The 1,153,433-nt window shown below is 41.3% G+C and overlaps 12 protein-coding genes, 2 long non-coding RNA genes, 1 other non-coding gene and 3 pseudogenes across 36 annotated transcripts; 10 read left to right on the top strand and 8 right to left on the bottom strand.

Moving 5' to 3' along the window:
• Window positions 1–1,358: 1,358 nt before the first annotated feature.
• Window positions 1,359–26,657, bottom strand: LOC121291230 (galectin-8-like). Of its 3 annotated transcripts, XM_041212316.1 has the most exons (10): window positions 26,517–26,657; window positions 17,327–17,415; window positions 13,961–14,171; window positions 8,342–8,461; window positions 7,138–7,194; window positions 7,022–7,048; window positions 5,433–5,521; window positions 4,482–4,647; window positions 3,716–3,861; window positions 1,359–3,624 (listed from the first exon to the last, which is right to left on the bottom strand). In XM_041212316.1, coding segments are annotated over exons 1-10 (933 nt in total). In that variant the 5' UTR covers window positions 26,544–26,657; the 3' UTR covers window positions 1,359–3,623. The 3 variants fall into 3 exon arrangements, with proteins under 3 accessions (XP_041068250.1, XP_041068245.1, XP_041068254.1); XM_041212311.1 differs by having other exon boundaries at window positions 1,359–3,861; XM_041212320.1 differs by lacking the exon at window positions 7,022–7,048 and having other exon boundaries at window positions 1,359–3,861.
• Window positions 26,658–36,565: 9,908 nt separating this feature from the next.
• LOC121293120 (alpha-actinin-2) lies at window positions 36,566–146,944 on the top strand. 3 transcript variants are annotated; one of them, XM_041215818.1, is made up of 21 exons: window positions 36,566–36,934; window positions 91,844–91,958; window positions 93,426–93,545; window positions 94,288–94,374; window positions 95,740–95,827; window positions 98,034–98,112; window positions 100,911–100,992; window positions 102,226–102,311; window positions 106,643–106,735; window positions 114,749–114,979; window positions 116,227–116,374; window positions 118,053–118,203; window positions 128,542–128,650; window positions 133,087–133,227; window positions 134,747–134,929; window positions 135,864–135,998; window positions 137,360–137,539; window positions 138,358–138,504; window positions 143,351–143,416; window positions 144,229–144,387; window positions 145,503–146,944. In XM_041215818.1, exons 1-21 carry the CDS (start codon window positions 36,749–36,751, stop codon window positions 145,659–145,661), a joined length of 2,745 nt encoding a protein of 914 aa, XP_041071752.1. In that variant the 5' UTR covers window positions 36,566–36,748; the 3' UTR covers window positions 145,662–146,944. The 3 variants fall into 3 exon arrangements, with proteins under 3 accessions (XP_041071752.1, XP_041071743.1, XP_041071763.1); XM_041215809.1 differs by lacking the exon at window positions 102,226–102,311 and adding an exon at window positions 102,979–103,064; XM_041215829.1 differs by lacking the exons at window positions 102,226–102,311; window positions 143,351–143,416 and adding an exon at window positions 102,979–103,064.
• Window positions 146,945–149,473: 2,529 nt separating this feature from the next.
• Window positions 149,474–149,581, top strand: LOC121275568 (annotated as a pseudogene).
• Window positions 149,582–156,509: 6,928 nt separating this feature from the next.
• mtr (5-methyltetrahydrofolate-homocysteine methyltransferase) lies at window positions 156,510–236,826 on the top strand. 2 transcript variants are annotated; one of them, XM_041173783.1, is made up of 33 exons: window positions 156,510–156,641; window positions 163,451–163,662; window positions 163,941–164,030; window positions 168,482–168,551; window positions 170,957–171,049; window positions 172,623–172,729; window positions 177,620–177,679; window positions 177,828–177,922; window positions 181,562–181,662; window positions 187,092–187,153; window positions 189,962–190,029; window positions 191,896–191,975; window positions 193,941–194,053; window positions 195,515–195,655; window positions 196,495–196,680; window positions 198,237–198,416; window positions 203,296–203,412; window positions 203,689–203,829; window positions 213,214–213,303; window positions 213,512–213,664; window positions 214,525–214,632; window positions 217,018–217,118; window positions 218,375–218,442; window positions 219,097–219,217; window positions 220,992–221,073; window positions 222,109–222,207; window positions 222,612–222,687; window positions 226,283–226,438; window positions 226,758–226,954; window positions 228,620–228,820; window positions 232,204–232,396; window positions 232,756–232,868; window positions 235,608–236,826. In XM_041173783.1, the coding sequence occupies exons 1-33, from the start codon at window positions 156,605–156,607 to the stop codon at window positions 235,692–235,694; spliced, it is 3,798 nt and encodes a 1,265-aa protein (XP_041029717.1). In that variant the 5' UTR covers window positions 156,510–156,604; the 3' UTR covers window positions 235,695–236,826. The 2 variants fall into 2 exon arrangements, with proteins under 2 accessions (XP_041029717.1, XP_041029724.1); XM_041173790.1 differs by lacking the exon at window positions 198,237–198,416.
• An 18,557-nt stretch (window positions 236,827–255,383) lies between these two features.
• adpgk2 (ADP-dependent glucokinase 2) lies at window positions 255,384–290,753 on the bottom strand. 7 transcript variants are annotated; one of them, XM_041176474.1, is made up of 8 exons: window positions 290,359–290,416; window positions 289,694–289,765; window positions 283,715–283,922; window positions 282,120–282,279; window positions 273,249–273,439; window positions 269,294–269,390; window positions 268,364–268,500; window positions 255,384–259,476 (listed from the first exon to the last, which is right to left on the bottom strand). In XM_041176474.1, the coding sequence occupies exons 3-8, from the start codon at window positions 283,737–283,739 to the stop codon at window positions 258,809–258,811; spliced, it is 1,278 nt and encodes a 425-aa protein (XP_041032408.1). In that variant the 5' UTR covers window positions 283,740–283,922; window positions 289,694–289,765; window positions 290,359–290,416; the 3' UTR covers window positions 255,384–258,808. The 7 variants fall into 7 exon arrangements, with proteins under 7 accessions (XP_041032408.1, XP_041032426.1, XP_041032437.1 ...); XM_041176492.1 differs by having other exon boundaries at window positions 283,727–283,922; window positions 290,359–290,415; XM_041176503.1 differs by having other exon boundaries at window positions 283,624–283,922; window positions 290,359–290,415.
• Window positions 290,754–290,953: 200 nt separating this feature from the next.
• On the top strand, window positions 290,954–297,468 carry LOC121270914. Its single transcript, XR_005941639.1, has 3 exons — window positions 290,954–291,616; window positions 295,506–295,598; window positions 296,710–297,468. It is a non-coding gene; the product is annotated as an uncharacterized LOC121270914 (long non-coding RNA).
• An 8,905-nt stretch (window positions 297,469–306,373) lies between these two features.
• On the bottom strand, window positions 306,374–330,601 carry LOC121271890 (glutaminyl-peptide cyclotransferase). 3 transcript variants are annotated; one of them, XM_041178155.1, is made up of 7 exons: window positions 330,551–330,601; window positions 328,380–328,526; window positions 326,127–326,408; window positions 323,920–324,093; window positions 319,635–319,734; window positions 317,710–317,826; window positions 306,374–307,109 (listed from the first exon to the last, which is right to left on the bottom strand). In XM_041178155.1, the coding sequence occupies exons 2-7, from the start codon at window positions 328,452–328,454 to the stop codon at window positions 306,964–306,966; spliced, it is 894 nt and encodes a 297-aa protein (XP_041034089.1). In that variant the 5' UTR covers window positions 328,455–328,526; window positions 330,551–330,601; the 3' UTR covers window positions 306,374–306,963. The 3 variants fall into 3 exon arrangements, with proteins under 3 accessions (XP_041034089.1, XP_041034088.1, XP_041034090.1); XM_041178154.1 differs by having other exon boundaries at window positions 330,459–330,581; XM_041178156.1 differs by lacking the exon at window positions 330,551–330,601 and adding an exon at window positions 330,387–330,431.
• Window positions 330,602–371,565: 40,964 nt separating this feature from the next.
• LOC121275030 (glutaminyl-peptide cyclotransferase-like) lies at window positions 371,566–415,758 on the bottom strand. 2 transcript variants are annotated; one of them, XM_041182431.1, is made up of 7 exons: window positions 415,666–415,758; window positions 390,749–390,895; window positions 386,638–386,919; window positions 382,830–383,003; window positions 379,655–379,754; window positions 377,861–377,977; window positions 371,566–372,103 (listed from the first exon to the last, which is right to left on the bottom strand). In XM_041182431.1, the coding sequence occupies exons 1-7, from the start codon at window positions 415,741–415,743 to the stop codon at window positions 371,958–371,960; spliced, it is 1,044 nt and encodes a 347-aa protein (XP_041038365.1). In that variant the 5' UTR covers window positions 415,744–415,758; the 3' UTR covers window positions 371,566–371,957. The 2 variants fall into 2 exon arrangements, with proteins under 2 accessions (XP_041038365.1, XP_041038358.1); XM_041182424.1 differs by lacking the exon at window positions 415,666–415,758 and adding an exon at window positions 394,443–394,697.
• On the top strand, window positions 415,162–478,030 carry mocs3 (molybdenum cofactor synthesis 3). The gene is made up of 13 exons (XM_041182414.1): window positions 415,162–415,401; window positions 417,646–417,781; window positions 424,023–424,115; window positions 425,178–425,298; window positions 432,277–432,351; window positions 432,432–432,549; window positions 435,804–435,912; window positions 445,634–445,696; window positions 447,444–447,607; window positions 454,478–454,525; window positions 454,813–454,909; window positions 458,416–458,526; window positions 475,608–478,030. The coding sequence occupies exons 1-13, from the start codon at window positions 415,309–415,311 to the stop codon at window positions 475,763–475,765; spliced, it is 1,386 nt and encodes a 461-aa protein (XP_041038348.1). The 5' UTR covers window positions 415,162–415,308; the 3' UTR covers window positions 475,766–478,030.
• On the bottom strand, window positions 447,503–505,775 carry LOC121275048. The gene is made up of 3 exons (XR_005942349.1): window positions 505,630–505,775; window positions 451,039–451,175; window positions 447,503–447,621 (listed from the first exon to the last, which is right to left on the bottom strand). It is a non-coding gene; the product is annotated as an uncharacterized LOC121275048 (long non-coding RNA).
• Window positions 451,031–451,171, top strand: LOC121275573 (annotated as a pseudogene).
• Window positions 505,776–505,910: 135 nt separating the features above from the next.
• On the top strand, window positions 505,911–916,401 carry prkd3 (protein kinase D3). Its single transcript, XM_041182404.1, has 20 exons — window positions 505,911–506,037; window positions 506,606–507,198; window positions 696,951–697,089; window positions 740,324–740,455; window positions 763,831–763,973; window positions 782,196–782,246; window positions 784,675–784,864; window positions 785,481–785,558; window positions 799,444–799,627; window positions 800,956–801,079; window positions 807,621–807,698; window positions 873,324–873,600; window positions 884,094–884,146; window positions 888,384–888,456; window positions 889,999–890,105; window positions 892,821–892,982; window positions 899,736–899,834; window positions 905,866–906,133; window positions 907,779–907,864; window positions 910,076–916,401. Exons 2-20 carry the CDS (start codon window positions 506,902–506,904, stop codon window positions 910,247–910,249), a joined length of 2,715 nt encoding a protein of 904 aa, XP_041038338.1. The 5' UTR covers window positions 505,911–506,037; window positions 506,606–506,901; the 3' UTR covers window positions 910,250–916,401.
• LOC121269485 lies at window positions 663,779–671,491 on the bottom strand (annotated as a pseudogene).
• Window positions 916,402–933,221: 16,820 nt separating the features above from the next.
• On the bottom strand, window positions 933,222–953,467 carry ndufaf7 (NADH:ubiquinone oxidoreductase complex assembly factor 7). Of its 6 annotated transcripts, none has more exons than XM_041181951.1 (10): window positions 953,434–953,467; window positions 951,905–952,077; window positions 951,195–951,275; window positions 950,409–950,519; window positions 948,017–948,230; window positions 947,269–947,327; window positions 945,435–945,548; window positions 942,484–942,630; window positions 936,484–936,657; window positions 933,222–933,664 (listed from the first exon to the last, which is right to left on the bottom strand). In XM_041181951.1, the coding sequence occupies exons 2-10, from the start codon at window positions 952,046–952,048 to the stop codon at window positions 933,455–933,457; spliced, it is 1,254 nt and encodes a 417-aa protein (XP_041037885.1). In that variant the 5' UTR covers window positions 952,049–952,077; window positions 953,434–953,467; the 3' UTR covers window positions 933,222–933,454. The 6 variants fall into 6 exon arrangements, with proteins under 6 accessions (XP_041037885.1, XP_041037870.1, XP_041037861.1 ...); XM_041181936.1 differs by lacking the exon at window positions 953,434–953,467 and adding an exon at window positions 952,563–952,734 and having other exon boundaries at window positions 942,484–942,627; XM_041181927.1 differs by lacking the exon at window positions 953,434–953,467 and adding an exon at window positions 952,563–952,734.
• On the top strand, window positions 952,916–985,818 carry cebpz (CCAAT enhancer binding protein zeta). The gene is made up of 17 exons (XM_041181916.1): window positions 952,916–953,069; window positions 955,845–957,361; window positions 960,587–960,818; window positions 961,717–961,948; window positions 962,400–962,488; window positions 968,331–968,384; window positions 969,317–969,419; window positions 975,027–975,095; window positions 975,735–975,801; window positions 977,340–977,440; window positions 977,664–977,724; window positions 981,776–981,954; window positions 982,265–982,288; window positions 982,419–982,505; window positions 984,705–984,763; window positions 985,086–985,167; window positions 985,481–985,818. The coding sequence occupies exons 1-17, from the start codon at window positions 952,944–952,946 to the stop codon at window positions 985,621–985,623; spliced, it is 3,225 nt and encodes a 1,074-aa protein (XP_041037850.1). The 5' UTR covers window positions 952,916–952,943; the 3' UTR covers window positions 985,624–985,818.
• On the top strand, window positions 953,774–953,847 carry trnak-uuu. Its single transcript has one exon. It is a non-coding gene; the product is annotated as a tRNA-Lys (tRNA).
• On the bottom strand, window positions 984,988–992,976 carry LOC121274642 (protein CEBPZOS-like). Of its 3 annotated transcripts, none has more exons than XM_041181952.1 (5): window positions 992,939–992,976; window positions 988,641–988,759; window positions 986,346–986,390; window positions 985,711–985,800; window positions 984,988–985,581 (listed from the first exon to the last, which is right to left on the bottom strand). In XM_041181952.1, exons 2-4 carry the CDS (start codon window positions 988,756–988,758, stop codon window positions 985,715–985,717), a joined length of 249 nt encoding a protein of 82 aa, XP_041037886.1. In that variant the 5' UTR covers window position 988,759; window positions 992,939–992,976; the 3' UTR covers window positions 984,988–985,581; window positions 985,711–985,714. The 3 variants fall into 3 exon arrangements, with proteins under 3 accessions (XP_041037886.1, XP_041037891.1, XP_041037887.1); XM_041181957.1 differs by lacking the exon at window positions 992,939–992,976 and adding an exon at window positions 992,810–992,829; XM_041181953.1 differs by lacking the exon at window positions 992,939–992,976 and adding an exon at window positions 988,871–990,314.
• An 876-nt stretch (window positions 992,977–993,852) lies between these two features.
• slc30a6 (solute carrier family 30 member 6) lies at window positions 993,853–1,135,173 on the top strand. Its single transcript, XM_041176908.1, has 15 exons — window positions 993,853–994,044; window positions 997,585–997,622; window positions 1,014,808–1,014,894; window positions 1,019,074–1,019,158; window positions 1,063,599–1,063,641; window positions 1,065,118–1,065,183; window positions 1,070,865–1,070,945; window positions 1,074,127–1,074,162; window positions 1,077,163–1,077,257; window positions 1,083,687–1,083,735; window positions 1,087,355–1,087,474; window positions 1,095,839–1,095,941; window positions 1,096,499–1,096,546; window positions 1,100,146–1,100,214; window positions 1,133,202–1,135,173. The coding sequence occupies exons 1-15, from the start codon at window positions 993,864–993,866 to the stop codon at window positions 1,133,712–1,133,714; spliced, it is 1,614 nt and encodes a 537-aa protein (XP_041032842.1). The 5' UTR covers window positions 993,853–993,863; the 3' UTR covers window positions 1,133,715–1,135,173.
• The last annotated feature ends 18,260 nt before the right edge of the window (window positions 1,135,174–1,153,433 follow it).

Here is a 1,153,433-nt window from a genome sequence, read left to right on the forward strand (position 1 = left end):
AGTTTTAAGAACTTTGTACAAGTTGTAATTTTATATGTATAGTAGGGGTTCATACAGTATTGATTTTCTACGATCTACATAGCTATTTAAGTGTGCTGAAACCACTGCTGTTGGATTGTTGGTGCTGAACATACAGAATTTTATCTTCATATACATGAAAATCAAAATGAAAGGCTCTTGTGGTCTGAGGTAGCTAATTAACTTTTCTGCTTGGAGATATGGCTAAGGTGGTTCCCATTGCCTTGGAGAAGGGGATAGAGGAAAATCTTTTGGGATCATGTTACAGGCTTTCCTATAAACCCAGGAAAATCACAGACAGTTGCAGCTCCGAGTCAAGGGAGCAAAAGGGATGAGTCTTGCAACTTTTGCAGAGAAAATAGCAACTTTATCGTCCACCATGTGGAATGCAGGTAGGAGCTCATAAGGGGAGTGGATACTGGAAGATTTGCCTAGCCTGGAGCTAGAGGAAGAAATCGACAGTAACCCTCATAGCGAAAGGCAGTTAGCCTGGGAACAGGTTGGAAGAAAGCAGTCTCTATCTGTCCACAGCCAGGACAAGGAGTGTACAGGTCATTAGGGATCAGCTGTGAACCCGATTTTTAAATTGCCAAGCTCAAATACAATGAGGTTTCAGCCGAGAAGTCAATAGTTGAGGTTTTTTTTTTTAAGGAAAGTTGTGATGGTCACTCAACCAAAACCTAATGGAAGGATCCCCATGAAATCTCATACCTCAGAATAGCTGGAAAACTGAGGAGAAATCCAAGTAATTTCTGGAGAGCAGTAATTTACTTGGTTTGGTCCTATCAGAAGTGAGTAAACCCACAAGATTCTGTAACATATAAAAGGTACTCAGGTGGAATTAGGAAGTAAAAAGGGATTTATACTCCCACGTCTGGACAAACTACGGTGTTAGTGATTCTTGCTTTATTTTTTTTAATACAGAGTAAAGTTTATGTTTAAAAAGGTGAAATCTTATTTTCTTTCACTTGATCACGGTGTTAATTCAAACAGTAACAGTCTGTATCAAAGCAGATTTGATAACTTTAAAAGGGAATTGGGCAAATAATTGCAGAGTTGTGATGAAAAAGTAGGGCAGTGGAAGTAATTGAACAGCTCTTAGAAGCCAACTTTAGACCAAATGGGCTCCCCCTGTGCTGGATTCTATGAAGATGGTCCAATAAATGCAGATCATGTGCACATCAGAATCTCCTGCTTGGATTCATTTAGACTGAAAACTACTGCTGTGCATTATTTGCAGCAACACTTGATCCAGAATTTCAAACTTCCAAGCTTCTACAAATTAAAATTCAAAAAGGTAGTGAAATCTTTAGTGAAGTACAAGACAAATTTCATCAAGGAATGTTTAAAATAACTTTTTTAATGCATTATAGATTCAGTAAATTTCAATTAATAAGCTTTGTCTTAATATAAATTATGTACAAAAGTCAAGTACAAAAGCAGAGTAACACGTTAATTTACAGTATGTAAGAACAGATGCTGAAATGGGCTCTTCCAAATTTCTACAATTACCTCATTACCACCATCATCTTTCCCCACAAGAAAAGGCTTCCAGTTAGATTAATGGCCTACTGGCAAAAATTAACATTTATGTGTATTTAGTATGTAAACGAAACAATTTGTCAATAGATTCCGTGCAATACAGTCAGCACCTGATTTGAACATCAATGCTGTTAGTAATGAAGTTCTTCCCACTCAGTTACCAAATGCACTGATCATTTAGCCCGTAAGAACAGAATATACTTCGTAGAAATCCATGTCCAACAGCAGCCTGTTGCTGGATTTGATCAGTACATTTTTGGCTGTCGGGTACCATTGGTGGGTCTAGCCCATCTCTACCAATGTTACTCCCAATTCAAGCATTGTAAATAAGGTTATGTTTTCCTTCACAACATTCATCCAGATTCAAATTGCAGACTGCAATTTTGTAGCCTGTTACACACTTGTTGGACATTGCAAGTCTAGTTTGAGTCAACATTGCTTAGCTATGTGCCCGGCTGACAATATTTTTGTGGGATAAACAAGTTTGAATAAAGGGAGTTCAACTGTTCTGTTTAAATAATTTAATCCTGATCAAAAACAACAGTTTAAGAAAAGCTCAGAACAAGAGTACTGTCTGGACCACATTATCCTATCTATAGATTAAAGATGATAAGGGGTGGTGCGGGGAGAGGCATGGAAGAGTTCTGAAAAGTAAGTCAATCTAAGGTGCTAAATTAATCTCTTTAAAATTAGCAATTTTATTACATGCATTACATTATTTTGTCAAATTATATTCAATGATCAAAAAAAAGTGCTACAGAAGCTTCTTATAGTTGTAATTTCCACGAGAGTCCGTCAAGCTTCGTAGTTCAATATTTAGCAAATAGACACTCAGACAATAATGACTTTTAGAACCTTACATTTGCAATGCAGTATGTCACAGCAAAGCAAACTCATGGTGAGTTCTATTTTACATTGCTCATTCACTTGCAGAGTCAGGCACTGACTCCACATAATACAAGCTGCATTTCTAAACTGTGTCTGGCTCTGGACGGTGGTGCAAGGAAAGCATTTGGACACAAAGCAGTACTGAGGGGACCATTCAAGGCTGATGCAATGTTAAAGGTCTGCTATCAAGGAAAGACTGTGGAAACTTGGGCTTTTCAGCTTTAAAGGGGAGGCATCCGAGAGGTGATTTTAGGAGATATACAAATAGTAAACTAGCAAGGAAAAATAATTCTGGAAGATTCAAACTGAAATTGGTAAATTTAGGACTCAACAGGAAGTTCTTAATCTGTCCAAAAGAAGTGAATAGCACATCAAATTGACTCCTAGATAAACTAGAAGAGTTACAAATCCTGGAACTGTTTAAGACACAATTGGATTGGCAGTAGAGTAGAGATTTTAATCCTTTCAGAATGATGAACAAGATGGACTGAATGACTTTTGTAATCAGTAGTTATCTTGCACAGAGAATGCTACAGCAATTTGTGAAACAGGTTGTTAAATCAGGCCAAGAAAACCAAAATGTATATTTACTTTTACTGGAACTTTTGCAAATAATACTTATGACTATTAGACTTGTGGAACATTAAAGCTTTAATTGATCATTCATGTAAGCACATGTCAGTCAGATAAAGTATTCATCAATAAGACTTACAAGCTTTGCCAAAATCTGTTCAGGATTTTTAACAACAGTAAATTTAAAACCAACATTGCACAGCCTTTTCTGCTGAGTAAAGTTACAACAAAAGTGCAAAGCTTAATTAACCGTCTCACTTTGTTTTGCAGGTCAGAAGTTTAGTTCATTGGCAAAATATCCTAACACATCTCAGCCATTAAAAATACATATTTAAAGACACTTGGTCAAGTTTGTAGGCGATTTGAATACCAAAGCAAGATTTATTACACAGTTACTCGAAGCCCCTTCACACTTAAATAATTTTGGAAGTTTTTTTGGGGAGGGTTCTATGGAAATGATGCAATCCTCAAAATCCCATTTTCTTGAGTACTGTGTCGTTTAAATGAACTCAATAAAGCCATTCCAAAACAAAAGCCAGATCTTCAAACATGCAACATTACCCAAGAAATTATTTTTCTTCTTGATTTGGTCTCGTACTCTTTCTATAATCAAAAACAGAATTAGATAGGTTACGCACCCTGTTATTAGCCTGGCATAAATGTTAACTTTGAACGGCAGCTTCTCACCACCTACCAAGTCCGTATATCGATCAGCTGGAGATCTCCAACCATTTCCAACATATCAATTTTGCTCAAGTCAGTAAAACGGTGTTTATATTCCAATAAATGTTCTCCATTAACAGCAATCTTGAAGCAGTCAGAACCACAATAAATGATAACCTGGAACAAACACAAAATGTTGAGTACAAAACAGTATTAAACGAGGTAGCAAACCAATTCAGCTCCTTCCGTGTGTGCCACAATAAAGGCAAAGCAACATTGTCTTCAGGTTTTTGAAAGTCAACTGACTGCCTTCTGTAAAGTTAAGACACAAACCCTCTCTACTAGATATCTAATTTTTGCTTTTATCTAATTTCCTCAATTAGATCAGTGTTACCACTTCTACAGACAACAGAAGAGCCTTCCAATGCACAGTAATCAAGGTGATATTTAACGTTTTTTCCATATGCTTTCCCCTCTTAGAATTATTTAAATTATCAGAAAGCCCAAAGACAATTTGGCTACCATGTAAAATGTTATGGTCAATGCCACTCAACTGTGGATCTAGGTTGGTTTTAAATTAAGTATATAAAATGCTTTTCGTCCAAGACAGAACACTGAGCTCAAAAGTATTAGGTAGATTGACATTAACTTTTCCAAGGTTTCTGCATAAATTGTTGCTGTTTACACTTTTGAGATCTTGTGATCAAAGGATTAAAAGTCAATCTTTGTCTTAAATGTTATATTTGAGTAATGCTGATACGAAGATCTTCGATTTATATTCAGACTATGCAATGTACCTCAAAGTATGCGTCTGGGCTAAATGGAAAATAATCTATTTTCCTCTCCTCTTCACCCCAGCTTTGGTAGAGAAACGAGTTTCGAACAAAAGCTCTCTCTTTGAAACGAAGTGCCAGGTGCAATGGAAGATCAGTAGAATCACTCACACGGAAATTAATGGCAAACCTGAAAGAGATTTACATTTATAATACAGATTTTTCTCTTCAGGATTTACCTCTATTGCCAGTACTCTGGGTTCAGATATGATACAAATTAAACAATGGACTCAAAATTTAATCTGGTTAACACAGGAAAAGAGTTGAAGTAAGATTACTATCTTAAAGAACCTCAAGATCAAGATCCTCTAAGTAAGGATCTATCTGAAATACTGAATGGAAGGAAAGATGACATTTATCATATTTATAGCTCTGGAAGGGTATTTAAAAAGAGATCTCCCTCAATATTGAAATGTAGTTTTAAAACGATAAAGACAAGTAATTGAAGTTTTGTACGAATGTCATGACTTAAAATTTAAACGGTCGAGCCCTCCTGGTTAATAGAGTCAGGAGAAGATACGTAAATTATGTATCAAGGGTAATGTGCAGGCAACTGTCAGCTTTCATTACAGCTGCCCAATATCCCACCAAATCTCACTATACAACTGCATTTTTTGTAACTTGATTTGACATTTTACAAACTTTGGGGACGTAACTAAAGTTGAACATCAATTTCCCACTCAATTCTCTTTCATATTATTTATTACATGCTGCACACAAGGGTGCTATCTAACAGAGATATGCTGCTGCTTTAACAGAAGACTGCTCATCACATTTCTTGTGTGTAATGGAAGACAGACACAATGCTGCTTGAACAATTATTGTACCATGACTTAAATTTAATGATGAAAGTTTCACAGTACATTTCAAGAGATAAAATGCATAGATTGTATCAGAACTATAATATTAAATTACCTGTCTGGATTCTTATCGACTTTGCCTTGAATAGTGATTACCCGACCAGGGCTCAATCCAGCCTTAATTTTACCCATATAAGGCACAGCCTAAAAACCAAAAGATCTTCAAACTGTTAAAAACCTGGAACAATTAATAGTTAGATCACAGCCTAGGATTTCTAGTCCTATTCTACAAGTTTTCTGCCCTAAAATGTGCTCTAACAATATGTTCCACCAGGACCCCACTGTTCTCCTTCAAAACCCAGTCAAATGGCTTGAAATGAATTTCCACACATTCACCAGTCGTGCCCACCCATGTGACTTTTGTTGCGTTCGCCACCATTTTCTGAACTGACTACTGCACAAAGGCTTCTTTCTATGCCCTATAGTCCACTATTCAAAGGTTGGAGGAGGGATCTTAGTAATTCAAAGGAAAAAGGTACCCGAGGCCAATCTCCAAAAGTGCTGCCTTGCAAACCACCCCCCTTCCCCCAAATCTCCACCCAAGACCACCCGGCTTCCACATGCAAATGATCCCAGCACAAGAAACACAGCAAGTGTTAGGAGATATTTCAGAGCCATTGGAAATACTGGCTGGCTGCAGATACTCCTCGACTGCAACTGCTAAGCAGTTGAGTCAATATGAATCTTAGCAATACAAAACATCACAGCATTTGACCATATTACTGAAACATGAATGCCAGTCAGAGCTGAGAAATCAGAATGTAATACTGTTCAATTATAGTAAAAGATAGAGTACCTGAAATGGGACCATCCATATTAAAAAGCCTTTGCCTACAGGTAGAGAGCTGCACTTGAGAATGTTTCTTTGAGTGCAACGGGTGGTACAACTTGCCTCAAGTCTCTCCATTCATCACTGATCTTTTCTGACTGACAATCTGTTCCTTCTCAACTTCTCTTCCCTTCACTCCCCTCTCCCTCTATAGTCTCCCCAAACAACAGCTTTAACACCAAGAAATAGAAGAAAAATGAAGGAGGGTTGAGGAAAAAAGAGAAATAAAGAACGAGAAACAAACGAGCAGCCAAGCAAAGACAAACTGAAGGGACTGAGGGGAATACCTTTCTGCATCTTGACCCCCAACACCCTGCTAAAATCATCATTCTGACTTGAGATTAACTAAATAAAAAATAAATTTTTTTGAATTACTGTTTTAAAGTGAAAATACTCTTTGGCGTTTGTATTGGCTGAGAGAGATTTCAATCAGATTCTGAGAATCCCATGTACCTTTAAATTTGCTACCTCAATAAAGTTCAATATTGTACTGGTGGAAAAAAGTAAACACAGCAAAAAGTGAAATGGAAAGGTGGGGGTGAATAAAGTGAAGAGGGAGAAAACAAGATCTGCTACTGAGAAATGTAACCTTTGGAGACACTTTCTTGTGCTTGGATATTGCAGTTTTGTAAAGTTTTATTCCATTGTTTTATCAGTTTATAACTGTGGAGACATCCTGGTTGTTTTCTCAGTAGATGGGAAAGGAGTGAGTTGGAAACTGCTCTTATAAAGTTTCAGAATTGCTGAACTGAAGCATCAAGCATCTAAGTCAATCATTTTCCAAAAATGTTCCAAACAAATAAGTATGCACTTACCAACTGAGTCTTAGTAGGCGTTGTATGCTGTAATTCCAACAAACATTAATAAGTCAAACTGTATTAACTTTAAGGCAGAAGACAGACACTTTGAAAGGACAATTGCTCAGACTTACAGTCCCACTTGCATCAGTCTTCTTTATTGGTAAATTAGAATATGGATTATCCTGCTCCTAAAGACACAGGACAGAAAATGTTATTACACTATATGGTTTCTGGATATGTTCAACAGTTAGAGTACTTTAAGAGTATTGAGTATCTACCGTAATGAAATCTTAGATCCCAATGATTAGAAATAAACACATATAATTGGTATGACCTCAGCGCCAGTATGTATATTATCACGTTGTTGGGTTTGAGTAGTTTCAATGATTCCCGAAGGCCACCAGCTATAAACACTCAACATTTATTTTAACTTATTTACAGGCTATGGAGAACACTTTGCCTACAAGCTTCTGACCACACTTGCTTTCCTTTTACTTTCACTTTAGACTGTCGCAGAGTCTCACATCAGGAGTATGTGTCACTCCATTCCATGACATCACAAGCTACTAAAGCTATCACTTTATGGAACTTAGTCTAATATATTTTATTATACTAGGGTATGATACCACCTTTATCGTTTCAATAGGACAATCAGAGTATTGAGTTGTACCACAAGATCAATTGCTCCAAGAATGTTCTACTGAAGACAATGTAGGCAGGAAGTCCAGCACTCGATTGCTACTGGACAGTCTTTTATTGTGGTTTTATCTCGATATTTGTTAGTTTCTTATCCTAGAAGAGATCTTGCTGATGGCAATGGGCTTTTGTTGAGATCACATTTATTTACATTCTAACTAGTTACAAAGGTTAAGTAAGACCAAAGCATAGCTGGAGCTACTCTCTAAGATGCTTTTCAGTAACCTTCTCTCAGTGAGTGGCATCAATGTGACATAGCTCCTTACACACATGCTCAAGAGCTAACATTAGAGTTAACCCTTTACAGATGGCACTATATCAGAAAGAATTAGGCTTTGCAGTGATGCTTCGAACCTAGTTAAATAGGTCACCAACATTCACAAACCAAACTTACACATTTAGATAGGTTACTTATGGGACACACTGGAAGTGTATCAGTGTCCATGGGCCATTAGCCCGGCATAAGTCATCATGTTGCAGAGTGAAAGAGGGTCAAAGTAAAGAAAAAAATCAAGAGGAAACACAACCTGAAATAATTTTGTGACATTTGTTTCTAAAGACAATTATAAACACCCTATTGTGGCCTTAAAATCACCCAGAAATACATTAATACAAATTGCATTTTTACATCTTACTTACAGAGCTGGTCAAGAAGGAAATTGCTTGAATTTGGACTTCACCAAAGATTCCAAGTGTGTCAACTTTTTCTACATTTATTCTGTGCTGGTAGTCCAGGAAATGTTTTCCATTAACTGCAATCTAGTGGATAAATATATATTTACAGATTAGGTTAGCAGAGGTCAACTACAGTCACATGTAACAGTCTGAAACACAGAAGTGACACACAGAAACAAGCCAGTCAGCCCAACTAATCAGTGTCAGCATTAACCACCTACATGAGCAAATAGGCCTAATCACATTTACTCACGTTATTCCCTTCAACCGTTCATCCAAATTAATCTTGAACTTTAAACAAAGCGAACAAGGCAGAAATAAATGCTGGAAGTGAATTCTACTTACTTACAACTCTTTAACAAATCCTCTTCGTAATAAATCTCCTGTATTTAACCTTTTATCTATAGCCCTCCATTCTAAATCCCTCCACCAGCGGAAACAAGCTGTTTCTGTTTTTGCTGTCCCAGCATTTCATTAACTTGCCTCATATTTATCCATTATCAGCTTGTCCCAACAAAAAAAAAGAACCAATTTTTCATCTCTCTTTGTATTTATTTTACCAGCCAGCAACTAACTAAATTTGTGTTGCATCCTCTTCTAAAGTCTCAATATCTGCACTAACTGTGTAACTGAGGTCTTAGAGTTCATGGAGGCTCATCATTACATAGTGCAAATCTGATATGATTCTGCCCAAAGTGCGGTAGCGGGTGGGGAAAGGGATGTTTTACCCGCTGGCCGTAATGACAGCTTTTCTCGCCATATCATTCCAAACCCGCTTCATTGATCATGCATTCCTGGGAAACACACCGGCTCGATGACAGGGCATCATCTCATTTGCCAGCCCTGTCTTCACCTTAGGCCTTCAGTAAACCAGGGGCCATATTTAAAGGCTGCCCCTGCAAAGAGCTAGCACTCTTCAAGGGATAGGAATGTGCTGCAAACTGATGGCTGTCAAAGGGAAGAAACATGTTGCTCCTCCAGGTTTAGTGATGCCTCCCTCAAGTGCCTACTAGACACAATGGAGGCCTGCTGCAATGTCCTCTACCCCTGTTCTGGGGAAGGCCAGCAAGGTCACCAATCCTGCATGAGAGGCAGTGGCAGCTGTCGTCAGGGCCAATGCTCTGCAAAAGAGGACAGCCACCCAGTGCCTAAAGAGGATGAATGGTCTCATTGTTCCGCCAGGGTAAGGCACTCTTTTCATCACTCTCAACTCACACAAACCCATCACACATCCATAAGGATCTCACACTTAAAGGAACAATACCAGTAATTCTCACACATATCCTCACATCTCCATCAGCCTCACACCCTCCCAAGTTCACGTGCTCATCCTGTCCATGGCTCCGTTCACCACACAAACATGCCAGGCAGTGCCATGTGTCCTGCTCACTCTCTCTCCATCTGTTTTCATGTCGGAGAAGCTGAGCAGGGAGAGGTCTCGGACCAGGGATGGGGTGGCCCACATTAGGCTTCTCACTCACTTTGAGGCACGTGGCATCACACTGACTGGTGAGGATGTGGACCATGCCTACGGCAACAGTGAGGTCAGTGGCGAACACCCACATGAGGATCCTGCATCACATCATCCCTCTCTCAACACAACTGTGAGTGCTCTCTCTCCTCCTTCTGACTCTGCTGCCATGCACTAATCATCTCTACTTTGGTTCACAGGGAGTTCTGCCAAGGGACTGACACCCTCAGTCAGCTTGTTCCTCAGTTCCATCCAGGTCCTCACCTCCAGCATTGAAGAGCTGAAAATAAGCAGCTTGGAAGATCCATCATAGCACTTACCCACACCCTGCACCAGCACAGAGTCACACACCTCAGTGGGACCTAGGTCTAGAGCAGGCTTGGGTTCACAATCTGATGGTCATCGCAAGGACACGTTTCTGAAGCAGGAGTTGGCAAATTCAGCCGAGCTCCATGGCACTCGGAAGACTGCTGGGGAAGAGGCATCTGTAACATCCAAGTCAGACGACCAGCCTCTGGATTTAGCCTTCCAACTCATTGTGGAGAGTCAGCAAATTGCGGGGGAGCATCACACAGAGCTATCAGAAGCCCTCAATAAAGTGACACACGAGTTGGAGGAGTGCGTCCGCCTGCTCTCTGATGAAATCTCTATGGGAAGGATGGTGGATGCTATGGAAGCCTTGGTCCAGCAGAACGCAGAGATGTGCACTGACTATCTCCACTGCGTTAGCCATGGGCGAGTTCCTGCAGTGGCAATGCAATAGGGAAACAGGGCACCCCAACGTCCCTCCAGGTGCTCCTTCTCCTCAAGGAGTCAGGCCAGGGCCCTCAGGCACAGGAAAGGAGGAGGAGCGGCAGCTGGACACCCCTGGTTCATCCACTCATGGATCTCAGAGTATGTCCTCTCCCTCCAAGTCCCTTTCACTTGTGACCCCCTCAACCGCACCTTCTGTCAAAACAGAGGGAGCAGTTAGCCCACAGAAGGACAGCCAAAGCAAGCCAGGGCCCCCAAGGCCTCGGCTCTCCAGAAAACCCATGCCAAAGTCATCAGAGGCAACAGGACCAACAATTGCACAGGCTGTCTCCACCCATGCTGCGGATGTCAGGGCAGCACCTAGAAGAAGTGGAAGACCTAGAAAAGTTAAGAAATTCTGATCACAAATGGTTTTAAGGGTGAACAAATGTCACTTTATAAACTGAAAATATATTCACTTTTCAGCTTCACTTTTTTAATATATATATATATTAAATATGTATATCTCATGAAAAAATCCAGAATATTGTTACAACCGGGATGGGAGGAGCATGCAGTTTATCTAGCCCCACTACTCCGCAGGTCAGACCATTAGTTTAAAAGTTTAATTCATTCACCAAAATGGCCAATTATTTACTTTTGCTACTGTTAGACACAGAATAAAAGAGACTTTAACAAGGCTTCTTTCAATATATTCAGAATGATTGATTTATTTTAAAACAAAACTTATTTTTTTTAAACAAGTTGCTAGAATTGGTTCACATATAATTATAATCTGAAGGTATAACTATCTATCCCTTTTAAAATTACCCAGCATGCTCTCTCACACACACACACATACACACACACACACACACACACACACACACACACACACACACACACACACACACACACACACACACACACACACACACAAAAACAATGGATAAACAGATCGTGTCTCTGCATAGATGGATATTGGAGGATAGGTGTTATAAAATAAAGGATAAAATTTACAGGGTTTTGACTTTGTCGATCTGGAATACCCTCATGTGAAGATGTCTGGAGGTTCCCACCAACGGAGCTTCGGCATGCAGGAGTACATAGCCGGATCAATCCTTTTCATGTCAGCCTCTCAGATTTCCAAAGACAGAAGTTCCACTGAGCTGAGGATCCTTAGCTGGATACTGACAACTCCTTTATTTCAGGTAAGGCAAGAAGGCGAGCTGCGTAGCTTTTTACTTTCTCAGTTCAGCCCAAACAGAATTCAAAATACCAAGTCCAAATCTTAAAGCTCATTCCTATCATGTGATTTCCCAGTAAATCACTAGCCTTTACCTGTTATCATTCAACTGAGTACAGTCCTGTCAGACTACTCAATACATCTTCATGACCTGCTCCCTATATCACCAAAACTCGGGCCAAAACATGTAGGAAAGAGTCCCTATGTGAAAAGAAAGTTTCCTCTTCTAGCATTCCCAGGATCACAGTGAACAATGTAAATGGCCAAATATATATGTTCTCAGAAAAGAAATGGCACAGAAATGGTGTTTTGCCTTGAATTTACAATGCAACATTCATGAACTCAAATTAATTTTTCTTAAGATGTCCCACACTAAGACCCACTTATATAAGGGGTATGTTGGCTGGATAGCACTGCACCACCTCAAGTATAACAATTAAAAGTTACATCTTATGTCACATATAGCCAAGCTACTTATTAATCCAATAAATTCAACTCATTTTCCACCCATGCCCTCAAGTATTCTCATAAGATTACAGTCAATTCTGTTCTTGCCTAAATATTTGCACCAAACCAAGAACATATTAAAGAAAAAAAATGAGTTTCCATTCATTTTCCTTTGTATCAATGCTTGCAGTACAAAAAAAAGGGGATGGGCTCCATATTATTGTTATAATTACAAGAATATGGCATATTGCACTCTGGTACACTTGCCTCCCACCTGCATCCATCACTAATAATTAAAGTATCATCCAATGAGACAAGTACAACAGAGGAAAAAGGTAGGAATAGGGTTGCGTTCTGGAAAGGGTACTAAGATTACTGAAGATGCGGACGTGACATGAATAATTGAAGGAGTTTGGAGTTCCACATTTACAAGGGAACAGGAAAATCATAGAAGTTGTTAGCTAACTGAACTTTTCATTTTAAAGAAGCACTTCACTGTATAACATACCTTTGGGTGCACCGAAAGGCTTGACATTCTTGTTTCAGTTCAGCTACCAAGCATTGTACTGATAAAGTTACATTAAATAAGAGTTGGAGCCCATGCGTTATACCTAGCTGACAGCTAAGATTAGATTAGTATTCAATTAAAATACATAAAAAAAACTGGTAAGTGCATTGAACAACTTGTTCAAAAATGCTACTGCAGTGTTGTTCAAGACCAGTAGTAACAGCTATCTGCAGTCCTGTTTTATATCCCAACTGGCCAAAATGTTTCTTTACAGCTTTTGCAAGTTAGAAGTATAATACAAATCCTGACACCCCCACCCCAAAGTTTATCCACCAACTTTGCAAGGACATCCCACTCTGCCTGAGGGGATCCAAACAGTTCAAGGCAACTATGCCTCCTTCCACTCAGCATTTCCACTTCTGCAATATTCATTGCTGGTTCCTCATTGCTGCTTTTTAAAACTGAACTACAGATCAAATATCCTTTATCCATGAATCCGAAAACCAAACACCCAAAAACTGCACTGTTTTTGGGCCTCATTGACCTTCGGCACGGGAAGTCTGGTTGTTTGCACTGTTTATCTTGTGATTTTTCTGATCAGCATGCCAAAAAGAAATTTATTACAGGTATCCTGTTTTTATTATTCAGTGATATTTACCTTAGACTATAGTTGCCTAGGCGTAGGCTATTGTAATGTAAGTTTGTGTATGGTATCCGAAAACCGAAATTATCTGACATCCAAATTGCAAATGGCCCAGAGGGTTTCGGATGAAGGATACTTGACCCGTACATGGCCTCCTGTGGTGCTGCTCAGCAGTCACAAGGGCAACATCTGAAGAGTCAAGAGATGGTAAACATGTTTACCAGAAAAACTTAAAAAAAAACCTTAATAGACAGACAACATTTAAGATCAACTACAGAAGTGAGCAATAGCATCCAATCTGAAGTTTGTTTAGGAATAGAGCAAATCATGTTACTTTTACAACTGCATTACGGGTTATTGAAAAATGCAGCATGGCATAAAATATCTGCATTAATCGGCATCTTGTCACATCTCAATATCTTAAAACACGTCACGTATTCAAAGTGTGATGAGATGGTATGTAGGAGAAATATCAAGTCATGTAAAATGAGTTACAAAAAGCCAAAAATATATAAATTACGAAAAGCTTTCATTACCTTGAACTTGTCAACCGTTACGAAGAAAATTATTTCAAATGGCTCTCCTTTCTTGAACGGCATCTCATATTTTATTTCTTCACGTCCCCATCTTTCCAGCACCAGCGTGTTGCAAACCACGCACCCAGATTTCCGAAAACGTGGATTGAAATGCAAGGCTATGTCTGCACGTGGTTTTTCACAACTTCCACACTGTAAATCCACTTGGAATCTGTAGAAAGGGTCAACAATGACATCCATTTGTACTTTTCACAATATGTAAAATAAAAAAATCAAGCTATTATCAGCCGTTAGTTTTTTTTGAAACTGCCAGAAGAATGGTCTGCCTTCTACAAATTCCAAGACGTGTACACAGAATTTAGGAAAGAATTCAAAGCATGGGTTTTTGAGAGTAGATGATACAGCTGGACTTATCAAGACCATGTACACTAGCTAGCCGTATCAAAATTAAACTACTCTGCCAAGACTTTTTCCCATCTCAAACTCTGCCATTTAATAAAAATCCATTTTATTGAAGAAAATTTGCTGCCATAATCAAGAAACGGCTGGGACGTTTGGAAATATCCACAAGCAAATAATAGGAAAATAAAGCGTCAAGACAATTCTACATCCCATTTCATCCTAAAAGTACCGTAAAATCCACTTCACTCAACATTATTCTCGCGTAAATACTGCCCAAATATAAATAAAATATTGGAGAATATTTATACAATAAAATTTTATATTCATCACTTTGCATAAAATAGGAATTTCCAGCTGCATTGTCACAGTGCAGCATCTATATTCAGTAGCATACTAAGTTAAAATTCTGATTTTTGATAAGCATTATAAAAAGGGGGAAATTCAGAAACATGCTGCTTCGTAGCCATATTTCTTGTGATCTGACATTTCCCGCCACCTAAAAGTAATTCCTATTTTGTGCTGGATGGGACATTTTACACTGAGCCCAAGATGGAATCAATGCATTAAGGCCACCAAACTCACAGCCAGGTCAATCACATCAACTTTCCAAGCACACAGGAATATTGTTGGCACGTGGTGCAAGAATTACTACAGCTAATACTTTCCCCTCCTCCGCCAATTTGAACTAAACAGAAGATTAAACAGAACAGAAAATTAAGTTCCAGATCTTCAATAGAGGTCATTACGATCGAGGAGTTTGTTGTAACCATATTTATTTTCCACCATCAGCTGGATGAGTGCAAAAGCCCTACCTTTAGAGTTTGCTTCAGTATATAAGAAATAGGAGCAAAAGACCATTCAATACGATCATGGCTGATCTTCCACTCCACTTTCCTGCCTGCTCCTCCTATCCCATGATTTCCAGAGACATCGAAATCTGTCTATCCCAGCCTTAAATATATCCAATGAAGGTGAATTCCCAACTCTCTGGGGTAGAGAATTCCAAAGGTTCACAACCATTTTGAATGAAGAAATTTCACTTCATCTCAGTCTTAAATAATCGGCCCCTTATCCTGAAACTGTGCCCCCTTGTTCTAGATTCCCCAGCCAGGGAAACATTTCTCTGTCAAGCCTCTTCATCACCTTAAATGTTTCAACAAAATTACCTCTCATTCTTCTAAATTCCAGAATCCATCACACTAGGCAAACAAACAAAAAGGAAGGTGCCAATCCTTCAATTGGCAAGCTGGAACATCAGGTCCCATGCATATGGGACTGACAGGCGACTTGCAGCTGGTCAGCTGGCACGCAAGACAGCTGTGATCGACATGGAACTTGATAGGCTGAACATGGACATAGCATCTCTGTAGGAGATCAAGCCCCCCAAGAGCAGGTCACTGAAAGAAAAACATTACACATTCATCTGGCAGAGAAAGAGTTAAGAGGAGACACATGAGCAAGGTGTAGGCTTCGCTCTAAGGAACTCACTATTCTTAATGATAGAAACCCCTACAAATGGTCCTGAACATTTTCTCTCCATCCGCCTCTCAGCTCAAACTGGGACAGTTAACTTCATGAGTATCTGCTCCAATGCTGTGCTCCACCACAGAGGCGAAAGACCAGTTCTATGAGGAACTTGACACTGCCAACTTCAGAATCCCCAAGTCAGGACATTTTTGCCTAGTTGGGGATTTCAGCGAAAGAGTGGGTGCAGGCAATGAGACATGGCCCTCCTGCCTTGGACATCATGGCCTAGGAAAGTTAAATGAGAATGGACAGAGGCTGCTTGATGCTGCTATCACTTGCTTCGCATAACTAACACCTCCTTTCAGCACAAGCCATGCCACAAGATGTCCTGGATACATCAAAGATCAAGGCATTGGCACCTGCTGGATGTGGTTATCACCAGGTGTGATTCTCTGAGCACATTCTTAACACACACAGCAGATGTATCCTCGACATCTCTTGGCAGGACAAGGTCACCAACTGAGAGGTCCTGGAGCATGCTAATTCCATCAACTGAGTTAAACCAACGACGCCTGCTCTGGTTCAGTCACTTTCATCGGATGGATGGCGGCTGTCTCCCCAAAGGTCTTCTGTATGGTTAATTGGCCACTGGGTCACAACCTCCTGGGCACCCATACGTCTGCTACAAGGACACCAGCAAGTGAGATATGAAGATGGCAGATATTGGCACTGACAGTCGATGACGGCCGCGAGCTCTGGAGGCTGACTGTTTGGAAGGGCATTGGAAGAAGCAAGCCCAAACACAAAGCTCAGCTGGCCAAGAAGAGGGCCCAGAGAAAACAGAGCCCACCAAATTTTGTACCTTCTCAGTCTTCCTCTGCAGCAAATGCAGCAGAGACTGCCATCAAAAGTGGGGCTCCTGAACCACACCAGGCAATGTTAAACACAGAATTGACAACCACGGCACAAAGCATCATCTTATGAGACAGAAGGCTGCCATAGCCTGAACTTTTAACTCTGGACTTCTAAATCTCCCTTCACTCAAACCTCCTCCCCTCTTGTCAGTTTAAAGCCATTTTCCCTACCCTGACCATATTTGCTGCTGTAGTCTTATGTTTGTATGCTCTGTCCCTTCCTGTCACACTTTGGTTACCATTACCCATATCGCTACACTTCACTATTACCTTGTCCTTTCCCTTTAACTTGGCTATTTGACACATTTGACTTGTGTGTTCAGAATGTAAATTTACGACTCCAATCAAAGATGAGGGGGTAGCGACTGACTTCAACAACCTTTGTCAGTAAAGGAAGAGCATCATCCCCAGAATGCTAGGATGGTTTAACTACGTATGATTCTTTTTAAAATAAAGTTTATTAGCTACTTCTAAAATTGTAAATTCCTGCCAAAGGAAAATTCTCAGCAAGTGTAGATTTGACTGTACCGTTCACTGTATAAAAATTTTCTTCCCAATGTAGATTTTCACCATGATGTTTTACCTTTTGCTTTCTTTGGGCACCATTCCTTGTACTGCTATCATCTGCCCTCGATGCAAGCCACCAAAGATTGCGCCATTGTATGGTATAACCTATAAGAGAAAATTACAACCAAGCTTAAAACATAAAAAAAAGCACTAAAGATCAATAATATTTGGATTAGCTCAATGCTACTTGCAGTACTACTACAATGTGTTTAAAATAACTATTTGGTTATATTTGGAATACAACTGAGTTTGTTTCAAAAATGCAACAATGCTGAACATCAACTATGCCATAAAAGGATAATAAACAATACAATGTTGTATATTCTTTTGGTCAGGCCACCTCTGCAGTAAAGTTCTAGTTGCTGCAACTTAAGGGGGCTGTCCAGGTCTTGGGAGAAAGTGCATAAGAGAGCAACAAAGTTGATCCTTAGTGTCAGAGGGAAGAGCCATGTTCTTTCAGAATTGAGTAAAACATAGAATAATCATCATGCGGGATTTCAACTACTCTGATGTTAATTGGGCAGAAGGGGCCAATAAAGGGGGTAAGGGAATGAAGCTTCTACAATGTATAGAGGATTCCTTTCTGAACCAATATGTAAAAAATCCAATAAAGGTAGATTCGCTATTCAGTCTAATAATGAAGAAGGAACCAGAGCACATTAGAGAAGTAAAAATAGGGAACTTCCAGGCAATAGTGACCATAATATAACATCACTTTAAGGTGATGATAGAGAATGACTTAAGTATGATGAAACTCAAGTTTATGGATTGGAGAAAAGCTGATTCTGAGGAGGCTGAGAATAGAACGTGGAAAAATAAAATTGGCAACAATTTTGATGAAGAACGGTGTTGAACAACAATGTTTAAAACATTGTTCACAAATAACAAACAAAAAACAAAGTTCAACAAAGTGCAAGGAAAATATATTCCATTAAAAGGGAAGAACAAACTGAACACTAGTGGGATGCCATGGATGAATAAAGACAGAAAGAAACAATTAAGGGTTAGGAAAGAGTACACAAACAAGCAGAAGAGGGCATAAGTGAACATACGAAGAGATTAGGAGCGGAGTCATAAAAACAATTAGGGAGGAAAAGAATACCTTTAAAATTAAATTATTAAGGAACATAAAACAAAATAGGAAAATATTTTACAGGCACATCAATAAAAAAATGAAGGCTATGATGGGAATAGGACCAATAAAGGATAGACAGGGAGATAGAACAAGTACAAATGACATTGAATGATGAGATGAAATCAGTAATGAGAAAAATGCATTTAAAGTAAAAAAGGGGATGTGTTGAATAAACTAGCCAAACTCGAAAGAGAATAAAGCCCCTGGACCAGATATTTATATCCACGTATTTATAAAAAATCTAAGGAAGAGTTAGCAGAGACATTACTACTCAGATTAAATAATTGGTTAGAAAAAGATGTAGTGCCAGAGGACTAACAGATAGCTAATGCAATTCCTATATTTAAGAAGAGCGAGAGGACATGTCCAGGGAATTATAGACCAGTCAACTTATCAGTGGTAGGAAAAATAATGGAATCCTTACTAAAAGCAGATACTAGAAGAACATCTCAAACTAAAAATACAATGAGTAGTCAGCATGGATTTCAAAAGCTAAAATTTTACTTGTCCAACTTGATTGAAATTTTGAGGTGATAACAGAGAGAATTGTCATTGATTATGCAGTATATACAATTTATCTGGGTTTTCAAAAGACCTTTGATAAGGTGTCCCATAATAGACTAATGAATAATATCAAAGAATGTGGAGTCAGGGGACAAGGGGTAGAATATGAATTGCTAGCTAACTTCATGACAGAAAGCAGAGAGTGGGAATAAAGAGTGGTTATTCAAAGTGGTGAAAGATGGGAAGTGGTGTTCCACAAGGATTAGTGCTGGGACCACGATTGTTCACAATTTATATAAATGATTTGGACTTTGGAATCAAAAACACAAATTTCAAAAATTGCAGATTACACCAAATTGGGAAGATAGTCAACACCGGAGGACTGCAACAAATTGCAGGACATTAAGAAACTTGCAGAATGGGCAAATAATTAGTAAATGAAGTTTAACACAGATAAATGTGAAGTAGTACATTTTGGTAGGAAGAATAGGGAGGTCACATATTACATGGGAGGTGCAAGTCTAGGTGGGGTAGAGGAACAAGGGAATCCTGAAGTACAAATACATCAATCACCACAAGTTGTGCCACAGGTTGGAAAGGCCATAAAAAAGCAAACCAAGAACTATATTTCATCTCTAAAAGCCACAGAATGGAAAAGCAGGGAAGTTATGTTCAACCTGTATCAAACTTTTGGTAGACCACAAAAGTACCATGTGTAGTTCTGGCCACCATGTTATAAAAAGGATAGAGGAGTACTGGAGAGGGTGCAGAGAAGATTTACAACAATGATACTAGAAATGTATGGGTATACATAACGGGAAAGGGCTAACAGGCTTGGTCTCTTCTCGCTTGAAAAAGTGGATACAGAGGGAATGTTTCCTTTTGTGGTGACATAGTGGTATTGTCACTGGACTAGTATTTTGGAGACCTAGGGTAATGCTCTGGGGACCCAAGTTCAAGTCCTACCACACAGATGGTGAAATTTGAATTCAATAAAAATATGGAATTAAAAGTCTGATGATGAACACAAAACCATTGCCGATTGTCAGAAAAACCCATCTGGTTCATGAATGTCCTTTAGGGAGGGAAATCTGCCGTCCTTATCTCGTCTGGCCTATATGTGAATCTAGACCAGCAGCAATGTGGTTGACTCTTAAATGCCCTCTGAACAGGGCAATTAGGGATGGGCAATAAATGCTGGCCAGCGACATCCACATTCCGTGAACAAATAAAGAAAAAGAAATCCAATAGGGAATTCAGAAGAAACTTCTTCACCCAAAGAGTGGTAAGAATGTGGAACTCGCTACTACAGGGAGTGGTTGAAACGAACTGTATAGATGCATTTAAGGGGAAACTAGACAAGTATATGAAGGAGAAGGGAGTAGATGGGTACAATGGTAAATTTAGATGAGAAAAGATGGTAGAGGGTTTGAGTGGAGCATAAACACCAGCACGGACTAGTTGGGGTGGTCAGCCTGTTTCTGTACCATATATGCCATGTAATCTGTTGTAAGTTCTTCAGTCTTGAAAAAGAGACAAGTCACAAGAGGCGTTATGGAGGTGAATGACAAATTCTTGTCAAGATGGAGAAAGCAAACCCATGCAGAAGAGGCAAAGATTCAGGATTGAACAGTACAATTTTAAGAACCACTTCTTGTTACAGGGGGTCACCAGTAGCTGACTGAATTAAGCCAACATGAAGAGTGTTAGGGCACAGGATACATTTGAGGAACACCTAGATGTTGCAATAGAAACTTGACAAATACTGAAATTCTGATATTTGTTATCTACCTCAGCCTCCGCCTGCAGGAATTAAAATCAAGGTTTAAACTGTTGAGGCAAAAAAAATAAGTGCAATAGAAAAGCAATATGCCCCGAGCACCTTTGAACAGCAACTAGACAGGTGAACTGTGTAGAAATATAAATTAGGTGAAACAATCTGTACAAAGTGACATCAAGTCTCTGAGAAAAGGCAGACACAGACTGCTCAAGTCATCATTTCTGAAAAAAATGGGAAGTTCTCCAGTTGTAAAAAAAGTTAAAATAGATTCAGTTCTGGCTTAGGATGAATTACACAGCATTGAATTCTAAGTAATAAGGCTTCCAGTAAATTCACTCATAAGCTAGTCACAATGTTATAGCTTTAGGGGAAATGCTTCCAAAACATAATTTCAAACATTTCTGTTGACAAAAGGAGCAAAGAATTTGAATTTGTATCATGCCTTTCAAGACATTAGATGTCCCAGGGTAATTTACAGTGAGAGTATTCATGATGTGTAGTCGCTGTTATAATTTAGGGAATGCAGAAGTTGCTTTCACACACAGCAAAGGTTTAAAATAAAGGCAATAAGACAGCAAGCACATCAAATGTTTTTAGGTGTTGCTTGAGGGACCCTGGGAAAACCACGCTATTCTTCTTTGCCATGGGATCATTTACGCCCACCCAAGATGGAACACAGACCTCGGCTTATAATCGCTGCCAAAAGGCGATACCTTCGATGGGGCAGCACTCTCTAAATAGTGCACTGCAGTGCCCGCCTGGATTTTGTGCTCAAGTCTTTGCCATGTTTTGACGATAAAAACATTTTATGGATAGCAAAGTAATATCTTCTAGCTTAGATATTGGTTTTAATCTGCAGAATACTGAAGGATACTCCTGAAGTACAAGTTTACCATGCTGCAGAGTTTAAAAAACACTAGACTAAGCTTCTAAAAAGCAAAACGCAAAACAGGGTATCAAAGAGAAACCAAAAATTTGAGGATTTAATTTTTGGCAAATTGCCGAGCAACTGAATACAAGATGGTACATTAAAGATTAACTTCCTCTAATTTCTCACTTCTGGGGCATTGGTTCACACAAAGTTAACTGAATTAGCACAAATGTAAGCTTGCATCCCATAACAACTTGGATGGGGAAGACAGATACAACTTGGCAGGTATCCATAAATTTGAATATAGTCTAAGACAGGAAGTATTAGACCTGGGTTGTGCAGTGGTAAAGACGGTGTCAGCATTCACCCTCATAACCCTGTTCAAACTAACAGGAACATCAGGAGTATGCACAATAATGCAGAAATCTTGAAGTTGCAGATTCTGTGCCTCTCCACTGGTTGGGCAGAATTTTCTGCCTGTTGGGCGGGCAAGCAGGGAGCCGATCCCTACCAGTGAAGCGGGCCGTGCCGCCATTTTACGTGGGTGGGCCAATTAAGGACCGCCCAGCGTGACGTCCGGCGGAAAGCGCTATGCGCTTCCAGCGTGGGCGGGAGGGATTCCCTAAAAGCGAGAGTGTGCTCTTTTGTGCATGCGCACTAAAGAGTGCACATCTCCCTGAAGCTACGTGCAGCCTCAGGGAGATCGCTTCCACTTTGATAAATAGTAAAAATAGAAAAAAAAAAATTCCCTAACATGTCCCCCTCATGTGACAATGTCACATGAGCTGGGACGTGTTCATAATTCACAGATTAACTTTATTAAAATTTTTAACACCCTGCATTAAACCTCGCCTGTGGATGAGGTTTCATGTTTTCTCTATTTGCCGCCGGGGCTCCTTGCCTGCCCGTCCAACCTTAAGGTTGGCCATTGACAGGTTGGCGGGCCAGCTGCTGATTTTGCTGCGGCCTGCCTTCCTGAAAATTTAAATGGGGCGGGATGACGTCGGGGGTTCCGCCCAATGTCATCCCGCGTCGGTGAGTGGGCCCCGCCCCCTGTTCGCCAATGGCAAAATTCTACCCGTTATGTTTAATTCTCTGACACTGACATTAATTCAGGGAACATGGCAGCGCTGTGAATTTGGATTAATTGACCACTTCTTAAGAAACTTTCTTTGCCAAAAGATCTTAGGGCTTGTGTGAAGATGCCCAAGGAGACTCCTCTGATATTCCCAAATATTTAATGAGACCACCATTATACAGGAAGAAAGATTTATCTCCATGGGGACACGGTAGCATAATGGTAATGTTACTAGACTAGTACAGATAATCCAGAAGCCCAGGCCAAAGCACCAGAGATATGAGTTCAAATTGCACCATGGCAGCCAGGAGAATTAAAATTCAATGAATAAATCTGGAATAAAATGTTAGCCTCCATTATGGACGACCATGGTTCACTCATGCCTTTCAGGGGAGGAAATATGCCATCCTTACCTGGTCCAGCCAACATGTAACTCCGGACCCACAGAAATCTTAACCGCCTCTTGAAAAGGCCTAGAAAGTCACTCAGTTGGATCAAAAAGTTGAAGAAAAGTTGAAGAGTTTGTTGAAGAACAGCACTGTGGGTGTTCCTACACCATGTAAACAGCAGTGGTTCAACGAGGCAACAAGCCAGTACCTTCTTTGGGGTGATCAATAAATGCTGGCCTTGCCAGCAACATTCTCATCTCAAGAGCAAATTATTAAAAACACTTTCAATAAACCTCTGAGAGACATAGGTAAGAAACTATTCGACTCCCTTCACAGTTATTCGAGTTTTTTCAAAAAAGATGTTCAAATTTCATGTCACTTAATCCCATTTACATGCATATGACTTGGTAAAAGTAATTTTCAATCCTTTTCAACATTAAAGATAGGTTAAGTGACTGGGCAAAAGTTTGGCAGATGGAGTATAATGTGGGAAAATGTGAACTTGTCCACCTAGGTAGGAAGAATAGGAAGGCAGCTTAATACTTAATTGGAAATAGAACCATAGAAATGTTACAGTGCTGAGAAAGAGGCCATTCAACCCATCAAATATGCACTGGTCAAAAAGAAACTAGCCACTCATTTTAATCCCACTTTCCAACACCTGGTCCGTAGCCCTGCAGGTTACAGCACTTCAGATGCAGACCCAGGTACCTTTTAAATCAGTTGAGCATTTCAGCCATTAATCACCAACTTAGGCAGTGAATTCCAGATGCCCACCACCCTCTTGGTGAAAAAGGTTTTCCTCATGTCCCCACTAATCATTCTACCAAACAAGTTAAATCTATGTCCCCTGGTAATTGACCCCTCAGCTAGGGGAAACAAGTCTTTCCTGCCTATCCTATATAGGTTCCTCATTTCAGAACTCTGCAGTACAGGAGGATCTGGATGTCCTGGCACATGAATCATAAAAAGTTAGTATGCAGGTATAGCAAGTGATTAGGAAGACAGATGGAATGTTGTTGTTTATTGCAAAGGAAATGGAATATAAAAGTAGCGATGTTTTGCTACAGTTGTACAGGGTGTTGGTGAGAACACATCTGGTGTACTGTGCCCAGTTTTGGTCTCATTTAAAAATGGATATAAATGCATTAGAAGTAGTTCAGAGACGGTTTACTCAACTGATTCCTCAGATGAAGGGGCTATCCTATGATGAAAGGTTGGGCAGGCTGGGCTTGTATCCATTGGAGTTTAGAAGGTTGAGAAGTGATCTTACTGAGACATAAAAGGTCCTGAGGGGACTTGACAGGGTGGATGCTGAAAGGATGTTTCCCATTGTGAGAGTAGAGCCATGGCACACCATGTAAAAATAAGGGGTCTCTCATTTAACATGGAGTTGAGGAAAATTTCTTTTCTTTCAGAGGGTCATTAAACCCTCTTCCCCGGAGAGTGGTGGAGGCAAGTTCATTGAATATTTTTAATGCCGAGGTAGATAGATTTTTGACTAACAAGGGAGTGGGAATGTGCAGTTCAGGTTGCACTCCCATCAGCCCAAATCTTACTGAATAGCGGAGCAGGCTTGAGGGGCCAGATGGCCTACTCCTGCTCCTAATTTATGGGCACGATTTTCCTATCAATGAATGGGCCCCGCCCCCCCCACTCACCGACACGTAAAATGACACGCGGTGATGTCGGGTGGAACTCCCAACGTCACCGCGCCCTATTTAAATTTTCCGGTAGTGGAATTCAGGCCACTGACAGAGTAATTAAATTAATTAGTGGACCTGTCCGTCCAACCTTAAGGTTGGTGGACAGGCCAGGAGCCCCGGCAGGAATTAGATGAAGCATGAAACTTCATCCACGGGCGGGATGAGGTTTCATGTAGGTTTTTTTAAATTTTGATAAAATTTTTGCAAAAATTATAGACATGTCCCAATTCATGTGACAGTGTCACATGAGGGGACATATTAGGGAAATTTTATTTATCTATTTTTAGCTTTTATACATTTACAGCCGACCTCCCTGAGGCAGCACTTAGCACCGTGCCCCCGATCAGAAGCACGCCCACTCTTCAACTTCGTCCCCGAGGGGGGAAAAATCCTGCCCCATATGTTTGTTATGTTCATATGTGAGGGAGAAAAACACTTCTACTCGTGACCTTTATTTTCTACAGTGGCGGCTTCTCATCACTGCCCCAGCCCCACATGTTCTGACATTTACCACCGTGAAACTATACTGCAGAGATCTCTTCGGACCAGTGTCATGGAGAAATCTTCTGGTCTTTATGAAATTTTCATCTGGACCATCACATTTGGGTCTGTATTCTCTCAAGTTTTGCAGAGTAAGAGGTGATCTCACTGAAACTTACAAGATTCTTACAGGGTATGACAGGGTGAGTGTAGACAGGGTGTTCCCCCTGACTGGTGAGCCTGGAACCAGGAGACAGTCTCAGAATAAGGGGCAGGCAGTTTAAGAACGAAATGAGGAGGAATTACTTCACTCATAGAGTGGTGAATCTTTGGAATTCTCCACCCGGGGGCTGTAGAAGCTTAATCATTGAATATGTTCAAGGTAGAAATCGATGATTTCTGGAGACTAATGACATCAAGGGATGTGGGGATAGCACGGGAAAGTGGCATTTAGGTAGATGATCATCTGTGATTTAATTTAATGGTGGAGCAGCTTCGAGGGGCTGAACGGCCTACTTCTGTTCCTATGAGGCAAGTGGGTAATTTTGGTCGCGGTCAAACGCCACTGCTTCATTGCTGAGCGTAAAATAAAGGCCATTAAATTGTCCCACCTCAGCCAAAGGTCAGAGATATGCTATGTACAAACTCCCAGCTGTTCAACGACCCCCACGCTCCTCTGGTCAGTAGGTTAGGTGTGTGGGTACAGAAGCAAGATCAGAGCAGCCCAGCTGACCACCTTAACGGGATTGTCGAGGCATTTCGACAACATGAGCAAACAAGCCCGGCACCATTTGTATTATGTTAATTTCATGCCCTGAAATGGTCCAATCAGTGTCACGAAGGCAAAAACTAGCCCGAAGTGGGAGATAGAGACTGATTTCAATGGAAGGATGGGCTGGAGAGCCAAGTTACCTCCCTCATCAGCAATTGTTTCTCAGCTAAGTAGTTGGTAGTCAGAGGTTGGGTTATTACGCTATTAACTTTACTATAAACACTCAGCAATGACTAAATTCCAAGCGACAAAGTTCCGCCCTCTGGTCTACACAAGGCCCAGTACTGACAGCTATTATACGCAAAGAGGGTCTTTGGAGAAGTAAAGGCTGTAAAAGCCGCTTCAAAGGGTTGGCCGAACGGCTGTAGTCATAGTTATTGTTAATCTTTACGGAGAATGAATCATTCCTCTTCATGAGAAGATTCATACGGCACAGAATGCCTGTCTACACGCGCGCGCACACACAAAGCACGCCAACGCTGATTCCTTACCGGGTTAAATATTGTTAAATCAGACATTTGGAGACTTGTTCACTGATAACAATCAACACGGAACAGAAAAACACCAACTCCCAATAAAACCGCTCCACACCCACACAACATAATCACAGAACGTCGCGGGTGTAACAATTATCCAATGGTCCAATGGGAGGCCGCAGCAAGAGTGATTGATAGGCCGGTTTCGCCTGGAGATTGGCAGATGGGAAGCGGTGACTTCCGTGTTTGACGGAGACTTACCGCAGGACAGATGAGTCAATATGAGACAACCTGAATTGTCAGGGATGACAGTTCCATTTTACCTTGTTTTCCATTTAAAAGAGATGGGTCTGCGCCTGGGATTTCCTGCAATGTGTGGACCGTGGAAGCACGTCCCTTGCTGTGGCACCTTAATATTTTTACTATAACTGCACTTACCTGCAGATGTGCATCTGGCCTTGTGTTCAATTGATAACACTCTCGCTGCTACCTCCTGTCAAGCATGCTGCATTGCTATTCTTTCAGAGACAAAGGAGGGACGGGAGATAGAACAGAAGTTATTAATCGTTGTGATAGGGTGGAAGGTAAGAGGGATTAAGTGATAAAAAGGGATGATGGTGCAAGGCAAAATTGGGATGGTAATGGATTAAATAAAGGAACAAAAAATGGTCTAGAGGGGGTGTAAAGGGAATAACAAAATCATTACCAACATTTGCACTCCAAAAAAAATTGGGAGCAGTGGTTATGATCCGAAATTGCTGAGCTCAGTGTTGTGTCTGGTAGGCTGTCAAGGGCCTAATCAAAAGATAAGATGCTCTTCCTCCAGTTTCTATTGAACATCAATCAAACTTTGTAGGAGGCCAAGGACAGAGAAGTCAGAGTGGGAATGGGGGAGAATTAAAATGCAGACTGAACAGAATTGTTCCACAGAGAACCATGTCAAACAGCCTGTTTTATGGAACAAAAACAGAATTACCTGGAAAAACTCAGCAGGTCTGGCAGCATCGGCAGAGAAGAAAAGAGTTGACGTTTCGAGTCCTCATGACCCTTCGACAGAACTTGAGTTCGAGTCCAAGAAAGAGTTGAAATATAAGCTGGTTTAAGGTGTGTGTGTGGGGGGCGGAGAGATAGAGAGAGAGAGAGGTGGGGGGGGGTGTGGTTGTAGGGACAAACAAGCAGTGATAGAAGCAGATCATCAAAAGATGTCAATGACAATAGTACAATAGAACACATAGGTGTTAAAGTTAAAGTTGGTGATATTATCTAAACGAATGTGCTAATTAAGAATGGATGGTAGGGCACTCAAGGTATAGCTCTAGTGGGTTTTTTTTAAATTTTTTTTATATAATGGAAATAGGTGGGAAAAGGAAAATCTTTATAATTTATTGGAAAAAAAAGGGAAGGGGGAAAACAGAAAGGGGGTGGGGATGGGGGAGGGAGCTCACGACCTAAAGTTGTTGAATTCAATATTCAGTCCGGAAGGCTGTAAAGTCCCTAGTCGGAAGATGAGGTGTTGTTCCTCCAGTTTACGTTGGGCTTCACTGGAACAATGCAGCAAGCCAAGGACAGACATGTGGGCAAGAGAGCAGGGTGGAGTGTTAAAATGGCAAGCGACAGGGAGGTTTGGGTCATTCTTGCGGACAGACCACAGGTGTTCTGCAAAGTGGTCGCCCAGTTTACGTTTGGTCTCTCCAATGTAGAGGAGACCACATTGGGAGCAACGAATGCAGTAGACTAAGTTGGGGGAAATGCAAGTGAAATGCTGCTTCACTTGAAAAGAGTGTTTGGGTCCTTGGACGGTGAGGAGAGAGGAAGTGAAGGGGCAGGTGTTGCATATGCATTGTTCCAGTGAAGCCCAACGTAAACTGGAGGAACAACACCTCATCTTCCGACTAGGGACTTTACAGCCTTCCGGACTGAATATTGAATTCAACAACTTTAGGTCGTGAGCTCCCTCCCCCATCCCCACCCCCTTTCTGTTTTCCCCCTTCCCTTTTTTTTCCAATAAATTATAAAGATTTTCCTTTTCCCACCTATTTCCATTATATAAAAAAAAAACCCCACTAGAGCTATACCTTGAGTGCCCTACCATCCATTCTTAATTAGCACATTCGTTTAGATAATATCACCAACTCTTTAACTTTAACACCTATGTGTTCTATTGTACTATTGTCGTTGACATCTTTTGATGATCTGCTTCTATCACTGCTTGTTTGTCCCTACAACCACACCCCGCCCCCCCCACCTCTCTCTCTCTCTATCTCTCCGCCCCCCACACACACACCTTAAACCAGCTTATATTTCAACTCTTTCTTGGACTCGAACTCAAGTTCTGTCAAAGGGTCATGAGGACTCGAAACGTCAACTCTTTTCTTCTCTGCCGATGCTGCCAGACCTGCTGAGTTTTTCCAGGTAATTCTGTTTTTGTTTTGGATTTCCAGCATCCGCAGTTTTTTTGGGTTTTTTTTTTGTTTTTAAGCCTGTTTTATGAGATGTGCCAAATGTCTCCTAGACTCCAAATAGAAAGTAACCACAGCCTTGCTCTTATCTAGCAGTTCTGTAATCTCATTCGAGAAGTAAATTGAATTAGATTTTCTACCCGGCGACAATGGATGAGATGAAAAAGCCTTCTTTGTTAACAAAAACAGAATTACCTAGAAAAACTCTGCAGGTCCGGCAGCATCGGCGGAGAAGAAAAGAGTAGACGTTTCGAGTCCTCATGACCCTTCAACAGAACTGAGTGAATATTAGGAAAGGGGTGAAATATAAGCTGGTTTAAGGTTGGGGGCGGTGGTGGCACACGAGGTACAGCTCTAGTGGGAGTGGGTTGGAAAGGCTAACAGGGCATAAAAGATATAGATTTAAAAATAATGAAAATAGGTGGGAAAAGAAAAATCTATATAAATTATTGGGAAAAAAAGGAAGGGGGAAGAAACGGAAAGGGGGTGGGGATGGAGGAGGGAGTTCAAGATCTAAAGTTGTTGAATTCAGTATTCAGTCCGGAAGACTGTAAAGTGCCTAGTCGGAAGATGAGGTGCTGTTCCTCCAGTTTGCGTTGGGCTTCACTGGAACAATGCAGCAAGCCAAGGACAGACATGTGGGCAAGAGAGCAGGGTGGAGTGTTAAAATGGCAAGCGACAGAGAGGTTTGGGTCTTTCTTGAGGACAGACTGCAGGTGTTCTGCAAAGCGGTCACCCAGTTTAAGTTTGGTCTCTCCAATGTAGAGGAGACCACATTGGGAGCAACGACTGCAGTAGACTAAGTTAGGGGAAATGCAAGTGAAATGCTGCTTCACTTGAAAGGAGTGTTTGGGCCCTTGGACGGTGAGGAGAGAGGAAGTGAAGGGGCAGGTGTTGCATCTTTAGTGTGGGCATGGGGAGGTGCCATAGGTGTGGGTTGAGGAGTAGGGGGTGATGGAGAAGTGGACCAGGGTGTCCCAGAGGGAACGATCCCTACGGAATGCCGCCAGCGGGGTGGGGGGGGGGGGGGGGGGGGGGGGGGGGGGGGTAGTGGGTGAAAGGAAGATGTGTTTGGCGGTGGCATCATGCTGGAGTTGGCGGAAATGGCGGAGGATGATCCTTTGAATGTGGAGACTGGTGGGGTGATAAGTGAGGACAAGGGGGACCCTATCATGTTTCTGGGAGGGAGGAAAAGGCGTGAGGGCGGATGCACAGGAGGTGGGCCAGACACGGTTGAGGACCCTGTCAACGACCGTGGGTGGAAAACCTCGGTTAAGGAAGAAGGAGGACATGTCAGAGGAACTGATTTTGAAGGTAGCATCATTAGAACAGGTGCGATGGAGGCTAAGGAACTGAGAGAATGGGATGGAGTCCTTACAGGAAGCGGGGTGTGAGGAGCTGTAGTCGAGGTAGCTGTGGGAGTCGGTAGGCTTGTAATGGATATTGGTGGACAGTCTATCACCAGAAATTGAGACAGAGAGGTCAAGGAAGGGAATGGAAGTGTCAGAGATGGACCATGTGAAAATGATGGAGGGGTAGAGATTGGAAGCAAAATTAATTAATTTTTCCAGGTCCCGAGAGTATAAAGCAGCACCGAAGTAATCATCGATGTACCAGAGAAAGAGTTGTGGGAGGGGGCTGGAGTAGGACTTGAACAAGGAATGTTCCACATACCCCATAAAGAGACAGGCATAGCTGGGGCCCATGCAGGTACCCATAGCCACACCTTTTATTTGGAGGAAGTGAGAGGAGTTAAAGGAGAAATTGTTCAGTGTGAGAACAAGTTCAGCCAGACGGAGGAGAGTAGTGGTGGATGGGGATTGTTCGGGCCTCTGTCTGAGGAAGAAGCTAAGGGCCCTCAGACGTGGGGGATGGAGGTGTAGAGGGATTGGATGTCCATGGTGAGGAGGAAGCGGTTGGGGCCAGGGAACTGGAAATTGTTGATGTGACGTAAGGTGTCAGAGGAATCATGGATGTAGGTGGGAAGGGACTGGACAAGGAGAGAGAAGGGAGTCAAGATAACAAGAAATGAGTTCCATGGGGCAGGAACAGGCTGACATGATCGGTCTGCCGGGACAGTTCTGTTAGTGGATTTTGGGTAGGAGGTAGAAACGGGCCATCCGAGGTTGGGCGACTTATCAGGTTGGAAGCTGTGGGAGGAAGATCTCCAGAGGAGATGAGGTCAGTGACAGTCCTGGAAACAATGGCTTGATGTTCAATGGTGGGGTCATGGTCCAGGGAAAGGTAGGAGGAAGTGTCCGCGAGGTAGAGGTCAGTGCACCAGACAACAACAGCACCACCCTCGTCAGTGGGTTTGATGACAATGTTGGGGTTGGACCTGAGAGAATGGAGTGCAGTAAGTTCAGAGAGAGACAGATTAGACTGGGTGAGAGGAGCAGAGAAATTGAGACGACTAATGTCACGCCAACAGTTCTCAATGAAAAGATCAAGAGAAGGTAAGAATCCAGAGGGAGGGGTCAGGGGTGGAGGGAGAATATTGGAAGTTGGTAAAAGGATCTGTTGAACGGGGAGAGGACTCCCGCCCAAAGAAGTGAGCACGGAGACGAAGACGGCGGAAGAAGAGTTCAGCATCATGCCCAGCCCAAAATTCATTGAGATGAGGGCGTAAGGGTATGAAACTAAGTCCTCTCTGAACTTACTGCACTCCATTCTCTCAGGTTCAACCCTGACATTGTCATCAAACCCGCTGACAAGGGTGGTGCTGTTGTTGTCTGGCACACTGACCTCTACCTCGTGGAGGCTGAGTGTCAACTCGCAGACACTTCCTCCTACCTCTCCCTGGACCATGACCCCATCACTAAACATCAAGCCATTGTTTCCAGGACTGTCACTGACCTCATCTCCTCTGGAGATCTTCCTCCCACAGCTTCCAACCTGGTAGTCGCCCAACTTCGGACGGCCCGTTTCTATCTCCTACCCAAAATCCACAAACAGAACTGTCCCGGCAGACCGATCATATCAGCCTGTTCCTGCCCCATGGAACTCATTTCTTGTTATATTGACTTCCTTCTCTCTCCCCTTGTCCAGTCCCTTCCCACCTACATCCGTGATTCCTCTGACACCTTACGTCACATCAACAATTTCCAGTTCTCTGGCCCCAACCGCTTCCTCTTCACCATGGGCGTCCAATCCCTCTACACTTCCATCCCCCACCAGGATGGTCTGAGGGCCCTTAGCTTCTTCCTCGAACAGAGGCCCGAACAATCCCCATCCACCACTACTCTCCTCCATCTGGCTGAACTTGTTCTCACACTGAACAATTTCTCCTTTAACTCTATGGGTACCAGCATGAGCCCCAGCTATGCCTGTCTCTTTAAGGGGTATGTGGAACATTCCTTGTTCCAGTCCTACTCCGGCCCCCTCCCACAACTCTTTCTCCGGTACATCGATGATTACTTCGGTGCTGCTTCATGCTCTTGTCGGGACCTGGAAAAATTAATTAATTTTGCTTCCAATCTCCACCTCTCCATCATTTTCACGTGGTCCATCTCTGACACTTCCCTTCCCTTCCTTGACATCTCTGTCTCAATTTCTGGTGATAGACTGTCCACCAATATCCATTACAAGCCTACCGACTCCCACAGCTATCTCGACTACAGCTCCTCACACCCTGCTTCCTGTAAGGACTCCATCCCATTCTCTCACTGCCTTAGCCTCCATCGCATCTGTTCTGATGATGCTACCTTCAAAAACAGTTCCTCTGACATGTCGTCCTTCTTCCTTAACCGAGGTTTTCCACCCACGGTCATTGACAGGGTCCTCAACCGTGTCCGGCCCATTTCCCGTGCATCCGCCCTCACGCCTTCTCCTCCCCCCTTGTCCTCACTTATCACCCCACCAGCCTCCGCATTCAAAGGATCATCCTCCGCCATTTCCGCCAACTCCAGCATGATGCCACCACCAAACACATCTTCCCTTCAACCCCCAGTCAGCATTCCATAGGGATCGTTCCCTCTGGGACACCCTGGTCCACTCCTCCATCACCCCCTACTCCTCAACCCACACCTATGGCACCTCCCCATGCCCACGCTAAAGATGCAACACCTGCCCCTTCACTTCCTCTCCCCTCACCATCCAAGGGCCCAAACACTCCTTTCAAGTGAAGCAGCATTTCACTTGCATTTCTCCTAACTTAGTCTACTGCATTCATTGCTCCCAATGCGGTCTCCTCTACACTGGAGAGACCAAACGTAAACTGGGTGACCGCTTTGCAGAACACCTGCGGTCTGTCCGCAAGAAAGACCCAAACCTCTCTGTCACTTGCCATTTTAACACTCCACCCTGCTCTCTTGCCCACATGTCTGTCCTTGGCTTGCTGCATTGTTCCAGTGAAGCCCAACGCAAACTGGAGGAACAGCACTTCATCTTCTGACTAAGCACTTTACAGCCTTCTGGACTGAATATTGAATTCAACAACTTTAGATCTTGAACTCCCTCCTCCATCCCCACCCCCTTTCCGTTTCTTCCCCATTCCTTTTGTTTTTTCCAATAATTTATATAGATTTTTCTTTTCCCACCCATTTCCATTATTTTTAAATCTATATCTTTTATGGCCTGTTAGCCTTTCCAACCCACCCCCACTAGAGCTGTACCTTGAGTGTCCTGCCATCCATTCTTAATTAGCACATTCGTTCAGATAATATCATCACCTTCAACAGCTCTTTGTTCTTCTGTCTGTGACATCTTTTGATTATCTGCTCCTATCACTGCTTGCTTGTCCCTACAACCACACACCCCCCCACTTCTCCCCCTCGCCCCCCCGCCCACCTTAAACCAGCTTATATTTCACCCCTCTCCTAATACTCTCTCAGTTCTGTTGAAGGGTCATGAGGACTTGAAACGTCAACTCTTTTCTTCTCCGCTGATGCTGCCAGACCTGCTGAGTTTTTCCAGGTAATTCTGTTTTTGTTTTGGAATTCCAGCATCTGCAGTTTTTGTTTTTATCTTTTTGTTTATAAGCCTTCTTTGTTATCTACTCAAATTTCCTCCTGACTGCCACACCCTTCTCTTGACCTTTATATCAAACAACTTTGCCATTGAACTCTGTTTGAAATCACTGTGGGTCCCCTCAATTGCACATACCGCATAGTTACAACCCTTTTAATTGTTTGTGCACATTTCTGGATAAATTAATGAATTTGTCAGTTTTCCAATGCTGTGCATAATTCAGGACATAGTTCCCTCTACCTAGCATCAACAACATCACATCCTGATGTCTGGAACAACCAATAACCAAGAATAATTGCTGCCATTTCATATGCACGAGTATAGCAGTCTCTTCAATCAGGTGTTAGTATTTGAAGCAGCCCCTCTGTTCCTCTACTATAGTTGGTAGTCTGGGCATTGATCCCTCTGTTGAGTGTAGGGCATGGTCCTGGCTCACCTCCTCTCTTGTCACACTGTGCTCTTTTGACAAAAGAAGAAGAATTGATTGTGGTAAAATTGTATACTACAGTAGTCAAACCAACAGTCTGCAGTCAAGTGGTGGCAGTAAAGTCTGGTGTAAGGGCATGAAATGACACCTCCAACATTGCAGTACTACAGTGAAGTGTCAGCCGAGATTATGCAAAGCTGTCAAATTTCTCTTGGAATGGAGACAAAGAATTAAAGGGTTGTAACAATAAGGTACATTGCGATTGAGGAGACCTGCAGTGATTCCAAACCAAGTTCAATGGCAAAGTTGTTTGGATATAAAGGTTAAGGTTAAGGTGGCGGTGAAACTTGTATGAAAAGCCTAGTGACTTAGAGAAGAGTGTAACCTCTGAACCAAAAATTACTTTCTTTTTAATGCTGGGAGTTGACAATCATACTAAATATCCCTGCACTTCATTGCTGCATTTATTTATCCATATGTTTTGAATGCTTGATATAAAAATACACGCAGTAATTGTGTATCAGTGTGTTAAGAGTTCATATAGGAACAGTACCAGTCAGAAAGTATATTTCAATTATTATTTGGGCAGTACAGAAATTAATAGGCTGTGAAGCATTTTGGGACATCCTGAGGTAGTGAAAGGTGTTAAATCAATGCAAGCGCATCCTTCTCATAGAATGAATCATAGAATGGTTATTGCACAGGACACCATTCGGCCCATCGTGTTTGTGCAGGCTCTTCAAAAGAGCAAGTCAGCTTATCACCTTTTCCCTCTAGCTGAGCAAGTTTTTTCTCTTCAGGTGCTTATCCAATTCCCTTTTGAAAACTCCAATTGTATCTTTCTGCATCACACTCTCAGGCAGTGCATTCCTGATGCTAACCACTTGCTGCATAAAAATGCTTTTCCTCATTACCCAGTTGCTTCTTTTGCCAATGAGGGAGGCTGGACAGAATAGATAGGAAGAATTTCCGCTTGTAAAATAATTAAGAATGAGAGGGCACAGATTTAGAGTGATTTGCAAAAGGAACAAATGCAATGCGAGAAAAAACTTTCTTGCACAGCGAGGGGTTTAGCTCTGGAATACACTGCCTGGAAGTGTGGTGGGGCCAGGTTCAATTGAGGCATTCAAGAGGGCATTAGTTGATTATTTAGATAGAAATAACGTGCAGAGTTACAGGGAGAAGGCAGGAGAATGGCAATGAGTCATGATGCTCATTTGGAGAGCTGGTGCAAAAACGATGGGCCGAGTGGCCTTCTGCACCATAACAATTCTGTGATTCTGTGAATCACCTTAAATTTGTGTCATCTGGTTCTCAACCCTTCCGTCAGCAGGAATAGTTTCTTTCTACTCTGTCTGGGCCCCTCATGATTTTGAACACCTTTATCAAATTTCCTTTCAGCCTTCTCTCTCTCAGGAGAACAAGCCCAGCTTCTTCAATCTATCCATGTAACCTAAGTCCCTCATCCCTGGAACCATTCTCGTAAATCTTTTCTGCACTTTTCACATCTTTCCTAGTGGGGTGCCCAGAATTAGGCACAACGTTACAGTTGAGGCTGAACCAGAGATTTATAAAAGTTCATCATAACTTCTTTGCTTTTGTACGCTGTGCCTCTACTTATAAAGCCCAGAATTCTGTATACCTTTTTTAACCACTTTGTCAATCTGCCCCACCACTTTCGACGATTTGTGCATCTCCGGGTCTCTCCATTCTTGCAACCCCTTAGAATTGTGCCCTTTATTTGATATTGCCTCTTCTCATTCCTAACAAAATGTACTGCTTTAAATTTCCCTGCATTAATTTAATCTGCCAGGTGTCACCCATTCTACCAGCCTGTCTCTGTCTTTTGGAAATCCATCAAGATTCTCCTCACAGTTCATGTCATGTGCAAACTCTGAGTTTGCATAATTTTTCAAGTGTTAAGGTCTCAAAGCATTTCACAGGATAAATGTACCGTGTGCTTGTGTGTGTGGTTTGTTGTCTGGGCCTGTCTGAGATAAGGTCTGATGTGAGGCTGCTCTGTGGCACCCATCAATGCAACAAGCATTGTATCCATCCATTGTTGGATGCGATGTTACTCCCTCGCGCGCGCGCGCGCGCGCGAGCGATCGTGCAGGCGCGTGCCAGTCGCCGCATTCCATCCGGCCTGGAGCCGGTCGCGGGCGCGCCCTCACGTGACCGCGGCTATTAGAACGGAGCGGCGGGCACGAGCTGATCTGCTCGCTGACAGCCAGGGACAAAGCGAGGAGGTGGGCTGCAGGCAAATCTCTCAGTAACAGCAGCAAACTCTTAAAGCGCAAAATCGCAAAATAACCGACAGAGAGAGGTGGGAGTAGAAAATACCAAAAAGACTCCAATTTGTGCCGGCCTGTAAGTACTCCAGTTAAAACATCATGATGTCCCAAATGACAAGCACCACGATGAGCCACGTCCAAAGCCATACCGTTACCCAGGTAGAAGACACCGTGCATTATAATCACCACAATTATGAGAGCGAGTTGGAGGAGTACATGATGCAGGAGGAAGACTGGGACAGAGACCTCCTGCTGGACCCTGCCTGGGAGAAACAGCAGAGAAAGGTCGGTGATTTTTTTTAAAGTACGAAGTGCCTGTCATTCTGTTACTTTAGATGCATATTAAGTAGAACCAAGTTATTTACGAACAACAATCCTAGTCACCGTTAGCAAAATGAATTAAAGTAAATTCCAATTCGCATGTTACAAATATCAATAAAAGCAGGATTACAGCACGGTTGGAAATTGATGCAATTATTCCTTGACAAATAGGACAAGCTATTTGTGTTCATTTAACAGGAGTACACTTATTTCAGGAGTAAACTATTTATTTGTATCAGTTTTCTGATAAAGTTCACAGCAATAAACTTCATTAAAATCAATCTTTAGATTTGTACTGTACTCAGCAATCACAGCAGGATGCAATCACAATACATAATGAATCTGATACCAGCATGTTCATATTGTTACTCCAGTGTCGTGCATGCCATGAGATGTGGCCAAGGGTGCTTTGAACAGCTGATGACGTCTTGAGGATTAGAATGGATATGACACCTAATAATAACTACAGTCCACTGGGTATTATCATCCCTCCTAATCCACTTATTTAACCAGAATTATTTGCAACAGTTGCTCTCTCACATTCAGTTAATATTGATATAAACTCATGTCAAACACTTTAAATGTTCTTTCATACTTTCTACTTTAATTACTTAAAAAGTACAGTATTGTCTTTGCTAGGCTGCAATGGCTCCATGTCCCCACAGTGCATTGAATTTAAAATCTCCAACTCCAAATTTACAAATCCCTCCATGGCTTCACCCCAGATTGTCTCTGCAACCTTCTACAATCCTACATCTCAACCTGAAACCGACTGACATCGTCCTGCTGAGAGAACCCTTTTGGGGTGTTTCCCCCACTTCCCAGAACTTATTTCCTAACCCTCTTTGTTTCTGATGCAGAAACAACAAAGCGAGATTTGAAAGGGGCGAGTTGGGAGGGAAGGAGAGAAAGTAATGGACTTCCCTCAGATGCTTAATAAATCACTTCATCTATCTGGGAATTCTTTTGGAAAGCAGTGCATGAACTCTAAAAATGACACAAACATAATGGGATAGATCTTTTTGTTTCTGCACCTTGGGCTGTTGGTCACAGAACTGTAACTGCAGATCAGTTAGGAACGCCTGACCGAAATGGAACATTGCTTTATTTTGTCTCCTTTTAAATGAATACATGAAGCATTTGTGCAAACTCTGTTAAAGGAAAAGCAAAATCCTGCAGATGCTGGAAATCGGAAATAAAACAGAAAATCCTGGAAATGTTCTGCAGGTTGGACAGCATCTGTGGAGAGAGGAACAGTTAACATTTCAGGCTGATGATCTTCATCAGAATATCAGAAAGGTCATTGACCTGAAATGTTCGCTGATTCTATCTCCACAGATGCTGCCTGACCTGCTGAGTATTTCCAACATTTTGTTGTTATTTCTGTTAAGGAATGTGTTCTCACCACCCTGCACAATTTTCCTGTATTACTCACCCAGATGATCCAGTAGGCAACGGAACTTGGACATTTTCCCCATTGGTTGTTGGATTTGGGGTGCGAACTTTATTTTTTTGTTTTTGTGTGTTAATGCTGCCCCTGTTAATTAAACAACCTATTTGGTTTGATTTATTAAAGAAAAATAATTGAGAAATTGTATGGCTGACTTGTCCCTTTCGTGGTCAGCTATAAATTTTACACAATGCAAACTCTGACTCAAGCATTCCTTCCATCAGGTATGTAAAAATATTATGTTGGCATTTCAGCATCATATGAGAAAGTATCACACCAAGCCAAATTTTCCTCTTCATCCCACTCTTAGGTCTAGATTCTGATGGAAAGGATTCTTTAGCCCAACATGTCTATGTTGGTTCTTCAATAAAGCTATCCGATTAGTCCCAAAGCCCTGCTCTTTCCCCAAAGTCCAAAGATATTTCCTATCAAGTATATATCCAATACGCTTTTGAACTTGCTATTGAGTCTGCTTCCTCACTTTTAAGCAATGCATTCCAAATCATGATTACTCGGTGTGCTTTTGAAAAAAATGTCTTCCCATCTCTCTTTATTTTGCCAGTTATCTTAAATCTGTGTACTCTAGTTACTGACTCACCTGCCACCAGAAACGGTCTCTCCTTCTTTACTCTAGCTAAACCCTCTATGATTAGGCTTGTTTGGTTAGTGCCGGGCTCCACCCTGCATTTGTTTCAAGTAATTGAGATTCCAAATTGTCAGGAAAAGAGGGCAATTTACCTTCAGGAGAGAGGAAAGAGTGGATTACAAGTTGCCTTGAGCTTTTCCCTCTAGTCAAGTGTAGCACTATTTATAGAGGCCTCTTAGGTTGGAAGTAGTATACAGGGACCTAAAAAAGAGAGGATTAACAAAATAACATAAATCATAGATGCAGTCAAAGATCTATGCTAGTTTCAAGTTCCTATAAGGCACTGCACTGGTTGCTGGAGCTAAATGACCTTGCAGTAGTTGTCATTTACATACTGATATCTTGAAGAGGAGCAGGGGAATTGATGGCTCATTAGTAATGAATAACAGGACATTCAAAATTATTTTATTAGTTATATCACAATTAAATGGAAAAATATTATGTGGTGTAAGTATTATTTTCACTGTGCTGCAAAACTGAAGATAGTGTTTTATGCATACTCCTTGTAACACATTTTAGGGAAAAATATAAACACTTTTAGAATTAAGCATCATTCCAGCTCATATTCTGAATTGACTATAAGTCATATTTTCTATGAAATGTGAAATGTTTCTGTATGTCCCTGTTTATTCTTTAGTATAACATAGCATAGACTTTACAAATTTGCATTCCTGACTTTTTTCCTTTATTCCTTCATGGGATGTGGATGTCGCTGGCAAGGCCAGCATTTGTTTTCCATCCCTAATGCCCTTGAACTGAGTGGCTTACCAGGGTCACTTCAGAAGGCAGTTACGAGTCAACCACATTGCTGTGGGTCTGAATTCAAGTATAGGCCAGACCAGGTAAGGATGGCAGATTTCCTTCTCTAAAGGACATTAATGAACCAGACGGGTCTTTACAACAATTGATGATAGTTTCATGGTCACCATTGCTGAGACTAGATTTATATTCCAGCTTTATTAATTGAATTTAAACTGCTGTAGCTGCCTTGGTGGGATTTGAACCCATGCCCTCAGGTTATTAGTCTAGGCCTCTGGATTACTAATGTAAAAGCAGAAAATGCTGGAAAAGCTCTGCAGGTCTGGCAGCATCTGTGGAGAGAGAAACAGAGTTAATGTTTCAAGTCCATATGACTCTTCTTCAGACCTCTGGATTACTAGTCCAGTGACATTACCACTAACACCCTCTCCCCAGTGTAGCTTTGCATCCCAAAGCACATGGCAGAATTTTCAGACATTGAGATCAGTGAGCCTCACAGGATTTTCTGCCTGTTAATTTTTTAAAAAAGCTATGATTTACATACAAGGCAAATTAGTTTGCCCTAATTTTCAACCTGCTCGTGTTGGTTCTGGTGGGGATGGGCAGTGTGTAGGTTTTGTGCTGCCAACTCATTTACCAGATAGTAGCATTGGGCCAAGTGACTCCTACATTCCTGGTTGTCTTTGTGTGCTGCTGGCTGCCTCTGCCCTCAGCAGGGAGCTGAGCAGTGTTTTGCTAATGGCACATGGTGCAGACAAACTTCTGTTCTTAAAGACAGTCAGTCCCACTTAAATTAAAGATGCACAAGATGCACTGATTTACAGAAGGCCACTGCTAACTGCTATAGCTGCCATTCTAAACAAGTGAAGTGGAACATCCAGGATCGTGGATGCAGCGCTGGAGCCCATAGTGGTGGAGATTGAAAGAAGGAGAAATGCCAGCATTCCTTGGAGGGCCAAAAAGCCTTCAAGGACCACCCTCAGAAAGGAATGGGAGCGGGTGGCTATGAAAGTCAACTTCCAGCACTTGGGCCCAAGCTCCTGGCAACACTGGCATAAGGACTTTAATGACCTCACAGATGGTCAAGGTTGTTGAATGCATCACCACAGGCCTCTGGAGATGCTCAATACACCACTCCCCCATTGCTCACCCTGCAGAACTTCCTGGAACTCCATGCTCAGCCCTAACACCAAGATACTCCAACACACACCTATCAATGCTGCCAGCTTCACAACCACCTTTCACTGTTCCCACTTCCCTCCATCTACACACATCACCAACATTCTTCCCACTTTCTTGCAGGACTGCAGAACAGAAAGGAACAGAACCCAGGGGGACAAGGATACCTGCGTCTCCTGAAACCTTTGGAGATGATGGCACTGTGCATCATGAGACTGTCTGTGACAGAGTCCATGGCATCTGACATTGCTGAGAACATGGAGAATGATGGTATTTTCCTGCCTTATGCTTCCTCTCAACCCCTAGGTCACCCTCATCTGCTGTCAGGCATGATGAACAAGCTGCTGATGGTGTGACCATGGACCTCTTGCTTTTCACCCCATCCCTCCCTTCGGACCAATCTTCCCTTTCTGATTTTCTGTTTACAAACACCAAAGAACTGCTGCCTGCCTAGCCTCAGTAGCTCCAGAAAGAGGAAAGAGAGCGACAGCTTTACACTGGTAAATGATAATTTGATCTGACACTTGCAGCCATCAGCTCAGACACAGGCACAGTGCATGTAGCTTAAAGGCTAGTATAGAGCTGGAAGCTGCATGTAGTGAGTCACCAGTGGGCTGTTGCTGTGCTAGGGGTAAAGGATGGTTTGTGTGCCTACTGACTGGAGGATAAGGTCACAGACAAGTGTTGCTGCAGGTGACTCCAATAAGGACCTCGATGAGGTGACATACAAGAGAGTGCTAGTGGGCATGCACATTAAGCTGCTGGGTGCATTGGCTAGTCTCCAGAAATATGCCAGTTTGTAGAAATATTCCAGAGTATCTTTGGAGGAATTCCTAGATTTGACAGGGTGTGTTGCTGCAAAGGATTAGGTGACCTATCCGTTCCCAGGCTGCAAGAGGCATGGGGATGATGACCAGTCAGTCACTCTCATTCCCCAGAATGTGGAGAAATTAAATGTATAGTCACTGTTCTGCATGCAGCCACTTCTGCACACAGACAGGGAGCCTGAAAGAGGGGATTATATGCTGGGGAGAAGGGATTAGGAGAAGAGGAGGCGAGCAGAACTGCATAGTCAAGAATAGGATGGTAATCATGATTGGGCAAGAAACAGGGAGAATGTTCTGCAGAGCAAGGTCCATTCCCATCTGTTCTAATGACGGGCTAAAATCTGCCTTCTCACTGTCAACCCCCAAACAATAACTTAGTTTTCTGGTCTTCTGGTATGAGAATGTATAAAGTAGATTTGACAGCACTGTATTATTTACAGGTAGTTGTCCACCGGTTATCACTCAATTCTTTTAGAATCATTATTTAATGAGCAGAGATGTAATGACAAGTCAACTGCACTGAATATCCTATCCACTGATATTTGCTGTAAGGGGAAAATAAAACCTGCCCCATGAACTTTTTCTCTTGCCTCTTTCTTTGCTTGTGCAGAAACAAATCAACGCTAATTCAACACATCATTATTCATAGGAAAAGGAGTAGGCCATTCAGCTCCTTGAGTTAGTTTTTAATTCAGTGAGATCATGGCTGATCTATATCCTAACTCCATCCACCCACATGGACTCCATTTCCCTTTATTCCTCTGGCAAGCAAAAATCTACCAAAAAACTATTTGAAAAGGGGAGGACCATGGGAGTTCAACTTCTTGATCTGCCAACATGCAATCAGATTCAGTAAAAGGGAGAGCGTTCAAAGTAAACTGGTCACAACAGCAGTGAACAACAATATAAAAGAACCAAAGTAATTGTTACTCCATTGGCACACATCACTGAAGTTAAACAGAGCAGATTAAGTTTATTGAATACTGAACTTCTTTTGAAATATACACATTTGTTAACTGTTATAAATAACTGATTTTAAATTATTGTGTGCTGTGAGAGTTGTTGTCTTTTGGATGGGACGTTAAACCGAGGCCTTATCTGCCCTCTTGGGTAGACATGAAATCTCATGGCATTATTCCAAGAAGAGCAGGGAAATTTTACCCAGGATTTAGCACCCAACCAACGTCAGTTTTTTTTAAAAAAGTGATCTGCTCTTAATCGCATCGTTATTTGTGGAACCTTCCTTGTGAAAATTGGTTGCCACATAATGAATTGACTTAATGCCACTTCAGAAGTACTTCGTTGGTTGTAAAGTACTTTCGGACACCCTGAGGTCATGAAAGGTGCTATATAAGCGAAAGTCTTTCTCAAATACAATCACCTCCATTTAAATAACATTTAAACTGGGCAAATAGTGCAAACCATTTTCCATTATGATTATTCTCAATTAAAAAGTCACTATTTAAAGAGTGTTAAGCACACCAGCTATTTCAGGGAGAAACAGGTGTTCAAATGAGTATCTTGCGCCTTGTTAAGGTGCATTTACCTATTATACTTAATTACCTTAAGAGATTCGGGTTACAGCTTGCACGAGGCAATGTCAAAGTGAGTAGAGCACACCTCGTTAAGGTGCAATTACTTTGCATTCTTAATCCTCTCTAAACACAAATGGATTTATTGAAGCTTGCCTTGAAAAATGAAACCGTTCATTCACAAGTACATAGGAATCTGGGGTTCTGAAGAAAGGTCATTAACCTGAAATGTTAATTTTGTTTCTCTCTCCACAGATGCTGCTAGATCTGCTGAGTGTTTCCAGTATTTTCTGTTTTTATTATAGAGGAATCTTGTTGCATTTAATAGTTTGGGTAGACAATACTGTTGTACATAACTAAATTCATATAAATTGCCAATGTATATACTGGGCAAATTATGTAAACACGAACCTGCCCTGTGCTGACATTATCTCCAAACATGGGGTCAGGTTCCATTCATATGCTGACAACACCATGCTCCAGCTCGCCACCATTACTCTACTCCTACAATGCCTTATGTGCAGCTTGTTCTTCAGTTATGCATTGAACAGACTATTATCTTTGTCCTCACCACAACTATGTGTCCTTCTCCCCAGCTCCATCCCTCTCTTGACCATTGTCTTGGGTTGAACCAGTCTGTTTGCCATCTTGGCATCCCGTTTAACAATGCGTTGTGTTTACAATCTCATCTTCTCTCCATCAGAAAATTCTATTTCCATAATGTCACCCGCCTCCACCCCGAATGCTTCTGAAACTCTCATCCACAGCATTGGCACTTGCAGATTCAACTATTCCATTGCTCTCCTGACCAACTTCCCATTGTGTAATGTTCTTAAACATCAGCTTATCCAATACTCTGCTGCCTTAATTATGGAGTCAGTGGGAGACTGCTACTTATTGCAGGTAGACATGGACAGAAGTGATAAGTAAATGGGTCCTGGGCTACGGTAGGACACCATAATTAAAATTCTCAAACCCATGTTTGAATCCAGTTCTTATCTCTGTATTTTCTGCCAGTCCTAAAATCTCCCCAACGCTCCTGTCCAAGTCTCCTTCAATCATCTAGACCCAATACTCTGGCACTTCCTCCCCAACCCTTCCACCCCTCTATCTTGAAGGTCCTCCTTAAAGCCCACCTCTCATTGTCACTGAAGTGTTTGTTGAGGTGTGATGGTCAAGAGTGATGACTTCCATGAAATGCTTTTAGGCTGGATTGTTGTCTTGATTAAACAGTATAGGGCAGGATACTGACATGGTGTGTTAAAGCACCGACATGCGGTGCTCAGTGCTTGATAAATAAAGCTGCAAGTTCTCTTTCATTACATTGAGTTCCTAACCCCAGCCACTCATTGTGGGAAAGTGTAGGGAAGAGGCGAAATGTAGTGCAGAGATAAAAATCAGGGGATTGTTTGGACAAGCAGCCCAATACGATTGATGAAGAGCAAAAGTGGTAGTGTGATGGCCTTGAAACAAGCTACTCAACTCCCCTCCCTCGGAGGGGTTGAATTCTATAAAGGAGAATGGAGGGTGTGTACCCTCTTTTTGAGAATTAGCAATATATTCTTAGAAAAAGATGCAATCTGTGTGGGGTGGGGTGGGGAGGGACATTCCTGTTCCTCCACACAAAAAAAAATCAGGTCATTTTCTGAATGACCTCCTGCTGTTCCTTTAAGGTTAGGCTACTCAACATCAGTTTCAAATTTTCAATAAATGTCATGAAAAGTACATTAAAGGATCCAGATTTTCACAGCAAAAATGTTCTCTCAGCTGAAGCAGATTTTCTCAGGACCCCACCCACTGTGGAGGGAGAAGTACCCTGAGTCCTTTTTCTCACGAGGGATGGGCAAATAATGCGAGGATTGCCCACATCCTGAGAACATGGGGAAAAAGCATTATTTTCCCTAAAATATGCCATAGTCTCTATCCTAACCTCTCCCTGCACAAAGGATATCACCAAGGATGTGATACAGAGCTGGAAGGAGAGAGGGTGAAATGGAGTTAGTTTGGGATTTGTTCTAGCATTGAGCCAGCACATAAATAATGGGCCAAGTGATCTCCTTGTGTGCTTTAACATCTCAGTTACTGTTTGTGGAACTTCATTGTGTACACATTGCTTCCATGTTTGCTTGTATATCTACACTTAAAAATAGTTAAATATTTGCAAATTAAAGGGTACTGTAAAACTCTATGTAAATGGAAGTTTATTCTTCATTTCTTTATAAGCCTCCATTAAAAAAAAGGATGTGCTCAGTATATCCTGGATTACACATTGTCGATGTTGTCATACACAGTTTATCCTGATCTGCCTTCCATTACAGTCCTGTTTATGCACTGACTGGAAAGTGAAAGAAACCTCATTTGTGCAACAGCAGTTGGCTTTTTGAAGTTGGGACTTATGGTACTTTGTTGGTGCACCACAGAGGGAATTCGGCAATTGGCTGCATTGTATTTAAACTGGGAGTGATGGGAACTTTAACATTTCAGTAGTAGTTCTGAGAGAATAGTGCAGAGCACCCCTCTTTACCTTTCCATCCAGCATTGTTCTCCAACAAGTAGTGGGCAGAAGCAGAAAGGGATAACAGCTCTTCAGACTTGTGGGGACAAAAAATGGGTCTCCATTGCCCCTAAAAATAAGAGGTAAATTGGATGGTTTATATTTTATATATGCAGCTGATGACAAGAGAGCAACACATTTGCTTGCTGCATTGAGTACCTGAAATCAGAACTGATTTCACTTCCCAGGAATAACAAGGTGAAAATGTTGTAAAATTGTTTACTGCCAGCCCAGGTTGTGGAACATGTACCTCAAAGCTTTATAAGTAACGCAAGCTAGAAATACCGATTGTACGCGTCACCATCTATAACTTTGCTATGTGGATGACTGCATCATATAAGCACTATGTTACTTTACAACTAGGAGAAAGAATGTGCTACTGGTTTCCTCAAAGTGCAACAGTTGGCATTGTTGGCGGACTGCCTCTTGTATCTACACACAACCTTGACATTTAATAGCTAGAGTTGCCTGATAATTTTAGGAACAATGATCATGGCATGCTTTAAAAAGACAAGTGTTGACATTGATGCCCCTGACACTAATCTGTGAAGTATGGATGGGTCAATTCCCTTTAACAATCTGCAATGGTCTAATAAAAAGTAGTTCTATTCCATGGAAAATTTGCCACATATTTTCAGTACGTTTTATTAATTATGGTGGCATCTTGCATACTAGTGACTCTGTGCCCCAGAACAATTGTGGCTTCTGAACACACTTCATTGCTGGCTACTGGAAAATGCAGTCATATGGATGCCAGACTTAGGACAGCACCAGGCCTAAAACAGAATCGGGCGCAAGTGCGATGGCCCCTTTCCACTGAGATCAGCAGCTTGCCAATACCTAGCCCTGCATTTTTCTTGACCATCTTGTGCAAAAATTGTTTGGGATGGTGGCAAAAAAAGTTATGAAGATTTGGTGACAATCTGTATCTACCCCAGACTCAGTTTTCCTCATCCCACCAGTAATGGCTGCCCCTTTCCTGTCTGCTGTATGTAAATGCCAGTGGGGAAGCAAGGCCTGCCTACTTCCCAGTCCCCACCACTGTCTTCAGCAGTGTCTCCAGATACCAATAGAAGAGTAGCAATATACTGTGACGTTACTGTGGTATTAAGCTGCATGAAGGAAGAGCACTTAGTCATGGCCTATTCTCTCTTCTTTTTAAGCACCACCAACTTTTTAGGCCCTCTTTTGGCTAGAAAATAAATAAAAATTCTCTCCTCTGCTTGGGGATCTTCCATCTTTTCAATGGTGGAGCCTCATTGGAATTATGTTGCAAGCTCCTTGGTGACAGGGAGTTAGATAAGAGCCTATTCTGCATGCCTAATGAGCCCTTATTCAGGAAAATTGTTAGGGTTATGGTAAGAAAAGACTGGGTGAATGTCTTACTCTGCTACTATCCTATCAACAAGAGAGAAATCCAAATCTTAATGTCCAGGCCAATACATAAACACAGCCTAAATTCAGAAAATGCTGCAAATGTTCAGCTGGTCACACAGCATCGATGGAGAGAAGAAGGTAAAGTTAACATTTCAATTTGATGCCCTGTATCAGAACCGGGAGATGTTGTACGTGCACAGATTCTAAGAAGCAACAGAGCTGGAGAAAAGGTGGAGAGTTGGTAGTGGTGGAAAGAATGATCTATGATTAGGTGGAAGATAGGAAGTCGATTCAGTGACAAAAGTGATAGATTTTTGTTTTTCCATGTGTAATTTTCAGAAACTTGATGAAAACTTGCAAGTTATTTGTGTTCATAGAGGTTAATTTTTAAAGAAGGAACACTCCCCACCCCACCCCACCCCACCTGCCTCCAGTCAGCACAAGGCAGGGAAACCTGCTGGCTGGGGGCTTAATGTGGGTCTCTCCCACCGCTGGTTAAATCCCAGTGGATTGAGGCAATTAAAGGCCTCAATTGCGCCATTGGCAGGAAGGCAGCTTGACCTTATCCCTGCCGCTGGTATAATTGAGGTGTGGGCAGGTAGGTGCTGGGCAGGCTGCCCTCTGGATTTAACGAAGCCCCCCTCCCCACCACCTTCATTGGCAGAGGAGCATAAGATCCAGCTTGGAGAGTCATAGTATCATTACAGCACAGAAGGAGGCTATTCGACCTATCAAATCCATGTCAGCTTTCTGTATGGCAATCCAGTTAGTCCCATTCCCTTGCTCTGTTCCAGTAGCCCTGCAAGTTTATTTCCTCCATGTTTCCGTCCAATTCCCTTTTGAAGTCATTGATCATCTCCACTTCCATCACTCCTGTAGGCAGCAATGATCACTCCTATAGCTACTGTGCTGCCGATTGAAAGCAATCCCCTACCCTTTATCTGGGAACTGCAATGGTGATGTTGCTGAGACTGCTGAGCTGTTGGCCCACTGACTGGGGTGGGGATGGGCAGAGTGGGGTGGGCCTGAGTCAGGATGGGTAACAAATGCTGGCCTTGCCAGTGACACCCACATCCCATGAAAGAATAAGGGACTTCATCGGAACTGACAGCATTCAGTTGCCATGTTTACTTATTCCCCTTGAACTGATTTGCCAATTCTTTTTAATTTTGAATCAATGTTTGGAGAGTTACCGACTACTAATGTAATGTATGCCATTTAAAAAAAAACTATTAAAAAATTCATACCACACTTTTGTCTAAAGATATACATTTAATAATTTATGAGAACATTGGCTTAACAGTTGTACTGTATAACTGGTGCAGGACAATTACTTTAGGATAAATTAAAATATAGTATCAGCTGTTGAAAGACAAGTTCATTCATATTAATAAATTGTTACATAATTGGGTAAAGGAACATGGGTGAAATTGGTCTTCAGCGGCGGAGCAAACTGGGCAGGAGTGAATTGACACCTCAATTTACACTCAGCCTAAACACTGGGCAGAAATTTCCCCCCGTCGAAGGTGGGGGGGAGGTGGGCAGGGGCGGGCACAAACCCAAGCGATGCCACCAATTGGGGTGGCACCATCATTTTACATGGGCGGGCCAATTAAGACCCGCCCAACGTGACGCGCACCCGGAGTCAGGGCCTGCGCTCTTTCACGAAAGAGTGCAGAAATCTCCCTGAGGCACGGAGCTGCCTCGGGGGGATTAAGTTTGGAATGTAAGTTTTTATTGAAGTCAGAAAAAAATTATTTAGACATGTTCCCTCATGTGACAGCGTCACATGAGCTGGGACATGTTTATCAAATGTTTGAAAATTCTTTATTTAATTAATAAACCCTTCATGAAACCTTGTCCCGCCTGTGGATGAGGTTTCATGAAAAATGTGAAGGCCTCCTGGGCTCTTTGCCTGCCCACCAACCTTAAGGTTGGATGGGCAGCTCAGGTTATTGTTTTAATTGATAATTAAATGGTCTTAATAGGCCTTTGACAATTTGGCGGGCGCACAGCTGAACTGAAAATCCAAATGACTTGTGGTGATGTCGGAACGCCCACCCAACGTCACCGTGCGTCATTTTACGCATCGGTGAGTGGGTCCCGCCCCCGTTCGCTGACCCAAAAATTCTTCCCATTGAATCCATAATCCAACTGATCCTGTCTTTCTTCACTCTGTTTCTGGATGAACTAGAATAGGAGATCTAACAGTTGCTATCTTGTTCCAATCTACCATCGTCTGTCACTTCCCCAAAGGATCTATCATATTTGACAAGGTTAGAAATGTAATAGGTTTTGAGCAAGTGGAAGGGAGGAGGGTGAGAAAAAGAACAAAAGGGAAGTGATAGGGTGTAAGGCAGGAGAGATTAAACAAGAAAAGTTTAGATGGTGCAGGGCAAAAAGGTTTGTCTAATAATGTCCATTTTGTTTATAATATCTTTCATATCAATTTTAACCAATTCAGGATTTTCCTCCTTCCCAATAATCTTGTCTTTTGTAAACATTGAAGCATAGTACTTGTTAGGTATCCCTGCCAATTTTCACTTATCCTCCATTAACTGACTGTCCTGTCCTCTTGCGTCACCTCATGTCAATCCTGGCTCAGTTGGTAGCAATCTTGCCTCTGAGTCAGAAAGTTCTGGGTTTGAATCCCACTCCAAAGATTTGGGCACATAATCCAGGCTAATGCTTCAGTGCAATACTGAGCGTTTGCTACGCTATTAGAGGGGCTGTCTTTCAGTTAAAATATTAAATCAAAGCCCTGTTTTCCCTGACAGGCGGTCAGGAAAGATCCTATGGCACTATTTTGAAGAAGAGAAGGGACATTCTCCCTGGTGTCCTTGGCAATCACTAAAACAGATTATCTGACCATTGTCAAATTTCTGTTTGTGGAAGCTGGCCGTGCACAAAGTGGCTGCTGCATTTCCTTACATTACAATGGTGACTACACATCAAAAAGTACCTGACTGGTTGTGAAATGCTTTGAGAAATCCTGCTGTTGTGAAAGGTGCTATATAAAGGAAAATCTTCCTTTCTTGACAACTGTTGATGCACAGTTGCAGCTCACCAGTTGCAGAGGGGTGGGAAACTGGCCAGCTCCTGTCTGAACTGCTGTTTTCAAGACTGCTGTTTAGGTCATTCAGTGCTTGCGTGCATGTTGCACGCTTTATCCATGTGTACTTTGAAGGGAGGATAAACATTTGTTAACTTTTATGTGAGGACACTTCTCTGACACACACTATTGTGCCATTGAACAAATGCTACTCAGCAACACATTAAAAGGCCCCACTGAGTATTGATTGTGAAGAATCTGGATCGTGTCATTGAATAGTGTACAAATTTGTCAGGCGGAATGATGTAAAAAAAAAACGCTCAGCGTCAAGAGCAGGGTGGGTGTGGAGTTTAGATTATCAGTAAATATTTTTGTCATCTCTTTTATCCATTCTTCACATCTGTATGTCTGATGAGTTTGCTTATTATTCTTCATTATACCCAATATAGTTTTGTTTACAGTCATTATAGTACTTAATTTTAGTTTCAATGTATTTCAGTTAAAAAGAAAAGAAAGACTGTATTTATATACCACCTTTCATGACCACAGGATATCTCAAAGTACTTTACAACCAATTAGAAGTGTTGTGTAGTCACTGTTGTAATGCAGGAAACATGGCAGCCAACCTGCATTTAGAAACCTCTCACAAACAGCAATGTGATAATAATCAGATAATCTTTTTTTGTATTGTTGATTGAGGGATAAATATTGGCCAGAACTATAGTATAATGGGGTATGTTAGACTTGGTCTCACAAAGGGTTAACTGTAATAGTCCGAGTTACCATAGAAGGAAGTGACATATCCCCATGTGACCTGGGAGTTTAGGAGAATGCAGCATGGAAAGATGCTAGTGTAAGGGAGTGTTCTTATAACCATAAATATGTCACAATAATGTTAGAGTGTTTGCAGCCAACAGTCTTTGGGAGTTATTAAAACTACTCCAAGCCAACAACACAATAAGTACACTGGGGATAACTGGCCTGCTTCTCTTTGAAATAGTGCTATGGGTCTTGTACATCAATACAAGCAGGCAGATAAGACCTTGGTTTAACGCCTCATCCAAAAGATGGCACCTCCAACAGTGCAGTGCTCCCTCAGTACTGCACTGAAGTGTCAGCCTTGAATTTTGTGCTCAAGCCCTTCAGTGGGACTTGAACCCCCAAAACTTGTGATTCAGATGTGGGTGTGCTACCAGCTAAGCAATGGCTGACACAAGTGTTAATGTACTTTCATATTTATTTTTGCCTATTTTGTTTATCTTTTTAAAATTTAAATCCTTTTTAAATTTAAATACTTTGCACTAACAGTTGCCTGTTAATTACTTTTATTCCTTGGAGTTCTTTCTTTTTAATAAAGCCAATTATTTTGATGAAAGATGCAGAAATTGACAATAAAGCCTGGCAGGATGTGGATTGTTGACCGATTGCATTTTTAATAATTATTTATTGTGAGGTTTATACTGAAGATTCAATGGCAACTAAATTATTACATCTGTGGTCTAAAATGCAGACTTTTTCTGTAATGTTGATGATATTAAGCCATATAGAACCCTATAAGTTTACAAGATCAAAGAAAGCATTAGGTCTGATTGCCAGAGCAATCCAAAATTAATCCTATGGTTCTGTTCCTTCCATATAATCTTCATCTCAAAAGATGCATGGTTATTTCATCAACTATGACAGAAACTTGCTTTTATGTAGCATCTTTAATGTAGTAAAACTTACCAAGGTACTTCACAGAAGAATTAACTGCTTCTTACAAGAAGGAATTCCATTCTGGGACAGCCTTCTACTTAAAAGTTATTTCTTCTAATCTCTCTCTTCATTCTCTTACTGGCAATGTTAAAACTATGGCTGCTTGTCACTGATTAGACAACCAAAAGAAATCACCTTTCCCTATATCCAATCAAAACTCTTTATAATTCAAGACAAAACACTATTGCATCCCCTCCTAGACTTTATATTATTGTGTTATTGGGTTGGAGTAGTTTCAATAAATTCTCAGACTGCTGGCTGCAAAACACTCTAACTTTATTCTAACATATTTATAGTTATGAGAACAGTCCCTTGCACTACCTTCTTTCTATGCTGCTTTCTCCTAGACTCTCAGATCACATGAGTATGTGTTACTTCCTTCTATGACATCACAGACTTTTACAGTTAACCTTTTGTGAGACTTTGTTATATTACAGTCTTCTCTGCTTCAGTGGAAATAGTCCCGGTATCAAAAGTCTCTCTGCATAATGATAATATGCTATCACTTGTATTATTCTGGTAAATTTAGTGTTTGCTATTTATATAATGGTTTAAAGTCCTTTGCACAACGGGGAACCCAAAACAGTATATAATATTCTTTCGGTAACCTGACTGTTGCCTGGTAAATAAAAATAATTATTTGCTCTTGTAGTCTGTGCCTATCTATGAAACCTAAGCTTCTTTATCTAAACAATCAATCATTCTACTAAATTTGTCTAATTTAACTTGTCTTTAACAAATGTCAAATACTGCCCTTGATTTTCCCATCCATCTCCAAGTAATTTGCTCACCTGTATCTGTAATTTCCCAAATATTAGTGCAACTAACTATTACAGCATAGTAATAACTAAAATCATTTTAATTTTGTAACATCTGGACATATGTAGCCATCAGACTTGAGCACCATTAAGCAAATTCTTTCTCAGATCCCACTATTGCTTATAATTCTACAAGTAATGAGACACAAATGTTCATTCAATTTGTTTAGATCTATGTTCTTTTAAAAAACGACCATTGTGCCCCAAGTGCCACTATCAGAAATGCTACTGTTGGATGTTTAGAACTGCCAAACAGCTGCCAGGCATATGTCTACTTTTCAATGGGATACTTATTCTTAGTAGCATTTAAGTAAAGCCCTTTTAAACCTGAGCTAAGTAAACAAATGAATTGGATCATAAATAGATAATTTATTGCCGTTACTATAATAGCACAGCTGTGCTCAGAGGAAGAAGTCTCCAGGTTGACAGGTTATTGACTTCTATTGTTATTCACTTTCTTGATTATTGAAGTGTGTTCCTATTCTGTATTTTCTGCTAATGCTGTAAATTATAGCTGAACTTCATAGGAAAAGTCCTGGGGTGATTGTGATATCTATTATTGTGACTAGATTTTATAACAGCAATAAATGAACCATCTCTGACTATACTTGCCTCTCAGTTATCACGTTAAAAGTGGACTAGATACTATGGGGTTCAATTTCCCTTGGGCTCTTTGTCAGGCCTGAAGGAGACCCTGTGTACAGAGTAAACACTCCAACCAAGAGGCCCATGACCAGCCTGTGAAGAGGCCTCGGGCCTTATTTTGTGTTGATGAGCTGCCTGTGCCTGCCACACCTCCAAGAAAATGAATGCCAGGCCATTTCCCTCACTGGCACTTTTGGGAGATGGGAAGAAGACAAATCAAGGTGCTAAAGAATCATCAACAACAGCAACTTATACTTGTTTAGCATCTTTAATGTAATGAAATGTTGAATAATGAAACATCCCAAGGTGCTCCACAGCGACCACATAAGGAGACATTATTAGGTCAGATGACCAAAAACTCGGTCAAAGAGGTAGGTTTTAAGGTGTGTTCTAATGGAGGAAAGCAAGGTAGGGAGGTGCAGAGGTATAGGGAGGGAATTCCAGAGCTTAGGGCCTAGACAACTGAAGGCATGGCCACCAGTGGTGGAGCAATCATAATTGGGAACACACAGGAGGCCAGATTTGGAGGAGTGCAGATATCTTGGAGGGTTGTGGGGTTGGAAGAGATTACAAAGATAGGGACGGGCAAGGCCATGAGGGAGTTTAAAAACAAGGATGAGAATTTTAAAATTGCTGTGTTGCTTAACTGGGAGCCAACGTAGGTCAGTGGGCAAAGGGGTGACAGGGGAACAGGACTCACTGTGAGGTAAGACACAGCAGCAGAATTTTTGATGACTCCAAGTTTACAGAGGATAGAATATGAAAGACCAGCCAGGAGTGCATTGGAATAGCCGAGTTTAGTGGTACTGAAAGAATGGATGAGGGTTTTGGCAGAAGATGAGCTGAGACAGGGGAAGTTGAGCGTGTTATGGAAGTGGAAATAGGCAGTCTTAGTGATGGCATGAATATGTGGTTGGAAGCTCATTTCAGGGTCAAATGTGACATCAAGGTTGTGAACAGATTGGCTTAATCTCAGACTATTGTCAGGGAGAGGGATGGAGTCGATAATTAAAGTTTCAGACCAAAAACAATGACTTCAGTCTTTCCAGTATTTGATTGGAGGAAATTTCTCTTCATCCTGGATGTTTTATAATTAGGGAGTTCACCTACAACTTCAGTCTCCGTAGCAGTGTTTTTTCTTAACATTTTTTTTTATAAGTGCCTCTTGGTGGTATTCAATGTGTAGCCCAGAGCAGCCATTGTAGAAACTGCAGCAGAACAGACCTGGCACTAATTTCATCCTGCCATATCCAGTTTTCCATAGAGGGGACTAAAACAGGTGTTAGGCCTCTCACTTTTATATGTAAAGGGCCTGATGCCTGTTCAAGGCAGCTGCCAGGGCTATTTGTCATTCTGTGTCCTTTGGGTCCCTGAAAATAGACTTTGTGCCTGTTACATGCTAGTAAGACAGCCGCAATAAGGTCCAATTTCTACCTCACAAAGCACACTTTTTGTTCCCAAATTGCTGCAGTGGAAGCTGCCGGCTGTTTCCCAATGTTTGATTGATGCCTGCGGCTCACCTCTTCTATCGCAGAGGTAGGCATATTCCTGACTAACAAGGCAGTCAAAGGTTATCAGGGGTAGGTGGAATGTGGAGTTGAGGCCACAATCAGATCAGCCATGATCTTCTTGAATGGCGGAGCAGGCCTGGGGGGACGAGTGGCCCACTCCTCCTAATTCGCATGTACATATGTACGTAAAATCCAGTGCTGAGTTTGGTCCAAAGGGTGCAGGTCATGTAAAGAGAGAGAGAGGGGAACAATTCAGAGGGCTTATCCCAACCCCGCACAAAAAACATTTACAAGCTTGATTTCTAACTTCTATTGAAATAACCTGAAGTGATACCTTCAAGGACCACTGATTATAGAATGCTCAGTGACAAGTTACCAGTGGGAGGGTCACGCATCTCGCACACTTCGCTCATTGGTAATTTAAAATCACACCAAGGTTCTATTGACACCATTGATCTGCATGGGCTAATGAGGCTACTTGCCTGTTTCTGGTGGGTGCTGGATTGCCCATTTCAGTCCAACCAAACTGGCTGCGACCTGGTGGGATGGGGGTGGTAAGGGCCATGCTTCTATTTTAAATGTTATATTGCGTGTCCCTGCTCAGCAAGGGGAAGAAAATCGACCCACATGAGCTTAGTAAGCCTCACCAAATCTCTTTTCATGCATTTTACTGCTTGGATACTGATAGAGACACTGATGTACCTCAGTGCCACAATGCTCATCAGCTAAAATGTTGAGGTGTTAATGAGATTGATCCCATTCCTGTACATCACCTTCCTCCCTCAGCTTCTTCACAGCTATTTTCTCCCATTTAACATTCACGGCATCATTCAAGATAAACCTATGCAACTAAAGATTTACACCTCAGCGCAAAATTCACAGCTGATGCACCAACAAAAATCTTGAAATTTAGATTGGCAGGCACTGTTGAAGTCACAAGTAAATTCTACTCCATTGATAAATATTCATGCAGCAAATTTGAATCACCTGTGATACAGTATGAAGTGAAGTGGAGAGGTTGTAATGGAGTAGACACGCATAAAGTGATGAGAAACAAGATACCAGCTGTCGGTTTCCTGAATGCAAACAACAACTGTTGCCGAGCTCTGCTGTGCTCATTCTTTGAACGACATGCTTCTCTTTGTTACAATAAAGGTGAAACTCAAGGACTTTACAATCTGCCCAACCCCCAATCTCATGGTACAGTGCTACTTATAACCAGCGTTATACTGTATTTGTTCATGATTTTAAGCAGTACTTTCATTATCCAACAATTTTTTCCCTAAGTCTTTCCTTTTTACTGCTGCTCCTGTTTACCAAACCATGTGCCATCCTAGACCATAAGATACCATAAAACGTAGGAGCAGAAGTAGGCCATACGACCCATCGTGTCTGCTCCGCCATTCAATGAGATCATGGCTGATCTGATAATCCTCAACTCCACTTTCCTGCCTTTTCCCCATAACTTTTGATTCCCTTACTGATGAAAAATCTGCCTATCTTAATCTTGAATATACTTAATGACCCAGCTTCTACAGCCCTCTGTGGTAAAGAATTCCACAGATTAACTACCCTCTGATAGAAGAAATTCCTCCTCATCTCTGTTTTAAATGGACAACCATTACTCTGAGATTATGCCCTCTGGTCCTAGACTCTCCCACAAGGGAAAACAGCCTCTCAGCATCCACCCTGTCAAGCCCCTAAGAATCTAATATGTTTCAATAAGGTCACCACTCATTCTTCTATACTCCAATGAGTACAGGCCCAAACTACTCAACCTCTCCTCATTAAAAAATCCCTCCATACTGGGATCAACCTAGTGAACCTTCCCTGGACTGCCTCCAATGCCAGTATATATTTCCTTAGATAAGGGGACTAAAACTGTTCACAGTATTCTGGGTGTGGTCTAACTGGTGCCTTGTACAGTTTTAACAAGACTTCCCTATTTTTATACTCAACTCCCTTTGAAGTAAAGGCCAACATTCCATTTGCCTTCTGTATTACCTGTTGAATTTGTATGCTAGCTTTTTGGGATTCATACACAAGGACCCCAAATCCCTCTGTGCTGTAGCTTTCTGCAGTCTTTCTCCATTTAAATAATATTTAGCTCTTCTATTCTTCCTGCTAAAGTGCATAACCTCATATTTTCCCACATTATATTCCATCTGCCAAGTTTTTGCCCACTCACTTAACCTGTCTATATCCCTCTATAGACTCCTTGTGTCATCCTCACCACTTGTCTTCCCACCTCTTTTTGTGTCATCTGCAAACTTGGCGATAATACATTTATTTCCCTCATCCAAGTCATTAATATATATTGTAAATAATTGTGGCCCCAGCACTGATCCCAGTGGCACTCCACTAGTTATAGGTTGCCATCCTGAAAATGCCCCCCTTATCTCAACTCTCTATTAGTTAGCCAATCCTCTATCTATGCTAATATACTACCACCAACATCATGTGCTCTTCTATGTATTACGTAGCCTTTGTGCGGTACCTTATTGAAAGCCTTTTGGAAATCCAACTCTTTTGTCAAGTCCAAAAATTCAACAACAGGACAAAGTTATGGCTCAAATTCAATGGCCTGGATTTTGATGCCAGCAGTGAAGAGACTGCACTCACCACTGACCTCAAAGAAAGCTGGCCACAGAGATCCAGCAATCTGTGTGTGGTGTGGATTTCCCCTTGCTTGATGTCAATTTGAATCTGGCAAGAAATGAAGGGGATCTCTGGGGTCCAGCAACAGTGATGTCATCAAACAGGGTAAACAGCTAATCACATTGAAGTATTCTCACAGACAGCAAACCAGAAAGTAAAATGCACTGAAGCTTTCACTTTTAATTGAAAGGTTTTAAGAGAGCAAAATAAATGAATTGGAACACACACATAGAATTTAGAAGTTAAAATATCATTTTTTAATTGTATTTTATTTTATAAAACATGATTGTTTAAAAATAATAATGGAGAGTTTTGATATTACGCAATTACCATAAATTGCAACATATAAGTCAACCCAGTGTATAAGACAATCCTATTTTTCCGGCCCCAAAAATCATGTTTTTGCATATACTTGGTGTACAAGTTAAACCTCTGTTTTTAGCCCCAACCTGCTATACTCACTCACATTAGGAGTCAGTCTCAATTTTTCACTCCACAAATGCATGTTTTACTTACTGGTACCTTATAACTGGCAACAAGGAGTCAAGCAGTTGATACAGGTTGTGTCACAAAGGTGCATGGGAGTTTAAGACTTGCTACCCTTTGCGCCAGATGGTGATGACATTTCAAAAGGGTGACCATCCACACCATTGGTTCACTTTTATACCTTTGTTTAAGTTAACCCTGTTTTTGAAGGGATTTTTCAAGGCTTCAAAGACCGACTTAAACACAACATTTATGGTATGAAATTAATTTTCAGGGCCAATGAGGCTTTGCAGTAGTAATTATGAACTTAGAACGTTGTTAACACCTGTTAGATTTCCTACAGCAAGGTGCAACTTTTTAAAGGGATTTTACAGTGAGACTAATAGTGTAAAAGGGCAAGTTTTTGTCCATTCAGTGATTTGTATTTGATTGCAGCTTGGTGGGACTTCAACAGTGCAACCCTGTGGGAAAGCATGGAATCACTGACAGCAACCACTGGATGTCAACTTTTAACTGCCTGTTAGTGGACTCCAAGAGCTCCTTTGAATTAAAGGAGAGTAATGATGCGAATGCTGACAATTTTGCCATCATTACCACTGCAAAATCCAGGCCCATGATTTATTTTACTGATGAAAATTAATTGAAAACTTTAATGTTAATAGCCAATTCAGTTGAATAATAAGATACAGAAATAAGTGGATAACCTCATTCTTATTTTTAAAGATTAGAACTTGTTATATTTCAGAAATCATCCAATCTACTGAAAAACTAGGGTTGTCCAGTCTGCTGATCACCCTAGCCCCACACTCTATTTCCCGCTAAAGGTGGGAGGGAAGAAAAGATGGAATAGATAATCCAGATGACAGGCTTACTGCCTATAGAGTGCTGTATCTGCTGGTGTTGTGTTACAGTTTGCTCTGGGAGTCCAAGTTGCTGAGGCAACATGCATAAATGGACAGTGCTGGTTGAGGCTCCAACGTTCTTTCCATCACATGGCTAACCAGGAATTTCTCCTGCTGTTACCGCCTGCCATTGGCATGTGTTGGAAGGACTTACAAGCTGATTCTCAACCTGTTTGGCCATGCCTAGAATGCACTTTCCTTGGTCATCGAATCCTGGGGCGGGACTCAAATCCGGCACTTCTGGCTCAGAGGGAGGGACGCTATCCATTGCACCACGAAACCTTCTGTGCTATATCCAACTGCTAGGAATGCCGAAAGAGCGATCTGGGTCTGTTCAGCATCAGATTTTCCCAATAGACAAGTACAATCCAGTACCGCCATGCTTCCACCCTCCTCCTACCCTATGTGACAACTTGTCTGTGACTAGCCACTCAGTAATAGATCCATAAACCATAAGACCATAAGATGTAAGAGCAGAAGTAGGCCATTCGGCCCATCGAGTCTGCTCCACCATTCAATGAGATCATGGCTGATCTGGTAATCCTCAACTCCACTTTCCTGCCTTTTCCCCATAGCCCTTGATTCCCTTACTGATTAAAAATCTGTCTATCTCAGTCTTGAATATACTTAACAACCCAGCCTCTACAGCCCTTTATGGTAAAGAATTCCACAGATTGACTACCCTATGAGAGAAGAAATTCCTCTTAATCTCTGTCTTAAATGGGCACCCCCTTACTCTGAGATTCTGCCCTCTGGTCCTGGACTCTCCCACAAGGGAAAACAACCTCTCAGCATCTACCCTGTCAAGACCCCTAAGAATCTTATATGTTTCAATAAAGTCATCTCTCATTTTCTAAACTCTTATGAGCAGAAGCCCAATCTACTCAACCTCTCCTCGTAAGAAAATCCTTCCGCACCCAGGATCAACCTAGTCAACCTTCTCTGGACTGCCTCCAATGCCAGTATATCTTTTCTTAGATAAGGGGACCAAAATTGTTCACAGTATCCTAGGTGTGGTCTAACTTGTATAGTTTTAGCAAGACTTCCTTATTTTTATACTCCATTCCCTTTGAAGTAAAGCCCAACATTCCACTTGCCTTCTCTGTTACCTGTTGACCTAACAAACTTTCACATGCCTCTCCCTGTGGAAAGTTGCTACATCAATGCCCCCTGCTGCCCAGCCACTTTCCTTAAATAGCATCACCAGAAGCTTCCATGGAGGGTAAGTAATCCTTACAACTCCCAAAAGAATCATTTTGTTTTTTAAAAATGAAAAATATCATCCACTACCAATCTAAAGAACACAAAAATATAGAATTGAACTCTGTGGGGTAGAAATTGAACCCTGTTGCACCCTTTTTGCAATCTGCTTCCCTCCACTGAGCTGCAACAGGCAGTCAAATGATTAAAGTAGAAGCATTGCACTTAGTGCACCCTCCATGTCAACAGTTGGGTCACAGCCATTTTGGGTGGGGGTTTAAAATGGTCAAACCAGGGAGCCGCTGGAAACAGGCAAGAGGCTGTATGAGTCCATGAAGATCGAATTAAAGATGTTACCACCACCTTAAGGGTAATTGAAGATGAACAATATTGTTAGTCCTTGCCAGTGATGCTCCTATACCCATGAAAGAACCTTCTTGAAGTTTTGAATTACCACTGGGAGAAATCTGCTTTGCATACGTCACCCATTGATAATTGGCATTGAGCATTCTATCTATAATCAGTGGTCCTAAAAGGCATCACTGCAGGTTGGTTCAATTTAAGTTAAAATAACAGATTTGTAAATAGTTTTTGTGTAGGGTCGAGAGAAACCCTCCATCCAGATTTAACTCTCTTTAACTTACCTGCATCAGTTGGGCCATAATCGACACAGTATAGAACCGGTGATCTGCTGATCCAGTGCAAGAAGCAACTTGCAGCCTCCATCATCAGCAATTTTTGCCACCTGTGACAAGAACACCAACCTCAGACTGATCCGGGGCTGGGTGATGTTAGGAGAGAAAACCTCGAGAGTGAGTGGCCTAAGGTCGGCAGTGACCCACCGTTCCCTTGTGGAGCCAGGAGCATCCCTGTTCCTTCCAACTCCACAGAAAGGGGACAAAATTTGTTTGCTCTATACAGACTTATGCTGATGCTGGGAGCAGGCAGCGCCACGAGTCACAGATTTTGTCAGTGACATCAATGAAGAATGTAGCACAGGCTGTGCAGATAACAGTCCATGGTATTGCTTTCTCTGGTGAATCGACACAGGTCTATGCAGTCCCATCAGAAGAAATTTCTCCCATGTTCCATGTGCGACCAGGAGGAACAGTATTTTAAAAGCAGGTTATTGCTGCACAGATATTTTATGCCGAAATGTATGATAAACTCACAGCTTTGAGTAAATTGTACTTTTCTTTTGTTTTTATTTATTACTTTTTCCCTTCCTCTCTTTATAGTTGCAAACTGTGGCCAGAAAATGGACAGGCACATTATTCTCAACTTCTGCCAATGTCATTCTGTAACTGGCTGTCAGCGAAAACAAGGAAAAACATTTACATTTATATAGCACCTTTCATGACTTCATGATATCTTAGAAAGTTTACAGCCAATAAAGTTATTTTGAAGTATAGTCACCATTGTAAAATGGGGAGACACAACAGCCAGTCTGTTCTCAGGAAGGTCCCACAAGCAGTAATGTGATAATGTCCAGGTAATCTGCTTGTAGGTGTTAGTTTAGGAATATTTTCTGAAAAAGTATGTAGTCTATGTAGTGGGGTTTGAACCACTTCTTTCTAACTCAGGGGCAGGAGAGCTATCACTGAGCCACAACTGACACCAACAGTGGACAAGAATGACCTGGAGTGATTCATCCTCCCATTTTTCCCGCTGCATTTCAGGAAGAGCAGGGAGATTGTAGATATAAACTCAGATATTACATTATTGTCTGATTGTAACAGATTAACATTGAAACCATTATCTTGCTAATATTTGATGCTTAATGTCTAACAGGCTGCCACATCTATCATTCGACTTCAAGGGTCCATTTAGGCCTTGTACACACAGCCATTGATTGTCAGGAGGTGACAGCATGTGAAAGCGATGCAATATCATGTTAGTTGAATAACTCTCAAACAGCAGAATATCATCTGCATACATTGCCAGCATACTATTCTCCTTTCAGACATATTCTGAAGGTTCAATGATCCAGATAGCAATGTCACTGGAACCCCATTATCTCCAAGTTTCCTCCTAGTCACATGCCATCTATCGTCTATTATTCATCATTGCTGGAATATCAGTGAACACCATTGTGGGAGTATCATCTGATTCAAGGAGAAGGCTTACTTGCCACATTCTCTAGGCATCTCAGCTAGTGCAATAAATACAGCCTCGCTAGCATCATTCATAACCCAAAAGCAAGTGTAAAAAAATACAGAGGAAGGAAAGTATTCTCTTGTTGTTCCACCAATGATTTGCTCTTTTTTGCAAACCTCAGTTAACACCAGCAATTGCTTTTTTAGGCCTGGCCCACTATGTCATCCACCCACATCCCATTACTTTCCATAATGTTGCTTCTCCCTAAGATAATTTCTATTCTATTTGCAATGTATCGTGTCACATAGCATAGCATTCCTACTCTTATACAAATATGGGAACAGATTGTGGCATAATAGGACGCAGCGATTTTGACAAATGTCAAATACAAGGTCTAACAACTGGTGCAATTTGATCCTCACTCAGTCAGCATTTGTTGATTGTCAGCATTCTGGCTGACAAACTGCAAATGTTCTAAAGTGAAATATCCTATGCTGTAATGCATTTTTCAGTGACTAAAATATCACAATACCTATGTTACTGACAGGCTGCCAGATTCCCATCATTACAAGAACAAGATGCAGAGGGTGCTACACTAAAATTATCTGTGAATCAATTGAATTTTTTAAATGCCTACAGTCCCAAATTGATTTTTTTCCCTTAAATTGCCAGCTGCTGCTGTAGTATCTGATTTGTATGTAAGTAATGATCGAAACATTACCAGCAAGTTGAAACTGGAGAGCCTTAAATTCAGTGTAATCCTAACACCAGTTTTACTGAATGGATTGTGAAATAATGTCAAAATTGGAATCATTTACGTTTGTCACAAGGAAGTTATGACATTAACATTTACGAGAATTAAGAATTCTTGCTGTAAATGTGCATTATGCCCAACATGATGTTTTTCATATATTCACTTCTTTATCATATCCTTCAATCTCTCCTTTGATCCAATTGGATCAGCTAGAGACTAATGATTATCTCTTCAACCTTGTATGTGAAGAGAGTGCTGATAGCTGATTGGTTGGCAAGTGGTGTTGCTATAAAGAATGCAGCACTGATGGTGACTGACAGTTAACTGCCAAGCAAATGGGACGATATATTAGCTGAGTTCGAACTCCTCTACTCCCAACTACCCTGCCACAAACCAGCATCCACTGAAGACGCTGAATCCTTGAAAGTGCCCCTAGCTGATCTAGTGCTCACGTATTGTGGGATTCCGAACGACCTGTTCAACTTTCACATGCAATGCGAATGTCTGACAGCATTGCAAGGCCTTAAGACCAACTCAGACATACACATCAGTAAATCTGACAAAGGGACAGGAATAGTCATCCTTAACAAGTGTAACTATATCAACAAAATCCACGCCATTCTTAATGACAGGTCTAAATTCGTATCCATTGGACCTGCCACTCAACATGACCAGACAACCATGCTCAAAAGTAAGCTTAAAAAAAACTTAGAGATTAAAACAAAAAACTGCGGATGCTGGAAATCCAAAACAAAAACAGAAATACCTGGAAAAACTCAGCAGGTCTGGCATCATCGGCGGAGAAGAACAAAGTTGACGTTTCGAGTCCTCATGACCCTTCAACAGAACTGTTGAAGGGTCATGAGGACTCGAAAGGTCAACTTTGTTCTTCTCTGCCGATGCTGCCAGACCTGCTGAGTTTTTCCAGGTATTTCTGTTTTTGTTTTAAAAAAAAACTTGCTGGACTTGTGTAAGAGCGATGAGCTGCCGTATGATATATGACAGGGTTTGTCTTCACAGTTTGCTATATCTGCGTATGTATGGGCTGCCCAGGACACACAAAAGTGATGTCCCTCTACGCCCCATCTTATCCATGACCAGTTCTGTACAACGTGAATTGGCCAGACGGCTGGGGGAATTGTTACAATTTGATCAAGTTTTCCGCATACACAGTGAAGGGTTCCTTCACATTTGCGAAGACCATATCAATAGCAATGCCGTGCCTGTGTGCTCATTTGACATTGCTAGCCTATTCCCCAATGTTCCACTTAAGGAAGCCATAGATATTTGGAGCACTATATCATGGCGATCTAGACCTACCACCACTGTGTGAATCAGCATTCGCTGAATTTATGAACTTGGCAACTCGCGTAGTTGAGTTCAGTTTTAATGACATCATGGCAGGAGTCCTCTCCCAGTTCAACGGATCCTTTTACCCATCTCCAATATTCTCCCTCCACCTGGACCCCTCCCTCTGGATTCTTACCTTCTCTCGATCTTTTCATTGAGAACTGTCAGCGCGACATTAGTCGTCTCAATTTCTCTGCTCCTCTCACCCATTCTAACCTGTCTCTCTCTGAACTTACTGCACTCCATTCTCTCAGGTCCAACCCTGACATTGTCATCAAACCCGCTGACAAGGGTGGTGCTGTTGTTGTCTGGCGCACTGACCTCTACCTCGCGGAGGCTGAGCGTCAACTCGCAGACACTTCCTCCTACCTCTCCCTGGACCATGACCCCACCACTGAACATCAAGCCATTGTTTCCAGGACTGTTACTGACCTCATCTCCTCTGGGGATCTCTCTCCCACAGCTTCCAACCTGATAGTCGCCCAACGTCGGACGGCCCGCTTCTATCTCCTACCCAAAATCCACAAACAGAACTGCCCCGGTAGACCGATCGTCTCAGCTTGCTCCTGCCCCATGGAACTCATTTCTCGTTATCTTGACTCCCTTCTCTCTCCCCTTGTCCAGTCCCTTCCCACCTACATCCGTGATTCCTCTGACACCTTACGTCACATCAACAATTTCCAGTTCCCTGGCCCCAACCGCTTCCTCTTCACCATGGATGTCCAATCCCTCTACACCTCCATCCCCCACCAGGATGGTCTGAGGGCCCTTAGCTTCTTCCTCGAACAGAGGCCCGAACAATCCCCATCCACCACTACTCTCCTCCGTCTGGCTGAACTTGTTCTCATGCTGAACAATTTCTCCTTCAACTCTTCTCACTTCCTCCAAATAAAAGGTGTGGCTATGGGTACCCGCATGGGCCCCAGCTATGCCTGTCTCTTTATGGGGTATGTGGAACATTCCTTGTTGCAGTCCTACTCCGTCCCCCTTCCACAACTCTTTCTCCGGTACATCGATGATTACTTCGGTGCCACTTCATGCTCTCGCCGGGACTTGGAAAAATTTATTAATTTTGCTTCCAATCTCCACCCCTCCATCATTTTCACGTGGTCCATCTCTGACACTTCCCTTCCCTTCCTTGACCTCTCTGTCTCAATCTCTGGTGATAGACTGTCCACCAATATCCATTACAAACCCACCGACTCCCACAGCTATCTCGACTACAGCTCCTCACAACCCGCTTCCTGTAAGGACTCCATCCCATTCTCTCAGTTCCTTCGCCTCCGTCGCATCTGTTCCGATGATGATACATTCAAAAACAGTTCCTCTAACATGTCCTCCTTCCTTAACCGAGGTTTTCCACCCACGGTCGTTGACAGGGCCCTCAACCGTGTCCGGCCCATCTCCCACGCATCCGCCCTCACGCCTTCTCCTCCCTCCCAGAAACATGATAGGGTCCCCCTTGTCCTCACTTATCACCCCACCAGCCTCTGCATTCAAAGGATCATCCTCCGCCATTTCCGCCAACTCCAGCATGATGCCACCACCAAACACATCTTCCCTTCACCCCCCTTATCGGCATTCCGTAGGGATCGCTCCCTCCGGAACACCCTGGTCCACTCCTCCATCACCCCCTACTCCTCAACCCCCTCCTAGGGCACCACCCCATGCCCACGCAAAAGATGCAACACCTGCCCCTTCACTTCCTCTCTCCTCACCGTCCAAGGACCCAAACACTCCTTTCAAGTGAAGCAGCATTTCACTTGCATTTCCCCCAACTTAGTCTACTGCATTCGTTGCTCCCAATGTGGTCTCCTCTACATTGGAGAGACCAAACGTAAACTGGGCGACCGCTTTGCAGAACACCTGCGGTCTGTCCGCAAGGAATGACCCAAACCTCCCTGTTGCTTGCCATTTTAACACTCCACCCTGCTCTCTTGCCCACATGTCTGTCCTTGGCTTGCTGCATTGTTCCAGTGAAGCCCAACGCAAACTGGAGGAACAACACCTCATCTTCCGACTAGGGACTTTACAGCCTTCCGGACTGAATATTGAATTCAACAACTTTAGGTCGTGAGCTCCCTCCCCCATCCCCACCCCCTTTCTGTTTCCCCCTTCCTTTTTTTTCCAATAAATTATAAAGATTTTCCTTTTCCCACCTATTTCCATTGTAAAAAAAAAACCCCACTAGAGCTATACCTTGAGTGCCCTACCATCCATTCTTAATTAGCACATTTGTTTAGATAATATCACCAACTTTAACTTTAACACCTATGTGTTCTATTGTACTATTGTCGTTGACATCTTTTGATGATCTGCTTCTATCACTGCTTGTTTGTCCCTACAACCACACCCCCCCCACTCCACCTCTCTCTCTCTCTCTCTCTCTCCGCCCCCCACACACACACCTTAAACCAGCTTATATTTCAACTCTTTCTTGGACTCGAACTCAAGTTCTGTCGAAGGGTCATGAGGACTCGAAACGTCAACTCTTTTCTTCTCCGCCGATGCTGCCAGACCTGCTGAGTTTTTCCAGGTAATTCTGTTTTTGTTTTTAATGACATCATGTATGCCCAAATAGATGGTGTTGCCAAGGGATCCCCTCTAGGCCCATCACTGACAAACATCTTTGCTGGGTTCCATGAGAAACGTGTCTTCAGTGGAATGACACCTAACTTCCTACCCTTTGCATATTTCTGAAATGTGGATGATACATTTGCTATATTTAAATCTGCAGCTGCATGTAACAATTTCCTTACATGTCCTAATGGGCTCTATCCTGCACCAAATTCACCTATGAAATGAAGCAGTCAAATCCCCTTCTTTGACGTATTAGTTAAGCAATCTACCAGGGGATGCTCTACTATGGTCCACTGCAAGCCTACCTTCACTGGTCAATATACATGTTGGGATTCTTACAATTCCACATGCTATAAGATTGGTCTTATCAGCAACCTTGTAAATAGGGCCCAAGCCATTTGCTCACCATGCAAGCTTGATGCTGAAATAGGGCAAATCAAAGGCATCCTGCAGGATAATGGCTACCCTGATCAGATCATTTCGCGCTGTATATCATGCAACCTCATGAATGGGCCTAAGGCCATCACTTTCAGCCCTGAAAAGTACCCAGTCTACTTCAGATTACCCTGGAAGGGTAATACGAGTGGTATTTGCCACTAACGGGATGCTGTCATCAAGCCAAAAAGATGTTCTGCCTATCACACAAATGAGTAACATGGTATATGAATTTCAGTGCCAGTGTGATGCGAGGTATGTAGGTCGTACATCCCAAGGACTGGCGGATCGTATCAAATAGCATGTCCCAGCCGCTGTTCGCAATGGGCAGGGTACAGAGTATACCCAACCTGCCCATGCTTGCAAAACTCAAAACACAGTGTCCAACATTAGATGTGATTCTGCGATTGAGGATCATTTAGCAAATGTTGTCCAATGTGCTAAGAATTACACCGGCAACCAATTTAAGATTGTCAGTCGGGCTCACATGTGGCACATTTGCATGTACTGGAAGCTACATATATTAATAAACAAGTCCCTGTTCTATGCAGACAGAAAGAACGAGTACATATATTGTGCTTGTTTCAGCTAAACAAAATATGTGACAGACACTCGCTGACTCATTCCTCAGGGCAATGCTTTGACTAATCAGAGTCAAGCTGCCTGGTTTAAATTTCAAACAATGCTTGGCAGTTAACTGTCAGACACCATCATTGGTGTTTTCACCATGGCAATGCCACTTGGCAACCAATAAGCAGTCTCTTCACATACAGTATAAATTGTTGCTTTCCCCTTATATCGGTATTCTTGCGAGTGTCCTGATGAGTGCAAGATGAAAAGCTTAGAGACGTCACTTTTTTTCAGCAATATTCAAGTTCTGCACTTCCCAACAGGAATTTGGATAGGTGATGGCTTGACAAGATCGTTCTCACTTGCCTTTCAAATATGATCTCTGCTGGTGATGGTAAACCCATATCCAGAGCTGCAGCTCGGAGGTGTAATCTGGCAGTACGAAAATCTTATTTTGTTGTCCTACACTTTGGAATAACTGATTTGACGGAGTGGACCATCTGCTCAGCAAGGCTGTTAGATGGGTGGTAGTGTGTGAGGAAGTCACATGGTTCACGCCCAATTTGGCACACGTCCCTGAGAGGCCTGCCTATATACTGTGGTCCAAAATGATTTCATCAGACACCAAAAAGACTGAATATTGCATTCAGTGTGTCTGCCATGGACACACTTGACATGTCCCTTGCCTGCTTGACAATTGGAAATTTGGAGAAGTAATTGGTGACTAAGGTAAAGTCATCTCCATTTACGGTAAATAGATCGGTGGCAGTTTTGGACCAAGGAACTGGGGGATCTTTTTGAGGCTGCGGAGATTCTGTATGTTGCTGTGGCTGGTGGATTTGGAGCGCCTCACATCTCCTCACTCACTTCTCGATCCTTGGCCAATAAATTATAATCACATGCCAGTCGTCTCATTGTTCTATGCCCATATGTCCTTGGTATAGTTTTGACAATATGTTCTGTCGGAGAGCTCCAGGCACAAATACTTGTTTCTCTATGAAAATTATGCCTCTCGAGATACCATTACAGCCAGCGGATAAAACACTGATTTTCACGCGGAAGTGCACACTGTAGCTTTGGACAATGTCGAGGGGAGCAATGGGATAGGAGTGAGGATGTACTGAAGCTGAAGTCTGTTCTTTATTAGCAACGACTCATCACCTTGAGGGCCTCATGGTGTCTGAGCATTTTGGAGTTTGTAAGGGCCAAGGCTGGCCATGAGGGCACAATGTGTGTCTTAAAGAGGAGGTATTTTAATCTCAGGCGTGCAAGTGGCTGAATGTCACCGCATTCAGGCAGTCCACATGCAGAGGAAGGTGAGGATAAAAGCAGGCCAGCATCTCTAACTGAGAGTGCCGGATGATAATGTGATAGAGAAGAAGGTGACACAGAGGATTGAGGTATCTCTGAATGGATGCACACCTTTAGAACATCCTTGGCTGCCTTGGCCCAAGTGTCACCAGTTTCACCATCAAGTTTACACAGAATGCGTTGTCCCAACGCTGGAGATGGATCTCCTTGAGGAGCCAAATCAGAACGAAGGCATAAAGCTATGAGCCCACTGAGGATAGTGGAACAGCAGCTGGTTCTTTAGGTTGCTGCTGCAACTGGGATACTGGAGAGTCACTGAAGAGGCAGCACCTTCTAATTCCTGATGCCAGGACTATCTCCTCCAGTTAGCATCTCATTTCAGCAAGGGTATGTGCTCCTGAGCCTTCATCATCCTTCAAAGGATCAGGGCAATGTGAGTCTGACGTGTAACTGTTAGCTCTCATTGAAGTCCATGGTTGAAATGAGTGCAACGTTGGTGTTGATGTTGGCTAATGATAAACAGTACTTGTCCAGGAGGGTACTCACTGCAACTCATCATCCTCCTTATGGAATCTAGTGGCTATGCTGGTCTCTTCTGCCTCTTCCCCTGCGGCCTTGGCTTCCTCGAACTCAAAGCCATCATCCCCTTCGATGTTCTTATCGGAGGAGACGTGCGGCTCCTCCATATCAGCATCTAGCAAGTCCTCCCCACTTTGCAGCACCAGGTTGTGCAGTGTGCAGCAAGCCACGATGACCTGAGAGACCCTCTGAGGACTGTGTTGGAGTGCTCCGCCAGATCTGTCCAGGCGTCGGAATCGTATCTTTAAGATGCCTATCATCTGCTCCATCAGTTGGCGGCGTGATCCTCATTGTACCTTCTCTCTGCAGGATTCTGTTGCCACCATACAGACGTCATCAGCCACACTCTTTGCGGGTACTTCTTGTCACCGAGGAGCCAGTCCTGGATCCTGTGTCCCTCGAAGATGTCCGGGTTCAGTAATCTACTTAAAATGTATAAGTCGTGGATGCTTCCTGAGTATCTGGTGCCAACCTGCATGAACAGTTTATTGTGGTCGCAGACCAGCTGAACATTGAATGAGTGGAAGCCTTTCCTGGTTGTGTTGCAGTGCCTGTTGCCAAGGAGATTTTATAGCCACACGATAGCAGTTGATGGCACCCTGCGCCTCTGGGAGTCCAGAAATCGCTGCAAAGCCCCGTGCTGTGGCGTCCTGGCTTGCTTGATCTCTGTCAAAGTTGACATAATTGTGCAAAAAGAACATTTGTCACCTCATGATTGCATTTGTGAGCGAACGCTTGAGAGATCCCACAGAGGTCTCCAGTGGAGCCCTGGAAGGAGCCACTGGTGTAAAAGTTCAGTGCAGCATTTATTTTCACAGCATAGATGCCTTCCCAGTTCCCATCACGCCAATTCCTGAAGAATGTGGCAAATTTGAGTTACCAGATCCCTGGACATGCGGAGGCATCAGTGACACTGTCTCTTGCTCATCTGCAGATAAGACACGCGAGTTCTGTACACCCTCGGTTTACGAGGCACCTACGCATGACGTCTCTGTGAGTCTTATCCTTTGCATCCAGAGAGGGCCCTGCTGCCCCTTGACCTTGAGGATTTAGCTCCTCCATTTGGCGAGTCAGGCACCTTTGTCGCAGTCTTCTCCTTTTTCTCTCCTGCCTGTATGCAATTATGCAAGGCAGCAATAAATCCAGGCTCCATATTCCTGATAGTCTCCTCTCTGCCGTGTCGGTGAGAAACAGACATGAGTCAGCATCAGCCTGCAAAGGTCCTATTTTTGTTAATGACTCATCAGTGAATGTGGGTTCAAAGGCTTTGTTCCAGTGTCAGAAACTAATTGTCCCAAAAATCCAGGCCAGCACTGGGTTCGTTTCAAGATGCGCCTCCCCCCATCCCTCACAACCACCCACCCTTTACATGACAAACCGCTATGAGATTGCTTTGGCCAGGTGCTTGGATGTGCTGCTTTCAGCCCATGCACTTGGATCCTCATTCACTGCACTCTAATACCACACTCTTTGGAATACAAATGGGGGCAAATGTTTAGTCAGGAAACAAGATTATTTGAGGGGTCCCTGAGGCTTCCCTTCTGTGAAGCTGCCAGCACTGGGATTGTAGCACACATCTGAATCTTTTCCAGTCGTCCAATTGCTCTGGAGTGCGTTACCACTGTGGGGAATTTCCACACTGTGAGAAGACGTTAATACAAGGAAAGCAATTAGTGCCACTTTGCGGGAATAGTCTTGCATGAATGCACATCATAGCTTCACTTTCTGATTCCCTCCATTGTCATTGAAAGACTCCTAACATGTCTCAGCTGTGCATCTCTCCTCATTTGGGAATGCACAAGTCAGTTGGGTGCTCCTTTAATTGGCACCCCCCAGTGCATGCACTTGCCCTCCAATCCACCTGCAGAGCCTCACCAGCAGAGTTTCTCCTCAGTTTAATTTTGTACTGCACCATCACTGCAGGTTGGAAGATGGTGGTGCTGAGGTCTTACTACTAGAACAGCTTGGATCCTCCCTGTCCGAGTGTGGAAATCCCTGCCATTGTCCTGCAGGAGCTTATTGTTCAGTTTCCCCTCCCTCCAAGAACGTCTCAATCTTCTCTATGTATTCCTTGATCCCACCCTGATTGTGGTGGACATTCCTTTGTTACCCCTTGAACATGGTGACGTAGATGTACCTATGGCCCTCCCTATCTTGAGGACACTCGCACAGTCTGACATATACCCCCGCTCCTCCACTGACACCTTCAAATGCCCCCACAATGCTTTTTCCCTATTGAACAGCTGTAGATGCCTCCCCTGACTGAGTGTGCCATCTGCGGCCCAGTATGATGCCAGAAACCCCCTGGACCAATGCGCACAATGTTACGACAACGCTCTGGGCATGACTGAGACCGACTGACATGCGCTCCCCCTGCCTGGATTTGTACAAGGACAGTCTTTGCAAGCTCAATACTGAAGCACGTCTTCACTCAGCAATCCCTCCGTTCTGGCCTAAAGTTGCTTATGTCGTTCTGTAACTGACTGCCTCCCCATTCTGGTGCTGAGGATGCTTCTCCCCTGCCCCCAAACCCCCCGCCACACCCCCCAGTCATGTGTCCGAATGCAACCTTCCCCACTCTTACCCTCTCAGTGGAGCCCTTGTCCTGCAGCACATTCCCATTCCTCAGGCCTGTTTCCCCCCTACCCCAGTGGAGGCCTTGCGCTGCAGCACATTAAAAACCACCCCGCCTTACCGCTCTTCTGGTAGGTAGAGGCTTTCCTCTGACACCCCCCAGGAAGCAATGCGGTGCTGCCTGCAAAGCCTGGTGCCGTGTCTGAGTTGCCACGAGCACTGCATGATGCAATGTGGGCAAACGAACCTTGAAGTCACGAGGGAAGTGCAGGTCACCGGGTGCACATCGCTTATATACTGTTGTGAAACACGTTAGTCTAATTGGACGCCGACATGCCCTCTCAATCCAGCATGAGGGGATGATTCTAGTGAGCAGCCCTTATAATGAGATGCAAAAAGTAGTAAATTGACATTCCCGACGTGCAATGGCGGGAAATGCAGCCTGCCATTGATGGCTGGAGCGGACAATCCTAGACTGCTTTTACGACGGAGGTAAACTGATTTTTCCGATCTCGCGATATTTTCCGCTTCTGCCTGCCATGACAGCTGCCATGGTCCGGAGCAGAAAATCCTGCGCATGATTAGCGATCGTTGGAAAACGAGGATGCTACATGAAGTGGGAGAAGAGAGGCTTGATGTGGGACAGATCAAAGGCTGGAGACAGTTGATCAAATTGCAGTTTGCGCAGGGTAGAACAGAGGAATAGAATTAAGCGATTTGACCCCTCTATCCTAATCCGCAATTTATTTATATCATGGCTGATCTCTGGAACATGACTGGCCCCTGAGGAGAGCTTTAGAGGAAATGCATTTGGAGATAGCTAAGGCAGGGATGAAGTTTATGATGGGTTGAGGGAAGAGCAGAGGTGAGTGATGTTGCAGAGATAGAAATAGTTGGTAATGATAACAAAATGATATGCGATTTAAAGCTCAGTTTAGGGTGCAGCAGGACACCGAGACTGGATGCCTTTGAGTACAATATATGCAAGCTGCAGGCACGGGGAAATGGAGGGAGTTTTCTGCAGAAGCTGAACAGGATGAATTTGGTCTTGCTGATATTAAGTAGGAGGAAGTTCCTGGTGTCAGGCAGTGGTCTGAGGGCACAGAGTAGTTGTCAAATTGAGGCTGGTGGCAGAGATGTAAAACTGGATGATGTAAGCTTACACTTAAACCCACTGAAATGAACCACGTTTTTCAGCTTCATATTGCTTTTAGGAATTGCGTCTGTAATTTTTTCCACTATCCTATTTGGAATTTACTTTTCAATTGTTCTTTGAGTTTTTTGACTTCACAACAGTTCTGACTCCGAATAATAAACTTTTCTAATATCGAATACTACAGCACATCAGGGATCACATAGACCTTCACAGTCAAACAAATCCCTTTGTTCCTTAGACATCAGTATAACTAATTTTGCACATTGATCTACACATTCATTGCACTCACTTTTTAAGTGAAAATCTGCTCTTTTTTTAAAACTTTGACACCTTGGGATGCTCATCTTAGAACTATGACAAAGGTTTTGACCTTGGATTTGAAATAAATATAGTTCAGAGCAATGCTAAGAACAACACTTGCCAAAACACAGTACTGTTAGACTGTGGTATCACATGGACTGGCACTTACTGTATTATTGTTTAGGAATGCAGTGGCATTTCCAAGTATCTATAGAATTGGATGATTAATAATGGGACAAACATAACACCACAGATATCAGTAGCTGTCGCAGATGACCATTAGTCACCATTAGGCATGTTTAGTACATTTACTCACCTTTTAAAGCATTAATCTAGACTTTTGAATCCAAGTGAAGTTCAAACCAGGATAGTTAAAACCAGTACAAAGCTGATCAGAAGTTGCCAATTATACACAATTTTCTGTGGTCAGTTTATTGACATAATTATTCATGGCTTTGTCCTTTGTGAATAAGTAACCTAATGTGGTGGGGCCTGAAAATTGTGTTCCATGTGAAATTTAAAGGGTTGCAGATGTTCAAAGATAAGTCACTGCATAGAGGTGTAAATATCGTTAGCTTTCAGGAAGGCTCAAAAGGCATTTTAACTTGTTGGAAGACTTTGCCAAGGTTGAAGGAAAAGCAGAGAATGAGATACCACGGAGAAAAAAATGAAGTGAAATGAAACCTTATGTGGAGGTATGAATTATACCTGGAAGTAAGTGATAACTAGTCTTATCAATCAACTATTTGCTTGATGGCTGGTGAATTAGAGATTATGGTGGTAATGAGAGGGATGGGTCTGTTTGCCAATCAAGGACACCATTTACATTGGTCAACACTGTTACATTGCTAGGTGGTGATGAAAAGGACTAGACTCTAGTCTTTGCACACTTATTCATTTACAGAGAGACACATTAGCAACTTTCACCTCCAAGCATAACTAACACAGTTTCACTCGGAGCACAAGTGAACCCCCAGCTAATGACCACCACCTAAATACAATTAATTATCCAAAGTAATTAACAAACACTGTCACATGTCTGGAAGAAGGTGGTGGAGAATTAAAGCATTACCATTCCTTGTTGCATGTCAATTGCAGACATACTTGGAATAAATGGGACAGCTCTGCACCTGGTCTACTATTGACTCAAATCCTGCAAAACCAGTGCAGACCATAATGATATCAAAAATACCTACAAGCCCTATTGCATCTATCTGGCAACAATCAGTGGCACTGGTTTTGCAGGATTTGAGTCAATAGTAGACCAGGTGCAGAGCTGTCCCATTTGTTCCAAGTATGTCTGCAATTGACATGCAACAAGGAATGGTAAGGCTTTAATTCTCCACCACCTTCTTCCAGACATGTGACAGTGTTTGTTAATTGTTTTGGATATTTAATTGTATTTAGGTTTGTATTTAAGTTATGTTTGGAGGTGAATGTTCCTAATGTATCTCTCTGGTCAACCTGACATAAACCTCTTTCAACAGTACTATATAAAACATGAAATACTGAGACATATGCTTCCTAGAATAGTCTTTCAAATATCATATTTGTGCCAAGAAGTCATGGCCTCCCTGGGGAATTGGAACCTGTCTGTACACTAATCCTCCGACAAACATATGTCTGTATTTGTAGGTGCAAGGTTTCCAAGTATAAAGTGCTTTGGTATGGCCTTTGGGTTCTAGATCACTTTTTGCTGGCCAGGTAGGAACATATGAAATAGGAACAGAAGTAGAAGTAGGCCATTTGGCTCGAGGACTGATCTGTTTGTATTTCGAATTCCACATTCCCAACTATCCCGATAACCTATAATTCCCTTGTTTAACAACAATCTCTGCCTTAAAAATATTCAATGACCCTGCCTCCACTACCTTCTGAGGCAGACAGTTCCAAAGTTGCACAACCCTCAGAAAAACATCCTCCTCATCTCTGTCCAAAAGGACAACCCCTAATTTTAAAACAGTGCCCCCTAGTTCTGGACTCACTCACAAGAGGAACCATCTTTTCTACATCCACCTTGTCGCTACTGTTCAGGATTTTATATACTTCAATTAAGTCTCCCCTCACTCTTCTAAACTCCAGTGGAAACAAACTCAGCCTGTCTAACGTTTTGTCATAAGACAACCTGCTCATTCCAGGTATCAATCTTTTAAACCTCCTCTGAACTGCCTCCAATGCATTTACACCCTTCTTTAAATAAGGAGATCAAAACTGTGCAAAAAACTGTGCACAATGTTCAAGATGCGGTCCCACCAATGCTCTGTTTAACTGAAGCATAACATCCTTTTATGTTCAATTCCTCTTGGAATAAAGGATAGCATTCCATTAGCCACCTTAATTACTTGCTGTACCTGCATACTAACTATTCTGTGACTCATGCAGCTTGGATTTCTGCAGCCGTTCTCCTTTTAAGTAATACTCTGCTTTTTTATTCTTCCTCCCAAAGTGAACAATTACACATTTTCCTACATTATACTCCATCTGCCATATTCTTGCTCAACCTATCTATATCCGTCTGCAAGCTCCTTGTGTCCTTTTCACAATATATTTTCTTGCTATCTTTGTGTCCTCTGCAAATTTAGCTACCATGTCTTCACTCCCCTAAGCTAAGTCATTGATATAAATTGTAAAACACTGAGACCCCAGCATAGACCCCTAAGGACTCCACTCATCACATCCTGCCAATCAGAAAAAGACCTATTTCTGCCAGCCAGCCAATTTTTTATCCATGCTAATACATTACCCTCTACACCATGAGCACCTTTTCAAATGCCTTCTGAAAATCCAAGTACAGTACATTACAGGCTCCCCTTTATCCACAGCACATGTTACTACTTCAGAGAACTCCAATTAATTAGTTAACCATGGTTTCCCTTTCACAAAACCATGCTGACTCTTTCTGATTACCTTGAGTTTCCCTAAGTGCCCAGCTATAACCTCTTTAATGATCGTTTCCAACACCATCCTCATGACGGACATCAAGCTAACTAGACGGCAATATTCTGTTTTCTGCCTCCCTCTCTTAGTAGAGGGGTTATATTTGCTACTTTCCAGTCTGATGGAACCTTGCCAAAATCTAGGGAATTTTGGAAAATTAACACCAACACAGCTACTACCTCGTTAGCCACCTCTTTTAAGACGCTAGGATGAAGTCCACCAGGACCCAGAGACTTGTCAGCTTGTTTGCTCAGTACCGCTTCCCTAGTGATTGTAATTTTGCTAACTTCACCTTTCCCTTCCATGCCCTGATTTTCAGCTATTACTGGAATGTTTCTTATATCCTCTGTAGTGAAGGCAGATGCAAAATATTTGTTCATTTAATCCCCCATTTCCTTATTATCCACTATTAACTCCCCATTGTCACTCTCTAGAAGACCAACACTCACTTTACATACTCATTTCCTATTTAAATACCTGTATCTGTTTTTACATTTCTAGCTAGCTTCCTCTCATACTCTAATTTCTTACTCCTGGTTAACCTTTTAGTCATTCTCTGCCGTTCTTTATATTCTGATGAATCATCTGACCTGCCATTCATCTTTGCGCAGTTATATGCTTTTTCCTTAAGTTTGATGCTTTCCCTAACTTCTTTAGTTAACCATGGATGGTGGGTCCTCCCTTTAGAATTCTTCTTTATAGTAGGAATATACTGAGTATTTTGAAATATCCCCTTAAACGTCTCCCACTGCTTTTCTATTGATCTATCCCCTAGCCTAGTATCCCAGTTCACTTCAGCTATCTCAGCTTTCATGCCCACATATGAGCCCTTATTTAAGTTTAAAATACCAGTCATGGACTCACTCTTATCCCTTTCAAACTGGATGTAAAATTCAATCATATTGTGGTTGCTGCTACCTAGGAGTGCCTTCACTCTGAGGTCATTAATTAATCCTGTCACATTACAGAACACCAAGTCTATTATAACCTGCTCTCTGGTTCTAGAATGTGCTGCTCTAAGAAATTATCTCAAAAGCATTGTATGAACTCCTTATCCAGGCTACTACTGCCAACCTGATTTTTCTCTTTATCTCAAACACCCAATATTTCTTCTTGTAAACTTTGTTGTGGTTACTGTTAGGGAGGCTATAGACTGCATTCAATAGTGACTCCTTTCCCACTATTCCTCATCTGCACCCAAATTGATTCTACATCCTGATCTCCTGAACCAAGTTCATCTCTAACTATTGTATCAATGCCATCCTTGGTCAACAGTGCTACCCCTCCACCTGTACCTAACGTCCTATTCTTCTTAAATGTCATAAACTCCTCAATATTCAGGACCCATTCCTTGTCATTCTGCAGCCTTGTCTTCGTATGGCTATCAGATCATATTTATTTGCTTCAATGTGCACTATCAATTAATTTACTTTGTTATGAATGCTATGTGCATTCAGATACAGAGCCTTTAGTTTTGTCTTTTTGTTATCTTTGCAACATCTAGTCTTGACTATTAGTGTACTCTTAGGTTTTATCCCTCTGCCCCTTCCTGCTATTCTATGACCCTCATTTCCCATATTACTATTATAGTCTCCTGCCTTGAAATTACCCCTTGATTTGCCACATCCACCCAAGCTTGATCCCTCACACCACCACCCCCCCCCCTTTGTTTAGTTTAAAACCCTCTCTACTCTAGTTATGCGATTCACAAGATCATGCATCCCAGTGTGGTTCTGGTTTAGACCATCTCAATGGTCTACAGTCCTCACTTTCCCCAGTAGTGGTGCCAGTGCCTCACAAACTGGAGTTCACTTGTCCCACACTAATCTTTGAGCCACGCATTTATCTTTCTAACCTTATTTGCCCTATGCCAATTTGCATGCAGCTCAGATAATAATTCAGAGATTATTAACTTTGCGGTTCTGCTTTTTAATTTGGTACCTAGCTTTTCATACTGGCTTTGCAGAACCTCCTTCTTTGTCCTGCCTATGTCATTGGTACGTATATTGACTAAGACAATGGGATCCTCCCCCTCCCACTACAAGTTCCTCTCCAGTCCTGAGCAGATGTCCCGAACCCTGGCACCGGCCAGGCAACACAGCTTTTGCAGAGAACAGTATCAATTCCTATCACTATACTGTCCCCTACTACAAGGAAATACTCAATGAATGGCATGGCATTAGGAAGTTATGAGGAACAAAGGGACCTTGGTGTGTGTGTCCATAGATCTCTGAAGGCAGAGGGACACATTAGTGGGGTGGTGAAAAAGGCATATCAATCGAGGCATAGATTACAAAAGTAGGGAGGTCATGTTGGAGTTGTATAGAACCTTGGTGAGGCCACAGCTGGAGTATTGTCTGCAGTTCTGGTTGCCACATTATAGGAAGGATGTGATTGCACTGGAGGGGGTGCAGAGGAGATTCACCAGAATGTTGCCTGGGATGAAACATTTAAGTTATGAAGAGAGGTTGGGCAGACTTGGGTTGTTTTTGTTGGAAAAGAGAAGACTGAGAGGCGACCTGATCGAGGTGTACAAGATTATGAGGGGCATGGACAGGGTGGATAAGGAGCAGCTGTTCCCCTTAGTTGAAGGGTCAGTCACAAGGGGGCATAAGTTCAAGGTGAGGGGCAGGAGGTTTAGGAGGGATGTGAGGAAAAAGCTTTTTACCCAGAGGGTGGTGACGGTCTGGAATGCACTGCCTGGCAGTTTGGTGGAGGCGGGTTGTCTCACATCCTTTAAAAATTACCTGGATGAGCACTTGGCACATCATAACATTCAAGGCTATGGGCTAAGTGCTGGTAAATGGGATTAGGTATGTAGGTCAGGTGTTTCACACATGTTGGTGCAGACTCGATGGGCCAAAGGGCCTCTTCTGCACTGTGCATCTGTGATACCACTGCATTCCTATTTGCTCCCCGCACTTGAATGGTGCCAAGGCCAGCCTGCTCATCCACCTTGCAGAGCTCGCTTTCGTCCATACACGTTGTGAGCACCTCAAACCTGTTCAACAATTGCAATATCTGAGGCTCCTCCACCACAGTCTGCTTGGTGCCGTTAACTGCCTCACTCACGGTCACAATCTCCTGTCTCTCACTGCTGACCAAAACAGACAACCCTCTTCTAAGAGGCGTGACTGTCTTCTGGAACAGTGTCCAGGTATTTCTCCCCCCTGCGTTATGTTGTGCAATGTCTGCAGTTCAGCTTCCAGAACAATAATCCTGATCCTGGGAGTAACCACTGGTGAAGCCCACTTGTATCCTTCAGAAAGCTTGTACTCCATATCTCACTGAGCATATTGGCCTTCAAGTTTACACCAGGTAACACTGAGGCTAGAACAGTGGGAACATCCATCAGAAGTAGTGCCTGCTTCTGGTCTTGCCCCTTGTGGTGTGGGAGACTATGTCTGGTGAGACTAGAGGTACTGTCCTTGACCAGGGCTACGGGAAACTACAATGGAAGGCTGGGACCCATGATACCTGGACCTCAACCTATTTCTTTGGCTTGCTTTTATCATGGAGAAGAAATCATTTCAGGATATTTTTTCCATATCTTATCCAAAATTTTTAAATGTCGGTGGAAAAATGAACCCAACATTAATACAAATAACTTTTCAAATAAACCTACAATGGATTAATAAAGTGGTTCTTTGTGTCAAATAAGTCAATGTCCATGTACTACCATCCGTGGAAAGACATTTGTGTGGCGAGTCAGTATATTTGCTGTAGAACCGCTCTTTACCGTGAGTCAAGGAATATCATCAGGTAAATGGGAAGAGGCTTCTCCTCTTGAGTGAAACAGAGAATAAAGAAAACAATGTACATATGCAAATTTCTAAATGGTTGGTGTCTTCAAAATAGCAAAAATGCTTCTGGCTATGTTTAATTTTCCATGACCAAATGGCAGTCACTGCATATATGGGGATGCTTTGGCTTTACCTGAGTGTCGGAACTCTATATAGAAATTGTACTAATTGAATATGAATATCTCCATGAAGTGTGACAACAGTAACTTGCCAACTAGAGCGATAAAAGTATATATTTACCTATTATCTATATGTCGTATATAGCATATCAAATTATCAGCAATCACTAATGCATGCATTGCTGTAAAAATTGTTTACTCTGTACCAACATCTGATAATAAGGTTTTGCTTTGAATAGGTGATATTTGAAGATTTAATGAGAAGTAATTTAACTTTCACAAATAGACTTTGGTAACTCGTAAGTCTCCAAAGCCTTTTTATGTTCTGACTTTAGTAAAATATATACAGCAATTTTGTTTTTTGTCACAATTTTGAGTCATCTTTTGCATTCTGCTCTTTAATATTTCTACCTAACCCTTCTCCAAAGTCACTGAATACATTAAACTTCATTTTCATTGCAAGGGGTTCTATGATTTGTACCAGTGTTTTGGGCTGCATATTCTGTGATTCCATTAATTTTCCAAAGAAATGGATACCTTTCCAGCTATTCCTGTTGTAACATACAGAGGGACCGACATCCCCTGTCAATGGTATAAGGTGACTGAGGAGGTCAAATTCAGTTTTTATTTCAAGATTGTTACCAGGGATTTGGGTGGATGGGTAAGAAAATGAGTTTTGAACTCACCCATTGCTTCACAAATGAAAATCAGTCAATTTTTATCTTTTGGGCCTCATTTAAATTTAGCTGGCTGAAATTCCACCCCCCTCCCCATTTTTGGTGGGAAGTAGTAGAAAGTCACAGAACCCAACGACCACTTGTTGACACCAAGGTAGGTAGTATGATTGCCATAGGGCTGCATTGCGGGTGTCTCGCTTTTGGGGACATGTGGGAGGGAAATCTGCAGTCTCGCTTTCCTTGTTGGGCCCAAACACACACTCCTGGCCCCACGAGGAAATTTAAAATAAAATGTACCTGTTTTGGTTCTGGCCGCTCTTCCCACTGCCACAGAGAATGCAAGAGTAACTTCATGCTCAGGCCATCCACTTACAATTGCAGTCAGGCTTGAAATGCTCATATAAAGAAGGTCCCAGGCGGCTTTGTCGGGGTGTCCTTACCACCTGCTCAGTCAAGCAAGTTAAAATCCTGAACGGTGGGCTCCCAACTGCTGCAGCGTGTGTAAGTAACCTGACTAATGTTTTTTTACTGCCCATCCATTCACTTTCTGCTGAGCAAGTTTGGTTAAAATTACACCCTTCACGTTTCACTTTTGTAATTTCCTCTTCTCCCATGTCTAATTTGCCCCCATGTTAACTTTCTTTTTATCTGGAAAGAGAATAAACACAGTGAGTGGGGGGCGGGGTGGGGGGGACTGGGGGGAAACATACTTGCATAGCACTGTGCAGACATGCCCCACTTGATCAGGGCCACAGGTAGCCCACAACAATGCCTGCCCCGATGAATCGAGGTTATGCAAATCAATTTGTCCCCAAAATATCTTTGTACAATTTTGTACATCTTGTTAATAAAATGATCACAAAATACTGCAGACGCAGGAGATCTGAAATAAAAACAGGAAGTGCCGGAAAAACTCAGGTCTGGCGGCATCTGTGGAGGGAGAAATAGAGTTAACATTTCAAGTCCAGTAAGACTTCTTCAGGACTCGAAACGTTACCTCTGCTTCTCTCTCCACAGATGCTGCCAGACCTGCTGAGATTTTCTGGCACTTTGTTATTATTTTTTACGCCTTGTTTATTGATTTCTGACTGCTTTGGTCACTTGCAGTTTTTGCATTTTATTGTGTAAAATACAAGAACAAAATATTAAGCAAAGAGCCAATTCCAAGTCTCTCTATTTAAATATAACAATGTAGGGCAACATTGATGACTTACCATTATCCTCATTCTGTCAGCTCCAGTTCCATTCCAGTGATTTTGCTGTTGAATGACTGTAGCTGTTAAATGATTTATGTTGTTAACTTACTATTAGCTTGAAAAATTGGGTTTTAAGCTATGAAACTGTGACATGTAAGCATCTTTGTGATTCAATAGTCAAGTTGTGTCTGGTTTCTAATTAGGAAAATATAAAATTTTTAAGATACTTCTGGGCTTTCTTTTTGTGATGTATGCTGTAATTTATTCTCTCTTCTATCTCACTCCCCCAGGATTTCTTGTACCAGTTTTACTACTATTGTATCATTTTCAGTGATGTTTTCACATCTGCAAAGGGATTTTTTTTCTTTTTACATACTTGCTTCTTTTTTCTCTCTCTCTCGCTCTCTTACCCTCTCGCTGTTCTCTTTCTTTTGTTTTATTTACTTTGTCATTGTTTCAAGTATTTTTAATACCTTTAAATATAACTTTTGCACAGTTAATTAAACTGCCAGTTTTGGTTGCAAAGCTTTGCAATCATTTGACTGCATAATATTTGTAGATTCATCAAGGATATCTGATTTTGAAGTAAAGGTGCAGGGCTTTAAATTTACTGAAATAGTTTTGGTTTTAAAGCAGGTTACCCATTGATGAATTAGCACTTGAAAAGGGAACACATGCTTCATAATTGTTCTGGCGCTGCTTTATATTGATTTTAGCTTAAAACTATGTTTTATCACATGGGACTCTTCAGATCTTGATTGCTTTGAGACACAATTCAAATGGGTTTTGCACAGGTTGTAATAAAATTGAGTTTTTATCTCAATTTTATTTTGTCATTAAAGGTCAGAAAAACCAGTGGAAATTTGTCCACCTTTATTACACACTTCGAAAGTTTGAGAGTTATAGTGCTTCTTTAGAGGCAGGGTGTGAAGTACTGTGGCTAGGATGCAATATTGCAGTGATCCTACTTTTGGTCCAGCAAACAGCTGTTGTGAGTTCAATTCCCCCCCCACCCCCACCCCATTGCACAGACCCTCTAATGCAAATCTCTGCCGTTTCCTTAGGGCACTCCTGGGCTCCCAGTGAGTTTACAACAGGACACTGGTGGAACCCATGTGGAATTTTGGGGATATTTGGCCATATTAATGTTGATGCTATTTATCCATTCATTTCTTTGCTTCTTTGTTTAGATTAGGTCTTTTAAAATGATGAAAAGCATGCATAATGTAGATATAAACAGACTATTAAACTTGGAAACAAAAACAGAATTACCTGGAAAAATTCAGCAGGTCTGGCAGCATCGGCGGAGAAGAAAAGAGTTGACGTTTCGAGTCCTCATGACCCTTCGACAGTTCTGTCGAAGGGTCATGAGGACTCGAAACTTCAACTCATTTCTTCTCCGCCGATGCTGCCAGACCTGCTGAGTTTTTCCAGGTAATTCTGTTTTTGTTTTGGATTTCCAGCATCAGCAGTTTTTTTGTTTTTATCTCTGTATTAAACTTGGAATGTTGTTACTAGAGCTACAAAACTAAAATATAAAATTAGCAAAATGCAAATGAGAGATCAGAAGAAATCTTCCTGTCTCCTTTCTTCTGCGGTGTAGGCTGCCTTTATAATGCACAAGACTTGCATCAGTGTTGCCAGCTCATGTGAAAGTGGTATTATGTCAAATTCTGCTGAGTTTACCATGAGTTTGCAGCTAGCTGTTCAAATCCCATGCTTTGGGCCCATGTGCAGAGGGAGAAAAAATTAGGGAGTGCAATTAAGCAGAGACACAGTTTCTGGGAGAGCGAGAACACTTCTTGTAACTTTTTGTCCTTGAGCAACGCCAAGGGAAATCAACTACGTAACCCCCAAACAGCAGCATATATTGTGGAAATATTTTGCATTGTAATTGGTGGAGGAGTTGTGCTTATTATGTCTGAAATGATTTGCTAACAGGTGGTAGATGCCCAGCATTCATCATTACCTTTCATCGGAGATTAAAAAGCTGTCCGTTTCAAAATACCAGATGCACTTCAGTGTCCCTGTACTTGAAAGACGATCATCATTGCTTTTCTTATTCAAAAATAATCAAACAAACTAAATTAGCATATACTGAGCAGCTCTGAAAAGTTGATGTATCCCCTATACGTTTGTAATGTTTATGTTAGTTAATGGTAAATTTCATTAAATTCTCAATTAAACTAGTTGCTGACTTGGTGACTGAAGAGTGTATCTGTTGCTACTACTTTCTGCCCACATTTCTTTGTGTCTGCCAGCTGTCTGCACTGCTTTTCAGAGAACTGACTAATCCATGTGACTGCGAAGTCTGAGCATTGATTGGCCTTGAATACTCTTTTTCTGATTGGTTGTTGCCAGGCATTTGCTTAACGGAGATAAGATTCAATATTCCACACCCCCCCCCCCCCCACACCCCCTCTCTCTCTCCCAGGATCCCGCCTCCTGCATCTCAGCCTTGGGTTCCACCTCCTCAACTCCACATACCTACGTGTTGTGGTTCTCATTCTCTCTCCCTGTCCTCAGCCACTTCTCTTCCCCTGTGGTGCTGGTGCACTATCCAGGTTGTCAGTCACTGGCTAGTCATGAGCATCACCCATAGAATTTGCCTTTTCCTCCCCTTCAAATTTGCGAACACCATAATAGAAAGTTATGCTGATAGATGAAAGAAGGTGGGAGGAGGCTTGGCTGGAACATAGAACACCAGCATAGACTAGTGGGGCTAAATGGCCTTTTTCTATGCTCTAAATTCAATATAATTTTATGTAAATAAGTTCTTAATTGGTTAATCTGATCCGTTGATAAATAATTTTCAGTATGATTATATTTTGATGTTAAAATGTACTTCTGAATAATCTAGGACATAACCTCAAGAAGCAATGAAGCAGGTTGAGGAGAGCCATGTAAAATTATTGAGGAATAAGTAAAGAATGAGCTGGCTATTTTGAAAATGTATAAAAATGTTTTGCTCATGAGTAGTTTGACTTCTGGAGAATAATTTCCAATGTTTACTGCAATCCGTGACAGCTGAAACGTAACAGCAGTTCATTCATTATTATAAAACACCAATTTTATTGAAGCAATATTTAACATGACTACCATTTGATCTAGTACTGAAAGGTAATGATCTCACAGGTACACAGAGCTGCTTTTTGCTCTGTTACACCTGGTGAACACCCCGTTGTTCGGCACAGAGTCAGGTCAGCAGACGTCGGGTCCCTGCCTCCAGTGTGTTGCCCAGGAATTTTCCGGGGGCTCCGTCAAGGGATCTAACTGCACTTGTTCCTGCATTGGCCACAAATCCATTGTTGATAAGTTGCTGATGTGGGGGGGATGTTCCTGTCAGAACTGCCTTGCGTATCTGAGTGAGTCAAGTGTGGCGTCCAAATAGATTAGTGTCCCAAAAAAGCTGGCAATGGGGCTTGTGCTGGGACCCACTTCAACTGAGCATAAATTTGGATTGGTATGGCAGTGTGGTAGCCCTATCTCTGACCTTGAGGCACACAGGGTCAAGAACCAATGTCCGACCATTTCTGTAATCTGTGATTGTGCTCCAATGATCGATATACAAAATGTTACTTTCTAAGTACTTTTTCTGCTGTTATCCCATCATTTATGAAACAGTAATATAAACAGAAGAACAAGGAGCAGGAGGAGGCCATTCAGCCCTTCGAGCCTGCTCCGCTATTCAATAAGATCTTGACTAATCTGATTGTAACCTCACATTCCCACCCACCATTGGTAACCTATCACCCCCTTGCTTACCAAAAATCTATCCACCTCTGCCTTAAAAATATCCATAGACTCTGCTTCCACTGCCTTTTCAGGAAGGGAGTTCCAAAAAATCTCAGCCCTTAGAAAGAAGTTTGCCTCATCTCCATATTAAATGGCCAACCCCTTATTTTTAAAGAGTGACCCCTAGTTCTAAATTCTCCCACAAAAGGAAACATCCTCTCTAAACATCCTCTGTTAAAACACCTGAGGATCTTATATATTTCAATCAAGTCGCCTCTTACTCTTCTAAACTCCAGTGGATGCAAGCCTGGCCTGTCCAACCCTTCCTCATAAGACAATCTGCCCATTCTAGGTATTAGTCTCATAAACCTTCTCTGAACTGCCTCCAACACAGTTACATCCTTCCTTAAATAAGATGACAAATACTGTACACAGTATTCCAGTTGTGGTATCACTAGTGCTCTATATTACTGAAGCATAACCTCCCTACTTTTGTATTCAATTCCCCTCTCAATATATGATAACATTCTATTAGCTTTCCTAATTACTTGCTGCACCTGCATACTAGCCTTTTGCAATTCATGCACTAAGACACCCAGATCCCTCTGCATCACAGAGCTCTGCAATCTCTCACCATTTGGATTATATGCTCTTTCATTGTTCCTGCCAAAATGGACAATTTCACATTTTCCCACATTATACTCAATTTGCTAGATCTTTGCCCAGTCACTTAATCTATCTATATCTTTTTGTAGCCTCCTTATGCCCTCTTCACAACCTACTTTCCTACCTATCTTTGTGTCATCGGCAAATTTGGCAACCATCCCATCCATCCCTTCATCCAAGTTATTTGCATAAATTGTAAACAATTGAGGTCCCAGCACTGATCCTTGTGGCACACCACTGATTACATCTTGCCAACCTGAAAAAGACCCATTTATGCTTACCCTCTGCTTCCTGTTAGCCAGCCAATCTTCTATCCATGCTAATATGTTACCCCCATGCCATAAGCTTTTATTTTACCCCATAATGTCCGATGTGGTACTTTATCAAATGCCTTCTGGAAATCTAAGTACAGTACATCCACCGGTTCCTCTTTATCCACAGCACATGCTACTTCCTCAAAGAATTCCAATAAGTTGGTTAAAAATGATTTCCCTTTCACAAAACCATGTTGACTCTGCTTGATGACCTTAATCTTATCCAAGTGCCCTGCTATAACTTCTTTAATAATAGCTTCTAACATTTTCCCTATGACAGATGTTAAGCTAATTGGCCTGTGGTTTCCTGCTTTCTGTCAGTAAAATATTTCAGATCATTGTTACTAAGTAAAGAGTTGAGTGAAAACAAGTTTTGAAAAGGTGTTCATGCATGTGGTTGGGAGGTGGGAAACCACCCTACATTTATTTCAAGTCTAGCAGAAAGAGGCAATATGAATGCCATAGCCTTTTGAGAGCTGTGTCTGCAACAAAATTAAGAGGTACATAAAATGTCTGACCAAAGAAATCATGGACCTCAATTGCCTTTAATTAGGAATAAGTCCCAGCTCATATGGCTCCAAAAGCAGGGGAATACTTTAATTGGGGAGAGGAACTTCAAGAGGAAGGAACTGAAGAGTGAGAGAGTGAAGGGTGGAAAGTAATCCCTGTTATTGCCTTGTTCATCACTACACTATAAGACACAACTGCCTTGGGTGAATTAACCCCATTTACTTGAAGCTCGAATCTTAATATTTTGTTGACCACTGGGTGGCCTGCTTCAGCACAAAATAGATTATATATATATCAAACCCTTATAGGTTAGTGCATCACTGTTTCCTTCCATCGTTAACACTGCGCAACAGATGAAGGAATCAAACTCAAAGTTTCCAAACATTGTCCTTCAGTTAAACCAACAATTTATTTGTTTTGAACCACCATTTAAACTGGGAATTGTCATCACTGGACAAATTTGAACCGTACCTGAAATACTGCTTTGGACCAAAAACTCAAGGTTAAAACACCAGGTTAAGAGCAGCCACCTACATCTATCATATGAAATGAACAGGTCAATATTCATGCTATTTTCTCTCCTTTTCCACTTTCCTTTCCAATTTTATATGACTTCATTTTATGGTTTTCTTTATCATTCTTTCACAGTTTCTTTTTCCACTCTTTCTATGACTTGTTGCTCTTTTATTTTAGCAACCATCTAGTAGTGTAACTTATCTCTTGCAGCACTATTGCTGTTTTCATGGTGGTTGTGAAAACCTGCTATACAAGATGTTCACTGTCACTGTGAATGCTATCAAGCCTGCCTCCATATTATTCAGCAGAATTACTGGCACATTTATTTACATTGTTCCTATTTCTCTTACAACTTCTTCCTCTTCATTCACCTGTCCAATCTAGCCTTGAATGTTGGTATAGTTGTTACCTCATTCGTTAAATCTGGAAGAGAATTCCACAGCCTCTCAACTCTGTGTACAAAAGTTTCTCCTGCCCGCATATCTAAATCTCTTGAATTTACTCGATGGTCTTCTCAACTGCTGGAAACAGTGGACAGAATTTAATGTCCGCGCCAGAGGCGGGTTTGGTCGAGGTGGGAGAGGTTAATTAATCAGATATGTGCTGACCCCACTGCCTTCCCGCCTCTGGCCTGATTAAGTCTAGGGCAGGAAGGTTTGTGGATGGCCTTCCCACCCTGCCTTCAATTGAGTGGACAATTAGCTGGTGTTCACCCATCAGTGGGCAGGGTACTAACCACATGGAAAGCCCAAAAAGCAAACCCCGTCAGGGTTACTTGTGGGCTTCCTGGGGGGAGGTCTCTTGTTCAGTGCCCGATCGAAGGATCCAGCATTGGGGTCACGGGGCGCCGCTGAGAGACACCCCTTTACCCTTGCTGTCGAGCTCCCCTTCCCCTGCGATTCCTATCCCATTATCACTCACCTGTGGCCTGGGGGTCTTAGTGATCCTGGGCCTTGTGTGGGTGCATTACTGGAAGAAGCCATCACTACTGCTGGTGTTACTGAGCATTGATTGGCTGGAAGCTCTAGAGGGCAGGATTTCCACCCCTGGGATCCTTGATCCCAGGGAAGGCCCACTGCTGCCATGTCTGTTTGGCACTTAATTTGGCAAGCCTTCCTGAAAGGAGGCAATATGGGACTCTCACCAGCTTTCCAGCCTCCTGTCACCTCCATTAAATACTGTCCAGTACATTTCTAGCTGTTCCAACTTTTCATGATTACATTTTGCAGATCCATGAGGTTAAGATAAATAGCCTGTATCACACCTGTTTTTTTATAATGTTTTGGCAGCATCTGAGACAATGGGTCACAATACAGCAATCAGAATACCAAGCAATAGGGAAATCTCTTCTTGAGGAACCACTTCACAGTGCTTGAGGCTATGTGAAATAACATGTAAATAAACACTGAAATTAAACTGGAGACAACAGTACTTAGGGAGTGATGTATTGGAGAGTGCCTTGTACTCACAGAATCATTTCCCAGCTGGAATAAGAACCTTATTAGAGAAGGAAAAATTGAACACACTCAAGGGACGCTGGGCATATGGCAGGCTGGGGCATGTAAATTAAGGTGGCCATGCTTCTGGTGGGGGGTAGGGGGCATATAAAATAGGGTCGGTGCCCACCCCACTAACCCCCATAATAGAGGGTGGGGAGGTGCCAAAATTGGCAACCGGCCCACCATCATTAAATAGATAATCAAGGGTCAATTAGACTTGTTACCAAGCCAGTTGACCCTGACAATATGCTGCCTATACCATAAAATGTTTGGCACGAGCAGCCGGACAGGAGCAGGAAGCCCGATTTTTTTTTTTGAATGGAACCTTCAGATGGCGGGGAGGATGGTGGTAATTTTCAGTAGCTGCTCTTTGCAGATCTGGGGGGCGTTTGCCCTCCAAAGATCAAATCCCCCATTCTTCCTAACCACCACTGCACCTGCCACCTTAAAAACCAAAACTCCCTCATCTCCCAGCGCTCCATTCCCTGAACAGCCAAAACCCTCCTAGCCAAGCCCCAAGACTTAGCGGCTTCAGGGAGCCGTGGACTTTCTCCATCTTCTGGTAGTCCCAGCAGCGGCCACTAATGTGCCCTTGGTGCTGCTGGGACTGATAGAGCTGCCAGCCAGTTGGAATGGCCAGCAGCTCCAGAGGGTGGGACTTCCTCCCTGGTGAGGGGCGTAAGTGCCAGTTGGCTGCTGTCGTGCCCACCTGCAGTGCATCATGGCTGCGGTGTGGGGCTGGCTTAGAGTGGGTGAGAGCTTCATGACGACTTTGCTTCCAGGGGATGGGTGGGGCAAGCCTTCCGCCCTCCGCCCCTCCCTCCCATAATTCAGCTTGAGGGAGATCTTTCAAATGAGCCATCTAAAAGCTCAGGAAGCCTGAAAATGGTTACTGTAACACAGGTATAGCTGATTTTTTTGTACCTCACAGTGAATATAATTTGACAACAATTTCAGAGAAAAATGTATGTAAAACAGGCCTTTCAGCCCAACCAATTCATGTCAGTGTTTATCATCCATATGAGGAAATAATTTTAACCACATTCACCTACTTTGTTCCCATATGTCTTTAACTTCTTTTCCTTCATTCACCTATCCAATCTTATCTTGAATGTTGGCACAGTTTCTGCCTCAAGAACTAATCCTCAAAATGAGTTTCAAAGCCTCACATCTCTCTGTGAATAAGTTTCTACTGTTCCTTATTCTTGGTTTCTTACATTTAAGCTTGTATCTATGGCCTTTCATTTTAGATTCCTCAACTGCTGGAAACCATATGTTTCTGTCTGCTCTGTCTCATCCTTCCATTCTAGTAAACGCTATTTTCATATCCCTCTGTGATCTGCATTTTTCTCACTTGTAAGGCCCCAATTTTTCAGATCTTCCTTGGCATTTGAATCTCCTCATACCAGACAGTTTTCAAGTAAATGTATATTGTACTCTCGCTAAAGCACCAATACCCTCCCGATAATGTGAGCCCAATATTGCACCATCGTACAGTACTCTTAAGGTTTTATATAAGCTCTTGGCTTTTCAATTATATACTTGTGAATTCACCTTGCTCTTCCACAGCTCTGAGCCTACTTCCATTCAGTATATTTATTGCTGTTCTATTTTTACAAAATTGCCATATTTACTAACTTTGTCCAATATTTCTTTCCATTGAGCTATTGATAGTGTTTTACTTTCCATTGAGCTATTGATAGTGTTTTACTGCACTTACAAAAGTGAAAGTTACCTCACAATGCCTGAACTTTGCTTCCAGCATTTCTGAATTGAGAACGAGTTGCTCCATTGTTTTAAAACAAAAGACCAGCCAGAGGGTAATGAATATTTTTGTGTTTCAGACTTTTACTGCTTGGTGCAATTCACATTTGCGGAAAGCTGGTACGCAAATTGAAAATATTGAAGATGACTTCAGAAATGGCCTTAAACTTATGCTTCTTTTGGAAGTTATTTCAGGTAAGTTGAATCAAGCACTTGTTTTCAAAAAGAACAAGGGGTCATTTAGCCTTGTTGATGTGGCTCGATTTAAAAGTGAGCTCCCTCTCATTTGACATAGATCAGGGATATTGAAGATTTTATCCTGGGTCATTCATCTTAACCCAAGTGGGCAGCAGTGTTATTATAATCAATCTCAGTTTCCCCAGGATAGGGAGGCAAATAATCAGCCAAGGTTCCAGCTCTTCATCCCTATTGAATGAGTCCTGCTGAACATCCAGTGAAGATCAAATCAGGTTTAACCTTGATGCTTCCTGCAATTGAACCAGCTGACATTCCAGGTTCACAAATAAACAGCAGTCTTGAGTGAGATCCAAAATATCACTGCTGTTCATAGACAGCAAAACTTGGTTCCTTCAGTTAGAGGAGAGGAGGAGAGAAGTGGTTCCTCTTCTGTGCTGTAAAATATTCTTCCCTTAAAGCCGTGCTCAATTCCCTTTTTGTTGTCAGTAATAATTGTCTCATTGTGGCTGTCCACATTAGGAAAACGTTGTGCAGTTCTTTCTATTTCAGATCTAATTGTTTGTAGCCAAGGTTTCGTCATACTTTTTGCTGGCACCTCTTCTTCGAACTGGTTGAGTCAGAATCTTGGAGATATTTCCTCTTCTCATTTTCTTCATGTTTCAGTCAAACTGAATCTTGCCATGTTAAGTTTTTTCACCAGGCTACATTTTATATGGTCCAACCATATCTTTGAGATCTTCTTCTCAGTTGCATTCCTTCTACAGAACAATCTTCACATATCTGCCATCATCACTTTGTGGAGTGACCACTGGACCAGTAATCTGGAGGCCTGGCTAATACTCTGGCTAATAATCCCACTATGATAGCTGGTGGAATTTAAATTCGGTTAATTAGTTTGGAACTGAAAACTAGACTCAGTAATGTTGACTTTGAAATTATCATCGATTGTCATAAAAATCCATCTGGTTCACTAATGTCCTTTAGGGAAGGAAATCTGTCATCCTTACCTGGACTGGCCTGCATGTGACTCCAGACCCATAGCAATGTGGTTGAGTCTTAAATGCCTTTTGAAATGTTGGGTTAATAAGAGGTGGATAGCAAATGCTGGCCTTGCTTGTGACACCCACATCCCATGAAAGAATAAATAATTTAAAAAACCATTATGTTTGCATACCCAAATTCTGAGTGGTTTTTTTTCAGTGATTTGAGTTACAAATAATTTGTATAATCCAGTTTCCTTTAAAGTTGTGTCATTCCAGTCAAAAAATGTCTAGTTTATCATTTGGGCAAGTGACACCTAGCACGAACAATCTTCATCCACTTTCTGTCCTAGGGTACCCTACTTCACTTTCAAGTATTAAAATGGGATAAAGGAATTGTGAGGACAGGAGGGCAAAAACAGGAAAAGAGAAGGGTTTATGCATTCATGGGTTAACATTTTAATACATTTCTTTTTCCCTCTAGGTGAGCGACTCCCAAAGCCAGACCAAGGCAAGATGCGTTTCCATAAAATTGCAAATGTTAACAAAGCATTGGATTACATCTCCAGCAAAGGAGTGAAGCTTGTATCAATTGGCGCTGAAGGTAACCTAGTCTGAAAGATTTAAGCATTGCAAAAGTAACACAGAGGCCAAATGATTAATAAAGCAGCTGGAGAAAAAAAGCCCAGGAAATTTGTCTTTAATCATAGTTCTACAAAAAAATACACCCCCCCCCCCCCCCACACACACACACAACTGCAGGATTGAATCTCCTCCCTTCCTAGACCAAGTCTACCGGCTGGTTCAGTGATAGAGCTGCCCTTACTGACAGTGAGCTCTAGCCAATTTGGCGCCCACATCTTGCTGACAGCATCTAAGTAACGCCCAGAGCCAATTTTGTTTGGGCCTCACTGGCTGGGACCAGCCGGTGTGCCAATACTGCACCAATTTCTCACCCGTCTTGGGTGCATTTCAAATTTTTCAGCCAATGCCCTTATTGACCATACAACATTCAGCTCGTGTACAGGCTAGCAATGTGACTTTCATGTTGAATAGACTGTCTGCACCTATTCAGTTTGTCATAGAAGCACCTTTATTCCATATTTGTTCCTTTATTCTGATTGCAGTGGTGTTATACACTGACAGTCAAGACATTTCACAGTCTTGACATTCAAACTTGGTGATGAACAATTGTGATGAGATTCCCGACTCTGAGTGAAGATCAACAGTTTATTGGGACAATTTTTTGACTTAGTTTTTGTTCAAATGGAGTTAAATCTATGTGAAGCTTAGATGCTACACTAACAGTCTGCTTGACTATCATATTTCCATTTCTTCCATTATAGAAATAGTAGATGGGAATGTGAAGATGACTTTGGGTATGATTTGGACGATCATCCTCCGTTTTGCAATTCATGACATATCTGTGGAAGGTAAGTGAAATGAGCTTTTAATCCAATGCAACCCATTCAATAAAGGCTCAGGTTTCCTGGGGAACCTGTTGTGGCGATGAAAACGTCAGCCGATATAGATTCATATCAATCAGACTTTTAAGTTCTATCTCAGATAGTGGTGTCTTATTGGCAGAATGGAATATCAGGTGCTGCATATATAACTGGTGGCTGATCGAATACTGCCGATTTTGCACCACCACTAGAGACGAATTTCAATTTCTTCACCCCCCACCCACCTCCTCCACCCGATCCCCTCAATAGTTGCTGGTGCACCTCAGCTATATCTCTATTGTTACTGTGCTGTGTAGAGTTTCCCTTGGTTGACCTATAGTTCTAGCCTTGTAGCTTCTGTGTTTACTTAGGGATTCACAAGTGGAAGTTACAACTTTGCTGGGGGTGTAAGACTGGCGATAGTGGATTGTCCACCCTTTGTACATCCCACCTGATATTTCCTTTCCAATGACTTCATGAGTGTAACGACAGCTAGTTTATTGTCCTCCACCAAACTAGTCTTGGCATGCATACTTTACCATATAAACCTAAATTTATATCCAAAAGCATTTTGCAAAAGGAATTGGACAGGGAATCAGATGCCAAGACAGAGGGAAAGGTTAGGAGGTGCCAGAAACTGTGATTGAAAAGCTGGATATTGAGAAGGCTTTTAATGGAGGAGAGATAAGTAAAACCATGAGAGGTGGGTATTTAGGATGGCCTTCAAGAAAGTGGGAGTAAAGAAGGCAGCGCATAAAATGCTAGAGGCAGGATATCAAGGGGTTATAATAGTGGGGGGGAAAGTGTCAGAAATTGGGAGTGGTGAAGCTGTGAAAGATTTGAAAATGAGGAAGAGGAATTGTTCTTCTCATCCGTATCAGTACTGCTTGTATTAACACTCTGGACGTAGGCAGTGCTGATGTTAAAGAGTCAGGTAAAAACCACTGACTTTGGTGCTTTCTGCACCTGACTTCCACAGCAGTCAAGGTTTGCACAACTGATTTGCAGACGACTTCAGCAGTGCCATCAATGATGTTGGGATATTACAAACAGGCTGAAAATGACATCAGCTGAGGTTTAATCTGCAGTTTAAAAATAAGAAGTAAATGGTAAAGTTCTATTTAAATCAGGAAAACTGTTACAGAGGCATCCATTTATTTCTGATCATAAGTCAAATGTATTTCTGACCTAGCAGGAAAGAATTTTCCCAGTGCCATGTAATTTGTGACATGAATACTTTCTAACCATCCAATTGACTGATTGAATGTATCTACTTATATCTCCTTTTTTCCCTGATGGTGTCACCATGTTTGTGTACACTTGAAAATGCTGATTTTTTTTTCCCCTCCACAGAAACGTCCGCTAAGGAAGGCTTGCTGCTCTGGTGCCAGAGAAAGACTGCTCCTTATAAGAATGTAAATGTGCAAAACTTCCACACAAGGCAAGTCAAGGAGATATAGATGCAAATCGCAAGAGAAATAAGTGTTAAATTTAATGTCACGTGTGCCAGAAGCACGCATGTCAAATTGTGTGCTGCAATTCAGGCACATAACTGGACTGCGGCAGGGCCTTCCCTGGGATCAAGGACCCCGGGTCGGAAGCCCTGCCCGCCAAGAACTGTGGGCTAATTAGAGGTGGGAAGGCATTGTACTTACCCGAGGCCAAGAATCATCACTGGATCCCAGACCGCAGGTGGGATGGCACAGAGGCGGGGTGAGGGGGGTCACAAGGAGGGTGAGGAGGGGGCTCAGTAGTAAGGGCAGTGGGGTGATTCCCAGCAGGACCCCCCACTTCTCAATGCTGGATCCCTTGATCAGACACTGAGTGCCTTTGACCGAGGGACCACTCCCCCGCCCCCCAACCCCGGGAGCCCGCAAGCAACCCCACACAGCTTTGCTTGTTGTGCTCCCTGTGTGAAGAGTCCCCCCACCCACATGGCGGGATGAGGTCCTTAAGTGGGCATTAAATTTAATGTGAAGCATGCACATCAAATTCTTTAATTGCCTACATCAATTTGCAGGCCGGGAAAGCCCTCTACAGGCCATCCCACCATGGACTTAATCGGGTTGGAGGTGGGAAGGCAGGGGGTGCCCAGCTGCCACCCTTTCCCGCCTGAGTAAATGCCCTTCCACAAAACTTGGCGTGGGGGGAGGGCATTATAATTCTACTCATGGAACTGGACTATGTTTTGAAAGTTTGAGTTTGGAGGGCATCTGATTTGCAGCTTTGTTTGAAGCTGAAATGTAGTGATGTCCATGCCAATTGTATCACAATGGCGATGAATTCCATCTATTCTGAGCCTGATACTGAGTGCATCTCCTGCTGCAGGTATCAAAGATGATTCAGTCTTTTCTTTTACCTCTCATGCAAACAGCATCTTCTACTTCAGTGGTTCTCTCAAATCTTTTTGTTTAAAGGACCCCTTTTCAAATGAATTAGTAATTACAGAACCCCCCCATCCATCTAAATCATAATACCATATAATACTCATAAAATCTGCACAGACTTGTAATTTGTCACCCTTTCTTTCAGTTTAAGTAATACCTAAATATTTTTTAAAACCCCTGTCTTCAAAAAGGCTGAACTCACATTGGTTGTTGGTGAATGACAGGTAGCTGCCAATCTGCCTACTGTGCTTAGTGCTCTTCCACATGTGATTCCTTCTGATGTGAGACAGCCAGTTCCCAAATTGGCTGCATTTTGCTCCCTCCCCCCAACTCACTGCCAAGCCTGCCTCTGCCCGCTACTCTCAGTTGCGTACAGCACAACTATTTCGCAGACCCCCAGGAAAGCCTCTACAGACCCTTAGAGAACTGTGGACCCCAGTCTTGTTCCAGTTGAGTTGTGGAAGATCATTGACATTGGATGATGAGAGGAAGCTGCTTACCCATTCTTAGTATTGGATATTTCTAAAGGGACTGAAAGAGGGGGAAAAGAGGTTAAGATCAATTGTTGGAAGGAGATTATTGTACATATATATTTATAATTAGGAGCTAATATTCACACTATCAGTAGTTTGATTGGATGAATATAATTGTTCTAATCATAGAAACCTCATTTAAATAAATTAAGTCTAACTTCCTCGACCTTAACATGCATTAACAGATATGAAAAGAAATCTTGTAAAAGCTTGTGGTCCTTTTAATTTTTTTGCACCCATTTTGAAAGTTGCTTTTCTTGCTTTGTTAAGAATTGCCTCTGCGAAATGGGTAAGAATCAGTAAAAGGACTGGACAGTATTTGACCTTCTGAAAAAGGAGAACTGACAGACTGTGATCAATGAAGGAATCATCTTGGTGTCCATACTCATTTACCCCCCAATTTGGGGTGTGACAGTTTTGCAACAATACAAAGAATGTTTGTACATTTTTAAAAAAATAATATTCATTTTTATTTAGTCTTAAAAATGTACATTGAAGTAATCCCTTCTCACTTTATGAATATATTCTCATAATTTCAGTGAGCTAATAGGGAAGTAATATGGCATCATTGCAAAGGATGATTTAGCAGATTTAAAAAGGTTAGAACACCTGTGTATTAGATGCTCGTTCACTTGGGCGAGCAAATTCACTAGCGAAAAAAAGGTTTGGTTGAAACATGGTGCTATAATTTACATGTAAATTCTTGTTTACTCCTCTCATTGTAAAGCTGGAAAGATGGCCTTGCACTCTGCGCGCTCATCCACAGACATCGTCCTGACCTTATTGACTACTCCAAGCTACAAAAGGTCATCTGTCTGATTGACAGCATGCTGATGTGCAGTATGTACTGCTTGCTTTTGTTGCATGGTTCTGCTAGAAGAGGTGGTCTGCATTAACTAAGTTAGATGGCTCTGAACACTACACATAGCACAATCTGATTTCCAGAGGGTCTTGAAAATAAGTCTTGAATGCTTTGTGTCTATAGATTATATTTATCTGCTTAATTTTACGAGTCCCACTCCCATTGCATAAATCCATTGGTACTGGTGATGATATCATTGTTTATAATGTGGCAACAAACAGTTGGTACTGCTACTTGTAGATTTTTCCAATTTAATATTCCTGCTGGTGGTATCTGTCTGTTGTTCCCTGGACTTTTTTGATTCTCCCCTTCCTATTTCCTCCTGCATAATATCGGACTGTAAGTGGTGCAGTTTGCCGTTAGTGGCCTTTTCAATCAGTTGGTAGGGTGTTTGGGTCAGCAGCTAACCATGGGTGGCCATGTGTAGTGGGCAGATGTAATGGGGAAGAAGGTTCAAACTGAATTATAATTGCATGCACAAGCGAAAATGCAAGAAATGCATAGCATCGTGAAGGGAAAAAGCAGGTTTGGACAATGTTGATTCTGACAAAGGGTTTTATCTAAAACAATAAACCTGTTTTTTTCTTTATAGATGTTAACAGACCTTTAGCATATTTCCAGCATTTTCTTTTTTTGTTTTGAATTTCCAGAATTTGCAGGTTCCTTTTTCATTTTTGTCATTTTTGTATAATAGGATAGATGCTACACTTGAAGACACGCATCTCCATGTTGATGCATTTTCTGAAAAACATACCCGTGTGCTTCGAAGCTGCTAGATAGTAAACTAGAATGGATGTGCAACAGGAAGCTGAAGTATTTGCACCTCTTAATGGTGTTTGCATCTCCCAGCACTGTCCACTTTGAGAACTCACGCAGGGATATCAGGAAAACCATCTGGTCAAAAGAATTCTATATACCGAGCTGCTTTTTGCTCCTTGAGTGTAAATCAAAGGTTGGGAAATGGAGTACTATATTGGTAAGGAGTGGAGTGGCCTGGGGAGTTTATTGTCACCAAGAAGCAGAACTATTTGACTCTTCAATTTGTCCTGCATTTTGCTCTGATCATTTACCCATAGGAAGGGCCTTAAGTGGATCATCTGCTCCTGTATTAGAAGGGCATTTCAAGGCCACCCTTGAACTTGCACCATTTTGCCTTAAAAAGCCTCAGTGTAATTAACAAGCAGAAAGGACTTTTTGTCTAGAATCAAAATTACTGCCTTTTTGTAGAGCCTGGAGGTAAGTCAGCCAGAGCAGCCATGCTTGACCTTACAAGTCCAGATTGGGACACTGAAACATATTTGTAAGTGTTGAATGCACACCCCAGCCATGTAACCCATTCACTACGATTTGGAATGAGTCTACAGTCAACCGTGCACACAGGTGGAGATCCCACTACATCACTCTTTTGCCTATGGAGTGGCTGCTTATTGTATTTTGGGTCCAAAGTGACCAAAGCCTGTGTTTATAATGGTGTTGCTGCATAAAGGCTGGTGGAAATCTTCACCCCTAGTTTCTTTGTGAATAAATTAACAAGACAGTTCCTTTCTACCTCATGCTGAAAATAAGTTGGAATATGGTTATCACTGTTATAATTAACAAAAGAAATAAAAGCGTCCAGCTGACACAATTGTCTTTTTTTCCATACCATCTTACTGATCAATTTTTTGTCTCTAATAATTTTCATTTATCATATCAGACATCGTGTTACTATCCTTTTTCTTCTCTCTCACTGCATGCTTTCTGATCTATCCTGTTGCTCCATTGTGGCTGGTTTGGTGTTGCCTATGCATGTAGCTGGAAGAATGGACGAGCATTTAGTGCCCTCATTCACAGACACAGACCTGATCTGATTGATTATCACATGCTGCGAGAGGTATTTAACATGCACCTGCCTTATTGTAAAAAAATTCTTTAATGTTGTTGCATGTTGAAAAAGCAGTCTGCTAAGAAAAGCTATTGGGGTAGGTTTCAACTTTGTGAGATAGGTAGATGATTCACAATCAGCAATTTTACACTGTTTTGCATCTTCTGCTTTAACTTTCCATTGGAGTCAAAGGGGAATAAACTACCTCATCATGTCTTCTATTTAGCATTTGTGATATATGTGAGGATGTTGATGAACCAGATACAAGAAAAAGCCAATCCCAAAAATAATAAACTACAACAGGTTATTATTGGCTGAGTAAGACAGCTTCTTGTGCTGACAGAAGCAGCCAGCATGACGACTGTACAGATAATGCCACATGTGTACCCAGAATTCATTCATTCTCCATTATGGTTCATTCCCGCAATTATTTCTGGTGCACATCCTTGTAGTTGAAGCAGGCGTTTGTTAACTTGCTATTCAGAAGTACTGTTACTATGGACAAAGAGTACCTGTTGTCTACTGCAAGAAAGAATGTATTCTGTTGATTCTCTTTGAGAATGTCAAACAGAAAAGAAAGTTCATGTTTACACCTTGGGTACATAACTGCACACAATATCAAATGTTTCTACAACAGGGACTTATTCTGCTATCAGCAAAATCGCATCATACCTAGCTTAAGAAAGCTGTGACTGTCCATATAGTTTCTTTTGTCAGCAGTGTTACTCAATTGGCTACTAACCAGAACTGGCTGTTGTGGTTTGGAAATGTTGTACTTGGCTAGAATTGCAATTTTTTTCCACTTGCTATTCAAGTGTCCAAGTAATTTGTTGCCAAAGTTCATATTATTGAGTAACAAGATTGTCTTCTACATATAGGATGATGCTCTTTACAACCTGAATCTTGCCTTGGAGATTGCAGAAAAAGAATTGGATATTCCTAAGATGCTGGATGCAGAAGGTAATATGTACTTCAGTACAGAAGTTCTGAAATTTCTATTGTAGCCAGAAATCAGAATTAAAATATAAACATTGGAGTAGAAATTGGACCTCTTGTTCCTGTTTTCTTTTTGGGAAATTGGATACCAGTGAGTGGAGCAGGTGCTGGACCTGATTCACTTAGGATTATTCAACGACCAATTTAAGTCATCAACAAAAGGTACATTTTAAAAAATAATTCTCAAAATGTTCCTGTGGAGCCAAAAGTACTCCCTTTGCTCCCTGGTATTGTAATCGACCTTTCTTAGCCCCCACCACCCATACCTGCACACTCCCAGTTGTCATTTCAACTTCCTCTTCCAGAGCTTGCCTTAGGGGCTGCTGCTGCCAGTAGATTGAGAGAAACTATTTCATCTGGAGATGGAATCGAGAACAAGGTGACTACAGCTTTACAATTAGAACGAAGTCTCTCAGGGGTGATGTCAAGAAATACTTCCTCACACAAAGGGTAGTGGAAACCTGGAACTCTTTCCCCAAAAAGCTATTGAGGCTAGGTCAATTTGAAAATTTCATAACTGAGGTTGATAGATTTTTTGAATGAAGGAGCAGGGCTGTGGGGCTGGGCTTTTGTTCCCATGTTCTTATTTGTTCCCCCTCTCTTTCTGGAGAGATGCACATGTTGTCATCTTTCTATAGCAATACATCTGAGACTTTAAAAAAGCTGCTGGCTTCAAAAATTGACGGAGGAGCGATTTTTGTGGTCTTCCTGCTTCTTTTATGCTGGAATATGGAATGACAAAAGGGAATGCTGCATGCTACCCAAAAAATGGATCCAAATTATTTTTATTCTTTTTTGCAATAATGTCCCTTCCCTTTAAAATACAATCCAAAAGCTGATGGTGGCTCCCAAGTTATGCAGTCCTCATCTGTCTTATCATATGGATAATGCATTGTTTGTTGGAGAGGTGCATGCCTGTTTAGCTGATGTACCTAACTTAAATGGTAGACAAACATTCCTGCTGTGGAGCATTTTCCTTCTCACTGGTGAGTATTCAACCTACCCAGCGAGCAGAAGTTGGCATAGAGTCACGCACAAAACAGCTGGATGTGAATTATCTGCTTGTGTTCGTTGTGCACTTCAACTCAAATGAAGGATGATACCTGATTTATCCGAGCTTCTCTCATCCAAAATAAGTTACAGTCTAATAGTCTTATTTGACATTTAGTAAAAAGTAACAATTTTCTTTCTAAACAGACATTGTAGGTGCAGCAAGACCTGACGAAAGGGCTGTTATGACTTATGTTTCCTGTTACTACCATGCGTTTGCAGGTGCACAGAAGGTGAGGTCAAAACCTATGGGCCACCCCAGACCTTTAAACTTCAACCTTCTGATTTCCAGCTTCTGCATCTCCCATTGTGTCTGATGCTGGATTGGTCATGTTACTTTTCACGTTTCTTAGTTTTTAATCACCTTTTTTTCTTTTCAATAGCTTTAGATCCTGGTTTCTAGTATTTCCTTTCTACCATCTAATCTACAAGGTTTCTTTTCAAGTTTCTAGTGTTACTGCAGTTGTCAGCATTAAGCTGTTATCTCCATCACAAATAATTCTCCACTTCCTTCTGGTCTAATGTACATTAGAGGCATCTTAAAAACCTAGTTGATGGGTCAGTTAACATCAGCATTTACACACACACGTGCGCATACACAACCCCTCCATCAATTTCCTGTACATTCTACTACATCACAGATTTCTGAATGAAAGAAGCACTTTGTGCAACAATGGAGATTTCCTCTTAAGAGGCCTCTAATGAAATAAGGGCTATATTTTACTCCATTCATTAATTTTAGCAAAACATTAAGAATGAGCAATGTAAGTAGAGAAATGCTATTTGCTAAAATTAGGAAATGGAGAAAACTGTAACCCTGCAATCCTTCAAAAAGCAAACATGGATTGCTGCTTTCCACCTTTATTCCATCCCTGTCCCTGTGCTTTCCTTCCTCATTAGATATTGTGAACACACCCAAACCTGATCAGAGGGCTCTTATGACGTACGTGTCGTGTTTCTATCATGCTTTTGCTGGAGCAGAGCAGGTACTCAGAATGTTGTTTGCCCTTGATAAATCTGGTGCCTGCAAAGTGTTTGTTTGTTTGTATCTATGTGATTTGCGTTTCATAACAGTACGATTAGTTGATACCCAGATCTTGATGTTAGTAAATTCTCATGTGGACACATCATTAATAACATGGTTTGTGCAACACTAAATAAGAATTAGTTAGGCAGAGTTAGTGCAGCCACACCAAAAATGGTAATTATTAATTAATTATAATTATTTGTTAATTTTAATTATTAATACTGTGCTTCTAAGATTTCTGTATTCTAAGAATTCAGATAACAGCAAATTGTCATTAATTGACAGTGAGCAGGTGAGCTACATGGTGTAATATTCAATTGTACAGAACAGGAAACAGATCCCAATTTAGACCCAGTTATGCTGAGTTAAGTGATCCCAGTCATAATAATAGCATGAGGACTAGAATTGCTCTATGAACTTGGGCTAGGAAGGCAAAAACTGATACCACCTGGTTCATGGCCATTGGGTGAGAACAGTATCAGCCTCAGCTCTGATGCCCTCCATTGCCAAACAGCACTTATTGTCTTGACAAAGATTGGCTGGGTGGTTAACAGTGAGGTTAAGTGTCTTGGGCTACAGGAAGATATAGACGGGATGGTCAAATGGGCAGATAAGTGGCAGATTGAATTTAACCCTGAAAAGTGTGAGGTGATACACTTTGGAAGGAGTAATTTGACGAGGAAGTATTCAATGAACGGCATGACACTAGGAAGTTCTGAGGATCAAAGGGACCTTGGCGTGTGTGTCCATAGATCTGTGAAGGCAGAGGGGCATGTTAATGGGGTGGTGAAAAAAGGCATATGGGACACTTGCCTTTATCAATCGAGGCATAGATGTCAAAAGTGGGGAGATCATGTTAGAGTTGTATAGAACCTTGCTGAGGCCACAGCTGGAGTACTGTGTGCAGTTCTGGTTGCCACATTATTGGAAGGATGTGATTGCACTGGAGGGGGTGCAGAGGAGATTCATCAGGATGTTGCCTGGGATGAAACATTTAAGTTATGAAGAGAGGTTGGCTAGACTTGGGTTGTGTTTGTTCGAACAGAGAAGACTGAAGGGCAACCTGATCGAGGTGTACAAGATTATGAGGGGCATGGGCAGGATGGATAGGGAGCATCTGCTCCACTTAGTTGAAGGGTCAGTCACGAGGGGACATAAGTTCAAGGTGAGGGGAAGGAGGTTTAGGGGGCATGTGAGGAAAAACTTTTTTACCCAGAGGGTGGTGACGGTCTGGAATGCGCTGCCTGGGAGGGTGGTGGAGGCAGGTTGCCTCACATCTTTTAAAAAGTACCTAGATGAGCACTTGGCACGTCATAACATTCAGGACTATGGACCAAGTGCTGGTAAATGGAATTAGGTAGGTAGGTCAGGTGTTTCTCATGTGTCGGTGCAGACTCGATGGGCCGAAGGGCCTCTTCTGCACTGTGTGATTCTGTGATTCTGAGAGTTCTTAAGTGAAGAATAAGCAGTTGGTTGAAGTATTGGACAGCTCTGATGAAGTGGAACTATGTTCCAGCATGAATTTTGAGAAGGAAGGATGAATGGTGAGAACATTGGACAAAAAGAGATTGGGTCTAATTGCATGTTTACCCTGGCCCCGAATTTTCTAGTCTGCTTTTCTGTACTTGGAGCTCAATCTCGCTATTGCAAGGCTTTTCTGAGTTGGTATTCTATCTTCATATTTGCTTAGTACTTGTAAGGCTGCTTTTACTCAATTGATGTTGTAAATGTTGTTTTAGATAAACTAGTCAATTTCCTTTTGTCCAAAATTCCTTAGTTTCAGGAGCAGTCCCTTTGGATTGGAAGTTGGCAAATGTTACACTGCTTTTCAAGAAAGGAGGGGAAGAGAAAACAGGGAACTTTTGGCCAGTTAGCTTAACATCCGTCATTGGGAAAATGCTGGAACCTGTTATTAAGGAAATCTTACAATGCAGTTAGAAAAGTATGGTGTGATTAGAATAACTCTACATGGTTTTACTAAAGGGAAATCCTGTTTGACAAATTTATTGGAATTTTTTGAGAATGTAACTAATAGGGAAAATAAAGGGGAACCAGTAGATGTGGTATACCTAGATGTCCAAAAGGCATTCATAAAATGTTAATAGGCAAGCTAAGAGCTCATGGAGTTGGGGTAGTATATTTAGCATGGATAGAAGATTGGCTAATGGATAGAAAGCAGGGACTGGGCATAAATGGGGCATTTTTAAATTGGCAGGCTGTGACTAGTGGATTGCCTGAAGGATCAGTGCTGGATCTTGGCTATTTAAAATCCACATGAGTGACTTAGATAAAAAGATAGAGAGTAATGTATGTAAATTTGATGATGATTCAAAGCTATGTGGAAAGGTAAGCTGCAGGGAGGATACAGAGAGGCTGCAAAAAGATAGAGGATGTAGAGGAGCTTGAACTCAGTGATGCAAAAGGAACATAATTTGGGGAAATGTGAAGTTATTCACTTTGCTCGTAAAAATAGAAAAGCAGAATATTTTTCAAAAGGTGTGAAACTTGTAAATATTAATGCTCAAGGAGACTTGGGTGTGCTCAGACAAGGAATGCAGAAAGTTAGTGTGCAGGTACAGCTATCAATGAAGGCAAATGGCATGTAGGCCTCTATTGTAAGGGAATTGGAATACAGGAATAAAGAAATTTGCTACAATTGTACAGGATTTTGGTGAGACCACACCTGGAATACTGTGTACAAGTTTGGTCTCCAAATTTAAGAAAGGATCCGCGATGGCTAAAATAATATTCAGTAGGGGAAAACTAGGGTGAAGACCAAAGAAAGCACTGGTCATAAAGAAGGTATATTTGTCTGGGGAATGTGAGATTGTCCCAGATGTTCCTCAAAAGTGATGTCAGTTTGGAGAAGGCAGCATGCAGAAGAATAAGCAGGGTGCCTGTCACTCTGTCCCCACCTCTGCCCCTCCCATGGTAAGTCATCCATGTAGTGAGATAGGATTTGAGACCAGTTAGAGGCAGGCTGTTCCCCAACTTATGACCTCTTTTCTCCAAGGTCACTGTATCTGTCAAAAAGGTGTGGTAGTTCTAAACTTGTGGTCGATGGAGTTTCAGGCAGAGAATAACAACTTTACCATTAAATAATTTAAACATCAAAACAAGCTTCATACTGGAAAAGCATGCACATTTACATCATACTAAACATTTTTCTTGCTAATTATGAATTGCTAATAACATTCAGCATTGCCAGGGATTTTCAGTTATTGATTAACATTTTGTGTTGGTTTACTTTATTTTCACTTTATATTCTAACAAGGCACAACATATGTTTGATTGCATTTTAACTATGGCAGCTTGGGAATAAATGTGTTTTTGTGTGATCAATAAATTCATTATTTGCTCACTTTTGGAATTGGTGATGGTGATTTGCCATTTCCCATAGCAATTGGTTCAACTAAGCTGCTGACTTCCCAATACTGAATTGTCTTCATGAGCAAGAATTATGTTCCAAGTGCATTTTGTTGTTATGTTTTGTGCAAACATATTTTTGTCTCAGGTGTGGTTTGTTTTTCACTATAGGCCGAGATGGCAGCCAACAGGATTTGCAAGATACTGGCAGTGAATCAGGAGAATGAAAAATCAATGGGAGAGTATGAGAGGCTGGCCAGTGAGGTAAACTGAGAGATGCTCTGACGAGAGTAAATGAAATTTTCCCTTTTTCAAATACAGCTTTATTCAGTAGAGTTCAGACTGATCTTTTGGTAACTGAAGCTAGCACTTTGCAGAGGAAGAATATTGAACTTGATAATCAAAGCCTTAAATGCACTTGGGGAAAATTGGCTGGATGCAACTTGGACCCATGCAACGAGTTGGATGCTGATCTGAGCTGCACTTCTGTTGAAAGGCAACAAAACCAGGAGAACGGGAGGATATAGGAGGAGTCAAACAAACAAAACTTTTGCCTGGCATATTTTGCTACATTCCCAGTGGTTGGTCAGAGCTGCATTGGTGGACATCTGAGACAGTTAGCTCTCTCTCACTCTTTCTCTCCACCCTATCACACCTTCACTCCTCACTGTTCCCTTTCACAGCAGATGTTGTAAGGCCTTAGGAGACCAGAAACATACAGGAAAACAATACAAAAATTTTCCCTCATGTCAAAGTTTCCAGAAAAACATGGCTGGTTACCCTAATTATATTTAATATTATCATGAAAGCTCTAAAAGAAAAGAATAGACTGTCGAAACAAGTTTAAATTGGAAATTGTGTAAAATCATCTGTACAAGGAGGGGTGAGGACAAAATGGGAGATTTAAATTTGCATTATTAAATGATGAGCAAAAGACTTTTTTTTTCTCTGGACCATCATGTTCCCTGATTTATAATATATTTACAACAGTGACTGCACTTCAGAAGTACTTAATTGGCTATGAAGTGCTTTGGGAAGTCTTGGGTGGGCCTGAATTTTTTCTCCCACGTTAGGAATGCAGTGTTCAGAAAATTCACAGCTATGCAAACCTGATTCGGGAGCAAGTCCCGCAGATGGTCTAATTTTCTTTCCGTGGTGGTTGGGTGGGGTGGGCGGGGGGGGGGGGGGGGGGGGGGGGGGGGTGGGGTGGGGGCGGGGGGGTGTGTGTTTGTGTTAACGTGAGTTGGACCCACTGCCCCTGGAAAAAGTTTGGAGGCAGCCACAAGGGCTGCTGGGTGCACAGATGGGCTCTGTGCAAAACCCACCTCAGTGATCTGTGATTTTGTTGCAGCTGCTAAAAATAAAACAAAAAACAACACTCCATCCCTCACCCCCACACACTCCCCAGGGCCCATCAATGCCATCAACTTATGTCATCTCATGCTCCCATCCAGCTCCCATTGCCCCAATACCCTCCATGTCAACCTATTCCCCTCTACCCTTCCCCCATGGCCCTTTATAGCCCCTGTGCCAACTTAATGCCAACCAGTGCCCCCATACACCACATGTTGCTCTTACACCTATCATGCCAACTCACGCAATATCCACCGTAGGCAGACCTCAGGACCCATGCTGAGATGAAATAAAATGAAGTTCTAATTTTCTGTTGATTACTTCACTATTTTAAAACAAACACTCATTTATAAAACTCCATCAACTACATTTACATTCCTTCAAGTGCTTAATCCCTTATAAAAACAAGCATTTGTATTCATAGCCCCACATAAAAGATTTTATAACCACTTGGAGCTGTCAGTTGAACTGTGAACTGACAGGCACCCTGCTGCGACAATGATAGGTTGCGGAATTAGTCATGCAGCACACATCCTATATTAAGAGCCCTCAAGCTAATGTCAAAAGAGAAAGTGAAATAGCAACCACTGATTTTTTTTAAAACTTTTTTATTAAAGGCTGGGAGATTTAAATGCCTTAACAGCTTGACAGTCCCAATGAGCTTATCCATATGCACGTTCATGTCTACTTTAAACAATCCAAAGGGCATCTGACCTCTCCCAAAGGTGTCCCTGGACCACTCCAAAAGGTATCCTACCTCTCCAAAGAACTCCAACTTTAGACCTTCTCCTGTAAAATCTAAAGTCATGTTTTGGGCATCCAGTTATGAAACTTAGATCTGTTTGAAGGCAGCTAAACTTTTACATATGCAGCTGCCTCTATGAACCACAGATGTGTAAACTGTAACCCGCCCCCATTTTCTATCACCCCACTGCCCCCTGCCCTGGCAAAAATGTGGGTGCCAGGCTCAGGGTTGAGTCTTCCAGAATCGGGTCTCTGGTGCCATTTTGCCTAAGCTTGAGACTCCCTCCATCTTTATGAAAATTCAGGCTTTAAGATTTTGAAAAGCTTTATGTTAGTGCAACTTTCTTACTTTCTTTCTTTTCCGTAAGTTAAAGCTCATTTGCACAATATTTTAATCAGGAAACAAGGATAGATATTGGGGGAAATTTTCCCCATGTTGCATGGGCTGTGCGGGAGCTGGCGTGGACCTGATCGCTGCCCGTGATTGGGTCCGCTCCGCCATTTTACATGACCGGGCCAATTAAGGCCCATCCAGTGTAGTTCACGACTCCCGTGAATAGCGGGAGTGGGCAGGTGGCGACGGGTGCGCTCAGACCACCGGGTCCAATGACGACCCAGTGGCCTGTTTAAGTGAAGGCCTGGCAGCCTTTGCAAGGCTGCTCACAATGGATGGGATAAGAGCACATCAGAGGGGCAATGTGCCTGACGCAAGTCCGGAGGGTAGGCCAACAGGGCAGAGTGCCCCTTGTTTTTCAGACGAGTGCCTAGCTGCCCTCCTGGAGGAGGTGGTAGTGCGGCCGGAGGTCCTTCTTCTGAGGGACGGGAGGTGAAGGCCTCCACAGCTGACCTAACGTGCGTAGGAGGAGGTGGCCGAGAGTGTTAACTCCTGTGATCTGGTGCAGCGCACATGGCCCCAGTGCCGCAAAACATTCAATGATCTCCTGCGTTTTGGAAGGGTGAGTACCATGTTGCCTCAAATCATTTAATGCAGCCGTCACCCTTTCCCCATCACCATGCAACTCTAAGTATAGTAATGGCTTTGAATCCCTCACGGCATGTATCGATCGCTGGGTGTGCCAGCAGAGATTGCCCATGCCCAGTTCACCCTGAGAGGGTTGAGCTAGGATGTGTTCTGCATCCGCACATGTGTGACACTGACACCCAGAGTATAGAATGGGGTTGAAAGTCAATGGTCTGCACCTAAGCAGAGTGCTGGAACTGCGAAGCATGTCAAAGTCAGGATGCCGAAATGCTGGGAGGGGAGATTCCAGTTGGCAGGGCACCAATCCATCTGCTGGTCTTTGCGCTCCACATGCTCGTGCCTCCTTGCTTAGCAAAGTGACACCTTGCGATGCCACTTGTGAAGAAGGCAGCATTTGGGCAATGGGGGGGTCAGCCCTGACTTGTTTAGGTGAGTGTGCGGCAGCTATGGAGTGACGAAGAACTGGAGTCCTGCAATGTCCCACTCTGGCTGGTTTGGCTGGGATGTGATGGGAATTCAGGTGCAGGCTGGATTAATCAATGCTCCTCTCTCCTTTTCAGGAGAAGATTGCGCACAATGCCTCTGAACGAACGCAGACTGGCAGAGGGGAGGCCCAGTTGGCCATCCTAACGGCTTATGAGCAGCAGGCCATGGATCTGGAGAGGCGCCATGCCCCCAGGTCCACCAGTAGCAGTGAAGTTGGGATGCTGTGGGGAAGTATGTCTGGCGAGCAGTCAGGTCACCATGTGTGTCACAGAAGCCATGGTACTGCTGAATGCTCAATGATTGAAGTTAGCAACACGGGTTGACAATTGATTATGGAAGGTTGAGCACATAATGATCTGGGGGAGCGGCATGCAAGTTGACATTGTCTGCACTGTAACTAATCAAATGTCCTTTTTCTTCCTTTCAGCATCACCAGAGCAGGGCCGGGAGGAAGAGGCAGAGGGCCCACCTCTCACCCCTGAAGCCCCAGAGCAAATCCACTCACCAGGGTCACACCATCTCAGCCAGGCAGGCACCGGCGCAGATAATAGCACCTCGGTGGGAATTAGATATTCAGCTAGTATCCCGGATCACGGCAGTGAGGGCACTTCACACTTGCTTGAGGTGTGGCAGAGACAGAGAGTGCCCAGGGCGCCGCCAGTCAGAGGACCGCTGGGGAACAGGTACTTGCTCGGTTGGTAGCTGATGATGTGCCTCTGGAGTCATCCATGAGGCAGCGAACGCTGTAAGTGCAGCAGGGTATGTGGGACAATCTGGCAGAGATACATTAGACTATGCGTGGCATGGTGCCTATGCTGGAGGAGTCCACGTGGAGCATCACCGATGCAATGAGCCTCATGGCTGGGCGCGCCATGCTTCCTCCATGGAGACAGTGGCGACTCTCATGGACAGGCTGCTCCAGGAGACCATTCAGGGCCTCCTGGGGTTGCGCTCGGACCTGCAAGCCTTCACAGCGGCATTGGCCTCAGCTGGTCAGTGCCAGTGTGGGAGATGGTTTAGGCACCAGGTATCCCAGCTCGCTGCCCATCCATCTACGGTGAGCAGGAAGGTCTGAAGCGACCTCATGTCGGCACAGCAGCTGCCTGTCAGCTCTGCGGCCTCCTCTCATGGCACTCCAGATGAGGGCAGCAGCTCCTCCGCTCCTCTGCCAGTGACTGTTGCATCCGATGAGGCTGCGACAACTGGGGAGAAGCCAGCTGTGGAACTGGCCACTCCCTCCCAGGTGGGGCCACCAAATGCTCCACGGGCCAGAGAGCATGCGCCAAGGTCATCGAGGCCAACAGGACAGCACAGTGAGCAGGCTGTCTCAGATGCCAGAGCCAGCGAGGGACAGCACCTAAACGTAGCACCTGTAAGCGTAAGTTTAAGGCACCTTAGGCACACCATGGGTTTCTCACTGGTGCTTTTATGTTGGCCTATAGTACTTTGTGGAAGACTTGGTGTGATGTCCAACACCGTTTTTTTTTTGCTTTATGGAATTACATTTGTTCACTCAATAAATTTTGACATGTTGCCATGCCTCAGGGTGATTCCTTACTCTGCATGTGGACGGGAAGGCATGATGTTATGAGTGAGTTGTTTGACATTGAGCTTTATTGACAAGGGCCTTAGTTAATGTTATTATCCAGGCTGATTTAGCACTCAGGTATCGAGTGCGAAGCCTGCAGCGCTGGCCTGTGTTGAATGTCCATCTGTGGTGGGCTAGCTGAAGGTTCTTTGAATTAAAGCCTCCCGGGTGTCCCTGCCTCCCTGGAGTATGCCCGGGTCAGTGTCTACCCCCTCAGTGTTCTCCTGTGCGTGCTCATCCTCGGACTCACTCCTGGACTCATCGTGTGCATCCGGAGCAACTATGTCTATGTCTTCCTCGTCCACTGCATCGCTCCTTTCAGTGCCAGATTGTGGAGAGCGCAGCATGCAAACATTATCAGCCACACACCATCTGGGGGTATTGTAGTGCACTCCCTGAGCGGTCCAGGCATCAGAAGTGCATCTTGAGAAGACCGATGGTTCTCTCCACCACAGCTCCTATTGTGCCGCTGCTCAGCCTCTGTTCTTGGATGGCGGAGAGGCGTCATGAGCCACCTTTTGCGGGGATGACCCTTGTCACCCAGCAGCCATCCATCCAGCCGGGCTGGAGCACTGAAGAGTCTTGGCACCTTGGAGTGTCTGATTATGTAAGCATCATGGGAGCTTCCTGGATAGACTTGCAGAATCAGCATCCTGTGATCACACACTATCTGCATGTTCAAGGAGTGGAATCCCTTCCTTTTGACGAAGGCACCGGGCTCACCCGCTGGCGCCTTGATGGCCACATGTGTGCAGTCGATTGCACCCTGGAGGTGGGGGAAGCCAGCAATCACCGTAAAGCCTCTGGCTCGCTGTGCCTGGCTGGCATTGTCCCAGTGGTAGTGGATTAAAGTCAATGCATGGCTGAGTAGAGCGTCTGTCACCTGCTTGACACGTGTGGATAGCTGATTGGGAGACTCCACAGAGATCATCCACCGACCCCTGGAAAGAGCCAGAGGCAGAGAAGTTGAGGGCAGCTGTGTCCTTTAGAGCCACTGGCATGGGGTGTCCACCCACACAGTTTACGGAGATCTCAGGCCCAATCATCTGACAAATGGAGGTGACTGTCTCCCTTGAGAGACAGAGCCTCCTTTGGCACTGCATCTCAGACATATTGAGGTAGCTGCTTCGCTGCCTGTATACCGTAGCAGCAGGATATTGGCATCCTTTGCGGCCCCTTCCATCTTGGGCTTCCTGTTGACCCTGTGCCCCTTGTGCCTGTGCCGCTCCCCCCAAAGGTGTCTCCCCTGGAGGATGAATGTGGACTCCTGGCCTCCTCCCCCCCCCACTTCTGGCCCTCCCATTCTCCTCAGAGGAGGTGCCTCCAGTGGAGAGCACAACTCCCATTCCCAGGCTGAGGGAAGGCTTCCTGAAAGCTGCAGGCCCCAAAAATAATCTTTACTGTTGAGTCCTGACCAAGGCTTTTACCCCTGTCCTAGCAGCTGGTATGAGTTTTGAAGTATTCCTACTTATACAGGCAAGTATAAGTAACTTTCACACTTAAATACCTGAAAAATCACATTCGTGACCCCACTCACCCCTCTAATTCCGCCCGTGGATGGGGTTTATACAAATGTGGCCTAACCCCTCTAATTCCGCCCGTGGATGGGGTTTATACAAATGTCTCCTACCCGCCTGCCCATTGCATCCATGCAACGCCCTGAAGATCGCATGGGCTGCAAAAGATCGAATTCAATTGGTGCCTCAAGGGCGTTAACTGGCCAATTAATTGATGGCGGGTGCGCATCCAAACTTATAGCGCGCCTGCCTTCCCAAATATCGCGAGGGTGTGCGGTGATGTTGGGATGCATGCCCAATGTCGCCCCACATCATTTGATGCGTATGAGTGTGGGGCCCGCCCCTGCACAACAACGGGAAAATTCTGCCCATCGTATCCATACCCAATTTTACTTGGGTAAGCATCTGTATTTAGGAAATAGAAGCAAGAGTATTTCTTATTTAACCTACTTGGCCCAGAAACTCTTCAGTTTCAGCAGAACCCACGGGTAAATGGCAGCACACAGTGATACTGGGTCCCCACCATTTCCAGATTTTCCATGTGGCCTTTGTAAAGGGAGGGAAATGTCCACCTGCTCTTTACTAGGCAAATAATATTGAGCATGGCATTGGGGTCCAAGTTGAGAGTGGGCACCTTCTACACCAAGGACTCCAGTTTCCTGGCTCTGGTCAGCACCTGGCATATAACTGAAAATAGATATATAAAGTGAGATAATACATACCATCCTTCAGATGGATAAAAGTGGGCCCCATTAGTTTGGGAGTGTGATCCTGGTGGGGGAAGAGGTGGGTATTCTATTGATCTGAAGTCTAGGAACTAGTACTTTTCCAGGACAAAACCTAGCAGAAAGTAATACAATTCTATCAGCAACCAACTCAGCGACTGTCCCTTATGAACATTGAACAAACTTGTACTAGATTCCTCAGTGCATTTCTTTTCAATGCAGATTTAAAATAAAAGGACTAGTTGTCTGCATTAAAGTTGTCACTCAGAAAGAGTGTGAAACTGCCAGAAAAAGGAGAAAATAGCTACAACGCTACAGGAAAAGAGTGGGGGAATGGGGCTAGCTGAGTAGCTCTTACAGAGAGCCAGCATGGACATGGGCCAAATGGCTTCCTCCTATGTTGTAACCATTCTATGGTTCTATAACTCCCCTGAACTCCCCAGAAGGCATTGGACCAGGAATAATAGTTTATGACCCAATGTGTACCTACATCATGTCCTCAATCTCTTTTGGAGACAGAAATGTAGAAGGGAGAAAAAAAAAGCTTAGTCAGAAAATTCATATTTGTATGATTTTAGTTTTCCAGACCATGGTTTGGGGATGGAATAGTTAGGTTTAAAATGTTTAATGCATTTTCCTCTCTCGATTTATTGAGTAGCTCTACCTGTTTGCTTGCACGTCTATTGGTATAGTTTCCTCTCATTGCTAATGGGAAAAGAAGAGTCTCTGAGTATCAAATCCTGCTATACATTGGTGAACATTGAAAATAAACCGTTGGTGTTGGAAATGGGGTGGTTGAGGGCAAAGGTATGAGTTTAGACAAAAACAATTGAATATGTGTGATGATGCTGGTTGGCAAACTTCAATTTCTGTCTCTACCAGCTACTGCAGTGGATTCAGAGGACCATCCCCTGGTTGGAAAACCGCTCCCCCGAGAAGACGATGCAAGCCATGCAACAGAAATTGGAGGATTTCCGAGACTACCGTCGCTTGCACAAACCTCCCAAAATCCATGAGAAGTGTCAGTTAGAAATCAACTTCAACACTTTGCAGACCAAACTGAGGATCAGCAACAGGCCAGCCTTCATGCCCTCCGAGGGAAAAATGGTTTCGGTAAGTTGACTAAAATTCTTGTCGTAAACTTTTAGCTTCAGTAAGTTGGTATCGTAGAATTTCAATTTGCCTGCCAGGCGTAAAACTAACTTCACTGATAAGCTGCCCGTTATAGAAACAGCCCATTTTTCAGTGATAGCCGATATCAACATCCATCACAGGTACGTGATATCGGTGAAAACCTGGAGCCTGACGTTTTTGGTAGCTGACTCCATTTGCGCAGTGGGTGAGAAAGTAATGTCCTGTTCGTCATTGAAGTTAACGTCGCTCCATCACACTCAGACTCAGCGAATTCTCCCAATTGATTCCCCTTTGTTATAAACAAGTATTTGTAAAGGGAGCACAGCAAAAGAAAATTAGTTGGCATTCTTTAGAAATAGGGTTTGTTTTCTGAAGGGTAGTCTGGTGGTCCCCATCTTCACAAAGGCTGGGTGACACCATAATAATGGACATAGCGCGCCAAACCTGTGAGAACAAGCAGGTTCAACGCACTGCATATTTCCTTTTAATCAGATCCTCCCTCTTGTGGGATATAAATCATATGCTACAAATTATAATTACATACTTAATTTGTTTGTGGAACATACCTAAGAATGATACCGGAATCTATGCGCTAAGCAGCCCATAGTTAAATCCTAAATAAATAGCTACACTCATGCTGTAAATTATTGTTAATAATGTAGAATAACAAGTGGAAGTGAATAAATAATAAGTATACATACGGTGAAAACTAAATTGACCTTTTCCCCTCTTTTCCCTTTGTCTTTCCTCATTTTCTATGTGATTGCCATTATTTTCTACAATGAGGCAATGTCACCAAAGCTCACAATCTAATTAACAATTTATTGATTTTGCACTGTCGCAAGTACCGAGTTATGAGAGAAAGACAATTTCTCTCTCGGTGAGAATCACGTAGATTAAAACAATACAAAATCAGTAAATCATTAATGAAATTGTGAGTATTAGCAACACATACTGAGAGGTTAAGATAAGAGTTAAAAAGATAAGGATTAAAAGTTTTGTCATAATCTGTTTTAATAAAACACTGAGCCTCCTAACATGGAGGATTGGCAGATCCAGATAGGAGGAGAGAGTCCTGGAATGCCACTTGTGTTCTCCTGACCTGTTCAGGGGTTGCCTTAACGGAGACCGGGAATAATCTTACACTTATGATCACACTTGATTTGTGATGCAGAGGGACACAGAACAAATTAGAAATAGATCCAGTTCTTCTAATTTTCATCCAGGACATTGCAGGTGCTTGGCAGCGCCTTGAGCAGGCAGAAAAGGGATACGAAGAATGGCTTCTGAATGGAATAAGGAGATTGGAGCGTTTGGATCATCTAGCTGAAAAATTCAGGCAGAAAGCTACAACTCATGAATTGTGGTCGCATGGTAAGGCACTAGCTGAGATATTAGTGTATTTATGTATTTCCATATTATTAAGTTTTATGGTAGTCCCAAGGCTCCTTGGGTAGCACCTTCCAAACCTACAACTGCTACCATCAAGAAGGACAAGGGCAGCAGGTATGTAGGAACACCACCACCTGGAAGATCTCCTTCAAGCCATTCACCATCCTGACTTGGTAATATATCACCGTTGCTGGGTCAAAATCCTAGAACTCCCTCCCTAAAAGCACTGTAGGTGTACCTGCACCACAGGTTCAAGAAAGAGCTCACCACCACCTTCTCAAGGGCAACTAGGGTTGGGAAATAACTGCTGACTCAGCCAACGATGCTCACATCCCGGAAATGAATTGAAAAAAAAAGGCATTGCTGATTGGTCCATGCTAAACATGGGATATTAAAATGTTTTAACTACAAAATTTGTTTTCTAAAAGATAGATTCATGGTGAACAGTCATATCCAGATAGTCAGTTCCTGAAAAAAAAAACAGATTACAAGGTCATACTGCTCTCCATTCTCTGGCCCAGCCTGTGTTCCATTCATTGCACTGTCTGCCAGGATTTCAAACACCCATGCATGTCCAGCTGCCCCAACATTGCATAAAAAGGAAGACTTGCAATTAGCGCATCCTGAGATATTAGAAATGCTTTACAACTAACAAAGTACTTTTGAAGTGTAGCCATTGTTGTAATATAGGGAAATGCAACAGCCAATTTGGGCACAGCAATGTCCCACAACCAACAACGAAATAATGTTGTTTGAGGTAAGGAGGGGAACTACCCTGCTCTTTTTCAGGTGTCATAAGATCTTTTCATCCACACTGGCAACTATTCTGTGCTTTCCACACATTCTGCCCATCCCAGCTCAACTCAGCCTTCCCATTTTAAGAAGTGCTTTGAGCCAAATCAGCTGCCACTCCCACACCAACGCCAACTGGTGGCTCAACATGACCAATGCAACATGAGATATATGTGTATATGTAACAACTTATAATGTGCTAATAACAAGCAGTGGTTGAAACATCAGTAACTATATAAAAAAAGAAATCCAATAAACCTCTTGGTGCAAAGGAGATTAAGATTATGACATGTTTAGATAAGGTAGACAAGGAAAAGCTGCTCCCATTAGCTGATGGTACAAGGACCAAGAGACACAGATTTAAGGTTTTGGCACAAGATGCAAGAGGGATGCGAGAGAGAACTGTTTTTACACAGTGATTAGTAATGAAGTGGAACTCGCTGCCTATGAGGCAGCAGCAGAGATGATGAGCCAGAATTTTCCAGCCCCCCATGCGGTGGGGCCAGGGAGCCATTGAAATCTCGGTCCACATTGGCGGAACCAGAAGATCCAGCCAGCGTGAGGGGCTGGAAAATTTCAGCCGCTGAATGCTTTCAAAAGGAAATTGGATGGGCACTTGAGGGGAATAAACTTCCAGGGCTATGGGGATCAAGCAACGGAATGGGATTGATTAGACTGTGTTACATAGAGCCGGCATGGGCTCAGTGGGCTGAATAGTCTTCTACTGTGCTGTAAAAAAGGGGGAAAAAAATCGCAAATTAAAATTACCCTGTTTTGATTTCATTTTTTTTAAGGAATTTTGAATTGTAATTTCAAAGTGCTGGGGAAAAAAGTTTACCTGGCTAATATAGGCTCTTGGTTTCTCCAGGAAAAGATTACATGTTGATGCAAAAAGATTATGAATCTGCCTCTTTGACCGAAGTGCGGGCTTTACTGAGAAAGCATGAGGCGTTTGAGAGTGACTTGGCTGCACACCAGGACCGAGTGGAGCAAATTGCTGCCATCGCACAAGAGCTGAAGTATGTTCCATTTCCAGGCTGACAGCTGCTGACATTTCACTGATAACTGGCTTCCAAATAATCACCCACTGCAGGAATTCCAAGGGATAAGATCAAACAGATCAAAAAAGAAAGATAAAAACATTTGGGTTTTTATTGTCATTATTTCAAGACTAGGATTCTCCTCCAAGTAAAACATTTAGAGAAAAAAATACCTCAAGGATATTATAAAGGCAGCAGTGTCACCTCGCTTGTAAATAGGTTTTTTTCTGGTCAATCCAATGTAAAATACCTTTTTCAAAAAAAAAAGATTGAAAATTACATTGATAGAAGCCATGGTAATGAAGTTTGGGAAGGATGAGCTCCAACACATTACTCAATGTGAAGTGCTGCCTCTGTTCCTCCATGACCAGTTTATTTCTTTCTATGAAATTTAACTTGGTTGTTCCATCAATAGCTGAAAGAAAGAGAATTGAAGTGGCTTCACAGCAGTAACAGGACAGTGGCATAAACCACTCTATATATTGTCTCAGTAATAGCACTATAAATGGTTGAATTCCATTAGCTGTTTTGATGCTTTGATCTCAAATCTCTGGCATCAGAAGATCAATGGAACAGCTGTAACTCAATCTCCAGTCCTGCTGTAAGTGAGACAGCAGTACAACCTGAAGCATTCTCCTGAGAGATGAAGTGTGTGTCTAACTAGAACTGGTAGATAATAATAAAATTACACATATGTTAAACAGGGCAGGGGGTGGGGGGGGGGACCAAAATGTGTTTTCTCCTAAACATTTTTAGAGGATAACTAACTTTTTTAAAAAAAAAAAATGTATTTGAAAAGATATTTGGGAGGGAGGGTGAACAGCCCCTGCTTGACATGCTTTGTTCTGTTTGCCAAAGACTCTGTCATTACAATAGTTCCCCCTTTAGAAATAGCCATCAAGGAAACAGAGAAAAATGCAAATTAGCACCATGTTTTGAGGTAAATGGCACAAGTTTATTTCCTTTAGCAAGTTTGAATAATCTTACTGAGACCATAGCTTAACTTTTGTGGTCTTTTGAGGCCAGAGGTAGGGTAGTAAATGAGCTGAAATTTATAATGAAAAGAATGCTTTGATCTTAGACAAATTGCTCTAGTGGTTGAATGTGCAGTGCAGGCCAACATCAGCTATTGTCCTCAAACGATCTTTAAATTCCTTCATGCTAAATAGCAAGCTGCATCTCTCATGTCACTTGCAGTGGATTTATTGTTCTACAAAACCAGCATCTGCCTAATAACAGAATATTGTCATCCGCCTTGGCAGGGTGAATTGAAAATCAATTTCTTGCCTCTGAATTTGGTGTAGTCAAAGGACATGCAGAGTCACGGACATGAAACAGGTTACATGCCTTATCTAAATCGGAACGTTAGGAAAACTGAAGTCACAAGCTCTGTTCCCTAGTCCATCCCTCTCCTTAGCAATTATACGGGACTGAACCAGACTGTTCACCACCTTGATATCATATTTGACCCTGAGATGTGTTTTCACATATCACCATGACTGCCTATTTCCATCTCTGTAACATTGCCCAACTCTGTCCTTGCCTCAGCTCATCCGCTGCTGACATCCTCATCCATGCCTTTTGTTACCTCTAGACTTCACTTTCCCAATGCAATCCTGGCCAGGTTCCCACATTCTACCCTCCATAAATTTATGATTGTCCAAAACACTGCTGCCCATGTCCTAATTTGCACTAAGTTCCATTCAGCCATCACCCCTATGCTTGCTGATCTACATTGGCCCATGGTTAAGCAATGCCTCAGTTTTAAAGTTCAAAGCGTTGTTTTCAAATCCCTTCATAGTCTTGGCCCTCCGTATGTCTGCAAGTCCTACAACCCTCCAAGGTACTTGCACTCCTCCAATCCTAGTTCCCTTGGCTCTCTTTACAAACATACAAAATAGGAGCAGGAGGAGGCCATTTGGCCCCTTGAGCTTGCTCTACCATTCAATAAGATCATGGCTGATCTGTTTGTATTTCAAGTTCTATGGTCCCATCTACCCCGATAACCTTTGGTTCCCTTGCCTAACAAGAATCTATCTAACTCTGCCTTAAACATATTCAGTGACCCCACTTCCACCGTCTTCTGGGGCAGAGAGTTCCAAACCCTCATCTCTGTCCTATAAGGTCGACCCCTAATTTTAAAACAGTGTCCCCTAGGTCTGGGCTCACCCACAAGAGGAAACATCCTTTCCACGTCCACCTTGTCAAGACCATTCAGGACCTTATGGGCAAGATTTTGGGTCATCTGCCGGGCGCAGTGGTGGGCCCAGGAGCGGCCAGGAAATGGGCCACCGACCGCGATTAGCCCCTGACCGCAATTTCACACTGGCTGGCCAATTAACGGCCAGCCAGCATGAAACACGCACTGAAAGGCCAAGTGTTGCTGGGGTGAGGGAGGGAGGGAGGAGGGTGAGCGCTGAAGTCAGCGCAGGCACAGGGGAGTGCAGAAGGAAAGCTCCCTGAAGACAGAGAGCTGCCTCAGGGAGCTAAGAATTTTAAATCCAAAAATAAACGTTATGAAATTCCGAAAAATGTTTCCACCCATAAGAATCACTCACCTAAACATATTGATGATTAAAAATTCTGCCCAAACATTTTAATTTTTTTAAGTTGATATCGGAAACTCATCCTGCCCTTGGATGAGGTTTCCTCAAAAATCCAAAGGCCGCCTGGCCAATTCACCCGCCCGCCTGCCAACCGTAATGTTGGGCAGGCAGTATAAAGTCCAGGTCAATTACTACATTAATGGCTTTAATAGGCCTCTTAATTGCCAACTCTTGGTGCACCTGCCAACCGAAATATCGTGCGAGTATGCAATGATGTCGGGACGCTTGCCCGAGGTCATTGTGTGCTATTTGACACCCGATCAGGTTGGGCACCTGTCCACCCATGGGACGTAAAATTCTGCCCTATATACTCTCACTCTTCTAAATTCCAGCAGAAACAAGCCCAGTCTGTCTAACCTATCCTCATAAGAAAACCCGCTCATTCTAGGTATCAATCTAGTAAACCTCCTCTGACCTGCCTCCAACACATTTATGTCCTTCCCTAAATAAGGAGACCAAAACTGCACACAGTATTCGAGATATAGTCTCACCAATGCCCTGTATAACTGAAGCATAAAATCATTACTTTTATAAAAACAAAAACAGAATTACCTGGAAAAACTCAGCAGGTCTGGCAGCATCGGCGGAGAAGAAAAGAGTTGACGTTTCGAGTCCTCATGACCCTTCGACAGAACTTGAGTTCGAGTCCAAGAAAGAGTTGAAATATAAGCTGGTTTAAGGTGTGTGTATGGGGGGCGGAGAGAGAGAGAGAGAGAGAGGTGGAGTGGGGGTGTGGTTGTAGGGACAAACAAGCAGTGATAGAAGCAGATCATCAAAAGATGTCAACAACAATAATACAAAAGAACACATAGGTGTTAAAGTTAAAGGTTGGTGATATTATCTAAACGAATGTGCTAATTAAGAATGGATGGTAGGGTACTCAAGGTATAGCTCTAGTGGGGGTGGGGAGAGCATAAAAGATGTAAAAAATAAATAAATAAATAATTTTTTTTCTTTTTCTCTTTTTATAATGGAAATAGGTGGGAAAAGGAAAATCTATATAATTTATTGGAAAAAAAGAAAAGGAAGGGGGAAACAGAAAGGGGGTGGGGATGGGGGAGGGAGCTCACGACCTAAAGTTGTTGAATTCAATATTCAGTCTGGACGGCTGTAAAGTGCCTAGTCAGAAGATGAGGTGTTGTTCCTCCAGTTTGCGTTGGGCTTCACTGGAACAATGCAGCAAGCCGAGGACAGACATGTGGGCAAGAGAGCAGGGTGGAGTGTTAAAATGGCAAGCTACAGGGAGGTTTGGGTCATTCTTGCGGACAGACCGCAGGTGTTCTGCAAAGCGGTCGCCCAGTTTATGTTTGGTCTCTCCAATGTAGAGGAGACCACATTGGGAGCAACGAATGCAGTAGACTAAGTTGGGAGAAATGCAAGTGAAATGCTGCTTCACTTGAAAGGAGTGTTTGGGTCCTTGGACGGTGAGGAGAGAGGAAGTGAAGGGGCAGGTATTGCATCTTTTGCGTGGGCATGGGGTGGTGCCATAGGAGGGGGTTGAGGAGTAGGAGGTGATGGAGGAGTGGACCAGGGTGTCCTATGTGTTCTTTTGTATTATTGTTGTTGACATCTTTTGATGATCTGCTTCTATCAAACTGCTTGTTTGTCCCTACAACCACATCCCCACTCCACCTCTCTCTCTCTCTCTCTCTCTCCGCCCCCCCACACACACACCTTAAACCAGCTTATATTTCAACTCTTTCTTGGACTCGAACTCAAGTTCTGTCGAAGGGTCATGAGGACTCGAAACGTCAACTCTTTTCTTCTCCGCCGATGCTGCCAGACCTGCTGAGTTTTTCCAGGTAATTCTGTTTTTGTTTTTGTTTTGGATTTCCAGCATCCGCAGTTTTTTTGTTTTTATCATTACTTTTATGTTCAATCCCTCTTGTAATATAGGATAGCATTCCATTAGTCTTCTTGATTACATGCTGCACCTGCATACTAGCTTTGTGACTGGTGCACGAGACCACCTAGATCTCTCTTCAACTCAGGATTCTGCAGTCATTCTCCTTTTATGTAATACTCTGCTTTTTTTATTCTTCCTGCCAAAGCGAACAACTTCACGTTTTCCCACATTGTACTCCATCTGCCAGATTTTTGCCCACTCTCAACTTATCTATATCCATCTGCAAACTCCTTGTGTCTTCTTCACCATATACTTTCCTATCTTTGTGTCTGCATCTGCAAATTTAGCTATCATGTCTTCACTCCCCTCATCTAAGTCATTGATGTAAATTGTAAAAAGTTGAGGCCCCAGCACAGACCCCTGTGGGACTCCACTAGCCAGATCCTGCCAATCAGACAAAGACCCATTTATGCATACTCTGTTTTCTGCTGGGCAGACAGTCTCTGTCCAGGCTAATATGTTACCCCCTACTCCATGAGCTTTTATTTACAGCAACATCCTTTGATGTGGCACCTTATCAAATGCCTTCTGGAAATCCAGCACGTCTACCGGCTCCCTTTATCCAAAGTGCATGTTACTCCTTCAAAAAACTCCAATAAATTGATTAAACATGATTTCCCTTTCACAAAACCATGCCGACTCTTCCCGATTACCTGCTTTCCTAAGGACCCAGCTATAACCTCTTTAATGATCAACTGTAACACCCCTATAATAGATTTCAAGCTAACTGGCCTATAGTTTCCTGTTTTCTGCTTCCCTCATTTTTTGAATAGAGGGGGTTATATTTGCTTCTTTCCAATCTGATGGAACCTTTCCAGAATCTAGGGAATTTTGGAAGATTAACACCAACGCATCAACTACCTCATTAGCCACCTCTTTTAAGACCTTAGGATGAAGTCCATCAAGACCTGGAGACTTGTCAGATGCAACTCCATCAGTTTGCTCAGTACTACTTTCCTAGTGATTGCAATTTCACCAAGTTCCTCTCTCCCTTCCACCTCCTGATTTACAGCTATTACTGGAATGTTTTTTGTATCCTCTGCAGTGGAAGACAGAGCAAAATATTTGTCCAGTTCATCTGCCATTTCCTTATTATCTACCATTAACTCCTTATTGTCACTCTCTAGAGGACCAACACTCACTTTATGTACTCGTTTCCTGTTTAAATACCTATAGAAACTCTTACTATCTGGTTTTACATTTCTAGCTAGCTTCCTCTCATACTCTAATTTCTTACTCCTGGTTGACATTTTAGTCATTCTGTGCTGTTCTTTATATTCTGACCAATCATCTGACCTCCCACTCATCTTTGCAGTTATATGTTTTTTTCCTTAAGTTTGGTGATTTCCCTAACTTCTTTATAGTGGGTCCTCCCTTTAGAATGTTTCTTTATAGTAGGAATATACTTATTCTGAGTATTCTGAACTATCCCCTTAGATGTCAGACACTGCTTCTTATTGATCCATCCCCTAGCCTAATATTCCAGTTAATTTCAGCCAGCTCAGCTTTCATGCCCACATAGTTGCCCTTATTTAAGTTTAAAATACTAGTCTTGGACCCACTCTTTTCCTTTTTATACTGGATGTAAAATTCAATCATTATGGTCACAGCTACCTCGAGGTGCCTTCACTCTGAGGTCATTAAGTAATCTAATCTATTCTCTGGTTGGTTCCAGAATGTGCTGCTCTAAGAAACTATCTCAAAAGCATCCCATGAACTCCTCATCCAGACTATTACTGCCAATCTGATTTTTCCAGTTTATATGTAGATTAAAGTCACCCATGATTATGCCATCCCTTTATCACAAGCACCCAATATTTCTTCTAGCATACTTTATCCTACATTGTGGTTACTGTTAGGGGTCCTGTAGACCACTCCTACTGACTTCTTTCCCCTACTATACCTCATCTCCACCCAAAATAATTCTACACCACTAAACCCTCGACATCGAACCCTCCCCTCCCACTGCAAGTTCCCTTCCGGTCCTGAGCAGATGTCCTGAACCCTGGCAACAGGAAAGCAACACAGCCAGCCTGACTCTTGCTCTTTGCTGCAGAGAACAGTGTCAATTTCCCTCACTATACTGTTCCCTACTACCACTACACTCTTTTTTGCTCCCCCTACTTGAATGGCATCCTGTGCCACGGTGCCATGGTCAGTTTGCTCATCCACCCTGCAGCCCCCACTCTCATCAAAACAAGCTGAGAGAGCCTCAAACCTGTTGGACAATTGTAGAGGCTCACACTCCTGCACTTCTGCCCTCTGGGTCCCCTTACCTGCCTCACTCGCAGTCACACCCTCCTGTCCCTGACCACCGACCAAATCAGAAGAACCTATCCTAGGTGGTATGACTATCTCCTGGCATCCAGGTAATTTCCCCCCTCCCTGATATGTCGCAGAGTCTGCAGCTCAGACTCCAGCTCAATGACACTGAATCGAGGTTCCTTGAGCCACAAACACTTACTGCAGAATGTGTTTGCCCTGGATCATAATGTGGAGAATTTTTGCCCCGTCGTGCGGGCTGGGTGGGAGCGGGTGGGCGTGCAGCCGATCACCGCCCGTAGTCGGCTGCATGCCGCCATTTTATTAGGGTGGGCCAATTAAGGCCCACCCAGTATGATGCGCACCCGGAAACACTCAGCGCTCCCAACGCGGGTGGGAGGAGAAGGGGGATTTGCACGCATGCACGGAGTTGCCTCGGAGATTATTTTCATTATGAAAACTTGAAAAAAATATAGAAAAAATTATTCAGACATGTCCCCTCATGTGACAATGTCACATGAGCTGGGACATGTCAATGAATTTTAATTAAAAATTTTATTTGATTTATAAACCCTGCATGAAACCTCATCCTGCCCGTGGATGAGGTTTCATGGGAAATGTGAAGGCCGCCTGGGCTCTTCGCTTGCCTGCCAACGTTAAGGTTGGACAAGCAGCCCAAACAATTAGTTTTATTAGTTAAATGGCCTTAATAGGCCTTTGACAATTCGGCAGGCATGCGCAGCCGCTGAACTGAAGATCAGAATGATGCATGGTGACATCAGGACGCATGCCCGACGTCACCGCGCGTCGTTTTACGCGTCGGCGAGTGGAACCCGCCCTTGCACGCTGACCAGAAGATTCAGTCCTATGTTATCCAGGAGCTCCCACATGCTGCAATCCTGACGCATCACTTGTCCTGCCATTCTTAATGTGTTTTAAATAATTACTTAATAACATCATTCATTTATGTTGCTTTTTTATATTTTTTATTATCTTTACCGCCAATTTATAAGCTATTTTAAACCTTGGGCATAGAATAGATCTTAACCATTCAGCAGATACTCACCAAACAGTTAGCTTCTTTCCCTGTAGTAGAGCAAGAACCAATTCCTACAGGGTGAGAAAGATAGGTAAAGGAAACAAACCTCACCTTTCCCCAACTTCCCCACTCACCAAACTCCAAGACTGCACTCAGTTTCCCCAGCTGCACTCTGTTTGCCTTAGCTGCACTAAAGAGGCCTGTATTTATAGCCAACTGAACTGCGGCTAGGGTAACCAGATTCAGCCAGTTAACTAATTAATGACTATTTTAAGAGCAAACTTTAAGAACAAAATTAACACTTTACCACTCACCAAACTCCAAGTCTGCACTCAGTTTCCTCAGCTGTACTCCGTTTGACCTGTTTTACTCCACCAACAGCAGCTGTGCCTTCATAAGTGTAGGCCCTAAGCTCTGGAATTCCCTCCCTCATCCCCTCTACCTCTGTAACTCCCTTTCCTCCTGTAAGGCATTCCTTAAAACCTTCATCTTTGACCAAACTTTTGGCCATCTGCCCTATATCTTGTTATGTAGCTCGGTATCACATTTTGTTTGATGGGACAGTAGCATAATGGTAATGTTACTGAGCTAGTAACCCAAACACACGTTCGAATCCTACCATGGCAGCTGGGAGATTTTAATTTAATATTTTTTCTATTTACTCGTCCCCAGGATGTGAGCATTGCTGGCTAGGCTAGCACTTATTGCCCATCCCTAATTACTCTTGAGAGTGTGATGGTAAGCCACCTCCTTGAACCACTGCAGTCAAGTGGTATAACGCAGCAGTTCAAGAAGTCGGCTCACCATCGCCCTCTCAAGGCAATTAGAGATGGGTAATAAATGCTGGCCTAACCAGCAGCCCCCAGATCCCATGAATGAATACATTTTAAAAACTGGGGGAAAAAATTATACTCTTGTTAATGATGATCATGAACCCAGTGGGTTGTTGTAAAATCTCATCTGGTTCACGAATGCCCTTTAGGAAAGGAAATCTGCCATCCTTCCTTGTTCTACCTAACACATGACTCCTGGCCCACAGTAATGTGATTGACTCTTAAATGGCCTCTGAAATGACCTAGAAAGCCATTCAGTTGTAGGGAGCTCACCACCACCTGGATAAGGGCAATTAAAGATGGGCAATAAATACAGGCCTTGCCAACAACGCTGACATTCCAAAAATAACCAGATCTCACTGTGTGTGGGAGAACACCATCAAGAATCTTGAAACTATATAAAATGATAAAAGTCCTGGAATTCACTCCATATTTGTACATTCCTACACCACAGAGACTGCAGTGATTCATGAAGGCAGCTCATTACCACTTTTTTGAGGGAAATTAGGAATGGGCAATAAACGCTAGCCTCGCCAGCGAAGGTTCCAATGAGATTTAAATGCTTTGACCACTTGACAGTTCCAATCAGTTTATCCACCTTTTACGTATATTCATGTCTACTTTTAACAATCCCATAGGGCACTTAAATTACCCCAAAGGACACTTTACCTCTCCCAAAGAGCACCTTACCTCTCCCATAGGTGTTCCTGGACCTAACCAGAAGGGTACTATACCTTTCCAAAGAATTCCAGCAGCTTTAGACCTTTGCCTGAAAAGTCTAAAGCCCTCAAGTCGTATTTTGGACATCCCAGTTGTGAAAATTGGATTTGTTTGAAGGCAGTGGGTCAAGAAGGCAGTTCCCCCACCACCTTCTCACGGGAAATTAGGGATAGGCAATAAATGCTGGCTTAGCCAGTGACGCCCATGTCCCGTGAACGAATAAAAAAAAAAACGGACTTTTACATATGCAGCTGTCCCGTGAACCACATATTTGCAAACTACAACCCATCCCCTTTCCCCCTGCTGCCCCAGCGAAAATGGCAGGTTTGGGGGAGGGACTTCCAGAATTGTGAGTCTGGCACCAGTTTGACTAAGCCAGAGGCTCGCTCCATCTTTACGAAAATTCAAGTCTAAGTCTTAATGTGATATCAGTGTAGAGTTTTGGGATTTTTGTGCTCATCATCTTTATTACAGGCAATTGAGACAAAAGCACTTATAGCCATGATCTAATTAAATGGTGGAGCAAACTTTGGGGCTGAATAGCCTACAACAGATCTTATGTTCTTCCTGACATTACAGCCAGCATCAGGGTTTTTCTCTGGGGAATCAAAGATGAAAATTCACACTTTTTGACTATGATGCTACACTCCTGAGGGTCCAAGATCCTCTTTTATTTCAGATTTTTGTTGACCTTGAGATCAATGTGGGATTTCTTTTGAGCAGAGTATGTTTAAAATTGTTGCGGGACCAAAAATGATAGAAGCTAATAGCTTAAGTGACCATTAAGTAGTAAATGGGAGTTGGCATTAAATTTACTACTATAAATATTTAGCTGTAACAGTACAATCTTGAACATGACAGTAGATTGAAAGCTAGTTGCATTGTTAGAAGTTCATTAATCCTAAAAATGAGGAATAACAATTCAACAATTTTGTTGACTTTTTTTTAAAGTGAGTTGGATTATCACAATGCTGTTGAAGTAAATGCAAGATGCCAGAAAATCTGTGATCAGTGGGACAATTTTGGGACTCTCACACAGAAACGGAGGGAGGCTTTAGAGGTGAGCTATATTTGAACAATACCTCAGTGAATAAAGGAAAGTTCTGAATAGCCTGTCTAATCATTTTCTATATATCAGGACAGGATTAACACTTGTACTTGAAATGTATTTGATGCAGATGGTTTTATATCTGCAAACTAATTGCACCACTTCTACATCATAAAATTAATTTTCTGAATTCATACGGCCGATATTAATGGTTAAAGAATCACCAGGCTGGAGGCATGTGCTGTTATAGAACCTCCTTGTTCAGCATGGCACAATTTAATCCAGAATTGATGTAAATTCTAAACACTGCCATTGTTGTTTTGTGCCAAGATGCATAGCGGCAGTTTATAGTCACAGCCGTTTGGATGCTGTGAAGATATGGGGTCAACTTCGACTAGGAAGGAGATGCAAAAAGACTGATATCCTACCCCTCAGTATGCTGAAGTCAATGGAATGGAATTTCGGATGGGAAGTGCCTCTGGAAGCAGATGCAATTCTACCTATTTTGCATCCCCAATTTCATTCCCATAGTCTTATCATTCCACGATATGGCTCTCTATCAGCAAAAAAAAACCATGATCTGTAGGTGACAATACACATTAGTTCAGGAGTTTTAAGGACAATATTGATGACGTGAAAATTTCTAAGTAAACAGTATTTCATTAGAACTATTTCATGGATTTCTGTAAGAATGTGGTTGTAATTGTGTGTGTCACTGTGCCAATGCCAGGTATTGTTCCAAGTGTGTAATATTGTATTTTCCTTTTTCCCTCTTTTTCTTCATCCTTCCCCAATCCTAAATGCATTAATTCCTTAATGGGTGACTTATGTTCCAAAGGCACTGAACGTTTTCTGGTGCCACATCTAATCTAAATCATTATAATGGACTATCCCCAATGATGAGTACCAGCAGGTTATTGAACAGTGTTTGCATTCCAGGGTGGTTGTTCATATGCAATTCCAGCAGGGAGCATAAATCCTTACATTTCCTTTCTACTTCCTAACCATGGGCCACTGAAACCAATTGAATTGTGCTCTAGTGAGGGCCCAACTGAGATCAGGTAGCTGAGCACAAACTGGAGAAGGATCTGGGATCTTCCTGGTCCAGCTACTCACTGGATAATTACACTAATCTATCAGAGAAGTTTTATGTGTTCTTTTAATGTCCTTGATCCAGTATAAAGAGAAACAATTTGAAAGTGTTACCTTGTCTGCGTAACATGATGAGTTTCATCAGATTGCAATTAATTTCCTTGTTGGACACTCGGTTCCTTTAGGCATTCGACAAACACAGAGAATTCATGTCTCCCATTTACACATAGGTTAAATAATGATGTCACTTCTGCAAAAATAATCACTTTGAGGGGCTTTTATTATCCCAGTGGAAGGGTGTATTTGAAGTAAGGGGGGATCTTGGTGTTAGGAATTCTGGGATGCATGCAGCCACTGAAGTTGGTATTAATATCTCTGCATTTGGCCAAGTTCAGCACTCAGTGGCTCTGTTACAGAAATAAAGCTGTACCTCTAGCTTTATTTACATGTGACTCACCAAATATGTTAGGTTCTTGTGAAATGTAGCCTTTTGATTTTGCAGAATCAAGGATGTGCAAAAATTACTGTAGTTAGTTTTAAATACTGTGTCTTATTCTACTTGGTTAATTTCCTTATTGCAATGACTTGTTTCACACTTTGGCATGAGTGACTATGACAGAAAAGTAGGAAGGAAATGGCCTTGGAATAGCTGTTCAAATTTAAGGAGCTATTTTACAAGCCTTAATTCAGTAATTCATAAATCTCTGGTTCCCAAAGTTGAACAAGTTTTTCATATACTGAGAGTACGACAAAGAGTGACCTTAATGTTTTATGGAGGGTGTTATGACAAATGCAGTTGGTAAAGCGGAGTTATTTAAAAATCCAGGGGGAAACTTTAAACAACTGCCATGACCTATAATTTCAAGTGTTATCTTTGAGATGCGATTCTAAATTCAGGAATCAGCCACCAGTTCTCGAGGTTTTACATTAAACTAAATGAAACATTTTATTAATTTACACAGGTTAAAATATGTACATATGGCTACAAATTACTACCATCATAACTTGTAACAAATTCTCAAACTAATCTCCATTAAGGCAACAGCAACCCATAGACTTAACCAGACACCAGGCAAAGCATTTTCACCTTAAGATTTCAAAATGAGGTTCTTTTCACATTGGTTCCTGTGGAGCCAGTTGGAGGCTTACAGTTGCCTTTTGATTTCACATTGCCTGTGCTCTGCACACCCAAAACTGCTAAAGTTATACCTACTACCACTGATTGAATGTTAATTCTCATTATTTCAACAAGCTCTGAGCTAAACCTCTCTAACAATAAAACCCCTTTCATAGTACTAATTTTATTAGTAATATAAACATATGGCTTGATATCTGCTTGATAGGTATCATTTTCACCCCACTTCTTGAATGCTCTATTCAAAAAATGCAAAATGCACACAATCTCTCTTCCACATCAAAATTAGTACACGTCAAAGCACCCAGACTAGCTGGTTTTAATCCAATTGAGACACACCCACAGACTAAACTTCTAATTTAAAAGGAAAATATTTTCCAATAATATTATTTACATTAATAGCTTCATGTCAAGGGGCTATATTAGAGGTTGTTAGATCATCCAAAGTAAAAGAAAAACAAGTGCTGACAGAAATTTCAAAAGCAGATTAAAATAGGTTTGTTGGGAAATAGAGATAGTTTAAGTAAGTTATATTTGTAATTGTGGGTGTTAAGAATAAGATAAAGTTTAAGTTTGATTTATATTTCTGTACTTGTGTGTTAAGAAAAGGTCAAATTGAGTTTTAATTTCCTTTTAAAAGGTACCCGCATTTCTAATGAGTTTTACAACTCCTAAAGCTGTTAAGTAAACATGAGTAGAAAAAAAAACTCTGCTGTTGCCTAGCAACAGGGGTCCTGAGAAACAGGACCCACCCACAAACACACAGAAAAACTAAAGAAACAGCAGTTTTGAGTTCAGTTGGAAGAAGGTGCCTGGACAGGCAGGACATGTAAAGGGACAAAGGTTCCAAGCTAAAGAAGAAAGCCCCCAAATCTAGGGGAGTGGAATAGGAGAAAGTCCTAAGAAGACCTTCTAGTCAAAGGAAGGACAGAAACCCAGAAAAGGTCCTTTTAATTCAAGTTAAGAGTGAGTTGCAGAGAAAGGCTTCAAGTTTAAAGAGATAAATGCTTGGGAAAAGTCAGAAAGCCTAAATAGATAACTGAAGGCCTGTGACTCTTTGCAATGGGCAGTGGTGTACTGTCAACAGCTGAGTCAGAGAGAGAGAGTGCATGGAGCAAAGCTTGAATGCATTTGGTGACCCAGGGGAGAGGAACATTGGAAGGTCAATTCGAAACCCTGGAGGTGAACCCTTGTAGAAGGCATCTGAGGGAAAGCGCTGGTTTGGGAGAAGATTCCAAGGCAAGTTCTTGGAAGATGGAGATCAGAAACCCTTGTTTGAAAGAACAGATTGCAGTGAGACCGGTTGGCTCACGGTGTGACAAGGTGGAGGGAGTTGATGAGAGATCCGTAGTATCTGGTTGAGGTGGCATCTGTCACTTGGTTTCAGAGTGTGGTGTGTTTGACCACAAGTGACATTAGTTTACATGGACTGGGTACTTAATGTGGACATTAGAGCAAAAGATAGCTTTTGTAACTTGTGTTACCCTTACAAATCTGTATACATCTGTAAAGGTATAGTTGTGGGTGAGTGGGTATTGTAATATAGTTCATCTTTTCTTGTTAAATAAATATTTTATTCTTTTGTTAAAAGTTCATTAGCTGACTCCCGTGACTGGTCAGTAGCCACTCTCCATGTATCTAAACAAACAAATTAAAAGTTAGGATCTATTAAGCCGGGTTCCACCCTGTGATCAGGCTTGTCCGGTGGTAACATCAGCTGGGATCATAACAGGTTCTACACACAACAGTGGGACGTAAATAACAATGTCATTAGCTTTAATAATTTGAATGCCCCCATATGAAGTGAGCATTATGTGCCATAATACTGTTTTTTTCTTCAAAAAAAAGTGTACATTATTATCCCAGTGAAAAAACATACACTACAATTCCCATTTTCTCTCACATTTGTTGCAACCTTGCAAGCCACATATCTGTTAGCTAAGTGAGCAAGATCACTATCAAAACTAATCTCAGCCTCATCCATTAGGTTGTGTGCAACACTCTATTTCTCCCTTCCTGCGCCCTACCAGTATCAAGACCTGAAACTTAGTTGTGCAAAGGTAAGCTGCTCCGTGGAGCTCCAGCACAGTGCCACTAATGTCGTCAGTCCATGGTTTGTTATAAAAAGTATACCTCCACAGCTAATGATTCCTAAACTTCACAACCCTCTCACAACATTGAAGGAATTCCTCCTTGTTTTTCCAATTGATTAAACTTTCAGAGAGCCGAGAAATTACGGGAAACCGTCGATCAGCTCTTACTGGAGTTTGCTAAAAGGGCTGCTCCCTTTAACAACTGGATGGAAGGAGCAATGGAAGATCTACAAGACATGTTTATTGTTCACAGTATTGAAGAAATTCAGGTACAGTACGTTTGCTTCAAAAAGTTAGTGGGTATCAATGGTGTATGTAAATAATACTGGTATTGCTAAGATGTGACAATCCATTCTAATTGCATGACTTTATTTTGTCATATAGGCTGAGATTTTGCCAGCCCTTTGGTGACATGTTGGGAGGTGGGAAAGCTAGCAAAATGGCAGGCTACCTGTTGGGAACCCAATTGAGTCACTTAAGTGGCCAAATGCCTGCCTCCATGACCATTTTGCCCATGTCATGGGGGCCCGCTGCCATCCATGAAGACCATCAGTGAAACCTGGCGGGCTCGGGGGGAAGCTAGTCCTCCTTTTTGAACACCATGGCCCACCAAAGGGCCCCATAGCGACATGGCCACTCCACCCCTGTGGCAATAGTATAACAATGACCACTCCCCAGCCCCCCACACTGATCACCAGGCCCAGTGTCCCCCAACCCCTCTTACTGTTATTGTGCTGAACATACATCCAGCAATGGAAGAAGCTGGAGTCAATCTGTCTTCAACATCGGTTTATTCACCAAACCCTGTAGGACAGAGGTGTAGACTGTTTTTCCCTTCGGCACAGTTTTTTTCCCCCTACATCAGCTGCTCTTAATCGTAACGAGGGCATGTAATCAATCATCACAGCATTTGCAACATTAACAGTTATCTTTCTACAAAGGCACTAGCCATTGAGGCGCCCTCTCCTTGCAGCTACAGCCTCAGTGGCACTGCTGAGCTGTTGGGCCCTCTGATTGGTCCGTCCACTCTGGGAGGCAGAAAGCCTTCTTTGATTGGGGCAGAAATCACTTACTTGACCACCAGCAGAAATACGCTTCCCCAAGTCCCACCGCTGGCTGAAGCGGGGTCACCCCCTACTTTTGGCTTCAGCATGAGCGTTCAGTTATCTGCACAAAATCCAGCCCATGGAATTACTGACTCCGCACTGGAGCTTACAAATACAGGTTCACATCGATGCTAAATTAACTTTGTATTATATCCCGTGTAATGAAATGGTTTTAAAAATCCACAGCGTTTTTGAAACCATTTCGTCTTCTTTTAAAGTAAAATATTTAATATTAAACTTGCCCGGCCTCTTAGAGTTTGCTTTCTGAGGTTGTTTCTGGGTTTTGAAGCAAATCTTTGAAGGAATAATCAAAACAGACAAGATATCTAGCATCGGTGTTCCAGTGAAATTAATTCAGTCATTTACATTTCCTTATTCTGACAATTGCAAGGATCACTAATGGCCAACCCATTATTCACAGTGTGCCAATATTGGAATATTTGTGCATGTATTTTTCTTGCCTTTAGCTGTAAAATTGCGGTAATATTTATCCATGATGAATCTGTTACCTTTTTTTTAAAAAACCCACTTATTGGAAGCATACTAAAACAGAAGTAAATAAAGATCATTTTATTGTGATTGCATCTTTCAGGTTAGTGCAAATGATATTTTGTTATGTTTTTTTTTAAATTCCACATAAATGAAGTGTAACACTTTATTTGCCCCCTTTCTTGATCTTTAGAGTCTGATAACGGCCCATGAACAGTTTAAAGCCACCCTGCCGGAAGCAGACAGCGAGAGGCAGGCCATCCTGGGAATCCTTAATGAAGTGCAGAAGATTACTCAGACCTATAGCATCTCATCCATTGTGTCAAATCCCTATAGCATGATATCACATGAAGAGATCAGTGCCAAATGGGACAAGGTATCACCAGGCAAAATATTCTCACAAATGGATCAATCAGAAATGACTCGGATCTTAAATAAGAACAGAAAGTGCAGGAAATACAAAACATTTTCATTAAAATCTGAAAAGAGAGCAGAAATGTTAATATAAAAACAAAAAACAGCGAATGCTGCAAATCCAAAACAAAAACAGAAACATAAATACCTGGAAAAACTCAGCCGGTCTGGCATCATTGGCAGAGAAGAGCACAGTTGACTTTTCGAGTCCTCATGACCCTTCAACAGAACTTCAACAGAAGTTCTGTTGAAGGGTCATGAGGACTCGAAATGTCAATTGTGCTCTTCTCCGCCGATCCTGCCAGACCTGCTGAGTTTTTCCAGGTATTTCTGTTTCTGTTTTTGTTTTGAGAAATGTTAATATTTTAGTTGCAGAACCATTGCCAAAACATACTGCTGAGTGTTTTTCTTCTGATGAAAGTCCAGACCAATATTGATTTATTTTTTCTTTCTGGGTGCTGACAGATTTGCTATGTATTTCTGGCTTTATTTCAGATTTGCAACATTTTTCTCCCCGTTTAAATGTTTGTAAGGTCATGGTTCTTATTTGCCCTTAATACAGGGAATAATGTTTACATAGAGAATATCTGACTGCTCACTAGTTCTCTGCATATAATCTCTTACTCTGATAGAACACTAAAATTTGTGAGAATTGTTACTTTGATTTATCGTCACCATTACATTATTTGGTTGTTGATGGTGATTAAACCAACATTTAATTCATTTAGATTTAATACTGAAATCATTGATACAATGGATATGAATTCTTGGTGTTCTCTTTTGTCATCTTCAATGATAAAATAATATTTGAGAATGCAAATTGATGGCAATTTTAATGAATAGATTAATTCGTTCAATGTATTTTTGCATTAAAATCAAATTGTTTTTAACAACAGATGAAGCAACTGGTTCCTCAGAGAGATGGGACCCTGCAAGAGGAGCTTGTACGGCAACACTCTAATGAGCGTCTGCGTCGCCAGTTTGCCAGCCAGACAAATGTCATTGGACCTTGGATCCAGCGCAAGATGGAGGTAAGATAGGAACTCTAGCCAGCTCTTAAAATTCAATGACGTACTAAACGTGATTATTCTGCTTTAAAGTATGTATCATGTTCAACAACAGCAGCTTGCGTTTATGAAGCACCTGAAGTATGGAAAAGCATCCCAAGTGCAAAGAAATAATTCAACGCCAAACCAAGGAATGAGCTGTTCTGAGGAGTTATGAGAAGCATAGCCAGAGCTTCATTAAAAACAGAAAATGCTGGAAAAACTCAACAGGTCTGGCAGCATCTGTGGAAAGAGAAACAGAGTTGACGTTTTGAGTCCGTATGACTCTTCTTCAGAGCTCTGACTCTTCTTCAACCATTTTCTGTTTTTATTTAAGATTTCCAGCATCCACAGTATTTTGCTTTTATTTTATAGTGAGAGCTTACCCACCCTTGAAAAGATCTGCTGGCTCTGTGCATTCCAGTAAAATAGTTTAAAAATATTCTCAATGTCAAATTCTTGCTTGCTCATCTGATGCCAGTTGTCTGTTAACCTTTCTGCTCCAACATTGACTGCCACTCCCTTCCTGAATTCTTTTTCCTTACTGTTTCCCTCAGTTTCTTCAAAAACCCCATGAAAACCCAACTCTCGGTCTGTGCTTTTCATTGAATGCTATAATTCTCTTTTTCTAATCATGTCCTTTGTTCTCCCCATTCTGCTTGACCTTTTCCTTCTTTCTGTCAAGCACATAAAGGCATCCTTCTGTAAAAGTGCACATTGTTATTTTTGTAGGACAGTAACAAGTTCGCAAGATGCAGACAAATGAAGAAGGCCACTTGGCCCAACTTAACTGAATGGATTAGTTAAAAATTAACCTAGCAATATAATAAAGCATTTTTCCCAAAATGATTGATGTGTTAAATGTTCAAACTGCTATCACTCCCAGATCCAGTGGATAGCTGGAAAATTTATAAAATTTTTGTGAAGAAAAGCATTACATTGAAACTACCATGGGAATCAATTGAGGTAGATAGATGCACATTTGCCAGTCAGTTGAGAATGGATTTCTTCATGAATGCACTTAAATCTCTGCTGCTATTTATACTGGAGTCAAGGCAGGGAATAATATGAGGCATCCAAGAATTTTCAAATTGTTCATTGAGATATGTCACCTGAGTGTTTTTGGGATCCTGCAATGACTCGCACCCATTCCATTATTTAATCATCAGGATTACCTTCCAAATGTATGTAGGCTGGGCTTACGTCTCTACGTTTAATGGTAGCTTGTACTTCAGTTAGGATGAAAATTAAAATAGCTCAAAGTTTAAAGAGAATCTACTCTGATTAAGTCTTGTATTGATCTTTGATGATTGAATATTATTGTAACTCTTAAAATTTAAACACAGGAAATAGCTCAAAGTTCTATTGAAATGAGTGGAACCCTGGAAGATCAAATGAACCAACTGAAGCAGTTAGAGGAGGTCATCATTAACTACAAACCCAATGTTGACAAATTGGAAGGAGATCATCAACTTATTCAAGAGGCCCTCATCTTTGACAACAAGCACACCAATTATACCATGGAGGTACTGGATGGATGTTATGGTGAAGGTTGTGCCTTTTTGTGTGGTTTTATTGTGAATGAATGAGCTATGAACAATGTATGCTATGTCTGAAGTGCTTCATGGGCCAGCCATTCCAGATTGTCCATTAAATCTTCCAGCCGCTGGGCAATATTTTGACACTAGCACAGGCCTGAATTTGCTAGCTCCAACTGTCCTGTCAACTGGAGTGAGATGAAGTGGAAGGACAGTAATGCTAAAATAAGGGGCAGACTCTTGACCCAATGGAACACAAGCTCTTAAGAACATGTAAACCAGTTTTTCCTGAAAATAGTTTTAGTGGGAGCTTTTTAATATTTTGCATAATGCTTGCTGGACTTGTTTTTTATTTTGGTGCTTGAGTGCAATCACCTATTAGAGAAATGTTAGTACCAATACTGTTTCAACATCAGGTCCCATATTTGTGAGGAGAATAAAGCGAATGTTAGATCTTCCCACCATTCTAATAGAAGTTGTAAACAAGCTTAAGAGCCAATTTGAACTCCATTCTCATTATTACTTGGGAAGTGTTCACTGTTGCGCTGTTGCCACAGGAGTGGAGTGGCCATTGCCACTAGGAGTCAACCTATTTCATGTTATAACAAAACACCCATTAAAGTTAATTTCATGTGACATGGTGCAAAATCTAATCTCAATATTCAAGAGTCTTGTATCACATAGACTTGTAACCTGAGAAAGTACTCCCAAGCGATTTGAGTCTGTATTCGACGAGGTTTATTTCTATCCCAGTGTGTTACTATGGCAATATCTTAGCTTGTTTCTTTGTTAACTGATTTTGGCAGCACATCCGGGTTGGCTGGGAGATGCTTCTTACTACAATTGCCAGGACTATCAATGAAATTGAGACCCAGATTCTAACCAAAGATGCGAAAGGAATCACCCAGCAACAAATGAATGAATTCCGGTCTTCGTTCAGCCACTTTGACAGGGTAAAGTGTTCCTTTTATCAAGTGTGATGTTTTTTAATATAAAGATGTTAAACATCTATTGGAAATAGCCATTTACATCTTATGGTGGCTTGTCTGTCTCTTTTGATCCCCCATGAAGCAATGTTTTTCCAGGATATCTTGTGGCTCTTCCACCAAAGTCACAGTGGGCAAGCAGGAGAATCGCAGTGGAAATTCACCCAGCATTGTGTTTGCCATAACCTTACTGAACAGTTCTGATGTTTTCAGACAGACAATGCATTTTATTACAAAAACAAAAACAGAATTACCTGGAAAAACTCAGCAGGTCTGGCAGCATCGGCGGAGAAGAAAAGAGTTGATGTTTCGAGTCCTCATGACCCTTCGACAGAACTTGAGTTCGAGTCCAAGAAAGAGTTGAAATATAAGCTGGTTTAAGGTGTGTGTGTGGGGGGCGGAGAGAGAGAGAGAGAGAGAGGTGGAGTGGGGGTGTGGTTGTAGGGACAAACAAGTAGTGATAGAAGCAGATCATCAAAAGATGTCAACAACAATAATACAAAAGAACACATAGGTGTTAAAGTTAAAATTGGTGATATTATCTAAACGAATGTGCTAATTAAGAATGGATGGTAGGGCACTCAAGGTATAGCTCTAGTGGGGGTGGGGAGAGCATAAAAGATGTAAAAAATAAATAAATAAATAAATATTTTTTTTTTCTTTTTCTCTTTTTATAATGGAAATAGGTGGGAAAAGGAAAATCTATATAATTTATTGGAAAAAAAGAAAAGGAAGGGGGAAACAGAAAGGGGGTGGGGATGGGGGAGGGAGCTCACGACCTAAAGTTGTTGAATTCAATATTCAGTCCGGATGGCTGTAAAGTGCCTAGTTGGAAGATGAGGTGTTGTTCCTCCAGTTTGCATTGGGCTTCACTGGAACAATGCAGCAAGCCGAGGACAGACATGTGGGCAAGAGAGCAGGGTGGAGTGTTAAAATGGCAAGCGACAGGGAGGTTTGGGTCATTCTTGCGGACAGACCGCAGGTGTTCTGCAAAGCGGTCGCCCAGTTTACGTTTGGTCTCTCCAATGTAGAGGAGACCACATTGGGAGCAACAAATGCAGTAGACTAAGTTGGGAGAAATGCAAGTGAAATGCTGCTTCACTTGAAAGGAGTGTTTGGGTCCTTGGACGGTGAGGAGAGAGGAAGTGATAAGATGCAATACCTGCACCTTCACTTCCTCTCTCCTCACCGTCCAAGGACCCAAACACTCCTTTCAAGTGAAGCAGCATTTCACTTGCATTTCTCCCAACTTAGTCTACTGCATTTGTTGCTCCCAATGTGGTCTCCTCTACATTGGAGAGACCAAACGTAAACTGGGCGACCGCTTTGCAGAACACCTGCGGTCTGTCCGCAAGAATGACCCAAACCTCCCTGTCGCTTGCCATTTTAACACTCCACCCTGCTCTCTTGTCCACATGTCTGTCCTCGGCTTGCTGCATTGTTCCAGTGAAGCCCAACGCAAACTGGAGGAACAACACCTCATCTTCCGACTAGGCACTTTACACCCATCCGGACTGAATATTGAATTCAACAACTTTAGGTCATGAGCTCCCTCCCCCATCCCCACCCCCTTTCTATTTCCCCCTTCCTTTTCTCTTTTTTTCCAATAAATTATATAGATTTTCCTTTTCCCACCTATTTCCATTATAAAAAGAGAAAAAGAAAAAAAATATTTATTTATTTATTTATTTATTTACATCTTTTATGCTCTCCCCACCCCCACTAGAGCTATACCTTGAGTGCCCTACCATCCATTCTTAATTAGCACATTCGTTTAGATAATATCACCAACTTTAACTTTAACACCTATGTGTTCTTTTGTATTATTGTTGTTGACATCTTTTGATGATCTGCTTCTATCACTGCTTGTTTGTTCCTACAACCACACCCCCATTCCAACTCTCTCTCTCTCTCTCCGCCCCCCCACACACACACCTTAAACCAGCTTATATTTCAACTCTTTCTTGGGCTCGAACTCAAGTTCTGTCGAAGGGTCATGAGGACTCGAAACGTCAACTCTTTTCTTCTCCGCCGATGCTGCCAGACCTGCTGAGTTTTTCCAGGTAATTCTGTTTTTGTTTTTGTTTTGGATTTCCAGCATCCGCAGTTTTTTTGTTTTTATCAATGCATTTTATTAGCCTTCTGAATGTTGATGCACCCTTTTCAGGTTCAACATTAATTGACATAATCAATTTAAAACAAAATTGTGCACATTTTCTATGATGTCTACTGAGTAAAGCAGAATTGGCAAAGTCCTCTAGAGTACATTAATTCCTAATTTGCATTAATACTTCTAAAATAGTTATACTATTGTTATATTATCCTCTGGTTGTTTTTAAGGGCCACAGGCAGAGTGTGACCTAATTCACATCAAGTGTCTAGATCAAACCTTTTCTATTCATGTGATTAGCTATGTTTACTTGGTAATTTCTAGCTCTGAAACTGCTCAAAGCCACTTTAGAATAGTGCGTGCAACTAAACTATGTATTGGCTCAAGATAACTAATTATAATCTTGAAAATCATGCACCAGTTTGTTCTGATTAAACCCTGAACATAATATGTTGTTACTAATAACATGGTGCCTTCTGTGTGGCATTATTGTACTAGCGTTCCACTGTTGAAGATATTCTAAATTGATGTGGCTTACTAATTTTTGCTTGGCTTTATTTTAAACCTTGTTTGTGTGAAGTTGTGCTTCATATCTTAAAAAATAAATAAAAGTTAGACCTTCTGGGGGAAACAGCAGGGAGATGGAACTAAGAATGACTGTATCCAAGAGCCTGGAGAAGTACGATGGGCTAAATAGCCTCTTCCATTGCGTTAAAATTCTATAGCCTCCAAATTCCTCATGGATGGAGAGAGTCCGCTCCACTGCAATAAGTGCAACAGAACCCCTTCCACCAGTGCACAAAGCCAGAATTTCCATCCAAATCAGGAGATGGGGTGGCATTTGCCGGTGCCTGTGCACTTGTTGGTCCGCCCTCATAAGTTAGAGCAAAGCAAAACAGCTCTGCCCAAGGACCTGAAAAGCCCAATAGAATGAAAAAAGTTTTTTTTTAGTCTTAGCTCCAGTGTAGCCTTAATGCCTGCAGACAGGGTAACTGATCCCCCTCTTAAATTAATTATCCAATTGTATTGAAGGTTTTAACTTTTTTAGCTAACCGGAAAGAGACTTGCACCAGATTTCAACTGGCAAGAGTCCAAGAGTGAAATTAAATTACAAGGAGAGATTACACAGACTAGGGTTCAATTGCCTAGAATTTAGAAGGTTAAGGATGAATGAATCAAAGTTTTCAAGATATTAAGGGGAACCGATAGGATAGATAGAGAGATGATACAGGGTATGTGAGGAAGAATTTTTTCACCCAGAGGGTGGTGGAAATCTGGAACTCACTGCCTGAAATGGTGGTAGAGGCAGAAACCCTCATAACATTTAAGAAGTATTTGGATGTGCACTTGCGATGCCATGGCATACAAGGCCATGGGCCTCGTGCTGGAAAATGGGATTAGAACAGTTAGGTACTTGTTTGACCAGCACAAACTCGATGTGTTGTAGACCTCTAAGACTCTAATTCTGCTGGTTGAGGAATCTAGGGCTTGGGGGACATAGCCTAAATATTAGAGCCAAGCTTTTCGGGGAAGAAGTTAGGGAAACACCTTTACATGCAAAGGGTGGTAGAAGCTTGGAATTCTCTTCTGAGAATATTGAGTTGATGTAAAAATCTGAGATCAATAGAGTTTTGTTGACCATAGGTATCAATGTCCATGTTACTGGAATTTAAAAGGCCAGGGTAAACAGGGTGAAATCCTGATAAAGCTGGGAAACTCCTGTGCAGAAATCAAGCTTTTCACCCTTTCCAACCCTAATCTAAAATAATGATTATTCATTTTTTTAGTTTAAGACACATACAACAAAGGTACCTGGAGCTGTCAGCTTTAATTAAAGTGATTTTAATTGGCAGTGTTACTGCTTTGATTTTCTTTAATAACTCATTTGTACTTTTATTGTATGTTTATTATTGTATACAATACAGCACATTTTAATCTAGAAAATATGTGTTTATTTAAAAGAAACAACATTTGGGATAGGTAGGATGCAAACAACTACATGTCCAATTGATAGACATTTCATATCCATGTATGAAAGTGCTTGGTAAAGTGATATAGGTACTGAATCCTGATATTTCATTAGACTTAAGTGAATGATTTGTAGTTTGCCTTGCTTGATATGGCACATATTGTAATTAACAATACATACTGTGTATGTATATTGCATGCCGCAACTAACTTCTGTGCGAAACTAGGATGATTCTGGCAAACTGCAACCAAAGGATTTCAAAGCCTGCCTCATCAGCCTTGGACATGCTGGAAATGATAAACAGGTACTAACTGGACTGTGTTTTATTTATTTTCTCTAGTCAAGTAAAACTGTGCTAAATATCTCTTTATTTTCTTTTTCCTTTTCAAATTTGTAATGTGATCATGTTGTCCATTTTTTTGGTCTGTCAATATATTTTTTCCTTCTTTACTTCATGTTCATCCCATGGTCGTCTCTTTCCCGTTTGTCTGATTTTATTTGTGTTAGTCACTCTCTTCCTGCTCCCAACAATGATGCTGCTTTCTGCCTGCATCCCACCTGCCTTATTTGGAACCACTGAATCTTTAAATGATCCTTTTGACCCTTTCCCCTCCTTGACGTCCTACTCATCATCCATGGACCATGGGATCTGGGGGCCGTCCGCTACTGATCTGCTTACTGGAAACCCTTTCAATCTTTCATCTGTTTCTTTTACTGGCTGATCTACTCAATAGAAGAAGAAAGGGGCGATGGAGCCAGATGATCTCAGAGCTTGTCTCATCTCCATGGGCTTTGATTTGGTATGATAGATGCATGTTTAATATATCTGAGATTACAATTAATTCTAGGATTACTATTCATCTTGAGCTCATTATCTGAACTAGTACATTCAATTTTATACAGGTGACCTTAGCCCAAGATTGTAGTAAACCAACAATTGACTGTCATAGAATGGTACAGCAAAAGGAGGCTATTCAGCCCATCATGCCTGTGCCAGCTCTCTAAAAGAGTCACCAATTCATCCCACTTCCCTGCATCTTCCCCTTAATTGTGCATTTTTTTCCTTTTTTAATTAGAGATCCAATTCCCTTTTGACTCTGCTTCAACCACCCTTTCAGGCAATGCATTCCAGATTATAGCAGCTTGTTGAGTGAAACAAAAATTTTCCTCATCTTCCCCACCACCCCAGCTTTTTTCAAATTTAGTTATTTCAAATTTAGATACCAACCCTCCTGCTGGTGGAGCAGTTTCTCCCCTAACTACTCTGCTAAAACCTTAGTTTCTGATATTATGCATAAAATGTATTTCCTACAATTTAGTTACCTGGCGTGACTATTACTAGCATCAGTTACTGTCGGTCAACATTATCCTGTGGGGTTTTATCTATAATGTCAGATTCCATTGATAATAAGAGTAGTTTTCATTCCCTTGAACATCTTTTGATAAAATGATGTATCTGGAAGCTTGCAAATTGTTCACAAATTGGAGTTTTGCTACATCTTAGTAAGAGATGTCCAGGGAGAGAAATCGAGGCTTTGCTGCATTTCCTTACGGTATCAGAACCTTCTTTGTCTTCCTGTTTATTCTTTCACATTTGCAACTCTTTCTGTAGGGTGAGGCTGAGTTTGCTCGGATCATGAACCTAGTTGATCCAAACAATACTGGCTTAGTGTCCTTCCAGTCCTTCATCTCCTTCATGACCCGAGAGACTGCGGACACAGACACAGCTGACCAAGTCGTGGCTTCCTTCAGAATTCTGGCTGGAGATAAAGTAAGTTCTGAGATTCTTTTTAAATAAGAAATGGTACAATGGTATTCTCTTATGCATATTATAGAGTGAGGTCCCATTAATGTTTGCTGGTTAACTAGCTTGTATAATGAATAGCTAGTTCTTGCAGCTGATTAGTTATTGATTCTACAGTTCAAACCTCCAGTCCCTGGAAGGTGGTCCCTCATTCTCTTCTTTCCTATCCCGCTCCCTCACAAAAAGAAAATGATAAAGCAAAACTGACCACATTTCAAATAATAAGGTGTAAATTTGTAGCTGTAGTTTCTCAACAAGTCCACAATTTCTCAGATTTACTAAGAAGGGCACAGTCCTAACAATCGGCAGTAGCAAAACCAATTTTCCAGCCTTAGTCCTTACAGTCATAAGAACATAAGAAATAGGAGCAGGAGTAGGCCATTCAGCTCTTGAGCCCACTCTGCCATTCAATGAGATCATGCTGATCTTCTACTTCAACACCATTTTCCTGCACTATCCCCATATCCTTTGATGTTTTTAATATGTAGGAATCTATCAATTTCAGTCTTGAACATAACAACAGAGTTTACACAGCCCTCTGAGGCAGAGAATTCCAAATATTCACCACCCTCTGAGTGAAGAAATTTCTCCTCATCTCAGTCCTAAATGGCCTGCCCCTTATTCTGAGACCATGTCCCCTGGTTCTAGACCACAATCCCCCCTGCCACCAGCCAAGGGAAACACCCAAGCCACCAGCCAAGGGAAACAAGTCATCTTTGTAAGTTGAGAATATTTTGACATTATCTTGTTAAAGTACTGTCTCCTCTGTTGATCTGTTTCAGTAAGATTATTTCTTATTGAAGAAAATAGCAAGCAACCACCTTGCATGGCTCAATCATATACTGTTACCTGTGGGGAGGGAAGAGGTGGAACATGTTGGTTTTTTAGTCACAAAGAAAAGGAAATTTGTCATTGGGCATTGACGCACTGCAACATTAACAAAAGCATGGGGGCAGGTTGCCTATGATCATATGTGGCGCTGGGGAGAAAATAAGAGATTTTTAAACCTAAAAAGTTTTAAAAAGCATTTATTGTTTTGAATAAATATGTTAAGCAAAATCACACTTCACTTGTTTGTGCAGCCTTACATTTTAGCTGAGGAACTGCGTCGAGAGCTGCCCCCAGAACAGGCTGAATACTGTATAGCCAGCATGCCACCATACAGAGGGTCTGATGCTGTTCCGGGAGCCCTTGACTATGCCTCATTTTCAACTGCACTCTACGGTGAAAGTGACCTGTAACAAAGGATTCAGAAGCAGAATCTTTTCTTTCTTTCCCAAGCCTGAATATTTTAGTGATTATAAGTATAGAGCAATGAATAATAGCCTTGAATGCAATGCTAGATGTGAATCTCTAAAAAAAATAATGTTGCTGTGTGTGGCACCAGAAAATGTAATGGAAGTATCACCACCTTGTATGAAATATATTCTTATACAATTTTCAAAAAAAATCCCTCAGGATTTGATGGTACTGGACACATATATGTCATTGCAAAATCTGATGCATAACCCATTTTGTTTTAAAAATCTGCACGTTTACTATTGCTTGGTTTAACATTGACTTTATATGAAAGTTTTTCATTGCTGACAGGATCATTTGTGAGCAGTTCATGGATCCTATTACAGTATTTCTAAGGAAAAGCTCAAGCATTCCTGAGTTACTGAAGGGAATGTTGTCACAGGAACATAGGAATGTGTAAATTCAGACAATATCATTGTGGGCCAGTTCACCTCTATGTCTCTGGCCCCCCTTAATCCTTATCTCTATCTGGTTCATGCTTGAATCCACCAAGTGTATTTCTTGCAATAGATCATGTGTAGTCTGTGCTACATACTCACCACCTTCTGTATAAAGTAATTAAATCCAAATGGTCAGAGCTTAAGTTCTTGCTCCCATTTTTGTAGTTTTTGTGATCATCAAATTATCAGTTTCAACTTTCAACAACTCTTTGAAGTCTTGAATACCTCTAATATAAATTGATAAGCTGTCACTGGGGTGGATTTTGACTTTGTACAATCATGTAAACCAGTTATAGTGAATTGGCAGCCCATTTTACATCTCTTTTAAATTTTCTTTGAAGTCAGTGGAAATAAAAATTCACAGAGATGTGAAACAGGCTGCCAACTCACTGTCGCCTGTTTTTCAGTACTGCTCAAAGTTATGAATTACCTCATTGATTCTTCCAATTGTTGTAATGTATTCCCAGTATTATATTTTGTATGAATTTTCACAACAGCTTTTACAGACTGTGTCCTAGCATGTTAAAAGCATGTTCTTCTCTCTAAAAAAAAAATTGGACAAAGAATAAGTCCAGGCTTTTTGTAACTCTCCAGTTTGTGAAACCTTTCATAGCTCTAGATAAACACCTTGCCTCATCTGCCATTGGAATGTAACAGTACAAAAAGGAAGAAGATAAAATACGATGGACTTGATACTTTTTCCCTTATGAAGCTACTTTTAAAATATAACAATTGACATTTTTATCACTGCTGATGATTGAAATGTTATTAAAATGTAAACTTGCTAAACTGGTTGACTCTCTCATTTCTTAAGAACGTTTATTGTTGTGTATCCATAATATTCCTAATACCTGATGCTTTGCCGTAATCCAGGCCATTGAACAGCCATATGCTCCAAGCCACAATGATTTTAGTAACACCAAAATTTATTTGTGGAAACTTTAACCATTGAGTTTGTCTGAATTCTGACATGATTTACAAATGACATACCTAACCAGCTGAATTGTAAAACCAGAAATTTCCTCTCAGCTGCCCCCACTCCATCACCACCATTTCGTAGGAAATCCCATTGACACGAGTTTTTGCCATGCTTCCTACAATGTAATACAGCACAGCAGAGGAAATGACAAGGAAATTCCCAATCTTAAAGTTACTCCCTTTGATGAGAGGAGAGTGCATAAATAGACATGAGAGAAGCAGTAACATGAAGATGACAGCGAGTTAAGAAGAAAGTCGTTGTCTTCTTACGCAGCCATTGGGGATTCTGAAATGGCTGACATGTAGGGCAAGTGCTGTTTAGAGGGTTGGGTAGATGAGTTGTTTGGAAGTTGTGCCCTCTCCAACACCTTGACTTCATCTCTCTGTTTTCCCAACTAAGTCTCTCGACATGTTCTGTGCCTTCCCAAATGAGCCATTTTGGTCAGCCACAAGCTAGGGTTTTCAATGAGTTGGCAGGAATCTCTTCAGGGATGCTTTGAGGACATTGAATAGGATTCTCACTGCATCTTCATGCACTTCCCAGTTATAACACGTTGGCCCAGACCTTGCTGAGATTACAATAGAGGCAATCCATAGATTTTACAGGGCAAATCTGACATCTGGCATTTTTTTTTCATTCCTTCATGGGATGTGGGTGTTGCTGGCCTGGCCAGCATTTATTTGTTCAGAGGGCATTTAAGAGCCAACCACATTGCTGTGGGTCAGGAGTCACACGTAGGCCAAATGGCAGATTTCCTTCCCTTAGTGAACCAGATGGGCTTTTACAACAATGGTTTCATGGTTATCATTAGACTTTTAATTCTAGATTTTTATTGAATTCAAATTCCACCATCTCCTGTGACAGGGTTTGAATCTGGGTCCCCCCCTTAGAGCTCTAGTCCAGTGACGATACCACTACGCCATCACCTCCCCTAACTGCACATGCAGTTAAATGCAAAAATCTGTATGTTGCTGGCAGTCCCACCCTGCTCCTCCACAGAGGTGTGCCATTGCAGTTCTTGCTGATAGACTCAACATTGAAATCACTGTACTGACATGACATTAGAATATCTACCTAGTACCCACTCTAAAAATGGCTGAAGAAGTTAGGAATTGTACATTCAGGAGCAAGTGAATTTTTAACAGCAGAATAAATGATAGTTACTGCTGAACAGCTTCTCTGACCCTGGAAAATAGATTTTGTAAATGGGGGGGAGGCAGGGATTTCAAAGCGGGATCGGGAACCCAACATCTGGATAAATTCCAGGTCCTGACCCTGCATCTGAGCTGCACTGTTCTTGCGATGCTATTTTGAAACAGTGGCTGGAATTTTCCAGCCCTTCCGCATAGGGTCGGTGAGCCATTGAAATCTCCATTCACATCAGCCGGACAGTAAGATCCCACCTGCGTGAGGGGCTGGAAAATTCCGGCCACTGTGTCTCCTGCTAACGCAATATGGCCATGCAAGATGGCCACTGATACCTATCTGCGTGCACGCACTGGTCCACGCATGCGCAGAAAGCCAGTGACGTGCACACATCAGTTTACCCAACACACCGTGGAACCCACACATCATTTAGTTGGCAGATTGCTCAGAATATCTAGCTCACAAACGTTTTATTGACACTTGGAGAAAGTGTTACAATATTTTACATGGAGTGGCAGGGACAATCCAGAATTGTTACTGAACGCCAATGCTTCAACTCACTTTAATGATTTCTGTGGTCTCACAATTTATATGCACTGTGAACATATGTTGCATATATTCAGTGATTCAAAAGATTCAGTCAAGATAGGAAAGAAAACTGTTGCAATGTTTTACTGAGCTCAGTAGCTCACTAATTCCAGTGGTTTAGTGAAGGGGCAGAATCCTGCCTTAAACGTCTGCATTCTATTACATCCTCAAATCTCTTCAGTTTAAGAAGGATCAATGACTTAATGACATTGCAGAACTAAATTTGATTTTGCAAAATGCTGACAGCCATTTTATCTTGATGCATGATACATAGTTCTTGTAAGTAAACTGGTCGCACATTGCCCCTATAAAGGTGGCAGCCACACATGTGCCCTGCTGCACATTGCTCCCTATAAAGAAGCCGGCTACTCATACAACTACTCATGACACAAAGCTGGATGAGAGGGTGAGCTGTGAGGAGCATGCAGAGATGCTTCAATGTGATTTGGACAAGCTGAGTGAGTGGGCAAATGCATGGCAGATGCAGTATAATGTGGATAAATGTGAGGTTATCCATTTTGGTACCAAAAACAGGAAGGCAGATTATTATCTGAATGGCTATAAATTGAGAGGGGAATGTGCAATGAGACCTGGGTGTTAAGCCTACGGCCATACTAGTCTGAAAACGCCCGATCTCGGAAGCTAAGCAGACTCAGGCCTGTATGTACTTGGATGGGAGACCGTCTGGGAATACCAGTTGCAGTAGAAGGCTTGGCCTAAATAGCCAAGTGGTTATGGTACTGGGTTTGTAACCCCAAGATCAAGAGTTCAAATCTCACAATGGCAAACTATGAAACAATGTAACTTCATCTGAAACAGATGGAAACAGGTTTACTCAAAAGAGTATCAAGAGTTCAAATCTCACAATGGCAAACTATGAAACAATGTAACTTCATCTGAATAGTAAACCAGTTGCTGAAGGTAATGGTTTCATCATTACTGAGACTAGCTTTTCAATTCCAGATTATAACTTGGATTTAACTTATACCAGCTGCTGTGGTAGGATTTGAACCCTTATCCCCAGGACATTAGCCTGGGTTTTTGGATTACCTGTCCAATGACATTACCACTGCACCACCATCTCCCCTAAAGCTATTGGCCAAGGCACCCTGCTGAATGTTCAAAGTAAGATTTGTATGATATTAAAGAATAAAAAAACATATTTCAGAGTACTTCCACCAAATTGGTTAAACATACAAATAAAATCATCTCAGATAGACACAAAGTTCCCATGGCACTATTTTGAAGAAGAGGAGGAGAGTTATCCCTGATGTCCTTACCACTATTTATATTGTAATCAACTTCAAATTATTTATCAGATTATTTAGTCATTCTCACATTGCTGTTTGTGGGTGCTTGCTGTGCACAAATTAGCTACCTTGTTTCCTACATTATAACAGTGAACGATTTGAGGACTGGTGGTTGTGAAAGGCTCTATACAAGGTATACAACAATTTAATGTTTGATGGTTTGAAATGTGGCATTCTTGCATTTGTTCTGAGGAGCACAAGACGAAGAGCTTTGGCAATATGTCTCTTTTTTCAGCAATATTCAAGTTCTTTACAAGGCTTTCTGTTCATATTACCCTCAGTCCTGATTGTCAGATGGTCTGATTACAATAAATAAAATTGACATAAGCCTAAGGGTTGTCAATATTGAATTTCTGCTGCAACGACTGATTTTACAAATTAACATTATCACAGTGGGGTGTCTGTTAAATGAGCAGTTGAATTGACAGCTCCAAATGGTTATAGAATAGAAATGTTTGTTTTCATCAGAGACTAGTTGAAGGAATTTCTATATATTGAATATTTTTTTTTATCAATGAGAGTGTTATTTTGTACCACTACTGACCAAGCTGGCCAAATCCTAAAGGACAGAGCTGCTAGACTGGGTCTGCGGCAGGTGGTGAGGGAACCAACAAGAGGGAAAAACATACTTGACCTCATCCTCACCAACCTGCCTGCCACAGATGCATCTGGCCTTGACAGTATCGGTAGGAGTGACAACCACACAGTTGTTGTGGAGACGAAGTCCTGTCTTCACATTGAGGATACCCTCCATCATGTTGTGTGGTACTACCACCATGCTAAATGGGATAGATTTTAAACAGATCTAGCACATCAGGACATCGGGCATCCATGAAGTGCTGTGGGCCATCAGCAGCAGCAGAATTGTATTCGAACACAATCTGTAACCTCATGACCCGGCACATCCCCCACTCTACTATTACCATCAAGCCAGGGGATTAACCCTGGTTCAATGAAGAGTGCAGGAGGGTTTGCCAGGAGCAGCACCAGGCATCCCAAGGTGTCAACTTGGTGAAGCTATAACACAGGGCTACTGCATGCCAAACAGTATAAGCAGCAAGTGATCAACAGAGCTATGTGATCCCACGCTCAATGGCTCAGATTTAAGCTCTGCAGTCCTGCCACATCCATTCATGAATGGTGGCGGGCAATGAAACAACTCATTGGAGGAGGAGCTCCACAAATATCCACATCCTCATAATGAGGGAGCCCAGTACATCAGTGCAAAAGATAAGCTGAAGCATTTTTTCCAAACTTCAGCCAGAAGTGCAGAGTGAATGATCCATCTCGGCCTCCTCCAGAGGTGCCCAGCATCACAGATGCCAGTTTTCAGCCAATTCAGTTCACTCCACGTGATATCCAAGAAACGTCTGAAGGCACTGGATAGTGCAAAGGCTATGGGACCTGGAAATATTCCGGCAAAAGCACTGAAGACTTGTACTCCAGAACTTGCCGTGCTCCTAGCCATGCTGTTCCAGTACAGCTACAACACTAGCATCTAGCCGGCTATGTGGAAAATTTTCCAGGTATGTCCTGTACACAAAAAGCAGGACAACTCCAACCCAGCAAATTACCCCCCCATCAGTCTTCTCTCGATCATCAGTAAAGTAATGGAAGGGGTCATCAACAGTACTAACATGCAGCACTTGCTTAGCAATAACTTGCTCACCGACACACAGTTTGGGTTCCTCCAGGGCCACTCAACTCCTGACCTTGATTCAAACATGGACAAAAGAGCTGAACTTTTGAGATAAGGTGAGAGTGACTGCCCTTGACATGAAGGCCACATTTGATCGAGAGTGGCATCAATGAGCCCTAGCAAAACTGGAATCAATGAGAATCAGGGGGAAAACTCTCCACTGGTTAGAGTCATACCTAGCACAAAGGAAGATGGTTGTGGCTGTTGGAGGTCAGTCATCTCAGCTCGAGGACATCACTGCAGGAGTTCGTCAGGACGCAACCCAAACATCTTCAGCTGCTTCATCAATGACCTTTCTTCCATCATGAGGTCAGAAATGGGGATGTTCACTGATGATTGCACAATGTTCAGCACCATTCATAACTCCTCAGATACTGAAGCAATGCATGTCCAAATGCAGGCTTGGACAATATCCAGGCTTGGGCTGAGAAGTGGCAAGAAGCATTCACGCCATGCAAGTGCTAGATGATGACCATATCCACAAGAGAGAAACTAACCATTGTCCCTTGACGTTCAATGGCATTACCATCACTGAATCCCCTACGATCAACATCCTGGGGGTTACGATTGACCATAAACTGAACTGGACTAGCCATATAAATACTGTGGCTACAAGAGCAGGTCAGTGGCTAGGAATCCTGACTCCCCAAAGCATGTCCACGATCTACAAGGCACAAGTCAGGAGTGTGATGGAATACTCTCCACTTGCCTGGATGAGTGCAGCTCCCACAACACTCAAGAAGCTTGACCACCATCCAGGAGAAAGCAACCCACTTGATTGGCATCACATCCACAAACATTCACTCCCTCCACAGAAGCAGCAGTCTGTACCATCTACAAGATGCACTGCAGGAATTCACCAAGGCTCCTTCGACAGCACCTTCCAAACCCACGACCACCACCATCTAGAAGGACAACGGCAGCAGATAGATGGGAACACCACCAACTAGAAGTTCCACCCCAAGTCACTCACTATCCTGACTTGGAAATATATTGATGTTCCTTCACTGTCGCTGGTTCAAAATCCTGGAACTCCCTTCCTAACAGCACTGTGTGTGTACTTACACCACATGGACTGCAGCGGTTCAAGAAGGCAGCTCACCGCCACCTTCTCAAGGGCAAAACTAAGGATAGGCAATAAATGCTGGCCCAGCCAGCAAAGCCCACATCCCATGAATTAAAAAAAAAATCAGCTCTTTTCTTGCCACCAGTTTAGTTGGGTTTGGGAAGATGATCAGGAACACAAGGGAACAGTAGGGGCAACCTACAATAGCAAGTATGACAAGGATATTGAGCTGGGCTGTGACAATCACACAATTAAACATCATTAGCTCAAGTTAAGATGGGGAAAGAATGATTTATGAATCTACAGATTATAAATCCGTTGTCCGTCCCTCTGTCCCCATCCCGTCTTCCAATCCCAGCCCCGGCCGTGTATTCATCATACCCTCTGACCTTCCCCTCTCTGATACAGAATGTTTAGTGCTCAGCAAAGGACTCAGTTTCATACCCTCATGTTCTCAACTCAATGAATTTCGGGCTCGGCACGATGCTGAACTCTTCTTCTGCTGCCTTTGACTCCGTGCTCACTTCTTTGGGCAGGAGTCCTCTCCCCATTCAACAGATCCTTTTACCCGCCTCCAATTTTCTCCCTCCACCTGGACCCCTCCCTCTGGATTCTTACCATCTCTTGATCTTTTCATTGAGAACTGTCGATGTGATATCAGTCGTCTCAATTTCTCTGCTCCTCTCACCCACTCTAACCTTTCTCTCTCTGAACTTGCTGCGTCCTGTTCTCTCAGGTCCAACCCTGACATTGTCATCAAACCTGCTGACAAGGGTTGTGCTGTTGTTGGCTGGCGCACTGACCTCTACCTCGCAGACGCTGAGCGTCAACTCGCAGACACTTCCTCCTACCTCCCCCTGGACCATGACCCCACCACTGAACATCAAGCCATTGTTTTCAGGACTGTTACTGACCTCATCTCCTCTGGAGATCTTCCTTCCACAGCTTCCAACCTTATAGTCTCCCAACCTCGGATGGCCCGCTTCTACCTCCTACCCAAAATCCACAAACAGGACTGTCCCGACAGACCAATCGTGTCAGCCTGTTGCTGCCCCACGGAACTCATTTCTTGCTATCTTGACTCCATTCTCTCTCCCCTTGTCCAGTCCCTTCCCACCTACATCCGCGATTCCTCTGACACCCTACATCATATCAACAATTTCCAGTTCCCTGGCCCCAATCACCTCCTCTTCACCGTGGCCGTCCAATCCCTCTGCACTTCCATCCCCCACCGGGATGGTCTGAGGGCTCTCCGTTTCTTCCTCGAACAGAGGCCCAAACAATTCCCATCCACCACTACTCTCCTCCATCTGGCTGAACTTGTTCTCTCACTGAACAATTTCTCCTTAAACTCGTCTCACTTCCTCCAAATAAAAGGTGTGGCTATGGGTACCCGCCTGGGCCCCAGTTATGCCTGTCTCTTTATGGGGTATGTGGAACATTCTTGTTCCAGTCCTAAACCGGCCCCCCTCACAACTCTTTCTCTGGTACATTGATGACTGCTTCAGTGCTGCTTCATGCTCTCATCTGGACCTGGAAAAAATTATTAATTTTGCTTCCAATTTCCACCCCTCCATCATTTTCACGTGGTCCATCACTGACACTTCCCTTTCCTCCTTGACCTCTCTGTCTCAATTTCTGGTGATAGACTGTCCACCAATATTCATTACAAAACAAAAACAGAATTACCTGGAAAAACTCAGCAGGTCTGGCAGCATCGGCGGAGAAGAAAAGAGTCAACGTTTCGAGTCCTCATGACCCTTCGACAGAACTGTCGAAGTTCTGTCGAAGGGTCATGAGGACTCGAAACGTCGACTCTTTTCTTCTCCGCCGATGCTGCCAGACCTGCTGAGTTTTTCCAGGTAATTCTGTTTTTGTTTTGGATTTCCAGCATCCGCAGTTTTTTTGTTTTTATCTCAATATTCATTACAACCCTACTGACTCCCACAGCTACCTCGAGTACAGCTCCTCACACCCCGCTTCCTGTAAGGACTCCATCACATTCTCTCAGTTCCTTTGCCTCTGTCGCGTCTGTTCTGATGATGCCACTTTCAAAAACAATTCCTTTGACATGTCCTCCTTTTTCCTTAACTGAGGTTTTCCACCCACGATGGTTGACAGGGCCCTCAACCGTGTCCCGCGCATCCACCCTCACACCTTCCTCTCCCTCCCAGAACCATGATAGGGTTCCCCTTGTCCTCACTTATCACCCCATGAGCCTCTTCATTCAAAGGATCATTCTCCGCCATTTCCGCCAACTCCAGCATGATGCCACCACCAAACACATCTTCCCTTCAACCCCCTGGCAGCATTCCACAGGGATCATTCCCTCCGGGACACCCTGGTCCACTCCTCCAACACCCCCCACACCTCAACCTCCTCCCGCGGCACCTCCCCATGCAATCACAGAAGGTGCAACACCTGCCCCTTCACTACCCCTCTCCTCACCATCCAAGGGCCCAAACACTCCTTTCAAGTGAAGCAGCATTTCACTTGCACTTCCCTCAATTTAGTCTACTGCAATCACTGCTCCCAATGCGGTTTTCTCTACATTGGAGAGACCAAGCGCAGACTGGGTGACCGCTTTGCAGAACACCTTCAGTCTGTCCGCAAGCATGACCCAGACCTCCCTGTCGCTTGCCATTTCAACACACCACCCTGCTCTCATACCCACATGTCCATACTTGGCCTGCTTCAATGTTCCAGTGAAGCTCAACGCAAACTGGAGGAACAGCACCCCCTCTTCCGACTAGGCACTTTACAGCCTTCCGGACGGAATATCAAGTTCAACAACTTTAGATCATGAACTCTCTCCTCCATCCCCACCCCTTTCCGATCCTCCTTTTTTTCCAATAATTTATATAGATCTTTCTTTTCCCACCTATTTCCATTATTTTTAAATGTATTTCCATCCATTGTTTTATCTCTACCTTTTAGCCTATTTCTATCCCTTCCCCCCTCCCCGGCTAGGGCTATCTGTACCGTTATTATCACATTCCTTAGATAACATCACCACCTTCAACACCTCTTTGTCCTTTTGTCTGTGACATCTTTTGGTTATCTCCACCAGTCACTGGCCCTCTATCCAGCTCAACTTGTCCCACCCCCCCACTTTAAACCAGTTTATATTTCACCTTTCTTTTTTTTCCTTAGTTCTGTTGAAGAGTCATACGGACTCGAAACGTTAACTGTGTTCCTCTCGGTAGATGCTGCCAGACCTGCTGAGTTTTTCCAGGTATCTTTATTTTTGTTTTCGTTAAACACAGGGGGAGCTTTGTTGATCCATCAAGGTGCCTGGTGGGGGGGGAGAGTGATAAGAGAGGAAAACAAGCACGTGCAGCGATAACTCACTGGCAGCGGAGATGGCGCCTGCGCACTTATGCCTGACCAGAGAAGCGGTTGCGACTTGGCGCCTGCGCGTCAGTGCCGCGCCCGGGCTGGGTGGGGGGTGGGGGGGGAGGGTGCGCGGAAGTCGAGTCGGCGCCTGCGCAGTCGGAGCTGCGTGGGGGACGGCTCGGGGAGGCGGGGTTTTGGCGAGCAGAGGCTGTGAAGATTTTGGCGCTGTTGCGGCTGATTGTGGGGGCGGGTGCAGCTCGTGGTGTCGGCGTTTGCGGGACCTGGCTGAAATCCGCCAGCTTCTCGAGCGGAGGGCGCATCATGATACCCACTTCCGAGACAGGACGGTTGGAAGCCGGTAAGCCGGGACAGGGGGCAATGTCAAGGCCGAGGGGAAGGGGGCTGCAGGTTCGTGGACGCTCATCCCGTCAGTCAGAGCGCCCGCGCCTCACGGAGATTGGGCGCTGGGGCATTTGCGCACGGCGAGCACCAGGGAACCGCGCCGCACAATGGGGCAGATTCACGTATAGAAAATACTGCTGTCCACATTTCAGCAGCTGGATCAGTGACAGACAGCACCGAGTCTGAGGGACATGGTTTCAAGCCCCAGTCCTGCGAACACAGTCTAGGTTTGACACCTCCATGCGGTCCCTGTCGGGTTTACCGCCTTTAAGATGAGGCGTTAAGCAAGATCGCTCATTTGCCATTTCAGGTGACTGCTAAAGAAAACACAGGATTTATGATGGCTGCTAATAGTTATCCCTCAAGTAACAAGACTTAAAAAAAACATGATCTGATCCATGTATTTTACTGCTATTTGTGCAGTCCTTGCAGTGTATAAATTGGCTGCCCTATTTTCTTAAGTACGGCAGAATTATAAGTAGGGTTTTATTGGCTGTAAAGTGCTTTAGTATGGTTTGAGGCTATTACAAATGCTACGTAAATGCAAGTCGTTTCCTTTTAAAAATAACAGTACACAGTCTTCATTGTGCCACCACTTTTGATCGGATGGAAGAATCAAAGTTTTGTTGCAACATCTGTTAAAGCAGCCCTTTATGATACCTCATGGTCATGACGAAGTTATTAGAAGATGGTAATGAACTTGGGTATCATAGGTTTGCAGTATTTCATCTTGTAGAGATCGTTACTGATGGGGTAAAACCCAATTATACATTCAAAACAAAAATAAAAATATCTGGAAAAACTCAGCAGGTCTGACAGCATCTGCGGAGAGGAGCACAGTTAACGTTTTGAGTTGGTATGACTCTTCAACAGAACTAAGGAAAAATAGAAGAGAGGTGAAATATAAGCTGGTTTAAGGGGGCGTGGTGGTACAAGTAAAGCTGATTAGAGGGCCATTGATAGTTGGAGATTGCCAAAAGATGTCATAGACAAAAAACAGAGGTGTTGACGGTGGTGATATTAGCTAAGAAACGTGCTAATAGGTGACATTAAGGGTAGAAAGCAGGACGAGCAAGTTACAGATAGCCCTAGTGGGGTTGGGGGGGGGGGGGGGGGATCGAAATAGGCTTCTTCTTATTGTGTCCACGGACAGTCTATACATGGCCCAGCCAGAACTGGACACATTTTTGCGTCTTGTTGAATTCGGCAAGATCTGCAACAGTGCAGGGTTCCTGTAGCAATAGGCATTGCAGGAGATGTTGCATAGTCTGTTGCTCAGTTCCACATTCACAAGTTGTCGGGCTGGTTGTATATCCCCATTTGCTTAGTGACACCTTTGAACGACCTACACCAGTCCTAAATCTGTTAAGGCACTTCCAAGTTGCCCAGTTGCAATTAGCTTCTGGGGGAAGGCTTTCATCCGGTAGAATTTCCATCGCTGGGGGTTGTTCGAGACTGGCGAACCGGTCTTTCCACAAGGCGTTGCATGCTTCAGATGGGGTTGATTGTAATGGAACAGCACTGTTCATGAAGCTCTTCCTTGACTTTAGGCAGCTGGGTGTAGGTGTATGACTATGTAGAGGGTGCCTCTCATCTGATGTTTGACGGAGTCACTCTTTCTTGCTGGCTACCATTCTTCTTATATCAGGCGGAGCGATACTCGCCAGGATATATAGGCTGTTGGTGTTTGTTGGTTTTAAGCAACCTGTGATAAGTCGGCAGCTTGCATTCAGAACGGCATCCATCTTCTTAGCATGAGTAGATCTTTCCCATCCAGGGCAGGTGCATTCGGCAGTGGAATAGCAAAGAGCAAGTGCACTGGTTTTGCAATGTTTTCGAGCTTGTGTTAGTGAGCTTATTCAGGATGTTGTTTCGTGTGCTCACTTTTGCCTTTGTCTTTTCGATGTGGTTCTTGAAGGTGAGGCATCTTTCAAGGGTGACTCCTAAGTAGATAGGGTGCTCGCAATGCGTCAGTGTTGCTCCACACCAGGTTACTTTAAGCTGGTGTTTGGCTTCACGGTTTCTGAGGTGGAGTGCACAAACTTGTGTCTTTGATGGGTTTGCGCGAAGGTGGTTTTCTTCATAGTTGGATGTTAGTCCATCCAAGGCCTCAGAAAGCATTTTGTCCACAGTGTTAAAATCAGTGCTTTGGGCAGTGACACATAAGTCATCAGCATATATAAAACGGCGTGTGACACCGTCTATAGGTTGGTCATTCCTGTAGATGTTGTACAGCAGTGGTGCAAGCACGCTTCCCTGAGGAAGACCATTCTTCTGAATATGCCACCTGCAGCGCTTCCCACTTAGTTCGAAATAGAACCGGCGATTCTGAAGCATGCTTTCTAACAGTTCTATTAAGTGAGTATCTTTTGTCATCTCTAGGATCTTGCAGAGAAGATGTCTATGGTTCACTGTATTGTATGCTGCTGACAGGTCTACAAAAAGAGCACCTGTTACCAAACCTTGCTCAAAACCATCTTCGATATGTTGTATGAGGTTGAGCAGTTGGCTTGTTGTTGATTTGCTGGGGTGGAAACCTGCTTGTTCTGGAATGATCTTCTCATCTACAGTTGGTGCTATCCTATTGAGTATCAGGTGTTCAAACAGGTTATTGGTGTGGCAAAACAGTGAAATTGGCCGAAAACTCTTAGGATCTGAGAGATCTTTTCCGGGCTTTAATAGTGCTGTTACATGTGCCTTCTGCCAAATATTAGGTAGCTTGTGTGTTGCCAGGCAGTGGTTGAACAGTTGTAGGAGCCATTTCTTTGCTTGCTGTCCAGAATGCTTTATCTGCTCCATTGCTATGTTGTCAAGACCAATTGCTTTCCTGTGTTTTAGACTAGCTATGCCAGTTTCCAGCTCTTCCATGGTGAATGGTCCAGTGAAGCCAGGGTCATCGCTGTACTTCTTCCTATCTAGTAGTGCTCTTGGTTGTTTCTTGTTGATTTTTCCATTTAGGAGCAACTGGTGTGCAACTTGGTTAGCAGACACATTTGGATGTTGGGCAGCTTTCTTGGGATCGCCTCCAAGTTTGCATATGAGAGACCATGCCTTCTTGCAGTTTTTTGAAAGATCTGTTGTCTATCAAGATGTCCCAGGTATTTTGAGAGATACTTAACATCACCCTCTCACCGATAGATATTGTTTCCTCTGAGAAAGGGTCAGATTCAAACATTGAGACATACTCCCAGTAGAGTTCAGCATTCTCCTTGATGAGACCAGAGATGTACTGTGCTCTACAACCTTGGGGGATCTTCCTTCTGGCTGTTTTCTGGATAGCTTTTGCAAACAGGTTGTAGTGCTCAGCTAATGGTTTAATGCATTTAACCTTGCGGTCAAATGCTCATATGAACCCGTTCCAGTCGGCCTTCATGAAGTTGAAGCGCCCTTTGAATGGTACGGCGGTTGGTAACACTGCTGTATTTACCTGGATACTAATAAATGGTGTTGTTTCTGTGGTATTGGGTCTGTGACAAGCTTCTTGCAGAGGCCAGCGATGTTGAAATAGGCTAAAAGGTAGAGATAAAGCAATAGATGGAAATACATTTAAAAATAATGGAAATAGGTGGGAAAAGAAAGATCTATATAAATTATTGGAAAAATAGGGGATCGGAAGGGGGTGGGGATGGAGGAGAGAGTTCATGATCTAAAATTGTTGAACTCAATATTCCGTCCGGAAGGCTGTAAAGTGCCTAGTCGGAAGAGGGGGTGCTGTTCCTCCAGTTTGCGTTGAGCTTCACTGGAACATTGCAGCAGGCGAAGGACGGACATGTGGGCATGAGAGCAGGGTGGTGTGTTGAAATGGCAAGCGACAGGGAGGTCTGGGTCATGCTTATGGACAGACCAAAGGTGTTCCGCAAAGCAGTCACCTAGTCTGCATTTGGTCTCTCCAATGTAGAGGAAACCGCATTGGGAGCAGTGAATGCCTTAGACTAAATTGAGGGAAGTGCAAGTGAAATGCTGCTTCACTTGAAAGGAGGGAGAGGAAGGTGTGAGGACGGATGCGCGGGAGATGGGCCGGCCACGGTTGAGGTCCCTGTCAACCACCATGGGTGGAAAGCCTTGGTTAAGGAAGAAGAAGGACATGTCAGAAGAACTGTTTTTGAAAGTGGCATCATCAGAACAGACGCGAAGGAGGGGAAGGAACTGAGAGAATGTGATGGAGACCTTACAGGAAGCAGGGTGTGAGGAGCTGTAGTCAAAGTAGCTGTGTGAGTTGGTAGGCTTGTAATGAATATTGGTGGACAATTTCTGGTGTCAGCAGAAATTGAGACAGAGAGGTCAAGGAAGGAAAGGGAAGTGTCAGAGATGGACCATGTGAAAATGATGGAGGGGTGGAAATTGGAAGCAAAATTAATAAATTTTTCCAGGTCCAGAGGAGAAAAACATTCACTTTGTTAACTACTGTTTAATCCTGTTATGGAAATTTTTAGTGTTGGGAAATATTTATATTCCTGCGCTACAACACTGACTATATTTCAAAAGTACTTAATTAGCTGTAAGCACTTTGTGAAAAGTGCTATATAAATGCAAGTCTTTCCTTTCTCTTTCTGCATATAAAACCATGCACTTTTAAAGGTTTTACATGTAATTAACAGGTGTCAGCTTGACTTAGTTGTTTGCATTCTCGCCTGAGGCAAAATATTGCTTGGAGCTCGACTGCAAACCTGAGATGTAATCTAGACTGACACTTCAGTGCATTACTGAGGAAGAGCTGTGGTGTCACATTAAACATTAAATCAAGTCTCTGTTCAGAGCTTGTTCTGTTGGATGTTAAGACACATAGGATTGGAAGTAATTTATTAACCTTATTGATGTTTGGTTAACGGACAGAATATAGAGTTGGTAGACTGTAACCAGCAGGATACCACAAGTACTTTGCTTCAGCTGTAATAATGACTTAGATGAGGGGACTGTGTAACATATTCAAGTTTACTGATTAAGCAAAGCTAGGTGGGAAATTATTAAGTGGTGAAGAGGCTACAGAGAGATATGGAGCACTTGGGTGAATGGTCAAGAGCATGACAGAATACAATGTGGTGAAGTATGATGTTTTTAACTTTTGTAGGAAAAGTAAAAAAACGGAATATCATTGGAGTGGCAAGAGATTGGAAAATGTTTTTGTTCAAAGGATCCTAGATGTTCTTGTACATGAATTTAGAAAGCCAACATTCAGAGACAGCAAGCAATTAGGAAAGCAGATGGTATATTACAGTGGAGCATGAGAGCAAGACTGGAGCTGAAGACATTGGTTTTGGTCTTCCCAATGTTTAAAGGGCCAAATGGCCTACTCTACTTCCTATTTATTTTGTTCTTATATAAAAGATCCCATGGCAACAATGGTGAAAGGACAGTGATTGTGCCACAAACTCAAAACCGCAGCTCAAAAACAGATCTCTAGTTATACGTTCACCAATTTTTATGTGTTGTTGCTGTGCACCAATTAGCTGCTACTTGCCCATATAACTATGGCAACTACGTGCCAAAGAAATCTTCTGGCTCTATAGCATTTTGGGATATTCTGAGGACCTGGTAGGTTGCTAAATAAACGCATATTCTTTCTTGAAAGGATAGTTCTATTCCATTTACTTAACTCTAGTTAACCTTTTCAGTTGCCGGTAACAGTAACAGCAGGAACAGTAATACACTCATAATAATGCATTAACTACAGTTACAGCACTCATGTCTACCTCTCTAACGAATCTTTCAGCCCCTCCTGTTTGTCTGATGTTGATTTCTGGATGAGTTGCAATGTCTTCCAGTTAAACATGAGGAACACCAAAGCCAATGTCTTCAGCTCCACCCTCACCCTACAGCACCCTCTTCCTAGACTCTCAAATTCTGTTCCCTCTCCATCAGTTTCATCCCTTCTTTGGTCACAATCTCAGGCTAAACAAAGCTATTTGCAACATGTGTCCTTATGTATCAGCCATGGCTCAGTTAGTAGCACTTGCCTCTCAGTTAGAAGCTTGTGGGTTCAAGTTCCACTCTGGAGTCTTGAACACAAAAGTCTATGCTGACACTGAGAAGGCAGGACTGAGGAAGTGCTGCATTGTTGATGGTGCTGTCTTTCAGGATGCTGGCACAGACATGATGGGCTGAATGGCCTCCTGTGCAGTAATTATTCTGTGATTCTGTGAAATGAAACATTAAATCAAGATCCTTCCTGCTCTGGACATAAAATAAAATCCCATAACATTATTTTGAAGAAGAGCAGGGCAATTATCCTGCTGTCCAAGCCAATAGTTCATCTTTAATAAACATCACAAAAAACAGATTTTCTGGTCATTATTGTATTCCTATCTCTGGGAGCTTGCTATGTGCAGTTTCCTACATTACAAAAGTGACTACAATTCAAAAGTACTTCATAGGCTGTGAAATGCTTTGGGAGGTCCAGATGTCATGAAAGACGCTATATAAATGCAAGTCTTTCTGTTTGATCCTAAGTTGAGCATCTATTCCATGTACTTGCCATCACAACAACTGTCCAACCCCCCTAACATCACTTGTCTCAGCCCTGGTGAGGTCCTTGTATGAAGAACATGCCTTGACCTGAATTTAATAAGACATGACCAGAAACCCCACATAATAACAAATGACCTACATGCCATAAAGTGCAGTTCCCAAATTGGCCCCAGCAGCTATCTTCGGGCTCATGGAAGACAATTATTCTCGCTTGCATAGGATAGCCAATAATAATAATGATATGAATAAAATCTCTCTTGTTCTTGAATTGATGTTTTTAAAATTAAATCTTAATTCTAGAAACAAGGAGCACTCTTCAAGATGAACTTAAAACAATTTTACAAAAACGCATTATGGTATTGGATGGAGGCATGGGCACCATGATTCAACAACACAAACTTGAGGAAGATGATTATCGTGGTGAAGAATTCAAAGACCATCCTAAACTTTTAAAGGGGAATAATGATCTTCTCAGCATAACACAATCTGACATTATCTGCAAAATTCACAAGGTATGATATACTGTCTGGTCTTGAATTAAGGCTGCAGAATCTCAAGGGCAGAATCAGTAATTGACAAATATGAACAGAATAAATAATTACATTGTGGCATTTTACATAACAAAATTGAAATGGAAATGCTGGCTTCCCAAAAGCTGACATGGAAAATTGTGACACAAGATAGTAAGGTTTATAAGAAGGAAGTACATGCCTTTATGCAAGATTTTGAATAATGAAAATTTTATTTCATTTTTATCAGAAAGTAAGTGTAATTTCTTTTTAAATACCAGGAATACTTGCTCGCTGGAGCAGATATTGTGGAGACAAACACCTTCAGTGGCACAAGAGTTGCGCAGGCAGACTATGGGTTGGAACATTTGGTAAGAAATCTTTCCACTACCTAAAGTTGAATCCCACTCCAGGAAATTGTGTGAGGAGACAGCATCTTATTAATTTTCCATTCAAAACTCTCTCTTCTTTTTCCTAATGCGAAAGAATGCTTAAAATGGATGTGTTGCCAGATAAGTCGAACTTCAACACACCTGGGGAAGTAAGGGGAGAGTGTCCAGAGCAGAGGCTGTTCACATATTGCACAAATATTTTATTTCTGGCAAGCATTCCAAGGCACCTCATTACTTAGGTATAGAAAAGTCCTCTTGGTGTACAGTTCTTGTCTCAAACTTATGGTGTAAGTGTTGTAACTTCGTTCATGTTTAAGTCCCTAAGATTGTTACTTATAAGCCAGTGCCATCTCTATGAAATAGGGGAGGAATTGGTCTGACATGTAACTTTATGGTAATAAAATAAGTTATTTTCTGTAATCTGCAATGTGTACCATCTACAAGATGCACTGCAGCAACTCACCAAGGCTCCTTAGACAGCACCTTCCAAACCCAAAACCACTACCATCTAGAAGGACAAGAGAGGCAGATTCATGGGAACACCACCACCTGGACGTTCCTCTCCAAGCCACTCACCATCCTGACTTGGAAATATGTCAATATGTCGCTGGGTCAAAATCCTGGGAATGCCTCCCGAACAACACTGTGGGTGTACCTACACCACATGGACTGCAATGGTTGAAGAAGACAGCTCACCACCAGCTTCAGAAGAGCAATTAGGGATGGGCAATAAATGCTAGCTTCGCCAGCGATGCCCATATCCCATGAAATAATTAAAAAGAATAATTTGTGAGCTCTAGATTTAGATTAAACATTAAGGGTATTGTAATTCTTAAGTGGTTTTTAAAGAAATGTGCATGTTTTCTGCAAAATGATCTTAAGTCATATTTGTGGGGTCTTTGGATTATAAGTTTTAAACAAATATTTTCTTTACATGTTACTCTCAACTGTTGTTCAGCCTCCTCCCTTCCCTTGCCAGTGCTGCTATGAAGCCATCAGAGGCAGCTGCTCAGTAGGCCATTTCCAATATTGTTTGGAAGGAACTCAAAATTGTAGCCTTTAAAAAAGTTTTACTATTGTGTTTAGTTACCTCTCTCTGGATATTTAAGTAAGTTATATTAGAGGCAATGCAAATTTATAGGGTTTGTTGGAGGGAATGGACTCATTTCACACATTTGTTACTTTGTTTGGGGAGATATCTGCCATCTGCTAGGTATTTCCACACATAGCCATGAGATGGATGGAGCTTGTGTTGTCGCTGCTGATGACCATGTGGGTTACAGCTTTAACACAGTTCTGTAGTAGTGTCATTTTATTTCCTGTTATAAGATTTCTCCCTTTAGCATTATTGTTCAGGCAAGGATAGTCAAATGTTCCACAGGTATATGCAGCCTTCCAGCACCTCAGCAAAATGCCCACTGTTCTCATTTAATGTTAGACAGTGAATTTCTGTTACATATTAGATAATGGAGGACATTGCAATCAGAATCAATCCAGTCTTCAATAAGTATCCATACAATGTATATAGCTTTACTATAAAAATCACTGGGACCAATTTACTGCCACTTTAGCTTAGATCAGTTTAACACAATGAAGCCTAGAACAGTCATGACTAAATACAGGACTAGACGCTGCAGTTAACATTTTCCATTGTGAGACTGGCTGCTTCAAATTGCACTACCTTCTATACAGTGGCTTGGAGTCATCAGAAAGCTGTGGTGATATTGTTTACGGGTTTATACCTTGAAAACATTCCAGTTGTTTGACTTTCATCATCTGCTTATTTTGCTTGCAAAGGTAGATTTAAAGGTGAAGTCAATATCCATCTGTCAGTTTAGCCCAGTTGGTAACATTCTTGGCTCCAAGTCAGAAAGTTGTGGATTCAAATCCCTCATAATCTAGGCTGATATCAGTACATTCCTAATGTGGAGTGTTGCATTTAATAGGATTTTAAATTTAGAGTTCTTCTGCCTGCTCAATTGGACATGTTAGTGGGGGAATATAGGGGTATAGTAACTTATTGAAAGTGAATGAATTATTTAAAATCTCCAAGCACACTGGCAGTTAAAGGTTACCAGATGAACTTTGCACAGCCTTAAGGTCCGGCAAATAACAGAAAGGCCTTGGAGCCGGACTCTAGTCAGAGGATGGCAATAACAACTAAGATTAAGTGTGCCCTTCAACAGATAGGGGAAGAACAGATGGTCCTTGTTTAGGTAGGAAAAATAGGGACGTATGATGCATGTTCCTGTTACCAGAGATGTCTGTTTAATGTAAACCTAAATGTTGACAAGATTGGAATCTGGAAACTGTTCTTGTATGTGGTCAATAATGTATAAATATGTTGAACACTTGTAATTTAGCGGAATGCTATCTCAAGCTGCATTGAGATGGTTCTCCCCTTGCAATTGTTTGAATAAACGATCGTGACCTGTACCTAAGACTCCTGTGGTCCATTTGGTAAAGTGACCACAACAAAGGGGTTGTTCCTTTATGGGTAACTAATGAGCATTTATTTAATCTTTCCTGAGACAAGGATTATGACTTGACCGGTTGCCAGCTCAGAGGTTTAACATGCATATATAGAATGAATATTGAATGTATAGTGAACAGTAATATGCTAATAGGCATTGTATTAGTAATACCTGTCATACCTATGTCAACACCTGGCAGGACATTATATAGAGTAGGAAATATTGGGGTTATACGGGAGAATTACTATATTAGGTATCATGACATTCCACCATATGCAGTAGACATAGAAGGAAATATAGTTAGCACCACATTAGAAGAGTGTAGGATAGAGGCCACCACAGTAGTATGCACTCCCAATATATGAGACAGATGAAGCTAAGTGGATTTAAAGCAGCAGCAAACTGTACAATGGGAACTATATGGGCTGCAAAAGAACCGACCCATGTTGCATATACAGGGAATGGGAGATATTGTATTACCACGAGTCAGGAAAGAATCCAGTACGGGAACAACCGGATATGCCCCATCCATAATCATTCGGTGTGCCTACACCCACAGGCGCCAGCAGGGGTAGGGAAAGTGGAACTGGTCAAAACATACAAGAGAGGAACGACTACTATTCAGGTCAAGGAAAGCCTTAAGGATAATCTGACACAGTATTTGAACCAGTTCTCCTATGAAATTCCCTTATTACCAGAGCACCTCACCACGACTCAGGGACAAGCTCAGCAGGTATATAGAACTTACTATACACTGCAGCAACAAGTTAGACCTTAAAGGAGGATATCGAACAAATAGATTTTTCCACATGGTGGGAGGACCTGTGGAACTGGGGCTCAAACGTACAGATACACCCCTGGATTCAGATTATCTCTCATTCCCTAGTTATACTTCAACTGATATTGATTATCTATCTAACATACTTGATTCATCGCACCCGGAAGTCACAAAAAAGGTGGCGCTGGGGGAGTTTTCACAGGTGGAGCAGGAATCTGGTAAGACAGAGGTTCGGATTAAAGAACCAGATGATACAGATGGCCTGACCAGTACCTGCACCTTTTATGTGCCTAAACTGGATACCTGGTCAGTATCAATGGACGGCAGTACGTAAAGGAGGGGGGAACAGACAACATCACTGTAGTTGGCTACCTTGGGCTAAGCCAAAGGCCAAAAAGGGGGACTGTTAGGGGGAATATAGGGGTACAGTAAGAACTTATTGAAATGGAATGAATTACTTAAAATCTCCAAGCACACTGGCAGTTAAAGGTTACCAGATGAACCTTGCGCAGCCTTAAGAGCCGGCAAACAACAGAAAGGCTTGGAGCCGGACTGTAGTCAGAGGATGGCAATAACAACTAAGATTAAGTGTGCCCTTCAACAGATAGGGGAAGAACAGATGGTCCTTGTTTAGGTAGGAAAAATAGGGACATACGATACATGTACCTGTTACCAGAGATGTCTGTTTAATGTAAACCTATATGTTGATGAGATCGGAATCTGGAAACTGTTCTTGTAGTGACCAATAATATATAAATATGTTGAACACTTGTTATTTAGCGGAGTGCTATCTCAAGCTGCATTGAGATGGTTCTCCCCTTGCAATTGTTTGAATAAACGATCGTGACCTGTACCTGAGACTCCTGTGGTCTGTTTGTCAAAGTGACCACAACAGACAGAAAAGATTCCTTGGTACTGTTCAAAGAAAGGCCTGCCCAACACTTATATCTTAATGAAACATGTCCAAATACATACTATCTGGTCATTCATTGACTTGTAGGACCTCATAGTGCACAGTTGTTTGCCTATATAACAATCTGCTCTTAAAGTGATTGATTGGTAAAAAAGTGCTTTAGGAACTGATAGGGAAATATATAAATGCAAGTTTCTTTTTTGTGCTCATAATAATGAGATACTAATATTTGCAGTCCAATTTATGTTGATTTTCTTCTATCCAGGCTTACCGACTGAATAAAGTCTCAGCAGAACTGGCCAGAAAGGCGGCTGATGATGTGGGGATGCAAACAGGTTACCAACACCTTTGTTATTGTCAATATAAGATATATGAGTATATAGAAATCAGAGAAAGATTCAGAAGAAACTTCTTCACCCAGAGAGGGGTGAGAATGTGGAACTTGCTAACATAGGGAGTAGTTGTCATGAATGGTATAGATAGATTTAAGAACCACCTCGATAAGCATATGAGAGAAGAAAACAGAGTTATTCTGCTGGAATTTGATGAGGAGGAATGGGAAGAGGCTCAATTGGAACAAAAACGCTGGCATGAACCAGCTGAGTTGAATGGCCTGTTTCTGTTGCACATTTTTATTCATCTTCACTTTGGTCATTAGCCTTGTGAATTGTCGTTTGGTATGGTAGTACAGAACTTGAGTGTTGCTGAAAAAAGAAATAAGTCAAAGCTTTTCGTCTTGCACTCATCAGGACACTTTGCAAGAATACCAATATAAAGGGAAAACAACAATTTATACAGTATGAGATGGGAGTGCTGATTGGTTGGCAAGTGGACTCTGATAGAGGCTTGCCATGGAGAGTGCACCAGTGATGGTGACTGACGATTAACTGCCAAGCATTGTTTGAAATTTAAACCAAACAGCTTGACCCTAATTGGTCAAAGCATTGCTCTGAGGAATGAGTCAGCGAATGGCTGTCACTTATTTTGTTTAGCTGAAACAGGCATAATGTGTGTACATGTTCTTTCTGCCGGCAAAGAACCGGGCCCTGTGTATTAATATACTCTCTTCTCATACAGTATAAGTTGTTGTTTTCCCCTTATATTGGTATTCTTGTGACGTGTCCTGATGAATGCATGACGAATAGCTTCGACGTGTCTTTTTTTTTCAGCAGGCCTTGTGAATGTTAAATAATTGTAGACGGATAAAGTAATATATTAAGTTAGAGCTGCAGTGTGCAACAATATGGAATAGCAACACCCATGGTCTCCCACTCTGCTTCATACCTGATTTCAGCTACAAAAGTACGCTGGGCAGCAGCCAGAGGAGGGAGAAAACATTTGGACCCTGTAGGTCCATTTGAAGCTCACAAACTAAATTTTGGTTGCAGTGTAAACTTTTTATTGTATTCAGGCAAGACCAGACAAGAGGCAATGCCTTTGACTTAGAGAAAAATGAGCATTATTGGCCAGTTTTTTTTCCTGGGAGATGTAACCATCTCAAACGTTTTGATCCTGATTCTCTCTACAAATTGTCAAGGAAAGCTCCAGATCTTTATAAGTCACATCTCACGCACACCATCTTTGCGAATTCATTATGGGATGACAAGTATTATCTTGAATAGGACTCCCAGAAATGAGAAACTTCCTACAAAACACCAGTTAAAACTTTTTTTTTACCATCCTGGCCTAATATCTGACTTTGTATCTCAAGACTGTCTTGGCTATCTCATTTCACAATTTGCGGTTAGGAATAAGTCAACAGACATAAAGCACACATCCCTCACTTTCAGCAGCAACTAAGCAGCTCGGTTGGCTAAATTGTACCCTGACACATTAAACCCTAAAGCATTCTTGGAACAAACAACGTAACCATTTCATTATTTCTAACTACAGTACAAATCCGCAATCTATTTATAAGTAAAAAGAAAACAAAAACTTAAATCATATGAGATTAAAGCAAATCCTAAGCCTGCAGATATATCTTTACGTGACTAGGATATTTTAGAAGCCCAAGTCATAATCGCAGCTCCTTCATCCAACTTGAGAAGTGACCTTGATGCCACAATTGACTAATGCAATTGGTATATTGCGATCAGTATAAAAACAAGGTACAAAGAAAGGCTAGTAGCAAAACAAGTTGCTTTAAGGTGTGTAAAAAGCCATGAACCTATATATTGTTTCAGTGAGCAAATTAGAGTATTCGTTATCTGATCATCCATAAACAAATGTAAATTTTATTTTTTATACAAATAAAACAAACCTTGTAAAGCACAGATATTCTTTTCCAGGATTAAAACCAATTATTGGTAGCAACAAATGGTTCTGAACGTGGAAAAGATCACTGTGTTAAAGCATCACACTGAGAGAAAACTCACCTATTTGTATGGTATATTTAATTTCAACATCAGATCCAGGGCATTTAGGAGAGAAGTTAGAAAAATCTGAGATCTATAGATTTTTACTTATGAAGTTTACTAAGGGGCATGGAGTTAAGGTGGGTAATTGAACTTGGGATACAGATCAGCCATGACCTCATTGGAAGGCAGGACAAGGTCAAGGGGCTGAGTAGCCTACCCCTGTTCCTGTGTAAATTTGATTTCAAAGGAAAAGTAAGTATACACATACATAGGGCTCAATTAATGGTATTTAATATTTATAGGGCTTAACATAGAGTTTTGTTAGGGCTTATCCTGGTTGTATAGTTTTGCAATGAGTCACTAACTTATGTCGTTTGTCACAGGTACCCGAAGATTTGTGGCAGGTGCGATGGGGCCAACCAACAAAACATTGTCAGTATCACCCTCTGTGGAGAGGCCTGACTACAGAAATATAAGTATGAAAATAATATCTGCGCCAGTGAAAAATTTTGCACGGTTTAAAAGAATTAAATTGGTTGCCAGAAATTGGAAAAGCCTTTAAAAATTATATTTAAAAACTACAGATGCTGTTGTAGAATTGGCTGCACCCAGTTGTACTGCTTTCAATGCAATGATCTTTATCTTGGTTTTATGACTGCCACAACATATAAGCAGCAATAAGAGATAAATTCACATACCATATTACTTATGAGATAATAATGTTTGCTAAAAATAGGTGTCTCATAGGCTGTGGTCTTTGTTCCTAAAATGTTCAGGAATTCCCAACTTGGTTGCTATTGTATGTTATATATTATAAACTTGCATATTAAATGATAAAGTGATGAAGTGTTAGGATGGTAACTTGATTTCACCTCATACAAGTGATGGGGAAAGAATTACCTTACCTACCTTCATTCATCTCCCAGTGGAGTTTAGAAGAATGAGAGAGGTCATCTCATTGAAAGGTACAATATTCTGAAGCGGCTTGACCATTGTGAGGCTATTTCCCCTGGCTAGGGTATCTAGAATTCAGAGATACAGTCTTGGGATAAGTGGTTAATCATTTAGGCCTGAGATGAGGAGAAACTTCTTCATTCAGAGGGTTGTGAATTTTTGGAATTGCCTACTTAGAGCTTGTTGATGCTCCATTGTTGAGTATTTAAAGTTGCGATAAACAGATTTTGGTCTCTCAGGGAATCAAATGATATGGGAAGGGAGTGTGAAAGTAGAATTGAGGCAGAATATTAGCATGAATTTATGGCTCGAGGGGCCATATGGACTACTATTTCTTATGTTCTTAGTAACTGTTTATAGGATATAGCTAGTACCATGTTGCCATATAATAATAAAGACGTCTTTTGACCCAAATAAGATACAGCAAAGGGCTTCACGTCACGCACCTAGAATCAGACCCCTGAGCTACATGGAAAGACTGAAGAATTTAATTGCTTGAAGTAGAGATGAGAAGGAACCTTACTGAAATATTCAAGATCCTTTAAGGTGTAGATAAAGTGAAGCCTGAGTGACTGTTTGCCATCACTCAGAGAATGATAGAGGGGGCATGGGTTGGAACTCAGAAGAGAGAAGGTAAATGGATAAATGAACAAGTTTATAGTAGGTAGTGAATGCTTAGAATTTTTGCAAGAGTTGGACAGACATTTGTTAAGAAAACAGCAGAGGATTATAGGTAGTGAACTGTGCATATTGTTTTCAAACTTGACTAGCTACATGTACTGAACTTTTCTGGTCCTGCACATCACAGGAATATTAAAAACAGGAGTAGTCCACTCAGTCTCTCAATCTAGCTGATCTGCACCTCAACTCCCTTTACCCTTTTGCCTCATATCCTTTTGATATCCTCACCTAACAAAAATCTATCTATTTCAGTCTTGAAAGCTCCAATTATTCCTGTACCCAGAGTCTTTTGGGGAGAGAATTCCAAATTTTCACTACCCTTTCCGTGGCAATAAGTGCATCCAAATTTTGTTCCCAAATGGCCTAGCTCTAATTGTTCCATGGAATTTCACTGTTGATAAATTTGTTTCACAGCATTCGAGGAGTTAGTTGAAGCTTATGAAGAACAGGCCAGAGGCTTGCTTGATGGAGGTATTGACCTTCTCCTGGTGGAGACCATTTTTGATACAGCAAATGCAAAGGTAACAGACATGTCAAATATCACCCAAGTTGGAAATTATTGTAAAGAAAATCATGCAGCTATTTATTAATGTTGGCTTTCATTTTAAATCCTGATGCTTTGAATATTCATCCTGTGTTCGGAAATCACATCAAAACAAATTCTTTTTTTTCACTTTGGCAAACTGTATTTGATAGTGATGTCATGACCTCAGCTGGCCTCAGTACACTTCATAGCAAGTAAAGACCACAAATCACTGTTGTGATTTAGGAAAACAAGGCAGCCAAGATGTGCAAGGCATAGTCCCACAGACATCAATGAGATAAATAGCTGGATAATCTATTTTTGATGGTATTATTTGAGGAATAAACGTTAGCCATGATACCAGAAGAATTCCCTTGTTCTTTGAAAAGTGTTAGAAGACCTTTTACGTCCACCAGAGAGGGGCCTTGTTTAAACATCTTGTCTAAAATACATTATCTCCAGTAGTCCTGCATTGCCTCAACATTGCACTGAAATGTCAATCCAGATTTTGTGCTCAAGTCTTTGGAGTGGGTTGTGAAGCCTCGACTACCTGACTGGGAAGAAAGAGTGCCTCCACTAAGCCAGAGGTAACACCTTAAATTTGCACTTATCTTTCTAATAAGCTGGACTAATTCTTAATAAAGTCCATTTCACAATATCACCTTTCATGTTTATTATGCATGTTTTACTTGGTTCCAGCAGGCATCACTGGAGAAGTGAATTTCGATTGTGCCAGGCAATGACCATCTCCAAGAGAGAATCTAACCATCACCCCATGGCATTACTATCGCTGAATCCCCCGCTATCAACATGCTGGGGGTTACCATTGACCAGAAACTGAACTGGACTAGCCATATAAATACTGTGGCTACAAGAACAGGACAGATACTAGGAATCCTGTGGCGAGTAACTCACCTCCTGACTCCCCAAAGCCTGTCCACAATCTACAATGCACAAGTCAGGAGTGTGATGGAATACTCTCCACTTGCCTGGATGAGTGCAGCTCCAACAACACTCAAGAAGCTTGACGCCATCCAAGACAAAGCAGGCTGCTTGATTGGCACCCCATCCACAAACATTCACTCCCTCCGTCACAGCGCACAGAAGCATCAGTGTGTACCATCCACAAGATGCACTTCAGAAACTCACCAAGGCTGCTTAGACAGCACCTTCCAAACCCACGGCCACTACCATCTAGTAGGATAAGGGCAGCTGATGCATGGATGCACCACCACCTGGAAGTTTCCCTCCAAGCCACTCACCATCCTGACTTGGAAATATATTGCTGTTCCTTCACTGTTGCTGGGTCAAAATCCTGGAACTCCCTCCCTAACAGCACTGTGGGTGTACCTACACCACATGGACTGCAGCGGTTCAAGAAGCCAACTCACCACCACCTTCTCGATGGTAGTTAGGGATAGGCAATAAAGGCGGGCCTAGCCAGCAAAGCCCATGTCCGTTGAATGAATTAAAAAAAAAAGACTTATGGGCACTGGTGCTAGTACTGGGGAAGGAGGGAGCTGTACTGTTGGGGCAGTCTTCAGCAGAACCGTGCTGGGACCAGAGTCCAGGCAAATTCTATGACTAAAGCTGTAGAGAGGGCTTTAAACTAAATAGTAGTGGGGAGGGTTCACGAGAGGGGAGATTTGAAAAGTTAAGAAGAAAAGACAAGGCAATAATTGCAACCAAAGTGTGACAAGAAGGCACAGACCATGCAATATATGAGTGCAGCAACAAATAAGGTCAGAGTAGGGAAAAATGGCAGAAGACAGAATTAGAAGCTCTTAATCCAAATGCTCGCAGCATTCAGAACTAGGTGGATGAATTGATAGCACATATAGAAATAAATGAGTATGACATGATAGACATTAAAGAGCCATGGCTACAAGATGGCCAATGCTAGGACCTGAATATTCAAGGGCATCTGACATTTCAGAAGGACAGGTAGAAAGGAAAAGGAGGGAAGGTTGCTCTGTTAATAAAGGGTGAGGTCTGTAATGTGGTGAGAAATGATCTTGGTTCAGAGGATCAAAATGTAGAATCAGTTTTGTGGAGATAAGAAATAGTAAAGAAAGGAAGTCACTGGCGGGAGTAGTTTATAGGCCCCATAACAGTATCTACGCTGTGGGACTGAGTAAAAATTGGGAAATAAATGGGGCTTGTAAGAAAGGTATAGCAATAATTGTGTGGTGATTTTAATCTTCATACAGATTTGACAAATCAAGTTGGCTCAAGTAGCCTTGAGGATGATTTTAGCAACTTTATTGGGGCAGTTTCTTAGAACAATACATCCTGGAACCCACCAGGGAACAGGTTATATTAGAACTGGTAATGTGTAATGAGAAAGGATTCATTAAAGATTCAGTAAAGGATGCTCTAGTGAGCATAACATGGTAGAATTTCACATTCAGTTTGGGGGTGAGAAATTTGGATCAAAAACTTGTATCCTAAACTTAAATAAAGGCAATTACAGGGGTATGAAGACAGTGTTGGCCAATGTGGCTTGGGAAAATAGGTTAAAAGGTAAGATGATAGAGAAGCAGTGACAGAGGAGATACTCATAACTCTCAACAAAGATATATTCCATTGAGAAAGATTTTATGAGAAGGATGTACCATCCATGGCTCACTTAGGAAGCTATGGATGGTATCAAATTGAAAGGAAAGGCTTACAAAACTGTGAAGGTTAATGGTAGTTCAGAAGATTGGGATCTTGTTTAGAAACCAGCAAAAGATGACTAAAAAATAATGAGAGAAAAATTGGAGCGTGAGAGAAAATTAGCAAGAAATATAAAAACAGACCGTAAAAGCTCCTACAAGTATATAAAAAGGAAAAGAGTAACTAAAGTAAATGTTGGTCCCTTAGAGGATGAGACGAGATAATTAATAATGGAAAAACAAGGAAACGGCAGTGACTTTGAACAAGTAGTTTGCATTTGTCTTCACAGTAGAAGACACAGAATGATCCCACGAATAGTAGAAAATCAAGAGGCAAAAGAGAGGGAGGAACTTAAAACCATCACAATAACTAGAGAAAAAGCATTGGGAAACCTAATGAGACTGAAGACTGACAAATCTTCAGGAGATGATGGTCTGTATCATATGGTCTTACAAAACGTGGCGGTAGATACTGGCATCAGTAGTAATCCTCCAAAATTCCCTAGATTCTGGAAAGCTCCCAATGGTTTGGAAGACAGCAAATGTAACACCACTATTCAAGAAAGGTGGGAGACAGAAAGCAGGAAACTATAGGCCAGTTAGCCTAACATTATTCATTGGAAAAATGCTGGAGTCCATTATTAAGGAAGTAGTGGCAGGACAGTTAGAAAATCATAACACAATCAGGTTGTGTCAACATGGTTTGGGAAAGGGATATCATGTTTGATAAATTTTTAGGGTTCTTTGAGGATGTAACAAGCAGGGTGGATAAAGGGAGCTGGAAGTTGCAGTGTACTTAGATTTCCAGAAGGCATTTGATAAGATGCCACATAAAAGGTTACTGGTTTTGGGGGTGATATTTTAGCATGGATAGAAGATTGGCCAACCAACAGGAAACAGAGACTCCAGATAAATGAGTCACTTTCAACTTGGCAAACTGTAAGTAGTGGAGTGCGACAGGGATCAGTGCTGAGGCCTCAACTAGTACGATCTATATGAATGGCTTGGATGTAGCCAAATTTGCTGATGAAATGAAGATAGATAGGAAGGTAAGTTGTGAGGAGCACACAAAGAACCTGCAAAGGTATATAGATAGGTTAAGTAAGTGGTTAAAATTTGGCAGATAGAGTATAGTATGGGAAAATGTGAGGTTGTCCACATTGGCAGGAAGAATAGAAAAGCAGAATATTATTTTAAATGGAGAGACAGGGCAGAATGCTGCGACACAGGCATCTCAGTGTCCTCACACATGAATCACAAAAAGTTAGCCTTTAGATATGGCAAGTAATTAGGAAGGCAAATGGAAATGCAAGAGGGATGGAGTGTAAAAGTAGGGAAGTCTTGCTGCAACTGTACAGGGCATGGGTGAGATCACACCTAGTGTGTTTTGTACAGTTCTGGTCTCCTACTTAAGGGGGGATATACTTGCATTGGAAGCAATTTAAAGAAGGTTCATGAGGCTGATTCGTGCGATGAAGGGATTGTCTTATGAGGAAAGGTACAGCAGGTACCCTTTGGAGTTTAGTGGAATGAGAGGTGATCTTATTGAAACATGTAAGATTCTGAGGGGGCTTGATAAGGTAGATGCTGAGAGGATGTTTCTCCTTATGAGAGGATCTAGAACTAGGGGACACAGTTTAAAAATAAGAGATCTCCCATCTGAGTTGGAGATGAGGAATTTCTTCTGTCAGGGAATCATTAGCCTTTGGAATTCTCTTCCACAGAGAGCAGTGGAAGCTGGGTCATTGAATATATTCAAGGCTAAGTTAGACATTTTTGATCAACAAGAGAGCCAAGGGTTATGGGGGGCAGATGGGAAAGTGGAGTTAAGGCGTCAATCAGATCAGGCATGATCTTATTTAATAGTGGAGCAGGCTTGAGGGACTGAATGGCCTACTCCTTCTCCTGTTTCTTATGTTCTTATGGATAGTGATCAGGATCCAGTACCTTGTCTGAATTTATTTCCCTTGCCATTCTTAACTCAGGGGCACCAGGGAACACCCTTGTTGGTGTTGCTATTGATCTGAGCACAGATTCAGAATTGTTTCTGGTTTGTATGGCTCAGCTACTCACCAGACATTTGCTGGAGGAATGTATTATCCTTTTTTTAATTCCAGAGTGACACCGCTAGGTGTATTGAACATCATTAAGTCCTCAGAAAACAATGTTATAATCCAAAGAATTATAATATTAATACTTTGTTTTGCTAATGTTACATGTTCTGTTCACAGGCTGCCTTGTTTGCCATTCAGCAGTTGTTTGCTGAGCAGTATGAGCCCAGACCTATTTTTGTAAGTATAAAATACCGTTATTTTTTCCACTTTTCATTACCCCGTTCCACCCAACGCACCACCGCCACCCTGAACCCCCCCCCCCCAAACCTGCCTCCACCCCAGTAACCTTGCTTTGTAGTTAAATAGTTTTTTTGTTTCGTAATAGATTTCCGGAACAATTGTGGATAAAAGCGGACGGACGCTGTCTGGTCAGACAGGAGAAGCATTTGTCATCAGTGTATCCCATGCGGAGCCACTTAGGTAAGATAATTGGTTGTCAGCAAAGTTGGAATCAAAAGAATAATTTTTAGTAGTGCAAAGAATTTGTTCAGGGGAAATTAGTGACATATAGAAAGAGGGGTAGGTGTTTTGAATATGTAGCAAACTAGTGTTCAAACGTGACAACCAAAAATGCAGGAAACATTTAGCAGATCTGGCAGAATCTATGGAGAGAAACAGAGTTAATGGGCAGAAATTTGCGCTGAGCGAGTGGGCACGCACCCGAACTGCTTGACCGTAAAATGACACGTAATGATCTCAGGTGAGCGTCCCGACGTCATTGCACACTTGCACAATATTTTGGTCGGCGAGCGCACACGGGAGTTGGCAGCGCGCCTGCCTACCATTAACAGGCCTATTAAGGTCATTAAAGTTATAATGGAGTGAAATTTTTCACTGCCCGTCCAACCTTACGGTTGGCAGGCAGGCGAAAAGGCCAAGCGGCCTTTGGATTTTTTAGGAAACCTGATCCATGGTTTTTTAAATTTAATTTATAACACGCCCCTGCTCATGTGACATGAGGTGATATGTTCTTAACATTGCTAAGTTTTTTATTTCTGATTTTTAAAAACTTCAACTCCCTGTGACAGCTCTGTGCCTCAGGGAGCTTTCATTGCACGCACTCGCACACATGCGCAAACTTCCACGCTCGCCCTCCTCCCACCCACACCCCGGCAGCTCTGAGCATTGCAGCTGCCATTAATTGGCCAGCCAGCGTGAAATCAATGTCGGGGCCTGATGGGGAGCGGTTTCACGGCCGCTCCCGGGCGTGCCCTCCCGACGAGGGGAAAATCCTGCCCAATGTTTCAGGCTGATGACCTTTCATCAAAATACAAAAATGAGAAACTGCGAGAGTGTTCAGTATGGTTTGTTGTAATGTATCATATGTAAAGTGCCTGTGCTGCTCTTAAAATACTTCAAGTATAACATGATCCTAACCACCTGTCATGCTATCTGGAATATTTAGCAACTGTATAACCTGTGCTATATGATGTGGAATCTGACCAATGCATTTTTAATGATACATAAGAACATTTTTCGTATTTTAATTCGATAATGTTTTATGGAGCAAAAAGGGGTTCTTAACACTTCACTGCATCAACGTCCTTGATCAGTCTACCAATGCTGCATTAGTTGTCTTTGTTTTTCCAGCATTTTAACCTTTTAAATTCGGTGATATTTGAAAGGCATGCTAGTTTGTATTATGCTTCCGTGTTGTAAACTGTATCTGAAAGTCTGTAGGAGAGTTGACTGTTTTATATTTGACTGAAAAATTTGGCTGCGTAACTCGATAAGAGACTCAATTGACAGCCAGCTGTTGGATGCTGATGTCCTCTAACTACTTGTGTGACAAGTTTTTGCAAATCTCTGAAACAGCAAGAGATTTCTGTTTTTGTGAATAAATAGAATGGGCACTCTGAAGCATTTTTACATATGTAAGCAATTTCCAGAACCGATCTAGTTGATTTCCCATTGCTAACAATCATTAAAGCTGTTTTTCTTTTACAGATTCCGTTCCCTCCATATCCAATTCAATAAATTCCCTTTTTTACTGAGATAAAAGCAAAAAACTGCAGACGCTGGAAATCCAAAACAAAAATAAAAATACCTTGAAAAACTCAGCAGGTCTGACAGCATCTGCGGAGAGGAATACAGTTAACGTTTCGAGTCCGTATGACTCTTCAACAGAACGAAAGAAAAATAGAAGAGAGGTGAAATATAACCTGTTTAAGGAGGGGTGGGACAAGTGGAGCTGGATAGAGGGCCAGCGATAGGTAGAGATTGCCAAAAGATGTCATAGACAAAAGGACAAAGGTGTTGACGGTAGTGATATTAGCTAAGAAATGTGCTAATAGGTGACATTAAGGTAGAAACCAATCGAGCAAGGTACAGATAGCCCTAGTGGGGGTGGGGTGGGAGGAAGGGATCGGAATAGGCTAAAAGGTAGGGATAAAACAATGGATGGTGATACATTTAAAAATAATGGAAATAGGTGGGAAAAGAAAAATCTATATAAATTATTGGAAAAAAGGGGGATCGGAAAGGGGGTGGGGATGGAGGAGAGAGTTCATGATATAAAGTTGTTGAACTCAATATTCTGTCCGGAAGGATGTAAAGTGCCGAGTCGGAAGATGAGGTGCTGTTCCTCCAGTTTGCGTTAAGCTTCACTGGAATATTGCAGCAGGCCAAGGATGGACATGTGGGCATGAGAGCAGGATGGAGTGTTGAAATGGCAGGCGACAGGGAGGTCTGGGACATGCTTGCAGACAGATCGAAGGAGTTCCGCAAAGCGGTCACCCAGTCTGCGTTTGGTGTCTCCAATATAGAGGAATACCTTCGGTCTGTCTGCAAACTGGAGGAACAGCACCTCATCTTCCGACTAGGCACTTTACAGCCTTCCAGACTGAATATTGAGTTCAACAACTTTGGATCATGAACTCTCTTCTCCATTCCCCACCCCCTTTCTGATCCCCCTTTTTTCCAATAATTTATATAGATTTTTCTTTTTCCACCTATTTCCATTATTTTTAAATGTATTTCCATCCGTTGTTTTATCTCTACCTTTTAGCCTATTTCGATCCCTTCCCCCCCATCCCACCCTCACTAGGGCTATCTGTACTTTGCTCGTCGTGCTTTCTACCCTTAATGTCACCTATTAGCACATTGCATAGCTAATACCACCACTGTCAACACCTCTTTGTCCTTTTGTCTATGACATCTTTTGGCAATCTCCACCTATCACTGACCATCTATCCAGCTCTACCTGTCCCTCCCCTCCTTAAAACAGCTTATATTTCACCTCTTTTCTATTTTTCCTTAGTTCTGTTGAAGAGTCATACAGACTCGAAACGTTAACTGTATTCCTCTCAGCAGACGCTGTCAGATCTGTTGAATTTTTCCAGGTATTTTTATTTTTTCCTTTTTAACTGGTTGGTAGGTCAGCAAGAGTGATTGACTCTCAATTTTATTATTTTTCTCTACTGAAATCAGGCCAAGAATTGGGCATATGAAACTGGATTTTAGGGTAATTTTTTAATTAGGCAATCTTATTGGCCTGAGCTTCTTCCTGAGTCATTACCCAAGCGTGGTGCAAACTTTGTCAGTCTTATGGAGAACCAGAAGTGTATCAATGTGATAATTTTGTGGTCTTCTTTAACTACCATAGACAGAAAACACAAATCAGTGGTAGAAAATGGAGTGTATTATTCAGGTCAGTAGACCTTCTAAGAAGCCTAATTGACCTTTAATTACTTATTTACATATGATGGGCAGGCTGCTGATTTTGGCGCCTACCCATCTTGCATTTTATGAGGGTCAGCTTGGGGGTGGGCAGGAAGGTGGTGGGCTACCCACCTGACCCATTTTACGTACTTCACCACCCCGCCCCCCACCTCACTGAAAACATTCCTGGGGGGGGCACATAAAATCCAGGCCATTGAAATAGTTTAACGATTGTCCTCCTTGTGGCTTATGGCAAAGACAAAGCAAAACTAGAAAGTGAATTCCATATCTAACCAGGTATGCTTGGTGCAGACAATGAGGACATTGCTCTATGTTTTTCACTGTTCCTGTTGAAACAACGAACAATTTTTCATAGTAATGTGACATATTTTCTTTCAGCATTGGATTAAATTGTGCTTTGGGAGCTGTGGAAATGAGGCCATTCATAGAAGCAATTGGAAAATGCACAACTGCCTTTGTTTTATGCTACCCTAATGCAGGTCAGTACCTTGAGTTTTTTATGTATAGTATGAGAGCCCTGTAGATCAAAGCAGCAGGACAGTGTTGAGTAAACTATAAATGATTTCAAGACTAATTAACCAGGATGTAGCCTCAAACATCCTTAACATAATATTGATGGGCACTCACATTGTGAATTCCTTACTAGTTTCATATATTTTTTGCATTATTCGGTTAAATCCTGCAGACATCCATTTGCGAGAATTCCCTATGAGACTCCAGATGCTGTTATTCAGTGAGTAGTAACCCATATAGACTGGGAAGCTCCCAGGTTTGATTCTTGGCCTCATCTCAGCTGAGTTAGCAGTTGGTGTGCTAAAAGGGTCATTGCCCTCTATGTTAGAAAGAGGAAACTTCGCAATGGTTTCTGCACATGATCGAGGTTTAAACATAAATATTGGACAAAGCACAGAAAAAGTGCTCACATTTATGTTATGCTAGTACATTTTACAACCAGTAGACTACTTTTAAAGTGCATTCACTTGTAATGTTAAAGCCAATTTTGGGGCAACCAGCTTCCACAAACAGTAAGCGAATGAGTGGCCAGTTAATCTCTTTTTGGTGAAGTTGAGGGAGGAACATTGACTAGGACACGGGGGAAAACCCCCTGATTTTGCTTGAATTACGCCCTGTACCTTTTAGATCCACCTGAGTAGAAGGCTGTGCCTTGGTTTAATCTTTCATTTAAAAGATTGGGAGTTGGAGAGGCGGCAGACCTGCGAGGAAGCAGCCAGAGCAGGAGAATGTAAATCGGGACCGAGGCTCGAGGACTACACTTGCCTGGGAGTCGGAGAGGCAGCGGATCTGCGAGGAACCAGCCCGGAGTGAGAGAATGTAATGCAGGACTGAGCCTTAAGGCCTACACGTACCTAGGAATTGGAGAGTCACACCAGTCAGCTGCTCAGGACCAGACTGTGCTAAGTTTGAAAGAAGAGTGAAAAAAAAACAAATAGTGACATCACAACAAAGAAACAATTTGATTGGTTGGGGAAGAACCTAACTGCTTGGTAAGTATCTGGTAAGTAGTTAAGGTCTATTCTATTCCTAAGGTAAAAAATAGTACAGGAACTGGCGGTAAGGTTAATCAAATACATAAAAAGGAAAATAAATAATTGAATAAGATAATTAAGTAAATAATTAAAATGCAATAAGGATGGCAGGGCAAGTGATGTGTCAAGGCTGCAGCATGTGGGAGCTCCAGGGCAAACGGGTCTGCAGGAAGTGTGGCCTGAGTTTAGGCTCAGAGTCATTGAGCTGGAGCTGCAAATACTGTGACACATCAGGATGGGGGAAAGTTACCTGGATGCTTTGTACCAGGAGCCAGTCAAACTCCTTAGGATAGGGTCTTCTGATTTGGTCAGTGGTCAGGAATATGAGGGTGCGAATGAGGCAACTAAGGGGACTTAGAGGACAGGAGCCTTTGTCTCTGCAATTGTCTAACAGATTTGAGATTCCTTCAGCTTATTTGGATATGAGTGGGGGCTGCAGGCTAGATGAGCTAACTGACCTTGGCATCGTGGTACAGGACATCAATCAAATGGTGGGACCAAAAAGGAATGTAATAGAAGTAGGGGACAGTATAGTGAGGAGGATTGACCCAGTTCTTTGGAGCTAAGAGCGAGAGTCTAGATGGCCTATGCAAGGGCTCAGGACATCTGTTAAGGGCTGGACATGAACTTACAGTGGGAGTGGGAGGATCCAGTCATATTGGCCCATGTAGGTACCAACGACATAGGCAGGATGAGGAAGGAGATTCTGCATAGTCAGTATGAGGAGCTAGGCACCAAATTAAGAAGCAGAACTTCAAAGGTAATAATCTTTGATTTGTTACCTGGGTCTCATGCAAATTGGCATACAGCAAATAAGATTAAGGAAATGAATGTGGCCCAAAGACTGGTTTGGGAGAAGTGGGTTTTTGTTTGTGATGCATTGGCACCAGTACTATGGAAAGTGGGGGCTGTATCGTTGGGACGATGTTCACCTGAATTGTGCTGGGGCTGATGTTATAGTGAGCCTCACAACTAGAGAAGTAAAGAGGGTTTTAAAATAAATAGTGGGGACAAGGGATCAAATTTGGGAAGATGTGTAGATCAAAAAGCAGAAACAAGGCAAGAGAGAAAGGTATTAATATGGGAAATGATAACCAGAACGTGATAGGAATGGATAGCGCGTTCAAACCCAAGAGTAAATTAGCAGTCAAGGCTAGATGTTACAAAAGTAATAAAATAACAAAACTAAAGGCTATGTACCTGAATGCACATAGCATTTGAAACAAAACAAATGAACTGAGAGCGCAAATAGAAATGAATAAGTACAACCTGATAGCCATTACAGAGACATGTTACAGGATGGCATAGATCGAGATTGGAATATTTAAGGGTACATGACATTGAGGGCTGGCTCTGTTAATTAAGGATGGTATTAACACATTCAGGAGGGATGACCTAAGTTCAGGAAACCAGGATGTAGAAGTGGTGTGGGTTCAGAGGAGAAATGATAAAGGTAAAAAGTACATATGTGGGAGTGGTGTACTGGCCCCCTAACAGTAACCACAAGGTAGTATAGAGCATAAAGGAAGAAATAATGGGAGATTGTCAGAAAGGTACGACGATAATAATGGGGGATTTTAATTTACTTATAGACTGGAAAATTCAAAAGTAGCTTAGATGAGGAGTTCCTGGAATGTTTTCGGGACAGTTTCTTAGAACAACACGTTCTGGAGCCAACCAGAGAGCAGGCTATGCTAGACTCGTGCAACGAAGTAGGATTAACTGATGATCTCATAGTGAAGGCGCCCCTAGGTAGCAGTGATCATAATATGATTAAATTTTACATTCAGTTTGAGGGAGAGAAAAGTGGGCCCAAGATTAGTGTTTTAAACTTAAATTAGGGCATGTGAGGGCATAAATGCAGAGCTAGCTAAAGTGAACTGGCAAATTAGGTTAGAGTATAGGTCAATAGAGATGCAGTGACAGACATTTAAGGGGATATTTCAGAATGTACAGAATATAAACATTCCAACGAGAAAGAAGAATCCCAAGGGGAGGACCCACCATCTGTGGTTAACTAAAAAAGTTAAAGATAGTATCAAACTTAAAGAGAAAGCATATAATTGGGCAAAGATTGGACAGAATATAAAAAACAGCTAAGAATGACTAAAAGGTTGACAAGGAGGGAAAAAATAGAGTACAAGAGAAAGCTAGCTAAAATATAAAGTCAGATATTAAGAGTTTCTATCGATATTTAAAAAAGTAAAAGTTAACCTAGTGAGCGTTGGTCCTATAGAAAGTGAGTCTGGGGAATTAATAGTGGAACATAGGAGATGGCAGATGAAATGAACAGTAGTTTGCATTGGTCTTTACTACAAAGGATACAAATAACATTCCAGAAATAGCTGTACTTCAGAAAATGGAAGGGAGAGAGAAATTCAAGAAATTTGCAATCACCAGGGAAGTGGTACTGAGCAAATTGCTGCAACTGTCGACTGACAAGTCCACAGGTCCTGATGGACTTCATCCTAGGGGCTTAAAAGAAGTGGCTAGTGAGATAGTTGATGCGTTGGTTTCAATTTTCCAAAATTCCCTAGATTCGGGGAAGGCCCCGTTGGATTGGAAAATAGAAAATGTAATTCCTTTATTCAAAAAGGGAGGCAGACAGAAAGCAGGAAACTACAGGCCAGTTAGCTTAACATCTGTCATAGCGAAAATGTTAGAAGCTATTATTAAAGACATTATAGCAGAGTACTTTGAAGAAATAACATGTGCTGTGAATAAAGGAGGAATCAGTGGATGTACTATACATAAATTTCCAGAAGGCATTTGATAATGTGCCACATCAAAGGTTATTGTGGAAAATAAAAGCTCACGGTGTAGGGGGAAACATATTGGCATGGACAGAAGATTGGTTAGCTAACAGGAAACAGAGTACGCATAAATGGGTCATTTTCTGGTTGGCAAAATGTAGCATGTGGTGTGCCATAGGAATCAGTGCTGGGGCCTCAACTTTTTACAATTTATATAAATGACTTGAATGAAGGGACCAAAGGCGTGGTTGCTAAGTTTGCAGAAGACACAGAGTTGGTAGGAAAGTAAGTTGTGAAGATGACATAAGGAAGCTGCAAAGGGGATATAGATAAGTTAAGTGAGTGTGCAAAATTCTGGCAAGTGGAGTATACTGTGGAAAATGTGAAGTTGTTCATTTTGGCAGGAAGAATGAAAAAGAAGCATAGTATCTAAATGGTGAGCGATTGCAGAGCTCTGAGATGCAGAGGGATCTCGGTGTCCTCGTGCATGAATCGCAAAAGGTTAGTATACAGATAGACCAAGGAATTAGGAAAGCTGATAAGATGTTATTGTTTATTGTGAGGGGAATTGAATATATAAGTAGGGAGATTATGCTTCAATAATACAGGGCGTTGGTGAGATCACACCTGGAGTACTGTGTACGTATTGGCCTCCTTATTTAAGGAAGAATGTAAATGCATTGGAAGCAGTTCAGAGAAGGTTTACTAGACTAGTACCTGGAATGGGAAGGTTGTCTTATGAGGAAAGGTTGGACAGGCTAGGCTTGTATCCGCTGGAGAAGAGTAAGAGGTGACTTTATTGAAACATAAGATCCTGAGGGGTCTTGACAGGGTGGATGTGGAGAGGATGTTTCTTTTTGTGGGAGAGCTAGGAGTCTTTGAAACTCTCTTCCTTGAAAGGTGGTGGAAGCAGAGTCTTTGAATATTTTTAAGGATAAGGTAGATAGATTCTTGATAAGCAAGGGGGTGAAATGTTACTGGGGTAAGTGGAAATGTGGAGTTGAGGTTAAAATCATATCAGCCATGACCTTAATGGCGGAGCAGGCTTGAGGGGCCAAGTGGCCTACTCCTGCTCTTAATTCGGATGTTCTGATTGTACATTTCTTTTGCATCTCTGACAATGCATTCCCTCTACTGTACTGAAAAGTCAGCGTAGATTATATGTTCCTCAAATCCTTGATCGCCATACTGGAGACTAGTGCTTGTGAAGCCCTACCAGAGAAATGAACCAATGTCCTCAGGAGAGGAGACAAGGGAAGAACATTGGCTGGACTGTAATGGGAGGTTTGTCCAGGGGAAACTACATATGGAGCTGTTATAATGTGCAACATCAGTAGGGAAGGCTCTCTCTTGTCTACAGATCCAGAATTTTGTGCTTGTTAAGTTTTCCTTTTTCCCTTTCTAAACTTTCTGACATTAACAACTTCACCATCCATTGTGTCAATGAAGAAGTATTGTAAATGAAGACTGGTGGAAAAATAGACCATGAATGAAAGTCACCTATCAGTGATATTTCTCCTTTAGATAACTAATTAATGGAAATGTCTAGCTCAAGATTTATATTCTTAAGAATCAAACATATGTCCATTGTATTTTTTTTAACTTTAGGTCTCCCTAACGCATTTGGAGGCTATGATGAAACCCCTGAAGTCATTGCAAGACACCTGAAGGTACTGTTCATCACTTTGAAGTTTATCTTCTAAATCATAGGGCAGAATTTTACGGCCCCATTTCGGTGGGGACGGGGCCATAAAATGCGGTGAGCCATACTCTTTCTTGGACTCACTCAAGTTCTGTCGAAGGGTCATGAGGACTCGAAACGTCAACTCTTTTCTTCTCCGCCGATGCTGCCAGACCTGCTGAGTTTTTCCAAGTAATTCTGTTTTTGTTTTAAATCCCATTGACTTCAGTGGGAACATAAAATCCCACTGTTGTAAAATTCTGCCCCATGTCTTTTATATCCAGTTGTTTATTCTCAATTTTTGTCCCTTTTCTCATGCAGGTGTATGATGAGATGAACCATGGCAAAGTGGCTTTGTTTAATGTATGAGCCTAAAAGTCAGCAGGAAATTTAACTACCAGGCTGTACCATAGCTAAAAGCAACTCTGTCTCCACCACACCTCCTTTATACCAATAGATGTGGATGAAAAGTGGAAACCCTGGCTGTTTTTATTTCTCCTCAATTTTCCTCCTCCTTTTCTAACCTATTGGTAATGTGGCCCTGGCAATTAGCTAACTCAGTATAAACTAAGGGCAAAAACCTTCTGCTTTTGCTGGTGGTGAGCTTGGAGGCAGGAAGGGCATGTAATTAGGTAGGGTGGTTGGAACACCTGAAACCTGCCGCATTTCCCCCTCTACCAATGGTCAACCTTCTGCCTCCGCCCAGGGTCGACCTTCCTGCCCTGCTGCCAATTGAGGCCCTTAAGTGGACAATTAATGATCACTTAAGGGCCTCATCCCATTGCTACTGATATTAACCCAGCTGAAAGCAGGCCTGCACGACAAGTGAAATTATGAGAGATACTTATCCGCTCACTCAGTGCCTGTTCGAGGACATTGGGAAGGTGGTGGAGGCTCCCGCTGTGAGCCACACCCCTGCCCTTGCCTCTGACCACCACCACCCCTCTCCCCCCCCCCCCCCCCCCCCCCCCAGTGAAACCTGGGCAAGACTTCTAGGGTCTTGATTTCACGGGAAAGCTCAATAGCGGTCTTATTACTGCCTGATTGGCTTGTGGTTTGGCAAGCCTTCCCCAAAAGAGGCACCGCAGGTCTCTACTGCCGACTGTCCAGGTGGCAAGCAAGATCCCCAATGCCTCAACAAGATTCCACTGTTTCTGGTCTGTATGGTTGTAACCTGTGCAATTATTGTTGCTTTACTACCTGCAGGTATACATTTATAACAGAACTCTTCACTGCAATTGCAAATTAGTGAATCAGCACTAGCACTAGTGTTAATTTGCTAGTCTAATTCCTGCAATTGTAACTGACAGAGGTTGTGCATCGTACATATGGGATTCTGAAATCCCAAATTCCTTAGCATGTTCAATATTGTTCCTAGCGAGAACTTCCAGGGTTTTTGAACAGAATCATCTGACTGCTGTTTGAGTAAGTCATCTAAATTCTTTATGTGCAGGCTCTATGAGGTTCAATTCTGTAGGCCCTGCACTTGAGAAAGGGGCCAAGGGAGCTATCCAGCCAACAGGTTCCTGCCCTTTCTCACCTGTGTATTGAGTTATCCAATGCCACACCCTCAATCTCACTATCTACATCCTTAGGGCTGTCTGTCGTTATTGTTTGTGAAATTTGTGTGAATAATGCAGGTTGCTGTTGGGCACCGTCTTATTCAGAAGTACTGAAGATGCTGGCAAGCAGTTTTCCCAAGCCAGCAAAAACATACATGTTACAATGCAGGCTGCAAAAGGCACTGTCAACACACAGCTTGTGTTGAAATACATTTATGTGTGATGGTTTTGTGGTCAAGTGTATGTCTGAGAGTGATTAAGGAGGACAAGATGTAAAAGCAGAATAGTACTTGTCTCCAGCTTAGAAGAGCCCTCTGGCTTCCATTTCTCCTATGCCCACTACGCTCACAACCATTAAAATCCAAAATGCCCTCTTTCACAGATGTTATGGGCTTTATGTCTGTGACCCTTTCTATAATTTTTGTTTAATTTTATTGATGCTATTTTTGTCCTGCAGAGTTGTGAATGAATAAAGCACATGGTGATGTACAAGGTGCCCATCATTTTGTGTATCAGATAAACAACTTGCATCATGCAGTTAGGCTGCATTAGAATGGTTTGCTCTGTGAAACCCATTTAAGATTCAAGTGTGATAGATGTTTCAGTTGTAAGTTGCAGTTTTTATCTGTGTCCTGCTGCAGTATTCCTATACATTCAAAGAACTGTACAGTTATTTAAGTATTTTAGATATCCGAAAAAGAATAACTGAGTGTGAAGAATACTTAATGCCATGTATATTTGAGATTGCTACTTGCCATAGGAAGCTGTTTTGCAGGAATACCATTGCACCTTTATCCATGTCTGCCATCTTCTGCATTTGGAGCCAGGTCCTCTGGGTGTTGGTGACAGTTTTCACCCTGTTAGCAGGTTACCTTTTGCTGTCCAAAGGAATAGACCTGTTTTACTTCATTTTATCCAGTGTGACTTCCAACTCAGCATCAGTGCATCAGATAGTATGTGAACGAGAAGCCCCCTACATGCAAAAATTTTGCAATTGTAATCTATCTTGAATTGCCGCAGAACCTTTTAAATTAGTCAACTGTGAACCACATTGTCCAAAATAGATTTTATGTGCCAATCCTATGTATTTTGAATAACCAGGCATGCAAGTGTTGGCAGCAGAAGCCTATGTTGATATGTGTATTTTTTTAATGTTCGGTAGTAATTTTAGTGAAAACAATTGGATCTTTAATTGTAGATTTGATTAGTTTGTCATGCTTGGTCTCGTTTTGCAGGAATTTGCCATGGATGGGCTAGTAAACATTGTTGGAGGGTGCTGTGGAACGACTCCAGCTCATATCCGGTAATTGTTGAATTCCATGGTTTGCTGAAAACAGTTCAAAATGCAGTTTTTGTGGTCATGAACTGCATAGGATGCAACACAAATTTCTTTGAGTGGAAACTTGTTTCTATTTAGTCAAATTTTATGAAGCTACTTGTGGGGTAGAAAAGAAAGTAGAATTGTGGGCAGTGAAGTTGTGCAGTTTGTAGATAGCCTGATTAATTCTGCTGCAGGTTGATAAAGCAAAAGTCATTATCACTGATTTTCCGCATAGTACATTCGTGGTCCTGAATAGCTGGGCATCGACATAACCAGTGCTTTCTCAGAGGACAGGATAAAATGTTGTCTCGGTGGTTCTTTATAAAAATCTTGACCTGGTTACAAGCCATTCTGTCTTCCTCTCATTTGGGCATTTTATTCACAGGGAAGGTTCAAGTGTGTGCAATGCAAGAAAATATACAGATTGCTATCTCCCTGTCTTCTGGACAGTTGGAGTAACTTCATTTCATCTTTATTGCATCCATGTATTAATTTTAAGTATGTAATTGGCAGGAATATTAAAAATTACTTGCTTCAGTATTTGATGAGCATGAAATCAGAAGAGGATATCGAAAATATATAAAGCCATTTAATATAGGAGAGATAATTGGTAAACTAAACAAACTTGAAAGAGGGTGGATTGCATTTGCGTGTATTAAAATAAGTTAGGGAAGAAATAGCAGAGGCACTAATGCATATATATAAACGTTCATTAGGAAAGAGTATAGACTGAGAGGCCTGCGGACAGCTAATATCATTCCAATATTTGAAAAGGGAGATTGAACAAATCCAGGAAACTATGGACCAACGAGCTTAATATTGGTGTTTAGAAAAGTAATGGAATCCTTACTGAATAGAAAACATCTAGCTACTGAAAGTATCATAAAAAATAGTCAATACGGGTTTCAAAAGGGGTCATGCTTGACCAGCTTCATGGAATTATTTGAAGAAGGAACAGAAAGGGCAGATGAGTGTAATGCAGTTGACGTATTATTTCAAAATGCCTTCATTGAGATACTTCATGTGGAATAATGGCTCTGGTTAGAATGCGTGGAATCAGGGGACAGATAGCAGAATAGATAGCAAACTGACTACAAAACAGAAAACCAACAATAAGATTTAAAGATAGTTAAACTAGAAAGAAGCAGGAATTGGTGTTCAGCAAAGATTGATGCTGGGACCATTGTTGTTTACTATTTACGCAAACGCAGACTGGGTGACCGCTTTGCGGAACACCTTCGGTCTGTCCGCAAGCATGACCCAGACCTCCCTGTCACTTGCCATTTCAACACTCCACCCTGCTCTCAAGCCCACATGTCCATCCTTGGCCTGCTGCAATGTTCCAGTGAAGCTCAACCCAAGCAGGAGGAACAGCACCTCATCTTCCGACTAGGCACTTTACAGCCTTCCGGACTGAATATTGAGTTCAACAATTTTAGATCATGAACTCTCTCCTCCATCCCCACCCCCTTTCTGATCCCCCTTTTTTCCAATAATTTATATAGATTTTTCTTTTCCCATATATTTCCATTCTATTTAAGGAAGTTCAGGAGAAACTTCTTTTCCCAGAACATGGTTCGAATGGGAACTCACTACCACACGGAGTAGTTGAGGTGAATAACATAAATGTATTTAAAGGAAAGCTGGAAAAACACATGACAGAGAAAGGAATAGAGGGTGATGGGATTAGATGAAGAAGGTGGGAGGCGGCTTGCGGGGAGCATAAACACCAGCATTGACCTATTAGGCCAAATGGCTCGTATCTCTGCTGTAAATGCTTTATAATACTATGTAATGTGAATTATTCTTATTATTTAATAAGTGTTCTGCATCTTGTTGCATTTTTAGGGCAATAGCAGAAGCAGTCCAAAAATGTAGACCTAGAATTCCTCCTCCCTCTGTTTTTGGAGAATTCATGTTACTGTCAGGTAAATAGACAACTAGGTTAGTTTGCTCGTTTAAATACTAATCCATCTGTGTCCTGTACAATTTGTGCCGTAACTGGAGAGTCGGGTATACTCTAGGGTAATTAAAGAACTAGACCAATTTAGAAAACCCAAGATTGTTATTAAAGTTCAGGTTTGGAGAGGAAGTTCACCTTCAGGTACCAATACACTTTACTCGTTAATGAAATGTCATCAAAATTGTACAAATAATGGGCTGAATTTCCCCAGTCCTATGAAGACAGAATTAGAGGCAAGGGGCCTGGGAAAATAGGAGGAGCCATGTTAAATTCCCACCTCTGGGGAGAGGCTCCTACTCCACACCGGCAGCTATGGCTACACTTACTTTTATCAACTTTAGAAGTGTTCGGAGATTGTCATCATCTTGACAGGGTGTTTAATGGGCAAAAACTCCAAGCACATCCAGAAACTTGTTTCGATACGCTGACTTCCAGGTCTTACTGGGGCACATCAACTGGTGGGCAGTCAGCCTGTACCCAGAAGGCAGGTTGACATTTTAAATATGTTAATAATGCTGGAAGCTATAGGTTTAACCTCAAGGAACCCCTGCAGCTGCAGTGCGCAAGGACAGCCTTAGACAAAAGACAAATGCCTTCACAGCTCTCATTGTAGGCCAGCAAGAGCAGAAATACTTCTTCTCAGCATCCCAAGCATCCTCAATTTTAGAGCCCCCATCCCCATATAAACACTCCCCACCAACATCAAGATTGGACCACCTGGTTCTGCAGCCTCCTCTGAAATGATCCTGCCTGACTGGAAACCAAGCCCACCAATCAGGCTGACTTCTGGGCAGGGAATCTGTCAAGGCTAAAAGTTGCACGCTGTGGACAGAATCTTCCCAATCCCATGGAGGCGGGTTTGGAAGCAAGACAGAGAACAAAAGTGGATATTAGGGTGTTGGGTCAGCACCCAGTGTGTTCCTGTCTTTGGCTGATCTTGCCAAAGGTGGGTGAATAGCGATTGTGGTGGTTAGCCACTTAGGCCATTAAATGCATAATGGGGGTTGGAGGTAGGTGGTGAGGACTCCCTCTAAGATCTTGTGGCATCAGAGCAGAGCCTGTGCTGAGTGCAGAGCTTGGCAGCTCTGTGGAGACAGCCTATCAGGAGCAGGCCAGGGCTTGGGTGGGTGCGGAGAATGCTATCCATGGAGCAGTGGGAATGAAAGTATGCATTTGCATAATCCTTCAGAGCAGTTTCCCCTCTGGTCTGGTGGCCTTACCTGCTACAGGCTTCTTAATTTTCAGCATTTTAAATATACTTCTGTGGGCATCTCCATTTTGAGGTGCCCTCATACTTGCCTTTCTGCTTCATTAGCATCCACCCCTTAGTAAGATTGCCAGCTGTCCCCTGGTTCAGGTCCGCTATCTATGCTTGTAGCCTCAGGTACCCGCCCACTCTCTTTAATTGGACAGCGGACACAGAAGCAGCCAGTTAGGAGACCACCTCCTGGAAGATCCTGCCGGAGGCGCATTGCAGACCCATGCAAGGTGGCGACTTGGAAATGGTCCTGACTCTTGTAAATACGTTATCAGCAGTAGATTCTGTCCCAACTCTGCAGCATGTAGGAAAACCTGGACTCCAAGGTTTCTGCATGACCGGGTGCTGCGTCCACCAACCTGCTCCCAACTTCCCTACAGCTAAAAGCTTCCCCCATAGTTTGGTGCTTGAACCCAAAATCTTCATACCCAAAAACAAGAATGCTACCAACTGAGCCAATCTAAAACAAATTGGTTTCACTTTTAGCAATTATGAAGCAAATGCATTCCATTTCGAGATGAATTTGATTCATGTTGTATTGCACACTAAATAGCCATAGCAGTTATTGTTTTTATTTTTCAATCTCCTTTTATTCGATTTGTTTCACTCTGCAATGCCTCTAGATACATTCAAGTAGCCTTTTTTTATGATGGTTTTTGTTTTTTTTCTTAGGTCTTGAACCTTTTAGAGTTGGACCGTACACCAACTTTGTCAACGTTGGAGAGCGTTGTAATGTGGCAGGATCTAGAAACTTTGCTAAACTTATTATGGCAAGTAATTATGAGGTAAAGTGCACTTTTATTTCTCATTACTGTAAACGTTAAGTTTTTTGAAACACTTAATTCAGTTTCTATAAATCCAAAGTGCCTCAAAAACTGAGAAAAGTCAAGTGCTTGAATATCAACGTTTTTATGTGAGGGGGAAAGAAGTTTGTATGTAAATCCCACTTTGGGCTGACACATAGATTACTGTTATATCTGTACATCCCAGATGGTGTAGGAGGGAGAGCATATTACACCTGGATACATCTCGTGGTCCAGTGGACAACCTCTTGAAGTATCTCTTGCATTATTTGGCTTTAGTGCTTACCACAAGACCAGATAACAACATCCTGGGGGTTACCATTGACCAGAAACTGAACTGGTCTAGCCATATAAATACTGTGGCCACAAGAGCAGGTCAGAGGCTAGGAATCCTGCGGTGAGTAACACGCCTCCTGACTCCCCAAAACTTGTCCACCATTTACAAGGCACAAGTCAGGATTTTGATGGAATACCCTCCACTTGCCTGGATGGGTGCAGCTCCAACAACACTCAAGAAGCTCGACATCATCCAGGACAAAGCAACTCACTTGATTGCCACCCATCCACAACATTCGCTCCCTCTACCATCAATGCACAGTGGCAGCGGTGTGTACTAACTACAAGATGCACTACAGGAACTCATCATGGCTCCTTAGACAATACCTTGCTAACCCACGACTACTACCATCTGGAAGGACAAGGGCAGCAGACACATGGGAAAACCGCCACCTGGAAGTTCCCCTCCAAGCCACTCACCATTGTGACTTGGAAATATATCACGGTTCCTTCACTGTCGCTGGGTCAAAATCCTGGAACTCCCTCCCTAACAGTACTGTGGGTGTACCTCCACCACATGGACTGCAGCAGTTCAAGAAGACAACTCACCACCTTTTTTTATTGATTTTTTAGTGATTTGATACAACTGAGTGACTTGCTAAGCCATTTCAGAGCGCATTTAAGAGTCAACCACATTGATGTGGGTCTGGAGTCACATGTTGGCCAGACCAGGTGAGGACAGCAGATTCCCTTCCCTAAAGGACATTAGTGAATCAGATGGATTTTTCATTCAATCGACAGTGGTTTCATGGAACATTACCCTGGGCCTCTGGATAACCAGTCCAATGGCAATACCACTGCGCCACTGCCTCCCCCTGTACCTACAACACAGGAACTGCTGCAGTTCAAGAAGGCAGCTCGCCACCACCTTCTCAAGGGCAATTAGAGATGGGCAATAAATTCTGGCCTAGCCAGTGAACTCAGATCCCATGAATGAATTTTTAAAAAATGTAGTAAAATGTGTGCTATTTTGAAAAGAAGTTTGCCACTTTTAACAGAACGTAGTCATCATCAAGTCATATATGATTGATGTAGTTTGGCATGTTATTTTCTATAAGATATTAAAAATTAATTAATTGTTTAACTGTCATTTAACCCTAATTGTAGGAAGCCTTGAATGTAGCAAAATCTCAAGTGAAAATGGGAGCCCAAATCTTGGACGTCAACATGGATGATGGAATGTTAGATGGCAAGAGTGCTATGACCAGATTTTGTAACCTTGTGGCAACAGAACCAGATATTGCCAAGGTAAGCACAGTAATTGCCTAAAGGCAATGTGTACTCTAGAAATTCAACAGAGCAGGAACATAATGAAAGAAGGGTCAGTCACGAGGGGACATAAGTTCAAGGTGAGGGGCAGGAGGTTTAGGGGGGATGTGAGGAAAAACTTTTTTTACCCAAAGAGTAGTGACAGTCTGGAATGCGCTGCCTGGGAGGATGGTGGAGGCGGGTTGCCTCACACCCTTTAAAAAGTACCTGGATGAGCACTTGGCACGTCGTAACATTCAAGGCTATGGGCCAAGTGCTGGTAAATGGGATTAGGAAGGTAGATCAGGTGTTTCTCACGTGTCGGTGCAGACTCGATGGGCTGCAGGGCTTCTTCTGCATTGTGTGATTCTGTGGTTGACCAGAATCTCTACTTGAATAGTGTTAATAAATGTTAAGTGACATGGACTGCAGCAGTTCAAGAAGGCAGCTCTCCACCACCTCAAGGGCAACTAGGGATGGGCAATAAATGCTGGCCCAGCCAGCATAGCCCACATACCATGAATGAAGTAAAAAAAAATGAAGAAAAACGTGTTCATGAAGCGAGTGGTTAGGATCTGGAATGCACTGCCTGAGAGTGTGATGGAGAGAGATTCAATTGTGGCTTTCAGAAGGGGTTAGATAATTATCTGAAGCAAAAAATTTTGCAGGGCTACCTGGGCAAAGGCAGGGGGGGTGGGACTAGGTGAGTTTCTCTTGCAGAAAGCTGACACAGACGCATTGGGCCAAATGGCCTCCTGTGCTGTAACCATTCTATGATCCTAATCCATGACCATAAATCTTGGGTTAAGAGAAAGTGCTTGTGTGTTTTTTCCTTGAAGGTTCCATTGTGCATAGACTCTTCCAATTTCGCTGTGATTGAAGCGGGGTTGAAGTGTTGCCAGGGCAAGTGTGTTGTGAATAGCATCAGCTTGAAGGAAGGTGAGGAAGACTTTCTGGAAAAGGCACGCATCATTAAACGCTTTGGGGCTGCTGTTGTAATAATGGCATTTGATGAGAAAGGGCAGGTAAGAGAGTTGCATTGAACAGCAACAGATGGTTATAATTTCCTTGCTGCATTATCCAATAATCCTTATATGTAACACAATGTTATTAAACTATATTGAATTGAAATTTTTAACATTTAGTTTTATTTGCATTTTCTACCGTATAAGAAAAAGAAGTTGATGAAGTACAATCAATTTATCAATCCTACTTCATGGTTTCGAAAGGAGTCTGTTCATAATCCTATTTCCAATTATCAGGTGCTGAGTTCAAGATTCAAAGGGTTAAAATAGAAAAATAGGCCGTGCAGAAATTATGCCCTGCCTCCTGAAGTCAGTGAAACATTTGTTGTCAGCATATGGGTTAGAGTTTTAGAGGTGACTGAGTTTCCCACCCCGCCACCCGAAGAGTCTGTGAGGAATGCATCGCCTCCGATGTTGGCTGCCCCTCAGCCATTTAATGCTCCGGAGAGTGCTAGTTGCCTGGAGGTGAGATTTCCACCCCTCAGAGAGCTGCTGGCCAACCAGATTGGCCAGCAGATCTATAGACCCAGTGCAGCGCCACCAGGGGTGGTGGCCACTGCTGCAACAACAAGCATTCCAAGTTTCAGAGTCAAGATGGGGGTGAGCTTGAGATTCTTGTGGTGGGGATGCCGTTGTGTCCCTGATCTCAGGCCTCAAAGTTGAGGTCAGGCGGTAAGTGGCCATTAATTGTTCCACTTAAGGGCCTCAAATGGGGTAAAGGTGCCCTGCCCACCCCTGTAAACTTTAAGACAGGCGGGAGGACAGCAGGAAGGCCACGTGGGGAATTTTACAGCACCTCCTGTCCCCGCCTGCAAACCCACAGCAGGGGACCGTAAAATTCCAACCATGAAATTTATACTTAGTAAGCCGATGACATCTAGTGGCAAAACTCATTACTCCACTAAACTGTCACAGTGATTGGTTGCTCAATTTTAGATACCATGGTTAAAATTATTGGAAACACTGTGCCACCAGCGGTTGGGATAGGCAGGGCTGGGGGAGTTTGCTTGCAGTGATTAGTTTCCTGGAAGATTGAAGGTTTACAGCCCACAATTTCCTCTCATCTTCTGCATGCAAAGATGTTGCGGTGCAGGGTCTCACAAAATTTCATGCCGTGGATCTTTTACTTCAGAATGCCAGTCCTCAATTGAACATGTAGCTATGTGTAACAGAGCATATGGTATTATGGCCAGGAATCCAAGCATAGCTGTTTGGGATTTTATTTGCTTTTTTTTTTTAGCTTCTTCATGTAAAATGACCCATTACATTGTACTGAGGTGACTGCATAAGTGAGGCAGCTGTTGGTAATTTTGAACAATAAGTGTGTCACATGTGAAATGCAGGTTAACATTTTGACAATGAAACTGCCACATTTTTATGAATAAAAAGAGTTGCAATTTCCAAAGTCAAAACTTGGAGGCTACAGTATAATCACATTCCGAAATTGCAGCCCGGTAAATGAATTATTACAAATTACTTTACTCTTAATCGAGGTATATTATTTACAGATTAAGCAAAGTGAAGTCATAGTACTGAGATTTGTGTTCCCTTGTTAGGCAACTGAGACTGAAGATAAAGTGGAAATATGTGCCAGAGCCTATGACTTGCTTGTGAATAAAGTGAAATTTAACCCTAATGATATAATATTTGATCCAAATATACTGACAATTGGAACTGGAATGGAGGAGCATGGTCTGTATGCTGAAAACTTTATCAAGGCCATTTCAATTATAAAGGTAAGTGCAGATATCAAAGGTCGCATGGTCACTTAAAAACTACAGTGAGGAGATGAAATCAGTGTATAATGAAATGGAGCTGTTGAAGAGTTATCTTACGTCTGTCTTTACATTTAGATGAACACTTGAAATGCCATAGCATACAAGGCGACAGGCCAAATACTGGAAAATGGGATTAGAGTGGATAGGGACTTGATGACCAGTGCGGACCCAATGAGCCGAAGGGCCTCTTTTTGTGCTGTAAAACTCTATGACTGTAACTAAGGATGGAAATCAATTTCAGGAAAAGTCGGTATGCAAATAACAATGAAAGTAATTATTTAAAGGGAAGCTGTTCTTAAATTGGACAATCGTACCTATTCTAGACAATGTATCCTAACAAAGTTTTGAAGTAAATTGGAATATAAATTACTGGAGCTTTCAGCTGCACTTACCAACGTCTACTAGATCTAGGAGGGAAACCTAATGAGTTTAAAAAATAAAGAAAACAAAACTTCATTATTATTTTAGATTATAGAATGATTGTGAAAGAGCTGAGATCTGTCTTGTTTCAGATTATAAAATCTGAACATTGTTAGGAAATAGAGAAAGTTTAAGTAAGTTATATTGGTATTTGTAGGTGTTAGGAATGAGTTTTAGCTTTAATGTTAAGTTTGATTTGTAATTCTGTACCTGTGTGTTAAGAAAGGTCAAATTGAGTTTTAATTTCACTTTAAAAAGGTGCTTGCATTCCTGATGAGGTTTTTACGACTCCTAAGGAGAAGTTAAACAAGTAGAAAACTGGCTGTGCCTAGCAACATGGGTCCAGAGAAGCAGTCCCTCCAATAGATGCACACACAAAAAGAAAAACAGCAGTTTGGTTTTGGAAGCTGTTGGAGTTCAGCTGGTTTTGACAATAGCTGCCAGAGATGCAGACTAAAAGGGACAGAGATAGCAAGTACCAAGCTAAAGAAAATACCCCAAAATCCAGGGCAATGGAACCGGGGAAAGTCTCAAGCAGACCTTCTAGTCAAAGGAAGGACAGGAACCTGGATAAGATCCTGTTAAGTGAAGGTAAGAGTGGGGGGGGAGAGAGAAAGGCTCCAATCTTCAGATTTAGAGACAAAAGCTGCAGAAAGCAGATTTGAAGAGAGAACAGCTTGCAAGAGGCAAGAAGATCCAAAGACACGGCTGAAGGTCTGTAACTTTGTTATGGACATGTGAAGCAGTGGTATTGCTGACGGCTGAGGCGGTGAAATAGAGTGTGTGGAAGACAGCTTGAATGCATATGGTGACCCAGGGAAGAGGAACATCAGAAGGAGAGTTTGAAACCCTAGAGGTGAATCCTTGCAGGAGGCACCTGAGAGAGTCGGTTTGGGAGAAGATTCCAGGGCGAGGTCTTGGAGAGTGGAGATTGGAAACCTTCATGTAAAGACAGAGTGCAGTGAGACTGTTTGGCTCACAGTGTGACAAGTGTCTGGGGGAAGTTGAGGAGAGATCCATAGCATCTGGTTGAGATAACATCTGTTTCTTGGTTTAAGAGTGTGATGTGTCTGACCACAGGGTGCCTATTGGCACAGGGACTGTGGACATTAGAGCAGAAGATAGCTTTTATAACTTGTGTTACCGTTACAAATCTGTTTATATCTGTAAAGGTATAGTTGTAGGTGAAGGAGTATTGTAATATAGTTAATCTTTTCTTGTTTAATAATTGCTTTATTCTTTCGTTAAAAGTTCATCAGCTGACTCCTGTGACTCTCTTCAGTAACTACTCTCCACATATCTAAACAAACAGATTAAAGTTAGGATCTATCAAACTGGGTTCCCCTCTGGGATCAGACTTGTCCAGGGGTAACCTCAGCTGTGATCATAACAAATTATAGGATGATATTAACATCCCTTTACCCAGTGGAAACTAGGGAACAGCAGAGCTATTATCCAAGTGGACAACCATTCCTGCTGCACTAACAATTTTAATTGGAACCTTCATCTGTTTGGCTCATATATAAATTAAGGCCCTGTGATAGACCTAGGATGCTGATGAAATTCTGAGGGCCTTCTGGGTGGAGAGTGAACATTTTACTTAGTAAACATGGCAGCGAAGAGGGGTAGGCCATGAAAGGAAACATTTTTGTGGGGACCAAGGGTATAAGAGTGGGTTTCACAAGAATAACCTAGGCTTCCCAGGATGTCAGCAATCAAACTCCTTCTGGACCCACCTTCTGATCAGCTGCATCACCTCCAGGCTGCCCCACAGGCCATTCAGCATTTCGTTGGCCCAGGACCTGGGAAGCTGCAACAGAATGCACATATGCAGATCACCAGCAACATATAAATGAAGTTTCCCACTATTTGGATTGGGGAGTTGGCCATTGCACTCCAACAGTTGGCTGCCTGATACTTAAAATTGCCCTTTAAAACTTTTTATATGAAATGTTATCTGGATCTAAGTTAGTCAATGTAAATGTGTTTCTGTTAACTGTTTTCCAAAAGCAGTTTATTTTCTGCCTTTTGTGTGAGAATTTTTGTGTGTTTTGAGTGTATTTACACATTCTCTCCAGAAGTACTGCATATTAATGACAAATTCAAACTGACCCCTGTTAGCTGCTAGCCCTGTTCCTGTTTCATGTCATCTTGCTTAAGCTGTAAACAGAGGCACACACAGAGGACCTTTCTGAAATATATGTGCTAGTTCGAAATAGCAAACTATTGTTCATATTTATCATTTGAAGACAGAATCCCAATGGGAGAAAATTTTTCTGGATTAATTCCCCCGACAATGATTCCATGTTTGCTACCATGAAAAAGAGATATGACCATTACTTCAATGATGAGAAAGGTTTAATTGGGTATCAAAGTCATAAAATTGCTGCTTGTCTTTAGATCACTTGGAAGTTGATAACATCAACAGCAGCAAACCCTTAAAGTGAAAGGGCCACCACCAGAAAACATGGACCTGCACGTCCAAGTCACTTTGCCAAAAAGTATCACATGTTGCCTTGGACCTTCTTTGTTATGGTCAAAAAATAATTGATGATGACTACCACAAGGGCCACAACTATCCTCTTCTCACAGGATTCCTGTCTGTCCTAGGCTTCCAGCACACTTACATGCCCTTCCCCATTATCTCTGTCTTGTTTCAGCAACAGCATTTTGGTGAGGTTTTTATTATCTACTGTTGTATTCATTGGCTCCACCCAGCTCACTTGATACACTACACCAGTTTAACTCATCTGACATGGAGCACTGGCAGAAGTAATAACATGAAAAGCTAACCAACTAATGTGCTGAGATTGCAACAGAGCATTGTACTGTTGTCATCACCTTGCACACATGGCCTCCTTATTCCCAATACAAATCTCCATGCCCGAAGAAAGGAAATTGAGAGATAAAATAAGTGGCAGATGATACATAGGGGTTAGTATAATGTAGGTTTTAAATACTGGATTTTTATTCATGGAAAAGTAAAAGTGCTTGAAATTACCTAAATTAAGTTCTTGTGACATAGTTTATCAGTGGCTTTGCAGGAATAAAAGATGATAATTTTTTTAGTGCCAGTAGCGTCATGGTAATGCTACTAGACTAGAAATCCTGAGGCCTGAACTAATGATCTGGAGACATGAGTTCAAATCCCACCACTGCAGCTGGGGTAATTTAAATTCAATTAGTTAATAAATCCGGAATAAAATGCTAGTTTCATGAATTGTGGTATTGAAACTACTGGATTGTTGTATGGTTCACGTGTGTTCTTGAGAGGAAAACTGCCGATCTTGCCTGGTCTAGCCTAGTGGTTGATTCTTAACTGCCCTCTCAAATGCCTAGCAAGCCCACCTCTAGGGAGCTCAAGGGCAATTAGGGAATGTAATAAATGTCAGCAAAACTCATCCCAAGAACGAAGTTTTTAAAAGTATATAATAGCTCCCATTTCCTGGACCATGGATTGACGAGTGAAGGATTTCTGCCAGTTATTTTCTCCTCGTTGAGTTGTTGGTTTTGCTGTGGGAAATTTGAGTGGAGACCAAGCCCATTCCCAAAGGCAGGAAGAGAAAATCAGTTAGCTGGGCTGTACCTACCCTATACGTTCATTATACAGGGGTATTGTCGGAGATCCAAGAGCTGAATTCTGATGAAGTACCGGTGATTGTACAGTAACTGACAAAATCTAAACACTAATTTTTCTACTTAGATTTCCTAAATTACAAACAACTTGCTACTTTGTCAAAACTACAAATTAGTCACTGTTTGTATTTTGTACTGTTCATACTGAACAACGCTCTTTTATTGGCAATGATAGTACTTTAATATCTCACTGACAAGAATAATATTTGATAGTGTTCCATCAGTGCAAAATAAGTTCGAACACTGATATGTTTGAGGGGTCAACTTCATTACAAAGTCATTGGAGGAAAACTTCACCTTTCGTTCTCTTTGTTGAAATCAAGTGGGTCAATCCGATATTGGTGCCAAGAATTAACTGTTTCAATGTTTGTGGCAACATTCGCTTTGCTCATGAACTTTGTGCCCGCGTTTAGCATGTGAGATGTACCAAATAATCATTTTGGTTATTCTAAATGTCCCATTTTAGTCTTAGTTCCATTGTTTTCTCTTTCCCTTTACCATCCCTTATGGAGACTGGTGAACTGTGCATGCCATACTTTTCAATCTCTGAATAAGCAGATTGTGTTTATCCATGATGTTATACTATCCATTCCATCATATCATCTTGCCATCCTCAATCTACACTTTTAAATTTCACCAGGCAGTAATGACATTTCCCATAACTCAAAAATCATATGTCCACAGTGTTTCATCCTTTCATTATAATTCATTATCACTTCTCTTCACACCTCTTGGTGGTTGTTGTTTCTTACATTGATCTTTTGTCCTTTTCTCATTACAGAGAAAGTTACCTGGCGCTAGAATAAGTGGCGGTCTTTCTAATTTGTCCTTCTCATTTCGAGGAATGGAGGCAATCCGTGAAGCCATGCATAGCGTGTTCCTTTACCATGCTATAAAGGTAAAAAGAAAAGTATTTTCAGATGATACCCTTTCAAGTACGTTAATTCCTTCAGTTTGGATAGTAAATCAACAATGACTAATTTTAAATACAATATGTGGTTGGAGTTTGACCTTTTATAATCAGACCTTCAAGGACCGTTAATATAACAGCAATTAATGTAAGATATAGACCAGTGCCTGTTGCAGATCAGCCTACTTTTGTTGACTTGTATTCCATTTGCAGCAATTTCTCACTTCACATCTGTTGCACCATTTGTTATAAATCTCTCCTTAGGCAGGGATGGATATGGGAATTGTGAATGCAGGAAAGTTGCCTGTTTATGATGACATTGACAGAGAACTTCTGGAGCTATGTGAGAGTTTGATCTGGAACAAAGATCCTTTAGCTACAGAGAAATTGTTGCAATATGCACAGGTAAGGATTTTGAAAAAGAATATTATTTATTTATTGAAATGGCATATGTTGAAATTGCTCATTGCAGAAAATAAGCCATTGAATGGTACTGGCTGCCATGGAAATGGTGTATCTTCCACAAATCACCAATCTGTGCTGTGTATTTTGCGGATGTATACTTTGTAACAACAACAGCAACTTCTATGTAATGGGTGGAAGCATCCGTGTCTGCTGGTGTCAGGCGTGTTCAATGCTGAGAGTGGACAATATGGCAAGAAGACCAAAAATAGTTTTCACGGTTTGAGATTGTCCGTTGTCCCCGCCGATGGTGGTTCATTGTAATACATCTGCATATCATTGGAAGCCCAGCCTGCTGGAATCATTCCCATCTCCCTGCCTGCTGGATCATTCGCCATATCACGCTGATGTATTTCACAACAGCATACAAAAGGTGTGCACTTGGCAGGCTGCACTTTGAGGGGAACTTGGAGGTGAGTGCTTAGTAATGTTGCGGATTGTTGTTGTTGTCCGGGTCACCTGTTGGACTTCAAGGTTGAGGTGCGTTGGAGAAGGGGCTGCAAGGACTAGGGGGCAAGGACTGACATATGGTTGAGGTGACTTGGCCGGGGGGCAAGGGCTGCCTTGCAGTGGGGGTGACAAGGGGGTGGGGCAAGGGCTGCCCTGCAGTTGAAGGTAGTGAACAAGCACATGCAGGGTTGCGCTGGGGAGATGGGTGGGGAAAGCGCCCATGCATTAGGGAAACCTTGTATAAAGTGACCATTCCTTTGCAGCTGAGACAGTTCAAGTGCAGCCACATTGATATGATTAAGAGTTGGGCCTCTAGCTTAGCTGCCCACTCAAGCAACACAGAGGCATCAAAGTGCCACAAAGTGTTCCAGAGCTTTTCACCCCTCGGGCACAGACTGCAAACTAATGAGCATTTTAGTGGACTGCAGAATAGTGGGATGACTGGACATGTTGTACAATCATCTTGCTAAAGCTGGCCACGGAGCAGTCACTGGTGGAAGTGCTCACAGCCCCGTGCAATGTAATCATCCCAGTTTGGACCAGTCTCCCCCATGGCTCAAGCTAACTGTGCACCCTTGCAGCGCGAGTTAGGAGAATGCCTGCGCCTGAGTTGAGAGCATAGCATGTGGTCCAATGAGCAAAGCGGTAGCTGGAGCCCCACAACCTGAGTCGCCTTGCGAAAATGCCCTCCGTGCCCTTTAACACGGCGCGGAGGGGTTTCCTGCATGGGCTGCTGCTGCACACCCTTCACTTCCTTGCCCTCACCCACCGCCCAGACATGCCCTGGCGTGCCTTGTTTCCGTCCGGCAGCAGTGGTCCCCAGTGGGGGGGCCCTCTACAGGGGTGTCCTCCCATTTTCCATCAGGGGCCTGGGGTGGAGGGTGTTGCACGCAGCAGTCCCATGCAACTATAGGTTGTGTCCGTTCACGGACTCCCAAGATGCCTGCATCTTTTGCAGCCTTGTGGAGACCATGGACCGTGTCATTACAGGGTGTTGTAGGCTGCACTCCCTTTTCAGTTATTTAAAAGACCTTTTACTATTTTGTTTGCACTTCAGCCCCACATTCCTGATCTACGGACACCTGGTGCGGAGGGGGGCTGAGAGGGAGGAGGATCTTCTCATGAACCTACTGCTGGGCCTGGCCAAGTTGGCCATTAACAGGTCCAGGCAGCGGGCATTCAAGAGGGTCGTCCGACACAACAGTCTGCCTCTCTTCTGCAGCTATGTTCGCAGCCAGTGGGCCCTGGAGAGGGAGTACGCGGTGCCTGCTGGCACCATCGAGGCCTTTCATGCTTGGTGAGCACCACGGGAACTGGGGTGTTTTATTGGCCCCTTTAATCACATTTTGATTTAACGATGGTAAGTTTCGTATGCATTTTGTTTTTGCAGTTTCCCTTTAAGGGGCTGCCATTTACTTTGTCCCTTGATTTGTTCATTTAGTTTATTTGTTGTTTAACAAAAATAGTTACATCTTCTTAACTTTCCTAAACCTGCCACCACATCTTGGTGCTCCCCGGCTAAGTGCAGAGGAGATGGAGGCAGACTGCTGACTGCTACTCCCTTTCTGTGATAACCATGGCGGAGGTCCTCTGGAGGGCCAAGACTTGGAGGTCCCCAGCCTGCTTTTGGGTCCTGCTGTGTGGCAGTGACACTCTCCACGGCCTGTGGAGCTGGAGCTGCTGAGGTCACAAGAAGAAGGGATTCGAGTGGGCCGGACACTCGAGTTACCCGGATGGATGGCCCCGGGAGGGGTGCGGGGGTACACCTGCCGGTCCTGCTCCCTATCGGTGCCCAAGAGCCCCTGGCTGACTCATTGAGGAGAAGAGGTGGCTGGAGTGAGATCGAGCTGCATCGCACACTGTTGGAGGCCAGCTAAGGCGTCAGTGGTGGAGTCCAGCCTGCACAGCAGTGCAGGAGCAATGTCCTGGACCAAGGTCTCTGGCAGCCGACATCCTACCAGTGTTGACCTCGGTATATTGGCAAGTCAATGCTGTCACCTCAGCCTGAAGCCGGACGGACTCCTGCATCATGCCTTGCATCTGAGGAGTGCAGCAGACATCCCTTCCTTTTGTTCCCGAGCTTGCCTTTGCAGCTCCAGCAACTGTGACAAGATCGAGTCCAGAGGCTCGTCATCTGACTCAGACTCAGCAAATATCTACTTTCCAGCAGTCCTCCGAGCACTGGACACCTGGGAAGTACCTGCCGCCACCTGCTGTGGATCAGACAGTACGATGTGCTCACCAGTTTGTGATCCCAAGGCTACTGTAAAGCTAGGTTCCACCAAGGTGTATTTCTCTGTGCTGGTGGAGGATGTGAGTGAGCGCTGTGACAGGATTTCAAAGAGAGTGCCTCCAGATTCCTCCTCAGAGGTTTCTTCAGGGCTTGATTGGAAGCCCTGGGTCATGGACTACGTCGGCTGTTTCCCAGATGTGCCTGCAGAAGCAAGGGGAGATAATTAGTGCATGGCAGTGGCCCGTGAAGCAGGACACATCACTCACAGCATAGTTGTCTAATGGATGTAGCACTGCTCAATCCTCACTTGCTAGAGCACCGCTGACCTCACCGTCAGCACAAGAAAGGTCCAGATTGTGGCCAGCCTACTGGATCGCTCTGTTTTCAAAGTCCGAGAGAACCTTGATTTCAGGCGTTCCTCCACTGGTCTGTGACCTCTCCCTCTTGTCCTGCATGAATAGAGATGGAGATAGTGTAATCAAGACGATGATAAGTATGCCTGGCATGTGTGGCTGGTGAATGGTCCCATGGACTGGATGAGGACAAAGACGGTGTGTGTGAGAGAGTGGTGGTGATATCCTTTGAGGGCCCTGTGGATATATGATGGCTTTGTGAGTGAGAGAGTTGAGAGTGATGAGAAGATTGACTTACCCTGGTGGAATGGAGATCATTCACCCTCTTGCAGCACTGGGTAACTGTCCTCTTTTGAAGGGTGTTGGCACTGACTACAGCAGCTACTGCCTTCCAAGCCGGATTAGTGAGGTTGCTGCCCATCCTGCTAGAGCAGGGTAGAGGACCACGGCGAGCCTCCACTGCATTCAAAAGGTGCTCGAGGGACGCAGCATTGAACCTGGGGACTGCAGTCTTTTTGCCTTTCAGGGCCATGTCTTCTTTGCAGCAGTTGTGGGCTGGAATGTGATGTGTGCATGTGGCTGGACTTTAAATATGCTGCCCGGCATGCTGAAGTGATGGCGTGGCAGGCGAATGAGAGCCCGTCTGCCATGGAAATGGCGTGTTTCCCGGGCATGTATAATTAATGCGTGGGTTTGGGATGATAGAGCGTGAAAAGCCACCACTGCAGCCGGTGGGTAGAATATCATTTTACCCACCCGCCACCGCATTTAGTGCAAATCTGGGACAATTCCACCCAATATCTTTCACATTAAAGAAAATACAAAGGCAGCACCCGGAAACTTAATCAGACAAAAAAAATTGACACACAGCCATGGGCGTGTACATGGACCGATTCAATGCTTGGTAAAAAAGATGGTTTTTAACGAGAATCTTAAAAGAAGAGGTCCTCCGTTGATAGCTACCTTGACATGGCAGAGACCCTTCTGCGCTTTGATGGTTACTCGAGAGATGCCATCGGGAGTTCCTTACTCCTGGTGGGGCCCGAAATAATGGCAAGGTTGGGGGAAGGTGCCAGACAAGTGCAGTCCGAAAAGGCCTCAACGACAGAACAGGCAAAGGAAGACTATGCATCTCACTGACTGCAAAAGCAGCAGAAGGCTGCAGCGGTAAGGTGATCTTGGTCCTTGTGGTTCAACACATTATCGAAATTGACCACCAACCCGTCAAGATCTTGTGGGCAATGATGGCACCCCAAGGTCCCCACGTTAAACAAAGTCACGTGCAAGCTTCTACCAGAGTCCTTTTGCCAAATCCTGTGACAGTGGTGAATTGGTGATGGGGATAGGGCTATGAACTTGGGAACCCTTAGCCAAGAATCTGCACAAAGGCAACAGATGCATAAAGGTCATTGGACACCTGTGTTGGGACAGGGGTGCCTTTGGGCATTAGCATCTGTGACTGAGCAGTCCTCTTCTCACCCCAAATGGGGAGGGGGCTAGAATAGGTGCCCTAAAAATAGGCTGTCCCACTTTCTCTTGCTGGGGAATCACACCATGCAGGATCACTGCCTTCATGGTCAAAGAAAGAAAACTTTAAATTTTGCAACTTGGAATGTTAGAGCACTCATGGATACCATAAGACCATAAGACATAGGAGCAGAAATTATGCCATTCGGCCCTTCGAGTTTGCTCCGCCATTCAATCAAGGCTGATAAGCTTCTCAACCTCAAGAGTGACTGTCTGGAAAGAAGGACTGCATTTATATGACATGAGCTATCAAGACTCCAAGTTGATACTGTCACCCTCAGTGAGACCCACCTTTCTGGGAAAGGGGCAAGCAGGGAGATACGCCACTACTGGAAAGGAAAGGCTGACAGTGACCTTTATGTCCATAGAGTTGGCTTTCCCATCCAGAATAGAATCTTGGATGCACTGCCAGAACTCCCCAGTTTTATCAATGAAAAGCTCTTGACACTTCACCTCAGCTCAACCGTGACCAAAATGCCACCGCCAACAGCGTTTATGCCCCGGCCCTTGACTCCAATAAAGATGTTAAGGAAAAGTTCTATTCTGACCTTGATGAATTTCTCACTACCATCCCAAAGGAAGAAAAGATCATCCTTCTGGGGGACTCTAATGCCATGGTTGACTGTAACTATTATATGTGGAATGAATCCCACTGGGAAAAATTGGTTGAGAAAAATCAGTGCAAACTGTGTCTTCCTGCAGGCAAAGTGTGTTCAGCATTGCCTCATTATTAACAAACACTCTCTTCTCCCAGAAGGACAAATACAGAACTACATGGAGTCATTGCCACCACCCGAATTAATGCCATTGTTCGAGTCAATGATCTAAGTGACATCTGTATTACTCGATCCATGCAGGGAACTGATGCCTGCTGGATTTGTTTGATTGGCGATGAACATCCATCTAACACCAAGACATCTTAAGACCTAAAAGCCCAAGGGGAAGAAGATCAATGTCTAAAGCAGCGAGACTGAAGAGAGGAAGTCACTACCAATCTGGAAAACCTTCACACAACTAGTTCAATTTCAGAAACCGTGGGATGAAATAAAGTCAGCTGTATTAGACTAGACCCCTTCTGCCCAGACCATTGGGTTCATGCATTGTTATCACCAGGACTGGTTCAGTGAAAGTGATGTTGAAATTTGGGACCTCCTGGAACAAAAATGAGCAGCCTTCATTGCCTGGAAGAACAGCCCAAGGTTGCAAGTCAAAAAGATGGCATCCCAACAGCTCAAGGCTGACACCGAAAGACAAATCCGTAAGATAAAGGACATGACGTGGGAAGAGAAAGCCTGAGAGATCCAACAATATGCGGACCATCATGGCATGCAAAGCTTTTTGAAGCCACAGGGCCATCTATAGACCAAGTTCAAATGGACAAAATACCCTTCAGTCACAGGATGGCATTTCTCTTCTTAAGAATGTCAATGCCATCTATCAACGTTGGAAAGAATATTTTTAACAACTCCTCAACGGTGAATCAACAGTGGCAGCTGATACTCTCCAGGCTATCCCCCACTGTCCTGTTGTAGAATCCATGGGTGAACCACCATGGATGGGAGAGCTGCAATAAGCAATCAAATAGATTAAAACAACAACAGCCTGTGGCCCCGATGGTATTCCAGCTGAGGTCTTCAAACCTGTTGGGCATTTGCTAACACCAAGACTCCATACACTCATGCTGAGGATTTGGAAGGAAAAAGAACGCCCCACCCCAACTTCAGGAATGTGACAATTGTAGCTATCTTCAAGAAGAGTGATAAATCATGCTGTAGAAACCATCAAGGTATTTCCCTCTTATCTATAGCAGCAAAATCTTGACATGCATTCTCCTGAATCGTCTATTTTCTGCAGTTGAGGAAATCCTCCCAGACATGCAGTGTGGCTTTAGACCTTCCAGGAACCTCTGACATGGTGGTTGTTGCCAGACAAATCCAAGAGAAATGTCAAGAACAACAGCAAGAACTCTTTGTTGCATTCATTGACCTGACCAAAGCATTTGATTCAGTAAATTGCGAGGCTCTATGGATTGTGCTCCAAGATTTGGATGTTTTTAGTAAGCATATTGAATGTTACTCTTTTTGGTTTTACTGCATACAAAAAATGAATGAGAGTCATCGTAGTCCCAGAGGCTGCTCTCTCGTTAGAGACCTGAGGATCTCATTAACCTGAGGAGCACCACACCTTAGGTGAGGGGCAAGGTTGAGAAGGCAGGGCAGGAATTGAACCCACACTCCAACACTCTGCAACACAAACCAGCTGTCCAGCCAAATGAGCTAACTGACCCCTGTTATGGCATACAGCATGCTTGCTGTAGGCACTGCAGACTGTGAATTCATGATATTGTTGTTTTAAGGAATTTTCTGAAATAGAAGGAAGATTCTGATGGGTTACACAGTGGAGTCATTTGAGAAACCCCTTAATTTCTCAGAACTGATGTAAGGCAACTGGCACACTCCTGTTATCACAGTCAGCAAGGATGGGAATGGCACAAACTTAAGCATGCAAAACCCGGAATAGTGAAGGGTGTCACCAAAGTGATGTTTGAGTATCCTTTGAAAAGTTGCCACTACTTAATTCTAGATATTAGGTGCACAGTCCCCACCATGAAAAATGAACCTCATCACAATCCTGCAGTTGCTTCCTGATGATATGACTGCAACAAGACACCGAGTCTATCCTTGAATGTTGCCAAAACAAAACTCATGTCAACTCATACCTGGCCAACCAAGTATTCCACCTCCTGTAAATGTTGAAGGAGAGACTCAGTAATCTGTTAAGCACTTCTCATACCTTGGCAGCTGCCTCTGAAAAGGCCATCATTGATGAGGAGATCCTACACTGGATCAGCTGTGCCAGCTCAGTCTTCTACAAATTGCGGCAGCAAGTGTTTGACAACAAAGACCTTTACAAGTCAGCAAACGTTTGGGTGTACAGAGTAGTTGTCGTCACCACACCCCTGTACTGCAGTGAGCCCTGGATACAGCAACACAAAAGTGCTAGAAATATTCCATCAGCAATGCCTCCACCGCATCCTCCTGATTCAGTGGGAGGACCATCAAACAAGTGTCCTTCTTGAAACCGGTTCCACAAACATTGACGCAAAACTTCTGCAAAAATCAACTACAATAGACTGAGCGCTGTGTCCAGGTGGCCAAAAAGCATCCCCCCGCCTCCCCTACCAAGGTCCTGTTTTATTAACTTTCAAATGGCCAGCATTCCAGGGGAGGACAAAGAAAATGGTTCAAAGACACTCTGAAGCTCTCCTTGAAGTGCAGCAGCATTGATACTAATGACTGGGAGAAGCTTTCTCCCAATCGTTCAAAATGGCGACAACATGTCCGTCAAGCTACATGATGCTTTGAGTCACAATGTCTTAATGATGAGGCAGAGTGGTGGCAGAGGAGGAAAGAAAAAGAAGCAACCCTGCACTCTGGACCTCACTACCTCTTGGGATGCCCTGTCTCCTGTGCCCAAAGATCTGCGGGTTAAGAATCGGCCTGTTCAATCATATGAAGACTCATGGCAGGAACTCGTGACCTTAGTATGCATCATCCTCGAATCGAGTGACAAAAAGAGGAGGGAGAACTGGAAATGTTTAGGGAGGAGAATTTGAGTTTAAGGCTTTGGCAGCTAAAGGCATGACTATCAATGATAGGGCACAGGGAGTGAGGGATGTGCAAAAGACCAGAATTGGAGGAACTCAGAGTTCTTGGAGATTTGTAGGGAATGAAGGAATTTGAATACAAGGGTGGGAATGTGAAAGCTGAAATATTGGGGGAACCAGGAGGCAGTGTAGGGCAGGTGTGATAGGGGAATTGAGTTACCTGGAGTAAAGTGGGAAAATATAAATTCCAGCCTAATTTAATTCATGTCTCTCTCTAAGAAACAGGCTGGCTGTTCAGTCAACAACATTCTGAAGTATTGCAGAACAGTGTGGTTCAGGCATCAAACTATGGAGCTTATCACAGAAAATTGATTTGATTCCAATTTTCCATTGGCAGATATGTCATCTTGGATTAACTTAATCCCAAAGGGATCCTTACAAAAATAGGGTCATAATTGAAATGATTCTAATGGTAATTAGCATAACAATAACAGATAAATTTATAAAGATTTGCATATTTTAGGTTGAGCTTAGGTAGTTTTGAAACTAATTCAGTTTCTTTGGAAGTTTGTTTTCTGAATGAAACCATTGTATATTTTAATTTTTTTGAAAATGTGATCTTATGAAAGCCAGAGATTTTTAAAATTCTGTTTATGACCCTCACACTACCAAAATATCCAGTAAACTCCGTTTGCACTCTACAGTGTAAACATTAACGTGATTGCAGAGCAATTGGGGATGAACAATAAATATTGGCCTTGCTGGCGATGCCCACATCCCATGAAGGAATTTTAAAAAAGATTAAATAGCTTCCTAATACCATTGGCAAGTCAAAATCAATTATTAGATTTGGAGAACAAAAATCTATTTAGATGGGACTTAATAGCTACAACGCTCATTCTTAACTTCCAATTCTGGAACAAATTTATATTTTAATGCTGATCTATGCTGTGTTTTACTACATTGCCTCTTGAGTAATTTAATCTAGGACATTTCTAGCCTTTCTGAATTAGAGAGTTATGTCCTAGTTCCTGCATTTGGTACATTTAATTTTACTCAGTAAAACATAAATTGCAATCTTGAATGTATCCTGAAAGATCATTTGTAGATGATGATATACTGTGTCTTATAATTTGTACTGTGGCTCTTGTTTTCAGAATCATGCCAATAGTGGGAAGAAAGTGATACAAACTGATGAATGGAGGAATGCCCCTGTTGAGGAACGTCTTGTATATGCCCTAATTAAGGTAAATGCTTGAGTGTGTTTGGGATTGTGGCTTGCTGGCCTCAATTGGATGTGAAAAGCTTTGGGATTTTGGGTGCCAATAAAAGGTGCTATGTAAACTGAAGTTTTTTTTTACTTTCTGTCTTCCCCCCCACCCTCTCCTTCCCTCATATTGTGCCTTTTCTGTTAGTCTTTACTGCATGAGTTCAAATCTTATCACTGTTCTTCAGGGAGTAGAAAAATATGTGGTGGAAGATACAGCAGAAGCAAGAGGCAATCAGGAGAAGTACCCCAGGCCTCTGCATATAATCGAAGGACCCCTGATGAATGGAATGAAAGTTGTGGGGGAATTATTTGGAACAGGAAAAATGTTTCTTCCACAGGTCAGACTGGAATAAGTTACTTCAGTATGTAAAGAACCAAGATGTACTTGCATATACCTGCAATGCCATATGATTTAACTTCTATTTTAATGTTCAATCTTGGGATGCAGATAGAGGTCACAAGTTTCTGCCTTGGGTCTTCATATGACTGAACAGGCCAATTCTCAACCCGCAGATCTTTGGGCACAAGAGACAGGGCGTCCCAAGAGGTGGTGGGCTCCTGAGTGTAGGATTGCTTCTTTTTCTGTCCTCATCTGCTGCCACTCTGCCTCATCATTAACACTTCACCTCCATGTCTCTGTGTAAGGGGGAAGGAAACAATCAACCAGGGGTTTCAACCTCTTCATTATTCAGTGAGCCCTACTTGGAAGTGTGAGTGTGTAGAGGACAAGATGAAGATTATTTATAGTAACTCATACATGAAGGACAACGATTACACCAAGGTAGCAAAGGATGTCAGTGCCTGTGGAACCATACCCCAATAGAAAGACCCTGTCTTAGAGGGGAGTGTGAAAAATTAGCAAAAACAAAACTATGCTCTTGCACCTCCTATGGAGATGAATTTTGAACAGTTAATTCTTAGTTTATTTAGATGCAATATTTCTTTGTGATTGTGAACATTTTCCTAACTAGATCCTTCCTTTGTTTTGTCCCTCATTTTTAAAAAGGCCAAGGCAGAATTCATGAACAAGAGATTCCAGAACTCAAAGCCCAGCTGAAATTGATTGTAAAGCAAGCCTGTGGTATAATTTGGGCAGATTTCAACTAGAAAGATATGAACATTTTGAGATACCCAGCTTGAGGCATTTTGCACATTTTTTTTCCAAATTTTGTAAATAGAATCTATTTTATGTCATCAGGTTGTTAAATCTGCTCGCGTAATGAAGAAAGCTGTTGGTTACCTTATCCCCTTCATGGAAAAGGAAAGAGAGGAAATGTTGGCACAGTCAGGCAATTCAGAAGAAAAAGTAAGTTATCTCATCTATAACTGGGATTAGGGGCTTTTATGGTTTCCTTTAAAAAAAAAACCTATTTTTAAATATCTTCCATCTAAATTTGAATTATACTGATTTTTTTTAATGCAATGTATTTTTAAAGCAAAATGCTGCAGATGCTGGAAATATGAAATAAAAACAAGCTGCTGGAAGTATGACCACCAATCTGAATCACTGGGCTGGATTAAACAGTTGTCAGCGGGATGAGGGAAGCAGAATGGAGAGTGAGTGGTCTGCTCGCCCCTGCCCCACTATGTCAACTTGGTGAATCAAGCATGGACAGCCAATTAGGGGCTGCCCGGCATGACAGCAGTGTGAAGTGGGGGACCTCGCACCCAACGGGATTCTAGGACATTAAGTGGCAAAGGGGTTAAGACATGAGCAGGAAGTTGGTCATGGCTATAAATTTATAGACCCCCTGCTCTATGAATCTGTCTTTATTTCTTTTGGAAGGCTCAGAAATGTCAATAAATGAAGTCAGTAATCATACCAACACTGCCACCAGCAGGATCTCCTTTTTTTGCCTCATCGCACTTTTTATTCATTCATGTGATGTGGGCTATGCTAGCAAGGCCAGCATTTATTGCCCATCCCTAGCTGCCCTTGTAAAGTGCTGCCAAGCTTTTTCCCATCCAATGCCTGAAAAATTGCCTACAAGTAGCTATTTAACAAGCTCAATAGCTTGTTAATTGGCCATTTCAAAACGTTTGGGGGGGGTGGGGGGGCGCGGTGTGGTGGGGAGCAGCCTTCCAATTTCGGCACCTGTTCGCCTTCCATAATTTCTGAGACGGGCATGATGTTGTCCTATTGCCAATCCAACATCATGCCCTATTTCACATTTTTGGGGTTGTGGCTGGGATGTTTGTGGTGGTGGCCACGAGATTTTCAGTCATAAAATCCAGCCCATTTACTCTGTTTCTCCATAGATGCTGCCTGGCCTCTTAAGTATTTCTAGGATTTTCTGTTTATACCTTTTCTCATGTCTAACTTTAAAATGTCAATGAGTTCAGCCACCATTCTCTGGTCAACACAGAAGGCTGGTAACATGTTCACAAATCCTGGTAATGATGATGTGGGGGTGAGAGAAGACAGCATATCATCTCATTCTGTGGATTCATAGAATCAGAATGGTGCGGCACAGGAGGAGGCTATTTGGCCCATTAAGTTTGTGCTGTCTCTTTTGAAGAACGATCCACTTAGTCCCACTCTAGCTCTTTCCTCATATTCCTCCAGTTTTCTCCAAGTATTTATCCAATTCTCTTTTGAAAATTGCTGTTTAATTTGTTTCTACCATCCTGTTAGGTAGTGCATTCCAGTTTCTAACCACTCCTTTCCTTCCTTTTAATCAGTACCCATGTAACACTTGTAACTGAACTACAGAATAATTAATTGTATGTGAAGCACTTTGATATTTTAGAGAATTGAAAAACTGTTATATAAAAACAGTTCAATTTTCCATGTTTGGGGAGTTACACATACAAATCTAGCTTGCTATGTTTCTTTTGTGATTTGTTTACATTTATAAGTCTGTAAAATGGCCAAGTCTAATGCTGTTTATAGATAACATAGCCTTTTTTGTGAGGCCTTAGACTTAGTGGATACAGTTTGAATTATTAAATCATTTGGCTCTTGCCTTTCTTTAACTTCAGACTGTAGGCTCCAGGGTTTGAATGACCTACTTCTATTCCTATGTTCATACATTTCAGATATAAATTAGAGACTAATTACTATTCCTGAGGGAAGATTAGATCAGTGAAAGAATCAGAAAATAAAACCTAGAATGAGAAAAATGTTAGAAGAGCTAGAAAGAATGGACAAAAATAGAGCCAAAAGCTCTATTGAGTATAAGATAATCACAACTAAATCTAATAAAGAGATCAGGAGAAACTTATTTACACAGGGAGTGGTTAGAATATGGAACTTGCTACCACATGGAGTAGCTGAGCAGCTAACATTGATGCACTTAAAGGGAAGCTAGATAAACACAAAGGAGAAAGGGATAGAAGGTTTTGCTGATAAGATGAGATGAAGTAAGGTGGTGGAAGGCTTGAGTGGAGCATAAACGCTGAAACAGACCAGTTGGGCTGAATGTCCTATTTCTATGTCATAATTTCAATGTAATAACAGAGCTCTGTAAACCAAATTGAGCAATCTTATGAATACAGTCCTCTGATTGAATGCAGGCAATTAGCAAGTTGTATTCAAAACAAAAACAGAATTACCTGGAAAAACTCAGCAGGTCTGGCAGCATCGGCGGAGAAGAAAAGACTTGACGTTTCGAGTCCTCATGACCCTTCGACAGAACTTGCGTTCGAGTCCAAGAAAGAGTTGAAATAAGCAAGTTGTATTATTTTTCAGAGCCCGTACCAAGGTACCATTGTGTTAGCCACTGTCAAGGGAGATGTTCATGACATTGGCAAGAATATTGTTGGTGTGGTATTGGCTTGCAACAACTTCAGGTAAACCTACTACATCACATCTTGTCTCCTTACACTTGTTAATTCTGTGTTTTGGTTCTTCCAACGTCATAATTCTTTTCAAATAAGAGATTGTTTTATGTGGTTTTTTTTTAAATAATCTGACATTGCTATTTCGGCAAATACACGCTGCAGTTTTTTGTCAAACTTACAAAGGATGTGTCGAGAACCCTCTTGGTCTAACCATAATTGTCACACTATCACAACATTGACTTTACAGCAGTTGACTTAGTTATGACACCAAAAATATTGTCTGTTTACTTCCTAAAGAAATCTACATCAATTGGAGCAGAATTTTATTCACATTTTGCATCTGTTTGAAAGTTAAAAGTATTTGGTGGGAGGGCAGAAGGTAGTTGTCCAACCAAATGTACCTTTGTGCATTATAAATAGGAGCAGAGTGCTACTGGATTAATTATTGCCCTGTTAGGTATTTTGCACTGGAAATTAATTAGGATGCTCAATATCCAGTCCTATTCCTTCAAAGTTGCACTATCAGACCAATAATTTAAACTAAAGCTACTATTCAAATTTATTTACAGGATTTATAATCCCATAGCAACATAAATAATAAAATATTGATAGTACAAGTATTTAGAAAACAATAATGATCGAATCAGTTTCCAAAAGTTCCAAACAATCTTTTAAGTATATTCCAATGAATATACTTAATGGCAAAATTTGTAGAGGATACCAGCTTTTGAAACCTTCTGTTGTAATGTTGTTAGTTTGAAGCAGGATGAGGGTTTTGCTCCTATTACAATGTGATCTTACGCAGTTGATTGCAATTTTGTAACTGAACACCAAATCTTCTACAGATGGTTATTCTATCTTTAACTTTGAACCTGATATTGGGGATTAATGCTAGAAATTCAGTGAACACTGTGTGGACAGAACACTAGTTCTGTCGAAGGGTCATGAGGACTCGAAACGTCAACTCTTTTCTTCTCCGCCGATGCTGCCAGACCTGCTGAGTTTTTCCAGGTAATTCTGTTTTTGTTTTGGATTTCCAGCATCCGCAGTTTTTTTGTTTTTATCACTGTGTGGATTGTATTGTCCATAGAAGATGATGTGACCTTTAAATAGAGTGTCAGGCACTTCATAATGGTGTGCCTTGTTAGGATTAACCAGACTAATGAAAGTAAACATTCTCATTCTCAAAGCTCTGCTTTGATTCTGCAACTCAATGAATTCCTTATAAATCCATTTTTAAAAATGCTTTTTAATTTTCATTTCAGAGTGATTGATCTGGGAGTTATGACTCCATGTGATAAGATACTGCGAGCAGCTATCGAGAATAAAGCAGGTAAAAATGACAATATCCCTGACTCCATTAAGTAGGCTTGGCAGCTAAACTCATTCATTTACAGACACAGATTTTTAAAAATTCTTCATGCTGTGTTCGTTTCTGTTTTATTTTTCTCTCTGTGCACATTGTTGCAGTGGGTAAGATGCGAGCCTGAAGCTGATCCTGAACTTTTGCCAAGGACCTTCCACAACTAACTTACTGGGAGGTGTTCAAGAACCAATTAGCATTTTTTCATCTAAATTTAGATTATTTAGTCTTCATCCCTTTTATATAAACTCCTCACCACCTCTGTGGCTCTCTCAAGATTGGAATTCTAATGCATTTGGAAGCAGGCTATTTTCTCTCCTGCCTTCTCTCACTGCGTCCCTCCAGGTCACAATGTTGTGTAGCTAATTTGCCCCAGGCCTTACCTCTGGCAGTGCCCTCACAGCCAACTGCTAGGAAATGCGCAAAAGTGGTTTCAGAAATACATTTCTCTAATTTTCTCTCTCTTTCTCGTCTCCCCGTGATGGTTTTGCACAATTCCGTGCCTGAGATTGTCAATTCAAATCCCTGCCAATCAGGATCACATCTGACCAAGTGTTGATTTAGTTGAAAAAACAGAATTATAAATGTGTACAGCTGAATATTTTCTTTTACATTTTATGACAGATATTATTGGACTGTCTGGTCTCATCACACCATCTTTGGATGAAATGATATATGTTGCCAAGGAAATGGAACGACTGGGTATGAAAAAGCCTTTACTGATTGGTGGAGCAACAACTTCAAAGTAAGTAACTGGCTAGAATAGAGTTTTATCATTTCTTCTTTCAAGTTCATTACAAGCAATCTTCAATCCAATCTGAACAACTTTGTATTCATAAAATATATCATTTACTTTGTGTGAGTATCACTAACCTCCGTGTGGGTGATGGGAAGAAAAGATCAGATAGAGGACAATAGTCTCCTTATCAGTTAAGATAATTGGTAAAAAAACGTTCAATTTTCATACAAACCTTTTGTAAGATGTATTACTCTAAGTCTCTCTGATACAAACCTGTATGTAGATTTTAACAGTTCTTAATAAAACATAGTAATCTGGGTTACTTTTTAGTCATTTGGGTCCATATTTTGTTCTTCAATGCAAATGATAGCCATACGTTCTTCTGTGATTTTGACAAAGTAATAGTTTTCAGAGAGAAGCACAGAACGACAAAACCTATTGACACCCTGTATGACTAGAACTGCTGGTGAAAGTCTTCATATTAAGTGATATAATAAAAGAAAAAAAATGGAAATGGTGGAAATCTCAAACCATTTTTATTCAGCAGCCTTTTCTGATGATGGCTTATGCCTCAGAGGCTGACATCAAAGTTCTTTACAGATGCTGACTTTGTATTTCCAAATAACCTGTTACTAATAAGCTGTTGCTTATGTAATGTTTCTACTCGTTTACAATTATTCAACCTGTCTTAACTTCAATCCATCAAAGACTTGAGTTGATTTCTACAGCCTGGTAGCATTCTTTTTTGAGCATTTAGTCTACTACATTTGATAGTAGATTTGAACTGGGCAAATTCATAATTTGTGGCCTTTAGTTTTATTCTTTCTTCATCAGCAAATCGTAAGGACTTGCTACCCTCCAAATATTTATATATGTATATTTTAAGGAATTTATTTTAAAATAGTGCTGGATTGTGGAGCGATGAATGAGGAATTAGTAGTATTTTAATTCGAGAAATAAAGCTGTTTTTAACTTGTAGACCTAACAGAGAAAATGCATCAATTCATTCCATCTGCCCCTTTCATACACGACTTTGCAGGGGATAAACTACAAGGGGCTGACAAATTAGTTAACAAATGTGCATTCACAATCTTCCAAATCAGGGAGGACAATTACAGTTGGACTTGCTGTTTAATGTAGATAAATGTCTTTTTTTAATTCATTCATAAGTAATGAATAAATATGGGCATTGCTGGCTAGGCCAGCACTTACTGCCCATTCCTAATTGCTCTGGAGAAGATGGTGGTGAGCTGCCTCCTTGAACCGCTGCAGTCCAGTGATGTAGATACACCCACAGTGCTGTTTGTGGGGGTTTTCCAGGATTTTGATCCAGCGACAGTGAAGGAACGGTGATATATTTCTTTCTTACACTATTCATATCAGTTACTCCCCTACGGTATCTTAATTATCTGGCTTTATGTCCACTACGTTTCTTATTTCTTCCCACGTACTTTTAGTGAGATCAGTCTGATATGCTCCAGTCTTGATCTCATACTATTTGCACCTACTGCAGAATTAGTCTTCATATATTTGTGTGTGTATATATATATATATATATATATATATATATGTTTTATATAGAGGAATGTTTACTATGGTTGTTCAACCTACTTGCTACTACCCCAGCTAATATCTGAAAACTTTGCACAGTCAGAGTCTGCCTAGTTTGTATGGTTCAGCTACTCACTGCTTTGACCAGTTAAGCCAGTGGGAGTCTCAACTACCATATCCTTAAATTGACTTTGATAGGTTGCATCTAAATTGTTTTTCCTGTTTCCAGAACACACACGGCTGTCAAAATTGCACCAAGGTATAGTGCACCTGCAATTCATGTTCTAGATGCTTCTAAGAGTGTTGTTGTGGTAAGTGTTCCTGTAAGATTGCTCTTGCATCTAGTTGATCATTGACTGGAGGATTATTTATCATTTTGGAGTTGTTTATTTGACTTATTTTATGTACCTTCTCATTTTGCAATAAGAAGGATTTAGCAGATATTCTTCATCTAATTACTACATTATCTGTGCAGCTGAAATTCAATAACATGTATAAGCAATGGTGTCTAAATGCAAGTCATCTCTACTATCTATAACTGATGGTTTACTCTATTAGTATTAAAGTATTAGTAAGGCCGATTTTAACTAGCCAAAATTACATGAATGGTGTAGTGACTCAAAATACGGTCATTGGACCTGCTGCTCAGGAAACATACACTCCAGCTATTGCCATTTTGAAGTGGCCTTCAGAGCACCACCCAGCTGTTTCAGTCATTAGGCTTCTTGGTTATGAAAATCTTTTTATGGTCTCTATGACATCTCTAGTTGCATTCAGAAAGTTAGGAGTTGATCTTCTCCATGAACCACTGGAGTGATGGTTTTCTAAAACACTGTTACACAAACACTGCCCCTTTCACCTCCTGTTTCTAAACTCACTTTCCCAAGCACTGCTCTTCTCAGTTCTTGCTTCTAAACTCATTATTACACAAATAATGCCGCTTTCACTTCACAACTCTAAATTTTTAACATCAATGCTTGGATAGTAGGCCCCATACTTATTTAGCAACTTTAATGAAGTGTACTAAAACGTAAGACAGACAGTAGAATTTTGCATGTTTTGAAACCATCTTTTGCAATGGGCGGAATTTTCCAGCCCCCGCCCACCACCAGGATCGTCCGGTCCTGCTGAAAATCAATGGACTTTTGGTTGGGTCGCTGAAACTCCCGCAGTGGGTCCCGCCAAGATGGGGCCGGAAAATCCAGGCCATTGACATGTAAAATATAATTTCATTATTTCTGAACTTGTATCTCATGCAGTCATTTTTATGCTGCGTTGAACATTAATGTTTCAACAGTTTGTATCTTGAAGTATGTCTCATTATTCTCTTGTTTTTTCAATCGTAGTGCTCTCAACTTTTAGATGATGACTTGAAGGATGACTACTTTGAGGAAGTAACTGAAGAATATGAAGAGATTCGACAGGATTATTATGAGTTTTTAATGGTCAGTTTAGAAAGTGATTTGTACATCAAATACTTGAGACATAATAGTTTCTCTTTTTCTGAGGGGAAGGAGTGTTTTCTGTGAATGAGAATAGGTCTGGATTGAATGGTACAGATATGAGGATGGATAAATACTTTGGAATTTGGCTAGTGAAAAAAATAAATATTTATGAGAAACTTTCTCTCGGGTGATTTAAATGGCCATGTTAGAGCAATTTACACATAGTTTGAGGAAGGAGTGAGCTAATGGACCAATTATTCTATTCTCGCTCCATTCACACAATGTTATATTTGCAAGGGTTTGGACAATCCTGACCTCTGCAATTATTGCTGAGGAGGCGATCAGATATGTTTGATGAGTGTCACAGATGATTGTTCATTAATCAGAAATGTTACTGTTTGCAGGACAGAAAATATTTAACTTTAGAGCAAGCCAGGATTAGAGGATTTCATATAGATTGGCTCTCCCATCCTAAGCCAGGTCAGTAGTAACAAAAGTTGTCTATTTAATAACATTCTTCTTGTCACTGATAGATTTGAGTCAGTACTGTAGAAATTAATTTCAAAGGTCTTTTTAATGTGAATTTTAATTTATGTTTGTTTACGTTTCTTTGCATCATTTCTAACTTTAAGAAAAGACACAGGACCTTTTTTTTCCAGAATTGTACCATTAGGAACCATGTAGATATCTTCCAGGTTAAATTGGTCCTTTCGTTTTCTATTTTTCTAATATGGTTTGGTTAGAGTTTGGTTCAGTAAAGGAAGTACCTGTGAACAGCACATCTTCTTGAGAATATAAAAGTGCCTATCACAGAGGAGGGCTAAGGAATATTGAGATTGTAATGGATCTGTTTGATCCACATGGGAGTTTGGAAGACAATATGGAGAGTTGCCAGTAATAGAGATCTTCTGCATGAAATGCATGGACCTGCTAATCCAAATGTCCTGTTCTTATTCTGAGCTATGTTATTATGGGTGAAAGTTCAAGTGTGTACCACTGTCCAGTGCAGCTTGATGATTAGTTCATCATTAAGGTTGCAAGAGAAGAGTTAACTGCAGCACAGTGATTCACAGTCTGGTTACTGTTTCATTGCCACAAATTGGCACTATATATTTGTGAAGTTATTGCTTCTGCTAAAATAATCTGGATGTTTCAAAAATGTATGTAATGGCAATCTCCATCAGATTGCCATTCCATTCCTAATTTTCTGCACCATGCCAGAGCTCTACATTTCTGGCCGAGACTCCTGATTCTGGCTTCTGCAGAAATGTGGAGCTTACCTGAAATGGAACTGTCTCTTTGTAGTGCTGGAGGGAAGGCAAGCCATGTCCCTGTTTAATGACACTAGCTGCCATATTCTGGTAAGTAAAGAGTTTAAATACCCCAAACTTTTTTGCAAAGCTATGGAGAGCAGGTAAGGAGGTAGGATAGCAGATTGATAGGGTGGCAGCTGGATAGGTTGGCAGGTGGGCAGGGTATATGAGTGGGTAGATGGGTTGGGGTGGTCAGCTCAGGAGGAGGTGTCAGGTTGGATGCTAGTCAGGTGAGGTTACCTCGGGTCAGGGGGTAGTCAAGTGGTTAATAATTAAAATAAAAATGAGAGCAGTAAAAGTTCTTTTGCACAAAATGGAAAACAATATTTGAAGACAGCCAGGAAAGAAAGTGAGACAGAGCAAAATAACTTGCAACTTTATTTGCATTGCTCACACAACACAAATTCCACAAAATTATTTTAGCAGTGTCTTTCAAAGCTCTTTCAAATTATAGACACTGATACACAAAATAGGGACAATTTTAGTGTTACTTTCTTCGTTTTCCCTCTATTACTCCCAGCTGTGGTGGACTGTATTGGTTACAACATATTGCCTGTGTCTCAGAACAACTCTTCCATTAATTTCTCCTGCCTCTTGGTGAGGTATCTCTGGATTCCTGTGGTGCCTTTCACAGACTGAGCTGATGAGAATGCAATTGCTGTATTAGAGAACCAAAATACTGCACCACCAAAAATTCCAATGTTTATTCTAACTGACAAAATATTTCAGACATCTGGTACCAACAGCGCTGTCTGTTCATCTCCCACTAGCCCTAAATTCTCTATTTGGAACCGTCCAATGTCTCCGACTCTAACTCAGAGTTGGAGACTTTTTTTTGGAGAGTGTGGGTGTGGGAAACTGCCCATTGCAAGTTCCTGGGCAAATCCCATGGAGCCAGTGCATTGGGACCTCTGAGGGTCGCTTAGTGAATCTTCCAGCGTACATTCAGTCTCTGACTATCCAGAAATTAGAAGATCTGGGCTAATGTTATAATAGAGGGTGGTAGCCACAGTAGGATCCAATGTATAGGCTCTTGAAGTTAAAATATCGGTTAAAATAATGAGAATCTAAAGTTTCAAAGGGAAGACTTCTCTCAGCCGGCTCAGTTAATTTAGGGCTAGTGGGAGATGAACAGACAGCGCTGTTGGTACCAGATGTCTGAAATATTTTGTCAGTTAGAATAAACATTGGAATTTTTGGTGGTGTAGTATTTTGGTTCTCTAATACAGCAACTGCATTCTCATCAGCTCAGTCTGTGAAAGGCACCACAGGAATCCAGAGATACCTCACCAAGAGGCAGGAGAAATTAATGGAAGAGTTGTTCTGGGACACAGGCAATGTGTTGTAACCAATACAGTCCACACAGCTGGGAGTAATACAGGGAAAACGAAGAAAGTAACACTAAAATTGTCCCTATTTTGTGTATCAGTGTCTATAATTTGAAAGAGCTTTGAAAGACACTGCTAAAATAATTTTGTGGAATTTGTGTTGTGTGAGCAATGCAAATAAAGTTGCAAGTTATTTTGCTCTGTCTCACTTTCTTTCCTGGCTGTCTTCAAATATTGTTTTCCATTTTGTGCAAAAGAACTTTTACTGCCCTCATTTTTATTTTAATTATTGAAAATGACTCCTTGAACTGAATTATATGAGACACTGGAATCCCCCCCGCCCAGCCTCCAGCTTCCAGCTAAAAAGTCAGGAGGGAGCTTGCCGAGAGGAACATTGATTGTTCCTTAATCATTTAACAGCCAATTGGCTGTTAGTAGACTGGAGGTGGGATATTTGCACCTCAGGGACAGGAAGTCCCACCTCAAAGAGCTACCAGCAAATCAGAGGCCAGCAGCGCTTAAGGCGTGTGATGCTAGATCAGTAGGGATATAGTTTGCGGTTCTGTCATGTGCTAGACTGCCTGGCCTCAGAGAGGGAGCTGGGGTTTGAGAGTCCATGGTGGGAGAGCAAACTGCCAACAGCCCACACAAGGAAACCTGCCAGTTTGGTCGTTTGACATGGCCCTCTCTCTCTCCACGGGTTAAATTCTGGCAATGGCAGTATAAGGCCCTTAAGTGAGCATTAATTGACCCACTGAAGGGCACACTGACTGACCACCACCACCGCTGGTATAATTGTGGGGGAAGGGGTGAGTGGGAAGGTGGCAGGCACACCGCCCGCTGGATTTAACAAGACATTCACCTTCAAACCCGCCAGCGGAGGAGCGTTACATCCAGTCATCCAGTCCCTCTTTTCCATTCCTGCGCACAATTACCCAATTTGAGTTATGGCATTCCTGTGTCAGTGCCCCTCTAATTGGCTATCAAGAGGCCTAAAAGGACACCGATTTTGGATTTTCCTGCCGTCTTGATGGTAAAAGGCTGCATTTCTCCAACCTCTCCTTTGACATTCCCTCTTTCTGCCTCTGCCCTCTGGTCCCATGACTAAAGCCAAGATTCGAAGCTGTTTGGGCATTCACAAAGGATCTGGCATCCTCTCTCTCTCTCTCTCTCTCTGTTGCCCTGCTGACCAATCACTTGTGAGTATAAAACAAGGCTGTTGTGCAGTTTTGATACGGTTACATAGCTGATTTAGGGTGGCTTAACATAATTAAACTGGATAAATGCGTTTGACTGTAGCAGTTACTATGATGTAAATTATCTTGACAGTACTGACATGAAGGGCAACTAGTATGTTGGAAAAAAATAATTTTTAAAAATCTTAGTATAAGTTCAATGCGCTTTTAAAGTGATCAGAACTATCTCCTTTTACAGTGAAGCCAACTTTTATTGGGACACAATCCTTTCTAGCTTATGACCTGCGGAGACTGATAAGCTATATTGATTGGAAACCTTTCTTTGATGTTTGGCAGCTGAAGGGAAAATACCCAAATCGTGGATATCCCAGAATCTTTAAAGACAAGACAGTAGGTTAGTGCCAATAGAACTACCTTTCCAAATTAATTAAGACTTCATGTTAAAATTCCTTTCTATTATTTTCTTTACCTTTAGCTGCCATTACTTTTTTATGATTGTAATGTTATGATGCCATCAACAGAGTTTGCAATTTGAAGACAATGCTGCCCGAATCTTCTCATGAAAGGTGGCTTTCATCTGTTTTTTTTGTTGCATCCATTGGCCACATCAAGCAGTCTCAAGGATAGGCCAGAAGTTGCCATGCATTGACTAGAGAAAGGGTAATATTTATGCATTATCTTATATTAGGCATAACCTGTTAATTAACGTGCAGGTGAAGAAGCCAAGAAGGTTTTTCAAGATGCACAGAATATGCTGTACACGCTGATTGAAGAGAAGAGATTAACGGCCAGAGGAATCATAGGGTTCTGGCCAGCTCAAAGTGTTGGGGATGACATACACTTGTTTGCAGAGGATGCTTTGCCCCACATTGGTGAACCAGTGGCTAAGTTTTATGGTTTACGGCAACAGGTACGACTTTTTCTTGTCAGTTAAAAATATTCAGTTTCTCAGTTGGCAAATGCACTGCCCAGTGTAGTACCGATGCATGCTAACCAGGTAAATCTTGGATATGATCCCTTGCCTGTCCTATTTTAGCTCACTTGGGTCATTGGTTAGGAAAGAAAAAAAAAATCAGAAATGGGCTCCCACCTAATCATTGTCCAGTGATACCTGTTGTTAACACTTGAACATAAGAAATAGCAGCAAGAGTAGATCATTTAGCTCCTTGAGCTTGTTCTACCATTCAGTACATTCATGGCTGATCTTCTACCTCAACTCCACTTTCCTGTCCAAATAAAACATGTGAGGACATGATTAAACTCAGTTCTGCTCCCCTCCGCAGTTGAATAGACTGTCAGCACACACTGTCTAGACTTACTATTAACAGCATTTGGATGAATGGTATTTGCACGACACCCACATCCCAGCAAGATTACAGAATTTTCAGAGGTGAAAAAATTGGCAACAAAAAAGTGATTAGCTGGTATATTACTCATTCCATATAAGTTTGGGCTAAAAGTTCTATTCAAGGTTCTAACATATTTGGATTTTTAAACCCGAGCAACGGTATATATTGTTATTTTGCTCCCCAGAACAGTTGACTTCTACATGACCAGTTTAATTCTCTGTGGGTTTCCCAAATCATGCTGCATTTCCTGGGGTATTGTTGGGGGAGGTGGTGTTTGGTGGGGAAGGGCATGCAGCAGATTCTTCCCCACACTGAGCAGTGGAGCTGAAACATTGGCTGCTGAGAGCGGGTGAGAATGGGCTCTGGTGGATTTCTTTATTGATCATTAGTTAGCATGATAGCATGCTGTTGGGGCACCTGTACTAAGGATAGATTCTTATTGTTGGAGACTCTTCTGGAATGAACTGGAGAGCTGAGGGAGTGAATTCACACAGAGCATTGATGTACTGCCATCTCTTTGATTTCAAAGTAGAACAAGAAACTTAAAGAGTGATTGCAATTTAACAAACATAGGGGAGGCGGTGGCATAGTGGTAGTATCACTGGATTAGTATTCCAGAGACTCAGTAATGTTCTGGGGACCTGGGTTCACATCCCACCATGGAAGATGGTGGAATTTGAATCCAATAAAAACATGGAATTGTAAGTCTGATGGAATTATAAGTCTCATGAAACCATGGCAATTGTCACAAAAACCCATCTGGTTCACTAATTTCCTTTAGGGAAGGAAGTCTGCTGTCCTTACCTGGTCTGGCCTACCTACAACTATAATGTAGTTGACTCTTAAAAATGCCCTCTAAACAAGGGCAATTAGGGATGGGCAATAAATGCTGGCCTAGCCAGTGATGCCCATGTCCCACAAATAAAAGAAAACATGCAAGTACAAAGCAATAAACATAAATGTAGATTTTGGGGGTTTTTTGCATTACTTAAGCAGGGAGTAAATTATATGAACGTTGCATTGCCAGCGTCACATTGCTTCCAGTAGTGGGTGCATGCATAGTTCTCAGTGCATCCTGTATGTGTGTAAATGATTATTCTGTCTAGTGCCACAATTGTTGAAGGTATAATTGTGTTCTTCCTTGTCGGGAAATATCCCTGTGAGCCATCAGCATGATTTTGTCGACTGCCAGTAAATGCAATTGTTTCAACTTCCATGTTTTCCAGGTGGACAAGGACTCCATTAGTACGGAAAAGTACTGCTGCATCTCCGATTTCATAGCACCAAGTGACTCTGGCGTGTTGGATTATATCGGTGTGTTTGCAGTGGCATGCTTTGGTGCTGAGTTGCTGAGCAAACAGTATGAGGAGGAGGGTGATGACTACAGCAGCATAATGGTTAAGGCCTTGGCAGACAGACTAGCTGAAGTAAGGCTGATATTCATTAACCATATTTAACCAGAGTTTGCAGTCCAATTTACACATTTAATGAAAAGTAACACTTTCATATTGGATAATTTGTATTTGAGAAGCTGTGTTGTGACTTCAACAGTAAGAGTTGGCCATCCTTGAAAGGTTAAGTTGCGTACATTTTTAAGTTTTTCATCTTAGGTTTGATCCTAACTCATTGTCTGGCTGTAAGAGAAATCCTGTTAAAGATGGGTATGGGTAATAGCTGAATTTATGCTATCAAAGAAGAGAATTTCAGAATGCAGAGAAAGATTTACAAACTTACTCTATTCTGTAAGCCATCAATAATTAATGGGAAGAACTTTCTTCGTCGGGGGAGGTTGTGCAGCCAGTCAGCGCCCCCGATCGGCTGGGTGCTGCCATTTTACGTGGGCAGGCCAATTAAGGCCCACCCAGCATGACGCATGCCTGGAAGCGCTGAGTGCTCCCTGTGCGGGTGGGGGTGGGCTGCCTGAGTCCAGGAGAAATCAGCACAGAAATCTCCCTGCCTCAGGGGGATTAGTTGAAGTTCTGAAAATTTTAATAATAAAAAAAAATGAAGACATGTCCCCTCATCTGAAAGTGTCACATGAGCTGTGACATGTCTATGAATGTTATTAAAAATTTTCATATAACTTTAAATACTTTCATGAATCCTCATCCCACCCATGGATGAGGTTCCATGATAAATACGAAGGCCGCCTGGACTCTTCGCCTGCCCGCCAACCTTAAGGTTGGACAGGCAGCTACGTTAAATGTTTTAATTGATATTTAAATGGCCTTAATAGGTCTTTGACAGTTCGGCGGGCGCGCTGCCAACTCGGGTGCGCGCCCACCAAACTAAAAATCTGAATGATGCGCAGTGATGTCGGGACTCACGCCCAATGTCACCATGCGTCGGCGAGCGGGCCCTGCCCCCACTCGCCAACCCGTAAATTCTGGCCAACGTGTTTTTGGCCCTCAATAACCAGCTCACTGACACCCAGTTTGGGGTCCGCCAGGGCAGTTCAGCTCCTGACCTCATTACAGCCTTAGTTCACACATGGACAAAGAGCTGAACTCCCAAGCTGATGTGAGAGTGACTGCCCTTGAAATCAAGACTGCATTTGAACGAGTGTGGCATCAAGGAGCCCTAGCAAAACTGGAGTCAATAGCAATCAAAGGGGAAAACTCTCCAATGGTTGGAGTCATGCAGAGCACAAAGGAAAATAGTTTTGTTGTTGGCGGTCAGTCATCTCAGCTCCACGATGTCATTGCAGGAGTTCCACAGAGTAGTGTCCTCAGCCCACCCACCTTCAGCTGCTTCATCAATGACCTTCCATCATAAGGTCAGAACTGGGAACGTTCACTGATAATGGCACAATGTTCAGCACCATTCGCGACCCCTCAGATATTGAAGCAGTCTATGTCCAAATGCAGCAAGACCTGGATAATATCCAGGCTTGGACTGACAAGTAACATTCATTCCACACAAGTGTCAGGCAATGACCGTCTCTAACAAGAGAGAATCTAACCATTTCCCCTTGACATTCAATTACCTACACTGAATCCCCCACTATCAACATCCTGGAGGTTACCATTGACCAGAAACCAAACTGGACTAGACATAAATACTGTGGCTACAAGAGCAGATCAGAGGCTAGGAATCCTGCAACCAGTTACTCGCCTCCTCACTCCCCAAAGCCTGTCCACTATCTACAAGCACAAGTCAGGAGTTTGATGGAATACTACCCACTTGCCTGGATGAGTGCAGCTTCCACAACACTCAACAAACTTCACACCGTCCAGGACAAAGCAGCCCACTTAATTGTCACCACATCCACAAACATTCACTCCCTCCACCACTGGTGCACAGTAGCAGCATTGTGTACCATCTACAAGATGCACTGCAGGAATTCACCAAGGCTCCTTAGACAGCACCTTCCAAACCCATGACCACTACCATCTAGAAGGGCAGGGGCAGCAGACAGATGGGAACACCATCACCTGGAAGTTTCCCTCCAAGTCATTCACCATCCTGACTTGGAAATATATCACCGTTCCTTCACTGTTGCTGGGTCAAGGTCCTGAAACTCCCTCCCTAACAGTCCTATGGGTGTACCTACACCACATGGACTGCAGCGATTCAAGAAGGCAGCCCACCACCACCTTCTTGAGGTCACCTAGGGATGGGCAATAAATGCTGGCCCAGCCAGCGAAGCCCACATCCCGTGAATGAATAAAAAAAAGTATGTGAAACAGATTATTGGCATGGGTACTGAAACAAAAAAAACCCGAATGAGTTTCAAAAAAGCAATTTACTGCTTCTGGTCAACGAATGGGATCCAAGATTATTGGAAATGCCCCATAGGAATATGGAAAGGGAAACTAGATGGACCGAGGATCTTCTACCTGAAGTTACTGTCACTATGTAACAAGTGGTTTATTCTGAACAAGCCATCAACATGTGTTCTGTTTATACAAATTTATTTTAGTCTTAAAAGGCATAAATTAAAATTCAGCTTCGTTTTTCAGTGATTTATTAAGAAGTTGCAGGATAATGCGCATGGTGATATTTTACAACTTTTCCAAAATCAACAGGAAATGTTAAGGGAAAAATATAACTTTTTTAAACAAAATGTCCTCTCATGAAAATCATCTAACAAAGTATTTTTAGTTACAATCACGTGATACACTAAGTCATATTGAAATGTGTTGTTAAAATACTGGCATACAAACACCATCATGACATAACTCACAAGACATGAAGATCTTGGCCCTTTAGAAAGGAAGTTTTATGAGTTACAGCATGACTGTATTAAAATAATAAGCAAACTCATTGGGACCAGATAACTTACAAAAATTTAAATCATTCCTTCTCCAATTATCTTTTCCTCCTGAGGCTGGATGAATTTTAGCAGGAAGACCTGAACAATGTTCAGGCTTGAGCTGATAAGTGGCAAGTAACATTCATGCCACACAAATAAAATGCCAACAGGAGAGAATCTAACCATCTCCCCTTGACATTCAATGGCATTACCATCACTGAATACCCCACAATCAATGTCCTGGAGGTTACTGTTGCCCAGAATCTTACTGGACCAGCCATATAAATACTATGGTTACAAATGATGTGTAAACAATAAGTGAGATGTGGCTTTAAGTGCATATTACAGACAGGTCGATGTTCAGATGGGAGGACAAAACATTGAAGTAGAATTTGTTGCTTTGCTGAATTGTCAGGTTGCTCAGTGTTGTCTGTGACAAAGTTGTAGACAAAATACCATTCAATTTAATCAATTCCTGATGAACAGTTTGACTTGCTGCTTGGACACTGTAAAATATGTTGCAGAGATTTTTAATTTTCTTTTCATACTTTGAAGGCCTTTGCAGAAGAGATGCATGCAAGAGTCCGTAAGGAATTTTGGGGCTACTCCCCTGATGAGAGCCTTGATGCTGCCGACATTCATAGAATCAAATATGTGGGAATTCGTCCAGCTCCAGGTTACCCAACCCAACCTGATCACACTGAAAAAATAACAATGTGGAAACTGGCTAATATTGAAGAGGATACAGGTAATAAAAAGAGAGTCTTCATTTGGTATGTTGTTCAGCAGGAATTGAAATGAGGGTTTACGAATTGTTAGAACAGAACAACAGTTATGTTACAATTTTGACTTTTCAGTTGTTAACACTGCTTATTCCTCCTTGCTCAGTTTGAACTTCTGGCTGAAGGTGCAGCAATGCATATTGATCTGAACCAATTTAGTATCCTTAACTGGATCAGATAAATAGAACTATGCCATGTTCTTAAATTATTTGAGAGAATTTGTGCACTTTCATCTCTAAATTCAATAAATGGTGGCGATTTAATATTTAGTTGTCACGCCTCATGGACATCAGACTGAAGAGGTATCTCTTTACTTTCTACTCAGGAATTACATTGACTGAATCCTTGGCTATGACTCCAGCGGCTGCAGTCTCCGGACTTTATTTCTCCAGTCCACAATCTATGTATTTTGCTGTTGGTAAAATTACTAAGGAACAGGTTGGTGGTTAACTTATGAAGCATTTGATTCCAGGAAATGTATTTAATAGGCTAAATCTGCTTAATCTGTGGAAATTGGTGGGCAAAGCACACAAACTTGGAACACCTCCTTCAATTTTTTGGGGCTATTTGTCAAAGTTATAGATAAATTATATATAAATATAACTGAACTTCTTCCACTCTAACATTTGTAAAGGCTTCCTCCTAAATCATTTCTACTTGAGCATGTTCAAGACTGACACATCAGTGCAACACGGAGGGAGTGCTTCACTGTCACAAGTGATGTTTTTCAGATGAGATGTTAAACCGGAAGCTCATCCGTTACCTTAAGGGCAGACATAAATACCCCATACACTTTTGAGAGTATGGGATTCACCTAGTGTTCTGGTCAACATTTGTGCTTCAACCAATATTATTAAAACAAATTGTCTGACCATGATCCCATTGGTGTTTGTGGATCCTTACTATACATAAATTAGCTGCCACATTTCTCTACATTACAACAGTGACTACATTTCAAAAGTACATAATTGACCGTAAAGTTCTTTAGGATATGGAGGTCACAAATGGCATTATGTAAATGTCAGCCTTTTTCTTCCTTTTCTTCAAAGTTATTGGACATTAATTTGAAAGAAGCACTTTGCATACATCTCTGAGGTCTTCTAAGGCGCTTTGTATTCAATTAGTTTAAAATTATGTAGGGATGTCGAGCAGACATTTAATCATATAAGGATTTCACAACAAATCAGCAATGAATGGCTGGTTAATCTGTTTCAGTGATGTTGGTGAAGGAAAGAATGTTGTTCACGGCACTCAAAGGCACTGTGCTTCTTTTGAGAAGTACCATGAGATCTTACAGCATTCATCCGAATAGGGAGGCAGGATCTTTGTTTAATGTCAGTGTTCAAAATACAACAATCCCAACAATGAAGCACTCTCTCTAAGCACTGCAGTGAAGTGTCAGCCAAACTGAGGTGTTCAACTGTTAAAGGGAGGCTTAAACTTATGATTTCTGACAAGGGCAATAAGGTTTCAGTGCTTTAATACAGTAGGGTATCCGTCAATGTAGATTTTGGGGTTGAATTTTCTAATGCATTCTGACTGGGACAGCACTGAGCAGATCTAAATTCTCTGAACAGGTGCCGTAGAGGAAGAACTAAGTGATGAGCTGTCTGAGGAACTTTTACTAAGCTAGATAAACAAAGAGCAGGCAGTACAGGAAAGGACGCTGCTTGTTATTATTTTGGTCTTGGTGCACTATGAGGGAAGGAGAAGTGAGTGAATTGGTTAAAACCTACATACAAATGGGGAGGGGAAATAAAAAATATAGAAAATCAACATTTAGAAAAAAATAAAATCTATAGTGATAGGGCGTAAGAATCCTGTTCTTGAGCTATCCTAGGTTATTACAAGTTCCTCAGTGAATCATTTGAGTAGTTGAGACATGCAGACCACACTGCTGCGAGTGTGTTTGTTGTTGCCTGGTGCAGTTCAAACCCAGTTTTGATGGTCCTACAACTGAATAGTCTTCTAATACCAGCCATCGAGGCTCACACATCAATAATCGTCATTTGGGTAAGTTATCATCCTTCAGAAGAGAAAATTGGGAAGGATGTAAAAAAATTATTTTAATGCTACTGTCATTTAACATATCCCATTTAACACATCTATAATAAAGGTAACTAAGAAAGTTAGCCAAAGAAAAGATTTGCATGGGCAGGATTTTCCTCCCCATCGGGGGGCGAAGTTGAAGAGCAGGCGCATGGAGGCACCCCTCCAATCGGCACCCCCAATTGGGGGCGTGCTGCCATTTTAAGTAGGCGGGCCAATTAAGGCCCGCCCACCGTGACATCCGCACAGAAGCACTGTGCACTCTGTGTGTGTGTGTGTGTGTGTGTGTGTGTGTGTGTGTGTGTGTGTGTGTGTGTGTGTGTGTGTGTGTGTGTGTCGGGGGGGGGGGGCGGCGGAATTCCTAAACCCGAGAGTGTGGTCTTTCACGCAAGCACAAGAAAGAGCATACTCATCTCCCTGAGGCCTCAGGAAGATTGTCTCTACTGTACAAATTATTAAAAATAGAAAAAAATCCCTGACTTGTCCCCTCATGTGATTTAATTGAACTTTTAAAAACCTACATGAAACCTCATCCCCCCCGTGGATAAGGCTTCATGTTTTTTCTGAAGCCCGCCAGGGCTCCCAGCCTGCCCTTAACGTTGGATGGGCTGGTCCATTAATTACTTCAATGACTCTGTCAATGGCCTCAATTGACCATTGACAGATGGGCAGGCGCACAGCTGATTTTGCTGCGCCCCTGCCTTCCTGAAAATTTAAATGGGACGGGGTGACATCGGGAGTTCCGCCTGATGTAACCACGAGTCATTTTATGCATCGGCGAGCGGGCTTACCAATGGGAAAATCCAAACCTGCCTCATGAAACTATTTTGGCAAACTTAATGTTTGCCATATTTTATTCTGTCTGACAAATGCAACAGTTTGTGTTTTAAATTTGTCTCGTTTTATATCTAGGGAATTTTTTGACCTGGATTCTATATTTAAAAACCACTAAATATATACTTAATGCAGAATCACATTATGAAGCAGATTTTTTGAATCCACTTGTACAAGTATGCAATATTTGAACATGCAGATCAATATCTAAATCAAGGCAGTGACCTGTATTTGTGTTGATGTGATGGATTGTTGGAACTTTGCAATTCATATGAATGTGATGTTGATTTACAGGTTGAAGATTATGCAGCCAGAAAACAGATGAGAACAGAAGATGTTGAGAAATGGCTGGGACCCATTTTAGGATATGATACTGATTGATAACTCATAAGACAAATCATAGTGAGGCACCGTTAAATTGGTCTTACACACTGAAAACATTTTGGTCTTCCTGCATTTTTTCATATGTTATAAAAGTTATGTACTTATGCATGCAGTAAAGACTGCATTTCTGGAAAAAACAATCAGGATCACACCCGTGTAATGATAGCTTGGAGCTCATTGGAACTTTCACCAGCCATCTTAATACATTTTAGTAGAAATAGAATTAAGCAACACATGTTAAGAATATGCTTTTTCTCCCTTTTAGGCTTCGCTCCCCTTCGGTCATGTTATTCCCAGCAGAGACAATACTTCCAGCTCCCAGGCCACTTAATTTTTGTTGGTAACGGCTTCATATTACTCAATTTATAATCTTGTTTGCAAGTGAATTTAATATCTCCAGTTTCTGATGTCCTCAAAATTAAATCTGACTACAATTTGCGCAGATGCTGCGTAAAGCAATTCGTTTTTTAAGTTAGGAATTCTTTTTTAAGGACTGATGGTTAACAATCAGGTTTCATGTAAAAAAAATTCACATCAAGGGTGGAATTGTCCCATATTTGCCCTAAGTGCAGTTGCAGGTGTGAAAAATGACGTTTTACCTGCCGGCCACAATGGTGGATTTTTGCGCCATATTGTCCACTTCTCGACTCATTAATTATGTAGGCAAAGGAAACATGCCCTCTTGCCGGCGGGCAGCCTCTGAATCATCTGCCACACAGTTACCTCACCATTTCCTCACTCCGGGTGGCATTTCTAAACAGCAGGCACACACACATTTCTCAATGCTTGCAGACATGACTGCTCCAGTGAAGACGTGGTACTAAAAGCCAAGAAAAGTTGCGACTCATCACTGGAATGCCTTTTGGAGGCCCACTGTGATGTCCTCCACCCCCCACTCTGGCCCCAGGAGGTCCAGCAATCTTACCACTTGGCTTGGGAGGTAGTGGCAGTGGTGGTCAGTGCCAATGCTGCACACAAGAGGTTGGCCAGTCAGTGCAGAAAGACGATGAATGATCCCATCCGTGCCACCAGGGTAACGCAACCATCTCATTACTCTAAACTCACACTCACAAGACCATCACACATTCATTGGCATCTCACTCACTGCCAGCTCAACAGACATCACCACTTTCTGTCTCACACACACCCTCATCTCCACTGGAGATTGCCTCTTCAGCCCTCACAATCTTCAGGCCACTTGCACAACCCAGTACAGCCCTCGCCCTGCAGCCTCTTCCCTTGCCTGGGGCCACATCTGCCCCTTCCCTAAGCAAGCCCTAGCCCTGCAGTTGTTGAAAAGCCGCCCCTGCCTTACAGCTCGTCTGGTGGGTAGAGACCTGCTCCACTAAAAGTGATGTGGTGCTGCCTGCGAAGCCTGGTGCTGATGACTGCGAGTGCTGCCCGAAGCAAGGTAGGCAAACTAACCTCGAAGTCCCGAGCAAAGTGCAGCTCACCAGGTGCATGTTGCTTATGTACAGTTGGGAAACACTTCGGGCAATCACGCCGATGCGCTCAGACGATCCAGCGTGGGGGGATGATTCTGGCAAGCAGGGCTTATAATAAAATGCTAAAGTATTGAAATTAGGATCCCGACATGCGGCGGTGGGAAACGCAGCCCGCCAATGTTGGCTGGAACGGATGATCACAAACTGGTTTTACAACGGTGTTAAAACTGATTTTTGGTCGTCTTGCCATATTGTCTGCTCACACCTGCCATGATGCTTGCCGTTAATGGGACCGGACAATTCTGCCCAGCGTCTTTGTGCTTACACAGCATTAACTTTTGTTATCGGTCAAGTACAACATGTTAAAGCACCAGTACATGGTGTCATCAAGCGGTGGGATACAGGGTCCACTGTCTTCCCTATCTTCCTTTATTCTTTCGTGGGATGTGGGCATTGCTGGCAAGGCCAGCATTTGTTGCCCATTCCTAATTGCCCTTGAACTGAATGGATTTGTAGGCTATTTCAGAGCGCAGTAGTCAATCATATTGCTGTGGGCCTGGAGTCACATGTAGGCTAGACCAGGGGTAAGGATGGCAGATTTTCTTCTCTAAAGGACATTAGTGAACCAGCGTCACTAGCACTGAGACTAGCTTTACAATTCCAGATTTATTAATTGATTTTAAATTCCATGAGCTGCCATAGTAGGATTTGAATCCGTGTCCCTAGAGCATTAGCCTGGGCCTCTGGATTACTTGCGCAGTGACATTACTACCATGCCGCCATCTCCCCCTTCACTGTTGAATACACGCGCATAATAGTCAGTGTCTTGTGACAGATGGGAGTGGAGCGAAGGAATTATTGCCGACTCTATTGCATGGCTCAAAGTAACAAACTCAAAAATTCAAATCCATAGTAGCTCGGTTACAAAAAATGTATCAAAGATCAGAACAGTAAACAGAAGAGGGGGAAGAAGAAAGAAAATAAATGTAAAACTAAACTCACAAGAACAGCAACTCTTCAATTAGTTTCTAAGGTTCTCCTTTTGAGTCATGTATAATATGCAAAACCATATTCCTGACATAAAAAGTGAATTATTTTACAAAAAAATTCTAGGTGGACGATATTCCCCCATTTTCTGCAGTGATCAACAACAAAGTACATAATCCCATATTATCTTCTCACCAGGTCTTCTGCGACGATTGACATTAAGCAGCCACAGACTTCTATTACATTTTCCAAGTGACTAATGCTCATGTGAATTTAGGAGGATATGACGACATAAGAACACGGGAACAGGAATAGACCATTTAGCCCCTCAAACCTGTTCCACCATTCAATGCTACCATTGGCTTATCTCTGACCTAACTTCATATAGCCACCTTTGTCCCTTATTCCTTACACCTTTTGCTAACAAAAAGCTATCAATCTCAGTTTTGAAAATAACAATTGATCCAGTATCAATTGCCATTTGCAGATGAGAGTTCAAAACTTCTACCACCCTTTGCATTAGAATTTTTCCTAATTTCAATCCTGAGAGGTCTGGCTCTAATTTTTTGACTATGCCCCCTAATCCTAGACTCCCCAACTAATGGAAATAGTTTTCCCCAATCTACCCTTGCTCAATCCTGTTTTTTACTTTATCCTATTGTTTTCCGTTGGGGTTTACAGGATTGTCATGAGGTACAGACTTCTCTGTGGCTGATTTGTTTTTTCTTCTCCATTCCCTAGCCCTGTTAGTACTCGCTAGTACTGCCCTGGCTGTAATCTGCTAGCTCAGCACAGACAAGGGACTCAGACCTTCCTGATCTGCTTAGTAGGGAACTATTTAGTCTTTCACCCGCTGAGCCTTGACATAAAGGTGAAAATTCTATGCAAAACAAAACAGGGCTATTACAGATTTTGCAGGTTCAATATCATTGTAAAGGTAAGTAAGCTAGGTTTACATTAAAGAAAATCCTATTGACCGGAGCTTAATTTATTATAACTATGTCACTGATGTGGCATCAATCATTTACCTTATTTCATTGTCATATGTGGATCAGGTATAAGCATGCATGTTTATTCAAATCAAATTTTGATTGGAAGTCTGAAATGTTTCACGAAACGAGTCCTCAGATGCTTTCTTCTCATTGATATTGAGGGGATTCTTGATTTAATTCAGACTAGTGAAATCTCGGTGCACCTTCAGTGAGTGGATTAAACTGGTAGTTTATTGCCAGTTTCATGTAGAGCAAAGTGTTTGCTAAATTATATTTAATATAGTTGACGGTTATCATAGACTATCCAATATTGCACACCCTATGCCTTTAATCTCACTGGAGGATTGTTAAATTTATTTTACTACATTTAAAGTGCTCTTTAGAATTGTAGTAAAAGTTTAATCTTAAAGTTGTTGTTTGCAACTAATTGTATATGTAAAACATTTCTGTCAAACCTGTACATTGATCATGCCTGTTTAAGTATCACTGTATATTCTCAATGAATTTTTGATTACATTTATAATTACATTACAATTTGTAATTATATTACGATAATTTAATTTCCTTATCTTTTTCAGGCTCCATTCACTTTTAAAGGTTTTAAATAGAGATTTTCATTAGGGGGTTGAATAAAGTTTTGTTTAAATAATTGTATGTTATTTTGTGTTTTTGTTAAGACTGCTGGTAGTTTTGAATCATATAAAGTGAACAATAGTCCTTGAATCAGCTAAAAGATTCAACAGAATAAGTGATTTTTAAATCTGGTAAAGTGGTCCTATTCGTGTTTTGGAGACTAAAATTGAGGGTGTTTTTTGTCCTCAAGCAATAATGAGATCACTGAAAGTAAATCATTCTACAGTAAAGAAGAGTGTTGTAAAAGGAAACAGGCAGAATGGAATATAATACTGTGGGTACAAGAACAGGTCAGAGGCCAGGAATCCTGCGGCAAATAACACCTGACTCCCCCAAAGTCTGTCCGCCATCTACAAGGCACTAGCGAGTGTAATGGAATACGCTTCACTTGCCTGGATGTCTGCAGTTCTAATAACACATAAAGGTTGACGCCATCCAGGACAAAGCAGCCTACTTGACTGGCACCCCATCCACAAGCATTCACTCCCTTCACCACCTATGTACAGTGGTAGCAGTGTGTACCATCTACAAGATGAACTGCAGGAACTCACCAAGGCTCCTTGCACAGCACCTTCCAAACCCACGACCACTACCATCTAGAAGGACAAGAGCAGCAGACACATGGGAACACCACCACCTGGAAGTTTCCTTCCAAGCCACCCTCCATCCTGAAATTATATCGCTATTCTTTCACAGTCACTGGGTCAGGACCCTGGAATTCCTTAACAGCACTGTGGGTGCACCTATATCACTTGGATTGCAGCAGTTCAAGGCGGCAGCTCACCACCACCTTAAGGGCAATTAGGGATGGGCAGTGAATGCTGGTGTAGCCAGCGACATCCACATCTCATGAATGAATATTTAAAAATGTGCACAAGGTTATGTTAATGTAATCAAGAGGGGAAAGGGCCATTTGTTACTTGTGCAGTTGCCCCATGCTGTTGTCAATCATATCCAGGTTAGAACTATCCCTGTCGCCTACCTCTTGGCTGAAGCAAGAGACCTGTAGTCAATTCAGAAACCCTGTCAGAAAGTCTTCTGATCTCAACAGGAAAGCTTCAAGAGGCTCACAAACTTTTTTTCAGAATATGTCAAGATCATCCCTTTTTCCAGAAACCCAATTTAAAGCCTCCTTGATGGACTTGAGCCCTGTTCCAGAGGCTTGTTCATTTTCTGAGAGTAAAACTACGAATCGTCCAACCTCACTACCTGTTTTTCAGTTTAGGTGGGTGGTGTTCTAGCTGATGCCATCACCTCAAAGACAATGCTAATGGTTATTTGCTAGTTGTCAATTCCTAATTTTTAAAAATCTTATAGATGCTGAATGGCTATAGATATGTAATCACTATTGTAAAAGAGTTATTCATTTACCCATTTCAGAGACTGTGCCATGACTATTTGGGAAATTGAATAAACTGGTCATTTATGGGCAAGCACTAGAAGTTATTATTGTTATTTAAGTGTTGTTAAAATCCAATTAGTTCACTATATATCCTTGAGGGAAGGGAGCCTGCCACCCTTACCCAGTCTGGTCTACATGTCATTTCAATACATGGCTGATTCATTGTCCTCTAAAATAGTAAAACAGGCCACACATTGTAAATGAAGTTGGTGAAAATAAAAATCAACAGACATACAATCCAGGCACTGTCTCAGAAAAGACCGAGGTAATCTCAGACTAGTCAAGTTCTCATTAATATCTGCGATTGCACAATTTGGGAGACCTGTTCCACAGGCTAATCAAACAATGAGCTATAATCATATGGTATACGTTTCAGCCAGGGCTTTTCCACTACCTTTCCTGCACATGTCCTGTCCCACCAGCAGGATACCTGCCAGAAGTGGGCAGTGCAGTCATATATATTAAGGCATGATCTGGACTGATCCAGTTTTATGACTTTAGGTTAAACTCAAGGAAACATTTTGCTCTTTGCCTACTGTGGCCCCTCAACTGATGAATGTACTTGTCCATGTAGAACATCACTTGGAGGAAGCAAAGGCATAGAATGTATCCTGGGTTGGGGAACTTCGATATTCACCACTTAGTGATTCAGTAGTACCACCACAGACTGCGTTGGCTGAGTCAAATAGGACATAGCTTCAAAGCTATTTGACCTCATCCTCACTAACCTGCTGGTTACAGAATTGTCTGATCTCGGTAGCATTGGTAAAAGAGAGCACTGGAGGACAGTTTAAATGAAGACTAAGTCTCACCTCCACTATGAGGACACCCTCCATCATGTATTGTGGCACTGCAAGGAGAAACCAAAGAAAACTATCCAGCAGCTGAACTCAATCCTAATGCATAGAAAAGAAGATTGGAGTTGTCAGATTGCAGTTATCACAGCCCCAAGACATCACTGCAAGAGTTCCTCAGGGAAACATTTTTGGTCCAGCCAAATTCAATTGCTTCACCATTGACCTACTTTCCATTATAAATGGTCAGCAGTAGGACTGTTTTATGTGAAGAGTTGTCAATGGAGTCAGACATGGGAATCATCAATGATGCCAGCCTATACCAGGAATTGGATAACATTCAGGCTTGAGCTGACTGTAACAGTCATGTCACTTAGATGCCAGTTAATGACCATCTCAACAAAATACCCATTTCCGTCAGACCTTCTACAGCATTAACATTAATGAATCCCTGGTTCTTAAGATCTTGAGGATGGTTGAACTGAAGCCATATCCGTACTTTACAGAAGTAGATCTTCTAAATCTGAGAAACAACATGAGAAATGCACTGGTACATTTAATGACCCTCCAAATAGTGCAGCACATGTAATAGTTTAGACAAGTAATTTTGGGCACCACTGGATATCTCTACCACCTGAACACTGTATAGAGGAAAGTGCAACAGCGTTAACACTTAGCCAACTGTGTACATGCTGTGAAAAATGGATGTTGTGCAGTGTTACCCTAGGCCTCCATGTTCCAATAATCCTCTGAAAAATAAATTCTAAGCTCCCCCATCATCCTGACTCTACATACCTTTTTCTAATGGTTTTCAAATCAGAAACAATCTGCTATGAGACATTACCTCAGCTGAACCTAATAGCAGCAGATGCAAACTTAATCACTAAGATAAAAGCAAAATACTGCGGATGTTGGAAATCTGAAACAAAAATAAAAATAGCTGGAAAAACTCAGCATCTGCGGAAAGGAATACAGTTAACGTTTTGAGTCCACATGACTCTTAATCAGAACTGAGGGAATATAGAAATGAGGTGAAATATAAGCTGGTTGGGGGGGGTAGGACAGGTAGAGCTGTATAGAGGGCCAGTGATAGGTGGAGGCAAAGGAGAGATTGCCAAAGATGTCATAGACAAAAGGACAAAGGGGTGTTAACAGTGGCGATATTAGCTAAGGAATGTGCTAATGGTGACATTAAGGGTAGAAAGGATGAGCAAGTAACAGATGGCTCTAGAGAGGATGGGGTGGGGGGATAGGATCAAAATAGGCTAAAAGGTGGAGATGAAACAATGGATGGAAATACATTTAAAAATAATGGAAATAGGTGGGAAAAGAAAAATATATTTTAAAAATATAAATAATTGGAAAAAGGGGGATCGGAAAGGTTTTGGGGCTGGAGGGGAGAGTAGTGTTCTTCATAGGAGAGTTTCTAGTTGAAACAGCTGAATACAAAGGTTTCCTCAAAGCGTTCTGCTCTTAAACCAGCCTCTGTGGCAGCAGCAAAAATGCAGATGATGGAAATGCACAGATCAATAAATACTTGTAAAAGGATGAGCGAAATTTTAACTCACTCAGAATGAACCTGTTTTATCAATACATTAAGAGTAAGAGGATAACTAAGGAAAGAGTAGGGCCCATAAAAGACCAAAAAGGTAACCCATGTATAGAGGCTAAAGATGTTGGAATGGTTCTTAATGAAAACTTTGCAATAGTCTTCACGAAAGACAAGAACGATGCAGATATTGTAGTTAAGGAGGAAGTATGTGAAATATTGGGTGTGATAAACATAGGGAGAGAGGAAGTATTAATGGGATTAGCATCCTTGAAATTGGATAAATCACCAGAGTGGGATGAAATGTACGCCAGGCTGTTTTAAAAGAAGCCAGGGAGGAAATAACAGAAGGCCTGACCATCATTTTCCAATCCTCAATGGAGACAGGTGTGATGACAGAGGATTGGAGGACTGCTAACATTGTACTTCTGTTTAAAAAGAGAGCCGCGGGATAGACTGAATAGGTACAGGCCAGTCAGTCTAATCTTGGTCATGGGCAAATTATTGGAATCAATTCTGAGACAGAATAAACCATCACTTAGAAAGGCATGGATTAATCAAGGATAGTCAGTATGGATTTGTTAAGGGAAGATCATACCTGACTAACTCAATTTAATTTTTTGAGGAAGTAACAAGGAGGGTTGATGAGGGTAGTGGAGTTGATGTGGTCTTCGTACATTTTAGCAAGGCTTTTGACAAGGCCCCACATGGCAGACTAGATAAAAAAATAAATAAAAGCTCATGGGATCCAGGTGAATGTAGAAAGCTGAGTACAAAATTGGCTCAGTGGCAGGAAGCAAAGGGTAATTGTTGACAGGTATTTTTGCAACTGGAAGCCTTTTCCAGCGGGGTTCCGCAGGGCTCAGTACTAGTTCCCTTGCTTTTTGTGGTATATATTAATGATTTGGACGTAAATGCAGGGGGCATGATCAAGAAGTTTGCAGACACAAAAATTGGCCACATGGTTGATAATGAGGAGGATAACTAGACTGCAGGAAGATATCATTGGATTGGTCAGGTGGGCAGAAAAGTGGCAAATGGAATTCAACCCTGAGAAGCGTGAGGTGAAGCATTTAGGGAGGTCAAACAAGGCAAAGGAATACACAATTAGTGGTAGGATACCAAGAGGTGTAGAGGAAGTGAGGGACCTTGGAGTGAATGTCCACAGATCCCTGATGGTAGCAGGACCAGTCGATAAGATGGTTACAGCAGCATATGGAAACCTTCCCTTTATTAGCCGAGGTATAGAATATAATAGCAGGGGTGTTATGCCAGAACTGTATAAATCATTAGTTAAGCCACAACTTGGGTATTGTGTGCAGTTCTGGTCACCTCATTGCAGAAAGGATGTAATTGTACTAGAGGGGTTACAGAGGAGATTTACAGGGATGTTGCCAGGACTGGAAAATGGCAGCTATCAGGAAAGATTGGCTAAGCTAGGGATAGCGTCCTCTGTTCCAAGAAGAACAAGGGGAGATTTGATTGAGATGTACAAAGTTGTGATGGACCTGAACAGAGTGGATGGGAAGACCCTATTTACTTCAGCAGAGGGGCCAGTGACATAGATTTAAAGTGAGTGGTAGAAAGATTAGGGGGGAAGATGAGGAGAAGTTTTTAAACCCAGGAGGTGGCAGGGGTCTGGAACTCACTTTCTGAAAGGGTAGTAGAGGCAGAAACCCTCAGTTTGTTTAAAAGGTGTCTAGATATTCACCTCAAATGCCTTAACCTGCAGAGATGTGCACCACATGCTGGAAAATGGGATTAGGCTGGATGCCTTGTTTTTCAGCCAGAGCACAATAGGCCAAGTGGCCTCATTCTCTGCCGTAAAATTTCTATGATTCTAAATCCATTCAATTGCACAGGAATTAAAAGTCAGGCCCATGGTGTCACTTGATGCTTCTGAAGAGTTAAGCTAAAATGTTAGCTTGTCATCTACAGGTGCTGAATGATGTTTCTGAAGCATTTTCTGCTTTGGTTTCAAAATTTCAATATTTGCACTTTACTCCGCAGAATTGGATGCGATTCAATTTATCATCCTAAAGTTGTGCCAGCGAACCAGTTGTAATCTCCTCACTCAACAAAATTACATATAAATAAGGAGCAGGAGTAGGCCACTCGGCCCCTCGAGCCTGCTCCACCATTCAATAAGATCATGGCTGATCTGATTGTAACCTCAACTCCACATTTCCACCTACTCCCGATAAACTTTCTCACCCTTGCTGATCAAGAATCTACCTACCGCTGCCTAAAAATATTCATTGACCCTGCCTACACCATTTGAGGGAGAGAGTTCCAAAGACTCCGAAGCCTCAAAAGATTTCTCCTCATTTGTCTTAAATAGGATACCCCTTATTTTTAAAAGGGTGATCCCTAGTTCTAGATTCTCCCAAAAGAGGAAACATCCTTTCCACATCTACCCTGTCAAGACCCCTCAGGGTCTTATGTTTCAATAAAGTCGCCTCTCACTTCTAAACTCCAGCGGATACAATCCTAGTTTGTCCAACCTTTCCTCATAATACAACCCACCCATTCCAAGTATTAGTCTAATAAACCTTCTCTGAACTGCTTCCAATGCATCCTTCCTTAAATAAGGAGACCAATGCTGTACTCCAGATGTGGTCTCACAAGTGCCCTGTATAACTAAAGGATAACTTCCCTACTTTTGCATTCAATTCCCCTCACAATAAACAATAACATTTCCTAATTACTTGTTGTACCTGCATATAGCCTTTTGTGATTCATGTACCAAGACACCCAGATCCCTCTGCTACCTCTCACTATTTAGATAATATGCTTCTTTATTCTTCCTGCCAAAATGGACAATTTCACATTTGCCCACATTATCCTCCATTTGCCAGATCTTTGCCCACTCACTTAACCTATCTATATCCCCTTTGTAGCCTCATGTCCTCTTTACAACTTACTTTCCCACCTATCTTTGTGTCATCTGCAAATTTAGCAACCATACCAACAGTCCCGTCCACCAAGGCATTTATATAAATTGTAAAAAGTTGAGGCCCCAGCACTGTGGCTCACCTCACATTACACCTTGCCAACCAGAAAATGGCACATTTATGTCAACTGTTTCCTGTTAGCTAGCCAATCTTTCATCCATGCCAATATGTTACCCTTTACACCATGAGCTTTTATTTTCCACAATAACCTTTGATGTGGCACCTTATCAAATGCCTTCTGGAAATCTAAGTACAGTACATCCACTGGTTCCCCTTTATCCACAGCATATGTTGCTTCTTCAAAGAACTCCAATAAATTGGTTAAATATGATTTCCCTTTCACAAAACTATATTGACTCTGTCTGGTGACCTTGAATTTTTACAAGTGCCCTGCTATAACATCTTTAATAATAGCTTCTAAATATTTTCCCCGTGACTTATGTTAAGCTAACTGGCTTATAGGTTCCTGCTTTCTGTCAACCTCCCTTTTTGAATAAAGGAGTTACATCCACTATTTTCCAATCTAATGAAATATTCCCCAAATTTAGGGAATTTTGGAAAACTAAAACCAACACTTCAGCCATCTCACTAGCCACCTCTTTTAAGCACCTAGGATGAAGTCCATCAGGACCTGGGAACTGGTCATCCGACAATTGGAACAATTTGCTCAGTACCACTTCCCTGGTGATCGTAACTTTTTTGATTTCTTCCCTCCCTTCCAATTCCTGACTTATATGTATTTCTGGCATGTTACTTGTATTCTGTATAGTGAAGACCGGTGCAAAATACCAGTTCAATTCATCTGCCATATCCTTATTTTTCATTAATTCCCCAGACTCACTTTCCATAGGACCAACACTCACTTTATTAACTCTTTTCTTTTTAAATATCTATAGAAACTCTTACTATCTGCCTTTATATTTCTAGCTAACTTTTTCTCATACTCCAATATTCCCTCCTTAATCTTTTAGTCATTCGTTGCTTTTTTTATATTCTGCCCAATCTTTTGACTTGCCACACATCTTTGCGCAATTATATGCTTTTTCTTTAAGTTTGATACGATCTTTGGCTTTTTTTTGTTAACCATGGATAGTGGGTCCTGTTCTGGGAAATTTTCTCCTGTTGGAATATATCAATTCTGAGCAATCTGAAATATCCCCTTAAACGTCTGTTACTGTTGACCTATCCCTTACCTAATTTGTCAGCTTAGTTTAGCTAGCTCTACTTTCATGCCCTTATAGTTACCCATATTTAAGTTTAAAATACTAGTCTTGGACCCACTCTTTTCTTCCTCAAACTGAATGTAGAATTCAATTACATTATGATCACTGCTACCAAGGGGTGCCTTCACTATGAGGTCATTAATTAATCCCATCTCATTGCACAGTACCAGGACTAGGATAACCTGCTCTCTCATTGGCACCAGAACACACTGTTCTAAGAATCCATCCTGAAAATATTCTATGAATTCCTCACCTAGGCTACCTTCACCTATCTGATTTTTCCAGTCTATAAGTAGATTAAAATCCCCAGTATTATTGCCTCAACTTTCTGACAAGCTTCCATTAATTATTCCTTTATACCCCATCCTAACATGTGGTTACTGTTAGGGGGCCTGTACACCACTCCTACAAGTGACTTCTTGCCTTTATCATTTCTCATCTCTACCCAATATGCTTCTACATCCTTGTTTCCTGAACTTAGATCATCCCTCTCTATTGTACTAATACCATCTGTGAGTCTGGGAAGAGTGTCCTCTACAGTCACTGTCACCGTGAAGCAGTCTGGGAAGAGTGTCCTCTGCAGTCACTGTCGCCGAGTGAAAAAAAAACAAAAGAGTGAGATCACAGGAAAACCGTAAGTTCATTCGTTGTTAAGTAACTGCTAGTTTGAATGGCCTATTCTAAGTTGATTTCAGATTAAAGGTGACTACTGGGGCCCAGGCTCGAAGGTCTAACATTTCAGCTTCAACTCAGCAGAGAGAGTGAGTTCCAGTTAATTTTAAAAAGTGTATTTTGAATCTCTATTCTAACTTGCTTTCAGATTAAAGGTAAATAGGAGAAATATGCTACAGATTGATAAACTAAAGACCAGTGGGAAAGTTAAAAACAAATTGAAAAATTAATTAAATAAAATAGAAATGCATGTAGCATTCGGAATAAAACTAATCAGTTAACAGCGCAAATAGAGATAATAGATATGATTTGGTGGCGATTACTGAAACGTGGTTACAGGGAGAACAGGTTTAGGAGTTAAATATCCAAAGTTACTCAGTGTTTTGGAAGGATAGGCAGGAAGGAAAGGTGTGGTGTAGCTTTGTTGGTAAAGAAAGAGATCAGTGCTATGGCGAGGAATGATAGAGGCACTGGAGAGCAAGGCATAGAGTCAGTCTGGGTAGAGATAAGAAATAGGAAGGGAAAGAAGTCCCTGGTGGGAGTAATCTATAGGTCCCCAAACAGTAGTTCAGCAGTAGGGCACAGTATAAACCGGGAAATACCGGGAGCATGTAAGAAAGGCATGGCACTAATCATAGGTGATTTTAATTTGCATATAGACCAGACTAATTAAATTGGCAAGGGTAGCCTCGAGGGAAAGTTCACAGAGTGTATTAGAGATTGTTTCTTAGAGCAATATGTTGTGGAACCAACCAGGGAACAAGCTATTCTGGATTTGGTTTTGTGTAATGAGATGGGATTAATTAATGATCACATAGTAAAGGGTCCTCTAGCGAAGACTGATCATAGCATGCTAGAATTTCAAGTTCAGTTTGAGAGCAAGAAACTTGAGTCTCACACTAGTGTTCTGGAGTTAAACAAAGGTAACTACATTGGCATGAGGACAGATTTGGCCCTAGTGGACTGGGCAGGAAGACTACAAGGGTAGGACAGGTGATAAACAGTGGCAGATATTTAAGGAGATATTCAATTACTCCCAAATAAAATATATTCCAAAGAGGAAGAAAGATGGTAAGAGGGTGAAAAAGCATCATGGCTAAGCAAGGATGTTAAAGATAACATAAAGGCAAAAACTAAGGCATACCAAATTGCAAAGGTCAGTGGCAGGCTGGAAGATTGGGAAACTTTTAAAGATCAACAAAGGGTTACTAAAAAAATTTAAAAAAGAGCAAAGGTAGATTATGAAAGAAAACTAGCACAAAATGTAAAAACTGATAGCAAAAGCTTCTACAAGCTTATATAAGTAGAGTAGCTAAAGTGAATGTTGATCCCTTGGAGGTTGAGACTGGGGAGTTAATAGTGGGGAATGCATAAATGGCAGAGATGCTTAATCAATATTTTGCCTCAGTTTTCATGGTAATACCACCCCAATAGTAACAGGTAGTGCAGAGGGTATAGAGAAGGAGGAACTTGGAACAATCACCATCACTAGAAAAGAAGTACTGAGCAAACTATTGAGATTAAAGGGTGACAAGTCCCCAGGACCTGATGGCCTTCATCCCAGGGTCTTACAGGAAGTGGCAGCAGAGATTGTGGATGCATTGGCTATAATATTCCAAAATTTTCTGGGTTCTGGAAACATTCCAATGTATTGGAAAAATGATAATATAACACCCTTATTCAAAGGGGGGGGGTGGGGTGGAGAGGCGGGAAGTAGGAAACTATAGACCGGTTAGTTTAACGTCTGTTGTTGGGAAATTGTTGGAATCCATTATTAAGGAAGTTGTAATGGGACATTTGGAAAGTCAAAATGCAATCCATCAGAGTCAGCATGGTTATATGAAGAGTAAATCGTGTTTGACTAATTTGTTGGAGCTCTTTGAAAATGTGACAAGCAAAGTGGACAATGGGGATCCTGAAGATGTAGTATATCTGGACTTCCAGAAGGCCTTTAATAAGGTGCCACACAAAAGATTAATACACAAGGTAAGATCACACGGAGTTAGGGGTAATATATTAGCTTGGATAGAGGATTAGCTAACCAACAGAAAGCAGAGAGTCAGGATAAATGGGTCTTTTTCAAGGTGGCAAGCTGTAACTAGTGGGGTGCCACAGGGTTTGGTCCTTGGGTCCCAAATGTTTACAATCTATATTAATGACTTGGATTCAGAGATAGGAGGTACTATAGCTAAATTTGCAGATGACACCAAAATAGGTGGGAAAGTAACTTGCAATGAAGAACAAGAAATTTACGAACGGATATGGACAGGTTAGGTGAATGAGCCAAAATTTGGCAGATGGAGTTTAGCGTGGATAAATGTGAGGTTATCCATTTTGGTCGGAAGAATAAAAAGGCAACTTATTATTTAAATGGAGAGAAACTTTAGAATGCTTCAGTGCAGAGGGATCTGGGTGTCCCTGTGCATAATTCATTGAAAGCTAGTATGCAGGTACAGCAGGTAATAAGGAAGGCAAATGGAATTTTGGCATTTATTGCTAAAGGAATAGAGTATAAAAACAGGAAAGTGTTGTTGCAACTGTACAAGGCATTGGTGAGACTGCACCTGGAGTACTGTGCACAGTTTTGGTCCCCTTACTTGAAGAAGTATGTAGTTGCATTGAAGGCGGTTCAGAGGAGGTTCACTAGATTGATTCCAAAGATGCGGGGCCTGTCTAATGAGGAGAGATTGAACAGTTTATGCCTATACTCGCTAGAGTTTAGAAGGATGAGAGGAGTTCTAATTGAGGTATATAAGATGCTAAAGGGGATAGACAAAGTAGATGTGGAACGGATGTTTCTCCTTGTGGGGCATTCTAGAACAAGAGGCTTAGTTTTAGGCTAATAGGTAGTAGATTTAAATCAGAGATGAGGAGGAATTACTTTTCTCAAAGGGTCGTAAATCTGTGGAATTCACTACCTCAGGGTGCAGTGGATGCCGGGACGCTGAATAAATTTAAGGAGAAGATAGACAGATTTTTAATTAGTAACGGGTTGAAAGATCATGGAGAGAGGGTGGGAAATTGGAGTTGAGGCCGAAATGAGATCAGCCATGATCGTATTGAATGGCGGGGCAGGCTTGAGGGCCTGAATTGTCTACTCCTACTCCTAGTTCTTAATATTAATTAACAAAGCCCCCCCCCCCCGCCCCCTCCACCTTTTCCTAGCTTCCTGTCCTTCCTATACATCATGTACCCTTTCAATATTCAATTCCCAATCTATGTCATCCTACAGCCACATCTCTGTAATGGCTATCAGATCATACTTATTTGTTTCTATTTGCACTACCAGTTCATCAGTTTTGTTTTGAATGCTACGTGGATATAGATCTAGAACCTTTAGTTTTGTCCTTATTTTTGTAACCTCGAGGCTTATCTGCTGAGATTTGTACTCCCTGTTCCTCCGTGTCATGGTCTGCTTATCCTTTCTCATATTAACACCTTTCTCTCTGGTTTGTGTCTGCACTTTAATTTACCAAATCTTCCCAAGTTTTATCCCTTGCCCCCACTATTTACTTTAAAACCTTTTCTATTTCCCTAGTTACACGGCTTGCTAGAACACTGGTCCCAGCATGGTTCAGGTGTAACCATACCAACAGCACAGCCCCCACTTTTCCCAGTACTGGTGCCAGTGCCCCATGAACTGGAACCCATTTCTGCCACACCAGACATTGAGTCCTATTTATCCTATGCCAATTTGTGCATGGCTCAGGTAATAATCCAGAGATTACCAGTTTTGAGGTTGCTTTCTTTAATTTAGTGCCCAGCTCCTCATATCCTCTATGCAGAACCTCTTTCCTAGTCTTACCTATGTCATTGGTATATACATGAACTGGATCCTCCCCATCCCATTGCAAGTTCCCCTCCATCCCTGAGTTGTATCCTGAACCCTGGCACCAGTCAGGAAACACAGCTGTCTGGACTCTCACTCTCAACTGCAGCGAACAGTATCTATTCTTTTCCCTTCCCTCCACCCCCCCTGCCTATGCTGTTTCCTATCACTACCACATTTCTCTTCGCTCCTCCCCACTTGCTTGGCATCCTTCACAATGGTGCCATGGTTAGTCTGCTCATTCACCTTGCAGTCCTTCTCTCCATCCACACAGGTGTCAAGCACCTCCTACCCATTGCATAAAGTCAGGTGCCAAAGCTTGTCCATCACTAAATGCTGGTTCCCTTACTTGCCTGACTTGCAGTCATATCCTCCTGTCCCTGATCATTGACAAAGTCTACAGTTTTGCTTAACCTAACAGGAGCGATTGTCTCCTGGAACAAAGTGTCCAGGTAACTCTCCCCCTCCCTGATGCCCCACAATGTCTGCAACTCAGACTCCAGCTCAGCAACTCAGAGAAGTTGCCTAAGCTTTTTGCAGATATGGTTATCCGGGTTTGTGGCGCATTCCACATATTCCCAAATGCTGCAGTCAGGGCATCCACAAGCCCTGCTATTTCTGTCCAATGTTATTTATTTAGTTTATCTGTGTAAATTATTAACTAATTAAGTACTAACAAGTTGCACTCGCCCAGCTTGGAGACAAGGAAGGAAACTCGCCAACCAATGGGGCTTAAAAAACATAAGTAGAAAAAAATCACTTGTTTGTCCCACTGCCCCGAATTCCCAAATGAACCAAGTTCCCAACACCTCACTCAATCTATGGGCAGAATTTTATACTCCAAGATCAGGAGTGTTTTCCACTTTGCGGAGCATAATGACCTCTGGAGTGGTTTATGGCATCATCATGCCAGCTTCCACCTGCATTGGTTAAATATTAATTTGAAGACAATTCAACTTATTAACTACCCATCTCATTACAATAACATGGTCAGAAAGCAATAATAAACCTGAGATTTACTGCAGGTGGGGAATCCATTTTTTTTTGAGGGCAAGCTTGTTCAGGCGGGTTTAAAACTGCACCTGAGGCTGGAGTCTCAGTTTTGCAGTTGAACCTCTTGACAGCAAGGACTGCTCATTTGAGTTGATAGACGAACCTTTTGGATATTTTTCATGAGAGAACTCTCCTCTGATTCAGAGGGCTCTTTTGATGGAATATTTTCCTGTCATTACCCAGGGCTGACAGTTGAAAAAGTGTCTTAGAAAAGATGGGGATTGTTGTCTAAGTTGAAACACAGCCTCCAAAGAAGAGAGGATTAGGAGGAGGATGGCAAGAATGGAGAGAGGAAGGAGGGAACACAGAGGCTCAGGATGCTATGGTTCCTCAGGAACAGGACAGAGCAGTGCCAGGCCTAGAGGAACCCAGAAACCCTCAGCTAAGGCACAGACAAACTTATGCCAAAGGTATATAGGCAGGGATCTAGCTACCTGCAACTGACCGAGGCCATTGAGCCTTTTGTGACAATTGGGACCAAGTTCTCCTCACCATCTCAACATTTAACCTCATCAGCCACCTCCCCCCACATAACAGGAGTCTGCCTGGGCTTCCTTCTCTTCCTAGTGCTTGGTATGAGCTGGTGATGTCCATCATGTACTGCATGCAGGAAGGCACCAAGGGCAGCCTCACTGCATCTGGAGGCAGATTGTCCATTCTAGAACACTTCTCCCTTGCTCCAATGGCACAGACAACTATGCATAGCAATATGTAATAAATGGACATTTCCTCGATGACAAAAAGGCAGGAGACGTGCAGAATTTTAAAACTTCTACCATCTATGATTAGCTAAATTTTGAAATATAAAAAAAAATTGCTGGGGAACATTCAGCATGCCTGGTAGCATTTGTGGAGAGAGAAGCAGAGTTAACATTTTGAGTCCATATGACTTCTTCAGAGCTGGAGAGGTAGAAATGTAATGGGATTTGTACTATTGAAGAGAGGGATAGAGCAGGTGAAGCAAAATAGATCAGAGATAGGTGGGAGCTCAGGAAAGATTTCACAAAGGTCATGGGCACAAGGCAGACGGAGTGGTAATGATAGTGTTAAAGACTAAGGCAGGTGCCAAGAGTTGCATAAAGATCAGATAGCAGAATGTGTTAATATCAGAGCAAGGGTCAGCACTCTCTGAAAGCTAAACATAAGACCAGTCTAACTTTTTGTGTGGGGGCAGGGATAAGTCTGTTGGGGAAAAAAATAACAGCCAAGTTGTGAACATGTTGAACTCATTAAGTGTAGAAGGCTATAAAGTGCCTAATTGGCAGATGAGGTGCTGTTCCTCCAGTTTGCTTTGGGAAACTGGCAGAAATCACCTCATCTTCTGATTAGACTTTACAGCTTTCTGCACTGAGGAGTTCAACAAATTCAGACCATGAATGCTGCCCTCCATTTTGATATTCTTTTCCCCAACACCACCCCCATGTAACTTATGTTTTGTTTTCAGGCAGCCAAGGCCTTTGTTCTGCCGTTAACACATTCTGCTAACTGGCTTTCATATCAACATTAGCACCTTTCTTCATCTTTATCACCACCTTTGTCACGTATGCATGACATCTTCGTCAAATCTGAGCACCCACTATCCCCGATCTTCTATTTTATTCCACCAGCTTCACCCCCTCTTCAACCTCATACATTTCTACCCCTTCAGCTCTGAAGACTCAAAACGTTAACTGTCTCTCCACAGAAGACAAACATCCTGTTGAGTTTTTCCAGCATTTTCTGTATTACAGATTTCAAGGTAAAATTTAAAAACAGAATTAACTGACAAGACTGGAAGGTACATAATGAAGATTTATGTATAGTAGATGCGCTCGATTGATCATCTGATGGGTCACCTGACACTGTCAATTGCCTTGGGGCCCTTTAGAATGCCATTACCTTGCTCCAAGAGTCTGCAGCTTCCAAAACCAGACATCCCACCCTCCGATACTCTTTGGGCAGGATGACGGTCTGTAAAATTGCTTTTGCTGCTAATTCACCCTAATGAGCGGCATTATCAGGGACATACTGACAGCGGGCCTGGAAGTTGGAATGCCACCGACTTCTAGGTGCAGAACCCATCATAGGTGAGTGACCGTATTATTCAGCCCTACATTTCAATCAGGCTGTCTGGAGGGATGCTTTCTGGTTGAGGTAATAATTAGACAATGAAATATTCAGAATTATTTTATTGGAAACAATCAAGCACAACAGGAAAAATAACAGAAAAGAATATTTCATCTGAAAGGATAAAGCAGCTCATTACAATGGCTGACACGATAATTCAGTCTTTAGGTCATGCCACAAAAACAGCCAAATATTTAAGCAAATAGTTCAATTTCTTCATGTTCTCACCAGAAGACTATGATCCACTACAATGTACAGTATTCCATAATCTTCTGCTCATCTGTGCCTCTATTCTGAATGGTGAGGCAGTATTCCGCAAGGTCACATCTTATTGTATAAATCTGTGAATATATCAAAGCCAGCTAATGTGGCTTCACTCAATGGTTCAGAGCTCATCTGTAAGTACCCCTGGATTTATTCAAATGAGGATGATTGCCTACCACAATAGGAACTAAGCACTTTCAGGAGCCAGGATCCCTGTGTAGGTGTCACTCAAGTGAACAGGCAGTTATTACACTTGTGTACACTTGTGCAACAAGTTATTGGATAAACCCAAAATATTTATTTCACATTGTTGACAAATTAGTGCATTTCTATGGTGGTCAAAGACATCCCAAGTAGTTCAAACCAAAGTCATTTCAGCTTCAAAATTATAATAGTCAAAGTGGTCATTGAGGGCTTCATTAATCATCTGAGATATTTATACTTTGAACACATTGTTGTGTGAAGAACCCCATATAGCTGTCAGAATTGCTCACTGAAAGTAAGTTACTACAGAGAGTAAGAATAACCATAACCCAATAACATGACCTGGCAATAGATAGTTCACAATTAAATTTCAGCACTTGGATCGAAGAAAAAGTTAACTAAAATGCTTCTAAGCTTCATATTCACAGAATGGCTGAACTATGATCTTTATTGAAGGTAAAATATATTCTTTAAAAAACTGACAGTTTATTATTTGCTACTGCAAGCATTAATGATGTCTCCCTGCCAAAAGGTATAGTTACATAATTTTCTTTAAAAAAAAGTTGCATGGACTTATGAACAAATGCTGATTAAAAAAATGATCAATGCAAAACAAAAACTATCCAGTTTAGCATATTAAGTGTCAGCGTATTATCAAGTTTGTTTGCAATAACTAGCTTCAATTAAATGTAGCTCTTGACAGATTCTGGACTTACTTCAAACAATGAGGCCAAAATGCTGAGGTATTTACTCAATGTAAAGTTTATTTAATAGCAAAGCAGTCTGTTTCAGGTTGGGGGAGTGGGGGCAGGATGGAAAGAGAACAAGAAACTTTCCATATGTACTTGAGCACAGAAAACTTTGTCCAGTAGGTTAAAAATTGCAATTTTATACAAATTGTATTTAGATAGCACCTTTTAAAATACAATAAAATATCTCAAGGCACTTAATAGATTTATTAAAAATCTAGTAAATTCACTGCCATGGCAAAGTCAGTGTTGAGCTTCCAAACTTCCACAGCAACACTGGTATTACGCTGACTGTGTTTTCTAGTTGTTGCGTATTTTTCAGTTAACCTCAATTTCTTTTAGCAATTATCTCTTTGATGCTTTATTAAATCACATCTACAGCAAACACGAACAGGTTATACAAGTCCTTCAAACCTCTGCTACTGTTTCAATTAGATTGTGGTGATCAATTTTATCTGTATTTCAGTACCATTTATCTGATTGCTCCATATTCCTGTAAAGCCTCATCTAATAAAAAAAATCATACACTGTCCTGAATTTTTCAAATGACACAGCAGCCACAGCCTTGAGGGTGGGAGGAAAAGGAGCTACAGATTTCCACTACACTGTGTGGATAAAGTGCTTCCTGATTTGAGTCCTAACTGGCATAGCTCTAAATTTTAAAACTGTCCCCTTGATCTGGATTCCCCTTTAGAAGAAATTTCAACACTAATGAAACTCAGCTAAATCACTTTATTATCCTTTTATTCTTTTGCAACATTGTGAATTTAGTAATATCAGCGCGAAATACAGTTTGATTTTTGTAATTTCCTGTATAGATGCATTCACATTATCATGGTAGTTTAACACACTTTCCTTTGTTAATTTAATGATAAATTAAACTAGTATAAAACAAGGAATACTGCTTTATACTTGCACATTTTGCTACATTTAAAAAAAGACAATTCACCTCTGGTTCCTTAAATATACATAATAAAAGCAGTCAGCAAAATTCTGTTTTCTGCTGAAATTACAGGAAATTCAGCTGGAATTGTGACAGTGTCCAGCAGTTTGCAAGTTGAGTGCTAGACTCCCTATTACAGAACTCCCAGTTTAGATCAGACTTGCCATGTCATTTTAACTGAAATCTGTGGGGTTCAGAGGTGGATGTGGCCAAATGCACCACGTAGGAAGGTACCAAACCATAAACTAGAAAATACCTACCCGTAAAAATCACCGGTCATGCCAAATTAGCTTTTCTCAGCAATGGCAGAAATACCATGATAGGCTGCAGTGTTCTGAAGTGGAGATAACAGTCGGTGTTCCCACTCAATTTTGTGATTCCACAGGAATCAGGTTGATTGAAAATGTTTCAAGAAAGATGGGGTCAAACAGAACTTGACTGCCTTCCATACTTCCTCTGCCCTTGGTCAAATAGACTATCTAGGCTCACTAGGCCATTTTGATGAGGTTCCAAACAGCTGCCAGTGCTCCTGGAACTGAATCCAGCAGATCACTGGAAATAAAATAAGAAAACAGAAAAGAACCACTTGATTGATTTGGACCCAACTACTTGAGCATCTGGAAGAGTTAGCCTCATACACCTGGTAAAGTCAAAGTAGGAGCAATTAGCATATATACAACTAGGGATCCAAAGAAAACTAGACGGTGCAAAATATCCTATCAGGAGGAAAGGTTAAAGAAAAAAAAGTGGCAGAAGGCTGTATTTTCACCTGAGAACAGTCAGACTTAGTTCATAGTTTCAACTGGTCACTTTTGACAGCCATGAGGGTTTAAAATACTGACTGAAAATGAAGGTGGAATTTGTTTGTTGCACCAAGCTCTATATTCAGAACGCAGTGCAGTGGTTGGCTTGAGTGCAGAATATTCCTAAAGAAAATGGAGGAGTTGAGACCTATACAGCATACGCACTATTCAATATTTAGCCAAGAGTATGGAAGTAGTAAAAAAAAAAATATAAATCAAGGTTCTCTTACAAACACAAGGATCATGTAATTTATACAAAAATTGTGAAAAATAAACATTTAAGCATGTGTTCTTAAACAATGCCCAAAAACCTGAATTTTGATTATAAAAAGAGGCCAAAGTAAAGTATACACAGAACATTACCAATTTAAGTTTTGGGGGTGGGGGGAAGAAGAGGTGGAAGGAAGTTGTAAGCATAAAAATTTATTAAGCTCCGTCATCAAAGGAATATGCAAGGATTGAAATGTGTGCCAGTTCTACCCTCCTTCCCTTCAGATCCAGAGAAATTACTAGATCTGAAGAACCAAACTGGCTGCAGAAACATTGTCACCGCCACCCACAGTCTGATAAACCTCAGTACATACCAGCACTGGAGCAACACAGATTTCGTAGTCATACTCCTCCCAGCAAGAAACGGGCCGATTTTCTTTGAGTGGTATTTTTTTACTCCCTTGCTCACGACTTACAGAAAAAGAATCATCCATGATCAATTTGGCTTTGCTGGTATCAATGTTCGGTGAGCCACAAACATGACGATTTGCAGTCAATGAAGCTTTGGCAGTTGCTGACATGGTGTTTCTCCAAGAGGATTCTTTAGCAACAATGATTGCCTGGAAAGCAAGAGTATGAACATGCAGCCGAGTCAACCTGCGGTGTGTGCTTGTTATTCCCTGAGAATTTAAGACACGATAAACATCCCGCATTTGATCCAGTATATTTGCTACTCTTGGGTATGGGTCAGACAGGAGTGTGATGTTGGAGCCATTTAACATGCTAAGAAGATTAGGTAACTCCTGTTCGTTCATTCCTAGAGAGTCTACATGAGTGATGACGTAATTGAAAAGATTGCTCATAAGATTGCTGTCCACAAACGAGGCCATTTCAAAATGGATTCCAGTGGTGCTATCAACTGATAACATGAGATCCTGGAGCAATCTTAGCCGCTCCTCAAGTTGACCTGTAGGAAAAAATTCAAATGTTAATCACAATAATTAACTATTCTGGGAACTGTAACAGTTGTGATTAAAAATGTAGTACTGTATACACTGTATATGCACCAAATGAAGTAAAGCTATGCTAACAATCAGAAACAACCTAATCTGAATTGCAAACACCTCTCCAAAATGAAGCAGAAAAATAAAATCTTAATATATTATGAACAAAATATTGTACATTATAGAGAGTGTTAAATCCTAAACTATAACTTATTTTGCTTTGACAAACTAAAATAAGCTGCTTGTGTTTACAAGGCCATTTTCATTGCATAAGGCACAGTAATGCTGACATGCTTATCACATGATAAATATGGCCAAAAATTGAAGCAACTGAACCTTCACATCTACACCAGCTCCACCTATGGTCGGCGGGGGGGCAGGGAATAGAATTATTCAGCTTGGGGGCATCTTTGAAGGAAACTTCAATTGTACTGAAGATGCTCCTGAGTTAGTCAACATACCAGGCAAATTACTAAATTAAATGGACTGGATCCCTCAAGTAGTTTTCATTCCACCCGAGAAGCCAACCAAGGCCAGTAAACTGTGATTCATAGAAAACTCTCAAACCCAACATATTAATTAATCCTCAAAATGTAGTATTATGCCCAACAGTAGCAGATTCTTGCCTGACTTCAGTGTTAGGAATTATCCTTTGGCTTAGAGAGAAAAAAAGCCAGCCAATCATGGTATCACACTCTGCCAACGTCACAGCATGCAGGGAAAGATCATACATGGGGCTGGATTTTCTGGCTGGTTGGGGGGGTGGTGTGTGTGTGTGTGTGTGTGTGTGTGTGTGTGTGTGCGTGTGTGTGTGCGTGTGTGTGTGCGCAGAGCCGGCTCAATCGCCACCCAAGATTGGGTCTATGCCATTTTACGCAGGCAGGCCAATCAAGGCCCGTCCAGCGTGAATCGCAGCTCCCGAGAACAACAGGAGTGGGCAGGCAACAGGTCTGCAATGACCTAGGCACAGAGGTGGAACTCCAGGACATATCAAACTCAGGGTGATGACATGCTGGGAGGTGAGCTTCAATGTGTTGCGGCACTGATCAATCTACTGTCCTCTGCGCTCCACGTGCTTGTGCCTCCTTGCTATGGACAGTTAGACTGTGTGGTGTGTGATGTGATGTAGGCAGCATTGGGCCTAGGGGGGCAGTGGGGACAGGCCTAGCATTTTTGAGAGTGTTCGGCAGCAGCGAGGTGAGAAGATGCTGGAGTCCTGCAATGTACCACTCTGGTTGGGGTGGGCCAAATGGGCTGTCCGTGAAGAGAGTCCAGGTACAATTAGCACTAACATCAATGTTCTTCTCTCTTTTTCAGGAGAAGAATGCACATAATGCCATCCAGCAGGTGAGGATTGGCAGCAGCCAGAGTTAGCAATTCTCAGCCATTTGAGCAGGGAGGCCCTAGATTTGGAGAGGGGCCATGTGCCCAGGTCCACTGGTGTCAGTGAGGCTGGGGTGCCACAGACAGGTATGTTTGCCCAGTGAGGTTCTGAAACCATTGTTCTCCCAGCAGTCTTGGCAGTGCTGAATGTTCAGTGATTGAAGTTTGCAACATGGCTTGACCATTGCTTATGGAAGGATGAAGTTTGCAACATGGCTTGACCATGAGCACATAATGATAAAGGGGACAGGGATGCACTTTGTCATTGGGTTAGTTAACATGGAGACAATGTCCTTGTTCTTCCTTTCAGCATCAGCAGAGCAGGGCCAGGAGGGGCAGCAGCAGAGGCCCCCTCCCACACCCAAGGGCGCTGAAGTCTCACCATCGTCACACCATCTCCGTCAGGCAGGCACCAGCGCAGGCACTAGCATCTCAGTAGGAATTAGAACATCGGCTGGTGTCCAGGGGCACAGCAATGAGGGCACTTCATAGTCACTGGAGGAGCTGGCAGAGACAAAGTGCCCATGGCGCCAGCAGTCAGAGGACTGCAGGGGACCAGGCATATGCTCAGGTTGGTGCCTCATGTGCCTCTGGAATCACCCGCGACACAGCACGTGCAGGAAATGTGGCCAGGTGTGCAGAAGCATCTAGGGCTATGCTTGGCTTGCTGTCCATGGTGGAGTTGTCTACCTCGACTATCGCTGAAGCAATGCGCCTCATGTCCGAGTACCATGCGTCCTCCATGGAAAGAGTGGCAACTCTCGTGGAGAGGCTCCTCCAGTAGACCCATCAGGGCTTCCCAGGGATGCGCTCGGGCCAACAAGCCCTCACATCGGCATTGACCTCAACTGGTCAACAAGTTTCCCAGTTCAGTGCCCATCCATCCACAGTGAGCAGGAAGGTCCAAATCAACCTCACATCGGTACAGCAGCTGACTGTTGTCTCTGCGGGCTCCTCAGGGCGCTCTGGATGAGGGCAGCAGCTCCTCCACCTGTGACCATTGCATCTGGTCAGGCTGCAACAACTGGGGAGATGCCAGCTGTAGAACTGGCCACTCCCTCCCAGGCAGGGCCAGCACAGGCTCCATGGGCCTGAGGATGTCCGCCAAGGCTGCCTCAGCTGCCACTCCCAGCGAGAGGTCAGCACCAAGACATGGCACCCAGAAACATAAACATAAGGCACCTTAGATACACCACGGATTTATCACTGGTGCTTTTGTGCTGGCCCACAATGGAGGTTTTTATGAGTTGGTGTGAATTTTAAACACCTTTGTCATTTTGTTTCATTAAGTTTCTTGTTTGCAAAAATAAATTCAAAAAATGTCACCATGGCTGAGAGTGCCTCTTTTGTTCTGCAGGTGGATGGTATCCAATGATGTAACGAGTGCTTTGAGGGACATTCAACTTTATTAACAATGGCGTTAATTAATGTTCCTAACCAGGCAGATTATGCACTTAGGTCTCGAATATGAAGCATACAGCCCAGGAATGTCCTGGAGGTCCATATGTGGTGTGCTAGCTGAAGGTTCGTTGGATTAAAGCCTCCAGTATGACCCTGCCTCCTTGGATTATGCCTAAGTCAGCGCCTACCCCCTCAGCATTTCCCTCGGACTCACTGCTGGACTTGCGTGCAGCTGCAGCCAATGCGTCTACGTCTTCATCGTCCACAGTGTCCCCCTTTTCCAGCACAAGATTGTAGAGAGCGCAGCATGTAACCACTATCAGCGACACACGATCTGGGGAGTACTGGAGTGTGCCCCCTGAGCGGTCCAGGTATCGGAAGCGCATCTTGAGAAGACCGATGGCCCACTCCACCACAGCCCTTGCGGAGGCATGGCTCCCACTGCTCAGTTTCCGTTCTTGGATGGCGGAAAGGCGTCCTTGAGGGGTAGCCCTTGTCGCCCAGCCATCCATCCAGCCGGGCAGGAGCAATGAAGAGCCCCGGCACCTGGGATTGTCTGAGGATATAGACGGCGTGGGAGCTGCCACTTTGCAGAGTTGAAGAATCACCATCCTGTGATCGCACACTATCTGCATGTTCATGGAGTGGAAGTCCTTCCAGTTGACGCAGGCAATGGGCTCACCTGCTGGTGCCTTGATGGTCACATGTGCAGTCTATTGCACCCTGGGCATGGGAAGCCAGCAATGGCTGCGAAGCATCTGGCTTGCCGTGTCTGGCTTGCCTGGTCCCAAAAGGCAGAGGATGAAGGTCAATGCACCCGTGAACAGAGTGTCTGTAACCTGCTTGACGGAAGTGTGGACAGCTGATTGGAAACACCACAAAGATCACCCACTGAGCCCTGCAAGGAGTCAGAGGCACAGAAGTTGAGCTTCACAGCATAGAAGCTGTGACCTTCAGAGCCACTGGCATGGGGTGTCCACCAACACAGTTTGCAGAGATCTCAGGTCCAATCATCTGACAGGTATAGTTGACTGTCTCCCTTGAGGGAGACAGCTTCCTTCAGCACTGCACCTCAGACATATTGAGGTAGCTGCTTCGCCACCTGTATATCCTGGCAGCAGGATAGTGATGTCTTCTGTAGCCCCTTCTGCCTTGGACTGTCTCTTGGCCCTGACCTCCCAAAGGTGGCTCCCCTGGAGGCTGCAGGTGCACACCTGGCCTCCTCCCCCTTCTAGCTCTCCCTTCCTCCTCAGAGGAGATGCCTCCAGTGGAGAGTTCAGCTCTCATTCCCAGGCCAAGGGAAGGCTTCCTGAAACATGCAGGCCCAGAAAAGATTCCTCACTGCAGAGTGCTGACCTGGAAGTTGAGTCCAGACCAAGCAGCTGGTATGTGTTTTGAAGTACTGCAGATCACAGAGTCAAGCATCAGAAACTTTGAATCATCAATAACAGAGCACATTTGTGACCCCACCGAGTCCTCTTATCCCAACTGTGGATGAGATTTACACAAATGTGTCCCTACCCATCTGCCTGTTGCACCGACTGGAGGATTGCATGGGCACCAAAAAATCACAGTCGATTGGAGCGTCAAGCGCCTTAAGTGACCGGTTAATTAATGGCAGGCGTGCGCATCGGAGAGCATCACGTGCCCACCCAACAAAATATTGCGATAGCGTGCGGTGACGTCGGGGTGCTTGCCCAATGTCACCATGCGTCATTTCACGCAGGTGCAGGGCCCGCCACCACCCCCCTCCAAAAAAAAAACCACCAGAAAATTTTGCCCATTAAAGTCAACATTGCAGTCTGTCACAACACTATTGTTCTGATTTTTTTTGATTGTGTGTGGAATTTTCCATTCTGGGACCAAATCCTGTGGTGAGGACAGGAAGCATTTCCCATGCTAGGAATTCGTGCCATACTGGCCTAATTAAATATGCACAGGGGTGGGGTTTTTAAACAACATATCGCGTGCAGAACAGACTGGATGGATCGCGTTCTGCCATCACATCCAGGCACCATTTTTGAAAGGTGTTGGACATAACTGACTCACCATTGAAGGTAGACCTCCAGGAGCATTGAAGTTGGAAGATGTCAGTCACTGGAGGTTGCCCCAGGCCAAGTGCCAATATGTACATGCCATGTTGGTCCAGATGTGTTCTGGACCCGTGTGATTTCTTGCTGGCAACAATGACTATCAAGCAGGTGATTCTGATTGGGCCTTCATTTGCATACCATTAATGAGATGGAAATCAGTTTCATGCCCACCTCTAGTGGGAATGGCAGCCGCCATGATGGGTTGCAGCGCATGTTCCTGCCGTCATTTTATGCTGGTGGGAAACTGACTTTTCAGCTCCTGCTGCATGTTTACCGCCCCCTGCACCACCCACCATTAAACCTGCCATGGGGGGACTGCAAAGTTCTGCCTTGTATCTAATATGCCGATATGATTGGCCAATTGAGAAACAAATTAAATCAAGTATACACACATTTATTATTACAACTAAACCATGACCAAAGCAAACAATGGAAGGAAAGATCAAAGAGATGTTTTTAGAGACACAGATTTTGAATAATCAAATTTGGAGGTCAAAAAAGTGTGAATAATCATTTTGGTAAACAGTGAGAAGAGACAGAGGAAGGGGTACAAGCAGGTGATGTCAGATGTGAAAAGTAAAAATGTCTTTTGGAGGCCAGAAAGTGGGAATTGAAACTTAGTTCATAAACCAACAGGATACCAAGGTAACACACTAAGCTTCACCATAAGTGCGCTGCCAAGGACTGTGGTGGAGTTGGGCCTAAGCATATAGTGGCTGGCAGGTATTGCATTTGTTGAACTGAAGGAAATTTTTTTTTAAACCAATTCTTAGTTGGTTGTTGACCAAGTAATTAAGCAATACAATGACAACCAAGGAGTCAAAAATAGAAGCTAAGCACATATGTAAAACTGAGAAAAAAAGAGAAAGGTTTGTGGCAGGGGTTGGGGGTAGGTGGTGGTGGAAAGAAGTGAGAGAAAGAAAAAAAAAGAGAAGCCATTTCAAGAGATGTGCTGGCTTTATGGGAATAGACAGAAATAGATTCAAGCTAGGACAGTGCCATTTGGGAAGGAGTGGTTGATTGTATCAAGCAACATGCCTTAATACAGCTACAGTCAGCATCACAAATAATCCCATAATTTGCTGTCAAAATAACAAGCACAATTAGCCTAGTTACTCATGGGCAAATGCAACAGCAACTTCAGACAAAAAAAAAACGGAAGATCCAAAATAACAAAAGTTGCTTTTAGTGATATGCCACTGTGGCATTAGCTTTGTGTAACAGCACCTCCTTGTGAGGTTCACTATTGAAAAATACTTTGAACAACGTGCAGTTGCTGTACTTGCACGGTAGACATGAACTAAACTTGTCATAGTAAGTTAGGTATATCCATATCACATCGTTAAAAAGTGCTTAGACTGATAAGTGTTAATAACTGTCCATTATTAACTTTTAAGCTTGGAGTCTGACTCCTTCAGCTTTTAATTGTTGGTGTGGATTAAAAGAAACTTATCAAACATTTTCTTTGTCTCTTTTCTCACTGCAAAAGCTCAGAAATTAAATGAGCACAGTTAAGTACAACCAACAGTAGGTACAATTTGTTAGCCAGGTACAGTGCATTCTAGCCCCAGTGCCTCAAAAAGTAGATAGGAAATAGTCAGCAAACAGCAACTCATGGACCAGGACATTACGCACTTTGGTCTTGGCATGTAGTCTTGTCAAGCTGAACAGCTTGCTATTGGCACCGGCATGCAGGTGGACATCCTTAATTGAACTCAGAAGCATACAATAGCAGCATGGAGAAAAATATGTTAAAAAGAGAGTTGGCACTAGGATACAGCCCTGCTTTACCCTCCTGCTGACCTTGAAATCCTTCAATGATGCTCCATTGTAACTGAAAACTGTGCACATTCTCATGGAAGAGGAAGTGACACCCAGGAGTTTAATTGGGTAGCCTATTTTCTGCAGCATTTCAAAGTGGCTGTCTCTGCTGACAAGGTTGAAGTCCTTGGCGAGGTTCCCATGTTGTGCCAACATAAATCATGAAACTGGATTATGTCCAAAACAGGCAAATAGTATGGAGGCCCTGAGCTGCCCAAGCATCAGGGCCCAACACCCTCTCTCAGTACTGTCCAAAGGAAAGGATCAAACCTTTTGGTACCTGTTCTGGTGCTGGAGTTACCAGAAAGCTGCCTTGATAGATTACAGATGACTAATTACAGGACTCCAATCCAGATTTTCAGTCAGGGTTTACTCCCTTAGCCTTTTTCTCTCATCAGATATTCATAAGGCAGTGGGGCTACTTATCCATAGCTAGGGTGTGGTTCATGGGCATCAGGAATAACCACATGCTGGTGGGCCTCTATGCCATGCGTCTAGGGGCTAGGCCTTCTTCGAGTCCCCTGTAGTTTAATCTGGGTCCACAAAGTACCCAGTTTATAAGTGTCACCACAGGGAGGCACTATAAAGGGCTTGCTGATGAAGAGGCTATGTATTGGCAGGAGTGACTTGTTCTCTTTTCACAATAGTTATACAGCTAGCCAGCAATGAGAGCTAAAAGCAAGAGATGACAAGCAGACTGACCACTACCTACCACACTAACACATGATGCATTGCATCAACCGGAGATGCAAAGATGCAGCATAAATGTGGTTAATGCATGCACTTGTTAAAAGCGAAACTCATAATTGCATTGACTTTCTACAGTATAACAACCTTGTTATTCCAGCATATTATTTGTAAGTACAGTTTTAGTTTGCATCTTTAAAAGCAAACAAAGTTGTAAAGATTCAAGGACCCTCACCATTACACATTGTAACTGCATCTCCAGAAAACAAACAATGAATCCTTTGATGGTTTGATCTGAGGGTTATATGTGTAAACACAACATATTGTAATAAAGCCTTCTGTTTAAGAGCATATGACTGGATTTAATAGTTATAAATTACCTTATCAAATATTTAAATTCAAGTGCACTCTGAAAGGAAAAATTAAACATATACATTAAAACCAAAACACTTGAAATAGTTTGGAAATTCTGAACACTGCATTATGGTTCCTTTGTACCTAAAATCATTTTAAATTCATTACAGCTTAGATATACCATAATTGTTATATTTCAGAAAAAGCTTTTTTTCTTTAAATTCATTTTTGAACCCAAGTGTGTTTTAGTGTTGTGCACTAAAGTAGCATATGTGGTTAGAGTGGAGGAATGTTGGTTTGAATTCCATTATCCCCATGCTTCAGAGTTCCTGGTCAAACCTTCAAGATATGGCAGAGAAGAAGACAACTACTTTCCCATTGGAAAAGGTCACAGGACAGCACCTTAAAAGTAGGCATCAGGCCGCTCTCATGCATCTTTTAGTAATCCTTCACAAAAACTTCACTAGCACATTGGAAATAGCTCATGGGCTAGGAAACCAAGGAGGTTATATGCACCAAAAAATTCCAAAAGAATGACTGTAATACCATTTAATTTTCCAATAACAGGTGCATGGAACACAAATTAAATATCCAGATTCCAGGTCAAAAAGACAAACAAAAATTAGCTTTTGAGGATGCAAATTCCCTTTGCTTCCTCTCAGCGATATATTGATGGCGGTTAACAGACACAGCAAACATCCAACTTCCAGGCTTGTGCCACTGTTACTCAGCACATAGGAAATTAGTGCCCAATCTGTATCTTCATACAGTAATATTGCTGAGAGGAGCTGAATCTACGTACAGCAAACCATGACACTGTCCCTTGATACTCACACTATATTGGGATCTGGATTAGAAATTTGATCAGTGTGGGAGCTGCAAGAAACTGAAGTAGGAGAAAGCAGTGTTGATTTTATAATCAATTATTTTTGTCAAGTATTGACATGTCAACCATTTTATTTGCTTCAGTTTCCAAAGCATCAATGCATTTCTAAAATCCTAACCTCAGTAGACTTATAACCGAAGCTGCAAAAGAGCATCTGCAACAGTCGTCTCTTTCTTAACAACTTAAATTTGACGTCACATTACACAACTGTATTCTTTTTCTCACCTGGCTTAAAGGGAAAATTATCCATCATTTGAAGCCCACTAATTATCAGTAGAGATGGTTTAAATTGCTGGAGTTGTTCCTGAAAGTCCTCGAGTGACTCCAAAATGGGATTAGATGAGTCATGGTGGACTATGAACCTAAGAGATCAAGCAGTGGACTATTTTCAGGGGTTAAAACCGTCAAGTACAGTACATTTAGCAAATTGACATTAACATGTTAAGAAGTAAACTACCACAGAAAGAAAGCACATGTGGACCACACATGAAATCACCATGTTACTTTACAGCTTTTCACCTTCACCTAAGGAAACATCATTTCTTGGTTGATGTGCTAGATTCAAAACATGCTCTAAACTGAAACACTCATTTTACACATGTACGCTGCCCTAAAGGCAGCTCTGAAACATAAATGAATCACTCTACAAGTATCCTCAGATAGTTTCATCCCATCTCTGGAGCAAAACACCGAAGTGTCTGGAACATATCATAGGGCACAGAGAAATGAAGTTTCAGACCTTCCCTACTCAGTTGTCAATTGAGCTGCACTGGAAATTCATTGAGTATGGATGCACTAAAAAGGAAAACTTTCTGGGAACTTCATGCCTTCTGTTTCTATCTAAATAAAAAGGATAGAACAATAGTTGCAAGCCATGACGGCAGCTGGCAGAAAATTATGACAGCTGCAGAGGTATCAAACTAGATTGTAAAATTATAGGGGAAAACTTAAAAATGAAAACCCAAAGATTTTAAATACCAATTTGTATGCAAATTTTTTCACAGACATTTTGTTTTACTTTGCACGAGTTGGTCTATAAAATAAGTTATGACGAATTATCAGCATGTAACCTGGCTTAATTATTTTATTAAAATTGAATGATGATTTAGTCAATAACATTAATCATTAGTTTGCACAAACTGTTACGTTACAAACCTGTTTGCTCGTCTAGACACCAGCTTCCCCCATTTGGCACCAGTTGAATACTCTAGAATTAGATGAATGTCAGTTTCATCTACTGGTTTGCTTGTAACTAGAAAGGAAGTAAAATAATTGTTTGAAGAATCTAGTATATATGTTATTTTTATTATAAAGCCATTAACTAAAACATCAATATTACAACTCTAAAAAAAATATATAGTTTATGCCAATCAAGTTAAAGATTTTAAGCTACTGATGACAATGAAACTGTTAAACATACTTTGCATGTAGAACAGAGCACACATGAGCATCAGTAGTAACAGCGCAAAAGGTATCATAGATTTTCTGAACTCCACTTCCCACTTTGAGGGCACGATCAACAGCAAAACCCTGGGACTTCAAAAATCGCTTATTAAGTTTGCAGGCTGCCATTTCTGCAACTACAGCATTGTATAAATATATTAAAATCCTGCATTGGCATTCCAACATATTGCACTGCTGCTCAATAGGACATGAAATCACAAAAGGTTAGTATACAGGTACAGCAAGTAAATAGGAAGGAAACAGAATGTTGGCCTTTATTGCAAGGGCAATGGAGTATGAAAGCAGGGAAGTATTGCTACAGTTGTACAGGGCATTGGTGTAAGAAATTGGGGTCTTTTATAAGCAGGTATTTTCTGTATTTTATAGGATTAGCTAAACAGCCTTGATTTCTCTGGAAAGAGGATTTCTAAACACTTTGACTTCTGAACAGTCTTAGTTCAGGCTGCCATGTTGACATACCTAAACTGGTAGAATGGCATCTTGTGCACTCCCTTATCTACACAAGTGTTTAGAAAGGGCCAGGATATGACCCTCAGCAAGATGTAAACTAAAAAGCTGAACCGAGCAGGGTGACACACAAGGCAGGGGACATTCCATTGGTCAGAATAGTTAGGTAGATGATTGGTAGCTTACCCAGTGTAAAAAAAGTATGTCATACTGGTGGGAGGAAAGAGGGAGGAATTGTTGGTGAGGTGGCAGTGCTCGTCATGCAGCTGCCTTCTTCAGATGGAAGATGGACAATGAGGAGGAGGAAGCCAGAGAGAAGAGCCCCCTAACACTGATTAGAGAGCAGAATGCTGTTATCACAAGCTACTGAGATCAGCATAGTCTGTGCCAACTGTCCATCCATCCTCTGGAATCAGTAAACGGCTCTCAACTGTCATGGGTTGTATACTCTTTCCTGTCTAATTAGTTAATGCATCATATCCAAACTGCTGTTTCTTAATAAACCATCTTAAAATTACTTATGGCTAGTTGACTGCCTATTTAGGTACCTGTGGCACTGAACCCTGGAATCTTACATTGGTGACACCACACCTGGATTACTGTGCACAGCTTTGGTCTCCTTACTTGAGGGATATATTTGCATCAGAAGCAGTTAAGAGAAGGTTCACCAGGCTGATTCCAGGAATGAAGGAGTTGTCTTATGAGGAAAGGTTGAGCAGTTTGGGTCCATACACAATGGAATTTAGAAAAATGAAAGGTGATCTTATTGGAACGTAGATTCTGAGGGGGCTTGACAGGATATATGGGAGGATGTTTACTCTCATGGGAGAAATCCAAAACAGGGGGCACAACTTAAAAATAAGTGGTCGCCTGTTTAAGATGAAGATGAGGGAGAATTTCTTCTCAGGGTTGTTAGTCCTGGGAATTCTCCTCCAGAGAGCAATGGAGGCTGGGTCATTGAACATATTCAAGGTCAACTTAGACAGATTTTTAAAAAAAATCAACAAGGGAGCTTTGGGGGACTGGCAAGAAAATGGAGTTAAAGCCACAATCAGATCAGGCATGATCTTATCAAACTGCGGAGCAGGCTCAATGGCCCAAATGGCCTACTCCTGCTCTTGTTTGTTTCTTATGATCTTGTAGGACCTGGAAATTTTGGAATTGACCGATTGAAATTTCAATAGGTGGAAAAGAAGGTGGGGGGAGGGAGGGGAATTAGAGTGGGATACCACCAATCACTCCCACACAACAATGTTCCCTCAAAGCTGCATGGCCAAGCAGCAACCTCAAAAAGATACCATGCAGGTCTCATTCTGTAGTAAATAACAGGTGCATGACCACAAAAATTTAAAAGAGGCTGGGCACAGCAATTAATTTTTAAAGGAACACGATGTGAGGGCATCATTATCATAATCCTGGAGTCACTGATGAATATAAGAGGAGATTAAAAAAATTAAAAAGACAAGAAAAGCTAGTACCTTATTCTGCTAAATATTAAAAATCTCTTCCCTGACAAACAGGTTAGAATTACAAGACTGAAACTAGGTTTGATTACAGTAAAACTAAGTGCACAACCATTATGCCCCATCCACTATTACAGGGTACACTATATTTCTCTAAAAAGAAAATAATGGGCAAATTGATGACTTTACATCAACTGGATAGGAACACATAACAACACTAATTTAAATTAAAACAATTCTGAAAGCGATTTATATTAAAAAAATAGTATGAATCAAGAAGTTGATACAAAATTGAAGCACCTCAAAAGGAGTAATTCATAAACCTTTGCAAATTATAGTTCAAATGCAAGGCATGTTCTTGTCCACATTGGAATACTTTGTATCAAGATAGCAATTGAGCACAAAGAAAAAAAAACACATTCATCCTACTTATTATTCTTACAAGTATTCTTCATACAAGCAAGTTACGAACAGTTTCTTAAGAGCTCTTTTTCCCCTGCTCTATGCCCAACCACAAAATTGATTTCCAGGGTTGGTCAAATGCTACAAATGGTCACTAGGGGGTATGCAAGATCAGCTCAGTGACTCATCTACCACATTTTCTTCCAGTCCAATTGAATGTACCTTATTTCAGAAGTATAGTATGTTCTAACAGCATACATGAAATTGTGAACTAGATGATAGAAAGCCAATTAGATGGACTTTGATCTTTATCATCTAGCAACTTGTGATTCCATCATTATATCCCCAACCAAAAGCACCAATAAGATCACCACCCCAGCAGCATCTGATATTCCACCAAATTACTTGATATCTCTGACTGGAGGTGCAAAGTGGTTGATCAAATTCCACTGATTTTTTTTTTCCCCTGCCCTTGCCAAGTATGCACCATTCAATCAGTGCCTTGCATGATGTCAATTTGCTCCCAAACCTTGAATCAGTTATATTCTCCTTTAACTCTTCTGCTTCATTTACCTGCACTACCCCCCCACCCACCCCACCCCACCCCCCACCACCCCCCCCCCCCCCATCTCCCACTCATTGCTATATTCAAATTTCTATTCTGCTCTCCTACATGTTACCCTGCATCAAAACATTGGTATCCAATTATTGCAAATTTGCTGCATTATGAATCAAAGGAAGACTCTGATCAGTGAAAGGCCCTCATCCTCAAAATCCTTATCGGTGTTTGCTACTACCAAATTCAACTACTTCACTGCCTTCCTGGTTGACCTCCCGCCCTCCATAAACTCCATGTTGTTCAAAACTCTGCAATTTGTGCCTTGCCTTACACCAAGATGTGCTCACATCTCACTCCTTCCTTCAATGGATCCCTATTCCAATCCATTAAAATAAAAATTGTCACTCGTGTCTACAAACCTCAAGGTCAAGCTGCACTCTTATCTTGGAGATCTCCTTCAATCTTATGACCCCTCTCAACTATTGCCCTTCTGACTATTGCTCAACCACACCATTTGTGACAGAAAACTTTAGTAGCTTAGTCTTTTGGGAATTCTCTCCATGTCTTGTTGACTCATTCTTAAAAACTTCAAAACCCATTTTGTCAATCAGCCTTTCCTACACAATCCACTTTGTCATGACAATTTTCTTACATCAGTGAGACACTTTGGGATGTTCTGTTAACTGGAGGTGCTATACCAAGCTACTCATGTAGGCTGGTGCTTCCAAGATTATGCAAGTGAATTTAAGTCAAATATTACTTTATTGGTACAGACCAGTCACATGCTCCTGAAGGACCTCAATAAGGTCAGGCGTAAGATGACTTCCCATGAGGACTTCACACCCTTCCTTGGCAAGGCGATTTGCCATGACTGGTGCATTTCCACCTAATGACCATCGTACGCGAGGGAGACCCTGAGTGGCTTTCACCAACTCACGAAACAGTGTTTCATTGGAAATAAAACGTCTGGAAAAAAAAACACAATTTTGCCATTTTTTTTAAGAATAGGATCATAGGATTTTAATAGGATGGGAGGCTGCTACTTGGCCCTTTGCACCTGTTCTGCCTCTCAAATAGTTATCCATTCAGCCTTGTTCCCCATACCTTGATCTTTAAAATATTTATCCTCTTCTGTTTTAAAAAGTATTAACATTATGCCTTCCCTCCATTTCTAGTAGGGAACATCATGATCTCGCGCTTTACATAAATGTTCTCATGACTACACCCTTTATTCATTTGCTGGCCATAAATTTGTTCTCTAGTTAGCAGCTCAAACTGTGGAAATAGTGCTGCCCCAGTTCACAAACCATTCACAATTTTGAATACCTCCATCAAATCTTCAGTTTTTTTTCTTGTTTTAATGAAAAGAGCCCCAGTTTCTCTCATCTCTTCCCATAACAAAAGCCATACATATGTCATATCATGAAAGCAAATATCACCTGAACCCTTTCCATGGTGCTAGCATACTTAGACAAAAAAAACCCCACCAATCACCTTGATTTATATAGCACCTTTAACAAGACAGAATCTAACCATCGTGCTATGATGTTTAACAGCATTACCATCACTGAATTCCCTACACTATGAACATCCTGGAGGTTGCCACTGACCAGGAACTGAACTGGACTAGCCATATAAATACTGTGCCTTCAAGAGCAGGTCGGAGGCTGGGAATCATGCGAATATTAACTCACCTCCTGACTCCACAAAGCCTGTCCACCATCTACAAGGACTAAGTCAGGAGTGTGACGGAATATTCCCCACTTGCCTGGATGAGTGCAGCTCCCACAACACTCAGGAAGCTTGACACCGTCCATGACAAAGCAGTCCGCTTGATTGGCCCCACATGCGCAAACGTTCACTCCCTCCACCACCAACACATAAGAGCAGCAGTGTGTACCATCTACAAAATGTACTGCATCCCTATTCAGGTGAATCCAGAAATTCACCAAGGCTCCTTCGACAGCACCTTGCAAACCCATGACCACTACCATCTAGAAGAACAAGGGAAGCAGATAGATGGGAACACCACCACTTGAAAGTTCCCCTCCAAGTCAGTGACCAATCTGACTTGGAAATATATTGCTGCTCCTTCACTGTTTCTGGATCAAAATCCTGGAACTCCTTTCCTAATAACACTGTGGGTGTACCTACACTACATGGACTCAGCGGTTCAAGAAGGCAGCTCACCACCACCTTCTCAAAGGCAACTAGGGATGGGCAATAAATCCTGGCCCAGCCGCAAAGCCCATCTCCTGTGAATGAATAAAAAAATCATGAGGAGGCTGATAGAGTAGCTAGGGAGAAACTGTTACGGCTCATAAAAGGATCGAGAACGAGAGGGCACAGATTTGAAGTGATTTGCAAAACAAGCAAATGTGATACTGAAAAAAAGCTTTTCCACACAAGGAGTGGTTCGACTCTGGAATGCACTGCCTGGGAGTGTGGTAGGGGCAGGTTCAATCGAGGCATTGAAGAGGCCATCAGATGATTATGTAAATAGAAACAAACAATGTACAGGGCTATGGGGAAAAGGCAAGGGAATGGCACCAAGTTATAATGCTCATTTGGAGAGCCGGTGCAAAATGACTGGACAATGGAAAGAGGTAGAGAAGTTTAAAGAGGGAATTCAAGAGCTTAGGACCTCAGCAGCTAAAAGCCATGACCAGCAATGGTAAAACAATTAAAATTGAAAACGCACAAGAGGTCAGAATCGTAACAGTGCAGATGTTGGAGGGATATAGGGCCAGAAGAGATTAGAGATAGAAAGGGGTGAGGCCATGGAGGGGTTTCAAAACAAGGATGAGAATTTTAAAACCAAGATATTGCTTAATCAGGAACCAATATAGGTCAGTGAACACAGACAATGCTTGAATGGGATATGGTACAATAAGGAAGATGCCCAAAATATTACTCAAAACTACCACCTACATACTGCTATAGCATCCCATCTTTAGCTTTCAGCTCTATGTCTTTATTTATAAAGCTTAATAACCCATCTGAATTTTCTTAAAGTATGGAAGAAATAGCAGAAGAAATATAAATTTCAGTTAAGGCTGATGGGTTAAGTTAAAATAAGGCAAGTCACCAAGTCTGAACAGATTTTATGCAAGGGAGCCTGACAGTAGCAGATACCAAAAATTAGTCTACAACCCTCCCAATACTGTGACTTCTATCTCTTGCTGTGCCAGTGTTTGGCCATTGGTTATACTGTTTTATTTTGGCTTCAGTCTGTTCCTTGGGTCAAAGTACAAACCCCAAGCACCACTACATTGTATGGGTGACCTCCAACTTCATCACCTTTCTGCCCTGCAACCAATTCTATAAACCTCCTGGATCTTCATATCCACACAAAATTAAACTTCTGTATTTCCTGATACCCTACCCTCAAATAACTCTGATGTCACTTGTTAAATCCATCTCCAAATGACGACTGCAGCCCATCCACAATCACTCCCTATACCACCAGTGCAAGGTGGCAGCAGTGTGTACCATCTACAAGATGCACTGCAAGAACTCACCAAGCCTTCTCCTACAGCACCAACCAAACCCATGACCACTACCATCTAGAAGGAAAAGAGCAGCAGGCATATGGGAACACCACCACCTGGAAGTTCCTCTCCAAGCCACTCACCATCCTGACTTGGAAATATATTGCCATTCCTTCAGTCACTGGGTCAAGATCCTGGAACTCCCTTCCTAACAGCACTATGGGTGTACCTACAGCACAGGGATTGCAGAGGTTCAAGAAGGCAACTCACCACCACCTTCTCAAGGGCAATAAATGATGATCAAGCCAGTGATGCCTGCATCCCATGAACGAATAAAATAACATTTTCCATCCACTCCCCATACCCCTTGATTCTCAATGCCCGTGTTTTAGATTGCCCAACCAACGGAAACAATCTCTCAGCTTCCACCCTAGCAAGATTCTTCAGAATTTTGTAATTTCAATTAGATCACCTCTCATTCTTCTAAACTCCAGAGAATACAAACCCAATTTACTCAGCCTCTCATCACAGGCCAGCCCCATCATCCCAGGGATCAATTTAATGAACCTTTACTGTACTGCCTGCAATGCCAGTATATCCTTCTTAAAATGTGGAGACCAAAACTGCACACACTACTCCAGATGCAGTCTCACCAAAATCCTGTAGTATTGGACCTCTAAGCCCCCTAATATTGTCTCATTTATTATCAGTTTTTTTTTAAAAATTGTACCCCAATAATTATTAGATAACCAAGTCTATATGGCTTGAGTTTCCATATCCATTTGCTGACGCATTGTGGCTACCACTCCAGACAACTCCATCACTTCTATTTCCAGTTTTTTTTTTTAAAACTCTGTTATTCCTCCTAGATCCTTTCCTTCAATTGCCATGCCTCTTTTCACTTCTCCCCATCAGGTAGTGTACCATTCCAATTCCCAATGATACTTGGACTTCCAGCTCTCCTGCTGCCATTAAAAGCAGGATGGCATCTTAGATAAACCTATAACTTACTTCTGTTTCTCCCTTGGCATCCTCCAATGGGTTCCTCTAGGCTCTTGGAACAGTCTTATTTTGAAGCAGCAACTCCAACTACCCATTCTACTATCAAACAAAATTACCATCCAGCTTGTACTCTAGAATTAATCTTGCCAATTTCCTTCCCACACAATTCACCCTTCCCATTGCTGACCCTGTCAAATCTGCCAGGGGATCTCACCACCCTTTCTACATATCCAAGAATGTCTGTTCAATTATAAACAAGGCTCTTGCCATCCATGAACTTACTGTGGATCATTGCACCTGCATCATAGCCTTGACAGAAAGCCTTCCCACTAAATAAAGTCTTTCTGCCTGACTATATATACTATATATATATTCCTCAGCCTAAACTGTCATGACAACAATGTGGCTCTTATCACCAAATCACATCTTGGCCTGACCCAACTCCAATGGCACTTTTCCCTTCTTTGAAGATTTCAGCTTGTTCCACCCCTTCTAACTCATTTAAAATCTTTGTTCTCCAACACCAAAAGTGCGATAAAAATTCTCTCATCTTTATTGCTTTCATCCCTCAGCCTCTACACCAAACAGCTTCTCATCCTCTGACTTCAACCTCCATCTCAACTTATCATGCACATTCTCTCCCTCCTCTGACTGCACTTCCCTTTTACCCTGCCTTAATCTCTGCCATGTTAACTCCAACTCACTCTCAGCCACCCCCTTGACCTCGCTACTTCCATCACATCAAATCACAGATTAGGTCTTTCCTAATCACTTCCTTGTATCACTCTCCATCCACATTTCCCCCTTACAAACTACCTCCTGTGTCCACCCCGGGAGAAATAAACTACATCCAACTGGAAACTACACTTTCAAAATCCCAATCGATTAGCTTTTGGCAAAAAAAAAAAATCAGTAGATGGAGAACCAAGTGCAATCTTACCTACACCTTTGATGCCCTAGTCCCCAACAAAACCATTAGTCTCTCAGCTTGGCAGTTTTCCCAGTACGGCTCTCCTGACCACTCCCTCATGTCCTACTAACACTGACTTGAATGGAGAAGTCAGGCAACTGGTTTGACCATACACTGCCAGTTCTAGCAGTACTGCGAGGTTCTGCTCTCATTTGCTCACTATTCCCAGATCATCCTGAAATCCAGTGATAACCTCTTGGCTTCTTTTCTCTACTACAAAGAATTTTCTTTAAACTCTCTTCTCCACCATAATCTAATATTAAGTGCAACAGCATAAACTAACTTTTGTCACTAAGATTGAGGCCAATCAGATGCCTCTGCCACTTCCCTCCATTCCACCAGCCCATTGGGCCAAACTTTCTCAAAAGTTCCTCGCTGCCCTAGCCCTGAATTGACATTTTTTTTTCTAGTTTCTCTCCCATCTCCCTTCATGTCCTCTGAGCTTATTTGACACTATTCCTACTAATCTGCTGACCACCCAACTTTCCTTCCTGGTCCTTATCCAATTCTCATCAAGTACTGCCCTTCTTCCCTGTAAATCAGCCATCATTACCCCTCCCCTGAAAAAGGCTTCCATTGGCTTCACCTTCCTTGCACTTTACTCCCCATGTCCAACCTGCTTTCCTCTCCATAGACTTTGATTATGTTGTCACCTCCCAAATCCATGCCCTTCTTTTCCAGAACCCCACATTTGAATCCCTTCCATCACGGTTGCCACCCCACCAATGATCAGAGCAGTTCTGGTTTAAAGTCACAAATGATGTCCTAATTAACTGTGACAAAGGTAAATTATCCTTCCTTGTCCTTCTCAATTTGTATGCAACCTTCGACAAGTCAGCCACCCCATCTTCCTTCAACACCTTTCCACTGTCATTCCCACTGAGTGGACCTACACTTTTCTTGGTTCCAATCTTGTCTGTAAACATAGATTCACTTGCAATGGCTTCTCATCCCACTCTCATTTTGTTACCTCTGGTGGCCCCCAAGGACCTAGCCTTGCTTTCCTATTTCCCTGTGCCAGTTGTGGCTTGGTTGGCAATACACCCACCTGAGTCAGAAGGCTCCAGGTTCAAGTCCAATGTGCACAAAAATCAAGGCTAACACTGCAATACTGAGGGAGTGCTACATTGCTGGAGGGGCTGTCTTTTGGATGAAATATTAAATTGAGGCCCTGCTTGCCTTTTCAGATGGATGTAAAAGATCCCATGGCACTATTTTGAAGTGAAGTTTTCCCTTGAGATCCTAGCTATCGTTCAACATCGCAAAAAACAGATTACCTGGTCATCATCACATTGATATTTGTAGGAGTTTACTGTCTGCAAATTGACTACTGTATTTTCTCCATTACAACCATGACTACAAAGTATTTCACTGGGTGTAAAACAAACAGACATCCAGCAGTTGTGAAAAGCCTTAAATAAATTCAATTCTTCCCATTTACAAGCTTCATCTTGGTAACATCATCCAAAAGTGTTAATTTTCACATGTATGTTAATGCCAGCTCTACCTCACCACCACTTCTCAACAGCTGTTATCATCAGACTGCTTGTGCGACATCCAGTATTGGATGAGTATAAATTTCCTCCGCCTAAACATTGAAAAGACTAAAGCCATTGTCTTTGGTTCTTGCTACAAACTTCATTCCCGAGCTACCAACAAAATCCTACATATCCACATTAACACTGAACACCTATTTCAACCTCCTTAACATCACCCAACTCTGCCCTTGTTGCACTTCATCTGCTGCTGAAACTCTCACCATGTCTTTGTCACCTCTAAACTTGACTATTCCTATCCATTCCTTGCCAGTCTCCCACATTCTACCCTCTTTAAACGTGATGTCATCCAAACTCTTCCTCCATTCACCAATGCTTTCTGATATACAGACTCCAGGTCAAACAGTTTATCAATATTTAAATTCTCATCCTGGTTTATCCCCCAGTTCCTATCTCTAATCTGCCCAGCCCCACAACCCTCCAAGATATCAGACGTAATCTAACTTTGGCTTCTTGGGCATCCCCAATTTTAATTGCTCCACCATTGGCAGCCGTGCCTTCAGCTGCCTGGGCCCTAAACTCTGGAATTCCCTTCCTATATCTCTGTTCTCATTCCTCCTTTAAATCTACCTCTGACCAAAGTTTTGGCTATCTACTTCAATAGTACCATGGATAGCTCAGTGTCAAATTTTGCTTTGTAAATGCTCCTGTGAAGCACCCGAGGACATTTTATTACCTTAAAAAAGGTGCTATATAAATATATGTTTTGTTGTTAACAAAGAAAATTCTGATGGGTTACATTTAGATGCAGCATGTTATCAAAAGCCTTGCTTTTGGAAGTAATTAGGCCACAGGTGCAATTAAAAGGAAGTTTTTTTTGAAAAAAAATGATTGGTTATGAATGGAACTGCACTAACATGGAAAGTGGTCACTAGTGATTTGCCAGAGGATCAGCACGTATGTGCATACATGTAATTGGAGCTGGAAATAGAACAAAGCTTTAAATTTACAGACAGCAACAGGAAAACCAAACAAAACAGTTTTGGATCAGTTGGCAAGGTGTATTGAGTAGGAAATGACACATGGACAAATTCAAAGTTCGCTAGAGGCATAAGGAGGGGACAAAGTGCAAATTCTAAAAGTGTACAAAGAACTCAAACAGCCATACATTTGAATAATGTGACCGATTTTCACTGCCATGCTAAAAAAGGCAATGGATGTAATGCAGAAAAGGCAACCAAAGAGAAACCTTGAAAAAGGCATCTGAACTATGAGTAAACATTAAAGGCTCGAAGGACATTATTCAAAATAAGGTCAATTGACTCCCAATTGTGTGTGTAATATATACATATACCCACAAATTATGTAATCAGGGTGCACAAGCTCAAGCTTATGAAGGAAAGAGTATTCAGTTTTAATTTAACAAACTAATTAGATTGTCATGAATATATGGAAAATACTGCTCAGGAAGGCAGCTGGCGTGAACAATTAATGAGAATTAGAAAGATCATTAAATGGTTGAGCGATTGAACAATTAGTTTTTGGGGACCAGTAATTTGAGCTATAGTCTTTTCCATCCTTAACTTTATGGAAAATATATAACCTAGGTGCATTTCATAGTTTTAGAAAAATGCATTCCACGATGCAGAACTGACATATACAGATAAGGAGGGTCGAGGCCCAATCGATCACTGGTCTACAGCAAGTTAGCTAATCTCAGGCAATGATGCTGGACACATTGTAAATGGACTTAAACCTCAGGAAGGAAAAAATACAGCCAGGGCTCAAATGACTACCCAGAATATCAAAATTCAGCAAATATAGCTTTTATTAAATCATTTTTTCTACTATTCAGGCTATATAATCAATTTTCTAGTTACAAAAGGAATGATGCCTATCTAAAGTTAATATTTAGGTCACCTTTTTATGGAAAATGAAGAGGTTAGGGAAAATGCTGTGTTCATCAAGGAGATGCTAGTGCAGAGAAAGTTTTTTAAAAAACTATTTGCACCAAGTGGCACTTGTCAGCATTCTCAATTCAAGGCCAGATGCAGCATGAACTCTAACCTCCCTAACAGGATATTAACCCAAACTCTGAAGAACATTAATGTGCCAATATAAATATTTCTTCACCGTGTACACCGGCCATCCTTGTAACTTCTTTAAGCTAGGATGATGAACAGTTAAGGATGCATTTACAGTACGGCACCAGTGTAAACATGTTCTTGGTTAGCTATAGCAAAATAAATGCACAAAAGGAAAAGTATTTTATTTCTCAGCCAAACCATGTCATCTCAAGGCACCCAAATTTTTAGAGTAACGTGCAACAAAGAATTCCCTGTGCTCTGCACGCCAACTCAGCAGTTTGCAAAAATAATTTAAGTGACTATTCTATTGTTGTTGAATATTACAATTACTGTTATAATAATCTGACTGAATGATGATTTGGTCCAGAAAAATAAACAATTAAAACCCAAACTTGCATGACAATTGCTGATATACCAACAGATTCAGAAAACAAAAACAGCAATTTCTTTAAAACTGGTTTTAAATGCATATATGATTATAACGCTCTCTGAAGTTGTGTGGTCACCACATTCTACACTTTCCACAGGCCATAAAGCATCACCAACAACTGAAGCTATCAATGCTCAATATGCTAAGGTTCATTCATGCTAATGCCTTACTCAGATGCAGCTCCAGGAGGAAAGAAGTATGCAAAGCTTTCAGCCAACTGTTCCTCTGATGTAATGAAATTATGATGGACAGGATTCTTGCTTGGTTTGATGCCAGCTTTCTTTAACAAAGCAACTCCATCTGCAACAATGTCAAGACAGCCACCAAAACCTACAGCAGGGGAAAATAAGAAATCCCTAATTAATGTTTTCAAGAAAACAAAGTGTAGTTACTACAGTAAGGTAGGAAACACAGCAACTAAATTGCACACAGCAATGTGATAATGATAAGATAAATCGGATTTTAAGAGCTGATTGAGGGATAAATATTACCCAGGACACATGTGATACTCCCAAATTCTTCTTAGAAATGCCATAGGATCTTTTACATCCACAAGGCAGTTAGAACCTCAATTTCACATCTCATCCTAAAGGTGAAATCACCAACAATGCAACACTTGTTCAATATTGTGTTGGAGTGACAGCCTAGATTTTGTGCTCAAGTGTGACTTGAATCCACACCTTTCTGACACAGATGCAAGAGTGCAAGTCACTGTGTCACTTGATACTCCCCCAATTTTGACATCCATCAGCAGAGAGTGTTACAAGGCCAGAATCCCTTACTTGGGCAGGATCATGACGTAGCAAGAACAAAGGCCTGAAGTGTCACGGTGATGGGAAACTGACAGAGCTACCTAGAACTTCAGCAACTAATTACAGACATATTGAACTGTTTAAAGACGACCTGAAAACAAACTGAACAAAATGGCTACCACAAGTCACATGATGACTGATACTGTAAACATGACTAATTTTCTGGTAAGTTTCTAAGAATTGCACTGCAGACCTGCTACATGGAATTTCACATCTAAGGAGTGCCAAGGTCCACTTCAAACGGACATTTTTGAAAGGTATTAAAAGATACGAAGTGCTGGATTTTGATCAGACACTCACATTCAAAACCCCCATGGAGGATGACATTACCCCTATCACCTGTTGATTTATATATTAAAATGTGCCAAAAGTTTGAGATGCAAAGATAAAAAACTGGGGTTAATTGGTTTACAATGAATGGAATTCAGACAGGAGTTAAAGTTAAACAGTTCTACTAAGCAGAAGAGAAAGAACAAGCAGGAGAAAAAAACATGAGAGTCATCTAAAACACTTGGAAAAGAGCAGGACCTCTCTCACTGAAGCTAAAAAGGATGTCTTCATGAAGTGCAGGCATTAACAGAGTCAGCTCCAGATTTCTACAGGAAACCAATGAACTTCAAACAGCCACAATGTTATACAATCTATGCCCGCAAAGATGTGCGTGGTGTTATGTCTTTATTATTTTTAACTCATGTTTAAGTAACTGATAAACTTGACCTTTTTCCTCAAGAAAGCCTGGTTTGATTGGCTCCTTATTAACAAAAATACATTTGGATTGGAAAAGGCATTTACAGGGAAAACATTTAAAACAAAAATTGTTGCGACCAACTCAGGAGGCTGAATAGAAGAGGAGCCAACTTACTTCTTCTCATCCTGTTGTAACAGAAGTTGAAACCTAGACAGGGACTGAAAGCAGAAGTTCAGGTTCATCAGGCAGTATCCTTCCTACATACCCAGAGTCTCACCTCCACTGTACATTGCCGTTGAGGTGACTGTGGTGGGGAAGAGACCATAGTTCACCTTCTTCTGGAAAGGGTCTTTGCAAAGAAGGTTTTTTGTCGAGATTCATCCTGAGCGGTTCTGTGATGCAGGACTTTCTACTTATGGCTGTTCCCAGGGGGACACAGACAAACATCAACTGCAGCTGGAGGATCATCAACTCTGAAACATTGTAACATTGTAAAACAGTCAATGCCTCACCATCTGGTCACTGCATATTCAGAAATGAGCTCTTTAGTCTACACAAAACTAGCTGGTCTTCCAGTGCAAAGAGTTGCCCATGACCAAGGTCCAGGACCACGTGCTGAGGGATGCACTAAAGTTTGGGGCAGCTGCCACTGAGGCACAATGGGGAATTGTTGCTCTAAGGCCTTTCAGCCGTAGTACACCAAGGGGCTGGACAAAGTATAGAACCCTCAAGCTGTATGACTCATATTGAATGTATACAAATATTGCATGTGTCAATTGAATTGAAGCACCTGAGTACAACATGATTTATGTAGAAAATCTGAATGTCATTTCAAAATGGTCATTACAGAAAGTGCAATGTTTTGTAATGTTCTTAGTTATTTTAAGTATATTTTTGCAAAGAAAAAAGTAGAAATTCAAGAGACACAAAAACAGTGGCAGAATCGGACAGAGTCAACATGGATTTACGAAAGGGAAGTCATGCTTGACAAATCTATTGGAATTTTTCAAGAATGTAACTGATAGAGTTGATGAGGGGAGCCAGTGGATGTGGTTTATTTGGACTTTCTGAAGGCTTTCGACAAAGTCCCACATAAGAGATTAGCGTGTAAAATTAAAGCGCATGGGATTGGGGGTAGTGTATTGAGATGGATAGAAAACTGGTTGGCAGACAGGAAACAAAGAGTAGGAATAAACGGGTCTTTTTTCAAATGGCAGGCAGTGACTAGTGGGATACCGCAAGGATCGGTGCTGAGACCCCAACTATTCACAATTTATATTAATGATTTAGGTGAGGGAACTAAATGTAATATCTCCAAATTTGCAGATGACAAAGCTGGGTGGGAGGGTGAGCTGTGAGGAGGATGCAGAGGTGCTTCAGTGTGATTTGGACAAGCTGAGTGAGTAGGCAAATGCAGTATAATGTGGATAAATGTGAGGTTATCCACTTTGGTAGCAAAAACAGGAAGGCAGATTATCTGAATGTCTATAAATTAAGAAAGGGAATGTGTAATGAGACCTGGGTGTCCTCGTACACTAGTTACTGAAGTAAGCATGCAGGTGCAACAGGCATTAAAGGAGGCAAATGGTATGTTGGCCTTCATAGTGAGAGGATTCCGAATACAGGAGCAGGGATGTCTTGCTGCAATTATACAGGGCCTTGGTGAGACCACACCTGGAATAGTGTGTCTTAATAGAGGTATGATAATGAGCAGTCTGAGCTGGGACCAGAGGCCTGAGGGACCTTAACAATATTCAGATGATCTTACCTAGAGGTAGATGGTGCAGCAGGACCAAAACAGTTTAGAATTATGGCTGGTGAAAGCTGGAAATCAGAAAAATGCTATATTGCCACTTGCTGAACCATACTGATGGGCCAATGCTTCCGTACAGATTTCCATTATAACTACATATGCCAGCTTTGATGATGTTTAATATTGAATGTGAAAACAGAACCATACAGCACAGGAGACCTTTCTGCCCATCAGGTGTCTGCTGGCTCTTTCAAAAAGCCATCCAAGTAGCCCCATTCCTCTGTTCTTTCTTCACAAGTCTGTAAATTTTTCCTTTAAATACTATTCCCTTTTGAAAGGTGCTATTGAATCTGAAATGCAGGTCAAATGGAAGGGGGAAATTTGGAACATTCCTCTCATCCCTTAAATGTAACTCCCTCCAGCCCTCCAAGATTTGTGTTCTTCTGATTCTTATTTGTTGTGCATCTGACCCAACATTGGCAGCAGTGTCTTTCAGCAGTCTAAGCCCCAAGCTCCTGGATTCTCTCCATAAACTGCTCCGCCTCACTTGCTTAAAAGCAACCACTAAAACCTACTTCTTTGATAAAGCCTTTGGTCACCTATCCTACTATACAATTTTGTTGCTAAGTGTAAAGTTGTGTTTGATAAATCCATGCAGTGAAGTGCCTTTAGATGTTCTGCCACATTAAAAGGGTGCTAGATAAATGTGAGATAAATGCAAGCACCTTTAATTATCTAGTCCTGCCTTACTCCTGTTTGTGTTTCCAAGAATGGGGAGTAAAGACAGACAATACATAACTACAGTCACTACTACACAGCAAATGAACTGGTAAAATTATAATAACAGAAAATTCAATAGTCAACAGGTCTGGCACTTGTTTTTACTTCAGATGTCCAGTACTGTATTCAAAGTATTTTGCTCTTGCACTGTTAAATATATATCTGCCTACACAATCAAATGTAATCTGCAAGGTGACACAATAATTGGCCTATGAACAGGCCAAAGGGCCTCCCTCTTGCTCAATGCTTTACAAGCTAACACACTGTTTCATCATTACTATTTCTATTACTATGGGGGAAGATGGTGGCATAGTGGTAATATCACTGGACTAGTAATCCAGAAGCCCAGGTTAATGCTCTGGAACTGTGGATTCAAATCCCATCATGGCAGCTGGTGGAATTTAAATTCAGTTAATAGATCTGGAATATAAAGCTCATCTCAGTAATGGCAACCATGACAACTATTATCGATTATTGTAAAAACCCAACTGGTTCACTAATGTCTTTTTGGGAAGGAAATCTGCCATCCTTACCTGGTCTGGCCTATATGTGACTCCAGACTGACCACAATATTGCTGACTCTCAACTGCCTGCTGAAATGGCCTAGCAAGCCATTGTTCAAAAGCACTTAGGAGTGGACAACAAATGCTGGCATTGCCAGCACTGCCCACATCCCATGAAAGAAAAAACCATATACAATGTAAACAGGACAATTTCAGTGCTGTGGCAAAGTGTACTTTAAACATGCAACATTCTGAAGACTGTTAATCAGTAGTAGGACAAATAATGCATTTTTAAATATCCAAATACTTCCATGTTGTTGGAAGAAAATATTGTTAAGCAGATGCAATATAGTACATAGATCATGATTCATTTGTCACTGCATTATCAGTCTATTAAAAGGTATATTTAAGTTCATAACCAACACGTTAAATACATAGAATCCTATCAAACAAAGATCAAAAAAAAGTGTTCATTTCCGAATGTGCAGTAACCAGATGGTAAGGCATTGACAGTTTTACAATGTTATGCAAATTACTTTACATTCAGAAAAGCAGTGAAACCTGTCCTGGGCTGAAATAGAGATTTACCTCTAAAGCAGTGTACTCCTGGGATGATCAATAGAACTGAACTCCGTTATAAGTTGGCACAACCACAAAGATGCATTACTTTAAATGCAGAGCAGGTTAAATCATTACAACCCAACAGATAACAAATTAATCCCACTGTCTCATTTGCAAACCTAATTATTCTCCCTATAAATAACCATAAATTTCATAAAGATGACTGAGAAAAGCCAAGAACTGATCCTATATGCTTCACCTAGTTATGCTTTCCAACTCTCAATTTGCAACCATGCTATCTTCAATGTAGTCCATCTATATAAAAATCTTGAATAAAAAAGCTAATCTGGCCACTAGATATTTAGTATTTCCATAGAAAGAAAAAACAAACAAGCAGCAACTTTGGATCATCTGAATCAGACTAGGTACAATCCCACAGAAAAGCAACTAATTCAAATTTTGAACAAGTTACTATTGCAAAAGCAAAATTTTTCATCGTAAAATCAGAAAACAAGGTGACAGCTAGAGACACTATGCGGTTATGTAAATAACTCAAATACATACAACAATTAAATAATTTGCCCTAAAACAAATCATTAAAAACTTATCTTCACATAATACTGTCATTTTCCCAAGAGAGGGAGCCTGGAACTCCTCTCTTGGCTACAACTGTGATTTATTGTTCATTAAGTTCCCTTACACTCAAAATTCCACATGCAGAGCCTGGGAGGAATTTGACTGAGCCACTTTAAACCATTTGAGTTAATTGAGTCCTATAGTATAATAATCTTTTCCATTTATGAGTATTTGAAATTCACCACTTTGTGCCCTTTTGCTTTAACAAATATGCAAAAAGAATGTAAACAGCTGAACACAGATAGAGATAATATTCAGAGGGGAATGAATGACAAAATTTGCTTTAAAAAACTGCATTAAATAAAGCTTATGGAAACTTATTGAGATTGCATTCACTTGGCAAACTCACTCATGGGGAAATAGTGGTGTGGTGATAAATGTCACTGGACTAGCATTCCAGAGGCCTGGGTTAATGCTCTGGGACAGGTGTTAAAATCCCATCATGACAGCTGATTAAGTTTAAATTTAATTTATAAAGTCTGGAATTGAAAGCTAGTTTCAATTAAAGTGACCTGAAACTAGTCTCATTGTCAGAAAATCCCATCTGGTTCACTATGCCCTTTAGGGAAGGAAATCTATTGTCTTTTCTTGGTCAGGCCTGAGAGACTCCAGACCCACAACATGGTTGAACTTAATTCTCCTCCAAAATGGCCTAGTAAGCTACTCAGTTCAAGAGAAATGAGGGATTGGCAACAAATGCTGGCTTTGCCACCAACACCCACTTCCTTAGAAAGAATAAAAGACACAGCACACCTTTTGATAAAACTTTTGTTTCTCCACTCCTGGCTCAAATCAGGAACACATAGCAAGAAACTGCAAACTGTGCCTTGTTATTTATCATCCAGTAACTTTAACAGAATGTTTAATATTAAATGGTATAAGGAAGGAATGCTAAGACAGACAATGACAGGGAGTGCACATGGAGATGCCTGAAGACAGCTGAATCTGGGAAAGGAGGAGGTTGGGCCCAGTAGTTTTAAATAGGACAAGGCCCCAAGATGAGTGTACCCATCCCAAAAACCACCAGATCACAGCAACCCCCACATACTTCAGACTCTTTTCCTAGAATCCTCTACCAGCCACTCCAAATGCTGAAACTCCTTTGTAGTGCTTACAAACCCTTAGGTTGCACTCAGTGCTTCTTGATGTTAGATTAGGGAAACTCCTCTAAGGGTGGTGGGGTCTCCATCTAGATCTGGTGAACTCAACTTGTACATATGCCCAGGATCCATTTTTCCATGCCCAAGAATACAAGCATGAAGTGTTCACCAGTTTGTTTGGGCAGCTACAGAACTGGGAAGCACCCAAAAATGCTATACAGTAGATCCAACTTATCATTTCAACTACAAAAGTATTCTACTTTTTGTATATGCCAGTTTAATTATTAAAAAGTTATTTTACTTTGATAAGTCACTCAGTACAGTACTTTAACTGCATCCATGAAGCACAGTGCTCAAAGAATACTTGGTAGCATTAAGCACCCCAAACAAGTTAATTACAATACATGTCCCTTATTCTAGAACTGTACACATTGCTCTTCGGGTCTGTTCCAGAGTTACAAAAGCTTCTTTCTGCAGGGATCTCACTTAAAATTGACTCAAAATATAGTTATTAGAATCTAAAACCCAGTCCAAGCACATCCAGGCTTTTTCCAATGATCCAAGCGATGCCCCAATGTTAAGAATTCAGTGTCTTTAGTACTGCTACTCAGCGTTCTTATAAAACCTGCAGCTAATCTAGAGCAATGCAAGGGAAATATTATTCACAACATAAAAACCATGCACTAAAAGGAAAACCAGTGAAACCAGGAAGTGTCTGTGTGCGCGCAAGATTCCTAAAATATAAACAAAACTATATTTGAGTCTACGGCTTTTAAGCACTGCAACAATTCAGCCCCTTAATTTCCTCTTGGTGATTCGACTATAAGTCGCCCCATTTCCTCCGTCACTATGCAAAAAGCTAAAAGCGAAAAACTGCGGATGCTAGAAATCCAAAACAAAAACAAAAATACCTGGAAAAACTCAGCAGGTCTGGCAGCATCTGCTGAGAGGAGCACAGATAACGTCTCTTTAACGCAAGATTCCTAAAATATAAACAAAATATTTGAGAGGTGAAGGTGGTGATATTATCTAAGGAATGTGCTAATTAAGAGTAGAAAGCAGGACAAGCAAGATACAGATAGCCCTAAGTGGGGGTGGGGTGAAGGAATCGAAAAAGGCTACAAAGCTTTCTACTTACACAAGAGTTCTAAAGGCTGCGTCAACTTCTTTTTACAGAAAAAAAATGAGCCTGCTATATACTTCCAGCAAACTGCATTTTTACCCTGGCTATTTCTATTTTAATGCTAACATTTCGCTGCTAGTATAAAGTTAAATTCTTAGGAAACATCAAGACAATACAGCTGAGATGGAGGGAGCTGCACAGTAGAAATCCAGACCTTTGGGGACGGTGATGAAAGCAAATGCGAGACGAGCAGCTTGTAGGTTTTTAAATGCCACATTTGAGCAAGGACAAGAAAAACATTGCGCAGATGTCGGAAAATGCAAAGCAGTGAAGTTTAAACTGACAGTCGATTTGCTTGCTTTAAAGCTGGTTTTTTTAATTTTTTTTTTAAAAAATCAGCATTTGGGGAACCGATCGCAAGAAGATCGTGTGTGATGATCTTCGATTCCTCACCTACTGCCACTCGGGGCCGCCGGTTCAGATCCACTTTCCTCTCGGCTTTCAGCAGCGACGACAGCACGGTCTCCAGCCGCGAGTCCAGCTCGTTGCCCACCTGCTGCCGGTACCAATACGCCGCGAAAACGGCGAAGAACGAGAAGGCGACACCACATTTCAATCCGTGACCCATCGCGGACCAGCGGTGACTACAGGAAAGGATAGAGGCGGCCAGCTAACAACAAAGACCAACTCTCTGCTGGCGAGGTCACTCAGTCAGTCCCGGAGACGGGGAGGGGTCAACGGTCGCCACAGCAACAGAATCTGTACTCGCGAGACAAGGGCTTCACTACCGAACCTCCACGGAAGTCACCACGGTGACGGTCACGTGATACCGTTCAAATCCTAACTTTTCCGTCTGAACAGACCGGGGGGGGGGGGGGGGAAGGCTCTCAACAGTCGAACACGATTAACCGGCAAGAAACGTAGTTCAGAGTCGATTTAACCATCCTGGTTATTATGTTGATCCTCCTCTCAGTTAAAAAAAACGTGGACGTTTCTTCTCACGCCCTGACATATATTCGCCCGGAGGCGGGATTAATTCTCTGATTGACCTAGCTATCGACCAATGAAGGAAGAGCTAACGGCATCGTTGTTCCAATGAGATTTTGGCAAGAGGCGGGTGCGCTTGGTTATCATTGCGTTTTATCAAGTTCGTTAGACGTGATGGGGGCGCGGCATGTTTTGGACCAGAACAATAAAAGGACGTAAAAACAAAAAAAAACTGCGGATGCTGGAAATCCAAAACAAAAACAGAATTACCTGGAAAAACTCAGCAGGTCTGGCAGCATCGGCGGAGAAGAAGAGAGTTGACGTTTCGAGTCCTCATGACCCTTCAACAGAACTGGGTGGTCAATGATTGATAACTGAGTGGAGCCAGTGTAGGGCGGGTCTTCATTCAGTTTGCTCAGTGGTTTGAAACGGTAACAAGTCTGAAGCAGGAGGAGCTGCAATTATTTCCACATTGAATGGTTTGACGTGTTAGTTCAACGTGGCGAAAGGAGACTTATTTCAGAACCAAAGCAGAAAAAAAAAACATTTAGTCCATCGTGCCTATGCTGGCACTGTGGTAGAACTAACCAATTAATGCATTGGCTGTTAACGTAATCAAATGAACTAAAAGCAAGGATGTTCTCAAGCAAAATAGGACATGGAACCACATAAGGAGATATGAGGGCAGATAACCAAAAGCTTGGTCAAGGAGATGGATTTTAAGGTATAGTGGCTATGCCTAATGGTGGAGCAATTAAAATCAAGGATCAGAGGTGGTTACAGCACAGGAGAAGACTGGCATATCGTGTCTGTGTTGGCTCTCTGAAGGACCATTTCACCTAGTTTACCAAGCCCCCACTTTCTTCTTGGAGCCCTGTACATTCAAGTGGCCAAAATTAGAGGAGTGCACATTGTGCTGTTGGGTTATAGGCCTGAAGGAGATTACAGAGTTAGGGAGGGATGAATCTATGGAGGGATTTGAAAACCAAGATCAGAATTTTAGTTTTGCATATGCCCTTAGCTTCTGTTTCTGACTCTAAATCACAGGATTGTAGCAGTGCAGAAGGAGGACATTTGGCCCATTGTGTCTGCACCAGCTCTGTGAATGGGCAGTCCACTTAGTGCCATTATCTGCATAGCCTTACACATTTTTCCTCTTCAAATAACAGCCTAAATTCTCTTTTGAATGCCTTAATTGAACCAGCCTCCAGCATGCTCCCAGCCAGTGCATCCCAGACCCCAACCACATGCTGCATGAAAAAGCTTTTTCTCATATCTCTTTTGCAAACCACTTTAAATCTCAGCCCTCTTGTTTTCAATTCTTTCATGACTGAGAACAATTTCTCCCTATCTACTCTGTCCAGCCCCCTCATAATTTTGAATACTTTTATCAAATCTCCTCTTGGCTTTCTTTTCTCAAAGGAAAACTGTCCTAACTTCTCCAGTCTACTTTCATAACTGAAGTTCCTCATCCTTGGAACCATTCTTGTGACTCTTTTCTGCACTCTCTAACTCCAGAAGTGCAGAGCCCAGAACTGGATGCAGTATTCCATCTGAGGCTGATCTAGTGTTTTTTTACAAGTTCAACGTAACATCCTTGCTCTTGTACTCTATGCCCCTATTAATAAAGCCTTGGATACTATATGCTTTATTAACTGTGCTCTCAACCTGTCCTGCCACATTCAATGATTTATACACCCAGATCCCTTTGCTCCTGCATCCCCTTGTGAGCTATACCCTTTATTTTATATTGTCTTTCCATGTTTTTCCTAGCAAAATGAAGCAGTTCACATTTCTCAGCATTGAATTCCTTGGCCATCATTCTATTGTTTGATTACTTAGCCAACAGCCAGTTAAGAATGAGTAAGAATTTCCTTCAATTCAACATATGCAAGTCTTGCCAGCAACTTTAGTCTCCAACTCCATTGTTGTCCTACTCAGCATACTCATGCAGAGGCATATGGTGTATTCCCTTGGCATCCTGTTTAATTATTTAATGAGTTTCAAATCCCACTTCCTGACATTCAAAAGACCATTTACTTTCACATCTGGCATCACCTGCTTATACCCCTTCCTTCGTCTGTTCTCATTGTCACTTCATACCTTTTGATCTCCCAAATTTGATTACTCCAACTCTCCTAACCTCTTTCTTTCATTAATTACAATTCAACCTCTCTAACACTCAATACATTGCTTTTTTATTATCTCTATCTTCACCCATGTCCATCCATAGCCTTGCTACTTATTTCTGTAACCTCCTTCTGGTCTGTGATCCTGCATGCACCCTAGTTCTTCCACGTATGGATCCTTTATATCTGTAGTCCGCTTTTGGCCACAGTGTGGAATGCTATCTCTTATCCCACCTCTCTCTCACTCACACTTTTGCAGATTGGTTTGTCTTTGAGATTCAAGCATATCTTAAGAAAGACCCTTATGAGCTGATACTGCAATGGCTTTCTATGGCCTATTCCCCTCTCAAAGCCCATCTCCATGGCATTGTGAACCACATAGGCCTTGTATCCAGGTAGAATTGCTGAATAACTATCTTTGAACCCCCAACTCCATTCTATCTTGGAATTAAATAGACAGTTTAAAGTATAATTGATTATAACATCTGACCTTCTTAACACTTCTCTCTGAGACTTGGAGACTAAAAGTCTATCTACCATCAGCACAACTGCTCTGGTCATCGTTTACAGGTGTGAACATTTTACACTTCTTTCCCAATAAATCAATCTTGGCCTCAGTGCACCCATAGCAACTAAGCAACCTATGATTGTTTGGATTCGGAGCAGGTTACATGACCTGTCTCACTACTCCACTTTACCTTTAATTAAATGGATAATCCCAAAACATAACAAACTCCTAAACTTTGTATTTGTATGTAAAAGAATGATCATCTGATCATTATCACAGCAATGTATAAGTTGGCTGCTGCATTTCTTGCATTATAAGTGACTACACTCCAAAAATAATTACTTGGCTTGACAGCACTTTAGGACCTCCTAAGGTTGTGAAAGGTACTATATAAATGCAAATCTTTTTTCAGGACCTGGAAAAGAATATTGTTATAACCAGGAGTCTTATCATATGCTCTCTAGGATGTTCTCTTGCGATTTTAAACATTTATCAGTCTACATTCACCTGAAACAATTTACACCAAGGCTTTAACCTTTATAGAAATATGTTATATATTCTTAAGGTTCTCTTCATTCAAGGAGATCAACTGCATGGTTTTTCTCAGCAGGGTCACTTTAGTCTTGGTTATGCCTCGGTAATCATAACCGAATGTACTGTTGAAGGCAGAACTTTTATTGGTTAGGCTCTGTTATGAAACAGAGCAGATCTTTGCTCTGTCACAGTTGGCATAGTGGACTTCACACAACAGCAACTTTAGGAGGCGCTTAATTAATTGAGAACATTTATGTGCTATTTACAGTATATTGTAAACTGTCCTAATTTATAATTCTTATTGTAATATTGGTTCTTGTTTAAAGAGTGCTGCTGAAAAGCAGAGTTGAGTTAGTGAGTGATGAGCAGCAACAAAATATTGTGTTAACAATTACACAAACCACTATTGGTAGTTATTAGCTATCCAAATCCCTCATAGCTACAACCTTGTAAATCACTCCAACCCAACTGTTTCTTTTTTTTTAAGGACTGTTGCTTCTGTTAACCCTTTTGGGAAAAATCTCCCCTCAATAAGAATGAGTGAAAGCCACAGTTCTCAAATGGATATGAAAGAGTCGGGACATTAAAGTCATATATATGTCTTGAACATCTTTAACAAAACCTCTCAGTACATCTGGCACTGCAATTTTAACGGAGAGGAAATTTAACAATGGGCAGGATTTTTCAGATGACTGTATTTTCCACCCCACCACCCAAAGACATCAGGGAATGCATCCCCACTACTCATGCAGCCCCGCAGCTATTTTAATTGGCTGGAGATGGGACTTTCGGCCCTCAGGCAGAAGTCCTGCTTCAGAGCCAAATGGCCTACAGCTGTGTAGTCCCAGCAGTGCCAATGGCAGAGATGGCTAGAACTGGAACTACAAGCAGTGCCCAGATTCTAAATCCCAGAGTCCAAGACTGCGGACAGGTCTCACAGCGGGAAAGGGAATTGCGGTCTGGTGGAGGTCTTGATGGGGCGGGGTTATGCAATGTGGAAAGTAGGCCCTTGAGGGAGGCACCTCTTGCCTAAACATGGTGACTGCTGGGCTTCTCCCCCTCTCCCACTCCCCACCCCACACCCAACCTCCCCCACCATGAACTCCTCCTACCAGCCCTCTGAGGGGGTATCAGCCCGTTCTCAAAATTGCAGACAGGTCGGGGACGGTGGGAAGGCCACCCAGGGAATTTTATGAGCTCCCTGCCTGCAAACCCGCCAGGTATACTTCACCTATTTGCTGAAATATAATTAAATTATGGGATTGGTATACATGAGCTGCATAATTTGTTTCCAGCTCTAAAGTATGAAAATTCCATACACGTATCCTCAAATTGTGTGTTCTCAGTTCAAGTCAACTGACTTGCTGGGATCTATATTATTCAGTGCCTCTATCTATTTTTGAAAGAACATGATCATGTTTTTTGCTCTATCTTTCCTCCAGTGAACATAAATTTGATGCTGTGAGATTTATTTAATAAGGCCCAGGAATGATCACTGTTGCTGTTCTCAGAACTCTTTCAATGTTCTTTCAGAGGTATGGTTCCTATAACTGCACTCACTATCCAAATATAAGCTCACTAATGATCTATACAAGCTTGGAATAACTAATTTTGAACTTGACCACTATTTGATGACAGTAATTTTTAATATGTACTAGGTAGCTTAAGAAAATACACTGTTTTATACAGTAATGGAATGAGAGGTTACAGCAATAAAGCTTCACTTTTTAGTGAAACTCTGGATTGCATTTGTAGTCATAGTAACCATGTCTCATACTGCCACGTCTCTCCACTGTTTTTACCAAAGCTGCTTTAATGTATATTGGCCTTAACTCAGGCCAGATCTAAAATGCAAATCCCAGCCATGAGCAAATTCCAATTGAAATGTTTAAAACCTATTTGTCTTCAGCAAAGTAGTGAAAAAAATGTGCATATTAGAAGTATTTTTTTAAAAAGTAATCTTAGACTGAAGTGGGTTCATTTTACCACTACCTCCTGCCAATGCACTGGAACAGCACCAATGCAGTGAAAGCTAAGTCTCTACTTAGCATTATTTTCCTCACTTTAGAGGTAAATTTTTTCCATCTCTTTTACTCCGGTGAATTGCAACACAAAGAATGGGCAGACTTCTACTAATGCTGCATTTTATCCAGTTGCTAGGAGATGCATAAGGGTATTATAGGTATACTTACACTCTATACACAAATGCTTCACATCTGTTCACAAATTGAGATTGGCAGAATCAGAGTTAGTCTGTGTCAAAAACAAAAACAAAAATACCTGGAAAAACTCAGCAGGTCTGACAGCATCAGCAGAGAGGAATACAGTTAACGTTTTGAGTCCAAATGACTCTTCATCAGAACTAAGGAAAAATAGAAAAGAGGTGAAATATAAGCTGGTTTAAGGGGGGGGTGGTGGGACAGGTAGAGCTGGATAGAGGGCCATTGATAGGTGGAGATTGCTAAAAGATGTCATAGACAAAAGGACAAAGAGGTGTTGACGTTTTATCTTAGTCTGTGTCATATGTGTTAAAGTCAGTTATCCATAATATTTGTGTTCACTTTTGTCCCTATGTCTCAAAATTGTGTGTAAAACATTGTTGTTCAAACATATGGACTTAGTCTATATATATTTTTTTCTTTTAAGGAACTGTTAGGCAACAAATAATGGGATTTGTTCAAAAATGCTCAGAATTGACCACAATATTTGTTCAAGAGCTGTCATTGGAGCACTGGGAGGAATGGAAACATGCACACGACCAGAAAGATAAGTGAGGGAGATTACCTAGCCCAGCCAGCTCATCCTGTTATGTAAATCTACTGACCCTTGAACTGTCTCTTGGAAAAAAATCCAGATTTTTCAGCATTAACCTTGGTGGATGATCATTCCAGGTACTGATATTCTTGGATGAAAAAATTGCTTCTTTAATATCAGATCTTGCCTTTTACCAGTTGACACCTCTTTCTGGTTGAACTTAAAATACTGAACCAGATTTACCTTTTCTATTCTGCATTGTATTACACAGACCCCTACAAAGTTCCCTCTTGTTGATCAACCTTGTGGCTTTTCTTTGCACTGCCTTCACAGGTTAGTCTCTCATCTGAATCAGTGACCAGCAATTAATCTAGTAATTAAAGTATGCCTGACCAGTTTCAGCATGACAACCCAGACTTATATCTTACCGATTTCTCAATACAGCTCAGAACTTGTTGATTACATAATGCCTGGACATGACTGACAAGATATTCCTACCCTGGACATGACTAGCAAGATATTCCTATCCTCAGTTTTGGTTGCACCTGGAGCATTGTGTGCAGTTTTGGTCTCCTTACCTAAGTTAGGATATACTTGCCATAGAGAGAATGCAGCAAAGGTTCACCAGATTGATTTCTGGGATGGCAGGATTGTTGTATGAGAAGAGATTGGGCTGACTAGGCCTGTATTCATTGGAGTTTGGAAGAATGAAAGGGGATCTCACTGAAACTTATAAAATTCTGACAAGGCTGGACAGACTGGATGCAGGGATGATGTTTCCTTTGGCTGGGGGTTTTAGAACAAGGAGTCACAGTCTCAGGATACGGGGTAGGCCATTTAGGACAGAGATGAGGAGATGTGGTGAACCTATGGAATTCTCCACAACAGAAGGCTTTGGAGGCCAAATCACTGAATATATTTAAGAAGGAAAATAGATTTCTAGGCTCTAAAGGCATCAAGGGGTATGGGGAGAGAGCAGGAGTATGGTGTTGAGATAGAGGATCAGCCATGATCATATTGAATGGCGGAGCAGGCTTGAAGGGTCGAATGAATTGAAGGGTCCTATTTTCCATGTTTCTATGTTTCTCTTCTTGCTTAGGCACAGGAAAGACATAAAGCACAAAGTTCAGGCTGCCATTTCCCTAAATTTGGAAACCTGACATCATGCTCAGGCAGGGCCATATCTGGTAGAAAAAATGTAGGACAGTCAGGCAGCACATGAGACTTCCAACACCCACCTACCAACATGTTCACTAATGAATCTCTGGATCAGTGAATTCCTAAATTCACCTGAAGCAGAGGCAGGACTTACAAGGCCTATGTTTAAACAACAGAAGCCATCAAATCATGCCACTTGCTGGAGAAATGGCAGTCTATTTCAACTATTGATGGTACAATGCTAGTGGTTATAAAGGTTGCCATCACTTTGAATTTCTGTGACAGGGTTACTTCTGTCTCCTGGGGACATCTGTGTAACTCACCAATCGTCTGTGCTGAGACATCAAGAAAATTACCAGTATATAGTTTCCCAGAGTCAGTACATCAGCTTTCGACTGGACATTTGCCAACAGCATAGTGGACTGTTATGGAGTGGCATGTCATCCTACAGAGTAAGAACCATAGATTGTACCAATATGGCCATATATGTTTCCTTCATCAATCTCATTCACTTCTACAACAGGAAAGTTCCAATATGTAGCTCTTTTTGACCAACACATCTACAAAAAGCCATGTAAATACTTTGGCTACAAGGGCAGATCAGAGGCTGGGATTTCTGTGGTAAGTAATCAACCTCCTGACTCCCTAAAGCCTGTCCACCATTTTCAAGGCACAAGTCAGGAGTGTGATGGAATACTGTCCACTTGGATGAGCAAGACTCCAACAACAATGAAGTTCAACACCATCCTGGATAAAGTAGCCCACTTAATCGGCAGCCCATCCACCACCTTAAACATTCACTCTGTCCATCACCAGTGCACAGTGACAGCAGTATGTACCATATATAAGATGCACTACAGCAATTCACCAAGTCTCCTTCAACCGCACCTTCCAAACGCACAGCCCCTACCACCCAGAGGGACAAGGGCAGCAGACGCATGAGAACACCACTACCTGCAAGTTTCTCTCTAAGCCACACGCCCTGACTTGGAACTATATCACTGTTCCTGCACTGTCACTAGGTCAAGATCCTGGAATTTCCTTCCCAGCAGCACAGTGGGTGCACCTACACCAGATGGATTGCATCATTTCAAGAAAGCGGTTCACCACCATCTTCTCAAGGGCATTTAGGGATGGCAACAAATGCTGCCATACCAATGATGCTCACATCCCATGAAAGAATAAAATAAATATGCATGCTAATGCTCACTTTTCTGACAATTATCATAATGTCTTCATTTCACTGTACCTCTACTCTTTAGGCCAGAAAAGCAAGTATCAAGGTTAACCCTAGAAGATCAGAGTTACCCTATACTGGATGGCTAATGACACCTGTGCATCTTCCCAAGACACCAGCTGAATAATACTACAATGAGGTCTATGCTACAACCAGAGTGAACATAGTGTAACTAATAGTATTCTGAAGCCTGGTCCTTTCAGTCTGACAATGATCCCAAGGATGGGGGTGGTATGCCACATGTTGCTTAACTTTGCTTTGTCAAGGAAACTCTGCAAGATGCCCTTGGAGGAAGGGGAAGGTGGTCAAGAGATATAGAGCTCCGGCAAAGGATGCCTATGTGGTCATCCATTAAGTTCATTACTCACTACGAGAAACATTTGAGAAAATCTGATATGGGAGGCATTCTCCTGACTTTCAGTTCTGCCCATTATATTTAATAATTCTGTCTATACCTCCTCCTTTTCCCAACAATAAGATGCATTTGTGCACTGAAACTGATCTAAGCAAATCAAATTCAGATGTCTACCATTCGTGCCACCTAATCAAAGATACTGCCCATGCCAAAACAATCAATACCTTTAATATAGCCAATAATTTTAACAAGAACCTAATTTTTGTATTTCTTTAGTAATTACTTCCACTATGTTTCTCCTTGATGCTGCTAATCTAATGCCCTGCTTCTCCAACTCTCAGGAATTCTGGCTGGCGGAGATGCCCTTCCAGCAATCTTTGAGGACGAAGGTGGCTCCCTTCTTGGGGCAACTGAGTCCCAAGAAAGGCATGCTTCAGGCTGTCGCTTGTGCTACCATGAGAACAGGCTGACAATCCCCCACCCACTTCCCGGCAACTGTTTTTTTTGCCACATTTATAGGCATAAGAAAGCTTGAAGAAGGACAAGCATGTGGTGCTGTCCTGAGAGACCGCATCATCATGAGAGAGCATACTGGCAAGGCTATTAGTACCAGACACTAGACTTGATTAGACACTAATGCGCTAGAGCAATGACAAATAGTACCTACGAGATCAGTGAAGGCCTGAAATAATAGACTGGATTTTATGGTCAGCAATGAAGAAAACTGCTCACCAATCTCTGTGGTATGGATTTCCTCTTTTCTGATGGCAGTTTCAATCTGGTGCCTAGTCAACGGGATGTCCAGTAGCAGTGATGCCAGCAAGCAGGGTAAGCAACCGATCAACATCACTGAAGTTTTCTTACAGACAGCAAACCAGGAAATTAAAAGTACTGATTATCCTTCACTTTTAAACTAATTTTTCAGATGGTTCAATAAATGATCATGATTGGATAAAGCTAAGTTCAAAAATGTTATAAACCGTTTTTAAAGTAAACTGTTTTTTAAAACTATGCATGAGGGCGTTTAACAGTAATTATGAACTTAGGATGCTGTTAAAACCCGGTTATACCTCATTCAACAAGGTGTAACTTTTCAAAGTTTTTTACAGAGAGCCTAACAGTTAAAATGGGAGTTTTCATCAATTCCCTGATTGCTTGGGGATTGCATTCAGGAAAGACCTCAACAGCGTACCCTCTAGAATAATGTAGAATCACTGACAGCAACCTCTGGATTTCTGTGTGGTATTCTGTGCATGTGCAAACTCCCAAAGTGGCTGACAATCTCATCATCTTTACCACTGCAAAATCCAGATTAAATTTTTCTCCATTCCAGAAAACCAATATTTAGAGACTGAAGGCAGCTCTCTTCATTCAGGTACTAATGGCTTTTAAGGCAACATTTTGTAGAAGCCAAAACTGGATTTAACGTTTCTGCTGCAGAAGTCCCTTGAGCTACCAGCCACCGCAGTGCCACACACAAAACCCACGTTACCCTGCAAATGTAGGTAGTGCACTCGCCCAATGAAGTCATCACCTACTGCCCATTCTGGCTGGCAATCTCAAGTGTGATGTCTTTAGCATCCTTGTTTAAAAGAAGGCCTCTAAAATCTGCATACCAAAGTTACTCAGCAAAGGACAGACAATTTCTAAGTTTCTGGCCAACTTGTCATGTTTTCCAACCTGAGGTCCACCTCTCAACTTATGTTTTGTGTATCACCTTGCGCATTCCTCCCTGGATTAAGCTTCGGAGAGGAGAAGATTAATTTTCCATAGGTGATCAAGGCTGAAGCCAAGGACCTTTGATACCGTTCATCTTTCTCCCCTGGTTTCTCTTGAATGAGCACAGCCAGAAGAGAAGAAAAAGATCAGAATAGGTTGCAAGATCTTCAGTTGGCATATGATTTATAATAGTGTTGCTTATTGTCACATTATACAGAATACAACCAAATAAAAGGAATATTTGCAGAATTGTTCAAGATACACTTACAACATGAATTGAATCAGACCTTTGTGTTAAAAAAGAGTTTTTAAGTATCCCCTCAACATTGACAAAATTGAGCAGTATAGTGGAGTTTTAATCTAGACATAGTACAGAATTAATGTTACCATGAATAAAGTTGTTTTAATATGATTTTTCCATTTCAAATATACACATTACTCTTACTTCCCTATGAAATTTCTTCAGTTCCCCTTCTCTGGTCTCATATCTCCCAAAGAAACTATTTCTCTCTCTACTGTAAGCTGGAAATTTGAAATAAAATACCATTTATTGTTAAAAAGGTAGCCCAAATTTTTTTCATAGTTTGTTATTAGAAATGATTCACATTTCTGTTTGCACAATGTCTAATGTGTCCTGGAAACTGACAGGGAGGGTTGGGACATGAAGTGGGTTAGGTTCTAACACAAAGATTTGACAGAAAATGGCAGACTAAGCTGAATTGGAAATGTGATAGCACCCACAGAATGGATCTTGCAACTCTGCAGCATCAAAAACCTCAAGTGAAGTGGAAGTCAATGGGAATCAGGGGAGGGAACTCTTCACTGGATGGAGTCATACTTAGCACAAAGAAAATTGGCTCTGGTTGTTGGAGGCCATTTGTCTCAGTCCCAGGACATTGCTGCAGGAGTTCCTCATGTTAGTTTCCAAGGCCTAACCATCTTCAACTGTCTCATCAATTACCTTTCCTCCATCATAAGGTCAGAAGTGGGAATGTTTTGTTGATGATTGCACACTGTTCAGTACCAACCGTAACTCATCGGATAATGAAGCACTTGGTGACACTGTGCAGCAAGACCTGGACAACATTTGGGCTTGGGCTAAAAAGTGACAAGTAACATTTGTGCCACAAAAGTGCCAGGCAATGACCATCTCCAGCAAGAGATAATCTAGCTAACTCCCCCTGACACACAATGGCATTGCCATTACTGAGTTCTGACTATCAACATCCTTACCATTGACCGGAAGCTTCACTGGACCAACCACATAAACACTGTAGAAGAGCAGATCAGAGGTTGAGAATTCTGTGGTAAGTAATTCACCTCCTGACTCACGAAAGCTTGTATATCATGTACAAGGCGCATGTCAGAGGTTTGATGGCACACTCTCCTCTCATCCACATGCCTGGATGAGTACATCTCTAACAACACTCAAGAAGCTTGACACCGACAAGGACAAACAGCCCACTTGATTGGCACTCCATCACCACCTTAAACATTCATGCCCTCCACCACCTAGCCAAGCTGTTGCAGTACAGCTACACCACTAGTATTTATCCGACAACATGGAAAATTGTCCAGGTTAGTCCTTCCACAAAAAGCAGGACAAATTCAATATGGCCAGTTACTTTCCCATCAGCCTACCCTCAATCATCAGAAAAGTGATAGAAGGTATTGTTGACAATGCTCCCAAGTGGCACGAAATATCTGCTCACTGATGCACAGTTTGGATTTTTCGAGGACCACTCTGCTTCAGACCTCATTATAGCCTTGGTCCAAACATGAACAAAAGAGCTGAATTACAAGCTTGTGAGGTGAGAGTGACTCCCTTGATAACAAGACAGCATTTGACCAAGTGTGGTATCAAAGAGCCCTAGTAAAATTTAATTCAATGGGAAACGGGATAAACTCTCCACTAGTTAGTGTCATGCCGGCACAAAGGAAGGTAGTTATGGTCGGAGACCATTCATCTAAGCCTCACAACATTCAAGAGTTCCCCAGAGCAGTGTCCTAGACCTAACTATCTTCAGCTACTTCATCAATTTTAAGGTTAGAAGTGGGGATGTTCACTGATGATTGCACAGTATTCAGTTCCATTTACAATTCCTCAGATGATGAAGTAGTCCATGCCGAAATGCAGCAAGAGCTGAACAATATTCAGGCTTTGATTAAGAGGTGACAATGTTTACACCACAAAATTGCCAGACAATAACCATCTCCAACAAGAGCGAATCTAACCACCTCTCTTTGCAATTCATCAGCATTATCATTGACAAATCCCCCACCATCTATATCCTGTGGTTCACCATTGACCAGAAACTCAACTAGACAAACCACAAATACTGTGGCAGGTTAGAGACTGGCTATTCTGTGGTGAGCAGCTCATCTCCTGACTCACTTTTCACCATCCACAAGGCACAAGTCAGTAGTGGGATGGAATACTCTCAACTTGCCTGGATAAGTGCAGCTCCAACAACACTCAAGAAGCTCAACACTATCCAGGCCAAAGCCTCCTACTTGACTGGTGCTGCATCTACTACCTTAAATGTTCACTCCCCCAACACCGGTGTATTGAAGCTGCAGTCTATACCTTCTACAATATATACTGCAGCGACTCACCCAAGCTTCTATGACCCCTCCTTCTTTGCCTAGAAGAGTAAGGTTAACAGCTGCATTAGAAGACCATCACCTGCTAGTTCCCCTCCCAAGTCACACATCGTTCTGACTTGGAAATATATCATTCCTCCATCGTTGCTGAGTCAAAGTCCTGGAACTCCCTGTCTAACACCACATGGACTGCAACAGGCTCATCACCAACATTCTCTCAATTTTTTTTTGTAGTGCATAGCTGATTCACTTAAGTATGCAGTACCCTTAAATTTATTTGCTTGGCTGCGCAGATGCAGCATTTTAAAGTGAATGCCTGTGTGTGCAGGCATAATAACTTACAGGTTGCCGCACAGCTGTGCAGCTGAAAGGGAACATTGTTCACCACCATCTTCTCAAGGGCAATTAGGGATGAGCAATGAATGCTGCCTTGCCAATGCTGCCCATGTCCCGTGAATGAATTTTGTAAAAATGTTGGAGGAGAGGAAGCTTGATAGAGAAGACGGTTTGCTGAGGAAAAAGGACTGATGTGGGTATCAATTGAAACAATCAGGGAATAAGGACAAAATATTTTCCTAAAATATGAACATGCAAGGAATGTTAAAAGGAATGTCATCCGCTTCTATAAATATATTCACAAAAAACAGATAAAAAAGGAAATGATAGTGTCACTGAAAGTCCTGAAAGATGTTAAGTGACCAAGAACAACAAATATGTTGAATTACTACTACTTTCTGTAGCAAAGCAGTCTCCCCAAACTGGAAGTTGAATTTCAATGGGAGCGGCAGGGAGGGTGGAAAAGGAAAAGAGTGATAGGAAAGAAATCAAAAATTTCAAATAAGGTGTGGTCCAGACATACTATCACATCTCCCTTTTCAAACTTAGGATTGTAAGCATGTATTACAAAAACAACACCTCTGAATACAATTTTACATATAACTCTTAAAAAGGACTACATTTTTGATAAAAAATAAAATTTTGTTCAGTTGAAGTATTCCAGCTGCAAATTAGATATAGGCTGCGGAATATTATTTTCTCTATCGGGACTAATTCACCAGTGTAGGATTTTGCCTTATCAGTGAACTCTTATGATCTGTGGCTAGAAATTTATCTGACCTCAGAGTTGGGGAAGGGATGGCCACATGAAATAATACTAAATCCCATAGAATTAGGAACAGGAATCCATTCCTGACTTTTGCTCATTGTTTTAGTGTATCAGATGAAGTAACAGTATCTTCACCATGGCACTCTAAGTACCATATCATGGTGCCAAAAAGCAAAGCTCTTCCTAGTTATGTTTCAAAGTCAAATCATAGGCCCTGATTTTAAAAGAGGAACTGTACAGTATATGCCAGTTCCAAAGAAGGCAGTGGTCGTGGAGGCCTGCTTGTTCTTAATGAAGGACTTCATTTCACTAGTTACTAGATTTGCAGTTGGGGAGCCATGGGAAAGCATCCAGGTAGACAGTGGGATCAGGGATAAAATTGAGGTACTTGAGAGTCAGGTACTGAACTTCTTGTGAAACATCTTTTTTGGTACCAGCTTTAAATGAAAGAGTGAACAGATAGCACATGGTGCCTGATGGTGAATTTGAAGTCGGAAAAGCAGATACCTGTACTTGTCTGCTTAAATATCTGTAGTTAGAAAAGTGTTGCAGATTTCAACTCGTCTATCATTAGAAATTCAAGATATTTTTCAGCTTTTTATTTCTCAGGGTTGAAAAACAGGGTTCATACAAACATTCAGCCCCTCAAGTCTGCTCTGCCATTCAATAAGATCATGGCTGATCTGATTGTGTTCCAAATTACACATTCGCATCTACCTCTGATAATCTTTGATTCCCTTGCCTAACAAGAATCTATCTACCTGTGTCTTAAAAATATTCCATGACCCCTGCCTCCACCACCTTCGGAGGCAGAGAGTTCCAAAGTGACACTACCCTCTGAGAGAAAAAAAATTCTCCTCATCTCTGTCCTAAAAGAGTTACGCCTAATTCTGAAACAGTTCCCCCTAGTTCTGGATTCACATACAAGAGGAAACATCCTTTCCAGGTTCACCTTGTCAAGACCGTTCAGGATCGTATACATTTCAATCAAGTCACCCCTCACTCTTCTAAACTCCAGTGGAAACAAGCCCAGTCTGTCTAACCTTTCCTCATAAGACAACCCACTCATTCCAGATGCCAACCTAATAAACCTCCTCTGAACCACCTCCAATGTATTTACATCATTCCTTAAATAAGGAGACCAAAACTGCACAGACTATTTGAGATGTGGCCTCACCAATGCCCTGTATAACTGAAGCATAACATCCTTACTTTTATAAAAGCAAAATACTGTGAATGCTGGAAATGTGAAATAAAAACAGAAAATGCTGGAAAAGCTCAGCAGGTCTGACAGCATCTATGGAGAGAGAAACAGAGTTAATGACCCAAAGGGTCATACAGACTCAAAACGTTAACTCTCTCCATAGATACTGTCAGACATCCTTACTTTTATGTTGGTCCCAAACTTTTATTTCCACAGTTCTTGTAAAAAATTGACTTCACACCATTTGAAGTTATGCTTCATCTGCTGCATTACACCAGCTGTGTGGGATCACATGATCCAGGTATATAATTCCCAAGATAAGATACTAAACTGATGATCCTTTCAAGTCATAATTCAATTTACACTAACACAAAGTGTGTAGTACAACTGTACTATTTAATGCATGCATTACAATAGCTAAACTTAAAAATTACAGTTCACATATATATTTAGATGCAGTTAAATTAATACATGTCACCAGAAAAGGTTCAAATAGATACTGAAACAAAATTACCAAGAAAACTATAATACCAGCAGATATTGTTTACCGAGGATGTATGCCATAAAGCTTCTACTGGTTAGCAATAATCTATTGATTCTTCAACACATTAAATCCTAACAAACATTAACCGGGTGAACAAATTTGGTAAATAACAGTTTCCCACTTGCATTAAGGAAGGGGGGTCTGCTATTGTACTTTTGAAATCCATTTAGTTTAAAGTACTTGACTTAAAACCATCCATTTGATACACACTAGGGCTATATCATAATCTGAGATACTCCAAGACAAACAGTTGCAATATTTTATTAAGGTTATCAATTGTTGATGGATCAAGATTGTCCTCATTATCCTCCATTCTGTGCCATACTTGAGGGAAAGGCGAAGGTATGATGTGCAGGATAGGAACATCTATGGAATGTAAAAGAGTGAAGAATTACTTGATATATATTTAGTTCATTCCTTTTAGTATCAGATTCTATAGTATTTTGCTCATAAGATGTTTGAATTTCAACATGTTACTACAAGGCATTTACTGCATTTGAGGCAGTCTTCTTCTGAAGATGCATTATTTGTGAAATATAATAAAGGCCAATATGAATATGTGACCTACTTCGGGCCACACTTACCATTTAGTTATTTTCTGGCCTTTTAATGCAGACCAATCCCTAACTAATTCAGTACTGATATACAAAATGTATTACTTTGCATCATTCATTCATCGTTATTATGGCACAGAAGGAGGCCATTTGGCACATTGTGTCCATGCTGGCTCTGTGTAGAGCAATCCAGTCAGTCACATTCCCTCGCTATATCCCTATAGCCTTGCAAGTCTATTTCATACGAACATATGAAATAGAAGCAGAAATAGGCCATTCGGTCCCTTGAGCCTGCTCCACCATTCAATAAGATCATGATTTGTTTGTGTTTCGATTTACACATTCCCATCTACCTCCAATAACCTTTGAATCCCTTGCCTAACAAGAATCCATCTATCTCTACCTTAAAAATATATCAATGACCCTGCCTCCACTGCCTTCAGAGGCAGAGAGTTCCAAAGTCGCACAACCCCCTGAGAGAAAAAAATTTATCCCAAAGGGCTACCCTTAATTTTAAAACATTGCCCCCGAGTTCTGGACTCACACACAAGAGGAAACATCCTTTCCACGTCTACCTTGCAAAAAGCATTCAGGATTTTATGTACTTCAATCAAGTCACCCCTCATTCTTCTAAACTCCAGTGGAACTAAGCCTAGTCTGTCTGATCTTTCCTCATAAGACAACCCACTTATTCCAAGTGTCAATCTAGTAAACCTCCTCTGAACTGCGTCCAATACATTTATATCATTCCTTAAATAAGGAGACCAAAACTGCACACATTATTCGAGATGTGGTCTCACCAATGCCCTGTACAGCTGAAGCATAACATCCTGACTTTTATGATCAATTCCTCTCATAATAAAGGATAGCATTCCATTAGCCTTCTTAATTACTTGCTGTACCTGCATACTAGCTTTTTAGTGCACTAGAACTCCTAGATCCCTCTGCATCTCAGAATTTTGCAGCCGTTCTCCATTTAAGTAATACTCTGCTTTTTTATTCTTCCTGCCAAAGTGAACAATTTCACATTTTCCTACATTATACTCCATCTGCTAGATTTTTGCCCACCACTCAACCTACCTAAATCTCTCTGCAACCTCCTTAAGTCCGCTTCACAATATATTTTCCTACCTATCTACTTATTAGATAGAAGCAAAGAGCTAACGGGAGGAAAGATCTTGTAACAGTCTCTATCATGAGGGACAAAGTATTTGACAAACTAATGGGACTAAAGGCAGACAAGTTACCAGGACCTGATAGCCTGCATCCAAGGGTTTTAAAGGAAGTTAATCCAAGGGTTTTAAAGGAAGTGGCTGCAGAGATAGTGGAGGCATTGGTCAAAATATTCCAGAACTCACTGGATGTGAGTTCTAATGTGACGCCCCTATTCAAGAAAGGAGGGAGAAAAAAAGCAATAAACTATAGGCCAGTCAGCCTACTATCTGTCATTTGGAAAATGCTAGAGCCCATTGTTAAGGAAGAAGTAGCAGGACACTTAGAAAAGCTTAACACAATCAAACAGAGTCAGCATGGTTTTGTGAAAGGGAAATCATGTTTGAAAAATTTGCTAGAGTCCTTTGAGGGTATAGCAAGCAGCGTTGATAAAGGGGAACTAGTAGATGTAGTGTATTTGCATTTCCAGAAGGCATTCGATAAGGTACTAAATAAAAGGTTATTGTATAAGATAGGAGCTCACGGTATTGAGGGTAATGTATTGGCATGGACTGAGGATTAGTTAACAGAAGAGAGAGAGTTGGGATTAATGGGTCTTTTTCAGGTTGGAAAGATATAACTAGTGGAGTGCCACAAGGATCATTCCTAGGGCCCCAATTATTTACTATCTATATTAATGACTTGGAGGAGGGGGCAGAGTGTAATGTATCCAAATTTGCTGCTGATACAAAAATAGATGGGAAGGCATGTTATGATGAGGACATAAGGAATCTGCAAGGGGGTATCGATAGGTTGAGTGAGTGAGCAAAAACTTGGCAGATGGAGTTTAATGTAGGAAAGTGTGAGTTCATGCACTTTGGTAGGAAGAATCAAAAGGCAGACTATTATTTAAATGGAGAGAGACTCCAAAAACGTACAGCCTAGAGGGATATGGGTGTTCTTGTACATGAAACACAAAAAGTTGGTGTGCAGGTGCAACAAGTAATTAAGAAGACAAATGGAATTTTGACCTGTATTGCTAGGGGGTTGGAGTTTAAAAATACGAAAGTCTTGTTACAACTGTACAGGGTGTTGGTGAGGCCACATCTGGAGTACTGTGTACAGTTTTGGTCCCCATATTTAAGCAAGGATATACTGGCATTGGAGGCAGTTCAAAAGAGATTCACTAGGCTGATTCCTGGGATGAAGGGGTTCACTTATCAAGAATAACCAACAGGTTAGGCCTTTATTCATTACAGTTTAGAAGAACGAGGGGTGATTTTATTGAAATGTACAAGATTCTGAGGGGGCTTGACAGGGTAAATATTGAGAAGATGTTTCCACTAGTGGGGAAATCTCAAACTAGGGGACATAGTTACAGAATAAGGGGATGCTCATTTAAAACTGTGATGCGAAGGAATTTCATCTCTCAGAGTGTAGTGAATGTCTGGAGAGTTGTGGAGGCTAGATCACTGAAAGTATTTAAAGAGGAGGTAGATTTTTGAAATATCGGAGAGTTGAGGGCTATAAGGAACTGGCACGAAAGCGGAGTTGAGCGCTGGGGCAGATCAGCCAAGATCTTATTGAATAGTGGGACAGGCTTGAGGGGCCAATTGTATGCTCTTTTGTACAATTTCCTGCATGTGTCCTTCCAATTTCCTTTTGAAGTCATTGATTGTCTCTGTTTCCACCAACCTCTTGGGCACCGAGTTCCAGGTCATTACCACTTGCTGCGTAATAAAGCTCTTTCTCACTTCTCCCCTGCATCACTTGCTCAAAACCTTTAACCTACGTTCCCTAGTCCTTGTACCATCAACTAATGGAAACAGCTTTTCTTTGTCCACCTTATCTAAACCTGTCATAATCTTGTACACCCACATAGATTTCCTCTCACTTTCCTTTGTTCCAAGCTTCTCCAACCTAACCTTGTTGCTAAAACCCCTCAACCCTGGAACCATTCTGGTAAATCTTCTCTTTATCCTCTCACGACCCTCATATCCTCCCTAAAGTGTGGTGACCAGAACTGGAGTCAGTGCTCTAGTTGTGTGCTAACCAGAGCTTTACAAAGTTGATCATAGCTTCTCTGCATTTGTACTCAATAACTCTATTTATGAAGCCCAAGATCCCATATGTTTTCATAACTACTCTCTCAATACGTCCTACCACCTATAAAGATCTATGCACATGAATCCACAGGTCCCTCTGTCATTGCACATTCTTTAGAACTGTGCCATTACATCAGTATTGCTTTTCCGTAATCCTTTTGCCAAAATGCATTTCCCGCCACTGGACGTCAGGAACCTCATTGTAAACATCTGCATATCATAATAAGCCCAGCCACCAGAATTGTCCTGCCCCTGCTGGCTCATCCGCACATGCTGGTGTGATTGCATGCCGATGTGTTTCACAACAGTATATAAAAGGTATGCATTTGGTGGGCTGCACTTTGATGGGAACTCAGAGGTGAGTACAAAGTAATGTTGCGGAGCGCTGACCCAGGTCACCTGTTGGACTTCAAGGTTGAGTTGCATTGGGGTGGGTGGGCAAGGGCTGTCCTGCAGTTGAGGTGTGTTGCGAGGGAGCAAGAGCTGCCCTGCAGTTGAAGGTAATGCACAAGCACGTGCGGGGTGGGTAGGAGAGGGAGGTGGGCAAGAGAAGCATTAGGGTGACCTTGGATAAAGTGACCATTCCTCTGCAGCTGGGACAGTTTAGGTGCAGCCACACTGATATGATTGGAGTTGGGCCTCTAGCTTCTCTGCGCACTCAAGCAACGCAGAGGCATCAAAGTACCACCAAGTCCTCCAGAGCTTTTCACCCCTTGGGCACAGACTGCAAAGTAATGAGCATTTTAGTGGACTGCAGAACAGTTGGATGACTGGGCATATTGTACAATCTACTTGCTAAAGCTGATTGTGGATCAGTCACTGGTGGAGACACTCACAGCCCCTTGCAGTATCATCATCTGGTTTGGACCAGTCTCCCCATCTTCAAGCTAATAGTGCCGTCTTGCAGCTCGGGTTAGGAGACTGTTGAGAGCCAGCAAGCAGTCCAATGGGCACAGCTGCTGCCAATCGGTCGGGTGGAGTGGGGCAGAGGTGGGTGGGGTTTTGGGCAGCCATGCAGCGCCCTAATGTCTGGCCATCCAAGTGGTGGCCAGCACTCCCTGGGATGCGTTAAGAGGCCTTCAGGCTTAACCAATACAGGTTCTTAGAACACGTATGCTAACCCATGCATGTCTCTCTTTCATCCTGCAAGAGGGGTGCATCAGGATCATAGAGCATGGTGACCTATTTGTATGCCTTGTGGCTTACAGAGAGGGAAGACAACTGAGAAGAGAGTGAGGTGCCTGGCTGCGCAGAGGTAGGAGCAGCACCCTCTGAAGGAGGGCTGCTGGGGCTCCTGCAGACATCGCCGAAGAACTACAGCGAGCTATAGCACCTAGCTAGACCCAGGACCTATAGACACAGCTTTTCATTCCTGGAGATGACCAAGAACCAATGTCGCCGAAGATTACGCATGTCTAGGGAGCTGGTCATCACATCTGCCAGCTACTGCAGGATTTGGCGCCACAGGGACATGGAGGACATCCACTGCCAGTGGCCGTGCGAGTAACTGCAACACTCAATTTCTACACCAGTGGCTCCTTTCAGGGCTCCACAGGTGACCCCTGTGGGATACCACAGCCTCCACTCACAAATGCATCGAGGAGGTCATGGATGCCATCTTTGCAAGGGCACACAACTTTGTGCATTTCGCCCAGGACCAAGACTGCCAGGATGCAAGAGCGATTGGATTTGCCCAGATCTCGGGCTCCCCGCAGGTGCAGGGTGCCATCGACTGCACTCCGTTGCAACACGTAATCTGCTATGTCAACTGTAAGGGATTCTATTCGCTGAACGTGCAGCTGGTGTGCGACCACCACAAACAGATCCTGCCGATCTGCATATGGTTTCCAGGGAGTGTCCACGACTCCTACATTCTTAGTTGGCCACAGATCCCTGACACCTTCCGGGGTCCACAGAAGCTGCAGGGATGTCTCCTCAGGGACAAGGGCTACCCGCAGAAGATGTGGCTGATGATACCTGTGCAGCGGCCTCAGACTGCAGCAGAGCAAAGGTATAATGAGGTTCATACTGCAACCTGCAGCTTGGTGGAGCAGACCATCAGGATGCTGAAAATGAGGATCTGGTGCCTGGACCAATCTGGTGGAACCCTGCAATATAGTACACAGAGGGTGTCATGCATCGTCATTGTTTGCTGCAACTTTTACGACCAGGTGCTGCAACGGGGAGAGGAGCTGGCTGAGGAGGAAATGGAAGTGTTGGAGGTCTCCTCCAATGAGGACACTGATGGGGATTTGGGTGAAGAGGTCCTCAAAGGCAGCAATGACAGGGATGAGGCCCTCGCACTGGCAAGACGAGGCAGGCGTTCTCGGGAGGCCCTCATAGCTGCTAGATTTGTGGAGGATGATGACGACATGCAGCAAGGACACTCCATAGATCTTCACATAACCTCTGAGAATGTCTGTCTCCTGTCTGGCCGTGGGCAGCACGCTGGCGCTCTGTGATCAGGGTCGTATCATAGAGATGCAGCCATGAAACTTTAAAAGCATCTGATCTTTTGTCTGCCTTCAGCACCTGACCCCTTCAGGACCACAGTGTCACTGGTCACAGATGCTGAAGAGATGGGGGCCAGCCCCAACTTAAAGGTGCTGACAGCACACAGAGAGAATGTCAGAACTCTGTGACACCTGCTGACAACATTCTAGCAGCAATGACAAGCACCATCAAGGTGCAGGCATCAGTAATGTGTCCAGGGAGTGTGAGGACAGACCATCATTTTGGTCTGAAGGCTGCACAAAGCACAAGGAAGAGGCCCTAGACTGAGACACCTGCCTTTATCTTGTGCAGAAAGGTTTCACATCTGAGTGACATGAACATTGCTCATCAGAACAAGGAGCCATAGGCAGAGAGGCATTCTTGGGAGTTTGTTGACAATAGTGAACAGTATGTACAAGTGATTAACATTGCCCAGGCTGTGCAACTATGGGCTTGGCCTAAATAGCCAAGTGGTTATGGTACTGGGTTTGTAACCCCAAGATCAAGAGTTCAAATCTCACAATGGCAAACTATGAACCAATGTAACTTCATCTGAAACAGATGGAAATGTGTTTGTACTCGAAAGAGTTACATCTTAACTTTCCTAATCCTCCAGCTATGTCTTGGTGTTTCCAGCCATCCACAGCAGAGGTGGAGGCAGCCTACAGACTGCTACACCCTGTCTATGATGACTTTGGTGGGCGTCCTCTGGAGGGCCGAGACTTAGGGGGCCCTGGCCTGCTTTCGGGGTCCTGCTGTGTGCCTCGGCCTGTGGAGCTGCTGATGTCACAGGAAGATGGGATTTGGATGGGCCAGACACTCCCAGAGTCATCTGGATGAATGGCCTCAGGGGTGCACTTGCTGATCCTCCACCCTATGGTTGCCCAAAGGCTCCTGGCTGACTCCTTAAGGAGAAGGTGCAGCTGGAGTGAAATCGAGCTGCCCAGCACCCCTCTCACCTACACACTGTTGTAGGCCAACATAGTGTCAGCGATAGCGTTGAGCCCGCGCAGCAGTGCAGGAGCGATGTCCTGGACCAAGGCCTACTTGGCAGCTGTCATCCTACCAGTGTTGACCTCAGTGCCTTGGCATGCTGGTGCTATCACCTCAGCCTGAAGATGAACGGACTCCTCCATCATGCTTTGCAATCTGAGGAATGCAGAGGACATCCCTTCCTGATGTTCTCAAGCTTGCCTTTGCAGCTCCAGCAACTGTGACATGACCAAGTCCAGAGACTCATCATCTGACTCGGACTTAGCAAATTTCTGGCCTCCAGCAGTCCTCTGTGTGCCGCCGCTGCCTGCTGCAAATCAGACAGTGTGATGTGCTCACCAGATTGTGATCCTGAGGCTACTGTAAAGCTAGGTCCAACCAAGTTGTGTGTCTGTGCGCTGGTGGAGGGTGTGGGTGAGCGCTGTGACAGGACTTTAAAAAGGGTGCCTCCAGATTCCTCTTCAGAGGTTTCCTCAGGGCTTGATTGGAGGCCCCTGAGACGTGGGCTCCATCGACTGTTTACCAGGTGTGCCTACGGAAGCAGGGGGAGATAATTAGTGCATTGCAGTGGCCTGTGAAATGGAACATATCACTCACAGCATGGTTGTCTGATGGGTGTTGCACTGCTGGATTCTCACTTGGTAGAGCACCTCCGGCCTTGACGTCAGCGCAGGAACGGTCCAGATCCTCGACGGCCAGCTGGATGGCTCCATTTTCAACGTCCGTGAGGACCTTGATTTCAGGTATTCCTCCACTGGTCTGCAACTTCTCCCTCCTGTTGTGTGCCAACTTGTCCTGCATGAATAGAGTTGGAGAGAGTTTCAGCAGGATGCCTGCCAAGCCAGATGATAAGTATACCTGGCACGTGTGGGTGGTGAGTGGTCCCGTGGACGGGATGAGGACAAATGAAGGTGTGTGTGAGAGAGTGAATGGTGATGTCCCTTGAACCAGCAGTGAGTAAGGATCTTGTGGACGTGTGATGGGTTTGTGAGTTGAGAGTGATGAAAGGAGCGATTTACCCCAGCAGAACAGAGGGGATCATTCATCCTCTTGCAGCACTGAGTGGCTGTCTTCTTTTGAAGGGCATTGACATTGACCACCGCTGCCACCGCCTCCCAAGCCGGATTAGTGAGGTTGCTGCCCATCCTGCAGCCAGAGTGGGGGTAGAGGACATCACAGCGAGCCTCCACTGCGTCCAAAAGGTGCTCAAGGGATATGTCATTGAACCTGGGGGCTGCAGTCATTTTGCCATGTCTTCTTTACAGCAGTCGGGGGCTGGAAGCAGCAAGGTGATGGCATGGTGGGTGAATGAGAGCCCACTCGCCATTGAAACTGCTTGTTTCCTGGGAATGCCCGCTACCGCACTTAGTGCAAATCTGAAACGATTCCGCCTAGGTTTCTGGTTTTGCTGCATCTAGGAAATCTTTCCCCAAAAGACGTTTTGGACAAACAAGCAGATTTGCAGACCAATGCCAATACCACTCAAAATGGCCAACTGGAAAGGTAAATAAGAACATCGTCATTTGGTTCATCTTGTACTTTTCCCATTGGCGCTTCCCTCTCTGAACAATATTGATGAAGTTGGGAAATTTCCTTCATGTTTTCATCTGCTTTGAGGATGTTATTTTGGAAGGGACAGACAAAAATACCATCTGGGTTCAGCTTCTCTTCACATAAAACTACAAGGACTTTGTTGATGTATTCCAGCACCCAATCTGCTCTTCCTTTTCCTTAAAAAAAGATAATGTTTTTATTGAATATGAAAAATGCTGCTGATCACTTTCTTTTATGGCCTTAAAATCCATTTTTACCTTCTGTGCAGCAAAAAAAACATTAAACAGAAAGTGTCTTTTGTAAAAGTTAAAATTCAAAATGACCTAGGAGAATGCCTTCACCTGCCTCGGAATACATCAGTCACAGCAGAACAGTGGAGCCAGCATTGGGATGAAATACATACAAATCTGGAATTGCTTTTTGCAGCCCTGGCTACGAGAGAGATTCCACTGTATGCTGATGAAACTTTCATTTCACTATTGTATTGTTATTTTAAATGGACTAACAATTTTTCATTAAAGCAAGAATTTTATCCAATGCATTAACCAATTTGTTACAAAAATCGCAAAATGAAATCTCCACCTGCATTGATTTTATATCTTTCTGTTGCCCTTCAAATTTTTCACTTCAGATAATTATCCAATTCTCTTTTGATGGCCTTGATTAAATTTGGTTCCATCATAATCTCAGGAAATGTATCCCAGACCCTAACTACTCACTGCATAAAAAAGATTTTCCTCACGTCGCTGTTGTTTCTTTTGCCAATCACCATAAATCAATACAAAAACAGAATTACCTGGAAAAACTCAGCTGGTCTGGCAGCATCGGCGGAGAAGAAAAGAGTTGACGTTTCGAGTACTCATGACCCTTCGACAGAACTTGAGTGAGTTCAAGAAAGGGGTGAAATATAAGCTGGTTTAAGGTGTGGGGGGGGGGGTGGTTGGGGTGGGGGGGGCTTTGGGTGGGGGAAGAGAGAGAGAAGTGGAGGGGTTTGGTGTGGTTTTAGGGACAAACAAGCAGTGATAGAAGCAGATCATCAAAAGATGTCACAAACAACAGAACAAAAGAACACATAGGTGTTAAAGTTGGTGATATTATCTAAACGAATGTGCTAATTAAGAATGGATGGTAGGGCACTCAAGGTGTAGCTCTAGTGGGGGTGGGGAGAGCATAAAAGATTTAAAAATATTTTAAAATAATGGAAATAGGTGGGAAAAGAAAAATCTATATAATTTATTGGAAAAAACAAAAGGAAGGGGGAAACAGAAAGGGGGTGGGGATGGAGGAGGGAGCTCAAGACCTAAAGTTGTTGAATTCAATATTCAGTCCGGAAGGCTGTAAAGTGCCTAGTCGGAAGATGAGGTGTTGTTCCATCATACCATAAATCAGTGACTGCTGGTTCTAGATCCTTCTGCCAACAGGAAAAGTTTCTCCCTGTCAACTCTGTCCCAACCTCTCATGATTTTGAATTCCTTTAACAAATCTCTTCATAATCTTCTCCTCTCCAAGGAGAACAACCACAGCTTCTCTAATCTATATTTTCTTTAATTTTAAACTAAGTCAGGAAAGTAAAGGATAAAAACACTGCATTGTGCATAGGCTGTAAGCAATTAATCTAGATATGTAACATAGATAGATATTATAAAGACAATTCTAGCTATATGACAAAGAGAATCAATGTAAAAAACAATTGGGAAGTATTCTAGAATCTTACAACAGAGAAAGGTCATTCAGCCCATGGTTTGGCTCTGATAGAGCTATCCAGTTAGTCCCACTCCACTGCTTCATAAGTATAGGCAAAGTACAAAAGCAAGGTAGTCACTCTAGTCACGAAACTGAAGTTCCTCATTAGAACCATGCATGTGCATCTTCTCTGCATCCTCTTTAACGCCTTCACATCTTTCATAAAGGTTTTCAGAATTGCTCACAATACCCCAGTTGAGGCCAAACCAATGTTTTACACAGGTTCATCATAACTTCCTGGCATTTGTATTGAAAACCTCTATTTATAAAACTCAGATCTATATAAATATAATCTATATAAACAAATCTGTGATTTTGTTACACATGAGAGGAGAAAAACTTCCTGCCTTACTGTGGCATGCTAAAAGATACCTCTTTGCAAAAATGGTGTATGGTCATCGTCAATATGCCCTGCTCCCATTTTGGTCCAGAAATATTTCACCTCATTGGGATGGTCATTTAGTACTCCCAGCCGATGCAGACGTCGTTCTGTTGGACAACATTAAGCAAGTTGGTTTAATTACATTTTATAGATGGCTCAGTGTGATTTCTCCAAATATCAATGCACTGCTGCTTTATCCAAGTGAAATCATACTCGAGAGATATGCCTACTATGATGTTGGAGCAGGAATGATCTACAAGAATGATTACAATATTATATTTCAGGTAAGTGTATGGGAGTGAACCATCTACTGGTTTGTGGAATAACTAGGTTCATACTCTGGGTACATGCTGTCCTATAAGTTAGTTTCCGCTTTGTTTTCACTATTCCTACGTCAGATTTAAGGCTTGTTTGAAATTGCAATGGCCATCATCTCAGAGCTGGGAAATTACTTTTAAAAATCCTGAAGGAAGGAACAAGTGGTTGAATCCATTCTTTGAATTTGCTCATTTTTTTGTATCAACCCAATTTTCAGTTTACTCAGTGTTGCCCATTCATGCATCAACTTACTATTGGTTCATACCATGAATTATCAAGAAAATCTGTTATCTTTTCCTTCCCTGGCTTAATTTTTAGCCTTAGTTTCTCATGTGTTATGTGTGGCATGACAACCAAATTTAATAATTTAATGCAAGGATTTTTAAATATATGAAATTGCTTATCCAAGCAGCTGCCACTCAAGCTTTGCAATTATACAATCAACAGTCATCTCCTTAGGAGCCATTTGAGGTCTAGCTTAAGCTGTAGTAGTGTTTTTACATCCTACATGTTGAAATCTTCTGTGGTCATAAGTCACTTTTGGAACTTTTAGCCCACAGATTGCATTGGATCTGGACAATTAATTACTCTCCTGATTATTTAATCTTCAGTGAGAAAGCTCTGTTTAATACAAGTATCTACATCTTCCATATTTCCCATATTTAAGTTTGCCCCTTGTCCTTTGACAGCACCACATCCAGTCATAACAGCTCAACTTATTCATATCCTACCCTAGAAGCTTCTGTCTTACTCTTAGTCCAAATATTTGTCAGCTGACTTTCCATTAGCAATAACAAAAACAACTTGTATTTATATAGCACCTTTCTGTAGTAAAACATTTCCAAGGAACTTCACAGGAATATTATCAAGCAAAATTTGACACCAAGCCACAAAAGGAGATATTAGAGCAGATGGCCAAAAGCTTGCTCAAAGAGGTAGGTTTTAAGGAGTATCTTAAGGAAGAAAGAGAGGCTTAAGGAGGGGATTCCAGAACTTAGTGCCTTAGCCACTGAAGGAACTACCACCTTTGGTGGAGTAATTAAAATCAGGGATACTCAAGGCAGAATTAGAGGAGAGAAGAAATCTCTTAAGGATTATAGACCAAAAGGACAGGACGTTACAGAGATAGGGAGGGGTGTGACCATGGAGAAATTTGAAAACAAGGATGATAATTTTAAAATTGAGGTGTGGCTTAACCAGGAACCAATGTAGGTCAGCGAGCACAGGGGTGATACATGATATGAGATAGGGCATGTTTAGCAGAGTTTTGGATAAGCTCAAGTTTACACAGGGTGGAAGAAGGGAGGCCAGCTTAACTGTATTGTATTGGCATAGACAAGTTTAGAGCTAACAAGGGCATGGATGAGGTTTTGTTGGCAGATGAGTGGAGGCAGGGGCACAGTTGGATGATATGGAGATGGAAATATGGGATGGTGCAGATATGTGATTGGAAGTTCATTTCGGGGTCAAAAATGATGCCAAGTTGTGAACAGTCTGGTTCAGCCTCAGACAATTGCCAGGGAGAGGAATGGAGTCAGCTGCTAGGGAACGGAATTTGTTGCACAGACTGAAGATAATTCCAGTTAATTTTGGTTACCTATTAGCTGTAGTCGTTTATGCCATCGAGCTGTATTTGGAAAATAACTTGGAAATCTTGGATTTGATCCACCAATTAAATCCAATAATATAAATAGGTCCTGAGAGGAATGTAAGCAGTTTGTCAAATTAGAATATTAGCAAATCAACAAGTTAATCAATTACCTCAACTCCCAATGACTACCAAATAGATCTTGTAGAATTAATAAAGGGATCCCCATTTGATACAAACTCCATCACTAAAATGTTTCTGGGCTAGAAAATTGTTTCGTCCTCATCTTTCCTAAAATAGAACATTTGAAACTTGTTTGTTTACATGACTTCTCTGCATTTTAATTTTATCCCTCTAGAAACCCAGTACTTTTTAGCTTTTTTTAAATAGCTGAATTAAGCTATGTCGCCACTTCTGGTGATTTGTGTATCCGAACCCCCAGACCGCTGTTCTTCTATCTCATTTATGCAGTTGTTTTCTCAGGAGTATGTGGCCTCCTTGCTCCTATCTATCTTGAAGTTCATTGCCAATAACACACCCATTCTGCAAATTTATTCATGACTTCCTGTAATGACTTGCAATCCTCTGTATTGACTGTAAATTCCACAGACACCCTCCACCACTCCACTTAAGATGTCTGCAAATTTTGAAAGTGTACTTCTGACTCTCAAGACCAAATTGTTTATGTATATTGTGAACAACAGTGGTCCCAGCACTGACTCTTGTGGAACACCATTTCCTACCTTTTTACCAAAGATAAGCAGCTTTAAGTTAAATTAAATTAGTGTGGGATTCCTCAAATAAACACTTTGTTTTAAAGTTAAAATCATTTAGAAAACACCACCCAATAGCATTCAGTTTTACAATACATGCACTACCATTAAAAAGGAATTTTAATATAAGTAAACAGATCTGTGTATCCCTTTCTCTAAACCGACTGATAATACACTGTGGTGGCCTTAACAAGCTGAGAGTTGAATATCCCCTCTCAGTGGAAGAAAGTCTCACCCTCGAGAGCTGTCAGCCAATCTGATTGGCTGGTTCTTGCAGTCCTAGCAATGCCAGAAGAGAATAACGGGTGCTGCTGGGACTGCAAGAAGGCCCATGAAGAAGTGTCATGGACACTGGACAAGGTGAGTCCAGCATTTTTTGGGCGGGGAGGGATTAGCTACTGCCTTCCACTGCTCAGTGTATTGTGGTGGTGGAAGCAGACTGAGGTCCTTAATTGGCCACAAGGGCCTCAAAAGGTCTAAGGGTAGGCAGGCTGGAGGGTACCTTACCCACACCCTATACAATGGGAAAAGGGTTGGAGTGGGCAGGAAGGCAATAGATTACCCACCCTTCATATTTTATGTGCCCATTTGCCAAAAACACGCCCGATGGAGGACCATAAAATCCAGTTCAGCATGTTTTTCTCTAACCGTTTTTCTAATAATACTCTTAAAGAAATTCCCAGATGACCTTTGCTAACATATACTTTAGTAAAACACACAAGCAGGAGTAACATAAGGCAAAGGAATATTTCCTGACATTCATGAAAATGGGATTTATATGCCTTCAGTTCACTTACAAAGCAACACAGACAAAATGCAAAATTACAGTTCCAACCTTGTGCCAATAATACCAACACATGAACAGTGACAACAGGTAAAGATCCTCTGGTCCACCCAGCCTGTTCCACACAATTGCACCACATTGTGTTGGCCAATGTATACGCACCCCACCCCGCCCAAAAACATGTGATCTCTTGGGACAGGTGAAAAACCAGATAAAAAGCCAGGCCAATTTTGGGAGAGAAAAATCTGGGAAATTTTTCTCTGACCCACCATGGCAATCAAAAGCAGTCCACGTGATGTAGATACACCCACACACTGTTAGGAAGGGAGTTCCAGGATTTGATCCAGCACCAGTGAAGGAACGGCGATATAGTGCCAAGTCAGGATGGTGTTTAGCTTGGAGGGTGACTTGCAGCTGATGGTGTTCCCATGCTTCTGCAGCCCTTCACCTTCTAGATGATAGAGGTCGCGGGCTTAGAAGATGCTGTCAAAGGAGCCTTGGTGGGTTGCCGCAGTGAATCTTGTAGATGGTACACGCTGCTGCCATTATACATCAGTGATAGAGGGAGTAAATGTTTAAGGTGATGGATGAGGTGCCAGTCATATGGGCTGCTTGTCCTGGAGTGTGTTAAGTTTCTTGAGTGTTGTCGGAGCTGCACTTGTCCAGGCAGGTGGAAAGTATTCCATCACACTCCTGACTTGTCCCTTGTAGATGGTGGACAGGCTTTGGGGAGTCAGGAGGTGAATTATTTGCCACAGAATTCCCAGCCTCTGACCTGGTCTTGTAGCCACATTATTTATATAGCTGTCCAGTTCAGTTTCTGGTCAACAGTAACCCCCAGAATGTTTATAGTGGCGTATTCAGTGATGGTAATGACATTGAATATCAAGGGATGATGGTTAGATTCTCTCTTGTTGGAGATGGTCATTGCCTGGCACTTATGTGGCCCGAATGTTACTTGCCACTTGTCAGCCCAAGCCTGAATGTTGACCTGGTTTTGCTGCAAAAGGACGTGGACTGCTTCAGTATCTAAGGAGTCACGAATGCTGCTGTGCATTGTGAAATCACCAGCGAACATCCCCACCTAACCTTACGATGGAGGAAAGGTTATTGATGAAGCAGCTGTAGATGGTTGGGCCTAGGAAACTACCCTGAGGAATTTCTGCAATGATGTTCTGGGACTGAGATGATAGACCTCCAATAACCACAACCATCTTCCTTTGTGCTAGGTGTGACTCTAACCAGTAGAGCACTTTCCTCTGAATCCCATTGACTTCAGTTTTGCTAGGGCTCTTTGGTGCTGCCTTGTTGTCAAGGACAGTCACTCTCATCTAATCTCTGGAGTTTAGTTCTTTTGTCCATGTTTGGACCAAGGCTGTAATAAGTTCAGGTGCTGAGTGGTACTGGCAAACCCAAACTGAGCGTCGGTGAGCAGGTTATTGCTGAGGAAGTGCTGCTTGATAGCACTGTTGATGACTGCTTCCATAACTTTGCTGATCATCAAGTGTAGACTGATGGGGTGGGTAATTAGCCAGGTTGGAATTGTCCTGCTTGTTGTGGACAGGATGTACCTTGGATATATCAGGATATACCTTATAATTTTCCACGTTGCCAGATAAATGCCCGTGCTGTAGCTATACTAGAACAGCTTGGCTGGGGGTGCAGCTAGTTCTTGGGCACAAATCTTCAGTACTATTGTCGGAATGTTGTCAGGGCCCATAGCCTTTGCAGTATCCAGTGCCTTCAGCCATTTCTTAATATCATGTGGAGTGAGTCAAATTGGCTGAAGACTGACATTTGTGATGTTGTGTATCTCAGGAGGAGGCTGAGAATATGCCTTGTCTTCTACTCAATTGTCCTATGAATGTGCCCCTTTACCCTATTTGCTGAAGCTATAATTTGGCAGAATTGCTTACGTACCTTTAAAGATGCCTGTAGTAGGATGCTGAAATTGCTTTTCGCTCCACCTTTTTCTCTGAAGGATGTACAAATGTTAAACTTTCACCCTGCCTAAATGCACAACACTGCACTTATCCAAGTTTAACATCACTTGCCAGTCATGAGCCCAATCCCACAACACATTACGATCCCTCAAAGCAAACAACCATTGTCTACAGTTCTTACATTTGCTCAGATTACAAATTTGCAGATTATGCCCATACCACACATCCAGGTCTTTAATAAAAATAATATTACAGGTACTGCAACCTCACACTGCCATTAAACAGACATCCCAGCCTCTTAATACTTGTAATGCAGGTACTCCAATCTTGCACTACCATTAAATCAAGCAACTTCAACCTCACACCATGGCACTGCAATCTTAAACTATCATTAATCAATCAGTCCAACTTAGCCATTGACCAGGCATTCCAATCTGACCTAACCATTAACTGGACACTCAAATCTTACCAAGCTATTATTCAAGCACTCCATACTATCTAACTTAACTGGACACTACAACACTCCTCATCATTAACCAGGTATCCTGATCTCATATCGACATTAACCAGGTCTCAACTGTCATTAACGAATAATGCCATTAAAATGTATCTAATTTCACAAAGCCATTAACACACTTAGAAAATAGATTTATTGGATCTTTATGAACTTTAATCTTTTGTCTATGATTGACAAAAGCTGCACGGTTTTTCTTCAATATTTTCATGAAATATATCTTGTCTACTAACATGATAACTATATCTTGTATTTTTTTGTTTCAAAAGTCAGTATTTACCATTGCATGCAGCTGGTTGGTATCACTGGCACCTGGTGGATGTCGCACCATCTCCATCTTCTTTGCCAAATGTCGAGAACCATATAGTGAGTCAATCTCAGACCAATTTTCAATTGCTTCTTGGCCATCAAAAAAAATGAGCTGCAGGGTAAGATCTGGTCTATCACTAATAGTCTAAACGAAAGGGAAATAATTTAAGTGTAAACCTTTACGCATACTAAAATTGGAATATCCAGATTGCTGACTAAATATATTATATTTCTGGGGGCTGGGACATTTTCAAACATTAAAACTCAGTTAAGTGTTGAAGCAAAGATGTAGGAAAAATAATGCGCCAGTCTGGGCTAGCCTGTTAATCATCATAGCACTTTGGAATGTACTGTTACAGATGCTATTATAAAGTGGGCCTATCTATTTGTATCACTGTTTTCATAATGTTACCAATTTAAACTGTAGACAAGTGACAGATGCAATTTAGTACAAAGACGTGAGAGGTGATGCACTTTGGCAGAATGGATAGGGAGAAGTAATATAGCCTTAATGGCACAGTTCTAAAGAGTGTACAGGAATAGAGGGATCTGGGGGTGCATGTGCACAAATCTTTGTCGGGGCCAGGATACATTGAGAGCGTAGTTAGCAAAGCATATGGGATCTTGGGCTTCATAAAAAGAAGCATTGAGTGCAAACATAGGGAAGCTATGCTGAATCTTTATCAAGCTCTAGTTAGCCCACGACTGGAGTATTGCATCCAGTTCTGTTCACCAGACTTTAGGAAGGATGTGAGGGTCCATGAGATGATGTGGAGGAGATTTACCAAGCTAGTTCCGGGATGAGGGAATTTAGCTGTAAGATTAGATTGGAGATGCTGGACTTGTTCCCCTTGGAACAAAGGAGATTGAGGGGAGATTCAATAGAGTGTACATTATTACGACAGGTTTAGATAAGGTGGACAGCAAAAAGCTGTTCTCATTAGTTGATGGTGCAAAGACTGGGGGACACAGATTAAATGTTGTGGGTAAGAGATGCAAAAGAGATGTGAGGAAGAATATTTTTATGCAGCGAGTGGTACTGACCTGGAACTTCTTTTTGGCATACTATCCCTGAGGGAGACCTGCACCCCCACACCCCCCCACCATTATGGTACTCCCCCATCGCCATTATTTCCCACCCCTGCCCTCCCAAACTCAGCCATCCACCTCCCCACCTTGCCGGAACCTGCTGGACACCCCAGCAGAAGACTGCTTGTAGTCTCAGTGGAGGCTAGCTGCTCATGGAGGTGAGATTTCCTCCAGAAGAGGGTGGAAGTCTCATCTTGAGCCAACCAGGAGCAAACTGGGGCAACCCAACCTGGTGCAGAGGCTCAATCCCGTCATTTCACCTGGGCAGCCAGGAGCGTCCACCTCCGCGTAAATTTCTGGCCCATGATTCTCTAACTCAGTGAGCCCTGGAGTTTCTACAATACCCTTATCCCCATACATTTGTCCAATAATATTCCTCATAAAGTAAATCAGTACATCATGTTATAGTCTTACTTCAATTATTTAGGTTGCATTGATCATATATTTGTTAATATTTTACTAATAAAGGCATTAGTGGGTAGTTTCAGTACAGGATTAATATCTGGTCGGAATTATGACATATTATTTTAATACAGATGTTAAATTACTACAAATAGCAAAACTTTTTAATTGACGAGGCGTGCTGGTATACTTTTGTGTGTCTATTCATCAGCTGTTTAGCATCTTGCTGTGACAGGCCATGATGTTAATAGGCTGAATTAATGCACGGGATAGCTAGGCATATCTGTGGGACACCGTAGGAAAGGCAACCAAATTTGAAATCCCCTTCTCCCAAAATATTGTACTAGTTTAATCATTAGCAGCAGCAAGTTTTTCTATGGCTTCTGTCAAGCTGCACCAATACCAATGTGAATTCTGAAATGTCAATATATTAAGTTCCTTCACATGAATACTTCCTAGTAGGGAATGTGAAAATGCAGAAGAAAAGTTCATTTTTTAATGTAAATGGCTTTAAAATGTGAATGTTTTCTAACTTACAACATACAATTATTACAATAATGTTTAAGTTGACACCTTAACACTGTCTCCTTGATGCAAGCTTGAGATGTCAAAGAATTTTATGTAATAATTTACCAGATTAATTATTTACAATGCCTGTGATGTAATGTATCATACGTTAAGCAATACCTTCATCTCTAGTAACAGTTTGTCCAGTGCACGAACCAGTTCCAACATCATGGCACATGGTACAGCAGAATCAGTGGCACCCACGTACGCTCTACTGTACCACCACTTGTTATAGTATTTTGAGTCATGGTGACAAGCCAGCACCAGCCTTCGTTTAGCTGAGGGATTTAGGGTACTGATGATATTTGAAAATGTGACTGTTCCATAGGGTATTGCTTCCTGGAAAGTGTCCTCTTCAGTTACCCAGCCAGCCTGGAGTTCATCTAATTGATTTATGATGTGCTATAGAAAAACAATTTTGCAAGGCTTAATTTTCACAGCAGCTGAAAAACTACTAGTTAAAAAGCATCTTAATTTGAAGTTTCATTTGAGTTGTTTTCTTAAGGCTCAGTGACATATTGGAATATAGGACAGGAGTAGGCAATTCAGCTTGTGAACATATTCTTCTATTCATTACAATAACTATTCTTTATTCTAATTCTGTTTGCCTCTCTTGGGTCCATATCAATAACCTTGGCAAGCAAAAATCTATTGATCTCAGATTTACAATTAATTAAACTGAGATCTGTTGCTTTTTACAGAAGAGAGTTCCACATTTCAACCACCCTTTGTGTGAAAGTTTGTTTGTTAACTTCTCTCCTAAAAGGTCCTGCTCTGATGTGAAGATTAAGTCCCCTTGTGCTAGACTTGCCCACCAGCAGAAGAAGTTTCTTTCTAATGATCCTGTAAATTCCTACAAAATCTTAGAAACTTCAATCAAATCATCTTTTAACCTTCTGTATTCCAGGGATTGCAAGCCTAGTTTATTTAATCTTTCTTCATGCTTTTAAACCCTGGAGCCCTGGTAGCATTCTGGTGATGGTTTAATTCCACCATACATGTTTAGCACTATGAAGGTGCCAACCTAAGGGCAAGGACTGATGGGATGAAAGCAAAATTGAAGGAGGATTTATCCTTCGGCTACTTTAATGCCTCTGTCAGCTGCCTTTTGCAACTCAGAGCAGCATTTGCAGAGGTTTAGGAGATGTCACATTCCCTGACTTCAGTTCACAGAACAGGGAGACAATAGATGGATTTGTCTTGGAAAAGTTGAATCAACTCAATGTCTCACCACAAAGTATGGTTGTAATCAATAACCCACTGTATGAAGAATGCTTTGAAAATGGTTGAATGATGGAAAATAAATTATTTTTGATTAATATTATTTTAATAACATTTTGTAATTGTAGTAGCACACTCTTCCCACTCTTAGACCCTTCCACCAGATCAGCTAGACTGACTAGGAGTATTTAATCTGTACCTACTGCAGGCTGACTAGGGAACAGAATCAAACTGGAAAAGAGCATATAGCTGCAGTCTGCTCAAGGTGCTCAGAGTCAACATGTCACCTAGGCAGATGGCAGAGAAGATCAATTACTCTTTGAATCACAGTATCCGTGATTTTCCTCGTCTATTCTCATTAGTATATATATTTATTTTAAACTCAAGTACACATTTTTTAAATTCCAGAGAACATTTTGCTATTGGATAGAAATCCTGCAAGTTTTACATATTCAGATTGACCTCTTCCTAATATATGAATAAAACGTAAATGAATAATTCCACTCTGATGATTCCTTCCTTTGGCTTTTATCAGCTAATGAACTGTGATCTCACAATGATTACTAATGTGTTTGGATTCGTGATCTTACTACTACTTAATGTAGCACCATTGCGTGGAGTTCTACTGTGGAACAAGAAGGCCTCCAATTCTGGGAGGAACACAGAAATGGGAGATCTTTCAGACCTTCAAGCCTGCTTTACCATTTAAGTAGATGATGGCTTACCTATATCTCAATTTTATTTGCTCAACTGAGATCATATCCTGACCTAACAAAAGTGCATCGATATTAATCTTGAAATCTCCAATTATTCCAGCATTCAGAGCCCTTTCAGTGGCAGAATACCAGAGTTCCACCATCTTTTGGCTGAAAATATGCTTCCTGATTTCCTCCCTAAATAGCTTGGCTCTAATTTTAAGATAATGCCCTCCTTGTTCTTGATTCCCCCACAAGAGGAAATATTTCTGTATTTTCCTTTTTGAATCCTTTTACCATTTTAAGTACCTCAATTAAATTACCCCTCAATCTCCTATATTTAAGGGATTAAATACAAGTCAAGTTTATGCAAGATAAGTTGCAGCATTCTGACACTAAGCTTAGGGTAAATTAAACTGTAATGAACTTCATAGTTTTACAGGCTATCTTTACTCACCTGGCGCACAGCTTGGTTTCCAACAGAGCCTGGATATCTCTCCCTAAGCATTGGTCTCAGAAATTTATACCACATTTGAGTAATATTGGTCAATAACGTAATATTTTGGATGTCGGCTGGATCCAAGAACTTGGGCTTATGTAGTAGCTGATGGTTTAATGTCATTGAGAAAGTGAGAAAATTAAAAAATATATGAATCAAACTATTATTACAAAAACATAACATTTCTATCTTTTGTTTATGAAGGCATTTATTTTTTATATGAAAACAAAAAATGCTGCAAATACTCAGCAAATCAGGCAGCATGTGTGAAGAGAGAAATGGAGTTAATGTTTCAGATCAATGTCCTTTCATTCTGACATCAACCTGAAACGTTAACTTTGTTTCTCTCTCCACAGATGCTGCCAGACCAGCTGAGTATTTACAGCATTTTCTCTTTTTATTTCAGATTTCTAGCATCTGCAGTATTTTGATTTAGAATTTCTTTTAAAATTCATTTATGATATCTTGAGGCTGTGCACCAACTATCAATGAAAGCTAATTGTAGAAAAATAATTGAATAGTTTTCCTTGTATTGATAAAGATTTCAGAAACATGCCAGATATGTGCCAATGTTTCTGGTTCTGGGAGATTTATAAGCAGCTAAAGATGATTATAATGAAATGCCAGGCAGCAACTCAGTGTCTCTCCACAAATTATGGTTGTAATCAATAACTCATTGTATGAAGAATCCCAGGCACAAAGCTATTTCCTACAACAGCAGCCTGTAAAAAGTGGTATTGGCATTGAGGTAATTAAGCATAGTCCACAAAGGACCATAGGCATCTCTCCATTAGAGGAGACAATTGGTTATATATAGTATAAGGGGCACCGCTCAACAAGCATGGGGGAGGGTGAGGAGGTAGGCACTGCCATGATTGAAGGCACTGCATTACAATGCCATGCCCACTAGTTTACAGCTTTTAACAGGGGTTTCATTAACGTTATCACTTGAAAAACCAAAATATATAAAGGAGGACATTGCTCAATGAAGGGAGCAGGAGAAAACATAGAAACATAGAAAATAGGAGCAGGAGTAGGTCATTTGACCCTTCAAGCCTGCTCCCCCGTTGAATATGACCATGGCTGATACTCTATCTCTATGCCATACTCCCACTCTCCCCCCATACCCCTTGACACCTTTAGAGTCTAGAAATCTATCTATTTCCTTCTTAAATATATTCAGTGACTTGGCCTCCACGGCCTTCTGTGATGGAGAATTCCACAGGTTCACCACCCTCTGAGTGAAGAAGTTTCTCCACATCTCAGTTCCAAATGGCCTATCCCGTACTCTGAGACTGTGGCCCCTTGTTCTAGACCCCCAGCTAGAGGAAACATCATTCCTGCATCCAGTCAGCTCAGCTCTGTCAGAATTTTATATGTTTCAGTAAGATCCCCTCTCATTCTTCTAAACTCCAGCGAATACAGGCCTAGTCAACCCAATCTCTCCTCATATGACAATCCTGCCATCCCAGGAATCAATCTGGTGAACCTTTGCTGCACTCCCTCCAAGGCAAGTATATCCTTTCTTAGATAAGGAGACCAAAACTGCACACAATACTCCAGATGTGGTTTCACCAATGCCCTATATAACTGCAAAAAGACATCCTTGATCCTGTACTCAAGTTCTCTCACAATGAAGGCCAACATGCCATATTCACTAATTTCAAATTAAGCCAATGGTACAATTATTATAGTCCAGTCATTTTGTAGAAATATTTGTATCATACAACATTAGGATTAAAACAGAATATATATTATGTATACAACCTTAAGGAGGCACAAAGCAGCAAAACAAAGAAATTACTGAGAACTGTCATATAATTGTTTCACTAATTTTGTTATTTGGATTCCACAATTTGTTATGAATTTTGATGAAACCGTGGTGCATGGCACTGGTTTTGAAAAGCTCTAGTTGCTCATATGGATAGAAATGATTTGTAAACATCTCAAAATATTCTACTGTACCTAAAGCTGTGGGGTTAATTCATTTAGTATTTTGTGACCTATATCTCATTCCGCACAAAGTTGAATACGCACATTATCTGATCTCAGCTGGCTCCTTTAGCTGCAACCCATGGACTTTCACAATCCTCATTTCAACTTCAATTCTTTACATCTCTACAGTGCACCTTATTTTTGAAACCTTCAGTCTTGTTTTCAGCATCCACCTTCTGCTCTTTTGACTCCAGTCTATTGGATGTTCTGTGTCCTGTATCCTGTCCATTACACTATCAGTGTAAAACCATCACCATTACTTCCACTCCATAGCCTCTTATCTATTTGACTGTGCCTTTGGGCATCTTGCCTAACTCGTCCTCCTTCAATTTATCCACTGTGTGAAACATATTCAAATGTTGTGCTATGTGAAATGCTAGTTCAATGTAAATTATGAAACCAATCCTTTCTGTACAAAGCAGATAATATCCAATATTAATGCACCTGAAATTATCTTACATATGTCTTGAAATTGTCTGAATCCTGTACTGCAAAAGTACTTTATCAATGTTATTGACATTTTGTCTGCATTGTGCAAAATTATAAGTTTAAATTAAGGTTATCAAGATGACTTTGGGTTAAGCAATATCTTTCTTATATTTTGCTTATTCTTTCTGATTTCATATGCCTGCCTCTGCACTCATCCTGAATTAAAGCTGGGGTTTTTGCATTAGCTACAATTTTGCTTACTATGCTAGATGGTTGACAGTAAAAGAAAGCAGCACAAATGGGTTATATTCTAAAGTTTCACACTTCCCTACCCTTCCAAAAATATGTTGACTGATTATTTTAGTGATGCTATGTCTTGTGACCATTTATTTACAGGGTTCAGAAGCTTAACTGAAAACCCTTAAGCCTTTCTCCATTTTAAAATGTAAGCTACAACTTGCCTACACATCACCACCAACAGTACACTTACACGACAATGAAACTTGAGCCCCTAAAACATACCTTTTCCTCTGTCCATGATGCTTTGTATTGCCATTGCCCGTGGGTTTGGCAGAAGGTTGTTGTCAAGTAAAATAAAACCACAAATGAATAATAAAGCACGTTCTTGCTACTAGCCATCCCTAGCTTAAGTACACACTTTTGTCTTACTTTCTCTTCCTCTCTCTTGTCACAGACTAATTGCAAGTCTATCTTGCAAGTCTAACTAGAATTCATAGAGCAGTTATAGTCCTTTTATCTTTACGTCATTCCAGACTCCCTTCAATTGGCAAATAAGGAGTAAGAGACTAAGATGTGATTATTGGCTTATCTGTCTTGTATGTTTTAAAAATGTAACAAATGCAAGTGTGCATAAAGAATCTTACCCATTACATACTGATTCTCTCTCTATTGGAGAAATAATCAATTCAAGTAAAACTGCCAAGATTTCACTAAAATTAAATGACAGTACAACAAAGCTGGATAACAATAACAACAAGAACTTGCATTTATATTGTATATTTGACATGGTAAAATGTCCCAAAGCACTTCATTCAAAAGCACTTCATGGGAATGTTATTGAGTGACACTGAACCACATAAGATATTAGGGCAGGTAAGGAAGGTTCTATGGAGTGTCTTATGGGAGGAAAGAGGGGCAGAGAGATTAAGGGAGGGAATTCCAGAACTTGGTCCTTGGCATCTGAAAACATGGAAGATCTGAGGATTAAAATTGGAGATGCTCAAGAGACCAGAATTGAAGGAGAACAGATAGCTTGGAGGGTTGCAGGTTGCAGAGGTAGGGAGGGGTGAGGCCATGGAGGGATTTGAAAACAAGTATGAATATTTTAAGAATAAGGCATTACTTAACTTGGTGCCAATATAGGTTAACAAGCACAGGGATGAATGGCAAATGGGACTTGGTGCAGCTTAGGATACAGGCAGCAGAGTTTTATGTCAATTTATGGAGGATGGAAGATGGGAGGCCAGCCAAAATTGCACAGGAATAGTCAACAAAGGTAACAAAGGCATGGAATAAGAGTTTCAACAGCAGATGAGGAGAGGCAGGGACAGAGTCAGGCTGTGTTACAGAGGTGGAAATAGGTGGTCATGGTGTTGATGTGGATATGGGTTGAAAGCTCATCTTGGGGTCAAATCTGGCTGGTCCTCTGAGTTTAATTCAACATTAGACAGTTGCCAGGCAGAGGGATGGACTCATTGGCGGATCTTGTGACAGAAACCATGGAAATGGTGTTGGTCTTCCCAATATTTACTTGGAGAAAATTTCTGGTTATCCAGTACTGGATGTCAGACAGGCAGTGAGACAATGAAGGCGTAAAGAGTGGTGGCGATGAGGTAAGGCTGGAAGTCATGAAAGTACATGTGGAAACTAATGCTCTGTTTCAGATGATGTTGCAGACAGGTAGCATTTTGACGATAAATAGGAGGAGCATTAACTGGCATTGACAATTACAGTTTCTATGTCACCAAGATCACTGAGAAAATTATGAAAGCATTGGTGGAACATACAGCAATAAAACAAAATGGAGGAAGTCAAGGTGCAACAACAATGCAACAAACACAAGAGGGAGAAACTTGATGAAAGGTAGATGAGGCTGATGGTGGCAGAAGACTTCTCTTTAACTGAGTAGTCTACATGACAGCAGTCTTCATGAGGCACTGCTGCAATAGCAGGTCTTTGCCCAAGGATGATCGCTGACTTGCTGTTTTTGCCATGTAAAGGTCAGTTTGGTTATAAACATTAAGCTGCTCAGACTGCCTGCCATGCACTCCTCTCCCGTGAGCTGCTGAATTATGCATACTGCACAGGTCCCATTCATCTCTGGAAAAATTTGAATGTCCAATGAAAATGCCTGATAATGGCTTCATTAGTAACCTCAGTTGCCTTCCTGCCACTACTGCGTGGGTTCACCACATGCATTCAGCCCTCCACTGGGAGAGGTAGGAACACATGAGCAAACTCGCCCAATACATTTTTAAAGATTTTCCCTACCCCCCCGCGTCCCACCACCATGTCTCCAAACACACCAATGAGGAAATGGGAAAATTGCTCCCGTAGTGTCCTTAATGGTCTAATGCTTCCAACTATAGGTACCCCACTAAACTATTCTGAGCCAAGACACAGTCATCCCTTTACGCTCTTTCACATTCCAATTATGGTGCCTGGCCTTGGTTCCCAACGTATAACTACACCTCTTTGCTACTTTGTTCTTTCTTATTTTGTTGCTTTTTAAAATAAATTTAATTAGCCTTATTATCCACTATGCCTCTTTTGACTATCCCGCTATTCCCATCTAGCCCTACTTCGTTACTGTCATCAGCACCTGCAAAACATCTCTTGGGTTATACAAATTTGAAAATTAAACTTGCATTTATATAGCACTTTCAAGACCACAGAAAGTCCGTAAGTGTTTTACAGCTAATGAAGTATTTTTGAAGTGTGTTCACAATAGTAATTTAGGAAACACAGCAGTCAATTTGCCCACAGCAAGCTCTCTCAAACACCAATCAGAAGCTTGCAGCTGCATTGAATGGCAGTGCCACGAGGGAGGCAGTGGTTGCTGCTGGTACAACACTCACCCAAGACCAATTCATCACTGGATCCCAGGCCACAGGTGAGTAATGGTGGGAGGGGGGGCCGTGGAGGGAGGGGGATCAGCAGCAAAGGCAGGGGTTAGCTCTAAGTACACCCCCTATCTTTATGCCAGCACCTTTGATCAGATATTGAGTGCCATTGAACAAGGGGACCCCTCTGGGAGCCTACAGGCAAATATGCCAGGTTTTGCTTGTCAAGCTGCCCGCATGGTGAGTCCACTACTGGGTTAATGCCAGCAGCAGTGGGATGAGGCACTTGAGAGGGCATTAATTGCCCAGTTAAAGGCCTCAATTGGGGGCGGGGCAGGAAGGCCATCCACGGGCTATCCCACTGCAGACTTAATCGGGATGGAGGCTCCGAGGTCCCCACATGCCACCCACCTACCTGATTAAATGCCTCCCTGTCACCAAACTTACACAGAGGAGGGCATTAAATTGCACTCGGTAATTCTGACAAAGTGCTGTCAGTCCGCCTATGAAGACAGTTTTTCCAAAACTGCTTGGGATTCTGTAATCATTCATGTGGGAGACATGTCCTGCCCATCTAAGTTGAATTGCCTGAAGGGTGATCTCCATGTTATTGAGCCCAGCATGATGGACTGAGGGAGTGCAGCACTGTTGGAGATGTTGTCTTTTGGATGGGACATTAAACTGCTCTGTCAGGTAGCCATGTGAAAGATTTCATGGCACTATTGCAAAGAAGTGCAGCGGACTTATTATCAGTGTCCTGGTCATATTTATTCCTCAATTAATACAGGTTTCTTACTAAGGAGCAACAGCAGTCACTCCTAGTTTAAGTTCTGCCTCCTCCACCCCCTCCCAATCCCCATCATTTACTTTGAAGTGGGGGAGTTCTATCCTTTACAAGACACTGACAAAATTCTTGGAAATAGAAGGTTTCAGCAGGTCTCCTGCCAGAATTACAGCAGAATTTCAGGTCCCCTGATAACATAAAATTTCTAGTTAGCCGAATGAAACTAAAAGTTGTTCCATTTTTAAAAATATTTCTTTCAGAATAATGCCTTAGGGTAGAGAACATTAGGTTGACATTTTACTATGCCTTTTTTATGCGTTTCCTACATTACAACAGTGACTGCACTTCAAAAGGCACTTAATTGCCTGTAAAGCACTTGAGACATTCGATGGTCATGAAAAGTGAAATATAAATACAAGCCTTTTTTGTCTTTTTATGCCATTAGCCTCTTTTTTAAACCATTTGGATTTAAATGCAAAACAAAAACAGAATTACCTGGAAAAACTCAGCAGTTCTGGCAGCATCGGCGGAGAAGAAAAGAGTTGACGTTTTGAGTCCTCATGACCCTTCAACAGAACTCGGTTCAACTGAGTTCTGTTGAAGGGTCATGAGGACTCAAAACGTCAACTCTTTTCTTCTCCGCCGATGCTGCCAGACCTGCTGAGTTTTTCCAGGTAATTCTGTTTTTGTTTTGGATTTCCAGCATCCGCAGTTTTTTGTTTTTAGCCATGGATTTAAGTGCAGATGGTTCCATTGGAAATTTTAAACACAAACAAAAGAGTCAAGAGTATAATTATTCCAACAAAGAGCAATGTAATGAAGCATCAGATTTGACACCATTTTTGATAATCCTGTTTATTTTGCATCCACATTGCCCTATCTCAAGGTATTTCACATACTCTTGAAACACAGTAGAACTCTACTTTCAAATGAAACACTTCCAGGACTACTGTCACTTTGCAGCACAAATTTTACACTTTGTTGTCAATTGTCAAAATAGTGTGAATTAAAGGAAAAGTATCTTTGTGAAGAAGTGATTGCAATCTACTTTGTATTTGTTTGCCAGCACACAGTGTATTGTTTTGAAATGCGTCATCAATGTACTTGTAGGTAATGTCATTATGACCAAAGTAACATAAATACTATTACAGCTCGTCGTCCTCCCCAAAGAAAAGTCAATTACAAATGCTTTCTTTCTTAAAGTTACTGTCACTTTAAGGAATGCTACTTTGCTCCACTCATCTCTGATCTTTCTAATATTGTTTGATAGCTATTTACAGAAAATTACTTTTTCAGCTGTAATGTGATAGAAGCCAAATGTGAAAGCTGCACAAATTATTTTGTACTCAAAGAACTTTGCTTATGAAATGTTTAATCAGCCAGTTTTCAAGTGCTCAAAAGGCCCCCAGTTCTAGTTTATGTAGGGTAGATTTTGTGAATTTGCACTTCTGGCAAGGATCTTGGCTTGCTGGAAAGGCATGTCGGTTGTTTGGGCATGCAACTGAGTGGACCTCACAGATCGCTAGCTCTAATTTATGACTTTGACTAGGATGGACTCAGTATTTTAAACAATTCAGGCTGGAGAATGGTTGGGAAGCAGAAGGAGGAGCTAGGTGGGGGAATGTAGGGAGAGCGTCCTGCAAAGGCAAATGGATGCTATCAGTCTTAGAGACAAAGGCTTAAAATTGGTTTGAATGAGCCATGCACTAGATTGTGTCGGCCTACGAAATATCCAATGGTGGGCATAAGGCCTCATTTATATGAGGCTGGCGAACTGCAGGTGCTTGAAAAGTATTTCCAGTCAGTTAACCAGCTCCACTAAAATAATGCTGGCTCAAATATCCTATTCACTCAAACACTTTTCTACTACTCCCCCATGTGCGTTAATTACAAAATTATTATCCCCATTTTTACCTTAATGGACTTGCTCTGTCCTATATTATTGAAGTCTTCCCACATTCATTTCTGTAACACCCAGTCTTCAGTCCATTTCTGGTGGTCACTCATCCAGCCACTGCACTCCGATCTTCCGGAACCACTGATCCAGTTCTTTCTGCCTTGCCACTTTTCTTCCTGTGTTTGAAAACCTCTTAGAACCTTTTACTTTGATTGTGCCTTTGGTTCATCCCCTAAATCTCTCTCCTTTTCCTGTTTCCTCTCCTGCTTTGTCTCCATTGTTTGGTCTTCTTAATGTTAAGTTCTTTGAGCCCTGCTTAAGAAAGGAGGGGGAGCTAGAAAGGAAAACTATCAGCCAGTTAGCCTGATACCAGTAATAGGGAAAATGCTAGAATCCATTAATAAGAACATGGAAACAGAGCATTTGGAAAATCAATATGGTTAGACATTGTCAATCGTTTATGAAAGGGAAAACATGTTTGATAGATATATTAGAATTTTTTGAACATGTAACTAGCACACGCTTTAAGAGGGAACCAAAGGATATAGTGTATTTGGATTTTCGGAAGGCATTTGATAAGGTGCCACACAAGAGTTTGCTACTTAATTAAGGCTCATAGGATTGGGGGTAATACATTAGTTTGGGATGGCAGAGTGAAACTAGCAAAGTGTTGCAAGGAGTAGTGCTTTACAATTTATCAATGACTTAGAAAGCTTCCTGCATGAGGCAGATGAAACACATGCATACGTTTGTTTCTTTAGCTCGTTGTTTCTGGAACAGGCCGCTCGCCCAATGTCAGAGTCTATAGCCTGAGGGACACCAATCTGCAGCAAGCATGGCTGACCAGGAGACTCCCCTGCTCTTCCTGCCTGCTTGCCATAGACCTTTTGAAAGGATTTTCAGGTGATAATCAACATGTTTGGCTGTGTTATGAACATATTTTCTGGGCTATCAAGTCTGGGAATGGGATTTGAACCCGGAGCTTCTGGCTCAGAGACAGGGACACTACCCTCTCTGCCTTAAGACCTCCCCTTAGCGGAGAAGACTAAGTGTAATATATCCAGGTTTGCTGATGATACACAGTTATGTGGGAAAGTAAGCTATAAGAAGGACAGAAAGTGGGTGCAAAGGGACCTAGGCTAGTTAAGTAATTGGACAAGAAGGTAGCAGGTATAATACGGAAAAATGGAAATTATCCACTTGAGTTGGAAGAATGGAAATGCACATTATTTTTAACAGTGAGAGTAAATATTGGTATTCCAAGGGATTTGGGTGGCCTTGTATACGAATCACAGAAAAGGTAATATGCAAGTACAGCAAGTGTGTTAGCATTTATTACAAGGGGGTTGGAGTGTAAGAGTAAGGGTGTATTGCTGTAATTATACAGGGCTTCGGTGAGATCATCCTGGAGTACTGAGTGTAATTTTGGTCTCTTTACCTAAGAAGGGATATATTGCCTTGGAGTGGGTGCAACAAAAGTTCACTGAATTGATTCCTGGGATGAGAGATTGTGTAGAATGGACATATATTCTGTGGAGTTCAGAAGAATGAAAGGTGATCTCATTGAAATGTGTAAAATTCACAAGAGGCCATAACAGCATAGTCGCTGAGAAGCTGTTTCCCCTGGCTAGAGATTCCAAAACTAGTCTTAGTATATGTGGTCAACCATTTAGGACTAAAAGGAGGGAAAATTTCTTCACTTGGAGAGTTGTTACACTTGGGAAGCTTTGCCCCAGAGGCTTGTTGCCACCTAATTGATGAATATATAGTATTCAAAACGGAGATCAATAGACTTTGGGCACTAAGGGAATCAAGGGTTATAGGGATAGGACAGGAAAGTGGAGTTGACGTAAAAGTTCAGGCATGATCTTATTGAATGGCAGTATAGGCTTGAGAGGCCATATGGTCTACTCCACCTATTTCTTATGTCTTCCTACATGTGAAGAGTGTTATAGAAATGTAAGCTGTTATTGCTTGCTCATTATTGGATAATGGTTTCCCTACCTGTCTCAAGGACAGAAGTGAGTTTTTATTTCTGGCATTTAGGTTAAACAGGATGTTCGAGACAATGAATATTTTAACACAGTGGTTATTTTTCCCTACATTCACTTTGAGATTTGGGCCAGGATTTTCCTCCTGGGTCAGGATTTTCCTCTTGGGCTCCTAGAAACCATAGAAAAATTACAGCGCAGAAAGAGGCCATTCAGCCCATTGTGTCTGTGCAGAAAAAGGTGAAAAAGAAACTAGCCACTCATTTTAATCCCACTTTCCAGCACCTGTCCATAGCCTTGCAAGTTACTGCACTTCAGATGCAGATCCAAGCACCATTTAAATAAGTTGAGTGTTTCAGCCTCAACCACCGATTTAGGCAGTGAATTCCAGGTGCCAACCACCCTCTGGGTGAAAAAGTTTTTCTTCATGTCCCCTTTAAACCCTCTACCAATCACCTTAAATCTATACCCCCGGTAACTGACCCCTCAGCTAAGAGAAACATGTCTTTACTGTCTGCCCTTTCTAGGCCCCTCATAATTTTGTACACCTCAATTTGGTCACCTCTCAGCCTCCGCTGTTCTAAGGAAAACAACCCTAGCCTATCCAATCTTTCATCATAGCTGCAATTTTCAAGCCCTGGCAGCATTCTTGTAAATCTTCTCTGTACTCTTTCCAGAGCATTTATATCCTTCCTGTAATGTGGTGACCAGAACTGTATACAAAATTCCAGCTGTGGCCTAACTAGTGTTTTATACAGTTCCATCATTACATCCCTGTTTTGCCTGGGAATTTTGTGTTTTCACTCAAGATTCAGGTTTGCGGTGCAGTTTGTGAGCTGCAATGGAATGTAGTTGCGGAGGTGGGCTGGTTAGAAGGCTCACCTCGGTTCGTGGAGACAGCAGCTCAGCTACAAACATAATTTAAAGACCCCCTAAAGCTCAATCCTCACCCTCCTCTGCCCCCTGCCCATCCCCATACTAACCCACGCCTCCCCCATGCCCCTTCAGACCCCCCAGGGTTCCCATGTACCCTCCATAGTCAGTTGCCCATTATCCATTATGTGCAGTTTTCAGGAACCATGAAATAGCAACGGGGAAAATGCAACTGTAAAAAAATTAAACCTGTGAATAAAATTCTCATTTTGAAATCTGCCATTGATACTGCTAAAAGAACTGTACACCCATAGACAAAAAAGTTTAATCCATTAAGCAGTCATTAAGTTGTGTAAGCAAACAACCATGTACTCAGAAATCACAGCAAAGGCAAAATGTTATTGTAACCTCTTTAAACTGTTGACATTCCCCAAGCAGCTGTGCCAATAGAACACATGCTGAGCTCACAACTATTCCCACTCAGTCAAGCTTTCATAATAGCCACACTATCAAAACAAATAAGTAGAGCTGTAAGACCCTGAAATTGAAAGATAAGATGGTGTTACATTTCCATTTCAAAGCAACTTGGCTATCAATCAATGGAGGGAAGCAGGTTCTTAGCTTTCTTTAAATGTTCAATAGTGGGAATTTTTTTCAAAGCCAGGGGTGTCTGGACATTTAAATCACAGAACAAAACATGACAGGAAGGTTTACTGACACATTTTTCTATGTGAAAAAAGGACTGTAATGCATGTTAACACTTACACAATGCTGGCCAATGTAATAGTCAACGTATCTTTGCAGAGCCCTATGACGAATCACATCAACATTACAATGCAGCATCCAGTTGTGACATTTGAAGGGTTCAAAACATTTTACACTTACCTTTCAAAATATTTACAACTCCTCAACAGGCTTCCCCCAAAAGCCACAAACTCTCCAATGAGCAGCATTTTATAGGGCTTCCAAAACCCACACCAGCACATGAAAATAGTATGTGAGAGAAAATACAATTTTCCTGTGGGCTTCACAATAGGGTCCCCAGCTCCAGAAGGGGTGTGTGTGCATTTTGCATGCAAGGCCTTCCTGATCCACAAAAAAGGCCACGTGAAAATGGTTTGGAGTCAGAGAAGTGCAGGAAAATTGTTTTCCTGCAAAAAAAATGTTCTGTGTTTTGAGAGCAGATTCCCAATTCCATGAAGAGATGAAAATTTGGCCCTTGATATTCATTTTGAGATTTGACACTTTAAAACGCATTGATATTTTCCAAGTACTCTGGACAAAGAAATACTTCTACTAGACAATCTTCCCAATGTAAGCATCCATCTTCCACCTGTATTTCATTGATATTGGACACCATAGCCGGGAAGCTCAGAACTGGATGTGTTCCATCTGGACATAGGATTTTCCAGATTTTGGGTCCTGGGGGTGGGTGGGGCAGTGAGAGCATGAATAGGCTGGACCCAAAGAGCAGGGGATCAACATGCTGCAACCCAGATATGCAGCATGGCGTGCTGATCTTGCCCAATTATCATACCATTGATGTCAATCATTCGATTTGATGCCATCAGTTTTTTGCCTTGACTGTTATAAACAATGGGCCGTAACTTCCTTGGAGTGGCAATCAGCATTGGATTGTCACTCCATGCTCATTTACCTATGCCAAATTTATTCCATGCCTGTCCCGCCCGAATTTCCGACTCAGGCTGGGCGAGATCCAGGGAGTGCAGCTGTCTCCGAAGTCCAGCGTCGCAGTCAGCAGAGTTGAATTGAAGGAGGATGTGCCCCATTTTTAGGGCACCAGCTGCTGTAAACCAGGTAAGTTTAAAGCTGCGTTTGAAATTGACAGGCCAGGGAGAAGATCATTGCCTAAGTGGATAGGATTTGGTGGTTGAGGGGAATCGGAGGTTGGGTGGGGATGGGGGGAGAGGGGTTGGACATCAGGGGGCTGGGGGCTGGCGAATATTGTGGGGAGGTCGTTAGTCAGGGATGGGGGAGTCCCCTGGGGGGGTCTGGGGTGTTGGGGGAGTCCCATGGAGGGATCAGTCTGGGTCTTTACAATAGTTACCCAGACTTTAGAAGACGTTTTTAGTTTTTCTAACTTTTTCTGAGTAACTATTGGTGTAACGCTGTCAGAATCATCCAAAGTTTGCGTTTTCAATCACATTTTCAGATGGTTCACAGTACAGGGCAATTGCCCAGAGGAAGTTTGCACTTTTGGGCAATTACCATGCAAATGCTTACTTGTGAAGTCCTGAGAGGGATTCCCAGTGCATCTTTGGGGTACACCCCCTATCCGATGCTGGAGAGCTTAGAAGTTACGGCCCAATATTCTCTCCAGGTGGAAATAGGCTGCAAGTCTTCAGTTAGTAATTGACATAATTTCCCAATAACCTCCTGCTGCTTTAAATTGTCCTTATAAAATAACTCATCCTCTTACCAGCATACCGGAAGTACCCCTCTACTGCCAACGCTAAAAGAACTAACTAACTGTGGGGGAGGGAGGGAGGGAAATAATTGCATTTGGGTTATCAATGAAATCCTGCAAATCGACTCTTTGTTAATAAAAGATATGACAGACAGGAATGCCTGATCCGGTTTTCGAGTCCTTCCAGATTTTAGGACGCCAGATAAGGTGCCTGGTACCTGTAATAAGACAATAATATAAGTAGTTGTTCAACAAATTGATTCTGTTTTACAGCAACATATTACTTTTACATAGTGACTTTTATAAAGAAAGATGTATCAAGGTACTAAACAGAGACATAGGGCAAAATTGTCCCAGATTTGCACAAAGTGCGGTAGTGGGTGGGAAAAAAATCATTTTACCGCCGGCTACAATGGCGGGTTTTAATGCCGTATGGTGCCAATCCCATCTCATTAATTATGCAGCCACAGGAAACACGTCATCGTGCTGGCAGGCAGCCTCTGATTCGCCCGCCACACATTTACTTCGCAGCTTCCTCACGCAGGAGGAATTATTTAAATTATTTAAATTGCATCCGCGTGCACACATCTCAATGCATGCAGCCCAGGACTGCTCTGGTGAAGACATGGCCCCAAAAGACCAGAAGAGTATGGCACCCCTGATTCAGTGACGCATCCCTGGGACGCCTTCTGGATGCCAAGGAGGTCTCCCGTGATGTCCATTACCCCTGCTCTGGCTGCAGGAGGCCTATTAATCTCACCATTCCAGGGAGGCGGTGGCAGAGGTGGTCAGTGCCAATGCTGCACACAAGAGGTCGGCCATTCAGTGCAGCAAATGGATGAATGATCTCATCCATGCTGTCAGGATAATGCAACCATCTTATCACTCCAAACTCACACACTCACAAGGCAATCACACATTCACTGGCATCTCACTCACTGCCAGCTCAAGGAACATCACCACTCACTCTTTCACACACACCTCACATCTCCAATTGGCCTCATCTCCTTGGAGACTGCCTCCTCGGCCCTTACCATCTTGAGGCCACTTGCATAGCCCCCACATGTGCCCCCACACACACCCTTCCCCAGTAGACCCCTTGTCCTGCAGCCTCTTCCCTTGCCTGAAGCCACTTCTCCCCCTTCCCCAAGCAAGCCTTAACCCTGCAGCCATTGAAAAGTCACTCCCGTCTTATGGCTGGTCTGGTAGGTAGAGACCTACCCGTGAGACCCCCTAAAAGTGATGTAGTACTGCCTGCAAAGCCTGGCGCTGATGACTGTGAGTGCTACCCAAAGCAAGGTAGGAAAACAAGCCTTGAAGTCCTGAGTGAAGTGTAGCTCACCAGGTGCATATTGCTTATGTATACTTGTGAAACACGTCAGTGGCCTGGATGATCCAACATGGGGGGATGATTCCGGTGAGCAGAACTTATGATGAGATGCTAAAGCTTTGAAATTAGGTTCCCGATGTGCGGCGGCAGGAAACACGGCCCACCATTGATGGATGGAGCGGACGATCGCAAACTGGTTTCACGACAGCGTGAAACCGATTTTTGGCCTTCTCACCATATTGTTCCCCCCCACCCCCTCCCCGCTGCCTGCCATGATGCCTGACACCAATGGGGCCAGAAAATTTCAGCCATAACCAGAAAAGGATGCTGAGCCAAACAAAGAGATATTGGGAACAATAATCACAATATGGCCAGACATGGGTTTTAAAGAGTTTCTTAAAAGTGTTTACAAAAGTGGAGAGGTGTAGGGAGTTGAAGGAGAATTTAAGGGCATACGGCCTTGGTGGCTGAAGGCTGTAATTGTAAGACAAAGACCATGGGGGAGAGGGGTGGGGAGGGCACAAACGGCAGAATTCAAGGAACAGAGAGTTCATGGAGGTTAGATAGGGAGAGAAGGTGTGAAAGCTTTAAACATTTTAAACATTTAAGGCTAAAAACTTTTAACTTTAGGGCATTAAAGGATCAGGAATCAATATAGATGAGAGGGACTTGGCACAGTAGAGAGAGAAAATAAGAGCTGAAGTTTATAGGAAATGGAGAATGGGAGGCTAGCCAGGAGAGCATCAGATAAGAATCTGAAGTTGACAATAAGATTTTCAGAGCAGATGGACTGTTGTGCGGATTGAGGCAGACGATCTAACGAAGGTCAAAAACTTGGGGTGGAAGCTGCATTCGGTGTCAAGTAGGGTACCGTGAACAGTCTTGTTCAATCCAAGAAAATGGCCAGGAAGGAGAAGGAATCTCAATGGAGAGAATTTTCTCCCTGTCAGGGGGGCTGAGCAAGAGCGGGTACGGGCAGGCGCGCAGCTGATCACCGCCCGTGACTGGCTGCGTGCCGCCATTTTATGTGGGCAGGCCAATTAAGGCCCGCCCAGCGTGACGAGCATCCAGAAGCGCTGAGTGCTCCCTGTGCGGGCAGGGAGGAGGAGGCTGAGTCAGGGTCACCTGAGTGTCACATGAGCTGGGACATGTCAATGAATTTTAATAAAATTTTTTATTCAATTTATAAACATTTCATGAAACTTCATCTTGACCATGGATGAGGTTTCATGATAAATGCGAAGGCCACCTGGGCTCTTTGCCTGCCCACCAACCTTAAGGTTGGACAGGCAGCCCAGACAGTCAGCTTAATTAGATTATTAACAGTCTTAATAGGCCTTTGACAGTATGGCGGGTGCGCAGCTGACTCTGGTTCACGCCCGCCGAACTGAAGATCTGAATGACATGCGTTGAAGTCGGGACGCATACCCGATGTCACTGCGCGTCATTTTACGCATCGGCGAGTGGGGCCGCATGTGGAATGAGGAAGAGGAGAGGGTCAAGAATCTAAGTATTGTTGAACAAATTGATTCTAGTTCATGGGAAAATCTGTAAACTTTGTCAATGAGGTCACGTTATGCATTGTTACCATTTGATACTTTTGGGATCAGTGAAGAATTCTAAGGAAGAGTACATAACCCTAGTCACAATAGATCACATTCAGTACCTGCCAAAACTGGGAGAATGGTCATCATGTATTGCACATTGTTTATATTACAAATATAATTGCAAAAGTAGAAGAATAACCACTGTTTTTAATTATGAATGTGCATTTTAACAAGGTATGCTGCTATGTTTCCCTTTGTGAAATGTTTAAGAAAGAGAAATAAAACTTGTATTTACATAGAGCTCCATTATGTCTTCAAGGCATCCCAAAGAAGTTCAGAGCCACTGGATTACTTCTGGAATTTAGTTACTAATATTATGTAGACAAAAACAGCACCCGAATTGAACACAGCAAGGCTCCACAAACAACAAATCAGATCAGACTGTTTTTGATGGTGTTATTTGATGGGGAAATATTGACCAGAATGCTTGGAGACCTCCTAGTCCTTGTTCCAATAATGGCATTGGATCTTTCACAACAACCTGAACAGTCAGACAGGGCTTCAGTTTAATGTCATATTGAAAAGAGATTGGGTGTGAAATTGTGTTTGGTAGCGCCCGTTGTTTGTGTGTTCCAGGTGCTACTGGTGGACCAATTATGTGTCACATGCTTCTGTTATGAATCGAACCAGACGACATCTTGGGGAGGGCGTCAGTGCTCACCAGAAGTATGCAGAGCAGGCAGATCATGATGTCAATCATCATGCAGCACTGATTTGATCCCAGAGATGCCATTTTGGAGCTCAATGCTCCAGTTGACACCCCCTCTTAATCTCATGCAGCTGAATGCGTGATAAGCAGCAGGAAGGACCTCCCACCACTGCTATTTAAAGAAATCTTAGCCAATTACTGATTAGTGGGTGATTGAATTCTTCTGGCTGTTGCTGCAATTCTACTAGTATTTGGTGCTCTCCATAGTTCCGTTAAGTTGCAAAAGTATACGAGGAGTGACATGCAGGTGCTGAAGGACTTTTGCTAACTTCACCCTTCTACACTGACATGGCTGCAGTAGGAAACACTTCCCATGGAATACAGCATGACTGGAAGAATCAGTAGTGGATATGTGGAATAGGATAAGTGGATACGTGGAAGAGGGAAGAGGAAAAGGGGAGCAGGACTGTCAGCAGGAGGCCACATCCACCCAGGGTGATCAGAGAGCAATTCTCCTACTTGAATTTCAGTGCGGAACAAGTGAGATGTCTGTGCTTCAATAAGGACATCCTCACTGAAATCTGCCACCTGCTGGAGCCACAAATGCTACCTTAGAGCAGGACAAAGACTGCATTGCTAGTGGCTGTGAAGGTGAGCATGACAATGAACTTTTATGCACCTGGTTCCTTCCAGGCTGGGGCTAGAGATATTTGCAACATTTCGCAGTTTGCCATCCACTGTTATGTAAATAGGTCATGAAGCTCTCTGTTCAAAGGGAACAAGTTACATTTCATTCATTCAAGCCAATGAGCATGTGGCTTTGCTAGGATTTCAGGCTTCTCAATGGTGCCACTGTCTTCACACATGTTGCTTTGCAGGTGTTGCTGTCAACTTTGCAATATACTTGATCAAAAGGGCTTCCGCTTCCTTAACATCCAACTGATGAATAACCAAAGACTGTGTGAGTCATGCAGGTCACTGTCTTGTATTTTCCAGTAGTTTTTTTGCTGCCTGGACTGAGAACCCAGTGGCCGAGGTTTGGTTGCTTTCTAACAGCATTAGTTTTCAAATGGAAACTCCTATGCCACCTGAGAGCAGCTGAGCAACAACCATACCAGCAGCCCAGAATCATCAGTGATGCAGACTTCTCAAACCCTCACACATAAGGAGAAGCGGATAGTGTCTAGATGGCAGTCAAGTCAGACAAAGCAGTAGAGAATTCCTGAAGAACTTAGTATCATAGGGAAGAAAGCAGTTAATGTCATGAAGAGATATTAATGTTTATAATGTTATTGGAAATTATTTTTGAAATGAAATTGTAGTGGGGTCTGCATCTATGGGCAGAATTTTGCCCTTGCCGGGTGGGCTAGGCAGGGGCAGGCGGAGACGGTTGGGAAGCTGCCTGCTGCCTGCGATCGGCACCAGACTGTTGTTTCATGCAGGCCAAGTAAGGCCTGCAGAGCGTGAAATGCGAGCGGCACTGCCACAGTGGGGTTTGGGGGGGGGGGGGGGGTGGTGGTGGGTGGATAGATGGCAAGTGGGCCAAGTGCAAACTTTGTGCATGCATGCAAGTGACCACTGCACAATCTCCTGAGGCACAGAGCAACCATTAGGTTGGACGGTCAGTGAAAAATTTATGTTAATTGATTACTTATTAGACTTAACAGGCCTTTTAATTGTCGGTTGGCACTCTGCTGGCTCCTGCGCATGCCCACCAACCGAATTATTGCGCGACTGCACATTGACGTCAGCACGCTTGGCTGATTTCAACGTGTGTCATTTCACGCTTGAGCGGGTTGGGCCCGCGCCCACCCGCCGAGCAAAAATTTCTGTCCAATGTATTTGACTTCATGTGTCTTAATTGGATTAAAGCCAGTTATTCTGGGTGCTTTGATGTATAGTAGTTTGAGATGTTAACTGGGTAAACAGTAAGGAGGATAGAAAGTAAAGTGAAAATTTGCATTTGAGGAATAAAGCATTCAAGAGTGTAAGTAAAATCTTGCACTTAGCTGGGAGACTCCAAGCAATGTGTTTATATTGATAATAAAATGGTGGAATGAAAGAATATTATTGTTAGGAGACGTAAAAATTAAAAACTTAGTAATACAATGGAAAATTTACATTCAAAGGAAAAGCTAGGTATAAACAGAAAGGAGTTTGTGTGTGTAAGTCAGAGGCATTTAAGATCTAACCAGCCTGTAAACCTACAGCTGTGTCTGCATAGGAACCAAATTGCAAGGAACCTCATTTTGAATTTGTAAGTTCAAATGTTCTTTACCTAATGTCTGTTTAAAGTCTATGGGCTATTGTTGCCTTGGTGAAGATTTACCTGGGAGTGATTAATTTGGGGGTTAGTTTAAAAGTTATTATGGTAGTAATTTGTAGACATGTGTATGTGTTTAATTTGTTATTAAATTAATAAATGTTTAGTTTTATATAAAAAAATCTCTTGAGGTTCAGTGGTCTTATTTCTGAATTCATTCTCATCTCAAACTTACCCGTTGAAAGATAAAAACAAAAAAACCGTGGATGCTGGAAATCCAAAACAAAAAATAAAAAATATAGAATACCTGGAAAAACTCAGCAGGTCTGGCAGCATCGGCGGAGAAGAGTATAGTTGATGTTTCGAGTCCTCATGACCCTTCAACAGAACTAAGTAAAAATAGGAGAGGGGTGAAATATAAGCTGGTTTAAGGTCGGGGAGGGAAGAGGGAAGTGGGGGGGTGGTTGTTGGGACAAGCAAACAGTGATAGAAGGAGATAACCAAAAGATGTCACAGACAAAAGAACAAAGAGGTGTTGAAGGTGGTGATATTATCTAAAAGAATAAAAGTATAGGTTATGACAGTTGTTCAAGTTTCCCTCTGGGATTTAAACAACTCAGCCTTTACCAACTGCCGTGTCATAACATTAGGCAAAGCTGTTTACCAACATTCAAAGCACAGGTACCATTCCAAAATCTAGTACCAATCCAAAAAGTGCCAATTGCTGAACCAGGGAAACCACTCAATTGCCCTGCTCTTAATAACATATAAGGTCCTGGAACACCTCCTGCTAAACAGACTGAGTCCCACCATGGAAGAACGATGCCTCCCTCCCCTCACCGCCACCCAACAGTCAGGTTTTTGTCCAGACCAAAACTGCTCTGAGCAAGTCCTTACACTGACCTCACATATTGAGGCCACTTTCTAGAAAGACCTAAAGACAGGAACCACTTTTCATGTCTTATTCTGTGCCTTATTATCAATGTGGCACACGGACATGCTGCTGAAATTCTCCAAAATCATCTCCAAAAGACCCTACAACTAATCAGCCAGCTCCATGATCAGCAACCGACATTTCTGTGCATATTTTGGCGATCAAATCAGCCGCCCACACATAACCAACAATGGGCTCCCAAAGCGATCAGTCCACATACTGGCTCTCTTTAACAGTGACCTCCCTCCCACAAAGTCACAATTCTTTGCATATACTGACATCTTGACCCTGGTTTCTAGGCTAAAGAACTTCAGCACATTGAGAAAACTCTCACTGAAGATCCATGTTCTCTGGAAGCTGGATTCAGAAAATGGAGACTTCGACCAAACACTGCCAAGATTCTCTTTCAGCCTTTCACTTGAAAACTTTAAAGCCAAGGGAGAACTTCATACACAGTTCTGTGGCCGACCACTCAACCACAACTCAATGCCAAAATACCTTGGGGCAGAATTTTCAGTTTGATATGTGGGAGTGGGCCCCGAACGTCCGCGCATAAAACAATGCGCAGTGACATCGGGTGAACGTCCCGACATCACCGCGCACCATCGTGATATTTTGTTGGGCGGGCACGCGATGAATTCTGACGCGCGCCTGCCATTAATTAACAGGCCAGTTAAGGCCCTTTAGTCTTCAATCGACGCTGACTTTTAGGCGTCTGAGCAATCTTCGGGTCAGCGCACAGGCGCAAAGGGCAGGTGGGTAAGAGACTTTTTTATGAATCTCATCCATGGGCGGGTTAAGAGGGCTCAGTGGGGTCATCAATCTGCTTTGTGGAGTATTTATTGGAGAAAGTATTTTAAACTTGCCTGTGTGATCTGCTTTAGTTCAGAACACATTCCAGCAGCTTTCTGTGTACTTATAACCTCCAGGTCAGCACTCTGCAGTCAGGAATCTTTTGCAGGCCTGCAGCTTTCAGGAAGCCTCGCCTTAGCCTGGGTATGGGATCTGACATGTCCACTGGAGGCAGCTCCTCTGAGGAGGAAGGGAGGGCTAGAAGGAGGAGGAGGCCAGGAATGTACATTCAGCCTCCAGAGGAGCCACCTTTAGGAGTACAGGCGCAGGCACAAGGGGTGCAGGGCAAGAGGTAATCCAAAGTGGAAGGGGCCGCAGAAGACGCCACTATCGTGCTGCCAGGGTATTTAGGCGGCAAAGCAGTTACCTCAATATGTCTGAGGTACAGTGCCAAAGGAGGCTCCAACTGCCAAGGGAGACAGTGAACTACATCTGACAGATGATTGGCCCTGAGATCTCCCCTAAGTATTTGAATGTGCACTTGCAATGCCATCGCATACAAGGCTATGGGCCTAGTGCTGGAAAATGGGATTAGAATATTTAGGTAAGTGTTTGACCCATGCATCCTCAATGGGCTGAAGGGCCTTTTTCCATGCTGAACACCTCTGACTCTATCACTCTATGATCGAGCAATGTTGCAACAATAACAAATTTAACAATCATCAGTGCTATGGATGTTGGGAGGACATTGTGGATCTCACTGTTGGCCTCAAATACCTGGCCGTGCCACCCCAGCCTCACTGACACAAGTTGACCTGCGTGCATGCTGCCTCTCTAGCTCAAGGGCTCCTGCTTGAAGCGGCTTAAGATGAGGAGGTGTGCCTGGCCGCCCCCAGTCCTTGCACGCATTATGAGCATTCTTCTGAGAAAGAAGGAACACCATTCATTACACAAATTGCACGTGGACTCTGTACACACGTGCTGCACCCCAACCACAGTGGGCCATATCAGGCCTCCGGTGCCTCCTCTCCCCACTACTGCTGATCACTCACACAAAGATAGTACGCCTGCTCCCAACTTCTCCCTCTTCGACACATGCTGCGTACATCAGTTTAGGAACCACATGGTATTTGCTCCCATAGCAAGGATGCACAACAACGTGCAGTGTCCAGGGCAGCAGATGGTTCTTTGCCACAACACCTTGAGGCTCCCCTTCCACCATCTCATTACCCTGAATAGGACATATATTGGAGTTCTGAGTATGCACCTAGCTGCATCTCCTGCAGGTTCCCCATCAGGCTAGTCATGTGCAACTAAGAGCAACACATGGTGTGGGGGAGAACTCATCTCCTCATGAACTACTCAGGCTGATCTAAGCATGGGCACTATCTGCTTGCCCATCCAGCGAAGGAAAAATGCCCTACATGATTCAATGCAGTCACAGCAGTAAGATATTGAGGGGGTGCGGGGGGACCTCAAAGGCTAAGGCTACCTGCTGGGTTAAATGCCCAATACCAACATAGTACTCACCCTGCCAGAGCGCAACAAATTGTTGAAGCGCTCATGGCACTGGATCTAGGTGTGCCGCACCACATCACGGGAGCTCACCACCTCCGTCACCTCCTCCTAGGCATGTTTGGTCATGTGGGTGGGCCCCCCTCTTCCCATCCTGGGGGACCAACACCTCCCGCTGTGCTGCCACCTCCCCGAGGAGGGCAGCAAGGCATTCATCTGAAAGACGAGAGGCACATTGTCCCCCTGCTGACCTACCCTGCAGCCTGCCCTGCTCCTGTGGCAGACCCTGCAACCCGACCTGCTCCTCTACCCTTCCCTCCAGCCTGGCCTGTTCAGCGGACCCCCTGTGGTGCACACTCAAACTGGCCATTGTCAGCAGCCTACAGGAAGCTGCTAGGCATTCTTTTAAGCAGGCTGCCGGGTCGCCATTGGACCCAGCGGTCTGTGCATGCCCGCTGCCGCCCGTACACTCCCGCTATTCACGGGAGTCAGCAAATATACTGGGTGGGCCTTAATTGGCGGTGCCCGCCCGCACCCACTCTTCCCCCCCCCCCATCCCCCACACCAGAAAATTCTGCCCTTGGTATCACTTTTGACTAGTTATTGACCTGCCAGCAACACCTCCAGACCACCAGAACGAAGGGCAAGATGAGAGTGAATCTCATATAGAAACTGGGGAGTAACATCTGGAGCAGCAGAGCCAATGCATTATGCACTGCTTCACTTGCCCTGGTCTAACCAACAGCAGAGTACAGCTGCTCATCCTGGCTCAGGAGCCACCACACAAACATGGTGCGTATGCATCTCTGAAAAGTCATGAGGATATGAACATGCCAAACAGGAGCACAAGTAGGCCATTCGGCCCCTTGAGCCTGTTCCGCCATTCATTAAGTTCATGGCTGATCCCTTTGTGTTTTGAATTCCAACATTCCCATCTACCCCCAATAACCTTTGATTCCCTTGCCTAACAAGAATCTATCTACCTCCGCCTTAAAAATATTCAATGACCCTGCCTCCACCGCCTTCTGAGGCAGACAGTTCCAAAGTTGCACAACCCCCAAGAGAAAAAAATTCTCTTCACTTCTGTCCTAAAAGGAAAACCCCTAATTTTAAAACAGTGCCCCCTAGTTCTGGACTCACCCACAAGAGGAAACATCCTTTCTATGTCTACCTTGTCAATACCTTTCAGGATCTTATATACTTCAATCAAGTCACCCCTCACTCTTCTAAACTCCAGTGGAAACAAGCCCAGTCTGTCTAACCTTTCCTCATAAGACAACATGCTCATTCCAGGTATCAATCTAGTCAACCTCCTCTGAACGACCTCCAACACATTAACATCCTTCCTTAAATAAGGAGACCAAAACTGCACACAGTATTCGAGGTGCAGACTCACCAATGCCCTGTGTAACTGAAGCATAATATCCTTACTTTTATGTTCAATTCATCTTGTAATAAAGGATAGCATTCCATTAGCCTTCTTAATTACTTGCTGCATACTAACCTTTTGTGACTCACGTACTAGAACACCTAGATCCCTCTGCAGCTTGAATTCTGCAGCCGTTCTCCATTTAAGTCATACTTTGTCTTTTTATCCTTGCTGCCAAAGTAAACAACTTCAAAATTTTCCCACATTATACTCCATCTGCAAGATTTTTGCCCACTAGGACATTGAATCCAACACAACTCAAATGATTTCCTGTGCTAGCACACATTGAACCTCCTGATTTTGCTGGGAAAGGGGAGGGAGTAAAATTAAGAAGTGCATGCTTACACCATCAGCAGCTTGTACATCAGAAGAGACTGTGGAATGATGGAGTGATGAGGGAAGTGAGATGTGAGCAGGATTAGGCATGAGGATATTGTCATCTTAAGTGGTTTCTAAACCACCACTGGCTACGGCCTCAGCAATGGCCTTCCCAATATTAGCCAATACCATTTCCTTCATGGGGGTTAGGTTATGAAGGCATGCTTGTCTCCCTCCAGTTACCTCCTGTTGCCTCCAGTTGTGTGCTACCTTGCCCTGCAATAGAGAGGGAAATGGGTTCACGAGTATTGTGCAATCTTTGTAGATGATGTGGCTGTTATGGTTGAGTAGCTGGTAGTAGGTGTAAGCTGTGAGATGTAGGTGTGAGGCTTGCAGCAGCGCTAGGTTTGTGAGGGTGAGGTGAAGCATATGAATGTTTGGTATAAGTCCTGATTGGTAGAGATTGTTGGTATGTAAGTGATGTGAGTGTAGCCTACTAAGAGGTGGCTGAAGGTAATGTTGCACTTGGTAGGATATGACATTTGAAGATGCATTCACTGACCTTGGCCATTCGTGTGAAGTCTTTGGAGTTCTCACAGTCTCACAGTTATTGGCTGAAATATGTAAAATGGGGCTTGAACCCATAACCTCACACAGAGGCAAGAGGACTATCAATTTAGCCAAGCTGACACTGAATAATACTGCATTGTAGCAGTTATCTGTGTTCTTCAGATGCTACAAATGTTTGCTGTCGATGGCAGACTGTACAGTAGTGGAAAACAAAATGGTAGATTTCACAAATTAATTTGTATCGTGCTCTGTAAGAAGACAAATGACTGATATGCTTCATGGATGCATGAAGTGTAATCACAAAGCATCTTAGTAAAGCCTCTTGAGATGACAAGATTGAGGAAGTGTCATAAGCATAAGTAGAATTTATGCAGAGGGAAGGGACAAAGTTAAAGAAATCAAAGAGGATAGGTCTCTAGAGGAAATTATGGAGAATGAGATGCCACATGGCGCTTAGGTTGAGTGACGAGAGCAGGAAAAAGATGTTGACTAGAATGTAAACAAAAAAATGCACGATTTGATATTACTTGCCTTTTTAAATTAGAATATTTTTAGCACTAAAACTACAAGTCAGATTATCAATGACAATTACAGACTACTGTTTCTTTAAACTTTACATATATTTTTACAGATATATGTGTTTCAAGCAGCTGAAAATAATCTATAAAAGATATTCCATTTGAACAACTTGAAAAAATCCTGAAAAACATTGAAAGAGTTTCATAATACCAGGATACTTATCTGGGCTGTATCCAACCTATATCCAGCTGGTTAAATATTCGATATTATCTGCATCACAGAGACAAGGTGATGGAATAATTCCAATCAATGAGATACTTGTCTGAAAGGATTTAAATTGTTTTGAAGAGACAATATCAGCAGAGTGGGAGGTATTTACTTATTTAGCATGTGCATAGTCACAGAGCTGAGCAATAGCCTTGCTCAGTGGCTAGCTGGAGTTCTTTAATCCTGCCTTAAGTTTAGTCAGCGGATACTCCTGGACAATATGAGTAATTGTTTGAACGGCACCACAGCTGCAGCTTAAATGGTCTTGGCAATGTTGGGTGGATGCACAAAGGCCTTGGCCAGTCTGGAAACGGTTTGAAAGGAAGTGGTAAGTGATGTGATAACAAATATAAATCCCAGTATTAAGGCACAATAGAGAGAGGATATAAAAAAGGAAGACATAGCCTTTTAGCCTATTTCGATCCCTTCCCCCCATCCCACCCCCATAAGGGCCATCTCCTACTTGCTAATTCTGCTTTCTACCCTTAATGTCACCAACAGCACATCCTTTAGCTAATATCATTATCGTCAACAACCCTTTATCTTTTTATTTATGACATCTTTGGCAATCTCTCCTTTGTCTCCACCTCTCACTGGCCCTTTATCCAGCTCCACCTGCCCCATCCCCCTTAAACAGCTTATATTTCACCACATTTCTATTCCTCTTTAGTTCTGATGAAGAGTCATACGGACTCGAAACGTTAACTCTGTCCTCCTCTCCACAAATGCTGTCAGACCTGCTGACTTTTTCAAGCAATTTTTGTTTTTGTTTAAAACATAGAAGGTGGTGAACCAAGATCCAATGTAGGTCAGTGAGCACTGGGATGATGTGTGAGGGGGAATTGATGTTGTTTAAGATACAGACAGCAGGGTTTTAGATGAGCGCACATTTATGGAGGGTGGAAAATAGATGTCGGCAAGGAGAGCATTGGAATCATCAATTCTGAAGGCAACAAGAGATGGATGAGGGTAGTAGCAGCACATAAGCTGAGGCAGGAAAGAGATGGATGATATTATTGAGGCGGATATATGTGATCTTGGTGATAGGGAAGATATTGTGCTGGAAGCTGAGCTCAGGACCAAATGGGGTGCCAAGTTTGCAAACAATCTGTTTTAGCCTCAGATATAGCTACTGAGTGGACAGAGACCTTCAGAACCTTTTGCTATTTTCAAGCTAAATGTTTCTGTTGCCCTCTATATTGATCTCTCATTCTCCTTACTTAGACTCTCCATTCGCCATAAAGTCCGCTTTGCTCAAAACTCTGTTGCCTGTGCCTTGCCCAAAATTAAGTTGTGTTCACTCATCAGCCCATTTTTCATTAACCTTCATTGACCCACCTTGCATATTTATCCAATGCTGATTTCAGGAAGTTACCAAAGATGCCTAGCAGCATCTGCTGCCAATGCAGATTAGATGCAAAAACTGGTGCCCAAAAATTGGATCCAAGTCACACACCATTCAGACTTGGAAATATATTGATGTTCCTTCATTGTTGCTGGGTTAAAATCCTGGAACATCCTCCCTAACAGCACTGTATGTGTACCTACATCACACAGACTACAGTGGTTCTGAAGGCAACTCATCACCACCAAAGGCAATTAGGGATAGGCAATGAATACTGGTTTTGTTACACTCATGCTGAATGAACAAGCTAAAAAAGAAACTCCACCCATTTTATGCCCTAGAAACAGGAGAAATGCTAACATTTTCTAACCCAGTGTGTCTAAATGCCTTTTGCTGAATGTGACCCTTTTCATATACCAGGATGTCAGATCCAGCTCAGCAAATAAAATAAGCTTCATACTGTTGTTGTAAATGCTTAAAGATGACACATTAGAGAGAGGGACAGAAAATAATTATATTTCATCAAGCCTCAAAAAGTTTATTTAGGTGAGTCATAACAGTACAGAAAGAAGCCATTTGGCCTATTGAGATTGTCTGTGGAGCAATCCAGTTAGTCCCATTTCCCCGCTCTATCCCTATGACCCTGCAAGTTTATTTTCCTCAAGTGTCCGTCAATTTCCTTTTGCGATCAATGTCTCCACTTCCACTACTCTTGTTGACAGTGAATTCCAGATTATTAACACTTATTGTGTAAGAGAGTTCTTTCTCACATTCCCCCTTTAACTTTTGCCCAAAACCTTAAATCTGTGTCCCCCAGCCCTTATATGGTCAGCTAATGGGAATGCCAGTTTTGTATTTAAAATAATATAAACTGCTATACCCATTCCCATTTCTTTCAGTTACAATTCAACCCAAAAGACAAAAGGCAGAATTTTAATATAAGTGATCTGTTGGCAGTGAGGGTGGTTGGGGAGGGGGGTTGCTGCAATTAATCGAGAACCCATTTATCAGTGAGGTAGGCTTTGCCATAGCTCTCTAACTCAGCATTAGCTTCTCACTTCTGGATTTCCCAGCCAATCAAAGAGGGCAGGCATGATGACACTCTGTCAAAGCAAATATTTCTACTAAAAGGGATCCTGGCAAGGGTCAGAGTGACTGAATTGTACATTGCTTCCTGAGGCTTCAGCAACCACAGGAAAAAGGTGACATAGGAAACCTATCCCCCCAGGTCTCTGACTGTTCCCTGTACAATATGACGGACTGAAGTGATGTGCTGTTTCTCATGAACAGGAGAAAAAGACCTGTCTCTCCAACCAAGCAGATGTGAATAGAAAAGTTGAGGAAGTGAGCAGCAGGACCATGGTTCCTCGAACCTGGATACTGTGCCCCTTAATTCTACATCCCCCCGTGAGGGAAAGCATCAGCATCTACCCTGTCAAGCCCTCTCAGAATATTGTGTTTAAATAAGATTGCCTCTTATTCTTCTAAACACCAATGAGTATAGGCTCACCAGCTCAATCTTTCCTCAAAAGACAGACCCTTTATCCCAGGAGTCAGCCTAGTGAACCTTCTTTGAAACAAAAACAAAAATGCCTGGAAAAACTCAGCAGGTCTGACAGTATCTGCGGAGAGGAATACAGCCAACATTTCGAGTCTGTATGACGCTTCATCAGAACTTCTTTGAACTGCTTCCAATGTAAATGTGTCCCTCCTTAAATAAGGTGCCCAAAATTGTACACAATACTCGAGGGGTGGAATTTTCCCAGATTTACACTAAATGTAAATGTAGCGGGCGGGTAAAATGACGTTTTACCCGCCAGCCGTGATGTCAGGATTTCATGCTGTGTCGTCCCAAACCCACCTCATTATTTATGCATTCCCAGGAAACACACCGTTTCCATGGTGGGCAGGCTCTCATTCACCCACCCGCTATCACCCTGCCACCACATCACGCTAGGTGCCATGTTTAAAGTCCAGCTGCAATCACAGCTCTCGTTGCTTCCAGCTCACCACTGCTGCACAGAAGACATGGCCCTGAAAGGCAAAAAGACCACAGCCCCCCGCTTCAATGATTGGTCCCTCGAGCGACTGCTGGATGCCGCGGAGACCCACCAGGATGTCCTGTACCACCATCCTGGTTGCAAGATGGGCAGCAACGTGACCAATCCAGCTTGGAAGGCGGTGGCAGCAGTGGTCAACACCAATGCCATTCAGAAGAGGACAGCCACCCAGTGCCGCAAGAGAATGAATGATCTCCTCCATTCTGCCAGAGTAAGTCACTCTTCTTATCACTCTCAGCTCAAACACTCACAAACCCATCACACACCCACAGGGCTCTCACTCACTGCCAGTTCAAGGGACATCACCATTCATTCTCTCACACACACCATCATTGTCCTCATCCCGTCCATAGGACCATTCACCACCCACCACAGGCCAGGCATACTTATCATCTGGCTGGGCAGGCATCTTGCTTACTCTTTCTCCATCTCTATCCATGCAGGATAAGCTGACACACAACAAGAGAGAGAGAGAGAGGTGACAGACCATAGCGGAATGCCCGAAATCAAGGTCCTCACAGACTTTGAAAACAGAGCCATGCAACTGGCCGTCCACAACCTGGATCAGTCCTGTGCTGATGATGAGGTCGGCGCTGCTCTACCAAGTGAGGATCCAGCAGTGCAACATCCATCAGACAACCATGCCATGAGTGATGTGTTCTGTTTCACAGGCCACTGCCATGCACTAATTATCTCTCCTTGCTTTCACAGGCACATCTGCTAAACCGCCGACAGAGTCCATGACCCAGGGCCTCCAATCAAGCCCCGAAGAAACCTCTGGAGAGGAAACTGGAGTCATCCTCTCTGAAGTCCCGTCACAGTGATCACCCACACTCTTCACCAGCGCAGAGACACACACCTTGGTGGGACCTAGCTTTAGAGTAGCCCCAGGATCACAATCTGTTGAGCACATTGCACTGTCTGATCCACAGCAGGCGGCGGCAGGGACTTGCCAGTTTTCTGGCACTCAGAGGACTATTGGAGTCCAGAACATTGTTGAGCCTGAGGCAGATGATGAGCCTCTGGACTCAGTCATGTCACAGTTGCTGGAGCTGCGAAGGCAGGCTTGGGAACATCAGGATGGGATGTCCGCTGCACTCCTCAGATTGCAAGGCACAATGGAGGAGTCCATCTGCCTTCATTCTGAGGTGATAGCGCCAGCATGCCAACACACTGATGCTGATAGGGTGGCAGCCACCATGGAGACCTTGGTCCAGGACTTTGCTCCTGCACTGTTGCACGGGCTCAACTCCATCACTGATACCGTAATTGGCCTCCAACAGTGTGTATGCGAGAGGGGTGCCAGGTAGCTCGATCTCTCTGCAGCTACCCCTGTTCCTCAAGGAATCAGCCTGGGGCCCCTGGGCACCCATAGGGAGGAGGATCAGCAGGTGCACACTCCGGGCCCATCCATCCCAGTGACTCCGAGAGTGTCCAGCCCATCTGACTCCCCTCTTCATGTGACCTCAGCAGCTCCAGCTCCACAGGCCAAGGACAGTGCCACTGCCACACAGCATAACTCTGAAAGTAGGCCGGGGCCTTCCAAGTCTCCGCCCTCCAGAGGACGTCCACCAAAGTCATCAGACTGCCACAGTCAGCAGGCTGCCCCCGCCTCTGTGGATGTCCAGGGAGCAACAAGATGTAGCAACAGGCTTAGGAAAGTTAAGGAGAATTAGTTGCGCAGCCTGGCCACGGGTGATAATCACCTGTATATACTGTTTACTATTGTCAATAAACATCCAAGAATGTCTCCCTGCCTATGGCTATTTGTTCTGATGAGCAGTGTTCTTGTCACTCAGATGTGAAACTTTTCTGCACAAGATAAAGGCAGGTGTCTCAGTCCAGGGCCCCTTCCCTGTGCTCTGTGCAGCCTTCAGACCAAAATGATGGTCTGGCCTCACATCCCCTGGAAACATTATGATGCCTGCACCTTGGTGGTTCTTGTCATTGCTGCCAGAATGTAGTGGCCAGGCGCCACAGAGTTCTCTCATTCTTTCAATGTGCTCTCAGCACCTATAAGAAGGGGCTATCCCCCATCTCTTCAGCATCTGTGACCACTGATGCTTTGCTCCAGCTCCTGAAGAGCTTGGGCGCTGAAGGCGGACAAAGCATCCGAACTTCTAAAGTTTCATGGCTGCGTCTCTATGATATGACTCTGATCACAGAGAGCATGTCAGGAGTCAGACATTCTTAGAGACTATATGAAGATTTATGGAGTGTCCTCACTGCATGTCATCATCATCTTCCTGCAATTGAGCGTCTATTAGGGCCTCCACTGCCTCTCCATGACAGGAGCATTCTCACAGAGGGTATTCGCGCTGCTATAAGCCAGACTGGAGTCAAATGTTCACATATGTGATGTGAGGATCTATGGGGTTACCTCACTGCATGTTGTCATCATTCTCCACAAATCTAGCAGCTATGAGGGCCTCCCGAGTGTGCCTGCCTCGTCTAGCCAGTGCAAGGGCCTCATCCAGTCATCATCGCCTCCAAGCACCTCCTGACCCTCATCTCCGTCAGTGTCCTCCACATTGGAGGAGACTTGCAGCTCCTCCATCTCCTCCTTAGCTATGTCATCTCTCCTTTGCAGTGCCGGGTTGTAAAGGGCACAGCAAAAGACAATGATGCGTGACACCCTCTGCGGACTGTATTGCAGGGCTCCACCAGACTGGTCCACGCACCAGAACCTCATCTTCAGCATCCTAATGGTCTGCTCCACCAAGTTGCAAGCTGCAACATGAGCCTCATTATACCATCGCTCTGCTGCAGTCTGAGGTCGTAGCACGAGTGTCATCAGCTACGGCCTCTGCAGGTAGCCCTCCTCCCTGAGGACCCATCCCTGCAGCTTCTGCGGACCCTGGAAGACTCCAGGGATCTGTGACCAACTGAAGATGTAGGCATCATGCACACTCCCTGGAAACCATGCACACTTGCGGGATACATTTCTGGTAGTCGCATACCAGCTGCATATTCAGTGAGTGGAATCCCTTGCGGTTGGTGTAGTCTGCCGAGTGTAGTGACAGAGACCTGAGCGCCATATTGGGTGCAGTCAATCACACCCTGCACCTGTAGGAATGCCGAGATCTGGGAGAATCCAGTGGCCCTTACATCCTGACTGTCACAGTCGCAGGCGAAATGCACAATGTTGTATGCCCTCGAGAATATGCGATCTCATGGATGCATTTGTGTGTGGCGGCTTGTGATACCCCAAAGAGGTCACCTGAGGAACCCTGAAAGGAGCCACTGGCATAAAAATTGAGCGCCATTGTCACTTTCACAGCCACTGGCAGTGGATCGCCTCCATGTCCCCTTGGTGCAAAGTCCTGCAGTAAGTGGCAAATCTGAGTGACCAGCTCCCTAGACATGCACAATCATCGGCGATACTGGTTCTCAGTCATCGGCAGGAATGACAGACGGCCCCTATAGATCCTGAGTGTTGCTAGGTGCTGACCAGCCACGGCTCACTGTTGCTCCTGGGAGGCGTGTGTGAGAGCCCCAGCATCCCCTTCTTCCTGAGGTTGCTGCTCCTGCCTTTGCGCGGCCAGGAGCCTCAGTTGCTCTCCCCTCCATCTTCTCCCCTCTCTGTAGGCCATCAGGCATACAACTAGGCCACCAGGCTCCATGCTCCTGATGTGGTCCTCCTGCGGCATGAAAGAGAGAGACGTGGTTAACATGGATGTATTTAGCACCTTTCCTAGCCCTGGGTTTCGGCACCTTAACGCTTCCCAGAGTGTGCTGGCCATCCCTCGGATGGCCACAGAGGAGTGCGCTGCATGGCTGCCCTGTCAGCCTGCGACATGGGAAGATGCTCCTAACCGGGCTGCTGAGGTTGCAAGGGGCTGTGAGCGCCTCCAGCAGTGACTGCTACATGGCCAGCGTTGGCGAGGAGATTGTATAACGTGTGCAGTCCAGCTGCTCCATAGTCCAGTAAAGTGGTCATGGACTCGCAGTCTGCGTCGGGGAGTGGGGGGGCGCGTAAGCTCTGGAGCACCTGGTGTCTCCCGCATTGTTTGTGTGGGCGGGCAGCCTAGGACCCCGACTCCAATCAAACCACTCTGATTGTGTCAGAACTGTCTCAGTTGCTGAGGAATGGTCAGTTCCTAATGCGAGGCCACTTCCCTTGCCTACCCTGCCCCCCACCTTGATATATTGTATGCAGGATCCAATGCCAGGGCAGCAGTTGCCCCCACCACTGACAACAGTCACCTCCGAGGCTGGCAGCAGTTGACCCCTGACACCTCCACCCCGGCCCCCCCCCCGCCCTGCCCAACAACAGTAGCCTCCACTGCAGGGCAGCACTTCACCCCAGCCCCCCCAGTGCCCCTGAAGCCTACAAAGCAACAGGCGACCCTGGCGAGCCCTGTAGAACAATGCTGTTCACTCATCTCCAGCTCCTCCAAAGTGAAGGCCACCAAGTGCACGTTGCCTGTGTGCTGTTGTGAAACACGTCTACGTGCTTTCCTGCCAACATATACGAACGATCCAGTGGGGATCCAAGAGCCTGACAGGATGGCCTTTTAATGATATGCTGTTACAAAGAACTTCCCGACGACCATTGATGGGAACTGTGGCCTCCCGTTGGCGGGCTGAGCAGACGATCACAACTTGCATTCCCGCCGTCGTGAAACCGATTGCGCCATATTGTCCAAGCATGCCACCTGCCAGCAGGCACGGAAAATTCCGCCACAGGTGTGGTCTCCCTGATGCCTTGTACAGCGGTAGCAAGACTTCCCTACTTTTGTGACCAACCCCCTTGCAATAAAGACCAACATTACCTGCTGTACCTGCATGCTACCTTTTGGGATTCATGTACAAGAATACACAGGCTCCTCTAGACTGCAACATTCCCCAGTCTTTCTCCATTTAAATAGTACTTTTCTATTCCCACATTATATTCCATCTGCCAAATTTTTGCCCACTCACTCCTTTGCACTCTTTGTATCCTCCTCATAGCTTGCTTTGTGACCTGCCGTCACATCATCAGCAAATTTGGCTACAAGACAGTCAGTCCCCTCATCCAAGTCATTACTTAACATAGATTGTAAACCAGTGGCCCATCATTGAACCCTGTGGCACTCCACTAGTTACAGTTTGCCAACCTGAAAATGATCCATTTATCCCAACTCTCTGTTTCCTGTTAGCCAGTTCCCTATCCAAGCTAATATATCACCCCCAACACCATTTGCTGTTATCTTGTGTAGTAACTTTTATGTGGCACCTTATCAAATGCCTTTTGGAAATCCAAACACACAATATTTACTGGATCCCCTTTGTCCATCCTGCTAGTTACATCCTCAAAGAACTTTAATAGATTTGCCAATCAAATTTACCTGTCACAAAACCATGTCGACTCTGCCTGATAGTATAATTTTCTAAACGTCCTGCTACTACCTCTTTAATAATGGATTCTAGCGTGTTCCCAATGACAGACATTAGGCTAACTGGCCTATAGTTTCCTGGGGCAGAATTTTCAGGCTGGTGGGGGGGTGCGGAACAGGAGCCAGCACAGACCCGATCACCACCGGCGATCGAGTCCGCGCCGCCATTTTACGCAGGTGGGCCGATTAAGGCCCGCCCAGCATGAATTGCAGCTCCCAAGGACGCCGGGAGTGGGCGGGTGATGCTGGGACTGCAATGGCAGCTGGATCCAATGGCGACCCGGTGGCCTGTTTTAAAAAGTTACTGCAGCCTTTCAAAAGCTGTGAATCATGGCCAGTGCAAGGGCTCCCCAGAGCGCTGTTGGTGAGCAAGCCAGGCAGGAGGGTGGGGCAGGGGGGTACTGTGCCCCTCATTTTTCCGATGATTGCCTTGCTGCCCTCCTCAAGGAGGTGGCAGCATGGCGGGCGGTCCTGGTACCCCAGGATAAGAGGAGGAGGCCCCCCCTACATGACCAAACATGCCTGGGAGAAGGTGACTGGGGTGGTGAGCTCCCGCAATGTGGTGCCGTGCAACCGGATCCAGTGTCGCAAGTGCTTCAACGACCTGTTGTGCTCAGGAAGGTTGAGTACCATGTTGGCATTGGTCACTTAACCCAGCAGGTAGGCTTTCTCCTCTGGTCGTCCCACCCCCAAGCCCGAGTGTAGTGACTGCATTGAATCATTTACGATATATGTCCTTCCCTGGGTGGACCAGCAGATATTGCCCTTGCTGTGGTCACCCTGAAAGGGTGGTGCAGAGATGGGTTCTGACCCCGCAGCATGTGGTACACTGAGACTGACAATACTGTTTTGGGGGCAACGTGGAGGAACAGCACCTAGGCGCAGTGCTGGAACTCCAAGACATGTCAAAGTCAGGGTGATGACATGCTGGGAGGGGAGCTTCAAGGTGGCATGGCACCAATCGATCTGCTGTCCTCTACACTCCACCTGCATGCGCCTCTTTGCTATGGAAGGTTAGATCATGTAGTGCCTAATGTGATGTAGGCAGCATTTGGCCAGCGGCGGGGTGGGGGGAGCAGGCCAGGCATCTTTGTGTGAGTGTTCGGCAGCAGGGGGGTGAGAAGACACTGGAGCCCTGCAATGTCCCACTCTGGTTGGGCCACCCAGAGAGAGAGTCCAGGTACAATTAGCACTAACCAATGGTCTTCTCTCCTTTTCAGGAGAAGAATGCACGTAATGCAGGCGGGCAGGTGAGAACTGGGGGCAGGCCGGCGCAGTTGCGATTCTCAGCTGCTTTGAGCAGGAGCCCCTAGATTTGGAGAGGTGCCATGCGCCCAGATCCACTAGTGTTGGTGAGGCTAGGGTGCCACGGGCAGGTATGTTTTCCCAGCAGCGAGTTCACCATTGTTCTCCCAACAGCCATGGCATAGCTGAATGTTCAGTGATTGAAGTTTGCAACATGGCTTGACCATTGCTTGTGGAAGGATGTGCACATAATGATCCTGGGGATAGGGATGCACATTGACATTGTCTCCACGTTAACTGTTCCAATGTCCTTGATCTTCCTTCCAGCATCAGCAGAGCAGGGCTGGGGGAGGGAGCAGCAGAGGCCCCCTCTCACACCTGAGGGCCCTGAAGTCTCACCAGCGTCACACCATCTCTGCCAGGCAGGCACCAGCGCAGATAATAGTACCTCAGTTGTAATTAGAACATTGGCACAGTGCCAACTTGGGGCACAGCGGTGAGGGCACTTCACACTCACTGGAGGAGCTGGCAGAGACAGAGAGTGCTCGTGGCGCCAGCAGTTGGAGGACTGCAGGGGACAAGGCACATGTTCAGTCGGTGCCTGATGATTTGCCTCTGGAATCATCTGCAACGCAGCAAGCACAGGAAATGCGGCTGGGTGTGCAGGAGCACATGGGGGAGATACATGAGGCTATGCTTGGCTTGGTGTCCATGGTGGAGAAGTCTACGCGGACTATCACCGAAGCAATGAGCCACATGTCCGAGCGCCATGCGTCCTCTGTGGAAAGAGTGGTGACCCTCATGGAGAGGCTCCTCCAGTAGACCCATCAGGGCTTCCTGGGGATGTGCTCAGACCAGCAAGCCCTCACATCGGCATTGACCTCAACTGGTCAGTGCCAATGTGGGAGATGGTCTGGACACCAAGTTTCCCAGCTCGGTGCCTATCCATCCACAGTGAGCAGGGAGGTCCAAAGTGACCTCACGTTGGTGCAGCATCTGCCTGTCGTCTTTGCAGGCTCCTCTCAGGGCACTCTAGATGACGACAGCAGCTCCTCCGCCCCTCTGCCAGTGACCATTGCTTCCAGTGAGGCTGCAAAGACTGGGAAGATGCTAGCTATGGAACTGGCAGCTCCCTCCCAGGTGGGGCCAACACAGGCTCCACGGGCCAGAGGACAATCGCCAGGGTCATTGAGGCCAACAGGACTGCAGAGTCAGCAGGCTGTCTTAGATGCCACTCCCAGTGAGGGGTCAGCACCAAGACATAGCACCTGAAAATGGAAACATAAGGCACCTTAGGCACACCATGGGTTTATCACTGGTGCTTCTGTGTTGGCCGACAATGAGGTCTTTATGAGTTGGTGTGATTTTAAACACCTTTTTCATTTTAATTCATTAAGTTTCTTTGGTTGCAATATTAAATTCAGACATATCACCATAGCTGAGGGTGCCTCTTTCGTTCTGCAGGTAGATGGTTTCCAGTAATGTAATGAGTGTTTTGTGCCACATTCAGCTTTATTAACAAGGACCTTGGTTAATGTTCCTAACTGGGCAGATTTTGCACTTAGGTCTCAAATATGGAGTCCACAGCCCAGGCTTGTCCTGGAGGTCCATCTGTGGTGCGCTAGCTAAGGGTTCGTTGGATTAAAGCCTTCTGGGTGTCCCTGCCTCCTTGGAGTACGCCTGGGTCCGTCAGGGAGTATGTACCCCCTCAGTATTTCCCTGTGCCTGCTCATCCTCGGACTCACTGCTGGACTCATCGTGTGCAGCCACAGCCAATGTGTCTACGTCTTCATCGTCCACAGCGTCCCCCTCTTTCCAATGCAAGATTGTGGAGAGCGCAGCATGCAACCACTATCAGTGACACAATCTGGTGGGTACTGGAGTGCGCCCCCTGAGCGGTCCAGGCATTGGAAGCACATCTTGAGAAGACCAACCGTTCTCTCCACCAAGCCCTGGTGGAGTCGTGACTCCTATTGTACCACTGCTCAGCTTCTGTTCTTGGATGGTGGAGAGGCGTCAAGAGCCACCTTCTGAGGGGATAACCCTTGTCACCCAGCAGCCAGACATCAAGTCAGGCTGGAGCACTGAAGAGCCCCGGCACCTGGGAGTGTCTGAGGATGTAGGCGCCGTGGGAGCTGCCTGGGTACCTTGCACAGACTTGTAGAATCAGCATCCTGTGGTCACACACTATCTGCGTGTTCATGGAATGGAAGCCCTTCCTGTTGTCGAAGGTACTGGGCTCACCTGCTGGCGCCTTGATGGCCACATGTGTGCAGCCTATCGCACCCTGGACGTGGAGAAAGCCAGCAATGGCCGCGAAGCCTCTGGCTCACTCTGTCTGGCTTGCCTGGCCCCAACGGTAGTGGATGAAGGTCAATGCATGCCTGAACAGAGCGCCCGTAATCTGCTTGACACAAGTGTGGACAGCTGATTGGGAGACACCACAAAGATCACCCACTGAGCCCTGGAAGGAGCCAGAGGCACAGAAATTGAGGGCAGCTGTACCTTCAGAGCCACTGGCATAGGGTGTCCACCCACACAGTTCACAGAGATCTCAGGCCCAATCATCTGACAGATATAGTTGACTGTCTCCCTTGAGAGACAGAGCCTCCTTCAGCACTGCACCTCAGACATTTTGAGGTAGCTGCTTCGCCACCTGTAAACCCTGGCAGCAGGATAGTGGTGCCCATGCGCCAACCGAAGATTGCACGGGCACCGAAAAATTGCAGTCAATTGGCCCAAGGACCTTAATTGGCCGGTTAATTAATGGCGGGTGTGCATCGGTGATCAACGCACGCCAGCCCAACGAAATATCGTGATGGCATGCAGTGACGTCGGGCCCTCCCCCAAACGCCAACAGGAAAACTCTGCCCTGCTTTCTGTCTCCCTCATTTCTTGAACAGAAGTGTTACATTTAAGGTTTTCTAATCCACTGGGCCCTTTCCAGAATCTAGGGAATTTTGGAAGATTACAACCAATGCATCCACTATCTTTGCCACATTTTCTTAAGACCCTAGGATGCCAGTTGTCAATTCCAGGGGATTTGTCAGCCTTAAGTCCCGTTAATATTGCCATTACTTCTCCTCTACTGCTTATGATATTCTAAGTTCCTCCCTCCCTTTTGCCTCTTGATTTTCAACTATTGTTGGGATACTTTTTGTTTCTTCTACTGACAGGACAGATACAAAATGCTTCTTCAAAGCCTGTGCCATTTCCTCATTTCTCTTTATAATTCCCAAGTCCCACCCTCTAAGGGACCAATGCTAATTTTAGCCAGGCCCTTCCTTTTTATATACAAGCAGTAGCTTTTACTCTCTTATATTTCTTTCTAGTTTTCACTTGTACTCCAGTTTCACCCTCTATTTCTTTTAGTCATCCTTTGCTGGTTTCTAAAACTTTCCTAATCTTCTGCTCTACCACTAATCTTTGCAGCATTGTATGCTTTTTCTTTCACTTTGATACCACCCTTGATTTCCTTAGTTAGCCGTGGATGATGCATCCTTCTCCGCAGTATCTCAGTATCACAGTATCTTTACAGTGCAGAAGGAGGTCATTCGGCTCATTGAGTCTGCACTGGCTCTCTGAAAGAGCGTTCTACCTAGTCTCACTGCCCTGCTTTATCCCCATAACTTTGCGCATTCTCTCTTTTCAGGTAGCAATCCAATCTTTTGAACACCTCGATTGAACCTGCCTCCACCACACTTTAGAAAGTTTGTTCCAGACTTCAACTACCGTCTGGGTGAAAATAGTTTTACACACATCACACTTACTCCTTTTACCAATTATTTTGAATCTGTGCCCTCTGGTTCTTAAAGTTGTCTTGAATGGGAACAGTTCTCACTATATACACTGTCCATACCCCTCAGGATCTTGAATATCTCCATCAAGTCTCCTTTCAGTCTTCTTTTTTCCAAGGAAAATAGATAGTCCCAACCTCTCCAATCTATCCTCATAGCTACTGTTCTTCATCCCGGGGATAATTATTGTGTGTCTTCTCTATACTCTCTCCAATACCTTCACATCCTTCTTCAAGCATGATGCCCAGAACTGGACGCAGTACTCCAGATAAGGCCTAACTAGTGTCTTATATCGGTGTGTAATTTTGTGGAAGTATGTTAAAGGTAAGGATTTTCAGTATAGGATAAATGAATATTTTTTCCACTAAGGGCATCCAATGGCAGCATTGAGGACTCCCAAATTAGAAATAGTGTAGCCAGGAGTAGAATTTAACCATACAAAGGTTCCAAATAACATTTGTAAAGTGGCCAAAGGCAAGTTGAATAATAAATTCTAAGAAAACACAACATTTTTGCTACAATCATGCTTTTATTTATTTTAGAGAAAGCAAGCTTCTTAAATAGATAAAAATATGGAGCCTTTTCTAAAACTTACATATATACTAATTTAACCTGTGAATAAACACACCAAAAAACGTAATACACTAGGAGATGCTTTCCAGTGCATGGTAAGGGCCCTGGAAATAGAATAAAAGATTTGCTAGCATTACTGGATACAGACTGTTTGTGGTCGAAATTGCATTGTGCACCATGTTTATTCTTCTAACATTTAAATAAACATCTTGTCCTCTTTTTAAATTCCTTCAATTAAAATAAGCAGAGTAAATTTCATGTAACCCAATGTATTGTTACTGATATCACACAGTGCAATTTCAATTTATTGTTTTTAAATCTCTGTTGTTTGGTAATTTTAGTCAAAATTAGAGGCAAATGCAAAGCAGATTTTTTTCCATTTTACACCCACATCCACTTTTTACTAAATTTAGGTAACAGTAGATAATTATGCCCAACTCAATACTTGTTAAACCTTGCAGTTGTTACTTCCCATTATGTAATATCTCAAAGTTGGGCTTCTCAATTAGCCATTTTTTCCTGAACACTCTTTCCATTTAATAATGAAATATAAAAAGAAATGTGAATTGCTGTGTTTAAGCTTAAAAACGAAACAGGCACAGAAAATAAAGGCTTCACTGTTGGTTCACATCTTTACAAGCAAATGGACAATTTTTATGGCAATATTGAATGTGAATTCATTTAAAAGCTAGATATTTTAGAATTATTTTCTTTAAGTCCTGTTTACCAAAACTTTGTCCACATGTGGAAAAAGTGGAATCCTCTGATATGTTGCTGTGAGGTATGGCACATTTGCCCATATTAAAAATGTTGTTGTCAAGCTGGTAAATTCAGAAGAAAAAGGAACAGTGAAAAATAAACCCTGTGCACCTATCAGGATTTCAATTATGCTTGATGAGACTCAAGTGCTTTAGGAATGCCTGGAACATACACAATTTATTAACCTCCATTAGCTCACATCATGTGTGAGGAAAGCTGTTTGAAATCCATGGTTCCTGTTCAAATTCTGAGATGATAAAAATAAAGTGAGTTGAAGAGAAACATTTTAAAAAGTGGATTTTGAGGGGAGATGGTGTGGTGTGGGCAAGGAAATTTGGACTAGACAATGCTGTAAGAAGGGTTTGGCAGAGGAGACAAATAGATTATATACGGAAATAGTACAGCTACGTACCATTAGGAAAGGTTTACAGAGGGAAAAAACTGATATGGGTAGCAATGTAAGTAATTAAGGATTAAAGGCAAACAAAACCTTAAAATATAAAGTTACAAGTAGGGTCTCAGGGCACAAGAAAAGAAATGGCATTTCTGTAAATATATTCACAGCAAACAATTGAGAAAGGAAATCATGATCCAAAAAGGTGATATTAAGTGAGTAAGAATAGAAAATACCCTAACTGGATGCTTCTTTTCTGTGTCAATAGAGTAAACCACATGGACACTGAACCTCTAAGTGGCAAGGTTGCGGTAGAAGAGGGCATGGTGAAAGAAATAAAAATTTCAGATAAGGTGTGATCCAGACTTAGCTGGTCTCAAAAGAAATGACTAGCATAAAATAAATCAGTCACATCCTAGATACTAGCTAGGATGTAAAAAGTACAATTTTGTTCAGTTGAATTATGCCAGCTACAGATTAGATATAGGGTAGAATGATATTTTTTACCATCAGGAGCAGTTCACCAGTGTGGAGTTTTGCCTCATCAGTGAATATTCCCCTTAAGATACATCACTAGCAATGTTAATAGCCCTCACAACTGAGAGAAAGGGTTGGCCATTTGAAATAATATTAAGCCCCACAGAATTAGGAACTAGAGTCCTTTCCTATTTTCTTCACTTTTTTCATTATAACATATTAAAGGTAAGTAGCAGTGTTTTTTTTAACCATGGCACTATAAGTATCATATCATGGACTGAATTTTGCCCTTGAAGGGCGGGCGGGTGGGCCCGACCAACTTAGCAGTGGGCGGGCAGCCGATCGCCACCGCCAAAATGGGCCCTGCCACCATTTTAAGTGGGCGGGCCAATTAAATCCCACTCAGCGTGACACCCGATAAGAAGCGCTATGCGCTTCCTGTGCGGGATTCCCCAAATGCGAGAGTGCGCTCTTTCGTGCTTGCACGCGAAAGAGCGCACATCTCCCTGAAACTAACTGCTGCCTCAGGGAGATCGCTGAAAGTTTTTGAAACTCTAAAAATATAAAAATAAAAAAATCATTAACATGTCCCCCTCATGTGACAATGTCACTCGAGATGGGACATGTTAATAAAGAACACATAAATTTTATTAAACTTTTTAAAAAATCGACATGAAACCTCATCCCGTCGGTGGATGAGGTTTCACGTTTTTTCAGAAGCCCGCCGGGGCTCCTGGCCTGCCCGCCAACCTTAAGGTTGGATGGGCAGGGCCTTTAATTGTTTTAACTATCCTGTCAATTGGCCATTGACAGGTCGGTGAGTGGACAGCTGATCGCGCTGTCCCTCCACCTTCCTGAATATTTAAATGGGGCGGGATGACGTCGGGGGTTCTGCCTGACGTCGTCCGGCGTCATTTTCGCGTCAGCGAGCAGGCCCCACCCCCAGCTTGCAGACAGAAAAATTCAGCCCCAGGTGTGCTGTCAAAGCAAAGCTCTTCCTATAGATAGATTTTTAAAACAGAATCACAGGGTCAGGAAACAGAATTTCTTAACCTGGAAGCAACCGTCTTTCATACAACAATACTGTTGGTTACTATTTTAAATAAGAGTGTTGATGAGTCAAATCAGAGAAAAAGCTTGTGCATATGTACATGAATTTAGATTATTTGAAAAGAACTAAAGGGATAATCTGCTCATCTCTCTTTCTCTCTATACATTATCTATATTTTAAATTTTTAACTCTCAGGTTTGAAAGAAAGATTCTACCAAACTTTAATTACAAAGATTTTTAAAATTGACTTCACACTATTTAAAATTATGCTTCAACTGATGCAGTACACAACCAGTGTGAGTTCACATGTTTCAGTTGCATAATTGCCAACACAAAATACTAAACTGATGATGCTTGTCGTGTCAAAATCAAACTTACATCCACACAAAATGTATAGTACAACTGTACCATTTAATGCTACCACCACAATGGACAAATGTAAAAATTACAATTGAAGTATATATTTTAGATGCAGTTAAATTGTACATGTCACCAAAAGAGTTTCGATTGTCTACTAAACAAAATTGCCAAGAAAACTATCACCGATATGCATTGTTAATAAAGAATGAACACCATAAGTTTTTATTGGTTAGCAACTATCAATATTGATTCAGTCAGCAAATTGAATACAAACTGACATTAACTTGGTGAGTAAGTTTAGCTACTTTAAGCAACGGTTTCCCAATTGCATTAAGGCAGCAGGAACTGCTATTTACTGAAATCTGCTTGGCCTGAAATACTTAACTTGATCATAACTATTCATTTTGTGTACACCAGGTCTATACTAGAATCTGAGATACTCCAAGACAAACAACTGCAATATTTTATTAAGGTTCTCAATTGCTATTGGATCCAGATTGTTCTCATTGTCCTCCATGCTGTGCCACACTTGGGGGAAAGGCGTAGGTATGAGGTGCAGAATGGGGACACCTATGGAACATAAAACAGTGAAGAATTATTTGATGTTTAGACATTCATTCCTTTTAATGTCACACTGTAGGTCAGAATTTGCTGTCAAAATAATAGTGAGGCTTTAAGAATCTGGTTAGTTGGTCAAGAATGTAAAATTCTTGAGAAATTTCACTCACATGCTGCCATGACCTCACAATCACAAGAAGAAGATCAAATGTCTCATGCCTTTCCATGGAAATGCTCTGCCTCGAGCAATGTCAGAGGGTGACATTTAAGCAGAAATCAAAGTCCTGAAGATAATGAGCTCAGGTACTTTAAATGCTGTGAGACAGACCAAAAAACAAACAACTGCTGGCACCATATAAATCCTGTATTGCAAACCAGGAGGTCACGGGAGCTGCTAATATATCAGATGGCCAGTTGTAATAGTCACAACTGATGTAGAAATAAAAGAAAGATGTGTAATTTTATAGTGTGTTTCATGACTACTGGACATCTCAAAGTATGTTACAACCAATGAAGTGCAATTTTTGAGTGTGGCCACTTTGTAATGTAGGAGCTGTGACATTCAATATGCGCACAGCAAACTCCCATGAACAGCTATGTGATAATGACCAGAGAATCTGTTTTTTGTGATGTTGATTGAAATTTGGTCAGGACACTGGGGATAACCCCCCTGCTCTTCGAAATAGTGCCATGGGATCTTTTATATCCACCCGAGCAGGTAAATGGGACCTCATTTAACGTCTCATCCAAAAGATGGCACCTTGAACACTGCAGCACGCTCTTAGTACTGCACTGGAGTGTAAGCCTTGATTTTTGTTCTCACTTGAACATGGAACCTAGTGACTCCGAGCCATGGCTGTCACTATGTCAGTTGACTAACAGAACATAAAAACAAGTTGCAAAACACTAGCTGCTCTCTTATGTAATAGTAATTTCTCACCTAGCTGTCATGCACTTTTTTGAAATGGCAAAATTGCCTCATTGCGGTTTATGAACAACCAGGGAAACTGTCGCGGCCAGAAGTTGCCTGGAGAAGTTTGGTTAAATCAGGATAGTGGAATAGGAATTTATTTATCCATGTTATCCAATGTTTAATAGAAATGACAGATACCAATGGAGTTATAGACAAACATTTCAAAAGATGTCTGGAGCTCCTCATACCTGGGGAGCACAGAGAACTAGGGCATTTTCAGCCAGAGGTTTTGCTGGATTCAGTTCTGAGCAAGCAGGGTGATATCTAATTCTAAGGGAATGCCATGCGATAAACGACCAAACTGGAGACAGGCCAAGCCAGTCACTGGGTACAGCAACCTTGCCTAGTAGGCAAATAGGAAAAAAATATCTATCTCCAGATGGTAGGAAGCTGATAACTAAATAACAATATTAATATTTGTAATGTTCAGAACAGATTCACAATTTATTCTATGTATTGAAGCTGGGCCAGAGTGACACTACACATGATGGTGTGCAATTCTTCATCATTCTCAAATAGTTGGTAACAAGAAACTGCGAAGACTTACGTAGAGGAGTGGAAAAATTGACTAATGTTGACATGCTACCAAGTTTTTCCCAAGGTCAATAACCGGCAGTACAGTTACAAAGGTCAATCCCGGACCAATAAACAATATTTTGTTACTGTAAAGCAACTGAGATGGGAAAGTCGAGTGCATTGTGAGCAAGAACTTGACAAAATACACAATGTTGGACAGTAATGAATGCACAGCAAAGCTTCTGATGATCAAATTATATTATTGTTTTGATCATGTCTGTATCATAAAAAGAACTTCAGCTTTAGGAGAGTCCAAGTTTGAAAAGAAAACACACTGTAAAGTTTATAAACCGGCTGCTTTGACTTAGTGCAGCCAACAGATTCAATCACAGATTGAAGCTGTGATGTCAAGAATATTATGATCAGCACGGTAGAGTGTTTTTCATATTCAGGTTGGCAGGGGTTGGAAAGGGAAAATATGTCTTGACTGTGGACAGCAGGAAAAAGGGTTAATAAGAATTACCTTTGTCCAGAAACTGAACTGGGTCAGCCATATAAATACTGTGGCTACAAGAGCAGGTCAGAGGCTGGAAATTCTGCGACGAGGGACTCACCTTTTGACTCCCCAAAGCCTGTCCATTGTCTACAAGGCACAAATCAGGGGCAGAATTTTGCCCTTGATGGATGGGCGGGCCCCACTGGCTCGGCGGTGGGCGGGCAGCCGATCGCTGCTGCTGAAACGGGCCCCTCCGCCATTTTGAGTGGGCTGGCTAATTAAAGCCCACCCAGTGGGCCACCCGATGAGAATTGCTATGTGCTTCCTGTGCGGGGGTGGGGGGAGGGATTCCCCGACTGTCAGAGTATGCTCTTTCACGCATGTGCACGAAAGAGCACACATCTCCCTGAGAATAAGTGCTGCCTCTGGGAGAGCGTTGACAGTTTTTGAAAGTTGAAAAATAGAAAAATAAAAAAAATTATTAACATGTCCCCCTCATGTGACAATGTCACACGAGATGGGACATGTTAATAAATATCACATAAACTTTATGAGGTGGATGAGGTTTCATGTTTTTTCAGAAGCCCACTGGGGCTCCTGGCCTGCCCGCCAACCTTAAGGTTGGACGGGCAGGGCCTTTAATTGGCTTAATTATCCTGTCAATGGCCTCAATTGGCCGTTGACAGGTCGGCGGGCAGACAGCTGATCGCGCTGTCTGCCCGCTTTCCTGAATATTTAAATGGGTCGGGATGATGTCAGGGGTTCCCCCAACATCATCCTGCGTCATTTTCGCGTCGACGAGCAGGCCCCGCCCCCAGCTTGCCGACAGCAAAATTCTGCCCCAGGAGTGTGATGGAATAGTCTCCACTTGCCGGGTTGAGTGCAGCTCCAACAACACTCAAGAAGCTTGGCACCATCCAGGACAAAGCAGCCTACTTGATTGGCACATCCTCCACCACCTTAAATATTCAGTCCCTCCACCACAGACGCACAATGCACTGCAGCAACTCACCAAGGCTCCCGCGACAGCACATTCCAAACCTCCAACCTCTGCCATCTAGAAGGACAGGGGGAGCAGATGCATGGGAACACATTCACCTGCAGCTTCTCTTCTAAGCCACATATCATCCTGACTTGGAACTATATCGCCATTCCTTCATTATAGCTGGGTCAAAAACCTGGAACTCCCTTCTTAATAGGACTGTGAGTAAACTGCACCACATAGACTGCAGCGGTTCAAGAAGGCAGCTCACCACCACATTCTCAAGGGCTATTAGGGATGGGCAATAAATGCTAGCCTAGCCAATGATACCCACATCCCATGAAAGAATTTTAAAAAGGAGGTGCAAGCGAGAGAGTATATCTTGAAAAGGGTATATTTTAGAGAAGTGATAGCCTGGTAGGTATGCTGAATACAGATAAACCTAATGTGACTTATTTTTCCTAAAAAATTCTAATCCATTAATTGAATACGAAAAAGTAAACTTAATCAAAATGCATCATTTTTAATGTGAACATTTTTGGGCCGGATTTTTGTCACCGAGGCGGGATGCTCAAGTTGGTAAATCTCCCAACTCGACAGACCCATCATCTTCTTGGAAACGTCCTCCACATGCACAACTTTTGCTCTGGGGGAGGGGATAGGACATGATCAAGTCGGACTTGCCATCTCTGGAAGCAGTCCGGAGGTGACCATGGAGGTGGGCAAGCCTCCGAAATCTGCCTCAGTTTTATGACACTTTGGTCTAGTTCAATAAAAGGCTGTTAGGCCCTCTAATCCTCACCCCCATGCAACTCCCTCCAAAGACACCTATATACCCTGATGCCACCTCCATAGTCTCTCACCCCATATCCACTATGAGCAGACCTCAGGAACCATTTCCAGATGAAAAAATAAATACATTTCTACCAATCTAAGAGAGTTCTTACTCATACACACTTGATACTGAAAATATTCTCATTCATGAAATCTATTCAAAAAAGTGTTGTGAAAACAAAAAAATGTCTATTCATCAACCACATCAGAGATGACTAATAATTTCATCACCTCTTAAAACTATCAAATTAAATGTGAATTCAGTTCCCCTGCTGAGATCAATGGTGTTGGAGCTTTAGAAAAACAGTCAAGCATTCATAATTGGCTCAGCTATTGTAACAGACCTTAGGAAATGTAAACAATGAAGTTTATTGAAACTACAGAAAAAAATGGCTAATGGGCTGATGCTCTGAGCTACACCATATGGCCTGTCAATCAATGCACTCCAACAGTGGGTGTTTTTTTAATGCATGTACAGGATATGGGCATTGCTGGCTAGGCCAGCATTTATTGCCCACCCTTAATTGCCCTCGAGAAGGTGGTGGTTAGCTGCCTTCTTGAACTGCTGCAGTCCCTTGGTGCAGGTACACCCACAGTGCTGTTTGAGAGGGAGTTCCGGGATTTTGACCCAGTGATAGTGAAGGAACAGAAAAACTGGAATCTATTTGAACTTAGCATTAATTTCAAATGGTCCAGTTGAGTTTGGGTTTCCCACCTGTGAGATTCACGCCCTGCCGACTAAAAAGAGATCTATTAGAAATAGGGGTGGGACCTCCACATCCGGGTCCCGTCTGCCATTTTTAAAGGCCTCCAGAGTTGGCCCAACTCCATGAAAATCTGTCCCAAAGTGTGTATAATTCTAGATTTGCTTTCTACATGCCCAATTGGGGGAGGTGGTGATGAAGTGGTAACGCCACTGGATTAGTATTCCAGAGATGCTGGCTCATGCTCTGGAGACATGGATCAAATCCCACCATGGCAGCTCGTGGGATTTAAATTCAATTCATTAATAGAAAAAAATATGGGGCGGAATTTTACAGCTCTGTCGCAGCCAGGTAGGGCCATAAAATGCAGCGAGCTATTCAAAAGTCCATTGACCTTGGCGGGACCCTAAATTCCTGCCAGAGTAATATTCCGCCCATGGAATTGAAAGCTATTTTCAGTAACAATGATCATGAAACTATCATCGATTGCCATAAAAACCCATCTGTTTCACTAATGTCCTTTTGATTATGAAATCTGCTGTCCTTACCTGGGCTGGCCTACATGTAACTCCAGACTCACAGCAATGTGGTTGACTCTTAACTGTCCTCGGAAATAGCCTAATAGGTTCAGTTCAAGGACACTTAGGGATGAAACAAATACTGGCCTTGCCAGCGACACCCATATCCCATGAAAGATTTTTTAAAACTTATGTGAAACATTCCACTGATATTTATAGTAAATTAGTTAACAGGCTCTGAGTTAACTGTTTATTTCACCATTTTATCCTTATTTAAAATCAGTTAAGAATTTCATTAAAACAACACAAATGTCATCTCATTGCATCAACCAATTTGTTACAAATAATACACTGGTGGCTTTAGCATTGGTTTTACATTTTTCTGTTGCAGATCATTTTAAATAAAGGACAGGAAAGAAAAGGATAAAAACACATTCCGTAGAAATAGGTTCCAATCAATGCACCTAGGTATGTCATGTAGATGTTAGAAGAATAATTCTATTTTTGTGCCAAAGTAATGTATAAAACAATTGGAAAGTATTATAAAACCTTGCAGCACGGAATGTCATTTGACCCATAATGCTCGTGCTGGTTCTTAGAGAGAGTTAACCAATTATTTCAACTCCACTACACGATAAATAGACACAGAGTACAAAAACAAGGAAGCAATGCTAAGTATGAATAGATCTATGATTTTGTTACACAGAACAGGGGAAAAACTTTGTCACTAATATAATACAACATACCTCTTTGCAAAAATGGTGTATGGTCATCCTCAATATGCCCGGCTCGCATTTTGGTCCAGAAATATTTTACCTCGTTGGGATGGTTATTCAGTAAACCCAGTCGATGCAGGCGACGTTCTGTTGAATGACATTAAACAAGTTCTAATGAAAAGTTATTGACCTGAAACATTAATAATGTTTCTCTCTACAGATGCTGGCTAACCTGCTGAGCTTTTCCAACATGTTTTGTTTTTATTAAGCAAGTTGGTTTGGTTGCATTTTATAGATGGCCTGATTATGTTTCTTGTGAATGTTGCCAGTAGATTGAAGCAGGATAAAGTGTTAATCACAGCACAGAGATATGTGTACTGTTTTCTTGGTATTTTTCATTGATCCTTAATGAGGCGGCAGGCAAAACCCTGTTTGAAATTTCAATGGCCAGCCATTGCACACTGGAAAATTACTTAATAAGATAATTCCTTTAAGATATTTGGAAAAATTCAAGAATTATTTGTTTTCCGCACCAAGTTGTTCTGATCTGGAATGGGCTGCCCGAGAGGATCAAGGAAGCAGATTGAACAACAACTTGTATTTAACCTCGTAAAACATCCCAAGGTGCTTCACAAGAACATTATCAAACAAAATTTGACACTGAGCCACATAAGGAGATGGCCTAAAGCTTTTGTCAAAGAGGTAGATTTTAAAGGAGTGTCTTACATGAAGAAAGTAAGATAGGGAGTGGAGAAGTTAAGGGAATTTCAGAGCATAGCACTTTTGTAGCTGGAAGCATGGCAGCCAGTGGTGGGAGTGATTAAAATCAGTTATGGTTAAAAGGCCAGAATTGGAGAAGTGCAGATATTTTGGAGGGTTGTAAGGTTGTAGGAGGTTACAGAGATAGGGAAGGGAGAGGCCATGGAGGGATTTGAAAACAAAGATGCGACTTTTAAAAGTGAGGCATCATTTAAGTGGAAGCCAGAGAAGGTCAGCAAGCACAGGGATGGATGGGTGAATGGGACTTGGTGCAAACTAGGGAAATGGGCAGCAGAGTTTTCCATGAGCTCAAGTTTATGGATGGTAGAGCATGGGAAGTTTAGGGTTTCAAAGACCTGGATGAGAGTTTCAGCAGCAGATGAGCTGGAGCAATGGCAGAATTGGTGCGGGGAGTGGCAATCAGGGCAGCATTTTGCCTTTGGTGTGCAGGCTCGGCATGATGGTCAGGAAGCTGACCGCTACCTGCGATTGGGCCTGGAAGTCAATTTCACACTGACAGGCCAGAGAGCTGGCTCAGGAAGATGAAGATATATGTAAAAATTTAATTAAAAAAATAAGAATGTAATGAAACATGTCTCCTCATGTGACTCTGTCACATGAGCAGGGGCATATTATCAATGAAATGCTTTTGAAACATCACCCCACCCGTGGATGAGGTTTCCAAAAAAGTGCAAAGGCCGCATGGCCTTTTCACCTGCCCGCCAACCGTAAGGTTGTACAGGCCGTGAAAAATTTCTTTTAATTAACTTGTTAATGGCCTCATTAGGCCTTTTAATTGTCAGTGGGTGCGCTGCTGACTCTAGCATGCGCTTGCCAACCAAAATATTGCGTGAGAGCATGCTGAAGTCGGGAAGCACACCTGACGTCATCATGCGTCATTTTAGGCTCAGTCGGGTCAGGCGCATGCCCGCCCGCCGAGCTAAAAATTTTACCTATACAATTCAGCAGGAAAGAACAAAGCAAAATATAAGACAAGAAACAAATTTGCAACGCACAAATGTATGACAATCTACATAACTAATATTTCAGTTAATCAATTGTTACCTATTAGCTGTAGTCTTTTATGCCATCGAGCTGTATTTGGAAAATAACTTGGAATCCTTGGATCTGGTGCACCAATCAAATCCAATAACACAAATAGGTCCTATAAAGAACATACGCAGTTTTGTCAAATTAGTACATTAGCAAATCAACAGGTTAATTACTTCAATTCTCTGTGATTACCAAATAGATCTTGTAGAATTAAGAAAGAGGTCCCATCTGGTATAAATTCCATCACTAAAATGTTTAGGAGTTGATTAATTGTTTTCGTTTGAGATTAATATCTTTTCTAAAGGGCAGAATTTTCTGCCCGTCGGGCGAGTGGGCCCAACCCAATCTCCAGCAGGCGTGGAGCCGATTCCCACCAGCAAAGCGGGCCACACAGCCATTTTAAGTGGGCGGGACAATTAAGGCCCTCCCAGCATGACATCCGGCAGGAAGTGCTCTGCGCTTCCTGTGCAGGCCGGGGGGGGGATTCCCTAAAAGTGAAAGAGCACACATCTCCCTGACATTAAGTGCAGCCTCAGGGAGATCGCCTGGGCTTTGAAAAATATTAAAAATAGAAAAAATAAATCCTTTACATATGTCACCCTCATGTGACAATGTCACATGAGTTGGGACATGTCCATAATTTACAGAATAACTTTATTAAAATTTTTAAATCCCTACATGAAACCTCATCCCACCACTGGATGAGGTTTCATGTTTTCTCTATTTGCCGCTGGGGCTGCTGGCCTGCCCGCCAACCTTAAGGTTGGACGGGCAGGTCCTTTAATTAGTTAAATGATCCTGTCAATGGCCTTAATTGGCCATTGACAGGTTGGCGGGCCCGCAGTTGATTTTGCTGTGCCCCCGCCTTCCTGAAAATTTAAATGGGGCGGGGTGATGTCGGGGGTTCCGCCCAACGTCATCCCGCATCATTTTACACGTTGGTGAGCGGGCCCCGCCCCCTGCTCGCCGATGGCAAAATTCTGCCCAAAATCTAACATTTGAAACTTGTTTATTTGTATAATTTCTCTGCTTTCCAATTCTATCTGTCTAGAAGTGAAACCCAGTGCCTTGTTTTTATATAATGGCCTTATTAAGCTGTATCACTATTTTAATAATGTAATTTTTAATAATTTGTTTATCTGTACCCTAAATCTCTTTGCATGTCTACCACATTTAAAGAGTTATTTTCCAAAGAGTATGTGGTCTCCTTATTCTTCCCACCAAAAGGTACAACCTCATGCTTATCTATCTTGAAGTTCATTTGCCAATAACTTCCCAATTCTGCAAGTTTATTTACATTTTCCTGTGTTTTGTCATAATCCTCCTCTGTATTAATTGTCCCCATAATCAAAGTATTGTCCATAAATTTTGAAATGAAACATACATTATTGAGCCCAAATTATTTACACAAACACTTAACAACAGTGGTCCCAACACTGGCCCTTGTGGAATACCACTTCCCAACTTTTAGCAAAGATAGGCAGCTTTAAATGAAATTACATTAATGCTGGGTTCCTAAAATCAACACAATTAGCTTTGTTTTAAAGTTTTTAAGAGGGATTAGTAACCAAAATTCTGTTGTGGGAAATATGGTTATTGCCTAATTTTGCAATAGATTTACCTGGTAATGCCTAGACAAATAGTAATAATTATCTATTAAAAGCCACAAAGTAGCAGCATGTTGACAATGTAACTAGGGCTTAATTAAAGAGCGCAGAAATCTCCCTGAGGCACAGAGGTGTCTCACGGAGATTAATTTTAAGTTTTAACGGTTCAATAAAGTGTTGAAAAAAATTTTATGACATGTCCCCCCATGTGAAACTGTCCCATGAGCTGGGACATGTGCATTAATTTCAATAAGAATTTTTGAGAAAATTTTAAATCATTCATGAAACCTCATCCCGCCCGTGGATGAGGTTCCATGAAAAATACAAAGGCTGCCTGGGCTCTTCGCCTACCTGCCAACCTTAAGGTTGGATGGGCAGCTCCGTTAATAATTTTAGTTGTTAATTAAATGGCCTTAGTAGGCCTTTGACAGTTTGGCGGGCGTGCAGCCAACTTGGCTGCACACCTGCCGAACTGGAAATCTAAGTGACGTGGGGTGGCTTCGGGGCGCACACCCGATGTCACCCCGCATCATTTTACACCTCAGCGAGCGGGGGCCGAGCCGAAGATTCTCCCCCAAGAGTTAACTAGAATAGCATCACTCTCAATTTTCTTAGATAGTCAGGAAGGGCAGCTGAATAACCATACGTTCCCAATGTTGTTTTATCTTAAAATTTAGAAAGGAAACCCTTATGTCATGTAGCCAATGTGTTTGTTTTACTTTACAGTTCCTGCATCTTCCACAATGAGTGAAGTCATGTCTTCAACAGAATAAGACTCTTTGTGTGTTGACATGCCTATCAGGAGATATAATATTTTAAAATATTTTTGTCATTTTGTAAACACTTCAATGGCCAGATGGTCTTTTCCCCTTTATCGGCTGTCGATATTCCACATATAGGGCTGAATTTTGCATTTGGGGGTGGGAAACAGCAATCAGGACTATATGGGTCCCAAACTCACATCCAAGGGGAAACAGCCACTCTGGGATTTTCACAGAAGTGCCCCCTTAATGGCATAGAGACTGGTTCCCTGCTCAATAAAGGGTGGCAGGCGGGCTTTCAAAGCTCTCCAGCTTGAGAGGAGCAGCAGGCTGCAGGAGAGGGTAAATAATTGACAGTGCACTTCATAATGGAGATGCATTCTCTATCCTTTTTAAAAGTGTAAATAAAAAATTGCTCCTGCAGTCACACCGGAATTGTGTGGGAGAATGACGAATATTCCCAGTATGGAGCAACCTTGCTGCTCTCTCACCCAGGCAAGCTGCACCTCCCCACCCCCGGTCCACTCCACCAGCCTGTCAACCCAGGGAGTTAATGTGCCCCCGTCATGTCAGGAAACCATAGGCTGACTGGAAAATCTCAGTCAGCCTGATTTAACTATGGTTAACAAGGTTTCCTATTGCCATTAATCCATGAGAAAAAAGAAATTTATTGAATTTAACCTTTATGAACACTACTTTAATCTGTAATTGAGAAAAGCTGCCTTATTATTCAATTTTTATTGGTATACATCTTCAACTGTCAAGAGGACAATTATTTCTTGTATTTTTTTTCCTGTCTTGCAAGTGGTCAGTACTTACAATACCATGCAGCTGGTTGGTTTCTGTGGCACCAGGTGGATGTGCCTCCCTCTCCATCTTCTGCGCCAAATGTCGAGAGCCATATAGTGAATCAATGTCAGACCAATATTGAAATGCTTCTTCTCCATCAAAAAAAATTAGCTGCAGGGTAAGATCTGGTCTGTCACTATTATCCTAGTTGAAAGAGAAATAATTTAAATGTGAGCCTATAAAAATTTACCTGCACTAAAATTTGAATCTCTTGAGGATATGAATAAGCGATATTTCTGCTGAGACATTTTCAAACATTAAAACTCAATGAAATATTGGAACATAGAAAATGTTTGCAAATCACATTTAGAAAAAATAACACCAATTTTGGCTAGTCTCAAAATCATAATACTTTGGAATGTACTGTTACAGGTGCTATTTTAATATGAGCCTATATACATGAATCACTATTTTCATGATATTACCAATTTAAACTGTGGACAATATGACCAATAAATCAACTGCTGTTGGGCGAGTTTCCTAGGAGAAGTATTTTTCTCCCCAGTTGTTTTGACATAGTAAGATGATAATACATTTGCTCAGGCCTTGGCGTTATTAGAACCATACCCTAAATAACTTTATTCATTATGCTAGCTGTATGGCGGCTATTTACTGAACAAATTAAATACCACTGGCCTTGAAGTACTTCAGGCAATTCTGCCTAATTTCTTATTGCATCACCTATCCATGGTACTGATTAATTTCAAATTTATTTGGTCATTTTTCTATTCATCTGGTGTATGTTCATTCGTTTCTCACGAAACTGGAAAAGCCTGTCTTTTGTGGTCTTTCAATTTATCTGCAGGTAGCTCTATTTAGTTTTTAAAAAATAATTATAGGATATAGGCATTTCTGGAAAGGCCAGTATTTTTTGTCATCAACAGGGATGTGATTTTTCTGTTTTTTTTACCGGATTTCTGTTTCTCTGTTATTACAGTGTGCAACAAGCTCATCCCATCACATCAAGTAAAAAACTTTATGGTGGACATATGTTTAAATTAGCTGAAAAGGGAAGGGGTTTAAAGTATTGTGTATGGACAGTACATGAGACACAAATGATTGTACAGGAATTTGGTCAGTTTGAAGGGTTTTGTTTTGACTTTGTGGTTCTTTTTTTCCAATAAGTGGTAATGATATACTTATGTATTATATGATTAATCTCAGGAGTTATATTTGTCTTCAGAAATACCAGGTTATTTCTTCAAATGCTGCTGAAATAATGCACCAGAAAATCCCATTCCATCTCAAAGCAAATATTTTAAAAAGTCTCCACACTGTGGGAGGGGTTGTCCCCCACCTACATCCTCCCAATTGGTTACTTCACTCCCTTGCAGAGCTCACCCATTTTCAAGTTTTTTTCTTTGACTCACTTCCCTGCATTAAGGAGGTGATGGTAACCATTTCCTTGAACTGCTGCAGTCCACGCAGTGAAGATACTCACACACTGTTGTCCGGAAGGGAGTTCCTATATCTTGCGGGAGACAGTGACATAATGGTAACATCACTGGACTAGTAATCCAGAGACTCAGGCTAATGCTCTGGGAGCCATGGCAGCTGGTAGAATTTGAACTCAATAAATAAAATCTGGAATATAAAGCTAGTCTCATTAATAATAAAGATGAAACTATCTTCACTTGTTGTAATAATCCATCTGGTTCACTTGTGCCCTTTAGAGAAGGAAATCCAAACCCGCGGCAATGTGGTTGACTCTTAAGTGCCCTCTAAAATGACCTACCAAGCCATTCAGTTCAAGGGCAATTAGAGATGGGCAACAAATGTTAATCCTTCCCTGCAAAGCCCACATTCCAAGAAAGAAAAAAAGCATTGACAATGAAGGAAAGGCCATACATATCTAAGTTAGGATGGTGCATGACTTGTAGTTGAATATAATGGTGCTCACATGCACCTAATACCTAGGTAGTGGAGATTGCAGGTTTTAGAGGTGCTGCTGAAGAACCTTGGTGACTTGCTGTGGTGCATCCTGTATTCTGCAGCCGCAGTACGCAATTGGTAGAGGGAATAATTATTTTAAATGTACAAGGATTTCCAATCAAGCGAACTGCTTTGTTCTGGTATATAGCACATATTGCAGCTGCAGTATGCGAGTAGTAGAGGGAATAATTATTTTAAATGTACAAGGATTTCCAATCAAGCAAACTGCTTTGTTCTGGTTGGTGGTGTGCTTCTTGAATGCCATTACAGTGAAATCTCTCCAGGGAAGTGGTTTGCATTCCATTGCATTTCTAAATTGTATCTTCTAGATGGTGGATTGAGGCTTCAAGGAGTCAGGAGGTGAGCTATAAACTGTAGAATATCCAGCTTGTAATGCCACGGTAATTCAGCATTTATGTGGTTGTTCCAGTTGAGTTTTTGGACAATGGTAAACCCCATGATGTCAATAGTGGGGAACTCAGTAATGGCAATATTCTCTTGTTGGAGATAGTTATTACCTGGTGTAGTGCAATGGTTCTTGCTACATACCATCACAGGTCTGAAGTTTGTCCGGATCTTGCTGCATGCATGTTGTACAGCAAATGTCAATTTTGTGCAAAACAAGATCCCATAATTGCAATAGGATAAATAACCAGATAAACTGTTTTAGTGGTGCTCATTGAAGAATTACTGTTGGCGGTGATAGCAGGAGAACTCCACTTCAAATAGCATAATGGTATCATCTACATCTTTTTGAGATGACACAGAGGGCCATAATTTAACATCTCATCTGAAAGATAGCAACTCCAGTAGCGCAACACCGAAGCGTTAGCCAAAATTATTTGCTGAAGCCCCAAAATGCACAAACCCCACAATCTCTGAGAGGCAAAAATACTACCACTGAGCCATGCAGATTCTACAATACTCTTATCCTTGCAGATTTGTCCAAAAATTTCCCTCATAAAGTAAATCAGTTAATCATTCTGGTTTTAGTTCAATTATTTAGGTTTGTTTATCATATATTTGCTATTGTCAAAGGCATCAGTGCGTAGTTTTTGCAAATGATTAATATCTGGTTAAAATTACAGCATATTCTTTTATGACAGATGATACATTACTACAGGTATCAATATTTTTTATTAACTATGGGCACTAATATACCCAATCATAATCTTGTCTTGGCAGGCTGTGATGTTAACAGGCTGTATGAATGCAAATGCCACAAAACACATCTGAGGAGCACCACAGGAAGAGCAAATCCATTTGAAATCCCCTCCTCCTAAATATCTGAATTGGTTTCATCAGCAACGAGTCCTTCCTCAGCTTCTGTCAGACTTCACGGGCAGAATCTTGTGCAGGCAATGAGGGTCTCGGCCACCAGCTGCAGAGCTGGCAAGACCCCCACATCGCCTCCTTTCAGGAAGGTCCACTGCATCCTGTGCCACTCAGGCACCTGGCAGGCCAGTGGTGGGCCTTCCCATGGGATCAAGGACCCCAGTGGGCAGAAGCGCATCCTGGGGAATGAAGCCGGACAGGTGGCTTGAGCACAAGTTTCTGCCAAGCAATACCTGAGTAAAGCCTGAAATGTCACTATATCATCAAGTGAACACCTGACACCAGAAAATTTGTTAAAATGTAGAAAAAAAGTTAATTATTTTGATTTAAATGGGACAAAATGAGAATTTTCTTAAAATGTTAAACTATAACATACATTCGTGTTTGAATTAACGTCTTAACAACCTCTTGATATAAATGGCTTAATACATATGTAAAATGTTAAATAACTGATAATTTTATGTGATACTATACCAGGTTAATTATTTATGTACCATATATTAAGAAGTACCTTCATCTGAAGAAGCAGATTGTCCAGTGCACGAGCCAGCTCCAACATCATGGCACATGGTACAGCAGAATCAGTGGCACCCACATATACTCTACTATACCACCATTCATTATAGTATTTTGAGTCATAGTGACAAGCCAGCACCAGCCTTCGTTTAGCTGAGGGATTTAGGGTACTGATGATATTTGAAAATGTGACTGTTCCATAGGGTATCGCATCCTGGAAAGTGTCCTCTTCAGTTACCCAGCCAGCCTGGAGTTCACCTAACCGACTTATAATGTGCTATGGAGAAAACAGAAATTAACAAAGGTTAACCCTCACACAAGCTAAAAAGTAGCAGGTTAAAAGGCATTTTTTTGGCTTTCTTTCTTGATAGAGGCACTAAGTAGGATAGTGAATGTCCAGGGCAAGCTCTATTGGACTGTTTCGTTCCAACAGACATGAATTCTTGCGTTCAGCTTTATCGAGGTTCCAGCCTAAAGAAGGGACTGATAAAATGAAAACAAAATTGAAGGGGAATTTTTATTTGACCCCTTTACATGCCTTTGTTAGCTGCCCTAGGCAATTCAGAATGACATTTGCAGTGGCTCAGGGGAATGTTACCTGCTCTCATTTTAATTCATAGCCTGTGAGACATTTTTTTAAGATACATTCTTGAGATGGAGGCATCATTCAACATTCCAGGATATAGAATCTTCAGGCAAGACAGAGGAGGGGGTAAATGAGGAGGAGGCATTGCATTATTAGTTAAGGAGTCAGTTACTGCAGTAAGGAGAGATGATATCTTGGAGGGGGCATCGAATGAAGCTTTGTGGGTAGAGCTTAGGAATAAAAAAGGGGCAGCCACATTGTTAGGTGTTTATGATAGACCCCCAGATAGTCAACTGGAAACTGAAGAGCAAATATGTGCACAATTTGCGGAGTTGTGTAAAAACAATAATAGGGTAATTATATTAGGTGATTTCAACTTTCCCAGCATTAATTGGGATAGACATACTGCTAAGGACTTGGATGGAGTGGATTTCGTGAAATGTGTACAGGAGAACTTTTTAGGTCAATATGTAGAGGGTCCAGCAAGGGACTGCGCATTCTGGGGAATGAAGCCGGACAGGTGGCTGAGGGTGGAGGTGGGGGAGCATTTTAGTGATAGCGACCACAACATGGTACAATTTAAGTTTGTTACGGACAAAGAAATAGACAAGTTGCAAAAAAATGTTTTGGATTGGGGGAGAGTGGATTTTAGTAAAATAAGGCAGGATCTGGCCAAGGTAGACTGAGAACAGCTACTTGTGGGGAAAGAGCAGCGGGGGGCATTCAAAAAGGAAATGGGGAGGGTACAGGCTCAACATGTTCCCTCTAGGGTGATAGGAAGGAGTAACAAGTCCAGAGAACCATGGATGACCAGAGATATTCATGATACGATGAGAAGGAAAGGAGAGGCTTTTAGCAGGTACAAGGGGAGCAAATCAGCAGAGGCATTAGTGGAGTACAGAAAGTGCAGGGTGGAGCTTAAGAAAGCAATTAGAAGAGCAAAGAGGGGATATGGGAAAGCTCTGACTGGTAAAAGTAGGGAAAATCCCCAAGATATTCTATAAGTATATCAATGGGAAGAGGATAACCAGGGAAAGAGTAGGGCCCATTAGGGACCAATGGGGCAATCTATGGATGGAGCCAGTAGAGTGTTGAACAAATACTTCACATCCGTCTTCACCCAAGAGAATGAGGATGAAGGTATTGAACTCGGGCTGAGAGACTGTGAGGTTCTCGAGCAAATTGATATAGGGAGTGACAAGGCATTGAAGGTGTTGGCAGGTTTAAAAGTGGACACTCCAGGTCTGGATGATTTGTGTCCCAGGCTGCTGAGGAAGGCAAGGGAGGAGATTGCAGGGGCTCTGACCCAAATTTTTAATTCCTCTCTGGCCACGAGGGAGGTGCCAGAGGACTGGAGAACAGCTAATGTGGTTCCGCTATTTAAGAAGGGTTGTAGAGATAAGCCAGGGAACTACTGACCAGTGAGTCTCACGTCAGTGGCAGGGAAACTATTGGAGAAAATTCTGAAGAAAAGAATCTATCTCCACTTGGAGAGGCAAGATTTGATCAGGGATAGTCAGCATGGCTTTGACAGAGGGAGGTCATGCCTAACAAATTTGATTGAATTTTTTGAGGAGGTGATCAGGTATGTAGAGGAGGGTAGTGCAGTTGATGTAGTTTACATGGATTTCAGCAAAGCCTTTGACATGGTCCCACATGGGAGGCTTATAAAGAAGGCAAATGCACATGAATACAGGGTAATTTGATAAGGTGGATTCAAAATTGGCTTAGTTGTAGGAGACAGAGGGTGATGTCAGAAGGCTGCTTTAGTGACTGGAAGCCCGTGTCCAGTGGCGTACCACAGGGATCTGTGCTGAGTCCCCTATTATTTGTCATTTATATAAACGGTATAGATGACTATGTGGGGGGTAGGATTAGTAAGTTTGCGGATGACACAAAGATTGGCCGGGTGGTTAATAGTGAGGTTGAGTGTCTTGGGCAACAGGAAGATGTAGACGGGATGGTCAAATGGGCAGATAAGTGGCAGATGGAATTTAACCCTGAAAAGTGTGAGGTGATACACTTTGGAAAGAGTAATTTGACAAGGAATTATTCAATGAACGGCATGACACTAGGAAGTTCTGAGGAACAAAGGGACCTTGGCATGTGTGTCCATAGATCTCTGAGGGCGGAGGGGCATGTTAGTGGGGTGGTGAAAAAGGCACATGGGACACTTGCTTTTATCAATTGAGGCATAGATTACAAAAGTAGGGAGGTCATGTTGGAGTCGTATAAAACCTTGCTGAGGCCACAGCTGGAGTACTGTGTGCAGTTCTGGTCGCCATATTATAGGAAGGATATGATTGCACTGGAGGGGGTGCAGAGGAGATTCACCAAGATGTTGCCTGGGATGAAACATTTAAGTTATGAAGAGAGGTTGGATAGACTTGGGTTGTTTTCATTGGAACAGAGAAGACTGAGGGGCAACCTGATCGAGGTGTACAAGATTATGAGGGACATGGACAGGGTAGATAGGTAGCAGCTGTTCCCCTTAGTTGAAGGGTCAGTCATGAGAGGACACAAGTTCAAGGTGAGGGGCAGGAGGTTTAGGGGGGGATGTGAGGAAAAACTTTTTTACCCAGAGGGTGGTGACGGTCTGGAATGCGCTGCCTGGGAGGGTGGTGGAGGTGGGTTGCCTCATATCCTTTAAAAAGTACCTGGATGAGCACTTGGCATGTCATAACATTCAAGGCTATGGGCCAAGTGCTGGTAAATGGGATTAGGTAGGTAGGTCAGGTGTTTCTCACGCGTCGGTGCAGACTCCATGGGCCGAAGGGCCTCTTCTGCACTGTGTGATTCTGTGATCTGGCATAACCAGCATTAATTTCTCATTCTAATTGCACTTCAGAAGGTAATCACGAGCTACCTTCTTGAACTGCTGCAGTCCATTTGGTACAGGTTCACCTATGATACTATTAGGAAGGGAGTTTGAGAATTTTAATCCAGCAACAGTGAAGGAATGGCAATATAGTTCCAAATGATCTTGGAGCTGCACTTATCCAGGCAAATGAAGTATTCCTTCACACTCCGGACTTGTGCCTTGTAGATGTGGACATCCTTAAGTCAGAGGTAGCTGGATTCTTGATAAGCAAGAGGGTGAAAGGTTTTCGGGGATCGGCAGGAAAATGAGATTAAAATCAGATCAGCCAAGTGGCCTACCCCAGCTCCTAATTCATATGTTTGTATATACCTTAGCTCCATTCCCTTGGTACCCTTATCTGAAAAAAAATATCAATTTCAGTCCTGAAACCGCCAATTGCTCCAGCATCCAGAACTTTTTGAGTGTGAGAGTTCCAGGTTTCAACTAGTCTTTGTGTGAAAAATTGCTTCCTAATTTCCCTCCTAATGGCCAGGCTCTAAGTTTATGATCATTCCCAGCAGAGGAAATAGCTTAACATTTTAAACACCTCAAATCAGATCACCTTTCACTCTCCATACTCAAGGGAACACAAGCCAACTTGATGCAAGCAAAACTAAGTTTCGAAGATAGATGAAACTTGAATGGATTATCTGTACTCACCTGGCGCACAGCTACATTTCCAGCAGAGCCTGGATATCTCTCCCTAAGCATTGGTCTCAAATCATTATACCACATCAGAGAAATGTTGGTCAGTGATGTAACATTCCGGGTATCGGTTGCAGTCAGGTACTTAGGCTTATGGAGCAGCTGGTGATTTAAAGTCATTGAGAGAATACGAAAATTTAAAATTTATGCCAGCCTCACCAGTTTACATCATTTAATAGGAGTCTCAGGACTATGAACATTTCGAAACCATTTTAAAAATTGCCAAGAATCTAAGTGTAAGCAGTTGGTAGAGACAAAAGTAGTTCTCTTAAATTAACTGCTAAACAGTAAGCTCTGCTAAAATTATCAGTAGAATCAAAAGGCAGAATACTGCACAATACACACTTTGCATATTACTACAGAAAAATCAACCCAATAATTGTCAAGAGGGCAGTTGTAAGTGACTTGAGGAAATTATAAATATCGTTTCAAAAACATAAAGAATAGCAGTATCAGCAAGGGAGTAACAAATCTGATATTTAGTTTTGGTTTGTTCTTATATTATCATAAACCATGATTCCATTTAAATTCCTCTACAAGAACTGGTTATTTTATGGCTTCTTCACACTTACAAGGATCCTGCCATATCCTAATTTTGGAAGTACTGCTGTAAAGTAAAGAAAGCTAAATGGACAGGAAGTTACTTGAAAGAAAATTAACTGCTCTGGAGGCAGTAGTACTACTGGTGACAAATTACTGGCAACAACGTAGCCAGACTAAGCTTACAACCCCTTCATCACCTGTCCACATGTGGATGACAGCATGTGCTTTTCAAACTCTAGGCCTACAAAGAAGCTTCCTAAGGCTCAGCGGGAGATTTTGCAGCCAGAAAATGAAATTTTCAGTCACAACTTTAAACCAAATGTACGCAACAGGTGCGTGGAAATTCACTGCATGATGTGAACAGGCCTGATTTCAGAGCCCCAACGTATTACACAAAAGCTTCAAGCAGTGATATTCTACAATATAAAAGGAATTAGCTTAATCATAGCACTCCTCATAGCATTACTATTGGTTAGAGCAGAAACCAACAAAACAATACTAATGACTGTTGGAAATAGTATCCTGATGATCCCAGCAGGATATAATTGCTGATGCTGACATCCATTCAAAATATATGACTCACACTGGGATGAAATAAGGCTGTTTTGTTTCTGATAGTGAGTGCCTGCATACGTAGGGCAGAATTTTACATTTGGCGTGTGGGGGCAGCCCTGACACTCCAGAACGTAAAATGACGCGGGATAATGTTGGGTGTGCATCCCAATGTCATCATGCTGTCTCGCGATATTTCGTTTGGTAGGCGTGCGCCGCAGTCAGTTTCCCAACTGCACCTGCCCACTCCCGCCAAGCCTGCCTAACCAATGTAAAATCCTGGCTGTAGAAGCCTTACACAGAAGTATAGCACAATAAAGACTACTTCTTTAGGAAGTCATGAAGGAACTTGTTGCTAAACTTCCCCTGTTTGTCTGCTTGTACTAGGACAATTAATGCTCTTTTGTTTTAATTGTTGAAGATTTTAAAATACTTTTTGTTTAACTTTTCCTTTCTGTTCTATTTTCTCTTTCTTAATCCAATCTCTTTTTTTTCTTTTTTTTCCTTTTTTTCTTTCTGTACCTGATTTTACAGTGAATTCACCCATCATAACTTATAATTCCTTTTCTATGCTTGCTGTCAATTTCACAATCCTTCAGTCTGATTGGTTAAAGAGATAAGCAGTTGCTTTGCCCATTCACTCAGATTCCAGATGCCCTGTTTTCCTTGCTGTGATATCAGCTCCCACTTTTAGCAACTTGCCAAGCGAAAACTTTAAAAATGATACATGCAAGGGCAAGTCTAACTAATGGCGGTCACTGTTTTTAATGCCTTACCACAACAAATTACAGGTAATATTCTCTACATTCAGAATAAGCCACAGTGACAATTATAATGGTTCAGGTATGCACAAACATTTTCATCATAGCAGCAACTGGATTGAATGAGAAAATATGCTGCCCACATAGCCTTAAGGGTTCAGCAAAATATGGAAATTACTGAGAAATGTGGCATTCTTGGAAATTATCCAGTACCCTAGGTGAATGTAAAAAAGCATAATTCCCCTTGGCAAGAAGTCAAACAATTTCATCTCAAATTTCATTCTTTCAATCCCTATATTTATTAAGAATTTGAGCAAAATAACTTAAACAATGCCTTAGTTACTCAAAAGTAAATTCTTTGTAAACATCCCAAAGAATATATATCATGATGCAATTGAATTCCATGTTAAGTTTGAAAGTGACATTCTCCAGTCCCAAATAAAAATCTTCAGTTTAAACAAAGCCAATTACTTATACTTGAGAGGAGAACTAGCCAAGGTTGATGGGGTAAATAGACTAAAAGGTGTGGCAGTAAATAAACAGTCGGAAACATTTAAAGAAGCAATTTAAAATGTTCAACAAAAATACATTTCATCAAAAAAAAATCAGCAACAAAGACCCATCATGGCTCATTCAGGAAGGTGAGGACAGGTTTAGAGGGGATGTGAGGAAGAATTTTTTCACCCAGAGGGCAGTGGGAATCTGGAGCTCACTGCCTGAAAGGATGGTAGAGGCAGAAACCCTCATAACAGTTAAGAAGTATTTGGATGTGCACTTGCGATGCCATGGCATACAAGGCTATGGGCCTAGTGCTGGAAAATGGGATTAAAATAGTTAGGTACTTGTTTGACCGGTGCAGACTCGATGGGCCAAAGGGCCTTTTTCTGTGCTGTAGACCTCTATGACTCTATGACTATTAGATTAAAAGAAGAGGGGGATGATGTTACAAAGAAAGCATGTTCCTGATGTGTTTATTTCTGCCTCCAGTTTACCAGAATTTTAGCAGCTTTGGGCAGCTTGCTGCAGGCAGCTGAGAGTATTATTAATATTTAAAAGTTGTGAATCAATTACATCAGTCAGACCCTGATGCCATTTTTAATCAGTATCAGGTAAGTAGGACACAATCCCAGACCTGTCAGTGAAACCTAGCAGAATCACAGCCATTAGGGGCTGAGGTAAATTTGAATCTTCAATTATTTGAGATTTCTTTGTAGACCAGGAGAAGCAGGAGTGCTCCTCCAGACCACTGAATGAAAACTTAGTTCTCTATTGCCCAGGCCTTCTGTCTTCCTCCCCTTGCCACTTCCCTTGTGCTGCCCACTTTGATCCCTGGCTGTCGCTCCATCTTATCGCCGCTGTCCTACTCCCATCTGCTAGCCAAGTCATGATTCCCTCTGGTTCAAGTGGGAGTCCTTGCTGTAACATGAGGCCAGGGATTAAAATGTCCAGAGCTTCACATCTGCCTCAACCCCACAGTCACAATCACACTCCAAGTTAAAATAGGGGGGGTTTATACTAGTTTCAATCTCGCATATAATGTCAGATTGCTGACAGAAAAAGAAGGCAGGATGAATGGGCATTATTCAAAACACCCCTTCCCTTTCCTTCCTAAAATATGGTGGATGATTATTTTAGTGAAGTTATGCCTTGTGACCTTCTAATAACAGGCCCCAGGGAGATAGAAGCTCAGCTTAAAACTCCTCTGCTTTTCTCCATTTTAAAATGTAAAACTACAACCTCTACCTCCACATTTGCACCACAATGAGACCCCAGTCTATAATCTAAAAACCTACCTTTTCTTCTGTCCATGATACCTTATATTGTTCTTGCCCGTGGGTTTGGCAGAAGATTGTTGTCAAATGAAATAAAACCACAAAAAGAGGATAAATCAAGCTCTTGCTACTAGCCATCTCTAGCTGTTGTAACAAGCACACACTTTTGTCTTGCTCTCTCTTCCTCTCTCTCGTCACAGACTAATGTGCAATCTTGTGAGTCTAATCAGAGCCACAGTGCACTTAAAAGCCTTTTTTTTATTTACGTCATTCCAGACTTCCTTTGATTGACAAATAAGGAATAAGTAAGAGACTATTTTCACCAAGATCATTGGCTTATCTGGCTTACATGTTTTTTTTAAATGTAACCAATCCAAATTGAGCATAACGAGATCTTGGACATTTCAAGCTGTTTCTGCCTCCACTGGGAAAACAACTGACTCCAGCAAAACCAGAAAGATTTTCCTAAAATTAAATGGCAGTACAACAAAGCTGAATAACAAACATTAACATTTACAGTTTCTGTATCACATAGCTCAATGAAAAGATCCTGATGAATTATTGTTGTCTCAGCAACAATAACAACAATAAAAATAACTATGTATTTATATAGCGCCTTTGATGTAATAAAACATCCCAAAGTTCTTCAGAGGAGCATTATTAAACAAAGTATGATACCAAGCCACATAAGGAGGTGTTAGGTCAGGCTTTGTCAAAGAGGTAGATTTTAATGGGTGTCTTAAAAGATGAAGCAAGAGGAAAGATAAACAAAGAGCTGTAGGGAAAGAATTACAGACATTGGGTGCAATGCAACTGAAGGTGTGACCAAATACGGTGGAGCAATTAAAATTGATGATACTCAAGAGGCCAGAATTAGATGAGTACAGATATCTGAGGGTTGTGGGCCTAGAGGAGATTACAGAAATAGGGAGGGGCGAGGCCATGGAGGGAGTTGAAAATAAGGATGAGAATCTTAAAATCAAGACATTATTTCACCAGTAGTCAATGTAGGTCAGCAAGCACTGGGGTTATAGGTGAGTTAAGAGATGAGCAGCAGAGTTTTGGATAACCTCAAGTTTATGGATGGCAATGTCTGGTTGTTCTCCATCAAGTTTAGCAGCTATGGGCATGGGCAATAAGCCAAAAACTCAGCAGAGCAAACAGCACCGGATGATGCAAAGGTTAGATAAAATGCAGCATTCCTCAATTCAAATGAACAGCATACACTGAAATTAAGTTCTTTCTATGGCCAATCTACTACCACAAAACTGAATTTGAAATATATTTATCTTGAAGAAGAAGCTTGAATAAGTTCTACTGAAGAAACTAATGACATTTTTCTTTATGTACCACTTTGCTAAATAAATAAGGTTTAGTGAAAGAGATAGGGGTAGAAATTGAGCTTCTTTATGGAGGTAAAGCTACAATGAGGCCCAGTTTTTGGACCAATATCTTGTGTTGCAGGACTCGTGTACAACATCTGACCTGAAATTTGGTTGGGTCACATTCACTGCTGGCTGCCTAAAACTGATTTGTCATCATCAGTCCCTTGAAGTGAGGATGGCATCTGCCAGGCTGGAGCCCCTTACATATGTAAAGGACCAAATGCCAGATTTAGGTCCCCAGTACTGAGTGGGCCCCAACATTCATCATGCATCCTCTGCAAAAGTCCGAGCTGTCTGTGGAGGTAAGACTGTCACTGGCACCTCACGTTAAAAATGTTTATGAAACCAGGGATCCAGTTTTGTGCAGGCCTTGGGTCTCCCGGTTGCTGTTGTCTGTGCAGCCCCGAATCTGGGTCCAAACAAAATTCAACCCCAGATCCTTAACACGTATACTTCTGTCAGTGTCATGAATTGCAGCAGATATTTAGATTAGTAGATCTGAGTACAAAATCTCCCCACTTGTGTTACCAAACTAGCGTCTCCAGTGCTCCTTACCAAATAACTGTGAAGCAACAGACCTACTGTGCTTTTTCACACTTCTTCACAAAAACATTTTCACACGAGTTGTTCAGGTCTGGAATGCACTGCCTGGGAGTTTGGTGGATGCAGGTTCAATCGAGGCATTCAAGAGGGCATTAGATGATTATTTGAATACAATCAATGTGCAGGGGTACAGGGAAAAAGCAGGGCAATGGCACTAGGTCATAATGTTCATTTGCAGATACAATAGGCTGAATGGCCTCCTTCTATGCCATTAAAGTTCTGTGATTCTGTAGAATGTGGAAGATCATCCAGGATTACTTAGGAATAGTGAAATCTAGAGGTAACAAAGGCATGAATGAGGTTTCAGCATCAAATGACCTGAAACAGGGGCAAAGCTGGATGGTTTCCAGTGCGTCATTCGGATCTTTCATTCGGCAGGCGCGTGCAGGAAGCGGCTGCCAAACTGCCAAAGGCCTATTAAAGCCATTAAGAAACCAATTAATGTAATCATCAATGCTGTCTGTCCAACCTTAAAGTTGGCAGGCAGGCGAAGAGCCCAAGCGGCCTTCACATTTTTCAGGAAACCTCATCCAGGGTGGGATGAGGTTTCCAGAAAGTTTTATAAATAAATAAATAATTTTTTCGCATTTCATAAACATGTCCCAGCTCAAGTGACACTGTCACATGAGGGGACACGTGTAAATAATTTTTTTGTTTCTTTATTGAAAAATCTCAATACGTACTTCATCTTCCTGAGGCAGCTCTGTGTCTCGGAGATTTCTGCACATGCGTGAAAGAGCACAGGCTCTAACTCTCCCTCTTCCCCCAACCCGAACAGGTAGCGCTGAGTGCTACTGGCCTGCGTCACGCTGGGTGGGCCTTAATTGGACTGCCCATGTCCAGCTCAGTGCCCGCCTGTTCCCGCTCCCAACCAGCCCGCCCAACTGGGAGAAAATTCTCCCCATAGGTTTAAAGAAACTCCTGGCAAAGCACATTCTGAGCAGTCACATTCCAAATAAGTTTCCTTCAGCCCTGAGCCCTTACAGACAGCGGCTTGAGGCTTACAGGCTGGAGGCTTTCGATCTTAGAATCCCTTTCCTTTTTATCAATAGCCTTCTCTTCCTTTATACATCTTTTCCTCTTTGAATGCAAATTTTCATTGTATCACTATGTCTTTTGAACTTCACCTCTTCTAATAATAAATTCTAAATTCGAAAAATTTCTTCTAAAAATAATCTTTCATTATAGCCACTTTATTAGTAATCCTTGGGAAAAATAAACAAACACAGTTTCTGAGCTTCACCTGTAATATTTCACTCCCTCTCTTTGAATCCAAGCTACATTAGTTTGTTTAAAAGAAAAATGCAAATTGCCCCCAGGTTCACCTAGCTAGCATTTCAAACCTCCTTCTCTTCTATACATTAAAGCCTCTAGACCAGCTGGCTTTAATCTAATTAAGACACACACACATAGACATGGACACCATTAAACTCTATTTTAAAATAATTTCCAATAACACTATAGACATTATTATATCTTCTTGACACTAGTAGAAGGAAGGGATACAGCAGAGGCAGCTGATCAGGTGGTCAGATGGTCTCTGTCTTAGTCACAAACACATCCACGAGTTCCATGCATTATTATTTGAGTCTCTGGAATAAAATAAATACAACCAACAAAAAGCCAAAAATGAGACAGGGTGCAATCGCAATACAATTAATACATTTATTATTGTCTGTTGAGTAATAAGTGACCATTGCTCCTATTTAAAAACTAAACCACCCTCTTATCCAAAGGGGGGGAGGCAGAAAGTAGGAAACTATAGACCAGTTAGTTTAATGTCTGTCATTGGGAAATTGTTGGAATCCATTATTAAGGAAGTAGTAATGGGGCATTTGGAAAGTCAAAATGCCATCCATCAGAGTCAGCATGGTTATATGAAGAGTAAATCGTGTTTGACTAATTTGCTGGAGTTCTTTGAAGACGTGACAAGCAAAGTAGATAATGGGGATCCTGTAGATGTAGTACATCTGGACTTCCAGAAGGCCTTTGATAAGATGCCACACAAAAGATTAATACACAAGATAAGACCACACGGAGTTAGGGGTTATATATTAGCTTGGATAGAGGATTGGCTTACCAACAGAAAGCAGAGAGTCAGGATAAATGGCTCTTTTTTCTGGATGGCAAGCTGTAACTAGTGGGATGCCACGGGGTTCAGTCCTTGGGCCCCAACTATTTACAATCTATATTAATGACTTGGATTAAGGGATAGAAGGCACTATAGCTAAATTTGCAGATGACACCAAAATAGGTGGGAAAGTAAATTGCAATGAAGAAATAAGAAATTTACAAATGGATATGGACAGGTTAGATGAATGGGCCAAAATTTGGCAGATGGAGTTTAACGTGGATAAGTGTGAGGTTATCCATTTTTGTCGGAAGGATAAAAAGGGGACTTATTATTTAAATGGATAGAAACTTCAGAATGCTTCAGTGCAGAGGGATCTGGGTGTCCTTGTGCATGAATCGCTGAAAGCTAGTATGCAGGTACAGCAGGTAATAAGGAAGGCAAATGGAATTTTGGCACTTATTGCTAAAGGAATAGAGTATAAAAATAGGGAAGTGTTGTTGCAACTGTGCAAGGCATTGGTAAGACCGCACCTGGAGTATTGTGCACAGTTTTGGTCCCCTTACTTGAGGAAGGATATGGTTGCATTGGAGGCGGTTCAGAGGAAGTTCACTAGATTGATTCCAGAGATGCGGGACTTGTCTTATGAGAAGAGACTGAGCAGTTTAGGCCTATACTCACTAGAGTCTAGAAGGATGAGAGGAGATCTAATTGAGGTATATAAGATGCTAAAGGGGATAGACAAAGTAGACATGGAGCGGATGTTTCCCCTTGTGGGGCATTCTAGAATGAGAGGCCATAGTTTTAGGCTAAGGGGTGGTAGATTTAAATCAGAGATGAGGAGGAATTACTTTTCTCAAAGGGTCATGAATCTGTGGAATCAGAGCCATATGGGTCATACAGACTCGAAACGTTAACTTGTTTTTCTCTCCACAGATGCTGTTAGATCTGCTGAGTTTTTCCAGCATTTTCTGTTTTTGTTTCAGATTTCCAGCATCCACAGTTTGGGTAGCAATCTTGGATAATGCTGGAATCATACCTGATTGTGCCTTCCAGCACAGGCCCGACTGGTGTTTGTGAGGTCAATGGGATGAGACCTCAAGTGAATGGGTCAAAAGGGTGGAAGCACCACTGTAGATACATCTGAGCAAAAGAGCTAATTCTTCAGGGATCCAGACCATTTGGATCCCACTTGTTGGGCTTACATATATCCTTGTGGAAGTCCGTATGCCAATTCCTGACTGAGGAGCAGGAACAGGGACACCCAGTGAAATTTTCCCTGAAACATAGAGGAAAATTTTGGAGTCAGCGAGTCCTCTCCACAGTTAAGGCAGGATCTTGACAGAATTTCAGGGCTAAAGTCTACAGCTGATTATATAACATTTCAAATCAGCGCTCCTACATTAAAAAGGATTTTCTACAAAATAATGTGCTAGAGAACATGACTGATATGCTGTTGGCCTTGTTTTTAAATTTAAATCCAGATAATCTCGTTGGAAATTTTAAACACACATGGCAGGTTAAGGAATCAAATTATTTCCACAAATAGCAAAATTATGAAGCATCAGATTTGACAGCAATTTTTATAATGTTGGGTGTTTTTCATCCATGTTGCCCCATCTCAAGGTATTTCACATATTCTGAAAATGCAGCAGAATTCTACTTTCAAATTAAACTCTTCCAGGGCTGCTGTCACTTTGCAACATTAAGATGACACTTAGTTGTTAATTATCAAAATAGTGTGAAGTGAAAAAAGACATCTTTGTGAAGGAGTAATTGGCAATCTGATTTGTAATTATTTGCCTGCACACAATGTAATGATATGAAGTGCATCATCAACTCACTTGCGTATGGTGTTTTTGTGACCAGAATTATTTTTTTTATATTCGTTCTTGGAATGTAAGGCCAGATTTATTGCTTTTTAAAATATTAGTTCATGGGATGTGGGTGTTGCTAGCCAGGTCAGCATTTATTACCCATCCCTAATGCTGAGACAGAATTTAAGAGTCAACCACATAGCTGTGGGTCTGGAGTCACTTGTAGGCCAGACCAGGTAAGGACAGCAGATTTCCTTCCCTAAAGGACATTAGTGTACCAGATGGGTTTTTGTGACAATTGTTTCATGGTCATTATTAAACTTTTAATGAACTCAAATTCCACCATTTGCCATGGTGGGATTCAAACCAAGGCCCTCAGAGCATTACCCCAGGTCTTTGGGTTAATAGCCCAGCAACAATACCATTATGCCATTGCCTCCCTCCAGAAAATGGGTTGTGAACCTCCTCCTTGAGCTCTTGGGTAAGGAATTGTTTTCTAATCCACTTCAGAGAGAAATTAAGAGTCAACCACATTAATGTGCAGCTAGAGTTATAGAGGGCAGACCAGGGAAGGAAAGTACGTTTCCTTCCTTGAAGGATATTAGAAAACCACCTGAGATTTTGTCAGTCCAACAGCTTCATGGTTTCTTTACAATGCCAGATATTTATTTTCAGATTTAAAAAGATGAATTAGAATTCTCAAAGACTGCCACAGTGGGACTTGAACTCAAGTTTATTATAATGTATTAATAATTACTAGTGCAGGCTTCTGGATTACTAGTCCAACAACATTATCACTATACACTAATGCTCCCCAAAATAGTACACAGGCTATTATTGTTGCTCTTCTTTGTCCCCAAAGAAAAATAAATGACCATAAAATTACTATAATGAAGATGCAGTCCCTTTAAGGAACGCTGCTTTGCTCCATTCCTCTCTGATCCTTATAATGTTTACAGTAAATTACTTCCTCAGGTGTTATATGATAGAAACCATATGTGCACTATGAAAACTTCATAAGCCATTTTTCACTGAAAGGACTTTGCTCATGAAATGTTTGATCAGCCAGTTTTGATGTGCTTAAAGGGCTCCCAGTTTTTGTTCTTGTGGGGTAGGTTTTATTAATTTGTGCTGACAAAGAGTTTAACCTGCTAGAAGGACATGTTAGGAGTTTGGATAGCAGCTGAAGTGCTCTTACTGAATGGCCATTCATAATTTATGACTTTGACTTGGATGAACTCAGCCCTGTAAACAATGCAGCATTGCAAATGATTGGGAAGAGGGAGTTGGGAGTAGAGGCAGCAGGTGATGTAGGGGTCCAGCAAAAGCAGGTACACGGATGCTCTCAATATTTGAGAAAAAGGAGTAGAAAATAGTTTGAATGATCCATGTGCTGGAGCAGGTAGGCCCTTGGCTCACTATTCAATCACAAGCCTCATTTACTTGAGACTGGTATACTGAAGATACCTGCTAGACTTTTCCATGTAGCTTGCCAGTCAAGTGGATTGGAAAGTGATTGGGATAGATGGATGGGGCTAAATGGGGAAGTGATCAGAAGGGAAGGAGGAAGCCAATTAAGGGCCATTGATGGTGCCAGTGGATTTCAGAATTTTTAAAGATACAACTTGCATTTGTATTACGGTTTTATTATTTAAAAATAGCCTGCTGTTAGAGGAATGAAGAGTACATGTGGAGATGAAATTACTAAATTACGCTTCTAGGTGAAGAATTGTAAAACCAATGAATCAAAACAAATTTTAAAAAACTTCTTCCCACACTCTAAACACTAAATACTTTTAAAACAAAAACATAAAGGACACACAATTTTGAAAAAAGAATCACCTTGTCTATAAAATTGAAAATTCAATGATAGAAATACCTGTAAGTGATTTTCCAATGCAAACCTGGCCTTCTTAGGGCTGGGGAAACTTCCACTTGGTCCTTGGATGCTGAGTATTTCCAGCTCCTGTTGAGAATATCTTTGTGCGTTGCATCATAAGAGTTGTAATTTTCACCTTGCAGGTACTTTTCAATCCTCTAACATCAAGCTTCTCTTTGTCCTCACTCCCTCTACTCCATTATTCGTTCAGCCACTGTATTTCTAGCCACTGGAATTACCTCCCCAGTTCCTTCTATCGTGCCACCATTCTCCCTTTTCTCAGAACCCTTTTCTTTGCCTTTAGTGCATGCCTGAATCTTTCCCCTATTCCTGTTTCATCTCTGATTGGCATCCATTGTTGTTCTCCACAACGTTAGGTGCTTTGAGACTTCTTCCTGTATGTGAAAAGTGTTACAGAAACACAAGTGTTGCTTGCTTATTGCTGATTAGTAGCTTTCCGATCTGTTGCGAGGAAAGAAGTTAATTTTTATTTCTTGGAATTTGTATTAATGGGATATTTTGAATCCATCAGTGCATTAACAGACAGTGGCTATATTCTCTATATTTGGTTTGAGATTAACATTTGGTTTGAGATTTGATGCTTTACAAAGCATTGACATTGGCCAAAAATTCTGCTAGACATACATCCCAATTTAAATAGTATTCACCAGTTCACTCATTCAAGTTATAAGACAATAATTTAAGCAATTGTTAAACAAACTGATCCTGTTTTACAACCACAGCAGTGTGCTTTAATGTAGAAAAGTGTACTAAGGAGCTTTACAGAGACATGTTCAGAACAGGAGGTTAAGAATATAAGAACAAAAGAATTAGGAGCAGCAGTAGGCAATTCAGCCCTTCGAGCCTGCCCCGCCATTCAATACAATCATGGCTGATCTCATTTCGGCTTCAACTCCAATTTCCCGCCCTCTCCCATAACCTTTCAACCTGTTTCTAATTTAGGAGTGTCCTAAGAGAGGAAAGAAAGGCAGAAAGGTGGGAAGGTTTAGGGAGGCAGTTCTAGACCTCAAAGCCCTTAGCATTTAAAGGCAGAGCCACCAATAGTGGAAAGATTAAAATCGGGGACGCTGAAGAGACCAAAATTATAGGAGTACAGATACCTCAGAGGGTTTTGAGACTTGAGGAGATTACAGAGATAGGGAAGGGTCAGGCCATTGGAGGGATTTGAAAATAAGGATGAGAATTTTAAAATTGAAGCATCCCTTAACCACTAGCCAATGTGGGTCAATGAGCACAGGGTTGATGGGCAAAAAGTGCTTGGAGCGAGTTAAGACACAGGCAGAGTTTTGGATAACTTCAAGTTTACAGAAGGTAGAGCATAGGAGGCCAGCCAGAAATGCATTTGAGTCAAGTCTAGAGGTAACAAAAGCATGAATGAGGGTTTCAGCAGCAGATTAGGTGAGGCAGGGACAGGGTTGAGTGATTAAAGAGGTAGAAGTAGAAATTATAGTAATGGCGCAGGTTTATGATCAGTAGTTTATCTCAGGGTCAAATATCACACCAAGGTTGCAAATAGTTTGGTTCAGCCTCGGACAGTTGCTGGAGAGAAGGATGGGGCTGGTGGATAAGGAATGGAGATTGTGGTGAGAACTGAGGCAGTGAGTCTTCCCAATATTTATTTGGAGGAAATTTCTGCTTATCTGCTGCTGGATGTTGGATAATTTAGAGGAAATCTGCAACAAAGAAGCATTGGAGTGGTCAAGGGAGGTGGTGATGAGGTAGAACTCATTGTCACCAGCATCCATGTGGAAACTGATGTTATGTTTTTGGATGATGTCATTGCGGGGCAGCACCAACATGAGACATAGGAGGCATCAGTGGTAACAGTGTGGGAATGGGAAGGAAGCTATTGCCTATGATTCTCTGGCTACAATTAGATAGATAAGAATAGCAAGGAAGTTGGTGGAAACTCAATGTTTAACTGAAAGACATTGCAAGTCATCCAAGACTGGATGTCAGGCAAGCAGTAAGGCAACAAAGATGCATTGTAGGAGTCAACTGAGAGATAGTGGAGACATAGAGCTGAATGTCGTCAGTGTATGTGTGTAATCTGACCCCATATCTTGTGAAGATGTCATCAAGGAGTAGCATGAGGAAGAGGGGAACAAGGATGAGTGAACAAATTGATCCTATTCTAGTTCATAGGAAAATCTGTAAACTTTGTCAATGATGTCACAATGTTATGTATTGTTATGATTGCTACTTCTCAGGTCACTCTGTACTACCAAAAAATATTAAGAAAGAACAGAAAACTCCACTTGCAGTAGATAGCATTCAGTACCTGTCGAAACTGAGAAAATGGTCGTCATGTGTTACACACTGTTCACATTACAAAGATAGATGCAGAAGTAGAAGAATAACTGTGTAGTTTTGTTTACTATTTTGTGTTTTTAGTTTGGAAAGTGTAAATGTTTTAACATTATGCTTCTACCACCCTTTCAGGCAGTAAGTTCCAGATTCCCACCACTCTCTGGGTGAAAAAATTCTTCCACACATCCCCTCTAAACCTCCTGCCCCTTATTTTAAATCTATGTCCCCTGGTTATTGATCCCTTCACCAAGGGGAAAAGTTCCTTCCTGTCTATCCTATCTATGCCCCTCATAATTTTTTACACATGTCCTCCCTCAACCTCCTCTGCTCCAAGGAAAATAACCCTAGTCTATCCAATCTCTCCTCATAAAACTCTCCAGCCCAGGCAACATTCTGGTAATCTCCTCTGCACTCTCTCTAGTGCAATCACATCCTTCCTATAACGCGGATTCCAGAACTACATGCTATACTCTAGCTGTGGCCTAACCAGCGTTTTATACAGTTCCAGCATAACCTCCCTGCTCTTATATTCTATGAATAATAAAGGAAAAAGTATCCCATATGCCTTCTTAACCACCTTATCTACCTGTCCTGCTACCTTAAAGGACAGGTGGACATGCACACCCTGATCCTCGGTACTTCCCAGGGTCCAACCATTCATCGTGTATTCCCGTGCCTTGTTTGTCCTGCCCAAGTGCATCACCTCACACTTATCCAAATTAAATTCCATTTGCCACTGATTAGCCCATCTGACCAGGCTGACTATATCCTCCTGTAATCTAAGGCTATCCTCCTCACTATTTACCACCCCACCAATTAAACTACTATTAAAACAAAGCTATATAGAGCAAGGTGGTGAAGATGTTGGGTTCTACTGCTGCATTGTGTGGGTTCATTGTTCTCTTAAAAATTTTAAACCACTGAGTATTCCACTTTTACTTCTTGATTTTGGGCAGGGGTTAGTGGCGGTTGGGGTTGGCGGGGGCAAGTGGTGGTGGTGCAGTGGGTTCTGCAGTTGATTTTTTGTAAGTTTAAAGACTTATAAGATTCTGAGGAAACATGTGGCTTGCAAATGATTTGAATACCAATTTATTCTGTTGATTGCAATGATCAAAGAATTAAAATAAGGAAGAATAACCACCTGTGCATTTTTGAAAAGGTTGGTCTGTTTTTAGCTGTTTGATAAATATCTTGATTATACTCACAATAGAAATGCAGGCTAGGTTACAGAAAGCATAAGAGAACAATGAACCCACACAATGCAGCAGTAGAACCCAACATCTTCACCACCTTGCTCTATATAGCTTTGTTTTAATAGTAGTTTAATTGAGAGAGATGAGGCAGGGTGGGGGTGGGGGCGGAGGGATGGGGGTGGCAGTGGGGGAGAGACAGTGGCAGCAGCAGTGTACTAGTATTGTCACTGGGCTAGTAACCCAGAGACCAGAGACTGAGGACTTGGGTTCGATTCCTAACACAGAGGGTGGAAGTTGAATTCAATCAATAAAAATCAATAAAAATAAGAATCTAATGATGACCAAGGTGTAAAAACCCATCTAGTTCAGTAATGTCCCTTTAGGGATGGAAACCTGCTATTCTTACCTGGTTTGGACTACATGTAACTCCAGATCCACAGCATTGTGGTTGACACTTAAATAGCCTAGCAAACTCAGCCTAGTCGACCCTGCAAAGTCCTCCTTACTAACATCTGAGGGCTTATGTCAAAATTGGGCAAGCTGTCTCACAGACTAGATAAGCAACAGCCTGACATTGTCATACTCACGGAATCGTACCTTACAGACAATGTCCAAGACACCACCATAACCATTCCTGGGTCTGTCCCACCAGCAAGACAGAGGTGGCGGCACAGTGGTATACAATCGGGAGGGATTTGCTCTGGGAATCCTCAATACTGACTCTGAAGCCCATGAAGTCACATGGCATCAGGCCAAACATGGGCAAGGAAACCTACTGCTGATTACCATGTACCACCACGCCCTCTTCAGCTGATGAACTCCTGCATGTTGAATGCCACTTGGAGGAAACACTGAGGGTGGCACAGAATGAACTCTGAGTGGGGGACTTCAATGTCCATCACCAAGAGTGGCTCAGTAGCACCACTACAGACTAAGCTGGCCAGGTCCTAAATGACATAGCTGCGAGACTGGGTCTGCAGCAGGTGGTAAGGGAACCACCAAGAGGGCAAAATGTACATCCTCACCAACCTTCCTGCCACAGTAGTATCTGCCCATAACCGTATCCATAAGAGTGATCACCACACAGTCCTTGTGGAGACAAAGTCCCATCATCACATTCAGGGTACTCTCCATCATGTTGTATGGCACTATCACCTTGCTACATGGGATAGATTTCAAAAAGATCCAGCAACTCAAGACTGTGCAGCTATGAGGCACTATGGGCCATCGGCAGCAGCAGAATTGTATTCAACAACCATCTATAACCTCATGACCCAGCATATCCCCAACTCTACCATTTCCTCCAAGCTAGGGATCAACCCTCGTTGAATGTACTCTGCAGGAGGGCATGCCAGGAGCAGCACCAAGCATACCTAAAAATGTGGTGTGTGTGTGGTGAAGCGACAACACAGGACTATATGCGTGCCTTTTATGACACAGCTGATGGTAAGGGCTGAGTTGTTCAAATCCCAGAGGGAAACTTGAAACAATGCAATGAGCCTCATGGTCGAGCACCATGCGTCCTCCATAGAGAGAGTGGCAATTCTCATGGAGAGGCTCCTCCAGGAGACCAATCAAGGCTTCCTGGGGATGCACTTGGACCAGCAAGCCCTCACATTGGCATTGATCTCAGCTGGTCAGTGCCAGGCTGGAAGATGGTCTGGGCACCTAGTTTCCCAGCTTGGTGCCCATCCATCTGTGGTGAGCAGGGAGGTCCGAAGCGACTTCACGTTGGTGCAGCAGCTGCCTGTTGTCTCTGCGGGCTCCTCTCAGGGCACTCCAGATGAGGGCAGCAGGTCCTCTACCCTTCTGCCAATGACTGTTGCATCCGATGAGGCTGCAACAACTGGGGAGATGCCAGCTGTGGACTGGCTGCTCCTTCCTAGGCAGGGCCAGCACAGGCTCCACGTACCATAGGACGGCCGCCAAGCACAGTGAGCAGGCTGTCTCAGATGCCATTGCCAGCAAAGAGACAGCACCTAGACGTAGCATCCGAAAGCATAAATTTAAGGCACTTTAGGCACATCACAGGTTCTTCACTGGTGCTTCGTGTTGCCCCTCAATGAGTCATGATTAATTGGTGTGGTGTTTAACACCTTTGTCATTTTGTTTCCTTAAGTTCATTTTGTTATATCATTAAATTTAAATATGTGACCATGGTTGAGGGTGCCTCTTTTCCTCTGCAGGTGGATGGTTACCCATGATGTTATGAGTGAGTTATGTCACATTGAGCTTTATTGACAAGGCCCTTAGTTAATGTTCCTATCCAGGCAGATTTAGCACTCAGGTATTGAGTATGGAGCCTGCAGCACAGGCTTTTGCGGGAGGTCCATCTGTGGTGCCCTTGCTGAAGGTTCGTGTCCCTGCCTCCCTGGAGTATGCCTAGGTCAGTGTCTACCCCTTCAGCATTTTCCTGTGGGTGCTCATCCTTGGATTCACTGCTGGACTCATCATGTGCAGCCGCAGCAACTGCGTCTACATCTTCTTCATCCACAGCGTCGCCCCTTTCCAACGCAAGATTGTGGAGAGCGCAGCATGCAACCACCAGCAGCGACATACGATCTGGGGGGAACTGGAGTGCACCCCCTGAGTGGTTCAGGCATCGGAAGTGCATCTTGAGAAGACTGATGATTCTCTCCACCACAGCCCTTGTGGTGCTGTGGCTCCTATTGTACCGCTACTCAGCTTCTGTTCTTGGGTGGCAGAGAGGCGTCTTGAGCCACCTTCTGAGGAAGTAGCCCTTGTCACCCAGCAGCTGTCCATCCAGCTGCACTGGAGCACTGAAGAGACCCGGCACCTGGGAGTGTCTGAGGATGTCGTAGGAGCTGCCTAGGTACTTTGCACAGACTTGAAGAATCAGCATCCTGTGATCACACACTATCTGCACGTTCATGGATTGGAAGCCCTTCCTGTTGACCAAGGCACTGGGCACACCTGCTGGCACCTTGATGGCCGCATGTGTGCAGTCTATTGCACCCTGGATGTGGGGGAAGCCAGCAATCGCTACGAAGCCTCTGGCTCACTCTGTCTGGCTGGCCTGGTCCCAGCGGTAGTGGGTAAACATCAATGCATGCCTGAATAGAGTGTCTGTCACCTGCTTGACACAAGTGTCGACAGCTGATTGGGAGACACCGCAAAGATCACACACCAAGCCCTGGAAAGAGCCAGAGGCATAGAAGTTGAAGGCAGCTATGACCTTTAGAGCCACTGCCATGGGGTGTCCACCCATATAGTTAGCGAAGATCTCAGGGCCTATCATCTGACAGATAGAGTTGACTGTCTCCCTTGAGAGACGGAGCCTCCTTTGGCACTGTACCTCAGAAATTTTGAGGTAGCTGCTTTGCCGCCTGTGTACCCTGGTAGCAGGATAGTGGTGTCTTCTGCGGCCCCTTACGCCTTGGACTTCCTATTGGCCCTGCACCTGTTGTGCCTGCGCCTCTCCTCCCAAAGGTGGCTCCCCGGAGGCTGAATGTGCACTACTGGCCTCTTCCCCCTTCTGGCCCTCCCTTCCTCCACAGAGCTGAAGGTTGTGAGTTCTATCCAAGCAGCTGGTATGAGCTGCAGTATTTCTGTTCACCCAGGCAAGTATCGGTAACTTTCCAAATTAAATATCTGACTGAGCACATTTGTGACCCCACTGACCCCACCCGTGGATGAGGCTTATACAAATGTGTTGTACCCGCCTGCCCATTGCGCCCGTGTGATGACCTGAAGATTGCACAGGCCTCGAAAAATCGCCATCAATTGGTGCCTCATCGGCCTTAAGTGCCTCGTTAATTAATGGTGGGCGCACATCGGAGATCATCGCATGCCCATCCACCGAAATATCACGATGGTGCACGGTGATGTTGGGACGCTTGCCCAACGTCAACACGCGTCATTTTACACGTCGATGTGTGGGGCCCACCCCCACACCCCAACGGGAAAACTCTGCCCATAGACACAGACACCACTAACTCTATTTTTAAAAAATAAAATTTTCAATAACATTATAGACATTAATCTCTTCATGATAGTGCCAAACAGCATAAGCTGCAAGTGATAGACAGAGCTAAGCAATTCCACAACCAACAGATCAGATCAGACATGCCACATTCAGTCGTGAATGCTGCTGGACAATTAGACAACTCACTGGAAGAGAAGGCTCCACAAATATCCCCATCCTCAATGATGGGGGAGCCCAGCAGCTCTATGTAAACGATAAGGCTGAAGCATTTGCAACGATCTTCAGCCAGAAGTGCCAAGTGGATGATCCATCTTGGCCACCTCTGGAGGTCCCCAGCATTACAGATCCTAGTCTTCAACCAATTCAATTCACTCCACTCCACGTGATATCAAGAAATGGCTGAAGGCACTGAATACTGCAAAGGCTATGGGCCCTGTTCCAGTACAGTTACAACACTGGCACCTACCCGGCTATGTGGAAAATTGCCCAGGTATGTTCTCTACATAAAAAGTAGGACAAATCCAATCTAGCCAATTACCACCCCATCAGTCTACTCTCGATCATCAGTAAAGCGATGGAAGGGGTCATCTACAGTGCTATCAAACAGCACTTGCTTAGCAATAGCCTGCTCACTGATGCTCAGTTTGGGTTCCACCAGGGACACTCAGCTCCTGACCTCATTAAAACCTTGGTTCAAAGATAGACAAAAGAGCTGAACTCCAGAGGTGACAGCATCAAAGCAGCAATTGACTGAAATGTGGCATCAAGGAGCCCTAGCAAAACTGGATTCAATGGGAATCCGGGGAAACTCTCCACTGGTTGGAGTCAAAGGAAGATGATTGTGGTTGTTGGAGATCAATCATCTCAGTTCCAGGACATCACTGCAGGAGTTCCTCGGGGTAGTGTCTTAGGCCCAACCATCTTTAGCTGCTACATCAATAACCTTCCTTCCATCATAAGGTCAGAACTGGGGATATTCGCTGATGAAGGCACAATGTTCAGCACCATGTGTGACTTCTCAGGTACTGAAACAGTCCATGTCCAAATGCAGCAAGACCTAGACAATGTCCAGGCTTGGGCCGGCAGGTGGTAAGTAACATGTGAGCCACACAAGTGCCAGGCAATGTCCATCTCCAACAAGAGAGAATCCAGCCACTGCCCCTTGACATTCAATGGCATTGCCATCACTAAATCCCCCACTATCAACATCCTTGGGGTTACCATTGACCAGAAATTGAACTGGACTAGCCATAATAATGCTGTTTCTATAAGAGCAGTCCAGAGGCCAGGAATCTTGTGGCGAGTAACTCCCCTCCTGATTCCCCAAAGCCTGTCCACCATCTACAAGGCACAAGTCAGGAGTGTGATGGAATACTCCCCACTTGCCTGGATGAGTGCAGCTCTAACAACACTCAAGAAACTTCACACCATTCAGGACAAAGCAGCCCGCTTGATTGTTACCCCATCCACAAACATTCACTCCCTCCAGCACCGAGGCAAGATGCACTATAGGAACTCACCAAGGCTCCTAAGACAGCACTTTCCAAACCCACAACTGCTACCATCTAAAAGGACATGGACAGCACACACATGGGAACACCACCACCTGGAAGTTCCCCTCCAAGACACTCACGATCCTGACTTGAAAATATGTTGCTGTTCCTTCACTGTTGCTGGGTCAAAATCCTGGTACTCCCTTCCTAACAGCACTGTGGGTGTACTTACACCATGTGGACTGCAACAGTTCAAGAAGGCAGCTCACTACCGCTTCTCAAGGGCAATAAGGGATAGGCAATAAATGTTGGCCTTGCCAGTGGTGCTCACATCCCTTGAATGAATAAAAAAAACAGATGGAGGCCCCAAGTGTTATGATTCCTCCAGAGTCCAGAACTGAAGCCTGTTCTTTCTGTCAGAGCAGCTCTGAAGCAAAATGAAATTGTCCTGTTCACACAAGCAAGTAGCAGTAAGTAATAAATTAAAGTTCCAACAACTCGCATTAGCGAGCCCACTCACCCCTCTTATCCCATCTGTGGATGAGGTTTTTAAAAATGTGGCCTACCCACTTGCCCGTTGCACCCGTGCGATGCACTGAAAATCGCATGGGCTTCAAAAAATCGTCTTCAGTTGCTGCCTCAAGGGCCTTAACTGGCCCATTAATTAATGGCAGGCGTGTCTTGGAACTGATAGCGGCCCGCCTTCTGAAATATTGCAATGGCGCGTGGTGACATCAGGACGCATGCCCAACGTCATTGTGCCTCATTTTATGCGTCAGCGTATTGGGCCGCCCCCGCACGCCGACTGGAAAATTCTGCCCATGAAGTTTTATCATGGGAATGCCACTTGATCAATTGTTTTCTCCAATACATTTTTGGCAATCAATTGTGGCTTTAGTTAACTTCAGCTGTATCTGATACCTTTACATGCAATCTTGCCACTGTTTTATACTTTATGGAATATTTATTGTTGAGGCTACTTTCCCTACGACCTTTATTAAAACATTCAGATTTTAGCTTACTCTCCTATTTATGAAAAGGACATAAGATTTTATGACTATATATTTAAATAACTTATTACTTATTTCCATCAATCAGCACATCCCAATCTCCATTTCTGAAGCCTTTCTTTATACCTGAAAATTTAGCCCATTTTTACAGCAGGTACCAAGTTGTCTACTGTAATAATTTTCACAACCAAATGAAATCTAGTGATATGATGACTATTGATATGAATTGAGGGTTTGTTAGGACATGGAATGTCCCCACCAGAAACAGTGGCAGGAATAGAATCCATCATGTTTCATATCTGAAATTAAAAAAATAGAGGAGTATGGGGATTGGGATGGCGTGGGGTGTTCTTTCTGACAGCTGTGCAGTTACAATGATGGGCTGAGTGGCTTCCTTCTGTGCTGTGAAATTCTACAGTTCCCCATGGAAATCGGATATCTCAGGAGTACTGCTACTGATTAAATCTGTTACTTCCCAAAATGTTGAGTAAGGAAGAAATTCTTGCCTGCACCTGCCATCCTATCTATTGAATAAGGTAACACACCCTAATTTCTGCCCAATTATCATTGTTTCATAATATACATTGCCTTTTCATTTTAGGTATTTTGGTTGTGCTTCAAATAGGATAAGTGAAATGATTGACAACATTTCTGGGGTCTAAAAAAACCTCTATACTCCTGAAGCATTTGTCTTTACATGACCCAAGTCTTGATCCTTATAAAATATTTATCAGGTTGGGAAACCTAAAGAGGTCGCAGCCCTGGCACTGAGATCCTATAATAGAGGCCATTGCCTGATTCGCTCCTGCTTGCGATAACACAAAGGAAGAAAGGGCATTAATTGAAAAGCAGAATACATTGTTCTTTCTGAGGGTATGAAGGCTTGAAGTGGACTGACGACCTCAACCCAGTGCTAGGGTGTGGGATTTACCTGCAGCATGTGCTTCTCTCCCCTGGTGAGCTGGTGGCACACTCCTGTACACCACATGCTGCTGCTATGATGGCTACCCCTTGAACACTTCCAGTTGCCAACTACATTGCAATGCCAGGAGGCGCCCCCCTGGGTGGAGACCGTTGTCAGGGTCGGCTCACTCCTGAAGGAGAGGGCCCGTTTCCTGGATACAAATGGGTCTGCCACAAACACACACACTCACTCTCTCACTCCCCTCCCCACCACGCACACACACAGCAGTCAGCCTCTTCCTCCCACGCAGCCCCACCCCCGATCTTGGGTGTGTTTCACTCCCAGGCCTCCCAGCCAGCCTCTCGTCTGCGGGGCCCAGGGCCCCGCAGCCAGCCTCTAGAGTTCCCCGGGGTCCTGGGCCTCCGTTCCCCCACACTATGCTCCCTGAGCACTGGTTGGAGGTGCGAGAGTGCTGCTCCGCAGTGCTCCGGCAGCATTACACCACTGCTGCAATGTCCAGGGTTTCAACCTTTAATTCCGGGGCAATCTTGGAAATGACAACCCAAACTGCGGCTTAGGATGGACGCTTGAGCTGTGGCAAGTTTTTAAAAAGACCATTCCACTGATTCAGTATTTGAAGTTTGAGATATGCGTTGAATTGAAATGCTACTTTCTAAACATTAAATTTGTAATTGTTTATAAAAGTGAGACCACAGGAAAAGTGACTGTGTTACTCGATAACAGCAGAACAATGGGGAGAAAACCCAGGGTTGCCAACTGTGATTAAATGTATTCCTGAAGTCTTCATCAGATTACTTGCCTTACATTCCAGCCACTTGTCAGCCAATACATCATTCTTGTGACACACTGCCTACAACAAATACTGCGGTGCTGGAAATCCAAAGTAAAAACAGGAAATGCTGGAAAAACTCAGCAGGTCTGGCAGCATGAGCGGACAGAGAAACAGAGATAATAGGTAGGATTTTGCCGTTGGTGGGTGTTATCGGCAGGGGTGGTTGGGCAACTGCCCGCCGCCCGCGATTGGCTCCACTCTGCGATTTCATGCAGGTAGGCCAATTAAGACCCAGCCTGCGTGAATCGCAAGTGGCAGTGTTGAGCACTGCCTGTATGGCTGGGGGTTGGAGGGATAGCTGGGCTTAGTGCGCAGTTCATGCATGCGCGCAAAAGAGCGCTTCAGTCTGCCTGAGGCATGGAGCTGCCTCAGGGAGATTGAAGCACTTTTCAAAAAAAAATTAATAAAGACAGTAAAAATTTAATAAAACCTGTTTCCTCATGTGACTCTCACATGAGATGGGACATGCTTTTAATTCCAAAATAAAGTTTTTATTTAATGTTTATTTGCTTTAGGAAACCTCATCCAGCTCGTGGATGAGGTTTCCTAAAAAATGTAAAGGCCGCTTGGCCTTTTCGCTTGCCCGCCAGCCATAAGGTTGGATGGGCAGCGTAAATTTGAATTTAATTAACTTGTTAATGGCCTTAATAGGCCTTTTAATTATCGGTGGGCACGCTGCCGACTCCAGCGCGTCTGCTGAACGAAATATCATGCAGACGTCGGGACACACGGCCGACGACATCGTGTGTCATTTTACGCTCTGGCATGTCAGGCGTGCACATGCATGCCGAGCGTAAAATTCTGCCCAATGTTTCAAGTCCAGTATGTCTTTGCTTTGGAACTGTCATTACCAAATTGTATGATGCTTGACTGTAAGCCAAACAGCCTTTCTCCCTATTTCCAATATCTTTATATCTGGTAAAATGTTCAAAGAAAGTGAAAAAAATCGTTTTTTAATAATGCCCCGATTCTTTTTCCAGGGTTGCACAGAGCAATGTCCTGAAGATTTCTTCAATTCCTGGAGGAGAGCAAGGGATGGAAGTTGGCGTCGGTGAGGTGGGCGGGGCGGCCACCTTGCCAAGGGAATTACAACGCGGTAGGTGGCCATTTTTGTAAGGGCCTCACAAAGCGGTAGGTGGCCATGTTTGTAAGGGAGGCACTGCGGGGCGGGCGGCCATCTTGATAATATATCAGCTGTTGGTTTGCGCGTCATTACGGCAGATTTGCTGGCGAACCGGCGGCCATCTTTGTAAAGGGGGTCATTCTCGCGGAGATCGGCCATATTAAGAACAGGCAGTTTTTGGTGTGTTGCACTGTTTCTGGTCCTCCAGCTGAGTTCTGGCTTAAAGTCGGAGGGGCACGTAGCACAGCGCGATTTAAGTAACCGTTTTCCTCCCTGACCATGGAGGCGGAGATGGAGAGGCTGAGGGATGAGCTGCTCAAGAAGCAGCAGGAGGTGGAGAGGTTGAGGGCAGCGGTCGCACACCTGCAGCAGGTACAGAGTATTCGCTCCATCAGACTTTACTGAGAAACTGTCTTTATTTCATCCTTAACATCAATGCCCCTACTCCGAGGGAAGACTAAATGCAACAAACGATTTTAATAAATATTGGAAATAGGTTCCTCCTGTTTCCTCTCGATCCGTCTGAAAACTGAAGTTGAATAGAGATATATAGGGCAAGGTTAAGATTACACACCAAGTCAGATGGATGGAGTTGAGATACAGATCAGCTATGCTCTAATCTAACGCTGGAATTACCTTATAAAGCTGAATGATTCCTGTCTCTATAGTTCTTCCACTGTGTTGTTCAACTGTTTTGCATGGGAACACCACCATCTCGAAGTTCCCCTCCAAGCCACCCACCGTCCTGACTTGGAGATATATCACCGTTCCTTTTACATCACTTGATCAAAATCCTAGAACTCTATTCCTAACAGCACTGTGGGTGTATCTACACCACATGGATTGCAGCAGTTCAAGAAGGCAGCTCACCACCACCTTCTCAAAGGCAATTTGGGATGGCCAATAAGTGCTGGCCTAGCCAGCAATGCCCCCACCCCCATGGATTAATAAAAAGAACCTGGCTGTTGTTGGACAAGAACTTAATTTATCAGCAAGACCTAAGCCATTCTGTTTTTCCACCTAAAACACTCCTGGCCCTTTCAGGTTTATTCTTCAGAATGAATTCAGCATATTTTGCCCTCAGCAGAATTTAAAGCTAGACATCCTTGCCACTATCAAGATTGCCTATTTCAAACCTTAGCATTGCCCTTCCTCAATCATAGTTCTACTAAATGCATTGTCGCCTGCAGAGTTCACCTTGTTGCCTTCCTGAGTTTTGCTCATCCTCAACTTAGCTGCTTGCATCCTTTCCCACACTTAAGTCCCATCCCCTCCTGTTCTCTGTTATCCAGTATATTAGCCACACATAAGATAAAAGCAAAATACTGCGGATGCTGGAAATCTAGAACAAAAACAAAAATACCTGGAAAAACTCAGCAGGTCTGACAGCATCTGCGGAGAGGGATACAGTTAACGTTTCAAGTCCGTATGAATGAATGATGACTCTTCTGATGAAGAGTCATACGGATTCGAAACATTAACTGTGTCCCTCTCTGCAGATGCTGTCAGACCTGCTGAGTTTTTCCAAGTATTTTTGTTTTCGTTGCATTAGCCACACATGCAAGTTTGTGTTTGTTGTCTATGCTGTATTTCATCAGTTACTGTTAAATTATTATTTGCTAACATGGGTGAAAATGCCAAACTACAGCACTGTATAAACTATAGTAACATTTCATGGAAGTGGAGCTGTCAATGTGGTCAACTCTGATCCAAACCAGCAAGAGAAAGCAAGTCCAACCAACAAGGCATGTTACAGCAAAGGGCAGCTAATCACTTTCTGAATGGAGAACGGGGGTGGATCTGGTGGGTCTCGTTGTGTCAAGCAGTGTTCTCAGTAATTACCTTGAAGTCAAAATACTGTTTAATGTTGCTGGACAAAAACCTAGAGCTGCACTAACATGTGCTGTGTCTAATAAGAATTCCAAACTTTGGTGAAAGAGAAAATCTGGAAAGTTTTTTCCCCAAATGATGTAGATGTTAAGTAAATGTACACGTGAAGTGCATGCAACTTTATTTTGTGTAAAGTGTTTTCTACTAAAGTTAGTGCATGGGACTATAGTGGTATTTGTGGCTTATCAGCAATTCCTATTGAACAATACTATCCTGTTATCCCTGTGCTTGCAAATCTTAATTGCTCCCTATCTGCCTAAGATGAATTTCAAAACCCTTGTCTTTGATAATTCCTCTATGGTCTAGGCCTCCTTTACCTCTGCAACTTTCATTTTGTTGTATGTTTTTGCATATGCTTTTCAATTATTTGACTTTTCTGGTTCCCTGATGGTGTAACAATGCAGTGTATTCCATCATTTCAAATTCATTTTGTGCTTTTTTTCTGTCCAGATATGACTGAAAGTATCAATTCAAGTAGGTTTAGGCATGTTAAAATATTCATCTTGGTCATTTCAATTTTGGGTAAAATAATCTGCAATGGATATTAAAGGATTGATGTGCTAGACTGGGCCACATATCATTTTTAAACAAAAAAAGTGCTGGCAGTATTCAGGCCAGGCAGAATCTGTGGAGAGAGAAACAGAGTCAGGGTTTCAGGTCAATCACATTTTTCAGAAATTATTTTTCTTCTTCTTCCAGTTTGGTAAATATCTGTTTTCTTTTCAGAACTCTCAGTCTGAAAATACTGTTACGTTAGTTAAGCAACTGACCAAGGTGCCTCCATTGGAAGAAAAACTTCTCTCCAAAGAAGAGATCATGAGGTACAGCAGACAGCTTGTCATTCCAGAGTTTGGAGTCAAAGGTATTGGCAGAGACATTAGAATGAATGTAAATTATATAGTTTCATATATAATGCATTAAGACTATGAGACCTGGTGGTCATAGTACTGGACTAGCAACCCCAGAGATCATGAGTTAATCCCGCCATTGGAAAGTTGTGCAATTGAACTCAATAAATTTAGTAATTTGTGGCCTAGCAAGTGAAATTGGAATTCAGTTTGAGGAGCTTTGAAGTTCAAAGCTGCTTGAAACAACTCTGGTACAACACATCGGTAATCCCCACTTAGCCATCTGAATCAACATTGTATATAATGGTGCTGGTGGCAAATGTGGACCATATTTAACTGATGCTCTTACTATTAAAAGCAAATTTGTTTTCTCTGTTGACAGTTACGTTGTAACTAGTAAATTGTCCATCCCTGAAAAACACATTTCAAATTAACTTTTTAATAATGGATGGTGTAGCAAGATATTGCCAAAAACCTTTTAGTGAGGACAGAGTTCCGTCAAGTTTATCAGGTTGAAGAGCTTCAACCTGCTTCCATGCCTGCTTAAACGACCAATTTCAGAAAGGGATAGTGCGTTTGAATGATAGTGCGTTTGAATTTCTGCGTGAGGACCAGACTTCTCGTTGGTGCCTTAACCAGGGTAAAAGATCCATGAGCAAAGTAACATTGCTGCTTTTACTCATTATGTACTTTTTGCTTGAAAACAGAATTATGAGGTGCAGCTGCAGAAACTTCCCTATGAGGGCTACAAACCTAGAGATTTTGATTAAGCATTGTAGCCTTGTTCTTCTGGAGGACTGACTGCTTGGCCGACATTTTTGATGTGAGAGAACATATGAAATAGGAGCAGAAGTAGGCCATTCAGCCCCACAAGCCTGCTGTGCTATTCAATCAGATCATGGGTGATCTGTTTGTGTTTCAAATTACGAATTCCCATCTACCCCTATAATCTTTGGTTCCCTTGCCTAACAAGAATCTGTCTACCTCTGCCTTAAAAATATTCAGTGACCCCACTTCCAGTGCCTTCTGAGGCAGAGAGTTCCAAAATCGCACCTCCGATAGAAAAATTTTCTCCTCATCTCTGTCCTATCGGGGCAACCCCTAATTTTAAAATAGTGCCCCCTTGTTCTGGACTCACCCACAAGAGGAAACATCCTTTCAACATCCATCTTGTCAAGGCCATTCAGGATCTTACATACTTCAATCAAGTCACCCCTCACACTTTTAAACTCGAGTGGAAACATGCCCAGCCTGTACAGCCTATCCTCATAAGACAATCCGCTCATTCCAGGTATCAATTTGGTAAACCTCCTCTGAATCACCTCCTTATATCCTTAAATAAGAAGACCAAAACAGCACACAGTATTCAAGGTGTGGTCTTACCAAAGCCCTGTATAACTGAAACATAATACCCTTATTTTAATCAAAAACAGAAAATGCTGGAAAAACTCAGCAGGTCTGACAGCATCTGTGGAGAGAGAAAAACAAAGTTAAAGCTTCGAGTCCGTATGACCCTTCTGCAAAGAAGGAGGCCATTCGTTTCAGATTTCTAGCATCCGCAGTACTTTGCTTTTACCCTTATTTTAATGTTCAATTCCTCTCATATTAAAGGATAGCATTCCATTCACCTTCTTGGTTGTGTGTTGTACCTGCATACTAACTTTTTGTGACTCATGCTCTAGAACAGCTAGATCTCTCTGCACCTTGGAATTTCTGCAGGCATTCTCCATTGAAGTAATACTCTGCTTTTTTATTCTTCCTGTCAAAGTAAACAACTTCAGATTTTCCACATTATACTCCATCTGCCAGATTTTTGCCCTCTCACTCAACCTCACAGAATCATAGAATTGTTATGATACAGAGGGAGGCCATTCGGCCCATTGTGTCTGCACCGGCTTATGAATGGCCACTATGACTTAGTGCCATTCTTCTGCATTTTCCCTGTAATCCTGCACTTTGTTTCTATTCAAGTAATCACCTGATGCCCTCTTGAATGCCTGGATTGAATCTGCCTCCACCACACTTCCAGGCAGTGCATTCCAGACCCGAACCACTTGCTATGTGATAAAGCTTTTTCTCACATCGCATTTGCTTCTTTTTCAAATTACTTTACTTTAAATCTGTGCACTTGCGTTCTCGATCCTTTTATGAGCAGGAAGAGTTTGTCCCTATTTACTCTGTCAAGCCCCTGCATGATTTTGAACACCTCTATCAAACCTCATCTTAACCTTCCCCTCTCCAAGGAGAACAGTCCCAACTTCTCCAATGTATCTTCATAACTGAAGTTTCTCATCCCTGGAACTATTCTTGTAAACCTCTTCTGCACTCTCTCCAAAGCATTCGCATCCTTCCTAAAGTATGGAACCCTGAACTGTACATAATAATCCAGCTGAGTTCTATCTATCCTTGACCTCTCTGTCTCAATTTCTGTGATAGACTGTCCACCAATATCCATTACAAGTCTACCGACTCCCACAGCTACCTTGACTACAGCTCCTCACACCCCGCTTCCTGTAAGGACTCCATCCCATTCTCTCAGTTCCTTCGCCTCCATTGCATCTGTTCTGATGATGCCTCTTTCAAAAACAGTTCCTCTGACATGTCCTCTTTCTTCCTTAACCGAGGTTTTCCACCCACGGTGGTTGACAGGGCCCTCAACCGTGTCCGGCCCATCTCCCGCGCATCTGCCCTCACACCTTCTTCTCCCTCCCAGAACCATAATAGGGTCCCCCTTGACCTCACTTATCACCCCACTAGCCTCCGCATTCAAAGGATCATCCTCCGCCTTTTCCACCAATGGCATGATGCCACCACCAAACACATCTTCCCTTCACCCCCCGGCGGCATTCCACAGGGATCGTTCCCTCTGGGACACCCTGGTCCATCCTCCATCACCCCCTACACCTGAACCCCCTCCCATCGCACCTTCCCATGCAACCACAGAAGGTGCAACACCTGCTCCTTTACTTCCTCTCTCCTCACCCCAAGGGCCCAAACACTCCTTTCAAGTGAAGCAGCATTTCACTTGCACTTCCCTCAACTTAGTCTCCTGTATTCGTTGCTCCCAATGCGGTTTCCCCTACATTGGAGAGACCAAACGCAGACTGGATGACCGCTTTGCAGAACACCTTCGGTCTGTCCGCAAGCATGACCCAGACCTCCCTGTCGCTGGCCGTTTCAACACTCCACCCTGCTCTCATGCCCATATGTCTGTCCTTGGCCTGCTGTATTGTTCCAGTGAAGCTCAACGCAAACTGGAGGAACAGTACCTCATCTTCCGACTAGGCACTTCACAGCTTTCCGGACTGAATATTGAGTTCAACAATTTTAGATCATGAACTCTCTCCTCCTACCCCACCCCCTTTCCCATCCGCGCCCCCCCCCACTTCCAATAATTTATATAGATTTTTCTTTTCCCACCTATTTCTATTATTTTTAAATGTATTTCCATCCATTGTTTTATCTCTACCTTTTAACCTTTTTCGATTTCTTCATCCCACCCCACCCCCACTAGGGCTATCTGTACCTTGCTTGTCCTGCTTTCTACCCTTAATTAGCACATTCTTTAGATTATATCACCACCTTCAACACCTCTTTGTCCTTTTATCTGTGACATCTTTTGGTTATCTCCACCTATCACTGGCCCTCTATCCAGCTCTACTTGTCCCACCCTCCCCTTAAACCAGCTTATATTTCACCTCTCTTCTATTTTTACTTAGTTCTGTTGAAGGGTCATTCGGACTCGAAATGTTAACTGTGCTCCTCTCCGCAGATGCTGCCAGACCTGCTGAGTTTTTCGAGCTATTTTTGTTTTTGTTTTGGATTTCCAGCATCTGCAGTTTTTTGCTTTTATCTATCTATACAAGTTTAGCATAATCTCCTTGTCTTGTACTCTAGGCCACTATTAATAAAGCCTAGGATATTATATGCTTTATTAACTGCTCTCTCCATCTGTTCTGCCACCTTTAATGACTTATGCACACATACACCAAGGTCCCTCTGCTCCTGCACACCCTTTAGAATTGTACTTCATATTTTGTATTGTCTCTCCATGTTCTTCCTACCAAAATGGATCATCTCATACTTCTCCATTTTGAACTTCATCTGCCAACTATCTTCCCACTCCACCAACTTGTCTATGTCCTTTTGAAGTTCAACACTGTCCTTCTCACTGCTTACAATCCAGTTCACCTATCTATCTGTCTGCAAACTCCATATGTCGTCTTCTCAACATACTTTCCTAACTATCTTTGTGTCGTCTGGAAATTTAGCTACCATGTCTTTGCTCCCGTCATCTAAGTCATTGATGTAAATTTTAAAAAGTTAAGGGCTCAGCACAGACCTGCGGGACTCCACTCGTCACATCCTGCCAATCAGACAAAGACCCATTTATACATACTCTGTTTTCTGTCAGCCAGCCAATCTTCTATCCACGCTAATATGTTACCTCACACCATGAACCTTTATTTTTCACAATAACCTTTGAGGTGGCACCTTATCAAATGCCTTCTGGAAATCCAGGTACAGTACGTCTACAAGTTCCCCTTTATCCACAGCACATGTTACTCCTTCAAAGAACTGTAATAAATTGGTTAAACATGATTTCCCTTTCACCAAACCATGCTGACTCTTTCCGAATACCTTGAGTTTCTCTGTGTCCAGCTATAACCTTTTTAATGATTGATTTTAATATCTTCCCCGTGACAAACGTCAAGCTTCCTGTTTTCTGCCTCCCTCCCTTTTTGTATAGAAGACTTATATTTGCTTCTTTCAAGAATCTAGGGAATTTTGGAAAATTAACACCAACTTATCTAATACCTCATTAGCCACCTCTTTTAAGTCCCTAGGATGAAGTTCATCAGGACCCTGGAGACTTGTCATCCTGCAGCTCCATCAGTTTGCTCACTGCTTCCCTAGTGAATGTGATTTCCCCCAAGTTCTTCTCTCTCTCCCACCTCCTGATTTACAGTTATTACTGGAATTTTTTTTATCCTCTATAGTGAAGATAGCAGCAAAATATTTGTTCATTTCATCCACCATTTTCTTATTATCTACTGTTAATTCCCCATTGTCAAACTCTAGAGGACCAACACTCACTTTACTTACTCTTTTCATTTATAAGTATCTGTGGGAACTCTTGCAATCTGTTTTTACATTTCTAGCTAGCTTCCTCTCAAACTCTCATTTCTTTCTCCTTATTAAGTTTTTAGTCATTCTCTGCTGTTCTTTATATTCTGATCAGTCATCTGACCTGTCACTCAGAAGTTGTACTAATGCCCATTTCAAGTGTTAACTGATAGTGTTTTCCAAAGAAGAAATTCCTGTTGTTTTCCTTATTAACATTGTAACTCTGCACTTTTGAGTTTCATATATATTAAAGACTAATTATTCCAACATGTGAAAGAGAAATACACCCAATCGTTGGTGCAGTATTATCTATAGTGTACATTTGAAATGCAACCTAGTTTTAGGTCTCCATAAGCGTTTTCTTTTTGAGCCAGTCACCCAGAAATGTGAAAATATTGTCTGGGGAACACTATTGCAATCTATGGAGGAAGCATCTAGCTTCTAATTAGCACACTCCCAAATCATAAACTGACTGAAGAAAACAATACTTGATGTGCTACATGGTGCAAAAAGAAATTTTGAAAAATGATTTAACCTTGAAGCTTACATAATGGAAAAAAATATGGTAACCTAGCACAAAGGAAAACATTTCTCCATTGCTCCCCCCAGAGGCTGTGGCCTGAATTCAGACACTTTGCAGTAATTTTTTAAAGAAAATCATATATCTATACCCTCATTAAAAAATAGCTGCTATTCTGTGACTCTCGGAGTTATGAGACAGGCAAGCCATGCCCCCATCAGCATTGAAACACCAGCCGTAGCATCGTTGACAATTATGACAAGTATTTTGGTTAAATGTGCAGACTTTTATAATTAAATTTCCTATTAGAGGAATTGCAAAATATCACAAGAGTTAGATCACAGAAGTAGGCTGTTCAGTCTTTGGTGTTTATTTTCTTTTTCTTTAATCACTTTTCTATTCTTAAATGTTGACATAGTTTTGTTTCAATCACATTCAGTACTGTCCCAGATCCTTGGTGTAAAAAGAATCCCAGGAAACCTCAATGTCCCGTGTGCCCTGGTACTGAATTTAACATATAAATCCATTGGCCCCATAGTTGATACAGTGCAGTTCAGTGCTTAAAATGTTCACACTAACTTAAAATTAAAATGCTTTAATGCTTCCAGGTCAGCTGAATCTGTCCAAGAAAGCTGTTCTGATTGTTGGATGTGGAGGGCTAGGCTGCCCTGCAGCACAGTACTTGGCTGCTGCAGGCATTGGTAAGATTATACTCTGGGTTTTGAATTTTGATTTATTTTCTCCAGAAGGTTTGATTAAGGAAGATTGAGAGAGACTTATGATAGGTCAACAGAACAAAATAAACTTGGATGACTGTGAACCAGTCTTGCTTGCATAAGTTGTACTTTTACTTGGGAGTAGGGGTCAAGAATTTGTTCGCTGATTGATGGGACATGACGCATGGTGGTCCCTAAGTATTTACACTGCCTCTTCAGCTTTACATCACATACAGATAACACTAAGTTGGAAGGCACAAGTGAGTTGTGTGCATGGGAGGAGCAAGGTACAAAGGGACATCAACAAACTTAAGTGGGCAAAACTATAGCAGATAGAATTCAATGTAGAAAAGACTGAGGTCATCTGAGAAAGACAAAATGGAATATTTTCTTAATGGTGAGATGCCAAGAGCTATGATGGAGCAAAGGAATTTGAGTGTCCATGTACACAAACCACTAAAAGCTAGTGCACAGATATAAAATTCAATCAAAAGGCTAGTAGATTTATCTTGAGGGAGCTGGAATTCAAAAGTGAAGATTTATAATTTCATGATAACATATGGGAGTAGATTGCATGTCCATTTCTGACAGAGCCCTTGCTAGTGCACTGGAACAGTGACCATGTATGGTAATATTTTAAGCCCCCTTTATTTTCCAGAGCTGCTTCAAGAGAAGCAGTTCTTTAGTATGCTGGAATTCTTGTTCATATGGGATACAATGTATTTATATTGCAGCGCAGATTTCACAGCATCTAGCAACAGAGAAACAAGTGGATTCATAATTTTTTTAAAGTAATATTGGTAAATCAATACTCACACCAGTGGCAGCAGCCCTCTCTGAATCCTGAAATATTCTGTAGAGGCCAATGAAATGAAAATTGTATCACTTGGATTGTGGTAGAGTGACCTTGTTTAGAGTACCTTTTGGTAAATTGAATCTACTGAAAATAAAATTTGTTCAGCAACATATTTTAATATAACTTGGGGGTGGGGAGAGGCAGGCAAAGCTTTTGCAGGGATATGTTGTAATGTGCGAATGTCAATTTAGGTCGATTAGGACTTCTTGATTATGATGACGTGGAGGTTAGTAACCTACAAAGACAGGTTCTCCATGCAGAGGATAAATTGGGCATGTCGAAAGCGTTGTCTGCAGCGACCATGATAAATCGGTAAATATATTTGTTTATGTCTATTTCTTTTTCATTTTGGAGTGTTCAAAAAACTTATTTTCTTCTCATGTACAGTACTACATCACTAAACCAGCAGCTTCCATAGTTGGCATATTTGGCAACATCTTGAATTTAAAAACATTCCTCTAACATTTGTTACTCATCAGTTTTCTCTCTTTACTAAATTTTCTTAAGGTTTTTCTTCCTTTTTGATAAATGGATTCCATTGGTATAGTTCATCTTCCGCAAGCTCACCAAAGTGAATGTCGCTGTGCCATTTAAATGTTCCAGGTTTCATCTTGTCCCTCTACCAGAGATCCACACTTAACAGCAAACATTGCTGAATAGTGATCAAGTGTGGCCATTTTCTTCTCTTCCTTAAACCTGGGGCATTGAGATGAATTGCCATAGCCTACTGCAATCCTGACAGAGATCAGCTAATTCAACACACATTGCGAATGGAATCTAAGACCTTTAGTATGTCTGTGACTCAGCTGCTGGGTAAATTAATCTTCTCTTGAAGGAGAGAAGAAATAGTTATGTAACAAATGCTTGTTGACTAAGGAAAGAAAGGAAAAACTTCCATTTACTTGACAATTTCTGTGTCCTTGGGATTTACAAATGTTTTGCAACCAACAAGTTTTTTGAAGTGTAGTCACTGTTGTGTAGCCAAATGTAGAAACCAATTTATGCAATGTTAAAGTCATTCTATCATTGACACTTAAATAGGTACATGTGCCCACTCAGGTGGATGTAAAAGCTCACATGACACTATTCAAGTAAGTTCTCCCTGGCATCCTGGCCAATATTTGTGTCTGAATAAACATCATGAACAAACAATTATCTAGTTATTATCTCATTATTGTTTGTGGGAAATTGCTGCGTGGAAATTGGCTACTACAATTCCTGCATTCCAGTGTTGATAACACTTCAGAAGTACTTCATTAGCTGTAAAGTGTTTTGGCACATCCTGAAGTAAATGTGTGTTTTCTCTTGAGATGCTACTTTGTTAATCTGTGATAGTTTGGTAGGTGTCAAAGAGATTTAGTGCTCAATGACTTAGATGAGAGGAGGGAATGTAACAAGTCCGAGTTTGTCCACGATGGAAAAGTAAGCGGTGAGGAGGATGCAGAGAGGCTGTTAAGGATATAGATAGGTTAAGTGACTAGCTAAGAATGTGGCACATGAAATATAATGTGAGGCTGAAAGAAAAAGACTTGCATTTACATCACACCTTTCACAACTACTGGATGTCGCAAAGTCCTTCACAGCCAGCGAAGTACTTTTGAAGTGTAATCATTGATGTAATGTAGGAGACCGGCAGCCAATTTGCATACAGCAAGTTCCCACAATGACCACACTGAAATGCTAGTCTTTATTTTTGTGCTCAAGTCCTGAAGTAGGACTTGAACTTGTGACTCAGAGGCAAGAGTACTACCAACCTAGCCATGGCTGACAGTGTGAAGTTATCCACTTTGGAAGAAAAGTAGAAAGGTGGAATGTTTTTGAAGGGTGAGAGACTGAGAAATGTTGGTATTCAGAGGGACCTGAGTGTCCTTGTATGAATCAGAAAGTTAACATGCAGGTACAGCAAACAATTAGGAAAGCAAGAGGAGTATAAGAGTGAAGAAAACTTACTGTAGTTGTATAGGCCATGGTGAGACCACACCTGGTACATTATTATACAGTTTTGGTCTCCTTAACTGTGCAGTGAAAAGTCATCAGACTAACTCCTAGGTTGAGAGGATTGTCCTGTGAAGAGAGCTTGAGTAAATTGGGCATATATTCCCTGAAATTTAGAAGAATGAAAGGTGATCTCATTGAACATATAATATTCCTAAGGGCTTGATTCTGGGAAGATGTTTTCCCTGGCTGGAAATCCTAGAACGAGGTGATCACCACCTTAGATTAAAGAGTTGGATGTCTAGGACTGAGGTTCAAAGAAATTTTTTCTCTCAGAGGGCCTTGAATCTTGGGAATTCCCTACACCAGAAGGCTGTGGATGCTCAGTAATTCAAGGTATTCAAGATGGATATTGATAGTTTTTTGGATACTAAGGAAATTAAGGGATATGGGGTAATGTGGGAAGGTGGAGTTGAGGTAGATTAACCATGATCGTATTGGATGACAGAGCAGACTCAAAGGGCCAAATAGCCTCCTACTGCTTCTATTTCTTATGTGCTTCTGGTTAAATGCTTAGTGATCCAAATAGTTAAATCTGGGAGAACACAAATGTGTGAGATTTATGAATTTTAAGAGTGCAGATTTAAAATTAAAATCTGGGACTTGCCAGTGAAACATAGGCATCCTTTTAAAATTTCATAAGATAAACCATAGGAAGCATAATATTCTAAAAAATGTTCCTTTTTTCCACATATTCTGTTCCCACAGCATCTTGAACTTTGCTTTAAAAGCTGCATAATTGTTGCATGCAATTCTAGATATGTTCAATCAGACGGGGCTGTGAGGAAAGAGTAAGGAAGTGGGATTAGTTCAGTAGCTCTACCAAAAAGTCAACACAGGCATGATGAACCAAATGGCCTCTTTCTGTGCTGTATGATTTTGGCTCCCTCACTGATGAATAATTTCTCTCTCAATTATATTGTATTTTTTAGCTTGTACACCAATCTTAACGTACTCTGGACAAATACTTGTGGAATAGAAGTGTGTCTATCAGTACCCTTAGGGAAACAAAACTTACTTTCAAGATTACTTTATAATAAATTGCAAATGGTTAATGTTGTTAAAACTGTTGCATAACTTAGCACTCAGCAATTTTGCTGAGTGCTAATAGTCTAGATGTTTAATAGTAATTAACATATTCTAAATTGTGCCTAAAATTAATACACAAACCTGTTCAGAAAATCTTTTTTCTGACCAAATTGGAAAGTTTGAATGCATGGTTTCCAATTTAGGATGGTATGATAAGCTACATAATTTAGCTTTATCTTTTCAGATTGATTGCTGATTTAGAACTCTATATTCTCCGTAAAATGATTACTAGTTGGTTAGGGCTCCATAGTCACTAGTCACCTTTTAGTACTGTGCCTAGATGGCCATTACTTGTGTAAACCTTGCTAGTGAATGTCAGCAGACAGATTCCTTTGGATTACAATATGGAGTGCCTGATTGATGTCCTATTGAGCGGAGAGCTTGTCGTGGTCTTGTGCAGGAGGTGATGTTAGTTGCAGCAGCTTCAGCTCTGGGTTTCAGAGCTTGAGCAGTATCTGGCATCACTGCGGTGCATCGTAAGGTTGAGGGGTTCATGGATAGCATATTTATAGATGTAGTCACCCTTCAGCTTAAGAATATGTAGGGAGGGAGGGAATGGGTGGCCATCAGACAGTCAAAAAGGAACAAGCAGATAGTACAGGAATCCCATGAGTGTATCCTACTCTCCAACCAGTATTCAGTATGCATACTGATGAGAGTGATGATTCATTTGCAGTCAGAGTCAAGTTTATGGCATCGTGGGTTGCTCAGCTGTACACAGAAGTGTACAAGGAAGACTGGAAGAGCAATAGTGATAGATGATTTGATAGCTAAGGGAATAGATTGGTGTTTCTGTAGCTGCAAACATGAATCCAAGATGGTGTATTTCCTCTCTGGTGCCAGGGTCAAGGATGTCACTGGCTGCAGAGCACCTTGAAGTGGGAGAGTGAACAGCTGGCAGTTATGGTCCATATTGGTACTTATGGCATAGGCAGAAAGAGGGATGTGGTCCTACAGTCAGAATTTAGGAAGCTAGGGAGGAAATTAGTGAGCAGAACCTCAAATGTAGTAATCTCCTGATTACTGCCTGTACCATGCGCAAATAAGTATAGAAATAGGAGGATAAAGCAGATGAATACGTGGCTGGAAAGATGGTGCAGGAGAGAGGGCTTTAGATTCTTGAAATATTGGAATGGCTTTGGGGGAGAGATGGGTCCACCTCCCTAAATAGAGTCAGGACTGAGTTCCTCGCACGTGATATTGGGAAGGGTTTAAATTAACTTGGTAGGGGTGTGGGAACCCAAGAGGTAATATCAGAAAGGACTACCAAGGTGCATGGAATACTGGGAGACATAGATAGCACTAGAACAGGTAATAGTAAGTTAATAGGTGGGGTCAGAGTAAGGGAGAAAGCAATAAAATCTGAATCAGGATTACTGTGCATATATGTGAATGCACGGAATGTGGTAAGTAAGATTGGTGAGTTACAGGCGTTGATTGTCATATGGAAATATGATGGCGTAGCTATAACAGAGACCTAACTCAAAGAAGGGCAGGATTGGGTGCTAATTATTCCTGAATACAAGGTGGACATGAAAGAAAGGAAAGGAAGGAAAGAAGGGGTGGTGGTATTGATTAAGGAGAACACTGCAGCGCTGGAGAAAGAGTATGACCCAGAAGGGTTAAGACAAAATTTATTTGGCTAGAGCTAAGAAACAAAAAAGGTGCAATTACATTGATCAGTGTAGACTTTAGGCCACCAGCAAATGGAAGGTTATAGAGAAAAAAATTTGCAAGGAAATTACAGAGGCTTGCAAAAATTATAGAGTAGTTAAAATGGGGGACTTTAATTACCTGAATATAGAATGGGATAGTAATAATGTAAAGGGCAGAGAGAGGCAAGAGTTCTTAGAAAGTGTTCAGGAAAAATTTCTTCGTAGTGTGTTTCAGACTAATGAGAAAGGCACTGCCAGACCTGGTTCCTGGGAATGAGGTGTGCAACATGGATCAAGCGTCAATAGGAAAACATTTAGGGGACAGTGATCATTGTATCTTAAGGTTTAAGGTGGCTATGGAAATGGACAAAGAATAGTCCAGAGTAAGAATAACTCACTGGGGGAAAGCCGATTTCACTGGAGTTGGATCTGGGCTGAATAAATTGGAGTCAAAGGTTGGCAGTTAAAACAGCTACCTTCAAAGAAGTGAGAGTTTGGGCACAGTCAAGTTATATTCCCTCTAAAGGGAAAGGTAGGGCAAACAATGCTCCTTGGATGACCGATGAGAAATTAAGATAAATAAGGAAAAGTGTGCTTATGATAGATGTTAGGTAGGTAATACAATTGAGGACAGGCTGAATATAAACGGTTCAGAGGGGAGGTGAAAAAGCAAATAAGAGAAGCAAAAAGAGAATATGAAAAGAGACTGGCAGCCAACAAAAAGGAATCCCAAAGTTTTCCATAGGCAGTTAAATAGTAAAAGGGTGGTAAAAAGAGGAGTGGGGCTGATTAGGGACCCAAAAGCGATTTACGCATGGAGGCAGAGGGCATAGCTGAGGTATTAATGAATACTTTGCATCTGCCTTTACCAAGGAGGAAGATGTTGCCCAGGCCATGGTGAAACAGGAGCTAATTCAGATACCAGAAGAGTTTAAAATTGATATGGAGGAGGTATTGGATAAGCTGTCTGTACTTACTGTTGATAACCCACCAGAACCGGATGAGATGCATCCAAGGATACTGAGAGAAGTGAGAGTGGAAATTGCAGAGGCACTAGCCATCATCTTCAGTCTTCCTTAGACTCAGGGGTGGTGCCAGAAGACTGGAGAATTGCAAAGATTACACCCTTGTTCAAAAAAGGAGGTAAAAATAAACCCAAAATCTACAGGCCAATCAGTTTAACTTTGGTGATGGGGCAACTTTTAGAAACAGTAATTTGGGACAAAATTAATAGTCGCTTGGACAAACGCTTGTTAATTAAGGAAGACCAGCATGGATTTCTTAAGAGAGAATCAGGTTTAATTAACTTGCTGGAGCTTTTAAGATGTAACAGAGAGGATTGATGAGGGCAATGCTTTTGATGTGATATACATGGACTCCCTAAAGGCATTTCATATAATACCGCACAGCAGACTTGTGAGCAAAATTTATAGCTTATGGAATAAGAGGGACAATAGCATCATGGATGCAAAATCGGCTGAGTGACAGAAAACAGTGTGTAGTGGTTAATGAATGTTTTTCAGGCTGAAGGAAGGATTGTAATGGAGCTCCTCAGGGGTCAGTGTTGGGACACTTGCTTCTCCTGATATTTTTTAACGATCTAGATCTTGGTGTACAGGGCACAATTTCAAAATTTGTATATGACACGAAACTTGGAAGCATTGTGAACTGAGGAGATAGTGTAAGACATCAAAAGGACATAGACAAATTGGTGGAGTGGGCAGACAGGTGTCCGATGAAATTCAATGTAGAGAAATGTGAAGTGATTCATTTTGGTAGGAAGAACATGGAGAGACAGTATAAAATAAAGGGTACAGCTTAAAAGGGAGTGCAGGAGTAGAAGGACCTGGGTGTATATGTGCATAAGTTATCGAAGGTGGCAGGACAGGTTGAAAGTGTGGCTAATAACACATATAGTATCCTAGGCTTTATTAGGGGCATAGAGTACAAGGACAAGGAGGTTATGTTGAACTTGTATAAGACACTAGTTCAGCGTCAGCTGGAGTATTGCGTACAATTCCGGGCGCCGCACTTTAGGAAATATGTGAAGGCATTGAAGAAAGTGCAGAAAGGATTCATGAGAATGGTTCCTTGGAATAACGCTCCGCATTATCTTGTAATTTCTTCAAGTTCTCCAGATTGATGGTAGAGATATCGTAATCATTGATGAACAGTCATTTATAAACCTTTAATTTATTGCTTCTTGAAATAAAATGGCACTGAGGGCAATTAAGCTTTTAAGAGGATACTTTATTTTTAAATTATAAAATTATGGGTTTGTAGTTCAGAAATTGAATAATGCTGAAAAAAGAGACATGTTGCCGAAGCTTTTCATCTTCCACTCATCAGAACAAACGTAAGAATGCCACGTTTTAAACATCACAACAATTTATACCACAGGGTAAAGGGTGCTGAGTGGTTGGTACTTATGTAATTACATAATTGTTACATGTCTGCACAACTGTCAATTTAGAAAGGTATCGGACAAACAAATGAGTTTTTAACCTGTTCTGTTCTGTATTAATTTTGAACAACTGTTTCTGGTTTGCAGGTTAAATTCAAATGTTGAGTGCATACCATACCACTTTCAGTTGAATTACAAGAATGCAAAACAACTTATTCAACAATATCCTTTTTATGTTGTTTTTTGTGATTAGGTTTAAACTATTCTTGATTCTTTAGATTTTTCTTAACTCATTTCATTAAATATGACATTGTAGTAGATTGCTCTGACAATGTCCCCACACGGTTTCTTGTCAATGATGCCTGCGTTCTGAATGGGAAGCCACTGGTATCAGCTAGCGCTCTAAGAATGGAGGGACAGGTAAAGAAGCAATAACAAAATATAATATTAAATTTTATTATGTTTATTATGTTGCACATGTTTTCATTGAAAGTATACGGTTGATGTGGATTGAATTGCATGAACATACGAAATAGGAGCAGAAGGAGGCCGTTTAGCCCCTTGAACCTGCTCCACCATTCGATAAGATCATGGCTGATCTGTTTGTGATTTGAGTTCCCCATTCTCATCTACCCCAATAATCTTTGATTCCCTTGCTTAACAAGAAGTTATTTACCTTTTCCTTAAAAATATTCAATGGCCCCGCCTCCACTGCCTTCTGAGCCAGAGTTCCAAAGTCTCACAACCCTCAGAGAAAAAATTCTCCCCATCACTGTCCTAATTCTAAAACAGTGTTCCCTAGATCTGGACTCACCCACAAGAGGAAACATTCTTTCCATGTCCACCTTGTCAATTCCATTCAGGATTTTATATACTTCAATCAAATCATTCTTCTAAACTCCAGTGGAAACAACCCCACTCTGTTCAACCTATCCTCATAAGCCAACCTGCTCATTCCAGTTATCAATCTAGTAAACCTCTTTTGAACTGCCTTCAAAATATTTACATCCTTCCTTAAATAATGAGATCAAAACTGCACATGGTATTCGAGATGCGGTCTCACCAATGCCCTGCATGACTGAAACATAAGATCCTTACTTATATGTGCAATTCCTCTTGAAATAAAGGTTAGCATTTCATTTGCCTTCTTAATTATGTGCTGTATCTGCATACTAACTTTTTGTGACTCGTGCACTAGAATACCTTGATTCTTCTGCACTGTTTAAGTAATACTCTGCTTTTTTCTTCTTCCCGCCAAGTGAACTGCTTTACATTTCCCACATTATACTCCATCTGCCACATTTTTGCCCACTCATTCAGCCTATCTATATCCGTCTGCAAAACCCTTATGCCTTCTTCACAAAATACTTTCCTACCTATCTTTGTGTAGTCTGCAAATTTAGCTACCATGCCTTTGCTCCCCTCATCTAATTAAAAATATGTTAAGACTGGAGGCACATGTAACAGTGAAGAGATGTTGGAGGACGATGGTGTGGTCAACCATGTGAAAGGCTATAGACAGGCCGAGGGGGACTTTACCTTTGTCACTGTCAAATACATGCCATTTGTGACTTTGATAAGACCCGTTTTGGTAGTGTGGCAAGGGCAGAGCTGATTGGATGGATTTAGACTCGGAATTTCAGAAAAGGTGGCCATAAAGTTGGAAAACAGAAATGTTGGAAAAACGGAAAAAAGCATCAGTGGAGAGAGAAACATAGTTAATGTTCACATCTGTATGACTCTTAGATGCTCTCTCTACAGATGCTGCCAGACCTGCTTGGTTTTGCCAGCATTTTCTGTTCTTATTTCAGATTTCTAGCATCTGTAGTATTTTGCTTTTATCAATGCGCTGAGGGACTTTGGAGAGGAAATAGAGTTTGGAGATGGGTCAGAATTTGTAAGGTTGGAGGGGGTCAGGTGTTGGCCTTTTGAGGAGAGAGGACCTTACCTGAGGAGAGAGAATCATTAAGAATATCAGCTAACGTGGGAACCAGGACCCATTTTTCTGGCAATATGGCTGAAGGAGCAGGAGGTGGGTATCAAGCTAAAACAAACGACAATCCCAGTTGTTCACTGCTTTAGATTCTAACATTTAGCTGCATCAAAGTCAGTATGTCATTCCTTAGCACATTAAATGATAACAAAATCAAGAAATTGATATGAGCACAGGGATTATAACTGTCTCAAAACATTTTTTATTCTTAAGAAGAAATGAGTTAATTAAGTCTAGCATAGATATGTAAAAGTCATGTTGTGTCTGACAAATGTAATAGACGATGTAGTACTCCCTTAGTATTACACCGAAGTATGAGTTCAAACCATGATTTTTGAGACTCGCACCAATGACTTCTGATCCAAAGGCGAGAGTCCTTCCAATGAATAAAACTGTACAATTTTAAAAAGAAAAGTCTTAACTGGTTTTGATAGAGAAGATAAGGAGAAAATGTCTCCAGTGGTGGAAGGGTTGGTAATCAGAGGATACTGATTTAAGGTGATTGACAAAAGAACCAGAGACAACATGAGGAAACATTCTTTTTTTTACTTAGTGAGTTGTTATGTTCTGAAATGTACTGCCTGAAACAGTTCCTGAAGGTGGAAGCAGAATCAATGGTGGTATTCAAAAGAAAATTAGATGTATGCTTGAAGGGTAAAAAATTACAGGGACGTTGGAAAAGAGCAGGCGGAATGGTCTCTTGTGCTGAATCATTCTATAATTATAAGCGTAGGATTATGAATAGGTTTGAGTGTGTTACAAGATAGTAACACATCAAGCAATCAAGGTGACATCAGTGTCATTCAACGTGAAGTATGTGTTCTTGAAATACTTTTCAACTGAGGTATTATCTATATAAGTAGAACTAAGGATGGATTATTCTTTTGAAATGTACCTTTGCAGCAATGAATGCAGGTTTATGAATTTTAGAAGCATTATGTGAAGTGAAATGATGCTGGATTTTATTTGCTAAGTTTGGCTGGGCTGAGATGAGAATGGGCTGGATTGGGGGAGGTGATTGAGACAGTTTCTGCCTTTCAGCTTTTAGTATGCATTCCGTGCTTATCAGAACATGCAGTGTGTTCAGTGGAGTCAGTCCCATGTTACTGACTGTGTCAACTAAAGAAAACACAGTGTTCATTTTTTATAGCTTAATAAAAGCTTTGCTTTTAAATTTGTGCCAAGTTTAGCTGGTTCCATTATAGGTTGCACATTTGTATAGGGATGAGGAGAAATTTCTTCACTCACATAGTTGTGAATCCTCTACCCCAGAGAGTTTGGATGCTCCACCATTGAATATATTTAAGGCTGAGATATTTTTAGTCACTCGGAATAAATGGGGAGAGAGTGGGAAAACGGAGTTGAGACAGAAGATCAGCCATGAATCTGTTGAATTATGGAGCAGCCTCGAGGGGTTTTATGGTCTACTTGTGCTCCCATATCTCACGTTCTTATGTGGAACTGCTGGAAAATGTTGGTCTCCAATTTTTGAAAGAGAAACAGAGATAAAGGATTAACTAATAGACTAGTGTATGGTGCCATGAAAGGAGTAGGAGAAAAGGTGAGGTAAATTGCTTTATGGTTGGGAAAGGATTGGCAGCATAGTTAAAGTATTCATAATAACGTTTGTTTGTTTTTAACATGAGAGGTTTTAAATGTAACTTTTTTGTTAATTTTTCAGCTCACAGTATATAATTACAATGATGGCCCCTGTTATAGATGTCTCTATCCAAAACCACCTCCAGCTGAAACTGTAACCAACTGTTCAGATGGAGGAGTCTTGGGAGTAGGTGAGTCTTGTATTGACAACAATTGATTTTAACTACATAAATTCAATGTTACATACTCGGGATGAGAAAACTCTTATTAGACCCAGCGCTCACCCCACTTCATAATAAATTCACCCCCATGAGCCCAACCGTTTTTGTCTCCTATGAGAGGCAAAACAAAATAGAACCTTAAAGTAAGCAATTAAGGAAATCTCTGTGAAAAATTCTTCCCTGACCCTTCTAAGGCAATAGGCAAGTCCCAGGAAGCACTCTTGGTTATTATCCAAAATCTTACCTTACTTTTAACATCTTTTGTTTTCCAAAAGTACACTTAGCACCTTCTTGAAGGACTTCAAGGAGCCAGAGATCACCAGAGATTAACCGCTGAAAAAAAAAGCTTCCACTCATTCAACCTTACTTTAATTTTAAATGGTTGTCCTCTATTTCTACCCAGCAACATTAGCTCAAAGCGATCTATGTACTGGTGTATTATTGATGGCCTTAGTAATTCTCAACACCGAATTATATCCCCTATGTGCATCTCCAGCAAATCCAAGGCTAAGACACAAAGTCTGTCTCCATAGTTCAGTTCCTTAGACCAGGATCCTCCTTGTCTTTTTATTTATTCTTTCTTGGGATGTGGATATCACTGGCGAGGCCAGCATTTCTTGCCCATCCCTGATTGCCCTTGAACTGAGTGGCTTGCTCAGCCACTTCTGAGGGCATTAAGAGTCAACCACATTGCTGTGTGCCTGGAGTCACATGCAAGCCAGACCAGATAAGGATGGCAGACTTCCTTCCCTAAAGGACATTAGTGAATCAGATCGGTCTTTAAGACAATTGATGATAGTTTCATAGTCACCATTACTGATACCAGCTTTTTTATAATCCAGATTTATTAATTGAACTTAGCTGCCATGGTGGGATTTCAACCTGTTTTCCCAGAGTATCAACCTTGGCCTCTGGATTACTAATCCAATGACATTACCACTATGCCACTGTCTCCCCCTATCTCTAGGTCAAAAGCCCTCCTGGAAGTGAGAGGGAGATCAAAAGGCTGCACAATACTTTGGATGAGATCTCACTTAAGTCTTTTATAAATAATGTTGTCCTTACCTGGTCTGGCCTACATGTGACTCCAGATCCACAGCAAAGTGGTTGACTCTTAAATGACCTCTGAAATGGCTTAGCAAACCACACAGTTGTATTAAACCACTACAAAGTCTACATAAAGGAATGAAACTGGGCAGACCACCTGCCATTAACCCAGGCACCGGAAACGATAATGGCAAACCCAGCCCTGTTGATCCTGCGAAGTCCTCCTTACTAACATCTGGGGGATTGCACCAAAAGTGGGAGAGCTGTCCCACAGACTAGACAAGCAACAGCTTGACATAGTCACACTCACGGAATCATACCTTACAGACAATGTCCCAGACACCACCATTGCTGTTGGGGGATTTCTCATTTACACTTCTTGGGGTCTGTTAATTTGCTGAGGGCTTCCTGTTGAATTGGTGTGGCCTAAAGAAAACAAGAGAAAGCCACAAGACCCTGGCTAGAGGCGAAGACACGGTTGATTTTATTATTGTTGCAATGAGAGATGTGGACTACATCAGAGTCACATCTAATGAATACAAGCATGTATCCAGTTTTTATAGTAAGACAATTTCATTCATTGCTGTGGCTAACAATACAGCGGAGATAGTAAACAATGTGCGGAGATTGCTTCCCATTTCATATTAACAATTGTACACAGTCAAATTCACATTATAATGCAGCCGGAGGTAAGCTCTGATAAATATTGATAGCCTGTTAACGATCGGAGGTGAGCTTCGATGATTATTGATAGTCTACTATTGTCTACTTACAGATATCTCTCTTTAACTGCCCTCCTGTAACAAGTTTATGGGTGTTCACAATGCTCAGACGATTCCGATTATTTTAAACACACAAAATACACATACGACCCATGTTAACGTTTGTCCCTGTCTTACACAGATTTACATTATTAACTATCTCAGCCTATTACCTTGTTCTCAACTGACCCAGGTTGGCTCACGAGCAGCAGGGGTCTGAGCACCAGCACCAAGGAGTTGCCCCTACATACCTTTTCGTCTAGACACTGTGGGCCATTAGCAGGTAAATTAGTATACAATCACAATCTTTAACCTCATGGCCTGGCATATACCCCACTCTTCCATTATCATCAAGCCGGATTTTCAACCCTGGTTCAATGAAGAGTGCAGGAGAGCATGCCAGGAGCAGCACCAGCCAGACCTAAAAATGAGGTGTCAACATGCTGAAGCTACAACTTAAGCCTGTTTGCATGGCAGACAGCAAAAGCAGCATGTAATAGACAGCGCTAAGCGATCCTACAACTAAAGGATCAGATCTGAGCTCTGCAGTCCTGTGATATCCAGTCGTGAATGATGGTGGACGATTAAAAAACTCACTGAAGAAGGAGGCTTCACAAATATCCCCATCCTCAATGATGGGGGTGCCCAGCAGCCCAGTGCAAAAGACAAGGCTGAGGTATTTTTCAACTGTTTGAGCCAGAAATGCTGAATGGATGATCTATCTCAGCCTTCTCTGGTGGTCCTCAGCTTCATAGATGCTAGTCTTCAGCCAATTGGATTCACTCCATGTGATATCAAGAAATGGCTGAAGGCACTGGTACTGCAAAGGCTATGGGCCCTGACATAATTTCAGCATTAGTACTGCAGACTTGTACTCCAGAACTAGCTGTGCCCCTAGCCAAGCTGTCCCAGTACAGCTACAACACTGGCATCTACCTGGCAATGTGGGAAATTACCCAGGTATGTCCTGTACACAAAAAGCAGGACAAATCCAACGCAGCCAATTACTGTCCCAGCAGTCTACTCTCAATTATCAGCAAAGTGATGGAAGGGGTTACTGACAGTGCACTCACGTGGCACTTACCCAGCAATAACCTGCTCACTGATGCTTAATTTGTGTTCCATCAGGGCCACTCAGCTTCTGACCTCATTATAGCCTTGGTCCAAACATGGACAAATGAGCTGAACTCCAGAGGTGAGTTGAGAGTGACTGACCTTGATATCAAAGCAGCATTTGACCGTGTGTGGCATCAGGGAGCCCTAGCAAAACTGAAATCAATGGGAATCGGGGAAAGTTTTCCATTGGTTAGAGTCATAACTAGCACAAAGGAAGATGATTGTGGTTGTTGGAGGTCAATCATCTCAGTCCCAGGACATCACTGCAGGAGTTCCTCAAGGTAGTGATCTTGGTCCAACCATCTTCAGCTGCTTCATCAATGACCTTGCCTCCATCATAAGGTCAACAGTGGGGCTGTTCGCTGATAATTGTACAATGTCCAGCACCATTCGTGGCTTCTCAGGTACTGAAGTAGTCCGTGTCCATTTGCAGCAAGACCTGGACAAAATTCAGGCTTGGCCTGATAAGTGGCAAGTAATATTCATACCATACGAGTGCCAGGCAATGGAGAGAACCCAACCTTCTCCCCTAGACATTCAATGGCATTATCATCAGTGAATGCCCCAAGATCAACATCCTGGGGGTTATCATTGACCAGAAACTGAACTGGACCAGTCATATAAATGCTGTGGCTACAAGAGCAGATCAGTGGCTGGGAATTCTGCAGCGAGTAACTCACCTCATGACTCCCTAAAGCTTGTCCACTATCTGCAAGGTACAAGTCAGGAGTGTGATAGAATACTCTCGACTTGTCTGGATGCAGCTCCAACAACACTCAAGAAGTTCGACACCGCCCGGTACAAAGCAGCACGGTTGATTACACCCCATTCACCATCTCGAACATCCATTCCCTCCACTACCAACACACAGTGGCAGAAGTGTGCATCATCTACAAGATGCACTGCAGCAACTCAGCAAAGCTTCTTTGACAGCACCTTCCAAACCTGTGACCTCTAGCACCTAAAAGGACAAGGGCAGCAGGTGCATGGGAATACCATCACCTGAAAGTTCCCCTCTAAGTAAGAGATCATCCTGACTTGGAACTACATCACCATTCCTTCACTGTCGCTAGGTCAAAATCCTGGAACTCTCTCCCTAACAGCACTGTGGGTGTACCTACTGCACAATGACTGCAGCACCTTAAAAAGGTGGCTCATCACCACCTTCTCAAGGGCAATTAGGGATGGGTGATAAAAGCTGGCCTAGCCAGTGACTCCGACATCCTGTGAATGAATAAAAATAAACATTTTCATGACCTTTTTTTTTACTGGTTCCATGACCAGGTGAGGAGGAGTGAACTGGCTCCCTTTTATTCAGCCGCCTTGATTGGTTGCAACAAAGGTTTCTTTTAAAATGTATTTTCCCTGTAAATACCTTTTCCAATCCAAATGTATTTGCTTTTTAATACAAAGCCAATCAAACCAGGTTTTCTTCAGTCAAAGAATAAGTTTATTGGTTACTAAACCTAATAAAAAAAAATGTGCCCACACATAGACACACACACACACTCACGCCCACACACATCTCAAAAGTACGAAAAGTTAGTGTCCAAATAAAAGTTAAAAGAAATACGATTAAGTCCTTTGCTTGTCCTTGAGGCATAGATTGTTGAAGCTGTTTGAAGTTAGCTGGTTTCCTTTAAAATCCTGGAGTTGAATTGGAGTTTAGGTAACTACTTTTCTAGAGACAATATGAACTTCAGAGAGAGAGAGAGAGAGAAATTCCTTACTACCCTTTTCCAGATGAGTTTGATTACTTCTTTCTGTTTTTGGCTTGGCAAAACCAGTTCTTAAGCCTCCTGTTTGTATTTTCCAAGAAAGGATTCGATTAACATGTCTTGCAGTCGTTTGTGTAGAAAAAGTAGCCACATTTGTTCTTTCATCTCAGAAATTTTTGATACATTTCAAGATAGTAGAAACCAACAGGAGATGGGGTTATTTGGTGCTCCACAGTGGTTTTGAATTTTGAGTGTCTGTTGGGGTTATCTGACTAGTTAGCAGAATTACCATGGATTAAAGTCCAGCGCTCTGCATTTTTAATGCCTTCCTTTCAAGAGTCCCTTTGAAGTGGACCTTGACAACCCCTCAGGTACAAATTCTATGCTACATGTCAGGGAAGTGTGATCCATATAAGAACTTTCAGGGGAGTGCTCAACTTGCAATACCAGCTAACAGGGGACTGGTGGTAGCCATTTTTGGCCAGTGTCTTTTCTTGTATTATAAAGAAAAACAAGTCCTCTTTAAATAGTTCAATGTGTTTTTGGTTAGCGGGTGAAGTTATAGGTAGAACTCAGTCAGAATTTCCCGTCGTGGTGACACTGGACAATAGAACCCAGGATCCTGTTCCCTGGCACTCAACAGAGAGATTGAAAGTGATGAAAGGCCACTCTCCTATCACTTCCCTTTCCTGTAACCTTTCATATACACCCACTACACAATACCTGAACTCTCTGTACCCATGTACATGACCATATGTTCTTTTTGATTAACCTTAATAGTCAATGATTCTGCATGGACCCAGATTGGTGGCAGTGATTAAACTTTATTCAGCACAAGCAAGACATGATACGTTACAAATTATAATTGAGAATTATATGACCCTATTTATGCTTTGATTAAAGTTGTGGTAACAAGTCCCTGCACCCACTGGCCCAAACCCCTGGCTTGTGCTCCGAGTGTCTCAAGCCTTCTACACCATCTGTCTATTTTTATTGCCCTGTTTATAACCTTTTCTATAAGACAAAATCACTAAATTTCTTTGACTTATTGTCCAATTGTAGGGATAGCACATGCACAAGCTTTTGCTTTGCTCAGGTTTCAGTCTAATAACTTCTGCCACCACCTGTTTTCCTACTGAAGGAGTCGTTCTCAGTGCAGCTTTGGCAATACAAAGAGATGCTTTTTACACTGGTCTTGATGGCTTGATGATCCCAGCTAAAGGTGCCTCATCCTCCTTATCTGGTCTTGAACCAGGACACCATATAGCGTCTTAACAGCACAGAGGAAGGCCATTCAGCCCATTGGATCCATGCAGCACTCTGTAGAGCAGTCCAGTCAGTCCCATTCCCCCTGCTTTATCCCCCGCTGGTTAGATTTGTAAAAATTCATCAAAGATTGATTTGGTCACATAACAGTGTTTCTCCCTTAATGCCATGTGTATGTATCTCAACTTACTTTACTTTCTGTACGATGAGTAATTGCGATTTATATTCCCTGCTTTTACTTCCTGTGTTATAAATGAGAATTCTTGAATCCAATTGCTGTCTTCCCTCATGCTGGACACCATAAATGCTCCTCTTGAAGGTGCAAAATTGAAACTGATGGTGGAAAAGAGAAAGCTGATGCTCCAGAGCCTAATAAAACTTTGTAGGCATCTTTTCCTGAGGTCAGCTAATTGCAAAATCTGGGCCCTTGGGTATATTAGGATGAGAGGTTTTGAAATTGGCTTTTGAATGGATTTTAAAATATATTGTACTTACATTTGAGGGGTAAACCATGAACAAAAATTCTAAAATGTTGCTCTTGGGATTGAGAAATTGGAAATGCAGTTATTCTAAGGTGGAAGCATACATGAAATTCGTGAACAGGGTTAGTCTTGACCTTGTGTTGAGAATTATATCTTTTGATCCTGTGAACTGAATTCCTAGGTGGCCTTTATAACTAATTATAACAGTCCAAGAACAATAGCGTTCAAAATACCAAAGCTGTAATTTTAATAAAAGAAAGATCACCTAATTGTTTGCAATGTAAAATCACTTCTTTACCTTTTCATTGACAATCTGGTTTATTTTTAAATGCTCTAGATATTATCAAGTGCTCCACCTAGTGGTTGGGTCAAAATAGAGAATTATTTACAATCTTTTGAGAATTAATTTGAAGGATGCTTTATTGGCATCAATACAAGGCAACAGTTACAGCATTAATAGAACAACTTGTTCATTGTGAACTCTCTTCTAACTTGTGAAATGGCAACTTACTAAGACAATATCTGAATTTATTACCTATCATGCCTTGGAGTTATTATGTTTACTGTACTATGCTTTATGCTCTTCAAGTCTATTATACTTGCCTGATCTGGTTATCACTAGGAGGATTAGAGGACCTACTTTGTAGAAGGTAGAGACCAATGGGGTGGTGTGAGGGCCTTTTGTCCTCCTGAACCATTACATGGCATATTTCACATATTCAACATCACCACAGGATGAGAACTTTAGCAGGCTTCTCATTTTAATTTAATGAACAACATTTCTGTGATTGTTCACTAATTGACTAAGAAGCCATTTTTATTTTACTTTCAAAGTTATAATTCTACCTTTGTCACCTCTGTCTCCTAGGCCTAACTGTTATGACCCAGTTAGGGACCATTAACATTTAAAGAGAAATCCAAGCACCCAATGGTTCAGCAAAAAGAATTATGTCGCGAGATTTAACGTTTTTAAACAAAAACTCAAATTTTATTGCATATAGAACAAATTAAACAAAGCAAGTACGCTTAAGTTAACACTGATTTATAATCACTTAGATTACGCACTCAGGTTTACCTCTGAGTTATTTACTTTTGTAGAGACCACCCAAAATTATATCACAGTCCTCTGGAACTTTGCTTCCATTCTCCCCAGTGGTTCCAGCTATTTTCCTAGGTAAAAATTTTTGTTTAATAGCTCTCGACTGCAGATGCATTAGTTATGGTTGCTGTCTTAGTACATCCAAGCTAACTCTGCTGATTGCTTTCTTTGCCACAAGAGTCTATGAGGACCACTGTAGATTTTTTCTAATTTGTGAGCTGGAACAAATCTTCCAGCTTCTTTTCCCTCACTAAATTCAAAGTGCGATTAAGCCCTCATCCTTATTCCACGTGGAACAATTAAATTAGTATTTTCTTGACTTACGGCTTTCCTGACTATCACCCATCTGCTTTGGCTATCTTCTCTGTGAGCTGCACACGGTTAGACCCAAACTGCAACCAAGCTGATTACTTCCAGATTCCAACCGCAGCAAGGTTAATTGCCTTTTATTGAGAGTTACTGTGCATTTCTCCCTTATAGCTTAAGCAAATCTTCCAGTCGTTTTTCTCCTTTCCAACTTTGTCTTCTACTGAATATCAGCTCCCACTTGCAGGCTGTCAGCCTAAAGCCCCTAATAATGATGATTCCATCCTCTTCGCCAGTTGAAATGTTTTGTCACTTCTTAACAATTAATAATACACACATACACACAGCTATCTGCTTCTGAACCCCAGCTTCCTGTGTAAAAATCACAGAAGGTTCCTTTATTCCTTACTCTACACCAGACAGCAATACATCCGGGACTTAGCACACCCTACTGGCAGGTTTTTTATGTTCCACTTTTTAACTAAAATATTCTTTTACATAAAAGCATAAATGTTAAACACAAACATAACACAGAGGTAACTCAAAACAAAGAATCTCACTAAGCTCCACCCATCTCCGTGGTGAAGTGACACACATGGCCTGTTTCCAGGTAAAAATACAAATTAACTACCTTTTAATTCCAAAGCTTTCCTTAATTCTGGAATCCGCATGAGTAATTTATGCTTTAATGGAATAACTGAAAATGTTGTGTCTCCAGTTCTTTAGCCAAGTAAGCTCACCTGCCATTTTATGATCTTGCCCTGTTACTGTGACTTTATCCAATAAACATAATTTAACTTTTGAATTGTAATTAATTTAAGTCTGTGTGGTTTTCTAGCCTCTGGATGTTTACCACAGTTTTTACCCACTGAACTTAAATTTAAAATTCAGTTTCTAAAACGAAAAAGCTATTCCTCCAAAATATATCAGCTGTGTTGTTAGACATGCATAACACAACCATCTTCAGCTGCTTCATCAATGACCTCTCCATCATAAGTTCAGAAGTGAGGATGTTCGCTGATGATCGCAGTTTTCAGTTGCTTTTACAACTCTTCAGGTAATGAAATCTGTGCTTGCATGCAGCAACGCCTGAACAGCATCTAGGTTTGGGCTGTTATGTAGCAAGTAACATTCAGGTCACACAAGTACAAGGCAGTGACTATTTCCAACCGGAGAGTCTAACCACCTGCTGTTGACATTCAGTGGTATCACCATCATCAAATCTCCCACCATCAACATGCTTGGAGATCACTATTGACCAGAACCTTAACTGGACCAGCCACAAATACTGTGGTGACAAGAGCAAGTCAGAAGCTGATTACTGTGTTGAGTGACTCACCTCCTGATTCTCTTTATCCTTTCCGCCACCTACAAGGCAGAAGTCAGTGGTGTGTTTGATTTGCATGAATCAGTGCAGTTCCAACAGCACCTGAAGCTTGACACCATCCAGGATAAAGCAATGCTTGATTGGCACCCCCTCCATCACCTTAACCATTCACTTCCTCCATCACTGGCGCAACTTGGCTGAACTATGTACTACGTACAAGATGCATTGCAGCAACTCACCAAGGCTTCTTCAATAGCATCTCTACCATCCAGAAGGACATGGGCAGCAGGTGCATGGGAACATTACCACCCCCAAGTTTCCTTCATATCTACACCATCCTGACTTGAAAGTACATCGCCCTGTTCTTTCATTGTTGCAGGATCAAAACTGTGGATGGAACTTTGCCATGCAGACTGCAGCAGTTCAAGCAGGCAGCTCACCACCAACTTCTCAAGGGCAACTAGTGATGGGCAGTAAATGCTGGCCTTTTCACAACACACAACTCTCATCCCACGAATAAATAAATTTAAAAAAGTGTAAAACTAACTATGTTTTTTTCCATGTTGTAGTACCTGGAATTCTGGGATGTATTCAGGCCCTGGAGGTGCTGAAGATTGCGTCAGGAATAGGATGTATCTTTTATTTCCTTACCTATTATTGTTTTATTTTGAGGAACATAAACCAAATGTTAGTGTCTCGGCTGCAAATGCAGCATTTAAGACAATTAAAATGCATCTATAAAATGCTCTAGTGCATTGGGGTAAGTCAATGAATAACAGCAGTTGCTAAACTGAAAGTGCTGGTTGTATTCTTCACAAATTGCAAGTTGTGATTGAATTTCAGTAGATTTTGAAAGTCTGCAACAGTTTGAGTTTTATTACACCAAAGACAGTCATATCAAGAGGGTGGTTCAGGACAATACTGCCACCATGTGGCAGTTTTCAGCTTTTGGTTGTAGCATCTCACTAGCTTCTTGCCTTACAATTGTTGTGCAGTTTGAAAACTGAGGGATTAATCTTCACTTTTTTCCCCTCTCAGTTTCCCCTGCTTTCCCTATTTTTTTCCAAAACTGCCTGTTTGATGCGTAAAAATACATTAAAAGATTGATCTGGTCACAGCTGTCTATAAAGGTGTTTAAATTTGTGCCAAAAATAAAATACTGCAGATGCTGGAAATCTGAAATAAAAACAGAAAATACTTAAAAATACTCAGCAGGTTGACAGCAGCTGTGGAGAGAGAAACAGAGTTGGCGTTTCAGATTGATGACCTTTTATTTTTGACTTCTGACACTTCAGCAAGATTGTTGCCAATTCCCTCCTATATTATAAAAACAAAAAAACTGCGGATGCTGGAAATCCAAAACAAAAACAGAATTACCTGGAAAAACTCAGCAGGTCTGGCAGCATCGGCGGAGAAGAAAAGAGTTGACATTTCGAGTCCTCATGACCCTTCGACAGAACTGCTATTTCGACAGAAATTGTATTATCCCCATTTTAAATATGGGAGTTATAGGATGAGAGGAAAATAAAATGCTTTTACTTATAGCAACTTTTCTCCAGCTTCTCCCCACTTCTTCTGAAGGTATGGATTCCTTGATGTCATACACTGACACTCCCTCTGCTACCTTACCCAGTTGCCCACTGTTCATGTGTGAAGTCTTGACGTGGACTGACACGTATTTGAACTAGTATTCTTTTTATGAAATAGATAGAATAGATAATGTGAGATAAAATGAAGCACAGTAAGGTATAAAAGTGACCCAATATTACTAATACTACTTCTGATGTTTGATTTAATCATAAATAATATTATTTGTTGCAGCATTGGGATACATTAACGATATAATGCAGGAAGCTTGGAATCTCCTGGGAAGTCACTGGGCTGATACCCTTTGAAAATGTCCTACAATATTTACCAAATCAGGGAGTAACATCAAGTGGTGAAAAGTAGGTTCCCCATCCACTTTTTATCTCATCTGTTCAGATCTGCTCAGATAAAATTTACTTTTTATATTTCACCTCTACTTTTTGCTAGGCACAAACCATTCCCTGACCATGAGGTCAAACTGCTATTGTGGGCAGAATCTATTCAACAGTGAAAGGAAAAGTGCTAATTCAATGCTTCACCCAATCCCTTTCCAGCTTGGACTTTCTGTGATTAAGGCAAAGAAAAATGATTTCCTAGCGGATAAAATTGATCTCATGAGGGCTCATATGCATTGTTAAATCGAATAGCTTTCTTGTTTAAGTAGCTGAGGGGTGCATTTTATCAGCTACCAGCTGTCTGCACAGCTGGAGTCTTTCACTGGGAATAAATTAACCTGTTTACAGCGACAGAAGCATGTTTTCCCAGCATGATCCTTAACGATAACCTCTTCAGCATCTTACAGCCAACAGATGTTAATATTTGATGCTCTGGCAGCTCGATTTCGCACCATTAAGCTTCGACCCAAGCAGCCAACATGTGCAGTTTGTGGTGAGAATCCAACAGTGAAAGATCTGATCGACTACGAGAAATTCTGTGGCTCAGCAGCAACAGATCAGGTCAGAATCCTGTGCTGTCAGAAGATAGAAAGCATTAAGAGAGGTCCAGATGTGAATGGTTTCGTTGTTTTTGAGTGTAAATACAGAAAATATAGATTGCTATAATTGCTATTTATTTCTCAATGATATAAACTAATTTTTCTATCCATTTCAATGTTTGAATGTGCTGCAGGATTTGTGGATGATTGTCATTAATTTTTTTTTTGCTTTCCTGATATCTTTAATCCCCTACCTCCATTTAGTTTGCAGCTCTGTTTTCCCTTCCTTTGGCAGCTCTGTTTTCCCCTCCTTTGGCTGCACTTAGCACCGTTTTCCAGCTAAGATCGAAAGAAGGTAAACTTCCCAGGTCCCTGGCACTGCTGTCTTATACCTGTCTGGGTGCATGGAAGGGAGGAAGTGGGATGTGGGCAAGTGTCTTTTTTTTTTTTGGTGAGAAAAAGCATAAGAAAGTCACCTTCTGTTTGTGTAAGTAATGTGCTTAGTGCCTTGCTTTGGCTGAACACGGAGATCAAAACATGAGTAGGCCACTCAGCTTCATGAGTCTGTTCTGCCATCCATTCCATCATGGCTGATTTGTATTTCAAATCAGTTTACCCGCCACATCCCTTGATACTTTCCCCTAATAAAAATATATTGATGTCAGTCTTAAATTTCAGTTGACTCAGCATCCACACACTTTTGGAGGAGAGAGTTTCGGATTTCCACTACTCTGTGTGGGAAAACTGCTTTCTGATTTTCTTTTAACTGGTGTGATTTAATTTGAAGATTCTACTCCCCTCTTTTGGATTCTCCCACAATGGAAATTGTTTCTTTGTTTACTCTCTTGAATCCCCTTAAAATTTACCTTTATAAGATCAACCCTCAGCCTTCTAAACTCAAGGAAATACAAACCAAGTTTATGTAATTTGATCTCTGAATTCAACCCTTTAAGCCTCACAAGACATTGTACAACCAAACCATTGTTTCCTTACTTTTGAATTCCAACCCCTTGAGGTAAAGGTTAACATTCTATTAACTTTTTTGATAATTTTTGTACTTAAAATAGCTTTTAGTAATTTGTGTACATGGACACCTAAATCCTTTTGTTCCTTCGTAGCTCCTGGTCTTTCACTATTAAGAAAATATTCCTACTTGTATTTCTCAGATCCAAAGTGGATAACATCACACTTTCCAACGTTGAACTTCACCTGCTCTCATGTACACAACTTATTGCACCTCCTAACTTAGTGTCATTTGAAAACTCAGATGTGTAACTCTATTCCTTAATCTGTCATTAAAATATATAATGAAAATTTGAGACCCCATTGCAGATCTTTGGTGAACAATACTTGCAACCTTCCTCTAGACAATCAGAGAATGTTCCCTCTACCTCTATTCTTCAACTTGTGTATCTCAACCATTTATCCACCTGTGTCATGGTTGTCTCTAATTTGGTGCACGTTCTTTTTTGGTAATATTGTGTGAAACATTAGCAGATGCCTTCTGAAAATCCAATTGAGAATGTCCATAGACAGTGGGTGGGTTTAGAAACGATCACTTGGAGGATTGTGACTAGAAACACCCTACCACTTAGTGATGCAATCTTTTGTTGCATCGTGCAGTGTGCCACTGCTAAATATTGTACCTAGCTAATGTACATGTCTGGGGAGGGTTTCCTCTGGTATTCATAATGAATTCATAAATACATATTTTATATAAACGATTATGATTTTACTATACATAGTGAACAGAAGAAATCACCAACTGCCTTCTCGAGCAGGCTCCATACTGTCTTAGAAATTTGTCCCTATGCATGCTGAGAGGATATTAACATATTCAGAAATTGTAACTGATTGCCTTGTGGGCAAGTCACTCGTGCTGATGCAGTTACAGTCTTATGGAGGCTAAATAGCTCAAATGCATTGCTCTGATGGGTAGAGGATAAAACTGCAAACTGGCACAAAGTACATTGCTTTTCTCACATCTCTTGGTTTCCATGATTTTGGTTCTGTCCCTTGGACTCCATACAGGCCAATTTCCTGAATTTTTTGAGGAACACTAGGGTCAAGAGGTGATAATTGCTTAGAGATGGAGGGCAAGGCTAGAATACTCAATGAATACTTTGTATCAGTGTTTATTAAGGGAGAGGATGCTGACAAAATATCAGAAAGAGGTGGTAGAGCTAACGGATGAGATATAAATTGATAGGCAGGATGTACGTAGGAACATACGAGCAGGAGTTGGCCATTTGGCCCATCAAACCTGCTCCTCCATTCAATATGGTCATGGCTGATTATCCACTTCAATGCCTTTTTCCCCATGCTGTTCCCATATCCCCTTACATCATTGACATTTACAAACCTGTCAATCTCTACTTTAAACATGCTCAATGACTGAGCTGCTATAGCCCTCTGGATAGAGAATTCCAAAGATTCACCTCTGAGTAAAAAAAAAATTCTCCTCATCTCGGTCTTAAGTGGCTTCCCCCTTATTTTGAAATTGTGTTCCCTGGTTCTAGACTCCACAGCCAGGGGAAAATCTTATTTGCATCTACCCTGTCTGTCCTTTTAAGTGTTTTGTAGGTTTCAATGAGATCACATCTCATTCTTTGAACTCTAGAGAATACAGGCCCAGTTTCCCCAATCTCTCTTCATAGAATAGTCCTTCCATCCCTGGAACAAGTCTGAACTTTCGTTGCCCTCCCTCTTTGGCACTAATATTCTTCCTAAGGTAAGGGCACCAAATCTGCACACAGTACTCCAGATGCGGCCTAACTAAGTTTCTATAGAATTGACGCAAGACTTCGCTACTCTTGTACTCAAACCCTCATGATAAAGGCCAACATGCCATTAGTCTTCCTAATTGCCTACTGCACCTGTATGTTAGCTTTCAGTGACTTAATGATGAGGACACCCAGGACCTTTTGCTCATCTACACTTTTTAATCTCTTATCATTCAAGAGTTACTCTGTGCATCTGTTGCTCCTACCATTGGAAGTGCTGGCTATACTTACAGTGGATAAGTCGCTTGGTCCAAATGGCTTGTAACCAAGGTTGCTAATGGAAGTGGGGGTGGTGATAATAGCGGAAAGGCTTGCCATAATCTTCCAATCTTACCTGGATATGGGAGAAGTGCCATAGGATTGGAAAGTGGCAAATGTGACATCTTTGTTCAAGAAAGGGTGTAAGGACATTCCTGGTCACTATGGGGTGGTCAGTTTAACATCAGTGAAGGGTAAAGTTTTAGAAACAATAATGAGGAGAAAAAACAGGCACTGGGGGAGGTTTGAGTTATTGAAGGAGATCCAGCATTGATTTGTAAAAGGCAGATTGTGCATGACTAATCTAATTGAAGTTTTTGATGAAGTAACAGAGAAAGTTGATGAGGGGAATGCAATGGAAATTGTCAATATGTATTTGAAGGAAGTGTTTGACGAAGTACCACATATTTACCTGGCAGGGGAGAGACCATGATCATGAAGGTGGTGCTCCCAGGAAGAGACAAGCCCATTGCACTTTGGGTGTGCTGAAGCCCGCAATGTCCCCAAATGCGGGATACTCGACTGTAAAATTTGAATTTGCACTCTCCCCTGAAAAAAAATAAAAGGCGAGTTAACAAAATTGAGACTCATGGGTCAGTGTCAGTTTGGATAAAAAATTGGCTTAAGGGCTGTGGTAATTGGTTACTTTTTTTCAGACAGGAGGATGGTAGACAGTGGTGATCCCCGAAGATCAGTGCTAGAAACACTACCTTTTAAAAAAATATATATAACTATACATACTTGGATTGCGGAACACAGAGGAAAATTTCAAAATTTGTCCATAATACTAAACTTGAAGGTATAGTAAACAGTGAGGATGATACCAATCATGTGGCAGGACATAGGCTAACAAAATGGGCAGGTAAATGGCAGATGGAATTTCATATGGAGAAATGTGAGGTGATGCATTTTGTCAGAAAGGACAGAGTAAGGCAATATGGACTTACTGACGCAGTTCTAAAGAGGGTACAAGAACAGAGGAACTTGGGGATTCATGTATATAGCTCTTTGCAAGTGGCAGGACATATTGAGAGAGTAGTTGTCAAAGCATATGGGTTCCTGGGTTCCATAAATAAAATTGAGTACAAAAACAGGCAAATTTTGCTGAACCTCTGTTAAGCTCTGGTTAGGCCACAACTGGAATATTGAGTCCAGTTCTGGCCACTACACTTTAGGAAGGATGTAAGTGTTCCTGAGAGGGTGCAGGGAAGATTTACCAGAATGTTTCCAGGGGTGAGGGAGTTTAGCTATAAGGTTAGGCTGGAGAACCTGAGCTTGTTGTCCTTTGAGCAAAGGAGATTGAGGGGTGAACTGATAGAGATGTACAAAATCATGACAGGTTTAGTTAAGGTGAACATAGAAAAGCTATTCCCATTAGCTGATGTTTCAAGGACTAGGGGACACAGATTTATGGCTTTGGGCAAAGGATGAAGGGAGGTTTTGAGAAAAAACTTTATTACGCAGTGGGTGGTAATAACCAGGAACTTGGTGCCTATGAGGTGGTGAAAGCGAAGATGATTAATGATTTCAAAAGGGAATTGGACAGTCACTTGAGAGAAATAGACTTACAGGGCTACGTGGATAGTGAGGGGAATGGGGACTGACTAGATTGCTCCATGGAGAGCTGGCATAGATGCAGTGGGCCAAACGGCCTTCTTCTGTTCCATAATGACTGATTCCAAGACCTTGTTTAAAAGAAAGTAACATCCTAAGCGAATGCTGGAAAGCCCAGTGATGTAGTGTACGTTGATGTAGTGTATGTGTGATTGGTTCACAAGCTGATGGCAATATTTTTCTGGAGAAAATTTAGAAGTGGATAAAGATAGGTTATAGCAGGTACTAGTTAAGGGAATGATTTTGGGTGTGAGCTGAATGAAGCACCTTGTGTATCAGTGCTAGGGCCCTTATTCTTTCCAACCTACATGAACAGCCTGGATTCAGAAACGCAGCGCAAGTTAGTCAGATTTGCAGATGCAACTTAATTAGGTGGGACAGTATAGTGTAGTAAATCAGGGGCATACTTAGCAAATGGTGAGTTAGTGGGGATTTTGGGAGAAATTTGAACATTGTTTCAAGTTAAACCACTGAGGCAGAAGAAGGGGGCACAACTTCAAAGTGGTTCAAAGCTGGGAGAATCAATGTGATAGAATCCACAGGAATTATTCAAAACTTATATATGTGCAAAAGTTACTTAAAAATCTTAGTGTTATCCCAGCCTTCCCTGGTACTTTTGCTTTGCCAATGCTAGTTAGAGGCAGTGCAGAAGAGACATTCATTTGGCCTTGCTTTGATACAATATCATGATGCTGTACTCCAATGAACAAGGACCTCCAGTATCATTCATTACTACTGTGGGATTTCAGTATCCACCAGGTAACAATGGTGGACAAAGCTAATGGAGTTGTTAGCAGTGAAGCTGAATAGTTTCACATCCCTCTAGAGTCCTAGAGTTCACCTGAGATTTCTCTTGTTCTACATGGCATTTCCAGAAAGTAAGTGCAGTTAATATCTTGGTTAAAGAAATAAGAATTAAGTATGCTTGACACTAAAGCAATACAATTGGCCCAGAGAGGGGAACATGCCAGCAATCTGGCACACAGCTCTCTAACGCCAATTTTCAGGCCTCCTTGCCCCGAACAAAACTCTATCCTGCATTTTTCAGTGAGATTTTTACAATCTGATTGGTTGAAGAACCTTGTTGTTTTTGTCCTGCTTGTAGACACCTCTGATGTGCTGTAGAGGGCACCTTGTTGGATCAAATGCTAGATTAGAGCAGGGCCAGAATTTTCAGCTTGGTGAGCGGGGGCAGGGCCCGCTTGCCAAGGCGTAAAATGACGCAGGGTGACATTGGGCGTGCATCCCTATGCCACCGTGCGTCATTTAGATTTTCAGTTCAGCGGGCGTGTAGCCAAGTTGGCTGCGCTCCTGCCGAACTGTCAAAGGCCTGTTAAGGCCATTAATTAACTAATTAAACCTATTGAGAAAGCTGCCCATCTAACCTTAAGGTTGGCAGGGTGAGGTTTCACAAAATTTATAAATTGAATAAATTTTTTCATTAATGCTCCTTGACATGTCCCAGCTCATGTGACACTGTCACAAGAGGGGACATGTCTTAAGATATTTTATTTTCTTTATTTAAATTTTTAAACCTTAAACTAATCTCCCTGAGGCACAGAGGTGCCTCAGAGATTTCTGCACTCTTTCGCGCGTATGCCGCAGGCCCTTGACTCGGGACGCCCCCACCCCCAGCCCGCACGAGGAGCGCACAGTGCTTCTGGGCAAATGTCACGCTGGGCGGGCCTGAATTGACCCGCCCACGTAAAATGGCGGCGTGGACCCAATCCGGGGTACCGATTGGGTTCAAGCCCACTCCCACCCGCCCCTGCACAAACCCCACCCACCCCTAACGTGGGGAAAATTCTCCCCCAGGTCTCTGCTCAAAAACCTGCGGAAAACTTGTGGGTAGCTGTCAGCAAGATGAATGTCGAGCGCTGTCTCTATGCTGCAGACTGAAAATTCTCTTTTTGTAATGGATATGTAAGGATGACTGCTTTGGATACTTTCTGAATCACCAAGGTATATTACTTTGGGTTCTTTATATGATCATGTAACTGTGGGTAGTACTTTATGGCGAGCCCTTTTATCACAAATGACAGCACATTCTTGTACAATTTTAGTTGTGTCTCTTAAGTAGAGGAGGTTGTTGCATTGAAGAGGCAAGTCCTGTGATTATGTTTTATACTATTAGAAGCCACAGTTAATAGCTATCAATTTGTATGTCTGAAGTCCTATTAACCTGTTGGTTATTCTGACTCCTGACCTCTTCCATTTCCTTTGCTTCCCAATTCTAGTGTAGGACACTTCATTTGTTAACCAAAGAACAAAGAATAACTGTACAGGTAAGACTGCTGATTTTAACTTCCATACCAAGGATGTAATTTCTATTTTGTTTTATATGTATTTATCAGTAGAAATATTGAAGCTGTATTATCATTGAAAGCTTCTTGATAACACTACATTTCATATGCCTAAAAATAAAACAAATTTGCATTATTGTACAGAAGAAAATTTGCATGTTGCAGCTTACTTTAAATATTCATAGACATAAATTGTTCACAAGACCTAGCTAAACTGCTCATAACGCCCAGCTAGTACTGTTAAAATGTTTTCTACTCTATCACTTCAGGAATATAAACAACTATTGGATCAAGGTGTTTCTCATGTCCTGGTAGATGTTCGTCCACAGGTGGAAGTTGATATTTGTCAGCTATCTCATTCTATTTGTATCCTTTGTTGATTTTATTTTGTTTTGATCATCATTTATGCATCGGGTAGGCACAATGATGGAATAAAATGAGCCTGATGCCTAAAAGGAATGGAGCAAGCAAATAGCTTTTCAATTTGTTTTGTGTTGACATAACATTTCAAAATTGTGCATTCAAGTAGTACTATTCTTTTTCTTAGCCTTTTGGAAAATGAAGTTTAAAAGTGCAACCAATTATAACATTACTGTAAGTTTTCTATATTCCATTTCATCTGGATTTGTTTTTCTTTTGATGCAATTTATATCTAATTGCATTACTCTCTTTATTGACACTTTTATATTGTAATCAACATAGCTATGCAAAATCTACTTTTGATGACTTTCAGGGTTTGTAAAGGTTATGGGAAGTCTCTTCTCCACCCCCCCAAACGGCGGTCTCTTGAGCCTGCAGTTTTGTTCAGTGTAAGAGATCAATAATAATTTAATAATTAACCTTAGTGCTGTAATCACTGCTTCCTTCTCAAGGGCAATTAGGGATAGGCAACAAATTCTGCCTTGCCAGCGATGCTCATATCCCAGGAATGAATTTTTAAAAATCCATTAGATCCATTTTTATAAAGTATTAATTTGATAGTAAAGAAAAAATAACATATTTGAATATAAAAGCTAGAAAGTTAAAACTAATACTACGAAACATTTGAATTTGAAATGCTTATATTTACGATTTTTTTGATCGTTTAGATAGTTTCCTCAAATTATTTTATGATGTATCCAACTTAAACATTGAGATTCTGGGCAAACATCTAATTTTGCAGAATAGAATTTTACTTACATAGTAATCCTAAAGTAGTAACTTCAAGTGATGTAAAACAATAAGCTTGAAGCAATAGCAGCTTTTAGTTCAACATTCATTACTGTTTCCATTGCCAGATTAAGGAAATCACGCAACAGTGTACATCCTTGTCTTGCCTCCGTTGTTGATCTAAACCATTCCATCCATTTTCTATCCACTTTAACAAATGCCTAAGCGCTGTTATAGATGTTTTCCATGTTTACAAGTCTCCCAGGAATATCATACATCTTCTAGATGTGCCATATCACTTCTTGCTATGCACTGTCAAAGCCTGCTCAAAATCTATGAAGTCGTTGTAACAATGGATGTTATAAATTTATTGGAAATCTGTTTTAACATAAACAGTTGACTCATCGTATTTCACCCTGATGTAAAACCAATTTTCATCATGCATTACTTCTTCTACATATCTTTCATTCACCTCTGCAGTGACTTAATATATTCTTGAAGATTGGCATTTTAAGATCATACAAGTGTGAAAAGGCTTCAGCATCTATGCCTTAAGTTGCTGTCTTCAAAGGACTGAAGTTAAGAAAACTCACTTTGAATTTGACTTGTTCAGGGTATCATGTTTCTTTGCCTAGGTCTTTAAAATCTATAGGCAGAATCTTCTGTTCAGTGTGTGGGGGCGGGCCCCTCACACCAACACGTAAAATGACACACGGTGACGTCAGGCATGTGCCCCGACATCACTGCACGGGTGTCGGCTGTGTGCCCGCCGACCTGTCAAAGGCCTGTTAAGGCCATTAATAAACTAATTAATCTAATTGTCAGGGCTGTCCATCCAACCTTAAGGTTGGTGGGCAGGCGAAGAGCCCAGGCAGCCTTTGCATTTTTCATGAAACCTCATCCACGGGTGGGATGAGATTTCATGAAGGGTGCATTAAATATTTTTTAAACACTTGATAAACATGTCCCAGCTCCTGTGGCGCTGTCACATGAGGGGACGTGTGTGAATGATTTTTAACTTTTTTTGTTTTGATGTTTCAGCTTGAATATAATCTCCCTGAGGCAGCTCTGTGCATGTGCGTGAAAGAATGTAGACCCCGACTCTCCCTCCTCCCCCTGCCTGCAAAGGTAACGCTGAGCGCTACTGGATGCGTGTCACGTTGGGCGGGCCTTAATTGCCTCGCCCATGTAAAATGGTGGCCCGCAGCCAATCGTGGGCAGTGATTGGCTCCACGCCTGCCCGACGGGGAGAAAATTCTCACCTATGTGTCTTACTATTGCCTAAATGAAAGTGTAACTGGGAGTTAGATTGATATGGGGATTTAGAAGTTATCATAGTAGTAATTTGTAGACCTATATGTATTTAAAAATAATTTCTTTTATTAATAAATGTTTAATCTAGTTTTGTAAAACCTATAAGACTTAGTGGTCTTATTACTACTGAATTCAAGGCAGGCACCTCGAAATTTATACAAATTGCCAAACAAGTTGTGGCAGTTATTTCAAGTTTCCCTTTGGGATTTGAACAACTCAGCATTTACCATCGGCTGTGCCATAACAGTGCCCAAATTCACTTATCCGTGGTTTTAAAAAAAATATAGAAGGCATCCTTAAAAAATGCTGAGAAAAGGAAAAACACTTGAATAAAGTTTAAAAAAAAAGGGAAGGTATCCATGACGATTTCCTGCAGCCAGCCTCTTCCCCATCCCCATGGCCCCAGCAGCCAGAACTCCCCATGGCCCCGATTGAAGTCCACCTTCACTCGCGATTAAAGTGCCGCAAGTGTGACAAATTTTACATTTTTCTTGTTTTATTAAACAATTTCTACAGTAAATCTATCTTTAAATCTATTAAAAGCATAGTTTTTTTTTCTTGCCTTTGATCCTTTCTACATGTAAAAATTTAAGATGGCTGGAACCTATCTAGTTGACTCACATTGTAGAATATGCTTATCGTTCGTGAATTCACTGTTTGCAAAGTTTCGCGGGAACATAACCCTCGCAAACAGTGGGACTGTAATTTACTTTTCGCTCATTCCAAGATTTTCTCCATTACTCAGATATGCTTCTTAGTATTTTTCTTCTTCTGCATTTTTTAATTTCCTTTTTTGTTAGTGTTCCACATCTCCTTTATGTCCATTATTACAAGTACAATTCAACACAGTTGATCACAGATTTTTGTTTTAAATTGTTTTAAGGCAGCTATCATTCTTGTCCTTACTGGTGTAAAAACATACTTATGCGCAGAACTAACATCAGCTGAAAAAACGCTGCATGACAGTGCACTTGATTGGAGTTCATTGACCTACACCAATTTTAAATCCTGGATTAAGAGCTGATTCAGTCTGGTTCTAATTGGGTTAGATGGGAATAAATTTTAATTGTGTTAACATGAATTATGTTAGATGCTTGCCTTCCATTAATTCTGCTGTACCTCACATTTGAGGAAGCATACATATTGAAACAGTTTCACTGCCATACATTGTAATGGTTGCATTGAATCAAAATGCAGATTTATTTTTGTTTTCTGTTTATTTATTGCTTTACTATTAACCTTATAAACATTTGTGTGTGGAGGGGAGGAATGCTGGCAATAGGATAGTGGCTTTAAAAGAGCCATTTAATTTGCAGCAGGAAATCTGTATAATTTTTGCATTAATAATGCATATTCTTGTTTTCAAATGGAATGATTACAATACAATTGTTTCCGATGCACAATGTCAGATTTTCCATTGGCTAAATTAGAGGAAAAGAATGTTGACTACATAAAGCTTTTACAGAATAGCATCAACACGAGTAGAAAGAAGGCCCTGGATAATATGGTTGCCTTCCCAGGTACGGTTCTTATTACATGTAAGATACATTTATGATTATTACAACTATGTTATTTATTGAGCTTTACACTTGACGGCAACTGTGAAAAATATTTATTTTAAAGCCAGAAGTTTCATATAAGGGAGCTCCTACACAAAGACTTTACAGTTCTTTTGTCCTCAAGAGCTGTGTAGCATACAATTAAGATATCTAGAAGTACTACTTGTGTATATTTAAGGGGAGTTTTCTTTGTGAATAATGGTCAGATCTGCCCGGAAACACTCCAGGCTTTCTTTTGTCTATAGTTGTAGTCAAGATGTACAGACTTAAAAAGTTGTTTATAATTAGGCAGTGTGTTCAGTAGCAAGGCAAGTTACAATTATGTTTTGTATGAGTACAAATTAAAATAAATACTTTTTTTGATATAGTACACAATATACTATGTGCAAAACACTTGATAGGTTTTACACTTAAGCACTTGCTTCTGAATCCAATTTTGCACTTTTAAATTAGCTTGTGCTGTTCTTTTCAAAATTAATTCTAAACCATGTTGCTCAAAATGAACCAAGATTCTTAATAAAACTCAACCCTTGATTACAATATACTCAATAATTTTTAACAGATGAAATATTTTTAATTTTAGCTGTTTTGATCATTTACAGCATTTTCTTAATTTCTGGCTGCCGATGTCATATAGTACAGTTAACTGAAAAGTTAAGTTTCCCTTTTCGTACCAGCAAAATTGAACAATTTTTAACTATTATAAATTAGTTGGGCACTTATTATTTATTTGTTATGCACCAGTGTTGTTTTGATAAGGAATTAGGCATGAACTGTTTTTACTCTCAAAATGTATGTAAAATTGTAGCCTTTTATACAAGTTAAGTTTAAACAATTATTTCAATAGAAAAGCTTTAAAAACTCACACATTTACACCATAATCTAAATCTTAAACCACATTTTAAATTGCTGTGGACATATGCGTCAATTAAAGAAATGAAGACATTTGATGTGCAGGTCTCTCCTTGCTGAAAGAATGAGCCTGCCTCCATTCAAAGAATGAGGATATCTGGATCTAAAACGTTTTACATAATTCACATTCATGAACAGTTCCTCTCAAGTAATTCTAAGGAGAACAGTACATTCTTCCAAAATACTGTGTTGCTTTTTGGAAATAGCCAGAAAAGAATCTAGTTCCGAAAGACATCAATTGTTAAAGAAAATCACAAGAAATTAATCTTTTTACATTTATATTAAAGATGTATATTTATTGTCTTTTTGGGTTGAGAGGTTGACAAGCTGTAATGTATATTTCTTAATGACTTTAAAAAATTGTGTTCCAAATAGATGTCAATGAGTATTATATGATTGCGATTATGGTGACATGACTGCAGAGTGACCAAGGCTAGCTACTGAATATCCATGGGTACTCTATTTATTTAGGAAGGATTGGCAAAAAGGCAAAGGAGGTGGAGTGGTGTTTTTAGTTAAGGATAAAATCAGTGCAATAGTGAGAGATGATATTGGCTCAGAAAATCTAGATGTAGAATCAATCTGGGTGAAGCTAAGAAGCAACAAGGGCCAGAAAACATTAGTGGGAGTTGTCTATAGGCCTCCAAACAGTGGTGGTAAGGTAGGGGATGGCACTAAACAGAAAATTAGAAATGCATGTAACAAGGTTGCTACAATAATCATGGATGACTTTAATCTACATATAGACTGGAAAAACCAAATTGGCAATAATGTTGTGGCAGATGAATTCCTGGAGTGTGGACGAGATGGATTTTTAGACCAGTGCATTGAAGAACCAGCTATGTAACAGGCCATCCTAAGATTTGGTATTGTGCAATGAGAAGGGGTTAGTTAATAATCCTGTTGTATGGGGCCCTTTAGGGAACAGTGACCATAACATTTTAGAATCCTTCATTAGGGTGGAAAGCGAAGTTATCCAATCCGAAATTAGGGTCCTAAATCTAAACAAAGGAAACTACAAAGGTATGAAGCGAGTTGGCTAAGATAGATTGGGGAACGTCATTAAAAGGCATGACAGTGGACAGGCAATGGCTAATATTTAAGGAACAAATGCATGCATTACAAGAGTTATACATTCCTTTCTGATGCAAAAACACAACAGGAAAGGTGGCCCATCCATGGCTAACAAAAGAATTTAAGGATAGTATTAGATACAAAAAGCAGTCATATAAAGTTGCTAGAAAAAGTAGCAAGCCTGAGGATTGGGAGCAGTTTAGAATTCAGCAAAGGAGGACCAAGAGACTGATTAAGAGGGGGAAATAGAGTATGAGAGTAAACATGCAAGGAACATAAAAGCGGACTGTAAAAGCTTCTATAAGTATGTAAAACTAAAAAGATTGGTGAAGAAAAATGTAGGTCCCTTACGTCCAAAATGGGAGAATTTATAATAGAGAACCAGGAAATGGCAGAGCAATTAAACAACTACTTTAGTTCTGTCTTCACAGAGGAAGACAGAGATGACTTCCTAGAAATGCTGGGAACCGAGAGTCTAGTGAGAAGGAGGAATTGAAGGAAATCAGTATTAATAAAAAAAATGTTGGCAAAATTAATGGGACTGAAAGCCGATAAATCTCCAGGGCCTGATAATCAACATCCCAGGGTACTAAAGGAGGTGGCCATGGAAATAGTGGATGTGTTAGCTATCATCTTCCAAAATTCTGTAGATTCTGGAACGGTCCCAGCAGATTTGAAGGTGGCAAATGTAACCCATTGTTTAAAAAAGGAGGGAGAAGACAGGGAACTTCAGACCGGTTAGCCTAACATCAGTAGTGGGGAAAATGCTAGAGTTTATTATAAAGGATGTGATTACAGGACAGTTGGACAAGAATAGCGGGATTAGACAAAGTCAGCATGGATTATGAAAGGTAAATCATGTTTGACAAACCTACTGGAGTTTTTTTGAGGACATAATTAGCAGAATTGATAAGAGAGAACCAGTGGATGTTGCGTATTTGTATATTCAGAAAGCTTTTGATAAAGTCCCACATAAGGGGTTAGTGTGCAAAGTTAAATCACATGGGCCAAAATTTTTCGCTTGGCATGTGGGCACGCACCCGACACGTTCGAGCGTAAAATCGCTTGTGATGTTGGGTGAGTATCCCAACGTCATCCTGCACTTGTGCGATATTTCGGTCGCCGGGTGCGAGTGAGATTAGGCACTGCGCCTGCCGACAACTGAGAGGGATATTAAGCCCATCAATGGCGCAATTAACTCGGATTTTTCGTTGCCCGCCCAACATTATGATTGGCGGGCGGGTGAATCGATGGGATGAGGTTTCTGAGATTAATTTTAAAAAAGATAAAAATGTTGACACAAATTTCAGCATCCATAAAGTTTAGGTGACTCATTCTGATGCATGGGCATTTTGTCCAAAATTTTAAATCTGTTTTTATTGAATTTAAATTCTTCAGCTCCGAGTCACCTCTCTGCCTTCAGGCAGCTTTCATCTGTGTTCCCCCATGCCCCCGCTGACTTCAGCACTCACCCTCCTCCCATCCCGACTCCGGCAGTGCTGAGCTTTTCAGCCTTTCATGCTGGCTGGCTGTTAATTGGCCAGCCAGTGTGAAATCGCGGTCAGTTCTGTTCCCTAGCCGCTCACAGGCGCCCCAATCGTGACTGCCCGCTGACCTGAAAATCCTGCCCGCGGAATTGGGAGTAATATATTGGCGTGGATTGAGACTTGATTAGCAGACAGGAAACAGAGTAGGAATAAATGAATCTTTTTTGGAGTGGCAGTCGGTGACTAATGGGTTACCGGAGCGATCAGTGCTTGGGGCCCCAGCTATTCACAATGTAGATCGATATTTGGATGAGGGAGCTAAATATAATGGCCAGGATTTTACATTGGCCAGGTGGGCTCGGCGGGAACGATCGTGGAGCCAACCGCCGCCAGCGATCAGCATTGGCCCGCCCAGCCTGGAATGCAAGCGTTGGCGCTGACATGTGCGGGAGGAGGGAGAGTCAGGTCCAGCGCTCTATCGCGCATGCATGCAAAAGAGCGTTTCAGTCTCCCTGAGGCACGGAGCTGCCTTGGAGATTGAAGCGCTTTTCAAAAAAAAACAAAAACATTAAAAATTTTATGAAACATGTCCCCTAATGTGACTGTGTCACATGCCATGGGACATTTTTTTTATTTTTCAAAGAAACTTTTTATTTAATTTGTAAAAGCCTCAGGAAACCTCATCCCACTGGTGAATGAGGTTTCCTAAAAAACGTAAAGGCTGCTTGGCCTTTTCGCCTGTCTGCCAACCATAAGGTTGTACGGGCAGCGGAAAATTACTGTCAGTTATCTAGTTAATGGCCTTAATAGGCCTTTCAAATATCAGCAGGTGTACAGCTGACCCCGGCACACGGTGGCTGAAGAAATATCGCGCGACGTCGGGATGCACACCCGATGTTACTGCGCATCATTTAACATTCCAGCATGTTGGGTGTGCACCGGCACGCTGAATGGTAAGTTCTGCCCAATATTTCCAAGTGATGACACAAAACTCGGTGGGAATGTGAGTGGTGAGGAGGATGTTAAGAGGTTTAAAGGCGATTTAAAGAGGTTGAGTCAGTGGGCAAATACATGGCAGATGCAGTATAACATGGATAAGTGTGAAATTATCCACTTCAGTAACAAAAACAGAATGGCAGAGTTTTATTTAAATGATGATAGATTGGGAAATGTTGATGTACAAAGGGACCTATGTGTCCTTGTACACCAATCACTGGAAGTAAGCATGCAGGTGTAGCAAGCAGCTAAGAAGGCAAATGGCATGTTGGCCTTCATTGCGAGAAGACTTGAGTACAGGAAGAAGGATGTCTTCCTGCAGCTGTACTTGGCCTTGGTGAGACAGGTTTGGTCTCCTTACCTAAGAAAGGGTATACTTGCCTTGAACATACTGCAGCGAAGGTTCACCAGACTGATTCCTGGGATGACAGGATTATCATATGAGGAGAGATTGGGTCAACTAGGCCTCTCTAAACTCCAGTGGAGTTTAGAAGAATGAGATGGGACCTCATTGAATAAAATTCTGACGGGGCTGGACAGACTGGATGCAGGGAATGTGTTTCTCCTGGCTGGGGGGGGTCTAGAAGAAGGGGTCACAATCTTAGGATATGGGGTAGGCCATTTAGGATTGAGACGAGGAGAACTTCTTCACACAGTGGGTGGTGAACCTGTGGAATTCTTTACCACAGAAGGCTGTGGAGGCCAAGTCACTGAATATATTTAAGAAGGAAACAGATTTCTAGACTCTATAGGCATCAAGGGAAATGGGAAGAGAGCAGAAGTATGGCATTGACATAAAGGATCAGCTATGATCATATTGAATGGTGGAGCAGGCTCAAAGGGCTGAATGACCTACTCCTCCTATTTTCTATGTTTCCATGAACCAATCCTTCTTCATGCCAAATAAGAATCTGCTTTTTGTTAAGAGAAAACATACTTTTTGCTTTTTTTTTTAAAACATGCTCCTGACTTCAAAGGAGAGATGTCTTCATGACAGTTTTGAAATCTTTGTTATGCAAACTGCATGTGTTTGTTAAGTAGCACATTTATGCTTCTTGCAAGGATTAGAAATTTTAAGAGCTTTTTTTGGGAAGCCCCATTTCTTAAGTTGGGAAATCAGCGTATATCCCTAAGTTGCCATTTATAGGCGTGTTTAAAGTTTGTATCATAACTACATACATGCCAAGTGAACCTTGGTTTAGCCCTTCATCTGGAATGCCTGCTAATAATGCTGAACTTAATCCACTTCACGTATTAAAAGAATCAAAGTCCATGATTCAAGCAGCACAAGGGTGAATCTGTTTCATTGGTTACTTCATTCTTGAACAGCTGGAGAATAGGATAGCGTTTTTTATCTAAGGAAATAGCTCACGAGGGACTTGACTTCCATATTTTAAAAATCAGCCTGTCAACTGCAAGCTTGTTTGAACCCAATGCCAAAACTCGCCTTGCATTAAGAAGAAAAAATATCAAATAATGCACATCTATTGACAGACTATGGGTGAGACTTCCTTACAGTTCTTGAATTCTGGCTTTATGTTTTCACAAAAGCTGATTTAATGCCAATTCATAAGGCTTTGAAATGAGTATAGAGTGTAGCAATGTGTTTTCTATCACAGGTCACAACTCATGTTGCCTCCAATGCCTTTTGATGGCTTAACAATTTTGCAGCAAATAAATTCTGCCAGCAACTTCAGAGCAGGTCCAAGAAGGCAGGCTGTGTGATTGTGCAGAAATTTAGTAGAGGAGGATGGTTGAAATTGAGATTCCTTTGTAGTTACAGCCAAGATGTGCTCAAAAATTGTTTTCTCTTCTTCAAGAGAAAACTGCAGAAAAAGCATCTGGGTAATTATGCTGATCAAAGTGTTTTTGCTGAAATGCTCAGTGGATACCTACTCCAAGCATAATGAGTGCATGGGGTAGGCATAAACCTAAAACATTACTCATCAATGCAGCATTGGCGATGAGGGCACGTGGATGTTATACTTAGGTATGAGTTTTGAGTCCTGTCACTCCCGGCGCAGTGTCAATCTTCCAACTTGATTAAACAGCATATTTGAGTTTAAATCCCACATCAGATCAAAGTTTCCTTCAGAATTAAGTATTAATCTTAGTGCCTCTGATGTATTGATAAATTCAAAAGTCACTTAAGTAAAATGTTATTGCAATTGGAGGGTTTCACTGGAAAATGGTTAACAAATATTTTCCCAGCAAGCTCAGATTAACATCAAGCATAACTGGCAACAGTTATTGGTAAGTTAATGGTCCTCATCATATTACTCAAAAACTGAAAAATGGATAAACATTCAATTCATTTTGCTTGTGAATTTAAAAAAATATCAAATTACCACACTTGCTGACTAATCTGCAACATTAGTCATTGTCTGACTTAAAACAGTCTTGTAATGTTATTAAGTAAAGGGGAACTTTGTATATCATTAGGAGATTGTTGGAGACCTGTGTTGAAATTCTGGACAGCAGCATTCAATTTAGGATTCTATGATCTATATATGTATAATAATAAATTAGCAAGCCATTACTAATGTATATTTCAGGGTTCCTAGGGTTTTATTCCAGGAGATAGTATGTTATGTTTATCTGGCATGAAAACATGATGGTTTACAAATTACTGTTAACGAGATTAGTTGCCGAACACTGACATTTCCTTGACCCCAAATTAATGCAGGGATTAATTTTTTTCATTCAAAATATCAGATAATAGTATATTGTCATTGATGTTAAACATTTGCTTACTAATAGCTTCAACAGTACTGTCTAGATCTCTGTGCATATGCTAGTAAGTTGGATCAGATCTAATTCCAGGTGGGAGCGAAGTGAATGCATAATTTGACTGTCATTTTTGAATATTGCAAATATGAGAACCACTTTAAAAAGGCAGAGATATTTAATATGATTTCACAAGACAGGATCCAATGAAGATGATTCTTTGGCTCATTTAATCTCATTCTTCCAGATTAGTAATTCTATTTTTTCTCTATCATAACTTTACTGTTCACTGGAGCAGGCAGCTGAATCTCAGCTATAAGATAGCACGTCCAATGGAACATTCCCTCAATACCACATTGGAGTGCCAATTGGGATTACAAGCTCAAGTCTTGGAGTGGGACATAACCTATCAATTAAGCAAAGTTGTCACACACTAAACTTAGCTGTCTTCTAATGTGATTTTGCTTTCCTATCACAATGTTAGCATTGATGAAAGCAAAATCAGTTTTTGGGGTCAGCTTCTATTGTTCCACTCCAGTTTCAAAATTAAAAAGAAACATTACATGCACTGCAAAGCATTAGCTTGCATTTATGTAATTTAAAAATTACTTGTAGTAAAATTATAAATGAAAACTCCAGAAATACAAAAAAATATGGAAGGGAATTATAAAGGAAAACTAGTGCATAACATGAAGGACAATTGAATGTGCTTATAGGAGCAATAAAGTAAAAGGATACTCAAGAAGTGGGCCACAGGAGCCATTAATTTTAAATTTTTTTGGCATAATTCCTGTTTTTAAAAGATGGTGTGTGGAACATATTGCATCCTTGTTCAGAAAAGGGATAAAAAGGAATTAGAAGCCAATTAATTTTACCTTGGTTATGGGTAAACTTCTAGAATCAAACTAAATTGCAGAACGTTTAGAAAACCAAGGGCTGATGAGTAATGAGGATATGTTTAAAAAATTGAAATATTTGAGGAAATCACAAAAGTCTACAGATACAGGGAATACATGGGAGCTCTACCTAAACTTTCATGTTTAAGAATATAATTATCTATCCCTAGACTTCTCTGTCCTTCTGCTTTTGTACTGGGTTTTGTACATACCGGTAATGAACTTAAAAGAAAGGAAGTGATGTTGAATTTATCCAAGACATTTGTCGGACAACAGTTGGAGTATTAAAGAAGAATTAATTTACAAACTACTTTATAGCCAATTAATTGCTTTTTAAGTATAGTTATTTTGTAAGCAAATACAGCAGTCGGTTTGTGTATGGCAGGGTCCCACAAACAACAGTGAGATAAATGATTAGCTAATCTTGTTTTAGTGGTGGTAGTAGATGACGCAAGTTTCTGATTCAGGAATGAGAATGCTACTACTGAGCGAAGGTTGTGAATTGGATGCAATTCTGGGAAACCTTATGTTAAAGGATATTAGAAAACTGTAGAGTGTAGTAAAGCTTCATTAGAACAATATCTGACATCAGTTGTCGGGAAAATGCAAGAATCTACTATGAAGGAATTTTTGACAATAGACTTAGAAAATTGTAGTATGAGAGGACAACCAACATGGTTTTACAAAAGGTAAATGGTGTTTGACAAATTTATTAAGAGTTTTTTTGAAGATGTAACTAGTCAGGTAGATAAAGGGTGCCAGTAAATGTAGTATATTTGAATTTCCAAACGGCATTGATAAGGTGTCACACAAAAGGTTAACACACAAATTGGGGATAATATATTAGCATAGCATAGCATAGATGGAGATTGGTTAATGGACAGGAAGAGTGTAGGGGCAAAGGGAAATTTTTAATTTGGCAGGCTGTAACTAGTTGAGTGCTTCAAGTATCAGTGCAGGGGCCCCAGCTATTTACAATGACTTAAACGAAGAAACCGAGAGTAATGATTCTTAGTTTGTTGACAATGCAAAGCTTTGTGAGAATGTAAGCTGTGTGGACACAGAGGCTGCAAAGAGGTATAGACAAGGCAAGATGACAGATGGAGTATAATGATGGGAAGTGTGAGGTTATTCACTTTGATAGAACAGAAAAGTAGAGTATTTTTTAAAAAGGTGTAGAACTTTGAAATGTTGACGTTCATTGAGACACTGGCATATTCATACACCTCCTTGTCAACACTGGCCATGTAGCAATCACTGCTGGAGGCATTCACAGCCCCTTGCAATCTCAGCATCCTGGTTTAGACCAGTGACCCCATGTCGCAGGTTGACAGTGTAGCCATGCAGCGCACTCAGTCCTGGCCATCCGAGGGATGAGCAGCACTCTCCAGGAAGTGTCGAGGGTGGTCACACAGGGCCAGGAAAGGTGCTATGTACAGCCATGATAATCACGTCTCCCTCTCCTTCATGCTGCAGGAGGACCACGTCAGGATCATGGATCCTGGTGATCTAGTTGTATGCCTGATTGCCTATAGAGGCCCTAGAAGACGGAGGAGAGAGCGACTGAGGCACCTGGCCGCGCAAAGGCAGGAGCATGAAGAAGGGGCAGCAGGGGCTCCCGCACACGCTGCCCAGGAGCGACAGGGAGCCATGGCTGGTCAGCACCTAGCGACACTCAGGGTCTATAGGCATCGCCTACCATTGCTGCAGTTGATTGAGAACCAGTGTTGCCGATGACTGCGCATGTCTAGGGACCTGGTGGCTCACATCTGCCACTTACTGCAGGTTTTGGCGCCAAAGGGACATGGAGGGCATCCATTGTCAGTGGTTGTGAAAGTGACTGCGGCGCTCAATTTCTATGCCAGTGGCTCCTTTCAGGGCCCCACAGGTGACCTCCGTGGGATCGCACAATCCGCCACCTGTAAATTCATGCAGGAGGTCAAGGATGCCATCTTTTCCATGGCACACAACTTTGGTGCATTTCGCCTGGGATCAGGACAGCCAGGATGCAAGGGCCATTGGGCTCGCCCTGATCTCAGGATTCCCACAGGTGCAGGGTGTGATTGACTGCACTCATGTGGCACTCAGGTCTCCACCGCTGCACTCAGTGGACTTCATCAACCGCAAGAGCTTTCACTCACTGAACATGCAGTTGATATGCAACCACCAGAAACGCATCTTGCAGGTGTGCACACAGTTTCCAGGGAGTGTGCATGACGCCTACGTCTTGAGTCATTCACAGATCCATGCAGACCATTCCTTAGTCCACAGAGGCTGCAGGGTTGGCTCCTTGGGGACAAGGGCTACCCGCAGATGCCGTGGCTGATGACACCCATGTGGTAGCCTCAGACTGCAGCAGAGCGACACCATAATGAGGCGCATGCAGCAGCTCGCAACTTGGTGGAGCAGATCATCGGGATGCTGAGGATGTGGTTCCAGTGCCTGGACCGGTCTGATGGAGCCTTGAAAACAATCCAAAGAGGGCGTCATGCATCGTTATTGTCTGCTGCGCCCTTTACAGTCTGGTGCTGCAATGGGGAGAGGAGCTGGCTGAGGAGGAGCTGGAGGAGCTGCATGTCTCCTCCGATGAGGATGAGGGGGTCCTCGGCGGTGACAACTATGGGATGAGGCTGTCGCACTGGCTAGACAAGGCAGGCACACTCGGGAGGCCCTCATAGCTGCCAGATTTGTGGAGGATGATGACGAAGTGCAGTGAGGTGTCCCTGTAGATCCTCACATCACAGTTGTGAATGTTTGACTCCAGTCTGGCTTATTGCAGTGCCAGTACTCTCTGAGAATGCTCCTGTCACGGAGATGCAGTGGAGGCTCTAAAAGTCACTCATTCATAGGAGGATGATGACATCATGCAGTAAGGACACTCCATAGATCTTCAAATAGCCTTTGAGAATGTCTGACTTCTGTCTGGCCGAGGGCAGCTCGCTTGCGCTCCATGATCAGGGCCATCTCAGAGACGCAGCCATGAAACTAGACGCATCTGATGCTGTGTCCGCCTTCACCACCTTAGCCCTTCAGGAGCTAGTACATGGCATCGCTGGTCGCAGATGCTGGTGTGATGGGGGCCAGCCCCACCTTAAAAGGTGCTGAGAGCACACACAAGGTATGAGAGAACTCTGTGGCGCCTGCCCGCTACATTCTGGTAGCAACAACCAGCACCGCCAAGGTGCAGGCATCATTAATGTTTCCAGGGAGTGTGAGGCTGGATCATCACGGTGGTCTGAAGGCCGCACTGGGGAGAGGCCCTGGACTGAGACACCTGCCTTTTATCTTGTGTAGAAAGGTTTCACATCTGAGTGACAAGAACACCGCTCATCAGAACAAGGAGCCACAGGCAGGGTGACATTCTTAGGAGTTTATTGACAACAGTGAACAGGATGTACAAGTGACCAACACCCATGGCCAGGCTGGGCAACTACTTTTACCTAACTTTTCTAACCCTGCCGCTACGTCTTGGTGCTTCCCGGACATCCACAACACAGGTGGAGGCAGCCTACTGACTGTGACGCCCTGTCTGTGATGACTTTGGTGGGTGTCCTCTGTATAGCTGAGACTTTGAGGGCCATGGCCTGCTCTCGGGATCCTACTATGTGGCAGTGGCACCCTCCTCAGTCTGTGAAGCTGGACCTGCAGAGGTCACAGGAATATAGGACTCAGATAGGCCAGTTACTCCCAGAGTCACCTGGGTGGATAGCCCTGGAGCGTGCACCTGCTGATCCTCCTCCCTATGGATGACCTACGGCCCCTGTCTGACTCTGAGCGGAAGGGATAGCTAGAGTGAGATCAAGCTGCCCAGTACCCCTCTCGTGTACACATTGGTGGAGGCCAATTATATCATTAGCGATGGAATTAAGCCCGCGCAGCAGTGCAGTAATGAAATCCTGGACCAAGATCTCCATGGCGGCCGCCTTCCTGCCAGTGTTGAGCTCAGTGCATTGCAATGCCGGCGCTATCACCTCAGCCTGAAGGGCTAGATGATGAGTATGCCTGGCCTGTGTGGGTGGTGAGTGGTCCCATGAACAGGATGAGGACAATGATGGTGTGTGTGAAAGAGTGAATGGTGATGTCCCTTGCTCTGGCAGTGAGTGAAAGCCCTGTGGATGGGTTTGTGAATGTGAGAGTTGGGAGTGATGAAAAAAGTGACTTACCCTGGCAGAATGGAGATCATTCATCCTTTTGCAGTACTGCATGGCTGTCCTCCTCTGCAGGTTGTTCGAGCTGACCACCACTGCCACCACCACCCAAGCTGGGTTGGTGACATTGCTACTCATCCTGTGTCCAGAGCGGAGGTAGGGCAAATCCCATTGGGCCTCCACGGCATTCAGCAGTCACTCGAGGGACCCATTGTCAAAACGCGGGACTGCAGTCTTTTTGCCTTTGCTGGCTGTGTCTCCTGGACAGCGGTGGTGAGCTAGTGGCGATGAGTGCTTTGCTGGCGGCTGCCTTTTAAAGATGACAGCCGGCATGATGCAACAACAGGGTGATGGCAAGCAGGCGAATGAGAGCCCGCCCACCATAGAAACGACATGTTTCCTGGGAATGTGTAAATAATGAGGCAGGCGCAGGAAGATATGGCGTGAAAACCTGCCATTTTCATCAGCGGGTAGGACTCCATTTTACCCGCCTGCTACCACACTTAGTGCTATTCTGGGAAAATTCTGCCCTTTGAATGGATAAGTAGTGAAAGATTGCTTGCACAAGTGAGAAATAAGAGGAAGTTGGGGTAAGTTTATTCACACATTAGCTTTGTAGAGTGTGGAATGCTTTGTAATTTCAAGTGGTGTTGTATGATTAATATAGTATGACTACATTTTGAAGATGAGCTTTATTTTAAATGTAACATTTTCTGTCTTTTCCTTTCATGTATTGCAAATCACAGGTGCAAACCTATATTCATTGTACCCCTGAGCTAGCAAATCATTTGTGCACTTTTGGGTGTAAGATAGCCCATATGCTCACTTTATCTGCTCGTTCACACACTTCTTTAAGCTCCCCTCCACTAAACGCTGTTTATTGCATATTCCCTAACCTCCACTAATAATTTTTATCTTCTCTAGAGTTTAGAAGAATGAGGGGATCTCATTGAAGTGTACAAAATTCTTACATGGTTCAACAGTGTAGATGCAGGAAGGTTGTTTCCCCCGGTTGGGGGAGTTCTAGAAGTGAGTCTCAGAATAAAAGGTAGGCCATTTAGGACCGAGGTAAGGAGGAATTTCTTCAGTCAGAGAGTGCTAAATCTCTGGAATTCTCTACCACAGAGGGCTGCGAAGGCTCAGTCATTGAATATGTTCAAAGCAGAGGTCAATATATTTCTATATTCCAATGACACTAAGGAATACAGGGATCATGTGGGAAAATGACTTTGAGGTAGAAGATCAGCCATGATCTAGTTAAATGACTTGAAGGGCCGAATGACCTACTTCTGCTCCTATGTAATGACCTGCCAGAGATGTACTCAAGTGTGATCGGGGTTGACATATTTTATATATAGCCTTTTTTTAAAAAAAGGAGTGCATTTAGGCGCAGCAACTGGCACAAACATAGTTTAAAATAGTAATAACTTATAATAGTGCTGTTAACATTGAGAAATGCCCCAAATGCGCCAAAAAGCCTAAACCATACAAAATCAAGCTGAAGAAGGAAATAGTAGGAGCAGTGATGAAAAGCATAGTCAAAGAGGTGGATTTTAAGGAGAGTCTCAGAGGAAAGGGAGATGGAGGGATTTAGGGAAGAAATTTCAGAGTTTAGAGCCTACATGGCTAAATCATGGGAAAAAGGGAGGGAGGATGCACAAGAGGCTGAAGTCAGAAGAGTAGAGAGCCGTGGATTATGTTTTAGGACTGGTTGAGGTGACAGAGATAGGGCTTAAATCATGAAGGGCGTTAAACATAAGGATTAGAATTAGGAGAAAATATGATGGGATGAGCAAAAAAAGATGGAATTCAGTGTCAGTAGGAAGTTGGAGCAGGAGTAGGCCATTCAGCCTCCTGGGCCTGCTCCGCCACTTAACTAGATCATGGCTTATCTTCTACCTCAATGCCAACTTCCTGCATTATCCCTGTATCCCTTAATGTCATTGGTATCTAGAAATTATCCACCTCTACTTTGAACATAATGACTGAGCCTCTGCAGCCCTCTGCGGTAGAGAATTCCAAAGATTTACCACCCTCTGACTGAAGAAATTCCTCCTCATCTCAGTCTTAAATGACCTGCCATTTATTCTGAGACTGTATATCTTGGTCCTAGAACCCCCCCCCCCCAACTGGGGGAAACATTCTTCCTGCATCTACCCTGTCGAGCTCTGTAAGAATTTTGTACAATTCAATAAAATCACCTCTCATTCTTCTAAACTCTAGAGAATACAAACATTATAAGTGGAGGTTAGGGAATATGCAATAAAGTGTGTTTGGTGGAGGGGACCTTAAAGAAGGATGTAAACAAGCAAATAAAGTGAGCATATGGACTATCTTGCACACAAGTGCACAAATGATTTGTTCATTACTAAAGTCCCAGCTCAATGGTACAACGAATATAGGTTTGCACCTGTGATCTGCAATACATGAAAGGAAAAGACAGAAAATGTTACATTTAAAACAAAACTCACTTTCAAAATGCAGTCATACTATATTAATCATACAACACCACTTGAAATTACAAAGCATTCCATATTCTACGATGCTAATGTGTGAATAAACTTATTCCAACTTTGTCCTCTTTTCTTCTTGCTAGTGGAAGCAATCTTTCACTAGTTCTCTGCTCAAAACCTTTCATAAGTAGACAGGTTTTTGATCTACAAGAGAGTCAAATGTTATGGGGGGCAGGCAGAAAAGTGGAGCCAAAGCCACAATGAGATAAATGTGAGGTGGTATATTTTAGTTAAAAAATAAAAGTAATGATTATACTTTGAATGGGGGATGTTGGGTAATGTGGAATAATTATATTCAGGGGTTCAGGTTTACAAGACATGAAAAAGAATCATCTCAAATGCAAAAAGTCTAATTGGATACTAGGTTTTATGGCAAGGCCGATAGACTATAAAAATGGTGAATCGATATGTAAAGCCAACTCTGAACAGGTAGGAGTTTTTGGTCCACCCGTAGTACAACACATTTAAATGCTATTTATGCTGCAGTTGACAACAGTAAGGCTCCCTTTTATTTTTAAAAAGAGCTTGTTTTCGGTTCACTACATGCGAGCTGATCCATTATTGCAGAACCATAATAAATATTTAGATTGCTCTTTAAGGATTAGTATTTCATTCTGTTATGCATGGAGCTTAGTGTAGTCAGTCACCAGTGCTTCAATACAAGTAATCTGATCTCTCAAATCCATGTGACCTGATAGGACTAAAATGCACTCATGTCTGAATAAACTGAATACTTGCTTCTGTTTGGTTAGTCGCACTACATGGGGATAAAATGAAGACTTTCTTTGGAGCATCTTGATGGGTAACCTGAGCACTACATTCAATCCAATTAATTTTGAACTCTTTGTGGTTAAAAATCGTTCTCCTAGCTGGAAGGTCAGAGTGAACTGGTTGTTAGATAATTAATGCCTCTGAAATAAAGAAAAAAGAAAACGTAGTATTGCAACACATTCTAATTTACCACATATCTGAAAGTTAGATTGCCCAAAGTGCGCTTTCATAACTAGAAAACAATATTTTAGTATAGTTAGTCATGTCAGGGTAAGTGGCAATTTTTTTGGAATTTCTATATTAAGCTATACACACAGTGAATATTGCCTATTTACCAACTTCATACCTTTGCTGGCCGCTATCTGAGGCTGAACCAGATTATTTGCAACCTCAGCTCCTGACCCCATATCCCCTCCATTACCAAGATTGCCAACATCCACCTCTAATACTGCCTGTCTTTGACATTACCTCAGCTTGTCTGTTGCTGAAACCCTTACCATGCATCTTTTAGCTCCAGCCTTGACTATTCCAATTCTCTTCTGGCTGGGCTCCCATATACCACCTTCCATACATTTCAGCTGACCCAGAACTGTTGCCCATATCCTAATTTGCACCAAGTTGCCATCACCCATAATATTACCCCTGTTCTTGTTGACGTACACTGGCATCTAGTCTGACAGTGCCTCAATTTGAAAATTCTCAGTGTTATGTTTAAATTCCTCCGTGCCATAGCCCCTTTCCATCTCTGTAATCTTCTCCAGCCCTATCACCATCCTTGATCTCTGTGCGCCTCTGATTCTGGGCTCTTCCTCATAGCTGATTTTTTTTCCTCCGCCATTGGCAGTTGTGCCTTTAGCTCTTAAGGCCCTCAGTTCTGGAATTTCTTCCTAAACCTCTCTACCTCTATCTCTTTTAAGATGGTCCTTAAAACCTGTCTGTTCAACCAAGCTTTTGGTCACCTGTCCTAATATCTCTTTTATGTGGCCTGGTGTCAAATTTTGCCTGAAAACACCCCTGTGAAGTGCCTTGGGATGTTTCACTGCATTAAAGGCACTACAGGAGTGCAAGTTGTTGTTGTTGCCAAGTGTGCTGTGACTTGGATAAATCACTTTGAACTTTCATCACCAGAGGGTGCTCTTGATTTACCTTTCTGTAATGCATTTTAGGTAGCATTTCAGTTTCCCAGGAACACAACCAAAAAAGAAGTCTTACTCATAAAAAAATGATCTAGATTTGATTTTTTTCATAACACAACTTTTTCTCAAAACACTTGGTGTAATACTGTATATATTTTATCAGCAAATTGTTAGTATTTATTATAGGAAAGGGTTGGCTGTGGTCCCTTGTAAAAGCTTCAGTGTAGGTAACAAAGGGGTTGCTATTAGTCCTGGCAACAAATTGTGCAGTTCAAAGCATAAATCCTAAATTTTGAGTCATCATTAATAACAGTAAAATAATAAAATAGTTCCTTTTTTCAACAGGTAAAATGCCTAATTCTATTTTTTTTCAAACTTCCAGTATATGTTATCTGTAAACAAGGAAATGATTCCCAGAAGGCTGTTAAAATCCTGCAAGAGGTACTTGACAATGAGCTCTCCTCGTTATCAGTGAAGGATATACAGGGTGGCCTAATGGCCTGGGCTTGTAAGATTGATCCAACCTTCCCACAGTATTGATTGCTGGAAACAGGAGAAAGGGAAGAAAATCATTTAACGCCATTTAAAAAAAAGTATTTAAAATGTATTAGTTATTCAATGTACTGTTAATTCTATGTATGTCAATAAATGCAAGCGGAAGGTTTTTGTCAGGGTTGCTCAGTAACTTGAAAAGAAACCTGTAGATTGTTTCAGTTGATGTGCTAGCCTCTCTAAGAGTAGTTAATGCTGATTTCTGTGTTGACTATATTTGAACTGTTTAATAAGGACATAAGCAATTAGTAACTAAATACAAGTGTACGGAAAATCTCCTGGTTAGAGTTGATTCATTTTATTAAGTATCTTATGTTACAGACCAAATACTATGCTACTGAATTACTAATAGCGGAATATTGTGAGAACTAAAAGATTAACCTTTTAGATGCAATTGATATGGCAGCACAAATGAATGAAGCAAATGACCCATGCAGAAATTCTGACAATGCACGTTTGCTGTAAATTGCTGCCAGGTGAACTTCTGTATATTTTTTAAATTGTGATGTTGCTACCAGAATGGCAGTTCTGATACTGGGACAATTAATGTAACAATTCATGTTTTCAATAATGGACCAGATGTATTAAACATGTTTATCCTTGTGTATAATGTAAGTGCTGTCTTTAGGTTCTCCACAAAAAAAATTATGACATGGATTCCATTAATGTAGACAATGACACAACATCTGTTTGACATAATGTTATCTGTTATGGTAACCTCTTTCAAAAAAACCCAGGCAGACTAGTTGGCTACATTGTTTTTTTAAAGTGCACATTCTTTTTAAATATGTACATGCAGAATTAATTATTTTTCATCAGCATAACATCACAGTAACAAAGTCACTCCAGAGCTTTCAACTTTTTACAATATGAGATGGGTCAATTGGAAGATCTACTGAAAATTTCAAAAGAGAGTATTGTATCTGGTGTTTCATAAGGATACAGCTTCATTTTTGAAGCTGACTGAGACTCTCATGATTCTGTTACTTGTGATTGACACTCAGTTAATTACAATTGGAAATATCAGTTGTTGCAATCCTTGTGTAAGATTTATTCAGTGAACCAATCTAATATAATTAAACGTGATTCTGTCAGATCTGCTTGTTGTTATTATGACACAGCCGATGGTAAATGCTGAGCTGTTCAAATCCCAGAGGGAAACTTGAAATAACTATCATAACCAATTTTACAATTTGTATGTTTCAAGATGCAGGCTTTGAATTCAGTAGTAAAGACCACCGAGTCTCAGATATTTAAAACTAAATTAAACATATTAATACAAAAAAGATTGTAAGCTCATACATATGTCTACAAAATGACTAGTATAATAACTACAAACATCCCCTAACTAACCTGACTCCTAGTTACATCTCTATTAAAGCAACAGTAAAACACAGATCTAAACAAACCCTGGTAAAGTACACTCTGGACAGTTGCATTCAAAATGAGTTTCTTTCAGCTCTGGGTCCTTGCAGACAATGCTTGAGGCTTACAGGCTGGAGGCTTTAGATCTTATAATCACTCTCCTTTTTACCAACAGCCTTCTCTTCCTTTATACATATTTTCCTCTTTGAATGCAAATGTTCGTTGTATTACTGTCTCTTGAACTTTACCACTTCTGATAAGACCCTTTCATAAAACACACTTTATTAGTAATCATTGGGGGAAATAAACAGACACGCTGTTTCTGAGCTTCACCTGGTTAGGTGTAATATTTCACTCCCTCTCTTTGAATCCAAGCTACATTAGTTTGTTTAAAGAAAAATGCAAATTGCCCCCATGTTTACCTAATTAACATTTCAAATCTACTCTTCTATACATCAAAGCCGCTAGACTAGCTGGCTTTAATCCAGTTAGGACACAGACAGAGTTTGGTGTCTGTGTCTTTTTAAAAAATAATTTCCGCTAACATTATAGACATTAATATATCTTCATGACAGCCCCCTCCTTATCGAAAAATGAACCGTCAGAATTCTAAAAGATGGCTTCATTTTTATTAACCCATCTTACACTATCACCCATACTTATCTATATACTTACACTATAACATTACCATGTGTATGCATTAACTATATACACAAATCCTTGCTATTAGCAGAAATCATTCCAGTTTGGTGTCCAGGTTTTAAAATGTCCAATTTTCCCTCTAAGCTTCAAACTCTTGATAAAGCAAGGGCAATCAGATTCTCTCGTCCAGCAACATGTATAATCTGTAGATTAAATGGTTGCAATAATAAATTCCACCTGAACAGACTTGCACTTTTGTCTCGAAATTTGTCCAGAAACTTTAAAGGATTGTGGTCCATATAAACAATTGTTTCCGATAAATTATTTGCAACATAGATTTCAAAATGCTGCAATGCTAACACCAAGCCCATCATCTCTTTTTTGATTGCTGAATATCTTTTCTGTTGTGTATTCAACTTCCGTGAAAAATACCTTATCGGTTTTTCAATTCCACTATCGTTTTCTTGTAACAGTACAGCCCCAATGCCTATATCGTTTCCATCAACGACCAACTTAAATTGGTTGGTGTAATTGGGTATTGCCAAATCTGTTCTCATAATTAGTACAGTTTTCAAATTGTCAAATGCCTTTTGACACTCCAGTCTCCATTGAAACCGCTTGTTCTTTTTTAATAGTTCAGTCAGTAGTGCAACCACACTGCTAAAATTTGGCACAAATTTCTGGTAAAACCCACTCACGCCCAGAAATCTCAAAACTTCTTGTTTTGTAATAGGCACTGGGAAATCCACGATAGCTCTGACTTTTACATCTTGGAGCCACTTTACCATGTCCAATGGTATGGCCTAGATATGTAACTTGCGCTTTTGCAAATTCACTTTTAGCCAAGTTCATCACCAAATTAGCTTCTTGTAATTGAATGAATAATTCTTCCTCCTCCCACATCTGACTGAAAACTATTAAGTTATCAATACAAACAGCATAATTGCTTAGATCTACAATTACTTTGTTTGTCAGTCTTTGAAATATCGCAGGTGCATTCTTCACACCAAGTAGCATGACTTTAAATTGATATAGCCCATTTGGTGTCATAAAAGCCAATATCTCCTTTGTCTCTCTGACAACAGTACTTGCCAATATACTTTTAGTAAGTCAATCTTTGGTAAACTTTGATTGTCCCACTTTCTCAATACAATTCTCCAGTCGTGGTATAGGATATGAATCCGCTATTGTTACCGCATTCACCTACCAATAGTCCACACACAGTCTGTGTTCTCCATCTGGTTTCGGTACCAGCACTCTAGTTACTGCAACTAGACTCAATGACATCATTTTGAAGCAAGACGTCAATTTCTTGCTGTACTTGTGATTTTGATCTATAAGCATGTTGCCTTATCGAAGATGAAACTTCTAAGACACATCATTTACAGCTAAATCTGTCTTCAACTTTTCCCACAAATAGGGCTTTGTGACTGCAATAGCTTTTCCAAATCACTTGCACAGTTGTTTGGAAGGTAACTCAATATTTCAGTTAAATTTTAAAGTATCCCCTCATTATCCAATTTGATTAGAGGAAAACCAATTTCAGAGTCCTGCACTTCTACCTCTTTCTCATCATCTACCCACCACCCCCCCCCCAACCCCCCACCGCTAATACCTCTTTTTGTTCCTCTTCCCTGTCAAAGTAATTTTTAAAGCATATTTACGTGACACACCCTCTGCTTCTTCTATCTGGAGTGTTTATTAAATAATTTACTTCACTCAATTTCTTTTCAATCCTGTAAGGCCCACTAAACCTTGCATTTAATTAGTCACCCAGTAATGGTAACAGACCTAGCACTCTCTCTCCAGCAACAAAATTCTGAGCTGAAGCCTTCCTGACTGCTTTCACTTTCATCACTTGCTGTGATATCTTTAAATGTTCCTAGCCAACTCACATGCTCTGTCTCATTTCTCTCTGAAGTTTGATACATAATCCAGGAGAATCATTTCTGAATTTTGACCTACCAATTTCTCACGAATCAATTTCAGTGGTCCCCTTACCACATGACCGTAAACTAGTTTAAAAGGGCTAAAGTCGATGCATTACGAGTGTCTCTAATAGCAAATAACAGGAATGGAATTTCCCAATCTCAATCCTGTGGATAATCTTGACAGAACGCTCTTGAAGTTTGCTGCCTTCTTTCCAAAGCCCCTTGTGACTCCAGATGATAAGCTGTTGATTTAAACTGTTTTATCCCCATGTTTACCTAATTAACATTTCAAACCTACTTCTATACATGAAAGCCTTTACACCAGCTGGCTTTAATCCAATTAAGACACACAAACCTAGACACAGACACCACTAGAACTCTATTTTTAAAAATTTCCACTAACATTACAGATACTAATATATATTCATGACATTATACCCAATGATTTCACAACTTATATCCTCTATATCATTGTATATAAGTAAAATTTATGATTGTGTGACAGTATATTATACTCCTTGTATTACCTGCTTAAGGTGTGCATTTTATTTTTAGAACTGAAGCCTTTGATTAATTACATCATTGGGGATTTTGGAATTCTAAAATTGACATTGTAGAATACATGTAATGGAAAAATAGAGCAAAGATAATCCTTCTAGTAACTGCCTTGCTTTTTAACTGTTGCTTCCTAAGGGAAAATATACACTGATTGTTCAAAATAATCTAATTATTTAATCAACAAGGCTCAAAATAAATCTTTAGGCCTCGTGCCCAGCATATCCCCTGTAGCTCTTTTGCAGAGAACGAGGCCTTAAGATTTATTTTGAGTCTTGTTGATTAAATTCAGTCATGGACTTAATTTACACTGAAGGCCCTAATGAAATTATTAAATAGTCCTGTATAGTCCCTATTATGAAAGAATATTTTATGCTGAACAGGATATTGTATTTGTAAAAAAAGGATTTGAAAGTTTTCTACGGTCTGTTATTGATTAGTTATAGAATGATATTATATGGGCCCTTTCCTTGCCCCACAGTTTGATCCTTGATTTGTGCTACTCCATACTGTATGTGTGTCTGACCAAAAATAAATTCTATTTGGTAGCCGCATTGCAATAAAGAACTGATATGTGTTGACCTGCTATAAATGCCTTAAATTGTAATTTTGTTTTCATATGGTAAAATATTAAAAATTGGGTAGAGTAAAATTACAAAACTAATAGTACGTATTGGTTGATATTTTAAAGCTATTTTTCCTTGAAGATTTTCATTTGTTTCAATTTCCTGAATCAGAATTATTAAAATAATGTGGAAATGTATGTTTACTCAGCTGTCTTTTCTCATTAATACAATTCTGTTTTAACTTTTGTTACAATCTTGGTGGAGACCAGTAACTTTTAAGAAGAAATTTGAGCTCCCAGTTATTAACTGAAAGAATTACGCCACAAAATTTCACATTTTAAACACAAACTTTACTGTACAAGAGTACTGCAAGTACTATTAATACTAAACCTGAAAATCTCAACAGAACACTGTGTTCTACTTTTATTTCCACCCAAGATTTCCCCTATACGTTACAGGATCTTGAGGGTTCCCTCACTTCTTCTGGGACCCAAACAAGGTGTGCCATGGCTTTCAGAAATTCACTTTAATTCTCCGAGGTATGAGATTTCACAGGGTCCTTCCACTAGCATCCAGCTAGGCAAACCCTCCAACTCTCCTTCAACAATTCACAATTGTGGATCCCCCAGCTCACGCATGGACCTCACCGCATTCTTGCATAGTGACTCCAAACCAGAAATACTCTGGTCTCTGATAGCCTTCTGCTCCACCGTTCCTGGTAGATTCTCTCTCTCTCTTTGCCTCTACCAAACTGCTCGGTATCCAGACTCAACCAACTCTTTCCAGAGAAATCACCCAGATAACACCCAAAACCCCCAAAAAAACCTTTCTGCAAGCTGTCCCCAAGGCTACATGGAATGCCTGGGGTGTCCCAAATAGAGATTTAAACTAATTATCCCCAACTCCACATGATCTCATTGTTCTGGTGACCCACATGATTAATAGGGGAGGCAATGGCATAGTGGTATTGTCGCTGGACTAATAATCCAGAGACCCAGGGTAATGCTCTGGGGACCCGGGTTTGAATCCTTCCAAGGCAGATGGTGGAATTTGAATTCAATAAAAATCTGGCATTCAAACTCTAATGATGACCATGAAACCATTGTTTGATTTTTGTTGTAAAAACCCATCTGGTTCACTAATGCTCCGTTAGAGAAGGAAATCTGTCATCCTTACCTGGTCTCCAGACCTAGACTCACAGCAATGTGGTTGACTCTTAAATGCCCTCTGAAATAGCCTAGCAAACCACGCAGTTGTATCAAACCACTACAAAGACTCAAAAAAGGAATGAAACCATTGGACCATCCGGCATCGACCTAGGCACCAGAAACGACAATGGCTAGACACTAGAAATGACAATGGCAATCGAAGCCCTGCAATCCTACTTACTAACATCTGGGGTCTAATGCTAAAATTGGGAGAGCTGTCTCACAGACTAGTCAAGCAACAGCCTGACATAGTCATCATCATGGAATCATGCCTTACAGATAATGCCCCAGATTCCACCATCACTGGCAGGACAGACCCAGCAGAGATGGTGGCACAGTGGTATGCAGTCGGGAGGGAGTTGCCTTGGGAGTCCTCAAAATTGACTCTGGACCTCATGAAGTCTTATGGCATTAGGTCAAATATGGGCAAGGAAACCTCCTGCTGATTACCACCCTCAGCTGATGAATCAGTGCTCCTCCATGTTGAACATCACTTGGAGGAAGCGCTGAGGGTAGAAAGGCACAGAATGTACTCTGGGTGGGGAACTTCAATGTCCATCACCAAGAGTGGCTCAGTAGCACCACCACTGACCGGGCTGGCCAAGTCCTAAAGGACATAGCTGCTAGACTGGGTCTGCGGCAGGTGGTGTGGCAACCATGAGGCGCTGTGGGCCATCAGCAGCAGCAGAATTATACTTGAACACAATCTGTAACCTCAGCCTGGCATATCCCCCACTCTAGCATTACCATCAAGCCAGGGGATTAACCCTGGGTCAATGAAGAGTGCAGGAAGGTGTGGCAGGAGCAGCGCTAGGCATACCTAAAAATAAGGTGTCAACCTGGTGAAGCTATAACACAGGACTACTTGTGTGTCAAACAGCCTAAACAGCAAGTGAAAGACAGGGCTAAGCGATCCCACAACCAACGGATCAGAACTAAGCTCTGCAGTGCTGCCACATCTAGTCATGAATGGTGGTGGACAATTAAACCACTCACTGGAGGAGGAGGCTCCACAAATATCCCCATCCTCAATGATGGAGGAGTGCAGCACAGCTGTGCAAAAGATAAGGCTGAAGCATTCGCAACAACCTTCAACCAGAAGTGCCGAGTGGATGATTCATCTTGGCCTCCTCTGGAGGTCCCCAGCAATGCAGATGCCAGTCTTCAGCCAATTAGATTCACTCCACGTGATATCAAGAACTGGCTGAAGGCACTGGATACTGCAAAGGCTATGGGCTCTGACAATATTCCGGCAATAGTATTGAAGACTTGTGCTCCAGAACTTGCCGCGCCCCTAGCCAAGCTGTTCCACTACAGCTACAACACTGGTATCCACCCGGCTATGTGGAAAATTGCCCAGGTATGTCCTGTACACAAAAAGCAGGACAAATCCAACCCGGCCAATTACCGCCCCATCAGTCTACTCTCGATCATCAGTAAAGTAATGGAAGGGGTCATTGACATTTGCTATCAAGTGGCACTTACTTAGCAATAACCTGCTCACTGATGCCAGTTTGGGTTCTGTCAGGGCCACTCAGCTCCTGACCTCATTACAGCCTTGGTTCAAACATGGACTAAAGAGTTGAACTCCCGAGGTGAGGTGAGAGTGACTGCCCTTGACATCAAGGCAGCATTTGACCAAGTGTGGCATCAAGGAGCCCTTGCAAAACTGGAGTCAATGGGAATCAGGGGGAAAACTCTCTGCTGGTTGCAGTCATACCTAGCACAAAGGAAGATGGTTGTGGTTGTTGGAGGTCAGTCATCCCAGTTGCAGAACATCACTGCAGGAGTTCCTTAGGGCCTAACCATCTTCAGCTGCTTCATCAATGACCTTCCATCATAAGGTCAGAAATGGGGATGTTCGCTGGTGATTGCACAGTGTTCAGCACCATTCGTGACTCATCAGATACTGAAGCAGTCCATGTCCATGACAATATCTAGGCTTGGGCTGAGAAGTGATAAGTAACAACATTCACACCACATAAGTGTCAGGCAATGGCCATCTCCAACAAGAGAGAATCCAGCTATCGCCCCTTTATGTACAATGGCATTACCATCACTGAATCCCCCGCTATTAACATCCTGGGGGTTAACATTGATCAGAAACTGAACTGGACTAGCCATATAAATACTGTGGCTACAAGAACATATCAGAGTTTAGGAATCCTGACTCCCCAAAGCCTATCTACCATCTACAAGGCCCAAGTCAGGAGTGTGATGGAATACTCTCCACTTGCCTGGATGAGTGCAGCTCCCACAATGCTGAAGAAGCTGGAAACCGTCCAGGACAAAGGAGCCCGCTTGATTGGCACCACATCCACAAACATTCACTCCTTCCACCACTGATGCACAGTAGCAGCAGTGTACTATCTACAAGATGCACTGCAGGAATTCACCAAGGCTCCTTAGACAGCACCTTCGAAACCCACGACCACTACTACCTAGGAGGACAAGGGCAGCAGGCACACGGGAACACCACCACCTGGAGGTTCCCTCCAAGTAACTCACCATCCTGACTTGGAAATATATTGCCGTATCTTCACGGTCAAAATCTTGGAACATCCTAACAGCACAATGGGTGTACCTACACCACATGGACGGCAGCAGTTCAAGAAGGCAGCTCACCAACACCTTCTCAAGGGCAATTAGGGATGGGCAATAAATGCTAGCCCAGCCAGCGAAGCCCATATCCCGTGAATGAATAAGAATAAAAAATTTAAGCCCCTTAACGTGACAGTGTAGACATCCTGTCTCCAAGAAGTTGGGAGAGTTAGCCCATTGTTTAGTTTCCAACACTTTCCACTAAGACCTTATAAAACAAACATAGGTCACCCTAGGATTTGCAATTACTTCTTAGGTCTGTTTACCAGCTTCCAAAACCAAGTATCTTAATTTATCTTACTTTTAAAAATTTCAATTCTCAACCTAAAAGTTATACTACTACACCTGAATCCTAATATATATTTATGACACATTTTAGAAACTAATTTTATAAAGATGATTTGACAGGCACATTCAATTGTGAATGTCCTTCCTTGGTGATTTGTCATTCAGAGCTAACATGCAGCTATAAGAGGCAAGTAACGAGGCAACGGGCACATTAGACTTAACTGCAAGAGGAGTATCAGGTTTAAGAGGTGTGTGTGCTGTTGACTGAAGCCTTTGTCACACATCACATGGAAATTTGTGTGCCTGCTTGCCTCTTTGTCAAGGGTGTCAGTAGACCTCGTATAAATAGTTACCAACCAAAATGCTTTAGATATCATTGAATGAAAAGGGTTTTAATGAATGAGGAGAGAGAAAATAGAATGGGCTTGTGTTTGGACCATGCACGGACTGTAAGGCTATCTAGGTGAAGCATCAGCAGCTTTAACTGGGCTCTGCAGGCTCCATGTAGGAAAGAATTCTACCTTGGCTGGGGTGTCCACAATGAGGGATCACGGTTTGACACAAATGCTAAGGCTGTCTCAGACTGAGACTTGTGGGAGTCTCTGCGATTGGAGCGTCGGGAGTGGTTGCACATCAGATACCCCTAAGAGCGTACGATTTAGGAGCAGGAATAGGCCACTCGGTCCATCGAGCCTGTCCTGCCAATCCTGTGGCTGGTCTGATTGTAACCCCTGCCTATCCCCAATAACCTTTCACCCTCTTTTTATCAAGAGGGTATCTACCTCTGCCTTAAAAATATTCAGACTATGCTTCCACTGCCTTTTGAGGAAGGGAGTTCCGAAGACTCACAGCCCTCAGAAAAAAATTCTCCTCAACTATGTCTTAAATAGGTAGCCTCTCATTTTTAAACTAGTTCTTGACTGTCCCAACAGGAGGAAACATCTTCTCCAGATCCACCTTGTAAAGACCTCAGGACCTTAAAGGTTTCAATCAAGTTGCTTCTTATTCTTCTAATCTCCAGAGAATGCAAGCCTAGCCTGTCCCCAACCATTGATATTCTGCAGACAACTTACCTCTTCACTATCAATTACAGGGCCCATTTTTGTGTCACCTGCAAATTTCCTGATCATATCTCCCACATTTAAGTCCAAATCATTAATATATACAACAAGAAGCAAGGGCCCCAACACTAAGCCCTGTGGAACACCACTGGAAACTGCTTTCCATTTGCAAAAGCATCCATCGGCCATTATCCTTTGTTTTCTGTCACTGCACTGATCCAATTTTGGACACAACTCACCACTTTTCCATGTATCCATGGGATCTCACTTTTTGACTAGTCTGCCAGGTGGAAGCTTGTTAAATGCCCTACTAAAATCCATGTAGACAACCATCCATTGCATTACCCTCATCAATCCTCCTTGTTACTTCCTCAAAAAATTCAACAAAACCATGCTGACTATCCCTGATAAATCCATCCCTTTCTAATTAACTGTTCAACCTGTGTCTCAGAATCGATTCCAGTAATTTGCCCACCACTGAAGTCAGACTGACTGGCCCATAATTTTCTGGTCTATCCCTTGCACCCTTTCAAAATAATGGTACAATGTTCACAGACATCCACTCCTCTGCTACCTCGCCTGTATCTAGTGAGGATTGGAAAATGAACCTCATAGCATCCACATCTGTAACTAGAATAGTGATTTCACCCATGCCTTCACAAAGGCTGCGTGCAAGTCTGTTTAGCATCTATTTCAAATCAAAAGTCAACAGGACTCATATCACCCTGACACCTGCCCCAAAGGGTGGCTGACCAGGAGGTGGCTCTTTCGGGCAGAACCAGATAAAACCATAGAAAAGTTATGGTGCGGAAAGACGCCATACAGCCATCGTGTCTGCACTGGCCAAAAAGAGAAAAAAGAAAATAGCTGCTAGTCTTAATCACACTTTCTATCACCTGGTCCATAGCCTTGTAGGTTACAGCGCTTCAGATGCAGAACCAGGTACCTTTTAAATGAGTTGAGCTTTTCAGCCTCAACCACCAGCTTAGGCAGTGAACTCCAGACGCACACCACCCTCTGGATGAAGAGGTTTTTCTTCATATCCCCTCTAATCCTTCTATCAATCACCTTAAACCGATGCCTCCAGGTAACTGACCTATCAGCTAGGGGAAACAAGTCTCTCCTTTCTACCCTATCTAGGCCCCTCATAATTTTGTACACCACAATTGGGTCACCCTTTAGCCTCCTCTGTTTGAAGGCAAAGACCCTAGCCTATCCAATCTCTCCTCATAGCTGCAATTTTCAAGCCCCGGCAATAGATGGGTCCACAGGGAGGAGCTGTGTGAGAACACCATCTGGCCCCTTGAAATCGTTCCATGCAGTTTGATTAGGGAAGACCCCCAATTGCCACTTGCATATAGTACACCCATATCCCTTGACAACTTTATCATGCCGAAAAGCTTTGAGGTTACTTTAGAATCCATTCACTGAGAATGACTCACCTGCACTATGGGTTACTGAGTAGGAAGCACTCTGGATCATCAAATCACAGACACCCCTACAAGTTTCAGTCTTACGTGGTCTTAGTATTAGACTGAGACTGTAATCTTTCATTCTGGAGACCCCAACCAAGTTAAACATCTTTCCTGCATGGACCCTGCAGAGCTGTTAGAGCTGCTGATGCTTCACATGGACAGCCTCACAATCCTCAGCACAGTCCAGCAAACAGGCCCCTTCTGCTCTCACTCACCTCATGGACTAAGACCATGGTCCTTCAATGATGTTTGATGCGCTTTGGTTGCAAACCCTTTATGCGAGGTCTGTTGCCACCTTCGATAAGGAGACGAGCAAGTCGAGCAAATCTTCAAATGAGATCTCACAAAGACTTTAGTCAACTGCACACATCCGGTCAAATCCTTCTCTCAGTCAAGGCTAACTTATGCTTTGCCTCCTTAGTTGTAGCCTTCATCTGCATGTTAGCTCAAAAGGACAAATTTTTCATCAATTTGTCAAATTCTGCCTGGATCCCGGAAGCCAGGCTGCCAGACTGTTGGGCTTTGCAGCAGTCACAGGTTTTTTACAAGTGCAAGGAGCTATTGACCACACACATGCCTTAAGAGGTCCATGACAGCAACCAGTCACATTTATCAATAGGAATGGTTTTCCATTCTTTGAATGTGCAGCTCATTTGTAATCACAGAAGGCAACTTATACACATTTGTTCTCAGTTCTCAGGGAGCTCTCATGATGACACCTACGTTCTGACCCACTCACAGGTGCCACTGGTTTTTAAAGGACTTCCATTAATTCCAGGGCTGACTGCTTGAGGTCTTCAGCAATTGCAGGGCTGGCTGCTCGGGGACCCCAAAAGACCTGCCTGATGATGCCAGTTCACTGTTCTCAGTGCTTCTGAGGAGAGGCACAATGCCGCACATCAGGTCCATGATTGAGCAGTCGATAGCCCTCCAAAAGATGAGGTTCAGATGTTTGGACCACTCAGGTATGGCTGGTTGTGATCCTGCCTGCAATCGCTACTCACGTCATAAACCCATATCCCTTGATACCTTAATCATGACGAAGTTTAAAGGCAACTTTGTAATATACTCACTGAGACTGCCTCACCTAGCTTTGTGAAAGGGAAATCATGCTTAATTCATTAGAGTTCTTTGAAAGAGTCACATGTGCTGTGGATGAAGAGGAACCAGCGGATGTACTATACTTAGATTTCCATAAGGTGCCACATCAAAGATTATTGCAAAAAATAAAAGCTCATGGTATAGGGGCTAACATATTGAAATGGATAGAGGATTGGTTAGCTAACAAGAGAGTAGGCATACACAAACAAAAATTGCTGGAAAAACTCAGCAGGTCTGACAGCATCTGTGGAGAGAAAGACAGAATTAACTTTTTGAGTCCGTATGACTTCTTCTGAACTCATTCTGAAGAATGAGTTAGATGTTAGGGTTAGTGAAAGGATTAGGATTAAGGTTAGTGTTAGGATTAGGGTTAGAGATGGAGTCTTTCTGAACTCATTCTGAGTTCCGAAGAGTCATCTGGACTCAAATGTTAAATATGTCTTTCTCTTCACAGATGCTGTCAGACCTGCTGAATTTCTCCAGCAATTTTTGTTTTTGTTTCAGATTTCCAGCATCTGCAGTATTTTGCTTTTATATTAGAGAGTAGGCATAAATGGGTCTATTTTGGTTGGCAAGATGTACCGAGTGGTGTGCCACAAGGATCAGTGCTTGGCCCTCAACATTTTACAATTTACATAACATTACCTGGATGAAGGGACCAAGGGTATGGTTGCTAAGTTTACTGATGACACAAAGATAGGTAGCTAAATAAATTGTGAAGAGGACATAAGGATGCTACAAAGGCACATCAATAAGCTAAATGAGTGGGCATAGACCTGGCAAATGGAGTATAATGTGGGAAAATGTGAAATTGTCCATTTTGGGAGGAAGAATAAAAGAGAAGTGAGGTAATGCATTTGGGGAGGGCAAACAAGACAAGGAAATACTCAATAAATGGGAGGATATTGAAAGGGGTTGAGGAAGTGAGACCTTGGAGTGCATGTGAAGGTGGCAGGACAGGTGGATAAGGTGGTAAAGAAAGCATATTGAATGTTTTCATTCATTGGATGAGGTGTTGAACACAAAAACAGGGATGTAATACTGGAACTGAATAAAACACTGGTTAGGCCACAGCTGGAATTTTGTGTACAGTTCTGGTCACCACATTACAGGAAAGAATTGCTCTGGGGAGAGAACAGAGGAGACTTACAAGAATGTTGCCAGGGTTTGAAAGTTGCAGCTATTGTTGGATAGGCTAGGGTTCTCTTCCTTAGATCAGTGGAGGCTGAGGGGTTACCTAATTGAGGTGTACAAAATTATGAGGGGCCTAGATAGGGTAGATAGGAAAGATCTGTTTTTTCTAGCTGATGGGTCAATTACCAGGGGGCATAGATTTAAGGTGAATGGTAGGATTAGAGGGGACATGAGGAAAATCTTTTTCACCCAGAGGGTGGTGGGTGTCTGTAATTCACTGCCTGAATTGGTGGTGCAGATCCAGGTACCTTTTAAAAGAGCTTGAAACGTTCAACTCATTTAAAAAGGTACTTGGATGTGCACCTGAAGTGCCTGCAAGGCAGATTAAAGTGAGCAGCTAGTTTATTTTTTGGCCGGCACAGACACAATGGGCTGAATGGCTCCTTTCTACACAGTAACTTTTTTTTATAGTTCTATATAACGACTGAATATGACCTATAGCTGCTTAGATTTCTCACTGCTACACACCTTTTTAGCAGATCCTGTTGTGTGGGGTTAAATTGCTCAGGGATATGCTTCCTCACTTTTCAGCTTCCTGCAACAAACTCCCCTCTCCATTTCCCAGACTCAAGTGTTATTCAGCGCACCTGTCAATCACTTGGCATGTTAAGACGATGTACAAATGAGGGAAATATACTATTCAGTGTACTTCCCTCAATTTGTGATGCTTGAATGCTGGATGCAAGAAAGAACTATTGGGTATAGGTGTCCAGCATTCTAACATTGTTAGAGAAGACACAGAATTGTTTTACTAAGCCAGGGTCTATTCAAAATAGGCCTTACACAACACAAAGAAGAGGTTATAAAATATATTTTTAAAAACTGTTTTGCAGGCGATGTGCAGGCTACTTATGGTCTTCTCAGATATGCCACAGTAAAACTACCCCCAAATTTGGTGCATCTCCCAGTTTCAAATATAAAAGAGTGCAAAGTTAGAAGATTGGCTGGGCTCTGGTACATTATTGTTGCATGCAGAATCATTATTCCCTCCACCCCCAGAAATCTAAAAAAGATATCACAAGGTCAGAGTGTTGTACCATGTAAAGCACAATGTATTATTCTACACACAAAATGTAGGTGGATGTCCCCTTATGGCTAGAGTTCAATCATTTTTAATAAACTCAAGTTCATTCAAACGTTAGTTATCAGTCATCAGAGCCCCGGCTTTGTGGGAGAAGAATCTGCATTTAGGTAGCAAATCATTGCATCCTCAGGACATTGTTTCCAGCCTATTACTTAATTTTGAAGCCAGGGCTGCAAAATAAGACAAATTGAGCAGTCAATTTATGGAAGATAAGGTCTCTCAAACAGCAAACAAAATGAAAACCAGTTAATCTGCTTTCGTGGTGGTGGCAAAAGGGAGAAAATTTGACAAGGACGTCAAGACTTCCTCCTTTTCAAAAAATGTCATTGGATTGCAAATACCCTCCTCAACCAGCATACTGGTTTAATGAATCATTCAAAGGATTGTGCTGCTTCAGCGGTACACTGTCCATCAGGGAAATGGCTTGAAGACATTTTGGCTTTCATCATTTCTATTCCTGGAGAGTTTTTTCATGCTTTTCAAATTCAATGCTTGAGGTTTTATCAAGTGCAATACCTAGGTATGACACAGGAACATGACAAAGAAGTGTATACTATTTTACATTTATTTTATAACGGCACTAGTTGTAAAATTACTAATAAATATATAGCATTGCAATATATATGTGATGTACTTTCATAGGGATATAATTTTATAACAATAGATCTATTAAGGTAACATATTTTAGAGCATCCCAGAACATTCATAACTAATGAATTACTTTGCAGGCGATATGCAGGCTAGTTATGGTCCTCTCAGGTATGCCAGAGCAAAATCACACCCCAAATTTGGTGCATCTCTTAGTTTCAAATACAAAAGGGTGCAAAGCTAGAAGATTGGCTGGGCTCTGCACATCATTGTTGCATGCAGAATCATTATTTCCCTCCACCCCCAGAGATGCATCTCAATCTAAAGGTGGTATAAAAACCTGTCCTACATGTTTTGGAGGCTATCACTTTTGGTATTTGACTTTAAGGAAGTTCCCAATAGTGGATTGCCCTTTAATTTTAAATTTTCAACACCGAAATGGAAAGCTTACATTATCATCTTGCAGTACTTTGCTTACATAATTTGTTATGCAATGTAGCAACCATTTTGCATATCAAAACCTCAGAAAATTATTGACCAGTCCATCTGTTTATGATATTGGTTGAAGAACAACTTGTGGCAGGATGCAAGGAGAGCCCCCTGGCAATAAAATCTTTAACATCCACAACTGACTGGAAGCAGATTGTTCACAATCCAATTTGAAATCATCTGAATATTAAAAAAAAATTATTTCATGGGATGTGAGCATTGCTGTTAAGACCAGCATTTGTTGCCCATCCCTAATTATCCTTGAGGTGATGGTGATAAGCTGCCTTCTCGAATCGTTGCAGTCCATGTGCTGTAGGTACATCCACACTGGTGTTAGGGAGGGAGTTCTAGGATTTTAACCGTGACAGTGAAGGAACAGCAATATAGTTCCAAGTCAGTATAGTGTTTGACTTACACAAGAAAACAAGAATTAGGAGCAGGACATTTGGCCCCTTGAGCCTGCTCCACTATTCAGTAAGATCAGTGCTGATCTGATTGTGGCCTCAATTCCACTTTCCTGTCTGACTCCCACCCCATAACCCTAGACTCCCTTATCAATCAAAAATCTATCTAACTCAGCCTTGAATATATTCAATGACTCAGTCTTCTCCGGGCAAGGGAATTCCACAGACTAAGGACCCTCAGAAGAGAAAAGGTTTATCCTCATCTCCATCTTAAATGGGAGGCCTCCTAATTTTTAAACTGTGTCCCCTGGTTCCAGACACCCCTCCCCTTATGGAGAAACATCCTCTCAGCATCCATCTTGTCAAGTCATTTCAGGATCTTATGCTTCAATACGATCAACTCTCATTAATCTAAATTCCAATGGGTATCAGCCCAATCTTTCCTCACGAAATAATCCCTTCACCCTAGGAATCAGCTGAGTGAACCTTCTCTAAACTGCCTCTAATGCAATTATATCCTTCCTTAAGTATGGAGACCAAACCTGCACACAATACCCAGATACAATCTCTCTAAGGCCCTGCACAGCTGTAGCAACGCTTCCCCACTTTTATACTTGATTCCTCCTGCAATAAACAACAATATTCTGTTTGTCTTCCTAATCACTTGTTGCACCTGCATACGAACTTTTGTAATTCGTGTACCAGGTCACCCAGATTCCTTGGTACCTTAGATTTCTGCAGTCTCTCTTAATTTAGTTACTATACTGCTTTGTTATTCTCCTTGCCAAAGTGGACAAGTTCAAATTTTCCCACATTATATTCCATCTATCAAGTTTTTGCCCACTCACTTAACCTATTACAGATCTTTATCCTCTTGACAACTTCATTTCCTACCTATCTTTGTCATCAGCAAATTGAGCTATCATATATTTGATCCTTTCATCCATGTCATTGATATAGATTGTAAATAGTTGAGGCACCAGCACTGATACCTGTGGCACTTCACTGGTTACAGTTTGCCAACCCAAAAGTGACCCATTTATCTCAACTCTCTGCTTCCTGTTAGCTAACCAATCCTCTATCCATGCTAGTATATTACCACCTACACAATGAGCTCTTATTTTATGGAGTAACCTTTGATGTGGCACCTTATCAAATGCCTTTTGGAAGTCCAAGTACACCACTTGGAGGGGAACTTGCATGTGGTGCTATTCCCATGTGTCCGCTGCCCATGTACTTCTAGGTGGTATATATTGCAGTTTTGGAAGGTGTTGTCGAAGGAGGTTTAGCAAGTTGCGGTACTGCATTTTATAGATGTTACACACAGCTGCCACTATGTGCCAGTGGTGTAGGGAGTGAATTAAAACTCTACGGTACAGAGGGATCAAGGTGTTCTGGTGCATGAATCACAAGTAGTAAGTCTCTGATCGGCTCTTGTAGCCACAGTATTTATATGGCTGGTCCTGTTTAGTATTCAGCAATGATAGTGCCATTAGATGTCAAGGGGAGATGGTCATTGTCTGGCACAAATCCACCCATCCTGAATGTTGTCCAGGACTTACTGCATGTGGGCACAGATTGTTTCAGTATCTAAGATGCCGCAAATTGTACTGAACACTCTGCAATCATCAGCAAACATCCTCACATCTGACCTTATGACAGAGGGAAGGTCATTGATACAACAACTGAAGATGGTTGGGCTTCAGAGGAACTCGATGACACAGCTCTACATCTCTATCACCTCCCTTGGCCAGAGGGCTTGTCTAACATTCAGGGGTTATTTTTCACTCCAGGTAGGTTTTGGGGTTATGGGAGTGGAGTTGCAGATGCATGAATTGAAAATATACCAGCTAGCGAAAATTTGGGAGGCAAACTATTATAAATTGTGCTTTGTTAACATGCTGAAGTCCATTTTCTTCTAGCAATTAGGCAGTCCAACCAATTTCTTGCATAAAGGTGGGTGTGAGGAAGGGGGTTCCAGGAGACATCAAGTCTGGGACAAGGAAAGCTGAGACTTTCCTTTTGGGTGAGCAGAAGTGTTCATGTTCCTCTGCCCCATTGCATCAAGGAAAGCTGTTTGAATCTTTTCATCTTCCATGAAGATCCTGGTGCTCTTTTGTCTAGTGGGAACGTCACTGAGGTCTTAGTTAAAATGAGTCCGTGCCCAATGTCATCAGTCCCCAGTTGGAAGACTTTTAAAAAAAGATTCCGATAGCTTAGCTTCATTATAACAAAGTCAGGCCGTTTAAAGCACAATATATTATTCTACTCTCAAAATATAGATGGATGTCTCCTTATGGTTGCTCAGTTCAATCATTTTAGTAATCTCAAGTTTATTCAAACATTAATTACCAGTCATCAGAACCCTGGCTTTGTGGGAGAAAAATCTGCATTTGTGTAACAAATCATTGCATCCTCAGGACATTGTTTCCAAGCTATTACTTAATTTTGAAGTCAGGGTTGTAAAATAAGACAAATGGAGTAGTCAATTTATGAACAGCAAGGTCTCTCAAACAGCAAATAAAATAAAAACCAGTTAATCTGCTTTTGTGGTGGTGGCAAAAGGGAGAAAATTTGACCAGGACGCCAAGACTTCATCCTTTTTAAAAAGTGCAAATACCCTCCTCGATGAGCAGACTGATTTAATGAATCATCCAAAGGATTGTGCTGCTTCAGCTGTACGTTGTCAGTCGGAAATGGCTTGAAAACATTATGACTTTCATCATTTCTACTCCTGGAGTTTTTCCGTGCTTTGAAATTCAATGCTTGAGGTTTTATCAAGTGCAATGCCTAAGTACGACACAAGGACATGACAAAGTGTGCACTATTTTACATATATTATATAACATTACTATTTTTTATTACTAATACATATAGCATTGCTATATTAGGTTGAGGGATGTACTTTTATAACAACAGATCTAATAACATAACACATTTTCAAACATCCTGAAACATTCATAACCAATAACTTAATTTTGACATAAAAAAAGTGCTGGAAATACTCAGCAGGTCTGCTAGCAATTGTAGACAGAAGCAGAGTTAATACTTCAGGTCAGTAACCTTTCATCAGAATTAGGAAAAGTTAGAAATGCAGTACATTTTGAGCAAGTGAAAGGGTGGGTGGAGGTAGAACAATAAAAGGAAAGGTCTGGGATAGGGTGGAGAGCACGAGAGATTAAGTGACAAAAGTTATGGTGCAAGGCCAAAGGGAGTGGTAATTGGACAAGTAAAGAAATACAAGATGTGCCTAGAGACGTTGTGAATGGCAGGATCCTGAACAGCTGCCATCTGAAACCAAAGTAAAGGAAGTAAGAGAGAAATGAGGGAGAAAAAACAACAGCAAAGAAACAAAAAATGGGGCAGAAATTATGGTCTAAAATTGCTGAGTCCAGAAGCCTGCAAAATGCCCAGTTTAAAGATGAGTTGCTGTTCCATGAGTTTCATTGGAACACTGCCACAGGCCAAGGTCAGAAGCATGAGAGCAATGTCAGAGGATCAAAGGGAATGAGTTAAGGCATAGGACAGGAGTTGGTTGCAGAGGTAGAATGAGGCAAGCCCATGAAGAAGTTTGTAAGCAAGGATGAGGATTTTGAATTCACTGCTTTGGGGAACAGGCAGCCAATGCAGATTGGCAGGTAGTATTTAATTCAAGACAAGACTTTGCAATGGACTTTTCATGAATTTGAATTTCTATAGGGTGGAACTTTAGATGACAGGTGTCTGGACAGAAATTTCAGTTGTAGTGGGGTAAGGTCCAGATAGAGGTTGTTAATGCCGTGGAGCAGGAAATAAGATTTTGGTGATGGGTGAAACATAAAATGAAATCTAGTTCATCCAGTAAAGGCGTAAAATGGAATCAGAGCCCAAGGGAAGGAGTTTTGGTGGGACTGAGCAAGATTCATTGTTCAACTGGAGAAAGATATTTATGATGATGTCAGACAAACAATACAGATGATAATGAAGTTGAAAATGGCAAAGAGATAAAGCTGGCTACTGTCACCATACATATTGACACAGACCTCATGCCCACAAACAGATAAGGTAATCATGAGTTATTAATGCATTGCATTGGTATAATTGATAGCATTTGAACTATGCAACTGTTATGCAAGACCCAAGCATCTTTATCTGTAACCTTTAATATCCTATTTGCTTTGCAGCACTGCCTCAGAAGGCAGAACTCCATAAATAAAAGTAAGCACACAAAAAAAAAATCACCTCAGTAAGCCTCATGTGGTGAGTCAGAATGAAATGGGAAGCCCAGTAACTTTATAGTAGGGTTGCCAACTCTGGTTGGATGCATTACTGGAGGTTTCATTAGATGAACTTCAATACTCACCCCCCCCCCCCCACCCCCCCTCAAGTCGAACAGTATTTTTGCATCTCCAATATTTTTAGAGCTAATGAACAAAAGCGTTCAAAGATAATTTAAAAAATATTTTTGAATGACCTAATGATTTTTTCTCCTGGGTTGCTTGTTGCTTGTGCAGGAGCTTAGTCTTTCATTCCTGGAGGTTTGGAAATACTACTTTATAGTAAGTACACATCAGCAAAACCTGTGGGCATTTGCTGTAAAAATCATGCTTGTGGCGAGTCACAATTGTGCTCATAAACAACTGTGCACACAGATTTGGATGTTTTGCTCAAATGAGCCAAAATATAAATTAAACAAATTCAGCACAGAAACCAGGACATGGAATTTTTCTAGACTACAATGAGGGGGCAAACAATTCAGCCTAGTGCTGTTTTCTTAAAGCAGTATCAATATATCATAAAGGATGTTCTTTAAAAATGCTGCAAAGTTAATCTTGTCTTTTGTGTTGGCAGATGCCTAAACCCTGAAACAAGTATGTTTCTTTTCCCTTATCTTGTGGACATCCAATGACTTACCACACTATTTCTGTTTGACAAAAGACATGAGTCTCACCTATATGTTTGCCGTATTGATTTGTTGAATCACTTTAAATTGCTATTACACAAACTATTTAATACTGTATTCTTGCTTGGTCAATACAAGAGACACCATAATAAGACTCAGAATCTTACAACTCAGGAGGCCTATCGTGCCTGTGCCTGTGCCTGTTCTTTCAGTGTTGTCCCAAATCCAGCTTTTATCCCCATAACCATGAAAATTAATCCTCAAGTACATGTCCAATTGTCTTTTGGAAGTTGCTATGGGATCTTATTCTACCATACTCTGAGGTAGTGCACTCCAGATCTTAAACTATGTGAAGAAATTTCTCATTTTTCCTCTAGTTATTTTGCATCTATACCTCCTGTCACAGACCAACTTACCGAAGGTAATAATTTCTCCTTACTTGCTCTATCAAAACTCCTTAAGCCTCCTTTAACCTTCCGTGCTCTGAGGAAAAAAATCTCAGCTTCTCCAGTCTCTCCATCTAACTGAAGTCCCTCATCCCTGATATAATTCAGGTAAACTTCCTCAGTATTCTTATTTACAAAGTCAAGTATTCCATACACTTTCTTAATTGCTTTATCAACTTGCCCTGCCACCTTTAAAGATTTGTGAATGTGCATACCAGGTCCCTCTGATCTTGCACTTCCCTTAGTTAAGGCCATTTGGTTTATATAGCTTCTCCATATTGTTTTTCCCCCAAAGTGCTTCACTTCCAAAACACCAATTTGCACTAGCATAGCACTTCTTGACACAGTAAAATATTCCGAGGCACTTCACAGGAGCGTTATCAAACAAAATCTAACACCAAGCCACATAAGATGACCAAAAGCTTCATCAAAGTTTTTAAGGGGCATTCTAGAGGAAAGAGAGGTTGAAATGTGGAGTGGTTTAATGAGAGAATTCCAGAGTTTAGGGCCTTGGCAGTTGAAGGCATTGCAGCCAATGGCGGAGTGATTAAAATAGAGGACGCTAAGGAGGCTTGAATTGAAGGACTGCCGATATCTTGCAAGGTTGTAGGGTACAGAAGATCACGGAGATGAAGGGAAGGGTGGGGGTGAGACTAGAAAAGGGTTTGAAATCAAGGATGATTTTTTTTTTTACCTTGAAGCATGGCTTAAATGGGAGCCAACGTAGGCCAGAAAGCACAGGAGTGAAAGGGGAACAGGACTTGGTGTGAGTTAACACACAGCCAAAGTTTTGGATGACTTCAAGCTTATGGGAGGGTAGAATGTGGGAGACCAACCAGGACTGTGTTGGAATAGTAAAATCTAGTGGTAACAAAGGTATGGATGTGGTTTTCAGCAGAGGAAGAACTTCATACTTAAATATATTAAATTACATCCATCCATTTAACCAATCTGCCTGTGCCCTACTGAAGTCTTGCTACTATCTATTCACAATTTGCTATGTTGCCAAGTTTTCTATCTCCCAAAAAACTTGAAATTGTACTCCCTATACCTAAATCTAGGTCACTTATATATAACAAGGATAGTAATGAATCCCTTTGGGACTCCACTGCATACTTTCCTCCAGTGAGATCAGCATCTGTTCACCACTATTTTCTGCCTCCAATCCCTTAGCCCAATTCGTACCCAAGTTACCATTATGTGCTTCCGTTTTCCGAATATGTTTGAAGCCATTAGTAGTAAACTTTTTTATCATTTTCAATCATGTATATTGCACCGAAAGGCATCAAGTCACTGAGATGTGCCAGCATGCTGATGTAAATGAAGGTTTCAAGCCAGCAGTCAGACGAGCAATTATCAACTTGAAATGTTAAGCCCACCTTTCTCTCTCCAAGATGCTGTCTGACCTGCTGAAAGATTCAAGCATTTGTCTGTTTCAATGTTATTGTTGTTGGCTGAAGAATGTGAACGTCTCGAAGTTGAAGCAACAAAATCCCTTCTTCTGGCTTGGGTTTCATTAATATGGTCTGCATTGCATCTCAGTCATTTAATATAAAAAACAGAAAATGCTGAGCAAGTCTGGCAGAATCTATGGAGACAGCAACAGTTAATGGGCTGAATTATCCCCATTTTGAAAATATTTAGGTGGTGCCCCAAGCCTGTTCACTGCCGTGGAGCATCTACCAGCTTAACTTTATGGGATGGGGCCTATTAGCAGCTATCACCACGACCTTCTCAAGGCAATTAGGGATGGGCAATAAATGTTGACCTAGCCAATCCATCATGCCCCACTATCCTCTGGAAACAATGGGGAGCCATTCCAATGCTTTTTTCTCTAAATTTTTTGGCCCTCTCACCAAAGCTGCCTCCAAGGGGCTGAGAAAATTCTGCCCAACGTTTCAGGTTAATGACCTTTCATCAGAACCCAGTCATTTAGTGGTTTCTGTTTACCGAGAAATAGAAAGATTTCTGACACAGAATGAGGTCATTCAGCCCACTGTGTCCATGCCAGCCAAATATGAGCTATCCAATCTAATCCTGCCTTCCAGCTCTTGGTGCTGTAGGTTAGGGCACCTCATGTGCATATCCATGTTTTTTTTTTAATGCAATGAAGATTTTGGCTTCTACCACCCTTTCAGAGAGTTCCAGACTCCAACACTCTGGGGAAAAGAAATACCACTCAATTACCCTCTAATTCTTTACCAATCTATGCATCTTGGCTATATTTCACCTCTCTTCTATTTTTACTTAGTTCTGTTGAAGGGTCATTCAGACTCGAAACGTTAACTGTGCTCCTATCCGCAGATGCTGCCAGACCTGCTGAGCTTTTCCAGGTATTTTTGTTTTTGTTTTGGATTTCCAGCATCCGCAGTTTTTTGCTTTTATCTTAGTGTTTAATTGACTGCCACTTCTCTTCAAGGAATGCCTACCTTGAAGAAGTTTTGTTCTTCTCTCTGTCAGGATTTTCGTATCTCTCTTTTGCCTTGTTCTTCTTGTCCTACCACCCCCCCCGCCCCCAAACCACCTTATATTTCACCTCTCTTCTATTTTTACTTAGTTCTGTTGAAGGGTCATTCGGACTCGAAACGTTAAACGTGCTCCTACCTGCAGTTGCTGCCAGACCTGCTGAGTTTTTCCAGGTATTTTTGTTTTTGTTTTGGATTTCCATCATCTGCAGTTTTTTGCTTTCACCTTGGTTACTAAGCTCTCTGCTAATGAAAATAAGTCCTTCCTATCCACTCTACCACAGCCCCTCAATTTTTTCTTTTATTTGTTCTGGGGATGTGGGCATTGCTGGCTAGGCCAGCATTTATTGCCCATCCTTAATTGCTCAAAAACATCGGTCAACCATGATCCTTTTTTTGGATACTAAGCCAATTTTGGATCCAACTTGCCACTTTCCTTTGGATCCCATGAGCTTTTACTTTTCTGACCAGTCTCACAAGGGACTTGTCAAAAACCTTGCCAAAATTCATACAGACTACATCAAACATGCTACTTCATCAACCCCCCTTGTTTGGCCTCCTTCTAAGCTGTAAACATTCTGTGATTCTGTTCCACCACCAAAAATTCAAATTAGTCAGGCACAACCGCCCCTTAAAAACTCCATGCTGACTGTCTTTGATTAATCCGTGCCTCTCAAATGATAATTTATACTGTCTTTCATAATTTTTCCAATAATTTGTTCACCACTGAGGTTAGGTTGATTGGTCTTATTTCTCAGCTATCCATTCCTTTTTAAAATAACAATACAACTTTAGCAGTCCTCTGGCACTATGCCTGTAGCCAGAGAGGTTGGAATATGATGGTCAGAGCCCCTGCCTGGGATACATTTCATCCAGCCCTGGCGATTTATCCATTTTTCCTTACTATTTTCTCTCTCATTTTTTATCATATAATACTTCACACACCTCCTCCTTAACTATAATGTTGGCTTTGTCCCTTTGTGTTGTGAAAACCAAAGCAAAGTATTAAGAACCATGCCCAACATCTTTAGCTTCTACACACAACTTACTCTTTTGGTCTCTAATGGGCCTTACTCTTTACTTTTGCTTAAGTATTTTATAAGATGTATTTGGGGTTTCCTTGATTTTACTTTTTAAAAAAAAATTAATTTACAGGATATGGGCTTCGCTGGCAGGGCCAGCATTTATCGCCCATCACTAGTTGCCCTTGAGAAGATAGTGAGCTGCCTTCTTGGACCGCTGCAGTCCATGTGGCATAGGTACACCCACAGTGCTGTTAGGAGGGGAGTTCCAGGATTTTAACCCAGCGACAATGAAGGAACGTCAATATATTTCCAAGCCAGGATGGTGAGTGAGTTGGATGGGAACTTCCTGGTGGTGGTGTTCCCATTTATTTGCTGCCATTATCCTCCTAGATGATAGTGGTCGTAGGTTTGGGACAAAGGAGCCTTGGTGAATTCCTGCAGTGCATCTGCCAATATTTTTTCATACTCTCTCTTTGCTTTTCTAATTTATCTTTTTAATTTCATCCTGCACTTTTTATACTCCTTGATGCTTTCTGCAGTATTGAGCTCTGGCATCTCACATGCATTTTTTTGCCTTATATCCACCAGGCTCTAGGTGTGTGAATTCCACCCTGCTGTTTCAACCTTTGCCAAATCACATCTCAACTTAATAAAACTGGCCTTTCCCCAATTTAAAACTTTTAATATTGGTCTATCTTTATCCTTTTCCATAACTATACTAATTCTAACTGGATTATGATTGCTACCACTAAAATACTCTCCTACTGGCAGTCAGGGAAATGGAGTTAAGGCCTCAATCAGATCAGCCACAATCTTACTGAATGGTGAAGTAAGGCACCAGGGGCCAAGTGGTCTACTCCTGCTCCTATTTTTTGTGGTCTTATGTACCCTTTCCATTTGCCTAGATTCAGCCCTTAAAACTAAGTCCAGAACTGATTTCAAAAAGGAGACGTGGCAGAGCATTCCGGCAACACACTGATGCAACTAAAAACAGAAAATGCAACAAATACTGAGCAGTTCAAGCAGCATCTGTGGAGAGAGAGTTCAGAAAAAAAAGTCATATGCTTTTTCAAAACAGACCAATAATGCAAACTTTTTCCATAAAATTATACTCATTCAAATGTCATGATTAAGAAAAATCACATCACTGTATTCCTGCCGCAGCAAATGGAACACTCGTTCGGAATTGTGAATGGGCAACTCGAGCCACGGTGCGGCGGGTGGTGCCTGCTCGAGGTTTCCATGGAAACAGCGCCGCTCTTAGACCGGGTTCGCCAGCCGTGGACTTGTGTAATTCTATACGCGAACGACCGTCTACACTATGTCCCTCACCTCACCCCCCGCCCCCCTTCCCTTCCCTTTCCCCTTTCTCCTCCCTCAGTCCATACAAACACCTTTGCTGCGTCTTTCAGCGTGGATCGAGGGAATGCAAAACTCCAGACACCAATTCCCAGGCCCGGCCTCTCTCCGCCGAACCGTTATAAGCCACCCCACCCCCTTCAACCATAACAGGAGGAGTTGCCAGCAACTGCGCATGCGGGGTGCCCCCGAAACACAAGACAGGACCGAGCACGCCGGGAGTTGTAGTTTGTCGATGATGTCACTTCCCACTATGGGCGGGAAGAAATGCTCAGCCCGGTGGACTACAACCCCCGGGACGCCATGCGAGAGCTACGCTCTTCCCCTCCCTTCCCCCCCTCCCTGTGGTTACGCAGTTGCGGGTGGAGGGACATAAAGCACTGATGAAGTGGACGGCGCAAAGTGGTGTGAAGAAAACTTCAGCAACTCGGCGGAAAAGAGTGAGTGCTTGTCAAATCAGAACCCAGTTGCTGCTATTAAAAGGGAACAGGATAAAATTTTGATGTTTGGGGAAAAAACTCATTCGACATCAATGAATCAATCAATCGTAATGCTGCTCATTGATGGGCAAAGTTCTGGTGTGAAGACAATTGGATCCAGTTTTCCTTCATAGTTATTGCAAATGTTGTCTGTGTATTCCTGACTTTTTGTAAATACCACGATTGTGAAATGAGTGTGAGTGTTGTACTATCTCACGCTCTCGACTTGTACACAATCGAATTTGTTTTTTTAACTGAACCACGTACGACGCGGATGCTTCAACCAATGTCCGTCTGTTGTAGCTTTTCCGTTCCTAACTAAGTGACATGTTGAGAAAGGTGCAGAGCCCCTGCTCGGTGAGCATCTTCAGCACATCTTCCTGTAGTTTATAACCTTCTGGGATAACGCGGACAATTGAATTCTAAGAGAGGGAATGCGGTTCTCCTTTTAAAACATCTAATACTCCCATAACTCGATTTGATATGGAAGAGTTCATTAGACTTTGTCCTTCTTTGGACCAAGTTAAACGCTACTCTGATCCTGGTTAGATTTGCTGCTTCTAGTGGCGTGACGAGATTGACCGATATGGGAAATCCCTAAGGAATAACGGAATCCTCCCATTGGTAAATAGTTGGAAGTGGGCGTCTCTGGTTACCTTTTGCCCCATTTTAAAAATAATTTTAGATCACTTACTGATCATTCAAGTGAAATTTGATCGTATATTCTTCTTAGTTTCTAACATTTCTTAAAGCTTTGCACACAAGTTTATTTATCGTGTCGTAGGAAAGTACAGCCCCTCGTACATACAAACTATGCAACTTTCGTCTCTAAATGTATTCGCCAAAGATGATAACATTGCCTGTGAATTATGTAGCCATATGATTCCATATCATTATAGACTTGAACATGAAATCTAAAAAAGGCCTTAATATAAATACTATTGCAAAGAAAAGTCATATTGTTCTTGACCCAGTTGTGGTACAGCCCCTTGTAAATATGCAGGTCTGGCTGTCAACTTTTATCTTTTCAAGTGGAGTTGTATGCTCCTTGACTCAATATTTAAGTTAACGGAGGACATTATATTTGTAGACCAGATTAAATTGATCTGTTTTGGAAACCAAAAATAAAAAAAAAGAATTAACCAACCTTTGGGATACACGTATGTATCTCCGTCACTAAAGCTCGCAACGCAAATATACTCAACCAACTTGCAGATGTGAGTACAGCTGGCATTATTGACAGTAGTTTAATTTTTTGATGAACCCGACTGTACCATAAACTATTTGTAGAGGGTTTATGGGATATCTTCATCCCAATACTTAAAATTTTCTTCCGAACGTTATTGTTGTTTGGACCTAATGAAATTGTTAATAATTATTGGCAGCGTATCTCTGTAAAGAAGCTCGAGAAATCCAAAAGAAGTTCAGAGTAGGGATCTGCTCAAATGCTCACCTTTTCTTTCTACAGGCGATGTCTGACCTATGTATTTCTAGCATTTTCTAGTTGTTTCAGATTTTCAGCATATGAAGCTTTTGCCATTTCAATAAAGAATATTCCTGAACACCAACAGTTGAAAATATGCTTGCATCTTAGCAATCTTGAAAGTAACCCACAAGAGCAGTAAGAGATGAATCTTCCCAAAGTTGCAATATTAAATAGGGTTATAAAGAGTGAGAATTGTTTAATCTGAAAATCCATTAACATTGAAGCATGTGATTTACTGTATAGGCAGCAAACAACAAGTTAAGGTTCCCTGATCAGAATATATTTGCATGCTTCTGAAACACCCTTGTGAAATAAACGCACTAAGGTGGTGTTAAGAATTGACATCAGCTATATCAATGATGCAGTTATGTATTTTATGCATTTCGAGTTTATATAAAATGGTTTACATTGATGCAAAAACAGCAGTCTAACTCGGGAATCTGATCACGACCAAATGCATTAAAAATTCTCCCCCACGCTCCCCACCCCCCGAGACTTGTCAGCTTTCTGTAAATTGCAGTTTAATGTCAGTCAAAATGAAGACCCCTGTTCTTGCTGCCTCTTGGCGCTGATCCCATTGCAGGATAACAAGGATCTGCCAAGGGAGCATCACACAGTGATCTGACCAGTTTTAATCACAAAATGATGATCAAATTCTTTTTTGAAAACTGGCACAACCAGTAGGCTTTTTTGACTTGTGCAGTAATTTTGATGCCTTTCCTCACCATCACTGTTGATGAGAGGTAAATTGGTCCTTCTGCTGTAATGAATGTGTGACATTTGTTCGTATAGCTGTCTATACTCACAATTGACGCGTGGTTTATAGAGGAAATGTATAGTTAATTTTTGTACAATAACAACACTAGCATATGATTTTTCAGTGTGCATTGCAAACATAATTTCTTAAATTCTATTTTCTTATTTTATTATACCAACACCAAAATTAGAGCACTTGGTAACTTTGACCCAGTTTTGTAGAATAGTAGAAAGTATAGCTCCGATAAAAGTAACTGGCCACATTGCATGTGTGCCAACATTAACTGTTTAACTCAAACTATCCAGTCTGATTTCTTGATCCTATTTCATATCCTTCTCAAGTAGTTACAATCAAGGTCCAATAGTTTTATATAAGTGCACTTTTAAAATATATGTCATTACCTTGTACACGTCTTCAGATTGTGTGGTAACTGCGCCGCTTGTGGTAACTATTAATACTGAAGGTATGTGACAGGGAACATCCAATGTATGAACTTCTAAATGCACAATGTATTATGTGGTGAAGGCTTCTTTGGTAGTAGGATCACCTCAAAGGCGCTTTATAAGTCACGTGATCCAAGGACGTCCGCCGATGATACATATGGGTCGAAATCCGCAAGTTGAGATGCAAACTGGAGATCGCACCATCGCCTGCTGTTCGTCAAAATACGAAGTAACATCACAGCTCCAGTATATTGTGCAGCGGATGTAGTAGTAACCTCCACTTAGGCTTACTAGCAACGCTGTTATGGATCTTCAGTTGAAAGCAGCTGTTTTTGTGTCAGGCGCTTCGGGGACCCCTGTGCTTTGGTAACTATTATTATTGCTCTGTCGATTGGTGTCTATTTGGCGATAAATGCCTCCGGTGAATCTCTTGACAGCCTCTTCGGATGAAACGAATTCTAAAGAAACACCGAAAATGTTCAAAAATGAGAGGAGTGTAACCCAATGATAATTGATGTGAATGGAGATGAGCGGATATTAGAGATTTAGGAGACCATCCGGTCCCTTGAGAACCCTTCACCTAAGTAGTACAATTTGTTCCCCTACCGCTCTTTATCACTACATCTGTCTGTTTACCGGGAAATGGAAATAGAGAGATCTGTCACAATGGAAAAGTAAGGGATTATAGCCTTAAAGCGCAAAACCTGCAACTTTAAAACCATAAAGTGGAAAACTCTTTCTCTCTTGGTGCTAACAACATCCATAGAAAACATGACAATTGTCCCCATTGGATGATTGCATGCACCCTAAATATTTGCACATCCTCGGGCCGGGGGGGTGGGGGTGGGGGGGTCTGTTGTTGATATTTTATTGCCAACGTGCACATTAATAAAACATCATCTTTTCATCGAGCCTCCCCCCTCCTCTTTTGCAGAGTATTTCCGGTGACGGATTGAGCGTCTGGCGACGGCGGATTGAAACTACAGAGCAGAGAGAGAGAAGGCAAGAGGAGAAAAGCAGAGAGGGGGGGAAATGAGTGGGACTTCAACAGGCTGCTGCTGAACAAACTTCTCAGCAAATGCCAACCCACTAGCCTGCAAATCCCTTTATTCTTGTCTGAATAGACAGACGCGAAGGTTTTTTTTGGACTATTCTTTTTTTTTGTTTGCATTATTTTTATTCTGGAAGGCTGGAAGTTTCGAAGTTCAAATTTATCGCCCAGGGAGCCAGATGTCAGCCAACAGCAGCAACTCGTCTCCTCCCGTGTCGCAGAGATTGTTGCCGCCGGTGTTGCCGCTGCCCGCCTCATCGCCGACCCCATCGCTGTCCTCGCCCGCCACCGGGCTCTCTGGCCGCCTTTCCAACGGCAGCCTCAGCGCCCCGAGTCCCACCAATTCCCGGGGATCCTTCAACGGCGTCTCCTTCCTCCTACAGATCGGCCTCACTCGGGAACCGGTTACTATCGAGGCACAGGACATCTCCCTCTCCGCCGTCAAAGACCTCGTCTGCTCTATCGTGGACCAAAAGGTACAGTAATTCTATTATATAAAAAATAACGGTCCAACATTTATCTCAAACTAGCAAGAAGTTTTGTTTTGGAAGGGGTGTTCAGAGGTCTATCAAATCCTGGGGGGGGGGGGGGGGGGGGTGGGCGACTATAAAAATTTATGCTGCCAAAGTTCCTTAAAAGTTTCAATTCTGAACTATGAAATCTGCTTAAATCATGTTGAAACGACTCATAGATCTAACGGTTCTTTTTATATGGTTATAACGCAAGAGAAGCGACCTGTCAGGGCATGGTTGCAAAGTTCTCTTCGGTAGTTTCCTGATCAGCTTCACAACAATGTGGCGTGCCCCTCCCCAAAATTTGGTAGCAGCGACCTGTTGTACAAAAGGTTCATAATGGTTGCAGTCAGCCACAGGAGCTGAAATCATGTGGCTTAAATCACTAGAAATAATAACTAGGCAATTCATCTGATGTCAGAGGCAAACTACATTGTTATTGTGTGTTTATGTTTATGACTTGGTTCTTAACTTAGCCAATTAGTAAACCAATACAAGTGGTTACTACATTTTATATTGCTAATTTATAACTGGTCTGCAATACTCATTAATCTTGCACATGGTAAGTTTTTCCATATTTGTATAAAATAGTGCACTTTACTTTTGGCTATTTTAATATGGTTTTGGAGGACTACAACAGATATAGACTTTTGCTTGAAGCAGTGTGGTGGTCTTTACATTTTGGACTCTTGAATTCTGTGCAGGCTGGCAACTGCACAACAATCTCTTACAAACTAACTTTTTTGCTGGGTCAACTGCTTCAACAAGTATGCATAAAATGCTGGTTATTATATAATTGATTACAGTGAATACAGAGAATCTATTGTAGTAATTCTTCGATCATACAGTTAGTGGCACAGCATCCTTGAGAAATTAAAATTGTCTTTTACTGGAATATTTTAAATTCAAAATATTAACTGCATTAGTGCAAAATTATGCAAATCAGTCTGGCATTCAATTCCTTTTGAAGTATAGTTAAAGTATATAAAGTTATATATAATTGGCACATCTGTACATGTATTTGTTTTATAACTTTGTTTTAAAAATATACCTGCAGTATTTATCTGTTGTGTGTGAAAACATCAGTCATTAAAGTATGAGTTAATAATTAAAACAATATTAAGCCCCTTGCATTTGGATTTTAGGAGGTGCTTATTCTCTGCATTCCGTATTTTTTGGTATGTTTAATTTTGTCATCAATGGTCTCTTCAAGTGGGGTAAATGGTTACATTTAATTCCAGTTTGTTGAATGAAAGCTTGGTTTGTTGACTTTTTCTAAGTATATAGTGGTGCATTGTGCTAATTTTTTTAAGGTCATGGACATTTTGTGTGGTGGTGGCATGGTTGGGAGTATTTTACACAGAATTAAATGAAATCAACAAGGGGAAAGAAAAGGCCATTGGGGCCAACTGGCTTTTGCCAGTCACTATACTCCATGCAAGCTTCTTCCTGCTGTTTCTTTTTATATCTCTCTGTACCCTGTTCCGTTGTGTATGCATCAAGACTCTCAACCTCCCCCAATTTTACTCTCACTTCACCCATTTATATTAATGGTAAAACCTACATTCCACCTGATCTGTGAGCTTCTTGCTTCATGAGTTAGGTTAAAATTATCATCAACAATTCAATCTTTTGACCACACCACGTGGCAGCTCATGTAAACCAATTTCTCTTAAATTTATTATTTGATCTTTTAGTAGCTACAATTTATTTTGCTTTGTTCTGGCTTTTCCCACAAGTGGATACAGTTTTTCCACGTTCATCCCATTTAATCCCTTCATAATTTAGAATCCCCTCTATTTTGATAAAATCCTTGTAAATCTTGCCTGCACTTTCTCCAGTGCTTCAATATACTCTTTTTAACTTTTGTAGAATGGAGACCAGACCTTCACACAATTCCAAGTGTGATCTAATCAAAGTTCTGTATAAACTTAATATTACATTCCTGCTTTTCTGTTCATCAAGAAATGAACTCCAGTGCTTCGGTTGCATGCTTCATGACCATTCAACTCGTCGCTACTTTTAATGGCTACTTGTAGAGGCATTTATAATGTAATGGATTGACCACTTAGTTTGACTAGAAAATTCCAGTTTCTGTTGGGTGAAAATATAAGTAAAGGTTACTTGTTTTACTACCTTAGCATTCTAGAGAAACAAAATGTCATACTTCACCCACTTCTTTGGGTGGGCTGAATTAAGTTTCAGCCTGATTGGAAGTGTAAATTTCCCTATCATGGTGCTTCAGACATAATTCTCTTTTTCACCTACAGCTTCCTCAAATTTAAAATGCCTGTTATTTCAGTGATTGCAGAAAAGGTAGTCTTTAGCACAGACACCTACACACAAACATTATTTTAGTTGTGGAATCATTCCAGATATAGTTAAGGGTGATTCACCAAATATAAAATTGTCTTTTCCAACAGGAGAACTCTAATACACAATTAACTCTGTTTACCACTTTTCATGTAAGTGAGGGGAGGCATGCTTGCTACAGCCTGGTGCATGCTACATAAACCCGTGTGTAGGTGTAGGTAAAGGATACAAGTATTGTGGAATACAATGCTTTTGCACTTTTTGTAATTTTATGCATCAACCTGAATCACTGCTTATAATATGCTGCTATAAGTTTCCTGCAGCCTAAAATTTCCATCCGAAGATTAATTCCCTATTTTGTGAATCTACCACTTCTGTTTTTCTGAACAACTGTCAATGATACCATCAGTTTTGTGAAAGGGAAATCATTTCTGTCTACTTTGGAGTTCTTTGAGGATCAAGCAGGGTGGATAAAGGGGAACCAGTACATGTGGTGTACTTGGATTTCCAAAAGACATTCAATAAGATGTCACATCGAAGGTTACTCAACAAGATAAGAATTCATGGTGTAGGGGGTAACATGTTAGCATGGATAAGAGGATTGGCTAGCTAACAAGAAGCAGAGTAGGGATAAATTTTCAGGCTGACAAAGTGCTGTTGTTGAGTAACACAGGGATCAATGCTGGGGCCTCAACTACTTACAATCTATATCAGTGACTTGGATGAAGGGACCAAATGTACGGTAGCTAAATTTGCTTAGGTAGATTTCAAATATAGTAAGTTGTCAAGAGACAGTAAGAGCCTATAAAAGGTTTAGATGGGCTAAGTAAGTGGGCAAAAATTTGCTGGATGGAGTATGTTGTGGGAAAAATGTGAACATCGATTTTGGCAGGAAGAATATTAAAACAGCACATTATTTGAAGGGAGAGAGACTGTAGAATTGTATGGTACAAAGGGATCTGGGTATCCTGGTACATGAATCACGATAAGTTGGTATGCAGGTGCAGCAAGTGATTAGGAAGGCAAATGGAATGTTAGCCTTTATTCAAAGGGAAATGGAATATACAAATAGGGAAATATTGCTGCAGTTGTATAAGGCCTTGGTGAGACCACACCAGGAGTACTGTGTACAGTTTTGATCACCTTACTTAGGATAGAATAGCAAGAGAAGCAATTCAGAGAAAGCTCACTCGTCTGATTCCTGGAACGAGGGGATTATCCTATGTGGAAAGGTTGAGCATGTTGAACCTGTATCCATTGAAGTTAGAAGAATGAGAGGTGACCTTATTGAAACATACAAGATCCTGAGAGGACTTGACAGGGTGAACACTGAGTTTGTTTCTCCTTGTGGGAGAGTCTAGAACTAGAGAGCACAGTTTAAAAATTAGGGACCTTTCATTTAAGACTGAGATAAAGAGAAATCTGAAGTTTGTTAGTCTGAAATTCTCCTCAGAGAACAGTGAAAGCTAGGTCATTGAATGTATTCAAAGCTGAGTTAGATAGATTTTTGATTGACAAGGAAGTAAAGGGTTATGAGAGACAAACAGGGAAGTAGAATTGAGGCCACAGAGCAGCTATGTTCTTCTCGAATGATGGAGGTGGCTTGAGGGACCGAATGACCCACTCCTAATTCTTGTGTTTTTGTTTAGTTTGTGTGCCTACTGCTGGTAAGATATGGCAGACTGCCCTAATTCATGTAAGGTTTGTGTAGCTAGAATGGAGAAGGCTTACTGCCATGACTCTGTTGGACTCTTACACAAGTCTGAGAGTTGAGAAGGGCAGATGCCAATCAAGCCTGCTTCTATCACTTAGTCCCAGAATTGAATTGTGCCCCTATCGTTTCTCACTAATTTAAATGTTTAGTATAGGAGTTCTCAACATTTTTCCTTCTGAGGCGCACCATCCTGCATTATTAAAGAATTCCATGAACCCTCTAATACAGCACAAGTAATTTTTGTGTGTATGAAAATTCATTTTTCAATCAAACATTTATTGTTTTTGTTTTACATACAGCTTGACTGATGTCCTCCAGGCGTTTCCCTTGGACTGAGATTTTTCTCTCTTCACATTCCAGCTGACAGAGACATCTCGTATAATTATCCTCCTAGTCACAAGTTCTTTGTATCATAGCAAGCATTTTAAAAAAATGCACGTATGAATATGGCACTGGATGCAATTCTAATTTCCAATGTTACAGTAGACAGTTACTCAATTGGGGGAAGGTGGGGGTTGAGGGGTGAGGAGTGAAATGAAGTGCATAGAGTGCAATGAAGAAGAAACCAGGAGTGCGAAGAAAATGTTGACATAGAATTTTGTCAACTGATTTGATGCACATAATCTGGTCTATTATTACAACAATCTTTCTATATGTTCTTTGGTTCTTTTTGCAGACCCCTTGAAACCTTCTTGAGAATCCCTGGTCCAGTAGACATAAAACTTATTCTTCTTAAATGCACAGAATCACAAACTTGTTGATTGCCACTCTATTGAACTAGGTTGGAACTATTATTTCTTTTTGAAACTGGGTTTATTGTTTGCTTAAAAACAATAGCTGAAAACCAATGGAAGCCGCAATTTTTAGAACCCTGTCATCAGTTGCAATCATATTCATGTTAAATGTGAGTTGCTGCATGATTATTATTTTTGTATTGAGATTTTTTAACTTCATAACAGCATGTTTGGTTCACTTCCCTCACAAGTCATTACTTCTATTTCTTTGAAAAGTATTGGTATGAACAAGCTACTTTTGAGCATTTTTTTTACTGAAAATAAACTCATTCATGACATTAGTTCCTCTTTTGCCACATTGATGAAGCGGCATCATGGGTGCCCATGAATGTTCTCCCCGAGGCCCTTACAAGCATCAACAATGCAGAGAAGTAAGGAAAATGTCAGGTTCTCGTCCAGTTGTGCTCCAAAATGATTGAAATTCCTGACTGTAATGATGAAGTATGGCTATATTGGAGAGTTTGAGATTATTGATGACCACGGGTGGGAAAATAGTTGTCAATCTCACAGGCAGACTGAACAAACATGGTGTCATTAGCTCTAGGTTTGATGTAGGACTACATAAACCATTTATTCTTTGAACTTCAGGTTTGTACATTAAAGCTACCGATTGTCACTAAAGAGTGTAATAAAAGTGCTACTCATTAAGTAATTGTACAATTACAAAATGATAAACAGTGCAACTTTTTATTCTGCTTCTTTAATGTGTTTTGAAATTATAAGTATTGTCCTAATAGTACACTGTTCAGTACATTATAGCCTGGTAATGTATTGCTGCCATGGTCTTCTGTAAATGTATTCATTTAAGTGACTCATCTGTTTGCAAAGAATGCAATTGAGCCCAGTTGACCTTGAACAACACTCATTGCCCCTTTGTAGAATTTTACAGTGCATAAGGAAGCCATCCAGTCCCTTGTGCCTGTGCCAGCTCTCTTTAGGGTTATCCAGCTTGTCCCAGTAATGAACAAGGCTAATGGAGTTTTGGCTATTATCTTGAGGGTTGAGATGCAAAAGGGAAGAAGTTATGCTTCAGTTATACATATCCTTAGCCATATGGAGTACTGCATTTAGTCCTGGGCACCATAGGTCAGGAATGATGTACTAGTCTCAGAGACCGAGAATTATGATTGACATAAACTCACACTAAATCCAGCACTTTTATTGAGAATTTTAGACAACAGTTTTATTTAAATCATACAGTTATCCCTCAGGTGGTCAATCTGAGATGACTGCAGGTTGCTTAGGAGTGATCTTGTACTGAGATCTTCCTGTTTGGCTCTTGGGGACTTGTCTTGTCGCTATGTCTTTCTTGGGCATTGCTATGTGGGCCTTTTCCAGCAGTTTACATACAGAACTGTTTTTGAAAGCGCTCATGCACAATCCTCTTTTTTGGATGTGAATTGGTTAGTTGGCTGCACAATCAGCTGTTGGTTTGTTAGCATATTCCCGAGTTGTCATCCATTGGCTTAGCCATACAAGGACTTATTCTTGTCCTGCTGTGATTACCTGTTTGGATTCAATCAGCCTCCACTGATTTCAACCTGCTGTGATTAACAGTGCTTTTCTATTCAAAATGTTCTATTCAATTCAGCAATATCACTGCAATTAACAAGTATCGAGGTAATTAACAAATATTTCACCCAACCAGTTTCCACCTAACAAACTGCTCTGAACTTGTAGCCAGTCCGTTAACCCTTTCCTTACATCTTGGGGGTACAGTGAAAGGTTACCAAAAAGATACTGTGGCTTAAAGGGTTAAACTATGCAGCATGAATTCTGATGGTTTATTCTATATTAACTGGCTTGTACTTCCTTGGGTTTATTGAACTTTAATTTGAATATTGATCTTATTGTGATATTTGGTAATAAAGCAAGTATTTCCTCAAGTGCTGGAATTCAGAACAAAGGGGTACAATTTTAAAACTAAAACTGGTCCATTTTGGAGTGAAATTAGGAAGCATCACTTCACATAAAATAGTGGAAATTTGTAATTCTCTACAAAGGCTGTGAATACCATGTCAATTCAAATTTTCAGGACTGAGATAAGAGTTTTAATAGATAAAGTTATCAAGGGGTATGGTGGGTAATTTGAATTGAGGGTTAGATTAGCCACCATGTAAATAAATGTCAAAATAGGCTGAATAGCCTACTCTGATTCCAGGTTTTCTTTCCAAACCAAATCACGAAGCAATGCATTTAAATGATCACTTTAAGAGGAAGTGCCTTCCCACAGTCTTTGGTCAAAGTGGTCATTAAAGTGAGCTAATATAAAACCACAAAATCTTTGTGACATCTGGATAATATGTAGTTCACTCTTCTGAGCAGTAGATGTAAATATTGCCCTCAATAATATCATAAAAATGTATTTAGCAAAAATGTTATGTTATTACTAATACTTAATACTCATTTATGCATTTCCACTGATTTAGTCTAAGTAAAAGGGGCGGACGTACAGGGATAATTGTGTATTGGCAGGATGCTTTGATCCTTGGGGTAGAAGTGCTGAGCATCATGTGGAAACTAGAATTTAACTCTCAAATTTATCATTATTAAAAGTAACTAAACCTTGGTGGTAAAGTTATCACTTTCGTTACATTGTTCACACACTCTTTAATTACAATGAATGTTTCTCATTCCATTACTCAAATCAAGTGTTCCCCAGTTAGACCACCTGGGCCACACAATATCATTTTTTTGAATGATGGTGTGTAAACTGTGCAGTTAGATCTCCAATCCTGTGATTTGGATTCTTGTGCTTGACACAAGTCAGCTTCCATAGGTGACGCTACACTCCCTATGACCTAATACACAAGGCATCTAAAGTGTAACACAGCCAGGATAAACAATGAAGCCTTTTATTGTAAATGGAGAGTACACAGTATTTCAGCTATGTCTTGTATCACTTCAGCAGATGGATAATATCAACTATGGAAGATATTTTGTTTTAAAACAATGGTAAATTATTGAAAAGGTTCAATCATGAAACAGGTATTTACAGTAGTATAGGTGAGTTGTTAAAAGGAGCTTCAAGTAAAGCAGCTGGGACCCAGCCACACAAGTGACAAAAGACAAACAAGGAGGATAAACAGAATTTGACATAAGTAATTTTGGTAGTAAAAATCTTTACAAGTGTTAGGTAGGTACAAAGTTGCATTCCATCCCTATGCTTCCTGTCAAGACAGATAGGAAACTATTACTGTGTGATATGCTGATTTCTTAATACTTATTAAACTCTTTGAAAAATAATTGGTTTTATACAATGGTCTGAGACACAGGTAATTGCTGGACATTTCCACCATTGTCACAAACTTAAAAAAAGTGAGCCAGAATTCTAACTATATAAAATAAAAACAGAAAATGCTGGAAATACACAGCAAGTTATGACAGCATCTGTGGAGAGAGAAATTAACAAAGCTAATGTTTCAGACCTGAAACAGGGAAAAGTTAGAAGCGTAATAGGTTTTTGAATAAGGGGTGGGTGGGACAAAGACAAAAGGAAGGTCTGTGACAGGGTGAAAGACAGAAGAGTTAGTCTTACAGAGCTAAAGGGAATGGTGATGGGGCAAGAAATGAAACAAGGAAACAGAAGATGTGAAATAAAAACAAAATATGCTGGAAAAACTCAGCAGGTCTGGCAGCATCTGTGGAGAGAGAAACAGAATTAATGTTTCGAGTTGGTATAATTCTTGTTCAGAGCTAAAGCTCGAAACATTAACTCGGCGGAGGGGGGGCAGCGAAATCAGCTGCATGTCCACCAATTGAGGCCATTGACAGGGTCAATTAAGTAATTAATTAAAGGACCTGCCTGTCCAACCTTTACGTTGGCGGGCAGGTCAGGAGCCCCGGCACAAATTAGAAAAAGCATGAAACCTCATCCACGGGTGGGATGAGGTTTCATGTAGGTTTTTAAAAATTTTAATTAAGCTTTTGTGAAAATTATGGACATGTCCTAACTCATGTGACAGTATCACATGGGGGGACATGTTAGGGAAATTTTATTTTTCTATTTTTAGCTTTTTGGCATTTAGAGCCGATCTTCCTGAGACTGCACTTAGCCTCCGCCTTGGAGATGAGTGCGCTCTTTTGTGCGCATGCATGAAAGAGCGCACTCTCGATTTTGGGAACCCCCCCACCCCCTCCAGCCCGCACAGGGAGCGCATAGTGCTTCTGTGCGGACGTCACGCTGGACGGGCCTTAATTGGCCCACCCATGTAAAATGGCACTGCGCCTCTGATTGAGGCCACCGATCAGAAGTGCACCTGTGCGAGCCCGCCATTCAACTTTGCTCCCAATGGGGGGAAAATTCAGCCCATGGTTGTACCAATTCGCCTATAATTCTTAGAAAGGGAAAGAAAGCTCCAAATGGCCTGAGTGTGCATAAATCATTCTTCTCTAATCAGAGCAGTATTGTAATTGCAATTTCAGATGTCTTAATTTTTAAAAAATGTAAATTGCATATGTACTGCAACTAATGGATAGGTAATTTATGGTCTTTATTTAATTTTCATCCAGAACAGTATCATCCCTATCTGTTCTCAATGATTTCAGATTTGGTGAAAGGTGCAAACCCTAAACTAACAAAATTATTGGCCTCTCTCTCCTACTTGTGTCCAGTTCTGCATTAAGTTTTGAAAGGTTTTGTGTTGTGCTAAATCCCGCAGCTTTCCTACCTGGGATCTGATTTGGGTCTAGCCCACATTGGTTGAAAAATTGTTTTGCACATTGGTGCAGATGAGTTCTAGTCACACAAGATTATTATCCAAGCATGAAGTGCAACAGAATTAAGGAAACCTCATATTTATGTTCAGTAGATGTGAAAAATAGGTTAATTTTATAAACAATTTTATTTTCAATAATTGGAGGTAAGATGGAGTAAGAAAGTTGGGTTTGGGTATCCTGATGAATGCATACTGAGAAAGCAGATGAATCCCTAACACTCACTCTAATCCTTATTAACTAAGCATCTAGGGTTTTACTCCTGTCATGAATCTGAGAATCGATGATGCCTGAGTTGGCTCGCCCAGCTGTTTTTCACTAATCAGTTCAGACGGAACCCCTCAGTTAAGTTACTCTAAAGCTGCTGTGTGAGTGAATTAACTCTTACCAAATCACCAACCAAGAAGCCAGACAATTAGTTATTGAATCATCAAATGATACAGCACAGAAGGAGGCTATTTGGTCCATCATCCCTGTGCAGGCTCTTTGAAGAGCTATCCAGTTAGACACGCTATCTTGCTCTTTTCTCATAACTCTGCATGTTTTCCACTTAAAGAATTTATCCAATTTCCTTGCACCACTCTTCCAGGCAGTGCCTTCCAGACCATGATAATTCATTGCATGATTTTTTTTCCCCTCATGCTGCCTTTATTTTTGAGTCAATTTTCATAAATCTGTGTCATCTGGTTTCCGACCCTTCTCTGTTTCTCATGAATGTTTTTGATAGTAAGTAATTATTTTGAACACCTTCATCAAATTGCCCCTTTAAAATTTTCTGCATTAATGTGAACAACCCCATTTACCCTAGCCTCATGTGTAATTGAAGTCTTTCATCCCTGATACCACTCTTGTAAATCTTCACTGCAGAGTCACCTAATAGATACCTAATGCCTGGTGCTCCAAATTGGCCACAGTTCTCCAGTTTGGGCCTAACCAGTGTTTTGTAAAGGTTTAGCATAAGTTCCTTGTTTTCATACTGTATACTTCTATCTGTAATGTTGAGGATCGCATGTCTTTTTAACAACTTGCTCCACCAGTCCTGCCACCCTCAAAGACTTACGTACATATAACTCCACATTTTGCTGCTATTGAACTTGTTTTAAAGTTGTACCATTTATATTGCCTTGCCTTACTCTTCCTACCAAAATTAATCACTTCACATTTCACAGCATTAAATTTCACCAGCTGTGTTTGTGCTCATTTAGCCAGTCTATCTCCTCATGAAATCTGTTGCTCACCTGTTTCCTATTTTACTACATTTGAGTTTCATGTCATCTGCAAACTTTGAAATTGTATGCCAAACCCCATGCATATCTCCTTCCAGTCTGGAAAAGACTTGTTTGCCATAGCTTTCTGTGCTCCGTCTCTTAGCCAGTTTCGTATCCTTGCAGATTTTAACCCTATACATTTCAACTTTGCTAACATTGTGTGGTACTTTATACAATGCTTTTTGAAATATGCAGCATTAACCACATTATCCCAATTGACCCTCTTCGTTTTGTCATCAAAGAACTCAATCAAGTTGGTCAAGCATGATTTTACTTGAACAAATGCATGCTGGATTTCAAATGTTATGCCATATTTTTCCTAATGCCAATTGACTTTTGTCTTGAATTATCCCTTTTTCCCTTTTTGAACAGGGGTGTAACATTTGACTTCTGGCAACAGTCTTGTATGTAGGAAGGATTGGAAGTTTGTGGACAGAGATTCTGCACTTTCTACCCTTACCTCCCTCAAAGAGGAAAGGTCACCCAGTCCAGATGGGATGTGTCCTAGCTTGAATGCTGCTTTAAGTACCTCCTCTTTATCTAGTTTTATCTATTTTTGTCTAGTACCACCTCTACTCTGACATTCACTGCATTCTGTCCTTTGGTAAAGATAAATGCAAAGTACTCATTTAGTACTTCAACCAAGTCCTCTCCCTCCACAAGAAGATTTCCTTTTTTGTTTATAAATGACTTTTGGGTCCCCTTTTATGTTGCCTGTTAATGTATTCTCATGAACTAAACACTTCATTGGTTACAACTCTGTGCTTAAAGTTGGTTACACAAATGCTTAATAGACATCCATAAATGTAATCAGTTGACTAGAAGTTGAGTAGCAAATTATTAATGGGCAAAATGGATAGTAAATGTGTATTGTAAATCAGCGTTAATGGATGCTGAGTTTTAGCTACAGCAGTGACCAGATTCTGAGGTTATAAATAGATGAGATTACTTTGAGTAGTTCCTTAGATATGTCAAGATCATAGTTTTGAATGACGCTCCTAGCTCTGTAATGGTTGGTGTAGCCACAATTTATCTGGCACTCTCTCTTAAAAATACCTTGCACTGCTAAGGTTACTTTGTGCATCTTCTAGGTAAAAGTTCATACAGAAGAACAAGTATGCCAACAAGTCTTCTGATGAATACAGAGAGCGAAAGAAAGATTGATGCATCTACCAGAGACAAATAAAAACTCTCAGCTTCTCAGTTATCCATGTGTCAGGAAAGTCTTGTCATTTTGCATTGGTTATCCTCAGTAAGTCCGTACTGAAGCATTAACCTCCAGACAGATTAGCTGCACTTTTGCAGCCTTTCCCTTTCCTCGCAGCCTTACTTTTAACAAAGAGGCTGGCTGGCATAAATATGAGGAACCTGATTATGAGTGAATAAGTGCTTCTTCCCTGGACCTGATCCAGGGAGAAGGACTTTACAATGTAATTACTTAAAACACTGTTGTAACTCTACTTCTTGTGATTTTTCACCAACTGAACTCCATATTGCATGTGCATCCTAAGGTAGGTGAAACTTGAAGGCAACCCTTTGGGGAATTTTTTTTGAGCAATGTTCCTATGGTGTATATGGATCAACTGACAGAAAAAGATGCTGATAATATAAAACATGCCCACCTAATATCTTGTTTGAAAATTTACTGATGTTCTAGGCATGACATTTTTTATTATTCTTTTTTGTTGTGGGCATCACTGGCTAGGCCAGCATTTATTGTTCATCCCTAATTGCCCTTGAGAAGATGGTGGTGAGCTGCCACCTTGGATTGCTGCAGTCCATGTACTGTAGGTACAACCACAGTGTTAGGAAGGGTGTTCCAGGATTTTGACCCAGCAACAATGAAAGAATAGTGATACGGTTCCAAATTAAGATGTTGTGTGGCTTGGAGGGTAACCTTTCAGGTGGTGGTGTTCCCCTCCCTTGTCTTTCGAGGTGACAGAGGTTGTGAGTTTGGAAGGTGCTGTCAAAGTTGCTGCAGTGAATCTTGTGGATGGTACATGCTGCTGCCACTGTCAGTGGTGGAGCGAGTGAATGTTGCAGGTGGTGGATGGTGTGCCAATCAAGTGGGCTGCTTTGTCCTAGATGGCATCTAGCTTCTTGAGTGTTGTTGGAGCTGCACTCGTCCAGGCAAGTGGAGAGTATTCCATTGTACTCCTGACTTATGCCTTGTAGATGGTGGACAGCCTTTGGGGAGTCAGGAGGTGAGTTACTTGCAGCAGAATTTCCAGCCTCTGACCTCTTGTAGCCACGTTATTTATATGGCTGGTCCAGTTCAGTTTCAGGTCAATGGTAACCTCCAGGATGTTAACTTTTTGTTGATAATGGTGTTAATGTTTTAAATAAAGCTGCATTTCTGAGGCCATGATAACATTGGAGAATAGCAACATTCTTTTTCGTTTTTGACCTCTGCAGTATTGAAGTGCCTAATAACTGGGCCAACAATGTGCCTTAATGCTGACCTTGGTGAAGTAGAATGTGCCGTATTTCTAAAAGGATGTTTTCATTTGCCCAGTACAATAGATTGTTTTAGTGAGGTTACTGGGCTATGGGCAAACGTTCTTGCTTTCACATATACAATACTGGCTTGACATGGTTCAAACTGATTCATGAATGATCCTTTTAGTTGACCATGAGCAGGTGCCCACTTCATTAGGCTGAGGTGGATTTGAAGGCAGTACGATAACCAACAGCAACAACAACAACTTGCATTTATAGAATGCCTTTTAACATTGTAAAATATTCAAAAATGCTTCACAGGAGTGTTATCGAACAAAATTTGACAGTCACAAGGGATATTTAGGTCATGGTCAAAGAGGTAGGTTGAAGGAGCATTTTGAAGGAGGAAAGAAAGGCAGAGGTTTAGGGAGGGCTTTCGAGCAGAGGCCTGCCAGTGGAGTGATTTAAAGTCAGGAGTGCAAAGGAAACTATCATGGTAGGAGGACAGGTATCTGCATGAGGTTACAAAGGTAGGAAGGGGTGAGACCATGCAGGCAGTTGAAAATAAGGATCAGAATTCTAAAATCAAGCCATTACTTAACCAGACATCATTGTAGGTCAGCATGCACAGGGTTGATGGGTGAACAGGACTTGGTGTGAGTAGGACATGGGGAATGGAATTTTAGATTACCTTAAGTTTTTGGAAGGTGGAATATGGGAGGCTGGCCATGCGTGCATTGGGGAGCAGTCAAGTCTAGAGGTAACAAAGGCATGCATGAAGATTTCAGCAGCAATTGAACTGAGGCAGGGATCAAATTGGGCAAGGAAGAAATAGGTGATCCTAGTGGTGACACAGATATTTAGTTGGAAACTCATCTTGGAGTCAGATATAGTACCAAGGTTACAGACGGTCTGGTTGTGTATTGGACAGTTGCCAGCAAGATGGGTGGAGTTGGTGGTTAGAGAACAATGCTTATGGTTGGGACTGAATACAATAGTTTAGGTCTTCAATATTTAGTTGGAGGAAATTTCTGCCCTTCTAGTATTGAATGTCAGACAAGACAGTGGAAGGGTCAAGAGAAGTTATGGTGAAGTAGAGGTGATGTCATTGGCTCACATGTGGAATGTGATGCTTGTAGCTGAGGAATTGGAGGGGGCCAAGATAGATCTTTGGCGAACACTAAAAGTAATGTTGCTTGGGTGGGAAGAAAGGTGATTTCAGATGATTCTATGTCTGGACTATATGCTGTCAGTCTGAGCCCTAATGGAAGCAATTCTTGGAAGTCCATTAATGTCTACAAGAATATTAAAATAAATAGAATTATTGGCCTCCTTCGGAGCTGTAAGCTTTGTTAGTTCTGTCATCCTGGTGATGGCTGTTTTGAAATAATTGTCCAATTTAATGCCATATTCCAGCTTTCCCCTTATAACCCTGCAAATTAGTCCTCTTCAAGTACATGTCCAATTGCCTTTTAAAAGTTATTATGGAACCTGATTCCACCATGCTTTCAGGTAATGTGTTCCTGATCTTAACACTCTGAAGAAATTTCTCATTCCCCTTCCAGTTTCGTTGTCACTTACTTTAAGCCTATGACCTCTGGTTACTGACCCTCTTGTCAGAGTGTATCAAGCAAGTAGGAAGAAACTATCTAGAGCCCTCCTTTTGAACAGTTTTGAATACTTCTGTTAGGTGTTGCCTTATTCCCCTCTGATCTAAGGAGAACAATCCAAACCTCTCCAATCTCTCCACATAACTGAAGCCCCCCATTCCTGATGTCATCCTGGTAAGCCTCCTCTGAACCCCCCTTTGGTTCAGAGACTTTGGCTTTCAATGAGTTAGTGATAATTCCTTTATTTTTCCTCAGTTTCAATTCTGCCCAAAAATGGCAGTGATCCAGTGGTGTGATGCTTAGGATGTAAATATGGCAAAGCACAACGTTGTAGGACATTGGCATGGGCTGTATTTCCCCATGTGCAGAGTTTAAAATCCCTGAGGAGAGAGGAAGGAGAAACACGGGAAAGTGAAGAGAAATGCTTGGGTGGTTCATCCTGAGTTGTACTTTATTGTCTGGAAAATACCTCGGGATGTCCTGAGGTTGTGAAAGGTGCTGTATAAATGCAAGTTCTTTCTTACTGGCACACTTCCTAATCCCGTTGCTGGAGGTCTGGCTGCATGCCGTCTCAGCTGTAGGATATCATATAGCAGAGGCAAGGAAATAAAAACAATAAAATTATTTAAACTTTAAAAGGCCTGCGCTCCACAGGACATTTTTGTTTTAACTTGAATAGAATGTGCGTTTGTATTGCAACATCTGTGTGCAATGTCGCTGATGTAAAGAAATTACTTGGATTTATAAAGTACTTCTCATATTCTCATGTTGCCCCAGTATCTTTCACAGCCAATTAATTCCCTTTTAAACTGTAGTCACTGTTTTGCAGATAGATGCTGCAACCAATTTGTGCACAGTTGTGAGATAAATATTCAGGATACTGGGAGAACCCCATGTTCTGCTTTAGAAAAAGTACCATGGCATCTTTTACATTTTAACTGAGAAGTGGAGACTTTTGGGGGAGTTGACAAAGAATTTCTAATGTAAAATTCATATTTACAATGCTGTAAAATGCATCCCTATTACAATTGCAACTTATTTTTTAATCTCAATTTTCAGAGCTGCCTTCAGTGCTGTTAGTGTTAGATAAGTTTTAAATCAGCCAATAGCAGCACTGAGGCAGTCCTTTCCTGTGAAATTCACTCAGGTGTAATCAGCTTCGGCAAATGGGAGTAGCTTATACCACAGTGGAGATGTACAAGATGGTGGGGCTGGGTGTGGTGGGTTGTGGAGGCAGTTTATAAAGAGAGATAACTGCAGACACACGATTAGAGAAGTGTGCATGGGGACAAAGTGGGTTTGGCCATTTACAGTCAAAATTGGGCCTAATGTCAAGGATGGGCTTACAAGATAAATTGCTCCTCTTTCATAAGTTCAGAATTTACCTCCCAACTCTCTCTGCGCCATGACCCCCCTGACCCCACGCCCAATAACTTTAGGTGTTCCTATCACTGCCTTCCTCTGTCCTGCAAAAAAACATCAGCTTAAATTATGTGCTGCCATGGGTGCTTTAGCACAGTCCTCGGACTCCAATATATAAGTACTATCACAGAGCCATGCTGTACATTAACTTACCAGCTTTGTTATAAATTTAAATAAAATATTTAACAAGCTTCGAGATTTCTATTGGAACTGACTCTCATTTTCTGAGGATGTGTTTGCAATTCACAGTCATTGCAAATGAATTAAAATTTACATATTTGCATAATCCAGATCTGTTCATTTTGATCCTTTCCTGTAAATAAAAATGTTGTTATTCTGCAGCAACCTTGGAATGGTTCCTTCATACAATCAATGACAATTAGTTAATCAATATGCTTTAAGGTTTGTTTGTCAATAACAAGTCATCGCTATATATAACTGACAATTCTAAGTAAATTAACTGGTCCCAATATTTGTCGAGAGGGATTGGCGGTGCCAGTCAATGGCCAGGAAACCCAGAAATGCCAGGGCCGTGGAGGTCCTGTCGAATTTAATGGTAGACCTCATTAGAATTTTTAAATTCCATTTCCCATCTTGCAGCTGGTCAGATTGACAAGCTGACTGACTGGGGTGGGAAATGCTGCAGTAAGCAGAAACCGGGAATATTGGCAGTTGAGAAGGTTGAGGATAAGTGTTGGGTGGGAAGTGGGAGGGTGTTGTCTGAACATGGCAGGGTTGCTTGCGAGGAAGTGGTGGGGTGTAGCATACCTCCTCTTGGCCTGTAAACAGTGCTCGAAAAGCACTTGCCTGATGCAGCTGAATATTACCATCTCCCTTTGCCTGCTGCATTTCCTGAGCTTTGGGAAATCTAGCCAGCACCTGTTAAATTCAAATTGATGTCAAAATCTGAGACTGTCTTTTCTAAATATGATAATTACAGTCTCGGCTCTCCAGGAAGGATAGCTTGGTCAACCCCAAACCTGCTACGGTAAACTGGACGTAGATATGTCCGCAACAGGTTAGGGTTCAGTTTCCTATTTTTCTAAATTTAATTTCCCCTCTGTCCCACCCATGTTGGGGTTGAGGGGGGGAAGGGTGGTGTGGTATATGATCACAGTGTTCTCCATTTCGATAAACTTGTGATTTATTGTATCTCCCATTTGCAGTTATTGTAGTCACAAATGTGATGATCTTAATTTGAGAGACAAAAATGCAAATGTTTTTTTAAGAAAAATGATCAATTTTTTAAAGATGGTTGAATGGAGCCATTTATGATTGCAAAAATAAAAAGGATACTGTGATTATGGTGGGGGTTTATTCATTTCAGTAAATATATAGTTTTGCACTGTGCTAAAACTGAAGCTGGTTCTTGTGCTGTTGTGTTGTCAAAGTTGGTGAACCAGCAGCAATATTAACTGCAGTGTATAAAGTGTTTACATGGCTTGCTTTTGGTTGCCCTGAAGTGAGTTGACAGAAGAGTAATTAAAAGCTTTCAGAATGTATTTGGTAACATTGCAGTGCTGAATTTTGTAGCGCACTGTAATATTTACATATGTGGCAAAATTATTGCTCTTTTGTAGCTTGTCACCAAGGTACAGCACCATGTTGCCAAGCAAAGCAGATATAAATTGATTCCATTGTGCTTTATCAAACTGCTCACTTTGAGAAACCTGAACATGCTAACATAAATGTGAATCTGTCATAAGTAAAGCTCTTGTAAATCTATACTAGAGCATGTGTGGATTATAGGATATCGCTCAGCTATTGAGTTTAGAAGAGTTACATATTTCTTGGGTTATTTAACATTATTTCACAACAAGGCATGATGTATGTACAATGTATGAAATATGGAATTGTTTGTAAATATAATGGAAATTGATCATTATTTTTAATTGAACGTAGGATAGAATAGTCTTGCATAAATATTCTGCCGTTCCGCTAACCCATCAGAGATGCCACAATTTTAAAAAAAAATCATCCATTGTTGCCCAAAATCCAAATTTCCTAGTTTTGAGGCTCTGAGCTGGAGTTTTGAGAAGTCTGATTGTTAAATATGACAGCTGTTGTACTTGAAGGGATTTGTTGCTTCTTGGCTGTTGGATGACACTTTGAAATGCTTTCTTTATTTTTAATAATTACCCACTTTTGGGAAGAAAGCTGGAAGTGGACTTGTCCCCGTTGTAGTCTTGTATATTATTGACCATACTTCTTTAGTACAAAACTAATGATGCCTTGTCTCTTGTAATCTTGCCTTGGGTGTACTTGTTGACTGCTGGGCAAAACTGAATTAACGTTTAGAGAGTGAAGACCTCCTGCAACCAATTTGTCTTAAAATTTCAGTGTTTCTCTAATTAAGTCTCCCTTGTTAATTCTAATCCTCCCAAAGTAACGTTAGCTTTTCATGTATTAATTACAGTAATCAGGTCCCAGGAGAGTGATGCTCAAACAATCTCTGTACACTGATTTCCCAAATTTATATTGTAGTCTAGCCAACTTTAGCATGAAACTGACACAATTTTCTGCAAGTGGATTAGCAATTCTGCTTTTTAGCTGAAAAATGTTATAGTTTCGTTGTTTGTGCACAAACCTGAATGTGGGCCTGTACATTTGTAAGTTCCTTCACTCGCAAACTAATGAAATTATTGGCATGAGGTTTCTGCGTGATTTCTGATAACAGCTTAATCTGGGTAGCATCAAATCAAGTAACCCAATATTAAGCATAAGTGAACTGTGACTATCGTGACTTAATGCTCTGGCATCCATGATTTTTTTTTAACGTTAATTCAGGGTTTCCCCACCCACAAAACAACCTACACCCCAGGCCGGTAAGGCAAGCTTCTACCAATTGCATTTGTTGGGGGGAGACATTTCATTACATTGCACCCAGATCCACAGGCATCCTTCATCACATGAATTCAGTGTTAATCACCTGATCAGCAATCAGTTAAAGCCGCTGACCCAAGTCTGTTCTGCTGATGTGTCAATTAGTTCTAAAAAGTAAAACCAAGAGCATAAATCTGTCAGTTGATCTGCCATGATGCTGAAGAAATATCAGTTGGTTGATTGAAGACAAGTGACCAATAGTAAGTTGAAATGATTGACCAAGCCTGCCCTGCCCTGCTACAGAAATATCAATTGGTTTTAAGTATTTTCCATGTCTTTTATGCTACACCACCGTAGTACCTAGAGGACCCATTGGCCTTCTTCCATTCACAAATCAGTTATGCTGCATGATTGCGCTAATTTTATGTTTGAGCCTTTTGTGTTAATGAGATTGCGTAAAAACTTCACCTCCAGAAAAACCAGCATGGTGTCCAGTGCATTTTGCTGATTGTGGATTAGCAGAAACTTCTGTTTTATACTGTGCATTTTTTGCTCCTCACCTAAGCAAAATTCTGGGTGGAATAGGGGAGGTCATTTGAAAAACCATACCAACGACTACTTGTATTGCCCAGGGATCCTAGGTGAATGGGATTTGGTGTGAGTTCAGACATGAGCAGCACATTTTTGGATGATTGCAAGTTTACAGAGTAGAATGTGGGAGACTAGCCAGGATTGTGCTGGAATAATCAAGTCTGGAGATAACAAAGGCATGAATGTGGGTTTCTGCAGCAGCTGAGCTGAGAGTCGCAAATTTCAGATATGTTACCATGGTACTGTTGGTATCACCTTTTTACTGCCTTCAGGCCCTGGTGATCATAGTAATTGAAATTTAAGTTACAGTTCCATTTTTTTTAAACAGAGGAGCACTGATTGCAGATGAATGAGAAATCTCTAAAATATCCAAGCCATTTGCTCTGTCATTTCAAAATAGATTGCATTCCACATGTGAAATGGTTCATCTTGCTAACAATTATTCACTGATATATATTTTCCATTCATTGTTGAATGTCCCTTGATTAGAGGATGACATCAACTCAGGGTTGCAAGTTTCTGCCATGGGTCTTCATGTGACTGAACAGACCGATTCTCGACCCACAGACCTTTGGGCACATGGATAGGGCATCGTACAAAGTATTGGTATCTGGAGTGCTGAATTTTCTCACTTTCCTTTCCTTCTCTGCCAGCATTCTGCCTCGTCATTAAGACATTGTAACTCAGTGTGATGCAGTTTGATGAACAAGTTGTTGCCAATCTGAATGATTGGTAGCAAGCTCCTCCCAGTCATTAAGGTCAATGCTGCCATACTTCAAGGAGAGCTTGTGTCTTTGATGTGTTTTCTTTGTACTTCCCTGGAACATTAACTATTCAGGAGCTGAGAGAATAGAACTTGGCCAGGGAGACAGGCATCAGCTATCCGAACAATGTCCAGTCCATTGAAGTTGATTTTGCAAGAGTTTTACCTGAGTGCTTGTGGACCTGGCCTCAAGAAGGATACCTAGTGTGTGTTCGATGGTCCTCCCATTGGACCTGGAAGATGCAGTGGAGGCATTGCTGATGGACTTTCTCTAGCACTCTCTTCTGTTGCTGATACATCGCCCACTATTTTCCACTGTTATATTACTGTAAGGGAGTTTTGACTTGAAATCTATAAATGCTGACATAGGAACATAGGACTTGGGAGCAGGAGTAGGCCATTCAACCCTTTCAGCCTTCTCCGCCAATCGATAAGATCGTGGCTAATCTGGCTGTGGCCTCAACTCCACTTTACTGTCTGCCCCTGCAATAACCCTTGACTCCCTTGCCTATCAAAAGTCTGCTTGCGTGTCCGTCTATCGGACTGAGAGGGTGGTCTGCCTCCCCTTTTACACATTTCTGTTTTTGAAGTGTCTCTTCACTAATTTGCATTCATCTTTTAGAGGTTGCAATTCAATTTTTTTTTAATTGGCTTTACATCTTCCTCCCAATTTTAGAACCTGCTGGCATTCCCATTTTAACATTGCAGTAACAGATTGTACAGTATCTGTTTTAAACACAACATATTTGAATTTCCATGTATCTAGTTTATACTTCCTGAGATAATGTGTTCCATATGTGAACAGCACTTTATTTAACTAATAACTTGTTTCTTTGCATGCCTAACAGATGAAAGGTTTTTGGATAAAGTTAAAATATATGCTGTTTGGTTCAAAACTCTACCTATCAGAAACTTGTGGAAGTAAAATTCGTGGTTCTCAACCCTTTGAATAAACTAATCCACATGTGGATCAATATTGGTAAAACATTTGTTGTTCCTTTTGTTTGAAGACCACACAAGTAGGCATGAATGACATTGATGCTACAGCTGAGGTTACATGAAAGAGGACTGAGAGGGTGGTCTGCCTCCCCTTTTTACATACCCAAATTCAAAATCTAGTGCTGGAATATCAGATGAAATAACTTAAGTTCAAGATTTACAGAAGGACGTTTTACAGTAAAATCTTTGTGCGGGGAGTGGGTGGTGCCAGTTAGGAGTTCTATTTACCAGTGGAATACATCACAATACTTGTAGCATGAGCTCACATGCAAGTACTCAGGAAGTAAAGAACAGTATTCTTTTTATTTCTAATCTTAAACCGTACTTTAAAACATAAATTGAAGTATGAAATAATACAGTATATAGGTGTGGGTTCTGGATAACTTCGTAATTGCTTCTGGTTGGTAAAGTGATGATTTGTATTAGGGGAATATCAGAAATTCTGATTGGTAGAGTGCCGAATATCTGTATAAATAATTGTAGTGGAGTGCTGTGCATTTGTCATTTGTCCACATGTGCTGGTTGATGCAGCAGTTCTTTAAGATTTCAATGTGTGAACTACTGTGCACTGCCTCATAAAGGTTTTAACTCTTAATTATTTGTCCCATATGCCCTGATTTGCTGTCCTGTATCAATCCAATACTTGACGAACCTATGCCTTGGGAGCCATGTGTAGTTTGTTGTGACTGAAGTGCTGCTAGTTCTTCATCTAACTTTGCCTGTTCCCACGCCTGATCCACAGTGAGCATGGGAAAGGAAGCAATTATTGCTAATTGCCAACTCTGTTTGAATGTATGTCTGGAGGTGTCAGTACATTAACCCCTGCCTCCAAATTCCTGCCATGTTGGGTTGCCCAGCATGTCCATAATTGTGGAGTACCAATTTCCACACCAATTGGAAAGCAAATAGACTCTGTTAGTCAACTGGATGATTTTTGACTGTTTGTCAACCATTTTTTTTTCTCCATAATCAATATACAGGTTTTCATTTTCTTTTCTTCTATTGCCCTAAGATGTATCTGTATCTGTTGGGTGCTCACAGCAGTTTTTGTCTTTACTTCCTGGAGACTCCAGGGCAATCCCAGGGCTGGCAATGTGAGAGCAGAAAATTGACTAAATGGATTTTGCTTCAGGTTACTTGTGAGATCACTTGTGATGTTAGGAATTAATGAAATTAAATGGAGGAGCCCAGTAGATCATAGAAATTGCATTTGATTGAATCTACATAATGTAGACATTGAATAAAATCGATAGAACAGACCACCAGCCAGCACTGACTTCTGAACCAACTTGGGTGGGGACCTAATTGGCCCAAGCTCCTATTGTCTGCACTGAGAATGATTTCAGACAATTAATCATTTAAAAAAAAATCAAGTGAATACTATCTATCAAGTATATCTGAAACAGAAGGTATATCAAATGAGAAGAAGGAGAGGAAAAGAGTGAATGTATGGCAAAGCGATGGGCAGTGAGGAGGTTCACCGGATTGATCCCAGAGATGCAGGGTTTGTCTTATGAGAAGGGATTGAGTAGTTTAGGTCTATACTCGCTAGAGTTGAGAAGGATGAGAGGAGATCTAATTGAGGTATCTAAGATGCTAAAGGGGATAGACAAGTAGACGTGGAGTGAATGTTTCTCCTTGTGGGGCATTCTAGAATGAGGGGGCATTCTAGAATGAGAGGCCATAGGTTTAGGCTATGGGGTGGGAGATTTAAATCAGAGATGAGGAGAAATTACTTTTCTAAAAGGGTCATGAATCTGTGGAATTCACTACCTCAGTGCAGTGGATGCCGGGTTGCTGAATAAATTTAAGGAGGAGATAGACAGATTTTTAATTAGTAACATGATGAAAGGTTATGGGGAGAGAGCAGGAAATTGTAGTTGAGGCCAAAATGAGATCAGCCATGATTGTATTGAATGGCGGGACAGGCTCAAGGGGCTGAATTACCTACTCCTGCTCCTAGTTCTTATTTTCTTATGTTCTAAAAGGAATTAAGCAGAAGTGAATGAGAGGGAATGAGTGAAGAAAAGGGAAATGTATGAGGTAGGAAACTGGGAATTGCAAAAGTGACTTGAAAGAGTATAATACTGTTCAACCAAATAGTGTAAAGTATGTCAAACTTGCATGGATGAGCTAGGTTTCAAAATTACTTGTAAGACTTTAGTTGCAGTGACAATATTTGTGAATGTATACTTGCATATGCTTTACTAAAAACTTGCAGCTCATGGTTGGGATCTAGTTGAATGGCTGGATCATTCCTGTTTAATATCCCTATGTGCCAGATGGATGTTAAAGACCAAATTCTGCCAACCAACATTCTTTCCAAAAGTAGCACAAAAAGCAGATTAACTGGTGATTCATCTCACTGAAAGGGTGATAGAAGCAGTCTCTTTCAAAACTCGAATGGGAAGTATTTGTAATACAGTGGTATAGTAATTGGGAAGCTCTTTTCAAAGAGCTGGCACAGACGAGATGGTCCAAATGGCTTCCCTCTGTGTTGTAAAATTCTGAGATTATTTTGTGGGGTCACCTTTGTGCAAAGTAGCTGCTACAGAAACCACTGCAATTTAAAGTAATTATGTATAAATTGTTTTGATATTTGAGGCTCAAGGCGCTAAATAAATGCCTTTAAATATCTTTAATTCCTTGCCTTGATACAGTATTTTAGTTTCCCATATGGATTTTTCAGTAATTTTGCTGGTTTTAATTTACTAAAAAAAAAGGTCATAATGGTTTCAAGCAATGTGTTTTTAATGGATCCTTTTTGCTGTAAGTATGTAAAACCGGAGAATGATTCCTCTTTAAAGGGCATTGTCTTAAGAAAAAAACACATTTTCGAGATGGCAAAGATCTAGGCATCATTTCAATCATAAGTTATCAAAGTGGTGGGGGGTGTTGAAATTCAGCATTTGAAAAATCATGTGCGATTTGACTGGAGGTGGAAAAGGAGCCCTTGACTGACTGGAAGGATATTAAATACTAAAAATGCCTGTCGGTTCATTCTTTCGTTGGCTCCAGGAAGTTGAGAAAGATGGAGTTGGGGCAATGTTTATGTTGTTCGCATCAATTAATTAGCGCCAAGGAAAAGAAATGCATTGCTGTTGCAGACAGGAGGAGGATGATGGTTTCATGATTGTATTTGGTCAATGAAAGATACATGGAAAAGAGGGTTAGGATATTCAACTGTGTTAGAAAGCAAGTGTTGTAAACCAGACTTTACATGTATTACTAACAGATTATTTACTTCATGAGACAACGTAATGAGTGGATACATTTGTTTTATGCTGTGTAATGTTAAATATAATATCAAGGCTATGGATTCAGAAATAAAATGGGCATGTTCATGGTTTTTTTTAAGGCTCACGGTTCAAATTACTTGATTATGCTTAGGTTTTTGAGAAAATCTAAATTAGTGGCTTTGATAATTTTTATTTATGTATTTGCTCAGTCTTATGCCTTGCCTTTTGTTTTAAAGTGCCAGATACAAGAAAAATGGTTTGAGGAGTGTGCAAATTGTAGATGGGTAACTGGTATGGAAAGGTCATGTGGACTATTAGTGCTAGGATAATTGGTGAAGGGCTCTGGGAGTGGCAGTCGAGGGAAATTGGAGTGTAAAAGGATCAAAGAGATGTTGAGTTCTGGAGTGCTCGTGAGGGCATCTTTAGGTGGGAAGAACTTCTGAAGCCTGATAGTTGGAGCAAGATCTTTTGGATGTGAAAGTGTTTAAGAATGCACCAGTAAATAAAGGTCAAAATACGGTAAAAAGACAGACTTGAAGGCTCGTTTAATCTGAATGCATGCGGCATTTGTAACACGATGGATGAAATGATAGTACAAAGAGAATTAAATGAGTATGATATGATAGCCACAACAGAGACATGGTTGCAAATTGACCACAGCTAGAACCTGAGTATTCAAGGATATTTGACCTTTTGGAAGGACAGGAAGAAAGGAAAAGGAGGTGGGGGAGCCCTGTTCATAAAGGATGAAATTGGTATAGTTTGAGAAATGAACTTGGTTCAGAAGGTCAAAATGTAGAGTCAGTTTGGATGGAGATTAATAGCAGAGAAAACAAGTCACTGGTGGGAGTGGTTTATAGGGCCCCCGACTGTGGCTACGCTGTCGTATGGAGTATAATCAAGAAATAATGGGGGCTTATAAGAAAATTACTGCAATAATTGTGGGAGATTTTAATCATCTTGGAGATCGGATGAATCAAACTTGCAAAGTTTGCCTGCAGGATTAGTTCAAAGTGCATTTGGGACAGTTTCTCAGAACAATTTATTCTGGAACAAAACAGGGAACTCGCTATTTCAGACCTGGTAATGTATAATGAGACAGGATTAATTAATGACCTCCTAGTAAAGGATCCTAGTAAAGGTAAGAGTGATTATAGCATGATGGAATTTCACATTCAGTTTGTGGGTGAGAAGTTTGGGTCTGAAAGTAGTGTATTAAACTTAAAGACAATTATGAGGATATGAAGAAAGAGTTGGCTAAAGCGCAAGGAGAAAATAGCTTAAAAGCTAATGCAGTGGCAGATATTTAAGGAGATCTATTTCATAACTCTCAACTGATGTGGGAAAGCCTCTAGAGAAGAATACACCACCTGTGGCTCATTAAGGATGGTATCAAACTGAAAGAAAAAAATTATAATGCTTGCAAGGATTAGTTATAGGCCAGAGAATTGGGGAAATTTTAGAAACCAGCAAAGGATGACAAAAAAATGGAGAAATTGGAGTATGTAAGAAAACCAGCAAGGAAAAGAAACATACTTAAAATACTTGTAGAAGCTTTTACAAGGGGAGTAAAGTAGCGAAAGTGAGCATTGGCCCCTTGGAGGACAAAACTGAGAAATTACTAATGGGAGACAAGGAAATGGCAGAGACTTTGAACAAATATTTTATATCTGTCTTCAGAGTGGGAAGCACAAAGCATCCCAAGAAAATAGAAAAATTGGAGGAAGGAACTTAGAACAATCACTGGAGCAAAGGCACTAGGAAAAGTAATGGGGCCAGAGCAAAGGTACTAGGAAAAGTAATGGGGCCAGAGCAAAGGTACTAGGAAAAGTAATGGGGCCAGAGCAAAGGTACTAGGAAAACTAATGGGGCAATGTGGTGTATAAATTTCAGTATCAGTGTTATGCTAGGTATGTAGGCTATATGTCCAAAAGACTGGCAGATCAAATCAAACAGCATGTCCTAGCCGCTGTTTGCAACTGGCAAGGTACAGACTGTACCCAACCAGCCTGTGCTTGCAGTGTTCCAACATTAGATGTGATTCCGTGATTGGACAACATTTGCTAAATAATTCTGTGTGCTAAGAATGACGCAACCAATTTAAGATTGTAAGTTGGACTCGCAGTGTGGCACATTTGTGTGTACTGGAAGCTACATATGTTAAAACACAAGGCCCTGTTCTTTGCAGACAGAGCATGCACACACATTGTGCTTGTTTCAGCTAAACAAAATAAGTGACGGCCATTCACTGACTCATTCCTCAGAGAAAATGCCATGACCAATTGGTGTCAAGCTGTCTGGTTTAAATTTCAGGCAACGCTTGGCAGTTAAGACAACTTTATTGAAATATATAAGATTCTTAAGGGGCTTGACAGGGTATATGCTAAGCGGTTGTTTTCCCTTGTGATAGAGTCTAGGACCAGAGGGCATAATCTCAGAGTAAGGGTTTGCCATTTAAGACAGATGAGGAGGAATTTCTTCTCCCGAGTGTAGTGAATCTGTGGAATTCTTTACTGCTGAGGGCTGTAGAGGTTGGGTCGTTAACTATATTCAAGGCAAAGATAGATTTTTAATCAGTAAAGGAATCAAGGGTTATGGGGAAAAGGCAGGAAAGTGGAGTTGAGGATTATCAGATCAGCCATGATCTCATTGAATGGTGGAGTAGACTCGATGGGCCGAGTAGCCGCCTTCTGCTCCTACGTCTTATGGGCAAGTCTTGCTACAACTGTACAGGCCACTGGTGACACTGCACCTGAAGTACTGTGTACAGTTTTGGTGTCCTTACTTGAGGAGAGATATACTTGCATTGGAAGCAGTTCAGCGATGGTTCAGTAGACTGACGCCTAGAATGAAGGGGTTATCTTATGAGAAAAGATTGAACAGGTCGGGCCTGTACTCATTGGAGATTAGAAGAATAAGAAGAATAATTGAAACACAAGATCCTGAGGGGGCTTGATAGGGTAGCTGCCGAGAGGATGTTTCCTTTTGTCAGGGAATCTAGAACGAGGGGCACAGTTTAAAAATGAGGGGTCTCCCATTATAGATGGAGATGAGGAAGAATTTCTTCTAAGGATTGTTAGTCTTTGGAATTCACTTCCACAGAGAGCAGTGGAGGCCAGGTCATTGATTATATTCAAGGCAGAGATGAACAGATTTTTGATTGACAAGGGTGTCGAGGGTTATGGGGAAAGCCAGAAAAGTGGAGTTGAGGCCACAGTCAAATCAGCCGTGATTTTATTGGATGGCAGAGCAGGCTCTTGGCCAAATAGCCTACTTTTTTTAATGAACTTAAGAGGAGGAATTTAGCAATTTGGAGCAGTGGGAAGTGTATGGTGGGGTTTTGAAGCAGTTGGTGGGTTGCTGAGAGGATTAAGAAAGAGGGTTTGTGAATGTGGCATTATTATGAAGAATGTTGCGATCTGCAACTATCAGTGGAGGGTGCAGTCACAAAATTATAGGATGCTGGGACTATGTGGAACTGCTGGGGAAAGGGGATGCCAAGGTCTGGGATAACTGGGAGTGTGTTATTGGAATTTAAGGGAATGGGAGTTAAATTCTATGACAATGATGTGGGGCGAGGGAAAAGTTTTTAGGCAGATTGAGATGGGGATGGTATGGAACTTGGAATGGTTGGGTCTAGTGGTATTTTTAGTGGTAGTGAGACAAACCATGGTGCTTTCTTCTCACATGACCACCCCTCTGTCCCTTCAGAAAAGAGCAGCTTCACAACACTGAGCTGGGAAATCTTTTTAGTCACTTATAAAGAGCTTACTGCATTTGCATTGTAATTTTCAACTGTGTATGTCAGCAATTGCAGGCCATGCATTTAAAATGACTGCGCCCTGCTTGATGCTGGAAAAAGTTGTTCCACCAAGACAGTGCTTATAGCACATCCTGGGCTGTGACCTGGGAACTGACTAAGATTTTCTTAAAAAGCTGCTGTAGCACTTATGCTATTTCAGACAATAGAATTTGCGACAACAGGCAAAGCTGACCACACACGGGCCTGAGCTTGAATCACATGTAAATAAAACTTATCATAATTAGAGCTGTATTTCCTTAGAACTTGTGTGTTTTTATGGATAATTTGAGTACTTAATTTCAGTGACATATGAGTCTTATTTAAGAACAATTTTAACTGATTCAACATTTTCTCATTTTGTTATAAAAGTAATCATATGCTGACCAACTGCTGCCACATGGTGATTCTATGCGTAAGTGTGTGTGTGTTTGGCATGTGCAGGAGTAGTGGAGTGGCTAAAGAAAGGAACGATACTCCATTCACAGGATCCATTGAGATCTGATCCAGGTTTTGTTTGAAAAAGCTTGATTTGGTAGGAGCAGAGCAGCCAAGATACCAAGGTCTCCATGTTGTGGCACAGAATAGACTGCATTACATATAATTGTGTAAATGCCATGGTTACAGTTTTTGTCTGTCAATCTTGTGCCAGCTTATCCGGATCTTGTATTATTCCTCTCCTGGTTCTGTTTCTAGTCTTGGGCCAGTACTAGTACAACTTTGCTGTCTATTGTGGCACACTAGGTTTGCCTGATAAACATGGGTAGTTGCGCTGAAGTAGTAACATGCCCATAACAGGGAGTTGGGCAGTTGAGAAGGTTGTGAGTGGCGACATGCTGTTAACTTGGGATAGGTGGGACTCTGGTTTTACTTATAAATAGTATTTTTAAAAGCTATAATATGGTTTTTGGTCAGCAGCATTACAGTCAAATATTCACATATGAATGCATTATGTTATGGTGCACAGTTATGATGAGAAATTTTAGAAAAACTGTTCTTAAAGATTATCTTTTTTATGTAAAAAAAAAACCTTGAACCGACTTTAAAGACTATTTTTTAAAATAGCTCCAAGCTACTAGACTGAATTTTGGATTTCAGACCAGGCCTCCTCTTCCAAGAGGACAAAAGATAATTAGTTTAGTTATGGTTCATTCTGGTTTTGTCCAAGAGCTAACAAAGTTTTGTTGACACCTAACTGTAAGAATGCCTTGGCCAGGAAAAAAGATAAGGACCACAGTGAGAGAAGGGTTTGCTTGAAGTGTTGATACCTTATTTGGGAGATGACTTGGCATTTTTGTACAGGTCATATGATAACAAGCCATCCTAGCTCCTAAAAAATGTTAAAAAGGGCAGAGAGTGGAGAGAAAAAACATCTTCAGAGAAGTTGACGAGCTTCAATATGGGGAGAAAGGGACCAACAGGCATAGCCATCAAACTGCTGTAATCAACCAGGCTAAAAAAGGGCCCCACTGCAGTTCCTTTTAAAGAGAAGTAAAACTTCCCTGTTTTTTATTTCTCCCCCACCCCACCCCATCTGATTGCATTTTCTAAGCTACGTGTTAAAGCAACCTCTGGCAAATCGACAGTGGAAGCCATCATAGCTGCAGAGACAACTCTACAACTTTGAGACCTTCACTTCAGACAACACAACACCTCAACTTCAAAGCACATCAGGCTTGCACTGAATATGGACTAATCTTAATTTACATTTCTAAATATATTATTGTAATTTTTAACTAATCTTTGTATGTATGTATATGTCTGTAACTTTCTTATCTTAATTAATTTCCAGAGCAATTGAGTGAAATAAGCCAATTTTTTTTTTAAGTAAAAAGGCTTTGCTGTTAGGTTATTTTAAATTGAATTTCTCACTGCATGGGTAAGAAAATATACACACATATGCAAATACATTGTTCAAGGGAGACTTTGGGGGAAACACCTTTTAAAACGTCTGAGAATTGAAAGGTCTAGATTAATTGGGAACATTCTCTAGATTTATCAAGAGCAGACCACATTTAACTAAGTAATTTATTTGAAGAATTCAATTAAATAAGCACAGTGACTTGAGGAATGCAGTTCACGAGGCATATTTGGCTGTTTGAAAATCACTTGGTAAAGCACCATAAAGACAGTTGTTGCTAAATTTAATGGCAGTACTGTTTAAAAGTAGTGGCATAAGCAGGCAGTGGGATGAATAGATCTATGCTAAATTGTTAATAGCAAAAGGTATGTTGTGGAAAACTTTGGGATGTTTCTTCCTCTCCATTTCACACATGATTTGACAATGGACATGAAGCAACAAAGAGACCTGATAAGAATGTATGACATTGCAGAAGGTCATATAGATTGGAAGAGTGGATAAGTATTTGCCAGTTGCAGTTGTTCTTATCAGTGGGCATGGGATTAAAAGCAATTAAAATATTCCTTAACAAAAACAGAATTACCTGGAAAAACTCAGCAGGTCTGGCAGCATCGGCGGAGAAGAAAAGAGTTGACGTTTCGAGTCCTCATGACCCTTCGACAGAACTTGAGTTCGAGTCCAGGAAAGAGCTGAAATATAAGCTGGTTTAAGGTGTGTGTGTGTGGGGGGCGGAGAGATAGAGAGACAGAGAGGTGGAGGGGGTTGGTGTGGTTGTAGCGACAAACAAGCAGTGATAGAAGCAGATCATCAAAAGATGTCAACAACAATAGTACAATAGAACACATAGGTGTTAAAGTTAAAGTTGGTGATATTATCTAAACGAATGTGCTAATTAAGAATGGATGGTAGGGCACTCAAGGTATAGCTCTAGTGGGTTTTTTTTTATTTTATATAATGGAAATAGGTGGGAAAAGGAAAATCTTTATAATTTATTGGGGAAAAAAAAAAGAAGGGGGAAACAGAAAGGGGGTGGGGATGGGGGAGGGGACTCACGACCTAAAGTTGTTGAATTCAACATTCAGTCCGGAAGGCTGTAAAGTCCCTAGTCGGAAGATGAGGTGTTGTTCCTCCAGTTTGCGTTGGGCTTCACTGGAACAATGCAGCAAGCCAAGGACAGACATGTGGGCAAGAGAGCAGGGTGGAGTGTTAAAATGGCAAGCGACAGGGAGGTTTGGGTCATTCTTGCGGACAGACCGCAGGTGTTCTGCAAAGCGGTCGCCCAGTTTACGTTTGGTCTCTCCAATGTAGAGGAGACCACATTGGGAGCAACGAATGCAGTAGACTAAGTTGGGGGAAATGCAAGTGAAATGCTGCTTCACTTGAAAGGAGTGTTTGGGTCCTTGGACGGTGAGGAGAGAGGAAGTGAAGGGGCAGGTGTTGCATCTTTTGCGTGGGCAAGGGGTTGTGCCATAGGAGGGGGTTGAGGAATAGGGGGTGATGGAGGAGTGGACCAGGGTGTCCCGGAGGGAGCGATCCCTACGGAATGCCGATAAGGGGGGTGAAGGGAAGATGTGTTTGGTAGTGGCATCATGCTGGAGTTGGCGGAAATGGCGGAGGATGATCCTTTGAATGCGGAGGTTGGTGGGGTGATAAGTGAGGACAAGGGGGACCCTATCATGTTTCTGGGAGGGAGGAGAAGGAGTGAGGGCGGATGCGCGGGAGATGGGCCGGACACGGTTGAGGGCCCTGTCAACGACCGTGGGTGGAAAACCTCGGTTAAGGAAGAAGGAGGACATGTCAGAGGAACTGTTTTTGAATGTAGCATCATCGGAACAGATGCGACGGAGGCGAAGGAACTGAGAGAATGGGATGGAGTCCTTACAGGAAGTGGGGTGTGAGGAGCTGTAGTCGAGATAGCTGTGGGTGTCGGTGGGTTTGTAATGGATATTGGTGGACAGTCTATCACCAGAGATTGAGACAGAGAGGTCAAGGAAGGGAAGGGAAGTGTCAGAGATGGACCACGTGAAAATGATGGAGGGGTGGAGATTGGAAGCAAAATTAATAAATTTTTCCAAGTCCTGACGAGAGCATGAAGCAGCACCGAAATAATCATCGATGTACCGGAGAAAGAGTTGTGGAAGGGGGCCGGAGTAGGACTGCAACAAGGAATGTTCCACATACCCCATAAAGAGACAGGCATAGCTGGGGCCCATGCGGGTACCCATAGCCACACCTTTTATTTGGAGGAAGTGAGAGGATATTCCTTATAGTGTGAAGTTCTTAATGGAGTAGAGGACCCATACACAGATCTATGAAAGCCAATAAAAAGGAAAATTAGAATTGTTGGTTTTATGTAGAAGAGCATTGAATACAGAAGAATGTGAAAAATTAATACAGATGTTAGTTTTGGTCAAGAGCACTATATGCAGTTTTGAGAACTTGTTGAAAGAATATTGGAAACTTGGAAAAGGTGAAATGTAGATTCACGTGAATGATCCTAGGGCTGATGGTAGGTCTAGAGAAGATAAGATTTATAATGGCCCAGAGAAGTTTAAAAACAAAAAACTGTGGATGCTGGAAATCCAAAACAAAAACAGAATTACCTGGAAAAACTCAGAAGGTCTGGCAGCTTCGGCGGAGAAGAAAAGAGTTGACGTTTCAAGTCCTCATGACACTTCAACAGAACTAGAGAAGGTTAATGAGGAATCCAATTGAAGTATTGATAAATTTGAGGGTTAATAAGGTAAACAGATTATTTCCATTCATTAGAGAATTTTTGACCAGGAAGTATTGCAAATCAGTGTTGCAGGAATGAAAGGAATGTTGGGAAGAACATTTCCAGGTAGAGTTATTAGAAGATGCAATTGATTGTCGCAAGTGGTCATTTTATCATGACTTTTAACTGTGAGTTGCTAAATGCTGTTAAAAGTATTCAAATGGTCTAGGGAAATGGGATTACAATAGTTAGCTCTGATGAAAAGCTTGTACCCACACCAGGATGATAAGCAATATTGTAACCACCTGTCCTGAAATTTATGATCTAAGGTGTATTTTTCAGCAGCAAACTATTTTATATTTATTTCTACAAAACAGCTTAAGGAGAGGGGGCAGGGTGGAGCTGAGTCCAAGACAATCTGTCTAACATGAGAGTTAAATAGGATGCCCATCTTCACCTACAGCAAATATTTCCACATAACTGACGGCTAATCTATTGTTGTTTTGATTTCTCTCTTCCTCTTCTCTTTTTTCCCTTCTTTCCACCAGTGGTCACGAAATACAAATAGACATGTAAATAAACTCCTGCTTTGCACCAGGCATGACTTTCGTGGTAATTAAGTGTTTTCCTTTGTAATATTTTGCTGAACTTAATTTAAAATACAAAAGTATGCAAATATAATTTTAAAAACTTGGCTGGGAATCTTTTGGAAATTGATCTTACTGAGTCTGGAATTTCTCCTGAATTGCAGGCTGCAAATATGAAATTAAAGTATGTTTTGGAAGTGCATGCAGATATTACGTGAGTGCCAAAAATGACAGTAGCATACTTTTAATAAGGCTAAAATACATATCAACATTTAAATGGGATTTTGTTACAACTGTAGCTGGGGATGTGGAGTATGAGTGAAGGCAATTTGTCAAAGTGGCATTTCTTTCTACAATTTGACATCAGTTTACCAAAGGATTATTTATCCTCACTTCAGAATTATAACTAATATTTGAAGTTTTGAGGCACAACTGGCTAAAGAGGTGGGCTTAAAATAAATCAGTTTTTAATTTTTTTTAAGTCAGCAAATAACCTGTCAAGTTATGATTTTGTTTTCAGTCAAATATTAACATTTGCTTAAACTCCACATTAATTCTGGGCTGATTAAAAGAACATCTTTTCTGATCTCAAAGATTAAATACTAGCTAACAGATGTTGACATGGTGTTAAGCTTGCAAAAGCATGAGACTGGCCCAAAGCTTGCCCCTGTGTCAGTCAAGATCTCATCCTGGCATCTGTTTGAATTTTATATTTTATCAGTTAATATTTATGATCCCTGGCCTTATTCATTCTTATTTTCCGTTATTTCAAGCTTGTTTAAGCTCATGCAATGGCAGAACTTTCCTTGGAGTTAAAAGATTGTCAGTTCAAATATCATTTGAGTCTCGAGAGCACAATCTAAGCTGGCATTAGTGTAGTACTAAAGGAGTGTTGCATAGTCAGAGGTGCTGTCTTTCAGATAAAACGTTAAATTGAGGCCCCATCTCCGCTCAGGTGGTGATAAAAGATCCCATGGCACTATTTCAAAGAAGAACAGTAAAGTTAACCCAATGTCCTGGCCACTGCTTTTCCAGGCTAGTTTTAGCTACAAATTCACTGACTCCATTTAATGATACATAGTTGTATGAATGACATTTTATAAAATACCGAAACAAAGTTAAACCTAAAGATCATATGTGGTATTATGTAAAGGGCAGAGAGAACTCCTGTGTCCTGGTGAGTCTTCCTCAATCAACATCATGTTACAGCCACGCGAGGGAAAAAAATGATTCCTATTCTACTACCCCAGTTCTGACTGTAACAGGGATTTTTAAAAAATGAATTTAGAGGATGTGCTTTGCCAATACTGCACGAATCCCAGTATGTACATTTTCAGATTATAAAGAATTAGTCAGGCTGGTTTTCTGAGTTTGAATAAAGAGCAAGGTGAGTTTATTAAAATTATTTCCTGAATTTTTAAAAAAAAGCTAGGTAAATTGCAATCATGTCACGTGTTCCCTGGGCCCACACAGGCACCACTACCAATGGTAGAATAAGATGGTAGGCTTAAATATTTTTTTACAGTTTGTGAAGAAGATAAAACAAGGGAGTATAGGGTTAACAGTCATTTCGGCTGATCTTGATGTGACAATTCTACGTTGTGGCCATTTGGTTCAGTTATTTTCCTGGATGAAGATGTATGGAGCAGATATCCATGTTTTATCCCCAAAGGATCTCGGTTTGAGATAGAATTCTCTTAAGATGGTTACTTTGCAAACCCAGGTACAATACATTTGAGAGAGGAAGAGAGTGAGAGACAGCCTTGGCAGCCTTTCAGTACAGCATTCTGATCTCCCTGGTTTGGTAACCAATTCTTGGAAGTCCTGCTGGCGGTATATTCCAGAGGAATTTGATTAATCCATGTCTGCTGTAGTCATTGTTTTTTAGAACAGGCATTGCATTTTGATGTCTCATCTCAGAAACTTTTGAAAAGTTTCAGGATACTGTAAAACCCACAGGAGATGGGGTCTTTCATTCTCTCCAGGGGGTTTGAATGTCTGTACCTTCTCGTCCCATTTGGTGGAATGCAAGTTTGTATATTGTAGCTGGCTGGCATTCCTACACCTACTTTGTCTTAATAGGATTAGTTTGTTGTTTTTTGAAAATCCAGCCAGAAAAAGAAGAATTAGAAATTGTTTTTTTTTACATAAAAGCACATTCTCATAACAATTGCAAAAAAAGAGTTCTTATCTTTGTTCTTGTACATTGTTATGACAAGGTGAGAAGGGCGAATTGGCTCCCCTCTATTCAATCTCCTTTGGTCACACCAAAGGTTTAAGTTTCTTTGAGGATATGCCTTTCATATTGCTGAAAAAAGGATATGCCTTTTCCAAATCGGAATGTATTTAACTATTTAAGATGAGTAATAAGGAACCAATCAAACAAGGTTTTCTTGAGCCAAAGAGCAAATTTATTAACCACTAAGTCTGATAAGAATAATAAAAACGTGGCCTCAAGCATTTAGTCTTCATGCAATCACACACACACACACACACACACACACACACACACACACACACACACACACACGTATCGGAAATAAGAGGAGATTAAAGTCCAATGAAAGGAAGGGTTAAGTAACTGTTAAGTGTATTTTGTCCTTAGAACATAGATGTTAAACATCGTGGCTGATTTAGGTTAGCTGGTTTCTTGGATGTGGTCAAGTGTAAATGATGCTGCAGTTATTACATGATCTCAGTTTGCTGGTGGATTTCTGGTACAGTTGGCTTCTCAAACCAAGCGACACGCTTATTCCAAAAGAGAGAGGGTGGGGGAGAGCGCGAGCAGCTCTCAGCTCTCAGCTTGTTTCCTTTGCTGAAGGCTTTCTGGACACCGTCTGCCTCACTTGCAATCCCTCTCTAATGGCTGGTAGCCTTGCCTTGAAATACTTCACCCATTTTGTATTTTCAAGAGGTTTTGGGTGGGTCTGTCTGAGCAGCCTTTGTTTCAATATTCAGTATTTTGCATTTTTATTGTCTCTTCCTTAGACATTTGAGTTTTGACGGGTGCCTGAATTATAGGAAAGATCTCTCTTCCTGTCATCCCTGAGAATGATTTGTTGGTTTCTCACCTTCACTTTTTTATGTGGCCTTGCATTTTTAAGCAGCTTGCTCTGTCTCAGTTCAAATTGCAAAAGTTCCAGTCAGTTGAAAGTTTAAAAATCATATTTTCAAAAATAAAGGGGCATAGCCTCGTAACAACATTAAACAATTGCTGTGTTTGTCCTCATAACTAACACTGCAGCTCCGAGAAATTCAGTGTATGTGAAGTACTTGTAGGTGGTTTTCATCTTTAATCTAAGTATGTCCATTAAGTTAACTGATAGTTGTTGGAAATAACCTTTTGAAAGTTTCTCTCTGTCCAGTCTGTCCATTTTCCTAAAGCATGAATTCTTTTTCATTCCCAGTTTTTATTGGGTATGTGTTCCTGCTCTTCCTTGAATGAAGAGGCAGAACTAAAAGTGGATTCCACTAAGATGTCTATCACTATCAGTACATGTCATTCTGGTAGCCTATAACTCCTAGAATGCATCTTTAGGCAGCCAGTTTGTATTATCTAAATACTTTACTGGATAGGGAGGAATAGTGCCTACAAATATAGAGTTGTGACTGTCTCTATTAATGGGTTTGCTGTCAATCATTTAAAAAGAAATTTGGTGCATTAAAGATGCATTCTTCTTTTCTGCTAAGACAGTTATATTTTTCTCTGCATCTTTCTGCTTGAAAGTTCCATCCAGGAATTCTCAGAACAGCTGCCATTACTGTTTGCTACATCACTAATTCTGTTAAATAAGCCCCTCCTGTTGCTTTAATTCTAAAATTCTGGGTCCCACCTCATTGCTGATATCTCTGCTGTGCTGCGCTTGAAGCTGGTCTGCTCTGTGGTGCAGAATGGGATCATGGTAAACAGCACAACTGCACTTGGGATCCCAGATCCCCATTAGCAAGATTTAGGAAATCAGCTTGTGAACATGAAGGGCACAAATGAGTAGAGTTTGTGTTTCTGCACATGATGATTGCTGCCTGGATGCCTTTCTGTAGTAAAGAGACAGAGTGAGGATAAAACTGTCACTTAGCATCACACTTGTATACTTAGTTGTACTGGCAGAGGGAGGGAACTGATTTTCAGTGTGGATATGTTTCTAGATATATGCTTAGGCAGATATTTATTTCGGTTTCTGTCCATAATTGTAGGTTCTAAAGTAATATCTTGAGAGTAATTGTTAAACTTCTAGCTGAAAGATAAGGCACATTGTAAATCTCATAAAATTACCTTTCCAGCGGTGTGTATGGTCATGCTTTTGCCTGACCATTATTATTAGCAACAGTTGCAATCTGTAAGACTGATGAAATGATGAAATCTTCAGACTCAATCTTGTAATTTATAAAGCAATTTTTAATTTATTTCCACAAAGGCTTGTTACATGAGGTTACCTGCAGAATGTTTGTTTGCTGGTTCCATTTTAGAATAAAGTATTCAGCACTTCTCCCAAGTTCTATACTCACCAATAAAACTCATTCTGGTGTAATGCTGTCACCCCATTAGATTGCCTGCTTTGATTCTGTTAATCGTTGTGACCTTACCCCCTTGAAAAGTGTAGGGTGTTGGATACTGTTTGGTAGGTCTTAATGAAATCCTCATAATCTTAAGCAGGTTAACTGTATATATTAACTACAAAAACTGTGTACATATATACAGTAAAGGGTTCAAGCTCTGAGGTGCCTCCATGCTTGCTTGCTTGTACATACGGCTCTGATCAACACTAGACTGACCCCTGGGTATGGGTCATGTGTTCTCTTATATCAGTGTGGGTGGTACTGTACAAGTCCATATTAACCCTATATGTGCCAGACCCTTATACTACAAAAGGTAAGTGTGTTGTCATACTGTGTTAGCTTGAATCCACTGCTGAGCTGCATAAGCAGGTACTTTGATGAACAAAGCCAGACCATATTTCAGAAACTTATTTGTTGGGAAAAATGATCTTTTTATGGCTGTTCTGTTCTGCTGCTCTGCTAATAGGTAACTGAAGCCGTTTATGGCTGCATGCAACAAGACCTGGACAACATTCGGGCAGTTTGGGCTGATAAATGACAAGTAACATTTGTGCTACGCAAGTACCAAGCAATGACTATCTCCATCTCCTCGTGACTTTCAATGGCATTGTTGAATTTCCCCATCAATACATTGGGGGTTACCAGTAACCAGGAACTGAACTGGACCGGCCAATGTGGCTAGAAGAGCAGATCAGAGGCTGGGAATTCTGCAACAAGTAACTGGCCTCCTGTCTCCCTAAAGCCTGTCCACCATCTACAAGGCACAAGTCAAGAGTGTGACAGAATACTCTCCACTTGTTTGGGTGAGTGCCGTTCCAACAACACTTAAGAAGCTCAACACCTTTGTATGCTCAGTAAAAATGCATCATATTCCTAATTTTCAAGATATGAACTTTGGCCAATTTCAAAGAGTCCATATTGAATAACGTGCTGTAAAGGCGGCCACTGAAGGTCAGGTGACTTGGCTTGCATATTCAAAAACTGCCTCGCCGTCTCACAAGGACAAAAGAATACGTTCCATACTAATAGATGTCAACTATGCTCATTCTGAGCCCATCAGGAGACATTCCTGAATTCAAAAACAAAAAATGCTGGAAAAACTCAGCAGGTCTGACAGCATCTGTGGAGAGAAAGACAGTTAACATTTTGAGTCTGCAGGACTCTTCTTTAGAGCGAAAGGGAAGTAGAAATGTGGTGAAATATATATTGTTTAAGAGGGGTGGAACAGGTGAAGCTGGATAGATGTCCAGCGCGGTAGGTGGAGGCAAAAGATAGATTGCAAAAGATGGTCATAAACAGAAGGTCAAAGGGGTGTTAATGGTGGTGGTACTGGCTAAAGGAGGTGCTAATGGTGACATTAAGAGTGGAAAGCAGAATGTGATAATGGCCAGATCAGGGTAAGCACTTTGGAAAGTGACAGATGGCCCTTGTGGGGGTGGGGTGGGGGAGGGCACGGTGGTGGGAAAAAAGATCGAAAATAGGCTAAAAGCTGGTTTTAAAACAACAAATAAAAATGGAAATAAATTTTAAAAAAATAATGAAATTGAGTGGGGGAAAATTAAATAAAAATGAATGTAGAAAAAAGGGGATCAAAAGGGGTGGGGATTAGGAGACAGTCCATGGTCTGAAGTTGTTGAACTCAATGTTAAGTCCGGAAGGATGTAAAGTGCCTAATTGGAAGATGAGATGCTGTTCCTCCAGTTTGCGTTGAGCTTCACTGGAACATTGCAGCAGGCCATGGAAGGCCAGTGAAGCCTGTGGGCATGAGAGCAGGATAGTGTGTTGAAATTGCAAGCAACAGGAAGGTCTTGGTCATGCTTGCGGACAGACCGAAGGTGTTCCGCAAAGCAGTCACCCAGTCTGCGTTTGGTGTCTCCAATGTAAAGGAAACCACATTCAGAATGGGTTTCTTCTGAAACAAAGAAGCTGATTATGTTAAACCCCTCAGGAAGAATGTCTTTAAATAATAAACCAGGATGTAGCAAATCAACCCAAGACCACCACCACCATATTTGGAAAAGGATCTGAAATTGTGAAGAGTCACATGGTAAGACAGCCATGTTTGTCCATTTTGTAATATTTAAGTGGTGTCTGCAGAAAGACAGCAGCAGCAGAAAAGGTGGTGGGGAAAGAAGTAACACCTGGTACCTAGTCAGGATGGTGTGTATTTTGGAGGGGAACTTGAAATCGGTGGTGTTCCGATAGTAACACCAATGCCTTAAAAGAACTGGAGGCTGTAACATCGCAAGGTCTCCAAATCTGTTCCTTTTTCGAGTCAATTGATACAGCAAACTGGTAACGAGCAATAACGTCATCAACCGCAGAAAGTCCATTCCTTTAAGAGAACCATTTAAATGTCTTTGGTAAATGACTTTGACTATTGAATTGATGTAAACTACCCTTCGAGAGTGAAGATGTCTCCTCTTCAGCCTGCAATGAATGTTTTTCAGAACAGGGGTGGGGGTTTTGTGTGCCCGCCTGCCCATCTGCGTGTTGGGGGGGTGGGGGTGCGCACACGTGCCCGCCTGCATATTGGGGTGTGCGTGTGTGTGTTGGGGGTATTTGTGGGATACTCAGCGTGAGCAAGTAAATGCACGATACTTTTTAATTTAAACCACAAAAAGCTTGCTGCTGATTATTCAAATTGTCCATACACTCAAGGATTTAAAAAAAAAATCTTCTTCTCATAGGTTTACTGATTCCAGATAGTTGGGAAGGAACTAGGGATTTCTGTAGCTCTTTTTCATCCCATCCAAAACATCATCTGGTATAGAGCAGCTTGCTTGATCAACACCCAATACACCATAAACATTCACTCCCTCCGCGACCGGCACACAGTGGCAGCAGTGTGCATCATCAACAAGATACACTGCAGCAACTTGCCAAGCCTCCTTTAGCACCTTCCAAACCAACAACCTCTATCACCTAGAAGGACAAGGGCAGCAGATACATGGGAACACCAGCACTCGGAAGTTCCCCTCCAAAACACACACCATCCTGACTTGGAGCTATATCGCCATTTCTTCACTGTTGCTGGGCCTTATGCTTGGAAATCCCTTTCTAACAACACTGTGGGTGGACATACACCGGATAGCCTGCAGTGCTTCAAGCAGGTGGTTCCCCATCACCTTGAGGGCAATAAGGGATGGGTAATAAATGCTGGTGTTGGAAGTGATGGTCATATCCCATGAAAGGATATTTTTTAAAAAGTCATCTTTTTTAGGTCTTCACATGTTATACCAGTCTCCTCTTCCATCAGCTGTACCTCTCGACAGTGGATCTTTTCTTCAATTTTCCAGGTTTAATTGCATATGTTCCCTGAAGAATTGAATTTTTTTGATAATTGATTCAAACCACTGGAAATCATTGTATATGCCTCTGTGCAATTAATGGGTAGCTGAAATAGAAAGCCAGAATTGAAGATTTTCTGGTCAGAGTTTAATATTGTCCCTATGATCCAGGACGCATAATGCAGTATAAGAAGTGTGAAAGTTCAATTCCTGTTACAGCTGGACATTAAAGTTGTTGAAATTGTCTCCCTGGCTCATGATCTGCCGAATTGATGAAATTGTGCTGCCTTGCTAATATATACTTGATACTCTAGAATTAACAAAATCGCTGGGCGAAAGACGAATCTTTCAAAATTTAAGTATTTTTACATACTTTGATGGATTCTTCTGGCCCAAACCCATATATTCTTTTTCTTGACTCTGGATTAATCTATCTGGTTAACCTTGAGTAGGAGGCAAGAGACGTTGGTGGGGGAGCCTTTTTTTTTAAAAAGGTCAGTCCATTTGGGACTGACTTTGACTTTTCTTCTCAGGGTGAAGTGAATTGGTGAGCAACAGTACGTACCCTGTAAAATTCAGCCTGTGAAGTTTGTAGCTCAGAACCTTTTTTTTTATTTTCTTGAAAAGTACCTTTGGTCAGTCAACTTCCAAATTGCTTTATTTACTCTGATTTCACTGTTGAACATACAGGGAGTGAGTGTTTGTGGAGCCAGTGGCTTTCCTCACTGTGTACTGCAATCTCTTATTTATTCATGCTCAGCGTGGAAGGGTTTCCTCTTATTAGTCCTTTTACCCCTTTTTAGTAAATGAATGTCTTTATGAAAATAGTGCCAAATAAGCAGAATTTCAACAAGGTAGTTCAGTCACTTGCCTTGCCACTTCTGATTCTTTCTGACTGGCAATTAGAAGATTCGGTTAACTCCCCCATGGGGCGATGTGTAGTGGTGATCCAGAACCTGGTTGGGGGATTAGCTAGATGGATGGTAATGGGACTATCAATGATTGGCAATCATTTGATGAGCAAATTCTCTTGATTAGTCTGTCTGCTGTTTTGCTTTATTTTCATTGCATTCATTTTTTCTAGTTACAAAGCACAAGTGATGCACTCAAGCACTTGGGTTATACTGCTTCCCTTGTTGAGTGAGTTTCATTAAGGAGGGTTTAATGATCCTCCAGAGTTTTTGTGACTCGTTTTGAGCCCTTTTTAAATATTGCACCAACCATATTATGTTGTGGATTTCTTTTTTCTTTTTATGCAAATGGTACAGAACGGTGATCTAATATAAAAGTGCTTTTGGGATTTACTGGTAGCATTTGATCAACTGTATTGTTTACACATTATCTCTACATTCTCTCTAAATGAAGTACCACCAGCAGACCTTGTGATAATTCTTCAAGTGTTCTCCTGTTTCAGAAATTCATTTCCTTAAGAGGCTCATCCTAAACAATCTGCGCAAGAGTTAAAGTGCTCAAACATGCAGGATTCCTAGCCTCTGATCTGCTCTTGTAGCCACAGTATTTACATGGCTAGTCCAGTTCAGTTTCTGGCCAGTGGTAAACCCCCCCCGGCCCAATGATGTTGATAGTGGGGGATTCAGTGATGGTTTGCCATTGAACATCAGGAGGTGATGGTTGGATTCTCTCTTGCTGGAGATGGTCATTGCCTGGCACTTGTGTGGTGCAAATGTTACTTGCCACTTATCAGCCCAAGCCTGGATATTGTCCAGGTCTTGCTGCATTTGGACATGGACTGCTTCAGTGTCTGAGGAGTCGCGAATGGTGCTGAATATTGTGCAATCACTAAGCATGTGTCGTTTGATGATATTATTGATGACCCCTTCCATTACCAGCAGCGACCTTGTTACCTCTATCTCTAAAGAAGCGTTAATGCCCCGTGAGTTTAGAGATCAATTCCAAGGAACCGTACAAAAGCTCTTTACATTTTAGTCATTTCGTAGTACAGAACTTGAGTATCGCTGAAAGAAAGAGACGTATCGAAGCTTTTTGTCTTGTGGAGGCAATGGGGAGGTAGAGCTGGGTGTTGTTAGTGTACACATGAAAACTAATGCTGTGCCTTTGGGTGATGTCACCGATAGATGGCATGTAGATGAGAACAAGGAGGGTAGATCCTTGGGGGACACCAGTGGTAACTGAACTGGAGGAGAATCCAATGCAAGTTATTCTCTAGGCTACACCTAGATAAGAATGGAACCAGGTGAGAGCAGTCCTATCCAGCTGGACAACAATGGGGAGAGGTGTTGGAGGAGGATGAATCAGAGGCTGCAGACAAGTTGAGGAAGACAAGGAGTGAAAGCTTACCTTTGACACAGTCATTAAAGATGTGATTTGTAATTTTGGTAAGAGCTGTTTCAGAACTGTGGCAGGGGCAGAAACCTGATGAGAGGGATTCAAACATGGAGTTTCAGGAAAGGTGGGAGAAGATTTGGGAAGCAACAACATGTGCAAGGATCTTGGAGAGGAAAGAGAGGTTGGTGATGGGATGGTAGTTTGCAAGGCTGTAGGGGTGAAGTGTTGACTTTTTACTTTGAGGAGAGGGGCACAAAGACACAGATATCCAGCTCTGATCACAAAAAAGGATCCTCTGTTGTTCCCTGGGTGAGTAAATCAACTTGCATAAAGTCAAATGCACATACTGCTTAAGGGAGTAAATGACTCCACTGAATCAGGGAAGCTATCTATGGCACACTGAAATTTGTAATATTTGAGATTAGAAAGTATTCACATTGAGGATGGTTACAGCATTCTACCTTCCTGTTACAATACCATTCTTTAGATAGAGTTCATAAATTCCGTTAAAGAGAAATACTAAAGGTTTCAAGGAGCAATTGGGAGAATAGAATTAGACAAGGTGGTTTGTGTGGAGAAAATTGGCAACTTGGAGTTGATGGGTCATTCCAAGATAAATTGTTGTGTTGTTTCAGAAGTAGCACCAACTCTGTAATTTGTATCTTTGTTTCACTAGAGGTTATTCTGTAGGACCTTTCCCATCAGAAAAAAACATTAAAACATTATACCCTGGAAGTTTTAGTACTGTGCATTGCTAAATTACAAACTTTTTAAAGGAAACATTTAAAATGTTTATAACTAGCATATTGCTTTTCTATTTACTTTCCACTCTTTGCGCCCCTTCAACTCTCCTGCCCTCTGACCCTTTGCCTCGAGCCGATTGTACTCGCTGACCCTCCTACTCAACATTTCCCTCTCTTGAACCCTCTCTGAACGAGGGCTTGGGAGTTGAGCGTTGAGAGGCAGGAAGCAACCTATGGAGCGAAAGCAGCTTCAAGTTGCAGGGTTGTGGAGGGAAGCCGCAAGCCAGAGAGAGGACCAGCGGGAGGGGCTCTCAAAAATTGTGCTGATTGGATCATGAGACCTTGTGTCACACACCACGTGAAATGACAATGTGAATTTACAAAACTAGACACGAATACCAGCCCCATTATAAACATGATGTTAAATCGAAACAAGCTAAAACAGGGCGACTAAAATTGAGAACTTGCTGTAATTGATTCTGTGGAACTTCAGTTTACTTCTCAATAATATCAAAATATATTATGAACAAGATGTACAGTAATGAATCATTTAAAAATTTCTGCAAGTTTAAAATTACATGAGGTCCCATTATCTTTTGACCTAGTTTTTATCTTCTGAAGATTGGAGCCTTATAAAGAAAATGTCTCCAGGTGCCACCCTTGGCAATTGCATAACCACATGTGCAAATGGAAGAAATGAATTGTAATTGAGTACTGTGCTCACATTATATGTTGTTTGAAATGATTATTTCCAGCATACCATCGATACTACATTATTTATTTAGCCTGCATCAATGGACCATGAAGTCTAACTTTAATGAAAAAATAAATATCCATGTTTGCTGTGACACTATGCTGATGAAGGCTTTTTATTGAAGCCTTGAACTACTGTATACAAAAGTGGTTATGTTATGTGAAATTTTTACTCAAGATAATTTCCTGCAGGAAGTGAATTTAAATAGATGACATCAGTGTTGAAATTTCCTGAAGGTCCTGCTCTCCTCTGCATCAAAGGCTGTTATGTAAAATGTTGGCACTTCATGAAGTCCTGAAATTTTTTTCAAAATATTCTAGTCATCAGTTATTATTTTGGATATTGAAACTTTTCATCTACAATATTGGTAAATGCTAAGGATATGTCTGGTATGCAATCTCAGTACCATACATCCTCAGGCATTCACAGACAGCATCAAGTCAGTCATTCTGTCAATTATAATAATTTAATCATGCTTGGTTCAGCTGCAGAGTTATCACTGTATAATAATTTGTTCTGATGTTTTTATGACTGATTTGACTTAGAATGGTAAAAAAGTATAGAAATATTTACAATAGCATCTATGACCCAGGTGGTTGTAATAAAACCTGTAGGACATTCAAGATGGAAGTGAAGATCATCCAAATGGGATTTCTTGAAACTTGCAGAATACATTTATTCTGTAAAATTGTATCATCGCTGGGTGTAATCAAGTTCTGGTTTCCCTAGTGTTAGTGTACTTAAATAGCATGTTAAATATTTAAATGATATAAACATGAATTGTTTTATTTACTGAAACTGGGATGTATGTTTGATTTGATCTGGGATTGATTTTATCCTGTTTTAATCCATGAATGAGGGCATTTTGCATTAACCTCTTAATTTGTGACAAAACTATATTCAATATTAATTCATAAAGTTCTCTTAATAGAAGTAGAAAATAAAACATGACTTTGTCCACAGGCACTTTGAAAGTATGATTATTTGGTTTGTGCATTTCCCCTTTGGTACTTGGGTCACTACACATAGATGTTTTCTTAGCTAACTTGATTCTGTGACTGAGAGGTAGAACTGGTGGCTTGTTCCTTAGAGACTGCCAAAGTTACTTTTGGTCGCCATGCAACCTGGTGGGAACACCATTCCAATTTTCATTCGTCCCACTTTCTAACCTGTGGCTTTCCAGACAGTGTAGACAAGATCAGGGAATTGCAGAATATGCCTTACAGTTTGCTGAAGGACTGCTGTAATGAGGATTAAGTTATTAATTTAATCTGGAATTTTTTCCAAAATGAAGTGCTTTATTTAACCCAGGACAGTATATAAATTGCTACAAAGACAAAATACTGTGGATGCTGGAAAACTGGTCAGCCAGCATTTGTGAAGAGAAGCAGAGTTAATGTTTCAGATTGATGACCATTCATCAGAATTGCTACAACCTGACCAGTTGCGTTTTCCACCGTTTTCTGTTCTTCTGTAAATTGTTATAATATTTAAAATTCAATTTTTATGCACAAAGTTTTTTTAAAAAACACCCATTCCAGTTGGAGGTTTAGGTGCTGTCACCTCACTTAATCTAAATATTTTTAAAAATTCATTCAAGGGATGTGGGCTTCACTGCCTGGGCCAGCATTTATTGGCCACCCTGATTGCCTTTGAGAAGGTGGTGGTGAGCTGCCTTCTTGAACTGCTGCAGTCCCTGTGGTGTAGGTGCACCTACAGTGCTGTTAAGGAGGGAGTTCCAGGATTTTGACCCCGCAACGGTGAAGGAACGGTAATAAAGTTCCAAGTCAGGATGGTGGATGGCTTGGAGGGGAAGTTCCGGGTGGTGGTGCTCCATGTATTTGCTGCCCTTGTCCTTCTACATGGTAATGGTTGTGGGTTTGGAAGGTCCTGTCTGAGGAGCCTTGATGTGTTTCTGCAGTGCATCTTGTTGATGGTACATACTGCTGGCACTGAGATGGTGGTGGAGGGGGTGAATATTTGTGGGTGGGGTGCCAATCAAGTGGGCTGCTTTGTCCTGGATGGTGTCAAGCTTCTTGAGTGCTGTTGGAGCTGCACTCATCCAGGCGAGTGGAGAGTATGCCATCACACTCTTGACCTGTGCCTTGTAGATTGTGGTCAGGTGTTGGGGAGTCAGGAGGTGAGTTACTTATCATAGGATTCCTAGCCTCTGAACAGCTATTGGAGCCACAGTATTTGTATGGCTAGTCCAGTTCAGTTTCTGGTCAATGGTAACCCCCCCCAGGATGTTTTGAGGAGGTAACAAGCAGGTTAGGTAATGGGGAACTAGTAGATGTAATATATTTGGATTTCCAAAAAGTGTTCAGTAAGGTACTGCACATAAGGCTACTTAAGATAAGAGCCCATGGTGTTGGGGGTAATATATTGGCATGGATAGAGGATTGGCTAACTGATAGAAGACAGAGTTGGGATAAAGGGTCATTTTCAGGATGGCAACCTGTAACTGGTGGACTGCCACAGGGATCAGTGCTGGGACCACAATTATTTATAATATAAATGACTTGGATGAGAGAAGTGAATGTACTATTGCTAAGTTTGCAGGTGACACAAAAATAAGCAATTGGTGAGGATGACGTAAAGAGTCTGTAGAGGGATATCGACAGGTTGAGTGAGTGGGCAAAAACTTGGCAGATGGAATATACTTTGTGAAAACATGAGGTTATGCACTTTGGCGGGAAGAATAGAGGAGCTGAATATTATTTAAACGGAGAAGGACTGCAGAAGGCTGCAGCACAGAAGGATTTGGAGTCCTTGTGTATGAATCACACAAAGCTAGTATACAAGTTCAACAGATAATAGGGAAGGCAATTGGAATGTTGGCCTTTATTCCAAAGGGAATGGAGTATAAAAATATGGAAGTCTTGCTAAGACTATACAAGGCACTAGTTAGACCACACCTAGAACAGTTTTGGTCCCCTTATCTAAGGAAAGATATACTGGCACTGGAGGTAATCCAAAGAAGGTTCACCTAGGTTAATCCTGGGTATGGAGGGTTTTTCTTATGAGGAGAGGTTGAGTAGGTTGGGCCTGTACTCACTGGAATTTAGAAGAATGAGAGGCGATCTTATTGAAACATAGAAGATTCTTAGGGGGCTTGACAAGGCAGACGCTGAGAGGTTGTTTCTCCTTGTGGGAGAGTCTAGGACCAGAGAGCATAATCTCAGAGTATGGGGGGCATCCATTTAAGACAGAGATGAGGAGGAATTTCTTCTGAGGGTAGTGAATCTGTGGAATTCTTTACCACAGGGGACTGTAGAGGCTGAGATTCATTTTCAGTCAGCAAGGGAATCGAGGGCTATGGGAGAAAAGGCAGGAAAGTGGAGCTGAGGATTATCGGATCAGCCATGATCTCATTGAATGGTGGAGCAGACTCGATGGGCTGATTGGCTTGCTTCTGCTCCTATGTCTTGTGGCCTTATGTTGATTAGTAGGGGATTCAGTGATGGTAATGTTGTTGAATGTCAAAAGGCAATGGTTAAATTCTCTTGTTGGAGATGGTCATTGACTGGCACTTGTGTGGTGCAAATGTTATTTGCCATGTGTCAGCCCAAGTCTGCTTGTTGTCCAGGTCTTGCTGCATTTGGACATGGACTGCTTCAGTATCTAGGGATTCGTGAATGGTGCTGAACATTGTGCAGTCATCAGTGAACATCCTCACTTCTGACCTTATTGCTGGAAGGAAGGGCATTGATGAAGCAGCTAAAGATGGTTGGGCCTAGGACACTACCTTGAGGAACTCTTGCAGTGATGTCTTGGAGCTGAGATGACTGACCTCCAACAACCGCAACCATCTTCCTTTGTGCTAGGTATGACTCCAACCAGTGGAGAGTTTTTCCCCTGATTCCCATTGACTCCAGTTTTGATAGGGCTCCTTGATGTCAAGGGCAGTCTCTCTCACCTCACCTCGGGAGTTCAGCTGTTTTGTCCATGTTTGAACCAAGGCTGTAGTGAGGTCAGGACCTGAGTAGCCCTGGCGGAACCCAGACGGAGTGTCAGTGAGCAGGTTATTGCTAAGCAAATGCTGCTTGATAGCACTGTTGATGACCCCTTCCATCACTTTACTGATGTTAGAGATTGACTGGCCGGGTTGGATCTGTCCTGCTTTTTGTGTACAGGACATACCTGGGCAATTTTCCAATTGCTGGTTAGATGCCATTGTTGTAACTGTACTGGAACAGCTTGGCTTTAGGCACAGCAAGTTCTGGAGCACAATTCTTCAGTACTATTGCTGGAATATTGTCAGGGCTCATAGCTTTTGAAGTATCCAGTTCCTTCAGCCATTTGTTGATATCATGTAGAGCGAATGATACTGGCTGAAGACTGGCATCGGTGATACTGGAGTCCTTTGGAGAAGGCTGAGATGGATCATCCACTCGGCATTTCTGCCTGAAGATTGTAGCAAATGCTTCAGCCCTATTTTTTTGCACTGATGTGCTGGGCTCCCCCAACATTGAAGATGGGGATATTTGTGGAGCCGCCTCCTCCTCCAGTGATTTGTTTAATTGTCCTCCACCATTCATGGCTGGATGTGGCAGGGCTGCAAGGCTTAGATCTGATCCCTTCGTTGTGGAATCCCATAGCTCCATTTATCACTTGCTGCTTATGCTGTTTGGCACGCAAGTAGTCCTGTGTTGCAGCTTCACCAGGTTGACACCTCATTTTTAGGTATGCCTGGTGCTGCTCCTGGCATGCCCTCCTGCACTCTTCATTGAACCAGGGTTGATCTCCTGGCTTAATGGTAATACTAGTGTGGGGGATATGCTGGGCCATGAGGTTACAGATTGTGATTGAGTACAGTTCTGCTGCTGCTGATGGCCCACAACTCCTCATAGATGCCCACTTTTGAGTTGCGAGATCTGTTCAAAATCTATCCCATTTAGCATGGTGGTCATGCAACACAACACAATGGAGGGTTGTGCGGTGATCTCTCCTACCGATACTGCCATTGAGAGATGCATCTGCTGCAGGCAGGTTGGTGAGGATGAGGTCATGATGGTTTTCCCTCTTGTTGGTTCCCTCGCCACCTGCTGCAGACCCAGTCTGGCAGCTATGTCCTTTTAGGACCCGACCGGCTCGGTCAATAGTGGTTCTACAGAGCCACTCTTGGTGATGGGCATTGAAGACCAGTGTATATTCTGCTCCCTTGTCACCCTCAGTGCTTCCTCCAGGTGGTATTCAACGTGGAGGAGTACTGATTCGTCAGCTGTATGTGGGCGGCACATGGTAATCAGCAGGAAGCTCCTTTGCCCGTATTTGACTTGGTGCCATGAGACTTCATGGGAACCGGATTCTATGTTGAGGACTCTCTGGGTGACTCCCAGGGCAACTCCGTCCTGACTGTATACCACTGTGCTGCCACCTCTGCTGGGTCTGTCCTGCCGGTGGGACAGGGCATAACCAGGGATGGTGATGGTGGTGTCTGGGACATTACCTGTAAGGTATGATTCTGTGAGTATGACTGTCAGGCTGTTGCTTGACTAGTCTGTGAGACGGCTCTACCAATTTTGGCACTAGCCCCCAAATGTTAGTAAGGAGGACTTTGCAGGGTCGACAGGGCTGAGTTTTCTGTTGTCATTCCTGCTGCCGAGGTCAATGCCGGGTGGTCCATCTGGTTTCATTCCTTTGACCCTTTTTAGCGGTTTGATATAACTGAGTGGTTTGCTAGGTGATTTCAGAGGGCAGTTAAGAATCAACAAGATTGCTGTGGGTTTGGAGTCACATGTAGGCCAGACCAGGTAAGGATGGCAGATTCCCTTCCCTAAAGGGCATTGGTGAACCAGATGACAATTGACTATGGTTTCATTATTAGACTTTTAACTCCAGATTTTTATTGAATTCATATTTTATCATCTGCCATGGTGGGACTCTAACCTGGGTCTCTGGATTACTAGTCTAGTGACAATACCACTATGCCTCTGCCTCCCCTAAATTTTTGGTATTTTCTGTAATATAGCTATTTCTTATTTTACGATATTAAACAATTCTGCTAAAGTATGAATAGAAGTTGGAAAGTCCTGAGAATTAAACAGTGGTCCAATTCTGCCAAATTGTGAAGTACATAAATCTAATGGCTCCAAGATTCTAATCAGTAGCATTTTATGGAATAATTCCATGAAGTTAGGGTCAAAACCATAGATTAAGTAGGAAAAGACTTCTATTTTAATAGTCTTTTAAATGGCAGTAAAATATCTTCTACTTCTCTCACACAAGAAAGTGGGAGGTAATTGAAAATGGATTTAGAGCTTCAGATAAAGGAGCGAGAGAATTATTTGAAGGAACTACTGCAGTAAATCTTGCCTGGGCCATTTCAAGTCAGGTAAGTTGAGAAGCAAAGCAACTTTCCAACTTGCAAATTTCATTGTGCTTGTCACATGCATCATATGTGGCTGCAACTGTGAGAGCACATGCTTATTCTTGATGATTTAATTACCATAACTTAAAAGGCTAGTCATGCCTGGCTGGGCTAAAAGTGCTGAAATCAAGGGAGTACTCCATCATTTCCTCTTAAGAAATAAAAAATTGAAAGTTTATAATTTAAAACATTGTGTTTAACACAGTTTAATGCTGTTTGCAAACTAGAAGTGATGGCAACATGTTTGACTTGATGCCTTCAATAACAGATTGTATTGTGCAAAGATGTTTTGCAAAATCTGATGGATTTTATGCTCTTTGTTAATTGGGTTCAGAATCTATGCATTTTATGTCCTGCTTATCAAATTTGATTTGTTTTGATCTTATCTTCAAGGAGCAAAATTAAAACTCTAATTTATGTAGTGCCATTAGCATCCCAAAGGGCTTTGCAGAAAATTAATCGGTAAATATACCTTTGAAGTATAGTCACTGTTGTCTTGCAGACAACCGCAACAATACATTGTGCACAATAAGGCCCCACCTACAGTAGTGAGACCAGTTAATCTAATCTGATTTTGGTGGTCCTGGTTGAGTGATAAACATTGGCTCAGACAGTGAAAGAGAGAGAGCTTTTCAGATGTTTGAATGTTGCTGCAGGATTTTTATGTACATCTGAGAGGGCAGATGGAGTCTCAGTTTAACATGTCATCCAAAAGATGGCACGTGTTTTAGTACTGCATAGGGGTGTCAGCCTAAATCATTTGCTGAAGTCCTGTGATGGGGTTGAATGAACAGGCTTCGGGCTCTGAGGTGAGTTTAATCAGGGAGTCAAGCTAATGCTTTTTTTTTGCCAATATAATCTACAGTTAAATCCATAATCTGTTTTGTTGTAACATCTGGTATATTTTATAGCAGCAGAAGACCAGCGATGCTCCATCCTTTTTGTTACTTAACCATTAATGACACTACCAAGTACAATTGTTCATTAGCTACACTGCGTTACTAATGCTGCTAAACTGAGGGCTGCACTGAATAAAAATAAAACTACCAAGACTGATCTTATCCTATTAATTGTTATTTTCCAGTTGCCTTGATTTGTATAACAAATGAGGGGTGGAGGGCAGAAGACTATCCATGAGCAGGCAATGAAATGCAGACCCATGCTTAAGCAAAGAATACTATCAAACTTATAAATGATGACCAGATATCCAGAAATAAACTATGGCAATTTAGTAACTAATGGTTCACTTGGAGCAAACAATGCCAACTGTGTTGTTCGTTTCATGTATTGCAAAATCGATTAACTGGAGTTCATGACTGTATAAATGCTGCAGTTGCAACAAGTGAAATAACGGCACCATGTTATGACCTGGATGGGCAGTTGATCTAGCCCCTCTACTCCATAGGTCGCAACATTAGTTTAAATGTTGAATTCACTCACCAAAATGGCCAATTATTTACCTTAACTACTGTTACCCAGAATAAAAGAGACTTTAACCAGGCTTCCTTCAATAAACAGTAAATAATAAGTTTATTATGAAACCAGTCTTGTCAAATAGAAATGCAAAGCTTATCAACATATAGTATGGAATATAAAATTATACTAATTACTCTTTTGAGATACCCTATGTCTGTCTCTCTCACTTGTGCACTCTCACACAAAAAAAATGAAATAAAAATAGAAATGGAGAAGTTCGGCCAAAGGTTAAAAGTCAATGGTTCACAGGCAAAGGGTAGGCAGTGGAGTCCTTGAAATGGTGTCGGGGTTATGCGAAGAGACTAATCGCACTGATCTGCTAAACATTCAATGACTCTGGCACTGTCTTCCAGGCAGACCCGGGGAATACTCGAGGGTGCTCTATTCCAGCATGTAAAGCATCTCTGGAGCAGCTTATGTCACTTTCAGTTGTGGACTGGCTATGGACTGAAAAAAGGCTGCTGCCTTCCTTTTCAGGCAATTGGTTCTTCTCTTCTCAAAGCAAAACCAAAACCCACTTTTTAAAACAGTCTTTTAGGCATATGTTTTTCAGAGCCACAAAACCCATGTGACCCACTAGGGTTTATGTCCTTTTTTCAACTGCTTAGTTATCCTTTATTGCGCAAGGATGTTTTTCCCAGGTATAGCAATTCGAGTCCTGCATTAACGCTTTAACAGACAGTGTCTCTTAAAATACAAATTCTTCCAGAATGCCCTTAGTCCTTGAAGATGAATCATTTTCTGTGATTAAAGTGTTCATGACAAGTGTCAACGTGACCCTTGCCTGCTTGCCATTATGTGAACTGCTGTGTTGGTGGGCAACTGCTAAATGTTAATGGCTTTGGAATGAACTAATTCCCAATTGGCTTCAGATGCTGAGCCATGAGATTTCCAGTGGAACCACTTGTTTTTGTGTCTTGTTGCTGAATCTGTAGTGTCCCAGTTGTTTGTGGAGTACCCAAAATGAGGAATATTTGTAAGGAGGAGAAAGATCAGTGAAGGCTGCAATTATAGTTTAGTTACAAATCTTGGCTCGGCAGCTACAACTTGATTTACTGTCGGGCAGTACATGATACAATACTGCAAATCTGATGCACTCTACAGTCAGTCAGGTGGAGGCTTAGTGTACGCATGAGTTTCACCTTGCAGCTTCAGACTGATGATGTCAATTAGTTCCTATTACTGTTTCCGTTTGTCTAATCCTGTTAGAAATTGGGTTGAGGCTGTCAAAATTCATTTTACATAACCCCTCCAGCCAACAAAAGTGGAGGCTTTAATCCATGCATAGGGGCAGGTTTTGAACCCATTGCACCACTTGGTTGTTTACCTCCATCCCCTAACACGCCCTTCGGGGGAAAAAAAAATACTTTTCTTTCGCCCTAATTTTCCTTTTGCACAATTTGTATACTTTTCTTCCAATAGTTTCACTCCTTTTTTAGTTGCCTTTGCATTCATTCCTTTTGAAATCCATTTACTTTCCCATCTTTTTCTTTAAAATGAATGTGATTGACAGACAAATTACAAGTAATAATTGCAAACGAAATTGGGTCATGCGACAAAAAAGCTAATGGAACAAGTAAAGTGAAGGAGGCTGCACTGGACCTGAGTTAGTGATCTGAAATGCATTCACTACAGCTGTTGGGTCAGTGCTACTACACTGCCCTTATAGTATAAATGCAGCTGGGAAGGCAATAGCGTAGTGGTATTGTCTCTGGACTAGTAATCCAAAAATCCAGGGCAATGCTCTGGGGACCTGGATTCGAATCCCACCATGGTAGATGGTGGAATTTGAACTCAATAAAAATCTGGAATTAAAAGTCTAATCATGACCATGAAACCATTGTCTGCTTTCCTTACCTGGTCTAGCCTACGTGTGACTCCAGACCCAGCAATGTGGTTAACTCTTAAAAATGCCCTCTGAGCAAGGGCAATTAGGGATGGGCAATAAATGCTGGTCTAGCCAGTGACACCCACATCCCATGAATGAATTTTAAAAAATGTTTAAAAAGCTGCAATCTGGACTGAGTCTGAACTGATCCTGCAGCAAATCTGAGTAAATGGAGGAGGGAGACTTGCTTACATTTGGAGTTCATTCAGACCGTCGCAACTAATGTACATGTTACAAGTGAAGCCAGAACCACTTTACATCAACTCTAAACTTGTATGGTTACATGGTACTGGGTTTGTAACCCCAAGATCAAGAGTTCAAATCTCACAATGGCAAACTATGAAACGATGTAACTTCATCTGAAACAGATGGAAACGGGTTTGTACTCGAAAGAGTTACATTGTTAAATGAAGTAAAGACATCCATGGCTTAGATGCAGGTTGTCATCTAAGTTCATCCTTAGCCCTATTATATATTGTTAATTCACTTCTCTGGTTGAAATGTGGTGGATACATCCTAAATTGATCTTCACTATTTAGACAATTTTTCATATGTCAAGCAATAGCTGTAAAAACTCAAGCCAGCCTTATAGTACAACCTGTATCCAGAGAATGACTTGGAGTTAGGAAACACTTCCTTTTGGAATTAGGTTTGAACCCTGATGTTCAATTTGCTCCTTGTAACTTTAAAGTTGGTATCAGGTTCTTAGGCTCTGCATGAATACTGCATTTCTGGAGTGTTAATTTATAGCGTGAATGCATTGCAGGTGCACGTGATAATATGGGACCGTGAGAAAGAGTTGCAAATGGGACACAATACATGGTAAACTTTGATTCTTTTTAAAATTACATCTTCTTATGGATGACCTACATTTGGTCGTCTAATAAATAACTCAAATTTCTACTACATTTGTGGGAATACTTCTTGACTGCAGATAGAGGTTACCTAATCAGGCAAGCAGTATGCAATGGAAACATAACATAATATATTGTGAGGGACTAAGACCCCTCACTGAATATTTTTATAAAATATATATAGATATCATCATGACTATTTCTAAAAATTTAAAAACTGAACAAAAATACTTAAAAATGGCTGAATCTACATTTCTGTGACCCCCGAACAAAAGCTACTTGGCAGTATCGGGGAAACTTGCACATCGTTTTCTCTAGGGAGCAACTAACAACCCCTGTGGGCTGCAGAGGCCAAATTCAAAGACAGCTATACAATGGCCATCTGCATTTCATAACACAGGCTGACCAACAGGAGTTTGCTTGTCTGCTATGACAAAGGGCCCCGTAACCTTCCTTTCAATTCTTGATGATTGAGACATTTTGTCAATCTTAGGGACCTGGCGAGGGTCAAAAACAATGTGGAGTGGTGAGAGTCATTTGACATGGGTTTCAGGCTTGTGGAACCAGTAATATTGCCTTGCTGAACTGCAAAGCTCAGCCTGCTGTTTACGTCTAACTGGCTGCCTCAACGAAAAGGAGCCCTGTCCAGGTTGAACACCTGGCCCCATCTACGCTGCTTCTGTTGGAAGTTCCGTGCCATCATCTATAAGATTGTTTCATCTGTGTGCCTGTCTCATCATGCAAAATCAGTACCACTGGAAAAGTGAATTCTACAACACCTGTTTTCAGCCTGCAGACCTCCATTAAGGGATACATCATTGGACTATGATTCTGGACTCTGGAACCCACATAAAACAAACTTTCTTTCCTCTGGTCTCTACTATTAATCTACCTTTTCTCTATCCCTCTCTTTACTAACTGAAGGTCAGAGGGACGTTGCAAACCCTCTTTTCATGTTTTGATTGTGTAAATAAATTAACCCTTTGAGTTAATCCTTTCTGGAGTTTACTGTGGGGTTATTAATAGAAAATTGGATCACATAAAAATGGAGTGGTTGGGAAATACGTCACCGCTTACCGAAGAGGGAAACAAATCAGACGCCTTTCTCTTTATGGACAGGTGGTGAGAGGATAAATTACTGCTGTTTAAATTAACCCCCCTCCTGTCTGTAACAATATATATTGTGTCTTTAAAGTAAGATTTTAAAAAGTCTAATGATGCTGTAATGAAGTCTTGGGACAATAGGATACTTAAAAGTAAAAACACTGCCACTCAGTATTTTTAGAGAGAACAGAGAAGTGGGTGTTAAGGATGTGGACCTTAATCAGTTCTGATGAAGTTAATATCTTATTTTATCAGTGATTTTTGTAGTCGGACCAGAACAAAGTCAAGGAATTCTTTACACAGGAGTTATAATGTACTTGGTATAGCATTAGTCAGCTGAAACCAATTAACTTGGTTGCAGCAGGAAATAATACAAATCAGTTACTCCTATATGAGATCAGCTCTGAGTTACTGGACCTACACACTTTTCTGTTGCGTTAAGCCAGCTGCCACATGATAACTGTTTTGCCAACTGTTTGTTTGACAGGAAAAATCTGAAGGGGATGGGCCACTGAGTGGAATGGGAAGTTGATGTTTTTTTTCCCTGTATTTGGGCGATTTCTCAAAGTAGTTGGATGAGAACAGACAAAGAAACTTTTAAAACTGAATCTAAAAAGAGAAAGTCAAAATGAAATCAAATTTTTACTATGCTCCAAAGCCTCTGGAGAAATGCTGTTGTGAGTCTCAAAATAACACAAGAAAATAAATTAGGAAAGTAAAATTTACAAGCTGGGACATATGTAATGCACCTTTTGTTAACTGTTTCATGATTTTGCCAGACTGATAGCTTCTTCATTGCTCTTGAATTTTTTCGAAATCCTCCTAATTTTTTTTTTTCATCCATCTAGCCCTTTGGCTTCAATACCCTGCTATTTCTCCCTCCCCACCTCAGTAATGTACATGTCTTCCCGGGGTGCACAGTTTTTGATGTAGGATGCAGGTGTGGCAAATCAGTGGAGCATAAGAACAGGAGTAAGAAATTAAGCACCTTGAATCTGTTTCACTATTCAGTTAGTTTATGACTGCTCTGTATGTTAACTCCATCTACCTGCTGTGATTCCATAACCCTTTGCTTATCTAGTTCCTAGCTTCCCACCATTTAGGAAATACCCTGATCTATCATTCTTGGAAGATTCAAAGTGGATCGATCAATGTTTCCTTGCAACTTTCTGCTCCCATCTAAACTATTTATTGCCCTTATTATTAATTTTGTCCCTGATAGGCTTGGATATAAGGTTCTCTGTTCTTTTCACCTAAATCCTTTAGTGAAAAGCTGAGGGCCAAAATTCCTGGGAAACACCACTAGTCACATCCTGACACTCTGTATGTATTCATTATCCCACTCTCTGTCTCCTGCCTCATAACCAATTCCCTATTCAAGTCAATAGGTTGCCCTTAATTCCATGCACATTCATTTTTGTTAACAATTTGGAACCTAGTCAAATGCTTGCTGGAAGTGGTGTCCTGGAAGCAGTTTAGAAGGGGGAGAGAAGAGGTGGATTTCTTTTGAATGGACTGTTAATAAGCCATGCTCATGCACCCTCATTAATGTTTTCATTTCAGTTTGGATTATGAATTTTATTAAGTTAGTAGACTACTACATTCTTCAAGATTTATATTCTGAAAATTAAAAAGCTGACTGCAACATTGTTAATAATGAATCCTCAAAGGTTCTTTAAGTCCAATATATTTCTAAATAAATGTGGCATTTGTGACATCTGCACTACCGTAACTTCAATAAATGAGTTTTACAGAACTCTGAATGAAGTAGCAGGTATGGTGTTCATCTACTGACAGCTGAATCTTGTGATTCAATCTGCTTCCCCCTTTCAGAACCTATTTCAGATGTTTGGAAACAGTGAAACTAATTTTATTACTCAAACTTCAACAAGATTGAACCAAAGCTCCTCTACTGTTCACTGTTCTTAATGAGAATAGCTCAAGAACTTGTATTTATGTAAGGACTTTAATGTAATAAAATATCCCAAGACAACGTCACAGGAGCATCATCAAAAAAATTTGACATCAAGCCACATGAGATATTGGGGCAGATAACCAAAAGCTTATTCAGAGGTAGCTTTTAAGGAGTATCTTAAAGGAGGAAAGAGGTATAGGGGTGAAGAAAATTGGAGAGAGAAGTCCAACATATTCCAGTTTCTCATTTATTATAAATACACTGCTGTTTGTTTATTCCTTTCCCCCAAGAAGTAGCTAAATATTTTGTACATTTAAAAGTAATTTTTGGTGACAATTTGTAGATATTGAAATAATCGCTTTTCATGAAGATCTGTCAGTTTAACATACACCACTTTACAATTTAAGGGGATATGTGAAAGAGAAAACTAGGGAAAGATTGATGCAGCAGTTTAGACATCACCTGTGGGGTGAATTCAAAAGTACAACGATCCTTCTGCTAGGATAAGGGAAGGTTGCGATTTATAACAATTAGGATCTGAGATGCAGAAAAGTTGGATGTTTGGACATGCGGTTAACAGACATTGTACACTTTCTTCTAACATCGAAGTACAAAATATCCAAATCTTGAGTCCAGACAATGTGTGTTCATGAAGCACTCTTCAGAATACTGTCTGAATAACTGTTTCAGAATATGTTAAACACCAACATGACAGACATTTTCGCAGTGATCTGTGTTCCAACTCCCAACACCAAAAGGCTTTTAAAATAATAGAATTGTTCAGTAGCTAAGCTGCGATTATGCGGATTTTTGATGTCTCTGAATAGTATGCCTTATGTAAGTGTAAAACTGGAAAGTGAGGATTATTTGTAATTGTCGGCGAATATTATGTTTTATGTAATTGTAAAACTGTAAAGTGTTCCTCTGCGCATTACACTTTTTTGTAGATAGTAAAACTGGAATGTATGGGGCCATAAATTATTTCACTTTGCCTCTGGAATTAATTGTTTTTCATTATGATTCTAATGTTGTGCACAATAGTTTCTTGCCTTTCACTAAAAACTCGCCAGCAAATTTTGCTTAAACCAGCATGCCCATTAATGCTGAAAAGACATCTGTTCCAGAAATGTATTGATGAAGACAGGGACGTTATTTAAAATGCTGAGGGATTTGGATGATGTAAATGTGAGCAGGCTTGATTGGTTTAGAACATGAGCACAGAATTAGACGACACGGGTTTAAAATTAATGAGCTGCAAGTGAAGCCATTGATTAGATTAGGAAAAACCTTTTCTTGCCTTCAAGGGTGGCGAAATATATGAAACTAATTCTCATAAAAGATAATTGAGGTTGGTGGGTTTTGAAGACTTAAAGTAATTGATGTAGACTGTAATGATTTACTACTCTCAACATACGTGCTGTTGGGCTTGGACAGGAGCAGGGAGGAAAGGGATGAAATTGGGGGTGGGGGGTTAGGATGTCTGGGTGTTTCAGATCAGACTGTTTTGAACAGTCTATTCCGTAGTTTTTACTTGATTCATTTTAGAAAATTAGGGAGATATTTTTCTGTAGAAGTTTGCTTTAGGAGGTTGCATGAACCTTTGGACTCTTGAGGTTGAAGTCATCTTGGCAAGTTGCTATTGTGCATCCTGTAGATAATACATACTGCAGCCACAATGTGCCAGTGATGATTGGGATGGATATTGACTCGGGAACAGTGTTGAATAAATGAACTGCTGTGTTCTGGTTGATGTTGATCAACTTGAATTGTGATGTGGCTGGACTTATCTAGCTAAGTACTAAGTATTCAGTCACACGGAATTTTTGATTTGAAGCTTGGAGATGTACCACTTTGAAGAGTATCCAGCCTATGCTCTGCTTTTATAGCCACTTTGATATAACTGGTCTGGTTAAACTTCTGGTTTATAGTTACTTGTAAAAAGCTGACTGTGAACCTGAAGGTGTTGCCCTTGAAGGACAAAGACAAATGGGTGGGCCCTTTTTCCTTGGAGATGGCCAAGGCCTGGCAAATAGTGTGAATGTAGTTTGTCATTTGCCAGGCCTGGGTATTCTCCAGGTCTTGTAGGTTGGCATTGGCTGTTTCATCATTGGAGAAGCAAAATGCTGCGGATACTGGAAGCCTGAAATCAAAACAGAATGCTGGAAATACTCAGCAGGTCTGTTCGCATCTTTGGAGAGAGAAATGGGATTAAAGCTTCAAGTCATGACCTTTCATCCAATTTCATTATTGGAGAAGTTGTGAAAGCAACTGAACACTGGAAAATCCTTCATCCTGGAGGGGAAGCCATTGGATGAAAAATTCTGAAGATGACTGGACTGAAGATACTCTTAAAAATCCTTGCTGGGATGTCCTGGGGCTGAGATCATTGACAGCCATGACCATCTTCTTTTGTTTCAGGCATAACGCCAGACAATGGAGCTGTAATTTGATGATACTGTTGATGATTCCTTGCATCATTGATTTGGAAGAGCCTGCAAAATTGATTGCTGTCTGGATTATGTTTGCCCTTATTTTGGTAGATGGGATAGACCTTTGAAATGTTCCACATTATCGTTTAGTTAGATACCAGTGTATTAGCTGGCCTGGAGTAACTTGGCTAGTTCTAGTGCACAGGGATGAGAGCATGAAAAAGGGACATTGTATTTGCAGATAGGAGTAAGCAAGAAATATTCAGAGGAGCAATTACTGCTGTACTGTTGATAAAATAGATGATTTGTGGAGAGACTGGAGGCTAGTTTAGAAGAATGAAAGGTGACCGCATTGAAACATACAATTCTTACAGGGCTCGACAGGACACACGCAGGAAGGATGTTTACCCTGGTGGTGGGGGTGGTGGTGGGGGTGGTCTAGAACCAGGTGACACAGTCTTGGAATAAGAGGCAGACCAGTTAGGGCTGAGATGAGGAGGAATTTCTTTACTCGGAGTGGTGCAGTTCTCTACCCAAGAGGACTGTGGAGGCTCAGTCATTGAGTATACTCAAGACAGAGTTCTATAGATTTCTAGATATTAAAGATATCAAGGGATATGGGGATAGAGCAGGGAAAATGGTGTTGAGGTAAACTCAGCCATGATCTAGTTGAATAGCAGGGCAGGCTTGATGGGTTGAATGGCCTACTCCTGCTCCAAGTTACGATGTCCTTTGGGACTGGGACGATGTCCCTTTTTCATGCTCTCATCCCTGTGCACTAGAACTAGCCAAGTTACTCCAGGCCAGCTATTACGCTGGTATCTAACTAAACAATAATGTGGAACATTTCAAAGGTATGTCCCATCTACCAAACATTTTCTGAAATCTAGGATGGCCAGCATAGGTTCATTTGTGGGGATGGCTTTTGATTTCTCAAATTGGCAGTTTTCTCTAGCACCTTAGTTGTCCCACTAACTGATTTGCTAAAGTTTAGGGCAAACTTTTGGTAGAACCTGCACACGGCCAGAAATTGCAGGATTTCTTTGTTTTGGATATGGGAAAATCAACCATGGCACTATTTTCATTTCCTGGGGTAACACTTGACCTTGTCCTACCATGTACCCTTGCCTTAGCAAACTCATTTTTAGTTAAATTCACAACAAGGCTAGCCCTTTGTATACCCTGGAACGCTGCCTCCAGGTGGTCTAAATGATCCTTCCAGGCATCACTCCAGATTAATAGGTTGTGCAGGTATACTGTACAATTGGTTAATCCAGCTGCTATCTGGTTTGTCAACCTCTGAAAGGTTGCTGGGGCAATTTTAAGGCTGAAGGGCATGACCTTACACTGATATAGGCCATCTGGGGTGACAAAGGCTGAGATTTCGCTCGCTTTGGGAATCATGGGAAGTTGCCAAATACCTTTTAAGAGGTTGATTTTACTGAGGTAGGCAGAGTGACCTACCTTACCTATACAGTCCTCAATGTGAGGTTTGGACATGAATTGGCTGGGTCACTGCATTAATCTTCTGATAATCAATTTAGAGTTATTTTGACCTGCCTGGCTTTGGAACTCCTAGAATGGGAGAGCTCTGGCTGCTCTTGCTGGGCTCAATTATATCATTGTCTGGCATGTATTTCATTTCTTGTCTGATCTGAGTCAGTTTGTCGGGGCTCAGTCAGTAGGGATTTTGCTTTATCGGTTGGGTATCCCCTATATCTACGTCGTATTTTCCCAGTGGGGTATGAGACATTAAGACTTGGAGTAGAAGTAGATCATTCGGCCCATCGAAGTCTGCACCGCCATTCAATGAGATCATGGCTGTTCTGATAATCCTCAACTCCACTTTCCTTCCTTTTCCCCAAAACCCTTGATTCCCTTACTGATTAAAAATCTATCTCAGCCTTGAATATACTTAACGACCCAGCCTCTACAGCTCTCTGTGGTAAAGAATTCCACAGATGCTCTACCCTCAGAAGAAATTCTTCCTCACCTCTGTCTTAAATGGGCAACCCCTTACTCTGAGATTACGCCCTCTGGTCCTAGATTCTCCCACAAGGGGAAACAACCTATCAGCATCTACACTGTCAAGCCCCCTAAGAATCTTGTGTTTCAATAAGGTCACCTCTCATTCTTCTAAATTCCAGTGAGTACAGGCCCAACCTTCTCAACCTCTCCTCATACGAAAAATCCTCCATACCCAGGAATAATCTAGTGAACCTTCTCTGGACTGCCTCCAATGCCAGTATATCTTCCCTTAGATAAGGGGATCGAAACTGTTCTCAGTATTCTAGGTGTTGTCTAACTAGTGCCATTTACAGTTTTAACAAGACTTCCCAATTTTTATACTTTGAAATAAAGGCCAACATTCCATTTGCTTTCCCTGTTACCTGCTGAACTTGTATGCTAGCTTTTTGTGATTCATGCACAAGGACCCAAATCCCTCTGTACTGCAGCTTTCTGCAGTCTTTCTCCATTTAGATAATGTTCAGCTCCTCTATCCTTCTTGCCAAAGTGCATTACCTCACATTTTCCCACATTATGTTCCATCTGCCAAGTTTTGCCCACTCAGTCAACCTGTCTATATCCCTCTGCAGACTCTGTCATCCTCACCACTTGCTTTCCCATCTATTTTCTTGTCATCCACAAACTTGGCAATAGTACATTCACTTCCCTCATCCAAGTCATTGATATATATTTTAAATAATTGTGGTCCCAGCACTGATCCCTGTGGCACTCCGCTAGTTACAGGTTGTTATCCTGAAAATGCCCACCTTAACCCAACTCTGTCAATCCTCTATCCATGCTAATATCCTACCCCCAACATGATACACTCTTATCTTATTAAATAGCCTTATGTGCAGTACCTTATTGAACGCCTTTTGGAAATCCAAATATATTACATGTACTGATTCCCCTTTATCTATCTTGCTTCTTACCTCCTCGCAAAGATGACGAATAAATTTGTCAGGCATGATTTCCCCTTCATGAAGCCATGCTGACTCTGCTTGATTATATTATGTATTTCTAAATGTTTTGCTATTACATCCTTTATAATAGACTCTAACATTTTTCCAATGACAAATGTTAAGCTAACTGGCCTATAGTTAACTGCTTTTTGCCTCCCTCCCTCCCTCTTTGAATAAGGTTGTTACATTGCCAATCTGGGACTTTTGCAGAATCTTAAGGATTCTTGGAAGATTAGTACCAGTGCATTCACTATCTCTCTAGCTACTTCCTTTGATATTCTAGGATGCAAACCATCAGGTCCATGGGACCTATCTGTCTTTAGACCCATTAGTTTCCCTAGTACTTCTTCTCTAGTGATAGTTATTGTTGTTAGTGATAGTTATTGTTGTTATTTCCGCACACCCCACTTTTGCCTCTTGATTATTTGATACTTTTGGAATGCTATTAGTGTCCTCTACTGTGAAGACTGATGCAAAGTATTTATTCAACTCCTCTGCCATTTCCTGGTTCCCCATTATTATTTCCCGAGCCTCATTCTCTAAGGGGCCTATGTTCACTTTGGCCCCTCTCATCCTTTTTATATATTTAAAGAAGCTCTTGCTGTCTGTTTTTTATTACTTGCAAGTTTACCTTCAAAGTTTATTTCTCCCTCTTTATTTTTTTTGGTCATCTTTTGTTGATTTTTAAAACTTTCCCAATCCTTTGGCTTACCACTAATCTTTGCCATATTGTATGTTTTTTCTTTCAATTTGATACTATCCTTAACTTCCTTGGTTAACCATGGTTGGTTTATCCCCTTCCTACAATCCTTCTTCCTCTTTGGGATATATTTTTGTTGTGATTCATGAACCATTTTCTTAAATGTTTGCCATTTCATCAACCATCTTTTCTGTTAAACTCCTTTCCTAGTCCACTCCAGCCAACTCTGCCCTCATTCCTTTGTAATTACCCTTACTTAAGTTAAGCACAATTGTTTCCGACCCAAGTTTCTCATTCTCAAACTGATTGCTGAACTCTACTATGCTATGGCTACTGTTTCCTAGGGGTTCTTTTACTCTGAGATCCTTTACAGATCATCTGCCTCATTACTCATTACACATTACCAGATCCAAAAGAGCCTGGTCCCTGGTTGGATCCACAACATATTGTTTGAGGAAACTGTCCCAAATACACTCTATGAATTCTTGCTCGTGGCTACTTCTGCCAGTTTGATTTTCCCAATCTCCCATTTTAGAACATGAAGTGCTAGAAATTAGGAGCATGGGAAACAATTTGAGTCATCAGCAACAAGAATTGGGCACAGTTGGATAATTAGTGGAGGAAGTCACTGATATAAGGAAATAATGGGTGGGAGAGGGTGAAGATGAGCAAAGCTTTGGAACTTTGAAAGAATTAGAGGATGAGATAGCAACCACAGCAGGTATAAAGTGTTGGAAGTAAGATAGCCAATTTTTGTTGGGTGGTAATGTGTGTAGAACGTAGAGCTAAAAACCTTGTAGATGTACAAGGCAACAGCAAATAATTCACATGATTTACTAACCTCAACATACTACTTGGTAACAACTTATTTAGGTAAACAGTCTTAATTCTAAATAGAGCTAACTGATGACCCCTTATTAATGCACTCAGTCTTTCACAAATTCAAATATGATCATACAATTACAAGAAGGGGTATATAAGAGCTGTAAAAAAAAAAAGCAAACCTCTAAAGACAATCTAATGAACACAGCAGCTGTGTACTTTAGTGGATAGCATGAACATTCCTACTTAAGTACTTCTTGCACTCGATACAATATTTTTTTTAAATCGCAGAACAGCATTTTTAATTGGTGCTAATGAAACTAAAATAGTCCCAAAATTGACTAAAGTGGTTTGAAGCAGCAATTTACAAGCTATACAATATCAAATTTTAATTCTGGTCCATAACAATCACAGAAGCAATCTAAACTACATAATTTTCTTCACTTTTCGTTCTTCATTCCCTCCCTAACAAACAGTTGGTTCTTCCACCATTAGCTACATTGTTATGTGTAAATGACAAAAAGTTAGATAATCAGCATTGTAGACCCACAATCATAGGAAGCCATCTGATTAAGTGTGTTATGTAACACCAAGCACAGCATGTCCATTTGACATGATCTAAATAGCACTTTTCCCATGATTATACAATTTAGTGTCCCACTTTAGTCCTGTTTTCAGCAATGGCATTTCAATCATCATTTTCCCATTGGCAAATATTTTTGCAGAAGCACTGGGATAAAAGAAAAACCTGTAAACTTCTGAACTGAAGGTCATTTTTAGTCAGATACCTGGATAATGTGTACAATCAGATCATTCAGATTGCTGCTGCATGGAGAGCCCTCTCCCTGAATGGTAATAGAAAATCATCCATAGAGTAACCTTCATTGATTCATGTTTTGCATCAAGAATCATGGTCGGGTGCTTTTCTCCATCCGTGTAGTATATAGCGTTTTAAAGTAGTTCTTTAACATAGATGAACAAGTAGTAGTAACAATAAGAACATTTAAAAATCATACGAAGGACAAGTAGCTCCAAGTTATACCATGTATAAACATACAAGTAAGGAGCAGGAGTAGGCCACTCGGCCCCTTGAGCCTGCTCTGCCATTCAATATGATCATGGCTGATCTGACTGTAACTGCAGCTCCACATTCCCACCTACCTCCTATAACCTTTCACCCCTTGTTAATCAAGAATCTATCTAGCTCTGCCTTAAAAATATTCCAAGACTCTATTTCTATTGCCTTTTGAGGAAGAGTTCCAAAGACTGTCAACCCTCAAGAAAAAATTCTCCTCATCTGTCTTAAAAATAAGGGGATGCCCATTTAACAGTGACCCTGGTCACTATGTTAAAATCTAACTCGAGATTCTCCCACAAGAGGCAACATCCTCTCTACATCCACTCTGTCAAGACCCCTCATTTTCTTATGTTTCAATCAAGTCACCTCTTACTCTTCTAAACTCCAGCAGAATCAGGCCTAATCTGTCCAACCTTACCTCATTAGCCAACCTAGCTATTCCTGGTATTAGTCTATTAAACCTTCTCTGAACTGCTCCTAACGCATTTACCTTATTCCTTAAATAGGGAGACCAACACTGTACACAGTACTCCCAGATGTGGTATCACCAATGCCTTGTATAACTGAAGCATAACCTCCCTACTTTTGTGTTCAATTCCCCTTGCAAAAAATGATAACATTTTATTAGCTATCATAAGTACTTGCTGTATCTGCCTTTTAATCAGAGCGCGCACACAAATACTTACATGGAATTAAAGCTATACTTAAGAACAGCTGTGCAGAAGATCATCGCCATGGTAGTTAATCTAACCCTCTCAATTGAATGACACCAGCAGCCAAAACTTGCAGATGTCCAATTGCTTCAAAGTCATTATGCAGTTTCATCTTTATGGTTGCAGATCTTAGTAAAAAACCCATTTACAGGATTTGGGAATGCAGGTAAGACTGCATTTACTGCCTGTCCCTAATTCCCAAGTCGGCGATGGAGGCCTTTTTTCATTGAATCTTTGGAATACTTACAGCAATGATGCTTCCATGGTGCTCTGTAGGAAGTTAGATAGCCCAGTAACAATGAAAAAAAGGCACCATATGTCCAAATCAGAATGACATGTGACTTGGAAGGGGGCATACAGATGAATGGGTTTCCATCACATTGCTGTACTTTATTTTCTCTCTTTGCAAAAGATTGCATGAGATACAGATCACAAAAGTCATTGGTCCCATTTTAGTATATCCATTCACAGAAATAATCTATCCTACTGCTTACAAAAAACAGTACAGTAATTTTCTGACTCATCCAAAATGATAAATGTTCTGTCTTCACCATAGATGCTTCCTGGCCTGTTGCGTGGACCCAGTATTTTTAATTATTCAGATTTCCAGCATTGGGAATTTGTTTCTTATGCTATAGTTTGTCATCTTTTTGTTCCATCCATAATGTTGAAAGAGTTGAATAACAGCAAAATGATATCTTTTCATGCAAGCAGCATATGATACAATTTTACCAGTTATCTGAAGAAAAAATGAACCTCATGCAATATCTTTTTTATTTATTTGTTAACGTGACATAGACATCAATAGCTGGCCAGCATCCATCGCCCATCCCCAATTGCCCCCGAGGAGGTGGTGGCAAGCTGCCAAATAGATAAGACCCTATAAATATCTGAAAACAACAAATAAATCGCTTAGCTCTGCCTATCACTTGCTGCTTATGCTGTTTGGCATGCAAGTAGTCCTTTGTGTAGCTTCACCAGATTGACATCTCATTTTTAGGTATGCCTGGTGCTGCTGCTGCTGGCATGCCCTCCTGCACTCTTCATTGAACCAGGGTTGATCCCCTGGCTTGGTGGTAACGTTAGAGTGGGGATATGCCGGGCCATGAGATTACAGATTGTGTTTGAGTACAATTCTGCTGCTGCTGCTGATGGCCCACAGCACCTCATGAATGCCCAGTCTTGAGTTGCTAGATCTGTTTGAAATCTCTCCAATTTAGCATGGCAGTAGTGCCACACAACACAGCAGAGAGTATCCTCAATGTGAAGATGGGACTTTGTCTCCGCAATGACTGTGTGGTGGTCACTCCTACCAATACTGTTATGGACAGATGCAGCGTGGCAGGCAGGTTGGTGATAATGAGGTCAAGTATGTTTTTCTCGCTGGTCCCCTCACCGCCTGCTGCAGAGCCAGTCTAGCAGCTATCTCCTTTAGGACTCAGCCAACTCGGTCTGTGGCGGAGCTACTGAGCCACTGTTGGTGATGGACATTGAAGTCAAGTTGCAAAAAAATGTTTTGGATTGGGGGAGAGTGGATTTTAGTAAAATAAGGCAGGATCTGGCCAAGGTAGACTGGGAACAGCTACTTGTGGGGAAATCTACGGAGGAGCGGTCGGGGGGGGCGTTCAAAATGGAAATGGGGAGGGTACAGGCTCAACATATTCCTTCTAGGGTGATAGGAAGGAGTAACAAGCCCAGAGAACCATGGATGACCAGAGATATTCAGGATATAATGAGAAGGAAAGGAAAGGCTTTTAGCAGATGCAAGGGGAGCAAATCAGCGGAGGCATTGGTGGAGTACAGAAAGTGCAGGGTGGAGCTTACAATAGCAATTAGGAGAGCAAAGAGGAGATATGAGAAAGCTCTGGCTGGTAAAAGTAGGGAAAATCCCAATATATTCTATAAGTATATCAGTGGGAAGAGGATAATCAGGGAAAGAGTAGGGCCCATTAGGGACCAATGGGGCAATCTATGGGTGGAGCCAGAGGACATCGCTAGAGTGTTGAACGAATACTTCACATCCATCTTCACCCAAGAGAATGAGGATGAAGGTATGGAACTAGGGGAGAGAGACTGCAAGGTTTTCGAGCAAATTGATATAGGGAGTGACAAGATATTGGAGGTGTTGGCAGGTTTAAAAGTGGACAAATCTCCAGATCCAGATGATTTGTGTCCCAGGCTGCTGAGGAAAGCAAGGGAGGAGATCGCAGGGGCTCTGACCCAAATTTTTAATTCCTCTCTGGCCATGGGGGAGGTGCCAGAGGACTGGAGAACAGCTAATGTGGTTCCGCTATTTAAGAAGGGTTGTAGAGATAAGCCAGGGAACTACAGGCCAATGAGTCTCACGTCAGTGGTAGGGAAATTTATTGGAGAAAATTCTGAAGGAGAGAATCAATCTCCACTTGGAGAGGCAAGATTTGATCAGGGATAGTCAGCATGGCTTTGTCAGAGGGAGGTCATGCCTAACAAATATGATTGAATTTTTTTGAGGAGGTGACCAGATATGTAGATGAGGGTAGTGCAGTTGATGTAATTTATATGGATTTCAGCAAAGCCTTTGACAAGGTCCCACATGGGAGACTTATAAAGAAGGCAAATGCATATGGATACAAGGTAATTTGATAAGGTGGATTCAAAATTGGCTTAGTTGTAGGAGACAGAGGGTGAAGACAGAAGGCTGCTTTAGTGACTGGAAGCCCGTGTCCAGTGGCGTACCACAGGGATCTGTGCTGGGTCCCCTATTATTTGTCATTTATATAAATGACATAGATGACCATGTGGGGGGGTAGGATTAGTAAATTTGTAGATGACACAAAGATCGGCCGGGTGGTTAACAGTGAGGTGGAGTGTCTTGGGCTACAGGAAGATATAGATGGGATGATCAAATGGGCAGATAGGTGGCAGATGAAATTTAACCCTGAAAAGTGAGAGATGATACACTTTGGAAGGAGTAATTTGACAAGGAAGTATTCAATGAACGGCATGACACTAGGAAATTCTGAGGAACAAAGGGACCTTAGCGTGTGTGTCCAAAGATCACTGAAGGCAGAGGGGCATGTTAGTGGGGTGGTGAAAAAGGCATATGGAACACTTGCTTTTATCAATCGAGGCATAGATTACAAAAGTAGGGAGATCATGTTGGAGTTGCATAAAACCTTGGTGAGGCCACAGCTGGAGTAGTGTGTGCATTTCTGGTTGCCACATTATAGGAAGGATGTGATTGTACTGGAGGGGGTGCAGAGGAGATTCACCAGGATGTTGCCTAGGACGAAACATTTAAATTATGAAGAGAGGTTGGATCAACTTGGGTTGTTTTCATTGGAACAGAGAAGACTGAGGGGCGAGCTGATCAAGCTGTACAAGATTATGAGGGGCATGCACGGGGTGGATAGGGAGCAGCTGTTCCCCTTAGTTGAATGGTTAGTCATGAGGGGACATAAATTCAAGGTGAGGAGCAGGAGGTTTAGGGGGGATGTGAGGAAAAACCTTTTTACCCGGAGGGTCGTGACTGTCTGGAATGCGCTGCCTGGGAGGATGGTGGAGGCGGGTTGCCTCACATCCTTTAAAAAATACCTGAATGAGCACGTGGCACGTCATAACATTCAAGGCTATGGGCCAAGTGCTGGTAAATGGGATTAGGTAGGTAGGTCAGGTGTTTCTCACGTGTCGGTGCAGACTTGATGGGCTGAAGGGCTTCTTCTGCACTGTGTGATTCTGTGAAGTCCCCCACCCAGAGTACATTCTGTGCCCTTGCCACCCTCAGAGCTTCCTCCAAGTGGTGTTCACATGGAGTTGTGATTCATCAGCCGAGGAGGGGGTTGGTACATGGTAATCAGCAGGAGGCTTCCTTGCCCATGTTTGACCTGATGCCATGAGGTTTCATGGGGACAGGTGTCAATGTTGAGGACTCCCAGGGCAACTCCCTCTCAACTTTATACCACTCTGCTGGCACCTCTGCTGGGTATGTCGTGCCGGTGGGACAGGACATAACCAGGGATGGTGGTGGTGTCTGGGACATAATCTGTAAAGTATGAACCTGTGAGTATGATTGTCAGGTTGTTGCTTGACTAGCCTGTGAGACAGCGCTCAATTTTGGCATAAGTCCCCAGATGTCACTAAGGAGGACTTTGCAGGGCTGAGTTTGCTGTTGTTGTTTCCGATGCCTCAGTTGATGCTGGGTGCTGGGTCCAGTTTCATTCCTTTTTATTGACTTTTTCGTGGTTTGATACAACTGAGTGGCTTGTTAGGCAATTTCAGAGGGCATTTAAGGGTCAGCCGCATTGCTGTGTGTCTGGAGTCACATGTAGGCCAAATTAGGTGAGGACTGCAGATTTCCTTCCCCAAAGGACATTCATGAACTAGATGAGTTTCTGTGACAATCGGCAATGGTTTCATAGTCACCATTAGACTTTCAATTCCAGATTTTTATTGAACCGGGGTTCCCAGAGCATTACCCTGGGTCTCTGAATTACCAGTCCAGTGACATTACCACTATGCCATCACCTCCCCCTAATTAGTTCTTTAACTGTTGGCCATTTCCTGTCTACTGTCATACATAACATAGCATCTGAATCTACCATAGTTTGAGGGCCCTGCACCTCATGTCAATTCAAATGGATTGAAGCCTTTGGACTCCTTAGGGATTCGCTTTTGGTGCACAACAGGAAACTGAAATCTTTATCCCAGTCAAAAGGTTTTTCTAAGCAGTACATCTGAATCATAGTTTTTAGGGTCTGGTGGTACTACTCTAATGCCCCTTGAGTTTGAGGGTAGTAGGCCAATGATTTCAGCTGGGTTATTCCCAGGCTGTGAACAACCTCCTGAAACATGCAAGACACATTTGTCCCCTGATCCAGTTGGTTCTTTTTTGGCAAGCCTTAATGGGTCCAGAACTGGGTCAATTTTGCAATCACAGCTTTGACTGTGATCTTTCTAAGCCATCCCATGAATGAGTAAAATAAACCAAATGGCCTTGGGGAATCGGGTGGCCAGATGCATTATGCTAATCAGGTACTGATGGCCTGTCCTCATTTTAGGAAGTGGCCCAACACACTCTATCAGGTTTAAGTTAAAAGGTTCACCAAAAGCTGATGTGGGTTTGAAGGGTGTTGGTTTAATTGTGACCTGAGGTTTCCCAGCAACCTGACCAGGGTGACAAGCTTTGCTGTGTGCTGCCACGTTGGACTGGAGGTGAGGCCAGAAAAAGTGCCGCCTTGTGTGGGCTAAGGTTTTGTGGGTACCCACGAGTCCAGCCACTGGAATAAAGTGGCATTTTGTGAGATTTCCTTCCGATATCTTGGGAGTACTACAATCTGGTGGAGCACTGTCCATTCCTCATCTGCTGGCCTCCCAGGGGGTCTCCACTTCTGCATTACTACCCCAGCTCATAAGTAACAGCACTCGGGGACCTGGGCGGCTTCCTCCTCAGAACAGGCATCCTGTGCTTTGCGCTTTGACTCAGGATCTGCCTGCTGTGCTTGGGGAGGTTCGACTCTCCTTCAGACAGGTTTCCAAAAGGTTTGCTAACCAGACTTCCAGCTCATCCAGCTGGGGTGCTGGTTCCTCCTTGTTTAAATTTGCCTGTCTGGTTTGGGACTGGGTCACTACATGATCTGGAAAAATCCCCGGGCTTGACTTTTGTAGCTGCTTGGTTTTCCTTTTCTCACTTGGTTGGTCTTGGACAGTGGTTCCCAAACTTTTACTTCCCACCAACCCCTTTAATGAAAATGCCAAAATAAATATTTTCCAGGGATCTTCTCCCTTACCTGAGTATAAATTATAAGAGAAATATAAAGTTTGTTTTCATCTGACACTTCATTGCACGCTATTAAGAATTACATTATAACTTATCATCTAGCAAAATGCATTAAGTGAAGGATGGCTACCTAATACAAATTAGATGCACAAAACCCAACCTAGTTACTTCCAGAACTGCTAGACTCCAGGTGTGATGGATGGGGGAATGGCCCAATCATTTCCATTCTGGCCAGATTACATCACCAATTGCCACTAAATGGAACTTTAATATTGGGTGTGAGGGCACATGTCTGTAGAGATGCAATAAAGGCACCTTCGATTTTCTACCAGCAAGAGAAGCAGCACCCTACAATTCCCAGGGGTTAAAGCTTTCCTCCAGTCCTTTTACAATGCATCAAGGGACCGGGGAGGAATTGGATAAGAGATCCCAGAAAAGAGGTAAGGATCCTGGGACACGGACTCATCATCAAGGGACTGGACTGGACTGGGGGTGGGGTGGGGGTGGGGGAGTGGGGGTGTACTGATCTAGGATTATAGGGGACACTACCACCTTGCTACCAGCCAGATCATTCCCACCAAAGAAAGCTATCTCTGCTACCAGCAGCTTGGGGATAATTCCTACAGTGACTAGGCCCAGGACTATAGCACTCCATAAGTGGACTCGATGGAAGGAAACGGATGTGTATCCTCTTCCAACTCCATTGATTAACACTTTGGTATTCAAGGAAGTTTCTGTCTGTAGCACAGGGAGCTTTTCCTCCAACCTCATCTCTAAATCCTGAAATCCTCCTTCAAGGTTTAGAAAAGAGGTTGGGAGGGGAAGGGCCCAGGCCAGGGCCATTGAAAACATTGTCAAAGCAGCAAGGATTTACAGATGAGTTCGGGAGGAGGGTAACAGCCCCTTTACAGATTTCCGGGGGGCGGGGGAGGGGGGGTGGGTGGGTGGGGGGGTGTAGTGTGGCCAGCTGCTTGGGGGCTTAAATTAAAATACAGGTACTTGCCTAAATGCTCCAATCCTACAGGCACAGGTAGCACAAAATTCCGAAGTCTAAACAGAAGATGGAGCACACCTGACCACTGACAACTCCTACTTCAAGCCCAGTCACAAGGTGCAAGACCAGGAGCATTCCACTGGGCCAGTGATTGCTGTTGTCAGAACCATGGTTTGGGAACCACTGATCTAGGATTATAGGGGACACTACCACCTTGCTACCAGCCAGATCATTCCCACCAAAGAAATCTATCTCTGCTACCGGCAGCTCGGGGATAATTCCTACAGTGACTAGGCACAGGACTATATCACTCTATAAGTGGACTCGATGGAAGGGAACAGATGTGTATCCTCTTCCAACTCCATTGATTAACACTTTGGTATTCAAGGAAGTTTCTGGGGGGAAGGTTCTGGCCTTTCCACAACATCAAGGATGAGTGGCCCCGGTATCTCTGAGCAATACAGTGGACTTTTGTATAGGAACACCATTCTTGAAGGACAAAACTCTGGTAGTTCTTAGGAATTTCATCAGGCTCTGCCACACATGCGCGGTACTACTGGAGGATCTAATTTCTGCAGATAGAGTCACTGCCTGATCTGCTGTGCTACTTGCAGGGCATCCTCTTCAGGACTAATCTTGTGAATCTTACAGACCCACAGGCTTCCCTTTGACCTTCCAGCATTCAGGCCAAGTGTGTCCAATTGTATTGCAGTGAGAACACACAGATCTCTGTGTTATTCCAGCTCCCTACGCCTTCTCTTCAGGCTTGGGAAGGACTTCTAGCACCCTCATTCTTATTTTCTTCCTTGTGGCTACCACACTTTCTGTTGTATTCCCTTTCTCAAATTTCTGCGGGTTTCCTAGGGAAGGGCCTGCCCAAATACCTGGGCCCATGGGTTAAATCATAGTCATCAGTAAGGGCTGCAACCTTCCTGGCTGTTAAAGCCCTCTGTTCCTCCAGATTTGAAACTAGGAGAAAGACTGATTTTAAACTCCTCCAGCAATATCATTTCTCTTAATCTGTTGTAGGTATTGTCAATTTTTATGGCTTGCACCCACTGGTCAAATGCTAATTCTCTCAAATTAAAGGGGAGATTGAATGGGCTTTTAATGAAAGTTTTGTAATTGTTAATGGAACGCTTCTGGAATGAGTTAATAGGCACTTGGGATAGTGACTTCCCCCTGTTCATAATTTTCAGAACTATTAGTGGGCAACAGAGAATAAACCTTGTGGGCTTTTCCCTTTAAGTGACTTTGTAGGAGAAGAGTCCAGACTTCTTCCGGCCACTTTAATCTGGTGGCAATCTTTTCAAATGAGATGATGAATGCCTCCATGTCATTCTCATCAAATATAGGTGCTAACCTAGAGTACTTTTAAACAAAAATCAAAGCTTGTCTCCGAATCAGGGCCATGGATAGAAAACTGGCTGGCTGACTGACAGAAAACAGTATGCATAAATAGGTCCTTTTCTGATTGGCAGGAGGTGACAACTGGAGTTCTGCAGGGTCCTGTGGTGAGGCCTCAACTTTTTACAATTTATATCAATGACTTAGATGAGGGAAGTGAAAGCATGGTAGCTAAATGTGCAGATGACACAAAGATAGTTAGGAAAGTATGTTGTGAAGAAGACATGAGGCTGCAGACAGATAAAGAGAGAGGTTGTGAGTAGGCAAAAATTTGGCAGATGGAGTATAATGTAGGAAAATGTTAAGTTGTTCACTTTGGCAGGAAGAATAAAAAAAGCAGAGTATTACTTAAACTGAGAATGGCTGCAAAATTCCAAGGTGCAGAGGGATCTAGGTGTTGTAGTGCATGCATCACAAAAAGTTAGTATGCAGGTACAGCAAAAATCAAGGCAGTTAATGGAATGCTATCCTTTATTACAAGAGAAATTGAACATAAAAGAAAGGATATTATGCTTCAGTTATACAAGGCATTGGTGTGGCCACATCTCGCATATTGTGTGCAGTTTTGGTCTCCTTAAGGATGTAAATGCATTGGAGGTGGTTCAGAGGAGGTTTACTGGATTGCTATCTAGAATAAGCTGGTTGTCTTATGAGGAAAGGTGAGACAGGCTGAGCTTGTTTCCACTGGAGCTGCAGAGAATGAGGGGTGACTTGATTGAAGTATATAAGATCCTGAATGGTATTGACAAGGTGGATGTGGAAAGGATGTTTCCTCTTGTGGGTGAGTCCAGAACTAGGGGGGGGTACTGTTTTAAAATTAGGGGTTGCCATTTTAGGACAGAGATGAGGAGAATTTTTTTTCTGAGGGTTGTGTGGCTTTGGATCTCTCTGCCCATGAAGGCAATGGAGGCTGGGTCATTGAATATTTTTAAGGCAGAGGTAGATATATTCTTGTTAGGCAAGGGAATCAAAGGGTGGCTGATGGAAGTGTGGAATTTGAAACACAAATGGATCAGCCATGATCTTATTGAATGGTGGAACAGGCTTAAGGAGCTCATTGGCATACTTCTCCTATTTCATATGTTCGCATGTCAGTCAAATCATCAGCGGCTTCCCCACTATGTCAAGACAACTTCTGTGTAGCCAATTCAATTTGCTGCAAATCTCTTTCCTTCTGGGCCTGAATTTCCAGCACTGGTGTCTCCGGCAGGAGTGTGTTCTTGCTCTTTCTCCTGTTCACGCACACACATGCACACACACACACACACACACACACACACACACACACACACACACACACACACACACACACACACACACACACACACACACGCACGCTCCCCCCCTTTCTATCTGGTGCTGTCTCTGGTGCTGCTTCATTTTCTGAAATTCTAATTCTATCTTCTGCTCTTCTGGGTGAAGTTGCATCAGGGTAACTTGGTCTAACTCAGGATCTGGATGCTTTTATCTGTTCTGCTTCTAGGTGAGGGAGAAGTACACAGCCAGTGCTTTCAACATCTTGTACTTCCATGCCTTCTGATGTATTTTAAGTTCCACCAGCATAGCAGTGGTTTTCAGCTGTTTTATTGTTCGGGAGGCTAATTTACCCTATTGCATGAGGATGCTTTCACATCTAAGTCAGCCATGTTAGTTTCTATTGTTCGTATTCACAAAGCTTATTGCTTGAATCACTGTTTGTTTCTTGTTTCAACAGTTTTGGCTAGGTTTCTTTTCTCTTTTACTTCCAATTTTCTTTTAAAGTCAGATTTGGCTTGTTTGCAATGGATTTAAATCCCGAATGAGCCCCCAATTTTGTTACTGACAGAATTTTTGTGGTCTCTTCCAGTTCGTAACTAAGGTACGTGTATTTCTTTCCCCTCAAAAGTGATTTTTCCTAATTTAAAATAGTCCCGCAGATTTCCTATTGTGATGACTTATCAGTGAAATTATTAATGCATGTCCAGATAATTGTGAGTATTTTGAAAAAGCACAGGGAAATATGGAACTTCTTTATTCAGTCACAAATGGAAACCTGTTTGCTGTATTGTGTGTAATGTGTAACAGAATAGGCATCTTAACTGTCAAATGAAAACCAAATGTTGTAACACGTAGTTGGATGAAATGCACAATGGATCACGGACAGGTGTGCAGGAAAATGACATTTCTCAGAATTTTAATTTTTTTCCAAATCTTGTACCACTTTTAATTTTCAACATATTTTTCTTCCATTTATTATTAAGAGAGGATAGAGAGGATTTTAAACTAAATAGTTGGGGGTGAAGGATCAATTGATGGAAGATATGATAAATTAGAGAGGACAAGGCGAGAAGGGAAATGATGATAAGAGTGTGGCAGGATGGGACAGAGCAAACAAATTTAATGGACCAGATAAGGCTAGAGGTTGCGAAAAAAAAAAGACAGAATTAGAAGCATTCTATCTAAATGCATACATTCGCTGTAGATAATTGATGGCACAAATAGATGTTAACTGGTATGATCTAATTGCCATTACAGAAACATGGCTGCAGGGTGACCAAGGCTGGGAACTTAATTTTCAGGGGCGTTCGACATTTAAGAAGGATGGACAAAAAGGAAAAGATGTGGTAGCGCTGTTAATAAAGGGTGAGATCAGTACATTAGTGAGAGTGAATCTTAGATTGAAAGATAAAGATGTAGAATGAGTTTGGGTGGAGCTAAGAAACATCAAGGTACAGCAAACATTGGTAGGAGTTGGTTATAGGCCACCAAATAGTAGTGGTAATGTAGGGCATGGTATAAATCAGGAAATTAGAGGTGCATGTAGCGAGAGTAATACAGTAAACATGGGGGACTTCAATCTACATATAGACTGGGTAAAACTAATTAGCACTAATGCTGTGGAGAGTGAATTGCTGGGATGTATATGAAATAGTTTCCTAGTACAGTATGTTGAGGAACCAACTAGAAAATGGGCAATTTTAGATCGTGCACTGAGAAAGAACTAATTAATAATCTCAATGTAAGTGAGCCTTTTAGGAAGAATGAATTTATAATGGGGAGTAAGGAAATGGTAGAAAAACTAAACAAATACTTTGTATTCCTCTTCACAAAAAGATATTAAAACTTCCCAGGAAATCTAGTGAACCAATGGACTAGCGAGAATGAGGAACTGAAAGAAATTAGTATAAGTTGAAAGGTGGTACTGGAGAAATTAATGGGACTGAAAGTTGATAAATCCCCTAGACCTGATGATCTATATCCCAGAGTGTGGAAAGAGGTGGCTGTAGTGATACTGGATGCATTTGGTGCATCTTCCAAAATTCTATAGATTCTGGAACAACTCCTGCAGATTGGAAGGCAGCAAATGTAATCCCGCTATTTAAGAGAGGAGGGAGAGAGAAAAGTGGGAACTCTAGACCTGTTAGCCTAACATCAGTTGTAGGAAAAATGCTGGAACCTATTATAAATCATGTGATAACTGGACAATTTGAAAATAATGGTAGGCTTGGGCAGAATCAACATGAATTTGTGAAAGGGAAATCATGTTTGACAAACCTCTTAGAGTCCTTTTTTGAGGATATAACCAGCAGAATAGACCAGGGGGAGTCAGTGGATGTGGTGTATTTGGATTTTCAGAAGACTTTTGATGAGATCCCACACAGTAAACAAAATTAGAGTACATGGGATTAGAGGTAATAGCCTGGCATGGATTGAGAATCAATTAAAGGACAGAAAACAGTATGAATAAATGGGTCATTTTCAGGTTGACAGGCTGTGACTAGTGCGGTACTGCAACGATCAGTGCTTGGGCCCCGGCTATTCACCAGCTATATCAATGATTTGGATTTGGGGACCAAATGTAATATTTCCATTTTTGCTGATGAGACAAAAGTAGATAGAATGTGAGTTATGAGGAGGATGCAAAGAAACTTCAAGGGGATTTAGACGGGCTAAGTAAGTGGACAGGAGCAATGCAGATGACATATGATATGGAAAAATGTGAAGGTATCCACTTTGGTAGGAAAAATCCAAAATGCAGGGTATTTCTGCAATGGCGAGAGATTGGAAAGTGTTGATGTTCAAAGGGACTTGGCTGTCCTTGTTCATAAGTCAGTGAAAGCTGACATGCAAATGCAGCAAGCAATTAGGGAGGCAAATGGGAATGTTGGCCTTTATTGCAAGAGGATTTGAGCATAGGAGTAAATAAGTCCTGCAGAAATTGTATAGAGCCTTGGTGAGACTGCACCTGGAGTAGTGTACAGTTTTTGCCTACTTACCTACTTACCACTTACCTAAGGAAGGATATACGTGCCATAGAGGGAGTGCAACAAAGGGGTGGGATTGCTCTTTGAGGAGAGATTGAAGAGACTGGGCCTACTCTAGAGTTTGGAAGAATGAGCGGTAATCTCATTGAAGCATACATAATTCTTACAGAACTCAACAGGATAAATGCAGGAAGGATGTTTCCCCTGGCTGGGGGTGTCTAGAATCAGAAGAGAGAGTCTCAGAATAAGGAGCCATTTAGGAATGAGATAACAAGGGATTTCTTCACTCAGAAGGTGGTGAATCTCTGGAATTCTATATCTAGATGGCTGTGTGAGGCTCAGCCCTTGAGTATATTCAAGACAGAGATCGATTTCTACATATTAAAAATATCAAGGAATACGGGGATAATACAGGAAAATAGTGTTGAGGTAGATGATCAGCCATGTTCTACTTGAATGGTGAAGCAGGCTCAAGGGGCTGAATGGCCTACTCATCGTATTTTCTGTGTATTCATGACTACCCGCCCTATCATTAACTCCTTGTAGGTCAATGTTTTGTGAATAATTCTTCAAATACTTCATAATCATGCCACTGAATGCTTAATGCCATCAAATAAATTTTATCAAACTTAGTAAAGTACCTTTCTGTATTTTTCATAGATTAATTCCATTTGAGATCAAAAATTGCAGTGGGTGCTATTTTAAAGCTTTCAATCATGGACTACATGACCTTCATCTAAAGGACTGTAATTAATGGCGCCTCCCTATGGCTCTCTTTAGTTTTCTCCTGCCATTATTCTATTATATTTGTACTTTTGTGTGTCTTCCCATTAGTACCATGTTCTATGGGTTTTTCTTAACCATCATAAATCGCCTCTATTGCATTTGCCAAGGAGCAAAAACCATTCCAGCAAGTAACGCAGAGTTGGATTTGAGTAAACCAGTGGTATATTCCAGTTTTCTTGTGGGGTATATTAATACAAATGCATTAATGCTGATATGTTAAAAGCTTGCAGGTCACCAAAGTCACGACTACAGCCGAGGCATCCAAGCAGGATGATGAAGCCCATTTCCAGTTATTGTTAGCATTACGTTGGGAGGTGCAGTCTTTATGGAAATTCTCTTTCTTTTGTAAAAGTTGAAAAAAAGAATAGGGGATCAGTAGACTTCTTTTTTGGAGTGCCAACATTCCATTCCTAAAATATATTGGGCTAACTGCGGTCAATTTTATTGTAAATCAGTAAACATTTTATTTAGAACCTCCACAAATTCAGCTACATTTTCGGGTCATTTGTAACCTAACAATGTGCATCTTCACATTTATTCCTCACCTGACGATCTCCAAAATATCCCTGCGCCTTCACTTATCATTGAGGCTCTGTCTTGACAAACAGATCCAAAAGCTGTATTAAAAACAGAATGCTGGAAATATTCAGAAGGTAAAATAAATTGTAAATTGTGTTCCAGTACGCCCGCTCCAGAACATGGTATAAAACAAGAAATAGAAAATCTAAAAACACCTAGTGATTGATAATAAACGTGTTCCTTTTATGTGACTGCAAATGCATCATCACAAGATGTGAGTGAGATCAGCAAAATTCAAAATTAATCAAATTTGTAGCTCGCTCTTTTTCTGAAGAGGTGTTATAATGGAGAAAGATAATGTTTAGCTGTACATTCCTCATTTTCAAACAGTTGCTTAATGCAACTTTGCAGTATTTTTCAGTTTTATTCTGTTTGCAAATAATAATCTGAGTTAACAGCACAGATTTTTGGAATTTGAAGTGGCTTCATAAAATTCATAATTATTAACCCCTGGTCCAATAAGAAAGGAATTTTGAAGTCTACATTGATATTGTGTGTGTCACCTTAGCACGAATGTGTTAGCAGGAAACCCACTATTAAAAGTAGTATTAACCAAAGAGGCCATAATATCCCAAGTTTGATTCCTAGCCAGTGCTCGCTTGCCTTGGCTGGATCAGTAGCTGAGTGGCTACAGTTGAGTTCAGTAACTATCAGCTGAGTGGAAGAAAAATCTATCAGGATTCCCACGCCCATTTGCTATCCAGTGATCCTCATTGGCAAGTGCCTGTGTGTGTGGATGTTCAATGAGAATGGGATCTGTGATTCACACCGTTGTCAAATTTGAGCGTTCACGTTCATGTGGGAAAAATGGCCACCTAGGTGAGGTCTTGAACGACACCTGATGCTGGTGGACTGTACCTCAAAGAAACAACTGATTAGCAGGGAGAATAATCAGCAAAGCAAGGAGAATAATAAGCAAATCAAAAAAGCACCCTTGGGAGTTGACACTTTGTACTTTACAGTGCAGCCTTCATCTCTGTTTATACTCCCTTTATAGCAATTGCTGTTTTTGAAGGGCTGACTTGTTCAATCTTCTCTGTTGGCATGTTAATCATTTCATCAGCATGTCTCTTAACAGGAATAGTGTTTTTTGAAAGTTAGATGGAATTGAATCAGTGCCATTAAGTAAATATAAGCATCATGCTTGTTTTAACTGTACATCAGAATGGTGATGTTTCAGGAAATAAACTAGTTTACTTCTGTAGACTTTTCTTGGAATTATGCCCAGATTATTGTGTTCAGGAGACATGAGATAGCTTTTGTTAAATAGTTTTTACGCTGTCAATTTGTCAGGAACAAAGGGTACTGTTCGTTGCTGGGAGTTATCTAAATTACCAAAGGAACCAACTTGTATAACTGCAATTGAAACACTGCTAAGAAGACTTCATAGCAGTCTGAAGTGATGATGAGTTTCAAGGCTGAGTGGAATTAATTCTGAGCTTCTCAGCACTTGGTTGAGCATTCTGTTTGCACATCTTTTATTTAACAAAACTGCGGAAATATAGCCAAATAGTCCACCCTTAAGCACTATCGATCAGGAAATGAGAGACTTGGCAGGGCATTCTATCAGGATAAAGATGTTGTAGTTACATTCTATGGATTCAATAACATAGCAATAGGCAGCTGGTTGTCCCAGAGTTGAACAACTGTTGAACAGTGAAGACCAGTTATGATTGTGACTGATTATAACACTATTAAAATTGCAGTATGGGAACGAGTGAGAAGGCTTTTGCAATTAGATTGGTGATGTTTATTAGCTGCTGCAAATTTTGCTTTTACTACATTACATCGTGATCAGAAAGCAAAGTCAGAGGTCACACCTGAGACTTTGGGTATTTGAAACCTGCAAGAAGGTCCATTGCATTTAAGTCAAATTATTAGCAATTTCTGTGTTTATAGTGGCAAGCGTGCTGAATCAAAGAGATTTTAGTTCCATTTTACAATTATGCACAGGGTGTTGCTAATCAGTTCAAAATGACACATAGTGCCTCAAGCATGTTGACTGCAGAGGAGCTTTAAACTAACTGCAGTTCAAGTATTTGGGGGAGGGGAAATTCAAGATGCAAGTATTGGGATGGAGAAACATCTGTTTACAGCAATTCGTATTTAATAAATAATTCCTTGAGAACAACTTATCGTCTGGCCTTCAGACAGGAGGCAGTATGTCCTTGAGTTGCATAGGAACAGTGTTCTATAGTAGACCTGATTATATCTTGTGTTATAGCATTCACAGAGATTTCAATTACAGTTGTACTTTGTATGAAAGGTCTTTTGTAATCATTTTACTTATTAAATAATTGTATTTCAAAGATGTTGTTGAGTGCAACAGGAGTTCCAGCTGATGGTGACAAGGCCCATGATGGCATTTGAGCTATAAGTGGTCTCCAGCTCATTTATATGTACTGTTTAATAAATTAAAGTTGCCTAGGTGGTTGAAGAAGAGATGTATTGAAAAGCAGTTTTAAATGTGGGAACAAAATGCAGTACATAATGAATTTGTGTGTTTTTGTGGCCTCACTTTTACACGGAATATGCTGCAGTTGAGGGGCAGAGAGCAATTGAAAATAAAGAACAAGTGCAGGTACCCTCCACAGGTGGAAAGGGAAAGCCTGAGGGAAAAAGCCTGAGGTACAGCTGCTTTGTGTTTCATCTTGCCCATCTTCCAGAGGTTAGATACAGTAGCAAAGGTAGAGCTTTTGTTACTCAGCAGATACTTAGTGGGGAGGTATAGGGGAAAAATACTTTAAACAAATAAAGCTTTGAAGTTTTTGCTGCAGCAACGATAATAAATGTACTGGTAAGCTGTGCAAATGCTTCAGTACACACTGTGTTGACTGGAAATTACCATTAACAATAGCAACTGCATGGTATTAGTGTGATGTTCATTCATTTGAAAACCTTATTTAAACAAGTTAAGTTGCATTAAAATAGCAAGCATGGGAGATGTTAATTGTGCATCTGCTGTTATCAGCAACAATAATTTCTATTTTTGCATCTTTACTGGTTGTACTATATATAGTTTTATCGACAGATTGCATTGAAATGTCGTCGGGGATAAGTTTCAATGGTTTTTATACAGTGAACATTTGCTGTTGTTTGAGTATAGATGTTAGTTGTTAAATGGGGATGCTTCGTCTGATAACTGACTTTAATATCCTAGTTGTGAATGAGGAACACACTTGTTTTGGTAAATTGTTGTATTTCCCTTTTGTCCCTTCTGCAGTTAATATTTACACCATGTAGAGCCAAGCATTTTATCTTTGTACCAAAAAAGCCCTTTGTTTCTTTGCTGGAAAATAATACTTTAACTGTTGGTGCTGACAGCTGTTGCTTGTGAGACTGCATTCATGAGGTCCTTTTAATGTGGTCTGCTGCCATGCAGTTGGGATGCTCGCACTGTCACTACAAGTAGTGTTTGGCAAGAGAATAACACTAGCATTGAGCTCGGTGATAAACCCCCTTGTGTATATTTTTTTCTGTACCTTAATGCTACAGTACTAAGTGGTATTATGAGAATGCAATTGCTTTATATGCTTGTCTTGATGAATGATTCGGATCATTTGAAAGCTGGATCAAAGAAGAAAATATTTTATATCCCATGGAATCAGTGGGAACCCTGGCCATGTTCCCTTTTTACTCAAACAAGGATTGAGGCCAAATGTGCCACCTTGCCAGACAGCAATTATGTTAGTACATTTTAGTGATTGAGCCTAAGCTCTTTCTAGTTCAGCTACTTGGTAAAACTCATTGAGCTATTGGGAGGTTTTCATGACTTTGTTAAAAGAATTCTAGAGTTCAACAATGTTCTATTTGTCCTCCACATCGAATTTTATTTTTCCATTTATTTCATCAGTTTATATTCCAAGAGCTTTTTAAAAAAGAACCCTACATTTGTGATGCTACAGTTTAAAGTATACACTGTATCTAAATAAGTGGCTTATATTTTATTATCCCATTTAACAGCTTAAATGTGGGTTTAAAAAAAATTAATTAAAAAGAAATTCCAGTTCAATTTAAGTTGTCATGCATGTAAATTCTTTAGGTGCTTTTCCTCTTCCATTTCTTGTCAAGAGAGAGACTGCTTTCTGTTCATGGATGCCTGGCTACACTACTATTGAATTGGAACAAATTGGCACTAGTTGACATTGAATTTTTGTTCCCTTGTGTAGTACTTAGCCAATTAGATTTATATGGGGAATTTCCCAATTTGTGAAATCCTGGTGACCAGAATGTATTACCTTGTGCTTTTTGGTACACTGGGCCTGTGCTCCTCTGAATTAGTATACTGTTATGTCATGTATAATCTCTTGTCCCATTTGGTACCATATTGGATGTGTACATTTAAGATGTTGGAACAATAGTGTCCTCTAGAAACATTTAGTCAAAAAAATTTAAGAGAAATCTTCCAGTTACTAAAGAGCAAGAAATGTGAAAATTAGGCAGAGCAACTGTACACCAACCTATAAGTACATTGGCTATTGCATCAGTTAATGCCAGTCTGTATTTCTATGGGAATGTCTGCTTGAAGTTCTGAAACACTGGGGCATCAAAGAAAAGACCCAGCTGGGACTGTTGTTGGGGAGTTAGAATACTAGGAAAGGGAGGGTTCCATTAATGCTATCTATGATGACTTTGCTGTTGAAAGACAAAGAATAGCATGCTAAAAGAGAAAAAATGGGAGTAGATATTTGAAACTCTAAAAGGACAATGGAAGGAAAGAATTTTCCAGCTTGGAAGAAGTAACAAAGGAGCAGTTGAAGTGCAGTTTGCATGTGAAATTTGGGGACTTCCCCAATTGTTAAGTGTTCTTGTTGAGGTGTTGAGTCATACAGATCACACAGCTGGTTATTTCAAGGTTGATCACTGGTGTGTGTATTGGATATGTCAAAGCAATAATGTGCATTTTTATAATGCCTTTAACATAGTAAAACTTCCCCAAGGGGCTGCATAGGAATGTATCAGTCAAAATTTGACACTCTGCAACAAAAGATATTAGGACAAAGAAGTGGGTCTTAAGAAAAGTCTTAAAAGAAGAGGGAGAAGTTGAGAGGCAGAGATTTAAGCAGAAAATTCCAAAACTTGGGGCCTAGACAGCTGAAGGATATGGCCAACTATATTGGAACAATGTTGTGCGAGATGCCAGAATTAGAGAGCTCAGAGTTATAGGACTGGAGGAGGTTACAGAGATGGGAAGGGTGTGACCATGGAGTGGTTTGAATACAAGGATGAAAATTTTAAAATCCCTCAGATGCAGCATTTTCAGGCTGAAAAGCCTAACTTGCTGTAATCTTTCAATATAATTATCCATTATGTGAAATTTATCAACAGTTAAGCAAAATACTTCAAAAGAATAGATACTCTGAACAATTCCTCCTAAAATGAGATTAAAGCAATCCAAGGATGTACCATGTTTCATTACTATTCGATATTTGTTTGGTTAATTCCAGGAAAAATTAATTTAGCAAGTTGTGCTGCAGTTCTGACGCCAGGTTAATAATAAAGTGAAATTAGGTCAAGGTAGAAATTAAAACATACATACTGGAGCATTGGCCTATATTTTTGTGATCAAATCTCTGGTGGGGTTCGAACCCTCACCTGAAGCAACTGTGATGCCACTGAGTCATAGTTGACATCTGGTGTACATTATCATACATGTTAAAATAATCCAATAATGTGTTAAACTCTACAGAGTGAAAAGGATCTCAAGTAAGGCGGGAAGCATGCTTACTGTTTTCAATGGCTTTAAATAATTTATAAATGAAAGTGGACAAATACTGAAAGTTTATCTGTGCATATCTTTTATATTTCAGGAATTACAAGTGGTACATGATATTTGCTGCCCTGGCCAAATGTGACACATCGACTTAGTACAGCATGAGATGTGAAATATGGCCCCATTGGGAGAGATTTTGAATAATCCTGTTGTTAACAGGTGTCAGATCATTCTAATCCCCATTAATGGTGCTTGAACTACTTTACTGCCTCTAGGGATTACATTAATCTGATTTGATTAGTACTTCTGAGTCCTTGTTAGAGGAAGAGGTTGAACATTTAGATTCAGAAGCATTTAATTCAAATCCTCAATCTGATATTCCAATATTAACATTACACTAGAGGACAGGGGAAAAGCCTTTTCTTGATTGCAACTGTGTAACTGAAATACATCTCCCTCAATTGCTAAACCATTGAAAATTGGATTAATACATTGTAATCCTCATCAATTCTGGCCCCATTCCACCCCACCCCACAAGTTGATTTGCAATGAAAAAGACAAAACAATTGTACACAAGTGAATAGAGTATGGATAAGGGACAGAGTGAGAGCCCCAGTCTTCTTTCTCTATGATCAATCAGGCAAACCTAACCTAGAAGTTGCTTTTTCTTCTCAGTTGGTAGGTCATTAATTCAAAAGCCAATGCAGCAAGTGGGCACAACTCAGCAGTTTTTTTCTTTGCAGTACTGGGAAGTTGGAGAGTGTGTGTGTGTGTGTGTTGACATGATATGTACTGCAGCAGTTCAACAGACAGATCATTACCACCTTCTCAAGGGCAACTAGGGGTGGGCAATAAATGCTGGCTCGGCCAGCGAAGCCCACATCCCATGAATGAATTTAAAAAAAATGAGCAGAAAAATTTAGAGGATGAAAAATGGAAAACCGACCAGGAGAGCACTGAAATATCACAGCCTTTCTCTTCCTTCTCCCTTCCTTCCTACTTCTATGACAGTTGAAAAAACATTAAAAAGAAAAGTGAAGAAATAATGTTGAAATAATAGAAGATTTAGAAATACAACAAATAATGGGGAAGTTGAAGAGGAAATGTACAAGTAACTATTTGAATGAACATTAGTTTCAATGTGGTCAAACCTCTTAGTCCTGAGGAAAAACTACTTTTTTAAACTGGAGTGGTAGTAAGCAAAACGTAAATGAGGTTTTCAGTTTAAAAAAAGATTGAATTTGCATTTACATATTACTGTCCACATCTTCCAAGGATATCCCAATGTAAAAGCCAGTGATTTACTTTTGAAGTGTAATCACTATTGTTGTAATTTAAGCTAACACAATAACCGATTTGTGTAAAGGCAGGTCCCACAAAGAACAATGTGAAAAATGGTCAGATTATCTGTTTTAATGGTTGTAGTTGAGGGATAAATGTAGATGTGAAAACCTGGAGAACTCACCATCTGTGCCATTTACACCCTCCTCAGAGAGCAGATAGGTCCTCAATTTAAAGACTGATCTAATCTATAACACCTCTGACAGTCCAGCTATTCCCTCAGGATTTCACAAAGGTGCCAGCCTAGATTGTGTTCAACTTTCTGGAATGTGACTAAATCCCAGGACCTTTTGAGTCAAGGAGCAGGAGTGCTACAGGAAACCAAGGCTGACACTTACATTGTTATCATTTCATTCCAGAACACCCTTGTCCTTGTTTCTGTTACACACAGAAAAAGAGTACATTTCTCAGAGTAAGGATTCAGAGTACAACCAATTTCCAAATAATTGCACGAATGTTTTGGCTGTGATCTAATCCTTTTATGCGCTGCCATTACATTCTGAATTGACAGTATTTTAGTTTGCAGCAGGACTTTTTTTTTCTCCCTCTCACTGCTAAGTTATTTGATGAAAAGACCTGTTATTGTTTTGTAAATGTCCTTCAGTGAGATGTGAACTGAAATGTATGTTTCCATGGAAATGAAATGGTCTTTGTATGCTAGTCTCAATTCATGATGTACTACATCACCATTGCTTGACACCAGAACTTTGTTTTGTACGGTGAGCAGATCTGATCTTCTGAAGTGTTCTAAAGAATAAATAGAACGTTGTGTAACTTAATTTTTTTGGAAAAATATACTTTATTCATAAAATATCTGAAAGAACATTATAAAACATTTCAAAATGGCCATCACCAAAAGCGCAATTGGATTCAACTTTTCCACGTAGATCATGGGGTGCTTCAATATAATCAATGAACATTATAGACATCTCAACAGGGTCATTGCAGACAGTCAGACAGTGCAATGGTATTCAAGTTATCTACATAGATCATGTTGCACTCTGAGGTGCTTCAATACAGTTGTGACACATGTAGTTTTCATTGTATACATTCCTTCTGAGTCATAGAGTCCGAGGGGTCTATATAATCCTTAGCCTTTCAGTGCACCGTGGCAAAAAGGTCTTAGACAGCGACCTTTCCCTATTGCGCCTTTGCGACATTTGCCCCTAGCTTTAGTGCATCCCTCAGCACGTGGGCCTGGATCTTGGAATGTGCCAGTCTGCAACACTCGGTTGGGGACAACTCTTTGCACTTGCAGACCAACAAGTTTCGGGCAGACCGAAGAGCGCCTTTCACCGAGTTGATGATCCTCCAGCTGCAGTTGACATTTGTCTTGGTGTGTCCCCCTGGGAATAGCCCGTAGAGCAAAGTCCTTTGTCACGGAACTGCTCATGATGAACCTCAACAAAAACCACTGCATGTCTCTCCAAACTTTCTTTGCAAAGGCATGTTCCACAAGGAGGTGAACAACAGTCTCTTCCCTACCACAGCCACCTCGAGAGTCAGACTCCTGGCGTGTAGGAAGGATCTGATGGGGAGGGCCTGTCTCACCACCAGCCAAGCTACATCTTGGTACTTGTTGGAAAGTTCTGGCGATGAGGCATTCTGCCAAATGACTTTGACAGTCTGCTCGGGGAACTATCTGACAGGATCCACCACCTCCTTTTCCCTCAGGGCTTCTAAGACGTTATGTGCCAACCACTGCCTGATGGACTTGGACTTGTGGTCAAAAGTGTTTCTCTGCATAAATTCTTCCACGAGGGATAGGTGGTACAGCACAGTCCAACTACTTGGAGTGTTTCGCTGCATCCTTCGCAACACCGGGGCGCAGAACTTCAGCATGTAGTGACATTTGGTGTTTACGTACCGAGGGTCTATGCACAGCTTGATGCAGCCGCACACAAAGGTGGCCATCAGAATGAGGGTGATGTTGGGCCTTATCATCCATCATGAGTGTGTCCTTGATCTGGCGTTTGCTGGTCCAAACCCTGAAGGCGTCTTTGACCTCGGTGCAGTTCCCAACCCTGTCGATGTATCTGGCACATTGGTGACAGGGACATGGGGGTTGAAGAGATGCACAGTCACCACATGGTCCCATAGCGACAGCAGAACAAAGAGTGGCTCCACCGTGAGGATTCTCATCTGTGGCAGGCCTCTCTTCTCCTTGAAGGAGCTTCAGGAGCTTGATGCAGGCAGCAACGTTCTTGAAGGTCACATCGAAGTATCCAGTGCTGGGGAAGTCTTGCAGTCTGTAGATTTCTGCAGCTTCAAATCCTCAGGATCCCAAAAGGATTCTCTTAATGAAGAAGGCATGGTCCATAGGTGTACCTCCTTCACTGTCCTTCACTGCCACCCTAACAGTGTCACGTACCCCCTGGTTTGGGGTTTGACTGGTTGCAGCCATTACTACTTTAATTTCCCAATGTTTGGAACTAAAGCCAGCACATGCAGATTAAACTGATAAGAACAGATACTTTATTTGATCTTAGTCAATAGGCCGAGAACTTATTTTTTTACTTTGCTAAAGGTTACACCCAAAGCTTGGTTTGCAATAAAAAAAAGCTTTTAAGAGCTGTGTTCTGCTGATCAGCACTTCACAGTAACTATCTCAGTGGGTTTGAGTTCCATTGGCCTCTTTTTTGCTAAACCAGAAGTATACAAGTATGTCGAGTGTCATTCGTTATGTGAAAAACAGCTCTTTTTGGCTTTTTTAAAAAAGTCAACTACTTTGTGCAACCCTTTGCAAAACACAGATATTTAAATTGACTTGCAATCCAACCAACTCATATTAAAATTTCACTTAACATTTCTTCAATATCAATAGTTGTTTTCATAAAGGCTCACTTTGAAATATTTTTAGTAAAGGTGCAAAGCAGGGAGACCTTTTCATTTAATCTTTAAGAGGTTATGAATCCAAATTTATAATAGTCTGTCAACTCATTTGCAAATTGTTTCTTCCTAGCTTTGCAGTATGTGGGAACATATTGAGGCCTCACTTTCAAACAGCAAAAAAAGGCCACAACAAATATTCAACAATATACTTGCGGTGAATGAAAAAAGTCCCTTTCTCTAATTTCCAGAACGAAAACTTGATTGTAGGCAGTGATGCATTATCTGCTAAATGATGAGCTGATTGTGACTCAGGATGCTGCCACTAAACCAAGTCTGACAAAACAGTACTTAAAAAAAAAAGTATTTTGTAAGAAAATTGACAAAAAAAAAAGTTTACAATGTGAGCTGACTCTTAATGACTGTGGATGAGCAGAGAATCAGGAGTATGGCACTTCAAGTCGCTAAAGCCTGTTCCACCATTCAGTTCCATCACTGCTGATCTGTTCCTCAACTCCATATCCCTCCTCAATTGGATCGTCAGATAGATCATTAATTAGCCTTCTAAACCCAAGAGAATATAAACCATTCTGATTATTCATTAACAATATGTGAGAACAATCTAGAAATGAAGGTATGGAAGCTGTAGCCTCCGGTTAGCTGCAGACAGTAATGGATAGCTGTAAGAGATTTTGCTGTCTAAGTATTTGATGTCAGTGCTTTTTAGATTCCAATAAATTTTTACTTCTAATCAACACTTAGGCTTTGAATACAGTATCCACAAAATGAGTATTTCTCCATCCTGAATACCTGAATGTGGACCAGTTTGTTCCTCCTCAGTACAAGTCTGGCCACGGTTGGCAGGCTGTCATTAATTTGAAATAATGAACACTTCTGAAATTTTTGAATTTAGTCTCAATGGCAAAGTCAAATGTTCTCAACATTTAATTGCAAACGTTTCTTGGTGTTTTCCCTTTCCTTGGTTAGAGCAGCAAGTGCTCCCTAAATTTAAGCCAACTGAGTTGCTATGACATTGATTTCCTTTTGGGAACTATGAGTAAATGATTCAAGTTTGTCATTTTTGCAAGTAAAGCTATGGCCTGTTTTAGTGAGAATTGAGCTTTAGAAATAGGTTTTGCACAGCAATAGAATCACAGTAAAAAGCTAAGGAAAATACCACAATGATTCATTTGGCCATCACAATGTTCTGACTGGGATTAGGATTGGGAAGCATTTGCAACAATATTCAGCCAGGAGTGCCGAGTGGATGATTCATCTTGGCCTCCTCCTGAAGTCCCCAGCATCACAGATGCCAGTTTTCAGCCAATTCAATATCAGGAAATGGCTAAAGGCACTGGATACTGTAAAAACTATGGGCCCTGACAACATTCCAGAAATGGTACGAAAGACTTGTGCTCTGGAAATAGCTGTGACCTTAGTCAAGCTATTCCAGTACAGCTACAACACCTGACATCTACCTGGCAAATTGGAAAAATGCTCTGTCCACAAAAAACAGGACAAATCTAACCTGGCCAATTACCGCTCCATCAGTCTACTCTCCATCTTCAGCAAAGTAATGGAAGGCGATTATCAATAGTGCTATCAAGCATCACTTGTTGAGCAATAACCTGCTCACTGATGCTCAGTTTGGGTTCCGCCAGGGCCACTCAGCTCCTGACCTCATTACATCCTAATTCTGAAGATGGACACAAGAGCTGAACCCCAGAGTGACTGCCCTTGACATCAAGGCAGCATTTGACTAATTGTGACATCAAGGAGCCCTAGCAAAACTGGAGCCAATGGAAATCGGAGGGAAAACTCTGCGCTGCTTGGAGTCATACCTAGTACAAAGGAAGATCATTGTGGTTGTTGGAAGGCAATCATCTCAGTCCCAAGATATCGCTGCAGGAGTTCCTCAGGGTAATGCTCTAGGCCCAACTATCTTCAGCTGCTTTAATCAATGACCTTCCTTCCATCATAAGGTCAGAAGTGGGGATGTTCGCTGATGATCGCTGTTATGGCACAGCAGATGGTAAATGCCGAACTGCTCAAATCCAGAGGGAAACTTGAAACAGCTGCCACAACCGTTTGGGCAATTTGTATTTTATTTCAAGATGCGTGCCTTGAATTCAGCAGTAATAAGTCCACCAAGACTTAGGTTTTTTACAAAACTAAATTAAGCATTTATTAATAAGAGAAAAGATTTTAAGCACATACTTGGGTCTACAAATTGCTACTATAATAACTCCTATATCCCCTAATTAATCTGACTCCCAGTTACACCTCTGTTAAGATAGCAGTAAAAAAAAAAAAATAGATTTAAATAGACCCAGGCAAAGCACACAATACCCTGGATAGTGATATTCAAAGTGAGTTTTCTTAGCTTCGGTTCCTGTAGACAGCAACTTGATGCACAGAGGCTGGAGGCTTTTCACACTTGTGTTACATCTTAGAATTCCTTCTCCCCTTACACATGACCTCATCTCCTTTATATATTTCTCCCTTTTAATGCAAATTCCATTGTTCCCATATGTTTTTGCAGCTTTGCTTTACTTTTCTCATTTTCTCATAATAAAATTAGCACTATGAAAAGATTTATATCAATAACCTTTGGGGAAAAAATAACCACACTATTTGGCTTTGCTTCTTCTGGCTAAGTGTAACATTTTACCATCTCTTTGAAATTCAAAATACTCTGGTTTATCTAAAAATGCAAATGTTCCTCACACCTCACATCAGGCATGTTTATGTATTTAACATTTCAAATGAGCTTCTCTTTTTTAATAACTCATAGCCTCCAGGCCAGCTGTCTCTAATTCAATGACACCTCTCTCTCTCTCTCTCTCACACACACATACACACACACACATACACACACACACACACACACACACACACACTCTTAACCTACCTTTACAATAAATCACAATAATGTTATGAAAATTATGGGGAGGTGATGGTGTAGTGGTATTGTAGCTGGATGCGAAATCCAGAGACCCAGGGTAATGCTCTGGGGACTCTTGGTTCGAATCTCACCATGGCAGAGGGTAGACTTTGAATTTAATAAAAATCTGGAATTAAAAGTCTAATGAGGAACATGAAACCATTGTCGATTGTTGTAAAAAACCCATCTGGTTCACTAATGTCCTTTAGGGAAGGAAATCTGTTGTCCTTACCTGGTCTGGCCTACATGTGACTCCAGACCCACAGCAATGTGGTTGACTCTTAAATGCCCTCGGAAATGGCCTAGCAAGCCACTCAGTTGTAAGAAACCACTACAAAGTCAGAAAACACGAATGAAACAACAGACCACCTGGCATTGACCTAGGCTCCAGAAACGACAATTGTAATCACAGCCCTGCAAAGTCCTCCTTACTAACATCTGGGGCTGGTTCCAAAATTGGGAGAGCTATCTCGCAGACTAGCCAAGCAACAGCCTGACAGTCATCCTCACGGAATCATACCTTACAAATAATGTCCTAAACTCCACCATTACCATCCCTGGATATGTCCTGTCCCACCGGCACAACAGACCCAGCAGAGGTGGCAGCACAACGGTATACAGTTGGGAGGGAGTTGCCCTGGGAGTCCTCAACATCTACTCCGGACCCCATGAAGTCTCATGGCATCAGGTCAAACATGGGCAAGGAAACCTCCTGCTGTTTACCACATATCACCCTCCCTCAGCTGATGAATCCGTGTTACTCCATGCCGAATATCACTTGGCGCAGAATGTACTCTGGGTGGGGGACTTCAACGTCCATCACCAAGAGTGGCTTGGTAGCCCCGCTACTGATCGAGCTGGCCGAGTCCTAAATGACATAGCTGCTAGACTGGGTCTGTGGCAGATGGTGAGGGAAAAACATAATTGACCTCATCCTCACCAACCTGCCTGCCACAGATGCATCTGTCCATGACAGTATCGGTAGGAGGGACCACCACAGTCACTGTGGAAAAAATTGGGTATCCATGAGGCTCTGTGGTCCATCAGCAGCAGCAGAATTATACTCGAACACAATCTGTAACCTCATGGCCTGGCATATCCCCCACTTTAGCATTACCATCAAGCTAGGGGATCAACCCTGGTTCAATGAAGAGTGCAGGAGGGCATGCCAGGAGCAGCAGCAGGCATACCTAAAAATGAGGTGTCAACCTGGTGAAGCTGTAACACAGGATGACTTGTGTGCCGAACAGCATAAGCAGCAAGTGATAGACAGAGTTAAGTGATCCCATAACCAGCGGATCAGATCTAAACTCTGCAGTCCTGCCACGTCCTGCCACGTCCAGCCGTGAATGGTGGTGGACAATTAAACAACTCACTGGAGGAAGAGGTTCCTCAAATATCCTAATTCTCAATGATGTAGGAGCCCAGTACAGCAGTGCAAAAGAAAAGGCTGAAGCATTTGCCACAATCTTCAGCCAGAAGTGCCGATTGGATGATACGTCTTGGCTTCCTCCGGAGGTCCCCAGTATCACAGATGCCAGTCTTCAACCAATTAGATTCGCTCCACGTGATATCAAGAAACTGCTGAAGGTATTGGATAGTGCAGAGACAGTGGGCCCTGACAATATTCCAGAACTTGCTAGCCTCCAGAACTTGCCGCGCCCCTAGCCAAGCTGTTCCAGTACAGCTACAACACTGGCATCTACCTGGTTATGTGGAAAGTTGCCTAGCTATGTCCTGTACATGAAAAGCAGGACAAATGCAACCCGGCCAATTACCGCCCCGTTAGTCAACTCTCGATCATCAGTAAAGTAATGGAAGGGGTCATCAATAGTGCTATCAAGCGGCACTTGCTTAGCGATAACCTGCTCCCTGATTAGGTATTCCAATTAGGCACTTTACAGCCTTCTGGACTTAATATTGCGTTCAACAACTTCAGATCATAAACTCTCTCCTCCATCCCCACCCCATTTTGATCCCCTTTTTTCAAATATTTATTTTTAAAATTTTATATATACATTTTTTCCCACCGATTTCTATTATTTAAAAAAATTATTTGCATTCATTGTTTTATCCCCACCTTTTAGCCTATTTTGATCTTTTCTCCCACACCATCCCCTCCCCCCACCCTACCCCCACCAGGGCCATCTGTCACTTGCTCATCCTGCTCTTTACTCTTAATGTCACCATTAGCACCTCCTTTAGCAAATATCGCCACCATCAACACCCCTTCGACCTTTTGTTTATGACAACTTTTGCAATCTTTCCTTTGCCTCCACCTATCACTGGCTTTCTATCCAGCTTCATCTGTCCCATCCCCCTTAAACAGTATATATTTCGCCACATTTCTACTTCTCTTTAGTTCTGAAGAAGAATCATACAGACTCAAAATGTTAACTCTGTCTTTCTCTCCACAGATGCTGTCAGACCTGCTGAGTTTTTCCAGCAATTTTTGTTTTGTTTGATTTCCAGCATCTGCAGTATTTTGCTTTTACCTGCTCACTGATGGCCAGTTTGGATTCCGCCAGGTGACACAGCTACTGACCTCATTACAGCCGTGGTACAAACATGGACAAAATAGCTGAACTCCCGAGGTGAGGTGTGAGTGACTGCCCTTGACATCAAGGCAGCATTTGATCGAGTGTGGCATCAAGGAGCCCTAGCAAAACTGGAGTCAGTGGGAACTGGGGGAAAACTCCCCGCTGGTTGGAGCCATACCTAGCACAAAGGAAGATGGTTGTTCGAGGTCAGTCATCTTAGCTCCAGGACATCACATCAGGAGTTCCTTCGGGTAGTGTCCTAGGCCCGACCATCTTCAGCTGCTTCATCAATGACCTTCCTTCCATCATAAGGTCAGAAGTGGGGATGTTCGCTGATGATTGCACAATGTTCAGCACCATTCATGACTCCTCAGATACTGAAACAGTCCATGTCTATGTCCAAATGCAGTAAGACCTGGACAATATCCAGGCTCGGGTTGACAAGTGGCAAGTAACATTTGCACCACACGAGTGCCAGGCAATGACCTCTCCAACAATAGAGAATCCAACCATCGCCCCTTGATGTTCAATGGCATTACCATCACTGAATCCCCCACTATCAACATCCTGGGGGTTACCATTGATCAGAAACTGAACTGGAATAGCCACATAAATACTGTGGCTACAAAAGTAGTTCAGAGGCTAGGAATTGTACAATGAGTAACTTGCCTCCTGACTTTGCAAAGCCTGTCCACCATCTACAAGTCACAAGTCAGGAGTGTGATGGAATACTCCCCACTTGCCTGGATGAGTGCAGCTCCCACAACACTCAAGAAGCTGGACAACGTCCAGGACACAGCAGTCCGCTTGATTGGCGCACACCCATAAATGTTTGCTCCCTCCACCATCGACGCACAGTAGCAGCAGCATGTACCATCTACCTGCACTGGAGGAATTCACCAAGGCTCCTTAGATAGCACCTTCCAAACCACGACGACTACCACCTAGAAGAACAAGCGCAGCAGATAGATGGGAGCACCACCATCTGGAAGTTCCCCTCCAAGTCGCTCACCATCCTGAGTTGGAAATATATCGCCGTTCCTTCACCGTCACTACGTCAAAATCTTGGAACTCGCTTCCTAACAGTACTGTGGGTGTACCTACACCACATGGACTGCAGCAGTTCAAGAAGGCAGCTCAGCACCGCCTTCTCAAGGGCAACTAGGGATGAACAATAAATGCTGGCACCGCCAGCAAAGCCCACATCCTGTGAATGAATAAAAAAGAAAAAAATTTATGTCTTTTGTTCAGCACCAATTGTGACTTCTCAGATATTGATGCAAATGCGGGATTCTAACGCAAGTCCCCAGAGCATTACTAGTCTGGATTACAAGTCCAGCGACAATACTACTAAACAATCACCCCCCCCCGATGGGCTATCATTCAGCCATCATTCTTAGCTCAAAGTGATTGAAGTGAACAAGGAAACAAAATCACAGCAGAAACTCAGCGTTCATACATTTTTTAAAAGGAGTGCCACTGAGCACTGTTTCCTTTTTTGACATGTTTTGAAACCTACTGTGAAAAGCATGACGTAGACCACAGCAAACATTAACAGCTGTCTCGTGCAACATGGAGAGTCTAAACTGCTGCTCTTTGTCTGCTTGACAAATGGGGAGAACTTGTCGGCTCACGGAATGGTTGAGGCGAGTAGCATTAGGTACACTTAAGGGGAAGCCAGATAAGTCTGAGAATTAAAGGAATCGAATGATATGTCGATAAGGTAAGATGAAGTTAGGTGGGAACAGGCTCGTATGGAATATAAACAATAGCATAGGCCAAAACAGAATTACCTGGAAAAACTCAGCAGGTCTGGCAGCATCGGCGGAGAAGAAAAGAGTTTTCTTCTCCGCCGATGCTGCCAGACCTGCTGAGTTTTTCCAGGTAATTCTGTTTTTGTTTTGGATTTCCAGCATCCGCAGTTTTTTTGTTTTTATAATAGCATAGGCCTGTTGAACCAAGTGGTTTGTTTTTCTTTCTGTAATTTCTTTGTAATAAATGAGGACCTGCTTTTGATGCCTGTGTTCTGAGCTGCTTTCAGCACTTGAATGACTTTTTTTCTCTCTCCTTCAACATTTTTAGTTTAGGCCAATATTGACATTCTGGAATGACGACCTGATTCAAGCTGGGGCGGCTTAATTATTTGTAATCTGATTTTCATTATAATATTGAAATTTTCATGAAATGTGTGGCAGGTATAAGCTTGGTAATGCTGTGGGATGATGGTATGAAGCATTTTTGGTAAAGCTAAACTAATTGACCTTTACCGTGGTACAAGCTCTCCACTGAGAACTGAGATGCAATCATGAGTGATTTTTAGACAAAGCAGGCTGATTTCTGTTTGTCTTGCTACTTTAGTAGCTGAGATGATATCATAGCATCTTCACAGTACTGAAGAAGGCCATTCAGCCTTTTGAGCAATCAATTAATCCCACATCTCTACCCTTCCACATAGTCCTGTAAATTTTTCCCATTCAAGTATTAATCCAGTTCCCTTTTGAAATTTATTATTGAAGCTGCTTCTACCACCCTTTCTGGCTGTGCATTTCCGGATCATCCTAACTTGCTCTGTTTAAAAAAAAAAAAGGTTTTCTCACATTGCCTTTGGTGCTTTTGCCATTCACCTTAATTCTATATCCTCTGGTTACTGACTCTTTGACTGGGAACAGTTTCTCCTTATTTACTATATCAAAACTCCATAATCTTGAACACCCCTGTCAAATCTCCCCTTAATCTTCCCTAAGGATATCAACCCATTTCTTGAGCCTTTGCACATAATTGACATCCTTCATCTCTGGTGCCATTCCAGTACTGCTCATTTGTACTCGCTATAAGGCCTTGACGTCTTTCCAAAGTGTGTTACTCTGAATAGGACATATCACTCTTGGGACCTAACCAATGATTAATAAAGGTTCAGCATAACTCACTCACTTTTTTTGCACCCTTGCGTCTCCATTCAAAAGTTCCTTAACCAATTTCTTCTCTATACAGCCCCTGCCCTCTTAACCCCATAGACTTCAGTTTTGCTGATGAGTCTACCATGTGGTAATTTATCAAATGCCTTTTGTAAGTGCATATGCATGATATCAACTGTATAACCATTGTTATTCATCATGTCATGGCCAAGTAAATTGTGCCTGAAGTTAGATGACAAAAATTGCATGACACTATCCTTGCTGCAAATCTTTTATATTGATCAGCCCATATAAAGCACAGAACTGAGATGCAACTTTGTGAAAAATGTACTGTAAAGGCAACAAAAAATAGGTAACAATGAAATAATTTGTTTGTCTGATCAACAAATACTGAGAATTGGCCTAGAATGGCAGTCAAAATCTTGAGAGATTCATCATCTTTTATCTGCCTCTCCTGCGAGTTAACAGATGATTTCCAGCATCCGCAGTTTTTTGCTTTTATCTTTGTGTTTAATTGACTGCCACTTCTCTTCAAGGAATACCTGCCTTGAAGAAGTTTTGTTCTTCTCTCTGTCAGGATTTTCGCACCTCTGTTCTATTTATACTTAGTTCTGTTGAAGGGTCATTTGGACTTGAAACGTTAACTGTGCTCCTATCTGCAGATGCTGCCAGAGCTGCTGAATTTTTCCAGGTATTTTTGTTTTTGTAACAGATGCTCACTGTTGATTGTTAAAGTGGGTTCCAGAACTAGGATCTTGGGGCTGATCACTTTCCAATTACCAGAGTGGAATGAATATTTTTTTGGAGTAATACTTGTGATGCTAGATATTTCTTAGTTTGCAGTGGGATCTTGTGCAAGCAGTTGTTACTACTTTGTTTACGCTTGCCCTCCTGTAACAGTATTTTGCCTCTTGGCATTGATTTTCCCTCAGCCACCTTAACTATATTTCAAATGAAAAGGTCAAGTGAAGAAAAGAAGAATAAACTATTCTGTACATTCATGTGACACTTAAGTATATTTTGAGATGTATTTTGTTTCTGTTTTGTGGAACTTGCTATGTGCAAGTTGGCTGTAAAGTGCTTTAGGATATTAATGCAAGTTCTGACTTTCTGCAGAAAATATTTCCAGTGTGGACACCCCCTTTTTCACTTTCCGCTAGACTTTCCACCACCCTTCCTGCTGCCCCTCGCCTCCAAACCACCTTTTTCTAGAGGATGATTTGCCACTTAAGATGTTTGGTTTTGTTATGGTGGTGGTGGTATGCAGCATTAAATCATAAGAACAAATCTTCACTAGTGCTGTTTTTGTGGATTGTTTAATCTATAAAATCATTGAAAGCTTCTTGTGAAAGTCAAGGACTTTGACTTTTAAGATTCATTTTTTTATTTAAAAACAAGGAACTGTCATGCTTTAAAACAAGAAACAGAAAATGATACAAATATGCAAATATACTTTTTTTGAAAAGATGGATTAATATTTTGAGAAATGGGAAGGGAGTTAATGGGTATAGTCCCTTCAACTGTACTGAATAGTTTGATTTTTACCTGGTTTACAGTAGTTTGACCATTTAAGGCATCAGTATTTTGCTGGAGCATATCTCTAACAGCTGGATTCATTGTTATATCAACGCAATTTTTCTCCCCCTACCTATTTATATATATCTGCTAATTATGCTGTTAAGATAAATGTGTGATTGGATCATTGGGCTGTTTTTTTCCAGAGTTGTAAAGTGATGTTTTGACAATTTAAAGAGAAACTAGAGAGAATGCAGAGGAGAATTACCAGGATGTTGCCTGGGCTGGAGAGTTTTAGTTATGAGGAGAGATTGGATAGACTGGAGATATTTTCCCTGGAGCAGAGGAGATTGAGGGGGGACATGACTGAAGTGTATAAAATTATGAGGGGAGTAGATAGGGTAGACAGGAAGAAACTTTTCCCCTTGGTGGAGTGATCAATAACCAGGGAGCATAGATTTAAGGTAAGGGGCAGGAGGTTTAGAGGGGATGTGAGGAAGAATTTTTTCACCTAGAGGGTGGTGGGAATCCGGAACTCACTGCCTGAAAGGGTGGTAGAGGCAGCAACCCTCATAACATTTAAGAAGTATTTGGATGTGCACTTGTGATGCCTTGTCATACAAAGCTATGGGCCTAGTGTGGAAAATGGGATTAGAATAGTTAGGTACTTGCTTGACCAACGCAGACTTGATGGGCCGAAGGGCCTTTTTCTGTGCTGTAGACCTCTGACTAAATTAGGCTTTTAAAATTGATTTTGTTCTGGAAAGAATTTATCAGACAGTAAAGTGATTTCAGATTATTCAGGGATTCCAATATGAACAAGGAAAACCACTCTCTAGAAAAGCGTAGGGTAGCCAGTTTAGGAGAAAGAAAAAGGCAAGTCTAAATTAGAAACCTTTCCAGCAGGAGATAAATTAACTGAAGTTATCACATGAGTTTAATTGGAGCATGTGACTCCTTAGTATTGAACTGCAGCAAGACTGCCTTTTATCAACAGCAATCTGTTGTAAGAAAGTTAATATTTAACTGTTAAATATTGGTAACAATATAAATTAGGAGATAAGATGTATTTCCTACTATAATAGCTGCTTATTGGCAACTGCTGTGATGAAAGTAGCCTACACCCATGACTTTTACTAAATGTACTGTTTTTCTAAAATTACAGTACAATTGCAGCATTTTCTGAATGCACAATGATATCTTCAATCTATGCAATTAAAGTAGAACAAAGGTGCATTTAGAATCTACATTCCACTTTTTTTCAATTTAACCTCATTTGCCTAGGTGAGTGAACAGTGGTTCCAAATTTGATTGCTACCATGTCTTGTAGCCAAGAATAGCCACAGCATGTTTCTCTCCTTTTTGATCACCTCCCTTCTTGCTATGAACATATAGCTGGCCTTGCAACATTCTCCCTTCATAGCCTTGCCTTATCTAAAATCTTTTTGCCCATATTTTAACCTGCACCAAATTCTCCTCACTGACTACCCTGTTCCCACTGACATACTCCCAATCTCTCAACATGTCATGTTTAAAATTCTTACCCTTGTGTTTTAAATCCATTCATGGTCTTGTCTCTCCTCACTTCTATAAGATCTTCAGGCCCTGACTTTGGCCTTTTGTACACCTTTTGCTACAAACATTGGTAGTCATTACTTCAACTGCTAAGCCACACTCAGGACTTCCTTTCCTAAACTTCTCTGTACCTCTGTCTCTTTTTTTTATATATCTTCCTAAAATCTGATCTTTGACCAAGCTTTTGATCACCTCAGTGATAGCTACTTTAGTTTTCGCACATCTGCAGAGTTCTTGAGACAGCTTGTGTTAAAGATGCTATGCAAATCCAAATTAGTGTAATCAGTCAAAGACTGACTCATGTCACACTCCTAGGTAAGATTGCAACATTCAAAAGTGCACAAGTTTCCTCAGTTTGTATTATCACACCATCACAGTATAGATAATAAACAACAATATCTCTTGAGTTCTTAGAGAGCTTGAGGGTGACCTTTATAAAAAGTGATTTCCATGAATTAAATAATTTCCATTTAGCTTGACTATCCCTGGCCCATTTTTGAGTTTTAGCAACATTCAAAGTAAGAACTAATTTCCCGAGAAATATAACTGGGTTTTCAGGTGCAGTTTATTTTGCTAATTTTTATTTTACACTAAAAGGGCTTTTTAGTTGGTTTCAATAATCCATGGAAATATTACAGGCAATTTTAACCTAACACACTCGTTGGAAAATTCGTGACATTGGGTACATTTCCAGTTTTGCACCCTGCCCAATTTTCCTCTCTGAAGTCAACGCAGTGCAATATTAGGCAGGATGTAAAGCCAATGATCTGCCCAATCCTATGGGCTTCCCAACTGGTGATTTAGGTTAAATTTTCCTCCAGTTTGAGAGCCTCATTCTGCTAATGCACTATGACTATAACCCACCTTGCACCCTGGGCAGTGCTGCTTTTGTAACTTACTATCATCTTGCTGGTTTCAGCAGAAATGCTATTTTCCTTCAAGCGCAAGCTACCAATACTAATAAGAAAATGCATTGTGGTATTCAAGTAAAAATATTTGGGAATGTGTGCAGACATAATCTTGGTGCACTGCCTGTACTGTGTTCGCTAACATTTACTTTATGGTTGCCATCATTCGAGGTATAGGATTAGAGTTGGCGCTTCACACAGGAATTTGGCACAACAGTGTTCTTATAAACCTGAGGATATATATTCTACCCTACCACTGTTTTGTTTTCTTTTTGTATGCCTGCTTTTATTTCCTGTGTTTATTTGCATAACAGCTTTGTTGAGGTTTTGAAACTCTATAAAAATCTTGAAAATGTCCCTATTATGGAGTGTCTTGATATGAAATATAAATGGCACAAATAGTGTTCAAGCTGTTAACAAACCATTTAATGCTGACTGGTCAGCTCCCAAAGGTATTGATTTGACCTGAACAGTTTTTTCAGTATTTTGTCAAAGGAGGAGGTTATTCAATGGAAATGAAAATGATACTTTATTATCTAGACTCTGTTAGATGAGTGCAAGGACCTCTGATATCGCACAGTCCAACTTCAACAGGAATCATTGAAGCAAACACCAGTTCCTTTGCTGAATGGCCACAGGGGGAAAGCTACCAATTTTGGAATGAGACTTTTTGCTTCCTCTCATTAAGTTTGAACAGTGGCCTCAAGCAAATTTTTGCGCAGTTTTAATGCAACTGATTTCATTCACTTTTTGCAAAAAAAGCTGAAATTGTATTTTATTTGGTAAAATACATGCTTTTCTTCAATTAAATTACATATAATTAGGCAATAATGTTTTTTTTTAATACCCTTTCATTGGCTGTTCTCCCTGCAGATGATTTGGGAATCTGTGGGTTACAGTTTCTACTTTGAGAATAATCGCTAATCTGAGTGCAAATTGCACATAAATGCACTGGTTTTCCAAACTGAAGTTCAAATTTTGTTTCAAATTCACTTGTATAATCACAAATATAAAATCTTCTATGAGCCTTTGCATTTTGGCAGTATTTTAGAATTTAATTGCCTTTTTATACTCGCAAGAAAGCATATTCTATTGAGTCATAACCTTTTTTATTCATGCTGTCGTTGGCTAGGCCCCTTGTTCAGAGAGCAGTTAAGAGTCACCTATATTGCTGTGGGTCTGGAGTCACATATAGGCCAGACTAGGTAAGGATGGCAGATTTCCTTCTCTAATGGACATTAGTGAACCAGATGGGTTTTTAGAACGGTTGGCAATGGTTTCATGGTCATCATCAGACTTTTAATTCCAGATTTTTATTGAATTCAAATTTCACCATCTGCTGTGGTGGGATTTGAACTGAAGTTCCTGGAGCATTACACTGAGTCTCTGGAGTACTTGTCCAGCGACAAAGTCACTAAGCCATCACCTCTCCAACCTGTTGTAGTTTTTACTAATGCAACTGAAAATGGGTTTTTCACAAAAAATAAGTGTTTTTAGTAAGTGTACCTGAGTGACCTGTTTTGAAATCACTGAAAATGAATTTTTTAAAAAAATCTATACGGAACCATTTACTAGTTTCCTTGGTCTATGTTGGTCGGTTTTTGTAATAAATTTAGAATTCAGGTCTATTTTCTTGTAAGAAACAGTAAACTTGATTTACAGACTCCAGATGAAGCTACATGCTTGTTCCAAGACCAAGGCTCAAAAATTCCCTCATAGGATTCCTTGTGCTTAGGGCTGATTCATTCATACAGTCACATGATCCCCATAACTAAGAAATGGGTTTAACTTACAATCATTACATTCCTCCCCCTTTAATTTTTATTTACCCTCTTATTTACAAAAACATCTTAACCCATATATACAATTATATACAGTTCATGCCATTATAAACTTAGTCTTTTGAGGAGGTTTTTCGATTCAGGTAGAGCAAAGCAACTCTACAACCAGAGGTTCTTCTATTAGATCAACTTGCACAGAAACTGCAGCATCAGGGACATCCCAAGACAATGGCGGTTCAGAATTATTTACTTCAATAGAGACATCCAGTATGTCAATTCTTTGTCGGTCTGACGCCTCTGGGGTCAAAGTTTTGGCTCCGATTTCAGGTGGATTAATTGACTGTTGGGGGGGTTTCTCGACTTCCGAGATGATCCACATGCTTCCTAATAATCCTGTTTTCCACTTTGACTTGATAAGATAATGGTTCTGTTTCTGAGCCGATTGTACCAGGGACCCATGTTGGTCCAGTTGCAAAATTTTGCACAAAAACTATCTCTCCCAGAGTAAACTCTCTACACTTACTGTGAACATCATGATTCACTTTCTGACTACCCTGGTTTCTCTCACCTTCCCCTCTAAATTAGAGAATACTAGACTCAATCTTGTCGGTGCTTCATTGACAAGGAGTTGACCAATAGCTGAACAGAAACCTTGAAATACGTATTTCTAATGTTTCTTTGGATAGTTTCTTCATGTCTGTTGTAAAGTTTGCACTGCTCTTTCTGCTAACCCATTGGACGAGGGATGATATGGTGCTGTTCTGATGTGTTTAATCCCATTAAGGTTCATGAATCTTTGGAATTCAGAGCTCGTGAAAGCCATACAATAACTGACACAATAACTTCAGGTAAACCATGAACACCGAATCTCTGGCGCAGTTTTTCAATGGTTGCAGACAAAGTGGGTGATCTCACTTCAAACATGTCCATCCATTTGATCACCATTATCAACCATTGATAATCACCAGAAACGTACCTATAAATGGACCTACATAGTCTATATGAAGTCTAACCCAGGGTTGACTAGGCCACTCCCACAGATGCAGTGGAGCTGAAACAGGAAAATTCTGCTGTTGTTGGCACTGGAGACAGTATTTCACCATTTTATCCTTATCACTCTCTATACCTGGCCACCAGATATAACCTTGTGTGAGCATCTTCATTTCAAAATATCAGGATGTGCACTATGAAGTTCTTCCAATAATGGTTCTCTTCCTTTCACAGGGATAATGACTCTTGCTCCCCGTAACAAGATACCATCATGACATCTCAATTCGGATCTACATACAAAGAATGGTTTTAATTCTTCAGGGACTTGTGCATTTGACTATCCTTGTAATAATTGTTCATGGACTCTTGCTAAAATTGGACCACGATTTGTCCAATTCTTTATCTGTCTCACGCAGACTGGTGAGGAGTCCAGGAAACTCAACACAAGTACTACCTCTTGAAGTACTGGAACCTGTGTAATACTATTGAGCAAAGGGAGAGACTGAGGGGTTCTGCGTTTGCTAAATGCACACCTGGATGGTGCATAAAAGTGATTCGTTTGCTGACAAAATTAAAGCCCATCTTTGAATTTTAGCAGAGGCTATCGGTGTGATTGCCTTATCTTCAGTAAATAATCCTAACAGTGGCAAAAACAAAAATAACTGGAAAACTCAGCAGGTCTGGCAGCATCGGTGGAGAAGAGCACAGTTGACGTTTCAAGTCCTCATGACCCTTCAACAGAACTAAGTAAAATTAGGAAAGGGGTGAAATATAAGCTGGTTGGGGTGGGGGGCTGTGGGGGGGGAGAGACAAGAAGAGCTAGGTAAAGGACCAGTGATAGGTGGAGATAACCAAAAGATGTCACAGACAAAAGGACAAAGAGGTGTTGAAGGTGGTGATATTATCTAAAGGAATGTGCTAATTAAGGGTAGAAAGCAGGACAAGCAAGGTACAGATAGCCCTAGTGGGGGTGTGGTGGGGTTGAAGGAATCTAAAAAGGCTGAAAGGTAGAGATAAAACAATGTATGGAAATAGATTTAAAAATAATGGAAATAGGTGGGAAAAGAAAAATCTATATAAATTATTGGAAAAAACAAAAAGGAGGGGGAAAAAACAGAAACGGGGTGGGGATGGAGGAGAGAGTTCATGATCTAAAATTGTTGAACTCAATATTCAGTCTGGAAGGCTGTAAAGTGCCTAGTCGGAAGGTGAGGTGAAGCGTTGAGCTTCACTGGAACAATGCAGCAAGCCAAGGACAGACATGTGGGCATGAGAGCAGGGTGGAGTGTTGAAATGGCAAGCGACAGGGAGGTCTGGGTAATGCTTGCAGACAGACCGAAGGTGTTCTGCAAAGCGGTCACCCAGTTTGCGTTTGGTCTGATTGCTGCATTGTTCCAGTGAAGCTCAACTTCTGGACTGAATATTGAGTTCAACAATTTTAGATCATGAACTCTCTCCTCCATCCCCACCCCCTTTCCGTTTTATGCCCCTCCTTTTTGTTTTTTCCAATAATTTATATAGATTTTTCTTTTCCCACCTATTTCCATTATTTTAAAATGTATTTCCATCCGTTGTTTTATCTCTACCTTTTAGCCTTTTTCAATTCCTTCACTCCACCCCACCCCCACTAGGGCTATCTGTACCTCGTTTGTCCTGCTTTCTACCCTTAATTAGCACATTCCTTTAGATAATATCACCACCTTCAACACCTCTTTGTCTTTTTGTCTGTAACATCTTTTGGTTATCTCCACCTATCACTGGCCCTTTACCTAGCTCCTCTTGTCCCAACCCCCGGCCCCCCTTAAACCAGCTTATAATTTCACCCCTTTCCTATTTTTACTTAGTTCTGTTGAAGGGTCATGAGGACTCGAAACGTCAACTGTCCTCTTCTCCACCGATGCTGCCAGACCTGCTGAGTTTTTCCAGGTATTTTTGTTTTTGTTTTTGTTTTGAATTTCCAGCATCCGCAGTTCATTGCCTTTAATCCTAACAGTGGTTTGTGATTTGACACTATGGCGAAGTGTCAACCATGCAAATATTGATGGAACTTTTTTACGCCAAATACAATAGATAAGCCCTCTTTTTCAATTTGTGAGTAACCTTTCTCAGCTGCAGAAAGGGTTCTGGATGCATATTCTATTGGCTTTTTAGAACTGATTTCTGTTTCTTCTTAGTGTTTGTCACAGGGTTTTGTCCCATCCTTCATTCTGATTTCACAGTCGGCCAAATTTCTCTGGTGAAATCTTGACTTGGTTCGGTACAGGGGTTGAGAAACCCATTCTCATCTTGGAAAGTTCCATGACTTTTCCTTCTAATGCCTCTTTAGTCTCCATCAACTGATTCTTCAGTTCTTCTGTCTTTTTTTTGTATCTTTTGGCTTTCTCTTGGAACACCGAACACTGTTGGTTTTTTCTTCCAACTGTTTCATCAGTAGGTTCAGAGTGGCACTGTATTCATTTAGCTTCTTTTCATGATTTTCCCATGGAAAATCAGCTCTGACCTGAGGGATCCTCGCTTCCAGTGAAGGTCCTTCGGTTCTTCTATCTCATTCCAAAAGACACCAACATATTCCCTTGTCAACTCGGACCTGAAAAATTTCTGACCAATTTAGTTTGATTTATTTCAACCAATCATGACCCAGAAGGCTAGGCCCTTCTCCTGTTACAACAATTATTAGCAGCTGAGCTGTCTGTTGTCTGTATAATCCAGATACAGAGGTGATGCTTGTCACCTGTGTTGTTTCTCCTGTACAAAAACAGAATTACCTGGAAAAACTCAGCAGGTCTGGCAGCATCGGCGGAGAAGAAAAGAGTTGACGTTTCGAGTCCTCATGACCCTTCAGCAGTTCTGTTGAAGGGTCATGAGGACTCGAAACGTCAACTCTTTTCTTCTCCGCCAATGCTGCCAAACCTGCTGAGTTTTTCCAGGTAATTCTGTTTTTGTTTTGGATTTCCAGCATCCGCAGTTTTTTGTTTTTATCTCTTTGTTTCTCCTGTATATGTTTTTAACTGAGTAGTGGTTTTCTCCAAACTCAATGACTGGGTACCGTCTCTGAGGTATTTAAAGATGTGTTCTCCCACTGCTGTCGTTGATGCTCCTGTGTCAACCTCCAAGAGCAGAGACTTTCCATTTACTTGAAGTGTAACAGTGATTGGTTCAGTTTTCCTGGCCTTCAGATTGTGTGGAGAATAAACGTCAGTCTCAGTAACTTCTGACTGATCTATATTCAACTTGACCTGATGCCAGAATGGCTGCCTTGATCTAGTCCTGCACTGTTCAACAGCATGTCCTTTTTTGTGGCAGTAGTGGCATTCTGCCTCTTTAAATCGACAGACTTCGGGGTGCATGATTTCCCCCACAATGGTATTATTTTAACTTCTGGATTGCTGGTGAGCTGCTTCCAGCATTTCTTTTTATTTTTCTAGCGGTAGGGACCGTGTCCTGCTTCACGGTAGCCTCCCTGATCTTTGCGCGGCGCTCGGTGGCAGGTTGCTGCCCTAGTTGAAAATCAGCGCCATGTTACATACTCTGCAATGCCTGCGAATCCCGCTCCTCACTCTCCATTGCTAGCACTATCTCCATGGCGCGCTTCAGGTCTGTCTCAATTTCTGCAAGCAAACAACACTGAATGGCATTGTTGTTTATGCCGCAAACCAAATCTCGCAACATGTCTGTTAAAGTATCACTGAAGTCACAGTGCTCCGTTAACTGTCTTTAACTTCACCGTGTACAATGCAATTGACCCACTGGGGGCCCTTAGTCAAGAATTAAATTTGAAGTTTTGCATGATCACAGAGGGTTTAGGGTGAAAGTGCTGAAAATATCCTTTCATGAGGTCTACTAGCTTGATGAAGGATCTGGAATTTGGGGCATTCGGAGCTGTCAAACTACAGATTAGATTATGTTTTGCTCTCGCAGACACCTTGGATTGCCTTCTGCTTCTCTTCCGCCATTATTTCGTTAGCTACAAAGTAGAAACCTAATCACTCAATGTATTGACTCCAGCCCTTGACAGATGAGTCGTACAGGTCATTTCTACCAAAGAGAGGCATTGCTGGTGAGTATACTTCTTTCTTTCTTCGCTTAAAATATCGGAATAGTCACAGTCATGAGGCAAGGTGCTGTGTCGGCGCTAATTACCCTTGTCGCCAATTGTAATAAACTTGGATTGCAAGACTAGTTTCTTGTAAGAAACAGTAACCTTTATTTACAGACCTCAGCTGACGCTACATGCTTGTTCCAAGACAGGCTAAAAAAACTCCCCCCAACTAAGATTCCTCACAGAGGGCTGATTGGTCTATACAGTCACATGATCCCCATGACAATAAGAAATGGGTTTAATTTACAATCATTACAGTTTCTTAGTAAATTATATTAACATTTAAAACTTTTAAAAGATCCAATTGGTGCCTTTTGCTTAACTTGAAGCGCCTGTCAAATGACTGTGGTAAACACAATAATAGCAGAAACTTGACATGCACCTTAATGCAACCTGGGTCTTGGCCTGTTTTTGTGGGCAGGACCAACTTCTGGCATGGAATCTTTAAAATCCCTGTAGAAGATTGTATAAATTTACTTGTAGGTGAAAGAGAAAAGCTGCTTATGTGAGTGTGTACCTTGCGTATGGTAGTGATACTTCTGCTGAAATGTTGTTACGTTTTCATTGCAATTTAATTTCTGCATAAATGTTACCAGAAAGAGGCATTACTTAACTTGGGGAAGCAAACAAGCATCTTGTCAAGCGGACACTAAATGAAAACCATTACCAACACAGGCACTATGGGTTGAATGGCCTCTTCTGTGCTGTATCATTCTATGGATTAATGCATCATATGCAGATTTTGATGACACATACTTAACCAGTCACTTGTTGATTTAAAAACATTTTAACTAGGATTAATAAAATATTGGTGTCATAACTCTCCACCATTTCTATGCTCTGCACCTCTCCCCACTAAAATAAAAAGAAACTTTTTAAAAGCCTGTTTATAAAGCCAGGAAGTTTGTGTTCTGTCTAATCTCCCTGATCAGTTACCGATTGCTTTCTTCCCATTTACGAGGGAAGTTTCCTATTACAAATGCATCTGGTCAAGAAACCTAAAATAAAAACTAAAAATGCTGGAAATACTCAGCAGCTCAGCCAGTATCCGAGGAAGAAACAGTAAATGTTTTGGGTTGATGACCTAAGATGAACAACAATTTTTAAATGGACAAGTAACAGAAGGAATTAAATACCGGGATACTAGTTAGCAATGTGTTAAGGGGCTTTATTAACAAAGCAGTAGGGTGGGAAGGAGGAGCAATATTACTTCTCCAGTAAGGAAAACGGTGTGTCAAGCAAACTTTATACTTCTACAAAAGCAAAATACTGTGGATAATGGAAATAACAAGATAAAATTGTGAAAAATATTCAACAAGTCAGCCAGCATCTGTGGAGGAAAGAAGTTAAGTCAATGACCTTTATCAGAACTGGAAAATGTTATGTATTATGCAAGTACGAAGGCAAGGATAGGGGGCCTGGGTAGGGTTGGAGGAAACAACCAAAAGGAAGGTCCAGAGTAATTAAATGATAGTGATTAGAGCCTCCTCTGTTTGCCATCGTGATTACCTACCCGTAGTTTCCCAAGGTAAAACCTTGGACAAAGCATCACTTTTTTATTAACCGAAAATGCTGGAAAAACACAGCAGGCCCAGTCAACATATGCAAAGAAAAGACAGTTTAAAGCAGATAAAGGGTCAAAAATGGTGGGAGCAGTAGAGAACGGACAGTTATGATAGATGATGGGGGTTCCAGGGCTGCAGGATCGTCTAGGAGATTAATTTTTGTTTTGTGTGTTGTGTTTTCTTTGTTCTCACATTATATAAAGCATATTTTAATGGGATTGTTCTCTACTTAGAGCAGTAGTCATGGTCACTTTCAAAAGAATAAAGCAAAGATTGAAATCATCTAGTGCAATGAACTGCCCTATTATAAATCCGTCAAGGGAACTTATCATTGGAAGGACTTCATTATTGTGTGAGTCATGGAATCATGGAGTTGTTTCCAAGAGAGGAAATGTGGAGTGAAGTAGACGCAATTCTGCCTGTTGTTCATTGTCTGTCATGAGCATACTGCATTCAGGTTAACTGTATATGTTCAGCCTGAAGGAATTTTTGAACATTATATTTCGATGTTTCTTTAAGGATATCCATTTCTCTTCCATTAAACCATTAAGAAAATCACTACAATCAAGCAAAAATGAAAGTTCAGTATTTCAGCTGGTTAAATAATTTCTCCATACTTTTTTCTTTCAGTTACAGCACATTTCCAGTGATTCTTTTATGGTCTTCCGATTATGAACCACATAACATAGTGGAAGCTCCCAGTTGCATTAATGTTGTAATGGGAGTAAGTTGATGTCTCTTAATTTGATACCATGTAGTTTTGGCAGTCAGATTTTCCTGTTGCAGTATCTGTCAACTAAGGATATTATCCTGCAGCTGCTTCTGCTTTAAAAAAATAGTTTAAGAACGGTGACACCAATTTGACCTCTGCACCACTACTGACTCCAGAGTTGTTAGTAAACTCTGCATAAAAACAAACAGAAGCCATTCAGCCCCTCAAGCAAAAATTAAATTGTTACCAAAGATAGGTAGGAAGAGGGATGAGGTCCTGAAAGCAGATTACAGGGAGTTGGAAAGAAAATTAAAAAGCAAGACCTCAAGAGCAGTAATCTCAGGATTACTCCCAGTGCCACAAATTAGTGAGCATAGGATTAGGAGGATTGATTGATTAAACTACATGGCTGGAGAACTGGTGCAGGAGGGAGGGCATCAGACTTCTGAGGCATTGGAACAAATGGGACCTGTACGTGCTGGATGGGTTGCACCTTAACAGGACTGGGACAGGTAGGGAGATTTGCTAGTGCTGTTGGGGTGGGTTTAAACTAGGTTGTCAAGGGGGTGGGAACCTGAGGGGTGGCCCAAATTGGAAGGAAGTAAAGTTGATAACAGGTAGTAGTGAGACTAGAAGGCAGGAGAAACAAAGCAGAGCATTGAGTACGCTTCAAATGCAGAATTATGGGGCACTCTACCTGAAAACGTGCAATAAGGTAAATGATCTTGAGGCACATGGGTATGATATTATTGCCATTACAAACATATGGCTGCATGGTGACCAAGACTGGGAACTGAATATTCAATGATATTTGATGTTTAGGAAGGACAGACAAGAAGGGAAAGGAGGTGGAGTTGCGCTGATAATAAGGAGTGGGATCAGTGCATTTGTAAGGGAGGATCTCAGATCAGAAGAACAATGTGTATAATCTGTTTGGGTGGAGCTAAGAAACAGCAAAGGGCAGCAGACATTGGTTGGAGTTGTTTATAGGGCACCAAATAGTAATGGTAATGTAGCGCATTATATTAATCAGGTGATGAAAGAAGCATGTAGCATGGGCAATACAGTAATCATGGGTGACTTCAATCTGCATATAGTTTGGGTAAACTAATTGATCACTAATGCTGTGGAAGACGAGTTTCTGGAGTGTGTCTAGAGGACAAGCTATTTTAGATCTAGTATTATGTAATGAAAAAGGGTTAATTAATAATCTTGTTGTAAAAGAACCTTTAGGGATGAGTGACACAATATGATAGAATTTTACATTATGTTTGAAAGTGAGGTAGTTCACTCTGAAGCAAGGGTGTTAAAGTTGATAAAAGAAATTATGATGGCATGAGGGACAAATTGGCTGAGGTGGGTTGGGAAAATACATTTAAAATGGTATGACTACATAGGCAGTGGATAGTCTCCAAAGAACTATTACAGAGCTTACAGTGCATATATGCTCCTTCAAGGTGCAAAAACCCCAAAAAAGTCGGTCAACCGTGGCTGACAAAGGAAGTTAAGGATTGTATAAGATTAAAAGAAAAGGCTTTTAAAGTTGCCGGAAGTAGTTGTAAACCAGAGGATTGGGAGGTTTTTTAGAATACAGAAAAGGAAGACCAAGAAAATGGTAAAGTAAGTGAGAATAGAATATGAATGCAATCTAGCAAAAAAACATAAAAATGTAAAAGCTTCTATAGATATATAAAAAGGAAGAGTTTGGCTAAGACAAATGTGGGTCCATTACCAGCAGAGTCTGGAGAATTCTTAATGGGGAATGGAGAAATGGCAGAGAAGCTAAATTATTACTTTGTGCCTGTTTGTGTTGAGGAAGGTGCAGGCAATCTCCCAGATTTAGAGATCCAAGGGACTAGGGAGAATGAGGAGTTGAAGGAAATTAGTATAGTAAGAAGGTTTTATTGGGGAAATTAATGGGACTGAAAGTTGCTAAGTCCCCAGGACCTGATATTCTGCATTCCAGAGTGTTGAAAGAGGTTGCTATAGAGGTAGTGGATATATTGGTGATCATTTTCCAAAACTATAGATTCTGGAATGGTGTCTGAAGATTGGAAGGTAGCACATGTCACCCCCCAATTTAAGGGAGGGAGGGAGAGAGAAAAAAGGGAACTACAGACCTGCTAACCTTACATCAGTAGTATAGAAAATGCTAGAATCTATTAAAGAATGTGATAAATGGATACTTGGATAATCATGATCTGATTGGGCATAGTCAACATGGATTTGCGAATGGGAAATCATGTTTGACAAATTTGTTGGAGCTTTTTGAGGATGTTACTAACAAAATTGACAAAGGAGAGTGGATGGACAGAGTGTACTTGGATTTTCAGAAGGCTTTTGATAAAGTACCCAACAGGAGGTTGATTAGCAAAATAAAAGCACATGGGATAGGAGGCAATATACTGGCATGGATTAAGGATTGGCCAACAGGCAGAAAACAGTCGGAATAGACGGTCATTCTCACGTTGGCTAGTGGGGTAATGCAAGAATCAGTACTTGGGCCCCAGCTGTTCACAATATATCTCAACGATTTGGATGTGGGGACCAAATGTAATATTTCCAAGTTCACAGATGATACAAAGCTAGGTGGGAATGTGTGTTGCGAGGAAGGTGTAAAGCCGCTACAGGAGGATTTGGACAGTCTTGGTGAGTGGGCAAGAACATGGCAGATGGAATATAATGTGGAAAAATGTGGGGTTATTCAGTTTGGTAGAAGGAACAAGATGTACAGAATATTTCCTAAATGGTAAGAGATTAGAAAGTGTAGATGTACAAAGTGACCTGGGTGTCCTTGTCTATAAGTCACTGAAGGCTAACATGCAGGTGCAGCAAGCTATTGGGAAGGCTAATGGAATGTTGGCCTTATATCAAGAGTACAGGATAGTGAAGTCTTGCTTCAATTGTGTAGAAGCTTGGTTAGACTGCACATGGAGTAGTGTGTGTAGTTTTGGTCCCCTTACCTCAGAAAAACTATTATTTCCATAGAAGGAGCGCAACAAAGGTTTGTTGCACCAGACTTGTTACAGCGATGGCGGGACTGTCTTTTGAAGAGAGATTGGGCACACTGGGCCTGTATCCTCTAGAATTTTGAAGAATGAGAGGTTATCTCATTGAAACCTACAAAATACCTAAAGGAATAGACAGGGCAAATGCAGATAAGATGTTTCCCCTGGTTGGGGAGTCTATAACCAGGGGACACAGTTTCAAAATGAGGGGGGAGCCACTTAGGACAGAGATGAGGAGAAATTTTTTTATGCAGAGGGTTGTAAATCTTTACAATTCTCTACCCCAGAGGGCCATGGAAGCTCAGACATAGAGTATGTTTAAGGTAGAGATTGATAGATTTCTGATTAACAATAACGTAAAGGGTTATGGGGATAGCATGGGTAAAAGTGTTCGATCAGCCATAGTCGTATTGAATGGCGGAGCAGGCTGAATGGCCTTCTCCTATTCCTAGGGGTCTTCTTCCCCCATTCAGTTAGATCATGGCTGATCTAAACTTCAATTCCATTCAACTGCCTTAGCTCAATATCCCTTAACTGCCTTACTGAACAAAACTACTTGTTGAGAAGACCGACAGCTGAAGCAGATAGGATCTTTAACTAAAAGAGAAAATGCTGGAAAACCCACCAGGCCTAACAGCATCTGTGGAGAGAAACAGAGTTGACGTTTTGAGTCTATGACCCTCTTACAGAGCTCTGAAGAAGGGTCATACAGACTCAAAACATCAACTTTGTTTCTCTCTCCACGGATGCTGTTAGACCTGAGTTTTACCAGCATTTTCTGTTTTTGTTTCAGATTCCCAGCATCCGCAGTATTTTGCTTTTATCTTGGGGCCTTTACCTACTTCTAAACAGAGATCCAAGCAGGATTATATATCTGTAGAACAAAATGTATTTAAAAATGAGTGACAATATTACAAGTCAGCAACTGCAACAAGAATTTGTCTTTCACTTCCCATCCACCTCTGCCCCTCTGAGCCCAGTCTTTGTCATCACTTTCCTCAGCAGTGCTGAGAGCTACTAAACTCCTCCTCCTTACCACAGTCTGGCAGTCAAAAGTATAAAACATCAAGTACTAAATGAATCACAACTTTGTACAGCTACCAGTGAGCAGGATCTATCCCCTCCTCCCACCGACCTCTGAAAATCCGAAGGCACTCATTGGCCTATCTTTTTAAAAAAAAAAGATTGTTTCCAGTTCACAACCAAATAACCTGGGAAGGGCCCCAAGTACAGGGCTATTCCCTTCCTTTTGTTAATCATCACTTCACTCGGACTTAAAAACTTGAAGTAAATTGAGTAATTTTTTCATATTCTGTGAGTTGTTTCCTGTTGCAATATGCGGGATCACCTTGCATTTGTTATTCCTATATTTCTGCACTAAAATATCACATTATTCAATAATTTATTAATTATCTAGTGCCTTTACTGTAGAGAAAGATTTCAATAGAACTTCACAGAAATATGCTTTTTTAAAACAAAGACACTGCCAAATGAAGATACAAGACATAGGAACAGAAATTAGGCCAATCGTCCCATCAAGTCTGCTCTGCCATTCAATCATGGCTGATAAGTTTCTCAACCCCATTCTCCCGCCTTCTCCCCGTAACCTTTGATCCCCTTACCAATCAAGAACCTATCAATCTCGGTCTTAAATACACTCATTGACCTGGCCTCCACAGCCTTCTGTGGCAATGCATTCCATAGATTCACCACTCTCTGGCTAAAGAAGTTTCTCCTCATCTCTGTTCTAAAAGGTCTTCCCTTTACTCTGAGGCTGTGCCCTTGGGTCCTAGTCTCTCCTACTAATGGAAACATCTTCCCCACGTCCACTCTATCTAGGTCTTGCAGTATTCTGTAAGTTTTAATCAGATCCCCCCTCATCCTTCTAAATTCCATCGAGTATAGACTCAGAGTCCTCAAACGTTCCTCATATTTTAAGCCTTTCGTTCCTGGTATCATTCTCGTGTACCTCCTCTGGACCCTCTCCAGGGCTAGCACATCCTTCCTGAGATACGGAGCCCAAAATTGCTCACAATATTCTAAATGTGGTCTGACCAGAGCCTTATAAAGCCTCAGCAGCACATCCCTGCTTTTATATTCTAGTCCTCTTGAAATAAATGCCAACATTGCATTTGCCTTCCTAACTACCGACTCAACCTGCAAGTTAACCTTAAGAGAATCCTGGACTAGGACTCCCAAGTCCCATTGCACTCCAGATTTCTGAATTCTCTCCCCATTTAGAAAATAGTCCATGCCTCTATTCTTCCTTCCAAAGTGCATGACCTCTCACTTCCCCACGTTGTATTCCATCTGCCACTTCTTTGCCCATTCTCCTAACCTGTCCAAATCCTTCTGCATCCTCCCCGTCTCTTCAATACTACCTGTCCCTCCACCTATCTTTGTATCATCTGCAAACGTAGCCAGGGTGCCCCCAGTTCCTTCATCTAGATCATTAATGTATAAAGTGAAAAGTTGTGGTCCCAACACTGACCCCTGCGGAACTCCACTAGTCACCAGCCGCCATCCTGAGAAGGACCCCCTTATCCCCACTCTCTGCCTCCTGCCAGACAGCCAATCTTCTATCCATGCTAATTCCTTGCCTCTAACACCATGGGCTCTTATCTTACTGAGCAGTCTCCTGTGTGGCACCTTGTCAAAGGCCTTCTGGAAGTCCAAGTAGATAACATCCATTGGGTCTCCTTTGTCTAACCTATTTGTTACCTCCTCAAAGAATTCTAACAGATTTGTCAGGTATGACCTCCCCTTGATGAAACCATGCTGACTTTGCCCTATTTTACCAATTTTTTGGTAGCCATATTAACAATGGCTACCAAAAATTGGTCACAGGTGAACTTCAGTAGAGTCTTAACAGTAGAGGGGAAGGTGGAAGTGTTTGGGAATGGTATTCCAAAATGTTAGGCCTAGGAGGGATGGATGAATGGTGGGTATAGATGAGGCCAAGGCCATTGGAAGTATGATTTTGGAGAGTGGGTTGTAGGGTTGAAGGATGGTACAGAGCAAAGTGGGAATTTAGTGTTGAAAACTTTAGTAAGGTAACTTCCAATTAAAATGAGGCTGTCGTGTACCCATTCACATTTAATCCCACTTGCCATTTTACTGCCAATTGATGGGGATTTCTTTGAGCGCATTTTGTCTCTCTCACCTGGAATAATGTGCAGTTTACAGATTTTGCACAATTCTTGCTGCAAATGAAAGATGGTAGAAATATCTAAATAGTAAATGTTGCAGGTGAGAAGCTTTATGTTTCAAACAGCGTCCTCTTTTGAGATTACTCTTCAAATGTTTGTCCTTGTACTTAAGTTAATTAAATATTTTAAGAATTATTTTGAAACCTATTTGGCTGTGTTAAGAAACAACCCAGTTTATAGCAGTGGTTATATCACTGCCAGGGAGTTGGGCGGGGAAGGGGGTTGGTGGTTGGGAATGATTCCATTGGTCCACTGGGTCTTCTCATTCTAATGGATTCTGGAAATGGTGCATTAATTTGTAGCCAGTTGGTATTTTGTATCTGTTATAAGAATTTCCAGAAAGTTTATGGTTCAAGAATGTGCTTTCCTTTGACAAGAGCCAAAATTCTCTGGAAAGATTTTACAGCACATCAACATTACACTTGTTGGCCAAAGTGACATCTTCAAATGCAGAATATACTGCATGAAGTAGTAAGACTGGTCGTTTATTGACACTGCACCCTCCCCCCACCCCTGCTGACCAATGAGGCCTGTAATCCATCTTTGAGTCATCCACTAAGGAATGAATTGGTGTGCTGGTTAAAACTTTTGCTTAAAAAGGGCTCAGTCTGAATTGATCAACTTTAGGGAGCTGTTAAAATAATTAGATGCCTGAACAAACATTCTGTTATGAATATGTTCTTTAGATTACATGCCTGCTAATTGTCACATGGTGGTCAGGATAGAAATGTAAATAACATTAATTCCAGGATATAAAACAAGATAGAACTTCTATTCAGCAAATTAAATGCTTCATGTTTCTTAAAAAAAAGGTGTCTGTAATGCCCTAATGTGTAAATAGTGCTGAGAAGTAAACTGGTCAAAATGTCAAATCTCCATCTGCTAATGTACCAAAAAACTATTCATTTAGCCTACATTGTTCTTGTGTTAAAAGGAGAATAATTTTCTTTTATAGTGTGATTATGCACTCCACCCTGCTCCTCAAATTCTCCATTATGATCCCTTGTTCTACACTGCTATTGGACTTCTATTTATAACTCTTTAAAAGTTATGCCTTATTTTATGCACATTAGGTAATATTTACTATCGGTATAACAAACAAAATACTTAATGTCACCAGGGCAATTTATATACTAGCATTATAATTATATATTATTTTAGCCATAGAGTCATGGAGGTCTACAGCACAGAAAAAGGCCCTTTGGCCCATTGAGGCTGCGCCGGTCAAACAAGTACATAACTACCTAATTTTCTATTTATTCCATTAATTGCCTTCAGTTTTGAAGGCCCCATGCTCTGCAATTCTCTCCCCATACCCCTCTGCCTCAATTTTATTCTCCACGACACTGCTTAAAACCTACCTCTTTGACAAAGATTTTGGTCATCTAACCAATATCTCATCATGTAGCTCAGTGTCATACTTTGCTTTACAATGCTTGGGACATTTCATATTACATTTTTTTGAAATAGGAACCCCCCAGGATCCCTGCGCTCCTCCAATTCTGGCCTCTTGTGCAAATTGCGCAATTCCCATTTTCATCACCCCACCGTTGACTGCTGTGCCTTCATCTGCCTAGGCCCTATGCTCTGGATTCCCTTCCTAAACCTTTCCCCTTCTCTACCTCTCTCTTTCCCTTAAAAGCTATCTTTTTGACTGAGCTTTTGTTCAACTGCCCTAATATCTCCTCAGGCAGGTAGTTCAGGAATCCCCTGAGGCTATCTCACTCTCTAACAGCTTTTCCATTTTGGATACTGGTAAGTGAGATGGTTCCTCCAGAGGACTGTAGCAAGAGCCAAGTCCGTGGCACTAGAGGTGGCTTAGCTGCACAGGAGGGGAGGAGGAAAAGCTGGAAGTGTTGTTGTAGCAGGGGATTCCATAGGTTGGAGAGCAGACAGGCGTTTCCGCAACTGTAGATGTGACTCCAGGATGGCATGTTGCCTCCCTGGTGCCAGGATCAAGGATGTCACAGCGGCCACAGGACATTCTTCTGAGGGAGGGTGAACAGCCAGAGGCTATGGTCCACATTGGGACCAGTGATATAGGTAGAAAAAAGGATGAGTTCCTGAAAGCAGATTTTGGGGAGTTATTAGGGAATTAAAAAGCAATTAGTGGTAATCTCAGGATTACTCCCAGTGCCATATGCTAGTGAACATTAAGAATTGGAAGATTGAGCAGTTCAACATGTGGCTGGAGAAATGGAGTAGGAGGGAGAGCTTTAGATTTCTGAGGCATTGGGACCGGTTCTAGGGCAGGTGGGACCTGTACAAGAAGGATGGGTTACACCTCAACAGGACTGGGGAGGTTTGCTAGTGCTGTGGGGAGGGTTTAAACTAGATTAGCAGGGAATGGGAACCTGGGGGGAAATTCAGAGGTGCAGAGGAGAAAAACTGGCAATGGGCAGCAGTGGCGTATCAACTGATAATGAGGATATATCAAAGTTGCATCAAGGTCGAATACTTGGAGAGTTTGATAGAATTAGAGTAAGCAACAGGAAGTCATTAGATGGGCCAGAATAAACAGGATAGTAAAAAAGCTTAAATCAGGGCTAGTGTTCATGTATGTGAATGCACAGAGTGTGATTAATAAGATTGGTGAGCTGCAGGCATAGATTGACAAGTGGAATTATGATATTATTGCTATAACAGAGACCTGGCTAAGAGAAGGGCAGGACTAGGTATTAAATATTCCTGGGTACAAGGTGTTTAGGAGAGACAGGAAAGGAAGAAAAGGGAGGTGGTGAGGTGGCAGGGAGTGGCAATACTGGTTAATGATGGCATTACAGCACTCAGAGGGGATGTTCCAGAGGGGTCAAGGACAGAATCTCTCCGGCTAGAGGTGAGGGATGGGAAAGTTGGTGTAGTATTTGGACCATTCACTAGTAGAAGGGATGTGGAGAAACAAATTTACAAAGAAATTACAGAGAGGTTCAAGAATTATACAGTAATCATAATGGGGGACTTGAATTATCTAAATATGGATTGGGATAGGAATAGTATGAAAGGAAAAGAGGGGCAAGAGTTCCTGGAATGTGTTCAAGATAATTTTCTACAGCAGTATGTTTCCAGTCCAATGAGAGGACATGCACTTTTGGACCTGGTTCTGGGGAATGAGTTGGCCCAAGCAGGTCAAATATCAGTGGGAGAGCCTCGAGGGGACAGTGACCATTGTATTCTAAGGTTTAGGTTAATCATGGAAAAGGACAGAGAACAATTCAGTGCAGGGGTAATTAATTGGGGGAAAACCAACTTTGAGAATGCATCTGAGTCGAGTGAATTGGAATAAATGTTGTCTGAAAAGATGTGGCTGAACAATGGGCCATCTTCAAAGAAAAAGTATTACAGGCAATGTCAAGGTATATTCCCTTGAAGGGGAAAGGTAGGACAAAGTCATCCAGGGTGCTCTGGATTTGGAGAGAGATAGAGGTAAAGATGAAAAGAAAGAAGTGTGCATACAACAAATGTCAGGTAGAAAATACAATGGAGAATCAGGCTGAATATAGAAGAGCCAGAGGGGAAGTGAAGAAACTAATAAGAAAATCAAGGAGAGAGCATTAAAAGAGGCTGGCAGCAAACACAAAAGGGAATCCCGAGGTCTTCTATAAGCTTATAAATAATAAAGGGGTGGTAAAAAAAAAAGAGTAGGGCCGATTAGGGACAAAGAAGAGAACTTGCATGTGGATGCTGGAGAAATAGCAGAGGTGTTGAACAAGTACATTGCACCATTCTTTACAAGGGAAGAACTTGCTACCCAGGCAGAGGTGAGAGAGTATGTAACTGGTACACTAGAAGGACTTACAATCAAGAGGGAGGTGGTGTTGGAAAGGCTATCTTTACTTAAAATTGATAAGGTACCAGGACCGGGTGAGGTGTATCCAAGTGTGCTGAGGGAAGTGAGAGTGGAAATTGCAGAGGCACTGGTGATAATCTTCCAGTCTTCCTTAGACACAGGGGAGGTGTCAGAGGACTGGGGAACTGCGATTGTTACACCCTTGTTCAAAAAAGAGTGCAAGGATAAAGCTAGCAGCTTCAGGCCAGTCAGTTTGACCTCAATGGTAGGGAGACTTCTCGAAATTATAGTACAGGGCAAAATCAATTATTAATTAGACAAGTGCAGGATAATTATGGAAAGCCAGCATGGATTCTTCAAGGGAAAATCATGTTTAAGTAACTTGCTGGAGTTTTTTGAGGAGGTAACAGAAAAGGTTGATAAAGAAAACACTGTTGACGTGGAGTATATGGATTTTCAAGAGCCATTTGATGCAGCTCACACACAGGCTTGTGAGCAAAATTCTAGCTCATGGAATAAAAGGGAAAGTAGGTGCTTGGATAAGAAATTGGTGGAGTGACAGGAAACAGTTGTGATAAATGGTTGTTTTTCAGATTGGAGGAAAGTTTGTAGTGGAGTTCCTCAGGGGTCAGTGTTGGACCCTTGCTCTTCCTAATATATATTAATGACCTAGACTGTGGTGTGCAGGGCATGATTTCAAAATTTGTAGCTGATACGAAGATTGGAAATGTTAACTGTGATGGGGGTAGTCTTGAATTTCAAAAGGATACAGACATGTTGGTGGATTGGGCAGACAAGTGGCAGTTGAAGATCAATGCAGAGAAGGGTGAGGTGATTTTTTTTGGCAGGAAAGATGTGTTGAGATAGTATAAAATAAATGGAGAACTTCTAACGGAGGCGCAGGAACAGTGGGACCTCGCATTCATACATTGAATATGGCAGGGCATGTTGAAAGAGCACTTAATGAAGCGTATAGTAGCTTAGGCTTTATTAATAGGGGCGTTGAGTACAAGAGTAAGGAGGCCATGTTGAACTTGTTTAAGACACAAGTTAGGCCTCATCTGGAGAACTGTGTCCAGTTCTGAGCGCCATGCTTGAGGAAGGATGTGAAGGCATTGGAGAAAGTAGAGGAGATTAACAAGAATGATTCCTAGGATGAAGAACTGCTGCTGTGAGAATAGATTGGAGAAGTTGGGACTGTTTTCCTTGGAGAAAAGAAGGCTGAAGGGAGACTTGATAGAGGTCTTCAAGGTCCTAAGGGGACAGGGTAAATAGTGAGAAACTGTTCCTCATGAATGGCCTCAAGTTTATGGAGGGTAGTATGTGGGAGCCCAGTCATGAGTGTATTGTAATGGTCAGTCAATAGATAATGAAGGTGTGAATGAGGGTTTCGGCAGCAAATGAGCTGAGATGGGCAAAGTGCGGCCTTGATACAGCAGTTAAAATGGTGGTCTTAGTGATGGCAGCTCATTTCGGGCTCAAGTGAGGCACCAAAGTTCTGCATAAATTGGCTTAATCTCATTATCGTGCCTGGGAGAGGGTTGGAGTCTGTAGCAATGCAGTGGAGTTTGGAGTGGGGATCATAAACAATGGCTTCAGCCATTCAAATATTTAATTGGTGGAAATTTCTGCTCATCCAATACTTGATGTTGGATAAGCAGTCCGATAAGTTAACAACAGTGGCAGAATTAAGAAAGTTGGCGGAGAGATAGAGCTGGATGTCATCAGTTTTGTGTGAAAACCCACCACTGTGCCATCAGTGGTGTTGCCAAGCGACAGGTGCAGGAGCAGGAAGAGAAGCCATTCCAAGTGGTTCTCTGGCTACAAATAGATGGATAAGTATGGAACCAGATGAGACCATCTGAATGACAGTGGAGAGGGACTGGTGGTACTGGAGGAGCATGATGTGATCGACAGTGTCAAGGGCTCTAGACAGGTCGAGAAGGATGTGGAGGGAAAGTTTATCTTTGTCACAGTCATATAGGATGTCATATGACTTTGATCAGAGCTGTGTTGTTACTGTGGCAGAGGCCCAAACCTGATTGGAGGGATTCCGATATTGAGCTCTGAGAAAGGTGGGAATGAATTTGGGAGGTAACATGACCAACTTTGGAGAGGAAAGGGAGGTTGGAGATGGGATGGTCGTTTGCAAGGACAATAGAGTCAGGGGTTGAGTTTTTTTTAAGGAAAGTGGCGTTCTTGGCAGATTTAAAGCAGGGAGGAACAACACCTGAAGAGAGACAACTGTTTACAATATCAGCTAACATGGGGGTCAGGAGGGGAGGTGCTCAGTAGTTTATTAGGAATAGGGCCGAGGAACAGAAGGTGTGGGTCTCATATACAGAATCAGCTCAAAAAGGGCATGAGGGGAGATAGGAGACACACCAGAAAAAGATGCAAGGGCTCAGCCAGGGGGAGCATTAGAGGAAGTTTGGCCAGGTGGGCTAGTGGAATGGAGGGATGTGACGAGGCAGTATATCAGATTGTCTTGATCTTAGTGACAAAGAAGTCCATGGAGGTGAGAGTGGAGGGGGACAAGGGAGAGGGGTTTAAGAAGATGGTTTGCAATAGAGAAAAATAACCAGGGATTATCCTTGCATTCCAGGATTCAGAGTCCCTGGAATAGTGAGCAGTTTTATCAAACAAGAACAGGGCCAGATGATGTTTTAAATTGGCCAACCTGATCTGGCAGTGGATAGCTAAACCAGTTGCCTGCCATATTCTTTCAAGTCTGGATCTCTTGGACTTAAGGGTTGAGTAAACCACATAGGTTCATATGGATCTGAGTGTTGTCCCTCATCAGTTTTTAATGTACATTTGTGAATTTCAACTTATTGGATTCATCAGAATGTAATAAATTATACTGCCAAATTCTACTTCCTTTAAAACATGCCTAGAATCTTTTAGTATGTGGGAAAATTTTCAGCTGATATTGAGTTTAGATCTAAAATGGCATCACTTTAAGTTACTTGGGAAATTGACCTTGCATAAGTTTAGCTGCCATGGCTGTGTATGTATATGGTAGTTTAAAAATGCTGCCTTGGTTGCCAGCCTCTCTGACTGTGAATTACACACTGATGTTCCTTCAGCATGTCTTGTCACTATTGCATTGTATCAGAGGAAATGCTGGTGTCTCATGTCTGGCAACTAATGTGATTGAGTAGCGTGTAAAGTGAGAGCTTTGAGCTGAAGCAGTGGAAATCCAAAAGAAAGAAGCTGTTGCTTTAGGAGTTTTAGATCTAATAACTGATTTCACAGACCATCAGCTGATGGGCTTTCGCTACAATGCTTGTTTTATATCTGATGTCACTGTCACTGGGGAGTATCAAACATCCCTGTGTGGGTTTTTTTGTTTTGCAGGAATCTAAAAAATTTTCTGGCTTGCAGCATGATCCTGTGATCAAATCCAAAACCTTGCAGCCACTCCAATGAAAAATGTAAACCAGATGAGTGACAAAGTGCTGTTGTAGTGGTTCCACAGATATGCGGCACTGATTGCTCCTCAAAGCTTTAATTCAACCCAACTAGAAATGTTCAGTATGCAGATGTATGCAAATCATTTTAATTTGCAGGAATCTAATTTGGACCAATTAATACAAAAACTCTATTTTCTTGTGCTTATTGATTATCTACTGAACTGGCATAAGAAATCTGATCTTGTTCAGCTAAGTGTGCACAGTGCATTTAAATGTTGACCACATGAACAATTTGTCATTCACCTAAACAGGAAATTTAAAAAAGCTGAGCTTTTGTTATTTTGAAGTCCAACACATTGGAAATAATAAAACTGGACACAACTGGTTTAAGTTTCCCTGGCAGATTGGGTACTGTAATGTGCATTACTCAGGAAAACTTCTGCTACACTAGTATTATTGCCGTACTCATGATCCACAATATTAAGCTGAATTTTCACCTTGTACATCTTCAAGAGCAAATTGTCAGTTCATTTGATCATAAGCAAAAGTTTGAAGTGTTTGGCACAAATTATATCATTGTTTTTAAAATTAGAATCTCCGAAAAGCAACTTAAATAGCTCTACACAACGAAAGAAGGGCATGCATTTCTGTATCAGCTTTCAAGAACTCAGGATTTCCCAATGCTTTACAGCTTTTGAAAGCTAGTGACTGTTGTAATGTGGATTGCAAAGGCCTAATGCAATGATGACTAGATCATCTGTTTTAGTGATGTTGCTTGAGAGAAAAGTGTTGGCCAGGGGGCACTCTTAGTGGCAAGGGATCTTTTCTGTCTGCCATAGAGGACAATTTGGACCTCCATATTACATCTCCTCTGACAGTGCAGCACTTCCTCAGTGCAGCGCTGTTCTTGGGTGTCAACCTAGATTTTGTGTTCAAGCTTGTGGAGTTGGGTCTGATCCCACAACCTTCTGGCTCAAAGGCTGCCACCACTAAAGCCAATGATGAAACAGTCTGTGGCAGTGACCATCAAATTCTTGTATTGACAACAGCAGCATGGTATTGTCCATCATGGGCACAACTGGCTCCCCGACAACTGCCTTCTCCATTACATGGCATCTGACAAGCTACAATAATTACTTGGCTTTGTAACCTTTGGGAAGTCCTGAGGTCATGAAATATTCTCTATACATTAATGTAGAGAAGCTAGAATTTATGTTTGAGTATACCTTTTGTAGTAATGCATTGTGGTATTCTTTCTGGCATCTATTAGAGAGATGAAAATCTCATTTGTACCAAGATTATGTTGGTCTTTTGTGTCTTGTTGGAACTATTGACTAAACTCTTGTTACACTTGATTGTAAATTGGATAAGGGTGTGCACATTTTTGCTTTTACCTTTAGCCTTTTTTTAAAACAAGCTTTTTTTTAAAAAAGCTTCTTTAATAACTACCTGAAGTAGACTGAGGATGTAAGAAGTTTATTTGAATATGAACAACCAGTTCTTACAGAATGAGAATTGAAAGGTAGCTTGGCTTTAACAAAGGAGCTCACCCTGCTGTAACAGAACCATCCAGTGCCACAGTACTTATCATGCATTCAAATTTAGAAGCTGTTGATATGTTGAGAATTGCATGCAAATTTTAGCTTTGTTTTGACTGTGGTTAAAACTGTATTGAATCACATACTTTTGTGAAAGAGCAAAACATTTAATTTTATAGATGATAATTTGAGCATTCTACTGCCAATAACTCATTTATATGGGTTGTTAGTTTCAGTACTCAAGGTGATGTGATCTTCTGACTTCCGAGGCACAGATTCTTATCTCATCCAAAGCACAAACAGTGGTTATCGCAAAAATACTTCCTGTAATGTTTGCTCAGACCTTCAGTTAAGAGATAAACACACAAATATATTACTGAAGGGAAACAAATTGGAACTTGTCCTTTAAACACATTGCCTGTTTAATAGGATATGTCTGCCATAAGGAACTTTCCTTCCAACAGTGGTTGTTCTTGAGTCATGTATAGTTTAGCTGTGGAGGTAGATGGATTCTGGGACTTTTTTGATATTTTGTCTAGGTGTTTTTGACTCATTTTGAAGATGATTGTTTTTGTATTCATTTTTTAAAAATACAGCCTTGCAGGAATAGTGCTAATTAAGCACTTAAACTGCAGTTCTGTTTTACATGGAAATATGCAGCCAATTAAAAAGGCCATTGCAAACCACAGGATTAAATGGAAAGTGTTGCTTTGTATGAATGAACCAGGTTATGTATTCAAAAATATGGCAGGTTCTGCTCTCTGGAATTTCCTCCTTAAACCTTCTGTCTCTCCATTTTCATATTATCCTTTTAAGACCCCCTTTAAAACCTACCTGAAGTGCTAGCTCTAGCTCAACATCATTTTCCATCTAAAATGTGAGCTTTCTGTGCAACAGCACAGCAGACTATGGATGACAGTGAGAATGGAAAGCAACATTTTCTGTGTCTTGACTTCAAACTGCTGCTTCGCTTTTTCTTTGAGCCTTGAAGTCCTTGGTGGTTGTGCCTTCAGCTGACTAGACCTGCACTCAGAAATTCCCTTTTTAAACCTTCCTGCCTCCCTACCTAACTCTCCTCCTTTTAATATGTTCTTTAAAACCTACTTGTTTGACTATACTTCCCGTCACCTGTCCCAGTACCTCCTTATGTGAATCTGTATGAAAGTTTGTTTAATAATTGCAGAAAATGTTGGGAACACCGAACTGAAATGTTAACTTTGTTTCTCTCTCACTTCGCAGATATTGCCTGACCTGCTGAGTATTTCCAGCATTTGCTGTTTCATTTCAGATTTCCAGCATCCATTGTATTTTGCTTTTGTTCAGTAATCACACCTATGACATGCCTAGGGATGCAGGTGCTATGTAAGCGCATTTTATTGTCAGGGTCCACAAGTTGTCACACCCAGCTAAGTCTGATATGGTTAATGAAATGATTAAACAGATAAGCAGTATGTACATAAAAACAAAATACTGCTAATGCTGGAAATCTGAAACAAAAACAAAAATACCTGGAAAAACTCAGCAGGTCTGACAGCATCTGCGGAAAGGAATACAGTTGACGTTTCGAGGCCGTATGACTCTTCATCAGAACTAAGGAAATGGAGAAATGAGGTGAAATATAAGTTGGTAGAGGGGGTTGGGACAGGTGGAGCTGGATAGAGGGCCAGTGATAGGTGGAGGCAAAGAAGAGATGTCATAGACAAAAGGACAAAGGGGTGAAGACGGTGGTAATATTATGTAAGGAATGTGCTATTGGGGACATTAAGGGTAGCAAGCAGGACAAGCTAGTGGCAGATGGCCCTAGTGGGGATGGGGTGGGGGGAAGGGATCGAAATAGGCTAAAAGGTGGAGATAAAACAATAGATCGAAATAAATTTAAAAATAGGTGGGAAAAGAAAGATATATTTTTAGAAAATTATAAATTATTGGAAAAAGGGGGATCGGAAAGAGGGTAGGGATGGAGGAGAGAGTCAAGATCTGGAATTGTTGAACTCAATATTAAGTCCGGAAGGCTGTAAAGTGCCTAGTCAGAAGGAGGTGTTGTTCTCCAGTTGGCATTGAGCTTCACTGGAACATTGCAGCAGGCTAAGGACAGACAAGTGGGCATGAGAGCAAGGTGGAGTGTTGAAATGGCAAGCGACAGGGAGGTCTGGGTCATGCTGTGGACAGATCGAAGGTGTTCCACAAAGCGGTCACCCAGTCTGCGTTTGGTCTCTCCAATGTAGAGGAGACCGCATTGGGAGCAGTGAATGCAGTAGACTAAATTGAGGGAAGTGCAAGTGAAATGCTGCTTCACTTGAAGGGAGTGTTTGGGCCTTTGGACGGTGAGGAGGGGGGAAGGAGCAGGTGTTGCACCTTGTGCAGTTGCATGGAAAGGTGCCGTGGGAGGGGCTTGAGGTGTAGGGGAGGAAGGTGTGAGGGCGGATGCACGGGAGATGGGCTGGACACTGTTGAGGGCCCTGTCAATCATAGTGGGTGGAAAACCTCTGTTAAGGAAGAAGGAAGACATGTCAGAGGAACTGTTTTGGAAAGTGGTATCATCAGAACAGATGCGATGGAGGCGAAGGAACTAAGAGAATGGGATGGAGTCCTTACAGAAAGCGGGGTGTGAGGAGCTGTAGTCGAGGTAGCTGTGGATGTACAGTTGATCCAATGCAGGGTTTCCTATTAAAACCTGAAAGAACCAAACGTACTTTGAGACTTGAGCAAAGGAATGTGTGCAATGCTGGATAATATGATTGAGTGCTTAATATTGATTTCAAATGTCATCCATTGTCAGAAAGTTGAAACAAGTAAATTTTTATTGAGGAATATGCCAAGAGTTATGAGAAGTGAACTACTGTTTGTTAAAAAGTGAAGGGTGGGGCAGTGACAGGAATCAAACAAACACTGCCAAGACTATAGTAGAGTACTGGAACTAGACCAGCGCACCATTTCAAAAATGTTCATTTTTTGGACAATTCCGGTTTTCGGACGTACGATTTGTAACTCCTTGATTAAGAGTGAGGACTGGTAATCCCCAATACTGCTCATAACCTAGCCACTTGAAGTTCAGGGATGACCCACTTGGTTTCTTCCTTAAAGCTTGCTCTCTGATTTTTGCATGGCCCTTCCCAGAGATCTCATGGTTGGGTGTTCAGTTCCAGGATGTGAGAATCATGGATGAAAGCCATTGCATGTTTATATTTGTGGAGATGACATCCAGTTGCGGAGTGTCATATGACTTTGTCACCACTGCTCTGGAATTAGATATTCCTATCACTTGGAAGAATCCGTATGGATCTGCATATTGGCAGACTGACTTAACAGAGTTTATTTCACATCTTAAGTTACTGAAGATTTTATAATATCCAGCAAGAGTAATTTTTGCAGCGAGGGTAATTTCTAGAAAAGGCTTGGAAGGATTACACAACAGTGCTTTGTGATAATCCAGGCTTATTTTCTGAACAATGATGCTGAGGTTGTAGTTGAAAGTAATATTTTAGATTTACCGGCACATATTTAAGTGGATGTTGTGAGGCATAAATGAAACTTGTTCAATACACTTAAGCTTGTTTAAATATTATTTTTAGACAGTTTTGATTCTGATATTCAAGAAGTGAATAGCCTCACAAATGGCAGTTAAAAGTGTTAATGTTAACTTTGTCAGAGAATTTTATAGCTTTCTGTCATCCTTTTATTATCTGTACATTAATAAAAACTGAGCCTAGGATCCTGTATATGCAGGAATGGATAGTTGTGCCAAAATCAGTGTTTGAAGCTCTTGCTGATTTTCTTTGTTTGTTATTAGTGAAGACAATAAAAAGATAAAATGAATCTGCTGATGCATAAAAGCTGGGATCAAAGGAGGACCCAGCACCCCATCTACAGTAATTTTTTGTTGTCATTCCAGTAAATATTATAATGGCTTGAATCTGATGTTTCTATTTATGCCTGGTGCCAAATGTTAACTAGTTTCAAATGCAGGACGATCAACTGCAAGAATGACTGTCAATTTCAGCAGTGCATCTTGTTGATGGTACACACTGCCACTGTGCATCAGTGGTGGAGGGAGTGAATGTTTGTGGATGGGGTGCCAAGCAAGCAAGCTACTTTGTCCTGGATGGTATTGAGCTTCTTGAGTGTTGCTGGAGCTGCACTCACCCAGTAATGGGGAGATCATTCCATCACACTCCTGATTTGTGCCTTGTAGATGGTGTACAGGCTTTGGGGAGAAAGGAGATGAGTTACTCACTACAGGATTCCTAGCCTCTGACCGGCTCTTGTAGCCACAGTATTTATATAGAAACTAGGAGCAGGCCCTTCAGACCATTCAGTATGATCATGGATGATCCTCCATCTCAATGCCATATTCCTGCTTTCTCTCCATACCCCTTAATGCCCCTAATATTCAAAAAATTATCAATTTCTTTCTTGAATATTCTCAGTGACCCGGCTTCCATAGCCTTCTGTGGTAGAGAATTCCATCCCCTGAGTGAAGACGTTTTTCCTCATCTCAGTCCTAAATTGCCTGTCCTGTATCCTGAGACTGTGGCCCCTGGTTCTAGACTCCCCAACCAGGGGAAACATCCTCCCTGCATCTAACCTGTCTAGCCCTGTTAGAATTTTATACGTTTCAATCAGATCCCCTTTCATTCTTCTAAACTCTAGTGAATAGAGGCCCAGTGGAACCAATCTCTCCTCATACGACAGTCCTGCCATCCCCGGTATCAGCCCAGTGAACCTTCGCTACACTCCCTCTATGGCAAGTATACCCTTTCTTAGTTAGGGAGACTGGAATTGCATGCAATTCTCCAGATGAGGTCTCACCAAGGCCCTGAATAACTGCAGTAAGACATCCCTACTTCTGAACTCAATTCCTCTTACAATGAAGGCCAGCATACCGCTTGCTGCACCTGCCAATTTACTTTCATTGACTAGTGCACAAAGGCACCCACATCTCTTTGTACATCCACATTTCCCAATATATCACCATTGAAACAATACTCTGCCTTTCTGTTTTTCACATCGAAACATAGTACATTTATCCACATTATACTGCATCTGCCATGTTTGCCTGCACACACAACTTATCTGAATCGCCCTGAAGCTTCCTTGCATCCTCCTCACAACTCATAACCCCGCCCAGTTTAGTGTCATACCAAACTTGAAAATATTGCATTTGGTTCCCCCATCCAAGTTATTTATATATGGTTAGTCCAGTTCAGTTTCTGGTCAATAGTAACTGCCAGGATGTTGATAAGATGGCTCCTGTCTTGACCCTCATTCTATGTCTGTTCATCTTTCTCAATCTGCCTCTATATCTTTTATCTTTTGTGTGTGTTTTCTTTCTCTCTGTTTTTGTGTTTGTGTACCTCACACTGATTTTTTTTCCCTCTGAGCATCTGTCTCTTGTTTTCATGTGCTCTTTTAGTCTTAGTCTATGGTGTTTTCTCTCTTCCCTTCTTTCCCCCCCACTCCTTTCTTTTTCTTTCATACTCTTTTTTGCCCTATCTGTTGCGTGCTCATTTTCTAGGTGAATTGTAGAGCCTAAGAAATAAATGAATAAATTATAACTTAAAATGTGTTACTTCTATTCTCCAAACTCCCTCCCCTGTTATGCATGCAGTTATCTTTTTTGCAAGTGATCTTGCATCCTGTTCTGTGCTATTAGTTGATCTCAGCTGGTTGTGGAATTGTCTATTGCTGTTACTGTAATTTGATCCAGTGATTCTTGGTGTAAGGCGCAGATGAAACGAGGTTTAAATTTGGTTGTGACCATTTCCCATTCCACCCCATCCACCTGAGAAGGGATGACAAAATTGCCAAGGAAAGTTTTTTTATTTCCAGTGTTGGATACTATAAAGGTAAATGTGTATTCTTTTCCATCCATGAAACATCGAAACAGTGAAAAGTGTGAACTTTTGACCTCTTTGAGCTTAGTGTTCAAGGGATTTGTTTATGTACCCACAGCTATTTAGTTGTACAGATTGTTATTTTATGAAACTGTGATATGTGAAGAAGAATAAACTTATTTACTTATTATTTACAATGGACTAAACCTCCCAAGAAAGCCATTATTAGTAATAGTCAATTAATTGGAGTTTCTAAAAAAAAATTTAGAAATACAGTTTTGGACCTTAATATTTTTGTCTTAAGCTCCTTATATGTTTCTCCATGGCTCTGGAGACAAAATACAATTTTTGAGCAAAAGAACTTCAAACTTGAATAATATATGGAATTTGAGTGTTGCAAATAATGGGGAGATTTAGGATTTCTCCAAGGTAACTTTCACAGCTAGTTAATATAAATTATAATCAAAAAGTTGTGTTTAACAAATATAGTATATTATATGTGATGCATTCCACTTTTAAAAATTGAACAGTATAGCATTTATAGTTTGTAATGTATTTGAAAGTGCAACTGTCTGACCAATGTGTGAGAATATAAATGTGCAAATGTTTATGAATTATACATTTATTTTCTGTAACCACTGTGCCGTTATCCATGCTTGGAAAGTTGTTCTCAATATAAATCCTGAATTATATGTTTCAGTAACAATAAATTTTGGTAATGCAAAGATTTTACCCGTTTTTATTTCCTGGTGCTCAGTATAAAAACCTGCACCCAACAGATGTGATAGAAATCCGCACTCTGATGGAATGGTCTGGGGTCTGCCTATTTGATCCTGTAAGCAGTGGTTTTTGAAGGGAATTCTACCATGAATTATTTGTGCTCAAAGCCCCAGTTGTTGTTAAAGCAAAGATCAGTGCTCACGCATGAATAATTGTTAGCAATCTGATAGTTATTTGATCATTGGGAAAATGAGAAATAAGGTCAAGCCTGATCCTGGCTTCACCCAGCATCCACCACATACACTTCCTGCAGGGTTTGAAAGACCAATCAAAGTGGGAAACCTGGCTGGATTTCCTCTGCCTAGTTGTGGGTGCCAACCATAAAAAAACCTTTTTGCTACCTCAGCTGAGATCCACTAATGCAGCATAGACCTCGGATCAAAGCTAGAGCTTCCTGGTGGTGCTTCCTCAGTAACCTGCCATTTAATCAACAGAGTCATTAGGGCTTACTCAGCTTTTCCACTAGAGACCTTACCCACATATCGGATCTGGTAATAGCAAAGTGTAGATTTATGCCAAATAAAAGTTCAAATTCTGTGCTAAACAAAGATATGTGTCTCATAGAGCCATAAAATGCACACACTTACAATAGTGTTGACAAAGTTGAAAAATTTTGCTTGGGAATAGTTAATTGATGTTGATGTAGGAATATTGAACACCAAGGAAAACAATTCCAGTTTTAAAATTCATGAATATTTATTATCCAATTTAGCACACTGCTCAAATAGTCTCTTTGGAGTCTTTCATAGTTTAGAGAAAAGATATTCAGATTTTTGCAGGATTTAAACCTTGTTCTTGTTGTCTTATTAATTCTTCATAAGTGTTTTCAATGCTTGTACATGCTTCTATTCAAAGACAGTACTGGTTTAGAAACTAATGCATTACATTTTGGTAGTGCTTTCAGCTAAGAGAAAATAACAATTGGTAGCAATTTTAGCCTGAAAATTATGGATGAAAGAATTCTCTGTTCTCTCCTGCAACCAACCTACCTTTGAATCTCCCTACAGAGAGCTATTAATTTTTGCATGCCACAGTATTTGAGGGCTCGTCAATGGCTAAATCTGCTTCTAAAGCAATACTTATCAAGTATTGTGCCATAGCCCTTGGGCGATTTGTGATCTTAATCCATTTTACTTCTGTCTAATCCCAGGATGATCTGGATAAATTTTATCAAACTTGAAGTAGCTAATAGTTCACTCCAGGAGACTACATAACTATTTAAGATTTTATATAAAGATGGTTAACAACAAAATAAACTGTATACAGTAATAGCAAATGGTGACAACTTTCTGGTATAAACAGCTAGATCTCATTATAAACATAAAGGGGTAGAGTTTCCCTTGGGAAATTGTGCCCAGAATACATGATTAGGTTGTGTTTCAAGCTTCCATTAAAATTAATTTATATAAGTGCAAACTTAAAATCTTCCATGAGCTAGTGTGAACGGGCAGTGTTATAGAACACAGTTTCTTGTTTTTTCCTATTTTTCCTCTTTCCAATATAAAGCACTCCTTAAAGTTTTTGAGAGTGGCAACCTGGTGCAGTCTTATTAATACAACTGTGAATGGGGCTACCACCAAAAGTAAGCATTTTTTAAAAAGTGTCCAGTTTTCCATCTGTGAATAATCTGGTTTAAAATAGCTAAAAATAACTTTAAGAAGCTACAAATGAACTATTAATATTTTAATTGGCATACACTAGTTAGCTGCTTAGTAAATTAAGTACTTTTGATGTGAGAAATGTTTCAAACATGCCTACAGATACCTGTGTACCAAAGAAAATGAACACAATTTGAAGAACATTGCCAAATCAGCGCAGTCAGCGGAATTTTGCAATTTTGACTTGAGGGCATGGCCATTTTTGTGGGAAGGACCTGATTTCTGAAAACTGAATCTTGAAACTAGCATAAAAAACATTTAACACGAACATAACTGCTTTTGAGCATAACTGGTGCACATTTCAAATTGCTCCCAGATCTTTTATTGTGGTTTGGCTGATTCCACCTAGAATTATGCTGAAGCCTGGGTTTGTGTAGCAAATATAGTCATCCCCCCTCCCCCCGCCGCCACTTTCTCTATGAAGACAAGCAGAAGTTGCACTGCAAGTTTGCTGATAGCCGTGTCCCAAGGTGTGCTAGGATATGGTATTGACTGCATCAGTCTCATTTGAATTCTATCTCCATCTGTCTAACTCCAATGACTCAATGCTTTAAAATAAAATTGGTTCACCCTTCTCACCTCATCTGATCTTTTGAAGAAGTTCAAATCAGCAGGGGCATAAAGGATAATCTTTTTTTAAAAAGCTTCTGAAAGGAATACTGCTTCAGGTTGTCTTATCTTTGGTGAAATAAGTTAATAGTGTGCAGTTTTAGATTTCACAGCTTTTAGGAAGTTTTTTATTCATTCATGGGATGTGGGTGTCGCTGGCTAGGCCTGCATTTATTGCCCACCCCTAATTGCCCTTGAGAAGGTGGTGGTGAGCTGCCTTCTTGAAAAACTACAGTCCATGTGTTGTAGGTACACCCACAGTGCCGTTAGGGAGGGAGTTCCAGGATTTTGACCCAGCAACAGTGAAGGAATGATATATTTCCAAGTCAGGATGGTGAATGGCTTGGAGGAAGCTTCCAGGTGGTGATGTTCCCATGTATGTATCTCTTACCCTTGTCCTTCTAGATGGTAGTGGTTGTGGGTTTGGAATGTGCTGTTTAAGGACCCTTGGTGAGTTTCTGCAGTGCATCTTGTTAGATGGTACACACTACCCTGCCACTGTTCGGCAGTGGAGGGAGTGAATGTTTGTGGACGGGGTGCCAATTAAGCAGGCTGCATTGTCCTGGATGGTGTCCAGCTTCTTGAGTGTCCTGGGAGCTGCACTCATCCAAGCAAGTGGAAAGTATTCTGTCGCACTCCTAACTTATGCCTTATATATGGTGGACAGGCTTTGGGGAGTTGGGAGGTGAGTTACTCGCTGCAGGATTCCTAGCCCATGACCTGTTCTTGTAGCCACAGTATTTATATGGCTAGTCCAGTTCAGTTTCAATGTTGAGATAATAGAGACATGATAGCACATTCACTAAGATGCTGCCTGATATGAGGAAATACAAGCACTAAGAAAAACTTCAAAAAATTAGAACTATTTTTGTTAGAGGACAGATTAAAGGTTTCAATTTATGGAGGAATGGGACAGAATAGATAGAAAGAGTTTTTCAGTAGTTGAAGGGTCTAGAAGCAGGGGCCATAGATGCATGATTAGATGTGACAGATTTAGGATGGAAAACAACAGAATTTGTTTATTTTACACACAGATGGTGTGTGGCTGTGGATTATACTACTGGAATTAGTGGTTGAAGTAGAGACTGCATATGCTCAGTAGACCTTTAAAAAGAGGGGAATTAAGGGATATGGCACCAGGATGGGCATTGCGGACTTATGCCAAATGCCTGTTTCAGTGATGTTGTTTCCACGTAATCTTATGAACACAGTAACAAGATGGTATCCAGGATTGATTTGTATTTAAATTTCCAGCATTTTCAGAAAAGCAATAAGGAAGTGATTTTGATTTATCATTATATAGTTCCAGAGAAACTGTGGGAGACTCCAGTTACTTGGTTTGCAATACATACATCATTCATACATCTTTATTGTATAGAGTTCCTAATCTAATTTTGTCCCCTCCTCCCTTGAAGGTATTGTCACTCACTAGGGTGTCATACTGCACATACCTTGACTAATCTTGCACAAATAGTCCTCCTTCATGTTACCTCAGTTTGTGTTGGAAAAAACTGAGTCCTAGTCTTCTATGTGCTTCCCAGCAGGGGCCACGGGATAGCAATTAGAAGAGGAACCCTGGCTGATTTTATTTTTCCGCTCCCTGACCCAAAGGCAGAGTGATATTCTCATCCCTGCCAACAAAGCTAATTGTAATGCAATTTATTGAAATATAAAACCAACAAAATTAAACTTTTTTCTAATCATATGTCTTGCAACAGGTTCTGTCTGTAGATGATGTGTTTTAACTGTTCCCAACTGGGGCGGCCTTGGAGAACAACAATTTCCTTTCTCCAGAGCTACTAATTTACGGTCACTGTTTAAGTCGAAGTCCATTTTATTATAGATAAAGTGCCACTGCTTTGAGGTGAATCAGTAAGTCTGGTCAGATTTTAACTTGGGATGGACTGTAAACTGACTTGGGATGGACTGCATTGAGAGAGTTCGTCCATTTTTCCACTACATACATTAGCTTTTCTTGTCCTTGATGTGGCATTGAAAAAGCAAAACTTCTTTCAAAACTTCAGTAAATGCTGCTCAGTTTATTATCTGTTATAAAACAGGGAGTACCTTGAACAGAAAATACTCCCAAGATCGTCCTCTGCCTTCAAGTTTGAAATAATCAATGAGCTTTAATAAACTACTGGCAAAAGAAACACTTACATACATGGTGACATGCAAGGGATGCAAGTATCAATGTTCCATGGCCTTCCAATGCTCAATTACACACGGACCTCTGATGCACTGAATTCTACAGTTTCCATTTACTTTAGTCTCCAGTGGCTGGTAATGTCATTGGTGTTTCCGTGAATGTATTTCCACAGTTGATTAATAGCGCTAGTGGATTAATAGTGCTTTGTGTTAAGCATCTTATTAGATGCCTGTATGACAATAATCCTGACTTTTTCTAAGCTTAGTAGACTTAACAAATTTGCCTTCTACTGAATAGCTTCAGGTTCAACTCCAGAATTATCAGTCCTATTCAGTACACCTGGAGCATTGTAAGATGTTTTAAAACAAATACTATGATGTAAAATAAACTATTTACTCAATTAATTTAAAATAAATGCCTCCAAAATAAGCTAGCTTTTAAATTCATTCCTGAGTTTTGGCGGACATTAGCATTTTACTTTCTTGGTTTAGGAAATTGATTGGAAATCCCCCCCCACCCCATGTCTCGCACCCACACAGGCAATTTTCATCTCCCTTTGCAACAGCAGTATTTTACGGTATTGACGGATACTGTAGCATTGCTGATGGGATGTTATTACAAGGGGATAGGGTATTGGGGCATGAGAATGGGAACAGCTGTGTGCTGCTGCTAAGGTTATTTGGAAGGCAGTTCGAGAAAGGTACACTCGGATAGTGAAATAGGTGTTCTTTGATTTCAGGATTGACTGTTTTCCTCATCCAGTGCAGTTATATAAATGAATAGTGTTCCTGTCTGAGGCCTTGTGGGACAGAACCAGTGAGGAGCCATAAAGAAAGACATATTTGCATGTATATAGCACCTTTCATGACCTCAGGACATCCCAAAGCATTTTACAGTCAATTAAATACTTTTGAAGCGTAGTCACTGTTTTAGGAAATGTAGCAGCCAACTTGTGCACATCAAGTTCTCAAAACAGCATTGTGACGATGATCAGATAATCTGTTGTTACCAACCAGCAGAGACATGTACACAACATTTGCAGTCAAGTTGATATGATATAATGAATTCTATCACGCCCTGCCTGTCCTCCCATGCCATGCTGACATCTTGAAAATTATCTATTTTTTTCCCCAAAAGTATACTTTATTAAAATTTGTAAAAGTACATTCCAAATTTTTTCAGGTTGAAAATTACAGAAAGTGCTATTGAATTCAACTTTTGTCCATACAGCATGTTGCACTCTGAGATGCCTCAATGCAATTTCAGTACTCTTGATATTTACGATATACATTCCATGTCAGGCACAGTTCCCAAGGGGTTCTACAGTTTCTAGCCCCTCAGTGTACTTTGGCTGAAAGTCTTAGACAGTGACCTTTCCCCATTATGCCTCTGAGGCTGCTGCCCGGAACTTTATCACGTCCCTCAGCACAAAGTCCTAGACCTTGGAATGTGCCAGTCTGCAACACTCGGCCAAGGACAGCTCTTTGCACTGGAAGACCAGCAAGGTTCGGGTAGACCAAAGAGCGTCTTTCATGAAACTGATGGTCTTCAAGTCGTGGTTGATGTTCATCTCGCTCTGTCCCCCTGGGAACAGCTCATGGGGCACAGAATGCTGCTTCATGGAACTTCTTGGGATGAACTTCAACAAAAACTACTGCTTCCCTCTCCAGGTCTCCTTTGTAAAGGCACATTCCAGAAGGAGGTGGACAGTAGTCTCTTTCCCACTACTGCCACCTCAGAGAACCTTGCTTTCCCCAAAAAATATACTTTGTTCATAAAATTTGTAAAAGTACATTCCAAGACACTTCAAATTAAAATTAGAGTGCAATAGAATTCAACTTTTCTCCAAACAGCAATACAAATTTCAATACAATACTCTTGATATTCACAATATAAATTAGATGTCAGGCATACAGCCCAAGGGTACCACAGTTACCAGCCGCTGGATGTACTGTGGCTGAAAGGCCTTAAAATTCAGTAGGATCAGTTATGCCTGAACTAAACACAGGGCACTATTGACTTTCAAAATGGAACAGGTTTACAGCTTCACTGCTTAAAAACTACCTTCCTGGTTAAGTCCTGATGCAACCTGCCTGTCCACCCCTCCAATGCCACAAAGAGAGCTACACACCAATAGAAAAACCTATACACTATTGAAATGGATTTAAAGAGTAAAAGTTCAAGGAATTATTACTGACTGGGGATTTGCCCACTGAGCTTGCACAGGGAGACTCACTTAAGGTGACTAATCTCTTCCGTCTGTTTTGATGACTGATGTCAGGTTTGTGGGCCTTGCTTTGCAGAAAGCTTTGCTTGGTATTCTGCCGAACTCTATTTTGCACTTGTGGGATGACAATTGGTTAATTAGATATTTTAAAACTTGTAACATTTGGATTCCAAGCACTGAGTGTAACAATTTTTTGATCCATCTGATGCAAGGCACCTGGTGTAAGTCCCTCTGCTGTCCTGCATGTGGCAAGCTTTGTCCACATGGGCAGACAAAAACTGCACATTATTATTATGGATTATATTGATTTAAATATAAATATTCACTGGGATAAGTAGCCTGCTCTTCTCCGAAATAGTGTCACAGGGTTTTGCGTCCACCCAAAAGAGAATATAGTTTAACCTCTGATCTGAAAGACAGGCAGCACATGCAACAGTTTAGCACTTCTCAGTACTACAGTGGACTGTTGACCTAGATTTTTGTACTCCAGTCTTGGAGTGGGATTTGAATCCATAACTTCCTGATTCAGAGATGAATATGTTGCCAACTGAGCAATGGCTGACACCTTGGGGGACTGTTTCCAGCAAGGAGTGTTACCTTAGGAGAGAATGGAGAAAAACGGCAAAGAGAAAAAAACAAAAAAAGATGAAATATTGGCACATGTTTATAGAATATTTTATAGTGCTTCACTAGATGGGAAAAGTGTTAGCAATCATTTAATAATTCTCCAGTTATATTCTCTCTGTTTGGGCACTGATATATATTTGGTTTCATGGATCTAATTTCTCCCTAGTTAAAATAAAAGATTAGCGTATCTTGGTGCAGCTGTTCAAACAAGCATTATTCAGGTGTTGCTGTGATTTAGCTGCCAGTTGTCATGGGAGCAGCTCCCTACTTGTATCTTTTTCGCAACTTTTCTGAACACATTTGAGCAATGAGACCATGATTCCATTTAATAAGCACCACATAGTGCCTGTTATGAAAGGATTAGATAAAATGTAATCACAGCATTTTGGGTATGAATTTTTGTTCCAGACCAAAGCCTAGAAATTAGGAACATTGCATGTGGGTAAAAGATCACCTCCCTAGGCTGTCACAGCATCTAATTTTCCCCCCGACAAATTAAGATAACCAGTGATTTGGATGCATATCTGCCACTCAGGTACTGCAAACACCAGATAAAATAAATTGCATGTTATTAGCGAAGGAATGCAATGGCTCTTAACATCTTGCATCATGATAGAAAGTGAAGAACTTTGGTGCATCTGCAAATAATTATGTTGGGTGGAGTTCACAGTATAAGGCAAATGAGCTGATATGTTTTATTTTTATTTAAAAGGAATGAAATAAATCCAAATTCAAAGGTGCAGGTTTGTACAAGTTATTTTTTGGCCTGGTTACATTTGATATTCATCTCTAGAAAGCAACTAATCATAAATAAAACATGCATTTACACTTGGTTGTGAAATATCATTCCTGTACTCCATCAACTCATACTGCTGTATAATGTTGTCTTTGGGAATTCCTGGTCCACTGTTTTCATCTGTTACTCTAAAGTTGACTATTCAGTTTAGAACTTTGGCAAAGGTAGCTACCTAATGTTGGTTCAGTTGAAACAAAGGTTGTTGTGGCCAGTGTTGTTTGTGTGAAGTTTTTCCTAAAATATTTTCTGAGGCGAAGAAACAAGAACAATGTAGATTGTTCATGGCTCCACTTGCCGTTGAAGTATACTGATAATTCACATGTTGACTGTGCATAATTACGACTGATCTGTTGAAATCAAAGAAGTGCAAATGTTTTTAATTATTAAAATGTGTTTCACACTGAGCACTGACCATCACTTCTTCCAAAATTTATGCTATTTTCTTTAGCAAATCTGGAAATTTTTTACATATTGCTTTTAGCATCCTAATTTAAAGATGGAATAAAATATGGAAATGTCCTAATTTACAATGTTTTCTGAATATTGGTTATAGCAGCTGTGTGTTGCAAATAACATCTGGTGATCCTCTTGCATTAGTGATTTCTAAATGCAAATTCAAATCTGATTTGGTCAATTGGTGTGACTAACATGGCGTCATCTGTCTATTTGTGTTTTCGATTACTGGCTTGCTCACTCTTATTCTTGCTTGTGTTCTGTCCCTCTCCTCTTCCATCACGCACACCTCTCCCATTGAATTGTGACTGTAATGCTGTATCCTGTCTCTGTTCGCTGTTTTGCTACCATTATTCAATCGGAATGTCAGTGTATGTTAAGATATGGTAACCTTCCGTGTAAGCTTTAATGAATGCCAAGATTCTTGGGTTTGTCAGTTAGTTCTTATTTGGTATAGTCTTATTGCTTACTTTTGTAAGTAGACTTGTGCGTTCCTTGCAGTTTACCTTATAATATCTAGTATCCAGTATGACAGCATGTCTTGGGATTTATAACTTAGAATCCATGCTCTATATACTAGCTACTGAAATATTGCATGTACCACCATATACATTTTCACTTTTTTAGGGCAGGTGGTGAAAGCAGTGTGTTGAGACTCTAAACCAAACCTATTCCAGTTCCTTGAACTCTTTCCTGGCTAAGCTACTGGCTTTCCCTTCTCAGATGTGAGTTCCTGTTGCTACCTTTTAGGAGATGGCTTACCCAGAGGAAAGAGCCAAAACCCTGACTTTCAAGGTGTCGTGGCGGAGCACTGAAGAATACTATTTTGAGAAATGCTCGAGATTGTAATAACAATTCCACTAATGTTTAGGCAACTGGCCTGGGATTGAGAAAGAATGCTGTGTATGCGTGTTTGCATGTGGGGGTTTGGAGGCAGTGGTCTTGAGTTAACTCTTTATAATCTGAATCTACCATTGCAGATATATTGCAAATTGAAAGATCCAGATCCAGCACAGGTGACGTCCAAATTGTTACAGAGATGCATTTTTATTTCTAACCCAAGGTTCTAAAACGGGCACAATTCATGTTAATACATGGAGAATCAATTAACAGTGTGCACATTTGTTCAAACTTTCTGTCCAGGTTTGCATGGTGTTAATCACATCTAAACAGTTGGCAGTAGTGTAATGAAGAGAGTTGGCAGAGATCCAACACTGAACTGAGCAGGAAGCCATTGACAGTAATGGCTCCAGCCTTTCAATTAAAACAGCAGCATGAAGGAGCAGGAGGATGAGCAACAGAAAAGGTTTGAGGTGGTCCAAGGCCATAGAAGGAGAAACACCATTCCAAAAGCAGCTCTGATTATTTGAATAGAATTTGAATAGAAACAATGTGCAAAGGTATGGGGAAAAGGCAGGAGAATGGCATTAAGCCATAATACTCATTCAGAGAGCCGGTGCAGACATACTGGACTGAATGGCTGCCTCCTGCGCTGTAACATTTGTGATTCTGTACTGCTGATGAAAGTGCAACTTTGGTCTCACTGAAGAGTAAAGTGTGAAGAGGTTATGCCTCACCAAAGAAACAATTTCTGAATTGTACCATCATCTGGAAGCAGAACTACATCAGCATTATACTGCCAGTAAAATTGACGGTTAGCATTCAATGAATTCTAGCACAAATTGCTTCCAGTTGATAGGAGATTTGGCAAGGTTCAGACAATTCGCGGTTCACTGCTGCATTGTCCAGATCATTGATGTCCTAATTAGACATCCTATTGATTACATCCTTAACAGCAGCCAAGGCTTGAAATGGTTTTATGCAGTATGTGACATTCTATTGAATGTCATTGATTGTGACCATGTTACAACCATTCAGTTATGGAAAATCCCAGGGTATATAAGGGAAGAATATTACTCATTCTTTATCCAAATGGTCTGAACTATTTTGAAGGAAATATGTATATAAATACAGTGTTACTGATAAATGTTCTTGATATTCATATATTATGGCAATGCTGTTTTCCCTAGTAGTTCCAGGTTCAATCATTAGGCTGTTTGTAGATGAGGTTACCAACTCAAAAGTGACTCATGACAGCTCTAGGAAGCCCTTGTAGCCCCTTAAAAAAAAAATCACAGCCACAACCCATGGTGCAAAAGGAAGACGAGGTGACAAAAAATAATGATGAGAAGATAACAAAATCTGAGCAACCAATACAACAGATTACTTTTCATTAAGATATTATTGAGCTCTTTCTTTTGAGACCTACTTTTAAGTTTAATTGAACATTCCTTCTTAACTGTCATTATTTTTCCACTGCCGCTTTTTATGATTAACATTAACTTCAAAAGAAAACAATGACTAGTAAGTTGCTGTTATGTTGACTTTATCGAAAATAACGTGAAAGTGTATTGTGATTTTCATCTCATACATCACTACTCTCCTTTTGTAAAATGTATACTGAAATGTTGTCTTTCTACTCTAGTACTTAAACATCATCAGAGCAATCTGTTGTGGAAGCCCCCTGACAGGCTTGATGAGGATCTACATGTGATTCATCTTTCTCCTTACCCTGACGTATTGCATATCCAAATGGTTTTGCCCATTGGGAGAATCCGCTTTTCCTTTCCCAGTTTCAATGTTCTGTTTGCTTTTGGGGCCTGGTCTGTTGCTTGTTTTGAGCAGCTGCAGTCAAGAGACTGCTGATGCTTCTTGCCATGACACCCTGCTGGAAGTCAAGCCTATGTTGAACCACCGCTGCACTTAGCGTAGTCCATTCACTGCATCTGAATTCCATACTGGTTGTTTGGATTCTGCCCTCAAGTATGTTGAAGGCTGCAGTTATGTGTCATGATGTGTGGAGTACTTGACCGCATCACTGGGCAAATTCCTGAGAGATCTGTGAACTGTGTGCTTGTCTTCCCTGCAGCTGCTGCTAATGTTGCACAAAGCTCAGTAGAGCAGAGAGCTCATATGTCTTTCCCCAAGTGGGTAGTGGAATCTTTTAAGTGTAACAAAATAGTGTAACAAAATCAATTTGAAGTGTACTCAAAGTTGGCAAGTGGGTGAAGCACAAATTTGTGTTCTTGAAGTATCCTTTGATTCCTGGTTGGCCCAATGACAGTATAATAAAGCAACTCCTCAGCAAGGAATAAAGAAAGATGTGGTTTTGTATAGCACTGTTCTGTTCTCTCAAAGAACTATATTGACAATGAAGTAATTAAGTACTTTTGAACTGTAGTCATTTTGTAATGTAGAAAACATGGCAGCCAATTTACGCACAGCAAACTCCCACAAACAGCAATGTGGTAATGAGCAGATAATCTGTTTTTGTGATGTTGATTTGAGGGATAAATATTGATTAGGACATTGGGGATAAGTCCCCTGCTCTTCAGCATAGTGCTGTGGGATCTTTTACATCCACCAAAAAAGCAGAATGGGACTCAATGTCTCATCTGAAATATGGCACCTTTGGCAGTGTAGCACTCCCTCAGTATTGAACTGCAGGGTCAGTGTAGATTTTTGTCTTCAAGCCTTGGAGTGGGACCTGAACCCATAACCTTCTGATTCTGAGATGAGAGTGCTACCAGCTGAGTCATGGCTGACAAATGTGTTAATGTAGAGCCAACATTCAGCAGCCAACTTTTCTTTCACATCCGTCACTGCTCATTCCACTCAAATGACTCCCCCATGCTTCCTGTTCTGAAACCATTCAGGATATGCACCTTTGGACAGATGTGTTGCAAGTGGTGAGGGCATTGAGTGCTATGTTGAGACTTGTTGCTGAGCTAGTTCATGTTCTTGATTTGGAACTTCTGGCATATGGTTTATTTAAAAAGGCACAAGTACGCACACATTGGTCATTTTGCTGTACAAACCATGCATGGCACGTTTTACAGTGAAGATCATTGGTGCTTTATGCCTGCTGAAATGGGTTGCAAAGATCAAATATGCAATGGTACAGTACAAACAAAGAAATTATTTTCTTCCTAATTTAGGTAGGTCATCTTGGGTCATCCAGTGCATGCACATAGTACATTTCACAGCCTCGGGACCTTCCAAAATGCTTTAAAGCCAATAAAATACTTTTGAAGTGTAGTCACTTGTAATGTAGGAAACACAGCAGCCAACGTGTGCTGAGCACGGATTCACAAACAGCAGTAACCAGAATCTAATTTAGTAATATTAGTTGAGAGAAATATTGTCCAGACACCAAGGAGAGCTCTCCTGATCTGTGTTGAAATAATGCCATTGGATCTGAGAGGGAAGACAGGGCCTTGGTTTAACATCCCATTCAAAACGCAGCCTCTCCGATAGTGCAGCATTCCCATAGCCAGTACTGTATTGGTTAGCCTAGATTCTGTGCTTTTGTTTGCAATGCAACATGAATCGCAGCCTTCAGACTGAAGCGTGAATTCTACCATCAAGCCACGGTTGATTCCTTGTACTCAATGAATAAAGTTGAAATAGCCACCTGAAGTTGAAAGAGCTCAAACGGTATTAGTAGACTTGATGTATCCAACCACTGTGAAATAGCAATCAACAAAGCAAATTGAATGTTAAACTGTGGAGGTAGACCAGTAAAGTACAAGTCTGAAGAACTCGTACTTAAACCGTGTAGTGCAGTAAAGTACAAGTCTGAAGAACTCGTACTTAAACCGTGTAGTGCCCTGCTTAAAAACAGATCTTGATTGTTGGTATCATTCTAGTCACTGACAGACATTTTAGCCCTTCTTGTAACCTTGGTGTCATATTTGACCCAACAACGAATTTCCGATTATAAATCCACGCCATCAGTAAGACCAGCTATTCTCATCTCGCACTTGGCCTAAATCTGTCCCTGCCTCAGCTCATCTGCTACTGAAGTACTCATCTATGCCTTTGTTACTTCCAGACTTAACTAGTTCAGTGCACTCCTGGTGGATTCCACATACTTCTCTTGGTAAAAATATGGTCCTTGCCTGCGACAAATTCCATTCGTGAATCACTGACCTGCACTGGCTCTTGGTTAAGGAATGCTTTGATTTTAAAATTCTTATCCTTGTTTACAAATCTCTTCATGATATTGAGGGCTCAAATTCTTTTCCCTCCCTATCTCTTTAACTACCACCAGCCCTGCAACCCTCTGAGGTATATAATTTTGGCCTCTTGTGCATTCCCAATTATAATCGTTCTACCAATGGTGGTTGCACCTTCAGCTGCCAAGACCCAAGGTCTGGAGTTCCTTGCCTAAACCTCTCCTCCTCTGTCCCTTCCTCCTTTTAAACTTCCTCTCCTCCCCAAAACCTGCTTCTGACCAAATATGACCTCTGGTCACTTGCCCTGTTTCTTCATGTGGTTCATTGCCAAATTTTTGCGTATAACACACTGTGAAGTGCCATGAGGCATTTTATGTTAAAGGCATTATGTAAATACAAGGTGAAGATGGCAAGTGATGTCAGGGGACTGATCTCTAGTATAGCAAATTAATTTTTCAGACTTTTATTTTTCCTCCCCCCCCCCACCCCCTCCCAACCAATATCATTAGTTCTCCATCTCATCACTCGTTCATTGCGTTGAAAGTGACTTTTTTTGCCAATCCGCTTTTCAACGGAAATTTTATTTATTCTCTACCAACTGTTTCTTCAACAACAAAATTGTTACCTATGATTTTGAAAAACGAAGAAAAGTGAGCCCTGATCAAACTACTGAGTATTGTTATTTCTTGTAGTGTTTGCTAGGGAAATGAAGCCCATGTGTTTCCATGATCCCTTACTTTTCTGAGACCTCCATGATTAGTTTGACAATTAGAATGTGTCCAACCTTCAGCATTGTTCATGATCTTATCATGCAATGAAGAAAAAAACCTACAGAAATAGCACTGCTTCCGGCAGCCAGCAGGAAATATTAAAAAGCATGTGCACACACACACACACAGCTGGCAATTAATTGCTCAATGGGGTGGTTACTGCAGTTCCACTGATGCACAAGCTTTATAACACTCCAGGGACACGGCTAACATAATAAAATCAATGTCATTTGGATGGATTAAAGGAGGATTCTTTTTGCGCAGATCACTGTACAGAACTTACAAGGTGTAAAGTCAGCCGTGGTACAGTTTTCAGCACCCTGATAGAAACATCACAGGCTGAGTGAGTCATATGAACATTAGGCTCATGTGGGGAATAAACATAGGCATGGACTTGTTAGGCCAAATGCCCTGTTTCTGCACTAATGTTAAGTGGTCGAAGTAGCTCAGTGATAGTATTAGCAGGTTGTTGGCCATGGAATTGGACAACTGAGCTCAACCCTGTTCCATCTGACATCCACATTCACATCCACGTATCTTTCAACAGGACAGCGGTCGGGCAGAGGAGCCATGGCAGATTTTTCTCTTTGTCTATATTTGTCTACTGAAATAATGCTTACTCAATGGTGCACGAGCAAATATAGGCAAAGGGTCAGGCTCAGATGTCCAATTCCCTGGCTAACAATCTGCTAATACTCATATCACTAAGCTACTTGTACCACTTAACATTAGTATGGAAACAGGACATTCAACTATTTAGGTAGATAACTAAGCTATGGCTTTATTCTCTACCTTCAGGGCATGAGAGGCAATTGACAGACACTGTCCGTCGAGGACATGAATAACTTTCACGGAGCTCTGTTTGCTCTGAATAGAATACATCTGGAGTTCCTGCAAGCATAGATATTGGGCGCTCAAAGCATTGTTTTCTTTTGGCAAGAAGACATAGGTGCCACCTTCTATTCTCAGGCTCAGTGTTCAGATTAATTGTTGTCGTACTTTTTAAATTGGCCTTCTGTTTTGACCATTTTAGAACAACAGTGGTAATACACACTTTAAGAAAAAATTGTGTGCTAGGACAATGTAAAAGTATCTAGAAGAGAACAGCAATTCAAGGCAGGAGAGGTTAAAATGAAATAGAAGTGGGTAGGCTGATTGCAGCAATTTTTTTTCCCTTGCCAGCTGGTTGAACTGCCCTGTAGTATAAATCGGTTGACTTTTCATAGGAAATTTAAATCCAGCTGTTTTTGAATCTGGATTCTAACAGCAAATGTGCTCTGAGCAAAATCAGTGTTGGGAGAAATAATGAATACATGCAAGGGATTGCAATATCGCAATCTGTTCCAGGAATTCTGATGATGCCATAAATTTTGGAGCAAAACAGAACCAGGACAAGTTAGATGAATTATGAGGTTAAAACTGATGTTGAAATTCCTCAGTATTTTTCTTGTCTGTAATTATACTGGTTTAGTCGGGAGGAACTGGGGCCGGGTCAGAAATTTTCTGAAAGGTTTCGCGTTGGCAGTTGTTGACAGGTCACTTTAGTATGAGGATTTGTGATGGTAATGTCATTGTTAAAAGTTTTACCTAAAAGTGTTCCTACAGTTGATTCCTTGGAAATTCAGTCTTAATATACAAAAACTGTTGCTATGTAATTCTCAAAAATTGGTGACCTTTTCAGTTTGTGACGAAAGCACTGGGGTGTAAGAGCTTGTGACACTGCAGTCATTGTTATTCATGATGCATTGCAGAAAATGTAACTGATTTCATTTAGGTGAGCAACCGTGTTAAAGTTATTCTCGAGCAATTTGGGGATGTATGACTTTATGTCAGACTTTTTTGACCTGGAAGCTCTGTCAGTACCTGAAACCTGGATAAAACAAAATATCTTACAACAATCAAAATTCTGTAATTAATGTCAGATACATACATCTGCACTGCTGTGACTGTGCGATACAAGTCAATGTTTAACTAGTATCATAGAGCACAGAAGGAGGCCATTTGGCCCATCATGCCCATGCAGGCACTTTGAAAGAGCTATCCAATTATTCCCACTCCCCGTTCCTTCTCCATAGCCCTGCGTGTCATTAATGGTATGCTAATTTTATTATTAAGGTTAAGGATATATAGGTGGAGGGCATTGATTTAAGTACCTTGAGTACATATAAAGAGAGACTTCTGGGACTCTGGGTGTTGTTTAGGGAGAAGGCAGACATACGTAATGTTGCATTTTGTAATAAATCTAGTGTTAAGTTTTTTTTTTAAAAAGTGTCTAGATTCCTATTTCACCCACTGGCTTCAGAATAAATTAACATGGTGGCAGAGAATGGTTACCTGAAGGTGAAGAAAGGTGGAAACTACGATTTTTTTTTCCCCAGACGGAGGATTATAACCTGAGTTACTTTTGTGAAAAATGGCTGAAGGCAGGTTTAAAGTCTCAGGATATTAACAACCGCTGTTCTCCAAATCTGACATTTATGACCAGTGAACATGGGTCATGGCATTACTGAAGAGAAAACAAGGCATGACATAGGCATTATTGTTTTCTGTCAAAAGTAAAATCAGCAGCAAAGTATTTTGTGAGTTGGATGCCCGTCAATTGGATACTGATGAAGGTTTGGATATTCTGTTAAATTTCGTGGATAAAATTTGTAAGAATGATCTATTAAATGTCTATGAGGCATGATCAGACTTTCATGGATTTCGAAAGATTAGTGGTTATTGCATAGAAAAATGTATCATGGGCTTTGACAGACTATATGAAATATTGCGGAAATTCAATTTGGCGATTCCTTGTTCACTGCTTGCATTCAAATTTCTGGATTATGCTAAGTTGTTACATATGGATAGACTTTTGGTCTTAACTGAAGTTAGATTCTCAGAAAGAGGCACCCTTTTGGATTTGATATCTGATGCTTTAAAAAAATAACCTCTGGGGAAGCAGTCTTTTCCAGCAGCCATGATGGCACATTCCACAGTGTCGCAAATGGAGGGGGACTGAATGATTGCAGCCTTTCGAGATCATTCATATAGGAGGAGCAAACGTCAGTACAGCGGAAGAGTTAGTCAGAAGTAATGAGGATGAAGGCACTTCTAGGAGATCTGAATATCAGAGCAGACGACAGGATTGGAGTAGCAATAATAGATGAATGAACCTAGGAATGCTGGGGAACAGTTAACGGGTATTTCAAATGTGACTCAAAATATTATTATGCGCTGAACTGCCCAAAGCAGAAGACAGGGTATTCAAAGTGACACATGATGCACAATTCAGAAGTTGAAGATGATCAGCCTGAGGAAATTCTACTAGTCACAAGAGGCTTTAGTCCGGTAATAAGTGTATTAGTCATGGATTAACTTAATGGTACAGTGTTAATTAGCAGTTGCATCTCGGAATTGTGTGGAACAGATTCATTAAAATGTTATTTGGATTCACTCTGTTGTAAGGTCGGAGTATGAAAGTCCTACTTGTTTCATGGTTTGGGGATGACAACACATTGAAGCCACTAAAGAGGGTGTTGATTCCATGCAAAATAGATGGAGTAAACCACTTTATTAGTACTGCTGTAATTTCTAGTGAGATACCCTTGCTGCTGAGCTTCCATGAAAAAGGCACAAATGAAGCTGGACATGGAACATGGTAAAGCAATTGTTCTTTCGAAAGTCAGTAGGTTTGCAGTTTACCCAATCATGGCATTATTGCACCCTTTAACAAACCCTGACATTTCTCATCAGAATGTTAGAGAAGTCAATTGCTAAGAATCAGAGAAAGAAATCAAATTATCTTAAAGTTACATGGACAATTTGCTCAACTTTGTCACAGATTAAAAATCCTACTAAAGGATGTAGGTGTGGCTGATGATGAGCACTTAAGTGCAAAATGTGATACATGTAACAAGCATCAGAGAATATCACCATGTCCCATTGTAAGTCTTCCATTGGCATAAGACTTTAATGAAGTAGTAGCCATGGATTTAAAGGTGTGGAACAAAATCAGACACATTTTCATTTTACACTTTATACACATGGTAACCAGATTCGACCTCTCTACAGTAATACATGGTAAGGACAAAAGGGTAATTGTAAATAAAGTCATGGAGAAAAGGATATGGGCTGGACTTGGAGCACCGACTAAATTTCTTATCAACAATGGGAGGGAACTTGCTAATGATGAGTTCAGAGACGACAGTGGCCTTTTAGCAATGGACTCTGAAAGAAATCACACAGTGATTGATGAAATTTTGCATACGATCTTAGCTGATCAACCAAACTGCAAATTTGAGAACTGCCCTGGCATGGGCGGTCCATGCAAAGAATTCACTAAAGATGGTTGGGAGGTATAGTCCTTGTTAATGGATGGAATCCCAAATTACCTTCTGTGCTGCGTGAAAGACCCTGTGCCCTAGAAGGATCTACAATTACTGTGGTAGCCTATGTACTTTTGGCAGGGTGGGGTTGGGTGTTGTAGCCCATATTTTCTTGTCTTGGGGTGATGGCCTCTTTAAGAACTAGGATTCTCTGAAAGGGAATTTTCTGGTAAAGCACCTGGCTTCCAGTAACTGATCCTGTGACTGAGTTACCTGGGAGATAAAAATAGAATAGCAAAGGGCCAACCATAAGTTAATGACAGGGGTCAGTAGATTCCAGGTGTGGTTCTTTAATGTAACGTTATTATTTAAGATGGGGTTTGGTTATTATAATTCATGTTCTTTGATTTTTGTGTGGTTAAATTATTTTGTTTAAACCCTGAACCTTGTGGCTCCATTTTCTTAGAATCCGAAAACCTGGGTTTTCGGATTCTAAGAAAATAATAAACCTATTACTGGTCTCTGCTGAAATCATATTCAACTTTTTCTGCATTCTTGAATGATTTACATACAGGCAGAAGGACATTCATTTAGGCTGAAATCGCAGAGAAAATTTGGAGAGTTCTAAGCATTGTATAAAATCGTCTGAGATAAACTTTAATCCTAAGGATTTAGCATACTCTGAGTGGAAAGGTGGAAAGGATGTGACAGTGGTTCTCCAACATGGTAGTCAAACTATTAAGGCCTATTCATCATGGTTAACTGGGATTAGTGATGTTACATCTAAAGAAATGGAGTAGTTAAGAAGTTTGATTGGACATTTGAATTAGCTATGCATTCAGACAAGACCAGATGATAGTTTTGATGTATTGGAATTAAGTACTATGATGAAGCATGCTACAGTCAAGGATATTTTAAGGGAAAATAAAACATTTAAAAAATTAAATATGGATTAATGTGCACTCAAGTTTCTAGCCTTGAAGGACTCATATGAGACATGTTTAGTGATACTTCTTATGCCAGTCTTCCAGATGGGTATTCAAGTACAGCTGACTTAGATATTCTTGTTGGGTGAAAATGGGAATGTTGTCACTTGGCCTGGGAAGCTAAGAAAATTAAAAGGGTGATTTAAAAAGTACTTTATTGCAGAAACACTTGCACCTAGAGAAGCAATAGATACGGGGTTTTACTTGTCAAATATTTTATGGGAAATCTATTCAAGGGGCATTCTGAGAATAGTTTGCCATTGAATATTACATAGATAATTGTTCCCTGTGGGATAATTCGGCTAAGTAATAAATCTAGTATTGAGTAAAAGTTTGGCACCTGGTTTCCTACTTCCTCAAGTGGCTTCAGAATGAATTAACACACATGTTCCCCTTGAAGCATTTAAGCAATTTTCTTTTGACAGTTAATATTGAATCTGCTTCTCGCATCCTTTTCAGACATTACATTCCAGATTATATAGTGGATCAACTGTCAATTTATATATTTTTTAAAATGCTGCATACTGGCTCCATGATATGGGTAGGATTGTGCAGTATGGAAGAATGTGTAACCAACCTCTCCTGCACGTCCTTCCCCCCAACGCCCATCACAGAGTGGTGAAATGCAACCCTATCTGTTGCAATTATGGTTGAAATAACCTGAGAAATGCTTATTCAGTATGCTCTTTAAAAAAGCTGACTCCCGTTTGATAAGTATCAATACAACAAGTATTTCCCAACAAACACTCCAAGATAGGAGTGACCGATTACAATAATTTGTATTTATATAGGCACTTTAACATTGTGAAGCAGTTGGGATGATGTTTTACTGAGGAATTGTAAAACAATGACACTGAACCAAATGAGACTTAAGGGAAGGTGATCAAAAGCTTTGTGAAAAAGGTAGATTTTAAGGAATGTCTTAGAGGTGGAAAGCGAGATAGAGAGATGAAAATATTTACAGAAGTAATTTCAGAGCTTGGGACCAAATGGTCAAAACAATTTTTTTTGAGGGCTCTTCTTGAGATTTTCTGGAGGGCTACTTTTTCCTTCTCGGGTCCCTTTTTCATTCTCACTAATACCTTTATTAGGTGATGTAATCATATAGTAACATTGCCTTCTCTATGTTGATTTTTTGAAAGATTGTGGTGCCCACACAGGTAACGGATAAGGGCAGTGTGGAAAAACGGTTGCCCGTACTTGGCTGCCTCAACTTCACTTTTTCCTTCACTGCAGTTAAACATTGACAGGAAAGCAAAAGTCAGCCCTGTGACCTTTAGAAACCCATCCAAAAGAATACATGTGTTTCATGTGATCTCCTTTGATATCAGTATTGTTCAGTATTTGTAATTAGGAGTGAATAAAAAAACAGAATGGTGAATGGCTGCGGAGGGGCCTAGGTGTTCTAGTGCATGAGTCACAAAAAGTTACCATGCAGATACAGCAAGTAATTGAAAATGCTAATGGAATGCTATCCTTTATTATGAGAGGAATTGAACATAAAAGTAAGGATGTTATGCTTCAGTTCTAGAGGGCATTGATGAGACCACACCTTGAACATTGTTTGCAGTTTTGGTCTCCTTATTTGAGGAAGGATGTAAATGCGTTGGAGGCAGTTCAGAGGAGGTTGCTAGATTGACACCTGGAATGAGCAGGTTGTCTCAGGAAAGGTTAGACAGACTGGGCTTATTTCCACTGGAGTTTAGAAGAGTTGAGTGGTGACTTGTTTGAATCCTGAATGGCTTTGACAAGGTGGATGTGGAAAGGATGTTTCTCTTGTGGGTGAGTCCAGAAATAGGGGGCACCATTTTAAAATTAGGGGTTACCGTTTTTAGGCCAGAGATGAGGAGTATTTTTTTCTGAGGGTTGTGCAACTTTGGAACTCTGCCTCAGAAGGTGGTGGAGGCTGGATCATTGAATATTTTTAAGGTGGAATTTGATAGATTCTTGTTAAGCTAGGGAATCAGAGGCTATTGGGGTATATGGGAATGTGGAATGTGAAACACAAACAGATCACCCATAAACTTAATGAATGGCAGAGCAGGCTCTAGGAGCCGAATGGTCCACTTCTGCTCCTATTTTGTATGTTTGAAATAACTGAAATACATTCGCCTCTTAAAAAGAGAGGGATCTGTCTTGAGTAAAGGATATGTATGAGATATTACCTGTAGAGAAGCACTAGGGGAGAGGTATTGACAATAATCGAATGATGGGCAGCTCTGCGGAGTGGTGGTGACGGAGTTGTTGATAACCCTGTGGTTTCACTTGGTTCCTATTCCATGAAACACTGGTTTCATGGCATGGATGAAAGATTCTGTATTGGTGGGGAGAGCCACAAAAAGATTTTGCCAAAGAAAAGATCAGTACCCTTAAATACTCAGAAACTTGTAAATAGAATATGATGAATCTCAAATACACAGAATAAAGGTACTCTGATTATAATGGGGACCTATCTTCTGTAAGTAAGTCTGCATTACAATCTGCACTTGATATATGCAGTATTTTTTTTAAAGAACAATTTACAATTTATTGTTAATTTATGTACAGCTGTTCTTTAAATCTTTGGGTACAGCATCTCACGAATAGCCTTTGTGGGCAGGAAAGTGCTGAACTTGGCATAGACCATGCCATTGTTTCCATGAGCTTGGCTCACTTTCCCCCAAATGACATGTGCCTTGTTTGGTTTACCATTAGGAGTGATAGTGTTGCTCTTTGCTTTGCAGATATAGGCATCTTTTGCCCAGCTAAAATACTGTTTCATCATGGCAATGAACACCCTAAATCTTCAGGAGAGCAGTGTGCTCTCTCCGGTTTTGAAGGCCTTATTTATAGCCAGTAAACACAACTTCGCACCACAATCTTCCAGGCGACTGTGTGCAGAATAACTAATTGCTGGCCCTGATTCTATCTGTAGTGCTTTTGTTGTTGTTTTAATTTTAAAGCAAAAAAAAATTAGAAACAATGAGAATGAAAAATGCAAACACTCCCAACTATTTGCTTCACTCTAATCTCACCATGAAGGAGTAAGCACTGAAACCAGGAGCACCATTGGTCGAATTTGGAAAAGCTATATGGGAGAGAGTTGCGCGAAGGAGCTCTTCCTGGGGTTGCTTGTGGTGGGAATTATACCTCTGTTCAGTTTTAGTATTTTTCCCCCCCAAGTAACCACTTATTATTTTGTTCATTTACTCTTAGCATGAACTTTCAATTCTGGTATCGACAGTCAGCAGAATCAAAACAAAAACTATCTCATGGTGGAATGAGTCAGGGAAGGCTTTGTGGAATATTGCAACAGTATTTAGTCATTTCAGTCATTTTCTCTGTCAGTGAATGAATGGCAATTTGGGAGGAAGGAGAAATGTATTTGGTTTCCTGGCTTTAATATGACATTCCAAGGACTGAAGGAACTTCTGCATTCCTTATGTTTTATAGTTAGGTCATTTGGCACCAATGTATAATCGTGTTTCTTCATGAGCTTGATGCACATTATTTCTATCAATGTAGCTTTGTGTAAGACAAATTGATAGTAAAATTCGCGAAAAAGTACTCCAGTGTTATACTGTTGTATCTTCTAGGCACATCACGTGAGATCCCTGCAACACTGCGTGCACAGTGCAATATAATAGTGGTAATTTGAGACATAGCGTGTGGTTTACAACCTGCGGGGACGTGAGTGATAGTTTTTAAAAAATGGCCTAAATGCACCATTCAGATTAGTTAATGTGACATAGCATTAAATTGGCTGTCGTAAAATTTTCTACCCAGGAATAATAGAGAACAATGCCTCAATCTCTCCAGTTTATTAATAACATATTGTATAGCTCAATGATTGAGAGCATTTTTAGCCTAGCTGATTAACTTTGTGTCTTTTTGGAAATCGCTCTTCATCCCTTTTGTTTACAATTGTCATCTGTTCATTTTTAGAAGTACTCTAAGTGTGAATGTGTACTTTTCAATGATGTGACATTGAATTGTAATTCAAGAAGACTAAAAGCCAGTTTTTGCCAAGATGCAGTTGACAATTTATCATTAGGTGGAGTGGGGGAATCTATATGATAAATGGGTAATCAAGTGGCCAAAATGCTGCAATTTAATTTTGGCAAGGACTGGAGATTGGCACCGCTTCAGCAGTTTTGAGAAGTGATTTTCTTTCCTTGGTGCATCATTAAAAACCTCGTGAAACAGATCCACAAATTTATTTTACTATTGCGATTTCACCAGTGGTTGTGAGAACACATACTTCCCATTTTTTTCACAGTAGAGATGCAGCTTCCATACGGGAAACAAACTTAGCTACAGTTGATCTTTAAAAACAATCTTTTTTACGTTTGCCTCAAAGCCTCGGTTTAACGTCTCATCCAAAATACTTAAAAATTCTGAAAACTTGCATAACTAATTTTTTTTTAAAAAAGCTGGTTTCCTTGTGGTACAGCAATGAGTGAGTTGATTAAATAAAGAATTCCCCACTCTCTTCCTCCTTCAAAAAAGATTATGAAAGCTACCCTATGATATTTAACATTTTTTTGGGGATATTTTTCCTGTTTCATTTTCCAAAGTGGAAACCTACTTCTGAGTTGAGTTCCTGAACTATAGGCCAGGAAAAATGAGGAATGCAAGCAACTGTGGTGCAGGATTTCGTTCTCCAAGAACTAAAACAGCATTGAAGCATAGAAGAAAAACTGCACAGAAAGAGGCCATTCTGCTCATTGTGTCCCTGCTGGCCAAAAAAGAGCTTTCCATCCATATCTATAGATCTGAGAAGCAATGTGAAATCAGAGATGTTTCCAAATATAGGAAAGTTATCTTAATTAGTTTTGTTGTGCTCAAGCCTCCCATCAGTGTAGAGCTTTTTTTTAAAAAAAGAGCTGTTTATGGTCTGGTTTTCCACAAATTTTTGAAACAATGCTTCAAAATGGAAGCAAAAGAAAAATCCTATATAATTCTTCAATAAAAAATTGTGTTCTGCATTAAATGGTGGAGAAAAATTGTAGACACAAGTGTTTTTCTCCAGGATATTCCATTAATTATAGAATATTGGATGGCTGCCAGCCGATATTTAAGGCAATCACTTAATCAGGTTGATCTGGTGATGACATGAACTCTTGAGAGCGAGATTAAAATGGATTAAATTTTGAGAATTATGGGATTTAATTACTGGCAAACCCACTGCTTGCTATTTGTTTTTTCTAATAGTTTGTATGTATTTAATGTATATTCATGAAGGATTTTTTTTAGCTGAGCATGGTAGCCAAAGTGTATTTTAGGTGAAAAGGTAATAAAGATAATGTAGCTTTGATTTTATTTTTAGATCTCCTATAACTGCTGCCATTGGGTTATCACTTGCTGCTATCATTGCAATAAATTTATCCAGCTGTTTGTTAAATTAGGTTCCTACAGTTGAGTGTTTAACAGTCATGCCAGTAGAAAGGATACACTTTAGATGAATTTCCCCTCAATTTCACACCATATATATTAACTGACTGGCGGAACAGAATGGTCTTTTCATGAACTATCCTTCAGGGCTTCATTCACAAGAAGTTTGACATCAGGAATGGAATGTCCAACCTTTTCGCTCGAGGGGCCATATTCAATTTTTTTTCTCACTCACTGGGCTAGTGAGCAAATTTTGGAGATAAAGTATTCTGTCTTGCTATTATCAAAACAACAAAAAAGTGCATTTAATTAACAAGCTTCAAATGAGAAGACTAATTTTTTAGCTTACTTTTGTGTCACAACACTGAACACTGATTTAGTGAGATAGCTGGCATTGTAGCGGCTACACCAAGGCAGTAGGTGATCCCTAAATGACCCGACACTGCTAAAAGAATTGCCCATTACACATTTGAATCATCTCTTATTTACCTATGCATGCACAACCCAGCATGGTTCCTTTCTGGGGACAGGTCAGCTCAACTCTTCCCCAAAGTACATATTGAGACTCTGGAATTTCCTCCCTAAATCCCTCTGCTTCTTTAACACTTAGATATGCTGTCTTAAACCTGGGGAAAATAAATAAATGGTCACAGAAATTCAAATAGTGATAAATTTTGTAGTATAAATGTGTAGGGAAAGTTCTCTGTTAATGACTACAGTGACTTCTTCTCCATCCTTCCCACAGCATTAGTCACTAGTTTTGTACCATCCATTCAGGTTTTTAAAAATGTGCCAAAACAGACTATGCTGCCATGTTGAAATCCGACTCCAAGGAATTTCTCTGAGTGCAACAAAAAGAACCCAGATATCACCCCCAAGTTTACTTCCAAATCAGCACCAGTAAAACTTTACCTAGATTCTTATCATGCTATCATATTTTGTGCAATAAAGCGCTCACTCATTTTATGAAACTAATGTAGAAAATAAAAAGCCATGCATATATTTGTAAGGCAGTACAGGAAAAACTTCCTTGAAGACTCAAAGCTAAAAGCGCTGCAATGTGCAGAGCCAGCCCACATAAACCAGGAAGATTCCACATTCAAGCACTGACTGGATGACCTTAGTGGGGCTGGAAACAAGCGTGTTATAATTGGTCTCATTAATCCTGACTTAAATGAAGTGAAAGAAGAAATCAGTCTACACTTGATCATTGTTCAGTGACTCTTGCTGGAAAGTGCATGGTAGAGCATAGGATTGGACTTGGCTGCACGATTCTCAATGGCTGAATACTGTGCCACCATTCATAGGAAATAGGAGCAGGAGTTGGCCATTTGGCCTGTCAAGTTTGCTCCACTATTCGAACAGATTATGGCTGATCATCTACTTATGCTATTTTCCCCGCTATCTCCATATCCCTTGATGTCAATATTCAGAAATCTATCGATTACTGTCTTGAACATGCTCAATTATTGAGCTTCCACAACCCTCTGGATTAGAGATTAACAAAGATACACCATCCTCTGAGTGAAGAGTTCCCTCCCATCTCCGTCTTAAATAACCTGCCCCTTATTCTGCGACTGTACCCTGGTTCTAGACTTAACAGCCAGGGGAAATATCCTATCTACATCTAACCTGTCACACCCTGTAAGAATTTTGTAAGTTTCAATGAGATCACCTCTCATTCTCCAAGACTCTAGAGAATACATTTCCTCAATCTCTCCTCAGAAGACAATCTTGCCATCCCAGGGATTAGTCTGGTGAACCTCTGTTACATTCCCTCCATGGAAAGTACATCCTTCCTTAGATAAGGAGACCAAAACTGTACACAATACTCCAGATATGGTCTCACCAAGGCTTTATACAGTTGCAGCAAAACATCTTTGCTCCTGTACTCAAATGCCTTTGCGATGAAGGCCAGCATGCCACTACCTATACACAAAATCATAGAGGATAGTTTCAACTTCCTGATTGTTCCCAATCCCTGGCAGGCAGCGCCTCCCTCACAGCCTCTTGGCAGCAACCCCTCCACCCAACCTCTCCTGCAAGCAGCCTCTCCCTTGTAGCCTCTCTTTCTCCACCCCACTGCCTGCCCCTCAGAAGGTAGTCTCTTTTTCTCCCTACAACCTGCAGGCACCTCCTCCCTTGCAGCCTCTTCACTACCCAGGCAGATACCCTTCCCTCACAGCCTCCCTCTCAGCCTCTTCCTGCACAGCATCTCTTTGCCACACCCTCTGGCAGGCAGCCTCTCCCTTGCAGCCTCTTTTCTTGTATTTTAAGTTCTGGTCCACGGGCCAGTTAGAAATGCTTGGCGGGTTGTACGTCGAGCAACCTTGTTCTACATGTTCAGAAAAGATGGTGCAAACCTATTTGCGCATAGCGGCAATTGAAAATGCAAAATATCTACAGGTAACCTGGTTATGCACCTGTAATATGCCCTCTCTGATCTTGTCTGAGACCTTGTTGGCCATATATCTTGTGATTAGCTTCCTCATTCACTTATACCTTAGCTCCTGAAGAGTTAAATCGGTAACTCTGCACAACTATGTTAATAAACTCGTGTTGCTATTATAAATGGATACCAAGAGTTAAGGTTTACTGTTAATCTTGTAACATTGTGATTCACGATGGCCAAACATCCTGAATCTTCCAATGTAAATGTTGCAGAAAGGTAGCACATTATTCGTGTGTTGAGTAAACTCTGAGGTGTATCCCATATTGTTCATGGCTCCATCACAAATGAAAAAAAAATAATACATTTCCCCTTGACAGGATCTTCTATGATTCTGGAGACAAAACATGTGCTTTACTTGAATGACAATCCAATGTTTGAAGCAAGCGACATAAAAGCAAACGCCTTCCAAACTGCCTTCAATGATTCTATGAAAACTCCAGACAATGTATTTTCTTAAATTGGTATAAATTATGTTGTATGCCAGCTATGTTTCAGTTGGTAGCACACTTTTCTCTGAGTCAAAACGTTGCGGGTTCAAATCCGACTTCAGGATTTCAGCACAAAAGCCTAGGCTGACACTTCAGTGCAACACTAAGGGAATGCTGCACTGTTTGAAGGTACTGCCTTTTAGATGAGATGTTAAAGCGAGGCTCTGTCTTCCCTCAAGTGAATATAAAAGATCCATGGTACTATTTCAAAGATGATCAAATGAGTTATCTGCCTGCTTTGACCAATGTTGTTGACTCTTAAATACCCTCTGAACAAGGACAATTAGGGATGGGCAATAAATGCTGGCCTAGCCAGTTTCGTCCACATCCCATGAATGAGTAATAAAAAAAGTGTATCCCTCAATCAACATCACTTAAGCAGATTATCTGGTCATTATCACATTGTTGTTTGTGGGTGCTTGTTGTGTACATATTGGTCGCCATGTTTCTTCTGAATTTCACTGTTTTGTGAAGGCCTGTAGCCATGAAAGGTGCTTTATAAATACAAATTCTTTTTTCAAGAGCAAAGAAATTGTAGGCTTCATTTAACATCCTGCAAAGATGATGGGTTGCAATCACATTCAATGCCTGTTTCATCTACAATCGTAGGGTTTGTAATTCACCTTGTACTATATTAATATAAAGCATGAGGGCTTGTTAAGATAATTGTAGGCTTCCTGGTGTGATGTGAACCTATGGATTATAATGCAGTTGCCATGGTAAAACTCTGCAAAGGCTTATTTCTTTTTTGGCAGTACAGTACAATTAATTATTTGCAAGGTAGCGAAAACAGAACCAGAGTAGATTCTGCCTGGTACCTCAGTCACCAGGTAAGTTTCAGTTTTCTATAGCCAGAAGTACATAAAGCCTAATGCTACATTTTGTTTATATTTTTTGCCAGGTGCTGAGAACTTAGCCAATTTCAAGCACCCAAAAAGTGCAACTCTATTTTCTGCTGTTATTGCCACCACCAGCAAGGAGTAGGCCATTCAGCCCATTGAGCCTACTCTGCCATTCAATATGATAATGATTGGTCATCTACTTCATTGCCTTTTTCCTACATTACGTCCTTCCTTTAAGTCATTGGCATTTAGAAATCTATCAATCTCTACTTTAATCATACTAAATGACTGAGTTTCCACAGCCCTCTAGGGTAGAGAATTCCAAAGATTCACTTCTGAGTTTAAAAAAAAAATTCTCCTCATCTTAATTCCTAAGTGGATTCCCCCTTATTTTGAAATTGTGCCCCCTGGTTCTAGACTCCCCAATCAGGGCAAACATCTTACTTGCATCTACCCTGTCTATTCCTTTAAGTATTTTGGAGGTTTCAATGTGATCACCTCTCATTTTTCAAAACTCTAGAGAATACAGGCCGAGATTTCCCAATCTTCATAGGATAGTCCTGCCATCCTGGGAATAGGCTGGTGAACCTCTTTGGCAATCAATTAAGGGGTCCAAACTGCACATGGTACTTGAGAACTGAGACCTTTAACTGGGCAATTAAGCAATTAATGCCTACTTAAGGGCTTCATCTGCCACCACTAGTATTAAACCTGTGGCAGGTGGGTCTGTACCCACATTGGGAGCAACCAGCAAACCTGTGCAGGGTTGCTTATGGTATAACCAAGGTTCTATGCAATTGAAGCAAGACTTCACTACTTCTGTACTCCAATCCTCTTCCAATAAAAGCCAACATACCATTAGCCTTCCTAATTGCCTACTGCACCTGCATGTTAGCCTTCAATGACTTGTTGATGAGGACACCCAGGTCCTTTTGTACATCTACACTTTCAAATCTCTTACCATTTAAGAAATACTCTGCCCATCTGTTGTTCCTACCAAACTGGATAATCTCACATTTTTCCACATTATATTCCATCTGCCCTGTTCTTGCCCACTCACTAAGTCTATCCAAATCCTCCAGTAGCCGCTTTCCATCTTCCTCACAACCCATGTTCCCTCCTAGCTTTGTATTATCTGCGAACTTGGAAATATTACATTTGGTCCTCACACCAAATCATTGATATACATTGGTGAACAGCTGGGACCCCAAGTACTGATCCTTGTGGTACCCCACTAGTCACAGCCTGCCAACACAGGAATGACTCGTTCATTCCTACTCTGTTTTCTGCCTGTTAACCAATCCTTAACCCATGCCAGTATATTACTTCCTATCCCATGTGCTTTAATTTTGCTAACCAAACTCTTGTGGGGGAGTTTATAAAAAGCCTTCTGAAAATCCAAGTATACTGCATCCTCTGATTCCCCTTTATCAATTCTGGTAGTAACATCCTCAGAAAACTCTAACAGGTTGGTCAAAACATAATTTCTCATTCATAAATCCATGTTGACTACGCCCAATCAGATCTTTATTATCCAAGTGTCCATTTATCACATCCTTTATAATAAATTCTAGCCTTACATCACTAGTAGGGAAAATGCTAACAGGTCTCTAGCTATCTGTTTTCTCTCTCCCTCCCTCCTTAAATAGTGAAGTGGTTCCAGGGATGAGAAACTTCAGCCATGGGGATAGATTGGAGAGGTTGGGACTGTTCTTCTTGGAGAGAAGAAGGCTAAGAGGAGGTTTGATAGAGATACTGAACAGAGTAGATGGGGAGAAGCTATTCCAGCTTGTAAGAGGATCAAGAACGAGGGGGCATAGATTTAAAGTGATTTGCAAAAGAACCAAATGTGACTTGAGAAAAAACTTTTTTCACAGAACAAGTGGTTCGGGTGTGGAATGCACTGCCTGGAAGTTTGGTGCAGGCAGATTCAATCGAGGCATTCAAGAGGGCATTAGATGATTATTTGAATAGAAGCAATGTGCACGGGTATGGGGAAAAAGTAGGCCAATGGCACTAGGTCATAATGCACATTTGGAGACCTAGTGCCAACACAATGGGCTGAATGGCGGCCTCCTGTGCCGCTAAAATTCTGTGATTCTGACAGTTGCTACTTTCTAATCTACAGAAACCATTCCAGAATCTACAGAATTTTGGACGATCACCAGTGCATCCACTATCTCCATAGCTATCTCTTTCAACACTCTGGGATGAAGGTCATCAGGTCCTGGGGACTTATCAATCTTCAGCCCCATTAATTTTTCCAATACAACCCTCTTACTAATACAAACTTCCTTCACTTCCTCATCCTCCCTAGTTCCTTGGATCTCTAATTCTGGGAGATTTCTTGTAGCCTTCTCAGGGAAGACAGACACAAAGTAATCACTTAGCTTCTCTGCCATTTCTCTATTCCCCATTTTAAATTCTCCTGACTCTGTCTATAATATTAGTATCTGATTAAGGCACCACTTTCACAGGAGAGGTGGTGGTGCAGTGGTATTGTCACTGGACTAGTATACCCAGATACCTAGGGTAATGCTCATGCAACCTGGTTCAAACTCCACCACATCTAATGATGACCATGAAACCATTGTCGATTGCCCTTAGGGAAGGATATCTGCTGTTCTTACCCACAGCAATGAGGTTGACTCTTAGATGTCCTCTGAAATGGCCTAGCAAACCACTCAGTTCTCGAGGGCAATTAGGGATGGGCAATAAATGGCCCAACCAGCCATACCCACATTCCATGAACGAATAAAAAAGTTGTTCTGCATTAGTTTTCAAGAAGGGGAATGTTTGTATTCAATTAGGGAATTCAATTGGGTGGAGTGGTAGCGAGTGGGGACCCTGCCACCTTCCTACCTCTACCTTGATTAAATCTGTGGTGGGAAGGCCCATGGCCAGCCTTCTCACCACATCAATTGAGACCCTTAACTGGGCAATTAAGCAATTAATGCCTACTTAAGGGCTTCATCCGCCGCTGGTATTAAACCAGCAGCAGGTGTGCTTGTTGCCACATTGGGAGCAACCAACAAACCTAGTGTGGTGGGTTTGGGAATCTCCTCATTCAAAGGGCACTGTGTCTGATCGGCATTGGGAAGGAGGCCCACTGAGAGCTACCCCCTGCCTTTGCCAACCCCTCTATATCCCCTTCCCTGTGACCCCTAACCTGTGAATCCCCTTGTGTCATCACTTACCACTGGCTTGGTTCACTCCATGATCCTGGGCCTCCAGTGGGTGTATTTCCCACAGCAGCCACCACCATCTTGGTGGTGCCACTGATCCTGCGGAAGGCCTGCTGCTGACCTGTTAATTGCCTAATGGCTCATCATTCAGTGGGTCTTCCCCAAAGGAGGCAACATGGGTCTCTCGCTGGCTCTACATAAAATTCCCCCCTTAGTGTGTGAGACTATAATCTTGACTTTAGCTCTGGAAACTGGAAAATAAAGGTAAACCAGCCATTGAGGAACAAGTTACATAATTCACAAAATGTCACCAGATACATTTAAGTGTTAATGGAAATAAGTCATCTAACTTCCAGTCTTTTGATTTAATGCCCTAAAGATCAGGTAGCTGCTCAGAAAAAGTACCTGCCCGTACAGCCTCCTTTAAGGGAGGCTACTGTCTCTATTCTGGAGCACTGTTTCATGTTTGTTGATAAACTAGAAACTTTTTAGCAACAGATACAATCTGTATCTTATCTCTCCTCCAATCATACCATTGTTCTTTTTGGTTAATACATTTGGCAAATTACCCAAATGATGTGTGAGTTAAGCAGTAATAATTTCAGAGTAGACATGTGACTATCAAATATAATGTATTAATGACATAATGGCTCCGTAGAACATAAAGCACTAATAAAGAGGTAGCATTGTTGGGAACTAGAGATAGTTTAAGTAAGTATTATGTGTATTTGGGTGTGTTAGGAATAAGGTATATCTTTAAATTTAATTTGTATTTTGTGGATTAAAAGGATGAAACCTGAGCTTTAGTTTTACATTAAAAGACGACTTCATATTAATGAGATTTTATGACCCTTGAGGGGAGTTAAACAAACAAGGTAGATAAAAAGCTGTGCTGTTGCCTGGCAACAGGGGTGTAGAAAGAGAGGCCCCACGCACACACGTACAAACTAAAAGCAGTTTGAATTCAGTTGGAAGCAGGTGCCAGGAGAGGCTGGACAAAGCAGAGGGAACTGCAGAGGAAGCAGGTTTCCCCAAAGAACAGAAAAAGGAAAGCTCTAAGAAGAAGTTATAGTCAAAAGGAAAGAACAGGAATCTGGAAAGTGAAGATAAGAGTGAGTGAGGAGCAGAGAGAGGCTTCAAGTTTAAAGAGGGAAAGCTGCAGACTTAGAGCAAAAATAGGCTTGCAAGAAGCCAGAAGGCCCAAGAAGACAGCTGAAGATCTGTAACTCTATTATGGGCATCTGAAGCAGTGGTGTTCTGTTGGCATGGAAATGCATTTGAGGGAGAGTGTCTGGAAGGAAGCTTGAATGCACGTGGCGATCGGAAGGAGAATTCAAAACCCTGGAGGCGGACTCTTATGGAAGGTGTCTGCGAGAAAGCATTGTTTGGGAGAAGATTTCAAAGCGGGTTCTTTGAGAGGGGAGATTGGAAAGCCTCGTGTGAATGACCGAGTTCTGCGGGGTGTTGGAGGGATCCATAGCATCTGTTTGGGGTGGCATCTGTTACTTGATTTCAGAGTGTGGTGTGTGACCACAGGTCATCCATTGGTTTATGTGGATTGGATTACGTGGACTGTGTACTTACTGTGCACATTAGAGCATAAGATAGCTTTTGTAACTTGTGTTACCCCAAATCTGTATATATCAGTAAAGGTGTTGCTGTGGGTGAAGGAGTATTGTAATATAGTTTATTATTTCTTGTTTAATAAATGTTCGTTTTCTTTTGTTAAAAGTTCATCAGCTGACTTCTGTGACTCTGTTCAGTTGCCACTCTCATCGTATCTAAACAAAAAATAAAAGTTAGGATCTATCAGGCCTGGTTCCACTCTGGGACCTGACTTGTCCAGTCATAACAACAGCTGGGATCATAACAGCATAGTAAAGCCTGTTAATTGCAATCAGAGAAGGAATGTCACTCTAAATCTAATGAATTTATAAAGCCATAAGTACTCTACTGCTGTATTAAAATAAATTTACTGACAGGGTTTACCAACAAATTCTATTGAAAGAACAATCATTTTAGTTTCTCACTTTAAAACTGCATTCCTGATTTTAATTGCTCCATTATTGGCGGCCGTGCCTTCAGCTGCTAAGGACCTAATCTTTGGTATAAAAACAGAAAGTGCAGGAAAACTCAGGTCTGGCAGCATCTGTGGAGAGAGAAACAATAAATGTTTCGAGCCCAATATGACTGTTCTTCTGTTCTTCGGAACTGAATACCAGTTGTTTTCATTTATCTGGCATGCCTATACTTTATGATGTAAATGCATGTTGCAAACTAATTGTGGGTACAGTGCTGGTTTGTTGAGTACTGCAGTAAAAAACAGTTTTTGCAGGCTTCCTGTCAGTTGTAGTTCAGGACATCAGTTAAACTTCAGTGCTATTCATGAATGGTGAGGTCTTTGCGCATAGGCTTAAATGCTGAAAAAATCCTTGCCTAAGTTTTGTGTTTTAAAATTTCAAAATTCAATCCCCACAACATTGTGCTGTTTAATTTACCTTTTGAAGAGTGAATGGTGCTTATAGGAGAAGGAGGGAGACCTTTGATATGAAAATGTTGCTTCAAGTCAGACTGTAGGATCTAGGAAAAGGAGGAAAAGTACTTACCTTCACTTCAATAAAATGAGGCTCGTCATGTCTAGCAGAGACAGTATTTGAACATGCCAAGGAAACCTTGACTTTGGAATGGCAATCCCAGAAACAGGGAGAGAAAGTGGTTTGGTAGGACTTTACCTCAGCAATAGTTAGCATCCTTGAAAAAGGAGGAAATTAAGACCATAAGACATAGGAGCAGAAATTAGGCCATTCGGCCCATTGAGTCTGCTCCGCCATTTAATCATGGCTGATAAGTTTCTCAACCCCATTCTCCCGGTAACCTTTGACCCCCTTACCAATCAAGAACCCATCTATCTCGGTTATAAGACCGTAAGACATAGGATTGGGTGAGAGGAGAACAATACAATAACAAGGTACTACAGTTTACCAGTTTCTTACTACTTAAGAACCAACTTCTGATTACAGCTTAGATTAAACATCTTGGCATCTGTTGTTCGCCAAAGACATGGGGAAGGGAAACCATTTTGTGTTTTAGATTTTAACATTAGAGAACTGTCGCTCCACTTTTGTTGTCTTAATTTTTGATGACATTTGTGTGAGCAAAATACACACGTTGTGATGTGAGGTCCATGCAGGTTTACGGAAGTGTGGACGACTGAGAAATTTGTTTTAGTTCTAACTGAAGAACATCAGCCTGAAAAACGGCTGTTGCAAGTTCTACATGAACAATTACATATTACGGTGACATGTTTGTGATTTTATTTCTGCTTAATTACCCCAATAAATAGCAGACATCAAGCAGTTGCTTCAGATTCACATTTATTGTCTGAAACCTTCTTCTGGTTTTAAATGGTGTGAAGTGTTTTTGCTTTGTGGTGTAGAACTAAACCATTTAGGCCCAGAATAAGTTGCATTTCCCTGCCAGGACAGTTACTGTGAATGATCTTTGTGCTTAGGCGAAGGGAAAGATTGGCAGATAGCTGCACCCCTGATTACTATTGGGTGACCTCACCTGGCAACAGTAATGAGTGTTGGAAGATGTCAAGATTGGGCCCTGATGTGACACTTTTAAAGCCCAATTGCCTATCGAGATTTACTGTCGAGGCTTACTAAAGAATACAGACCACTAGGATCAGGTGTCAGGCTGATGCTACTCATAAAACCAGAATCACTGGCTTCAGTGATGAAGGCAAAGGGAGAATAGGTGAAGCAAATTTCTGTTTTCGGACATTAGTATCTGGTGGATTGGGGAAGCGATAGAGAAAATCTCATTTTGGAAAGTAGGTTGGGCAGGGATGGAGGAAATCTCATTTTGGAATGTGGAAATTGTGAGGACACTGCCCAAATGTTTGTTTTTTTTTTGTTTTTGTGAAAGTAGCCAAATCACAGCGAAACCGGTACAGCAGATTAAGAGCTACTGCAGTGAAGTATTTAATAGCTTAAGCTGCTAATCTTTAACCTAACTGGAAACATTTTAATGAAATCTGGGAGCATTAACAATCCATTTGCATCATTGACCTCTCTTTAAACCATTGACTTTAAGTGTGAAGAGAATCAAAAAGTAGATGATGGCTTTAAATTCTGTTTTTAACATGAATCATAATTAATTGCAGTTACTTATTTGTCCCGGTGGACTTCTAAGTTATTCTATGGGGAGAGCAGAGTCTACCCTAAAAGATCTCTGCTTCCTTGCATGTGTATAGCAATTAAACAACGCTCTCTTTTTAGGGGTTAATAAATTGGTATTTACCGTTAAGACAACATTGATTTCAATGTACTGTTGACTGCTGACTTGGATTAGCCAATTGACTACTTTTGATAACAAAATCAAAAATACCTGGAAAAACTCAGCCGGTCTGACAGCATCTGCGGATAGGAGCACAGTTAACATTTCGAGTCCAAATGACCCTTCAAGAGAACTAAATAAAAATAGAAAAGAGGCGAAATATAATCTGGTTTGAGAGGGGGGTGGAAAAGAAGGGCTGGATAGAGGACCAGTGATAGGTGGAGATAACCAAAAGATGTCACAGACAAAATGACAAAGAGGTGTTGAAGGTGGTGATATTATCTAAAGGAATGTGCTAATTAAGGGTAGAAAGCAGGACGAGCAAGGTACAGATAGCCCTAGTGGGTGTGGGGTGGGGGGAAGGGATCGAAATAGGCTAAAAGGTAGAAAACAATGGATGGAAATACACTTAAAAATAATGGAAGTAGGTGGGAAAAGAAAAATCTATATAAATTATTGGAAAAAACAAAAAGGAGGGGGAAAATTGGAAAGGGGGTGGGGATGGAGGAGAGAGTTCATGATCTAAAATTGTTGAACTCAATATTCAGTCCAGAAGGCTGTAAAATGCCTAGAAGATGTGGTGCTGTTCTTCAGTTTGCGTTGAGCTTCACTGGAACAATGCAGCAGGCTAAGGACAGACATGTGGGCATGAGAGCAGGATAAAATGGCAAGCGACAGGGAGGTCTGGGTAATACTTGCGGACAGACCGAAGGTGTTCTGCAAAGCAGTCACCCAGTCTGCGTTTGGTCTCTCCAATGTAGAGGAAACCGCATTGGGAGCAACGAATGCAGTAGACTAAATTGAGGCAAGTGCAAGTGAAATGCTGCTTCACTTGAAAGGAGTGTTTGGACCCTTGGACGGTGAGGAGAGGGGAAGTAAAGGGGCAGGTGTTGCACCTTCTGTGGTTGCATGGGAAGGTGCTGTAGGAGGGGGTTGAGGTGTAGGGGGTGATGGAGGAGTGGACCAGGGTGTCCCGGAGGGAACGATCTCTGCGGAATGCCGCTGGGGGTGGGGGGGTGAAGGGAAGATGTGTTTGGTGATGGCATCATGCTGGAGTTGGTGGAAATGTGGAGGATGATCCTTTGAATGTAGAGGCTGGTTAGGTGATAAGTGAGGACAAGGGGGACCCTATCATGGTTCTGGGAGGGAGAAGAAGGTGTGAGGGCGGATGTGCGGGAGATGGGCCGGACACGGTTGAGGGCCCTGTCAACCACCGTGGGTGGAAAACCTCAGTTAAGGAAGAAGGAGGACATGTCAGAGGAGCTGTTTTTGAAAGTGGCTTCATCAGAACAGATGTGACGGAGGCGAAGGAATTGAGAGAATGGGATGGAATCCTTACAGGAAGCGGGGTGTGAAGATCTGTAGATGAGGTAGCTGTGGGAGTCAGTAGGCGTATAAAATGGATATTGGTGGACCAGAAATTGAGACAGAGGTCAAGGAAGGGAAGGGAAGTGTCAGAGATGGACTGTGTGAAAATGATGGAGGGGTGGAAATTGGAAGCAAAATTAATAATTTTTTCCAGGTCCAGACGAGAGCATGAAGCAGCACTGAAGTAATCATCGATGTACCGGAGAAAAAGTTGTGGGAGGGGGCTTGAGGAGGACTGGAACAAGGAATGTTCCATATACCCCATAAAGAGACAGGCATAACTGGGGCCCATGCGGGTACCCATAGCCACACCTTTTATTTGGAAGAAATGAGAGGAGTTTAAGGAGAAATTGTTCAGTGAGATAACAAGTTCAGCCAGATGGAGGAGAGTCGTGATGGATGGGGATTGTTCGGGCCACTGTTCGAGGAAGAAGTGGAGAGCCCTTAGACCATCCCATTGGGGAATGGAGGTGTAGAGGGATTGGACATCCATGGTGAAGAGGAGGTGGTTGGGGCCAGGGAACTGGAAATTGTTGATATGATGTAGGGTGTCAGAAGAATCACAGATGTAGGTGGGAAGGGACTGGACAAGGGGAGAGAGAATGGAGTCAAGATAGCAAGAAATGAGTTCCATGGGGCAGGAACAGGCTGACACGATCGGTCTGCTGGGACAGTCCTGTTTGTGGATTTTGGGTAGGAGGTAGAAGCAGCCGTCTGAGGTTGGGAGACTATCAGGTTGGAAGCTGTGGAAGGAAGATCTCCAGAGGAGAGGAGGTCAGTAACAGTCCTGGAAACAATGGCTTGATGTTTAGTGGTGGGCCATGGTCCAGGGAGAGGTAGGAGGAAGTGTCTGTGAGTTGATGCTCAGCCTCTGCGAGGTAGTGCGCCAGACACCAAAAGCACCACCCTTGTCAGCGGGTTTGATGACAATGTCGGGGTTGGACCTGAGAGAATGGAGTGCAGCAAGTTCAGAGATAGACAGGTTAGAGTGGGTGAGAGGAGCAGAGAAATTGAGACGAATAATGTCACGCCGACAGTGCTCAATGAAAAGATCAAGAGAAGGTAAGAGTCCAGAGGGAGGGGTCCAGGTGGAGGGAGAATATTGGAGGTGGACTACTTTTGACTCCAATTAGGATATGCCTTTTATGTGGTGTGGAAGGCGAGGATAAGTATGACATACGTAGCTGAGTGTGTGGATGCACTGTAACAAAAATTCAGTTAGCATTGTCAAATATTTATGGTGCTATTGAGCTAAAGCAGGGGTAAGCATATTTACTTAGAAGTGTTAGCCAGGTTTGGAGAGCTGTCAGCAGCACTGCTTTGTTCGATGGAAAGAAATGGAGCTCTTGTTTTAAGGGGTCAAGAAGGGAAGAAAACCGTAGAGAAGTTATGGTGCAGAAAGAGGCCATTCAGTCTAACTGCCTGCACCAGCCAAAAAGGGGAAAAAGGAAACCAGATGTTCATTTTAATCTGCGGAGAGCAATAGAGTTGACGTTTTGAGTTCGTATGACCCTTCAAGAAAACCAAGGCATATAGAAATGAGATTTCATCTCATTTCTATATGTCTTAGTTCTGATGAAGGATCATACCGACTCGAAACGTCAGCTGTATCCCTCTCCGCAGATGCTGTCAGACCTTCTGAGTTTTACCAGGTATTTTTGTTTCTGTTATACAAAATTCCAGCTGTTTTATACAGTTCCATCATTACATTCCTGCTTTTGTATTCAATACCTTATCCAGAAAGGAAAGCATTCCATATGCTTTCTTTACCACCTTATACATCTGTCCTGTCACCTTCAGGGACCTGTGGACATACACTGTTCAAGGTCTCTGATTTCCTCGACCCTTCTGAGTATCCTCCATTTTGTTGTGAATTCCTATGCTTTGTTTGCCCTCCCAAATGCATTACCTCACATTGTTCCAGATTAAATTCTGTTTGCCACTTTTCCATCCACTCAACCAAACCATTGATATAATTCTGGAGACGACGGCTGTCCTCTTCACTATCAACTACATCACCAATTTTTGTAACGTGTAAATTTTCCAATCATGCCTCCCAACTTTAAGTCCAAATCATTAAGGGTCCCTGTGGAATGACATTAGAAACCGCTTTCCGTTTGCAAAATACATCCATTGACCATTACCCTTTTGTTTCCTGTTGCTGAGCCAATTTTAGATCCAGCTCACCACCTTCCCCTGTATCCCATGGGACCTCAACTTTCTGACCAGTCTGCCATGTGGGACCTTGTCAAATGCCTTACTAAAATCCATGTAGACAACATCCACTACACTATCCTCACCAATCCTCCTTATTACTTCCTCAAAAAATTCTATTAATTTGGTAAGACACGATCTTCCCTTAAGAGATCTATGCTGACTATCCTTGATCAATCTGTGCTTTTCTAAATGACCTAATTTATCCTGGCTCTTGGAATTGATCCCAATAATTTGCCCACTACCGAAGTCGGACCGACTCACCTATAATTTTCTGGCCTATCCCTCGCACCCTTTTTAAATATTGGTACAGCGTCTGCAGACCCCAATCCTCTGGTACGTCGCCTATATCTAGTGAGGATTGGAAAATGATCCTCAGCATCTGCTATTTCCTCCTTGGCTTCCTTTAACAGCCTGGGATACAACCCATCCGGCCCTGGTGATTTATCCACCTTTAGTGATGCCAGTCCTTCCAGTATTACTTCTCTTATGCTTATTGTATTTAATATTTCACACTTCTCCTCTTTAACTAGAAAGTCTGCACCTTCCCTTAGTGAAGACAGAGACAAGGTACACTGCCCACATCTTCAGCATCAACACAAATTATCTTGTACGTCCCTGAGAGCCCTATCCTTTCCATATTTATTCTCTTGCTCTTAATGTACTGGTAAAACATCTTGGGGTTTTCTTTGATTTTACCTGGTAATATTTTTTCATATCCTTTCTTTGCTTTCCTAATTTCCTTTTTTACTTCACCCCTGTACTTTCTATACTCCTCTAGGCTTTTTACAATATTAAGCCTTTAATGATTGTCAGAAGCTTTTTTCTGCTTTATTTGCCCTATATGTTTCTAGATAACTAGGGGGCAATAGATTGGGCAGTACCACCCTTTTTCTCTTTGTGGGGACGTGTCTACTCTGAGCCGCAGAAACTCGCTTTTGAATGCCTCCCACTGGTTTGACACTACTTTTCCCTTCTAGTAGTTGTATCCAGTCCACTTTTGCCAGTTCATCTCTCAGTTTTGTAAAATTTATCTTCCTCCGATTTAGAAATTTTACTCCTGTTCTTGTTTTATCCTTTTCCATAATGATGCTGAATCTAACTTGTGTGTAATTATGGTCACTATCTCCAAAATGGTCCACCAATGCTACTTCATCCACTTGCCCAGCTTTATTTCCTAAGACTAAATCTAGAATTGCACCCCTTCTTGTTGGGCTTATGTGCTGGCTGAAAAAGGTCTCTTGAATGCAGTTCAAGAATTTTGTGCCCACAGTGCCCTTCATACTGTTAGTGTTCCATGTGGTGTTAAGGTAGCTGAAGTCCCAACTATTATAGCCTTATGATAAAAGCAAAAAACTGTGGATGCTGGAAATCCAAAACAAAAGCAAAAATACCTGGAAAAATTCAGCAAGGCTGACAGCATCTGCGGAGAGGAACACAGTTAAGGTTCCGAGTCTGTATGACTCTTCAACAGAACTAAGGAAAAATAGAAAAGAGGTGAAATATAAGCTGGTTTAAGGGAGGGGGGTACGGATGGGACAGGTAGAGCTGGATAGAGGGCCAGTGATAGGTGGAGATAACCAAAAGATGTCATAGACGAAAGGACAAAGAGGTGTTGAACTGGTGATCTTATCTAATGAATGTGATAATAAAGGTATAGATAGCCCTAGTGGGGGTGGGGTGGGGGGAAGGGATCAAAATAGGTTAAAAGGCTGAGATAAAACAATGGATGGAAATACATTTAAAAATAATGGAAATAAGTGGGAAAATAAAAATCTATATAAATTATTGGAAGAAAGGGGGTGGGGATGGAGGAGAGAGTTCATGATCTAAAATTGTTGAACTCAATATTCAGTCCAGAAGGTTGTAAAGTGCCTAGTCGGAAGATGAGGTGCTGTTTCTCCAGTTTGCGTTGAGCTTCACTGGAACAATGCAGCAGGCCAAGGATAGACATGTGGGCATGAGAGCAGGATGGAGTGTTGAAATAGCAAGCGACAGGGAGGTCTGGGTCATGCTTGCGGAAAGACCGAAGGTGTTCCACAAAGCGGTCACCCAGTCTGCGTTTGGTCTCTCCGATGTAGAGGAAACCGCTTTGGGAGCAACGAATGCAATACACTAAGTTGAGGGAAGTGCAAGTGAAATGCTGCTTCACTTGAAAGGAGTGTTTGGGCCCTTGGACAGTGAGGAGAGGGGAAGTAAAGGGGCAGGTGTTGCACCTTCTGCAGTTGCATGGGAAGATGCCGTGGGAGGGGGTTGATGTGTAGGGGTTGATGGAGGAGTGGACCAGGGTGTCCCGGAGGGAACGATCCCTGTGGAATGCCGCCAGGGGGTTAAAGGGAAGATGTGTTTGGTGGTGGCATCATGTTAGAGTTAGCGGAAATGGCGGAGGATGATCCTTTGAATGCGGAGGCTGGTTAGGTGATAAGTGAGGACAAGGGGACCCTTTATGGTTCTGGGAGGGAGAGGAAGGTGTGAGGGCGGATGTGCGGGAGATGGGCCGGACACGATTGAGGGCCCTGTCAACGACCGTGGGTGGAAAACTTCGGTCAAGGAAGAAGGAAGACATGTCAGAGAAACTGTTTTTGAAAGTGGCATCATCAGAACAGATGCAACGGAGGCGAATAAACTGAGAGAATGGGATGGAGTCCTTACAGGAAGCGGGATGTGAGGAGCTGCGATCGAGGTAGCTGTGGGAGTCGGCAGGCTTGTTTGTAATGGATATTGGTGGACAGAATATCACCAGAAATTGAGACAGAGAGGTCAAGGAAGGGAAGGGAAGTGGCAGAGATGGACTGTATGAAAATGATGGAGGGGTGGAAATTGGAAGCAAAATTAATAAATTTTTCCAGGTCCAGATGAGCATGAAGCAGCACTGAAGTAATTATTGATGTACCGGAGAAAAAGCTGTGTGAGGGGGCCTGAGTAGGACTGGAACAAGGAATGTTCCACGTACCCCATAAAGAGACAGGCATAACTGGGGCCTGTGCAGGTACCCATGGCCACACCTTTTATTTGGAGGAAATGAGAGGAGTTTAAGGAGAAATTGTTCAGTGTGAGAACAAGTTCAGCCAGACGGAGGAGAGTCTTGGTGGATGGGGATTATTTGGGCCTCTGTTCGAGGAAGAAACGGAGAGCGATCAGACCATCCCATTGGGGGATGGAGGTGTAGAGGGATTGGACATCCATGGTGAAGAGGAGGTGGTTGGGGCCAGGGAACTGGAAATTGTTGATATGATGTAGGGTGTTAGAAGAATCACGGATGTAGTTGGGAAGGGACTGGACAAGGGGAGAGAGAATGGAGTCAAGATAGCAAGAAATGAGTTCCATGGGGCAGGAACAGGCTGACACGACTGGTCTGCTGGGACAGTCCTGTTTGTGGATTTTGGGTAGGAGGTAGAAGCGGGCCATCCGAGGTTGGGATACTGAGGATAGAAGCTGTGGAAGGAAGATCTCCAGAGGAGATGAGGTCAGTAACAGTCCTGGAAACAATGGCTTGATGTTCAGTGGTGGGGTCATGGTCCAGGGGGAGGTAGGAGGAAGTGAATGTGAGTTCCCAATCAGTAGAGGCCCTATAGCATCACTGGTAGGAGGGTGTAACAAACTTACATAAACAGTTTCCATTATAAGTGCAGACGTAGGAATTTATAATGATGTTGAGTAGACTCGTAGAATAATACAGTTCTGAAGTCTATCAAGTCTGTGCCAGCTGCTTCGAATCCTGTTGGGTCCCTGCTTTTTGCCCATATTTGCAATTTCTTCTGCAAGTATTTATTCAATTCACTTTTGAAGGTTACTGTTGAATCTAACAACCATCCTCTCAAGCAGTGCATTCTGAATCCTAACCACTTATGTAAAAGAAAAAGTTTTACCTCTTGTCACCTCTGGCATTTTGGCCAATCACTAGGTCTATGCCCTCTGCTTATTAGTTCTGCAGTCATTGGAAACAGTTTCTCTTTATTTACCCCTACTAAAGCCCTTCATGATTTTAAACAACTCTGTTTTGCCATAGAGCAGAAAATAATAATTGTGGTATGTATTCCAAGGGAGCACTGCGTCTCTGGGTTGAAGTGCTGATTCAATCCATTTTAAAGAAAAGTCATCACTCATCCATCAGACTAGATACATTGACACAACAAGTTATAAAATAAAACACACAAATCATAATAAAATAGAAGAGAAGAACTTATTCTGAATTGTCTGGACCATAGATGCAATTTGATTTTAGGAGAGCCAGAATTTTCCAATTGTCAAACATCAGGACTATAATCTTGAAGAACAGCTTTATTTGTTAGATTTAGGTAGCAGTAATGGCATAACATGTACATGTGGCATGCCATGGAATAATGGGACTTGAATTATTTGATTCGCGCAGTTTTCTTTACGCAACCCTGCCCAGAATTTCCTATTTCAGCCATGTTGATGCTGGAGGAGATTAATTAAATCATATAAGTAGATTCTAAGGATTTCGAACTAGTGTTAACAGCCTGCTGGTTTTAAAATAATTTTCTATTCAATACTATGAGCAATTCTTCAAGTGCTATTTTAGAAGGCAATGTGCTATTAGCAGCACAATGGCTAATAAATCTTGATTATTGAGAATACAATCAATATTCTTGTGTCCTAGGAAGACTAAATATTCAGTTATACTCTGCTGCACAAGAACACAAGAATTTGGAGCAGGAGTAGATCATTCGGTCTACTGAGCCTGCTGTGCCATTTGATGATGTGTGACGATCTGTTAGAAACAGATTGCTGTCACACTTTTAATACAAGCCAACCATTGTTGTGGTGTCCATTGGCTTTCAGCACTGTAGTGGAAGCACCTAACCTGTTTGGCTTGTCTCAATTTTTAAAAGCTCTCTTGCACTCATGCTCTCATTGACTTCCCATGTATTTAATGAGATGAATAAAATTGAGATAGCAATTTTACTTTAGCATTTTGAACCTTAATTTGTTGCCCATAGTTTCCTTAATGTGTTCCTTCTCCTGGTTTCCATTCAGTCATTTTGGAAATGGGAGTGACTTGCAGAAAATTGGATAAAACCTTCCTTCAGATAATCAAAAGTCCAAAGATTAAAGATTGTTCCAGCCATGACCAGGTCAAACTGGTAATGTTCACAATTGAGCTTTTGTTCTTCCTAATTTTCCCACATGTTGGCTCCCAGATTCAACACCAATTTTTATTTCCTTACTAGTGGACTATTTCCTATGTTGATTACCCATTTTTTATGAACTTCTGAGTTCTAGATTAGCTGAGCTTTTCTAAACACATCATACTGGGGCTCTCCTTACTTTTTAAATGATGTGGGCAGGGGAGGGGTGGAATTAAGCTACATGATCTGGACCACAGGGACTGCAGCAGCTCAAGAAGGCAGCTCACTACCACCTTCTGAAGGGCAATTGGGGATTGGCCTAGCCAGTGACACCTACATCCTGGAAATTTTTAAAAAATGACTAAACATTTAAAAGGTATTGCTTTGCTACTAGTGAATTTTCATCTCGTGGCAAAATTAGCAACTATAGACTATGGAATTATGATAAATTGAAGTTGCTTGACCTCTCAAATGCTTATCTTACCACAAGATCTTCCAGCAGTTTTCATCCATCTATTATCATTGATATTATAGAATTAAGTTAACACCAAATGATAAAACAAACTATGTTGCCATTGTATTTTTGACTTGTGGCTACAATATGTGGATTTCCTTTTTAATTGATCACATTGCTGTTTGTGGGAGCTTGCTGTGCACCAATTAGCTGCCACATTTCCTACATTGCAACAGTTACTACACTTCAAAATTATTTAATTGACCTGAAAGATGCTGTATAAATACAAGTCTCTTTATGTAAGAGTTTTGGAACAAATCGAAGTTTAAGCTTTTGTTCAGAATTCAAGTATCTCTTCTTTGGGCACTTGAGGCTTTTATAAATGGAAATTAGAAAATTCTGCAAAATAGGCATTGTCTTGCCCGAAAAGTTAATTTCTCGATGTATTCCCAATTATTCAGAATTATTCCCAATTAACGGACATTGATGATTCAGAATTTTCTTCACTTAATGTGCATTATTGATTTCAGGGCTAGCCTTAGGTTTTTGATTAGTAAATGCCTCAATATTGTGACACTTCAAGACATACATATGGAGCACTGTTCAGACCAAAATTTATCATTTGCAGCTTGTGATAAATGCTTCAAATGACAGCCTCACAAAGCAGTAAAATCTGGTATTTGCTGCAAAAATAGATGCAGCTTTGTGTCTATCTGAGATATGTATTTTACATGGGTTTACATGGTGACTCAGCAAAGTGGTGCTCTAATGGATGATTTAGAAGCATTAAATAACTTGCTACATTAACCCACGTCAAACCATTTTTGAGAGTGCACAATGATATTTTAAGGACTTGTGAAACAGTGTAGTATTATACTTAGATATTCAGTATGAAATGCTACTTTAAAGATCTTTCAAGTTAAAGCCCTGTGCTTTATTTTTTCCCCTACTTGATTTGACTATGCTTTCTATGCTTCTGCAGGGTGCTAGTGGAAGCACTACACTGGTTAGTGACAATTGGGATTTGTTTCAAACATCTATGTGACCTTAGTTGAGCTATCCTGAGAGGATGCAGAACAGAGGCCAGCTACTCCACTTCCAAAGGGGAAGGAAGAAAAATTAGAAGATTGAACACCTCCTCCTGGTGTCCAGTTTCAGGAATACATTGGATGATGCCCGAAAGAAAATTTTCTACCAGCCCACACGGTCAAGGGTTGGTTCCAATTCAAGGAGCTGAATTAAAATAAACCTTCAAACCAGATAAATCCTACTCCTTAAAAAAAAAGTTGCCCACAAGAATAGAAAGTTCAGTCTTTTTGGGACCCTAAAGAAGACCTTTCTAATCAATAGGATGCATTTCTGCACTCTAGTGACAACTATTTTGTTTTGTTTGCACCTTTCTTCATTCCTGAAATGCAGATTCTTATGCTTAATGCCAAGGTGGAGCTATTTTGGATTTAAGTGACTTGGGTGAAGTAGTTGCAGCTGTACAAAATAAGGGCCTTAATAATAGATTTTTAAAAAAGCCATTTGCCACAACAAATAAGCAGAGCTTTATGCCTTAGTAAAATGAATTTTTACGTGGTGTGGCACAGTAATGCAGTATTTTGGATTTCCAGTGTTCTGTGCCATAGGGTGTTAATGTGTTGGTTTGGCAGTGCCATCATATGTGGTTGTAAAGCATGGAAATGTTGCTTGCTCCCCGAAACATGGAAGAAATAGAATGGGCAGAATTTAATCCAGCTCAATATGGCATGAACTGAAGCTGGCCAGCCTACTTGATTGTAGGAGAGGCCAGTGTCAGTCTCCCGGTGATGGCAGAACCTCCCGCAAATAAGTCAGAGGACAGAAGAGGCTGATGCAGTATTCCTGGCAGCCAGCAGTAGGATATCAATTAGGGTAATTAATGAGCCAATTGACACCCATTATCCCTGAACCCACCATAATTCAGCAGCGCTTAGATTAAATGGGAGTCGCATTGCATTCCCTTGCCTCCCGAAGGCCTGAGGTCCCACAAAGATCCTGGGCTTCTGGTGGGTGCGTTGCTGAAAGCTGTCACCACTCCTGGTCGTGATGACATCAATGAGGAGCTGCCAGCCTCCTGATTGGCCAGCAGCTCTAGGTGGGTGGGACTTGCCACCAGGGTACTGAATCCCAGGGAAGGCCTGATGACAGCCACTTAGATGCCAGTAGGGCACTTTTCTGTCAGTCCACCCCATGGAACTGACAGGGGTTCCCAGATGGTGAAACCCCTGCCGGGCTGATTAAATCCCACCCCGTATGAGGCTTTGGACTATTCTTGCTTTCCTAGCAGTTATTAGCTGAAAGAGAATATGCTGAGGGATGATACAGGCAGGAAAAGAAATTCCCTCGGGAGGGAGGAACCTTTTCTGAGTTGAAAAACATGACCTGTGTGTTGATAAAATGTTTGACTTGAAGCAAAGATTGAAGTTGAGCAACTATGTACTTAACTGCAAATATTTAGGATAAGCAGGATGGAGGAACAGGATTAGGTAGTTCAGTCCCTTGAGTCTGTTCCATTACCCATGCCTGATCTATCCATCCCTGTCCACTTTATTGACAAACTGTTTGTCGACATCCAATCTTGGATGAGCCATGTTTTGCTCTAGTTGAACATTGGGAAGATGAGAGTCATTGTTTGTGTTGGGGCCCCACAGACATCATTCCGTCACTACTGATTTCATCCTCTCCTTGACCCCTCTCTCATGCTAAACTAGTCTTTTTTACAACTTTCCTGTCCTATTTGAACCTGACTTAGCTTCTGATCCCATATCCTCTCCAAAACAAAGACTGCCTACTTCCACCTCTCACATCGCCCATCCACGCCAGCTGCTACTGGAAATTGTTGTCAATACTTTTGTTACCTGCAAACACGGCTATTCCAATTCTCTTGTGACTGGTCTCCATCATCCACCCTCTGTAAAATTGAGCTCATCCAAAGCATTGTTGCTTGTATCCTATCCCTCGCCAAGTCCTTTTCGCCCATTACCTTTGTGCTTTTTGACCTAATTTGCACCTGACCCACCAATGCCTCTTTAAAATTATCATCCGTGTGTGCAAATCTCTCCATGGCCTTGCCCCTCCCTATCTTTGTAACCTTCTCCATGCCTACAACTCTCCAAGAATTTGACATCTCCAACTCTAGGCTGCCATACACTTCCACTTCCTTCTCCCTGTCATTGACATTCATGCTTTAAGTCATTTTGGAATTCCCTCCCTAAACATTCCTTTTAAGACACTCATTAAAACTTACCACTTTGGCCAAATTTTTACTCACCCATCCCCCCCCTTAGCTGCTTCTTTAGGCTTTCGGCCAATTTTTGGATGATTGTACTCTTGTGAAGCACCTTGGATGTTTTACTACATTAAAGATGCTATATAAATTCAAGTTGTTCGTGATCTCCTCAAAAAATCCAATTGGATTAGTCAGATATGACTTACCCTTCACAAATATAAACTTGTTCAAATGCTCATTCACCCTTGGGGTTTCCAACTCTGGCTGGACATATTCCAGGAAATGTCGGCAGAAATAACATTGCAAAAGGCCACCAGCATGGTGCTAGCGGGTTCTAAGGGAGAGCGAGAGAGGAAAACACACCAACTTTAATCAGGCAAATGGGATAAATTTGCAGTGAGGGCGAATAACGATTGAAGTTTTAGGATGCGGGGAGAGAAAGACTTCACTCACCCTTAAGGGGCTTGGTGCAAGTTCCGACTTCATGGTTTCAAACCAGAATATTATAAAGTGTTTAAAATAATTTTTTTTCTGTGTTTTTAATGAAAAGATCTGAGGTGATCCGAACCACCACTCCTGTCGAACAGATTCAGATTAATACTCGCGGCTTGTGCCTGATCCCCCAATGAAATCAAATCCCACCTATCCCATTGCAGCCCGCCAAAATCCCAGCCAATCAGAATCCTCCTGTTTTATTTCTAGTTTAAGATGTGAATTTGATTTGGCTGCGCAGTGCTGGATGTGATGTTGCCACGTGGCAATGTCTCATTTATTTTTCTTCATTCACTGGATATGGGCTTTGCTGGCTAGGCCAGCATTTATTGCCTATCCCTAATTGCCCTTGAGAAGGTGGTGGTGAGTTGCCATCTTGAACCACTGCAGTTCCTGTGGTGTAGGTACACCCAGAGTGCTGTTAGAGAGGGAATTCCAGGATTTTGACCCAGCAACAGTAAAGGAATGGTGATATATTACCAATCCAGATAGTGAGTGGCTTGGCGGGGAACTTCCAGGTGGTGGTATTCCCATGGGTCTGCTGCCCTTGTCCTCCTAGATGGTACTGGTTGTGGGTTTGGATGGTGCTGCCTAAGGAGGCTTGGTGCATCTTGTAGATGGGACATACTGCTGCCACTGTGTGTCGGTGGTGGGGGGAGTGAATGTTTGAGGATGTAGTGCCAATTAAACAGGCTGCTTTGTCCTGGGTGGTGTCAAGCTTCTTGAGTGTTGTTGGAGCTGCACTCATCCAGGCAAGTGGAGAGTATTCCATTACACTACTGACTTGTGCCTTGTAGATAGTGGACGGGCTTTGGGGAGCCAGGATGACTTGCCGCAGGATTCCTAGCTGCTGACCTGCTTATGTAGCCACAATATTTATGTGGCTAGTCCAGTTCAGTTTCTGGTCAGTGGCAGCCCCAAGGTGTTGATAGAGGGGGAATTCAGCGATGGTAATGCCATTGAATATCAAGGGGCAATGGTTAGATTACCTCTTTTTGGAGATGGTCATTGCCTGGCACTTGTGTGGCATGATTGTTACTTGCCACTTGCCCACCCAAACCTGGATATTGTCCAGGTCTTGCTGCATATGGGCACAGGTTGCTTCAGTATCTGAGGAGTCATGAATATTGTTAAACATTGTGCAACCATCAGCGAACATCCCCTTGTCTGAAGGAAGGAAAGTCATTGATGAAGCAGCTGAAGATAGTTGGGTTAATGACACTACCCTGAGGAACTCCTGCAGTGATGTCCTGGAACTGAGATGATTGACCTCCAACAACCACAACCATCTTCCTTTGTGCTATGCATGACTCCAAACAGCAGATAGTTTTCCGCCTGATTGCCATTGACTCCAGTTACTGGTTCCTTGATGCCACACTTGGTCAAATGCTGCCTTGATGTCAAGGGTAGTCACTCTCACCTCACCGTTGGAGTTCAGCTCTTTTGTCCATGGTTGAACTAAGGCTGTAATGAGGTCAAGAGTTGAGTGGCCCTGGCGGAACCTGATCTGAGTGTCGATGAGCAGGTTATTGCTAAGCAAGTGCTGTTTGATAGCACGATTGATGACCCCTTCCATCACTTTCCGATAACCGAGAGTAGACTGACAGGATAGTAGTTGGCTGGGTTGGAATTGTCCAGCTTTTTGCGTACAGGACAGACCTGGGCAATTTTCCACATTGTAGCTGTACTGAAACAGCTTGGCTAAGGGCGCGGCAAGTTCTGGAGCACAAGTCTTCAGTACAATTGCCGGAATATTGTAAGGGCTCCTAGCCTTTGCAGTATCCAGTATCTTCAGTCATTTCTTGATATCACATGGAGTGAGTCAAGTTGGCTGAAGGCTGGCACCTATTATGCTGGGGACCTCCAGAGGAGGCCGTGATGAATCATCCACTTGGCACTTCTGGCTGAAGATTGTTGCAAATGCTTCAGCCTCATCTTTTGCATTAATGTGCTGGGCTTCCCCATCATTGAAGATGGGGATATTTATGGAGCCTCTTCCTCCTGTGAGTTGTTTAATTGTCCAGCACCATTCCCAGCTGATGTGGCAGGACTGCAGTGCTTAGATCTGATCTCTTGGTTGTAGAATTGCTTTGCTCTCTCTTATTGTTTGCTGCTTATGCTGTTTGGCACGCAAGTAGTCCTGTATTGTAGGGAGTTGTAGTTTCTTCTCCTTGGTGGTTGTTACTGATAACTGGATGGCGTAACTGTGGCTCAGAAGTATGAACTATGTGACTTATTTGCTTAAAATATCGTCTTAAAATATGCCAGATTGCTTTCTTTGGCCATTAGGAGATTGATGCCGATTCTGGTAGACTCCCAACCATTCTGGGAGGTTTGGCAAAGCTACTCTCACTGTCTCTGATGATAGATTCAAGTAGTTTCCCTGTTAGTTGCAATTCATTCTCATTGTGGTGACCTTATTATACATTTTAAAATGCCACAAAATGCTTGATACACAATACATAAGAATGCAAGAGTCAGAAGCAGGAGTAGGTCACTTGGCCCCTTGAGCCTTCTCCACTGTTCGTTAAGATCATGGCTGATCTGACTTTTGGCCTCAACCTTCCCTGTCTTTCCCCCCCCCCCCGCCGTAACCATCGATTCCCTTGCCAATCAAAAATCTATCTAACTTGGGCCTTGAGTATATTTATTGACTTCCATTGGGTCTCCACTGCTCCTTGGGGAAGAGAATTCCATAGACTAACAATCCTCTGAGGAAAAATTTCTCATCTTGGTCTTAAATGAGAAACCCCTAGTTCTAGACTCCCTCAGGAGGAGAAGCATCCTCTCAGCATCCCTTGTCAAGCCCCCTTGGGATCTTATATGTTTCAATTAGATCACGTGTTATTCTTCTGAACTTCAATGAGAATAGCCCCAACCTGCTCAACTTTTCTCAGGAATCAGTTGAATGAACCTCCTCTGAACAGCTAATGCAGTTATATCCTTTCATAAATAAAGATGTACATCAGTCTGTTGTTCTGTATTTTTTTCATGTGGGCCAGGGAAAATACCTCACCTGTTTTTTTTCAAAAAAGCAAAATAATTGTGCGTTACTGTGCAATTAGTGAGAGTAGACTGTATCTCTTTTTAAAAGAAATCTTGAATGGTTTTGAGGGTGTGGAATTCATGTCCCATGTATATGCCACATCTGTCCTCGCAACATGCAGAGATGTATATTGTGGGTCTTCCTGTAGCAGACTGAATTGTAAATGAATGATTGTTTTTAAAGGGATATTGTTTGGAAAGCTGCTATGGCAACAGCTGCAGATCGTTTGACCCTTATAAAGTCAGAATTGTTTGTCTAATCCTCTCTTTGCAAGTGATAAGCAGGGAAGCCCTACTACTCTTGCAGGGTAGGAAGTGACTTTATATTTGTGCTTGTCATATCCTGGAAAAACTAGGCTTCTTGATATTTTAAAAAATTTCTTAACTAGCAGGATGTTTGGCTGTTTGTTTTTTCCGATCACGTGGAAATATGTTTGTATAAAAGTTGGACCAGTTATTGTGTGAAGTCAGTCCTTTGATTAGCCGTGGTGTCATTTTTCCCATTCTCATTTATCCTCAAGGGTTTTCATGGGAGTTAGGAAAACATAAGGGGTTTAAGATTGCGAGTTTGAATTAGGAGTTACCAGCAGGGCTGTTAACTGTGGAAGTTTCTAAAGAAGTTGAGATCAGTAGAAATAGAGGCTTCATCTTGGGGTTGAACCCCTATAGAAACCGGGGCTTCAGTTTTGAGAGGTGAGTGAAAGTTGGTGCCAACATCGTTTAACAGATGGAGTTGCATGTTTCAATTTATGATTTTGAAAAGAAACGAGAGAGCCACCTTGAAGTGCTATGTTGGAAAGGAGCCTGCAGTTCTGCTGAGGCACTTTTCAGCTGTGATAATCCAAAGAAAAGCGTATCTATTTTCTTTAGTTCCATCAATTCAGTATTCTATATTGTCCTGTTTCTGTAAAGTGTCCCTGTATAAAATACCATAGCACCCTTCCTTCAATGCAAGTTGGCCCTCCTTAAATGTTACTGGGTGTTAATTGTAAATGAGTGTTGGGAATTTTCTGTAGATTTGCATTAAATCAACTGAACAGTTTAAAATCAGGCTCCTGACTTTTAGCACATTTTAATAATGGGTTATCAAACCAATAAATTACACCACTTTCCTTTTTATAACACTCTCTCGATAAGGGTTTAATCACTTTAAGTTTGCATCCAGCGTTACCACGGCACCTCGGATTCCGTTTGACCTGGTATGAGTGCTTCAGTGTGCTTTTAAAATGAAAAATGATGAAATCACTTATTCATCTATTCAAATTATATTTCACTAAAACAACTCACAAAAGAGAACAAACTGTGAAGCACATGGAAGCTACCTTGATTTATAACGTGCTCCATGAAAGCAATCAATTCAGAGCTTGTGTTTTTGGATGTGGCGCAGCAATGCTACTACAATCCCCAAAGGGTTAAGGTATTCTAATTTATTCCACAAGCAATCTAAACATCAGCACTGAAGTAGCAAGTTTATAGTGTGCCACGTACAGCCTTTTGTCAGAGGCTAGAACTGAACCTTGTGTTGTTGCCATTAAATTTAATGCTACAACAAAATTGTGATGGCCTGGTGCATATAGATTCCGCATAGCACAGCCATAAAACTAAGTATGAAATAAATGTTGTCAATGGTAGACGATGACAAAATCAAGTCAACTATCTGTTGCAACTTCATCAGAAATTGAAGTGCAGCGATTTAAACTAATACATTAGAAAAAGCAGTTTTATTTGGGTTTTCTGTTGATGATTAAAGTCTAAAAATATTGAGCTCTATATCTGGATAATGGTATGTCAGAGAGCCTCATTGAGAAGTGAGAAACCTTAGTTCAGGCACATTGTTCTATCCAACACCAAGAATGCTTATTTCCACCTCTAATAATGCCTAACTCTACCCTGCACTCATTATTGAACCCCTTATTTTTGCTGTCTTTACCTCCAAGCTCAATGTATCCAACACTTCCCTCTCCAACCACCTGAACTTCACCTGATATGAATTTATGTTTGCATCCTATATCACAAGCCTTGCTCCCTGTCCTCTCAGAATTCAACCCCAAGGTATTGAATTTGAAATCTTCAACCTCATTCACAAATTTCTCAAGTGGCCTCCACCCCACCCTTACTCTGGTTCTGCATCCTATTTCAAAAGTCTGATCCAACTCTTGACTTGATGAGGTAGGGAGGTGGAAAATATACACCATCAATGGAAGATCTGTACCATATGCTGGAACTCTCTCCACCACCCCCAACTTCAGAAGTTCCTTCTACCTCCAACCAATCTTTCCTTTGGTCACATCTCCTAATTGTCATGTTGGTCAGTGTTGGTCTCTCCTCTGAAGTACCTTGGAATATTTACTGTGATAAGTGCACTATATAAATACTTTGTTGCTGTGTCAGATATGTGGCAGTTAGCTATGAAAGTTTTTTTTAAAGAAAAATGTGCATTTTTGTGACATCTTTCATGTCCTCAGGTTGTCCCAATTTAAACTATACTGTCTGCCATTCTGAGATTCATTATTTTTCTTTAAAAAATTTCACACAGTAGCAATAGGTAACTAGAGGAAAGAAACATTTGTCAAGTTTCCCCCCCCCCCATTTTTTTAAAAAAAGGAAATTACCAAGTCAAAATTAGAGGACTTGAGCCATAATTTAGCACCAGTGGGATTTTTTTTTTTGCTGCAAAATTATTCTGTGCTCTTTGAGTAAGATTGTCAGTTGGTGCAAAATTGGGGACAGTACATGTAACCCTATGATCACCTAAGAATTGATTTGCAATTTTATGGTAATTAAGTGGAAAACACAAATACTTAAGAAAAAAATGTCCAAAAGCTCAATGTTTGTCTCCTTACAATTTAATGACAATATTTATTAATATATTGTGATGTATTACCAGATATGTATTGATTTTTTATAAATGTAACCATATTGTCCTGTACACTTTTTTATTTGAAGGAAACAGATTTCAGGAGTTTGTTGTGACAGCAACAAAAATAACTTCATTTATCATCATGTTAGGATTTTTATTGGAGATAACTTGTGTTGTTAAACATTGAGTCACACTGAAGATAAATTGTTTATTAGATTAGTAGAATTTGGCATCTGTACATTTCTAATCTGTTTTTATTTTAGTTCCCAGAATGTGGCTTTTTTGGAATGTATGACAAGATCTTACTCTTTCGCCATGACCTCAATTCTGAGAACATCCTACAAAGACTGATATCAGCGGAAGAAATTCACGAAGGGGACTTGATTGAGGTTGTTCTTTCTGGTAGGTAGTCACGCTAACTTGATCATTCACCACAGAGATAAACTTTAGTTGCCATTTGCGTTTAATTGTGCACAAAATTTGAATACCTGGCTTTTGTACAAGAGATTAAAATTATCATTGCTACTGATTATTTGGAGAGACCAGGGTTCCATCTTAATTGTATTTTTCCTCTAAGGAGCTGCTAATATCCTGGCTGTTGCCAAAAGGTAATGTTTCCTCTTATTCATTCTCTTCAAGTTTACTACATACAGACCTTTCGTGGTAAGTTTTGGTGCTGTACTTCACGGTCACATAGCTCTGGTTGTAACTAAGGATATACAATCAATCAAGTGGATGATATACTTCAGCTGCATTTCAGCAATCAAGGCTTGTGTTAAGAAAAAAATCCCAAACAAAACTTTATCTATTCAAAATGTATACATCATATAAAAATTCTCTCACTTTCCAATCGTTCAATTCATTAGACAGTGTATGTCCCTGTAATCTATTTTATATGCTTTTTAACCCAACTTCCCTGTGTGCGTTTGGCCATTAATACTGTTAATTGCTTTAAATAGTCACAACCTGTAGTTTTGTTGTAAACTGTTTTAAGAAAGTTAAATGCAAGAGCTTTTTTCCATCCACTTTCCCTTGCCATTTTGAAATGTTGTTTTTATCTCTTGCCTTGCCAAACTGTAGCTATTTGTTCGTGTGTATTTAACTTGCTTTGTCTGAGTGAGAATTTGGGCCATATGCTTGTGCTGGTTTCACTGCTTTCATTGCTGAAGTTAGCTACCAGTGCAGTCTAGCCAACTACCAGTCAAGTGGGCTGCAGTTGAAGAATTGCTTCTTAATCAGATATCCAGTAGAGTTATGAAACAAACCTTGGGGATAGAGGCAACATGTGAAGGGCTAAGTTTTCCAGTGTTCTAAGTAATCAGATATAGCTAGTGATACATTTGGGATGGGGATGGAAGGAAAGAAGATGACTGATATTTCCCACCTAGATGCAGTAACCTTTTACAGTTGAACCTGCTCAAGGATGTTAACTCCAAATTAACTGATGCTTACTGTCTGATAAGTCATACACACTTCAGTGGCTACTATGTAACAGGCATCTTAATATACTTAGTGATATCTTTCACTTTAAATGGGTGGTATTGCCATTCTCTGCACTTTCCTGCATTTGCACACGGGATGGCTCTACCATGTAATTATTAACATGAAAAGCCTCACACCTTCAAATGTGTTTAGAGCTACGGGTTTATTATTTATCATAGCATCTTTTTAGATATTGGGGTGAAGAATTAAAGTTCTTGTGAGAGCAACTAAGGTATTGGATGCAGTATAGACGGGCTGAATGGCTAATAGTACGATTTAACAGTGACCTTTTGGGGCAGGCTGTTCCAGAATGAAGTCTTCCAGAAAACATTAATAAGGTACTGCCATCCCTTTTAAGTTGTTGCAACACATTAACTTACCATTAATGTATAATTGATGCACAAAATTAATATTTACTAATGGAGTCTGCCTAAGTTTACATCTTCTGTCATCTTGAAATATCCGGATGTTTTCACCATTTTTCTCATAGGAAAACAGCTAGTCCTAGTTTGCAGTTATTTATTTAGTAGCAGTTTAATGATTGGTAGCGTAGAAATTGAGGTTTCATTGTAAGGAAAGTCTATGGATCTTTGGGAAGAACATTCGAAATGAATGAGTTGATCATATATTCACTAGAGAGTGATTTTTCTTGATTTTGGACACTCTTCATAACGTATTGAAAAAATAGTGCCTAAAAACAAGTGCAATCTTAAAATATCTTTTTTCCTGAGCTGCCACATTGTGCTTCCAGCAACTATCTGTTGTGGAAGAGAACAGCATCAACAATTGTAAAAAACAGGAAATTTTGTTGTATGTCTATAAAACATTAGACTCTGTATATCATGATGCCCTGACCCACCACTGGTAGTACTTTATCTTTTCAAGTTGATTGTAGCTGTACAACCAAGTGCTATAAGGATATACATCTTCCCTCTTGCCAAAATTCCATTGGCATGAAAGGGAAATGTTGCTTTTATTTTTCTCTTTAAAGATTGAAGGTAGCTTCTGTTACAGTGAAACTAATCTGTTGCAGCCACCTATAGGACTGGCTGAATTGGGTGCATTTCACAGGGGATTGCTTTAAGGATCTCCGCTTGCAGCAGACAAATATTAAAATATAGAACTATAAATGCTTTGTGTTGAGACAATCACTAGCCACAACAGTTTAGTTTAATTTCTGCTGAATAGCAACTTCTGCCTGCTGACATTAATGTTTACGACATCTTGCATTAATTGTTCAATCTCAGCAATATTTCAGTCCTTCAGTGCTGACCCTGTGCAAAGTATTATGGCCAAGATTTCCCTAAAACATTCCAAATTGCATTCTGTACAAATCTAACAAAAATTAGCTAACTACATTTCCAATTGGCAAGGCAACGAGAGGCAGATGCATTCAAGGATTGAATTTATTCAATATCGTTTCAATTAGTTACCTTGGATATTAGTAGAAGCCCCACCATCTGTTATTGTAATACCCACTTCCAAGGGAGAGCTTACGAAATACTTACACTAGCCTTTCCCACTCCCTTCATATACCTTGATCAGCATAGCCTTCGATGCCTTTTGTGTGTTTTTCCCCTTGAATGTATTTGTTATTCCCCTCAACTATCCTTGTGGTACTGAGTTCCATGTTCTAACCACTCTTTGGTTAAAGAAATTTCTCCTTAATTCCTGATTAGGTTTATTAATGACAATTGCCTATTTATTTTATGGGGGAGGTTGTTGTTGTACATGCCAGAGGTACCCCAGAAGTTGCACTGGGAACCCCCCCCACCCTGCCGACACACACACACACACACACACACACACACACACACACACACACACACACACACACACACACACACACACACACACACACAACACACACACTTGGAAACCCCATGCAAAGACTGCACATCACTTAATTGCCAGGAAGTTTATACTTCCGATGGGCAATTACCTGCACTGAGAACCATCCAATACTCTGATTTAAATCAGAGACTTTGGATGGTTCCGACTGTCTAAGGAGAATAGTTACCCAGGAAAAGGTTAGAAGGATTAAAACCACTTCTAACTCCTGGGTAGCTCTGGTACTGACCCCTCCCAACCCCCTGATTACTCCTCCCCTGACTAGTGTGCCCCCCACTCAAGCCCAAACTACCCTCCCACCCAATTCTCCCCCGACCACTAGACTCTGAAGTCTGGGTGGGTGAAAAATGTACAGCTCCAGACTAGGGTAAGTGAAAAGGAGCGACGTGGCAATCTGAATGTGATTGCCACTCCACAGCAGTTCTGGCCCATTCTCCTATGCTCATCCTATCAAACCCTATCAAGTCACCATTTTTCTAGAGAAAACAGTACCAACCTGTTTAATCTTTCCTGATATGCATAACCCCTGAGTTCTGGTATTATTCTGATAAATCTTTTTGCAACTTCTCTGGTGCTTCTTTATTCCTTTTTATTGTTATGGAGACCGGAACATGATGAACCATTTTTATTTCATCCAGTTCAGCAATCTCTCCCAATTTGATGTCCTGAGTGCTGGTGCAATTCATTGAAATGGGAGTGCACAAGTGACTATAGAGGATCATTATCAAATTGTATTTGTTATTGGTCAGGGCTGCTTTGTAAACATGACCAAGTGCCAATTCAGCACAAGCAATTGCATTGTCTGCAAAATTTCCTGATCTATTTTTTTACAGCAGAAAATTGAGCAGTATGGATGAAAGGAAAAGAACTGATGCAGCATGGTCTGGAAAATAATAATTTTCTTATTATTCTTGTATATTTATCTTGGGTTTTAATCAGCCTTCTCTTCCCAGGACAGCTTAAAAATGTACAGAAACATATTGATTGTAATCAAAGCATGTACAATTATATTTGTTACATATTGAATACAGACAGGATTTGGATCCTTGTATCTGACCACTTTACATAGAACCAATTTTGTTATAAAATTTCACTGAAATGATGGATGAGACATAGGTTGCATAGTTTTGTACTTAGTGACATCAGTTCTGATGCATGCATAGAGCACATGCTTGGCTACGTTTGGAAGTTATGGTTTTAAAAATAAGTCTATAAATTATATAACTAAATGGAGTTTTGGTTGGGATATGGCTGGAGAAAGTTGTACTGTAGAAATGGATGTTATTCAGTGTTGGGGAAAAACATTGGATTTAGAATGATGGAACATAATTTTTTTCTCCAGGGGTTGGGGGGAAATGTGTTATTTGAACAGAATCAAAGTGGAGTTCAGCAAGACCAGATGCTCAGACTGAATTGTATTAATTACAGGTTAACACTTGAAGCACAAAGGTAGAGGCACTGTGCAGACACAATTGCATGTTTAAAGAAATGGAACGAGTGGCTTTGTTTGAAACTCCAGTTGCATTTTAACGCAGCTCAGTTGAGTTGTTTTGCAGGAATAGGTTTGTTCAAGCTGTGGGTCTTTTATACACTATTCTCAATGACTGGACTGAACACACAATTTGCTGCTACATGAGGCTTTCTGCATGGAGCATTTAGTCATACAATACCGATCCTCCAGAAGTTTGATCTTGACGATTTTCAAAGCTTATTTTGTGTTTTACAGGTTTGTGTATTGTTGATGTTTGTTGGGGTATCTGCGCTCATCTAATTGACCTCTTGAGCATCCCCAATTTTAATTGCTCCACCATTGGTCGCTTTGTCTTCAACCGCCTAGGCCCTAAGCGCTGAAATTCTCTGCATCTCTTTACCTCGCTTTCCTCCTTTAAGACACTCATTAAAACTTACCTCTTTGACCTAATTTTAGACACCTGACTATAATATCTCCGTAGGTAGCTGTGTCATTTTTGTTTTATAATGCTCCCTGTGAGCTGCCTTTATTATGTGAAAGGCAATAATATCAGTATAAGCTGTTGAACAAATAGTGTTTCTCTTGCTTGACTTGCTAATACTACTATTATACTGCAGATATCAGTTTGATATCAATACCCATTTTACAAGTCTCAAATGATGCAAAGTGCCTCTCTTGCAGTGAAGTTAAAGTGCAGTGATTGGTGTGTAAGCAAACACACCAGGCATTTGTTCATCATAATGCTACAAACAGTGCAGAATTCTATGGTATAGAAGAGGCTATTTAGCAGATTGTGCCTATGCCAGCTGTTTGAGGGGGCAGCCCAGGTGGTCCCATCTCCTCTTTTCCCATTGCCATACAGGTGTTTCCTTTTCAAATATATATCCCATTCCTCAAATTGGTGAAAAATCCATAGTAATACTGGCCTTTTCTGCAATATATTTACCTTTAAGATAAATTATGTTGAGTTTGTTGGGAAGATAAATTCAGAGATGAAATTAAAATCAACAGTGCCAGTATTTTTCCCTTACATAGCATTCGTTATGAGAAAGAGCAGTTCTTATGATCTTTCAGCCCAGTGTATTGTAGAATTTTTGTAATGGTCCAAGAAGATCACAGGTCACCTGTGCTAACTACTGGCTCCTGACTCCCAAAATTGTCAGCAAATCTCCAACTTCCCTGCTCCATTGCCCACGCTGAAAAATGCTGTTGTGAAGTTACCAGCATGGCTAATTCAGAATGTTCCCAGAAAACCTGAGATATATTTTAGTGCACAGAAATTGCAATTGTGAAACATTGCTGTTCAAAAACTACCACTTTATTAACTAATATCTATGGTAGAAGTTAATATATTGAAATGTCTGCTTAGGCAGTTAACATCTCGCACATAAATGTTTTAAAAATTGGAATCTCACTGTTATCCAAGAAGTTCAAATGTTGCCCATTTCTGCTTTTTGATGTGCAACACTTTACATTTTTCTGTGTTAAATTTAATTTACTATTACTTATTTACCTCACTCTCACATTTTGTTTAGCTCATTCTGTAATTTCTGGGCTGCCGCCTTCAAAAACACTGCTTCTCTTTGATCTAAATTAGAAATGGTAGTGGTCCCTACCCTGAGCTCAGGGACACATCGTGCTGACATTGCCCCTGCTAAACAGTACCTGTTGCCTTTTTTTCACTCTTCTTCCAATTTGTTATCCATGCCCAAGTTTGCCACAAATATTAGAGTTTTAATTACTAACCTTACATATGGAACTTTATCGAATGCCTCTTGGAACTCACTGCTTTTTTATGTCACTTCCTTCATAATACAAAGGGGCGAGATGCACATAGAAGCCAGTTTATATTTCTCTCACAAAAGTATTGAACTGCTTTGTTAAACCTTTATTTTGGTAGTGCCAAGCTGCAGCGTTTTTTGATTAGCTCTTATCCTTCAGTATTCCATAGCTGGCACCTGTTGGAAACGACATTAAATCAAAGCCCAGTTTGCCTGTTTCCGTGGCTCTACTTGAGTAAGAACTGGGGTTCCTCCTGTATCCTAATTAACATTCCTTCCTCTACCAATACTACCGAATACAACTTAGCTAGCCATGCACTTTGCTATTCGTGAGACCTTGCTGTGTGTTTACCTACTGTATAACAGCAGATACAGCTACACAGCACAAGTAATTCATCTGATGTTGAATCCTTTGGGATGTTCTGAGAGCACAATATGGCGGTATGTAAACTTTTCTTTCACCTTTTACCCACATAACAATTAAAGACCATCTTGGGTCCTGGAGTGATTGCTCTTTAATTTCCTTTCAGTTTATTTTGGAGGAGTGCTGCAACACTTCTTCACATTGCCACAGTTGACCTTTTGGAGCTCGCTGGGGAAGTGTAAGCTCTGAAGTACTGTGCCAACCTGGAAACATATCTCTAGTAACTTTTTAAAAATCAAACTTTAGAATATGTTTGACAGTAACTAGAGTGTGAGTTACTACATATTCTGTTTAGGTGTCAGCTGTGACTCAGTTGGTAGCACTTACATCTCCGAATTACAACGTTGTGGGCTCAAGTCCCACTGCAGGACTTGAGCACAAAAGTCAAGGCTGACACTCCAATGCAGTACTGAGGGTGTGCTGCATTGTCAAAGATGCCGTCTTTCGGATGAGATGTTAAACTGAGGCCCCATCTGCCACCTCTGTTGGATGTAAAAGATTCCATGGTGTTATTTTGAAGAAGAGCAGAGGAGTTATCCATGTTGTCTTATCCTATACTAATCCCTCAAAAACAGATTCTCTGGTCATTCTTGCATTGTTATTTGTAGGAGTTTGCTGTGCGCAACTTGACTGCTGTGTTTCCTGCATTACAAGAGTGACTGCACTCCAAAAGCACTTAATTGGCTGTAAAACACTTTGTGATGTCCAAATATGAAGAGTACTAGATAAATGCAAATCTTTCTTTTTGTCTCAGTCCTGTTTGCACTTTCTCCAGTGTGAGAACAGAAAGTGAACCTCTGAAAGTTTGCATTAGCCTTACATTATTCTTTGAAATCTCTTGGGTGTAAAATACTGTAGAGGATAGATTAAAGAATTAAAGAGTCTTGCTAGCATTGTGTAAAACATGGAGAAAGGAACTATGATACAAAAACAAAATACTTCAGATGGTGGAAATATTCAGCAGGTCAGGCAGTATCTATGGAGAGAAAGAGAGTTAGTGTTTTGCGTCGATAATTACCCTTTATCAGAACAAGTTCTAATCAAGGATCACCATGGACCCGGAACAAGAAAAGGACTCTTATCAGTTATCATCGGTAAATGTTTGAATTATGTTTGGTGGGCTTTGATGCAGTTATTCAGTACAGTGTCACTACTGTCTGAGATGAAATGATATATCAACATCCTGTGAAATTAGTATTTTATATATCCCCAATAAAGTAACTTCACTAAATTATTTAGATATCTGGAATTTCATATTCCACCCACCCCTTCATCTTTAAAAAAAACACTCCATTGCAAATGCCATGAGGAAAATTAATGTATACCTTCTACAAAGAGTAAAGTTGCAGCTCCTCTACCTAGATAATTAAAAGCAGGTGATATCCAGTCCTGCTTAATATTCAGATCGTTCCTTTAGAACACTGTTTTGTTCATAAGTTATGTTTTAAAAAAAATATATTTTGGATGGTCTGCCTAGTGGGTGGTGAAGGACTTTTGCTGAAATACTTAAAAGAGAAAGATGCCAGGAGTATTGGATCATCGATGGAAGGACTGGCACAGGACTTGTGTATGTACAATTTCCATAAAAACAAACTACAATTTAACAAAGGGTGAAAATATCATACATGTTGTGTTCATTTACCTGTAACGTTTAGACTGTGTCTACATTGTCAGTGCTCTCAAATGAGGGGACGGGCTTACAGGCTTAAGTAACCAGTGTGAGTAAAAGTTACAGCAGCAATGTTAATTATAAACAGATCTTCCAGTGTTTCTTGGTTTCCAAGAAACACTGAAACATCTGTTTATGATTAACATATTATCCATAAGTGTCATACAGCTCAATGTGAATAAATGTATCGAAAATTCACTGGAGTGTTAAAAGAACATGGATAATATTCAAGGTTTCTGATCTGTCAAAAGATTTCTTCCATCTTCCATCCCCCCATCCCTTTTTCTCAGCATCAAAGATTAAATATACTCCTGTAGCGAGTTCCCATCCTCAACCAGGGTGTCATATGGAGATGAAGAGCTGAAATGTGGCATATACTTGCAGGAAGTTGAAACACCCTAGTTTGTTTATGGGCACCTTCGAGTGGACAGTGTCAGCAATCGAGTGTTGATCATGTTCCTGACTGCAGAATGTGGTGGAATGTAGACTTGCCTCAAAGTTTTGGGTGAAATGCCTATTTAAAAACAAATGTGTCTGAATACACATACTGCAGCGAGTTTTACTTTGAGGATGATTTGTTTTACAGTAGTGTTTATTCTCCCGAGGTAAAACAATGAATCCTGGAGTATTCATCATAAATAGGGTTTTCATGGTCTCTGAGATATCAATAGTGTGTAAGGTGCGCAGTTGTTGAGTTGATGATCTCTTTTTAAACTTGCCAGTGAATATTGGATAGTTCCTTTCCTGGATTAAATAATGATGATTGTGGTAAGGAAAGGAAAAAAAAACTTCTATTTGTGTAGCACTTTTCACAATCACATCAGAAGTCTCAGTCGGCAGCATCTAATAGACTTTCTAGTTTGAGAAGTGAAGTCCAAGCAATGTTGACAGCAGAAGATTGACAGTAAATAATTCACCCCTTCTATCATGAATATCTATCAGACCCTGATGAGTGATGATCCCCAATTCATTTATTAAAATACTTTAAAGCATTGTGGTATATTAGGAAAGGATTCACCATTAAGCTTTTTTTTTGTTCTACTGAATGTGGTGCAGTATCTGTTCTATATTAGCACTGACCTAACTTAATTGAAGTATAATGCTTGACAAAAAACATGGTTTAAATTGCTGGATTGCATCAAATGATGCTTCTGATTCTTCTTAAGTCCAAATTTTCTAGGTGTGAGGCACGTAAATCTAGGTTCAGAAGAAATGGACCTTCAGTCCATTTGATCACACCCTTCGAGACTACTGACAGGTTTCCCCACAACTTATCCTGGTTATTTTTGAAATTAACCCTGTCCCTGATCTCAGCCACCCACCTTTGAAGCCCATTCTGGATGGTGTTGATCATCGTGCTTGTTATGACATACTTCACATTATCTGGTCTAAATTTGCCCTTTGCAACTTTGAACTTGTGCTCTATTGCACTGCTGCCCTTTTGTTTCAGGCTTACTTTATCCAGATGGTTATCATATGTATCGCTGGTTCTGTAAGATTCACTGAAGTAGAACTGACCTTTCAATACAGTGAAGCCTTAACTTAGTTATTCTTCTTTATATCTGATAGCTTGAAAATCAATGGTCAGCCTCATTCCCCTTCTCTTGCAATCTCTTTGGGGCCAGGAATGTTCCTTATATATCAGCAGTTAGAAATATATGTAGTCCAGCTTAACTAGAGCACTGTACTGCTTCAGCATGACTACTGAACTCAATACCTCAGGTCTCCAAACTTCCCTTTGATCATAACTACCCTAAGGGTCTATCTTACTCTCTCTTGAGCTTTTAGCCAAGCTGGTTGGTACAGCTACAACATTGGTATTTACCTGATAATGTGAAAAATTATCCAGGTAAGTCCTGTTTCACATAAAACAGGACAAATCTAATCCAGCCAGACACTTGCCCCCTTCAGTCTACTCTCAATCATCAGCAAAGTAACGGAAGGTGTTGTCAGTAGTGCCAGCAAGCAGCACTTACTCAGCAACAACTTGCTCACTGATGCTCAGTTTGGGTTCTGCCAGGGCCACTCATTACAGCCTTGGTCCAAACATGGGCAAAAAAGCTGAATTCCAAAGGTGAAGTGAGATTTGCTTGTCCTTAGCTAGGGCTTGGTCAAATGCTGCCTTAACGAAGATTTGAAGTCGATGGGAATTGGGAGCAAACTCTCCACTGCTTGAAGTTATGCCTGGCACAAAGGAAGATGTTTGTAGTTGTTGGATGTCAATCATTTCAGCTCAAGGACATTTGTGCAGGGGTTCCTCAGGGTAGTGTGCTAGGTCCAACCATCTTCAGCTGCTTCATTAATGACTTTCCCTCCAACATAAGGTCAGAAGTGGGGATGTTGACTGATTTAACAGTATTAAACATCTTTCGCAACTTCTCAGATACGGAAGCAGTCCTTAACTGCATGCAGCAAGACCTGGACAACAACTTGGCTTTGGTTGATAAGTGGCAAGTAGTATTCATGCCACATGCTTGCAGGTAATGACCATCACCAGCAAGCAAGAGCCTCATCATCTCCCTTTTACATTTAACGCATTACATTGCTGAAACCCCCACCATCAATATTCTGCAGGTTATCATTGACCAGATATTTAATGAGACCAACTATATAAATACTGTGGCTACAAAAGCAGGCCAGAGGTTGGAATTGGATGGCGAGTATTTCTCGACTCCCCAAAGCTTGCCCAGCATTTACAAGGTCCAAGACAGAAGTGTGATGGTAAACTCTGCACTTCCTTGGATGAATGCCCCTCCAACAACACTCGAAGCTAGACACCATCCATATCAAATCAGCCCACTTGTTCAATTGCCTATTCACCACCTTAAAAGTTCACTTCCTCCACCACCGGTGCACAGTGACAGCAGTGTGTGCCTTCTACAAGATACACTGCAGCAACTCACCAACGCTTCTTTGACAACACCTTCCAAATCTGTGACCTCTAGCACCTAGAAGAACATGGGCAGCAGATGCAAGGAATACCACCGTTTGCAAGTTCCCCTCCAAGTTGCACATTATTCCAAGTTGGAACTAGATCACTGTTCCTTCACTGTTGCTAGGTCAAAAACTTGCAACTCCCTCTACACCTCTCCACCACCAACACCACCCCCACCCCTGCCCCCCACCTCCCCTCAGTAATACTGTGGGTGTATTTATGGGCTTCAAGAAGGTGTTCACCACCACTTTTGCAAGAGCAATTAAGGATGTGTAATAAATGCTGGCTTTACCAGTGACACTCCTATCCCATGAATGAATAAAAAATATTAAAATGTTACACCAGTGCTGCCGCCACCCCATCATGAAAAGTGATTAACTTGAACACCCTTTTGGCTTTTTTGCATCTTTCTTTGAGCAGAAGATCTAATGACAATGGCAGAACTGAATTAATTAATCCAGTAGTGCTTCAGCTGTTAGTTTTCAGCTCCCTGATGAAATCACCACTTACTGTTTAAAAACAATATAAAATTAATCTAAACATTCTTAATACAACTTGAAGAATTTTTGTAATTGCCAAGGTTTGTGTTAGGTTTCAATTATGTTTCTTGGCTGCGTGTACTATGGCCTTGTGTGCCACACTAAAATGAGATATGTGGTGTAATTTTGCTGATCGCTCAGCAAAGCAAAATTTGGCATTGTTTGCAATATTGTCTGGCAGAAGTGGTCTTGTACTGCTAGTTCTGCACATTGGTTGAATTATAACCTCACTAGAAGAACTACCTCAGTACGTGATGTCTATATGCATGCATATCCTTTTTGGGTATAATCGTGTCAACTTCCAATGTTTAATGTAGGAAATAAGTTCAATAAATTACATTAGTAATAATATTACAGTTATTTTAGTACTTGTGCCATTAAAGTTGTCATGATTGAATTTTTATGAGGATTGTAAACCTAGGCGTACGTAATTATGGGCTGAATTTTCACCTCAGCGTGTGGACCCGAGACGCACAAGTGTGAAATAGTGCACGATGACATTGGGCGAGCATCCTTTGCACAATATTTTGGTTGGTGGGCGCATGTGGGAGTCGGCAGCACGCCTGCCAACAATTAAGAGGGCCGTCAAGCCCATTAATTAAATAAACATAATTTTTCCCTGCCCATCCATTCTTACAGTTGGCGGGTGGACAAAAAGGCCATATGGACTTTGGACTTTTGAGGAAACCTCATCCATGGGCGGGATAAGGTTTCCGATGTTAATTAAAAATAAAATACCTAACATGTTCCTGCTTATGTCACAGAGTCACATAAGGGGACATGTTTACCTTAATTTTTAAATCTTTATTTTTAATGTTCTAAATCTTCAGCTCCCTGAGGCAGTCTGTGCCTTTAGGGAGCTTTCTGCGAGCACACCTGTGCACATACACTGACTTCCACGCTTGCTCTCCCCTCCCACCCTAGGCAGCGCTGAGTGTTTCAGCGCATTGTTCACCCCGGCTGGCCATTAATTGGTCAGCCAGCATGAAATCACAGTTGGGGCCCAATCGCGGGTGGCAGACCATTATGTGGCCGCTCCTGGGTCCGCCAGCCTGATGAGGTGAAAATCTTCCTGTGTGCGCACATGGGAGCATAGACTAAACTGCTTATGGTCCACCCCCAGAGCAGTGCAAACAGGCTGCCTCTTTCCTTTTCTTTCTCTATAAAGCACCCACAATGGTATTGATGCCAGCAACATATGTCTGGCACTAATCATTGTGTGTTTTTGTAAACCTGTGCTTCACCAAGTGGATATTACCATCAAATGGACTACAGTCTTTCAAGGAGAAAGGCCTATCACCATCTTCTCTTAGAAATCAAAGTTGGGCAATAAATGGAACCTTGTCAGTGTGTCTCAATTCCCAAGAACATTTTAAAACAAGTATGTTAATGAAAAGATAAATTTCAAGTGCTGAAAATACAAAGCTTGTCAGTTTTGCTGAAATGGTTATAGTTAAAGGTTGGTTACTGATGGGGCTAGTGTGTATTTCAATAATTCTGTATTTTTATATTGGTAGGGTATCATTTTAATTGTTTTAAATTTAGCAGCTATTTGTGACTTGAAGTATTTCAAGACTTGTGTAACTTTTTTTTCTCTCTGATTTTCTTTCCTTGACTTTTGAGAGAATGAATCTAAACACTGAATGTTGACAGGCTTTTTGAGAACCATGCAGCTAAGTTCAATCCTCATCCAATAAAAAAACATGCATGTTGCAGCAAGGAGCTTCTGGATATCTGTTGAACAAGACTCTTGCCTCACTTTCCATGCCACCTTCAGCACAGGGACATGACCCCATCCTCACTTTGGCAGAGGAGAGAACCAAATTAGCACAGAGCAGGAATTTTACATGGATCTTGACTCATTGATAAGAACATAGGAAATAGGAGTAGGATTAGACTATACAGTCCATCGAGTCTGCTCTGCCATTCAAATCAATCATGATTGATTTTCTGCCTCAACTTGCATTTTCCTGTCTGCTCCCCATTTCCCTTGATTTCCTAGTGCATTTCCACACTGAGTTATCAATAGCCTCGTGAGCCCCCTTTTTAGTGTGTCAAATTCAGTATGATAGCAGAACTTGGAACAAAATATTATATTGCTGAAGAGGGAAAAATCATGATGGATACAGATGTTAACACTGAAAAAAGACCAAAGCGTCTTTAGAACTAAATAACTTTGAAGTACTCTGACTTTGCTTTTAAAATCATATGTTTGCTAATGCTTTCAAAACGGATTTGTACAAGATTTTCCCTTAAAAGTGATGAACAAAATGCATGACTTTCCCTGTGCCAAACTGTTCTGTTTTTAAAAACAACCTTCCAAAACTGTACTGCTGAATTTGTCATTTGGTATCCAAGTGAGGATGTTTTCCACTCCCTTTGTTTTAAATTGACATAAACTTAAACCCCAGAGCCCAAACCTGTTCTAAACACGAATCATCTCAGAAACCTGAATAGCTTGTAATTTCCCAGTCGGCACATCTGGCTGTATTTGCTGGATCTCTGATAGAATCTAAAAGACACTTAAGTTTCTGTTGGGTGGAAATAGTTTTCTGTTAACATTTAAAATTGCATTTACTGATTCTCTCTTTTTAATGAGGAAAGTCAACTGAAGGAGCAAAGCTGGGGTAACATAAAGTTTAATAGAGTTTAGAAATATCATCTTGACAATGTTGTGGAGGCACAATGTTATTCCCATTTTCACCACCTCACAATCCATCTTTGTTTCTTGTCTCATTATCATCCCATTTTGTCTTATCCATCGATTGTCCCTTTACTTACCCTCCCCTGCCTTCATATTGCCACAGATCTTTTCTTTTGTTCTTCACTTACGCCCATCCTCTCCTTTCCCTGCCTCTGTAACTCTTTCGAGTACAAACCCGTTTCCATCTGTTTCAGATGAAGTTACATTGTTTCATAGTTTGCCATTGTGAGATTTGAACTCTTGATACTCTTTTTGAGTAAACCTGTTTCCATCTGTTTCAGATGAAGTTACATTGTTTCATAGTTTGCCATTGTGAGATTTGAACTCTTGATCATGGGGTTACAAACCCAGTACCATAACCACTTGGCTATTTAGGCCAAGCTTCCCTGCCTCTGTACTTGCTCAAAATCTGTTACATCTCAAACCTCTATCAGTTCTGATAAGAGGTCGTCAACCAAAAACACTAGCTCTGTTTCTCTGTCCAAAGGTGATGCCTGACCTGCTAAGTATTTTCAGCCTTTTCTCTTTTATTTTGGAGTTGTTTGTGCACTCATAAATAAGACAACAAAAATATTTGACTCCAGATTATAAGTTTTTCCTGGACTGAAAAATTTTGATGAATTAGTTGACTTGACTATTTCAGTCGGTTGACTTGAATCAAGTGCCTGAACGTGAACTTGCTGATCTGTATTAAGTAGCTGGCCAGAAACTGATTGCCACAACATAGATGTTGTAGATATTGAAAGGGTACATGAGAAAATAACCCAAATGGTTGAGGGGAGGATGGATTTGATCAGGGGAAGAGGTTCTGTAAATTAGACATGTTCTCAATGCAAAAGAGGAGGCCAAAAGGTGAGATTGCTGTTTTTTTTTTTTAAACATTCCTAAGGGCCTGGACCATAAGACATAGGAGCAGAAATTAGGCCATTCAGTCCATCAAGCCATTCAATCATGGCTTATAGGTTCTTGATTGGTAAGGAGTCAAAGGTTACGGGGAGAAGGCGGGAGCATGGGGTTGAGAAACTTATCAGCCATGACCCCATCTCGGTCTTAAATACACTCAATGACCTGGCCTCCACAGCCGTCTGTGGCAATGAATTCCATAGATTCACCATTCTCTGGCTAAAGAAGTTTCTCCTTATTTCTGTTCTAAAAGGTCTTCCCTTTACTCTGAGGCTGTGCACTCGGATCCTAGTCTCTCCTACTAATGGAAACATCTTCCCCACGTCCAATCAGTATTCTGTAAATTTCAGTCAGATCCCCCCCATCCTTCTAAATTCCATCGAGTATAGACCCAGAGGCCTCAAAAGTTCCTCATATGTTAAGCCTTTCATTCCTGGTATCATTCTCGTGAACCTCCTCTGAACCCTCTCCAGGGCCAGCACATCCTTCCTGAGAAGGGGCCCAAAATTGCTCACAATATTGTGGTCACATAAATGTGGTCTGACCAGAGCCTTATAAAGCCTCAGCAGCACATCCCTGCTTTTATATTCTAGTCCTCTAAAATGCCAACATTGAATATGCCTTCCTAACTACTGACTCAACCTGCAAGTTAACCTTAAGAGAATCCTGGACTAGGACTCCCAAGTTCCTTTGCACTCCAGATTTCTGAATTCTCTCCCCATTTAGAAAATAGTCTACGCCTCTATTCTTCCTACCAAAGCACATGACCTCATACTTCCCCACGTTGTATTCCATCTGCCACTTCTTTGCCCATTCTCCTAAACTGTCGAAATCCTTCTGCAGCCACCCCGCCTCCTCAATACTACCTGTCCCTCCACCTATCTTTGTATCATCTGCAAACTTAGCCAGGATGCCCTCAGTTCCTTCATCTAGATCATTAATGTATAAAGTGAAAAGTTGTGGTCCCAACACTGACCCCTGCGGAACTCCACTAGTCACCAGCCGCCATCCTGAGAAGGACCCCTTTATCCCCACTCTCTGCCTCCTGCCAGACAGCCAATCTTCTATCCATGCTAGTACCTTGCCTCTAACACCAAGGGCTCTTATCTTACTGAGCAGCCTCCTGTGTGGCACCTTGTCAAAGGCCTTCTGGAAGTCCAAGTAGATAACATCCATTGGCTCCCCTTTGTCTAACCTACTCGTTACCTCCTCAAAGAATTCTAACAGATTTGTCAGGCATGACCTCCCCTTGATGAAACCATGCTGACTTTGCCCTATTTTACCATGCACTTCCAAGTATTCTGAAATCTCATAATTAATAATGGACTCTAAAATCTTACCAACGATCGAGGTCAGCCTAATCGGCCTGTAATTTCCCGTCTTTTGTCTCACTCCCTTCTTAAGCAGGATGGTTACATTAGCGATTTTCCAGTCCCTGACTCCAGTGATTCCTGAAAGATTATCACTAACGCCTCCACTATCTCTTCAGCTATCTCCTTCAGAACTCTGGTGTGTAATCCATCTGGTCCAGGTGATTTTATCTATGGACAATGTATGCCCCGGTGAGCTGTTTTACCTTTGTCATGGATGCTGAACATTACAAGACAATTGTTTCTTTAACTTAAAATGGAATAGAGAATTCTGGAAAGGAATGTATAATTAGAGTTCCTGATAAACACCTCAGTTCGAAGAGGTGCCTATGTGACTTCAGGTTGCTATGTGGATGGGAGAGAAACTCAAACAGAAACTCACTGAGGTGTCAGGCGATAAATTTAACACATTTTCACAGTACCACAGAGAACAAAGACAGGCTGCTGCTCGGTGGCAGGGGAAGATAAACTGCTGCCTTAATATAAATGGGGAAATCTGGTCATGCTAAGGACCAAGCAGGATGCTTTTAAGAGTTCAGTTTCTGTTGGAAAGAGAGGGAACAGAACAGATGGGGCTTTTGAAGATTTAAGAAATGGGGAGCCTTGCTAGTGACAATCAGTTCCAGAAAACTTGGGTGGAGTGGAACAGTTGCCGAAGGACACTGGATGTTTTGACCTGGTGTGGCAGGGAGAGGTGAACATCTGCTGGAAAGCTGGGAGTGACATTGTCACTGTTCCTTTAATACTACAAATCTGCCAGAAGAGTGGAGTCAAGTAGAAGTGTTTTGTAAGACATATTTCAGTTTGATGTATCAGTTGCCTGTTAATTAATGTTTGATTTTAGGGCTTTTACTGCAACACACAAACTGAAAGTGAAATATTGTCCACCGGGTTGTTTCTGTTGACGTTGTGGGGATTTCTTTCATATTTAGCAGTTATTGGTCTCTATGAGGATCATAACACCTTGACAAGATAGTATAGCCAAATGATGCAGCTTGCCTTTAAAGGGGGGAGGGGGTAAATTCAAAACTAATCTGTAAAAGCAATATTTGTGACAATCTGTGGAACTTTTAAGGAGATGATGGAAGCAGTTACTATTGATTCACTCAAATGCAAATTGAATAGATTTTTTGCAGAGAGTAACTGAGTAATTTGAGACATTGTGGCCTACATCTGCCGATCTGAATTGGAAACCCCATTTCTGACCTGAAACACGCACTTGCCTTCCTTCACTATTTCAGGACAGTCTTCCGATGGAGGACCCTTCACATCTGACCCAGTGCAGTAAATTTTGTAGGGAGCAGCATAGAGAATCTGTGCAAAAACCACGCCCCCGTCATCACTAGCTGCTGTATTCCAGTTAGTAAAGAGTTTAAATGTTCCACAGCTGTTTTGAAAACAGCTATGGAGAGAAGATAAGGTGGCAGGTGGGTAGAGTGGGTAAGGTGGGTCGGGGAGTGAGTTGGGTCGGGGGAAAATCGGGGTTGCGGGGGGGGGGTGGTGGTGGTCATTGTGAGTGATTGGGGGGTCAGTTGTTTAGTTACCCAGGTGTTAGACTAGGTTTTTTCCTGTTTAACATTTCCTGGGTAACCATCTAGGTAAGTAAGCCATTTACCTGACCCTGACTCAAAGTTGGAGACTTTACTGGAGGGTCCTGAGGAGCAGGGGAATTGACCATCCATAGTTCAAACTTCCCAAGTAATTCCCACAGAATCCTTGCATTGGAAATTCTAAGGGGTCACATAATGTGTCTTCCGAGATATGTCACTCCGCCACAAGTGTTTTTCTTGGATCATGTCTGAATCTGTTCTAGGTTAACTGATAGAGATTGCTTGCTGTGATTAGTCAACAATTCTGTTCTCGTAACTTATGACTACCAAGGATGGTAGAGGCAAACTAGATGGATGTAGTCTTTTGCCCAGCAATTCTTATTTTTCTAACTGTCTAAGTGCACTGTAAAAATATTTACTTTGCAAAAGGTATAAAGCAGTCTGCATTCACATACTAAATGCTTCTCTTCCAACACATTTTTTAAAAGTGACTAGTGTGGAATTGTATTTGTATAACCCAGTGTTTTCAGTAGTTTATTTTTAATAAAAAATTTTTTAATATATGTGTATAACTTCAATATCAAACATATGGAGAATAGTGTGGTACCAAGTTTGTAATTTTTATTTTTGTTTTCATTTGGACTAATCAGTTCTTAATACCTGCTAGCGACCTGAATAAATTAGTACAATTTTGGTAAAACTTTGAATAGTATTGTATATTCTTTACAACGATCTCTCCATGCTTGGTGCTGTTGAATTTAATGCCATTCTTAATTTGTGGTAGTTGCAAAGAAAAGGAGACCCTTTCGTAAAACACACACTGGAACTAGAACAAGAAGGAAGCTCACCACCATTTTCTCAAGGGCAACTAGGATGGGCAATAAGTGCTGGCCCAGCCAGTGAAGCCCACATTCCGTGAATAAAAAAAAGAACATTTAGTTTATCAGCCTATTCTTGAAGTTTTTTGAGTTTAAGCAATGTAATGTAGAACAAGAATACTGATTGGATAAAGTTCACTGTGTATGAACAACAAAGCAATATGTAATGTGCTGTCCACATTACAGAATGCTATGTGTTTGGTGAAAGTAGGTGTAGATAGACATGTGAATCTCTTTAGAGTTGGAGATAGGAGCCATAATTCTTCTAAGATGTAGTATTATCCCTTAAGCAAGTGGGAAGCTTGGAAAATTATCAGTTCCAAGTGAGAAGTTAGATTGTTATAATCTCTGGCCAGACACAGGGTCATTGGGGGAGATCCAATTAAGGACCAATAATGTTTTGTTTAAAGCAGATAAAGTTTGAGATTCAAGGTGCTTACTAAGTGAATAAAGTCAAGATTCCACAGGTTTTGAACAAACAAAAATAAACTTTACTATTGAAGTTCAGAAAGTTAAAACAGTTTACAATATCTACTTATACTTACCATGAATGTGAGAGTATGAGGTATTTGTGAATTAACAGGTGAACTGCGGTCAGACACACCACACTATACAATAGATGAATGATGCAACTAAAACCAATTCCATGGATTTTTCAACATTTCACCCACCAGACATTTGTCACATTGTAAGCCAGCCAACCTCAGTGAAACTTTGTCTTTCTCACAAGAGTTTCCAATCTTCACATTTGAAGATCTCACCTTGGAATTCTGTCCAAAAGTCGCTCCACTCGGATAGCTTCAACAGTGATCCACCTTACAGGGTTTCAATCTCGCCTTTTGAGATTCTTTTCCCCTGGATTTCTGAATACATTCAAGCTGTACCTTCCAAGCACAATCGCAGATCTTCGGCCATGTCAAACAGAACACCACTGCTCCAGTGGTCTGCAGTACGGAGTTACCAACCTTTGGCTGGCTTCTCAGATCTTCAGGGCTTCTCTCATACCCACTTCGCTTAAATTCTGCTCCCTGCAGCTCTTTCTTTCTTTCTTGGAGCCTGTCTCTCTGCTCCTTTCTTGTAACTTAACTCAACTTAACAGGACCTATGTCTGTCCCCTGTCTTTGTCTCTTACCTGGACCTTCCTTTTGGGACCTCTCTCTGTTGTCCTCCCTGGATTGGGACCTCCCTGTTCCCCTTCAGTGCCCCGCTCCCTGGGACACCTACTTGATAATGGTGCTCTGTATCCAGTCATCTGATCTGCATTTTCGTGTTGCTCTTTTTTCTTCTGTGCGGGCACACAGGGCCAGTCCCCGGCCTGAAGAATGTAAAATAACCAAACTGCGCATGTGCAACCAGTTCCCAGCCAGCGCATGCGCTGAAGGTCTGAGGTTTGTTGGGAATTGGAGTTCCCGACCTCCGAAGGTAAGTATAGGTTTCATCACAGATACTGTAAAAGAGGGGGTAAGATCTTTTTATATTAAAGAGAAACATGTTACCCATAGAGTGACAAATATACAGAACCGACTGCCTAAATTAGTTGTTGCATTCCCCTACCTTATGACAGTGATTACCCTTCAATCGTGCTTCCTTGGTTATAATGCACTTTGAGCAGCTTTGAGATAATTTAGGATGTCATATAAGTGCATGTGCTTTCCTGCTATCTTGTCTCATTCTTTATACTTGTAATATTTGTTGGGAATATGAGACAACTTTTCAGCTATTTCCGTGTAGTTTTGCCTTGATTCATTGTATGGCTGCATTGTTAAAATTTTATTGTTGTCTAGTGGAGATGTTATCGGAAATGCAGTCAGTGGTGGTTCTTTTTATTTTAAATCTTCTTAGACGAACACTTGTCTATTTCTTGATGATTGGTTCAGGGCATAATTTTCAGAAGCTTGAGAGCAGGTAACCCGTTTTCTCAAATTGTGTAGAATCTTACAGTCCAAGGAGGCCATTCAGTCCAACATGCCCATGCCAATACTTAGAGCTTTCCATTTAGTTACACTCCTTTGGGGCACAGCAATTTTTTTCTTTAACTTTTTAACCCTAACCCTTCCATCACCTTTCCAAGAATTGCATTCCAGATCACCATAACCTTGTACTGCATCATCTAAAGATATGCTCAAATTACCTTTTGCTTTGAAGGGAATGAATGAGAATGCAAAACTGAGATGGAGCAGAGCAGATGTTTGCAATGATGTTTTTCAACACCACAAGTTCCGTTATCTCATGCAGCTGCTCTGCGGCTTGCTGGGGTGGTATACCAGGTGTTGAACAGGGAGTTGGTATTGAAACAGCAGTGCGTTGTTTGCCGCCTTCTAGCTCAACAGTTTCCTATAACAGACCACAGCTCAAAGCTTTTCAACCCACTTCCTTATGTTGCAGCTGATTCTGTCCTTATTTGTATTAAGTTTATTTGAATAAGGAAGCCATGCTAATACATAAACAATCAGTTGTGCCCATGAAGTGTTTTGAATGGACATTTTTCCAAATGTGATTTTGAGATACTTTTTTTAAATTTATTAAAACTTACTGTTAAATCCCAAGTATCTTATTTGCCGTGTTTCATGAAACATTTTATTTTTTAAGCATTTAATTTTCGCCGTAAGATTTGTTTCTTACTATGATCATGTTCACTGTCCAGGTGAATTAATAGCCAGCCGCGCTAGAATATATTCCATCTTTTAATTCCAAGGATTTAAGGAAAATAACCAGACACCCCAGCTGACCCTTTTGTATTTTCTGGAGTCTTCTGGTGGGAGAAGCAAAGATTTGCTTTTAGTAGATTATGCATTCACTGAAATGGAGGATGTCACTGTTGAGAATTGTGGAACATTCCCTCACCTTTTGCACCTAGTTCTGCATCGAGCATTCCCAGGTCACTCACAGCATAGTGAACGCAGGTAAGATGGCACTGTTGCAGTGGTGTGTCATGTTCTCATTTTTGGTGGTTGTATGATGTATTAGTTTATACTTTCACCTCTTGTATTAACCACCCTTGTGACTTCTTTCAGGAAATATTTACATTACAACTGTAAACTGAATCTCAATCTGGATCAGAGACGTGGCCTGACCTGACACCGGAGGAAATCAGTGCAACAATGTCGCACTACTTTACTTTGGGTCTTGACACCTGACTTTAAACTACGCAAGTTTAACATCGGTGTGAAGCTACAGTCGCCTATCCCAAGTTATGGTTCTGTGTTTTTCTCCCATATTTGTTTCCCATGAATGGACACACTGATGTGAAACATGTTTTACACAGAACAGGAATAGGCGCTGTTCTGTCATTCATTTAGAATCATTCTGCTACAGAGGCCATTCAACCCATCAAGTCCATGCCATTTCTCTTTAGAGCAATCCATTCAGTCCCAGTTCCCCACTCTATCCCCATAGCAACTTTATTTCCCTCAGTTGCCCATCCAGTTTCCTTTTGAAATCATTGTCTCTGCTTCCACCACCCTTGTAGGCTGCAAGTTCCAAATCATTGATGCTCACCATGTAAAAAGAAAAAAGCATCTCTTACTCAAAGCTTTAAATCTGTGTCCCTTGTCCTCGTATCTTTAGCTGGTGGGAACAGCTTTTTTTTGTCTACCTTATCTAAACTTTCATAATCTGTGCATCTCTCTCCAATCTCCTCTTAATCTTCTTTTGATCCAAGAACAAATGCCCCAGCTTCTTCAATCTTGCAGCAAGATTTGGATGATATTCAGGCTTGGGCTGATAAATGGCAAGTAACATTCATGCCACACAAGTGCCAGTCAATGACCATCTTCGCTTTGACATTCAATGGCATTACCATCTCTGAATCACCTCACTATCAACATCCTGGGTGTTACCATTGACCAGAAACTGAACTGGACTATCCATATAAATACTGTGGCTACAAGAGCAGGTCAGTGGCTGGGAATTCTGTGGTGAGTCCCTCATTTCGTGAGTCTCCAAAGCCTGTCCATCATCTACAAGGCACAAGTCAGGAGTGTGATGGAATACTCTCAACTTGCCCAGATGAGTGCAGCACTGTCAATGGTCAAGAAGTTCAACACCACCCAGGATAAAGTAGCCTGCTTGATCAGCACCCTATCCACCACTTAAACATTTTCTCCTTCCACCACTGGTGCCCAGTGACAGCAGTGTGTATCTATCTACAAGATGCACTGCAGCAACTCGCCAAGGCTCCTTTGAAAGCACCTTCCAAACTTGTGACCTCTACCACCTAGAAGGAGAAGGGCAGCAGATACATGGGTTGATCTGTACACTGGACAAACACTGCTCTGATGTAATGAAAGTGGAACATAGACCAGTAGACCAGATTTCCTCATCGTGGCAAACTAGGCCACCTGTCTCTTACAAGGGAAACTATGTTATGCGCTTGACTAGCTGCTAAGTTCTGCCTGTTTCACAACAGCAGCCATAAATTAAAGGTGACTTTACCCGTTTGGAGCATTGAAAATATCCGAACAACTAAAAAATGTAGATAGTTTCACTTCCACTAAGGTTGCTTCTAAATCCTCATAAAATGCTTTGGGGTTTGAAATGTAGCAGCTCGGATTTTGCAGTTGTAATGATGGCAAAACTGTCAGTGTTCACCATCGTGACCCTGTGAAATTGACAGCAACTCCTGGCATCTGCTCATGTGCAGACAAATGTAAAGGTCCAGAAGTTGGTGTCATTGATTCTCTGTTCCTCCACATGGTAGCCTGTTGAAGCCCCACAGGTGCCAATCTTTCTGAACTGACATGATAATGAATGTTGTGTGTATGTATAATATGGATTTTTCAGAAGGAATTTGATAAGGTGCCACAGTTGTTTAAAAAAATTAAGGCATGCACATGGTATTACAAAGAATATGTCGGTGGTGGAGAGATCACCAGGGAACAGGTATTAAGATTAGCCATGAATGACTGTTTATTGTGCTAGGTGGGATGAGGGTAGTCGTATGCTTCAGGGATATCTTCTGTTTTGTACTCCATTTCATTGAATTACTTGGACTTTGAGGATTGATCCTGAACTTTTCTGTATAAGGTCAAATCAATGGGCATGTAAAACTTGTAAAATTAGGAGGACCTTGGACAACAGATACTGTCTGGCTGCATTTCAAAAGAACAGTGAAAAGAAATTTACCCCAAATAAGATAAATGACTGAATGAATAGGGAGATCTAGGAGTGGGCATATATTGTCCTTCAAAGATAAGAATGCAGGTGGGAAAAAGTTATAAGAAGGCCAATATGACTGCTATATAGCAGTATTGAATATAAAAGCATGGATTTGATGTTTTACAAATGGTTGTTTAGGTTACAAGGCATGCAGTTCTCAGAAAAGTATTGCATCTGTGGGAAGTATACAGCAAAGATTCACTAGAATGCCACAACAAATGATTGTAATTATAAAACAAAACTTCAAAAAAGGGGTTTTAGTGATTTAGAACAAGGAACATTAAGGCGAGGTCTAATTTTCAAGATTTTGAAAGGATAAATAACGCAAGGTTGTTTTCACTTGTTGATGAATCAGCAAATAGGGAACATTAAATCAGGATTACTAGAAGGCCAAAAGAGGACAGCTCACCTCGGATATTCACTTCAACCACTCCCTGTGGTAAAAGAGTTCCACATTCTTACCACCTTTAGGTTAAAAAAAAGTTTCTTCTAAATTCCCTATTGGATATCTTACATTGATGGCCCCTAGCTATGCTCTTCCCCACAAGAGGAAATATTATCTCTGTATCCACTCTATCAAAGCTTTTCATATTTTTTAAAGACCTCTTTTGGGTCACCCTTCACCCCTTTTTTCAAGAGAAAAGAGATCCAGCTTGTCAACCCCTTGCCTGATACGTATACCCAAATGTTTCTGGTATCAATTTTGTAAATCTTCTCTGCGTTTTCTCCAGTGCCTCTACATCCTTTTTATTTTAAGGCAACCAGAACTCTTGTGGAGTGCTCCCGGTGTAGTTTAACCATGGCTCAGTACAGATTTAGTATGACTTCCCTACTTTTCAACTCTATCCCACTAGAAATCTGTGGAATTCTTTACTGTAGAATATACTGTTAAGTATATTCAAGGCTGAGATAGACAGATTTTTAATCAGTAAGGGAATCAAGGGTTATGGAGAAAAGGCAGGAAAGGGGAGTTGTGGGTTATCAGATCAGCCATGATCTCGGTGAATGACGGAGCAAACTCAATAAGCCAAATGTCCTACTTCTCCTATGTCTTATCATCTTAAGTAAAGCCGGGTGCATGGTTTGCTTATTTTTATGGCTTTGCTTGCCTGTGGCACAACTTGTAATGACTAGCGTATTTGTAGTCCAAGATCCCTTTGTTCCTCTGCCCACCTAGACTTGCACCTTCCAAGTACTAAGCTACCTATCTATTCTTCCTACCAAAATGTACTACTCACACTGGTCTGCATTAAACTGTATTTGCCAATTATTTGCCCATTTTGCAACTTCATTAATGTCCTCCTGTAATCGGTTGTAGTTCTCACTATTGACTATCTCTCCCCAATTAGGTGCCATTCACAAATTTAGAAACTGTGTTAACCAAACCACCAAACACATCTTCCCTTTACCCCCCACTGGCGGCATTCCACAGGGATCGTTCCCTCCGGGACACCCTGGTCCACTCCTTCATTACCCCCTACACATCAACCCCATCCTACGGCACTTTCCCATGCAACCGCAGAATGTGCAACACCTGCCCCTTTACTTCCCCTCTCCTCACTTCCCAAGGGCCCAAACACGCCTTTCAAGTGAAGCAACATTTCACTTGCACTTCCCTCAATTTAGTCTACTGCATTTGTTGCTCCCAATGCGGTTTCCTCTACATTGGAGAGACCAAACGCAGACTGGGTGACCGCTTTGCAGAACACCTTCAGTCTGTCCGCAAGCATTACCCAGACCTCCCTGTCGCTTACCATTTCAACACTCCACTCTGCTGTCATGCCCACATGTCTGTCCTTGGCCTGCTGCATTGTTCCAGTGAAGCTCAACGCAAACTGGAGGAACAGCACCTCATCTTCCGACTAGGCACTTTACAGCCTTCCAGACTGAATATTGAGTTGAACAATTTTAGATCATGAACTCTCTCCTCCATCCCCACCCCCTTTCCGATCCCCCCTTTTTTCCCCAATAATTTATATATATTTTTCTTTTCCCACCTGTTTCCATTATTTTTAAATGTATTTCCATCCATTGTTTTATCTCTACCTTTTAGCCTTTTTCGATTCCTTCACCCCACCCCACCCCCACTAGGGCTTTCTGTACCTTGCTCGTCCTGCTTTCTACCCTTAATTAGCACATTCCTTTAGATAATATCACCACCTTCAACACCTCTTTGTCCTTTTGTCTGTGACATCTTTTGGTTATCTCCACCTATCACTGGCCCTCTATCCAGCTCTACTTGTCCTGACCCCCTTAAACCAGCTTATATTTCACCCCTCTTCTATTTTTACTTAGTTCTGTTGAAAGGTCATTTGGACTCGAAACCTTAACTGTGTTCCTCTCCACAGATGCTGTCAGACCTGCTGAGTTTTTCCAGGTATTTTTGTTTTTGTTTTGGATTTCCAGCATCCGCAGTTTTTTGCTTTTAAATTAGAAACTGTGTTTTTGGTTCCAGTGTTCAAATTGTTAATGTAAATTGTGAGCAGCAGTGAAACAACAGAATGAAAACAGTTATTTGAATTTGGAGCATTTTACCATGTTGATTTTAGGTGAAAGTGTAACATCATTTATAAGGGGACTTTTGAAAATAAATAATAATGGATAGGGGAAAGGGTGAAGAAATGGGTTAGAATGGATAGACCCAGTTGAAGAACTTGCAATAGCACAAATGTGATGGGCAGGATGGCGTCTTTCTATGCTGTACTTTTAATGATTTCTATTTTAAATGCTGTCTTGTGATGTTCGTATTGCTGGCAAGGGCAGTATTTATTGGCTATTCCCATCTCTATCTTTGAGATGGTGCTGATGAGCTGCTACTTTGAACTGCAGCAGTCCACGTGGATTGTCACTTCTGATTGAGATCGGCCCACTCCCACCAACAATTCTGTGATTCTGACTTTCGTTGTGAGCTTTCTTGAATCTGCACTTTGCAATCTTATTCTCTATCTAAGATTGCCAACTCTGGAGGCTTTCCTGGAAATTTGACCATGTGACCTGCCATCCTCATGATGTTCACACATGTTTTACAACTATGTGATGACTTATTAGCAAAAACCATTATATAATCTACATTTCTCACCAAACTGGAGCTAACTAGTTGAAGGGTTCAGTGGTTGCCTATGCAGGATAACATTGTAATCCTTCCACTCATATTTGAAGTTTTCAGAAACTTTTAGCTTGATAGATACCACTTGCTACTTGGTGCACCTGGTTTCTTGAAGTAGTTCAGTGTTCCAATATAAGTGCAAAATTGTCCCTCTGAAAAAGGGTCAAAATATTAATGCTCTTTCTCTCTCCACAGATGCTGCTAGACTTGCTGAGTTTTTCCAGCATTTTCTGTTTTTGCTTCAGATTTCCAGCATCTGCAGTATTTTGCTTTTATCCTATTGCAAAATTGTCCTGTTTAATTGCATTTGCTGTACATAAAGAATATATTTTTTTAATTGCTCACAGGTTGTGGGTGATCTTAGCAATAGCACATTTATTTGCCTGTCTCTAGTTGCTCTAAGAAGATGATGGTGGGCTGCTTTGAACTGTTGCAGTCCTTGTGATGTTAATACTCCCAAAAATGGCATTAGATTGTGAGTTTCATATTTTGGACACTGAGGCAATTAAGGAAAAGTGATCCAAGTCCGAATGGTGTGTGACTTGAAAAAGCTGGCACTGATGGAGGGTATTGCTGCTCTTTTGGTGGTAGAGATTGCAGGGCTGGAAGGTGCTGTTAGAGTAGGCTTGGTGAATTTTTGCAATGCATTTGTAGAAGATATATACTGCAGTCAGTGTACTGGTGGTGGTGAAGATAAATACTGTATCTAGTCCAGTTGTGGGGACTTTGATCAAGCAAACAGCCTCAAACAGAGGCCCGAACAATCCCCATCCACCGCTACTCTCCTCCGTCTGGCTGAACTTGTTCTCACACTGAACAATTTCTCCTTCAACTCCTCTCACTTCCTCCAAATAAAAGGTGTGGCTATGGGTACCCGCATGGGCCCCAGCTATGCCTGTCTCTTTATGGGGTATGTGGAACATTCCTTGTTTCAGTCCTATTCCGGCCCCCTTCCACAACTCTTTCTCCGGTACATCGATGATTTCTTCGGTGCTGCTTCATGCTCTCGTCGGGACTTGGAAAAATTTATTAATTTTGCTTCCAATCTCCACCCCTCCATCATTTTCACATGGTGCATCTCTGACACATCCCTTCCCTTCCTTGACCTCTCTGTCTCAATCTCTGGTGATAGACTGTCCACCAATATCCATTACAAGCCTACCGACTCCCACAGCTACCTCGACTACAGCTCCTCACACCCCGCTTCCTGTAAGGACTCCATCCCATTCTCTCAGTTCCTTCGCCTCCGTCGCATCTGTTCCAATGATGCTACCTTCAAAAACAGTTCCTCTGACATGTCCTCCTTCTTCCTTAACCGAGGTTTTCCACCCACGGTCGTTGACAGGGCCCTCAACCGTGTCCGGCCCATCTCCCGCGCATCCGCCCTCACGCCTTCTCCTCCCTCCCAGAAACATGATAGGGTCCCCTTTGTCCTCACTTATCACCCCACCAGCCTCCGCATTCAAAGGATCATCCTCCGCCATTTCCGCCAACTCCAGCATGATGCCACCACCAAACACATCTTCCCTTCACCCCCCCTGGTGGCATTCCGTAGGGATCGTTCCCTCCGGGACACCCTGGTCCACTGCTCCATCACCCCCTACTCCTCAACCCCCACTTATGGCACCACCCCATGCCCACGCAAAAGATGTAACACCTGCCCCTTCACTTCCTCTCTCCTCACCGTCCAAGGGCCCAAACACTCCTTTCAAGTGAAGCAGCATTTCACTTGCATTTCCCCCAACTTAGTCTACTGTATTCGTTGCTCCCATTGTGGTCTCCTCTACATTGGAGAGACCAAACGTAAACTGGGCGACCGCTTTGCAGAACACCTGCGGTCTGTCGGCAAGAACGACCCAAACCTCCCTGTCGCTTGCCATTTTAACACTCCACGCTGCTCTCTTGCCCACATGTCTGTCCTTGGCTTGCTGCATTGTTCCAGCGAAGCCCAACGCAAACTGGAGGAACAACACCTCATCTTCCGACTAGGCACTTTACAGCCTTCTGGACTGAATATTGAATTTAACAACCTTAGGTCTTGAACTCCCTCCTCTATCTCCATCCCATTGCTGTTTCTTCCCCCTTCCTTTTGTTTTTTCCAATAATTTATATAGATTTTTCTTTTCCCACCTATTTCCATTATTTTTAAATCTTTTATGCTCCCCCCACCCCCACTAGAGCTATACCTTGAGTTAAAAACAAAAAAACTGCAGATGCTGGAAGTTCTGTTGAAGGGTCATGAGGACTCGAAACGTCAACTCTTTTCTTCTCCACCGACGCTGCCAGATCTGTTGAGTTTTTGCAGGTAATTCTGTTTTTGTTTTCTATACCTTGAGTGCCCTACCATCCATTCTTAATTAGCACATTCGTTTAGATAATATCACCAACTTCAACACCTATGTGTCCTTTTGTTCTGTTGTCTGTGACATCTTTTGATGATCTGCTTCTATCACTGCTTGCTTGTCCCTACAACCACACCACCCTCCTCCACTTCTCTTCCCCCCCACCCCCCTCCTCTACACACCTTAAACCAGCTTATATTTCCCCCCTTCCTTGGATTTACCTAGTTCTGTTGAAGGGTCATGAGGACTTGAAACGTCAACTCTTTTCTTCTCCGCCGATGCTGCCAGACCTGCTGAGTTTTTCCAGGTAATTCTGTTTTTGTTTTGGATTTCCAGCGTCGGCAGTTTTTTGTTTTTAAGCAAACTGCCTTGTCTGGTGTTGCATTTCATGTGTTATCATCGTACCCATACGGATGAGTTTTGAGTACTCCATTACACACCTTACTTTGAACCATGTAGATATTGGTAGGCTTTGAGGGATCAGGGTAGTTAAACACTGGTGACAAAATACCCATAGTCCCCATTTTTGTAGTTAGTGTTGTTATGGCTGATCCAGTGAAGCTTCCAGTTGGTACTGATCCTCCAAGCTGTTGATAGGGGAGAACTTGGCAATACTGGTACCCTTGAAAGTACTGGAAAGGTGGTTGTGCTTTCTTTTGCTGAAGGTAGTCATTATCAAATGATATTTAGATCTCACAGATTCCAGTCAATTATTAGCCTGCAATTATCTGCATATTATCAAGGTCCTGATGTAGCTTCTTTGAGCTGCGTTGGCTTATTATTGTCGAATTTATTAATTTCATGGAATAGCTCAAAACTAGGAACTCTTCATAATTTCTTCCCTCCCCCATTCTGTCAATATTCTCTCATCCCTTCATTGCTTATGTTCTAAAGGCATTGGGATCGATCTTGATTGTGCAATGGTGCAAAACCAGTGTGAAAGGATCATGGAAATAAAAATCAGGAGAGAGGGAAAAAATGCCCTGCTGACTTTCTATCAACCATTTTGCACTATCACACAGTCAAGATATACACCATGATTCCTTGGTGATGTAGTTTCATAGTGCCATTTGGCACCTTGTATCATTCACACCTGGCCATTCTTCATACATTGACCAACGTAATGGGTGCCAGCAGATGACTCGATCATCTTGTCACCTGATGTGCAAAGATAATGCCTTTCTAATATGGATAACTAGATAGTGACGAGAAACATGTCTTTGTCTAAAAATATCTCCCTAACCCGGGAGCTGTTTCCATACTCTTCCTGTAATCTTAACGAGATCAATGGGCTAGCACAAATTGGGCAACGAACTTGGGAGTCCTACTGCTTCCTATTTTGCAACTACCCACTGCTTTAGCTGTCAAGTGTACTGACGTTGGGGTTTTTATTCTCAAGATAGCAGGCAAAGCTTCTGACCTGAAGCACACCTGATAATAAGGTGCATCTGTTGACTGGGGAGAAGGAGGATTGTGGAGTGTCAGCTGGGTTTGTGGCAGCCCTATCAGCAAGATGTAACACTTAATAATTTCTGCTACGTAATACATAACTAACTATAAATTTACAGAAGGTAAATTGTGATGTCAAAGATTATTTAAAATGTCTCGTTACACCGTAGAAACCACAAGAAATAGATTTGTAAACTTCAATCTTCTATATTTGCAGACTTCAGTAGATGAGTGAGCATGATGGAGTAAAAAGCTGTGTCAGTTTTGCCATTCTTCACTCTCTAAGGAATGAGGAACTCTGCAGGAGTCTCCAAATATCTTTGAGTCCGGTTTTTGTGAGAGAAAGGTAGGAGTATGCTCAGGCACCGCACCTGAGGGAAGTCAACAGTGCAAGGGTAGCAGCAGGAGTGAATAATTGGAGCCATGCTGTCAGAAGCTGTTTCCTGATCTGATTTGGGGTCAAATGGATATTTTATTTTTATGGCTGATTTAAAGTTGAAAATTTTTTGTGCACATCAGTCGTCTCTGATCTGAACCTTGTAGGATTTCTTCTCAAATTGCTTCAATGAAAAAGAATCAAACAACTGTTGTATTCCATAATTACTTGAAAGAATATAATTTAACTGGTCTCCAGCAGCATTGCTGAAGGTCATTTGAGTTGTGAAACAAGTGTTCTATTTACTTGTGCTGAGCTGATGCCATTCATTTGATTTTCAATGAAGCCTTGAAACTGTCACTCGATAGTTTCCGATTTATTGTTGGGGCAGGTGTGGATGGGGACTTGACCACTCGGGCAGGCTTCAGGTCTGTGAGGCTGAGCCCAGGCAGGTTCCACCTTGTTATGGTTTTGAGATTCTGATCATTTGGCAGGCAATGGTTGGATTTCACTGCTGCTGTTGTTGCTCATTCTCTTTTGGAAGCAACTGGTATGCACGGGTACCCCGAGGTTAGCAAGGTTCTGATGAGCTTCTGGGTCCTCATTTATATCTAATATTATTGACTTATTTTTCTCTTTCCTGATCTCTACTAATGCCAGTTTTTGTTAATCCTTTGAATGCATTTTATTTTTCCATTGTTCTTCTGTTAGATTCTAGAGGTAGAGTACCTCAAATCCAGCTGTCTGCAAACCAATTTTTCCCTGAGTTCCAAGTGGCTTAGCAGACGCTGACCCCACCTGACCCAGCTCAGAATGATCTGCCCAACACGACCTGCATAGAAATGCCTTCTTGCAGCTGGCCCAAGTCAGTTCAAAGAGGGTTATTAAAGTGTCCTTTACAATCTTGCATGAACTTTTAAAAAACAAAGTTTTCAGTTACAAACTACTAGGTATTTTATCATTTAAATTTGATTAATCTTTTATTTTAAGCAAAGTGTGCTTAAGTAGGGAAATGGGGAGGCATGAAAGAGTTAAATCCAATTTGTGAGAAATGAATTATTAACCTAAAGTGCTTTGCAATCATATCATTTGATTTTCCTGTGCCCCCTATTCACTGAATTAAGGAGTACCTTATTTTTTTACAAAAACAGGCAAGTTCGGAAATTGAATTGGGTCCTGAATTTGCCAGATTTCAGGTACTCTACCTGTAGTATCTCTGTTGATTTATACCAATGTGTTTGTTGGTTCTGTCTGCTAATGCCAATGTTTTTGTCTCTTGTGTCCTCTCTGTCTGCTTTCTTTTACCTCTTATTATCTCCTGGTAATTTTTCTCCAACCTTGATGATTTCTCTCCAGCAGTGTATTTTTCCTTCAGAAATCTGCAATTGCTGTCTTTTTCTCCAACAATCTCTCTGGAGCCAGAACCAGAACAGCTACTCTGTGGAGAGCTGAGGAGGCGAATATGAGCATAAGAACATGAGAAAAATAGGAGTTGGAGTAGACCATGCAGTCCCTCAAACTTGCACTGCCGTTCAATCATGGCTGGTCTTCTGCCTCAACTCCAGTTTCCTGTCCATGACACATATCTCTCGATTTTCTGAGACGTGAAATATCTGTCTCTCTCAGCCTTAAATATATTCAATGATGGAGCATTCATAGCCTTTTGAGATAAAGAATTCCAAAGCTTCACAGCCCTCTCATGATAGGAACCAATCTAGTGACCCTTCGCTGTACTGCCTGCAGTACAAATATATATTTCCTGAGATATTGAGACCAAAACTGTACATAGTACTTCGGGTGTGGTCCCAGCAAAGCCCTGTACAACTATAGCAACACTTCCTTATTCTTGTACTCTGATCTCCTTACAATAAAGGCCATTTGCCTTCCTAATTGCTTGCTGGTACCTGCATGCTAACTTTGTGTTCCTTGTTTGAGTACACCCAAGTCTCTCTGAACATGAACATTTACAAGTGTCATGCCCTTTAAAAAAATATTCTGCTTTTCTATTCTTCAGAGCATGGTGAATAACTTAACACTCCCTCATGTTATACTCCAACTGGCACCTTATTTCCCACTCACTTAGTCTGTCTGTACCTATTTGCATCCTCTTCGTGTCCTCCTCACAGCCTACATTCCCACCAAATATAGATTGGAAATAGCTGAGGCCCCAGCACTAATCCTTGCAGCACTCCACTAGTTACAACTTGTAAATATCCTGTTTATTCCAACTTTTTGCTTCCTGTTTGTCAACCAATCCTCTATCCATGCTCCTATATCATGAGCCCTTGTGTATTAACCTTTTGTGTGGTACCTTATCGAATGTCTTTTGGAAATCCAATCATACTACATCTACTGGCTCCCCTTACCTACCTGACTAGTTACATCCTCAGAAAAGCATTAATAAATTTGTCAAATGCCATGGTTTCCCTTTTGTAAACCCATGTTGATTCTGTCTGATCATACTGTGATATTCTAAGAGCATTGTCAAGAATTCCTGATTAATAGCTCCAACATTTTTCCAATGACTGATGTCAGGCTAACTAGCCTGTAGTTTTCTGTCTCCATTTCTATCTCTCTCTCTCTCTCTCTTTCTCTCCCTCTTTTGCTCTGTTTTTCTCTCTCACCCTTTCTCTCTGACCCTGTCTCTCTCCCTTTCCCTGTCTCTCTGTCTCTCTCCCTTTCCCTGTCCCTCTCTCTCTCTCCCTCTCCCTGTCCCTCTCTCTCCCTTTCCCTGTCCCTCTCTCTCTCCCTTTCCCTGTCCCTCCCTCTCTCCCTTTCCCTGTCCCTCCCTCTCTCCCTTTCCCTGTCCCTCCCTCTCTCCCTTTCCCTGTCCCTCCCTCTCTCTCCTTCCCTGTCCCTCTCCCTCTCCCTGTCCCTCCCTCTCCCTCTCCCTGTCCCTCTCTCTCCCTCTCCCTGTCCCTCTCTCTCCCTCTCCCTGTCCCTCTCTCTCCCTTTCCCTGTCCCTCTCTCTCCCTTTCCCTGTCCCTCTCTTTCCCTTTCCCTGTCCCTCTCTCTCCCTTTCCCTGTCCCTCTCTCTCTCCCTTTCCCTGTCCCTCTCTCTCTCCCTTTCCCTGTCCCTCTCTCTCTCCCTTTCCCTGTCCCTCTCTCTCTCCCTTTCCCTGTCCCTCTCTCTCTCCCTTTCCCTGTCCCTCCCTCTCTCCCTTTCCCTGTCCCTCCCTCTCTCTCCTTCCCTGTCCCTCTCCCTCTCCCTGTCCCTCCCTCTCCCTCTCCCTGTCCCTCTCTCTCCCTCTCCCTGTCCCTCTCTCTCCCTCTCCCTGTCCCTCTCTCTCCCTTTCCCTGTCCCTCTCTCTCCCTTTCCCTGTCCCTCTCTCTCCCTTTCCCTGTCCCTCTCTCTCCCTTTCCCTGTCCCTCTCTCTCACTCTGTCTCTCTCACTCTGTCTCTCTCACTCTGTCTCTCTCACTCTGTCTCTCTCACTCTGTCTCTCTCACTCTGTCTCTCTCACTCTGTCTCTCTCACTCTGTCTCTCACTCTCTGTCTCTCTCTCTCTCTCTGTGTCTCTCCCACCCAGTCCCTTCCTCCGGCTCCCACCCAGTCCCTTCCTCCGGCTCCTGCCTGGTCCCTTCCTCCGTCTCTCTCCCTCTGCCCCTTCCTCCGTCTCTCTCCCTCGCTCTGCCCCTTCCTCCGTCTCTCTCCCTCGCTCTGCTCCTTCCTCTCCGTCTCTCTCCCTCGCTCTGCCCCTTTCTCTCCGTCTCTGTCCCTCGCTCTGCCCCTTTCTCTCCGTCTCTCTCCCTCGCTCTGCCCCTTTCTCTCCGTCTCTCTCCCTCGCTCTGCCCCTTTTTCTCTGTCTCTCTCCCTCGCTCTGCCCCTTTTTCTCCATCTCTCTCCCTCGCTCTGCCCCTTTCTCTCCGTCTCTCTCCCTCGCTCTGCCCCTTTCTCTCTGTCTCTCTCCCTCGCTCTGCCCCTTTCTCTCCGTCTCTCTCCCTCGCTCTGCCCCTTTCTCTCCGTCTCTCTCCCTCGCTCTGCCTCTTTCTCTCCGTCTCTCTCCCTCGCTCTGCCCCTTTCTCTCCGTCTCTCTCCCTCGCTCTGCCCCTTTCTCTCCGTCTCTCTCCCTCGCTCTGCCCCTTTCTCTCTGTCTCTCTCCCTCGTTCTGCCCCTTTCTCTCCGTCTCTCTCCCTCGCTCTGCCCCTTTCTCTCCGTCTCTCCCCCTCGCTCTGCCCCTTTCTCTCCGTCTTTCCCCCTCGCTCTGCCCCTCTCTCTCATCTCTCCCCCTTGCACACTGCTTTCTTGAATAATAGTATTAGAATTTCTAATTTCCAATCCACTGAGGGCATTTTGGAAAATTGTAACCAATAAATACATTATCTCTGCAGCTACCTCTTTTAAAAACCCTAGGATGTAGGCCAGCAGTTCCTGGAGATTTGTTGGATTTGGTTTGCTCCAGCATGTTTTCCCTACTGATAATAATTGCCTTGAGTTCCTCACTTTTAATAATCCCTTGTTATCCTCTATTTATGTTATGTGATTTGTGTCTTCTATTATGAAGATGGGCACAAATACTTATGTCTAATAATTTCTGTTGCTGCCTCTAAGGGCCCAATGTTTACTTTAGCTACTCTCCTTTTTGTATACTTGTCAAAGCTCGTATAATTTGTTTTTATCTTCCTGGCTAGTTTGCACTCATTTTCTGTTTTTTTAGATCAAATTTTTGGTGGCCCTTTGCTGGTTTCTAAAACACTCCCAATCCTCAAGCTTACTGCTATTTGTTCCAACATTATAGTTTCTGCTTCAATCTAATGCTATCCTTAACTTCTCTAGTAAGCCACAGATGCAAATTCTTGCTGTGTTTTTAATGGAACAAAGCTGGAGGCCAGTGGAAATGAAGGAATCAATGGATATATTACCATGTCTTTGGTTTGCTTTGCATGTGTTCTTTATCTTTGGCTGGACCCTGTAAGTGCGGGTTTGAGAGATGCTGTCTGCTAACCAGGTGAGGGTAGACTATTTTTTTTTCAAGCATCAGGACAGCAGCCTTCAGCAGTATCTATTTATTGAATTAGAAATGGCAGCCTATGCTCAGCTTACCTCGTGGCAGAACCACATGACTATGGCAAGCCAAGTAGTACACTTAGTAAGTGTAGTAATTGTAAGTTAAACCTTTCATATTGTTGTGGTGATCATGTGACTGAGCATACAAATCTAAGTGTGGGTAATCTTGGGAGTGGAATTTTCTAGTCTTAGTCTCGGTACAAGTATGTAGCTTCATCAAGAGCTCTGTAAATAAAGTTTCCTGTTTCTTACAAGGAACCTGCCTAGTACTCCAAGTTTATTACAATTGGTGATGAGGATAAATAGCTCCAACGCTGCACCTCACCTTTTGAATGTGAGTCTTTTGATTTTTTAAGGGAAGAAAGAAAAATATACTTACCAGTTATGCCACTCTTTGGCAGAATTGACCTTATGACTGATCCATCGAGGACAGGAGTCAGTACATAAATCTAGCGCCTAGGTTTCTACTTTTTGGTGAACGAAATAACGGTGGAGGAGAAACAGAAGGCAATTCTAAGTGCCTATGGGGGCAAGAGGTATAACCTAATCCGTAGTCTGACAGCTCCAAATGTGCCAAATTCCAGATCCTTCAACAAGCTAATAGACCTCGTGAAGGCACATTTTCAGCCTAAACTATCGGTGATCATGCAAAGATTCAAGTTCAACTCTAGACCCCCCGGTGAGTCAGTCACCATGTACATCGTGAATCTAACGCTTAATGGAGCACTGTGACTTCGGTGATGCTGTAAATGACATGTTGCAAGATCATTTGGTTTGCGGCGTATGCTATGATGCCATTCAACACCGTTTACTTGCAGAAATTAATATACACCTGGAGATAGCCTTAGCAATAGAGAGTGCTGAGAGGGACTCGCAGGCTTTGCAGAGTGTGCAACATGGTGCTGTTCTGCAGTTGGGGTTGGGAACCTGCCCCTGGACATGACGTGAAGAACCGGGAGATAACTGCAAAGCGGGACATAGTCTCTACTGCTCGAAAAACAAAAAGAAATACTGGAAGCAGCTCACCAGTAATTCCGAAATTAAAGCGTTACCAATGTGGAGGTAATCATGTACCAGAAACGTGCAGATTTAAAGAAGCAAAATGCCACTACTGTCACAAAAAAGGGCATGTTATAAAACAGTGAAGGGTGAGATCAAGTCAGCCATTCAAACAGCAGGCCGAGTTGACTGAAGTGCACAATATAGATAAACCAGAAGTTGCTGATACTGATAACTATTCCTTATATAATCTTAAGACCAGGAAAACTGAACCAATCACCGTTACCCTTCAAGTAAATGGGAAGCCTCTAGTCATTGGGAGTGACACAGGAGCATCGACCACCGTGGTGGGAAAAACATCTTTAAATACCTCAGCGAAGGTACCCAGCCATTGATTTTGGAGCAAACCACAGCTCAGCCAAAATGTATACTGGAGAAGCAATATAGGTGAAAGGCATCGCCTCTGTACCTGTATCCTACAGGCAACAGGCAGCTCAGCTGCCAGCAATTGTTGTAACAGGTGAAGGGCCTAGCTTTCTGAGCCATGATTGGTTGAAAGAGATTAAACTGAACTGGTCAGAAATTTTTTAAGTCAGAAAAGGAGGAATTCCTGAGGTGTTAAAGTAAACACGGAGTATTCTAAGATGAGTTGGGGAAAATAAGAGGCCTTCAAGTTAAAATAAATGTGCATTCTGAAGCAACACCCAGGTTTTTTAAAGCAAGACCTGTGCCTCACACCCTAAAGAAGAAGGTGGATGCTGAATTGTGCCATTTGGAGAAGTTAGGAATAATCCAGCCAGTCCAATTTTCAGAATGGGCAGCACCTATCGTCCCTGTGACGAAACCAGATCAAACCATTCGCATCTACAGATATTACAAATTAATGTGAACAAGGCTGCTAAATTAGACAAACACCCAATCCCAAGGATTGAAGGTCTGTATGCTAAACTTGCAGGAGGAAGATCCTACACGAAACTGGACATGAACCATGCATACCAACAGCTAGAGCTGGACAACACATCAAGAGGGTATGTCACCATAAACATGCACAAGGGCCTGTATCAATATGCACGCCTACCCTTTGGCGTGTCATCTACCTGTGCGATTTTCCAAAGAACCATGGAAAACCTAATACATGGATTTCCTCAAGTTATTGTGTACCTGGATGACGTCCTGATCACAGGATCAATGGAAGCAGAACATTTGGCCAACCGAGAAGAGGTTCTGAAGAGATATTTGGAGGCTGGCATATGTTTGAAAAAAGGGAAGTATGCTTTCCAAGCAACTGAAGTCACATATTTGGGTCATCGAGTGGATGCCCAAGGGTTGCATCCATTAGAGGAGAAAGTTGGGGCAATCAAGGAAGCACCCTCTCCTACCAAAGTCACTGAGCTCAAGTCTTTTTTGGGCCTGGTAAATTATTACTGTCGCTTCTTGCCTAATCTATCTACGGTGTTAGCCCCTTTACACTTATTGTTGAAGAAAAACCACATATGGTCATGGAAGGCACAGCAAGAGGAAACCTTCGGAAATGTCCAGAAGCTTTTACACTCGACATGTCTGGTAGTATGCTATGACTCGTCTAAGGGATTTATATTCACTTGTAATGCATCTCCCTATGGAGTGGGAGCAATATTGTCACACAACATGGACACTGGATCTGAAAGACCAATAGAATATATTTCCAGAACTCTCCTTGCAGCCGAGAAGGGTTACTCTCAAATTGAAAAAGAAGGTTTATCTGTCGTATTTGAGTAAAGAAGTTCCATAAATATTTGCATGATTAACACTTCACCATAGTGTCAGATCACAAGCCACTGTTGGGTTTGTTTAGTGAAGATAAAGCAATCCCACTGATAACCTCTGCCAGAATTCAAAAATGGACTTTAATTTTGTCGGCATATGAATACACTTTTATGCATGTAGCAAATGCAGATGCCCTCAGTCGTCTCCCTTTGCCAGATAGTATTACGCACATACCAGTACCTCAAGAGGTTGTACTTGTGTTGAATTTGAGCCTAGTTTCCCTAACGTAGAAGGGAAGGTGGAGGAGAACCAGAGTAGTCAGAAATTGAATCATGATGATCACAGTAAATGTTGGAAATTTACTGTGGGAGAGAGTTTTTGCCTGCAATTTTGCAGCAGGACCAAGATGGGTTCCTGGTATAATCGTCCCTGAAACAGGACTTTTGTCTTATCAAGTGGAAGTGGAAAACAGGGTTGTTAGGAAACACGTGGATCATCTCAGCAGTAGAGAGCCACTCCAAGAACCAGCTACTCCACCTGAAATTGAAGTTGAACTTTTGATCCCTGAGGTGCCGGATTGATAAAGAATGGACATACCTGATATCTCTGAAGTAATTAATTCTGAACTGCCATTATCTAAGGATGTCCCCGATGCTGCAGGTCCCGGTCAAGTCAATCCAATGAAAGAATCTCAAGTTGTAGAGTTGCATTGCCCTATCTGAATCAGAAAACTTCCTCAAAGGCTAAATCTATAATTGCATGAACTGTAGGTATTTGGGTTAAGCTATTTTTGTAAATAAGAGAGGTTAAACAAAATTAAAGGGGGAAGAGTGTAGTAATTGTAGGTTAAACATGTCATACTGTTATGGGGATCATGACTATACAGATGGATCAGCCCTAAGCGTGGGTATTCTTGGCGGCGGAGTTTTCTAGTCTTGGTCTCAGTACAAGCATGTAGCTTCATCAGGAGCTCTGTAAATAAAGTTTACTGTTTCATTCAAGAAACCTGCCTGCTGCTCCCGAGTTTATTACAGCAAGATGGCGTTTTCAAAACCCCAAACACTACAGTTAACCTCGTTGATGGTACATTGAGGGTAGAGACTGACTAAGTGGAAGACAGGTTGGAAAATGTATGGGTACTGCTTTGGTGAATTACTGAAGCTTTTAAAGTAAATTATGCAATAGTTTTTTGTGTGTGTGTGTATATATATATATATATATAGTGGTATTGTCTAGTGGTATCATATATATATATATCTGATCCCAGTTGATACCACTAAACAAGCCAGGTCTCAGGATGCAATCCTAACTTTTTATTGATGCAATCCTAACTTTTATTTTTTGTTTAGGTACGTGGAGAGTGGTGACTGAACAGAGTCAAAGGAGTCAGCTGCTGAACTTTTAACAAAAAAATAAAATATTTATTAAACAAGAAAAGATGAACTGTATTACAATACTCCTTCACCCACAACTATACCTTTACTGATATATATAGATATGTAAGGATAACACAAGTTACAAAAACTATCTTATACTCTAATGTTCCCAATAAGTATGCAGTCCATGTAAACCAATAGGCAACCTGTAGTCAGGCACATCACACTCTGAAACCAAGTGACAGATGCCGCCCCAAACAGATGCTATAGATCTTTCATAACTCCCTTCAGACCCTTGTCACACAGTGAGCCAACAATCTCACTGAACTCCGTCTTTCACATGTGGGTTTCCAATCTCCAATCTCAAAGAACCCACTTTGGAATTTTCTCCCAAAACTCTTTCTCTCAGACTCCTTCCACAAGAGTCCATCTCCAGGGTTTCGAACTCTCCCTCCAATGATGGTCTCCCGTGGATCGTTACGTGCATTCAAGCCTTCTTCTATGCAATCTCTCTCTCACTGACTCAGCCCTGCCAACAGAATGCCACTGCTTTGCATGCCCATAGTAAAGACTTGCAGAACTTTGGCTGTCTCCTTGGATCTTCTGGCTTCTCACAAGCCTATATTGCTTAAGTTTGTGTCCTGCAGCTTTCTCCCTTTATGAAAAAAAAAACAGAATTACCTGGAAAAATTCAGCAGGTCTGGCAGCATCGGCAGAGAAGAAAAGAGTTAACATTTCGAGTCCACATGACTCTTCAACAGAACTAAGTAAAAATAGAAAAGGGGTGCAATATAAGCTGGTTTAAGGAGGGGGGTGGTGGGGGGGGGGCGGGTGGGACAGGTAGAGCTGGATAGAGGGCCAGTGATAAGTGGAGATAACCAAAAGATGTCACAGACAAAAGGACAAGGAGGTGTTGAAGGTGGTGATATTATCTAAGGAATGTGCTAATTAAGGGTAGAAAGCAGGACAAGCAAAGTACAGATAGCCCTAGCGGGGGTGGGGTGAAGGAATTGCAAAAGGCCAAAAGGCAGAGACAAAACAATGGATGGAAACACATCCAAAACAATGGAAATGGGTGGGAAAAGAAAAACCCACACAAATCATTGGGAAAAACAAAAAGGAGGGGGAAAAACCAGAAAGGGGGCAGGGACGGAGGAGAGAGTCCACGATCCAAAACCGTTGAACCCAACACTCAGTCCGGAAGGCTGCAAAGCGCCCTTTATGCTTGGAGCTTTTCTTAGCTCCTTACTCTTAACTTCACTTAACAGGACATTTTCCAGGTTCCTGTCCTTGTCCTTTGACTTAACTGTGCTTTTCGGATCTTGCCTGTTCCACTCCCTGGTTTTGGGGACTTTCTTCTTTGGTTTTTGGAACCTGCTCCTTGAAATTCCCCCTCTTGTCTTGCTGCTGCTTGCCACTGCTTCCAGCTTTACGTTGGGACTTGCTAACTGTCCCTCACTTATGCTGCTTCTGCTGGCAACTTATCTCAACCTTGGAGCACACTGACCAACTGCACTTAAACTGAACTGAAACTACTTTTCTGACACTCTGGGGCTTCCTGTTTCTAGACAACAGCAGTTTTTTTTCTACCTTGTGTTTGTTTTGCCTTCCCTTCAAGAGTGATAAAATCTCATTAGAATGCAGGCATACACACAAAGCCTTAGACCTGCTGTCTCTACTCTAAAGTGAAACTAGATCCCAGGTTTCACCTTTTTAATCCCTAAATGGAAAAATAAACATTAAATTTAAAGCTAAAATTTAAACTCAAAGCTACAGCTATTCCTAATACCCACAAATACAACTTAAACTATCTCTATTTCCTAATATTTATAAAGTATATATTCTTTTATGCATATACCTAACTGAAAAAGGGTTGACTTTCCTTCCAATGAGCTGATTCATCCATGCTAATTACATGATGTTATGTATCAGTCAGCAACATTAGTAGCTCAGAATATCTTTTCAGTGTTAACAGTCCTATTGGCTTCCATCACAAATAGGAAGTATTTAATTATGCAGTGGATTATGCTTTGAGCAGAATTTATGATGTTGCAAAATTAAACACTAATTTATTGTACAGTATGTCAAACCATATTCTGTGAGCAATTGCAAACTGGGTGTTTCCTCATTCTTTGCACTGTGGGCTAATTTTCTAAACAGCTTTGATTTTTGGTTGCAAGTGCAAGTTTCAGTATTTTAAACTGCACCATAGCTAGTAATTGGTAACTAATTTGTAATTTTGTCCCATGTCTCTGAACCTATTCAAAAATTACAGTGTGATTCATGGCTCCTCTACTGTGTTGAACGTTCAGAATTGTCCTGATGTACTCCTGGAATGGGCTATACACTCTGTTACAGATTCATAATGGACTAGACTTCATTACCTTAAGCAAAATTTTAATTGAAAATACAACATCCCACTTTTAGGAGACGTTTTTTATTTTTATTAGATTTATTTTAGTGGAAAAAAGTACTTTTTCCCCCAAAATAGTTAACTTTGTTTCTCTCTTTCTTTACCAGCACTAGCTACTGTTGAAGATTTCCAGATCCGACCACATGCTCTTTATGTACATTCTTACAAAGCCCCAACTTTCTGTGACTACTGTGGAGAGATGTTATGGGGATTAGTACGTCAAGGCTTGAAATGTGAAGGTGAGTCTCTATTGCTGACATAAATCTCATGAGGTGCTTTTAAATATACAGAAGTCCAGTGGTAAAATTGATTTTTTTTGTTTCCATTTTACATATGGAAGTCTAAATGTAACTTGCAATTGGAAATGATGAGAGTGACCAGCTGATATTAAATGCACTGCCCATTGTGGTATTGAACCATACAGAGCAGGAAAGCCAAATGCTCAAATGCTGTGCTAGTTTAATCTAATCTGTGATTGTTGTTGAGATACTACCTGCTTCCTGTTGTAAAGAGACTGATGACGAGGACCCAAGGTCAAATGGGATGCGAGGACTAATGAAATAAAAACGCTCCATGGACTTGCAACATTCAGGGCAAAGAGTCATTAACAGATTTTGTTAAGGGCTGGGGGAGTGGGTTTGGTGCATTTAAGGACAAGAGCCATTTTGGAAGCAGAGACAGAAGTAGGTGCTGCTGCTATATTGATTTGGTTCTCTGTGGCAACAGCGACCCGAGGGCTCATAAGCGCTTTCAAAAATAAATTTAAGTTGCATGGTGCAATGGACCAGAAAGCAAACAGCTTTAAACAGAGGAATATTGCTGATACCACTAAGCTAAACCTGTGTTTTCAGGGGTTACTGAAATTTGGAGAGAGTGGAGTCAGGATTCAGCCTGAGTGTTAAGGGGAGTGTTGCAGCGCCACCAGGTGTATTATTGCAAACATTACCTGTGAGATGCAGTTGGTGTCATCCTGCACCCACCCCCACCCCTCTGCACTATCTTGAAAACCTCTGCACTCAGCTGTGTGGTAATATATTTAAGTTTAAAATCAGCCTTGGCTCAGTTGGTTGTATGTTTTGCTGTTTTGGAGGTGTTGTCTTTTAGAGAGTCTGCCTTCACAGGTAAATATTTAAAAAGGGAGGTAGAGAGAAAACAGGGAGCTGTAGACCAGTCAGCCTGATGTCGGTAATGGGGAAAATTGTAGAGTCCATTATAAAAGATTTAATAGCTGAGTAGAGTTGATGAGGGGGAGCAAGTGGATGTGGTTTATTTGGACTTTCAGAAGACTTTCGACAAAGTCCCACATACGAGATTAGCTTGTAAAATTAAAGTGCGTGGGTTTTGGGGTAGTGTCTTGAGATAGATAGAAAACTGGTTGGCAGACAGGAAACACAGAGTAGGAATAAACGCGTCTTTTTCCGAATGTCAGGCAGTGACTAGTGGGGTACTGCAGGGATTGGTGCTGGGACCACAGTTATTCACAATATATATTAATGATTTAGATGAGGGAATTAAATGTCATATCTCCAAAGTTGCAGATTACACAAAGCTGGGTGTGAGGAGGATGCAGAGATGCTTCAGTGTGATTTGGACAAGCTGAGTGAATGGGCAAATGCATGGTAAATGCAGCATAATGTGGATAAATGTGCAAATGCATGGTAAATGCAGCATAATGTGGATAAATTTGAGGCTATCCACATTGGTAGCAAAAACTGGAAGGAAGATTATTATCTGAATGGCTATAAATTGAGAGAGGGGAATGTGCAACGAGACCTGGGTGTCCTCATACACCAGTTGCTGAAGGTAAGCATGCAGGTGCATCAGGCGGTAAAGAAGGCAAATGGCATGTTGGCCTTCATAGCAGGAAGATTCGAGTACAGAAGCTGGGATGTCTTGCTGCAACTATACAGGGCCTTGGTGAGACCACACCTAGAATATTGTGTCTGAGGAAGGATATTCTTGCTATAGAGGCAGTGCAGCGAAGGTTTACCAGACTGATTCCTGGGATGTTGGGACTGACATATGAGGAGAGGTTAGGATTATATTTGCTGGAATTCAGAAGAATGAGGCGGGATCTCATAGAAACCCATAAAAATTTAACAGGACTAGACAGGGTAGATGCAGGAAGGATGTTCTCGATGATGTGGGAGCCCAGGACCAGCGGACACAGTCTGAGGATACGGGGTAGACCATTTAGGACTTTTATGAGGAGAAATTTCTTCACCTAGAAAGTGGTGAGCCTGTGGAATTCACTACCACAGAAAATAGTTGAGGCCAAAACATTGTATGTTTTCCAGAACGAGTTGGATATAGCTCTTGGGGTGAAAGGGATCAAAGGATTTGGGGAGAAAGCGGGAGCAAGCTGTTGAGTTGGGTGATGAGCCATGATCATAATGAATGGCAGAGCAGGCTCGAAGGGCCAAATGGCCTACTCCTGTATCTATTTTCTATGTTAGTAAATTATCCCACAGCACCATTCAAAGAAGATTAAGGAGTTGTCCTGGTGACCTGAACAATAATTATCCCTTATCCGACATCAGTTTATCTCATTGCTGTTTGCAGAGCCTTGCTATATGCAAATTGAATGCTGTGTTGCCCCACAGTACAAATGTGATTATGTAGTGGACTGTGTATAACTTTGGTACAATCTGAGGTTGCAATAGATACCATATACATCAAAGTTTTTTCCTCTGAAATGATGAGACTTTTATCCCCTTGATTAAGTAAAGTATAAGCTGTAAAGTTAAGTAGGAGACTTACATCAATAAACACTTCACACGGATCTCAGTAAACTATTTTATATAGTTGCAATACCTTAGCTGAAATAATTTAAAGACATTTTTTTATAAAACCCAAGCTGTTCCTTAATTAAGCTATTTGTTTAATTTTTTAGGACTTTAAAAAAATATATTTTTGGGTCCTTGTTTGTGCTCCTTGTGTGATCGCTTTCATTCTTGCTTAGTTGGTTGGCAGTGACTGAGACAGTGTGGGAGAAACCTTGAACAATAACACATCCCTTAGATGGAAAACATTTACAGACACTGACTTCAGGCAATAGTGCAATCTAATCTGGAATCTGATTTCCAAAAATCACTCTGTTGATGCAGTTGACTAAATACAGGGCGTTCGGAAAGAAGCAGTACCGTTATTGTCATTACGTTTATTTGGAATGGAACAAAATTAGTATTTCAACCACATTTGTGCCACACCAGAAGACTAGCAAAAGTTAAACAACTTAAAAAAAAACTGACAAAAGCTGACAATTCAAGAATCTTATTTGTAATGCACTGTTCTTTCAAAATAAACTTGTGTGGAAAGATTGTGGTTTTTTGTAATAAAAAAAAGACTGTAGGTGATGAGCATGTTTTAGAACTCTTGGAATTTTATGAGCATGCAAAAACTCCTGCCAAAATTGTGGGGGATTAACTCACCCCAGTGTACACTCTGTAAAATGATGATTTAACAGTGAATGGTGAATGAACGGTCCTGAGAACTAAGAATTAGTTAGGTGGGAAATACTGCCATCTACTGGCCAAGTCTGAGTCACATTGTAACCTGTGTGCATAAAAGATCTTAAAATATTCATTTGAAATCTTTGCATTGGAGAAGTTGGGCCTTTTAACAGATCTCACACTGAGTTAATGGTGGAATTGACCCACATAACAGAAAAGTTAGATCATTCCTAATTTGTTGAACCTTTGTGCACATGTAAACATATCTTTATCGTAGCAGTGCTTATGTCCCTTTTAAGGATTTAGTACTATATTGATGTTAGGGCAGTCATGGTCTTTACCCATGCACCCTGTGTATTTTTAGACCTCATTCTGGAAACATACCTTATTTTTTCTCCAAATATTGGTAGGAGATCCCATGGCTGTACCAAGAATAGTTTCAGAATACTTTACTTTTGATGTCTTTTCCATGTTTCTGCCAATTTTCCTTTTCCTGAGTGTCCAACTTTGAGGACCGTGTCACTTCATGGACACCAGAGCCGAGAAAATGAAGCTCTCTGCAGAAGCTTCCACAACCCACAGCACCCTTGTATCAGACTTTCCACCAGAAATATGAACATATGAATTAGGAGCAGGAGTAGGCTACTCGGCCCCTCGAGCCCTCTCCGCCATTCGATAAGATCATGGTTGATCTGATTGTAACTTCAACTCCGCATTCCCGCCTACCTCGATAACCCTTCACCCCCTTGCTTGTCAAGAATCTATCTTATCTATGCCTTAAAAATATTCAAAGACTCTGCTTCCACTGCCTTTTGAGGAAGAGAATTCCAAAGATTCACAACCCCTGAGAGGAAATCATTTCTCCTCATTTCTGTCTTATATGGGTAGTCGCTTATTTTTAAACAATGGACATTGTACATTCCCTATATCTAGGTTCTCCCACAAGAGGAAACATCCTCTCTACATCCATCCTGTCAAAACCACTCAGAATCTTATATGTTTCAATCAAGATACTTCTCACTCTTCTAATCTCCAGCGGATACAAGCCTAGCCTGCCCAATCTTTCCTCATAGGACAATCCGTCTATTCCTGGTATTAGTCTAGTAAATCTTCTCTGAACTGCTTCCAACGCATTTACATCCTTCTTTAAATAAGGAGATCAATACTGTACGAAGTGCTCCAGATGTGGTCTCACCAATGCCCTGTATAACTAAAGCGTAACCTCCCTACTTTTGTATTCAATTCCCCTCGCAATAAACAATAACATTCTATTAGTTGTCCTAATTACTTGCTATACCTGCATATTGACCTTTTGGGATTCATGCGCTCTGACACCCAGATCCCTCTGCATTTCTGAGCTCTGCATTCTCTCACCATTTAGAAATATACTTTTTTATTCTTCCAACCAAAATGGACAATTTCATATTTTCCTCAGATTATATTCCCATTTGCCAGACCTTTGCCCAGTCATTTTAACCTATCTATATCCCTTTGTAGCCTCCTTATGACCTCTTCACAACTTTCTTTCCTACCTATCTTTGTGTCATCAGCAAATTTAGTAGCGATATCTTCAGTCCCTTCATCCAGCTCACTTATATAATTGTTAAAAGTTGTGGCCCTAGCACTGTTCCCTGTGGAACACCACTTGTTATTATAATGCCAACCAGAAAATAACCCATTTCTGCCTACTCTCTCTTTCCTGTTAGGTAGCCAATCTTCTTTCCATGCTGATATGTTATCCCCTACACCATGAGCTTTTATTTTCTGCAGTAACCCTTGATGTGGTACCTTATCAAATATGAAGATACAAAATAGGAGCAGAAGTAGACCATTCGGCCCTTCAAGTTTGTTTTGCCACACCATGGCTGATCTGTGTATGCTTTGAATTCCACATTCCTATCTACCTCCGGTAATCTTTGATCTCCTTGCTCAACCTCTGCCTTAAAAATATTCAATGACCTCACCTCTACTATTTTTGGAGGCAGAGTTCCAAAGTCGCACAACTCCCAAGAGAAAAAAAATTCTCTTCATCTCTGTCTTAAGAGGGTAACCCCTAATTTTTAGAACAGTGCTCCCTAGTGCTGGAATCACCCACAAGAGGAAACATCCTTTCCATTTTCACCTTGTCGATACCATTCAGGATCTTATATACTTCAGTCAAGTCACCCCTCACTCTTCTAGACTCCAGTGGAAACAAGCCTAGTCTGTTTAACCTTTCCTCATAAGACAACCCACTCGTTCCAGGTATCAATCTAGTAAACCTCCTTTGAACCGTCTCCAATGCTTCTATATCCTTCCTTAAATGAGGCGGCCAAAACTGCACAAAATATTTAATGTGGCCTCACCAATGCCTTGTATAACTGAAGCATAACATCTTTACTTTTATGTTCAATTCCTCTCATAATAAAGGATAGCATTTTATTAGCTGCCTTATTTGCTGTATCTAAACACTAACTTTTTGTGACTCATGCACTCGAACGCCTAGATCCCCCTGCACCTCGGAATTCTGCAGTTATTCTCCATTTAAGTAATATTCTGCTTTATTATTCTTCTTGCCAAAGTGAACAACTTCACATCTTCCTACATTATATTCCATCTGCCATATTTTTGCTCCCTCACTCAACCTTTCTATATCCATCTGCAACCTCCTTATGTCCTTTTCACAACATAATTTCCTAACTATCATTGTGTTATCTGCAAATCTAGCTACCATGCCTTCACCCCCTCATCTAAGTCATTGATATAAATTATAAAACGTTGAGGCCCAGCACATTCACCTGTGGGACTCCACTTGTCACATCATGAAAATCAGTAAAAGACCCATTTATACATACTATGTTTTTTGCCAGCCAGCCAGTCTTCTATCTATGCTAACTAGTTACCCGCTACTCTATGACCTTTTATTTTCCGCAATAACCTTTGATGTGGCACCTTATCAAATGTCTTCTGGAAATCCAAGTGCAGCACATCTACAGGCTTCCCTTTATCCGAAGTGCATGTTACTCCTAAAAAGAACTCCAATAACTTGGTTAAACATGAATTCCCTTTCACCTGATTACTTTGAGTTTCTCTAAGTGACCAGCTATAACTTCCTTAATGATCGATTATAACACCTTCCCCACAACAGACATCAAGCTCACTGACCTCTTTTCTGCCTCCCTCCCTTCTTGGATAGAGGGGTTATATTTGCTACTTTCCAGTATGATGAAACCTTTCCGAAATCTAGTGAATTTTGGAAAATTAACACCAACGGATCTACTACCTCATTAGCCACCTGTTTTGAGACCGTAGGATAAAATCCATCAGAACCCGGAGACTTGTCAGACGCAGCTCCATCAGTTTGCTCAGTACTGCTTCACTAGTAATGGTAATTTCACCCAGTTCACCCCTCCCTTCCACCTCCAGATTTACAGCTATTACTGGAATGTTTTTTTGAATCCTCTATAGCGTAGGCAGAAGCAAAATGTTGTTCATTTCATCTGCCATTTCCTTATTATCTACTATTAATCCCCCATTGTCACTCTCTAGAGGACCAACACTCATTTACTCCTTTTTAAATATCTATCGAAACTCGTGCTGTCTGTTTTCACATTTCTAGCTAGCTTCTGCTCATATTCGTAATTTCTTCCTCGTGATCAACCTATTAGTCATTCTCTGCCATTCTTTATATTCTGACCAATCACCTGACCTGCCACTCATCTTTGTGCAGTTATATGCTTTTTCTTTAAATTTGACGCTTTCCTTAATTACTTTAGTTAACCAGCAGATGGTGGGTCCTCCCCTTAGAATTTTTCTTGACAGTTGGAATATACTTATTCTGAGTATTCTGAAATATCCCCTTAAATGTCTGCCACTGCTTCTGTATTGATCTATCCCCTAGCCTAGTATCACAGTTCACTTTAGCTCAGCTTTCATGCCCACATAGTTGCCCTTATTTACGTTTAAAATACTAGTCTTAGACCCACTATTCTCCCTTTCAAACTGGGTGTAAAATTCAATCATATTTTGGTCACTGCTACCTAGGGGTGCCTTCACACTGAGGGCATTAATCCTATCACATTTCACAATACCAAATCTAATATAACCTGCTCTCTGGTTCGTTCCAGAACGTGCTGCTCTTAAAAAAAAAATTATCTTGAAAGCTTTCTGTGAACTCTTCATCCAGGCTGCTACTGCCAGCCTGATTTTTCCAGCTTTGATGGAGATGAAAATCACCCATGATTATTGCTGTCCCTTTATTACAAGCATCCACTATTCTTTCTTCTATACTTTGTCCTACACTGTGGTTATTGTTAGGGGGCTTGTAGACCACTTCCACTAGTGACTTCTTTCCACTATTATTCCTCATCTCTACCCAAAGCTATTCTACATCCTGATCTCCTGAACCAAGGTCATCTCTAACTATTGCACCAATGCCATCTTTACCTAGCTTCCTATTCTTCTTGAATATCATATACCCCTCAATATTAGGGACCCAATCCTTGTCATCCTGCTGCCACATCTCCGTAATGGCTAGCGGATCATATTTATTTACTTCAAAGTGAGCTATCAATTCATTTAATTTGTTATGAATGCTACACACATTCACAGGGTCTTTTTGCCTTTTTGTCTTTTTGTTATTTTTGTAACATCTAGTCTTCTTTATTGGTGTATTCTTAGGTTATATCTCTCTGCCTTTTTATGCTATTCTATGATCCTCATTTCCCATATTACTATTCTGGTCTCCTGCTTTAAATGTACCCCTTGATTTGCCACATCTACCCAAGCTTAATCCTTCACCCCCCCCGTTTAGTTTAAAGCCTTTTCTATTTACCCAGTTATGCAATTCGCAAGAACTCATGTCCCAGCACAGTTCAGGTGTAGGCAGTTCCAACGGTACAGCCCCCACTTTCCCCAGTGCTGGTGCCTGTACCCCATGAACCAGCACCCACTTCTCCCACATCAGTCTTTGAGCCATGCATTCATCTATCTAATCTTATTTCCTCTGCCAATTTGCATGTGGCTCAGGTAATAATCCAGAGATTATTACCTTTGAGGTTCTGCTTAATTTGCTACCAACTTCTTATACTGACTATGTAGAACCTCCTTTCTTGTCCTGCTATGTCGTTGGTACTTACATGGGCCACAACAACTGGATCCTCCCCCTCCCACTGCAAACTCTTCTCCAGCCCTGAGCAGAAGACCCGAACCCTGGCACTGGGCAGGCAACACAACCTTCTGGACTCTCGCTCTTTGCTGCAGAGGACTGAGTCAGTCCCCCTCACTTTACTATCTACTACAACATTCCTGTTCACTCTCCCCACTTGAATGGCTTCCTGCACCATGGTGCCATGGCCAGCCTGCTCATCCACCTTGCAGACCTTACTTTCATCCACACAGGTTGTGAGCACCTTGGACCTGTTTGACAACTACAAAGTCTGAGACTCCTCCACGATAGCCTGCTAGGTCCCATTTGCCTCACTGATGGTTACATCCTCCTGTCCATCACTGCTGACCAAAATAGACGACCCTATTCTAAGAGGCATGACTGTCCTGGAACAAAATGTCCAGATATTTCTCCCTCTCCTTTATGTTGTGCTGTGTCTGCAGTTTGGCTTCCAGATCAATAATCCTGATCTGGAATCCCTCCAGCTGCTTACACTTTCTGCATCCCACATTCCACAGCTGCAACATAACACTTGTCCTGCCATTGTTATTAATGTTATTCAGTTAACTTAATTACTCAGTTAATTGATTTAGAATAATTCCTGTGTATACCACACCCCTCTCCCCTGCACACCAAATTCTCATGTGAATCTAATTTGCTACTCACAATCAGTCTCTGTCTCACTCCAGTGTAACTCTTTCGAGTACAAACCCGTTTCCATCTGTTTTTCAGATGAAGTTACATTGTTTTCATAGTTTTGCCATTGTGAGATTTGAACTCTTGATCTTGGGGTTACAAACCCAGTACCATAACCACTTGGCTATTTAGGCCAAGCTCTCACTCCAGTGTAACTCTTTCGAGTACAAACCCGTTTCCAACTGTTTCAGATGAAGTTACATTATTTCATCGTTTGCCATTGTGAGATTTGAACTCTTGATACTCTTTTGAGTAAACCTGTTTCCATCTGTTTCAGATGAAGTTACATTGTTTCATAGTTTGCCATTGTGGGATTTGAACTCTTGATCTTGGGGTTACAAACCCAGTACCATAACCACTTGGCTATTTAGGCCAAGCTCTCACTCCAGTGTAACTCTTTCGAGTACAAACTCGTTTCCATCTGTTCCTATTCAGATGAAGTTACATTGTTTCATAGTTTGCCATTGTGAGATTTGAATTCTTGATTTTGGGGTTACAAACCGAGTACCATAACCACTTGGCTATTTAGGCCAAGCCTCACTCCAGTGTAGTCGCCTGTCTCCTCCTGTGTCCCTTATTGGCCTTTTGGAAATGTACAAACGGTACAGCCGCTGGTTCCCCTTTATCCACAGCACATGTTACTTCTTCAAAGAACTCCAATAAATTGGTTAAACATGATTTACCTTTCGCAAAAAAATGTTGACTCCGTGTGCTTACCTTGAATTCTTGATAGGTTGGTGGGTTGGGTTAGTGCTAGATGGGAAAACACCATCATCAGACAACATTATTTTCTTTGTTTCCCAAAATTCAAGGAGCAGTTTCTGAAAGAAATGTTTGAGGGATTAAAATGGATGTACTGTGATGATTTCCACCAGCTCCATGATAGCATCCTTGTCATTTCCGTCTTATTTTCAGACCTATTGGGTTTCAGTGTTGATTGCCTATTCAGAATCTATATTGAGAGGACCTCCTGTCCCTATGTATATGATCTGATTGTGTGGTTCCTGAAAGGCTATTTGAAGTTTCCTTTCTTTGGTCATGGTTTTCAGCATTCAGAAAATCTTTGGCTAATTATTCAATTTAAATTCCAAAATGTTGATTATAAACTTAGGGAGCAGTGCTGCAGCTATATTTGTGTAAGTTTAATTTAAGGAATATTATTTAGTTGGTTGAGGTTTCCATACAGGTATTGCAATAGTAGGAACATGTAATGCTCTCTATTTTATGGAAAGTCAAAATGGACAAGATGGTTCCAGCTATAGAGGAATCTTGTCCACGTTTATGCTGGACACACTTGAAATAAAGGTTTCTTAACATCCTAGGTATTTTTATTTTTAAGACTGTTATTCTGCTTACTACATTTTTAAGGATTACTCACATGACAGATCCACCAGACTTAGTTGGTTAGCTTGAGGATAGAGCAGTTCTAAGACTGATTCCAATGGTATAGTGGTTATCTTTTCTCCTTTGGAATCTGGGTTCTGATCCAGCCCAGATTTATGAAATTAAAATCTCATTTCCCGAACAGTAAGGGTTCTCATTAAAAGGAATTTGGTGCAGCACGCATCCCAAAAAGCATGCCTAAATCTACATAACTCAGACTAATCCAACAGTCTCATTTTGAGGGGATATGAGGATGATTAGCATGGAAGTGAGAAATTTTGCACTGCTCTGCCAGATATACATGTCATCCAAGAAACATAACAAAAGTTGAGGAATGCTTCAAAAAAATAAGCAGTTCAAAAAAAAAACCTCAATTCAAAAATTAAAAAAACCCTCTCTATGGCTGTTGTATCATCCAAGACAAATCCATGTCTAAATGCAGCAAGACCTGGACAATATCCAGGCTCGGGCTGACAAGTGGCAAGTAACATTCACACCACATGACCATCTCCAACAAAAGAGAATCCAACCATCGCCACTCGATGCTCAATGGCATTACCATCACTGAATCCCCCGTGGGGGTTACCATTGAGCAGAAACTGAACTGGACTAGCCATATAAATACTGTGGCTACAAAAGCAGGCCAGAGGTTAGGAATCGTGCGACGAGTAACTCCACTCCCCCCACCACCACCACCACACCCCCCCCACCCCTCCAACGACTCACCAAAGCCTTTCCACCATCTACAAGGCACAAGTCAGGAGTATGATGGAATACTTCCCACTTGCTCCCACAACACTCAAGAAGCTTGACACCGTCCAGGACAAAGCAGCCTGCATCACCACATCCACAAATATTCACCCCCTCCACCACCGACGCACAGTGGTAGCAGTATGTATCATCTATAAGATGCCCTGCAGAATTCACCAAGGGTCCTTCAACAGCAACTTCCAAACCCACGACTAGTACCATCTAGAAGGACAAGGGCAGCAGATAGATGGGAGCACCACCACCTGGAAGTTCCCCTCCAAGTCACTCCTCATCCTGAGTTGGAAATATATCGTTGATCCTTCATTGTCACTGGGTCAAAATCCTGGAACTCCCTTCCTAACAGCACTGTGGGTGTACCTACACCACATGGACTGTAGCGGTTCAAGAAGGCAGCTCACCACCACCTTCTCAAGGGCAACTAGGGGTAGGCAATAAATGCTGGCCCAGCCAATGACGCCCACATCCCATGAATGAATAAAAACAAAGACAAGTTAGACTTAAAGTGCCTTGGAACACTGGTTTGTCCTAACCTTACGATAAAAGTTGCACGTGCACCTAACATTCCATCATTCTTCTAACTAGCGGGTGGAAAACCAAAATGGCAGTTTGCTGCAGTGGTGAATTTTGACATTACAGATGGATGATGTGAGCACAATGCATAAGACTGGAGGATTCTAAATGTTACACCCATGTTCAAATCAGGGTGGTGGGGAGGGGACGATAAACCAGCAATTTCAGGCCAGTTAGCCTAATGTTGCTGGAGGGGAGATATTTAGGGCAGGATTTTACCACTGCGTTGGGATGGAATGGGAGTCCCAAGCCTGCACCTGCTGGCAGCAGGACCAGCTAAGTTATTTTCCTGGAGATGACATCACTGTCCATTTAAGGATGGTGGACAGGATGTAGATGCTCCTGACCTATTGGGTCTGGCAATTCTAGAGCCTCAGCAGCCCCGCCCTGTGGTGGGCAGCAACTACGCATCTGGTCCTGCCACTGGGAAACTACTATGGCAGTGAGACAGCATTGATGAGCCATCCTGATGCAGCTCACCACTCTTTTTCCAACAACCCCACCTCTCAGCTAAGGGCTGGGAAAATCAAGCCCTTGGAGCCAATAATAGGCCAATATTAGCTAGCACAAATCTGTTAAAGGCAAATTATGTTTGACTAATGTGATTGAGTTTTATGAAGCAATGGAGGGATGGATGAGGGAAGTGCAGCTGATGTGTATATGGATCTTCAAAAGATGTTTGATAAGATATCACATAGCAGACTTATTAGCGAGGTTGAAGCCCATGGGATTAAAGGGGCAGTGGCTGCATGAATACAAAATTGGCTGAGGGACAGAAAGCCAAGAAAAGTGATAAATGGTGGCATGGGTGGCAAGTGTGCAGTGATTGTCTTCCTTGGGGTCAGTGTTGGGACCACTGCTCTTTTTGATATGCATTAATTTGGGGACACAGGCCATAATTTTGAAATTTGCAGATGGCACAAAGCAGGGGTTTGGGGGGCAGTGGGGGTGGTGGAGGTCTAATTGAATAACTCTTTCACTGTTGCAAAGGACAGGCACAATGCACTGAATGACCTCCTTCTGTGCTGTATCATTCGATGATTCTATGATTTATTTTCTATGGGACCATCCTGAAAGCTTTGATTTAAAAAAATATTTGGATGCATTATCCAACATGTTGGAGCCTGTTGTATTACTACAACTGCTAATTATTTGGGTATGCTGCCTTTCATGCCAAAATTTTAAATATGAAAATAAAGATTTTAATATAATGTTACAAGGTCCGGTTTCTTTCAGTAGGCATCACAGATTCTGTTAATTTAGGAGTTGAAGATATATTGAAGTTAGTTTAACTGTGGATTTGGTGGACAACAATCTTGCATGAAAGTGATGTTATTTTGATTCATTTTATTTATTTCACTTGTAGGTTCAAAAGAGGATCTAGAAAGAATGCCAAGTATAAGATGTTAAGTATTTGTTATGTAGGTGCTGTTGTCTGTATTGAGCATACACTGCAGATGGTGTTTTATGTCTTTGCTCAGGAATTCTGCTTTTTTCCCCCAAATATATAATTTTACATTGTTCATGAAAACAGTAATTTGATTCACTGTTTCTGTCCACAGTAACTGAGGTAAAGTGACCTGGTTTCTGCCTGTTTGAATAGAAGTTATCCAAATTTAAGCCAACAGGAAGGCCTCACTGACACAACCAAGGATAGGTGACGAGGTGAATAAGTAGATTTTTTGACAGGTTATCTTTCATGACCTATCTGCAGCTTTTGACAAAGTTGACCACACCATCCTCCCCCAACGCCTTTCCCCCATCGTCCAGCTGGGTGGAATTGCCATAATTTGGTTCTTATCTATCTAATCATAGCCAGAGAATCATTTGCAATGGCTTCTATTCCCACTCTTGCTATTTTGCCCCAGGGGTTCCCCAAGGATCGATCTATCCTTGGCCCTCTTCTATTTCTCATCTACATGCTACCCTTTGGCAATATCAACTGGAAATACAACATCGGAATATGGGTGGAACCTGAAGACACTCCCACCACACTACCTCCTTGAACCCCATCACATACTCTGATTTGTCACACTGGCTTGTCCAACATTGGGTAAGCAGAAATTTCTTACAATTAAATACTGGGAAGGCTGAAATCACTGTTGTTGATCCCCGCTCAAACTCTGTTCCTGACCATCGTTTCCATTCTGATAACTGTCGCAAAACCATTTGCAACCTCAGTGTTGTGCGTAACCCCAAAAGGAGTTGCTAACCACGGATCTGCAAAACTGCAGAGACTGCCTGCTTTGACCTCCGTAACATAGCTTGACTCAGCTCATCCATGCCATTGTTACCTTAAGAATTTATTATTTCAATGATCCCTTGGCTGACCTCCCAACCAGATCAAAGCACTTGACTCAGTAAATGATGAGGTCCTGTGGGATTGTGCTCCAAGATTTGGATGTCCAGAAATGATATGACGGCAACAGTCTTAAATTTGAGATCTGAAACAGCTGCCTTCAAAATCCAGACCGGGGAGAAGCAAGGTTGTGTGTTAGCCACTGTGCTATTTACAATCTACCTGACAGTGGTTATTTGCCTCATTAACGATCAGCTGCCCTTTGGTGTCAGTATTAAATACTGTCTAGATAGAAATGTCTTTTTTCAGTCACCTGTGCTGAAACTTAACTAACCACCATAGATATACATGATCTGCAGTTTGCAGATGACTACAGTGTCATTGCCCACTCTGCACCAAATTTGGAAGCTAGACTCAATCTCTTCAGTTCTGCATTCAAGAAACTTGGCCTGTCCCTCAATGTTGCCAAAACAAAACTCATTCTTCAATTCACACCTGGTTAGCCAAATATTCCACCACCACCACCACCACCCCCCGCCTTATATGTTGAAGGAGATTCTGGAAAATGTTGAGCACTTCGCATATCATGGCAGCTGCCTCTCTCAAAAGGCCATCATTGATGAGGAGGTCCAATACTGGATCAGCTGTGCCACCTTAGCCTTTTACAAACTATGGCAGTGAATGTTTGACAACAAAGACCTCCACAAGTCAACAAAAGTCTGAGTGTACAGAGCAGTTGTCGTCACCACACTCCTGTGCTAAAGTGAGAATTGGACAGTGTATCCAGTGACAACTAAGAGCACTTGAAAAATTCCATCAGTAGGCCTCCGCCACAACCCCCTGATTCAGTGGGAGGACCATCGAACAAAGAAGGTTTGAAGAAGGCTTCACAAGCGATCAGGCAAAACTCCTGTGAAATCAACTTTGATGGGTCAGACACTGTTTGGATTGCTGAAAACCTGTCTCCTCCGCTAGGTCATATCTTCTCAAATGGCCAGTGTTCCAGGGGAGGACATGAAAAGGCTTCGAAGACACTCTGAGGGTATCCTTGAAGTGCAGCACCATTGACATTGATGACTAGGAGGAGTTAGCAGCCAATCATTCAGTATGATGATAACTTGCCCGTCAAGCTTTGAGTCACAGCACCTTAATGCTGAAGCAGAGCAGCAGCAGAGAAAGAAGGAAATGGAAGCAAATCCTGGACCCTGGAACCCACTACCTCTATCGGATGTCCTGCCCCATGTGCCCAAAGATATGTGGGTCGGAAATTGACCTGTCCAGTCACATGAAGACCTTCGGCAGAAGCTCAGGATCCTGAGTAATGTCATCCTCGAATCAAGGGATATCCAACGTATGATTGTGGGTAGATCAAACATGATTTGGAACTGTCTTGTTAGTTTGAAGTACTTAAAAGTATTTTTTTTAAAAAAGCTGGGTAATGTAACCTACACAAGGTTTGAACATCCAGCATATCTTAGACTACAGGCATCATGGTAAGTGCTCATGGTTTGAGAAAGTGATCAAGTCCTTGAAATTCCAATTTATGTTTTCTATAAGGTTCATTTGGGTTATATCTCCTATTTTAGGAAATCCTATGTTGCATTTTATTTTATAGCTTATATGATGGACTCTTGGTAAATGCACAACTGATTCCAATTCTAAACCCTATTGAGCTGTGCATTGTACTCTAAAGTTTTGATGCAAAAATTCAATTAACATAATTATCCATTTTATTCCTTGCAATAAATATATTTTCACTCTTTGCATATGTCTTCCAGAACCAAAACTCCAATCTCCATTGTTTTTAGGTTGCAGTATTGAATGACTAAATGGGTTATGGAATTAAGATTCCAAAATGAACAAGGTTTAGCTGAAATATATTGAAATTTTGATCCAAAATTGCCCTTTTGTTTGATTCCTACCAATTATCTTATACAGTATAGACTATCCACCTGTTCACCTACACAATTATACATAGCCCAGGTGGAAGAGAAAAGATGATTGCTGCTCCTTTAACCATTTATAGTCCATTTACATTATATAATTTTTTTGGGAACAATTACAGGAGCATGATTCTTTTTAAGAGTTGTTCCAAGTAACTTCCAAAGAGCCATGCCATCTTCCTTAGCATTGTTCCCTGTTCCTTTATTGCCATTTTTCCCAAGAAGTAGGCAAAGCACCAGAGATTTTCCTTTGTCAACTGTTCTGAGCTACGATTGATGAATTTATTAGTCAATGAAAAAGTAGTTTGTGTTTTATGTATTCAGGATGAATTATTTTCTGGCTGAATGAAACCTGGGATTGGATTTTACCCTCCCCTGTCAGCTAGTTTGAAGGTGGGGCAGGGGCTCGTGGCCTTCCTGCTGCCACCCCTGATCTGTATGAAATTTTATGTCAAGGCATCAGGTGGCCTGCCTACCTTTGGGCCTATTGAGGCCCTTAAGATGCCAGTTTAAAGGCCACAAAAGCCTCATCCAGCCCTTGCTGCTATCTTACTGAAGCAGGGGAAAGTCCATGCCAAGCAAGTAGCCTAGCTGCTTTTACTGCGCAGGCTACTGTCAGGCAATGGGGTAGACTTCCTTTTGTGCTTTCCCCGTGCCCATCAAATATACCCCGTCCACTTCCCCCTTTAACCCCCCCCCACTTCCCCTATCCCACCACCCTCTCCTGCCTCTGACCTCTCAAACCAGCCCTTCACCCTTCAGTCTTGATAGCTTGACCCTGACAAAATACCCCCCCCCCCCCCCCCCCCCAAACTCACCTTGGAATCTGGTTCCAGTGACTGGGGACCGCCTGTAACCTGAGCAGTGGCAGCACGTCTGCCTGGCAATGCTGGGACTACAGAGCTGCTAGCCATCCAATTGGTCATCAGTTCAGGTGAGACTACCTGTGCCTGAGGGGTGGAAATCTGACCTCTAGCCTAATGACAGCAGAGCAGCCGTTCTTCCCGTGTGCAAGCTCCCCACTGACTTTTTAAGCTGGGATGGATTCATGCCGGGGGGTGGGGGGGGGGCGCAGGCAGTGGAGGGTAGGGGGTGCACACAGTGCCCCATAAAATCCAGCACCTGAACCTCAGTTCTGGTTGTTTTGAGAATTAAAGATTGAGAGAGGAGACCATATACAGAAAATCATTTTGTGGCCATGCTCTGAAGTAGTACACTCTAACCGTATAGGTCCTTTAGTGAGGACTTTTCTAAGATTTTGAAAGACTGACAACCTAAGAATCTCTGACATTTGCTAAAAACATTTTTAGTACTCCTACACCTATCTTGGTTGAGATCAGTTTAGTACAGAACAAGCATCAGGTGCCATCTTCTTTGTTGGTATGACTCTTGTCTACAAATTCATTTAGCAGTTGGAAACATTCCCGAAAGATGCTGCGCAAGTGTAAAACTAGGGCACAGAATAAACAACTGTACCTAGATGAGTTTGCATCAGCCTCTGTAAACTTATTGGTCCACTTATTAACACTTGCAAAGAACTGACTGTGTAAAGTCAAGAATCTCAAAGCAATGCAGCAAGACCAGAGGCCATGTTAGACTGTGTTCAGCAGGAGTCTAAGTCTCGAAGTCTGTTCTTCACCCGTTTGTTCTGTTGTCTCCTTAAATTTACTAATATCATCTGGACAGAGTATGTCAAAGCTTCTGCCTTCTTCAAGTGATGTGGGTTACACAAAGTGCAAAGGTGGGTATTCCAATTCCTTGGAACTGGTTTTCTCATTTGCAGCTTGGCCTTCTGCCAAGAAAACAAGAAATTGTAATACTTTTCTTGTAATAACCCTGGCATATTTTCTTATGCACTGAAGTAGAGCTATAATTGGATTAAGAGCTAGAGTGACATTAAGGGTCTAAAGTTAACAGTAAGAAGTGGTTTGATATGTTAATGAACCAAGAGGAACTTCTAACAGGAGTAGTTTGAAATGAATTGTTTCAATTCATAGGGGGATATATGCAGGTTGTAAAAAGATGCAAGGAAGTGAGGTAAAGATAGGGTAAGTTTGTTATTACAAGTCTAAGAGTTAAAGTAAATAATAGTCTAATCAATTCTGGGGAGAAAGCACTTCTGAAGAAACTGATTGAGATAATAGAGAGACCAAAGGGAAGGAATGCATTTAAGGAAATACTGAATCCTATGTGGGGTAGCAGCTGCTTAGATCTCCCAGAAGACAGCAGGGTAGCTGGTCAGATCTTCCAGAAGACAGAGTGATCAAGGCCTGACTGAAAGAACCAGTTGCTACCAGGTTCAGAGGACACCCCAAGGAAAAAGCACGGTGTGGTAAAAATTACTGGACTGCTATAGATTCTAAAATCCGTAAGGATAGTTGCTGAACAGAAAAGGGAAAGGTTAGCTCTGAGGGTAGTTAAGTTAAGATTTGTGGGATTGTTTCAAAGTACTGTTTACTGTGTGAATCCATTCATGTGTTTAAGTGTAATTGTGCTTTATTTGTTTTTCTTCTTTTAATAAATGTTTACTATAAAATCATCACAAGTAGGCGGAGAGATCATTTCCTGATTTCAGAACTACTCCTCATACTGTACAAATTGCAAAAACTGTGTTGGCAGTTGTTTCAGATTTCCCTCAGGGATTTGAGCATAGCATAGAATGGTCATTGATATGCACATCGTTTCTACTCAAAATGTAGTACCAATGTTTCATGGTGAAGCACTAACGGTGCTTTTAGCTTGATGAGTGTCAAAGTCATTGGCACAATGAATGTCTGCAATTATGACCACACAAACCCTGTGTCTAGAAATGTCAGTGCTCTTCTGGGTACAGCCTCCAAGCTTGTGATGTCCATTCTGACTTGAATGTTCTGGGTAAGCTGGTTGTATCTAGAGTTATGGTGGAATTCCATCACCAGTGTTTGCATTCTGTTGACTGCGAAAGCTGTTATCATCTGCATGGTATGAAAGAAAATGCTGCAGAGATGGGAAATCTGTAACTCTGTGTGTTTGTGCTAAACGTGGTAACTAAAATTTTATTCTACTTGGGAAAACCTGTTTCATACCTGCAACCTGCTTGAGTACCTTTTATGTAGCATTGAGATAATTGACAGTCAATTTCATTACTTATCTTGGCACATCTCTTTAAAATTTAAGACACTGCCTCCAACACATCCCTCGATGGATGAGTGGCCTTTAGTCACCTTTCATAACTCCCAACTCACTGTTGATTCATGGGATTGCCTGTCTACTTCAGAGGGCACCTAATTCCTTCACACTGCCCTCATCTTGTGATCTGCCAGACCTCATCACTGAAGCAGACTTTCCACAATTTCCTTTTTGTTCCATGAATGCTCAAACCATGTCCTTTCCACAGCTGCATTCACCTACAATGCATTATTGATACAGATAACTTTTTAAAAAATATATTCATTCATGCATATGGGCATTGCTGACAAGACCAGCATTTGTTGCCCATCCCTAATTGCCCTTGAACCAAGTGGCTTGCCACACCATTTCAGAGGGCAGTTAAGAATCAACCACATTGCTGTGGGTCTGGAGTCGCATGTCAGACAGACCAGGTGAGGACTGCAGATTTCCTTCCCCAAAGGACATTAGTGAACCAGATGGGTTTTTATGACAATTGACAATGGTTTCACGGTTACCATTGCAGAGACTAGCTTTTCAATTCTGGATTATAAATTGGATTTAAATTTCACCAGCTGCCGTGGTGGGATTTGAGCCCTTGTCCCCAGAACATTAGCCTGGGCCTCTGGATTACTTGTCCAGTGACATTACCACTAGGTCACTGTCTCCCCAAATTTGTCTGTTGGTTGGCTGTTGGGTAGTCCATCACCATTACTGTAGGTGTATGTTGACTGGCGACTCATTTATATGTTGATGTGGGCTGAATCAAGTGCAGTTGAAATGTGGAGTGAGGGCGGAGGGAAATTAACTCATAATGCACTCGCGGTGCACTTAGCTAAATTCACCGTGTTTGAGAATGCCACTTGCAATGCTGCAATAACCACTAAGATCAGTATCTTAAAAGCTATGTTCCATTTTTTAAATGCGGTTTCCTTTGTAAATTCAGAAGAGTTTTTAGTGACCTTGTGCATCACTCAGTGGTGCCTTCTAGCGGGTAATGACTCCAGAAAATAAGGAACTTACAGGCACTAGTAATGTTCTCAAGTTTTAAAAAAGTTCTAGTGTTTTGCCTTGGCTCCTAACACAATTGCGTTTTTGTACTGGTATTTACACAGCCAGTAGTGTCTCCGTTTGCTTTGGCTCACACTGTGGTACAACTGAGGTTTGTATCCATACAAAATTAGCTCAACATGTACTAGAACTTGTTTGAAGTGCAAACAAAAGTCAAATTGTACATGTTGGCATAGGTCCAATTTTGGCAGTGCACATGCCAATTGGGAGCCACCCATCTCCTACAATTTATGGAATTTCACTTCACATTTTTTTTTTGAAAGTTAAGCAATGTATACATAGTATTTTGTTGGTGTGTAATTATGTAACTCAACATGCATAATAGTGATTAATTTCAATATGTTGACGCTGAAATGAGATTGGAATTTAAACAATTACAAGCTATAGCTATATTTTCGAAATCCTACATTTGTGTGCATTTCCTGCCACCATTCCATTTCTGATAAAATGTATGTGTAACCGTGTCATACTGTAATCACATTCTCCTGCCAATGGAGGTGTTGCAGGTCCACTGCTGGTGTAAGGGTATAATTACAGTGTAGAAAGTTTACACAAGCTCTTTCCCATTATAAATGCGTACATGGGGATAAAATGCATTTAGATTTAAGATTTAGATAGCATCAAATCAAATAGTGCACAGAATTAAAGATAGAATTAGTGACTTTAAAAGGTGATTTGAATGGCATCTACACACCCAGATCCAATTATCCTCTGACATCTAACCCCACTTAGCTTAAAGATTTTTAATAGTTTGAATAAAAATAAAATACTGTGAATGCTGGAAATCTGAAATAAAAACAGAAGTTGCTGAAAAAACTCAGGCTTGGCAGCATCTGAGGAAAGAGAAACAGAGTTTCAATCCTAACGACTGAGAAGTCATGAACCAAGGGGGCACCCCAGTCTTGAGTTATCAACTAAATAAAATAGGCATTCAATATTGCCATTTAAATACATTGGCCCTCTTACCTTCGCATAAAGGTGTCAATCATAGCCATTCATAGCATCAATTTCAGGAGCTTTTAGCCACTTTAGATCATATAATCTTGTGTAAATAAGCACACAGGCAGTGAAAATCTTCAAAGAAATGGCGGGTTATTACAAGGAAATGCGATGTCAGCCAAATAAAGCTTTCTTTCCCCTCTGCAGCTGTATAAACATTGCTTGCTGAGATTTGTGAATTAGATATTTTTGGAGCTCAGCCAAGCATTCATAATGAGGCCATCTGTTCAAGCTGCTTTTTTGTTGATTCAGTTGCCAGATAGTCTCGATATGAATTCTTCTGCAAGCTGTTTGTAGCTAATGAACCATTGCACTGGAATTACACTGTTGGGCATTCACATGTGAACTTTTAACATATTTTCCTAATATTCTTCTCTCCATTATTTTAATGAAAGTGTTAATCCATTTGTTTTAAACAGGTTAACAACTGTGCTAAATTAGCAGAGAGGAAGTGCAGGTCAATTTATTAATTATAGGTATCCTGACATCAAGTTCTCACTTTAACTTGCACTAGTATTTTGTGCAGCAGAGGGTATTACATGACTTAAAAGATTTGATCATTAATGTTCTGTATACTAGTAATTACTTCAAAAGTTTATTTTTTGATTCAGTGAGTGTCCGTAAAAGTTGCCTTTTATGTTTGATAAATTGAGTTAGACATTAGTATTTACAGTGAAACGAACTCATTCTGGTTAGGAATATGTTCTGATCCAATTATAACCCAATCAACTTTAAGTCATATTAGAAACTACAGATGTTGCTTCTGTAGTGGAGCTGGAAAACCTGGCCAAGGAGAATCCTCCTTTGTTTTTGTAAGGTGAAGATTCTTGATGCATAGAGTAATCTAACTTTATTAATGAAACAGAGTTGTCCAATGATGAGAGGCTGAGTAAGTTAGACCCATATTCCTGGAGTTTAGAAGAATAAGAGGTGATCTCATTGAGGAATACAAGATTGATAGGGTAGACACTAAAAGGTTGTGTACCCTGCCTGAGGAATCTAGAACACAGGCACAGCCTCAGAATAAAGGGCCAATCATTTAGGACTGAGGTCTTTCTTCACTGTGTTTTCTGAATCTTTGGAATTCTTTGCTCCTGGGAGTTGTAGGTGCTGCATCATTGAATATACTCAAGACTGAGATCAATAGATTTTTGGTATCTCAGAATCAAGGGATACGGGGAGCAGACAGGGTGTGGAGTTCTGGCTGAAGATCCGTCATGATTGTATTGAATGGGGGAGCAGGCTCAAGAGGCTGAATGGTCTAGTGCTGCTTCTATTTCTAATGTTCTTATAATCCAAACTAATAGCTGTAGCCCAATCCTGCCTTCATGGGCTTATCACATGCTGACTCCCTAATGGGTTTGGCCCATTTTCTTCTTTCCTTGTCTTTTGTTCTTGAGTGTATAACAGCAACAATATTATTCCAAATATGAGATCAAGTTGTGAAAGAAGCAGTATGGAGTCAACTGGATGCTTTTGGCCTTTATGTTGTTCTTGGAAGTAATATACTGCAGCTTTAGGTATCTTTAGCTATGAGTTGTGATGTACGATTAGCAAACCACATTTTGCATAGGTATCTGTACAGAAACCCAGATTGTAATAGTCAGCCACAAAGGGCCTCTGCATTTTGTATGCTTGGATGTATGACCCTGGTAACTGCTCCTTAATATTACGAGAGATGGGCAGGATGTGCTGGATGCATCACTAAAAACATTTCATACAATGGTTCAGAGGTTGCCAGACAGTTTGCTGGATCATATGGGCACTTTAATGCAACTGAAGTTATACTGTGACTGGTGGAAATTCAAAGCAGTGTGATGCTGCTTCTTAGATGGCTTCAGTGTGCTTGGAATCAAGTTGGATATTTGAAATCTGTTGCTGCTTTCAACTCTGAGCACCTTAAGTCCCCTGATGCAGAAGTGGTAGAACAACTGCAGTATGTATGACACGTGAGGTAGCTGCCTCGACCTGCATTTTGTCAGAGCTTCACGGTAGCACTATTGAGGAATAGGTCCATCTAAGATACTGCAGCATAATCTGTGATTGACAAACTAAAATGACTTCTCAAGTTTGGCTTTCATAAGTGAACTAATCAATTTACTTTCTTTCCTTACCATCAATGCCTAATTCTGGTCAGGATGTGGGCTGAACTATCACAAACGATGTGCCTTCAAAATTCCAAACAACTGTAGTGGAGTGAGAAAAAGACGGCTGTCTAATGTCTCTCTGCCAGGGCTCTCTGTTCCAAGACCTGCACCATCGGACTCTGTCTCAGAGGAGGTGAGCATAATTTAAATATGCAAATAGTATGGGATTTACATTGTCAATTTCTTTAAACATATGAGAATTAAATGCCTGAGTCTTAGCTTATCCAGCAATATTAATAGAATACATCAGAATTATTTGTACTTTGTATTAGATGTGTGCAACTCCCAAAGAGGTTGTTTTGCACTGTTCCATGATCTATTGTTTCATGTGATAATTTTTACATTCATAGCAGTAGCTCATTTTCCTATCCCAGAGGTTTGTCCTGTATTCGACCTATATGATGGGAGATTTTCAAATGTTTTGTTCAGAGAGAAAGAATTTCCTGTGAAAAAATAAAGAAAACAAAGAGTGGAGGAGGAAAACTTTAATCAACAAAGAAGGTTGGGGGAGGGAGGGAAAGAAGGGTCAGATGTGAAAAATATAACTCAACATCAATAGATGACAAAAACACTTTCAGTTGGGATCCTTAACTTGAGTTGCTCTTACCTGTTCTTCCTTTGCTCACGTGAAGGGAAACTCATTTGTGTGTGAAATCAGGGAAAAATCGTTATTTGTTTTTATAACCTTTTGGCAGCAATTTTATTTGCCTCAGGGATATGGCAACTTTTATGAGAATGTAGGTTGTGATCCCATGCTCTTCTAGCCCAGACTGTGTAATGTAAGAGTTCGTGCACAAGATTTCAAAAAGATGCACAACTATTGAATAAAAAAATATCATCTGGTTTCATAGGAAGGTTTTTTTTTATGAATGTCATGTAGGTGTGTACATAATATAAAAAGTTTTGCAGTCTTGCATTGTGCATTTTATCTTTATCCTCCATCAGTTTATCTCTTTTCTTTCATCTACAAAATAAGTGTTTCCTGATCTGTCAAATTCAAAAAAAATGTGAACTTGTGTATTAAAACATGAAGTTTTTAAATGTTATCCCGTCAAGTTAAACTTTTACGCAAGCAGCCATCATTCTATTAACAAAATGAAATTGTTGAATTCCTAGTACTATTGTATGAAAGTTTTATGTAAATTACTTTTTAAAATAAGCTTTATCATGTATTCTCACATTGGCTGAAGTTGAGTTTTGATGCTATTTTGACATGTAATTGCTGATATCTATTAATGCTATTGTGCTCTGCTGAAGTTCTTTAACTTTGCCTGGTGAGAGATCATTTTCCAATGTGAAAGAGTCACACTGAATTTTAACTTTTTAAGAGAATACTGTCATGTGTCTTTTTATATGAAATAGTAAGTTTACATTTTTATTAATAAAGTTGATTAATTTTCAAGAAGTTTAAATTTGCATGCTGCTATGCACACCATCTGCTCATTGTTTAAACAATGCAACCCACTGATCCACCTCCCCGTGGGAGAATTGAAGCATTGCTAGCAGGAGGTAGGTAGGCTTTTGTGCAAGAGATTCTGCTGCAAGTTGCAGCAGAACTCTGCAATCATTGATGGGTGGAGAGAACAGTTTTCAGGCATGCCTTTGGTTAGCATAATTACCATATGTGAGTATGTGACTAAAGTCTAGACAGTACAATTAGAAAGTAGTGACAAAACAGACATTGAAAATGTTGGAGTTATTTTTGCTTAAAAAAACATTATTCAGATTTATATAAGAGGTAGCCAAATATTTGAATTTTGATGGCAATGCACCTAAAATAATGGTTCTTTAGAGTATTAACACTTTGAACCAATATGAATCATCTAATCAATTTTCAATCACCTTCAACAAAACTTAACCTTCCCTCCACCTCCGCCATATAATAAGTTGAGAAAGAGTCTAATGCCCTCCCAGTTGAGAAATGGTTATATTTGCTCCATAAGACAATAAAATAACCGAGAACTGAAATATAATGTTACTCATAAATACCCCTGAATGTGAAGACAAGGTTGAGAATTACGTTTGGTGTGTAGCTTAGTTACATCTGTTTAGTGATGCATCATTGATGAACTGGCTTTGTAATGGAGCTTGGGAGGAATTTCCCAGAATTTTTAAAAGAATTTGGCCATTGATTCATTTCATCTCCCATAAGTCAATATTGAAGAGCGCAGTGCATGAGGCTATATGTTTAGTGGGTAGGATCAGCCTTTTGTCATCTTATGTTTGCTTTGTATGTTAACGTTATTTAATGAAGAGAAGGCCAAATCAAAGTCATGAGAACAATATGTCCATTTTATTAGATCAGAAGGTATAAAGCTAATCTGCAATGTCAAAGTTGATAGTCACATGGTCGATATTTCAGAGGCATCAATCATTATCACCCATGACACTGCTCTTAATGGACTAGTTCTCTGAGACGGCTTGCACCCTGATCATTAACATCTTGACCAGGATCTTTCAATTTGCATTTCAGAGAATGTTTCAGATCATACAGACAATGTAAAATGAACCTGATTTGGAAAAGAAGATGCACATTGTGCAGTGTTCTGTATCTTGCCTATTGTCACTGCTTCCACTGAATGTCAAAGTGAGTAATTTCAGGACATTGTTTCTGAAGTAAAACTCAATTGCAAGACTATTACTCCTCAATGTGGGAGACTGGTGTGGGGAGCAAAATAACCATGCCTGTTGTCAATGCTGATGCTCGTGTTCAGAAAGTCAAACGTACTTTAATATTGAGAGCAGAGGTTAGGGACTTCTACTCCCGTTGGACCTTGGAGCTTTTGCAAATGCACAGACTGGGAGTGGGCTGCACGTCGCTGATGGGCATTCTTACAGTCTTTGGACCCAGAGCACCTGTGCAAGAAGAAAAATGGCAAGGAAACCTGGGACAAGTGACTTGGAGCAAAGTGCCATGGAGAAGAAGATGGCAGGGAGAGGTCCCAAGAGCCCCAGAAAGGGGGCAGGGGCAGGAAAAGGCAACCAGTTCAGTTAAAAAGGAGAGAAGCAGAGAAACATGCTCCACACAGGAAAAGTTTTGTGGGGAGCAGACTTTAAGTGAAGAAGGCAGTTGAAGGTTGGTGACTCTGTGCAGCAGTGTTGGGGCAAAGGTACCCCTTTGGATCAGTAGTGTTCCAATCAGCACAGCCGAAGATCTGAAGTTGTGCTTGCAAGTTGGTGTCCAAGTGTATACTTGGGATTGGTTGGTTAACTCAGTGTGACTGATGTCTGGGTTGGTTGTTGAGAAATCCATGGACTCTCTCTTGGTTGCATTTGCCATTTATTGTGTAGTGTGGGGTGTTTGACCACAGTTGGTTTGTTAGTTCACATACCTCAGACTTATCCTGGATGTCTAAGATAGATATTGTAAATGGTTTTATCTTTCTGACCTTGTATAGTAAAGTCTATTTTTGTTCAAAACTTAAGGAATCTTGTGGCTTTATTCACTGAGTAAATGTCTTGAACCTCAAACTTTTTTCTACTTTAAACAAAACGATCTTGGTCCCTAACCAGATCTTACCAACAACTTGGGGGCCTGGCCTAGGATCGTGACAATGTCAGAAGTTGAATTTGGTATGTGTGTGTATGTTTCATGGAAAACTCATTGATATCTCCAGTACCTGCTAATCCTGTAGCTAACATTGTACTAGGTAGTTTCTCAGAACTCAATGCAAACACAAGGAATCTGTCTCATGACTCTTCTCTGCCCTGCCTCAAGTTCAACTATCTTCCTTGCGAGTTAGTGACCAGAACTAGACTGTGTTTGTGGAACATGAATTCTAGGGACATTTTTATCACAATCTCCTCTAATATGTTCTGGCTATTTTGTTTATGGGATCAATATTCCATTGGCTTTAATGTTTTCTGCTCTGCAGCACTCTGCCTGTCTTCCTCCATTTCATCCTTTCAGATACTCCTTAAAACCTACCTCTTTGACTAAGCTGTTGGTCATCTGACCTAACATCTCCTTATGTGGCACCCAATTCCACTGTTGCTCCCAGTTTGATGATAGCCTTTTGGAGGTCTGCTGTAGGGTTTTCAACTTACTTCATATCAAAGAGGGAGTGACTCTTCATGGTCCACTCTTTAATCACACTCTCCCCTTCCAAAGCTTCTGGTTTAAGTGCAGGAGATGCAAAAACCTACCCTCAACCTCCTCCCTTCTCATGGTCCAGAGCTCCAAACCTTTACTCCAGGTGAAATTCATGCTATCAGTTTATCATATCTGTTCACGATGAGGTCTCTTCTACATAGGGGAGATTAGCAGAGATTGGTTGCTTTGCAGAATACCTCCGTTCAGTCCATAACCATGACTCGAGATTCCAGCAGTGCCTCATTCTAATTCTCTGCCCCACTCCTAATCTAACCTTTGTGCTTGGCCTCCTTCACTGTTCCAATAAACTCAACATAAGCTCGAAGAACAGCATCCTTCCAGACTCTACATTGAATTCAGCAATTTCAGATCGTATCCACTCCATTTTTTCGAAGCTGTCAATAATGATTCTGTTGTTCCTGTTTCTAGATCTCTCTCTTGTTTCTTTACTCATCCTATTATCACCCTGTTTGCCAGTTAATTGCTTCTGCCTTCCATCCTGTCACAGACCTTGCCTGTTGTTCTTCCATCAACCACCTGGCCCAGCCTTCCCTGTCTCTATACTTCAAACCTGTTAAATTGCTAATTTTTTCCAATTCTGTTCAAGGTCATCGATTTGAAACATTTAACTGTATCTCTTCATGGATGCTGCCGGACCTGCTGAGTATATCCAGCATTTTCTGTTCTTTTTTTCCCCGAATTTGCAGCAAAGTATTTTGCTTTTTTCTTTAGTTAACGTTAGTTTCATTTTCAATGGAAAAAGGATTCACCAGTTGAATTTTGAATCCAACTCACTTATGTTAGACTTGCTCAGTGTAACTTTCCAGGCCCACTCCAGAAAGCTGAATACGTTATCTAATCTGCTACATTAGTGCAAAACTGAAGAAATGCACTATTGGAGGTGCCATCTTTTAGGTGAGACATTGTTTAATGTCTTGCCTATCCTCTTGGGTGAACGTAAACGATCTTATGGCACTTTTTGAAGTGGTGTGGAGGAGTTCGCCTGGTGTCTGGGACATTATTTATCCCTCAGTAAAATGACCAAATGTCGGTTCATCTTGTCATTTGCTTCATTGCTGGTTGTGGGCCAGTTATAAGTGAGTTGAAAGCCACATTTGCCTACATTACGGTATAAACTACAAGTAAAGTATTTAATAGGCAATATACTACTTTGGTAGCAACTTTCAGTCATGAAAAGTGCTACTCAAATGCAAACCCTTTTCTTGTTGACAGTTAGCAAAAGCTAATACTAACCTGAAATGGATTAGTACTGGTACTGAAATGGCTCTAGTCACAGTCAGTGACCTATGTGATTGTGATAAATAATCGCCCTCATCCTTCCTGACCTGTCTGCAGCCTTTGACACGGTTGACTACACCATCCTTCTCCAGTGACTCTTCACCGTTGTCCACCTGGGTAGTACAGCTCTTGCATGGTTCCATTCTTAAGTATCTAATTGTAGCCAGAGAATCACTTGCAACAGCTTCGTTTCCTTTTCCCACACCGTTATCTCTGGTGTCCTCAAGAATCAATCCTTAGCCTTCCTATTTCTCATCTATGTGCTGCTGCTCGGCAAGATCATTTGAAGGCACAGCATTAGTTTTCACACATATGCAGATGATGCATAGCTCTACCTCACCACCACCGCTTTCGAATCCTCCATTGTTACTAAACTATTAGATTGATTATCTGATATCCAATTCTGGACGAGGAGAAATTTCCTCCATTGAAATATTGGTAAAACTGAAGCTATTGTTGTCAGGTCCCGCTCTGGCTACAGACACTATCCCTCTCCCTGGCAACAGTCTGAGATTAATGCAGTCTTTTGAAACCTTGGTGTCACATTTGATCCTAAAATGAACTTCTGATCTCATATTTGTGACATCTCTAAGACTGCCTTTTTCCACCTCTGTAACATCGTTCAACTTCGCTCTTGTTTCAGCTTATCTGCTGCTGAAACCCTCATCCATGCCTTCGTCACCTCTAGACTATTCCAACACACTTCTGGCTGCTCTGCCACATTCTAACCTCCATAAGCTTGAGGTCATCATCTTAACTCTCAGCAAGTCCCATTCCCCTGTCACAAAGCTATCGATGTACATAATATTATTGAAAAATATTTCTCTTTTAAAATAGAGGTTTAGTCTTAATTGGATTAAAGCCAGCTAGCCTGGGTGCTATTATGTGTATTAGTTTTGAAATGTAAAAAGAGAGGTAGAGTGCATTTGCAATTTTGTAATAGAGCATTCAAGAAGGCGAGTGAAATCTGGCACCTAGCTAGCAGAGACCAAGCAATATGTTTATAATTTTAAAAATGGTACTATGAAAGGGGTCTTATTGTTAGAAGAGACTGGTGATATAATGAGAATTCACATTTAATGAGCTGTGCTAGGTACAAGAATAGCAGTTTGTGTATGTGCGGGCAGAAGCAATGTAAGATCAAAGTAGCTGTAAGCCGACAACTGTCTCCACAGGAACCAAAGTGCGAGGAACCTCATTTTGAATTTGTAAGGTGAAAATGCTTTGCCTGATGTCTGGTTAAATCTATGGGTTGCTGTTGCCTTAATGGACATTAGTTTGGGAATTTGTTAAAAATTATGATGATAATTTTAGCGATGTGTATATATTTTAATTTGTGTGAATTAATAAATGTTTCATTTAGTTTAATATAAAACCTCTCGAACTGGTGGCCTAATTCCTAACTTTAGCTTTTCATCTCAAACATACCACTTAAAATATAAATTATGACAGTTGTTTTATGTTTCCCTCTGGGATTCTTAAATAACTCAGCTTTACCGAAAGGCTCTCTCATAACACCCCTATCACTCCTGTGCTTCTGACCTATATTAGCTCCTGGTCAAGTAACATCTTGATTTTAAAATTCTTATCCTTGTTTTCAAGGCCTTTTCCCTCTCTATCTCTCTAATCTCCTCCAACCCCACAACCCTCCAAGATATCTGCGCTCCTCTAATTCCGACTTCTTGTGCACTCCCAATCATAGATGGTTTGGTGGAGTGGGCGGTAAAGTGGCAGATGGATTTTAACATAAAGAAGGATTAGGTCATACATTTCGGGAATTAAACAGTTACAGGGATTACAAAATAAATGGGAATATACTAAGAGTGGTAGATGAAGTGAGAGATCTTGGTGCACAAGTACACAGGTCCTTGAAAGCAGCAGTTCAAGTAGACAAGGATGTAAAGAAGGCATATGAAATGCTCTCCTTCATTGGCAGAGGTATAGAATATAAAAGTAAGGATATAATGTTGGAATTGTATAAAACACTGGTGAGGCCACAACTGGAGTATTGTGTGTAGTTCTGGTCACCACATTACAGGAAGGATGTAGTAGCTCTGGAGAGAGTGCAGAGGAAGTTTACAAGAATGTTGCCAGGGTTAGAAAAGTGTAGTTACGAGGAGAGATTAGATAAATTGGGGTTATTTTCCTTGGAACAAAGAAGGCTGAGAGGTGACTTGATTGAGGTATACACAGTTATGAGGGGAATAAATAGAGTGAACAAGATAAAATTGTTTCCCTTGATACAGAATTCTAGAACCAGGGGACATAGATTCAAGATAAGTGGCAGAAGTTGTAGGGGGGACATGAGGAAGAACTTTTTATGCAGAGGGTAGTGGGTGTCTGGAATTCGTTGCCCAAGTTGGTGACAGAGGCAGAAACTTTAAACTCTTTTAAAAAGTACCTGGATCTGCACCTAAAGTGCTGTAAGCTGCAGGGCTATGGGCCTGGTGCAGGAAGTTGGGATTAGAAAGGGCACCTGGGTGTCCTCGGGCTGGCATGGACAAGATAGGCCGAATGGCCTCCTGTGTGGTAACTTTTCTATGGTTCTATAATTGCTTCACCATTTGTGGATGTGCCTTCAGTTGCCTAGGCCCTAAGCTTTGGAATTCCCTCCCTGCACCTCTCTGCTTCTCCATCTTGCTTTCTGCCTTAAATGCAGTTCTTAAAACCTTCCTCTTTGACCAAGCTTTTGGTCATTGACCTAGTATCTCCATTGTGGCTCAGTATCATACTTTGTTTTATACTACTCCTGTGAAGTGCCTTGGGATGTTTCATTATGTTAAAAACACTATACAACAATAACATATATTTATAACCCTTACACTTGTGTACTATGACACCACCTATGGTAAATGCTGAGCTGTTCAAATCCCAGAGGGAAGCATGAAACAACTGCCATAACCAATGTTTGCAATTTGTATGTTTTGAGATGCAGGCTTTGAATTCAGTAGTAATAAGATCATTGAGCCTGAAGAGATTTTTGTAAAACTAAGTTAAACATTTATTAATTAAAAGATTGTAAGCACATACATATATCTACAAATTATGACGATAATAACTGCTTAAAAAAAAAAATCCCTTAATTAATCTTACTCTCAGTTACACCTGTTAAGGCAACAGTAAAACAGATTTAAACAGACCCCTGGCAAAGCATACACTGGACATTCAAATTCAAAATGAGTTTCTTTCAGCTCTGGGTTCTTGCAGACAGCAGCTTGAGGCTTACAGGCTGGAGGTTTTGGATCTTGGAATCCCTCTACCTTTTACCAACAAACTTCTCTCCCTTTTTACATATTTTCCTCTTTGAATGCAAATTCTCATTGTACCACTAGGTTTTTTTAAACTTTACCTCTTCTAACAATAAAACCCTTTCATAACACCAATTTTATTAGTAAGCTTTGCAAAAGATAAATACATTGTTTGGCTTCCTCTGGCTAGGGGTAATATTTCACCCATTCTTTTGAATGGTCTATTTAAAAGATGTAAATTGTTCCATTACACTTCACCATGTAATTTACCTAATTAACATTTCAAACCTACTTCTCTTCTATACATCTAGACCAACTGACTTTAATCCAATTAAGACACAGACACACAGACACAGACACCACCAGAACTCTTATTTTAAAATTTCCAGTAACATTATAGGCATTTTAATATCTTCTTCACATGTGGGACCGAAATTCTAATTTCCAAAAGCTATGATGCAAAGAGACTAAAAGGCTCGAATAAAATGAGGCATGAAGTTCCTTTCCTGATTTATCTTGATTTTATATAAAAATGTTTAATTTTGAAAACAAACAAAACCTATTTGAGGGAAGCAGACAGGAAAAGGAGGTTAGCTGCGAGAGGACAGGGCATAAGCTGGTTGTTGGGAGAAAGGACCTCTTGCTTTTCATCACCCCTTCTATGGGGGGAGGAAGTGATTGGAGTGTTTCGAGGGTTAAGATTGAGGCACGTGATAGCAAAGCAAGAAGAGTGAAGTTGGTAGTTTGCAGTGAGAGGTAGGGATAGTGCTGAGCATGCAAGCTGAGGATTGGGAAAGTCAAGGGGGTAGGGAACAACATGACGGGATGAGGACATGGGAGATGCAAATAGTTGACAGAAGGAAACTTCTTAGAGCCAAATTTTCTCTGCAACCCCCACCCTAAATTCAGCCTGTAGACGTTACTAACTCCTTTCCCAGCCACACTGCATCAGACCAACAATCACCCAAACAGAAATAAGGAAGCAAAAAAAAAAAGCAAAAGTATAGAAAGGTAGAAGGTGAGAAGCTACAACATGAAAACCATAGAAATAAGTAAGAAAGAGTGCATGTTTTCCAATTTGCCATGTGTAGCACCACAGGATTTTGACAAATATATTGTGTTCAGGATCTTCAGCTGCAATGCTGATTTCTCCAGTACTAACTTCACCCTCACCAAACCTCAAAAGACTTTGTTCTTTTTTTCCTTTTCCTTAGTGCAGGATAATTACCACTCATTTTCCTACTCTACCTCCTCCCTTAAAAATCTAAGGAGTGCACATTCATTTTTCATGCTGTCCAATAAATATAACTGTCATTTAAACAATTGAAGAACAACAATATAAAGTCTGGATAAGAAAATGCTATTTAGCCAATTAAATATGTTCCTTCTACAGAGTATATATAATCTGTGCCAGTAGGGACTCTGTCCTGCTTAATTACTAAACAGAGAAAATTCACTATAATGATTCTTGGTGGGAAACTCGTGATCAGACTGGATGTTCGTTTTACACCGCAACCAATTTTGCTTTCCATTGAAGTCTATAGAAAATAAAAGCAGAGTATGTAAAGTTCGGGGGGGGGGGGGTATTTCTTTATATATACACCTACATTACTTAAACCTGAGCAGTTTACTTGCCACAGATGGCATTCCCAGCTGCTTAGCAGCTAATGTGTGCCATGGAGTATTTTATTGCAGTCTATACTTATCCCTGTATAGCCTTCAATCTTGTTCCTAACCAGATATTTATCCTGTTCTTTTTTTAGAGGAGTTAATTGACAGTATTAATTACGTTACTGAGTGTTCCACATACTACCCTATAGGAAAATAATTTCTACTAATCTCCAGCCTCACTTGAGGTTGTTAATTTTGGTGCTTCTAGTTGTATACTTATAGATGCAAATGTACTACTCAACTTGCACAATGTTATCTATGACTCTCAGTATTTCAAAGACATAAATCAGTTTTTGGATCTTCCTTTTTAAATGAAATCTAGTTTGGACTTGTTAGGGCTTTCAAAAATGTAGACCATGACCTAGACCCATACTCATGACTCTTCTATGAATTACTTCCAATATGTGTGTCATTTTGGAGATGGTTTCCTAAAAACTCCAAAAATAACCTCACTGCAAAGTTCCAGAAGAAACCTGACCAATGATCCATATAAGATTAGTGTAGCTTGCTTCAACCTGTAATGCTGCAATGTTGAGAGATGTTGCAGTTCCTGGTTAACCTTGCTGGAAACAATCATAACATTGAAGAGCGTCCTTTGCTTTCTGATGACATAAAACCCCTTCCCACGTTCCAGCTCTTTAATTTTAGACGGCTTTCTATTAGATACTTATGGTGTTCACCAACTGTTTCTTTTCAAATGAATAGTTGCATATATCCCAAAGCACTACATTGCTTTCAACTGGTCCCAAATTCTCATCTCTGAATTTTATCCAGCAGTCTGTTTAAAGCTGCAATTTGAGATAATGAGGTTTTCAATCTTCATTGCAGCTTAGGTTTTCCAGGCAGTTGACTTTATGGATAAAGTCACAATACAAAGCAGTTTTGGATGTGTACAAATACAAAAGTGATAATAGGGAGGTAATTTTCAAGCTAAGGACCGAGACAGCTGAAGACATGGCCGCAAATGGTGGAGCAAAGAAACCTGGGGATGCGCAAGGTGCCAGAATTGGAGGAGTACAGAGATCTTGGAGAGATGCAGGGCTGGAGGAGGTTACAGAGCTAGGAATGGGTTTGAAAACAATACAGGTTGAGTATCCTTTTGTCTGTAAATCTAAAAACCAAAGAGGTCCAAAAACTGCACTTTGTTTTGAACCTTGTTGGCCTTTAGTGCAGGAAGCCTAGTTGTTTGTCTGCACTGTTTACCTTGTGATTTTTGTCATGAACATGGTCAAAAAGAAACTTATTACAGATACTCTATTTATTATTCAGTGATGCATCTTACTTTTCTAGCCATTTTGTTTACTTTAGACTATAGCTAGCCTAGGCTTAAGCCATTGTAATGTAAGTTTTATATTCGATATCTGCAAACAAAAGCTATCTGAAATCCAAAATGCAGTCGGCCCCTGAGGGTTTCAGATAAAGGATGCTTGACCTGTATTTAAATTTTAAAACCATGTGCCTCCAAAAGGTGCTCACCCCAGTTTATGCCTGAGACAAAGTGACATATGAACTGCATTTAAGGTGACACCATTAAGCATTATTGACTGACTGCACCACATTTGAGCTGAGGGTGCATATTCTTGAGAATGGAAATTGGATTCTGTACTAATGATGGACAGTCCCAAGTATTATTCTCATCCAAGCTTCCTTCCTGCAAGATTTTTCAGTAGCTTTCTGAATGTAAATGGGGCATTGATTTGGAGTATATACTGGAACTGGTTAAAATCATGTCTTGAGATTCCTGGCTTTCAATTTTTTTTTTGATTTTGTGGCATTTTTCCTCTGTTTCTTAAGACAAGCATTTCATCTCTTTAAGAATATTGATTTGTTAATCTCTATTTTGGATATCATGCATTTTTTCAATAAAACCATCTGACCGTAAGGATACTGGAGGGGATGAGCTCAGTTGAATGACCTTTTCTCATTGTGTTCCGCTGTATTGTACCCTGCATTACCATATTCATACCTTTCTGCATTGGCACGTTCATGGGAAAAGGTTGAAAGGTTTAATTGTGCTTGCTATTTAACCACTCAGCATTTGAGCACAAAAATCAAGGCTGACACTAAATAATTTTACAAAAGCAAAATACTGTGGATGTTGGAAATCTGAAATAAAAACAGGAAACGGTGGAAATGCTCAGTAGGTCTGGCAGCATCTGTGTAGAGAGAAATAGAGTTAACGTTTCTGGTCAAGGATCTTTCTTCAGAACTAGAGGGTGGTACTGGATGGGGGCTGGTTGGGCCTCCATTCAAGGAAGAAGTGGAGAGCCCTCTCACACCTCCATCACCCATCAGGACACCCCCAACCACTACCACTCTCCTCCCCCTGGCTTAATTTGTTCTCTCATTAAACAATTTCTCCTCTTATTAAATAATTTCTCCTTTAACTCATCCCACTAATTTTAGTTGTTTCCCAAAAAATCCAAAGGTGTAGTTTCTCAAAGAAGTGTATGAGCAATGTCTGCCAACCATGGCTTAGTTGGTGGCACACTCACCTATGAATGACAAGGTTCCATGTTCAAGTCCTATTCCAGCGCTTGGGCACAAAAATCAAGGTTGACACTCCAGTACAGTATGGAATTGAGGGAGCATTGCGCTGTTGGAGGTGCTGCCTTAGGGATGAGACATTAAACCGAGGCCCCATATGCCTCCTTGAGTGAATATAAAAGATTCCATGGCGCTATTTTGAAGACCAGGGGAGTTGATCCTTGGTAACCTGGCCAATATTTATCCCCGGATTAACATCACTAAAACCATAAGACATAGGAGCAGAAATAAGGCCAATCGGCCCATCGAGTCTGCTCCATCATTCAATCATGGCTGATAAATTTCTCAACCCCCTTCTCCCTGTAACCTTTGATCCCCTTACCAATCAAGAACCTATCTCAGTCTTAAATACATTCAATGACCTGGTCTCCACAGCCTTCTGTGTCAATGAATTCCATAGATTCACCACTCTCTGGCTAAAGAGGTTTCTCCTCATCTCTGTTCTAAAAGGTCTTCCCTTTACTCTGAGGCTATGCCCTTGGGTCCTAGTCTCTCCTACTAATGGAAACATCTTCCCCACGTCCACTCTATCCAAGCCTTTCAGTATTCTGTAAGTTTCAATGAGATCCCCCCTCATCCTTCTAAACTCCATTGAGTATAGACCCAGAGTCCTCAAACGTTCCTCATATGTTAAGCCTTTCATTCCTGGGATCATTCTCGTGAACCTCCTCTGGACCCTCTCCAGGTCCAGCACATCCTTCTTGAGATACGGGGCCCAAAATTGCTCACAATATTCTAAATGTGGTCTGACCAGAGCCTTATAAAGCCTCAGCAGCACATCCCTGCTTTTATATTCTAGTCCTCTTGAAATAAATGCCAACATTGCATTTGCCTTCCTAACTACCGACTCAACCTGCAAGTTAACCTTAAGAGAATCCTGGACTAGGACTCCCAAGTCCCTTTGCACTCCAGATTTCTGAACTCTCTCCCCATTTAGAAAATAGTCCATGCCCCTATTCTTCCTATCAAAGTGCATGACCTCACACTTCCCCATGTTGTATTCCATCTGCCACTTCTTTGCCCATTCTCCTAACCTGTTCAAATCCTTCTGCAGCCTCCCCGCCTCCTCAATACTACCTATCCCTCCACCTATCTTTGTATCATCTGCAAACTTAGCCAGGATGCCTTCAGATCCATCATCTAGATCATTAATGTATAAAGTGAAAAGTTGTGGTCCCACTGACCCCTGCGGAACTCCACTAGTCACCGGCCGCCATCCTGAGAAGGACCCCCTTATCCCCACTCTCTGCCACCTGCCAGACAGCCAATCTTCTACCCATGTTAATATCTTGCCTCTAACGTCATGGGCTCTTATCTTACTGAGCAGCATCCTGTGCAGCATCTTGTCAAAGGCCTTCTGGAAGTCCAAGTAGATAACATCCATTGGCTCTCCTTTGTCTAACCTACTTGTTACCTACTCAAAGAATTCTAACAGATTTGTCAGGCATGACCTCTTGATGAAACCATGCTGACTTTGCCCGATTTTACCATGCACTTCCAAGTATTCTGGAATCTCATCCTTAATAATGGACTCTAAAAATTTTACCAGAGACCAAAGTCAGGCTAATCGGCCTGTAATTTCCCATCTTTTGCCTCACTCCCTTCTTAAACAGGGGAGTTACATTAGCGATTTTCCAGTCCTCGGGACCCTCCCTGACTCTAGTGACTCCTTAAAGATCACCACTAATGCCTCCATTATCTCTTCAGCTATCTCCTTCAGAACTCTGGTGTGTAATCCATCTGGTCCAGGAGATTTATTCACCTTCAGACCTTTCAGTTTTCCTAGCACCTTCTCCTTGGTAATGGCCACCATACTCACCTCTGGGGCCCCCCCTCCTCCCCCCCCCCCCCCCACTCTCTTAAACTTTGGGAACGTCACTCGTGTCTTCCACTGTAAAGACTGATGCAAAGTACCTATTCAGTTCCTCCATTTCTTTGTTCCCCACTACTACTTCTCCAGCGTCATTTTCCACCGGCCCAATGTCCACTTTTGCCTCTCTCTTACCCTTTATATATATCTTAAAAAACTCTTGTAATCTTCTTTGATATTACTAGCTAGTTTACCCTCATATTTAATCTTCTCCCTTCTTATTTCTTTTTTTAGTTGTCCTCTGTTGGTCTTTGTAGGCTTCCCACTGCTCTTCGTCACATTGCATGCTTTCTCTTTAACTTTTATGCTATCCCTGACTTCCCTTGTCACCCATGGTTGCCTCGTCCTCCCTTTAGTATGCTTCTTCTTCCTTGGGATGAATTTTTGTTGTGTCTCCCAAATTACTCCCAGAAACTCCTGCCATTGCTGTTCCACTGTCTTTCCTGCTAGGCTCATTTCTCAGTCAATTCTGGCCAGCTCCTCCCTCATGCCTCTGTAGTTGCCTTTATTGAACTGTAATACCGTTACATCTGATTCCAGCTTTTTCCTCTCAAATTGCAAGGTAAATTCTGTCATATTATGGTCACTTCCTCCTAAGGGTTCCTTCACCTTAAGCTCCCGTATCAAATCTGCCTCATTACACATCACTAAATCTAGAATTGCCTGTTCCCTAGTGGGCTCCACCACAAGCTGCTCCAAAAAGCCATCTCGTAGACATTCCACAAGTTCCTTTTCTTGGGATCCACTACCAACCTGATTTTCTCAGTCTATCTGCATATTGAAATCCCCCATGATCGCTGTAACCTTGCCTTTCTTACCCACCTTTTCTATCTCCTGGTATATCTTGTGCTCCACATCCTGACTACTGTTCGGAGGCCTGTACATAACTCCCATTATGGTTTTTTTTACCTTTGCGGTTGCTCAACTCTACCCACAGATTCTACATCATCTGACCCTACATCATTTCTTGCTATCGATTTAATTTCATTTCTTACTAACAAAGCAATCCCACCCCCTCTGTCAACCTGCCTATCTTTTCGATAGGATGTATATCCTTGGATATTTAGCTCCCAGTCCTGATCCCCTTGCAGCCATGTCTCCGCCATGCCCACCATATCATACCTGCCAATTTCAATCTGCGCCACAAGCTCATTTACCTTATTTCGTATACTGTGTGCATTCATATACAACACCTTCAGTCCTGTATTTCCCGTCCCCTTTCTCATTGTCATCCCTTTATCTGATGTGCTTCAAGTTAGTTTCCTAGCCCTTTCTAAACACTCTGTCCTATTTAGTGTTTTGGAGACTTTAATAGCCTCTCCTGGGCTCTCCTTTCTTTTTACTTTTTTCATAATTTTCCATGAAGTTGAATCCCCACCCCCACCCACCCACTTTCTAGTTTAAAGTCCTGTTGACCACCCTATTTACCTTTTTGATAGAACATTGGTCCCAGGTCGGTTCAGGTGGAGACCCTCCCAACGGTACAAATCCCTCCTGTTCCAATACTGATACCAGTGCCCCACAAAATGGAACCCCTCTTTCCCGCACCATTCCTTAAGCCACGTGTTTACTTTCCTTATTCTCACGTGCCTATGCCAATTTGCACGTGGCTCGGGTAGTAATCCGGAGATTATGACCCTTGAGGACCTGTTCTTTAATTTAGTTCCTAGTTCCTGATAATCCCCAAACAGGTCCTCTTTCCTCGTCTTTCCTATGTTATTTGTCCCAACGTGGACCACAACAACTGGATCCTCCCCCTCCCTCTCCAATATCCTTTCAAGCCGGTCAGAGATGTCCCTCACCCTGGCACCGGGCAGGCAACGTACCATGCGGGACTCTCGATCCTGCTTACAAAGGATGCTATCAATTCCCCTAATTATAGAATCCCCTACAACTACCACTTGTCTTTTTGCTCCCCCCTCTTGAATGGCCTCCTGTGCCACGGTGCTGTGGTCAGCTGGCTCATCCTCCCTACAGCCCTCTTCCTCATCCACATAGGGAGCAAGTACCTCGTACCTGTTGGACAAGGTCAAGAGCTGAGGCTCCTCTGTTCCTGAACACAGGATCCCTCTACCTGCCTCACTTGCAGTCACACCCTGCTGACCCTGACCACTGACCGGACTTGAGGTACTTAATCTACCGGATGTGACCACCTCCTGATACAAAGCATCCAGGTAACTCTCCCCCTCCTGGATGTGCCACAGCGTCCGGAGCTCGGACTCCAGCTCATCAATTCTGAGCCGGAGTTCCTCCAGCAACCTACACTTTCTGCAGATGTGGTCACTGCGGCTCGCAATGGGATCTGCCAGCTCTCACATCATACAGCTATAGCACATCACCTGCCCAGCCATCTCTACTTAGATAATTAATTTATTACTTAGCTTTACAGTTTTTTTTTCAAATTTGGTGCAGATTTCCTACCAACCAATCAGATCACAGCTTTCCTGTGACGTCACTTTTTTTTGGTTTTGGCTTCAGTTACTCTGTGCCCCGAGGTCACTACTCCAGTGCTCCTCCCTCCGAGTCTGCTCCCTAGAGACAAGACCGCGAATCCCCGAGGTAAGCTAGATTTATACTCACCGCTCCGGTGCTCCTCCCCCCGAGTCTGCTCCCTGGAGACAGGGCCGCGAATCCCCGAAGTAAGCTAGATTTATACTCACTGCTCCGGTGCTCCTCCCTGGAGACAAGGCCACGAATCCCCGAGGTAAGCTACATTTATACTCACCGCTCTGGTGCTCCTCCCTCCAAGTCTGCTCCCAGGATTATTCACCAATCAGCTGCTTTTTCTTTAAAATCCACTTTCAGAAGAGTATCCCTCGCAGGTCTGGTGCACTCCTGAAGGCACTGCCTCTTCCTCTCTTTTTTTAGGTTTGAGGAGGGAGGGAGGGATGGAAACACTACAGCAATGTAATGTTTGGGGCTATTCCGTTCTTTGACAGTGGGTCCTCCTCGATTCCCTCCTGAGTCGCGGTGGCTGCGATGACTTCTCCCAGAATGCTTCAGTCACTTCACACCAGCACCAATAACTTATCTGGTCATCCTACATTGCTATTTGTAGGAGTTTGCAGTGAACAAACCATGTTTTCTACATTACCACAGTAACATCATTTCAAAAATATGTCATTGGCTGTAAGGCACTGAGATGTCCAGTGGTCATTGAAAAGCACTATATAAATGCACGTCTTTTATTTTTTGAAATTGTCAGGGAAAATATATTTAACCACACATTGCTGTGTATTTTTAGTTTGACTAGGTTTATCATCTCAATTAATTACATATGGCAGAGCTTCGATGAGAGATTCTTATATTGCATGGATAAAACCAATTTCTGGCAAATGTGTTTACTATTTTAGAATTTGAGAGTTTGAGGGTGAAGTAATAGCCTAAGCATTTTGGTGTTCTGTTTACAAATGTTGTGACATGGGGTTGCAAGTGTGATTTCGTAAGTTATCAGTACAGGGCCTTGCTCATACCTTTTTGTCGGGGTGGGGGCGGAGTCGGGGAGGTGGTGGTGGTGAGGTTTGGGAGGAAGGAGAGAAAAGGGGAAATGTATGTAAATTTGCTACAAACTTCTGTTTGTTTTAACTGATTTCTTCCATGGTGATCTGAAATTGTTCATCTCCACAGGGGCTGCATCCTGGGATCCAACCAAAAAGTGATGAAATTCGTTTAATCAAGGTAAGTGTGTTGGAATGGCTGGCAAGCCTAGAAATTTATTTTCTGTTGGAGTTCAGTTTTAAGGTAGAAGACTTTTTTTTCTCACTGTAGTCCTTGTATTCTCTCTAAAGAAATAAATTCATGTTCACTGTCCTAGTTATATTTATTATAACTTGCCTATGGCTCTCTAATCCAAACACTAACATAGCTTACTATCCCAACACGCAGCTTGTATAGTTCCTGAGGAGAGCATTGTAATATTCTATGTTTACAAGGTGTCCTTGTATACAAACTATCTGAAATTTTGGGGGGAGATATTTTAGCATATGCATTAGTGCACCACATGGAAGCAATGCTGTTGTTTGTATTGGTAAGAAGGGAAGCAAGTAGCTCAGATTTGCACATCATCAGGAATGGGAAAGTTGAGTGGAATTGTGGATGTGAAACCTACATTTAGCCACTTTGTGCAAGTACAAAAATTCAGAATTAATGAGCAGGAAAAGACCAGTTGGTCCATCAAGCCTGCCCCATGCTCGTGATGGTCAGAGCATCATGAGTAGGCAATCGCTTTCTTTCTCCAACCCCCCTGCCCCCAACTTCAGCACCCATTTCCTAATTACAGTCATGTTGTCTCCCAAGAGAGAAGCAAAAAATGGAGAAAAACCCAAGACCAAAAAGCAAAAAATACTCTAGATTCCTGTCTGTCATCCTCAGGCGATCAAAACTAGTTCAGCTGATTACAAGGACCACGTGTTATCTATAAAGACACTTGCTTCATTTAAAATGTGATTTCTGCCTCACTCAAGAACCAGTCCAACTCTCTCTTAAAGGTATATGAAGAGTCAGCTAATGTATTCCAGAAGCTCACTACACTCTGGAGTAGTGCTGCTTAAGATCCAATCTATTCCTACCATTACTGTGTTTAAAACCGCCTCTGATTCTCCCCAGTTGGCTAAATTAGAAAACTTGACAAATAAGCACAGTATCCAGTTCTTTAATTTTATAGCCCTATTATCAGGTCAGCCCTATGTCTATGCTGCTCTTAAATAAATAGATCAAGCATTTTGAACCCATCTTGAGGTTATTTTAAGTTGGGAATCCTTTTTGTAATTCTCCTCTGGCTACTTTTATTCTTCACCATGTAACAAAACTGGGTTAACATACTCCTGGTGCAGTCTGATCAGCAGCTTGCATAATCACAAGAAAAAAAAATCTGGATTCTGGCAACATAGTCAACACAGCATAGGTAGACAACAGAAATTCAAAGCTGGTAGATAGCATCATTTTTTTTTTAAAATGGCCATATTGTATAAATGTGTGATGCAAATGTAATGGGCTAAAAGGTACATTCAAGATTGAAGTGGATAGATGGATAAAGAAAAGGGGGTTCAATGGACACAGGGTAATTAATGTGATTAGAAGGATTTGCACATATGATGGGCAAACATTGTCATGGGCTGGTTAGGCCAAATGGCTTGTTTTCACGTTGTAACTCGCATGTATCGTTAGATATGCCTGGAATGGAGAATCAACTAGCTTACTGAATTCTCAGTCGCCTGTTCCAATGTTGCAAGGGACCTTTTGGAAACCAATAATGTCCTGGAACATTGGCTTAATTTGTTGGTTATGTCCCAGCTTTGGTAATATGCCATGTTCTGTATCTCTTGTGTTATTACAAAAATAATTTTTGTTGAATTATTATAAAGAAAATGAAGAATATTGCTTTGTGCTGAGACTTTTGGGGAAAGTGAGGTTTTCTGTGGGCCAGGATTTTTTCAGGATGGGACTTTGAATATTTTCTCAATTTTTATTCCCTTGGGCCGTGCTGTGCCATTTGAAATTCAGAGAACAGGCCTATAACCTAATTGATAAAAACAAAAAACTGTGGATGCTGGAAATCCAAAACAAAAACAGAATTACCTGGAAAAACTCAGCAGGTCTGGCAGCATCGGCAGAGAAGAAAAGAGTTGACGTTTCGAGTCCTCATGACCCTTCAGCAGAGCTGGGTGAAATATAAGCTGGTTTAAGGTGGATGGGGGAGGGTTTGGAGAGAGAAGTGGGTGGGGGGGTTGGGGGGGGGTTGGTGGGGAGGTGTGGTTGTAGGTACAAGCAAGTAGTGATAAGAGCTGATAATCAAAACATGTCACAGATACTATTTCCAAGTCTCTGGCTCTATTACTTTGAAAGCTTTGGCTAGGACTTGTATAAGTGACCTGAGGTGCATTTTCCTCTAATTTTCTTTTCTCTTGGGAATTGCTGGGCTAACCAACTCAGTGCCACTTTGGAAGCCACGATAGTCAACTTTCATTCAAATATAATGGTGTTTTAATGAACCCTGATTAATAACTAATTTGTTTAGCTTTTGGAGTTTAAAATGCAGTTTGTGTCATGAAAGCAGTTTCACTTTAATATCATAGTCTTAAATCATTTCATGTGCTTGGCTTTGCAGCGTTGCCACCAGGAAACCAGCAAAAGAATCCCCTCATGGAGTGGACGTCCAATCTGGATGGAAAAGATGGTGTTAGGGAGGGTGAAAGTACCACACACCTTTGTCATACATTCCTATACACGCCCCACTATCTGTCAGTATTGCAAGCGATTATTAAAAGGACTGTTTCGGCAAGGAATGCAATGTAGAGGTAAGGGCTTTACATGTAATATTGTCAGTAGCTAAAGTAATATATTGCCATCGTATGGGTCTTAACTGAAGTAATTCAGTAACAATATTTTATTACTTGCCCACAAATTATACTGTCCAATATTGGCATGTGAATTCTGAACTTAGATTAAATAACAGATGAAGTAACTTCATATAAAAGCATTAAGTACTTGATGCTAATACTGCAGTGTAATGTCCAGGTGCTTAAAGCTCTTGTTTACAAAGCAAAATCTTTTATTGTTTTCTGTTTATCCAAGTATATAAGCCTTCTATATTGCTATTTCTCAGTTGATTGACATCTTCAATCATATTGTTTCTCCAGCTCATATATAATGTTTGGATATTTGGAAGAGCTGCCAAAAATAAATTTTTGAATTAGTTTTTATTAGGGCCCCATAATTTTACTGTATCCCATCTATACCTATGTGTTCTGAATTTAATTTTGTATCTACTGATCCAAAATATTTTTCATATTTCATTTTTCTAATGCATTTGCATAGGATCTAGCAAACTGCAATACATCAAAATAAAATTAATAATTTTTAGTTAAATTTATATCCTTTGTGAATTAACTTGTTCACCTGCTGATTTTGCAGACTGCAAGTTTAATTGCCACAAGCGATGTGCATCCAAGGTGCCCAGGGACTGTCTTGGTGAAGTCGTATTTAATGGAGGTAAGGAAATGCGTGCAAACTAGGCTTGAATCATATCATCCTGGCATCCAGTGTAGAAGAAATTTATTTATATGATTGAACACTATAGCTTTTCTTAAGATTTGTGTTGAGTTAATTGTTATTGTGTAGTCCTAAATATCTTAAATTTGATTCTTCCAAAAGCAAAGCTCTTTGCAATCTAGCCCGTATCAGTAAGCTTTGTGCTGCAAAATATGGAGGGATTTAGGAATACAGGTTCGCAGGATTTTAAAGGCAATGCTTGGGGTTGATAAGGCTGCAAGAAAAGTTCATGGAATCCCAGGTTTTAACCACAAGGTATGGAATATAAATGTCAAGAGGTAATCATAAGTCAAGGTAAGGTCTTAATAAAACCTAAGTATCGTGTGTAATAGTGTGCTTTGTACTGTAGAAAGGATATTGAGGATTCACCAGAATTCGGTTTAGTATGAGGAAATACAAAGACCAAAAAGTTTGGATTTTTGTTTGGTTACAATAGGGTGATAGGAAAGAAATGGTTAAAACCATGACAGAATATATTGAAGCAATTCAGGGGCCTAGAATGAAGGATCTATAGATACATAATTAAACCTAGATTTATAACAGAGAGTAGGAATAATCTCTTTACAGAGAATCATGAGGTTGTTGAATTCACCAGCAAGGTTAGTGATTAGGACAGAATCTTATATCAACATTAAAGATTTGATTGAATAGCTGGATGAAGAAGTGGAGATACATAGGGCAAGGGGACAAGGTGGGTAAATATGATTGGGATAATTTGTTTACATGGAAAATAAATGCTCATACGGACTGGTTGGGCTGAATGACTTGTTTTTGTGTTGTCGTTTTTATGCATTTCTACCTACCATTCTGGCACAAGAAGAGCAACATTCCAACTGGCTGTAAATACTTATATTTTAGTTATTTTATATAAAATCAATATACAATTTAATATTTTCTTGAGATGCCCTGTACAAGTATATTCTCAAAGAATTTACTTCATTTTGCAACCTTCTGTCTACAAATAGAAAGGAGCAAGATTGTTTATTAAATATGTGCCACCTTAGTTGGAAATTGGAAACCTTTCAGAAGTCTGGGTGGTGAGTATTTGCATAGGGAGATGTTGGGCTATGGAGACTGGTTACATACGAACATACACATTAAGAGCAGGAGTAGGCCATTCAGTCCAACAAGCCTGCTCCACCATTTGATAAAATCATAGCTAATCTGATTATATCCTCAAATCCACTTTCCTGCCTACCCCCCATACCCTTTGACTCCCTTACCAATCAAGAATCTTTCTAACTCAGCCTTAAAACTATTCAATAATCTTGCCTCCATTCCTCTCTGGGAAAGAGAATACAACAGACCAACAAACGTCAGAGAAAAAAATTTCTCCTTATATCTGCCTTAAAGGGGAGACCTGTTACTCACAATAAGAGGTTGTGGTAGAAGAATTAATCCAGGCTGGTCTCTTGGTTAAAACTGGTTTATTTTCAAGATAACTTCCTAGTTGCTTCCACACAAAGTGTTCCAGCTGTACCTTTTTATTCTATTTAGACGGGATAATTAATGCCCATCACCTGTTTAACTAGCTATTGGTTTTAACAAGATGATTACCATATTAACAGACCTCTTATTTTTAAATTGTGTCCTCTATTTCTAAGGGAGGTCTTATGGTGCAGTGGTAGCGCCCCTACCTCTGAGCTAGAAGCTCTGAGTCCAGCACTTGATGGCCATGGAAGTTACTTTTGTAACATGGCCAAACAGGTTGATTATCAGCTTGTAAATCCTTTCAATACCTGTGATGGCAGACGGTAAGAGCAGGAGAGCTTTCTAGTCATTCATACTGCAGAAGGCAACGGCAAGCCACTTCATTACTTTGCCAGGCATAATCATGATCGTTCATTGGAATTCCATGGTTGCCAATGCCCTCTTAGGGCATGACACCTGAAAGAGGAAGAGGTTCCCTAATTCTCATCTCTCCCACAAGAGGAAACAGCTACACAGCATCGACCCTTTCAAATCCTCATAGGATCTTATTTGTTTCAATAACCTCACCTCTCACTCTTCTGAACACCAATCAATACAGGCCCAACCTGTCCAACCTTTCCTCATTTGATAAGCTCTTCATCCCAGGAATTAATCGAGTGAACCATCTCTGAACTGTGTCTAATGCTATTATATCCTTTTTCAAGTAAGGAGACCAAAACTGTACACAGTACTCCAGGTGATCTCACTAATGCCATATACAGTTGGATCAAGACTTCCCAACTTTTTTATATTCCATTCTCATTGCATTAAACATCAACATTCCATTTACCTAACTAATCACTTTGTGTACCTGTATGCTAACTTTTTGTGATTCATGTACCAGGACCCCCAGATCTCCATACTGCAGAGCTTTTCAATCTTTCGCTGTTTAAATAATAGACTGCTTTTTTATTGTTCCTGCCGAAGTGGATGAGTTCACATTTTCTACATTATACTCCATCTGCCAATTTTTAGCCCACTTACTTAACCTATCTAAATCTCTTTGTAGGTTATTTATGTCCTCCTCAACATTTACTTCTACTTTTCTAAATGCCATTAGCAAAATTAGCAACCATGCATTCGGTCCTTTCGTCCAAGTCATTGATATAAATTGTAAATTGCCCCAGCACTGATTCCTGTGGCACTCTACTCATTACAGTTTGCCAACCCAGATATAACTCATTTATCCCTACTCTCTGCTTCCTGTTAGCCAACCAATCCTCTATCTCTGAAATGTACGTTTCTTCCCACAACATGAAGTTTTATTTCCTGTAGTAACCTTTGATGTGGCACCTTATCAAATGCCTCTTAGAAATCCAAGCAGCACATCTATATGTTCCCCATTACCCATATTACTTATTACTTACTCAAAGAACTTGAATAAATTAGTCCAAAACAATTTCCTTTTCACGAAACCATGTTCACTCTGTCGAGTTGCATTGAGATTTTCTAAGTGCCCTGCCATAACCACCTTAATAATAGATTCCAGCATTTTCCCTATGAAGATGTTAAGCCAACTGGCCTTTAGTTTCCTGCTCTCTGTCTCCCCCTTTCTTGAATAGAGAAGTTACATTCGATATTTTCCAATCTGATGGGACCTTTCCGAGTATGTTGGAAAATTAAAACCAGTGCATTTACTATCTTTGCAGCCACTTCTTTTAAGCCACTAGAATGAGGTCCATCAAGACCAAGGGACTTGTCCATCTTTAGTTCTAATAATTTTCTCAGTACCCTTTCCCTGGTGATTGTAATTGTTTAAAGTTCATCCCCCCTTTTACCTTGTAATTCACAATTATTTCTGAGTTGTGGTTTGTATCCTCTACAGTGAAAACTGGTGCAAAATATCTGTTCATTTCATCCACCATTTCTTTATATTCTATTTTTTTAAAAATCACTATTTTTCTGAAACTATCTTCAACCACCGAAGCCATACAGGGTCTGCCCCTGTCGCTTTAGTGCCTACACCACATCCATAGCCATTACTGTCCTGCACTTAGCGTGCTCAGTGTAGGTGAATGAGTCCCTGATAACATTTTGAGGGAAAACTTTCAGGACTCTGTGAACCTCTTCGTATGTGAGACCGGAGATGTGTTTGATGCCTCCATTGCGAGCCAGGTGCCGAATGGCTGGCTTAGTAATACCCTGAATATTATCGCGAAGGACTTTGTGTGGTGCTGCTCGGCTCCACCTTTGCCCAGTCCCTTACCACCTTTCCCTCTACCCGACATGACCTTCATTCCCCAGGCTCGCTCTCTAGAGGACCAAGGCTTACTCTACTTTTTTCCTTTTTAATTGCCTGTAGGAGCTTACTAAACATTTTTATATTTCTAGCTAACTTCCTCTCGTACTCTAATTTCTCCCTCCTTATTATTCTTTTAGTTATTCTTATCCTCTCCAATCTTCTGACTTGCCATTAATCTTTGCAGAATTTTATGCCTTTTTTTCAATTTGATACTATCTTTAACTTCCTTAGTTGGCCACGGATGGTGCATTCCTCTAGAGTTTTTCTTTCTCACTGGAATGTATCTTTGCTGAGCGTTATGAATATCTCCTAAAAGATTTGCCGCTGCATTTCTATTGACCTACTCCTTAACCTATTTTCCTGGTTCACTTTAGCCAGCTTCAATTTCATACCCTTTTAATTGCCCTTATTTAAAACATTAGTCTTAGGCCCACTTCTCCTCAAACTGAACGCAAAATTCATTAATTTTAAGATCACTGTTACCTGGAAGCTCCTTTACTATGAGGTCACGAATTAATACTGCCTCATTGCGCATGACCAGGTCTAGAATACCCTGCCCTCAGGTTGGCTCTAGAACATGCTGCTCTAAGAAATTGTCTTGAAGTACCCCATGAATTCACCTTCCAGCCTACATTTGCTGATCTGATTTGTCCAATCTATATGGAATGAAATCACCCACGATAATTGCCTATCTTACAAGTCCCCATTATTTCTTCTTGTATACCCTGTCCCACAGTGTTGTTACTGGTAAGCTCCAATGACTTTCTTCCCTATGCTCTTTTCTGTCTCTACCTAAACTGGTTCTAAATTGTGATCTTTAGAACTAAGGTCATCTCTCACTGTTGTACTAATGTCACACTGAATTAACTGAGCAACCCCACCACCCTTTCCCAACTTCCTGTCCTTCCGAAATGTCAAGTACCCCTGAGAATTCCAGTCCAGCATTGGTCACTTTGTAGCCACATCTCTGTAATGGCTTTCAGATCATACATATTTATTTCTATTTGAGCTGCCAATTCATCTGTTGTTTCAAGTGTTACAGGCATTCAGATACAGTCTATAGTTCGGCTTTTACTATTTTTGCAAGCTCGAGCCTTATCTGCTATCTCGCTATTAAGTTTGTACACAATGTCCCTTCCTGCCAAGCTCTGATTGTCATTACCCTTTTGCTACCCTCTGTTGCCTTGTCCTTTTCCTTTAATTTACCACATCTTCCCTCACGTGATTCCCCCATCCCCTCTTTTAATTTAAAGCCCTCTAGACTGTCTATACGGCTCACCAGAACACTGGTTCCTGCAGAGTTCAGCTGAAGACTATCCCAACTGTACAGCTCCCACTTGCCCAATTCTGGTACCAATGTCCCATGAATCAAAATCCATTTCTCCCACAGCAATTTTTGAGCCACACGTTCAACTCCCTAATTTTATTTATCCTACACCAGTTTACTCGTGGCTTAGGTAATACTCCAGAGATCATTACCTTTTGAGGTTCTGCTTTTTAATTAGGCTCTAGCTGCTTACACTCCCCACACAACCTCTTTCATAGTCCTGTCTATGTCATTGGTACCAACGTAGTCCACAACAATTGGATCCTTCCCCTCCCACTGCAAGCTCCCCTCCAGCCCTGAGCAGATGTTCTGAACCCTGGCATCAGGCAGGCAACACAGCCATCGGGACTCTCCCCCTCTGCTACAGGAAACTGTGTCTTTCCTCCTTACTATACTGTCCCATACTACCAATACATTCCTATTTACTGTCCCTGCTTCAGTGGCTTCCTGTACCACGGCGCTATGGTCAGTTTTCGCACAAAGCCTGCAGCCCCCACTCTCACCTGTACGAGATGCAAGAACCTCGAGCCTGTTGAATGGTTGTAAGGACTGAGGCTCCTCCACTTCTACCTTCTGGATCCCCATACCTACCTCACTCGCAGTCACACCCTCCTGTCCCTGATCATGGACCAAATCAGACCCTAGCCTGTAGGTTATAACTGCCTTCTGGAACAAAGTGACCATGTAACTTTCCCCTCCTTGATGCATAATAATGCCTATAGCTCGGCCTCCAACTCGATGATTCTGAGCCTAAGTGCATCAAGCTGCAAACGCACACTGCACATGTGGCTGCCACTGGCATCTGAGTTCCAACATACTGCAGCTGTAATACATCATCTGCCTGTAATCCTTATTGCATTTTAATTAGCTAATTAATTATTTTAATTTTAAAAATTAATGCGCCTAGTTTTGTTTGTGCTTATATTCTTATTATTTCAATTTATGTTCTGCTTGCATCGATTGAAATACCCCAATTTAGGTAAGATGAATAAGAAATACTAACCAGACAATTCCCCACCAGCTCCCCTGTGAGGTCACATCTTGATTTTTCTTTCCAAACAGGGGCTTTGCACCCACAAACTGGCTGTAGCCCTGCCTCGCTGAGTCTCCAATTCATGCGCTCTTTTCAGCCTCACTGTGTCTCCAATTCTTGCGCTCTTTTCAGCCTCGCTGTGTCTCCAATTCTTGCACTCTTTTCAGCTTCGCTGTGTCTCCAATTCTTGCGCTCTTTTCAGCCTCACTGAGTCTCCAAAGCCTCGCACTCTTTTCAGCTTTGCTGTGTCTCCAAAGCCTTGTGCCCTCTCTTTCATGCTTTTTTCAGCCCAGATGAAAGATGAGAAAGGAAAAGCCTAAAGATCTCAATAATCATGCTGTACTACAACGTGGACTATGAAAAGTACACTGTGCACCTAATTAAAGGAGCCCCAGGAGTGGTGAAAATGCGATTTTGCTTTTCATAAATGTAATGCACGTGCAGTTGAAAAATGATATGCTTCATCATTTTCAATAGCTTCACCCATTAATTCAATCGGCAATGTTAACCAACTGTTTGGAAACTTTAAATCTGCATCTGTGAGTAATTTGAGTAAACCTTGCCTGCTCAAAGAAACAAAGGATTGTTGAGTATTGTGTATGCTAGCATATAAAATGGGTTTAATGCAGGGTGTTGTATATATGAGCATAAAATAACAATGAAGGCAATGCCAACTAGCAATTATTTTTGTACTTCTCATGCAACAGAGCAGCTGAGAGTGCTTTAGAAAATAAGAGATTTTTTGTAGAAGGTTTCATCATGATTTGACATGAGTGGCTGCAATATGGATGATACTCATGCGTGATTGAATATTTTTCAATTTTCAATTTCCTGACTCAGGAAAGCTTTTTGTGTTGTTATCACTCGTTATATTTGTGGGATAACTGCAACACAGTGTTACAGAATAAATATGTTGTATAAAATACTTCTCGCTGTGGGCAACAAAACGAAAAACTTAATTATTTTTCATTGTTGCAATGCTTGTGTCAAATTAACTTTAAAAATTAGAAAAATTATTCTTTAGATTACTCTGTCTTGGGTAGGTGATGGCATAGTGGTATTGTCACTGGACTGGTATTCCAGAGACTCAGGGTAATGCTCTGGGGAACCATGTTCGAATCCCTCCGCAGCAGATGATGAAATTTGAATTCAATAAAATCTGGAATTAGAAGCCTGATTACGTCCATGAAAACCACTGCTGATTGTCGTAAAAACCCACTAATGTCCTTTAGGGAAGGAAATCTGCTGTCCTTACCTGGTCTGGTCTACATGTGACTCCAGGCCCACAACAATGTGGTTGACTTCTAAATGCTCTCTGAACAAGAGCAATAAGGGATGGGCAATAAATGCTGACCTAGCCAGCGATGCGCACATCCCGTGAACGAACAAAAGAATATGCAAACCTTGTAGAGCTCACTGATGCTCAGTTTGGTCTCTGTCAGGGTCACTCAGCTCCTGACCTTATTACAGCCTTGGTTCAAACATGGACAAAAGAGCTCAACTCCTGATGTGAATTGAGAGTGACTGCCCCTGACATCAAAGTACCATTTGACTGAGTGTGGCATCAAGGAGCCCTAGCAAAACTGGAGTCAGTGGGAATCAGGGGGAAAACGGTTTCTCGTTGGAGTCATACCTAGCACAAAGGAAGATGCTTGTGGTTGTTGGAGGTCAATCATCTCAGTTCCAGGACATCACTGCAGGAGTTCCTCAGGGTAATGTCTTAGGCCCAACCATCTTCAGCTGTTTCATCAGTGACCTTCCTTCCATCATAAAGTCAGAAATGGGTTTGTTCGCTGATGATTGCACCATGTTTAGCACCATTCATAACCCTTCAGATACTGAGCAATCCATGTCCAAATGCAGCAAGACCTGGATAATATCCAGGCTTGGACTAAAGTGGCAAGTAACACTCGCGCCACACAAGTGCCAGGCAATGACCATCTCAAGCAAGAGAGAATCTAACCACCTCCCCTTGACATTCAATGACATTACCATGGCTGAATCTATCACTGTCAACATAATGGAGGTTACCATTGACCAGAAGCTGAACTGGACTAGCCAGATAAATACTGTAGCTACAAGAGCAGGTCAGAGGTTAGGAATCCTGCAGCGAGTAACTCGCCTCCTGACTCTACAAAGCCTGTCCACAATCAACAAAGCACAAATCAGGTGTGTGGTGGAGTACCTCTCCACTTGCCTGGATGAGTGCAGCTCCAACAACATTCAAGAAGCTTAACACCATCCAGGACAAAGCAGCCTGCTTGATTGGCACCCCTTATACAAACATTCCCTCCCTCCACCACCAATGCACAATGTGTACCATCTACAAGATGCACTGCAGGAGCTCACTAAGTCTCCTTGGACAGCACCTTTTAAATCCATTACCACTATTATCCAGAAGGACGAGGGAAACGGACAGATGGGAACACCACCACCTGGATGTTCCCCTCCAAGCCACTCGCCATCGTGATTTGGAAATATATCGCCGTTCCTTCACTGTCATTGGGTCAAAATCCTGGAGCTCCCCCCCTAACAGCACCATGAGTGAACCTACACCACATGGACTGCAGCAGTTCAAGAAGGCAGCTCACCACCACCTTCTCAAGGGTGATTAGGGATGGGCAATAAATGCTGGCCTAGCCAGCGATACCCATATCCCATGAATGAATTAAAAGAAAGAAAAATAATATTAATAAAAAACCAGCTTCTGGAACAGTTCACTTGAGGCAAACTTGCAATAATGATGTCAGTTAATAGTCTGAGATTCATCGGCATGACTACTTTCTGCAACAATGCATACCGTTTGCAGAATGATTTACATTGTATGCTGTGGACTTGTGAAATAAAATTACATTTGTATAGTTTGACAGCAAAAATATTCTAAGATTCCTTTGTTTTTTGCTATCTTGTTCGATAGTAATTCATTGTTAATATCTATGGATTACACCAAATTGGAGAATGTAGTTAATATTGAGAGAGACTGTGACAAAATGCAAGAAGACAAACTTGCTGAAAGGATGTATAAGCGGCAGGTGGTTTTCAACATGTTGAGGTAGGTGGATTAAGGAGTCCACCTTTGGAAAATTATAGACTGAAATGGGGTAGAGGCTCAAATGGATCTAGGGGAACAAATCATTACAAGTAGCAACAATGCCATAAAAAGTGCAAACAAAGTACTGGGGGTTATTTTGAGAGGAATAGAACTGAAAAAAAAAAAAGTTATGTTCAACCTTTTGGAACTTGGATTAGAAAATCTGTATCCGCCTTTCCCAGAACTCCAAAAAAACATAAGAAATAGGAGCAGGAATTGGCCACATGACCCCTCGAGCCCGCTCCACCATTCTGTAAGATCATAGCTGGTCTGACTGTGTCCTTGAATTCACTTTGCTACCTTCCCTTCACTTTCCTGCCTGCCCTCCATATTTGAATTCCCCCTGGTCAGGTTTCCAGCCCTGCCACAGTATCAAAACAGCTCCTACCAAAGTCACAAATGACTTCCTATGTGACTATGACAAAGATCCTAGTCCTTCTTGACCTGTCAGCAGCCTTTGACAGAATGACCACAACACCGTCCTTTAATGCCTCCCCGCAGTCGTCCAGTGCTTACACCTGGTTCCATTCTTATCCATCTAATCATACTGCAGTGGTTTTTATTCCCGCTCCTGCAGCGTTACCCCTGCCTCCAAGGATCTACCCTTTGCCCCTTCCTATTTCTCATTTACATGCTGCCTCTTTTCAATATCATCATCCAAAAGTACAGTGTTACCTTTCATACATACACCGACAATACTAAGCCCTACCTCTCCACCACCCCTCGCAGCTCCATTACTTGTTGCTAAATTATCAGATTGCTTATTAGACATCCAGTAATGGATGGCCAGAAATTTCCTCCAGTTAAATATTGGTAAAACTGAAGCCATTGTTTTCTGTCCCTGCTCCAAACTCCATTCCTTAGCTACAGACTCCATTCCTCTCCATGGCAAAAGTCTGAGATTAAGCCAGTCTGTTCGCAACCTTGGTGTCTCATTTGATCCTGAAAAGAGCTTCCGACCTCATTTGCGCCATCACTAAGACTGCCTATTTCCAGTTCTGTAACATCGCCTGACTTTGCCCCCATTTCAGTTTATCGCAGTTGAAACCCTTGTTCATGCCTTTGTTACCTCTAGCTTTGACTATTACAATTCGTTCCTGGCTGGTGTCTCACTTTCTACCATTCAAAACTTGAAGTCATCCAAAACTCTGCTGCCTCTACCTCAACTTATGTCAGTTCCTGAACACATATCACCCCTGTCTTATTAACCTACCCTGGCTTTTGGTCAAGCAATACTTGATTTTAAAATTCTTAACCTTGTTTACAAATCCCTCCTTATCTCTGTAATCTCCTCCAGTCTCTCAACCCTCTGAGATATCTGTGCCCATCTAATTCTGGCCTCTTAAGCTTCCCCAATTTTAATATCTTCATCATCAGTGTACATGTCTTCAGCTGCCTAGGCCCGGAGCTCTGGAATTCCAAGTTATTGCTGTAGACCAAACTTAGGAGAGCTGTACACAGCTGGTCTCTGTATTTCAAGGAAGATATTGAAGCGTTGGAGAAAATGCAAAAAGATTTGCAAGGTAGCCAGGGAAAGGGTAGGCCGACTCAGGGACAGAGGTAGGAATCTGTGTGTGGAGCCAGAAGAAATGGGAGAGTTACTAAATAAGTACTTCTCATCAGTATTCACCAGAGGACTTAGTGGTTGATTTGTCTAGGGTAGAGTGTGTAGATAGCCTGGATCATGTTGACATCAAAAAAGAGGAGGTGTTAGGCATCTTGAAGAGTATTCAGGTGGATAAGTCCCCAGGGCCAGATGGGTTCTACCCCAGAGTACTGAGGGAGGCAATGGAGGAGCACAATGCTGGGGCCTTGACAGAAATCTTTGTATCCTCACTGGCTACTGGTGAGGTCCCAGAGGACTGGAGAATGGCCAATGTTGTTTCATTGTTTAAGAAGGGTAGCAGGGAAATTACAGGCCAGTGAGGCTTATATCAGTGGTAGGGAAATTATTGGAGAAGATTCTTCGTGACAGGATTTACTACCATTTGGAAGCAAATGGGTGTATTGGTGAGAGGCAGCATGGTTTTGTGAAGGGGAGGTCATATCTCACTAACGATGGAGTTTTTCGAGGAAGTGACAAAGATGATCAACGATGGAAGGGCAGCGGATGTTATCTACATAGATTTCAGTAAGGCCTTTGACAAGGTCCCTCATGGCAGGCTGGTACAGAAGGTAAAGTCGCACGGGATCAGAGATGAGCTGGCAAGATGGATACAGAATTGGATTGGTCATAGAAGACAGAGGCTAGCAGTGGAAAGGTGCTTTTCTGAATGGAGAGCTGTGACTAGTGGTGTTCCGCAGGGATCAGTGCTGGGACCTTTGCTGTTTGTAGTATACGTAAATGATTTGGAGAAAAATATAACTGGGCTAATTAATAAGTTTGCAGATGACACTAAGGTTGGAGGAGTTGCAGATAGTGAAGATGATTGTCAAAGGATACAACGGGATATAGATCGGTTGGAGAAATGGGCGGAGAAATGGCAGATGGAGTTTAATCCGGACAAATGCGAAGTACTGCATTTTGGAAGGTCTAATACAGGTAGGAACTATACAGTAAATGGCAGAACCCTTAAGTGCATCGACGGGCAGAGGGATCTGGGTGGACAGGTCTACAGGTCACTGAAAGTGGCAACGCAGATGGATAAGGTAGTCAGGAAGGCATATGGCATGCTTGCCTTCATCGGCAGGGGTATTGAGTTTAAAAGCTGGGAAGCCATGCTGCAGCTGTACAGAACCTTGGTTATTGCATGCAGTTCTGGTCGCCACATTACCAGAAGGATATGGAGGCGTTGGAGAGGGTGCAGAGGAGCTTTACCAGGATGCTGCCTTGTCCGGAGATTATTAGCATGAGGAGAGGTTGGAGAAACTCAGATTGTTCTCACTAGAGCTATGGAGATTGAGGGGCGACTTGATAGAAGTTTACAAAATTGTGAGTGGCATGGACAGTGTAGATAGTCAGAAGCTTTTTTCCAGGGTGGAAGAGTCAATTACTAGGGGACATAGATTTAAGGTGAGAGGAGAAAACCTTAGAGGAGATGTGCAGGGCAAGTTTTTTACCCGGAGGGAAGTGAGTGAATGGAATTCACTGCCAGAGGAGGTGGTGGAAGCAGGTATGATAGTGGTGTTTAAGAGGCAGCTTGACAAATACATGAATAGATGGGAATAGAGGGATACGGACCCCGGAAGTGCCAAATGTTTTAGTTTGATAGGCAATATGATTGGCGCAGGCTTGGAGGGCCGAAGGGCCTGTTCCTGTGCTGTACTTTTCTTTGTTTTTTGAAAATACTAGAACTGAGATGCTACAATCTCTGGAACTGAACAGGCTTAGGCCCAATTTTCTAGAAAACAGAAGACTGAGAGCTGGCCTGATAAAGGTCTTCAAAATCAAGAAAGGGTTTGATAGGGCTGGCGCAGAGACAATATTTCAATTTGTGGGGAAGTTAAAAACGAGGGGCCATAAAATTGCTAGATCTGGAAATAGGCAGTCTTAGTGATGGCATGAATGAGGTCAGATACTCATTTCAGGATCCAGTGTGACACCAAGGTTGCGAACAGGCTGGCTTAATCTCAGACTGTGAAAAATGAGAAACTGCAATACTTAAAAAGTGGTGAGAATATGAATCTTACTACCAAATGGAGTGGTTGAGGCTCTAGCATTGGGGCATTTAAGAGGAAGTTACTAACTCGGTGAAATAAATATACGGATATGTTGACAGGGTGGGTTGAAATAGGGTGTGAAGAAGGCTTGTTGTGGAACATAAACAGTTGCATAGATCTGTTTTTGTGTTGTAAAACTGTGTAGTAAATTATATTTGGTGACTTTTGAAATTAATTGGAAAAAATATACTGGATGAGAACTCTTCCTGTTTGCACAATTAGGGTATCTTTGCGCTTGGAGTTTCGCTGATTTTAATTTTCAAACACTTCTGTCAATTCAGATTTTTGAATAAATTATGCAAAGTGGATACATGTTTCACTGATGTACTGTTAGGCATATAATTTTCTCCCCATATCCTCACTAATTTTTCTGCCCATCCCCTTTCTCCTGAAGGTGTTTACACCTAGCTGGGGTTTGGTTCCAAAGAAAACTGTTTTTGTTTGACATAATTCATTGGGCTTTCTTTTGTACTTAAGACTTTGCGGTGTTTACTGTATAGTTTGATAGATCATAGTTAGAATCCAGTATCTTGGAAGCAAATCAGATGCTGTATCTTAAATCATTACAGTTTGTACACAATGCATTCACTTTTGGATATTCCTTTGGAAAATGAACCAACTGTCATTATTCACTTACAAGCCTCAAAGATTAGTGTTGGCAAGTCTTTCAATTACAGGAGGCATCACTGCCATGCCTGATCCTGTTTCATCTCACCTTAAGCAAGAGTTTCTGAATAGCAATCAGGAGTGCAAGTCTTAGCTAATTTTGCCCTCCTTAACAGGGTGCTGAAGTTAATTGTACCAACCACTCCACCTTCCTCCATGAGATTTGATAATATGCCAAAGACTAGGAAGTGAATTGACGCCCTTTTTGGCCTTCATGGTTCATGAACTCACTGGATAAGCAAGTTCCAGTACATTATATGGTGAATTATTATCACAGGTATCCAATCCAAACACTAGAAAATTATATAGCAGTTTTAATATAATTACTATTTGCAGAACCAGCCAGCCCAGGACCTGATTCGGATATGCCCATGGAGGTAGATAGCAGTGACATGAACAGTGATGGCAGCAGAATGTTGGATGACACTGAAGAGCCATCTACGTCCGAAGAAAAGTTATACTTTATGGACTCATCTGATCTGGATGGTGACAAAGATGAAGAACCTGTCAGAACAATCAGGTAGTCCTTTCATTATATCCTACAGTAACCATCAAAGTGAGAAACAAAACCTCTTATGTTTGACAATGGTCAGTGGATTTTTTGTTGTATTTCGGACTCTGATGCTGTGTTTACTGTATAGTTAGATCATGGTTAGAATCTTGTATCTTGGAAGCAAATGTGATGCTGTATATTAACAAATTGTTCTAATTGACATGCAGCTTTTGGATATACTTATGAAGCATGAGTCAGCCGTAATATTCCAAGGCGGTTATAGTGCTTACCTGTAACTGAAACCAATTTATTCAATGTATAATTGCAATCATACAAAGATTTTCTGTGGTTATTGAGGAGCTTCCCTTTCAGTGGTAAGGAAACCATGTTTGAGGATCAATGGATCAGTGAGGCAATAACCCAGATCTACTGTGTGGAGGGTTAGGGGGAATTTTGTGAAAATGTAAAAAATGTAGTAAAAGTATAGAACAAGATGGGGCTGTTCAATCCATCAGGCCTGAATGTTTCACAAACAATACAATTCATCCTGTCATGAACTCTACTTAGTTTATTTAAACTTCTAAAGGAACTACATAACTTCAGGCAAAACTTCCAAGAAGACTAAGCCCTCTTAAGAACTGTCTCTCTGACCCTTCCTAAGGTATCCAAGCATTTCAATGTCAGCATATCTTGTGCTACACTGGCCAGTGTATTCTTCAGGAGTGACGGTTCCACCTCTTCTCCTTCATTCTCTGCAGAATATTTGATCATTTCTATCTACATGTTACTCTTCCAATCTTCAATCCCACTCCTGACCAGATATTTATCTGATTATTTTTAAGGAGTTCCATCAAAATGCCATTAAATGCTTTTGACAAAAGTCTTCCACAACTTTACAATATAGGATGAAAAAAAAGCTTTAATTGCACTTAGGCCTTCTAGATTTTATACTTCTATCCTTTAATTCTGCAGATACAGTTGAATTTCAACTGTATGGATATATCCAGATTACAATGCTTTTCAGCATTTTAAAGATCTGCCACCTTGCTGGTTCATGAGAGTCTCCTTGATCACCACATAAATTTACAAATGTATAATAAAATGTTTTATACACATTCAGTGGCCATTGTTCCTTTTCCAAGTTGTATGATTGATACCTGGCTGATGCTGTTCTTGTTTAAGTGTGCTTTCTTTAGGTACTGTTCTGTTTAATATGGGATTGGGTGAAAATAAATCTTGTGTTAAGTTTTGAAAAACATGAAAAATACATTATGCTAGACCATTGTATTCACAATTCACCATCTCAATTCTGTATAATTATTCCTTGTTCAGTAACTTGGAACATTTTGTTCTAGTCCTTCAACAAGCAACAATATTCCTCTCATGAGAGTAGTACAGTCTGTCAAGCACACAAAAAGGAAGAGCAGCACAATGGTGAGAGAAGGTTGGATGGTCCACTACACCAGCAAAGACAATCTAGTAAGTACATTTCTTTTGAAACTATTTATATTTGCAGAGCTACTGGAATTGGGATATCAGGAGAGATCACCTACTTGATTGTAAAAGTAAATGTAAATATTTGATTACTTTTACTATTATGAACACAGGTGTTTAGCCAGGTCCAAAGGTTATGATGTGTTACAGCTTGTGAACTGAGAAAATGTTGGATGTAAGCGCTATATGTGGAAAATAAGAATGCTGCTTGCTCATTGCGACCTAATTGAAGATGCAGCTGGCGGATGATCGTAATATAAATTGGGGAAATATGTTCCAAAACATTTAACATGGTAATTGTTACCAAGTGCCTTAGATATTAGCCTTGCACCTTTGGTAGCTGGTTTAAAACTAGCACAGATGAATGGGAATGAAAGTTTTCTGATAGGTTTTGGTACGAAATGATTTTGTGCAATATGAACCCAGTCCATAACCTACAGTACAAAAATTATCTGTAATCCAGCACTAATTGATAATGTCATTTGGAAAAGCCACAAGATGGCTGGTGTAGGAAATGGAAAATGTGTCACATTAGGGGCTGATTGGAATTGGGGCACAGTAGATGGAGCTTTGCTCCATGTTTGTCTGTATAAAGTCTGACCGGAAATTGCTTAATGCTGAGCTTTGTGCCTGAAAGGGGAAGAGTCCCATTTCCTAGCCCTAACATCCAGAATAAATACAAAAAGAATGCTCTGTTCTTTCTTATAAGAAACTATCTCCTGGATCTGAAGAAAGCCATTTCAAACATTTTAAAAACATTTAATAAAAAACAAATAATTCCTGGGTCTTTGCTCTCAAGTTAGTGGTTTGGAGGGCACTGCCAACCTGTTGATAATGGGCTAGAAATTACCATTGTCTATATTGATGCACATTTAATAAAATCATATGATATTGTCTTGTTTGTTATCTTAACTTCTTGTAAAAGAGAACAGAGTGAGTGCCATAAAAGTGCACTTAAATGTTTGATGTCTAATATCATCAATAGTTTCTGGCTAATATGATTTTCTGTCCTGCAAGACTTATTTTTAGATAACTTCAAAACTGAGTGAATGAGGGGTGGAGAAGTACAAACATTCACACCTCTGGGCCAGAGTTCTTATCTTAGCCTGACTTAAGGTGAACATCCTGTTGGCTGTAGCGATCTGCATCAAATAAGATTGATTTTGCAAACCTTCAATCCAGTTCTTAATCGAGATGAGTTTTCTAGAGCACAACTACTTAAAGTTCAGCACAACTGGACGCTGAGGCATTCAAATTCCTATCCTTGATAATACTACTGAAAAAATTTAGTTTCATTTTATTCCATTAGTTCTTACTTTTATGCTAAAACTTGTGCCGAGAGAAGTTTTGGCCCTGAATTAGAATTCTTGCTCAGAGGCTGTCAAGACAGCTGGGAAATAGAAATGTCACACTGGTGCAAAAAGATGTTTTTATGATTGATTTTAAGATATTTTATTGTGGTAGAGAGAAATAGCTTTATTCTGCATATATCTGCATTTTTATCTGACTTGAGCGCTTGATGTCGATATTGGGTTGCCAAACTTGTTCCATTACAAGCTCTGACATCCCTCACCTCAATGAACATAAGCAATTCTTCATGTTGCACCTTCCCAAAAATGCAAATTTAAACCAAAGTTGGGCTTTATCAGTTTGGCAGTTTTGTTCCATCAATTACTTTGGTCAAATAAAACATGCTGGTGATAATCAGCCTTTGAATCATCATGGTTTTCTGACCTCACAGAGGGTCTTTTTTTTTTGGCCGTTGCCACTTTGTTTTGCACTCCTTCATTTGCAAAATCTCACCATACCATCAGCTATCCTGGATAATCTCATTTGACAAGAAAACCTTCACTCTTGTTTGTAAGGGCTTGATATTGAATTTTGCATCCAGAAGCCTGCCTTTTCTGTTCCTCAACACCAGAAATTTTATATCACATGCTTGTTATAGATTCCTTTCACTTGTGCTATGAATTATGGGATACCTTCTCTTCCACAAGCTTCTCTAACTTCTTATTGAATAGTAAAGGTAAAAGCCATTAATAGCAATATTGGCAAGTTTCATAATCAGGTGGCTGTGAAAAGAAAACCATCAATAAATGAAAGTTGGGATATTTTGATTGCCCATTCCCATCATTGCGAAGTCGGGAAAGACAGCAGTAATAGCTTACTCACATAAGGATAAATGCTGTATGCCATCCTCTGACTTGCTTTATGTTTTTTGTGATGATCTTAAATCAGTGAACAGAAGGGCTTTTCTTCAAACATTGTTTCTGGTACAGTAGCCATTGGACTTTATTTCTCTACTTAACAGTTCTTACAAGGGCTTTTTACATTGATTACAGACTTCAGTCAATATAACTCATCAAAAAGCAGCAAGAGATTGAAAAGCCAGATTTGATGTACCTTCAGACTTATTGCTTTTTCTAGCTGTTAAATTTCCTAATCTCCACTTGCTACATGCCTCTGAAGAAATGTCTGCGATCTGAAACTAGGAATGAGGCAAAGGAAAATAACAGGATTGAACTTGCATCCCAGTACTCAGTGCACAATGTGATGACGTGCCCCGATGCTAACAGAGAAGTGTTGATTTGCCCTTTGACTTGTCCACTCCATCAGTGGCAAAGTGTTATGGTTTTTTTTGTTTCTTCCTTGCTCAGTGGCACAATTCATTGAGTTTGTACAGCAATACGTTTGAGCAATAACAAGAACTTTCATTTATCCAAAGCAGACATGAATACATAAAAACATCAAATTCAAAAGGAGAAAAAGTCATTTGGTCCATCTGTCTGCTTCTTCATAATGCATTTAATCTTAAATTGAGACACTCTGAGGATTTTTTCCATCTCCCAAAAGTAAATTATTATGAATGCGAAACTTTACAAGACAGTTATGTTTTGAAATGTGACCTTTAACTTGAGGTGAAACAGAATGTTCCAGATAGGGTGGATGGTGCCCATACTAAATCTCTGCACAGAGACAGACCCATGTGATCTGGCTGTAATGGAAAAGAAACCCCAACCAAAATCAGTTGAAAATCAAGTGACTGTTTTCACACCTTGACCCAAGTCTTCGCCCTCCAGGTCTATGGAGACCGTACGTACAACCCAAGATGCACTTATGAACCCACGGAAGTCCAGATGTGCTGACCTCCGTGGAACTTACCCAGGAAGTTTGAACTCCCCATGGGCAATTCGCCTGCTCCCTGGGACCCTCTGCAAAAGACTCCGACCATGAGTTAGAGTCAGAGACTTTAGACGGTTCCACAATTCTTACCTTGAATGATTACCCAAGAAATGTTACACAGAAGATTCTAGTCTATCTCCTAGGTAACTACAGAACTGACTGCTCCTCCACGCCCCCCATTACTCACACTGACCCTCCCAAAACTCCTGACAATCCACTGTCCCTTGACCCTTGTCTTCCCCCCGATTGACCTGACTACCCCTCCTGATGACACTAATTGCAGACTCCCCGCGTGCACACACACACACACACACACACACCCCCCCACCCCCAACCTCCACCCCCGACCTTGACTAGTCCCTGACCCCTCTGGACCTGATTATCCCTCCTGGCCTGACCCACCTACCCATCCACCTGCCTGCCACCCCACCCGCTTGCCCATTCATTAATTCATCCACTCACCCATTCACTAACACACTGGGCATTTAAACTTGGCTAATGGCAGCTGGCGTTATAAAAAGGAGCTGTGACTTGCCTTCCCCCCCACCCCACTCCCAGCAACACAACAGAACTGCAATGGAATAAGGGATACTGTGCTGTGCATTTTATTAGAAGCTGGGTTCAGAAGACCTGGCCAACCAGTTTACAGAAGATCTGGGGCCATTTCACAGAAAAGGGACAGCTGCTTTTTGAATACAGAGATATTGAGAAACAGAGACAATACAGCTGTTATGAAGAACAGGGAAAAGCTATTTGTGATAGCTGCCAAGCAGGATGCTGTGAGAGCTGATTCTCTGTTTGAAACAAAGACGAAACAGACGGGACTTTTGGAGATTTAAGGATCAAGGAGTCGCCGAAGTGGGCCCTGCTGATGGAAGTCGGTTTACTCAGACAGAATAGGACAAGTTTCAAAGGACACTGAAAAGATTCAACCGGGTGTGGCAGGGAGAAGTGAGTCTACTGGAAAACTGGGAGTATCTTGGGAACTGAGTCTTGTAAAGCTATGTATCCACCGGACATACAGTGCACAGTGAAAGGATTGCATTAGTTAGTTCACGCAAAAGTAACTCTTCTTTAGTTCGATGTATTAGTTGCCTGTAATGTTTTATTTATGTTGATTTGAGTTTGTTACAGTAAAAGTCTTAAAACAAAAAAATCTTGTCCTTTGTTTATTTCTATCGGTGGTTAGGAAATTTGTCTCTTTTAAAAAGTTATCAGTCCCTGGAGCGTGTAACAAAATGAAAAGATTTTCAGAACTTCCGTGTAAAACTACATCCTTTATTATTAATCTTGACCAACTGCCTTCCTTGACACATTGCTTGCATAATGCAACAGCTCATATCATATTTCTTGGCATTGAGTTATCTTTGGTGCTTAATCTTGAATCTCAATCCACCTCGCAACTAAATATTTATCCAGTTCTTTTTCCTGATGTCATTAATGGAGGAGATGTTGGAGGAGATAGTGGTAATGTCACTGGACTAGTAATCCCTAGGCCCAGGCTAATGCTCTGTTCAAATCCCACCACAGTAACAGTTCAGTTAATAAAATCTGGAATTGAAAGCTGATCTCAGAAATGGTGACCATGAAACTATTATCAATTGTCGTAAAAATCCAGGAAGGAAATCTGCTGTCCTTCCCTGGCCTGGTCTACGTTTGACTCCAGCCCCACAACAATGTCTCTTAACTGCTCTCTGAAATGGCTGAGCAGGCCACTCAGTTCGAGAGCAATTGGGGATGCAACAGCCACATCCCATGAAAGAATACATTTTGAATGTATTTTTTAAAATGGTGTCAAGTATCTACAGTTCAGAGAGGTAAATGGTAAAAGATCAGTTTGAATCTGTTGTTTGGCTTGAGACTTGTTATTTTTGTACTTGGTGTTCTTGTTCTGTGTTCACCATTCCAGTCAGATAACCTGTTTCAATCTTCATTATACATTGCCTCCAGCATTTTAAAAGCCCTCCATTGTGACTCTTCTTAATCTGCTTTATTTGAGTCTTTACAATCTTGGCATTCTGTTTTGTGAACTGAGTTCCTGACCTGTGCCATCTCCATCACTGAGGCTGCCTTATCCCAGCTTGCTAACCATGCTCACCTCAGCCTATTTTCCACGGAAGCCCTGATTTAAGATTTTTCCTCTCCAGATTCTATTTAGTCCAGTGCTTTCCTGGTCATCCTCCTGTCCTTACCCAATGTATGCTGCATGCTCATCCAAAACTGTTCTGTCTGCATCCTGTCCTGTTTACCCATGACCTCTGTTCTGGCTGACCTACACTGGCTCTTAAGTTTAAAACTCTTATTCTGTATTTAACTCCAGACTCCTGTATGTTCTTTCTTCCAAATCAAGCTTTGATTCTGGTGACCCATCCTAATCACTGCTTCTTTGGCTCAATGTCCCTTTGCATATTAAGGCTTTGTGCATCATCTTTTTCATATTAAAGGAGCTATATAAATGGTGAGTTATTTCTCTTTCCTCCATTCTTAACTTGGCTTATGTCCCACACTTGTCCTTTTCACTTTTTTCACGACCATTTCCGATAGTTCCTGTTTCTAGTTTTGAATGCAATGACCCAAACGGTGTGCATTATTTCAACTATGATCAATCTACAATTAGAATCATTTATTTTCTGTAATTGTAAAATGCTATCAAGATACCACCCAGTTCATAATTTCTCTTACTGATAACAGCGTTATTTTTCACCTCCACAATTGATGAGCATTCATTATGGCCTCTGAGCTAAGGCTTCTTGTGAACTCATAGTATTTGCTAAAATACTGCTGAGCATTTTCACTGCAATTGATACGTTTTTCACTTTCTTTTTTAATGAATGCCGTTTAACTTGCACTATCGTCTGGTCCTCAGGTACAGCTGTTGTATTTGGGGAACTCAGGATGTACGGAACCTGTGTTGGTTGATACACATGAAGGACTTAGGCAATATCATTTATTGAGAGCGTTGCTGTACAAAAGTTGGAGATGTGTATTTTCCCATAACACAGCAGAATTGTAGGAAATCTATAGGAGAATGGAAGGAACATTTTCAAAACTAAATGTTGATATGATCTGCCCTTTTTTCTTTCTAATTCAAAAATCTTTGATCTAATTTCTTATTGTTTAAAGTCTGGTGATGGTAAAAGTATTCAATTTGGAAAGTTTCATTCTAATAACATATATTGTTGCAGGCGTCATCTTTATGGTGTAATTTTCATGCAGAGGGACATTTCGATCTGAACAGGCTTGTCAACTAAAACCAGGCTCATGCTTCTATTTAATAAAATGATCCTAACATGGTCTTATAGATAAACATGAAATGAATCTATAATGATTTTGTTTCTTGCAGAGAAAAAGACATTACTGGAGGCTGGACAGTAAGTGCCTTACACTGTTTCAGAATGACACTGGAACCAAGTATTACAAGGTAAGTGCACGTCATTCAGTCTCATGTGACAATGTAAATGACATAAGATAATTGATAGGGTGAGGAATATTTTCAGCATATTATGCCACTTGTTTTATTTCTGTAAAAATTATCATTTTTTTGTACAGGATTTGTTTGCAAAGTAATTTTCTGGTAGAGGCTCTAAAGCAGACCTGCTGTTTATGATGTAACTGGTAGTAAGATTTTGTATTGTTTGATCTTCTGAAATTATTTTAAATAGCCTGATTGACCCAGTTCATTGTGATAAATTCAGGAGTAATAGCCATAAAAGAGTAACTTTACTCACCAGATTGTGAAACGTTTTTCAGAAACTATAAGTCATGCAGGTTTAATACCCAGATCATGCCAGAATAGCTGTTTCAGCAGTTGGGGATGCTACATTTGTCCTCGGTGTCCATTGGATAAAGAGGACAGAGATCAGTGAAGGTTGTCATCTGATGACCCCTGCAGGTGTTGGAGTGTGTATACATTGAATGAAAACAAATATGGCTCATTTGTGGAACCTCGCAAAGTCAAATAACGCACTGACGTGTACTAGCCAGACTTGCACGTGAAGTAAGGCCACCTTAGGAAAAGTTTGCAGCTGTCAGGGGTGGCTGTTGAGCCCTACCCCAGGATGAGTCATGCTCCTCAGGAAATGAGAGGAAAACCTTTTGGGGGAACTGGGGAAGAAATGCCAAAGCAACTCGAATGTAAGTGGCAAATTGTTTATTTGAATGCAACTGTGGTAAGTCAACAGGAAATATTAAAATGGCAATGATCTTATCAACTCAGTGGGCTTAGCTGAGACAGTTCAATTGAGCTTTTGTAAAGTGACTTTGATCTTGACATGTCCTTGAGTGGGCTGAATTTTATACAGTAGTTGCAAATTAATATGACCTTTTGTAACTGCTACATCTTCAGTGAATGGTCAAGTTTGTAAGTTTTTCTATGACTTGTTTACGTGGTAAAGCTTGTCTGTGGTCAGGGAGTCAGTCACCATTTATTCCTTTAGAATTTATATGGTCTGTTTCTTTTCAATAGATTTTCTGTTGGCTTTGGTTTGTTTTTCTTTGTCGTTTATATCATCTTTTGAAGTTAATAGAATCCATTCAGTACGCCTGTGAATAAATAATGTGCCATGCTGGGCTATAAACAGCCAGTTGAACAGAACTAATGGGTCCCTTGCCTGTTTCCAGAGGCATTTCTCCTGTGCCAGCTTCTAGGCCCCCACTGCTGTTGAAGACAGTCCAATAATATTGCAGAGCAGTTTTGTAGCAGTCAGATGAAACCATTTGAGTACTAGGTAATAAACATTTTCCTTGCATGCTAGGTGATAGCTCGTGTCCACTGTTGTTTGTATATAATGAACAGCTTTAAAATTAAGGTCAAAATACTGTACTCCACCCTTCCTGTTTGTGAAATAATAATTCACCAGCATAAGATTTGATTTACATTTGCTCTCGAGATTTGGCAACACCATCTTTACTCCCCATCCCTAGTTATCCTGAGAAGCTGATGGTGGACCATATAATAGGATGGTTTTATATATACACCTGTTAAGCCGCTTCAGAAGGCAATGAAGAATCAACCCAGAATATATAAACCAGACCAGGGAAAGGATGTGGTGGGCTGTGTGAGCTGAAGGGCATAAATGGGGTTTTATGACAAAGCAGCAGTTTTCATGTGGATTTTCTGATATAATACTTTGATTTATTTAATTCACTTTCACAGCTTCCCACCGCAAAGGGTTTGTACTCCATCTAGAGTGCTAGCCCATTCCAAAACCTTTATACTGGCATATCCACTTGAGGGTCAATGCTAGAAGCATAGAAGGGGATTTGGGAGAAATTGGATTAAGCAAGATAGCTTCAGAGTGAATTTACCAATGGTCTGAGTAGCTACCTGCTGTACTGAAACTTCATGATTATGATTTTCTGTTTAGAAAATCACTGTTATAAATGACACAGTACCAAGACCATCTCAGAAAGGTGCTTCCATGGAGTTACCTGAATAAATCATGAAACCTAAACCCATCAATTTATAATAGAGCACTAATAAATCCGTTCTAAACATCCATGGTAGTTCATTATTGTATCTTGTGGGGGTGGGGGGAACATGAGCAAAGTATGGTTTTGTTTATCAGTAATGATTAGAGATGTCACCTGTGGTTCAATGATAACATTCTTTCCTCTGAGTCATCAGATTGTGCTTTTAGTCCCATGCTGGAGTCTTCAATATGTAATCTAGGCTGACATTGAGGGTATGCTGCATTGTCAGAAATGCCATATTTTTGCTGAAGCTTTTAAACCAAGGCCTCATCTGTCTTTTCAAGTGGGCATAAAATATACATTGATTTCCCATGGGGATCCTTGCCAATGGCTTTCCTGATGTCACTGACCACTACATCTACTGCGTTCCCCTGACCTATCATACATATAATCACATACTTAAAGAATTCTGTGAGAAATTTTACATTTTATGCATTGCAGTTCTTTAAATAGTTCCCTTCTTCCCCCCTCCCTTCCCCTTCCTCTAAGAATTATTTCCTGTAACACATGCCTTTCATGCCTATTAACATTATGTCTGTAAATAGTTTTTATGTCATAATTATAGATAAAAACTCTATTTCACTTATGAGTCCACCAGCCTTGGTCTCCAAGGTTGGTAGAAGAACTACTTAACTACATTGGTGGCTGTGCTTTCAACTGCCTAGGCTAAGCTCTGGAATTCCTTCCCTAAGCCTCTCTACTTCTCTCTCCTTTTAGGATGTTTCGTAAAACCTACATCTTTGAGCAAGCTTTTGGTCACCTGTCCCAATATCTCCTTATGTGGCTTGGTGATACTTAAGTGTCTAGAGCCATTTTACCACATTAAAGATGTTATACAAATGCAAGTTGTTGCTCAGAATCCAGCCTATTGATTCTTCCTGCCTCCCTTTTGTATATTTACCAAATTAGTTCTGTTTCTCCCAATTAATTATGGGGAAGCAATTTTTATAAAATTTTATAGATGCATAATTGTTGGCTTTTTCTTCATATCTTTTCCCTCACTATTCTCTCCAATCTTGCTACAATCACCAACTATCCTCCACTTTTATCTCCTAATTTTTAATGACCCCTGTCACTCAACCCAAACTCCCACTTTACAACTAACATCTCTATAGCTCAAACAAGCAGTGATAGAAGCAGATCATCAAAAGATGCCAACAACAATAGAACAAAAGAACACATAGGTGTTAAAGTTGGTGATATTATCTAAACGAATGTGCTAATTAAGAATGGATGGTAGGGGACTCAAGGTATAGCTCTAGTGGGGGTGGGGAGAGCATAAAAGATTTTAAGATATTTAAAAATAATGGAAATAGGTGGGAAAAGAAAAATCTATATAATTTATTGGAAAAAAAAGGAAGGGGGAAACAGAAAGGGGGTGGGGATGGGGGAGGGAGCTCACGACCTAAATTCGTTGAATTCAATATTCAGTCCGGAAGGCTGTAAAGTGCTTAGTCGGAAGATGAGGTGTTGTTCCTCCAGTTTGCGTTGGGCTTCACTGGAACAATGCAGCAAGCCAAGGACAGACATGTGGGCAAGAGAGCAGGGCTTAGTCGTCTCAATTTCTCTGCTCCTCTCACCCATTCTAACCTGTCTCTCTCTGAACTTACTGCACTCCATTCTCTCAGGTCCAACCCTGATATTGTCATCAAACCCGCTGCCAAGGGTGGTGCTGTTGTTGTCTGGTGCACTGACCTCTACCTCGCGGAGGCTGAGCGTCAACTCGCAGACACTTCCTCCTACCTCTCCCTGGACCATGACCCCACCACTGAACATCAAGCCATTGTTTCCAGGACTGTCACTGACCTCATCTCCTCTGGGGATCTTCCTCCCACAGCTTCCAACCTGATAGTTGCCCAACCTCGGACGGCCCTCTTCTATCTCCTACCCAAAATCCACAAACAGAACTGCCCCGGTAGACCGATCGTTTCAGCTTGCTCCTGCCCCACAGAACTCATCTCTCGTTATCTTGACTCCCTTCTCTCTCCCCTTGTCCAGTCCCTTCCCACCTACATCCGTGATTCCTCTGACACCTTACGTCACATCAACAGTTTCCAGTTCCCTGGCCCCAACCGCTTCCTCTTCACCATGGACGTCCAATCCCTCTACACCTCCGTCCCCCACCAGGATGGTCTGAGGGCCCTTAGCTTCTTCCTCGAACAGAGGCCCGAACAATCCCCATCCACCACTACTCTCCTCCGTCTGGCTGAACTTGTTCTCACGCTGAACAATTTCTCCTTCAACTCCTCTCACTTCCTCCAAATAAAAGATGTGGCTATGGGTACCCGCATGGGCCCCAGCTATGCCTGTCTCTTTATGGGGTATGTGGAACATTCCTTGTTGCAGTCCTACTCCGGCCCCCTTCCACAACTCTTTCTCCGGTACATCGATGATTACTTCGGTGCCGCTTCATGCTCTCGTCGGGACTTGGAAAAATTTATTAATTTTGCTTCCAATCTCCACCCCTCCATCATTTTCACGTGGTCCATCTCTGACACTTCCCTTCCCTTCCTTGACCTCTCTGTCTCAATCTCTGGTGATAGACTGTCCACCAATATCCATTACAAACCCACCGACTCACACAGCTACCTCGACTACAGCTCCTCACACCCCGCCTCCTGTAAGGACTCCATCCCATTCTCTCAGTTCCTTCGCCTCCGTTGCATCTGTTCTGATGATGCCACCTTCAAAAACAGTTCCTCTGACATGTCCTCCTTCTTCCTTAACCGAGGTTTCCCACCCACGGTCGTTGACAGGGCCCTCAACCGTGTCCAGCCCATCTCCCGCGCATCCGCCCTCAAGCCTTCTCCTCCCTCCCAGAAACATGATAGGGTCCCCCTTGTCCTCACTTATCACCCCACCAGCCTCCGCATTCAAAGGATCATCCTCTGCCATTTCCGCCAACTCCAGCATGATGCCACCACCAAACACATCTTCCCTTCACAACCCCTATCGGCATTCCGTAGGGATCGTTCCCTCCGGGACACCCTCCATCACCCCCTACTCCTCAACCCCCTCCTATGGCACCACCCCATGCCCACGCAAAAGATGCAACACCTGCCCCTTCACTTCCTCTCTCCTCACCGTCCAAGGGCCCAAACACTCCTTTCAAGTGAAGCAGCATTTCACTTGCATTTCCCCCAACTTAGTCTACTGCATTCGTTGCTCCCAATGTGGTCTCCTCTACATTGGAGAGACCAAATGTAAACTGGGCGACCGCTTTGCAGAACACCTGCGGTCTGTCCGCAAGAATGACCCAAACCTCCCTGTCGCTTGCCATTTTAGCACTCCACCCTGCCCTCTTGCCCACATGTCTGTCCTTGGCTTGCTGCATTGTTCCAGTGAAGCCCAACGCAAACTGGAGGAACAACACCTCATCTTCCGACTAAGCACTTTACAGCCTTCCGGACTGAATATTGAATTCAACAACTTTAGGTCGTGAGCTCCCTCCCCCATCCCCACCCCCTTTCTGTTTCCCCCTTCCTTTTTTTTTCCAATAAATTATATAGATTTTTCTTTTCCCACCTATTTCCATTATTTTTAAATATCTTAAAATCTTTTATGCTCTCCCCACCCCCACTAGAGCTATACCTTGAGTCCCCTACCATCCAGTCTTAATTAGCACATTCGTTTAGATAATATCACCAACTTTAACACCTATGTGTTCTTTTGTTCTATTGTTGTTGACATCTTTTGATGATCTGCTTCTATCACTGCTTGTTTGTCCCTACAACCACACCCCCCCCCCCTCCACTTCTCTCTCTCTCTCTCTCTCTCTCTCTCTCCGCACACCCCCCACACACACCTTAAACCAGCTTATATTTCAACTCTTTCTTGGACTCGAACTCAAGTTCTGTCGAAGGGTCATGAGGACTCGAAACGTCAACTCTTTTCTTCTCCGCCGATGCTGCCAGACCTGCTGAGTTTTTCCAGGTAATTCTGTTTTTGTTTTGGATTTCCAGCATCCGCAGTTTTTTTGTTTTTATCTCTATAGCTCTGTACTTTATCTTCCACCATCCCCACCAACATTTTTAACTCCTATAACCTCTCCAGTTTCCCCTTTCTACTTGATACACATCCAACTTCACACTTGTGTAATAAAATTCAAACTAGGCCCATTTCTTCCAAAACAAATCATCCACTTGCGCAACATAAACACAACCTTCCCCTCAATGGACAAGCTGACCCTTGTACAATATAAGTTTTTATATATAATTTTCTGAGATCTGTATCCAAAACACTATATAAAACACATAGATTCCACATAATGTGTAAGAATACTTAACATGTTTCAATTCCTGTTCCTTTAATCGTAAATCTCTGCAATTATGTAATCTTTTGGTATAAAATTTTACCTTGCTTTGCAGCAGCTCTCTTTAATGTGAAGTTCTATACAATCTCAATCTATTTTACATCTTTTTCTTCATCATTTGGCTTCTGCCATTTTACTTGGGACCGCCACAATACTGTTAATCGCTCTTGCTCATTTGTCTTGTCAGTCACCCATTCCTCTTCCAGTGCTGCTGCATTTAAGTCTTACCACCGTATCTTTACATCTAGTTTTAAGTCGTCATTTTGTCTTTCTTTCTGGCAGTCCCATCGCCATCCCTCACCTAACTCACCACGTTTTCTCCCTTGCTCTGCAACATATGATCACACCATTTCAGTCTCTTCTCTGCTACATTCTTCGATGTTCCAACAATCTTTACTGACCCCCTGATGTGCAGGTTCTTGATTTTGTCTGTTCTCGTTCATCAACATCCATCTCAGCATCCACATCTCATTAGTATCCTATCCAATTTAACATCCATTGCTTTATTTTAATGACCCAGGGTTCGAATGGGTAATGGTGGAAGAACTGCTGCTGTTCTCTGTAATGTTTTTATAATGCTGTAAAAGCACCAATCACTAATAAGGGATTGGGTAAACACATTGTGGTTCATTTATTGAGACTCGGCACATGAGAACATTTATACAAAAGTCAAAAGCTTGAAGACATCAGCAGAGCTATGTGTGCTGTGTCCTGCTCACACAACAAAATGAAACTTAGGCTGGATCACATGACACTTCCCTTCTAGTGAGGGCGTATTACAACATTCTGCTTTTTTTGTAAGTACACTTCCCCCCACTTCCAAAGAAGTATAACTATTTACAATACACTTTTTAATGTTTAGTTACCATTACGTAAGCGTAAAGAACTGATGAATCAATGAGTCTCTAAAGCTTAATGGTAATCTGCTGGTTTGCTCAGATCTTGTAATGGTAAGCTTGCCTGGAGGTTTCTTTAATTGCTTATTGTGGGATTATCATTCTTGGATGTTTTTCCTGGTTGCACTTAGGATCTTGTCCTAGATGCAAGAGGACTGTACGGTGTTTGAGCAGCTGGAATGGATCTGATTTGTCCTCTGTTACACCTCACCGTTATGCCTTTGTGTGTAATGACTTCATAGGACTTTGGTTCCAAACAAATCCTGGTCACCTTGGCTGGTGGCCACGTACCTTCTGTGGGATCCTGGATTTGAACTTGTTGTCCCAACTCCAAACCTGGCAATTCTGCACCTGTATTTTTATCATGCATGTTGATCACCTTCTCTTGCAGTTTTAAAAGTTTCTACACTCATAAATTGGAGGGCATTGGGCAGAGTAGGTAAATTGGTAAGCCAGTTGGCAAGATTCATAGGCCTGGAGTAGAAGTACAATCAGTCCTCCTAGATGATACACATGGCGATTGCAGGTCTACTGCCATACCGTGACCTCACATTAATGACAATCTGTGGAATCATTCAGACCTCATACAGCAGATCAACCTCAGAAACTATTCCTTTCACCTTAGTTGATGACTTAATATAAAAATATCCAGAATGTTTCAACAAAAGTGGCATGGTCTGCCGAACATGAACTTTGCTGGTGATGGAATAGTTGCACTTAAAGGTGTCACTCTCAGATGTAACCTTGCAATGTGTAGATCCTGCTTGGTCTGTCTACATTTGAGAATTCAGGATTTTACCATGTGAATCAATTGTTCAGCTAGACTGTTTAGGGTAATGAGGAGAAGTAGTAGTGTGATCAATATTCCACTTCTCTCATATCCTGAAATGGCTTACCAATAGATGGCAAACTGTTATCTCTCCAGGCACACCAAATAAACTGAAAATAGCACTTGGTGTGTGCGACAGTTGTGCTTGACGTATTTTGCAATTGTAGAATAATGGGGTAGTTGGTAAAGTAGTTGACGATGCTGAAGTCGGTGCCATGGACACGAAAGAGACCAGATGCGATTTTGGACCAAAGATGGGTAGTAACTTCATGTGGAATCAGTGGCCCTTTGTTCTGACTTACCATATGCACTTGACATGCCTTTGTATTTCTTGATGAAGACTTCAATGTCATTGTTTATACCCAGCCCGATAGACTGCCTCTCTTGCGAGCCTTCTCGTCTGATTTATGTCAATGTTTGAGTGATGAAGTTGTTGCAGAATATCAGGTTGCAAAGGTTCCAGTATGATGACTTGATTACCTTTAAAAATTACTCCCCAGGAGATACCTAGTTCGTCCAGTAAATCCAAAATGGTCTTGTGTGTTCGTGGGCATGCTGAATTGAACCAGGCCATCCATCAATGATGGTTTTCCACAATTTCTGTAGTGTAGAATCTTTCACCATTTCTTGATTTAGCTGCTGGCAATTGCATTGTGCAAAATGTACCTGATCAATTGACGGTCTTGCATTCTCCTGCAGGCATAGCATTGCAGCTCCCTTGAAACTGCCAATTTTGTCTCATATTTCGATGTTAGGTCATGAACTGAGGTGATGTGAGTAGTTTCTGAGGTTGATCTGCTATATGAAGTTGGACTGATTCCATGAATTGTCACTAGTGTGAGGTCATGGCATGATGGTAGGCCTGCAATCGCTGGGCTTTTAGTCTCCATGATATAGAATGTGTGGCACCCAGGATGACTGATTGCACTTGTACTCCAGGACAATGGGTCCTGCACATGTAATTCAGGACTATGGGTCCTGCGCATGTAATTAGAGAACATTTGTACGCTGAAAGTTGCATAGTAGTAGGTTTTATCATGGCCCGTCTGTGGATACATGTCTTTTAGAATCTGCAGAGGTAGGATGTTGTCACTTGCCCCTATGTCAGTCTTGGCCAATAACTAATAGTTATCAACTTTCTTAGGAAAGATAATTTGACTCTTGGCAAACACTTTGGATGATGTGACGTTACCTGTATTTTTCAGGAGATTGATGGTGTGAAACCTGTGTTCACCACTCTTCATCTCGTCGTGCACATCATCGTCATTTTCTGCTTTGTCAGTTGCCTCGTACATGTTCCTGACAGGATACTGGATGATCATTCTTACTGCTTGAAAGCCCCTGTTGTGTATGGTTTGTTTGGATCAGTGCATGGCTCTTTTACTGCATCATCCTTTGCTGTTGCCAGTGGCTCTTTCTGCCATATGCCTTGCAGAATTGCTGGAAAGCTGGGCATTTTCTCAGTGCATGCAGAAATCCACACCTTCCACATGTCTTGCTAAGTTTGGGTGTCCTAGTAAAAGCATCAATAGTTGGGATGGCAGGCAATGTTCATTGACCTGCAAGGATTGCTTCGTACCTGCATACGTCCTTGAGTAGCCTTTCAATGCTAAGCGCTTTGGGCTTGTCTAGCAGATCTTGCTGAAATGCTTCTGTGGGAGTGGATGTAATTACCAACTCAATAATTCTGTCCGCTAGCTCTGCGTTTGAAAAATCACAGTACGTACCCTTTTCTCTGCACCTGTTGATGAAGTGGTATGTGGATTCTGTAGGCTGTTGTTAAAATGACATTAACTCTAGTCAATTAATATGGAAGTTTAACCTTATTCTGAACTGGTCTTCCAATGTGGTCCAGATATTTTGGGGATCTTTTAGGTATTTTGCTGTTAATCCTGACTTGTTCAGCCTGTGTAGACCTTCAGTCCAAATTGCTAGGCGAATTTTTCAGCCTTGCTTGTCTGGTTCAGACACACCTGTATCAAGAAAACATAGCTCTTTGTGCTGTTAAAACACTTTGAATTCTGATAATAGGTCAGCTGCATCCCAATTCAAGCTGGGGAATTTTGTGGACATTTTGACAGTATCCCTTGATCATGATCCTTGTTTTATTAAATTTATTGTTCAGCAACTCCCGAAGTCACCTGTTATTATTGTAACCTTGTCTGGCCCAATTTTTATGACAGTGTTTTTATTTTTGCTTGAATCTCGCTCCCTGATTCGCTATCAATCCGGCCCACACCCTCGTCAGCCATCTTCCCAACTGATCTTCTTGACCAGCAGTCCCACTCACTGAACTGACAGGCTATACGCTGCAATCGCAACACGAGGATCCATCTGCTTACCAGCTCTTTACTTGAGCACTATCTCACTGTGGCTTCCAAGCTTTTCTGTGCAGTCAGCATGCTGCGCTTTCAACACCCTTTGATGCTACAAACTCATTGCAGTCTGACCAAAACGTCGAGGGCCATCCCATAACATGTAGCACAATCTAAAGCTGTTCACCATCTTGTACCTGTACTCAATCTTGCTGTCACGCTATTTGACCACTGCTGAACACCATGATGTGTTTTTGCAATGATATAAAAGCAACAGTCATGGATAAGGGATTGGGTAAACACCTGGGTTCAGTTATTGAGACTAGGCACATGAGAATATTTATACAAAGGTAGAAAGCTTGAAGACATCGCAGCAGAGCTGTGTGTGTCATGCTGTGCTCACAGGCCAAAGTGAAACTGAGGCTGGAGCACATGACACACTTCCCTTCTAGTGATGGCATGCTCCTATCCCTTAAACGCATATTACAACACTCTCCATCATCACTCCACTGAAACCGGCAGCAATTTTGGGAGTCAGCATATGTGTAGAAATTGCTGTCAGTGATGGTATACTACTTCAGAGGAAGGCCTCCCCAGATTGCATTCAATTGGAAATCTTTGAACTATCGAGAACTTCCACACTTATGCTGTTAGTCTCGCTGTAAAATCGTTTGAAAAATTGCACTTTGTTGAATGAGGTGTAGTTGAGTTTTTAAGTGATGTGTGAAGTTCACTGGTAAATAATCCCTCTAACCCTGAAAGTATTTTTTTTATATTTGTGGTTTGTCAAATTTCTCCATTAACATGATTAATTACTCATTTATAAAAATGATTTAAGTTTATTTATCTTTATTTTAGCTACTATCTTAATCCAAACATAGTCATTTACTTTGCCACCTGAAATTTTTAATTAAAAGTCAAGGGATTTAGTGTCTTAAGTTCCTGATTTGCTGTCTGTGAGAATACTTCAACATGTTTGGCTACCTGCCCTACCTGATGACCTTGCTGCTGCTGAATGACCTGGAGATCCCCTTGACTCTGGTGCCAAGGGGAAGTCCACACTACAGTGATTGCTAGATCTTTGTAGGCAGCTTTCTTCAAGGCAAGCAGCGAGTGCCATTGCTTTGCCACTGATGACAAAATCCGGGCTAATATTCATTTTATATAGCATTAGCAACATAATATTTTCTCCATTACTCCTTATAATCTCACTCTGTTTAATGAACAACACACTGTGAGCACAACCTCTGAAAGCCTCTCATGTCCCTTAAAATGTTGACTCTTGTTGACACTTCACTACAGTGTTAAAGTCATTACCTATGTCTAAGGTTCTTATGTATACAATGTCAGTCATGCCGTGGTTTAATATGTTCTCTTCAGTAATTTTTTTTAAAAAAGACTAATGTTTATGAACAAATGCTTTTAATATCCAGGTCAACAATCTCTTGCATATTAGTAACTTCAGTCATTAACTGTAAAGTCATAATGAAGATGGAAGTTCATTCTACTGTATTTGGACTGAAGCAGTACTTTATTACATGAAATTTTTGAACTTCAATTTATATAAATATGCTGCTTTAAGTAACATTCATGGTACACAAGTGTCAGGCAATGACCATCTCCAACAGGAGAGAATCCAACCATCTCCCTTTGGCATTCAATGACATTACCATCACTGAATTCCCCACTATCAACATCCTGGGGGTTACCATTGAACAGAAACTGAGCTGGACCAGCCATATAAATGCTTTGGCTACAAGAGCAGGTCAGAGACTGGGAATTCTGCAAAGAGTAACTCACCTCCTGACTCTCCAAAGCCTATCCACCATCTGCAAGGTGCAAGTCAGGAGTGTGATGGAACACTCCCCATTTGCCTGGATGAGTGCAGCTCCAACAACACTCAAGAAGCTTGACACCAACCAGGACCAAGCAGCCTGCTTGATTGGCACCCCATCCACCACCTTCAACATTCACTCCCTCCACCACCCACGCACAGTGGCAGCAGTGTGTAACATCTACAAGATGCACTGCAGCAACTCAGCAAGGCTCCTTTGACAGCACTTTCCAAACCCGCGACCTCCACCACCTAGAAGGCCAAGGACAGCAGATGCATGAGAAGACCAGCATCTGCAAGTTCCTCTTCAAGCCACACACCATCCTGACTTGAAACTATATCATTGTTTCCTCACTGTCGCTGGATCAAAAGCCTGGAACTCCCTTCCTAACAGCACTGTGGGAGTACCTGTGGAAAGAACCACATGGACTGCAGCGGTTCAAGAAGGCAGCTCACCACCACCTTCTCAATAGCAGTCGGGGATGGGCAATAAATGCTGGCCTAGACAACGATGCCCACATCCCATGAAAGCATAAAAAAAATGGAGTTGCTTTACTGAAGCTAAAATGGTGAAAATGACTTGTTCATTCAATTTCATTGTAGTTATATTGCAAACTTACAGATGTTATGCCACCCGAAAACACCCTAATTATTAAAATTGCGGCGTTTACATGACGTGGTACTGAGTCTTACAGATCAATAATGTTTCTGGTTTAATACCTGGTCACTGATGGCTTAGTAGAACTTTCCTGGGACACTGCAAGGGCAATATAATAGTCTCAGAATCCGTGGGCCAAGGACAAGAGAAATCTCTTGAGATTCCTTCTCCTGCTTCTCCTCATTCTCTAGTTGCTTCTTATTGGAAATGTGCATGTACGGACGCTTGATGAGGAAACGGTTGGGTTTGTCTATGACTTCTCCTGCAGCCTGAATCCTCACTTTTCAGGTTTGAATGTGAAAAGTGAAAACTTGGACGAGGCTCTGAAGTGAAACTCCAATTTGAATCACTGCTGTCAGGGTTAACAGGAAATGATTTGAGCGAAGATTGAAAGGAAAATACTAGGGGCCACCAAATTCATTTGAATATAACTATCAGAATCTGATTGTCAGTAGTATCAGGGTTGAAATAAGGTAATTCTGTGGTCTATCAGAGAAGACATTGACTAGAAAAAGTTGATTGCACTTTTTTTTCAGGTCATGTGCCCTGTTTATCATTTATAGTAAAGATTAAAATTGAATTTTGCTGATGCACATATGTATAGGCTGTTTAGTTAGAGTGGCAATCAGCCGCACCATTGGGTTAACCAATAGGGTTAAGTGTAGAGTGATAAAAAGGGAAGTATTCGTGATTATCACTGTGTTCCAGAAATATAGATGAATATGCTGACAGCTTTTCAGAGACTTCTTCATATTTTGATCTCTGCTTTTAACATGGTTGTCCTGCCTTAGTCTAGTTATAAGCAATGGGCATAACCATTCCATGATATCTCTCTCTCTCATAATCTCATTAAACTTTAGATTTCTTCAAACTTGGCATCAGTTCATCGAACTTTAAATACCTATAAAGAGAGAATGTTCGTGCTCCTCTGCTGACGCAATCTGCTTGGAGTTGGGCTAATTTATGGGCAGCATGCTGGTTGTGATTCTTTTTCCCTTCCTCCCTCCACTGCAGGACCCCCCACTGCTGTCTGAGCCTATTTTCCTGACAGCATGTGGTGCAGTGACGGGCATGACAGGGTCATGACTACAAATGTTCTTCTGCGACCTAGCACAGCTTAGATTCCTGTAGTTATGTATAATTTTAAGATTCATGTTCCCTGCAGTTGACTGAACTTGGCAGCATCCCTTACTTTGTATGGAATCTTGTTAATGTTGGGATAAAGATGACCTTTGAATTCAAAAATTTGCTGGGGCACAGATCTTTGTTATGCATCCTAGCTTATGTGCAGGAACCAAGTTTGTAGTTGACCTCGGTGCTATTTTTTTACTCATTCGTGGGATGTGGACATCGCTGGCTAGGCCAGCAGTTATTGCCCATCCATTCTTAATTACCCTCAAAGGTGGTGGTGAGCTGCTTTCTTGAATTCCTGTAGTCCATGTGGTGTAGGTACACTCAATGCTGTTAGGGAGGGAGTACCAAGATTTTAAACCAGCGACAGTGAAGGAATGACGATCTATTTCCAAATCAGGATGGTGTATGGCTTGGAGGGGAACTTCAGGTGGTGGTATTCCCATGCCCCCGCTGCCTTTGTCCTTCTAAATGATAGCAGTCATGGGTTTGGAAGGTGCTGCAAAAGAACCCTGTTGAGTTCCTGCATTGCATCTTGTAGATGGTACACACTGCCACTGTGCGTTGGTGGTGGAGGGAGTGAATGTTTGTGGATGGGGTGCCAATCAAATGACTTTGTCCTGGATGGTGTCAAGCTTCTTCAGTGTTGTTGGAGCTGTACTCATCCAGGCAAGCAGAGAGTATTCCATCATGCTCCTGACTGTGTCTTGTAAATGGTGGATAGGCTTTGGGAAGTCAGGAGGTGAGTTATTTGCCACAGGGTTCCTAGCCTCTGACCTGCTCTTAGTAGCCACAGTATTTATATAGTAGTAATAAGCAGTCGACATTATCTGGCTTGCCAACTGTGTACATTGTGCTTCACTGATATAAATCTGACACGTGTGACAGCAACTGTAGTATGAAAGGTAATTTACCATGACAGATTCTTATTTATGTTAACTGACCAAGACTAGCATTGCAAAGTAGTTTATGCCGGGCAGCAGGTAATTATGTCCTGTCTCAACATGATGGTGAATGCATTAAAGAGCAGCTCATTTGCATAGTGAATGGCTGAACAATCCAACTTTTCAGTGACAGCCCTTGCCACAGTTAATATCATTGTAAATCATAGCACCAGAATGTGAAGTCTGCAATGGTACCTCTTCGAGCCTCTTTCCTCTGCCTCATCCAACTCTGTCCAGCTACTGTGACTGCCCAGTGCAGCATTTGAATGAGTAACCCTCTTAGTGCTACATCCTGAAAGTAATTACCTTTCGACACATGTCATGAAGCTATTAAAGCATATAATATTATTGGAAAATATTTTTCTTTTAAAATACAGGTTTAGTCTGTGGGTGTGTCTTAATTGGATTAAAGTCAGCTAGTCTAGGTGCTTTGATGTGTACTAGTTTTGAGATATAAATGGAGAAATAGAGGTATTTTGTTGAATAGAGAATTCAAGAAGTGGGGTGAAATCTGGCACCTAGCTAACAGAGACCAAGCAATGTTTATATTACTAATAAAATTGGTACAATGAAGGGGGTTTTATTGTGAGAAGAAGTAGAGTTCAAAGATGCTGATGATACAATGAGAATTTACATTCAATGAGATGTGCTAGATATAACTGACAGTAGCTTTCAGGTGTGCAGGTCAGAGGTAATGTAAAATCAAAGCAGCTGTAAGCCTCCAACTGGCTCCACAGAAACCAAAGTGAAAAGAACCTCATTTTAAATTCGTATGGTGAAAATGTTTTGCCTGATGTCTAGTTAAGTCTATTGGCGTTGCTGCCTTAATGGAGATTAGTTTGGGAATTTGTTAAAAGGTATGATAGTAATTTGTAGCCATGTCTATATATTTAACTTGTCTAAATTAATAAAATGTTTAATTTAGTTTAATATAAAACCTCTAAAGAACTGGTGGTCTGATTCCTGAATTTAGAGTTGCATCTCAAACATACCACTTAAAAATATAGGTTATGACAGTTGTTTAAAGTTTCCCTCTGGGATTTTTAAGTAATTCAGCTTTACCCACTGCTGGGTCATGACAATATGCAAGAAAGTGTATGTCACAATAATGCTGCCAAGAGAGTTGGGAAGAATGAAAAAAGTCTCAAACAATTCATTACATGCTGGAGTGATGTTTCATTGATTGTTTCAGCCATGGCTTAGTTGGTGGCACTCTTCCCTGAGTCAGAAGGCAGGTTCTTAAGTCTCACTCTGAGTCTTGAGCACAGTACTGAGGAAAAGCTGCACTGTCAGAGGTGCCCTCTTTTGCATGAGACGTTAAAACAAGGCCACGTGTACCCCTCAGATGGTTGTAAAAAACATCCCATGGCATTATTTTGAAGAAGAACAGGTGAGTTACATACGAATTAGGGAATGGGGCCCCTCGTGCCTACTGCGGCATTCAGTAAGATCATGGCTGATCTGATTGTAACCTCAACTCCACATTCCTGCCTACCTCCAATAATTTGGTCAGTACCACTTCTCTGATTGTAGTTTACTTGAGTTCCTCACTCCCATTTCCTATTTACAGCTGTTTTTGGGATTTTACTTGTATCCTTTTATAATGAAGACCAATGCAAAACACCTGTTCAATTCAGCTGCCATCTCCTTGTTTTCCATTATAAATTCCCCAGACTCAATTTCTATAGGACCAACACTCACATTGTTGATTCTTTTCTTTTTTAAATACCTATTGAAACTCTTACTATCTGTCTTTATATTTTTAGCTAGCTTTCTCTCTCAGCCTAATTTTTTCCTCCTTATTCATCATTTAGACATTCTTTCATATTCTGACCAATCTTCTGACCTGCCACCCATCTTTGCTTAATTATATGCTTTTTCTTTAAGTTTGATACTATCTAACTTTTTTTAGTTAACCACAGATGGTGGGTTCCCCCCTTGGAGTTTTTCTTTCTCATTGGAATGTTTCTATTCTGAGTGTTTTGAAATAGCTCTTTAAATGTCTGCCACTTCATCTCTTTTTACTTATTTCTTAACCTAATTTGCCAGTTCACTTTACCTCTGCCTCATAATTGCCCTTATTTAAGTTTAAAATTTTAGTCTTAGACCAACTCTTCTCTCCCTAAAACTGAATGTAAAATTCAAACATATTGTGATAGCTGCTACCTAGGGGTGCCTTCACTAAAGGGTCATTTAATTCAGCCCATCTTGTTGCACAATACCAGGTCTAATATAGCCTGCTGTTTGGTTGGCTCCAGAATGTGCTGTTCTAAGAAACTACCTAGAAAATATTCTATGAATTCCTCATCTAGGCTACCTTTGCCCATCAAATCTTTCCAGTCTACATGTAGATGAAAATCCCCCATGATTATTGCCATACCTTTCTGATAAGCTCCCATCCTACTGTGTGATTACTGTTAGGGGGCCTGTAGACCACTCCCAAAAGGGCCTTCTTGCCTTTATCATTTCTCATCTCTAGCCAAATCGCTTCTACATCCTGGTTTCCTGAACTTGGGTCATCCTTCTATTGTGCTAATACCATCATTAATTAACAGAGCCACCCCTCCGCCTTTTCCTAGTTTCCTGACCTTCCAGAATGTCATGTACCCTTCAAGTATTCCCTGTTCAGGCCCCAATCTGTGTCATCCTGCCAGTACACAGCGCAGTCACAGACTCTTCACAGTGCAGAAGGAGGCCATTCAGAGGTCATCAAGTCTGCGCTGGCTCTCTGAAAAAGCCTTCTATCTAGCCCCCACTCCCCTGCTGTTTACCTGTGACCTTGTACATTCTCTGTTTTCAGATAGCAATCCAATTCCTTTTTGAATACCTCGATCAAACCTGCCTCCACCACCCTCTCAGGAAGTTTGTTCCTGACTCCAACCATCCTCTGGGTGAAAAAAAAAAATGTCCTCACATTACTTTTACTCCTTTTGCCAATTATTTTGAATCTGTGCCCTCTAGTTCTTGATGCTCTCTTGAGTGGGGACAATTTCTCATTATTTACCCTGTCCATTACTCCTCAGGATCTTGAATACCTCTATCAAGTCTCTTTTTAGCCTTCTTTTCTCCAAGGAAAATAGTACCAACCACTCTAACTTAGTTACAGTTCTTTATCCCTGGAGTCATTCTTGTGAATTATCTCTGTACTCTCTCCAGTGCCTTCACGTCCTTCCTCAAGTATGGTATCCAGAACTGGATGCAACATTCCAGATTAGGCCTAACTAGTGTCTTATACAAGTGCAGGTTCTTATGCGAGTCCTTACTCTTGTACTCAATGTCCCTCTTAATAAAGCCTAAGATACTATATGCTTTATGAACTGCTCCTTCGACATGTCCTACCATCTTCAAGAACTTATATACATATACACCAAGGTCCCCCTGTTCCTGCATCTCCTTTAGAGCTTCTCCCTTTATTTTATACTGTCCCACCATATTCTTCTTGCCAAAATGAATCACATCACACTTCTTTGCATTGAACTTCATCTACCTCTTAGATAAAAGCAAAAAACTGCAGATGCTGGAAATCCAAAACAAAAATAAAAATACCTGGAAAAACTCAGCAGGTCTGGCAGCATCTGCGGAGAGGAACACAGTTAACGTTTTGAGTACATATGACTCTTCAACAGAACTAAGTAAAAATAGAAAAGAGGTGAAATATAAGCTGGTTTAAGGTGGGGGGGGACAGGTAGAACTGGATAGAGGGCCAGTGATAGCTGGAGATAGCCAAAAGATGTTGTGAAGACCTCGTTTTCTTGCCACGGTTAAAGGGAGAGGAAAAAGCTCAAAAGGTGACCTGTTCTGTCCTGTCCTGCCTTTCCCCACTTTCCCCTGAGTTCTCGATCTGTATTGTGGTGGTGTCGGAAGATCCTAACTTGATGTTTATCCCATTTCCCCTCCCCTCAAGGAAGAAAAATTGGAAAGGCAGGATACATAATGTGTTTCTGTTTAATCAAAAATTGTCGGGATTTTACTGTAACAAAATTCTTGAAGGATTACAGGAAGGACGTAATAGCTCTGGAGAGTGTGCAGAGGAGGTTTACAAGAATGTTGCCAGGGTTAGAAAGGTGCAGCCACAAGGAGAGATTGAATAGGTTGGGGTTATTTACCTTAGAACAAAGAAGGCTGAGAGGTGACTTGATTGAGGTGTACAAAATTATGAGGAGAATTGCTAGAATGGACAGGATAAAATTATTTCCCTTGGTGGAGAATTCTGGAACCAGGGGACATAGATTCAAGATAAGTGGCAGAAGGTATAGGGGGGTCATGAGGAAGAACTTTTTTATGCAGAGGGTAGTGGGTGTCTGGAATTCGCTGCCCAAGTTGGTGGTAGTGGAAGAAACTCTAAATTCTTTTAAAAAGTACCTGGACCTGCACCTTAAGTGCTGTAAGCTGCAGGGCTATGGGCTTGGTGCAGGAAGATGGGATTAGAAAAGGCACCTGGGTGTCCTTGGGCTGGCATGGATAAGATGGGCCTAATGGCCTCCTTCTGTGCTGTAACTTTTCTGTGGCTCTTTCTATGTCATAGACAAAAAGACAAAGAGGTGAACAAAGAGACCCCCCTCAACACCTCTTTGTCCTTTTGTCTATGACATCTTTTGGCTATCTCCACCTATCACTGGCCCTCTAGTCAGTTCTACCTGTCCCACCGCCCCCTTGAACCTGCTTATATTTCACCTCTTTTCTATTTTTCCTTAGTTCTGTTGAAGAGTCATACGGACTCGAAACGTTAACCGTGTTCCTCTCCGCAGATGCTGCCAGACCTGCTGAGTTTCTCCAGGTATTTTTATTTTTTTATTTCTTCATCTACCTCTTGTCTGCCCAATCCACCCACATATCTATGCCCTTTTGAAATTCAAGACTATCATCATCACAGTTGACAATCTTCGTATGATTCAAACTGACTGTCTGCGGTTGCCGGCTTTATCCTTGCACTCCTTTTTGAACAAGAATATAACATTTGCAATTTGCCTGTCCTCTGGCACCACCCCTATGTCTAAGGAAAACTGGAAGATTATCACTACTGCCTCTGCAATTTCCACTCACCTCCCTCAGTACACTTGGATGCATCTCATCCAGACCTGATAACTTATCTATTTTAAGTAAAGATAGCCTTTCCAGCAACACCTCCTTCTCAATTATAAGTTCTTTTCGTGGACCAGTTGCCTTCTCTCTCAACTCAGCTCGGGTAGCATCTTCTTCCTTTGTAAAGACAGATGCAAAGTACTTGTTTAATACCATTTCTCCTGCCTCCACTTCCAAGTCCCCTTTTTTTATCCCTAATTGGTCCTACTCTTTCTTTTACCACTTATTATTTATATGCTTATAGAAGATCTTGGGATTCCTTTTATGTTAGTTGTTAGTCTCTTTTCATGCTCTCTTCTTTTCTTATTAGCTTTTTTCACTTCTCCTCTGGCCCTTCTTTATTCATCCAGATTCTACATTATATTTTCTACTTGACATCTGTTGTATGCACACTTCTTCAGTTTCATCTTCACCTCTATCTCTCGTCATCCAGGGCGCTCTGGATTTATTTGTCCTACCTTTCCCCTTCAAGGGAATATACCTCGACATTGCCTGCAATACTTTTTCTTTGAAGATGGCCCATTGTTCAGCCACCGTCTTTTCTGCTAGCATTTGATTCCAGCTCATTCGACTCGAATACATCCTCATCCCATTGAAGTTGGCTTTCCCCCAGTTAGTTATCTCTGCTCTGGATTGTTCCTTGTTCTTTTCTGTGGCCAACCTAAACCTCATGGTACAATGGTCACTGTCCCCTAAGTGCTCTCCCACTGATATTTGATCACTTGGGCCAACTCATTCCCCTGAACCAGGTCCAACAGTGATAAAAACAAAAAAACTGCGGATGCTGGAAATCCAAAACAAAAACAGAATTACCTGGAAAAACTCAGCAGGTCTGGCAGCATCGGCGGAGAAGAAAAGAGTTGACGTTTCGAGTCCTCATGACCCTTCGACAGAACTTGAGTGAATCCAAGAAAGGGGTGAAATACAAGCTGCTTTCGGTTGGGGGGGGTGGTGGGTGTGTGTGTGTTGGATAGAAGTGGAGGGGTTTGGTGTGGTTGTAGGGACAAACAAGCAGTGATAGAAGCAGATCATCAAAAGATGTCACAGACAAAAGAACACATAGGTGTTGAAGTTGGTGATATTATCTAAACGAATGTGCTAATTAAGAATGGATGGTAGGGCACTCAAGGTATAGCTCTAGTGGGGGTGGGGGGAGCATAAAAGATTTAAAAATATTTAAAAATAATGGAAATAGGTGGGAAAAGAAAAATCTTTATAATTTATTGGAAAAAACAAAAGGAAGGGGGAAGAAACAGAAAGGAGGTGGGGATGGAGGAGGGAGCTCAAGACCTAAAGTTGTTGAATTCAATATTCAGTCCGGATGGCTGTAAAGTGCCTAGTCGGAAGATGAGGTGTTGTTCCTCCAGTTTGTGTTGGGCTTCACTGGAGCAATGCAGCAAGCCAAGGACAGACATGTGGGCAAGAGGGCAGGGTGGAGTGTTAAAATGGCAAGCGACAGGGAGGTTTGGGTCATTCTTGCGGACAGACCGCAGGTGTTCTGCAAAGCGGTCGCCCAGTTCACGTTTGGTCGCTCCAATGTAGAGGAGACCACATTGGGAGCAACGAATGCAGTAGACTAAGTTGGGGGAAATGCAAGTGAAATGCTGCTTCACTTGAAAGGAGTGTTTGGGCCCTTGGACGGTGAGGAGAGAGGAAGTGAAGGGGCAGGTGTTACATCTTTTGCGTGGGCATGGGGTGGTGCCATAGGAGGGGGTTGAGGAGTAGGGGGTGATGGAGGGGTGGACCAGGGTGTCCCGGAGGGAGCGATCCCTACGGAATGCCGATAGAGGGGGGTGAAGGGAAGATGTGTTTGGTGGTGGCATCATGCTGGAGTTGGCAGAAATGTCGGAGGATGATCCTTTGAATGCGGAGGCTGGTGGGGTGATAAGTGAGGACAAGGGGAACCCTATCATGTTTCTGGGAGGGAGGAGAAGGCGTGAGGGCGGATGCGCGGGAGATGAGCCGGACATGGTTGAGGGCCCTGTCAACGACCGTGGGTGGAAAACCTCGGTTAAGGAAGAAGGAGGACATGTCAGAGGAACTGTTTTTGAAGGTGGCATCATCAGAACAGATGCGACGGAGGCGAAGGCACTGAGAGAATGGGATGGAGTCCTTACAGGAAGCGGGGTGTGAGGAGCTGTAGTCGAGGTAGCTATGGGAGTCGGTAGGTTTGTAATGGATATTGGTGGACAGTCTATCACCAGAGATTGAGACAGAGAGGTCAATGAAGGGAAGGGAAGTGTCAGAGATGGACCACGTGAAAATGATGGAGGGGTGGAGATTGGAAGCAAAATTAATAAATTTTTCCAAGACCCGACGAGAGCATGAAGCAGCACCGAAGTAATCATTGATGTACCAGAAAAAGACTTGTGGAAGGAGGCCGGAGTAGGACTGGAACAAGGAATGTTCCACATACCCCATAAAGAGACAGGCATAGCTGGGACCCATGCGGGTACCCATAGCCACACCTTTTATTTGGAGGAAGTGAGAGGAGTTAAAGGAGAAATTGTTCAGTGTGAGAACAAGTTCAGCCAGACGGAGTAGAGTAGTGGTGGATGGGGATTGTTTGGGCCTCTGTTCGAGGAAGAAGCTAAGGGCCCTCAGACCATCCTGGTGGGGGATGGAGGTATAGAGGGATTGGACGTCCATGGTGAAGAGGAAGCGGTTGGGGCCAGGGAACTGTCTGACCTCTCATTGGACCGGAAATATATCTTGAACACATTCCAGGAATTCTTGCCCATCTTGTTCCTTTGCATTATTCCTATCCCAGTCTATATTTGGATAATTGAAGTCCCCCATTATAATTACACTATAATTCTTGCACTGCTCTGTAATTTCTTTGCAAATTTGTTTCTCTACATCCCTTCCACCAGTCGTTGGTCTATATACTATGCTGATCAATGTTATTGCATCTTTTTCATTCCTTACCTCTAGCCAGAGAGATTCCATTCTTGACCCCACTGGAAGATCCTGTCCAATATGGTAATGCCATCTTTAATCAATATTGCCACCCCCACACCCAAGTTTCTTCCTTTCTTGTCTCTTCTAAACACCTTGTATCCAGGAATACTTAATGCCCAGTTCTGCCCTTCTTTGAGCCAGGTCTCTGTTGTAGCAATAATATCATAATTCCATTTGTCAACCTGTGCTTGTAGTTCAATAATCTTATTAACCAACCTCTGTGCATTCATATACATGCACGTTAGACCTGTTTTAGGCTTTTATACTTCTCCCTTATTCTGACCCCATCTAATGACTTAGTATTGCCCAGTGTAATTCTGTAAACTCTCCAAGCATTCTATTTACCTGGATCCAATTCTCTGATATCTCCTCCTCATTAGTTAATATTTCTCTACTTCCCACTGCCAGTTTTACTCCTCTCTACTCTGAATTTCCCCCCTGGTTCCCATCCTTCTGACAATCTAGTTTAAACCCTCCCTAACAGCACTAGCAAATCTCCCCGCAAGGATATTAGTCCCAGTCCTGTTGAGGACTAATGCACAGGTCCCACCTGCCCCCGTCCCAATGCCTCAGAAATCCTATTTCATTTCTCCAGCCTCGTGTTGAACTGCTCAATCTTCCTATTCTTATGCTCACTAGAACATGGCACTGGGAGAACTCCTGGGATCACTGCTCTTGAGGTTCTGCTGTTTAATTCCCTTCCTAACTCTCTAAAACCTGCTTTCAGGACTTCATCCCTTTTCCTACCTATGTCCTTGGTCCCAATGTGGACCACGAGCTCTGACTGTGCATGCTCCCCCAAAAGAATGTCCTGCAGCTGCTCCGTGACATCCTTGACCTTGGCACCAGGGAGGCAACGTATCATCCTGGAGTCATGTCTATGGCTGGACATCTATGGCTGAGAGTTGCCTGCTCTCCTAACTATGGAATCCCCTTACACTATAGCACTTCCACTCTTCCTCCTCTTCTGCTGTGCAGCTGAACCACCCGAGGTGCCACGAACTTGGCTCTTGCTACAGGCCTGTGAGGAACCATTTCGCTCACCAGTATCCAAAATGGAAAAACTATTATAGAGCGAGATAGCCCCAGAGGTTACCTGCAGTACCTGCCTGCTTCTCTAAGATACTCTGGCAGTCACCCATTCCCTCTCTAGAGGGAATTGGACGTCTCTGCCTCTGTAATTCTTAGCTGCAGTGTGACCACCTCTGTAAACATGCTATCCATGTTATGCTCAGTCTTGCAGATGCACCACAGTGACTCCAGCTCCCACTCGAGTTCCACACCCTGGAGCTCAGATTTCTGCAGCCGGCCTCACTTTCTGTAGATGTAGTCATCAAGGGCACTTTGTGCCTGCACAACTTCCCACATCCCGCAGGGTGCACATTCCACATAGCAAGGCTGCACTGACAGACCTTAAACTTTACTGTTTACAACAGTATGGTATAGTATCATAACTAACCTGTCACTCACCAATCGTTGTTTTCGTGCCAAGCCTGGAAATGCCTTTTTTACCAACCAATCAACTTGCTGGACTCCTGTGACATCACTTTTAGAATTTATCTGTAAACTCCCGGCTCTCTCGTTCCACTGCTTTATGGGCTGCTATGACATTTAGTCAGCTTCTTCCCCTCTAGCAAAGTAAGAACCAGCTACTGGAGGCTGAGGAAAGGTAGAAAAAGAAAAGAGCACCTCCTTTACCTCTTCAACGAACTCCCTCACTCACCAAATTCCAACTTAAGCACTCTAATGTACCCAAAGCAGCATTCCAGTGCAGACCACTTGGCTATGTTATTGGCCAGGACACAGAGCTGTGTTATGCCCTGTGCCCTGGCCAGTATTTATCCCTCAATTAAAATCGCAAAAACTGATTATCTGGTTATAATCACATTGCTGTTTATGAGAGCTTGCTGTGTGCAAGTTGGCTGCTGCATTTCCTACATTACAACAATGACTACACTTCTAAAGTACTTCATTGGCTGTAAACTTTCAGGTATCCTGATGTTGAGAAAGATGCTGATTAAATGCACATCTTTCTTTTTTAACTATTTCTGAGCTTCCATAGTTGAGTGACATGTCAGGACAATAAATTCTGTCATTGCATTAGTCATCCATGACATTCATTACTAGCCCTAATTGGTTGCATTAGGAATAATTTGTAATAAGATCGTAAATCCATCAATTTCATGATCACTATTAAATTTAATGGCCAGCCTCATGATTAGAAGTCTTTTATCAGCTTTGGCGTTGCTATTGGTGGAGTGGTATAAGTTGCCCAGCAATTACAGAGTATTGAAACCCGTGGTGTGACTCTTATACTTTGCAAATTCCTGGGATTTTTTTTGACGAAGAAACCATTAATGTGTCATTCTGATGACCCCAGCTCCCATGAACTTCTGCCACAGTTGTCTTTATTGCGGAAAGGCAAAGCAGTGATGTGCATCTTTTATTAGATTTCATGCGTAAACTATGTATTCAAAGTTTTCATTAAAAGATGCCTTTGTTGGGGAAGCACTCACATTATTTTCTCTTTACTTTTTCAAATACCCCACACACCCCAATAGTCAGTTGTAATTTTCCAGTACTGATGGAACTGGCTCGTGGTTGAAAAGCTTTGCAGATTGTATTTCAAAAGATCATAGCAATAGATGCTGCTTTTCCTGAATAAAGCAAAAAACTGCGGATGCTGGAAATCCAAAACAAAAATAAAAATACCTGGAAAAACTCAGCAGGTCTGGCAGCATCTGTGTAGAGGAACACAGTTAACGTTTTGAGTCCATATGAATCTTCAACAGAACTAAGGAAAAATAGAAAAGAGGTGAAATATGAGCTGGTTTAAGGGGCAGTGGAACAAGTAAAGATGGATAGAGGGCCAGTGGTAGGTGGAGATAGCCAAAAGATGTCATAGGCAAAAGGACAAAGAGGTGTTGAAGGTGGTGATATTATTTAAGGAATGTGCTAATAGGTGACATTAAGGGTAGAAAGGAGGCCAAGCAAGGTACGGATAGCCCTAGTGGGGGTCGGGGGAAGGGATCAAAATAGGCTAAAAGGTAGAGATAAAACAATGGGTGGCAATAAATTTTAAAATAATGGAAATAAGTGGGGAAAGAAAAATCTATATAAATTATTGGAAAAAAGGGGGATCGGAAAGGGGGTGAGGATAGAGGAGAGAGTTCATGATCTAAAATTGTTGAACTCAATATTCAGTCCGGAAGGCTGTAAAGTGCCTAGTCGGAAGATGAGGTGCTGTTCCTCCAGTTTGCGTTGAGCTTCACTGGAACGTTATAGCAGGCCAAGGATGTATATGTGGACATGAGAGCAGGGTGGAGTGTTGAAATGGCAAGCAACAGGGAGGTTTGGGTAATGCTTGCGGACAGACCGTAGGTGTTCCACAAAGCGGTCACCCAGTCTGCGTTTGGCCTCTCCAATGTAGAGGAAACCGCATTGGGAGCAGCGAATGCAGTAGACTAAATTGAGGGAAGTGCAAGTGAAATGCTGCTTCACTTGAAAGGAGTGTTTGGGCCCTTGGACGGTGAGGAGAGGGGAAGTAAAGGGGCAGGTGGTGCACCTTCTGCTGTTGCATTGGAAGGTGCCGTGGGAGGGGGTTGAGGTGTAGGGGCTGATGGAGGAGTGGACCAGGGTGTCCCGGAGAGAACGATCCCTGCGGAATGCCGCTGGGGGGTGGGGTGAAGGGAAGATGTGTTTGGTGGTGGCATCATGCTGGAGTTGACGGAAATGGCGGAGGATGATCCTTTGAATGCGGAGGCTGGTGGGGTGATAAGTGTGGACAAGGGGGACCCTATCATGGTTCTGGGAGGGAGAGGAAAGTGTGAGGGTGGATGCGCGGGAGATGGGCCGGACACGATTGAGGGCCCTGTCAATCACTGTGGGTGGAAAACCTCGGTTAAGGAAGAAGGAAGACATGTCAGAGGAACTGTTTTTGAAAATGGCATCATAAGAACAGATGCAACGGAGGCGAAGGAACTGAGAGAATGGGATGGATTCCTTATTGGAAGCGGAGTGTGAGGAGCTGTAGTCGAGGTAACTGTGGGAGTCGCTAGCTTGTAATGAATATTGGTGGATAGTCTATCACCAGAAATTGAGACAGAGAGGTCAAGGAAGGGAAGGGAAGTGTCAGAGATAGACCTGGCGAAAATGATGGAGGAGTGGAAATTGGAAGCAAAATTAATAAATTTTTCCAGATCCAGACGAGAGCGTGAAGCTGCACCGAAGCAATCATCGATGTACTGGAGAAAGAGTTGTGGGAGGGGGCCGGAGCAGGACTGGATCAAGGAATGTTCCACATACCCTATGAAGAGACAGGCATAACTGTGGCCCATGCGGGTACCCATAGCCACACCTTTAATTGGAGGAAGTGAGAGGAGTTTAAGGAGAAATTGTTCAGTGAGAGAACAAATTCAGCCAGACAGAGGAGAGTAGTGGGGGATGGGGATTGTTCGGGCCTCTGTTCGAGGAAGAAACGGAGAGCGATCAGACAATCCCGGTGGGTGATGGAGGTGTAAAGGGATTGGATGTCCATGGTGAAGAGGAGGTGGTTGGTGCCAGGGAACTGGAAATTGTTGATATGATGTAGGGTGTCAGAGGAATCATGCATGTAGGTGGGAAGGGACTGTACACGTGGAGAGAGAATGGAGTCAAGCTAGCAAGAAATGAGTTCCGTAGGGCAGGAACAACCTGTCAACGGCCAATTGAGGCCATTTAAAAAGTAATTCAAGTAATTATTGGACCTGCCCATCCAACATAAAATGACGGTGTGCCCCCAATCGGAAGCGCGTCTGCACTTCCTCCCTGACGGTGGGTGGCGGGGGGAATTCTTCCCAAAGTGAAACAATGGATATTTGCAATCAAAGGGGAAACATGTATAAAGGAGCAAAGGCTTTGTGTGAGGGTATGCATTTTTAAGATTTTACAAGTGTGAGAAAGCCTTCAGCATCTACGCCTCAATCTGCTGTCTCCAAGGACTGAAGTGAAGAGAACCCACTTTGAATTCAGGCTTGTTCAGGGTTTCTTTGCCTGGGTCTTTTAAAATCTATGTGTCTTATTGTTGCCTTAATGAAAGTGTAACTGGAAGTTAGATTGATTAGAGGATTTCAAAGTTATCATAGTAATAATTTGTCGATCTATGTTTGTATTTAAAAATCATTTCTCTTATTAATAAATGTTTAATTTGGTTTTATAAAAGCCTTTAAGACTTGGTGGTCTTATTACTACTGAATTCAAGGCACACATCTCGAAATCTATACAAACTGCAAAACAAGTTGTGGCAGTTGTTTCAAGTTTCCCTTTGGGATTTGAACAACTCAGCATTTACCATCAGCTGTGTCATACAAAGAACAAAGAAAAGTACAGCACAGGAACAGGCCCTTTGGCCCTCCAAGCCTGCGCCGATCATATTGCCTGTCAAACTAAAACATTTTGCTCTTCCAAAGTCCATATCCCTCTATTCCCATCCTATTCATGTATTTGTCAAGCTGCCTCTTAAACACCCACTGTCATACCTGCTTCCACCACACCTCTGGCAGTGAATCCCAGACACTCACTACCCTCTGCGTAAAAAAACTTGCTCCGCACATCTCCTCTAAAGTTTTCTCCTCTCACCTTAAATCCATGTCCCCTAGCAATTGACTCTTCCACCCTGGGAAAAAGCTTCTGACTATCTACTCTGTCCATGCCACTCATAATTTTGTAAACTTCCATCAAGTCGCCCCTTAATCTCCGTCGCTCTAGTGAGAACAATCCGAGTTTCTCCAACCTCTCCTCATAGCTAATAACCTCCAGACCAGGCAGCATCCTGGTAAAGCTCCTCTGCACCCTCTCCAACGCCTCCATATCCTTCTGGTAATGTGGCGACCAGAACTGCACGCAATATTCCAAGTGTGGCCTAACCAAGGTTCTGTACAGCTGCAGCATGACTTCCCAGCTTTTATACTCAATACCCCTGCCGATGAAGGCAAGCATGCCAAAAGCCTTCCTGACTACCTTATCCACCTGCGTTGCCACTTTCAGTGACCTGTGGACCTGTACACCCAGATCCCTCTGCCTGTCGATGCACTTAAGGGTTCTGCCATTTACTGTATAGTTCCTACCTGTATTAGACCTTCCAAAATGCAGTACCTCGCATTTGTCCGGATAAAACTCCATCTGCCATTTCTCCGCCCAAGTCTCGAACCGATCTATATCCCGTTGTATCCTTTGACAATCCTCTTCACTATCTGCAACTCCTCCAACCTTATTGTCGTCTGCAAACTTACTAATTAGCCCAGTTACATTTTTCTCCAAATCATTTACGTACACTACAAACAGCAAAGGTCCCAGCACTGATCCCTGCGGAACACCACTAGTCACAGCTCTCCATTCAGAAAAGCGCCCTTCCACTGCTACCTTCTGTCTTCTATGACCAAGCCAATTCTGTATCCATCTTGCCAGCTCATCTCTGATCCCGTGCGACTTTACCTTCTGTACCAGCCTGCCATGAGGGACCTTGTCAAAGGCCTTACTGAAATCCATGTAGATAACATCCACTGCCCTTCCATCGTCGATCATCTTTGTCACTTCCTCGAAAAACTCGATCAAGTTAGTGAGATGTGACCTCCCCTTCACAAAACTATGCTGCCTCTCACTAATACGCCCATTTGCTTCCAAATGATAGTAAATCCTGTCACGAAGAATCTTCTCCAATAATTTCCCTACCACTGACGTAAGGCTTGCCGGCCTGTAATTTCCTTGCTACCCTTCTTAAACAATGGAATAACATTGGCCATTCTCCAGTCCTCCGGGACCTCACCAGTAGCCAGTGAGGATACAAGGATTTCTGTCAAGGCCCCAGCATTGTGCTCCTCCATTGCCTCCCTCAGGATTCTGGGGTAGATCCCATCTGGCCCTGGGGACTTATCCACCTTAGTATTCTTCAAGATGCCTAACACCTCTTTTTTTGATCTCAACATGATCCAGGCTATCTACACACTCCTCCCTAGACAAATCAAATGCTAAGTCCTTCTCTTTGGTGAATAATGATGAGAAGTACTCATTAAGTATCTCTCCCATTTCTTCTGGCTCCACACACAGATTCCCACCTCTGTCCCTGAGTGGGCCAACCCTTTCCCTGGCTACCCTCTTGCTTTTTACATATGTATGAAAGGCCTTGGGATTTTCCTTAATCCTGGTTGCCAGTGACTTTTCATGACCCCTTTTAGCCCTCCTGACTCTTTGCTTAAGTTTTTTCCTACTTTCTTTATGTTCTCCACCAGCTTCATCTGTTCCCAGTATTCTAGCCCTTATGAATGCTTCCCTTTTCTTTTTGACTAATCTCATAATAACTTTCATTATCCAAGGTTCCTGAAACTTGCCATACTTATTCTTCATCCTAGCAGGAACATGCCAGTTCTAAATTCTTATCAACTGATGTTTGAAAGCCCCCCACATGTCAGATGTTGATTTGCCCTCAAACATCCACCTCCAGTCTGGATTCCTCAGTTCCTGCCTAATATTGTTATAATTAGCCTTCCCCTAATTTAGCACCTTAACCCGAGAACTCCTGTTATCCTTATCCACCAGTACCTTGAAACTTACTGAATAATGGTCACTTTTCCCAAAATGCTCCCCTACTGAAACTTCGAACACCTGGCCGGGTTCATTCCCTAATACCAGGTCCAGTATTGCTCCTTCCCTACTTGGACTATCTACATATTGCCTCCGGAAGTCCTCCTGGATGCACCTTACAAATTCTGCACCATCCAAACCCCGAGCACTAAGTGATTCCCAGTCAATACAGAGAAAGTTAAAATTACCCACCACAACAACCCTATTGCTTTTACATCTTTCCAAAATCTGCCTAAATAACTGTTCCTCAATCTCCCGCCGGCAATTAGGAGGCCTATAGTAAATCCCCAACATTGTGACTGCACCCTTCCTATTCCGGAGCTCTACCCATATTGTTATAGCACACCTTTTCTTTCTTTTATTCCACTACATATAATTTTGGCTCATTGTTTTGTTTTTCTTTAATGGCATTTGTGTCTGTGAAGTTCATGGTGGGTAGTTGGTTATATTTTGATCCCTAGGTATAACAACCTCCCCTCTCATGGCCTGTAATGAGCCTTTGGAGCAAGGCGTGTATAATCTATCAATCTGTAACCAACTGATTAAATCCCACTCAGGTTGAGCTGTCAAAACTAAATAACGAACACCTAATATTGCAGTACCTCAGGACTTAAACTGAGTCATTACTTTGTAGCAAGATAGAAGCAAAATACTGTGGATGCTGGAAGTCTGAAACAAAAACAAAAATAACTGGAAAAACTCAGCAGGTCTGACAGCATCTGTGGAGAGGACAATTGAGGCCATTTAAAAAATAATTCAAGTAGTTAATGGACTCCCTCTGTCTGCATTCTGTAGGGACCATTCCCTCCGGGACACCCTGGTCCACTCCTCCATCACCCCCTACACCTCAACCCCCTCCCACAGCACCTTCCCATGCAACTGCAGAAGGTGCAACACCTGTCCCTTTACTTCCCCTCTCCTCACTTTCCAAGGGCCCAAACACGCCTTTCAAGTGAAGCAGCATTTCACTTGCACTTCCCTCAATTTTGTCTACTGCATTCATTGCTCCCAATACTGTCTCCTCTGCATCAGAAAGACCAAATGCAGACTGGGTGACCGCTTTGCGGAACACCTTCGGTCTGTCCGCAAGCATGACCCAGACCTCCTTGTCGCTTGCCATTTCAACACACCACCCTGCTCCCATGCCCTCATGTTTGTCCTTGGCCTGCTGCAATGTTCCAGTGAAGCTCAACGCAACCTGGAGGAACAGCACCTCATCTTCCGACTAGGCACTTTCCAGCCCCCTGGACTTAACATTGAGTTCAACAACTTCAGATCATGAACTCTCTCCTCCATCCCCATCCCCTTTCCAAACCCCTTTTTTCCATTAATTATTATATTTTTTTAATATATTTTTCTTTTCCCACCTATTTCTATTATTTTCAAATTTATTTCCATTCATTGTTTTATCTCCACCTGTTTCGATTCCTTCCCCCCACTCGAGCCATCTGTCACTTGCTCATCCTGCTTTCTACCCTTAATGTCACTGTTAGCACACCCTTTAGCGAAAATCACCACTGTCAACACCCCTTTGTCCTTTTGTCTATGGCATCTTTGGCAATCTCTCCTTTGTTTCTACCTATCACTGGCCCTCTATCCAGCTCCACCTGTCCCACCCCCCTTAAACAGCTTATATGTCACCTCATTTCTATTTCTCTTCAGTGCTGGTGAAGAGTCATACGGACTCGAAACATTGACTCTGACTTCCTCTCCACAGATGCTGTCAGACCTGCTGAGTTTTTCCAGCTATTTTTGTTTTTGTTTCATTACTTTGTAGTGCTGTTTTTAAAAAAAGACAATGAAATGGTTTCCTAAATGTTTTAAGTGATTAAGTTGCTGCTTTACATATGTTAGACTGCTAAATGTCAAGTGTCAGTGACGGTTTCAAATAGTTAAAAGGCTCACCTGAATGAATAAAAGCAATTTTGAACTTAATGTCAGCAGTTCTATGCTGTCACAGAGTGTTGTGGACATTAGCTTAAATATTGAATCAGATTGATTGTGCTGTTTAAAAAGCATGTGTTTATGTGCAACAGAACTGGGGTGGTGGGAGGAAAGGGAGGATGTGGATTCACCAGAAAAATAAGCACAATTCACAGCCTAAAATTGAATGGTTAACACAGGGAAAACTTGGTGTTCATTTTTCGGTAGAGTTTTGAGTTCCATTTTTATCATTGGTTTGCAAAAGTACTGTAATAAGTGGCTATGAAGCTTAGGAAATTGTAATAATTGACCTTTGTAAACATACTTTTCATGGTGAAAGAGGCTATGTGGACACTGATAACCAGTTAAAATTCTGTGGTGTGCCCATGTGGCAATTGTTGCTTATGTATGTTGCTATGGTGACGGAAGTAGAAATGGTTGTCGTGGCTGTTTACTTTGAGACTGTACCAGTTCAAAGATTGCGGCTACTGTCTATGCTATCAGCTGATGTGTCTTGAGTTAATAGCAACCAGAAAGTTTTGCTCATATGTATTTTTAAAAGTATATTTAAAATGCACAGGCTGCTTTTCTTGACTCTAAAAAGTAACGTGCTTCATGTCCATTGTGAGTTTGCTTCCTAGTTTACAATAGATTGATGGTTTTGTCAAAAATAAATGCATTTGGGCTTTTCTGTTCTCATTATGAGTAGGGGGGACAGTGGGAAGCAGTCTTATTTTTTTCAGATAGTTAGGCCAAAACTAAATTGTTTCTTCACCACAAGATAAGATTTACTTAGTAGCCTAAGTTGAAGCCTGCCTGGTTGCTAACGTTTGTTGAAATAATGGGTCAGGTTCCCCATTACTGAGCTAATGTCAACATAGCCTATTTGAAGTAAGTGATTTTTAAAAATCCATGAAGCTACTTGTAGACATACGAATTAGGAGCAGGATTAGGCCATTCAACCCCTCAGGCCTGCGCCGCCATTTGATAAGATGGTGGCTGATGTGATTGTGGCTTCAGCTCATTTTTCTGTTCACCCCCTATAACCTTTGACTCCCTTGTCAATCAATAATCTATTTAACTCAGCTTTAAAAATATTCAATGACCCTGCCTTCACTGCTCTCTGGGGAAGAGAATTCCACAGACAAACGACCCTCTGTGAGAGAAAAAAAATCCTCATCACTGTCTTAACTGGGAGACCCCCTTAAGGTTGAGAAATTGTGCAAGTATATACAGTAATGTTTTTTTTTGTTCAATGTTTCTTCGGTGAGCTCTGGTTTCGATACTTAAGTTGGGCAGAAAAATAAACAACAGAAATCTTTTTCCATGCAGAGTCAAGGAATTGTGCCAAAGGCTGGATTTTCATGGATGACTAGGGAGATTAGCTCAAATGTGAAACCACAGGACAAATTATGACAAGATAAACCAGATCAAGTATAAAGCATATAGGAAAACTGTGATAGGATAGATGAAAAACACCAAAAGGGCATATGAAAGATACTTAGTAAAAGAAAAAAAAATTGAGGACAATGGTTTTCTATTAGCACAGAGTGAGCAGAAATTTAAGATATCTGTATGGCCACTAAGATAAAGGAGATGAGCTTGAAGTAGAGGAATAACAGATGTATTAACAAAGACTTTACTCCAAGGAGAAACTAGATATTGAGGTCAAAACCAACAAATGTAGATGAAGAACAAATAGTGCAGTTTATTATTTCGAAGACTTACTCAAAGTAGATAAATCAGTTTACATCCGAATGATCCTAAAGGAATTAACAACAACTTTAACACTCATTTTCCAAAATGCGTGGAAAGAAAAACTTACCAGAGGACTAAAGGGTGGCCAACCTGACAGTTCTCTTCAAAAATAGACACAGAAATAAACCAGGAAATTATTGGCTCACAAGTATTACCTCAGTTGTTGCTAAACTGAGTATCTGTAATACGGAATGAAATTTAAGTGTTTGGAAAAACAGGAGTTAATCTGTACTGTACTGTGCTGTGAATAGTGTAAATGCTTTGAAGAAATACAAATGTGTCGATAAAAGAAAAATAGATCTGGCTTACATGGATGTTCTAAAATTATTGCATAAGTATCACATAAGAGACTTACGACAAAGGTAGGTGTGCTTTGAATTAAGGGAAATATGTCCAGATAGATAGAAAGCTGGTTTGTAGGCAGAAGGCAAACAGTGGGATTGAAAGGGAGTTCCTCAGACTGGAAAGTTGAGTGGAATTACACAATGGTCAGTGTTAGAGCTATATACAAACATATGAATTAGAAGCAGGAGTAGGCCATTTGGCCAATTGAGCTGCTCTGCCACTTGAGAAGATCATGGCTGATCTGATTGTGGCCCTTGTCTATTTACCTCTGCCTTTCTACCTCTGCCTTAAAAATATTCAATGACTCTGCCTCCACCGCTCTCTGAGGAAGAGAGTTCCACAGACTCATGATCCTCAGAGATAAAAAAAAATTCTCCTTATCTCTGCTTTAAACGTAAGATCTGTGTCAAGTCTCTCGCACAAGGGGAAACATCCTTTCAGCATCCACCCTGTTAAGTCCCATCAGGGTCTTATATATTTCAAAAAGATCACCTCTCATTCTTCTGAACTCCAATGGATACAGGCCCAACCTTTCCTCATAACACACCCATCCCAGGAGTTAGTCAAGTGAACCTTCTCTGAACTGCTTTTAATGCACTTATATACTTCCTTAAGTAAGGAGACCAAAACTGTACATTGAACTCTAGATATAGTCTCACCAATGCCCTGTACAGCTGTAGCAAAACATCCCTATTTTTATATTCCATTTCTCTTGCAATAAAGACCAACATTCCCAATGCCTTCCTAACCACTTTCTGTGCTATATACTAACTTTTGTGATTCATGTGCCATTACATCCAGATCCCTCTGTACCTCGGAGTTCTGCAATCTCTCTACATATAATTAGTATGCTGATTTTCTATTCTTCCTGCCAAAGTGGACAAGTTCACATTTTCTATTCACCAGATATATTGATGATTTGGAGCTATTCACAATATATATCAATGATTTAGATGAGGGAACCAAATGTAATATTTCCAAGTTTGCTGATGACACAAAACTTGGTGGGAATGTGAGCAATGAGGAGGGTGTTAAGAGGCTTCTCTTAAGAGACACTGATTGACTGAGTGGGCAAATATATGGCAGATGCAGTATAACGTGGCTAAGTGTGAAGTTGTCCACCTTGGTAGGAAAAACAGAATGGCAGAGTATTATTTAAATGGTGATGGATTGGGAAATGTTGATCTACCAAGGGACCTGGGTGTCTTTGTACACCCGTCACTGAAAGTAAGCATGCAGGTGCAGCAAGCAGTTAAGAAGGCAAATGGTATGTTAGCTTTCATTACAAGAGGACTTGAGTACAGAACTAGGGATGTCTTATTGCAGCTGTACAGGGCCTTGCTGAGACCACACCTGGAGTATTGTGTGCAGGTTTGGTCTCTTTACCTAAGAAAGGATATACTTGCCATAGATTGAGTGCAGTGAAGGTTCACCAGACTGATTCCTGGGATGGCAGGAATGCCATATGAGGAGAGATTTGGCCAACTAGGCCTGTATTCACTGGAGTTTCGAAGAATGAAAAGAGATCTCATTGAAACATGTAAAATTCTGACAGGGATGGACAGACTGGAGGCAGGGATGGTATTTCCTCTAGCTGGGGGGTCTAGAACAAGGGGTCACAGTCTCAGAATATGGGTAGATCATTTAGGACTGAGATGAAGAGAAACTTCTTCACTCAGAGGGCAGTGAACCTATGGAATTCTCTACCACAGAAGGTTGTGGAGGCCAAGTCACTGAATATGTTTAAAAAGGAAATTGATTTCTGGACTCTAAAGGTGTCAAGGGGTATGGGGAGAGCGCAGGAGTACAGTGTTGAGATAGAGGAGTGGCCATTATCATATTGAGTGGAGGAGCAGGCTCGAAGGGCAGAGTGGCCTACTCCTCCCATTTTCCATGTTTCTCACATTATGCTCCATCTACCAAATTTTAGCCCACTCACTTAACCTATCTATATCCCTTTGCAGACTCCTAATGGCCTGCTTAGAAGTTACTTTCCTATCTATCTTTATGTCATCAGCAAATTTAGCAAATGTACATTTGATCCTGTCATCCAAAATAGTTGAGGCCCCAGCACTGCTCCCTGTGGCACTTCTTATAAATACCTAGTTCGTGATTCATGGTAACATTTTAGAGGTAATTTTTAGTTCTGGGAAGATTAACGTTTGACTGTAGAAAATGGCATAAATGCAACTAAAGCAGTTTGAAAATCATTGCACTTGAAAGGGTAAGGCCGTGTTGACTTAAGGGGTTAACAGCTAGAAAGTAATATCATAAAACAGTAGGTAGTCTTAATTGGCTGGAAAATTGGAGACAAGATGTCCACACTGCTTGCAAAATAAATGCAACCCAGAAAGTTGTTTTGGGAGTTAAAGCTACAAATAGTTTAAAAGCACTCTTAGCCCTGGAAGGCTATGTTGTCATGGGAGATGTGTGGAGCTTAAGAAAGTTCTAGGGTTTAAATTTATCTGTGTGTTTGCAGGGGGGAGGGTGAGTGTTCTGCAGCGGGGAAAAAGACCATACTGAAAAGGTGCTGCTGTTGGCAGGCTCCAGCCAACAAAAGCGTTGCTGCTAGCTGGCTCTATGTAGTTGGGGCTCAGGAGAATTCCAAGGAGCCCTGTGCAGTTAGGGCTCAGGAGTTCTGGGGAGCTGCGAAGGTGGCAGAAGGTCACTGGTCTGTGCTGAAAAGGGTTAGGGCTCAGAAACCTGGGTGCAGCTGGGGAGATTGGAGCTTGGTGAAATCCAGGGGCAGTGCCATGCTAGCCCAGTGGAGCTAGCCAGCTATTAAACAGCTAAAATTGCACCAGTAAATAGATGCTGGAGTGCGAACTCAGAAATCCAGGGGAATAGAGTCTCAGGAGACTAGATTAAAACCCTAGGAAGTGTGCAGTCATTGAGGCAGTCAACGTTGGAGCAGCTTTGAGGGAATTCGAAATCCTCAAAAGCGAGAAGTTTGGAGTCCCTCGTGAGAGAAAGAATTTCAACGGGTTTGGTTGATTCGGTGTTTACTGACATCTGAGTAGGTTGCTGGAAAACCCATGGGATCTGTCTTGGTCACACTTGCCATTTATTGCACAGTGTGGTGTGTTCAACCACAGTTTGCCTGTGTACCTCATATTAATCCTGAATATTAGAGTATAAGATAGATATTGTAAATTGTTTTATATTTCTGACCTTGCGTAATAAAGTTTTTATGTCAAAACCTGTGGAATCTTGTGGCTTTATTCTCTTAGTGTCTTGAATCTCAAACTTTGTCTACTTTAAACAAAAGGCCCTAGTTGGATCTTCCCAAAAACTTTGGGGTCTGGTCCAGGGTCCTAACACATTTCACTCGCTACATCCTGTCAACCCAAAAATGACCTTTTATCCCTACTTACTTTTCTGTCAGCTAACCAATTCTCTTTCCATGCTAATATGTTACAGCTACACCTTGAGCTCTTATTTTGTGTCGTAACCTTTGATGTGGCATCTTGTTCAAATACTTTCTGAAAATCTTAAGTACACCACACCCTCAGGTTCCCCTTTATCCACCTTGCTTGTTACTTCCTCGAAGAACTCCAATAGATTAGTTAACATGATTTCCCTTTCACAAAACCATGTTGACTCTGTCAGATTGCATTGAGATTTTCTAAGTGCCCTGCTATAACCACCTTAAAAGTAGATTCCAACATTTTCCCTATGAAGATGTTAAACTAACTAGCCTGTAGTTTCCTGCTTTCTGTCTCCCTCCTTTCTTGAATAAAGAAGCTACATTCGCTATTTTCCAATTTGAAGGGAACTTTCCAGAATCTAGAGAACTTTGGAAAATTAAAACCATACATTTACTGTGATCACAGCCACTTCTTTAAGACCCTAGAATGAGGTCTATCAGGACCTGGGGACTTGTCAGTTTTTAGTTCTAATAATTTTCTCAGTACCCTTTCCCTGGTGATTGCGATTGCTTAAAGTTCCTCCCTCCCTTTCACTTCGTGATTCACAATTATTTCTGGGATGTTATTTGTACCCTTTACAGTGAAAACTGATGCAAAATATCTGTTCATTTAATCCACCATTTCTTTATGTTCCATTGTTAATTTCCTGGCTCGGTCTCTAGAGGACCAAGGCTTACTTTACTTTTTTCCTTTTTAAATACCTATAGAAACTTACTTTCTGTTTTTGTGCCTAGCTAGCCTTTCTTTTGTACTCCAATTTCTCCCCCCTCATTATTCTTTTAGTTGTTCTTTGCCATTTTTTATATTCCCTCTAATCTTCTGACTTGCCACTAATCTTCACAAAATTGTACACATTTTCTTTCAATTTGAGACTACCTTTAACTGTGAGCCACGCATGGTGTGTCCTAACTTGAGAGTTTTTCTTTCTCACTGGAATGTATCTTTGCTGAACATAATGAAATATACCCTTAAAAGCTCTGCCACTGCATTTTTACTGACCTATCCCTTCACCTAATTTCCCAGTTCACTTTTGCCAGTTCTGTCTTCGTAGCCCCATAATTGCCCTTATTTAAGTTTAAAACATTAGCCTTAGACCTACTCTTCAAACTGAATACACAATTCAGTCATGTTATGGTCACTATAACTGAGTGATGCCTTGACTATAAGGTCATTAATATAGCCTGCTGTCTGGTTGGTGCTAGAACATGCTGCTCTCAGAAACTGTGCCGAAAACACACTATGAATTCATCTTCCATGCTATCTTTGCCAATCTAATCTACCCAATCTATGTGTATATTAAAATCACCCATGACTATCGCTGTACCTTTCTCACAACCCCATTATTTATTCCTGTATACTTCATCCTACAGTGTGGTTACTGTTGTGGGAGTAGTTTATGAGCCCCCTAAGTGGTTTCCTACCTTTGCTGTTTCTTATCTTTACCCAAGCTAATTCTTCAACTTTATCTTTAGAACTAAGGTCATCTCTTTCTCATGTACAAATGTCATCCTTAATTGGCAGAGGTGCCCTTCTTCCTATACCTAGCTTCCTAATCTTCTTAAATGTCATATACCCTTGAATATTCAGGTCCAAGCATTGGTCACCATGTAGTCATGTCTCTGTCATGCTTATCAGATCATACAGATTTGTTTTTATTGAACTGTCAATTCATCCATTTTTTGTGAATACTACTGCATTCAGAAACAGAGCCTTTAGTTCTGTCTTTTTACTATTTTTGCAGCCTCTAGCCTTATCTACTGGCGCACTGTTAAGTTTGTAAGCTCTGTCCTTTCCTGCCATGCTCTAATTATCATTTCCCTTATTGCTGCCCTGTTCTCTTGCCTTGCCCTCTCACTTTAATTTATCATAGCTTCCCTCACTTGATTCCTCACCCCCACTATATAGTTTAAAACCCTGTCTATTTATATGACTCACCAGAACACTGGTCGCAGCATAGTTTAAGTGAAGACTGTCCCAACAGTACAACTCCCACTTTCCCCAGTATTGGTGCCAGTGTCCCATGAATCAAAGCCCATGTCTTCCACACCAATCTTTGAGCCATGCATTTAACCCTCTAATCTTATTTACCCTATGTCAATTTGCTCATGGCTCAGATAGTACAGATACAAGACCCCTAATCCGGCCCAAAATCCAGAAAGACCTGAAAACTGGTCCAGCCCCAGAAAGTACAATTCCGATCAGGCATTGCTATCCATCATATCTGGATCATGGCGTGACACGCTGACACCCTGCTCTTTGGGTCTGGCCTATTTATTCTACGTCGGGATTAGCAGTGTGGGAGCCAGCCTGGTCTGCACCCCCATCCCTTTCCTGGGGCAGAGAAATCAGCTCAGCTTTAAGTTTTAATTAACTATTGTTTCCTCTCCACCTCCCCCAACCCCCGCGGCCCAAAATCTGGAAAATCTACAATTCCAATTCTACATGTCCGGTCCTGGTCTTCTAGGTATGGGGTCCGGTACCTGTAATCCATATTTACTATCTATACTCTCATTTACTATCAAAGGGAAACATCATTCCAGAATCCACCCTGTCAAGTCCCCTCAGGATCTTATATGTTTCAATAAGAGGAAGTAGATGTGTTGGTGTTAATTTTCCAAAATTCCCTAGATTCTGGAAAGGCTCCTTCAGACTGGAAAGTAGTAAATAAAACTCTCTGCTTCAAGAAGGAAGGGAGGCAGAAAACAGGAAACTCTAGGCCAGTTAGCTTGACATCTGTCGTGGGGAAGGTGTTAGAGTTGATGATCAAAGAGGTTATAGCTGGGCACTTGGAACAACACAATGTAATTGGAAAGTGTCAGCATGGCTTTGTGAAAGGGAAATCATGTTTAATCAGTTTGTTAGAGTTCTTTGAAAGAGTCACATGTGCTGTGGATAAAGGGGGGCCTGTAGATGTACTGTACTTGGACTTCCAGAAGGCATTTGAAAATGTGCCACATCAAAGGTTATTGCGGAAAATGAAAGTTCATGGGGTCGGGGGTAACATAGGAGCCTGGATAGAAGATTAGCTGGCTGGCAGGAAACAGTGTATGCATAAATTTGTTTGATTGGCAGGATGCAACTAATGTGGTCCTGCAGGGGTCTGTACTGGGGCCTCAACTTTTTACAAATTACATCAATCACTTAGATGAGGGGAGTGAAGGCATGGTAGCTAAGTTTTCAGGCAACACAAAGATAGGTGGGAAAGTATGTTGTGAAGAAGACGTGAGTTTGTAGACGGTATAGATAAGTTGAGTGAGTGGGCAAAACTCTGGCAGATGGAGTATAATGTGGGAAAATGTGAAGTTGTTCGCTTTGGCAGGAAGAATAAAAAATAGAGTATTAATTACTTAAACAGAGAACGACTGCAGAATTCAGAGGTGCAGCGGGATCTAGATGTTCTCGTGCAAGAATCAGCAAGTTATTGCACATGCAATCAAGAAAGCTATTGGAAAACTATCCTTTATTATAAGAGGAATTGAACACAAAATAAAGGATGTTATGCTTCATTTATACAGGGCATTGGCGAGAATACTCTGTGCAATTTTGGTCTCCTTATTTAAGGCAGGACATAAATGCATTGGAGGTGGTTCAGAGGAGGTTTACTAGGTTAATACTTGGAATGAACGGTTGTCTTATGAGGATAGGTTGGACAGGCTGGGCTTGTTTCCACTGTGGTTTGGAAGAGTCAAGGGTGACTTGATTCAAGTATATAAGATCCTGAATGATCTTGACAAAGTGGATGCGGAAAGGATGTTTCCTCTTGTGGATGAGTCCAGAACTAGTGAATACTGTTTTGAAATTAGGGGTCACCCTTATAGGACAAAGATGAGGAGAATTTTTTTCTGATGGTTGTGTGACTTTGGAACTCTCTGCCTCAGACAGCAGTGGAAGCGGGGTCACTGAATATTTTTAAGGCAGAGGTGGATTCTTGTTGGACAAGGGAATCAAAGGGGATAGATGGGAATGTAGAACTCGAAACATTAGATCATCAGCCATGATCTTATTGAATGGTGGAGCAGGCTCGAGGGGTCTATTGGCCTACTTCTGTTCCTATTTCATATGTTCGTATGTTTGTAAAATCACCTCTCAATTTTCTAGACTCCAATGGATGCAGGCCCAGCTTTTCCAATCTTTCCTCGTAAGATAGCTCCCTATCCCAGGTATCAGCCGAACGAACCTTCTCTGAACTGCTTCTAACACATTCATATCCTTGCTTAAATAAGGAAACCCAAACTGTACATAGTACTGCAGGTCTCACCAATGCCCTGTACAACTGTGGCAAAACATTCCTACTTTTATGTTTCATTTCCCTTACAATAAACGACAACATTCCATTTGCCTTCCTAATCACTTGCTGTGTCTGCATACCAGCTTCTCCTGATTCATGTACCAGGGCACCCAGATTCCTTTGTACCTTGGAATTCTGTAATCTCTCTCCATTTAATTAATATGTTGCTTTTATATTCTTTCTGCCAAAGTGGACAAGTTCACATTTTTTCACCTTATACTCCATCTGCCAAATTTTTCCCCACTCACTTAACCTATTGATATCCATTTACAGAATCCTTATGTCCCCTTCACATCTTAATTTCCTACCTATCTTTATGTCGTCAGCAAATTTAACGACCACACATTCGCTCCCTTCATCTAAATCATTGATATAAATTGGAAATAGTTGAAGCCCCAGCACTGATCGCTGTGGCACTCCATTCGTCACATCTTGCCAACTCAAAAGAGACCCATTTATTCCTACTTTGTGCTTCTTGTTAGCTAACCAATCCTCTATCCGCAATAATATGTTACCACCTACACCTTGAGCTCTTGTTTTGCATAGTAACCTTTGATGTGGCACCTTGTCAAATCCATTCCGGAAATCTAAGCACAGCACATCCACAGGTTCCCCTTTATGCACGTTGCTTGTTATTTCTTCAAAGAACTCCAGTAAATTAGTCAAATCTGATTTCCCCTTCACAAAACCGTATTGACTGTGCTAGATTACATTGAGATTTTCTAAGTGCCCCACTATAACCTATTGATTCCAGCAATTTTCCTGTAATAAATGTTAAATTATCTGGCCTTAGTTTCCTGCTTTCTGTCTACTTCCTGTCTTGAATAAAAACATTGAATAAAAAATATGGAGATATTGTTGAACTATGGAAAGACCTTGAATAGGTTACAGTTGGAGTATATTGTGCAGTTTTGGCACTCTATTTTAGATGGCGGATAAAAACCATGGCAAAGGTGTATTATGGATTCATTCAAGCATAACTAACACCAAAAGACTTATTTATAAAGAGTTTTAAGGGTTTTTGCCATTCTAAGAAGATTCAGGAGTGATCTGACAGAGGTCTTATGAGGAGTTGAGAAGGCAAATTAATAAATTGATTCCACTAGCCAGAGATGGTACCCAGTAGGCATAAATTTAAGGCAATTACAAAAAGAATTAAAAAGGAAGATTTTTTTTAAAAACAAGCCTTCAGAAGGAAGGCAGTTAGTACATAATGTTCTTTTCCATAAATCGTTGTTAGTTCGTAAATCTCTTTAAAAGGGAATTGGATATCTTCTTGTAAAAGAGGAATATTAAGACATGGGGAGCAGGAGAGTGAGATTGGGCAGTGTGGCTTATGTTCTAAAAAAGACATCAGCGCAGACCTGATGGGGCAAATGGTTAATTTGTGTACTGAGTATTCACTCTTATTTTGGAAAGGAACTAACCTGAGAAGTGACTTTATAGAAATATAGAAAATAGTTTCCAACATTACGTGAGGGAATTTACCTCTAAAGTGCTTATCGCATCTGGCTGTAAAACACTTCGGGGCATCCTGAAATCATGGAAGGCATTGTATAAATATAAGACTTTCTTTCAACTGTAGGGAAAAAGTGGATCAATTGAAGTATTTCACATTAACAACAAGAGTAGAGCAAGGGGAGAGAGATATAAACTAGAAAATGATCAACATTTCTCTCTCTTTATTTTCCTTATCTCTTGCACATATTTGCAGTTAAGCGCAGGAAGTTTCTGTCTGAGATTCACTGCTCCAGATTACTGAGGAAGCAAAAAGCTTAAAATACAAACTTGCTATTGCATTACACGGAATTAGGTAAAGTTGTAGTACATAACCTAAGAAATAGGAACAGAAGTAGATCATTTGGCCATTGAAGCCAGCTCTTGCCATTCAATGAGATCATAGTTGACCACTTTGTGTTTCGATTTCCACATTGCCATCTAACCCCGATAACCTTTGATTACCTTGCCTAACAAGAATTTTATCTACCTCTGCCTTAAAAATATTCAATGACTCCTCTTCCACCACCTCTGAGGCAGAGTTCCAAAGTTGCACAACCCTCAGAGAAAAAATTTCCCTTCATCTCTGCCCTAAAAGGACAACCCCTAATTTTAAAACTGTGCCCCCTAGCTCTGGGCTTACCCTCAAGAGGAAACATCCTTTCTCTTTCCCTCTCCTTTGCTCTCTCCCTCTCCTTTGCACTCTCCCTCGCGCACGCTCTCTCCCTCTCCCCCTGCACGCATGCTCTCTCGCTCTATCTCCCCCCCACGCACTCTGTCTCTCTCTCCACCCTGCACGCATGCTCACTCTCGCTCTTTCTCTCTTGCTCCCCCCTGCGTGCGCACTGTCTCTCTCCCTCTTGTGCGTGTGCGCTCGTTCTCTCCCTGTGTGTGCGCGCTTGCTTTCTCTCTCTGTCACTCCCCCACGCGCGCTCTCTCCCTCTTGCTCTCTCTCTCCCCCCCCCGCATTCTCTCTCTCTCTCTCTCTCTATCTCCCTCTTTTTCCCCTCCCACCCCACCACACATGTTCTCTGTCACTTGCCCCCCCCCCCGCCTACCCCCCACCAAGTTATAGATCAATAATATATCTCCGGAAAAGAAAGAGTCTCAATACCGACCCCTGGGGAACACCAATACAAACTGTCCTCCAGCTTGTAAAATATCCATTAACATTCCTCCCTGTTTCCTATCCTTCAGCCAGTTTTGTATTCACATTCCTACTGTCCCTTTTATTTCATGAGCTCTAACTTTTCTCAAGTCTGTTGTGTGGCACTGTATCAAACACGAACTAGTTTCCATCGCCATCCTGCCGGAATTTTCCAGGGGTTGAGGTGTCAGTTGGCTTGGAGACAGGTCTGTTGTCCAATTCGGCAGGCCCGAGGTAAGAATGGAGGCAAGCTAACTCCAGAGCAGGTTAAAGGGCTGGTTAAAAGGCCAGCCTCCATTTTGCCCCATTTTAGGATGGGAGAATCCAGCCCAATATAGCTGTTGCTCAAAAACGCTGGGTAACAAAAATCAAAATTATATAGTCAGTTATTTGGTAGGACACAACTTGAATGTTGCTGAAAAGAGAGGCACATTGTCGAAGCTTTTCATTTTGCACTCATCAGGACAAATGCAAGAATGCCAAATTTCATTCCATTAGAAGAATTTGTACAAGAGGAGAGAAAGGTATTGATTGTTTGGTAAGTCGACTGTAGCTGAGTATTGCTATGGAGAAAGCAACAGGGAACTATAGGGTACCCATACTTCCGGGAATTCAAAAGAGACTGGACGTATTCCTTTTGTTTATAGAGAGCAGGTCCTCGCTTATGAATATATGTCGCCTCCAATTTAATTATTGGCATCCATCCATCTCCAGAAGAGATGCACTGCACCCAGGGTGTATCTCACTCCTGTATTGGACATGGTCTGCTCTGGCTGCAGAGGTCGACTCGTGTGTGGCAGTCCCTTCCACAGCTGGCACAAATGAATAGCATTAGCCCGAGGTCAACTGATGTTTTATCTTCTGGTGGTCTCTTTTTTTCCACCATCTGGTTATTTCTTTTGTCCTCTGCTTTTTCCACGCCCTTCCTGACTGCTTGGTCCCCAGGCACTCCGGTCAGCAGCGAGGACTTCCCATGCATTGATTCCGATCCCAGTCAGCTTGAAGTCTCGCTTGCAGAAATCCTTGTATTGCAGACATGGGCAACCTGTTGGTCTCGTGCTGATAGCAAGTTCACCAGAGCGCATCTCTTTGGGGATGCAGCCATCATCTATTCTGCTCACATGACCCAGCCAACAGACCCGTCGCTGATTCGAGGGCAAATATGCTGTGGATCCCTGCATGCTGTGTATTTTCATATTCAGCACTGTCTTGCCAAGCGATGCCTAATTTTTGACTCAGACAGCAGCGGTGAAAATTCTTTTCTTAGCTTGCATAAGTTGTCCATGTCTCACTACAGCAAAGGAGGGTGCTGAGAACACAAGCCTGGTACATATGGAACTTTATATTTCAGTTAGATTGGTGTTGGTCTACACTCGACTTCTCAACTTTGACATGACAGCTGTGGCCTTGGCAATCCTATTGCTGATTTTGGCATCAAAGGATAGCTTGCTGGTAATTATTGATCCAAGGTATGTGAAGCTGTCAACGACCTCCAGAGTGAAGTTGTCAATTTTGAAGGAAGGTGGAGACTCTGTCCTAGCCCATAACTTTGGTGTTCTTGACACCGATTGTTAGTTCAAGCTCACTGCAGGCCTGGGAGAACCGATCGACAAGCTGTTGCAAGTGAACTTCAGTATGGAATGCCAGCATGGTGTCATCAGCATACAGCAACTTGTGAACTAACGCACTTTGGTCTTGGTGTGCAGTCTTGCCAAGTTGAACAGCTAGCCATTGGTTCTGGCATACAGGTAGACATCCTACTTTGAGTTGTCAAAAGCGTACAAGAGCAGCATGGAGAAAAATATGCCAAAGCGAGTTGACGCCAGGCCATAGCCCTGCTTTACCCCACTGCTGATCTTGAAATCTTCCAATAATGTTCCATTGTAACTAACGAAACTGTATGTTCTCGCGGGCGAAATGACGTACACGCACCCTGGCAGGCAACTTACTTTCCGCAGCAGTTTAAGAGTCCACCTCTGCTGGCAAGGTCTATGAAAGGAATGTAGAGTGCTTTGCACTGTTCACAGCAATTCTCCTGTAACTGCCGAAGTGAGAAAATCATGTTGGCTGTCAATCTGCCAGCTCTTAAGCTACACTGAGGCTCAGGGTAGCTGCGTGATGACAGGGTCTGCAATCTGGTCAGAGCAATGCAAACAAAGGTCTTCCCACAATACTTAACAAGGAGACTCCTCTGTTATTGTTTCAGTCACGGTGATTCTCTTTGTTTTTGCACAATGTATGTGCTGCCCAATCGCAGAACCACATCCAACAGTGGACATTTTGTTTTATGTTTTGCGAGCACAGGCTGGTTGAGTATGATCTGCACTCTGCCTATTGTGAACTGGTGTTTGATTTAATCAGCTCCGTCTGCTCAACCTACCTCAAATGACCCTAGAAAGGGCAAGTATCTCAAATTCGAGCAACAGGTTAAGCAACTCATTTCATGCTGTTATTATACAGTGGAAACGTGAGTGGCATTTTCCATTAATAGGATGCTGCTGCCAGTCCAAAAAGATGTTCTGCCTACCCCACAACTGAGCAACATCACATATAAATTTCAGTGCTGGTGTGATGCCAGGTACATAAGTCGTATGTCCCAGCAATTGGCTGATCGAATCGAACAACATGTACTTTCTTGGCTATTTCAATGCTACTCAAACGTTTTTTGCACCCTTTTTTTTCCTTATGTTCAATTCTTTACACTTTATATTAAATTTCACCTGCCCTTTAGTGGATTCTGAAACTTGATTGAATCCAAGTAACTGTTGCTAAGTTGGTAAATAAACAATTAAATAAAATCTGGAAGCTTTAGCTTGGTGAATTTGAAATAACCCAATGTTTGACTCTGGACTGATGCTCATAATTATCAGCATATTAAGCTCTAATAGTTTTAAAGATGAAAGTACAGGGTTCTCAGTTGCAATTGAAAGTAGATTTACTGTCAACCACAAAAAGTCCAATTTAGTTGCGAAAAGGAAGTTCCCAAACAGTACTACATCATTATCTTCCTGGAATTTGACTATTTTTAGAGTTCTGATGATTTTTTTGCAGACAATTACTTTTTTACTGGCTATCCTTTTTATTTAGTTGCATTAAGTTTTGTTCATCTCTGTACATACACAAAATATGGCCACACATTATCAGACTCGCTTACCTGATGCAGTTTCTTATGAGGCTCCTAGATCTGTGTTCAAGACATCTTTATGCTACATTTTATGCTGTGTAATAGAACATTTGCACTAGTGCACAGCTCCTTTCAATACACAAAATGCTTGCGTCCCAATAGTTGTGCTGGATCAAGGATTGATTATATTTTTGCTTGCCAAACCCATTTTGTCAATTCCTTCACTGCTCAAGTCTTAACATTTATTTTTAAGGATCTATTTTTGCTCAACCCACTAATTTCTAATCTAGCTAAACTGAATCCTTGCTTCCAAGCCATCTGCCATACAAGCATTAAGAGTGGTGAAAAGTGACATGGTAGTTTCTGAATTGAACAAGTGTAATTGAGCCATGTTACTAGCATGGCATTTCTTGGCAAGACAAGGTCATCAACTCAGAGATCCTGGAGCATGCTAATTCCATCTACATGCACTCATTACTAAACCATTACTAAACTAGCACAAAATGTAAAAACTGATAGCAAAGGCTTCTACAAGTATATAAAAGGAAAGAGAGTAGCTAAAGTGAATGTTGATCCCTTGGAGGATGAGACTGGGGAGTTAATAGTGGGAAACGCAGAAATGGCAGAGACGCTTAATCAATATTTTACCTAAGTTTTCACGGTGGAGGACACTAATACCACCTCAATAGTAACAGGTAGTGCAGAGGGTATAGAGAAGGAGGAACTTGGAACAATCACCATCACTAGAGAACAAGTACTGAGCAAACTATTGGGATTAAAGGGTGACATGTCCCCAGGACCTGATGGCCTACATCCCAGGGTCTTAAAGGAAGTGGCAGTGGAGTTAGTGGATGCATTGGCTATAATATTCCAAAATTCCCTAGATTCTGGAAAGGTTCCAATGGATTGGAAAAATGCTAATATAACGCCCTTATTCAAAAAAAAGGGGGGGTGGCAGAAAGTGGGAAACTATAGACCAGTTAGTTTAACGTCTGTCATTGAGAAATTGTTGGAATCCATTATTAAGGAAATAGTAATGGGGCATTTGGAAAGTCAAAATGCAATCCATCAGAGTCAGCATGGTTTTATGAAGAGTAAATCGTGTTTGACTAATTTACTAGAGTTAACTGAAGATGTGACAAGCAAAGTGGATAATGGGGATCCTGTAGATGTAGTATATCTGGACTTCCAGAAGGCCTTTGATAAGATGCGGCACAAAAGATTAATACACAAGATAAGATCACACAGAATTAGGAGTAATATATTAGTTTAGATAGAGGATTGGCTAACCAACGGAAAGCAGAAAGAATCAGGATAAATGGGTCTTTTTCTGGATGGCAAGCTGTAACTAGTGGGATGCTACAGGGTTCAGCCCTTGGGCCCCAACTATTTACAATCTATATTAATGACTTGGATTCAAGGATAGAGGCACTATAGCTAAATTTGCAGATGACACCAAAATAGGTGGGAAAGTAAGTTGCAAGGAAGAAATAAGACATTTACAAATGGATATGGACAGATTAGGTGAATGGGCCAAAATTTGGCAGATGGAGTTTAAAGTGGATAAGCGTCAGGTTATCCATTTTGGTCGGAAGAATAAAAAGGCAACTTATTATTTAAATAGAGAGAAACTTCAGAATGCTTCAGTGCAGAGGGATCTGGGTGTCCTTGTGCATGAATTGCCGAAAGCTAGTATTCAGTTACAGCAGGTAATAAGGAATGCAAATGGAATTTTGGCATTTATTGCTAAAGGAATAGAGTATAAAAATAGTGAAGTGTTGTTGCAACTGTACAAGGCATTGGTGAGACCGCACCTGGAGTACTGTGCATAGTTTTGGTCCGCTTACTTGAGGAAGGATATAGTTGCCTTGGAGGCAGTTCAGAGGAAGTTCACGAGATTTATTCCAGAGATGTGGGGCTTGTCTTATGAGGAGAGATAGAGCAGTACGCCCATACTCACTAGAGTTTAGAAGGATGAGAGGAGATCTAATTGATGTATATAAGATGCTAAAAGGGATAGACAAAGTAGACATGGAATGGATGTTTCCCCTTGTGGGGCATTCTAGAACGAGAGGCCACAGTTTTAGGCTAAGGGGTGGTAGATTTAAATCAGAGATGAGGAGGAATTACCTTTCTCAAAAGGTCACCAATCTATGGAATTCACTACCTCAGAGTGCTTTGGATGCAGGGACGCTGAATAAATTTAAGGAGAAGATTTTTAATTAGTAACAGGTTGAAAGGTTATGGGGAGAGGACGGGAAATCGTAGTTGAGGCCAAAATGAGATCAGCCATGATTGTATTGAATGGCGGGGCAGGCTCGAAGGGCTGAATTGCCTACTCCTGCTCTTAGTTCTTATGTATGTTCAATGACGTCTGCCCTGGCTTGTCCATGTTCATCAGATGGATGGCAACAGTATACCCAAAGGCCTTCTGTATGGTGAACTGGCCACTGGGTCATGATCTGCTGGACGTCCATGCCTCCGCTATAAGGATACCTGCAAGTGAGATTGATACTGACAATGTTGAGAGAGTTGCTGACGGAGATTGACTGTCTGGAGGGGCATTAGAAGAAGCAAAACAAAAAGAAAGCCCAGCTGGCTGAGAGGAGTACCCAGAGAAAACGGATTGGAAAATCCTGCACCTTTTCAACCCATTGTCTTTGTCTTCAGCAAATGCAGTAGGAACTGCCAAGCCATTTTGGGCTCCTGAGCCACAGCTGGTGATGTTTAACACAGTTGACCACTAAGGCGCAAACCATCATCTCAAGAAAAGGAAGGCTACCAAAGTATAAATTCAAGTTGTTATAGGGAAAATGGATACTGCCAATGGCGATTTGTTTTAAATTAAATTTCTGGGCAAAAAGCTAAGTAATTTGAGTTATACCCTGTTGGTATAAACAGGATACTGCTTGGCTGAAACCTATACTTCAGTTACCATCAGGTAACATCACTAAGAGAAAGTCATAAGACAATTTTGTAGAGGTTCAGATAAAGCAGTAATCAGACCAACTGTACAATGCGACATCCTGTGACACACCACACATTTCTACAGTTACTGCGTGTAGCAAGATTTCTGTTTAAATACTGTTTTTCATAAGTCACATGCAATTAAATTACTGATTTCTGAATGAATCCAAAGGTAACAAATAGCTTTGAGCACCAAATCTGTTGCCTTAATGCCAATGTTAGAAGTGAACCCAATGATTATGCTTTTACCAACAATGCACCCTTCTGTGGTTATTTAATCCTTTAATGTAGGCATTATCATGGACCAACACTGCAGGAAGTTGATAATGTTCACTTTTCCCAATAAAAAAGACTTTCCCTATAAACATGTGTTAAAAAGGCCCTTGAAGTGATTTCCGAGGGCTTAGTTTGAGCTTGTTGTTTAAGTATTGGTTATCATGCACTTCTTTACTCTTGCAATTGTAACATCACCTGAGTCCTTCAGTCACATTACTACATTTTTATTGATACTTAGCTATTTGTTCTCTGTAGAATTGTTTTTCAGTTACTTAAATTTTAAGTTCCTGTGTTGCACTTCTGAGCAGTGAAGAGAAAACTATCCCTCCTAATAATGTAGTGCAGAATGAATATTTGTTCTTTGCAGTAAGTTGAAGTTCCTGCATGTTTAGCTGAGCACCTTGTGTAGTCATATAACCCTTTTCTTGGCTGTGCTGCATGCACACTGATTCTGAAATCAACTGTTCTGCTCAAATACATATAACTAAATTTGGCATTATATTGAATTACATAAACCTCTACAAATATATATAAGTTGTTATATTTCTCCATTTTATTTAGTCATATGAATGTTTATATTATTGCACTTTTACATGGAGCTCTGTGTTGTATGTGCCTTTTATTTTTCCTTTTTCTCATTTTCCCTTCGGAAGTTGGATGATGCCATTTGAATCCTGCATTATTGGGTTATGATAAATAGGTTTTTATTGCCTTATTGAGAACCTATGCAACAGCCTCTCAGACAAAACATTTTTGTTCTTGCTCTCTGAAAGTTGAACAGAGGCCAAAATTGCAAGCTGCTACAAGCAGAATTGCAGAGTGGGTGGAAGTGGCATGTCATCCTCCCTGCCATTGGCCTAGATCTTCAGTTCGGCGGCAACGCTGGGCGCTGCCCACAAAGATTTTCCCAACCTGATGCTACTGCTCATTCCTTCCGGGATCTTCCAATCCCAGCTGACAGAGAACTGAGCAGTGCAGCATCTCCCATCTAACTCTGGCAAGCAGAGTCAGGAAGGAGAGGACACGGTCCCTTTTTACTGCAGTTGCTGCCATATTCAGTTAAGTTTTTGAAGGTCCGGCCTTTGAACAAATGAATGTGGGCTAGTGGCTGGGTGAGTGAGTGATTTGGTGAGGTGGCTAGTGGTTATTTGGTACTCTGGTTGGGTCAGGAAGGAGGTGTCAGGCCTCATCAGGGGTGGGGTAATGGTAATAGGGGGGTCAATTGTGGAGTTATCCCAGCTATTAGACCAGGTTTTAAACTGTCTAACATTTCCTGGATAAGTATTAAGGTAAGCCGCATGTATCTAGCCCAAGTCTCTGTCTTAAGCTCTGGGTCGGAGACAGTCACGCAGGCACTTGGGCAGCAGGGAATCAGCCCATTGGAAATTAAACTTCCCAGGCAATTCCTATGTACATTCATGCATCAGGGCTTCTGCAGGGTCCTGACGCACATCTTCTGTCAAACCTCTGGCCTCCGATAAACCAGAGACCAAAAGATTTGGGCCTATTACACCAAGTTAGTAACTCTGGAGGAAGGTTAACTTTGATATCCCTTGTCCACTCTCTAATGGAGAGATGTCCATCTCCTTTGTGGACTATGGCTTATTACTTACTCTTCTCTTGTACAGAATGACATAGGATTTACTGCAGTGAAGCAGGCCATTTGGCCCAACAGATGCTCCATGTAAGCCTCCTGCCACATTTTTCTCATCTAGCCCTATCATATCCTTCTATTCCTTTTCCATCACTGACTGATGTAGCTTCCCTTAAATCTATCTATGCTATTTGTCTCATATGTAGCAAGCTCCACATTTTCATCAATCTTTTGAAAAGTAAATAAGACTTAAGAAAACAGGTCACATCCACCTCCTCAAGCATGAAGACAGTTTCTCCTGCCTCGAGTTTTTGATTTCCCCTAGAAATAATTACTCAAGGTGCGGAAAATGATCAGATGGCAGATTTAGCCACGCAGTTAAAGAAATTTCAATGACTTAAGGATAGTTTTACAACTTCAAGCCAGGGAAAGAGTAGAGCCCATAAGGGACCAAGGGAGCAATCTAAGGGTGGAGCCAGCGAACATTGCTGGAGTGTTGAATGAATACTTCACACCCGTCTTCACCCAAGAGAATGAGGATGAAAGTATTGAACTCGGGGAGAGAGACTGTGAGATTCTTAAGCAAATTGATATAGGGAGTGACAAGATCTTGGAAGTGCTGGCAGGCTTAAAAGTGGATAAATCTCCAGGTCCGGATGATTTGTGTCCCAGACTGCTGAGGGAGGCAGGGGAGGAGATTGCAGGGGCTCTGACCCAAATTTTTAATTCCTCTTTGGCCACGGGGGAGGTGCCAGAGGACTGGAGAACAGCTAATGTGGTTCCGCTATTTAAGAAGGGTTGTAGAGATAAGCCAGTGAACTACAGGCCAGTGAGTTTCACGTCAGTGCTAGGGAAACAATTGGAGAAAATTCTGAAGGAGAGAATCTATATCCACTTGGAGAAGCAAGGTTTGATCAGGGATAGTCAGCATGGCTTTGTCAGAGGGAGGTCATGCCTAACGAATTTGATTGAATTTTTTGAGGAGGTGACCAGGTGTGTAGATGAGGGTAGTGCAGTTGATGTAGTTGATATGGATTTCAGCAAAACCTTTGACAAGGTCCATATGGGAGACTTATAAAGAAGGCAAATGCACATGGAATACAGGGTAATTTGATAAGGTGGATTCAAAATTGGCTTAGTTGTGGGAGACAGAGGGTGATGACAGAAGGCTGCTTTAGTGACTGGAAGCCAGTATCCAGTGGCGTACCACAGGGATCTGTGCTGGGTCCCCTATTATAAGTCATTTATATAAATGACATAGATGACTATGTGGGGGGTAGGATTAGTAAGTTTGCGGATGACACAGATTGTGTGAGGTTGAGTGTCTTGGGCTACAGGAAGATATAGACAGGATGGTCAAATGGGCAGATAAGTGACAGATGGAATTTAACCCTGAAGAGTGTGAGATGATACTCTTTGGAAGGAGTAATTTGACAAGGAATTAGTCAATGAACGGCATGAAACTAGGAAGTTCTGAGGAACAAAGGGACCTTAGTGTGTATGTCCATAGATCTCTGGAGGAGATCTGGTGGAGGTGCATGTTAGTGGGGTGGTGAAAAAGGCATATGGGACACTTGCCTTTATCAATTGAGGCATAGCTTACAAAAATAGGGAGGTCATGTCGGAATTGTATAGACCCTTGGTGAGGCCACAGCTGGAGTACTGTCTGCAGTTCTGGTCGCCACATTGTAGGAAAGATGTGATTGCACTGGAAGGGGTGCAGAGGAGATTCACCAGGATGTTGCCTGGGATGAAACATTTAAGTTATGAAGAGAGGTTGGATAGACTTGGGTTGTTTTCATTGGAGCAGAGAAGACTGAGGGATGACCTGATCGAGGTGTACAAGATTATGAGGGGCATGTACAGGGTGAATAGGGAGTAGCAGTTCCCCTTAGTTGAAGGGTCAGTCACAAGGAGACATAAATTCAAGGTGAGGGGCAGGAGGTTTAGGGGGGATGTGAGGAAAAACTTTTTTACCCAGAGGGTGGTGACGGTCTGGAATGCACTGCCTGGGAGGGTGGTGGAGGTGGGTTGCCTCACATCCTTTAAGAAGTACTGGATGAGCACTTGGCTATGGGCCAAGTGCTGGTAAATGGGATTAAGTAGGTAGGTCAGATGTTTCTCACGTGTCGGTGCAGTCTCGGGCCGAAAGGCCTCTTCTGCACTGCGTGATTCTGTGATTCTGACATTTATAACATCTAAGTGTTACTATTAATGTTTAGGATTCTTAATCAAAGTATCTTTTTGGGGATAATTTAATTATTTCCTACTTTTGTTTGTCTCGGTATATTCCACAATGACTATTTACATACACTTCTGTGATGCCAAGTATGTCATTGTACCGGTATATTCATGGATGAAGTTTCAATAATTATTTTAAGTTTTCTTCTGTCTTTTTCCTTCTGAGCACTTAAAATAAACATTGTTAAACAAATTAAATCAAAGTATGCATCTCTGCAGAAACTTAGTCAGTTACCAGCATCTACAGTGACTGCAAGTTGCACAATGCACTGATGTAACTTCCAAGCACTGAAACTAGGAGATTTGTAGCATTATGTTTCCTGCAATTGTGCAAATTCAGAATGAAGTTCGTATTGCTGCCTGCAACTGACTACTATTCTATCCTGTATAAAGAGGTAATATAGCTCATAAACTGAAATGCTGCTTTAAAATGAAGAAAGAAAAAAGAGGAAAGTAGTAAATTGAAAGAAAGTAGGAACGTAAATGCATAGAGAAAAAAAATGATAGACAAGAGAAAATCTGGATATTTTACAAATATTTTTACAAACAACAACTCGAAGTCCGTAAAAGAGGAAGAAAAGTGGGAGTTGGAATGGGGACAAGGCCGGGTGTTTCGGATAAGCTTCCTTTTTTTTTCCCCCTGGTTTCTCTTTCTGGTCTTTCCCAGGCAAAAGCATCTTGTGGTTGAGAGGGTAAGTGAGAAATTTGCTCTCAGCTCACTGCTAATGCTATTCTTAGCAATTTGTTCAGGGGTATATTTAAGTGGCCACCTTGCTCCCAAATCATATTTCAGATCAGAATTTCCTGGTGACCACTCATTTCATTCCTGTAGCAGTTTGACAGATTATCGTTATGAGGGAATAATTCTATTCTTTGACTTCTAACAGACAACCTATAGTACTGCAATGCTGGTAAGACTATCTTTAATCTTGTTTTGTTGCGAACATAGCGTTGTGCAAGTGCTAAAGTTGACGTCCGGAATAGGATAGTGACTTTCTGTTGATTCCATTTGTGCTGATTGTAAAGACCTGTCTGTCTCACCACCCCATTTGAGAAACAAAATGTCAAATTACAACTGGGGGGAAGTGAAACATCAAACTTTAGTATGATATCCAAGTCTGTTATAATCAGAGTTCATGGAGATGGCATCACAAACAAATTATCAAAACTATTTTCCTTTCTCATAATCATAAAATGAATGTCAGAACATAAACTTTCTAATACTACAAACCACAACAGCTTGCACTTGCACCACCCAAAGTGAATTGGAACTAACACATAAAGAAATATCATGCTGCATTTAACCAATCTTATTTACCACTTTATCTAATTCTTTATTAGACCCATTTGAATTGATGGTGCACACAGAATATAGCATGAAAACCTGAAAGGTTTATATCCAGCTCACGGTACTAAGCAGAACTTTTCCTTGAGAGCTATTAGTTTATAACAGATATAAATCATACCACATAGATCTTTCTTAGGATATTTCATTTTCAATTTCTAACTTAATTTTATTGTTTGATGTTTCATTAGTTTACAATTAAAAATCTGATTGCTTAATTGTTTTACATGTTCTTGAAGTGTAAATGCTGAACTTGAGTACTCTTTTTTCAGTTACTTTAGTGAATGTTATAGTAATAACTTTACATATTACACATTGATACTTCAAATTCTTTCTCATTTCACAGACTTCTCAATTCTTTTGCCTCCCCATTGTTTTTATCTAGTTTTGAAATGCCCAAGATAAATACTGAAAGACTTCAGTGAAATACTTCAAAAATAAGAATGTTATAAATATCCCTCATATGTTGAAAGATTGAGAGTCACCAGATTCTAATGGCACTACTTTAGCAGGTGGTTTTGTAAATATAATGTTACTTGACATTTGAAATGGTGGATTACCAATGAAAATAATGATAGTCCCTTGACTGAACTCTCCTTAGTGCAACACCATTGACTAACTCAAAGTTCATCTCAGAGGTCAGATGCTGGAAAGTTTGCAGTTTTTGGAACCAAAACAACTTTAAACAACACTTTTTAACCATGGCCGAGAAAGAGGTTTGAGATGGAATTTTGGTGGATTACTTTATCCCATCCACCTGGCTGTTAACATCCATAAATTGTTGGGCCAAGCTCCAGATACTGAGGCCAAAAGTGGCTGCAAGCACTTTTTCTTGAGGTAATGTACGCAGCAGAAGTCCTTCCTCTCCCTGTCCCTTCACCTTCTCTTGCATCCTTCCCTCTTCTCATCCCACCCATTCCTCTCCTCCCCTCACCCATCCCTTTTCCCTCCACTATCTTGCCTGCTTCACTCCCTCATCCCACTCTCTTCTCACTTCCCTTAAAATAGTGCCATGGTGTTTTTTGCGCTCACCTGAGAGGGCTGACAAGGGCTTGGTTTAACATCTCATCCAAAAGTCTCCCTCAGTGCTGCACTAGAGTGTCAGCCTTGATTTCTGTACTGAATTCCTGGAGTGGGACTTGAACTTTCTCATTCAGAAGGGAGAGTGCTACCAAGTGAGCCATGGCTGACACTTAAGACAAGTTTAGGTAAAAGTACAAGTGAGTTAGATTTTATAAACCAAATAATTGTGGAAATATGAGTGTTCTATAAATTTTAAGTTAAACTAAGTTGGGCCTTCTTTGGACTGCTACAAGAACTGATCAGTCATGGATTTGACTCACCATCACATTATCATTTTCTTATCAGTTAGATGAATGTATGAGTGTATGAGTGTACAGTTCAGAATTGAATTGCCTGTTAAACAATTTCTTTTCATTTTGCCCACATGAACAGAAAATGTTAACACCATAATGCTTCTAGTTGCCAACATCAGAAAAATGTATCTCTTTAAAGAGTCAGGTCCATGATCAGTGTTTGTTTGTATAGTCACCTGATGGAACCTGGGACTGCTACTATCTTTTAATTTGAGTTTTTGTTTCACTAACTGAATGCGCCACCTATCTTTGTTCCACAAGGGAGAGAAAGAAATTATTATCTTTTATGAATCAATATATGGTAAAGGTGTAGGTCCTGATCAGAATTAATACATCTCTATCATTATCGGGCCACTAAAAGGCAGGAAGATTAGACTATCTCTTTTTTTTTAATACTTGGTCTTCCCCAAGTCAGACATTTACTTAAAGTGACCTACATTCTTGGACTTCCCCAAGGGGCTAATATCTGAACTGACCTTCATTCTGGGGCTTTCCCAGAGGGCATGTTTTGTGAGTCTTTGGCATGGTAGCTTATGAGGCAAAAGGAAAACTCCTCTAAGTGGAGCTTTTTCTGAGCTATTTGAATTTGTCTTCTAACAGAAAAAAGCAAAAAACTGCAGATGCTGGAAATCCAAAACAAAAATAAAAATACCTGGAAAAACTCAGCAGGTCTGACAGCATCTGCGGAGAGGAACACAGTTAACGTTTTGGCGTTAACGGAGGTCTGGGTCATTCTTGCGGACAGACCGAGAGTGTTCCACCAAGCGGTCACCTAGTCTGTGTTTGGTCTCTCCAATGTAGAGGAGGCAGCATTGGGAGCAGCAAATGCAGTAGACTGGATTGAGGGAAGTGCAGGTGAAATGCTGCTTCAGTGTAAACTGGAGGAACAGCACCTCATCTTCTGACTAGGCACTTTACAGCCTTTCGGACTGAATATTGAGTTCAACAATTTTAGATCATGAACTCTCTCCTCCATCCCCACCCCCTTTCCAATCCCCCTTTTTTTCCAATAATTTATATAGATTTTTCTTTTCCCACTTATTTCCATTATTTTTAAATGTATTTCCATCCATTGTTTTATCTCTACCTTTTAGCCTATTTCGATCCCTTCCCCCCACCCCACCCCCACTAGGGCTATCTGTACCTTGCTTGTCCTCCTTTCTACCCTTAATGTCACCTATTAGCACATTGTTGGGATGATTTTTTTAGAGTTAGATTTTTATTGCTTTTCAATTTAACCTTGGTTTAGTGAATCATTAATAAATGGTAACAATGTCTGCTGAATTCTGGAATGCTGCAATGTCCACTTTTGACTCCTGCCTACTTGGAAATTCCTTGAATAATATCACCACCTTCAACACCTCTTTGTCCTTTGTCTATGACATCTTTTGGCTATCTCCACCTATCACTGGTCCTCTATCCAGCTCTACTTGTCCCACCACCACGCCCCCCCCTCTCTTAAACCAGCTTATATTTCACCTCTTTTCTATTTTTCCTTGGTTCTGTTGAAGAGTCGTACAGACTCAAAACATTAACTGTGTTCCTCTCCGCAGATGCTGTCAGACTTGCTGAGTTTTTCCACGTATTTTTATTTTGTTTTCTAACAGATTGGACAAGGATTGTAGCGGGCTTATAACTCTCAAGCTGTAGAACTTTGCTTAGCTGACCATCAGAGAGTGTGGGTGTGGAGTTAGGGAAGGGCCTATGGTGTGCATGGAGCTAAAGGTTGAAGAAATTTTAAAACACTACCACCAACAGTAAATAAAGTATAATTTTGAGTTTAAAAAGTAGAAAATTGATATTGCTTAGCTGGTTGAACTTGTTATATGATGAGGGAAAGATCAGGTTGAAATGGGAAAATGATTGCAGGAAACTGTTTGAAGAAGAACCAGGAAAGTTAATGATTGTTGGAAGCTAAAACAAGAACTAGGACCTGAAGTGCTGAAAGATGAAATAGTAAAAAGCTATAAAGAACATCAAGGGTAGAAAGGCAGAGAAAAGCATTAAAAGTGGTTGGTGAAACAGTAATAGATGCAATAAAAGAGGTTATTGATGAGAAATGGACAACAGGTGAATGGCCTAGCAAGTGACTATATCCGAGATGGTCACAATGCCCAAGATAACAGGGACACGGGACTGTCCAAAATATCGTACGCAAATCTCATCGGTCATGGAACTAAAGTACTACTTGACATCACCAGAGTATCCCACTGTGTGAACAGAGAAGTGGCAGAGGAACAGTTTGGCATAATTCCTGGAAAGTGTACAACTGACACTGTGCTCAGAAATTTCGTGGAGAAATATGAAAATAAACAGGAAGCCCAGCTTTGGCTCATGTTTATTGACAATGCCAAAACTTTTGACATGTCCTGCATGATGCTGTATGGAAGATATCTATAAACTCTGGTGTACCCAAGCATCTTGTGTAGCTAATGCAAGAGCTCTACAGAAATGCTTCAGGTGTCAGCAGAGTTGGTAATGGGCATACGAACCAATTTCAGTTTGAGAAGGAATCATGCAGGGGTGTCTTCTGCCAGCCATGCTGTTTAATGCTGTGGGAGCGAAGATGATGAAGATGGTGCAAGAAGAATTACCAGAGTTATGTGGCTGCTCATAGGAGGTCGTAGCATATGAAATCTCAGGCTTGCAGACAACACCACACAACCTCAGGAAAAACAGAAGAGCTAGAGACCATGCCAGGCGTAGTCAAAAGACATAGTAGACTTTTGGACTGAAGATAAATGAGGCAGAGAACTACATATTGGTTCTAAATGGCAATGGAAAAGTCATGATTGGAAGCACCAAGATAGAGGTATTGGGCAATCCCAAGTACCTTGGCTCAATGATAAATACCAATGTTTAGCCAGGTTAGATTGGCTATGGCAGGAAGCTTGACCAGATACTTAAGTAGCGCCTGGATGCCCAAAAGCATCAGCATGAAACTGAAGAAAAGTTTAGTACATTCACTATTGTGGGATGTTACACACTATGGATGCAAGAGTTGGATTCTAAAGAAAGAGGATGAGAGGAGGATAACAGTTTTTGAAATGTGGATATGATGGAATATGCTCAATTAGCTGGATGGGCAGAAAGACAAATGAATGGGTTAGCTCAAGGTAGAAGTTCAGGAATCAAAAGGGTTGCTCAATACGATTAGAGAGAGGAAAGATAGCCAAGTACAGGCATTGGAACCAAAGACCTTACAGCCTTGCCTTGGCAACAATTGAAGAAGAAATTGTGTAAAAACAGAAGGGGAAGAAAAATCGGAAGGGTGGGTAAAATCAAGACATGGACAGAGGGACGCTTGAAGAAAGCCAGGGAAGAAGCAAGCCGATGCCAATGGCCCCACTAAAGCTATGGTGAAAATGATAACAGCGATCTGGTCGAATAGCTAGATATTCTATTTCTATGTATGAACTAATGGGCTGAATTTTACTGATTGAGTATTTCCTGATCGGCAGGAAATGTGTCTTTGGTGCACACAGGCAGCCCAAGTGGCTGCTATCAGAATTGCCATCCTATTCAGATTAGCTGGCAGCTCTTTGGGGCAGGCTGCCAATCAGTGGGCTGGCAGCTCAGCAGCCTCATCAGCACCACCAGGAGTGGTGGCCAATTCTGGAGACCTGCTGCATTCAGCAAGTAAGGAAAAATAAATAAATTTTAAAATTTGAGAGGCCAGTTGCTGGAGGGGAAATCCCTCTTTGCAACCTGCCCGATTCTGGTCCTGCCATCGGTAAGATTCCCTGACAGTGGGACATGGTTCAGCAACCAATCCACCACAGCTCTCCACAATTTTATTAGCCTTCCTGTCTCCTTTCCCACCTCCTGGGGGCCAGTGCTGGTAAAATTCTGCCCAGTGATTCTGAAGGCATCACAAATGGTGCTTAAAGTGACAGTTTCCCCATTCCATCTGATACTGTCTGATTTGGGATGACTGTGTTAATGGGAATGGATTATTTGCTGTCACAAATATTAAACCATTGCCTAATCTCATAATGCTCACTGGTTACACAATGAGACTGAGCTTTTGGTCCAATCAAGTCAAAAATTGTACCTTTCTAATGTTTACCTCCATTTGTTCAGCACCTGGGAGTAAAATGCTAGAATACCTGTCTGATGCATGTTCTGCCTAGTCAATTCAAACAGAAAACCAGAAAGGATTCAAAGAAAGAAAAAAAGAATGAACTTGCATTTATATGGTGACTTTCATGTCCCAAAGTGCTTTACAGACAATGAAGCACTTTTGAAGTATAGTCAATGTTATAACATAGGAAATGGGGCTGCCAATTTGTGGACAACATGGTTCACAAACAGCAATAATATAATGAGTTAAAAATTTGCCCCCACTTGATATTTAGCTCCATCAACTTCAGTGACTTTGATGGAGCATTGACCATTTTTCTTCTCAGGCGTACTATAGTTGGAACAGCACAATTGTGGCTGAATGCTTGTCTACCCTTTTATATTAAAATTAGTTTACTTTATCTGACTTTGGTATGAGTAAATGTCAACTAACTAATTGTGTCAGTCATGTATGTATATCAGTCTTTGTACCAGTCATTCATACATTCATATGTAACACCAATTTATGAAACACATAAAAGTCTAATTTCTCACCGAGTGCCTGTTATTTGGATTAAGGTAGCTTTAAGATATTTTAAGGTAAGATGGTTTTGCTCATCAGTTTCTGTGGTGGAAATGCTGAAACTGCATTATTCTGAGTTGGTCTTTAGAGGTGAGGAGTCTTTTTATTTTCTGGCATTATGTCCAGTTCATTAGGGTATAGCATTTTCCTAAAAATCTAATGAGGTATTTTGCCTTGTATGGTTTCTTGATTAAATATTAGTGCTTTCAAAGACAGAACATTTCTTTTGTTTTTACCTGACTGACACAAATGAAATAAATAAGATGCTCAGTTGTAACAGTAATGGTACCCTTTGTTGCATTGCTTTGAATGTGAGATGGGGTTGGACAGGCTAGGCTTGTATCTTACACTGGAGCTTAGAAGAGTAAGAGGCAACTTGCTTGAAACATGCAAAATCCTGAAGGGGCTTAACAGAATGAATGTGGTAAAGGCTGTTTCCTCTTGTGGGAGAATCTAGAATTAGGGGTCACTGTTTAAAAATAAGGGGTTACCCATTCAGGACAGAGGTGAGATTTTTTTGAGGGCAGTGAGTTTTTGGAACTCTCTTCCTCAAAAGACGATGGAAGCAGAGTCTTTGAATGTTTTTAAGGCAGAGGTAAATAGATTCTCGATAAGCAAGGGGGTGTGAAGGGTTATCGGGGGTAGGTAGGAATGTGGAGTTGAGGTTACAATCTGATCAGCCATGATCTTATTGAACAGCAGAACAGGCACGAGGGGCCAAGTGACCTACTTGTGCTGCTAATTCATATGTTCACATGTACTGTTCATGTGGATGCATATGTTTTAATAGCCACATGTGCTGTACATGCACAGTAGTTTGAGAGTCTTTGGAGGGTAGACAGAAGACCAAGTGTACATGACAAAAAGCCCAAAAGTGCACCTATAAGTTGTTTATCCTACACTTAGAAATCAGTTAACATAGGACAATTGTGACACACAATGTTATGGGATGCACTCGATTGTAGGTGGGAATATGAGCACCAAGGGGAAGAGAAAGTATGAGGTCAAGCAAGAACGTGGATGGATGAGAGCACATGGGTTGGTCTGTGTAAGAGAGTGGGTGCGTCTGCCTGAGAGTGCATCTGTCCGTGAGTGTATGTGTGAGTGAGAGAAAAAGGAAGCAGATATACAAGAGCATATGAAATAGAAAGATAAGCAGAATAAGAAGTTGCTGGGGAAAAAAGTCAACAAGCTAGCAATATAGAAGGAGGAAAGAACAAGGAGGAGTGTAACAGTTTGCATTTTTTCTGGATGCAACAGCGCATGAAATGAACTGTATTATATAACACGTTGGTATAGCATTCCTGTCACTATCACAACAACATGTTCTCAGAATAATGCCACAGAAGATTGGCTATATCAAGAACCTTGTGTTATAAGGTTTGGACAATGCTGGTGAGGCTACCATGATTGTCAATCCCTGCTTTCCCTGACTAGGCAGTCAAAGGAAGAGGTATTGGGAGCAATGACCCGAAAGCTTTGTCAGAGATTGTTTTTTAAAAGAGGAGGAGGAGGTAGAAAGGTGCTGGGTTTAAAGAGGGAATTAAGTGGCTGAAGCCACGAAGGCCAGAGTCAGAGTTTTTAGGGATGTTGTCTTTAATAGTGTCCAAGGTTACTCAGGTGGGGATTGGGGATTACATTTCAAGCAATGGAGAAATTTAAATACAAGGGAAAGAATTTCAATCTTGAGACATTGAGGTGTCGAGCACAACAAGGCTAATGGGTGAACAGGATAGAGCAGGATAGACTACTGTCTACTGTTCATGACACCAAAAGGCACATTAAACTCGTGCAATCTTTATTTCAAAATCTTTGACGAAATTATTTTAACATTGTTTTGTGACAAAAATGATCTGTTCTCCTTTTTCACGATATTTTTCACTTTAACAGCCAACTTACAATGCTTGGTGAATAAAACCTAGAACTTGCTGTGACATATCCATACAGTAGATTCGCTTTCACTTGGTTTTGTACCCTACAGCATTTTGTGGAGTTATTTTATACTGCTTTCTCAACTAAATACACTTTTGCATCAGGACCACAATCAGAGCAGATGGAGCAGTTGAACAGACTTAGAGGAAGTTGCAAACAAAAATATGCTTTTCCATACTTCTGTGTTAAGCTGCTTTTAATGCTTATTTCAATGTAGATAAAATCATATCCTTCCTCAGTTAATTGTTACTTAAGGTGGCATGCGGAATGTGATGTATCCATGTACTAAGTCTTACAAATATTTTTGGTGCTTTTGGATGATTTATTACTATTATCTATGGGACTTGAGACTCAAATTTGCAGAATTAATTCACCATGACTGGGTATAATAATTTATATAATAAATAAGCAATTATACATATATGGAAATGATAGCTATATAAAGCAGCTGTAAAGTAACATACTTTGTTGAGTCTTCAGATGGGACTTCATGGTATACCAACATATTTTTCACAGAAAGTAATAGAAAAATTGCGGTGTTATAATTTTTTATTTAGAATTTTGGCATTTCCTTTTTGTTTGATACAGTTAATGTATAAGTCTAAAATGACAGTCCATTTGCATAGGATTTTATCAATCTTTGTCACCATCAAAGTGGGGATTTCCCCCTGAATTATTTAAGGAGAGTTGTGGATTCAACATCAGTCCATCAATTCCTCACATCAGCTGAAGACGGTTAGCCTGGTCTTGTATGTAAAGTTTCTGCCTGGTGTCAGCTCATGAAAATCTCTGGCTCTAATTATAGCGAAGTGCTAGTATCTTTGCATCTGTCTCTAGTTTAACCACCACAGCCTTCATTACAAGTTGTAAACTGTGAGACTGCTCAGGAAGTCGAGCAATGATTCAAGCTTATTGGCTAAACGTTTTTGGGTTGGCTCTGCATATACTCAGATTATCAAAGGATAGAATATATTTCTAGTCTTATTTACAATGCCCTGCTAATCAGCTCAGGCAGGTTTTGAAAACAGACTCTCAATGTTTGCTGACTATTTCTAAGGCAAGTCTTTGCTCTCTCTCTCTCTCTCTCTCCCTCTCTCTCTTTCTCTCAGGAAATCCCATTGTCAGAAATCCTGCAATTGGATCCACCTCGGGATTTTACAAATCTGGCTCAAGGCAGCAACCCTCACTGTTTCGAGATCATAACTGACACCATGGTGTATTATGTTGGAGAGAATCTTGGAGGCAACTACCAGAACCATGCCCTGGCTGCCACAGGAGTAGGTTTAGATGTTGCTCAGAGCTGGGAGAAAGCCATTCGACAGGCCCTAATGCCAGTCACTCCACAAGCCAGCGTCTGCACCACTGCAGGACAAGGCAAAGAGCACAGTAAGTAATTATTGTTTTGTTAACCCTGTCAAGGCATTAAAGGCCATCAGTATAATTTGAGATGGAGGGTCAAACAGTTTTATGCCAGGCTTCAGTTTGTGTTAAATTAGTTGAGCATTTATCACTTTTCTTTGGTGTTAACTAAATATGATTTTGTTACTTATGCTCTTAAACCGGGGTTGGGGTGTTGTATTTTGTGGTGATTGGTCTGTGAGCAGTAATATTTGAGAAAAACTTAACGTGTAGTCTTAATTAAGCAAGATCTGTTTTTTTAAATTCCTGGTCAATTTCATTTGTTGGGATGATTTTTTTAGAGTTAGATTTTTATTGCTTTTCAATTTAAACTTGGTTTAGTGAATCACTAATAAATGGTAACAATGTCTGCTGAATTCTGGAATGCTGCAATGTCCACTTTTGACTCCTGGCTACTTGGAAATCAAGTTAACGTTATTTTGTAAATGTGTTGACCAATTTTTTCTGGTTGTAAATTCATCATCGTTAACAGTTCTCAAAATTAGCTGTTTTCTTCTCTCCCCCAATCACTCCAATGAATTCCCCCCTCTTTTTATAGCCATGCTCAGTGGTAGCACTCTTATCTATTCGAAGAAATGGTTCAAATCCCACTGCAGGAATTAAGCACATAATCTAGCCTGACAATTCAGTGGCGTACTGAGAGTGCTCTATTGTTCGAAGTACTGCTTTTGTGATGAGATGTTAGACTGAGGCCTTATCAGCCTTCTCAGGTGAACGTAAAATTACATTATTAAAAGACAAGCAAAGAGGTTCTAATAAGATCAAAAGAAACTGGAGTAGGCCATTCAGCTCATTGAGCTTGGTTTGTCATTCTATAAGACCATGGCTGATCTGATTGTGGCCTTAACTCCACATTCCTGCCTGCCCCCCGCCCCCATAACTCTTAACTCCCTTGTTGATCAAAAATCTGTCTAACTCAGCCTTGAATATATTCATTGACCCAGCCTCCACTGTCTCTGTGAAAGAGAATTCCAAAGACTAACGGCCCACTGAGAAAATAAATTCCTTCCCATTTCCACCTTGAATGAGAAACCCCTTATTTTTAAACTGTGCCCCCTAGATCTAGATTCCCCACAATAGAAAACATTCTCCCAGCATCTACCTTGTCAATCCCCCTCAGAATCTTATATTCCAATAAGATCACCTCATTCTTCTGATGAGGATAGGATCAAACTTTCCTCTTAAGGTAACCCCTTCATCCCAGGTATCCGCCTAGTGACCCTTCTCTGAATTACCTTCCAATGCAAGTATTTCCCCCTCAACCAAGGAGCCAAAAACTGTACATGACTCCAGGTGAGGTCTCGCCAATGCCCTGTACCCATAGCAAGACTTTATACTCCATCCCCCTTGCAATAAAGGCCAAATTCAATTTGCCTTCCTAATCACTTGGTGTAACTCTTTTGAGTACAAACACATTTCCATCTGTTCCTATTCAGATGAAGTTACATTGTTTCATAGTTTGCCATTGTGAGATTTGAACTCTTGATCTTGGGGTTACAAACCCAGTACCATAACCACTTGGCTATTTAGGCCAAGCCAATCACTTGGTGTACCTACATGCTAATCTTTTGTGATTCATGTACCAGGACACCCAGATCCCCCTGTACCTCAGAGTTCTGCAGTCTCTCTCCATTTAGATACTTTGCTGCCAAAGTGGACAAATTCGCATTTTCCCATGTTATGCTCCATCTGCCAATTTTTTGCCCACTCCCTTAATCTCTCTATATCCCTTTGCAGACTCTTTGTATCCTCTTCACAATTTGCTTTCTACCTATCTTTGTATCATCAGCAAATTTGGCTACAATTGTGTCTGTTCCTTCACCCAAGTCATTAGATATAGGACATAAATAGTTGAGGCCCCAGCACTGATCCCTGCAGCACTCTACTCATTACAGTTTGCCAACATAAAAAATCCATTTACCCTGACTCTACCCCGTTAGTTAGCCAATCCTCTATTCATGCTAACATTTCAGCCCAGCACCATGAGCTCTTATCTTGTACAGTAACTTTTTATGTCGTACCTTATTGAAGTGATGGCTTGTCCTGATTCTCCCAATGTTTTATCAACAATTAGCCTTCAATCACCCCACCAAAACAAACTAATTAACCATTTGTCTCTGTAGAGTTTGTGCGATTTTGCTGTGTACAAATTGGCTGTAGTATATGCATGCGAAACATCAGTGACTGCACTATATAACTAATTCCCTTGCTTTAAAGTGCTTTTGGACACACTGAGGATATAAAAGGTGCTATAGAAATGCATTTTCTATTTCCCCTGAATATGTTGATTTTTCCTTTAAAATAGTACCATGATAATCTCTGGCTCCCTTGAGCAACTGAGTCATTTGGCCATTTTTCATATGGCAAATGGAGACTTTGAGAGTCATTGGACTATTCAATGGTGGGAAGAGGATGGAAAAGAAGGAAGGAATAACCTGCCTTGACCCAATGTCCACACTAAGGAGTACCTCGAGTAAGATCAGCAGTAGGAACACTGGCTGATTTCTCCCATTTCTCGCCTAAGGGCAGTGAGGAAAATGATTTGAGCCACAACCACTCTCCAGCTGAGATCAATCCTGAAACACTCCTCTTATCTTTCCCTTCGCTCCTTCAGCCCGTCTTCCCCCCACCCCCCTCACATGACATGGAGAAGGCCCTAATATTATTGCACCACCCAATTTATATTTGCATTGATACCCAAATTTCAAAATTTGCTACATAAAGATTAAGCTTAATCAGCACACATGATTCCTGAAAGTTCAAACATTTGCAAAGCTCTGGCGAAGGATTAGGCAGTGTTCATCAAAAATATACTTCATGATCGAGAACTCTTGTCCTCTGAACTGTAATTGAAATAAAGCAGAAAATTCTGGAAATGCTCAGCAAGTCTGGCAGCATCTGTGTAAGAGAAACAGTTAATGGACTAGATTTCATGCACCCCCCCGCCTACATGTTTGAAGGTGGGTGGGACAGCTCATAAAATGCAGCATGTGGTGTGCCCTTTGCTTTCCTGCCTCCACTACCACCCCCCAAATCTCTCTATTTTGCATTGGAGGTGTCATAAGGCCAGTCTGCTCTTGGGCCAGTTAGAACCACTAGAGGGCCTCATCTCACCTCTGCCACTATTTTACCCATGGCAGGGGGAGGCCCATGCCAGATGATAACCTGGTGTCCGTCAAGAGAGCAGAGGACCTCCTTTGCGGGATCCCTTTGCCCATCAGAGACAAACCCCCAACCCCCCACCCCAGGTCATACCCAGCCTCCCACCCTCTCACTCCAATCACTGGGGTCTATCAGCCAGGCCTCACTGATATCCTGGGCTTACCTTCAAATTTGGTTCCCATAGCCTTTTCTTCAGGGACTATTTGCAGTCCCAGCCAGTGGCCACCGCTCAAACCTGCCACTGCTGGTACTATAGAGCTACCAACCAATCAGATGGGTATTCATCCCCAGATGGGAACAGAGGACACAACCTGAACCAATTTGTGCCCCCTGATCTTTAAATGGTTGAGAGGCAGCCGGTTTTTTGATGGGCAAGCTCCCAATTGACTTTTTAGTTGGAGCGTGGGGAAAATGGCACAACGTAAAATATAGCACAATGTTTATCGTCAGCCTCTGTTTTGTGAGTGCCAACCATTGAATGGAATAAAAATGGGCTTTTGTTGCAATTTTAAAGGTGCGGAAGAACTAATGGCTATTTTCCCAGTTAGTATGGTGTTCTAGTGGATATGGATGGATGACGATGTAGTTGATCATTGATGACGAATGGTATGTGTGGGTGTGGGCGGGGGTGTGTGTGTGTGTGTGTGTGTAGGTGTGGGCGGGGGTGTGTGTGTGTGTGTAGGTGTGGGCGGGAATGTGTGTGTGTAGGTGTGGGCGGGAATGTGTGTGTGTAGGTGTGGGCGGGTGTGTGTGTGTGTAGGTGTGGGCAGGTGTGTGTGTGTGTAGGTGTGGGCAGGAATGTGTGTGTGTATGTGTGAGTGGGAATGTGTGTAGGTGTGGGTGGGGGTGTGTGTGGGTGTGTGTGAGATTTTTCCTGATAGCTCTGAGTACTGCCATTGATATTTGTTTTGTATTCCTTCAATACAAATTGCCCATTGTATGAAAAAGGAGAATGGCGAGTAATTTCCTCATTTGCAGCTCAGTTGAATTCAGACAATTTCCCTACCTACTGTACAGCACCTTTTTGAACAATTAATACTATTTAAAGTATTTACTTTGGAACATAGATTTACTTGTATGATTCGAAATAATGGGTTAGACAAGCGCATTACTTACAGGTTGCGGTGTTTGGAGTTTACCAAGGTTGTAGTTTCCTACTTGAGGTGGCTGATTTTCCTAACCTTCAAGGTGGGTAACCAGGGGACACATTCAAAGTAAACCTAGGGGAGATGAGAGAATTGTTTTTACTTAACAAGTTATTATGATCTAGAATGTCTTGCCTGAAAAGGTGATCAAAGCAAATTTAGTAGTTATTTTCAAAAGGATATTGTAAATATTTAAAGAAGAAAAAAAATTGCAAGGGAAAATCAGAAGAATGGGACCATTTGGTAGCTCTTTGAGAGCTGGCAAGGACACAATGAACTAAATGATCTTCCTTTGTGCATATTGTGCTACTTTTTGCACTTTCTCCCAAGCGTTGTCCTCCTTCCGTCTGCCAGGCAGTGTGTGAATATGGTGGCTTGTACACACTGTTCCTTGAGGGGAAAGTGCAATCTTCTGCTCAGTACCTTTCTGAAGGACTTAGTATTCGGCTGGATTTTGCATATAGTGGCGAAACAATGGCACTTACAGCTGGCCTCAAAGTAAGCTGCCCACAAAGAGCTAGCAATCTCTGTGGCATGATTTTCCACTTTCCCCACAGAGTTTAAATCTGGAGCCAAGTCAAGGGGATCTCCAACAGGAGCAGAGCTATCAGCAAGCAGGATAAACAGCAAATCACGTTGAAGTATTCACACAGAGAAAACCAGGAAGTTATAAGTACTGAATCCCTTCGTTTGTAATTTAAGTATTTCAGATAGTGAAATCAATTATTATGATAGGATTAAGCTGGGAGCTAAAATGTCATAAACTTCATTTCTTTTTTTAAATATGTGGAATTTGACGAAATTAGCTTTTCAGAGCAAGTGAAGGTTTTAGCAATAATTATGAAGTTAGCACATCATTTAAAAACCTCATTCAGCAGGGTGCAAATTTTTCAAGGAATCTTACTATGAGATTAACAGCTCGAAAGTTCTCATTAATTCATAGATTTCTTGTTGATTACACTTAGGCGGTGCCTCAGCAGCACCCTCTGGAGAAGGTAGAATCACTTGCAGCAACTTCTGAATTTCTGTATTATTATGCACATGTGCAGACTCGAAGTTGCTGTAAGCATCAGTGAAATTAGATGACAAACGTGGACAGTTTTACTGTCATTACCACCAATAAATCTGGGCCATTGGGAACTTGTCATGAATAATTACATTTCTATCCTAGGCTTATCAGTGTTGATATTGGTGGCTTTTGACTCATTACTGCTACAGGCTAAATGAAGTTGAATCTGACCATTTTAATGGCTGTAACTCTGTCACGATGGACTTAGATTTGTGTCCTTGGAGTTCAGAATGTTAGTACTTTTTTATTCATTCTAAGGATATAGACATCACTGGCAAAGCCATTGTGTATGGCCCTTGAATCACCTTCTTGAATATAATTGAGTGGCTTGCAAGGCCATTTCAGAGAGCAGTTAAGAATCAACCAAATTGCTGTGAGTTTAGAGTCATACATAAGGCAGACCGGGTAAGATGATGGAAATCCTTTCCTGAAGGACATTTGTGAACCAGATCAGTTTAATGACATTGTGGTGGCTTCTAACTGTATTTAAATTCCCCATCTGCCATGGTGGGATTTGAACTCGTTGCTGGGTCATTAGTCCAACCATCTGGATTACTAGTCCAGTAACATAACCATTATATACCATATTATACTACCATATCCCTGTGCTGTTTTGATTATTCAGAGGCATTTCAACTCTTAAAACTTTACTTCTCCTGTAACCTCTGCAAAGTGTAGAGTTATTTTGCGTCCTTCCATTAGGAGAAGTGCCTAGCTCCAACTGTGCATCTGTATGACAAAACAAATTATGTCAGTATTCAGTTTATAAGAAATAGTGGATGAGAAGCTTTGCCCTGGCAATACTCACTCTGTCTCTAATGAAATAACATAGCTGGATAAGAAATGTTCATGAAATTTACAGATGAGAAAACAGTATTGGTGAACAATCTGATTGTGGTCCTCAAGGACTTAAGTGGGAACTTCAGGCTTTGTGACTAATGTAATGGACCACACACTTTTTGAGCACAAATTCATCATGGCGACTAAAAGCTGCTTTAGCGTGGTTCTTATTAGCTTGCCATAACATGATGATACAAAGCTTACTGTTTGCTTCAATTAGTTGAAAACAGGAGGCTGGCTTTTGATTTTTTTTTTAGCTAGTTTATTAAAATAGGATTTGGATGAGCTGGAAGGAGGTTTACATTTGTTGTTTCAACAAGTTACATTTAAAATTTACAAAAACTTTGAAATTTAATGTATTTCACCAAGCATTGATAGGCTGCTGCTGGCCTCTATGATCCATTTAATGTTGGTTTTGTTAGGAAAGCTTCACTTTTTTTTCACTCACCCCTCCCCCATTTTTATTTTTATTTTTATTGTCTTGCTTTATGTTCACACACACCATTTTCCCCCACCCAAGAAAATGAACATTTTTATATCTTCCTTCCAGAGCTGTCAAAACCACGAAAAAACCAGCTACCAGGAAATAAGCAAGAGCAGCAAAATTTTACTTTTATTTGCTTGGTGCAGCAAAGTGCAGTAGAAAATGGTAATCAGAATGCAGCCTAACTCTACTTTAATGATGAATTCTTGCTAATCTGGATGCTTTCCAAAAATGAAGTAAAGGACAAACCAAATAATTACAGGCCAATGAATTTAATGTCAGCAGTAGAGAAATTGCTTGAATCCATTATAAAAGGCAGAGTACTTGGAAAAATATGTTAATTTGAGAGTCAACATAGGTTTGTGAAACTATTTTATGGCTGTCTAATCTAAGAAACCTCTTTGGTCACTGGGATGGTAAACAGAGGATGGTCAATCGATGTCACCTTTTTGAATTTTCAGAAGGATCTTGATAAGATTCTGTTTAAGAATTTGTTGTTTAAAATTGAAGCATATGGTATTTGAGCCAGATCATGGAGAGTCTAAGCAAATGATTCGAAGTTTAAAGTCAGAGAGCTGAGATGCAAGGGACATTTTCGAGCAGTAAAAAGTGATGCTCCCCAGGAATTAGTGAGGTCCTAGATTTTCATTTGTATATGTATCTGAATTTAGGAATGGAGAAAGATGCCACATTGCTGCACACGTTGGCACTGCTCACGAAGATTTTCCTAAACTGATGCTACAGCCCATTTCTTCTGGGATCTTCTGATCCTGGATGATACAGAAATGGACAGTGTAGCGCCTCCCATCCAATGAACAGGGTAAAGTAGGGGAAGGAGAGAATACACCCCTATTTACAGCAGTAGCTGCCATACTCTTAAATATTTAAAGGTCCAGTCTTTTAATGAATGAGTGTGGGTGAGTGAATGAACGAGGTGGGTTGAGGTAGGTAGATGGGTAGTCAGGGGAGTAGATAGGTGAAGGGAGTGTTTGGTGGGGGGGTGGTGGTGGTGTGAGTGGTGTTATTTATGGAGTTACCCAGCTGTTAGACTTGTTTTAAACTGTCTAACATTGCCTGGGCAACTATCAAGGTAACTTGTGCATATCTAGTCCAATTCTCTGCCCTAAACTCGGGTTGGAGACATTTGCATTGGGCAGCAGGGAATTGCCCATCAGAAGTTTAAACTCCCTGGGCAATTCCTACATATGCCTGTGCTTCAGGACTTCTGCAGGTCCTGATGCATGTCTTCCTTTTTATGTCCTATGCCTAACAATCCAGAGACTGGAAGATTTGAGCCATTACCTCTTAAGTTTGAGAATGATGAGGATGTGCTGTTAGGGAAGGAGTCCACAATTTTGACTTGGCAACAATGAAGGAACTCTATTTCTAAGTCAGGATGGTGTGTTATTTGGAGGGGATCTTGGAGATTGTATGCACCTGCTGCCTTTGTCCTTCTAAGTGGATAGAAGTCACAATTTTGGGAGGTTTCATCAAAGATGACTTGGTGGGTTCATCTTGTAGTTGGTTCACACTGCAGCTATGTCATGCCGGTGAGTGATGGGAGTATATTTTTAAGGTAGTAGATGGGGTGCTGACCAAACAAGCAGCTTTGTCCTGCATGGTGTTGAATTTCATGTGTCATTGGAGGTGCATTCATTCAGGCAAGTAGAGGCCATTCTGTCATACTCCTTAACCAATGCATTTTGAGAGGTCTGCAGTCTGAATGGGAAAGCATCCTGAGGTAGGGATGAACCAAAAGTGTATCAGCAAATAAAAAGCTAGTTTGAGGTGCAATAAAATTTCAAAAAGTCAAGCAGCTTGCTAGGGTTTGAGCAATGCAGCGGTATTCATTTTTGGATTTCCCTACCATGATACTATGACAATGCAAGAGTCAGGACAACTGTGATAGGACAGATGAACCACTACTGCAATATAAACTTTTATGATTCTATACCAGAGACCCAGAATTCAAAAGCAAGGAAGTACTGCTGTGGTTATACAAAGTTCTAGTCAGATCTCATCTGGAGAACTGTGCTCCGTTTTAGCATCTCCACATTAGCAAGGATATACTGACCTTAAATACTGTCCAGCAGTGATTCATTAACGTGAAACCAGGGATGAAGGGATTTATCTGTGACGTAAGATGAATTAAACTTGTTTTATGGCCCTTAGAGATTGAGCTGTTTAAAGTAATGATGGGAATTGACAGGGAGGGAACAATTCTTGGAGAATGAGGGGATATGATCTTTTCTGGTTTCACTTGAAAACAACTAAGAAATTCATACATTGCAATCATGTTAAATGCATTGTCTCAGAAACATACAAGATCCTGAGAGGATTTGATAGGGTAGATAGTGGGAGGATGTTTCCACTTGTGGGAGACACAATAGATAACTAGGGGACACAGTTTAAGTGTAAGAGGTCTACTGTTTAAAATGGAAATGAGAAATTTTTCTCCTAACTTAATATGTGGAATTCTCTTCTCCAGGAAGCAGTGGAGACTGGATCATTGGACTTACTCAAGGCAGAGTTAGACAGATTTTTGATAGATAAGGTTTACGGGAGGTAGACAGTAAAATGGAGTTGAGACCACAACCAAATCAGCCATGATCTTATTGAGTGGCGGAGCGGGCTCGAAGGGTTAAATGACCTACTTCTGCTCCTATGTCCCTGGAGACTATACAGTGTGTGCTACTTAATTTGTATTATCTGATCACTTTTAGAACTATATTACTATTTTACATTTCTCAATTTGAATTGCTTGATAATGCAAAATTGGTGGTTTAAAAAAGGGAATTACTAGGTGTCAAATAATTTGCAACGATTAAAAGATAGAGAGCACAGGAAACTTCTTTATTTGGGAAGTAAAGATATTAAGCGATATGGGCAAAGGGCATAATTGGAATTAAAAAGAAATTCTGTGACTGATAACATGATGGAGCCACCTCAGTTGGCGGAATGACCAACTCTTTAGATTTCTTTGTTCCTCCCTAGATCTCCTGGCAAATTTATGAACTATAATTCTCTCCACACCCTGTATGCTAATTTATGCATTGTTCACTTTATCTCCTCTCCCACTCTTTGCTGCATCTAACCTGTACCAATCGTCCAGATCACTTATTCATAATTATTTCATTGTGCAGATGTAAATGCTGTGAATCAGACTGATAGTAGCCCAGAAATGATTTTATAGCTGAAATATGAGGCTCTCTTTTCAGATTTCCAGGCTCAGTTGTTGTTCTTTGGTTGGAGAAGCTGTTTGAAAAGCTGGTGTCTTCTAGTAGTGGAAACCTGGGAACTGATCACTCACCTGCTTTCGAGGGATAATTTGTGCTGAAAGAGGGATTTAAGGAGTCGGAAGAAAAATACTACCTATCGATTCTGCAAATCACAATTTGTGCCTGTTAAGTTATAATTGCTTCAATGGCAGTCAGTTGTGTTGTAAAATAGAGGAACAAGAGAGGAACCAGGATTCATTAAAACAGATAGATGCATTTAAGTGTAAGCTAGCTAAACACATAAAGGAATAGAATGGTGTGTTGATACGGTTAGATGAAGTCAGGTGGGAGGATAGGTGTGTGAAATATAAAAACCTGCATTGACCAGTTGGGCTGAATGGCCTTATTCTGTGCTGTACAATTTATGTAACCTTATGTCATAGAGGAAGTTTGAGTAATCCGGATGGTATAAAAGTAATTCTGCTGTTGAATAATCTTAATGCAACCCTGCTCTTTGTCTGTCTTTGTCATTCTTTCCACAGAAGATCTGTCTCTCAGCATTTCTGTATCTAACTGCCAAGTCCAGGAGAATGTGGTAAGTCAGCCTTTATTCCTCCCTAGTGCCCCAGTAGTTTACAGTTTAAACCAGGAAATTATAGGCCAGTTAATATTAACTAAACTGGTGATAAAATATTAGAATCTATAAACACAGGACAGAATTACCAAGCACTTGAAGAATGAGTCAATCAAGGCCAGTGAGCATTGATTCTCTAATGGTTTTGCAGAGTTCCTTGAAGAAATTAACAAAGGGTCTTGGGTAAAGGAAAAGCAGTGGATGAGGTTTGCATAGATTTTTTAAAAAATTTGACAAGATGATCATTGGTCTAATATGTATATTATATACTTATATGTGCTAGTGTGTGTGTGTGTAATATATATAGTATATATAAAGTGATCTTTCAGAAGTTAGGGAAAAGAATATTGTAATCCACTTAAAAAAAACAAATTGGCGGGTATGACGTGGAGATCAGGATATAGCTATGCAAGTGACCAGTGCAGTTCAATGTGGACAAATGTGAAGTAATGCATTTTAGTAGTGAATAAAGGGAAAGCAAATGGTAAGCTTTTAAATTAAGAAAAGTATAATGCAAGCAGTACCCACAACCCATAAAAGAATAAAAACAGGATTAACTAAATTTTCCTATTGCCTGTTTCAATTCTTTTTGAAATTACCTTAAATTTGTGCCTTCTTCTTAAAATTTTACTGACCAGTGGAAACGATCTCTCACCATTATATCTTTTAAAGACCTTAATAATCTTGTAGACCTCCATCTAGTTGATCAGCATCCTTCTCAGCTCTAGTGAAAAAAATGCTCCAACTTTTTGCATCTCTTCTCATAACTATAAACCTCATCCTTACTAACACCCTATTAAATCTACACTCCAGTATTTTTGTAGATCTCCATCTGGTTGATCAGCATCCTTCTCAGCTCTAGTGAAAAAAAAGCTCCAACTTTTTGCATCTCTTCTCATAACTATAGTCAGCATTAGTCAGCAAAGGTAGCGCTGTAAGTAGATAAAGTTATAAGAAGGCAAAAGGGGTTTTCTTTTAGAAGCACAATACAAAGGAAAGGAGTTAGGAAGTTGAACTCAAGAAAATACCAGACCTCCAAGTTATACTTGCAGTTTTGCATACTCCTAACAAGAGGGATATATAATTAACAAAAATATTGGAGTGTAGATTTAATAGGGTGTTAGTAAGGATGATATCTATAATTATGAGAAGAGATGCAAAAAGTTGGAGCTTTTTTTTTCACTAGAGCTGAGAAGGATGCTGATCAACCAGATGGAGGTCTACAAGATTATTAAGGTCTTTAAAAGATATAATGGTGAGAGATCGCTTCCACTGGTCAGTAAGATTTTAAGAAGAAGGCACAAATTTAAGGTAATTTCAAAAAGAATTGAAACAGGCAATAGGAAAATTTAGTTAATCCTGTTTTTATTCTTTTATGGGTTATGGGCACTGCTTGCAAGGCAATTTGTTGCCCATCTCTAGTTGTCCTTAAGAAGGTACTGGTGAGCAACCTTCTTGAACCGCTACTGTCCATCTGGTGTTTGTACACACACATTGTTGTTAGGAAGGGAGTTCCAGGTTTTTGACCCAGCAATAGTGAAGGAACAGTGATATAGTTCTAGGTCAGGATGGTGTGTGGCTTGGAGGGAAACTAGCAGGTGATGATGTTCCCTTGCATCTGCTGCCCTTGTCCTTCTAGGTGGTAGATGTCACAGGCATGGAAGGTGCTGCTGAAGGAGGCTTGGCAAGTTGCTGCAGTACATTTTGTAGATGGTACACACTGCTGCCACTATGTGCTGCTGGTGGAAGCAGTGAAAGTTTAACGTGGTGGATCAGGTGTTGATCAAACAGGCTGCTTTGTCCTGAATGGTGTTGAACTACTTCTGAGTTATTGAAGCTGCACTTTCCCAGGCAAGTGGAGAATAGTTCATCACATTCCTGGCTTGTGTCTTGTAAATGGTGGACAGGCTTTGGGGAGTAAGGAGGTGAGTTAATCGCAGTAGAATTCCTAGCCTCTGACCTGTACTTGTAGCCACAGTATTTATATGGCTGGTCCAGTTAAGATTCTGGTCAATGATAATTCCCAGGATGTTGGTTGTGACGATTCAGCAGTGGTGCTGCCATTGAATGTCAAGGTGAGTTGATTAGGTTCCCTCTTGTTGCAGATAGTTATTGTCTGACACTCGTGTGGTACAAATGTTACTTATTGTTAAGGGTAGAAAGTGGAATTCTGTTTCACAGCCACAAGTACTTGTATAAAAGGAATTAGATACTTGCTTGAAAGAGAATACTTAAAAGGTATGGGGAGCAAATAGGAAAGCATGATTAGAAATAGAGCAAAGTACTGGCACAGACATATGAACCAAATAGTCTGTTTTTGTGCCATTGTATTATTCATATCATGCTGTTGACCCGCTGTTTCTGTCTACATAATTGCTGAATGATGTTGGAATACTGTATAACAGTAAAACTAATCTTTCCCCTCTTGAACAAGTTGACAAGATAAACATGAGCATGGCTATTTGGCCCATCTTGGCTTGCTCATGTAAAAAAGTAAATACAACCGTTTCTTAATATAATGGATTCACTTAAGGCTTTGTTTCCACAACTCTGCTTGGTGATCCATTTTACTTGTTCATTACAAACCATATGTCGTGCCTATGCCCATAAATTGAAGGTGAGAAACTTGGCCCAGAATTTCCTCACCAGGCGCAACAGGCCAGTTACACCAAAATTTACACTGGTTTTTACACCAATTTCATTACCAGCAATGGTGCTGACAAATCTGAGAATCTCATTTTAAGCATGTCCCAGAATGTAAAAACTAGCTTAAACAAATGGACAATAAGCATTCAGGGCCTGAGTAAAGCATAGAACGTACACTGTATCCCTCCTTTTAAGCCCCTCTTCAAGTATAAAAGTTAAAGTTCAGAGCCATTAAACCATCATTTATATACATGAAGGACAGCATATTTAGGAAAATGCAATCAGAGGCTTTGCAATTTTTAATATCACTGATTCTGTTAACGTAAAATTACATGATTGATGCAAAAAACACAGTACAGACCTCTGATATTTCTAAGGGGCAATATAACAAAAGAAATGTTTTACAAAATTTCCATGAAACATCAGAAATATGACGTTGTCCCTTGTTACACCAAAACGTTTGTGCGTAAATTTGCAGCCTGTTTGGAAATTGCCTAAATACAAAAAGCTTGCATTCTCTGGCCTTTTGCTTGGGGACAGAGCCAAGTTAATGAGCAGCAGAGTGTTTGATGGAGGTTTTGCCAAATTGACACAAGATCAGGGAAACACTGGCGGAATGTAAAAGCAACTTAAGTTACTTGTGTGCAAATTTCCTTGATCATTTAATTTGAAAATTACAATTAGGTTGTACTCACATTGTTTTGGCACAACTTTCAAGGAAATTCTGGACCAATGAGTTTACACATCTTGACTGTGTATCAATTTCACTTTAAACTAGTTCAACACCATTTATGGAGTATGTGTAATATTTGTTTTCTTTCAATATGTCATTTCATTCATTTAATGCATCTGCCACTGTTCTACTCTTTGATTTTCACTAGTTTTATCTAGTGTGGTAGCTTGGTCCAGTTGGCAGCACTCTGTTGTAACAGCCAAACACCTTCCCTGTAAATAAAGCAGTTGGCATTTATGGAGAGGGGACAAAAGCAGGAGCCTCCCATACAAAAAGGAATTATAAAGTGAACTACATTTTCAAAGTATAATTGTAGCAACTTTTAACGCTTGTTTAAAAAAACGCTGATGTGTGTAAAACACAATGATTCGGCACAGGTTTCCTAACACTGTGGTCAAAGCTTGTCCACCACTGATGAGTAATGTTGGAGTCAACATCTTGCCTTTTCTGAACCATACTGACTACACAACACACCATTTTCAATGTGGTGTTCACTATAAAATCCCAGTTTAAGCATCCTGTCTAAGATCCATGCTATGGACTACAGCTTCCCATTTAGTGATTTCAGGAAACCACTTAGATATTATGCAGAGTAAGATGATAAGCTTATTCTGTAGATCTTTGTAGTATTTGCCTTCGCAACTCCTTAAACTGGTACATTTGACTGTTAGGAGAAACCCACAATTCATGCATCAACAGGAACATGTGGTTGTGTGGGCAGTACAGGGACAGCAGAGAAGCCTACCAGAAAGGACAGATGGTCACATAAATTATTCACACACTGCATTTTGTTACAACCTTGCACTGTCTTTGTTACAGGATATCAGCTCCGTGTACCAGATCTTTGCTGATGAGGTGCTAGGTTCAGGGCAGTTTGGAATAGTATATGGTGGTAAGTCTCACAGTACTCCTGGTCATAGCAATCAATATTTTTGCCTTTTTTTTCAAACAAGTGTTTGTTATCGTAAATCAGTAACTGCAACAATAATTTGCCCAAGTACAGGAGTACTGCATGGAAGCTCAATAAGTGCCATGTCAACTTATGCATACAACACAGGTTAATTGGAACCTTAAGCTGCAGATACTTTCATTAGCTACTTTCCTGCTTTTATTTTTACCCGTGAAACTGAAAGGTTTACATACTTTGCCATTTATGTGGGAGTAGATGATTACAGTATCCAAAGGAGTTGAACAAGCACAGAGTTCATGAGATCACTATGACAGACATGCCTTATTTGGAATGAAAGTAAATGCTGGGATTTGAGATGCCCACTTAGCATTGGTAGATTTTCTTGATGCCTTCAGTGAATATGGCTGGTTCAGGCCACCACATCCCCACAGTCAGAGTTCCTGTTATTGACAGACTTTCAGGGAAAACACAATAGAAGCTAAGCATCTCACCATGGAGAAGGACAAAAAGTCAGAGTAAGAGTAATCTGAGTCACACATATACACCTAACGAGAGCTATACCAGATCGACTTGGCAGAGGTCTCACCTAACAAATAATAGTGTTTTTCTTTAAATACATAGAAATATGACATGATCAAAACATCTGATTCCAGGTTGGAGTTCTGTGTCTATTGGGTACACAGAATTAGAGTTTTATTTCATCTTTCTGAGCAGCTTTAGATGAGGCATTGACAAGATTCAAATTCTTCCTCTGAAATCCTTAAAATTTGGTCTTTTAGCAATCACAAAAGGCATAGCAGAATCAACTCAATCAGCCAAGCTACTTGTACTTGATCAATTTATGAAGCACACAGTTAGAGTAATTGGATTGTGATGGTGTGTTACAGTTCACTCAGTCAGAGTTGCTGTGGCAACATGCACCTTTACATGCATGTTGTAGTCTCGCTAGTGATGGCAAAGGCTCTATGGGATCTCTTCTCTTACTGCCTGCCATTGGCATGTATTGGAAGGATTTGCAGGTTAATACATAATCTATTTGGCCACATTATGAACACACTTTCCTTGGCTGTCAAATCCTCGGGTGGGACTCGAACCCAGAGCTTCTGGGTCAGAGGCAGAGATGCTACCCACTGCGCCACAAGACCACCAGTAGTTGGGTAACTATCCAAAAATGCAAGCTTAATGTTGAAAGTATGATGTAATATGCTAAACTTTACATGTGATTTTTCCTCCCCTTAACTTATTAACTTTACAAGCTTGCATCATGTAATTTTTATGAAAACATGGCAGTATCATAGAAATTTGTGCTCCAACATATGTTCTGCAGAAATGAAATTTAGTTCCTATCCAAGACTCCTCATGTAGCAAGTTCCCCTGTCCTGGCTATGAGCGTATAGGGAACCAGTGATTCTGATGCTAACTTTTTTCATTGTCTGCATCAAAACTCATCTATCATAATTTTTTTTTTGTTACGGTGGGATTGAGAAACATTTACTAAATGTAAAAGTTGTAATGTACGTGTAGGAAAACACAGGAAGACTGGAAGGGATATGGCAATCAAAGTGATTGATAAAATGAGATTCCCCACCAAGCAAGAAAGCCAGCTTCGCAATGAGGTGGCCATTCTTCAGGTAAGAAAAGCAAACATTACTGCAACTTTTAGAATGAGATGAATTCAGCAATAAAGTAGTGAATGTTTGCTGTATGAAATATATAGTTTCAAAGAAGTTCAGCATTTGCTGAGATCCTTTTTTTTATCTTTGCTTGGATAGTTCAATAGTGACAACACTGACTTTGCATTTTCTGCTCAGATCGATGAAATGAAAGTCATCTGACTATAAAGGTCATAATTGAAATGAATTTGGGCCTGGTTAATCTATTTCCCAGCCGGCAAAAGTACACAGTATAATACATTTTATTATTGGACATTAATAGATACAAAATCTCAACCAAACCATATTTGTTGTGAGAAATAGAGACGTCACAGGGATACTTGACCCACTTGATAGTACTTCGGTCAGAAGGCCACAAGTTCAAGCCCCTTTCCGGGCCTTTGCCACACAATGTGGTCTACGGTGCAGAAGATGCTATTTTTAGTTCAGATGGAAGTAAACCAACCTGTTCTTCAATCTCAATTCAAATTCAGAATGCCCTGACTAATTTTTAACCCTCAGCCAACACCATTTTTAAAACAAAAATTAACTGGTCTTTTATCTCATTGTTACTTGTGGGATCTTGTTTAACAAAATTGGTTGCAGTATTTGCGGTTAACAAAGGCAGCTCACCGCCACCTTCCCATGGGCAATAAATGCTGGCCTAGCCAGCGATGCTCGTGTACATCTCTTGAATGAATAAAAGCAAAAATTCTACCATTAGAGCTTAAGCCACTGACTCTAAAGCCATCTAGGATGTACTAAGGATATCATAGGGCACGATATAAATGTAAATTTTTTATTTTCTTTGCTCTTCTGAGGTTTTGGCTGAGGTACATTTTGGGGACAGAACAGAAGGAGCTGTGTGCTCTGTGTTCAGCTCAGTTATAAAACTGAGTGTAAAAGTGTTTCCAATCGCCAGAACTAAAGAAGCGTACCTGGATGAGCTGAAAAATGCTTTTCATTTTACTATAAGTTCCAGTTGTTAAAATACTTTACAATTGGTATTGTAAGGTATCAAATTTGATTGCCGTTGAACAACCAATGCAAATTTTGTTACAATGCATTCTTTTATCCAATATCTTTTAAAAGGTCTAGTTGAATAAACAACAACTTTACATGTGAGCTGTTATTATTGGTGTAGTGACCATGTGTGTTGTGAATGTGTGTGTATGTATATATAAAAGTCTACAGTATGATCTTAATTATACAGGTCAGTTTTTATATATTTTCTTTTGAATTATTTTTATCCAAGATAAGATTGCAAGCAATTGCCTTCCAGGTTTGTGATAAACTCCACCTGATCCACACCTCCCTGCAGACCAACCCCCATCGGAAAACACATCATCTCCACCTGAGTACGAGTCATGGCCACAAACCCACATCCTACTGTGCTGTGGTAGGATGTCTGAGTAGGCCAACACGCTGTTAAAACAGCTCCCACTGCGCCTACAAGTCTTGATCTTTTCTCTCCCTCCTCTGGTTTTCTCCCCCCTTGTCATGAAGGTGCTGAGTCATGCTGGGGTATTGTTCCATGGGTGCTAGCCACCCACTGGAGGGGGTGGGAGGATTAGAGCAGCAGGACAGAATTATGCTTTTAGATCGAAGCTACTGAACACCTGACTTACAGAACTTGTCGCCTGGACACTCCCAATGGCAGCCTTAAATCAGTCACCACTAGGTGGCGGATGAGATAATCAGCCATGCCCAGCCTCCGTCATTTGACATAGGTAGGGATCGCAATAGCAGCTGTTTTTAATTAAGTATGGCTAAAAAAACACATTTGCCGAAGCTTTTCATCTTGTACTCATCAAGACAATCGCAAGAACTCCAAAGTCAGGGGAAAAAAACCTGAATCGAGCAGTGTGAACGGTCCAACTTCATGCTGCCCCCTCCACTACCCTCAAAGCAGATGTTAAATGTATAATTAATGTCTGCATTATCATTATTTATTAACAAGTCTAATTTTGAACAGAAATATAGGGCAGAATTTTTCCCTCGTCGGGCAGGCTCGGCGGGAGCGGGTGGGGGTGGTCAGGAAGCTGACCGCTGCCCACTGCCCATGATTGGCTCTGCACCGCGATTTCACATGGGCAGGCCAATTAAAGCCTGCCATGCGTGGATCACGATTGGCAGCGCTGAGCGCTACCTGTGCGAGCGGGGGGGAGAAGGGAGAGCTGGGCCTCGCGCACAGTTCGCACATGCGTGTGAAAGAGCACTTCAATCTTCAAGTCAGCTCTGTGCCTCTTTTTTATAAAAAATTAATAAATGCAATAAAAATTTAATGAAACATGTTCCCTCATGTATCACATGAGATGCGACACGTTTTTCATTTCAAAATAAAGGTTTTATTTAATTTGTATTAGCTTTCGGAAACCTCATCCCACTTGTGGATGAGGTTTCCTGAAATATGTAAAGGCCACTTGGCCTTTTCGCCTGCCCGCCAACCTTTAGGTTGGACGGGCTGCGTAAATTTCAAGTTAATTAGCTTGTTAATGGCCTTAATAGGCCTTTCAGTTATTGGCGGGCACACGGCCGACTCCAGCATGCACCAGCCAAATGAAATATCGTGCGTCATATTACTATTAGGCGTGCACCCGCACGCCAAAGGTAAAATTCTGGCCATAATGTTTTATAACCAACCCTTTATGCTCATTTCTTTCTTAACTTTAAAAATATCTTGTTCATTCTTAGAACCTTCATCATCCTGGAATTGTAAATCTTGAGTGTATGTTTGAAACTCCTGAAAGAGTCTTCGTCGTCATGGAAAAACTCCATGGAGACATGCTGGAAATGATTCTGTCCAGTGAGAAAAGTCGGCTGCCAGAACGTGTCACCAAATTTTTAGTCACACAGGTAATTTTTGTTTGATTCTGTTCCTTCAACCCCATCCAGCCCCAAGCTCTCCCAATGCCAATAGACTTCAGCGTAAATACCAGTCACATCCCATTTGATTATAAATGGCTCTCATTCTACAATCACTGTCAGAAGTTGAGGCTATTTGAGAAGTTAACCCTTTGTGCACTGAAAGGTAATGCCAGCTTTTAGAATACGATCAACTTTTTAAAAAATTTTCTAGATCCTAATGTCACACCCCATCACACTTCTTGCTTTTAAGAATTCAGATTTTCCTTGAAAAACATTACTTCCTGTCCGAATACGCAGATAGGTGTAAACTGTCATTGTGGTGTTTTTTTCATGAGTAGGTACAATGAACAATTTGAATTGACTGCCTGGCTTTCTGATAATTCCTACATTCCCCCAACAGCTTGTGAACGGTCATTAACAGAATTGTGGGTGTAAAGCCATTTTGTCCTCCATGGAGTTTACTCCGTGATCTTTTGCATGGTATGAAAGCGGTGCAGATACGGGAAAGAAAAATTGTAATCCCTGATGCTTTTCAGTTTGGTTTACGGACAATTACTTTGTTGAAGACCACATCAGCCACACTGATATCTCTGTAACTAAAACAAAAATACCTGGAAAAACTCAGCAGGTCTGACAGCATCTGCGGAGAGGATCTGGTGAAGAGTCATACGGACTTGAAACATTAACTGTGCTCCTCTCCGCAGATGCTGTCAGACCTGCTGAGTTTTTCCAGGTATTTTTGTCTTTGTTTCGTATTTCCAGCATCCGCAGTTTTTTGCTTTTATCTGATATCGCTGTATGTTGGTAGAATCTTTATTTTCAAACCAGAATAGCAAAATATTCACTGTTACACAAAATTAATGCTTCTTGACACCTCCATGCCATTAGGAGTTTGGATCAATGTTAACTGAAGATACCTTGCGCAGCAGTTACCCAGCATATTGATGTTCAGTGCAGGAGTGGAAGATCTTGGGCATAATGAAGACCGCAAGAGAGCGTGCCAGGAGCAACACCAGACTTGGTTAAAAATGAGATTTCAACCCCATGAAACTACAACACAGGACTACTTGCATGCCAGGCGGAAGCAGTATGTGAAAGAACTAAGCGATCCTACAACTGGCAGATCAGATCAAAGCTCTGCAGTCCTGCCACATCCAGTTGTGAACAGTGGTGGACAGTTAAGACTCCACAAATATCCCCATCTCAATGATAGGGGAGCCCAGCTCATTGGAGCAAAAGACAAGACAAGGCTGAAGCATTTGCAACCATCTTCAGCCAGAAGTGCAGAGTGGATGATCCATCTCAGCCTCCTCCTGAGGCCCTCTGCATCACAGATGCCAGTCATCAGCCAATTTGATTTACTCCACGTAATATCAAGAAACAACTGAAGGCATGGGATAAGGAAAAGGCTATGGGCTCTGACAGTGTCCTGGCTGTATTGCTGAAGACTTGTGTCATAGAATCATAGAGGTCTACAGCACAGAAAAAGGCCCTTTGGCTCATCAAGTCTGCACCGGTCAAACAAGTACCTAACTATTCTAATCCCATTTTCCAGCACTAGGCCCATAGCCTTGTATGCCATGGCATCGCAAGTGCACATCCAAACACTACTTAAATGTTATGAGGGTTTTTGTTCCAGATACCCACCACCCTCCAGGTGAAAAAATTCTTCCTCACATCCCCTTTAAACCTCCTGCCCCTTACCTTACATCTATGCCCCCTTCACCAAGTTCCTTCCTGTCTACCCTATCTATGTCCCACATAATTTTATACACCTCAATCATGTGCCCCTTAAATCTCCTCTGCTCCAGGGAAAATAACCCCAGTCTATCCAATCTCTCCTTATAACTAAAACTCTCCAGACCAGGCAACGTCCTGGTAAATCTCCTCTGCACTCTGGTCTAGTGCAATCACATCCTTTCTATAATGCGGATTCCAGAACTGCACGCAATACTCTAGCTGTGGCCTAACCAGCATTTTATACATTTCCAGCATAACCTCCCTGCTCTTATAATCTATGCCTCGGCTAATAAAGGCAAGTGTCCCATATGCCTTTTTAACCACCTTAACTACCTGTCCCGCTACCTTAAGCGACTGGTGGACATGCACACCAAGGTTCCTCTGATCCTCGGTACTTCCCAGGGTCCTTCCATTCATCGTGTTTTCCCCTGCCTTGTTTGTCCTGCCCAAGTGCATCACCTCACACTTATCCATCTGACCAGCCCATCTATATCCTCCTCACTATTTACCACCCCACCAATTTTCGTGTCATCCGCAAACTTACTGATCAACCCTCCTATATTCAAGTCTAAATCGTTAATATATACCACAAACAGCAAGGGACCCAACACCAATCCCTGTGGAACCCCACTGGACATAGGCATCCAGTCACAAAAACACCCCTAGACCATCACCCTCTGCTTCCTGCCACTCAGCCAATTCTGGATCCAATTTGCCAAATTGCCTTGGATCACATGGGCTCTTACTTTCGTTATCAGTCTCCCATGTGGGACCTTATCAAAAGCCTTGCCGAAGTCCAAGTAGACTACGTCAAATGCATTGCTCTCATCTACACACCTGGTCACCTCTTCAAAAAATTCAATCAGATTGGTCAGACATGACCTCCCCTTAACAAAACCATGCTGACTGTCCTTGATTAATCCCTGCCTCTCCAAGTGTAGATTAACTCTGTCCCTCAGAATTACTTCCAATAGTTTCCCCACCACTGAAGTTAGACTGACTGGCCTGTAGTTCCCTGGTTTATCCGTTCTTCCTTTCTTAAATAACGCTACCACATTGGATGCCCTCCAGTCCTCTGGCACTTCTCCTGTGGCCAGAGTGGTATTGAAAATTAGTGCTATCTCCTCCCTTGCCTCACTCAACAGCCTGGGATACATTTCATCCGGGCCTGGAGATTTATCTACTTTTAAGCCTGCCAGACCACTTAGAACCTCAAAATAGTGGCCAGTGCCTTCATGGTCAGCATTACCCAGACGATGGTTTCACTTTGATGTCAGTAGTTGCATTTAAATTCCACTGGCTGCCAAAGTGGGATTTGAACCCTTGCCCCCCAGACATTGGCTTGGTCTTCAGATTAATAGTCCAGTTACATCACCACTACACCACCGTCTCTCCTCGTGCTCCAGAATTAGCTGCATCCTTAGCCAAGCTGTTCTAGTACAGCTACAACACTGGCATCTACTTGACAATGTGGCAAATTGCTCAGGTATGTCCTGTCCACAGAAAGCAGGACAAATCCAACCCAACCCCATCACTCTACTCGCAATTATCAGCAAAGTGATGGAAGGTGTCATTGACAGCGCTATCAAGCGGCACTTACTTAGAAATAACCTGCTCCCTCATGTTCAGTTTGGGTTCCACCAGGGCCACTCGGCTCCTGACCCCCTTACAGCCTTGGTCCAAATATGGAAAAAAGAGCTGAACTCGAGGTGAGGTGAGAGTGACCGCCCTTGATATCATGCAGCATTTCACCAAGTGTGGCATCAAAACTGAAGACAATGGGAATCGGGGAGTGGGGGAAGCCCTCCACTGGTTGGAGTCATACCTAGCACAAAGAAAGATGATTGTGGTTGTTGGAGGCCAATCATCTCAGTCTCAGGACATCACTGCAGGAGTTCCTCCAGGTAGTGCCCTAGGCCTAACCATCTTCAGCTGCTTCATCCATGACCTTATGATGGAGAGATGTAGGGATTTTTGCTCCTGATAGCACAATGTTCAGAACCATTTATGACTCAGATACTGAAGCAGTTTGTGTAGATATATAGCAAGAGCTGGACAACATTTAGGCTTGGGCTGGTATGTGGCAAGTAACATTTGCGCCACACAAGTGCCAGGCAAAGACCATCTCAGAAATGATTAGGTTTTCTCTTGTTGAAGATGGTCATTGATGTTTAATGGCGTTACCATCGCTGAATCCTCCACTATCAACATCCTGGGGTTACCATTGACCAGAAAATGAACTGGACCAGCCATGTAAGTACTGTGGCTACAAGAGCAGATCACAGTCTGGGAATTCTATGGAGAGGACTCACCTCCCGACCCCCACAAAGCCTGTTCATCATTTAGAAGGCACAAGTCAGGAGTGTGATGGAATCATTTCCACTTGCTTGGATGTGCTGCTCCAGTCGCATTCAAGAAGCTTGACACCATCCAAGATAAAGTAGACTGCTTGTTGGCACCTGATCCACCATTTTAAACATTCACTCCTTCCATCACTGATGCCCACTGGCATCAGTGTGTACCATATATAAGTTGCACCGCTGTAACTCGCCTCCTTCGACAACACAGTCCAAACCTATTGTGTGAATGGATGTTATTTTTAATATTTTTGGGGAATATTGTGTTATTTTGTAAAGAAGGGTGTGTGTGTGAAGGTGATTTAATTAAGCTGGGCAAGGGATTGATATGAGTCAGTTGTCTGGGGGGATTTAAAACATAAAAAGGACATAAGTGTTAAGTTTGAGGCGCAAGTAAATAGGTTAGATCTAGCATTTGCATTTTTAAATAAATTGAGAATTTAAATATCAAAGGGGAGTCAGAGGCGCAAAGAAACATGTTTGCATCTTGCAGGAGTTCCATAGGTAAATAGTAATAGAGATATTATATTTTATTGACCTGAAAGCAAAGACAAGATAGAGACATAAATCCTTCCAAATACAAAATCTTTTGAGTTTCAAAAAGGTGTGAGAACAATGGAACCAGAGTTGAAAGGGAAAAAAGGTATTTTAGAGTTACTGTGGAGAGCTTAGCTAGATATACCTGGAGCTGTTTGAGTTGTTGAGCTATAGCTGGAGTTCTGGGCTAGGAGAGGATACCATTTGAACCAGCCATTCAGTCAAGCCAGGAAAGTCTTGGGCTGCAACAAGCAGTTTTATACTGAAGTGGTTTCCGCCACAGAGTGGAAGAGGGTAGCGATCACGTGGTATGCCTTTATTGAAGCTACGGCAGTTTACCTTGTGTAATGTTACTGGACTTTTTTTTTACGGTTAACTTCTATGAGGGTGTGTTGCCTGGAGGTGTTTACTTGTGGATCTGACCAAATAGAGAGTCTTTTTGGGAAATGTTTTGTAAGACTAAGTTTAGCTGTGTAACTGTAGTCTTGTGTGCTTAAGTTTTCTTTATCCTTGTTAATGAAACTTTTACTTTTAATTTTTTAAATCGCAAAAGTGTCACTGGACCTGTTGCTGCTGAGATTGGTATGCCGTCTTCCCATTTTCAGATTACAAGAAAAAGTGTATGGCCTGTAAGCCAAGTTTCCCTCTGAGATTTGGTTTGCGGAGCAATTAATACCAGATGTGGCCATAACACCATGACCTCTACCAGCTAAAAAAACAGCAGATGCATGGGAACACCACCACCTGAAAGTCCCTCCAAACCACGCACCACCCTGATTTGGAACTTCATTGCCATCCCTTTGCTGTCACTGGGTCAAGATATTAGAACTCCCTAACAGCGCTATCATTGTACCTCCATCGGATGGACTGCAGCTAGCTCAAGAAGATGGCTCATTGCCATCTTCTCGAGGTCAGTAGGGATGGATAACAAATACTGGCCTTGCCTGCAGCGTCCCCATCCCATGAAAGAATAAATTTAAAAAAAGAAAAAACAAAGAGGTGGAATAGAGATAAATAACCTTTAAAAAGGGAGAAGTGTTGACACGTTGTGTTCCTCCCTTCCCATAACATTGAAGTAGTATATGAGCAGATGTATAGAGAATTGTAATAGTTTTTCCTGGCCTGCAGATGTAACATTTTTTGAGCTCTTCCAAAGAACCAGTTTTGGCACAATGACCAAGTATGGCTGTCTTCTGTGCTGTATCATTGAATGATTCTAACTTTGATTGAAATGGTATGAATAGCTGATTATAGCCATTTACACAATTTCTCTGGCCTAAGGTGATATGGGGGTGGGGTGGGGCAGGGGATATTCTGCTGAATTTCTCATGGGAAATTGGGAAAACCCCCACAGAAATTCCAGAAGCTTGTGTTTTAAAGTCCCTATCGTTCTTTCTCAAGAGTGTGAAATAATCACTGCAATGTATGTGGGGGAGAAATTTGTAGTATTGTATGTTTTTTTTGCCTGACTTTATGCAAATATTATAAAGAGAGATAATGCTTTGTGAGGTTTTGACTTTTAATTTCCCTCTCTATTCTCTGTAAAGTTTCCCAAGCTGAGAAGGTAGTCAGGGTGTCTGAATTGTGGACTTCTACCTATTTGCCAGTCTCACTATTCACTCGGTGATACACAGAGGGGACAGTCTGCTTCTGCTTTGCAACACCTCATAGCACCATGGAGGTTATGGACTAATTGTGTGATGAACTTCCATCCTGGTGTTCAAGAGTGGGTCATTTGGGATCATTCACACTCAATTCATTTTGGGTGTCCAGTGTCACATGGTTTTCATTTTTAGTGGCTTTACCTATGATTAACTGATGCAGCAATATTACTGGATATTTTTCATTGGTTACAAATAAAGCTAAGAAAAGTATCGTATATGTATATTAGCTAGACAGGAATAGGTAGTTAGAAATGAGTTTTACTTTTTTTGGTTTATTAGTAATAGGATTGAATATAGTACCAGTATCATTCACCTTAATCTTTCGGTGCCTATAATCATCTTGTTCTTAAACTCTGGGATGAAAACACTTCTATCTCCCATTAAGTTTAGCATTGTATTTGCTTGGATATCTTTTACTGAATTTACCATTTTTTATTTTAAAGATTCTGGTGGCATTGAGACACTTACACTTTAAGAACATTGTACACTGTGACCTGAAGCCTGAGAATGTACTACTTGCCTCAGCAGATCCTTTCCCTCAGGTGAGTGGTTTTTTTATTTAGTCACAGGATTTGGACTTTGCTGGCAAGGCCAGCAATTATTGTCCCATCTATACAACTGAGTGGCTTGCTAGGTCATTTCACAGGGCAGTTAAAAATCAACCATTTTGCTACGGGCCTAGAGTCACATGTAGGCTAGACAGATAAGGACAGTAAATTTCCTTCCCTAAAGGATGTTACTGAACCAGATTGCTTTTTATGAAAATCCACTAGTTTCATGGTCACATTTACTGTTACTAACTACTTTAATTACAGATTTATTTAACTGAATTTAGCTGCTGTGGTGGGACATGAACTCTGGATTACCAATCGGTATGCTACTGTACTCCATACTGTACATTGTTTTGTCAAAGCAGTTTTTATTTTATAATGTCAGCTCTCACTCTTTATCCAAAGTAAATCTCAACCATTGCCAGTTTAAAACCATCAACTTATTAAAATCAGTTATGTTCTTTATATTTGCATTTCTTAAGATTTTTACATTATACTTTCAATATGCCTGTTGAGTTAACTCACTTGTTTTATTATGTCAGCTCATCCATGAGATATCAGTTGTATACTACAGCCTCAATGCATCTCCTCTGCACTTCTTTTTATTTGATTCTTTAGAATATTATTGTTTAAACAATGGTGATTAACAATACGTCAGTGTTATTGGTTTGCAGGTGTCATCGACTTTGTATAGAGTCAAAATTGAATCACCATGTGTTAATGACTAGCATTTAGATTAACTTCAATTTGGTGCTCTTGCACTAGCTCTACCTAACCAGTGATGACTCCTTATTGTGTAGGCAAAAATAATAATACATCTACCATGAGCTGAAGTATGTTGAGGATAGTGATGCTGTTTTGTTTCCATTTAATTTTTAAAAAGTGCATTCACACTGTAACTCACTTTACTGCATAATGAAAATACGTGGGTTTTAGCCTGCAATTTTGCAGATGTTAATGCAAATTCTCTTCTATATCTCCTCATAGATCCCCAAGTATCATATTATGTTGGCTTGGAAACATGGCCTTAGATGCCTCAATCACACTCCCTCAATAAGCAATTCAAACAATGAATCAATAGTGGAAGCTAAGTAGAAAACATTGCATAATAATAGAAAAGTCACTTACGAGAGCTCAACCTGAGCAGAAATAAAAGCCACTTAAATGATCTTGTGCTGCATCCAACTAATGGCAGCTGCTTAAACTGCTGGATTTATTACATTGTTACAAGTGCATCAGTCCAAAAGAATTCATTACCAAGCCGCACATTACCTGGTTTCAATACTGAAAAGATCTTGGGTCAGCATAGCCAATCCTTATATTTCTCCATTTTGTTTAAATAAATCTTTTTTTACAAAAAGTATCCATGGTGATTGCACGATACTACAAAGTGAAAAGCTCAGTTAAGATTCGGGTCCCACCAATGTAAAGTCACCTAAACCAAGATGGTATAAAAATCTGGATTGCATCCAATAGCAGCTCCTGCTCATTTTGTTTGTATCATGTGATACAGAAATAATTCATGTTAAAAAACTTTAAATGTAAATATAATTAGTATACAGGGAGCTAAACTGAGGCACAGATTATGAGCTGGTTTTGCTGACAGTATCATTTGTTTTCCCCACACTGTCCTCTATTCTCGACTCAGACATTGTGGCATCGTGTGCTTTAGGTAATAATTCTTTGTGAGCAGCTTTTATTTCTTGAAAGATGCAGTGCTGAGGAATTGTAAATGTTCCTGATCCAAGCATAGAACATTAGCTGATTTTAGCTCAGCACATTAAATTTAATCCATCCACTGACATTTTACCCCAGAAGCAATGTCACATTTTAAAATCATTTGACTTCTGTACAACAGACATTTCTGTTTAATGTTCCCTGCTTTTAATTATATTGAATGGCAGGATGAATGAATAAAAGCACTGTACTATATTGATTTGCAAATTTGCTATTTTTGTCCCTTCTACAGAAACCTTGGGTAACATTTTTAACTGCTTGTACCTTATCGGAATTTAATTGTACTAAATGCTTGTCTTGTATTCTGCATTGTACAACAAGGCCTTATGATGAAGATTCTGGTTTTAAATCAGATTGTATAATTTCAAACATTTTTGATAAGCTAGTTGGATAGATTTAGAAAACTAACTGCAAGTAGAATTGAATCATGAGCTGTAACCAAGTCTGCTAAGGGTTTCCTGAAATCGCATGTTAAGTTATTCTTCAAAAGCTCCTAACTCCCAAGTGTGCTATTCTACCAGAAACTTTTGAGTGATACAATAAATGTGCCATTGCTTGTACGACAGTGATTTCTCATGATATGGAGAGATCCCAGGCTTAATCCCTGGTCTGTATTAAGTTAGCCAGTCTCAGATAAGGGTTGTTTGCAATTGAGTTCTATATTCCCAATTTAACGATAAAGAATAAAAGGAAAAATATTCCCAATTGGTGTCTAGCAACTCGTATCAGAAATACAGTGCAGAGGACCTGGTTGGACTTTACTGTATTAGCATCCACAGTCAAACAGTCTACTCCCTATTTCATTGGTGTCTGAATGTGAGATTGTTAATTTAAACGAAGCACTGTCAATTCGCTACAGTACCAGAGTGTTGCTAGCATCCCCTAGTTTTACTCCTGGGAATATATGAACAGGATTAGACCACTCAGATCCTCAAATGTATTCCACCAGGGAGAAGGGTGGCATTGTGGTATTGTCACTGAAATATTAGTCCAGTGTTTGAATATTAGTCCAGCCCAGACTAATATTCCAGTGACAATACCCAGGGTAATGCTGTGGGGGACCCAGGTTCAAATCCCACCACAGCAGATAGTGAAATTTGAATTCAGTAAAAATCTGGAATTAAAAGTCTAATGATGATCACGAAACCATTGTCGATTGTCATAAAAACCCATCTGGTTCATTAATGCCCATTAGGGAAGGAAATCTACAATCCTTACCTGGTCTGGCCTACATGTGACTCTTAATTGAATTTAATGTGGTTGACTCTTAAATACCCTCTGAACAAGGGCAGTTAGGGATGGGCAATAAATGCTGGCCGAGCCAGCAATGCCCACATCCCATGAATGAATAAAAAAAAAATCACTGAGACCATGCTTGACCTGTATCCTGAATCCACCTGCATCCACTTGTCTTGGCTCCATATTGTTTTATATTCTTGGCTATCAAAAATTGATCAGTCTCAGATTTAAAATTATTTATTGAGCCAGCATTGACTGATTTTTGTGGGACAGAGCTCCACTTCCACAATGCTTTTTGTGAAGAAATCTTTCTCCCACCAGCAGAAAGATTTTCTATTTACCCTATCGCAAGGCGGGGGGTGAGAGATGAAATTTCGGGAGTTGCGAGTTCCACAATAACAAAGGTTACAGTGAAGCTCCTACCAAGTGCTAACATCTGCAAAGCCCTTTTAAATCCTTGCATTTTTTAAATGGTGGACATGGCTTAATTTATCAGTCTTTAAGGCCTGATTCCTGCTCCAAAAAAGCCAGTGAAAAGGTAGGTGCACTTTATTTAAAAACCCTGCAGTTCAAACTACACCCTGCTCTCTCAGCCCAGCCCCCCATCGCAGCCTCACTGCTTCCCCCCACCACTCCCACATGCTCTCACAGCTCTTCCTCTCTTACCTTATTTTCACAGCTGTATTCCCCCTGCCTGGCTCAAGTCTGAAGATGCGGTTATAGTAGGAGAAAGTTTGGGAAGCATTGCCCTATCGATTCCTTTCAAAATCCTAAAAATCTTAATCAAATCGCCCCTTGGCCTGGATTTTACAATTGGCGTGCGGGGGCAGGCCCAACTCACCTGCACATAAATGACGGGCGATGACATTGGGCATACACCCCAACGTCATTGTGCTGTCTCGCGATGTTTCCTTTGGTGCCAGAGTGGCTGCGCACCCACCGATAATTAAAAGGCCTATTAAGGCCATTAATGAACTAATTAATTGCAAATTCATGCTGCCGGTCCAACCTAACAGTTGGCGAAAAGGCTAAGGGGCCTTTACGTTTTTTACGAAATTTCATCCACGAGCAGGATGAGGTTTCCTAAAGCTTTTAAAAATTGAATAAAACCTTTTTTTTAAAAAATAAAAACATGTCCCATCTCATGTTACACAGTCACGTGAGGGGACATGTTTCATTAAATTTTTATTGCATGTATTTATTTTTTTCAAAAGCGCTTCAATCTCCTTGAGGCAGCCCCATACCTCAGGGAGCTTGAAGCGCTCTTTTGCGCACATGCGCTAAAGAGCGCTGGACCCGACTCTCCCCACCCCTCCCCATCACAGTTAGCACTCAGGGCTACCACTTGCGTATTACGCTGGGTGGGTCACACTTGGTGGTGTAAAATGGTGGTGCAGAGCTGATCGTGGGCGGTGGTAGGCTCTGTGACCACTCCCGCCAAGCCCACCGACACGGGAAATTCAGGCCCCTAACTTTCCATACTTAGGGGAATACATGCCAAGTTCATGGGGAGACAGTGGCATAGTGGCAGTGTCACTGCTAGTAATCTAGAAGCCCAGGCTAATGCTTTGGAGACACTCAAATCCCACTGTAGCAGCTGGTGGAAATTAAATTCAATTAATAAATCTGGAATTAAAAGCTAGTCTCGGTAATGGTGACCATGAAACAATTGTCATTGCCATAGAAACCAATCTGGCTCACTAATGTTCTTTAGGGAAGGAAATATGCTGTCCTTACCTGGCCTGACCTACATGTGATTCCAGATCCACAGCAACGTGGTTGACTCTGAGATGGCCCAGCAAGCCACTTAGTTCAAGGGCAATGAAGGATGGGCAACAAATGCTGGCCTTGCCAGAGACACCCAAATCCCATGAAAGAAAGAAACAAAAAAGCTTGTGTTATTTCACCTCAATCTAACCCTTGGAACCTGATAATATCCTGGTGAATCTGTGCTGCACTCCTTTCAAGGCCAGTGTATCCTTTCTCAGGCGCAGTGCCTAAAACAGTACTCAAAATGTGATCTAACCAGGGCTTTGTATAGCTGGAGCAAAGCTTCCTCCTCTTTATATTCTAGCCCTCTAGTTAGAAAGGCTTACATACCGGTAGCCTTTTTTGAATTCTTTTTTTTTGTACATGGCTTACTACATTTTAGTGCTCTGGTTATGTGGATCCCTAATTTCTCTGGATCCCCACTGTTCTTAGCTTTACAGCATTGAAATAATACTCTTGTCTATCCCTTTCTGGGCCAAATTTGATAACCTCACACTTAATTCCATTCAAATCCATCTGGTACGTTTTTGCCCATTCATTTAATCTTATGCTCCCCTCTATGCTACTTACTATTGTAGAGGCATAAAATACAGAATACAGTGTTAACATTGAGCTTGTATAAAATCTTTCGCAGCAGTCAGTGATGTTCGCATTGTTGAGAACCCCAATATAGCGAAGCTTTTAAAAAACTGATGGAAAATATGCAGTGTAGATTATCAAGGATGTTACCTGGAATGAGGTTACAATAATGAAGAGAGATTTGAGCATTTAGAATTTTTTTCAGTGGAAGGTTAAGGGGTGATCTAACAGGAATTGTCAAGATTATGAAGTGTTGCGACAAACTAAATAGTGATTGGTGTTAAGAATGTGCTAAAATCAAGACATAATTTTGGATAGCCGCAGGAAGTAAAAGAGGTTTGAAAAATTCTACTGTATGTCCATAAATTTTTTTTTTTAAAAGGAAATTCGACATTTGCTTGAATTTGGGGAATACTAAGTGCAGTGAACTAGAAACTGGCGTTGGATTAGGTGCCATGGGGAGAAAACACCATCTAGTTGTGGGCCAAATGGCCTGTTTCTATTATCTGTGGACCTATGGCCCAGCCTAGCATACAGGCAAAACCTTAAACAGTAATACTTGTTACTTCAAAATTAACTCCTACAAACAAGCTATGACTTCAAAATGCAGATATTGGCGTATATTGTTTGAAGCCATTCTTGAATTAAGGTTGAACATTTATCTTTGTTCTAATAAGCTTTGACATTCTTCTTCTAGGTAAAGCTCTGTGACTTTGGATTTGCACGTATTATTGGTGAGAAATCATTCCGACGATCTGTGGTGGGAACCCCAGCCTACCTTGCACCAGAAGTCCTCCGGAGCAAAGGCTACAACCGGTCCCTTGATATGTGGTCAGTGGGTGTTATAATCTATGTGAGCCTCAGTGGCACTTTCCCATTCAATGAAGATGAAGATATTAATGACCAGATTCAAAATGCAGCATTCATGTATCCACCAAATCCATGGAAAGAAACCTCTAGCGAAGGTAAGAGCTTATCCATTTCCTAATTAGTATATTAAGGATGTGCATGATGATAGAAACTGTGGATATGTAATTGGTGGACTGTAGCTTACAAGCCAGTTGTTGCTGAGGACGCTGCACTCCATTAGCCACGAGTGAGGGATTTTCTCTGGTTGTCTTAGAATGTGAAATTGAATTGCGCACACAGGTTTTTAAAGGGGACTGCAATCTATAAAATCTTAACAACCATAATAAGATAATTGTGTAGTTCTTCAAATTACCTATTCATCTTACATAATCATCCTCATCTACATGTTGTCCCTTGGCAATGTCATCCATAGACATGGTGGGGTAGCTTTCACATATACACTGATGACACCCACTTGTATCTCTCCATCACCTCTCTTGACCCCTCCATTGCCTCTTTGCTGTCAGACTGCTTGTCTGACATCCAGTCTTGAATGAGCCTTGTCTTCAGCTCCTGTCACAAATTCCACTGATTCCATTCCCTCTCCAGTCGTAGTCTTCACCCCTCACTATCTTTGGCTCCCTCTACAATTCACAGCCTGAACACACTGTTCCTTTGGCTTTGGAATCATGTGCAAACTGGCTACCAAGTTTGCCTACAAAACAGTGATGACTTTAAAAGTGATTTATTGATTCGGGATATTTTGAGGATGTGAAAGGTGATATATAAAAATGCATATTTGTTATTTGTTTACCTCCATAGCCATTACTTCAGTCTGAAACTTCTTCTGTTGAACATGGGGCAGAATTTTATGGTCCCCCACTGGTCAGTTTACGGGTTGGCAGAGGGTGGGGCCCAAGTGTCTTACCTATCGCCATCCTGCCTGCCCCCCTGACCTGTCCACAACATTACATGGGTTGGGTGAAGCCTAGAGCAACCTGTCCACTCGGCCCTTAAATGGCCAATTATTGGGGCTGGTGGTAGGAATTCAGGACAGGATGGAAGCCTGGCAGGTCACTTTGTTTGGGTTTGAAGAGTGGTTGTTTCCTCCTTTAAGGGCCCCCTTTCCACATTGCACTCTTCCCCCCACCCCCAACCCTGCCCAAGCTCTGCCCCCCTCTGGGTGCTGCCTCCCTCCCAAGTGAGGGGAGGAAGTCCCATCTCCAGCCAATTAAAACTCCCCAGAGTATTAAATGGCTGTGGGACTGCTATGATGAGCAGAGATGTGTTCTCCGATGACTCTTCAGGTGGTGGGGCAGGAAACCCTTCCATCTGAAAAATCTTGCTCTTTGTGTTTAGATACCATTATTCCTAAATTTAAACCAGACAAATAAATTTTTATTTGCCAACATTTTCTCATGAAGTAAATGATAATGCAATTACACAAAATAACTGAGGATCAAATTGGGTGAATAAAGAGATGAGTTGGGTTCCTGTATAGCATCTTTTATGAAATAGGACGTTCCAAAATGTTTTACAACCAACCAAGCACTTTTGAAATGGAGTCACTGTTACAATGTCAGTAACTCAACCCCAATTCAATTTGCCACCCTATAATTAGACAATATAAATATACATTGGTCCGAAGTCTGATATCCTGTTATTACATATACATGGTTGAGCATTGTGCTCTTGTTTTTGTGCTTTGCTAATTTGTTCAGGACATCACATTAATTCAGTGTATTTTGCCTCTTTTGATAGCCATTGATCTAATTAACAACCTGTTGCAAGTAAAGATGAGGAAACGTTACAGTGTGGACAAGTCACTCAGCCACCCTTGGCTACAGGTAAGGTGGATGTTACATGATTTACCGGAATCCTTCTGGTTATATAAAGCACTAAATGCGATTTTTATATTCCAGTTTTGAACTCTAACACTGGCTGCATGAACCCAAATGCTCTTTGCTGGTCCTATAAGTGGTAGTAAGAGAAGCATAAAAACAAAGAACTGCGTATGCTGGAAATCCAAAACAAAAACAGAATTACCTGGAAAAACTCAGCAGGTCTGGCAGCATTGGCGGAGAAGAAAAGAGTTGACGTTTCGAGTCCTCATGACCCTTCCACAGAACAGTTCTGTTGAAGGGTCATGAGGACTCGAAACGTCAACCCTTTTCTTCTCCGCCGATGCTGCCAGACCTGCTGAGTTTTTCCAGGTAATTCTGTTTTTGTGTTGAGTAAGAGAAGCATTTCTAGCCATTTGAGGATCAGCAAACTCCACTCTTGACCTCATTACAGCCTTGGTTTAAACATGGACAAAAGAGCTGAACTCCTGAGGTGAGGTAAGAGTAACTGTCCTTGACATCAAGGACACATTTAATCGTGTGGCATCAAGGAGCCCTAGCAAAACTGGAGTCAATGGGAATCGGGGAAAACTCTCTGCTGGTTGGAGTCATACGTAGCACAAAGGAAGATGGTTGTGGTTGTTGGATGTCAGTCATCTCTGCTGCAGGACATCACTGCAATAGTTCCTCAGGGTAGTGTCCTCTGCCCAACCATCTTCAGCTGCTTCATCAATGACCTTTCTTCCATCATAAGGTCAGAATGGGGATGTCCGCTGATGATTGCACAATATTTAGCACCATTCACAATCACTCAGATACTGAAGAAGTCCATGTCCAAATGCAGCAAGACCTGGACAATATCCAGGCTTGGGCTGACAAGTAGCAAGTAACATTCGCACTATACAAGTGTCAGGCAATGACCATCTCCAGGAAGAGAGAACCCAGTCATTGCCCCCTGATGATCAATGACATTACGATCATTGAATCCTTCGCTAGCAACATCCTGAGGCTTACCATTGATCAGAAACTGAACTGGACTAGCCATATAAATACTGTGGCTACAAAGGCAGGTCAGAGGCTTGGAATCGTGTGACAAGTAACCCACCTTCTGCCTCCCCAAAGTCTGTCCACCATCTACAAGGCACAGGTCAGGAGTGTGATGGAATACTCTCTATTTGCCCGGATGAGTGCAGCTTCCACAACACTCATGAAGCTTGACACCATCCAGGACAAAGCAGCCCACTTGATTGGCACCACATCCACAAACATTCACTCCTTCCACCACCGACGCACAGTAGCAGCAGTGTGTACCATCTACAAGATGCAATGCAGGAATTCACCAAGGCTACTTCAACAGCACCTTCCAAACCCACAACCACTACCATCTAGAAGGACAAGGGCAACAGATAGATGGGAACACCAACACCTGGAAGTTCCCCTCCAAGCTACTCACCGTCCTGACTTGGAAAAATATCGCCGTTCCTTCACTGTCGCTGGGTCAAAATCCTGAAACTCCCTTTCTAGCAGCACTGTGGATGTACCTACACCACATGGACTGCAGCGGTTCAAGAAGGCAGCTCACCACTACCTTCTGAAAGGAAATTAGGGATGGGTAATAAATACTGGCCCAGCCAGCGAAGCCCACATCCCATGAACGAATAAAAAAAAATTGATTCATGCAGCCAGACTTTGAATTTTTACTGCGACAAAATCTAAATTATGTTTGTTGCTAAGGTTAAAGTTTCCTAACATTTTCCTTGGATTTCATCCATTTGTTAAAGGAGTACAAATTATTTCGCCTGTGTATTCTTTTACCTGATTAACGGTTTCAGAATGGTATTAAATAGATCAAGGCAGATGATGTAACTTTCACACTGTGCCAATGATACGAACACTGAGGTGGTGCAGTGTTGAAATGCTGAATGATGTAATAAACTTGTTGCTCTGAGTGTTACATAGATTGTGCTTTATGTCACATATATCTGGTACTTGTTATAAGTTTATGGAAATGGGGAGATGGGAGTTAATCTTCAATCGTTGGATTTTAAAAGGCTCTTATCGCTCAGACTTGAATCAAGTGAATAATTTGTTCACTTGTTATGTTTTATTAGATAAGAATGTACCGAGATCTGTGAATTCACCATTTTTTCCCTTTGTGTTCCTAAGTGTTTTGGTGTTAACCAAGATTTAAATGTTCTCTTATCTTCGTGCTTACAGGATTATCAGACATGGTTGGATCTCCGAGAGTTTGAGACCAGGAAAGGAGAACGTTACATCACCCATGAAAGTGATGATGCGCGTTGGGAAGAATATTCCCTAGAACACTGTCTGCAGTATCCCAAACACTTCATCATGGCACCAAATCTGGATGATATGGAGGAAGATCCTTAATGTATCAAACTGGGCAAATTGCCGTGACTGAATAATATCACAGCTGTGTTGTGGAAATGTACTGCCACTGGGGAAAAAGGAAGCCAAGACTTGTTGCTGCTTGTTGCACAGCACAGCCAAAGTGGATTGGATACTGCCCAGCTCTTTACATCAGCCCATGTGACAATGTGGGGAAATGATGTAAATGAAGACTGTGCAACCCTGTAGCATATTTCAGTTGCACAGGTGCAGACTTGGTGACTGGTGTTTGTGGAGAAAGAGGACAAATGAATGCTGTGAGCTTTAGATTTTAAACCAAACATTCCTTTTCTGGTATTTAGCTGGTTTAATCCTATCCACCCAAGTACCTCTCTGGTAACAAGTCACTTTGTACCAAGCCATAAATTTACTTGTTTACTAAATGCAAAGCTAGACCAGACAATCTCTTTTTCACAAGTGTTTTTTTATACTTCTAAGAGATGGAAAGTTAACTGCGAAAAAAATTTGTCCATTGTAGGACAAGGGCTATTGCTTGGACCAAATTCAGTTTAAATAAGGATCTCTGGTTAATAAGGTTGGTTGGCAGTTTCAGAGTAAATCACAGTTTGTTCCATTTTGTACACTCAACTGTTTGATTGTCTTTACATGTTCTCTCCAGAGAAGGTCATAGTGGTATAGACAGATCCTGGTTGCTGGGACAGTATTACTATATGAAGGGTCTCTTTTTAAAAAAATGACACTATTGCTTTCATTGATTGCATTGTGAAGCTGATGTAATCAAGTCACCAAAACATTCTGATGCGTAAGTTTTTAAAAAGTAAATGTAAAGCTGTAGCATCTCTTTGCTAACGCTGAGTATAACATTGGCAGACCAATATCTCCAGAAGTCATTCAATTGCTGATCGATTTGTACTGTGGTTCAAAATATGACAATTAGTGCTACAATAAAGTGACATCAGTTGGATTAGAATGAAGAAATGGTGCTAAAGGAGGAATACTGGAGTCCAAAGCCCATTTATAAACAGGACCCATTACACCGGATTAAGCTATAAACTCTAGAGTGGAGCCTTAGTGCAGCTGGGGGGAGTGCAGTTTCTGGGATTTAAGCTGTAATGACCTGTTATAATGCACTCCTGTCACCAGAGGGCACTGCAGAGACATTTTCGTAGCTGCCAGGAAATCTATGACTTAACTCCCATCTGGTTCCAGTGTAAGAAATATGGATTTGTCATATCGTACTCACTTCATAATAGTGGAAGGGCAAATCCCACTTGTGTGAAACCCATCACTTTTAACCATTGTAAGATACCAGTCTGTGCTGCCGGTCTGTGTTCCACCAGTTGAGGATGTGTCACTGTTCTGTCAGCTGCTATCAATCAGTTGATTACTGGCAGCAGGAAGCTAGTAAGTATTACTTTATGCCTGCGTTTGAACATTCATGTGAAGATCTTTGCCATATCCTTCCAACCAGGGAACCACATTAATGGAGATACAAGCAGAGGAATAATGCTGTTTATGATATCAGAAAAGTCCACAGTCCCATCAGAAGTGAAATCCTTGGCAGCATTATGACAACTCCGAACTCCAGTGATTTGCTCCTTTACAGTTGAGGCAGTGCAATTCTTATGTTGTTGAGGCCTTTGACTTTGAACTTCATGTAAATACAAAAGTCTCTGAACCAGTGGGGGGAGGCAGTGAGTGCGTGGTGGATGCGTGTAGGGGAAGTTTTGCTGTTCCCTTTGTCTTGTCTCTCGAGCAGTTTTATCATGAGTTTTTCACTTGACTTACTGGACTGCCTAAGTGAGGCAAGCAGGAATTGAAAGATATCATGCTCATTATTATATTGAAATGCAGCCTGGGCAGGACAGAGAAAGAGGCACCTTTTTTTTTTACTGTTTGTCTGATCTAAACTCTTGGAGAAACGACATATGACACAATGCATAACTTGCACAAGACAGGCTATGTGCTTCAAAGGATAACATGAAATATATGAGCCAACCCCCCCTTGAAAGTAGCACCTGCTAATGACCTTACTGTATGCACTGCGATGTATATATGAGTCTGAGATCTAATTGGCGTTAAATATTCCACTCATACATGGTTTTATTCAAAAGTACCTTATCTTTTCCCTCCTGAAGTTGAATAACCTTTTTTTTTTAAATCATTTGGATTCAATTTCAGCAGTTTGTTTTTAATCAGATGTGCACTTTTGACAAAATAAATATCTTGGCACCACAACTTAGAACATCAATCTTTTAAGGGTTAGAAATGATTGGTGAAAAACAATCGATTTTAAAATGAACAATACGAATCCTATCACAAATAGCAGTCGACCAATGCTTTTCAATTTAGGCAGGCCTAAAGAAGAGTTTTGATTGGTTGGCAATCATTTAGAGTCCATACTCTTTCCGCCTCCCAACATACATAAATCTTGACCTCTGAACCTTCAATTGCTCAGTGTCCGTGCTGCTGCTATGAAGTTGGGAAGATCACAGGTAGCACCAATCAGATTTGGAGAGGTTATCTGGCTGTATTAGCAGACTGCACTCTCTCATTTATTTGAGACTGGACTGCTGCCTCTTCCATGCCTCTTTTGTTCCACCGCTGGAGACTAATGAATGGATTTAAAAAGTTAAATTCTTGGTAAGTTGGTGTATTCATAGCTCTGCAGTGTCCCTGGCAAAGGGTGTCTTGAAGCCAGTTTTTTTTTTGTTTGGGAGAGGGAAGAACCTGTGTTGCCCATGTGCAAGTAATATCTTGCATGGGATGTGTTGCTGTTTACACTAAACCTCAATCTATTCAAGTAGTGTAGTAAGGTGGGGGGGGTGGGGGGGGTGGCAATCCCCGTTTCTCAGCAATAATTATCATTTGCTGTAGTATTGTTGCATTACACATCTTTCAATAAATTTGGGCTGTATTTTCTGTCCATTTACAACCTTGGTCAAAAGGCCCATTTCATTGTATGCAGGTAAACCTGAAATAGTATGCCACAGTGAATTGGTTTCAGCGTACACATCCTTATTTTCAAATCCCATTCATTACCACATCCCATTCTACTTGAGAAATCTTCTCCAACCTTCACTCCCAATCTGCAGTCTCTATTTCTCTGCCTCTGGATCACCAGCTCTGGATTTACTGCATCATTAGAGATGGATGTTGCAGCTACATACACCCCTGGCATTCTCTTCCAAATCCACCTCACCTATTACCCTTCTCCATGCTTTTATACGGCTGCTAAAAACCTCTTCAACTGTGCCTTAGATCACCCTCCCCAACCTCAAAACTACTTTATTTATTGCTAATGTCTACCTCTCCCTTCTGTAAAATTTTAATATGCTATTTTATGTGACGAGTGGAATAGAAATGCAAGTTGTTGGCAAACTATTTTTTCCACATATTAAAACAATTGGCCTTCTAAAGAAAAATAGCACATGTTGTAACATAAAAACGCATTTAATTTAACACGCAGTGCTGTATGGACCTTTGAGTTCATTTGAAAACCTGTCTATTTTAAGATGCTGTAACTTTTTTAATATGAAAAATAAATTCAACCAATCTGATTTGCAGCTAAAACAAAAATGATCAGTTTTCTGCCATGCTGCAACTTCAAAAAAGAATTTCATTGAAAGATATTAATTATTACTGTCATATGATGGCTGTTATAAAATTGGGTTCAAAGAAAAGGTTCATATATGAGGAAACAACGTGTAAAATTCAATGTGGATTTTCTATGGAGTATTTTGACATTAAAAGTGTCCGGCACATTCACGATGCTGTTTGAGGCGATAGTCAGTCGTAGAGCAAATAGAATAGATAAATAAGCTATGATTTTACCCTTATGCGATGCGAGAAAGATTTTCCAACATTTTGTATGCTTAGATTTTGTACAGATGCACAGGGACCACTAAATTTGAATACTGCTTACTATAGTGTTTGTTGCTATTGGAATACCTGAAAAAAAGGCTAATAAAAGGCAGAATGATATTTTGAAGCACCAGTTGCAATGAGACCAAGACTTTACCTGAGAAACATTTTTTTTGTTTGCATTTTGTGAACTTGCTGCCTGCAAAGTCGAAGAAATGTATAGTTGAGTTTTAAGTATTTTTTTTTGAGGGGGGAGGAACTCCCATTTTATGCTTTAGTTTTAGACTGTTTTGCTTATATGTGTGTATTTAAGTGTGCTACACTTTGTCCTGTGTTAGTCACAATAGTGTGTTATTTGACTAAATAAATCGTGCACTCCAGTACTGGAAGATAATATAAGGAGTGAAGTAAACTTGTTATAGTCACAAACATTCCCAAAAATAAACTTTACCCAGTGGCTTTAGCTCTGGTTTCATATATATAGTTTTATATGTTGAAAGTGTGATGTCTGTTGTATTCTTTGCTCTAACCATTTTATTTTAAGTGCAATTTTGGCAAAGGAAAAACATTTAAGTTTAGAATCTATTTTAAAGATTTAAGATATTATCAAGAACAAGGTTTACCTTATTTTCTGAACCTATTATGATTAGGGGTGTGCAAATATACCAGTACTTGGATTGTGATCTTGTGTAATCAAATTATTATAAAATTTTAATAAATGGAGCACAGCTAAAAAGATATGTCATATGACATATTTTGTACAGCCAAATACTATGTTGTGGATTCTGCTTGGAGAGCAGTTTTGGTTTAGCATCAGAGTTTGGCTGCACACACCTAATTATCGACCGGAACCAAACTGGGCACCAGAAAAGGTACAGAAACAAAGTTACCACGTTGGTGGAGCAAAGAATGTGAAATCCAAGTTTCCCTTTAAATTTGAGTTGATTTAGGAAATTTTCTTGAAACGCAAAAACTGCGTGGTTACCAATCATGGTCATTGTAAAAATGCTTTTGCATTCCTTGTCTTTTACCTATTTAATATGGTTATTCTTTCGTTGTTACTGTTTTTCCTTAAGACACGCTGAATGTTCTGGAGTTGGTTTGTCAAGGCAAGTAAATGCTACATGTTTGGTAGCTCTACGCTGATTAGTAAATTAAACTGTGTTTGTAGGTTGTGCATTCCCAATTACATGAACAAACAACTGTTTCCAATCTTACTGTTTGTTGTTCAATTTTAGTGATGTGCCAGTGCTGCTGTATTTTTATGGTCCAATCCAGCACGCTCAACAATGTTGAGGTACAGGCAATGAACAGAATAATGCAACTCTGCATCATTTTGAGTGGTAAAATACACTTGCTATAAGTTATAACCACCTAGAATTAATAGAAAACACATTTTGAAAGGAATCTGTTTAAATAAGTTGTCCCAACATTTAATATTGACTATCTTTACAAGACCATCGTTGGTCTCTGATAATTGATAACAATTCAACTCCATTTTAAAAACTGCACTGTTAATAGAAGATTCGAACAGTTTTTGGCTCACTAATGCATATAGAATAGGCAGATATTTGTTCAAAAAAATATGTACTAGGGCAAAGATACTGAGACTACACCAGCGGTGTCAGTAAATCCTATTACCAATAAAAGAAATCATGCTCACAGCATGACTTGAGATATGTATGTCATATTACCCATGCCATATACCTGGGTTCTGGTACAGACTATAATAACAAAACTGCTGCAAGTTTCCATTTTTATTAACATTACGTCCCAAAAAATTAATTGCAGCTTGCAGTTCAAGGGCTAAAAATTAAAGATGAAACCAATGTGTTTTAATTTAGATTTTGGGACATTTTATGTTAAAGGCGCTATATAAATACTTGTTGTAGAATTATTTTTTGTATTGGCTTATCCTACAATAATTGTTGCCTTTGTGTGTTTGCTTCTGTGCGATTAAAAAGAAATTCAATTTTTGCATGCCCAGTTTTGTGCTGAATAGTCATGAGATACTGGAGGTGGTTTAATAAGGGCTCTCCAGCATCTTTACACTGCACTTTAGCTGGTCAGTGTAGTTGCTGTGGTCCGTACTCATTGTTGTGAAGTGTGATGGAAATTAAGGAACCATAGACTTTAGACAACAGCACAAAGGACCAATTTATGGTGTCTGTTAGGGAAATATTTACAGGCTATTCCTGAGAATCTTTACATCATCAGTATTGCCACTGGCTTGGCAGGAGTCTTATGGAAAAGTGTTTTTGTATATTTTAGTACCTACAGTTTAATAAAACTCTAATTGTAATTTCAAATTGTGCTAATTTTACTTCATTATTGCAAATTCCAGGTGTTTACAGAGTTTAAACAACAACTCACATTTATAATGCTTTAAATTTGAAGAAAAGTCCCAAAGCATTTCACTAAAAGACACAACACCATTGTCATTAAGAAAAAGATTTGGAGGAGTGAACAAGTGCTTGATGATCAAGATGGGTTTTAAGAAAGTTTTTAAAGGTGGACACATCTAGAGGTGAAAAGGGGTTCAGGGAGGAAATACCTGAGACAGCTAAAGACTCCATTGCCAATCTTTGGACAAAAAAGGGTAGGGGGAAGCACAAATGCACAAGCCATCAGAATTAGGAATGTAGTACACAGGAGGACATCAGAGGTAGTATATGGTTTGGTTGTAATTATATAGATGAATGTAAGGATTATAAATGCGATACGTTGGAGGAGAGTAAATGAGTGTGGATCGAGGATTGAGATATTGGGTGAGTAGGATTATGAGACAAAATGAGAGACTCAGGATTTGGACAAGGCGGAGCAGGCCATCAAAAAGAGCACTGAAAAAAATCATGTTTAGAAGCGACAAAGGAGCCGATAATATCAGTGAAGAGATGGAGGTAGGAGCAGAAGTAAGAGAGGTAGTGAATGTGGAAGAAATTGCTCTTGGTGATGGAAAAGTTGTGGGGTTTAAAGTCAGCTCCTATTCAAATGGAATACCAAGATTGCGAAAGGTCAAGCTTGCATTGAGAGGGTGGCCAGAGAAGGTTTTAACAGAGGCAGTGAAGTGGAGTTTGTGCATGGGAGGGATGGTGGGGGGGGGGGGTGGTGGCTGCTGAAGATGCCTTTATAGTCTTCCAGATGTTTAACTGCATGAAGTTCTGATTCATCTAGGACTAGACAAGCAGTCTGATGGCATGGAAATGGTTGAGAAGTAGAGCTGGGTATCATCAGTATACGATATGAAAGCTGATTGTGCCTTCAGTTGTATCATTGGGGACAACATCTGAAGGACGATGGAGGCCCAGAATTGATCCTTGGGGGACTATGGTACTGGGGGAAGAGAAGCCTTTGCAAGAAATGCATTTTATTGAATTCTGCAGAAGGTTTGACCAGCGATAATGTATTACTGTTGCAGTCACAAACAATATTACACTGGCTAGGGCTGTTAAGAGGAAGCCAAACTGGGAGTGCTATTGGGAAGAAGGGCTCAGAGATGGAAGACATGGTGCTGGATTTTACGTGCCCCCGCCAGGTGTGTTTTCAGCAGGGTGGGTAGGGGGGGTATGTAAAATAGGTCAGGTGGCTAGCCCATCACCTTCCTGCCCACCCCCGAGCTGATCCCCATAATATGCTAAGTGAGCGGGCACCAAATCACTCGCCTGTCAATCTTATGTAAATAAATAAATAAACATCAATTAGGCTTGTTAGCAAACCTACTGACCTGGATAATAAGGTACCCATGCCATAATAGGGCTGGCGTAAGAAGGATGTAGGAGTGGGCAGGCTGTTTTTATGGCCTGAAGCCAAAAGGGCAGGAAGGAAGGGGCAGGGGTACCACGTTCAGGGGTGCTTCGTGTATGTTGGGGCACCCTCCCCAAGATGTCACCCCCCCCCCACCTCCTGCCCCACGTGCCCTCCAAAACCCGCCCCCCACCCCCCCCCCCCCCCCCCACCCCTCCATCCTGGGCTCTAGGATCTCTCCAGCCCTAAATCCCGAAACTTGTCTTTCTGGGGCAGCCATGATCTTTGTGTTTTGTCCTGCAGTCCTGGCAGCACCCACTACTGAGCTCTGGCACTGCTGGAGCTGCTGGCCAACCGGATTGGCTGGGGTGGAAGTCCCAACCAATTTAGCCCACCCCCAAGTGTGCTATGGCTATGGGGTGTGTTTGTTCTGATTACGTCGGCTTCTGGCTGACTTTCCTTCTGGGGGGTGGGGAGGGGGTGGGGGTACAGCAGACCACCCCTCCATCCCCACCCTGCAAAATGCAGGGTGTACAAAACCCTTAGGAAGGGGTTGGTGTTAGATGAATAGATCAGGAGTAGGTTTTGTGAGAAAGGGGTGATGGTGATTTTCAAAGGAAGAGAAGGTGCATGAGGAAACAAAACTATTGATGTTAGCTAGCATAAGTGTCAGAAAGGAAAGTTGCATGATCAGGAATTGCTTGGAAAAGACATTGTGGATGAAGAAAGTCGAACTCATTGAGCTTTCCCATGGCTGGGAGAGTCATGCTGAAAGGACAGATTACAGGACCAGGATGGCTTGGAGTCTGGGAGCAATTTGGAAGGTGGAGTCAGTCCCATCAGTGATTTCAATCTTACAAGATGAATTTTGTGTTTCAGTTGAGGTTCAGGAAGGTAATGTAAATTCATTGAGAAATGACCATAGCATTGTTTTTCCCCTCCGAGGTGCCACAAACTATTTTCCCTCAGAAATACATTTTCTCTTTGGGACCTAAACAAACATCTAACTCAAGTTGGGGATTGAGTAGTGCAGAAACACAGAAAACAAGTTTGCAAATCCTTGCTTCAGCTCAAATCTGTTCATATACTTTGGCACCTATTAGACAGCAGAGAGAGCCACATATATCAGTGCATTTGGAGGTATGCTTCTTGCTTGGGCATGAAGATATTGTGATGAGAACTTTAATCCGCTGAACTTTTATCCACTGACCGTGAAGTCTTTATGTTAAGTGAAGATTAGAAAAAATATTCTCTTTGTCGTTTAAGAAACACAATTTTAAAATCTAGTTTGATCTTTATTTCATATATTAGAATATTTCAACACATCATACTGGCTGCCACATAAATGCAATACAAAACCTAAGAATCATAGAAATATATAGCACAGAAGGAGACCATTCAACATTTTATGTCAGTGTCTGCCAAAAAAGACCTATTCAACCTAATCCCACTTTCCAGCTCTTGGTCCAGAGCCTTGTGGATTACAGCACTTCAACTGTATATTCAAGTACCTCTACCACCCTTTCAGGAAGCAAATTCCAGATCCCCAGCACCTAGGTGAAAAAGGTTCTCCTCAATACCCCTCTAATTTTTCCACCAATTAGTTTAAATCTATGCAACATGGTTATTGACCTCTCCGCTAACAAAAAAGATCGCCTTTTGCACTCTACCAGGCCCCTCATAATTTTATACGCTAATTAAATCTCCCCTCACCTTCCTCTGTTCCAAAGAAAACAACCCCAGCCTATTCAATCTTTCCTCACAGCCAAAATGGTCCATTATCGGCAACATCCTCGTATATATCATCTGTACCTTCTCTACTCTGATCACAGCCTGTAATGTGATGACCAGACTATACAGATTAACCCTAGCTGTGGTCTACAGTTCTAACATTAACTTCCCTCAACATATATTGTATGCCTCAATCAATAAAGGAAAGTACATGCTGACTTAATCACCTTATCTACCTGTCCTGTTACCTTCAGAGATCTGCGGCCATGGACTCCAAAGTCCCTCCGTTCTTCCACACTTCTCAGTATCCTAATATTTGTGTATTCACTCACCTTGTTTGCCCTCCCCAAATGCATTACTTCATGCTTCTCTGGATTGAATTCCATTTACCACTTTTCTGTCCACCTGAGAAATCCATTGACCTCTTCGTGCAGTCTACAGTTTTCTTCCTCATTATCAACCACATGATCAATTCTTATATCATCTGCAAACTTCTTGATCATGCTCCCTACATTTAAGTCAAATTCACTGATATATAGCTGAAAAGGCAGGGGACCTAATGCTGAACCTTGCAGAATCCCATTGTGAACTGCCTTCTGCCAGAAAAACACAAGTCAACCATTATCTTTTGCTCCTTGTCACTGAGCCAATTTTGAATACAATTTGCCACTTACTCTTGGATCACATGAGTTTTTATTTTTTGGACCAATTTATCAGATGGGACTTTGTCAAAAGCCTTACTAAATTTCTTGTTATCTTCTCAAAAAATGCAGCCAAGTTAATCAGACTTGACCTTCCCTCAGATCTATGTTGACTGTCCTTGCTTAATCTGTGCATTTTTAAATGATGATTAATACTGTCCCTCAAATTTTCCCAATGATTTGCCCACCACCGAGGTTCGGCTGACCAACCTGGAATTACTCAGTCTATCCCTCTTTCACCAATGGTACAACATTAACAGTCATCTTGTCCTCCCACACCACATGTGAAACTGGAGAGGATTGAAAAATGGTCAGAGCCTGTTCTATTTCCACTGTTTCTCCTCTTAACAATCTGGGATGCATTTCAGCCCTGAGGATTTATCTATTTGCAAAGATACTCAATCCCTTAAGATTTCCTCTCTCGCTATGTTTATCCCACCCAATATTTCATACTCTTCCTCATCCACAATGTCTGTGTCATTCCCCCCCTTTTTGTAAAGACAGATGCAAAGTATTCACTAAGAACTTTGTCCATATATTCCGCCTCCACACATAGGTGACCTTTTTGGTCTCTAATTGGCCCTACTCTTTCCTTAGTGATTCTCTTGATATTTATACATTGCTAAAACATTATTGGGGGTTTCCATGATTTTACTTGTCCTCTCTTTGCTTTCCTAGTTTCCTTCTTAATTTCATCCCTGCACTTTCTATACTCCTCTGGGCTTTCTGTAGTATTGAGCACTTGGTATCAGGTGTAAGTTTCCCTTTTTTTTGCCTTAACACCCAGGGACTCTAGATTTTGGAGTTCTATCCTTTGTGAAGACATTTTCTCACTATTTCCACTTTAATGCCTCCCACTGCTTTACCACTGATTTACCTTCCAAGTTGCTGTTTCCGGTCTACTTTTGTTGAATCATATCTCAGCTTAGTAGAATTGGCCTTTCTCCAATCACGAATTCTTGCTCCTGATCTATCTTTCTTATTTTCTATAATGATGCTAAATCTAACTGAATAGTTATCACTACCACAGAAATGTTCACCCACTGATACCCCTTTCAACTGTCCAGCTTCATTCCCTAAAACTCAGCCCAGAATTGCTGCTTCTGTTGTTGGGCTTGTTACATACTAGCTAAAAGTGTTCTCCTGAATGCATTTTAAGAATACTGCACCCTCCATACCTTTTTATACTGATTCTATCTCAGTTAATATTAGGGTAATTGAAATCTCTATTGTCTACTATCTCTACTGCTCTATTGTTTTTTTACTTTTCAGAAATGTGTTCTTCTATCTCTCTCTGTTTGGGGAAGGGGTATCAATAGTACACACCCAGCATTGTGATTGCCCTTCTTTTGTTCAGTTCAACTTACTTGGCCTCATTTGATGATCCTTTTACCATATCAACCCTCCTCACAGCCATAATTGTTTCTTTAACCAATATTGCAAACCCGCTCTTTTAATCCCGCTCCCTCTATCACGTCTGAAAACCCTGTAACTAGGAAAGTTGAGTTGTTCCTCCTGCCCTTCAGTCAAGAATTCTTGGCCCACTGCCACCTAAGTGCTGACTTTCACCTATCAGAGATTTTAATTAAACGTATAAATGCATTCTGCTTTTCCTTTATTATTTCAGTGTCTGCAATATTCAATACAAATGGCAGATTGTATTACAATTGCAACAGCACATCATTACTGAAGTGAAAGTAATCTGTCGCATGGTGGTTTGACTGAGCCTGTGTTTCTCGTTAGATGAACCATCCAAAGTTGGAATTCACAGTGCCAGAAGTGATGACATTGTGACATTAAAAGGATCAAAAAGCAATGTGTTACAAGTCAGTTAAGAGCATAAAGGTCTAGTTTCACGCTCAATTTAAGAACCGTTGTGACCATGGACTTGGCTGTGAATCTAATGGAAAAATTACTCAATTTAGGCTTCTTCTGTGATACTCCTCATATCTGGGGACCGGTGTCCCAACTCTAGTCTTGCATTCAAGAGTAGATTTTCCCTTGTCGAAAGAAGGTGGGATCACACAGACAAATGGGGAAGTGAAACCCTATCACCTTACCATCTCGGTCTAGATTTTACTAACCCCCACCCCATGCAAACACTGGTGACAAGGCAGAGTCAGGTGGAATTCCCTTCCATCCACAGTTACTTGGGAACACCTGGAGAAAGGTGACAGTAAATCCATGGTAATGGCCCCAAAGTCTCCATTGGAGAGAGACAGAGCTGTGTCAAAGCCTTCCCTTCCTCCAACTTAACACCCATAAAGCCAGCAAGTTTTCTACTTTTTGAAGATCTACCTCTAAATGTTCCTGTTTTATGTTGGAGGGATAATCATACTGTAGGACTGCCTCATTCTTGGCAGGTTACCTTCGACTTAGCAGCAGGAATCTCCCATATATCGTAAGTCACCCTAAAAGGAAAGTCCAGCTCACAGAAAAGTACCACCAGGTACATCTTACCACGAGACACCAATCTGGTTAAGTTACAACGGGTTGCCTAAGCACAAAAAGCAGCAGCTATAAACAGCTAAGCAGCTCAAAAACTAAAAAAATCAAGCAAAGATTTGTAGCTGGGTGGTCGCAGCCCTGAAGTACCCTAGAGATTTTATAGCAGTGTCCTCTCCCTCCAATCAGTCTAAGACACTTACACATTGAAGACCGAACCATGATGGAGGCCTAGAGTGAGCCATCCCTGAAATCTTGCTGGTACTTCTTTTATAATTTCATTTATGGGATGTGGGCTAGGCAGCATTAATTACCCATCCTTAATTGCCCTTGAAGGTGATGGTGAGCTGCCACCTTGAACCGCTGCAGTCCACATGGTGCTGTTAGGGAATTCCAGGATTTTGACCCAGCAACAGTGAAAGAACAACGATATATTTCCAAGTCAGGATGATGAGTGGCTTGGAGGGTGTAGTAATCTGATGTGTAATATATCTTCAAGATGAGTGTTGTAATGTAAGATCACATGATCTTAATACCCAATAGCAGAGTAGCATGGGCAACCTCTGGGGAGTGTCTTGAGTTAGACATTGAAGAGTGAAGATGGAGTTTTGAGTTGTAAACACAGAAGTAAAGCTGCTGAGTTTCGTTTGTAAATAAAGAGCATGGGAAAAATTCACCCTCACTTGGGGGGGAAGTGCGGGAGCGGGTGCCCCTCCGATCAGCGCCCCCATTTTATCTGGGCGGCCTTAATTGACGTCCGCCAGGAAGCACTCTGCGCTCCGTGCAGGCAGGGGGGGATTCCCTCAGCCGAGAGTGCGCTCTTTCGCGCAAGTGTGTAAAAAAAAAACGCACAGATCTCCCTGAGGCTAAGTGCTGCCTCGGAGATTGGCTCGAAATTAAAATTTTTAATAGAGATGATAAAAAAAATTTCCCCGACATGTCCCCTCTTGTGACACTGTCATTTTTCATTTTTTCCGTGGTTTCTCGTGCTTTTACTCTCATTGCCAGTTTGTTGGATCCAGTGCCCTTGGCTAGTTGGGGCTAAAGGATCCAGGCTGCACGCTTGTTTCGGAGTGACCAAGTTGATACAGAGACAAAGGACATCAGTAGATCATTGTTAGAATAAACACATGGGGCAGGATCTTCTGGTCGGTGAGTGGGAGCAGGGCCCGCTCGCCAACGTGTAAAATGAAACTCCCGACGTCACCCCGCGTCATATCCACTTTCAGGTCTGCAGGGGGCACAGCCGAGTCATGTGACCCCATCACATGAGTTGGGACATGTCCATAACTTTTATTGAAAGATTTGATAAAAATTTAAAAACCCTCTTGGAACCTCACCCAGCCCGTGGATGAGGTTTCATGCTTTTTCTGAAGCTCACCAGGGCCCACGGCCTGCCCGCCAACCTTAAGGGCATACAGCTGAAAAGGCTGTGCCCCCGCCGATCTGAAAATAGAAATGACGTGGGGTGACATCGGGAGATCCACCCAATGTCATCCCGCATCATTTTACGCTTGGCGAGCAGGCCCCGGCCACGCTCGCCGACTGGATGATTCTGCCCATGTGTTTGTTCTAACAACGATCCACCGATGTCCTTTGAATCTGTATCAACTTGGTCACTCCGAAACAAGCATGCAGCCCAGACCTTTTAGCCCCAACTAGCCAAGGGCACTGGATCCAACAAACCGGCAACAAGAGTAAAAGCACAAAAAACCACGGAAAAAATGAGGTAAAAAGTGAGACAAGAACATGGGAAATCAGAAGAATTGAAATCAATCTATACCTCACATGGTAGTTGTAAGTAAAAGAAAATTTCCTTCTTGATTGTCAAAGTAATCCCCTCAATTTGAAAGAGGAGCCTTTCAATCCAACATCGGACAACTGGTTGAACACCTCACTTTCTTCTTCCGGGCGAACAACATTGCAGGGTAGGAGAAGAGGCGCCCAATCCTTTTGTCCACGTGTGGGAGTAAGACATACAGACTAATTCGAAATCAGTTGGCGCCTAGTGCACCAGACTTGAAAAGTTTTGATGACTTAGTGAAACTCATAAAGAATTATTACCAGCCCAAGCCGTCAGTGATGATGCAACAGTTTAAATTTAACTCAAGAAATAGAGTTGTGGGGAAGACAGTTGCTTGTTATGAGGCGAGTCTGAAGCAATTAACTGAATATTGAGGGTTTGGTACATCTATCAATGATATGCTTAGAGATCGTTTGGTGTGCAGTATAAACGAAAATGCGACTCGGAAGAGATTACTGGCTGAAACAAATTTAGATTTTCAGAAGGTATTAGAAATCGCTCTGGCAATGGAAGGTGCAGTGCGAGACCCAGAAGCCATAGAAGCCACTATGGTGCTGGCATCCATGTTGTGCGGGGAGCCTCAACCAAAAAGAAAGCGAAAGTGCAGAGCTTTGCTCGGAAGCAGGAAGCAGCCACTGCTGGCAGACAAATTAAAAGGGATAACTTATCAACAAAAGCATGGCATAATGGTAACAGAGATGGAAGCAGACAACCCTCTAATGAACCACTTCTGCCATTGAAGTGGACACCTCATGAGACATTGTAAAGATAGAATCAGGCAGACTTTCAGACTAAAGCAAAAACCCAATGAGATAAACAGCATTGAAAAGCCTGAAGTAATAGATTCTGATATCTATTCATTATATAATTTAAAGCTAGGAAGAACAGAACCTATCAGATAGACACTGGTGCAGCCACTACGGCGACTGGTGAGCATACTTTTAAATATCTGAATTATGGAGAACATTAGCTGAATTTAGAAGAAACTGATGCCAAATTAAAAACTTACACGGGAGAAGACATACAAGTCATGGTTTTATGTAGTCATAGTACATTATGGAGCTCAAACAGTGAGATTACCCTTGATGGTAGTAGTAGGCGAGGGACCTGGTCTCCTCAGACAAAACTGGCTGAAAGAAATCAAATTGCAATGGACTGAAATCTTCCAACTGAGAACTAATAGGCTTTCAGAGCTACTACAAAAATATGCCTCAGTTTTCAAGGAAGAACTTGGAAAAATTAAAGGACTGCAAGCAACATTTCATGTTTGTTCAGAGGCAACACCAAGATTTTGAAGGTAGGACCAGCACTTATGCAATGCAGGACAAGGTAGATGCTGAACCGGACATACTAGAAAAATTGGGAGTGATACAACCAGTACAGTCTTCAGAGTGGGCAGCACCAATTGTACCTGTTCTCAAATCTGACCGCAGCATTAAAATATGTGGGGACTACAAATTAACAAATAATAAAGTGGCTAAATGGATAGACACCCCATACCTAAAGTTGAACATTTATACGCTAATTTGGCAGGTGGAACAGCCTACATGAAGTTAGATATGAGTCATGCCTACCAACAATTAGAATTAGAGAAGGCATGCTGGAAGTTTGTCTCCATAAATACACATAAGGGATTGTACCAATACACCTGTTTACCTTTTGGCCTATCTTCTGCTCGCACCATATTCCAAAGAACTATGGAAAGTTTACAACAGGGATTGCCCCAAGTTGTAGTTTATTTGGATGACTGGACTCACTGAAAAGGAACATTTGATGAACTGGAAGAAGTTCTGAAACGTTTTTCGCAGGTTGGAGTGAGATTGAAAAAAGAAAAGTGCACATTCCAGGCGAAAGAGGTAACTTACCTAGGTCACAAGGTAGATTCAAGGCCTACATCCAGTTGAAGAAAAAGTGAAAGCCATTAAGGAAGCCCTAGTGCCAAAGAATACATCCGAACTGAACTCACTCTTGGGGATTGTCAATTACTATGAATGCTTCTTGCTTAATTTGTCGACAGAACTGGCACCATTAGATTACTTGCTTAAGAAAAACCAGAGATGTTCACGGCAAACATCAGAAGAAGAAGCTTTCACAAAAGTGAAATAGTTGTTACAATCATCTACACTTCTAGTACATTTTGACCCAAAAAAAGAGTATTAATGTGTGACACATCTCGCTATGGAGCGGGAGCAGAACTTTCCCATTGAATGGATGATGGACCAGGACGACCTATAGAATATGTGTCGAGAACACTCAGTACTGCAGAGAAAAAGTACTTAAAAATTGAAAAAGGCCTGGCAATCATTTTCGGTGTTAAGTTTCATCGATGTGTAAATGGTCGTAATTTTACTATCATAACGGACCACAAGCCATTACTACGATTATTCGGTGAAGACAAGGCTATACCCCCTATAGCCTTGGCAAGAGTACAAAGATGGGCGTTGATCTTGGCAGCATATGAGTATACTTTTATTCATAGACCCGGAAATCAAATTGCAAATGCAGCTGCACTCAGTCATTTACCCTTGCAAGTAAAAGATGATGTTCCAATTCCTCAAGAATTTGTTTTGTTATTCAACTTCCTGGACTCATCACCAATATGTGCTAAACAAATTAAAGATTGGAAAAACCGAGACCCGGTTTTTTTTTAAATTATTCATGGGATGTGGGTGTCACTGGCTAGGCCAGAATTTATTGCCCATCTCTAGTTGTTCTCGAGAAGGTGTTGGTGAGCTGCCTTCTTGAACTGCTGCAGTCCATGTGGTGTAGTTACACCCACAGTGCTGTTAGGGAGGGAGTTCCAGTTTTTTGACCTAGCGACAGCGAAGAAATGGCAATATGTTTCCAAGTCAGAGTGATGAGTGACTTAGAGGGAAACGTCCAGTTGGTGGTTTTCCCTTTCTCTGCTGCCCTTGTCCTTCTAGGTGGTAGTGGTTGTGGGTTTGGAAGGTGCTGTCGAAGGAGCCTTGGTGAATTCCTGCACTGCATCTTGTAGATGGTACACACTGCTGCTACTGTGCGTCAGTGGTGAAGGGAGTGAATGTTTGTGGATGTGGTGCTAATCAAATGGGCTGCTTTGTTCTGGACAGTGTCAAGCTTCTTGAGTGTTGTGGGAGCTGCATTCATCTAAGTATTCCATCACAGTCCTGGACTGTGCTTTGTAGATGATAGACAGGCTCTGGGGAGTCGGGAGGTGAGTTATTCGTCACATGATTCCTAGCCCTGTTGATGACCCCTTCCATTACTTTACTGATGATCGAGAGTAAACTGTGGGGTAATTGGCCAGGTTGGATTTGTCCTGCTTTTTGTGTACTGGACATACCTGGGTAATTTTCCACGTAGCTGGGTAGATGTCAGTGTTGTAGCTGTGCTGGAACAGCTTGGCTAGGGGCGCAGCAAGTTCTGGAGCACAAGTCTTCAGTACTATTGCTGGAATATTGTCAGGGCCCATAGCCTTTGCAGTATCCAGTGCCTTCAGTTGTTTCTTGATAGCATGTGGTATGATAACATCTGTGATGTTGGGGACCTCTGGAGGAGGCCAAGGTGGATCATCTACTCGCAACTTCTGGCTGAAGATTGTAGCAAATGCTTCAGCCTTATCTTTTGCACTGGTGTGATGGGCTCCTCCATCATTGAGGATGGGAATATTTGTGGAGCCTCCTCCTCCAGTGAGTTGTTTAATTGTCCACCACCATTCACGACTGGATGTGGCAGGACTGCAGAGCTTAATCTGACTTGTTGGTTGTGGGATCGCTTATCTCTATCTATCACTTGCTGCTTATGCTGTTTGGCATGCAAGTAGTCCTGTGTTGTAGCTTCACCAAGTTGACACCTCATTTTTAGGTATGCCTGGTGCTGCTCCTGGCATGCCCTCCTGCACTCTTCATTGATCCCTTGGCTTGATGGTAATGGTAGATTGGTGGATATGCTGGGTCATGAGGTTACAGATTATGTTCGTGTACAATTCTGCTGCAGTTGATGGCCCACAGCGCCTCATGGATGCCCAGTCTTGAGTATCCAGCTCTGCTCGAAATCTATCCCATTTAGCACGGTGGTAGTGCCACACAACAAGATGGAGGGTGTCCTCAATATGAAGGTGGGACTTTGTCTCCACAAGGACTGTGCGGTGGTCACTCCTACTGATACTGTCATGGACAGATGCATTTGCAGCAGGCAGGTTGGTGAGGATGAGGTCAAGTATGTTTTTCCCTCTTGTTGGTTCCCTCACCACCTGCCGCAGACCCAGTCTAACAGCCATGTCATTTAGGACTCAGCCAGCTCAGTCAGTAGTGGTACTACTGAGCCACTGTTGGTGATGGACTTGGTGATGGCTACACCATCGCCTCCCCATAAGTGAGAAATCAAGTTCTTCATGGCTGGTCACAAAAACAAGAATCTGATTAAATAAAACTGTATTTCCAGAGAAGATATGAGATAACCAGCCAAGAAGATATTTTATTGTGGGGAGCTCAATTGATTGTTCCTCCAAAAGTATGAAAGCCTTTGTTATCTGGACTTCACTTTTGAAATTCCAGGATGTGCACTGTGAAGGCAATAGCACACAGCTATATGTGGTGGCCGGGAATGGTTGGAGAAATTGAAAACTTTGGGAGAAGTTGTATGCAGTATCAAATACAAATTGCAACTTGTTACTTGCAACAGCTCAGTTACACACCTGGGAGTGGCCAGGAAGACCATGGGTGTGAGTACACATCAACTATGTGGGACCTTTTATGGGAACAATGTTTCTACTTATCATAGATGCTCATTCAGAATGGATGGACGTATACGAAGTGAGGTCACCCACATCTTCCACAATAGACGAGCTACGACAAAGTTTTGCAATTAATGGACTACCTGACGTGCTAGTATCAGACAATGGAACAGTATTCACGAGTGCTGAATTTAACTGATTTACAAGCCTCAACGGTATTGTTCATGTAAAAACATCTCCATACCTTCCTTCTTCAAATGAATTCGCTGAGAGAGCAGTTTAGATGTTCAAATCTGGTATGAAGAAATTATCTGGAGATTCTATTGCAACTAAATTAGCATGTTTTCTTATCCATTATAGAATCATCCCTCATATGAATTGTTGATGAAGCACTGTCTCCAATTGAGACTGAGCCTAATAATGTCAAACTTGGGGGAGAAGGTCGAAAGAAGACAGGGAAGTTAGAATATTGGACATGACTGTCACAGTCAGGACAGAACGTTTAATGTAGGAGAGAAAGTATTTCTGAAAAATCTTAGAAAAGGACCAGCATGGTTGTTTGGTGAAATAAGTGCTGTAATGGGACCTCTTTCCTACCACGTGAAAGTCGAAGATTGAGTCATAAGGAGACATGTGGATCATATAAGAGGAGCAGAAACCAAATACTCAGAAATGATTCCACCAGTGTTTGAGACTGAGTCAACATCTCCTGTTGCAAGAACTCAACAGAGTACAAATGTGTTTGAAGGGCCGACTGTACCTGAAAGAGTGGAAGAAACAGATTTACCAGGTACCAACTGAGGAACCAGATGCTCAGACGACTCCAGTAAAGGAGGTTCCGAATCAAACTTCAGAAGCTGTAGAGCTGAGACGTTCTACAGGCATAAGGAAACCCCCAGAGAGACTGACTTTGTAAATTATTGAGCTATGTAAATAACTTGCTATATTGAAAAAATGTATTCTTCAGTAAAGGGGGAGGGATGTAGTAATCTGATTTATAATAAACCTTTAACACAAGTGTTGTACCGTAAGATCACATGATCTTAATACCCAATAGCAGAGTAGTGTGGGCAATCTGTGTGGAGAGTCTTGAGTTAGGCACTGAATAGTGAAGATAGTTTTGAATTGTAAGCAAGCAAGTGTAGCTGCTGAGTTTAGTTTGTAAATAAACAGCATGTGTTTATTCCAACAACAATCTCCTGATGTCCTCTGTCTCTGTACCAACTCGGTCACCCGAAACAAGTGTGCAACCGGATCCTTTAGCCCCAACTAACCAAGGACACTGGATCTAACACAGGGGAACTTCCAGCTGATGGTGTTCCCATGTATCTGCTGTCCTTGTCCTTTTAGATGGTAGTGGTCATGGGTTTGGAAGTTGTTGTCTAAGGAGCTTTGGTGAGTTCCTGCGGTGCATCTTTTAGATGGTACATGCTGCTGCCACTGCACGTCGGTGGTGGAGGGAGTGAATGTTTGTGGATGGGGTACCAATTAAGTGTGCTGCTTTGTTCTGGATGGTGTCAAGCTTCTTGAGTGTTGTTGGAGCTGCACTCATCTTGGCAAGTGGAGAGTATTCCATCACACTCCTGACTTGTGCCTTTGTAAATGGGGGACGGGCTTTGGGGAGTAGGGAGGTGAGTTACTCACTGCTGGATGCCTAGCATCTGACCTTCTCTTGTAGCCACAGTATTTACATGGCTAGTCCAGTTCAGCTTCTGGTCAATGGTAACACCCAGAATGTTGATAGTGGGGGATTCAGCGATGGTAATGCCATTGAATGTTAATGGGCGATCGTTGGATTCGGTCTTGTTGGAGATGGTCGTTGTCTGGCACTTGTGTGATGCAAGTGTTACTTGCAACTTGTCAGCCCAACCCTGGATATGGTCCAGGTTTTGCTGCATTTGGGCATGAACTGCTTCAGTATCTGAGGAGTCACAAATGGTGCTGAACATTGTGCAATCATCAGCGAATATCCCCACTTTGGACATTATGATGGAAGGAAGGTCATTGATAGAGCAGCTGAAAATGGTTGGGCCTCAGACACTACCCTGAGGAACTCTTATTAAATTCCCTTCAGGATCTTTTGGTGCTGCTGCAGTATCCCTACCAAAATTCTCCTCCTCCTACAGGCAACCTCACTGTTGAAGGCAGGAATGAATTCTGCCAAGTTCCTGTCACGCATGGTATTCCTTAAGAATTTATTTTATTCACTCATGGGACGTGGGCGTCGCTGGCTAGACCAGCATTTATTGCCCATCCCTAATTGCCCTTGCAATGGACAATAAATGTTGGCCTAGCCAGCGACACCCACATCTCATGAATGAATAAACACTTCAGGAATTACAACCCAGTGTATGCTGATTCTGTTTTCAGAAGAGATCTGGACTGTTTCTTGGCCAAAGCAAAGATTGCATCTTATAAAAGCTAACTAACATAATATAAGCATATTCAACGTGGTCTGCTGGACTAGCTTAGAGGAGGGCTGGTGAGTAAGTTTGTAGTTCTTTTTCCCTAGTGTTTTCTTGTTTTTTTTTTTTGCCTTCCCCCTTTAAATTACATGGCTGCTGGGGTTTAGAAAACGTCCAGTCATGATGCTCCAGACAGACCTTAGTCCTTCATGGTGCGTGTGTGTCAGGCTGATGAATCATCTTGCCTTTTACTGCCTGTTCTGCAAATTCATAAGGCCCAGCAAAATGAGTGAGCGGAAGACCTGCTTTGCTGGGGCTTCGACCCACAGAGGAGAATTTTCAACTCCTCCAAAAAATTGTTAGGTTGGCCCTGTGGTAGCAGTTTTGTTTCTGATTCAGAAGATTGCGATTTAATTCTCAGGGTTTCAGTGATAATCCAGGCCAATGTAATGGGCTGTTGCATTGTCAGAATTTTAAAAAAGAAATTTGTTCACTGGCTAGGCCAGCTTTTATTGCCCATCCCTAATTGCCCTTGTTTACAGGGCATTTTAAGAGTCAACCACATTGCTGTGTGTCTGGAGTCACATATAGGCCAGACCAGGTAAGGATGGCAGATTTCCTTCCCTAAAGGCCTTTAGTGAACCAGGTGGGTTTTTATGACAAACAGCATTGGTTCCATGGTCATCATCAGACTTTTCATTCTAGATTTTAATTGAATTCAAATTCCACCATCTGCTGTGGTGGGATTCAAACCCAGGCCCTGAAAGAATTACCCTGGGTCTCTGGATTACCAGTCCAGGGACAATACCACTATGCCACCACCTCCCCAAATTTGCTGTCTTTCAGACGAGATGTTAACCAGAGGCCCTGATAACATGTTTGTGGCACTAAAGAATAGGGGAAATTTCCAGTGTCCTAACCAAAATGTATCCCTCAATCAACACTCCTAAAAGCATACTAACTGATCATTTATCTCATTGCTATTTGTGGGACTTTAACCTGTGCCAATTGTCAAATTTGCCTATTATACAACAGTGACTTTAGTGTAACTAACTTAGTCAAGATTTTACTCATCACTCTCAACCACTTTGAGACTCACCTCTTCTCCGCTATCCTTTTCTTCAGCAAAGACTTGAGCTGATAAATGGTAGGTTATATTCATGCACTTAAGTGCCAGGCCATGGCCATTTATCTCAACATGGAAAGGCCCAACCAGATTTCCCACACTTCACTGACACCATCATTGCAAAATGCCCTGCTATCTACATCCTGGAGATGACCTGACTGGAAGTTTATCTGGTCCAGCCATATCAATAATGTTGCTAAATAAACAGGGTATTCTGTGAGAATAGTGACAGCCATCTACATGGCTAAGGTGAAGAGTGGGATGGTACTCACCATTTGCCTGACCCACTCATAACTTCATATTATCCAGAACACAGCAGCTTGCTTGTCCGGAGCCAGGCTGCCAATGTCCACTCCTTTCACCATCGGATATCATGGGTACACTGTGTATAATCTGAGTTTTCTTGAACAACAGCCACAATTTCTACCACTTTTAAAAACAAGAACACCACCATCAATGGAAAATCATTTCATTTATGTATTCTTCTTGAGTTTTGAATTTACATAATCTGAAGTAAATTAACATCCCTTTCATTCTCTGGGTGTAATAAGATGTGCTTTCCATAGGCATATGTATAAGTTAGCAGTTTTTGATGTTATATTGATGATCCCATGCCTCAACATGATACTGTAGTTTTATTTCATCGAGGTGTGCCACGTTAATGACAAATCATTTTGAACCAGTATCCTCCTTTACAACTGCAGTTCACTGAATCCTGCAACAGGTGGTGCTGTTGGACTACATTTCACTGTCTTCGTGTCTTGTTTTGAAATTAATCTATTATAAGGCAGCAAGGCAAAAAATTTGAATCGATTGCCCATTTTCTCAGGGTTCATTATCATATTATAGGCATCCATTAGGCCTTTGCGTGTGTTTGCATCAGATGCATTTCTCAGTAGTACCTGGAAAGAGAGTAGAGAGTAGTTGCTGATTAAAATTTCCTATATTGAGTACAACACTACAAATATGTGCATGAACATACAGATAACTAAGTATACCCTATATATGTCAGACAACACTACATGTAACGGCTGTGTTTTCCACACTACTAATCTACTCAATACACCTTCAAAGTCTTTGGAATGATCCCCGATCATCCATGTAGCTCTTGACTCCTGATGTTAGCTAGCTTCAGCTAGGGCAAAGATTCAGGCTCGCCTGCAACATTGGGAGTTTGGAGCTGGCACATGGACATAAATGTGATAAAAGTAGGAGTACAGAGACTTTAAGTCAAAGTACTTCCTTGTGTTTTGTGCTGGCAGCCGCAGATGATGGTTCTGAACCAAAGCTCAGGTCTTCCTGACAAAGTAAATCTAATCATTAGTGCTTTGGAAGACCGGGCAGTATTCTGTTAACATTCACTTCTTGTGTATCACTCAGCAGAGCAAAGTAGATCATAGTGGCAGACTTTTAACTGTTACACCGTGAATTTAATGTTCATTTCATACTAGTGTCTGTCCAAATTAGGTACCCAATGGTAACATAACGGCATCAAATTGTAAATAGTCACCTCCTACATACTGTTTGGCAAGGGAAAGCATTCATATTTCATCAAGTGCACTATAAGAAAAAAAAGCCGACATGATGCTGGCAATATTTAATAATAAAATAGTGCAACTCAATCTTCAAATAACCATCTGACCCATCAAAGCAAAATTCTTAGGCTTTTGCCTGATTTTACTAGAATAATGTTTTTGTGCCCTCCAGAAATTAGGAAAGAGTTAGATTTACATTACATCACTCCTGTCAAAAATGTCTGAAAATAATTAATCTGAAGTGGAGTAAGCATTATGTCTACAAACATGACAGCCAGTGTTCACGCTAATCCACAACCAGCAAGTGAATGAGTGACCAGTTCATTTGTTTGAGATTGAGAGCAAAATTTTGGCTAGGGCACTGGGAAAATTCTCTGCAGTACTTTTGAGTGTTAGCATGGGACCTTTAACATGCACCTGAACAGGCAGATTAGCCCTGGTTTGAATATCTTTTTAAAAAGATGCCACGTTGAGCAATACAACATTCCTCCAATCTGTTACTGAATGTCAACCATATCTATGAAACCCAGGAATGGGACATTTTGACTGCTACGTAACAAGGCTGACCAGCTCTAAAGCACTATGAGGTGGCCTGAGGAGATGAAAAGTTCTGTATAATTGCAATTTTGTCCTCCTTCAATACTTCACAAGTAGAAGTTTTCCTATTATAGCCAGCTTTCCCCATACAAGAAAATACTGCTGAGTAGCATGCAAACTGACAGCAAAAATGGTAAATGACAGATTTTTCCATTACTTTGACAATTTAAATTTATTTAAATGTCAACTAAATATCTAGTTGAACATTTCACACACATACAGATTTCAGTCAACACATGGGCATTGCTCTGACTATAAAAGCAGGCTCTCAATACACCAATAGACTGATTTAGGTAATGGAATAGGGAACAAAATCACATGCAGATGAAAAGAAAAAATAATTTCATCAGTGAATGGACATCTAAACCATCCTTATATAAGACCTTAATCCTTTATATACCTACACAATCCTGTTCCATGAATCCTATGTGTGTTGTGGAGAAATGAAGCTTGTACTTTTTATTGTTAGTTGTCGAAGAGTATCAGCTATAATATTATTGACAGCACAAAGTATTGTTGTCTATTTGGTAAAAAAATACAATCCTATTTTGTAACAAAAGGGACAGAATTTGACAACCAAGTACTTTTTCTAACTCTGACTCTCACGGCACAAACATGAACAGCAGCTTCCCTAAGAAAATTAAGCTAAGAAATTAAGAGCAAATAATCAATTGGGAGAAAGCAAAGAATATTTAGTGCAGAAGACAAAGCTGTACTTGGAAGGGTGCTCTTTCTTTAGTGTAATTTTGATTAAAATAGCAATTTAAATTTTAAAAATGCTGGTCAGAAATCCTTTGTTGTGAATTTTAATCGATGTGGAGAAGTGGAATTAGCCACATATCAGAGATAATTCACAATGTAACTGAGCCTTACAGAACAAAGTTCCACATAGGATCCATGTGTGTGCTGGATATGCTGATCTCAGCCAGAGCAGTAACAGTCCACTGTTGTGGCTCTAGATTAGAGAAAACCAACTAAGTTCTTGCTCCTGAAATTAGCCCTGCTGCAAAGTGTGCATAGGTGGATGCTGGCTGAGGTTGGGACTTATGTGGCTGTCACGCCCGCTACCTCTCTATTACCTTGATAACATTCACTATCTGAACCCGTTATTGAGGAGCTGCCCATTCTGATGAGGCAGCTCTGAAACTGCACCAATTAATATGATCTAGAACCTTCAGAAAAATGGAAAGACTGAAGTAGGAAAAATGTTCTGGGAAAGGATAGCAAGCAATCTTGCAATATGAATTTTTTAATCTGTAAAATTCCAAGATGAAACATTTAATTTCTTCAGCTCCCCAAACAAATCGGTGCTTTCATGCATAAAATATTTTTTCCATATTGAGCAACAGCAATATTGTCTTAGTAAGTCAACAAATACCAAAACAGACATGAATACACTCTGGATCCTCTCTTGGTTCCAGGAACCTCAGCGTGAAAACTCAACAATCTAGGAAATTGCCAAGTGACAGTGACAGCTTAGGAAAAGGTCAAGAGAAGGTACTTTGGTTTTGGGTTCAAAACCAGGTCAAACACACAAAAAAAGTTTGAAATGTAAAGGGGGAGAAACAGAATTGTTGGCAACATCCTACCTGAAGTCTCACATCAATGCCCATGTTCTTCAAAAACTGATGCTGTGAAATTGGTCCTAAGGAGGTCACTTTACCCTCTGTCATTTGCCGAAGGAAACTGAAATCAACATCTGCTGTCAGGTCTGCAGTTCCAGGTGCCGTGAGTACGTCATGTAACTGATGCCCACGGAAACCCTTTACAAAATAATGGTTATTAAGCATAGAAACATTTTTAAAAAATTGTTAAACATACCCAGAAACGTCAGCTCATAGAGCTTCCTTTTTAGAACAAAGCAATAGTGACAGAGAAAGCAGTCAATGGTTATCTTCTAAGGCGAGAGTAAAATGTTGAGCTTTTATTGGTCAGTACTTGAATGGTTATCTGGTTTATTCAGGATAATTTATAATTTCTCAATTTGTAAATGACCATAATTAAAATGACAATATGAATGCAGCTCACGAAAATAGTTTGAAACAGAATTCAATTTATTAGGATCAGATGAAGAGTGCAGAAGGGCATGCCAGCAGTAGCACTAGGCATAGCTAAATATGAGGTGTCAACATGCTGAAACTATAACACAGGACTACTTGTGTGCCAAACAGCGAAAGCAGCATGCGATAGACAAAGCTAAGCGATCCCACAACCAACGGATCAGATTTAAGCTCTGCATTCCTGCCACATTCAGTTGTGAATGGTTTGGACAATTAAACAACTAAATGGAGGTCCTCAATGATGGGGGAGCCCAGCATGTCAGTGCAAATGATAAAGCTGAAGCATTTGCAACAATCTTCAGCAAGAAAGGCCGAGTGGATGATCCACCTTGGCTTCTCCAGAGGTCCCCAGCATCACAGATATTATCACACCACATGTTATCAAGAAAAAGCTGAAGGTACTGGATTCTGTAAAGGCTATGGGCCCTGACAACACTACTGCAATAGTACTGAAGACTTCTGCTCCTGAACTGGAATAGCAAAGCTGTTCCAGTGCAGCTACAACACAGGCATCTACCCAGCAATGTTGAAAACTAAAAGAAAAACAGAAAATGCTGGAAAAACTCAGCAGGTCTAACAGCATCTGTGGAGAGATAAAAAAGAGTTAATGTTTCAAGTCCATATGACTCTTCAGAGTGTTGAAAACTACCCTGGTATGTCCTATACACAAAAAGCAGGACATATCCAACCTGCCCAATTACTGCCCCATCGGTCTACTCTCAATCATCAGCAAAGTAATGGAAGGAGTTGCCGACAGTGCTATCAAGCAGCACTTACTCAGCAATAATCTGCTCATTAATGCTCAGTTTGGGTTCCACCAGGCCCACTCAGCTCCTGACCTCATTATCGCTTTATCCAAGCATGGAAAAAAGAGATGAACTCAAGAAGTGAGGTGAGAGTGACCGCCCTTGAAATCAAGGCAGCATTTGACTGAGTGTGGCATCAAGGAGCCTGAGCAAAATTGGAGTCAATGCAAATCAGGGGAAAACCCTGCACGGGTTAGAGTCATACCTAGCAGACAGGAAGATGGTTGTGGTTGTTGGAGGTCAATTATCTCAGTCCCAAGACATCACTGCAGGAGTTCCTCAGGATAGTGTCCTAGGCCCAACCATCTTCAGCTGCTTCATCATAAGCTTCCTTCCATCATAAGGCCAGAAGCGGGGATGTTTGCCGATAATTGCTCAATGTTCAGTACAATTGATGACTCCTCAGATACTGATGCAATCCATGTCCAAATGCAGCAAGACCTGGACAATATCCAGGCTTGGGCTGACAATTGGTAAGTAACATTCATGCCACATGAGTGCCAGGCAATGACCATCTCCAACTAGAGAGAATCTAACCATTGACCCTTGATATTCAATGGCATTTGGTGGGCCTTGATGAGCTGCTGCAGTGTATCTAGTAGACGGTACACACTGCTGCCGCTGTGCATTGGTGGTGGAGGGAGTGAATGTTTATTGTGGTGGATGGGTTGCTGAATCCTGAAGGTTACCACTGACCAGAAGCTGAACTGGACCAGCCACCACCTGACTCCCCAAAGCCTGTCCACCAATAACAATGCATAAGTTAGAAGTATGATGGAATACTCTCCACTGGCTTGGATCAGTGCAGCTCCAACAACACTCAAGAAGCTTGAGACCATCCAGGACAAAGCAGCCCGGTTGACTGGCACCCCATCAACCACAATAAACATTCATTCTCTCCACCACCAATGCAGAGCGGCAGCAGTGTGTACCGTCTACAAGATACACTGCAGCAACTCACCAAGGCTCCTTCAACAGCACCTTCCAAACCTGCGACCTCTACTACCTAAAAGGACAAGGGCAGCAGATGCATGGGAACACCACCACCTGCAAGTTCTCCTCCAAGCCACGCACCATCCTGACTTAGAACTATATCGCAGTTCCTTCACTGTCATTGGGTCAAAATCCTGGGACTTGCTTCCTAAAAGCACTGTGGATGTACCTAAACCAAATGGACCGCAGCAGTTCACCTTTTCAAGGACAATTATGGGAGGGCAATATGGAGCAAAAAAAAAAAACGTAGTTTTTTTAAAGAATGTCACATTTGCAACACAATTTTTTTCAGAAGCAATGAGCTGTAAACAATATTTTTGTCCTCAATTTTAAGTCTTTACACACTCCTGTAAATAGCTAAGCGTCCAAATTGTTGCTATTAAATTCTTTTTAAAAGACAGTTCCTTTAAAAAGTTGACTATTAAAGAAAAAGAGAGAATGAGCAAGAAAAATGGGATGATAATAGGAGATTTGATTGGCCTAATGACTTGAATCATGGAATGTTACAATATCTAACGCTGACATTAGCGTGATGACTGTCGTCTTTTCGTTTTATTGAGACTTCTGGGGAAAAATAGATCAGCGATGTAATTCTGCTAAATTGTGTAACTAAGATGGAATACTGCAAATCAATACATCAGTGATTTGGCATGTTTCCAAACTTGCCTCATTTCACCTATATCCATTCACCCTGACACTTTCTAATGCAAGGTGGCATTAGATCAGCAACAGCATAAAAGAAATTGTGTAGAAAACAACACATTGATGTTTCCAGTAAATATTCAAAAGGTCAACATTAAATTTCAAAGAGATCTCTTGAAATTAAGACTTGCGATTCAGGAACATTTACACTAAATCAAAATGTCCAAATGCCAGGAAACCTTTTATGATCAGACAGTGACTGTTTTCTATCAAATAAACTTGGAAAACTTAAAACGATTATTACCAACCAACCATTGTGGGCTTAATTGAAAATGCAAGCATTTTAGTAATTTTGGAAAATGATAAAGACTAATTCCTTTTGGAAATCAATGTATAATCACACTCTTTTCAGTTTTTTGTCAGCAACTTCCTTGGCAGCAAAAGTAGGTCAAGTTTCTTCCAATACAAGAACAAACAAAGCTACTGCTGTGAGAACATTTCATTCATGAAATCTATTATTGAAAATATAGTTGCTAGCCTGAGGGTGTGTTTTATTTTGAAAAACATTTTATATATTAGGCGGGTGGGACAAGTTAATATGCACAAAAAAGAGTGAAACTTAATAATGATACTTTGTTAAGTGTGGATTATGCATTTCTCATTTTTTTGAAAAAAGCATTCAGATCACATCGCTAACCATTCACATTGGGATCAATATTAACTTCTCCATGACTGGCCAGGGCTGTGGGGGCACAGGGGAACTGAAAATTGGGAAATGCATCCCAAACACACCTTATAAGCACCTGCCCCCATCTCTATAGATAAAAGCAAAATACCTCGGATGCTGGAAATCTAAAACAAGAACAAAAAAGACTGGAAAATCTCAGCAGGTCTAACAGCATTTGTGGAGAGAATGACAGAGTTAATGTTATAAATATATACCAAATAAAAAAAGGGGGACCCTATCATGTTTCTGGGAGGGAGGAGAAGGAGGGCGGATGCGCGGGAGATGGGCCGGACACGGTTGAGGGCCCTGCCAATGACCATGGGTGGAAAACCTCGGTTAAGGAAGGGACATTAAGGAGGACATGTCAGACGAACTGTTTTTGAAAGTGGCATCATCAGAACAGACGGGACAGAGGCGAAGGAACTGAGAGAATGGGATGGAGTCCTTACAGGAAGCGGGGTGTGAGGAGCTGTAGTCGAGGGAGCTGTGGGAGTCGGTAGGCTTGTAATGCATATTGGTGGACAGTCTATCACCAGAAATTGAGACAGAGAGGTCAAGGAAGGGAAGGGAAGTGTCAGAGATGGACCATGTGAAAATGATGGAGGGGTGGAGATTGGAAGCAAAGTTAATAAATTTTTCCAGGTCCCGACGAGAGCATGATGCAGCACCGAAGTAATCATCGATGTACCAGAGAAAGAGTTGTGGGAGGGAGAGTTCTGTTGAAGGGTCATGAGGACTCGAAACATCAACTGTGCTCTCCTCTGCCGATGCTGCCAGACCTTCTGTTTTTGTTTTGGATTTCCAGCATCCGCAGTTTTTTGCTTTTATCAGAGTTAATGTTTCATGCTTTTGTTGCTACCATCTCTACTTTGTTTGACCTTTGTGTGCATCTTGGAGAGTCAAGACATTTCATTCGAATATTTAATTCAGGCTTCCACAGTGACCCTGGGAGACTGATTTAAGTTTAATAGCTGGTGGCCAGGTTTCCCCATGGCTTGGAAAACCCAGCAGCTCAATGGAAATTGGACATCTGCCTGCAGAAGGCATATGCTTTTTATAGCATTCCTCCTGGCTGCTTAAAGTAATCTTCAACTTCTCCCAATTGTAGCCACTCCTCCCTGCTAAGATCGTTGATCCCTCCACTTACCAACCCCCCGATTTCTGGCCTGCCCCACAATTGACTGGCACTTCCCCACCCCGTTCCACCATCTCACTACCTCCTTGTAAATATCTGGCTCATTAGGTCTCTGTAGTGCACAACAATGTAGGCTGCCACTCCAGTGTAGTACAGATATGCTGTATTGTCCTAACTGCCATCTTTCAGATGAGGCATTAAACTGAGGTTCTGTCAGCCTCCTCTGGTGGACCAGATCCCAAGGCAGTATTTGATGAAGAGCATAGGATTTCTCCCTGGTACCCTGGCCAATATTGATCACTCAACAATCACTTTCATTATTACATTGCTGTTTGTGGGAATTTGCTGTGCGCAAATAGGTAGCTGTGTTTCCTACATTACAACAGTGGCTACACTTCAAAATGTAATTCACTGGCTGTAAAACAATTTGGGAAGTCCTGAGGACATGAAATGTGCTTATAAATTCAAATCTTTTTCTCTGATCGGTTATTAATGACTAAGGTTTATAATAACTATTTTTTTTTTATTCGTTCATGGGATATGGATGTCGCTGGTGAGACCAGCATTTATTGCCGATCCTAACTGTCCTTGAGAAGGTGGTAATGTGCTTCCTGAACTGTTGGAACAGTAGGAACACCCACAGTGCTGTTAGGAAGGGAGTTCCAGGATTTTGACCAGCGACAATATTAACTGATCCAATCAGTTTAAAACTTTGGCTTTAGGCCTGGCTTAGACTGAATCATTCAAGTACCCTCACAATAACATTTTTTTGAAATTTGTCATTTGTGGGCAGATAACATCTGTACTGGTTAAAAAAATGGAATAATTTGAAGTTCAGTCATTGAGGTATTAACAGATTACTCTGTTATTGTGTTGATATTCATTATAGATGGCACTGTTCACTGTATGAATTTATGTATAAGTCTTCATGAAATCATTTAATTAACCATAACACTCCCTTCCCTCAGGGAAAAAAATAAAATAATCAGATTAGTAGTACTAAGCATAAAACTAATCACAGCCTTCGTCTTTATTTCAATTCTATAGCATAGAAGTCAGAATGTGAAACTCATGGCACAAAAGATCCACATTTAATAATAATATGATCTGAACGAGTAAAGAAAAGAAATTGTCATTCTTTGGCAGATATCTGGGGGATCATTACCGTTTGATGGGAGACCTATGAATATTAAAGACTCGTTAAGAATATGTTTCATTGAACTTACTCTAAATGTGTCAGTTTTTGTTCCATTATGGCCGTAGTCAGCTATTAGTGCTGCTCCCCCATCTTCAGTGATTCGACTGGCTAGATTCTCAATGATGACACCAGCCTCAGGGCAGACCTCTATATGGTCTCTTTTATCATCTCTCTGCTTGGAAAGGAAAATAAAGACTTCTAATATGGAGCCAAACAAGAAATGTAGAAAATATTGAGTAGAATAGGCATATTCAGCTTCCAACACAGACAAAAAAAACCTCAATAAAACAAACTGGTATTTTAACTTTTCCTGAACAACCATCAATTAGTTATTGTAGACCAAACTCGTATATTTGGATTTCTAACACACTGATGTGGAAAATGGGAAAAGATGAAAATGTGACACGTTTTGTTTAATGTATTAAAGAAACCTTTCTCTTCACATATCTTATCAGAAACTGTGGTAAATTTGTACATTGACTTCTCTAAACCTCCAAAGCATATGTTGATTCAATAACCTTAGCATGGCTGTCTCCACCTTTCTGTGATAGAAAGGTTTGATTGTAGCTCTTCTATCTTTTAACATTAATTATCTGAGGTTCTACAAATAGCCTTTAATGAATGGGAGCAATCACAGAACTATATAAAGAAAAACTTATTCCAGAATATTCAATATTCCAACTGCAGCTCTCAACTAGTTTAATTATTTGTATATTATTATAATTTCATTGTCATCCACTTAAGCACCTCCTAACTCCATAACTTTTCAATGCGCTTACTGTTTTGTAACTAAGAGTTAGGAATGCTCACAGTGCGATAACTCTGAGCCCTCCACAAGCAATACGGGTTCATTCTCTCCACAGGCTCTTGTCTTTGCTGAGGTACTCTACCAAATGACCCATCCAAATCTGAAAAGCATAATGTGAGATTATATGGGAGCACCTTGAACACCATCCTTCATGACATGGTGTGTGCACTGTCTGACACAACAAGCAAATCTAACTAAAATAACTAGGTTTTACAAACATAGGAATTGGGAGCAGGAGTAGCCCACTTGGCCCCTGAAGCCTGCTCCGACATTCAATAAGATCACGGCGGATCTGATTTTAACCTCATTCCTGCCTACTACCGATAACCTTTCACCGCCTTGTTTGTTAAGAGTCTTAACCTCTGCCTTAAAGATATTGAAGGACTCTGCCTCAACCACCTTTTGGGGAAGAGAATTCCAAGGTCGCTCAACCCTCTGAGAAAAAAAACATTTCCTCATCTCTGTCCTAAATGTGCAACCCCTTATTTTGGAACAGTGACCCGAGTTCTAGATTCTCACAAAAGAAGAAATATCCTTTCTACATTCACCCTGTCAAGTCCCCTCAGAATCTTTTATGTTTCAATCAAATTGCCACTTACTCTTCTAAACTCCAACGAATACAAGCCTAGCCCGTTCAGCCTTTCCTCACAAGATAACCCACCTATTCCAGGTATTAATCTGGTAAACCTCCTCGGAACTGCTAATGCATTTGCATCTTTCCTTAAATAAGGAGACCGATACTGTACACAGTACTCCAGATGTGGTCTCACCAATGCCCTGCATAACTGAAGCATAATCTCCTTACTCTTGTACTCAATTCCCTTTGCAATAAACTATAACATTGTATTAGCTTTACTAATTACTTGCTGCACCTGCTTACTAACTTTTTGCAATTCATACACTAGGACACCCAGATCCCTCTGCATCTCAGAGTTCTGTAATCTCTCACTTTTTAGATAATATGCTTTTTTATTTGCCCTGCCAAAATGGATAACCTCACATTTTCCTATATTATACAATAGATCTTTGCCCACTCACTTAACCTATCTATATCATTTTGTAGCCTCCTTATGTCCTATTCACAACTTACTTTCCTACCTATCTTTGCATCATCAGCAAATTTAGCAACCATACCATCGGTCCCTTCATCCAAATCATTTATATAAATTGTAAAGTATTGAGGCCCCAGCACTGAGCCCTGTGGCACACCATTCATCACATCCTGCCAACCAGAAAATGAGCCATCTATGCCTACTCTGTTTCCTGTTAGCTAGCCAATCCATGTCAATATGTTACCCTCTACACCATGAGCTTTTATTTTTCACAATAACCTTTGATGAGGCACCTTATCAAATGCCTTCCGAAAATCTAAGTACAGCACATCCACTGCTTCCCCTTTATCCACAGCATCTGTTACTTCTTCAAAGAATGCCAATAAATTGGTTAAATGGGACTTCCCTTTCACAAAGCCATGTTGACTCTGCCTGATTATCTTGAATTTATCTAAGTGCCCTGTTACAATGTTTTGAATAACAGCTTCTAACATCTTCCCTATGACGGATGTTAAACTAACTGAACTATAGTATCCTGTTTTCTGTCTCCCTCCCTTTATTAATAAAAGAGTCACATTAGCTATTTTCCAATGTAATGCAACTTTCCCCGAATCTAGTGAATTTTGGAAAATTAAAACCAATGCATCAACTATCTCACAAGCCACTTCTTTTAAGACCCAAAGATGAAATCCATCAGGGAAGACCTAGGGACCTGTCAACCCGCAGTTCCAACAATTTGCTAAGTACCACTTCCCTGGTGAGTTTAATTTTCTTGAGTTCCTCCCTCGCTTCCAATTCTTGATTTACAGCTGTTTCTGGGATGTTACTTGTATCCTGTACAGTGAACAACATATTCTGTTTCTCTCACTGTTTTTGCAACAAGCATGACGAAGTAATTACTGTACAGGAGTTTTTCATTTAAAGATTATTTTTAACTGGACATTTACATCATCAGTTACTGCTGGGATTCTCCTGCTTTGCTGCCGTAACTTTGGCCAATGTTTGGCTGAAATAGTGTTTAAACAGCTCCGAGGAAATTGACCCTTTGGATTGTTAAAAATTGAACAAACTTAAAATGAACACTGTATAAAGGAGGCACAACGTTTTGTTTTATTTCACCTGAATCAATGCTTTGGAAGCCAAAGTGGCATGAGGTGCTAGAACAAACCGAAGCTTTTCTGGTGACTTTGGTTCAATGTCGATCAGTATTTCACGCCATCCCTGCTTAGTTTTCTGGAAGTGATGAATATTTAGTAATTATAAAATCATAATGGCTGCAGTTTAATAAATGTAGAGCTAATATTTTATTGCATGCTAATTAGGTAACATCAATTTTGCCAAAGTTTACCTCACTGAAGAAAGTACAATTTATTCTTTGAAAAGCAGTCTTTTTTTATTTAAGCATAACTAAATGAATACTGCTGAACACAAATAAATTATTTATCTGCCCCATATCTTACAAGTAAACGTGGCATAATTGCTGTGACAAACCAAATTATGGTCACGAAGTTATTGGGAAATCGTGACTGTGAAAGATTTAATAGTCATTCCCTTAACTACAGTTATAATTAATAACTCACCTGTTAGTGTGGATTCAAACTATGAAATGGACAATTTAGTGAAATAATTAGAAATTATAGTAGTAGTTAATAAGGCATCCAATTCTGTGAAGCTGTGACAATACTGTATATACACCGCTTTGCTGTACACTGTGTTTTGCAGTCATAGTATCACAACTACAGGATTTAAGTGGCAGCCAAAACTGCAACCACACTGTTATTTTAGAATCTGTATCATTGTGGCCAGCTTCCTTTATAACAGCATAATATCAGATGACATCAAGACCATCAAGGCAGAGGGGCATGTTAGTGGGGTGGTGAAAAAGGCATATGGGACGCTTGCCTTTATCAATCGAGGCATAGATTACAAAAGTACGGAGGTCATGTTGGAGTTGTATAGAACCTTAGTGAGGCCACAGCTGGAGTACTGTCTGCAGTTCTGGTCACCATATTATAGGAAGGATGTGATTGCACTGGTGGGGGTGCAGAGGAGATTCACCAGGATGTTGCCTGGGATGAAACATTTAAGTTCTGAAGAGAGGTTGGATAGACTTGGGTTGTTTTCATTGGAGCAGAGAAGACTGAGGGGCAACCTGATCGAGGTGTACAAGATTATGGGGGGCATGGACAGGGTGGATAGGGAGCAGCTGTTCCCCTTAGTTGAAGGGTCAGTCACAAGGGGATATAAGTTCAAGGCGAGGGGCAGGAGGTTTAAGGGGGGATATGAGGAAAAACTTTTTTACCCAGAGGGTGGTGACGGTTTGGAATGCGCTGCCTGGGAGGGTGGTGGAGGCGAGTTGCCTCACATCCTTTAAAAAGTGCCTGGATGAGCACTTGGCATGTCATAACATTCAAGGCTATGGGCCAAGTGCTGGTAAATGGGATTAGGTAGGTAGGTCAGGTGTCGGTGCAGACTTGATGATCCGAAGGGCCTCTTTTGCACTATGTAAAAAAAAAATACTATTTCTGTTTCATATTTGAGTTCATATATTTAAACAAACAAGTTTGATCCAAATTTTGTAATCCCTGGGTGCAGTGAGAGTAGAGGACTTCAGTTAAAAAACACTTAAGTATATCAAACATATTTGAGTCTCACAATAACAATGGTTGGATTTTTCTTGGCTTTGTAAAAAATCTTTAATTTGCTTTTTTATTTGTCCCTTGGTCATGAAGGGCAAAATCATTCCTTGTACTAAAGCTCTGAGGGAGAATGGAAGAGTTCCATCACATTTATCATCCTGAGTGACTGCATCTTCACTAAATAATCAGTCCATTTGTTCCCCTGGGTGAAGATGGCTAATTGGAAATCAAAGGAATGAAATGAGGAACTGGAGTTGTAGAACAGGTACAGATCAATATTGTCAGCAGCATGGTGCAAGATTTGATGCTCTTACCTGAAACTTGTGGATTGGAAGTACATCAAAAAACTCATGTGCAAGATAAAAGCTGAAACCTGAAAAAGAAATGAGTATAGATTGACACACATGCACATATTAATAAGACAGAAGAAACATTTATTTACTTCAATATTTTAAAAAAACGGATTGCTATCTTTCTAGAAACTACAGGCAAAAGGATGATAATTTCCTCTAAACCATTCTAATTACAAATAAACAGACATTTGGATCCATTCTATCCCAGTTGATGATAGGTGAGGCTGAAAAAGATATGGATACAATTCGGTTAAAAAAATTACAACTTTAGCATTTGTAAGGTACGTGGTTAACTATATAGAGTTAGAATAGAGTAGAATGACTTTGAAGTAACCATTGAAGCCTGGGCATCTAATTTTCGGGAAAGCGTTCAGAGATAGCATTGGAATGCAATAAAAGCAAAATACTGAAACTAATAAAAAGCAGTAAATAAAAATTAACCAAATTATTAAAAAGTAAATTAAGCAGGTAGATTTGGGAGAATTTGTAAATTACAACATACTTAATCAACTTCAGCTATTTAAGAAATGTTCCATTGCAAAGGTGATATTTACATTATGCTCCAGGCATCACACTTCCTTCCTTCTGTCATACTTCGGTATTAGGCGTGGCATTCACAATTAATTTTTCTATTATATCATTATATGTTACAAATTGTTTTCTTAATTTCCCTTCTTTTATATTTTACTTAGTAATAGGATGGTCTCACCTTTAGGTACGTCCTGTAGATCCCTGTACCATGAGATTGGAAGCCCTGTTTTGGTAATACCTGTCTTGTAAATTGCACCTGTGGGATCATGTAGTAAATGCTGCTCTCCTTCAGTGAGAAGCTGTGCTTGAATTTCACCAAGCTTTGGGCTAACCTCAACCAGATGCACTGAAATCTCAGATTCCTTCAGCACAGAACGAAGTTGGCTGAAGACCTAATATTACAAATACAGATTAATTGTTAAAAATAAAAGTTCTCTATAGGAAGTTCACTTAAAATACATAGCAATTGAAATAATCAACTTGTATAGTGTAAGACAATGATATAAACCCAAGACTGTTTATTTGGTGACCACCCTGCCATAATTTTGTTCCCTCCTTTTTTGTTTTTCTCTATATTGTTTTAAGTTTTTATTGTTGTCCCCAATCCCTGACTTGGAAGAAAAGAAAGCATGCTGCATAAAAATGAAGATTCCTTGAGATTTCCCTTGGCTCTGGAAGTCCCATGAATTGGACAACTTTGAAAAATTCCTTGATGGTAACCTTTCCTTTTTGGGTATCCTGCAGTCAATGCTTATCACTGAAGAGAAGGTCGTAATAGTTATAACCACTGACAAGACAGTTCAGGCAAAGTATATGACCCAATTACATAGCAATGTTTGCTTGAAGTATTGAAATCGGTCACAGACACATCAATGCCTAATAATTCTGAGCTGAGAGTGTATAATTTGGCAGTGGTCAATCAACACTTTGTATATGTATCAAAAAGAGTAACAGAAGGGCAGTGTCAGTTAGATTCACACAATATCACTATCTGTTGAACTACCTGCAAACAGGTTTAGGATTTAATACGTCAGTCATTTGTGAATTTTTCAACATTGACGAGTTTCACCAGCCCCAAAGCAAAAAGAAAATGACCATGTCTGAGCACCCTTTATATCAGAGAAATAACATTTAACTGAAATAAAAAGGATTATTCTGAAATATTTAATTTTCAAACAAATCTGTTAGTCAATTTAGTTTAGCTAAATTTATGGAGATATTGAAACAGTGATTTCCAGAATAATGTGGGGAGGTGATGGCATATTGATATTGTCACTGGGCTAGTGATCTAAAGACCCAGGGTAATGCTCTGGGGAGCTGGGTTTGAATCCCACCATGGCAGATGGTGGAATTAGAATTCAATAAAAATCTGGAATTAGAAGTCTAATAATGACAATGAAACCATTGTTGGTTGTTGTAAAAACCCATCTAGTTCACTAATGCCCTTTAGAGAAGGAAATCTGTTGTTCTTACCTGATCTGGGATATACGTGACACCAGACCCACAGCAATGTGGTTGACTCTGAAATGGCCTAGCAAACCACTCAGCTATCAAGGGCAACTAGGGATGGGAAGCCCACATCCCATGAATCAATTTAAAACAATTATCTTTGATAATGTTCTCAGCAACGTATATGAACTACATAAGAAAATATTGAAATTCTTTCCCCCATTGTGTGTTATATGAATAAAAATATTTGCTACTATTGGCGTATTCAAGTACTTTCACAATTGACAAACACTAATATTGCCATTGGTGTGTGGGGGCTGGCCCAACACGCCAACGCATTAAATGACGTGTGATGACATCACGTGTCAATTCGATATTTCATTTGGCGGGTGCATGCCAGAGGCATCTGCGCATCCGCCAAACTGTCAACGGCCTACTGAAAAAGTAATTAAATTTGTTAACAATGCTGCCCGTCCAACCTTAAGGTTGGCGGACAGGTGAAGCGACCAAGCAGTCTTCGTGTTTTTCAGGAAACCTCATCTACGGGCGGGATGATGTTTCCTGAAGGTTTTATAGAATAATTAAATAAATTTTGCTAAATTCACAAACATGTCCCAGCTCATGTGACACTGTCACATGAAGGGACATGTTTAAATAATTTTTTACTTCATTTATAAAAAAGGATTATCAACTTAATCTCCCTGAGGCAGCTCTGTGCTACTGGCCATGTGTTACTCTGGGCGGGCCTTAATCGTCCCGTAAAATGGCTGTGCGCAGCCGATTGTGGGCAGCGATCAGCTCCGCACCCATCCCCACCCGCCATAGGAACATTCACCCCTAAATGATTGCACCATTGGCAAAATTCTATGACAATATTTTAAATTCATTATGCAATGTACTATAAAGCAAGCCATTAAGCCATATCCATCATTAAAGTAAACTGAATTATTTTCAGCACAGTTACAGAGTATAGGAGTGAAATCAATTACTAAAATTAGTACGTTAAATTTTTCTTATTTTTCATATGTACTGGAGATAAACTGGAAATATTCTTAATCAAATTCATGCTTTGGAATTTTGGTTTGTGCATTCATAAAACCAAGAAATAGTTGACATCTTACCCTTAGAGCATCACTTGCTAAAGTACCCCTGCCAGGCCCAAGTTCTACGAGTTGAAATGTTTTTGGTTTACCAGCAGCCATCCACTCGCTTACGCACCACACTCCAAGTAGCTTGGGTTGGGAAGAAAAAATACTTTAGATAACTTTTTAATTTAACTGGTGCAATTTAGCTACAGGAATTACTAAGTGACTAGTTGTTACACTGAATTACAGCACTACCCTTTACTAATGAGAAGTGCTAAAGAAATGCAGTGTCCACACCAATGGAAACACTTCAAAGTATGTTATTTAAACTTTAAAAGCGTGGCACACCTACACCACCAGAACATTGGACTCCATCTAAAAGATCAGCACTCAATTTACTTTTACACTCAACAGTGAGTATATTATCTGTCTTGTAAAAGCTATCAAGATTGCGGGACAAATATAATGGACTAAATTGAGGGATGGCTCTCTTCCCACACTGCTCTAACAAACTTCCTGCTGGGTTGATTGAGCAGCAGCACTGACCATTCTTCTTATTAACACAGATGCCATCTATTAACCTAGAGAAATAAAAGGAAGCAGGAGGCAAATACCCAATCCAGAGTAAATACTAACGTAGCTGTGATTGCCATAATATGCATGCCATTTATAACAGTCCATTTTAGTAGTGCATAGACTGTTGGCCATTCCAAAACAGGTTAAATTCTAAAATTATCCAACCAAGTCCTGCTTTCTTACAATCAAATTGTTCTTCTAATGGTCAGAATCACAACAAGTTACACAATGCACTTGTAGGCTTACTTCTCCAAAGATCTGACTAATTTCAGGTGATGTAATGAAGTCTCCTTGTGGTCCTAGAACATCCCTGTGTTGATAATATCCCTGAAACAGATTACACCAATAATCTCAGTTAACAATGCCCAGTCTTTGCTGACTTACATAATTATGGTTTCAAAACAGATATATACAGTATGATAATTATAGGAGCAGATGACTGGTCAGTAACTGCATCAATATAGGTATAACTGAAGAAAATGAAAAAAACTTTCAAACTTCAGGACACTTTATTGCCAATGAATATTTTTCATGGGTACTTATTGTTCTAAGGTAGGAAATGCAGCTGCCAATTTGCGCAAAGCAAGATCCCACAATCCGAAATCTGATAATGACTAGGTAATGTTGTGATGTTGATTGAGGGATAAATATTAGCCAAGAAACAGGGCCCCTGCTCCTTTCTGAATTAATGTAATGGGACCTTTTCCATCCACCTCCAAGGGTATAAAGGGCCTTGGTTGAATGTCTCATCTAAATGATGGCACCTCCAACTGTGCAGCACTTTCTGCACTGGAATGTCAACCTTGATGTTTGTGCTCAAGTCCTGAAGTTGGACTTAACCCACAATGTTCTAACTCAGAGGCAAGAGTTAATTCTTAGTGGCTCAGTTGGTAGCACTAAAATAGCAGCATATTCCAAAGGTAGCAATTTTTAAGAGTCAATGATGAATTACATACTGTGACAGGATTGGTTAAAACTTCCCTCATATATTCTGCTACTGAAATTGGACCTGTTGACTTTATTTTTGAAATTAGGTGCTTTAACATCATATTATCTTGGTTGCTTTCTGTGCTTTCCAATGTTCTGGAGCATGATCTCATCCATTGACCTGCGGATAATCTTCCACATACTGCAAGAAAGAGAAAAGAAGATTGAAGCAGTGTTCCAGTTATTCTAATGTAATAACGTAAACCAATGAAACAATTTAACTTTACAGTAAGCGGATCTGAGGTCTGACAACCTGAGTAACTATAGGAGAGAAGATGTAGAAAATGATCAGTTTGTTTTATTTCAAGCGCAAGAAAAGGATTTACTTATTTTAAGGCTGGAAGAACTGAGAATTTCTCCTTAAGGTTAAGATCATGATTGAAATTTGAAAACAGCTCTCCTTATTTTTAGTAGGCATGTACGCAACCAGAAATTTCTAGTGCCAGGAAATATTCAGAATGGTAGATACAATCAGTAATATTGACGCGCAGATTGCAACTAAACATGTGGAGTTATTTAATTTCAAGGTAAGATGTGAATGAACATGAAACAAAAAGACAAACTGTCAGTACTAATGTCTGAAACTTGACACCTCTGGACCCTGACGGTTTACTCTGTAGTAAATACCTAGGCAGTCTTTTCTAAAAATAACAGAGGAAATTTCTTTGCACAAATACTTTAGTCCGGGAAGGAACCTCATCGTGTCCAGTTTAAACAGTTCCTGCACCTAATCTCAGTGAAAGACGAACAGCTCATAGCAACTCATTGACAGGGCTGTAACCTTTGACCTTCCACCTATTACCCCTCACCTCTTACAGGTCATATTCGCTAAGCAAAAACCAATAATCGTTATTTTTGGATCTATTTTAGGGTGCTATCAGGATTATATTAATTTATTATTTGCAAGGGTTTTAGTTGGATTTGTTTTTAATCCGTTTTGGGTTTTTTTTTAAACGTTCGTTTTATCTGTTTGACAGGGCCTGGACTGGGCACGCAGCGGTTGACAACATGGCGGCGGCGGAGAAGTTGGAGTCGCTTCTGGAAGATTCGGATAAGGGAGAGAGCAGTCAGGACGAGTCGGAGTTTTGCGATGAGTTCACGCTGGACGTGGTGCGGCGGCTCGGAGGGACCAAGGTACGGGAGGGACGGACGGACGGACGGAAAGGGTGTCAGCGTCAAGGCTGCCTGGAGTGGAGAGGTCCCTCCGTACACGTGGGGGAAGGGCTGTTGCTGCTCGGGTCTCGCTAGGGCTTGAGATACACTGGGGTCAAGGCCCCATGCTTTAGCTGTGATCGCCGTGGCTCAGTTTGGTTGTACTCTCGCCTCCAGAGTGGGCTCAAGTCCGCACTCCAGGACATAAGCAAAAAAGTCTAGGTTGGCACTAGGCGCAGTGCTGAGGGAGTGCGGCACTGTTGCAGGTGCTGTCTTTGGCATGAGAGTGGTCCCGTCTGCCCCCTCAAGTTGATACTAAAATATTCCGTAACAAAAACAGAATTACCTGGAAAAACTCAGCAGGTCTGGCAGCATCGGCGGAGAAGAAAAGAGTTGACTTTCTGTGGAAGGGTCATGAGGACTCGAAACGCCAACTTTTTTCTTCTCCGCCGACGCTGCCAGACCTGCTGAGTTTTTCCAGGTAATTCTGTTTTTGTTTTGGATTTCCAGTGTCCGCAGTTTTTTGTTTTTAAATATTCCGTGGTACTTCTTCAGAGAAGAGCAGGAAGAGTATTCTGCCAATTCCAGCATGATGGCACCACCAAACACATCTTCCCTTCCCCCCCCCCCCCCCATCGCCCCCTACACCTCAACCCCCTCACACGGCACCTTCCCATGCATCCGAGGCCCCGGATAGCTCAGGCGGTAGAGCGTCAGACTTTTAATCTGAGGGTCCAAGGTTCAAGTCCCTGTTCGAGCGATAAAGTTTAAGTGCTACTTAACAATCCTGATGTAAATCGCAGAAATCATGAGAAATTCCCATGCATCCGCAGAAGGTGCAACATCTGCCCCTTTACTTCCCCCTTCCTCACCGTCCAAGGGCCCAAACACTCCTTTCAAGTGAAGCAGCACTTCACTTGCACTTCCCTCAATTTAGTCTACTGCATTCGCTGCTCCCATTGCAGTCTCCTGTACATTGGAGAGACCAAATGCAGACTGGGTGACCGCTTTGCGGAACACCTTTGGTCTGTCCACAAGCATGACCTGGACCCCCCTTTCGCTTGCCATTTCAACACACCACCCTGCTCTCATGCCCACATGTCCGTCCTTGGCCTGCTGCAATGTTCCAGTGAAGCTCAATGCAAACTGGAGGAACAGCACCTCATCTCCTTATTAGGCACTTTGCAGCCGGACTTAACATTGAGTTCAACAACATGAAATCTCTCTTCCATCCCTACCCCCTTTCCGAACCCTCTTTTTCCAATAACTTATATATTTTTAATATTTTTTTTAATATATTTTTCTTTTCCCACCTATTTCTATTATTTTTAAATATATTCATTGTTTTATCTCCACCTTTTAGGCTATTTCGATCCCTTCCCCCCACCCCACCCCCAATAGAGCTATCCCCCTACCCCACCCCCATTAGGGCTATGCTCGTCCTGCTTTCTACCCTTAATGTCACCATTAGCACATTCCACAGCTAATATCACCACCGTCAACACCCCTTTGTCCTTTCGTCTATTTCATCTTTGGCAATCTCTTCTTTGCCTCCACCTATCACTGGCCCTCTATCCAGCTCTACCTGTCATGTTCCCCCCCCCCCCCCACCACCACCAGCTTATATTTCATCTTATTTCTATTTTTCTTTAGTTCTGATGAAGAGTCATTTGGACTACAAACATTAACTGTATTCCTCTTCGCAGATGCTGTCAGACCTGCTGAATTTTTCCAGCTATTTTTGTTTTAGTTTAGAATATCCCCAGTGTTTTGGTCAATACTTATCCTGCAAGAACATCACAAAAACAGATTATCTAGTCATAACATTGCAGTTTGTGGGCAAATTGGCTGCTGTGTTTCCTAAATTACAACTTTGACTTATACTTCAGAGGTACTTCATTGAATGTGAAGTGCTTTTGAGATGTCTGGTCATGAAAAGTGCTATATAAATGCAAGTTTTTTCTTTTGTTATAGAATGGTTTCCTGTGCTGTAACCATTCAGCCTGTTGTGTCTGTGCTGGCCCTCTGAAGGAGCAATTCATGTATTGCCACCCTGCTGCCTTTTCCTTGTAGCCCTACAAATATTTCTTTTTCAGATAATGATCCAATTCCCTTTTGAAAACCTCAGTTGACTTTGCCTTCACTGTACTGTTAGGCAGTGATCTAACCATTTGCCACATGGGAAGGTTTTTCCTCATGTCACCATTGCTTCTTTTGCCAATTACCTTAAATCTATGCCCTCTGGTTTTCGATCCTTCCACCAATAGGAACAGTTTATTCCTACCTATTCTGTCCAGACCCCTCATGATTTTGAACATTCTGTCAAATCGCCTCTCGACTTTCTCCAAGGAGCACTGTCCCAACTTCCCCAATCGTTCTACATAACTGAAGTTCCTCATTCCTGGAACCATTTGTGTGAATCTTTTCTGCATCCTCTCTACTGCTTTCGCATCCTTCTGAAAGTGTGGTGCTCAGAACTGGATACAATACTTCAGTTGAGGCCAAACCTGTGTTTTACAAAGGTTTAACATAACTTCCTTCCTTTTGTACTCAGTAACAATTGATAAAGCCAGGATAATTTGCTTTATATAAAAATGCAAGTTGTTTTATATTTCATGTATTTTAAACCTTCCTTAGACCAACAAATTATGCATATTTCTGTTCGTATGATTGTGCCAGGGTAGTAGAACTTGGTTTTAGTAAAATATTAGTATATGTGGTATTGCCTCTTTGTAATCATATCTTTTTTCTCTGCAGGCTGACTATGTAATGCTGTCTTCCATAAATGAGAATGAAGAACTGGTTGATGGTGGAAAAAAGACGGCAATAGATGATCTGAAAGAAGGTGAATTAGAAGCCTTCATCAATAAAATAGGCATAAGCAAATATTCCAAAATTCTGCTGGAAGAAAACGAAGAGAGCAATAAAAAAGAAAACCAAATAAAAAAGGAGAAAGAGAAAGTTGACAAGAATAAAAAAAAAGGACTGAAAGAGAAATTCCAAGGCGGAAAGGGTGAGCAAAAGGAATTGCAAGGAAAGGATGGAAAGAAAAAGCTGATTCAGGATAATGAAGTATCAAGTACATCTGGGTTACTGGGCAGGAAAACAAAGCAACAGGTCAACTTTGAATTTCAGCCCAAATCATATTTATTGATAAAGCCAGGAGGAAAGTGGTATGATGTGGCGTATACCAATGAGCACAGCTTTAAGCCACAAAATGAATCATTCGTCACACAGTATAGGAATCTAGCTAAACAGCTGTATGAGCATGAGACCAATCTGTACAGGAGTAAGAAAAATATCCAAAAAGGAGCAAACTCAACATGGATGAAAACTGTGGTCACAACAGGCACATTAGCAGACAGAATGGCAGCTATGACACTTATGATACAAGATGCTCCAGTGCATACTCTACACTTTGTAGAGACATTAATCAACCAAATCAAGAAGAAGGGAAGTCGGCGGCAATGCTTAATGGCTTTAAGTACCTTAACAGAACTACTGATCTCTGACCTGCTTCCAGATAATCGAAAACTACGATCCTTTTCCCAGCATCCCCTTAAAAGCCTACAGCAGCTTGCTAGTGGGAACAAGGATGCCCAAGACAAGCGCCTAATATTGTGGTACTTTGAACACCAATTGAAGCATCATTTTGCAGAGTTTGTGCAGGCATTAGAAACATTGGCCCATGACACTGTGCAGGCAACAAAAGCTCGTGCTTTGGCAACAGTCCATGAGATCTTGTGCAATAAGCCAGAGCAAGAGAAAGCTCTGTTGACCCAGTTAGTGAATAAATTAGGAGACCCACAATATAAATTGGCCACAAAAGCCTCTTACCTTTTAAAAACTTTGCTCCATAAGCATCCCAATATGAAAACAGTTATATGCTGTGAAATTGAGCGACTTCTGTACAGGCCTAACATTAGTTTGAAAGCTCAGTACTATGCCATTTGCTTTCTCAACCAAATGGTCTTGAGCCATGAAGAGAATGATCTAGCTGGGAAGCTAATAGCTGTTTACTTTTCATTTTTCCATGCCTATGTTAAAAAGGCAGAACTAGACTCCAAAATGCTAAGTGCGTTGCTGTCAGGTGTCAATCGTGCTTTTCCTTACTCCAGGATGGATGATGAAAAAATGATGGAACAAATGGATACTTTGTTCAGGATTGTACATGTTGTGAACTTCACCACAAGTGTCCAAGCACTAATGTTGCTATTTCAAGTGATGGACTCTCAACAAGCAGTATCCAATCGATATTATGTAGCACTCTACAGGTAAAATTTACTTGTAGGTTTTGTCAAAAATATTTATACACGAGTGATATTATTTAAAATTTCAAAAAGATTTAGAGAAGGTATACTAGAATACAAATATAAAGAAAGCCTTGAAGAGTTGGGACTTTTTGGATAACAAACATTTTGTAGCAAGTAAAAGTGTTTAAAATTATGAAATAATTGATATCAGATTGTTCCCACTAATTAGAAGACTGTAAACAATTATCAGCCTCTCCTTTTTATGGAGATTTATTTGTTCTCATTATAAGTTTTTCATTTCTTAAGGGACATAGGAACAGCAGTAGGCCATTTGGCCCTCAAGCCTGTTTCACCATTCAGTGAAATCATGGCTGACCTGTGACCTAACTCCATATACCAGCCTTTGCCTCGTATATCTCTTGATACCTTTAGCTAATAAAGATCTATCAATCTCAGTTTTAAAATTAATGTTGATCTGGCATCAATTCCCATTTCTGGAAAAGAGTTCCAAATTTCTTCTTCTCTTTGTATGGAGAAGTGTTTCCCAATTTCACTCCTAAAAGATCTGGCTCTGTTTGTCTTTTACTGTGCTACCTATCCCTAGACTCCCAATTAGCAGAAATATTTTCTCCCAATCTACTCTCTCTATTCCCCTTAATATCTTAAACTTCGATCAAAAACTCATTAACCTTCTAAATTCCAGGCAATGCAACCTTAGTTTTGTGTAACCTCTCCTTGTAATTTAGCCCTTGAAGTCAAGCTGTCAGTCTTGTAAATCAACGCAGTATTCCCTCTAAGGTCAATACATCCTTCTTGAAGTGTGGTGCACAGAAATGTTCCCCATATTCTAGGTGTGGTCTGAATGAGGTATTGCTGAGATATGACTTAGTAAAAACAAAAACAAATTACAGAATATTTAGTAACAGGTTAGCTTTATAAAAACAGTGTTACACTGCTCTTCAGCACCAGGTAAGCTGGGTTCCAACAGCATTCATTACAATTCTCACTTTAAAAGAAAAAAGATATTCCTCAGCAAGTTGGAAAAAATTGGTAAAGTCAGTGTCTTGGTATTTAGCTTGTGTTCAATTACTAGATTAATCTTTGTGCCTGACCATGACATTTTAATCTCTGTTCTGAACCCCAAAGTATCTTTCTATTCTTCCTCTTTCCACTTGGGGTGCATAAGTTTAGCTGATGTGAAAAATAGCAGCTGTTGGAGTAGGAATGCTCTTTTGAGGTAAAGTAAGAAAGAATAAAATGGTCTTTATGCTTCCAGCAAACCATCACCCCCAACATGCTATATTTGGTCTGGAAGAGACATACTGATCTTGGATGAAGTGCATTATTTGGTAATAGTAAAATCTGTCAACTTAATGGGAATAAAATTAATTAGTCATAACTCATTAATTTTATTTGTTCATGGCTTACCTCCATCTAACTTGTGCAACATGTGGATGTATCTGACATTTATATACAGGAATGTATAAATTGAAGAATGCTGGTTAATCAAGAAGTGAGGTAAAATTACCATGTTATCACAGTTTTTGTATAAATTACCAATCATTGGTATGCAATCTATTTTATGTTACTAATTTGATTCATTTAAAGTATTGGAATTAATTTTAATAATTACCTTGAAATGAATTTAAGGTACGATGGCACCATTGGTACAGAGCCAAAACCAACAAAGTCCATTGTTAATATAGATCACCAGTGTAAAACAACAGAGAGCAGATAATCCCTCCCCTGAGTAGACGATATTATGGAACCATCGAGGTGTTTATTTATGTCTGGTTATGGTAATATATGTAATAATTATCTTTGGATCTTCTGGTAGTCACAGAATTTTCTCTCAAATTAAATGTTTTATGACTCCCCATTGATTGCTTGCTTCTATGTATTTTGGACAGTTGATTTGAATTCCTAAAATAAGTTAATTCTACATTTCCACTAATCTTCTAAAATGAGTATGTACTGAAAAAGAGGAGTAGATTGCCCAATCCCATTTGAATCTCTGAATCCAAGCAGAGTTAAGCTGGCCCATGTGTAGCATTTAGGAGACTAGTTGGGCCAAATAGCCTGTTACTGTGCTGTGCATTCTGTAACTCTGAAGATTATTTTCCATGCTGTTTAACATTGATGTTCCATTCCATTGCCATATAGCTATGAAGAATGGCACAGTCCCAGGTGTATGTTGTTTATCCCCACATTTTAACATCAAGTACTAATTGTATTCTTTTTGAAAGCATGAACACTGCTTGAATTCAAAGGCAGGACCTTTATGATATCAAGTTTGGTAACTGAATTATCTGAACTCGTGTATGTGGCTGTCATGTAAAAACTCTCCACTTGCACTGACATGCTTTGAACAATATATACAAAAACTAAACACTTTTATCTCTATTTTTTGTTTTCTGGCTAAATAACTCTTGTTACATTAAATATAGTTTCTCTTTTTAAATTCATGCCTTATACTTTTAAGTAGTTTGCATACCTAGTGTTTGGGTGAACTATACGTATGAGGTAGGTAAGATTCACATGAGCTCTGAATTCTTGCCTAAGTTGCTACTCCAATCAAAGTGGTCAGCGCTTCACTGAATTACACTGAAAACCAATTTAAGATTGTCAGTTGGGCTCGTAGTGTGGCTCACTTAAGCATGCTAGAAGTGACATATATTCACACACAGGGCCCTGTCCTTTGCAGACCTAAGGAATACGCCCACACTTTGCACCTTTTTCAATTAAACAAAAGCTTAAGGAATAGCCACTCCCCAAGGCAATGCCTTGTCCAATCAGAGTTAATCTGCCCTGTTACTGGAACATGGGGTATTGTTTCACTATTATATCATTCCAATGTGTTTCATACTATTAACTGCCTAGCTTTGTTCAAATTCAAATAACTGTTCCATGCTGCATTTTCCGTGGCAACACCTCCACCAATCAGTGTCCACTTGTCAATGAATCAGCATTCTCTTATGCAGTATAAATTGTTGTTCCCCCATTACAGTTGGTAATTTCTTGCAAGCTATCCTGATGAGTGCAAGACGAAAAGCTTTGATTGCGTGCCTCTTTTTTTTTCAGCAATGCTTACTGTTTATGGTTCCAGGTGTGGAACTAGCACTGAAGACGCAGGGACGAAATGGCTTTCTGTGCCTCTTCTGTGATTCAATATGCATGAGTCAAACATTTGTGTATTTCTATATCTGATGTAAAAAAAAAATTCATTCATCTGTCTTTTGTATGCAGGAAACTGTTAGATCCAGGAATGGCATTATGTTCTAAGCAAGCCATGTTTCTGAATTTGCTGTACAAGTCTTTGAAGTCTGACGTCGTGCTTCATCGTGTTAAGGCGTTTATAAAACGGATCTTGCAGGTCACTTGTGGCCAGACACCAGCATTTATTTGTGGAGCTCTCTATCTTATTTCTGAGATTTTGAAACTGAAGCCAGGCATCCGAGTCCTGTTACAGGAACATGGGGTATTGCTTTCCCTATTATATCATTCCGTTGTGTTTCATACCATTGTTTTCCCCTTTGATATCAAAGACGTCATTCACAGTCCTTGCTATGAATTTATCCAGCATTAAGTTTTGTGCCAGTCAGAATGACCTATGAGTGGAGCTAGGTTTTCTAAGTCAATTGCAGGTTTAAGTAATAATTTATTGTGCGTTGGATTATGACTGAAAATTTAAGTCATTTTATCTGATAAAACCAGGAAAATTCAGTATATTGGGAAGCAGGAGCTCAAGTAAAATTTGAAAATATGAAGTTACTCTTTCGGATAATTAAGAAGGTTAATTCTGAAAATCCCAGGCACAAGTGTTTTAATCCTCATCTAGGATACATATTTATGTAATTTAAAAGCTAAAATAGTATGCTCCCCTTATAGTCTAGAGACTTAATGCATTAAGTATAAGTCCCAGGTACAATTCCTGTCCTGCATTGACTTTTGTTGAAGCAATCCAGTGTAGATCAAGGAGCCTAGCAGGAGTTCCACTCTTGATGACTCTCAATTAAGCCCAGTATGAAGTGCAGGAATAACAGATGAGAACCAGATTGGCAAGACTATAGTGCCTCACTGACATTCTGTCTAATGTCCTGAACAAAGGCAGGTCACTTCAATGAGATACTAGAGGCTGCTACCACCCCCTCTCCCCTAATTATAGAACCATAACTCCAGTGTGGGCTGGCACCTTCAGGGGAGGTTGAAAAAAATTATTGATGGCATTGTAGCAGTCACCTTCTATTCCTGCAGATATTACATTCTACAACTGATATAGTTGTTTCATCAGAATAAACAATGTCCTCACTATGTTAGTGATGCCAATGAATAAAGCATTGCTTGTTATATATATGTGCCAAATATTTTTTGTTTAGGAATTGGATGAAGAGGAACATTTTAAAGATATTGATAACAGTGATGAGGAAGAAAAATTTGAAGATCTTGATGATGAGATGATGAAGAAATCGGAAAATGAAGGGGAAAAATATATAAATGCTGACATAGGAGATGCTGCCAAAGGACAAGAAATGGTTGTACAGAATACTGCCGTAAATAGCAAAACAGAATCAAAAGTATCTGGATCGTGGTTGCACCACAAAAATCAAGGTGGTAAACTATTTGGATAGGCCAGTGTGGGGAAAAACCTCCTCGATTGCAAGCTTGTTTTTCATGATTTTGCTATATCTAACACAAGAAAATCTTCCCCTCACACACACACTCCTCCCCCAGCCCCACCTCCCCAAACCTCTACTGTATGTAATGAGATATTAAACTGAGGTCTCCTTTGCCCTTTTAATGAGGCCTGCTCAAGCTGAGGCCTAAGCACTGATTCATAAAGATTCTGCGTAACTTCCTTGTTTTTGTACTGCATGCCTCTGTTTGTTTATAAAGCCTGGGATCCGATATGTTGAGATTGACTTCTAAATTTCAAACAGTATCTTTAAAAAGAAAACAAACAGCTGGCTGTTGTTTCAGTTTAAAAAAAAATAAGCTTTGTTGACATGAGTTACTATTATGCAAAGTGCTGCTAATACTATTAAACTGTTTTTTGTTTTAGGTGGAAAGTCTCTGGGAAACTATGACCCATTCCACAGGAATCCCCTCGCTTGCGGAGCAGACTGCACTGGCCTCTGGGAATTGAAGAAGGTAAAATACATGTTTCCTGATTATCACTGCACATAACTGATATTTAATGTTTCTCTTTTTTTAAAAAAAAGCTTTAGGTACTTCATCATTCATATGTAATCTAAAAAAACTTATATTGGCATCAATTGTGTAAATCAACAACTGAAAATATGTCCTCACAGCTGATGCTGGTGTCAGTGGTATAAGGGTCTGGCATATATAGGATTATCGTGGGACTGAGTACAGCACTACCCATGCAGTGATGTAAGAGAACACATGTCTCGCACCTGGTGTTGGACAAAGCTGTGTAAACAAGAAAGCATGGAGACAATTCCCAGCTTGAACCCTTTACTGTATACATAGTTCTTGTAGTCAATAAATAGATGCAGTTAACCAATTTAAGATTGTGAAGACTTCATTAAGACCTACAAAATGGTATCCAACACCCTACAACATGATGGCAGCAAATGGAAAAACCCAAAACCTCACAAAAATGCAGAGCAAAATGAAAATTCTGCAAGACTAAAGGAAAATTTGAAAAAGCATTGTGACCTGAAGAAAAGCTCAAGGAGCAGGTGTGCAGAGGAAAATTGCCAGGGAAAAGCTCCAAAGAAAGGCTTGGAAGCTGAAGGCAGAAATTTAAAGTTCTTCATTGTAGCAGAAGACTCGATAGGATCCCTGGGAAGTCCAGCTTCAGTTCTGAGTGCAGAGTCAGCAGACCTAGGGGTGAGCTAAAACTTTTAAATTCTAGGATACAGCATGTCCTGATAAACTTTTAAATAGTTCACTGGTCAGAAATTGCTGTGTAAAAACCACATTCCCGAATCAGCACCTGAACTCGGTCCAAAAAGGGAAAAATAATTAATTAATGCTGAAGAATCGCAACTAAAGAATTGGCTGTAGAGATTGGAAAAGGCCAGGATTCAATGCTTGAGCAACCCTAAAGCATAGTGCTAAAATGGAGAAGTCTACAGCTAGTTGATCCAAGCAGCCATTGTTTAAACATCCCAAGGCTGAGAATGGATGTCATTGGAGCGGGAGCCCGCCAAAACTGGCAAGCCCAGGTAACTCCTTTGTCTATAAACGAATGGCAATGGCATCTTGGACATCAGCAACTTCTTAAAGCTGAACCCACACTTTAAAATTTTTTAACCATGGATCAAAAATCTAACTTCCAGATCAGTTTGGACTTATCCAAGGGCCAAACCTAAAAGAAAATTGGACATCTTGGAGAAGAGAATTTTTAAACTACTGGAGAGAACCAGGTCTAAGTAAAAAGTCAGAAAATGTCCAGATTAATACCTTTTTATACTGATTTGGTGAACTTGCTGATGAAGTAATCCTAATGCAGTGCCTTAATGAATCCTCAAACAGCTTCAATAAAATATTCATCAAAAGCTTTTAGTATTTAAATCTTCAGGTTTTAGAGAGCGCCGAGGTTAAAAAGTGGCATAGAAAACCCCTAGTGAAGTGCCGAAAGAGAAAAAGACAATACTCAAGTAAACCACATGAGGGCACCAGAGAGGCAGGGAACTTCCTGGAAGTATCAAAAATATATCTTTTTGGAAATCCCATCACATTGTCACCTGCTGTTGCAGTTCAAGTAATGCAGAGCAAGAAACAGGCTATGAATGAAGGAAAGCTATCTGATGAAACCCAAAATAAAAAAATCCTGCAAAAGGAAGATTAAATAGTGTTGGGAAATATTTATATCAGAACTGAATTGGAAGATTCGAAACTCAAGATTCCAGCTGAGTATATACCATTGGAAGCACATGAGACAGTAAAGACGCCATTGAACCAAACTGTTCAAAATCTGAACAAACAAAGTTTTGAAGTGTCACAGAGGTACAAGAAAGAGTCTACAGAGCTGAAAAATATGGTTAGACCTTTGGAAGAAAACTTGCAAAAACATTAAATTTCCAAGGAGATATATTAAAAGTTGAAAATCAAGAACCTAGAACAGCAATAGAAAGTAGTTCTCACAAAAGAGCATGAGTCTCAAAAACAGTTAGCAGAAGCACAGTTATAGAATGTGAGCTTGAATAATAGCATAGAAGAATTATACTTTGCCAAGGAAAAGCTGATCAGTGTAGAGAATCAACTTTCATGTACGAAAGATGTGTTTGATAAGGAAAAAGGAGAATTAATGAGAACACTGGAATGTCACTCATAGGAAGTAGAACATTTGAAAGAGGACTTGAAACACTTAAATGAGGAACTTGTAGAAACAAATTCAACAAAAATGGATCTTCAATTAAAACTTGATGAACTTCAAGCATCAGAGGTCTCTAGTAAACATTGTATAATATGCTGGGGAACAGGAGAAGGGATTGCTGATGAATCAGAACAGTTACTTGAAAGCAGAATTAACAACTAAAATTGATGAACTTCTTGAACTTTGGTCCAATCCAAACAACATGAAGGATGAGATGTGCAGTATGAAAGAGCAAATCCAGACTTGAAAAGGTGAATTCTGCAGAACAGATTGAAGATCTAATGAATGAATTGAAAGAATCTAAGAAGCAAGTCAGCGACCATGGGAGAAAGATTCTGAAAAGAACTGAAGCCTGGGCAAAGTCTAGTTCCGTAGATAACTCTGAAACAAAAACAACTCGACTTGCCAGCGTTGTTGCTGAGCTAAATGAGCAGTGGTTCAAGAAGGCAGCTCACCACCACCTTCTCAAGGGCAACTAGGGATGAGCAATAAATGCTGGCCCAGCCAGCTCACATCCCGTGAATGAATTAAAAAAGAAAAAGTCTTTGGAAGCTTCCAGAACAGATGGCCAATCTTGTCATGTGACCTGTAGCAGCTATTTTGAAGTTCAGCAAAAGTTTATTTTAAAAATAATTTTAAAGAAATAGAAAAATTAAGTTTTGATAGCAACAGCTTTGATTTCTTTTCATGTCTATTGACATGACTATCGCCACAACTGCTGAATCAAGAGAGTGGTTCAATACCAAGGAATGAAAAAAGAGGATGAAAGGATACCCAGATGCCAAAATAACCTCCAAATCAACAGAGTTTACCCGCAACAACTAAGCCTACCACTTCTCCGATGGTCGTGAGAACGAGATATGGAAGGGTTATAAGGCAAGGGTTATAAATCATCCAGACCGTCTGAACCTATGAACTCAGAGACTTGAAGTGGGGAGATGGGGTAGCAATAATGATGTAAATATATGGAGTAAATTAGAATAACTTGAAATATTTTGGGTAAAGACTTGGTGGGGAGAGGAGGTGTAGTCTTAAGGTCTGGTACATATACATACAACACTGGCATCTACCTGCCAATGTGGAAAATTGCCCAGGTATGTCCTGTACACAAAAAGCAGGACAAATCCAACCCAGCCAATTACCGCCTCATCAGTCTAATCTTAATCATCAGCAAAGTGATGGAAGGGGTCATCACAGTGCTATCAATCAGCACTCGCTTAGCAATAACCTGCTCACTGATGCTCAGTTTGGGTTCCACCAGGGTCACTCAGCTTCTGACCTCATTACAGCCTTGGTTCAAACATGGATCAAAAGAGCTGAACTCCAGAGGTGAGGTGAGTGTGACTGCCCCTGACATCAAGGCAGCATTTGACTGAGTGCGGCATCAAGGAGCCCGAGGAAAATTGCAGTCAATGTGAATCAAGGGGAAAACTCTTTGCTGATTGTAGTAATACCTAGCACAAAGGAAGGTGGTTGTGGTTATTGGAGGGCAATCATCTCAGTTCCAAGTCCTCACAGCAGGAATTCCTCAGGTAGTGTCCTAGGCCCAACCATCTTCAGCTGTTTAACAGAATCTCACATTGCAGAAGAGGCCCTTCAGCTCATTGAGTCTGCACCGACAGGTGAGAAACACCTGACCTACCTACCTAATCCCATTTACCAGCACTTGGCCCATAGCCTTGAATGTTATGACGTGCCAAGTGCTCATCCTGGTACTTTTTAAAGGATGTGAGGCAACCCGCCTCCACCACCCTCCCAGGCAGCGCATTCCAAACCGTCACCACCCTCTGGGTAAAAAAGTTTTTCCTCACATCCCCCCCTTAAACCTCCTGCCCCTCACTTTGAACTTATGTCCCCTTGTGACTGACCCTTCAACTAAGGGGAACAGCTGCTGTCTATCCACCCTGTCTATGCCCCTCATAATCTTGTACACCTCGATCAGGTTGCCCCTCAGTCTTCTCTGCTCCAACGAAAACAACCCAAGTCTATCTAACCTCTCTTCATAAATGTTTCATCCCAGGCAACATCCTGGTGAATCTCCTCTGCACCCCCTCCAGTGCAATCACATCCTTCCTATAATGTGGCGACCAGAACTGCAGACAGTACTCCAGCTGTGGCCTCACTAAGGTTCTATACAACTCCAACATGACCTCCCTACTTTTGTAATCTATGCCTCGAGTGATTAAAGGCAAGCGTCCCATATGCCTTTTTCACCACTGCACTGACATGCCCCTCCGCCTTCAGAGATCTATGGACACACACGCCAAGGTCCCTTTGTTCCTCAGAATTTCCTAGTGTCATGCCGTTCATTGAATACTTCCTTGTCAAACTACTCCTTCCAAAGTGTATCACCTCACACTTTTCAGGGTTAAATTCCATCTGCCTCTTGTCTGCCCGTTTGACCATCTTGTCTATATCTTCCTGTAGCCCAAGACACTCAACCTCACTGTTAACCACCCAGCCAATCTTTGTGTCAATGACCTTTGTTCCATCATAAGGTCAGAAGTGGGGGTGTTTGCTGATGATTGCACAGTGTTTAGCACCATTCTCGACTACTGAGATACTGAAGCAGTCCATGTCCGAATGCTGCAAGACCTAGACAGTATCCTGGCTTGGGTTGACAGGTGGCAAGTAACATTGCGCCACACAAGTGCCAGACAATGACTGTCTCCAACAGGAGAGAATCTAACCATCATTTAACTGACATTCAATGGCATTACCATTGTTGCATTCCCCACTATCAACATTCTGGGGGTTACTGTTGACCAGAATACCGTGGCTACAAGAGCAGGTCAGAGGCTCGGAATCCTGTGGTGAGTAACTCCCCTCCTGATTCCCCAAAGCCTGTCCACCATCTACACGGCACAAGTCAGGGGTTTGATGGAATACTCTCCACTTTCCTGGATGAGTGCAGCTCCAACAACACTCAAGAAGCTTGACACCATCCAGGACAAAGCAGCCCGCTTGATTGGCACCTCATCCACAAACATTCACACTCTCCCACCACCAACATACAGTGGCAGCAGTGTGTACCATCCACAAGATGCGCTGCAGAAACTCACCAAGGCTCCTTAGGCAGCATCTTACAAACTCATGACCACTATCATCTAGAAGGACAAGGGCATTAGATATCTGGGAACACTATTTTTGTGGTATTGGCTAAGGAGTAAATGTTGGCCAGGGGACTGGATGATTTTCTTGTTCCTCTTCTGCCCTGAATTTGCTTGTACGTGGTCTGGTAGAAGCTGGGATGGATCCAGACCCTGCCATTCTGTAACGCACAGTTCTTGGTGCTCTTATATAGTTTTTTTTTTTAACCACTCTTTTAGGATCCTATCCCCCACTCTGCCTTCTTCCTACACTCTTTCCATCCAGGTTACTCATTATGTCATGTGCTCATCAGGATCCTGTTTCTGAACTTTAGTGTTAAGAGTTTTAGGTACAGGAAAGATGGTTTTGCAGAAGTCACCAAATATATCCATTGAAGCAAAAATAACCTTATTTATGAAGTTTTTAACATGTTTTTATTTAAATGTTGGGAAAGCTGTTTCTAAATATACATGAACAGGGAAAGGTTTTCTAGAAGTATGAAAAGTTTGTCCTAATGCTTATTTGCATTCATTAAATTTTGTTGTTTCTTCCCAGTTGAGTGAACATTTTCACCCATCAGTGGCACTCTTTGCAACAACTATCCTGCAGGTAAGATACATAAATGCATTGTGAGATTTGTTGTTTTTCTTATATCTTTCCCCAACAAAGTAGTTATCCAATTACTTTCTTTTAAATTTGGAATTTCCTTACAAAGACACCTGGAATAGTTGTTACAGTTGCTAATTTGTCACATCAATATTTCTTCACCCCCTTCAGTATTATTCTTATTGTGAGGCACAGTTCCATAGGTCACCGAAGCAGTCAAGTCCAATCCAGTTTATATATATATATATATATCCTTTTATTAAGGATCACAGTGGTCAGGAGTGGGAATCTTGTATGATTTATTCCTTCTGTGGCCCAAGATCACTGCCAGCAATAGTAGTCTATCCCTTTTTCCCTTCTCCCACAGATTTGTTTAGAAATTTTTGATGGATCTCTTCATTCTTTAAACAGCTTTATAATGATTTCTATAAAGTACTCTACAAGTACTTTCTTGAACAAAATCCCTCAATGTGTCATTAATTTGTAATATATGAAATAGGAACAGAAGTAGGCAATTCAGCCCCTCGAGCCTGCTCCGCCATTCAATAAGATCATGGCTGATCTGTTTGTGTTTCGAGTTCGACATTCCCATTTGTCCCTGATAACCTTTGATTCTCTTGCCTAACAAGAATCTGCCTACCTCTGCCTTTAAAAATATTTAGTGAACCCACTTCCACTGCCTTCTGAGGCAGAGAGTTCCAAAGATGCACAAGCCTCTGAGACAAAAAAAATCTCATTTCTGTCCTATAAGGACGACCCCTCATTGTAAAACAGTGCCCCCCCCTAGTTCTGGTTTGTTAGGTACCAGTTTTCTCTTTAAACCAATTTTATGAACGTTGCCCACTTGTTACTTTAAATATTTCATGGGATGTATGAAAATAGTATCTGTTGTGAGTTGGAAAAAATAAACTTGTTGCTTGTATGACTTCTGGTAGGGTGACCGAATCCAATATTCCGGAGACCCTCTGCAGGATTTCACATTAATAAGATTTCTTGACCGTTTTGTGTACAGGAACCCCAAACAGCACAAAGGCAAAGGTAGGCTCTGACTTTGTTATTGTTTTACAAAAGAAACTTAGCATTTTATATCTCATTGCAAAATTTATACATTTTCCAAATTACTCTACAGGTACTTTCTTGAACAAAATCCCTCAATGTGTCATTAAATAATTTGTAATATACGAAATAGTAACAGAATAGGCCATTCAGCCCCTCGAGCCTGCTCCACCATTCAATAAGATCATGGCTGAGCTGTTTGTGTTTCGAGTTCGACATTCCCATTTGTCCCTGATAACCTTTGATTCCCTTGCCCAACAAGAATCTGCCTACTTCTGTCTTTAAAAATATTTAGTGATCCCACTTCCACTGCCTTCTGAGGCAGAGAGTTCCAAAGATGCACAAGCCTCTGAGACAAAAAAAACCTCATTTCTGTCCTATAAAGACGACCCTTCATTGTAAAACAGTGCCCCCCTAGTTCTGGACTCCCCCAGAAGAGGAAACGTCTTTTCCATGTCTACCATATCAAGACCATTCAGGATCTTGTATACTTCAATCAAGTCACCCCTCACTCTTTTGAACTCCAGTGGAAACAAGTCCAGCCTGTCCAACTTATCCTCATAAGACAACCTGCTCACACCAGGTATCAATCAAGTAAACCTCCTGTGAACCACCTCCAACACAATTACATCCTTCCTTAAATTAGGAGACCAAAACTGCACACAGTATTTGAGATGCAGTCTCACGAATGCCCTGTATAACTGAAGCATAACATCTTTACTTTTATGTTCAATTCCTCTCGTAATAAAGGATAGCATTCCATTAGCCTTTTTGATTACATGCTGTATCTGCATACTAACTTTTTGTGACTCATGCAAGAGAACATCTATATCCATTTGCACTTCGGAATTCTGCAGTCATTCTCCATTTAAGTAATACTCTGGCAGGAAGAATTTTTAAAAAAGCAAAACAAACAACTTCACATTTTCCCATGTTATACTCCATAGAACCATAGAAAAGTTACAGCACAGAAGGAGGCCATTCAGCCCATCTTGTCCATGCCAGCCCGAGGACACCCAGGTGCCCTTTCTAATCCCACCTTCCTGCACCCGGCTCATAGCCCTGCAGCTTACAGCATTTACAGTGCAGATCCACGTAGTTTTTAAAAGAGTTTAGAGTTTCTGCCTCTACCATCAACTTGGGCAGGGAATTCCAGACACCCACTACCCTCTGTGTAAAAAGGTTCTTCCTTATGTCCCCTCTACAACTTCTGCCACTTATCTTGAATCTGTCCCCTGGTTTATAATATAAAGAAAGCTCCTTTGGTTATTTTCTCTTCATCCACTCACCCCATCTCCCCATTTATACATCCTAGACTGAGGGAAGAAGAAAACACAAAAATAATTTCTCCAAGGTGCCAATACCCCCATGAATCAAAGCTCCTGTTTCCACACCACTCTTTCATTCATGCATTCAACTCTATGAACTGTTTGACCCCATTCCAATTTTCTCATCTGCCAGATTTTTGCCCACTCACTTATCTATGTCCGTCTGCAAAGTCCTTATGTCTTCTTCACAGCATACTTTCCTACCTATCTTTGTGTAATCCACAAATTTAACTACCATGCCTTCGCTCCCCTCATCCCTTGATGTAAATTGTAAAAGGTTGAGACCCCAGCACAGACCCCTGTGGGACTCCACTAATCATATCCTGCCAATCGGACAAAGACCCATTTATGCATACTCTGTTTTCAGCCAGCCGGCCGATCCTCTATCCAGGCTAATATGTTACCCCCTGCATCATGAACTTTTATTTTCTGCAATAACCTTTGATGTGACACCTTATCAAATGCCTTCTGGAAATCCAAGTACAGTATGCCCACAGGTTCCCCTCTGTCCACAGCACATGTTACTCCTTCAAAGTACTCTAATAAATTGGTTAAACAACGATTTCCTTTTCAGAAGACCATGCTGACTCTTCCTGGTCATCAAGCTAACTGGCCTGTAGTTTCCTGTTTTCTGCCTCCCTCCCTTCTTGAATAGAGGGGTTATATTTACTACTTTCCAATCTGATGAAACCGTTCCATGATATAGGGAATTTTGGAAAATTAACGTCAACGCATCTACTACCTTATTAGCCATGTCCTTTAAGACCCTAGGATGAAGACCATCTGGATCTGGAGACTTGTCAGCCTGCAGCTCCATCAGTTTGCTCAGTACTGATTCTTCAGTGATTGTAATTTCACCAAGTTCCTCCTTCCCCCCCACTTCCTGATTTATAGCTATTACTATTATGTTTTTTATATCCTCTATAGTAAAGACAGAAGCAAAATATTTGTTCATTTTCCCCATTCTCATTCTCTAAAGGACGAACACTCACTTTACCTACTCTTTTCTTGTTTAAATACCTGGAGAAATCTTTGCTATCCATTTTTACATTTCTTGCTAGATTCCTCTCATACTCTAATTCCTTTCTTCTCCTGACTAACGTTTTAGTCATTCTTTGCGGAGGTCTTGTGGCGCAGTGGTAGCGTCCCTACCTCTGAATCAGACACTCCAGGTTCAAGTCCCATTTCAGGACTTGATGTTCACAGAAGGTGCATTCATAATGTGGCCAAGCAGGTTAATTAGTCTGTAAACCCTTCAAGTATGTCTGATATCAGGTGATATCAAGCATAAGTACTGCAGTGATTGCCATCCATAATCATGCACCAATCCAGTGGAGGTCTGTGTTATAAACACCTTAGGGCGTGATACCTGAAGGAGGAGGAGGACATAAATTAATCAGCATCTGGAATGAGAGCTCCTACAGGTAAAAAGGAGGCCTATAGTAAAGATAACCTGTCAAAATCAGATCAAATAATAAAACATCAAGGAGAGTTGCATACTCTTGTGTTTTGCTATTTTTGTATGTAATGTAATAATAATAGATATGTGCACTTCAGTGTCACACTTGAGTGTAGACAAATCTATTGTAACTTTTTGTTGTAGTTAGTTTCTGTTAGTTAAGTTTACAAAGGTAGTTACTTGGAATTAAATAAAGAATGTCCTTAACTAAGACAAAATATTAACATAGGTCTCAGTGTTTAGACCATATAACTTTGAAAATAATCTTTGTAATCATACCTAAAACAAAACAAAGAAACTCAAACATTTTTTGCCGAGTTCTGACCTACAGTCTTGAGAATATTATAAGTCATTCTGAGCTGCAGACTGAGATTGTCAAATACATTCCAACTTTAAAAGATCCCTGACCACCCGAGTACAAAACTCTGGCCCATTTGAACCTGTATTTAATTTCTTATTGTAAAACAGTCCATCACAGGAGATCTGCTAACATATGTAAAAATCTTACATCTAGCACAGGTGTTGTTCATCACATTCAGGCATCACATTTTTGTTACAGATACAGAATGATCTTAAAGAAAACCAGTAATATAATGCTAGCTGCTTCTGCCTTGGAACATAAACCTTACATATGCATTCAGGTTCCTGATCAAATAACAGTTAAACTCTGAAGAATCTGAACCTCTGTTTGGTTTACAATTAAATTTTTTCTGGGCTCGAAGGGACTTAACTTCAGTTTATCAAAATAATGCATTGTGCACTATATTGAATAACTGCCTTGTCCTTATAAATCAGTGTATCATGTCTATGTATTGATTAACAAAAAGTATTTATTGTGTTGGGCCAAGAACAAAAATGATCCTAATTTTTATTTCAACAGAGGCACTTACTGACTAAACCCAGGCATACGTTGATTGATCATTAAGTTTGTGATTCCCTGATCTGAATTGACGGGTCTCAAAAGACTGATAGTAATTAAAATGATGGATCCAACATGTTTTGGTCTGTAATATGAACGAGTGGACCTGACTGCACATTGGCAGGAAAATCATGAAAAGTTGGGTCCATAAATTCACAAAATATGTACAGATGAGGAATCCTTAATTTTAATTTTTTTTTATTCAGAAAAACCCTACAAGCCCCCATTATGAATGTTGTGTAACACTAGGATAGGTTATCTGTAAAAAGAATTGAGTTGTAAGTACTACTAAAAGAGCAGTCAAAAAATGCATTGTGATTTGACCAGTATTGTTGGCTTTTGAGATTAAGTCCTAAAGTATTGTGATAGCTATAGTTACTTTTGATTGCATGCTTCACTTTAGAAAATGCAACATTGGATTTGAATGCAATTTTGTTTCAGCTGTGGCCTAGTTGGTGGCGCACACTCCTCTGAATCATAAGGTTCTGGGTTCAAGTCCCACTCCAAGGCCTGAGCAAAAAAATCAGGGCTGACACTCCAGTGCAGTACTGAGGGAGCATTGCCCTGTTGGAGGTGCCATCTTTCAAATGAGATGTTAAACTGAGGCCCCATTTGCCTGCTCGGTAGCATGTAAAAGATCCCACGGCACTATTTCGAAGAAGAGCAGAGGGAGTTATTCCCAGTGTCCTGGTCAATATTTATCCCTCGAATGACATCACAAAAAAAACAGGTTATCTGGTCATTATCACATTGCTTCTTGTGAGAGTTTGTTGAGTGCAAATCAGCTGCCATGCTTTCTACATTAGAAGCGATTACACTTCCAAAGTACTTCATTGGTTGTAAAGTGTTTTGAGACAACCAGTGATTGTGAAAGCGCTATATAAATGCAAGCCTTTCTTTTGTGTAAAAGTGACTTTTGGGGTTTTTTTGATACGTAATATGAACTTGTAAACATCTGTGACATTATATTCTAGTTCAGCTGCTAGGACCAAGGGCAGTAGAGTCAAATGGACTGTTTCCTGCATGCTTTTCTCCAAGTCACTAAGTCTAGCCCAGTTGCTGTCCCCAAAAGCTGTGACTGGCTGATTGGCCTCTATGTACTGTTGCCATTCTATGATAAATTGGTCAGAAACATACCCAGTATCTGATTTGCATTTGTGTCTATGGCCATCTGGGTATTGATGCAAGTAATTATTGACACTGGAAAATAATGGAGTTTGTCTATAGTACAAGTTGACCTGTAACCATACAGGGGAATGCGTACGCAATACAACTAAGGAATGGTATGAACACTTCTTAATGTGCATATCTAACAAGACTGTGACCGCACTATGAATTTTGTCCTTGCAAGGACTTGTGCAACGCAGTGCCCTGTCCCTGCTACCAGAAACTCTGCAATTATGAGAATAATGGAGTTCACTCAAGTGACTTAAATTGACATTGTATAGTAATAATTTTTTGTTAAAGATCCCATAGATTTTACACAATCAATTTTTATAATTGTCTCTTGGTTTTTGTGAAACTTTATATCCTTGAAGCACTAGTGCTAGCAAAAGACTTTGTCCAATTGGTTTGCTATTTTGAAGCCTAATGCACATTCTCTTTTTCTTTCTCACCAAGTGTTTTATCTTGTCTCTCAAGTTCCTCTCAAAAAAAAGAACAATTTTTTATATCATCCTACAGGTTTTTTTGTCTTTCCCAGGAGGTCCCTTGGCTTGTTTGTGGTTAGGTTATGGGTCATTGTGCACATTAGCTACACCATGATGGTATAAGCTTGATGGACCAGTTGATCTTGTATTGTCATTCATCTTCATATGTAGATTTGATTACATTCTTCAATATAGAGATGGGTCTTTTGATAAAAAGTCTTTTTCTTTTTGCAGGAAACACTGACAGTATTGTGATGCAACCTAAACAGAAACTTCTGCTGAATGATATGCGCAACCTGCCAGGTAATTAGTGAAACAAACAGTACTTGCAGCAATGGAATACAGTGATCAACCTTGCTTTAAGCATATTAGTCCCAATGCATTTTGAAAACGTACTTTTATTTTCTCTTACAGCTGTTTCTATTCAAAGACTTTGCACAACAGAGCTCAGTAACATCATTTTATGATGATTTGTACTATAGTTTATTATAGTTGTTGTCCTACCTATTGTCAATATTTTCTACTGATTTAATCCTGTAAATGGATTAAATGACCAGCTCCCCCAGTAGCTTGGTAGGCAGGTGCACTGTGATGCGGTGCTGAGTGATGCAGATCAAGGAGGTTACTATTCTGTTTTAAGTTAACTGATTTTAGCTGGGGAATATAAAAAAAGACCGCTTAAGATGTTTCTGAAACTACATGAATTAAGTTTTAGTTTTGTTGCATGGAATAAGCATATTAGCAGTCTAATATGTTTCATCTATTATCATCTTCATCTTTAAAGCCACTGCTAAACTCTTTAAATCATGTTTTATTCAAAGATGGCAAATGAGGCCATGAGGTGTTTTTTATTCCAGAATTTAAATTGTTAGCTTGTAGACCTAGATCTGAAATGGAACTTTACAGATTTGTTAATATTGATATGGTTTATAATGTTTACAGTGAATAGTCAGAAGTTTATTGAACGTGAGGAGAGCCAGATCCCAGTGGATGAAATATTTTTCCACAGGTAAGAGTTATTTTGTAGCATTTGGAACTTATTAAAACTCATGCAATTGTATGTACTTGACAAGGATCAATTAGTACATAATAGCGCACACATTTATGTAGCTCTTCACAAGACTAAAATCCTAGTGTGCTTTACAAGGAACAATGGGCGAAACCAAAAGCGCAGTTGAAACGACTGTGATCACTGTGCACTTTCCCTCCTCACTTTTCTTGATTTGTAGCCTCTCCTCCGGTGTCTGGCTGAGTGTGACTGCCCTCGTTTGGTTCTAATCTTATCTATCTGGTTGCGACTAGAGCATCTCACGTAGTGACTTGTCTTCCCATTCCCACACTGTTATCTGTGGTGTCTCACTAGGATCTGCCTTTGGCCCCCTCTTTTTTCTTAACTGCACGTTGCTCCTTGAAGACACCTGAAAACATGTCATCAGTGAACATGTGGAATCTGACATCTTGTTGGCAAATCTCTCCGTGGCCACAGTCTTCTACCGGGCGTATTCTCTACACCATTGATGGGCTTACTTTCGATTGTCTGGGCCTCAGTGATCCTCTCCTTTTTCCCTTCTTACATCATTCCTTGAAACTTATCCCTTTGAACAAGCTTTTGGTTACCTGTCTTGATGTTTCCTTCTTGGTGTAAATTTATTTTGACTAATTACACTCCTGTGAAGCACCTTGGGACATTTATATTGCACCTTTAACATAGTAAGATGCAAGTTGTTGGGAATATGGTTAGGACATTCAGTAACTGAAGTTGGTAAATCTTAATAAACGGGTATATGTACAGAGACAAGTATAGAGTTTGATGCTTGTCAATCATTGGTTTATTTACTATCGGCGAATACAAATTGGTATAAAATTGAGGTAATCCACTGTGACCTTTTTTTGTGTTTTTATTTGTTCATGGAATGTGGGTGTCGCTGGCAAGGCCAGCATTTATTGCGTATTCTTGCCACAGTACAATGAGTAACAAATCCTGATATTTCTTCCAAAATGGTTGTCTCAGGTGGCAGGTTATGTTCTGGGTTTCAATCTCATTTTACAATGCCTTATTCTGCTGAACCACACCTTGAAATACAGATTCAGGATGTTTAATGAAGCAGTGTACAAAGATGATCTGATTAGAAAGCTTCTTATTTTAAGAACATATAGTTAATTTAATTTCTGTAAGTTTTTAACTCCAGTAATAGAATCTGTGACTACCATGTGCAACAAAGATTTGGCAGCTATTTTTTAACATATGTCTGTTACTTAAACTATAGTTTTAGCTGGGGTAGGTTGAATTTAGAAACCAGGGCCGGGATTTTCCAGCCCAGTCGCGGGCGGGACCCGCTGCAGGCAAAGTGGTAACCCAGCCAGAAGTTCATTGACTTGCAGCGGGACCGGAAGATTGCGGCAATGGGCAGGCGTGGGAAAATCCCACCATAGGTCATGGTCAGTTTTGAATCTGAATTCTTTGATTCCAATGGCAACAGAACCAAAGAAACTTCAACATCAACAGTTGTGATGTCTAATTATCTATTGGATTTTAACTTTATTCAGATATTACAAAAGACTTAATGCATCCCAGAAACTACAAAGATTCCGAGGAGCCGACAAAGCCATGGAAGATGTGGATGATGATGAGTTTGAGCAGCTGCTTGGTAAGCGTTATTAAGCCAGATATTTTAAAAATCTTGAAGGTGTGCAGTTGAAGAATAGAATTTTGCCTAAAGGAATCTGTAGAATAATGGTGGCAGGCAATGTCTGTCATCAATAGCTCCTCTTGTCAAAATGATTAATGTACTGTTACATGTTTCATTGTAAAGTAAGTGAAGTATGAAACATTGTGTTCATCTTGTACATTTATACATTTTATCATTTCAGATGTCTGTGAAGGAGATAAATCTTTTGAAACATTAATTGATGACACTTTAGATTTTGCTAGGTAAGGTTTATTTTATTGTACAATTTCATCTAAAAAAAAAATGCCACCTGTTTTTAAAGAGAGATGTACTCTTCTGTGTGCTCCGTGTTTTAATCCATTATTCTGATGTAAACGGAGGTATTGCCTATCTAATTTGACAAAATGATTCTAAGCCCTGTAGTTCAGGAAGTGCTTCGTATACCAGGATGCTGTATATTTGGACTTCTAGAGACATTTGATAAGGTCTTGCGCAAGAGATTATTAGCAAAAATGACTGTGTGTGGGGGTTTTAAATGGGTTGACAGGTAGGAGGGAGACAGAACGTATGAGTGAAGAGCAGAATCTTAATGAGCTGTTGGGGATCTCGGCTGACAGCTGGAGAGCCAGTGAAAGACCTACTTGCCTCTTTTCAGGAAAGCCTGCCAAACCACAAGTCAATCAGACAGTGGCGAGGCCACTGGCTGGCCTTACTCTGGAATCAAAACCCCGGGGACAGAAGTCTCACCTACCAAGAGCGGCCAGCCAATCCGAAGCCTGCAGCTCTTGTGCTTGGCAGTGCCACAGGGGAAGCAGTGGCTGCAGCAGGAAAATACACCTACCAGAGTCCCAGGATCACTGAGCAACCTAGGCCACAGTTAAGTAATGGAAGGGTGTGGGAGAGGTTGACAGCAAGGGCAGAGGGATGGCTCTCAGCAGACACTGAATGTCTTTGATTGAGAGATGTACCCCCCCACCTCTGGAGGTGACAAGCTGGACACAGTTTTAACTGCCATGCACCCTGCATGGCAACAGGCCTGCCTGCAGCTGTGTTAATACCAGCAGTATTGGGATGAGGCCCCTAAATGGTCATTAATTGATTACTTTAGGGCCTCAAAAGGCGGCAGGATGGAATGGTTGACCATTGGCCTTCCCGCCAATAACTTGAAATCCCCCAGTCAGGATTAAATGCAGGAGTGAGTGCACACCATGGGACATGGTCTTCCTGCATTGGACATCATGACCTGGGAAAGACAAATATGAATGGACACAGACTACTTGAGCTTTGCTGTTACCATGAGCTTTGAGTAACTAACATCTTCCCTCAGAAGATCAGGAGGGCATTGGCACCAGCTGGACCTGATCATCATCAGATGAACAACGTTCTTAACACAAGCTACCACAGCGCTATGATACAGATCACTATTTGCAACAGGGTTAGGATTTAATCCTTGAAACTTTTTCATTCAAAGCAGAAATCCTGCCTTGTATCAATGTCAGCCATACTGCCCACCCAGATAAAAAGTAACAATTCTTCAACCCAATTAAAAAGGCATACAGAGTGCAGAGGCAAAATGGAACATACTTTGAGATACCATCTACAATACCGCACTCTCAAGATATGGGAAAAAAAATGGAAAAAAGCTGACTGGTTCGAGACTGACATGATTGTGATGGAGCCTGTCACTGAAGCCATCAGTCCGCTCTCATAAGTTAGAGATCTGAACGAGAAGACTCAATAAGAGCCACTTACAGTCAACTCCAACAGATTGCTATGTGGTACACCAACTGGTTACAACTGTGCCAGAATATCCAGATGTCCTTCTTTACAGGTGATGGTAGGGGCATGTATGAACTATTACAAAAGGCAACAGGTCCATCTATTGTAAACAAAGGCAATGGAGTTGTCACTGACTGCAATAAACACTTGGAAAGATGGACGGAACAGTACCGTGAGTTGTACTCTAGGGAGAACACTGTCACTGAGGAAGCTCAGACACCATAGAAAACCTGCCTATTATGGCAAAGCTGGATATTATTACCATTGAGGCTTTTAAGATGTTATAGGAACATAGGAGCAGAAGTAGGCTATTTGGGCTTTTGAGCCTGCTCCACCATTCAATAAGATCACAGCTGATCTGGTTATTGTCTCAGCTCCACTTTCTTGCCTGCCCCTCATAACCCTTGACTCCCTTGTCAAACAAAATCTGTCTTACTCAGCCTTGAATAAATTTAAAGACCCAGCCTCCACTATTTTCTAGGGAAGAGAATTCACACTCTAACGCCCCTTTGGGAGAAAGAATTCTCCTTATCTCATCATTAAAAGGGAGAGCTCTTATTTTTAAACTCTGTCCCCTAGTTTTAATCTTCTCCCATAAGAGGAAACATCCTCTGGGTATCCACCCTATCGAGAGGTAATCTATCACCTCTTATTCTTCTAAACTCCAATAAGTATGGGCCTAACCTGTTCAATCTTTCTTCAGAAGACAACCCCTTCATGCCAGGAATAAGTCCAATGAACCTTCTCTAAGCTGCATCTAAAGCAACTATGTTTTTTAAAATAGAGACCAAAACTGCACACACAACTCCAGATGTCTCACCAAGGGCTTGTACAGCTGTAGTAAAACTCCCCTACTTTTATATTTCATTCCTGTTATGTTTTGGGATTGTGTCTTTAAGGTGAAATGAAGGAGGTTGTATTACTTGTTTTGAAGTCTGCCTGACAGGAAGTCTGGGTGGTTTGATTGTTAGAGATTAAAAGGGACTCATTGTTTTACTGGGAAGAAGGTACTATGGTGTGACCAATATGCTGGTGGGTCTGCACACTGCATGTCTGGGGACCAAAGCTTCTACGAGTTCCTCTGAAGCTTTTGCATGGGTCCGTGAGCGACCCCAGTTTCCATGTGTCACCATGAAGAGGCATAGATGAGGACTTGCCAATGGAGGGGCTGTGTACTGACAGGGAGAGACTTTCACATTTGGCTTTTTTGCATTGCTGCTAGCCAGCAGTATAGGCTGAAAATGAGAAGCAAACTTGCACACTAAACTCTACACCCGCATATCACATCAACCTGTTGGACACAGTTAAATGTTACAGACTACAAGGTATAATAATGAAGGCAAAAGCATTGGAAGCATTAAAAAAAGTGAATGCTGCAATATAAGAACTATAGATTGTTGTGGTGGGGGACAGAACTGTAGAATCTTGCTGCATGGAGGAATTTAAATGTATTTAAGTATCCTTCAACCGTAACAAGCTTGTCAGGTTTCTTTTTACTAGTTTAAACTTATTTAAAAAGGCATTTTAAAGATCTTCCATTATATGAAAAAGTGCCATTTGGATAGCTGAAGTAATTGAGCTAATGATAACTCTGGATTAAGCAACTTATAACACAACTATTAGGATGAAAGCAAAATTCCTTGGCAGCTTAGTTTTGATATGATAAAGCATTAATTTCAAAGCATTTTAACCTTTAATCCTAAAGCTGCTTTATAATAACATAAAATATTTTCACTGCAATTTAATTTAAGCAGAATTTCATAAATCCATAAAATCACGTAAAATATTCATGAAAGCATTAAGATTTATAACAGCAGTTTCTTGCATCACTTCAATACCAAATCTGAATTTTTTTTGCAAGAGAAATGTAAAGAATAATGATTTGTTGATTGTACACAATTAAATGAAAATGTTTTAATTTCAGTGGAAAATGCTTGATGATGGATGAGAAATAATGATCATTTGTCATTAGAGGTCTGCATGTCAGTTTTGCAGTATGGGACTCTATAATGGCTAATGCAACAGTTAATGCTGTTCTCGGCTTAAATTTCTGTTAATCTTTGTGAATGCATTCAATATTGTCTAATTGACCTATTATATATCTATTTTCCTCCTTGCTTACATTAGCAGTTTTCCCACTGAATTTCTATTTTTATGAAGGCTGGGTTTATATATTTAGTAACTGTAACTTTATCATTCAAAAGTCACTTCAGTTCTGTTTAATTTCATCTCTTATTTTACCTCACTTGCTAATCAAATGAATTTTAAATTTCTCATTGCCTGAGAAGACACTGTATCCACAATACAGAAATGAGGAAGCAAGTTGAGTATCATTGGGATAAGGGAAAAATTGGTGGCATGATAGCAGAATACAATGACATATTGAGATGTGTTTTCTTAAAGAAGAGAGGGAAAACAATCACAATATTGCTTTCTGTTTTGATAATTTTGCAGCCATGCAGTTCTTATTGTTGGGAAATGGCAGAAAGTAAGATGCTACTAACTTGTAAAAACAAATGTCCACTATTTTCCTAGTAATATGAAACAGAAATCATCAAAAGACACAAAAGGACTTGAACAAGCCAATTCAGATCTAGATGATGAAGATATGGATGATGAAGAAGTATCATTAGGAAGCTTGGATGAGGAAGATTTTGGGGAAGTGGTCGGAGAAGAAGGTGGTGTGTTCATGGATGAACCAGATGACACACAAGGTACTATCCATACATGCTGTAATATTGCATAGTAAAACTTAATTTCCAGCATAGGTACTTTTTTTAACCTGATATCAGTGAGATGAACTCCACAGAAAAACTATGTAAAGTATTTATTAAAATCTTAATATAAACCATATACTTGTATCTGATGGTGCTCCACTTCATGTACCTTCTCTTAACTATTTACTGGACAGTAAATATTTGCATAAGTGCTTAATATGTTTAGTGGGTTTGTCAGGTAATAAGTAAATAAATGAAAATTAACAAATAGATGAGAATACACACTAAACACCGGTTCTATTTTCAGATCTTGATGATGAAGCATTTGAAGGTAACTGCATTTTCAAACTTCCTGTTGTTTGCACAAATCTATAATCAGGAAACACATTGAGATTTTGATACAGTGCAAATCGTTTAACCAGAAGTACTCTTGCATGATACTTTTTCATGTTAATATACAGAGGTTGACAGTGCAGCAATCAAGAAAAATAATAAGTCTGGTAAAAGGAAAAAAGGAGAAGACTTGGATTTTGCCAAATTTGTTACAGGTACAAAATTACTTCTGGAATTTATTAGCATTCTTATATATTTAACTGGTCTGCTTTGTAAAACACTTGTAGCTTTAGGGTTATTCTAAGTTGGAAGAACATCGTTGGGATTTTTACTCTCACTAATTTCACTTTTCCTGAATTACAAATTATGCTTTCACCAGTGTCAAGATATTATTTATCCATGCAGCCTGACAGTGTCTCAACATGTCTGTGTGGAGGCATCAGGAGTCACTGGATAACAATCTGAAGTGTAAATCATGGCTGATTATAGTTCCCTAATCAAGTGGTGCTGATGTTCTTATGGCTAATTGAGCTAAGTCACAACAATGCCCTAATATTCACATTCAAGTCTTTGTTGCTTCCAGTTTTGGCTTCTCCAAACCTCTGCTTGCCCGCTTCCGATGCTCTATCCTATATAAACTTTAACTGATAAATTCCAGTAGCTGCATCTTGTATTACATTTGTATCTCATTTCCCTATTATTTCTGTTTCTACCTTACAGCATGATTCAAAATCTTGACCATTCATGAATCATTCCAGGACTTCACCACACACTTCTACAAGCTCCTAATTCTATGTGGCAGTGCATACTATGCATCCTCCCATTCAACTATTGTGAGAATCTTCAGCTACCTGCACCCTACCATTTAGAGCGTTTCTTACCATTGCCACCCTTCAAAAGCCTGCTCACAGACTGGGCAGAATTTTGCCCTTGATGGGCGGGCCCGACCAACTTGGCGGGTGGGAGCTGATTGCCGCCGCCGAAACGGGCCCCACTGCCATTTTACGTGGGTGGGCCAATTAAGGCATGCGCGTGAAAGAGCGCACATCTCCCTGAGGCTTAGTGCAGCCTCAGGGAGATTGTTGAAAGGCTGTGAAACATTAAAAATAAAATCATTAACATGTCCCCCTCATGTGAAAATGTCACACGGGTTGGGACATGTTAATGAAGTACACAAAAACTTGATTAAACTTTTTTTAATCTGAAATCAAACCTTATCCCGCCACTGGATGAGGTTTGTTAAAAACTTACTTCCCCGCCTGCCTGTTGGGCCCGTACACCGAGCCGAAGTTCACACGGGCCCCTCAAAATCCTGGTCAATTGGTGACTTAATGGCTTTAACAAGGCCTTTAATTAATGGCGGGCGCGCGTCGTGCTACATAGCGCGTCTGCTGACCTAGACATCACCATGCCACGCGCTGACGTCGGGAAGCTCGTGCGACATTTTAAGCGCTGACAGGTGGGCTCCGCCACCCGCACATCAGCCAGAAGATTAGGCCCACTATGTTTTTTTACAGTTTCTTCAGTCACGTCCCATAATTGTTCTGCTTTTTCAAAGTCTGTTTCTATCTTGGGAAAGTTTGTCAACCACAGCTTGCTGAATTTACTATATGCTTTGACTTTGAGCTTTACAAGAAGGGAAATCTTAGATTCTCTAGTCAGTGATTAATTAGTCAATCTATTTATGTAAGAAAAAATGATCTTTGCACTCCCAGGTTAGGATGAGGTTGGTGGGGGCAATTCTCTGATTGCCATGCAGTTGGTGCTGGAAGAGTATTATTCTGGGTGAGGATTGGGTTATATTCAGCTGTAATGGGGATATCTGACTGATACTCAACATTTCAACTTTTAGAAGGAATATTGCATTTTGGGTAACATAACTGAGTTACTTCTGTAGAACCATATGTCATGATTCATCACCTTTGGAAGAGGTTGGGGCAACAAAATGTCAAAATTCTCACAATAGTGATTGAAACAGTCACACATTTTCTTAATATTGGCTTGCTTGGTTTTCTTACGTCCAATAATTGGAAGAAAAAAATAATCATATTGGGCCTCTATATTTGTAAATACACGTTTTTGGATTATATTAGTCCTTATATCAGAGCAAGTGGGAGAAGTGGTGACTTTTGTGAATTGACACAAGTAGTCCCAAGTTTGCATATTTTATTTGTTCGACCTCGTACATCTCATTACTTTGTCCTGTTTGCTATCACTAGCATGGGAATGCAAAATTGGTTTGTATGATGTTTCAGTTCCATGCAGTAAATAAGAAACTTAAAGGGAATTTTTAGGATTTGGGAGTTTTAGGTGCATTGGATTGTTATATGCATTTCTGTAACAGAAGCTGAAGATGGTTTTTGGTGAGTGGTTGGTTACTTTTTAAATATCCTAAAATGTACACATGGTTGCAGGAAAGAAACAGAAAAAGGGTTTTAAGGATGACTCTGCCATGTTTGCTGCTGCAGAAGAGGTGAGTAGTACACTGTCCTTTTCATAAATTATTTAAGATGACATTGGTAGATTATAACAGTCCTGCTACACTTGACTGTAGTTCAGGCAATTACTTAATATGCATGTGTAAATTGCTCCATTGCTTTGTAATCAGCAATCTTCCAAGAAGTGCGAGTATTCTTGTAAGTTATTTAGAACTCAAGAAAGTCAAAGTGCAGTTAAATCGAAATATGCAAGGTCAAGAAATAATTGGTGCCATTTAATGAAGCAGGGGTGAAAAATTATTTTGATGCAATGGGTTTTTGCAGTGCTTTAAATAAACTTATTTTGTCCTTTTACAGTTTGGCTATCTGCTGGATGAAAATGCTGGATCAAAGTTTGACAACATTGGCATAAATGCAATGGCAAACAAAGATAAAGCAAGTAAGTAACTGCTATCAGTACAAAGAGAAAAAGCAAAGTACTTTGAGTCAATAGTAATAACTTGCAATTTTTGACTTAAGCATACAAAGCTGTACTCTCCATTTTTGAAATTTTCAGTATAACATGTTGAAAAGATTTTATTTACATCCGTGAAATTCTGATTCCATCCTTTTGATCTTAATTATTCTGTCAAGATATCACATTCTCCCATTGGCTAGGTACTAACGATATAGATTTATCCATTGTAGAAGCTTTGCCATTTGGAATTTTAATGGTGGCTCACTACTGAGTTTCAAACATGTTATTTCCCCAGGTGTGAAGCAGCTTCAGTGGGAATCTGATCGTGATGCTTGGATCAGAGGCAAAGATGCCCAAACACTACGTAAGCAGAAGAAGAAATTCAAGGCCAAGAAACTGCAAAATAAACAGAAAAGATTTTTAAACAAGAAGAGATGAGCAGTGTTTACGAAAACAGCTGTTGTAAAACATTGTTCCTTACCTCCCTCCCAAGTCAACTTTTATATATTTAAACTTTGTACTTACATATTTACTGGTTATGTTTGTTGGACCAGGTTTCCTGATCCTGTTCTCGGATTCCATAAATTCCTGCCCATTCATTGGATTTATAATAAACTGAAAATTGTAAAGAAATTTATTTTGAATCAAATTATAAAATGGATATCTGATTATTTTTGGTCTTTAAATCACCTAGCATCAGAAAAAATTCCTCTGTCCTGCACTGCCTTCTCCATCTTTAACGGCTAAAGTGTTTTTTTTAAAAAAAACTTTCTTTTTCAAAAAAAAAGGAAAGTGGAAGAACATGGTTACGTGTGATGAAGAAGACGGCAGTACATCAATTATTCAAACATCCTGCAAGTGCTAATTGTAAAGCACATTAGAAAAGTCAATAGCTAGAAGTTCAAGCACATCACTGTTCATCCCAAAACTAAACTGTTTGTTCTTCATAGAGATTGACATATTTTTCCACTTTATCTTGGTTATTTGTGTTTTGCTCTCCATAAGTACATGCTGTTTAAGTCTAGCTTTATAAATTTAACTGAATTTGAGTGATTTATAACTGGATTGAAGAGTTAATTTTGAAACTTTCAAAACATTTACAATTTTACAGCACAAATTCATCTTTTTAACCTGGTCTGAACAAATAAGACAGTACTCACCTTCTAAAATGGAAGGAAACCTTCTATTTACTGTATGTCTGAACTCTGGGGGGGGGGGAAAAAATGGAAGTCAATGCGGTTTAAAACAAAGTGCAGCTGAGATGAAATATTGTACAAATAGTCAACCAAGAGCAAAAGCTTTTAACTTGCCTTTGGAAAATAGATTTGATAGAGGTATTCAAAATTATGAGGGGTCCAGACAGAGTAGATAGGGAGAAACTATTCCCACTCATGAAAGGATTAAGAACAAGAGGACACAGATCTCAAGTAATTGGTAAAAGTAGCAAAAGCGACACTGAGAAAAAAAATTCACATAGCAACTGGTTAAAGTCTGGAATGCACTGCCTGAGAGTGTGATGGAGTCAGGTTCTATTGAAGCATTCAAAAAGGGAATTAGACTGTTACCTGAAAAGGAAGAATGCACAGCTGGTGCAAACATGAGGGGCAAATGGTGTCCTGTGCTATAACAATTCTCTGATTCTGTGAAACCCTTCCTTGTCTTTAGGGGATACATAAAGCAAAGTTGTCAGATCTGAATATTAATTTTTCATGAAACATAGACTGAAAACATCTACAGCTGGGAAGCAGCAGGGTGTTAATAGTTCTGACATGAAATCAAGTTGGGACTGTTCTTGGAGAAGAGAAGACTGAGAAGAAATTTGATAGAGGTGTGCAAAATAATGAGGGGTCTGGACAGAGTAGACAAGGAGAAACTGTTCCCATTGATGGAGGGACTGAGAAACAGGGCACAGATTTAAGATAATTGATAAAGAAACAATGGCACCATGAGGAAAAACTTTTTCTCACAATGAGTGGTTAGGATCTGGAATGTCCTGCCTGAGATAGTGGTGGAGGCAGGTTCGATTGAGGCATTCAAGAGGGAATTGGATTATTATCTGAAAAGGAAAAATTTGCTGGGCTATGGGGAAAAGGCATGGAGAGGAACTAGTTGCATTGCACCTTCAGAGGGCCAGCACAGACATGATGGGCTGAATGATTCAGGCTTGCCCAACCCCAGGCCGGTTTGTGGCCCATGAAACCCCTCTATGTGGCCACTGGGGCGATTGTTCAGAATGCCAGTCAGATGGATCAGTGAGGTTGAAGATTTATTCAGGGGACTCCTGCTCCAATCATAGACAGGTCCTTTCCCACGTTTGCTGCGAACAGGCTCCTAGTCACTCCAGCTGCTTTCACCCAGCTCTCGATGGGCACCGCTAAGCCTCAGGCTTCGCTCCTAGTCTCTTGAGCTCTCATCGCACCTACCCACCCTCAACCACTCTGCCGATCTGGTGAGTGAGGTTGGGAGAGGGAGGGTATCGGTGTGTGAGAAAGAGGGGTGTGTGTGTGTGTGAGGGAGAGAGGGGTGAGAGGGAGAGGGGTGTGTGAGTAAAGGTGCGTATGTGAGAGGGGAGAGAGAGAGACGGGTGAGTATGTGGGAGAAAGGGGCGAGTGTGTGTGTGTGAGAAAGAGGGGCGAGTGTGTTTGTGTGAGAGAAAGAAAAAGGGGTGAGTGTGTATGTGGGAGAAAGGGGCGAGTGCGTGTGAGAGAAAGAGGGGCGAGTGTGTATGTGTGAGAGAAAGAAGGGTGAATTGTGTGTGTGAGAAAGAGGAGTACAAGGGAGGGGAGGGGAGAGTGTGTGCGCCTGGGTCAATCCCAATCTCGGGGATCTCACTCTTCCTCACCCCCATACACCAAAATGCACTCTCAGCCACACTCACATCGAGTGAGGGTGAGTGAGTGAGCTGGCCACACACACTCACCCTTTCACGCTCTAACGGTCGTCTTTATTGATTACTTTTTTTAAATTATGAATTTATTGTTCTTACATTTCTATTGTTCAGTAATTTGTTTCTTTTCACACCAGCTTTTTTTTGAAATTCATGTTTAATGTTGTGTCACACCTTATCTTTCTAAAATTTGCTTATTGGCCCCCAGTGTGAGAAAAATTGAAACGTGCCCCCCTGGCCCACCACCCTCTCCCCACACGAAAAAGTTGGACAAAGCTGTTCTAAATGCATTTATCTTTGTACTTTAACTTGATATTTTAACAGAAAATACAAATAATTAATCTACCTGAAAAGAGAGAATGTGCATGTTTACAGGGATAAGGCAGAGGAGTGGGACTCTGTGGAATGGTCTTTCAGAGAGCCAGTGCAGACTTGATGGGCCGAATGGCCTCCTGCACTGTAAAGATGCTGTAAATCAATTATTAGCTGAACAAAAGTGAGTCAGTCCTGCTTTACAGTGGTTAAACTATGAAGGAAAATGTTGGGTGAATGTAGCAGTTATCCTTACCTTGACTGGCATTCATCCTACGAAACAGCCAGTATGCTCCAGCTACTCCTGCAACCTCCATGAATAAAACTCCCTTAAAAAGTCTTCTTGCTAATCGTTCCATCGTTCTAGGTGTCATTCTTAAAGAGAAACGGGATTCCAGCTTATGTGATATTGTAGTTTACAAGGTACGAAAAAGGCTTGCATTCATATAGTCGCTTTCACGTCTTTGGATATCTCAAAGTACTTACCAGCCAATGAAGCACTTTTGAATTGTAGTCACTAGTAATGTGAGCAAGTTGGCTGTTACATATCCTACATCAAGCTCCCACAAAACAGTAATGTGATAATGATGAGATAATCTGTTTTATGTACTTATTCTTACAAAGTATAAGAGAATGCAGGTGTTTTAAAATTGTCATTTGCAATACATCTTTTCCCTAATGGTGATTCGTATGACAATTCACATCAGTAACTGTGGCTGGTCTAAGTTATTTAATGATCTTGGCTGTGCCTTAAATGAACATAATTTTCCATGTTGAAGTTGAGAGAAAACAAAAGCAGATTACTGTAGGTTAAATCTCTGCAATATACCAAAAGCAGCACTGAAACTTTAATTTCTTCAGTATGATTTGACAATCAAAATGCTAAACTAGAACCTGCCTCAACAAATCTATATTCAGTATCAAAAAGCTGTTTTGACCCAATATTCTTTTCATTAATAAGGAACACTCACTCTTCCAGAACTGCTTCATCCAATTCAAGGTCACGGGGAGTCAGAGCCTATCCCGACGCAATGGGCATTAGGCAGGGTACACCCAGAACGGGATGCCAGTCCATCATACACTAATAAGGAACACAACATTCCTTATACCCTGGCCTTACCTGATGGATGTCTTTCGAACGGGATCTGTTTTAAGTAACTTGCAATGTCGCTAATTATATTGAAAATTTCTCCATAATTAATTCCATATCTTTTAAAGCAACCAGTGACTTCTTAAAAGAAGCAAACATGTCACAAAATAGATGCACAGGAGGGTGCTCATTCTGCGCACCCAACAGAACCTACAGTTCTCTCAATCTGTTCACAATTTTCTTTTAAAACGTTTCCAGCTTTTTTCATCTATTGTACAACCCATTGAATAAAACTGGATAGTGAACTCCTACTTGCTCAAGCCACACATGTTCCGCACCTGCTGGATGATGAATTCACTTAAAAAGCCTCCCCTTGGTTCCAGTTCCACCTCAACCCACAAGAATGCTCTTAAATTTTTCCTTATTCAAGAAAATTTTAATATCACTATCTTTGCTGTGAGAACACTGAAGTCAGCCCACCAGAAACTTCGTATCTTAGCCTCTGCTCCTGCTCTCCTCTCGATCAGCTTGCTCAAGTTGAACTCAACAGTGTGTAACCATGGTATCATCTTCAAACTTGAGCTGAGCTTCAAATTTCAATTCAAATGTGGACTTCTGCAATGCTGTTCTCACGAACTCTTCAGCTAACCCTAAGACAAGCTCCAACCTTGTCACTCACATCCTGCCCAGAGCTGATTATTTCTCACTTAATCACACTGGTCCCCAGCTCCCGAAGTATTGAAATTTCTTTGTTCATTTATAAATCTCTTCATAAGAACATAAAAACTAGGAGCATGGGTAGGCAATTCAGCCCCTCGAGCCTGCCCCGCCATTCAATACGATCATGGCTGATCTCATTTCAGCCTCAACTCCAATTTCTTGCCCTCTCCCCATAACCTTTCAACCATTACTAATTAAAAATCTGTCTATCTCCTCAAATTTATTCAGCATCCCAGCATCCACTGCACTCTGAGGTAGTGAATTCCACAGATTCACGACCCTTTGAGAAAAGTAATTCCTCCTACCTCTGATTTAAATCTACCACCCCTTAGCCTAAAACAATGGCCTCTCGTTCTAGAATGCCCCACAAGGGGAAACATCCAATCCATGTCTACTTTGTCTATCCCCTTTAGCATCTTATATAACTCAATTAGATCTCCTCTCATCCTTTTAAACGCTATCAAGTATAGGCCTAAACTGCTCAATCTCTCCTCATAAGACTAGCCCCACATCTCTGGAATTGATCTCATGGTCTTGCTCCATCCCTACCTCTGCAGCTAAGTCATCTTGCAATCTGCTTTTCCAACTGTGTTCTATTTGTTTCTTCCCCTTCTCAAGCACCAGTGACTTTAAGGATTCACAATCCTGCTCCACTGAATTTTCTTCCTAAACCTGAAACCTTATTTAACCTCACCACCTTCAATGGCACCCTCAAAAGCATTTTCTTTCACTAATTTCAGCCACTACCCCAGTACTCTTCCCAACTCCTACTTGGCATCTGGCATTTTGATACATTAAAAATGTTGGTTGTTATAATCTACAAATGTATACAATATAGTTGCTACAAAAGAATGAGTAGCAGGTATGCCCCCAAAATGCAATGCCACAAGAATAAATTCATTATCTACAATATGAGAAAAAAGACCAACAATTTTGCACATTATGAACATACTTTATTACCGTATCTAATCTGATTATCTACCACATTAAAGCAAGGACAAATGACTAGGTACTGAGTTATTAGTCCCACTTTCTGACCAACTTCTCAACTCACAGTGGCCAGGCAATCTTCATCCCATCACCACAAGCTGAATATCTTTCAAACAAGCAGCATGCACCTATAGCCTGCACAAATACTGAATTCATGGCCTATACCCACTCACTGAACCCTCAATATCCAGTTCATACCAAGAAACACTGAATCTTCAGTACCTGGTCTGCACCCAGAGACTCTAACCTTCAGTTCCCAGTCTGTATCCAGATATATTGAACCCTCAGTATCTGTTCTGCATCCAGAGAATCTGAACCCTCGGTATCTGCCTGTATGCAGATATACTAAATCCTGAGCACCTTGCCTGTATCCAGAGACTCTGAATCCTCTGCATCCTGCCTGTACCCAGAGATACTGAATCCTCAGCACCCTGCCTGTACCCAGAGATACTGAATCCTCAGCACCCTGCCTGTACCCAGAGACACTGGATTCCCAGTACCTGCCTGTACTCAGAGACACTAGATTCCCAGTACCCGCCTGTACTCAGAGATACTGAATCCTCAGCACCCTGCCTGTACCCAGAGACACTGGATTCTCAGTACCTGCCTGTCCTCAGAGACACTGGATTCTCAGTACCCGCTTGTACTCAGAGACACTGGATTCTCAGTACCTGCCTGTACTCAGAGACACTGGATTCTCAGTACCTGCCTGTACTCAGACACTAGATTCTCAGTACCTGCCTGTACTCAGAGACACTGGATTCCCAATACCCGCCTGTACCCAGAAACACTGGAATCCCAGTACCCGCCTGTACTCAGAGACACTGGATTCCCAGTACCCGCCTGTACTCAGAGATACTGAATCCTCAGCACCCTGCCTGTACCCAGAGATACTGAATCGTCAACACCCTGCCTGTACCCAGAGACACTGAACCTTCAGTATCTTGACTGTAACCAGAGATTCTGAATCCTCAGCACCCTTCCTGTACCCAGAAACACTGGATTCTCAGTACCCGCCTGTACCCAGAAACATTGGATTCTCAGTACCCGTCTGTACTCAGAGACACTGGATTCTCAGTACCCGTCTGTACTCAGAGACACTGGATTCCCAGTACCTGCCTGTACCCAGAAACACTAGATTCCCAGTACCTGCCTGTACTCAGAGACACTGGATTCCCAGTACCTGCCTGTACCCAGAAACACTGGATTCCCAGTACCTGCCTGTACCCAGAAACACTGGATTCTCAGTACCCGCCTGTACCCAGAAACATTGGATTCTCAGTACCCGTCTGTACTCAGAGACACTGGATTCCCAGTACCTGCCTGTACCCAGAAACACTGGATTCCCAGTACCTGCCTGTACCCAGAAACACTGGATTCTCAGTACCCGCCTGTACCCAGAAACATTGGATTCTCAGTACCCGTCTGTACCCAGAAACATTGGATTCTCAGTACCCGCCTGTACCCAGAAACATTGGATTCTCAGTACCCATCTGTACTCAGAGACACTGGATTTCCAGTACCTGCCTGTACCCAGAAACACTGGATTCCCAGTACCTGCCTGTACCCAGAAACACTGGATTCCCAGTATCCGCCTGTACCCAGAAACATTGGATTCTCAGTACCCGATCTGAGACACAATAAACCCCGGAATACCCAAAGCCCGGGATGTTGTCTTGGCACGGCGGCCTCCCCGCCACCCCCGGGCCGGTTCCGGTTATTTTAGTGACGTGCCGCAATTCACAAGCTCTCACCTTGCAGGGGAAGCTGATACTGAGTCTGCGCGCACTTCACTCCTGCGCGGGACACCGTAGACGGTGGAAGGCGCGCGTTTGCACTATTTCGAATCCCCCACCTCCCCACCTGCGCTGCCAAACCCAAGCCTCCCATCAGAGAGCCCTTGTCAGACAGGCCTTCACTTTCTCAATCGTTGTACTTGGTCCCGGATTAGAGCTCAGGGGGGGAAAAAAAAAATCACGAGTTAGGCTCGTGACCTTTTAACAAAGATCTTACCAACAATGAAGCAACCCCCCCCCACCCCCCCCCCCATTCGTCCCATTTTTACTTCACCCACCCTGAAAGGCCCCCACAGACACCCCTCCCCCAGTGCAGCAGGGAATAGCTTCACCAAGGTACCCAGGATACGAGATTTGCCTCCAGATCTCTCCATTGGCAGCCCGCTGCATTCTTCATCGATCCTTGTCACCGCGCGAGCATCCCGCTATCGGTCCCAGTTTGAGCTGATGTATCTTTGACCCAGTGTCAGTTCAACATGAACCGTTGCCGTTTACCGCCTTACACCCGGCACCACCTCCCCTCGGGGTTCCGCATTTCCCAGCTGGAGATCCTTCGGCAGCACCTCCCGCAAAGACGAACAGAGATTTGATGGTTATCAGCCGCAAGATAGTCGAACCATTCCCGTTCTTTCAGGATAAAAGGCTTAAATATTTAAATTAAAAAGGCTCCTCGAGTATTTTCTATCTATGGATCATAATTCAATTTTAAGAGATGAAGGAAAATTTAAAAAAAAAAAGCCTATTTCGGTAGGTAGGATGGATTTAAGTGGAAATGAAGTGTTTATCTGCTGTACCCCTGGATCTTTCTTGTTTATTGTGAGTTGATGAGGGGTGGTCCAGCTTTAAGCTGGCTGTGGGGGGCGGGGCGGATCAAACCCGGTGGATGAAGATGGCGGAAGACACGTCTCGGTACCTGAGCGGGGATTATTACCCCCGCAAATTCGGGCCCAAACCCGATGTGGTGCCCTCAGGGGTGACCGAGAGGAAGATCTCTCCATTCGCCATCGGTCTGGACAAGCCGGATATGGTGGCGGTGGACGTGGTGAATGTGAAGGAAGAGGAAGGTGAGAGGGAGCATGGGGAGGGGGAGGGGGAGGGGGGAGGGGTGGGTGGTTGGTAGGAGTGGGGGTGGTGGTTGGTGGTTTTCTGTGCCCCCCTATCACCCACCCCCCCCCCCCCCAAATCATTAGGCTTTCCCGCCCTCCTCACCAGGCTCACCCCCCCCCCCCCCAACCCCACCTCCTCACCAGGATTACCTCCCCCCTACCCAACCCCACCTCCTCACCAGGCTCACCTCCCCCCCCCCCCCAACCCCACCTCCTCACCAGGCTCACCTCATTCCCCCCACCACCACTACCCCAACCCCCCTCCTCTGGTCACCTCTCCTCACATCGAGCCCACGCTAGGCTGCCAGCCTTCTCTCTCCTCTTGGAAACCAAGCTTGGTTTGCCAACTGCCAAACCCAATCCCCTCTCTACAAAGAGAGACCACTGTGGCCAAGATCCCCACTTCTCGTCTGCAGCCTTGCATTACTGGACTCTGCTCTCCAAACCTCACTGCTGCCTAACCCACAATCTACCTTTCCTGCTTCACCATCTTAGACAAAAAACAGCTTGTCTTGATCAGAGAACTCTATGCTGAATGCTCACAGAAACTCGGCCACAAAGACCATGGATTGTCTCTGCCATGCCTGTACCTTGTTCTTGACATGGCAGATGGAGGACGGATGTTTTTTACAGCCCAGGGGACACAGTCTCAATAGGAGGTAGGCCATTTAGGACTGAGACAAGAAGCAGTATCTTCACTTAGAGGGTGGTGAATCTTTGTAATTCTCTTACCCTGCAGGGCTCTGGATGCTTAGTCATTTGAGCTTATTCAAGGCAGAGCTTAATAGATTTGTAGGTGTGAAAGATATCAAGAGATATGGGGATAGTGCGGGAAAATGGCGTTGAGGTAGAATTTCAGCCATGATCTATTTGAATGGCTGAGCAAACTCAAGGCCGAATGGCCTTCTCCTGTCCTATTTCCTATGTTCCTATAAGCATCAAGAAAACTGTGGTTATGGGATATTTCTACCCTTGATCATTATAAATAAGACCTTGCTGGAAATGGTTAGCAAATTCTGCTACCTTGGGTCCAAGGCGACAGACAAAGTGTCTTTTGACACAACTCAATGCACACAGGAAAAGCAGCTACCACCTTTGGCCAACTCAAACGTACATGAAATAATATCAAGCTGACTCTTAGGACCAAGATGCTGGTTTATGAGGCCTGTGTTCTCAACACCTTGGTGTCTGACTGTGAAACATGGACAACATACAGCTATCAAGAAAGGAAGCTTAACAACTTATATCTTCACTGCAGCACATTCTAGGCATCTCATGGAAGGGCAAAATCACAAATATGGCTGTCCTGTCCAAGGGAAATCTCCCAAGCATGTTGACAGTCATCAAGCAGAGGGGACTTTGCTGGCTGGTGCTCGTTCGCAGGCTACAAGACTGATAGCTACTCGAGGATTTTCTGTATGGTGAGGCAGCCGAAGCCAGAAGACCAGAAAGACACCCAAAGCTCTGCTTCAAGGATGCTTGCGAGCATGACATGAATTCCCTAAACGTTGATTTTTGCATGGGAGACACTAACCAACAACAGAGAGAAATAGCAGCAGCGCTTTTGGACCAGCATGCGCCACCATGACCACTGATCGTCAGTGGCTACAGCAGCTTGGCAACAGGCACCAACACTGAAACTAACAATGCATGGCAACACCTGGTAATCATTTCACATGCGGTAGTTTGTCTCTTTGCCCATCAGCACCTTATGAACCTATCCCATCCCTAACATTTGATTTGCTGCATGTCCATCATCTTATGTAGATGGAAGGATCCTGATGAACAACTGGATACCTAGCATATTATCTTGAATTTGTATCTTCTGATTACCAATCCTCCTGGAAACAGTTTCTCTTCATTTAATTTATCAAAACCCTTCATAATGATGAACAACTCTATTAAATCTCTCCATAAACTTCTCTAGTCTAATGAGAATAATCTCAGCTTCACTAATCTCTCCATAATTGTAGCTCCCCGTCCCTACTTTCATTTTAGCAAATCGCCTCTGCAGCACCCACCCCCTGCCCCCTGCAAGGCTTTGTAATCCTAAAGTGTAGTTCCCTGAATTGGACATAGTATTCCAGTTGAGACTTAACCAGTGATCTAGCAAGTTTTATCAGTTGGTTAACACACTGCCATTACAATCAAGGGACAAATTGATGGATTGATGCAAAAAGTTCTCACCAAGCAGCCCAAGCTGCACATAGTTTGAAACTAATTTGGCAGTCCTCAAAGATCAAAGGATGATGACTGCACAACCTGAGAATGTCGGAAGCTGAATGATGAACTGGGTTAGCATACTGTTCTTTGCTTTTATGATCTTAGTTTGAACGCAAACCAGACTGGTGGGATGAACATTTCTCCTTTAGCCATGAGTGGCTGTGCTTTCATGGAATGCTTTACTGTAGAGACTATTGCATCCTTTTAATGAAGACCAGGTAAATATTTGAAGAAGAGGAAAATGAAGTCCAATGGAGAGTGTGCAGGACCGTGATCTGAGTTTTGGATTGCTTTAGCAAAGGGCCGGCTTAGGTACAATAGGCTGAATGTTGGCTAGTTGTTCCATAGACTTCTATAGATCTTGCATGAAAACAGTCTGAGCAGTTGCATTTCAGTTCTTATTCAGCAGAAAATTATGTATAAATTTTCACTGTTCCTTGGGTAAACTGTGAAGCAGGTGTAGCGAAATGGGAAATGCAAGGTCAGCCATGATCGTATTGAATAGTGGAGCAGGCTTGACTGGCCATATGGTCTATTCCTGCTCCTATTTCTTGTGCTCTTGTATACAGGTTAGAATTGGAAAAGTAATGTTGTGAACTGAGACACAGGGCTGGGTGAAGTTGCAGAAGTAAGGAGTGAATTGTAGACTGAATAAAATTGTCACACCACAACTAACAGCACAGACTGAAGATTAAATATGGGATCACTTTAGGCTGCAATGCACAGCTATTCGCTATGCAACTGTTTTGACATTGGAAGAGCTGCAGAAACTGATTTTATAAAATAAATCTTTTATAAACTCAAGAATTTGCCACAAATATGTGATCTGCAGTGAATAATCTATCATTGTCTTGGTATGACTATATACAATGTATCACATTGTGGCATCTACATTAATAAGGATACCACCAGGGTTTATAAGGAAGACTATCAAGCAAACATTTGGACACAATCATATTACTGCTTTCATGCAGTCTTTTTCTTTGCTGCTGTTGCAAAAATGCAAAATGCACTGCTGATGTCTTCAATATATAACATTCCACCTGCTTTGAAAAGCAGGAAAGAGAAACCAAATGGGAAAATCCAAGATTGCAATAAAAATTCCTCACGTTCAAATCAAGGATTATTTGTGGCACTTATAAAAAAAAAAGTTTGTTTATATTGTTTTTAATCTGTTTTTCTGTTTGATATTTTCCTCTTAGAAGTATAGTTCTTTTAAAATGACTTAAGCAAACCTTTGTACTGCTTAACCAATTTTTTTTTCTGATCTTCCAGGTCACAGGAGAAAACAGGATACCAGTACTTATCTTTTGGTAAGTACAACATTTAACAGTGTCCAATTTTCTCCCTTTTCTTTAGTCGTACAAAACTTGTGTGAGGTAGGAATCTACCTTCACTAGGTTATGGCTATGGTGTCTGAGGAAAATTACACGGAAATAATGACTTGATACCTCTGTCTCTTAACTGATGGCATCTCACACTGCTTTTAATTAACTGAAACTTTGAGTTAGTGTTTTCAATTAGTTTCAGTTTCTTGAGTACAAATGTAGTTTTGAAATCTTTCCTGTTGATGGGAGAGTATGGAAGGGAGTGGAGCAAGTGGGGGTTTGCTGTTGTGAATGGTTCTGGAGGAGCCTGGAATATTGGCTGCAAAGGTATGATTTGGTGAGTATGACTATGTCATGTTGTTGCTTGACTAGTCTGTGGGACAGCTCTCCCAACTTTGGCACAAGTCCCAGGATGTTAATGAGAACTTTACAGGTCCAGCTAGCCTTTGTTGTTTACTGTGTCACAGTTTATGCTGGGTGGTCAATCTGGTTTTATTATTTGATTTCTCTGTAGCCACTTGATAAAATTGGATGGCTTGCTAGGTCATCTCGGAGTGCACTTAAGAGTCAACCACGTTGCTGGTCTGGAGTCACATGAAGATCAGACTGGTTAAGGACTACCAGTTCAGTAGTTTTGAAGGTCACCCTCACTGAAACTTAACTTTTTATTCCAGATTTATTAATTAAATGAATTTAAATTCCACCAGCTGCTTTGATGAAATGGGTGTTCCTGGAACGTTAATCTTAACCTCTGGAATCTAGTTCAGTAACATTACTACTGTGCCACCATCCCTTATAGATGGAGTAGTGGATGAGGGGGAAGTGAGCCACTCATGGCTGCTGAGCAAATTACTGATATAGCAGTTCAGTGGAACAGAACGGTTACAGTTTTTCTCAAACTCTGCAATGGAGCAAAAGCATTGGCAGAGGTCAGTTGTTCATCTGCACCTTTAAATGTGCGTGGTATTGAGATATGGAAAGAAAATGGTTACTGAATGTAAAATGAATAGTATGAACTAATATTTTTAAAGTTGTGTTGCCTTATGGTACTTTCTGTGCATGTGACCTAAGAGCATGTTGCTGCTTGGGGTTTTCAGCTTTGACAAAAGGTTAATGAATAGATAAAATTGATTAGAAGTCTGGGGAACAAATAGAGATCCAGTACCAGAAATAAAAACAGAAAATGCTGGAAATACTCAGCAAGTCTGGAAACATCAGTGGACAGAAGCGGAGTTAATGTTTCAAGTTGTATATGACTCCTTTTTGGATTTTTATTTTATTTATTTATATGTATTTTGCTTTTATTTATCCAGTACCAAACCTGTTGCATTGCCATGAAATCTGAAGCAAGCTCACCACTAAGCAAGGGAAAATATCTGGTACCTCTGTCTTAGACCAGATTACCAGAAGTAGGAGCTATTTGGGTATTTACCTAACAAAGGTTGTAAAAGGCGACTGTTGTGTTTCTGTGTCTATTTTATAGAAAGTCACCAATCTCTCACATTGGTTTATTTGAAGATACATTACACGATAGCTCAGCGTACGGCTTTGCTTCAGGGATTCAGCAACCGTTACTCTCAGGGACTGCATAGCTGCAGTTCCTATGCACACACTGCTAGCTAATGGTCACATGCTGCTTTATATCCTGGTTACTTGCTTATTTGCATATTCCCTTAAAGTGATATCACAACATCCTTTTATTTTCCCAATAAACATTACATACATTAGCAACAAAAATACACGAAGTAGGGTGATTGTGAAAACTACTTACACAAAAGATAGATCTCTGCTTAAAAATTTAAGAGTCTGTATATGTATAGATGGCTTAATAATCCTCCTAGATTTCGATAGTATGACCTTCCTGAGATCTAGACTTGTCATTTAGATGTTCGTGACTTGTAGGTGCATTGGCACCCTGTGTATTATTGAAGTGCTGATTTTTTTCATGGTGGTCTTCCACAATTTCGCTTTCCGAGTTCATCTTTGGATGTGTTTTAGATGCAATTGGAGTGCTGGGTGTTATACAGTTGTACAATTAGCTGGCTTCTGTTTCTCCTTAACATCGCCTCATTCAATGCTGTGGCCTCATAGGATCTAGGCTCACTGCATATTTTGGATACTACCGTGGATAACCGAGTAGGATGTATGTCATGAGCCCTTTGTCCTATGCGCAGACTAGGTAATTCCACACCTGCATGTCGGTTGTGTGCTGTCTTCATTCTCCCTTGTTTTTTGAGAAGTTCCTCCTGTGTTTCTGAGAAATTGGACAGGTGACGACTTGGCAAGGTTGTCCTAATCTGCCTTCTGAACATGATTTCCACTGGTGATTGTAAGCCCATATTTAAAGGTGTCCCTCTTAAGTGTAACATGGCAATACTGAGATCTTGATTTGTTTCACTGCACTTTATGATTAATGGCAAGACCGTTGGATCTGGTATAGTGTGGTGAGGCTGTCACATGGTTTATGCCCCATTTAGCACACATGTCCCTAAAAGGTCTGCCAATATATTGTGGCCCATTGTCTGATATGATCTCTTCAGGCGCACTGAGAAAACTGAATATTGCACTCATTGTGTCTGCCACAGACGCACTTGAGGTGTTCTTCAATTGTCAGATGATTGGAAACTTGGAATAGTAATCAATGACGAGGAGAAAGTCATCATCACAGATAGTGACTAAATCTGTTGCAATTTTAGACCAAGGGTATGATGGAATCTTATGAGGGTATAGAGGTTCTTTATGTTGATATGGTTGGTGACTGGCATTCTTTGCACATCCTCATTACCTTCTTTATCATCATTGATCCCTGGCTAATGCACAGTTTTCTTACTGGGTGCCTTGTTCGCTTAATGCCCATATGTCTCTGATGTAACTATAATAATGTGTCCTGGTGAAGGGCTTCAGATAAAAGCATCTGTTTCCCTTTGATAATCACGCCTCTTGAAATACCTAGTTCATCTCAGTACGGCTAAAAACATATGAGGGTGTCTGTCACTTCTTGTAGTGTATCAGGATAATCTTCTACAATAAGTCTCCATAATGTCTTCAGTTGTAGATTATTTGCTGTTTCTTCCTGAAGTTGGTTGCATTTGTATTGACCAAAACTCATCAGATGAACATTGAGTACATCTTCTACTTTGATATCTACATCATCTACTTGTAGGTCTAGCAAAACTTCTGCAACCTTTTTCTGATTTGTTGGCCTGCTCAGTGCATCTGAAGTAACCATTTTGCTACCTGGGTTGTAACAGACCTTGAAGTCGTATCCCTGTATTTTTATTAGAAGTTGTTGTAGTCCGGGTGGCGCACTTGTCAGTGGCTTGCACCAAATCATTTCCAATGGTTTATGATCATTTTCCACACTGAGTTATACCAAATAGTTTTGTGTGGAACATTGTGATGCCAAATACCAGAGTGATTATCTCACGCTCTATGTTCAAATAATTGGATTGTACTTGTGATAGACTTTTGAGGGCGAATGCAATTGCTTTGCCACCTTGCATAATGCATGCTCCTAACCCTTTTTGAGATGTGTGTCAACCTCCAAGACTGTCTCTTTTCATGGATCGTAATATTGTAGAATACACTTTTTTCTTCTCAATAAAAACAAAGTGCTGGAAAAACTCAGCTAGTCTGGCAGCATCTGTAGAGAGAGAAACGGAGTTAATGTTTTGAGTTGAATATGACTCTCCTTTGGAGCTCTCAGTTCTGTGAGGAGCAAACACCTCAAACGGTTTGACTTCATCCACATGTCATGTCACATTCACGAGGTGGAATATTTCACATTCCAGTTGAATATTTTCCACTGTTGATCTGCAGCCTGGCCTATATGTCCACTAACCTAGTGTACGTGCTTGCGCTTATGCGGGTCCCTGTTGTTGCTACCAGTGTGCTGCACATAGGTTTTGTTTAGTTGTATCTTATTGTATCCTCTGGTCACAGCTCCAGAACCAGGTTTCCTATATAGGTGAGTCCAATGTTGTTTTACACTGCATACCTTGCAAAAATCATGAAACACAGGACTGCTTTGCGGTGGGTGTAATAGTCCACACTTCCCTCATGGCTTGCTTGCTTTCTGCGTCCTGGCTGCTGCATCAATACTGGTAAATGCACCTAATGCTCGCAAGTGGTGTTGTCCAGTCACAATGGCTTCGTATTTTCTGCTATCTTTTAGCGTTGTGTTAATATCGTGACCTTTTTCTCCAAAAGATCGTTTTGAAAGGCTTGGATTGGCATAGAAGTTATAACCAGCTCCACTGAGACAGCAGACAGCTCAGCTTCTGAAAAATTGCAGTCCTTGCCCTTATCACAGCACCTGCTGATGAACTGATCAATTGATTCTTGTGGCTGTTGTCTGCACGACATCAGCTCCAAACAGTGAATCCTGAAGTTTATACAAAGCTGTTCCATAGCTTAATGGGGACCTTCTAATCCTCTTCAGACAGGCCTGAAATGTTGATTCTATACAACCCCTTCTTTCCGATGGCTATCTTTATTTTCACTGCTAATTTATCTCATTCTGTGATGGATAAATCTAAAGCATAATTTCATCCTTTGGGAAGCCTAAATTCGGATAAGACGTCTGTGGCCTTCTAATTGTTGGGGAATTTGGTGGTCATCTTCATGATGTTCCCTGCCTTTTACAGATGATCCCGATGTGTAGGGGATTTGTAACCTCTCCACTCCCTGGAGAGGTTCACCAGTGCAGCTGCTATGTTTTTTTTATCCTCTTCTTCCCTTTTTTTTTGGCTGCAGCTCAGGCAGGTTTTTTCCCGTTTCACACCTTTGCCTTTTGAGCAGGAGTGGCACCTGAGGCTGTCTCATTGGCCCTGCAGCTTTTACTGCCTTGCATGTGGCTCCTCGTATGGTCTTCAAACTCACATCGCTGCCATCATGTTGTGTTTCTGTGTCTACTTTATGCAAACTGACCAATCTCTCACATGGGACTGTTAAACCATATGCGGGTTTGGTTTATTTGAAGATGCATTACAGGATGGCTCAGTACACAGATTTACTTTAGGCATTCAGCAACCATTACTCACAGAGACAGCACAGCTGCAATTTCTACACACATTCTACTAGCCGCTAGTCACATGCTGCTTTACATTCTGTAACTTGCTCATGTGCATATTCCCTCAAAGTGATATCATAACAGTGACAAAAGAAGTCAGCAGCTATCCTGCAATTCAGTGGAAAAACAGTCAGCAATTGTGTTCTAAAACAGTAAATCCTAAAGCATCCTGGAAATGAACCATTTCATTATTTCTATCTGTGATTCAAATCAACAAGCCATTTATAAATCAAAAGAATACAAAAACCTTAATCATATGAGATTAAACCAAATCTTAATCTTGCATATGTATGTATATCTGAATAGGTTAGCTCACATTGCAACTACACTTGTGCATGATGCAATCACTCAACCTCACCTCTGATGCCCTTAATTACATAAAAACCTTTACTCTCTTTCCTGGTATGTCCCCTTGCTCCTTGAAGACTTTAGTGTATGCAGCCTTGTCATCATTCTCCAAATCCTGATTTATCCATCCATCATCAGAACTGACTGCACCACATCCAAGTGTTTTGAGCCTAACTTCTTCTCTGCCACAGTCACCAATTACTCATCCTCTAGAGCAAGAATAAATGCTGCATTCAACCATCCCCTTGAAAGTGATCCCTTCAGTCTCCTACACCATGGACGACTTCTCCACTAAGATTTAAACTGTTGTTCAACTGCCTCTGCTGTTTACCCCCTTCCTTTTGCCCAAGTCCTCCAGACTTTCTCATTCCCTAGCCCTGAACCTACCTGTCTCCCATCTCTGCTTATGCCCTCTCTAAGCTAATCTCATCCATGAGGTCTGCCTCCTGCTTTGCAAACCTGAGGAGCAACCAATTTTTTCTAGTCCCCATGATAGCTGACATTGTAAACATTGTAAATAGTTCTACCTCTTTATCAAAACCATCAGAGCAACCACTTACTCCTCAAAAACCCCACTCATGATCTTGATCTGTGCAATTACTGCATCATCTCCAACTTATTATTTCCCCTCAGGAGACCATAAACTTCATCTCATATTTTAGTACACTCTGTATTCTATCCTGCACCAAGTCTCACTTATCCATCATCCTGACTTACATTCATTTCTTGTCATCCATCGCTACAAATTTAAAATTATTCTCCTGTTATTGGAGAGAGAGAAAGAAAGAAGGGTGAACCAGACATGTAAATATCATGACAACCAGAGCAGGTCAGAGGCTGGGTATTCTACAGCAGGACTAACCTTTTAACTCCCCAAAATCTATCCACCACTTACAAGGGACAGATTAGGAGGGTGATGAAATACTTTTCACTTGCCTGAATGGGTATAGCCATAACAACATCCGGGGCCAAATGGTGCACTAGATCAGCACCTCATCCACCAGCTTAAATCTCCATGTACTCCTTCACCATCAACATACCGTAGCTGAAGTGTCTCCTATCCACACGATGCACTGCAGTAATTCACCAAGACTTCATCAGTTGCCTACCTTCCAAACTTGTTGCCTCCGCTAGCTAGAAGGACAACAGGCATATGAAAACACCATCACCTGCAAGATCCCTTCCAAGTCCCACGGTATCCTGACTTGGACATTTATTCCAGTTCCTTCATTACCACTGAATCAAAATCCTGGAACTTCCTACCAGGATTATGGGAGCTCCTTCGTCTCGAAAACTGAAGTGGTTCAAGATGATGCCCCACCACCTTGGAACAAACTGGGATAGCTAATGAATGCGGCCTTGTCATCATTGCCCAAATCCTGGGTATAAATGCTTAAAAATATTGCTAAATATAGTGAATTGTCTTCTGCTGTAAATTAATTGGACAATGATGACATGATTTGCTTTGTAATATCCTTACTTATGAATGAATATCCTATTTCCATTGCTTGAGCAACAATGACAAGGTGACATTACAAGCTTCTGATAGTAAAGGGGAAAATAAAGTGAACAGCCATGTTTAGCTGGGCAGTCTGGCAGAAATATCAGAGGATCGAGTAAAGATGGGACTTAGAGAAGGTGTTAATTAAGCTGGAGGTGAAGAATATGAAGCTGTGTCTACTTGCAGCATATTCTTGCCAATTAGATATAAATCTGCAGAGCTACGCATCGGTCTTTTGATTAGTGCATGTATAAAGGCATCAGTCATTTCTGTCCTAAGGCATGGAAAGTCCCAGGATTGAAATGATTTATGGTGGTAAAGTTGGCTGACCTCATCCAGGCAGTAATTAGGATGCTACCTTGGTTCCACTGGACTAGAGAGGGAAAGGCATTAATCAAGGCTTTTGTTCCTGATCTCTACCTAATTACACCTGCCAGCAAATGCATTTTTCTGGACGTTGAGTAAAAACTAGTTTGCATTCAGCCGTGATTCCCTCCAGAGTTAGATAGGTTGATAACACTCTCTAGGCTTGCTCATCAAGAATTAAAATTTACTAAGGGAGAGAGCAGATGATGCTCTTGGAGCTGAATGCCTGAGGAGTAGGCTCTTTTCTTAAAGAAATTTTAACAGGACTAGATAGGGTAAATGCAGGAAGGATGTTCCCGATTGTGGGAGAGTCCAGAACCAGGGGTCACAGACTGAGGATATGGGGTAGACCATTTAGGACTGAGATGAGGAGAAATTTCTTCACCCAGAGAGTGGTGAGCCTGTGGAATTTGTTACCACAAAGTAGTTGAGACCAAAACATTGCATGTTTTCAAGAAGGAGTTGAATATAGCTCTTGGGGTGAAAGGGATCAAAGGGTATGGGGAGAAAGCAGGAGCAGGCTATTGAGTTGGGTGATCAGCCATGATCGTAATGAATGGCGGAGCAGGCTCGAAGGGCTGAATGGCCTACTCCTGCGCCGAGTTTCTATATTTCTATAAAACAATATTACCTCCAGTTCTTATGGAAAAATTTATATTGTGAAGACAAAGTATCTGTGGGTACTGATCAGGTTAGCCTTTATCCTCTGCATTAGCAGCACTAGTTTTTCATTTGTCTCATGCTCTAAGTTGATTGTAGGTTGTGGCTCTTCACACTATCCTTGGATATCAGTTTGGAGTTCTGCCCATGTGGACTTTCTACATCTTAGATGGCTAATAAGTCTTCAATACTGCATTCACTAATGCATTTACAAGCTGTGTTTTTTATGTGGTTATGTTTCTCAAACGTATTTTCTCTCTCGATTTGTTCTGGTCTTTCAAGAAGGGAGGGAGGCAGGAAACTACAGTTAACTTGATGACTGTCATGGGGAAATTGTTAGAATCAATCATTAAGGAGGTTATAGCTGGCACTTAGAAGAGCTCAAGGCAATTGGGAAGAGTCAGCAAGGTTTTGTGAAAGGAAACTTATGTTTAACCAATTTATTGGAGTTTTTGAAGGAGTAACACATGCTGTGGATGAAGAGGAGCCTGTAGATGTATTGTACTTGGATTTCCAGAAGGCATTTGATAAGGTGCCATATCAAAGGTTATTATGGAAAATAAAAGCGCATGGTATGGAGGGTAACGTATTAGCATGGATAGAAGTTTGACTGGCTGGCAGAAAGTATACATAAAAGGATCTTTTTTGGATTTGCAGAATATGATGAGTAGAGTCCCACAGGGGTCTGTGCTGGGCCTCAACTTTTTACAATTTACATTTTGGAGGAGGGGAGTGAAGACATGATAGCTAAATTTGCAGATGACACAAAGATAGGTAGGAAAGTATGTTGTGAAGAGAACATGAGGAGGTTGCAGACGGATCTAGATAGGTAGAGTGAGTGGGCAAAGATCTGGCAAATGGAGTTTAAAGTGGGAAAATGTGAAGTTGTTCACTTTGGCAGGAAGAACAAAAAAGCAGAGTATTACTTAAACGGAGAACGGCTGCATAATTCTGAGGTGCAGAGGGTTCTAGGTGTTCCAGTATGAGTCACAAAAAGTTAGTATGCAGGTACAGCAAGTAATTCAGAAGGCTAATGGAATGCTATCCTTTATTACAAGAGGAATTGAACATAAAAGTAAGGATGTTATGCTTCAGTTATACAGGGCATTGGTGAGACTGCACCTCGAATACTGTGTATAGTTTTGGCCTCCTTATTTAAGGATGGATGTGAATGTGTTGGAGGCGGTTCAGAGGATGTTTACTAGATTGACACCTGGAATGAATGGGTTGTCTTATGAGGAAAGGTTGGACAGGCTGGGCTTGTTTCCACTAGCGTTTAGAAGAGTGGGGGGTGATTTGATTGAAGTATACAAGATCCTGAATGGCTTCGACAAGGTGGAAAGTTTGTTTCCTCTTGTGGAATAGAAATAGAGGGTGCTGTTTGAAAATTAGGGGTCGCCCTTATAGGACAGAGATGAGGAGAAATTCTTTGAGGTTTGTGTGGCTTTGGACCTCTCTCTGCTTCAGAAGGTGGTGGAGGCGGGGTCAACTGAAAATTTTTAAGGCAAAGGTAGATTGACTGCCAGACCTGCTGAGTTTTTCCAGGTAATTCTGTTTTTGTTTTGGATTTCCAGCATCCGCAGTTTTTTTGTTTTTAGATTGATTCTTGTTAGGCATGGGAATCAAAGGTTATCAGGGTAGATGGGAATGTAGAATTCGAAACGCGAGCAGATCAACCATGATCTTATTGAATGGTGGAGCAGGCTCGAGGGGCTGAATGGTCTACTCCTATTCCTATTTCTTATGTTCTTAAGGTCTTAGAAGCTCAATGCTAACTATAAAACAGCAATAATTTTCATTTATGTAGTGCTTTTAATGTGGTAAAATGTCCCAAAGTGCTTCACTATTGTCGAGCAGATAGGTAATCTACCTCACCAAAGCTCCTCTTTGCCAGGTACCAGCATGTGTGAGAGTACTTGATGACTTTACCCCTAATATTTGTCTCCCTGTGTCATGTGGCCTAAATCAGTAGTCGATTAAATACTTATCCAAAAACTGATCAGCTGTGGGAGTTTAAAAACAAGCAAACAAATGTTCATGCGTATTCACCACTTTAGAGCAAGTTATACAGTTGGCATAATTTAACATAGGGTGACTTAATTTTGTACCCAACCCACACTGCATATTTGGGACCATTGTTATGAGGATAACGGTCAGAAATTGCTCCTGAATGTACAGTTTGACAGGCATATAATGGGAAAGTGGGCACCTGAGAAAAGACTGTATCTGGAAAATCTGGGACTTGTCCACTAGGTGGGGCCATTGGCAAACTGATCAACTTCAAAAGTGCAAATTGTGTTTCAATTCATCAATTGCAAGGGGAAAATACTGCATCAAAAATAAGAGAATATTTTCAGATTAGTCAAGTACAGTGAAATGAGGAAAGGTGTGAAAAGTTAGTGTAATACCTTGGGGGGGGGGGTGGAAATAGTCTTGAACTAGTAAGGTGGACAAATATAAAATATTAGGAATATTGCTTATCCCTATCAGAACATTAAAATGTTGGCATTTATCTTATTTTTTGCTGCTGGTTGTTCCTGTGCTACTGAGGGAATACTTTAGCTATTCATTTGCACGATCGTACTAACATTCATTACTCATGATCATAGCTATCGCCAAGCTCTGCAATGTATGAAGCCTGACTATAGATCACTGATGGGTGAGAAGCTGGGGGTGTGGGGGGAAAATCGGAGCACAGGTGCAATGTAAACTTCTGTTACTTTCCTAAGTTTAGCATTTGTATGATGCTTTGGTGCTTATAGTAATATTTGTTGTGCATTGCATTCAACAAGATATTAAATAGAGCTTTCTTGTGATGCAATAAAATGAAAATAAAATAATCTATAATACAAAATGCTCCAAAATATCAACATTGGATAAATTAATACCTCTATTGTCTGGCTTTGATTCAATGCTGTCTTGCATACATTTTGGAATATTTTACTTATTTTTGCCTGCTCTACAAGTTTTTATTATTTCCTCTTCGCCATTTCATCTTTTAAGAATATCTTTGTTCTAAGCCATCTTGATTTCCTTGAGCTGCTCATATTTCTACAGTGTTTCTCAAGGTAGTTTGTTCTTCCACCCAACTCCTAGTTATTCTTCAGTTAATGTTTGCCATTTTTAACACTTTTTTTTGGAGGTCTTTGGGGAGGGAAATTTAAATGCTTATTCTTTCAATGCAGATCTTAACAGAATATAAAAAGGGAAACGGTACCTGCACTAACTTAGGAGAATGTTATGCGCTTGTAGTTGGGGGTAACATATTCGCACCCTGTTTCTGTATTTCAACTATCTGGTGCTGCTAATAATATAATTGAATGAATGGGAACCAAGGACCATGATTTCTGAGCTTTTCAGGTTTACTTGTGTAATACTATTTTCTGCTTAGAGACTGCATATTTTTAAGAAATTGCTTAGGTTGTAGTGAGGGGATTATGCACAAACTTTGCTTGTATTCCCTTGAGTTTAGAAGGTGAAGAGTAATTTAATAGAAATTTTTAAAATGATAATGAGATTTGAAGAGTCAATACAGTGAAGCCATTTCATCTGGTGGAAAATCCAGAACAAGGGGACACAATGTTAAAATTAGAACAGCACCATTCAGGTATGAAATCAGAAGCAGCATTTCACAACCATAGTGAAAACCTGAGATTCTTCCTGCCTAAAGGCTGTCAGTGCTGGGCAAATTGAGATTTTCACGTCTTAGATCAATGGGTTTGTATCAGAGTGTCAAAGGAAAGGAAATGAATCAAAGGTAGGAAAATGGAGTTGAATTTGAGTTTAGCTATAATCTAATGGTGGAACAGACTCCGTGGCTGAATTTGGTTTGCTCTTGTCCCTGTGTAACTTTGGAAGTCCCGTTATTAAAAAGGGCACAAGAGCCATAAGAAGCATGTAGTGTTGGTTCTCCAGTTCATTACAGGGGATGAAAATATTAGTTATATTAATTCTTGGTATCTGGGTGTCTGTCACCTACAAGGCCAGCATGTATTGCATATCACTATTTACCCTTTCAAAAGGCTGTCTCCTTGAACCACTGCAGTTCATTGTAGCAAATAAATGCAGCCAAGGACAACACATTTATCCAAAGTCTTGTTTTTAAACTAACAGTTCTTCAGAAACAAATATTCCAACCACAGATTTACTGTGAAATGCAACCTGTACATAATGCACCAGTAAGAATTCTGTTTTAAAACTAGGTTTGTATGTGTCGAAAGACTAATCTGATTCATGCATCATGCTGCCAGTGTGGGAACACTCTAAGATTAATTTTTAAATGAAAAGGGAAAATTGATTTATTTTGTCAGTAGATGTAGGAATAACTCTGTAGGTCCACCTAATATAAATAACACTGGAGTATACTGAGTTGCTCAGTTTCAAACTGGTAGATAGCTGCAGTTTATAGTTGAACAAATTGAAAAATCATCAATAACTTATTTTTATGTTTATACTTTTTACCGGATCTCTCCTTGCCTTTCTAAGTCATACATCTTCCCTGCCACTTGGAAATGATGCAGGCAGCTCACCACCTCCACCTCAAGGACGGTTAGGAATGGGCGACAAATGCTTGCCTTGCCAGTGGTGCTCACGCCCATGGAAGAAAGAAATCTTGCAACCAGATTAATGTCCTCCCATCACTATCAATGCCACATAGTTGTGAGACTACTTAGAGAGTGGATCTTGTTATGTGTTTTAAGTAGCTTTCCCTTTATCCTTTAACCTAAAAAAAAATTGACCATAACTTGTTACGTCCACAATTGGAACAGCTTGCTCTGTGATGCACCATGTTACTACAGTGAAATTGACCTTAAGTGTGACAGAAAACAAGCGGTATTTAAAGTGCATTTATCTGTAGTTGGGTCTCTGTTTTAAGGTAGTGGTGCAGTGCTTGGATGAGTTTGAGATTGATTGGGAAGGGAAATAAATGAAAGCATAGTCAAATTTGTCGAAAGGCAATTGAAAAACAATGTGTGAATACTTTGAAGACTTGTAGCATTTCTAGTATCGTTTAAGAATAGAATGAGATTATGATATATTTTAAGTAATGCTCTTTGGGCTCATGCATTGCTCGAATTCTATTAATCCATCATTAGAAACTTATCTAGTTATGCTGCATATTTCATGTCTGTGCAAAACCATGTCAGCTTAGCATTGATGCAGACTGTCTGGTTCAGCTGAAGTCATCCAAATTAAATAAAACCACCTTACAAGAGCCATTGCACTAGTTGCAGTATTAGTTGGCCTGAGACTGTTTTAAATGTAATTTTTGATCATTTGTAGCACAGATCAGTTCTCAACATTAAAGTTTACCAGTGGTTGGAATCCTGTAAACATAACTGGTATACTGGTTTTGCATCGCTCTAAATACTGTAATATAAGTTTGCACTTTGATACTAATTCTATAAATTTTGTTGTTTAAAGCAAAATGAATTAAAGTTGATGTTTACAGGATTACCTTTTGTGCTGCTCTGAAAATACATGCAACCTGTTCTCAAGTTTTCCTTCCCCATGTATCCTAACTGGTTTGTCTTATTTATTGTATTCGATCATGTTGTTCAAAATACATTTAATTATATTATCGGAAGTCTTGTGTAGTTTGAGAGTTACAAAGTTCTTTCTGTATTTCAAGAGTTAATCAGGGAGCAGCTCTCTTCCTCAGTGACAAATGAAGTGTAAAATGTACCCCTTTACAATAGCAGTCAAAATAATGCATCTCCTGTATGCTGTAAAACCCAGTAATTTGTGTCGGCCTCTGCTAGAGTGAAAGGAGATGTAAACTGACAACAAAAGAGCTACTCTAAGTATGGCAAATTGAAATGTCACTGAAAAATCTCCATTACCGGTATTGAGTGCATGGAATCTTGCTTGCACATGTTGTACGGTGGACTTCATAACTTTCCGACTTTAATGGATACAGTGTTCTGTATTAGCAGGATAATGTTTCAGTTAATGACCATGATTTATCATGCCTCCTAGTAATCTCTCCAGATGGTGTAGGTTTTCAGTGATAAGTGAACACACAATTTGTAATCTGGAAAATCCAGGATACTAGTTTAAAGCATGCATTCAAATTTTTCATTTAAACAAAATATATGTTTAATAAATAAATTCTCTTTCTCCCATGTCATTTATGGTCGCATTAGACAAAGTAATTCCTGCGTTGATTTAACTAAATTTTGACTACTTCCTGTGACTTATCGTGTAGGTTCATTGAGGGAATTTTTTTTTCCTTTTATTTATTTATTTCATGGGATGTGGATGTCACTGGCCAAGCCAGCATTTTATTCCCATCCCTAACTGCCCTTGAACTAAGTAGCTTACTAGGCCATTTGTCATGAAAATATAATAATTTTCATAATATTGTAATTTATTGTAAAGGTAGATTAATAGTGGGGTTTGGATTAGTTTCACTGTGTACACGTGTGTGTGTGGGTTTTGATTTGAATTAAAGACAGCTGGTCTGGGCGCTTTTATGTATCAGTAGAGAAACTAAGTTTGAAATGCTAAATACATAAACATGGCTGAAGTTTTAGAATGTGAGGTGAAGAACGTTTGCATTTTTAGATAAACCAGAGTAATGAATTTCAAAGATGGTAAGGTGTTACACCTAGCACACAGTGGCTAAACCAAACAGTGTATTTATTTTTCGCAAAGATTACTGATAATGAGTGCTATGAAAGATTTATATTATGGAAAAGGTAAAGTTGCAAAGGCCTATTGGAATAATGGGGTTTACACTAAAAAGGAAGAAACATGTATTCAGAAGATGAGGTTATGTGTAAGGAAAGAAGGCATTCTAAGGTCCAATAAGTGAGAAAAGCCTCCAGCCTCCACGTACCAAGCTGCTGTCTCTAGGAACCGAAGTTAAGAGAATTAATTTTAAATATCACAGTCTAGGATATTGTGTGCTTTGCCTGGGTCTGTTGAAATCTATGTTGTTTTATTGTAGCCTTAGCAGAGGTTTAACCGGAAGTTAGATTAGTTAGGGGAGCTAGGAGTTATCATAGCAGTGATTTGTAGACCTATGTATGCACTTTAAATCATTTCTTTTATTAATAAATGTTTAATCTAGTTTTGTAAAAAAAAAACCTCGAAGACTTGGTGGACATATTACTACCGATTTCAAGGTACACATCTCGAAATAAAAATACAAATTGCAAAAACGGTTGTGGTAGCTGTTTCAAGTTTCCCTCTGGGATTTGAGCAGCTTAGCATTTACCATCCACTGTGCCATAACACATTTCAGAGAGCAGTTAAGAGTCAACCACATTGCTGTGGGTCTGGAGTCACATGTAGGCCAGGCAGGGTAAGGACAGCAGATCTCCTTCCCTAAAGGGCATTAGTGAATCAGATGGGTTTTTACAACAATCAATAGTTTAATGGTCACCATTAGACTAGCTTTACTTGAATTTAAATTCCACTAGCTGCCATGGTGGGATTTGAACCGGTGTCTCTAAAGCCAAAGCCAGAGCCTCTGGATTACTCAGTGACATTACCACTACATCACCATCTCCTCCATATGTTTCATTATTAATAAATAGATGGCCGTAATTCAATTTTGTCGTTGTTCATTTGTTTAAAGGCATTTCATGTTCAATGTATAGTGAAAGTGAGCTAGAAGTAGCAAACATAATTGCTGTGGTAAATTTCTTTGCTTTTTGTTGAATGTAGTGTAACCCAATTGTAATTTCAGTTTTCATAATCTGGGCTGTTATGTATCTTTAATACTGAAGTTTTCCTGGAAATCAAGATGTTGCATGTCTTTATTTGAACTTTTCAGTTCAACATCTCATATAGTTGGAGAGTTCTACTGTTTCATAGCTCAGCTTCTGACTTCCAAAAGCAGTGTCTCACTATATTAAATGCTTGTTTCATCTGGTAATTTATCTTTTGCAAGACATTTTTACCCAGTTAGTGAATCAGCAGCAAAATTACATCAAAGGCCTGCAGTAAGAAAGTTTATGTTCGTAACATTATCACATTTTTAGATACTTGCCTGGTTAGCTCAGAACAGATTTTGCCATGAGTTATAATGGGGTAGAGTTTCCACTTTCGGGATCAATTGGGTCATTGAGCACAAGTTGCATTGGCTCCGTTATATTTCAAGTTTCCACTGAAGTTCATTTGCGTAAGTACATGGAAAATTTTATGTCAGTATCAGTCTAATAGAACGTAGTCCTATTTTTTTTTGCATTCAAAATATTCATTTTATTTATCAGTGGTAACCTTGTTCAGTGTTATTAATATAGCTGGAAATGAGTTTATCACAAAAATGTTTAATAACTTTGTGATCCTCCACCTGTGAGTAACCTTGTTTTTATTCACTGAAAAAGCCAAATCACTTTCTTAGTAAATTTAATATTTTTTTAAGTGCTAAAACTTTTAAAACATGCCTACTATTCCATTGTGGTAATGGGCTCCATTTCAAAGACCCTCTTTGAACGGCTACAGTCAGTAAAAATTCGTCATTGTCATTGATTTGATTTTGGGCTGGTTTTGGGCAAAATGATTTTTTTGAGCAGTATTAAAGATCCTACTTATGTTTGACATATTTTGTGTTTAAAATCATCTGATCTTTTGCGCAGGTAGTACTGATTTTACTTGAGTTGTGATAAAAGAACGAGCGCAAACTAGGAAAACCTCTACCTCTATTTTTAATATGATTAAGTTTGTTGCACAGGGGGCTAACTTCTATATGGGACAAAGAGTGGACTCAATAGCTGGATTAGCAGACAGCTTGGATGAGAAACAGCTAATTGCTTTATCAGTTTGAGGTGATGTCGTTAGTACATTTCAGAGGGTTCACATACATTCTATTGGAAGGCTTGGCCTAAATAGCCAAGTGGTTATGGTACTGGGTTTGTAACCCCAAGATCAAGAGTTCAAATCTCACAATGGCAAACTATGAAACAATGTAACTTCATCTGAAACAGATGGAAACGGGTTTGTACTCGAAAGAGTTACATTCTATTGGACTGGTTAATCTGTTCTTGTTAGTTGAGGAAAGAATGTTTGAATAATGCAATGGGATTTCTTGGTCCACCTAAAATAGATGATCCTCAGTTTAATTTCATGTCTGAAAGCTAACGCCTCTGATATTGCAGAACCCTCGTAGTGATGCACTGATTGTGTCAGCACAGATTATATGGTGAAGTCATTAGTGTTTCCCTGCTGTGAAATATGACGATACTTAAAATTGAATCTTTGTTTTTTTTATAAAGGGAACTATTCATCCTTTCCACAAAACTCACAGATCTCTAGGTGGAAAGTTTACACAAGAATTCCTGCTGGTAGCAGCTGACAGACGGGTAAGTGATGTACAAAACATGCACCTGGTTATGATAGCCTTGTTGAGTTAAAGTGTTTATTCCTTGTGTAATTGTAGAGGTTGCAGGACAAGTTTTGATAATCAAATGTCAGTTAAAAAGGGATAACTTATTTATTTGAGATACCCACATCAGTTAATGGGTAATTTCGAATGAGGTACTGGGTTGTAACTTACTTTAGGTAGTGACAGCGCATTCTGAAACTATAAGCATTGGCTATGAATTTGCAGCTGTAATGATGGCAAAACAGTCTGCGTTTGCTGCATCACTGTGTAAAAGAACAGTAACTTTAATGAAGAAATCTAGAAATATGCTGTCATGGATGCCCTGTTCCTGCAGTGTGTACTTTAAAAAAAAATCTTTGGGATGTAAGTGTCTTTAGTAGGATGACCATTTGTTGCTCATTGCTAATTGCCCTTGTTGGTGGTGGTGAATCGCCATCTTGAACTGCTGCAGTCCGTTTGGTGTAGGTACACCTACTGTACTGTTAGGAAGTGAGTTCAAGGTTCATGACCCAGTGATAATGAAGGAATATTGATATAGTTCCAAGGCAGGGTGATGTGTGGTTTTGAGGGGAACTTGCTGGTGGTGATGCTCCATGTGTCTGTTGTCCTTAGCCTTCCAAGTGGTAGAGATCACAACTTTGGAAGGTGCTGTCAAATGAACCTTGGTGAGTGTATCTTGTATATGGTACATACTGCTGTCACTTTGTATCAGTGGTGGAGGGAGTGAATGTTTAAAGTGGTGGATGGGGTGTCGATCCAGCAGGCTGCTTTGTTCTGGATGGTGTCGAACTTCTTGAATGTTGGAGCTGCACTCATTCAGGCAAGTGGAGAGTATTCCATCACATTCCTGACTTTTGCCTTGTAGCTGGTGGACATTCTTTGAGGAGTCAGTAGGTGAATTACCTGCTCTTTTAGCCACAGTATTTGTATGGCTGGCCCAGGTCAGTTTCTGGTTGGTGGTAGCCCCAGGATGTTGATAGTGGGGAATTCAACGATGGTAATACTATTGAATACTCTTATTGGAGATGGTCATTGCTTGGCACTTGAGTGGAGTGATTGTTACTTGCCACTTATCAGCCCAAACCTGGATGTTATCCAGGTCTTGCCAGGTCAGACTGCTTCAGTATCTGAGGAGTTGAGAATGGAACTGAACACTGTGCAAACATCCGCAGTTCTTAAGATGGAGGAAGGCCATTTATGAAGAAGCTGAAGATGGTTGAGCCTAGGACATTACCCTGAGAAACTCCGGCAACAATATATTGGTGCTGAGATGGTTGGCCTCCAGCAACCACCCGCATTCTTCCTCTTTGTGAGGTATGGCTTCAACTACTGGAGAGTTTTTTTCCCCCTGATTCCTATTGACTTCAATTTTGCCAGGGGCTCCTTAATGCCACACTCAGTCAGATGCTGCCTTGATGTCAAGAGCAGTCACTTTCACCTCCTGTCTTCAATTAACTGTTGCAGGCTTCACATATGCAATCAACACACTGTCACTAATGTGAAGTGAAATTCAACTTTTTATTCACTATTCTCGCTGCAAGAATCAATAACAATGTTGAGCCCTGTTTGACCAAGAGTAGCTGAGTTTTTAACAATTTAACTATTTCATAATTACTACTGAGCAACCTCTTCAGCCCTGAATAACTAATTTTATAAGTGTGGGGTCTCATTCCCTTAGAAGAACATTTAAAAATTGAATGATATTTAAAATCATTTTTATTTCTTTTTGAAGTTCATTTAATATTTCAGCTTCTCTCTTATCCCATATATAGGTCCCAATCTTTATTTCACTTCCTGTACAGTGATTAAATGATCCATTTTAAAATGAATTTTACTTCCTGCTTTGTTGCAGAAGAGTTCATCAACCTAACTGCTGGTCGGCCTGCTCTTATTTTTTGATCCCCTAAAGATGGTTCCATTTGTCGCTTTGGACCTATCTGTCCGTCAGACACTTAATTTTACTTTTCAAAAGCCTTAAGAATGTATTTCATACAGCTTAACTAACTTAGTTTTTGAGCAAAGTATAAAAAAACTATCTTAACAGAAACCACAATGAAAATATTTCAATTAATTACAAGGTTAAAAAGCCATTTTAAAATAAATTCCCTAGGCTATGCACATTGTGACTCAGAGGATACGTATCAGACCTCATAGAAATCATTGAAAATTTACAACACAGAAGGCGGTCCTTTGGCCTGTTGTGTCTGTACTGGACCTGCTGTTGTGCCTTGGATAATGCCAGCAGCAGATGGGCAAAGCTGAACTCTGATTTCCCTTCTCCGTGCCAACTCCAAACACATTTAGGTATAGTCAGGAAAGCAGTGGTTGGTGGGCAGGAATTTGGAGGCAGGCGTCTCGGCAATTTCTTGTTACCAGCTGCTGTACCAATCTACCGACATGTTCTGTCAGCGATTAATCACACCAAGGCATCATTAATACATAGATACCCCATTTATTACTTGTGCACAAGGGAGAACAATACAGCGAGAGCTATTGTACTGTCTCAAAGTAGAATATACAAACACTTGCTTAAAAGCTTTTTACAGCCAATCAGTGAATTTTGCACAACTCAATCCGCTTATTTGCATAAGTTTACTGACCAATCCACGTTCCAGTAAATTTCCATTCCCATCACAACAGACATTGTGGTTACGCAAATGCTTATCACAACTTTGATTACTTTTGGCCTGAGAAAGAACAACATGGAATGTCTCAGGGCTCATCCTACAACAGTGGTCAAACAAGATGGTATTGTTCTTCAAGGTTGCAGTATCTTTCTCTTAGGCCTAAGTATTTAATTCAGTTTCTGCATTAACCCTTTTAGTACTAAGTGGGTTCCCTATTTGCCTAGACCACCACTGCCCCTCCCTCCAGCTTATATTTGGGGCCGTGGGGGCAACATCTGCCACCATTTAGGCCAATTAAAGTGCCAGTTGAGGACACATTATACATGCTCTCTGGATTGTCCCCTGATGCGCTAGAGCTCATAGATGAACTGGTGCTGTCCTCCTGGCTGCAGAGCCCGCTTGCTGCCCTTAATCCCAAAGGTGCCTGCTTAAGTGGCCGCCTTCTCAAATCTCCTGCAGAGTCCCACCACAACCATCTCCAGGTTCATGACCTGGGAATTCAGCCCAATGTTAGGATCAGGACCCTGGAACTAAAATATGGCCCGCAGTTTCCATTTTTCCTGTGCCTAGAAATAAGCCACACTCTTGACAGTGTTGGCTGATTGATAAACTCTAGTTGTCCTCTTTGCTGCTATCACCTGTATGCATTTGCTTGATATTTTTCGGTGCCTGCAGTAGGTGAGATAAGATTCCCCATTTGACCTAAGCTCAAACTGAGAGGCCTCTTATATTTTATCATGCACAATGTATTTCTACTGTTTATTTTCCATTTGTTTAAAGGCCGACAATGCCATGCTCCTAATGATCGCTGAGATATGCATGAAAATGGCCTTGGATAATTCATCTGTTCTTTCCCCATGGACAAATTCCTAGGCTCTACTTGGCACTTCTGCTTGACTGGCTTGAACTAATGAAGTTAGTCATTGGGGAACTGCAGGTATGGATCCACATCCTACTGTTCTATAGTGCTGCAGGTCAGCACACAAATTGACCCAACCCCTGAAACTTTCTTCTTTTGTTAACTTTGTGTCTGCTGCCCTGGTTTTCAAATTGTACCAATTCATTTGAGTGGGCAAAATATTTTAAATTGGGACCATGAGATGATTTGAGTTGCTGCCAGTTGTATTCAGCAGTTGAGTAACAGAGTTGAGAATTCAAGTAAGATAACTCATTTACTTCTCTCCCTTTAACTGCCCCTCTCACTTCCTTAGCTAAATAAGTTTCTGGTATGCACAGACAGTTTCATTCTCACGTCAAGTGTCCAGGTAATAAAGTTCAAAAGTTCAGAAAATCCATTTCTGCTTGTATTATTACAAATCGGGCTCTGTCCATATCCAGTGTATGCAGTATACACTCCATCCTCATGCTGGTTGCCTGAACAATGTTGAATTTTCCACTGTTTCAGACCATACTTTCGTTGAGCTGAACAGCAGAGTTACTTCTGTCAGTTAAAAATGACAAGGAGCAAACTTAGTGCAAGATGTTGTGCTCTGTTTCAGTGATGTTAATACATTTTTTCTACTTCACAGTCTTGGAAGATCTTACTGTTTGGATTATTGAACTTGATTTGCACTGGTTTTCTACTGATGTGGTGCAACTCTACAAATAGTATGGGTAAGTAAGAACTTTCTGTATCACTAACTTTTACATTTCATTTGGAAAACAGTCACTGAAATTTGTGTGCATCTCATCTACCAATTGGATATCCTTCATATTTGAGCTTATTTTTCAACCAAGGTGAGGTTTGTTACCTATATCAGCCTAGCTTGATAAATCTATCCATATGACTATGCGCTGTTCCAGAAGTGTCAATGGATAACTTGGAGCAGAAGAGTTTTTTTTCTCTCCTTTTCTACTTCAGAGCTACTCGACCAATTGTAACTCATTGCCATATTTGACTGAACACAGACTGAGGATTGAATACGGGTTCATCCATATGATGCAATACTACTGTTATGTTTTGGATCTTTTCTACCCTTCTTACTCTAGATCTTTTTAAGATTTAATCCGAATTCCTTTAGCTTTTGAGAGCATCTTCACCAACTTCAGTAAAGTAAGATTTCTGTAACTTGGAGCAGTTTAGGAAGCACAGAAGTAGAGCTGGTTGAAGTAGAAGAGTTTCTCTATAATATAGACTGAGGATCTGAGAGATGCAAATATGGGACAACACCATAGTGGTGGGAGGGTGTGTTTACAGTGTTACAGACATACATAGCATTTTCCATTATAACATACCAATTATCTGGATGCAAACCAATAGTGTATCTTAAAATATTGAGGAATTCTGAACATAAGTAAGTTGTACGTGTAACTATAAGGCGCCCAAGATTCCTCAATCTTTTACGCCCATCCATCAATTCTGCCGGTCAAACGAATCCCAGCATATAAAATGGACCACGCCTCAAGCTCTCGTATGCAAGCATCCTCCAATTGAGCTTGTTCATAAGTTTCTTAATATTGCTTCCAGGTTTTTAGGCATAGCAGGAATCGGTCATTTTTCTAGTCTTTTAATTGCAATTTGTTTGAGTGTTTTTGAAAAATCCTTTTCTTTTTTGAGATCTGTTCTGTATTATCTATTCCTTTGAATGTATTTTTAAGGCAAAGTAAAAGTTACTTTTAGAACTGAAAAACTACTCAAATTGCAGATTTTAAAAGCAACTGTGCCTGATATGCATGGATGATGGCTAAGTAGCTGAAACATTTAAATTTAAGGCTCAAGGACGAATTGTGCTGTTCTAGGTTCAGCATTTCCTTGACCCCAATTCTTTACACTGATTTATGCCCCTTTATGCAAATTGTAGGTTTGGGTGTATTCTAATGAGTTTGGGAAGTACTTAGTAACCTTGCCAACAAAATGGGAGCAACTTTGGGCATGTTTTTGGGTGTAACTTGTAGTTGCCGCCAAGGAAGAAACCCCCAGGCTCTTGTGGATTATGACTTTAAAAAACAGTGTTAGCCAAACCAAGACACAAACAGCACGAGGGGGGTGGGAAAGAAAACGCGCTTGCTCTCCTCTGAGCCACTGGAGGAACTTTAGCCACCAAAAGTTTTAATGCAGATCTGTTTGTTTATGTGGTAAGTTCAAAGAAGACTATTTTACTGTGTAGCAGATTAGCATAGTTACTTAGTAAACATGTTACTTATTAAGCAGGATTTGACTTTGTTGAATTTATTTTAACCAGGAAATTGTATTGAGTAGAGAATGTACATTGCACTATATATGAAAAGTAGTTAGCTTATTTAAGTTAACTTTCGACAGATTCTGAATACTGAGTAATAGAAGAAAATGAGCACTACAATGTCATTGTCTAAAGATCCAATCGGCATTGAAATGCCGTTCTGCACTTCTATTTCAGAATGCTAGTATTGCACAAGACATTGAGAAGAGAGCTGTGTATGAAAGGGCCTCTTTTAATTCAAAAATATTGAGCCAGCCTTGGATTTTGTAGCCTTACACTTTACATTCAAAGGGGTAGGATTATGGAGAAAGAGAAAGGAATTTAACAAGAGAAAGATGATCCTGATAGAGGAAACCTTTTGGATTTTTTTTTACCTGTATCTAATAATGAAGCATGAACTGCCAGGTGTGTTTTTTTTTTTTGATGCTTTTTCCTAAATTTCTAAAGGGGCCTTCTGTTGCTAATATATTTTCTTGGCACTAATTATTTCTGTTTCATGTAATGTTCATTGTATATCAAAAAGGAACTGTCCAAAGTTGAAGATCAAACATAACATTGATGCCTGCAATTTATCTGAGGTAAGGTAGTGCAATAGTTTTGTTACTGGGCTAGTAATCTAGAGACCTCAGCAAATGAGGTGAGTTCAAATCCCACCATAGCAGTTTGAGTACTTAATTTCAGTTAAATAAAAAAAAAGAAATAAAAAAACTAGTGGCAGTAAAAGTAACAATGATGTTATTATAAAAACCATATTAGTTCACCAGGATCCTTTAGGAAAGGAAACCTGCTGTCCTTACCCAGTCTAACCTTTTACATAACTCCAATTCCAACTGGAAATAAGTGTTAAGAATAAATTTTTTAATATAACAGTCATATTAACATTTAGGTTCATGGGACATGCGTTTATTGAGGGCATTTAATGGTCACATTGCTGGGTCTGGAGATAAGGAACAACAGATTTTCTAAAACCGTAAAGGACATTAGTGAACCAGATGGGTTTTTTACAACAATCAGCAATGATTTCATTAGACTTTTAATTCCAGATTCTTATTGAATTCAAATTCTACCATTTGCCATGGTGGGATTCAAACCTGGGTAATCCAGAGCATTACCCTGGGTCTCTGGATTACTAGTCCAGCAACAATACCACTGTGCCATCACCTCCCCGATATTAATCATGAACAAGAATGATGAACAGATTATGGAGTTGAACAGGAAAAGTAGGGGTTATATTGTATTGTGATTCCTAATAATCAGCAATTGTAAAACTCCCAAGTTTTCTGCTTATGTTTGAATTGATGTTAAATAGCAACATAGCCCTTCATCTCTTACATCACTGTAATCTTTTTGTCTGCTACTGCGTGAATGTTTTTGTATACGTCAATACTTTATACAAGAAAGCATAACTGTTGCTGGTAGTAAACTGATACGATTTCTGTTATTCAAAAACACTTGGACTTGCCACTCCTGATATCAAATGAACTGCAAATTTGAACTTCCTCTCAAGCTATCTCTTATCTTATATTTACTTTGCAGTCTTTGGAAATATTTGTATCCTAGCTAGAGTCAGGGTGAAGGAGACCTATTCCAAAGCAGTCAGCCAGCATCTACTATTGCAGGTCAAATTTTTCTTACATTATGCCTTTGGTCATAGATTAGCAATTTTCAAGTAATAGTGAACATAACATAAGAAATTGGAGGAGTTAACGACCATATGGCCTCTTGGACCTGCTCCACCATTCAGTATGATCATGGCTAATCTTCTGCCTTAACTCCGCTTTCCCTCCTGCTTCCCATATCCCTTGATCTCTGAAAGATAAAAACCTGTCTATCTCAGCCTTAAATATATGCAATGATGGAACATCCACAAATGGACAATTCCAAAGATTCATAAGCCTCTGGGCGAAGAAATTTCTCCTCCTAGTCCTAAATGGTCGACCCCTTGTCCTGCGTTCTGTATTCCGCAATCAGGGGAAACAACACCTCAGTATCTACTCTGTCAATCTCCAAATCTAAGCTGTTCTCATGCACTTCCTAACAGTTTGTGATCTTCTGATGCCTTATGTCATTTTAACAATTTCCAGTTTCCTGGCCTGAACCACCACCGCTTCACTCTCTCCAGTCCAATCTCTCTACTCCTTCATCCCCCACCAGGATGGTCTGATAGCTCACCATTTCATTCTTGAATAGAGGCCCAACTAGTCCCCATCCATCACCACCCTCATCCTGGCTAATCTAGTTCCCTCAATTTCTCCTTTAACTTATCTTACTTCCCCCATATAAAAGGTGTTGCTATGGGTACCCATGTTGGTTCTGGTTATGCCTGTCTTTTTATGGGGTATGTGGAACATTCCTTGTTGCTATCCTACTCTGGGCCCCCTCCCTCAGCTCCCTCTGGTGCATGATAACTGTATCAGTGCTATTTCCTGCTCTCACCTGGAACTGGAAAACATGTTTAACTTTGCTTCCAATTTCCATCCTTCTCTCTGTAAGGACTCCATTCCATTCTCCCCTGTTTCTTCATCTCCATCATACCTATTCTGGTGATGTAACCTTCCACAATAGCGATTCTGATATGTCTTCCATTTTCCTCAATGGAAAAATTCCCTCACCATGGTTGATGGGGCCCTCAACCATATCCAACCCATTTACCGCAATTCTGCTCTCACCCCTTCCCTTCCTCCCAGAACCACAGTAGGGTTTCCCCTGTCTTCACTTTTCACCCCACCAGCCTCCATATTCAAAGCACTACCTTCTGCCTTTTCTGCAACCTCCAGCATGATGCCACTACTAAACACACTTTTCCCATCCCTCTTCTGTTAGCATCCTGAAGGAACTGTTCTCTCTGTGATAGACTGACCTACTGCTTGATCACTCCCAGCATCTTGTCCCCTTCCCACAGCACCTCTCCGTGCAACTGCAGGAGGTGTAACACCTGCCCATTTATCTCCTGCCTCTGCTCGCCATCCAGTGCTCCAAACACAACTTCCAGGTGAAGCAGTGAATTACTTGTCCTTTTTTCAATTTAGTTTACTGTTTTCACTGCTCACGATGCAGCCTCCTCTACATTGGAAGACCGCATGCATGACCCCGAACTTCCTTTTGCTTGCCATTTTAATTCACCACCTTACACTCTCAATCTCAAGTTTGAGGAACAGCACCTCAGCTTCCATTTAGGCATTTTACAGCCTTCTGCACTCAACATTGAGCTCAACAAATTTAGACCATGAGCTCGGTCTTCCATTTTGATTCTTTTTTTACGATGTGCCAGTCTGAACCGTACAGACATATGAATGTACAAATTAGGAGCAGGAAACTATACATTGTTATGAACAATGTATAATTTTTAAGTTGAATTTATGTATATATTTGCATGTTAAGAAAGGTAAAAATGATTTCAGTTTCAGTGTGGTTTTGTTTATGAACCTTGGTGCCTGGGAGTCTGAAATGTGACTAAGAGATTTTGGGTCTTTTGGTTTTGTTTGTATATATGCATTTTTAATAAGGTTTTACAACCCCTGAAGTTAGAGGTGGGGTAAAAGGGGTTAAATATTTAGTGACTGTGGGGAGAAAAACACAAAGTAGAAAAAACTTTGCTGTTGTCTAGTCACAGTGGTCAAGTGACATTGACACAGAGAAAAGATGGGAGAGAGTTCAGAGTGTGACAGAGAGAGGACAGGAATTTTAAGCTCTCTGATAAGGAAGACTACAAGGCTACTGGGGACAGTGATTAACTGAATAATCAATTATAGGGCTCAGTAAAGTGATCAGTTTTGCAAAGGTGCTACTAGAAGACTGAGTTTAGGGAACTCTTTTTTTTGCTCTGCAGTTGAAGAAACAGTGAGTTTAGAGTGCAGTTTTGGGTGTCTTAGGAGAGATACAAGTTGGGTGAGAAGATCAAGTGAATGCTCAGGAATTCACCAGAAAAAAACATTTGCAACCCTGCCAGTCCCAAGTGAGAAGTCTATGTGTCAAGCTTGTGATAACTCTTCACTGGTTTATGTATCTGTAAAGATACTGCTGGGGTAAAAGAATAGTGGGAATTTGAATTGTCATCTTTTGTTTGTATCGAGACCTTTCCATTCTTTTTGTCTTGTGAAATATAGTTCATTTTTCTTGTTTTAATAAAAGATTTTATTCTTTGTATTAAAAGTTCATCAGACTCCTGTGAATTTGTTCAGTAACTTTCCTCCATTTCTAAAAGAAAAAGTTAGGATCTATCAAGCCAGGTTTCAATGTAGGATGTGACATGTCCTGTATTAACAGGAGCTGGGATCGTAACAGTAGGACATTCAGCCCCTTGAGCCTGCTGCACTATTCAACAAGATCATGGCTGATTTAATTGTAACCTCAAGTCCAAATTCCCATCTATCCCAAATAACCTTTCATCCCCTTGCTTATCCAGAATTTATCTACCTCTGCCTTAAAAATACTCATAGGCTCTGCTTCCACTGCTTTTTGAGGAAGAGAGTTCCAAAGACTCATGGCCCTCTGAGAATAAATTTATCCTCATCTCCCTCTTAAATGGGTGACCCTTTATTTTAAAACAGTGATCTGTAGATATAGATTCTCCCACAAGAGGAAAGATCCTTTCCACATCCAGCCTGTCAAGGCCCCTCAGAATCTTGTATGTTGCAGTCAAGTCGCCTCTTACTCTTCTAAATTCCAGCGGATACAAGCTTAGGCTGTCCAATCTTTTCTCGTGACACAGCCTGCCCATTCCAGGTATTAGTCTAGTAAACCTTTTTTGAATTACTTCCAACACAGTTACATCTTTCCTTAAATAAAGAGACCAGTACTGTACACAGTTCTCCAGATGCGGCCTCACCAATGCCCTGTATAACTGAAGCATAACCTTCCTACTCTTGTATTCAATTTCCCTTGCAATAAACAATAGCATTCCATTAGCTTTCCTAATTACATGATGTACCTGCATACTAACCTTTTGCGATTCATACACTAGGACACCCAGATCCCTCTGCATCTCAGAGCTCAATAATCTCTCATCATTTGGATAATTGACAATTTCATATTTTCCTCCGTGTACTCCATTTGCCAGATCTTTGCCCACACACTTAACCTATGTCCCTTTGTAACCTCTTTATGTCTTCTTCACAATGTACTTTCCTGCCTATCTGTGTATCATCAGCAAATTTAGCAACCATACCTTCGGTCCCTTCATCCAAATAATTTCTATAACTTTTAAAAAGTTGAGGCCCCAGTGCTGATCCCTGTGGCATACCACTCGTTACATCCTGTCAACCAGAAAAAGATCCATTTATTCGTACTCTGTTTCCTGTTAGTTAGCCCATCTTCTATCCATGCCATTATGTTACCCCCTACACCATGAGCTTTTATTTTCTGCAATAACCTTTGATGTGGCACCTTATCAAATACCTTCCGGAAATCTAAGTACAGTATATCCACCCATTCCCCTTTATCCATTGTATATGTTACTTCAAAGAGCGCTAATAAATTAGTTAAACATGATTTCCCATTCACAAGGCCAAGTTGACTATACCTGATTAACTTGTATTTATCTAAGTGACCTGTTATAACGTCTTTAACAATAGCTTCTAACATTTTCCCTATGACAGATGTTAAGCTAACTGGCCTGTAGTTTCCTGCTTTCTGTCTCCCTCCTTTTTTGAATAAAGGAGATTCATTTGCAATTTTTCAACCTAATAGAATCGTCCCTGAATCTAAAGAGCTTTGGGAAAATTAAAAGCATCAACTATCACACTAGCCACTTCTTTTAAGACCCTAGGATGAAGTCCGTTAGGATCCATGGACTCGTCAGGCGACAATTGCAACAATTTGTTCAGTACCATTTCCCAGTTGATTAATTTTCTTGAGTTCCTCCCTCCCTTCCATTTCCTGATTTACAGCTATTTCTAGGATGTCTCTTATATTCTCTATAGTGAAGACCAATACAAAAATGCTGTTCATTTCATCTGCCATCTCCATATTTTCCATTATTAATTCCCCAGACTCACTTTCTATTGGACCAGAGCCCACTTTGTTAACTCTTTTTTTAAAAATAGCTATTGCAACTCTTACTGTCTTTATATTCCTAGCTAACTTTCTCTCGTACTCTAATTTTTCCTTCCTTATTAATCTTTTAGCCATTCTTTGCTGTTTTTTATATTCTGTCCGATTTTCTGACTAGCCAGCCATCTTTGCGCAATTATATGCTTTTTCTTTAAGTTTGATGCTATCGTTAACTGTTTTAGTTAACCATGGATGGTGTGTCCTCCCCTTGGAATTTTCTTTCTCATTGGCATGTATCTATTCTGTGTATTCTGAAGTATTCCCTTAAATGTCTGCCACTGCATCTCTATTGACCTATCCCTTAACCTAATTTGCCAGTTCACTTTAGCTAGCTCTACTTTCATGCCCTCATAATTGCCCTTATTTAGATATAAAATACTAGTCTTGGACCTATTCTTCTCTCCCTCAAACTGAATGTAAAATTCAATCATATTATTATCGCTACTACCTAGGGGCACTTCCATTAAGACCTCATTAACTAATCCTATCTCATTGTACAATACTAGGGCTAGAATAGCCTGCTCTCTGGTTGGTGTCAGAACATGCTGTTCTGACAAGCTATTCTGAAAACATTCTATGAATTCCTTAGGCAGGCTACCTTTGTCCATCTGATTTTTCCAGTCTATATGTAGATTAAAATCCCCCAGGATTATCGCCATACCTTTAGAAACATAGAAAATAGGAGCAGAAGAAGGTCATCCGGTCTTTCGAGCCTGCTCTGCCATTCAGTATGATCATGGCTGATCCTCTATCTCACTGTCATACTCTTGCTCTCTCCTCATGCCCCTTGATGCCTTTAGAGTCCAGAAATCTACCTCTTTCCTTCTTAAATGTATTCAGTGACTTGGCCTCCACAGCCTTCTGTGGTAGAGAATTCCACAGGTTTTATTATTTTAATAATACTAATTCCCTTCAATTCCTCCTTCTCACTAGACCCTTGGTTCCCTAGCATTTCTGGGAAGTTATTTGTGGCTTCCTCTGTGAAGACAGAACTAAAGTAGTTGTTAAATTGCTCTGCCATTTCTTTGTTCCCTATTATAAATTCTTCTGTTTTGGACTGTAAGGGACCAACATTTGTCTTCACTAATCTTTTTCTTTTTACATATTTATAGAAGCTTTTAGAGTCTGCAAGCTCCCAAGATTTCTTCCTTTATATCCCACCATACTGTGTGGTTACACCACACCCAGAAGTGATGACTTGCCTTTAGCATTTCTCATGTCTACCCAAACCACTTCTACATCCTGGTTTTCTGAGCTTAAGTCATCCCTCATTAACAGGGCCATCCCTCCAACTTTCCCAGCTTCCTGTCCTTCTTTAATGTAATGTACCCTTCAATGTTCATGTTTTTTGCTTTCAGACAGAGCCGTTCACGCTCACTCTGGACAAATGCTTTGCTACAATCATTATCACTCTCTTTGCCTTTTGTTCCATGACATATTATTTAATCTCTCCTGTCCTCTACCTTAGTCAAGACCTTTCCTTTTGCTCTTCCTCCCCCTCCCCCCTTTCAACCACATAAAACTCATCAGAACTAAAGGAAATGTGAAGAGTCATTTTTTACTCAACGTTAACTCTCTCCACAGAGGCAGCCAAAGCTGATGAGTATCTCCAGCACTTTACAACATCTGCAGTATTTTGCTTTTATTTAAAAGTTTCTGTCTTAACATGGTATGTTTTAAAATTAAAGAAAATTATTTATTAAGTGTGCCATCCTGCTAAGCTTAAAAAAAGTCTAGTTTCTAAAAAAACTATTGCAAAATTATTATCCATATGCAGCCTGAACTGGTATGAATCCACCCCCACCCAAAAATAGATCTTTCCTCCACCTGCTGAGTTTTGATTTTTACCATGCATAGAAATAGGGGGCAAATTCAGAGGCAAGGAGCTTTCTCACTGGGAAGAAGAAACAATGGAAAATATAGGTCACCTCAGGTGATCATGTTTCTGCTCTTTGCCACACAAGGTGTTTCTTAAACTTTAATGCCATCCTATACACTCACTCATGCTCTCCCTGCGTCGACAACAATGTTGAAGTCAATCATTCCACCATTCCCTAATCTAATTTATTAGCGCTTGTTCCACACAATGCATTCCTTACCTTTCATCTCTCAATTGACCCATCACCTAAGTTTCTCTATTTATTTTTTAAGAAGTAGCTTTCTTGGAACTTACCTTCTAGTCAGAGAATGATTCATGACTTAGAGTGACCTAAAGGGTGTGGAATTAATAAATGGCGTATAGGATTTGGGGAGGAAAGAGTTAAAGAAGATATTGATGCCCAAGTATGAAAAGATTACACATGAGATTGTTTTGTTGAAATATATATTTTATGAATTGGATAATAATTTTTTAAAACCAAATTAAGTTTTATTTTCTGCAGGTTCAGGAAAACCAAATCTAATCTAATAAACAAATAGCTGAGTTATTATTATACAATAAAGATGCATTAAAAATAAGAGTGCGAAACTCTAGGGATACGTGCTGAACCCCCCAGAGATGTCGCAGGTGTGTTAGTTTTAATGATTTTCCGCCTAATAGTCCTTGAAAGGTGTTTTTTTTTTAACATTTTAAATTAGAAGTCGCAAAATGAAAAACACAATAATGGGGAAAAAGTACCGAATATCCACAATACTTGTCTCTAGAGTTGTGTTGTCCTTTGCTAACTGTCTATTAGTGTCCACTTCAGATTCCCTACAACCAATGTCCGTTCTATACTGAATCTTGAATGTTTTTGCCCAATGCCTCATGTTCAATAAATTCTGCGATATAATTTTTTCTCCTGATCTTAAAAATATGAATTGATGGAAGATTGTAAAGAATTACCAAATCAATACAATTAAAGGTACTGAAATATTAACCGGAGTTCTTGGTTGTCATGATTGCATGTCTAAGTTAGTTGCTTCTCAGCTTATTGCCAGAAGTAGTGTAGCTTGGTGGCATAAGGGGGAGAAGGAAATTGAGAGATGGCATACAAAAAAAAAACACACAGCATAGAATTTGGAATGCTGTAGGATACTCAATGAATTGGAATTAATGGTCTTTAAAGGGAGCATAGGCTCGGACATATTACCCCATGTATGTTCTAATGGAAAGCTGCTAGTTTAAAAGGCAAGATGGTTCTCTTTTTAGTCACTGCAACTAATTCAGGATCAACGATGAACGTACTTCAAACAAAAGTAATAAGTTTAATTAGGTAATTAACTAAACACTCTGTGTGAATGATGATTAGGTGTTCCATGAACAAAACAAATGATTGAATTTGGCATAGCTTCCTACTGTTGCCATACATTGGATAATCCTAAGAGGCATTATTCTTTTTCCACAGAAGTTTGGAATAGAGGTCATATTCTACTACCACCACAACTAATAATGCAAATATCCACTGCTTGTCCTCTAGTATGATTGGCCTAGCATATTGGGTTGCAGAAAGGCAAGCAACTACTTCTGATGCTCTGGACTTCCAACTGTTCAGTGGATAGTTTTCTGTGTATCTTTGCTGTGGTCAGCGAATGCTCGTGTTGCACTGACAGAATCTATGTGGGGTGTGTTGCTCACTATGCCACTTGCAATGATCTCACTCCTGCTATCCTCCTAGTGAAGGATTAAGCCCTCACTTGTTAGATGATGACTATCCTCTGGGAGGTAGTGGTCAGGGGTGTGGGGTAGTGTAGGAGGTAGGTGGAATAAGTTAGTTGGAGATCAAGGTGACCAGTTCAGTGGTGCAAGATCAAAACCAAGTGAGCTTGTGGATCCTGTAAGTAAGCAGGTTCACTGTAGCCCAAGGTGACTGGCTAGGTAACCTGGATCTTTAATGGAATCTGGAAGACTAGACTTGTCATTGGGGATTTGGATCTTCCCACTTGCTCCAGCTAACACTGTAAACCAGTGCCTAATGTGTAGATAATCCAATCTGGATAAGCAACGGAAAGCTTACAATCACTCAGCACTGGAAAACTATACTGTTTTACCTGATTGACCTCCAGCAATGCCAATAGCACATTTGGCCCATAATCCATGTCTCTTCCAACCTGCACAAAGCTCTCTGATTTTGAGTAAACTGGGGACATGACGCTAATGGAACAAAGTATACACTTTGTACTGACAAACTGGAGCTCTCTCCAAGTGTTTGATGTCTCCGTAACTTGCTTGGACACGCTTACACGTGCTGATGGGTTGCTGCTAATGTTAAATACTTACTGACCAAGAAAAAATGCCACCACTGGAGCATCAACTTATCAATAGAATGTTTACATTGGACTTGCTGCCAGCAGAGAAGATTGAGAGGCACATGATCCTTGTCATTAGAATACTGAAAGATATGGATAATGTAAAAAGCATGTTATTTACCTTCAGCCGTGATTTCAAAAACTAGGGACAGCTAGTACCAAATTGGCAAGCAAATTGGTTGGTGGTGGTGGTGGTGTTGGGGGGGGGGGGGGGGGGGGGGGGGGGGGGGCAGCGGTAACTAGACATGGGGCAGAGTTTCCACTTTGGGCTCAATCGTTGATCCGAGCACACATTGCACTCAAAGTGTTGGTGTCTAAAGTTTCCACTCAAACCTATTTGCATATCACCACATGTAAAATCTGTCATGAACCAATGCAATTAGGCAGCATTTTAGGATAGAAATTTTTTGGTTTTTAACTTGTTTTTTTTTAAAAAAAAAGTCCTTGATATATTTGGTAACCTGTGCATTTAGCTTAATAAGCTGAAAATTGGTTTATCACAAAGTGTTTTTAGTCCATGTCAGTCTACCACATTAGAATAATCTTATTTTAAATAACTGAAAATGACTTTTAAAAAAATATACATTTGCTGGTTTAACTGGTGTACAGTAGTCAGTCTCTTAGTAAACTAAAAATTATTTTCAGAAGCATTTGAAAACTGTAAGTTAGTGCCCTAGCATCCAAAAAGAATCAGTTCTCTAAGAGCCTCCTTGAAGGCCCGGAAATGGGCATCATTAGCAGTGCTCACGATGGTGGTGAATTTGATACTGTGGGTGGTTTTGGGGAATGGAGCCAGCTTCTAGCGTGATGTATTTTAAACTAGGGCAAAAGATTGCGGAAACGATTTGAGCTGGATGTAAGTTGTGCTTAAAGTCCGCTGGTTTCTGGCTTCTGAATTCGAGAGAATTGCACCGATAAAACCAGTGCTATCTACCGGAAAACTACCCCAGCTATTTTTCTTCCTCCTCACCATTTCCACCCCCTCTCCCCCCAAACAACTTGTCAACTAGACCCTCATTAAAGAGAGTTAATTATATGGGCATTTTCAAATAAAGTTGGTTGATAAGAAAAATATAAGTTTGGTGCAGATAATCAAATGCTACATATAACATTATAGTTTCAGTCCCCCATCACCTCCCTCAGATTCCATGACTGTACAAATTATACTAGCATCTTGAAACTGATGTTTTTTAGCCTGGTATCATACTTCATTTTCTTGTCACAATTAGTCATTCTTACAGCGAGCTATCATAGTGAAACTCACTTCCAGAGATGACAGCCAATCCCAATTAAACACTGGAGCCACTTCAGTGATTAAATGCAATGGTTGACTGACCAACCGATTATATTAGCGGCAAGAAGTACCTGGACTTGAAACTGCCTGTTGTACATATAATCTTATTGTAAACAAATTTTAACATCAGTGGGCCAATGTTATATCCTGTTACCTAATGCAATGTTAGTATTAGAAACTAGTTAATGACTTTATTTCTTGATCAAGTCCAATTTAAAGACCTCTGATATTACCACAGATACAATTTGTGGCATTAATGTTATAACAGCAATAGATTATGGGTGCTCTTTTTGTTATGCAGGCATTCCAGTTCTATGCTTTGTATATTATGGTCTTATTTTTTCCAGTGATTAATAAGTTAATGACAATTTTTTTTCTTTTTGACAATCATTTGAATGTTCCCCTAATATTAAGAAACATAAATTTCGCTCACTAGTTTCCTTTTAAAAGAATATACTATTGCATTTGTCCACGAGTCCTATAGTTTTAAAATTTTGCTTGTACTTTTATATTTAAGTTCCTGCTAAAATGTACTGCAACCTGTTCCACTATTTAATTAAATCATGGCTGATTCTGTACTACCTTTGATCCTATATCCCTTGAGATCCTTACCAAATATATTTTAAAAACTTAATCTCCTCCTTGAAAATTTGAATTGATCCAGCATCTGCAGCCTATTTGAAGACTTGTGATAAAGGCTTGATTGTCATATAGCTGATTGGTGGCTGGATAAGAGTGATGCAACAGCAGCAGGAAGATGTACACTTGTGTGGTTCTCAAGTTATAAATGCCAAACTAATGTTAGTGTACTTCTGTCAATTTCTCATACTTGGAGTTAATGCACAGTTGCATTTGATTCTTCTTCATTCAGTCCATTAATCTTTTAATAATCTTCTAATATTTGGGAAGGTTGCTACAAGCAACATTAGTAAAATATTGCTGTGTGTGGACTGACAGATCAGACTGCTTGCAACCAACCACCATCCCCCATCAGGTGGTGGACCTAAATTCCTAAACCATTGGTTGTTGGATCGGAGCAGCAAGTAAATTCTTTGTTGCTGTCTTTGAAGACGATTATTGGGTTCTTTATCCTGCGGGGTTGCTGTTGAAAGCATTCATGGCAGTAACCCAGCAGTTGTAACGAGACCATAAAATCAGAAAGTAATTTAACCATTACCAGCTGCTAAGGGGAGGAATATGAAAAACGTTAACAGACAATAATAAAATTGATACAATCAATCCAGGAATTTTAAAAAGGAAAATCCAAATTTTGAACAATTCAAGAATCAACAATGTGACAAAACACCAATGTTAATCTGAATGGGTCATGTACAAAAGAACAATCGTCATGTAATTCAGAACCAGAAACCAGTAACCACAGGCATCGATCCCAAGAGAACTTGGACAAAAGAACAATTATTATATGATCTGGGAATAGTTACTTGCAGCATGTGAACCTTTGACTTCTGGTTTCAATCAGCTATTGACACTTCATCACTTAGGAATGTCACTGTGTTTAGTGAGATGTTTAAGGTGACTTGAAACCCAGTCAGATCATTCGAGTTGAGGCAATGAGCCAATGTTCTGGAAGAATATCGACATAGCTCTGAAGACAAAATTACGTACAATAACTTGATTTCCTCTAATGATTACCTCTTAAAGACAAATTTACTTGCTTGCCTTTGTAAAGCTTGAACATAGATTTGAATGATGCATTTATTTACCAGAGTAGTTGGTTGTCGCAAATGCAAATCCCCATTTCTGATGGATTATTTTAGCCCTGCAATTTCTCTCTTTTTCCCACTTACGGATTTTCATCTCTATTACTTGTGGCACTTTTGACATGTCATTAGAACAGTTTGATACTTGTAATAAAAGCAACAAATACTGGAAATATTCAGCAGGTCAGGCAGCATCTGTGGAGAGAAACAGGGTTAATGCCTCTGGTCAATGTCCATTTATCCCAATAATGTGTCCTGCTGAAAGGTCGTTGACTTGAAACGTTAACTCTGTTTCTCTCCACAGAGGCTGCCTTGACTTGAGTATTTCCAACATTTAATGCTTTTATTTCTGATTTCTGGCATCTGCAGTATTTTATTTTTGTACTAGAGTTTTATACTTATGCTCATTATTTTTCTTGCTCTATAGCAAACATGGATTGTTTTATTTGACCTGCTGTATCTGCTTTAATGTTTCTATCCATGCTCACTATTTTTACTTCTTGTGCATTGTTTTTCTCAAGATGTGCTCTTTGCTGCTTTTTTCCCCTCACTGTTTTGTTTTCCTCTTGAGGTTGCCTCTTTCTCCTACCTGCACTTCCTAAATGCATACTAGCTGCTTTCTCCTTCATGTGTTCTCACTCTTGCTTGTGTTTGCCATTTTTTTTAACTAATATATATTTGGTAATATTCATGCTCTTTCTCACAATTTTTCTTTCTCATGTGCTCACCTTTGTCTCGCACGTTCAGCATTTCCAGCTCATTTTTCACTCAATTTCTATTTCTTGCACTGTTTTTCTCACTTTTCCTCTTGCATGTATGCTTTCCATTTTTTTCCATGCCAGATTTCCATTTTCTGTCTTGCACACTTATTTTATTTTCACTCATATTCACTGTTTTGCTCTGGTGTGTTCTCCATTTTTTTTCTCTTTTGAGTGAGCGTTCTTTGTTTGTATTTCTTGGTTTGTTTGCCATTCAACTCGCCTTCATGGACAGACCATTATTTTCACTTGGGCCTTGTCATTCTTGCATCCTCTCTATTTTCTCTCTTACTATCTTTTATTTTTGCTTGTGAAATCTCATCATTTCTGTTCCTCTTTCACCCTCACCACTCTTTGCTATTTGTCACAGTAATCAAATCTGCTTTTGTACAATGTGAACAAACTAAAATATTAAAGTTTGTTTGAAAGTTTTCATGGTGCGAATGAAACAATTGAATGAAACGATTTTACTGTTACACCATGTAAAGTTTGCTCTGAAAAGAGCAGTTATCTTATGAACTTCTTAGGAGAATTGGGTGGGCCTCAACGTTTCAGACAGTGTACTGTGCTCATTGTCTGGAGAAATGAACAACTTTCCATACTATTTTTTGATGTTCTCATCATAAAGTCTCACAGTGGCATGCCAATACATCAACTCTACCATAAGCCTACTCGTATTGACAGATATCATAATACACAACTAACAGTTGATCTCATGTGAGAGTTGACCTCTGACTTTTGGCTGCAAGATCCTTAGTTTTTCTTATATCGCATGCATAACTTGACCCCAGACTTTTGGCCAAAAATCCTTCATTTTCTATATACCTTGTGCTTGTTTTGGGAGCGGGGTTAGTGGGAACAGTCCAGTGAGTGTTTTTCACTATTACTCTTTTCTCATGTAAACAATCAGAAAGAGAGATCCTGGGAATTCATACATAGAAACATACATAGAAAATAGGAGCAGGACTAGGCCATTTGGCCCGTTGAGCCTGCTCCACCATTCATTATGATCATGGCTGATCGTCCAACTCAATAGCCTGCTCCTGCTTTCTCCCCATATCCTTTGATCCCTTTTGCCCCAAGAGCTATATCCAACTCCTTCTTGAAAACATACAATGTTTTGGCCTCAACTACTTTCCCTGGTAGCGAATTCCACCGGCTCACCACTCTCTGGGTGAAGAAATTTCTCCTTATCTCAGTCCTAAATGGTCTACCTCGTATCCTCAGACTGTGACCCCTGGTTCTGGACTCCCCCACCATCGGGAATATCCTTCCTGCATCTACCCTGTCTAGTCCTGTTAGAATTTTATAGGTTTCTATGGGATCCTCCCCCTCATTCTTCTGAATTCCAGCAAATATAATCCTAACCAACTCAATCTCTCCTCGTATGTCTGTCCCGCCACCATGGGCAGCAACCGCTAAAGCAATGTTGTTATTGGCAGTTCCCAAGAACTAGCATGGATTTCAACCCCTCAAGTATTACTCTTGTAAACGTCCCTACTTTTTGCCTAAAATTCTAGTCTCAAAAACCCTAGTTTTGCATGAGTATATATGATACTTGAACTACCCGGTTTTTTTTCCATCATCCCTTGGTCCTCCAATCGTTTTCCAACACCCTCATTAGAAGAGCCTATTCCATCAGTGACAAAAAACATTTACAAGAACTTTGCCATATTAAGTCTACACATCAACTCAATGGATCCCATTCACTCAAATGAACACATGCCCATCTGTAACTTGCTCCATAACAATTACTTCCACCAAGACAGATTCAGCCTTCCATGCATCAATTCCACTTCACAAGGACTACGACATATACTCAAGTCAGCCAGCATTGAAGTTCGACACAAATCATCCAAGAAGTTCCATTCCGTTCTTCACTCCCACAAAGACCAGAAGCTTTCTCAAAATATGCCAGGAATTTGCAGCATACCATGCGATTGCAGACTGGTCTATATTGGGGGGGAAATGGCCACAGTCTACAAATAAACTTGAGGAACATTAAACATGCTTCAAACGTAGTGGATAGGACAAATCAGCTAACATCAAGCATGCTCAACTTAATAACCACTGCATCCAGTGGTCCAGCTCTACTTATCTCACCCATCATACACTGGCACACAGGACGCATCAGGGAGGCCATGGAGATCTATCAATGCCACACCATCCCCTAAGACACCAGTCTTCTCATCAATGAGATTTGGCTACCTTTACTCAAGAATCACATTGCCATCCATTCTGCACAGTCGACCAATCAGCAGTGAGGATTTAATGGGTACCAGACTACCACAAATACCTGACCAATCAGCAGTAGGATCTTGCCCATATTCCCATCCTCCACCATATATAACTACCTCTTACCTGGTCCAGTCACTCTTCCAGACAACTGGCAGAGTATGCTGCCGGAGATGTCAAGATCCACCAGTTATCATAAGGTAACAATGACTCATTTCAGTACAAAATTTACATGACATAACTGTAAAATTGTCTTACTCAGTGTTAAACTAAGATGTTACTCTTCTTTTCTCTTCCCCCTTTCTTTTGGTATAAAGAAATGTCTACTTTTTTCACTTCACATTGGAACGTACAAACAAGGAGCAGGAGTAGGCCATTCAACCCCTCGAGCCTGCTTCGTCATTTAATAAGATCATGGCTGATCTGATAGTGACCTGAAATCTGCATCCCGCCTACCCCTGATAACCTATCACTCCCTTGCTTACCAAGAATCTCTCCACTTCTCCCTTAAAAATATTCAAAGACACTGCTTCTGCCACCTTTTCAGGAAGAGAGTTCCAAAGACTCTCAACCCTCAGAGTGAGAACATTTTGCTTCATCTCTGTTTTAAATGGGTGACCCCTAGTTCTAGATTCTCCCACAAGAGGAAATGGCTTCTCCACATCCAACCTGTCATGACCCCTCAGGATCTTTTATGTTTCAATCAAGTCACCTCTTACTCTTCTAAACTCCAGTAGATACAAGCCTAGTCTGTCCAACCTTTCCTCATAAGGCAACCTGTCCATTCCAGGTATTAGTCTGGTAAGCATCCTCTGAACTGCTTTCAACGCATTTACATCCTCCCTTAAATAAGGTGACCAATATTGTACACAGTACTCCAAATGTGGTCTCACTAGTGCCCTGTATACCTGAAGCTTAACCTTCCTATCTATATCTTTTTGTAGCCTCATGTTCTCTTCACAACTTACTTTCTACCGATCTTTGTGTCATCAGCAAATTTGGCAACCATCCCATCTACTCCTTCATCCAAGTCATTTATATAAATTGTAAGTTGCTGAGGCCCCAGCACTGAACCCTGTGGTACACCACTTGTTACATTTTGCCAATCTGAAAAAGACCTATTTATGCCTACTTTCTACTTCCTGGTTGCCAGCCAATCTTCTATCCATGCAATATATTACCTCCTATACCTGAGATTTTATTTTCCGCAGTAACCTTTGATGTGGCGCTTTATCAAATGCCTTCTGGAAATCTAAGTACAGTACATCCACCAGTTCTCTTTATCCAAAGCACATGTTACTTCCTCAAAGAACTCTAAGTTGGTTCAACATGATTTTCCTTTCAAAAAACCATGTTGACTCTACCTGATAACCTTGAGCTTATCCAAGTGCCCTGCTATAACGTTTAAAAATAGCTTCTAACATTTTCACTATGACAGATGTTAAGCTAACTGGCCTGTTGTTTCCTGCTTTCTGTCTCCGTCCCTTTTTGAATAATGGAGTTATGTTTGCTGTCTTCCAATCTAATGAGACCTTCCCCAAATCTAGGGAGTTTTGGAAAATTAAAACAATGCATCAACTATCTCTGTTATCTCTTTTAAGACCCTAGGATGAAGTCTGTCAGAACCTGGGCTCTTGTCAGCCCACAGCTCCAACAATTTACTCAGTACCACTTCTCTGGTGATTGTAATTTTCATGACTGCCTTCCCCACTTCCATTTCCTGGTTTATAGCTGCTACTGGGATGTTACTTGTATCCTCTATAATGAAAACCAATGCAAAATACCTGTTCAGTTCATTTGCCATCCCTTTGTTTTCCATTATCAATTCTCTGGATTCACTTTCTGTAGGATTAATGTTTACTTTGTTAACTCGTTTCTTTTTAAAATATTTATAAAAACTCTACCTGATTTTATATTTCTGGCTAGCTTTCTCTCATACTCTAATTCCTCCCCCCCCCCTATTGGTGTTTTAGTCATTCTTTGCTGTTCCTTATATTCTGTCCAATATTCTGACCTGTCACTTGCCTATGCACAATTGTATGCTTTTTCTTTAAGTTTCATACTATCGTTAACCTTTCTAGTTAACCGCGGATGGTGTGTCCATCCCTTGGACATTTCTTTACTCTTTGGAATTTACCTATTCTGTGCATTCTGAAATATTTTTTTAAATATTAGCCACTGCATCTCTATTGATCTATCCCTTAACTAATTTGCCAATTCACTTTAGCCAGTTCAGCTTTCATGTCCTCATAATTGCCATTATTTAAGTTTTAAAACACAGTCTCGGACCCACTCCCCTCTCCCTCAAATTGAATGTAAAATTGAATCATATTGTGGTCACTGCTACCTAGGGGTGCCTTCACTGTGAGATCATTAATTATGCCCATCTTATTGCACAAAAACAGGTCTAGTATAGCCTGCTCTCTGGGTGGCTCCAGAACATGCTGTTCTAAGAAACTATCCCAAAAACATTCAAAGTACTCAACATCTAGGCTATCTTTGCCCATCTACCCTTTCCAGTGTATATGTGAATTAAAATAGACTCATAGAAGTCTACAGCATAGAAGGAGGCTATTCAGCCCACTGTGTTCATGCCAGTCAACAAAGATCTGATTACACTAACCTCATTTTCCAGTGCTTGGCCCATAGCCCTGGAGACTATGGCAATGCAAGTGAATATCAAAATCCAGGGTCCTACCATTCATAGTGTAATCCCTTGCCTTGTTAGCCCTCCCCAAGTGCGTTACCTCACACTTTTCCGTGCTGAATTCCACTTGCCACTGACCTGCCCATCTGACTAGTCCATTGATATCCTCCTGCAGTTTACAGCTGTCTTCCTTACTATTAACCACCCTACCAATTTTCGTGTCATCCATGAACTTCTTGATCATATCCCCTGCATTTAAGTCCAAATCATTTATGTACACCACAAACAGCAAGGGCCCCAGCACCGAGCCCTGTGGAACTCCACTGGAAACAGACTTCCAGCCACAGAAATATCCCTCTACCATCACCCTCAGCTTCCTGCCTCTCAGCCAATTTTGGATCCAAGTACCACTTGCCTTGGATCCCATAGGCTCTTACTTTCCTGACCAGTCTGCCATGAGGGACCTTATCAAAAGCATTGCTAAAGCCCATGTAGACCACATCAAATGCAGTACCCTCATCAACATTCCTCATCAAAGAATTCGATCAAATTTGTCAAACATGACCTTCCTTTAACAAATGCATGCTGACTATCCCTGATTAATCTGTGTGTCTCCAAGTGCAGATATATTCTGTCCCTCAGAATTCTTCTTTCTAGTAACTTCCCCACCACCGAGGTTAGACTGGCCTGTAATTTCCTTGTCTATCCCTTCCTCCCTTTTTTAATAATGGAACAACGTTAGCAGTCTTTCATTCCTCTAGCACCACACCTTTGGCCGGAGAGGATTTGAAAATTACTGCCAGGGCCCCTGCTATCTCTTCCCTTGCCTCTCTCTATAGTCTGGGATACATCTCATCCGGGCCTGCGGATTTATCTACTTTTAAGGCCGCTAAACCTGCTAGTACATCCTCTCTCTCTATGTTAATTTCCTCTAATATTTCACAGTCCTCCACCCTGATATGTATATCTGCGTTGTCCTTTTCCATGGTGAAGACCGACGCAAAGTATTCATTGAGGACTACACCCACGTCTTCCAGGTGCTCACACAGATTACCTCTATGGTCCCTGATTGGCCCTACTCTTCCCTAGTTACTCTCTTGTTCTTTATGTATTTAAAAAACCCCTTTGAGTTTTCCTTTATTCTACCCACCAGTGCTTTCTCATGTACTCTCTTAGCTTTCCTAATTTCCTTTTTAAGTTTCCCTCTGCACTTTTTATACTCCTCTCAGGACTCTGCTGTATTGAGCCCTTGGTATCTGCCATAAAATTCTCTTTTTCTTAATCTTAACCTTTTAGTCCCATGACATCCAGGGTTCTCCGGACTTGGTCCCTCCCTTTGTCTTTACAGGAACATATTTGCCCTGTACTCTCACTATTTCCTTCTTGAATGCCTCCCACCACTCTGACACAGTTTTATCTGTAAGTAGCTGCCCCCAGTCCACTTGGGCCGAATCACATCTCATCTTAGTAAAATTAGCATTTCCCCAGTTTAGAATTTTTATTCCTGGCCCAACCTTATTCTTTTTCATAACTATACGAAATCTAACTGTGTTATGGTCACTATCTCCTAAATTTTCCCCCACTGATATACCTTCCACCTGCTTGGGCTCATTTCCAAATATTAGGTTCAGAACTCCCTTGTTGGGCTTTCTACATACTGGCTGAAAATGCTCTCCTAGATGCAACTGAAGAATTTTGCCCCCTCCTGTCCTTGCACACTAAAACCATCCCAGTTAATATTCGGGTAGTTAAAATCCCCTACTATTACTGCCCTATTATTCTTACACTTCTCTGAAATTTGATTACATATTTGATCCTCTATCTCCCCCTGACTGTTTGGAGGCCAGTAGTACATACCCAACAGGGTGTTTGCCCCTTTTATTTCTTTTTACTTCTACCCATATGGCTTCATTTGATGATCCTTCCAAGATATCATCCCTCCTCACTGCTTTAATTGATTCCTTGATCAATATTGCAACCCCCCTTCTCTTCTATCCCCCCTCTATCTCAACTGAATACCCTGTAACCAGGAAGGTTCAGCTCCCAATCCTGCCCTCCTTTTAGCCAAGTGTCAGTCATGACTATGATATCCTACTCCCACACGCCTATCTGTGCCCTCAGCTCATCTGTCTTATTCCTTAGGATCTGCATTAAAATAATATTCCATTTAGCCTTGCTAAACTCACTTCTTTCTTATCCAGCCTATGTTTTCTGTGCCTTCCAGGCTCACTCACTAGTGTTTTAATTTCTAATTCCATCTCAGCTTCTTTCCTCTCTGAACTACTTTTCAGGATCCCAATGAACAGCATTGGCAAACCTACCCACGAGGATGTTGGCCCTGTTACTGTTCAGATATAACCTGTCCAACTTGTACAGGTCCTACCTCCCTGAGAAATGGTCCCAGTGCGCCAGGAATCTGAAGCCCTCCCTCCTGCACCATCTCTCCAGCCACGCATTCATCTGCTCCAACCTTCTGTTCCTATACTCACTATTGTGTGGCACCAGGAGTAATCTGGAGGTTACTAAGTTTGAAATCCCGCTTTTCATTTTCCTACCTAACTCCCTAAAGTCTGCTTGCAGGACTTCATTTCTCTTTCTTCCTATGTCATTGGTGCCAACATGGACCACAACCTCTGGTTGTTCACCTACCCCCTTCAGAATGTCCTGCAGCTGTTCCATAACATCCTTGACCGTGGCACTCTAGAGTCAACATACCATCCTGGAATCATGTCTACGGCCTCACAAGCACCTGTCTACTCCCCTCACTAATGAATCCTAACCATTATTGCTCTTCCACACTTCTTCCTCCTGCCCTGAGCTACTGGACCACCTACAGTGCCATGGCCTTTGCTCTAGTTGGCCTCCACAGAGGAACTGTCACTCTCACTGTTTTCTAAGGCTGAAAATGGTTTGCAAGCGAGATGCACTCAGGAGATTCCCTCCCTGCCTGCCTGTCCCTTTCTTCTGTCTGACGGCCACCCACTCCTTCATTGCTTGCACTTCTTAAGCTGCGGGTTGACCACATCCTGAAACATGCTATCCACAAACCTCTCAGCCTTGTGAATACACCGTAGTGTCCCCAGCTGCCGTTCGAGCTCCAAAACTCTGAGTTTGAGTTGCTCCGGTCAGAGACACCTCATGCACACATGGTTATCCACACCGTCAGGAGTGTCTAGGATTTCCCACATAGTGCAATATGTGCAAATCACGGCACTGAGCTCGCCAGACATATCTTAACTAAATAGAATATGGACCCTTGCTTTTATTTTACCCTTACTCCAACTTGATGTTCGATCCTCTAGATAGACTAGATCCGCTAGGTGGTGCTGACTGCCTGTCCCAGAGTCCTCCTCTCGCACTCTCCTCTAGGTGCTGCTGACTGCCTGTCCCGGAGTCCTCCTCTCTCACTCTCCTCCAGGTGCTGCTGAATGCCTATCCCAGGGTGGTCCTCTCGCACTCTCCTCTAGGTGCTGCAGACTGCCTGTCCCAAGGTCCTCCTATTGCACTCTACTCTAGGTGCTGCAGACTGCCTGTCCCAAGATCCTCTTATTGCACTCTACTCTAGGTGCTGCAGACAGCCTGTCCCAAGATCCTCCTATTGCACTCTACTCTAGGTGCTGCAGACTGCCTGTCCCAAGATCCTCCTATTGCACTCTACTCTAGGTGCTGCAGACTGCCTGTCCCAAGATCCTCCTATTGCACTCTACTCTAGGTGCTGCTGACTGCCTGTCCCAAGATCCTCCTCTTGCACTCTACTCTAGGTGCTGCAGACTGCCTGTCCCAAGATCCTCCTCTTGCACTCTACTCTAGGTGCTGCTGACTGCCTGTCCCAAGGTGGTCCTCTCGCACTCTACTCTAGGTGCTGCTGAATGCCTGTCCCAAGGTGGTCCTCTCGCACTCTACTCTAGGTGCTGCTGACTGCCTGTCCCAAGGTCCTCCTATTGCACTCTACTCTAGGTGCTGCTGACTGCCTGTCCCAAGGTCCTCCTATTGCACTCTCCTCTAGGTGCTACTGACAGCCTGTCCCAGGGTCCTCCTCTTGCACCCTACTTTGAATCTCCCATGATTATCACCGTGTCTTTCTGACAAGCTCCAATTATTTCTTCCTTTATGCTCCATTCTACCACGTGGTTACTGTTAAGAAGTGACAGCTTTAAATTGATCCCTCGTCATTGGATCGCCAACCAGAGGAAATAGTTTTACCCTATTCAAACGCTTCAGAATTTTAAAATCTCTATTAAATTTCCCCTGCTCCACTGGAATTAATCCCATTATTTGAGGTCTCATCTCATAACTATAGTTTCTTGTTCCTGGTATCACCCTAATAAATCAATATTGGACACTAACCATGGCTTTATTATCCTTTCTATAAGTCAGCACTCAAAACTACAGCCGTAATCTGTCTTTACTGCTGTCATAATCTGCTCTACTACCATTTTTATAGCTGACCTAACAAATTAACTTTATCATGACTTCTTTATTCCATTATTCTACGTTCTTATTCATAAAATGCCAAGACTTGACCTTTTTTATGGCTCCATCTGCTTGCACTCACATTTCAAGGAATTATGTATTTGGGGACCTAGATGCCTTTGTTGATCGACCCCCTCCTCCCCACCTTAGTGTATCCCTACAATGTACAGATACATATATGATGTACAGTATTTCCATTCCTTTGCTTTTCTTCCCAAAAGGTATTACTTCACGTTTAACTGCACTAAGTAGGATCAGCGACCTTTACCACCTGTCGTCTTCTTCTGCTAACCTATGTTCCTTGAAGTCTTTTACAGTCCTTCTCACTGTTTTCCATGCCTCCTGATTTTATATTGTCAACAAATTTGAGATAGTCTTCCCTTACCCAAGTCTAAATCACTGAGAACAAAAGTGGATTAGCACTGAACCCAGGCATACCCCATTTCCAAACCTTTTCCAATTTAAGCAACACCCAATTACCCTGTTTCTTTTAAGTCCTTCAACCAGCTTTCTGTTGATGGTGCTATGAAACTTATTCCCTAAACCTTCTTGTGAGACACCTTTGTTGAATGTTGCCTTAAAATCGACATATACAATATCAAGGGTATTCATTTTATTTATTCACTCTTCATAAAAGCTCTGTAAAGCTTGACAAACATGACTTGTTGTTAATGGATCAATGCTGGTTCTTGATAATTAACCTATGCATTTCTAAACTCTCATTAATTTTTATTTGAATCAAGGATTTTAAGAGTTTACCCACAAGCAAAGTTAGAAGAATTAATGGTTTGTGCCTAGTTTATCATTCTTTTTTATCTTGAGCAAGGATGTTACAATGAGCATTCTGCAGTCCCACGGCATATTTAAGGAGCATCTGCTCTTCTCTCTGACTTCTTTATCAGACAATGGTGCATGCCATCTAAGCCAGGTGACTTATTCACCTTCCACTCTATGAACATGTTCAGGACTAATTTCTTTTTTAAAATATACAGTTAAGTTTGGTTAGTTGTTCAATATCCTCTATTTTACTTTTACTTCATAAAAACTGATGCAAAAATACTCATGTATTAATTCTGCTATACCCCCTACCTCCCCAATCAGATTCCCTTCTTCAATTCTTGGTGGTCCTATGCACTTTATAACTGTGGTTTTAAAAATTAATTTCTGCAAACACTTGCAACAGCTTCATTTTGGTGGGAAAGAGGATTTTTGAAAAATTGCTCATACCCCCACCCCTTTGAAATACAGAGATTTTACTAATGTCTTTGGGAGGTGCAGTTATACACTGGCAAGTTTATATTACTGTCCTCCTAATATACATTGCTGTTGTGAGTTGGGTAATTGTACAAAAAGCTTTCTGAGTAAATATAAATGTTTATCCTTGTTCAAAAAACAGTGATGCCTTGTGGCAGTTGTATCATTTATGTTTTGGATTAATCCTCCTGGGAAAGTGACCTCAGCTTCCGGCTGTAATACGAGTTTGAGTTCTGATGGGTCCTCACTCTTATCCATTAATTGCCATTTAGTTACTCTAATGTCTTTAGTCTACTCCAGCATCTGTGGTACTGAATTACTGAAGTGCAGCAAGGATCTGATTAATCATACAGATTTTTGGCAGACACTTGTAATCAAACATTTTTCTTTATCCTTTAAGTGTTCAGCCACCATCAACTCTATATAATTATTTCCACTAAATTTGGTTTACCTTTTTTATTGTGTATATATTCTGCATTTTAAGATTTAGGTCTGAGTGCTTTTGCAAGCATTAAAATCCACCATGTTAACTCCTTGAAACATTTAACACACAACTCACTTATCATCAATTAATAGACTTTCATAGAGGATAGTTTTTCACTGTGACTGGTCCCTGGGAGGAGGGGATTGTCCTATGATAAGAGGCTAAGTAAATTGGACCTGTATTCTTCGGAGTTTAGAAGAATGAGAGGCAATGTCATGAAACCTACAAAATGCTGAGGGGGCATCATAGGGTAGACACTGAGAGATCATTTCCGCCAGTCGGGGAGTCTAAAACATGAGGGCACAGTCTTAGGATAAGGGGCTGATCATTCAGGACTGAAATGAGGAGAAATTATTTCACTCAAAGGGTTGTGAATCTTGAAATTCTCTGCCCCAGAGGGCTGTGGATACTCCATCGTTAAATATATTTAAGGCTAGGATAGACAGATCTTTGGTTTCTCAGGAAGTTAAGGGATATGGGGAGCTGGCAGGAAAATGGAATTGAAGCCCAAGATTAGCCAGATCGTATTGAATGGCGGATCAGGCTCGATGGGTCACATGACCTACAGCTGCTCCTATTTCTTGTGCTCTTGTGACTTAAAGCTGCTATTAATTTTTTTTTATGCGTAAAAGTTGCACTAATGGATGTGTCAATTGCAGTTCTACATTGAGACTTCAGGCTCAGTTAGTGAGCCGCATGCCGCAGTCAGTGTCAAGTCTCTCTCTTCCACTCCTCCCCACTACCAAACAAAAATGAGGGAGGATTGTAATTTTTTATATTAATTGTGTCCAAGGTGTGCCCCATGACTGACTAAAGGTTTTGTTGGAATAGTAGGAAGTGTTTTGTACTACAAGCTTCCATATAACCTAAACTTTTCAATCATTTTGAATCCCATTTTGGAAATGTTATGGTTATTTTGAAAATTGGTGTTCAACAGACGACATGGGCTGTGGATGAAACTTGCACGTTGTACTATCTGAATCAGGGATGTGAGTCTTAAGTCACTTCTCCAAGATATTATCTATGATTATAAACAGTAGTCTTACTAGTAATGACGGAAGTAAAATTGCCTGCGATCATGAAAAAATGTTTGTATAGTGTATGAAGGTTTTATAATATAATAGTATAGGGTTTTTTAAGCAACAAGTTTTATTAAAATTGATTCTAAAACTTAATCTGATAACATCATTTCTGAAATGTTAACTTTGTGGTTTAAATACTTGATTACTTTTATTTAGTTGTCATTCCATTTTGTCAGATTTTTTTGGCACGCTGCCAATTCATCTGCACCAGATTGTTTGTTTTTCCCTTTCCTGGTGGATTATTATTTAAGCTAAAGTATTATCCCAGACTGATTGTATAATCATTAATTTTGTGGTAAGTTTGAAACTCCTGGTTAATACAGGTTCTGGTTAGTTTGTTTTGCAGCTAGTATTTTTAAAGAATGAAAGATTTGCATTTATGTAGCACCTTTCATGACCATGTGATATGCTTTGCAGCCAATGAAGTGCTTTCAAAGTGCTGTCACTGTCGTAATGTAGGAAATGTGACAAGTGATATTTGTGCCATACCAGTGCTAGACAATAACCATCTCTAACACGAGAGAATCTGACTATCTCTCCTTGACATTCAGTAGCATTACCATCGCAGAATTTTTTAAAAATTCATTCATGGGATGTGGGCATCACTAGCTAGGCCAGCATTTATTACCCACCACTAATTGCCCTTGAGAGGGTAGTGGTGAGCTGCCTTCTTGAACCACTGCAGTCCATGAGGTGTAGGTACACCCACAGTGCTGTTATGAAGGGAGTTCCAGGATTTTGACCCAGCAACAGTGAAGGAACAACAACATATTTCCAAGTTAGGATGGTGAGTGGCTTGGAGGGAACTTCCAGGTGGTGGTGTTCCCATGTGTCTGCTGCCCTTGTCCTTCTAGATGGTAGTGGTTGTGGGCTTGGAAGGTGCTGCCTAAGGAGGCTTGGTGAGTTCCTCACTATCAACATCCTGGGGGTTACCATTGACAAGAAGCTGAACTGGACCAGCCACATACTGCAGCTACAAGAGCAGGTCAGGGGCTGAGCATTCTGCGGTGAGTAACTCAACTCCTGACTTCCCCAAAGCCTGTCCACCACCTACAAGACACAATCAGTAGTGTGATGGAATACTTTCTACTTGCCTGGATAAGTGCAGCTCCAGCAACACTTGAAAATCTTGGCACCATCCGGGAGAAAACAGCCTACATGATTGGCACCCCATCCACCACCTTAAACATCACTTCCTCCACCACTGACACATGGTGGCAGCAGTGTGTACCCCATCTATAAGATGCACTGCAGCAACTCACCAAGGCTCCTTCAACAACACCTTCCAAACCTGCAAAGCCTACCACCTAGAAGGTCAAGGGCAGCAGATGCATGGGAGTTACCCACCAAGTCACACACCATCCTGACATGGAACTATATTGCTGTTCCTTCACTGTCACTGTGTCAAAATCCTGAAACTCCCTTTTTAACAGTGCTCTGAGTGTACCTACGTCACATGGACTGCAGTGGTTCAAGACTGTGGCTCACCACCACCTTCTCGAGGCCAATTCAGGATGGGCAACAAATGTTGGATGAGACAGCGATGCCCACGTCCATGTAAGAAATTTTTAAAAGCACAGATGCCAATTTGTGCACTGAGAAATGGATTTTTAAAAAATATTTTTGGGAAATATTGTGTTATTCTGTGGAAAAGGCTCACTGTGTCTGTGTGTGTGTATGATTCAATTAAGCTGGGGAGAAATTAATAGGAATCAGGTTGTTTGGGGGGTTTAAAACATGATAAGGATAGTGGTGGTAGGTTTGCGGTACCAACAAATAAGTTAGATCTAACATTTGCATCTTTAGATAAGTTGAGAGAGTTCGTTTGAATATCAAAGGGGAGTCGGAGGTCAGAAGGAAAATGTTTCTATCTTGCAGGAGTTCCATAGGTAAACAGTTGTGGGGATATTATATTTTATTGACCCGATAACAAAGACAAGGTAGGGACATGAAAGATTTTATATTTGGAAGGATTTGAGTTTCAGAGAGGTGTGAGAACAATGGGACCTGAGATAAAAGGGGAGAAAAGGTATTTTAGATTTACTGTGCGGAGCTTAGAGTAGCTGTAGCTGGAGCTGCAATTTGAGTTGTTGAGGTAGCAGCTGGAGCTGAGCTGGGAGCTTTTAGCTCTAGGCTGGGAGGCGATGCCGTTTGAACCAACCATCCAGTCAAACCAGAAAAGCCTTGGGCTGTAACAGAATTCTGAAATGTGGATTCCACAGCAGAGAGTTGAGAGGTCATGTGGTATGCCTCTATTAAAGCTACAGCAGTGCCTTGGGTAATATTACTGGATTTTTTTATAGCTAAATATCTATAAGGGAGAGTTGCCTGGAAGATGTTTACTTGTGGCCAAGTAGAGTGTCTTTTTGGCAGAATTTTTTTTTTAAATTCGTTCTTGGGATGTGGGTGTCGCTGGCTAGGCCAGCATTTATTGCATAATTGCCCTTGCTCAGAGGGCATTTAAGAGTCAGTCACATGTAGGCCAGACAAGAACAGCAGATCTCCTTCCCTAAATGGCATTAGTTTTTACAACAATGGTTTAATGGTTTCATGGTCGCCATCAGACTTTTACAGATTTTTATTGAATTCAAACTTCACCGTCTGCTGTGGTGGGATTCGAACCCTGTTCTCTGGAATACTAGTCAGTGACAATACCACCAAGCCATCATCTGCCCCCTGAGGTTGTGTGTTGTAAGACTAAGTTTAACTGTGTGACTAGAATCCTGTGTGCTTAAGTTTTCTTTAATTCTTGTTAATAAAACATTTACTTTGAATTTTTAAAATCCCAAAAGTGTTACTGGACTTCTTGTTGCTGAGATCACTGTAAAAACGACTTCTCGTTTTCAGAATACAAATAATATAAATAAAGGTATGGCCTCTGTTTCCCTCTGGCATTTGGTTTGTGCAACAGTTAAGATCACTGTGGTCATAACAGCACAAAAAGCTCCTACAAGCAGCTACATAATAATGATCAGTTTTTGTAATGTCAGTTGAGGGATTAAACATTGGCCCAGAAGCAGGGATAACTTCATGCTTTTCTTCAAAATAATGGCTTGACATCTTTTACATCCACCTGAGAGGGCAGAACTGACCTCAGGATTAAAATCTCATCCAAAAGATGGCACCTCTGACAGTGCAGCAGCACTGAGGTAAGTGCTGCACTGCCAGTTGAGCCATGGCTGACAAAAAGTTGAGAGTTCCTTCCTCGATAGAGTACATGGATCAAAGAACTATTTTGGGAAGAGTAAATGTTTCTGTCAGAGGGAAATTGTGATTCATCATCAGGATCAGCTAAATTCTGTTGACCCCTTTTTTTAGAAAAAGGGTTTCTCTCTTCAAAATGATCAATCATTCTTTCCTTTCCTCTTCCATGTACTGCTTTTAACTCAGCTGTGGCAAAGCTCAGGCCTCTAAGTTTCGAGTTTTCAAGCTGCGGCCTGCCTAGCCCTGCTGCGGGCAGGAGTAAATGTTAAAATTCTGCCCACTAGCACCTTTTCTCATTCCACAGATGTTGCTTGATCTGCATGTTTCCAGCATTTTCCGTTTTATTTCAGATTTTTAGCATCCATGGTATGTTGTTTCTTTTTGAGCCCAGGAAAAACTGGAACAATCTGGTGTTCCGAATATCAAATGGTTGTAATCTTAATTTACTGCTATCACATACATAAATTTGTTTACATTTTGCATGTTAACCTAGTACAGTACATGAAAATATAGAAATCTTTAGCATTGGAGAAGGCAATCCTGTTCTTGCTGGAATTTAGTCCTTCTCAAGCTAATTTTAAACAACTGTGTGTGTGCCTTGAGTGCCGCAGGTCATCTTCTCTCCTTAGTTCCATACCCTGCTCCCCAACTGCATCTTGCACTCCCCAGTCGTGTGCTGTTTCAGTAGATCACAATATCTTTACAGTGCAGAAGGAGGCCTTTTGGCCCATTGAGTCTGCACTGGCTCTCTGAAAGAACATTCAACCTTGTCCCACTCCCTTGCCTTATCCCCGTAACTTTGAACGTTCTCTCTTTTCAGGTGGCAATCCAATTCCCTTTTGATCTGACAGTTAGCTTCCCACGCTCAGACACCGTGCTGATTGGCTTATTGCTACTGGTTCCCCCATCAGGCTTTGGTTTGCTTTAGCAGAACCCTGGCTCAAGGTTCTCTCTTGCCTGTAAACATTTCAACAGCTGTTCGTGCACAGTTTTCATGCCATTTCACTGCACACCTGGGCTTTTAAAAAGTAAAAGATGCAAACTAAATTAATAATGCAACACTATGAAGTGTGAGACTTAAATACTGACGGGAAAAAGAGGAAGTAATGATTATTAAGATTCAGAAACAGATAATAATAGAACCATACACTGAATAAAATGAGAGACTGAGTCAAACGTTTGAAATGTGGCAAGCAGATAGATCATTACAGCAAGAGACATGTTTAATTAAAATAAACTTTGTATGTGAGCACTACCTTGGGAGATGGACTAATGCATTTTTAAATTTTTCTGTACGGTTGTACAAATATTCTGTATTAACCTTCAAACCCAGTCTGGCAGAACATAGTAAACAGACTTAACTTGCAGACTGTGCTGTGAAGCAGCAAAGTGGAGATCTCAGATGAGATATGAAATCTGTACAGCCTAGCTGACAGTATCTGCTGTAATGTTATGACAGCTCAATCCATCTGGATGTCTGGAGTTTGCTAAAGTGGGAAGATTGTCTCAGTGACTGGTAGGAGACGGCTGCCTTTATCAACTTGAATCCACAGCCACTAATGGTAGCTTTGCAGGGACGCTTTGACGCAAAGCTTCCTTTTAAAGTCTTAAATTTCTTTTCAGAGTATACCAAGTGGATTCTTGTTTTCAGTCAATAAAGCTTTTAGTTTACTTATTGAAGAATTCGCTTTTAATGCAGAGCATTTTACGACATCCGACACTGAGTGGTCGATATGTGTTTCATGAAGCAATGACAGCAGAATGCTGTAGTTTGCAAATCTCCTTCTCCGAGTCTGAAAACTAGCTAAGATTTCGATATTGGAAATCGAATGTTTCTACACCATTCTATTGGCTCAGTTGCAGCCCTGCCAGGGGAACTGGCTAAATGTAGCATAGATGGATGGGAAAGGGCAGAACCTTTAACATTGCTGATCCCTTGGTAACAGGGCTGCAGATATGTAAGAAATGTATCTGTCCCCAGGGCAGGAAATAAAATGGCACAAATAAAATGAGAGAGCGGAGTATATGAATGTTTGTCTTCTGTTCTGCAGTCGACATTAAAAATTAAACCAAAAAGATAGATTAATTTACCTTTATTGTTCTTGTTTCTTTTATCTTGATTGGCCACTTTTGTAAACATACACAGCTGACCTTATCCTGCTGATATGATGTTGCTCTAAGACAGCAGTATGCAATGCTGTGGCCACCAAAATGCTTTAGCGGAGGCAGAAACACATGGAATATTACCTGGTCTTCTGCTATTTGCCTTGTCTGCAGTTGTTAACCTTAACTGACCCGGACTTAGTATTTCAAAAGGGTGGTTTGTTAAATCTGGTGAAAACATATTTGTCCAAATTCAACCAGTACACTTAGATTACAACTGAGATCTACCTTGATGGATGATTTCACTCTAATAGCCACTAATGTGGGGTTCATTACAGAATCCAGCATATGGAGTAAGAAAAAATCTAGACTCTAACTCTTATGTTTGTTGCTTCCCATAGTTTTTCTTTGACTAGGCTGCTGCACGAGGACTGGGCTAACAAAACTGAAATATGAAGGTTGTTTTTAATAGCTGTAGCCATGACCATTGTATGTCCATACAGGGATCCCATTCCAATCCCAAAAAATCAACTTTTCTTTCACTAGCTTTCACTCACATCTGGGAGACCAAATTGGCCACAAGAAAGCATAAGTGGACATAATCCCTGTGTTTTCAATTATGTGCTAGTTCTGTAAAGCATCAGCACTGTTAATGGATGTTTTTCCAGAGCTTCTAAATTAATGATTGTAGATACAAAAATAAATCCAACATGTTTTTCAGCACCAAGGTACCAATGAAGGGGAAGGTATCTCTCAATTACATTGTTCTTCAATCCCAATCTCCCTTTCATCCAGTAGATTTCTGGCTCTAATTCTCATGAAGACCAGACTAACACCTGGCTCAAATAATAGTACATTTTGAGGGTATGGGACCAATGATGACAGAGTTTAGCTCTGGTGACTATGTGAATGAGAAGTACTGCCTAAATATTTGCAGTCCCTATGTGTGACATTGGAGTGAACGGAAGGATGTGGCATAATCAGGAGTCATAAAATCTCTTCCCCAGACAGTGGTGTCTTAACCAGCATTTTTAAGACCAGTAACAAGGAATGATTTCAAGACATTGGTAACTTGGGAGACTGTTCATCCCTTTATTTTTAATAGTAATATTGTTCTTCTGTATATTTTAATAATAGACACAATCATTTGATCGTTAGTGTATTTTGCTAGTTACAAAAATAATGTATTGGAATTAGATGGATTTCCCTGATTGTGTGATGCTCCCTAAAAATTAAATTTATAAATTGTAGTGAAAGTTGGCTCAAATGCAGCCATGAGAACATTAACCACTTGCTGTACCCTCCTGTGATCAATGTGTCTGTTCTTTAGCATAATTGTTACCTGTTGCAGTTTTAAATTTGACTTTTCAGCCCCGCTTAATCACTCATTAGTCTTGTTTGGACTTTTCATTTTATTGAGGCAATGGTGTACTCGTGAGATATCCATAACCTGAAAATATTGATACAGTTTATATGAAACCTAATAAGATGTCAGCCACCCAAAGAAAAATATAGTTTGTTTGCATTAATCTGCGGGAACCAAAGTAGGTGCACCAGTAAATTAACAAAAGCAAGTAAAGTACAGAATTCCCAAGCCAGTTTTTTCAGTTAGGAATCCATATCTCCAAGAACTATATGCTTTTTAAAAACATGGAAGGATATTGAATTATTTGGACACTGCCCTGATGTTTTTTCCAAAAGGTTACAAGTTCACTTTGGTCTGTGAACAAGCTGCTTTTTCTAAGAAACCACACGACTTCAGCTAAGTGACCAGCAAGATACCTAGGGAAATGAGAGTTATTTTGTTCACTTGAGTTAAAATTAAGAACTGCTGTTGCCAGGTTGTCGGCTCCTCATGATTGGCTGAAAAACACCTGGCCTTGGAGAAGCTCTGGTGAACATGGTTTTTGAACTCAGTATGTGCTTTGGGAGCAAACTGTGAAGGAAGATTGTTCCTCTGTATTGTCTGGAGTCCAGAGTAGATGTTCACCTACGGCCAGAAAATCCTCATCTCAGTATAACTCATCTGTATTTGAAAGCCTGTGAGGATGTGATAAGCAAGAGTTTACAAAGGCAGCGGTTCCCCGAAAATCCTTTGGAAAGGACTTCAGACAATCACTGTGACCAGTGCTCCTTTTTATGCAGGACACCAAATCAACAGCATCAAGGCCTTTTAGAACTTTATCCTTTTTCATAAAGGGTTCCCTTACGCTAACCTCCGCAGATATCTTATTTGTCTTGTTATTTGGGGTGGGTGGGTGGTTGTGTGTTTGTGTGTGTTTTTTTGTGTGTGTGTGTGTGTGTGTGTGTGTGTGTGTGTGTGTGTGTGTGTGTGTGTGTGTGTGTGTGTGTGTGTGTGTGTGTTGGGATTCTAAAAGGGGTAAATCGTTACACTTCCAGATTACAAATTGTATGTTAACCAGTTTTGCAACTTGTTTTTTAAAAAAAGTTTTGTTTCATAATAAATGAACTTTCCTGAGTTTATTGAAAGGAGCCTGGTAAAAGTTGTTTTTATTCTGTGTCTAGCAGTAGCAGCGGTGAACAATTGGCCATTCTGGTGATTGAATTAAACATTTGCAGTTGTGGTGTGACCCGTGGAGTAGTGGGGCTAGAAAAACTGCGCACTCCTCCTATCCCAGTCATAAAATAAATTGGGGGCTCTTGCCGGATTTTGAAACGTGAACAACGGGTGATTGGATGAGGATTAATGCCAATTGGTATAGGATAAAAGAACATATACCAGGCTTCTTATACATGAGTAAACCAAAATGGCTTTGGAAGTTGCTAAGACTTTTCTTGGAGTAGAAGATGTAGGTAATTTGAAATCCTAGACTAAGGCTAAACTGAGAGAGTTAGCAGATAAAGTGAAGGTAGATATAAAAGCAGGATTTTGTAAGTATATATGATTAAAGCAATTATCCAGTGCTTAGAATTAAAAGAGAAGACACCTGAAATTGGAGTGTCACAGCTAGAGTTAGCTAGGATTCAGTTGCAAATGAAGCAACTTGAACAGGAAAAGGAACTGAAAGACTTTGAATTGGAAGAAAGAGAGAGAAAGATGAGAAAACTTGAAAAGGAAAAAATAAAGAGAAATGGAAATGCGAAAACTCCAGCAACAGAAATTAGCAAGGGAGGAAAGAGAGAAGGAAAGAGGAAGGGAATACTGGCTTAAAAGGCTGGAATTTAAAAAAGAGAGGTTCTAGATTTTGGGGGAAGTTTTGATGAAGAAAAAACTACCCCTAACCTGGAGGCCAGTCAGTACAAGGCTTACCAAAGTTTGAGGAAAAGGGTTTGGAGACATTTTTCATTTTGTTTGAGAAAGTAGCTAAGCAGGTTAAGTGGCTGAAAGAAAACTGGACATTGCTTCTGCAAAGTAGATTGATGGGCAGAGCTCATGAGGTTTATGCATCTCTTTCGGAAGAGGTTTCTATGGATTATGATGCAATAAAAAAGGTTATTCTTAGTGCATATGAGTTGGCTCCTGAGGCATACAGGCAGAAACTTTGAATCATAAAAAACAGCCTGGGCAGACCTATATTAAATTGGAGAGGTTAAGGCAAAGTAATTTTGATCATTGGATATAGGCATTAAAGGTAGATGCCGCATATGAAGCTCCTAGGAAAATAATTCTCCTGGAAGAATTTAAAAATACACTTATTCCAGTAGTTAGAACTGACCATGTTGAAGACCAGAGAGTTAAAACAGCTGGACGGGCAACGGAGATGGCTGACCATTATGAGCTGGTCCATAAATGCAAACCTATTCTCCGTCACCCCCACAAACCCAAGAAGGATAGAAGGTGGGAGGGCGAAAGGAGGGCAAGTAGCCTGGAAAGAGACGGAACAGCTGGGAATGCCTCAGAAACTCCTCCTCATACCGTAAAGGAAGGTCCTGAGGGTGGAAGTGATATTCGAAGGCCTAAGTGTTTCCATTGTAACAATGTGGGACACCTTTATGCAGACCACAGGAAGTTGCACAGGAAATCTATGGTACTTTTTGGGGGTACGTACGGGCAATTCAGGTAAAGGCGTCCTGACTGAAAATATAACAGTTCAAGTTATAAGTGTTAAGTACAGCTGTGAGTCCAAATGCGAACACTGTTGTGAGTTTAGAGGAGGTGACTAAGGTACATGAAAATTATAAAGAATTTTTGTCAAGAGGAACGTAACGCCATATCCCTCAAATGAGACAGCTAAACATCTAATTATATTCAGAGATACAGGAGCCACTCAAGCACTTTTGCTGGGGAAAGGCATAACTTGATCACCAGAAAGTGCATTAAAAGCCAAAGTTTTAATAAATGGCATTGGTGGGGAGTATATACCTCTACCTTTGTACAGGGTGCACTTGGAGTGTGACCTAATGTCTGAGACAGTGACAGGAGGGGTTGTCCAGAAGTTACCTGTAGACTCCTGAGAAATGATTGAGCCTGACGGAAGGTATTATCTTCTCCCATAATTATGGAAAACCCAAATGAGAGGGAGCAGTTACAGGAAAAGGTGCCAGGAATTTTTCCTTTGTGTGTGATGACCCAAATAGGCAATGGCTATTCAAAGTCCTTTATGGGAAGTCAAAGCAATACCACAGACAGATATTTGGTTAGCTGAAACTTTCTATAAGGACTTGGAAAATCTGAAAGAGCTGTTCAGTAAATCTTCTCTAATCGAGGCTTAACAAGCCAACCCGGAGTTAAGTAAGATAGCATAATCAGCCCAAACTGAAGCTGAGCGAGTTCCAGAACGGTATGTTAAAAAGGGAATTCTAATGAGGGAGTGAAGACCTCCTTACAGACCTGCAGGCGAAGAGTGGACGGTTGTTCATCAAATAGTGTTGCCACCCAAATATCATAGAGATACTATGGATAGCACATGAAATTCCTATGGCAGGGCATTTTTACTGGCCAGGTCTTCACAAGGACGTGATGCAGTTTTGTAAAACTTGCCATACGTGCCAGATAGCGGGGAAATTACAACCTACGATCAAATTGGCACCCTTAATTCCCATAGCAGTTTTTGGGGAACCATTTATTGGGTGTTTGTAGACTGCGGGACACCAGTACATCCTTAATATAATGGATTTGACAACTCAATTTCCAATGGTCATCCCTTCGAGAGCTATTTCAGCTAAGGTCATGGTAGAGAATTTAACCCAATTTCTTACTCTTCATGGATTACCAATGAAGATCCAGTCGGATCAAGGTTCCAATTTTATGTCTAAAATTTTGCAAAACATTGAGTAGTTTGGGTATAAAACCGTTGAAGTCCACGGCATAGCAGCCACAGATACAAATTTAGGGAAGTACCATCAAACTCTTAAAACAACGATTATATTGTCATGAATATCCCCCTGATTGGGACAAAGGACTGGACTTTCTTATATTTGGTACCCAAGATTCACCAAATGAATCTACTGTTTTAGTCCTTTTGAATTAATTTATGAATGTGTGATAACAAGTTCTCAGAAATTAATCAAAGATAAGCCTTTAGGATAGAGAGACGAATCCTGTATGCTAGACTTTGTGTCCACTTTCCTGGCACGGCTCACGGGAGCCTGCAAAATGGCTCAAGAACATCTTAAAATTTCACAAAAATGAAGGAATGGGCAGACAAGCAAGCTGATACCCAAATATTTCAACCAAGGGATGAAGTGTTAGCATTATTGCCTTTACAGGGGGCACCTCTGAAAGCACCATTCAATGGTTCGTGCAAGGTAATTAAGCAGGCTGACAAAGTAAGTTGTTTGATAGACACCCCAGATCATAGGAAAAAGAATCAGCTGTGTCATATCAATATGTTAAAACAATACCATCGTAGGAAGGAGGATAAAAAGGAGCAAGTATGTCAAGTAGTAAGGGTAGTGGAGGATGAAAGAAACAGCGAGAGTGAGGTAGAAGGAGACTTGGACAGTTCACCAATTGAATCTCCTATTATCCGGTTAGCTGATACTTAAGTATTAGGACAGTTAGACACATATTCTCATACTTTGAGTTAGGACAATGAGCAGACCTAGTGCGGTTATTTACAGAATTTAAAGGAATCTGTAGAGATAAACCAGGGGGTACAACTTTAGCCATGCATGATTTGGATACAGGGAAATCTTCCATAAAACAATACCTTTAACGTTAAGCCCAGAAAAACAGGCTCGGGCTAAAGCAGAAATTCAACGTGTTGGAAAATCACCTAATTGAACCTAATCAAAGCAGTTGGAGTTCCCCAGTAGTGTTAGTGCCTAAACCTGATAAGTCAACCAGAGTCTGTGTAAATTACAGAAAGGTTAATGTGATAATAAAAACAGACTCCTGCCCGATCTCTCATTTAGAAGATTGTATTGACAGGGGTGGTAGTGCTCCATACCTTACTAAGGTGGATTTATTGAAAGGATATTGGCAGGTACCTTTAACATCGCAAGCGAAAGAAATATCGGCTTTTGTCATGCCAAATGGTCTATACCAATACTGAGTGATGCCATTCAGGCTAAAAATGCTCCAGCCACTTTCCAAAGACTAATGAATCAAGATATAATCAGTGTTCTTAACTGTGTGGTTTACTTGGACGATATATTGATTTATGGCAACACTTGGAAAGATCATTTAAAACAATTGGAAGCTCTATTTAAACAACTACATTCGGCAGATCTCGTAATAAACCTTGCCAAGAGTGAGTTCGCGAAAGCGCAAGTAATTTACCTAGGGCATATTGTAGGGCAAGGACAGGTTTGCCAAGAACAGCAAAAGTAAAGGCTTTGTTGGAATTCCCTGCCCTTAAAACTAACAAGAAATCATAAGATTTTTGGGGATGTGCAGCTGCTGTCGTAGGTTTGTGCCAGACTTTTCTAAAAAAAAAATTAAATTGACATCATAAGAGAGACTCTACAGTAGAAAAGGAAACCCTGGGACTGTTACTGGCTCTTAAACATTTTGGTGTACATGTCCATCATGGCTGTAAAGAAACACGAATATATACTGACCATAATCCCTTGGCCTTTGTGGAAAGGTTTAAGACTCAATGCCAGACTGTTCCGATGGAGCTTGCAAATACAGCCTTATAACTTAAAGGTTGTCCATATTGCTGAGAAGGATAATATAATTGCTGATGCATTACCAAGAATGTAATTTTGTTAGAATTATCTGGAAATCAAGAAGATATGAGAAAATTGTATAAGTTCTGTATAGGGAGTGAATGAGTGCATGTTTGAATTTTTTTAATAGGTTAATGTTTTCCCTGTACACTTTGTAATGAAACACATTTGGAAATTGTGTTTCATTTCTTAAGGGTGGAGGCATGTTAGGAATCCATATCTCCAAGAACTATATGCTATTTTTAAAAATTAGAAGGACATTGAATCATTTGAACACGCTCTTGAATTTTTTTCCTAAAAGGTTACAAGTTCACTATTGTCCATAAGCAAACTGCTTTTTCCAAGAAATACTATGACTTCAGCTCTCTTTCACCCTCCCTCACTCCCTTATTCCCTCACTCACTCCCTCTCTGCATTGCCTGCAGTCCAGAGTGGGTGAGTTCACCTTCAGCCAGAAAATCCTCATCTCAGTATAACTCATCTGTACTTGAAAGCCTGCGAGGTTACAACAAGTAAGAGTTAACAAAGACAGCGTTTCACCGAAGATACTTTGGAAAGGACTTCCAGACAACTGCTGTGACCAGCGCTCCATCTTCACACATAGGAATACCAAATCGACAGCATCAAGACCTTTTTGAACTTTATCTGTTTTTATAAAGGGTTCCCTTACACACACACGAGCACCAAATCAACAGCATCAAGACTTTTTCGAACTTCATCCTTTTTCATAAAGGGTTCCCTTACGCCAACCTCTGCACAGACTTTATTTGTCTTGCCCTTTGGTATGTGTGTGTGCGTGAGAGGGTGCTGCAACTTTAAAAGGGGTAAATCGTTACACTTCCGGATTACAAATTGTATGTTAACCAGTTTTGCAACTTGTTTTAAAAAAGGAAGTTTTGTTTCATAATAAGTCAATTATTCTGAGTTTATTGAAAGAATCCTGGTTTAAGTCTCTTTTATTCAGGGTCTAGCAGTAGCGAAGGTAAACAATTGGCCAATCTGGTGAGTGAATTAAACATTTACATTTATGGGATTTCATGTTTTTACATACATCCCAAACTTTGTCACCTTCAAAGGAAGAAGTTTGGACAGTCTTGCCAAAAATTGCTCTCACTTCTCTACCATAATTTATAATCCCATCTGACTCCCTAATCATCAACCTAATCATTCATTTCCAACCATTGCATAATCCAAGTGCATTTCGCAGTGATTATTTTAAATTGTAACCTAAGCACGTTGCGTTAATATAGCTTTATAAATATGCCGTTTATTTTCAATTCGTAGCTAGTTGAGTGAATTGTGTTAATCAGTTATAAAACATATGCAGTTCTGTGCTCCTGTTTGCAGTGTGTTGCAGTATTTACATGACTAAAACATTGTTGCACACTTTATGGCTGTCAGCATATTCAAATAAAAGGCTTGCTGTATATTTCAGGATGATCTCTGTTGCTGTGTGTATATTTGTTGTACTGACTTAAGGATTAGCCGCATACACAAGGGATCCTCTTACTGCCAATATCTGTGTCTTGTTCCTGCCAGTAGCCTTGACATTGTTATTCTAGGCATAATTTAGTTCCTCTAACTTGGAGAACAGCCATCAAGATGACTGCTGTAGCTGCTAATACTGTAAGGTTGTGGTCATTAATTTGGGAATTACAGTGCTGCCTACTACAGAAGCTCAGGACAATTAATTTCATGATCAATGAGATATATGTAAGTAAACCGAGCATTTTATGCTCTCAAACAGTAACAAAAGAACCTAACCTGGAATTGTATTTCCTTGCTGTCCCTCATCCCAAACCTGTCAACTAGAAAATTATGGGGGAAGACTTTGCTCTTCATTTTAACAAAGTTGTTACTTATATATCCATTAATGCTTTTTCAATCTAGTAAACAGCAGAAATGTTCCCCTAATATTACTTTTGACTTTTCTGTACATTTAATTACACAGTAATGTCTTGGATCATAAGACCGTAATTTGCAAAATAGTTGATCAAATGCTATTGAATGAGCACTAAGTTAGTGCATAGTATTTCTAGTAATGGACAGATTTTTTTTTCCTTATGAAGAGGGATTGAAATGGGCATAGTTTTCACTGAAAATCTTAAATAGAGTAAATAAAGAGAAACTTATTTCCAAAGACTGAAGGATTGACAACCAGAGGGCACAGATTTAAGGTGATTTGCAAAAAAGACAGGCAGTGTGGGAGGAGCTTCCTGTTCTTATAAACGCTTTGTGCCAGTATTCCACAAGTGCTGCCATTAAGCTGGCTACAGGGTTCTGAGGAAGACTTATTTATTTTCTATTTATGCTTTGTGAACAGATGTCTGGCTTCTTGGCTACTCCACACAACTGCACACCTGAGATCAAGAATAATGAAAAAAGAATTAAACCTGCATCATCTCTCACTGTACTGCCCCATCATGCCACATTGCTGCTGTAGCATTCTGCATTGAAGATGTTTGTCAACATTGAACTATGTTTCTCTTCTAATGCTATATTTGGTTTTAAATCCCCATGACCTGTATTTTAGGAGCTGAGTTGTTTTAAATTAGTTGAGTACAAGCCATTTCGAAAGTGCTTTCGTGAAATAAGGACTCTGATGCGGTTTTAGTCGGATCAGGGTGGCAAAGTGAATTATTCCATGGATTTCAAATGTCAAGTATTACAAGAACAAAAGATAAACCCATTCCTAAAGTAATTTTTGACATGCATGTTTTCGGTTGACCTTCTAATGAAAGAAAGACAGTCCTATGGCAAGGTTGAATTGTTAAGTAACATTGATGGACAGTTGTACATTGTCAGAATTTGAGAAATATGATGTGGTGCTGTTATTTTCTTCAGTCATACAAAATAGTAACAAAGACTTTATAGTTTTTTTAACCATTAATCTTCTTGTGCCTTTTTTATCTCCATGTCCTTCTCATGATCACTGTCAATGCCATTCTATAATAGGTGAGAGGAGGTTAGTTTTATGAGTGGGACGAGTTTCTCTGTCGATGGTTTACCATGTCTAGGTGCGGTTATTTACCTAGTATTTTTGAAAATAATTTTTTTAACGTCTATTTTTGAAGTGGAAGGAAACTCATTTCCTAACCCCTAGGCACAATGAGTAAGTTCATACTAGAATGCACAATTTACTTTAAAATGCTTTTCAGCACATCAATAAAGTTCAATTGAAATTGTACCATTCCTGTTCCATTGAAGGACTTGATTGGTAAAGATCAATACTCTTTCAGTTCTTGCGGTTGGACAATGGTGAATGTTAGCTAACAGTTAAGTGACCTGGCCACCCCCAGAAAATGCTAATGACATCAGATGAGAAGAACACCTGGAGGTGGTTAGTGGAACCCTTGACAGAGGAAATTCCATCAAAGGATGGGGTGCTAAGTCTTCAGTTAATAAATGGCATCCACACCCTTACAAGCCATGACATTTCTGCAATGCATAACAAGTCAATGAAAGAGCAACCATGAACCGCCTGAAACACAACATCAGGGTTTATGTCCCTGCCTTTGATATAAAGGATAGTCATAGGAGCTTTGATGATATTCAGTCAGTAGTGATTTTACAGGTGCAGGTGTTTCCTGGTATTAATTTTTGTATACACTTTGATTTAATCTTGCATGCTGTAGTAAAGATTATTTCTATTGAGGCAGCATAGATTAAAATCTTTAAGAACTCCACTCCCATTAGTATTAATGCCCATCTATCGTACTAATAGGATCATTTTATGTCCAATCCACTAGGACGTAATTTGTCTGAATCCTCCTAAAGTAAATCAGGGCCACATTACTGTCTATGTGGCCAACAAGCTTAAGAGAAAGATTTAATGCATCAAAGTAGTATGTTATAATTATACCTTTCTTAGTCATAGCAGTAATACTGATTTTTAGAGAATTGAAAATAAGCACTACATTCTGCCAGATGTTGCAGGATTGATGCATTTTGCTATGTTACATTTACATATACAGTAGAATGATTTTTGAATTACTAAAAGTAAAAATAATGAATTGAGGCATAATTAGTGTTATTAGTGGTAAGTCTGTATTCACATGGCACAGTTAGTAAGCAATCATGAACATATTTTGAAATAGTTCTTGAGTACAAAATTGATTGTAAATATCCATTTAAGTTTGAGAGTTTCTCAAAGGTAGGTGATTACATTAGACTCAAAGAAATTTAATTTATTTTTTGCTGTGAATGAAGAGAAGTCTATTCAGCACAAGTGTTAATTTGACATTTTCCCCTTTTTTTCTCTACAGCTTTGACAGCCTACACATACCTTACCATTTTTGATCTTTTCAGGTAATTTTTTGTTATGAACCTCAATTTTTAGTGCACTTATATTAAAGATTCATTGATAAAAGTGAGACTTTATTTTGTGAAATCTTGTAAATGGCTGTAATGAAATATATTCAGAATTAGTTGTCACTGTGTGACTGCTTTCCATCAGGTGATCATTTTTTATTTGAACTTGCAAGTTATCTGTTTATTTCATAAACACTTACCCTTTTGAGGAAGGGTGGGCAGGTGAGCTGTTTCCTGTCCTCTGCTGCTCTTGCCACAGTTGCTTGGATGTCCACAAGAACAGACCTTGAGAACTTCTACATTCTCTGGGATGATGCCTGACATCTGCTTACTATAGTTCCTTCTGGTTACACAGCTGAGATTAGGTACCTGGTATGGTACAGTTTGATTGCCATGATAATGCTGTGTTGCCTGCTTCGCATTTTGTAATTTCACAACTCAATTCATTTGGCTGTTCTGCCACATAACAATAATGTAATTATTTTTGTTCTGATGGTAGACAGCTTACAATAGGTATTTTGTTTGAAAATATTGTCAGTAAAGAAACTTTCTATGCCTTGGTCTATATCTCAGAATGAGTCTCTGTTTACATTTCAGCATGAGAATTCTTGCAGCATTCTTTGTAAAATTCTGTTCAAAATTTATTACTTTGAAAACTACAAAGGACATTCAGTGCTTTGAGTTAGATTGTAGAATATTAATCTATCGCTACCTCGCTGAAGATGAGGATTGAAAAAGACATGCATGATAGAAATGTGTAGAAGTCCATTCGGTATTGGAGAGAGGTTAACATTTCAGATGAGACTCTTCTAGTTTCCTGCCCTTCCTGTCTTTCTTAGGGAATGATTATCAATATGGTCCCTGCTGTCATTTATGAAAGTGAATATCATAATTGACTTTTATCTGGGATGTCATCACTTCAGGAAGAATGGAAAATAACATATCTTTGCTGTAGCAAAGTCATGTTGGATTTTGTTTCTTTTAAACTGGCACCAGAAAATGTGATTGGGAGATCTGTAAGATGCAATTAATGTGCACATTTGTTACTTTACCTTCAAAAATGGTTGTCTGCTCACCAATGCTCTTTTTATTGAAAGGGGGAAGAACTGTTGTTTGTTCTTCTCACTATGAATTATTTATCTACATAAGTTTATGAGGCACAGCTTAATGTTTAGTAGAGTGTTAACAGTGCTACTGTTGAGATTATGAATACAACAGCACTAAGTGACATAATTCCAGCAAATCAAAAGCACCTTCCAAGGCTCCCTGTTAGTGACTGATTATGCACAAAATTTTGTTTGTTTATTGGGCTGGGGTTAGAATTGTAAAATATATCTCTGTACTATTATATCATTTTTATGTGAAATATTAATTTTTAAAAATCACTACATAATCAGATCTGATGCTTACAAATAAATTTGGTTTTGCTACTTTCAGTCCAGGCTTTTTGACATTAATCTCTTTATTTCCTAGTTTGGTGACTTGCCTAATAAGTTTCTGGGTGACTTTGAAGAAACCTAGTCCAGGGTACTCTTTTGGGTAAGTATATGTTCAGCATTACTCAGTAGACACTTACATGAGGTAGCCCTCTTGACCCATAACAGTTTGATGAGCGCTTCTATCCATTTTACCAAAAGTATGACATTTAACCCTTTTAAGACATTTGTTTTCATGTTGCCTATTTGTAAAGTAACAGGTTTTTCAGCCTGGTTGTGTTCGTAACATAAGGTTGACTGGGTCTCCAGTCTGCTTGCAACTGAAGTGAAATTTCATCCTTTATGTCCTCTGCCAGTAGATAGAATACTTTATTCCATCACTTTTCTGATGATTGAGAGTAGGCTGATTCGGCAATAATTAGCCAGATCAGGTTTGTCTTTTTTGTGAACAGGACGTACCTGGGCAATTTTCCATTTTGTCTGGTAGATGCCAGTGATGTAGCTGTACTGGAACAGCTTGGCAAGAGGCACGGCTAGTCTTCACTACTGCCGGGTTGTTGTTGGGGCCAATGGCCCCATCCAGTGCAACTTTTTCCTCATATTATGTGGAGTGAATCAAATTGACTTAAGATTGCCTTCTGTGATGGTGACGGCCTCAGGAGGAAGCTGAAATGGATCATCTTCAATTATATCAGTGTGGTTCAGAGCAACTGTTATTGATGAACTTGGGGTTTAAATTGAACAAGTGTACATTGTGTTCTGGAGAACAACAGTATAGCCTGTACTTACCCACTGTCAGGCTCAGTGGTGGCACACTGGTTTCTGAGTTTGTTGTCATGGCTTCAAAATGCACTCCAGTGACTCAAGTTACATAACTCAGGCTGACACTTCAGTGTAGTACTGAATGAGAGTTGCACTGTTGGAGGTGCGGTGTTTCAGATGAAACATTAAACTAAGGCTTCATTTGCCCTCTGAGATGTACAGAAAAGATTCCATGGCAGTATTTCAAAGGAGAGCAGGCAATATTTTTCCATTTTCTTGGCCAATATTTATCCCTCAACCAGCATCACTGAAATAGATCGCCAGATTGTTGATGTTTGTGGGGGCTTGCTATGCACATGTTTCCTAAGTTACAGCAGTTCTTCACTGGCAATGAAGAATTTTGGAATCTTCTACGGTTATGTAGGACACTATATAAATGCAAATGTGTTTTATTTTCTTGCTGATGTTTTTGACAAATCCATGTGCCACTAAATGTATAGTTGCTTCATTCTACAACATACTTAGCAATACAACTGTACAATTTATTTCTGCTCAGTCTAGAATTTCAATCCTGCTGCCTTCACAATGGCATGGAAATTCTTGGGTAATTTTCTTAGCAAATGAGAACTAGATTTTAAAATCCTCGTGGATTTTCAAACCTGATAATATTCAGCTAGGTTTCCAAAATGGTATTTTTTAGCCACCTGACAGGTTCAGTAGACACATTTGATCTGGTTGTTTAGAAGGTGACCCAGAAGTAGAAGATTGCTCACGATACTAGCATGAGAATGAAAAGCCACAACTTAATTTTAGTCCATAGATTAACCATGTAATTGACTTGTGTATTCACTGAAAAATGTCACAATAAACAAATTATGCCTTTGTGTGCTGTTCCCTGGTTAAGTGCAAGCTCTAACTTGTATCAATGTTCTATTGGATGAAGCCAAGCTCTGAATATTCTGCTAACAGTATCATGTTCTGTTAGAAAGAACATTGGTCATCACATTCCTATAGAGTGGAACTTGAATCATCCAGACAATATAGACATTCCATTATGAAAATTGTAAATATCTGTTTCTTTCATGTGACTATTAACTTTGAAAGAGCAACCAGTAATGAAGAGTTTTATTTAAGAGAATTTTATTTAAAAAGTCCCCTTTAGGGGATAATCACTTTTTCCCACACAACTGTCCCTATTTGCTTGCACATGGAACCTCTACATGATGAGCTTCTCCCCCCTCCCTCCCTCTGTCCAACACGACCGTATTGAGCATTAGTTGGCTTTGTAATATCTTTGTTTTCAGTTTGTGGCTCAGGAACAAAAAACTTTTTTCACCCAATTTTAAAGCACTTTAATTATTATTTTAATTTTAAAATCCTGCAGTATGTATGTTGGCTGGGCATCCAGCTGGGACAGCTGTCTTTGTCATGTTTCATAGCTGGTGGAAAAAAATAACATTCTTATTCAAAACCCCCAGAAGTTCCTGCAGCTTCAAGAGAAACACCTTAAAAAAAATTCATTTTATGGCACAAATATTAGTCAACAACAAGATCATAATGTGTTGTTGGAGGTGCAGTGTTTCAGATGAAGCTGAATTCCTTGGAAATCATTAACAATGAGCACCATTCTTTGAGACTACAGACTATTCATTTCCAGGTTTCTATCATTTCACCTGTTTCATTGGCCTGGGATAGGTGTGTAAAGACTTGGTGAGGTTGATTATTTCCCTCTGTTTGTTTTTACTCACCTCTTAGTATGTCAGCTCCAAGTAGGTCAACTGAGATCAAAAACTTAGAAGCAAATCTGTTTACTACAACAGTTCATTTTTATCACAGGGCCACATGTGAACTATTCTAGAAAATGTTACATTTTATCTTGAAATATTTCTTGTGAAACACATCAGATTTTTTTCCTGTATGGATCCTAATCCAGGAATTTACTTGGAGACATTGGATTTACATCAGTCCAGACTTACTGGATCAAAGTCCACTTGAGCTCTTAGGTTTGTATGGGTTTGTAGTGCAAAGGTAACTCTAAATTGTCTCTTCTTAGAAACGTGACTCACAATGGAAAAAGGGATAGCAGAACTGCAGTAAAGATCCCATAATGTGGTTGTGGCTCTTCTCCCTTCTTCCCTAAATTTTAAATGTTCTTTATTGAACCCAGCTGCTTCCTGTACCTCCTAATGGCTTCCTGATGAATTGAAAGCAGGCCTCCCACCTGCTTGGCTTGTAAAGGTGGGTAGCATTAGAAACTAAAAGCAAAATACTGCAGATGTTGGAAATCTGAAATAAAAACAAAGTACTGGAAAAGCTCAGTGGGTCTGGCAGCATCTGTGGAAAGAGAAACAGAGTTAATGTTTTGGGTCCAGTGTGACTCCTCTTCGGAACTCTGTTTCAATCTCCACATTCTACCAGTTTGCTATGTTTTTCCAGCACTTTTTGTTTTTATTAGCATTAGAAACTGTTGTGGCTACTCCTTGCCATACCACTGCACAGCATGATTCAGATCAGAAAGTGAACTGTGAGGGAGATCCTAACTTTTCGTTGTGCTAAGTTTTATTGCTTCATTAGTCAGCATTTACTCATCAGAAACTACATATACCCTTCGAAATCCAAAAGCATTTCAACCACAAGTTAGGCCTGGTTTGTTAATGCATTTTCATGGTCTGACCACTAACTTAACATGTGAAATAATAAGGTGAAAACATGAGAAAAGAAAATGAATATGGTATAACTGTCCAGCTGCCAGCTATATAGTATTATTTTGTAATTTTATTTTTATCATTCTCTTTCTCTCTCTCCTACTCCACAAGACCCTAACATTGCTGTGCTGCTCACATTCCCCAGCTGAATGCATTGGCAGGAGATCTTCTCAGCCTCGGTCAATGCATTAGACAACTACTACAAGGTGCACCACATTGTACCAAAACAAATATTGGTGACTCCCCCTCCCTAAAACAGAGCATTTGAGACTGAGAGCTTGTGAGGAAGATCAGTTACAGTCCTACATCCCACCACTTTGTATCTCAGAATATTAGCATTCTGGTGTTTAGTGGCACCGCTTCACTCAGTTCCTCTCTACACATGTAAGGTAATAAACTGTGCAACTTTGAAGTCAGTCCTTATACAAAGTAAAAATCTACACAAAATAACTTGTCTGCAATAACTTATTTATGAATGATTGTTATTGCAAGAAGTGACGACAGGCACTGCTGTATGGTCAAAACTACTTCAATGACCTGAAGAGTCTTTTCATAATATTTCACTGATAATCCAGTTATTCCTCTTCTACAGCAAAAAAAGAAAGACTTGCATTTATGTCATGCTTTTCATGACCTCAGGACATCCCAAAGCACTTTATAACCATTGAAATACTTTTTAAGTGTAGTTACTGTTGTAATGTAGGAAATGTGACAGCTAATCTGTACACATCATGCTCCAGCAAATGTGATAATGTGTTCGGGCCTCAACTATTTGTAATCTATTTCAAACACTTGGATGAGGGGACCAAATGTATGGGAGCTAAATTTGCTAATGACACCAAGATAAGTTGGAAAATGAGAGGAGGTAAAGAGCCTGCAAAGGGATATAGATAGGTTAAGTGAGTGGGCAAAAAAATTGGCAGATGGAGTATGATATGGGAAAATGTGAAGTTGTCCACTTTGGTGGGAAGAATAGAAAGCATTATACTATTTAAATGGAGAGAGATTGCAGAACTCGGTGATACAGTGGGATCTGGGAGACCTGGTACATGAATCACAAAATGTTAGTATGCAAGCACAGCAAATGATTAGGAGGACAAGTGGAATCTTGCCGTTTATTGTAAGAGGAATGGAATATAAAAGTCGGGAAGTTTTACTGCAGCTGTACAGGACCTTAGTGAGACCACATTTGGAGTCCTTGTGTACAGTTTTGGTCTCCTTTTTTGAAAAAGGATGTAAATGCATTAGAAACAATTCAGAGAAGGCTCACTCGTGGGAAGAGGTTTGTCTTATGAAGAAATGTTGAAGAGGTTGGGCCTATTCTCATTGAAGTTTAGAAGAATGAGGGGTGATGTTATTGAAACAAAAAAGATCTTGAGGGGACTTGATAGGATGAATACTGGGAGGATATTTCCTCTTGAGGGGAAAGATTAGAACCAGGAAACACAGTTTAAGAAAAGACTGAGATGAGAATTTTTTTCTCTGCGAGTCATTAGTCTGTAGAATTCTCTTCCCCATAAAGTAGTGGTGGCTGGGTCAATGAATTTATTCAAGGCTGAGTTGGATAGATTTTTGATAGACAAGAGAGTCAAGGGTTATTGGAGGGTTAATAGGAAAGTAGAGTTGAAATTACAATCAAATCAGGCATGATCTTATCGAATGGCAGAGTAGGCTTGAAGAGCCGAATGGTGCTACTCCTGCTCCTAAATCTTATGTGCCTATAATCAGATATTCTGTAATGTTGGTTGAGGAATTAAAAATTGACCAGGACACTATGGAGGAATCGCTGTTCTTTAAAATAGTGCCATGGGATCTTCTGTGTCTTACTGAGAGGACAGACTATGGTTTAATGTTTGTCTGAAAGACAAATTATACTGATTTTTTCCCCCGTTGCTTCCTGCAGAAGAAATACCCCTGAAGGGAGAAAATTTTGAACTGGAAAACACATTTGAAATTTATTGCATGTTCCTGAAATTTATTTTAACACTAAGATTCAGCTATGTATAATGTTAGTTTTAAATGTTGCAGTAATTTATTTTCAAGATAAGATCTACAACCAAAGTACTGAAAATGACCTTATAAATTTTTTATCTGAGCAGGATTACATTCGGCAGTTGAAATCTGAAAACATTAGTTCAGCTGTTTGCTGACCCACCTTCACCATTAAGTGGGGGGAGAATCCTATGTTAGAGCAATTTTAGTTCTGTCTTGCACCTATTTCTACTCTGCATGGAATAGCATATGCATTAATGAGAACCATGCATGGATTGTTTTACAATCGTGACACTTGTTTTCCTGTCTGATGCTTAAATTTCAGGTTTGAGAGGTTTGAAGTATTAGCAGTGTTCGCTGCCACCGTCCTGGCACAGCTCGGGGCTCTCTTTATACTCAAAGAAAGGTAGGAATGTGGGTCCTTTTCCCTTTGATTGACATGTAACATTTTACCATGAAAATTTATCCTGGCCTGACATGCATCGGGCTAATCAATATTTTATAGATGCAAGAACACAATTGTTCCTTTAAGCATTAGAGCAATAATTGTGCAATTTGAGAGTATTTTAAAATCGTGCCAAAAAAAAAGAGGAGGGGGTGATGTACTTTGGCTATACTTTGGTATTACTTTAAAGTTTTATTCAGATTCAGAATGATTGATGAGGGAATTCAAACCAAAGATTTAGTAAAAATGGAGCTAGCATTTCCATTAATACCTATTTCAATAAAATGGTAAAGTTAATTATATCAGAGGTTATCAGCTAATTTCTAGAAGCTTTTTCAGTGCGAAGAAATAGTATATGTTTTTAAACAATAAATGTGTGCATCTCTTAATACTATATACGGAACAACAGTAACATTACTCAATTAATCAGTAAGTAAGTGGATAGAACATGCTGTTATTGGACTATCATAAACATACTTGACTATTTGGGGCACAAAGGGAGCTCAGCTTCAGCAGTATGTTTGAAAGAGATCAAGCATATTAGCTTAATGCGTCAAATTGCTTGAACTTCCTGACCTCCTTGTATTTATATTTATCCCTCCATTTCAATTTCTCTCCCCCACCCCCGCCGTGCCATATACCTAAGAACAAGACAGGCAGCTTGGTCCAAGGTTCCAAGCTATCTTTTTCTGCAGCCCACCATTTGTAGTGAAAGAGCAATTTGAATGTTTTTTTAATCTGTTTTTCAAAATTTTTTTTTTTTTGGTCCTTGCTCCTCCATTCCTTCAAACCCAACAGTCCAACACCTCTTTCCTGACCAAGATGATAACCTGGAGATCTGCTCTCAGGCCTCTACATGTTCCACTAAATCAGTTCTATAAATAGTAACTAGGAATATCCAAGGCCTGTCTAGCATGATTGACTTCTAACCTTCCTCCCCAACCCCGCCCCCCCGTTCTTCCTCCTCCATCTCTTCCCCAGTCTCCCCCCCCCCACCCATACCCATCACCATCCTGCAGCCCTTCATGTAGGAAACATTTAAGATTTGTTTATTGCCTGCCACCATACCCCACCACAACCCCCACCCCATGAAACCCCTCCTGCTATGACTTATCCCTGGCCTAGGCCGCTTCTCAATCCTGGGCCTCTGGTGGCTGTCATTCCCTCAGCATCCACCACCTCCCTGGTGATGCTGGTGAGCAAAAGAGCTTCTGACCACTGATTGGGCGGCAGGTCTCGGTGGGTGGGATTTCTGCCTTAAGGTCCTTGATCCCAGGGAAGGCCCGCCAGTGGCCAGGTAAGTGCCAGAGAGGCACTTAAAACCAGCGGGCTTCCCGGAAAAGGCAATACTGGTCTCTCACCAGCTCGTTGGCCAGCAACAAAGACCCCTGACCCCTCCATAAAACTCCCACACCCCTTTGATTTTTAGTGTTGCTTTCCTTCCCCACCCCTTCTTGAATGAAAGTATTTGTCTTGCGTTATGATACAGTTTCATTGGTACCAACAGCTGTCCTAGTATGTTGGCAGGCTGGTTGTCTATCAAGAAGCTTGTGACTGCTGAGCTCAATCTTGTCCCTACCAAATATCAGACATACATTTCCTGCATAGTAATCAGGAGTCTAAAATCTAGCAGATTTTCCCCTTCTCCCAAACCCCTCCTCCTCTCTCAATCACAATGTCACAGGAAAGCAAATCAATTTTGTTCTCACTGGGATCCAATGGGGATCAAATTAATGACCCTAGGGATCATTAGGGATGGGCAATAAATGCTGGCCTAACCAGTGACACCGGTGATGCTAGATTTTAGACTCCTGATTACATCCTGTGAAAAGAATTTTTTAAAATCCCAGTCCATGTTCCTATGTTACACACAAATTTGTTAAAAAATATAAATTAATTTGAAGTGTTTTTTGGCTTTAGATTTGAGTCTGAATACCATTAAAGAGTCCAAAGTGAAATATCTGTTATATCCCCAGTAGATGAGGCCACTGTTCTTATAAAAAATGCTATCAAATGGAGTTGTCTGTGCCCTTTTGAGGTTAGACATTAATTTTATTTTTAGGCCAATGTAGGGGAAGCTATTTGTTGCATGTGCTCCATGCTACAGATAGATTGCTTGGTGCTTTCAGAGGATAGGGTAAAATCTTTCAACTCTTTATAAGATAGATATGGGAAAAATAGGAAATCAGAATTTAGAATTATCTGTTTCCTGGATTAGCAGGCCTGCAGCTATTGTAGCATTGTACTTTTTAAAACAGCGTTGTCCACAGATGTGTTAAATGTAATCTCCAGGTGCACCATGATTTTTAAATCTTTTGAAATGCTGGGTACATAAAGTTTGAACCTAACTTTTCAAACTTTTATCGTTCACTGTAGGAATAAGATATTTATAGTTCTTTACTTGCATCGAATCCTGAAAAGCTTTGAAAGATGCAGACAGTGTTCAGTTATCTGAGTGAATTGTGTCATATAGAATATTAATAGTTCCAAGAAAAAAAATTGTATGGGTGTCTGATTATGGAAAATACCTACTTGCCAAGCTGCAAAGAAATTGAATGCTGATACATTGCATCACCAGTCCTCTAATGGCTATTGGTACATATAGTGCATAGTTGAGCTACACATATCATCCCAGGTTAGATTCCTAGTCTGTGCTGAATTATCTGATCTCAACTGGAATAAACTTTGGGGATTTGGAATTGCGCTTGCACCCCTCCCCACAGTGCCTCCCACGGCCCTCATCCCTCCCCCACTACAAGTCCCCAACCTCCCCCTCCCTGGCCCCCTCCACATCCAGGACAGAAAAATCTAACCAGAATAATCTTGCACCAAGTGATCACATGGGCTTAGTACTGTGCAATAACCAGCATTCTTGTAGTTATACTCCATCATGATTTGACATCTTCAGAAGAGGAGAAAGGGTGAAAATTTGGAAAGGTTTTGTTAAAAATAAAACCAAATGATACATTGTGACTACTGATCAATAGATTAATATTAATATAAGTAACAGTGCACTTTCGTCTTTTATACATTTAAAACATTTTTTCATCTCTTCTATTTCATTTCTGTGTAATATAATATTGCTTTCTCTACCTTTAGCAATGCAGCAGTTTAATTGTTTTAACTTCTTCTTAAAAAACAGCGTGGAACGATTTCTAGAACAGCCTGAAATTCATACGTAAGTGTTTTGATTTAGTTCTGTATGGGTAACATTTTAGTAGTATCTTGGCAGCAAACTTAAATGGTATTCAGTTTTTCTTAAGAGAAATCAGTTATGATCTCGAAGGAGACCATTAGCTTTTAAAATGAAATTTGAACACCCAGCTATTAACTGGATGCCACAAGATTTTATGTTTTAAACAAAAACTTCAACTGGATAAAAATTAAGCAAAGCAAGTGCTACTAATTTAACACTATGGGCAGAATCTTGCCCTTGTTGGGCAGGCTCAGCGGAGGCAGTTGGGAAGCCAACCTCTGCCCACGATTGGAGCCAGAAGGCAATTTTACGCTGGCAGGACAATTAAGGCTCACCCAATGTGAAACGCGAGCAGCAGTGCTCAACGCTGCCTGTGCAGGCGAGCACGAGTGCGCGCTTGATAATCTCCCCGAGGCACAGAGCTGCCTCAGGGAGATAAAAAGTTATATAAAAAAAATAAAAGAAATCAAAAATGTAACATGAGCAGGGACATGTTATTAATTAAGTTTTAACATTTTTATTTTATTTTTATTTGCTTTAGGAAACCTCATCCCTCCTGTGGATGAGGTTTCCTAAAAAGTGCAAAGCCCGCTTGGCCTTTTCGCCTGCCCACCAACTATAAGGTTCAAAGGCAGCGAAAAATTTAACTTAATTGATAATTTAATGACCTTAACAGGCCTTTTAATTGTCAACGGGTGTGCTGCCGACAGAAATATCACGCGACTGCACATTGATGTCGGGACGCTTGCCCAACGTTAACACGCATCATTTCACGTTTGAGCGGGTTGGGCATGCGCTCACCTGCCAAGCTAAAAATTTTGCCCTATATTTTGTCAACCCTTATTCCTTAAAGCCAAAAATCTTAACAGACCACTTCCCATTCTGACTTTAATTCCAGCTGAGAGTTCCCCTATACATAAGGGTTATTTCACATCTCCTGAGATCAAACCAAGATATGCCACAGCTCTCAGGAATTCACTTTGATTCCTTCAGTGTTCCTGCTATTCTTCAAGGTATGAGGTTTCTTTGGGGCCCCTCCACTATCATTCGGCCGAGCGACTCTCCAATTCTCTTTAAACATCTCACAATTGTTGACACCCCCAGCTCAAGCATGAGTTTCAATGCCTTCTTGCTTAGTGGTCTACAGCTTCTGGCATATTTCCCTCTCTGCTTGTCTCAAAGTTGCTTCCAGACTCCAACTGACTGTTTCCACGAGAAAATGCACAGATCAACCCAAAACAAAAGACTTGCCTCCCTGAAATCTATTCCCACTGCAACATGGCACACCTGGGATGTCCCAGATAGAGATTTAAACTAATTAACTTTCCTAAGGATAAGGATGTTTTAGAAGGTAATGTATATGGGTACTTTAGGAACCTTCCTTGCTTACCAGTTGCTTTTCAACCTTTCTCTGATCTGGGGAATTACTTGAATAATTCACATCTCTAATGAAGGCAGGGCACTTGTCCTCAAGCTTACTGTCTTCGGTTCCCCGGCTAAATGGGCCCACCTGCTGTTTTATGGCTTTCACCTGGGGATAGATTGCAGGAATTCACCAAGGCTCCTTAGACAGCACCCTCCAATCCCATGACCGCTACCATCTAGAAGGACAAGGGCAGCAGATAGATGGGAACACCACCACCTGGAAGTTCCCCTCCAAGTCACTCACCATCCTGACTTGGAAATATATTACCGTTCTGTGGCTGTCGCTGGGTCAAAATCCTGGAACTCCCTTCCTAACAGCACTGTGGGTGTACCTGCACCACATGGACTGCACCAGTTCAAGAAGGCAGCACACCACCCACCACCTTCTCAAGGGCAATTAGGGATGGACAATAAATGCTGGCCCAGCCAGCGAAGCCCACATCCCATGAATGAAAAAAAACTTTCTAACTCTGACCGTGTAAGTGCACATAGACTGGCCTTTGATGAATGAATACTTCGGATGATCTGGCAACTTCTGAATTTCAGAGTTTCAATTACCTTACAAGTTGAATTTCCCTAAAATTAAAAGTTATATTCCTACAACATGTGAATCATAAAATTAGACATTTTCATCATGTTGACTGTTCACCAGTGAAGTCATACACATCACTGTGTTGTAAGGAAAAGGATCAATATTTTTGATGAATCCATGTCTTAAATTCCAATGGAACTTGAGTGATTCTTTTTAATCCTGATTTTAACCACTAAAGATTAAAAAGGAAAGCAATTTCTGTTCAAAATTCTCAAATTCAGGAGGTTTAAAGGGGATGTGAGGAAGAATTTTTTCACCCAGAGGGTGAACTCACTGCCTGAAAGGGTTGTAGAGGCAGATACCCACATAATATTTAAGAAGTATTTGGATATGCACTTGTGATGCCATGGCATACAAGGCTATGGGCTTAGTGCTGGAAAATGGGATTAGAATAGTTAGGTACTTGTTTGACCAGCGCAGACTTGATGGGCCGAAGAGCCTTTTTCTGTGCTGTAGACCTCTATGACTATGAAAAATAATAGATGTACATCCATGCCCATCCACTGGGCCTTCATTTTCAGCCAGGCCTGTAGCTCCAGAGATGTATTCAGGCCAGTCTAGAGTCAAAACCTCCATTTGCTACAGAGCCATTTGAGGGCACTTGAGGGGCTGTCTCTGCAGCATTGTCACAAAACTGCCAAACATGAATATATATTGTTTTATATGATGAGCATGTACATTAACTAAAAAAAATTGCTGCCTCCACCTGCCAGCCCCAGATTTTCATGCCTATTAATGGTGAAATGGTCCTAAGCTTATTGATACATTGTTGATTGTAGACTCCAGTTTTTGTATAGTTGGTATTGAAGAAATGCCACGAGTCCTCGATTGACAGATGATTGTATATTTAGTTAATATGAAGCACGTGAATAATCAATTTTCAGAAATATAATCACAGGGTATGTAATTAAAATAAAAATCAGTTTCCATAGTTTGCTAAAAGAAAAACAAATTCTATCCTGCAGGGGGCGCCTCCTTGTTGGTACCTTTGTGGCCCTGTTCTTCAATTTGCTTACCATGTTGTCTTTGAAGAACAAGGCTTTGGCTTACGTCTCTGAAGGTATGTTCCAGTTCAACGGCTACATACTAGCCGCAAAGTGGTAGCAATTTCCAATGATTTAAATGTTGCTGTCTACAAAATGTTAACAGTTTCTAAACACGTCAGTTATGTACAGGAATCTGTCAAAAAGGAGAACTTAAGTTGGCCTTAAAACAGAAATTAATAAAAATAAAATAGTTTCTTTGCATTTGGGCCATGAGGCACATTTTGCATGATTCTATTTTATTGGCAGCATATTTCAAATCTTACAAGGGGCAAACGATGTACTTTAAATATGTTCTGCATTAACTTTTTAGGACCATTGTAGGATTTCCTTAATATAAGATGACATTTTCTTCATCAGGGACACCACCTATTTGGCAGGATATGATTGACTTTATTATTCCTTCCTTTTCCACTTTTGCTGTCAGGTGTCAAAATTAGAGAAGGCTTCTGAACAGCAAGGGAACTGAATCAACATTAACTTGTTCATTAACCTACATCTCTATTTTCAAATGTTGGTTTGTTAATTTAATTCTCTGTAACATCTCCAGTTCCCCAGTTGCTGTTTTAAATCAAATCTTTAAGAAAGGCCTCTGGGTGGTAGAACAGTCTCCTACCTACCTTTTTATTTGTAAAATTACAGGTACATTGAGGAAAAAAAAATTCTGTGCTCCTGAAAACATCTCAAATTCTGTTTAAAGCCTAGCATCCACATTTGAAATGTAAACATTTACACAGATATTGCATTATACACCATGTCACTTTTTTGAAAATTCAAAGGATTTACACTTTATAGGTTTGAATAGGTAATTTAATTTCCAGCATTAAAACAACTGATGTAAAGTAAGCACCATATTTGTCAAATTTTTAAAATCTGCTTTTTGTAGGCATTTAAACTCAAATTGTTCTGCCCCCAATTCTGTTTCATGTAGTATTATCAACTGCGTGTGGAAACATTAAAAATCAGTACGTTTGTCACGTTTGGAAGCACAGCGTGCATGTCATTTTCCCATTCTGCTGGGATTCTGATCTCTGTCACATTGTTGCAAGCCCAAAGTGCAAGCCCATTGTGAAAATTATCATAGAGCCACTCTGGCATGCCTTCTGGCAAATAGCTGAAGAATGATACAAGAACAAAATAGGCTGGGAAAACTTAGGTCAGGCAACACCTGAGGAGAGAAACAGAGTTAACGTTTCAGCTTGATGATCTTTCACTCGAACTGAAGAATGATATTGGAAACAAGTTGGCTAAGGGAATTGGCAAGAAAAAGTTGGGTGAGACATTTAAAGTGAAATGAATGTAAAAATAATCAGGTTGCTCAGTGTGTTGGATTAATACCAGATGTTTATTTTTCACTAAGGTCCTAGAAGCCCCTCCTGCTGGGAGCTATTGGCCAATCAGAGGCTGGCAGTTCCTCATCGCTGTCAACGCCAGCGGGAGCAGTGGTTGCTAGTAATGCTCCCAGCAGAGGCCCAGGATTGCTGAGAGACCAAGGCGAAATATGGGTTGAGGATGTGGTGGGGTTGCCAGAGAGTGGGTGGAAGCAAGGGCTTTGAGCAGAAACTATCCCCCCCACCAACACCCACCCAATCAGGCACAACGTTATCTTACCCCTCGTTATCAAGCACATCGAGAGACCCTCTTACCATTTAATTCTTGGGCTCCTGAATCATGGATAAAGGGTGTCAATTGCCTTCTTAGTGATGACATCCCCCTGCTGGCAGCCAGGATCTCTGCGTCAGCCCCTTGCTCCCTCCAACTTAATCAGTTCAGTTTTGCCGCTGTCTGGAGACTGATCCAATCAAGGGGGCTGTGTTAAATCCAGCCCTCTGACTCTTACCAACCAGGTAGCATTCTAGCGCTGTCCACTAAACAGCCTCTTTTCTATAGTCTGGTATTGCTTGTGTGCAACCTTTAGTTAATCCCAGCTGACGGTAACCAATTTTTTTTTTAATTCGTTCATGGGATGTGGGCATTGCTAGCTAAAGCATTTATTTCCCATCCCTAATTTAATTTAAGAGTCAACATTGCTGTGGGACTGGAGCCACATATATGCCAGACCAGGTGAGGACAGCAGATTTCCTTCCTTTGGTTTTGTCAATCAAACTTTTTGATTCCAGATTTTTATTGAATTCAAATTTCACCATCCCCCATGGTGGGATTTGAACCCAGGTCCCCAGAGCATTACCCTGCGTCTGTGGAATACCAGTCCAGTGACAATACCACTATGCCACCTTTCCTTGTTAGAAGGTATCTTGGGATTAATTGGACCAAGTGTGAAAGAAGTTAAGAACTTGTTCATTGGTCTCTGGTTAACCTATCAAAACGTATGTTCAACACAAAAGTTATTTCAAAACTTAATGGTCTTAATTTTAATATTTCGCATGAATTTCCATAGCTCTTATTATGAATTGGGAGGCCTAAGGGTTCATGTAGAGAAATAAGTCACTTCAGAGTTGCATAGGTGCTGCTGGTGAGTTTAACAGCATATGAAAATATTGCCACATTTAATTTGTTTTGTTGGCAGATACCTTTTTTACAATGCTTCATCAATATTTAAACATCAGAATGACAACCACCATGAGAGCAATTACAGACTTTAAGTGGAGTTTTTCAAGGATGCAAGCAAGTCACAACAGCAATTTGAAATCTTAGTCAGTTTGTCATAAACCATTAAGTACACTCCAATAACTATGCCTTTCAGTTAATCACTTTGGGAAAAGAGACTTGCCTCATGATAGGCCGTCAAATTTCCAAAACAGAATCCGATATTCTGATATAAAAACAGAAAATGCTAGATATACTCTGCAGGTCAGGCAGTATCTGTGGAGAGAGAACAGAGTTGATGTTTTTCAAGTCGATGCACTTTTCTGTTTTTATTTCAGATTTCCTGTGTCCACGATATTTTGCTTTTGTTCCAACATTCCGACACTAGATTTAATATGTAGTATTTTTGGTAATTTGTTCTGCCAATTTTCTCTTGAATGGTGACATCTGATACCGTGAGGACCAAGTATCCTCCAGTGCTTCACCCAAGTGACCAACCTTCAGATTTGATTCAGGAGAGTGAGTGTTTGCAATCTATAATTGTATTCATTTGATAGCAGTCATTATTGGGAAATCTGCACCAATTGTTCTGCTGCCTAATCCAGGGCCATTAAGGCAGAATGCAGTAGTCCACTGCCATCATGGCTACAATCAGCTAGCTGAGCATAGGCAGGAAATCAAACTTGTAAATTCCTGGTCTGTGTGATTCATTTTATATGCTGGCTTGACCAAGTGCACCATAGATCCAAGTTTTCGTTAATGTTTAAAAACATATTACCAATGTGTTTTTGGAGCAATTTAATACTGGAAAGTAATCATCTCTATCCAATTCTTTGTTATGGTTATTTTCTGCAGCAAAAACAGGCATTTAGTTTTGTTGATAGACGTTAATATCCCAGAATCTTGACATTAACACATATAAGGCATTAATTTTAATAGAAGAATATCTTTGGGAGAACTGGGTAATAAAAGCGGTGAGCTAAACCATTTTAATTTCTTGGATCTGAAACTGTCCCTGAGTAGTAGTGTCTCCTCTTTTTGCCATTTGTGATCTTGGAATTGTAGAACGATTTCAGCACAGAAGGAAGGCATTTGGCTGTTCTGTTTGTACTGGCCCTCTGAAGGAACAATTCACCGAGTGCCACTCTCCTGCCTTTTTCCCCATAGCCTAACAAATTTTTTCGTTTCAGATAATGATCCAATTTCCTTTAACAAACCTCAACTGACCCTGCCTCCACCACACACTCAGGCAGTGCATTGTAGAAACTAACCACTCCCTGTGAGATTTTCCTTATGTCTCCATTGCTTCTTTTGCCAATTACCTTAAATCTGTGCCCTCTGGCTCTCGATCGTTTCACCAATGGGAACGGTTTATCCCTATCTACTCTGTCCAGATCCATCATGATTTTGAATATCCCTATCAAGTCTCCTCTCAACCACTCCAAGGAGTACAGTTCCAACTTCTCCAGCCTATCCTCGTAACTGAAGTTCCTCATGCCTAGAACTATTCCCATTAATCTTTTCTGCAATCTCTCTGGTGCCCAGAACTGGATGCAGTATTTCAGTTGAGGCCAAACCAGTTTTTTAAAACAGGTTTAATACAACATCCTTGCTTTTGTACTCTATGCCTCTATTCATAAAGCATTGGGATGGCGTATGCTTTATTAACCGCTCTCTCAACTGTCCTGCCACCTTCAATGAGTTATGCACATATGCACCCAGGTCCCTCTGCTCCTGCACTCCCTTTAGAATTGTATCCTTTATTTTATGTTGTCTCTCAATGTTCTTCCTACTAAAATGAATTAATTCACACTTCCGTGAAAATTACATTTCAGCTGTCATTTGTCTGCCCATTCTACCAATCTATCTATGTCCTTTTGAAGTTCCATACTACCCTCCTCATGGTTCACAATACTTCCAAGCTTGGGGTGACCACATCTATAAAAATGTGGTCCATAAAGTTCTCAGCTTCATGGATGCACTGCAGTGACTCTAGATGCTGATCAAGCTCCTAAACCCAGAGCTTGAGCTGCTGCAATTGGTGACACCTCCTATATGTTTGGTTATCCAGGACACAAGAAATGTCCAGGAGCTCCCAAATGGAACAGAATGTGTACTCCAGGGATCAGAGCTGCCCTGCCATTCCTCTATCTATTAAATAATAAAACTTGCTACTTAAAAAAGACTCAGCAGCTACTCACTTCTCTTCTGTTTTCTGTTAACTACGTGGTATTAATTCAAATGCTTTATTTAACACTTATTAAAAAAATGAATTTTTTTAATTTCCCAGCTCCTTAGATTAACTCCCTAACTTTGAAGGAAGGGAAACAAAGTTACAACACTCACTAGCCAATCAACTCATGACCTTCCTGTGATTCCAGTTTGATTTTTTTTCTTTGCTTCATTTCAGTGATCTTGACCTGCTGCACACTTTTCCCAGGCTTGAACCCTCACTAGGCTCCAGGGGGAAAGGGGATCATGTCCATCAGGACCCGGCCCCCTGACAGGATCAATCCCTCTTGTAGGCACAGCTCCAGGCTCAGTCCCGGCTCCAAGCATGGGGGTACTGGCAGGGCTACAGTCGCCATGTGAAGATCCACATGTTGCTGAAGCCACCTTGGATCCCCAGCCTCAGACAGTGGGGAAGGCAAGCAGCACCAGGTGCTGGTTGCAGAGCATTAATCCACTGACACTGGATCCTGTAATGATCCAATATGACAACAACATAAGCAAGTGTCACAGAGTTCAGGCACCACCCCAATAGAGAAAAGCGCACAACCAAATGGACCTACTTACGCACACTCCTGACTCAAAGATTGGGGATTAGAGTTCCTCCCCTCTCTAGTGTATCTGTTAGATAGCCTATCTGGACTGGAGTTTTGAATGCTTGTTGAGGGCTATTTTAGTGGTTTAGAAAACATTAGCTCTTCAGAACCACACAAATGAAAATATCATTTTTTAAAATTGTTTCCACACACTTATATACAGGTATGAGTAAAACATACTTTTTTGTGTGCTGAAACTTAGTATGACAAAAGTGTTAGAAAGAAAAATAAATAAAAGTAGATTAAAATAAAATTAAGATTGAGGAAACGAAGGAGTAAAGAGATTCAGAATTGCAATTGAGATATTGTTTGGCTGGCATTTTCAGATTTGTACTGAATATATTTCTCTTTATACTGTGTTTTAGAAATTGAGTGGAACTTGGGCATTTACCCATCAGAGAGTCACCTGAGCCACTTTTTTGCAGTTGTCTTGCACACAAGCCATTTGGTAAAATAGAAAATACACAATTGATCATTTTTTGAAAGAAAGATTGACTAATGTTTCTGGTTGTGACCCTTTTTCAGTTCAAACATTGAATCTAGCAATAGATTCCCATTCTGTCCTCATGAGCACTCAAAAACAAAGTGTAGAAAATAAGAAAACATCTAATTCCTCATTCTGAAGAGATAGAGACTGCACTAAGACTTGCAGTAAACCTGATAGTCTTTTCAGGTAGAGCATGACGATGCATATATTTCCATTATAAGTGGGTGATGATTTAATTGGAATAAGGGTTATTCCATGCAGTTCAGTGGCAGGCAGTTGAAAAGTTGGCAGATTCTTGATGTTTTCAACTTAGTGTTTTTGCCAATATCCAGCCATAAAACATGCTATACAATAAAACTGTTTTTAAAGGGAAATATAAATATTATGGTTATAATCAGTTAATCTCTCTCCAGTCAGCCACAACAGGAAAGGAATATTTTCTGTAGTACTGGGAAACCAAAACAAATGTTTTGTTCTAGCAAAGTAAAGGCACAGTTTCTTGGAATCAACCTGCAGTTCTTCGGGGTGTTCATTTACAGACAACAATATGAAAAGGAATCTAATGAGCCTTTCCACTCTCTCTGCAGCTGCTAGTACGAGTTGGCTCCAGGAACACGTTGCTGATTTAAGCCGAAGGTAAGAGTGATTTAGAAATAAAAACAAATATTTGGTGGAAATATACAGCAGATATGGCAACATCAACGGGGAGAAACTGAGTTACCGTTTCAGGTCCATGACCTTTCGTCAATTCAGTGGCAGGCAGCTGAGGCATTGGTAGGCCCTTGATGTGTTCAGCTTTATTGATTTTTACCATCATGTAGTTTTAAAACAAGCTCTACAATATAACTGCATTTGAAGGGGAGAAAACAGTTATGGATAATTGCAATTATGTTGTAATCGGTTGCTTTCTCACCAGTCAGTCATGACAGGAATGGAATATTCCTCCATTATAATAGGATACCAAAACAAACGTTTGGTTATGGAAAGTAAATGTAGAAATGCAACAGAACTGCTGATTTATGCAGTCGCCTCAAATTTATCTAACACTTTCTGACAATATGCAGGTGACTTTTTTTGACAATTATTCATTCATGGGATGTGGGCGTTGCTGGCTGGACCAGCATTTATTTCCCATCGCTAATTTCCCTTAAGAAAGTGGTGGTGAGCTGCCATCTTGAACCACTGCATTCCACTTGTTAATGGAACACCCACAGTGCTGTTAGGAAGGGAGTTCCAGGATTTTGACCCAGTGACAGTACTATTATAGTTCCACTTCAGGGTGTGCCTTGGAGGGGATCTTGAAGATAATGGCGTTCCCATGCAGCTGCTGCCTTTGTCCTTCTAGATGGTAGAGGTCGCATGTTTGGAAGGTGCTGCTGAAGGAGCCTTGACGAGTTGCTGCAGTGCATCTTGTAGGTGGTACACACTGCCAGTGTGAGTTGGTGGTGGAGGGAATGAATGTTTAAGGTGGTGGATGGGGTACCAGTCAAGTGGGCTGCTTTGTCCAGCATGGCATCCAGTTTCGAGTGTTGTTGGAGCTGCACTCATCCAAGCAAGTGGAGAGTATTCCATCATGCTCCAAAGTTGTGTCTTGTAGATGGTGGACAGGCTTTGGGGAGTCAGGAGGTGAGTTACTTGCTGCAAAATTCCCAGCCTCTGACTTGCTCTTGTAGCCACAGTATTTAGATAGCTGGCCCAGTTCAGTTTCTGGTCTATGGTAGCCCCCAGGATGCTGGTAGTGGGGGATGCAGTGATGGTAATACCATTGAATGTCGAAGGAAGATGGTTAGATTCTCTCTTTTTGGAGATGGTCATTGCCTGGCAGTTATGTGGCGCAAACGTTACTTACCACTTATTAGCCCAAGCCTGAATATTGTCCAGGTCTTGCATATGGATGCGGACTGTTTCCGTATCTGAGGAGTTATGAATGTTACTGAACATTGCGCAATCATGAGCAAACACCCCTACTCCTGACCTTATGTTAGAGAGGAGGTTATTGATGAAGCAGCTCTGGATGGTTGCGCCTGAGACACTACCCTGAGGAACTCCTGCAGTGTTGTCCCGGGACTGTGATTCTGTGACTGAGATCATTGACCTCCAAAAACTACAACTATCTCCCCTTGTGCCAGGTATGACTCCAACCAGTGGGGAGTTTTCACAATTCCCATTGACTTCAGTTTTGTCGGGGCTCCTTGATGCCACACGCGATCAAATGTGCCCTTGATGTCAAGGGCTGTCACTCCACCTCACCTCTTGAGTTCAGCTCTTTTGTCCTTGTTTGGACCAAGACTGCAATGAGGTCAGAAGCTGAATGGCCCTGGTGAAACCCAAACTGAGCATGAGTGAGCAGCTTATTGCTGTGTAAATGCCACTTGACACTTTCCATCACTTTGTTATCAAGAGTAGACTTATGGGGCAGTAATTGGCGTGGTTGGATTTTTCCTGGTTTTTGTGGACAGGACATACCTGGGCAATTGCCAGATAGATGCCAGTGTTGTAGCTGCACTAGAACAGTTTGGCTGGGAGCACGGCTAGTTCTGGAGCACAAGTCTTCATTACAATTGTTGGAATGTTGTCAGGGCCCATTGCCTTTGCAGTATCCAGTGCCTTCAGCCATTTCGCTTCACGTGATATCAAGAATCAAATTGACTGAAGACTGTGAGACCTTGAGGAATCCGAGATGGATCATCCAACCGGCACTTCTGGCCGAAGCTGGTTTCAGATGCTTCAGCTTGTCTTTTGCACTGATGTGCTGGGCTGCCCCATCATTGAGAATATTTGCGGTGCTTCCTCCTCCTGTTAGTTGTTTAATTGTCCACCACCATTCATGAGATTCATATCTGAGAGCTCATCAGTGTAGCTGAGGGGTGTTATCAAGGTAGTTATGTTTGCTAGAGCAGGTAATTTGAGCAGCTTCCCTGCAGCTATTATAAGCCTGGTGTAAAGTCTCCCTGCCACAAAAGAAATCATTGTGCAGAAGGGTGTAATTTAAACCATCTTCAAAACCCAAATTAAATACCCTGATCTTACTACAAGATGCCAAATTAGAAGTTTTTGAAGTAAATGAAAGGTAATTGTTGCTGTAATTTGTTCTTTCCTCACAATCTGACAGATTGATGTGATTCAGATAAAGAACCTTGTTGAGTATGGGCATACTGATCATGCAGCGTCCCAGTGGACTGCACTTTTACAAAACCACCTGCTATAGATCAAACCTTTTGAGTAGTTTGTACTGCAATCTCAAACTCGCCTCATCAATGAGAAAATAATCCTGTACTTAAGAGAAATGTGATTTTCATGTCGGATTCATTGATCTATGTTAAACAGCAAGTATACATACGTGTTACATTATGTAAATATTTTCACTTGCCACAAAATTTACATGACCGCATTATAGTTGTTAAGCATGGATATCATTGTGCTTTAATAGCATGGAGCACAGTAGCCTTTGATATTTTAAGAACAGTAACCAAAAGTTGAATATATACAAAAAAATTATACTGTGTGGTACATAAAATAAATACCCTTGAGTAATTTCAAGGCTGTAATTTCATCGTTGTACTCAGATAATTATAAAGCACTAAAGCTTCACTCTTGAAAATTATTACATCATCTGTATCCTTGGATCAGATTACTGCCTCTCAATCACACTCAGGGATCCATTTTCTATTATCTTGTGGGTGGGTTGGAGGGAGTTGTACTGCAACTTGAAAATTTTTGCCATCTGTATAAGTATTAATCGTTTCCATCCATTTATACTTGATGATGAATTTTCAGGTCTCGCACAGTGCCAGGTTATAAATGCATTGGGTGCAAGAAATAGGTAGGAAAAAATGGAAGAGTTAAACCACTTAAAATGGTATCACTTTTTGGCCATTTCTAGTATTGGAGTACTAGCTGCAGTGTAGTGGGACACAGTTTACCAGCCTGCTGTCTACCACATCATGGGTTGCTGAATTTATTCACGCTGGGAAGTGGGGAGCTTTCGCTCTTTGCTATAAGGGGGGAAATTCAGAACAAGTAACACTCTGGGCTGTCCTGGCATAGTTGGTGAACTAGAGCTCTTGCAATCTGTTACTTGGGATAACGAATGACCTGGGGAAAAGCAAATGACCTTTAGGATTGTTATTTTGTGTCCCTTAAGTAGTTAACCACAAAAAATATCATACTTATGAATATTTCATTGCCAAAAATTATAAAAGACGGTTTCAGGAATGGATTGTTTCTAAAAGCCCTGAATGTGTTTTATTTTCAGTTTATGTGGAATAATTCCAAGTTTAAGCAGTATTTTGCTTCCGCGCATGAACCCATTTGTCCTAATAGACCTTGCAGGAGCACTGGCACTCTGCATCACCTATATGCTGATTGAAATAAAGTAAGTGATGTGCACTGTAAGTTCTGCATTGTGTCTAATCTTTGAGAAATATTGAAATAGGCCATGGAAGTATGTTTGCAATTAAGGTTCTGAATCAGATTTAAACTTCTCAATGTATGAAAATGCAAATAATATAGTGCAATATCCTTTGTCCTCGTTGACCTCTCCACAGCATTAATGCAGTTGACCAAGTTATCTTGCTACATGTTTCTCCTCCAATCGCCAGCTCCATGGAACTGCTCTTGCTTCTGGTTCTAGGCCATGTGATCAGCCCATTTCAAGCAGTTTTCTCTTTTCTGTTCTAACCTGTTACCCTAGAGATCTGTCCTTAGATACTTGCAAGTTCTCTTCTAAGTTCTGTTTTCCTTCAGTTTCTGCATGCAATGACATTATTTGCAGGCATGGCTGGTGTCAGCCTCAATGTCAATGGCGCCCAGCTCTTGTTCCAGCTTTTCTTTTGAGCTCAGAGCCAGCTCTTTGCTGTTAGACTGCTTGTTTGACATCATCATGGTGGAGTCAGATTCAGGCCATCATTTTTTGGCCTTTGTCACAAGCTCCATTCCCTTGCCACTGACTTTATCCTCCTCCCTAGCCATTTGCTTAGAGTGAACTAAACAATAAAAAACCTCAGCATTGGGATCGACCCTGAGTTCCACTTCAAACTCGTAATTCCATTAATTACTAATGCTGCTTATTTCCATCTCCATCTCTACTACGATGCCTCCACAGTCAAAACCCTCTTTTGCTAAAACCCTCATCCACATTTTTGGTTCGATAACTGTTACGTGCTTCTCTTAGACATAAATGTGCTAATCATACACAAGGATTGGTGAAACAATAATGTAGATTCTTTACATGCTATAGACTTATCTTCAAATAATGTTAACTTGTAGGGTAGGTATAATACACCTGACTCCTGCTGCTGTATGTAGACTGATTACAAGACATGGGACTAACATGTGACATCCTGTCAAGGCAGTAGTGATTGACAGCAGTTTAAGAAACGTTGCCTTAAAGGACGTGCACCACAGATCACAACATCTCCCTTTTTTTGACAGCCAAAGAAAATAACTGTGCCTGAATAAACCATTATACAAAGCAATAATACATGCCTCTGAAATGTATTGACGGTTTGCTCATCCGTCCAGACTTAGTTATGTTTATCTTTGCTTGAGGCTGCTACACATTTCCAGAATGCTGGTTAGGGGTGCTTTGTTTGTATTGTGTCTTAGACTGTGTCCTATTCGCAATAGGATTGCTCGATGTTTCTGGTTATGGTATTGTTGTGATTTGGCATTTGTTTCATTGCACTGTCATGCCATTTAGTGTTCATACATTGTATGATCTTGGTTCTGGGCATATGCTGATGATTTCTGCTGGATTCATGTGTCATCAGTTGGGTGCTGTACTCCTAACTTTTTGTCCAGTGTTCAGGTTGGGTAATTTATTACACACAAGCCAGTCATGGGCTTCTTTTATCTTCCCTGTTTTTTGAGCAATGCATCACATACTCCTGGGAGTATCGACAAGTGATGACTGGAGAGGTTTGTCTGCACTTGTCCGCCATATAGTAATTCCGCATTGGTTTCACTGTAGATGAAGTATGCATGTAGTACACATATTCAGTTCAAATTGTGTCACTCAGTCTGTTGGCAGAGTTAAGTGGTCTTCTCACAGTAGGTTAGCATGGGGTTTCCAGTGGTGCTCCTTGTGGTCTCTGGTCTTCACCATTGTCTTGAAGATACTTGGAACGGTGATCAAAGACAGGACCCTGCATGCCAGTAGACCTGTGATCCCTGGACCCATAGTGTCCACAATATAAAATATCTGGGGTGACCAGTGTGAGTTGTGGCAACATTTAAGTATAATGGGTCCCAGAGGTGGGATCTCTGAACCATTGTACACAGTGAGTTTTGCAATGGTTTGTTGAACCATCACTTGCCTCTTCTGTGAGTACATTAATTTCAGTATGAAATGAAGTGGAAGGATATTTGCACCTGCACCGGTATCCAGTTTTGCATATAAGTTAAAAGCAAAATACTGCGAATGCTGGAAATTTAGAACAAAAACAAAAATACCTGGTCTAACAGCATCTGCGGAGAGGGATACAGTTGACGTTTCAAGTCCGTATGACCCTTCATCAGAACTAAGACATAGAAATGAGATGAAATATAAGCTAGTAGAAGGGGGTGGGACAGGAGAGCTCGGTAGGGGGCCAGTGATAGGTGGAGGCCAAGAAGAGACTGACAAAGATGTCAGAGACAAAAGGACAAAGGGGTGTTGATAGTGGTGATATTATCTGAAAGATGTGCTAATGGGGACATTAAGCGAAGCAAGCTAGTGGCAGATGGCCCTAGTGCAGGTGGGGTGGGGGGAAGGGATCAAAATGGGCTAAAAGGTGGAGATGAAACAGTAGATCAAAATACATTTAAAAATAGGAGGGAAGAGAAAAAAATAGTTGTAAAAAAAATTATAAATTATTGGAAAAAGGGGGGATCGGAAAGGGGGTAGGGATGGAGGAGAGAATTCATGATCTAAAATTGTTGAACTCAATATTCAGTCCAGAAAGCTGTAAAGTGCCTAGTCGGAAGATGAGGTGCTGTTCCTCCAGTTTGCATTGAGCTTCACTGGAACATTGCAGCAGGCCAAGGATGGACATGTGGGCATGAGAGCAGGGTGGTGTGTTGAAATGGCAAGCAACAGGGAGGTCTGGGTCATGCTTGCGGACAGACCGAAGGTGTTCCGCAAAGCGGTCACCTAGTCTGCATTTGGTCTCTCCAATGTAGAGGAGACTGCATTGGGAGCAGTGAATGCAATAGACTAAATTGAGGGAAGTGCAAGTGAAGCGCTGCTTCACTTGAAAGGAGTATTTGGGCCCTTGGACGGTGAGGAGGGGGGGAGTAAAGGGGCAGGTGTTGCACCTTGTGTGGTTGCATGGGAAGGGGGTTGAGGTGTAGGGGGTGATGGAGGAGTGGACCAGGGTGTCCAGATGGAACGATCCCTGCAGAAAGCCGCCGGGGGGGTGAAGAGAAGATGTGTTTGGTGGAAATGGCGGAGGATGATCCTTTGAATGGGGAGGCTGGTGGGGTGATAAGTGAGGACAAGGGGGAGGGAGAAGAAGGTGTGAGGCGGATGCGCAGGAGATGGGCCGGACACGGTTGAGGACCCTGTCAACCGCTGTGGGTGGAAAACCTCAGTCAAGGAAGAAGGATGACATGTCAGAGGAACTGTTTTGGAAAGCGGCGTCATCAGAACAATTGCGATGGAGGCGAAGGAACTGAGAGAATGGGATGGAGTCCTTACAGGAAGCGGGGTGTGAGGAGCTGTAGTCAAGGTAGCTGTAGGAGTCGGATATTGGTGGACAGTCTGTCAGCAGAAATTGAGACTGAGAGGTCAAGCAAGGGAAGGGAAGTGTCAGTGATGGACCACGTGAAAATGATGGGTGGGTGGAAATTGGAAGCAAAATTAATCAATTTTTCCAGATCCAGACAAGAGCATGAAGCGGCACCGAAGCAGTCATCGATGTACCGGAGAAAGAGTTGTGGGAGGGGGCCTGAGTAGGACTGAAACAAGGAATGTTCCACATACCCCATAAAGAGACAGGCATAACGGGGCCCATGTGGGTACCCATAGCCACACCTTTTATTTGGAGGAAATGAGACGAGTTTAAGGAGAAATTGTTCAGTGAGAGAACAAGTTCAGCCAGACAGAGGAGAGAGGTGGTGGATATGGATTGTTCGGGCCTCTGTTCGAGGAAGAAGCGGAGAGCCCTCAGACCATCCCAGTCGGGGATGGAAGTGTAGAGGGATTGGATGTCCATGGAGAAGAAGAGGCGGGTAGGGCCAGGAAACTGGAAATTGTTGATATGATGTAAGTCATGAGAGGAATCACTGATGTAGGCGGGAAGAGACTGGACAAGGGGAGAGAGAATGGAGTCAAGATAGCAAGAAATTAGTTCCGTGGGGCAGGAACATACTGACACGATCGGTCTGCCGGGACAGTCCTGTTTGTGGATTTTGGGTATGTGGTAGAAGCGGGCCGTCTGAGGTTGGGAGACTATGAGCTTGGAAGCTGTGGATGGAAGATCTCCAGAGGAGATGAGGTCAGTGACAGTCCTGGAAACAATGGCTTGACGTTCAGTGGTGGGGTCATGGTCCAGGGGGAGGTAGGAGGAAGTATCTGCGAGTTGACATATAAGTTATACTGGCCTCGCAATGTGGGCACATAACCTAGATGGTGGCAGAGACTTTGGTTGGCACCACTGCCAGCATATTCTTTAATATTCACCATATTGAATGTCAGTTCACTTTGTGTAAGATGTGCTGGTCACCCTCATGATCGGACCGTGTAGCTTGGCTAGATATTTCATGACATTATTTGGTACATGATCTTGGTTGTTCAAAATGATTTACCTGTATGGCTTTTGGTTGTGGCTTCTTACGATGCTGAACCACTTGTTTTGGCATGTGGAAGCACCAATGCAGAAAGCAATGCCCTCTGGTGCCACATGCCTTGCATACAGTGTTAAAAACTGGGCAATTTTTGGTTGCATGTGTAAGGCCGCACCAACTGCATTGCTTGTTAGGCTTGCCTGCTTTGGCATTCATGCCAATGGTGGACGAATTAGGCACAGCCTGTATACTCTGTCTACCCAGTGGTATGGCTTCATACTTCGGTCCGCTTTGTAGTAGTGCTTCCACACTCTAGCCTTTGGGTTGGTTCAAGAGGTCTTTTTGGAATGCTTCTGTCAGGGTGGATGCTAACATCAAGTATTCAGTCAGCTAGCTCTGCTGCCACTAAGTCTCAATCATGCCCCTTGTCTCTACATCTACTTATGAACTGGTCAGTGGTCTCCATTGCTTGTTGTCTAAAGGGCATGAAACGTGATTTCAAGACTCTGTATTCTGAAGTTGAGCTTCACTGGTAATCAATGTTCAAATGTTGACCATATTTCATAGGGATTTTTAAGATGGTCATCGGACAGACCTGATGTGTTAAGTCTGTGGAAGCCTTCCTTGCCTATAACAATTAGGATTTTAATGGCATGTTTATGTGGTTTAGAGATATTGTGGTCCAGAGAACACAGCTCGACACATTGTTGGAACGAGGTAAACTCAAATAAGAGGTTTGCTGCCTACCAGTTGAGTGTTGGAAACATTGTGATCATCCTGTGGGATTGTTAGGACTCTATCTGAAATAGGACACCTATTCAGAACTTAAGTTGGCTCTGAGATGCAGTACCTTTAGCTGGTCATATGTTTTGCTTGACTGTAATTGCGACTTAGGTGAGCTCTTTGTATTTTCCTGGTTTACTGAAGCTCCACCCACAAAACAGTGATTTTAGGTGCAAATAGGAACTGCCGACTTCAAAGGTAAAATAAAACAGTGAAGTAAGTTTTTTTTAAACAGACTTCTTCTGCTTATTAGGAGCTGTTACTAGATGGATTATTCTTCCCTGCCCAGTCTGCAGGATTTTAACTTCCCCAGACCTCCTTGTAAGGACATTAAGCAACAGTAATGGAGTCTCTCCCTGTCTGTGTGCTCTGCTTAAAGTTAGAGCCCCACTTGCTTAACACCAATGCCCTTGGTGATCAAAATTGGCTCTCTAACCATACAGCATAAAGCCTTTCCCCTTCCAATCTCTAATTTCCTCTGATTCTTTATTACATAGAATATACAGCACAGCAAGCTTTTTGGCCCAATTAGCCTGTGCTGGTGTTTATATTCCACATAAGTCTCCTTCTATTCCATCTGCCTCACCTCAACCTTTCAGCAAATCTTTCTATTCTTTTATCTTTCACATACTCGTCTAATGTTCTTTTGAAAACATCAAGACTGTTTGCCTCATCCACCTCTTTATGACAGCAAGTTCTACATTCTAACCACTCTCTGAGTAAAAGAAAAAACTCCTTATTTTCCTATTGGATTTATTTTCTATCGTGCATTGATGGCCCCTAGTTTTGGATTTATTTACAGATGGAAATGTTCTCTTCATACCTGCTCTGTTCAACCCATTCAAAATTGTAAAGGCCTCTATCAGGTGAACTCTAAAGCAGAAAGCTCAAATCTGTTCAACTTTTCCATATAGCTATAATCTCTCAGTTCTAGTACCATCCTTGTAAATCTTTCTTTCACTTTCTCTGGTCCTTCTGTGTCCTTTTTACATGGAGGCTAGAAGTATGCACAGTGCTCCAAGGGCAGTCTGACCAGCACGCTACACAAGTTTAAAATAGCTTCACTACTATTGAATTATATACTCATGTATAAATTCCAGTGTTTTGTTAACCAGTTTAATTGCTTTACTGACCTGTGATCCTGCTTTTAATGGTTTGTTCATCTATATCCCTGGATCCCTTTGTTCATCCATCCTATCTGTTTCTTATTATATAAAGTACAGGTCATGTTTCTATTTATCCTACTAAAGTACATCATCTCACATTTATCTATGTTAAAGTGCCTCTGCTACTTACCTGCCCAATCTACAAATTTTGCAATGTTAACTTCCATTATTTTGCATTTTTCCTCCGTGTTAGCTACACCCTCCAGTTTGGTAACATCTGCAAATTCTGATATTGAGTTACTTGTTCTTAAGTCCAAATCATTAATATTAATTATGAGTTACATTGATCCCAGTCTGGAACACTGCTTACTACCTTCCTCAAATCTGATTAACTATCCTTTACCCCATCTCTTTTTTTCATCAATAACCCTGTCCTCTGACTCTGGCCATGTATGCTTCCAACTTACCTTGACCCTCACTGGAATTCCCTTCTTAAACTTCTCTGCCTCTCCTTTGCTATCTCTGCCTTTAAAACCCCATGTAATAGCAGAGCATTTAGAAATGCTTAATATAGTCAAGCACAATCAGCATGGCTTCATGAAGGGGAAATTATGTCCGACAAATTTATTAGAATTCCTTGAGGAGGTAACAAGCAGGATAGATAAAGGAGAACCAGCAGGTGTAATATATTTGGATTTCCAAAAAGCATTTGGTAAGGTACCACACATAAGGCCACTTAATTAAGTAAGAGCCCATGGGGTTAGTATATTAGCATGGATAGAGAATTGGCTAACTAATAGAAGACAGAGAGTTGGAATATGGGGGGCCTTTTCAGGATGGCTACCTGTAACTAGCGAGTGCTACAGGGATCAGTGCTGGGGCCACAATTATTTACAATATATATTAATGACTTGGATGAGGGAAATGAATGTACTATTGCCAAGTTTGTGGATGACACAAAAATAGGTGGGAAGGCAAATGGTGAGGATGACACAACCTACAGAGAGATATAGACAGATTAAGTGAGTGGGCAAAAACATGGCAGATAGAATATAATGTGAGGTTATACACTTTGGCAGGAAGAATAGAGGAGCTAAATATTATATAAATAGAGAAAGACTGAAGAAAGCTGCAGCACAGAGGGATTTGGGGATCCTCGTGCATGAATCCCTAAAAGCTAGCATACAAGTTCAGCAGGTAATCAGGAAGGCAAATGGAATGTTGGCCTTTATTTCAAAGGAAATGGAGTAGAAAAATAGGGAAGTCTTGCTAAAACTATACAAGGCACTAGTTAGACCACACCTAGAATACTGTGAACAGTTTTGGTCCCCTTATCTAAGGAAGGATATACTGGCATTGGAGGCAGTCCAGAGAAGGTTCACTAGGTTGATCTCAGCATGGAGGGATTTTCTTATGAGGAGAGGTTGAGTAGGTTGGGCCTGTACTCATTGGAGATTAGAAGAATGAGAGGTGACCTTATTGAAATATATAAGATTTATAGGGGGCTTGACAGGGTAGATGCTGAGAGGTTGTTTCCTCTTGTGGGTGAGTCTAGGATCGGTTGGCATAATCTCAGAGTGAGGGGCCACCCATTTAAGACAGAGATAAGGAGGAATTTCTTCTCTGAGAGGGTTGTTAATCTGTGGAATTCTTTACCGCAGAGGTCTGTAGAGGCTGGTTCGTTAAGTATTTTCAAGGCTGAAATAGACAGATTTTTAATTAGTGAGAGAATCAAGGGTTATGGGGAAAAGGCAGGAAAGTGGAGTTGAGGATTATCAGATCAGAATGATCTCATTGAATGGCGGAGCAGTCTCGATGGTCCGAATGGACTACTTCTGCTTCTACGTCTTATGTTCTCTCAAAACCCTTCATTCAGCCAAGCTTTCAACCACTCTTCTTAATTACCGCCTTTGTGGCTCAGTATCTTCTCACCTCTATCTGTAGATTGCAACATGGAGCATTTTTTAATGTTAAGGGCACTATATAAATGCAAGTTGTTGATGCTTTTTAACTAGCCATGAGAAGTGTTGAAGCCATGTAATACTACCTTTTGCCCATCACCTATTTTTTCCCTCTATTTTCAGTAATTATTTTGCAGTGGACACAGCCTCAGCTATAGCCATTGCTGTTATGACATTTGGCACCATGTATCCTATGAGTGTCTACAGTGGAAAGGTGCTACTTCAGGTAGGAGTCCTTTTACATCATGTCAAACCTTGGGAATGGCAACTCAGTCTATGGTCACCGTTAAATCAGGTTCTCACTAGGACTTCCGTAAAGTATAACATTAGGCATGCTAAGTGACTGCAGTGCAGATTTTTCTTAAACTAGGATCTCATTAAAATATTATGATGGAATGCCTGAAATTGTCATATGATATCCACTCGTACTTTGTCCTACCAATTCTAGATAATGTTTAAAGAGAAAATTTGCAGTGATACAATATGGATGGTTACAGGTCTGACACTAGTGTTAGTCGGGATTGAAGCAGCTTTCAGATGATGAATTAAGGGTACTTATACAAGAATCATGTCACAACATTAAGGGCTATTTTCTTTTCTTCTATTGGTGTATGATGGGCAGGATCTGAGATTCTGGTGGCAGGTCACAAGGGATTGAAACTGAGAGGGGCAAGAATTCATTTAGTGAATAAATATATTTTCTGCATAAATAATCATAAATGAAGATACTGCTGTTATAGTTCTGAGGTTTGTAACATACCATTTGACTGTTTTTTTTTACAGACAACACCTTCTCATGTGATTGGCCAGTTGGATAAACTTTTAAGAGAGGTATGTATTATTATCAAGCTGATCATTAAGGAGGCTATAGCTGGGCACTTAGAGAAACTCAAGGTAACCAGGAAGAGTCAGCATGGTTTTATGAAAGGGAAATCATGTTTAACCAATTTATTGGAGTTCTTTGAAGGAGTGAGCTGCGTTGTGGATAAAGAGGAGCTTGTTGACATGCTGTACTCGGATTTCCAGAAGGCATTTGATAAGATGCCACATCAAAGGCTATTGCGGAAAATAAAAGCTCATGGAGTAGGGGATAACATATTAGCACAGATAGAAGATTGGCTGGCTGGCAGAAAACAGAGTGTATGTATAAATGTTTTTTTTGGAATGGCAGAATATGACGAATAGAGTCCAGCAGGAAACTCTGCTGGGGCCTCAACTTGTTACAATTTATATCAATGTCTTAGTTGAGAGGAGTGAAGGCATGGTGGATAAATTTTCGAATGACACAAAGATAGTTAGAAAAGTATATTGTGAAGAGGACATAAGGAGGTTTCAGATGGATATAGACAGGTTAAGTGGGCAAAAATCTGGCAGATGGAGAATAATGTCGGAAAATGTGAAGCTATTCGCTTTGGCAGGAAGAATAAAAAAAGAGAATTATTTAAATAGAGAATAGCTGCAGAACTCCGAGGTGCAGAAGGATCTAGGTGTTCTAGTGCATGAGTCACAAGTTAGTATCCAGGTACAGCAAGGAATTACGAAGGCTTATAGAATGCTATCATTTATTATGAGAGGAGTTGAACATAAAAGGTAGAGATGTTATGCTTCAGTTATACAGGGCATTGGTGAGATCACATCTCAAAAATTGGGTGCAGTTTTGGTCTCCTTATTTGAAGAAGGATGTAAATGCGTTGGAGGCGGTTCAGAGGAGGTTTACTAGATTGAACCTGGAATGAACGGGTTGTCTTATGAGGAAAGGTTAGACAGACTGGGCCTGTTTCCACTGGAGTTTAGAAGAGCGAGGGACGACTTGATTGAAATATGCAAGATCCTAAAAGGTATTGACAAGGTGGATGTGGAAAGGATGTTTTCTCTTGTGGGGAGTTCAGAAGTAGGGCGCACTATTTTAAAATTAGCGTTGCCCTTTAAGACAGAAATGAGGAGAATTTTTTTTTTTCTGAGGGTTGTACGACTTTGGAACTCTGTTTCTGGAGGTGAGGTCATTAAATATTTTTAAGACAGAGGTAGATAGATTCCTGTTAGGCAAAGGAATCAAAGAGTATCAGGGGTAGATTGGAATTTGGAATTCAAAACACAGACAGATCAGCCATGATCTTATTGAATAGCGGAGCAGGCTCAAGGTGCCGAATGGCCTACTTCTCCTATTTCGTATGTTTGTGTGACTCATGAAAATTACGTGTTCCAGCCCTACTCCAGGACATAAGCACATCATTTGGCTGACATTTTACTGCAGTGCTGATGGACTGCTGCATTGTCTGAGATATTGTCAGCCAGATGAGGCGTTGGCCTGTAACTTCTGCACACCCCAACTTTGGATTTGGGGGGTACCCAAAAGATGCACTGGGGAACTCCTCTGGCAATTTCCCAGGTAAGGGATTGCACAGCAATTGCCCAAAAGTGCACACTTCCTCTGGACAACTGCACTGCGCTGGGAACCATCCGCTGGGAACCATTTAAATTGCAAACTTTGGTTGTTCCACCAGGATTATACCAATAATTACCCAGAAGAAGTTAGAAGAGTCAAAACTTTTTCTAACTTCTGAGTAACTACTGCAAAGACCCAGACCAACCCCATGAGACTCTCTCCCCCCTTCCCCACCTCCCCCAAACCCCAGATGCCCTCACCCCCCCCAACCCCCTGACACATGTGCCTCGCTCCCCCCTCAACCCCCAGTGATTCTTCTGGTGTACTGACCAATACTCAACCAACATTACTAAAACAATTTTATTGTTGTTTGGGGGACAAGAACTTGTCCTTAAATAACTCCTTTAATGTAGTAAAATATCCCCGGGTGCTTATTTATACCAAATCCAAGGACCTGGCACTGCAAAGATTGGCTAACAGACTTCTCTTCATTACAACAGTATGAACATAAGAAATAAGAGCAGGAATAAGCCATTTGGTCCTTCGAACCTGCTCCATCATTCAACAAGTTCATGGCTGAACTTCAACTTCACCTTCCCACACAATCTCCATATCTTTTAATTCCCTTAGCACACAAAAATCTATTGATCTCTGTCTTGAATTAGCATCCGTCGCTCTCTGGGATAGAGAATTCCAAGGATTCATCACCCTTTGTTGTGAAATAAATTTCTCCTCACTTCAGTCCTAAATGACCGACCCAGACTGTGGCCCCCTGTTCTGGATTCCACAACCAGGAGAAACATTTTCTCTGCATCTACCCTGTCAAGCCCACTAAGAATTTTAAGTGTTTCAGTTAGATCACCTTTCATCCTCTAACCCCCAGGAATAAAGGCCTAGTCTGCATAATCTCTCCTCACAGGCAATCCCTTCATCTCAGGTACCAGTCTAGTGAACTTTCATTGTACTCCCTTTAGGGCAAGTATGTCTTTCCTTGGGTAAGGAGACCTAAACTGCACAAACCATCCCAGGTGTGGCCTCACCAATGCTCCAATCCCTTTGTAAGAAAAAGTAACATACCATTTGCTTTCCTAATTTCTTGCTGTACCTGCACATTTACTTTGTTATTCATGTACAAGGACACTGCCCCCCCCACCCCTTACACTGCACAAGCCCCACTTACACTGCACAAGTACTTCATTTGCTATGATGTGCTTCAGAACATTCTAATGTCATGAAAAATGACATGTAAATAAAAATTGTTCTTTAAGATATTGGCTTAAGTTACTAAGGCTAGCAATGTAAGTTGCTAGAGAACCTATTATGAAAATATTTTGTTTTCGGTGTCAAATCTTGGTCCTTTTGAAACCTAGAACTTGAAGTTCTGAAAATTTTGTAAATATCTCAAAAGCTTTAGGAAAAAATATTGAATTCCTGATTCTCAGATTGCATTGATATAGAAGCGTTGATTCATTGGGTAATAGCACTGGGCTCTGAGCCATGTGGTTTTATGTTAAATCCAAACTTCAATTTCAATTTGCTGCAGCTGCATTGAAAAAGATTTGTTGGTCCACATCCAGATTACAGTATGGAGTGTCCTGTGACAACATGTTTGTGTCTCCTGCGAGCCGAGCACTCGTACTATAGGGCAGTATGCTGCATTCCTGGCTAAAGGAGAAAGTGTGACAACACAAAACAAGCCTGAAGCAAGAGAAAGGATACATTGGCTGACGGCTTTATTTCACTTTTTCATTACCAGACATGTTAATTTCATTCCCGTGTTTAATATGAATCCTTTGAAATTGTAATGAGAGAAATAAGGTAGTTTGAGAGCAGCATACATATATAAAGTAGTCTTCGGAAACCTATAAGTATTTATTTTTTGTATTCTGTGTGCAGGTAACTTGTCGAGTTCTACAATGAAATATTAAAAGACAATCTGACCCTGGTTTGTTTTGTTGTTTAAAAGCCTAGAAATGTTGAACTTGCCTGTGAATAAAGTTGAAATGTCATTGTGCACATGAATACTTTAATGTCCTTGTTTCAGGTCTCCACTCTAGATGGTGTTCTCGAAGTGAGGAATGAGCACTTTTGGACCCTAGGATTTGGAACTCTGGTATGTTCCTTGTAGATAGAATATGAATTTAATCCTACAGCACCAAATGTTATCATTTTTAAATTATTGAGTTCTCTTGTTATTTTAATTGGATCTGGTTCTAGGGAATGAGAAGTGGATCATGTCTCAGAATCACAGAATAGTTATAGCAGAGAAGGAGGCCATTCGGCCTGTCATGTCGGTGCTAGCTCTGCAAAGGAGCAGTTCACCTAGTGCCACTCCCCTGCTTTTTCTCCATAACCCTGCACATTCTTCTTTTTCAGGTAATAATCCAATTCCCTCTGGAATCCCTTGATTGAACCTGCCTTCACTACACTGTCAGGCAGTGCATTCCAGATTGTGACCACGCACTGCATGAAAAAAATTTTCCTCATGTCGCCATTGCTTCTTTTGCCAGTTACCTTTAGAGTGTGCCCTCTTGTTCCCAATCCTTCCACCAATGGGAACATTTTTTCCCCCTCTATTCTGTCCAGCCCCTCATGATTTTGAAAATCTTAATCAAGCCAACAGGGGAACATTTAGGGGACAGTGATCACAGCACCATAAGGATTAGGTTAGCTATGGAAAAGGACAAAGAGCATATCAAGGTAAAAATAATTAATTGAAAGAAGGCCAGTTTCAATGGGGTGAGAAAGGATCTGGCCCAGGTAAATTGGAATCAAGATTGGCAGGCGAAACGGAATGTAACTTAAAAGGGAGATAGTTCTGGTGCAGTCAAGGTACATTCTCACGAGGACAACCAAAACGTGAATGATGAAAGTGATATAGAATAAGATGAATCGGAAAAATGGTGCATGTGACAGATGTCAAGTTGATAATACAAATGAGAACCTGTCTATAGAAAGTTCAGAGAGGAAGTGTCAAAAGAAATGAGAAACAAAGGGAGACTATGAGAAGGGACCAGAAGTTAACATGAAAGGAATCCAGGAATCCAAAAGTCTCTTATAGGCATATAAAAAGTAAAAGGGTGATAAAAAGAGGAGTGGGGGGCGATTAGGGACCAAAAGGAAATTTGGACATGGAGGCAGATGAAATAGCAGAGGCACTAAATGAATAATTTGCGTCTTTACCAAAGAAGACGATGTTGCCTAAGTCATACTGAAAGAGGAGATGGTCAAGACACTAGATGGGCTAAAAATTGATAAGATATTAGAAAGACTGGTTGTACTTAAGTCACCAGGACTGGTTCCGATGCATCTGTGGGTACTGAAGGAAGCAAGAGTGGAAATTTGGAGGCACTGGCCATAATTTTACAATCTTCCTTAGACTGGGGTGATGCCAGAGGACTGGAGAATTGCAAATGTTACAACCTTGTTCAAAAAAGGGTGTAAGGATAAGCCTAGCAGCAACAGGCCAGTCAGTTTAACCTCAATGGTGGGAAGGTTTTTAGAAATGATAATCCTAGACAATTATCCGTTACTTGGACAAATGTGGATTAATTAAGGAAAGCCAGCATGGGCTTGTTAAGGGCAAAACAAAAACAGAATTACCTGGAAAAACTCAGCAGGTCTGGCAGCATCGGCGGAGAAGAAAAGAGTTGACATTTCAAGACCTCATGACCTTCCATCTTTTCTTCTCTGCCGATGCTGCCAGACCTGCTGAGTTTTTCCAGGTAATTCTGTTTTTGTTTTGGATTTCCAGCATCCGCAGCTTTTTGTTTTTATCTTTCTGTTGTTAAGGGCAAACCCTGTTTAACTAACTTGATTGCGTTTTTGATGAGGTAACAGGGGGTTGATGAGAATCATGTGATTGTGGTATACATGGACTCCCAAAAGGCATTTGATTAAGTGCCACATGATAGATTTTCCAGCAAAATTAAAACCCATTAGAATAAAATGGACAGTAGCGACTTGGTTACGAAGGTGGCTGAGTGACAGGAAATAGAGAGTAATGGTGGATTGTGGTTTTTCAAAGTAGAGGAAGGTATATAGTGGGATTCCTCAGGGGTTGGTAATAGGACCACTGCTTTTCTTAATCTGTATTTATGACTTATAATTGGGTATGCAGGGCAAAGCTCAAAATTTGCAGATGACACAAAACTTGGAAGTATGGTGAACTATGAGGAGGATAGATAAACACTTCAAAAGGACATATCAGGCTGGTGGAATGCAGAGAAGTATCAAGTCATACATTTTGGGAGGAAGAAAAGAGGAGACAAAATAAAATAAAGAATACAATACTAAAGAGGGTGCAGGAGCAGGGGTTTATGTGCACAGATTGTTGAAGGTAACATGGCAGGTTGAGGAAGCAGTTAATAAAGCATACAGGATCCTAAGCATTATAAATAGAGGCACAGGCGCCTTTATAAATCACCGGCTTGGCCTCAACTGGAGTATTGTGTTCATTTCTGGGCACAGCACTTTAAGAAGGATGCAAAGGCATGAAAGAGGGCGCAGAAAAGATTTGCACAAATGGCTCCAAGGATGAAGGACTTCAGTTACAAGAATAGAGAAGCCGTGGCTCTCCTTAAAGAGGAGATAAGATTGAGGAGATTTGATAAAGGTTCAAAAATCACGGGGTCAAGACAGAGTAGATGGAGACAAAATGTTCCCATTGGAAGGGTTGAGAATTAGAGGACACTGACTTAAGGTGAATGACCACAGAATCAACGGTGACAGGAAGAAAAGCTTTTTTACATAGCGAGTGGTTAGGATCTGCACTGCCTGAGAGGACAGTGGAGGTAGATTCAATCATGGACTTCTAAAGGGAATTGGATGAATATCTAAACAGAAGGGGTTTACAAGACTTTGGGGAAAGTGCAGGGAGTGGGCCTAACTGAGCTTTACTTGCAGAGAGCTAGCTTGGACATAACAGGCCAAAAGGCCTCATTTTGTGCTGTAAACATTGTTATGACACGGCAGATCAAACCCATGAGGGAAGCTTGCTTGTGCTATCACAGCAGTTTTACAATTTGTATTTATTTCGAGATGCGTGCACTGAATTCAGAAGTAATAAGACAGCCAAGACTTTGAGATTTTTTAAAAAAAACTAAATTAAAATATTTATTAACAAAAGAGAAGATTTCAAGCTCATACAAAAAACTGCAAATTACTACTGTAATAACTCCTAAAATCCCTAATTAACCTGACTCCCAGTTACATCCCTTTTAAGTCAACGGTCCAAAAATTGATTTTAGATTTTAAACTGATCCAGCAAATTAACACAATACTCTGGACAGTGGGATTCCAAGTGGCTTTCTCCTCCAGCTTCAGTTTCGTTAGACAGCAGGCTTATGCACACATATTGGAAGCTTCATTAAGGCTATTTCATATGCTTCTGTTAGATCTCTCAATGTCTTTCTCTGACACATAGCCTCATTCTCCTTTATATACGTTTCTCTCCTTTTTAATATGTAAATTTGAATGTTTCATATGTCTTTGAAATTGTATCTTCCTCACAATATAAAAGCTTTTATATTGCTACTTTTTATTGTCAGTAACCCTTGGGAAAACTAAATACATTCCTTAGCCTTGCTTATCTGGCTATTTGTAAACAGCCTAAAATCCCTTTGAAATCCAAATCCTCCTTCATGTATCTAAAAGTGCAAATTCCCTTCACATTTACATGCTAAGCCAGCATCCATGTTTACTCATTGGCACACCAAGTATCCAGCTTCTTTTGATGAGTCAAAGCCTGGGGTCTACCTGAGTTTAAATGTAATTAGATCACACACAGACTGACCCAACTATACTTACCCCGAAAAACCTACTTTACAATAAACCAGAAAAATATTATGAAATTTATTATATTTTCATGATAGCATTCTATGATTCTATTCTGAAGTCAATAGGATTGAAATAATCTGAACTATATTGTTCTGTGTAACAGTATGTTTCATTAATGTAATAAATTGTTAGTGCCAACTCTTTCTAAATTACTAAAGCACTAAAATCACAATTATCAGTATTTAAAATAAACCTACAATTCCCCCAATGTTCCTTTCTCCTCTTATTCTTCCCTATATTTTTCTGTATTTAATTCATAATTTTACTTTTTTTCTACTCAATTCTGTTTTCTTCCAAAAATATTTCGCACCTGCCAGAGTCAGAGCTTGTGTTTTATTGTTGACTGTGATCAGAGTATTTTTATGTGTGAGGTTGGTGTGTTTTCTTATCCTCGGTATTTTTTCCCAATTTAAATGATTCCAGCAGGAAGCTGTTCATTAATTTAAAAGTAAAGATGATTATTTATTATCACACAATTGCCTGGAGGTTTAACGCAACATCTCATGCACACTATCACACATATGAAAATTAGATACCTATGAAGAAAAAAAGCAATGCGATTACAAGTAGTAATTATTTCAGCGCCTTTCATAATAGGTCTGTAGTTTCTTAGATGAATTAATGCTTTTGATGGAGTGGAGTTCTTTGTAAAGCAGAGGAGTCTCAGTAAGCTGCGAGACTCCTTTGAGTTGAATTAGCCAGGAGGTTAGCTCTCATGTGAACTTGAAAATGGAACAGCTTAGGAGAGAATCCTTCTCCCCCTTTCAAGTTATAGTTGTTTTACATTGGCTGCGTGGTTGACTAGCAGCTGGTTTGATAGCTTTTCAGATAGTAGGTGGAATTGTCCCAGATTTATGCTAAGTGCCATAGTGGGCATAGAAAAAATCATTTTACCCACCGGTCACAGTGGCTGGCTTTTGGACTTTATCATCCTGTTCCTGGCACGTCCCTTCTCGTTAATAATGCATTCGCGGGAAGCACTCCAGATCACTGGCGGGTGGACTCAGATTTGCCTGTCAAACCATGACCTCAGTACTTTCTCACTCCGGGTGCCATATTTCAAGCACACAAGAGCGCAGCCTACTTCACATCCTCAGACCAGGACTGCTCCAGGTGACAGATGGCCCTGAAAGCAAAGACAATGGCAGCCCCCAAATTTAGTGACTCCTCTCTGGGCACCTGCTGGGCGCAGTGGAAGACCGCCACAATATCCTCTACCTCTGCTCTGGCCACAAGAGGTCCACTAAAGTCACCAATCTGGCCTGGGAGGCGGTGACACTGGCGGTCAGTGCCACTGGAGCACAGAGGAAGTCAGCCAACCAGTGCAGGAAGAGGATAAATGCTCTCATCTGTTCTGCCAAGGTAAGTCAACCACCTCAGCTCTCTCACTCACAAACCTATCACACATCCACAGGGATCTCACACCTCAAGGGACAACACCACTAACTCTCAGACACACCCTCACATCTCCATCAGGCTTGTATCCTCTGGAGCTTGCATCCTCATCCCATCCATGGCTCTGCTCACCACACAAACATACCACAAAGCCATACATCCTGCTCACACTCTCCATCTATTTAGATGAGGGAGAAGCTGGCTCACAACAGCAGAGAGTGGCCCATATTAGGCTGTTCACTCACTTAGAGGAGCATGCCATTGCGTTGACTAGTGAGGTCATGGACTATGCCTACAGCAATGGTGAGGTCAGCAGCAAACACGAGGATCCTGCACCAAATCACCCCCCTCTCATCACAACTGTGAGTGCTCTCTCTCTCTCCTGCTTTTGACTCTGCTGTCATGCATTAATTATCTCTACTTTAATTCACAGGGAGTTCTGCCAAGTGACCAACATCCTCAGCCAGCCAGTTCCTCAGCTCTATCCAGGTCCTCACGTCCAACCAAGAGGATACCCTTTCCTTTGAAGAGCTGGAAGTAAGCAGCCTGGATGACCCATCACAGTGCTTACCCACACCCTCCACCAGTGCAGAGACACACCCAGGGCAGAGACACACACCTTGGTGGCACCTCGGTTAGAGCAGGCTCGGAGCATCCAAAGCAAGCCAGTGCCCTCAAGGTCTCGGCCCTCCAGAGGATGCACGCCAAAGCAATCAGAGGGAACAGAACCAACCATTGCACAGGCTGTCTCCACCCCTGCTGTTCCTTCCCGCAGGCACCTTCTACCTTCTGATCTCCCTCCTCCTCCCCTCCGACACCCATCCCCCCCTCCCGGACCCCTTCCCCCCTAGGACCCTTCCTATCCCCCTCCTCCAGACTCCTCCTGCCCACCACCACCACCTCCCCCCTCCCCGGACCACTTCACCCCCCCCACCCTGCTCCGGACCCCTTGCCCCTACACCCCTCTCCCCCAATGGACCTGTCTCCCCACCCCCCCCTGCCGGAGCCCTTCCCTCTTCATCCCCACCCCTACACCACACCCTGGACCCATTCCCAAAACCCTCCTCTGGACGCCCTCCCCACTCCTCCGGACGCCCTCCCTTACACCTTCCTCCCCACTTACACCTACCTCCCACTTGCTACATTCTCCCCCGTTACACCCTCCACCCCCCAACCTCACTGTCGCCCATCCTGGTACACTTTCCTCTCCCAGTCACACCTAGACCTTCCCCACTCTCCCAGGTACAACTTCTTCTCTTGTTCACAGCTAGACCCCACCCCCAACTACCTCACCTGTGGCAGCCCATGATGTTTTGAAGCAGACCCGAGATATCAGCGGAGACCTCCCACCTTCCGTGAGCTGCTTCACGGTGGAGCATGACCATTTAAATTCACCCAACATGCGATGCACATATTCCTCCAGGGTCCCGTAGCTGTAGGGTTCCAGCATCATCATCATCTCGGATGTCCCCGATCTGAGCAAGCCACGAATGGTGTGTCCCGACTTCTGTATGTCGCACTTGTGTTCTGGGCCGGTGTGTTTTCCCCCCAGCGTAACAATAAATCCGGCATGTGGAATGATTCCGGTCAAGCCGTACTTTCCATCCCATTAGTGGGATGCAAATAGGGTTCATGCCACCCTCCAGCGGGATTCTCATTCTGCCATGGCGGACACTATCAGATGATCCTGCTGTGCTTTCAAGCCAACATGAAGCCAATTTTTGGCCTTCTCGCCATATTGTACCCCCAGCCACCCACCTATTTTTGTATCGTCAGCAAATTTGGATACATTATACTCTGTCCCCTCCTCCAAGTCATTAATACAGATAGTAAATAATTGAGCCCCTAGGACTGATCCTTGCGGCACTCCACTAATTACGTCTTTCCAATCTGAAAAAGACCCATTTAACCCGACTCTCTGTCTTCTGTGTGTTAACCAATTCTCAATCCATGCTAATACATTATCCACAATACTGTAAGCTTGTATCTTGTGCAGTAACCTTTTATGTGGCACCTTATCGAATGCCTTCTGGAAATCCAAATACTCTACTTCTACTGGTTCCCTTTTATCAACTCTGTTTGTTATATCCTCAAAGAACTCGAGAGGGAGAATTTTCTCCTTGTCGGGCAGGCTGGGCCGATCGCAGCCCGCAATAGGCTGTGCGCTGCCATTTTACATGGGCAGGCCAATTAAGGCCCGCCAAGTGTGACATGCACCCGGAAACGCTGAGCGCTCCCTGTGCGGGCAGGGGGAGGAGGGAGAGTCGGGGCCTGCGCTCTTTCACATATGCACGCAAAAGAGCGCAGAAATCTCCCTGACGCAGCTCTGTGCCTCAGGGAGATTACTTTCTTTGTGAAAACTTCAAAAAAATTAGAAAAGATTATTCAGACATACGTGACACACATGAGCTGGGACATGTCATTGAATTTTAATAAAATGTATTTGACTTATAAAGCCTTCGTGAAACCTCATCCCACCCGTGGATGAGGCTTCATTATAAATGCAAAGGCCACCTGGACTCTTCGCCTGCCCACCAACCTTAAGGTTGGACAGGCAGCCCTATTAAATGTTTCAATTACTTTTTAAATGGTCTTAATAGGCTTTTGAAAGTTCGGCGGGCGCGCAGTAGACACTGGTGCGTGCCCGCCAAACTGAAGGTTGGAATGACGCACAGTGATGTCAGGACGCACACCCCACATCACTGCACATCATTTTACATGTCGGTGAGCGGAGCCCACCCCCACAAGCTGACCAGAAGTTTCGGGCCTAGCAAATTTGTCAAACATGATTTCCCTTTCACAAAACCATGTTGACTCTATTTGATTGCGTTAAGCTTTTCTAAATGTCCTGCTATTTCTTCCTTAATTATGGACTCTAGCACTTTCCCAATGACAGATGTTAGGCTGACTGGCCAGTAGTTTCCTGCTTTTTGTCTCCCTCTCTTCTTGAACTAGGGCATCACATTAGCGGTTTTCTAATACGCTGGGACTCTCCTGGAATCCAGTGAGTTCTGGAATTCCTCCACTATCTCTGCAAGCACTTCCTTTAAAACCCTTGGATGCAAGCCATCAGGTCCTGGCAACTTGTCTGCTTTTAGTCCCATTAGTTTGTCAGTTGCCTCATGATAGAGACAAGATCTCTCCTCTCAATAGCTCTTTGCTTATCTGATATCGTTGGGATGTTTATAGTGTGCTCCACCGTGAAGACTGATGCAAAATATTGGTTTAAGTTATCTGCCGTTTCCCATTATCAATTCTCCAGTCATATCCTCCAAGGATCCCACGCTCACTTTAGCCACTCTCTTTCTTTTTATTTACCTGTAGAAGCTCTTGCTGTTTGTTTTTATATTTCTTGCCAATTTACTTTCATAATCAATTTTCTCCCTCTTTATTAGCTTTTTAGTTATCCGCTGTTGGTTCCTAAAAATTTCCCAAACCACTAGCTTTCGCCGCTTTGTATGCCTTAGATTTTGATCGGGTACCCTCTTTGACCACCTTTGTTAACCACAAGTGGTTCATCCTTCTCATTGAGTCCTCCTTTTTGACTGGGGTAAATTTTTGCTGAGCTTTATGAAATATCTGCTTAAATTTCTGCCACTGTTCATCCACTGACCTTCCCCTTAGTCTATTTTCCCAGCCTGCTTTAAACAATTCTTTCTTCATACCTCTGTAATTGTCCTAATTTAAGTTGAGGACACTGGTTTGAGATCAGAGTTGCTTGCCCTCAAACTGAATTTGAAATTCTACCATGTTGTGATCGCTACCCCTTAGAGAATCCTTAACTATGAGATCTCTTATTAACCCTACCTCATTACAAATTACTAGATTTAAAATAGTCCGTGTAGGTTCTAATTGCTCCAAGAAACAGTCCCTAATGCACACTATAAATTCATCTTCCATGTTACCCCTGCCAATTTGATTTAACCAGTCAATATGCAGATTAAAATCACCCATGGCAATTGTTGTGCCCTTCTTACATGCCTCCATAATTTCCTGATTTATACTTTGCCTTACAGTGAGGCAGCTCTTCGGGGGCTTATAGTTGACTCCGACCCGTGACTTCTTTCCCTTGCTATTCCTTATTTCCACCCAAATTGATTCCACATCACGATCCATTGCACCTATATCACTACTCACCGCCACACTGATACCTTTCTGATTTTGATTTAAACATAAGAACAATTTCTAGAGGTTTGGTTTATTTCGAAGATAACAAAGGTGATCCTTAGAGTAGAGGATTGAACTATGCAAAAAGACCAGAGAAACTTGAGTTTGTCATCTTAACTTGTAAAAAGTTGATTGAGAGACATCAGAAAAGATCTGAAAGATCCAGAATCTATTTCAGATTTTCTACTGTGTCTGAGCCTGCAGCATGTTTGCACTTGATGTGACCTGAGGTATTACTTCATAAGTCATAAAAATAAAGAAAGCAAATTTAGGAGGAAAATCTGGAAGCTTATCACACAGTTAAGGAACAATTAATGCTTGCAATGGGTTTCCAAATTAACTAGTAGAGTCTGCGATCCAGAGGACCATAAGTTTTTCAGCTAAGATAGTCAATTAAGTTATATGGAATTGTTGGTAATTGTATTATGAATGCATTGAAACAACACATTGCCCATCTGTTAGGTTCCAATACTTCAGTATCAAATATTTAACTATTGAAGAATAATATAAGGTTCTAGCTGCCTTTATAGCAAAGTTTAATTCGAACTCTGCCAATGTTTTGTTCCCTTGTTGTGTATTTTCCCATGTAATTCTGTTGCATTTGTTTATGTTCAAACTCGGTGTCAATAAACCATTAAGTTGCTGCTTCTCCTCATAGACACACATTGAGCTGTACAGCTCTCATCTCTTTAAAAATAGATCTTATAACATTTGAGTTAAATTCACCTGGGATATGTTTCTAAACAAACAGACTTGATCACAAAACATATTGTCTGTCTGTATTCACAAACATAGGTACACATATCATTTTGAGATTTTCTTTCATGCCAAATTTAACTGATGTAAAAACTATGCATTTCTTAACTGCTTCTAAAAGTGCACAATGATATGAATCAGGTTTTCATGCTTTTATTTGGTATGTATAGCACAGATGATACAGAATTGGTATAAATAAATGGTTATGTTTGGAGCATATTGGAACATATTTCTACAGAGCAAAATGTTTAATTACTTGTTGCAAACAATTAGGCCCAAGAGAGAAAATCAGCATTGTAGAGATTTAGTCTCAGGCCACATCAAGTGCGAACATGTCGCACACTCAGAGACAATAGAAAATCTGAAGTAGCAGGTGTGAAAATAGATTCTGGATCTATTCATTTGTTACATTTGTAATACACACAGTTTCCACTGAAATCCCTTTGCACTTTGCCACATGTGAACATCTCTTTATACTTGAGAGTTTTGCATTGCTGTTTCCTGATGCATGATGTTTTAATCTTTCGCATTCTTTCTTTCCCAATTTCCATTTTTAATATTGAAATTTTTGAGTTTCAGATATTTTTAAGCTCTACTTTATCTTTGGATTCACTCAAGAAGTTGTTTAGTATGTTACATCTGTGGTGCTATGTGGATAATGTTTCTCTGATACCGCATTTATTAACAAGCCAAGATTTGCATGGTCATTGTTTCTATTTCCCTTCCAATTTCGTCTGATAATGGGTTTGGGGAAGGACTATGTGGCATGGTGATGGGTAGCTCCTACCATGTGTAAATGGAAACCACTAAAGTGTTGTCACTTATGCTAAGAAGAATGGATAAAACCTGTGGCATTCTGATATGTTTCCTCCATAGTTACACTTTATGTTGATGTCAGACACCAGATACAGTTCACAAAGCCTTCCTCTGTCCATTGGCTATCCTGTTTATAGAAACACAATTGATTATAGTACCCATGAAATTGCAGCACGTTGGTTTTGGCTATCTCTAGTGTTAGCCTTGCTCAGTTGAAGGGGCACTTGACTCTGAGTTAGAAAGTTGAGTTAGAGTCCCATTGCAATATTTGAGCATGAGTTCAGGCCAGACCTTCAATGTGACATAATGGGAATTTTGCATGGTGTAGTGTCGGTAAATGTGGAAGCCAGTTTGCACATAAGGATGGGTTTGTTTTTGTTCCTCAAGCAGCATTGTGGCTAATGGCCAGATAATCTGTCTTTGTGCTTCTGGTTGAGGCATAAATATGAGCCAGGGCACTTGGAGAACTCCTCTGCTCTTCAAATAGTGCCATCAGACCTTTTATCTGCACCAGGGAAGGTAGACAGAACAGCACTAAAGTATCAGCCTGTAGATGTTGGTCCTTTTTATGGTCTTAAGCAATTTCCTGCTACTCGTGTAAGCTAAATGGCCTTTAGTTAATGCTTTATCCTTTTTTCACCCCTGATCCTTTTATTTAATTTCAAAGAATTTTAGAAAAGTATCTGATGAGTATTCTGAACATGAAGCTTGCTAAAGTGCTATGCTATTTAAATTGCAAACTTACTGGAATATTCCAAAGTGTTGACCATTTGAGCTTGGTGATTTAGTGGCCTAGGTCCTGGCCCCATCTGGGGTGCAACTCTGGCATGACAGGGTTTCCATACAGAAAGAACCCATTCATATTTCCAGTGCTGGGAGATGGGCTCCTGGTAATCCCAGGAGGTGACCATACCCCTGAGCATGGAAATTCATCAAAAAAACATATAATTAATGAACCTGTGGATGGCAGCACTCTGAAAGGTCTCTTGAGTTTCTGCCCAGGGTCCCATCGATCTCTGATCACTGTATGCCAGGCCTAATGGGCAGCCCCACATCAAGCATTCCATGACTGCAAATGGTGGGAAACACAGCATCTCTTTATCTTATGCCTGTCAGTATGTGAGCAGGCCTGGAGTAGAGTCCCTTGTCAAAACTGGCCTGTGGAAAACAGCAAGTTGTTTTCCACATCCACCTAGGCCAGATCCAGTGGAAAATCTTCTTGAGTGTGGAGTGCAAAGGCCAGGTCATCAACTAAAAATCATCATAAACCTTTTAAATGCTGTCTGCTTTTTAGCATGTACATATATTCCTGTAGTATAAATGCAGAGCCACAAAATTGAAGTATTTCTAGCATTTATTCAGTTTGTGCTGTAAAATTGTCTTCATCCCAAAGAAGTCTCAGCCATTCTTCAACCTTCTTTTGCTTTGAATGTAGCTACTAAGTCATTGCTATTATCATCTTTTTGCTTTTCTACTTTGATTTTTGTTTGTCTCCTTTATAACTTTACTCAATCTGCTCCCTTGTCACATTTTAGAACAATGATTTATTCATGTAACTAGGTGTACTAATAGAATAGCTTCCTCTCTAGACTGGGTGATACTTGTTTGTAAGGTGCTTTATTGTACCATTTGCATCAGCTGCATTCATCACGTTTGTTTGTTGTTTGTGAATCTTAAGTTTGCAGTTTGTCTGTTTTGTACACATATATGTGCCATATCCTGGAAATTTGTCCCACTGGGTTATAAAACAAAGTGCAATAACATGTTATGCAGCACAAAAATGAAAAATATTGTGTCCTCGACCACGGTGGAGTGCTCTGGCTCAGGAGCATTGTAACACTGTCAGGATAATTCCTGTCCCACCTTTTAACTTTCCTCAACACCTAGAATTGTAGGCAGTGACAGGATGTTTAAATTGTGATGGGATGGGACGTAAAATGATGTGTGGGGGGTGTTGAAGGGGAATGGAAAACTCACCCTTTTTTTTAAAAGATGCATTTAAAAGGTGGACAATAGAAAGTTGAGGTTGGGATTGGATCGGGACTAAAAAGGAGATCTTGTGGAGGCAGAGGCTTAAGAGCTAAACTGTTGCATCTGCCTTCACTAAAGAAGATGCTGCCAACGCACTAGTAAAGCAGGAGGCAGTAGCAATATCGGGTAGGATAAAAATAGATAAAGAGGCGATAATTAAAAATAACCGGCAATCTTCCAAGTAGAAAAGTCACCCAGTCCAGATGGGATGCATCTTAAGTTACTGAGGGAAGTAAAGGTGGAAATTGTAATCAGTCTGGCCACAATTTTCCAATCCTCCTTGGAGGGGGAGGTGATGTCAGAGGACTGGACGATTGCAAATGTATTTTTGAGAAATAGAGAGGGTCAACTCAGCAGCTGCAGGCAAGTCAGCCCAACATCAGTGGTGGGGAATTTTTTCGAGATAACAATCCAATAAAAAATTAATTGGTATTTGGAAAGTGTGGGCAAATAAATGAAAACCAGCTCAGATTTATTAAAGGCAAATCATGGTTGACTAATTAGGTTGAGTTCTTTATGATGATGTAATGGGGGGGATTGATGAGATAGTATGGTTTATGTCTTTGTCTTTATAGACTTTCAAAAGGTATTTGCTAATGTACCACTTAATATACTTGTTAACAAAAGTAAAACTCATGGGATTAAAGAAATAGTGAAAGAATAGTGGATACAAAATTGGCTAAGTGACAGAAGCATAGAGTAGTGGCAAATGGTTGCTTTTCACACTCTCAGGAAGTATATAATGGTATCCCCTGGGGACAGTATTAGGACCAGTGTTGCTCTTGACATATATTTATGACCTAGACTTGGGTAGGGTACAATTGGAATAATTTTAAAGTTTGAAGATGATACAAACCTAGAAATGTGCTGATCGGTGAATTAGATAACAGACTTCAGGAGGATGTAGATTGGAGAAATGGGCAGACACGTGGCAGATGAAATTTAACTCCAAGAAATGTGAAATGATGCATTTTGGTAGGAAGAATGAAGAGAGACAATATGAACTAAATTGTACAATTTTAAAGGGGGTGCAGGAATAGAGGCACCTGGGGACTTATGTGCACAATTTTTTGAATGTGGCAGGACAAGTTGAGAAGGTAGTTTTTAAGAAAAAAATGCCTACAAGATCTCAGACTTTATTAACAGAGGAATAGAGTTCAAAAGCAAGGAAGTTATGGTAAACCATTATAGGAACACCTGTCTGGCCTTGGCTGAGGTATTATGACCAGTTCTGGGCACCACACCTTAAAAAGAATGTCAAGACCTTGGAGAAGGTGCAGAGAAGATTTACTAGAACACAACCAGGGATGATGGACTTGCATTATGTGGGGAGACTGGAGAAGTTGAGCAGAGCAAAGGAAGTTAAGAGGTTGCTTAATTAGAGGTGTACAAAATCATAAATATTTTTGATAAAGTAAATGAAGAGAAACTGTTTTCGGTGGCAGACGTCCTGGTAACCAGAGAACACTGAATTAAAGTGACTGGCGAAAGCACGAGAGGCAATGTGAGAAAACAGTTGTTCATTCAGCAAGTTGTTGTGATCTGAAAGGGCGGTGGAAACAGATTCAATAGTTGCATTCAAAAGAGAATTGGATAAATATTTAAAGGAAAAATTACAGGGCTATGGGGAAAGAGCAAAGTGATGGATTTGATTTGATAGTTCTACCAAAGAGCCAGGGCAAGCAACATGGGCCAAATGGTTATTTTGGTGAATAAGTGGAAACAGAGGCTAATTGGGTGCTGTGCCATTGGCATCCATCCATCTCTGAAGACAAGGGCCAGGATGTATGTCACTTATGTAATGAACATTGTCTGTTGTGGCTGTAGAGGTTAACTCATGAATGGCAGTCCCTTCCACGGCTGGCTCAGATGAATGGCTTTGGCCCAAAGTCAACTGATGTTTTTCCTTCCATCTTTTCTTTTCTGCCATCAGGTAATTTCTGTTGACCTCTGCTTTTTCCACATCTTTCCTGACTGCTTGCTTCCAGGCACTTCAGTCAGCAGCAAGGAACTCCCATGCATCAGCATCAATCCTGATCAACTTGAAGTCTCACTTACAGACATCCTTGTATTGCAGACATGTGCGACCTGTTAGCCTCGTGTCAATTGCAAGCCCGGCATAGAACATGTCTTTGGGGATGTGGCCATCACCTGTTCGACTATCAGCTGTGCCATTAAGACACCTATTTGAAGGTCTAGTTTCAGCACATAATTTTGGGCCGAATTGATTACCATATTTTGAACTTGCCTGGAGACACTACCACAGACATTTGCAGGTTTAGCACTCAAGCACTGATTTGAAGCAACTTTCGTGAAGCATTATCTGTTTATGTCACTTCTCACCCACTTCCGCTGAAAATGTGGAGTGCTCTGGCTAACAGAACAGCAGATTTCAGGATGGCTCAGGCAAGGGAAAGGGTGCACCTGTTCTTAGGCGAGGCATTGGAGGTTCCGGTGGAGGACATCCAGAGGTGAAAGGATGCCCTGTATCCACAGGGTAGAAAGAGTTCACTCAACCTCTTGTACCCTCTTTCCTGCTGTAGCTGGTGCTGTTTTGCCTGGCTTTCTAGCATTTGCCGATGATCAAGTACTTCTTCTGGTGACTCTGGTAAGGAGTCCAATCAGGTAGGATAGCAGATCACTTATTATTTTTAGGTAAAATCCCTACAGAGAATTTCTGGAATAAATGTTGAAAGCATGTTGAAATCTTGACAAACTACCCCTACCCCATGTGTTTCAAAAGTTCTTTTCAAACATCCAACAGCAAAAGAGCAATGAAAGATGAATAAACATTTCAGTACCACTCAAAATCCTTGGCAAAGACCTGTTTACTCCTATTCAACTGCCACTGTTAGGTAAAGCCTTATTCACCAAAATGCCTTGTGACAATCAACCCCTTAGCAATCTTCTGAATGACCAATTCCTAACATGCTTTACCTCCATTCCAAAATGGCATCTTGTGGACAAAACCCATGTTTCAGCTTAAGACCCCAACTTAGCCACCTCTAAGGTTCTTCAGCGCCTGATAGAGCTGATGAAGCTCACTCCCTCTGACTCTAAAACAGGTCCCAGGCTGCTTGATATTTCCCCAAGTTCAGGAGGACGCTGGATATGACGTGCTCTGCTTGGGATATGTCCCAAGCTCCTCAGCCACATAATTATAGTAGATAGGACTACACACTGCCAGCATAGGAAGGAAAAGTGATGTGTGACTTAATTGCCAACTTGGCTCAGTGGTGGCACTCTTGGCACTGAGTCAGAAGTTTGTATTCAGGCATTTGATAACGTAAGAAATAGGAGCAAGAGTAGGCCATTAAGCCTGCTCTACCATTCAGTAAGATGATGGCTGATTTAATTGTGCCTCAACTCCACATCTCTGCCTGTTCACCATAGCCCTTGACTCCCTTGTAGATCAAAGGTATGTCTAACCCAGCCTCCACTGTTCTCTGTGAAAGAGAATTCCAAAGATTAAGGACCATCTGCGAAAATAAATACCTTCTTATCTCTGTCTTAAATGGGAGACCTCCTTTTTTGAAACTGTGCCCCCTATTTCTAGATTCCCCCATGAGGGGAAACATCCTCTCAGCTTCTATCCTGTCAAACCCCTCAGAATTTTATGTGTTTCAATAGGATCACCTTTCTCTTCTAAATACCAATGAGTACAGGCCCAACCTGCTCAACCTTTCATCTTAAGACAACCCCTTCATCCTTGGGATTAACCTGGGTGAACCTTCTCTGAACTGCCTCCAATTCAAGTATATCCCTCTTTAAGTGAGATCAAAACTGTATGCAGTACTTCATCTGTGATCTCATCAAATCCCTGTATGTTTGTAACAAGACTTCCCTACTGTGATACCCCACCCCTTGCAATAAAGGCCAACATTCTATTTGCCTTCTTTAAAACTTTCTGTACCTGCTTGCTAACTTTCTGTGATTCATGTACAAGGACACAGATCCCTCTGTACCGCAGCATTTGCAGTCTCTCTCAATTTAAATAATTTTCTGCTTTTCTAATCCTACCAAAGTGGATATTTTCCCACATTATACTTCATCTACCAATTTTTTTGCCCATTCACTTACCTATCTATATCTACTTTCAGACTCTTTGTGTCCTCCTCACAATTTGCATTCCTACCTATCCTTGTTTGTCAGCAAATTTGGATACAATGCACTTGGTCCCTTCATCCAAATTATTAATATAGATTGTCATTAGTTGAGCCCCCAGCACTAGTTACAGTTTGCCAGCCTGAAAATGACCCAGGCTGATATTTCAGTGCTGCATTGTGTAAGATGCTAAATTGAAATTTCTACAGTGGCTCCCTGATTTACCGCCACAACTTTTGGCAAAAGCTCTTTGAATCTATGTAAATAACTGTCCCACTTATCCAAGTGCCTGATCATCTTTCATCGAAGTTACAGCAGGAGATCAGGAGAATCTCCACAGAATTTACAGCCACCTGTCTTTTGGATAAGACATTAAATCAAGGCTCTGCCTTTCTACCAAGGTTCATGTAACTGATCCTGTGACACTAAGCTAAGAAACGTTTATGTCCTAGTCGACAAACATCTCCCAACCAACATCACCAGAAATAGGCTACAATTGGCTCCTGTTAATTCAGTTGTTTCTACTTCACCGTTGCTCGTACTGTTGGGGAGGGTTTAAACTAACTTGGTTGGGGGGGGGGGGGGTGGGATCCTGAGAGGAGGTTCAGCAGGGGGAGATGAACAGTCAAGATTAGAAGAGCGAGCAAGTGAGTCTGGAAGCCATAGAAATTATAGGCCAGTTAAGGCACAAGGGAGTTTGGCAAAGTCAGATGGTATTTATTTTAATGCAAGAAGTCTGACGAATAAGGCAGATGAGCTGAGGGCACAAATTAACACATGGAAGTATGATGTCATTGTTATCACAGAGACATGGTTGAGAGAGGGGCAGGATTGGCAGCTCGATATTCCATGAAATAGGGTCTTCACGCAAGACAGGGAAGGAGGTAAAAGAAGAGGGGGTATTGCAATATTGACCAATGGATCAATTACAGCAGCAAGGAAGGATGACTTCTTAGAAGGCTCCTCAAATGAAGCCATATGGGTAGAACTTAAAAACAAAAAAGGGGCAATCACATTGCTGGGAGTCTACTAGAGGCCCCCAAACAGTCAGAGAGAAATAGAAGAGCAGATATGTAGGCAAATTTCAGAGAAGTGTAAAAATAAAAAGGTTGTAATAGTGGAGGATTTCAACTTCCCCAAAATTAACTGGTTTAGTCATAGTGTGATAGGTTTAGAGGGAGCGGAATTCTTAAAATGCATCCAGGAGAGCTTTTTAATCAGTAAGTAGAGGGTCCCACAAGAGAAGGGACAGTCCTGGACTTAATTTTAGGGAATGAAGCCTGGCAAGTGGCAGAGGTATCGATGGGGGAGTATTTTGCAGATAGTGATCATAACTCCGTTAGATTCAAGGTTGTTATGGAAAAGGACAAGGATGGGCCAGAAATCACAGTTCTAAATTGGGGGAAGGCTGATTTTAATAAGATCAGGTCTGATTTGGCCAGAGTGGGCTGGGAGCAGCTACTTTTAGGTAAATATACGTCAGAGCAGCGGGATACAGGGCCAACATATTCCAGTAAAGACAAAGGGTGGGACCAACAAATCCAGGGAACCCTGGATGTCAAGGGATATACAGGATTGGATAAAGAGAAAAAGGGAGGCTAATGGCAGATACCAAGGGCTCAAAATAGTAGAATCCCTAGAGGGGTATATAATGTGTAGGGGATATTGAAAAAGAAATTAGGAGGGCAAAAAGGGGGTGTGAAAAAAATTGGCAGGTAAAATAAAGGAAAATCCAAAGTTATTTTACAAGTACCTTAAGAGTAAGAGGATAACTAGGGAAAGAGTAGGGCCCGTTAAGGACCATAGTGGTAATTTGTGTGTGGAGTTGGAAGACGTAGGTAGGGTTCTATATGAATACTTTGTGTCAGTGTTCTCAAGTGAGAGGGACGACGTGGGTATGGATATTAGGCAGAAGGACTGTGATCTAATTTTTAAAATTAACATAGAAAGGGAAGAGGTTCTAAGTGGTCTGGCAGGCTTAAAAGTAGATAAATCTCCAGCCCCGGAAGAAATGTATCCCAGGCTGTTGAGTGAGGCAAGAGAGGGGATAGCAAGGAGATAGCTGGCAACAATTTTCAGTACCTCTCTGGCCACAGGAGAGGTGCCAGAGGACTGGAGGACAGCCAATGTGGTACCGTTATTCAAGAAGGGAGGAAGGGATAAACCAGGGAACTACAGGTCAGTCAGTCTAACCTCAGTGGTGGGGATAACTATTGGAAGCAATTCTGAGGGACAGAATTAATCTACACTTGGAGAGGCAGGGATTAATCAAAGACAATTAGCATGGTTTTGTTGAGGGTAGGATATATCTGACCAATTTTTGATTGAATTTTTTGAAGAGATGACTGGGTGTGTAGATGAGGTCAATGCATTTGACATAGTCTACTTGGACTTCAGCAAGACTTTGGATAAGGTCCCGCATGGGAGACTGATAACGAAAGTAAGAGCCATGGGATCCAAGGCAATTTGGCAAATTGGATCCAGAATTGGCTGCGTGGCAGGAAGCAGAGGGTGATGGTCGAGGGATGTTTTTGTGACTGGATACCTGTGTCCAGTGGGGTTCCACAGGGATCGGTGTTGGGTCCCTTGCTGTTTGTGGTGTATATATAAACAATTTAGACTTGAATGTAGGAGGGTTGATCAGAAAGTTTGCGGATGACACGAAAATTGGTAGGGTGGTAAATAGGAGGATAGCCTTAGATTCCAGGAGGCTATAGATGGGCTGATCAGTGGCAAATGGAATTTAATCCAGATAAGTGTGAGGTGATGCACTTGGGCAGGACAAACAAGGCACGGGAATACATGATGAATGGTAGGACCCTGAGAAGTACCGAGGATCAGAGGGACCTTGGTGTACATGTCCACCGGTCCCTTAAGGTAGCGGGACAGGTAGATAAGATGGTTAATGCATATGGGATACTTGCCTTTATTAGCCAAGGCATAGAATATAAGAACAGGGAGGTTATGCTGGAACTGTATAAAACGCTGGTTAGGCCACAGCTAGAGTATTGCGTGCAGTTCTGGAATCTGCATTATTGGAAGGATGTGGTTGCACTAGAGACAGTGCAGAAGAGATTTAACAGCATGTTTCCTTGGCTGGAGAGCTTTAGTTATGAGGAGAGATTGGATAGACTGGGGTTATTTTCCCTGGAGCAGAGGAGATTGAGGGGGGACATAATTGAGGTGTATAAAATTATGAGGGGCATAGATAGGGTAGACAGGAAGGAACTTTCCCCCTTGGTGGAGGGATCAATAACCGGGGGCAAAGATTTAAGATAAGGGGCAGGAGGTTTAGAGGGAATGTGAGGAAGAATTCTTTCACCCAGAGGGTGGTGGGAATCCGGAGCTCATTGCCTGAAAGGGTGGTAGAGGCAGAAACCCTCATAACATTTAAGAAGTATTTAGATGTGCACTTGTGATGCCATGGCATACAAGGCTATGGGCCTAGTGCTGGAAAACAGGATTAGAATAGTTAAGGTACCTGGTTGACCGGCGCAGACTCGATGGGCCGAAGGGCCTTTTTCTGTGCTGCAGACCTCTATGACCCTACTTTAAAAATTTTAAAAATCTGGTAATTCAAATTTGTCAATAAAGCAACACAATACTTTTATAACATTAATAATGGAATGTTTTTAAATCTTTTCCATTGCATGAAACCTAATTGCAAGTTACTGCACATTTGCTGCAACTGATTTGTTTGTGCACACAAGACTTAATTGGTTACTGTTATTTGTTTCAAACTAATAAATACATGCCGTGCAAACGATTCTTTCCCTGAGCAGAGAAGACCCATTCATTTGACTTGCAAACAACTCCCTTAAGAGTAGAATAAACAGGTTGCAACTCTTTCTTGGACTCGAACTCAAGTTCTGTCGAAGGGTCATGAGGACTCGAAATGTCAACTCTTCTTCTCTGCCGATGCTGTCAGACCTGCTGAGTTTTTCCAGGTAATTCTGTTTTTGTTTTTGTTTTGGATTTCCAGCATCCGCAGTTTTTTTGTTTTTATATTTATGTTCATAAATTCTGCCTTGCATATTTTGTTGCTACAACAGGTGGATCCATTTTATTATTTTAAATTTGTTTTGGAAGTTGACTGCATGCAGAGGCAATTGTGAATACACTTGTATTATTCATGTCTGTTCTTTCTGGGCATGACAGGCTGCCATTTGTGAAATCCGCTAAACAGTATTCATTTCCTGTAATTTGTGGTTTTGAGTATTTGTTTTTAAATGAGTCATTGTTGCTCATAAAACTTCCTGTTGAAAATGTTAAGTATATCACTGGAAAAGTTCTATTTTTCAGGCTTTAAGTGTAGTATGGTAATCTATTGGTTATGTTACTGGACGAGTAATCCAGAGTCATGGGCTGACAATCCAAATAAATGATTTAAATCTCACCATGGAAGTTTGACAGCTCTAATTCAGTTTTTAGTATCTGGAGTTAAATTGTTGGTATCAGTAAAAATAGCAACATTGGATTGCTTTTTTAAAAAAAAATGTTTACTAATCTCCTGTAGGCTAGGAAACCTGCTGTCCTTAAATGGTCTGGCCTATATAGAACTCCAGGCACATGCTAAACATTGATGCTTAACTATTCCCAAAATGGCAAAGCAAGCACTTGAGTTGTATCAGTTCGCTACCCATGATTGAATAAGAAAGCCCAACACCACCACCTCTGAGCAACTAGGGATGAGCGACAAATGCTGACCTTTCCAGTGACATCTCGCCCTGTGATGGATTTATTTTTAATTGCAGGCTGAATGCGTATTTATGTTGTTACAGTTCCTTACCACAGGGTTCACATGCTACACTGTCCCTCTGCAGATCGTCAGTATGAGACTAATGCGACATTTCCCACCACAGGTTGCAGATATGATATTGCAAATATGGTGCTCTTAGGACTTTTACATGCTGGTCTACTTGCTACAGTTGCATATCACAGACTCTATGTAATACTACAATAAATATCAGAATATTATTATATACAATTATATAATATATATAAAATATCTCAATACAACACTTTACAAAAACAGGAGATTAGGTTATTCTAGTGATGTTACCACACACTTATAAATCACCATACTGGAATGCAGTAAATGTTTTACTCTTCAGAAAATATCTGACTAGCTTTTTTTCTAAGCATCGAAGATAGGGACTCAACTGAGAAAGTTATTGATATGGCAAAGAGCTCAAGCTATTAACCATTTAGCAAGTTAACCCTAGCACAACCTGAAAGAGAATAACCAAGTAATTGTACCTATGGGGAATTTTAGAGATTTACTTGGATATGTCTGGTCATGTTCTATCACTTGGATACAGTCACAGCTTCTCAAAATAGAGCCTGTGCATTGCCAGTTAATATTGTCCCAAGTGAGCTACCATAGCTGTGCTTCAGATGGGGAAGTAGATGTGCTGTCCTCAGGTGGGTTTAGCACATCAACAACAAATACTCTTGATAATGCATGTTGACGCACTCCAGGGAAGTCCTACACAAACATATATTTTGTTTCCAGCCTTTAAGCAGTGTAGCATTCTAACAAAACGGTGTTCTTGTGGGAGCAGAGATCCCTGGTGACTGTGAGGTAAGTATTTTGTTTCATTTTGTTGGATCTGTAGTGCAAATCAAAATGGTTACCCAGCAATGCTGTTGAATCAAAGTAGCAAAGATGCCTTTTGATTTAGTACATATTTCCTGTGACCCTGGGTTGCTCAAATAACTCTATATGGGAAGCTTATATCAGAATCCTTTTTCGTTTTTTACATCCATGAATGACAGACATTTCATTAATTGTACATGCCATGTTGCGTTAATCATAGGTAGTCTGAGCCTGCCCATTTGACGTTAACTGATAATTTTGTGTGCACTACAGATGCATACTACTGTAGGTGGGAAACATTTAATTGTATAAGTTGTAGAGAAAAATCTTCTCCCAGGATTCAGAACCTCTTCAAGCTACAATATTACGTTATCATGATCTGGAATCTCCTGCAGGGAATAAGACACAACAGCTTAATGCTTTGCTGATGAATCTGAAATTCTTCAAACATAGTTTATTCAGCATTGTGCACTCTGGAGAATCTAATGAATGATTCTGGGAGGAGCTTTATCAACCCCTCCATATGGTTGTGACTTATTTTGGGGTATTGTTCTGTGAAAGGCAGAATTCCTTTGTTCAAGTGCTCAACGGTCCTTTGTGCAAGTGATTGTTCTTAACGCACAAGGCAAGTAAGTGAGTGGGTGGTTCATTGTTGTGGAAGTGTACCAGTGAAACCATGTGGACAGCCTGCTATAAATATACACTCTCACTTTCACACTCACTCACATTCACTTATTGGATTGCAGTCAGGAATAGGGACCCCCTATATTTCCTCTCTTTCAGCTAGGTGTAGTGCCACTAATTCAAGCTGACCAGTGATCAGCCAACTTGCCTGAGGTCAGGATCAAGCAATTATTTACATAGAAATGTACATCACAGAAACAGGCTATTCAGCCCAATTGGTCCATGCCAGTGCTTATGCTCCACACAAACATCCTCCCATCCTCTCTCTTCTAACCTGATCGATTCTTCTATCCCTTTTACCCTCGTAATCATGGAGCTGCCCCATAGATGTCTTATTCGTGATTCTGTCAGTGATGCCGAAGTTACTCAGACCAATAAAGAAAACAGCCTTGCATTAATATGGTGCCTTCCATTCTCATGATATCTCTAAGTTTTTTTTAATTCATTTATGGGATGTGGGCTTCGGTGGCTGGGCCAGCATTTATTGCCCATCCCTAGTTGCCCCTGAGAAGGTGGTGGTGAGCTGCCTTCTTGAACCGCTGCATGTGTACACTCACAGAGCTGTTAGGAAGGGAGTTCCAGGATTTTGACCCAGCGACAATGAAGGAACGGCGATATATTTCCAAGTCAGGATGGTGAGTGACTTGGAGGGGAGCTTCCAGATGGTGGTGTTCCCAGTGGTTGACAACTAATTCATTAGCTTTGAAACAATGATTGCTACAGAGGTATAGACTAATATAGCAGTCTGTTGAACACAGCAATGCCCACAAACAACAAATGAAACTAATGGACAGTTAATCATTTTTTTACGGTTCTGATAAGAGTGGAATGTTGGCTAGGCTAGAGTAAGAGCTACTTACCACTCTTAGAATAGTGCCATGGCATTTTGTGTCCACCTAAACAGGTAGATGCTGTTTAAAAAGTATTCTTGGGATATGGACGTCGCTGGCAAAATCTGCTTTTATTGCTCATCCCTAGTTGCCCTTGAGAAGGTAACAGTGGACATTCTACTTGAAATCCCATAGTCCATGTGGTTACGACACCATCAACAGTGCTACTAGGTAAGAACTGCAACTAAACAAACAATAGAACAGTGGTTTAATGTTTTAGAATCTGTAGACTTTCACAAGCTAGTTAAGCGTCACTTTTGTGATTTTTCTTTATACATTGCCAGAATCAGCTCAGCTGCTCTCAAAACTACTGGCTCTGATGTACAAGAGTGTGAAATGCTATTGAAATTTTCTTCTGCATTTTCCTGTTTTTAACTTGTTTCTTTCCATTTCAACTTATTGAAATGGAAATTGGCCAATTTTGTAGTTTAATATGGTTTCAGTAGCTTATTAAAAATACTTTGAAGAGTTCCATAAACTTCAATAATAAACTTTAATTGCATGGTGTGCTGATTTGTTACTCTTAAGGTAAATTGCCTTTCTTTCATAGTCTGAAACCTGAAGCTCTCCTAATCACCTTTTTGATTTTTGATTAGAAATAAATGGAAAAAATATTTCAAAACAGCAGCACACAAATGGTGACCAGAGCCTAGATATTTTTCATTTCATAGGCAAAGGAATTTTTTTCCCGTTAATTGTGCAATAAATATAGGATCCTATGTAAAAGTGGCGATGCGAGCAGATTGGGTTAAACATCACTCTTATGTAAAACCAGACCTAGCAGAACTATCATTTGTTAGGCCAAATAACTACTTATTAGCTCAGTTCCAAAGCAGCTGCGTACTAATGACATGACATCTGAGAAGCAGCATCTTGTCTCCAAACCATTGTAGCTTGGTTGTGTGAAATGCTTTGTGCTGATAGCGGAAGGTGTGTGATCTCTATGGAGAATTTAATTCAGCATGCACAGAAGGCGTTAAAACAAACTCATGGTTTAAGATTGTGGTTTACATGAAAATGCTCTCTAAAAGCAATTAATTTTTGTCCTTTTCATAACCAGTTGTCTCCCTGGCCCCAGCCCATTTTTAAATTCAATCTTGCTCGTGATTTCGGTCCAGTTAAAGCCTCTTCCACTTAATGCCTGTACCTCATTGTCAACGTGTTAATTATTGATTGAAACCCCCTTCGTTTTTGTACAGAATAATGACACCTGGGAATGATTGCAAGGTGGTAATCTGATCAACGATATGTTAAAAATCATGAGAACAAAACACAAATCAGGCATCTGAACTCTTGATGAAATTACAGCCTCAAAATCAATTCACAGTATTTGCTAGTCTGTTAGTAACTTTGTGGGATGGTTCTTTTATTCAGTTTTGAGTAATGTTGAGTAATGATCACACAAATGATTAGTTTACAATTGTAAGTTTATAAAGAAATAATTTGATTTGATTACAGGTAAATAATACGGCCAGACTTTATTATATAAATAAATGCTATGAACATTGAAACCTTTAGAAATTAGACAAAACTTCTGCCTTGGCATAGTATTAAATTGTTTCATTGTATTGTTACACATCAAACACATAGTGTAAAAGCTGGTGTTGCTAACTCACAACCTACAATATTGGTAAAGAAAGTGTATACTTGTTACCATCTACATAAGTTCCTGTAATTACCCGATGCCCTGTTTAGGATTGCAAATTTAATTAGTCACTTAGTAGTACAGAACTTGAGTTTTGCTGAAAAAAGAGACGTTGTCAAAGCTTTTTGTCTTGTACTCATCAGACACAAGACTGCCAAATTTTAAAGGGAACAGCAATTGATACTGCATGAGAAAAAGAGTGCTGATCGTTTAGCAAGTCAGCTCTGACTGGTCGAGACATTGCCATGGCGAATGCATCATGGAGCAATTGGTCCCCCATACTTTTGTTTTATTAAAACGAGGTGTAATGTCTTGGACATTTTCTTTTTGCCTGCAGAGTATAGCTCCCTGCACTTGACTGATAATCTTAAATTGGTTGTTAGTGTAATTCTTAGCACTTTCGGGGTTGTTCAGAAAATGTTGCCCAATCACAGAACCACATCTAACATTATACATCAAATATTTCAGTTTCAGTGCCAGTGCAATGCCATATACCTAGGCAATATGTCCCAATGACTGGTGAATCATATCAAATAGCACATCTCTTCGGCTGTTCACAATAGGCAGAATAGTGTCCATACTCAACCAACCCTTGCTTGCAAAACTCAGAGCATAACATCTAATGTTTGATATGCTATTCCGTGATTGGGCAGCATTTGCTGAACAAGCCCGAGTGTACTAAGAATTAGACCAACAACCAATTTTAAGATTATCAGGGCTCGCAATGTAGCTGGAACTGTACATATTCATATGCAAGAACCTGTCTTCTGCAGGCAAAAGGAATATGTCCAGACATTACACCTCTTTTGAATAAACAAAGCATGGGGGCTATAGTTCCCTGGTGCATTTGCCATGGCAACGTTCCAACCAATCAGAGCCAAATTGCCAACCAATCCACAACTTTTTTCTCCTGTGGCATAAATTATTGTTCCCTTTGAAATTTGGCATTCTTGTATCTGTCCCAGTGAGTACAAGACAAAACGTTTTGACAGCATGTTTCTCTTTTCAGCAATATGCAAATTGAATTCAATTGTTGAAAAAAATGGTGATTCTGCTCTCGTAAATATGCACATTGATCAATTTGTAAATTACTTACTGGTCCCTTTTATTCACACAACTGCATATGAACAGTTTTTCATTATTGAAAGAAATAGTGTCTTATCACCCATTACAATCTCATGATATTAAGAAAAAGCAGGATATTCCAGTCAACATTCTTCCCTCTACTTGTATAATTTTAAAAAGACTGTGCCTGCATGCAGCATGACCTGGACAGCATTGCCTGGGCTGATAAATGGCATGTAACATTCATGGCACACAAGTGCCGGGCAATGGGCATCTCCAATAAGGGAACCTAATTGACTTTCATGGAATTATCATTGCTGAAACCCCATGATCAACATTGAGGGGGGGCAGATTACCATGACCATAACCTTAACTGGGTCAACCATATAAATGTTGTGGCTACAAGAACAGGTTAGAGGCTGGGAATTCTGCAGTGAATAACTCACCTCCTGACTCCTCAAAGCCTGCCCACCATCTACAAGGCACAAATCAAGAGTGCAATGGAATTTGCCTTGATGAGTGCAGCTCCAACAACACGCGAGAAGCTCAACACCATCGAGGACAAAGCAGGCTACTTGATCAGCATCCCATCCACCACTTTAAACACTTTCTCCCTCCACCACTGGCGTACAGTGGCAGCAGTGTGTACCATCTACAAGATGCTAGACAGCTCCTTCCAAACTCACAACCTCTACCACCTAGAAAGACGAGGGCAGCAGATGCAATGGCAACTTCCCCTCCAAGTCATGCACCATCGTGACTTGGAAATATTTCACTATTTCTTCATTGTCAAAAACCTGGAGCTTGCTCCCTAACAGCACTGTGGGTATAGCTACATCACTTCGACTGTAGTGGTTTAACTAGGTGGCTCATCACCACCTTAAGGGCAGTTAGGGATGGACAATAATGCTGGCCTTGCCAGTGGGGTTCACATCCCAAAAACAAAAAAAAAGCTAGCCTGTGATTTGTTTCTGTTTGTGGACTCTTGGCTGCAAACTGGCTGCTATATTCACTGTCATAACTGCAAAGTGTAATTTGTTCTAATTTGGGATAGTTCTGAGAGATTGAAGAAACTATACAGGGGCAAGTTCTTTTATTCTTGTATTACACAGGTTGAATTCCCATGACATTTTGGAGTAAGTTCACATTTGGTTTAACTGATATTAGCAGTATTAGTTCAGCCAACCATAATGCACCACCATATTTTGTTTAATTTCTACTAAAATCAATAGAAATTAAAATTGGAAGCTATATGTAACTGGACAACTAATCTTATATCACCCAATCCATGTTATCACCCAAAGTCAAAATTTCCCCCAGGGAGTCTAAACCAAGTTTTAAAAAAGATCATGTCAAACGTGGTTAAATGGTATGGGGTTAATCCTGCCTAAGGAGAGAAGGGAGATGGGAGGAGGGTGAGGGATGGGGAGGGGGCAGAGAAAAGGAAGAGGAGGAAAACATGGTGAAGATGGGCAGAGGAAAGACGGGAAAAACTACTTGTGTGTATGGATGGGTGGGAAAGGAGGAAGCTGGGTTTGGAGGTTAACTTCCCCTTCTCTCCTGGAAATCAGAATTTATACCTTGCTTGGATGGGATGCTTTGGATCATCTCATTTTCTTCTGTGCAGCTTATTTGTACCTCAGTTGGGAGTGGGGAGGGGTGGTGGCAGCATTGGTGGGTGAGGAGGATTTGCAGACTGCTCTCTTCTAACTTTTTTATCTTCGGAGAGAGCATCACAGTTTGTTCCACCCTAGGAAGAAAATATTTACAGAGTGGGAGGCCAGGTTCTCTACATCTGTATATAGCATAGTCCAGGGGAGCAGGAAACGTAAATGGCAATAGAGACAAAAGGCTTGATGATTTTTTTGTCTCAATCTAAAAGAGGGAAAAGACAAGCTACATGTTCTTCTGTCAAGGGTGCAATTGGGCTACTCTGGAGTCCAGACAGATTTTAAGGCTGTGAATCAACCTGATCAAGAGAACATTCCTCAGCCCTGAAGGAACAGTTGGAGCTCTCACAAATACAACTTCACATTTTTATAATCATCAAACATTACACTTTGAAACACTTATAAGATGTTCATTATATTTAGGTCACTGATGAACAATTAAAATAATCTGGTGGAGTCAGCTGGGGTACAGTATTAGAAGAATTATTCAGGCGCAATGTGGCAGCAATAACCACTCTTTTATGAGCTACCATTTAATATAACCATGCTGTCACGGTGCCACCTAGACACAGGTGTATTTAGCACATGGTAAAATGGGCATACATTTCCATTGGCATGGAGTTTCTGCTTTGGGCACATTTGAGAAATTGTACCCATAAAGCATTCAAACCTACACTAGTTACGTTGTAGTTCAAGTTTCCAAAACAATTTGCATATTCATTAACCTAAAATCTACCTGAACAAGTGCAATCTGGTAACATCATAGAAATATTTATTGATATATTTGAGTGGTACCCTGGTACCTTTTTATGAACAAAGCTGAGAAGGGGTATATGATGAAAAATAAACATTTTTAATAAGTGTCTAGTCCCCTACCTGTGAATAACCTGATTTCAAAATCCCTGAAAATGACTGATTTTTAAAAATATATCCATTGAACCATTTAATACTTTCATTGGTGTACACTATTCACTTTCTTCATCTGTCATGTGTGCTCTGCCCAAAGGCAAGTCCTTGGTTCATTGCTGCTGAAGCTTCATGCTCAGCTGTTTTCTTGGTAGTTTACGTCAGTGGTGGTTTGCCATTGCCTTCCATTCTCAGGGGCAGGACGAGGAGACATGTCCCAGGTCTACCACACAGCCAGAACGGGAATCGAACCTGCCCTGTTGGCGTTCTTCTGAATTACACACCATCTAGCCAACTGAGCTAACTGGCCTTGCAGTCAGTTTCTTACTGAGTTAACTATTCTTTTATATAAAAAAGTTTTAAAATAATGCCTACTAGTGCCTGTATGCCTGAGAAAATCGGCACCATTGGAAGAATCTATCCTAACACACACAGTCAACTGAAACTCGCAATTTTGATCTGGGGATGTGGCTAATTTTTGTGCATAGAACCTGATTTGACCAATACAAAAGCAAAATACTTCCAATGCTGGAAATCTGAAATTAAAGTGGAAAATGCTGAGATCTGACAGAATCTGTGGAGAGCGAAAAATAGAGTTAACATTTTGAATAGACCTGATGAAAGGTCATTGACCTAAAATGTTAACAGCTTTTTTCTCCACAAATGCTGCCAGACCTTCCAGCATTTTCTATTTTTATTCCTGATTTTATTGAACTGATCATGAACCAGCATAAAAATTCGCGGAAACTTGAGCATGACCAGTTCTAGGTGTAGCTCACATTTAAAATGCCCTGGTCAGTTTTGTGGGCTTGGCCGATTCTGCCAAGTTCTGCTGATAATGACTGGGGTAAAGTAGTAGAAAAGTTGCTCCTATCACTTTTATTTTATTTTCTTGCCAAAATAGATCATTATGCTTCTGAACTTTAGATAATCATCTTTTCACCTTTGTTCCTGGAGCCTTCAAATATGCCATCCCATGCACCCTTCCACCTCCTTGAATCCTCAACTGTGTAACCAACATTCACTTCAATGTCTCCCTGTTGTTCCTTTCCTGTTTAGCTAGTCTTCTATTTTATTGTTTTAAAACTTTATATCCAGAGCTGTTTGTCCTGGCCTTTTGGATTTTAAAATAAAGACAGACTGTCTGGGAATGTCATAAGCTCATTCCAACAGTGGCCAATAGGCACACTCAGAAGATCATGCAATCTCTTTTGACCATGTCAGATCTGAATCATTTTTATAAATGATGCTAAAAAAGGCAACACCTTGATTGAAATTAATATTTCTATTGGATTTTAATTCAATCGAGTGATCTGTGAGTGCTCCAGATTAATTTACAGTATTTAATGTGCCCCACTAAGATCTGGATTTGAGGATTACAACAGTGTAAACAATGGTCATTGCTAATGACTCCTTTGCTGAACAGCTGGAGCCTTGTTGTGAGGACAGTCATGGATCAGCTGGATGGTTCAGGATTGTTGGATAGGGTGATTTCATCCGTAGACTAAAATTTGGAACAAGCCCAATTTTAAAAGGCTTTTGGCAGATTCAATTAACATCCAGGTCACTGACCAAGATTGTCATTAACACCCAAATATCACTTTTTATACAAATGGGGTGCCTTTTTGTCTACACAGATGTGGGCACATCTCTTGCTTGGCAAGGTAGAGATTCTGAAAATAATTTTAATATCTATTTGTTGGTTGGTTTGTTTAATATCTTTTAAAATTTATTTTGTATGTATATATACCTACCATACACGCCCCCATGTGTCAGCTGCCACTCAGGGGCAGTATATTTACCTCAGTCTGAAGGTTGGGAGTTCAAGTCCCACTCTAATCATTTGAATGCAAAAATCCAGGCTAATACTCTAATGCAATCCTGAGGAGGTGCTGCACTGTCAGAGGTGCTTGCTGTCTTTTGGATGAGCTTTTATACCCAAGGGTATCTGCCTTATTAAGATGTAAAGGATCTTCCAGCACAATTCACAGAAGAGCAAAGATGTCCTGATCAATAATGATCCCTCTGCCAACATCGCTTTTTTTAAAAAAACAGATTGCCTGCACACATGGTTGTTTGTGGGACCTTGGCTTTTTGTGAGATCTTGTGCTCAATTTGGCTGTTGCGTTTCCTACATTATAACAGTGACTATACGTCCACAGTATTTTGTTGCCTGTAAAGTGCTGTGGGGCATCCTGTGGTCATGAAAGGTGTTGTAAAAATGTAAGTATTCCTTTTTAGAAGGGAAACTATTCTGTCAATGAACCAGATTCTATATTCAGAGTATTGTCAGTAAATAGCATGAGATCAAAGACCACATAGTGTTTAGAAGCTTAAGGAATACTAAGAAATCAAAATTGTGCAGTGTCCAGTCCTAGAATATTGTAAAACAAAAAGAGGAGTTTGTCTGTCTTTGTCTTTTATCTCACTGTCACCCCCTTGCGATATGAAATATATTTTATGTCTCCTTCAGACTTTGTTGCACTCTGGAGCTTCCTGCAGCGCTGATGACTTTGTTAACTTATTAAACAAGTGTGTGGGTAGTAAATGTTTTCCATTAAAGGCCCATCCTGCTGCTTAATACTATACTATACAATGCTGAGTCTGTGCCAATGGAATGGCAACAACCTGTCACATTTCTGTGCAAATTTAGTGATCAGAGTCACTTAAAAGTCAGGACTGAGTAAATTATTTTGCCACAAAACTTTAAACCTGAAGCTCCCAGGCTTCCAAGGCAGTACAGATAAGAGTATGAGTTGTATGACAACAACACAAATTTTCAAGGTGAAATTTCTCTCCTCTTTCTCCCATCTCCCCCATACCTACGCATTTTTCTCAAGATGTATAATTTCCAAGTATCACTGACACAAGTGGCTGACTTGGGTTCTTCATGCTAGTAGATCTCACTAGACAATATTCTTCAATTATTTGCTTTTATTCTATCTTTTTAATCCATTTTGATTTCTGATTCTCACATTAAGGAAAGAATGAGTGCCAAACATCAATATAACAATTAGAATCCAAGTGTAAAATTGTGGTGTCTAAATTGATAAGCCAAGGCTGATTATCAGTAACTAAAATGAGATTATTTTGATTTTGTTATGAATCTGATCATTTTTCACCTTTAATAATGGCATCAACCAAGTGAGGGTGTTAATAACTAAAACTGGAATAAATGCAGATTACTAAATATCCAGCAACTCTCCATTCTCATTTTCAGATTTTGAAACAAATAGATGTCTTAAATGACTTTGGAAAATGAACACACATTAAAGAGCTGCTAAAGGTGTTCAATATAATAGGGTGGGGGGGGAACATTCTGCACTTCTAAGTAAAAGCAGAAAATGCTGGAAATTGCTAATAAAATGAAGACCAAGCTGGTTAATGTTTTGGGTGTAAATTTTAATAATTTAATTTCTGATGAAAGGTTTCACCTCCTTCAGGTCCTAATTGAATTGTACTTTTACAGAACTTGTGTTTTCAAATCAGATTTGCAACATCTTTTTAAAAAGGCTTTGTTTTCATTCCCTTTAGGCTGGTTCTATACATGTGCGGATCAGGAGAGATGCAAATGAACAGTTGGTGCTGGCCCACGTGACCAATCGCCTATCCACACTTGTTAAAACTTTAGCTGTTCAGATTTTTAAAGATGATTGGGTTAGGCCGTCGCTGGTTACAGGGTCAATCCCGAGCAACATACTGAATCCCTTGGATCACATTAATATTCCAACAGTTTCATCTGTCAAATCCTTGGATGAAATAAACCCCATCACCTCCACCCCAGCAAAACCAGCCAGTCCTCCTCCTGAATTTTCCTTCAACACACCAGGCAAGAACATCAACCCGGTCATCTTACCTACTGCTCCATCGACTAGACCTCATGGTTTAGGGCTCAATCATGGAGTCATTTCATATGGAGGCACTTTTAATCAGGGCATCGGAAGACCTGGAATGGGAATGACTCAGGGATTCAGAACAGGATTGATTAATATTCCAAGTAGGTATGGAACAGGAGCTCAAGGACATGTTAACCAATTCAGGTCTTAAGTATACAACAGTGGTACGTGGTGCAAAGGTATGCTTCAAGTTGATTCCTCTTAAATTAAAAAGTGTAGCTGAGGAATGTTTTTTAACTGTGGAACATATTTTATGTTATTACCTCAGTATAGTTAGGTGGGGTCATTCCTGGACCAGTCATATTTTGGTTTCTTCAAAGTTTTGCCTTTAATCATGTATTTACAATGCTGTGAATATACCTGGAGTGTGTTCCACTAAAACAACAATGTAATCTGCTTTCTTAAATATGTATGTTTCCTTTTCAAAGTGCTTACATAAATCACTTGGCTGAGATTATAGTTTTTGCCAAGGATGATCAAGAGACTCCCTAATATACTTGTCTCTATATCTGGCCACCAGACTTTGAAAGATAGTGTCTTACTGACAAATCAGTGGACCTCCTCTCCCCTGATATTGCTCTCCTGACCATCTAATGGTCTTGATGAGATCAGAAATCTGCCATTTTGGGAAACCATGGTTCATGAACAGGCACAGAGGGATCCACATCACTTTGAAATGTGATTTTTCAAGTGAGCTCAATGAGTTACGCAAATGCCTTTTCCTAAGCACCGCAGCAGTGACTTACCTTGTGATGCAAGTTTTGTAGCTTGCAGATCAATTTCACAGTAGGTACTCTAACAAGCACTGCAAGACTGACATTAACGGCACCAGTGTAGACTTCAGCCATTTGAAGAAGTGTATATGACATATTAATTCAGATAAGGAAATAACAATCTTATTGTCAATTTTTGGCAAATCACGTTTTAACCTCAGCACCTAGTTCTCAACAAAGGGCGTGATTATTGTTTTCAGTGTTATTGAAGTTTAAAATTATACATATTTGCTTTGGAGACAAACTAGTCTTCCATTAGGATTAATGGATTGACATCATTTTAAGGAAAGAGTGATCTGTTTAGCTATGTTGCTGAACCCAGGGTATCCTTGCATTATTTACAATAATTCTTTCAGGTATTCAAGTATAATTAGTCATTTTTGATTGTGTTGTCTGGTTATATTAATTATAAGGACTGGACTGTCACTGTAAATTTCTCTTGAATAAAAGCTCCATTCCTGTGTCATGAGAAACAAACTGTATAGCTGATCCTTTTGTTAGGGCTTTTCTAGAGAAATGTATGTGAAAAATATTTTGTATTAAAAGTACAAATTTTCTTGTTACAAATGTATGCTGTAGCTGGCACTATTAATATAAGTGTGAAGTGTTTGGCATCATATGTACAAAACCAGATTTCTAAAAAAAATGCTGGCTCAGTTATAACAAAATCAGATTCAGTCTGACGTGAACATGTTAAAAGACTATATGTTTTATGTGTCACCGTTATATTGACCAGTAAAGTGAAAAGTCAAAATGACAAACCGCATTATGAGCAGCAGTAAATTTCTGCTGATTTGTATTTGATGCTGCATTAAAATAATGAGGTTTTAAGAAGAATCTATTTGTCCGAGTATACTTGTGCTCCTCAAATTAGGAATAACTGTGTTAAGAAAGTGGGTTATTTTCAACTGTGTTCTCAGTGATAGTTTCTGGAACCACTACACCAAGTATTGTACACATACAGTGAAACACAGAGTCTTGGAAGTGCTTTCCTTTCTAGTCACACACACTCACTCAGTGGTTCTCAAACTTTTTCAGCTGAGGATCACTTAGCCCAGGCAAACCACCCCGCAGATCACCTATCTATCCCATTCCATCCACTTTCACATGCCACCGCAAAATCCTCATCAAAATTGAAGGGAAGATGGCACAAGACACCAATGAGGTAATGTCTGGTTCCAAGCTAGAGAGTTTCAGTCTCATCCATGTTCCACCAGTTCTTCTTTGTTTTCAGCCCCATAAGTGTTGAAAATCCAACCTCTCAGTTGTATGTTGTAACAGTTACATAAATTTTGCTTATAAAGCTACATTTTTGTTGCATGCATTTGTGACAACTTGTGCTGCACACACAGGAACCAATCTGGTTGTGTGACGTTACATGAGCCGTGACTTTGTGTGTCATTTTGGACCTGTCTGTGGACCAACTGGAGGACCCTCGTGGACTACCAGTGATCCGTGAACCACACTTTGAGAACCACTGCTCTAAATGAACCAATTTATTTGCAATCAGAGTCATGCAGAACCCTAATCTAAGCTTTATCACCCTACATCCCACACATCACTGGAACCACTTACTTCCACCTCCACATAATTGCCCACTTCTCCCTACCTCAACCATTCCACTGCTGAAGCTTTTATGCCTGCCTTTGTCACCCCACAGATCCAAGTACTGTAATGATCTTCTGACTGATCACCCTTAACTCCAACTTGTTGAAAACTGCTCAAATATCTTGTTCTGCACGTGGTCCCAGTTTCCCAATCCTCCTCCGCCTTTGCCCCCACTCCAAAGTCTTCCATTCAAAATTCATGTTCTCATCATTAATCACTCCATGGCCTGTTCCACCCTATCTCAGCCTCCTTCAGTCCTAAAGCCCTTCCCAATGTTTCTGTCCCTTTTCCTTTCTTGGCCCCATCATTGGTAACACAACCTTCAATTGTCTCGGTACTCCTCCTTCACTAAATCTTCTCGCCTTTAAGGGTCTCCCCCAAATCAATGATCTATTATTCCAACATTCTATTTGGGCTTATACCAGATGAATGGTCAATTTGCTAGTGAGGGATGAAACCTGAAAAGGAAAAATAAATAATTCCAGAGAAATACATTGGTTCCTTTTAAAATAATGCTTGTATTTTAATGCGAATTTAAATATTGCTTTTTTAAAATGAATAAATAGAACATCTGGGGGCAATTTTTTTCTAACTCATTGAGCCTGAAACCGCTGAATTGAACAGAACAGCAGTTATAAACCCTGCCCAATGTTCGTTTCACTGGGAAAAATTTAATTGAGCTGCCAGAGCAGGCGTGATGGAGGGGTGGAGCCAGGAGAATCAGGCAGGAATACCCGTCATGACATTCCCAGCATCGGCAAAACTGTCTCCAATTAAGCTGGGAGAGGGAATTCTGCCTGCTGGCGGTGGGAATGAGTGAGTGATGGTGGGAGGGGATCACAGGTGTGAGCCGCAGTGGAGGAAGGTCGGCAGCAAGAGCAGAGGAATGGCACTCAACAGCCACCCCACCCCCCCACTTCCTGATATCAGATCTCTCAATCAGGCACTGAGTGCCTTTGAACGAGCAACCCTCCCCCTCCAACCCTGCAAGCAACCCCACATGGGTTTGTTGGTTGTGCTGTCCACATGGCAGGCCCGTGCATTAATTGGCCATTTAAGGGCCTCAATTTTTGGCGGGTGTGAAAGCTGTCCACTGGCCTTCCTGCCATGAACTTAATTGATATGGAGGTGGGAATCCGTAGGGACCCATCCACCACCATCCCACCTCATTGAATGCCCGCCAGCCACCAAATTCACCATAGGGAAAAGCGTTAAATACTGTCCCAGGAGCGAAACACAAAAGACCAGAGTTAGAGGAATAGAGTCTGGGGTGGGAGTCCTTTTCAAGCTGAAGGAAATAGTGAAGAGTGAGGCCACAGACATGAAAGGTGGTGATCTTTGAGGTGCAGAAGGTGTGGGGTTGAAAGCTCAGCTCGGCATTGAACCAAGTCCTGTTGTTATTCACTGGTTCAATTTAACATGTCAGCTGGAGAAGGGGATGGAATCACTGGTGATGTTATGGTGGGAACTGGAAACAATGGGGGTAATTTTAACTTGAGTTAATAGGTGGCTAATCACTAAATTACAGCCTCGTTGACAGACATGGGTTTTGCAATTTAACTTTCATTTCCACAGGTTTCCTGGGCTTCCCCAAACTCACCAGTGAAAGCAAAGTGAGAGGAAAGCAGCAATTGTGGGGGCTGAAACCATGACAGTGAAACATGTCAATAAGTACTGAATAATCATAGCTGGCTTATCTACTTGTGTATTTGTGCTTAGAGGTTACTTTACACACTTTGGAGAATCGGGGGCCTGATCTGCACTTTGGAACTCTAATCTATCATATATGTATTTCCATCCATTGTTTTATCTCTACCTTTTAGCCTATTTTGATCCCTTCACCCCACCCAACCCCCACTAGGGCTATCAGTACATTGCTTGTCCTGCTTTCTACCCTTAATTAGCACATTCCTTAGATAATATCACCACCTTCAGCACCTCTTTGTTCTTTTGTCAATGACATCTTTTGGCTATCTCTACCTATCACTGGCCCTCTATCCAGCTCTACTTGTCCCCAACCACCCCCCCCCCCCCGCCCCTTAAACCAGCTTATATTTCACCTCTTTTCTATTTTTACTTAGTTCTGTTGAAGAGTCATACGGACTGGAAACATTAACTATGTTCCTCTCCGCAGATGCTGCCAGACCTGCTGAGTTTTTCCAGGTATTTTTATTTTTGTTTTTGATCATCAGCAGTGCTAGCTGTAGCAGCACCATCAGGCACAGCCTTCTGCTTATAAACCTACAGCTCCACAGGAAAGAGGGGATCAGCAGACAGGTCATACCTGGCACACAAGCAGAGAATAATCTTCCTCACAATGTCAGGACACAAGTGTCTCAGAGGCTCAGGGTGTTGAGTCAGGTGGTGGCAGACATTTGCAGCCTTCTTGAACTGAGCGGCTTGCTAGGCCATCTTAGAGGACAGTTAAAAATCAGCCACATTGCTGTAGGTCTGGAATCACATGTAAGCCTGGCCAGGTAAGGATGGCAGATTTCCTCCTCTAAAGGACGTTGGTGAGGAAGATGGGTTTTTATGACAATCAATATCTGAATCCATCATTGATTGTCATAAAAACCTATCTTGTTCACCAATGATAGATTCATGGCCACCATTACTAAGACTAGCTTTCAGTTCCAGATTTTATTCATTGAATTTAAATTCCACCAGATGCTGTAGTGGAATTTGAATCAATGTCCCCAGAGCATTAGCCTGAATCTCTGGATTATTAGTCCAGTGACATTACCACTAGTCCACCATCTCCCCCATAAATTCATAGTGTGCAAACCATTAGTGAGTTCCTGCATGCACATGCATGGTTGCTGAATTTGAGTTTTTAAAATTCACTTATGGGATGTGGGTGTCACTGGCTAGGCCAGCATTTATTGCTCACCTCCAATTACCCTTGAGAAGGTGGTGGTGAGCTGCCTTCTTGAAGTGCTGTATTCCGTGTGATGTAGGGACACCCACAGTGCTGTTAGAGAGGGAGTTCCAGGATTTTGACCCAGTAGCGGTGAAGGAACGGCAATATATTTTCAAATCAGGGTAGTGAATTGCTTGGAGGGGAACTTTCAGGTGGTGGCATTCCAATGTGTCTGCTGCCTTTGTCATTCTAGATGATAGCGGTCATAGGTTTGGAAGGTGCTGCCTAAAGAGTCTTGTGAGTTTCTGCAGTGCATCTTGTAGATGGTGCATACTGCTGCCACTGTATGTTAGTGGTGGAGGGAATGAATGTTTGTGGATGGGGTGCCAATCAATTTTTGTTCCAGATAGTGTCAAGCTTCTTGAGTGCTGTTGGAGCTGCACTCATCCAGGCAAGTGGAGAGTATGCCATCTGACTTGTGTCTTGTAGATAGTGGACAGGCTTTGGGGAGTCAGGAGGTGAGTTACTCACCGCAGGATTCCTAGTCTCTGACCTGCTCTTGTAGCCACAGTATTTGCGTGGCTAGTCCAGCTTAGTTTCCGGCCAATGGTACCCCCCCACCCCCGCCGCAGGATATTGATAGTGGGGGATTCAGCAATGGTAATGGCATTGAATGTCAAGGGCAATGGTTAGATTCTATCTTGTTGGAGATGGTCATTACCTGGCACTTGTCAGCCCAAGCCTGGATATTGTCCAGGCCTTGCTGCATTTGGACATGGACTGCTTCAATATCTGAGGAGTTGCAAATGGTGCTGAACATTGTGCAATCATCAATGAACATCCCCACTTTTGACCTTACGATGGAAGGAAGATCATTGATGAAGCAGGTGAAGATGGTTGGGCCTAGGACACTACCCTGAAGAACTTCTTGGAACTGAGATCCATGCAGGTGGCCACAGTTTTGATGAGGGCATCTTCAAGGCCTTCAACATGCTTGAGGTGTACTCCTCAAATTTCTCTGCAATCATGTGCATGCAGCTGAAATCCTGGCAGTACATTGCAAATTCTCTGCTGTTACTCTAGAAGTACCCTGTTCACTCAATAGTCCCCAAGGTAAAGCATCTGTCTCCAACTGAGCATCCTGCACCCTCCGATGCAGACTGCCCACTCACTACTGTCCCTGTTTCCACCATCTGCTAATGCTCACTTATAGTTTGTAAGTCCTCCGCTACCTCCAACCATCCCCTCTTGGTGGTCCAAGCCAGTTTATTTCTCTTGTCACAAGGGAACAGCATATTCCTTCAGGCCCTCACATCCAGGAAAGTGTCAATGAACCAAGGCATGCCTTTTGACCTTTTTGACTTCATTCACCCACTCCCTTCTCTTTGGCTGCCAACTCTAAACTCTTTCAAATTGCATGTGAGGACTGCACTTTCAAATAGAGAAGCTGAAATTGTATCATGTGAGTTGTCATCATGCCTGCTGACGCTAATTAGCTGGGAATCTTTGAAATTGTATAGTAATGCAGTTGCCCTTGTTGCAATGTCACTGACAGCCGCACTGCACTGATTTCCGGGTTTTCCACACACTAGTGGATTCCCCCACCAGTAACCTGCCCACCACCACTGCCTCCCCCCGTTCAACTACCAGTATTTCTCAGACTTAAAATCCAACCACAATGCCTTCTGGTTTAGTATTTAGCTGGATGAAATTGCAGTTCATCAAGAATATTGGAGAATCACTCTGCCCAACATAGGGCCAGTGAAGGAGTCCAGAGAATTGAAAAGAGAGAGAGGTGGATGTCATCAGTGAACAGATGGAACCCCATATCTGTGTATGATGTTGTAACGTGAAGCATGTAGGTGAGGAAGAGAAGGTCCAAGATGATCCTTGACGTACCCCAGAGCTAACAACAAGTAGAAAAGGAACCATTGCTAGAGATGCACCAGCCATGGTTGGACAAGTATGTGTGGAATCAAGAGAGTCCCACTGAGCTGGATGGTGGAGTGGAGGTATTGGAGGGTGATTGAATGATTAGCTGTATTAAAGACTGAGAAAGGCTTGGAAGGGATAATGCAGCATGGTTATAGCCTTAGAGAATGTCATTCATCATTGAGGGCAAGCTTGTCCAACTCATGGCCGTGGGACAGATTACAGCCTCCGAGGCCTCTGGATTCAGCCCGCCAAACTTGTTGAACGTTCAACTGACTTATATTTGAAAAATGCTGTAAAGCTGCTCATCCAATCACAGGATGGTTCCTCCCTGCATTTGCTGCTGATAGGGTCACTGGTGAGAGCCAAGAGAGTGAGGCAGTGGGAGAAGGGCCCAGGGGAGCTGAAGCGGGGCCAAGGCGAGCCGGAGTGGGGCTTACCAGTGTCTGATTGAGTGAATAGAGACTGTGAGAGAGTGTGTGAGGAAGGAGAGAGAGCATCTGTGAGGAAAGAGCAAGACAATGTGAGGTGGAGAGAGAGTGTGAGGGGAGAGAGAGTGTGTGAGAGGGAGAGAGAGGATGTGTGCGAGGAGGGAGAGAGAGTGTGAAAGATGAGAGAGACAGTGTCAACCTGGTGAAGCTACAACACAGAACTACTTGCATGCCAAACAGTATAAGCGGCAATTGACAGACAGAGCCAAGTGATTCCACAACCAATGCATCAGATCTAAGCTTTGCAGTCTGCCACATCCAGCCAGGAATGGTGGAGGACAATTAAACAACTCACTGGAGGAGGAGGCTCCAGAAATATCATCATTCTCAATGATGGAGGAGCCCAGCACATCAGTGCAAAAGATAAGGCTGAAGCATTTGCAACAAGTGCCGAGTAGATGATCCATCTCGGCCTCCTCTGGAGGTCCCCTGCATCATAGATGTCAATCTTCAGCCAACTCGATTCATTCCACGTGATATGAAGAAACAGCTGAAGGCACTGGGATACTGCAAAGGCTATGGACCCTGACAACATTCCGGCAATAGTACTGAAGACTTGTGCTCCAGAATTTGTTGCGCCCCTAGCCAAGCTGTTCCAGTACAGCTACAACACTTGCATCTACATGGCTATGTGGAAAATTGACCATGTATGTCCTGCACACAAGAAGTAGGACAAATCTAACCCGACCAATTACCACCCCATCAGTCTACACTCGATCATCAGTAAAATGGTGTAAGGGGTCATCAACAGTGCTTTCAAGTGACACTTGCTTAGCAATAACCTGTTCACTAATGCTTAGTTTGTGTTCCACCAGGTTCACTCAGATTCTGACCTCATTACAGCGTTGGTTCAAACACGGACAAAAGCTGAACTCTTGAGGTGAGGTGGAAGTGACTGCCCTTGACATCAAGGCAGCATTTGACTGAGTGTGGCATCAAGGAGCCCGAGCAAAACTGGAGTCAATTGGAATCGGGGGAAAACTTTCCGCTGGTTGAAGTCATACCTAGCACAAAGGAAGATAGTTGTGGTTGTTGGAGGTCAATCATCTCAGTTCCAGGAAATCACTGCAGGAGTTCCTTAGGTTAGTGTCCTAGGCCCAACCCTCTTCAGCTGCTTCATCAATGCTCTTCCTTCCATCATAAGGTCAGAAGTGGGGATGTTCATAGATGATTGCACAATGTCCCACATCACGCACGACTCCTCAGATACTGATGCAGCCCATTTCCAAATGCAGCAAGTCCTTTACAATATCCAGGCTTGGGTTGACAAGTAGCAAATAACATTCACGCCACACAAGTGCCAGGCAATGACCATCTCCAACAAGAGAAAATCTAACCATTGCCTTTTACAATCTGTGGCATTACCATCACTGAATCCCCTACTATCAACATCCTGGGGATTACCATTGACCTAGAAAGTGAACTGGACGAGCCACATAAATACTGTGGCACAAGACAGATCAGAGGCTAGGAATCCTGTGGCAAGTAACTCACCTCCTGACTCCCCAAAGCCCATTCACCATTTACAACGCACAAGTCAGGAGTGTGATGGAATACTCTCCCTGCACTCACCATCCTGACTTAGAAATATATTACCATTCTGTCACTGTCCCTGGGTCAAAATCTTGGAACTCCCTCCCTAATAGCACTGCAGATGTACCTACACCACAGTTAAACTGCAGCAGTTCAAGAAGGCAGCTCATCACCACTTTCTCAAGGGCAGTTGGAGATGGGCAATAAGCATTCTGTAAATGAATTTAAAAAGAGTATGAAGGGGGAAAGAGAGAGTTTGAGGGGGAGTGAGAGGGGGTGAAAGAGAGACAGAGAGGGTGTGATGGGGAGGGAGAGAGAGTGTGAGTGGGTAGAGAGAGTGAGAGTGAGAGACAGTGCATATAGGGAGAGAGAGTGTGTGTGTGTGAGGGTTGAGAGAGAGAGTGAGAGTGAGAGAGAGTGCATATAGGGAGAGAGAGTGTGAACGGGACAGAGAGAGGGAGAGTATGAGGGAGAGAGAGAGCATGAGGGGAACAGAGAGAGCTTGAGGGGGAGAGAGAAAGCATGAGGGGGAGAGTGAGAGCATGAGTTCAAGAGAGAGCGTGAGGGGGAGTGAGAGAGAGAGAGCAAGAGTGTAAGGGAGAGAGAGTGTGAGGGAGAGAGAAAGAGAATCTGAGGGGGAGAGAGTGAGTGTGAGGGAGGAGAGACAGCATGTGTGAGGGGGAGAGAGTGAAAGTGTGAGGGAAAGAGAGAGAGGGTGAGGGGCAGAGACAGTGTGTGAGGGGTAGAAAGAGAGATTGAGAGAGTGTGAGGGGGAGAGAGAGAGTGTGGGGTGGAGAGTTTGTGCATAAGTCTGGCTTTCTCCCAGTCTCAGGGTTCTCATTCTCCCTCACCCCCACACACCAGCATAAACTCTCATCCACGCTCACTGTGGGTGCAGGTAAGTGAGTAAGGATCCAGAGACTGGGAGTGAGCCAGATATACACACTTTCATCCTATCACACTCTAATACTCATCGTTACTTATTGCTCATTTTTTAATCAATTTGTTGCTTTGATATTGTTTTTATTTGCTCAATGAGTTCTTTCTTTTCATGCCTGTTTTGCTTTGAAATTCATGTTTAATGTGCCAAACCTTATCTTTCCGAAATTTGCTCATCAGCCTCTTGAGTGAGAAAAATTTTGAAATGTGGTCCTCCATGCGGGAAGGTTGGGCAAGCCCGACTTAGGGTGTTTCAAACAGTGGGAGAGATTAGCATAAATTCTCTATCATTAACAGGGCTCTTTCCTTTCCTCCTGCATTCCATACTTGCCCCAATCCTTCCACACTCTCTTTCCATACTTCACTCCAATTCCCGCACACTACCCTTTTTAAAAGCTCCTCTGTCCTGCCAACCACAGTGGGAATGACACCACTGTCAGTTTCCTACCTTACCTCTATTTTTGATGTTTTCATTTACACTAGATCACAGATTCCCTCCCCCACTATTTTTCGTAGAGTTTTAGGCATTGCCATGGGTTAAAAACTGTGGCCGGCAGGGTACAGCATGCAAGACTTACAACTGTCCTGCAATAAGCAGTAACACTGTTTCTCTTCTTCACCAGAAGGGTTGCACTGAACAGCAACTTCATCTTCTGCATCACAAATGATCTCCATCTTCATCCAAGGTATTAAAGGTGAGGAGCTCATGGAATTCTTTGTTTCCAAAATTACAGGTATCCATTTTGTCACCTACGCATCCTACAACTCTTCTCTCCTATTCCAACTTCTCATAATTCCTTTCCAAACCCAGTCCCCACCCATTATACATTTAGTTTCTTCCCTCACAACTCCGGTTCCCAAATCCCTGACAGCTTTCCTCAGACTCATTTCCTCCATGAATTCCACTATATGTTCCCTTTACAGCTTTTCAATCCGACTCATCTTCCCATTCTCAGCTCTATTCTTCTCAGCCTCTCAGTTTCTTCAGGCAGCTCATGCTCATTGGTGTTTATAGACTTTGCTGTTTCAAAAGCAGAGATTATCTTTGGTTCTTCTGAGTTCATTCCTCCCTATTTGCCCCCAAACTCGGGAAAGCTGAACTCAATGGACTGAAGGGCAGTTTTCGTCCTATCTAATTAAAAATGTAGATCTGCTTGCACTAAGCACCCAGATATGTAACCAATGATTACAACATCTGCAAGGGTGAATTGAGTTCACTACTCTTTCTATTTTTTTTTGAATAAATGGTTCATCTATATTTGGCATCGCTTGCCACCTCTTCCCAACCCAGAGATGTGCCTGAGAATGGAGAATGACTGTAATATTCTGGTACACTGCATTGTCTGACACCAGTCAGTCTTTTTGCTGGAGATTGAATTAATAGAGCTGTGTAATGAGTCGTGCAATTTATATTTTGATCAATGTTTAAATGTAGACTTTCAGTAATATAAGAAATCTAGGCTTTCAAAGCCGTTTTCACAATGGCAATTTAAGTGACCTCACTGCACATATTTCCTAGTCATCATATCTTACCCTCAAACAAAATCCATAATTTTAAAAAGTGAGACTTGGAAAGCTACATAAACAACCTTCTCAGTAGGTTGTTAACAAAATATTTGAGTTCATTTTTAACCTTAGCTATGTACAACTGATTCAGGCATCATATTTACTGGATCCTGAAAACAGACAAATTCAGGTCATTGCTTTCTTAAAATCACCAGCTTTGTTTAACCCTTCACCCTAACCTCAGAAAAGGCTTCAGCTGAAGAGGAAAACAATGTTTTCCACTGATAGTAAAGGGTTAATAGGTTCAGTGCACCCTGATAATCACCAGCATTGTTTAATACTGAAGCTGATTTGCACACAGCCAGGGCAACAGCTGCAAGTTCCAGTATTCCTAATGTTTATGTGCCAGCCCTCCCACTGTTAATGTGTTAGCACGTTGTTGCTCAATGACCCATTTGACATTGCACAACACTGTTGTCATGTGTGTATTCACATCAAGCGAATTGAAATGCAAAGTTCAATGGGATTTGTGCTGCTATTTTCAGACCAATAAAATGTATTCATATGTGCTGTACATTAAGGACCATGTTGCAATTGTATGCTGGAAGTGTTTTAAAAATCAATTATCTACAAGATGACAATGTTACAAATAAAGATCAAATATAATTAGAATTATTTCATCCATCATAAGTCCTTTATGTCTCTCCTGGCTACTCAAACCCAGCTGTCAATTATTCTATTTTCAAAAGAAATTGAATGACCCATTTTAGTTATCTTTCTCCTTATATTAGGCCTCTTCAACAGTGAGATGACCCACACCTAACTCTAATCTATAACTTTTCTTCTTCTTCTTAGCCAGTCCCTCGAGATTGAGGATGATTTTCTTCCACTCCGGTTTGATGGGTCTGCAAACTGTGTCACATGTGGGGCAGGTGGTACTTGGAGGGTTGTGTGGATGAGGTATTGAGAGGTTTGTGTGTTATCTCCGATGCTTCAAATTTGCCTTTGTGTGTTCCCAATGAATCTCTCGATGTGTTCGGTGCCTTCTTGATTGAACCTTCTCCATTTTGTTTGGTCATAAGCTAGGGACTCCCATGAGTTGGCAGGGATGTATGACCTCTAGGTGATGCTTTGAGGACATCCCTAAAGTGTTTCCATTGTCCTCCTGGGAATCTCCTGCCATGACCAAGTTTCAAGTTGAGCAGTTGCTTCAGGAGATTGGTGTCAGGCATATGATTGACATGTCCTTCCCAGTGAAGCTGGTTTTGAGTGATTAGTGCCTTGATGCTGAGCATGTTGACTTGGGAAAGGACTCTGCTGTTGGACCGCCTTTCTTGCCACTAAATTTGGAGAATCTTGTACAGGCAGTGCTGATGGTACATCTCTTGTGTTTTGAGGTACCAGATGTAGTTTGTCCAAATCTCCAAAGCATATAGGAACATGGGGATCACTGCTACCTGGTAAACCATGACCTTAGTCTTGGGTTTGACATCCTGGTCCTCAAAAACTCTTTTCCTCAGTTGGCACATTGGAGGCAATGATGGATTTTGTCATCTGTGTCTGTCTTCGCCAAGAGAAGGCACTCAAGACATGGAATATGGTCCATATTTTCCAGGATCTTGCTATTGATCTTAATCAATGGGGGGATAGGTGTTGTGCAGGGGGACCCCCTGGGAGAGGCTCAACGGAATCAAGTGCCCTTCAGGCACTTAAGTGACCATCACTGGGCCTTCCCTGCCATTGAGGACCCCAGAAGCAGAAGTTCTCTGCCGAGAGTTGCTGGCCAATCGGAGGCTGCAACTCCTCATGCTGCCAGAAACAGCAGAAGCAGTAGTAGCTGGCAGCAATGTACCCACCAGAGGTTCAGGATCATCATGGACCCCATACCAAAGGGGAAGATGGGATGTGGGTCATGGGATGGGAGTCATGGGAAAGAGGTACAGAGGAGTCAGATGCAAGGGCAAGGGGGGGGTTTCTCTGCGGGTCCCCTGCTTCCAGATGCTGGATCCCTTGATCAAGCACAGAGTGTGCGACTACGAGGGACCGTCCTTCCCCACTCGTCTCCCCATCCCCTGACAGGCTGCTGGCAGACCCAACAGGGTTTTCTGGGCAGCCTCTGGAAGGTGTGGGAAAGCCATGCAGCCCCCATTTAATCCATGAGCTACCACTAAATTGTGGTGGGCTCAGGGATAATGGTGGGCTCATTCATGATAATTGGCTCATTAATAAGCCTAATTGACATCATGCTGCCAACAACTCGGAATCCTGCTTCAGACCCTTCTGCCCTCCGACTAAATTGGGGGAGTTTTGCTGCCACCAAGAGACCAAGCGTGGGCTGGTGAGGTGGGGGCTGGGGGGAATGCTCTCCTGTGATTAAGTGGGCCCAGCCGCCATGTTTCCCACCATAACAGGCTGCATTAAATCAAACCCATGTCTTGCTTCTATGGGTCCTTGCATTTTAGTTTTGACTGCTCAATTGTTCTACTTGAATTGATCAATTCTAACAATGTGGCCTAGTCATCATCGTAAATGTTGCTTGAGTAATATGATACTTTCTACGTTAGAAATATGTAGTACTTCTGTGTTGCGGACCCTACACTGCCAATGCATCCCAAGGATCTTTCTCAAGCAACACGTGAAATTAATTCAATCTGTGTTCCTGCTTCTGATATATATTCCAAGTTTCAGCATCGCACAGCAGTCTGCTTAGAATGCAGGCATTATCAATTCTTAGTTATGTGGCAATTGTGAATTTGGTGCTTTTCCAGGCTCTTGCCTGATGCTTTCGAAATTCCATAGCAGCACTACCAATACCTCCTCATCAAACTTCATGTCACTTGAGACCATTAACCCCAGGTAGCAGAATTTGTCTACATTTTTCAGTTCAGTGTTGTTTAGTTGTAGTGCTGCTTCAGGCTGACCACCCAATCTCTCATCATTTATAATAGACATCATCTTAGTTTTATAGGGTTTAATGTGCTGTTCCATCTTGTGAAAGGATGGTGACACTTCGACATTGATGTGAAGATGACGGGCAACCCTCGGGCTTAAGCTCATGGCCATCCAGTTGGGAGGTAGACAATCTGGTGTCTGCGTGACCAACTTGCCTGCGGATTATGTTTTCTTTAACTAGGTATATAGCACTAAATTGATGGGGGAGGGGCGTGCAGTGGGGGCGGGGAGCAACAGTGCAGAAAATAATTCACTCCCTGAATTACCTATGTTCTAAAGAATGAATAAGATATCTGCTTCAATAATGGACAATGAGTGACACAGCATATATTTGCTTTATGGCCTTCAAAAGCTGGACTAACCAGCACAGGACGAAAATTAAGACAATGCCGCAATCTGCAATAAAAGAAAGAGAACCACTTTACATCAGCACTAGCTGTAGGATAGAGCAGCAAACATGCTGATTGAACTGGTGCCAACAGCCTTTAACAGCTTAAATCACATTGACAGGGAAATCTGATGCTGTCATGTTTCATGAAGTAAAACATGTCTAGAATTCATGCTTTTAAACACAATCACAGCATCTGCAAACTACCAATTACAAATGTTTTGAAACTTAAAGAAAAGGCAAAAAACCCCAAAGATCATGCCCCACTTTGCAAACTGCCAATTGGCATGTAATATTGTAACTCATGTTAAATCAATGAAGTATCACTTTTTGAACAGCATAATGATTTTTATTGAAACTCTATTCTTCAAAACACATTGTTTTTCCTTTTCTAATGATAAGAAAGGGTAAAAAGCATAGTAACCAACTGTACATTAAAAGGGGCCACTGGTGAGTTATGATGGTTTGTCACTCTGTGAGGAAAAGTGCCATAATGTATTAATACACTCTGACATGTAAATAATCCATTGTAACATAATGACTGAAACAAAGATCAGTTAATCCAATCATAAGAAAGTATGAAAATAAGAAAAGGCCATTTGACCCATCAACTCTAATCCTTTCACAGATCAGCTATAATCGGTGTCAACAAAAACTCCAGTCTACTTAACAAATCTGCAAAATTTCTTTCTTTCTGAAACTTGCTGAGCAAAGCACTATAGTGGATATGGTGGGAGAAGAAATCCAACTTCGGTTTTGCCAATTTTTGGGTGTAAAATAGATATTGGGAAGAAAAATGTTCAGGACGTGTTCCCCATGTCCGATCTCTGGGCCTCTCTCACTCATTGTGGGTGTTAATGTAAAGGTCCAGGTCTTTTCATGAATTTTACTTCTAGTGTGGAGCTTAACCATAGTCCTGCATAAATTAATAAAGTTCCTTTCACCTTTATAAACAGACTATGTAACAAAAAGATATTTTTAAAACAACAGCAAAGCCGTTACAATATCTGAGATCTTTCGTTTGTTGGACCTACCCCCTTATGATGAATTTCCAACACTAGTCCTGAGTACAACAATTTGTTTTAGCGAAAACCTGCTGCGGTTTTAAAGATTTCCTCCCAAATTTAATTACACCACCCCTTCCATGTTACTTTGAAAATGACTTTATAAGAGTTCTGATAACCCACAGAATCCTGAATCATAGTTTGTATTTGTTTGAAACCAACAGGAAAAAAAATTAGATTCTGAACTTTGACCATAGGTTGTCCACAAGCAGGACTGATTTTCCCTAGATACATTACTTTGGAAGAACCTGCTGGCATGTGGAATGTAATGAATAAGATGTCAAACAGATCTTTCACTTTAACCATTGCTCAAATGAATGCCTCCTTCATACCTCAGTTCACAATGCTCTATTCTCTACACTCTGCTCCAGTGAAAATAAATTCCTGTAAAAAACCATAAAAATGAAGATCCTTTGCAAAATCCCAACACTGAAAGTTTGTACTAAAGAATGTTAGTGCTGTTACAAGTTTCAATGCGCTAAATGATTTGCTGGTGGTGTTTTTGGAAAGAACTGTGGGCCAGGGAGGTATAATTTTGTTTCAAATTCTGTCACCAAACTGTATGCTACCTAATTTATTTTGTGCTTGATAAGAGCTGTACGTGGTCCTGTAGGCACGTTGCAGTGATCACATGAAGAAACATAGGAGCAGCAGTAGGCCATTCAGTCCATCGAGCCTGCTCCTCCATTCAATACGATCATGGCTGGTCATCCACATCAATGCCTTTTCCCCACACTATCCCCATATCCCTTTATGTAATTGTTATTTAGAAATCTAAAAAAAAAATCACTGGAGTGCTATTAAACAAAATATGTGTATGACACTGAGACACATGAGAAAAGCTTGTTTAAAGACATAGATTTTAAGGAGTGTTTTAAAGGAGAATAGTGAGGTCGAGAGGAGGAGAGGTCTAGGGGGGATATTCCAAAACTCAAGACAGCTCTGGACAGCTGAAGGCATGGCCAACAATAGTGAAATGATTGAAATTGCAAACGCACTAAAAGGGGCCAGAATTAGAGGAGGGCAGATATCTGAACAGTTCTGATGCAAGGTCATCGACCTGAAACTTTAACTCTCTTTCTTTCTCCACAGACGCAGCCAGACCTGCTGACTATTTCTAGCATTTTTTGTTTTTATTGTAAAGTTACAAACTTGCTTTGAACTTCTTGAAATTTATCTTCCAATGTTTATCCTCACAAATTTACAGAATGTTATTTTGGTAGGTACAACATGATGGAGAAGAGCTGTGTGTTTTCAAAGCTGAAAACAATCTTCATTACTCAGAGGTAAAAGTGACAGGCAGCTCCAATAATTTCCCTAGTGGGCTTGCTCAATTTACCCATGGTATGTTGCTTGGCCTAAATAGCCAAGTGGTTATGGTACTGGGCTTGGTAACCCCAAGATCAAGAATTCAAATCTCACAATGGCAAAACAATGTAACTTCATCTGAAAAACAGATGGAAACGTGTTTGTACTCAAAAGACTTACCCATGGTATGTGAAGAGACATTTGAGTAGAAAGCTTAACTAAACTCACCTGAAGGTAATTAATCTACCTAATTCATACCTCACACTGCCTGGCGGAGTCCTTAATCATTATGGATGTAGTGGTGGGAATGTAATGATGTAAATAGCTCACAACTGACAGTACTATTTAGTGTGTAATACATGTGTGTTGCGGGGGGAGGGGAAGACAATGGGAATGGGTGATGTCATTTTGTTTAAACCTTTAATGCTCAGAACAGAATTGTTTTCGGTTAGTTATAAAAATAGAACTTTAAATATTTCAGTAAGATGGACGCTAACAAGGGGTCCAGCAACAGAGGTCTTTAAAATGATAAGCAGGTTTGATAGGGTAGACATAGAGAAAATAGTTTCAATCACAGGGCATTTCAAAACTAGGGGCCATAAATATAAGATTGTTGCCAATAAATCCAATAGGAAATTCAGGAGGAACCTCTTTACCCAGAGTGCCACAAATGTGGAATCAGCCAATATAAGGAGTAGTTGAGGTAAATAACATAGATGCATTTAAGGGAAAGCTACATAGGCACATAAGGAGAAAAGAATACAAGGTTATGTTGATAGGATTAGATGGAGAAGGGTGTGTGCAGGCTTGTGCAGAGGATAAACGCTGACTTAGACTAGATAAGCTGAATGGGCTGTTTCTGTGCTGTAGACACATCTGACAAAATCATATAAATGATATGAGAATGCTCAAAGAGCAATCTTTATAATAAGAAAGATTGTGGGCAGTGATATCTTCTTGAAAACATACTTATGTGAAAATTACATTCTTAAAACAGACCTTAACTGCGTTTAAAGAATATGTCATGGTAGTCAAACTCTTTGCTGCTAACTTTAATACAGTATCAGCCAACTGGCTTTCTCAGGAGGATCATTATTTGAAGACAATGTGCTTGGGATTCTGGTGATATAAAAGGGAGTTTGGACGAAGCTCCTTTAAAATCTTCAGGGCCTTTCAGCAGTCGTTGCTATTCTTCTCAACAGCAGAAGGAAGTCTCCTTAAACACTGATTGAGCTGTCACCCTGATCAGAACATTGCTTCTTCTCTTTAGTTTCAGTTGCCATGGAAACAAGGCCTTGGATAAGCTGCATAACAGGATCAAAAGGAAGATTATGAATTGTTCTAATGGACTGCATTAATAGGACACATTGTGCAGATGTGAAAGCTTAAAGTTCTTAATAAGTTAATGAAAGTGTAATAGTGTACACCAATATATATTGTAAAGTAAAAGCTTTTGAAAGGAACAATTCAACAAAATAAACCTCAAATGTTAAAAAGAATAATTGCACAGGGAATAGCACCCCATTGATTCTGAGCCAAATTTAGGCCCCTTTTGAGTTTAATCCAAAGGCAGTAAAATTATAATTCCCTCCGTTGTTGAAATAGTCTACTGAAGACTTGGCTGAACTCCAATATTCCATTTTGCCATTAGAGAAAAGAAAGAAAATCACCATTTATCCAGAGTTGGAATTACCAAAGCTCGGATTTCCTTGACTGCCCAAGTTTGAACCCACTCAGGTTTCAAGCTCAGATTTGCACTCACTCCTAAGTATTAACAATTCAGGTAATGCAGACCAATTGTTTTTCAATCCTTTTTGACATCCTCATCCAGGAGGACAAGTGAGTTATAAAACAAACTGATTGATTTTTGCTGTTTGAATTTAGTTTCCTTGAAATAAAAATGAGGTCTAAATGTCCTCTTGATAATGTGAAGCAAGAAAGCTGGGGATTTGTGGCTAGTACTGTTACAACAGCAATTACCGTTTATTTATTTATCTTATTCATTTGTGGCACCTGAGCATCAAAGGCAAGGCCAGAATTTATTGGCCATACCTAATTGCCCTTGAGAAGGTGGTGGTGAGCTGCCTTCTTGAACTGCTGCAGTCCATGTGGTGTTGGTACAACCATAGTGCTGTTAGGGGGGGAGTTTTGATTTTGTCCCAGCAGTAGTGAAGGAACAGTAATAAATTTCCAGGTCAGGATGGTGTGTGATTTGGAGGAGAACTTGCAGGCAGTGGTGTTCCTCTGTATCTACTGCCTTTGCTCTTCTGGGTGGTAGAAGTCAGGGGGTTTGAAAGATGCTGTTGAAGAAGGTTTGGCAAAATGCTGCAGTGCATCTTGTAGATGGTACACACTACTGTCACTGTGCGCCAATGATGGAGAGTGTGAAAGTCTCAGATGATAGATGGGGTTCCAATCAACCGGGCTGCTTGTCCTGGATGGTGTTGAATTTCTTGAGTGTTGTTGGAGCTGCACTTATCCAGGCAAGTAGAAAATATTCCACATACTCCTGTCTT

This window comes from Carcharodon carcharias, chromosome 2 (genome assembly GCF_017639515.1).
Source record: "Carcharodon carcharias isolate sCarCar2 chromosome 2, sCarCar2.pri, whole genome shotgun sequence".
Classification (NCBI taxonomy): Eukaryota; Metazoa; Chordata; class Chondrichthyes; order Lamniformes; family Lamnidae; genus Carcharodon; species Carcharodon carcharias.

What these genes read in the sequence shown, in the direction of transcription:
- ndufaf7 (XM_041181927.1), bottom strand. Translation starts at nt 952,635, where the DNA reads ATGAGGTTCCTTCCCGGACTAAAGTATTTGTGCAAAGAAATTTCCTCT. An exon ending in TTCCAATCCACAAGTTTCAG is followed by an intron (nt 945,549 to 947,268) that starts GTAAGAGCATCA and finishes CATCACTTCCAG; the next exon opens with AAAACTAAGCAGGGATGGCG. An exon ending in GCATTGATGTGAGACTTCAG is followed by an intron (nt 933,665 to 936,483) that starts GTAGGATGTTGC and finishes CTCTCTTTCCAG; the next exon opens with GTACTACTGAGAAATGCATC.
- LOC121291230 (XM_041212311.1), bottom strand. Translation starts at nt 26,543, where the DNA reads ATGTCTGATTTAACAATATTTAACCCG. An exon ending in TAACGGTTGACAAGTTCAAG is followed by an intron (nt 8,462 to 13,960) that starts GTAATGAAAGCT and finishes TTTATCCACTAG; the next exon opens with ATTGCAGTTAATGGAAAACA. An exon ending in GCCCAGACGCATACTTTGAG is followed by an intron (nt 3,862 to 4,481) that starts GTACATTGCATA and finishes TGTTTGTTCCAG; the next exon opens with GTTATCATTTATTGTGGTTC.
- slc30a6 (XM_041176908.1), top strand. Translation starts at nt 993,864, where the DNA reads ATGAAGATGGCGGAAGACACGTCTCGGTACCTGAGCGGGGATTATTAC. An exon ending in GAACAGCCTGAAATTCATAC is followed by an intron (nt 1,074,163 to 1,077,162) that starts GTAAGTGTTTTG and finishes TCTATCCTGCAG; the next exon opens with GGGGCGCCTCCTTGTTGGTA. An exon ending in TATATGCTGATTGAAATAAA is followed by an intron (nt 1,087,475 to 1,095,838) that starts GTAAGTGATGTG and finishes CTCTATTTTCAG; the next exon opens with TAATTATTTTGCAGTGGACA.
- LOC121275030 (XM_041182424.1), bottom strand. Translation starts at nt 394,559, where the DNA reads ATGGCTAGTAGCAAGAGCTTGATTTATCCTCTTTTTGTGGTTTTATTT. An exon ending in CCAACCAGCTGCATGGTATT is followed by an intron (nt 379,755 to 382,829) that starts GTAAGTACTGAC and finishes TGTTCTTTATAG; the next exon opens with GACCTATTTGTGTTATTGGA. An exon ending in TAAAAGACTACAGCTAATAG is followed by an intron (nt 377,978 to 379,654) that starts GTAACAATTGAT and finishes GTCATTCAACAG; the next exon opens with AACGTCGCCTGCATCGACTG.
- cebpz (XM_041181916.1), top strand. Translation starts at nt 952,944, where the DNA reads ATGGCGGCGGCGGAGAAGTTGGAGTCGCTTCTGGAAGATTCGGATAAG. An exon ending in TTTTGCCAAATTTGTTACAG is followed by an intron (nt 982,506 to 984,704) that starts GTACAAAATTAC and finishes ACATGGTTGCAG; the next exon opens with GAAAGAAACAGAAAAAGGGT. An exon ending in TGTTTGCTGCTGCAGAAGAG is followed by an intron (nt 984,764 to 985,085) that starts GTGAGTAGTACA and finishes GTCCTTTTACAG; the next exon opens with TTTGGCTATCTGCTGGATGA.
- prkd3 (XM_041182404.1), top strand. Translation starts at nt 506,902, where the DNA reads ATGTCAGCCAACAGCAGCAACTCGTCTCCTCCCGTGTCGCAGAGATTG. An exon ending in ATGAGGTGGCCATTCTTCAG is followed by an intron (nt 890,106 to 892,820) that starts GTAAGAAAAGCA and finishes GTTCATTCTTAG; the next exon opens with AACCTTCATCATCCTGGAAT. An exon ending in TCAGCCACCCTTGGCTACAG is followed by an intron (nt 907,865 to 910,075) that starts GTAAGGTGGATG and finishes TCGTGCTTACAG; the next exon opens with GATTATCAGACATGGTTGGA.
- mocs3 (XM_041182414.1), top strand. Translation starts at nt 415,309, where the DNA reads ATGGAGGCGGAGATGGAGAGGCTGAGGGATGAGCTGCTCAAGAAGCAG. An exon ending in CGGTCGCACACCTGCAGCAG is followed by an intron (nt 415,402 to 417,645) that starts GTACAGAGTATT and finishes TTTTCTTTTCAG; the next exon opens with AACTCTCAGTCTGAAAATAC. An exon ending in TGGAGGAGTCTTGGGAGTAG is followed by an intron (nt 435,913 to 445,633) that starts GTGAGTCTTGTA and finishes TCCATGTTGTAG; the next exon opens with TACCTGGAATTCTGGGATGT.
- mtr (XM_041173783.1), top strand. Translation starts at nt 156,605, where the DNA reads ATGATACCCACTTCCGAGACAGGACGGTTGGAAGCCG. An exon ending in ACTATGGGTTGGAACATTTG is followed by an intron (nt 164,031 to 168,481) that starts GTAAGAAATCTT and finishes TCTTCTATCCAG; the next exon opens with GCTTACCGACTGAATAAAGT. An exon ending in AATTGTTGCAATATGCACAG is followed by an intron (nt 203,830 to 213,213) that starts GTAAGGATTTTG and finishes TCTTGTTTTCAG; the next exon opens with AATCATGCCAATAGTGGGAA.
- LOC121271890 (XM_041178155.1), bottom strand. Translation starts at nt 328,454, where the DNA reads ATGTGGTATAAATTTCTGAGACCAATGCTTAGGGAGAGATATCCAGGC. An exon ending in CCAACCAGCTGCATGCAATG is followed by an intron (nt 319,735 to 323,919) that starts GTAAATACTGAC and finishes CATTCCTCTCAG; the next exon opens with GACCTATTTATATTATTGGA. An exon ending in TACACCATTTTTGCAAAGAG is followed by an intron (nt 307,110 to 317,709) that starts GTATCTTTTAGC and finishes TACATTCCATAG; the next exon opens with ATGTTCCTATCCTGCACATC.
- LOC121293120 (XM_041215818.1), top strand. Translation starts at nt 36,749, where the DNA reads ATGATGTCCCAAATGACAAGCACCACGATGAGCCACGTCCAAAGCCAT. An exon ending in GGGAGAAACAGCAGAGAAAG is followed by an intron (nt 36,935 to 91,843) that starts GTCGGTGATTTT and finishes TTTGTGTTTCAG; the next exon opens with ACTTTTACTGCTTGGTGCAA. An exon ending in ACACCAATTATACCATGGAG is followed by an intron (nt 137,540 to 138,357) that starts GTACTGGATGGA and finishes TGATTTTGGCAG; the next exon opens with CACATCCGGGTTGGCTGGGA.
- adpgk2 (XM_041176458.1), bottom strand. Translation starts at nt 290,533, where the DNA reads ATGGGTCACGGATTGAAATGTGGTGTCGCCTTCTCGTTCTTCGCCGTT. An exon ending in CCTTCAGGAGCATGTGACTG is followed by an intron (nt 269,391 to 273,248) that starts GTCTGTACCAAT and finishes CTTCCTTTCTAG; the next exon opens with TTACAAGCAAACCAGTAGAT. An exon ending in TAATTTTCCCTTTAAGCCAG is followed by an intron (nt 259,477 to 268,363) that starts GTGAGAAAAAGA and finishes TTTTTCCTACAG; the next exon opens with GTCAACTTGAGGAGCGGCTA.
- LOC121274642 (XM_041181952.1), bottom strand. Translation starts at nt 988,758, where the DNA reads ATGACACCTAGAACGATGGAACGATTAGCAAGAAGACTTTTTAAGGGA. An exon ending in TAGGATGAATGCCAGTCAAG is followed by an intron (nt 986,391 to 988,640) that starts GTAAGGATAACT and finishes CCCCCCCCCCAG; the next exon opens with AGTTCAGACATACAGTAAAT. An exon ending in GTTTCCTTCCATTTTAGAAG is followed by an intron (nt 985,801 to 986,345) that starts GTGAGTACTGTC and finishes TACAATTTTCAG; the next exon opens with TTTATTATAAATCCAATGAA.